The 1153433-nt window shown below is 38.5% G+C and overlaps 74 protein-coding genes, 23 long non-coding RNA genes and 3 other non-coding genes across 302 annotated transcripts in view; 53 read left to right on the plus strand and 47 right to left on the minus strand.

Annotated features, from left to right (window-relative positions):
* The first annotated feature begins 767 nt into the window (after positions 1–767).
* Positions 768–14677, plus strand: LOC126917867 (uncharacterized). Its single transcript, XM_050725233.1, has 12 exons — positions 768–1052; positions 5849–6037; positions 6192–6228; positions 6647–6816; positions 6897–7076; positions 10299–10514; positions 10777–11023; positions 11226–11579; positions 11691–11896; positions 11978–12230; positions 12306–12768; positions 13184–14677. Exons 2-12 carry the CDS (start codon positions 5969–5971, stop codon positions 13719–13721), a joined length of 2733 nt encoding a protein of 910 aa, XP_050581190.1. The 5' UTR covers positions 768–1052; positions 5849–5968; the 3' UTR covers positions 13722–14677.
* On the minus strand, positions 1687–3325 carry LOC126917873 (uncharacterized). Its single transcript, XR_007711106.1, has 2 exons — positions 3088–3325; positions 1687–2984 (listed from the first exon to the last, which is right to left on the minus strand). It is a non-coding gene; the product is annotated as an uncharacterized LOC126917873 (long non-coding RNA).
* Positions 14194–15788, minus strand: LOC126917871 (vitamin K epoxide reductase complex subunit 1-like protein 1). Its single transcript, XM_050725243.1, has 3 exons — positions 15320–15788; positions 14754–14851; positions 14194–14639 (listed from the first exon to the last, which is right to left on the minus strand). Exons 1-3 carry the CDS (start codon positions 15499–15501, stop codon positions 14416–14418), a joined length of 504 nt encoding a protein of 167 aa, XP_050581200.1. The 5' UTR covers positions 15502–15788; the 3' UTR covers positions 14194–14415.
* Positions 15789–15908: 120 nt separating this feature from the next.
* LOC126917872 (SUMO-conjugating enzyme UBC9-B) lies at positions 15909–17698 on the minus strand. Its single transcript, XM_050725244.1, has 5 exons — positions 17523–17698; positions 17364–17433; positions 16945–17028; positions 16614–16876; positions 15909–16530 (listed from the first exon to the last, which is right to left on the minus strand). Exons 2-5 carry the CDS (start codon positions 17427–17429, stop codon positions 16464–16466), a joined length of 480 nt encoding a protein of 159 aa, XP_050581201.1. The 5' UTR covers positions 17430–17433; positions 17523–17698; the 3' UTR covers positions 15909–16463.
* A 1733-nt stretch (positions 17699–19431) lies between these two features.
* On the plus strand, positions 19432–23175 carry LOC126917878 (protein singed wings 2). Of its 3 annotated transcripts, none has more exons than XM_050725255.1 (11): positions 19432–19778; positions 20427–20591; positions 20680–20842; positions 20919–21075; positions 21160–21308; positions 21395–21583; positions 21855–22013; positions 22144–22254; positions 22367–22456; positions 22687–22745; positions 22821–23175. In XM_050725255.1, the coding sequence occupies exons 1-10, from the start codon at positions 19750–19752 to the stop codon at positions 22717–22719; spliced, it is 1245 nt and encodes a 414-aa protein (XP_050581212.1). In that variant the 5' UTR covers positions 19432–19749; the 3' UTR covers positions 22720–22745; positions 22821–23175. The 3 variants fall into 3 exon arrangements, with proteins under 3 accessions (XP_050581212.1, XP_050581211.1, XP_050581210.1); XM_050725253.1 differs by having other exon boundaries at positions 19433–19778; positions 22544–22745; XM_050725254.1 differs by having other exon boundaries at positions 22544–23175.
* On the minus strand, positions 20427–26040 carry LOC126917877 (uncharacterized). Of its 5 annotated transcripts, XR_007711108.1 has the most exons (12): positions 25698–26040; positions 25514–25599; positions 25232–25451; positions 24665–24745; positions 24516–24605; positions 24289–24431; positions 24022–24196; positions 23656–23782; positions 23391–23569; positions 23217–23305; positions 21878–22049; positions 20427–21572 (listed from the first exon to the last, which is right to left on the minus strand). XR_007711108.1 is itself a non-coding variant. In XM_050725249.1 (11 exons), the coding sequence occupies exons 1-11, from the start codon at positions 25894–25896 to the stop codon at positions 21558–21560; spliced, it is 1404 nt and encodes a 467-aa protein (XP_050581206.1). In that variant the 5' UTR covers positions 25897–26040; the 3' UTR covers positions 20427–21557. The 5 variants fall into 5 exon arrangements, 4 of the variants coding, with proteins under 4 accessions (XP_050581206.1, XP_050581208.1, XP_050581205.1 ...); XM_050725249.1 differs by lacking the exon at positions 21878–22049; XM_050725251.1 differs by having other exon boundaries at positions 20427–22049.
* Positions 26041–26152: 112 nt separating this feature from the next.
* Positions 26153–26787, plus strand: LOC126917882 (uncharacterized). Its single transcript, XR_007711112.1, has 2 exons — positions 26153–26280; positions 26379–26787. It is a non-coding gene; the product is annotated as an uncharacterized LOC126917882 (long non-coding RNA).
* A 796-nt stretch (positions 26788–27583) lies between these two features.
* LOC126917879 (serine-arginine protein 55) lies at positions 27584–39992 on the minus strand. Of its 20 annotated transcripts, none has more exons than XM_050725274.1 (12): positions 39831–39992; positions 37461–37587; positions 36674–36744; positions 34964–35059; positions 34327–34350; positions 34120–34176; positions 33847–33916; positions 29558–29631; positions 29294–29482; positions 28797–28922; positions 28390–28452; positions 27584–28327 (listed from the first exon to the last, which is right to left on the minus strand). In XM_050725274.1, the coding sequence occupies exons 2-12, from the start codon at positions 37584–37586 to the stop codon at positions 28174–28176; spliced, it is 1050 nt and encodes a 349-aa protein (XP_050581231.1). In that variant the 5' UTR covers position 37587; positions 39831–39992; the 3' UTR covers positions 27584–28173. The 20 variants fall into 20 exon arrangements, with proteins under 20 accessions (XP_050581231.1, XP_050581223.1, XP_050581221.1 ...); XM_050725266.1 differs by having other exon boundaries at positions 27584–28315; positions 28390–28512; XM_050725264.1 differs by having other exon boundaries at positions 28390–28512.
* On the plus strand, positions 31771–32713 carry LOC126917880 (uncharacterized). Of its 2 annotated transcripts, none has more exons than XR_007711109.1 (2): positions 31771–32046; positions 32078–32713. It is a non-coding gene; the product is annotated as an uncharacterized LOC126917880 (long non-coding RNA). The 2 variants fall into 2 exon arrangements; XR_007711110.1 differs by having other exon boundaries at positions 32081–32713.
* Positions 39993–40808: 816 nt separating the features above from the next.
* Positions 40809–58760, plus strand: LOC126917875 (chromatin-remodeling ATPase INO80). Of its 3 annotated transcripts, none has more exons than XM_050725247.1 (28): positions 40809–41084; positions 41149–41364; positions 41602–41761; positions 41841–41920; positions 41999–42210; positions 42287–42460; positions 42524–42820; positions 42901–43059; positions 43148–43317; positions 43399–43615; positions 43699–43786; positions 43875–44166; positions 44232–44434; positions 44520–44660; positions 44740–44861; positions 44943–45238; positions 45847–46129; positions 46205–46348; positions 46428–46683; positions 46768–46895; positions 46966–47060; positions 47691–47763; positions 48650–48808; positions 48906–49008; positions 49436–49548; positions 49679–49864; positions 49964–50318; positions 56438–58760. In XM_050725247.1, exons 3-28 carry the CDS (start codon positions 41628–41630, stop codon positions 56851–56853), a joined length of 4896 nt encoding a protein of 1631 aa, XP_050581204.1. In that variant the 5' UTR covers positions 40809–41084; positions 41149–41364; positions 41602–41627; the 3' UTR covers positions 56854–58760. The 3 variants fall into 3 exon arrangements, with proteins under 3 accessions (XP_050581204.1, XP_050581202.1, XP_050581203.1); XM_050725245.1 differs by having other exon boundaries at positions 40809–41005; XM_050725246.1 differs by lacking the exon at positions 41149–41364 and having other exon boundaries at positions 40809–41005.
* LOC126917883 (uncharacterized) lies at positions 46566–47695 on the minus strand. Its single transcript, XR_007711113.1, has 2 exons — positions 47508–47695; positions 46566–47433 (listed from the first exon to the last, which is right to left on the minus strand). It is a non-coding gene; the product is annotated as an uncharacterized LOC126917883 (long non-coding RNA).
* Positions 49142–50084, minus strand: LOC126917881 (uncharacterized). Its single transcript, XR_007711111.1, has 2 exons — positions 49950–50084; positions 49142–49850 (listed from the first exon to the last, which is right to left on the minus strand). It is a non-coding gene; the product is annotated as an uncharacterized LOC126917881 (long non-coding RNA).
* A 64909-nt stretch (positions 58761–123669) lies between the features above and the next one.
* Positions 123670–171853, plus strand: LOC126917117 (neurogenic locus protein delta). Its single transcript, XM_050723631.1, has 6 exons — positions 123670–125375; positions 129541–129843; positions 142717–142780; positions 152291–152542; positions 160376–160436; positions 166057–171853. Exons 1-6 carry the CDS (start codon positions 125316–125318, stop codon positions 168074–168076), a joined length of 2760 nt encoding a protein of 919 aa, XP_050579588.1. The 5' UTR covers positions 123670–125315; the 3' UTR covers positions 168077–171853.
* A 25778-nt stretch (positions 171854–197631) lies between these two features.
* On the minus strand, positions 197632–201334 carry LOC126917150 (glutathione-specific gamma-glutamylcyclotransferase 1). 2 transcript variants are annotated; one of them, XM_050723724.1, is made up of 5 exons: positions 201094–201325; positions 200204–200298; positions 198879–198914; positions 198477–198739; positions 197632–198383 (listed from the first exon to the last, which is right to left on the minus strand). In XM_050723724.1, the coding sequence occupies exons 1-5, from the start codon at positions 201323–201325 to the stop codon at positions 198104–198106; spliced, it is 906 nt and encodes a 301-aa protein (XP_050579681.1). In that variant the 3' UTR covers positions 197632–198103. The 2 variants fall into 2 exon arrangements, with proteins under 2 accessions (XP_050579681.1, XP_050579682.1); XM_050723725.1 differs by having other exon boundaries at positions 200204–201334.
* A 49-nt stretch (positions 201335–201383) lies between these two features.
* On the plus strand, positions 201384–204116 carry LOC126917142 (angio-associated migratory cell protein). Of its 5 annotated transcripts, none has more exons than XM_050723703.1 (9): positions 201384–201514; positions 202056–202204; positions 202316–202502; positions 202577–202833; positions 202911–203055; positions 203123–203322; positions 203384–203581; positions 203651–203832; positions 203905–204116. In XM_050723703.1, the coding sequence occupies exons 3-9, from the start codon at positions 202331–202333 to the stop codon at positions 203975–203977; spliced, it is 1227 nt and encodes a 408-aa protein (XP_050579660.1). In that variant the 5' UTR covers positions 201384–201514; positions 202056–202204; positions 202316–202330; the 3' UTR covers positions 203978–204116. The 5 variants fall into 5 exon arrangements, with proteins under 5 accessions (XP_050579660.1, XP_050579658.1, XP_050579662.1 ...); XM_050723701.1 differs by lacking the exon at positions 201384–201514 and adding an exon at positions 201595–201733; XM_050723705.1 differs by lacking the exon at positions 201384–201514 and adding an exon at positions 201595–201733 and having other exon boundaries at positions 202341–202502.
* LOC126917156 (UPF0598 protein CG30010) lies at positions 203834–205258 on the minus strand. 2 transcript variants are annotated; one of them, XM_050723735.1, is made up of 4 exons: positions 204874–205258; positions 204711–204759; positions 204420–204640; positions 203834–204346 (listed from the first exon to the last, which is right to left on the minus strand). In XM_050723735.1, the coding sequence occupies exons 1-4, from the start codon at positions 204934–204936 to the stop codon at positions 204107–204109; spliced, it is 573 nt and encodes a 190-aa protein (XP_050579692.1). In that variant the 5' UTR covers positions 204937–205258; the 3' UTR covers positions 203834–204106. The 2 variants fall into 2 exon arrangements, with proteins under 2 accessions (XP_050579692.1, XP_050579691.1); XM_050723734.1 differs by having other exon boundaries at positions 204869–205257.
* A 96-nt stretch (positions 205259–205354) lies between these two features.
* Positions 205355–219891, plus strand: LOC126917121 (katanin p80 WD40 repeat-containing subunit B1). Of its 3 annotated transcripts, none has more exons than XM_050723642.1 (15): positions 205355–205671; positions 205957–206087; positions 206210–206554; positions 206629–206819; positions 206897–207047; positions 207123–207286; positions 207353–207474; positions 207674–207727; positions 207869–208412; positions 208562–208796; positions 208887–209066; positions 209131–209207; positions 209302–209376; positions 213221–213340; positions 213495–219891. In XM_050723642.1, exons 1-15 carry the CDS (start codon positions 205638–205640, stop codon positions 213625–213627), a joined length of 2556 nt encoding a protein of 851 aa, XP_050579599.1. In that variant the 5' UTR covers positions 205355–205637; the 3' UTR covers positions 213628–219891. The 3 variants fall into 3 exon arrangements, with proteins under 3 accessions (XP_050579599.1, XP_050579597.1, XP_050579598.1); XM_050723640.1 differs by having other exon boundaries at positions 205357–205671; positions 208496–208796; XM_050723641.1 differs by lacking the exon at positions 207674–207727 and having other exon boundaries at positions 205357–205671; positions 208496–208796.
* Positions 209383–212067, plus strand: LOC126917173 (uncharacterized). The gene is made up of 2 exons (XR_007710878.1): positions 209383–209991; positions 210200–212067. It is a non-coding gene; the product is annotated as an uncharacterized LOC126917173 (long non-coding RNA).
* A 4444-nt stretch (positions 219892–224335) lies between the features above and the next one.
* Positions 224336–230172, minus strand: LOC126917175 (uncharacterized). The gene is made up of 2 exons (XR_007710880.1): positions 230053–230172; positions 224336–224877 (listed from the first exon to the last, which is right to left on the minus strand). It is a non-coding gene; the product is annotated as an uncharacterized LOC126917175 (long non-coding RNA).
* An 840-nt stretch (positions 230173–231012) lies between these two features.
* LOC126917174 (uncharacterized) lies at positions 231013–235938 on the plus strand. The gene is made up of 2 exons (XR_007710879.1): positions 231013–231151; positions 231914–235938. It is a non-coding gene; the product is annotated as an uncharacterized LOC126917174 (long non-coding RNA).
* Positions 235939–238790: 2852 nt separating this feature from the next.
* Positions 238791–242241, plus strand: LOC126917172 (uncharacterized). The gene is made up of 2 exons (XR_007710877.1): positions 238791–240935; positions 241008–242241. It is a non-coding gene; the product is annotated as an uncharacterized LOC126917172 (long non-coding RNA).
* Positions 242242–255534: 13293 nt separating this feature from the next.
* LOC126917152 (protein big brother-like) lies at positions 255535–266833 on the minus strand. Its single transcript, XM_050723727.1, has 3 exons — positions 266390–266833; positions 265405–265596; positions 255535–258561 (listed from the first exon to the last, which is right to left on the minus strand). Exons 1-3 carry the CDS (start codon positions 266579–266581, stop codon positions 258187–258189), a joined length of 759 nt encoding a protein of 252 aa, XP_050579684.1. The 5' UTR covers positions 266582–266833; the 3' UTR covers positions 255535–258186.
* Positions 266834–270877: 4044 nt separating this feature from the next.
* Positions 270878–272761, plus strand: LOC126917146 (leucine-rich repeat-containing protein 23-like). The gene is made up of 3 exons (XM_050723712.1): positions 270878–271053; positions 271246–271642; positions 271792–272761. Exons 2-3 carry the CDS (start codon positions 271265–271267, stop codon positions 272416–272418), a joined length of 1005 nt encoding a protein of 334 aa, XP_050579669.1. The 5' UTR covers positions 270878–271053; positions 271246–271264; the 3' UTR covers positions 272419–272761.
* Positions 272762–272938: 177 nt separating this feature from the next.
* On the plus strand, positions 272939–276853 carry LOC126917138 (adenosylhomocysteinase). The gene is made up of 6 exons (XM_050723690.1): positions 272939–273104; positions 273622–273812; positions 274967–275308; positions 275538–275753; positions 275889–276115; positions 276301–276853. Exons 1-6 carry the CDS (start codon positions 273077–273079, stop codon positions 276596–276598), a joined length of 1302 nt encoding a protein of 433 aa, XP_050579647.1. The 5' UTR covers positions 272939–273076; the 3' UTR covers positions 276599–276853.
* A 451-nt stretch (positions 276854–277304) lies between these two features.
* On the minus strand, positions 277305–282854 carry LOC126917115 (GATOR complex protein WDR59). 7 transcript variants are annotated; one of them, XM_050723620.1, is made up of 22 exons: positions 282714–282854; positions 282554–282639; positions 282383–282432; positions 282136–282271; positions 281856–282069; positions 281644–281777; positions 281397–281546; positions 281166–281325; positions 281015–281094; positions 280870–280936; positions 280590–280798; positions 280269–280532; positions 280049–280199; positions 279775–279968; positions 279559–279692; positions 279262–279471; positions 279070–279196; positions 278549–278578; positions 278410–278448; positions 277937–278097; positions 277608–277861; positions 277305–277526 (listed from the first exon to the last, which is right to left on the minus strand). In XM_050723620.1, exons 2-22 carry the CDS (start codon positions 282605–282607, stop codon positions 277387–277389), a joined length of 2958 nt encoding a protein of 985 aa, XP_050579577.1. In that variant the 5' UTR covers positions 282608–282639; positions 282714–282854; the 3' UTR covers positions 277305–277386. The 7 variants fall into 7 exon arrangements, with proteins under 7 accessions (XP_050579577.1, XP_050579576.1, XP_050579581.1 ...); XM_050723619.1 differs by lacking the exon at positions 282714–282854 and having other exon boundaries at positions 282554–282707; XM_050723624.1 differs by lacking the exon at positions 282714–282854 and having other exon boundaries at positions 282165–282271.
* A 928-nt stretch (positions 282855–283782) lies between these two features.
* Positions 283783–286355, plus strand: LOC126917155 (repressor of RNA polymerase III transcription MAF1 homolog). Of its 2 annotated transcripts, none has more exons than XM_050723732.1 (5): positions 283783–283927; positions 284008–284157; positions 284339–284620; positions 284690–284809; positions 284885–286355. In XM_050723732.1, exons 1-5 carry the CDS (start codon positions 283845–283847, stop codon positions 284952–284954), a joined length of 705 nt encoding a protein of 234 aa, XP_050579689.1. In that variant the 5' UTR covers positions 283783–283844; the 3' UTR covers positions 284955–286355. The 2 variants fall into 2 exon arrangements, with proteins under 2 accessions (XP_050579689.1, XP_050579690.1); XM_050723733.1 differs by having other exon boundaries at positions 284008–284148.
* Positions 284969–290375, minus strand: LOC126917122 (ubiquitin carboxyl-terminal hydrolase CYLD). Of its 2 annotated transcripts, XM_050723643.1 has the most exons (11): positions 289594–290373; positions 289357–289498; positions 289062–289283; positions 288328–288503; positions 288132–288248; positions 287848–288071; positions 287601–287773; positions 287247–287543; positions 287062–287177; positions 286779–286995; positions 284969–286702 (listed from the first exon to the last, which is right to left on the minus strand). In XM_050723643.1, the coding sequence occupies exons 1-11, from the start codon at positions 290071–290073 to the stop codon at positions 286512–286514; spliced, it is 2355 nt and encodes a 784-aa protein (XP_050579600.1). In that variant the 5' UTR covers positions 290074–290373; the 3' UTR covers positions 284969–286511. The 2 variants fall into 2 exon arrangements, with proteins under 2 accessions (XP_050579600.1, XP_050579601.1); XM_050723644.1 differs by lacking the exon at positions 284969–286702 and having other exon boundaries at positions 286905–287017; positions 289594–290375.
* Positions 290376–291847: 1472 nt separating this feature from the next.
* LOC126917107 (zinc finger FYVE domain-containing protein 9) lies at positions 291848–301532 on the plus strand. Of its 6 annotated transcripts, none has more exons than XM_050723568.1 (15): positions 291848–291983; positions 292085–292244; positions 292351–292549; positions 292825–295065; positions 295151–295230; positions 296742–296919; positions 297358–297576; positions 297657–297779; positions 297849–298013; positions 298074–298233; positions 298309–298724; positions 298795–299038; positions 299101–299221; positions 299305–299466; positions 299593–301532. In XM_050723568.1, the coding sequence occupies exons 3-15, from the start codon at positions 292492–292494 to the stop codon at positions 299746–299748; spliced, it is 4323 nt and encodes a 1440-aa protein (XP_050579525.1). In that variant the 5' UTR covers positions 291848–291983; positions 292085–292244; positions 292351–292491; the 3' UTR covers positions 299749–301532. The 6 variants fall into 6 exon arrangements, with proteins under 6 accessions (XP_050579525.1, XP_050579528.1, XP_050579527.1 ...); XM_050723571.1 differs by having other exon boundaries at positions 297385–297576; XM_050723570.1 differs by having other exon boundaries at positions 292430–292549.
* Positions 301533–302295: 763 nt separating this feature from the next.
* LOC126917165 (uncharacterized) lies at positions 302296–302918 on the minus strand. The gene is made up of 2 exons (XR_007710871.1): positions 302673–302918; positions 302296–302588 (listed from the first exon to the last, which is right to left on the minus strand). It is a non-coding gene; the product is annotated as an uncharacterized LOC126917165 (long non-coding RNA).
* A 9-nt stretch (positions 302919–302927) lies between these two features.
* Positions 302928–331764, plus strand: LOC126917113 (FERM, ARHGEF and pleckstrin domain-containing protein 1-like). Of its 16 annotated transcripts, none has more exons than XM_050723604.1 (21): positions 302936–303079; positions 303985–304261; positions 304979–305083; positions 305162–305384; positions 305470–305593; positions 305672–305759; positions 305833–305988; positions 306099–306259; positions 306363–306437; positions 307828–307970; positions 308617–308841; positions 327663–327862; positions 327945–328034; positions 328193–328568; positions 328659–328768; positions 328847–328987; positions 329064–329218; positions 329555–329676; positions 329763–329917; positions 329992–330251; positions 330330–331764. In XM_050723604.1, exons 2-21 carry the CDS (start codon positions 304076–304078, stop codon positions 330403–330405), a joined length of 3171 nt encoding a protein of 1056 aa, XP_050579561.1. In that variant the 5' UTR covers positions 302936–303079; positions 303985–304075; the 3' UTR covers positions 330406–331764. The 16 variants fall into 16 exon arrangements, 14 of the variants coding, with proteins under 14 accessions (XP_050579575.1, XP_050579567.1, XP_050579568.1 ...); XM_050723607.1 differs by lacking the exon at positions 302936–303079 and adding an exon at positions 303414–303504; XM_050723605.1 differs by lacking the exon at positions 302936–303079 and adding an exon at positions 303458–303574.
* Positions 331765–333369: 1605 nt separating this feature from the next.
* On the plus strand, positions 333370–336082 carry LOC126917127 (uncharacterized). 15 transcript variants are annotated; one of them, XM_050723670.1, is made up of 6 exons: positions 333370–333533; positions 333765–334511; positions 334596–334618; positions 334655–334757; positions 335016–335511; positions 335671–336082. In XM_050723670.1, exons 1-6 carry the CDS (start codon positions 333470–333472, stop codon positions 335816–335818), a joined length of 1581 nt encoding a protein of 526 aa, XP_050579627.1. In that variant the 5' UTR covers positions 333370–333469; the 3' UTR covers positions 335819–336082. The 15 variants fall into 15 exon arrangements, with proteins under 15 accessions (XP_050579627.1, XP_050579619.1, XP_050579620.1 ...); XM_050723662.1 differs by having other exon boundaries at positions 334655–334730; positions 334767–335511; XM_050723663.1 differs by having other exon boundaries at positions 334596–334931.
* A 788-nt stretch (positions 336083–336870) lies between these two features.
* On the minus strand, positions 336871–343329 carry LOC126917108 (hornerin-like). 16 transcript variants are annotated; one of them, XM_050723580.1, is made up of 11 exons: positions 342985–343329; positions 342789–342830; positions 341923–342711; positions 341132–341662; positions 340802–340843; positions 340514–340657; positions 339641–340369; positions 338792–339595; positions 338150–338722; positions 337362–337493; positions 336871–337280 (listed from the first exon to the last, which is right to left on the minus strand). In XM_050723580.1, exons 1-11 carry the CDS (start codon positions 343055–343057, stop codon positions 337243–337245), a joined length of 3897 nt encoding a protein of 1298 aa, XP_050579537.1. In that variant the 5' UTR covers positions 343058–343329; the 3' UTR covers positions 336871–337242. The 16 variants fall into 16 exon arrangements, with proteins under 16 accessions (XP_050579537.1, XP_050579532.1, XP_050579542.1 ...); XM_050723575.1 differs by having other exon boundaries at positions 338150–338332; positions 338432–338722; positions 340730–341662; XM_050723585.1 differs by lacking the exon at positions 340802–340843 and having other exon boundaries at positions 341234–341662.
* A 906-nt stretch (positions 343330–344235) lies between these two features.
* On the plus strand, positions 344236–351077 carry LOC126917116 (serrate RNA effector molecule homolog). Of its 4 annotated transcripts, none has more exons than XM_050723627.1 (16): positions 344236–344375; positions 344760–344898; positions 345007–345285; positions 345517–345711; positions 346805–346871; positions 346948–347195; positions 347269–347441; positions 347521–347652; positions 347711–347955; positions 348033–348173; positions 348255–348503; positions 348583–348753; positions 348840–349102; positions 349198–349473; positions 349586–349708; positions 350515–351077. In XM_050723627.1, the coding sequence occupies exons 2-16, from the start codon at positions 344777–344779 to the stop codon at positions 350591–350593; spliced, it is 2763 nt and encodes a 920-aa protein (XP_050579584.1). In that variant the 5' UTR covers positions 344236–344375; positions 344760–344776; the 3' UTR covers positions 350594–351077. The 4 variants fall into 4 exon arrangements, with proteins under 4 accessions (XP_050579584.1, XP_050579587.1, XP_050579586.1 ...); XM_050723630.1 differs by having other exon boundaries at positions 348255–348482; XM_050723629.1 differs by having other exon boundaries at positions 345019–345285.
* A 10-nt stretch (positions 351078–351087) lies between these two features.
* On the minus strand, positions 351088–368085 carry LOC126917123 (low-density lipoprotein receptor-related protein 2-like). Of its 3 annotated transcripts, none has more exons than XM_050723647.1 (9): positions 367803–368085; positions 357596–358636; positions 354247–354490; positions 353207–353663; positions 352969–353096; positions 352546–352665; positions 352229–352240; positions 351766–351961; positions 351088–351338 (listed from the first exon to the last, which is right to left on the minus strand). In XM_050723647.1, exons 2-9 carry the CDS (start codon positions 358634–358636, stop codon positions 351242–351244), a joined length of 2295 nt encoding a protein of 764 aa, XP_050579604.1. In that variant the 5' UTR covers positions 367803–368085; the 3' UTR covers positions 351088–351241. The 3 variants fall into 3 exon arrangements, with proteins under 3 accessions (XP_050579604.1, XP_050579605.1, XP_050579606.1); XM_050723648.1 differs by lacking the exon at positions 367803–368085 and adding an exon at positions 366539–367715; XM_050723649.1 differs by lacking the exons at positions 357596–358636; positions 367803–368085 and adding exons at positions 354578–354634; positions 355195–356625.
* Positions 356778–356940, minus strand: LOC126918136 (U1 spliceosomal RNA). The gene has a single exon (XR_007711242.1). It is a non-coding gene; the product is annotated as a U1 spliceosomal RNA (small nuclear RNA).
* Trnaa-ugc (transfer RNA alanine (anticodon UGC)) lies at positions 363816–363886 on the plus strand. Its single transcript has one exon. It is a non-coding gene; the product is annotated as a tRNA-Ala (tRNA).
* A 963-nt stretch (positions 368086–369048) lies between the features above and the next one.
* Positions 369049–372383, plus strand: LOC126917141 (uncharacterized). 6 transcript variants are annotated; one of them, XM_050723699.1, is made up of 7 exons: positions 369095–369408; positions 369483–369586; positions 369809–369840; positions 369924–370034; positions 370108–370318; positions 370387–370743; positions 370846–372383. In XM_050723699.1, the coding sequence occupies exons 4-7, from the start codon at positions 369997–369999 to the stop codon at positions 371290–371292; spliced, it is 1053 nt and encodes a 350-aa protein (XP_050579656.1). In that variant the 5' UTR covers positions 369095–369408; positions 369483–369586; positions 369809–369840; positions 369924–369996; the 3' UTR covers positions 371293–372383. The 6 variants fall into 6 exon arrangements, with proteins under 6 accessions (XP_050579652.1, XP_050579656.1, XP_050579657.1 ...); XM_050723700.1 differs by having other exon boundaries at positions 369483–369556; XM_050723695.1 differs by lacking the exon at positions 369483–369586 and having other exon boundaries at positions 369049–369188.
* On the minus strand, positions 371624–377605 carry LOC126917134 (chitin deacetylase 1). Its single transcript, XM_050723682.1, has 10 exons — positions 376252–377605; positions 375614–375748; positions 375426–375530; positions 375162–375305; positions 374904–375086; positions 374682–374820; positions 374490–374611; positions 374172–374401; positions 373864–374034; positions 371624–373799 (listed from the first exon to the last, which is right to left on the minus strand). The coding sequence occupies exons 1-10, from the start codon at positions 376298–376300 to the stop codon at positions 373521–373523; spliced, it is 1557 nt and encodes a 518-aa protein (XP_050579639.1). The 5' UTR covers positions 376301–377605; the 3' UTR covers positions 371624–373520.
* On the plus strand, positions 372605–373447 carry LOC126917161 (U6 snRNA-associated Sm-like protein LSm7). Of its 2 annotated transcripts, XM_050723751.1 has the most exons (4): positions 372605–372742; positions 372816–372827; positions 372893–373076; positions 373146–373447. In XM_050723751.1, exons 1-4 carry the CDS (start codon positions 372737–372739, stop codon positions 373283–373285), a joined length of 342 nt encoding a protein of 113 aa, XP_050579708.1. In that variant the 5' UTR covers positions 372605–372736; the 3' UTR covers positions 373286–373447. The 2 variants fall into 2 exon arrangements, with proteins under 2 accessions (XP_050579708.1, XP_050579709.1); XM_050723752.1 differs by lacking the exon at positions 372816–372827.
* A 114-nt stretch (positions 377606–377719) lies between the features above and the next one.
* Positions 377720–381552, plus strand: LOC126917158 (sarcoplasmic calcium-binding protein, alpha chain). 5 transcript variants are annotated; one of them, XM_050723741.1, is made up of 6 exons: positions 377720–378028; positions 378191–378408; positions 379105–379271; positions 379333–379462; positions 379544–379647; positions 380191–381552. In XM_050723741.1, exons 3-6 carry the CDS (start codon positions 379149–379151, stop codon positions 380317–380319), a joined length of 486 nt encoding a protein of 161 aa, XP_050579698.1. In that variant the 5' UTR covers positions 377720–378028; positions 378191–378408; positions 379105–379148; the 3' UTR covers positions 380320–381552. The 5 variants fall into 5 exon arrangements, with proteins under 5 accessions (XP_050579698.1, XP_050579699.1, XP_050579700.1 ...); XM_050723742.1 differs by having other exon boundaries at positions 378191–378282; XM_050723743.1 differs by having other exon boundaries at positions 378217–378282.
* On the minus strand, positions 380537–392073 carry LOC126917110 (NPC intracellular cholesterol transporter 1). Of its 6 annotated transcripts, none has more exons than XM_050723599.1 (20): positions 391698–392073; positions 390394–390745; positions 390018–390310; positions 389590–389782; positions 388764–388895; positions 387820–387942; positions 387521–387738; positions 387137–387441; positions 386853–387050; positions 386571–386772; positions 386179–386476; positions 385967–386094; positions 385631–385888; positions 385386–385549; positions 385196–385308; positions 384532–385121; positions 384271–384459; positions 384085–384172; positions 383613–383704; positions 382655–382745 (listed from the first exon to the last, which is right to left on the minus strand). In XM_050723599.1, the coding sequence occupies exons 1-20, from the start codon at positions 391809–391811 to the stop codon at positions 382740–382742; spliced, it is 4056 nt and encodes a 1351-aa protein (XP_050579556.1). In that variant the 5' UTR covers positions 391812–392073; the 3' UTR covers positions 382655–382739. The 6 variants fall into 6 exon arrangements, with proteins under 6 accessions (XP_050579555.1, XP_050579552.1, XP_050579558.1 ...); XM_050723596.1 differs by having other exon boundaries at positions 383538–383704; XM_050723598.1 differs by lacking the exon at positions 383613–383704 and having other exon boundaries at positions 380537–382745; positions 387820–387927.
* LOC126917171 (uncharacterized) lies at positions 387869–388799 on the plus strand. Its single transcript, XR_007710876.1, has 2 exons — positions 387869–388006; positions 388497–388799. It is a non-coding gene; the product is annotated as an uncharacterized LOC126917171 (long non-coding RNA).
* Positions 392074–393690: 1617 nt separating the features above from the next.
* On the plus strand, positions 393691–395035 carry LOC126917151 (mitochondrial coenzyme A diphosphatase NUDT8). The gene is made up of 2 exons (XM_050723726.1): positions 393691–393894; positions 394244–395035. The coding sequence occupies exons 1-2, from the start codon at positions 393850–393852 to the stop codon at positions 394922–394924; spliced, it is 726 nt and encodes a 241-aa protein (XP_050579683.1). The 5' UTR covers positions 393691–393849; the 3' UTR covers positions 394925–395035.
* Positions 395036–395180: 145 nt separating this feature from the next.
* Positions 395181–397295, plus strand: LOC126917135 (peptidyl-prolyl cis-trans isomerase sig-7). Its single transcript, XM_050723683.1, has 4 exons — positions 395181–395413; positions 395528–396018; positions 396094–396335; positions 396421–397295. Exons 1-4 carry the CDS (start codon positions 395344–395346, stop codon positions 397127–397129), a joined length of 1512 nt encoding a protein of 503 aa, XP_050579640.1. The 5' UTR covers positions 395181–395343; the 3' UTR covers positions 397130–397295.
* Positions 397296–397498: 203 nt separating this feature from the next.
* On the plus strand, positions 397499–487435 carry LOC126917105 (mucin-4-like). 6 transcript variants are annotated; one of them, XM_050723562.1, is made up of 33 exons: positions 397499–397646; positions 407657–407982; positions 408674–408994; positions 417963–418201; positions 418946–419025; positions 419097–419174; positions 419267–419444; positions 419520–419675; positions 419748–419879; positions 419959–420038; positions 420110–420197; positions 420276–420353; positions 420613–420736; positions 420943–421013; positions 421085–421231; positions 421302–421802; positions 422025–422138; positions 422218–422309; positions 422812–422902; positions 474969–475211; positions 475282–475467; positions 475536–475801; positions 475879–476345; positions 476411–476533; positions 476615–477362; positions 477441–477626; positions 477696–477785; positions 477877–477966; positions 478044–478527; positions 482086–483855; positions 485364–485547; positions 485847–485966; positions 486657–487435. In XM_050723562.1, the coding sequence occupies exons 2-33, from the start codon at positions 407661–407663 to the stop codon at positions 487106–487108; spliced, it is 8301 nt and encodes a 2766-aa protein (XP_050579519.1). In that variant the 5' UTR covers positions 397499–397646; positions 407657–407660; the 3' UTR covers positions 487109–487435. The 6 variants fall into 6 exon arrangements, with proteins under 6 accessions (XP_050579519.1, XP_050579518.1, XP_050579524.1 ...); XM_050723561.1 differs by lacking the exon at positions 397499–397646 and adding an exon at positions 398743–398843; XM_050723567.1 differs by lacking the exons at positions 397499–397646; positions 482086–483855 and adding an exon at positions 398743–398843.
* Positions 398048–410472, minus strand: LOC126917160 (uncharacterized). Of its 2 annotated transcripts, none has more exons than XM_050723748.1 (4): positions 410252–410472; positions 401653–401819; positions 401347–401569; positions 398048–400469 (listed from the first exon to the last, which is right to left on the minus strand). In XM_050723748.1, the coding sequence occupies exons 2-4, from the start codon at positions 401797–401799 to the stop codon at positions 400408–400410; spliced, it is 432 nt and encodes a 143-aa protein (XP_050579705.1). In that variant the 5' UTR covers positions 401800–401819; positions 410252–410472; the 3' UTR covers positions 398048–400407. The 2 variants fall into 2 exon arrangements, with proteins under 2 accessions (XP_050579705.1, XP_050579707.1); XM_050723750.1 differs by lacking the exon at positions 410252–410472 and adding an exon at positions 404454–404611.
* On the minus strand, positions 424516–450567 carry LOC126917162 (prohormone-1). Of its 2 annotated transcripts, none has more exons than XM_050723754.1 (3): positions 450439–450567; positions 432036–432160; positions 424516–425286 (listed from the first exon to the last, which is right to left on the minus strand). In XM_050723754.1, the coding sequence occupies exons 2-3, from the start codon at positions 432144–432146 to the stop codon at positions 425122–425124; spliced, it is 276 nt and encodes a 91-aa protein (XP_050579711.1). In that variant the 5' UTR covers positions 432147–432160; positions 450439–450567; the 3' UTR covers positions 424516–425121. The 2 variants fall into 2 exon arrangements, with proteins under 2 accessions (XP_050579711.1, XP_050579710.1); XM_050723753.1 differs by lacking the exon at positions 450439–450567 and adding an exon at positions 434890–435056.
* On the plus strand, positions 444079–456062 carry LOC126917159 (uncharacterized). 3 transcript variants are annotated; one of them, XM_050723745.1, is made up of 3 exons: positions 444079–444660; positions 455314–455529; positions 455614–456062. In XM_050723745.1, exons 1-3 carry the CDS (start codon positions 444517–444519, stop codon positions 455698–455700), a joined length of 447 nt encoding a protein of 148 aa, XP_050579702.1. In that variant the 5' UTR covers positions 444079–444516; the 3' UTR covers positions 455701–456062. The 3 variants fall into 3 exon arrangements, with proteins under 3 accessions (XP_050579702.1, XP_050579704.1, XP_050579703.1); XM_050723747.1 differs by having other exon boundaries at positions 444081–444660; positions 455314–455487; XM_050723746.1 differs by having other exon boundaries at positions 444082–444660; positions 455314–455493.
* On the minus strand, positions 456226–458622 carry LOC126917130 (tRNA (uracil-5-)-methyltransferase homolog A). Its single transcript, XM_050723675.1, has 8 exons — positions 458329–458622; positions 457985–458143; positions 457731–457926; positions 457524–457651; positions 457207–457457; positions 456895–457129; positions 456635–456827; positions 456226–456562 (listed from the first exon to the last, which is right to left on the minus strand). The coding sequence occupies exons 1-8, from the start codon at positions 458620–458622 to the stop codon at positions 456306–456308; spliced, it is 1713 nt and encodes a 570-aa protein (XP_050579632.1). The 3' UTR covers positions 456226–456305.
* Positions 458461–461460, plus strand: LOC126917129 (uncharacterized protein F21D5.5). 2 transcript variants are annotated; one of them, XM_050723673.1, is made up of 10 exons: positions 458497–458602; positions 458732–458765; positions 459059–459200; positions 459290–459798; positions 459855–460100; positions 460172–460240; positions 460309–460578; positions 460654–460935; positions 461012–461073; positions 461130–461460. In XM_050723673.1, exons 1-10 carry the CDS (start codon positions 458577–458579, stop codon positions 461251–461253), a joined length of 1764 nt encoding a protein of 587 aa, XP_050579630.1. In that variant the 5' UTR covers positions 458497–458576; the 3' UTR covers positions 461254–461460. The 2 variants fall into 2 exon arrangements, with proteins under 2 accessions (XP_050579631.1, XP_050579630.1); XM_050723674.1 differs by lacking the exon at positions 458732–458765 and having other exon boundaries at positions 458461–458602.
* Positions 461639–465617, plus strand: LOC126917119 (probable RNA-binding protein 19). 2 transcript variants are annotated; one of them, XM_050723632.1, is made up of 15 exons: positions 461639–461781; positions 461893–462097; positions 462181–462365; positions 462448–462690; positions 462768–463038; positions 463125–463331; positions 463397–463591; positions 463668–463933; positions 464006–464141; positions 464211–464548; positions 464608–464810; positions 464892–465008; positions 465071–465176; positions 465253–465376; positions 465435–465617. In XM_050723632.1, the coding sequence occupies exons 1-15, from the start codon at positions 461746–461748 to the stop codon at positions 465506–465508; spliced, it is 2706 nt and encodes a 901-aa protein (XP_050579589.1). In that variant the 5' UTR covers positions 461639–461745; the 3' UTR covers positions 465509–465617. The 2 variants fall into 2 exon arrangements, with proteins under 2 accessions (XP_050579589.1, XP_050579590.1); XM_050723633.1 differs by having other exon boundaries at positions 463671–463933.
* Positions 487155–501429, minus strand: LOC126917120 (alpha-actinin, sarcomeric). Of its 5 annotated transcripts, XM_050723639.1 has the most exons (12): positions 500356–500497; positions 499857–499981; positions 493713–493947; positions 493291–493626; positions 492980–493069; positions 492480–492565; positions 491925–492270; positions 491559–491835; positions 491313–491484; positions 490575–491240; positions 490205–490501; positions 487155–490131 (listed from the first exon to the last, which is right to left on the minus strand). In XM_050723639.1, the coding sequence occupies exons 2-12, from the start codon at positions 499956–499958 to the stop codon at positions 489973–489975; spliced, it is 2766 nt and encodes a 921-aa protein (XP_050579596.1). In that variant the 5' UTR covers positions 499959–499981; positions 500356–500497; the 3' UTR covers positions 487155–489972. The 5 variants fall into 5 exon arrangements, with proteins under 5 accessions (XP_050579596.1, XP_050579594.1, XP_050579595.1 ...); XM_050723637.1 differs by lacking the exons at positions 492480–492565; positions 500356–500497 and adding an exon at positions 501222–501429 and having other exon boundaries at positions 492984–493069; XM_050723638.1 differs by lacking the exons at positions 492480–492565; positions 500356–500497 and adding an exon at positions 501198–501429 and having other exon boundaries at positions 492984–493069.
* Positions 501430–501811: 382 nt separating this feature from the next.
* LOC126917140 (uncharacterized protein C19orf47 homolog) lies at positions 501812–503770 on the plus strand. Its single transcript, XM_050723694.1, has 3 exons — positions 501812–502187; positions 502271–503341; positions 503464–503770. The coding sequence occupies exons 1-3, from the start codon at positions 502169–502171 to the stop codon at positions 503604–503606; spliced, it is 1233 nt and encodes a 410-aa protein (XP_050579651.1). The 5' UTR covers positions 501812–502168; the 3' UTR covers positions 503607–503770.
* A 244-nt stretch (positions 503771–504014) lies between these two features.
* On the minus strand, positions 504015–507099 carry LOC126917144 (uncharacterized). 3 transcript variants are annotated; one of them, XM_050723709.1, is made up of 5 exons: positions 506340–507096; positions 505682–506246; positions 504916–505590; positions 504654–504803; positions 504015–504527 (listed from the first exon to the last, which is right to left on the minus strand). In XM_050723709.1, the coding sequence occupies exons 1-2, from the start codon at positions 506947–506949 to the stop codon at positions 505795–505797; spliced, it is 1062 nt and encodes a 353-aa protein (XP_050579666.1). In that variant the 5' UTR covers positions 506950–507096; the 3' UTR covers positions 504015–504527; positions 504654–504803; positions 504916–505590; positions 505682–505794. The 3 variants fall into 3 exon arrangements, with proteins under 3 accessions (XP_050579666.1, XP_050579665.1, XP_050579663.1); XM_050723708.1 differs by having other exon boundaries at positions 505692–507099; XM_050723706.1 differs by having other exon boundaries at positions 505682–507098.
* Positions 507100–507319: 220 nt separating this feature from the next.
* Positions 507320–511093, plus strand: LOC126917124 (uncharacterized). Its single transcript, XM_050723650.1, has 11 exons — positions 507320–507643; positions 507795–507958; positions 508042–508436; positions 508504–508660; positions 508781–509017; positions 509100–509226; positions 509305–509689; positions 509761–509873; positions 509947–510114; positions 510202–510333; positions 510409–511093. The coding sequence occupies exons 1-11, from the start codon at positions 507540–507542 to the stop codon at positions 510674–510676; spliced, it is 2250 nt and encodes a 749-aa protein (XP_050579607.1). The 5' UTR covers positions 507320–507539; the 3' UTR covers positions 510677–511093.
* LOC126917154 (syntaxin-8) lies at positions 510931–512347 on the minus strand. The gene is made up of 6 exons (XM_050723731.1): positions 512332–512347; positions 512039–512095; positions 511765–511959; positions 511429–511682; positions 511278–511370; positions 510931–511196 (listed from the first exon to the last, which is right to left on the minus strand). Exons 2-6 carry the CDS (start codon positions 512071–512073, stop codon positions 511033–511035), a joined length of 741 nt encoding a protein of 246 aa, XP_050579688.1. The 5' UTR covers positions 512074–512095; positions 512332–512347; the 3' UTR covers positions 510931–511032.
* A 426-nt stretch (positions 512348–512773) lies between these two features.
* On the plus strand, positions 512774–516825 carry LOC126917139 (transmembrane protein 184B). 2 transcript variants are annotated; one of them, XM_050723691.1, is made up of 6 exons: positions 512774–512921; positions 513167–513336; positions 513421–514015; positions 514083–514318; positions 514407–514491; positions 515876–516825. In XM_050723691.1, the coding sequence occupies exons 2-6, from the start codon at positions 513175–513177 to the stop codon at positions 516049–516051; spliced, it is 1254 nt and encodes a 417-aa protein (XP_050579648.1). In that variant the 5' UTR covers positions 512774–512921; positions 513167–513174; the 3' UTR covers positions 516052–516825. The 2 variants fall into 2 exon arrangements, with proteins under 2 accessions (XP_050579648.1, XP_050579649.1); XM_050723692.1 differs by lacking the exon at positions 515876–516825 and adding an exon at positions 515003–515684.
* Positions 516826–516966: 141 nt separating this feature from the next.
* Positions 516967–521633, minus strand: LOC126917111 (MATH and LRR domain-containing protein PFE0570w-like). Its single transcript, XM_050723602.1, has 3 exons — positions 520926–521633; positions 520734–520847; positions 516967–520652 (listed from the first exon to the last, which is right to left on the minus strand). Exons 1-3 carry the CDS (start codon positions 521013–521015, stop codon positions 517395–517397), a joined length of 3462 nt encoding a protein of 1153 aa, XP_050579559.1. The 5' UTR covers positions 521016–521633; the 3' UTR covers positions 516967–517394.
* A 386-nt stretch (positions 521634–522019) lies between these two features.
* Positions 522020–525205, minus strand: LOC126917126 (transcription initiation factor TFIID subunit 6-like). Of its 2 annotated transcripts, none has more exons than XM_050723656.1 (9): positions 524994–525205; positions 524562–524764; positions 524135–524453; positions 523644–524047; positions 523350–523553; positions 523042–523224; positions 522691–522907; positions 522304–522620; positions 522020–522226 (listed from the first exon to the last, which is right to left on the minus strand). In XM_050723656.1, the coding sequence occupies exons 2-9, from the start codon at positions 524739–524741 to the stop codon at positions 522134–522136; spliced, it is 1917 nt and encodes a 638-aa protein (XP_050579613.1). In that variant the 5' UTR covers positions 524742–524764; positions 524994–525205; the 3' UTR covers positions 522020–522133. The 2 variants fall into 2 exon arrangements, with proteins under 2 accessions (XP_050579613.1, XP_050579611.1); XM_050723654.1 differs by lacking the exon at positions 524994–525205 and adding an exon at positions 524832–524987.
* A 115-nt stretch (positions 525206–525320) lies between these two features.
* LOC126917131 (RCC1 and BTB domain-containing protein 1-like) lies at positions 525321–528535 on the plus strand. Of its 3 annotated transcripts, none has more exons than XM_050723677.1 (10): positions 525323–526068; positions 526169–526375; positions 526461–526619; positions 526679–526946; positions 527017–527144; positions 527202–527471; positions 527550–527674; positions 527735–527832; positions 527909–528039; positions 528113–528535. In XM_050723677.1, exons 1-10 carry the CDS (start codon positions 526045–526047, stop codon positions 528251–528253), a joined length of 1551 nt encoding a protein of 516 aa, XP_050579634.1. In that variant the 5' UTR covers positions 525323–526044; the 3' UTR covers positions 528254–528535. The 3 variants fall into 3 exon arrangements, with proteins under 3 accessions (XP_050579635.1, XP_050579634.1, XP_050579633.1); XM_050723676.1 differs by having other exon boundaries at positions 525324–526068; positions 526173–526375; XM_050723678.1 differs by lacking the exon at positions 527202–527471 and having other exon boundaries at positions 525321–526068; positions 526173–526375.
* Positions 528536–529167: 632 nt separating this feature from the next.
* On the plus strand, positions 529168–532164 carry LOC126917132 (RCC1 and BTB domain-containing protein 1-like). Of its 3 annotated transcripts, XM_050723680.1 has the most exons (12): positions 529171–529335; positions 529419–529790; positions 529908–530110; positions 530192–530347; positions 530410–530671; positions 530748–530875; positions 530930–531008; positions 531078–531202; positions 531280–531404; positions 531465–531562; positions 531637–531767; positions 531832–532164. In XM_050723680.1, the coding sequence occupies exons 2-12, from the start codon at positions 529703–529705 to the stop codon at positions 531970–531972; spliced, it is 1536 nt and encodes a 511-aa protein (XP_050579637.1). In that variant the 5' UTR covers positions 529171–529335; positions 529419–529702; the 3' UTR covers positions 531973–532164. The 3 variants fall into 3 exon arrangements, with proteins under 3 accessions (XP_050579638.1, XP_050579637.1, XP_050579636.1); XM_050723681.1 differs by having other exon boundaries at positions 529168–529335; positions 529419–529531; positions 530930–531202; XM_050723679.1 differs by having other exon boundaries at positions 529172–529335; positions 530930–531202.
* A 180-nt stretch (positions 532165–532344) lies between these two features.
* Positions 532345–570646, minus strand: LOC126917125 (acetylcholinesterase-like). Of its 3 annotated transcripts, XM_050723651.1 has the most exons (9): positions 569991–570646; positions 554185–554345; positions 549791–550114; positions 549257–549487; positions 548361–548652; positions 547444–548079; positions 547113–547274; positions 546867–547042; positions 532345–539961 (listed from the first exon to the last, which is right to left on the minus strand). In XM_050723651.1, exons 3-9 carry the CDS (start codon positions 550101–550103, stop codon positions 539786–539788), a joined length of 1986 nt encoding a protein of 661 aa, XP_050579608.1. In that variant the 5' UTR covers positions 550104–550114; positions 554185–554345; positions 569991–570646; the 3' UTR covers positions 532345–539785. The 3 variants fall into 3 exon arrangements, with proteins under 3 accessions (XP_050579608.1, XP_050579610.1, XP_050579609.1); XM_050723653.1 differs by lacking the exon at positions 554185–554345; XM_050723652.1 differs by lacking the exons at positions 554185–554345; positions 569991–570646 and adding an exon at positions 551304–551561.
* Positions 570647–572112: 1466 nt separating this feature from the next.
* LOC126917153 (uncharacterized) lies at positions 572113–574059 on the plus strand. Of its 2 annotated transcripts, XM_050723729.1 has the most exons (6): positions 572113–572220; positions 572372–572450; positions 572537–572699; positions 572782–572973; positions 573430–573538; positions 573805–574059. In XM_050723729.1, the coding sequence occupies exons 2-6, from the start codon at positions 572372–572374 to the stop codon at positions 574000–574002; spliced, it is 741 nt and encodes a 246-aa protein (XP_050579686.1). In that variant the 5' UTR covers positions 572113–572220; the 3' UTR covers positions 574003–574059. The 2 variants fall into 2 exon arrangements, with proteins under 2 accessions (XP_050579686.1, XP_050579685.1); XM_050723728.1 differs by lacking the exon at positions 572113–572220 and having other exon boundaries at positions 572288–572450.
* A 2503-nt stretch (positions 574060–576562) lies between these two features.
* LOC126917164 (uncharacterized) lies at positions 576563–579621 on the minus strand. 4 transcript variants are annotated; one of them, XR_007710869.1, is made up of 5 exons: positions 579484–579621; positions 578967–579109; positions 578666–578862; positions 577746–578054; positions 576563–577665 (listed from the first exon to the last, which is right to left on the minus strand). It is a non-coding gene; the product is annotated as an uncharacterized LOC126917164 (long non-coding RNA). The 4 variants fall into 4 exon arrangements; XR_007710868.1 differs by having other exon boundaries at positions 578666–578793; positions 579484–579620; XR_007710867.1 differs by having other exon boundaries at positions 578666–579109; positions 579484–579620.
* Positions 579094–581486, plus strand: LOC126917157 (uncharacterized). Of its 2 annotated transcripts, none has more exons than XM_050723736.1 (6): positions 579094–579173; positions 579925–579965; positions 580055–580214; positions 580297–580488; positions 580889–580997; positions 581231–581486. In XM_050723736.1, the coding sequence occupies exons 2-6, from the start codon at positions 579959–579961 to the stop codon at positions 581426–581428; spliced, it is 666 nt and encodes a 221-aa protein (XP_050579693.1). In that variant the 5' UTR covers positions 579094–579173; positions 579925–579958; the 3' UTR covers positions 581429–581486. The 2 variants fall into 2 exon arrangements, with proteins under 2 accessions (XP_050579693.1, XP_050579694.1); XM_050723737.1 differs by having other exon boundaries at positions 579113–579775.
* Positions 581487–587162: 5676 nt separating this feature from the next.
* Positions 587163–712841, plus strand: LOC126917136 (single Ig IL-1-related receptor-like). Its single transcript, XM_050723685.1, has 7 exons — positions 587163–588161; positions 667935–668116; positions 680792–681005; positions 699065–699198; positions 700323–700487; positions 708372–708509; positions 710371–712841. Exons 1-7 carry the CDS (start codon positions 587944–587946, stop codon positions 710808–710810), a joined length of 1491 nt encoding a protein of 496 aa, XP_050579642.1. The 5' UTR covers positions 587163–587943; the 3' UTR covers positions 710811–712841.
* A 180-nt stretch (positions 712842–713021) lies between these two features.
* On the minus strand, positions 713022–719907 carry LOC126917109 (probable multidrug resistance-associated protein lethal(2)03659). 3 transcript variants are annotated; one of them, XM_050723592.1, is made up of 15 exons: positions 719692–719824; positions 718940–719242; positions 718698–718841; positions 718024–718448; positions 717784–717940; positions 717510–717712; positions 717032–717420; positions 716745–716959; positions 716443–716661; positions 716190–716364; positions 715939–716115; positions 715400–715859; positions 714889–715255; positions 714114–714810; positions 713022–714023 (listed from the first exon to the last, which is right to left on the minus strand). In XM_050723592.1, exons 1-15 carry the CDS (start codon positions 719766–719768, stop codon positions 713883–713885), a joined length of 4149 nt encoding a protein of 1382 aa, XP_050579549.1. In that variant the 5' UTR covers positions 719769–719824; the 3' UTR covers positions 713022–713882. The 3 variants fall into 3 exon arrangements, with proteins under 3 accessions (XP_050579549.1, XP_050579550.1, XP_050579551.1); XM_050723593.1 differs by lacking the exon at positions 718698–718841 and having other exon boundaries at positions 719692–719907; XM_050723594.1 differs by lacking the exons at positions 718940–719242; positions 719692–719824 and having other exon boundaries at positions 718727–718847.
* Positions 719908–721433: 1526 nt separating this feature from the next.
* Positions 721434–754795, minus strand: LOC126917137 (slit homolog 3 protein). 4 transcript variants are annotated; one of them, XM_050723687.1, is made up of 3 exons: positions 753790–754795; positions 724678–724898; positions 721434–724309 (listed from the first exon to the last, which is right to left on the minus strand). In XM_050723687.1, the coding sequence occupies exons 1-3, from the start codon at positions 753836–753838 to the stop codon at positions 723473–723475; spliced, it is 1107 nt and encodes a 368-aa protein (XP_050579644.1). In that variant the 5' UTR covers positions 753839–754795; the 3' UTR covers positions 721434–723472. The 4 variants fall into 4 exon arrangements, with proteins under 4 accessions (XP_050579644.1, XP_050579643.1, XP_050579646.1 ...); XM_050723686.1 differs by lacking the exon at positions 753790–754795 and adding an exon at positions 735985–736264; XM_050723689.1 differs by lacking the exon at positions 753790–754795 and adding an exon at positions 727578–727661.
* Positions 727762–729473, plus strand: LOC126917168 (uncharacterized). The gene is made up of 2 exons (XR_007710873.1): positions 727762–729086; positions 729298–729473. It is a non-coding gene; the product is annotated as an uncharacterized LOC126917168 (long non-coding RNA).
* On the plus strand, positions 730665–735996 carry LOC126917170 (uncharacterized). The gene is made up of 3 exons (XR_007710875.1): positions 730665–733072; positions 734880–734969; positions 735080–735996. It is a non-coding gene; the product is annotated as an uncharacterized LOC126917170 (long non-coding RNA).
* On the plus strand, positions 736890–738844 carry LOC126917167 (uncharacterized). Its single transcript, XR_007710872.1, has 2 exons — positions 736890–737014; positions 737259–738844. It is a non-coding gene; the product is annotated as an uncharacterized LOC126917167 (long non-coding RNA).
* Positions 754796–756378: 1583 nt separating the features above from the next.
* On the minus strand, positions 756379–757197 carry LOC126917163 (uncharacterized). The gene is made up of 3 exons (XR_007710866.1): positions 757013–757197; positions 756634–756726; positions 756379–756499 (listed from the first exon to the last, which is right to left on the minus strand). It is a non-coding gene; the product is annotated as an uncharacterized LOC126917163 (long non-coding RNA).
* Positions 757197–761686, plus strand: LOC126917147 (17-beta-hydroxysteroid dehydrogenase 13-like). Of its 8 annotated transcripts, none has more exons than XM_050723717.1 (8): positions 757197–757271; positions 757871–757934; positions 758433–758609; positions 758684–758860; positions 758944–759093; positions 759166–759422; positions 759484–759609; positions 759677–760163. In XM_050723717.1, exons 3-8 carry the CDS (start codon positions 758466–758468, stop codon positions 759741–759743), a joined length of 921 nt encoding a protein of 306 aa, XP_050579674.1. In that variant the 5' UTR covers positions 757197–757271; positions 757871–757934; positions 758433–758465; the 3' UTR covers positions 759744–760163. The 8 variants fall into 8 exon arrangements, with proteins under 8 accessions (XP_050579674.1, XP_050579676.1, XP_050579673.1 ...); XM_050723719.1 differs by lacking the exon at positions 757197–757271 and adding an exon at positions 757464–757512; XM_050723716.1 differs by lacking the exon at positions 757197–757271 and adding an exon at positions 757542–757702.
* LOC126917112 (symplekin) lies at positions 759482–765932 on the minus strand. The gene is made up of 16 exons (XM_050723603.1): positions 765590–765932; positions 765155–765351; positions 764831–765064; positions 764460–764746; positions 764160–764389; positions 763900–764085; positions 763377–763819; positions 763029–763301; positions 762777–762960; positions 762378–762619; positions 762135–762313; positions 761897–762057; positions 761683–761818; positions 761231–761595; positions 761047–761124; positions 759482–760943 (listed from the first exon to the last, which is right to left on the minus strand). Exons 1-16 carry the CDS (start codon positions 765641–765643, stop codon positions 760857–760859), a joined length of 3336 nt encoding a protein of 1111 aa, XP_050579560.1. The 5' UTR covers positions 765644–765932; the 3' UTR covers positions 759482–760856.
* A 473-nt stretch (positions 765933–766405) lies between these two features.
* Positions 766406–768777, plus strand: LOC126917145 (ketohexokinase-like). 2 transcript variants are annotated; one of them, XM_050723710.1, is made up of 3 exons: positions 766406–766680; positions 766918–767514; positions 767591–768777. In XM_050723710.1, exons 1-3 carry the CDS (start codon positions 766538–766540, stop codon positions 768003–768005), a joined length of 1155 nt encoding a protein of 384 aa, XP_050579667.1. In that variant the 5' UTR covers positions 766406–766537; the 3' UTR covers positions 768006–768777. The 2 variants fall into 2 exon arrangements, with proteins under 2 accessions (XP_050579667.1, XP_050579668.1); XM_050723711.1 differs by lacking the exon at positions 766406–766680 and adding an exon at positions 766690–766830.
* Positions 768334–772108, minus strand: LOC126917149 (short-chain dehydrogenase/reductase family 16C member 6). 2 transcript variants are annotated; one of them, XM_050723723.1, is made up of 8 exons: positions 771950–772108; positions 770048–770207; positions 769659–769813; positions 769419–769578; positions 769211–769340; positions 769011–769134; positions 768566–768691; positions 768334–768481 (listed from the first exon to the last, which is right to left on the minus strand). In XM_050723723.1, exons 2-8 carry the CDS (start codon positions 770186–770188, stop codon positions 768412–768414), a joined length of 906 nt encoding a protein of 301 aa, XP_050579680.1. In that variant the 5' UTR covers positions 770189–770207; positions 771950–772108; the 3' UTR covers positions 768334–768411. The 2 variants fall into 2 exon arrangements, with proteins under 2 accessions (XP_050579680.1, XP_050579679.1); XM_050723722.1 differs by having other exon boundaries at positions 769419–769596; positions 771950–772106.
* Positions 772109–772228: 120 nt separating this feature from the next.
* LOC126917169 (uncharacterized) lies at positions 772229–773104 on the plus strand. The gene is made up of 2 exons (XR_007710874.1): positions 772229–772326; positions 772404–773104. It is a non-coding gene; the product is annotated as an uncharacterized LOC126917169 (long non-coding RNA).
* A 1609-nt stretch (positions 773105–774713) lies between these two features.
* On the plus strand, positions 774714–774787 carry Trnai-aau (transfer RNA isoleucine (anticodon AAU)). The gene has a single exon. It is a non-coding gene; the product is annotated as a tRNA-Ile (tRNA).
* Positions 774788–776545: 1758 nt separating this feature from the next.
* LOC126917654 (ceramide kinase) lies at positions 776546–803887 on the plus strand. The gene is made up of 8 exons (XM_050724779.1): positions 776546–776888; positions 789426–789680; positions 794198–794391; positions 794754–795129; positions 798725–798877; positions 799179–799375; positions 799640–799809; positions 800235–803887. The coding sequence occupies exons 1-8, from the start codon at positions 776729–776731 to the stop codon at positions 800308–800310; spliced, it is 1581 nt and encodes a 526-aa protein (XP_050580736.1). The 5' UTR covers positions 776546–776728; the 3' UTR covers positions 800311–803887.
* A 6981-nt stretch (positions 803888–810868) lies between these two features.
* Positions 810869–876175, minus strand: LOC126917652 (nuclear factor 1 X-type). 9 transcript variants are annotated; one of them, XM_050724771.1, is made up of 13 exons: positions 868647–869274; positions 866278–866742; positions 864223–864378; positions 842720–842911; positions 842149–842332; positions 834994–835047; positions 834761–834859; positions 830022–830162; positions 826263–826406; positions 815402–815589; positions 814399–814761; positions 814100–814334; positions 810869–813962 (listed from the first exon to the last, which is right to left on the minus strand). In XM_050724771.1, the coding sequence occupies exons 2-13, from the start codon at positions 866278–866280 to the stop codon at positions 813706–813708; spliced, it is 2016 nt and encodes a 671-aa protein (XP_050580728.1). In that variant the 5' UTR covers positions 866281–866742; positions 868647–869274; the 3' UTR covers positions 810869–813705. The 9 variants fall into 9 exon arrangements, with proteins under 9 accessions (XP_050580728.1, XP_050580727.1, XP_050580724.1 ...); XM_050724770.1 differs by having other exon boundaries at positions 866278–866745; XM_050724767.1 differs by lacking the exons at positions 866278–866742; positions 868647–869274 and adding an exon at positions 874666–876175 and having other exon boundaries at positions 814399–814755.
* A 2912-nt stretch (positions 876176–879087) lies between these two features.
* On the minus strand, positions 879088–880748 carry LOC126917655 (actin-related protein 2/3 complex subunit 4). The gene is made up of 4 exons (XM_050724780.1): positions 880532–880748; positions 879931–880257; positions 879681–879851; positions 879088–879609 (listed from the first exon to the last, which is right to left on the minus strand). Exons 1-4 carry the CDS (start codon positions 880532–880534, stop codon positions 879604–879606), a joined length of 507 nt encoding a protein of 168 aa, XP_050580737.1. The 5' UTR covers positions 880535–880748; the 3' UTR covers positions 879088–879603.
* A 656-nt stretch (positions 880749–881404) lies between these two features.
* On the plus strand, positions 881405–884025 carry LOC126917653 (nuclear pore complex protein DDB_G0274915-like). 3 transcript variants are annotated; one of them, XM_050724776.1, is made up of 6 exons: positions 881416–881677; positions 881759–881804; positions 881877–882048; positions 882126–882212; positions 882281–882515; positions 882618–884025. In XM_050724776.1, the coding sequence occupies exons 1-6, from the start codon at positions 881599–881601 to the stop codon at positions 883775–883777; spliced, it is 1779 nt and encodes a 592-aa protein (XP_050580733.1). In that variant the 5' UTR covers positions 881416–881598; the 3' UTR covers positions 883778–884025. The 3 variants fall into 3 exon arrangements, with proteins under 3 accessions (XP_050580732.1, XP_050580733.1, XP_050580734.1); XM_050724775.1 differs by having other exon boundaries at positions 881405–881677; positions 882281–884025; XM_050724777.1 differs by having other exon boundaries at positions 881559–881677; positions 881953–882048; positions 882281–884025.
* A 71-nt stretch (positions 884026–884096) lies between these two features.
* LOC126917651 (serine-rich adhesin for platelets-like) lies at positions 884097–892232 on the minus strand. Of its 3 annotated transcripts, XM_050724763.1 has the most exons (8): positions 892004–892231; positions 891636–891832; positions 891341–891547; positions 891017–891274; positions 890888–890935; positions 884739–890809; positions 884413–884532; positions 884097–884344 (listed from the first exon to the last, which is right to left on the minus strand). In XM_050724763.1, the coding sequence occupies exons 1-8, from the start codon at positions 892021–892023 to the stop codon at positions 884258–884260; spliced, it is 7008 nt and encodes a 2335-aa protein (XP_050580720.1). In that variant the 5' UTR covers positions 892024–892231; the 3' UTR covers positions 884097–884257. The 3 variants fall into 3 exon arrangements, with proteins under 3 accessions (XP_050580720.1, XP_050580721.1, XP_050580719.1); XM_050724764.1 differs by having other exon boundaries at positions 884097–884532; positions 891636–891828; positions 892004–892232; XM_050724762.1 differs by having other exon boundaries at positions 884097–884532; positions 892004–892232.
* A 51332-nt stretch (positions 892233–943564) lies between these two features.
* On the minus strand, positions 943565–947890 carry LOC126918130 (uncharacterized). The gene is made up of 2 exons (XR_007711237.1): positions 947649–947890; positions 943565–947037 (listed from the first exon to the last, which is right to left on the minus strand). It is a non-coding gene; the product is annotated as an uncharacterized LOC126918130 (long non-coding RNA).
* A 1750-nt stretch (positions 947891–949640) lies between these two features.
* LOC126917783 (uncharacterized) lies at positions 949641–951853 on the minus strand. Its single transcript, XM_050725053.1, has 6 exons — positions 951607–951853; positions 951140–951527; positions 950646–950846; positions 950371–950567; positions 950148–950258; positions 949641–950082 (listed from the first exon to the last, which is right to left on the minus strand). The coding sequence occupies exons 1-6, from the start codon at positions 951754–951756 to the stop codon at positions 949762–949764; spliced, it is 1368 nt and encodes a 455-aa protein (XP_050581010.1). The 5' UTR covers positions 951757–951853; the 3' UTR covers positions 949641–949761.
* A 1231-nt stretch (positions 951854–953084) lies between these two features.
* On the plus strand, positions 953085–957803 carry LOC126917781 (7SK snRNA methylphosphate capping enzyme bin3). The gene is made up of 4 exons (XM_050725051.1): positions 953085–953391; positions 954433–955738; positions 955812–956030; positions 956120–957803. Exons 2-4 carry the CDS (start codon positions 954443–954445, stop codon positions 956522–956524), a joined length of 1920 nt encoding a protein of 639 aa, XP_050581008.1. The 5' UTR covers positions 953085–953391; positions 954433–954442; the 3' UTR covers positions 956525–957803.
* Positions 957569–978089, minus strand: LOC126917776 (echinoderm microtubule-associated protein-like CG42247). 2 transcript variants are annotated; one of them, XM_050725034.1, is made up of 17 exons: positions 976936–978089; positions 976389–976613; positions 975088–975610; positions 974597–974774; positions 964121–964354; positions 963920–964036; positions 962710–962941; positions 962318–962613; positions 961967–962131; positions 961748–961843; positions 961525–961662; positions 961191–961451; positions 960857–961114; positions 960605–960767; positions 960333–960515; positions 960159–960254; positions 957569–960057 (listed from the first exon to the last, which is right to left on the minus strand). In XM_050725034.1, exons 2-17 carry the CDS (start codon positions 976522–976524, stop codon positions 959789–959791), a joined length of 3345 nt encoding a protein of 1114 aa, XP_050580991.1. In that variant the 5' UTR covers positions 976525–976613; positions 976936–978089; the 3' UTR covers positions 957569–959788. The 2 variants fall into 2 exon arrangements, with proteins under 2 accessions (XP_050580991.1, XP_050580992.1); XM_050725035.1 differs by lacking the exons at positions 974597–974774; positions 975088–975610; positions 976389–976613; positions 976936–978089 and adding an exon at positions 964602–965316.
* Positions 966242–969415, plus strand: LOC126917788 (uncharacterized). Of its 2 annotated transcripts, XR_007711062.1 has the most exons (5): positions 966242–966458; positions 966524–966575; positions 966658–966892; positions 967610–967738; positions 967832–969415. It is a non-coding gene; the product is annotated as an uncharacterized LOC126917788 (long non-coding RNA). The 2 variants fall into 2 exon arrangements; XR_007711063.1 differs by lacking the exon at positions 966658–966892.
* Positions 978090–981649: 3560 nt separating the features above from the next.
* LOC126917782 (28S rRNA (cytosine-C(5))-methyltransferase) lies at positions 981650–985113 on the minus strand. The gene is made up of 6 exons (XM_050725052.1): positions 984988–985113; positions 984503–984773; positions 983356–983612; positions 983180–983295; positions 982943–983115; positions 981650–982876 (listed from the first exon to the last, which is right to left on the minus strand). Exons 1-6 carry the CDS (start codon positions 985111–985113, stop codon positions 982086–982088), a joined length of 1734 nt encoding a protein of 577 aa, XP_050581009.1. The 3' UTR covers positions 981650–982085.
* Positions 985114–985132: 19 nt separating this feature from the next.
* LOC126917780 (transmembrane GTPase Marf) lies at positions 985133–991245 on the plus strand. 6 transcript variants are annotated; one of them, XM_050725050.1, is made up of 14 exons: positions 985645–985794; positions 986272–986360; positions 986982–987066; positions 987150–987276; positions 987347–987740; positions 987815–987922; positions 988239–988259; positions 988592–988745; positions 988819–988957; positions 989035–989348; positions 989421–989716; positions 989790–989957; positions 990033–990229; positions 990315–991245. In XM_050725050.1, exons 2-14 carry the CDS (start codon positions 986343–986345, stop codon positions 990517–990519), a joined length of 2226 nt encoding a protein of 741 aa, XP_050581007.1. In that variant the 5' UTR covers positions 985645–985794; positions 986272–986342; the 3' UTR covers positions 990520–991245. The 6 variants fall into 6 exon arrangements, with proteins under 6 accessions (XP_050581003.1, XP_050581001.1, XP_050581004.1 ...); XM_050725048.1 differs by having other exon boundaries at positions 985646–985794; positions 986269–986360; XM_050725045.1 differs by having other exon boundaries at positions 985648–985794; positions 986194–986360; positions 986780–987066.
* Positions 991109–991920, plus strand: LOC126917785 (COA8 family protein CG14806, mitochondrial). Its single transcript, XM_050725056.1, has 3 exons — positions 991109–991257; positions 991329–991526; positions 991598–991920. The coding sequence occupies exons 1-3, from the start codon at positions 991192–991194 to the stop codon at positions 991796–991798; spliced, it is 465 nt and encodes a 154-aa protein (XP_050581013.1). The 5' UTR covers positions 991109–991191; the 3' UTR covers positions 991799–991920.
* A 1-nt stretch (position 991921) lies between these two features.
* Positions 991922–994506, minus strand: LOC126917784 (GRIP and coiled-coil domain-containing protein-like). Of its 2 annotated transcripts, XM_050725055.1 has the most exons (6): positions 993995–994123; positions 993279–993921; positions 993122–993222; positions 992801–993014; positions 992514–992741; positions 991922–992428 (listed from the first exon to the last, which is right to left on the minus strand). In XM_050725055.1, exons 2-6 carry the CDS (start codon positions 993363–993365, stop codon positions 992036–992038), a joined length of 1023 nt encoding a protein of 340 aa, XP_050581012.1. In that variant the 5' UTR covers positions 993366–993921; positions 993995–994123; the 3' UTR covers positions 991922–992035. The 2 variants fall into 2 exon arrangements, with proteins under 2 accessions (XP_050581012.1, XP_050581011.1); XM_050725054.1 differs by lacking the exons at positions 993279–993921; positions 993995–994123 and adding an exon at positions 994263–994506.
* A 2563-nt stretch (positions 994507–997069) lies between these two features.
* On the minus strand, positions 997070–1002377 carry LOC126917777 (AP-3 complex subunit beta-2). 3 transcript variants are annotated; one of them, XM_050725037.1, is made up of 10 exons: positions 1001897–1002377; positions 1001282–1001357; positions 1000373–1000954; positions 1000002–1000298; positions 999625–999892; positions 998760–999467; positions 998370–998636; positions 997986–998257; positions 997514–997878; positions 997070–997300 (listed from the first exon to the last, which is right to left on the minus strand). In XM_050725037.1, exons 1-10 carry the CDS (start codon positions 1002028–1002030, stop codon positions 997147–997149), a joined length of 3123 nt encoding a protein of 1040 aa, XP_050580994.1. In that variant the 5' UTR covers positions 1002031–1002377; the 3' UTR covers positions 997070–997146. The 3 variants fall into 3 exon arrangements, with proteins under 3 accessions (XP_050580994.1, XP_050580993.1, XP_050580995.1); XM_050725036.1 differs by having other exon boundaries at positions 998370–998663; positions 1001897–1002375; XM_050725038.1 differs by having other exon boundaries at positions 998370–998663; positions 1001282–1001371; positions 1001897–1002032.
* Positions 1002006–1002946, plus strand: LOC126917787 (uncharacterized). Its single transcript, XR_007711061.1, has 2 exons — positions 1002006–1002145; positions 1002336–1002946. It is a non-coding gene; the product is annotated as an uncharacterized LOC126917787 (long non-coding RNA).
* A 126-nt stretch (positions 1002947–1003072) lies between these two features.
* LOC126917786 (MICOS complex subunit Mic10-like) lies at positions 1003073–1004721 on the minus strand. Its single transcript, XM_050725058.1, has 3 exons — positions 1004419–1004721; positions 1004281–1004328; positions 1003073–1003346 (listed from the first exon to the last, which is right to left on the minus strand). The coding sequence occupies exons 1-3, from the start codon at positions 1004489–1004491 to the stop codon at positions 1003189–1003191; spliced, it is 279 nt and encodes a 92-aa protein (XP_050581015.1). The 5' UTR covers positions 1004492–1004721; the 3' UTR covers positions 1003073–1003188.
* A 697-nt stretch (positions 1004722–1005418) lies between these two features.
* LOC126917779 (dnaJ homolog subfamily C member 16) lies at positions 1005419–1012916 on the plus strand. Its single transcript, XM_050725043.1, has 12 exons — positions 1005419–1005921; positions 1006502–1006568; positions 1006641–1006837; positions 1007198–1007478; positions 1007553–1007743; positions 1007817–1008151; positions 1008542–1008845; positions 1008939–1009087; positions 1009286–1009510; positions 1009584–1009797; positions 1009953–1010060; positions 1010233–1012916. Exons 1-12 carry the CDS (start codon positions 1005668–1005670, stop codon positions 1010356–1010358), a joined length of 2451 nt encoding a protein of 816 aa, XP_050581000.1. The 5' UTR covers positions 1005419–1005667; the 3' UTR covers positions 1010359–1012916.
* A 321-nt stretch (positions 1012917–1013237) lies between these two features.
* LOC126917778 (sorting nexin-25) lies at positions 1013238–1018539 on the minus strand. 3 transcript variants are annotated; one of them, XM_050725041.1, is made up of 11 exons: positions 1018102–1018539; positions 1017135–1017445; positions 1016828–1016997; positions 1016340–1016734; positions 1015851–1016274; positions 1015465–1015769; positions 1015121–1015351; positions 1014915–1015048; positions 1014234–1014473; positions 1013557–1013839; positions 1013238–1013483 (listed from the first exon to the last, which is right to left on the minus strand). In XM_050725041.1, exons 1-11 carry the CDS (start codon positions 1018321–1018323, stop codon positions 1013427–1013429), a joined length of 2772 nt encoding a protein of 923 aa, XP_050580998.1. In that variant the 5' UTR covers positions 1018324–1018539; the 3' UTR covers positions 1013238–1013426. The 3 variants fall into 3 exon arrangements, with proteins under 3 accessions (XP_050580998.1, XP_050580997.1, XP_050580999.1); XM_050725040.1 differs by having other exon boundaries at positions 1015121–1015378; positions 1018102–1018538; XM_050725042.1 differs by lacking the exon at positions 1013557–1013839 and having other exon boundaries at positions 1015121–1015378.
* Positions 1018540–1118698: 100159 nt separating this feature from the next.
* Positions 1118699–1120516, minus strand: LOC126917983 (uncharacterized). Of its 2 annotated transcripts, none has more exons than XR_007711178.1 (3): positions 1120397–1120516; positions 1119936–1120324; positions 1118699–1119776 (listed from the first exon to the last, which is right to left on the minus strand). It is a non-coding gene; the product is annotated as an uncharacterized LOC126917983 (long non-coding RNA). The 2 variants fall into 2 exon arrangements; XR_007711179.1 differs by having other exon boundaries at positions 1119856–1120324.
* Positions 1120468–1153433, plus strand: part of LOC126917982 (uncharacterized) — a 446175-nt gene continuing 413209 nt past the window's right edge. For 7 of the 19 annotated variants that reach the window (XR_007711167.1, XR_007711169.1, XR_007711168.1 and 4 more), the window contains exons 1-3: positions 1120473–1120616; positions 1120701–1120732; positions 1120875–1120947. This is a non-coding gene — a long non-coding RNA (uncharacterized LOC126917982). The other 12 variants (XR_007711162.1, XR_007711176.1, XR_007711163.1 and 9 more) reach the window with 11 other exon arrangements.
* LOC126917984 (uncharacterized) lies at positions 1134397–1137261 on the minus strand. 3 transcript variants are annotated; one of them, XR_007711182.1, is made up of 3 exons: positions 1137114–1137261; positions 1134699–1134850; positions 1134397–1134548 (listed from the first exon to the last, which is right to left on the minus strand). It is a non-coding gene; the product is annotated as an uncharacterized LOC126917984 (long non-coding RNA). The 3 variants fall into 3 exon arrangements; XR_007711181.1 differs by lacking the exon at positions 1137114–1137261 and adding an exon at positions 1135757–1135923; XR_007711180.1 differs by lacking the exon at positions 1137114–1137261 and adding an exon at positions 1135001–1135181.

Here is a 1153433-nt window from a genome sequence, read left to right on the forward strand (position 1 = left end):
CATTAATATTTATTATCGATCAGAGGTTGAACTCGAAGTTGAACTTTGTTCAAATCTTAAAAAAATACAGTCATCGGGCTTATTCGTATATTATTTCGTTATATAATATTGCTCTTAGTTAGATAGTTACTAAATAGAATACATTTATGATACTATGATAGATTTCTTATAGTCAGTTTTACAGACTTCATCGAGAATTATCTGTGACCCGCTGACCGATTTTGTCGAAACGCGGATGTCCTTGTCTCTCGCCACAATATCCCTTACTGGTATTGTCCCTGATTCGATCTTTGTCCTTGCTCTGACAAAGGGATCCTTTAGCCATATACAGTCAAGCTATCTCGTTCCTGTTCCATTCAGAATTTACTTTTAACATGTTTCGCGACGATTAGTTTCGTTACAGGAATAGTTCATTACTACGATAAAGAAATTAGAAATATAAATACTTGCCTATAATTTTTATAATACACAGCTACAAAAATATATCGATTAACAGATTCATTACAGTTCATTAGTAAATTAAAAAAGTAGATTTCATATATTTCAATTTGACATTTTCGAATATCTCTTCATACTTTATATCTTTTCCCATTTCATTAAACAAAGCTTGGTAATGGTATATCGATTCGGACAATAGATTTGTCTATGGAACAGGCTACTGGTCCCAGATTGGATTCAACTCGATCTCATCGGTACCAATAGTTCGGGTGTGCTTCGTGCTGCTCCGGCGATCTTCGTCTCCCACTGGGAGCACTCCAGCGGCTGGGAGATCCGCCAGAAAGCGCTCTACGGACGAACAGTATCGTGAGCGCTGGCCACGGCAGCATGCGCGGGAATTTGGTTTGTCGTTCGTTTTTCGATTATCCACGCTGTGGCATTTTACCCGTCACTTGACGACTTGTTCAACGACGATTTAAACGACTTCTCTACTTCTTGTCACGTGTGCACTCGTACTTGTAATCGAAAGAACAAGATATCGAAGAATTGTTACACTCGATCCATCTATCTACGGTTTTAAAAGCAGCGGTCATTGGAGTATCGATAGGAATCAGGTGAATGTAAACACCGCTCTTTTTTTTCCTTTTTCACCCGCTGACTCTTGCTCTCCGCTAAATTCAAATCAATCTTATTCTACGTTATTCTCTTTCGTTGCTTACCGCAATTCTGAAACGCGTGTACTTTCGTAGAGAAGGCCGGCCGCTCCATCGAATCGCTTTTTGCTCGAGGATGTTACGAGACTAGCATTGTCAGCTTCTTACGTAATTTGCCGTGCACGAGTACCGATGGGAATCTTCCCAGTGCATCGGCTGTAAAGACACGTTTCTAGTCTATGCCTTTATTTTCCTCTTATTACGTGTTCTCCATACCAGATCGATGTTATTTGATTTTGTTTACACTTGCATGTTAATTCGCAATTAGATTACCGATGTTTAGAACCGACAGTTTTACATGATTGTCAGATTGAATTAATTTCATAACGAGACTTGGTCAATGACTAGTTGTCATGGTTTGAGTACGGTTAACGCGAAAGCAGAAATGCGATCTATTTTTTTTTAACTTCGCGGAAGAGCGGTCAGATATTCTCTTCCTTGAAATTCTAAATGCATCAAGTTATTTAATTCTCTACTTCACCGCTTCTTCGTTTGGATTAAAGTTATTTACAGTTAAATGCATTCGAACAGTATATTTTGTTTTAAGCAATACGTTTATTTTTCTTTTATAACTTTTACACAATGTATAATAAAAGTGATAATTTTTTTTTTTTAGAAGAAAATTGGACGATTGAGAGATATGAGAAATGTCACGTATAAACTTGCCGCGCTTATTTTTCCTCAAAATGGCGACGTCCTTGTCGGGGTCACGTGTTCATCGCATTACAGGCATACCACCCACGAGTGTCCACCTGTTCTCCGATCGCTCTATTTATCTGTCGCTTTTCGTTCTTCGGCCACGCATTTAAATCACCGACGACATGTCGAACGGTGATTTAAACGCAATCGCCGAACAATCGCGTTCGCTGTCGATTTACGATCCATGTAATTTAAGACTCACAGTCTTCTATCACTTGTATTGTCTGCCGTTGTGCTTTCGACTCTCATCGTGACATCTCCGATTTTTCACATAAAAATTTAGTAAAACAGACAGAGAAAGATCTTCGATAAAAACTATCATCTCGGAAGATTCGTGGTCCACGTAGTTCGTAGTTCTTCCATTTAAAAGAATGTAAAAGAGAAACGATATTAGAATAATATTTAAAAAATATTATTAACTAGTATCTTCTACCATGATGGAAGTCGAGAAACTTCGTTCCGTTCGCTGTGACAATAGAGCAGAAAAACGTCCTCCGCGATGGACAGTTTTCACTTGTTCAGCCGCACACCAGTGTGACACATGCCTGACGTCACGTGCATATCCAATGAGAAAAGACCGACACAGTCGTATATAGAATCGTCGTTGGTGCGTGATGTCAATACGAATCGCTCCTGCTTTTTAACTTAGTCTCGATCGACGTCGTCTCTTCATTTACGAGATCTCTTTTCGTTCTCTCTCCCTCTCTCCCTTTCTCTCTACTTTGTAAAGTACATTAATTATCGCTGACCGGAACGTCAATGCGTGCCGGTTTGAAGTGGTCGACGATTATTTTCTCTGGTAGCCGTCATTTGCTTTAAGACGGCACATTATAAGCCTAGATTCTAAGGGAAAAAAATCGTGATACTTACGTACCTGTTCCAGCCAGGACAGGGAGAGCTCGTGCGTAATTCCAACCGCAAGGACGCAAGTATTCAATGGCGTAGGCCGATGCTTTCGTTCAATCTTCCTCCATTAATTATAATTCTATTAATATAATGAATAGTTTTGGTATTCATCGCTGATAATATTATATTGATCATATTTTAGATAGTTATACAAAGATTTGCACGAGTTAGAATCGAGCGTCTGAATCACAATTCATCATCTGTCTTTATTTTTTAAATCACCTGCAACTTAACAAAACAAATTTCACAAGTATTTTTTCCGGTATATTTTGAATAATTTACTGATTTCATTTCTCCGAATATTCTAATTTTGTAATAGGCATATATTTACCTATATCTTCGTTAGTATATTCTTGGGCCAAAGGGTTAAACGATATAAGAAATACGCCACTGTCGTCGGAAACTGGTCGTACGTGGCACACGCGTGTCTTTTAACCATCTCGATATCGTATCGCAGCCCATATCGAGGTGGCCGCGACCACAGACCCGCGCGCCACAGCGGCCTTCGACTTCCATGCAGAAAGAGCGTCCTGATGAATTATTATGCCCCGCCTATACACATACACGCGATTACTAGACATACGTGGTCACGATTACGCTAGAAGCGTTAAACAGGCTGCATCTTCGATGACTTCGATCGGATCGAGATGACCCTGTTGTTTCTTACATCCTGATTACCCCAATGATTCCCGGGACTGACAAACTGCGGCTCGTTTCAACTACTTCATTATTCTATTCTATTTTTTAATAAATATATGTACTTTTTGTACGAGAAGTTGAGAGGAAAAGTGAATTGAAGGGAAAACTATGAGCGAACATTAATAGAGGCATCGACACGCTATTAAATATTAAACAAATTATTATACATATTCATAAAGGTTCAAAAATCCATAAGAAAATCTTATACATAATATAGAGATCAGGATCATAATGATCTTTATTTATTATATAGATTTATTTATTTATTGTGATTGAAACAGAAAACTACAACTATTTAATTAGAACTTAATGTAGTAATGTGATACAGATTAAAGACAACTAAATTCGTAGTTCACAACTCAACTTACAACTTACAACTCACAACTCATGAGTAACGATTAACCTGCAATTATTCGCAGCTTCCTCGCAACTGCTACTAGTTGCAACTCCAGCTATTTACTATTTACTATTTACTTAATTTACTATTACTATTTACTATTTACTATTACTATTTACTATTTACTATTACTATTTACTATTTACTATTACTATTACTATTTACCTATTTACAATTTACTATTTACTATTTACTATTTACTATTTACTATTTACTATTTACTATTTACTATTTACTATTTACTATTTACTATTTACTATTTACTATTTACTATTTACTATTTACTATTTACTATTTACTATTTACTATTTACTATTTACTATTTACTATTTACTTTTACTATTTACTATTTACTATTTACTATTTACTATTTACTATTTACTATTTACATTTACTATTTACTATTTACTATTTACAATTTACTATTTACAATTTACTATTTACTATTTACTATTTACTATTTACTATTTACTATTTACTATTACTATTTACTATTTACTATTTACTATTTACTATTTACTATTTACTATTTACTATTTACTATTACTATTTACTATTTACTATTTACTATTTACTATTTACTATTTACTATTTACAATTTACTATTTACTATTTACTATTTACTATTTACTATTTACTATTTACTATTTACTATTTACTATTTACTATTTACTATTTACTATTTACTATTTACTATTTACTATTTACTATTTACTATTTACTATTTACTATTTACTATTTACTATTTACAATTTACTATTTACTATTTACTATTTACTATTTACTATTTACTATTTACTATTTACTATTTACTATTTACATTTACTATTTACTATTTACTATTTACTATTTACTATTTACTATTTACTATTACTATTTACTATTTACAATTTACAATTTACAATTTACTATTTACTATTTACTATTTACTATTTACCTATTTACTATTTACTATTTACTATTTACAATTTACAATTTACTATTTACTATTTACTATTTACTATTTACTATTTACTATTTACTATTTACAATTTACTATTTACTATTACTATTTACTATTTACTATTTACTATTTACTATTTACTATTTACTATTTACAATTTACTATTTACTATTTACTATTTACTATTTACTATTTACTATTTACTATTTACAATTTACTATTTACTATTTACTATTTACTATTTACTATTTACTATTTACTATTTACTATTTACTATTTACAATTTACTATTTACTATTTACTATTTACTATTTACTATTTACTATTTACTATTTACTATTTACTATTTACTATTTACAATTTACTATTTACTATTTACTATTTACTATTTACTATTTACTATTTACTATTTACTATTTACAATTTACTATTTACTATTTACTATTTACTATTTACTATTTACTATTTACTATTTACTATTTACAATTTACTATTTACTATTTACTATTTACTATTTACTATTTACTATTTACTATTTACTATTTACAATTTACTACTTACTAGATACAATTTACTAGATACTACTTACTAGATACTACTTATTATTTACTACTTACTATTTACTAGATACTACTTACTATTTACTATTTACTGTTTACTACTTACTAGATACTATTTACTATTTACTGTTGAATATTGACTATTGACCACTCTTTTTACCAAAACTTCCTTTGCCAGAGTTTTCGGTACTATTACAACGTTCACAGGTTTTACAGCTATTGTCCCAAGATGGTCAAATGCATCTTTTTCGATTACCCAATGTCCCAAAGGGCCGCAAGCATCTGGCCCATCAGTATTTTCCATCATTTTCTGCCTGTCAGCACTGTCCTTGCTTTCTACCTATAGCTCACCGGGTTTTCCCCGACAGTTTTTCCTCCATACTACAATAATTTCTCTTGTCGCCTAATTTCTTTTGTATAAACTGATATAATTTATGAATTTATGATTTGTGGAAGGAAGATATGCATATTATTATATTCTGGATTATTCCAGAAAAGTCAAGTAATCGGATAAGAAGGCAGACTTTTGTTGGCGGAATCCGTGAACCAATAATTTCACTTCCTGTCACGACAGCCTCTAACAGCACTAGGATTCACCAGCAGGCATGATCGAATGATGGAGGTGATTTCAACACGGCGATACGAGGCTCGTCCACCGTCAGCGAGCGTTCCACCGATTCTCGTGAGTAGATCTTCTCGTCTTTGTACCTACCTTATAAAGGTATAAATCATTTATTCCTGTGCTCACAGTCAGACGGACAGATATTGCTACAACCCTTTACATATACAGTCAGAGAAACGAGTTTAACCATGCGACTACTTTTTTTACTTTTCAGATCGACCCTGAGAATTCCGTGGCTTTGGTCAAAGAAGGTAATTCCTCGAACGTGATTGTCATGCATTGTTTGTTCGTGATGCGGACGTTCGAGTCGTGATTCAAATAACTAGATACAAGATAAGAAGGAAGGCGTGTCGCGTGCGAACCGAGGTCTGGCAAACATTTACCGTGAAGCGTATTAACATCAGCGAAGTTCCTCTTATTCTTGTTCGACGTCGCGAAACGGATCACTGCAATCATCGACGTCTACTCGCACCATTTCGCCTCTCTCCTTCTCAACTCTTCTTCGTCTTTTTTCTTTTTTTACCTCCCTTCTCTCTCTCTCTCTCTCTCTCTCTCTCTCCCTCTCTCTCTGCCTCCCATTCTTATTCGTTCAGTTAGAAAGATTGGTTTTTCGCAATAACGCCGGCATTGTATAGTCCAAGTGGAAAGAGTACTCGCTTCCGTTTTCAGAGGAATGGGAGACTCGAAAGAAAAAAGAAATAACGACCACCAGGCAGATCGAGACGAGAGTGAAGCGACAGGTTGTACTCGAGGATGGCGAGGTCGTGGTCGATTCAGGGCCTCTGGTTACCACGAATACTACCGAAGACGTCGAGCAACAGGAGCATACCACGCAAGAAGTAAGGCTATTTCGGATAACTGAAATATAATAATAAAACCTTCTTATTATTACTGCCATTTTACCGATCTTTCTTTTCAGAGACGAACAACCGGTGATCAACCGCAAGAAGTTGAATGGCCAACAGGTGGAAGAAACTCTGCCGATGCCGGTAGCATTGTCCAGAAGGAATTAAACGAGACGGTAGTGAGGAGTCGTGAGGAAATCGAGGAGAGGCTGGAGACAGAAGATCGTCAACAACTGGGAGATATCTCGGACGAGGTACATATATCGACGAGACACACCCACATCTAAATTCCACCTGCGCGTGCCGCGATACGCTGGTGTAGTACACGTTCTTTCTCTTTCTTGCCGCGTAAAGGTCAGCTCGCCTCTCGCCAAGGCTCATCCCACATGTATCCACTACGGTAGGTACCCGTGGATCACAAATACGGTGCCCTCTTTTGACCAACTTCCTTTCCCGGTCTGGAAAAATTTCGAGTTCCGGATTTATCCAGTACACCGATTTCTGACTTGGCCAAGGCCAATGTGGACAAAACGGTACATTATGGAACTCGGGGAATGTGGACAAAACGGTACATTATGGAACTCGGGGGACGTGTTCGTTTCTATTTGGTCTACTAAATTTGCGAATGGCGATTTCTTTAAAGTGTGCCGTACAAGCTTTCTCTTGCAGAGGAGAAATGTATTTGAAGTGCTGCTTAACATCATAATTGAGAAATTTTACGGGTGACGAACAAAACAAACAGAGATGCGAAGAAAGTATACAGTACGACTAGCTTAGGCGTGTACATGCAGACACTTTTCAAATGAAATATACAGAAAGAACATGTAAGTCTGAAGTTTCTCATAGCTTGTTGAATTTGACAATGCTGACTCTTTATCTTAAAGTATACTCATACACTTAGACTAGTTGTATCCTCTTTTTCTCTTCGCACGTTCGTTTGTATACCGTGCAAAAGCTCTATAAGTATCGATTCTAATTCCTTGTATATTTTCATTTCACAATGCTGACTCTTTATCTTAAAGTATACTCATACACTTAGACTAGTTGTATCCTCTTTTTCTCTTCGCACGTTCGTTTATATACCGTGCAAAAGCTCTATAAGTATCGATCGATTCTAATTCCTTTGTATATTTTCATTTCACACCTTTGTTAAACTTCGCCTCGCATTTACGTATGATTATTAGCAAGAATGTCCGCGTTACCCTTCGCCGAAGAGCGAATTCCTCTAGCGATCGACAAAGCCAGAAATTTGTAATTTTTCCGACGGTCTGTCAAACATCGTCAAAAGGCATCTGTGAACGCTTGTCGGCGGATGATTAATGAAGCCTGAGCGGAAAGAGACGAACACGGAAGGCAGCGACTGTGCATCAAGAGAAGGCGTGCAACAGGTGTATCGTGTAGCCAATCGTATTTGTCACGTTGCTTATCGTAAATCTATGTGGTAACAAATCGAGTAGATCGGAGAATCTTTTGCTCATGGAATATCCTCGTGAAATTTCAACGAACGTGCAAATAATCACACGAATCGATAATAGGTAAAGCATACTGTTTTTCTACGGAGATGGCACTGACGCTTAAAAATGAAAACCTGGAAATATCGTTAAAAAGCCGAGCTTGAGAGAACAGCATGAGCAGAAGATGGAAGCTAGTTGGATTAGACTTTAGGACGAAAGTGTGAGATCGTCTCTAGAGTCGATCGAGCGTGCAACGAGGCTTACCGGTTACTAGCGGTTACGATAGAAGAGGAAATATCTCTCATTGGAGGGGACTGACTTCTGCATTGCAAAAGCCAGGCAACAGGTATTCGCGTTCGCGCATGAACGATTCAGAAACGAAGAGGTCGAATTGTTCTGGATGAAGAAGAACGAAAGGAAAGAGAGGCTGATCGGCTGTATCGGCTGATACGCGAAGTAGGGATACCTAAGGAGAAGAAGCAGAGAGGAAGAGAAAGGAGAACTAAGGAAGGAGAGGTCACAGGAGAAAGAGCGACAAAGAGGCACGACTCATCGAGAAGTGGAAGTCGATGATCTCTCGACTTTGCTCTCCCTTCACCGAATGGCGACGAACGAGCTGAGATGCCACGATCGCAGTCATAGCAGCTGTTCCGTGCTCGACTATCTTCGACGTTCCTATCTGGTCGCGACCGACATACGTTTCACAGATTACTTTCCTTGTTCCGATCCGTTTACCGGCGATTACAGCATATTACGTGATTCTACACGGTGATAACGTTCATTCTCGCCCCCCTATCTTCTTCTTTGACAGAGCGCCGATACGACGACCAACACCTGAGATCAGATATGATTCCTTGTGGATCTTTCGCCGGTATTTTGTAAAACTGTTAAATGTTTGGTGTCGTTTGGGTGTTACAGTGGTACAAACGGTAATTCGTGTCTATAAAATGGATCATGTAGGACACTGATCATATTTCAAGGGACTACACCCACAGGTTATTTTTTTCTCACTTATTTCTAATTATTTGTAACATAGAAAGATATCCGATGAAGTTTCAAGCGTTTCAATAAAAATGTTGTAAAACGAGGATAACTTTCTTATGATAAATACTTGTTATTATAAGCGTGTGGAACGTGCGAAGGTCATTTTAGCCTTTCTTTTTTTTTTCTTCTTCTTCTTAATTCAGCTATGAAAGATAAAGGACATCCTTATGAGTCGTCAGGTGATCTGCGTGTAAACTGAATTCACGTAATTCCTGTCGAAAAATAAACTCGACAATCTATGTTAATCACATACATTTAATTTCAATTCGAGCTTTTCAAGTGATCAACGTCGATTAAGCGTCGAGCTTAAAAACAACCTATTCCATATGTAAAACATTAATTACTTAAGTGACCTTTAATGACCTCGACCAATGCAGGCCATTCTGTTTTGCTTAAATCGATGGCAACCTTCAAACGTTGCGAATATCTTCACCTATAAACGAGTTTCTCTCGTTGCGTAATATCTATATTTAAAATATTTTCTCTCTTCTTTTAATATCATCTTTTAATACAATTCTCTATATCAGAACTTTATATTTAGTCATTCACGTCATATGGAAGTACTGGGACATTTGATGATATTCGATACAAATTGAACACTTTTCACTGCTTTTACTTTCTAACTATTTTATTATCAAACGAAGTGAAATTTGTTACAGTTTCTCAAAAAATATAACGAGTAGGTGTACTGATATCTATGGCCAATAGTGAACCTAATAGCGATTAAATTGTACGTTGATATATATTTCTTCTTGACTTGATCCAAGACTCGTGGCTTTACATTTATTGTCGTGGATGTCGAGTGTTGTGACCTTCGCTGTTAGAAACACCTTTCTTTCCACTTGTTCGCGAAGGGACCGCGTGCGAAAGCCGGACGATCCGGTTTATCGCGGACGAGATTTCGGAACGCGAGGTGATTTCCAGCGGATAATAACTGGCCGGACCTAACTGGCTAAACGGTGACTCGTCTGGTTTCAGGCGTACCAGAAGGCTGTAAGAAGTAACCGGGGCGATCTGAGAGTGGCCCTTGCTGAATCTTCCAAGCAGTTGGCGTCTCAAACGGGTCCCAGGGTCGTCCAGCACACGACCAAGTCGAACAAGGTGATCGACACTGAGAAAACCTTGGAAAAGAAGGAGCTTAAGGCCGATGGATTGATCGTTACTGAGAGGAAACGAACGGTTGAGCATGAGGAGGTTTGTTTCTTCGAATATTCTCTTGTTCCTAGCTATCGTGTCTTTTTCCGTGATCTTCAACGGTTTTATAATTGAAGAGTACGATGGATACATTATCCATTTCTTACAAGAGTTTTAAAATTCAGTGCATTATCAATCAATTCCATACTGCTAACATTTTCCTGTCGTTCTTTGGTTTTTTTATTAAACTTTGTCGATCACGAATTACGATAATTGAATTATATAATTATATAATTATAATCGATATTGATGTTAATCGTAGATTAAAGACCACGAAGTTCCCGATGACGGAAGCGACATAAATGGTGACGACGCGTCGGAGAAAAAGAAGGAAAGCTCGCATAGGTTCGTTAAAAAGAGGGACGAGGACGTGGTCGACTATATCTCAGGTGGCGAGAGGGTCGCCCGTGAAATGCGCTACGTCGCAGAGACCACCGAGGGAGAACGAATCGGAGATTGGACATCATCGCCTACAGCCATGCGAACTACTCGTTTCCATAAACATTCTGGTACTTCTTTTCTTTTTTAATCTTATATAAATTTACATCAAGTACGAAAAAAGTGCCCTTTAGAAAATTTTCTGCTATTCGACCATCGTTAAAGTGCGCTAATATGCCGTGAGAATCGGCCCATTAATCTTTTCGAGATGGACGTTTCTTTTAAAGATGAACTTTTTTATAAACGATAGAAATTCAACGATTATTATTGCAGGCTTTCCCGGAGAGAGCTTTCCAACGCGCAAGGATGTTTTAACAAAAAAACCACTGGATTTTGAAGAGGAAGATGAAGCGAGAAAGTTTGAAACGTCTAAATGGTTGGAGAGCCATTTTGGTAGCGAGTCGCGTTCATCTCATGGATCTATCGATGCTGATGACTCTCCTCTTCCAACCAGCGCGAATACCAGCTACATTAACATTACTATGAAGTCTTGTGCTCCTAAGGAACGGGATTATCAGAATGTGAACTCTAATCGACATCAACGACGCAGTACTGGTCGCGATTCAGCGTCACCTTCGGGATATTTTCACGGAATAAGCGAGTGGTCTGAGAGATACCAAGGGAAAGGTATTACAGAATTAAAATATATCTCGTCGGGGAATCATTTACAATTTTGTGATATTTTATATAATTTATAACATACTTCGATATTATTAAACATTTATGTATATTATCTAGAGAGACAAAGTCAAGCAAGAACAAGTTCTCCGCAATACGTCGAAGCAGTTCATACAAACGGATATGCTCAGGATCACTCAAGGAACCAAGGTGAATCGACGTACTCAAAAACTTATGAATCTGTTCTTCGTCGCGAACACCAAGAATCGTTTGATCGACCACGTACTCCACCATCTCCACCTGTTCGACGAAGGTCGAAAGAACAGGTATGTATCTTTTATATCTTTTATGTTTGTGTATCGATTATAGTCTGTTACGATATATTATAAGGATATTGTTAATTTTAGTGGATAACGAGGTCCGAAGAAAAGACCAGTTTAAACGACTCGATACCAGGTCGTGCTACCAGCCCAGTTCACGTCGTACAAAGAACCTGGGAAAATCGCAATCGAAATGTCCAAGAGCAGGCAGCGGAGCGAGACAATTGGAAGAAATCAACGTCGAGATCTCGATCAACGTCACCCATGCCAGAATTGAATTTACGCGACAGTAAGAAATCGACTGAATTTTCGACTTCGACTCCTGTTCGTCCCGCAAAAAGTAAGTATTAAAGGCATTTGAAGTGAATGTTCTTTTTTAAGACGATGATATTTATATACATTTTAAATGTTCAAGGTTCGGGACATTCGAAATATAAGATCGGCGAGTCTTTCAGGAAACTAGTAGGGAAATTGCGCTCTGCTAGCAGCGAAAGGAAGAACAAACGGTGCAATAGCAGCTCTATTTCTCAATTGACTCAGACTGACGACAGTGGGCCGACCTACATGCAGTACAATGTGATCGACAAAAACATTCCTCTGATAAACGAAAGGGATACCGAGGAAAAGCCTCCTGAAAGACCACCTAGGAACCATGCTACCGTCAGCAATAATTCGAATAAGATCTCGAAAACAGCGAAAACTAGCGCCCAAGTGGTACAAGAACAATGGCAACGCAGCGAATCAACGCCACCATTGCACAGGTATTATCTCGGAGAGGATCCCTTCGGAGGAAGTATCTACGGCCGCGAAAAAGGATACCGAGATGCGAGAAGATCTGGGAAACCACGCGGTAGAGCTACCGCTGAAACCGAGTACAGGTAACTAAACTAAGTTATAAGAAAGAAAGAATATTAAATGGCTAATCGTTGCATATATGGGTTAGCTATGTCTGCAAGTTAATTGTTAAAAGTAAGAGCAGCGGTATCGTATTGCCTGGCTGCGAAAGAAAGGCGTAATCGTATGAGCGTCGAAAGACATTTCAGTAAGCTGATACAGATTTGCGTAATCGAATCCGTAGAACGGTGTGCTTCATTGCTTGTTCAATTACGTATGTATGTAGAATAGATGTATAAGTAAGACATTTCGCGACGAAACGTCGGTCGCTTCGGATGCTGGGTGAAGGCTGCATGAAAGGGAGCATGTCTCTATGCCGCTATGTAGTTTCGTATGGGCTCGTCAGCCATCTCGAAGAACGATTGCTCCACAGTCAATTGTCGAATCGACGCGTTTCAGCGTCGCATCCAGTTCACTTGGCAGGTTTAGCAAGTCAACCAGTCGGCTAGTCAACGATCACGAGCGAGAGGAACATTTTAGGAGCACTCAAACCTTGCCGAGGAACCTGCATGCCGGAGGACAATACGTACGGTCGCAGACTCTATCAAGACGCCAGCAACCGGTTTCTAATGCAATCAAATTGGGAACGTCACATGCCATCGTTCCGTCATCGGCGAACCAGTCGCGTCAGTACGGAAGCATGATCAATATCTCCATCAAGAACACGGTTACGTCGCCAAAGGTGGCGGTACCGACCAACGTTCAACCGCCGGCCAAGCCGGAACGAAGCTACAGATCGTCGTTGTTACGTAGCAAGAGCTTTAACGTCGAAGCTGACAGAAACGGCACTGACACAGCGCCCCCCAAAATACCGTACACATCTAACTTGCAATTAAATAGATTGGACGAGACACCTCCGTTGAAGAGTCCCGGCATTTTGGCCAGTATCAGTCGTAGCAACAGGGATTTGTTGAAAAGCAGCAGACACGAGTATTGAATAATTTTCATTAAGTCGATTTAAGTTGTTCAATTGGAGACTTTTTAATAATTTTATAATGAACTGCTTTCTTCAATATAATTGAAGTGGAATCTATTATGCGATTATTAATTATCATATATTATTGTTTAAGATTTTTTTTGTATAGTGTAAAGTGTAGTATAGTGATATTAATATCGTCCATGTATATCATGAGAGATAGACACGTTTTGTATGAATCAACGAGAGCGTGTTTTGTTCTAATATTTTCAAACAGTTTCTTATTACAGCACAGTTCATGCGAGATTTATTTAATTTTTTTCACTTACGTATTCAATTACAATCCAAGATTACATATCAGGTTGGTAGAGAAGGAGAATGAGATAACGATAGCGATTCATGTTTAAGAATATGTGATTGAATGTTACGTTAAATTTTGGGATATTTTATTACTATATTATGTTAATACAAGGTGAAATTACAATTGTCCAGATTTGTTGCATTTATAGCATTTATTCCACAATCATCAAATGAAATGTATTAAATAGTACATACAGATTCCTTCCATACAATGTGAAAAGTTTTTAATAAATCACAAGATATAGACGTTAAGTAAATAATACCTATGTATTAATATCATGATTATTCCATTCTTAACGACTTTGCAACAAAATTCGGAAGATTTTAGTAAAATTAGATTTTTAAAGATTCATATTTATTTCGATTTTTTCTTCTTGTTTGTGCCATTATTTCGATATAGTTTTCGCTGCTTTTTAACAGCAAGTATTAAAAGAATAGCATTTACGACATACAGACTAACACAAACTACACAAATATTGCTTAATTTGTACAAAATGTAAGCCAGATAAAGCGTACCAAGATTCGCACAGATTCCTAATGTTACGACAAGGGCTGATGTAACATACTTATTTGATATACCTAAAAAATTTATTAAAATGTTGTTAGAAAACGAGAAACGATATTTTTTCCGCCCAGGGTTATGACATTATTACAATGGATGAAAATTTATCGAATCACAAATACGATACGTACTTAGTATTGCGACCAAAAGATAAAACGTTAATCCATATATAGAATTTGGCGCATATAAAAGAGATGTTTCTGGAATTATTCCAAAACCTTTCCCATATCTGTAATAAAGTCAATTAGTTATTAGCTATATACAGCTCTTTAAAAATGAATGATAATTCAGCAAGTATTTTCAAGTTGAAAAATATAGACAAAAAAGTATTAATGTTTCTTACAAAATTATCTTCATTGCGTATCATAAGAGAGTTAATTCAAAATTCGATATGAGCGCATGCGCAAGAATAAAGAAGGCTGATTTCTATGTAGAACACTGTCCGATAAATAAACATATAAAGACAATGTACAGTGCATGAATTTACAGTTATAAAATATATCGATTTATGAAGTACCAAAAATTTGGAGTTAAATAAATTCGTTTATTTATAATCTTAAAAAATAATTGCATCGATTAGAACACGAATTACATTGTGGACAAGTTTTCTAGATTTTCTTCGTACACAAAATTGCATGAGTTTTATATCAACAAAATTGTATAATACATGTTTTAAAACTAAACAACCTATACTTACTTGGAGGAAAATGCTTTCGTGCAACTAACATGCTCGCTAATATCGCACACTGCTTCGTACAAATCATCCTTTTCCTTTGCTAATTCCACGTAATATGCATAGTAAGAAACAGCAAAACCTACGATACATGTTGTGATAATTGCAGTGTTTAATTTTCGTATAGATTTCTTAATTGTAGTCATGATTCAATTATATGAATAGCAAGTAAATTTGAATTAAATTTGAATACACTATTTTTAAAGAAAATTGACTGATCGAGTTAGTTTATTCACACTTGACAATTTTTTAAGCACTATGAATAGAAATTAATGTTCTTCGTGGAAGGAAATAATACAAATACGACGATCGATAATCATACTGTGAAACGAAATGTAACATGGAACGTTGATTGGCGATGATCCTCTTCAATATACTGAATGTCGAATGAGATTAATTTCCCTCCCACCACAAAATTATCCTTACATAAAGGCAACAATCTGATCAGAGTCAAGTCATCCAAACATCGAATTATCATATTTATACAACTGAATATGTAATTATATTGGATTTTTTGTAAAGTTAAGATTACTTTTGGTTAAAAACAACAAAATTCGAATCAATTGGAATACTTTATTTCTTAAGATTTGTACAATCCTTACAAGAGTTTAAATTCTTTTTTTTTTTTTTTTTTTTTTTAAGATACTGACAGCTTATGACCTGTAGAATGAATGAATATTTCTGATTTATGTCGCGTTTGTTTCATTCCTTTATATGATGTATCTCATACAAAGTTTTTAGACTTATGAATATAATAGTCATTAATTCTTGTGAATTAAATTTTTTTAGTTAAAAAAAATGCTTCTTCCATTGATTTTATAAATAAGTGGTAACAAAAAATTTAGCATGACAATATGTAAAATCCTTCCTGTATAGGATAGTATCTTATTTATCTATGTCTTAATCAGTACTGTCTATAGAGTACATGAGAACATATAAGAATTTTGTCACAAGAAAAAATGCAGATAATTGTAAATTAACTACATCATACGCTAGTGTTACTTATAAAAAAGATAAGAAATGTAGATTATTAGAATATGTTATAGATATATGATAACCTCTTTATGTAGTTGGAATATTTGAATTTAATAAGACTTAATATAGTGTTTTATTCCTGTGGAGCCATTGCTCTCGCTTGAGCTCTGACACGTTTTTCATACTCCAAGCGATTTTGACTGTAATAAAAAAGAAAGTACTTCACATTTCCCATAATTTCATATACACACAAGTCTTACGTCATATAAAATAAATACAATACCAATATATTGTATATGCTTCTGCTTGAGCTGGATCTTTGACATTTGGTTCATTTAATAAATCTTGTATACCAAGGAGAATTTGTTTAATTGTAATAGCAGGCCTCCAATCTTTTTCTTCATCCAAGAGAGACAAACATACTGTTCCTGAAGGATAGACATTTGGGTGAAATAAAGGAGGTTCAAATTTACATTTTGGTGGACTAGAAGGATAGTCATCCTTGAAGATCATGCGTAATTTGTACAATCCTCCCTCCCATGGTGTCTGCGAAATTAAATGTTCAAATAATATTGTGAAAATGAATGTGAACTCCAATACTATGTGTTACTCACAGACTTTTTCCCTGGTATTGCACATTCCCAATTCATCAAGTTAAGTGTGCCATCCTGATTTTTAACAGGTCGTGCTACAAATCCCTTTACAAAAGTAATATTATATCAAAATACACATTATATACAAAAAGATTGACGTTTATCCACAACACATATACATGTATACTATATACGTCCGGAATAACGCACGCGTTTCTGTATGTAAGGTTAGGATTTTTAACTGTTGAACTATTTTATCGAAAACGGTTTTCAACCTCGATGACAAACAGTTGTTCATGATCAAATAATATTATAAAGAGATGTTTATTTATTAACGCGATTTTGTTTAAATGAATAATCCAATGCTCAGACTGTCCAGAAGGAACATATACATTAATGATTGCAGTTGTAAAAAATAATATATCAAAAGGATATCTTACAAAAGGATGATCTTTCCTCCATGCTTTTCGCTCTTCGGCGAGCCTAGCAATCGCAATGCCTGACATTAATCTGCAACAATTTTACGTTATATTAGCGTAACGTATTTCGGCGCGAAATATAATCGAGACGTGGTGCGCGAACACGAATTATGACATTACCACTATGCTTATCTATAGCAATCCACAACTTTGAATTCTGGGCACTTTCTGCGCCGAAATTTCATCAAATACTTAGTTACACAAGGGTGAAAGCGATTCTATTAGGGTGCGTGTTCAGAAAACCTATGGATTTGTAACCGTCCTCGGTGTTGTTCGGATCTCACGGTGAATTCTTTTTCGCAAACACAGCATCTGTTACACGGGGACCTCTGCTGGTAAAAGAGGGCACGTGACTTGGACAAGTCCTGCAGAGCTAAACCAATCAAAGTACATGTACATTTGTCCAATTCGTTGGTTGGCTGATTAATTTTAATTATATATATGCGTTTTTAGTTATTATTAATAAAAACATTCTCACTAACTCATAAATGTTAAATAATATATTTATTTTTAGAATTAATATATTTATCTTTTTTGCATAATTTCTTAATATTATTAATAGAGAACAATATCTTTAAAATCGAACATTGTGAACTATTCAAATTGTTTAATCATATCTTTAAGAAAAACAAAAATATTAAAAATAAAAAAATGGAGTATATACATACTTACAAGAAAAATGTAAGTCCTTATCAGAATACTCGACTTTGTATATATGATTAAAGTAGCGTAATTTATTTTTAAGTCATTTGTTCTTCGCTTTATGCTTTTTTATTTTGTTTCGTCAAACTTCTTACGTTTCATCTTTTATATTAATCAAAAAGCAAAGCATTACATGCATATACATATACAAATTAAATCAATAAAAAGGCATGAATATCCAGAAAATTATTAGGTTGTTACATTATTTTGTTGCATATAGCAATTAAGTGATAAATATCGAAAAATATTCTTAGTAATCTTTTTGAATGAAATATCTTTCCAATGTATATTAACGTAATACATCTTGTATTTATACGGATATGAAATAATAATATTAATAAAACATACTCTGTTTATCAATCGTATTTCCGTACCAAATAGAATTAAAATAAATATTAAATTTCAGTAATTTTGTCGTGTTTACTGCTCCGTTTCGTGTCGTCTCTGCTTATACTTATACATACATACATGCTTTCATATCATATATCCGTTCAAAATAAAATAATTACGAAACACGACTCAAATTCTACTTGTATTACTAGGATCGCATACTGGTATTAGAGGTTATAAGTAAGATACGATTTTATAGTTAAACTGAATTTTCCCTCAAAAGTTACTTCTTATATTCGGATAACATAAGAGGAATGGAGGTCTTTCAACGCTAGGTGGCGCCTCTGTAAGTGTGATAAATTAGTTATCAAATTTCGTTCTTTGTATTGGGATAACATAGGTAGAAAAGAGGTTCTGGATTATAAATAGCTCCGGTGAATTTTCTATTAAATTCTATCCATTATGATAGGATAATATGATCTAAAAACAAGCTGCTTAATATCAAATATTATTCTTACTGCGACGTTAAATTTATGGTAGAAAAAAATAAAGAGAATTTTATCCTGAATATCAGAATAATATGACGATGAAAGTATCTCGTCAATTTACCCGCTCATTTCAAACAGGATGTGCTCCACTGATAAAGCGTTAAAAGGTTTTAAACTAACTACATAAAGGTCGTTAATTTTTTTCCTTTTACTCAAATCTAGCTTTTTCTAAAGGAAACATGACGAATACAATTTCAATTTTAATGTAAGTCGTGAACGTGATATTGTACCAAAAATTTAATAATACTAGTATACATTATAATTACAAAATTTGTAGAAAGTTTTTACATAATTCGATATGTGTATTAAGTATTACGAAATCTAACCAATATTTTTACTTCTTAACATACGTACATACGTAACATACGTATGACTATTTAGCCATAATATTCGAGTAAACGATTACAGATCATTGTTTTTTCCATTCTAAAAGATCTAATTATCACAATGTGCATTGGCGCACTATGTAAATCGAATGTTTGCGTCTGCGCTCGAATCTTGCAATATGTTCTCTCGTAGTTAAACCCTCGCATCGTCTTAGTTATTCATCCGACAGAAGAGGATCAGCTTCGATTCTATCATTAACATCACCAGGCCACGGTCGACACTTGTGCACCATTCGAATATGGTTCTTTATTTCCTGTGTACACTTACGATTAACGAATCGATGGAAAATTCTTGATAAAATATTTATAACGTTCTTGTTGAGTTCTGACTAAACACTCCATTTTTCTTAAGGGCAAGTTCTGTTTAAACGATCATTTAAAATGTGGAAAACGTTATGTTACGTTTTTTTGTAAGTAAACATTTTACATTTTTATAGCTTTCTATTATTATCAATCGATCCATTAAATAATCTATTAGCCGCCTTTAGTCCTCCTGCGTTAATTAATTTCAGTTTTCAAAGTAGCGCGATTACAATTTTCATTAGAATTATACTTTCTTTGATAATAAAACGGCTGATCGCACAAAATTGAAAATCGGTCAAGCAAATGTTATACTGGCGGTTAATTAAACACGGATACCGCTGCAGGCAGGAAGAAGATCAATTTTCTGTTGCGCGTCTGCAAAATCTTTCGGAACTCGATTTCAAGCGTGAAAGCTATTACTCGTCCTGATCGATCGTCTCAAAATGTTCAAATCGAGAAGAAATTGAAACAATGGCGATTAGATAAGTAACGGAGGATTATTATTATTTGCGTCTGTTAAATTATGGCGCATACATGCTTCCGTGTTTGAAGAGGAATTAAGCTGCGAAAGATTAGATAATATTCTGCCACTATTTCAATACAATATTCGAACTTACGTGACCGAAAAATGATACAGCCGACAGATATATCGAAATAATTTTATAAAACATCTTCCATATTGTCCGTCGATACATTTCTTTTTTTCATTATTTTACGATATATACCAATTATTGATTAACGCATGATCGAAATAGGATAACGTTCTTCTCGATGAATCCGCAATTCTCGTTGGCCAACACGAACCAAGAAAATTGCGATCTTCGTCAAATAAACTCGAACACGAGCGCCGAATGCAATTTTAAGGAAGAAGATCACCGTTTGGTTTGTTTTCGTGGCCTCGAGGATAAATGGAAGACTGGGTGATTATCGCCAATGTTTCGTTACTTACTAATGAGTATTTAAATAGCTGTGGTACGGAGAGGAAAGCATTTAAGTATGACTGTTTAGAGATGAGAACGTGCGAACATTGGTGCTCTGCTATTGGCCCCTGACGACCTTCGATCCTCAGAATGTTCTACAGGGATTTTCTTCTTTGAAAAAGCTAGCGATCAGAAAAGGGAACCTGACTAAATTAGTGTCACCCTTCCCAAACGAGTCTCGATCGATTGAGGTTCGGGTGTTTTGTTGTTTCATAGTATTTAATCGAGTATTTCTCTTGTCCTTACAAAAGCGATATTTTCCTTCAGAAATTGGAAATAACTGGAACTAAATTAAAAAAACTTCCAGAAAATACGTTCGTCAATCTTTCGAACTTAAAGAGCCTGGACTTTCGAAATAATAGCTTCCCAGAAATCGATGTTGAGACTTTCAACATCTCCTCGTTACGTTACGTTTATCTTTCTGGTAAAAAAAAAAAAAAAAAAAAATGATACATTAATGAAATTTTTTTATGAATTTAATTTACAAACACAATTTATTTGGAAAAAGGCAATCCTTTGAAATGTACGGAGGATACGAAGTGGATTCTAAACAGAGAAAAGGGTTCACTGGGCCACAAAATCGCTGATAAAGAACATTTACGTTGCACAGTTCCTTATGACGGCAGGTCACTGATTCCAGTTGTGGAAATAATTATTGTAATCAATTTTATATTACAGTTTATTCGTTAAAAGCAACGTTAATCTATGCGAACCATTTGAACTTAATAAATTTACTATTTCAGACGTTGAAAGAGGAGTGTACAAAGACTGTATGCGAGTGTGAATTAGTATACGTATTTGGTAACGGAGGGAAACATATTCAGAAGCAACTGACGGCCTTTGTTTCGGTGAATTGTAGTCATCGTGGATTAACCGAGATGCCAAGTTTCTTACCCGCCAACACCACTACTCTTCATTTATCTGGAAACAAAGTTGCAACATTTTAAATACTATTCTTCGAGATGCTTAATATTAAAAGCTCGTTAATAACTAAAGGAGTATTCAGACGATCAATATTACTTGTCAATATTATTGTCAGGATTTAATGTGCTCAATGTTGTATTCATAATACATGTATATATTGATCGACTAGAGATTGATCTTTTACATACAATGATATTGAGAATCCTAAATAACGACAATAATGTTGACGATAATATAGATCGGCTGAATGCTTCTTATAAAATAGAATTTTAATTGTAGATACAGGATTTGAGGCCACTTACGACGAATCCTGTGTACAAAGGGGTAGAGGACTTATATCTGAATGATAATATGATCGAATCGATCGTTCAATTGGAGGGGTCTAGTTGGGTGGATCGTTTTCGATTGCTTAGTCTTCGTGGAAACAAATTAACGGATGTTCGTATTATATTCTTGTCGATTGAAGACACGTTACTGGAACAAAGATATTAGAGGATTGCATGCATTTGATTGGAACCGGTAAATTTAATACAATATAAATAATCAAAGTTTTCTGTTATTATTCCAGTTGCCTACGTATGCCCTAGAAAACGTGTTACTACACAATGGAAACGCAGTAAGTTTGTATCTTGGAGAAAATCCATGGAGATGCGACTGTCTTTTTACACCAGGTTTCCAGGTAAAATTTGAATCGACATAGTAGATTGACATAACATAAAGAAATCAGAAATTTTCAATTAAATGCCAAGTTCCAAGGACTTTGAAAACATTGAAGTTTAATTCCTTTTCAGGAGCTCCTCATTAGGTATACGAATTTGATAAAAGACATTAATGATGTCAGATGTTCGCCTACCAACGGGGATGACATTTCTGATAGAATTGTAAGTTATTTGATCATTTTTCATCGCGTTTTTAATTGAAGAATATTTAAACATTGAACTTAAACGATTCATATATCTTTTTCAAAGATAAAAGACCTGAGACGCACTGAAATTTGCGTTTCCTCGGACGAAGATTCTATAATTCATCCCTTGGACATTTTAAATATTATCCTAGCATTTCTGATACTTTTGATCATCGGAAAACTGCTGTACGACTATTGGTCTTTCAGAAAAACAGGCAAGCTGCCTTGGATCGTTGCTAAGATACCATAAATGAATACTTATCCATGTAAGAAATACGACTTCCAATATATTCCAAGATTTTCCTCGGATATTATACGAGATTATATAGATTATGTTATAGTATCGTGGAAAAATCGTTGGCGAAATCTTGATGAACTACAAATAATCGGCAGATACGCAAATAAATACAAAGAAAGAATGACAACACATCGAAACCAGCTGGCTGCTGAAACGAGCAAAACCTATATAAGAAGAAGACTAAGAAAAAGAGATCCTACTGACCTCACTAAAGAAATAAAATAGACAAACTGGAAGATGGTATCCCGCTGGGGGTAACCATCCATATGTTATTTAGTAATAAAGTTAGACAAATTTGCCAAATGTCCAGCTAGACAAATTGTAAAGCACAAATTAAAAGAAAAGTAAACTACAGGTAGAAAATATAATATAGTAAATAAAGATCGCTAGAATCCTGATCTCTATAATATGCATAGATTATAAGACTAAGGAAGCTCACCTTCGACTCTGCTTTTTGATCCTCACAATATTGACGATACAACTCGTCAGCGGCTGCTTTCTTTGCCACACACTCTCTCACACCACGACCTGTATTTATTTAAAAAAAGATAAACAAAATGCAGAAAAGAAAAACGAATTGAGAAAAGTTGTTATCCAAATTTCTAGACTAAACCTTCGCTGATATAGCCTAACGCAGAGCAAGTAGCGATGTAAGTCAAACCCTGATAAGTTTTCATTTTTTCCACGCAATACTTTGGAACTGGAACTCCTTTCTTAAGACAAAGTTGATACAACTTTCTTTGAGCTGTTTCTCTCAGACCGTCCGTGCCTAGATTAATTATTTCCAACAGTCTGTAGATAACATTTAACTTATTAATTATCATCATCTAACATTGATAAGTAAAGGGTCAATAGTTGTGAATTAGGTTTCTACGTACTCTTCCTGTGTAAGATCCACGAGAGCACCTAGCTTTTCGTCTTTCATCTCCTGATTCGCAATCATTTGTAAAATTTTCGCGGCTAAGTCGTTCTTTGTTGATTCTTCGGTTAAACCTCTAGATGTTGCTGTTAATTCATATGAGATGCTCTGAACGAACTCAATATTGAAACTTTTACGCAACGATATTTATTAATTGTTAATATTAATTATATTGTTGTTATGTAATTTGTAGAAAAAGATTTGCTCTATTTAAGAAAAATAGTGTTCACAGCGAAAGCAGAGCCAAACGTGTAAATTTACATGAAGCAATTTTTCAATTTTGACGCGTCGAATGAATTCGTTAAATATTTACGTAAGATATTACCAGCAAATCCAGCGAGATTTCCACGTATTACATAGACGTTCGATTTGTGACGATGTGAACAGTCGCTTGTGTATTCATATTCAACTGGTATTTTGCAACGTTTTGCATATGCCTCTAAAATGTTTAATGGTGTTCTTTGACTAACGATTTTCGATGAACTGTCGTCACCACTACCCTTTAATTGATTTTAAATTGTCCAATAAATTGTGTAAAAAATATTATATAATAAATTGTACATATGAGAAAACAAAGACAATTGTCGTTTACTTGAATTGAAAGATTTATCGCATCATCTTTATCAACGATAAATTTTTGACTTGCGGTTCGATGGGAGCCAATTTCCATAACGGAATCACCAACGTCAGCACATGTTTCTTGGCGGTGCAGCGTAATACAAGAATCCTCGTGTTCTATAAAACGTTTGATCTTAGAAATCTAATTATATTATAGAATTGTTTACTTAAGACTAAATTGGAAATGTATGATAAAATTACTTTTTATACTGTGGCTTTCCATTTTACTTTCTTCGAAATTCGCTCGTTTCTCGAACATGTTAATTGTTTCTTTAACAGATTGCACCTCGGCTGAAAGAACAGTTGACTTAGTGATAGAAAAGAAATAGTTTTATAACGATTATTAATACCAGCGTCTTGTCGCATAGCAGCATTTGCTATTTTACCCCACTCCTCTAAACTACCCGTCTCTTTCGTCAATTTAGTGGTATCTACGTGAAAATAATAATCAGTAATCAATTGAATAATTTTCTAAAAAGAGGATGTATAAGTCTATCGGATAGATATCGAGATGTGTTTCCTAGTCAAGTAATTGAATTATTATAAAACTTTTATTTATTTTACAGATATATAAGAGCTATGTGAATTATTAGATCGCAGGCTTTTTTATGCGTTTAATGCGCGATGTGCAAAAATATACAAAGTATCTAAAGTATAGTATTTATTATAGTGTTTAGCAAATAAGATAATTTCCTATATAGATTTCATTTGTCAAACTACGTTCATAAAAATATAAATTTCGATGAATATCTACAGTCCAATAGTTATCAATTCAAATAATAATGATCGAAGACAGGAACTGAAACTTCTAATGCAATTTACATAATTCATTTTGTCTTATAGTCCTTTTTTCAGAAAGACCTTCGATTATTACAGAGCATCATTTTAATCTTATCAATAAATAAGACTATGCAAACTTGTTTCAACGTTAAGAGAAGCAGATTCGTCGCTTGAAAACTTCTGCGTAGTAGAACTATTCATCATCAGCGAGTCACTAGATTGATTCCCTATATCTTGTTCTTTAGTAACCAAACTTTGAGTTTCGTCAATTAAGTTAACTTCTCGTTCGTCGATACTGCTTTCTGAAACTTGTATCTCGGCCACGTTCTTACTTATTGCATCACTTTCTTCTATAGTCTATGGTACATGTATATTTAATCGTAAAGATCAATTTATAATATTGGGTTTCTGATACCTACGTCATTTTCAGTGATTACCGATCCCCTAGCGGAAAACATTACAGTTGAGTCTTCTGAATCTTGTGTAAAGAAAGAGGTAGATGTTTCTATCGAATCATAAAGCGAGATATTTTTTTTTAATACTAGAACTCATGGATAATTAAAAGAAAATGAATCAAATTTTATATAAATAATCGCGATTTACCAATTTCACGACAAGGTGCTCGTAATTGCTGAAGAAGATCTTCGGCTCGGTCGATAACCGTCTCCATTTCGCATAAAAGCGGCGCCGCATTTGGAAATCTTTCGGTTATCATGTTCCAGACGAACTCGGCATCCTCTGTACCTTGCAATGATTTTGGTAATTCATATTTTTTACATGTAGAATCTTGGCGTTCAGACATTCGACAACACGGACTTTATTGTATCCTATTTATAAGATATTGAGGTTTAGTCCGATTGCCGATTGGCAACAAAAACGTACACTGTAAAAAAGAATGTGCCTTGGTTTCATTGACGGATTGACAGGATGTCAGACAATAGACGGTAATATTTATAGCAACACTGAGTTGGCTTTGATACTTTTTATACCGGCTTATTGCATTTTGTTTTAATAGTAATTTAAATTATACGAACAGGTAATATAAACAGAAAGTGCAATCTAAAAAATAAAAAGCGATGAATATAATAGATCTCGTCTTTACACATACAACAAAGTACATATTTACGATTGATTGTGGTTCTAAGAAGTTAAATCTAAAATTTCTAAATTTCATCTCAAATTTCAGGTAATATTTATATAGATCAATAATTAGTAATTCATTTCATTATTTAGGCAATATTGTCATGCAATTTTTATTGTTTTATTCTTCATTAACCCTTTTAGTGTCGACCGAAAGAATTTTACCTAAGCGAAAAATACCGAACCAATTTGATGTAATTTGATAAGGTTTGAGAAAAAAATGATAAAAAAAATAAAAACGATACTTACAGAGTTCAAAAAGAAACATATTACGAAATAAAGAGAGAATAAATTAATGCCAATTTTATTTCAATATTTATTGAAAATTATACCAATAATACTTATTCAAAATCATTAAGAAAAATGGAGAAGTCAGTTTTCTTTTATAAACAGTATTTGCAAATGGAAGAATCATCGTTTGATGTGGAACACGTAGTATAAAGCATAATTACCGCATTTTCAATTATTTGTAGAAAAATTTCTAAAAACAGAAATATACAAATAACAGAAAACTAAATGATAATCCTATGATCCACAACGAGCGTCATGGATTTGCTTCAAAATAAGTGATTCGTGTAGCTAGTACATCATTGAAATAACATCCTAATATTATTATAAACATTTAAAGTTATCCGGCTATTGAAAATGTGTAATATTTACTTATTATTGCCAACGCAAATAATTTACTTAGCATTGATGATTACTAATGTATACGCCGCGTAATCTTTTATTGCACAGATTGTAAATTGTACGTGATCTTCGAACAGGCCTATCAAAAATTTTATTCTCGCTCTGTTGATGCAAGATTATTTTATGAAATATAAGGAAATATTTTACTATAAGCAGTGTTATCTAAAATCTGATTACGGTCTCAAGCAAATCTCCCGTGTCAAATTTTTATCTTATGACACAGTGTATACACAATCTCGGTATCAACCATCGCGGAATATTACAAAAAGTTAAACATAAACAACTTTTTCCATTTATGGAACATCTCGCATAGGACTTTCGCAAAGAAATTTAACCATTTATGACGTTCCATAAATTGATTTTGTGATAAAGTTCTCTCGCGAAGCGATTAGTAAAGTGCCATCACACACGCAACGATAACTTTTCTTTCAGCACTGAAAGAGTTAATATTTAACTGTATCTGGCTAATAAATTATATCTTGTCACAGTTATTTTAGATCGACTAATATCCATCGTAAATTCTCGAAATAGCCCAATCGCTCTTAACTTTAAAACAATGTGATAAACTTATATTATGTAATCTACAGAAACTTGAAACATTAAAAACTCCTTAACAATATACAAAAAAGGTCAAAACAATAAGTAGTGAAAAAAAAGAATATAGCGTGAAATTTTATTGATAATAAGACCACTTACCACTAATTTTAATACACATCACATTTGTTGTCTTGTGAAGTAATGTGATCGTTAGGAATATATACAAAAAGCCATTACAGGGAATTCCTTGATACACGGCGATACATCAAAAAATGTGTAGAATCCGTTTAAGGTACGTATGAAGAAATCTTAATTCTCTAAATGCGTGTGGTGTTTTTCCAAAGATGACAAGTGTACAATTAAAATTATGTTTAACCAATGTACAGTTTGGTTCAATTAAGTAAATCATGTACAATCATTTAATTATACTTAAGCCGATTGTTAACTATAATTAATTCTTTTTTGTGTCGCTGTTTCACATCTTACAAGTCTCAAATTTTATCTTTAAAACGAGATATATGTTAATTACAAGTAGTAGTAATAATGTCACCAAAAAAAAACGACGATTTCTTAAAAACAAAGGCATGAAAAATTGGCTTCTTGAATGCATTTAATCGTAGACAAAAATTGAAAACAAAGAGGACAAAATTCCTTCTCCCAGATATTTTTCTTTCACAATAAAAGTTCCTCCTTTTCTTGTTTCACGTTTTCTTTAATCAGCTTTCTGCTTATTACTTTCTGGTGATTTGTCGCCATTCATTGGTGATCGAGAACGGCTACGGCTTTTGCTATGTTTGCTGCCTGATCGAGATCTCGATCTGTCACCTCTTGATCTTTCGCGACTAGATCTATCTCTGGAAGAAGAGCTAGATTAAAAAAATGACAACAGATTTGCTTTTCTTGCGCTAATTATATCAATTGAACTCACTTCGAGGGAGACTTGGCTTTGGATTTGGACTGCGACCTGGACTTTGACCTCTCAGCCTTGGACCTAGAACGAGATCTGGATTTGGACTTTGACTTAGATTTCGACTTTGAGCGGTCTCTTGATCTGCAAAATTATAGTTCAAATGAAGAGGATGCAGGGGAATATAATTAAAAGTATAAAAAACTGTTTTTCTCTTTCGTATAAATATGAAAAATGCCGTAAGAGGTTTCTTAAAAAAAAATCAGCCCAAACACAATGCCAAAGAATGAAAGTGAAATACATGTGAAACGTAGGAGATATTTACACAACATTTGATTATTGATAATTGCGCAAGAAACAAAGCAAATAAATTTTACATCACAAAATTAGAAGTGATATAACACAAATATAGAAGAACAAATACTCACTTGGATTTAGATCGGGTTCGGCTACGTTCGGGAGATTTGGATTTGGACTTTGATTTAGATTTAGTATGTGCCCTTGATTTGGAACGGCTGCTGCGGCGGCTACGACTGCGAGAACTGCGACGACTCCTGATACAATTAAAATATATATCATTGCAATATGTTTAAAATATACTATACACAAAATTGATCTAGTTACTTCAATAATTGTCATCATATTAGTTGCAATTGTTTTAAGTCATTCTAGATGAATGTTCTTGCATTATACGCGAAAACTGAACATATCTAACATATGATTAGACATTAAAAAGTGTAAAATAATTTGAAAATTTAAGCATGAAGTATGCAGTAAATTTCGAAGTAATCAAAATTAGAAACTAGTATGCTAGTAGTATGTATAGTAGTATGCTACAGGTATGGTTAGTATTAAAGTAAAAAATGATGGAGACATTGCCGCCCCCCGACAGTACCTTGATCGGGATCGAGAACGACGATAATACCTTGAGCGGGAGCGGGATCGGCGACGAGATCGAGATCGTGACCGTGATCTTGATCTCGAACTTGAGGATCTTGAGCGACGACCACGTCTTTTATCTTCGATAAGTCTGATTCTACGTCCATTTAGTTCTGTATCGTCCAATTTATCGATGGCGTTCTTCAAGTCAGAATACGTTGCAAACTCTACAACCCTGTAACATTAAATTATGCCATTAATTAAACTACATCAATATAATGAAATAATTGTAAATGAAAATGTAACTTACCCTTCATTTCTGCGCTGTTTGTGTGCATCTGCATATGTCACTTCGCCAGCTTGTCTCATATAATCCTTCAAATCCTGAGCATCACACAAGAAGATGAATTAGTATATTACAATGATAAAAAAATGTGTCTTACATTAAATTATAATGAGATACGGTTAATATTCACGTATGAATAAGACTAAGTTTTGTGTTCCTATACTAAAGATTACGCGTAAGTTAAAATGTGTCCTGTGCACTTTTGTCCACTATATTTCTCCTATCACGTATTAAATATAGCAATCCTCCTTGTCCTGAAGTATATACCAAAAACTCTATCCTTATTGAAAAAAACCATGTTATATCTCCTGTCTGTCCATAATCTTCAGTGTGGAGAATATATGTTGAAAGCATGTGCTCGAATTTAGTATCTGCGGTTGATGCAACCTTTCTTTTTATGCAATTCAATCTTTAAAACAAGTATAGTCATTTGTTTTATAGAAAACCTCCACCCTGCAGAAAAATAATACATACAGTGAAAGGCATCTTTCAATAATTAACGAAAATACTATTTTTTTTACTCAAACGAATATATCATCGAATATATAATTTCTGCAGAGCAGCTCACAATAAAACTCCACTAAAATCATGCTGCATACAAAGAAGTTTCTAAAAAGTCAATTTTTCTATCATCTATTTAAATCGGAAAGAAATCGTAAACCGTAGGGTTCGACCAAAAACTATATGGATCGTTGAAAAGATGGAACTGCATAAGGCAGAGAGAAGACAGTTGCCTGTGAAATCAAACAGTGAACGATGAAAGACGAATATGGTTCAGAATATGTTGAAAAAATATTCGGTTTCTTTTAGAATGTCTCCCACATTGCAAAACCTGTATTTCAAAGATGACAAAAATAAATGTAATTCGAGTATACGGAATGAGGAACATATACTTTTATATTTTCTATCACACCATAACTGGAAAATGGAATTCGAAAAATCCAAAGAAATTGGACCGATGCTGAAAGTAAGAACATTTTCCAATTATTTTCCTTTAAAAATAACCAACGTAGAAGAGAAATCATTTATTTGCTATGATATTCATCGAGAATCTCCCTTTTGGAAACTGTACATTCCTCTTGATGTAATATTCTTTTCCTATTATGTCTTCTATGATTTAATGATGTGAGTGGATGGTTCTTATCTGTTCTTCATGATTCATCGTCCATAACGAGGAAAAAATCTCTATTTGGTATCCACTGTATACGTTCATGGTTGAGACTGTTTCTTGTATTTGTGGGAACCAGGTACGGCTTAATGTCGTGGACTCTCTCTTTCTCTCTCTTGTTAGGTGCGTGCGTGTAGGTAACTCTTGTCTTTCAATCTTGATGTTTCTTCGGAATCATGCATGATAGGTCAGTTTTTCAAAACAAATTCTTATCCGATGCGTTAAAAAATCCTAAATATTGTTCTTGTATCCTGTGTGCACAGTAAAGCGTAACAATAGGAATCATGTCAATACATCAAATTGTTTTCCTTTAATGGATAATCTGCAACGACGCTTGATGACTGAAATGTCTCCTTTGTATGTTTTATACACAAACCCAAAAGAGAGAAGGAAACTGAATTTTACGAAAAGAAATAAATTGCCTTGCATAAAGAAAAGTTGTTCTTTTTGTTCTCATTCAAAAGACACGTAAAAAGCGTCCGTTTCATGAAAAACGTAAACGCTGAATTATTAAAAAATCATGATTTATAATGACCAACGAATATATACACAAAGTACAGAAAAATAAACCAACTACTACATATATCGTTATTAAACGAATGGATGCCTAATTTCGAGCACACTTAATATATATATATATATATATAATATATGTCATATATATATATAAATATATATATATATGATATATATCTAATATATATCATAGAGGTAATTTGTTAAGCTGATTCCCTATTTCCGGTATTGGTTTTTTTATTGCGTGTGCACGGCTCCAAGCTCGCTGAACATTCTCAGTAGAGATCTATATTGATATAGAGGATGTGTATATATATATACACACATATAAAACACCTGAACTATGGTGCACAGTTAATAGATATATAATATATATCTTAAAAAGATATCAATAAATAAGAGAACAAGTTACAAAAGTGTGTAAGTGTATATAAGATATATAATAGATATAATGTATATATCTAAAGAGTACACTCGGTTAAGGTGACGCATTTACCTTGGGCCCAGGCACCACCTTGCTTACGGACAGAGAGAAAGGCCAGACACAACGGCGCTTGGTTGGGTCGAACGGATCTGTGTGGCGTAGTCGCGGATGGTTCGGGTTTCGGCCCGTGTATGCCCTCATGGGTGGCCGCTGCCTGACTTACTAGATGGCTAGGTTGGTGACGTACCAGTAGCAGTAACAGTCGTGGTGTAGTAACAAATGTGATAGTGATAGTAGTAGTAGTAGTAGTAGTAGTAGTAGTAGTGATAGTAGTAATAGTAATAAGTAGTAGTAGTAGTAGTAGTAGTAGTAGTAGTAGTAGTAGTAGTAGTAGTAGTAGTAGTAGTAGTAGTAGTAGTAGTAGATAGTGGTGGTGGTAGTAGTAGTAACAGTAGTGGTAAAGTTACATTGTGGGTTGTTCATTATGAAGAGTAATATAAAGGGTCAATAATAAAGTTGAGTAATAAGATGTCAAGAGTATAAATGTAATGCAGAAGGATCAAAGAGTGGTGATGATGATGACGAAATATTTCATAAAGGATATAATAGAAAGAGAATATATGGTAACAATGGTAATGATGGGAGGGAAGTATGGAAATATATTGAGAGAGTAAAATAGTGGTGATTGTTGTTGTAACACATCCAGGCAAAGATACAGGTCAGAGTCATTGATGATCGTAGAAGGCAGACGACGTTTTTCTCTCCCAGCGATCACGATGAGAAGATCGCAGATACGTAAGAACCTATCTCATCACTGGGTTTCACCACGTATCACTGCGCAAGTAGTAGAAGGTGGTAGGTAGTAGGTGTACCCAGTGCCACACGGCTATCTCTCTCACCCGGGACACCTCAGAAACCAACCTGGTGCCACTTGACCTTAAGGCGGGCCCATCGCGTGCATCGTCATCTTTATCATCGCACATCATCAGTCTATTGGCCCTACCGGTCGCCCCTCCTCGGCGAAGAGGACATGGCTCTTCGGAAAGAACATCAATTTTATTGTTTTTCTCAACTGTTGGCCGAACGTAAATGAAATAATAAATTGAAAAAGGAACGTCGAAGAATTGATTGAGCGAGAGAAATTCATAGATAAGTATACTTTTTTTCATCAAAAGACAACCAATCATCCGAAAAGTACGATTAGAGGATATATATGTTTATATATATATATGCAATGTATATTGATCAAGTAAGACTTGGTCCACATGCACACAAAGGATCTCTATTTCTGTCTCTTTTTTTTAATTCGTTGGCATGGATATTTAGAGTTTTGTGTACACAGATGTATACGTATATACATCTCTTTTTTAAAGATCAGAGATTTCTAGAAATGGAGTGCGTCCTGGTATTTCCCACATAGTTCGCATTTCCCATTGTTTTCCCAAGATTGCCCTTCCGATTGGTCTATCTCGTGTCTTCCTCTCCACTGTTCATTTGCTCGACGTCTTCAAAACGTACACACCTCTTCTTCCAAATAGTACGCACAAAGTAGCACGATCCGATTTCTCAGTGTCATTTTTACGTTTACTCAGGAATCAATGTGCAACACACGTTATACGTGATATTCAAGTGATTCACATGCCCGTTCTTTTTAATATCATGGGGGTCGTGTATTTTCCATATTCATCCCTCTATGTTTCTGCACCTTTCGTCTGGTACTTTCTCTTTTTCCGTACATTTTCACTTCTGCTCACCACCGAGCGAAAGTAATTAGGATAAAAAATTTTGTTTCGAAAATATGCCATAGACTTACTTGATCAAAATGTACATCTTTTTTTGTAAACTCGGATTAGAGTTTCAGATATGCATAAACGAACTTAAAAATGACGAAAGAAAAATCGAATAAAAACATTAATGCTAAAAATGCCGCGCGTGTAAGTTTGGTTCAACTCGGGGAAAACACGAAATGCGGAACGATCCAACGACGCTAGCGAGAAAATATATAGGGATCGGTTACCCGCGCACATTTTCGATAGAATATTCGCATATCGTAATCATTCTGGAAACCTCGAGTAGCAATCAAACTCACGAAAAAGCTATCGGACGTATTGTAAGTGCGAAGCCAAGGGTACAGATATTACTTACCTGCCAGCTAACGCGACTCGAGAGATTCTCCACAGTGAGCCGGTATTCGGTGCGTGTTGGTGGTCCGTATCTACAAAGGGAAAAGTACGGATATTATCTACTTTGTATTATTTCAATAGAAGCAGGTTTGTCTTGGACCTGACTTTATACGTAACAATAGCGAAACTCTAAGAATGGAAACGTAAAACTTGATTTGTAATATTCAATATTGTAATTATTTAGAAGAATAAATTATAAGATGTATCGTTAGAGCGTAACATTGGATGTATGTACCTGGGCAATGATTGCTTGTAGCTAGATGCAGTCCTCGTGTTTCTGTTCACACTATCTCTGCAAAAAGGGATGTCATGTGAACAGAAATAACGGATTGTTGGTTAAACCTTCAGCAAATAACTACAGATCTGCACTCATTGCTCAGGCACACAATCAATCACCTGTTCCAATCGAATCAAATCTACTCAAAATGCAGCAATAGCGTACCTGTCGTGCCGCATATCGTCTCGGCTGTAACAAACACAATACCACACATCTATTAGTCGCCAATTACATCGATCCACCTCTCTCATCTACCAGTAATAAACATAATGTCTGGGAGGGTATTCACTAGGCATTATAATATACTATTGTGTTAGATTTCTCAGCTAGTGAGAGTTTTTTTAAGACTTCCATTAATTCGACGTACTCGGGAGAGCAGTCAAATCCAAGACAACCAATTCAAACTAATTAGAATTCGCCGGTGCCTAGACGAACTTTCATCGTATGCAAATTGGCAAGCTTTACAACATTCACTCGTTCTCTTTCGTTCTCTTTCACACTCTCTTTCATACTCTTTCTCTCTCTCTCTCTCTCTCTTTCTATTTTAGAGCTTATCATATCCAAGGTTACGTTCTTCCCTGTACGGGCGATATGTAAAATCATTTTTTATTACATACAATTGAATTGAATATACATTCAAAGAGAACATTTTCTTTTACGTTATTCAAATATAAAAAAAAAGTATTGAAGTTAACTCGAAAAAATTTATTCAAGATTTTGCATATCTTAATTTAATTGCCTGCAGGGGAGGAGGGGATAATGATCGCTCTGATAAAATAAAAAAAAGGATAGCGTGTCTTACGCAGATCGCCTCGAGTCCCCATAACCACCACGGGAGTCACCATAGCGCCACTGGTCACTACCCCTAGGTGTCCCCCTGGCCCTCTCTACAGTAATTCTGTAACAAGACACATTGGATATGCTTACTTGTCTCTCCAGGAGCGTGAGCGTCCGTAGCCACGGTCGCCTCGCCTCCCTGAAACACCCCGTGCTATCTCCACCGCCACTCTGAAACACACCCAACAAAACCCCGCCTAAGTCCTCGACTAATTCTTACTCTAAAGCTGCTTCCTTCCCTCCATCCTTCTTTCCATTTTCTTTTCCATTCCTCAGCCTGCTCTCGAAATCCGTTCAAATATCATCCGCCTCGTTCTTTATCTACAAAGTCCAGCCATTGAGGCGCTGTCCCCTCATCATCGTATTTGTCTCTTCATCCCCTCTCTAATTTTTCTAGTTGCTGTCCACTTATAATTCGCAACTTATTCATTAATCTAAGTTATACATTCGTATAAAATTGCTCAAGGCTTTCTCATAATTAACTGGGATCACTTTGTATTCATTCTTTTCTTTTACACCTCTCTTAGCTCCGTTCTTTTACCGCTTCGAGGAATTAGACAAAAAAATTGTTCATGATCACCAGAGAATTATGAAAACGCATTACGGAAGATACATATTTGTATTTTTCTCTCATTTTGTTTGTTAAACAATTTTTGTCAAAGAAGCAATATACATTATGTAAAATTCTGAGGCATTCGTTATAAAGTATATCAATATAGTCTCTTTAACACATATATCGGGGAATTGATGGAAGTAGTTCAAAATGGCGGCAAGTCATATCGGCTATTTAAGTAAGATGCACTTTTATTGCAGAACAAACCCAATCAATAATTTGGAGGACAGACGCCGTTTTGTTAAACTTAAAGATAATAACCAAAAAAAAATTTTTTATATATGTTGCAATTATACAGAAGCAACAGCAGATTATTATGTTAATAAGATAGAATTCAAAATACTTTAAAAAACATTAAAAATATCTAAAAATTTGAACATAAACAAAAGTAAAATAAGACTTTAAAAGCGCAATTATTTACGATTTTCAATTTGCAAATGCTTTATTCCCAAAAATAATATCGACTTTTTTTACATACAAAGATATTTAATATTCAACTCTTTTCCCTTATAGCCAAGAATTCTACTATGCCTCTAATCGCAAATAACTAGGAAACTTCTAGAACGAAACTATTATCCAATAATACATAAAAGGTTATTAAAGTAAAATAAATATCAATGCTATTGCTTCTCATGTATAATCCTACCTATTTTACATAACATTAACAAACTTATTTTCATCTCCAAATCTTTCAAAAAAAAAAAATGCTTAAATGATATATGTCCATTAAATCAAAGTTTTTAATATTATAATCAAACAGGTTAATGTTACATTTTTAATATATGTTTAGAATATAATAATAAGTAAATGGCAGAGATTATCAGTAATTTAAAAAATTGTAATATAAAAAAGAAATGAACTCTTGTAATTTCCAATAATCATAATATTTTGCAAACTGTGCAATTGAAAATTACAAGTTTTAATACATAGATGTGAATGTATAAAACAAAACTTAATAGTGAACAAACTAATCATGCAAAACATGCTACCTACACCATTCTTCATACTTTTAATATATTTTTATGTATAAAATATGTATAACAAATATGTAATATATATTACCTTTCTCCTAGAAGCTCCTTTCCATTGAGCTCATAGACTGCATCATCTGCATCCCTATAGTCGTCAAACTCCTGTAAACAAAATAGATTTATTACAAATCACAATAAAGGGGAAACTTGTCAGTTCCAATTTTTACATGCAGTATTATATTGTATTATTCATGTTATTCAATACACCTTATTAATTCATAAAGTACAGCTAGTGTGTAACACACATATATGAACCTGCGGTTATTAATATTCAGAAATATTCCACCAGTGCATACTAACAAAGTGGAGTAATAATCTATACAGGGAGAAGATTCAATTAATAATTTAATAATTTAAATAATTTTGATTTAGTAATGAAAAATTTTTAAGGAATTGTTTAATTTTGTAATTTTACGGCCTTTAATTTTATAATTGATATTTTGTCACAAAAGTAAATAGCAATTAAATATTTGATATAAGTAACACGATTCCCCTTTGATAATACGTAACTTACAAACATTTTGTAGATTAATCGATGAAAACCAGCACACAGTTCCATTAAGCAGCCACAGTACCAATGTGTTCAGGGCTCAAGGTAGGTCAGATCAACTCACGAGTTCAAGTTATTTTTCAAGTAAAACACTTTACCCTCTACACATGTTGGTCACAAATGAAATAATAAAATAATTCACAATTTTTCTATGAAGCAACAAAAAAGTGTAGAAACGGTTTCTACACTTTCTATTACTAAATAACAAGACCAAATTGAGTAGAGTAAAGTGTTGGGTATGTGTATAAAATTTGATTTAGGTACTTACAACAAAGCCGTAACCGTTCTTGATGAGGACATCACGGAATCGACCGTAGCCTCTGAAAAATCTCTCAAGGTCTCTTTCCCTGGTGCCGTATGGAAGCCCACCGACATAGACCCTTGTCCCTACCATACTGTAAAAAAAACAATTGAACCACATTAGACTTACCACAAAGGCAAATCCATTCTTCATAGCGACCTCCTTGATTCTACCATATTTCCGGAAGAACTTCTCAAGGTCGCGCTCTCTCACCCGGTATGTTAATCCGCCAACGAATACTCGGGTGCTCATTCTTAAAGGAAAATATAAAAACACCATACATAACAGGCTACTTTAAGAACCTGCCATTTAGTCACATGACAACATAAGAACTGTTACGTTAATTTCCAATATTCTGGCTGAGAATGGCAATGCAACTTAATAAAATTGACATTGGTGACTTTACTTTATACTTCTGTCGAAACTTTAAAAATTTATGTCAAAGAAAGCTTTACCAGTTAAATTTGTGCCTATTAAATTGACGGCAATAGGTCACAAGTGCAATATAGAGGTGCTATTGTAATACAAAACTATGAAATTTGCTTCCAAACCTAACATTCCATGTAGTCGATAAATATAGTACTTCAGCATACATTCTTTTATAACAATCACACAGGGTCGTTTTTAATTACAGAAATAAAAGTTATATTTCTTAACAAAACACGTAAAACTTCACACGTATATTAAGTTAATATACAAATAAAAATTCATTAATAAATAAAGCAAAAATTATACTTCAATACTCATGTTTATATATAACTTGAGTATAAATATAATTCACATTGGGTTACATGCTATAAATTATATACAAATATGTAACAAATATATGATTTGAAGCCATATGATTTATTGCATGTTAAAAAAAAATTCTGAGAAGCATTAATATCTATAGTTGCATAATCTAATGAATTTAACAACACTAAGTGATATATAACAATCTAAAAATGACAACTTACTGAATATTAAGTTTATTATTTATGTTCAAGCAAAAAAAAAGACTGAATATTTACAACTATATTAAGCACATCTCATGCACTTGTGGATAACATAAAACATTCTTTGTCTATGTATAACTAAATAAAAAGTGTTTTAATAATTTGCTCATTGAGATAAAATATGATTTAATATTACTACGGTATTCATCTTCATGCTTACTCAGCCAAAAAGTTTACACAAATATTAAGGAAGTATGAACATAAGCCGTGTTCGGTATTTACAGTTAATTATTCTGAATAGGAGAAACAACGCAAAGCGGAAAATTTTACTATACGTACCGAACTCGTCTGATGTTGTAAACAAACAATTAGGTATGGCAAATATGTAAAACAATTTTCGATTTATGAAACTTAATTTTCAATATGCTGCATAAACATTTACCATCTGAGCACTGACTTTTAAGCTACGATATAAGCTTATAGAGTATACTCATTCGTGGTGTTAAAAAGATAGTTTTCTACTTTTATTGCGAGATTTTGACTGTACTTTACGACAACGTATCAATACATATATACACGGGTCGAATTATTTTCCCTCCTTCGTCTACCACAACTTCTTTCTAAGATTAAAAGAGCTCTACAATCTTTTTCCTTTTGTCCAAATTTTAACTTGCTTTTTGATTCATGTTTAAATAAATAAAGTAAATGTGACTTAATATAAAAAGTGTAATATATATTTCAAACTCCAGCGACAAACCATGTTTTTAGTGGGCACTCGTTTCATAAAATGGCGGTCGTGTGATTGCTTATCGTCCTCCTTTTCTGCTACGTAATTTACACGATTATATGCGGATAAAAATGTGATAACTGTATTTATAAAAACATGTTACGATTATATAAAATAATTATATCTATTGCGAAACATTATTTTTTTAGTTGTGGAAACCTCTCGAAAATTATCAGTATGATGTGCGAATTAACGATAACGATAACGCTAAGATGGAATTTATGGAACAATATACATAATATCTAGACTATATATATAATAGCTATCTAAGGAAAACGATTAATTGCGACGTGCGCATATCCATTGTAATTAATTCTAGAAGGTCTTGTGAGCGAGCATCCATATGACGTAGCATTCGGAGTGCTTCTGCCACGTCATTAACATACAATTCAAAAATAAACAAATAATACAATAAATGAATTTTTTTAATTATGAGAAATGCAATTGGAAAATTTGTATTATCGATGAATTATCGTTAAACCATCATGATGTGATATGTCGAGGGTACTTATCATGAAACGCGGCCGTTCCATCCGTAAAATAAAATATTTGAAAACAAATCACTTTTTAAATGCATATTTAGTATCATAAGGAAATATATGTTTACAAATTTACCTGAATATACGTAAAAATAAGTTGGTTTGTTTGCCGAAATCTGCTTTCACGATACGGCACCACTCAAATTACTACAAGTAATGATCGGCGTCTGAAGTAAAATGTCTCGCTGCAATAACGGAAACAGAACGGGGCTCACATAGTGGGAAACAAAGTCGCTGGCTTGCCAAGCCTCGATAGCAGACGCCTAGTAGCAGAAATGCAGCATATTTTTAAATAAGTTTTACGAATTCTAAGCAATAATATAAGATTATTATCTATCAATAAGATAATAATTTTACTTTTAATATATAACATAAAATTATATTTCATAATATGTTTTACTATAATTCACTATCCCCACCTTAACAAAAAATTTATTTATAGATAGGTTACGCATTTACTACGTTTAAAACAATAAAGTTTATATTTGTTCATTGTATTCCATTTTTACTTAATGTCGTAATATATGTATAACTGATAATAATTTTTATCAGACTGGCGGACCGATATAAATGCATCTTAAATACAATTTGTATTCGGGGTAGCATACGCAGCAATGTAGAGCGCGATATTCAAACGACCATATTAGATGACAACAATGTCTAAATATATAATGTTATTTTTGAAGTAAGTTTTGTATATTTTAGTACAGAATACTATGAAAAAAATACTTATTTTCTCTGATATACTTCAAATATTATAAAATCAAATACAAATGAAATTTTATTTTATCATAAAATTAAATTACAATTGTTTATCGTTATAATTTCTTTTAGGCCGATGGTATACAATAAAAGAAATTTTTGACAGCAAATTGCATTAAGACATTAAAATAACATGTATGAAATATTATGAGATACAACAATATGTATGATATTAAATTTAAATAAACAATAGAATTAGTAGGTCGCGGCAATAAACGTTGGTAAAGCTATGGACAGAGCTATGGTTCTCCTATACGTTGGTTAAGCTGGCGCCACCTACTGAAAACAAAAATGGTGGCCAACAATATGCCCTATCCCTGCCCTGGTTTTATGGCACGCCAAATGTCTGCGTTCTCTAGGCTTCTTTCTACTATGTATTTCCCTCCGTCTGATACACCCAATTTCGATGTGAACAAAGGGAATCATTTCCTCGCGGTCGACCCTATCTTACGTGCTAAATAAGTGAGGCTACTTCTAACCAAACCGAAGGTGATCCAAAACTATCGAATAATTTCGCGAAATTATAACCGCACCAGCTCGATTCATCGTGTCATTCACCTTATATAATGTAATTGGTTACACACAATTCCATACGGCGGTTACATGCCTTTAACATGTATTGCCCGTTACAGGAAACACAAAATAAACAATCTAGCATTGTGGCAATGCAGTAAGCAGCAAAATCCTATATGCTTTACTAATACAAAACGCAAGATAGATGTTTTTATTTTGCTACATGCTGCGTACGAATTACGTAAAAAAAAATTTCCTGTTGTCTATGTAACATGTATCACCAAAATCATTTAATATGTTTTATGAAATGTCAAATAACCACAGGGTCATATTAGGTTCGTACTATTACAGATAAAATATTTGTTTCCTTGACAACGGGCTCACTAATACTAATATTTTAAATAAATTTTATTAAGTGATTCATTAAATGAAGCTTGCAACTTTGAATAGTTCTTTTTGCTATTAGATCTACTGAATATAATATGTTATAAAAGATACGATAGAGATTGATTCTTTTATACTAATAAGAGACAACAATATCTATTACTGACGATATGCTTTCATTATTGTAGGTTGTTGAATTTTATACAAACTGGTAATGACAGATAGAGCAAACACAATGAGGTTGGAAGCGGAAATGGCTGCTCCTTTGCATCTGCAAAGATTGGAGCGTAGTCTTAATGTACAGCCCTTTTTAAGGCAAATTAATGAATTGTTTCAAGATCCTACTAGGTAGCTTCTTTTTTATATTTTATGAAGTAAGAATTATAAGGAATCTTATAAAAAATTGTTACTTTGTTGATATTTACAGTGAGGATGACAAATCTGTATCATCAGAATCTTCTGAAGGATCAGATAATTATCTCGATAATGTTCTGATTCGAAAAGAAGGTTTGTAGATTTTTTTAGTATTTTATAAATTGCCATTCTACACTTTGTACAATAATTTCATAACTATTAATTTTACAGAGGAACGAATTAATAAACTGAGGCTATATAACATGTCAAGTGTGGGAGAAGAACGTCGTTGGTTGCAGGATATTCTGTTAAGTGACTCATCGGATAGCTCAGCTTCGGGATCTGATACAGATAGCCCCATTACGGAAGAAGATTTTCAAGAAATGTTAAAGTTTCACATACTTAGAAAAAAATATCAAGCACGTTTTTACCAGAAACCAGAGGTAAAATTAAAGTTTAAATTAAGATCAGTAAAATATACATATAGAATTGTTAATAATATGAGATTTTTGTTTTCAGAATATCCAATATCAATATTATAGTGCTGGATTATTATCCAATTATGATAGGTTCTTAGAACATCAAAAGTTAATAGTTGGAAATAAAAAGAAAAAAGAGAAGAAACCAGAAAAGAAAGTTATGAAAATAAAAAAGGAAAAATTACCGCGCCATAGATCTTTGGAAGATTATCCTGTACGTAGAATAAAAATTGATACAATGTATTTCAGAAATAAAATGCTGTTATAAATATTTTAGGAAGGCGATTATCCAGATGATGAATGGGATCGTACAATTCCTAGAGAAGAAGAATTAGATGAAGCTGAATTGGAAGCAATAATGCGCCATCAACCACGCCAGCGCGGCAGAAAAAAGCATAACAATAAAAGTCCAGAAGTGATGGCTATGAGAAGAAGAAAGATTTGGGTAATGATGTCCAAAAAAGAACTGGGAAAAGTACAAAGAGCAAAAACCAATAATCATAAGGAAATATTAATTAGTTGTAAAAAAGTAGCACAGCATTGTATGAAATATTGGAGGCAAAAAGCTATGCAAGTGTGTATTACTATATTAATTGTTATTTGTTTTTATGCAAAGTCATTTTTTTAAACAATTTATTATTTTACATTTTACAGTCTCAAAAGAATATGAAAGAAACTATATGGAGAGCTAAACGCCTCACAAGAGAAATGCAATCTTACTGGAAACGTTATGACCGAGTCGAACGTGAAACAAGAAGAAGATTAGAGAAGGAAGCTGAAGAACAGCGAAAAATGGACGTAGAGCTTATTGAGGTGATTAACACTGGTTATATTTATATAATATGTTTTACTTATAATGCAAAACGCAAATACACTTTATTTATCTTATTTCACAATTTAGGCGAAACGACAACAAAGGAAATTAAATTTTCTTATTACACAAACTGAACTTTATGCACATTTTATGTCTCGAAAATTGGGGAAAGCTTCTCCTGAAGAGCAACTGCGGATTTTAAATCAATTAGACGAAGAAAAAAATCCAAGACTTGTTGGAATTGATGATTACGATAGGTAAATTTGTTATTTTTTTTATACATACTGATAAACAAATATATGTTATATATTGGCATGATTTGATGTATGTACAAACAGCGAAGCTATGAAACAAAAAGCAAAAAAGAATGCTACAGAGGCATTTGATAATGAAAAAGCTCGGGCAAAACAGTTCGATACGGCGACCGCATCTCAGGAATTACGGCTTAGCGATACACCCGAAAATTTAGAACATCCACAACCTTCGATTTTTAAAGGAAACCTTAAAGGTTATCAACTGAAAGGAATGAATTGGTTAGCTAATTTGTATGATCAGGTTGGTGCACGTATTAAATTCTTGTAATATATAATGCAATATCTGAAATGTATTTATGTAAATATTCTTGACATGTTCTTTAGGGTATTAGTGGAATTTTGGCAGATGAAATGGGTTTAGGGAAAACTGTACAATCCATAGCATTTTTGTGTCATGTCGCTGAAAAATATTGTAAGTTACTTAATAAATACTCGAATCTGTGTACTTCAAAAACATCTAAAACTGTTTATTATAATATAATGGACTTATTTTTTGGTAGCTGTATGGGGACCATTTTTGATCATATCACCGGCTTCGACGTTACATAATTGGCAGCAAGAAATGGCACGATTTGTCCCAATGTTTAAAGTAGTTCCTTATTGGGGCAATCCACAAGAGCGTAAGATACTAAGACAGTTTTGGGATACTAAAGATCTACATACGAAAGAAGCTTCATTTCATGTAGTGATAACGAGTTATCAATTAGTTATTACTGATTACAAGTACTTTAATAGAATAAAATGGCAATATATGATCCTAGATGAAGCACAAGCTATAAAAAGTACCAGCAGGTTGGTGTTTACTCAGATGTTTATCTATATTTTATAGGGATGATATTATAATATCCATTTTACAGTATGAGATGGAAATTATTACTTGGATTCAGCTGTCGCAATAGATTGTTACTTAGTGGCACACCTATTCAAAACAGTATGGCAGAATTATGGGCTTTGTTACATTTTATAATGCCTACCTTATTTGATTCTCACGATGAATTTAACGAATGGTTTTCTAAAGATATCGAGAGTCACGCGGAAAATAAAACAGGGATTGACGAGAGTAATATATTTTTGTTGTATATTTCTTATTTAATGATATAGTAAAATAATATTTCACAAATCTAATACTTTTTCCTTATATTTAGAGCACTTATCAAGATTACATATGATTTTAAAGCCTTTTATGTTGCGACGAATAAAAAAAGATGTAGAAAATGAATTATCTGATAAAATTGAAGTGATGGTATATTGTCCTCTTACTACTCGTCAAAAATTACTTTATTCGGGTAAGAATGTAATGTTTTTATATATTAGGAGTTTACGTTTTTTATAGTATTAAAAAATCATAATGTGTTTTTTGGACAGCATTGAAAAAGAAGATTAGGATAGAAGATCTCTTACACTATACAGTGGGTGGTGGTGACACTGCATCCAATGATAAAAATTTCACGTCAAATCTTATGAATCTAGTCATGCAATTCCGAAAGGTAATAATCGATATATTTAAAATTTAACATATTCTTGATGTTATCCACACGCTATATTAATATCTATTTTATTAATTTTAGGTTTGCAATCATCCAGAACTCTTTGAGCGTAGAGATGCAAAATCTCCATTTTTCATGCACACTGAATGTTATGAAATGCCTGCATTATTATATACGGAAGGATTGAGGCATCTCTCATTGCCATCTAAAGATTACTTGTTGTATAATAAGCTATCTATATTTGCTACTGAATATATACATCGGACTCTTCATGATGACAATGGAAGCTTTTCTCAAAATTCTTTTTCTTTTAGTAGATTTATAAATTTGTCCCCAACGGAAATGAATAAAGTGTTTATTGTTGGTATTATATTCAGGTACATAACTCTTTATGTTAAATACGGAGTAATTAAAAAAAAGTATTCATCACGTCTAAGGTAGATCATACTCTCCAAATGATGAAAAAGAGTCCGAACAAATTTGGCTCAAAAAATTAATATTTTTAAAGTTGCAAGCAATTTTTTGTTTTGGTTAAAGCGAATGATTTTCTTATAGCGTACTCTTCAATAATCAATAACATAGATCAAATACGTCGGAAAATACAAAATGTTAGTGAAATAGCTAGAACATGTCTAGGATTTTTTGAAAGAGTACACAATTCTCTGGTAGGAAAATGTCAAGCGTTTGTGGAAAGAGAAGAGGAATATATTAAAAAACATTCTGTAACAAGGAAAAGAAGAAATAATAACGACAACCCTTTGTTTCCACATGATATGGCAGCTCTTGAAATGAAAATGTCGCTTTAACCGAAATAAAAAAATTGTTTATAATTTTGAAAATATTAATTTTTTGACCCATATTTATTAGGACACATTTCCATCATTTGGTCGCTATTATCTACCCTAGAAGTAATGAATCTTTTCTTTTATCACCTTGTATATAGTATACTACATTTTACAATATTTACTTTATCATTTACGCTTAGATTGTGTCTCGCAACTATAATGGAGAGGAGAATAAAAATGATGCATTACTGGGAGGATTGGAATGCTGACGAGAGAACAGAGATACCTATGAACCAGATATTCCTTTTATCTAGAAAAATCGACTCATCAACGAATACATTGCAGGATTTAATATTCACAAGAAAGATAATTGAAGGAGAACCTGTATATACGCATACAACTCATGTTATTCATTCAATGCCCGAGACTGTCGCTCATCGAATTTTACGTAGCAGTAAAAAAGTTGCTAATCAATTATTGAAGGTACAGAATTAATATTATTCCTTTCTTCTTATATTTACTTGATGGGTTAATCCAATTAAGGTATATATAATGCAGAGAATACTCCCTTCTACCAAAGCTGAACAAGAAGACTCAAAGGTGACTTTGTTACCGGAGCATCCCCATTTTCCTAGGCCACCAATAATGCGACATTGTCAACAGACCACCATTCCACCATTTATTTGCGATACTTTTCCTAAGGTTTTTAAATTGATACAATAAATCAATTCAAAATAAAAACAATGGGAGATCTAATATAATTAATGAATATTAATTTCAGGTACAAGCTAGTCCTCGAAAATTATACGTTAGTAATAGTTCCGCAGCGTGCGCATGGAGAAGGTACGAAGAATGCGGTGGGAAGTTTGGTCAACGACTTCTTTGGCTTGGTTGTGAACGAGCTTTTTCTATTACAACGTCACAAGAGAACTCGAATTTTCGTTTAACGCAGATGACGTCAACATTTTCTGTAGAACCGCATGGTGGAATTTCTGCATGTACTCCTATAAATGGATGGTCAAATATTATAGTACCGGGTAAGAATTTTTTTTGGTTTGTAGTAGATGATTTTTCATATGCATTTTAATGCAACATTCTTTTTATTTTTAATATTGTTATAGATAAGCAAACTTTAGTAACAGATGCTGGAAAACTTTCCGTTTTGGATAGTCTTCTACGTCGTCTTAAAGAACAAGGTCATCGAGTCCTTATTTACTCTCAAATGACAAAAATGATCGATTTGTTAGAGGTATTTTTACTTAATCTGTATCTTCGAAGAAATAGTCATTATAAGATTTTATATCACGTCCTCATTGTAGGAGTACATGTATCATAGGAAACATACTTTTATGAGATTAGACGGTTCTTCTAAAATCTCAGATCGACGAGATATGGTTGCAGACTTTCAAAAAAGGTAACTGTTATATTTCTTTCTTAATTTTTGGATAACATAGAATTTTAGATTATTTTATGCAAATTCGTAAATATTTCGTATGTAATTTTATGCCGGTTAAAAGTTGTAATATCTATTGATCGAAACGAGCTTCGTCTATTAATTTAATGAGAATATATCATTAATAAACCGAATGAATTTTTTCTTAGTGCTGCTTAAAATATATATCAACTACGCATCATGTTGCATGTATAAGGCGCTGCCTCTTAGCATGTCATTCCTTTGTTCACTCGCGCATAACTAACATGCGAATTAATTGGCGAATCGGTCCTGTCTCGTAGACAGCTGCAGCTTTGGCTGTCCGCCATGAATACCATTTTAGCCATGTCATTATCTGTTAACATATTCTATTTCAAACCTGAGTTGAATTTCAAAAAAGCAAAGAAGAAAAATGTAATATCCTTTCACCTATGTTTTCAATTATCAAAATTACAATCGGATCATGGAAATCTTGAAAGCGATAAAATATATTCAGCTTATATATTTCATACTGGAAATCCTCTAAGTGCACCACCAGCGTACCGAATTAATTTACATGCAAAACGTATCGTACTCGACTGTTCGATCTACATGGACTGTTTCGTGTTTCAGGGCGGACATATTCGTCTTTCTGCTGAGTACTCGAGCCGGAGGCCTGGGAATAAACCTCACTGCAGCAGATACGGTTAGTAATCTTATACTATGCTTTATCGGTTCGTACCTTGTACGTATTCATCTTACGATTTCACAAAGTCGGGCGTTCGCCTTTTGTTTTTTCTTTCAACGTCTAGGACAAATAGCACGAAACTTAGGGAATGATTGTAATTGATCGAAAACGAAGGAGCATAGCGTGAGAAATGGCGATTTTATTTTTTTATCGAGATAACGTTTAATCACGATATGCATTGGCTTTCACTATTCAACTTTGCCCTCATCGATTTAACAAGGCTGATATCCTAATGTCGTTTTGTGTGATACATAAAAACACTTTAAAAAAGTACAAATACACATGATAGATAAAGATTTATAGAAAATTCTCAGATCATATGTAAAAATATATCATTACGATTTGCTGGTAGAATAATTGAGTAAATTGGTCTTTTCTTGCAAGAACGTATTTATCGATGAGGCAGTCTATTGTGATTTTAATTACAGCGTAATTTTACTCGCATAAGTTTCTTCTCTGTTCAAAGAAACTGTGACGGTAGATCGTATATCTTGATTACAAATAAAGTGATACCACAGATTAATGGTAGAATCGATAAGAATCTTTAGTCAGGGTCGTTCTCCTGCATTGCCGAAACTACATTCTGTTACGTACGAAAGTGCACGAACATAGACTGCAGGCATTCATTTAGCAAAGCCTACGATTTGCATATGCCCCCGTTCGAATATCAAGTGGAAAGAGAAGTGTCCCTGTTTAGAGCGTCGCGTATGATATATAAATATGATCTGAATTTCAATCATTAATTTTTGTATTAAAAGATGGTATTTTTTACCACGAAAGCAGTTGTACACATTTTTTCATGAATGATGATTTAACTGCAATAGAAATAAATCTTATTTCACAGGTAATCTTTTACGATAGCGACTGGAATCCTACGGTGGATCAGCAAGCTATGGATCGAGCCCATAGACTGGGTCAAACGAAACAGGTTACAGTATATCGATTAATTTGCAAGGGAACTATCGAGGAAAGGATACTACAACGTGCTCGAGAAAAGAGTGAGGTACACTTGATTCAAAATTGAAAATTTACATCAGAATCATCCTCGGAAGATTACATTTTTTAATAGTAAAAGAAATGTAATTTTAAAATTTTTGCAGATACAACGTATGGTAATTAGTGGAGGAAATTTCAAACCAGACACACTGAAGCCCAAGGAAGTCGTTTCTCTTTTGTTAGACGACGAGGAAATCGAAGCGAAATGTGAATATCTTTATTTAATTTTTATTCAAGCGTTAATTGATTTATTAGCGATTTTTCACAATTTAATTTATTACATTGTTACAACATGTTTACAATTATTGAAGTGTAAATGGATAAAATGAATAGACAAGGATATTATAAAACAAGTAACTCTATAATCTTGCTGAATGAAAGTTTGAATACAAATAAAGAATACTATACTGCATTTTTGCTTGCTGAAGCGCGATTTTAGTTGTATTCTCGTGCCGGGACGCAAGCTGGCACACAATAAGATAGAGAGAAAGGAAAAGAGAGAAGATAGGGGAAGGAAAGAGCGTAGATGCAATTACATTATGCTCGTTAGGTTATGCTAATGCTCTAATAACGAATAATAATAAGAAAAGAAGTAACGAACGTCCCCGTATATAAGCCTGTCCGTATATTTCAGACAGCCAACGGAGCGAGGAGAGAAAGCAGTATGCGGAGGATACCCGACTTGAGTCGAACTTATACCACAAGGAGAGAGACCGGAAGAGGAAGTTAACCGCGCTTCCGGTCAAGGTAAGCCTGGCGCCCTTAGTGCCGCTATTTTCTTTTTCATCCTCAATTTTTCTCATTATTAATGGAATGTTTCTTATTTTTCTTTAATTTCTATCTTTTTTATTTTTACTTTTTTCTGATCTTTTATCAGAGTGATGTAAAGAAGCCTTGTCTGTCTGATGCTAACGGTGACAAGATTGGCGACATTGTTCAAGCTAATTCCAATGAAAGCACTCTAGTCAGTGGTGGTGTTCCATCATATCAGATTAATAATCATCAACAGATCCTCGATAACGCAGACGACTATAGCGTACCAACCAGTCCTGTTAAATCAGAGGTATGTGTCAGTACTGTTCAAGAATCGACGAAGAATTAAGTCTGTCAAAAATGGTAATATAATAGAATTAATAAATCCAAAATACTTTAATATGTTCAGGACGAGACGAGCAACGATGGCCTGGTTGTCGATGTGGATGGTCCAGTGGGAGTATCTTCTGGCGACAGTCGACAATCTCGAACGGGTCAGTTTGCAGATCCAGGAAAAGTCAGTCGTCTCGATCACCACATGTCTTTCAGCAGCGGAAGTAGCGTTCGGATGAGGCCTACGATTCGTGGTACTAGCAAGAGGGGAAGACCTCGTGGTTCTCGTAGAGGAGGACCCGTTGGAGGAAAGGGTCGAGGTCTCCTTCTGCTTCATCCACCGTCCAAAGGTCTTGGAAGCAGTCCTCAATCACCGGTATCTCTATCTCCGACCAGTAGTGGTACAGCTAACGATCACACTCTACAACATGGCAAGTATTCAGTTTGTTAGATTTGTCGCTTAAAACGTAGGAGTATCCATTACCGTTGATGGTGGATAGCATCATAGGCTAAAACCTATTAAAAAATTAAAGTGCATTAGTAGTTGTATAATAATTCGTGCCAAGGATTTTTCACAGGAACGTACAGAGATATAGGTTAGATCACTTAATCCAGTTGAATGAGTAGATTCATCGCCGATACGCGTAATTGTATAATGTCTCCTAATGAATATTTAAGCATGCACTTTGCACGTAACGCAACGAGTTCATTAATATAAAATATGCATTACTCGTAATCCGTTACCACGAATAATGAAGATTATCAACGAGATTAACAGTTATCTAATATCCCTATTTGTACACTGCAGAATGCGTAATACGTTCGGGAAGAGAATTTTCTATGAACACAGTTAGATTTCAAGCGGCCCAACAACATTCACCTTTGAAACTCGAGCTTAAATCGCTGAGAAACGCATGCTGACTCTGGTAGAGTATTGGACGATACGGCTAAGAGGATTAAGCAAGAACTTTCGGGGGCCGACTCGAAATGTCCCCCAAATGACTTTTCATGACGCACCCTCAAATCGATACACCGTTAATCCCGACTGACTCTTTCATAGATCCAGAGCCCCCCTTTGCATCTACTGCACCACTTGGTTCAGTTCTCATGGGATTTTGGTCTCGGTGCGAAAAGAAAACACCCCTGATCACCGCGAATATCCCTTGACTGACGTGAAATCCACCGAAATTCCCTCGCGGTTACATATGCGCGCAAGTGTTGCGACGAACAGTTGGCGCTCTTCCTAAGGGTACGCGATTTACCCTTGGAGATATCCACCCTCTTTGTGACTCACTCTTTCGCCCGCAGTTTTCATACGCTCGAGTACTATGTAGCGTCTTCTGGGACGGGGATATCTTGGTTTTTTTATTGGTTGGTCAGTGGTCATGTTTTGTTTTGCAAGAATGAAGCGTGGTTTGAATTGACGAGGATGACGGATTTAGATGGACTTGGGGCTCTTTATTCTGCTTTTGTTTTCTCTTTTTCGTTATTAGGTTACATGTGTATATACGTGATGATTATTGACGGGTGAACGTGCTCGAGAAGATTGAAATTTTTAGACATATAATAACGTTAAATCTAACATTCAGATATATTCTTTTTTGTAAGTAGTCCTTGCAAATTTTTTACCGAAGATAACTGAATGATACATTTACATATTTTCAGTTTTCACGAATCAAATTGATACAAGCGATTTTCTATAATTATTTTTATTAATTATTTATTCGAAACTACTTTAAGTTATTCCAAGCTACGGAACGGTTCGTGTCAAGCTACTTCAAATTGTATCTGAAACGTTATTTTGATCGTCGACCATTTGCAAGATTAATTCGGTACCGCGATCCTATCGTTGCATAACGCATTGTGTCGTGCGAGATGCAAGTTTCGAACGACAAAGAAGGAGAGGAAAGAAAGTTGCACGAGTAAGCAAGATAGAGAGAGATGGAAGCGAAGGAGAAAAAGAGGAGCGAGAAGAGGGCCCGACGAAAGCGAGCCGCACTTAGGTGGCCCTCACGCAACGACACGTGGACCGAAGTTTACGCGGGCAACGTACACGCCACCTTCATGCACGCGCGCTCGCTCGTACGCTATTTCGTGCTATATATACGGAAAGGAAAGGGGTCGTTCCCTCTCTCACTTGTCGTCGACTGGAAGGCGAGCGGACAATAGCAGGTGCGGAGCGAACGCGACAGCTGCGATCGATGATGTTCTTCTTAGGTTTTTGGAACTCGCTCGCACCCCTCTCCATCTTTTCTACCTTCCCCTTTCGACTATCACTTCGTTACTCTGCCCCCTTTCTTTTGCCTCGTTTCTTTCTCTCCTCTATTCATTTTCCTTGTGTTTCTTTCGCTTTACAGCTTCCGTGGATTATTTCCATCAATGATTCTCTTTTAGTATTAAGTAGCTGTATAAGTTCTGCCAGCTAAAGTATATCTTCTACAAATTCAATTTACACTGTCCATCTACGTATATAGATATCGCGTTATTATATCTTTTATAAAAATCTTTGGATTTGTCACTAAGGAAAAGATTTATTCCTATTATTTTGTGTAATGTCGCTTTTATCCCGCGTGCGACGAAACAATGCCTCATTAGTCTGATATATGATTCTGTCTCGTTAGTATTGATCATTTCTGTCAATATTATTCAATTAACTTTATTTGCTAATTATAGGTTTTCACGCACTGGTTATTTGACCTTAGCTTACAATTAGTAATTTGAAACGCACAACTAGAGACGACACTGCATTTTCTGATTTGTTTGAACTCTGATGAAGATACACTATCTTCTGTCCTTTTGTACCGTGAGACGATAAAGGATTCCGTTTCAGATATATTTTGCGAATAACAGCAAGACATATCGATCGATGCATCCATGAAAGTAAGCGATATAACGCGCTCTCTTCTCCGCGAGACGTTCTCTTTTCTCATCTGCGTTTCTAAAATTCTGCTCGCACGATACTTCTCGAAGAAACCTATTTTCTTTAACATATCTACAAATGTAACGGAATCAAACGGTTTCCATTGAATCTCGTTCACTCTTCGTTTCCCAGAGTCGATCAAATTTCGTTAGTTAAATTACAAATATCCAAGCATCGGCGTGTTCGTCGTTCGAGTAATCGTTTGCATAATTTTTCGCCACGAGTAGGTAGCCCTAGCTTGCACCGACAATAGGGGTCTAAGAGGGTTGGATTTTGTGGATTCGTGCCGTACCTCACCGTACCGTACCGTACCGTGTCATCTTGTTCGTCCGCATTGCTTTCATCATATTTCCGTGTCATGTAACGGAAAGTAATTTCAACCAGTTCGAGTGGTTGAGACAACCTCTGTAGCTACGAGCTTCCTACTTCCGCGATGATTCAGCTACCTACCGTTCAATCCAATTGTTCTTTCTCCCTGAAACGTGATCAGACGTAGAATGTAATTGCTCTTGAGCCTCTCGGTACCGAGTTTTTATCAAACTTTTCGAAAAATTGATTTTTGTCAATCATCGATGAAAGGCAATCCCGCTAAAAATACTTGCGTTTAACATTTAGCCAGTTAATCATTTATTTTTGTTCCTCGTACGAGAAGAATTTGGAAAGTCAACGTTCAAATACTTGTACACGCTAGTGTATCGTACTTCAAAGGATCATTTCGAAATGTTCCGATAATCCAGTCCTTTTAGAATCACCGAAAACTCCTCTCTCTCTCTTCCTCTCTTTCTCTCTCTCTCTCGGGGACATCAAAACACCTTCCCTTAGCTGAGAGGCCATTCGTCGGCATTACGATAACGAGAATCTGACGATTCATTATCCTCATTGGGCAGGAACGACGGTCGTTTAGCCGGAGGATAGCGGCAAAACTATTTCACTGTCTTCTGCTTTAGAATGCAATAATTTTCTCCGGTTCCAGGGTGCTCGAGGCGAGAGAGCATCTCGAGACACCGCGAAAGAAGCCGCGCCATGGCAAAGGACGAAAAGGGGCAGGGTATGAGAGTTTGGCTGTGTGCTGTACGGCTGAGATACGGCAGGATAATGCGGGAAGATAGGACGGGGCAAGGATATTGCCAGCCGGACGGTCGACATTCCGCGGATCCTCGCGTTCCATTCGTCCTTCCAGCTACCTCGAAACTTCTCGAGAACCCTCCTCTTCGTACGCGTACACCAAACTCTATCTCCCGCCACGGATCTAACCCACGCGTGCTTCTCGCGGGAATCGCGGGAATCGCAGGACCCTCGATATGCGAAAATATTTTAACCGACCCCTCGGTGTTCCTTCTTCCCTTCAGATTTCGCTGTAGGTTGAATATTAAACCAATTAGGCATCGGCTCTTCCTTCATTTTCCTCTCTTTCTTCGTTTCTCCCTTTAGGTTTACGTTGAACGATCATGTTATGGCAGACTGTGAATCTCGAGTTAGGATTTGCTAAAAGTTTTCAACATTTTTCCTTCACTTGGTCAAATTTTATTTCATTTTTTATTCGTTAATCTTATTCTGGATATTAAAATAGTTAGTTTTTAATTTTAGCAACACGTTGATATACTAATTCTTTCGCGTTAAACATTCCTGTGTATACTACTTTTCCTGAACCAAAATTACTATTTATTGCTGTTAATAATCGATAAACGAATTTTCTCCCAACGCTCAGTCTTGAAAGCGTTAAATATTCCTTACAGATGAAACAAATGTTCTTCAATTACAACATAGCGAAAGAATGTTCGATTTAGTAAAAGGTTAAAACTCACCTTGACATTTTCAAACGATACCATGTGCATAACTCTTTTTATTCACTACTGACGGCGGCAAACACACAACTTAACGATACCGTAAACGGCGGTTTCTCTTCAATCACGGCGAACATCTTGTACATTTGTACGAAAACGTTCAACGCCCTTACTTTTCTTTTACCATTTCCCCCTTACTACTTCCTTTAGAAGTGGTTCAACGCTCTGCAAACTGCGATCGCGTCAGCAGCACCAAGTACACCTTCAGGACGCTCTTTGTTATCCGAAGGAACTGGCGTACGCGTTCGAGGATCCGCATGCAGAAGCGCTGCTTGGAAATCTCGTTAAAATCGAGCGCACGGAAAACTAGAAAAGCGCGCCTGCTATAATGAGAAAACGAGTCCCTCGTGCTTTTCCTACCTTCTTCGGCCTTTTGTTGCCAAGTGGCCACTTCAACTTCCTCTCTTTCGCCGAGGTGGCTGAAGAGCGTCTCCTGAAAGGATCGAAAACGTGCCAAGGAATGTCGACGACTCGAACGAGCGCGAAGCCTGTGTGCGAATGGGAAAAAGGGAAAAAGAATATTCGAAAGGAAAGGAAGGAAGGAAGGAAGGGAAAAAGGAAAGAGAGAGAGAGAGAGAGAAGGAAGAAAGGAAAGGAAGGATGGAAAGAAAGAAAAGAAGGGAGAGAAATGCTAGCTGGAAAGAGAAAGAAAACGTCCTCTTGTACATCCTTGCTCGGCTACTGACCTCCGACCCTGTCACTCACCCTCCTCCTCCGCTGGCCAGAATTTTTCTCTCTCGCTATCTCATTAAATTCTTCTACCCTCTCCTGGCCCCGCGTGCTCGTCCTCGTGGCCGGCTCCTGCGCTTACCATCAGTCGAATAGATACCGTGGCACGATCCTCGAGTTTGTCTTCGTACCGTGCCGCGGTGTACCGGTGAATAACCGATTAACTGGTCAGACCACTCCACGTTAAATGGAGGGCCCCGTTCGTACCCTGCATCTGCCATTATAATCGTGAAAAGTTGCAGGAGCCCGCGTGGTCTTCGCGTCCTCTTTCCCGCGAAATTCGTACCTCTAAGGCATCTCGCTTGTTATCTTGCGACCTATCGTCTCCATCGCGCGTCGAGCACGCCGATTTTCTCCGGTGATCTTCGCGCCAACAAACTTCCAATCGATTCTCTACGGCGCATTGAGAACGTTCCTTGCGTACGATAACCTTTTATCGATTCGATGTGTGGTCTCCGATGATTGTAGTTCTGGAAACGCGGGGCTCTCGCGTATTTAAGAAATTCGACCTCCGCAATTTCCTTCAACTTCTTCCGAATCTTTCCCCTTTTATCTATATTGAGTTATGGACTTTGTTTGATTTATTTGTATTTTGTGAGGCGGTATAGAAATGTTATTTGCAACAGCTTTGGCGGATATACATCATAGTATGGATGAATATCGTTTGTATTTGTTTGTACTTAACGACGAGCTACTTAATTCACAAAAGCTAATGGAACAAAATAAAATAGACGGCGTCGTCGATTAAGTAGTGTGCAAGAATTGAACATCTTTGAATAGTTTTACAGTTACCAGACGCAGTGTATGTAAACGAATAACGTAAAAGGTAACATTTTTGTGGTGGTATGGTCCGTGATGATTGTCGCTGGTCCTCGTCCGGAGTAATTGTTGCTAAGGGCTGTAGATGTCGCTGTTAGGGTACTGCTGATTTTTCCTCCGTTTTTTGGTACGTGGAAGAAAAATCGGACTCCGGTCGCCGGGATTCGAACCCGGGTTCCGAACGTTCGTAACTTGTCGAGTGCCGCCACATTTTAAAGATGATCATTCGATGTTATAGGGGTACAAGGAACTTCCGGTTCAACAGAAGGTGATGGTCCCAGTTCGGTAGGTCCATTGGGATCACTGGGAACATTGGGCCCTCTTCCAGGCAGAGGTGGAGCACCAACGATTCGACGCGGTCCAGGCCGACCTCGGTTAAGACCAACGGGTCCCGGTCACCAAGGATATCGTACTGCCGGTCATCATCACGGTCGGAAGGTCCAGCGGCCACTTCCGGTTCCTCTTAGATCCCAACAGACGATCGCGAGTGTGAATCAACAGAAATCCTCAGCTCATCGAGCCTCAGGATCTGGCCCATCCGTTTCTTCTTCGTCGATGAATACCGGTGCATCGTTTTCTCCGACGACAACAGAATCTAGACCATTCGGATTCTACACGCAACAACAACAGCAACAACCGCGCGGATCGTCCTAGCTTCCGCAGGGAGAGTTCCTTAGAGTGATCCTCGAAGGAGATTCCTGAACTGTCGGAACTCGACAATCTTCGTGAAGTGTTGCCTAAAAAGCAATTGAATCGCGTTCGTCTGAAATTTTTGCAAGACGAGACCGTTTCTTCGCTAATTTCTAAATAACATTTTAATTAATTTAAATGAAAAGGACGATACTTGGATCCAAAAGAATTTTGAACTTTTACGAAGGAAGCTCGAGGATTCAATCGCTTCTACGCTAATTTTAAAGTAAGCAGTCATCGATCGTTACTTATTTAATCATAGAGACATTGTGTATTCTTTGACGGATCAATTCTGATTTCGTCGAATGGTTAGATGGATTTTTAAAAAATGCTTCTAAAAATGTGTTCAGTGACCAGTAGCGAGAATGCAATCGTAATTCTCTTGTTGCTGTTTTCTTATACACAAAAATATATACATAGCAGATATAAGCTATACCCGTATAGCTTATGCAGTTTCTTTTTGTTAAAGATTCTGGACTTGATTTACAGTGATAGACTTTACTCGCGAGAACTTTACGCTCAAATAGTGCAATGGAGATCTTTTAAAGAAATACATCCAGTGTTTGTTCACAGCGACGTTCTCCGCTCGCGAAATGAAATTAGCCTGCGTTAGTGAAGTTAGATCCAATTAGCTGGCACAGTGAACAACATGGAAGTGATTCCAGTCACCCGGATCTTTCCGTCTTCGACGAAAGGATTTTTATCACGTGATTTCGATAATTCGACGTTTGAGTTCATTATATCGAAGCGATATTTCAGAACCGAAGTCGATTAATTAAGAAATAAAGGAATTTTATCGATCGCAACTTTCCTGTATTTTAAGCGATTTCGAGAAGTGCTGGTATAAAATTCTCGAGCCGTGTGTAAAGTATGTATAAAATTAAGATAACTTGTCCATATTTAAATAAATCATTAAGGAACAATTAACAATCTCGTGCGTATCTTCTTAAGAAAGGGAAAAATGGTCGAATAAAGTAAATAAAAGTTAGTCCTGAAGTTTTTCAATACGCGCGCCATCCTTTAGGCAATTTGTACAAATTAATCGTGCCACTCATTATTAGGTACTTAATGAAGCGAGTACGAGCTTGCTCGATTAGAAGCAAGTGACAAGGAAATTCAACGAAGAACTAAAGTAAAGGGAAAACAGTAGCCGAAAAGAGAAGAAGCAAAAAGAAAAGAAAAGAAGAGTAAGAAAGTACGTTAGGAAATACAAATAGACAAAAGTCGACCGATTTGAGACACGGTTATTACCGGAAGACTTGCCAAGGAAGTTCTTTGCACTTTCTCGAAACGGAAAACGAAGAAACGTGAAAACGAACAAATCGTCGAAGAAGCACCGTGGAATAGCTTTTAAATTTTATTTTATGATTAGTTAATTGTTGTGTTTAGAAACGTTCGTTTTACACGATAAAAATGTGGAAATATAGCCAGGAATTTGAAACGAATAAAAATACGAGGATGTTCGTGCAGCGATCGACGAAAGAAATGTATCATATATCATATATTTTCTTTTTCTTTCGATGATTGATAGAACGATTGTTCGACGAAGTGAAGGTTGAAAAGAAAAAGAAAACATTCTTCGTCGCAGTCCTCGTTCTTTCACTTTTTTCTCTTGTCTCTCTTCTTCTGACTCTCTCTCTCTCTCTCTCTCTCTCTCTATCTCTATCTCCCCTTTATCTCTGTCTGTCTCGCGCTTTCTTTTTCTCCATTCCTCTCAACGTATTAAAACTTGTCAAACGCAGTAGCATTATTCCGTCATTAGGCTCGGTTAGACGATATTTTTTATGCGCATTATGGACCGTCATTGGGTCGATTCGATTTGTAAAAGAATGGTATTTATATTAGCAATAAACGATTCAAATGGCCACTAATTGTCGAGGTTTATTTTATACCGAACCTTTCCCCGTTTTCCCAAGACTTTGGTGCCTTTAAATTATTATTATTATTATTGTCAATACGATATACAATGGACGATAAATAACTAGTTCCTGATAGTTGGGTAAATCTTTCAAAAAATTCGTATTTTATTAAAATTTGTATCGTATTAACCCGGTTATATATTAGTATGAATGAAATTTATTTTATATTTTGAAATAACTGAAAATTGCGAATCAACTGTTTTCTACGCGACTCCACTCGCGAATCGAAGATAAAAGGGAAAAATAGTTTCCAAAGCAATGAAAAAATAAAGACGAAGAAGAAAGGGTCTTTCTCAGGAATGGGATTTCTGTGTTGCTGCGTTTATTTTCCACGGTACATTCCTTGAATCGTGACGTGCGCGTTACGAGTGTCCGGTTACTGGTTTTTGTGGCGATACAGCCAAGCGAACGAGGTAAATGAAGTAAATGGATGAACGGTGAATAATGGATGAACCGATGCTAGTGTCACCGACGTACGGACGAGCGTTATTCGCCTCTTGCTTTTAGCGCACACCCATCTCTACATCAACACCGTGAAATGCCATTTAAATTCAGCTTATCATCGACCGAACCATCGTTAGTAATTCAAAAAGGTAATATTTAAAGTTTTTACGATCTAATATTTTTTTATTTATTATTTTTTTCTTTGATTATTAACAGCAATAAACAGCAATGTTAGTTGAAACAAAGTAACATACGCAGGAACGTGCAGCGTGACAAGATAAAGTATACTGGTGATTAGTATAGAAGCGTAAGAGTGCCCTGAATATATGATTAGCGTTTAATTTTCCAAAAAGCAAACGTTTAAACTCGATCTTAATCGGTTTGTTTCTGTGTAGCTGGAATTTACGAACACCGCTGACCTATCGTTGACAGTAGAAGATGTCGAGAGAAAGTCAGACAGCCGGGTATGTTAAGTGTTCCACGCTGATTCGATGGATCGTGATAAGGAGGAGCAGAAAATGATCTTGGATCGTTACATGGTTACGAATCGAAATTGCAGACACGGCCAGACTGCACAGTACAAATTGCGATACGATTTCTGCTATTCTGCCGCTTTCTACGCTTATTTACGTGCGTCGAGAAAATAGCACGCGATACGGGGAAACCCATAATTCAGTTACCACGGAATTATCAGTTCCGTCCCCTTTCATCGGTCCTCTTAAATCATACTCCTTAATCGAACGTTAATAATAAAGGGAGACGAGCTGGTTTGATAGTGATTTAAAGAGCCAGTTGCAATTATTTTACTGGCTCTTTACACCGTCACGAAGAAACTCGTATACGCTGTCACTCATAAGTATGCCGATTCTATATAAACATTTGTCACTTGCAATTTTCATTTTTTCTAAATATTCCAAACAAATAAAATAAAATGAAACAGACCAAACGATGGTCGACCGGAAAGTCCATACGTTTTCATTCTACGATATCCTGTATCGTTTTTGTAAGAACCGATTTATTTAATCAACGATACAGTTTCCATTAGTCTCTGCATATTAGCGTCTCCCATCATTCCGCTATCTTATTGATACCAATTGTTACGGTTTGCCGATCATCTTTCAAATGAAGCATTCGAGTAAACTTTAATTTGTGGCGGCATCGACCACGGAACTTTCCAACGACTTCGAGATACAAAGAGTTATGCCGTCAAAGCGCAATACCGACGTGCCTAATCTACCATCGATATCTCTATATTTCTTTCGCCGAATTCTCAGAAGAACGCATACGCGGCGACCGCCGCGGTACATCTAATAAACACACGTGTAGTAGGGATATCGAGGGGCGACAAAGGAAAGACTCCGTGCTTTCGAACAAACGTATCAATTAGTCTATCTCAAGCTACGAAGTACGACAGGTCTCGCTATAAGCAAACCATTAACCAAATCTTGATCGTTACATTTTTGTTCTGAATTGTTGGTCGTTGATTGTAATTGTTGTTTCGTTATTTTTTATTAAACTTTTATTCACAAAATCCAGTGCAGTTTTCCGTATGCACTCATTCCAACCACCTCTATTCTCGTAATAGAAATAGGGGATTAATCAGTTCGTGGCGTCGATTGTTTAATCGTAACGAGAATTTACGACTCTCGTTGACGCGTTATCTCGCGAACGGTTGAAACACCAATTGTTAGAATTTTTGTGGCTTGGACGAGCAACATTCTTCAAGGGTATCGTTGAATTCTTCATAAGTTCTGAACCTTTTGCCATTCAGATAATTCTTCAACAACCTGAACAATCGATAGCCAGATGGTGCCAAATCGGTGCAGTACGATAAATATTTCGCAATTTATATTTATAAGGTTTTTTTTAGTTTACAATCATCCTGATGGAAAATGCCTTCTTTCCTATTGACGAGATGTGGCTGATCTATCGTCAAGCATTGGTTGCAATTGTTCATGATAAATTGCTGAATTAATCTGGTCTGGTTTAATTGCAAAAGTTGGTAATTTCGTAGCAGAACAGTACGAAGAAATCTCTTCAAGAACCTATTGAATATTCATCCTATGTAATATCTATATCTACTAATTCTTCGTGTAAATTTTTTAGAGATTTCAGCCACTACGCAAAGGAACTCGTAAAGTTCCAAATTCTGCAGCGAAACGAAAAGGCCATTGTCGTCTTATGATCGTCGATTCGCACGTAATTACGCGAAAGAACCAAGGAATTCTTTGAAAATGAGATTGCTGTATAATCAAAGACGGCAGAACACGACAGACGCACGGCTGAAAGCCGAGGGCGGTGATCATCGACGCGAAGCAAGCAGCTGCTTGCTGTAGTCGCGTCATCGTCTGTGTGATTGCCTTCGGTGGCGATCATTCTCGCTGGTTCGATACTCAAGGAACCAACAGTTGAAATGGGCCAACGCGTTTCGGTTCCCGATCATACACCGCCCCCCGTACCACTCGATTTACGCCCCAACCACTTGGTCACTCCACGATTATTACGTTTCCGTTTTCACGCCCCCTCATTTTCGATTCTGTAAAGCCCAGTCGGCTGTCGATGAAATGAAAGCCTCCGTAAGCGACGAATTACCGTCACACCTGGTAGAGTAAACGATTGCTGCGTGATCGTGATTCGTCGAATTTAAATGCATCTTCTCCCATTGTTCTTCGCTTATATATCTTCTATTGTTTGTTATTTGATTTAAATACAAGTGTTTAAATTAGCCCTTCGATGCTTGATGTTATAAATCTTTTTAGAAAACTGTCCTCTCCTTCCTTCCTTACACATCTCCTGTTTTTTTTTTATTTAATTTAATTACTTGATTACGTTTCGCGCACGATATCGCGTATACCTGCGAATACAATGCATATTTTAGAAAAAGTCGTCGAAATCCTCGAAATCCTTACACCATTGTAAGTCCATAAAGTTTCTATGAGAATTTATTGGCCCCTTTGATCGCTCTATTAGGATCATTATAGTATTAAAGCGGTAAAAATAATCGACAGAAGTCGTAAATATCCGACGGTGGAAAACACTAGTAAATTCACTTGAGAGAATTGAGGGAACATAAAAGGACGAGTTTTCAGGAGTATTCGATACCAGCATCTTTTCTCGTAGATCTTTTAATGCATGGACTATTAATGATCGTAAATGAAAAATACACACATACAATTAAGGTGCCCGCATGCGTTATGCAGACTGCGAATTCTCAAAGGTCGCGGGGACGCAGAAAGAAGAAAATCGACGGACTTTACATTCCGAAAAACAACTGCGAATTATTCCACCTTACACGGTCAATGTATGTGTCGCACCGAAAGTGTGTCGTGTTGTAAAGATCGCAAGAAAGCAAATTCTCTCACGTTGCACGGTAGATTAATTCTACAGAAATTCTAAAACAGTAAACTACGATTATTTTGCACTTAGAGCAACGAATAGAAAATTTGTTGAATTTTACCGTACGTTATATTAGCATGTTTAACGCGTTAAAAACGAAGCTAAAGCAAGTGAAAAATACCGAACTAACGCGAAGAATAAAAATAAAAATCAGCGTTGCATATTCCTGAAACCAAGAAAGAAACTCCATGCATTGCGATTCAGTGAACGAAGCAAACGCGACAAAACTCGGCGAATACGAAATTCCAGCTATGTATCACACAAAGCACCGAATTAACCACAAGAGTGCCTCTTCTTTCTCTAAATCGAAAGGGAAAAGGAAAAGACAATCGACTTACCGAAATTCTAGCATCGAATCAGTCATCGCGCAAACTGGTTCGAATAGCAGCAGCGGTCTGCGCTTCGATCTTTAATTTTCCAATCGGTCAGCCAAGAGGAAAGTCTTGGCAGAAAAGGAGCGAGAGACGAATGGCAGGATCGACGAACCGGACCCGATCAATTTTATGTCCCTCAGATCGATCGATTGTCCGACAGTGGCACGAGAGAGAAAGAAGAAGCAACGCGAGAGGACCGAGATCTTGCGATGCACCTGCTCTTAGCTGTACACCTCCAGTCCACACCTTCCATTCGCGCGTGCAGTGCATCTTTTCTTCATCTTTCTTCCATCTTTTCGCATCTTTTCCTTCTTCCTTTCGTTCTTTCCTGTTCTCGCAGCTCGCACACACCAATCTTACATTTCGAATATCGCGAGTGAATGCACGAGAGCCGATCGACCATGTTAATTCTCGGTTAAAGATTTCATGGTCGAGCGTTGAGAGCAGCGCGGAGCGACGACTATCTAGGAGATTCGATGGCTCTTTAAGACATCCGTGCCCTTCGTTCGTCTTCGATGCAGAAATTTCCAGCGATTAAGGTGTCGATAAATTTATCGGCCGGGTTATTTTCGGATAACGACGTAACGTGGATTCGGTGGCCAGGTGCTTCGGAATCCGTGTGGGTCTACTTCTCGGCCAACGAAAGTCTGTTTACTGTACTTCGAGATGGCAGAATTAGCTTGACGGTTTTCGCAACGATAGAGTTTTTCGTTATACGAATTGAGTTTTATTGTTTTCTAGAAGTATGCAAAAGGTGTTAGAAATATGAGATGTTCGTTTCGTTTATTGGTCAACGGAATCTCGGAATAATCGGAAAGGATTTGCGTGGGAAGGATAATACAAAAAGAGACATAAGTCGTTGATTAAATAAATCTTCTGTAAAATAATAACTTTCAACGCTGTTTCAAAGAAATATAAACGAGCTTATTACCCTACTGAATGTTTGCTTCTTAGTGAATCGTATCTTTCGTGGACCAAAGTCCAGTTGATCGTGTCGAATTGGACAACGGAACTGCAGATTTTAAAGGGAGGCGTTATGAAGAAGTAATCAGAAGAAAGTACTACGTTTTTTAATCGCTGAATATTCTAGCGTTTAAGGTAAGAGAAATATCTGTGTCAAACGCGGTGAGAGATAGAAAGCACGAAAACACGTACGGGACAATGTAACGATCCTGTAAATTAAAAGCGTGACGAATAGAAACCGGTTCATTAATATGTATGGCTGTAACTGCGGTATTTTAATAATTTCTACGATAGTAAAACGCGGGCCGGGCAACGGCGAAACGGTTCCTTCGTGGCAAAAATGCCGCGATTCTCGTCGCACCACCTTGCACCACCGCGTTCATTGAATAATACTATTTATACGTTATATCGTTGGATACAAGAAATGGATCAGAAAGAAAAATTTTTTTTTATTATATACGACCGGACACGTCTAAACAGTAGCATATATCGAAGAGATTGGACATCCAAACGACAAATTAATTTCTCATCCTCGATGAACACTTTAGTCATTTATCGGTTGAACGATTTATCAGAAATCAAGAGAAATATCAATTATTGAAGTACAAGAGTCATAAACTGACCGGTTTTCAGATCCGTGAGGGCAGCAATTAGCCATACAACGCTTGGCGACACTCTTTCAAATTCCACGAACAGTCTGATTGGTTATTTAACCAGCGGAGGTGCAATCGATTCACGATCTCATCGAGGACACGTTGCAACCACGACTGACAGGTGTTCGATTCGGTGGCGAATAATTCTCTTCGTTTCTCGAAGGTTACCGGCTAAATATTTCTGAATTTCCGGTCTTCCAACTAACGAACAGTTCGTTCTCCTGCTACAGATTAATTCCAAACGTTGCTCCTCGATCAAGTTGGAGCTTTCTTCAACGTTAATTGCCTGTCCATTCAATGGATAAGTTACAAGTTCAACGTGCTTTTGAACGACGTCTTTCTTGCCTGCTCATAATGCCGATCTATCGAACGGCATTCATAGATTACGAATATTTGTGTAAATTCCTATTTAAGATCACGGTTAAAGAAACGGAACCTGAACAGTGATTTCTTCCTTCTTATTTCTAAATATTACAACGAGTATTGTATTAGGTCATCCCATAAGTTCGTGCCCACTTTTGTGTATACATTTCACGTGTCGATTTATAAACATACGGCGATAAGGGACCAATGCACTTGAAAAATGGGAAGAAGCTGTACAACGAGAGGGGGATTACATTTTTTCATGAAACTGAAAGGTATGTAAACAATCTTAACATGTATAACCGCTCGAAAAACGGAACGAACTTATGGGATGACCTAATAGTTTTGGTACTTTATACGAAGATTTGCCACTAAGAATTGATGCAGGAGTCTCCAATCGATTATCCGAGAATAATTATTATTCCATATTCTATAAAAATTGTAAATGATCGAACACGCTTTTTAAAAGTTGGGTATTTTATTAGATGTATGAATTGATTTACTAATTTCCTTATTTTAAATTTCAATTTTCCCCGGTCTTACATTATGAGAAACATTCCGAATGAGAGCGATCTGCGTTCATATAACTTCACGAGACTTACAATTTGTTACTTGAATAATATACGAAGAATATCGTAACGTTGAACGTAAAATTCTGATTTTATTTAAAAATCTACCGAACTAATTCACATACGTGATATTAGTTTCTTCCTTTGATTGAAATTGAAAATTTTATTGAGAAATTGAAAAGATTATGCAGTTAGTCTTGTAGAGATTGAGAGAGATCGTTGCGTAAAAGTGAAGAGTTTTGATATCGTTAAAAGAATTGGAAAGACTAATAACAGATTTACGAGTTAGCTGGGTATACCCACTTCGAAAAGACGCGTTTTTGTGAACAGACAGGAAATAGGATTCCTCTGGAATCAACAGGTGAATCGTCTCGTAACAGAAATATCCCCCGGTCGCCGTGTCTAACTAAAATTCAGCCAATTACAGAGACAACGATCGTCGGTGAGTGATTAAATTTTGATCGACCGGTAGGAAAAAATAGAAAGAACGTATTATAATATAATTTTTAGATCAGTTTCATTTAAAAAAAATATATTCTCTTCTAGCTGTTGAAATGTGAAAATTAAAGTATTGTTGATAAAACGTGTCTGATAAAAAAATAAAAAGAAATAATATTTTATAGAATGGATATTTAAAAAAGTGTGTAGATTGTTCGATGAAATGAATTCTTCATCAACATTCAGTCTTTAATCAGTACGTAGCAGCCTAGCTGCGCAAGATATCACGATGGACTGGTAAAAAATCAATTAAGAAGTAGCTGTAACATCCAACCACTTTCTTATACTTCAGTATTCAACAACCAAACTGAGTCATTAAATCTACTGCGTTTAAACTATAGCTTTCCATCTATGCTTCTATTGTACGACTTTTACAAGACGTTACAAGCTATTTATTTCAAGCTCTATTTATCGCTGAATAGTGTTCTCAATTAGATAAAGATAGTCTTTTATCTTTTATCTGATAATCTTTTATCTTTTATATATATTTACGAATTGATTGGAAATTTTATCAATATAATTGCGATAATCGTGTCTCGTCATAATGTTAATGAAATCTCGACAAGTTTCATATAATGCTATAGTAACATTTGTATACAACACAATCTTTGTTCTATCTCTCACTACATCTTTCCCACCGACTATAATTGCTCTAGTTTAGACTGAGGGCTGCGCAACGATAGTAGATATCTAACTATCTGTGACTCTAAAAAAAGAAAAAAGGAGATGGGGATCGCCGTTAGTTCCAACGTACGGCAACCGTCGAGATACCGGCCAGTTACGAAAATTCGGCGCTGTTCGGTCGCATTAGAATTCAGGGCGCAATTATCGGTCGACTAATTATAATTAGGGTGGCGATACAACGGTGGATACTGTGTCCATGCCGGTGTTGATCGCATCAAAAGTCGGTGAGCCGTTGTATGCGATGGTTCCCCCGCACTTTTTCGCTTGGCAATTACGCTCTTCTGTCTGTTGTGGCGAGCCACACTGACGAATCGAAGCTTTTATTTCGGTGTGCGGACGAAGGAAAAGAAAAGAAAAAAAATGTCGGAAAGATGGGGTGAAGCCACGAAATTAGCGGAGTGAAACGGTATACCTAACCGCCCTATGGTCATGTTCAACGCGATGATCCAGCGAGACACCGATTCGAGGAAGGAAGTCGTACCGTGATGTCGGCCTTCGCTGCGTTTAGAACACGGCTTCGCCCCAATATTTGCATATGTATCGTTCCACTCGTTCCTCTTTTACGTTCGACCGTAACGCGAATACGTGAAACGCGGGTTTTTGTTTCTCCACGGACTGCGTATTTCGAGCGATTCGAACTTTGCCAAATTGGCGGTATCATAGTAAAATCCAATAGCATAGAGTTTTCTGACTTTTGATATTTTGTCCAGTTGCGCCTAAAGTACACGATGTTTTCTCATTCCTTCGTTGGTATATTAAAGCTTGATTATTCTACGGAAAGCTGGAGAATGAAGTTTAGGAAAACTGAAACTTAGGTAACCCAAATAATCCTATCGTGATACAAATGGAAGAAGTCGAGAGAAGCAGAACATAAGTAATAAGGCCGATGATACTATCTGGCGAATTAACAATGTCCCAAAAGGGAGCAGAGGAAGGAAGGAAAGTAGCGAGAAACAAAAGAGGATTATCGTACTCCAATTATAATTAATCATTCGGTAATTATAGGGCTACCGCTATCGCGTGAGATTATTGATATGCCAGATGAGAGATTTTAACGCGGCCAATTAGCGTCGAAGAAGCGGAAAGCATATCGTTCGATACGAGGGCTGACCGTGGCGATATCATCGTGTGATTGCTGTATCGTGGATCGCATGAAAAAACTGAATATTCGCTATAAATTTGCTTATCTTGTATTATTATGAAATTCGTTCTCTTCGTTGTAATAAATATTCCATCGCTGTTCATCCAGCTGCATACGCCAACAAGGATCCATCCAATTAACATGTGACAATTCTTTTCTTGTCCGTTTCTTAAGGCTTATATAGATGTTTTCCGAGATACAAATTAATTCGACGACACAATTATAAATAGAAATACTGTGGTCTGTCAAACAGCGTGGAATGGCACAAATATCAATAAGAGTCACTGTACGTACAACTGAGAAAGTGATTGTAAATCTTTGGCCAATAATGTATAAGTATACACTATGGCTTTAGGATTTAGCAATTTATTAATAAGACGATAAAGTTTGTTCTTCGAGCCATCGTCAGTGGTTAGTCATAGGGTTTTTGCAGCGGAGTTGATCCATTTCCCTAGACATCTATCTAGCTAACTATGTAGAATACAGTTACGCGTTCGTAGCACAGAACAGGTTTAACGTGGTTACATTTGACAGAAAGCTTTCGTGAACTCGTTGTCTCTTCACAGGGACAATTAACGATGTCGTTAAGTCGCGAGGTTCGTCTACGATCATAGAATAAATACTCTATTGCGTAGATTTCGCGGCGAATGAAGCGAGAGAGAAAGAGTGAGAGAGAGAGAGAAATAAAACTGGAGGAAGAGGGAGAGAAATGGGAGGTAGTCTTTGCGTGCGGGTCAATTAACGGCATCGTTAAGCGGCGTGACTTGTTCGTAATCGCGAGAAGGATTTCACCGAAAGAAATGGAACAACGTATACGCTCTTCTTATTGTGAATTATTTAATAAGTACAAGCTGTAAGATCAACTCGGCCCAACGATCAGCGGAGTTCACTTTCTAGCGAGATTCGTAAGAGATTTCTAACAGACATCGTAATAACACGTTCTCCATTGTTTCTCTTTGTTTTATTTTTTTCTTCCTCCCTGGTTACGCGGAGGTAGTAGCAGGTAATAAATTCGAATGGATGATAGCTTCTACTCGAGTTCATCAGATGATACGTTGTCTCTTTGATACACTTTCGATGGTACACTTTCGCTTTCCGTTTCTGCACGTCGTGCCTCAGCTGCTTGTACAGGTGCGTGTTAGGCTGTTAGAATAGAGATTGGAGAACAGAAGATGGAGAAGTTAACCTCCATTAAGAGTTAATTAAAGAAGGTAGTCGTTCCAGTAAGACCAAGATCCAATATGTGATATCCAATATTGTATATCACATAGGGCAATTAAGGTAAGTGGACCACCGAGAAAGATGAAACTGATAAGTAAGCGTGCACTTTTTCAGCTATTTGTAAAACACATAATATGTCAGTGTTAATTTGTTGCAGTGATTATAATTGAGCGAGTCTATGCTCTTTACATGATATTCCTATTTTGATAGAAATCAATATGTTAATTTCTGGTAAGAATAATTCTTTACACGATCATAAGTAAAGCGGAACTATGTTTATAGATGCGATTAAATGTTTCATCTTATAAATACTATACATTGTTCTTTCTTTTTTTCGAAATCAAGAAGGAAATGAAAAAAGAACGAAAGAGGAGAGGATGGTGTGAAAACGGAGGAAAGGTTGGCCCGGATAGAATGACCTTGGAAGAAGGTTCCTCGAGCGAGGAGCGCCGAAGGGCCTTCCACGGAGAGCAGCAACGAGGCAGAGGAGAAACTGGGTAGCGAGACGGTGTAGATACGCGTAAGGAAGCGTAACGCCTACGTAGAGCCGAGCCTCTGACTCGCGACTTCCGGTCAAGCGGCAGGAAGCACGCTCAGTGCGTCGCCGCCATCGACGTCGACTTTGCGTCCTTAGACCTATCCACGAGCTACGAAATATTTATTTAGTCTCTTTACGATTCGATCGAAACATTCGAATTTGTCACTCGTTTCGTCTCTCGATACCAATGTAAAGAGAAACGCTCATTTTCTATTATGTCACGAGTGACTGGCGAAAAATTCCAAAATATAATGAAATTTTCATACCATCGTGAGATCACGTGGCGAGATAAAGAGTATCGTGGAGTTATGTGGCTTAATTAATACAGCGCAGACATAAGGCGGCAACGCTGAATTTTTATACATAACAGAAGCGGCGGATGAATTTTTCTGTAACCGTAATCTATCCCTTGGAATTTTATCGTTATTTACGGAATTCTTGAAGCAGGCCAGACCAAAGACTGTATTTTATAACTTTAAATAACAATCTTCAGAAAGAAACTTTATTTCGTTGAACGAGTTGTCTTTCTATTTAGTTAGCGATTAGTGTTTAAATGATTTTGTAATTCTTTCGAACATTTCACGCCAATTTTATTATATATAGATACACTGACTTTCGAAAGCATTTGAACACCTATCATAGAAAACTTTTATGTATATATTTGGGGTGTATGTTATACAAACATTTTCAAATTTCATTCTTACTATAACGAGGTACGGCTGTCGTAATTGTATTGGTAAAATTTCAAACTAATCTGAAAATGCATATAGATGTTATGAAATTTTGTAGGAATTAATTAGAAAGAAATTCAAAGATGGGAAATAGAGGGCACAGGAGAAGGTACATGGACCGTCGAAGTTCGTATTTTGAGGCAATTTTTATTCATCAGGCGTAACGTGTTACGAGCGTTGGCAAAGTATAGTATAAGGCTTGAGTATATCAGTTTTATGAATCAACGTGATCTTTGGGGAGGAAGATGATGTCAGAAAATGAAAAATGATTTGAATCGATCGACGTCCGAGTTCCTCTTGATTTTCCACTTTGATGGCGGCTCGTTAACGTTAACTGGTTACTTTACTACGGGCATGAATATAGAACGAAGGGGAATGCCACGAAGGTGGCTTCAACCGTACATCCGGACGATATAAATGAGAAATTGAATTTCCTTAGTAGCCGCTATTAAAGTTCATCCAGCTTCGATGTTGTCTTAACCCATGATTGGAATCGTTATTTGACACGCGATATCTTTTTTGCCCTTCTCATTAAACGACGAATCTTTTTCATAAAATTCATTAACCTCTTGAGGAACGCTGACACACTGAGTTCCATTCAAGCACTATTACGTGTATTGTGCTGCATACATTGCTGCTCATTAACACCATTAATTAATAATATGCGACAAATAATAATAACAAACTAATGACCAAAGGCAATGTTTGCTTATAACCGTATAATATTATACACTTAAGCGTATAATTCAATATTTTGGAAATGCTCAGGAGGCTGGCAAAAGCAGCTACTTAATCCTTAAAACTAAATAAGGCACAATTTTGAAATTAGTCGACAGTATAATAGAATTTTTAAACAGTTTTTTTTTTTTTACAAAATATGGGAATGTGATTTGTCATGATGTTTGCCTATGTTCTTCAAATACAGTGGAAACGTTTAATCCTTTACTGGTTTTAAAAAATTCGTCCCTGAAGAAATTATATAACTATGAATTCCTAAATTTTAATTAACTTGAAATTTACTTGTGTAAGAGTCCGGTAATTAGAAATGGCGAAAAGTCTCGTTTCTCCAACGAATACATTGTTACGGTAGAAACTTCGTTCCAATAAATAAAAGAAGAGACCTGATTTCTCTAATGAAGATTCACGGGTGAATTAAAATAGAACTCGGGGAAATCTGATAATCCTGATCGTAATGGATAAACTTTTTGAAGCGTTGCGCATTGCACCCAAGTTTTCAATCGTAGATCGATCTAGATTAAGAAGTAGGAAGAGGAAGATGAAAATGGGTCGCCTGGTTCAAAGGGAAACTTTCTCTAGCCTTTAATACCCGTGAAACTTGGTCGGGAAAAGAGCAAGAACGAGTAGTGTGATAAGAGAAAGAATAATTCCTTGTTCGTACGACTTTGTGGCTCGGAAAGGAATTATCTTTCGGTCCGTGCACTCGGCAGGAAACCTAATTTCAGTCTTCCTGTCATGGGAATGTGCGCACCCTGTATCGCGTTTTATAAGAACACGACTGGCTCTGGCGTCGTTCTCGTTCGATTCCAGTCACAGATCATAACCGTTATAACCCAAACTAAGAAACTTATAGTATAAGAACTTATTCATTGATTTTTGCATTTAGATAAGAATTAGTTTCTCTTCGATGAACTTTTTCGTACAAATGTTAGAAACAAGTTTTACTTTTGGTCCTTGGTCGAAGTCGACCTCGTCTCGTCGTTGGAAAACGACGATTGCATTACTGTGAAAAAATTTAGCAGATTAAAAATAGCTGAATGAAAAGGAACGGTTACAAGAATGGAAAAAAAAAAACGTAAACGCTAGTTGTGTAGGATCTATATTGTTCGAGACAATTGTGAGAGTTAGTCTGGTGTCGCAGACGAAAGAAGTAGTGTGAACTCGGTGCAATATGTATGTCCTATCTTGCATTCAAAACGGTGCAGGAAAAGATTAGATCGGTCTCAAATTTTCAGCGCTTGTTCCTTCGGTGTCATAACACTTACTGTCGCATTCTTTTTGTAAAAAATTTCGTCTACCTTTTGTAAGTTTGAATTTCACATGAGTTTGGACTCTTAACTGAGATTATCAAAAGGGAACAGTTGTCATTGTAAGGTGCATTTCTACGGGGTGTTTCAAAATAACAATCGCACGAAGCAATTAACCCATTAAGAATGAGAATTATAGTTGCAACGTCAAAATAAAGAACACGACACGCCCATGTTTACTTGTGTAAAGCAGGACAACGAGTACGAGCAAGGTAAAAAGCTAAATTAGCTAAAAATATCTATACAATCGAAAAGAGCGTGAAAATAAAGCAATCAAATTTATTGTTGACCAGTAAGATAGTAGGAAGATACGAATTTGTAAGAGCAATTCCGCGAATCAAGAAGATAAGAATCGAGTTAATGATGTGGTTTAATGACTTTCCCTTGGCTCGGCTGCATGTGCACAATTCACATCACGAAGTCTCCCGGTGCTTTCGACTGCCCGTTTTCGGGCAACGACTCGAATGATTTTATCGTTGCATCCTCCTTCTTCTCCTTCCTGCTTCCTGGGCGTGCAAGCACCGGTCGTTTCGAGATCGTCCAGTTAACCTTATACTTCGTTACGGGAATTAACGATTCACGGTCGAATCCGTCGTACGAACTCTCCAGAGGGTTATTTCACCGAAAGCTGGCCCTCTTGTTGGCTTTGTAATGTTGGCACCGTTGTTACTCATATGCATCGATACAATCGTAGCCTCTTATTCCACTGGATTGTTCGAAAAGTTCCTAGCAAAATTCACGAGATATCTCACAAGAACTAGAGATAAATACTGTTAACAGTATAACATCGCTAAGAGCATTACAAGAAACTTTTGTATAAAAACCACTTTAAAGTTGTCAATAACGAGCACTTTTAACGTTACATCCTCGGTAATGCAATTGTCTAGTACCGTCGTTAATACCGTTGGTCCAATAATTATCAGTATCAATGATAGGTGGCAGCAATATCGATAATGCAGTTGCCTTCGATTTTAAAGACTTACAACAAGCCTCGTGTTGTTGAACGAGGATGAATAAATGAGTCAATGGAGCATTGTTCGGGCGATCGAGCCGGAAACGAGAAGGATGTCTAGAGAGTTGGATGAAGTGGTGTTCGATGTCGTGCGACAGGCGGGTCGCGGCCGGAAAAGCGCGAAAATAGGAAGAGGAAGCGAGTGAAGAAAGAAAGAAAAGAAAGGCGGAGAAGTGGAAGTGGCGCGTGGCACTGCCGAATAAGTATCGGATGCCGCCAGATGTTGCGGTGAAGCCAGCTGCTGCACCTCCGCCACTCTGCCCTCTTTTGCTTTTCCTCGCGGTTTTTCGAGAGAGCCGAGCAGGTACACACACTGACCAATACAACGTTGGTATTTGGTGTTCACTGGTGGTACTGCCGTGTATCAATTATTTTTCCCATTTGTCACTTGCGAAATTTTGTTGAAGCAACGTCAATTAAACACTTTCTTGCAACATTACACTCGCGTCATTGTACCTACTTTGATTGATAATACAAGTATGACGGATATCCAAAGATTTCGTTCCGCGTGATTTTTATTAAAATTCGGGACGTTTTATGTTTCCCAAGTGCACTGTAGTTTTAGTTTCTTCATTCTAGTATAAGATAAAGGAAGTTTTAATGATAGGTTTACTTCGAACTGTGCTCGCTGTGATGGAGGTAATCACGAGAGGTTAAGCTGAATTGAATAACTGCGACAAACATAATTAGATTGCGTGATGATACTAACAAGGTTTATTACGAAAGTTCTTGAAGGTTCATGTCGAGAAAGAATGCCGCGGAAATGCAAACTGTTTAAACGAACGGAAATTATGGATGTAGGAATCGTAATAGACTTTTCTTTCCCTCATCTCATCCCTCCCCCCCCCCGTTCTTTCCCTTCCCATCTCTTCTCTTTTATTTTCTTCTTGAAATTGAAAACGCTTATTGAAGATATAATATATGAAATAATTTCAATTATAATTAAAGGTTTTTGATGCAATATGAAACACTAGTGAGCATTTTGAATTCATGAATGGAAAGCTATACTATTACACATAACATCGTCCCGTCGGTAGTAAAAATGTTAATTACAAATGTTTTATAATAAGCGCAGAAAACTTGTTCGTGCTGTTTTTATCGAAGATACATAGCATTTTAATAATTGGAAAATAAGAGTGCAGTAATTTCTTAAGAAGAAAACCATTTCTGACGAGATTAATGTAATTATGTAACTTACATGTTTCTCATGCAGCTTGTTTATTATACCTTAAAACAGTTGATTCTCACATCCAGAAATTGTTGCCACGTTTAATCTTCAAGCGAAGACGTAGAAATCGCGCGATAAGCATCGTAGCATTTTCCTTTTCCCGCCAAATTAAACTCACGTAAAGCGGAGTCGCACTCATTATTTATTTACTTACTGCTATATCATTATGAATCCACAGTAAAATAACGAATTTCTTCTAGATAAAAATAATGTTTTATCAACAAATAGTTTTATAGTTATGTGGGATATGTCTAATATGCATATAATTAAAGGGCCTTGAGGTTATGTTATATACAATCGTCAATATATTTACGTTGGAGCTTTTGTAATTTCAATAGTGACTTTTTTACATTTACAAACACTATTAAAATTCATACGTTAAATGAATGGAGAACTATGGAAAACAACTGTTGCTATACAATTTTATCATAATTCCATCTATTACACGCGGCGCGTTGCATTGTATATACTTGCTAAATAAGTACACACGCTTGCTTTACATAGGTTGTACATAACTCCCGCGAAATATACGAATTAAAATCTTTAGTTTACGCAATCTTGAGAATATATTGCATGCAATGTATCTTTGCGTACAGGGACATAATTGTATATCATTTACTATGAATGGTTTTGACTAAATTTACAATAGGAAAAATTTGAATACGATTCTATAACGTCTATTATATTTTAAATATGTACATAGTATCATATTTAGCAGCCACATTGAAATTTGAATATGCACAATTATGATCTTAATAGAAGTTATAAAACTGTATTTACAATTGAATGGATTATATGAAAATAAAAATTGAATAAACTGTATTTAGTCTAGACAATCTAAAATGCATATTTCAGCTTTCTATATTGTGTAATATTAGCACAGTAAGCGATTCTAACTCCGCTCAATTCTGCCATGATGAAATTGTTTATAAAAATATGGTACAAGAAAAAACGTTAAATTCCTCGTATGTATTGTGAAAGAATAAACAATTACAAATGTCCGCTATATTGTAGCATTAATTGTAGCATTAACTTTCACGTCATGATATTCTATTATACGTAGCTATGTAGCTATGATTGCCATCATAGACAACATCATTGTCGTTTGATTTATCTGTAATTTCGTAATTAAAATACATCTTAGAAAATATGAGCAAGCGTGTATATAATTTTAAGCGTTGTACATCGATCCTCCGTTGGAAGCATCTGAAAATTTTTCTTTTTCATAATTCCTTTCAACTTGATCCATCTATATTTACGTATATCGAACTGTCCTGTTTTTGCGTCCAGGCTTTCAGGACATAAATTAAAATATCGTACATAAGCACAGCGCAACAGTGGCTTAAATTTAAGGCACAATAATAATCTTAAAAAAAAAAAAAAAAAAAAAAATGTAATAATGCATGGCTACGTCGTACCGTCGCGTATCGGTACTTTTGCCTGTACCACCCTACAATTAGAATTCAGCGTTTATTCTGGAAAAAAGAATCATGTAAAAAAAAATATGTAAAAAACCTGGAATTAATAAACAAAGTTAAAAAAAAAAAATATTTACGTATATATTCGTGAAACCAGAATGAAATCAGAATAACGAACCCGCAAGCATTACCGGCATCCCTTCCACTTTGGTATCGTAGAACTGGCGTGAAAACCGAAAAGGGACAAGGAGGAAAAGAAAAAGGAGGGCCCTTGCAGCCAGGAGAATGAGATGGAAAGGAAGTGGCGGAGGGGGTCGAAAGCGAATATCCTTCCTGCCGGGGCAGCAAACAGGCAGCTGCTCGGATTTGAGCACGTGCTACCACCGTGCTGCCACGATGAACCTCGTCTTAGATAGCCGAGGTTGGTAGGTTGCTTGGTAGATATGTAGGTAGGTGTTATACACCGGCCCTGTGTGACTGAATACGATCCAGGTATCCGGCATGAGCCAAGTATTTTCGTGCGTGTTCCGGTGATCTTTGCACGTGCTACGTTTTATTTCTTTTCCTATTCAAATTCACTGTGAACCTTCCTGGTCTTCCATTCTTCCAGCAACAATTGAGCTACGGTTGAAGATACTTTTTTCTCTGCTTTCCGAGATGACAATGATCCCTTCGACGGTTTAATTCTCAATACTTGACGAATTCAATTCTCTGTCTGCAGATGCTTCTTAACAGATGTCGTTACGCACTGAAATTTAACATTTAATTTAACATATTCAAATTTAGCAAGAACTTGCTTGAAAATTCTGAAACAATTAGCTTGTATCGAATTCTTCTAATTCAGTCACATAGAATCACTTCTATTGGAATGAACCATCTGGATTTCGTAAGAAATTAAACGCCAATCGTATATTTTGCTTTTCTCCGAATTGAAAAATTTGAAAAGGTAGAGTTGATCGGTTTATCTTCCGAATTGTTTGATTTGGATAACAGGCGAAGTGAGTGGATAGCACGTGCTACGATTCCGTTTTGCTCGTATGGAAAACCGACCGACAAAGGTTGCTAGGTTGCTGGGTTGATCGGAAGAAGGTATTATGCACCGACTCTTTGAATAGGAGGTGTATACAAGCACCAGGTATCGCCAGGAAGGGGTACGATCGTGCATGCATGCGTGTCTCCCTTCGTGGCATGAACTCTATACAAGTTTTCCTTTTCGGGCTGTTAATTCCCTCTCAAGGCGGTCTCTGATTTTGCAATTTTACACCGTCTGAGTTTTATGTGCCTTCTTTCCTTTACGCGACATCAGCGGACGTATTATAATTAACAAACGATTAACCCAAGTAATGAAAACTGGGAAAATTGTAATCTTGAATTTTGTTCACTTATGCGCTATTAATCTCGATTAACTTTTTTGCATTAAGGGGTTAAGTGGAGTAGCAAAATAATTTAGCTACCGATTTCTTAGGTGATTAGCATATAGCAGGCTTAATAGATAAAATAATTTTTCGTGCGTCGGTTCGATAATTAAATCTTCAGCGAATCGAAGATGTCCTTATCTGATCACGGATCCGCACGCCTGGCGTTATTAATTTAGTAGAAATCCGCAGGTGCTTCTACAGAAACTTGGTTGACGGCCAATGCTGTATCGGTGGCGGGCATGCACGTGATCAGATCCGCGTCCAGAAAACCATCAAAATAATTTTATCGAGTTTAAAATGTTTTAATTGCAAACGATCAATGAAATCTGTATTAATAATTAAGAAACATCGACTTTTCTAAATAATCGAAGAATTTCTATATCAATTACGAGATAAATATAATGTCTAATACCGGATATTAGTCCAGATTCGCTCAAGTTAAAGATCCGAATGAAACGTGATGAGTAGCGGATTTGCTAAGATCATGGGTTAATCGATTATCCCGCAAGCCAATATAGTTCGCCGTGTATCAATTAATTTCATTTTGATCGACTATTGTTAATTAATCAATTTCATTTACAAAACAACGGAAGATTGTTTTTAAGGTAGCCTGTGGACGAGCTCACGACTCATTATTTAGAATATTGCGAACGATATTTATTGGTCGATCTTCTGGTATCTGATAATCATGCGACACCTGTTACGACACAACACTTACTTAATTGGAGGCTACGAACAGCTGCCCACACGACGAACCAATCACGGCTGTTTGCCTGAAATTCTTCTTTACCCGCGACATCCCTGGCGAGCACCTGTTCCAATTCGGAATACACCGACCGAGGATCCTTGACCAGGATTTCGCACGAAAGGAAAGTTCGCACTGATTGCCGGATTCCGATTTGTTCGATCGACAGGCCGTGATTTCGCCTCACTGTGACGCAACCGGCCAATTAATTAAAACACGTGGCCACGGAATTGTATATACATAATATATATACTAGCAGTGAAAAGTTTGGAATTTGGAAAAGTTTGGAAGAGTTCAACTTAAACTTGTGTTATCCTAGAGAAGTCTTTCGTTAAATTATTATCAATGCCTGTAGCATTAATTGGTAGTAAAATTTGTTAATTTGTTAAAATTGTTATTAAGCAGATAATTTAATATATGTACAGCTAGGAAAGTGATTCTAAACTTTTCGACGGCAATGTTATCGACCATCGTTATTTAAATTACAAAATTAATATTTCGTAATTTGTTGTTGCATGAGATAAATCGTGGTCAGAGGACGGAATATTATCAAAAAGAAGCAAATGTCCGGATACTTTTGTGCGGTAGTGTAGATTCGTGGAAATCATCGAATAAAGTTACAGATATAGAAGCGAAATCTGGCGGCGACAAAACTTTCCGAACAAGCAAATGCAAACAAGCGATTGCATTTAGCTGCTACTTAAGTTCTACACGTTTACGATGAATATCTTATTTCAACATTTCACGAATTCCTTATCGCGAGTTTATACGCACATTTTGCAGCTGCCATAGCTGAAGCTGAAAATTTATCCGACTGATGGAAGCGTATCGTGCTTAAATATTCGAGGAGGCTGCAGCTAGTTCCTTAAGTCCTTCGCCACTTTACAACGACACTACGTAACTAACGATGCTGCACGCATAGCGGCAGCTGTTGGCCCGTGTCCACAAGAGGACCACGCTCGAATTCTACACCATCCACGGTATCATACTCAAATATGTATTCGAACCGTATATACCGCTATGGCAGAATTTCTTGATGTTACCTCACCATACTTAATGACGCGTAAGAGGCCTGCGTATTACACCTGTCAGGCCACCTTTACCAAAAATTGCTCAAATTCTGTGCCTTGCGATGGGACACGTTCGAGGACCAAAACCAGCTGGCGCTACCGCGAGTTTACGCGATTTTGTAATATTTGATCAACGAAATTGTCTTCAGATAATTGATACATTGCGAAGCAATTATCAATCTCGACGATCGAATCGAGGTGAATATATATTGCTAATTAAACGCATCTTTAATCGGAGAACGATTAATGAAAATAAGAAAGTTTTATATGCAGGTTATGTAGAAAGGGTCTAACGGATTATGTATGGAGATCAATTTTTGTTGGTTTTCCAACCTCCGTCGCTGAGTTGCTAAAAAGATGTATTTTAATATGAAATAGCTGAAGAAATTAAAGCAATAGAAAAAACAGTACACGTTGTGTTAACATTATCGAATGGAAGATCATGCGAATGACTGCTCCGGTAACACGAGTCTTTGGTATTCGAGAAATTTCTGGCTCATATGTGAGCGTAAACACATGACTGGTTGATTCACAAAACAGGTGCCAATACCCGTGCAAGGAATAGCACGAAGGAAAGAAGAGGAGACGAGCTGATGGCAATCTGACGCAGCTTCGAATCGAGCAAACGCTTGTCGCGGAAATTTGACGCAAAGATCATTTCGCGAATAACTAAGAAACGCGAGCTTCTTACGCGCCAAAAGTTTAGCCTGCGTGAAATTCAACCACCGAATCGAGAAAAAGGTCAGAAGCCAGCGGCAGATGGTTCTTGCTCTCTGGCTTCACGGATGCTGCGTCGGGCTAGATGCATCGTTGCACGAACGCTTATGGTTTTAATTGTCTGACTTTAAAAGCGGATCTTGATTTATGACCCTGTTTTATCAGCTTTCTTCTTTTTAAAATACCAAAGAGAATCTGGAAGCTAAAGACTAACCACCAAACATCTACAAGAGTTTGAGAACCAAATAGTGGAACACTGGATATATTCATTACTAAATTCATGGATAAACAATTGCATTCCATCCTTATCATTGAAAGAAAGTCAAATCCCAAAAATCTATTCAACTTCTCTAATCTAAAAAAGTCTCTAATTTTCGATAAACTCTAATTCATATTTTCCAATGGTCGAAGCTCCTTCGAAAATCATCCAACTGAGAGCAGCATAAGGTCTCCGTAAAAAACGGCGGTCTGTAATTGCTTTCGTATTCGTAGTCGACAGAAGGTGAAGCGAATGCGCGCGTCGAATGCTGGCTCCGTGGATCAGGTAAGGATTTCTATGCTGCGAATAAACCAAGCCACGTCTCGTCGTTCACCTACCAAACACAGATGTCGACGCAGCTTTTCTTCTTTCCTTCTCCCTTTTCATTTTTTCAATCGACCAGAAAAGAAAAATCATTTCTGCCGGTTGAAGAAGGAAAGTGGAGACGTGATCCGGCTTAGCCTGATCCGGTTCAATATGGTCGGCGGAACATTGGCCGCGGATCGGTGGCGGCAAAGAAGCGTGGCACGTGCCACGGTACAAAGAAAAACGCGTCCCGTCGAACGCAGCATCCGCAAGGTCGGTGCCATCTGTTGCTACTCACGGCCTGGAAACTGAACCCGCTGGCCCACTTCGAACGAATTCTTTTCCGGTATTTTATCGGGGAACCTTCTGCGCCGCTCGCGTGCCAACCTCCATCCAGATCCTGTATATGTACTTACATGGTTTAAAGTTACCAACGTTGTCGGACATTCCAAAAATGCCGCGGGATGCGACGCATCCGTGAGACATTCAAGTTCCAACAGCTGTTGGGTACATCGATCGTGACATGTCGTTGCGATTGCGTAGAAAAACTACGCGAGAAGAATATGAAAACAAGATAAAAACATCAGAAAATATCTGTTTTTGACGTTAATAATATTTCTACAATTAAAAATTTATAATTTTGACTGATCCTCTATTTAATGAATATCTCAATATACTCAATATATATATATCGTATAATCGATTATTTACCATTATTCATCACAGTTGATCAACAGCAACGTCTTCAGAATCGTTTTACACGATGGTATTAAAAAAAAAAGAAAAAAGGCACCGTGTTGTTTTAAATGGATTAAAAAATGGCCGCGTCGTTCGGGATCTCCAGTTTCTTCGCGGCTAGTCAGCAACCTATCGTTTTCTCCATTGATAACGAGATTCATTCAGCAAAACTTACGGCGGGAAACGCGAGACGTTCGATGTTGGTTCCGTGTAAATTCGAGCAAACGACCGCGACTGTAAAATTAGACGGGGGAATAACGCGGAATCGATCGATCTCAATTCGAGGGACGCCTGACTACAATAACCCGATGATAACGATCCCCTGGTGTCGGATTTGTCGAAGTTTTCGATTACTCCGATCGATATCTCGTCCTTGTGGTTTTCTACCATCACGGACATTCGAAATTGACGACCACCTTGCGCTCGAGGATCGTAACTGGCGCGTACAGTGCAATGTGTTTCTGTTTTAATGGTTTTTATTTAGCTTACTTTTCTGTTTATCTGTTTGTCTTGGTGAAATTTTTTGAGCGAAATTTCACCCACTTCTCGACCGGATAGAAAGCGGAAATTTGGAACGCACGCTCGTTTCCGATGTCAGTACAGTATAATTTCAAAAAAAAAATTAACAATGTAGTCACTGGTAATAATCGTCTGGTCGGCTGAGGTGGAATGTGAAAAAATCTTTTTATCATACAATGCGATCCAACGTGTATTATCGGATGGTAGTTAAAGACTAAAAAATAAAAAAAAGTAAAATACATAAATCTGAAAAATTACAAAAATATGGTCTTCCTTTAAAAATGTGCTAAAAAGAAGAAGATCATTTTCTTAGTCAGGTAGCATTAAGTCATTGAATGGAATAATAATATACAGGAGAATCTGTGTATGTTGAGTACACGAAGTAATCGTATAATAGGGTGTCACTCAATCGTTGATATTATTAATCTAATTCCGAAGTTTTCGCAATTTTAACACCATCAAGGACTATCTATTGGATTAGATAAATCTCGGATTTATGGTTTCAGTAGAATGTTCTTTCGTTCCTCTCGTAATTGTAAGGGAACCTTATTTTTCTTATCTTTCTTACCTTTGTTAGAAATTTCTTGAACCAAAAAGTTCATTCAAAAGAACAGAAGAGACGTTGGCCGAACGAATTTTTTATTTTTAGTAATACGAGTTCAACGATTGAGTGATAGCATATTATTATTATATTCAACTACTTAATGATACCAGATTAAGATAATTATTTTCCTTCTTTTAGTGCATTTTAAAATAAAATAAATTCTTTAATTTTTGAAATTCATATATTTTATTTAATTTTCTGCAACGATAAAATTATACGAGTTTCACATCGTCGTTCAAGAATTTTAAATCATTTTCATGTTCGATAGTCACATATCCCCTCTTTTACTTTTGTTTGTTATAAAGAATGGAAACTTCTCTGAAACTCTGCCAAAGAATATTCCACAGTAGCACGTGCCAATGGTTAAGAAAATTGATAGATGAAAGCGTCCTTAGGCTCGTCTGCTCAAGAACCACCGTCTGCCAACCACCTTTTCCAAGCGAAATATCAACGCAGCGATTGTCCCACTATTCATCATCCCTCTTTTGCTCAGCCGCATCCATAAGATCCCATACAGCATCTGTGAAAACTGGAAGGAAACCGCTTTCGCGGGAGAAAGACGACTACATCGAAAGGTAGCGATGAGAAAAGCAAAGGAGAACGAACGAAAGGAAAACAGAGCGGAGGGAGAAGTTAGACGTGTGGTCGTGAAGTAGGTGGTAGGTGAAAAAAGGCATAGGAACTCGGGCTGACTGACTGGTTGTTAGAAGATGGCCTGTTGCCTGCGAGTCGGTGGTTCTCTTGTACTCCTGGGAAGTAGCGGCAGATGTTTCGACTCGGTTGGCGCGTGCCCGCTGCCACTTGGCTGCGAAGAAGACGCTACCATCTGCCCCTTCTTCGTCTTCCCCTTCGACCTCACCCTCCTTCTTCTTCACCTTGTTCTCCTTCCTCCTCTGCGATCCGCCGTGTTTGCATATATGCAACCACGTGGCTGCACTGATACAGAATATACACGTAATATCTATTCTCGAACCAGATATCGATACCAATTTGCTTTTTTCTACTGTCTACTGAGATAACAGATTCCGCAGAAGGCGGCGTGACTTATCTCTTGCCCTTAAAGCAGGCACGCGCTCCGATGCTTGCTTTGGAAAAGAATCTCCTAGGGGGTGAGTGAGAGCTGCGATGAAGGGGAAGGAAGGTAGGTTTAAGTGGGTATTCCAGTGGCGTTGACAGTGTGCAAAGAGGATGGACGAGGGAATGGGGTGCATTCGTTTTTTTTTTGGCGATGTTAGGGGTTACGAAGAAGCGAGGGATGGCGATAAGAAGAAATTAGTGTTTTTCGGGGTGGAGGATTTGTAGGTTTTTGAGAGGAAAAAATAGAAGCTTGAATATATTAAGTTGTGGGAAAAATGTCAAAAATCATTGTATAGAAATATATGTAATAAACGATGTATGTTTCGCAATTATACGAAGCTGTAATCATTTTTGCCATATTATGAAAGATGTCATGTTATTAGGTGCCTTTGTCTTCACGTTTCCTATAAAATTACTCGTGTTCCACGATAGTTTGCACATTTTTTCTGTAGCATACGGCAGATGTATACTAAGGACGACAGATCTTCGACGACAAATGCTCTTTATTTAGCAAAATTTCGACCTGTGATCTTTCTTCGTGTCTGACACACCGGTTCTCCTTCTACGATTTTTCTTTCTTCACCTACCATTTTTCCTCCTTCGCAGATGCAGCTTTTCCATTATGTTCGTCAGGCTCGTGCCACCAGTCACTTCCCCCCACGTCGACTTTCGATTCTCGATCTTCGCAGATGCGCACGTGCTCGCTGCCACCTCCCCGGTCTTCTCTTCCTTCTCGATTATCCTTTGTATCTTGCGACAAGGAAATCCGTCGCGATCTTAAGCTCGTCATGCACGACGTGACCCCATTGTAACTCAGTACAATGATCGAGGGGGCACCGTGAGCCATCTCGAATTTGAAAATCTCGAGTGGGAGTTCGAGCGTGAGGTACATTTTTTGCTGAATCGGTATATGCGTATATTGTACAAAAAACAGCTTTATGTTAGTGACATGTGCTAATTTTAAATTTATCTATATAATACTTGGACGAAGAATTTAAAAAATCTATTCTTTTGAGAAAATTAATTAATTATTCTTCTGTTTCTTTGTGAAATTTGTGGACGATATAAATATGGAGATATTCTGCGACGAATCCTGAGCATTTCTGTCTCTGTCAGAAACTCGTGTAGGCAAGAAAGGGAAAGGTGAAAAAAGAAGGGGGTCTTCCTGATCGCGGCTCGATCGTGCCAGATGTAGAGTGAAGGTAAGGAGGAACTCGGATTTCCGATCGAGGTTCCTCCTTTAATGTGCACTCCCTATTCCACCTTGATTGCCCCCCGAAAGATTTTATTACCCTTATGAAATCGAGCTACCGCAAATCGCGGCCTCGAATCTTCCCCTACGCTAAAGGATTCCGGGAACGGCAACTTACCAAATTACGTTGTTACCAGACGTTAAAATATACGAATAATGATATTGTATAGTATTACGCGTCTATTACATTTCAATAAAAATTATACGCTTGTTACCGTATCAGCTGCTCTATTTTAGTTCGATTATTTACGACTTGAGAAGTCGAAGAATGGACAAATGAAAGTTTAAGATCGAAAATTGTGTACACAGTGGTTGACGAAATTTTATAATTTTGTAACCTGGTATATTGGTAAAATTGTACTCATACTTATCGTATACATACACTTTATAAAGATTACCAATGCACTTGAGATCTCAATTACTCCTTATTAAGCTAACGTGACATTAAATTAATGAAACTCATGAAACTAAGCTAACGTATCAAACTAACGTAACTAATTAATGCATCTGTATGACATTTTTTTTTAAATGACGAAATATATTTTAAGAAATCAGCCAGAGAATCCGCAAACTTTGTGAAATCGCTATTCATAATCGCCGAAAGCTCAGAAGCTCATATTCGCCGCCAGGTATATTCGGAAGCTCATATTTGCTGCCAGGTATATTCGGAAGCCAGGTATCCATGGTGCCATGAAATCAGGCGAGAAAGGTGTCTGGGGGATCGTAGGGCCGCTAATCTCTCGACGTTGAAAGTTGTAAAGCGAATCTGCTCGTCTTCGTTCCACCCTCCCTTTTGCTTTTCTCTGTATAGTACATCTGGCACAGCACCAGCAGTCCAAATATGCTTTTGTCGCCTGTATCTATCCTACTGTACGTAAATGGCCCATACCTGTCAACGGAGCCGGTTGCATTTATAACATTCGTCGTCTCCGCCTGTCAGGTCATCCTCGCAATTCCTCGTGAGCTGATCCTACCAATAAAGGACAGAATCTAAAATGTCAAATTACATGAATGTTGATTGAATGTGGCTATTAATGGACAACAAGACTTTGCACGTTGATGTGGATGATAAGCGTTTGAATTTGTAGAGAGAATTTAATAAGAATGTAATAATACTGTATCGGTCGTTGAATGTTAAGATTAAAAATAAAAAATACAAGAAATTCTTAAACTCGATGTAAAAATTCTGCCTTGATGAATAATGACAGGAATGAAACGAAGAGATATTCGACGCGAACAGTGGCTGTCTGAAAGTTAGATGCAAAGTTCTTAGTTATATAATCAACAAAATGTTCGGTTGACTATAAATCGACAGGACAGAATGTTGATTACCGTTTAAATTATGCAGTCGGTCCTTCCATGGATCTTTTGCAGGTAGACTTGTTGATAGAATGCTCCTAACGACCCGTCATTAAGTGCTATCTTTAAAACATCTATGACTGCGGATTGCTTCATCATCGGATATAATCTTAATCAACCGCAGTCCCATTCCCTCCGCGTTGTATTTTTCTGGCGAGGGAAGAATAGGGGCGTCTCTTCGTTAACGATCTTCGACGCCAATAAATTACCCTTGCGCGTCGCGCGTCAACCTTTACCATTCGTGCAATAACCGATATTCCATCGTTCGAACGTTCAAACAACCATAATTTCCATACGAGAATGATTGACATGGAATCGCTGTATTGTGATACGTCAAGAAACCTTTACCAATAACCAAACAATATATAATTTCTCATGAATTGTTAAAGGGGGAGGAAGGATGAAGATCAGATAAAAATCATTCCTTAACAATGTGTTTGAATAATCTAACGCATGCTATTGAACAGAAATAAAAAATGACATTATTTTGCTGCTACGAATAAAGATAAACATGGACAGAAGTGATCTATGTTACGAAGTCTTGATCCTGTCAAGATAGCCCTATAGAAATTATTTATAAGTTTGGAGAATCCGTAACCGACCAAACGCTTAGAAATCGCTGACAAATTGAGTTCTCAATCGACCTGCAGGAATTGAAGTTTACATCTGCTTGAGAACTAAAACCAGGTTGTCGCAACAACCCGAAACAGACCAATAAGGATCTCTTTCCGTATCATCGATGGAGATGGATTACAAGGTGAATGGAAGCAGAAAAACACTGGGTCTCCGTGGAAGGCCGAGGTTCTGCCGGTTTTGGAAAATGTTCTCGATTCGTTAGAACCAAGCCTGTCGCTTTAACGAGGCCAATAACGGTGCCGGCAGGTGCCACGTGCCCACCACCACTGTCGCTGTCTATCATCGTTCTTGCTTTCTTGCTCTCGGCCAATATTTTGAATGAAATCACCAATCCTCCTGCAGTCTGATCCGCTACGTATCGCTACGCTGGGTACCACGGTTATGCCGATGGAGAAACGGAGAAACGATGCTAATTAAATGTGTGTAGCTGCGCAATTAATTTATCAGTGACGTTTTATACTTTACACACGGTCGAGATGGCCACTCAATAAGAATTTGCCAGCCACTTTCGTTCCACTGGATCGCTCGTGCTCTTTCCTGGTTCGTTGGTTTAATGGACCGACGCAGCTTGAAGTTTCATTTAATTTTATTACGACAGCATACAGTTGAAAATACTGTGAATTACGTAGATTGAAATTCAAACTGTAATTGTAAATTCAAAATGTAATGGAAAAGTTAAATAAATTAGAAATAAATGAGAATCCTGAGGGTATCTTCAGAGTACAGGAACTTTATTTTCACAAATAAACAATGATCTTATTAACTCTGTAATACTACGATACAGCCATGCACAACCTCATACGCAATTAACACTTTTCTACGTAACGTCGATGCATGAAACGTATCGTAAATGTATACGTGAAATGTACGTGAATCGTGAAAATAGATAAAAGTAGGGTTTAAGCGATTGAAAGACATAATTTTGCTAACATAACGTCTTAAAATAAATTATAACAAAGAATAAGATTTTCAGTTTCCTTATTCGTCTATTATTTCTTATTTAATAATATTAAATCCGATTTGTTCTTCATCCGATAGTTGGACAAATTTTTTCTCGTCAAACCGTACGAAAAGCGACTAACGATACTGTGATTTTCGATTTCACGAGACCCTCCCCTTCCTCCGTTCCCTCGTTTTCTACCTTTTTTGCATCTCGCTATTTTTTCACACCGGTGCGTACGGTAATAGAGTTTTTTCCATCATTTCCTTTGCAGTCCGAGGAAACCCTCGTCGAAGACACCCTTGGCAGCTGTTCACCCTCGGCGCGGAAGTGATCCTCGGCTATCGGCTTCTCTAGCGTTGAAAAACGGGAAGGGAGGCCAATGAATGTGGTCAGAAAAAATTGATTTCTCGTCGACCGATGAAAATCCGGCCGTGCAACGCTTTCTCGTAGTCTTAAACCGATTAACAGCTCGCCAAACCAATGCCAGGGTTTGTTCCACGGGTTAGCTTCCGCTTTTATTCCCTGACTTCCTAAATCCACGGATTAACGTCGGATTTCCGCGAATGTTCCATTCTCTGGTACACGTAGGTCAGGAAGCTTCTAAACAAAGGTTTCATCGACGCTTTCGATTTTCCTGATTTTGAATTTTCCATCTTGCAAAAGAATCCGGAGGATTGGCAATTTCTTTTAGAATAATCTCATACCTGGGATTAGCTGTCCGTTTCAAAGCGGCATGTAAATTCTTTTCGCAGCTCCGAGAAAAATAATTTCCCTGTTTTGAGAAAATCAGATTTTTATCTTTGAAAGAACTAACACTGTTGATCGCGGCAACGATATTTCTACGTTTTAAAATGAACGATTTTCTGCTGCGAAAGATACGATTTATCAGACAGGTCAAGTTTTCGCGTGTATAGTCTGTAGACTAAGAGCTGAACGTGTGAAAAAATATGAAAGCTGAAGATACAGAAGCGTATGAAAAGGAGAGAAGATTACGACGTTGAAGGAAGATGCGGAATGAGAGCGGTAAAGAAATAACGATGCCCAGGAGCGCGTCGCTCCATCAGTCAAATTCGATCACACGATACATATGTCCAATCACCTGTCACACGAGACGCGTACGAAGCGTGTATTTTAACGCAAATGATGATAATCGGCGTAGCGAGAGCTAATTTTTCCAAGCGTGTCGCGAAGAAGTGACAGGCGTTTTTAACAACGAACGATCGACGTTCGCCGTTTTCCGCTACTACGCACATTGTTGTGCGCTGGATCCTCGAGCTAACGATAATTACAATTTAATAATACGTCAATTTCCACCTAATTACAGGTTGACTGATCGGCCGCAGGTGAACACGCGCATGAATTCCCGTTTCTCGTGTGAATTCCTCGTTGCGGATACATAACACGCTTATTAAAGTGAAAACTATTGATTACAGAGTCAGAGATGCCTTAAACAGTAGAACAAACGAATCATTTTCGAAATTCTGATGGCGAACGAAACGACGACGAGTTGCATCAGGATACATTGATTTAGTTGATGACATTGATGCCGTCGACATATTGTACATGTGAAATTGATTTCAATCGAAGCTTTTCTCAACGAAGACACATGCTGCGAGTTATGAGTTAGGAGCTCGCTTATGGCAAAGTGGTAGACACGCAGGTAACAAATTTTCAACATTTTCTATAATATGTGATTAAGAAAAAAGTCAAGGAGAACTAATGGAAAAGGTATTTCTTTATTGAAAATCTTCGTTTACTTTCTTCTCTGTAGACATAGTCAAATAAATTCGAAACGAACCATCGGAAATTTCTATCGATCGGTTTACGATGGACAAAATTAATCGTTGAATTCGCCAATATCGCATCGTTTCGTTCGAGAAATGTACCACATCCTGCTTATTTACGATTTGTCACAGTTTACTCGTCACTTTAGAAAAAAGCTGCAGATCGTTGTTGAATGTCAGTGTCACAGCTGTCACGTGAGAAATGTTCAGCGAAATTGGACAAAATACAGTCTGTTTAACATTATCATTACTAACCCGTTCATTAAAGAGGCCGTCCAATTATTCATTAATAATCGTTCTTCCGGGGTTTCATCATTCATCATTATTGAAACTTATAACGTACAGTGTATGATTGATTACAATGGCCATCAGGACTTGACATCGAGCTACATTAATGTTGCACGTTACATTTTGTTTCAAATATTCCATGTAATAAAGCGATTACGATTTATGACCAAAAAACTGGAAATGTTAATTCGTCAGGTTCAGTGCAGGATCCTTTGCTTTTTGCGACGCGGTAAATATCATTTAGTATCAGCTACGTCAGTATTATCTATTAACCTGTTGTTGAATCAAATTTTCATACATTGTGCATAGCTATATCTTAATTAAGAATTTGGTACCTCAGTGAGCCTGATATCTACAAGACCACACAAGAACTTTTTATTTCGATGTAATGTAATTATATTTCGATAATATTTATTTTTAAACGAAAAAAATGAAAGATATTTATAAGCTGTGATTCATATATAGTCTATAATTTTTTATAGTCTATCATTAATATATTTCTATAATTTTTATTATTTATTTTATTATATATGTCGGGTTGAGGGTAAGATTGGAGGTGTGGGCGGGTAACGAATCTTCACCAGTATTAGCCATTGTTATAGTACGATCCAGGGTTTATTGGCACAAGTATGGAGACGATAGATTTGACAAATAACTGCGACGGTTAGGCATTCGCGATTCTAATGACAATAGTCTTAGGTCCGATAACGAATCCGCGGTCAATGGGACTCTTTACACTTTACTCGTCGGCAACGTCTAGGTCGTACTCCCAGTTAGCACGTGGAGTAAGCACTCTGTCGAAATGATACCTCAGTTGATGAGATCGTACTCGAAACCCTCTCTCCGTCACAGTGACGCTGTTTAGGAAAAACTGCAATACTCTCTCGCGGCACCAGGTCTTTTATATTCGTGGAGACAAGTCTTCGTTCGGAGAGTGAGGGAAATTGCCGTTATTGTTAATTGGTCAGTCTTCGGAAGTGTCATTCGCGGAAAAGACTGTTTGCCTATTTTCGTTAATTAAGGTTTAAGGTTTATGACAGATCATCAGGCTGGCTGAAGATATTTTGCGAATATGTCTCGACAATCGACCTACCCAAAGAATAGGGTCTGCGTATGACGGGCCACGAGACAGAAACCGTTAGTATGCTTACTGTCGAGTGCCGTTACAACTATTTCTTTTTATGAAGGGCTATAGACTTTTTCCATAACTTTGTTAGACAAAACGTTCGTCCCTTGACCGCGGCTACGTTCGGTGACTGGTTGTCACCTCGAACCCAAACTCATTCTCATAGATTTCAGACAATTACAATCGGGCTGAAGGACGGTGATTGCTTAACTACGGCTATGGTAGAATCCAAATTACAATATTAGGGGTTTTTCCCCGGTTTCAACGGGAAGGCTCCGGTGTCTCTCCATCTCCGACATATATATGTATTGTAGTCTATAATTAATATATTTCTACAATTTTTATTAGAAAAGAAGTTACACGAAGGGTTAATTCGAGAACAAACGAATGATGATCTTTTGTCTCCTGACACAGGCAATTTTGTTTTTCATTTGTATATCGAGTACTTTGATAGAAATAAAATGTTTCATTGATTTTACTTTTTTAAATCTTAAAACAAGCGAGTCCACGCGAATAAAAATGAAGCAAGAATTCATCAATAATTAATTACTCTATTCGATAACAAACTTTAATCTTCGAAGTACAAAATTATTTGAATCGTATAAAACGAATTATACTCGAAGACCTCAATTATTCCCAGAATAACACAGAATGACAATAATGGGGAAAGTGATTTTCTTTAATTCTTATTGAAGCTTGTTTAAGTAGGCGAGATAATTATGCAGAAAATAACGGAGAAACGGAACATCGATGCGGTTATCTTGGCAGAAAAATTAAGTATTCGTTACAAGAACGAGAAAGTGCGAGTCAAATGAAGTGGCGATGTTAGATGAAGATCAGGAGAAGCACGTATATACGAACATGGACTGGCAAGATCGAGTACCGACGAAAATTCGCCGCTGCATAATCAAGCTTCATTGGCAAAGTGAAAGGCAGACATTATTTGGTAATAAACAAGGCGTCGTAATAACACGATAATTGAGCGAGTAATGCCACAGCGTTGCGTTTCTTTTGCGCGTCTTTACTATTTTCTGGCAAGTAACCATTGATTAGTTCGAATAAATTCCTATCTTACGACCAAGAGATTAATTACTTTAATTGAGAATCATAGAGATGTAAATCTATTTCTCATAAAGCACTGTTCTTTTAATATAATATAATTTAATATCATATAATTATTATATAGTATTTTATAGCTTTATAAATCTTGAAAAGATGAATGTTATACTATACTATACATTTATTACATTGTACGTTAAATTCCGGTGTCACGACCAAGAGATTAATTACTTTAATTGAGAATCATAGAGATGTAAATCTATTTCTCATAAAACACTGTTCTTTTAGTATAATATAATTTAATATCATATAATTATTATATAGTATTTTATAGCTTTATAAATCTTGAAAAGGTAAATGTTATACTATACTATATATTTATTACACTGTACGTTAAATTCCGATGTCACGACCAAGAAATTAATTACTTTAATTGAGAATCATAGAGATGTAAGTCTACTTCTCATAAAACACTGTTCTTTTAATATAATATAATTTAATATCATATAATTATTATATAGTATTTTATAGCTTTATGAATCTTGAAAAGATGAATGTTATACTATACTATACATTTATTACATTGTACGTTAAAATCCTATCTTACGACCAAGAAATTAATTACTTTAATTGGGAATCATAGAGATGTAAATCTATTTCTCATAAAACACTGTTCTTTTAATATAATATAATTTAATATCATATAATTATTATATAGTATTTTATAGCTTTATAAATCTTGAAAAGATGAATGTTATACTATACTATACATTTATTACACTGTACGTTAAATTCCGATGTCACGACCAAGAAATTAATTACTTTAATTGGGAATCATAGAGATGTAAATCTATTTCTCATAAAACACTGTTCTTTTAATATAATATAATTTAATATCATATAATTATTATATAGTATTTTATAGCTTTATAAATCTTGAAGTAATTACTTCTAGGAAAACTCTTCATCTTTTTCTTTTGTTATACCCGTGACTTGGACACCGCCGTTACCAAGAAAATGGAATTTAGTGGAGTAAAAAATTAAAAAAAAGAAGAGGTCCATATTATTGTGCCCTTGAATATGAATACTGTTTTCTGGTTACAAGGTCTAGAAACAAAAGAGTTATAAGTAGATTTTTATTGCTGTTTCTTGTATCTTTCAGCTAGAGTTACACACCAAGGTTAATTTCTTGGTAATGTCCTTTACTATAAATGTATCAACGTGTTCCCTATCAACTCCTATTGTAATGTAACACTGCTACAGTGAAGATCTGGATCAGCATACACTATATCTGTACTTATGCTTACTTCAATATATATTTCTATTACAAATTCATCCAATAAATGTTGCAAAGATGAATGTTATACTATACTATACGTTTATCGTTATAACATATTACGAAACTAAGGGGACAATGCTTTTTAGACTGAAAGTAAATTCAAATTCTCAAAATCATGACTTACACCTCTACAAATAATTTTCAATCCGTCGATTACGGAAATCGAAGGGACTTGACGTTGTTACCGCTTGATGAATACCATCTTTTGTGTCTTTTCCATTGTTCGCGTACATAAACATCCCCAGAAACCTTTCAGGATCTTTTCATACGCGATCTTGCTTCCCTATACGATTCACTGCCCCTTGTATAGATCTTCCTCCTTACGCAAACGATCCGATGAAATTTTGCAACGGTCGTACAACGAATAGGACTGGGTCAACTGAAACCAGCTAGAGAGTCAAGGTACGAGCAGGTGTCGATAGAACGATGTGACCTAGAGAGAGGACAAACGATTTTAGCTTGGTCATGAGTTATAATGTTAGGGAGAGAAAAGTGGCAAAAATCCTGGAATTATGGATCATGGGGATTAGGAAAGACGAGTGTTGTTTGGATGAAGAACGTTGGAAAAACAGTCATTAAACTGTGAAGGATGTTTTTTTTATATTTATTCCTTATTATTCACAATTTGTCCATTTTGGACATTAGGTCGAACTTTTTAGCAGTTATATTAACATGTTGGTGGCTACCCCCAGCGGGGTACCATCCTCGCGTTTGCTAGGTTATATCCTTTGTGGTGTGAAGGATGTATATGCTTTTGCGGAAAATTTAGTGCGGAAAAATGTGTAAAATATCAAAATGAAACACTCATCTCTAACATGAGAGATTCCCTGACACTGAAACACACGATTGTGTCTGAAATGATCCAAAGGACGCATTGAAATTCGAGAGAAAGGCAAGTTAAGAAAGGGAAAACTTTACGGAAAAGGTATTTTTGCAATGCTACTGTGGAGTCCGCGAAAATGAAAAATTGCGATTCTCCGAAGTAAAGTAAAAATACCATAATCTCTACTAATCACAAGAAGACACATGGTCAGTCTAAAAATACCAACGACCACATGACGTATGTATGTATTTCTCAATTTTTCCTCGTGGAGCAATGTGCTATTTGAAAAACGTCCCCTATCGTGAGCCAAAGTTTATCCTAAACGCAAATCGATTCGAAACGGGGTTCCTTCTGCTGCTCGAGTTAAAAACGACCGTTGCGCTGTCAGCGACGATGACGAAGAAGAAGATCAGGGGAAGACAAGAGGTAGGAACCGAGGCAGTGATTCAAAAGATTCTTACTTACCGTACCTTTGGGGTGTCTTGCAGCTGTTCCTCGCCCTCTACCTCCCCGACTTTCGCTACCGTTCCTTCCACCATCTTCTTTCTTATCTGCGAGTCGTGCAGAAGCACCAAATTTCCTCCATCTAAGTACTCGATCAAAGTTCTATAGTAATAGATGGCGAAGCGTCGGGAAAATGCACCCATTCGTACCCTTTCGTCCATTCGTCGTTCTCGAAACTGGTATCGAGATACATTTTCAAAATTTTAGACAGGCACATGATTCAGGCATATTATTTATGACCTTTTACGATGGCAGGATTCTTTAAAAGAGGCAGGTTAAGGTGGTCCTCGTGTGGCAGAAGATGAAAGCATGGAAGATGGAAGATGGAAAGCGATAAAATAATTTGTAAGATTTACGGTCAACGATATCCATCAAAACGTGATTAGATTGAGAGTTGTGCTGTTGGAAAAAGAACGGAAGAGAATGGAACGTGATAAAACAATTTGAGTCCTGAAAAGACTAAAATATCTGAAAATTCTCAAGTCGAAGAGTAGCATTTGTGGAATTCAGTTGAACACGTTGACTGCCACGTCAGGCATATTCGGGTGACAGCAAAGTTTTTGACAGGGTCGCGTCATCCGTATTCGGCTAACGGTTATTTGACTATTTGCGAAGGATCGTCGTAGGTAATTGAAAAGATGCTCCACAGGAAATAATAAAACTATTGAATTGTTATAAAAGTAATACGAAAATGGTTTATAGGAAAATTATTTAGAATGTAAAACTTTGAAGCATTGTATACAAAGCTGAGTTTGGTCGGGACAATTTGGACAATAAGTCCGTTCGACGTCTTTTATCTGCATAACATAGTTTGCATGCGCGTCTAAAGAACATCGATAAATCACGAAGCGAAGGATTCTATACCCTATAGAATCGTAAACTACAATTGGAAGAAATGAATGGAAACTCTTCTCTAACTCGCTTCTTTGACTCACAGGTCAAAAAACAGCCCAAAATGAAGGTTCGGGTTTTAGTAAAATTCGTTTGAAAAAATGTGTAATTGCGAGATCGAATAAAGGAGCAGCGTGTGAAGGAGCAAAGAGCAATGGGAGGAGAAACAAGAGGATGATGAAGGCCTTCTGTTGGCCCAGAAGGTCTTGCTGGGTGGAAAGCTCGCCGACAGAAAGGAGTCAGTCGTGAAGCGGAGTAAACGAAAGGCAATGAAAGAAACGAGTCGACCGGCTGGCAAACTCTTCGATTGCTGTCTCGATCGAAGCCAGCAATCTGTCGTCTTTACGCCCTCCTCGATCCTTCGGGAATCTTTGTCGAATCCTTTGCCAAATCTCTCCACCACGTTCCGACCATTTCTTCCTCCTCCTCTCAATTCCTCCCAGCTTCCTATTACGTAACCCTTAGAAGGGAAGATCGTAGATATGGGCTGTTTCCTGGACGAAATCTCATGGATCTTGAGAAAAATTCGTAACGATTTGGGAGGAATATAAATGTACTTTTATTCGTAATAACGTATTTCGAACGATCTATTCTGCATATCAAGGAAAGCAGTATTGCTTAAATATTCTGTCTACAGTGAGCCTAAAAAAGCAATAAAATAATTTGCAAGATTTATGGCCAACGATATCGATCAAAAATTAATAATTCTCATCCCCTGCTTCGTATGCTGAATTTTTATTTTCGGCTTTTATAGTTAGTTACTTTCGTTTCGGAAAGAAACTATCCAATATCGGGTATATCCAATATGATCGTAGACCTATCGTCAACCAAGAACAAATAAGATAGAAAGAACTTATTTTTAAACAACACACGTCCATGGTGAGTGACAAATATCCTTTTTAAGCTTGACAAATTTCTTTCACCCTTTTCTCGCGTATCGACCACTCCTCCTTGGAAGCACAGGATGCGGCGAACGATGAAACTGGAGAAGCGAAAAAAAAAAAGGGAAAAGACGGAAAAATAGGGACGAAGAAACTTCAGAAATCTCACGTCATGCCAGAAGTAGGGGAGGGTTGAACAACCCTATACGGACCTTCTTTATTAAGCCTCAGAGACTTATTCTCAGTGCCAGACGGCGTGCTGTAAAAAGGGGGAAGAAATCCTGGCAACCCTTTCCCCAGGAAGACGCCAGTCCTCGCATAGTTTACGACCTTTCCACTTTCGTTTTCCTGCTTCTATATCCGTCTGGCGGGCTTGCAGCACGGGAACGCTTCCAAGGAATCCGTGAATCGATTGGACTCTCGGAATTGCTCGCTAAATGGATTGAAATCGTTGACCTTGCTGGGTGAGGCTCGTCAAAGGCAACGCCTAAAGATTATGTGATTTTTGCGTATATGAAAGTGCAATTGAAAACAAAGTTTTTCACATTTTTTGCGTTTTATATCTTTCATTTTTAATATTTCCAGCATTCTCAATTTGTCAGTTTTAATCTTTTATTTACGGTATTTCGATATTGCAATACTGTTAAAATATTTTTAATTTTCCATTTTTATGTTCCGATATTTTAATATCTTTAATACATTTCTAGTTTCAACTTTTTATATATTTTCCTCTATTATTTTCCATTTTATTTTTCGCAGATGATATATCATGAAGCATCCGCATGGTGTTCCGGTAGGATAATGAAAGGTGAAAGGACATCCGCAAGTAAGTTTACAGAATTTGTTTGCAGAATTTACCTTCCACTGACCATTGTTCAAACATACGCAATATCGAAGCTGATTCGAAGCACGAATTTTCCACGAGCATCAGTTTTCAGGATACCTGTGGAAAAGGTTCGCAGTCCTCGATTCGCTTTCAACCACAAATAATTCTTCCCTTTCTTCTTTCTCTCGTACCTATCTTGTTTCGATCACTACTGATCAACGTTGCATGAAAATCACAGAAAAAAACGTCAGTACTTCGATTTATCTTTCCACCACTTTACAAATCATATTTGATTCACTTTCCTTCAAATTGCTGTGTATTATAGTCTATTATATATTCGTGCGTGTCACATTCACTATTAAAACAAAATTGCCTCCGTTGTTGAAGATACTGACGAATAGATTACAGCTATTGATGCAAACTCATATTAAGAAAATCAAATTTAAATACGAAATAGCTGATATTCCTGCATGTTATCTATATTCTATACATTTCTGTATCTTCAAATTCGATCCATAGAAATTCTTACACTATTCATCACGAACCAGATAAAATCATCGATGGAGAAGCAAGTTAGAGAAAAGGGGCTTCCACCTACTGCTCTTCCCCTTTGAACATTAACAAGTACATTTCGCCATCATCCTGCTTCTGGTTCCGTTGACTAAACCGCGCCCCAGGTTCGTCGATAATCTCCAGAGATTATTTCCGGGCCCGGGAGAATAGAGGAGGCTGTGTCGCAGAAAAAACCCGTATGTGTTCCAGATACGACGTAAGAAGTTCGTACCATCCGAAATGATAGCACATGCAGAGAGAAAGAGCGCCTTCTCTCGTAGCATCTGTTGCATCGTGCTTCGACACCACCACCATCACCACCACCACCATTGGCCTTACCACCAGAAGGCACCATCACTACCACCGGCTCTGACGACCACCAGGTGCTACCCACCTTCCGTGTCTCCCCATCGTCGTCTTCGAAAAAACCTTCTCCGTACTCCGCTCCGTAGGCCCCTCGCCATTATTCCCCGAGATTTCTACCATCTGCGTCCTCTGCGCCACCCTTCGCCCCATCTCTCTTCGATATTCGTGAGTTCACGGCGTAGTTCACCGTCTTGTTCGTTCGAACGTCTTCGAAGACTTCTGACAACCACCTTCTGCCGAGTACGAGGCTAATTGTGATTGGAGTCCGGGATGGTTCCTTGCCGGGAGCTGGATGGGGTGGTAACGCTACAGCAACTGCTGATGGATGCTGTCTGGAGATCATGCGAAGGGAGAATACGCGAGGGTGGATTCGCTTGACGCTGAAATAACGGTAATAATCGTAAAAGATGTGCGTCGTCGGTTATAAGCGAAGGTCACGGGAGAAAGGAAACGTATTTTTGTTAATTTTTATTTTGATGTCATTGTATGATTAAAAAATGGAATGTTTTAATATAAAGTAGCTGAAAGTAGAAAGGACCTGTTAGAACCAACGATATATAGCTGCCAAAGTTTCGTTGAAGCCAAAGGTATAACTCTTAGGGTAAATAATATTTCGACATTTTTAATCCGCGCTAATCGATTACATCCGTAATAAAATTGGAAAAAAATGAAATCTCTGCACTAAAATTCCAACTTCTGGAAAGCAAGAGCGTAATCATCGTATTTACCGTTGCTTAAGTCCATGGCATTGTCCCTCAAACAACGTTTGTTTCTCCTTACAAAAACGAGTCGATGGGCACGAGAAAACTGGGCATTTTCTTGCTTTCAACTGCTACCACCAACCGCTTGGTTCACTTTGTCCGACTTTTCGTAGTTTTCTTCGCGAAAAAAGAACGAGAGAGAGAGAGAGAAAGAGAGCTGTTAATGGAACTGGCTGTTGTGTCGCGGGAAGAAAAGCTGACAGAGGGAGAGCAGAGTCACAGAAAGGAAAAAAAGGAGAAATACCCTGCATTCTTTGTACGGCAGGTACAGGTATGTGGCCCATTGTAATTTCATCCCCGCATGGAACCAATGTATGCAGATTCCCCTTGCTCCGCGAAACGCCGACTTTACACTCTGGCACACCTGATGAACGTATTCTTCCATAGACACGCAATGTTTTGAGAACTTCATCCAGAAATATCGATCCTACCGTCCGTGTTCGTTCATTCTGTCCACTGACCTGGGCTAGACGCTACGCTTTGTCGTTTTAGGGCTGTTTCGTGGAACACGTAATATTCTACTCAGTCGTTGTATTTTTATTTCGTTACGTCAATGGCGATGAAGTATGTTTCACGTATAGTTTGCTAATATGTATGAAGTATATTTGCAACTGTGCAAATATTTTTAAACAGTATAAATAATATTTGGTATTGTCCAAGGATACAATGACATCGCTATCTACGTACTTTTTCGCTCTTTGTAATGCTCTTTTTCAATTCTGTTCGATTCGTCTTTTATACTTTTCCCTTTTAATGACAAACGAATGAAGCGATCAACGATGTACTTTATCACAGGTAATCGGTATACCGCGTAAATTGAAACGTTAAGTACGGAATTTAGGTACAAGTAACGAGCAGTGTAGTAATTATTGTGTTCAATGTAAATATCACGTTCGAGTAGCTCGAGGCAGTTAATGCTACATTACGACGCATAGTGATATACTTAAGCATTGCTACACGGCAGCCGCTAACCGTGCCGTGCATACGAATTATTCTACAGCCGTAATTGCCAGGCGTAGAATCATTTGAAACAGTCCATTGGTAATGATTGGCATCGTTAATCGTCCTCCGTGTCTAGTTTATTTATCCAACGATAACATAATCGATCGCAGTTAGTAGATGTGTAATTACCTTGGTCTTGGCCCCGTTTCACTGCAATTACGTTGCGTGATACCTGTCGACCGAGGGAACAGGTTGCTGCGCCCCGGAATTCGAAGCCATATGGGTTCCATATTGAAACTTAATTTCGCTGCGATTTTTTAACTTTCATAGGTATTTCAATTTCGTTTTTATCCCGACACGTGAAAAGATGTGTAATGTTTTAAGAGAAACTTCAACGTTTATCACGCTATTAATAACGATATTTTTCTATCCTTCTAACGTTTTAAGAAGAACAATACATATCTCTGTAATGATCTCTTTTATATTTTCTCAACATTAAAAAATGAAGAATACATATCAGCAACGACTCTTTTACGTCGTTTTAATGTTTTGAAAGAAGCTTTCATACTCTAAGGTTCTATTATCTTTCCATTCCTCTACGTTCCATCTGTATTCCAATCGAAAATAAAAACCAAGAATTCATCCACTCCCACCACCCTTTACGATATCACTTGTAACGTACAATTGGAAACATCACTTGCAACATACACGACGCAAACACAACACAAACTCTGTTATCATGCCGTGCAACCGACAGAATATAGAGAGTGTACAAACAGAGAATGGGGGCAATTTCATGTGGCAAACAATATCCACCCCTCCGTGAAACGGTGTTGGCCGAAACGCGCGGAGCTTAAGCTCTCTTGTTATGTCTGCGTGAGTCGAAGCTAAAAAGTTTCTGCTTTCACAGCTGCCGCTCCGCTGCCATGTGCCATACGAAAGTTGTTTATACTTTCGCGCCGGCAAATACACGTATTATCACGCCGCGAGAAGCCGCCTACGCGCGCCCAGACATATTGCGACCCATGTATCGACTTTGAGATTTCACCATGCAAACTGCAATACGTGTAGATCAATCTCTCAGTATCGATCGTGATTTGCATCGACGCAGCGATTAGTATTGCTACCTTAATTAGCGAGTAGGGTCTGCTTTCTACCGACGCAGGATACTAACTGCTATAACGATGATCGATGTAGATTTCAATGTGCAAGTACGCGGTATTGATACCGAACGTGTGGAAGATGCAGCGAATGAGCATAATATGACAACCACACTGGCTGTATTGGATTGGCAACTAGGTGATTACTTAGTTGCCAACCTAATACAACCAGTGAAACCCATATAATTTGTAATACAGAAATATGAATAAATATAAAAATGATACTTGGGATGCTAAATCTGTACGCTTTTTAATTTACGAACAAAATTGTGCAATGGAAAATGCATTTCTCAAACACCTTCGTAACGAAAAGAATAGAGCTCAAAGATTCGCACATAGTACTTAAATCGACGAAAAAAAGAAAATTTCTTCTTTTTCTGATTTTGCTCATAACGATGGCAACTAAGTGATTGCGGATTTTGTCATTAGGTGGTATTGACAAAATCTGTAGATTTCAATGTGTAAGTACGCGGTATTGATACCGAACGTGTGGAAGATGCAGCGAATGAGCATAATACGACAACTACACTGGTTGTATTGAATTGGCAACTAAGTGATTGCTGATTTTGTCAATACCACCTAATGACAAAATCCGCAATCACTTAGTTACCAACCCAATTGATCAGGAAGAACTCGATGATTTTCGACATTATCGTAACGAGTAAAATTTGGAAAATGAAGAAATTTTGTTTCATCGTCGATTTTAGTATTATATGTGAACCTTTGAGTTCTATTCTTTTCGTTACGAAGGTATTTGAGAAATGCATTTTCGATTGCACAATTTTGTTCATAAATTAAAAAGCGTACAGATCTGGAACCTTAAGTATCATTTTTATATTTATCTATATTTCTATTTTATAAATTATACGGGTTTCGCGTACTAGTTGCAACTGATATTGGTTTCATGAAACTTCCGTGTTGATACGTGCATCGTAACGTGTTGCAGAACGTGTAGACCGCTTTTAGAGAAGCAACGCCGATGAACAGAATCGAGGGAAGTCGAGCGCGAGACAAATTTCGTAACAGTAGCTTGTATCGTTCAGTTTGCGCAGGTGATGCAACCGTGGTTGTTGGCCATCCAACGCAGATATCGTGCGGCAAAACGAACAGATTGTGCCTATGTGCCGGGGCCATAGCGCATACCCTCGTGTTTATCGATCTCACGTATTGTATCGTGCCGATTGGATGTTTGACACGCACAACGATTGTTTGCACAAGGCGATTATCGCTCTTGAGGAATTGGAGGACAATTTTTAATGGTTTTTATTTACCATTTATTGTAAATGGTCCTGTCTATCCGTCTGTCTGAATGGAATTTTCTAAGCGGAATTTCATCCATTTTTCGAACAGCGACAAAATTGAAATTTTCAAGATTAAAAAGTAAAAAATAAAATATACAAATTTCAAAAATTTGTTAACGATGATTTCTATTTAAAAATGTACTTAAAAAAAAAGAATAATTTTCTTAATCGGGTATCATTAAGTCATTGAATGTAATGATATTTAAAACCTATATATGTCGAGTATACGAAGTAATCGTATAATAGGGTGTCACTCAATTGTTGAATTCGTGTTATTAAAAATAAAAACCTGGCGAGCGCATATTAATCTAATTTCAAAGTTTTTGCTTTAATTTTAACGCTTTCAAAGACTATCTATTTGATTAGATAAATATTCCTTCATTCCTCTCGTAATCGTAAGGCAATCGCGTTTCGTGCCTTCGTTAGAAATTTCTTCAACCAAAAAGTTCATTCGAAAGAACGGAAGAGACGTTGGCCGAATGAGCGATGCGTCGCAAGGTTAATGCAACGAGTCCGACAGGTTTTTATTTTTAGCAATATTAGTTCAACAATTAAGCGATACTTGTATATTATTATTACATTCGATTATTAATGATACGTGATTAAGAAAATTATTGTCTTCTCTTTCATACGACTTTAAACTATTTTTCTTATTTTTGAAATTTATATATTTTTTCATTTTAGACAAGTAATGCCCAACATTTATTGCACTCCTAATATCGAAATATTAATTGCTTCAATATTTGAACGACTGTTTTTTTGCGAGTAATTATTACACAGTCTAATAGACTCAATGTCAAGAGAATTAAGGGAGAGCCAAAGGGTTGGATAGCGACGATTTATAGGTCGTTCGGCAAAGTTGAAAGTATCCACGGACTATAGACAGAAGCGAAACGACGAACGAGGAGGAGCTGCTCAGGCGAAACTCTCCGTGGCTAATTAATCGCGAAGCGCGAAATGCCTTCGTTGCGAGCATCGAGAAATCGATCGCGGTTGTTCACCGTCCCTGCTTTCTACGATGCTGTTTAGAATTTAGAGGCAGCTCGAGCTCCGCGACGAACTTTCATTTCCACCATGCCAATTAATCTTTGATGCTCGAGAATTGCGCGGCTACGTAGAATTTAGAAAATGACGACGAACGTAAAAGATACAGCGATATGGTAATAAATTATAATCTCCATCAAGCGCAATTACGATAAATGATATATTAGGTAAGCGAAGATAATTTTGCAGTTTATATAATCTTTTCATGATCTACAGTTTTCATGAATTATACGTCTCTAGGTTCTATAGAAAACCGTATAAAAAGTATCGAAGTGAAACACGGAGAAGGTGGAAATCACGAGCAAATCGCGGATTTTTACGCGAGTATTGAAAATTTAAGAATGCAAGAATGCACTTTATTTTAATTTTGATAAATTTCTGCCTTGGTCCTTTCTTTTTATAATATAAATTTGTCTAATAATTATTTCTTACCGATATATTTATGAAAACTGTATACCTTCAACATTATATACACAGCTATAATTCAAATGCCATCGAGAAATTAATAGTATTTCCCTATATACAATTAATGATGTATTAGTTTGTACCAATTTATTAGATTAATTAATTTTCACAGATTGATAATCCTTGCCCAATAGTAATTCTTAATCGTTCCTTAAACGGTCTTACACTTTCTACAGTAGAAACTATAGTCAACAGACGCATAATCCAGCGTGGCTAATGAATTTTAGAGGCTTTCATCGTTGCATCTCGCAGCCTTCTGGGTTCCTGCCTCGCAAGATGGTTTCCTCTAACCAGCCAAGACTGCTCGAAATTAATCAATTACGTACTAAAACAGCTTTTCCGCAACGTTACATCTACCTCTGCTATACGTATACCGTTCGTATGCTTCACTTCTCTCCCTTCATGCTCCAATTCGTACGTTCGTCCGTTCGTTCCGTGGATAACAGAAGTTAGCGGAATTTAATAGTCCGCTGATTCGAACAAACGACCACTGGCCGCTGTGAAAATATTTCAAAAAAAAAAGAGAAAGAATTTATATCTCTATACTCCGCCCATGTTGTGTACACACGATGAAAAATTGGGGCAAATTGTCCGTTTGATTTACACAATTCACTTGCGTACAGTATGTTAACTCGTAATTAGTATGGTAAGTGTACGATGGGAAGTACAGTGGTTGTGCAAGAAATAAAAGCAAATAAATTTGTCGTAATCGTGCGAAAGTAAATCGAGTTGACCTTTTTTTTATAATAGTTTTTGTTCCGTTTTATTTTCAATTTTACACGATGTTCGTCAGAGAAAGAGAAAAGAAATGTAAAAAACGGAAAGGAACGCGTTGGGATCCGCGAGTCAATGGCCGCGGTCAATTTATCGCAATCTAATTACGATAACCTGGCCGCACTATTTTTAATTAGCGCCGCTTTCGCGATAGCAATCGTTACACTTTCGCTTGTATCCAAAATTCCGATCGAACCCGGTGAACAGCCAATCTAAACACCGCGAGTCTCATAGATTCTTGAGAAATCGCAACGCTTTAATGAAAAAGAAAAAAGAAACAGGAATTATATCAGATTTCTTGCACAATTGAACTATATCGTATTATTAGATAATACAATTTCCTGTGGTAAATGTTCAAATATTTTTGTGCGTCGGTGTATACCAAAGTTAGCCATTATGTCAATTCTTTTGAATAAATATTTATGTAAGACGACTATATGAATAAATTCATATCAGTGAACAGTAACAGATTGCTTCCTATATATATTCGAATAATAATACGCGTAATTAATTGTTTATTTAAACTTGTACGAGTATATACGGATAGCGGTATAATTTTTATTATTAATTTACCGAGAAACGATAAACTTTCTAATCTGGTACTTTAAAAAAGTTAATTGTAAAAGACACTGCTACAAGAACCGAACAAGCAAGCTTGAAAATATATGCCACGTTCAGTAACATGATCATTCTCGATGTAACACAGAAATAAATATAATTTTATTCGAATAAATTCTTACTTGAACAAGTTACCCGATTAAGTTGTGGTTCAGATCAATTCTTACATGAATAATTTCTTATTCGAATAACTAGTTATTCAGATAAACACCTACTCGATTGGATATTTATTCGTCAATAGCGAGTAAAATGTTATTCCTTATCTTTATTCGTTATCTGTTATTCGAATAAAATTTTGCCCATCGTTGTTGTATACTCTCGTTGTTTTCCAACCGCTCGATTTCATTTCAAAAACGTATCCAAGAACGAAGCGTCAGCTGTATGCACCAGAGTGCAAAAGTTCTACTAGAGGCCAGAAGAGATAAAAAAAAAAAGGAGAAAAGAGAAAGAAAGAAAAGGGAAGAAGAAAGATGACGGAGAAGAGAGAGAGGGAGAGGAAGAAAGTGGGGAAAGAGAAAGAAGGAAAGAAAATGTGTAGGCTGTATAGGTCGCGGCTTCAAGCTGCACCGACACCAGAAACATCCCACGGTTTTCGAGGTTCAGCAGGGTTAAAAGGAATTACATTATCGTGAAGCGTTTGGGCGTGGGAGACCTAAGCCCTTCTCGAGACTTCGCTTGTGATGCACCCGTTGCACCCGCGACCTACCTTCTGCACTTCCTCTATAACCTGCCTCGTTTCTTAACGTGCCACGATCCTTTACCTTTTCATCCACCCCCGAAAGAGGCTACCCTCGTACACGGTGCAGAAGCGTTTCAGATAATTGTATGGAAGCTTGCACGACGTATGAGAAAGGTTAGGGTGGATCGTCATGTTCCGATCTGATCTTCGTTTTAAGAAACAAAAAAGTCGTCCGTTAGGCGGCTCGTTAAGTGGTTCACTTTATATTATAACGTTTGTATCACTGAAACAATGATAATTATCAGTACAGCGTGTTGGGAACTTTAGAAGAAACGTTAGCTTTACAGAAATTGATAGACATTCTTTCTAGAGATTATCGTTGAATTTATAAATAACGTTGTAGGAAGCGTATCTACTGCTACTGAAATTTTATGCCAAATTATACGCCGACGAGTTATTTTTATACGAAAAGCCTCTCTACACCGTAAGATCTGAAAATTATTCTAAAGGTAATTTCCAAAGTTTTATGATATTTAATTAAAATTCCACGCGCGTCTCGATATCCGTGACCATATATCGAACCAGATCCAAGATATACACACTGCACGTGTTAACGTCAGCTTAATTAAACTGTCCACATGATTAATATTGTGCACTCGGGCTTTGATTTCGATATCATAATTAATTCATTGGAGAGATGCATTGTAAAGGACGACAAATTATATTAATACAACAGATACTGTAATTAAAATGAGCAAAGTTGAAGACAAATTATATTAATAAGGAAGATATTCGCATCTTCATCTTGCCTTTTTCGGAAAGTATTATATAAATCGAACATAATCTCCATCTTACATAGTGTGCCTTCCAGGTTCCGCTGTTTCGCAGCCATCAGCTTCCAGAGGGAGACAGACGAACTGGACCACTGGCAGGTAGCCGGTGTATGTGGTGCAGCAGGTGAGCAGTAGGTCAACTTTGCTCACATGTACATATATTTATATGCGTAGCCGATGCTCGATACTAGAAAGTTCTTTGTTTCGATCGAGAAACATCGTTTATTCCTCTACACGTGAAATCGACAACACTCTGTTCTTGTACTTGCAAAAGTGTTTCGTGTGCTTTCTTCAAACAAGCAACGATGACATAGACGAGGCGAGACTGTGTCAAGGTCGCTCAAGGTCGTCCAAGGTGACACAAGATTTGTACTTATTTCTTAATATTCGTTAGTAATAAAAGAAATATCGCGTTAGATTCTCTTTTCGAATTCTTGTTACAATTCAATGACTGTTTTAAATTATTGGAATTTTTAAGCAGCAGTGTACCAATCGCGAGGAATTACTCAACGATCACCAGCAATTTGTTTCGTCTGGAAAGCTGGTCGGAACCTCGGAAAATAGCGAGGAACTCGACGCACGTTGATCAAAGAGAACTCATCGACTGGTCGAAATGATTTGAGTTTTCGGGTACAGCCGGTACAGGCACACTCACACAGAGTTAGGAGTCAGGTAGTAAGGTGGGTAGGTGGTGGGTAGGTAGGTGCATACGCGTAGCGTGGGAAGGTCCGGCAGCTGAGCGCAGAAGGGCCCCAAAAAGCGGCTGCAGCTTCTTCTTCTTGCCTGTTGCTGCCGCTGCCTTCTGCCTCGGTCCTTCCTTGCCCGTGGGACCTGCCCACTTCTTCTTCTTCTGGATATACGACCCCTCGGCCTGACTATTCAGATGCCCGTGAACGCGACTTTTCCGCTTTCCTCTTCTTCCATGGCTCTTAATTCCCAGCTGCGCCACCAGTGCTACTCATCGAACTGTGTACGCGAGCTGACGCGAGATGATCGATTCTCTGAAAAGCGTATAACGTTCTTTTCAGGACAAAAGCTTCAGCTCTCCATCTTTTTCTTTTTTTGACAAAAATATGTATCGCGCGCGATATATTTTTGGCGTTTGAATAATTTCATTTTAATCATAGCGTTTCGGTTAATTAATCGTGGATAGTGAGACAATTTCTTAGAATTGAAATTTCACCTCCAACCCAAGTTTTTCAAATTTAAAGATAATTTGTTGGCAAAAAAATTTGGTTTCGTGGTGGAAAAAGGTAATTGCACGCAAAATCCAAATCTTTACGTTCGAAGAGAGCTCCGCGCGGATGAAACACCATTTCCCAATATATTCATGTCACACACAATTGCCTAAATCTTCTCTAACTCATTTTCTCCACGGTAAGAACGATATTCGAACTGTAAACTAACCGTAATTTACATACTACTCCTTCAACGTGCCACGAAACAGGACGTCGAGTATCTGCCCTTTTCTTCGACAGTAGAACAGCGGCACATGGGAAGGTAGTTTCCACGGTGATTCCCAATCGCGGATGCGAAACGTCGCAACGACAAGGACAACGACAACCACGACGACATCCTGTCCCTTGAATTGAAAGGACAGCCATTCGGTGAAGGTCTCATTATTAATTGTTCGAGTTCCTGCTCAAACACAGGAGATTAAATCCGGGAGGAACTAATCCAGCACGTAGTGCCTCTTTATTCTGTCTGTCCCACGTACAGGCTCTCACACACGCGTTTCTGTACGTGTTTCTTGCGTCCACAGGTCTGGTAAGATAGATCCAGCTCTTGTGTATCGTAAATACACGTACACACGCCTGTCCCCCGTGTGTCTTCGTGAGGGTAAATACACGCCAGGGCCACGCAACGTGTCTTCCTGAATGAAATTTCAACCCTTGAATCGTGTTCTCTACCTGGAATATTTTTTTATTTTATTCTTGTTTTTCTTTTTTTTTGTTTCGTTTAAAGGCTTAGGTTCATTGTAAAACACCGCGAGAATGTTAATCGAGGGTAATGAAGGGTACAATTTAAGAGTAGGTTGGATCGTGGCCTGGTTTCTTCAATTGTATTTTTCGATATTCGTTAGATATATGACACAAGTTGGTTTTGTGATATTTTTATAGAAAGCGGATAAAAAATTACGCACATGTATCTCTTATATAGATGTATATAAACAGTTTCATCGTGAACGTGTAAAATATCCAAATTAAACGCGTTATAATACTTGATAGGTGAAACGTATTGTTATTTACGTCCATCTCCAATTATGTCCATAAGAATATGAATGTGGATAAACATCCGTAGCCTGCTGGGACCTCCTGTCCACGAAATCTCCAATTTCCGAAAATCGTATCGTTTCAAAACAATCTCACCCCCACCCCTTCGGAAGACATCGTACGAACAAGTGACGCGTGTAAGAAGGAAAGAAACAGTGCCATTGAGAATTGTCGGTCTGAATGAAACCATGAGAAGCCGACTAAAAGAACACGAGCATTCATAACATCCGGCGCGGTGGATCGTTCGAAACAGTAGTCGGCCATGCTAAAATGTTCGTGTCCCTGTTGTTCCGGGCATCGTGGTGGACCCACGGAAATGGCGTACGAACGTCGAAAAACCAGAATAAATCCAGTTTTAAAATACAACGGTGTTTACGTAGAGCACGAAGATGGTGGAGAGCTGCGAGTGCTTGGTCCTGAATTCGAATGCGGGACAGGAAGCGCCAGCCTCCCCCGTTCTCAGCTCGTATACGTATGTATATATTCATAGGAACGACCTTCCTCCCCACTATCCTTCGTCCTCACTGTGCAAAGTCCCTATCTTCATCTCCTTTACTCTATGGGTCTCGCTGCAGGGCCGAAAAAGGCGCGCAACAAACACAATAAAAAGTGCTTCCTTCCGTTCCGTCTGTGAATCTTGCATCTGGCTCGCCAAGCCGCCGATTTACTCTCATCTTTTCCATATTCAGCCTTTCTCCTCTTTCATTCGCTGCTTCCATGTAACTTCAATTTTGCTTCCATGCTTCGATTTTTCTCTCCTTGCCTTATCGAAGCCAACTGTGTGAAGAGTGAAACTGAATACGAGCAGCTACATAATGGAAACTGCATATACGAAAGTTGTTCAATTTATATATAAAGTAACAAACTTTTGCCCATATGTTTTTGAAAAATCGCTCAAATCCCAGAAACGCACCGCTGTAATACGTTACGATGCAACAAATATGTAACGCACATGTATACGTCCTCTTGCGCAATAATTTGCCAATTAGTGATATTAATTGATATTAATTAATAACAAATTATAGTTCGTAGGTTACAGGTCGTTTCCCACAATTTTATAATTTTACAATTTGTAAGATTTGCTTCCAAAGCTTCGTTCGCTGTATTAACTGACTTATTGGTATTACATAAGAGAATTTGTCAATACATACTGATAATTTGTGTAACCTATGAAATTTCAGACATTTAGTCATTAATATACTGATACCAGTATCGGCAATAGTCAATGGTTCTAAATTATGTAAAATAACGTCCTTTTGTTTTCCGCAATAGCTTCTGGCGCGCGAAAGCCTGCAGTCTGTCTGGTGAATCTCTCTTGTTCCGATTGCTCCTTCTCTGTGGCTTTATCTAAGTGGATGGCTCAGCCAGCATCCGAGGAACAGGCCTACGATCTGGTCCAATCTGCGGATCGGAGTATTTTAGGTAGGCAGAACCCGCGGGGATTGATCGTCAGATGGGTGGCCGATTCCACGCCCACGAACGGCCGGGAGGCGTTTAGGGTGGAAGATAGGAAAGTTTGATATCCGGAGCCTTGATTTGCCCCAGCCGCGACGCCCTGCGAGCGCCGCTTTTATCCCGTGCGAAACCGACGACTTTACCTTCCTTTCGCCATCGACACTATATTATCGATGATATTTAGTATTTTGAAGTTGCTTGGTAGTTTAGATTAAATTGAGATTAGGATGATTTAGTTTTGATTTGATCGAGGCTTTCCCCTCTTGGTGTAGAATTATTTCGAGTCTTCTAAGTACACAAGCGCGCGCACACACACACACACACACACACACACACACGGATACCAAAGAAAGTTTCAAAGCTACTGGTATAACAAATTTCGTTTTTCTGGATTTTCTAAGTATTTTACACATCGAATAATTACAAAGGAAGCAATTTTGCTACTCTGTTCTAAACATATATATCTGTTATATTTATAATATTTTTGATAGGACAATTTGAAACGAAATGAAAATTATATCCTATAGAATCCAAATACGTAAAGTCCAGTTTTATTAGTCCAAATGTGATTTATATTTCTATTGTAGCCGTTCCCGGAAAGATCATTTTTTAGGATTCTGTGTAATATAACTACATCTATCTAACAAATTCCTCCACTAGAAAAGCTCCACGGAATAGAAACGCTTGCATAAAAAAGACGGGAAAAACGAATGGAAAAATGTCATTTTCCATGCTCCATTGATATATCGTGGCTCGGTTAATTCGCATAATCGCTTGCAGCCGCTTTCCTGCCAGCCCCAGCCAGTAAATAACGCGAAACATAAATATCACAGAAGGCTGCGAATGGCATCGTGGAAAAAAGAGGCTAGTTGGGCAAAGATTTCAAGAATACAGGGCCAAGAAAACAAAGAAAGAATATAGAGAAGAGAAAACTAGAGAGACGGAGAGAGAGAATAGTACGGTGGGAATGGTCACGGAAGAAGGGAGAGGAAGAACAAGAGGGACAGAGTGGGCGGAAGTGGCCCGTATAGGGAGGCTGCAACCACCTTGGCTTCCGCTATATTGAGAACCACCGATACAACACACAACCACCTTGTGTTTTTCATCTTTCTCCCATGGTTCCCTCACACGTGTTGCCGTACAAGATCGAGAGGAGAGCGTGTATTCCAACTCGCTTCTGCGAACACAGGCCTAAAATAAGTAGTCCTCTCGTCCACCGTGATTCGTTTCCTTCCTTGTTTTCTTTCCCGCATACGCCTCGACTCGCCGTTCCTCATTCGCCCGATGCTTCCCTTCGTTTCTTCCGCCTTCTGCTACTTCCTCTTTTACTTTTCGTGTCGCGTTTTCAGTTCATTTCTAATTTTTCTTCTTTTTTTTTGCGATACATGTCGTAATTAATTTGATACAGTTAATGGAAGAAAATGAAACGTGTTTGACTGCTAGGAATTTGTTATACGTTACAGGCAAAAGTTTTACAGTCGATATGTCATTTACTATGAAAGGTTCTCTTTCTTTTTTTCTTCGAAGACGTAAGGTCTTGAGAACGAAGGATTCGTATCCTTCGTACTTTCTCATATTTCTTTTGTATTATTTTCTTGATCTTTTGTATCTCTTCTTCTTATTCTTCCTATTTATCGGACGCTAAAGGTTAATCACACGTTGAATTTGAATTCAATAAATTAAGAGAAGAATAACCAGGTTCTCGATTCTCTATTCTACTTTGCTCCCTGTTCGCAACATCTGTCTTCTCCGTGCACGATCTTCGACTTCTGTTTCTTCCTTTCTCATGGAACATCTTGCAGTTATTCAAAGCAGCATTGTGACTTCATCTTCTTCAAATTCGGAGCTTTTCTTTCCTGCGTGAACAAATCTTCAAGAAAAATACCGTTACTTGAACTAAGGAGAAGGGATTAAATTTCGTATCGTTTTTTCTCGAAACGGTAGATTCGTATTATCTAGAAATTGCAAAATTCAAATTTCGACAGAATTAGAGGAGGGAAAAATTTTCTCGAAAATTATTTCTCCGACCCACCCAAGTGGTTTGCCGTGAGGTGAAATCAATTAAGGGGTGAGCAGAGTTAATTAAAATTCGGGCTGACGAACGGTCAGAGGGTGTATAACAGCAAGGGTCAGTCTGCAGCTGACAAGATAATCGTCGTGAACTACGTCAGTTGGTCAATTTCGCTAAATGGATGAATGCACCCTAATGAAGCGAGAAGACAGATCGCTTCCTCGTCTTATTTATCTTCGTTGCTTAAATATCACCGCTCCATCAGTTTCACGCTAGAAAATTGTTCCTCCGTCTTTGGCCTGCGACATCAATTAATTTTTTTTATTCTAAAAGCAAAGCGGACTTCCTACTGACTCTGATAATATCTACTTGCAATAAGTTACAAAATTGTTAGCATAGACTAATTAAAAAACAAAATAGCGGTCCAAGTATATAATCACGTAAATCTAAATGCATAAACATTCACAGTCTACGATTATAAAATCCATATATACGCAAGATATTTTTTTTTTTTTATTTAATAATTACCTATTATATATAACTATTAAAAAAGATGTCGGGGTTTGTAATTATCGGGATTCTTTATTGTATTTTGTTATGCTTAAAATCAACTTCAACCGTAATGACAGCATCAGGTGTATTAAAACACACAGAGTATAGGCGTTAATGATACGTCGATTTCACGATGATCGTCGATTCAGAGATTATGATTCATCGCTAATTAGCGATTCAACGAGTGCTACTCGTGATTTAACCACCACCATTCGGCATAAATTAATCGCCTGGCGATTTTGATTTGACAACGATCAATAAGGCGGCGATTACGATCTCTAGTTAATTAGTAATTTATCGAACCTTTTTTAGTGGTAATTACCAATAGTTAGATAATTACCAATTAGCCAATCGATTAGTTGGATATGAAAAGTCACACGGTAGGAATACGAGAAACAAGTTATACCTTGTAGGTACTTACAATGGAAGATGGAAGAGGTAAAAGGGCCATTTACCTCGAAACCACGGTACTTTGGGAAAGTCGATGGTGGTCATACCTAATGACACTCGTGACAGCGTACACGACGTCCAACGACACGTACTGCATCTTTACCAATAAAGTACCTTAAGCTTTTTTCGCTTCGACTTTGCATACTAACATCGAGGATATATATAAAAGTCTAAACTGCCCGATGTGGGATGTTGAGAATTAGGATATACGTAATTTGCAAATAATTATTTTAACAAGAAAATTAGTCTAATAGAAATATTCTTATTATGTCCAAAGTTTTGTTCCGACTATTATTGAAGAATATCTGTTTCTATTAGTAATTCGTAGTTTGTAAAATTCTACTAATAATGTGAATTTAATTGTGCAGTGTTTTGGCCATCGTAGACCTTCGTAAGCTAAAGTTCCAAGGAACAAAAACATTGCAAAATCTTTCGTTACTTCCATCATCGAAACGTTCAAAGTTCGATGTTCCAAGAACTCCGATAAATCTGTCGAAATATTGACACAACGTAGCACCATCCCTCCACAAAGTTGGAGAAACCCGAAGAATGCAGAAATATTAAAAAGTCGATCGTCTCTTCGATCTGCGAAACATTCAAAATCTCAAGAATTCCACTAAATCTATTCGCAGAGAAGTCTAAACGGAGATCTTGGAAACCAGCAACGCCCATTTCGCGATTTCATATTAATTCGTCGTATCGTGGTTACCAGGTGATTCGCCGGAGGAGCCACAGGAACGATAAATCACGGCTGGTCGACGTGGTTGCGTTTCTCGAGCGGCTTACGCGTACGTACGCGGTGCCATTAGCGCGATGAATTCGCGTCACGTAGGAGCCGCGTGTGGGAAAACGTGGAACAATACGCGCGCTTACGGCTATGACGAACCCGTATGCATTGTTATGGTAAAAACGGCGTGGCTGCCTTGTCGCTTTAATCACCGGCAGCTCACCGACGCGCGATCGACGCGGTACGCGCGCCGCCCCAACCTTTCTCTCTCGGTTCCGTGATTTTTGAAATTATTCCGACGATACACCTGCCCCTCCATATCAGCTCCCCCTTCTTCCCCTGCTCGCCTTTTTTCTTGTTCGTATTCTTCTTCGATGCGCCGCTATGCGAATCGTTCGGTTCGATGATTCGATCGATTCGAGTGGTGGAATTTGGATTGACAAGATTTTGAAAATGGAATTAAGTAGGAGTTGTAGAAAATTTGAAATAGTTTGAAATAGAAGTGACGAAGCGTCGCTTCAATGATTCCGTATACGAGAAGAAGAAAGTTGAGAAACACGAACATAGCTTACCGAATCTTGTTTCTTGACCGAATAAAAGGAAGCATTGTGACACAGGCAGTGACCGCTTCACGGCTGGTCCTCTGCAGGAATAATGGTGGAATAATGGTGGAGCTGTTCGTTCAAAAATCCACGTGTTACAGCGATTCGTGATGGCTATTTTTCTACCGTCGTCGTGGCTTCCGTGGTGTACACACCGATGTGGGTAGGTAAATGGAAATCACCGCAGCGTTTTGTTCACCGTGCGACCAAATTCACCGGTTCCCCCCAAAAATGTCCAACCTGTGTTTCGTGGCTCTTCTGGAATGTGACTGCGTTGTCGAGTATCTCTCGAATACATTTCGAATTCGGTATTTTTCGAATAAAAGTCTCGAACGATCGCGACATGAAAGAGATTCGAGGAGAATTCTTGAAAGATTCGAACGAACGATAAAATGTTACCAATGGTAGAAGTGTTATTTTAGGACTTAATTTTTAACTTTTATCTTTTCATACCCTTTATAAGATTAAAAATATCGTTTGTTACCATTCATAAACATTGAACGATATTAATATATCGAAGGTATTAAGATGTTATTTGCCTTAACGATTATAACGAAGCTGTAACGAAGAAAATAAAAGTTAGGAGAAAGAAATTCAGAAAGAAAAAGGAGATATACGAGCGGAATAACTCGAGACAAGACAGGGTGCATGCAAGGATACTGCTTCCAGCTGTACCGCAAAATTCTTCTGGACGTTTTTTCCTTCTAAAGGGCCATGCACATTCTCCGGAGTTGCTGGAGAGTATCCACATCTTCCAGGCATCTTTTCAACCCGTTACACGTCGGATCGCCTCCCTTCTGTGCGGTCACTCTATAGAGGGCTATTAATTTCCAATGATCTTCTGGGGTAACCAGCTGCTTTTCGAGTAAAAAGAAAGAGAAGAGAAAGAAGAGGAGAATAAAAAATATCCTCTCGAAGGTCGAGTATCGATGCTCCTTCGTATCCCTACTCCTCCCTTTGTCGTTCATCATGAGGTACGGTTTCGTTTTAAGTACAGAACCAGCAGACTCCTTCGGTTTCTTCCATCCGTCTCTGTGTAAACTCTCTCTCTCTCTCTGTTTCTTTCCATCAATGCCATACTTCTGTCTCGTTTTCCTCAGTTGCCTCATTCTAACGAAAAGAAAAGCGAGCAGAACAGATGCTGCTCTTCTTCGGTACAAACCAATTCTTCCACGACCGTTTCCCCCGCAGGTAACGCGCAGTCAGATGCAAATCGCCGTTTTTCCTGCGCTGGTTTCTCTCAAGTGGCCACGAGCATTGTTATTTTCTTTTTCCTTCTCCTCCCTTCTTCTCATTTCCTTTTTTTAAATTATCCTTAGTGTATTATAATAATAATTTTGTAAGTTTCGCATCGTGCAGTTTAGAGTGTCACGAATGGACGATACTGTATACTTTCAAAGAGGGAAACTATAAAAATGTAGAAACTATCTTTTGTTTTGGTAGGTAGCGGTTTCGAAGGTTCTTTACGCTACTGATTGCAAGTTGAATGGGTATGAAAGCTGGATTCACCGTGGTCTCTTCTTTTACCGTGATAATTGGACACCGTATGGCGTCTGGTGAAACGATGATGGTGAAATTAGAGGTTCCCTCTGCAGCGCTGAAAAGTGGTTAAAAATTAAATCTGTCTGGTACGAACTTATCTATATTTAGTATATTTTAAAGGGGTAATTTTGCGTTAAAGATTACTGAAACAGTGGTCAATTTACGCGAAGTATCATGGGATAATAATGGTAATTTGTTTGCTGCCCGGCATAATAACGATGAAGTTAATAACAATCGCCTAACAGTTGAATCACTGTTTGAAAAGGTAGGTAAGAATCAATGTAAGTGTTAAATAAAAAGATTAGTGAAAATTTATCATTCTTTAGATGAGACATAATTTGAAATTATCTTTACTGCTTAATAATTAACGAAATCTTCTGTTAAATCTCTCTAAAAAAAATACGTATGCACATTCATGCTTTTACAAATTCAAGTAAAGAAATGGTGTCTAGACAGATAGTCGCATTGCGTATTACGAATACTTGTACATTTCCATATTTTCGCATACTTTGTACGTTCCGAGTATTTTTGCAAATATAAATATGCCATAAGTGCGTAAACAACGGCGGTTTAATCGTCATCAATTAATAACCTAACCAAACCCCAACAATCAAAACCACCGGGTCAATAGAACCATTGGACCGACCGAAGCCAGGACGAAGGTGCGTGTGTTTAACGCGCAAGTTATTTGTTTAGGAAGCTGGCCCGACCCTGAGCAAGAAATCAGGCCGCGTGCGTAAGCAGGAAGAGCCGCGAGACGAAGGAAGGAAGCAAGGTAAGGAAGAAAGGAAGGAAAGGAATGGAGCGGAAGGAAGAAGGAAAGAAAGAAGGTCCGCTGGAACTCGCGACGGGAGAAACAGCAGCTGCAACACCCGATACGTATCGTGTTGGGTCCGGGGCGTGGTGGGGAATATGCCCGGCAGGGTCACTCGGGAGAGATTATTATCATTTGTATCGGTCGGTTCGTGCGTCTCCGTGGATGGTCGGGAGCGTTCGGGCGCGTGGCACGCGTGCCGTATCCCTACCACTCGGCCAACTCAGGAGAACAGGCCCAACCCGACTGTTCCTCGGTCCCCGGCCGTCTGTATACTCTACTAGGGTGTCTTGGATATTACGCTTGACCCCGCGACGCCAGTGATCGTAAAACTGGGACATTGTGGGCTCGAAATGAATGCGGAACGCCGTGGCTCCGGACATGCTCCATTTTATATCCGCTACCAGTGAATGTCATCATTATCACGCTATTCCTCGATCCGCTAATAACGCATGAAGACGATTATTGTTAAGTGTAATTGGATTAATTACGGACTACTACCGCTGTGTATGTAAATATAAATTTGTAATAAGATTAACTAAGGGCATTTAGAATCGTGGAGTGAAGGAAAATTTTATAATGGAAATTATTCGTGGATTAAGTAACGGGATTTTTATATCGATAATTATAAAATGATTCTAGGAAGACTATCCAGAGCTAGGAAACACTCAGTAGCGAGTAATAGCGTTTGTTGGGAGTGGATTGACAGGCGAGGCAGCAGCTGTAAGGAGAATTTAATTCGGACATCGTGACTAAACTGGCCTGACGAAGCTTTCTAATGTAGTCGAAGAACGCGAGACTGCCTCTGCCCGCCAGGGCTTCTGAAACTAGCCCCTCTTAAAGTAGCAATCGACCCTCGATAAATCTCCGCCAATCGGCTGGAAACGTCACACTGGTATTAAGGCGATTCTACGGAGGATTACGCGTCATTACGTGAATCACGCTGATCCAACGAAACACCTAATAAACGAATCCAACCACTCCTCCTAAGTACGATCGCGTATTTCGTGTCACGAAACGTTTCTAGTTTCGTATACATGATTTCATCGTCCGTGATAATTGACATGGACGAGAATAATCCAGGGGGAGTCGCTTCGCGGAATTGGAAATGGAAATCGAACGACCCTTTTAAACTGATACAATCATCGCTTGAACATACAGATATAGAAAGAGAAAATGTTGAATGTGACGAAAAGATTCGTTAAAGCTGAAATAATGACCGATGGAGCGTCACTCGAGTATACGAATTTAATTTTCCTTTTAAAGATGAAACATAGAAAAGGTGGCAACAAATATATAAAATAAAAGGTTCGTGAAAACTGGAGTGACGACAAGACCATGAAATGCGAAGAATCAAGATAGCGGAGCAAACAGAGGGAAGGATTAAGAGGAGTGCTTGCGAGGTAAACAAACCACTTGGGAACCACTTTCTGGTCTGTGAGAAATTCAAAGAGCCCTGCAAACAGAAAACCACCCCAACGTCACCCTCTTGTGTCATAAAACGCTGTTGTCACACCGACTGGAACTTGAAATCTCGTTGGATCTACCTGTTTCATTGTAAAGCTTCCCTAACAAAGACCGCTATTATATAATAAACGAGGAAATTGCACGTATATAACATTGCATACAAATAAAAATTCTTGATCAATCTTTTAAAGACAAAATTATGTATGATTTTCAAAATGCAAGATATTTATCGTCTTTCCCGTTTTCACTCTTCCAGTTCGAAAATATCTTCCTCCGTATATAACCCTCGCACGATTCTAATTACGCAAATACGAATGTATATGAGCGCTGATAGTAGAAACGCTTGAACGTCGGCCAAAGCATCGAAGATAAGAATTATTTAGGATAACACGAGACCCGCATTTCCGTGTTCGGGACAGAAATAACTTGGAATTAAGCTGGCCGTTTCTCCCTTGGTCGATTTATGTAACAGGGGCCAATGATCGAATAAGGAGACAATCGAGCAGCGTTAAATTAACATAATCGGCGTGTCTACGATCATTAGTGTGTGTCGCTTAAGAGATCGATTAATTTGTGCTTCACCTGCTCGCAACCAATGTGGGGGCGAATGTCGCCACTCACTGGCGAAGCACACGATGAAATTTAAACCTGAGCATGCCGAGCTCGCACGCATCGCACACATAGACGCGCTAATTAATCGAATTATCGTCGTGCGTCCACCATATTGCACATTCTTCCATTTTTTTCGCCAAGTTGTTCGTTCTCCAAAAAAGGAACATTGGACCGTGTGCACGCAAGTGAAACGCGATCTTCGTTCTGGACGAAATGCGCTTAAAACTTGTATGATTCCATCAAACAACACGCGCTTATGGCGAAAGTTTATAAAACCTAGGGTTCAGATTCGAAAATAAGGGGAAAAATAAATATTTATACAAATTATGGATTGACAAGATCGTTACTGGCGTGACAATAAAGAATTTTTCACACGATCAACGTTATTACAATGGCGTCAGTGAAGTACAAAAAGTTAAGGTACTTAACGGTCAGATCTAAATCAATTTAAAAGCATAATTTCTTTTTTTCGGATGTACAAACAAGATGACGAGAATTTTCTTCCACTCATAGTCAGACCTATTTGTAACATACTTATTTCTATCTCTAGCGCTTCTTTAACCCCTTCGATGATTTAGAATGATTCCTCGCCCCTTCTTTCTCATCCGCTCCTTTTTACCTTCATTTCCACGCGGCAGATGCTGCAATCAAACAGAAATTAAGTTCTCCAAAGGAGAACCGGAATAAACAAGCAGATGGACGACATTGAAACAGAAAGGTGGAAAAAAGAAGTAAGGAAGCTTGGAGTGGGGTAGAATTACGGAAATCACCGGTTACTTGCGTCGGTTAGGTATAACCCATCGGATCGATCGATCGATCTGCAGGATTAACGAACCGATAAAGTGTTAGGACTGCGTAAATGGCTGGTCTCGGTGAAGAACCGTAGAGAATGACCGCAAACTACCAATCATAGCGTGCAAGATCCCGAACACACGCTTACCTCTAATGGTACACACATGTGCCTATTACTAGACCACGTCGTGTAGTATACCTTAAGCGTCAGCAGTTCATTGAGTCCGGCCTAAGTACGCATACCAGTGCAACGGGCGCATGTGCCGATGCGTCACGGTCTTTCTCTTTCTTTCTCTATCTTTCGGCCTTTGCCCGTTCCCTTTCCTGTACGTGCATACATGAAACGGTCTTCTATATGGCAGCACGTATGAATGAAAGAGCGGCGAACGAAGAAAGGAACGAAGGGAGTCGCGTGACGGATTCACGTGTTCCGCGCCTATCGACCGAACCGCCACGTTAAGACCTGTGGGTCGCAGGAATTCGACGCGTGTTTTTCAGGTGACAATTGCGTGAGAGAATTGGAAAATTATTCAAAAGTTAAAGAGTTAATAGTATGGTAATGTAATTCGTTTACATTTCGAAATATTATAAATTCTCACCTCCGAAATATATCACCGATCATTTTTGGCTTTAGTCGATTTAAGGACTTGGAATGCTAGGAAATTTTGTCTACATACGTAATAATAAAATCGGGGCAAAATATGAAATACTTAGAAATTCAAAATGTAAACCGAAACGTAAAATGACGTAAAATGAACATGTACAAGACAACGTGCGCTATCTGAAAAAGCACCTAGACGTCTGTTATAGAAATTTAGATAATCTCGATAACGTAAATAATAAAGATATCGAGTAACCGATCGAGATTGATCTGTCAAGATTAATATGGATGAACCTTTCATGAGGGCTTGTTTATATCGACAGCAATCTCTTCTCTAATTTCTAGATTTATCTTCTTACCTCAATCTGTTTGTACACAAGCCGTACACAATCTGAGAGAAAGAGAATAGGATAAGAAAGTAGGAGACAGTGCTCATATGCTGAATATGCTTAGAAAAGGATGGAAAGGGAGTACTACTTGCAGCGTAGTGGCAGAAGCAGGGGCGGAAGTGGTTCCATCTGGCTCCCCCTTGGTCTGACCTGTTGAACCACCTCGTGACCGGAAGTATACCATACACCTACGGCCTACGGGTACCATGGTCGCCACACGTCCCCGTAGTGTACGCCATGAAAACAACAAAGGCTTCTTTCTCCTTCGTGACACGTTATCACTTTTGTTAGCACTGTTTGCTCCATCACGCGGCCATGATTTCGTTCTCCTGATAGCATACATCCTTGTTCCTCCGCTCACGATTATATAATTGCGAAATAAATTATGTGGTTAACCTACAATTGGTATCATTAGGTAGGTGCCCTACGCAACAGTACTAGAGTACGTCATTTTAGCCCTTTCATAGTGTAACAAATGAAGAAACTTTCAAATGCTTGCTAGGGTTTATCTTGTAAAATATAAAATATGTAGAAAGTAAAATTACGTATCTTAAAATTAAGTATCTAAACTCAAATGTAATATAATTTAAACTATGATGATCATGAATCATTGGAGGATATTTGAGAATTACTAGGATAATTGAGAGTCAAACAGAATCGGAAGAGACGAACATGGTAAAATGATAGAGTAAAGTGAAAACGAGGATGGACCAGGAGAATTTTACGAGCGGTACAGTTAGTTTCCGAGCCATAACGTTAGATTTACGACTGCACTATTGTCCATGGCACTTTGCGGAACAGGCTGCGAAAACTAAATGAAGGATCGAAGAGGGTACGAAAAATGCGATTCGCGCCGGGGAACAATAGGGGGGACGTCGATTCGTGCTCGAAACAGGTCCAGGGTATTATAATCCAAGCACAAAAGCCCGCGACGAGCAGTATGTGCACCGTAATAATCTGTCACCCCGTACACTACACCACATATACTTAATACTTATGCGTCTTGCATAGAGGGCCGATAGAGACGGGGTGGGGTTCACCGCACCCCATCAGGTTTTGCAACGAGTGACGTCAGACCGACCCAGGAGACTTTTGCGTATTACGCATCCGCTGAAAGAACCGAGGAAGGGTGACAAAACCAGAAACGTTCGACGAATAGGCTGCCTAACTCTCAACAATTCGCGAGCGAATTGAGTGCCAATATCGGGGTGATACGCTTTACTAACGAGAGCCGCGGGTCCATTTTCGTACTCGTGTTTTTAAAATAAACATTTTTATTCGTGGAACTTGGGAGATAGCAACATTGATCGATGAAAATATGTACAATGGAGTACAACGCGGGAGATGATGCACTCTTGTCTATAACTCGCAGGACACTTGTTAATTCAGAAAAAATGTATTTATCCAACTTAATTATTTACATGTATACGAGAGTATTTATCACTTTGTATAAATACTGTCGCAACTTTTTCGTCACCTCCACCATATCCCACAATAATTTTACTAAAGACAATTTTACTAAAGAACACCCTCAGATCGCGTCCTGTAACATAATTTCTTTCGAAGTAACAGTGATCGAGCGAGAATACGAGGAGAGGAAAGGACCAATACTTGGACGTAATCAAACTAGCGAGTAGCGGCCAGTGGATAGCGGTGGTGTATATCGCGACTTAAGTACTGCAGCCCGGGCTCCCGTAACCCGTTCGGTCTGTGAGCGTATCGCGGCGCGTAAGAAGCGTAATATGCTTAAAAAGAAGGGTATGACGTCACGAGGAGGTGGCACGCGGCGCGTGCCGTCGGATGGGGTACGGCTGGTACGAGTTATCGTGGCTCGTGGAACAGAGACAAGAGACAAGCTGGGGAGTGTAACCGGTGCAATGTTGGAACGAAGGGAGGTAGAGCAGAAAAGCATGCGAAGGAGCCCGAAGAAGGAGTAGGACGAAGACATAACGACATTGGCGAGAGGTGAGGAAGCAGAGCGAGAGAAGGGGGGCGGGAGAGAAGACAGGCGCCCCGAGGAGTCTCCACGACAGACAAGCAGGCAAGCAAGCAGGCAGGCAAGCAAAGCGGGCAAGAAGTCCGCACGAGTGGCTGGGGTGTCGTACAGGGGCTACGGTGGTGGGGGTGGGCGCGTGCAGCCGGCCTGCAGCTGCCTCTTTTACCATCCTCTTCCCCTCACGGTCCCTCGCCCAAATTCCCCGTACCCCTCTAGAGTTCCACACGTAGTGCCACGGGCGCAGCCGCTACCCACCACCCCTCTAGTTGGCCAACCCCTCCCGCCGGGGGCCCGGCGGGACCACAATTATAAGTAGGGGTGCTCCCGGCTTACTACCTCCAGTCGAGGGTTGCACGCCGTGGTGTAGACGCGGATACATAGTCCGTCGTTCCAGAACTTAAAGCGCACGCGTGTTCGCGCAAAGTAGAAGAGCGTTTTTAATTGAGAGAAAGACGGACTATAGTTTACTACGCTTTATCACCTAAGGATATCTTCCGTTTTGTCGTGTCCTAGGAGCGACAGAGATAGAAAGTAAAACGAGGAAAAGAGGCGGGCGCGCGCAGACACTATATAGTCAACACGATTCGGCAAAATTCCTATACAGTCATCGTGTACACGAAACAAACCGAGATCGGACTCGCCATCTGTCGATCACGCGCTGCTAGTGTTTCGTGAGCCAGACGATGCTTATAGTGTTTCCCGAAGTGACCACAGTGTGGCGCTAGTGTTGCCTGTTAGTGGCGCGGAAACACGTTCGACGATACACACAGAGCTTTTCTAGTGGAAGTTACAACCGTACATATATATCCACACGGTGTGTATACCGAGGGAACGGAAAAAGGATAGGAATACATTTAACTGAACAGAGAGTGAGATCAAGGTGTACTCGTATACCGACATACGTACGCACACGATCGAACAGTACTTTCACAAAGGAAAATACGGGCTTACTGGCACCGGTACCGCGGGCTAAGGGGCGCATCTCTGGATCCAGTAGTAGCTCAGCTGCGGAGTAGTGCCTTTCGTGCCGGTTCTCTCTATAGTGTGTAACTTCTCCTGCTTTCCCCTTCCCCTTAACCCTACGAAAACTCTTCCCCTCTGTCGGTGTGCGAAGGCAAAAGCACATTGACTCTCCCGTTCGTCTTTGACTCGTCACACACGACGAGGGTATCCTCGCTCCACCTCCACCTTCGCCTCTCCACCACTACCCTTCTCTTCTTCCTCCTACTCTTTCCTCCATCACCACCACCACCATCGCCGACATCACTTCTCCTCTCGTGCTACTCTTGCCGGCGGTCTCCGAGGGAATATTCCTCACGGTTCGTCGACGGCCAGTCAGTGCGCGACTCGTCGTTGTTGCGACGGTTGGCGAGGAGGAGAGTGTGGTATTCGTGCCTTTTCGTGGAAAATTATGCTCGTGGCGGATCGTCGTGCTCCTCGTCGACGTAGTGGCTCGTGCGCCGCGAACGAACGCTCAACACGAGCGTAGTTGTGGAATTTTTAACATCGATCGAAGAGCTGACGGAAATAGAAAAAAAAAAGAATTAATAGAAATCGTCGAGTACACGATCTGTCTATTATATAGATACATACGCATATAGAGGCAAAGAAAGAATCTGGAGAGATATTGAAATCATCAGAAAGAGAGAGGCGTCGCCCGAAGGATCGCAAACCACCAGTGTGTTTTTCATAGATCCTACGCGCAAGAGTATTTATCCTGTACCCTGTCGGACGAAGCTGTTCTACGACTCTCGGCGTCCCACGGATAATGGAATAAAGTGTGTCACACAGTGTTCAGTGATCGCGCGTGATTTTCTTATAATTCTCGCGGCAACCGTGAATACCTCTTTGCCATCGGATATACATAAATATAAATAAATATATACCAGTATCAATCTTTTTCTGAGTGTATTATACAGTGTGCTACAGACCAGCAGAAGTGACCGCGCGAGTCATTCGCGAGTTCCCTTCGTACCGACAACTTTATTTTTTTTCCTTTCGCTACATCTTTCCGTGAAATAGAAACCGGTCAAAGTTTTCACATCTATCGAAACGAGGATTACCTATATCGACATCTTGACGAAATCGATCAACGAAAAAACGGAAAAAATAGTGTGTGTTGGAAGGATACAGTAGTTTGTACCTCGTACGGTACAGTGGCTATGCAGCCTCGCGAAATTACGGCGAGCAGGTAACGCCGACGAGCACACCAGAGCACCACGGTCCACACACCTCCGCCGAGGACGCACCGGCGGCGTGTAAACATCGAAGGAAACAACCACCAAACATGTGGACCACGATGCTCGTGTGGACGGTCGCCGTCGTGCTTCTGCCAGCACCCCGAGCGGTAAGTTTGATCTTTTATTCTTTTCTCTCTTCTTCATCGATCTCACAGTTTACGATCGATTCTGTTACTTGAAATTTAGAAAGAAAGAAGTTTCGGAAATATTCCTTGAAAAGAGAAGTTTATTTAGGCGCGAAGTGTGAAATTGGTCAAAATTTAAATACCGCCATTTCTTTCTCTTTTTCGCATTGTTCGAGAAAGATGGTCGGCGGTTTCGTGGAAATATTTCTGTTTATTTTTAGAGGCGTCCGTAGGTTGCTGTATAACGCGTTGCAAAACTCTTTTTTAAACGCATGCTGAAGTGTTTTACAACCGTCTCCTTCCGAAATATCTCGTACCTCCACATTCCGGCCTCGGAATTGTTCCTTCCGAACAATCCGATTCTCGAAACTGCAATTCTGTTGTGTGTCACATATCAATGTAACAAAGTCGAATGATAGTTCGTCGAAATTTAGATGGAGAAAAATGATCAGGATACATTAGCTTCTATTTCGTCGGCTCTTTTATCGAAGGTTGTCTTATGGTCCGTCAATCATTGCTTCGATCGATTTCATAGGAGTATTGCTTAACGCGTAATCGCCGCGCCACCTTTCTATAAAACTTGTAAAATGACTAAGATCGATCGATAACATATCTTAATATTAAAACTACCAAAATAGTCAAAATGACTTATTGGTCAGTTTTAGCGTTGATGCTTAATTTAAAACGAAAAAGCAACATTAGAGTAACCGAAATATATAATTTACAATACTTTGTATATATTTTATAGATTTATAACGGTCAACATCTTTTATTATATATTTTTTCATAGCCTATTTGACTGTGTTGGTACAGGTTCCATATTCCGGATCGTATGCGTGAATAGTTCTAATGTTAATGAAATCGAACGATATCGTAAAATATCGACATGCAATGCTCTGGGTGAAGGAATAAAGTGGTATATACGAATGAACGAATTATTTTGTCAACGGATCTAATCCGTGTCGCGTGTTGTCAAACGGAACGGAGAGGGAGATATACGTTTGTCAACTCGGAGACACATCGTAAGCGACCTTCGTCGTCGTCGATGAATGGCACGATGTTTTGGTTCGGAATCCAAGAGACGTTCCCGTCTGTCAAACCGGTCGTAAGCTCTCTGTTGGTATTTATGGTAAAAACGATGACACGCCATCGATGGGTGCGTTCAGAATAGAAGCTCGTCTCTATATATTTACCATCTCATTTTGGTGTTTGTGCGCGCGCACCACTGATACGTTCTCCCGCGTCTAATTAAGTACTTGCGTAAGTGCGATCGCGGCTTATATTTATCCAGTCGACCGCTATATCTGTAAATGTGTATAAGGTTCGATCGAGCTGCAGAATGCTTTCCAATTTTAACTCACCTTCAATCTGTCTTTTCCCTCAATCGTCCTTTTTCTCTTGTGGAAATATTCAATTTTATAAACTCAACGTAACAACGTATTTATAATACAACTTCATGGTTGCGTGTATAATAGTTTCGTTTCTTTTTCACGCACTAGTCACCACGAGTTCCAAGTGTATTCTTCCTGGGAGAGATGTTTTTTTTTTCACTCTTTGCCTTTCCCTCTTTCTCGCGTAGTTCTTTGCTTGTCCCTCCCTCTAACGTCGTCCATCTTTTTCTTTCTCTGTCGGTCACATTTCCAAACCATCCGTCGAAAGAGGAGAAAACCAGTGGCAACAGAATTCGCCGGCATACAACTCTAAATCTGGATCCACTCTTTTAGAAGTGTCTAGCTTCTGTTCGTCTGTTCTCTTCGCGTCTCGTTCCACGAGACTACCCCGTCTCGTCTTACTCTCTTTTCAATAATTTCTTTCCGACCTTCGCTGCGGGCATACCTTTGAAAATACGCGAAAGCAATCTATCATCATCTTCAAATCGGTAAAATCGGGAAATACCGAAATACGTAGTACAATGCGACGTGGGATCACGGGTGCTTAAAGGGTTCCTCTAGAAAATTGTTTAGTGACGAAATAACGCCGGTTGTATCCGTAAATAGTCGGTGGCGGCCATTCTCGTTCCGAGAATAGCGCTCCAGCGCGCCAAAAATGAGAATTCCTCATCGAGGATCGTGGCGAACCGCTTGTGTGTACGCGTTACCTCTAACCTGCTGTGTTTTACGATTCGTAATGAGAAACGTTCGCGAGGGAATATGTATTTCTTTCGTTCGATCGCGAAACCTCGTACCCGTGTATATTTTTTCTCGTTCCGATCTTACAACTCATAAAACGCCATCTATATTCCCCGTCTACCTCGCGAAAAGCGTGTGGAACGATCGTTTTAACGTAAACGCGATAAAAATGTCAGTCCTTTATGTTTATTTTCTCACTTGCTGACAAAAGAAAGGTGAAGGAATGTCGGTGTCACCGAGTACGAAATTCGAAGATCGCAACGGGCGTATAATGGACGCGCAGGACGGATCGTAAAACGATCCGCAGGCTCGATAGTAAGGTTAGTGCGCTCCTCTCGTTCACGCGAGACACGATATATGTATAGTTTTGCTAGGCTATACAATGTCTCGTGGGAAGGCTTTCTCGGTTGTCTGATGACTCTGTGTGTGCACTTGCGCACCTGCGCGCGTATGTATGTGCGTGTTCACATAGCCGTAGGGCATTGTCCACAGTGGTCAAGAACTTTTGCTATCCGAACGACGACAAAGGACAGGGTAGAACCGGAGAAATATTGACACATCGGCTCTGTTTACACTGGATACTCTGTCGCCGAAGAAAAACCATTCCGCCCAGATTGCTCTCTGATTCACCGATCTTAACCTCTACATGTGTTTACGCCTCTCGCTAAAAGTCTTCATAGAGTGACATTGTAGGTTAGCGGACATTTTGTTACAAAGTAGCCATTGGTTTTCGACCGATTTAAGCTTTTATATATGTATTTGACGAAATACAGAAATCCTCCAGATATCTCTGGTTACATATGCAGTCGTCCCTACTCTACTCGACACATCGGGATTCGTAACGAATTTCTCGTGACTTTAGTTTAGCACGACGAGGAACAGCGGTCGGTAGCATACGTTAATACGTTTACGACTGCTTTCAGAACGCTTTCTTTTTTTCTCTTTGCATGAAAACGCCCCTCGTGTTCCACGATCGTCGAAGCTCGGCAGCACGCGTGGCGAAATGTCCATCTGCGCCTCTACCCGTCTTCTTTTCCCTCTTTTCTTACCAGCGGTTTCTCGCTCGCGTCTTGTCAAGCGAAAAAAAGCACTTTTTGCTGGGTCACTCGCGCGGATATCTCTGCTCCTCCTGGGAGACGTGCAGCACAGAAGATGAACGCGTGCGCAAAAACGAGCTTACACACGTGCTGCCCCGGCGGCGGGTTCGGTCGTTGGGCACGAGACGACCCCCGACGTGGAGTGTGTTGGCCAAGTTTGTTTGTCGCGTGTTGCGAGCAAGCTCTGAGGATTCCTTGGTTTTCTTGTATATTCTTCTGTCGTTGCCGTCAGTTCGTGGAAACGAATCGGCGTAGAGCATATAAATTCAAGTTAAAGTTCGGTTCAGATGAAGGACACAACATCGTTTCAATTTCATAGCGATAATGTTCAATTTAGTAGATCTATATTTCTAAAGATACGAACAGACAGTGCGAGACTGACACACGAGGCCACTTCAAGGCGAGCCAACGATTGTTGGTTTTTTGGCGAAATCAGAAGTGCCTCATTTGCTTGTCTCGTATGACGTTAGAGTACGCGAGGCAAAGAACTACGATGAGTAGTGAAGAGATGCGAGATTTATTTGATCTTACCAAAAAACCGGTAATTATTGGTTCATCACACGGTAGTGTCGCCATGAGACAGGTATACGTACACTTTGCGCGGCAACCTCGCACTGTCTGTAGAGTTACTTAGAATTACTAAATCACACAGCGTCCGCACGATGAAATTGCGACGACATTGTGCCACTTTACCGCATTGAACTAAAGACGGAATCACGAAATGTTTGCCTTTTGAATCTTTGTAACCTAGTGGCGCTAGTGTACAGTTGGAATAAATCGGTGCAGCGAGAAATTCTTCGAGATCCATTAATTGGAATTAAATGACAATTGATACGCAAGAGAGACGCACTTAGGATAAGAATATCAACAATTTGTTTCTTTAATGGAATTTTTATTGAACGAAATCCAATTTGTTTCCAGGTAAACGCCTCCGGGGTGTTCGAGTTGAGACTGAAGTCATTCGTGAACGAGTACGGAAAAGACAGTCTGGGCAAGTGCTGTTCAGGCAGCACTTCCAAGACCGGCGAGTGCTCAGGCGTTTGTAAAACCAGGTTCAGGGTCTGCTTGAAACAATATCAAGTAAAGATCGACACGACGACGCCGTGCACATACGGCGACGTCGTCACACCCGTTTTAGGCGAGAACATCGTTAATCTCAGCCCCAACGTCGCCATGCCAAGTTTCACCAATCCCATCAGATTTCCATTCGAGTTCACGTGGCCGGTAAGTGTCAATCTTTCGAAATATTGATCGTAATTTTAGCTCAATTGATAAGATAGATCGGTAAGGCTAGGTTACCCTCAATGGTAAAACATATTTACTGGTTATATGCATAAAATACCGTTAAACAATTTACGATTACCCACATTGAAAATATCGGCATCGATAAAACTGTAGAACAGATAAATGAAACACTGGTCGATGTTCTTTGCTTCCACTCCTCTGCGTTTTTGCAACTGGATGGCATTAACATATCGCGTGCGTCGCATAGAACGCGAAAAATCGTCGGTAATGTAAGCGGAACTGAAAAGTGCGACGCGTAACAAATCGAACAAAAAGTCAATTCATTATGAAAACCATCGGGCACGATCGTGTTTTTCTCACGTTCGTACGAGAATCGTCTATTAGATAAACGTTTCCCGCTCGCTACAAAGACTTCATTTCCAACAACAATCTTCCTCAACGATCGTGATTGTTCGTTTCTTCTTTTTTTCTGCAGACACGTCACGCTAGGTAGAAAAAGGGAAGAGACTATTATAGAGGATTTTAACGTCAACGATCAGTGCGTGTTGTGGCGTCTTTCAGGTACAGTTAGTCGATTCTATGTTGTAACGTTGTTTCCTCAATCTTTGACGAGGAGAAACGACACCGGTACGACCGCGGCTTGTAACTTTGATCCTTGTCTTAAAAAATGAACGCGCGCGAGAAATTAAGATCTCGTCGTTAACTGAAACACGAAAGAGACATGCGCGAGTTAAAAAATCTCTCGTTGTATCAGGCTGATCTTTAATTCCTATCTTTTCACATTCTAGGTAAATTAGCTGTGGCGCGAATTAACATAGTAACCATTTTTATGTCCTATGAAGCGATTTAAAAGTAGCGTTAACTTCAACTTTCGACGCTTACCCAACAAATTATTAACAATCTTAAATTTTCAAGATTCTCAGTCATCTTGTCTTTTGTATCACCCTGTACAGCAGAAGTAACATACCATTGATATACGTTACACAGTTAGCGACATTATTAGTTGTCTTATCTCTACTTGTTTTCCGACGGTACAATACCGACAGTAGAACCATTCGAAGGGGTCGTAAAGGTTGTCTTTAACCACACGTTTTTTTGTTCTTCTTCTGCCGCTTCCGTCAGGATATCGATAAGGGAAAATTGAAAAGTAAATTAGCTGATTAGCTGTCGCCTCAATTACCTCGTTCTTTAAAAGTAGACTGCTTTCCATTCTTGAAACACGAAATAAAATTGCGTAAAAATCTCACGAACATACCGCACCTGCCCATCGCACGCGTAACCGGTCGTCTCGAGTAATTAACCTTGTGGCGAAAAAATGAAACGAACCAAGAGAAAAAGAAGAATTTGTGTAAGCAGAGGAAAAATTACAGCCCCCTTGTCCTCTTCCTACTTTCTCGCGGTCGCGACGAAAGAAAGGCAGGTCGATCAGCATTAAAAACGAACATTTCGTGGCACGGTGCGCGCGTGCACGCACAGCCGCGCGCCACGGTGCGACGAGGATGACCAAACGAATGGCAGATGGTGCGAGAACCGACAGTGCAAGCAAGACGGACGATGGCACTTGTCTCTCCCTCCTGCTGTTGCTGCTATTACTTGCTTGTTGTTGCTTCAGTAATTCCTGGCATTGGCAGAAACGGTCGATTTTTTGAAATGATAAAATAATTACAGATCGATGATATACAATTTAGATAAAAAAGCTTAATGGAAGAATATAACCAATATTTGTTCCACTTCTATTTCATTTTTTAGACGTATTAATTTTAGAGAGAAATAAATTCCGCGGTAGTAAAACTGTCATACTTGTTTTCGCAGTTACGAAAAATATACAAGTACTTTTGACAAAATTAATGTGCTGAAGTAGACATATGATTCATACCTCTTCATCATACCTCTTTAATTATTATTTCTGAATAATATATTTAGGAACGTCTAGAGATCAGTAATTCTAGTGATAATCTTCAATTTCTTTTTGCATTTCCCGTATTATCAGCTATGTATATTTGTCTCGTATATACAGGGTTTCAATGACACGTAGATACGATGAATCCCAGACTATGGTCGCAACATAAAATTATAATAATACAAATTCGTCGAAAAAAAAGTAGAGATTGGTATGTTTTTATTCGGTTGTGCAGCAGTATCGCGAAGAAACTAGAATGCCATCAAGTTCAAACACCTTCGTTACATAAAGCGACACGTTGACGAGGCGGTGCATCACAAGCGTATTCGCTCGTTAACGCGTGCCATCGAGTAGCGTGTCTACGCCAATGTTTGCCCACCATCCCTGGTATACATCAGTTCTCTCGTTGCTGTTCGCGTACTTCTGCCTATGAGACGCACTGCAGGGCCACTGGCAGATGGCTAGGCCTTTTGTGCTTCTACACTTCCCTCGTAATCTCTCTTTCGTTCTCTCTCGCACCGTTTATACCCTGTCCTTGTTGTCTTGGAAGCTCTCTCGCGGGCAGAGTTAAATTTACTAACCCATATGGCGCCCCTCGCGCCACCTCTGCGCCAGTTCTCGTTCTCACTTCAAAAATTCGCCTTGCTCGTTCCTTTTCCTCGCTTTTCGTCGTATTTCAAACCGCTTTCTGCATCGTCTTTCACTTTTTTCTTTCACAACAGCCGTGTACGTATTTATTTATCTTCCAGAATCTTTCTTCCTCTTCTGCCACTGATTTCCATTCGAAATTTGTCTACCGCGTCGTTTAACCTGCTGCTCTCTGTCTCCATCCTTTACCCCCACTATTTTCCAACAGTGGTATCGACCGATATTGCAAGCTATAAAGCGGCAAAAGGCTGTCGGTTGTAAGACAGGAACTCTTCTCGACGACGAGGAAGAAAAAAAAAGCGACGTTCTCGGAAGAGAGGCTGGCCGAAATCCTGTGTGTAGAAGCAACCTTTGAATCGGCACGGTAGTCTGTCTCTTCTTATATGTGGCGGCGGACGACGTCAGGGAAAAGGAATAGACGCCGTACGTGTAATCGCTATTTGGAGTGTCGGATTTATTTTCGTTGCGCCGGTGCGTGAGAATGGGTTTCCGTCTGGTAAAAAAAGAAGAGAAGGACCCTAGCCAACAATAATCGTGAATCTTATATCCTATGTAATAATAATCTACGATTGTACCGATTATCGATGAAAAATCATATACCGTATAAAGACCATTTAATTGGAAAATAGTTAACACTGTAGATGTAGCGAGTGGGAAATCTTTGCAGGTTTAAACGGATGGTCAATGAAGAATCGTACACTTCCACGTTAAGACGAAGCATTTAGTGCTATGAAAGTAGTTAACAGCGTATCTTCTTCGAGCGGGAAATCCTTCGAAGTTTGAACGCACGGGTGGATCGACGTGCCGGAAACGCGCTAATTACAGGCACTGCCGGGAGTCGCGGTGCGTAGACGCAAAAGCAACAATGCATCATTAATAACAGTTAGCCGAGTGGCGTGGATAGACGAGCTTCTTTCGTTCGAAGACAGAACGAAAAGAGGAGGTGAAATAAATAAGTGTGCCTTTCCTCCGTGATTTTCCACGCCGGATTCATTCGCGAATTCCTTTCTTAATTATCCTCTGTCGGTCGATCACGAGATAAAAGGAAAAGACGGGTAAGCCTGGTGTTACCGAAAGTTGGCCAGGAAATAGCGAGGAAGAGGTTGGTTGCGCAAGCGTGTTTGTCTGAGGTACGCGTGTCTACCGTTAATTAAGAGGCTGGAAAAGACAGAAGAGGCCCCGAGCTTGATACACGTAATCGTAACCTTCGTCTGGTTGCATCAAGATCGAGAGTCGCTCTCTCCCCGCTTCTTTCTGTCGCCGTCCTTCTCGGGTTAATTGCTTTACGTTACACACTGCGTTGCAAGTCTTATTAAAACAGCGCCGGCTCGTGACAGTACAACCACTGTGCGGAATCCTCGAGGAATTCGCTTCGTTCCGTGGATTTCTCTATGTACTCGGTCTTCTTTAATATTTGCGCACATATATTTCATCTTAATTGTCCCGAGTCTCTTAATTCTACACGGACACTTTCTTTTCGTTAACGTTTTTTTCCATAATATTAATATCGTTATTCAAACGTATTTCGTTTCCTATTCTTTCGTAGCTTAACTATATAATTTAGTGTTTTAGCGGATTTCTATCGATAATTTTTCGTCACCGCGGGTAACGTAATCCTCATTGTCGCTCGTAGCCGGACAGAGGACTCGGACAAAGATGATCGGGTCGGTTCAAAGAATCATTAAAAAAATTCCTTTCTTTCCCTTATCCTTCCTGTGTGTCCGCGGTCCACAAAGCAAGCGAGGGCTCTCGCGTATCGTACATACTCGAGGATCGTGGGTACCAACCGGAGGAGGACGTGGAGCGCAGAAAGAAAGGGAGAGAAGGACGAATGAAAGGCTCCCGCCGCGCGACCGACAGAGACGGCCAAGGATAGAGAGGAGCATAAAGGTGGCGCACACATACAAACATAGGTATATACACGTAAAGCAGCCGCGCGGAAGGTGGGGAAATGACGAAGAGAAGGTGGGGCCGAAAGAGACAGAGAATCGTGGTCCCACGGCCGAAAAGGCTGCGTGATTCGCGTCCCAGACGAAGGAACAAGCGGAGAAGGGCGTCGGATGAATGGCTGACTCGGGTGTACGCCGATACGCGGCATCCACGACGTGAAACGTTTAGCATAAATTACGTCTTAGAGACGGGGAGAGGACGCGACGTGGACTCGGACGCCAGCTGACCGGTACTCTACCCGAGTCAGCTCCACGATGCTCGGATACCGCGGCTTTTTTCTCTTATATCGCTCCGCGAGATAGGTACACCAGAGGGATTCGGTGAAAGTTTCGCAATTGTAAATGCCGGTGATTTCTCGAGTCAACTGAGAAACTGCCGATTCATCTTTTATGGTACCGTCAAAGAATATCGATAAAGAATAGATGAAGAATATTAATTCTGACATATTATAGTAACAAGCCTCTCACGTTTATTTTAAAAGCTTGGTAGCACTTGTTTGGATCGTGTACATATATCTTCGAATAACTTCTGCGATGGCATTTAGGCTTTACCTTTATCTATTTTCATTGCTACAGTATGCAGTTTTCTAGAATAATGTTCATGGATTTGTACTGTATTCGCAGGATTAATAAAGGGTAGTGTACCTATATTAAAAAGATATATTTTTTGTAGGCAGGCCGTGTTTATTAAATTCATCCATTTGTAAGCTCAGTCATATGGTGGATGTTTGACACATTTCCGTTTTCCTTCTGATATGACGCAAGACACGATGTTAGAGATGACGAAGTTCGACGCCAGCAGATCAAACGAAGAAACGACTGCGGTGCAAACTTATTCGCTAGGGCTAGCAAGAGATTTCAAGCTGTAGAGTATCTTTAGAACCACCCGCGATTGACCTCTTTTCTACCTCGTCGCTTCCTTTCTTTCTCTATTTGCACGCCGCATACGTAATAAGATCGTTTCGTGTATCTTTCGGATCGATATAGATACATACATATATATATATATATATGACATATATATATGTATATCGACGAACGACAATACTTCAAATCTGAGCGAGAGCCGAATGGCGGAAAAACGCGTGGCAGGTGGCGCCTCGAGGCGGCCATTGTGTTCCGATCGTGGGAAAGTCGGCTGCTAATTAACCGTCAAAATCTAATTAGCAGAATAACTAATTAGAGCGTTACGTCGGCTAACGATTACAAACGCGCTTGAACTTATCTACAAATAGCTTACTAAGAGGCGGAGGCACGGTTACTCGAAGCGTGTCGCGGATGATGATGAAGAAGCGGTCTTTCGCTACTTAGCTGGTCGTCTTTTGCTTCTTTTACCTCTCTTGCGTCTTCGTCTTTCTTACGGCATCAGTGACTTCTTTTAGAAGGATGCTGAAAGAGCTGAACGAGAGAAGCAAGGAAGAGTGCCCTCCGTAATAATGGTAAAATGGCTTTCTGCCCGGGGGCCATCTTTTTTTGCCGGTTCGTGCACGCTGCTGGTACCGGAAAGAAAGAGAGAGTGCGTGTATATGGGCCACAAGCGTTTCTAACTTCACTCTGGTTGCGACTCGGAATAGAGAGACACGTAAACAGGTACCCACATATGTTTCTGCCTCATCCTGGAGGTACGACACGTGGTCATCGAGCAGGTACACCATCAGCTGATAGACCTGCTGTTTAAGCTTATTAACATGTTCCATGGAACGCGCGAGCCGTTCACGTGGATTCGTTTCCTTCCAGCCTGCTTTTCTGGCCCATTTCACTTCTTGCCGGTACATTAGCAGGATTTTTTTCCCTTATACCAAGATCGCACGACCAGTTGTATACACTTCGAACGCGCTACTGTTCTTTTTTCTGCTCGTTTTTCTTTTGTTTCTACTCGTTTTTTTTTTGTCATTAGAAACTCCTCCAATTTGGTTCAGGGTGATCGTAAAACAAAAAAAAAAAAAAAAAAAAAAAAAAAAGAAAAAAAAAAGATCATGCTTATAGATCGAGCGTTTTTGCTACTGCGCTTGTATTTTTTGTCAAGTATCTTTATTTTATTTGTTTTTTACGTGGCAAACTCTATCCCGCCTGGGACATTTGTTTCTATACCAGTGTATTTACGAGAATAGATTGTATCTTCATCTCTCAGTTCTAGCTTCTAGCACGTTTCACTTTTTGCTCTTCTCGATGTTTTTCCTCCTCCTTTAGTTCTATATCTTCGTTCATCTCGCGATGGTTTCCATCCGCGAGACGCGCTGAATGCATAATTCTGAACGCGACACCAACAGAGGAATCGAGTTTATGTTTGTGTTTCGATGCAATAAATCCGCGACCGATGCGATTCTATTGACCAGACGCATCGATCGCAGGAAATTCCGCTGAATAATTGAATAGATTGCGCGGGAAATAGAAACTCGGCGAACGGGTAATATCGCCGCGGTCGCTCAGTGAAATATCCATTAACAGAAGAACGCTCGCGCGAGTTAAAGAGGGACTGTGAAAGCGTGACTTTTGTTCGCATTACTCAAAACGAGGAAAGGAACGAATAAAATTATTCGGTTGGTGTAATAATTCAGTGTAACGAGTAGCGATTAAATGCACGCTCCTGTGTTCGCCTTTAAACTACTTCGACATAGTCAGCGGGGGGAGCGGGGACGTATCGTTTCCATTCGTCGATAAAAAAGGACTCGCGGAAATTGTTTCGTACTTTTGTCGACCGGTCAACGTTACGGACTACGTAACGCGTTTAAAAAACTTCATATGCACGTTCGAGTGGGTGTGTCAATGTACTTTTCATAGGTCGTGAGCGCCTATAGGAGGCATAGCTTAAAGGCGAAGAGTCGACGCTGGCGTCGTCGCTCGTTATCCTCGGTTTCCTCTTCCTCCTTTCGACGAAGAATGGAGGCCACGAAAATTTCTCCATGCGGAAATGCCACGCTTGTCGAGCGCGAGACCACACGCTTGTCTACGCGCGCGAGACATTAAAGCGTGAATGGTTAAAAATAGAACCGCTAGGACGACCGGCTTTCTGCGATAGCTCGTTCGATGTTTTTCTCTTACATTATGCCCTTTTTATAACAACCCTTACCTAATCGATGCCTCATCAATTAACCTTTTAACAGGCGAACTCGAGCGAACTTATCATTTGGATATGGCATTTTTGTCTTGAAACAGATTTCTCTTCGAAAAGTATGTTAACAGGTAAATATTCGCATGAGAATGTTTATCATAAGAACTTCACTTCGCCTTCCTAGCATTTGCATATTATTATCAGGCATTAAAAGCTTTTATGATTATTTAAAAAAAGGAACACAAAGTTAGTGCAACCGGTTGTAAAGATCTAGCTTGCAGCAAGGATAATCGCGCGTTTTCCCAGGAGACGGCGAAAAGTCGTAGCCGACTTCCGGCTCCCTTTTCCACCATGAATCATGCTGCAACAGCAACAGTCTCAGCCTCGATACCGAATCACCGGTCGCATCTATATGCGATCGTGTACACGTTCAGGCTACCTGTTTCTTCTTTCTCGTTCGCCGCGACCGTTTTCCGCGATGATTAATATACGTGCATATATGTACATATATGCAGCGCGACGAGATTGCAACGCTTGCGCACACTGCGTGGCGAAACTGTGCGCGCGTACGTACGAAAGAAGGACGGATGACCGAACGAGAGGAGCGCTAGACGAGGTTATTCCATCGGGACGAAGAAATAGAGAAAGAAGCCAGGGGCTAGGTATTAGGAGTAAAAGAAGTGGCTAGATGTAGTCTCGATAGTGCGAAACGAGGAAAGAACATTCTTTTTTTTTTTTTCGAGCGAATTGAACGGGGAAAGACGAATTACAGAGTAGAAAGAAAGGAGTCGACGTGATGGCGAGTTGTTAGAGCGAGGAAGAACGAGACGAAAGAGGAGCACGAGCAGGAGAGTCGTGTGGAGCGGAGAGAGAGAGGCGAGAGAAGGTGGAGGTATGCTGCGCAGCCGTGGGAACCAACTGCCGCGAGTGAGCGAGCCTCTGTCTTTCTTTCTCTGCCTTAAGCCGGTTTCTTCGCGTTCTCTCTCCTTCACGATCGCCTCGTCCATTCTATCCTCGTTTCTCTGTCTGTCGAACACGGAACGAGCAGAGGCTGTTTCTCTTCCTTTCCATCATTCAGGTTCCTCTTCTGTGTGTGTATATATGTATATATATATCCAGAAAAGGAATATATGACGGTGTCTCTTTTGCAGTGCCTCTTTTCCTTCCTTTTCCTTTTCTCACTTTCAACGTTACCTTACTGCTTACGGTGCGCTTTTTTGCGTCTATCTTCTTTCTTCCCTCTCTTTCCTTGTTTCTTTTTCACACAGTGTATGTATATATATATATATATATATATATATATATAAATATATTCATATATGTACTTGTACATATACATTTACGTACATGATGTATATGTATGTGGAAGTACACCGTCCCTTTCTTTCTTTCTTTTCCCATATCTTTCTTCTCATTCCTTTTCATTCAAATCTTCGGTCTCTCTCTCTCTCTCTCTTCTTCCTCTCTCCTTGTCCCTCTTTTGCTCATCTTTATATCTCGTTCCGCCGTGGCAGAACTGCTAACCGGCCACTGAACACACCCAACACATTGTTCTTAGGATGCCTACGCGAGGCTTTTTCAGGTTTTTGTCGGCTTAATTCCGATCCCCGTAATAAATTAGCGGCCGATCACGGTGGCATTTGTCTCCTCGACAATTTATTTCCTTCCCCCCGCGGCTCGGGCCCCCCTCTTGATTCTCCGCCTCCGCGGACCGTTCGTTCCTTCGTTCCTTCTTTCTGGCCTCCATTGCGCCTCGCTTTCGTCCTTGCCGCGAGAGAAAAGGGCGGTCTACCTCTTTCAGCTTTCCTTCTCTTTTCAGACATCTACACCTTCCGCTCCATCCTCTCACCCTTTCCACCTTTTCCCTCCTGTTTTATCCCTATCATGCTTTTCTTCTCTCTTCCATTCCTTTTTTTTTCATCGTTCCATCTCTGTTTCTCTGTGAACGAATGCGCCCCATCTCGAAGGTTCAACAGAGGACTAAGGTATACCGCGGAATTCACGCTGGAACTTTCTAACGTGTACACGCATGTGACATACCTGCGGCCCCTCTGCCTTTTCGTTCTTTTCCCGGTGACAAATTGCCTCGTGATTTTACGGGATATATATCGGGCAGAGAAATCGCCGCGGCCTTTTTTCCTACGTTGCCTGGTATTCCAGGGACTTTTGTCTACGATTTTTTGATTAAAGACCCGAAAGTGACGAAATTCTAAATGTTCGTTCTTAGCAGATCCCTATATGTAGTGTGCATATGAGTTCTGTCGAAACACTTGCCTGTTATGATATATACATACTATTATTATATTACGAATGTGTTGCAATGCTAAGCATTTAACTTGCAATTATATCTTGGAATTCTCTTGTAAGAGAATTCGGTTATGAGTGTAAGTGAGTAAAGCTAGATCTGTTTCAGTCGATTAATATTAGTCGTTTGTTAGCTAAGGAAGGATTCAAATACTACATTTTACAAATCTTAGCAAAACATTAAACAGCTGAAACATTAAACTTGCCTACAGGTTTACCTCGCATTATCCACTGGGATCTCTCGACATATCAAATATTCATGGAAATGAAACCTACCCTCGGTACTCGATATACAAACGTAGCTCAGTTTCACATTTAATTATCCAATCTGCATCTATCACGCCATCGAGGCACGATTCATTAGCAATTGCAGCAAAACAGTGCCCGTACAGCGGAGTATCGCGTTTCAAACAACGATCAAAAGGGTGTACACCCATGCGCACGACGTACAAATCACCCATTCGTCAGGTGCTATCACGAATCATGGAAAAACCGGGTTAAATCGTTCTGTTTAACCTGCAGCGAAAAAGAGGACGGGCCCGGCAGCGGGAGAGAGAAAGATAGGTGTAGGGATACACGCAAAGCGGATTTCTCACACGAGCGATGCTCGACTCGGCTTACTACGCGCCAGGTCATCGGGGATCTCTGAATAATGAAATTGTTCCCAGTGCTCGCGGCACGTCCGAGTTGCCGGCTCGTTTACGCGAACAGGAACGGCAACGATGATGACAGAGAGGCCGGATATAAACATTTATTATTCACGGTGCGGCAACGACTAACGAGGTCGTGTGTAATACCAGCCGCTCCTCGACCATCTCTCTCTCTCTCTCTCTCTCTCTCTGTCTCGATAGTCTCTCGTCTGACTGTGTCAGGTACACACGCAGGCCGATACAGAACCATGTGTGTGGATGTGTACATACGCGTGCGTGTGACGTTAATAATTAAACGTCGCATTATCACTGCATGTACACGTACGGAGCACCGCGTGTACGGCACGTACTTATTACACAATAATGTGCCGCCGCGCCGGTGGACGAACGACAGCGGCGTGCACACGATGCGTGTGCACGAGTGCGTGTGTCGCGGCGGCGTGGGCCGTACGCTCGTCCATAGGGAGTATCGTTGCTGGATTTATGGTCGTGCGAGCGATTCGACGCCTACACCGGTGCCTTTCGCGCCCGGATTTCTACGCAGAGACGTGCGAAATCGTTCGATTCGCGTTTGCTTCGTTAACCGTTTCTTCTTATGTTAGATAATTAGGTTCGAAATGGAAGTCAATGAAAAAGTTGATACGAAGAGCGCTATCGAAGACGTTGTCATTTTCCTTATACTAACAATAATTCGGTAAACGATAATAAGGTATTAAAAATAGCGAATCAAGTTTAGAATACTATCGGTGTGTTTGTACTCTATACACTCGCGTCGTTTCAATGTATAATTAGAAACGAAAGAAATATATATCCCATCGACTTGTTTATTCTCAGCTCGCTAAAGACCGACGATAAACACATTTGATAAGCGATCTTTGCGCAAGTGGAAAAATATCAGACGCAAGATCGCATAGGTGAATAACGTAAAAAAACCGAGGAATTTTCCGAGTTAACAGAACCTTATCGAATTCTCCGATCAACCGAATGATCAATTACAATTACTGTTCCGTTAATACGAATCAACGTAACGATCGGGTCGTGCGCGGGAATTAATAGATCGCCGGTTGCGTGTCTGCAGAGACAAACGTAATTTCTGTTACACAATACGCGGTCGCGTGTGTGGCCCGTTCTGCATGCACGTACACACAAGTGTACATGTCCACTTGTAGCCGTATATCCATAATGGATAATGCAAACATGAGTATAACAGGTTTCCTCGGAACGACGATGGCGACGAAAGCATTCCATTAAAACGGTCTCCGGCGCGATGTGGATCGATTATTTATTTTCGAGACCAATTAACCATCCCTCGGTAATTCTTGGTCAAACGGAGCGGACGAGCACGTGCCATCGGCGGAGGAACGCTTGTCGCATGATTTATATCCGGTTGGTCGTTATAAAAGTTAACCCTCCCCTGTTCGAAGCTCCCTCGCCCTCTTCGCCCTTCTTCCTTCACGGTAATTCGAAAGGCTAGAGGGAAAGAAGGGGTTCGTCGACTCGTGTACAGAAAGGGTTGAAGGTACGCGCGGCGTAACACGCTCTGTCGCGCCTCTATCTGTCCGCAACGCACGACCTCGGCTCGAGTTCCGCCAGGTTTTTAGGCACGCTTCGCCAAAGGGACACACGCACCCTTCTAATGCGTGGCAGGTGCGCACGTGACGCGATCGGCCGGCCAGCCCGCCTTTGGAACGTTTAATTTATTGTTAATTGCGTGACGCGATGGCACGCACAGCTGCCGCGCTTTTTCGCGCCGAAACGCGGACACTTGGGTTTCTGTGCGTCGTTCGCGTATCTTTCACTTGGCTTGCTTTTGCGATCGAATCTGTCGCGTTAAGTGATTTATATCGTTGTTCAACGCTCGAACATTTGCTAATCTCTAGCACAACCACTAGCAGAATTTATTCTAACAGGTTAAGTAGAATGCAAGCAAAACAACGTAGGCTAACATATACTTTGTGGAGGTAATGAAGTTGTAATATTATTAATTTCGAGGAAGTTGTTAGTAATCGTGAGTTCTTTGATGTAGATATATCGATTTTTACACAAAGTGACGTAGATTTACACACGTCTGACTCTCATTAAAAAAATATCTTGGATACATAGTACAGTTTGTTACAGGTTAGTTTATTAACAATAGTATGATAGAAGTCTATCTGATGAAAATGGTCCATAAGCATCAGTATCATTTCCTAATTAAAGTCTTCGTTATCCTGACCGTGTTAAGTGTTCAGTGACTTACAACCAGCGGTATAAGTAACTGTATAAGTCGATAGGGGTAGCGGTTAAGATAAGTAATAGGATTAAGCTTGGCGTCTCATCGAAGTTCACCAACCTCCTCTCTGTTCCCAGGGCACATTCTCGCTGATAGTGGAGGCTTATCACGACGCAGACAACACGACACACCACTCACCCGGTAAGTAACCTTTTCTACCCTTCTCTCTCTATCTTTCGTAATTCTCTCTTCCTATTAAGCCTTCCTGAAGACTGTATCTGGTCTCTGTAGCGTTATAGGCCCCGCGTGTGCGCCTCGTATCGGCGGCACGAGTGCGCTCGCACGCGCTTCGAATAAAAAAAAAAAGAATACGAAGAACGAAGGATGAAGGAGATGAAGAGAGGAAAAAAAAGAGGAGATGAAAGGAGAGGAATGGAGGAAGGAAGGAGCATGATATTTTAAAATTAGTTCTCTCTCTCCTTCTTTCTCTCTATGTATAGTTCTAAATACGGGGAAGGTTTTAGAAGGTTAGGCATGTGCAGTCCAGCTGGGTCGTGGCTCTCGATACCATGCATCGGGTTCGAACCAGCCGAGAACCTACTTCCGGCCTCTGTGCACGACACTCACCAGAGACGTAACCTCCTTGTATACTTCCTCTTCTTCTTTTACAAGACCTCCGACACTCTTTTCGTCCTCTTCTACTTCGTACGGTTTCGATACGTTTAACCTCCGGAGGGACAGGTCTCTTCCTGTGCCGCACATTTCCGCGGACAGATATCGTTGCTTTTTTCTGAATGCTGCGGTTCCAACTCTCGTTTAACCGGTTTTCCGTTTTTTCTTTTCGAGCTTTCGATCGAAAATCTTGTTTGATGATTTGACTGAGGATTAGTAATACTAGCAGAAGATATAGTTTCCTTCGTTTGCGGTTGTAATAGTTCGTGATTCGAAAGAAGATCGAATTGAATGATTGTCGTTTCTTAACAAATACATATACATATATATTTCGTTCGACTCTTGGTCGCGTAGCGTATCCATCTGCTACCCTACATCATTTATTGTGTCATTTTCCAACGACAAAGTAACGTGTACGTATTTTGTTTCAACATTGTTACGATCTTCGAATTCCTACATTTCAATCTCGTTCCTATTTCAACAGAAGAAAAATAACTTGAAGGACATAATAGACTAATGTAAACAAAAGATACGGTAATTCTCGTAATCCTAGCGAACATCTGCGTTCTCTTTCCTAATTTTCATTCTCTCACCGCAAATCGCAACCGCGTTGCCAACATTCTGCCGATAGTTCCAGCTGTACTCGAGTATTTCTTCCCCCTTCGCGACTGTGTCTGTTCTCGACCCATTTTCAGTTATGTTTCCTTGCTCATTACCGCGACGCGTCCACGTGCACAAAGTGGTCGGCGCTCTCTGTTGTGTCATAGCGTACGGAGAACAGGCGGAACGAGGGAAAGAGAAGCAGCCGGAGGCGCTAGTGTTTCCTTCCTGTGTAACCGTAGCACCTAGCTTCCAGCAACGCGCCACGGTAATACGAAACCCTCTATGGACGAGGATACGGATGTATCCTATGTGTACCCGGGTAACCCGGGTTCTCGTCTATCGAACTCTTCTATGCTAGCCGATATTTTGCCGAGAAACCACGGAACTTTTCTATTTATATTCTTTGATGTCTCGCCGAACCCTTTTTTTATATATATAGTAGATCAAATTAGAACACAAATTAAGCTTTGAGAGCGAGTTGTTTAATTTCAACTTTCACCCGGTATCGTTAGATCGTAAAGTAATTATATTATGTTCAAATTAAATACTCTGAAATCGAGTGATCCAGACGATCGAGAAACCTAAATTCGTTTAAGCATCGTTTAAGCATTTACAGAATGAAAGAAGGGGATGTACAGTTTCGTCAAGTGTATTATGTGAAAATATAGAATTCACAGATTTTCCAAGTATAGAATATGAAATATTGCTAACTGTGAAATATAGAAAGTCGAATTTTGTGAAATATAGAACATAGAATTCTGATGGTTTTTGAGTTGATTCCACAATAGAAATAAAACTAACTGGCTCGATCGATAGTTGTATAAATCTTGGCATAGTATAACTATTGAGCGAAACGAAAGCGCGTATCCATTTACATCTCCAAGTATTGTACAACTTATCAGTGTTACCAATTACCGGAACGATTTGTCGATCCAGTGATACCCTAATTTCCTTCAATTTCCGCAGATGATCGTCGCGAGCACGCTTGAACGCGATAATCGTCGCACGGTTTCGAGACACGACATTCTCTCGTTAAAGCACGTACTCCGGGAAAACATGCATGTAAATAGCCGAAAGACGAGCAGGACTGTTTATTGTTTCCGCATCCGGGGAAAGCTCAGTCAGATTGGCGAGATAAAAGCGAATTAAGCGGTCGAACGTGAGTCCCGAAATAACGAAATTCAATTACCGTCCTGGCATGATCCTCGCACTCGATGTAAGCGTAGGTAAAGCAGTGTGCTTGGGCACACACACACACAAACATACACACACACCCGCGCGAACACACACGCGTATATAAGAGCCACGCATGAGAGCGTTGCACGGCCACGTATAGCTTCCGGTCTCTGGTTCATTCTAATTGCCAGCCAGACACACAGGACCTCGGGAAAGAAATTAAGCGGTCTCGCTCTTCTTACTACGCTTCAGGCCTTCTTGATCTTTTAAGTTTAGAATGACGCAGCTAGACCAAGGGATCCGAGATATTTGCTCGATCGGATGAATATCATTCGGTGCATTAAGAATCATAACAGCGGTGTATATAATTTGAAGCTTCGAGAGTATTAATTAACCTAGAGGCGTTTGAATTTTCAATGATTTTTAACGTAACGTTATCCAATATTAAATACAAGATATCGCTTTGTGAAATGTAGCAGTGGACTGAGAAGTCAGTCTGACTACCATGACGATTCTTAGCGCGACGTATAATACTTCTGTTATTTGCTCTGATACACAGTATCCTTCTGTAATTCGGTATCCTAACAATATTCCTGTGGTTTCAAGCCTTCCAATTCCGTTTCTACGAAATGTCGTTTCGCAGTGCGATCCTCGACTCTAACTTTTTAATCAAACTTCTCCGATGTACTACGTAAAATGGTAATTCCACGAAACAACTTCCTCGACATTCTACTCTTTCACTCTCCTGATTAATATCATTATTCAAACTGAAACTTTTCCGCGACATTCTACGAAAGAAAAAAAACTGCGGTTCTACGGAAATATCTTGCCGAAAGGATCGCTTCCGCTACTTTTTTAATGAAATTTCTTCCGGTTCTTCGCGAAGCTTCCTAGTCCCACGGAGGCTCCACAGCTGCGCAACTCCAGAAAAACTCTCTTCTGATCCCCGTCGAAGCGGCTAATTACGAAGGGAATCGAGCTTGGCTTCCTTTGTTTCAAGCTCGCCCGAGAACGGAATTCCTACCGTTATCCCACAGATGTACCTGCCCGGCGCATCCGCGACTGAAAAGAGACAAACCGAGACGAAGCAAGAAAGATGGAGCAACCACACTCTGCCATTAATATAGTACGACGCGCGTTTTGTCCGCTTGGTTCTCGTATGTTTGGACATACCCCGGGCCCCTTTATCGCCGAAACACACCGCGCACATTGTGCTCGGAATTTTGTGTGCGCCAGCCGTGTATATCGTCCGCGCCACGCACAATATAATGCCCCCAACGTACTGGTGAAACGAGCCCTTTATTGCTGTTCGCGTTGCTCGGATGCTGCTTCCTTTCTCAGGCCCACACCGTCCTCCGTCTCACTCCCTGCCTTTCTCTATGTTACTAACCTCTCTTTTCTCTCCTTCTCTTTTCCTCTTCGCCACACGATGCGTTCGTTTGCCCGTTGCCCATAAGCCGAAGATACACAACGTGGTTGCTCGAGGACCGCACCTGCGCCACGAATTATCGTTGGAATTATTTCTGGTTCCGTTTCCAGCAGAAACTTGCTAGGGAAATAGTTAAATCGAGCAAAGGTAGGCCCTTTCTTTATCACGACAAAAGGCATTCTCTTTTTGCAGTCGATTCTTGTTTACGGATGACGTTGTTCGATGGTGTAGGACTTTCTCGAGATTCGGTTGATTCTGGATCGGATGAACTGAAGATTCGACATTCTACTGCGTGAGTCGTATTATGAAACTTAAGAAGAAGTAACACGTAGTCCCGTTGATAATAGAATCCATAGAATCGATTACAATGGAATCGGAACGATTAAACTTCCATTAAACTTTCCATTAGTCTCTTCATTATGACGATCTAACCAACCAGTTTCTCTAAAAGTTTCCTTAAGACATATCGTCTCAATATAATAGAATTTATATTCCTTCATGATCCTTAGAAGATTAAATCCCCGAAAAACACTGATTTTGGTAACACGAGTCTCCGTTTCTCCTTTCGTTCATTGAACGAAAAGGCGTGAGTGAAGCAGCAGCCAGAAGAGAATCAGCAGAGAGGTCTCGTTTGCGGTAACGCGGTTCGTTAAACGAAACGAGACGCGGCTGGATTTACGACGGTTTTGCGGTGTAGCAGTGTGTACAGAGCAGCTTGAACGGGAACTCGGGTATAGCGAGCAGAGAGGAGATGGCTTACGTCATCGTCGATTGTCAACCGCTCTCCATCGCTTTTCCCTTTTGCTCCTGTCGGGACGGGGGACACGCCGTGTGCACGCGGCCGCGTGTGCACTGTACACGCCGTGCGCGTTCCTCGCGGCGCACCTGCCATTCCACAGCCGAACGATAATGAGCGAGCGGAGTAATTGGTCCGCTGTCGCGCGCATGTACCCGCCGTGATAACACAGAACTGGCCTGGCTTGTTCCCGGAACCCCGTAATTCGTCGAATCGACGATGAGATATCGAAAAATCAACCTGCATGCATATCTCCTTGCCTCGTCAGTTGGTAACAAAGCTGTATTAAGATGTTTTATCGGCTGCTAATTAATCGCTAAGTGCGTTTTCTCTTATCTTTCGTACAGTTGTATGTACATCTCTTTTTTGAAGCTTCTTTTTCTTGTTACTTTTGTACAGTTTTTTATTGCGTTAATTTGAGGCAAAGGAGACTCGTTAGTGGCACAAAATTATATCATATTAAATGTTCGTATTTGCTTAGTTCTCCAATTTCCGTGCTAATTTGAACAGTTCGACGTTGATGAAGGGTTCTTACCGCGTTTCATTCATAAATCATAAATTTAGTCCGGGTTCGTAGAGGCGGATGACTTAGAAGTTCTGTGTGTGTGGTTGGACAGAGGGTGTCGATCGAAGGGTGAAAATCGAAACCGACCGCAAGCCCTTGAGTTACATTTGAAAGCTACGATTTAAGTCGTAAAGTCTCGCCCAAGCCAGTTTACATTCATAAGAAAATAACAACTAGTAATCTGTTACCTTTAATTATTCGCTTATACACACTGTGATATTTACTAGATACACTTATGTAAACCTTGATAAAATCTATCCTACTCTGCAAATCGATCAAAGCGTTCAGTTACGAATGCTAATCTACGTAACCATAAGTTGTCGGTCTTCTCGATATCACAACGTAAAACCTGTAACTCGCGAGACCACAGTGAAATGACGATACGGATCGTCAAAGGAGGCGCGGTAACCAAAGCTCGTCTCAGTTTACAAGCCTACAATTTGACACGATTAATTGATCTACAAAAACAGCAAATAAACATGTTCCGTATAAAGACGTATGCCGCGTATGATTTATTCTTGGCGATATGTGGCGACCAGTGGAACGATGTCGTTCGAAGAGGCTAACTATCCGCGACACAATGATCCAGGTTACGAGAGTTTTTTCCGCGATAGAGGAGCCACGGTGGTTGAGTAATGCATCTGGCTACCTGCCAGCTCGGGGCTATCCTTCGACGACCGCTCGTTTCTGAATGAACAATAGAAAATGTCTGACTACTCGCGGCGCTGCCGCCGCGTCGTTAATGAATACCTTGAATCGGCCTGGCCTCGAGTTCACCGGGCGTTTTACAGGTGCACACGCAGGCGTGCACGCAGCCGTTCCACACTGGAGGAACGACTGCCAAGCGTTTTCTCCCGGAATAACGCGTTCACGTCGAGAAGGAAGTCGCGCTAAGACTGGTCACGAGCGAATGATCGACCTCTTCACCGGTGTCTTAGATCAACATGTATTTTCATTCAGTTTGATCATCTCTTTTCACGCAAATTCACACTTTTTTTTTTATTTACGCTGTATCTTTATATACGCTTTGATTTTCCTGAAATCTTTACGCTCTTTTTCTCTTTCTTCGTAAGCTTAAATTTCCGCGATCTACAGAATCTATAACGCGGGATATATTGGGTTGGATTTGTCAATACCACTTAATGACAAAATCCGCAATCGCTTAGTTGCCAACCCAATATATCGTACAGATTGTGCAATCTTTAGATCGTCGCTTGATAATCGATCTTGGAAAGCTCAATAACGGAGATTCGAGAAGGAAAAGAAGTTTAAGAGGAGGAATTTACGCGAGACACGCTGCGTTTGTTGGAAGATCTTCTGCCTTATTCGAGCGATATGAAATTATCTTACAACAAATTCATTGATCCGTCGATACAAATAAGACGTTTGAAATTGTGCAAGAAATTCTCGAGTACATGTAGTTTCATAGAACATAGAACACTTTTGGAACATCGTTATTAAAGCCCTTATCTCACTACGATTTTCATTGCGTTCCGTTGATTCGCATCCGACATTAGTCGCGAACATAAACGATCCGCCTATACGCGAACATGAATAATTCCGTTTTAATGGTACAATGTTTAATGCATGAGCAAAATCCACACGCATAGACACAGGAAACAATAGGGAGTTTCTCGTTAACGAACAGCCAGGAAATCAGTTTCTTGATACGATTTTTCAACGTAAACAGACCGCTTAAGAACCGTTCTTTCCCCTTTTATATCCTCCTGTATCTATGTCTAGCCGTTAGAAAAAATACCGATTCATCCGAAAAGCAAACGAATAAAACGTATATAGAGGCTGGATAGAGAGAAGAAGTGGTGGAAAAAGATGGAAGCATCGTGCCGTGCGAATCGATGCCGAAGACGAAGGACGACGAAACGAAGTCGATCGCGCGTACACACGTCCATCTGCGGTGGTGGCGTGCGAACATCGGCGTTTTCAGAACTCGTAACAGCATCACCTGGGAAGATAGGCTCGGTAAACTGCTTCTCCCTCGACTCCCGTTTCGCCGACAACGAAACGTTACTTCCCTTCTGGGAACAGAGGGCCCTGGGTATTCTGTTTAAGTATTGCCGGGCACGCCATCGGCGAATCCTGCGTTTCGTCCTTTTATTTCTACTCTTCTTTTTATCTTCTTTCGTTTTTTTTTTTTTTAACTTCTTTGCTCTTTTCTTCGTCGATTCCCTTCCCTGCTTCGATCTGCCTGTTCCGTCGATTATTTATTAATAATTTGAGATATATGTTTGCTTTACAAACATTGTACGAGTATGTTTAGTTAGGCGATACACTGTGTATTTTACTTGAGAATAATATATATTTACGTTCCCACCGAGATCTTTAGTCGCGAGAAATCTCAGTTTCGGTAGTTTCCTTTTTTCCTACTTACCGTCCCGCCTCTTGTATTCGTCAAATATTCAGACGTTTATGAGAAATTGAAATGCGCAGAAATATTGAAAGTATATGCTCGGGTGAAATAGGCTGTACAATACGCGTGGACTTTGTAATTCCGGTCAGACTCGATAGCGTAACGAAAGGTCCGTTTTCTGACGGTTGTCGCCGCGCGATATGGTCACGGTTTTCCGTAGCTTCAAACAGGCGTCGCGAAATCGTTGGTCGGCTGATTCGAAGCGCGCGATCTTCTTACGATCGCGCCTCGTCTTTCATCCTTCGCGAAACAATTGCTTTTTGTATCTCGAAAACACCTTGAACGCATCTCGAAACCTATGCTTCCCTCGACTATACCAAAACTCTCTTTTCGCCCAATTTCTACTCGCGAGTGTTCGCTGGCGATTACCGCGGCAAAGTAAAAAAGAAAAATGGAGACTGTCGAAATTCAACCAAGTTTCAAAAATAGACCCCTGGCGATCGCGAGACTGCTCCGGTGAACCGTTCATTAGGTTCATCACGGAGGCCCTGAAGGGAACCGAAACCTAGAACGAAAAGAAAAGAAAGAAAAGGATAAAAAAGAACAGGAACACGGAGGCTGACCACTTAACTCTTCCTTACGCTACCGACCACAACGTAACCATACAGCACGGCCGATGTATACTACTCGACCCATTTGCCCGTGCCATGAGTCTCTCACACGAACATCATGAACTGGCCCAGTCAGGCTTGCTTGGACCCTGTGTGCATCGTGAGACGCAGCTTTTTCGGTAGGGCACCTGATCGAGGCTTGAACGACGGAGAAAGATGGACGAGCCCTCCTAATCTGTTGCCCCATTACGATAATACGTTTAGTAGGAAGCCTGAACCGTGTGTGCTCTTCTTCTTCCTCCTTCTACTTTTATTCTGTTGCGAAAACAGGTAGGCAATGGTAGAAGGAGGAAGAAGGAGGAGGCAGCCAGGAGAAGTAGAAGAGGTGGAGATACATAGGAAAGGAAGAGGGTAGTAGTTTGTGTGGTGGCGGTGTAGAAGAGAAGGAAGAAGAAAAGAAGAACGCCTCTTTCCCAGAGCCACAACGTGGTGGTATACGCTTACTCTCTTTGTGCCGGATGCGTGCCGCCGGCGGAGTAGCAATAGCGGACGAACGTCCGGTCTGCCCTCTCTCTTACTCTCTCTGTCTCTCTCGCCGGAGGCCGATGCACTTCGATCGCATCATTGGGCGCAGCACCACCACCTCGCTGCTCCTCTGTCTGTATGTCTCTCTCTCTCTCTCTCTCTCTCTCTCTCTTTCTGCCCTTCCGATGGACATGCTTAATTACTTTTCGCGTTTCGTGCCGCACTCTCTCCCTCTGCCGTGGACGATTGATCGATCGAGATGCGTCAAGACGATGATGATCACCAGCGATCGATCTTTTAGTACTCTTTCGAGGTTGGTTCGTGCTGATTTATGAAACTTGCAAGCGTCAAATTTCAGACTCATCGTATTGATCGCGTTGCTTTCACGATAGATTTTTGAATACGCTTTCGATTTAGTGTCACGTCGATCAGCGTGATTTTGACGCGTGAAATTGTCGCGTTGAAGAATCGTCGTAGTAATTGATCGGAGGGGTTGTTCGGTCGTATAGAGCGAGAGAGTATAGAATGATAGGTGGTATTGTTGGGGATGTTCCTGGGGGAAACAGCGACACGTGGGACATCGCGGACGTGTCGAAATCAATGGGTGGTAAATTGGAATTGATTTCAGCCGGGCAAACGGAGCAGTTAATTGTATCGTATCAATCGAAGCGAATCTCTTGACAAATCCAGTTGAATTGCAGCGAGGTTAATTGATCTCCTGGGAAAGCAATATTATCGTACTGTAAACAAAATTATTGCTTCGTATAAGAAAAGACTGGGAAAAAGAATAGAAATATTTTAAGACAGTTTCATAGCGTAGAAAGAAAAAGATGCAACGAAACCTTAATAGTGTTTAATAGTAATTAACATTTTGTGAAAGAATTTACATTTCCCAGTTCTCAGAAATAACAAAGATAGAAGGAAATATCACAAAATTTTAACGCAGACAATTTTCTTCATTTGCAGAAAAAGTATTGATAACCAGGCTGACGACGCAAAAGTGGCTGGACGTCGGGCCGAATTGGACCGAGGACGAATACAGAAGCGCACACGCGAAGATGGTGTTCGAATATAGGGTGACTTGCGTGGCGCACTACTATGGAAAGGGTTGTGAAAACCTGTGCAGGCCGAGGGACGACAATTTCGGTCATTACAGCTGCAGCCCGTCCGGAGAGCGCGTCTGCCTCTCTGGATGGAAGGGTGACTACTGCAATACACGTAAGTCTGCTCTCTTTTTATTTTCTCCTTGCAGCGCCTATTATCGTACACGTAATATGCGTGCACTCCCACGCTTCCCATCGCGACTGCACCGCGCGTGACATCCCTCCTTTTGTAGGAATTCCGTGTATGAAATTACAGAGACGATCCTCTCTGACGTTCTCTTTCTTCTTCTCTCCGTGACTCTCCTCGTCTCTCTGTTCATCCCTTGCCCCGTCCGGCTCTGTGTCTCGCGTCCTCACGTAATTTATACTGGTAATCGGAGAGGCTGTCGAATTTAGGATTTTCTTCCGTGCTTGTTCTGATGACACGCGAAAAGGACGAGCAACGTGATTTGTGTAACAGGGTTAAATGACGTGGGAAATTATGCGAGCAGAGAATCAGGGGAAGAGCTTGTAGAATTCCAAGTGTCGTGTCAATGGCAACGAAAGTGGTCGTTACAACAGAGAAAGGTATAATTGTACCACGCTTTTAATGGTCACGTTAATTAAATTTCATATATCGATCAACGATTACAATAAAATGTAAAATTACGTTATCGAAAGATTACGTTAATTTAGAGAATATACAAATTTTCCAGCCGAATAGAAACGAACGCTCATCGCTTCGTATTGTATAATATTTCCAAATATTTCGTTTCTAAAGCGTTTAAACAGCGATGTATGAAAGAAGGTAGAAAAAGCCAAGTATAATTTTCAGAAAACTCGCGTAGAATCCATCCGGAGAGGCTAGTCAGCTCGCCTCTCAACGCTTATATAACATTCACTCCAGGACGTTAGTCCGCGCCGGCCGGTATATAGCGTTCTCTCTATTCTCGTTCGTAGCACGAAACTCGACAAACTCGACGAGAGTCCACGAAGGAGAGGCCCGGTGCAGTGTCGGTGCAGTGTCGGGTCCGAGCGTGCAGCAGCTTCCCACGCTCGGCTCGCGCGCGCGCCGCACACATACCAGAAAGAGAGAGCCTTCTCTTTCTGCTCTGGCCCCGCTCTGTACCCCGTGCACCTCTCTATTCCTCACTCTTTCTCTCTCTCTCTCCTTTTTCTCCCCTCCCTCTCCACTCCCTTGTTATATCCGTATCTGCTGTCTATCCGTCTCTCCGTGTGTATATACGTGTCTCCTCCTCTCCTTTCTTTCTCTTTTTTCCTCTCTCTCTCTCTCTCTCTTCATATGTATACGTGTGTGTATGTATATGAGTATATTCTCTCTTCTGGTCGTGTTCGAGTTCGTCTTCTGTATCCAGCATCCTCCTTGTCGCTCGTTCTCGCGTACCTGAGCTCTCCTCTCTCGAGCTTCTCAGGATTAATCTGTACGTGTATGTATATACGTGTAGCTCTCAGTGTCTACATTCCACGTGCACCTCGTGCACGTTCAGGATAATCGTTGATGTGTGGATGGAAACTCCTTCATCGTGTGTGGCTCTTTCAGTCTCTCACCGTGTTGGAGGCTCGTCTCACCCGCATAGACGTGTGGGTGTGCACGCGGATGAGACTGGAACGGGACGACTGGATCGCCACGTAGCTGTCGCTGTGCTTGCCTCTCGATGCTTCTAGTTTACGACGAGCAGGTTACGTGGTGCAGCTGGTGCGAGGACCTTCCAAACCTTCTCTTCCGTTTCGTCTTCGATCGTTTCGATCGTTCTTGCGCTTTCTCTCCTTTGTTTCACGGCATTTTCTTTCTAACTTTTTTTTCTTGTCTCGTTTCTTTGGTTTGCTGGTCGATGGTTGCAGGAGTGTCGGAAGGATAGATTTGAATGGACTCGGTTTCGCAAGATCCGCGCGCGAGAGAGCTCGCGCGGGAGGCCTTTTTCTCTCCCTCGACGATGGCATCCGAGATCTCGATCTTATTTTGCTTCCTTTGCCAGCGTGCCAAGTCATCGCATTCCCGTCCGCGGCCAACATTCGAGTCAACTCGCTGTCAGGGCAATGGTATTCGCGAATTTCGCCACAATCGCGAGTCTAAACGATCCTATAAACGATCTCGTGATCCATCCAGTCATTAAGACGTTGTTACATATTTGAAATCGTTCAAATCGAACTGTAGATTATTTCGATTCTAAGATCGAACATCGACAAACCTGCCACGATTTTATGAGAATTTTTCTCCTGCCAACGTTTATGTCAAATAGTAACCTCGACTTTGCGATCAACTGAAACTGATCAACATCCTCTAAACTTTGAAATCCATGAAAGATTTGGAAATTTGTTCACATGCAGCTGGGTACACACGTAATCGTACCTATTTTTTCCAAGTGCAAATCCAACCATACGCAAACGCATGTAAACCAAATAAAACCATACAAAATTACAAATCTTACGAGCTTCGAATCTTCGAAACACCTGTAAACTTCCGTCGATCTTCCCTTAATCATCCTCCCTGCGCTTCAATAATCCTCTTGTAACGATCGACGAGAGGAAGAGTCAAAGTCGTCGACAGGGTCTCCGGGTGTGTTCTCGTGGCCGTCGTCGATCGGTCGTTGCACTCGTCGTCGAGCACCGGCGCTCGACAAAGTTTCTCCGCGCATTGATTACTAATAGACTACTTACTCTTCATTTCGTGACATTCCCGGCCATTCGTGGAATCGTCTGTTCGTGCGTTGAGTTTCGCGAAGGAAAGTCAGTCTGTGTCGAGTGCCGTCCCTGTCTCTGATAGACGGCGAAAAACGCCGACGACCACACGGTTGCCTCTCGTTGCGATCGCAGGCCGATCTTTTCTCACGTGTGCGGCCAAGCTCACGCCCACGCCACCGTTTCCAGGATTTTCGCCGCCTTCCTGTTCCTCCTGCACCGCCGCCGCCCCCTCGACGCGATGAGAATGGGCCATTGTTGCGATTTAATGCGAGTTCTGGCCCGTGGACGCGTGCGAGGTCTGGCGACGGGAAACAGATCGACTACGATTAATCGCCACGTAATGTATGTGACACTCTTTGCTCGATCGTCTTGTCATTGTTCCAAGTGTCTTTTTTGCCTGAGATTCACAGTTATCGGCGCGTAACACTTCCTTCGTTTATTTTCGCTAATATATGCAACGAATTAGTAAGAAGATAAATAATAGATGCGTTGAAAAATATATTGAAATTGAACTTGCCTGGCAAACAAGTTTCGTGAGAACGGTACAAAAAGCAATGGAAGCCATCGAGGTTCGGTTTCTAGAAATGGCAAGAGTACACGCGTGTATCGTGTCCTAGCGGCTGTGTACTCAGCGCGTTTGCTCAGCTGACCCGGTGTGCCGCTTTCTGTAAAAAATGTCTACCACCCGTGGGCAGAAAAATGTGACGACCCCCCTTTGGGCAATTATCTTTTCGATTTTATCTGTCCGTTAATCCTGCTGCATTCTTCCACTTACTTTCGATCCAATCTCTCTATTGCTTTTCGAAATCCATCGAACGTAATTGACGTCGAAAAGTTAGGAACGAAGCTTCCATTTGAATTCCAATCAACCTGGTAAATTCATTAAAAAACAAAAAAAAAAAAAAAAAAAGAAAGAAAGAAAGATGGAAGAAGAAAAAGCAAAATACATCGGCTTGCAATTCAATTTATCCATTAACCTTCCTCAATTCCAGTTTACGTAAGGTAAAACATAAAGTAAAATTCAAACAAGGGCTGACCCATCGGAGCAGCAGAAAAACACACTGACATAAACGGTTAATCGTTGGAGACACGCAAAAGGAGAAGAAAGGCCGGCGCACAAAAACCAGTCCCTCGAGCATGCTATAACACTGTATATAGCCGATCGTCCTGTAAAACGGGTTAACGAGGCTAGGGGTAGCGGAAGGATAGGGTGGCTCGCAGCCAGGCGCATTTTCGGGGGTGCCTGGACGTATTACAGGGGTTGTTGCAGAGGCAGCTGCAACACGAGCGGGCGAACTACGCCGAAAGAGGCCGAGTGGGCCCCTGACAGCTGCACAGAGGTCGGTGCTTTAACCAACAGCTGCACCGGCCTCACGTTCACAGTCCGCTTCCATTTCAACCCCTCCCCTAGCCATTGGTCCCCGTCACACTCTTCTTCTTCTTTTTCTTGTCTCTCTTTCATATTGAGCAGATCTGATGGAGCTACCTGTGCCAGCATTTCCTGAATTTTCCTTCGATTCTTTCTTCGGCTCTGTGTATAACTTTCTATAGAGCAATAGTCCTGTTTAGCGCGTCAGGTAGACAGAGGTAGATAGGGGGGAGAATGTTCGATTGAAACTCATTGTCGCTGTTCCACGAAAGGTCAGGCACGAAACGACGCCGCGCCGGTTAACAGTCGGAGACCGGAGAAAAATCGATACGTACGTTGGACACGAGTCGTAAAATTCATTTAGGGGAGCGAAAGTACGGCTACGGGCTTGTGGACGTTTAAATAGAATGATATCGGTTTCAACGCGTTTCATGGTGTCTTTACGTGGAAGGAAAGGTGGAACGCGGTTGTTGTCAATGTTCTTCATCAGAAGGGTCTGTTGCGTGGCGCAGGTTGCCGTCTCCTCGTGGCTCTTCCATCAGCTGAGGGCCACGAGTCTATTGTCAATGTCTGGCCGAATGATACCTGCGAATCTAGGACGCTTTCAGCCATGTTTGCGCTGTTTCCTGTGCTCTATTTCTTCGGTATACTACCATATAGACTATCGGCCACAAATTTTCAAACATTTATCCTTCCAATTTAGTATTACCTTTGTCGTTACAACAGTGAATTTTATATAAAGACAAATAAAATATATATTATGCAAGTATAGTTGAAAGATGAAATTTTTTCTTTACTGACACTCGATCCAGATTTAATTAACACGATAGCAACGCTACCAATTCTCCCCGATCAGCTGAGAATGATACATACTTCGCGAAAGATTACCACACACCAATGCCACAACATAGTCTATCCGAGTTTAAACTCGGCATCAGACGTTGCCGTAATCCCAGGGTTTAATTCAGGAACAGTCGGTTTTCACCAAAGCCAATCCTCCTCCTCTCTCTCTCTCTCTCTCTCTCTCTCTCTCTCTCTCTTTCCAGTCCTGCTTTTGAATTCTTCTTTTTCCAAGGGCCGGTAGAATCTGTGCGATTTGCCCGTTCCTTTCGTCGTCCCGCGGGATCCAGCAACCAAACTCGAGACTCGTTCCTCACGGTTCTCCACTCTATAAATACCATACGCTCCTTAGCGCGTCGAGACTGGCGAGCTCCATCGAGAGCCGCCTTCGTGGGCCGTTGCGCTCGGTGCCAAGGTCACGCGGCCCATCGGCCCTCTCCTGTCCTCTCAGTGGCCCCCACACGCTCTGCCACAGGGTTCACCTTCTCTTCTTTATCCAGACGAACCACCTTCAACCCCTTCATTCAGGAAGACACTAGCCGACCGAGTTCTTCGCAGATCTTTTGTCCAGCTTGTTTTCACCTCGCGATCTCTTAACTTCTATATCCTTTCTGTAAGCTTAGAGAAAGACGTGTCTTTATGAAAGATTGTTCATCTGTGAAATGTTCTTTCGGTGGGGTTAGGTTGGCCTTGTTTCTTTTTGTTTCTTTTCCTTTATTTTCATTCGCTCGATGGACTTATTCTCTTTCCAGTTGACCGATTTTTCTAAGGCACGTCAGATAATTAAGGAATTAACTTTTGTCGTACAGTTGCGAAGGAAGCATCCAACTTGAAAATACTTTTTAGATCTATCCGTTTTCCTAGACTGGGAAAAAAGAAAGACGTATCATATAGAGAGGGTTTCTCATTCATGAAACATCCTTTCGACGAAAGAACTTTGCTCTTACGTTCTATTCGATTTTTACAAACGAAAATATAGTCTCTGTTCGTCTAACTTCTACCGATCGAATACTATAATCTGATCGTTGGTTTTTATCATTTGAATGAAAAATCGTAATTAATGGAAGAATTAGTGAAAAATTCTCTTGCATATATGTAAATGCTATTTTATTCCAAGTAATTAGGGAATCGACTGTGTATAATTTCGAAGTATATCGTGTAATTTTTGTATTCGACAAATATCGTCGACCTCGAACTCCCACTTAACGAATTTCAGATAAATTCCGCAACGCGTTTTTGGAGAACGTGTGCCGGCCTATAACGTATACGAAGGATCATTGCGAAGTGTAAAGATCAGAGAAGTTAGAACGCAAAGGTTGCTGAAAAATTTCGCGGACGGAAGACACGTGTGCGGGAAATAAAACCGATTGAAGACGCGATAGATGCGCAGAGGAGATGGTGTGGTGGTATGGCAGACGCGATCCGCGATCTATATGCTCGAGGAACGTACGTAACCGAACCGGTGGCTGGCAGCCAACTGAAAGACTTTGGATATATTTGCGGACTGGATAAACTGCGTGACACGTGACACAATTTCGTTACCCTTGCTGGCGTGTGCTGCTATGTGGGCGATCTTTCTCCTCGTACCCATCCTGTCCTGCTCTAATTTATTATCAGAATTTGATCACCAGTGTGGGGGAAACTAAATTGAATAGTATATAGAAACGTCGTTAATTAATGTATCAACATGTTGTGTACATTACATTTTTCAAGTTTCGCTTCAAGTACTCTTGGCAAAATGTTTTTATTAAAATAATGTTTCATACATAGGTTTTTGCTTAGAACTTCATTTCTCCTGTTTGGAAAATATGGCGAGAATAGAAGTAGGATTATTTTGTTTGGATAACTCGCATGAAACGTTAGAAGCGTGATTTTCTAAATTTATTAAAAATTCTCAATTGTTAAAGAAGACAGGACTGTCTTTCAGTTACAATACAGTTACAAATACATTAAAAAAAAAAAAAAAGAAATGCCTGAACGAACAGCGGAAGGTTTTAAACGGGGCTCGATGTAATTATCAAGCTTCTGAACGATTTTCTGACATCGTTGTAATTCAGTTTATTTCATCTTCATTTTGGTTTTGTTTTCGAGTCAAGGAAAGTGGAAGATCGACGAAATAATTTTGAAAGGAGGCGGAATTGGTCAATTAGCAGGGCGTTAGAGGTGTTTTCACGATCGCAAGATAAGAATCGTCACACGTGACACAATTTTATCATCCTTGTGGGACGCGACCGTGTGAGCGCGAGCGCACGCGCGCGAGCGAGCACCCGACGACGTATCGTTCACTACTACGTGCAGCTATGCAAGGAATCGTGCGGTCAGACTCCTTTCCTATTCAGGATTCCCAGAAAACGGGAACGATTCGTGGTATATATGACATAAATTTTAATTAGACGATTCCCTCCATCGTATATTCGAGGTGTGAGCGATACCGACTTCGTGTTTATAAATTGGTCCTTTTTCGTTGAGGAAGCAAGTACGAGACATTACGACACCTGTGTGCATCCATTAGAAATTTACAACACAACTACTATCATCTCGCGGAAAATTTGTGCAAAATCCTTTCTATAAAAATAACTAGCTATTGCCTAAGCCTTAAAGCTTCGACCTTCAACCTCTAACCTCCGCTCTCCATCTAAACGTCTAATCTCAAAATCAACCGATCAAAGGATCGTTCTTTCCAAATCCTTTCAAACGTTCAAACTGTTTTATCAATTTTGCACGGAAAACTGCTTTGCATAATTTACTCTCCGAATAAAGCACCCTCTCTGACCTGCATTGTCCTGTCCCAAAAGCAGCGGATCGATTTTCCATTCGAGTTTCTGAACAATTTAACGATTCGATTAACGGCGACACACAGTGGGTCCTTGTACAGAGAAGGAGAGAGAGAGGAGAGTAGCACGTTGAATTATCGAGTTCTCCTGGTACCCGACTACCTATAGCAGAGGAATGCATCGGGATGCATCGTATGGTACCGCTCGTGCAGTCGTGAGGGACGCGATCGACCTCTTGCGGAGAGTTGCCTTAACCTTTTGGATTTTTTCTTACTCGTTTCAGCCCGCTGCCTGCCCGGATGCGACGAGCAGCACGGACACTGCAGTCGACCCGACGAGTGCATGTGAGTATACGCATACAATCTACCATTTTTCTTTCTCTGTCTTTTCCCTTCATGATAATGTGTACATGTAGCCAACTTAGTCTTCTTCTTCTTCTTCTTCTTCTTCTTCTTCTTCTTCATCGTCGTCGTCGGTCTTCTTCTTCTTCTTCTTCTTCGTGCGCCTTTTCTTTTTCTTTTTCCTTACTGATATTACATTCCTGACTCGATACCTGTACGCGTTGTATCATACTCGTGCCGCATTAATAACGACGCGACGCGACGCCTCGATAAACGAGCTTCCCGCGAAAGTCGATCGTTAATGAGTCTAACGCGATCGATGATCCAGCCGTGTTAATTGCCTCACCGTGAGAATATTTTCAGTTCCGTTTTCGAATCCTTTCTCTAATGAATCATCGAAATTCTACCTACAATCGTTTATTTATAGTCGAATCTTCTCCCCGAATTTCAATCTATTAATTATTTATCATTTAGAATTTCTAGATTATCTATTTATTCGGAAGTCGTTACGACACCGTGTACGATTATCTATTGCTATAACCCTTTCGTTTCCTGAATTTCCATTTGCCAATTGTATTTCGTTATATCTATCGATTATTTATTAAAGATTAGGGTATTGCTTGGCAAACAGTAATAGTTATTAACGATCACCTGTATTTATCGAATTATGAAAACCTTCGCAATCTAATATCGTTCCGAGATTATTGAAAATATCGAATAATGTATACCGAAGTGGATTGCATATCGAATCATCTAAGCAACTATACTCTATATAGCGATAGTATTTACCTACAAAATATCGGAATTCTCGATTCGTTGTAAATAATTTGAGAAAACTGTTCGCCTTATCCAATCAAGTATTTCCATTAGCATAGCTACCAGTTTCCGCGATTGGGTCGCGCCATTCGATTTTCCCTCGACTCGAGGATCGGTGCGCGATTAGAATATCATCGGCGGAACTCGTTTCCGGGTGTTGCGATTCCCCTCGTTCCTGTTTCACCAGTAATTTCACAGTCAGAGGCGCGTCGTGCACGATGATCGTCGGGGGTCGAAGAGAACGAACAGGAATTCGAAGCAGCCGGCTTGTTTCCGCCGTAACGAGAGAACCGATCTTGCAACCAACACGAATTTTCCCCTCTCGCGTCCTTTTATTTGATTCTCGTCTTCTTTTCTCGCGTTTACGCCACCCTTTGCTTTCGTCTATTTCGAAAGTCGCACGATTGTGTCGTTGAACCTTCTAATTCGACTCGACGAGTGGAAAAAAGAGCACGCTGACTAAGGGCAGAGATCGATTCGGGAATTTCTGCATTTGTCGAGAATCCTGCTCTATAAATATGCCGCTGCCTCGAAGAATTCTTTATTGTTCTTGTTGGCGCGCGAATTTTTTCTCGGCTGCAAGAGAAGAATACCTTCTTCTCACCCTCGAGTTTTAAGTCTTAGACGATTCTAGAGACGCGTAGAATGTGAAATTCGATCGCTGTTTTCGCTATTGAAAAATACGCGAATAGGGTTCCATTTTTCAAGAATCAACGCAAATTATGTATTTCTTCGCATATCTTCCATTTTAATTCGCTTGGAGAAAGTTTTATGCCCGTTGAAAATTCTAATATCAATGTCAATGGGATAACTCGATTTAGCTTCCGTATGTTATTTATCCAATTTTTCTTATCGTTGTGGATCATCGTAGATTATTATTAGAAGTTATCACGAAGCATCGTTGGCTCGCGATCATAGGAACACATCAATTTAGCTGTCGAAAATCACGATACTCGAATTTAGAACGAACGCGGTTAGAGCAGAGGAAGATTCCGCGATAATTCCGATCTGTCTTCGCATGGGACTCGAATCTCGGTGCGACGTTAACCCAAGGTTTAGAGTTAACTCGATCATCTAATTACTGTACGAGACTGGGGTTAATTGTCCCGTTAGCCGCAGTCGTCGGTCCCCGTCGAGTTCCCTGAGAGCTCCATCCATGTCTCTCCTGCGCCATTCTCGTCCACTTTCTTTCCCAAGGGTAATTCTCATAAAGCCGTGGAAAAATAATATTTTCGAAAATAGACGGGGCGCTCGTCCAGACTGTTCGCTGAGACGCGGCTTTTAAAGGTCCCAGACGATCCGGAATTTATGGGCGTAGCGTAGACGCGTAAATAAACAACGTACCGAGTCGTCTGTAATAAATTGTTCGTTGAATATCGTGCAAAATACTTTGAGACACCGAGGGTTTTGCTGTAACTTCGCTCTCAGACGCGGAGCATCGGTTTTCATGTCCAAGGAAAACCTGTTGCGAAACGAGCATAGAGGTTCTCGACGACTGTAAATTTTTGAATTCCAGTGTAGTTTTATTGGTTATCGATACTTTAAAGATGATCCAACTGCGTTAATTTTCTCCTAATTATAAGAGACGAGAATCGATTCTCATAGAGCAACATATCGTAAATGGACTCAAGGATAAGAATATAAAAGCAATGTTATAAGCAGGCTACAGATATTTGCATAAATTTAGATTTCGTGTGAATGCGAAGTGAATATTAGAAAAATGAAATCTAAATGAACATTAGTTTCATCTTCTAAATACTAGAATTAATATCTTAACTCCATAATATATTATATATTTATTTCTGGAAATTTAGATGACTCGTAGACGCATAAAAAGATCCGCAGACCGATCATAAAGTACGCAAGATATTTGTGGCGCCAAGGTAGTGATGGATGGTGCAAAAATAGCAACGATCAAACGTTGACAAACGTTTCGAGGAAAGGTTTCGAATAAATAGCAACGTATTACGTGGACAAAGGGTAATCTGTTTTCTGGTTGCGTAACCGTATGCGTGGAAATAGTCGATACGATCGCTAAAAGCAGTTGCCATCTTAAGCCTCGTGGGATGTTGGCCCCATTCGTGATACGTGAAAGAATCGCGGCCCTACGGTGTCCCATTGAAATTTCGGAGTCCATGGCCGGAGCCGTACGTGTTATTGTAACTGAATACCGATGAGGATGCATATCGTGCATCATTTCACGATTTTCCCATCCTTATTTCTTTTAAACGTATCTACCTAATCTTGTACCTACGTAATATTCGCAATTTCTCCGATTCTTTTTTCACCGGGTACCGAGATACTTCTAAATATCGGTACTCGAATATACCACTATTTTAAATTACTCTTATCGATAGTCTTGAACATTGGTATTTTCGAATACCGGTATTCCCGCACGCTAATATGCCTAAGTACCGGTATTCGCGCGATTCCCAAACTCCACACTTCTCCTCTTTCACTTCACCGTTCCAGCAATTACTCGATTACCTAAACTCCTCGAGTATCAGTACCCGAAGGTATTCTACCGACTTTCTAACTTTATTCATTTCGTACATTGTTCTAATTTCGAATACTATAGCACTAAGATCAAGAATATGATCGTTTCTCCGTATGGATACCGCTGAAAGCAAGCTGCGTTTCTTCGCGGTCATTAGAAATCCGTTTCGCGCCCTAGGAAGAAGATTCGTTCGCTAGAGAGGACAGCTCAGAAGAATCTCATTGGCTAAGCTCACGCGCCAATATATAAACTTCCATGAATTTATATATACATATATATATATGTTATGTACTTTTGTGTGCGCGTGTTTGTGTGTGTGTATATATATATACGTATATATGTACATATACATATATGTACATATGGTGGCACAGTTCGACTCATTCCGTTCTACCTTCTATACTCTGTTCGCGGAGCTGCTGCTCGTCTTTCCTTCTTTCTCTCTCGATTACGTTGCTCAGTGTATACATGGGATTTAATGGTATAGTCATGCGACGTCGACGGCTTTGGGGCTATCTCTCTTGTCTCTGTTTCTCTCTACTTCTCGATGTGTGTATATATATACATATATATATATACACACACATATATATATATATATATATAATATGCATGTATACATGTAAAAAATATATATATTATATATATATATATATAAATGTAGAAAGAGAGAGAGAGAGGCGGATGGGTATTAGTGGGCAGAGCAAGGCGCGCGCACACACAGAGGAGCGTAACCTTTCCTTGACCCGCATACTGAACGGCTGTGCCGAGACTCGAACCGTGGGAACACAACTCGACGACTCGTCTCCCCACTCTCCTTCGAATTCTACCTCCTCTCCTGTCTCTCTTGGCTAAGGTTCTTCCTCCCTTCTCCCGACGGTTCTCTCCTTTTCCTTCTCCTTCCTTAACCTCTTCGTCTCTCTCTATCTCTCTCTCTCTCTATCTCTCCCTTTCCTCCTGCTCATTCTATTTCTCCTCTTCTCTTTTCATCTTTCTTTCTTCCTTCCTTTCTTTCTTTCTTTCTTTCTTTCCTTCTTTCTTCCTCTGTTTCTTTCCTCAATGTGAATTTGCGTTAGTAGTTAGTGAATGTTTGTATTAGTGTACATATAAATGCGCGAGAAAGGTGTATTTATACGTAATATCGTGTATATATATATATGTACGCACGTCTCTCTTCATTTCTTCCTGTCTCTTTTTAATGCTTGCTCTTGTTCTATCTTTTCACCAAACGTCTTTGTCCTTTCTACCTCGGTATAACCCCCTTGGACGTAATGGCCGACCACCATATCCTCCTCGTTTCCCTCCCTCCTGTGTCCAGCTCCTCTCTATACTACCTTCCTCCTCGTCGCCTTCTTCTTCTTCATCTCCGCGGCCTTTACCCACCTTCGCGTATCCTCTGTCACGGCGAACTGCCTTTCTTTTTCTGTTTAACCGTTCCGCCCGTTTCTTTTCCTCCCTTTGTCCCTTTTCTTCATCGCGTTTTCTCCTTGCTCTCTTTCCTGGAACTTCTTACCCAAAAACCAACGATCGTGTAAATCTTTGGTCACGATATCTATGGGCAGCTTTTTCTTTTAGTTCGACTCCTGGAACGAAATTCGGAAAGCTACCGCAACGATGATATACATCGTATAATACATATATACATCGTGGGAAGTTCGATTAATTTTATCGGACGTGAGAAATAGAGGATGATTTCGTAGCATCTTATTTTTATCACATTCCCTAAAATTACGTCTCCGCGAGGATCGATTAGTATTTAACGATCCAAGTAATTAGAGTCTCCTACTCGTTACACCTCCACTGCTTGCATAAAGTAACTCGTGCGTTCGTATAGAATCACCCGGTATAAAGCTCGGTTACCTGGAAACGGGGATTCCTCCTCGTCCCATCTTCTACCTCTTTATTGCGCGTCCTCTATCGCGTTTCATCATTTTTCATACGAGTTTAACGAGGTCTTTGACATTCGTCTTCCACCAAGAATCTCAGAGGATTCTAATCGTCGCCTGTCGGGGGAAATTATATCAACGGTAGCCCGAAAAAGATACGAAAGATAAAGATGTTCGTGTTTCATTAAAAATTCTTCTTGCAACATTTGCAAAAAATGATGTTCTAATTAATTTAATTCTCACGTTGCTTCATTCTTTAAAAAGTTTCTCCGTTTACATTCATAGTTGAGTTAAAAGGAAAGCTTCCGTTAGCCGTCGCGCATAGCCGCGGTTACTTTCTCCCCGTGTTCGTCGAACATTGAAGAAAAGCGGCAAACCGATCAACAGAGCTAACGAGCAACATCCTCTCTTGTCTCGGTTACAGATGCCACAACGGTTGGAAGGGAGCATACTGCGACCAATGCGTGAGATATCCAGGCTGCCTTCACGGTAGCTGCCAGAAACCCTGGGAGTGCCTCTGCGACGAAGGCTGGGGCGGTCTGTTCTGCAACCAGGACCTCAACTACTGCACGAATCACAAGCCCTGCTTGAACGGCGGCACCTGCTTTAACACCTTTAACGGCCAGGGTTTGTACACCTGCTCGTGCGCGCCAGGCTTCAACGGCACTAACTGCGAGAAGCCTCTTTTGGACTGTGACTCGAACCCCTGTCTCAACGGTGGATCATGCACCATGGACCCGCCCTACGGCAATTCTAGCCTGATCAAAAGCTCCGTAGACTCGTCCTCCTCGTCCTCGTCGTCGTCTTCGTCGCCGTCCACCAGGCAACATTATCGTTGCACCTGTCCACCCGGTTGGCGCGGCCGACACTGCGAGATCAGCTCGAGATCCTGTCGAGATTCTCCCTGCCATCACGGAGCCACCTGCGAGGACGATTCTCTTCATGGATACGTGTGCCGTTGTCCGCCCGGTTACGCTGGCAACGACTGCGAATCCCAGCTCGACCAGTGTTCCCCGAATCCGTGTTCGAACGGTGGCACCTGTACAGACCTGGGTAACAGCTTCCGGTGCTCTTGTCCGGCCGGTTTCACCGGCGAACGCTGCGAAACCAACATCGACGACTGCCAAGGCGATCCCTGTCTGAACGGAGGAACCTGCGTGGATCTAGTCAATCAGTTCCGTTGCCAGTGCGTGCCTGGATACGTTGGTCGATTATGTCAAGATAAGGTGGATTATTGTCTGACGAAACCGTGCGCGAATGGTGGCCGGTGCATATCGGGAACGAACGATTATCGGTGCGCGTGTAAACCTGGCTTCACTGGGAAAGACTGTAGCGTCGACGTGGACGAGTGTCGAAGCGCGCCCTGTAGAAACGGTGGCACGTGTCTGAACCGAGTGAACGGGTTCCTCTGCCAATGCCCGGAGGGTTGGCACGGAGACACTTGCTCGGAAGAAGTAGGCAGTGGAACGGCCAATTTGCCGGCTCCTTCGAACACCGCAGCTGCTGTTCCTGCTGTACCACCATCCGGAGCTAGTTACTGGTCGGGAAATCTGTCCAGACAAGTCGCGTCCGCGTCCGCGGAGCCACGAGACGCTGGCTTGACCACGGAACACGTAGTGGTGATAGCAACCCTATCAACGGCAGTTCCAGCATTCGTTCTAGTAGCTGCGGTCGCGGTCATGTGTATGAAGAGGCGACAGAAGCGGGAACAGGCAAAAGCTGACGAAGAGGCCAGGTTACAGAACGAACGAAACGCTGTTCACAGTAGCATGAGCAAAAGAAGCGGCGGTGTAATGGGCGGAGTCGGTGGTGGAGCCGGAGTTGGTTCTACCGGGAGCACCGGGGTTGGTATCGGTAACGTTGGACTGCTAGGAGGCGGTGGCAGCGGGATGATCAGCGGCGGAGGCGGTGGCAGCGTGTGTACCCTGGGTACCGGGGATGCTCACATGATCAAGAACACATGGACGGCGAACAAGAGCGTGAACAACGTCGCGTCTGCCAGACAAGACGACCTCGACTCGTCGTTTCAAACGGACGTCACGCTGGATAGCTCTTGCTCGGGTTACAAGCCAGAACCGGTGCTGCAAGACGGTCGAACGCGGACAACGAAGCAACTGAACACGGAGGCGGCCGCTCACAGGGCGTCCCACCTCTTCCAAAAGGAGAAGGACTGTCTGGGTCTTGGTCTCGGTATAGGCGTCGGTGTCGGCGTGATCGAGAGTGCCAAGAGGTCGTCGGTGTTCGCCGGTAACGCGACGACGGACAGCTGTTGCGCGGCGGAGGCGGCATTGCTCAAGAGGCCGACGACCATCACGGAAGGGGGCAGTGGTCCACCGGGTAGTGGCGGCGGTGGCGGTGCCGAGACCGGTTGTGGAGTGTACGTTATAGACGATCACTATAGACACGACACGTCGCTGGCGGCGACACTCGCGACGGAAGTGTAGTTATTCTTCTTCTTAAACGAGTGTTTAACTGTTATTCTAGTAGTATAGAGAAACAGAGCCACGGTCGAACGAGATGACGAGATGGACTCTTGTATAATTCGTAAACGAACTTTTTCCCTTCTTCCGTAATGACCGGTAATAAGCTGTGCATGCCCCCGCGTGCGACTCACACGCGACAAATCAAGAACTCTTGTAAGAACTCTTGTTTTCTCTCTGTGTTTTTCACGTTCGTTTGGCGTTGCACTCTGTTGTACGCGCGCAACCACCGACCGTCGCGACAGAGGAACCACGCGTGCGATATCCCTTTGTGCACGTACACGTACGCACGAGAACCACCACGAATGTTACACAGTCATCAGCGTGTGGTACACCGTGCTTGGTTCTCCGTTATGGGCCAGCGGGTGAACGAGCGCGCGTTTCTTCGTGATTCCTTTGTTTCTCTCCCTCCCGTTGCGCAGGACGTCGCGCGTGAGAACGTTCCACCGGACTTTGCCACGACGACGACGATGATGATGATGATCATAATAATAATGATGATGATGATAATGATGATGATGACTATGACGACAACGATGACGATGGCGATGACGATGACGGCGACGGTGACTCGCGGTAGCCGTAGCGATAGCCACTATGCTATTGTTGCTGTTACTGCTGTTGCCGTTATTGTTCTCGATGGCAGAAAAGAAAGAAGTTGACTCGCGCGCAGACGTTCCGCCAGATGATCACGCGGGACGATCCTCGTCGACGTTGATGATGACGAGGAGACTGTCCTTTAACAAAAAGAAACGGAAGATGACGAAGAAGAAGACGATGAAGACAAAGAGTAGGAGACTTCAGCGAGAAGAGTTCGACAACAGGGGGACGAAATGAAATATATATATGAAAAAAAAAATATATATATATATATACACATGAAATGCTGTGGAGGCGGACGATGGCGAATATCGTCGTCCGACTCGTCCTTAGGTATTAATATTATATATATATCATGTTTGAAGCGAAAACTTTGTACAGAACTAATTTATTATTATTGTTATTTACTATTATTACTATTTGCTATTATTATTATTATTATTATTATTAATATTATTATTCTAATTATTATTATTAATATTATTCTATCGTATCACATTATCATTGTTCCGATAGTTCTCCATTACTTCTTCTATTTTTCTCCCTCTCTCTCTCACACACACACACACACACTCTCTCTCACTCTCTCACACACACAATCTCTCTTTTCTCTGTTCTTTTTCGAATCGCGTGACTGAAGACTTTTCCCTCTCTCTTTCCTTCGTGGCTAACGAGAGACGCGTTCGCGAGGATACTTACTTTTGCGTGTACACAATTGCGCGTGTATTGTGTATGTATGCGATTCTACGTGTGCATTTCGTATATGTGTGCGCGACCGATAGCGACATAGCGTGCATGCATCGAGAGTATGTCTGTTTTGGTACGTGTGTGCGCGCGCGTGTGTGCCTGTCTTCTTTCGTATATGTAGTATGTATATATATGTAAATATACATGTATATGTATGTGTGTCCATCTGTTCGCTTGCGAGCAAGTCTGTGAGAGAGTACGAAGCAGAGTAACGACCAGAGAGAGGAGAGCGTTTGTATGTACCGTGCGTATATAGTTACGAGCGAGAAAGTTTACGACGAATCAGAATTCAAACGATGTTGCCCCTTCGTGAGATTTTTTTATTTTTTTTCTCCGATTTCTTTCCTCTCTTTTTTTTAGACTTTCGGATAACGCTTTTTTTTTTTGGTCGACAATCGATCGATATCGGTTCCTCTATTTCTTTTGTCATTTACTAATTTCGTTAGAAATGATCGTATCTCTTCTGGGACGGTGCCACGTGGATCTTGAAACGAGGCTTTCGAGGGTACAGCTTCGGGATCGCAGAGTCCTTGGTAATTGCGTAAAATAGCAATGTACAGTAAACGTTCTAACAAACTCATCGTCCGGCAATCTGGGATATCCTGTTTCTCGCGGCAAGCCTGGCTTGCCGGATGATCGAGCGCTGAAATTTATGAATTAGCCGTTTCAACATTGAACCATCCGTTCGTACCATTGCATCGGTAACAGAAACGTCAAAGAGACGAAAAATCGAAGGAATTCGAATTTCGTCTCTTTGGGGCAAAAACACGCGTTACCCGATCCGGAAGTCGTGAAAATTCCATGAACGGAGCCCTCCACTTGCCTCGTCCGAACGACGAGCACCGTCCCCGATCGTGGAATGTGACTAAAATCAAAATTCACGCACGAAACCAGCCATATGATCGAATAGCGAACTTTCGAACCGTGTTTTTTGTATTAAAAAGAGGAAACTTTACAACAAAAAAAAAAGAATAAAGAAGGGAAGAGGAAAGCTTATGGAGAAAATTCGCTATCGGAGAATGTTTGAAAAGTTCATTTTTATAAATTGAATAAAGTGATTGAAATGATTAGAATCGTTAAATTGAACTTTAGACGATGTTTCAAGGAATCTGGTAACTTTCTAGGGACATTCGACCATCGGCTTTCCTTCGCCCAACTTTTGAAACCTTTTCGTATCTGCGTGCGCCTCCGATGATGTGGCACATCACACAACGGTGAAATATTACTCGCGATATGTATAAATACAAATAAATAAAATGGATAAATAAATGAATATATAAATATATAGATAGAAGAAGAAATATATAGAAAGTATATATATATATAAAAGTATATATATGTAAATGAAAAACCGGCGTCGTCGTCAACGGAGTGCGGACGACGAGACGGCTTATGTTTTCGAGATCGAAGTCAGCGAGCAATCGATAGCGGTTCAAAGAAATTCAATAAATCGACTCTTTTCAGATAGGATTCGAATTATTTTTCAGTTGAGGTTTATAAAATCCGTAATCGTTCGATTAAAATCTTTTTCACACCTTCGTTGAATAGATAAAAAATTAGCTTTTTTATACTTGCTTTGAACAATTTCTCGCCCACTTCGACCGCGCAAACGCGAACAAATGACGATTATGTGTTGTTATCGCACGGTTGATGATAATTATTTATTTATATGGATGATGAAGCTGCTGAACAAACGATAATGAATATGATGATGAAGGATGCTGCTGATATAATGATAATAACGATGATTGACACGCTACGACGCTACTTGTCCGATACGATCAATTAACGCCGGTGGTGATAATAATGCTGATAGTGATGATCACGATAATAATGTAGAAACGTACGATGACGATGTAACGAACAAAGATTCGATAATGTTCCTGTTAATAAATAATAATGATAATTAAATAAACGAAACAACTTACCACAACACTAAGTCAGGTCACGTATTTCTTTTTCTTTTTTTTTGGGGGGGGGGGGATCTCGCTCGTGAGCAAGGAGTATAGTATTTAAAAAAAAAATATATATATATATACATATACGTATATAAGAAAATTTACAGAAAAAAAAGATAATGGAGAACAAAATAGTGGACGGAGCGCATATTAAAAATTGTATAAAAAGAAGGAAAGAATAGAGAACGCGGAAGATAAGAAAAAAAAAACAAATAAATAAAGAAAAACAAAGTGTGCGCGCCGGCACACAGCGTCGACGACGTGGATTCGGATCGATTAAGCGGCGATTAATCGATCGTTCGTTCACCGGTCGACCGGCGACGACGCTGACCGGCATTCGTCGACCCATAATTAAACGAGAAGCACGTACGTATAAACGATTATATTATATGGAATACAATGTGTAATAAAGCTGTTGTCATTTTTTGTACTTATACTTCTTTCGACTGGATTTTTGATTTTTCGACGATTTTTCTCCGCGGCTTCGTGTCGAATTACCGCCTTCCTTCTTCCTTCTCCCCTTATCCACACTTTTCTATCCTCTCGTTAAAATCCTATCAAAGTGGCCCGATTTTATCCTTTCTTCGTATCATAGATACCTCAGTTTTCGGGCATTGCGAGTTCTTAGTTTTTCCTCTCTCCACTTGTTCGCTTAAGATAAAAGCAAAACGAAGTATTTTTGTTTTTCTTGTTCCTCGTTCGATTGGATGTATTCGTGTGTTTACGAGAAGAAAAGCAACGCGTATACATATAGGGTATACGATGTAAAGAGATTCCTAACTCGTACGTAATTCTCTGTCAACTGTATAAAAAGAAGTTACGTTATCTATACACAGAGATGTATATACACGGAGATTTATTTGCGGAGATCTATTATGTATATTTGTAGCAGAAAATTGTACAATTGATCACGGTCACGATTTTGCGATTATTATTACTATTTTTATTCGTATTATTAATTATTAATCACTGTGTTATGATTATCGCCAACGTGTACATAGGGAAAACGAATTGTCAATACGATGATGCCACGTGAGTGACAGCGAACGATTAATAATGATTCATTAAAACGAATAAATCTGTGTCCTGCATTTCACCCTCTTACACTTCACGATTTATTATCTATACTTTTTAAAATAAAATGCGACATTACCCGAAAGCTTAAACATGATATTCTTAAATAATGCACAATACGATACAATACGATAGTAACATATTATCATCAAATACGAAACAGTACGCTTGAATATTCAAAAGCCAACAAATGAAACGCGCAGTTGAATAAATCGCGAGACATTGATGCGATGTCTGCAAGAAATTAGACATTAATATACTATATGAACATATACGTACGGAAAAATAACAAGAAGAACTGAACCACGTTCCAAGAGTTACGCAATGCACGTTGAATCCTTAAAGGACGATCGCGAGCTCGCTATTTCCGCGGAGGGCCCCGCTTAAGAAGGCAAGACACGGATACATCGCGACAAAGTAGCCGCGAACGTGGCCCCGCTTGTGGGAAGATCGCGAAGAAACAGCGAGGAGAAAGGGGGAGCGAGAAGGAGAGAAAACGAGAAAGAAAGGTCCGGCTCGATGGAGGAAGTCGCATCTTCTCGGAATGACATCAGATTACTCTGATAAGGGGACAACGATTTTATGTAACCCCGATCGAGCATCGTCTCTATACATATATACGGTTTCCATTAGAATTCAGGGAATCACGACGATCGTTCTGCTGCTGGAATAAATGGATTCGACAGCAACCGTCAACCTTGTGGCCGTTTCTATGGGAAAGTGATAAGCGTACGGACGCATGATTTGAATTCTAGAAATCGGCCGAGGATTAGCGTGTTTCAACACTTTAGAATCGCCCCTTTTTCCCCTATTTCCTTATTATTTATTTTTATCTCTACCGCGCCTACTTTTCAATGCGTTATCTTTGCGGTTAGTTTCTTATTTGTCGTCGTACAAGCATCGACTTGCACGGAACGATACCTTGGTGAAATTAGTGTCACGGATACTTTATACAGTTTTGATGGTTCTAGTCTTTATACCCCGCGGGATGAAAGCTGACTTTATGCGCGAATATTACGACTTTTGGCCGCTGGATAATTCCAATCGGCGGATGAAGGTCGGTTGGCAAAGTGATTTGCGGCGAAATTTTCAAACGATTTTAACGAACCTAAGAATTATAATAAATTCCTCTGCTTGTTTTCTCTTCGCTCAAATGTCTACAATAATAATACAGATTCACACACAGTGCATAAATAATCCAATCCGATGTTATCACCGAATACTAATTGCTGTTTTGTTGTTGATCCGTTCCGGTACCGATGCATGGGAATACAAATACCTGCATATTCATAAAACGATGATCAATATTTATGATCACGTTATTAGATTTTACCTTCTCGCTATTATTATCTCTTATAATAAATATTGATTTTAACGAGGCAGCAGAGGGAGGGACAGATAACGAGCATCTCGCGGCGATTTGAAAAGGAAAAAATATATCAAGCGAATGTTCCAAAGTCCCTAATACACGGTCGTGATCTTAGAAAATCTCGGTGAACTCGAATTTCTAGTACTCGAATCTATCGGATATTCGAACGCCCTCGCCATTAATTTTATAGAAGACATCGACGAGAACAGGGACCGTGATTCCACGGAACACGGTCTCAGAAGATATTATACGCGGTATACGATATAAGCAGAAGCCCGGGAACCTCGTGAAAGTCGTCGAAGTAACATCGTGGCCAAGCTACCCACGACTCATCGTGTCGTTATATACGCGCCGGTTATTACCTGCAGCTTTGCCGCTGCAAACCCATTACGACTGCTGTGGCATTCTTCGTGTCTATGCCTACCTCCTCTCCCCACTAGCAACACCGTCAGCCCATCTTATTCTTTTCCACCTTTCCCCTATAGTTAATTAACATTTTTGCCCGTGCATTTTTCACCGCTACTTCTTTTTATCGACGCGTTTTCCGGTCATGCTTTCGCGCAATTGATGTTATTAGGAATCGAGAAATATTTGCGTATGCGTATGCGCATACACTACACACCAACATTATCGGTTATTATAGGAAAATGATTATACGAAGATCGCATGGGAAAAATACGGCAAGCGCATTTCTGTTCGTTTTCTCAGTTCCATGTTACTCGCTGTTTAAAAAGAAATATTCTTATATAATTTTCTCCTTATCGTTTCAGACGTAATACGTCATGCCCGCTCGTACATGTCACCGCTCGACCGTGTACGAACAAATGTTGTATGGGAAACTGTCGAATACTTTACTCAGCCGCCGTGTATACGCGAAGGTCAAAAACTACGAAGCGAAGAGCGAAGTTTCAGACATTTGCGATCGCTGGTGTACTTCGTCGATGCTTCGTGGGATCTCGTTCGAAGGTTACGTCCAGGTGATCGATCGTTGGATCGAGGTTCGCCGATTTCTTGTTTAGAATCGAGGTTGTAAAAAGAACGGGCTATCGATTCACTTGCCTGTCATCGTCTTAACTTATACGATTCGATCGGCGCAACGTTGACAGAAAATATCGTTCGAGATTTGTAACCGATCACCGATCGATTCTCGATTTGGAACGCGATAGACAAGCTCGAGCTACGAAACAGCGCGCGGAACAAGTTCGAAGAAGTTTTCACCATTCTATACGCGATGGAATATCTGGTTGAATCTAGGAAAGCCAACGGGGCGAAAGCGTTGAATGGTCGGAAGAGAATCGGCGGCCCGACGAAATCTGTCGCAATCGATCAGAGATAGGATTGAACGTAGCCGGCCGCGATTCCATTGCGCTCCAACGATCCCGAAATTTCCTCGTCGACGCGACGTTTCGACGTCGAGTTTCACCCCAGGAAATTTGGCGCCTCTGCTCGTCTTCTTGACGATGATCGGAACCGACGAACTGAGAAATTGTTCTCATTCGTCGAATCTTCTCGATCAAAAAGAACTTTGCTCTTCGTAAACATCCTATTCGATAAAGATAGAACTGAATTACGAATTGTACTAATTCCAACGATTCATTTGAAGCTAATTAATTGACATCGAAATACGCGTACGAGCTGTTCGCAAGTTCGCATTGACCCACTGTATAAACTGGAAAATACAGAAATATGATAATGTCACAAACATTGTTTTCTAAATTTACCTTAGGATTTGCTATCGTTTAGGCCATCTTCTAGCGATAAACGAACTTATGCTAGTAAGTCGTTTGTTTTCTTGCCAATTGAATGTTAATCGGCTCGTGAAGTTGTAGATGCTCTAATTGCAGTAAATAGTCTAAAAGCAGAAAGTCTATCTCTAATTAAATCTTCCACGATGCTCGCTATGAATTTTCCGAATAATCTGATAAAAGAATTTTAATTGATACTAAGTATAATAAGATGATAAATAAAAGGAGATAATACAACAAATAAACTCTATTATACTGGGTGAGGCGGAAATCGTAGTACAACCGGGCACAGGGTGATTCTATAGGAAAAAAATAAGGAAAATGTTTGGTATAACGTTTGTTCGTCCGAGGCTTCGTTCTCGAGAAAATCGAGTTTGAAAATTTGTTAAGTATACTTTAACTTGGTCAAGTACCGAATAAGTACGAGTTATTATACATGTAAAAATAGGTAAAAGATGATAAATAATATTTTCCCGTTTAAGGCCTCGTTTCTAAGAAAATAAAATTTGTCCATGTCTAATTACGAACTGGCCTGATAAACACGCATTATACATTTCCGAGTTTATTTTCCTCGAAAACGGAGCATCTTACGAAAAAATGTTATTCCATATTTATGATTTGTTTTCACATGTAGTTGAAATTTCTGTCGATCATTTACTCTCGTTCGATCCGGAGTTAACCAAATTCAAGTATACTTGTGAAATGTTCAATCTCGATTTTCTCGAAAACGAAGCCTCGCACGATAAACTGTTAATCCAAATCTTTCTCTTATTTCTTCACGTAAAATCACACCTTGTCATACGTTGTACTACGATTTCTGTCTTGTCCTCCATACTTATGTAACATTAGCTAAAATTCTTTAAAATACCGCTTTCAAAACGCTTTTACGCCATTATATTACACAAAAGCTAGAAATATTTGAGTATTAAAGAGGAATATAACTAGTCGCGATTCGATAATGTTTGTACAGTTTAATTGATGGAAAGTAGCTCGATTAGCATCGAACTAATGTACAGCAGCTTCGTTCATCAAATATTTGCAACAAAAAGAGCAGTTTATAAGCTGAATCCAACAATTTTCCTGCAGATGTACCTACGATTTATACGAGGAGACGCGTGGAATTGCATGCAGCTAAAGGATATACATTTGCAAGCATACGTCCACGTATACACGCGCGTATTCCTCGACGTCGTCTTTCCAGAGACTTTCACTTGCCCTCCGGTTCGGTGTATCGGCGTGCAGAGTTTACAGCCACGTGAGACGGCGTTAAGGATCTTCTTCCTCTTCCCCCACTATTCTTTTTCGGAGCTTGATCCGCTTCTTCCTCGAGGTAGGTATCATCGTGAATCGAGCTCATATACCAATCGCGACATGGTTCGTCGCTTTTTCACCCATACTCTATAAAGATTTCCTCCGTGCTGAATAGATTCGTTCTTTTTTCGGTAACGCGTTTGCTAATTGACGACGCAGTATATACCTAGTGGCGCTTAAGGGGAACATCAACCGAAAACCTGTAATTTACTGTTCTTGAATTATCGTTTACGTAGACGTTCTTGTCCTCGTATAATGACGCGAGCTAATTTATATTTCGTTCCAAGTTACGAATTCTGTCTCTAAAGAGAAGAGATTGAACACGATATAATACAAGCTGAAATTTAACGTGACTTTTTTTTTAATTTATGGTGCACCAATTTTCATTCGATCTCGGTCCTGTCTTAACAGCTAAGAGAACCGTTAATTTTCAAAAGAAAGCGCTTTAACATAAAATTGAAGGAAAAACCCTTGAACCGAAGAAATTTTACAAGTATAGAGACAACGCGAACGAACTCCGAATGACCCAAAGAAGCAGCAAGGTTAAATGTTGGTTCAGTGTCATACTACCGTTAAAGTTAGATTATAAGTAATAACGGTAGAAAGAAGACGTTGAATCTTTATACGTATCGGGCTAAATCGGACGAAGCGCGCGTAGATCTCGCTGAACGCGCCAAAAACATCAGCGACCGCTTCCGGCCGGTTCCAGGTTCCCTTTCCAGGTGCACCGCGACGTTGCACCTCGGTGCACCAGGTCAAACAAGAGCATTCGGTGAGGAAAAGGGACAGCTCTCGCGAGGGGGATGCGCGGAGAGGCGGTTCCGGCAAAAAAATTAATTGGGCGGATGTAATCCGATCGATTCCCACGATTCGACTATGCGCCGCCTTTATACGCGACGTACGTACGAATCGATCCGGTCCATTATCGTCGATAACCGGTGCACCAACCACTATATATATGCTTCTGTCGGTTCTTTTCAGAAACGGCTGATTACTCCTTTTCGATGGTCGACGGACATCCGCGCCTCACGGGATTTTGTTTCGTACACGCTGGAATTAGGGAGCGGTTACGGGTTACAGACACTATCATCTTTTTTCCTCTCATTTTTTTTTCTTTTTTTTTTTCGTTGATGATGATTATAATAACGACGTGCAACTTGGTATTCTCTCTCTCTCTCTCTCTTTCTCTTGTTTTCTGTAAAACGTAAGCTCGTAGCATTTTCGAAATCTTCTTCGCTTTAATTAACAGAGAAGGGTGCAGTGGCTCGGGAAAACGTTTGAAACAGTTTCTGCGAATATATTGTACACGTCGCGCAAAAAGTTAACAAATTTGAAAGCTTTATCAGCAGTGTCATGATTAAAACGATAAGTTTTTTAAGCTATTAGCTCGATCTTCGTGGTTCGTTTCGGGCCAGTTTTTCACAGAAGAGCGGAAATTCGCTCGAGTTGTCCAATAAAAGCTTAATCCTCCGTTGATATTACAGTTCGCTTATACGCGTAAATCGTCTATCGCTTTCCCATTTCTAAAGCGACGATGCGGCCATCGATTCGACCCTAATAACCGGAATAATTTCAGCCACCTCGTGAAAGCGATCGTTTAATGTCCCCATTTACCAGCTGAATCTTTTTTTTTCGTTCGTTCAAGCACTTTTTACCAATCAAGTACCAGCTGGACTAATGCGAACCGTTTACATCGTGTTAGGAAAGTAAACATAATTACGTACGCGTTGTTCGTTAATTGATACAATTCGTTGGAGCATCACACACGGTAGATACGTAATTAGAGAGGCGCTTGTCCCGCGAATTTCTTTGTCGCGCAATAAAGACTGATCCGCCGGCACGTCTCGCCAGGAATACTCACGTGGCGCCAATACGAGCTTCGCGAGCTTAATTATAGTCACTCGATTAGAATGCACCGGCAGGAGAACCGTGGTCGTTCGAGGTACAAGTGCAACGGTGCACCTTTCCTTTTGTGTTCGTGCCTCTCGCCTCGGTTCCCTCCGTGCGATTCCTCGCTTTTTTTGCGAACTGCGCCACCAAGACTACGTTCACGCGACAAAAATCGTATTTGGACGAATGCGAAGGGAAATAGAGCGTCTTTATATAGAAAATCGACTTCTAAAATAATTCGCTCCATTTAACAATTTTTCGTATCAATAAATCTTCGCACATACACACATCTGTTATACTGAACTCGTCGATTAAAATATCCTATTTGCAATTTCGGAACATAGGAGGAAACCAAAGCTTCGTCCTCTTTTTGTATCGCATTTTTCTGCGTTGAATCAAAGATATCCAGTCATTACGTCGCAATAGTTTGCGTAATATAACTCTATGTACAGAACAAATCATACGGGATACGTCAAATATTTCCCAATATTTGGAAAAATCAGCTCGCTCAGCGCTAAGGAAATTCCAAAAAGGTTTCTACGAGTATTCAAATACGTTCGCGAGTCGCTGTACGCATCTATCGGCTTTTCAGGAAAGTTGCCCAGCGGCGCGGCGTGGCGGGCCCAGTTCCGGCAACATAACGATCCTTCGATAGTTCGGACGATCCTATTCTCCGCTCACTCCGCTCTATTCCGCTCGATTCTTTCTGACATTTGGAGCTCCCCCGGTTTATACACACCTTCGCACGCAGGTATGCAGAGCTATGCCTCCTCCTACACCTTCTCCGCGAGCTGCATGCCCTCCCCTTTCGTGTCGTACGTTTAAGTGATCGAACCTTAACGGTCTACCGGCGCCGCGGCCGGTTTTACCTAGATTCTAAGCGTACGTACAAGTACGCTTAGAACAGCGCCGAGAGAGAACGCTGGTCAAAGAACCGATAGAGAGGAGAAGAGGATACTACCGGCAAGGGTCAACTCTCCGCCACCTCCGACGCGCGCGTTCTTTTCGTCGGCAGGATGTGCGCGCACGCGGTTGATATCCTTTGACCTTACCGGTACTTAAACGCGAGGATTTCGATTGGATTTTGTCGCGCGTTTTCCTGCCGCTTCGCGTCTCTTCATAGCTTTCCTTTATCATTCGTTTCCTTGTTCGATTTCTCTGTTTCCTCTTCGTTTTTACATACATACGCCAGCGCACAGTGCGTAAGTATTTATTCACTTCGAATGAAATTCTTACATCATGCAAAGTTTTATTAAATTAATCAGTAGAAATAAAGATGGTTGATAATTTGCGTTTCTTGAAGAACGTTTTGAAGCTACGATCTGGTGCGTTTCTATTCCCTGCGTCTCTAGTTTTTTTAATCAGTTTACATTTCTTTCGTATCAAATTTGTTGCATTTTCGCCAATTGTATTTTAAGTAGGATAGAAATTGATTCAATTCAATGACTTCATCGACAAATGCATTTTTCCTACCCTGCAGAAATTAGAAACATTATAAATGTTATTCTTATTATATTAATATAATATTATGTAATTGGAAATATTTGGAATCAAATATGAATTGGAAATGAAGATAGTTGATAATTTGCATTTCTTGAAGAACGTTTTGAAGCTACGATGTGGTGCGTTTCTATTCCCTGCGTCTCTAGTTTTTTTAATCAGTTTACATTTCTTTCGTATCAAATTTGTTGTATTTTCGCCAATTGTATTTTAAGTAGCATAGAAATTGATTCAATTCAATGACTTCATCGACAAATGCATTTTTCCTACCCTGCAGAAATTAGAAACATTATAAATGTTATTCTTATTATATTAATATAATATTATGTAATTGGAAATATTTGGAATCAAATATGAATTGGAAATGAAGATAGTTGATAATTTGCATTTCTTGAAGAACGTTTTGAAGCTACGATGTGGTGCGTTTCTATTCCCTGCGTCTCTAGTTTTTTTTGATCAGTTTACATTTCTTTCGTTCCAAATTTGCTGTATTTTTAGCAATTGTATTTTAAGTAGAATAGAAATTGATTCAGTTCAATGACTCCATGGACAAATGCATTTTTCCTATCCTGGAGAAATTAGAAATATTATAAGTATTATTCTTATTATATTTAATATAATGTTACGTAATTGAAAATATTAGATTTTATTATTAATATTATTAATTATTATTAGAATAATTAGAAATTATATTATTAGAAATATTAGAAATTATAAATATTATTCTTATTATATTAATATAATGTTACGCAATTGAAAATAATAGAAATATCTTTATAATTATATTAATATAATGTTGGAAAATTAGAAATATTATAACGAATCAAAGATAGGTTGATTCTACTTGGTGAAATTAATTGACGAAAATTGCAAATCTTACGGGCGAGCGTAATGTATGACAATGTCTTGATGTATAATTTACATTGTTTTTAGCATCCAGTTTTTACGTGCCACCGACACTATCATGGAGATTACTGTAGGAGGTCAAGTATAGCGGATGGTCGAGGATTTTTCGCGGAGGGGATGCGTGTACGCGGGGCATGCAGGTGATATCCTTTGACCTTACCGGTACTGAACAGGCTCTAATGCGGGCTCGAGTTTGGCTGACCGTGGATGCATTTTAACGCGCTATGCCTGCACGTTTAAAACCGTTGCTTTTAGTTCTAAACACGAAGTCGACGAGGCACGCTCATTCGATCCGTTTAAACTTTCTAATACGAATCTTGTATTTTCTACAAAAGTTGACTGATTCGTAATTTCGAATTACACGGTAAATTAATAATTGGTCAGAACGTTAGCTTCAAAATATTGCCATCAACGTGTTTCAAATGTAACTTTCATAATACAGCGACTCGTGAAACCAATGATCCTTAAACCAGTAGCATTGCTATCGTAGCAAATCAGTTACAAACAGGATAAGGACAACGTTTCAATAAATCGAACCTCGACCAGGAAACAAGCGTTGTTATCGTAAACACACACATTGCTTGCCAGCTGAGGGGAACCTCCTACTTTCTCATTACGTGCGTACATCGATAAACAATCATTTTAAACAGACCACCATCTACGATTTTATCGCACACTTCCGACTTAACTTTTTTAATTCAATTTACTGTGAAAACGAAACAAGATAACGCGTAAGAAAGTGTAAATGAATGTATTCATCGCAAGATCGAAAGTCGTCTCGATCTTGGAAAAGCTGTTTTCCATTTAGTCCGATGTTTTCAATGTGAAGAACTACGAAAATTTCATTGTTCGGTGAATTTATTAGGAAAAGAAAGACGAACCAGAGCACAGGTAAGGAAAGAATCTTGCACGTAGACGATGAAACGATGCAAAGGGATACGATGCAGCAAGGTACGGCACGGTACGGCACGGTACGTTCACCAATGACCGAGTGGCACGGATCTTCTTCCATCCTTTCCTCTCTTCTCTCATCTCCGCGTCGTGCAAACACTTTGTACCCACAAGCGTACCGCTTTCTGTACATGCGCCTGTATATATGTGTAGATGAGTGTACGACCATGTGTACTTAGAACCACCGCGAACCTATTCCCCTTCGAATGCAAGGCTTGAATATTTCCAGCGGCACTCTTTGCCGGTATTAATAGTCCTTACTTTGAACGTGATATCAGACTTCTTACCGATGAATGATTTTCACAAGCTAGCCAGCAGTCATCGACGTTTTTAATTTCATGCTGTTACTGCTCGATCGATGCAACTCGACATTCATTTAGCTTTAGCATTTTAGTTTCACGACGCAGTGGATCATTAATTCTTAGAAAAATCGAATAATCCGAGGCAATAGTTCCTGCTTCAACAAATAGAATACAGCGATTCAATGTGCTTCATTTTATCAATTACTTTTAAAAATCAATCTTATAGACTGTTACTGTATACAAATGCAATAGTAAGGATCGTAGAGAAAATTATCGTAGATCGTTTCACGAATACGATTTTCCTATTAAAATACATTCAGCCAAAATTATGGAAATTTCTAGGAATTTTTGACCAACGATTTATTCGTCTTATGCAGACGGAAAGAAAGATGAGAATACGAATGACGATGGAACGAAGAATTGGAAAATTTTTAATTAGCAAGCAAGGTGTATGCTTCACGAGCGTCGGCTAAAGATTAAAATCCTCGAATCGGAAATCAACGAGAGGAAAATCAGTGAAAATTGAAGAGACGACGCGTAGAAGGAAAGTATCGACATAGCGATAGAGTCTCGATAAGAAAAAAGGAAGGTAATAAATAGCTAGGATGGGAAGGATGCAAACAAGTTGAATCGACGTTGGCTTCGCGGGGAGCCAGCCGCGGAAATCAAACGGAATTCCACTTGCATTGCGTTACGCTGCATTCTCCGCGATCGGAGGCTCCTTGTACTTTCTAATTACGCGTTGGTTTCTCATTCGTCGTGAAGGTGCCTCGTAACGGACGAGACGCGGCACGATAACACGGGCCGATGATTTTTTCGTAACAACCCGACCGATTATTTCGGAACGTGAATTTCTCCTGGTGAATTTTTTTCCATCGATCTAGACCACAACGTAGCCTAGCAAACACAGTCACGCTCGCTTCCTACTAGGAACAGTGAATCACTGGATTAATCGTATCAGCCGATGATATATTAATTTGTCGCTCGGTAGCTCGTGAATCAAGCATTTATTACGTTTAATGCGTAGTAATTGCAGACACTGATTAGATCGTTTAGAAAAATCCAAGTTCACGTATCGCATGTTTCGTACAAAATTTACAAACAACTCGATATGTATCTAGCCATTGCTTCTTAACTCTACCGCGGTCCTCGAATTCTTCAAATATTCCAATCTCGTTCTTGCATCAATACGGAAAAAGGACTCGTAATATTTTAGGAAAACTTTAACTGAAAATGAAAAGAGAAATTCCTATCTATCGATGATGATTTTTCGTATTCCCTTCTCAAATTGTAAGTACAAGTACAAATTAGATTAACTTGAATTTGCTATAATTTATCGCCATATGTTTCTATTATTATTATTATTATTATTGTTATTAATAAAGTTCAAAATTTATTCATGATGCAGCGAATAGAAACGAATAGTTGGTAATAAGAAAAATTGATACTTTGAAATTAAAAGTTGCCAGTTCGACTCAGTGTATTGAAAATAAAATCCAGCAGACTAATCTTGGCGTTCCATCGTTTAAGATCCAGCAATCCCATTCACGCGCCTCCCTAAAGCGAATCGTCAGTAGCGGACTATTACAGGCTATGGGAAGTGGCTTCACCTTTTCCTCCGCCAATAACATCTAACGAAAAATCTGCAACAGCCATTGTGGCATAACGCTTGCAAACCGCTTTTACAAGTGAAATTGCGGAGGACAAGAGGTGGCGGCTGGTTGTGTTCGAGGCATAGAGAATCGCCAGCGATGAAGGCAGGAATTACGACGCGCGGCGGCGCGTTGCACACGTTCGCCCACCTTGAAAACAGAGAAGAAAGAGAGAACACCGACGCATCACGTGCATTCATCGGCTCCTACGAATTAATCCTATTATAGCGGAAAGCCTCACCTTCGTCGGCCACATCATCATCGGCGTCGCCGTCATCTGACATCGTCATCGTATTCCATCGTCGATCCCACACCGCGTGCGAAGGCGAGCCTTTTACGTAATGGACCGGAGGTTCCGTTTGTTTATGTAATCAGATCCCCCAGAAACTCGCGGAGAACGGTTCGACAATTTTGCAACGAATTCACCATTCATTTCCCGTGCTTTCTGCACCTCGAGATTTAAGAGAATATCGTAATAGGCGCATAGATATGGATGGATCGTCCGTTTTCGAAGAGAAATCTACGCCATTCAAATTACGATAGATATCTTTAAAATTACAATTTTTGCAACTTTTTAACGATACCGTGGCGAGATAGCGCATTTTATCCACCACATCTGCAATTATACATAGAAATATAGATTTCTGTTTTGACGTTCAGCTAAAGCATGTATCGAGTTTATACTACGAGTAGACCGTGCCTGTTTGTACATTTATGGGAAGCTTGAAAATTATTTACTTAAAGATATAGGAAATGTTCAAGCTACACCGCCTTCGTTCACGACAACTTTTTCGTCTTGTTTCTTCTTCTTCGCTGCTCGTATGTTAACGAATTTGTAATTTTCTAATTGACAACTGTGTAGCAATTGAAGGGAAAAATTAAGATGATAAAAATATCGAATGCGTGTCTCTTTGTATCTGCGATTACTCGCCGGCACGGTATTCCATTTCTGGTCTACGGTACTCGTGTCCTCGTAAATATCAATTGCAGCATTGGCAAATCGCTCTTACCATAAGGAGAACGCATCCAGTCGATGGTCGAGCGGGTTACAATCACCGTGCACCGAGTAAAAAAATGATATGAGCGCCACGTGTAACTACGCGATTACGGCTCATGGGATTTCCTCGGGAGATTCGATCTTCTCTCGCCGTCGATCAATTCCAGGGACAATCGATAGTTTTCTTAATCGCGTTACACCGCCATCGAATATCTATTTTACGCCGCTTGTTCAGCCGCGGTCGTCGATGCGTAAACACACGTCCTTCGACGTTAATAACTACGATAATGATATCACGGTTGCAAAAATGCCGCAGAGAATTGCGTGGCATCGTTTTCTGCAATTTTGCACGCATCGAAAATCCAACGCTCTTATCCGAGTCCCATGGATTTTTCTGCCTGCGAAGAACACGCTAATTAATGAATTGCCGACGGTGCTGCACCTTTAAAAGAATGCGATGGGAATGCACGGGGTGATCGAGGATCGTAAATGAGGTCGAAAGATTGTATTATTTATATATTGATCCTTTCTGTTTCCTTTCGGTTTGCAAACCGCTTGCTTAATTAATCCCGTTTGATTTAATCTTCATGATATTCGCGATAATTTCTAATCTTCAACTCATTCTCAATATCCGCTCTCGTCCATAAGTCTCCGGAAATTTGCCTATTTTTGACAAAATGATCGCTGGAATGTATAACATAAGATACTTTTCGATTGATTTCATCGTTTATCCAAAAGTTACTTGGTCGAATGGAAATATACACGATTTTTTACTACGAAATAACATATATGACGTTATGAAGTTAGAATCGATTAGACGTGGAACGTTGAAATTACAAATTACGTCAAAGGTATTATAAATTGTAACAATGATTTTGCCCAAAGTAGGAAAACGTCCGGTGAATTATAGACGAGGTTGTAACGATTATCGTCGATAATAACGAAACACCCTGTGTATGTGGATATTCATTTTTCACTCTTGCCTCTGCCTTGCCAATGATCGTGTTCAAAAAAACAGCCTTAGGTTCCCATTTCGAGCGCGTCGGATGCAAAGAGTACAAAGTGTGAATAGTGAAAAGCGTTATCCAAAGCGTCGTGTGTGTTCCCTGCAGCGTGCGATTGTTTCGTATTTCTGGTCACGAGTGCAGCCGCGGGAGGAGACAAAAGAAAAATGAAAATGAGGGAAACGAAAGGAGCAAGTGGAACAAGACGATTCTCGACGGACCAGCAACAAAAGAACTGATATACGTAGACAAGAGGATAAGGACGAGGAATAATAAAAAGAAATAGAGAGATGCAGGGAATCTAATGCCGCTGCTGTAAATCTGTACATACGTAGAGGACAGGAACACGACACAGGACAGAAAAACAAAGAGCAAAAAGATACGGATGCAATAAACGACGGATACAAATCACAATGACCGAAAAAGAATTGCTGCGTTTCGTATCTCCGGGCTACATTCTAATTTTCGAATGATCTATACAGTTGAAACGATTAATTTATTACATAATAATTCGATGTACTACACGTACGTGAATTTATCGACAGCGATCATTTTACTGTTCTATTATTCGCTATCAAGATCCATGTAGTTTTCGAAGATTAATTTCCGATCCCAAGGGGTTAATGTATCCTAACCGTCACAATGGCACATAAACGTCACATCAAACGATCGGTAAGAGGCCGGCGAACCGGCAGAATTGCCAGGAACAAAGTAATCCGGAGGTTGTCTACTCAAAACAGAAGAATTCACCTGACTGACTTCGTGACCCTAAGCCCAGGCACAGAGAGAGAGCAGACCCGGATTTCCCATTAGGCTAATCATCAGGCCGCGGGCGCACGATCGTACAGCATATACCTAATCTTCGTGAATGTACCGATTAAGGCAAAATTGCCATCTTTTTTGCTCCTGAAACGAGTCCTCACTGGCGTTTCGTGATGAATTCAAATCTACTTTTCGATAAACAGATGGCATTCGTTTAGATTCAACAATTTTTTGTCCGTAAAACATACCTAAACGATCGTAATCGTGAGTTCTAATAATATGCGAATTTACATTCGCAGTAATTATCTATTGAAATAAATAATGCCTATGATCGAATGTCTAGAATGTCTATAATTTTCTTAATTTTTCTCGATTTTAAGAATTCGTATTCGACACAAAACGTATACGTATATCATGATCACTTAATATATTCACAATTTTTAGCAGCAGGCTATCGTGATGCAAAAAAGTGGGCAGAAACAGTCGGATCAGGAACAAAGACAGATAACGACTTCTAATATAATAATAGCTCATGCGTGCGCTGGCCCACGGCTATTTTTTTCTTTTTTTCTATACCATTTGGTCCATCCTCGCTCTGAATTTAAACGCCGGAAGCAGGAGCAACGCGCTAGGACCTTAATAGCTCGTCGGAAGAACAGTGTAAAGCTTCGACGAATCTTCCACGTCGTAGGTCAAGATTCTAATAAATCGAGGCAAGTAATCCCGAATATTTCACCACTTTACGATTCATTCGCGTTGAAATTGAGAATGCCAGTAGCAGCGCCCACTTATGGTGAATTCTTTACTTTATGGTCAATTCTTCCGGGCGATAGTATCTCTCTCTCTCTCTCTCTCTATCTCTCTCTCTCTCTTTCTGCATAGCATCACTGGCATTTTGACTGGAAACAATATAACGAACGTACAACAAAGGTTCTTTGCGCAAAAACAATCATAAATCAAAATTTTCCATACATCGATAACAAAGCTCAAAGTTGCGAAGCTTAGTTCAAACAGCGCCGTGGTTATCCTTAAGACTATTCGAAAATATTATAAAAGAACAGCTTCCATAGGTACATACCCCATTGACATCGGGGAATCTCGCATTTCCGCGTGTCTCCTCCTCCTGCTCCCTTCGCCCCCCGGCAGCTAAAGTACCGCTCACGTGACTAGGTTAGGACAAGGATGACGTGGTCATGGGTTAGCCGAAGGTTACTCGGAACTCGTCGACTCGTCGGATGGTAGTCGGCTAGCTATTGGCAAATCGCGACTCGGAGGAGCCAGCGGCCGCTTCCTTCGTGCAGCATGTCCGCAAGGAAAAGAAACCGATACCGAAGGAGGAAGAGGAGGTGAACAACTTTCACGCGACCACGAGCTTCTTCGTATCGGAATGCATCCGTGCCAGTGTTCGGCCTCCCCGAGGGGAACGAGTCCCCCTAGCTGTTTTAATTGCAAATTTCTCCTAGCCGCTTGACCAATCCTCCTGCAAATTGTTCAACGGAACTAGCATTAGGGGTCGAACATTACCATTAAGGGTCTATGATCAGCGTCGTGAATTTCTGGCGAAAAGTCGCGCGTTCTCTGAAAACCATTTCCTCAAGGTTATATAACATGATTTTCTTTTGTTCGATGGATTTACGTGTGTCGGCGTTCGATCGTATATCGAGAGTGTGAAAACGAGGTTATATTAGAAGGATGCTTGTTGCAAAAGCCGGCTCTTGAACGAGACGTAATGAACTTCAATCATGACGCTGCCGTGTTTCCATGAGAGTCGGGCCGCGTAATAAGCTTTGAAAGTAACTAGCAAAGAGCCAAGTGATTCAGTCGGCGATAGCGCGCGCGGGGATGCAGAAAACTTGATGACGCAAGGACAGAGGTATGCGTGGAATTTCGCGGCTGTTCGCTGAATTTTTCTAGCCATTTACCTGAAATAACAATCAATATGCTAATGGACGCTTGAAACCTTCTTGTAAATGCTTATTACCTCTCCTTCGTCAGTCATTAATCATCGTATTATCGACGTGTAATACACGGCGAAGATGCCTATTAAAAATACATCTAAATCTTAGACGTTTCAAGACACTTGTCACATTCTATTACTCCTTCGTTTGGCAACCAACTTCGAACATTCTTGAGCGTATTGCCATTTTCCGACCATGGAACGTGGCCGTAACTAGCGCAGACCGATCGACTTAATTATTCGCGAGATTTTAAACAGCATAATCGTGAGTGTAAAGGTGGCGCAATAACGGCGAGGGGTTAAGCGTGACGATTATTTGACGTCGAATCGGATCGACAAGTTCATGGTCACGGCAGCTCCGGTGCCACGAGCCCAGGAAAAGAGAAACAGGTACCGAAAACGGTACCGGACACGAACAGCGTGTGCGGCAGGTGGATGACGCAAGCGGGATGACTTTACTCGTGGTTATCCCCTCCCGAAAGCGAAGTTTCTTTCTCCCAGAGGGACTTTACAGCTGACATTTCGCATCTTTCTATCTTTCAGGCTCCCTCATTTGCCAGGTTCTGGCATGATGTCGGCTTTCAGTAGACAGGTTATATACACACAGCCGTATACCTTTATACCATGCAAATTGCTTTGCGCGACGTCCTCCGCTTGATATATTTAAGAATTATCGGCTTCGATCGGCCATTATTAACAATCCTCCTTTTGATCTTTCAGACCGCGGTACATGGAAACTCTGTTGTGACCAACGTTGCATCGTTCGATTTCATTCGCTCGTTGTTGATGAAACCTGTTCGCGTCTGGCAAATTATGCCTGACCAATTGTTGCGATGTTTTATACTATTACGCGTTAGGTAATATCGCAGCTTAACCATAATCCGACGTTTAATCGTTCGATAGAATAATTCCGTTATAAAAAAAAAAAAACAGTACGGTAGTTGCGCGTATAATACGAAATTCGTCTGACGCCAAACGTATTTCTCTTATATCGCGTTTGTATCTTTCTCCTTTTTTTTATTTTTATGTTTGCACGTTTATTAAAAGAATCGAAAGATATTTGCGTTTCTGGTAAAATACACGGGACATGGTGGAAAATGTTCAGGTTGCAGTAACGACGACATAGTGATCGAGCGTAATCACGCACCGTGTCCTCTTAGAATTTATTGTTTCGTTATCGAGCGGTTCGCGATCCACTTTGATAATTACGTACCGTGTAAAACGATATTAAAGGGATAGCGTTTCACGAACGTAGCAGGTGATAAGTAGGTTGCTACCCCGTAAATTTATGTGAACTTCGTGAGGCACGTTCTTCCTCGTTATTAACTGCACATACGCGACCCAGTGTGCCGCGCTTGCGAATCATCCATCTATCGGTCGATCCATGCTCCATCGTTCGATGAAACCATTCGAAATCGGGTCTTGCTCTCGTTTCTTTCGACCGGTGTTCCCGCGGTATCGAACGTTATTGATCACCTTGCCCAATTATATCGACACAGTTTCTCGACGAGTGAAATACAGATGTACTCTCAATTATATTCCATCTTGCTTGTCGTCAAAACTTTTTCCTCTCATTCTTCGTGGCATATTTATTGCACACCAATGTGGTGCTTCGAATTATCATTCGATAAATGAAAAATTACTCGATTAAATTTCTCGGATCAGCCGATAAGCGAATACGACTAACGTTCTCAGCGTCGTTGGATCGTTCAACTTGGATCGATGATGCCACCGAGCGCAACAGACGAATCACCGAAACGGACATGGAAAAATCACGTTGATTATTCCGAGGATTACACTCGGTCATTGACTTGCTGTCTTCCGGTAAATATCCTCGCTGAAATTGGCCGTGCAATCTGCTTCTCGACGCGATGGTAACACGTTCATTTGCATAACAACGAAACACGCGAAACAAGAAATACGTCTATAGGGGACAAATTTTGCGCAACGGTCGCTGGCCAATCTTTCTCAAGCTGGTTTGCAACGAATGCAAAAGATACGTGAAATTATTAACGCGGAAATATGTCTTTGGAACGACTCGTGCTTCTAATACTATTAAATACTATTAAAATACTATTAAATATCGCTACAAGATATTCAGAGTTCCATTGTACCATCCTGTACAAACATCGATTGTGGACTATTAAATGCACAATGGAATCGTTATGCCTAAACCCATCGCCGGCTAAAACAAGATAAATCGTACGATTTATTTTGCCGGGGATCGAGCAGCGACGTGGATCGCAGGCTCGCAACTTGAAGCTCGCGTAGGTGCATCATGCGAAGCACTAAGCACAGATATTTCAATAGCGCAACCAGCAACGAATGCCTGTACACGATCGTGTTGCCCACAGGCTTCGTTTGCCCCGGCACAGAAACCTTTCTCTCTTTCATCTCCTCGAACGCATCTACGCGGTGCTACGTCCTGCAGTATATGCAACCAAGTGCAGTTAATTGATGCTGCGTCGCGTAATGACGCGGTTAAATGATCGACGAGGTGCACAGAGACAGTCGCGCGATAACCAAACCGACGCCACGGTTTCCTACGAAATGCTCGCTTTCTCTCGCTTACTTAGCGTTTGCTTGCTTTTGTATACAATTCCAACGATACGTCGACCGTTAATAGGCTCATTTTTATATATAGTAGCCGACGAAAGTAGCGAAACACTTACAGGAACTTTGTACGAATGTATTATGTTGTACGAAGCTTCTATAACGTATAATGACAATACACGAGTATAATTTTACATTCGTGACAGTCGTGTCTCATTAGAGCGCTGAAATTTCAAAATGTTTTATACATATAACACGTATATAGAACGTACGGGTGCAAGTAATATTTTATAGTATGCGTTCGGATATTTTCACGAGCCAATGTACGCGACATCTTAGATAAATAAGCGAAGATATGGTTAGAAATGCGAGAAATTTGTTTCACCTGAAAAATACAATGGTTATTGTAATTTGCCTGGAGCAATATTTGAAAAGTTATGAAAAATAGAGAAAACAGGATTGTCTGAAGGATTTGTCGCTTTCTGCTGGTCCGTGCGAGTTGATGATACAGATACGCGTGAAAACATACACTCATTGTTGGAGCACGTTCGTACGCCACGACCCACTAAAACTAATAAATCCGTGAATACGCTTAATTAATGCGCCGCGACGGAAGAACGCGGCTAAAATGATCAACGACGCGCGGAATTAACGATGTTAATGAGACAGTTTCAGCTATATAATCTAATTTTATGGAGCCGTTTGGTACATGTCAAGGTGCTTCTCATTTTTTTTCTACCACGTTCTTCATTAGGAATCCCCTTTAATTAAGCCTTCGTTTCGAACGCGTTTACTTGCAATTAGCGGTCGATGTAACCCGCAAGTTCTCACGATTGAATAATCCGGAATATTTAGAAACTCGGGCCGAATTCGAATTAGCCGAGCGGGTTTTTAATTTCACCCAAGTGATCCGTTATGTTTGCTCTGGCTTTGACAGTGCCACGCATCACGCCCTTTGATAATAATGTTCTATTTAAAAGGAGGAGACAAGCGACACGTTGAACACAGGGAAACGTGTGTGGTGAAAGTGGCCTTTTCTGCAAAGAAACAAAGAGACAAGGCAATAATGGACGAAATATCACGGCGTTCATCGTACCATATGATTGTGATCTGCATCTGCCCGGTTGTTACGCCTAAATTACGCATTGCCGGAGAAATTTGATGCGCCGTGGCAACGTAATGTCATTATTCCGAGATAGCAATTCTTCTCAGCAACAACATCACCGATAAAGTAATTCAATGACAAGCCAGATGCGTTTAATTAAACGATCGCTCCCTCTTCCAGATGACACGATGTTAAATCTTGAAACATCAGGACGTGCTAGCCACGTAACAATTCGAGCCTGTAATAAAAATTGTTCTCGGATGAAATTTCATTATAATTATTAATTTTTCTCTCTTTCTAATATTACCATTCTGCGACAACACCGTCGCAATCTTATTATTCGTAACCGTCACAAATGATATCGTATGAAGATAATTATTAACAATAATATTGATAATAGTATAATAATAATAAGATAATAATTAACAATAATTGGACAATTACGATTACAACACAATAATGATAAAGAAATAGCCGATATAACGACAAAATATTTAATTTCACCTGTTTAATGTTTAATTTTAAGCGAGCGTACCGCAACGATTTTTCACCCACGAAGGCCTTTAGCGATCAACAAAAGCGGAAGAAAATAAATGCCTAGGACAACAATGGAGATACGAGGCGTTGTTGCGTGTCGAGGTGATCGTTCTGATTAAGTTTTCACACCGTCTTAGAAATCGTGCATTTTCAATCAGCTGTGTACAGCCTTGGCCGTATTCCGATTTCAATAGTCGTTGAAAAGAATCGAGATACGTACGTGTGATTGAACGTAACGCGTGGATTCGATTGCGATTAAGAGGATGCGCCAGCTAACGCGTCTGTTCCATGTGCCAGAAGAGAAAGGATTTTACTCGATAAAACGAGCGGATCGCAAAAGGAAGCTGGCTGCCGCCTTATTGCCAGCCACCGGTCTCACGGTCGGTAAAAACGGCTCGCTCTTGTTCCACGATACGATGAATAATTGATTTGTAGTTTCACTGTTTCGTGGGTTACGTAACGATAAGGGAGCATAATTTCATTACTTATGGATAATCGATGTGTAACGAGAGCCGTGACGTTTAAATCGCTGCGCCGTAACACAGCAACCAGCCAACTTTCGTTCTCTTTCGGTTTAGACTCTCCAATACCATTCTTTTCGTTCATCGCGAACGGTAAGTTTTTCAAATCGGTATAAAACTGTGGGAGTTTACAAAGCAACGCAACTGACGCGACTGAACAAGGTACCCTAGTACCAAATAATAAATTATTGTCTAAATAATGAGAAAAATTGTTGGCAACAAAAAGCCAATTAATAGGCTATCGGTCGGTAAGCGTCGGCGACAAAAAACCGATTAATCGGCTATCGGTCGGTAAAGTGTTGAGACAGAAAAGTTCATTGCGTTTGAGAAATCTGCTGACTAAAATGTCTGCCGTGTTTTTCGAAAAATTGTGTTGGTAAAATTGAAAATTTCTAAATTCGTTAACACTTTGACTACCACGTTGGTCATATATGACCGGCCGCGGTTTCTCCTGTGACTCCACGGTGGTCAGTGGTGACCGAAACGCTCGAACTTCTTACAATTGTAAAAATTGAATGAAAATTGGCAGTTAGGGCATTCTAAAGTGCCCCGTTGAACGATTAAACGTTTTTATTGGAACATCAATAAAAAAAAAATGAGAACACATCTTGCATCTAACGGTGCACCGTGTTAAAACACTTTAAGCATAAATGTGGCTCATCAATACAAGCTGGATACAATAGGTGATCAGCTTTTTGGTCCGATTCTTAGCAATTTTTGATCCTAACTGTTTAACATTTTTTTTATAACACTCTCTGCAAAATTTTTGTGCCAAGTACGCTTGCCCTTCGTTCTTCTGCATTTCGTGTCGCAATCTTTGTCGAATAAGTATATTTGACGGCTCTGGTGAATGGCACCGTGTAAGGTGCATTGCTAGTGCTTGATTTTTGTTTTTCTTGCTTGTTTATGGAGTATCATCGCGTTTGAAATTGATGTATTTAACAATAACCGTAAAGCCAATTTTATATACCAGTTGAGGGTTCTTCTATGTGGTGTAGAATATGCTACCATTTGATCTGATAAATCTACAGCACACTTTCCTCTGCTGTAATCTACCACTACCATCGGTTTATTACAAACATAATTTTTTTTACCTCTACCATTTCAGCCGAATATTTCATCGAAATCATAAAAATGTCACGCTTGTCTCTCCACCTTACTATTAGAAGGAGCAAATAGTATTTACTAATATGTTCTACACGTTTCAACAATATATTCTGGACGTTTTGCTTACGACGAAATAACGAATGCGAATGGTTTGTTGAAATAAACGAAGCCTCGTTATAATATGTCGCTATCAACTGTTACCAAGACGCCACGGTGGTCACCCGTGACCACCAATAAGATAAACGGTCCATTGGAGAAGAATGTTGTCTTACATCATCAATTTATTATTATTTATTATTTGCCATTATATGCCTTGAATAATAAAAATACCGTCGTGGTGTCCTGAGCGAAACATGTGATTTCGGCGTGGCAGTCAAAGCGTTAATTCGTATTGTAAATCAAGTGTAGTAGTACATCGTTTGGAAAAAGAAATGACGCGGCGACGGTAACTTTTTAGTCGCGAGTACTTGACACAATAACGTGACGGAAATCGTCATACCGCTAACAAAACGTGTCGTGCTTTACGCCTTTTAAACCGGCCCACGGCCTCGTCGCTTTTTTCTCTCCTTTTTAATGGCAGCTAGTTTTCAGAAAAACGCGCGGGAAAACGTGCCACCAAGAGAGTTAAGCGTCTATTTTATCGTTACGGAAATCCAACGACCATGAAGAACTAAGGAAACAATATCACTGTTCGATTGTAATGCTGCATGGAAATGATCGTCCTATGACATTGGGAATATTTCGTTACGTATAGCCCAACAACTTTCTAATCTTGCGTATTTTATTTGTTTCAGGTTGAAATGTAGCAGGTTTATGCGGATTGCATCGTATCGAAATTGCTCGTGGGTGGTTGAAATCGATGCACGCTCCGAATATCTGTCGTGCACGATAGAAAAGAAAAGAAACACGCGTTTAATAACCGTGACGAGCAATATAACCGTATTCGACTTTTCCGCACCAAGGCAAGCTTATGGAAACCATTTGCCAACGGAAATATATTTTCGTTGTGGTCAGCCTCGGACGATCCTTTTGTGCAACCTACGAAAATTCGTAATTCGCTAGAATATATTGTCGTATTAAATCGATACACTAGAATAGTACAGATGCTAAAATAAAATAGTGGAACGCTGCTATCGAATATACATAGCGAACGGAATACTTGTCCCGATGAAAATCTTTCCAATTCGTCGTTTACCATTACATGGCCATTTAGAGTTTGAGAGTTTGTAATAAAATTCATGGATTTCGAAGTGTGCGGTAGAAAAGGACAAGAAGACTTTTGAAATTGTCCAGAAAGTACATTAATGGAATTACAGGACAGCGTATACGTAGCCAGGAGTAACGTTATCCCTGAGATACCTGGCTGGCTTTATCGTCACGATGCGTGACGAACGTTCGTTTACGTACGTTCCGTAAGCAGCTTCTCCAGTCTTTCTCCCTACGTCCACCGTCGGGTTGTCCAGAAAACCAGGAACTCTGCGAACCGCGTAAAAATATCATCGTACGTGGTGTAGTTGGTACCGGTGCCCTTAGAACTCCAAGTGATTCTCGTTAAATTGTAAACTCGATGGACCTGCTTTTTCACAGACCGTCGATTACTACGTTGCGTCTCGTCGTATTTGGAGGCCAATGGTTTGAGATTCGCGAGTTTGTTGAAATGAAACATTCTTCGATTATCGATGATTTTCGATGGCGATTGTAAAGATTTACCGATAGAAATGTATATATATATATATATATGCACTTATACAAGTATGTTGGCATTAGGAAGTTTTAAATTGAGGAGATATAACGTTTCCACGGTTCGGTGTTCTTCATTTGATTAATTATTTGCGAGATCGCCAGATGATTTTCGGGCTACTTATTTCGAAAAAGAAACGACGAATTGTCTGTGTAATAAATTGGACAGAATCCGCACGAAGAAGTTAACAACTCGTACAGGAGCCAACTCGAGCGTGCACCCGGGCACGCTTCGTTTCGCTGAAATAATAACGAAGATCTTCGAGGCCCACCACGCCGTCACGGCGTAACCAGGAATTCCATGCTCCCTTTTCCTCGTATTTTTACCGAAAATTATGAAAATCATGTGTGCAGATGTTTTCTTCAGTTTGCGCCCTCGCAAGTAATTTTAATCAATTACAAATCATAGTTGCGACATCTTATTATACATTATATGTGTATTGAAGGAACAAACATATTTTTAAAGACGGCATAAAAAACATTTGAGAAAAAGCTGCGTACAAGTTGAGTGTACCAAGTATTGCTTTGGTTCAATCAGATGTAGAATTGGGGCTAAAATATAACGTAAAATATTCTCTATTATAGATTATTATATAGAAATTATTTAAAATTATCTAAAAGCAAAGTCATGTAAAATAATATGGTAATTGAAAGTTCAACCAGCGTTCCATATCGGAAATATTTCATTTCTATCGTATATGTATATTATACCAATTCTTTTAAATATGTCATGTCATTTTTAGAACGATACAGGCCAATAAAAATTAATTGAAAAATATTACAATTTAAAAGAATGTGATACAACCGTGAAATTGATATTTTATCATCAATATTTCACTCTTATCAATATTTTATTATCAATGTTTGTTTCTGTTCCAAAAATTAGGTATACGGAATTATGATATAGTATCGTGTGATTTGAAGAAATTCAAATTTCTAATTTCTCGAATAACTGTGCGTAGAAATTAATGATTTTTGTCGAAAGTCGATGAAGAAGAAATTTTATATGTAGTTGTTACCAACAGGATATAATCAGGATATAAACAGGATTGTAGATCGTGACATACCATTCGTTGATTTTCCTTCTTATACCTTTGAATGATATATCGTTTCTACTTTATCGACTGAAGTATAATTTTATTTTTTCAAGTGGTATCACTGCGTGATTACTCTTCGAGTACTTTCCCGAATATGAATATACGGTATAATTAAGTTTAAGAAATGCAAGGACTTAGAAAAAGAAATATCCAGTAATATATTTAAACATTATCTCTTTCATAAATCATCGTTTCATGCATCCGGATACAAAATTTGTCATTAACTTATAATTAAGAAAATTGTAGGAAGGGACATTTGCCCTATGTTTGCGCTTTTTACGATTAAGGCACAATTGCTTTCGAAATAATATAATCCTAAATAGTTCCCAGCACATTTAAAAATAAAAGTGTGATATTCGTACTTGCAAATATATTTTACAATACTAAGCTGCCAGAATGTGACTTTCATTATGCTTAAATTATTCGTATCACAGTCTAAACTATTCAAGAACAATGATTATTCAATAGACACACGTTTTCAAAAGATACGAACGTTTTTACATAAATTATCTACGAAGAATATTATCTTATTATCATTAATTACATAAATTCTCTGCATCTCGGTCCAAGCATTCGATAATTATTGATATAAATAGGAAATGCAGTCTACATTTTGAGGCAACGCAATGTCTTATCAGGTACATGGAGACTGAATTGGAAGGAATTTTTCCTGAGATTATTGGTTGCGTTATTGGTGACTAAGTCACTATCCTCATCCTTGGCATCGATCTCGACGTCCTCCAGGTCGATATTGAAGTCTCGCTTGCCCATTAACGTATCCAGACACATATTCGTTTCCTTTATCCTCGAACGTACTAATAATTCCAATGTAAACAAATGGTCGTCTTGGGCTTCTGGTAGATAACGATGCATAAACTCTGCTAATCTGTACGTGACATATGGAATGAAATTTCAAGAAGAATATAAATTGACGATTTAAAAATTACTACCGAATGATGTCATTTATGATGAAACGAACCGTAAAAGATACTCGACGTTATGTCCATTCGGGCCGGAACATTCAGAAATTTGTTTAGCGATATTCTGAAGCGGCGCCTCACCGAGCCAATGTTTATTCTTATTGGTGGCAATGTAAATGATGACTGGAAAGCTCCTGTTTCCTTCACGGCTATAAAACGTGGCAATCGTCGTCATATATCCGCCCAAAGTACACTCGCGATTTTCCAAGTAAGGAAATGCTGCAGTGTCTTGGACTTGGAAAGCCCGGCCGTAAACAACGCCCTGTGAATAAACAGAATTCATGTAGTTTGTTGTGAAACAAAATCACATAATATAAGAAACAATGAAAATGAAATGGTACTGTATGGTATGTACGTTAAATAAGATAATGAAGGATGTTTTAGGAGTGAGTAATATTTACCTCTTTTTCCTCGACCAGCGTCGCCACTCGTCCAGGCTGCAACAAAAATAGGACAACGCATGACTAAACAAACAACTGATAACTTCAATTACAACGAAATAAAGAAAGTAATGAGTAAAAGTTTTTCTATTTTACGATGGTATGACGCAAACACATAACGCGCGCGAACAAAGAAGGAAATCGTGTACTCGCGAAAGATATCACTTACTACAAGTTGTAACTGGTTTCACATTAATCGACAGGCAACCGCAACGTGATATCAAGAGAAATTCTCGTTTGATAAATCTTGTCTATATCCATAATAGTAAAGGACATGCGATGGACTGTAAGAAGTCGAAAATATCAGAAGAAAACGCTTGTATATATTTATAATATATAAATAATATTATATATAAATAATATTGTATGAATTAGAGAAATTGGAACGGCAAGCTCATCAGGTGAAACTGCACCCGATTTTCATCAATCTTAATGGAAGCATCCGTAAGTACTTACTGGAGCGTACTCGCACCGTTCCTACAAACATTATGCTCTACCGGATATTTAAGAGAATTACCGCCTATTAAATATTTTTTATATTACAATTCTGATTAGGTAATCGAAAGGACAAGACTAAAGAAAAAAGGGGACAAAATCATTTTTCTGAAAAACTCTTTGTCAAATATTTTGGATTATATATTTACATTATACTATTCATTAATTATCGTAAACACATTTATTGTCAAACGAAGCTGCAACTTTGTCATTTGGCGTGGAAGTCTGCCAGATCTTTGTGAAAGAATTCACGTGTTGAATTCATGAACAAGAAAATTAAAGGTATAAATAGAACACGTGATACGACCATCGTATGAAAAACTCGATCCGTCGGAGAACTTGATTCAAAGCTGAACTGATGTGGCTAGTTCGACGTAAATATTTATTCATAAATGTTGTGTTTATTATAATATTATCTTATAGCGCGTAATAAAATATTTCGAAACTCTGCGACATACATCAGCATATGTTAGGACCGGATCTAACGTCATAAATTATTTAAATATAATTATTTTATTTCTAAATGCGAACGTCTGCAATGATTTCACCATGTAGAATGATTTTTACGCATATATGTAGAAAAAGCTTCACAACGTGGTATTAATAAGCCGTAAACATAGCTTCCTACGTTACTGAAATGGCGAAACTCTCGGCCGAAATGTGTTTATACTTTTTGCAGAACAAAAATAACGGCAAACATTTCTGAGAAACTATAGATATTTGGCGAAATCGCTTTGTTTAGCCATGAAGAAAGAAAAGAAGAAATGGGAATGCATTTGCCAAGGTCTTACCTTTTCTATTGTACCACGGTGAGTCGTATTCCCTTGCCAAAATCTTCTATTGAATCCCTTGATGTGTCCCACGGCACTTCTTTTGTATTTAAAACCTGGATGCCAGCACAAAGATCCATATCCGAACACCCACAGAAAATTTTCATTGTTCCTAGCTTCCATTTTATTTAGGAATTGAAATGCGCGCAAAAGTTTCTAGTTAAGTGTAGTTTCTCTTTCGTATGAGTTTTTTAATCCTATCTTTGTGTTCAAATAAAACATATCTCTTCGAATTTTATTTGTATATCTTCCTGTTTTGGTAGATATTTTGATTCTATTCCAAAATAATCTTGTGGAAATATTTCACAGTTAGTCCTTAAATCTTTCACTCTCTACGTCAATATATACATCTCAATTTACTATTTAACTATTTGAATGGACAATTGGTCAATTTCAGGTACGATTTACGTTTAAAGCAATTTCAATGTTCGAAGCCTTTACAATCGCATATTTTATTTAATTTACATTATCGCAGTGGAACAACGAAGAGATAAGAAGAACATTAGTCGTCCGTTTTCTGCTTTATCGTTCGAAATTGCAACGTAAGAATAATTGATTTGACAATTGCCAGCACGTGGCTCCAGTGTGCTTTTACCCCAATGACTGGTATGTACTTTAAAGCTCGATGTCAAGACACTCACTCCCACTACAACATTCTAATGCACATGTTGCCTCCCACTTTCGCTTGGTGATTTTACAGGATTATTATCCTATTTATCTGGTCAATCGTCGTATATCTCTTTTCTTTCTCATCTTTTACGCGTCGGTTTTTCAATACCGCCCGTGACATTTTTCAATAATAAATATCTAAATCTTTATCTAAAATATCGTCAATGATTTTAGTTAATTACCTTTATGATCAATTAGTCGGATCTTCGTCGAAATTTTACTTGGTCGATACTTTCTTCGAAGGGTTGTATATAAATTGACAATTTGGTGATTAATCTTTGTGACTGTTGAATATATAGAAATCTGTGAACTGCTTGACTTGATCGTTGCGAATGTTTCATTGGAACTTTCACGGTTTAAATTAACAACGGACATTGACAAATTTGGAAGACCCGAATGCAACGTATACACCATGCAGATGCTTGACCGAGACTGCCGGTCGTCGGGCGTATACTCTTACTAGTCTTGCTAGAAAGAGATAGAATTATGCTGACGGAGAGGAGTATAGGCGACCGTTATTGGTGAGAAAGAAGAAGATATAACGTGGGGTGCGAGTAGGAGAAACGGATGAGATGGATGATGAAACACGAGGCGCAGATTGACGTATGACATCAACCGTACATGCTTACATACATATCTCCAAATTGTATAGATATTTGAAATATATTCTTATCTAGTAGTTATTAGTTACGTCAGACAAATTGCAAGTTTTGTGATTATGTAAATACTGAAATTCACTTATATTATTGTAAATATCATATGGATATTACGTATTAATAGGAAAAGATAAAGACATTTTATACCGCTATTTGTTGGTCGAGTGTAAGTTAATTTCAATTCGTGAAAGAAATACGATACTATCGCCTTATTATTATTAACAATGAAGTATATGTGATATACACGTTTAATTCTAATATTCGTTTTTTATTCCAAATTTGATTAGTAGTCATTTAATACGAATTTATTAGTCTTATATGACTAAATTACATAGTAAAATTTGCAAATTTAGATAAAATCTATCTTTTGGGAGAAAATCTATTTTCCTTCATATGATAAATGCAAGTTTAACTTCTTTTTAAAGATGTCGCTATTAAGACAGATCTTAGATATTACCAATAACAAAAAATCCCTATGATTTTTGTAGCATCCAATTTCCAAATCAGCTGGTGCTTCCGAACTCCGATTGTTGACGGGCGTTTGAATTTTTACCTTTTCGAATGAAAGACTGAAATTTTGATTTTATTACTTAGATAAAGTGACAGATTTTAACCGGACGCACAATTTCTACATAAGGTAATACGATTATTCTTAAAATTTTATTTACTTTGGTATGTAGTGGTATGTAATTAAATATATTTGTATCCTCTTAAAACGTGACCTGTATATGTTGCACGCTTTATGAAGTTTTTAGAGTAAATCATGCATACAGATACTCCTCCCTTTTCTTCAGACATGGCTAATCAAATAAATGAGGAAGATATGATATACATAGGAGATGTAGAAGAAGTGATAGATGATGAAGAGGATGCGATGGAGGAGGATCCTTCAGAAGAAGGAGATGCAATTTGTGTTTTTAGTAGTCACGAAATAGGTGAAGAATATTTCTGTTATTACAATCAAATTTATGTGTTGATGATAAATTGTGATTTTCTATGAAAACATTAGGTTCTGTCTTTTGTGGTTCTTTGAATAAAAATGGAAAACTAGCTACTACAGGTGGAGAAGAAGATAAGGCTTACATTTGGGATACATCGTCAGGAGAAATCATTTTGGACTGTACAGGTCACAAAGATAGTATTATCTTTTCAGCATTTAATCACGATGAATCATATTTAGCCACTGGAGATATGAGTGGAATGATACAAGTTTGGAAATTAGCTGATAAAACTAAAATTTGGGATTACAATATGGGAGATGCCACTGTTAGTTTATTCTCCATAATTAAATGTTATAAGATTATGGATTTCAATAAACTGAAGTATTATTTTTTTTATCGCAGTGGATGATGTGGCACACAGTTGCAAATATTTTATTAGCAGGGTCTGTTGATGGGGAAATATATATGTGGAAAATACCTGATGGAGATTGTAAAGTTTTCCAGGGATATGGTTGTCGGGCAGAGACTGGTTCAATATTTCCAGATGGTATTCGTGTCTTTGTATTTCTCATTTTTCAATTAAAGGCATAACTGAACTAAATGTAATATTTTAGGCAAGCGTATAGCAGTAGGTTATGAAGATGGAGTTATTAGAATACTAGATCTAAAAACAAGTTCGGTGTTGTCATCTATATCTTCTGCATTAGGTCATTCTTCTACTATAACCACCATTGATTGTCATTGGGATAACAATTTAATACTTTCTGCAGCTGTAGATGGCAAAACTATAATCAGCACGTCAAATACAGGGAAGGTAATATATCCAAAAGATTCCTTATCGAGCAGTTGAAAGTAACATTATTTAAAAACTTCAGATAGTTTCCATCCTGCAAAATCTTAATAACGGTGAGCACAATAATGTTACGAATAATGATCAAAGTGCTGTAAGTAGCGAAGGAAACAGGGATAGCAATTGGGTAGAAACAGCAGCCTTTTGTAAAAATCCTGCATTTCAAGTTGCTGCAACTGGTACAGTTAATGGTGAAATCTTCATCTGGGATATCTCAAAACAGGTACTGCTATTTTTCCCATTTGACTGCAACTTTGCCATTTCAAGTCAATAACTTTGTATTATTACTTAGATGCTTAGACAAAAGATAGAGCAAGAAAGTGGTATATCTAAACTTCTATGGAAGGGAAATACGACTCTATTATTTTCGGCGGGACTAGATGGTATTCTGAGGTGTTTTGACGGAAAAGATGGTCTACGTTTACGTTCTTTCTTTGGACACATGGCAGATATTCTTGACTTATATATATCTGAGTAAGTTGAAAGAACTATAGATATTTATTTTTTTATGTCAACCCTTTAATAAAAACAATAACAACCTTTTAGAAATGGAGAAAAAGCACTGACAACATCTGATGATTCTACAGCTAGAATCTTTGATATTTCATCTTTATCTTAACAAAATTTATTAGATAGATAACAATTATAAATCTTTGTTATTATCTAAAAATATATGTACATTTTATCAAAGTTGTTCATATATCGTGCTTAGTTTTCTTTTTTAATTAAAAATAAAGTTTATTTATTTTTATCTGACAGCCTGTGGTACTTTATCCTTATACCAATTGCAATCTAAAGTATATTTCTTATTTTTCCAAAAGATATGTGTTGGACCATTTTCTTCTCCTTTTTCAAAGTTAAATAATGGGCTAAATTCAATTGCAATTTGTGACCTCACCAGGCCAATTCCTCCTGCCTTTTCAGGTGCAGGATGATATACTCTTCCTGATTGAATATCCATATATATTTTGTCTGGTTGAAATGGAACCTATAATGAATTTATTACTAAGTATTGAAGACTAAATGCATAGTTATTTAATTACTAATAAAATTAAATATACCATTAATAATTCTTCAGCGTGAGCATAACCAAAGCAGTCTTCGGTTTTCTTTGTTGCACTATTATACATTTTAAGAACTTTTGTGAAAACTATTGGCAAATCATCACATCTTATAAAATTTCTCTCTGGACCACAAAGAGAAACATAAGGAAAATGTTCTACATATCTACCTGTGTCATTCTTTTTTAAGCGCTTGAAAAAAAAGGCTAAAAACTTTTTATCTAAAATAATATGGCTGCCATGAGATATAAATCAACATAAATAATAAATTATCTCATTGCTCATGCACACCTTTAAAACATGATGTGAAGTTTCTCATACGTGTATCATCCAGGAACAACTATAGCAAATAAAATATAAATTTAATATTTAAGAGAAAGAACTTTAATATGATTATTCCTAAACTTCTACATTTCTGAACATAAATTGAATTAAATATCAAATTGTACCATGCCTTGATGGTCGATGTAATAAAAATATTCACGAACTCGAGGTTCTGGCGATTGTCCTTGCACATACTTTACGCAATACCTTTTAGATGTCTGGGAGTAAATTGACTTAATTTTAATTGCGAACACTCGTGAACGATCAAATGCAAATATTTTATTCAATATATACATAATTCCAAAATTATAACCTCACTTTTAAATATTTACAGTACACTATGAGTTTTAATTGCGTCACGTAGAACGTATCATGTATAATTCATGTTATCATGCGGCATACACTGTAATTAATTACAAACGATACAACTTTTTTTTATTTGAATAACTTTTCTTTTATTTGAATAATTAGCTCTTCTTCTCACTCTGACACTTGCCGAGGTTAGGATTCAATTGACCGGAGAACTGGTGACATCTGGTGCGATCGATTGGAACGTAATCTCGATAGAAACAGAACTTCGATATTTTTCAACGTCACGTTAGTTCGCGCTACCCACGGACAGGCAGATTCAAGAAATGAGATACGACGAAGAGGTGGAACGAACGGTTTGTGAAAACGGTCAGAAGTTTCAAGGAAAGGATTGCCTTCAGGACCAGAACGCGGCGAGATGCTGCCGCCCCGTTGAATAATCGTTCCTGCACTGAATAATAACACTAAGTAAAAATGTTACCTACGAATTCGAGCAAAAAAAAATTGTGCATCTGCAAGCTGAAATCTCAAATTGTTGTCGTTGCCAAATAAGTCGTGCACAACGCAATCCTGTGGTCCCGGAATATGGCTTCGTCCACGAAGAGGTCATGGAAACTCCGTAAGTGATTGTCTCATTCGCAGTTGTATATTCTTTATTTAATACATCAGTCGGTTCGGTGTGCATCTAACGGATTCCGTTCTGGCGCTCTTTCTTCCTTGAGATAAGTAAACAATTCGTGTTTACAAATCTTTCGTTAAGATCCAATAATTAACTGTTCGCTGCATCTTCCTATTATGGTCATAACCTTTTTCAAACCGAAAATATACTGTCTTTATGATGTCATTGGTAGCTGACATCTTGTTCAGGTCATTTTGAAAGAACGATCTGTTTCTCCTTGTACAGAGGATTTTGTTGCCCATTCGTCCAATGTCAATTGCCTGGCACTAGGTCATAAATCTGGACGCGTTTTGGTCACTGGGGGTGATGATAAAAAAGTGAATCTATGGGCAGTTGGAAAGCAGAATTGTATTATGGTACAGTTTTATTTTTTACTTGCAATTGGTTCATTAAAAGGAATATTTCAGTTGGAATACTATAGTTCAATTTTATAGTGTTTAATTTATTATTTGTATAATCCTGATTCGCTGGTTTACAGAGCCTGAGTGGTCATACCACTCCAATAGAATGCGTAAGATTTGGACAGACAGAAGATTTAGTATGTGCTGGCTCGCAAACGGGAGCATTAAAAATTTGGGACCTAGAACATGCTAAATTGGCCCGTACATTAACTGGGCACAAAGCAGGCATACGTTGTATGGACTTTCATCCTTATGGAGAATTATTAGCATCAGGAAGTTTAGACACTGCTATTAAACTTTGGGATATCCGAAGGAAAGGTTGTATCTTCACTTATAAAGGACACAATAGGATGGTAAATAGTTTAAAATTTAGTCCTGATGGTCAGTGGATTGCTAGTGCAGGAGAAGAAGGAATGGTTAAGGTAAATGTTATACAAATCCTATTTTGAGATAGTGTCAATTAATATAAGTAATCAATGCCTTCTTTTTGAATCAGTTATGGGATTTAAGGGCTGGTAGACAGTTAAGAGAGTTTTCTGAACACAGAGGTCCAGCAACAACAGTGGAATTTCATCCTCATGAATTCTTACTAGCCAGTGGAAGTGCAGACAGAACAGTTCACTTTTGGGATTTGGAATCTTTTCAACTTGTATCTTCTACAGACCAAAGTCATTCCTCTGCAATCAGGTACTTACCAACTCTATAGAATTTTTATTCCTATTAAAGGTTTCCACTAATTTATAAATATTTTTTCTTTTGAATAGATGTCTCTACTTCAGTCAGGGTGGAGAATGTCTTTTTGCTGGTTGCCATGATGTATTAAAAGTTTATGGTTGGGAACCAGGTAGAACATTAGATTCAGTCCCAACTGGCTGGGGAAAGGTACAGGATATAGCCATCGCTCAAAATCAACTGGTAAGATAGTTGTTAACTGATTTCCTGTATACATAATAATTTATGAATTAAGAATTGTGTTTATTGGTTATTTAGATTGGTGCAAGTTTTCACACTGCAAACATTGTTTTGTACGTGTGTGACTTAAAGAAAATTGCTCCATTAGGGGGAGTATCAACATCCGGTTCTCCATTTAGTCATGGGAATTCGTTAAGGAAAAGTTTTTCTAGGGAAAGGCCACCTGGATTAAAAAAACACACGTAAGTTTAATAAATAAGTGTCATGTATTTTGTTATGTTTTGTTATACCTAATGTTTTGCTTATAGATTAGACGTACGGACCATAGAAGAAGCAGACAAGTCTGGAACTGATCCTGAAGATGAAGCAACATATGCAGATATTCCTAATGTCACTGAATATCATGACATATTTCAACCTAACAGGTCATGTAAGTACAATATAAAATTGTAACCATTATTCATTCTTTGTTGCAAGATCTGTGTCTCACAACATATTCAATTTTTCTTTTTGTTCTAACTCTTAATTACTCACCTACAATCACGAATCTGAAAATATAAATGCATTTAAAATTTGAATGTTCTGCTGTATGGTTTGTGAATGAGCATGCTATGCACGATGTGTTTCAGTGTCTCGCACTCCACCTCCAGAACCTGAGGCTTTCCCGGAGCCTCAAGATGTAGGTGAGTTCTCTCTTAAAGCAAACTCTCCTTAACTATTTTCTTCTCTTACTCCAATATTGCATGAATGCCAGTGTACAAATACTTGTATAGTTTACATAAAGAGTTCAACTTTACATCGTTTCGCGTGCTTTCTTTTTACAGATCCTACACAGCCACAGATACTACAAAATCTTTCTACCTCAATGTCAAATTTAAATACGGTGGATACAGAAGAAGTTCCACCTATCTCATCACCGTCATCTCCGCCTCCACCCGCACCAACGTTATCGTTGACAAAACCTGTACCAGTTCGTGTTCAACCGATCAAATCGTCGCCGCCAGTTCAAAGAAATGCAATTACGAGTACTAGCCAAATAAAAGCAAACCTTCAAGCAAATAACGGTCTTGGTAGAACATCAAAAAATCTCGCGTCTATACCACCTCTAAGACAAAACATTACACCTCTTCCCGGGAAAAAAAGCGGTCCTACCAATGATATAGGAACACTTCCACAACCTTTGGGCCCGCAAAGGTCAAACTCTACGCTGACGCCACGTGTAGCACCAATGGCTGCTGTTCTTCCAGTAATGGATGATGGAAAACTAAAGAACAGAGCACCTAGCCCGGATTCTCCTAAGCATTACTTGAAAAGACAGAGTAGCTGCAGAGATGGAGAACAGGGTTATGAAAGCGATTACCCGGTACAGTAAGTATGGATACTTGAAGCGTAGATATTAGCATATTATACAACAGTGACAATTATCGGAAATGCGTTTAACGTTCTTGCAGAATTAATAATATAAGGCACAGCCCCTCCGACCCTGCGTTAAACAGGCCAAATTCTGCGCAATCTAGGTCTACTTCGCTGAACAGAAACTTTGCTACCTCAACGTCGCTGTCTGCGCGCAACGCTTCCACAACCACGACATTCGTTATAAAGAAAGCAAATAAAGCTCAAGTGCCCCCGAATCCTAAGTTAGAAGTCCGTGCGTCTCAAATAAGGCCCAACATCGAGAACACGGAAAAAGGCGAATTTGTGCCCATAAGCGCCGATAAACCTTACGGCTTGGACGTTGAAACTTTTCTACCAGTGAGTTTTTATTATTTTGTCGATAAATAAAACAGTATTTTAAACATTAACTTTATAAAATGGCATCGTCTTTCCTTTTTTTTTATATAGAATCATTTTGCAACTTCAACTGGTTTGGGTTTCTCGCAAATGGGAGTTCTTAATGAAATGTCAGAAGCCGAAGTACTCAACAGCATGATGCGCGGTCATGAATCGATGATGGCAGTACTCACAAGTCGTCATCGTTCTTTACAAATTATTTACTCTTTGTGGCACAATAAAGATCTTAAGGTAATTGTTCAACTTTCATTATTGTACGTAAAATAATAGCTAAGACAAGATTGTAAATTTTCAGGCTGCGGTGGAATCTGCTGTGGCAATGAACGATCTTTCAGTTATTGTGGATCTATTGGGGATACTGACATTAAAACCGTAAGTAATATGATTTCATGAACAATTGAAGAACATTATTGACTTCTAAGTTCTTATAACTTGTTTTTTATTTTCTTCAACTTTTTATTTACAGGACTATGTGGAACTTGGATCTCTGTAACTCTCTACTTGGTCCAATTGGTGATCTACTACAAAGTAAATATGAAATGTGAGTAAAAATCTTTCTTTAACGCTTCTTTATTTCTTGTTTCACAACTTTTATTTTACGTCTCTTTTTAAATGTCTCTAATTACAACTTACGAAAAAATCACTTACTTTTCATATTTCATACTTTTATAAAAACTATTGAGATTTAAAAAACCTTTAAATTCTTAAAGGAACCATTTCTCATCCCATTATTATTTTTCCTTCTCTTTTTTTCTATATTGATTAAAAGTTTGAAACACATGCCTATTCACGCGTATCCTCTAACGTTACTTCAATTTCTATCGTGAAACACAACACGGTTGGTGAATTAGAGAAAATCGAGACACCCCTGTGTGGGGTGAGTTCTCGAATGGCGGATGAGAGGGTAAACAGGGTATTTCGAGTGGGGTCGCGTACACTTCACGTAGCACGGCTGCCTGTATGGGAATGGCTAATTCAACGAACAGGGAAATACGAGGCGAGAAGAAGGGTTCACGAAAATTAGCCGAAACAATGGAAGATAGTGGCAGATGCAAATTCGAGCTTCGAATCCTCGGCTGTCGCGGGTATTATTGTTGAATCTTAAAACTCGAAGGGCCACGCATATGTTGACGCACTCCATGGACAGTTACGGACAGTAAGTCCTTTTCTTTCTTGGCACTGACAGCCGATCATGAATATTAATGATGGCGTAGGAAGTTGGATATGGCTGTGACGCATTCTTGAAAAGCATACTTTCGTTCGTAAACGTTATTGATATTGATCTTTATTCAAAGTATGAAAAAATTATCATTCCAAATATTAACACGATAATAATTCGATTGTAAATTATTTTTTCACAACAGCTTTAGATAAGAAGCGGAAGAATGGCAATAGCTCGTTCGATCGATGCTCGGAACAACGTAATTAACCGGTGCTCAGTTACAAGCTGTTGGCTATTGCGCTGTCGTGACGAGAAACGAGCATTTCCTTTCACGTGTGCATTGGTTATCCATTTCTTTCTGCCCATTCTTCCTCTAATTACGCACACAATGCGCATTATAAATTATACACGCCTATTAACGTCGAGTGGAGTGTGCGCCACATATATCTCGTTGCTCCGTCTTAATCGTCCTTTAAAAGAAAGAAAGTATGAATTTCATTGGGCAATGAATGGAATCACATTTATGGAATCATATTTGGATTATTCTAATTTCAGATTTATAGAATCGTTTTGCAGTTGGTTTCTGCAAATTTCATCAGAGTAAATCCTTTTAGTTAAATAGATTTAGATAATTACAGAAACTTTCCTATGTTAATTGAACGAGAAACCAATATCAATTCTATAATCCAGTGATCTAATAATAGCACATCCGTTTAGAATGCGAGTTTATCAGTCCGGAAAATTGCCGTTCCGTTCGTTATGCCGCCAGTTATTGCGACCATCATCGTCTCCGCGTTTTGCCTCCTTATTTGTCATTGCTATTATTAGAAAGAAAAAAAGCAACAGAAAAATGATTATCGTACAATTTGTCTATATATACTATATCTTTTGATCTTTCATGTTTTCTATCATATTCTTTTGGTTAACATAATATCTCTTAAATCTTAGTTAAAATCAATTTTATCACTGATGAAACATTTTGATCAGAATGGATTAAAAATGATTAATCGTGAATTACCATTTTCATTTTAAATCTTAGTTAAGATCTATTGATTACCTTATCTGTGATTATACAAATTTTTTAGATCTTACAATTGGTTAAGGTCTTGCATTTTATCACCAATGCCACGTCCTGATTCGAATTAATTGGAAGTTAACATTGACGTAATATTCTAATCAGAATGAACTAGAAATTATTACACGCACATAAATTACCATTTCATTTTAAACCTCAATTAGCACCTAAAAATATATCGATTACCAAATTTATCATTGACTATAAAAATGTTTGAATCTTAATTTATGTCTTACATATTATCACACGTTACATTCTAATCAAAACTAATTAGAAGTCACTAATCGTACATTAGCATTTTTAATTTCAAATTTCAATTAGGATATACAAATTTACCGAGCACGAATGAGTATTTGGAAAGTCATTAAAACAAAAGAATGTTACGTGCAGGTAGATATTTCGTTAACACGCAAGTTCTGCTTTTTTGCCGAGCGTTTATGGTTGCTGACCACGTCCGTTCAGAAAATAGCCGATACCGTAAAAGTGAATTCAGACTAATTTGTTGGTCGCTCAGCAGCTGCCATTCGCAATTACTCGACGCAATAATTGAGTTCATGTGTCTTCGTACCCATTTTTCTCTATCTGTTACCGTTTTCTGCCTTTGTTTCGCTCTATGATCAGCTTGAAACGAAAAGAAACTAATTATCAAGTCGTACACTTTCATTGATCGTGAAATTTATGAGAAAACTGTGACTTTTAGGAATATAAAGTAGCTCTAATGAAGATTTTACGGCCGATAAATACATATCGCGAAACGAGACAATTAAGATCAATCTAGTTTAGTAACGTGTGTTTCTTTCATCTATTAATCGTGTCGGATAATCTTTGCTTCTCAGAGTTTTCTTAAAGCCTAACACAGTAATAAAATTAGTCTCGTGCATAAACAATCTAGTTCCGAAAGAAATGTGAAAAAATATATTTGCCAGTATATGTATTAAGATTATTGTATCGTATACAGATTAATGGTAAAGACAAATAAATTCTCTTAAAACAGATATCATTTGTTGAAAATTGAACTTTGAATCTCGAAAGCCGAACTTGCCATGAATTCACACTGATTATGGTACTTTCGAGTTATGGTTCGACAATTATCGAAAGGGTAAATCCAGCCAGGAAATTGTCAGCTAAATATACACATCTCGGTGTCGTAATGCAGCACAGTTTGCATATAACTACTCGGCATTTTCACGGCTCGTTCGTCACGGGCTTTCGTCCTGGTCAAAGGTGGTAGGTTCGTGAGAAAAAAAAGAGCACGTCGAGAAATATTTGATCCGACGTCACGTGCCACACGATAAAGGGATCGCCACACCATCATCGATACTTCCCCTCCTTCTGAATCTTTTATAAATACGAAAGATGTTTTTAAGAAGAAATATTTTTTTTACAAAGATGAACATTTAATGATCGAAGCTATCGATCTAGGAAAAGAAAATTTTCACAAATTAAAATTTGGAAAATTTTTCGTACGTAGTTAGTAGGAAGTTAAACGTTAATAGAGGAATCTGTATACACGTGCTCGCGAAGGTTTCGAAGTTTAGAACAAAATTCTCTATATACACATTACATTATTTTCGTGTTTTTACGAGGATCAAAATCGTATTGGTGTGAAATAATTTTATATAATATTATATAATAGTTGATAGATTTTAATAATTGAGAAGATTTTTATGGGAAAAGTGTACTTTCCCGTGGGCGATCGTGATACAGAATGTTCGTAGAAGGTAGAGAGGTGAACGTTGAACGTTATATGGAACATTTATGAGGCGGCGCGCGGATTCGTCTCGCTGATTCGAACGGGAGCTCGCGCAAACCCTTTATCGCCGGTCGAAAGCGAGCGTGTCGAATCGCGGGGCCAAGCCTTTCGTGCCTTTCGTTATTTATTGGCATCGTTATGGGGTAATAACACGTTTTGGAACAAACTAGCCGTGACAAGCACCGGTGGGTGCTACGATCGAGACTTTCTCATCCTTTGCTCTTTTGTGATTCTGGCATACTTTTACTAGAATATCGAGTAACGATTAATTAGTGATTTATAGAATTTTCTTTTATTTTGATGTTGAAAGTAAAAGAATTAAAGAAAATCTTGAGGAAGATTTTCAATAAGAAGCTATAAATAATACGTCGGCATTCTCTTTATTACTGTTTCAGGTACATAACAGTGGGATGTTCGGGGTTGAGATTAATTCTACGAAATTTCGCATCGGTGATCAAGTCGAACGTAGAAGCTCCACTTCACACGATCGGCGTGGACGTTTCGCGAGAAGAACGGTGAGTATATTTTATCTTTTAAATCCCAACAAAATCCGACTATTTTTCTCCCCACCTTTTAACTACCCCCACCCCCGTCCCATCTGATTATAAAGAAAAATGGTATTGCTACTATAAATTGTATAAGTGAAAATAATTGATTTTATATGCGCAGATACCACAAGTGCCTCTCCTGTTACGAGAAGCTCTCGACGATCAGAGGTGTTCTATTGAAGAAACAGACGACACCAGGTAAATTGGGTGCCTTGTTCCGCGAGATGGTCGTATTAATACGAAGTCTCGAGTGACCACGGCTGAGGCATTTGGTGAACTCGACCGCCAGACTCGTCGTTACCTGACAAAAAATCGAGAAAGCTCGAGTAAAGAGAAGCAGATGTACATTGACCACGATGGGGAATCATCAGCGCGCTTTCGAGCTGCTTTATTCAGGAAAGCTTGGCGGATCGGTTCGTCGAGAATCGCTTCTTCCTTCTCTCCTCGGCTCCTTTCGAGTCCTAGCTTCCGATTGGCGGCACGTTCCAAGGGAAACAAACGAGTACCGTGGAACACCTGCGAGATTGACGACCCGATGATGTCAAAATAATGCTGTGAAAGAAGAAAAAGAGATTTTCTTCCCTCTTGATTTTTTTTTTTTTTTTTTAATTATACAATGGAAACAATCGACGAAGAGACTTAGAGTCAATGTTATATTGATCGAATGCTGGCGATGAACTCCATGCACGTTATCGAGACTGTATACAACGTTTGCTGGCCCTATGTGCACAAGAGTAGTCAGCCTGTTTTAAAGAGAAACGGGTATACTTTGAACAGTGAAGTCTGAACGAGAAAAATTTCCACTATCGCGAACTGCTGTATTAATTCATTGATCCGAATTTTAGAAGTTTCTCGAAGTAGAGATCGATGCTTGGAATATAAAGATGTTAAACTGATGATTATTGTAAAATATTATATTATACAGGATGTGGTAGGACGTGCAGTACAGCGAGGCAGGGTGTGATTTTAGATGTGAAAATTAGTTGCGAGTGAAGAATACAATTTTTTCGCTTAACGCTAGAACTACCAAATTGACGGATTTATTATAAAATACAATCTTGCTATTAAAATGCACAACTGCTCTTGGTAAAATTAATGTTAGCTTTTATCGAGTTTTAGTATTAAAACCTTGTTTTATGAGAAAGTCGACACTGAAATTCTATAAAGTACATTCGCAATTGATTATATTCGGATTTAGTATTTATACTAATGAGCAGTATTATGATAAATACTGTTTTACGTACACATTATTGAACGATGAAAGTAATGTCCTTTTCGACACTTTCCGAATCAGAAAGCTGTCTTGATTTTGTACTACGCTGTTTGTATGATCGGATAAAATCCAATGGTTGTTATAAGACAAGTTATAACAAAGTTATATACGCAGTTGTTATAAGAAACCACTGTGATTGTTTGACCAACGGAAACGGGCTGCAAGTAAACAAAACAGTTTGAAAGTGAAATACAATCCATACCAGATGATTTATATATAAGAAAATAAACGGGAAAATAGCGAAGTGTATACATACTCGATAAATTTATAAATTGAATTTTCTCAAAAAACGGGGCTCCAAATGAAAAAATTCTATTCTTTATTTTCGGTTCGTCTTTACATGTAAGATCACTCTCTGCCATTTTATACTACATGCTGTACTCTGTATGATATATTGCACTACATATGCATGTATATAAAATTTGATGCACGCGTTGCTTCGCGGACAATACGAATAAGAATAAAACGGCGTCGCGGAGATGAAATTTTTCTCGATGTAATTTCTCACGCGTCCGCGAGAAAATGCGACACTGCGGTATTATTGACGGCCTTCTTGCCAGTCTTGTGTTGATTTATACAAGCGAGTAACCCCAACTGAATCTATAAAATACACAAACACGCGTGAGAAGAGAATGACGAAGATGCTTAACGACGAGTGAGTTAATTAAGAAATATAAAATAGGTAGTAACACTTTTTTTCTAGAAGTAACAGAAAGAGATAAAATAACAAATTGTATTTTTGCAAGAGTCATTTGCGTCCGTTCATTAATAAAAAAAAAAAAGGAAAAAAAAGAAGGTACTCTGATTGTAGGTATGTCTTGAAATCCCTGATATGTCGCACGAATATACAAACGAGAGAAAAATATTGTGTCGAAGCTCCTCGTGAGTGAAAGAAGCGCAAAGAGGAAAACCAAGTTCGAAGTTCGATCATTCGATGACGACACGAAAACAGAGTGAAGTGCGATTTAAGGATAATTATTCGAAAAGGAGACGAGAATATTTCACTTCATCTTTTCTTTATTATTAGGTTGTAACATACGTTTGTCTCGTTTCCTCTATTTGCAAATAAAGATAAAACTAGGATGAATTTATGTTACAACCCGATATATTTTTTTGTTTATTATATTCTTTACTCTTACATATATTATTTTCAGAATTTTACAAGAGGTTTTGAAGCGAGCATAAATTGAAACAAATTGGAAGTTTCAAAAAGAGGGACGGAAAAGTTAAATATGTAGTTACGGAAGAAACACGAAGGTCTCGTTGAACAAACGAATCCAAAGATCGTTTTGAATTTTCTTTGTTCGAGTGCGGGACGAATCGATCGTTCCACGCGCACAACGTTTCTTTCACTGTCCCCCATGTTCGATTCTCGTCTCTTTTTCAGTGGTCCCTGTGATGCCAGCTTAACTTGTTCCCTTTATCCGTCTTACTCTTCGTCCGTTCGCCAGCGAGTTATCTCAAGTTTCTAAAGACCGCATTACGAGAAATTTCATAGCAGAGGATAAGTTAAAATCGTTCGATATGGTTCAAAATTGGAATGAAAATTGTGTGGATGAAACGAAAGGAAAACGCGAAAGATAAACGGAAGCGAAAATGAAATTTTTTCGAAATGAAAGGAACTAAGATATTTTATATTATTGCAAAAGGTGAAATCATTCGTATCATAGCTTTTACAAACTGCATACAATAATATTTCATAGAAATCATTATTGAATATTTGGGAGGAGAATGTTTTTTCAGAGATTTTGGATTTCATTTTTTTTTGCACGTCGTAGAGGTACTGCAAACCTTTCGACATCTTGTTCCAGTGACAATTTTTGGGATCAGAGAAGCAATCGATCGATGAATGTAACAAAAGAAAAAAAAAGAAAAGATTACGTAGCGTTATTTTTTAAAATTTAACGAGAGAAAACGTATTTTATCTGGAGGGACGAGCGTTTTGCGTTTAGTTTAAGAATCCCTTCTCGTAGATGTATTTAAGCAAGAAAAAGAGAAAACTAATGTTGAGAGGTATTTGTTTTAATCATTGTATTTTTCGATTATTTAATAATCAGTATTTTTTTATCAACGAAACTTTTGGGCGATCCCATCGGGGATCGAATGGTACACCCCGATCATCTTTGTGTGTTCAAAGTTGTCATATACTTTTTTCAACACCAAAACGGTAATTACTACGTTACGAGAAAGTTGGAAGAATTCATTCGGATATGTAACACTTTATAGAAAATGTACGATATCTTTCATCTTCATACGAATTTTATCAATAACCTGTTTTTATACCATGTGATCAAGTAAATTACCTTTATTGCTGAAACATCGATATTTTTTGTGATCCTGTTGCATATCAGTCTTTGTACACTTTTACGCTAACTTTATAAGCTTTCGATTTTGAAAGACGACTTTGATCGAACATTCGAAGCTTCTTAATTTTATTTTTATTTATATGATTCTTACGGAAGAGTAGAAGAATCTTTTAGAAAAGAATAGAGAAAAGAGGAATTGAACATGGTTTTTAACCGTCGTTTATACTTCTTCGATCCCGTAGAATTCTCGATGGAACAGAGGTGGCAAAGGAACGAATTGGAGCGCTCAAAACTCAATCTTTGATACGCAATCTAACGCCGTTTTAATTAAGCGACAAAATAAGAGAAGAGAAACAAAGAATAAGAGTGAATCCAGAGAAAATAAAAGAAAGCACGAGGAGATTAACTCGTCGTCAGTTCCGTCCAACCGTATTTTTGTAAGGGAGAGAAAGTGCGAGAGCCACGAGAGGAAGTGTGAGTGTGCGTATTATTCCTTCGGTCATCAACTTCCGGATGCGCTATTAACACGTTGGCTATGATTGTTACAACGCTTTTACATATTTTTCCAAGGTTTTGCAATTAATCGCCGCGTGTGAGTTTACTTGGGATCCAAACATTTAGAACCTCTTCCATCGAAATTTATTGTTAATCCTTTGTGATTCAAGTTGATAAGGTGAAACTTTTCAACAGTCACAAAGTTCTTTTAAAGAAGCTTAACCTTCCATACGAAAACAAGCTACAATATTTAATTCGGTAAAAAGATATAAAAATGGATAAAAGGTATCTATCTAAAAGTGTTAATTATTCTAATAAACTTCGATCGATCGACATTAATTCATCTATTATAAGGAATGTGAGCTGTCCAATGAAGCGAGGAAGATAGTATTTCATAGCCAAGGTGTTAACAAGTTGAACAAAGAGTTGACGAAGCGCATCCTCAGCACGAGGAAACAATCGGGTTTCCTCTTGTTCGACCACAATGTACATACATACATACATATACGTAAATCGCCTTCGTTGTTTAAGCCTTTGCACTTCTAACGAACAAATACTACGAGCTGCCTACGCTCAATTAATTGTAACTCGACACACCGAACAGATATCGTAGTAGAGCTTACGATTGTAATTTAGAATTAATCGAACGTAAAGAACGTAGATTATAACTTACAAGTGATTCCGATCCTCCACGCGTTATGAACACACATGCTCATAGCTCGTAGAGATCGTATTATTATAAGCATTTTCTTATTTTATCTTCTTGTTTTTGTTTTGTATATCATTTTCATCGTGCCAGTTTAATCGTATATAGAAAGACACTGTTTTCTTTTCCTTTTATTTTTTAATTATGAAGATTATTGCTATGTCTATTATAGATATTATATGGAAGACGATCAAAGAAGAATTAAAATTCTTTTTTCGTTCTATTTTTTGTTTTCTATTATTAAGGGATTTTTATTGACTAATAATTACGATAATAAATTACGATCACGATACTGTACGAATCGTATAAACAATCGTACGAATGATATACATAATGCAATTAATTACAAAATGGTTCGTTGATGAGGACGTATAGTTATAGGACGAAGATTAATATCATACGAAGCTATTAATCGTCTGCTAGAACGTTCTAGTTTTGTACGTTAATGTAAATAACAATAACGATATTTTCTATATATACTAATTATACTACTTCCTCGTACTATTTGCGATCGCACCAGTGCAAAGGATTAAAGGCCCGTGAAGAACGCGCAGGGACGATGTGTTTAATTATATTATTTTATCTGTTCGGTTTTCCGTATGTCTCGAGAGAACTTGTGCGAGACGGTACTACGTTTAAATGAAATTTCAAAATTTTGCTATATTCGAGTTCTCGTTGGACTGACATCTTTTTTAAAGATTAATAATGATATAATAATAATAATAACGTATTATGATAATTAGTAATTAATAGAAACCTAGATAATTAGATTATGCAATTTCTAATAGGCCTGGATCATTCACATCTGGACTAATAAATTTACTTTACTATTAAGCCTAATTAGTGTTAATGTAGTGTAAGCAATGAATTGGTATAATTTTAGAGTAGTACCGTCATTTTTTCTTTAATGTAATTTTACTTTTAACGCGTGATTGTGATTCCCTCTGTGAAAATAGAAAATAACGGTGAGTCCAATTTTATATAAAAAAAAAAAATATATATATATATATACATATATAAAGTGTTCCACTACGAAACTGATAAACTTTGTCAGCATATTTACAGAGCCATTCTAAACGAAAAATGTTATGTAAATAATAATGTAAGTAGGATTATTTCAGTCTGTTAGCTAGTCTGTAAGCTTCAACATTTTAAATGTCTTCGCGTTTTTTATATGATAATGACAAAATGAGAAAATATCGCGTCTTAGGTGGAGCAAGGAAAAATATCGAAAACAAGAAAGTGGCTGAAATAATCTTATGTAAGGATGCATGAAGTCGCACAATTTCAAATAAATAATTAATCAAAAAGTTAAATAGCTTCGATACATCTGATCATTATTTGTGCTTTATATCAATACGTTTCCCATATCTAGAAAACGAAGATGAATCTTCACATTTTTTACTTGGAATAACACTCTGGACATGCTGACAAAATTTATGATCTGCTCGTGGAATACCCTGTATATTCATTATTTATAGAGTGCTGAAATCAAGATACACAGAGGGAAATGATTTTATAAGATTCTTCAGAGTGAACTCAATCGATTTTTGTAACTCAACGAGCTTGTCCTTTTGGCTGTCTTTAACATTTATCAATTTTTTCGTTCCCATGCGACGTTCCTCGTTTAACACGTAAAACTAATCGACCTTAGCGTTTAAGGATCGGCCACGGAACAAACTGAACGTCCGCGTATGGACAGCTGAGAACAAATAATAACTCTACTGAAAATTTAGAAGACTTACGCTTATTACTTCCTTTCCATTTAATAGAAAATATACCAGGGCAATAATTCTATTGAAATGAAAAATTTCGAAAATTTACATTTATAAGTTTCCTTTTCGCACAACAGAAAATTATCATAAATCGATCATATTGTATATTTGATAATACGTGAATAACACAGAACGTATAAAGAGTTTATCCGAGAATTATCCGAGTCGCTTGGGGAGTATTTACACGGTGCGAAACTAAAAAAGTCGAATCTTTGTTGTACGATCGATTAAATCCTCCATGAAACTCATCCATCACCTTCCGTCTAATTTTTTTAGACGACGAGACTGCAGGCGATAAAAAAAGAGGGAAGTATCATCGCTGATCAAGATTCTTGCATGGAAAAGTCGGTACGACGATCGAGATACCGTGAAACGAAGTGCAAATATTCGTAATCCGTGAAATATCACGGCAGTTCTAAAACGAGCTACGCGTGCCGGCTGTTTGCATCTAGATTATGTATTCATGGGATTATAAGAGCACGGAGAGGGGTAACCGTGTCCTACAACCCTTCATCGATCAGAGAAATCATATCAACGAAAGCTATCGCCGAAACGTACTATCGTTATATCGAAAATGCACGTGAAACAATTTTCTTTTTACCTCGGGTGAAAATAAATCGACATCGTATAATTTGTATAACGATAAAGTAAGGAAAACTTTCGAGTGATATAATAAGAGTTAAAATAAGTGGATTCATTCGACGGGAATTTACTTAATCGAATATTATATAATTAAAATCTCGTTCGACTAAATAGAATTCATATAGTCAGATTTCTGCTACGATATGAGCTGATACTTTCTAGGCTTTTTCCGAAATGCTCAATCATTTATTAAATGAAGACATTAATGAAGATAAAAATTAATGGAAAATATTTCAAAAATATATTGATGATATTATTTATAATTAAACGGTCGAGTAAAATTTTGATGCTTGTTTTTGAAATTCACGCAGGGATGTCGCAACGGCGAGTCAGGTGCACTGTCGGGATCTGACGACGAAAACAAGAATTCTCGAATGTGAAAGGAAAGCCGGCCGTTCATGTTGTGACGGAGATAAGTTAAGCTCTCTTCTTGTCGCCACCTCGAGCGTCGAAAATGCTGTTTTCTCACAAAACGCCGGCAACAATGCCACCAAGGACGACGTGAACGACGTGAACGACAGACTAGCCCCGCGTAAGCGGATTATCCCTAACCGTAGAAAGCGATACTCAAATACACCTACGCTCGGGAATCAATGATTCGTGTACACATCAGCATTCGCGTCTTTTATTGTCATCGATCTTCAGAGCCATTCTTCTTGTTTTCTTCTCTTTTTTTTTTCGACTCTCCTCTCGTCATCGTACACTCTGTAGTGCATAATCACTATCTGCTGGAGATCTTCTTCATGGAGAGGAAGCGCATTCAACTCTGTATCTTTTTTTTTCTCTCTTTAGTTTCCTTTGTGAACGCTGTACACGATGTAGAGTATGCCGATAGTAAAGATTCATAGTTAGTGGAGTTTTCTCAGGAACTGGAAGAACAAGACGCAACAGTGTTACGTACCGTTGATGTAGAAATAATTGTAATATTAATTTATGCAGAATTAAACGACGCGAAGACTCTACCGCCAAGAAACACGAACTTTTCGTAGAACATAATTCACATATATCGTTCCATTGCAAAATCACACGTCCTCTAACTGCCGTGTTCTTGACTTAGTCGCTTTTCAATTCTCTTAGGGAAAGCTTTCTGGTCATGCATCATATAAATAATTTCACTCTCCGAAACAGCAAAAAGGAACAAGTAGGAAGAAAGAGGGGAGAACTACGTACAAGCAAAAGTAAGTACAGTACTGCGCAAATGTCTTACGCCTTATACTGTTACACCTTGAAAATGTGTTTGTAAATTTCTATAACGCGATTCGATGAGATAACAAAGTAAAAGTGGACAGAGAGATTCTAGTAGAAATGATGAACACATTGATATGGACTAATGTCATCTATAATTTTCCTGTTTTAAATGAATATAATAAAGAAAACTCGTGGAAACTATTCAAAATGACCTATCGAAATGCTGTAGAAATGGAGAACGTGTAATAGCTTAGGTAACAATTTATAATTTCCTTGATCTATAATTATCCTATAATTTTTTATCCTAGAGATCGCTTAAAAATAATGTTTCTAAATAGGAATATTATTTCCAGTAAAAAAGATGTAGAAGAACGGGAGGCCAGAAACGGGACGAAATATTCTTCGGACGAACTACGACCCAGGGGAAAAAAGCAAAACGATGGAGGGACCATTGTACCGTTCCTGTCTTTTGCAATTTAGACACACGATACGCGTGTTCGCACATACACACAGATATACATGTTAAATTATAGAGGCCCAGTCGAATACTATAGAAATCATTGGCTCGTAAATATATTTGTGCCAGGGGTTGGATGATGGCCATCCGGCGATGGGATTGGCTAATTACGATGCAGAGGGGTAAAACTGACGTCACTGGGCGTGCACAAGCTACGATTGGCCATAGGTAAGGGATGGAAACAGCCACGAGGGGTGAATAGAGTTCCCCTCTTTCCTCTTAGTTTCGTATACGTGAAATCTACGGGGTGTACGTGAAAATTTCAGCAAGAGGGGACGGTTCGAGAAAGGGAGGATGTACTCGGAATGAAAAGGGGACAAAGGAAAGGAGAGGAAAGGCGGTACTTTCGCATAGTTAATCGATAGCATCTCTTTTTCGAGCTATTGTCTAGGCTCTTACCCTGTCACCAACAGAAACTGAAACCGTATCCGAATTCTCTGAATATTGCATGGCTTTTTTGAGGGATGTACTTACGTCAAGCTTTAATATAACGAGGAACGTTTAGGAAAAAGTTTCGCGAAAAGATGTACATATGTAGATTGTTCAGTATCATCTGTAGCAGCTTATAGAATATGCGCACACTTATTGTTCTTATATTTAGGGAAACGAAAAGAGGAGGATTGAAGATTCTTTTCTCTAGATTCTATATCTTTGCTTCATACGATTTAAATAACAATGGCGTTATTACATATTTCTCTGGATACGAGAAACGATTGCAGTTCAGGGTAGACGTCAGTCAGGTTCTTGAAGGAATGTATGAAAAGGATGAAATAGGAAATGGCTAAAGTGGAGTCCTAAAGTGTTGGCCAGGAGTCACGATAATTCAAGGAGGTCACGCACACGCCAGATGGATCCCGTGTTCTCCGTTACTCTATATGCGTGCACGACGCGTGGATTTCGTTGGACCTCTGCACGATATTTGCAGCTGGCAGGCGTACGTAAGAAACGAGCTAGCACGTGCTCCTTTCCACGAGTATATATATATATGTACATCTCAGTGAAGACTTCTAGAATCCACGAATTTAGTCTCAAAGCTGGGAGAAATTCGATTCTTGCGAGAAGAGAGATAGAGAAGCATTCTTTGTGTATAAATAATACTCTTTAATATACTCTACGAGTAGAATAAAATATTATACTAATACTAACGCCTACACTCTCGAATTCTTTTAGTAAGTTATTAATTAACCAAACGATAAATGTATTTAATAGTAGTAGTAGTAGTAGCACTTTGGAATTTTTGTACGATAAATGTATTCGTTTTCAGTAAAACTGGTAAAACAAAATCGCGAGGAAAGTTTATGTTTCTATTACATATCTAATATGTACATACAATATAATAATTAATAAGAAACAGCTTTTTGGCAAGGTAAAAAGAACTCAGTTCTGAAACTGAACACGCAGTATCAATGATATTTATTTGCAATAAAATATGATTCATCTTAAACATTCTATATTCCGTTATTTAGAAAGACAAAGAAAGAGTGCAGCGTTGTTTCAGTGGTAAAATCGGAATAGTTATCGGCCGCATTCGCGAGTCGACCGATTGCGTTGAAATAATGTTCCATGACACCGCAAATTCGCTCCAGCGATCCAACAAGCTGTCCAGCATCCGCAAAAGGCGAACCGTTATCGTCTGGCCACCGCGTATCGTCGACAGCATTGTCAACCGATGCGCGTGGTCGGCGATCAACGTGACGAGACCTTGCGTGTACCTCTTAGATATAGGATTACGGTATCGATATCGAATTATACGCCGTCTTGAATCGATACCGGTGGAAAAAAAACTCACCCGACTTCTCTCCATTTTGAGATGGTGGATAGAACGGGAGACGGAGGATCCTTCGTTTGCCTTGGTATAGAATCGACCTTAACCCTGCTGCAGTCCTCGAATTTTTATGCCTGAATCACACTACTCACTTAATAAGAAGAAAAATGTTTAATGCCTTAACAAAATCTTTAACAGAAGAATAGGAGGAACGAAAAGTTCTATTTTTCCTTCAAATTTAAGAAATTTAGGGAAAGAGAAAAAGATGAAAATGCTTGAAAGAACGCCGCAGAGCTAAGCGAATTTTCTTTTGTTTAATTACGATAGTGTTCGTTAACATGATCGATTACAAAATAGGAGATCCATAAATTAACAAATCTAAAAGACTCCAAAAAATTCCATTCGCGAATCAACTCGTGTTCCACGATTAATCGAAGAATAAATTATTGCATTTGTTCTTCTAAAAATACTACAAGTTAGCAAGTATCTTCTTCTAATCGTATCATTTCAATTCTATCGATATTACAATGTGCAAATGCAAGAATTCAATGAAAGTAGAAAAGAAAAGAAATAATGTGAATTGGTAAGTTCCTTTTATGCGGCTTGACGTTGATGCTCTGTTGCCGTTTTCTCGTCGTTGTACTCGTTGTTGCTCGTCGATGCACGATCACCATGACCAGCGTCCTACTCCATTCACGAAAACAAAGTAACCATGTAATCGAGCTTCTCCGAGGAAGCTCCTTCCGACCCGCTATCTTTTTTTTCCACTTTTGTCCCTTCGTCGTTGGTTTCGTTTCTTTTTCCTCCGTATACTCCGTTTCGTTCCATCGATAATCACTTGAAAACGAACAAATTGGATGAAACTGCTGGTTCGAGGGATTGAAATTTTATGTTATATAAAATTAAAAATTTTATGCCAGTCATTTTGACTGCTCTGATAATTGTAGTGTTAAAGATGCTCAACTACCTACAGTCAAAGATGAAATACACAAGTTCAGAAGCAGATATAACACAAGAGTCAACAACCACCACAACCCACTAGTCACCCAACTACTGGACACGACGGACCAGATCCGCAGACTAAAAAGAAAATACCCTCTAGATTAAATCCTTAGTTTCTACTAGAACCAACAATATAAAACTATTATAATCCATGTCATTGTATCACGCCAAACTAAGTTACTGAAAATTCTCAACGAGAATTGATTGTAAATATTCTAATAAATAAAAAGAGATAGAAAAAAGAAAGATGCTCAATAGTAAAAGCTGTAAATTACGATAGAGGACTAATTGTGGGGATAATTGTGAATAGTTTGTCTCACTAAAGTAGCAAAGGGGACATTGGAAAGGAAAATTGTACCACTTGAGAAATCGTGACTCCCGAGGCGGCTCGTCGCGTCAAAATAGACATCTGCGTCCTCGATCCTTTGAGGATCTCTTCAGACCTCTTTGAAAACCTCCGTGGAGAGGTCCTGAAGGGTCAGATTGTGCAAACAAGGTCGACAAACAGACACAAGAACTATTTTCTATTTCCGGCTGGAGCACGCGTGCAAAGTCAAACAAATGATCGATGAATTGACCGCTCCTCTTTCAACTTTTATCCCTTAAACTTGGAAAACAGTTAAATATTTATCCACGTCTCAAAAACGGCTTTTCATAATCTCTGTGTGCTTTTGCACCTTACTGCTAATATGTTTATATAATTCATGTCACTCGTTGTCTATTGTAATGTAAAACAATATCACATTGTTTTATAATATCCTAGCTTGACCAATTTTATACAATACACTTCACCAAACAAAGATTGTGTGTACGAATGAAAACAGATATTAATAGCCCACAGATTTAAAGTGAAATAAAATTCTCCATCGAATTTCTCTAAATAACTAAATTTTTTCAGTGAAAATTCACCGAAACATCGTGGATCGGAAACAATTATCTATGGCTAAAATAGATTTAATGATTTCTCGACTGGAACTAGAAGAAGAAAAAACCAATGGAACGGATTGAAAGGGAAAAAGTATCCGAAGAAGGCGCTACCCTCCGCAGTACCATTTAAACGGTTTAACGTGGGTGTAATTGAAAGGCGCGTAACGGCTGATTACGAGTTCCGGAAGGGGCCTATTCATCCGTACGACACAAAAGTACGACAAAGACAATGCTGGCTCCCGGCACAAACACGGCATCGCCTTGATTAAAATGAGAATTAGGGAAATAAAGCTGCCTGTTCTAATTGCGTCTAGCAGTTTATCGCATGACCTTATGTCGACGCGACGAGTTGGCCCTCCAGATTGCCAGCTAACTTTATGAGCCCTGACATCCTTTTACGTCGGTCAAAGACGCCTGTGAAACTGATTTTTCTCTCTACTGATTTGTACAGTTGTGTGAAAAGGTTTTCGATTTTCAATGGAATACTAATATAATATATGTATACTTACATAACAGCCGTGACGGTTTATTTTACTTTATTTTAAGCTATTTTCTATATTCGTAAAAAAGTTCAACAATTACGTCAGTAGCACAGGTTAAATATCTAAATCGAATATATTAAACAATCGATGTTGTAGCAACTTAAGATAAGATTTTCAGCCTAGAATGTTAATGACCTATTTGAAACTAGTAAATATAATCTTGACGTTTTTAGCGAAATGTTATATTTTCTGCATTAAATCGAGAAGTAAAATATTCACAACTATTCAAGAATACAAAGAAAATCATTGTACATTTTGCTACGGTTACTGCCTTTCCCCATAGTCAGTATTATGAGAAATCTCAGTTCGTCTTTGAAATCGAGATAAAAGGGTAACACGTTGTCCGATGACGACGATCTTTTTATGAACCCGCCCCCGTGCCGGAACGAATGGCAGACGATTAAATCCTCGACTACACGAGTCATCCAGCTTCACTGAAAAACGAACAGATTCAATGAAACATGACTTCTAACCTGAACAAGGTTAAATCCATTTGAAACATCTCCTTTTCTTTTTCCAAACACACAAAAAAATAGACGTAATTCCTTTTAATCTCTTCCAAAATCCAAAGGAGAAAAAGAGTAAAAAGGAAGGAAAAGAGAGATGAGGCTCGTATCGAGACGCAAGAAAGAAGAGAGATAGAAGAGATTTCCACGGGGGTGGGTTTTTAACGAGAGGGTGCATCACCTGGTAGGACCATCCATCACGTGAAGGAAGAAGGGCTCGACTAAACGTATATATATAGCGAGGGAGGGCGAAGAGACGAAGGGACGACGGTATCCACAATTTGTCCTCGTCACGTTTAACGCGGCCGCTCTTGGAGGCACGCAAAACGGCCGAAAGGGGTTGCAGGCCTTCCTGCACCCGGTTATAACCTTGTTACACCGACTATATATTATGTGCGATTAAATACGTAACGGGGAAGCTACGCGTAGCGTGTCCATTAACTCCTCGTCGCAGGATATTAACGTTTTGTATATTGTTCACTGTACAACCGTTCACAGGATGGAAGATGGGGCTCGTAAAGCGCACACGGCGTCCAAGCTATCCACCTACATTCTTTTCCGTGTCATTTAACTATTTTCCTTCATTTTTACAATGATTTATTTGGAGCAATAAGATTCTTTTGCGAACGAGAATATTGCAGTTAAATTTTAGATATTTTTGCAGGTAGACGTAACGTTTTGGGATAATAAGTTTTCAGACAATTTAAATAGCTCATTCTATCTAGTACACACTGTCATAAAGTGGTTCCTAGTCCTTGAAACGATTGTGTGACACTGTTTGACAACATTGTGAGGTATGGTTGTATAGAATGTTAAACAGTAACCATAACTGAAACTGACCCATATTTAAATTCCCTTAGACATAAGACCTTGTAAAATTTTTAATTGGTCTTGTCTCAGTTTACCTGTCAAATATTTACCTTTACAAGAACACGTTCCTATTTAAAATGTTGAATTTTTCTGATCTTTAATATGTTTGATACTGGCGTCATGTATATACATATGTTTATATGTGTCCAAAACCTCTACATCGTTGATCCTACATTTACGGGTCTATAATCCCTAACTATAAATAACTGTAGTTCTGCCATTATGATAAGCGTATAATCATTCAGATTACTTAGTATTATATCAGGTCTGTCGATATGAGACCGGAATTTGCCTATAGATGGCCCTAGCTGATTTTCGACTCAGAACAATGCAAGTTTCATACAACAGCATAGTTTGTAATAGCGTTGAACATGTCGAATTTTGTGCCTGGAAACTACGATTTGCGGACAGCGTTGATTTTCTGTTACCATTTGAAGAAAACTGCTGCAGAATCGCATCGAATGCTTGTCGAAGCTTACGGTGAGCATGCTCTTGGTAAATCACAGTGCTTTGAGTGGTTTAAAAAATTCAGAAGTGGCAATTTTGACGCGAGGAACGAAGAACGTGGATCAGAAGGGTGTGATCTATTATGAGCTGTTAAAACCTGGCGAAACCGTTAATACCGAGCGCCACTGACAACAAATGATCGATTTGAATCAAGCTTTGCGTGAAAAACGACCAGAATATCAAAAAAGGCAACACAAAGTAATTTTGCTTCATGATAATACACCATCACATACAGCAAAACCGATCAAGGAAACGATCGAAGCGTTCAGTTGGGAAATACTTTCGCACGCGGCTTACTCATCAAACTTGGCTCCGTCCGATTACTATTTATTTACATCGATGGGACACGCACTTTCTGACCGGCACTTCACTTCTTACGAAAATGTACGAAAATGGCTCGATGACTGGTTTGCCTCGAAAGAGCGGCAGTTCTTTTGGCGTGGCATCCACCAATTGCCAGATAGGTGGGAAAAATGTATAGCTAGCGATGGGCAATACTTCGAATAAAATATTTTTAATCATTTTCATACAATAAGCGTGTATTTTCTATACAAAAATTCCGGTTTCATATTTACATACCTGGTACAGGATTTCAACTATAAGATAAATCGACTTCGTCATTGAATCTATCTAACCAGCTCTAGTTTAGTTTGCCCTAAGTTCCACGTGAATGGACTTCGGCCTAGAACTTCCTGCGGTGGTCCCATCGGCTCGTAACTCGTTTTTAGACGAGTAATTTTAGACGTTGCTCGCCGTTTGAATCGCGTGGAAAGGATTTCTCGGTAGAAGAAGCCGATGTCGCGGAAAACGGTCGTCGTTTCCCACAAGCGGAAGGGGCGTCGTTAATCGGCCTCCGAGCACCACCAGACATCAGAGACGTCTGGCAGGAGAAACAAACAGAACGGAGCCTACGGTGCCTTTTATTATCGACGTAAGCGCGGTTTTATTACGACGAAAAACTGTTTGGACCGCCGTCAGGCTTAAGCTTCCGGAGAGAGAAGCTGCTACGGAGCGTAAAACCAAAGCTTTGACGAGTGCCGACGGCATCCATATTCTCGCGACTTTTCTCCGTCTTCTGACGTCGGAGATATAACTTTAATGAATATTTACGCGGCCGTGCCTTGATTAGCTTTTTTTGTAACTGTTAACTGTTCGTCTACTGTGGTGTTTCTTCTAGAGAAAGATGAAATATTGTTGTTTACGCGGATAAAACATAGTCTGTTGGCTTTGGCCGTCAGAAGGATACTGAAACTGGCCGCATTTGTACTATAGATATTATCGTTTTGTAATCGATTTTGTAATTATTTAGAAGTTTGGAATCATATTATGTACTTCTGTATTTGGAGATACAATTATTTGATTAACTAATAATATCTGCATAATGATAAGTGACAGGATGTAAGTTACAGAATTCTCTTTTTATAACGCAATAATTGACTAAAATGTATATAAGTCACGTCTGTAGATATCATGGGCTTGTGCTTTAAATACATTTTTCATACAGCAGACTAGTCTGTAGCATTAAAAGGAACCGAGAATGAAGTGCCAACAGAACGTATAATTTTGCTCTTTAAATTAGTGTACCAGTAAAGAGAGTCAATTCTAGTGACCGTCCAACAGCGTCCAGTTCGCAAAATTAGGGAGATAGGGAAAATTACCGGTGCGTCCAGTAGGATGGGCGGTCAGTTTCCTTCGTGAATGGTCAACTTTCCTTCGTGAACAATCGAAGAGGTTGACCATCGTCCCTTCCTCCTCTCTTTCTTTCTTTTTCTTTTTCTCGTTATTTCGTTGCATTGAAAACGTTTCGATTCTCGGACAACGTTCAACAGACACGCGTGCACGGCGCAGCTGCGTTACGTAATTGACAGAAAGGGCACGCCACAGGAAACACCTTGTAAATTTACCCCCACCCGTGTAATTCGATCAAGAACCCCGTTGACTCGCGACACTGTTGACATTTGGTTATTTTGACGTCACGCTGGGATCCATCGATTCGAGTGAACTTCTACGGAGCACCGGCGCTCGTAACCCTTCCACTTCTCGGCCCTCCTCTAGGGACCACCCGTGGATTCTGCTGCTCGCATCGACTAGCAAAATTACGGCAGAATGCTCAGGAATTAACGGACACCAGATTGAAACAATATTCCACGATGAATCGGAAATAATTCATTTTCTGCCAGATTTACTCCTTCCATGACGTATGATGGCACGAAAGCGGGTACAAAACACAGTTGGTTGCGGGGACTCGCGAGCGTCGAGTAGCTCGTAAAATCGCGAACCGCGTCAGCCGGTTTTTAGAGACTAATGGAATATGATGTCAAGCTGGCCGCGGCGCTTGCGTTGTAAATCTCGATGAATTATCGTCGTTTAAACGACTGTGAAATTAGCGGTTTAGCGAGCCGCGTCTCTGGATCCTCTACGCATAGAAGCGCACCTCGTAACTGTCTTCTAGGTGCTAAATTTCGCACCAGCCCATCTCGAGGGGCAAAATCCCGGGACGTGGAACGGTTTCTGCACGAACTTCAACAGACACGTGTTTCCTCCATTGCTTTTGCGAGGGTGGCGCAATTATTCTGCTCTTGATAACGAAAAAGACGTGAATTTAACCATGATGCATCTGTTACCCTTCCAAAAGAAAAGCGGTTTTGTTATTAAAACAAAAATAAGAGATGCACCGAACAACTTTTAGTACAATCGTAACACCTTCTATATAGACTCGGAGGAAACACATATGAAATAAACCCAACTATGACCTTGGTAAGAAAATAATCAGATTCAAATAACCAGATTCAGGATAGGTCACTCCAACATCGCATATTGTAATCTTATCAAAATACAGGAACCGGAACTCTGCGAATATTGGAACACTAACAACACTATCGAACCATTATTTTCATACTGCATCGAAGATACAAGATGCAAATTATATTATTAAGGCATACTCATCAATATACAGACACTTCTAACTAACGTAAAAAAGATTCTAAATTGTCTAATAGAAATAGTCTTCGTGCACCACCTACGAAAGTATTCAAACCGTACCAACGTACCGACTAATGACTAACTAATTATTTACTAATTAACAGCACCTACTGAGATAACTGTACCAAATTAAGTTTGTAATTATTAGGTCATCCCATAAGTTCGTGCCGACTTTTGTGTATACGTTTCATGTGTCGATTTATAAACATACGGCGATAAGGGACCAAAGCACTTGAAAAATGGGAAGAAGTTGTACAACGAGAGGGGGATTACATTTTTTCATGAAACTGAAAGATATGTAAACAATGTTAATATATATAACCGCTCGAAAAACGGAACGAACTTATGGTATGACCTAATTAATAGTATTACCTGTTACAATATCTTACCAAGGGATGTGCCGATAAACAATAAATACACAAATTTTATGATTTGTTCTATTATTACCGTACTATTGATTGATACTTTTAACATTTCTACAATTAACTTTTATAAATCGTATCAATCTTACTGGCTGTCTAATTCTGAATGTTCCAGTTTATGTACACTAATGGGCCTCATCCGCATATCAACAAATAAGTCATGATTATTGTGAAAGAAAAAAATTGAAAAATTATTGTTCTTGATAATAGAAAAGAATCGAAAAAGAGGAAATAGAAGAAACAGCGGAAACGATGATCCAGTTATTTGCAACGAATCGACGTCTCCCCTCGAGCGTTTTGCGTACAATCGAGGTCTATCCGTGCTGAACGATACAAAAGTCGCGTTCTCCTCTTTGAAGCGCGTAACAGAAGCGGAACCGACATTTGCATCGACGTGGAATCGTGCCACTAGGTCTTCCCATCGAACAGCCGCGATCAGTAACCAGAGAGGGGAAGTGAATGGCGAAAGAACAGGTACGAGACCGCCTTATTTTGCTTTCCAAAAATGCACAAACCATCGGCTGATCCGTCAGTGGCATCGTTAAAGGAACCGACAGTTGGACAATAAGTCCTTTCGTATCCTCTTACGTATGCGAATTACACGGATCAAAGACCATCAATGTCCATCGATCATATTCGTGTCGGACACGTTGACGTATCTTTGGAAAATTGGTCATTTTCACGGTTCTCGTTGATAGTTGAACGTCTTCACCTGGACTTCTTGTAATTGTAGAGATTTTTCGAAAAATTCCACTCTCACAAAAATGTTCACTGTTCTGGCCGATAGTTAAATGTCTTCACCTGGATTTTGTATAATTCTTGAGATTTTGAGCGATTAAGACTCTACTTTCACAAGAATCGATCATTCTTTCAGTTTTGATTGTTAACTGAATATCATTGATAGATTTTTTACATCTCTCGAAGTATCTGAATGATTTGATTGCTTTTTTCCGTAGCGAACATTTCGATCGTCAAAAACACATGAACATTATCCGTCTAAATTCTCTTTTTCGCCTTGGAAATTCCACATGCAAAATCCACTTTAGTATCCTAGTAATCCACTGGAATTCCTTTGCGAACGTACCTGTTCATCGAGGAGTTGAAAAATCAGTTTCGAGTGAAAACGGTCGTTACTTTTACCATTGATCGTCTCCTCGAAGGCGAGTCGAAGAAGAGCAACGTCTCAAGAGAGGCGATCAATGAAAGGAAACGAAATGCGAGCAATGGCGTGACGGGAAGTCGTTTCGTCAATGGCTACCGTGTATAGGCAGCTCTGACAATAAACGACAGCGAAGAGATCCAAGGGAGAGAACCCCCTTCGATCTGCCTGTTCGAACGTTCTCGAGGTGTAAATGGCACGAAATGGCATTAAAGGCACCTTCTCTACCTGCTGGACACTTTTCAACCCAGAGCCGTTCTATGCTCCTCTTTCTTTCTCCTTCGTTTTCTTTTTTCGTTTCTGTAAAATTGAAACGTAACGTTGACGCATCGAGGTCCATTCATAGAGAAGGACACGAGAAGCTGGGGCACGGTAGCGCCTTTCCAGGAACTTCGTCCATTCCTTTGGCGTTTCCTTTCTTTCCTGTTCATTCATTCCTTGTCATAGTTATTCATCGCTTTTTTTCAAGCCGAACATTTCACTGATACCTCGATCGTCGATGAGACTTTTTAAGAATGATGAATAATTGATTTCTTTGATGAAGATCGCGTGAGAATCAGAGAGACTAGAGGCTAGGAACAGGGGAATAAAGCTGTTTTTAATGTGGTAGAATAATATTGGAATATGGAAAGACCAAACGTGGCACTGTTCATAACGCCATATTTGTGATTAGTATGTATGTATTAGCTAATTATTATAAATTATATCATAACACGCGGGCTTCTTTCTTCTCGCTTTGAATTCCGACGAGTACCGAAATAGTGCTGCATCATTGACGTGTATTAAATACAAATGATTACATTATTACAAAATTTGTATCTTTCGGTATAAACATATACTTGTGCGAAACTTAATAGTGATTCGGTGGTCCCATAATGAAACAGAATAAGAAGAAGATAGAAAGGAAGACAGTCAGAAACATTCGATTAGAGTATTTGTAACAATATTTCTAATTATTACAATTATCAGGAGCTTTGAAAATATTAGGAGCGTACAATATGAAACTATATCTCTTGTTCAAAATTTACGGTAGGCTCGTATAATGATATAGAATTTCCTTCACGAAACCCTCGAAAGCCCGAGGATATTACGAATCAATTCCCAGCTATAAATATAAAAATACATCCGATGCCATAGATGAGGAAGATCCTGTCGGCAAACAGGATAGCGTTACAGATTCCTTAAAAGAGATCTTAGCTCTGAATTGAATGGCGGCCAAGAGAAGGAGAGGCAAAAACAGAATGGCCTGAATCGGAGCTGGATACGAAATCAGAGGATTAGCCAAGTTGAATACCTTCTCGGTGATTTCCTTTCTCGTCTATCTTCCTAACTGGTACATACATCTTTCCTTCTTCGAAATTCAACGGATCAAAGGTGAACGTCCCAAAAAAGGAAGCTAATCCGTACAATACATGCGTGCGAGCATTTCGCGTGTGTAGCTCGATCCGGACGGGAAATCGTGACGGTATTATGAGATCTAGATCGCGTGGGAGGGTAATGTTTACACCTAAGTAACGCAACACCGATTCAGGAAATACTATAAGTCGTGAAATCGAACCTATTAGTTGCTGCAATCGTTTATTATTGGACTAAGTTTTATATCACCAGCCAAAAGTTTAGGATTAGTATTTATCCATATTCTTATTCATAAGTATTTTTAGTATTACTAAATATTATTAAGTAGTAAGTATTGTTTATAAGTATTAACAATCTGATAATTTCGTACAAAATCTAATGATCGATCCAGATTATCAGAAGACCCAGATTAAAAAGATTAATTCTACGATCAAAGTTATACATTCATAAAAAAATTAGAATATGCGAAAAAAGATTCGTAAAAATTATGTGTAAAAGTTTCAGGAAGCAATGCATCAACAATTGCATATTGTAATATACAGATGCTATAATTTCAGCATCGTTGAGGAAATTTGTGATGAATTAAATAGGAAATTCAGACGAAAATCAGAACTATAACAAGTTCCCACAACGATATATTTAGGGGATCTTTTATGGTTTTTTAAAGTTTCGAATTATTCGAGAAAAGCCAAGCTTTCAACATAACGTCGATCGACGTCTGTTTCAAAACGTCCCAATGATATTTGACGTTTCACTCCCTTCTCTTCACGCCCCGTAAGAAAAGTAGAGAGGCGCGAGACCGTTCACGAACATTAATAAAAATTTCACTGATCGATGCTCACGAACCATAGATCCTCGCGAGCGTGTACTGCACGCGGTCGCAGAGGACCGAGCGGGTACGTCGCACAGGTAACTCTTTCGATCTGGAAAGGGCACCCCTGATCTTTCTGAGCCGTCGCCCAGCGGGATGCTACGTTAGTCCCCTTTTATTTTGATTTATTCGACGTTAACTCGCTTTGACGCCCGGTGGCCCGTGCCTCTGAATAACAGCAGCGACTCAGAGTACCTCTGAAACATTGATAAAGAACAATCCCTTTCGTCGAGCGTTCGATATTGTACCTTTGACATCGTCCAAGGACAAGGAAGAAGAAACTAATTGCCTGAAGATGATTTCTCCCTTCTTAGATAACTATTCATGATGATAAATGTTGTGCAAGATATAGCACAGAAAATGGTAACAAGATTCGATAATTCGTATCGGAGGCATGACGTAATTTGACAAAAGAGCGAGTTACACTTTTACCGATAAAGATGGAAATTCGCGAGCCACCCCAGCATGGGAGCAGAAAGGGTAACACATGTCGATCCAACAGTTAAGATACGGGGAACGATGGGGTTGGATTCGGCCGATTTTTACCCCAAAAGCTAGGTTTTGTGTCGCACGGGTCATAAATCAAGGGGCGTAAAATCAATTATCACTTATCGGTGGCCGTGACTCGGTGAAAGCCTGAACCTGTCGCTTATATCCAGTCTGTCAGACTTTTTTCATCGTCAATTGATAAAAAAAAAAAAAAAACGGGGAAAAATTAAGTCGTACGTAGCTTACGAGATATTTTCAGTCCTAACGTCCGTATATCGAACGAAATATTATTACTAGACTACGAATGTTCATGCAAATTCATATTTTTACGAATACAACTAAAGGAAAGTAGCTCAAATACTACGATAAATAGTAGTTGTACACATAAATATATAAACATTCACGGTCTGATCGTTGTTGTCACAATAAAACAAGAGTACGAGATGAAAATAGAAATACTTGTGACCTTGAAAATTGAAAGAAAGAATTGTGAGATAAATTATAAGAATGGAATCAAGGTGTGTGAAAGAAATCAATGATAGTCGGAGGCGAATCACCCGGAGCAATCTCGTCGCCCTTAAAGAGAACCGGCAAGCAGTGATACTTTTGTGAGACAGTCGTCTCTGTGACGTCGAAAATCATGGAAGAATCGAATCGATTTTATCTTCTGTCGGGTGCAACGGATACTTTTTTTTTCTTTCGGGCACTCAAGCTCGATCGAATCTTCCTGGCCCAGGGTAAAAAGAAAGGAAAAGAGGGAGGAAGCGATGCGTAGCGTCTCGGAGTGATGGACGATCGATCTCTACTGATTTCTTGCACCATAGGACACGAGTCTTCTCGCTGTTCCTTCTCGAACAGTACATAAACAGTATATAGAAACGGTACAGAACCAACCGTACTTTCGAGATTTCTATTTATTTATATATTTCTGTAGATAATTGACATATGGAATTTTGAGCATTCTGATTCCTTCTATTATTTGATATCGTTTACCAAATAATTTGGTAAAACAAAATACGTGAAATTAATGTGATGTTAAATGGTGAACCGACAGAATCGATTGGGTTTTGATAAATATATTTATACCAAATAAATTACACGGTGCCACTTTCTGTACATAGTCCATTATTACACGCTTGGCTGAAGCTGTTTGCCTTTCCCATGTACGGAATAATCCGCGATTTCGACCGACTTGTCGCACGTATCGCGCCTTCGCATTATCCCGAAACGGGTAAATACCCTGTCAGCCTGCTCTGGAATCGGCTTAAACGCCGCTTCGCTGGCGTGTTGACGTGTGAAAAGGGTTAGAGTTCTCGATTCTTCCATATTTTCTATGAACACCTTTGACTTACTACAAACATCTTTAACCTACTAGTGAAATCTTCATTTTGCATAAAATTGCAATTACTGTAAAAATAATAACCTCGACGGGATTTTATTATGTTAATTTCACGGAGCTCACAGTAATCACAGCTCACAGAGCTTGAGTTTAACACTAAACACTTCCGTGTATACCTGCTCCTATCGTGTGCGGTCAAACTGACCGGTGATTAAAGAAATAATAGTTTTTATGATTTAACTTAGATAATGGTAAATTTACAACTAAATGTATATAAAATGACGAACTGTCATAAAATTTCGTCTAAATTTACTTTTGTTTAATTTCAAATATAGACTTAAATGGAGTTACACTTTTATTTATATAGAGATATATCTTATTCAACTTTGCTGCATTTTTACAAATTATCTTATTATCAAATGTATATTTGCCGCATAAATATTTCCCGCGTCTTAAGCAAATTTTCGTAATTTTGTAACCTTTACTTGAATACTAATTTTCTACTTGACAAGTTTTTTCTAGTACTTGTTGATAGTTTTATTGCATGGTTTTTCCCGCGATTCTTTATATAAAAGTAATGCATGCACTAGGTTTATAACAATTTTGTGAATTCTCTGTAAATTGGCCCCATACCGTAGATACCGTTGCAAATTTATTGGTTCGTAAACGTTGGCTTCTTTCGCTCATCTTAGCAAATCGTATAAACCTCATAATTTCAGCAAAGGCATTCCTCCTAATTGTTTTTGAAACAAATGCAGGTCTGCAAATTTTATTCCACAAATATTAGACATCTAAATTTTGTGCCTGATATACACCGTGGGCATATAACAGAGCAATAAATGCATCTAGTTTTGTTGTATCTAGCTCCCTCGTAATCCCCAATACTCTAAATGTTTCTTCTTCGGTACATTTTATTATATGATTCCTTATACGGTGATCAACGGTAAGATAAAATGCCGTCTTTACTTGTCCTTTCATTATATGCCATTTAGCATATCCCTAAAAATATTATGAACCGATGTCCTGCCAGGTTTGAGACTTGCGTCTATTTCTTTCCAAACTGTTCTATCGGGCCCAATTTCACTCTCTACCGTCAACGATAATTTGTTTCCTTTTTACCCTTACGTAAACGCTTATTTATAATGTTCAACTGTGATCCGGTTGTAAATAGCTTTTCATGTGTTTCCATGCCGTTTTCAGTTGCTGAAGTTTCTTGTTCATCGCACAGTGAACAGTCTTCTTCTATGTCTGTTATTTTTTTTATAATTTTCTTTTGCAAAATCTTGATATTTTTAGGGTAAATATTTATCACAAAATAATACCATGTACGGAATACAAAATTATTGTCATATTTGATATGCTTTACTTTTCCTTTTATAACAATTTTACATAAAACTCTCTGAGATGCTTTCTGTCTGAGTTTTAGAAATAACAAATTTAGATGTCGAGTAATCGAGTAACAAACCGAGATGTATTCTAATCGAAAAGACAATAGCAAATAAAAATGTGATCTTTGACCATTGGAGATGACCATTCTCCATCAACGGTTACTGAAGGGTGGAGTTGGGAAACTTCTTTCCGTGTTTTATAACAATGAGCAATAACTCTAAGAAACTTCTCGACTTTTAAAATGTTTGTAACAATGAAAAATTGTAACAACTGTAAAAAATACTAAATTTTATGGCAATTAGGATTAGGACTAGGTGATCTTAGAATTATAATGGGTCTGAGTTGATGTGTCTTGAGAGTTGGTAGCTATCCTGATCGAGGGATGTTATTATTTGTTATATTAATTTTGTTTGTCATTTGACCTTGAGGTAGCCTTTTCTTTGTACTAATTGAATTTATTTTAAGAATAACTAACATATTTTGTCGGGCGGTCAAAATGACCGCTCACGGTAGGCAATAAGACGGTAGACAATAGAATATAAATTGTTCTTAGAAAATGAAAGAGCAAACTAAAATTAAATACAGAAAAATATATTGTATGTATGTTTTAGGAAAAGTCAGAAATTATGAAGCGATATGATAAAGTTTAAATATGGTTAAATTTGTGTAAAAGTCGCGAGAGCGGCCAATTTGACCGCGCCGGTAGGTTTAATGTTAAAGGAAATCAGGAGAATGAAAGGGAGGACTAGCTGCAATTTAAAGGATCTTTCAACCCTCGTTGCTAAACAACGTTCACAGACATGAAGAGCATGAGTAGGCGTCCCTGTTTTTACCTTGGTGGGTCGAGCCGAAATTCGTCGAGAACGCTTTATCGGGAGAAAATTCAATTATAATGAACGTGGACGCAGGCGCCGCGACGTCCACGTCGGCCATTGCTACGTCACCATGGATACCAGGGAGGAGACGAAGAGGAGACACGGTAAACCGGTATCGATCGTCGCAACCCTCGTTGCTCTTCTTGCGAAATTATTTCCATGTTCTCCTCTGCGAATCCTCTTTTTTCCCTCTTGCTGATTAATCCCGCGTTCCCGTCGAATACCGTTAATTGCGACAGTTCCACCTTCGTTTCTCTTCGTCTTGTTATTTTAATCTCGATTCGTGAAAGTATCGTAGGATTTCTTGTTTCCACTTGTTTGGTGGAATTTTATTAAGAATTGAATAACGCGAGAGATTTAAAAATTCTTTAGAACTTCTTGAAGTTTCTAGTACCTCGATACTCAATATCTCAAACTCAGCTACTCTGCAATCTTAGTCTAATATATTAAAAACTTGACCTCGATCTGGTCGAGGTGAAACTAGAGGAATCACTAAATGCGAAAGAACGTAGGTTCTCAGAATGTTCGTGAAATATATTACAAAATATTCTCCATTTGAACAAATATCACAGCATTCGATTAATTGAGATGAATCTTTTGCCTCCAAAAGAAAAAAGGAGAAACGTTATTCTTTGTGAACGCCATTCTCGTCGGATAACGTAACAGAACTGATAGGTATACAACTCGAGTCATTTTACACGGCTCGAAATAAATCCCTGTTCCACGGCCATTCAATCGAAAACGACACCGAGAAAACGAGAGAACAGAGAGGCAGAGGGGCGGTGAGACGATACGAGAAAGGAGACGTTGCATCGGTATAATCCGGCTCGTGTTTGCACATGTTTTACATCGACGCCCCGTCTGTTTGCAGACAGTAAATTATGTCGTACAATAAGGCTACCCCTTTCGGTATTCTAGCTGGCAGATTATAAAACGAGAAAAAGGGAAAAAGCCTCCTCGTTGCTCTTTTATCGATGAGAACTTATGCTTTTGGTCCTTCCGTTTCCCCTCGTTTCAATGATATAAATACGCTTTCTTTCTTTTTGTTTTGTCGCCCGTATCGTTCCTCCTCCAAGAACCTCTCGTTGTTAAGTGCAAATATTTAATAAAATTATCTCGAACTATTCTACCTAGTCATTAGTAGAATAATAGTCCCGAGCAAGAATAGCAGAGTACATATACACTTAATGACTATAAAATTACAGATCCAAGCGAAACTGCCACCTTATTTCTTTGAACGTGTCGTTCTAGAAATACTCGAATATTCTCCCTGCAAGGAAAATTGAAGGCGATATTCCGCAATACACGGACGTGGTTGTATAATGTTTTGCGTTCTCGCAGCCCGGTAAGAATAAAAAGGGCGAAACATCACGATCGTGTGGTCGGAATTCTGTGGTCGGTCTTACGATATTCGCGGCGGGAAGAGACCGCAAAGACAATCGAGATGACTCTCGGACGTTCATCTGGACTTTTACCGCGTCCGGACGTGCACCGTTAACTTCGCGAATTGCGTCGCTGCTTTGTCGAAAAAAAGCGCATTGAATTTTAAACACGCCACTCGTCCAAGCTACTATCTTCACTGTGAGCGAGTTCACAAAATGAGACGAAGAGAGCTTGCAAATTTCGAATTATAAATTTCAACTGGATTTTTCATTGCTCGTGAGTAGACAACTAATTTTATATATACACAGTTAAAGATATGGAATCCAAACAAACATTATAATTGTCTAGAAAAATTATTCTCCGGTACGTGGTACAAATAATGGAAATTTAATCAATACCAAATGTATTAACGAAACCTCTATAAATTCAACGTGTTGCACTCTCCAAAGAACAAAAAAAAAAAAAAAGTTCATAGGGGAAACTCGACGTGAAAACGCTTTTTTTATTCGTTCGTTGAACGAGGCAGTTCCACGAGCACGGAACGATGGCAAGAAGCAAGGAGCCAGGATAATAGAGACGTCGCCGGTTTGAACGGTACGTGACGTGTAATTAAACGCAGTCGCACCGATTCGTAGAGTCGCGTGGATCGATCTGCTAGATCCCCCGTGATGCTGGCAATTACCGAGAGCTTAGCATGGAGGGCTAAGGCTACGCGACAACGCTCAAAGGTCGGCCCGTTCACAGAGGAAAGCGCACCGTCCCCTGTCCACCCCCTGGTGCACTGAATGCTCGCCGATTCACCCGGGGCCACGTGTCCCGCTGCTTCGAAATATTCATATCCTGCCTCTGGTCTCTGTTCGAAACGCGACCGGGACAGTTCGTGAGCTTGTACAATGTGTAGATGTCGACCAACCGCTTGTACTCAAAGGAATGCTCGACTTCCTTGCACGCTTGAACTAACATCATCAATCAAATATTCTAAGGCACAAGTTACAAGTTAGAAAATTGCTTCGCGTAACAGGAATAAGTATAGTCTCTTTATTGTATTAAATTCTTAAAAATGTAAGAAAGTTCTGGGATGCTTACCAACATCTTCAACACATTTTAACACATTTTTTACGTTATTTCTTCATTGATCATGGCTGAATATGTTAAGTGAAATTGTTTTCGTACAGAGGATAAATTAAAGGATATCAGGCGACGTTATATGGCAACTTATTGCCTTTCATAAATAACTTAGGAGATAAAAAGACAATTTTTTAACAACATAGCAGTCCTTTCTATACAGCAGTCATTATTATAAAAGTGATTTCAACGTCTCGGAATAAAATTATTACCATGGACAATAGCGAGTCCTGATCTGAAACCGATCGAGAACCTATGAGAAATAGCAAGAAAAGTTTACGGTCGAGAGAAGTCACCTACAGAAAATGCCGTGGAACTTAAGAAAGAAATAGAACCTGCGTGGACGAATATTGAAACTTTAAATAAAATTGTAGATAGTGTACCGAACAGATTCATAGAAGTAATCAAAAATAAAGGAAAATCCACTAATCATCGAATGGAAAGGTAACAAAATGAACATTGATTTTATATTTTTTCACAGCCAAAAACACAATTTTAAGAAAAAATTTAATTTTTTCCACATTTCGAAAGAGGAAAATTTTTCTTTGTTGTATCTTCCGTCTTGTTTTATATTACAGTATGAAATTATATAAACGATCTTATCAACTTTTGTTTTAATATTATGAGAAATCAAAAAATCCGATTGAGTTTATAATTATTCGCAGCACTGTATACTATACAATCATTCGTTAAGACAAATGTCTTAAATTCTTTCTAATAAAAATTAAAATTCTTGCTGATGGAATTTAATGGAAGAATATGATTAAAGAAATTTTACAAATCATAAGTTCAACTTCGCGTTATTTACACAATAGCACAGGAAATATAAATTTCTTCTTCTTTTTATTCAAAGTCAATTAACCATATGTGCTCAGTGACGTTATACTAGAATATGTACATTCCTTCCGCTGTACTCAAGTGCAGATAAACAATGAATTTAAAAAATGTAAAAGTTTCATCTTCATGATACGCGAATCTGTATGCACTTCGTGGTGAAACTTTCTCTAGGATGGCTCATTGACCGCGATATTTCCACTGCCGCATCGTCATGCTTAGTATCAGTTAACAGTCAGTGGACTATGACAATCCGTTTGTCATGCAGTATGCGCGACATTAGTTTACAAAATGCACGAGAAAGATACAATGACTCTAACAAGTCAACGAACGTAAACTTTCTATATCTTTCTCTAACATAAGAAATTCTCCGTAAAAGTATTCAAATATCGCTAGTACTGGTGAAAGAGATACCCTATATAATTCCCGTATTATAATCAACAATCTGATTTCTACCCCTAGTTTCAGAGGCAAGCAGATGGATCATAGCTACGATAAACCCTCAAAACGTCCAATCTCGCGACTATATCCCCGTCGAAGCTTTCGATCGGACCAATCCGGACGTCAGTCAAAGTCAAGAGTCGAAAAGGCAGGCTGACGTTTCCAAGACCCTGACATGTAGACAGACAGAACCGGTCGATGAACGTACGAATTCAGGCTCAGGTAGCGGCGCACCGTATCGCGTTACACGGTTATGGAGCGATCGAGAAGTCTGCAATGGGTTACCGTGCGTGGGCGTACCAGTACAGAATGCTTCAAAGCTGATGAGTTTAATTGTGCCATTTCTTTTCATCGTTTCGTATCTTTTGTTAATTCCTTTCAGTTTGTATATCTTTGATGAAACGCTATTGGATCGAGAATATGAGTCCTTGCAAAACGTAACGTAAATAAGCTTCGTAATATTTATGACAGACAATGTACGTGACGATGATAGCAAACACGCGAAGAACTTTTTTTAATCGTAGAAAGACAAACAATCCCTCTAAACTGTCCTATCTTCACCAATTTATAAACTGAGAAAGCTTTAAACCCTTTGAGTGCTGAATACTCGCGGCCTATGCCGTCCGTACGGACGGCGCGCGTCTAGCGCTGACGATCGCTGTGGACGGAATACTTTTTCGTTAGACTGAACTCTGTTGATTGACTATTCAAAGCGCAAATCGTAATAAGTTATAGTAATTCTTTTGCACGAGATTAAATGATTCAAGAGCGTTATTTTTTAGTTATTTTTAACTATTTATTATAAACATTGAAATTTACAGTTAACTAGAATTTTTGTAATAAACTAGAAAACAATAAACTAGAAACCCAAAATTTAGTAAATATAACACAAGTTAATAATTTAGTTGTGTGTGAAAAATTCAATGCTTGAGAAAATTAAAAAAACCAGATGTAGAGTTTTCTTACAAGCGGTGACCACTTCAACAATAACGAGGCACTATTGGCATTTGTTTACTGCCGTAAGGAATGCATTTATGTTTATTTCACACAAACGTAATAGTATTACTTCTGTGTAGGTGTTCGGAAAAATTGAAAAACCCATACATGCGTCCTTAGTCCATGCCGGGCACTTACAGAAAACGCATATATATGTCCTTAGTCCACACCGATAGCTTTCGCCAGACACCTATATGCGCCCACAGCACTCAAAGGGTTAAAGTTCATGATGTTTTTAATACAAGCATTATTGTGCGCAGTTAGGACTTAAAAAACTGAACATTTGATGCTTCCTAACTAGAATTTTCATCATATTATCATGAATTTGTATTTTTTACACTAATGACACATATTTGGATTGGCCAATTACGTCCATTTTAAAGGTGAAGTTAGAAACCAATTAGAAACCAGAAGTTGGAAACCAGGGAGAGGAATTGGCCCGAAAATGGCTTGGCCTGAAGAAATAATTTTACTGCCACAATATCTCCGATTCTTCCAAAATTACCACTCTCCGCCGTAATCAGGCTATACTCGCCATTGTCCAGCTCGTGTCTCTTTGAACGATCCTGTACGAGTCCATGCATAACACAACCACCTCTGTATTTCGCTGGTGCTTCTAATGACCGGCTGTCAATACTCGTGCGGCTCCCTAGCGGAATGAATGGAACGCTTTGGCAGTTCGTTTGCCAGGCGGGGGTGGAGGTATTATATTCCATTCGTTCCTCTCTGTTCCGTCCATGGAACTGTAGGGTCAACATTGTGCGAGCGATTGAGCGTATCCCCGTATTCCTTGTTTGCGTTTCTCCTATGCTCGGAACAGGTCCGGAAAATTAGTGCCAATTAGATTCGTATGGCGACGGGCGTAAAGGATATATACGCAACTTTGAATGTTTGACCGACCCTCACGATTCTTTCTGACCATTCTGACAAACGATTCGAACGAACAAATGCTTCCCAGCCCTTGTCGAGGGCTTTCTGTATTTAGTATGTTAGACGTGTTTAATCTGTGCTTTAAGAAAATGATGCCATTGAAACGTCACGATTTGGAGATTTCGAAGCTCCTTTTATGGATGAATAATTTTTTCGAAAAATAGAATTCGGTCGTTGCTTGTAAACGAAGCATAGTTGTAAAGCAACAAGTAATAGAATCGGAGATTTATTTCTCTTAAATTTACCCTATGAAATAATTCAGAAACGTATGTCGTTTCGCACTGACTGGCTAGACGAATGATTACGTTATCCGTAGTCTGATCATTCAGCAGTCAAATACGTTCGATCGTGAGCTATCCATTACCGTAATCCACTTTGCACCGTGTTTTTTATGATGCAGATGTTCCTTCAGTGGTGTAGAACAAGGGGCGTTCGTGACATTGCGATATGCAAATCGTCGCGCCGCTTTGAATACGATTTCGTTACGCCGTCGCGGGGACGTTGTTTAAAGTCACCGTTCGATTCAGGACTCAGTCCCAGAATCCTGTTTCAAGATCGTTATCGTTGCTGCACTCATTTCTCTCGTTTCATTGATTCATCTAACGTATCAATCGGGTATTTACGATAAAGATAGGATAAAAGATTGAAGTTTACGATCTTAAAGGAAGTAATAATTATGGCACAAATATATAAATATGAGACATAATTTATTTGTTTACGTTCTCTGTTTACTTATTTACTCTCTCCATAGTTTCCTTTACATTCTTGGTTTGCTTATTTACGTTTTGGGTGTATTTGTTTAGGTTTCTTTGCTTATTTGTTCTCTTACTTGTCCCATCATTTCCTTATCTCTATTCGGTCGTAATGATACGTATAACGCGTACAAACCATAGAAAAATGAGATTCAATAACATGTGAAAATCCATCTCCAACAATTTTCATTGAATTCGAGCACTCGAGAATAGGAGGTCGAGCCGGAAATTAAAAAAGGATCGACGAAAACGTCCCCCTTTCGTTTTATCGATTCGACGATATTGTTCCGTTACCTAGATGTCTTGGTACCTGTACCATGCACGCGTCGCACGTTCACATTGCCCCGTGACGTTGATTTGACGTAATTGGCACCAGGAAGGAGACGAGCGGGGCAGAAATGATTGGGATAAGCCGGAATAAGCCGGGATAAGCCGTGCGTGGATTTCATCCGAGGGTCCCGTGAACTTCGACGTCGCCTTTCTTCATTTTTACTCCGGGAGGGAACGAAGCTCCTTTCGTATTTCCATATTTATTTCAATCGATCTGGCTCCCGTTTCAATCGACAAATTTATTTTATTACGTCCTGTATAAAATATTTCATATTTTCGGATAATTACAAATATTCTTCCGTGTCTTTTCACTTTTCTTTCATTTTTCATGTTGAAGTGCTCACCACTTCTAGGAAAACTCCACATCTGGTCTTTTTAGCTTTCTCAAGCGCTGAAGCCATCGACAGCATATAGACAAAAGAATAGCAGGGAGGCAGACCATAAACAGTAGACAGGCGACGTTGGCTTCGGGGTTTTTCAGTTATAAGGTAACACTGCTAGCGTGCGGATCTGGACCAGCTCAAATTGTATTCCTACTTATTATTACACTTCTCTATTAAATTAAATATATATATTTTGTACCTTACACTTTATCCACGCGTTTTCTCTCTTTATACATCTAATAACCTCAACATTTCAGACGTGCGGTATCTTTTTGAATTTTTCGATTATTCCTTGTTTTATTCAAAGATGGTTCCTCTGAATCAATCCCATTTCATTCTGACGAAATTCATATTTTGATTTTGAATTGTTATGCTTTGGATCGAAAACATTTCGAAGTAACTTCAGAAATTCTTTGATACTCTTCCATCTTTCAAACGAGTACCTCGTATCTTCTTGAGAACCTATTACTATTCCTTGTTTTATTGAAAAACTGTTTCTTTATCATCAAACAATTGTCTCTTCCGACTATGTTCTATTTCATCTTGATCACGCATGGACCTTCCTTTCTCCGTGCGAATCAGCCGAGAAACGAGTGGATTTCGGCGTAATACGAACGTCAAACACTTAAATATCCCTGAGCGGTGGATCAAGCCTGTGGGAGCGAACACCTGAGTATGCGGGAGAGAACTTGTAAGCCCCGCGGAATCGGGGATCGTCTGGAATCCTTGGGATTCGACCGCTATCATATCGTCGAGGGCGCTTTGACCACGAACGAATTCAATTAAACGAGCCAACATCGCTGTGTACATACTTTCGCGATTCGTACGATTGAAAGAATTTGATTAATTTCACTGATTCATATATGTAGATTGCTACATATTATGTATTTCTCTTATTTGGAAATTCTTAATAAACTTCGCAATCATTTCTGTGAAATTTCTAATTGTGCGTGATCGTAGAAGATTAATTGCATTATATATTAAAAATTAATTTCGTTTCATTAATCGGGAGCTTTATGTTTTTTCCTTGCTTAGGAATTTTTAACAAATAATAAAAAGTCATCTATAGGAAGCTTCAAGTAAAACAAATTGAATTTTAGATTGTTCGAGATTGTCAAAAGGAAAAGAATTAATATTTCGAAGGATCCAGAATGAGCCAATTAGTAACCGAACGTACGACGAGCTACGTAGGCCTTTGTCCTCGAAGGGCGCGCGATTTCACGGATGTTGACAGACGTGTACCCCTTTTTCGCGCATCTGCACCGGGGAACAGCGTAAAATTTAAATAAATGTCCAAGAGCGGACTGCGCCGGATACGGTAAATTAGGTGACATGCTAATCACGGTTCGGTGCAAGCTCGTTAATATGCGAATAATCGGTTTCTTCAGAACCTGTCTATTTTCTTTTCTTTCCTTTTTTGTCAACCCTTCTTCTCTCAGCCCTCCTTCACTTAAAACAATGATAAATTCTTATTTGTCTCATCTAGATGTAATTCTTATTGTTTCTTTTTCATATTGTATATTTATCGTTATGAAAACCAAAACATTTAAGTATGTTTAGAATAGATTCTTTTATTATTCTAGATTTCCAAAAGATCATTTATGTCGTGTATCGAAAATATATCACGTTCGAAAAAATCGTTCGTGAGGAGGAATTACTGCTTCACGGAGACCTCGTGAAATCAGCTGGAAATTCTCTGGTTGCTCAATTTTCCGCCACGACACGTCACCGTATCACCTGGTTATCTCAATTTCAGACCATAAAGAGTTGCGCAGTCGATCGAAAGAATTGAACGGAGGGTTAAAAGAATTCGTCCTCGAACCCCTTTTCTGTCCGATCGTAAGTCTCGAACCACGAAGGGTCTGAGGAATCCGTGTATCGTTCTCCATTCCGCGATTCGTTCCTTCTTTCACGGCAAGTTCATCGAGAAAGAAAATCGGTCGGTTTTCAAATTTCCTGTGACCAATCGTCATCACTGTCAAAGAACGTACATTCTGCGATGATCGATGTTCTTCTTTACCTGAAAATAATTCGAGTAGATATAGATAAATCTATTTTAGTGTAAATAACATTTACATGAGATTTTTATACCTATAATTAATTTCTATAAATTGATAGAATTAAAATTTGGAAGAATTCGTTAAATACCAATTTCACGGGCTGGCTGATAAAATTAGCACATGTTACTCGAGCAGGAGGAATAAATTATCACCCTCGAGGCGTCCCGTTTCGTTCACCTGCGACGAGCAATTACACGAGCTTCCCGAGCGTCACGCATAGCAAGCTCGCGCATTCGAATCGGCCTGCGTATTCAAATCCTGCCCCCGTTAAATGCAAAAGAAGAAGAAGGGCGTTGAAACGGTGCACGGACGCCGCGGAAAAAACCATAAATCACGATAAATGTGCACGTGCGACCACTCGACGCGCGAAACCCAAGGAAAACTATTAACCCCGTTACACGAGTCCCTATCAAAGCCCCTGTTTAATGGGGGTTGATCGTCGATCGACGTAAATTTTGCATACGGTAGAATTTCACTTAGAATAGCTCACGACTCTCTGCGATCCTTTTGTTCGATTATCTATTCCACGGAATATTGATTTTTATTTAATCGAGACATTGAGCGAACCAAGCTACATTTTATATTTTTAAAATAGATCTTTATCAGTCTCTGTTCTTGTTCATAGTACAAGAAAGAGAAAGAGAAAACAAGCGGGAGTAGAATGTAATATACTTTTGTACTTCGACATTCGGAGAATGCAAACTATTCTATTAACCCTTGGCAATAAAAATAAAAGAAACACCCCCTTCGCGGAGGGGCCACATCTGTGCGGCGAGGAGCAGCCGGGGGTCTTTTTATTAATTCACTCCCCCAAGTTGAATGGAAACGAATCAAATGACGAGACAAGCTAGAGAAAAAGAGATAGAAAGGCTGGATGGTCGCTCCCACTATTTATTACCTAATCGTTACCCTGCCACCCATAAATTATGATATCGCGCAGGCAGGTGCTTCTACATGTTACTAATGATCCGCTTCTTCGCTTGTTTTCTGCTTGCAGCATGTTATTTTCAAACAAAATACGTTTTAAAGGGTTCAATTAAGCAATACCTAAGTATTTCACGATACTAAAATATTTCAAAATACTCCAAGGTGAAGTATTAAACTATTTTAAAGATACTCCAAGTATTTTAAGAGCATTCCAACCCGCGAGAAATAGAACTCGCTCTTTCTCTCTTTGAAACAAAAATCGTATAACACGAAGACGTTGCTTCTTTGGCAGCCTGCAGTTGGGTATCATCTTAATCGACGCCTACCAGTAACGTGAAAACGAGAGATCCCCGATGACTGGTCCCCTGGTCCACTTGGCCGAACAAGTTCTTACGAGTCCACGCACTCATCGAATCGAGCTGCATTGATCGAAGGCGGCCATCCGTGAAACGCATTTAGCTTGTTGGCACACAAAACTCGACGGGGCAGCGGGCCCTTCCAGGCGATCCACGAGCATGCGAACGCGCCCACGTGCACGCACGGCGCCGACAACGCGCTTCATTTCACGCTAAGACGGATCAAACTGTCTACTAGGATTGAAATTACAAAACAAAAATGAAATGAATCGAAGAATATTAAGAAATTTTTAATAACAGCATTACTTTCCTTCCTAACACTTTGATTGCCACGTTGGTCACATATTTAACATTAATAATAAAAAAAATGAGAACAAATCTTGCATCTAACGGTGCACTAAGTTTGCATCCATATCTTTGAGGGGTAATCTACGAGTATTATTATAAACACACCTTAGAAAATAACCGTAAATGCTGCTTTATAATCATATAATTGAAGCTAGAAGTGTGAACATACCTTACTATTATATATACAATGAGCAAATACTGTTTACTAATACCTTTTACACGTTTCATTAATATATTCTGGACGTTTTACTTACGACGAAATAACGAATGCGAATGGTTTGTTGAAATAAACGAAGCCTCGTTATAATACGTCGCTATCAACTGTTATCAAGGCGCCACGTGGTCACCCGTGACCACTAATTAGATAAACGGTCCATTGGGAAAGAATGTTGTCTTACATCATCAATTTATTACTATTTTGTTATTATATGTTTAGAATAATAAAAATACTGCCGTGGTGTCCTGAGCGAAACATGTGATTTCGGCGTGGCAGTCAAAGTGTTAATTAGTAATAATTGAATCTTTGAAAGTTCAGTCTTCCGAGTATACGTATAATCCTGTTACATCATAAGCTTAAGAAAATTTCATACGCTTGCTACGTACAGTAGCTCATGAAAATATTCCAACACCTGACGACACCTTTAAGGAAGATACTATGAATGTGAAGTGGTATGTCGTGATAGGTGTAGAAGGAATGCTCAGATGTTTCAACAAAAACGTTTATTAACTTAACAACTGACGTCCAATAACAACTAGCAACAAACAACAATTAACACAAGTAACAATTAACAATTAACAGTTGGCAACGCTTGGTAACGATCAATGCTCGACGCAGGTTATAGGAAGTAGAGCGCTCGTTTCACGTAATCCTTCGCACTTCGCAGCTCGGGGCAGACTGAATCTCTTTGATTCAAAAGCCACGCCGATTCTTTTCTTTGTTAGCCATCGATATCGCGCGCGTTTGTTAGAAGTCCGCGACGACTGCCACGTGTGCGATCTCCCAAAAATTCGGCGAAGGAGCCGTTGGGATATCGATGTCACCTAAGGCTCGTCGGCATAGCGCTTTTAAGATAAAGCACCTTGTGCCGCGAAACCGTTGGAAATTTGCGAGGTCGAGTGTCGCCACAAACGTTATGCATGGCATTGTCACATGTTATTAGCACTCTAGAAAGAACTGGATTGTTATGATTATATTGATAAAATTTGAAAGAAATCTGAAAATTCGTAAAACACAACAACATAACATAAAAGTTTTTCATGGTAAGTATTGAAATATCTTTATGAGTGATTGTATATTTGGAATACCTCTGTTTGGAAGAATGAAGAAGAAGAAGATGTGAAATCAACATAGAATGAAAGAGAGGTATACGATCTGCTTTGAATGAATTTCGCGATCACGAAACGACTGTTTGTGACGTGTTAACTTCTGAACGAACGTTACGCGTGCACGTCCTGTCTTTTACGAGGACCCACCGCGTGGAATAAGAGAGCTCGTCCAGCGTGTTTGAAACTCATTCGAGTCGAACATCGACAAGCATGCAGGCATATGTGCTCATTGTAACGCGATAGACGCAGTCAAACGAGCAATCCCCGTCATGTTAAGCAGTTCTGGCTATATGGCCATCATTTCTCTGCAATTCACTACAAGCACGAGCATCTCTAAGTATAGGAAACAATGAAAGATAAACAATTCTTACTTATAAATCGTGTACAGTGGCTCGAAAAGGTATTTGGACGCTTATTATAAAATACTTTTGAAAAATACAGCACAATATCACTGCTGCAAAATCTGTCGTCAGATCCTATATCAAACACGAAGAAATACACAAAAGCCATGGAAGAAATATCAAAGTGCCTTATCTGAAGGATTACAATGACCTGCAAGGAAAATCAAACCATAGGCGTGAATTAAACCTGTGAGGAGAGCATAAAAAATAATCGCTTACGTAATCCTATAGCAGGAGGAAAGAAAGAGTAGTTCCAAAGGTTGAACCCTCTCGTCCAAGGTACACAGGCACAGTCCAGTAATCTGCAACCTGCGCCGTATCATTAGAAGATTACAAATCCTCGAGGATCCACTCTCCATCAGGTTATTCCTACTCTTCCAGGCGGCATTGGATTCCGCTTCAACGATCACCACGACTCTCCGACGGGTTTCAACGACGACGAAGAAGATTGTGAACGAAGAAAGAAATAAATGGAACCAGACAGATGCGTTTCTGTCAAAACACGCGCGACGTACGAGCATGGAAACGAAACGAGAACGAAGCACGAAGAGACTAGAGACAGTGTCAGGTTGATCGTGCCTTTAGCCTTGTTCTCGCGAGGACATGCTCCCAATCTGCTCGTATTTAGGGAAGACGTATGTCTACATTCCCCGCATCGTGCACGAAATTAGATTCTGGAATTGACTGTAAACGAAGCTACTGAGAATGAAACGGATTGGTTCGAGTACTAGCGAGTACATAATTAGCACCTGTTTTCAATATTCAAACGATTAACCATGATTAATCTGAGATCTGTACGATTCATATATGATCGGCAATTTTTATAGAAAATAATATTTTCATAAAGTTGTGAAATATGAATCGTTTCCTTAATAGGAATGCTAATGTGCTTCGTTACCATTCTTACGATTTGTCTAAAGAAGCGTTATCGAAGAACTCGCGCCTAACTTCCTGTGGTCAGTTGATAAAATGGTATCGTACCTCGTTACAGTTTTCCCAAATCACAGTCGTCGTGTTGTTTATTAAGCTGTCGAAAGGGAACCACAGGAACCACGTATTTCCGATAAAATTCTCTGCTTTATTCTATATTAGAGTATTTCACCAGACACGCTTGCTCGACAATATTCAAATTAAAAATAAAATAAACTTTCAGACCTTAAGCGTTCAAATCTTTTAAATTAAAAATAAAACACCTTTTACGGTGAAACAAACTTGCAAACTTCTAATTAACAAGCATCCAATAAAAGATAAAATGAACTTACCAATTTATAATATTTTTGAAATTATAAGCACACCGTTTGGAAATATGTCCGATAAAATATTTACAAGTCGATACTACTAGAAATCCATTTTCACGTAAATACACTTCAATTTTAAAAGCATATTTGGGAAAGGAAAGCAACGGGGCCTCCAGGAATTCGACTAGGGTGCGACAGAGTAGAATGCAAGAGGGTGGTTGGGCTCGTGTATCGTTTTGTATTTGCTGAAAACAGTCGTATTGTCCGCGGGAGGTGCGAGGGGTGAGAAAAATCGGAGACCCGGCGGGAAAGGCCTGTAGGCACTCGTCGCATCTGCCTTCGATTTATTTCCAATCGTAATTGATGACTCTTGCCCTCGGCACCATTTTTCGCTGGACCGATATTTCGAGTGGCTGGTTTGAAATGCACCCGGGAAACCGTGTCAAGATTTTGCATAATGGAGGCAGAAGTCACGCTTCTACCAATAAATTATCCCGCTCCATTATACGTGTATCTTTCACTACTTTCTACTGTGCGATGATTTATTTTCGAGGACCATTTTCGAGTAAATAGACCTTCGTCTCAGTAGAACTTCAAAACGAACTCGATGGTGTTCGTTGTTATTAACTTCATTCGTAAGTTAATCCATCGATCCTTTCAGGAACGATGTTCTTAAAGCTACAATTATTTTTTATTTTTCAGTCATATCTGTTTGAAATATTATTTTATGAAGTTCGTTAAAGTTGAAATGTTTATAACGTGTAAAGTAAATTTTCTTTTTTAGGCTTTATTTTTATCGTTGCCAATTTGCTTCGTTTGGAGCAAAGTTTGGTAACCAGGACACAAATGTTTCGAGGAAGAGTTTCTTGAGGTCGAACGCTAATTTTCCGTTGGTTTCGCGATGTCGAAGGACCGTTCGTGGGAAATAACAACGGTTCTTGCTCCCCCGTATCGGTTCTTCACGAGTAAGGCTTCTTATAAGAATTCCGACGGTCGCATTATCGTCTTACATCGAGCCAATACTTGTTTGATCGTTGTCTCTTTCACGTGCTTCTTTTCGAAATTTCAATAACGTTCTCCTCGCTCACAGGAAACTTTCGGAAAATTTTTTTAATGTTGCTCTTGCTCGAGAAAAATTTTTAACACTGTTGCACATTTCATTAACACGAAAATCATCAACTTCGTTTATGGTATATTAAACCGTATGATAAGATCGTTTGTGTTAACATTAATTTCGTCAAAAACACCTGTGCGTGCTTCGTAATTGAGAGAACAAAAAACTAAACTTTAACAGGTTTGATAGTTCTAGTGCCGAGAAAGTTTACCCTTCCTCGATTTGAAATAATGTTGTAACCAATTTAGAATGAAGGAATTCGATGTTATACGATGAGGCGTTTAACTCGAAACAATAAAAGCAGATTTACCGGGGAGATTTCGGGGCGATTTCCATTTGATAGGATCAACGGTGCGATACTCCTGTATTTCTACGCTTGAACGCCCACGGCATTATTCCAGAAAATAACCCCCCTAATGCAGCACCCCTTTGCTTCGTAAATACATGAGCGTTTACTATTGTGTAGGTGCACATGTATACGTACAAACATATTGGAAGAAAGTACTAGTCGATCGAGCGGCTGAAATCGGCCGTGATTTCTTCGATCGGTCAATTGTCTCTCTTTTATTGCCTTTTGAACTATTCTGATATATTTACTTATGCTTGCTAGACTGTGGATGTTCATACATTGTTCTGGAAGAGCGGGGGCGGGAGGAGGAAGGGGAGATTTCAATTGATAAAAATGTATCGATTTTTGCAGAATTTCTTCGATACACTATTATGTATGATTTGTTCATTTTGTAATTTCTTTTCCGAATTCCAACACTCCGTTCAAGAAAACGCTTTAGGAAGTTGTTCATATTCTTCTAGTTTTCGTTTCATTCTTCTCTGAACGACAATACGGGAATAGGTTCACGGTCGTCTCGAATGGAAAGTGTTTCGTCATGCTTTCACGGAACATTAATCAACGAAGCTATTTCGAACATTGAGGATAGCCAGCGAACGGCCAGCAACACGTGCATCGCTTAGCATTTTCTTACCAATTGATCGGAGAAACTTGCTCGTACAGAGCGAATTTCTTTTCCTATCGACGGTTGGAAGACGAAGGATTCGAAAAACGAAATTCGGGGAAAAGGAATGAAGACGATGAAGATAAAATATCGCAGGGAAATTAATGAAAAATGGAATGTTCCAGAAAATAGCGAATAAAGGTGTGATAAATATTCTAGAGATATGGATAAAGAATACAGCCAGGTATAAAAGTGAAGGATCTTTTCAAGGAAATAAATAAGTAAAGCAAAAATGAACTATTCTAAGAAAATCAATCGATAAGAGATGAAATAAATAGTCGAGGAGAAACAACAAAAGGTGCAATTAATGTTCGACGAAAATTACGTTTTAATCGATAAACAGCTTTATACAATCGGTGCGTGAAAGATCGGAGCGCGATTTCCACACGGTCGCTCGTCACTTCTGGGTTTTCCCCAGCGTGATTCACGATGCCGCGTAGCATCGTGGTGAACACGACCCAAAAGGGAGCACGAAGCCGCCGCTATAAATTAATCTAACTCTTTACAAATATGTACAATGCAACGGAAAGATCGTGACGGTTCGCGTGTATATTCGACGCATACGAAACGAAATGTCGGTCGACGACTCGTCAAATGTTCACTTCCAAGAGAATTCTCTTGTGAATCACACTCCTCGCTGGACATGACGCACTGCTCGATCATCTTTTTCCCCTCCAAAATTCCAGCACGTGACATTTACTTTTGGTTTCATCGCCCTTCCACCAATAAAAGATTCGTTATTCATTGGGAAGACTCGAGATTAAAATCGTATGTTAATTTCTGATAAAAATTGAAAATATTTTGCTGTAATTCGAATACTGACGTGGAAGAGTGACATGTTCGCTGTTTGCATTGGCATAATAAAAACGCTACTGACATCGAAATAGGAATACTAGTAATATCTCATATGTTTTACGATGTTGAGAAAACACGAACGATTCGGCTATTGCAATCGTACTTGGATATCTACAACAGCATTTCTTCAACGTGTTTGAAATAGAAATTAAAAAATAAAATATTTCTGCCGTGTAAAGCTGAAAAGAAGGTGAGTGGAGCGGCTTGATCTCGATGGATTAGACACATCACAATCTTATACGCATTTTCTACTGTAGTACAAATATTCTTGACAGAAATGGACACATCTTTTAATTATACCGTCTGATGAGTGGTGTCGACAAAGTATTCCTCTTGCCCCTATACCCACCTGCTATAGTCTCTTTTCCAGCTCTGGGTAATATACATCTTTTAAATCGGAAATAAAACAGAAGATATGAAAAGAGTAAGTCCACTTTTTGTTTGTTGATTTTCCGACTTAAAATGAAATCACGAGGCAAAAGAAAATGTAAGTATCAAGGTCATCGCATAAGTTCGTGCCGACCTTTGTGTATACATCTCATATTTTGAAGAAAAGCAAGAGAACTTTTATCGATACGGAATAATGAAAAATGGGAAGAAGTTGTACAACGAGAGGGGGATTACATTTTTTCATGAAACTGAAAGGTATGTAAACAATCTTAATATATATAACCGCTCGAAAAACGGCACGAACTTATGGGATGACCTAATAATTACAAAAGTTCAAGAAATGCTGATTCTGTAATTGGATAAATATCCGCATCGGTCGTGCGTTCTACATTGATATGTTAATCGGGGCGAAGACTCGAAATTTCGCATGCGACGCCATTTATACTATTTTCCCCGCTGGAAAAATCTTCATCGTATCGTCGGTAAGGACAGAAGATAAAAGGTACGCGTAAACTTCGTTGCATGGCTTGTCGAATACGATAGGACAGAAACAATCGTAAAGTTTCTCTCCTCTCTATATAATTTTCCTCTTTCCTCTTTTTTAAAAGCTTGATCTTACTTAATTCATGGATGAACTTTAATCCCTGCAGCTAAACAATACATCAAGAAGGGAAAAAAGGAATAAAATACATATTATCATCGTATATACATAAGATCGAATAAAAATCTCAATTTTTCAAATAATAAAACTCTCTTCTTCCATTGCAATAAAATAGTATCGGACGTAACGACATAAGTGATTGTCAAATTTTAATAAAATAAACAACGGAGAGATAATAATAGTTCTTATTATTGTTAATTGTACATAGAAATTTGGTCTTGTTACGTGGACTTGTGTTACGTAAATACTTGCAATGGCATGTTGGAAATTCGAAGATAGATGAGTATAACAAGGATCGATTTTCATTCGTGATTCGAATTAATATACAATTCTCGTCGTTAGTATTCTATGATTAATATAACTAACTGTAATAATGTTAAATAAAATTCGATTGCAGAATTAGTCGATGAGATTTTACCGATCCCCTAGAGATCCTCCAGAAACACCAACTTGATGTGCGTGTTTCTCAAGAATCTCTTCTTGAACGAAATTAAAATAGATAAACGCGTGTCACTTAACCTAATGATCCTGATCGTTGGATCGTGTTTGACGACTGATCTTGATCGATGTCCGTTGATTATAAAAGTTGTCGGAAATGATACATCATCAACGGTGGGAAAAATCTGGGACGAGAATTGTCAGGAGCTTCAAGAAATTTTCTACAAAAAAGTCAAAAGTATCGACACGTATTATTTCCAAAGAAATGATTTGATTTGACGCTTTAGAAATGTTCGACTAAAAATAAAAATTCTATTGTTCCGAAAAATTACTCAAATCCAATAGCTTCAAAAATATTCAGTGCAGATCGAAAACAGTAAGTCACCGCAAACAAATCTCTACCAACATCTCGCGATTCTCAATCTTGTGCAATTACACTCCAAAAAACGTGAATACCTTACGAACGCGTATCAAACCGTTAGCCACGTTCCTCCCAAGAGATCTCTCGTCTCTCATTTCTCCCACCAGTCTTCGGTTGGCTCGAGGACGATCCGGAAGTAATCCGAAATCGAAGAGGAGTCAAGTGGTTTCGTTGGTCACTTTCTCGGAGCCTCAGTAGGCCCTCAATCTGACTTCCATCTCGGGATCCTGTCGGTGGGTGAGATGAGGCTCGATGGATCCGCTGGTTCCAGAACCACTTCCGGCCACGTGGTGGCTGTGATGACCGTGGTGATGATGATGGTGATGGTGATGATGATTCAAGTGAGGTGGTTGAGTAGCTCCACTTCTGTACGCCCTTTGTTTCTCGTCGAAATCACGTACTCGTTGGTTATAACGTTCTAATTGGTCTCGAAGAAGAGCGTCTTCTTCAGCGGCACGTTTCTCATCGTATTCCAGACATCCAACACCGTCCAACCTCTCCAGATCTATCCATCCACGCCACATCACGCACACGCCGTTCATTATTAAGCGAGACCTGAGATGTACCTGTAGGCAAAATGACATTTTCTCGTGTTATATACACAAAGATTAATCCAAAACGATTAACCATCGACTTGAAGGACTACGAGAGCATCTTAAGAATATCAGACGACAAGGGAATACAGAATTTTCCAGAAATTCTAACTGTGTGTGATAAGAAGAACAAAAATTATATGGAATTTTTAATAAATTTAGAAACTGAAGGATGACAAATTTCAATTAAAAAAGTAGAATTTCTTTGCAATTTTAATGGCGCTAAACAAGAAGAGACGCTAAAGAAATATACATATAATTTTCAAGAAATTTCGAACACTTAAACAATACAAATTACATGCCAAACTGTTACATATGTTTCTCCTATCTTTATTTTTAAGAATTTATGGCATGGTATAGTACCACATTTCTCAGCGATGATTCATGCTATTTCCCGGAAATCAGGCGTTCTTCCCGCAAGACTTTCGATTGTATTCGACCAGACGTCTACGTCTTAAACCCCAAGAGAATGGTCGTAATTAAAATACCAAGATTGTCGGTGTAATCTCTGGTGGTGCAAGAAACTCGTATCTACAACACGCTTGAAACTGTTCCGTTCGACCGTTAAGACGTAATCTTTGCTCCTTTTCCGTCCCTCGAGAAGCTTATACCTTCGATGCACCGTGGAAGGGGTCCATTAAGTCCAGCGATCCGCCTTCGACTTTCAATCATGTTTTTCTCCCTCTCCCGCTCTGTGCCGTGAACGTTTCTTATTTCCAGAGAACGATTACGCAGATTGGAAGGTACAAGCTCCGAGGAGAGATGAAATTGCGAGGTCGACGATGACTAGCGGAGCCGTGACGAGGACAACGAGAAAATCGGTCTTTTCGATTCATCTAAAGTATTGGGTTGCTTGAAAATTTCACAACGATCCTAACAGTTAATATTAACCTAGACGTGGATCTCCCAAAACCCGATATAATATAATATGATATATGTATCATTGTAACACGATACGGAAAAATTCGATCTCTGTAGCTATAAAGCAAATCTATTTTCTAAAGTGAAACTTATTTCCTTAACATTATTCTACGAATTACCATTATTTTTCTTTATACTAGCTAGCAATAGAAAAATTTAGTTCCTATGTTCGATCTAAACTTCAAATAAAAGGAAAATATACCTAAGGTTATTTTAAGAAGCGTTACGAAGATATTCGAATATGTTCGGATTAAAAAGATTAATTATTTAGAAATTACAGAAATAAAGTTCGAAACGTGAAAATATGGCAGAGATAGCGACTGCTCTTCGGTTTTACGGTTTAGACACGACGTTGACCTACGAGCGATTTGCGCGAAGTAACAGGGACGGAAAGGAAGAGAAGGGTCGAACCGTCGGCCCTCGAAAAAGTCGAAACGGTCAATTATCTCTGCCTTGCTCAAGAGGGTTATTTTATTTCCTGGCAAATGGTTCTGTTTCCGGTCGTGTTGTAAAATTTAGGAACTGTTACGGAATCCAACTTCTAACCGTGAAAAACCGGACGAAGCTTCTTCTGTTCTCTCGAACACACTGCTCGAAATAATTACACTCGCATTTTCCATGTAATTTTGATTTTCATACTCTTCTCATAATTGGTACAGTCCAGAAATGTTATCAATTTTGTCGAAGTGCAAGAATGACAATTAGAGGTTGTACATCGTTTAACGATAAATGGAAGAAATGGAAAAGGTTTTTGACAAATGGGGCGGAAAAGTTGGCAAGACGAAGAGACAGGAAGGCGTCGAACGAGAAATCATCGTTATTCGTTTCGCCTCCAGTTTCTTCTTTCATTGAAACATACAGCTGGTTGTCGACGCGACGTAACAATGTAACCGCGCGGCATGATGCTCTTTATACAATCATAATCGAACCACGGGAGCCATCAGCGGGCGGTGTGAACCTCGATAGACCCGATAATCGAATCGTTTGCCGCCTTTTCTGAAAGACGACTGAATTACTCTGTAATTTGCGCGAGATAGCAAAAAAATAGCCTTAGTCACAGGGAAACTTCCAGATTGCCTTTGGCAGGAGGAAAGTCGAAACATCAGGAAATTATGGAAATTCTGATTACGTATAACAAAGTTAGTAGATAGATAAAACGAGGAATCTGAATAATGGAAGTTGCGAAAGAGGAAAAATAAAATTAAAATTATTAAAGATACGAAACACGAAGAATAAAGGATACGAAAGGAAGGTTCTAAAAAGAAGAAACGAAGGATGAACCTTGGCACAACTAAACTAAAATCTAAACCAGAGGAAATACGTCGAGGAAAGAACTTCGGGAAACTTGTTCGTCGAAGCTTCCAAAACGGACAGATCGTGTGACGTCAAATATCATGCACAATCGTAAGTATTACTCTATACAGAGGTGGTACGACTCTGCGTACAAATCGTTGTCTGACACGTAACGGGTAAGTACAAGATTCGAAGGACATATGCGATTCACGTATCTCTCCCGTTTCATTATAAATTTCTATTTAGCCAACTCTGCCACCAACATGTGCGTTCATATCACGACATCGCGTTTTTTATTCAGTCTGTAAACTATAAACCATACTCAACAGTCGTCGAATGCGATTATTCAATCGAATAAAAGTCGAGAAAAGAATCAAGACAAGTGAGTAAAAATAGACTCTACCTAACTAAATTGTATTATTTCATATAAAATGTTATTCTCAATTAATTAATATTATTAATATAATACAAGTCCCAATAAATATACTTATCGAGTTATAGCCCCAATAAACGCAAGATTATTCTATACGATTATTGTACAGCGAAAGTCACGAATTTTGCCCATAAAAGGGATGAAACGAAATAAAAAAACACGTGTAAAGGGAAGGGAAAGAAAGAAGAAGTCAAACCGACAAAACAATTTAAAGAACAACCGTCTTTAATCGTCGCTATAAGTAAGTTTCTCACGCGAACCGGAATCGTAGAAAGAAAAAACATGAAAAAATCCATTGCACACCTTTCTCTTTCTGTCCGCCAGGGGCGTGACCCATTATCGCCAGGATAATAGGCTGCGATATTTAAACTGTAACGCGTGTCTCGTTCACGACTTTCGGCGAGCAACCCTTTCGTTGACTTATTTACATATTATACGATGGATGACAAGAGAGAAGGACAGATAGAGAAAGAAAAAAGGAAGAACGAGGTTGAAATGAAAAAAGCAAGATGTAAAATCGACCCGACGCGAAACGAAAGGGGTGAAAAATCGGGAAAGGGTGGATGGCTGGCATAGCTAAATATCCCGAGACAAACGACCGGCTATTTCGATGGTTCTTTTGTTTTTCGGTAGGCGTAGCCGTTTTGCCTTTTTGCGCGCGGTCCACGTCCGGCAGTACAATGGGCAGAACGAGAGACATTCGTCAACGCAATCCTGCCGGAAAGGAGAACACCGTGATGGGGCATACGGTCAGTGTGTCGGGGCCTTCTGTCTTTCCTCGAAATGTATCGTTACTACGGTCGTCTTTCTTTCCTGGTTCTTTGTTTTGTTTTCACTTAACTTACTTTTATGAGGAAAGAAAAATCGAAGATTTGTGCAAAAGGGAGCCATAAAATAACCTTAGGAACTAAGTAAATTGCGTTGGCAGGTTTCTAGTACAGAAACTAGAAGGAAGGAAATTTGAAGATCATTTGGAATTATAGGCGAAGCTTTTGTGGTTTGAGTTTGTCGAAGTAAAGCGTGTCGTTTGATCGAGTTTTGGCTCACGCTGTCTCGCGAAATTTTACGATTGGAGAAAAAAATAGAAGACACCGTTCGAGGAACTGTAATAGTTCTCTGAATTTATATTTACACCAGTGAAGGGACCACCGAGTATCCTGGCAGAGATGTAAATCATCTTAACCTAGGACAATGTGTTTCGACTTTGGCTGAGAAATATAACGTAAATTCTAATCCTAATTCCAATTATCTAACTGCCAACTCAGCTACCTATTCAGTCACCTATTTCTAACATTATTAAATTCGACAACAGGAATTATCTAACGCTTTTCATGCAAGATTATTTACTTTCTGCTTTTAGAATATTAGGGCCTCATATTAAGTTATTCCTCGTTTATTTTTATTTCAACTATTTCTGATAGATGGTATTTCCTTGTTACTCGTAATTTATATGAATTTTTTGGATTTTGCATTAATAAAATTACGTTTTCAAATTATCTTTAACGAAATATTACATTTAAATAATAATAGAGCCAAGCGTTGATCCGTTCCAATAAGCAAATCGCGAATAAACGAGATTCTACTGTATATGAAACACAAAATTCCAAAGATAAAGATTAACGACTAAAATCAGATTGATCGTGCAAGGAAGAGCACGTAAAACGAGTGTGAACTGTCGAGGAAAGTTCGATAAGATCGACGTGAAACGACGAGTTCCTAGCGAACCCTTTTATTCATTTTGCTGGTCTTTATCGAGCTTTATCTAGCTCGCGAATCTCTCGCTTAATTATTTCCTCTCTACGGGGAACGAGAAGGAGACAATGGTGGACACGTGCAGCCGTGCGTCGCTCTTTATTACGCCTCTTTCTCTCCTCCGCTCATTGTCGATTAAAACAAAACGCTGGCCGCGGGCAGCCGTGTAAACAACCAGGCAATTCCTCGTGTCTCTCTCTCCTTTCTTTTTATTTCCAGTAGGAAAATAATGAATCGTTAGCGCGACTCTATGGTTCGTTGCCTGATAGCCGAGCGTAAACAGAATCTAGAGACGATGATGGCTCTGTGGGATGTGGATGCTGGTGTGATTCACTCGTGATACGAAAAGTATAGGATCGCGAGATTGTTCGCGATGGTTAAAACATGGTTGTAAGATGATAAGGACTTGAAACGGGATATTTAAGATTTAGTGAAATTCTGGCGGACCTTTAATAGTGACTAAGTGTCGGCACTTTTTGGTATCAATAAGGAACCAAAGTCCCCTAATTTTGGGACCAAAGCAGCCGGCATTTTTCGTTTGAGTAATTTAAGTTCGTAAACTTTACGTAAAGGGTTGAACTGCGCGTGATACAAACATACACCAAACACTAACATTTGATCACAACACGTTGACAATGTTGGTGTTATCAGATGTAAAGGTGTTAATATCGTAGTTCCTTAAAATAATGATGCATTGTTATTGAATTACTCTCGCGTCAACAATCGTATAAATGTCGAATCATTGTTGACCGAGTATCAATATGTAGAATTTATGTGAAATCAATAGCAACCCGATATTAAATTATTTCGAAATTTCTAGGAAGTCAGCCACAAGTCAACGCATATTCGGTATTGCAAAAAGGCGTAAATGTTAAGGTCCGACAGGAGTGAAACATTGTTACTTTCGATTTCTCCAAAGCCGAAAGTGGCGAAGAATTCTATCGAAGAACTCTGAGTTCACCCTTCGGAAGATCCCAAGAAAGACGGAGGAAGATTTATGATCCATTATATACCGGGTGACTTGTAAAGCGTTCAGGCATCTGGTACGGATTCTCGGGTTGTTTGACGGACTTGAAAAAGCGTTAATTGCCTCCAGTAGCTGTTAATAGGATCGCTGAATCTCTTGATTTCCAAAACTCACGCTGTATCGTCAATCTTAAAGCGCCTTTTTAAATGCTCTCTAAACTTCAACTTGTGATGTATCTTTTAATAACATTAATTCGTTTTATTCAACAAGATATTAGGTGATCAAGTAAAATTGTAAAAGGGAGAAGAAAGAAACGAAACGAAAACTGACAGAGGAAGGAGAGATTTGTAATATTTGCACGCGTGCTTTTTAGAAAATGGCGAATTCGCGACGCACCTATCGATCGCGATGGCGACGCCTCGACGCCCCTCTTTCGGCGCCGGCGTACAAGGATACGAGTCCTTTTCAGTAGCTTGAAAAAGCCACGCGACGCTCATCAGAATACAAATGCGAAGATTATATAAATCCTATTATATAAAAAAGTTTAAAAATTGACCTTTCTTTAGTTGACCCCTCGAACACCAAATGTTCGTTAGACGAGTAGATCGAAAAACGACTCCTCTTCTATGGAGTTTTAGAATTTTCCTTGGATCATATTTATTAGTTTAATCTTTAGAGCAGCCATAAATTTACTCGCCGCGCTGTCAGGTTGTAAATCTGGTTCACTGTCCGCGGAGATGCCGAGTCGAGAATTTCGGGTCCGGATGTCTGCCGTTCTGCTGAGAATGGTGACAAGGTGACACTATTGTTCGGAAAATGAAGACGGATACTAAATTTCTCGTGGCGACGCTACATCCCGGGACATATGACGCCAAAGACACGAAAAGCTAGACGTTCTGTCCGAGCTCGTTTAATGACCTTCCTCGCATTTGTCAGGTCGGAACGGACCAATTAAGGTGACAATCGCTTTAACAAGTGTAAAGATACGCTGCCATAAACGTAGGTAGGTATCTGCTAATCGTTACAAATCACTGGAATTGCTCAATTATAGTTCACGATCTCTATATCGATTTATGTACGATATTAGCGATATATAATTTGTCGCAAACAAGATTGAACTTACGAATGTTTAAAATTCTATATTTTAAGTACCACGTTAGTTTAAGAATTTAAAACCACAAAGAATTGGAAATTAAAAGTCTCAATCCTTCGTAAGCCAATAGAGTAGCTAATTGAGCTTAAAAGAGTCTGGAACACTTATCGATGTCCGTCTACCGCGCTGTTACGATCATTCGTTACGTCAAATGTACGAAATACTTGTCGATAAAAATGAAAATTCAGGGGAAAAGAATTGAAAAGAAAGAAAAAGCTGAAGTTCCGCGTAGATCGGTTAAAAATGCAGAGATTTATAAGCGACTTGCGGCAAAAGATTGAAGAGATATTCACTGACCTTGCCCCGTTCTTTCTCAAAATCGCAGTCGTTAATGTCACCACCGTAATTTCCAGATGCATTACCAAAAACAAGCTGGAGGTTTGTTCCAGTCGCGGCGAATGCAATCTCCGTGTAACCTTCCCGACAACCATTTTGAAAGCGTACCTGACGTTCTTCGACTGGTCTATCTCGATATCCAGTGTATCTGACCTGGACAAGCAAAAATTCGGAAAATTTGTTTGATTATCGTTTCATTCGGAATTTCTACGATTACGCCAAAGATTAAAATAATTTCATTGCGCTATATAATTCGAAATTTACTCCGATTTGTAAGTAGTGGGTATGATTCAGTGGTGATTCTGAGAGATTTAAGTAGCCGTCGGAAGCGGATGAAATCAGCGACGGGAATTAATTCGCTAGAAAACGAGAAACGCGTAAAATTCAAGGAAACGATGTTCTTTTTGAATGAGTCATTTGAATAAATCCAGTCGATTATTAATTAACGACACAGTTTCAAGGATAATTTCAATTTGGAAAATTTAACTATTTAAATTATCTAGGTGATTCACGTATAAATATAAATTTGATGAATTGTATGAATCACTGGAGAACCGGATTCGAATATCGAGTAAGCTAATGGAACTACGTAGCAGGCAAAAGTAAACGAAATATCAAGAAAAACTTTAACAATCGAGCATCACAACAATCGACCGATCATGACAATATTAAGCTTTGAATTGTGATTTATAATACTCATAATATTAGTAGTAGTATTTATAGCATTAATGGTCTCAAGTTAGAAGACTTTTTCATTTGCTTCCAGATAAGTAAACATTCTAATTATCCAAGTTCATTGGCGTTGTTGCTTCGTACCTTCGACCAGTTATTCACGAATTCAGTTTTTTATCCAAAACAATTTGTAATTTCGGTTTTGCCTTGCTTGTTAATCGCTTGTTAATGATATTATTTAAATTAATAAATAAACAAATAATCCTCAGCTTACCTCGCTTTCGCGACTCAATCTCCTGAACAGTTCCTCCGTCTCGAATTTGGCTTTTTGATTCGGCACAACCTTGGGCATCTTGAAGAGAAACCTAGGTCGTTGTTGTTCAAACAAACCCATACCATCGAAGGGAAGCACGCTGACACCCAGCCCTCCAGCTCCACCTGTGTGTTCACTCATAGTGTGCATCATTTTTCAGTTATTTCAAACCGGTCAGTCAGATCAATTTACAAAGATCGATCGATCCGATCGAGCAATTTTATTTACACTTTGATGAAAACAACGTTAATTTAGTTGTTGATCGGTTTATTGTATCTGTTCGTGATGTATATGCTTTTAATGTTATTTCACAATACACCAGATGGTTGGGAGAGAAATTCACACAGAGCACCAAAATCCGCGCGTTCGACTGCGCCGTGTAACGTCTCAGTGGAGACTAAGGACAATCCGGTAGCAAAAGCTTCGGGTTTCCTCGTCCTGAAACAAGCCACGCCTCCGACCTGCCTCCGTTTCTCCCACCACGTTCCCCTTCGAATCGCTAAAGGGTGAGCTTACGAGGAAGGAGAAAACCCACCCTAACGCGTCTATCGCGGGATTCATCCTGCACGGAGGGTAGAAAGGTTACGGGGTGACTCTGAAATTGCGTTACGGGATTTTGTAGTCGTTCGTACGTTACGCTGCCTGATACAACAATCTTATAGAATAATTTACCATTTATCTAATTACGTGTTAATTATTTAGTATAAATTCCAAGTTTCTAGGATCGAGCTCCATTGGACGAAACAGCCATTTTTTAAATGTATTTTGTTGGATGGAAGATTGAAATTACGAAATACATAGTTTAAATATTCCCCTTTATTATCGAAACGAGGCGTTAAATTATACGTAACAATTGTAGAGTGTAACGGGTTTTTACTTCAGAGATACAACAGAATTTTAACGATATGCTACGTATAGTCCCGATCATAACCGCATATCGTCATTTGCCGAGACCTATGCACCATTCAAAGATGGAAATAGATTAAGAAAATTCAATTACATATTTATTTCACATTTTACGTTACTCGATATTTTATCTCTGTTAATAAATTTTATTACTATATTAGCCGTGGTCACCTTCTAAATTATTCTCCTCGTTTTTATCCTATTACAGCCGTAATCCAATAATTCAGCATATTTAATCATTTATCACTGTCAGAGTTACGATCCAACTAAGATCCTATCCAATTCAGGAGATATGGAAACTCTAAACTCATTCCACATGTGCATCCTCCACTTTCCAAAAGTCTCATCCGCCGCGTGTGTATGAGAAAACAATTACAAAGAAAGAAAGAGAAAAAAGGAAACTACATAAATTTTCCACGTCAGCTGGTAGCATGCTGAAAGCGATTGCTACTGGTTGGCGAATTAAAGGCAAGGATGAGAAAGGATGGGCCAGGCAAAGATCGTAGTACGAGGATAATATAATATACTGTAGCAGGATCAGTTCGTACAGGGATTGGCTCACTATCCCCCGTAGATATGTGAAATACGTGTCAGGGGTCCCTATTTGGTAGACAGGACTTCGTTGGAACACCGTGTATCCCCTCGAGGGAAGAGATCTTCATCGTTCGTCGAGTGGCAAGAGCTCATCCGTTTGAGAGGATCATTGTCGAGGATCCGCGATTAAGATCAACGACCCTTTGCACGATCCGCGTTGCACAGCCCACAGATACCCATGTATCCGGTCTTTTTTCCTTCTCTTCTTTTTCTTCTCTCTTTCCTCCCTTGCTTCGTGCCGACGCTAGAGACTTCTGTAATATGGTCTTTAACCGAGAAAACGTCTTTTGAGCAAAATAAACCGACGCTTGCCGTACTTCTACCAGGTATTTGTACGTGTGAGAAAGATTGTCCAAATAGTTAGATATTACTGGAATATTTCAGATATTTCCGTCCTTTAAAAGACTTTCTTCTTTTGTTCAAAAACGTATCGTTTTGAGGTTTGAAATAAAAAAAGGAAAAGAGATTTAAAATTCGTGACAGGTAACAGCTGGAGCATTGATGTAACGATATTTTTACGTTCAGTTTATCTTGAATGATTTATAGTTTTAACTTTATTGCCTGCTGTTATGACATCCCCTGTTGGACGCAATTTGTTAGAGTTTATTGAGCTAATATTTTCGGTCGTGCAGTTGCCTAATAAAAACGAACTATCTGCCTTTTAAAGCTGCTGCCTATAAAATTGTTATTTTATCCTCCTACCTGCTTCTCTCACTAGCTTTGTATTCTATCTAGGAAAACATAACTTTTTAGCTATTCAATTTTCGATAATTATACAGTTGCTTCAACCGGAGTAATCCCTGTACTTGTCCATCGCTTCTCCAGCCAACTTCTCCGTCAAAATCGATTCAGTCCCTCTTCAAATAAAAATTGAAATAAAATTTGTTATTTTTAAAGAATAGTTCAATTTCTAAGGCAATCTCTCGATAAATTATTAAGCTCAACCTGTGATTCCAACTGATTCGCTGTATAATAACACGTATAGTGATTGATGCGACTGTAAACACACGACTTAAAGAAAAAATGATACAAATTTTCCAATTAAAATCGATTCGATGTTGCTTTCGTCGATCCGTTAATTTCATGTTTTACTATTAAAAAACAACTGTCTCGAAAGTTGATCCGAAAATCTAAAACTAGTCAGCATCGTGCAGTAACCGAAATTTTATTTGTCGAAGGAATCCATTGAATTTGCTGAAATTGAATTTGGTTGCGTCGCCTTTCGTCCTCTGACGTCGCGGGGAGTCCTATTCCGTCGCCATGAATGCCAAGCACGGCTAAATTAATTTCACGCTCGCGTTTACGGAGTCGCGACGACACGGAAAAAAAGCACGCGTCCACCACATCTCCGCCTCCGGTGTAACGCGATTGGTCCAGCGAATCTACCAATCGCAGCTTCCACCAGAATCTGAGAATTGTACTCGTAGTGGTGATCACGTGTACGCATACTCACACGTGGTCATGCATGCACGTGTATGCATATGCACGCAATACGTATACGGGAACTGTCGCCTCTTTCGAACCAGGAAAGCAACGAGAAGTTTCTTCTCTCGTGATAACGTTACAATGCTTTTAACTTTGGTATGTACATACATATATTCTTAACAGAGAAATGATTATGAAGATATCGTGACTAAAATACAAAAGGAGGTCTTCGTAGAATATAAGGTTAAACTATACAAAATACAAATAAAATATGTAAATTCTTTAGGTGTCTTATACGAAATTGAAGTCTATCGAAAACTCTATTCTTATTATTTTTTCGAAGCAAAAAGATATATCTCAATGCTGGCTTTTCGAGATAAACAATTGTGTTTCGATTTTGCATTTGCACTTTGCACTCATGCATTTTGGCTCGACGTTTCGTAGATGTCGCAGTCTACCTCTTCAGGCCAGACCTGAAACTAAAAAGTCTTTGACTCGAAACATAAAGAGAGGTGCAAAGTTGTCCGATTTATAGAGTATCATTATATAATAGATCTATCTTTACTGTATTTTAAAAAGTTTATATGAAAATAATTATACAAAAATAAAAAAAAATGAATTAGTTCTTTGAAAGAGTTGATTGAATTTATGGATAAGTATTTTGTAGAGATTCGAAGAAGTTGACAGAAGTACAATATTCTTTCAATAATTGCATTGAAAACTTTGCGTATTTAAAGTTGTACGATACTATAAGACAACAGTATGGTGGAAATTATACAAATTTTTCTAAATTAATCATTGTATCGAATATACTAATAAATTGAAAATTCCTTCATGAAATTTATTAAACTTCCTGATGCATAGCATCGACTAAAAATGCATCGACTGGAATTTCGAACAATAATGGTACGAAAATCGAACAATACAGGTCCGAAATAAACGTGGTATATACTCTATATTAATAACGAAATCTACAATAGTCAAGATAAATGTGATTCCCTTTCGTCAAAACCTCGCCCAGTCAACAAGGACATGATCGATATAAGCTAGTCGCGAAAGCGTTGCTAAAGAAACTTGATAATCGTATCATATATATCGTGTAAACACTCAGAACGAGTTTGGTGGGTCGAGCAAGCAAGATGTCTTACGAACGAAATAGGAATTCTTCGGCTTCGTCCATGTGGAGACATAAAGCTTACGAACGACATCGTATAAAAGTGAATATTTAATAATTATCGATAATCCGTTGCTCGTTCGATAACGGCAAATATCGCAGCATCTATTGTGTTTGTAGGTAAAGAAGGCTACGCGAGCGATTGACGTTGATCCACCGCAAACAAGACCTCACGTAGTTTTCAATGCAAAAGGTTTGCAATTGGAACGCGAGAAGCAAGATCGTATCATTAGGGAGAATTTTATCCTTTTGAAGAAACTTCGTGATATTATACACCGGAAACAATCCACCGAAGAGAGTTACAGATTGAAATGGGACGAAACCAGATGTATCAGAACTCGTTGACGTGGGTTTCATAATTAATCAACGCCCTTCCATAGTTTTATTTTGAAATCGTCTTGCGTATTTTATTTTACGTGAAACAAGCTTATTTATACGTTTGTACTTCCACAATAAACAAGTGAACGTGGATCTTGTGTTTTATTCGATACCAAACCTATAAACTATAAATATCAACGAAAGAAAGGTTAGTTAATTTCATTGTGCTGACTGTACTGAAAGAATTGAAATGAAATACAGCGTGATGATATATAAATATCAATGAAAGATTAACTGATTTTATTATACTTATCATTAAAAGAATTATAATAAAATATGATGTAATAAGATACAAGTAACAGAGAAAAATTGATCAATGACATAGTATTCATTATTAAAGAAATCGAAACAAGAGTATAATGGAGGAAGGAGAAGGACGGGAGTATGAAGAAGAAGTGGGTGAGATCGATAAATATCCAACTGCTAAATTATCATCTATCCTCGAAGATACCACAAAAGCGTTAACACAAGCAGAAGCAGGAGAATGTCTTCACACATTAGGAAAATGCGATTCCGGCCTTGGTTATGCTTATCTGGGATTGAACGCATCTAATAAAGGCTTGACAGATATTAGAATCATACCAACGTTTAAATATGTGCTCTACGTGGACGTTTCCGGAAATAGATTAACGACCGAAGCACTTCGTGTTCTTTCGTCGATGAAATATCTCTTAATGCTTCAAGCTGATAGGAATCACGTGTCTTCCGCGGAATTGGATCCTATGCCTTATCTTCAGGTTAATCACCAAACCTTATTAACGATTTTTATCATTTTCACTTTTATTTTTCTCTTTATGACTTTAATATTCTCTATCTTTATCTAACTTTAATACTTTTCTAAAATTCTTACATATTTACCGATCCTACTTATTTAATTGTGCTACAGGTTCTTACACTGAATAAGAATAAATTGACAAGTACATCAGGCATTTCTCATAAGCTTTTGCAGTGTTTAGAATTAAATCATAATAATATTGAAGAAGTCACTTTAAATCCGTACGATCTTGAGAAGTTGAACAGTCTCGAATTACGTGGTAATATTCTTACCACAACAAATGGGATCTTTTTCCCAGGATTAATACGATTATATCTCGCAGAAAATCAAATAGAAAAAGTGGAAGGTTTAGAAATATTAGTTAATTTAAGAATCCTACATCTGAGGAGCAACAAAATATCGAATTTGGATGGGTTTGATTCACGTTGTTCCAAACTCAGTTATTTGAATCTACGGAATAACGAGATTACAAAAATTTCGGAATTAGAAAAATTAAATTGCTTAACAGCATTAGAGACTCTAATTATTTTGGAAAATCCTGTAATAGCCGATAGGGAAGTAGAGGAAGAAGCTGCTTATAGGCACATTGTTTTGGCTATGTTACCTAACCTAACACGTATTGACAAGGATCCAGTGCTTTACGACGAAAGGAAAGAGGCTAAAGAATTTCATAGACAAATGCTTCGCGATGGAACAACATTCGCTGATTTAGATTTCAATCTTTTAACCGCAGGATAAAATTAATAACATTTACTCTACATAATTATGGCAATAAAAATATAAAAAGCAAATAGAAATTAGCATCATACGATAAGTATAATTTAAAGACTACCATATAAGGTAGATTTCTACATAATCGATTATATTCAGTAGGTAAGACAAATTTTGTTGAGTTGTTGACATTATTTTTTTATCATACTGGTACGAACTTACTGATTAGTGTTGTTTTTTAAAGACCACCTGTTTTATTTTACCTTCATTAATAACATATCTCATTTCTTTTATTTTAGACTATGTATTAAATGATCTTACATGTCAATATACTACTTTATTATCTTCTGTATTATTAATTCACTATTATAATTAATATCATTCATTTTGAAGTGCAAATAAAATATAAAAAAATATATAAAATAAATAACAATTCTCTTAAAAATGTTTCATTTTTCCTACTTGTTAAAGTTGTCCCGTCAAAACTTTTAAATCCTGCCACGCTACCAGCAAGTAGTGACGGTCTCTAGCGGAGTTTGTTAAAATGAGATTGTTGTACGTTCCTTGCCAGTAGTTTTACCGCAACCAGCCGGCGAAGACATTTACTCTTACATATTGTGCGTTGCTTCGTTACTAAATAATTAGCTCTATCTTCTTGCAATAATTCAACGAATTGTCAACGAAAATGTCTTCTAAACCTCCATTTAAAGTTGGTAAGTCATAGCTATTAATTTCGGAGTTACGTTAGTCAGACACGTGGTCGTTATTTGAGAAAAAAATTTGTAACCTTGCTCTATAATATTTAAAACATATCGCTTCATAATCCGCACATCTACACATAGTAGTCGAACCACAAAAAGAATATTAAAGTAATGTAAAAGAAAAATATATTCAGATATATATTCCAATTAAAAGTTGTTAAATGATGCTATATAGCACCTAGAGTAGTATGTGGAGATTAATCGATTAAGCATCTTTTGAATTAAGTTTCATAAATTGCGTGTTATAATTTGTCGATATGATAAATTTCGTTCTTTATACGTAAAAACAATGACAAAATAAAACATGAAAAAAAATAGTTGTCTTTATTCCATTTTTCATCGGAACGGAGCAATGAAATATTTTCATAAAACGAAGTTGATTTCAAAATTTTTGATTTGAGCTCATTGATTCATCTATGAACAGTGATCTAAAATTTATAAAATCGATTTCTAACTTTTTTATCTGTAGCTGATTTGTCGTTGGCGGAATGGGGACGGAAAGAAATTACTTTGGCAGAAAATGAAATGCCTGGCCTCATGGCCATCAGAAAAAAATATGGTCCAGAAAAAGTTTTAAAAGGTGCACGAATTGCCGGTTGTTTACATATGACTGTACAAACTGCGGTTCTCATTGAAACTCTGGTTGAACTCGGAGCTGAGGTAAGTTGATAACCTTTCTACATCCAGGTCGTTTTCGTTTAATGCTCAAAATTCGGTTAAATCGTTGCTATTGTTTTTTTTTTTTTGCCTGAACACTTACATATTATGGTTTAATTCGATAGTCACAAACTCTATAAGTACGATACTTTATTTAAATTATTGATGAAACGATAATATCCCAGAAAATATTATTATTCAATATAAGTTTTTATAAACATCATTAAAAATAAAAAATTTGTTGTTAGTTTAATATATTTATATTTGTACTATTAAAAACAAATTAAAGATATATCCAATTATAAAATTCATAAAAATCTATTTTGTAAAAAATATAATTATTACAAAATAATTGAAATGAAAAATCATAAAAATAGAAAAATATAGAACGAAGTATAAGAGAGGAGAATGAAGAAACTAATACGCGTTTATACGTATGCAGACCGATTTTATCGATCATGACCCTGCGTGTTTCACAAGATTTGCTAATAATTGTATCAGACATCAGAAAACTTTTGAACCATCCTCAAAGATCAGGATCAGATAAAACGACACGGTTATCTTCGGTCGTTATTATGAAACACTTATATTCATTCAAAACACTTAACAATACACTTTTACATCTATTCAAAGCTGTGAAAGATAAATATCATAAACTTTTATGATGCAATGAGAACATCATATCTGGGAATGTAAGATCATCCCGTTGTAAGAAGTTTTCGGTTAATCAGCGGTTAGTAATCGGTATCTTCTTATCATTATCATATATGATCATATATATCATCTCATTTAAAATTAAAAAAAAAATATATATATATATATAATATCACAATACTTAGGAACATTCTGTTCTAGCCTCCGACATAATAAAATTACTTGCAAATAGAAAATCTGCAAATATTAATTATGATTTCAACAAAATGGCAAACGTAGAAATATCAGAAGATTATAAAAAAATAATATCAAGTAGTGGTTATCTCGGCGTACTGTATGGATGCATTGACTCTGCATCAAAAACATTTTGTACAACTCTGTGCAATGTTTTATATCCTGCTTTACGAATGAAACATGTTATCTTTGGGTTTGATTTCATAGATGATTTTACTCTAGAAACCAAGAAAGATGTTAATGACCCATTATTATCGTTATATCGATAGGTTCAATGGTCCTCGTGTAATATATTCAGCACTCAAGACCATGCAGCAGCAGCCATCGCAAAAACGGGGATTCCCGTGTATGCTTGGAAAGGTGAAACTGATGAAGAATACCTCTGGTGCATAGAACAGACCCTCGTATTTAAGGATGGAAAACCATTAAATCTGATCCTCGACGATGGCGGTGATCTGACCAACTTAGTGCACACCAAATTCTCGGAATATTTAAAAGAGTGTCGAGGTCTTTCCGAGGAAACCACAACCGGGGTTCACAATCTGTATCGCATGATGAAAGAAGGCATTCTGAAAGTTCCTGCCATAAATGTAAACGATTCAGTAACGAAGGTTCGTCACATTGTGTTCCAGAAACAAAAAAAATATTTTTATCCTAAAGAGAAAGAAACTGTTAGGTTACTACTAAGTAAAGTACTTATCATAAGTAAACAATATATAAAAAATCTCCGTAGGAATCTTGTAAATTATTTTATGATCATCCACTTGTCTCATCTTTCTGTTACTCTCCTAATAATTAAATTTTAAGTCCCATGTAAAATAATTTTCTTCTGTCGAATAGAGTAAATTCGACAATCTTTATGGGTGTAGAGAATCATTAATCGATGGTATCAAACGAGCGACAGATATCATGATTGCTGGAAAGGTCTGTGTGGTTGCTGGATATGGAGACGTTGGAAAAGGTTGCGCACAAAGTCTCAGAGCACTTGGAGGACGTGTGATAATCACGGAAATCGATCCCATTAATGCGTTACAAGCTGCCATGGAAGGATACGAGGTGATTGCTGAAACATTAAATCAAAGATCATATATATACACTCGAAGTGTATTGAACCAATACTTGTAACCAATACTGATCAAAAATTGCAATAGAAGTAAATTATGATTGGTGAATTTCTAAATTACTCTCCAGGTAACGACAATGGAAGAAGCCTCAACCAAAGGACAGATTTATGTTACTACCACCGGTTGCAAAGACATCATAATGGGCGACCATTTTGTTAATATGCCAGAGGATGCTATAGTCTGTAATATTGGTCACTTCGATTGCGAGATTGACGTTGCATGGCTTGAGAAAAACGCTGTTGAAAAAATCAACATTAAACCACAAGTAGACAGATATCAACTAAAGAACGGCAGGTGAATTAATAGTTCAATTCTGAAAAAAATATTTCTATATCGGAAGATCAAACATTAAATTGTGTAAAATTATTTGAGCAGAAAGTTAAACACATATTTTAGACATGTTCTTATTAAGTTTATACAGTGTAAACTTGAATAGATTTTTGACCGGTTTCACGATACTTCCGATTCTTCCTTTTCAGACATATTATCCTCCTTGCGGAAGGTCGGTTGGTTAATCTTGGATGCGCCACAGGACATTCCAGCTTCGTGATGAGTAATTCATTCACAAATCAGGTATTGGCACAAATAGAGTTGTGGACCAAATCTGAGTCCTATCCGGTCGGAGTTCACATGTTGCCGAAAAAATTGGACGAAGAAGTCGCTGCGTTGCATTTAAATCACCTTGGAGTAAAGTTGACCAAATTGACGGAGGAACAAGCGAAATATCTTGGTGTACCTAGAGAAGGACCTTACAAACCTGACTATTATCGATACTAGTTATTATTTAAATTCAGAGGCTCTCATGTACTTTTTTGAACTATACAATTGAATTGTCAACCATTGATCTTTATAGTTGTTCATTTATTAATTTTAGCCTCAATATCGAGTGTTTTGTTATCTAGGAAAGTTATAACGAAAAATCACCGAAACGGGATTGTGTGTTTTATATTGTATTGTTATAACTTGCGAACTTTATTGCTTTATATATATTGCTTTATATCAACTTTTAAATAAAAATATCTTGTTCAACAAGTTCCATATAAATGGCAAAGAAAAAGACTTCCCTGCCTCCATTAGAAGTTAGTTCTTTGACAAAGGTAATGATATCTGATATAAAAGATTAAAATGTTATATAAAATATCGGATAATTTATATTGCCAGTTAGCGAGATGGTCGTGCTTAATTTCTGGCGTGATTTATAGTTTCCTTAAACGAAGAGAATATGCCGCATTGGAAAAAGTGCTACGAGAAAAAGAAGCAGAGAAACTTGCTAGAGAAATCTTCCTTGCTCGTGAAAAGATTCGTCTAAATACTGGTATATTTAATATTTCTCAGTGCATTTATGAATATATTTTGTGAACATTCTATTTTTTTACAGCTGAGATAAAAGAATTAGAACAAATATTTCTTGAAATGAGTTCATCTAATGAAGAAATTAATTTAGTGAACAATAACAATAGATATGCATAAAAATTGCAAAAGATCTTAAAAAAACATATTTATTATCTTCTCGTAACATTTCTATATATCTTCACGATTATGTACAATTCCTTCTTATCTTCTACTTATAACTTTAAGAGGGCAGAACTTTCCTGCAAACAATAACATCCACAGCCTGTGGGGCACAATGTTTGGTTAGTGAACCATGTTGCCAAATGTTGTGTGTGTCCTCCATGTCCACAAAATATACAGAAGTTGCTTGGACCTAAGAATTATAAATTATTTTATTATACATTTTATAATTTAATAATTATGAAAAAATTGCACTGCATTAAATTAACTTTACCTCTAACAGAGATATGACAAATTACACATTCCAATGCTAATCGTTTACAACTTATACATTGAGGTCCTCTGCTAACTTTACCACACAATTGGCATTCGCTCTGAAACTCGACGCCTTTATGCGTGTCCAACGGAGTTGTGCTTACATGCTTCAATACTTGTGCACGTGCATCTAATAACCGCCACCTATGTAGCACTTCAGCATATGCTTTTTTATAACCATCGTAGAGAGCAGTATATTTTTCATCGAGCAACCTGTATAATCAATGCTTTGGCTTAATTCCTAATAAAATTAAACAATTCTACATTAAAGTCCTTAAAATTACGTACCTAATATTTTTCACGGAATCCCCGAATGTGTCCTGAATTAATTTTAAATCGTCAAGCGAATCGGACCACGAGTTAGATCGATGTTGCTTTAAATTTTGAAAGTTCCATCCTTCTAATGTGGTATCGGCCAGATGAATCGTATGATATGGAGAACCACCAGGCTAAAAAAATGTATCGAATGATATATAAAATTACGAGCCCATTTATAAACATTACGCGAACAATATGAAAACACAATATACACAAATGATATGTAGAAAAGGCATAATGTCTATGATCAGTTCTGCACAAAGATGTTTGTCTTCTGTGTAAAATTTCTAGGTATTATCACAACAAAACAGTACATCACATATAATTAATTACTACTAACATGTACGATTATTTTATGGGTATTAATATTAATCATAATGTAAAACAGTTATTAGATGCAAGGTCAAGAAGTTTGGCATTTGAAATATTAAGCAGGGCCAAACCTGCATGCTTTGTGGCACCATGACACTTCCACTCCGATGCTGTAAGGCAGTAACAAATATCACCATGATAAAAGAACCCTAAGAACCAGTACATTTCAAACACGTACAAATTTAAAAAACTCCAAAAACCATGCCTTACCTTTAACCACCATTTTCCTGTAGAAAGCCTCTATAACAAAGATAACATAATATCAATCATTTGGTAATTTTTAAAAAATATATTAGAAAAGAAAAATACTGAAATAAAATACCAATGTATTACGTCGGTATAGCATGACTCATTTAAATTCCGGATTATTCCAATTTTGGAATTTGGAGAGAAATTTATAATTATGACACATACAATACCGTCGTATCGTACGACATTCATACATTTAAATCATATTTAAACATGCATCGAAAAAAAGAAATGTGTGCTGAGTATGAAACATGTGATATACTGTAGATTGAAAAGTCAGCATTAAAACATGAATACAATAGATGATTATGTTCGAAGAGTATCCCCAAGTACTGAAATGTTCAGTATGTTCGTGAACAGAAGACAAAATATGATCAAGACATGTAATGTAACAACTATCAATGATGCTATAAAAATTGTGCTTGTGCCAGGCCATGCTAAAACATTTTAATATCTACAAAAAATAAATACAACGTACTTACACTAACGTTAATGGACTTGCTACTTAGCCGTGTCTGAGCAACGTCCGGATTTTCCAAACGATAACTAAATGCACAACTCAGCATACCTGCCATTTGAATGTCCGATTGATTCGCATAATGCTGTATTCTAAATTAGAGATGGATTGTTGTAAAATAATTTGTTTTTATTGTGAGTAGTAATCCATTACTTACAAGGAATGAATTAAATTTTGACCAAAAGGATGTAAAGGCCATGGAGCATCAATCTCAGGTGACTGACAAGAATTTTGTCCTATATTTGAAACTGGTTGTGATATCACAAGAGCGGCTAAACACCATGCCTGAACCAAATCAGGACGTTCCAATGATGCAGCTACATTTGCATTGTATTGACACATTGCTGGGATATCTGTGATATTGATACTAGATATAAAATAAAATTAAGAAATTATTTTCTGAAAATCGATGAATGTCTCTGAAAATTGTATCGCAATTATATATTGTACTCACACATATTTTTCTGCTAATTCTTTGTTGACGAAAAACAATGAAGAAGCATCATATATCATTACCATAAAATGATAGTTTTTACAACATGATCTATGAGTCATTCTATTTGTATTATGCAATCCCCGATTCATTTTCTATTAATTTGAAATATTTAATGAGGTTCTTACAAGTATTTCATATTATGAACATTCTCACAAAAAATTTTATTATACATACTCGATCTTGAAAATAAAAAGAACTTATAGGAATATTATCATTTGACTGTACATAAGAATTTGGATACATGTGCATAAAATGTTCTCCATTGCCTATTCCGTTTCCTAATGCAGAAAGTGCTCTGGGTGTTGTACACTCTGGTTTCATGGACGACCTTCTTGTATATGAAGCCCGACCAAAACATACGAGTATACCTAACAAATAGAGACAATGAATGAAGCTTCTATTATGTACAGTATTTTGTCACCATTTCTTATTATTTTTTTATACATACCCACGCAACAAAATTTAGCGCCAGATGTTCTAGGAAAGGGTATGTAGGCATCTTGATAATTTGTATACATGTTAGAAGAGTTTAAGAAATTCGCATTGTCTTGAATGTCGTATCCTAAGTGACTACTTTCGTTCTCATCCTTTTTACATGTCTATAGAAATAAGAAAAACGTTAGATATAATAAAAGATGGACGTAATCCGAGAAATATATTTCTTTTACTTGCTCCAATGTTGTAATTAATTGTCTAAGACAAGGTTCTAAACATGATCTGTTTTTTTTAACACGTTGTTGAGCAGTTTGCTTTAAAACTTTCAACAACTTTGCCAATGTTGTATTGTCGATCGTTGTTCCATGACAGAACTGGAATGTAGGTTGTGCACTATATGGATAGTTCGCAGGGAAATTTACTTTTAATATCACATTGTAACTTTTATTGGATGCTGTTACAGTACAACTACGTTCCACAGCATCCATTGTATTGACCTGCAAAGATAAAAATATATACTATATGTATTTCTATTTTACGTTTATATGTATCACCTCTATGTTTGGTATGTTCATATTTATTAAAGAAAATTCTTGTTGCAAAGTTTTTGGTTGTGTAGGAGATGATATTTCTTTATTACTTTCAATATATGCATCTGTTTCAGAATTCAATATAGGTTCATCAACTTTTGTTGTTATACAATTCATTTCACGACCAGTTTGAGCGTCATTAAGTTGTAGCTGTTGGACAGATTGTAATGTTCCTATATTAATGGCAACTATATTAGTTGAATGAAAGAAGTCCATTATATTTATAAATAAGACTGAAACATACTTAAACTATTATCTTCAGGATACTGAGTATAAATAGATGAACCATCATCTATCCCATGTCCACATAACTAGAATAGAATTATATGTTATATTTTTTTATGAATAAAAATCTTAACCTTTACACATATATGTACAGAAGTACCCACTTTCTTTAAAAATGGATCGATTTTATATATCCTTAAACACTGATCTTTTGACCAAGTAATTAATTCAAAATCACTATTTTCTGCAAATCATAAATATATTTTATGATATTTTATTCCTTTTTATTTGATTATATATACATATAATACATACCCAATTTTTGATGTCTCCATTGAAATTCAAGAACAACATCAGTATGTCCTACAAAAGTATAAATAGGAGCACTGAGGTCTGTTGTATTCCATAATAACAAACTATTCTCTCCTCGTCGTAACTGCGGTACTACTATTGTTACCAGTCCTTCACCAAATGGCTATGGATAACTTATTGTTAGTTTTTATAGATAGAAATAAATTTAGATTCTCCATATATCTATATCTTTACCGTGTATCTCGCTCTCCATACGGGCGAGTTTGTTGTTAAAATGCTCTCAGCTCTTCGTGGATTACTGATATCAAAAATTTTCACTGTACAATCTTGACTAGATGTTGCCAATTGATTTTGTTGAAATGGACACCAATCTAAACCATGTATCTAAAATAACTTTTATAAGTATGTCATTGAACTTTACTAAAGTGACATTATTAGATAATATTATAGTGAATAGAGCTATTATGAAATCAGGCTGTACTTTTGTTAGATGAGCAGCTATGTACTGCATAGGACTATTTCCTTTTCTTTGATCCCATATTTTAATATCTCCATCGTGAGCTGTAGCCAACATGTTGGGAGAAAGAGTGTTCCATCTTACTTGAGAAGAACCAGCTATAACACATTCAATTATATGTATCTTTAAATGTTTGCAAATTATTTCACAATGGGTTTTATAATCTCTGTATTTACCAACTGCAGATAATGATAAACAAGGCTTCCTTTGATCTCTTATATCCCAAATATGTATAAATGTATCAATGCTACAGGAAGCAATAATATCTGGTTCTTTGGGATGCCAGTTTAAGTCACTCACAACTCTTGTATGTGCCTTTAGACTATTCGTTGTTTGTAAGTCATAATTACCAGTTCCAGTAAGAGACAGTATTTCAATGCGCGTGTTGCTCTAGAATTTAGATACAATTAGGTATATCTACAATATTATTTACAACATATAGATTTAGTTTCTAACCGATACAGCGCATAGATGACAATTTATACTTGTGGGATTCCATTCTGCAGAGCCAACTTCATATTTACTTTGTCTTTGAAATTTTTTTAATACGTCAGCACTCTCGTCAAGGTGTTTTATCGCGAAACATCTGCGTCTAAAAATATATAATAGAATAAGATCGCGAGAAATTAGAAAACATAAAAATTATAGGAAATTACACACCAAATATATATAAAAATAAAAACTTCATTTTTTGTTTACTTACCCGGCAAGTAACACATAATTACCCGTTGCATCCACGGCCATAGTATTAGCCTATATACATAAAACAAAAATAATTCAACAATAAAAAACAATTGTATATCATAGTATTCAAAATTGAAATACACGTTGTTTGTAATAATAACATATATTTTCATGTAATTAGATAACCTACCTGTAAATCACGGTGTTCCGTAACGACATAGTCGCTGCCCCAACGTTTTGACATTTTACCAATAAATTCGAATTCCTGTCAGCATTCTGCAAGGTTAGAAATAAACCGAATATACGCGGACTAGAATTGAATCATACACAGTATACGCAATCGTACATACAATCAAAGCTAGTATATGATTCGTTGCATCGCGTCCTGCCTCACACATCTTTATCGGTGGGTTTCGATTGGCTGAACAAAATTCATGTACATATCCCTGCTAAAAAACAAATGTGGGCAAGGGGTAAAGCGAGAGGAAGCAATGTAAAAAGAGTAAAAGAGAGGGAAAGAGAATTAGAGAAAGAGAGAAAAGTTCAAGACGCTTCGCTGTGCTATTTCTGTCACGTAGAACGCATATATTCGTTGCATATAGGTGTACTAATATCGGGACGCAAATAATTGATAAACGGTGCGAAACAGGAACGAAAAAGAGTAGAAGTTTGACGGAATTATATCAAATCTACGGTGGTTTTGTTTGACAGTGACCGTGATAATTCAAGTGATAGTGACAACAATGTCCGTAATTATGGATTGTTTTCGTCAGTAGCGGATGTGTAAAAGTTTCCTTAGTCACTTTGTTTAGCTGACTTCTAATAAACGAGTCTGATTTCTTGTTTTCTCACAACTCTTGTGGCACATTCGCCAGCGACTTTCAGTTTAGCGCGAGTTTTCGACCCTAAAAAAAAAAGAAAAAAAAAAAAGAAGAACGGCGTCTTTTGTTTCTCAAGGGTAGTCTCGCCGTCTTGTCTGTTTTATACGCCGTTTTCCCTCTCTTTAGCTTGCACGTCACTCGCACCAGCGACAAGAAAGCAACGCTGGTCATAGCTGAAGTTTAATCTGAGAACCGATTGCTGAAATCGGACTGCGTACAGACGGTAAATTCGTCTCGATATCTTTAATTAGAGATCTGTGATGTACAAGCTCGGCGTCGCGGGAAAAATCATTACGTCCACGATTAATTTCGTACACTCGAAAAGGAAAGGAATTTTCATATATATAAGAAAGATGTACAAAGACTCAATAAGTCTTCGATGTTCGAGAAATTTTCTAAATTTTCGATTATATTGAACACCTTGACCGTCCGACTGAGAAACGAGGTCAAGTTTAGTCGAAAAACACATTAAAGGTCATCAGCTCCTATGTAATGGGGCATTAATGACAGGAGTGTTACACTAAGAGATGCACAAAGGATATTCAATACAGAGAGGCTGTTCTTACACAACGTAAAAGGAAACTGCTGCTTGTCGACAAGATGAAATTGCTGGAGAGTACACGTTTCGAAGCTATAAACAGTGCCTTGTCCATCAAGACTGGAGACAGCAAAATAATAGGCAGGTAAGACAATTGCAAACATGTTTAGTGGAAATATACTATTTTTTAAAATAATATTAAACATTATCTCTCTTGATCCACAGAATAGAGAGTTACTCTTGCAAAATGGCTGGAAATGATAAACAGTTGTATAAACGTTTCAATGCAGAGCAAGGTTTTACTCCACATGATCTTCAAGCTTTATCACCACCACAAACATGTTTAGGAACATCACCTGCTCAAGGGTACTTTAGGTATTAAAAATTGTAGATGAGAGATGTAATGAAATAATAAATTTAGAAATCTGAACATTATCCTTTTAAATAATAAAAATTATAAAAATCTACAATACCTTATAAAAGAATATCTGTTTATTTTTTGACAGCATCTGTTACCTGTAGAGTGATTTAACATGTCTCCATATTTTTGCTCCAGCCGCAGTGTTTCTGGTGATGAAGATGGTCCACTATGTGATACAATCAGTAGAAAAACATTATTCTATTTGATTGCCACTTTGAATTCAGCTTTCCATCCAGATTATGATTTTTCTGATGCTAAGAGTCATGAATTCAGTAAAGAACCAAGCTTGCAATGGGTCATGAATGCTGTAGATAGTAATTTGAGTGCAACCGCGGTTGATCACTATCGTACTCTTCGAACGGCACTTTGGGCTGCCATTGATCATGAAATATCTTTAAATGAATGTGATATTTATAGGTAAATATCTAGAATTTCATGAAAAGAAGGCGTATATTAAATAAAGTTAAGAATGTGAAAATATTTTAGTTACAATCCAGATTTTGCATCTGATCCATTTGGAGAAGATGGCTGCTTGTGGTCTTTTAATTATTTCTTCTATAATAAGAAATTAAAACGCATTGTGTTTTTCCCATGCAGAGCAATAAAGTGAGTATAATCATTCTTCAGTTCAACTATTGTTTACTTATATTTTCTATCATTTTTTTAAATGTATATTTACAGTCCTCTCTACGTGTTAGATTCTGGTGTTGGCAGTGATTTTGCCATGGATGAAGATGAAGACAGATACTAAATTCATAATACATGTTTACAAACTTCATCACTATCTTTATTTGTTCTGCCATACAGAGGCATGAATGAACATTAAATTTCACCTATTATAGTAGTGTTACGTTTAACTAACCGCTACTATCCCCACTAGTTCTTAGAACTAGTTCCCCGAAACTTCTGACGTTACACAATTAAAATAAATAAACGTTTCAGACATCCCTCTTGCATTCAACGGAGTACTTAGAATTTTCTAGAATTATACTTCTCTTGAAAACTGATCAGATATGATCCCGAGCCGCGGTTAATTAACGCGGCACTACTGTACGTAACTTATTATGTACAGTGATACATTTCAAGTTTTACAATTATTTCGTTTATTTTCACTTACAGTGATGTTTATTTTTAACAGAAAATTTAATCAATTTAATTTTCCGTTTCTTTTTTTTGTACGATATTAAAGCGTAATTGTAGTCAACAAAGAATCAAACAGAAGAACAATACTGTATGATCTTGAAATTATGTTGTTTTCCTTATAAATTTATAACTTTCATATATACATTCACTATTCAAAATATTTTAAACATATAAATCTGCTATATAGTAATCAAATTTTGATAAGTCTAAGAATTAGATTTTATTTCTATGTGAAATGTTCAAGATATCAAAATAGATCTTTATTATCAACAATTATTAAAAGAGAAATTTATATAACAAAGCAACAAACTTAACGGATTCTAAATTATTGTTGTGCTATGTTGCTCTATTAGAGCCCTTTAGAATTATTATGATAGTAACAATAGGAAAATTAAAACAAATCTAATTTGATATTATAAAATGGGAGTATAAAATTATGAGAGCAACAATAGATCTAAAAGTGCAACGTTAACTTTTGAATCCTAGTCATTATATTTTTAAGTTACGAAAAATTTGTTAGCTGTTTGTGCTCTTTGCTATGAAAATCAGTCATCTGATGCTTCTTAATGTCTTTGATAAGCTTTTCATATAAAATTGTTTATGTTTCGTATATTACTTTTGATAAATATACACGATTCTAATATATGTATTGATATATAAATACTCAGTTTTGTGCACTATAAAGACTTCAATTCAATATTTTGAATTCATTCTAAATAAACTGATTAGATCATGCAATATGTATAAACTTTACAATACTTAGTAGACTTTACTGTAACTTTCGTGTAGAGTGGAAAATTTAATTTTATGTCACTCATAAATATATATATATATGTATACATATATCTGGAGAATTTAAAAAATAACATTATACTGGAGTTACTAGTTTTTGATTCAAAACAGTGATTATCTGGTAATTTGTATAATATATGTGTATAACCTTAGTTTCCTTAAGACTACATGTTTGTCTGTCAACATTTGAATAAACTTTATGAGCTGACAAAATTCAGCCATGCATTGATATTTTCTTTATCTCTTGTGTTTAGTAGTATAAAGTCTTTATCACATACACGAAATAAATAAAGCAACAAGCACAAACATTACGCCTATTTTCATTGAATAGTAACTGTAGACCTAACTTACCTAAATTATCGGGCAATTTAACTTATTTGTACATCATAACATCAGGAGATTGATACATGCACATATATGCATCGCATAACAGTCGTTTTGCATGTTCCGGTAGATGACGGTCGTCTGTCAATTCAGTTAGGTAATTTCCACCTTCTTCGCTTAACCAATATGGAAAATCCGGACATGGAACCATTTCCGGTATATTGTAACCGTTTTGTTCCCCTAAAGAAATAAGAGAAAATTTACTAGTCAGCAATAAAGATACAGTATATGAGCTTATAAAACATAATTGAAATACCTTTCCTATCAGCCATAGAATCAAAAAAGCACCACGGCGCTTCCGAACCAGAGCCACATTTTACGAAACACACATAGTGGGAGGTTTCAATGCAAACTACAGCCGATAATTCTAAATATAATCGTGGGATCAAACAATGTTCTTGTAAAATAGCGAACTCCATTGGTACTATAAGCTTCTTTGGTTCATGATTTGTTCTTCGTTCATGTCGATGCACCTAAACAAATTTTTTAAAACTTCTGTATTAGAAGTTTAGTTTTTTCTACCTGCTTATTCATTTTACCTTTTCTAAACATTGCAAACAGAAAGCAATGCTTTCAAGTCCAACGCCACATTGTCCATAGCACTCTTTACATTCGTATTCCGCCAGCTTTCCGCAAACGGTACATTGCCTTGGAGCTACAAGTGAAAAATTAGACATGATTGATAAACAATATTTTTATATTACAGCATAATAATAATGCTTACAATCCTCGATTATATCCGTTACATCAAGTAATAATGTAGGTTGAATTTTCTGATACATCTTGAATGATTTTCCAAACCGTGGCATTTGTATAATAAGACACGAAGGAACTTCTTTTAATCTTATATTACTCGTAAGAAAACTCTGTTCTAATAGTTGCTGAACAGTTGGAAGATTTAAGTGATCGTCTTTTTCGACAAAAAGTTGATAATGATATGCATCTTGACCAGAGCTTAATTTAAGAAATGGTTCAGCATTCAGAATTTGAGCAACCAGGGACGTTAAAAATTCTTCAGGATCTGAAAAAATTTAAACAATTTTATTTATTAACATATTATTCATCTATGATCAAATACCTTTTTCTTCACTAGTGAGCCCGGACACAGACGATAATTTTTCAAGTAAAGTCCGGAGCTTCATCACCCGATCTGCCCTTACAAACATATTTTTCCTAAGTGGATTTACAATTTCTTCGCGTAGTACCCTTTGTACTTCTTCGTACTGTGGACAATCTTTTTCATTTGGTGGTCTAAAAAGCAATATATTATGTATGATATCATTTTAATTTGAAAAAATGAAAATGGAATCAGGTTTGATTCATACCTAAATAAAAGATTATCAAAAACGCTAGTAAATGTGAACATGCTGAAAAGAGTAGCATCCAAGTAGCACGAATTGTGATGACCTTGAATTCCTCGATATTTTCCACAAATACTTTCCAAATTTCCTTTTACAGAAATAGGTCGTACCATACCAACAATAACAGAGCTTTCCATATTTCCGAAATTATCTGTACTCATCGATGTTGTTGGATCATCAATTTTTGCCTATATAAATATATTTCGTTATACGACTGCAAAAAGAATATACAAAATGGTAATACTTACTATGACATCATATTGTGAACATTGATCAAGATCCGTGAAAACAGCTCTGTGAGGTCGACAATGGAAATATCTTACATCTTTATATGTTCCGTCAGTACCAGATGGGTGATTATCATCCTAAAAATAAAACAATTATATTTTCTTTTTAATTTTTTTGAACGTTACTTTTTATTGTTAGTTTTTATGTTATACGAACCAATTCTACAGCTGCCATCAATTTACCAGGAGTAATACCAGGGGGAGTTCCGATCCAACGAATAATTCCATAGTGTACATCAGAATCCAACAGTACTTTCACATTTGAACCCACAATTAAATCTAAGTTTTCTGTTCGTCCACATTTTTTATTTTCATTCTTTTCAAGTGTATTACCTGTTATAATAATAGAAATATATACTCATGTATTGAAATCAAAATAAAAACATTAGCATTAATAGCATTTCATAAAAAAGCTCAATTATACTGTAATTGTGTATTGAAATTAAAGGAAAAAAGAGATGGAATGTAATTTAACGTGCTAAATAAATATAAAATATGGAACGCTAGTAGAGTGAAGAATGTCTACTATTCCTTACTACAACTCAATGGACTTGAACGTCCAAGTGTCCCTTCAATATCACTATACACATTTGATTCAATATCACTACTCCATTTATGTTCTAATACAAAGAGGGGGATGTTTTGCAAAGCAGCAGCCATTTTATAATAAAATTATGAGAAGTTTACAACACTAAAAAGCTTGCCGGTAGTACAGAGTGAGACTAAGATTCTGGTTATTTTTAACCATCTGAGTTATTTTTAACTCCCTCTACTACATGTGGTAGGTAAAGGCAAGTATACTACACCGAATTTTTAGAAAAGTTAGCAAACTATTCGAATAAGCAATCAACTGAAAAAACTTAAAATTTATTTTTATATTTTTGTAATTACCATGGGTGGTGGTATTCTTGGCTACATTGCTGTCATTTTCATGTGTTGTTGATTTTATTGATTGATGATATTCTTTTGACATAGATCTTTGGTCTCTATTATTATTTTTATTATCATCATATAGAGTAAATCTTTCTAATAAGACAGGTGGTATTGTATCCAATACAGATTTTTTCTTATCATTTGTGTAATTATTGCTTGTTTCAGTCTTTATACAAGAATCTGAAATAAAATATTCAATTAATGAATTAAAATTCTACAAAAATTGAAAAATATAGAATATTTATCTTTGTACTTTTATCTGGTTTTGCAAGACCTGTAGGACCTCCAGGTTTTATTGGGAAAATATTACTTAGTGTAGCAAATCTTCCTTCAGAGTGAGTAGAAACAAAATATTCGTTGCTTACTAAAGCAGTTTTAGATAATTGGTCGCCATCCTACAAATATATTGTCATATAGGTATATTCATATTCATTTAGTAAAAAATATTAAGGATATAAACAACAATGCACAAAATATTTCATGGAATTACCAACAAATCAAGGCCAAAATAATATCCTTGCCCAAGCTGTGGCACAGGTCCAATATACTTAATAATAGCCAAAAATTTAGTACATCCCGAGGGATCAGCACAATACCAAACAGTGTCATTTATTTCTAGACTCATAAGTTCTTCGCATAAGTGTTTGTAATTTGCCAAGCGAACCCTCTCTTGTGGGACTGACACAGCAGGTAGAAATTTCCATACTTCTGGTGTAACAGAAATCAGATCAAATTTGTGGCATCGCCATTCAGTGCCACGCCAAATTTCGGATCCTGTCGTATCAATCACGCGTACTTTGAGTGCGCTATCTCCTAAATCTTCGACAGCTTCGACCAGCATGCCGAGACGTAATGTATTGACATTTTTGTCACATTCACTGGACATACGCATGAGAATGGTATTTTGCTTGGCGACAAAATACTGTGAGATCTGTCGGTCTTCTTTATTATTGGAATTCCGCTTTTCCATGATTAATCGTAGACGATCATCATAATAAAATAATTTATCAACCACATGTGCGGAACATGCGGATAAAGAGAAACGTTTATCTCTGTCACTGTACAGTTTTTGTTTTAGATCAAATTAGACAAATATAGAAGGAAATGCAGAGAAATAGAAACTCTACATCCATATTACTTAGTGTATTATTAAGATTTGAGAGTATCCAGTAAAATTATTTAAAGAAATATTGTTTAGAGTATGAACGAATAACTACGCGTGACAATCAAATTCAAGCAGAAGAATGCACTTTGACTGTCAATCTATGTAGGGTATTTAATAGTGAGAAGATGGGTTGCATTGTTGGCAATCACTAGTTGGAAATTTTAAGCTGTGTTCTCATTCATCACATTGGATTGAGCTTTATTTTAGGGATCCAAAAATTATAGACTTTTTTTATAGTTATAGTTTTCAACATGTAAAATCTGAAAACGCAAATTTTAAATTGCAGAATCTACTGGTTGAAATGTTGATTATGTAAAACTGAGCATTTTTAGGGTATTTTACACTTTGACACCATGTTGGCTTCTATCCATTCTATCATTCCAATGACTGGACTATACAGATGACATCTGATTGGTCGCATAAATAAAGTTATGTGCTCTTGACTTCCGCTTACCTTATTAAAAAATGTAGTGTCTTCGAGCTTCCATCAACAATCCCATCAAATTAATGTTGTTATGAACATAATCAAATAAATAGATCATAAAAACATCCGCATTCTTGCGAGACGGACAAGAATGAGTGGAGCATCCCTATTTCTGTCGGAGACATTCATAGCATCACAAGAAACATCTTGTCTTCCATGTTTATTTTTCACAACTAGTCACGACTAAATTTTCGGACGGTTTTCCTTAGGTTTCAATGTATGTCTATCGAGACCTATTTATATAATCGTGGTTATGACGGAAAAAACATTATTGGTTATGACGGAAACATTACAGGTTGACACCGCAAAAAGTTCCACAGGCGATCGGCAAATTCATCATCGTAGATGTAACCTCTATTCTCATCTAATCTTTAGTTGGTAGCTAATTCGATTTTATTTTTTACATATGCGTACTATCTGTAGCTGTAGTTCAATTCCCAAAAAGTTAATTTGTATTAACGTAATCGGCCGCCTCACAATAGTTTAGAGTTTAGTGAGCCAAACATATTAAATTAACCCGCCAAAATGGCCGTCATCTCGTGCGGTCAGTGACTCTACGGACTTCACTCATTAGACGAAGCATGGAAATAAGTCAATATGGTGTCAAAGTAACATGTAAAATGTCCCAAAAATGACTAGTTTTACATAGTTTACCTTTTGAACCGCGATTTAAAATTTTCATTTTTACATTTTACATGTCGAAAATTATAAGATTTCGACAAATAAAAAAGTTTATAATATTTGGATCCCTAAAGTAAAGTTCAGCCCACGAATAAATCGATCGTGTATCATCCTATATGTTTTTTTATACTTGTTTATACATAAATTTTTTATGATATCTAAAGATAATAAGACATTTAATTAATCATGGTTAAAATCATTTTATGTGTAAAGCACGTGAATCTTCATTATAAAAGATATCATTTTTTGATATTGTTACATTACAGAGATAAATTTTGTAGAGTATGAACCTTATTACAGTAAATTTTCATCGTAATAAATTACATTATTTTAAAGTTTTGTAATCTGAATTATTATATCTTTTTCTATAATGTCGAGATCAAAATCAAGATTACAAATTACTAAAACTAGCTAAAACTTATAAAATTCATATTCTTTCGAACATAATCGATTAATCGAGAATAAGAGAATAAATTTTTCGATTTATCGATAGGATACGTTTGCCTCTGCTGAGTTTGCATAGAATGACAGTTCTACAGACAAGTAGTGTGTAAGTATGTACAAGTGCTTATTCCACTGTCAATTAATCCACGTGATGATCAAAAATTTATGGTTATTTTTTTTTTGATTTTTTACATTTCGTTTTCTCAGGCGCAACTCAGACCATTCTGATTATCCACTTTTTTTACTGATGTCACCGACTGCGTATTATGGATAATAAAGGAAAACCGATTTGCCAAGATATATGTACTGATTGAAGACACCTAATGCAAAGTGATTCTTTCTTCACGCGGAATGACAGTGATTCACTGTAAGGCATTTTTTTGAAAGATTAAGAATATCGTGCATGTAACTTGTCATCGATCATTCTTTTTCACATTTCATATTTCAATATTTCAATATTTTCGATGAATTAGCTACAACAAAATTCTAAAATTACGTCGTACATTTCGTTCGAACGGATACCATTAATGGAATCGTATTTACCATTATCAGAAGTTGGATAGGAATGTTCATTCAATGACTTCAGAATTGGCGTAGCTAACATTAACGACGCAATGGAAAAATTCGCTATTGATTTGGACAAGGTTTTGGACGATTTCGAATTTAACGAAGGTAAAATTTATTTAGTTTGTTTTTATCTCTGTTTTAAATATACTCAAGATTCTATAAAGTTCCTAATTCTGGTTTTCTTAATAACTTTTTCTAAGTAAAATAATTTTTCTATTAAAACAATTTCAATTCTATAATTTCTTTTTTATAAAAATTGGTTTATAAATAACTTCGTTTTTTTTTTTAAATAATTTCATGTCTGATAGAGATATTTTTATTTTTTGATACTGTTAATGTTACATATTTGTTAATGTTAATATAATGAATACATATTTCAGACTGTGCAGAGCAAATAGCATCTGATAATCTTTCAACAAACAATGCGTCATCTTCTTCAGTTAAATGTAATTTAGAACCTTCAGCTTTAAAAGGTTATAATTATCTTCTAATAGAGCCTAAGAAAGTAAATAAAGAATTCGATATTATATTACCTGTAGAAAGGCATAAAGACTTGCAACAAATAAATACAAAAAACAAATGTATTAATGAAAATGATATAGGTTCTGAGAATCTTAATTGTAGTACAGAACAGACAACAATAGAAAATACAGATGTAAATCAGTTTTATACACAAGAATGCACAAACGATAATAAGTCAATACAAAAACCATCTGTTTCATCTTATGATTCTGAACAGGTTTCTTTAGCAATATATAATGATATATCGCAAAAGGTAATACAAAAACAACAAAATAGTAACAACAGCCCAAAGATTGACAATAGGTATGATAAGAAATTGAACCAGTCTAATCTGAAACCTAGTGTTAGCAACGTTTTCAGCAGTTTGAATGAGTACATTAATGCTCCACCTGGAAGTTCAGATTGCATTCATTCTGTATTAAATGATTCAGAAATACAATCTGATTTAGAGACTAAGGTACCTCAGATAATTCAGAGCAGTGCTAAAGATAGTGATGAAAGTATACCACATGAACAGACAGTTGATATACCTGATCCAGCTAGAGAAATTCTTGTTCAAAGCTATCAGGATGCCACAATACCCATAACGGTAGAATTACCAATTACATATGAAACTAACATTAAAGAGGATGTAAAAAATGTTCATGTAACAAATTTCAAACCATTGGAAAGCAAAACAGACCCTCCTGAAAAAGTTGTTCTAAATGAAGCTTGTATTGAATTAAGTAATAAAGCAGAAATTAAAAATGACAAAACACATAACTATAATTCTGATAGGATAGATCAGGAAAAAAATTCTATGCTTGAGTGTACTTATATACAAGATGATTATTATGAAAATGAGTCTACAACACAATTGCAAGATAATGAAAGTAAATTAAGCGTGGAAAATATTGGTACAAATGAGGAACATAGGAGCAGCTTAAATTCAGTATGTAAGCCAATTGGATTTAGTAACATTGATAATTTATCAGAAGATGAATTGACCAAATATTTAGCCGAATTAGAAGAAGAGGAAAAATTAAGGGAAAGCTGCAATAAATATGAAAATATTACAAATACAGCACAGAATGTTTCTCAAGATCAAAAAGATGAAAATAAGCAAAATGTCCAAGTTTTCCCAGATACTTCTGTAGAATCTCGCAAAATGATAGAATCAGAATTAAATGAAAGGATAGAAAACATTTCAGTATCTGACTGTCAGGAAAAGGAAACGGACAAAGAATTATTAAATAATGCATTAATGAAGCATGAATCTGATGAACGATTAAATGAAGACAGATTAAATAAACACAAAGATATTTTAAGTAATCCAAGTGGTAAAGAATTAAAATTGTTGCATAGAGTTAATATAGCTAAAGATGATAAAGTGAAATTAGAAAATGAATGCGTGCCTGATACAAAAGATATTGAAGACAGCCAAGAAAGTCCTACATATAGTTCAAATATTAATCAAGGATCACTAAATGATGGCAGAACTGAGATACAATTAAAAGAGCAGAAAGGAAATTCTACGCAATATAATCAAGCTTGTGAATTAAAAATGCCAAGTGATATTGATAATATTTCAGAAGAAAGAATTTCAACAACATCTGAGCCAAATACATTAATTGATATGACAAAACATAATAATGATGTTATATCTACGTCTGTGGATGTTTACACAAGACCAAATGTAAGTGATACTAGCAATGATTCAGAGAAGCCAGTACGTCCCCAAACGTTGGATATTGTTTTGTCAAACAATAGTACAGAACACCAAGTACTTGGTTCTACAAGTGATACACCATCTTATCAAATTCAATCAGATACTGATGGTATAAAAGAGGAGCAAGGATCTTCGCCGGATATTTTAGAGAATTCTTTACCGGAATCTGGCTCAGTTCTGGGAAAACAACCACCATTCTGGGTTCCCGATAGCGATGCTCCTAGCTGCATGCTCTGTGATGTTAAGTTTACCGTTATCAAAAGACGACATCATTGTCGGGCATGCGGAAAAGTGTTATGTAATAAATGTTGTAATATGAAATATAAATTAGAATATCAAGGAAACATTGATTCACGCGTTTGTGTTTCTTGTTATCAGCTTCTTACTAAAGGTAACTTTTCTTCAATTTAATATTATTGGAATTATTTTAACATTTTTTTTTATAATATTCGGAAATAAAATGTTTATCCTTTTAGCTGAAACAGAGCAGGGTATGGGAGAATGGTCTTCTGGTTATTCCACATGTATGAATAATAATGATATCAATTCGCCCCAGGTATGTTAGATATAAATTATTTTATATGTATAGTGGTATGAATCTTTTTTTATATGTAAATATATAAATTTTACTATTCTCAAAGAAATTGAGAAGAGTTCTTTAAGTATTACTCTTGTTTTATAACGGACCATTAACAATTTGTAGAACTGGTCAAAAAATATATGTATATTTATTTGATTAAATGTTTTTATCTTTGAATTGTTCTCTCACATTATTTTATATATTTTCGGTTTGTTTGCGTTCTAGATTTTGCATATTTGCATGTTTGGTTTGTTTATTTATGTTTTCGATTTATTTGTTTATATCGTCGTATTGACGAATTCTACAAAATGGGATTATAACATATTAATAATTGATGGTAACACTTCTGGAGCTCTCTTCACTGACACAAAGTATATACTGAGTAGCTTATCATATTTTTCATTTTAGTATAGGGTTGAATAATTACTTTCAATTATTTTTAATCTTTTGTTTCATTAATTTGATTCAGTTGTTTACAAAAATAGCAATATGAGATATTATACTACTAAATCTTTGATTGTGATTTCTACTACATTCTTATGAATATTAATATTCAATGAAAATTTTTGTTTATTAATTTCCTAATTTCTATTGAAAACAACTTGCAATGGAATCTTGTAAGACTCATTAATCTCCTAAATTTCTTCAATTTTTATTACGTTATTTCTTCTTTTTTATTTGTAAATATTTTGTTGAATTTACTAATTCAGAATAAATGTATAAATTAAATTTAGAAGAAGCTTTTCACTTTGTGAATTAATTTAAATTAATTGTGAATTAGTATGAGTTTTATGACCACCTATAACAACTTGTTGAATACTTCTTTCTTGTTAGAATACATTTATATGAGAAGATACTAATTTGATACAAAAGCTTGATATTTTTCAACTAAAAATAAATGTTCACTGTTTAAAATTTTTTCTTAAATCATTTAGGTAATAAATTCATAGTAATGTATTTTACCTGTTTGTATTATGTTCTTTGTACATTATGAATGTTTCTTATTTCTTTTGCCATGCATTGCAAATATAAGGCATGTGTTCGAACTGTAGTATTTTTGTGAAAAGTGACTTGTTTGCTTCTTATTTTAATAGTAATTAATATCCAGTAAATATGAAAGATTTCTCATAATTTGCATTAATTCAGTTGTACAAAGTTATTAACAAATAGTTGCTTGAAATATTACATTAAAATTTTGTTAAACATATATATCCTTTGTCATTTTATTTATCTTACTGCTAATAGTGCTTGTTTACTTTATTTAAGCTTTTTGTGAATTTTTCAAAGCAAACAAATTCTTTTTTAAAGTTAATATTTCTAAGACAAGATAAGATTTTTAAGATATTTAGTAAAATATAATTTCATTATATTGAAACATAATTAAAATACAATTAACTGAAAAGTACTGATATTTTATGTGCATGGCTTGTGTTTGCTGGATAAAGAAATAAATATGAATGTTAGGAGTATTCGACAAATGGTTATAGGGGAGACAGCCTAATCCAAATAATCCCATGGAGTACTGTTCAACTATACCACCCTTGCAACAGTTAGCTGGCGGCTTGCCTCCACCTCCTACGGTTATGGTACCCGTTGGAGTCCTTAAAAGGGAAGATGGTACAAAGAGTCGGCCTGAAATTTCAAAATCTGTTATGTTCAGTGATGGTGAGTGAAGGTCATAAATATTATGTTATTTAGATTTATTTAAATCAAAAGAAATGCATTGCTAATGAATTTGTCTTTATTGAAAGTTAATATTTCAGTTTTTATATGCCTTACAAATATATGATTTGGTTTATCACAAAAATTATTTTTATTGATATATTAGAACTATGCTTCTGGCTGCAGATAGCTGTATAATATTTAACACTTAATGCTTAATATATATTATTCAAATCTACAACAACTTTATGTAATAACTCTTTACACTTTACTCTTAACATACCTTATTATAATATTTTTAGTTCTTTGAGTTAAAGTTACACTCCTCTGTCCAAGTTATTATTATATTTTACATTTCACCTCCTTCAAATATTTCACCCTTACGCTGGACCTGTTCCTTCCTGTTTGTTTTGGTTTTATGCACCTCTAACTAAAACACAGGAATAAGGCCTGGCTGTGACCTGACAGAACTAGACATGTCGTGGGATTTGAAACCACCATACCGGAAATCTGGTAGTAAGAGAATACCAACACCTGGCTCATCTGCACCAAGTACGTCTGTCAAGAAACAGAACCTACCACGTTTTGACCCAAATACAGAAAGTTATGTGCCACAAGACCCTAATGCGCTTCCACCAACAGTAACGATACATAAAGGACGTAAGTAATAATCTTATTTACAGGATAGTAGTTCTATGTTAATGTTGTATTACATAAATATGTTCAAATATATAAATCAGAGGTATCGTATCATGCTGTAACGGACGAGAATCTTCTATACAAAACGCTGAAAAATGAATGTGAACCACCTGTTATGTTTGCGATTAATCGAAATCTCTATGCATATGTCAAAATAGTAACTTGTAAGTATAAATTAAAGGTGCATATAATTTCAGATATTATACAATTACTAATAAATTCATTATTTGTAGTAAATTGTTGTGTTAATAAAACATGTTGGAATGTAACTTCGAAAGGATTGGATTGCGTCGGACAAGATGAAATTATATTATTAATCGAGGTATTACCTGATGAAACCCGGGTTCCTAAGGATCTGCTTCTTTTTATTAACCAATTACGTCTCGAAGCTATGAAAGGTATTATTTATATTCTATATTAATTAATTTACAATGCTATGTTACTTTGATTTCATGCAGGAAACATTGTGTCCGAATTGGGATTTTTAATATACCAGGGAGGAAATTTCTTGGATTCTCGGGAACACGCAGGGTTCTTGTTTATTCGACAAACATCGCAATGCTTGCAAAAAATTGTATTACCTCCTGGCCCGTACCTATTTGGCCTCCTAGTTCACAGGTTTGTTTTTTTAAGGTATAATGCAAATTTAATAGCTATTGAAAATGGATCAATTTGCTGTCTTGATATCTATAGGTGGGAAACACCATGGGCGAAAGTATTCCCGTTACGCCTTGTTTTACGACTGGGCGCAGAATATCGTTACTATCCATGCCCGTTGTTCTCGGTTCGGTTTCGAGATGCATTATACTTTGAAATAGGACATACAGTTATGAAGGTTTTAGCGGATTTCAGAAATTTTGCGTACACGTTACCAAGTGTGAGGGGACTAACAATTCACTTAAGAAATAGAATGACGGATGTAATGTTTCCGAGAAATCGATACGATCAAGTGATCAAAGGTTTAAATAATTCGAATGATCACGTATTAGCATACGCTTCAAATTTTAGTATCGCTGCTGACTCACATTTAGTCTGTATACAAACTAATACCGGTGATGAAAGCACTTATCAAACGCAAGCGATAAGTATCAATAATAATCCAAGAACAAGTACGTATTCGATTTTTACTTATTTATGCATTTATTTGAATATTTGGAAGTAATTGTTCAATCGATACAGTAACAGGTACTAGTTTTATCGTGATTAACGGAGCATTGAAATCATCGATGGGTTTGTCAGCGAAATCTAGCATAGTTGAGGATGGATTAATGGTAGAAATAATGCCAGAGAAAATGGAAGCCTTGAAAGCAGCTCTAAAAAATATGCAAGACTTTTCGATCGGATGCGGTCGACAAGGAGCACCCGAGCCGGATGAAACAGTGAACATAAAGTGGGTCGATAATGACGTGCAATTCAATGTAGGGTAAGTATTACTATAATAATTATTTATAATCATCTATTTAAGTTTATGTTGCATGTTTTCAGGGTAAAAAGTCCTATTGATAGACGACCTATGGATGGTATTCCTTCAATCCGAATACACAATGGTATTGATTATAAAGGAACGAGTAGATTTATACGATGGACAGAAGTATTTATCATCAATGTACGTTTAGAAAAAATATGGTATAAATTCTGAATTGTTTATTATATTTATAATATATAACATAGAATATTATCTTTTTAAAGTCCGATGATCATCCGAATGGTGTTCATGATCCTGTGGATATAAATAAATTATCAGGAAATATAGCGAAAGCAACATGTACAGCCTTAGTGAAGTTATTGGACTTATTAGCCAATGCTGGTTTAACAAAGCTTGGTGTAAGAACAACTATTCATCCTGACAATGTAAGTTTAATGTGACAATTTATAAGCTTCTTTTATAAAGTGTGAAAAAATAATCAGATTTTAGTCATTTAAAATAATTTCTTTGAAAAGAGAAATATAATAAAATTATAATTATAACAATACTAGGTTGGTTATGAAGCCGGTAGCGAAGGTATGAAATTGCCTCCAATCTACATGAAGAGTTTAGACAACGAATTAATTCAAGTTCTGCATAAAGCAGCGCAAAGTAGTCAAGATACGCATATTGTGCTTGAATTAATTTTTTACATACTCGATGATTGAAACCTTGCTCCGTTCGCTCCTGTTTTGTTAACGTTTTTATTAATATAACATAGTAGAAATATAAAGCTCGTGATGTTCGTGCACGACTGAAATGTATAATTAAAAAACTCGTGGAACTACTAAAAAATAGATCTTTTGAGCGAAAAATATTTTCTATCTGAATACTATCTATCTATAATGATACACAAAAACAGCGCTTATATTATAAAAATATATCGAATCATATTTGAGTATAATTATAACAGAGAGAAATTACGAAATTTAAAGTTAAATAGATAATGAAAATTGTTTTAAATTGTATTAGCTTTAATCTTTTGGAACTCAAATTTATTTGCTTTTTATGAGGAAAGAACATTGATATCACAATTTTTGTATATCACATATATATATATATATATATATATATATATATATATATGTGATATATATATATATATATATATATATACATATAAATTTTATAAAAAAGAAATATCAATGGAAAATTTTTTGCGACTAAAATCAAAATGAAGTACCATTATTTGTTATTGTGTAAATATATCTGTTTTGTTGTTATTCGTGTAATATGTGTATAATGATAGTTAAGAGTACTTTTCTGTCAAAAGAGTATTAAAAATATTAATGTAATAAACTGAAAGATTCTTATTTATCTTTCCATAATTTAATAAGAACAAAATCTTAAATTGTAAGGATTCTTTAACAAAATAGTTTTTAACATTTCAAATCAATTTTGTTTTTTATATATATATGTTAAATATTATTAAATATTGATAGAAATGATACAAATAATGATACGACGATGAGATACAAATTGTTGTATTTTGAATAATTAATCAAGGGCTTAAGGTTTAAAACTAAATATTGTGACTATGATAAAAGAAATTGCATAGTTTGGTTCAATATAATTTATACATTGCAGAAAAGAAATTGATTCAGGAAATTTCCTCATATTTGTTTAATTTTCAATAATGTTCCAATTTTATCAAATTTTGTAACTTTTACGTTAGGTGAAATTTTTGTACTTTGATGTTGACCTTAGCAGAGAAATAAACTCTATGATATTTCAATAGAAAGGATTTAAATATGGGAATATTTATGACACGAATATTGATAATAGTAACTACTAATAATAATTTGTAAATATGTATGTATGATAGCTGAAATATGTAAGTTTGTTTTATTGTCAAAGCATACATTTTGTTTTTGAAAATAGTTAACAATAATCAGTAGATAAAACATTCTTCTGACTTATGATATAGTATTTTTGTGATTTAATCTGTAAATTTTCTTTCTTTGCTCTATTTTGTAATGTTTTAGAAGTTATATTGAATCTTTATAATTTGATGTTTCGGTATCGCACGGTATCGAAACATAATGAAATACCAGAAATTTATAATAACATTTAGTTTCAATTAGCAAGATAGTGAATAACACATACTTCTATATTGTTGTAAGCAATGTGATTATCGACATATATAAATGTTTATATTTGTTATTAAAAATTTGGGAAAAGAAAATCCACATATTTTAAGAGCGCAGAATTTTATTTTTTATTGCTTGTATTGTAAGATTATCTAAAAAGCTGTTTAACATGATAAAAATTGAATATAGAAATTAAGAGTATAATTGCAACAAATTTACTTGACTGCAAGGAATTGTATACAGTAGATTTAAAATATGTAATTTGTTAATGTAGCATGCAGATCAAGTTGACAAAAAAGCTAAAATTTGTAATTCGCAATAGAAAGTGATGTAAATAAATAAAGAAAATATTGTGTGGGTAACGTTTTTGTGTTCATATTTTTATCACGTTTAAAAGAGAATGAACGTTAGCATATATAAGAACCTATCAAAGTAGGGATCTACTCTGTTCGGTTGCTATTTAACATATATAAGAACCTATGTATTTAAGTTTAAAGTTATAGATCTGCTCTGTTTGTTTGCACACTAGCATAGACAGAAACCTATTGAATTCCATTCTACAAGAACCTATTTAATTGTATGAAATTTTCGCAACCAATATTGACATAATTTACTATAATTTTAAAAATAATTTTTTTGGTAGGAAATTCTGATTGGCTATTTTTTAAATTTTCGTTGAAAAATTTCGTATTTTCGTTTCATCTTTCACAATCTGTCACCTATTTTTTCGTCATTCTTTCACTGGATACCAAATGAGAAGTATCATTTGTTTTTAATATAATATGAAATGTTCATTTTAATATAATTTTTCGAATTTTAAAAAATCAAAATTCATAGAATTAATAATTTTGAGTCAGTAATGAATGAAAGATGGATAAAAAGCGTGATTAATTTCGTTGTTACATATATATGTCGTTAAGTTTTCATGTCCTTACATCTTGCTTATAGTCAATTGGCTTTTTTATTTTTATCGGTTTTGTAACTCATTTAAATCATGATTCTACTTAAGTTACTCTGTTCAGACATCAGCGTCGTTCAACTGACGGTTGGCCCGTATCACCGCGCGCTGTCGTATATCGGGAGTTTTATTATTTTTGTTAACTTCTAAAGTAAATGACTTCCGAATAGTTCTTAGAGTTTATTTAACATGGTATTTTTTAAAACGATCCATACATAATACTACATCGCAAACATCGCATTGAAAAACTGTTTCTTTTCGAACTAACATAGATAAGCATATAGTTATAGTTTTTAGTATTGGAGGTAACCGTATAGGAAAATACCGATCAGAATATCGCGTTAATGAATCATTGATAGATGATGCTTCTCTTACTCTTACGTTTGCTAAGTATTTTTCAATAATTTCTTCGGCTAATCTTTGCTTGTAGACAGGGAAAGCTCGACTTTTTTTATTGTTTCTGAAAATTATATAACTCTTTAGTAACATCTTGTTTATAAAGTAAAAAAATAATTTTTATAGCATTTTTTAAGCAGATACAAACTTTTTCGTAGAACCGTACAATTAAATAGGTTATTGTAGCACTCAATAGGTTTTTGTCTATGCTAGTGTGCAACCAAATAGGGCAGATCCCTAACTTTAAGCTTAAATATATAGGTTCTTGTATATGCTAAAATGCAACCAAACTTGGTAGATTCCTACTTTTATAGGTTCTTGTATATGTTAACTTTCGTTTCCTTCAGCACTTGGTCGCGTGGTGCAGCACTAGTCCGGGAACAACCAGGAGCATAAGCGTGAGCACTCTCATTTCCTCTCTGTTAATATTAGGAGTATCGCGAAGACGATTCTACATACAACGGGAGTGCCGGTGCATGAGTGTTTAGTGATCAATGAACTCAGCGTTGCTGTATATTGGGGCGTGCTGCCACGGGTCTTATTAAGCCGGCAGACGTATGTATGAGAGAATCCAACATTTTCTGTTGCTTCATAATGTAGTTTGATTGATTCTTTCCCTTTAAAGATCCTAGGCCCCGCCTTTTTCTCTTCGTATCACTTCTCGTATATTTAAGATGCATCACTATAGATCTTTTATTTCTCATTTTTTAAGACAATTTAAATTGATTTATCTATTTATTTTAATTGGAAATTCATGTCTCATAGAAGAAATTTAATAGCGGAGTACGGTCGACAAAACTATAGTTCAGAATATCGGTATCTATTTGAATGTTAAGATCATTAATTGATCGACAAATCAACACTTTCAACCCTTTTAACTACAGCCAATCTCTTAACGTATTCCATTAGCACTGTTCGATTAGTAGTATAATCGGTATAATCATGGTCTTGACGTAACATTGTAACATCGTAACTTCTCGGTAAGATACTTCTAGAGTGGATTGTCGAAAAATAAGTCAATAACACTTACATTTAGCACATATCATCATCGTAAGTTATGTAAACAAACGTTAGTAATTTTTTTGAAATAATACAGCATAAGTAGGATCGACTGATCGCTTTTTGTATAAACCATAATATTTGACTTTTGATATTTGTGGGTACACTTTTCTCGTATTCATATCGTTACATCTTTCACACTTCCTCAAAAATTTTAGACGATCCGATGTAATCTGTATAAGATTTCACGATACTGCGTAGATACAGGATTACTTTGAGATTGAGAGGATAGAGAAAAATATCGTGTATCTTTTTCGTAGTATCATTTGTACTGCATGTTGTCAATGTTAATGTAATATTTATTCGAAAGATATATTATATTTAACTCAATCTGTTTTTTGTTAGAAACAGTAAGTAAATATACTTCTGTTTAAGTAAATATACTTAATGTCTTGTTACAGATGACAATGTAATAGTGAATTATAAATCAAATTTTCCATAAGGAAATAAATTATAGATGGTCATTCTACAGTTTACAGTAGATGACTAAAAATGAATGATATAGAAAGCATAAGCATGAAAGGCAGTGGAGGATCTAAGATGCCTCATAGTCATTCGACTCCAGCAGGTGTGGATGGAGGTAGTAGAACCCCTCCTACAACACCTAGAAAAGCTGGTAAAATGCTTGCTGTTCGTGTGCAGATGTTGGATGATACGATTACAATGTTTCAAGTTCAGGTAATTTTTATAACAGTTTCATGAAATGGTTCTGTTCATTGACGAGGTAGTTACAAATATAAAACACAAAATATTAAAAGTGACATGCTTTCATTTCAAGTTTATACTGAGTCAAATATATCATAACTGCTTCTATAACTAATGTTAAAATATCATTAAATATTAACGTATATGAAATAAATATTAAAAATTATATTAGATTGATTTTGTAATGAGAAGTAAGTCAATTATATATCTTTAATCACATGTTTAACTAATCAGTATTTTAATGTAATTACTAAACTAATTTAATATAAAATCACTATATGAGATATATGCCATAATGTCTAAGAATAGAAAGGAGTTCTTTTTCAGTTTGATGTATTTTTTATTTATAAAACTATAACAATGTTTTCTATTTTTAAATATTTTTATAAATTATTGTTTGTCATTGCATTTATTTGATAACAAAAAATTATTTACTTTATGCTATCTACGCATGTAATACTTCTAAATGAATAATTGGAGCAGATAATTGGTGATACTATATTGCATGAAGTAAATGTATTGATGTATTGATTATTCATAAAATATATATGGTGCATCTAAAGCATATTTTCAGTTGTCTTAGAGGGTAATTTAAAATGTGATAACTTTATTTTGAAATATCTGACATTGGAAATTTTTTGCAATCAAAATAATTAGGCTTGTACTATTTTAAGTTTATTTAAATTTTAGGCAAAAGCTTTAGGCAGAGTGTTATTTGATCAAGTTTGCAAACAGCTACATCTTTTGGAAGCTGATTATTTTGGTTTGGAGTACCAGGAACCTAATGGAACAAAAGTAAGAAGCTGATAAATATGTGTTGTTGAATAATTCGTATATACAATTTTGATATTTACCAATAGTATTTATTTGCAGTATTGGTTAGATTTAGAGAAGCCAGTTTGTAGACAAGTTGGACTATCACTAATAGATCCCATATTAAGATTTTGCGTTAAATTTTATACACCTGATCCAGCACAATTAGAAGAAGAGTTTACAAGATATCTATTTTGTCTTCAAATTAAACGGGATTTAGCCCAAGGTCTATTACAATGCAATGATAATACGGCAGCTTTGATGGCGAGTTATATTGTGCAGGGTAATAATAATTCATTTCAAAATTATATAAATGAAAACGAATTAAAAAGTAGAATAGTTTTACGACAAATGATTAATTATTTTAGCCGAGTGTGGAGATTATGTGATAGAGGATTATCCAGATCATACGTATTTGTCAACTTATAAATTTGTGCCTCATCAAGATCAAGAACTAGAGCGTCGCATTATGGAAAATCATAAAAAACACGCGTAAGATATTTTCCAATTAACTTTGTTTAAATATGTATAAAGTTTCAATATCCTGAAAATGTTACGTTTTGTAAACAGAGGCCAATCACCGGCAGAAGCAGATCTCAATCTGCTGGAAACAGCACGTCGCTGTGAATTGTACGGGATGAAAATGCATCCAGCTAAAGTAAGTATCGTAAGATATGACTTATGCTATGCCTGAGTATATAATCGTTGTTGCATTTCATTTGTTATCGAAGGATCACGAGGGTGTGCCGTTGAATCTGGCTGTGGCACACATGGGGATAGTAGTCTTTCAAAATTTTACCAAAATAAATACGTTCAGTTGGGCTAAAATCAGGAAAATCAGCTTTAAAAGGAAACGATTTTTAATTAAACTTCATCCAGAGGGTTACGTAAGTGTATTGTATTCCGTTCAAATAATGTCGAAACGAATCCTCGAAGAACCGGGTTTGAAAATTAACTCTACTAAAATTAAAATTAACGTTTCGCGCAACGTTTGTAGGGTTATTACAAGGATACCGTGGAATTCTTTTTCGAAGGACGCAACGAATGTAAAAATTTTTGGAAAAAATGCGTAGAGAATCATGGATTTTTCCGTTGTTCGGTGGTCAAACGAGTGGTACGACAAAAAACACGAGTTCTCAGTCGTGGCTCGTCATTTAGGTATGCGCGTTTGCGCTAAAAACATTCCATATTATGTTATGTATATAAAACGTATAAGGCATGTAAGCCGATTTAATGAAATTTCTTGATATTGCGTTATTAGGTACAGCGGGAAAACTCAGAAGCAAATCGTAGAATTTGTTCGGGACAATTACGTGAAGAGGCAAACGTTTCAAAGGTAAGTTGGATTAGCAGCGCGAAATGTCGTTCTATGATTGAATCAATTCTTGGATACACTAGTAATGTGTAGCTAGTGCATGCGTATCGTTATGTACTGTCCCCTTTTAATGCTGGTTTTATACCATTGAGATATATTTTAATTAACGAGCGCACTAATCTTGCGTGGGTAAGACGGGAGGTGGCACGGTCTTGCTTTTGCCGGGACATTAATTGGTATTTATCATGTCTATCGTTGTTCCAATTTTACGTAGAACGAAGTGTTTACTCTATTCGTTTTGTACTTTCGTGTGTCAGTGTTGCCTGTTCGGACAGGGGTGGCGGGGAGTCAGGCTCACCATCAGGCACGATAACCCGAATGATCAATGTACCCTATTTTTGATAGTATGGTCACTAATTCTCGTCGTTGTAACACCTAATGGTACACACTGCAAAGTTACCATACTTCACTGTCCCGATCGAATCTTTACCAATCAGATATTTCTCCATCGTAGTAGCCTACTCTACAATAGAGCATAGAGATTACGTACTTCCTTTATAATAATTTCATCCTTGTACATACAGTTAACAGGTATACATGATTTTTTATCACGCAATATCGATGTACAGTCAGATAACATTACTAAATAATGCGCTATTAGAGCGAAAAGCATCGTGTTTCACCGATAGATTCATCGCCGTTTGTGTGCACATTTTTATCGAATATCTCCGTGTGTGCGATAATTGAGCATGCGAAGATAACGAATACTCGTGCGCAGATCCTTTACGCGTAGCATTAACAATAGTTTGCGTGCAAAAATATAACTAGTTCACAAAATCATTGAATTTTGAATGTAAAACTGTAAGCACAGGATGTAGGAAAATTATTAAATGCAATGAGGGCAAATATTTAATGATAATGGAGGGGATTTTTAACGATGATATGGTATCTTGTGTATAAAGGATAATTTTCATACGATTGCTTGTTAACATTGCTATTATTACCATTATTTGAATAGCATATTTTCTGTTTAACTTAATGTACTATTTTATCGTTTTGAGGGCATACTTGATTATTTGAACATTGTTGTTTTACCGCGATCGTGATATTGGTTGCGATATAAGGGTAGCAAGCATCGCGAACGCGAGTGACACGCAACTTTTCCTTCGATACAAATACATATGTATTAAAGGAACGTTTATGAGAGAGAGAGACAAAGAGATTTAAAAAGAAAAGGAGACCCTTGAAACGATAATGGTTAACCGAGTAAGCGTAACGAGAAAGCTACTATTTTACAAGAGATGATAGGAAGGTGGAAAAAAAAAATGCGAAAAATATTAGTTAGTTCTGGACAGGCTTGGCATTTGGTAGCCTAAGTCTGATGCTGAACTTGACTCTCTCTTGCTCGCAGGTCCAATTCGTTCCGGCAGACTAGCGGTGGTAGGGCATTGCAGGGCTTGGAGGGGGGAGGCTATCGTGGGGCCACTCCAAGCAGCTCCCTTATGGGCAGCTCCAGCATCTCTGCCCACCCCCTCCTGCCCCTCGGCGATCCTGGTATGTACCATGACCGACACCAACCTCCACGAGAAACGCTTTCTTTTTCATACCCCCGCTCTTTGCCTCTATTTCGTTTTTTTGTTTTTTCTTTTTCTTTTAAAAGATCAGTTTCTCTCGATTGTCTTCTCTTTTTTCCTTTCGTTTTCATTTACTGTGTTATCGTTTATTCTTCGTTCGTCCCCTAGCATTATTTTATTTTTGACATAAGTTCTGTTGAAGTATCGTACATAAAGTATCGTAAAAGTAGAGAGTAGTAGAGTTAGCGTATTGCAAATAGAACGCTTTTAAAAATGATTATCTGGAGTTTATTATCTGAGGCTTGTTTACGTTGTTCCGTCAAGAGAATGTAAACGCGGAAAAAGGCTATAAGGGAAGGTATACTCGTAAGAATATCGAATGTATCGATTCGCCGGGAAGAAGGTCTTGGAGCAATCGAGCGAACGCCGATGAGTTCAAAGATCCTTCGGAATCGCAAAAGGCGAATCGAACGAGAAAACAAGAAAACATGAGATAACAGAAGGGTGGGTAGAGGGGAAATAGTGGGAATTATGGAGGGAGAAGGATCGCAAGGAAACAGGGTTCGCGAGCGGGGGTAGGTGTGCAATACCGGAAATGTAAAAGCTAAAGAAGGGAATAATTTCAGCCCTGGAAACCCCAGCTCTGTCTCTATCATGCGGCTCGATGACACTGGATTCTCCGACGACTGTGACGAGTGTCTCGATGGGAGGGACGATTCACCGTCGCGAAGACACAGCTACGTCGTTTCGGACACTTACCTCCATCGACGTCCATTCCCCGGCCACCCCCAGCCAGGTCCCAGTACCGCGGCAGATGCTTGCTGCCAGCCAGCAACGGATTTCATCAGCAGGTCGTATCAGCCCCTCTAACAGCAGTCCTCCTGAATTTCCCCCACCGCGACCTATGCCTAGACATCCCTGGCAGCGATCGGCCAGTTGCCGCGAGTTGTACGCTTCTAGCTTCGAGGATTCAGGGAAAGCGCGATCGAAGGACGACAAACCTTCCGATGATCCTATATTGGAACCTTTCCGTTTGCCCTCCCAGGGAGAGCTAGACAATCCCGTGACGCGCTACGATGAAAGTAATCGATCGTACAGCGCGGCTAGCTCGAAGTTACCCTCTCTCGATCACGACTCGGTACCCGAGCGTGTCTATAGTAGCTCCTACCCGGGAACTTCGTCGCTCTCCACTGAATCTGGCCACGAGGAATCTGGTCCTGCGGGAGATCTCTCTCACGACGATCTTTCGCACGATTCCTACGAACTTTTGGAACGCGAGCACGAATTTGAATATCCGGAATCGTATTCGAGTCCGCGGGACGACGACGACGAGAACGAGCCAATGTCCGATAGGAGCGACGAAGGAATCGAGCACGAGATGTTCCAAATGGATTCCGAGACCGATTCCTTCGTGAAACATCGATCGATCAAATCCACGGATAAACAACAATTCAAATCTGTGCTCGCGGACCTCAAGAACGCTAGAACAAAGTCTATCGATCGGTATTCAGCCGTGACCGCGAAATCAGACAGTGACTATATCACCGTTGAGTCTCGAATACAACGATCTAGCACTCAAATCGAACGAAAATTCGAGACACGACACGCTAATTCGATAGAGCAACAACAGCAACAACAACAATCTAAACATTCTCTTCCGCATCAGGACTCTGGGAGAAAAGATCCTGTCGTGTTGCAAGTGCAAAAACAAAAAATGTCTGTGTTGAACGAGTTGAAAAACTTGAAGCCAAAGTATAAGATCACTCACGTAGATTCGGAGATTTTACGGGATGAGGGTATTATGCGTCCAAAATCTCGGATAGATGATGATTTGAGTCCAGTAGATTCGACCAATAGAACGATCATAGATCAAAGAGCTAGGACAGTCAGAGCACGCAGTATCGCCAGTTTGGAAGACCATATATCACGCGTATACGTAGAAACGGGTAGTTTAGGTCGGGGTTACAAAGGTGCTGGTGCAGGTAGTGTTAGTAGCGGTGGTGGTGGTGGTGATAGTGGTGGTAGGGATCGAAAATCGAATCGTGAAAGCGAGGCGAAGCTCGAGAAAACGCTGGCAAAGTTGCAAGACAAAGAGAGGAGAAGCGTGGACCGAGAAGAGAGAAAACGCGTCGAAAGGGATTATTTCAGGGAGTATTCGAGTAAGAAGACAGAAAGAAGCGAGTTGAGAGAACGTCGATCGGTCGAGCGATTGGATTCGCGAGATCGAAAATCGGACATGCACGGTCGTCGTAGCGTCGATCGAATAGACGCAGGAGAATTACGAAGAAGCATCGAAGGATTGGACGTTCGAGAGAGAAGTTACGAACGGCTGGATTCGAAGGAGAAGTCCTTCCGTCACGGTGATCCTTACGCGTTACGCGGGAAGAGCGTCGAGCGATTAGATTGTCAGGAACTTCGAGGTAGCACGGAGTATCTAAACAGAAGTCCGAAAGAAAAGACGGGTCATCGATATTCCGAATCGAGGGAACGTCGAGAGAGAAGCGTGGAACGGTTAGATTCAAAGGAGAAGAGGAGAAGTCCGGGAAGTCGAAGTAATACGGTCGATTACAACCAGAGGCATACGTTGGAACGTTTCGATTCTGGAAATAAAAGCCCGCTCGAACGACTCAGCGCTGGCAGGGAACATCGTGGAAAAAGCGTCGAGAGATTGGACTCGCAGGAGAAGCCGACATTTGATTTCGATCCCGTTACGATCGAAAGATTGAAGTCTTTGGAGAAGTGCAACAACGTTTCGAAGGACAAAGGATACGATAGAAAAGCGGAGCGAAAGAGCTTCGAAAAGTTGGATTCGCGCGAACGAAGACATCCAGATCGACTAGATTCGCGCGAGCGAAAGCAATTGGATAGGTTTGACTCGAGAGCAGGAGGAGGGGGAGGGGGAGGGGGAGGAGGAGGAAGAAGTTTCGAGTGCATCGAACAGATCTACGATTGGAGGAGAAACAGCATAGAGAGGATCGAGTACAAAGAACCGAGGAAAGGTAAGGGACGAACAGAAAGGGGAAAGTCCGAGGAGAAACCGCGCGAAAGGGACGACTGGAGAAGCTTGGAGAAAGCGCGAAAGGACGAGGAGAAGCGCGAGCGAGAACGACAAGCGAGGCTCTCGATAGAGTCGAGGACGGACACGGTGATCGGTGTGCCGATGGAAATGGAAAATTTTAAATCGAAGACCATGTTTACGGAGTACGAACCGAAGATCGTGGGAGGTGTGGTGCTGGGTTTTGACGACACGATACCGGGTCATACACCGGTCGAACGTACCAAGAGCGATCCGAATCCGGCACGGCAGAGGTTAGGCTCGAACAGTAAACGGCACATACTGATGCATCAGAAATCCATCGACTTAACGCCAGCTGATTCGGGAGACGAAGATCCGTTCTCGGACAGTGCGGCTATGCAAAAGGCGAACATCGAAATACCTTACATGTTGCACAAACGACACGTCATGAATGGTACCGCATCTGACGAGAAGTCCGAGTCGGATAGCGGCAAAACCATTTCGAAAAAAGCCGGTGCCGTTCGAGATCTTCCCAAGTTGCCTTTGAAAATGATCACGGACATTTCTTGTTTCGATCTGTCTAAGCTGTCCTCGATAGACAAGCCTAGTAGCAAGCTCTCGCCTGACAAGCCAAAGAGCGCTTCGATCACGCCCATACGACCCAAATCGATACTCTCGAGCCCGTCCGATAAACCGAAAAGTATCTTGAGTCCTACGTCGAAGTTATCACCGACCGACGCGAAAAACGTAGTTTGCAGTTTCTCTCCAACGAATAGAAGTCCATCCAAGGCAGGTTCGAAGGCTCCGTCACCCGATAAACAGCCTTTCAGATCCGCATCGTTCGATAAAAACCGAACGGAAATCGTGATCGAGGATCGAACGGGTATTAAATCGTCCAGTCTCGACAAGAAAACATCGAAATTATCACCGATCGAACCGAATGTCACCATACTATCGTCGATCGAGAAACGCTCGCCCAAGATGTCTCCCACAGATCCAAATGTAACAATAGTTTCTGTGATACAAAAGAGGAGGACATCACCCTCGGAGTCATCAAAGAGCTTCGCAAGCGCGCAACGGTCGCTCGATTCGAAGGTGAAGCCTTTGAATTTTGCTGACGTGGTTGGAATGGAAATGAAGATGAAACTCGAGCGTAAGGCCAAGTCCGAAATGGAAAAAGACAGTCTGAAAACGCCAGATGATAGCTTGGAGAAGCAAGATAGCATAGAAAAAATACCATTGCCGGAAATTCCTAAACCGGTTGCGACCGGGATAGAAGACGAAAGATTCGACTCCGAAAAGGTAGAAAAAGTTTCACCCATAGACGACTCCTCTCGAAAAACGTTCGACGGCGAAATCGTTGACGTAGATGGCAAGCAAATTAAAGATGAGAAACACACTGAACAGTTGGAACCGCAGTCGCAGGAAAAGAAGTTGGAGCAAGTAATAGATGTGCAATTAGAACAGAAAGACAAGGAGAAGGTGAAGAGGGAAGAGAAGGAATCTTTACCTTCGGCTACTACCGTTGATGTAATCTCGGAGAAACCGAAAGTTCCGGAAAAACCAAAGACATTGGAGAAACCGAGCATACCAGAAAAAACGAAACGCATCTTGGAGAAGATAGAGTCAAAGTTTTCCGAAGCTAGAATCGCTAAACCGAAGATCATCGATACCGGATTCGACGATTTCGTGGAACCAGTCGCAGATCTGCCTTTGGACGAAGTGCCTGTGAAGCCCGCGTTAGAACTGGACAGCCTTAAAGTTCCTGAATTCGTTCCTTTCATGTCGAGGCCACATGGCGAACCTTTGCGTTCGAAATCGTTATCGCTGGCCGAGGAGAAAGCACCGATCGATACTTTGCTCTCGCCGGAAGTCGAGAACAAACACTTTGTTCCGGACGTGTCGCCGAAAAGGGCGAAGAGAGCGAAACCAGAACCAAAGAAGGATTTCAAGAAACAATCCAAGTCGCTCGAGGGAGACAAGCCTCCTTTGAAGAAAGCGACCTCGAAGGAGTCCCGCGTAACCACGCCCAGCTCGAAGATCGACAAGTCCAAATTGAAGTTGGGAGAGATGCCTCAAGAAATTATCATAATCGACTCGACCGACGTGGCACCGGAGGTGAGTATCGTTCAGAAAGGTAGATCCAAGTCTATCACTCGGTTGCCCGAGAAGGCATATTCCGCGTCAAAGGAGGAGAAGGAGGAGAGCAAAGGTGGTACTCGAGCGAAATCCGCCTCGGTCGACGACGATCTGATCAAAGTTACCGCGGCATCTGGCGTGAAATCCGAAAAAACGAGACCAAAGTCGTTAGGTATTTCAAAGAGTCTGAGTAGCAGCGCCGAAAGAAAGGATTCCGCGGAGAAGATATCGCCAAAGAGAACGATCGTTGAACGATCGAAAAGTGGCACCAGGTCCGAAACTAAATCGACGGAATTGAAATCGCCTACATCGATGAAAGAAATAGTGGTGTCGAAGTTGCAGCAGGAATCTAGGGCGTTGCGTGCGAAGATCGATTTGAAAGCGGAAACCGATATCGAGGAGCCGAGGGCCGATACCGATTTTGACGCACGAGAACGCGAGACTATGGACGCGTCCAGACCTGTAGAAGATCGCGCCGCGGAGAAAAAGAGCTCGTATCCACAGGATTTGACGCAGTCGCCGGTAATATTGCGAAAGCTGGGACAAACGCCTGTTCTATTTGCCCGTGCGCGTCTCGGTCTATCGGAGGGAAGCGGAATCGGTGCATTGCAAAGACAGGGCGCGACGCAGTCTCCGACCTCTCAAAGGCGAGCCAAGTCGTTGGACGCTCCGGTGATAGCGGTGCACAAACTTCCACCGGCGACCGCGTTTTCCAGCAAGGACGACACCGTTGACGTGTCAGAGAATCCGGACGAGGAAAAGGCCGACGAGGACGTGCCGACAGAGGCGGTTGTTCCATATGGCAGCGGTGCCGTCTTCACCACTGGTCCGCCAATGAAACCACAATCCATTCAGATCGAGGCATCGCCCAACCACAGGTCCGACAGTACCGATCACACCACCATACCAGAGATCTTTACCGATTCCCTGTCTGTTACTGAAACTTCTGCGCAATATCTTGAATCGCCGTTGACGGAAAGCAACGAGATCATACCAAGCGCGGATTTGATTCCGTACGAGAGAGAAGTGCTGCGATTAGACGCGAACGGTAAAGATCAAAAGACGATGTTGGAATCGGTCAAGGTGGATGAGAAAACGAAATTCATCGATCAGAGTTCCGTGGAGTCCGGCACCGAACAGGAAGTGGTCGCGTTCGATAAAGCTGTTAGAGCGGAAAAAATCGATCTACTCAGCGTCTCAAAAACCATCGAGGGTTCTATTCCGCGACCATCTGACCAAATAGCGACCGAGGCTGTGCCGCTGACGAAGGAGAAACTGTACGAACGTTCGATGGTCGTCGACGAATCGACTGAGAAAATTGCCGAGGCCGAGATTTCCACGACAGTGTCTATCGAAACCGAGGACAAAGAAAGGCGGCAGGAAATCAAGCTCGCCAAGGATTCGAAGAAAGCGACGGAGAGGGACGATCTTCCCGACGTAACGGTGACTACCGTAACCGTTACGCGAGAAGACGCTGGACCGACCGCCTTTCTCAGATCGACGACAACGATCGACTTCGACGACGGACAAGACATGGTAAAGTCGCCGATTCAGATCTCTATCGAGGAGTGTTCCGACGATGACACCGGTGTTGATGCCGAGGAAGATGATGCGGACGAGGACGAGGGGGAGATAGTCCATAGCGAAGACGAGCGGGAAGCGCAAGAACAGGAAGGCGATGAGAATCGGCCGTTGGATTCCGCGGATACGAGCGAAGATACGCTCGACGCTTTAGATACCCAGGTTCACATGAGAGGTATCGACAGCGAATTGAGCTCACCGGATTACGGAGTCGACAAAATGGACGAGAAGACCCTAGTGGAAGTAGAATTGACGCCTGAATATTTAGAAATGAGAAGAGAGGATGAGGACGGAGAACTAGCCGAGGAACTGCCAAAAGACGAGGAGTCCGTCGAAGAAATGATGAAAGAGTCACCCGAGGATGTTCCTAGCGCGAATCGTTTGACGATCGACAAGAAGCTTAGGTTGAGTAGCGAACGTTCGAGAAGCGAGGAAACCAGTACGTGGACACCGGATCGCGAAGACCCGGAATCCAGCTCCTGCTCTATAGCTCGACCGCTGGGTATTGGGCAGATTCAGCCGATAGTGGATCGTCGGGAAATCATCGCAATGATGAAAGACACGCGTGGGCCTGGTTCCTTGGAGGAGGAGAACAGCAGCGGCTCCCAATCGGGACTTAGACACGATTTGAATGCGACTTGGAAGTCCTTTCCCCTGGAAAGCTCTGGAAGTTCGAGCAACGACGAAGGTTGGCCGGGTCAAGACGAGAACAATGCCGTTCAGTCTCAGTCCGAAGATAGCAACGGACAGAATGAGGACAGTTTTCAAGAGGATCTTGTCGATCTTCGTGGCAATTTCATTTATCCGATAGGTCCGGATATTCTAACCAGTTGTGGCACGTTTGCGCTCACACGTACGTTATCTAGGATTTCCGAGAGATCCACTACATCGGAACAGGATAAAAGCGATTTGGAGGACTCGTTCAAGCCTAGTTCAAGGTCACCCAGTTTGGACGACGAGTCACTAATATCGAGCGACCATCAACTTTCTCTATCCTCTGATCCACCATCCGGTACGCCGCTTCCCTCGATTTCCGATGATCGGCGCACATCGTCCGAATTGCCTGATATTCCTATAGACATGGTAAGCGAGCAAGAGGAGGAGGCGAAATCGCCGAAATCGGCTGGGAAGCCGAAGCTGCAGGAACAAAGCTCGGAGGATTGGCCATCTCCGCCTAGTTCGCCCGTGTTCGATCCTCCTGTAGTCAGCCACGTCGAAACCTTTTATATGGAGATCAAGCCTGAGGAGGCGGTCAAAGTAACGGTAACCGACAGCACCGAAACACCCGGTCAGGTGGAACATGACAGCGATTCTAGCGATGAGAATCGAACACTGCACGACGATTTGCATTCCACGTTCTTCGAGGACGGCCACAGCTCGACCTCTGCAACCACCGTTGACGGTACTGTAAAGATAGCCGTTAAACCAAAGTCGAACTCTCACGTGACTGGTTCTTCGCACAGCGAAGACACCTCGATGGGTTTGTCGATGTCGGAATGGTCGAGTTCGAACAATACCGTGCGCCAATTTTGCCAATATTCTGGTACCAAATCTGACGACAACTCTCTGGCGGAACTCGGAGCCTCGATCTCGGACTGGTCGGGTAGCACGACCGTCATTCCTCAGCAGCACTACTCCTCATTGACGCCGGTCGAGAAAAGTCAAAGCGACACAACTACATCCGATAAAAGCGTGACTAGTATGAGACCGAATTCCAAGTGCAGAACGGCCGATGGTCCTCCGCTCATTGGTCCATCCTCGCCACCGTTGCCGCCACCGCCGACTACGCCTCCATTAACACCGCCTCATTCCGTATCCGTATCTGTTTCCGTTTCCGTATCTGGAAACATGGATCGCCGTTCGCCGTTCGACGAGCATCTGGCGATGGGCCTTCCGTTGGACGGCGAACGATCATCATCGATCGGTCGAACGATCAGGAACGAGCAGTCGAACGAAGGGAAAAGATTCATCGATGATCAATTCGACGAGCATCGACTGTTGTCGCGTCACTGCGACGACGAACGGCAAGGTTCCGTACGATCGACGTATATCTCACCACCTCGAATAACTCTTCAGAACGAGTTCGACGAGACTATCGACGACGAGTTTCGACTAATGTCGGACGATGGTGATGCGCCGCTTCCGATCCTCGAAGAAGAGGAAGAGCTCGACGATCAGGAGGTTGCGTCAGGAAGGCAACAGATAAGAGACGATCGTTTCTATGACAACGTTCCCGCTATGAAATATTCAGGCGGCGATCAAATCCGAATGGAAGTTGGTCGAGGGGACAACGCCGAGGATATGCACGAAAAATACGCAGATTTGGCGCTCGGTTCCAGACCGGCGGACGACGATTGGTCGTTCGAAGAGGAAAGAGAGGAGACGGTCATCCAGAAGGAGAAGGTCCGCAGCAGGTCAACTCCCAAATTCGAACGAGGTTTCTCCGAACCCATGGAAACTGGCAGGTATCATGAAACTAGATCGACCGAGCGACCCGTACTCGTTCCCATCAGAGCGAAGTCGACTCCGTATTATTCGACAACGAGTCTGAGTGGCGAGTCGACCACCTCTAGTCCTCCGATGCAGATCAGGACGCAGATTCGGACGAAAACCATGCCTTACTCGTCCAGCAAAAGTCCCCAGAGCGAGGGTGATACGTCTTCGAGCATGGATAGTCCCGTTCACACGCCTGTTCACGGCCAAATAGCTGTTCGTCGAAGACGACGGGAAAACTTAAAGAGGCGTCATCGAGTGGTGGTGGATTTCGAGGTGAAGGATGGTCAGATTATTTCGAGTACCGACTCAAGCTTCGACGTGGCCACTATTCCGCCACCCTTATTGGCCGAACGTTCGAGGTCCGACGTTGACGATGACGAGGATGACGATGACGACAATGACGACGATAACGATGGTGACGATGACGACGAGTACTCGGAGGCCAAGGAGATGCAGGAGAATCGACGACAACAACGTTGACGCGACTAGCGCTTCGAATCTTTTAACTCCTTTGTTGCAACGTCTTTTGACATTTTTAACGAGAATTGGATGATTTGTCCAGGATGAAAACACGACAAAAGGCAACAAGGAGTAAACAAGATCGATGTCGATCCAATCGACATCGACTAGAGTGGAGATCAAAAGATATCGTGAAAAACAATCTAGTTTAATCTATCGCGCATAAGGATAATTAGTACGTTTGTTACACGTTTTAGAAATTCAATTTAATTTGATACGATATCGTCGTTATCGCGTGGGAGCTTTTTGACCCGTAAACAAACCTTTAACTCCATCGTACTTAACTTATTCTATCGTATATTTATACGTATACGGAACGAGCCGACGCGAAAATACGATTGGAACGAAGCTACACCTACTAACGATAATTAGTCTAGAAAATACGATATATGATAAGAAACAGTAGCGATCAAAGGTGATACGTATGAGATACGTTTCGAGATTAATTAGGGTCGTTGCTACGCGGTTACCGCGAACGTATGTACTACGAAGATATGACGGATCTCCGACGGCAGAGAAAGGATTCTCGAGAGAAATGAGAGTTAAAACGCAATCGTAAAAAAGCGGAAAAATAGACAACGATGCTATTCCAATTTACGAAAACGACAATCATTGTTGAAGGTGAGATAGCATCGTTAAGAAAATGGTAGAAGGGTGAAATGGAAAAGGGAAAGGCGGAGGAATTGTCTCTTTTAGTTCGAGAATTGAATCCTCGATAAGCGGTCGTATTATTTGATCGTAGTTTAATTTATGTCTCGTTTAACGACGAAGGACAAGTTGCTCAACATAGGTACTTATACAAAATGTTTATCGCGTACTTTCGTTGATACACACGTACGTGCGTGTATTGTATGGAATTGCGATTCACGGTGCGAGTGGCTAAATCGGAACGCGTGAAATATCGCGATAGGTTTAACGAACCGTCGAAACGTTTGTCGTCGAAAGATCGAATGATCTGCAATCTTTCTTCCCTCAGTTTTGTCTCACGGTGCTACAACTCTCTACGGCTTGGTGTATGATCGACGACCGATCCACCAGTTATATTGCTAGACTCCGGGATCGTGAATAAATTTACGCGGGACGCGTCTTCCGTTTAATTTTCTCGATAACGACGATCACGGTTCAGCACGTGATTTTTCAAGGTATCGATAATGGTAAATGGTAATGGTAACGGCCAAGGTCATCCGATGGTTACGGCATGTTAGGTCGTTGAATTTCCCTTGATGTCAATTATAAAGCTGCGCCGATGAAAGTATGACGTTGGATTTAAAAATATGGATGACCTTGATATCCGAAGAATCGCGTGGCCTCGGCGTTGTTTACCGTCGTGGGGTTTTATGGAAGATGTTTTTTCTGCATCTTTAAAGGGAGAACGATCGACCGCGTCGCGTCACGTCGAATTGCTTGGAACATGTCGTACGTGAAGGATCAAACCGAACTATTCAACTCGGAGAGACAAAGAAATTTGAATTGGTTGAAAGAAAAAATTCCATTGGCTTCAATTTACGTTCTTCCGACTAATACCAAGCTTTCTATCGTATGCTCTATTCAGACGCTAATTTTTGCACGATCAAGAGTAACGGAAAAATGTATCGATATGAATTTGTATGGAATTTCGTAAGACAACGATCTGCAAAATAATGCAGCGTGATGTTCTCAATGGTTTTTGAGTCTGTTGGTAATAAGATAACACGGTTAGGAAGCTCGATACTGTTCATACGAGGGACGCATAGTTGGTTAGGTCGAGGCTAAATTTGTAAAACGATCGATATTAATATAATGGACTACGAGAAAAAGCCGGGAGTAAATAACTATCCCGTTGCAGGTCGGGTTAACGCGGTACTAACGCGTAATTTTACGTCGAGCGTAAGGGCGTCAATGTAAAAATATCTTAGCACGTCGCGTCCCATGTTTGTTATGGAAATATCGTACCGAAGGTTCTATACTCGAGAAACAACATCCAAACCGAATTTTTTCGTTTCTTTCGTTCGATGCGTTCAGTGCGTTTGCTTTCTTTCAATATCGAAGGTGTTTCTAAAGGAAACACCTTGTTTTGGTTTCTAAAGGAGTTTAGAGACGTTTAAAAGCAATAATTTAACCTATTCGTAAGAGGTTGATCGTTAGAAAGCGAACGTTAGATAGGGATTTATCGCACTGAAAATACGGATCGGAGAGTTTTTCTTCCTTGTTGTGCATAGACGTACATAGACGTGTGTCGTTTCAACGATACGATTCCGTTAACCCTCTGACTGCCACGCGTAACTTTCCAATCTTTACATATAGTCTGATTCGTCCCTCCGATTTTCTACGCTTAACGTTTTTGTTTTTCGTTACCGTAGATAGTTATAGATCGCACAGGTATATTTGAGAATCGTTTAATTATTCATATCGAAACGGCAATGTTCGAAGCAAAAAAAGCACTTCATATCTTTTCTGTTTCGCGCACAACGACTCGATTGATCCGATCGACGATAGATGATCGACAAGACAAGAGGAGACATCCGTTTAACAGAGTGTGCAGATATTAGAGAAAGGGCGTGGCGGTCGGAGCGGAGAAGCTGAGCTTAGATAGCCTTGTCTCAGACCGGCTTGAACGGTCTGAACCGTTCTGTGATTTGTCGCGAATTAAAAACGCGAAAGAAGGGAGAATGTATATATAGTCGATGGTGCGTCTCGAAATCAATTCACGCCTTGTTTCTTCCAGACGGGTAGGGGTAGCTCGTTTGACACGAGACAGGAAACCAACGCGATCTCTAAAATAGTCTATCTTAAGCATGGACGATCGTTGATAATCACGTTGTCGTTGAATAATCGTTAATCACCACCGTGACCATTAATCGCCACTCCATTAGTCATTGTTACGGTATTATCGCTACACTTAATTGATTAAAAGGTTACTAGTTACTACATCGTAGAACGCAGTGAAGAAATATACAAAGAAACTAAGTACGTAACTACGTATCAAAAGCTATAATAAAAGATACGAGATTAGAAAGTGAATGCCGAGTGCTGATCACGATGTCGAGGCTTAAGTTGCTTTCTACGAACGCGATGACGAGTCAACGAGAAACGTTCAATCGTGATAGATCGATGGCGAACTGGAAACGCATTTTTGAACGATGTTCGCTCGCGTACGTCCTTTCGTCGAGAATCTACGTTTTCGCTTGCGATTCCTCGAAGCTATACACAATATACGATTCGCGATAGCAATTCTTTTCGAACGCAACACCGCGTTTGTCGGCGGAACGATACTCGAGCGACCGGCAACGTTCCCTTCGCATTCCTCAAGCGTCTGCACGTAAGGATAGCGATTCGGCTGACAATCAGGGAAACGTTGCACGTGAACGAGTCGCGAGGAGTTCGCGATACCGTATTGATTCTCAATTTGTTCCTTTGCATGCAAAACTATCGGCATATCTTCGTAATCGTCGCTCTTGAACGATCGACGCGGAATCCGTCGCGGATCCCACCGCGGTTATAATAGGGCCGTGGTTATAATACTTCGGCTGCGCTATAATACTCACGAACGTTATCGTCCAGTAGGACAGAGATCACAGTAAAACAGTAAGTCAATCTCGATGGGAGCATGGAAATATTAAGACGATTAACTTATGCGTGCATAATGATGGGCACTAAATTCGCTTGTTGCTTGATACGATCAAGCGATCGTACCAGCCCGATTAGTTTTGTCTACAATGTTTCAAGCATAATATCGACTGATCATTTTTCGTGCCCATCGTTAGTTATCTTTACGCGAACGCGTCGACGCTTTGACGGATATCCACCGTCCCTGGAATCGTCGCTTTCTTCTCGAGTTCCTCGATCATTCTGGATCGCGCTTTCTTTTCTTTCTTTCTTTCTTTCTTTCTTTCTTTCTTTCTTTCTGTCTGTCTATCTGTCTTCTTTTTCTTTTATACATTCTCGAGGAAAGTTGAAAGGTACGGTCCTGCCGATCGATTCCTCCAAGCGAAATCCCATCCTAGACAGAAGAAGAGTATCGTCGTATCCTCGATCTATCCGTACGAGTTCCTGTATCGGTTTAATCTTGACTTGTCCTCGTCTTGCATCTGTGCATCGTCAATCCTGTCCTGCCATCGATATTACTACACACGCACGCGTCTCTTCGAGCACTATTCTCTTTCTGTATTTCTACGTTTTTCAGTTTGTCTATGTCATCGTATCATTACCATTGTCATTATCGGCCTCGTCATACCACCTTTCATTCTTTCCATTTTACCAATGTTGTCACTCGACCATCTCTTCGTCCATCGTTCTCATCGCAGATATCATTTCTCAATTTCGTTTCCTTGGTTCTCCTTTATCTTCTACTTCTTCTTTTGAACTCATTCTCCCTCATGGTTATAGTTATTTGGTACGCGTGCGTGTTACTTGATTACACAGCGCGTATGTGCCGCCTCGAGATCGTTGCGCTCGAAGTTTTCGAATCCGTGTGCAGACTGACAGTTAATGGAAACGGGATTGGAAACGGTGGATTTTTGGCTGTTTAAAAACCGATCCTTGAAAATTCGTTCGTCGAAGAAAATATGAGACGACGAGCTACTCGATACCGAGTGCCATTTACCTGCTAAATTTATCGCCAGTTTCCGCAACGAGCTTTTGCTTTCGCGCTTCAATGAAAAGAAGAATCCGTTGCCAATGCGTTCCCAGCACGCGGCCCCACTGCTCGTATTTACGCCTTTTTTCCCTTTTACAAGCGAGTCTCGATCAATGAGAAAGATTTTTGCCAAGCAACCCACGAAAACCTCGAGCCCGACGAGATGTTCAAAGTTGATCGGTTTATATCAATATTAACAAACGACTGAACACTATTCGTTACGATAAATGATATACATGTTATGTGTAAGTATATACGCGTATGTCAATAATACGTGTATATGTTTATATACAATATATATATTATATATATAATATAATATATATACATATATATATGAATTTATATTTAATTATAGACATAAGACGTTAGTATGCAAAGGTCGTGATACCTGCAATAGGGATCAAGGTATTAGACATAAAATATATTTAGATAACTTGTACGGTCATGCGAATTTCCGTTGCAGTATAAATGTTTGATTTGTTTTTACACGTTTCGCATTGTTTATATCGATATTTCGTGATTTGTCAGGACACACGGGACACGACGTTTATTTGCTGCGAATCGAAATATGGAAGATGGTCGTTATTTAGTATTCTCGTTCGTATCATTCTTCGCGATCGAATGCAGAAATGATCGTCGGAGCCATATATGTGTGTTGCATAGAGAGGGGGGAAAAGGCGATGACGACGAAGGAAAGGCAGGGGATTCCGAACAACGACCAACACGAGTAGGTCGTCGGTATGGAATTGGTAGCGCGGGAGCACGGAGCGCATTCGCATTTTCGATGTACTCTACGTATGCTTTTCGACAGGTGGTGAATACAATCGTTGGAACTACGCGAACGGCTACGTGAACTCGCCGGCTTGGCACGTGCCACTTCGCATGGCACAGATTCGTAACGTAATGGTTCACGCAACGCCACGCACTCTCACCAATCGATTCATACCGGCATACCCACGTTGAGAACACTGCGGGACAAACAAAGAAGTACCATGCTACATCTCTGAGAAAATCGGAAGCTTCCTTAGCACGCTAGAGAGAAACAAAGTGAACCGGAGTGAAAGAAAATCGACGTCACGAGAGACGATCGGAAAGAAAGGGAGAAGATGTCTTCGTACTTTCATCTTCGGTGCTTCGTTCACATTCACGGTCACGTTTACGATTCTCGTACGATCACGTAGCTATGTTCCGGCAAAGGAGAGAGAAGATAGGAGACGCGTGTTCATCGGGTCTCGAGCTGTGGCACGATTTAAACACGGATCGATAGATCGTGTGGCTGCCACGGAGAAACCTAACGCCACCGAATTACCGAGCATAAATTTGCCAAGAACATTACCGCCGTTCTTACTTGGAAAGCTCGGATGTAAAAACCGCGTTTCTCTTGGCACGGATCCGTTAGCTGCCGTCGCGTCGTCTCGGCCGATTTTGCTCTCTCGCTTATTGCTAGTCACCTCTATAACCTCGTTCCGTTACTCTCCGTTATAGCGCTCATTCTGTTCTTCGTCTCACATCGGCGCACCTTCTATTCCTTTCTTGCGTGTTGTTCATTCACTATCCGCAATATCATTCACGTATGCACTGCACCTTTAGAAGGTAGAACGATAGCTGATCGATTTGTCTCAAAACATCGGTGTCCGAGTATCGCTGGGCGGTTCTTCCGATTTGTAGCTTAACCGTTCAAAGTTCATCTGTTCAATTAACCGTTTCGCGATGTTTCACAGAGTTTCCCAAAGAAAACCTACGCTTTATACAGTTGCATAGAACTTGCCGATGTAAGTTCGAGCGTGTACAGTTTATTTCGATCATCCTTTGGCCTTCTTTCTTTTTCCCTTCTTTTCTTAAGATTTAACGAGTTTTGCGTAGCTGCAACCCTTCCGACATCCATCCCTCGGTCGATCTAGCTTTTAGTTCCCGTAAAATGCACCGAGATCTCTTGCCACGTAGCTATCACTTTAGTTCACCTCGCTAGTCTATCGTTCAAGTTGGTCTACCCTCCGTTATTGTGCGCAGAGATGTGAATTTTTGCGAGACGTCGACGCGCTTTTGACGGTTTCGCGAACGTTCTCGTGAATTCGAGCTTACAAATACGTGAGCTGCAGTAATAGCCGCGGTGTTAATCGTGCGCTATCTCCGAAGTGCAACAAGATCCCACGATCGTATCTGCTAAAGCGTCATTTAGTCGCGACGCACTGATTAAACTCACATCTCTAGTTGCAGTGTGGTACTTGATTTTGCAGCATCGTACACGTACATACACACTTGCGTTGAACGTGTGTCAACTATTTTCTACTATTTAGGAACCTTGTGAACCATTACGTAGCGAACCCTGTCACGATTCACCAACGGTTGTATCTTTGTCGCTTGCCACGATATCTTTCATAGTATTACCTACCGTTACCTATATCGAGTACCCTACAGAGGAAACATCTCTAACGGGCCACCCACGTCACATAACCAAAACACATCGAACGCACTCGTATACACTCGTGTCACCCGGGATACTTCTCTATAAGTTTTGCAACGTATGTGTATGACACTGTATGATTGTACCTCCGATTCTACTACATTTTCTCTTCGATCCTTCTTTCCATTTCTACTTTTCTCTAACCGTGACCTTCTTCCAGGTGTTCATGCTCGCTGTCTTTTTTCTATGTTGTTACGTGTTCAACGTATCCTCACGGTCACACGGTGTATCGCAACGAGACTAGATCCGTTTCCTTCGACCCTCTATCACCCGAGCATTCGCTTCTTATCGGCTGCTCGATCGAAGAAAACTACCGACTATGTACTTGTTTCATTCTTTTCTGTTATCTCTGCCTCGTCGCATTACGGTGTTGCGATCGAAGTATTACGATACTCTTTTAAATATTCGTAATTATTCATAATACTTTTTGTCGATTAGTGCCAAATTTTGCGTAAACGCAATTAAAACGATCGTATTTAGAATCGTATTTGTTGGGTAAACGGTACGTTTGATTTTTTTGCATAGACGGAAATCCTCGTCTTCCACGAAACGTTATCGTAGTCGACTTAATTAGATACTTTTTATAAACTTTTTATACGCGTTATACTTGGCGGATTCCAGAAAGGATGTAGAACAAAAACGTACCTTCGACGATCGATGAATTTCCGAAAAAACGCAATTCTCGATTTCACACATTCACGTATTTTCGATTCTTTCCCATTTTTACTTAAGAATAATCGTAGCTTTCGAGAAGCGGGTCAAACGAACGATCGATTTAAAAGATGATGAAGGAGGGAAAGCGAAGGTTACTTATATATCAAGAAAGATAACGCGTGTCCGTCGTGTCGGCGCTCCTCCAATTTGTAATTTGTACCTTTTTTCGATCGTTTATCAACATACCGTACTTGTTAGCTCTCTCTCTCTCTCTCTCTCTCTCTCTCTATACGTACACGCACAGATACGTGCAAGCGCGTGTGCGCATATACACACAAACAAACAAACAAACAAACACACACACGCATACACATGCACACAAGGATACGGTCCGACAATACGCGGTGATTTTCCCCTGAAGAACTGAAATTCGTGATTCAAAGAAAAAGAGAAAGATGAGAGAGGTAGGTAGCCTTAAAAAGGTCTTCTGCGTTAAAAAGGGGAATCACGGCGTTCGAGGGAAGGGAAGATAACATTTCAAGCGTAGGAAATCTCTATTGTACATTGATTATTGATTATTGATACATTAATTATGATAATAATAAATTATATACAAAGTCACATAGCCAGAGGTTTTCTGTGATTCCGTTTTTTGTTTTCTTAGACGATTTCGTTTTAATTTCTTCAACCTGTTTTTTCAACGTTGTCTTCCGTGGATTAGGTTTTTCTTTCGATTTCCAATTCTTCCTTCACCTTTGTTCTTTACTCTCTTCCTGCCTCTCCGCCTTCATCTATCTTTCTCTTTCTCTCTCTCTCTCTCTCTCTCTCTCTTTTCTCTTTCTCTGTAATTCTCCTCACCATTTTTTCTTTTCTTGATTCAATTGAACATTATTATTAGAGGTATCTTCCTAGTCCCTGCGCGTCGTCCTTTTTCCGTTCTTCATTACCGTATCTTTTTATCGCACTCCCGGATTCGTTGGTCGACCGGATGACAATACCATGTGTGAGTAATCCCTAACAGTGCCTATCTTTACTGTCAGTGGTATGTTTACTATTCTTTGCGGTTTGTTGTTTCGATCATTTGTTCATTTGCTCGGTAGTGGCACCATTTTCTTTCTTCTGTTAACGAGTCTGGATGTAGCCTCGCATCTTCGATTCGCTCAAATCTTAGAACGTGGATGCACGTTAAATTCAGACTTTAAGTTTGGACGGTCTCTGTAATTAGCTGAAGACGCAAGGTGGAATGGCTTCGTTGTTTGACGAATTTGAATTCGACAGTTTTATTTGCCTCGGTACACGCTATCCAAGACGTAGTACTGCACTACGTAGGATTTTGCATGTTCAAAGCTGTTTATCTTTCCGTTTACTCACGTAATCCATTGATCACGTCTATTTTAATCTTAATTGTGTAAGTGTACGGGAAAGTATTATTTTCTTGAGTTATATATATATATACATACATATTACAGATTTTTAATTGGATGCATTTAAAAAATTAGACTCTTCTTAGCACCGTTTTGTAATGTGACACGTGTAACGTAGATTAACAACGTAGATTCTTTTCAAAAGTTCTTTCTTCCTTGAAACGCATCTCCCGTAACAATTCCTTGCACGATGTACGTAGGTACGTGTCTATATAATACTTGGTCATTTTAAAAGTTCTTGCGGTTCTTGAACCCTTTACTTAGAGAAAGGATTCGATTTTCTATTTTAATATTATGCACTTGAATAACGGTAACGTGACATTTAATGGCCTTGATGTTATGGATCTCGGATGGTCGTCAAAAGACCTTAATAACTATATTCCCGTGATATTGAATTTCGGTGGAACTACGTTGTTTTAAAGCGAACGGTTTCAAGCCGCGACAACTTTCAGGACGAATGACCTATTAGAAAGAATGATTACTCTTCCGAAATCCTTGCTCGACATTTTTCTCTTTCTCTTCGTTTCTCTATCTCTTCTTTTTTGTATATTCTTCGTTGCAAATCCTACCGTTATCGGGATAAGAATCGACGCGGCTAAAGTCAAAAGAGGCTGATACAGTGCACCGTAGCATGCGAGTCGAGTTCGTACTTTTTCCTCGAGCGTTTATTTCTTATTGTTTGTAAACCGCAATTTTCTTATTCTTTGTGGTTTAATTCGTACGATCCAAGAATTCCTTGTCTTACTTGTCTTCGTTTACAGATACCGAGACAGATAAGCAGGAGAAGGCCAAGAAACAGGAGAACAATAATTCTGTTTTCGCCAATGAAAAATCCCCTGAGAAACGTACGAACGGTATGACGGAAACCAGCAACCCGAGCATGGTAAATACACCGGATCTAAGCCCAGTGAAAAATATACGAAACGGAGAGATGGAGGATGCCGAAGTTCGAAAGACTAAAGTGAGCTCACGTTTACAAATATTTCGTTTGCACTTTCGTCCCATTGGATGACCTAATGCGTGATTTTCTTCTTGATAAATAGAGATGGCCGACCGACAAGGCATATTATATCGCGAAGGAACTTCTTATGACCGAACGAACTTACAAGAAGGATCTCGACGTTATAAACGTGGTACGTACACATCGAGAATATCCACGTTCCAAAATCGTTCGAATTGAAATGTACGTGGAGAACTTTTTTTATTCTTTTCAAGTTGTAACATATATATCTAGCGTGAGGATAACGAAAAAATCGTTGTGATAATCGCATGTCCCATTTTTATTCGACAGTGGTTCAGAGAGGAGGTATCTCGAGAGGCTGAACTGGAGGGTGAAGCGGTTGTTTCGCTGATCGAGCTTTTAGCGGACGTTCACGGGCCCTGCCTCCAAGAAATGGAGGCGAGATTAGAACGATGGGAAAGTAACGCTCGGCACAACATCGGCGATTTTCTTTATAACACCTTGTTGAATGTACTGCCGCTTTACGATCAATATCTCGAGAATCTAATACCCGTCCTCGAGAAGATGGAATATTATACGAGGACATCGCGTCGTTTTGACCAACTGTGCCGAGATTTCGAGGCGCAGAAACATTGTTATCTACCGTTAACCTCATTCCTTTTAAAACCATTGCAACGATTGTTGCATTACAACAGTATTATCGATAGTATGTTAATCATTCTTTGTTAAACTAATCAATACGTATGTATTACCTATACTGATGTACGTGCGTGTTACACTGATCCGATTCTTTTAGGGTTACTAGATCATTATCCAAAAGATCATACGGACTTTGAAGATTGCCTAGCGGCAAGAGATCGACTAGGCGAAACGTTGCTGGAAGGCCTTAGCATAATTAATCAAGCGGTAAATATCTGTAATCAGTTGTTGGTGTTTAGAGTTGTATACTTCGATATTCGTTAATTTTGTATGTTATAAATGTAGGAGAATCTAGTTCAGCTTTGCGAAATGCAAAGAGATATCAATGGCTTCGACAATTTGGTTCAAGAAGGTCGTAGATTTATTAGACAAGGTTGCCTGCAAAAGTACAGCCGCAAAGGTTTTCAGCAAAGAATGTTTTTCCTGGTAAGTTTCTCCAACCACCGTTCTCACGTATAAATGGCTTCTTTCGCATAAACTTTCTTACTCGAACGTCTTTCAGTTTTCGGACATATTATTATATACATTCCGTACTCAACAACCAACTCAGTGTTTTCGCGTTCACGGCCAACTTCCGTTAAAGGGGATGAAGATTCGAGAAAGCGACAATAAAACTGGATCGGACTTTGCGTTTGTAATCGACCCTCAAGGAAATCAGTGAGTATCGTGAATGGAGTATTGTCCCGTTTAAGTAAATTATTGAACTTAACAAGGTGTTAAAAGGATGAGGTCTCCATAGTTATTAAGAGGTCAATTGACTGTAAAGACTTCACTTAAGCGTACCATGCTCCCAATGTAAATGTGCCAGACGTATCAGTGAACATTTTCGTGGGCATTTTATTCATTGGACAAATTTTCTTCTATTCGCCGTTATTTCGCGCATTCTCTTTCCTTTTTATCTTTCTCTTGTATTTTTCTTATTTCTTTTTTCACCGTCATATATTTAAACAAAGAAATATTCGCCTCATACATTCAAGTCAACGGTTTACGTAGGTCTTTAACAGTTGCCGCTAGTAACGAAGAAGAAAAAGAGAGATGGTTAGAAGACTTGAATATGGCTATAGCGCAAGCTGATGCAGATCCAAAGATGCCATATTTGAATTTGAAGGCTTGTAGTAAGTATCCTTAGCAGCAGAATCCTCATTTATTCAACGGATATGAAGCAGAATTATTATTTATGTGATATATAATCAAATTTTAGGTTCAGCCGACGAAATGGGCGACGGTGTTGGGTTAGAAGGAGACCGAGGAAGTTGTGGAGGTGCTAAAGCTTCTCAACGAAGCAACACGACTGTACATGTTTGTTGGCATCGAAACACGAGTATCAGTTACAGCGACCAATTGCGAGCGTTTCAAGTAAATGAATAAAAATTTCTATTAAGCAAGTAAAGATGAATAATAGTTTTAAGTCATATACGTATTTATTTCAGAACCAACTTAGTGGATTTCTGTTACGGAAATTCAAGAATAGTAATGGTTGGCAAAAACTTTGGGTTGTCTTTACCAACTTTTGTTTATTCTTTTACAAATCGCACCGAGATGACTTTCCACTGGCTAGCTTACCATTGTTAGGATACACTGTAACTACTCCGTCGGAGAAAGATGGTATCAACAAAGATTTTGTTTTTAAGCTGCAATTTAAAAGTCACGTATATTTCTTCCGCGCTGAGAGCGACTACACATTTGGACGGTAAGATAGATTTATAATAAAGCGCGATTAGAAATTTATCCTTCGAAATTTGTCTGACGGGACATGATTATTTTTCAGGTGGGTAGAAGTGATTCGAAGCGCGACGCAGCAAAGCCATGTGTCAAGTAGTTTTAATGGAAAAGAAGGATATTAACATACGTATTCTATAGAATGCTGAAATGATGTTAACAAAACATTTGAAGAGAATAGCGCTATATGCACCATTATTTCAAAGCGTTTTTCATCTTACGATATAGTATTAAAATCGAGAAATCTCAACATCTTCAGGACAGATCTATGTTAGCAGTAACGTTGCGGCCTTATTCTAGGACTGAAATCAAATTTATACGATTGAAGTTGTAACCGACAATCAAATCAAAATCAAGAGTATCAAAAGAAAATGTAAGAAGATGATAAAAATATCGTAAAAAAGTCAAAGTATTCTGCTAATATGCAAATTTGATTATTCCAAGAATCATTGATGTTAAGATATGTCGCGTTCTTATCGGTTTCCTTGTACTTTAATTGATGCGTAATTAAAGATACGCTTGAAAAGGGTGATAATTGGAATGTAAATATAATTATTTAGATCTAAGTGGATCGCATTTGTTTGGAATTTATATGAATCTGATATACGAATCTAAATGTATTTGGATTACTGATAAGAATTTGTTGTTCATCATTCAAACGACGAAACTTCGATATAGATAGTGAAAAATGTATAGATATTAGCGTAAACCTTGGACCAATTTTATAATAGAATTTATTTAGTCATCCATATAAAAAGACAATAATTTTGTTAGCGTACTGATAATTTTTTTTGTTATTAAATTAATATTAACAAGAGATATATAGAGAAGTTATTTCTCGCTAAGAATTTTATGATGTCACAATTGTTTTTGCTAGGTATTACTTTTTCGAAGTAATGCACGATTCAATTATACAAAGACTGGCTATGTGAATTTGACGAGAAATTTAGTACATGCATCATATGTGTCACATTTGTAACGATCGCATGTAATTGAAAGAAAGGACCTATGCAATAATAATATGAATACACATATCCACGCGAATGACTCATCTATGCGAAAAATAAAAGTCCATAACTTAGTGGTTATCTGTTTTTTTTTTAGTTATCGCGGTTGTTTTGTTATAATATAGAATTTAATTTATACATATATATATATATACACACACACATATACATATATTATATATATATAGAAATCAAAGAGAAAAAATTAGTTTTATACTCGCAGAACCCTACTCACAAGCGCGCATGGGATATATATGTATCCGAAAGGATGCCTCGTAAGAGATACATGGTTATCTTTAGCAAATTTTCGAAATGTTCGTACAGAGAAGCGTCATTCAAATTGTCAAACTTGTACGTTTATTTCAAAACAATTGTATCGTTTTCGTTTCGATACATTTGATAACGTAGATTCGAAATAAGTTGTTATGTAATATGATGTATCAATATTCCACAATAAACGTACATTGCTACTTTTAAGACTCTTTTAATCAATTACGGAAATGGATGTAGCTAAACTTACAATTTGGTCGTTAAGACATTCATTAAGTACCTATGCACATACATATAAATAAGGAAAGAAATACATATTTATTTTTCAACATTCATCGCGAGTATGAAATGCACCCAATATATTCTTGATCTTTCTCAGATTAGATTACTTTTGTTCAAGTTAGTAGATAAATGTATCTAGCCTGAGTATAATCGTGTAGTTTTCCTTGTATTCATTGTGTACCGCGACACTTATAGAAGCTCGAAAGAAAAAAGTTTTCAATCACGAGATACTGGAAATACCCATAATAAAATTCTAATAATTGTATGCGATATCCTTAATCGTTTCCTCGGTATCGCGTTGATCTGAGTACCATTGATTAACGATGGACAATCGTGTACATATTATATATCATAATGGGAGCCAGTCAAACGAGTCTTTAACGTGAGAATTGCGAATGTAAACTATCCTTGTAGGAGAAGAAAACGATAAAATCGTAACCACGAAACGAAGAGAGCGGTGTTTCTGCGAAATGAACTATCTGAATGTATTTTTAAAAATATGAAAGAAATCGTATAACTGTAGGCTTCATACGTATGTATAATCGATAGAATATTATTATGGTTAGGTCAATGTCTAACTAATAACAAACATAGCTCCAAACATAAATCCGAGGTTATCAGCGTTTCTATTCACGCGTACAACCTTCTATCGAAGCCCTGATCGTTATTTGATGACGTTTGTTTGCTGATTTATCAATACTAGTAACGATTTTTTATTCGATGAAGCTTATACCAATGATGCAACGAGATTAACTACACCGATGTTCAAAAATATTTTATGTCTTGCTACATTATCAACATTGCTTGCACAACAAAGCGATCATTGAATGAAAAAACACACGCAAAATTTCCAATGACGTAACCCCCAGCAGCTAACTGGTTTTACCGAACGTTATCTTTTTATATTTTTTTGTTTCCATCGAAGGATATCCCGTTTCTAGGACAAGCAACGGAACCAGTGCTGCGGACATTGTTCCTATTGCGAAATAGTAAACCAAAGTAAAGGGTAAAATAATAAATCCAACGATACATTCGATGCCTCTCAATTAAAAGCCATATAGATAAATTTATTCGAAAAGCGTTTAGGCGAAGGATACGCAAGAAAATAATTACGGGGGTCTCGTTAAGTGTTACATAGCTTCAAGGATTTTGACGTCGATATAACAAACACAGATATGTAAAGTGATACTTGAAAATATATTCTTTCGCTTTATTTCTTCAACAAAGCATGATGATAACAATGCTATCTTAAGATGTACAACAAGTTTCAGCATTTATTAAGAATAACAACAAACCAATCGCGAAGTATGTGACCGACAAAGAAAGAAAAAAATAACAGCATGTTTTGAAACTGACGAGGATCTCGGATTTGAACAGCGATCATTCAGAGATAGGAGAGGTTCGAAGAAAGCAAGATAGAACGATTAGACGCATTACACGTTCATCATCGGTTACCTTAGCCTTGGTTGGCAGTTGTATTTTTTGCTCCTGTTGTACCGTTTCACGCTTGGAACAGCGTTCGAAGAAGCGGCAGTTGTTACAGGAAGAACCGCGGGTAATCAGAGTGGGAGGAATGATATAAAGATGAGCGTCTTGCGAACGATCGGAATAGAAGAATCGATCCTACAACATGTGGAGACATCGAACGATCGGGCTTTTTGCCTTGCTGGCTCTTCTCTGCATTGACGCACAAGGTACATTTTCTACTAATTCTATTCTTCTCTGAGATTAAATTTTACGTGGTGTGATTTCTACTTGCACTAAGTGATTATGGTTCTTTTTTATATTCGTTTCTTCGTTACATCGTAAATTAAGTTACAAATTTAGGAGGTTAAAAGTAATTGCGAATACTTATATCCCTCCCGGATTTAATGCCAACTTTGCCAAAAAATATCTAATTTTAAAATTATAAAATATTTGTTTAGCTGCAGAGACCAGAGCGAAACGAAACCCTCACGGATTTCACGATGCAGCCGCTGGAAGTAGTTTCCTGAAATCTCTCGCTGGTGTGGGTGGATTAGGTGCTGGATTAGGTGGTGGATTTGGCGGAGGATTTGGTGGAGGTTTCGGCGGTGGTGGCGGTGGTGGCGGAGGTGGAGGTGGTGGCGGATTTGGTAGTGGCGGAGGATTCGGTTCTGGTGGTGGTTTTGGTGGCACTAAGGGAGGACCTGGCTGCCATACCGGAACTTGCGGTGGCCACGGCAATGGTGGTGGTGCCGGAAGTGGCGCAGGAGGTGGTGCCGGAGGTGGTGCCGGAGGTGGTGCCGGAGGTGGCCTAGGAGGTGGCCTAGGAGGTGGCCTAGGAACTGGCTTAGGAGGTGGCCTAGGAACTGGCCTCGGAGGTGGCCTAGGAAGCGGCCTAGGAGGTGGCCTAGGAGGTGGAGCTGGCGGTCACGGTGCAGGAGGGCACGGAGGAGCTGGTGGTCGCCCTGGCGGTGGAGCCGGAGCATATGGTGGCTCCGCAGCTGGAGGTGGTGCTGGAGGATACGGAGGATCTGGCGCTGGGGGTGGTGCTGGCGGTGGGGCTGGAAGTGGCGCTGGAGGTGGCGCTGGAGGATACGGAGGATCTGGCGCTGGAGGTGGTGCAGGAGGATTCGGAGGATCTGGCGCTGGGGGTGGCGCCGGAGGATACGGCGGCTCTGGAGCTGGAAGTAGCGCCGGGAGTCATGCGGGTATGTTGATTTTACAGACAAGTTGTAAGTATTGCCTTTCATATAAACAGCACTTTCTTCAAATCGTCATTTTCACTTTATCAGGGTCCACTGGAGTAGTAAAAACTGGTGGATATGGTGGCGCAGGGGGCGGAGCTGGAAGCGGTGGTTACGGTAGTTCAGGTGCCGGAGGTGGTGCTGGCGGACGCGGTAGTGGAGCTGGCGGATTTGGTGGTGCAGGCGCCGGTGGTGGAGCTGGAGGATATGGTGGTGCAGGCGCCGGTGGTGGAGCTGGAGGATATGGTGGTGCAGGCGCCGGTGGTGGAGCTGGAGGTTATGGTGGCCTAGGTGGTGGTACTGGTGCTGGCGGACACGGTGGCGCCGGTAGTGGAGCTGGCGGATTTGGTGGTGCAGGCGCCGGTGGTGGAGCTGGAGGTTATGGTGGCCTAGGCGGTGGTGCTGGTGCTGGCGGACACGGTGGTGCCGGTGCTGGAGCTGGAGGTTACGGTGGTTCAGGTGCCGGAGGTGGTGCAGGCGCCGGTGGTGGAGCTGGAGGTTATGGTGGCCTAGGCGGTGGTGCTGGTGCTGGCGGACACGGTGGAGCAGGTGCCGGAGGTGGAGCTGGCGGATTTGGTGGCGCAGGCGCCGGTGGTGGAGCTGGCGGATATGGTGGATCAGGTGCCGGAGGCGGAGCTGGCGGATTTGGTGGAGCTGGTGCTGGAGGTGGAGCTAGTGGACACGGCGGCGCAGGTGCCGGTGGATCTGGTGGCTACGGTGGAGCAGGTGGTCTAGGCGGAAGCGGTGGTTATGGCGGTCACAGAGGGGCTGGCGCCAGTTCCAGTGCAAGCGCCAACGCCAACGCGAATGCTTACGCAAGTGCGAGTGCCAGCGCTAATGCACACGCTCTTGCTAATTCAAATGCGCATGCATCCGCTACTGCGAACGCAAACGCTGGTGCCGGTCTCGGAGGAGGATACGGCGGTTACGATGGTTATGGTGGTCCCGGTGGACATGGAGTCGAGTAAGTTAATTCATATTAATATATGAAGTAAAATAATTTCTTCAAAGAATTAAAATAAAATGACGAGCTATATCCTTTTACTTATTTTTGACAACGCTGAATATAGAAATTATTCAACGATTGACAAAATAATTAATTCAATGATTGTTGTCGAATTAGTCTTTTCTCCCGCCTGGGCGATGTCAACGAAGGAGTGAATAAGAGCGGAACCGTGGACAAAGCCAAAGGTGTCTACAGCAGTAGTGCAGCCAACATCGATTCTACTGGAAAGGGATCGTACAAAGTATCGGCTGGAAAAGTAGTCTAAATGGTCTTACCGGAGGAAGTTGAAATCGACATTTACGATAGAAGACGAACCAGAATTTGATCTGTGATCAAAGGCTTGCGCGGGGCTCGATTCGCGTATCGCTATTTTTACTGTTTATACCTAGTCTGTCTTTATTGTATTCAATGAATAAAATGCGTGGACGAGTCTGGCGTAGCGCTAAACCTTTAAAATACCTCCTCTTTAAAATAGCAGATTCACATGACGTAAACTGTGCAGTTCGAATAAACGATTCATTCTTACTTACATGCGTCTATAAAATATTATTGGATATGTCCCTTACACCGACCATCGCATATGCTTCTGGAGATAAAGCCAAGTAGAGATTTTTTTTAACTGAAGTTTATTTAATTTTCATATTTTGTCGGCTAACTACGAATTAATTTCCGGTTGATTTTTCTGAAAAAGATGTTTTGAATCGTACAATTTTTGTAGTCATATGGATAATTCATATGACTTTTAACGTAAATCCCAAGGTAACAGCAGTTTATTACGCGTTATTATCACTAATAATGCATCGTATGTTTATATGACTCGTTCGATAAAATTATCTTTTCACAGCTATTGGATACAACGAGGATATGTCTAACTGCAGATTCAAGATCCTCCCACTGATATGAATAATTCATAAGTTAAGACGCGTAATGTATATACATACTTACAAACATCTATCTTTGGGATATGTCAGTGACATAAGTGGTATTTCCGTATACACGATGTTACATTTAAATTCATTTGTAAAGCCACGTTTGTCACTCTTCGCGTCAAAGATACTGCTATCCAACCCATTTGTATGAGAATCAACGATGTATTATCCCTACTTTATGTCAGATACTTTGCTTCTTTACTACATGCGACTAGAATGTTTAGAATGAAGGAAAAATGTTATCTTTTGTATGTTTGCCTTTTATAACAATCTTGAATTCGAACGTTGGTGATCGATGACACATTTCGGTGTATTTAAGAACAACTAACAACGTTCTCGAGCGATCTTGTTATTTAACCATAATTTGAAGGATAATTTTAAAAAATGGTTCATCAAAAATAATTCTTTTTATTGATACATTACCACGTGTATTAAATCTATTTAACAACATATTTGATTCGTTAGTTACGTCATTATCTATTAAGCACCAATCGATAACAATCGCTGTATAATAAGAATACAATCGCTTCGAAGAATTGACATTAATTACCGGCGAATTATCAAAGCGCGTGTAGAGAATTCCATGTGTAAAAAGAACGGTAATTTTGCTCGTGCATCGATTCGTTTGTATTATAGAAGATGAGTAGGTAAAACGAGTTATGAATAAAAATACAAACGAAGCAGAGTGAAACAGTCGTTTACGTAATTTGCGGATGATTGAAATTTATCTTTTCCTGGAAATATCGTTCGTTTCTATCGCTTAACCTTTCACGAAAGTGGGTTGTGCGCCTGCCCAGCCTGAAACAGCGTTTTATTTTTTAAAGACCGATTCTTTGACTATTTATGCAAACACATACGAACTGGATTTACAAAACTTACTGCTAGCACTGCTACTCGCATAAGCGGAAGCACCGCTGGAAGCCAAGGCACTGCTTCCAGCTTGACTTCCTGCCGACGCTCCACTGGAAGCCCAACTTCCACTGTTTGCTTGTCCAAAACCCGCATCTGGTGCTAAAAACCAATATATTTTTTCCATTTTATCATATCTTAACTGAAAGTTTTATGAATTTAAAATGAGTTTTAAACAACAGAGACGTAAATATTAACAAATTAAAGATCACAACAAAGGCGATAATCATCAATATCATATACATAGAGTAACATATACATAGAATAATTTCTATGTATAGCTTACATGCTATACACATACAATCCTGTAACGTAGTGGGATTACACAACGTCACAGACATTAGAAAAACAGAAATTATTTGATGCATCCGATAATTATTATTAATTAACAGTTCATGCCTGTGATTTATGTTTTATCAGGAGCGAGATCTCATTGATCAACCTGATACGTTGGATGAAGAAAATAAAAATCCAAATAGAAGTGTTTCGATAGTAGACCTTGAAACGTTTTCCTATCTCTGGGAGTTTATATTCACTGGAAGTTATATTACCTATGTTAATATTCATTTCTGCTTCATGTCGAGAAATTTGAATTTGCATAACGATGTTGTAATCGACACGATATAACGGAATCTCGAAATATTGGTATGATTAGCGTCTTTCTAGTAAATATATTTTTCTAGAAAGCATATATTTCGCCAATCTAGTAAACATTAACAAAATAACAAGGCAAAATTATTGAAAGCAAATAGACATACCAATTCCAGAACCAGAATTGGCGTGTGAAGAAGCTTGTGCACTGCTAAAAGCTCCAGAAAGAGCACTACCGAAAAGATTTCCAAATCCTCCCGGACCGACTCCAACACCTCCTCCGCTTCCCGAGCCACGGTTTGTTGTGGATGGATTTCTCACGGCTGAAGAGCCTCCGTCGTTCGTTGAACCTGAATTCCAAATCGAGCCGGGGTAATGATTGGAATGTCCTTGTTGTGTTTTATCGCCAAAGGAAGGACTTTCATTCGTTTGACTCAATCCGCTATTACCCATGTTACTGTCTGGAGCAAACGATCCGCCAGGAATTGAATTAGGCGTGACATCAATTCCGATGTCTCCCCTTCCGTGTCCTAATCCACTAAGGAAAGGATTATCTTTGCCAATAGGCTTAGGTGCCTGTCCTCCGATCGAAACAACGTTCTTGCCACCGCTGCCTGGACTCGCTGCTACTCCTGTACCTGCATGACTCCATGCTCCCGCTCCCGCGACTGCACCGGTTCCTTGCAGGAAGGGATTTCCATAACCGACTGGCTTACTAGTAGCTGTTAGCTGAGGACCACCTAAGATAGATGTATTTTAGTATCAAGCACGAATGAAAAGAGATAGATATAATTTTTCCTATTAATTACCAGCACCAGAACTAGGAATCTTTCCAGTTAAGAAAGGGTTCAACGGATACGACCCTACTCCTTCTCCAGGAATTTTATTCGTTGTTTCAGTCTTGTAAACGTATGAAGGATTGCTTGGTCCAGAGGTACAGCCGTCGCTAGTTCCAGATGTACAACCTTGCGAACCAGTTCCAGGCGTGATTTGTTGAGGACTTTGCGCAAAATCATTTGGGTTTGCTTCAAAACCTCCTAATGGTTTCGAAGCCTTATTAACACCTACTGAAAGATCGTTTGGACTACAAGGCTTGTGATCTGGAGATCCATTCAGACTTGTTCCACTGCTACATCCGCTCCCAGTTCCACAACCTTGAGATCCACTTGTGCAACCCTTATCTGTTTCACCCGATGGATAAGAATTAAGTTCATGCGAAGGCTTTGTTGTGCTGGGGCCACCATAAGAAGCAGGTTGGTAAGAAGGCTTTGCCGTTCCGGTATTATCATGAGGAGCAGGCTGATAAGAAGGCTTTGTCGTTCCGGTCCCCCCATAAGGAACAGGTTGATAAGAAGGCTTTGCCGTTCCGGTACCCCCATAAGGGGTAGATTGGTAAGAAGGCTTTGCCGCTCCGGTACCCCCATAAGGAGCAGGTTGGTAAGAAGGCTTTGCCGTTCCGGTACCCCCATAAGGAGCGGGTTGGTAAGAAGGCTTTGCCGTTCCAGTATTATCATGAGGAGCAGGACGATAGGAAGGCTCTGTCGTTCCAGGACCACCGTAAGGAGCAGGCTGATAAGAGGGCTTTGGCGTTCCAGTACCCCGATAAGGAGCAGGCTGATAAGAGGGCTTTGGCGTTACGGTACCCCCATAAGGAGCAGGTTGGTAAGAAGGTGGCGTTTTTCCGGTATCACTGTAAGGTGCACCCGTAGATGCATGAGGTTTAACCCCTGCAGGGCTTCCTGGTACAGGATTTACGTTCACATAAAAGATCTTGCTATCTCCGTCTTTGGGAGTACCGTGTTTAGGTGCTGTACCCGAAGAACCTCCTTTAACACCAGTGTAATTCGGCTTTTGAGTTCCGTAAGGAACGTTTCCGTTTGGAGAACCTGAAGACCCTGGCGTCTGTGCATTTTCAGATGGAGACCCATTAGAAGGAATGCCGTGTGAATAAACGGGATTGGATGTCGATGGACCGCGTGCAGGGTGGCTAGAATCGAAACCGTTTCCAGCGGTCGGCGCACCAGTTCCCGCGTACGCTATACTTGAAGCTACAGCGTTTGCATTAGAATTTTGAGGACTTGTCGGATATACTGAATTTCCTAAGCTTCCCGGTCTGGCTATATTTCCGGAGTTCCATGGAGATCCTCCGTATGGCCGCGTATCGGAACCGTGCCCAGTGTTACTTTTCGGCAACCCACTACTAGGATATTGCCCTTGTCCCGCGGGAGAACCTTGCGGAGTACCCGAAGGACTGCTTTGAGGCGATCCACTTCCCGGATATTGACCTTGTCCTACGGGAGAACCGTGCGCAGGACTGGAAGGACTGCTTTGAAGCGATCCACTTATAGGATATTGCCCTTGTCCCGCGGGAGAACCGTGCGGAGAACCTGAAGGACTGTTTTGAGGCGATCCACTTCCCGGATATTGGCCTTGTCCTACGGGAGAACCGTGTGGAGCACCGAAAGGAGTACTTTTCGGCAATCCACTACCAGGATATTGCCCTTGTCCCGCGGGAGAACCGTGCGGAGAACCCGAAGGACTGCCTTGAGGCGATCCACTTCCCGGATATTGGCCTTGTCCTACGGGAGAACCGCGCGCAGGACTGGAAGGACTGCTTTGAAGCGATCCACTTATAGGATATTGCCCTTGTCCCGCGGGAGAACCGTGCGGAGAACCTGAAGGACTGTTTTGAGGCGATCCACTTCCCGGATATTGGCCTTGTCCTACGGGAGAACCGTGTGGAGCACCGAAAGGAGTACTTTTCGGCAATCCACTACCAGGATATTGCCCTTGTCCCGCGGGAGAACCGTGCGGAGAACCCGAAGGACTGCCTTGAGGCGATCCACTTCCCGGATATTGGCCTTGTCCTACGGGAGAACCGCGCGCAGGACTGGAAGGACTGCTTTGAGGCGATCCACTTATAGGATATTGCCCTTGTCCCGCGGGAGAACCGTGCGGAGAACCCGAAGGATTGCTTTGAGGCGATCCACTTCCCGGATATTGGCCTTGTCCTACGGGAGAACCGTGTGGAGAACCGAAAGGAGTACTTTTCGGCAATCCACTACCAGGATATTGCCCTTGTCCCGCGGGAGAACCGTGCGGAGAACCCGAAGGACTGCTTTGAGGCGATCCACTTCCCGGATATTGACCTTGTCCTACGGGAGAACCATGCGCAGGACTGGAAGGACTGCTTTGAGGCGATCCACTTATAGGATATTGTCCTTGTCCCGCGGGAGAACCGTGCGGAGAACCCGAAGGACTGCTTTGAGGCGATCCACTTCCCGGATATTGACCTTGTCCCGCCGGAGAACCGTATGGAGAACCGGACGGATTGCTTTGGGGCGATCCATTTCCCGGATATCGCCCTTGTTCAGCGGGAGAACCATGCGGAGGACCAGAAGGACTGCTTTGAGGCGATCCACTTACAGGATACTGGCCTGGTCTCGGATTTGGTCCATAAGATGATGCAAAGGGACTGTCATGTGGTCTCGTTGGATCAACAGATTTATCGGCACAACTGGCATCATAAGGACTGCTGGAACATCCTGCTGGAGATCCTTGAGGATTATATACTGCTGTTGGACCCGTGGAATGTACAGGACTTTCCTTCTGAACATTTGCGGGGTTGCTGCCAGAGAATGGCACTGGAGATTGTTTTACAGGACCAACACCGCTTGAACCTAAATTAGAGATCGACTAATGTAATCTTTATGCATTTTGTTAAAAATTTTCAATTGTGCATTTGAATACTTTCAAACAATTTGAATAATGTATTTGCGAATTTTATCTATTTATATTATATTATATTTATATTATTTATTCTTGAAAATTATTCAGAATTTCATGGTCAAGGAAATGAATTTATGTATAAGGTAAAACTGGTGTTTGCTTGACTCATTGAATCGGCATCGTTAAATAAGATGTAAAAATTCTAGCTAACCTTGAGCACAGCCGGTGCCGTGTTGATAATTACCGGAGCATCCAAAACCTGTTTTTGGACCACTATTCCAGCTTCCATCGCTGGTAGGACTCGATACATCCGCATTCGGTACTCTTCCAGAATTCCAACTGTTAGAAGGATGCGAAGCTGTTCCAGGTGAACCACCGAACCCTTGGTTCCAGGCGGGTTTCGGCGTAGTTCCAGAGCCTGTGTTCCATCCTGATCCAGGTTGTTGACCGGTTACAGGGAACGCTTTGTTCCATGGTGAACCTGAGCTCGAGCTCCCAGTTTCAGGGCGTCCTCCTTTAACTGGCGTTGTTCCAAATGGAGTGCCACTTCCACTACTCGCAGCATTTGACGCGGCGCTGACTCCCGTGTGTGGTCCTTGACCGTTAGAATTAGGCACTCCTAATTTCTGTACGCCCGGAGGCGATCCTCCTTTATTTTTGTGTCCGTGATAATGACCGTGTTCTCTATACTGTCCATCGTCCCCGTCGTCGCAATCGTCTTCGTCTTTTTCTTCTGGTTCAGTTTCATCCTCGTCTTTTTCCCAGTAATCGTCGTCTTCCCACTTGCACTTAGGACAGCCACCACGCTGATTTCCTTTGACTCCGCCGTTTGGCTGATTATTGCCATTGTAGCCAGTGTTGTCGTAACTGCGAATTCCTTTGTGCCCGTCATGGCTCCCGTCAACCGTAGGTAGACTTCCGATTCCAGTAAATGCGTTACTCAACGAGAATGCGCTAGCACCTGCATTCGCGTATGCGTTTGCGGACGCCGAAGCACTGCCTATTCTCGGAAATAATGAAAACAATTAATAAAGGTCTTATCGATTTATCCTCTACATTTTAAAATACGATACATACTGTACGCTAGACTACTGCTTCCGCCACTTCCTTCGTGCGCTCCTAAAAGTAACAGATTAGAGTTTAATATCGTTGTGTGAGTGTTTTATCGTAGATATCTTCTTTCCATGGCAAAAGTATTATATAATAGTGATGGATCGTTGTAGAAAAAAAGCAATGTAGAAACGAGAGAAAAAAGATGAAGAATATCGTTTACCTGAACCAACAATGACCGTGGCGATTAGAAGGGCGAGCATTGAGAACCGGATTGTTTGATTTATCCCAATCATCTTAAGATTACTTGGCACGGTCGAATCCTTGATTGTTCGACACGAGCTTCAAGTCATTGCGAGGCGAGTCTCGATCGAATACTTCTATATATAAGGATACCCCCGGCAGTGAAAGGATGCATCGCGCTCAAGTATCATCCCCGACCGTGAAGATACGCATCCGAATGTCGGTGGCAATGAGTAATACTTGTTTGACTCTTTCTACCAGACAATGTTCGCAACACTAACAATAGGTAGGCCGATCGACTAGTTTCAGCCAGCCGGCTTCGTCGCGACTACGTCATCCGGCTTTAGGAGTTTCCACGAGATACACGATTCTTCACACGTTTCTTTTGAAAAGGAAGGAGTATCATGCAAATTGGAGCGTAACCCATCCTTGCTTTTTTGAATTTATGACACTGCTTGGCATTACTTGTTGCAACATTTGATATTCCCCTCCAGTGATTTTATTTTCGTCACCTACGTCGCCGTTCAACCATTTAACAACTCTTGTTCGCTTATTTTGTTGTGGATAAGGTAGTTACAAACGGAAAAGAAAAAGTTCGAACATGCAGAGAGTTGCATCGCAGTCGTGGCGACTTCGACGCTCGCTCGGGAAATATGTTCTATTTCTAAGTTCGCATTATTCCACTTATATTAGAGGCGTGCTAAATTTTCTATGTCTATAGAAAATTATGCTGCTTTCCGTAAGACAATAATATATATGATTCTATGCACTTTCTGCGAATCGTGGAAAAGGGAATCAATGATCGTTATGTATGTATAATTGTTACCGCATGATTGCAGAATTATTTATAGAACACGCGCTTTGTTTCATCAAATGTCGATATTCCGGATAGGAGATTATATCGGAATACGGGAAAACCACTGACATTCAGCTCTTTAATATTTTTCAATTCGGATAATCGTATGATTCGTATGATTCGGGATGATTCAGAATCGTATGATTGATTTTAAATGTAAATTGTAATATTTAAATACTATCCATGTAAATTGTAATATTTAAATACTATTTAATGCTATTTAAAAATTGTATTGAACGATTTGTATAATGTATCAAATATTTTTTACGTGATTCTAGTCATGCAAATATCTGTTATTATACGATTCGTATTAAAGCTTATTTGAATTTCGCGGCTCTCAAGCAAAAGAATTATCGATATGCGAGTGCAGTATCGATTACAATGGCGCTTATGACGCCGTACCTGCGTCACAATGCATATACAGTATGGTAGGTACTTTGGTGACGCACGGTAACGGGTGGCGAAAATCCTTTGTGTTGGAATTTTAATTTCATTCTACAATATACTTTAAGTTGGTGAGTTTTGTTTCCATTTAGTTTCTTTAATTCGGATATATTATGTATATATGTTCTCTTGATATTACTATGTCTTATTAAATTGCCAAACTGCAAATACTTTGGACACTCTACAAGCAAGACTCGCGCGTTGTTCGAATATTTTGTTCGAAAAATTGTAAATAATTGATAGCTTTGCAACACACACGTTCACAAAAGTTTATACATCTTTCAAGTATAGTATCGATAAAACAATGATTGAAAAGTTTGTGGATCACGTGCTGGAAAATACGTATGTTCTAATTGCCTACTCCATAACCCCTTCTAGATTCCAGAAAATACTGGAAGTATTACTTTGTTAAGGATTAGAATTCTATAAACGCTATTTGCATCTTGTCTGTTTAGCATTAAATCCTTGCATTATGGGTGATTCTGATGATGAATACGATAGGAAAAGAAGAGACAAATTTAGAGGGGAGAGAACAGAATCTTATTCTAGAGAAGGTCGACGAGATGACAGAAGAAGAGATGATTGGGTGGATAGGTAACTACCTAACTGATAAGCTTTAAAATATATATTAACAAATAAAAACATATTGGAAATAAGTTATTTTGTTTTAGCATAAACAGACTCTTATAGTTTTAACGATAGTAATTATTCTAGAGAATGGTCTAGTCGACCTAGACAGCGTCCAGATTACAGAGAGTACCGTGGAGGTGGAGGTGGAGGACGTGATAGATATAGTCCTGGCAGATCACAGGAGATGGCACCACCAATGAAAAGAATGAGAACAGATTGGGACGATCGTCCAAGATATGGACATGATTATTACGGAGGTGGAGGAGGGGGTGCAACTTCCTGGGGACCAGACCATTATCCACCTCCTCACCATGGCAATCATCACTATGGAAACCACAGTAACAGTAACAGGTTTGTGTTTCTTATGTTATTTTTAATGCAGATTTTCTTTTTTCTCTCCCGTTTCTTTTCTTTATGAATTTGTTCTTGGTTTATAAACAGCATTGTCATGAAAAAAAGAGGTTGTATTATAAGTATGCAAAAAAGGAGTCGATTCACTCCAAGACTGTTGGCCCGATTAAGGTAGCGTTTAAATGTTTTAAATTTCTTGACTAATTGTAAATGGTTTCATGTTTTGTGCAGTCGAGAGGTAGCTGGTAACTTCAGCAATTCCAATGTTGAAACTCAACCACCAATGATGTCTTTCAAAGCGTTTCTCGGAACTCAAGAAGATTCGATTACAGACGAGGAAGCTATTAAACGATATAACGAATATAAATTGGAATTCAGAAGGCAACAATTGAATGAATTCTTCGTTGCACACAAGGACGAAGAATGGTATATTTCATTTTTTAATTCACTAATAATGGTCTCGAAATTATTCCTTATATGTATATTGTGAAGCTCAGTCGTACTTAAATGTGGATATAAAAATAATTAATTTCTACAGTGGCTGAATTGTTATTTCTGTTAAAACAATAATCTTGTAATCAATGTTTCCACAAGACGTTGAAATCCACGTTGCATGAAAGTTATGCCCACTGTAGAAAGTAATCTTTTAATCCTAATGAAATTATCAGACTCTGTTCGGGTATGTATGCCTAGAGTGCATACATACGTTGAACAGAAGAGCGTTAGGGTGTAGTAGCTTTATAATTTTTGCTAAATTGCAGACACAATTTTATCGGTAATTGCAAGCAATATGACCAGCTCTGTCTATCCCTACAGTGTACAGCCAGCAACGCCTTATGTCTTGGGCACAGGTCACCTCGCTCGTTTATTTTTACGTACGATATTTTATGCATTTCGCGTTTCGCGCATCACAGAAGAATTGAGGTGTTTATTAGGTAGTTAAACAAAGATGCGAGCTGGGCGCGCAAAGCCCAAACATGCTCGCGATAGGCCGCGTTCTAAACCCGTTTAATTATTTCTGACATTCAAAAGATATGCTATCATTACAATAGACCTCTGAGTCGACAAGAAAACTGAAAAATATCAGACTCTACAGGTGAGGCTTCATTCTGTAACTGACAATGTTGACAGTAAAACTGATAATTTATAAATAATCGTCTTGAAGAAAAGGATATAATAATATTTAGTTACGAGGAATGATTCGCTCTAGATATGGATGGGAAACGTAACAATTACTGCTATATCTTATTCATCACCTATTGCGACAAATTTATCACGATTACGTAAATATGTTTATGATCGATTAAAAGCACGCTCTGTGCTTATACGAACATGAATATTTTCATTATAAAATTATATTGAGGACTTAGTAGAATTAACTACTATCTTAATTCTAATGCACTTTCTTTCGAATATACATAAATGATAAATCCACAAATTGTACGTCTGTTTGCTTTAATTTACAAGAAATTTATTTCAAAATTGACTGAAATACCATATTCTTCTACCAATTTACCAGGTTCAAAATAAAGTATCATCCAGAAGAATCAGTGAAGAGAAAGGAAGAACAGGTGGCAGCTCTTAAGGTATAAATTATCGATTTAAAAATATTTTCCCTAAGAGATCGATTGAACCTATTATTCTTACCATCTTTCTTTGCAGAAACGTGTCGAAGTCTTCCTGGAAATGCTTGAAATTAAAGAAATAGATAAAGTTTCTGTGGATGCAGATCAAGCTGATGCTTTGCTGCATTTGCTAGATGCGGTAGTTATTAAATTAGAAGGTGGAACAGAAGAAGATTTACAAGTTTTAGACATAAAGCCAACAAATATGATTATAACTAAAGATACGATCAAAGATAAAGAGGACGTGAAGAACAAAATTGGAGCTGAGAAAAAAGGTGATAATAGGTATGGATTGGTATTTGTTAAAAGAAGAATAGGGGAATGTCTAAAGGATTAATCGTTATTGTACACTTTACAGTGATACGAATAAAGTTGATGAAGCTTCGAAAACAGAGAAAAATTTAAAAAATGGTCAAAGTACAGACTCTGAGATTAAAAGCGTAGAAAACGACGAAATTTCGATAGAGGAAGTTGAAAAGTCAGAGGAGAATATAGAAGAAACAAAAAAGGATGATAGTGCGGATGGCACAAGTATTTGATTTTGTTTACTAAATCAAAAATAATACTTACTATTTTTCTATTATCTCCTAACTTTTTTACTTTTGTGTAGGCAAACAAGAGGAAATTAATATCAAAAAGAGAAAACGAACTGATAGTAACAGCAGCAGCAGCAGCAGTAGCAGCAGTAGTAGTTCCTCTGGTAGCGATAGTAACAAACCCGATACACCGAAAGCAGATCCTCGTAAGTTTCAATGCTATACTTATTTAAAAATTGTACATTATTCTTTAATTCGTTCCAGATATAACTGAAAAAATGGATGTCAATAATGAAAATACTGATGCACAAGATAATAAAGAAGGCGATCGAGATGCTAAAACAGACAGTGAACCTTTGCCAGAAGCTAAAAAGTCTGCTATGGAACCAGAAGCAGTAATCGACCTAGCTAGTGAAGATAAAGAAAAAGAACCTAGAGCTTTACACAAGACTAGTAGTATCTTCCTCCGTAATTTAGCACCTACGATAACAAAGGCAGAAGTTGAAGCGGTTAGTTATAAATATATGTGGTATATGTCATAGGTTACATTTTTTTAGATAAATCTATGAATAATCTATTTAAATAGATGTGCAAACGTTTCCCTGGATTTTTGCGAGTTGCTATAGCAGATCCTCAACCAGAAAGAAGATGGTTTAGAAGAGGTTGGGTGTCTTTTGAAAGACAAGTAAATATAAAAGAGATATGTTGGAGCTTAAACAATATTCGGGTATGTTGATAAATTAAATACACGCGTGCGAATAAAGGAAAAAAATTAAAATATTGAAACAACATGGAATAATTTCTACAGTTACGGGACTGCGAACTTGGAGCTATAGTAAATCGAGATCTTTCGCGTCGCATACGCACAGTAAATGGTTTAACATCCCATAAACAAATAGTTAGGCATGATATCAAATTGAGTGCTAAAATCGTGCATAATTTAGACAGCAGAGTTGGTTTGTGGAATGAAGAAAAAAGAGATGATAATACAGTTAAACAAGATGACGACAACAAAGAAAATAAAAGTATTCAAAATGTACATGAAGTTGAGCAAGCCGTAAGACAGCAATTAATTTACACATTTGATTAGTGCTTATAATGACGTTATTGAAAAATCATGACGTATGTTCCTACAGGCATTTGGATTGTCATCTAAAAATCCAGTATTGAAGAACATAACCGACTATCTGATAGAAGAGGCATCGGCCGAAGAAGAGGAATTATTAGGAATGTCTGGTGACAAAGAAGAGGGTCAATTGGGAGGTGACGGAGACGGTCCAATTGAAAGAGATCCGACATTGATCAAGGTATTAAGTCAGCCGTATAAAAAGATTCGTTTATTACGATATGGAGATGTACTGGTTTCTTTTTTTTTTTTTTTTTTTTTTTTTAGGTCTTGGACAGATTGATTCTTTATTTGCGAGTAGTTCATTCAGTTGATTATTATAATCACTGTGAATATCCAAATGAAGACGAAATGCCAAATAGATGTGGAATCATGCACGTTAGAGGATCTCCTCCTACCGCTAAAGTTACTAGCACCGAATTGTCAGAATACTGTCGCAATTTTGAAAGCAAGATGGCAGCATTCTTGCAACCAATTGCAACGCTGTCTCAAGAGGAGTTCGATAAGCTGGGTGCTAAAAATGCCGAAGCGTATCCTTTTCTCTTTTGTTTCTTTTAAAATATGTTGAAAAAAATTTGTTAGATAACTCTTTTGTCTCTATTATTTCTTTAATATTTGATATTAGTGAAGTCGAAAAGTTCGTTCAAGCCAATACACAAGAACTATCAAAAGATAAATGGTTATGTCCACTTAGTGGGAAAAAGTTCAAAGGACCAGATTTTATTCGGAAACATATTTTTAATAAGCATGCGGAAAAGGTAGCAGAAGTAAAGGCGGAAGCAGAATATTTTAACAACTACTTAAGAGATCCAAAAAGGCCACAGCTTCCCGAGCACCCGGGAAATAAAGCACCTCCGAGAGAGAGCTTACGCGAAGGATTTACTCCATATGGATGTAGCACGTAAGTGTTAAATATGCTCAAATCACTTTGCTAGAACAGTACTTCCCTTTCACATTCAAATTCATCATAACACATGATTCTTATACTAATTACCGCTAATTTAATCGTGAAGATTTGGAAGTTACGGCGGTGGTTACGGTAGCAGCAGGGGAGGATACGGATCAAGTTACGGAGCAGGATTCGGCGGAGGGTTTGGAATGCCGCGTTCCAATCGTGGTGGCTTTAATCGAGGACGGTAAGATATTTTTGTTTTAATTTTTCGCAATTCACTGGCTTTGTATAAACAACCTGTAGTACGATGAAATGCAGTAAAACTTTTGGGTACTTGAGTAAATGACTTGTTTGAAAAATCGATCAAGTGGTGGTTTTCGTAAATTCTTTTCCGCCATATTGAACGTGGTGATACGCTGTTTTACAGGGCTGCACCGGACTCAACTTCGAGGCCTGTTATTAGTTATAATGATTTGGACCAGCTAGACATGGATATGTTCTAAGTTTTATCAAGTACCATTCGAATTTTTTTATACAGAAGTAAAAGCAACGAGAAAAATTCTGAAAGATATCAGACTTTCGTGCTAGCAGATCTATATCTGGATTATGTAACACAGAGTATATATTTAGTATCGAGCGAACCGTCCAATTAACGCAATGTGTTACAAAATCAGCACACTTCTTGCTTTCTCGATACGGAATAACTTAGACCATTCGTGTACATAAAGAAAGAAAATATAATTATGTCGTGTACCTTAGTACAAAAAAGTTCTTTTACTTTATGTTCCTTTACAAAAAGAGAAGCAGAATCGGCAGATGCTGTACTTTTATAAGCCGATGAGTTGCAAATAAAACTATTTCTTTGTATTTACGTGTGCTTTTATTTTATATCCCATTTCCGTTCAAATCCTATGTCCAGTTGGTCGTACGTCGTCGTGTGCTGTCTCGTTAATTATTTTAGAATCTACACTTACACGTAGCTTTAGCGCACCGCAAGGAACGAATACCTTGTTGAGAGTAGAATCTATTAATTTTTATTAAACGTTACAGTGGCGGCGGAGGAGACTTCCGACCAGTGATTCATTATCGTGATCTCGATGCACCAAGAGAACCAGATGAATTTCTCTAAATTGCTTCGATAGACGAAAGGTCAAAGGAACGAAGGAATCGTGCGTTTGGAATCGATGAGTTTGATGAAAGCAATATCGGGATGTGCGTACTATATATCTATATATGTATATAACAATCTATAAGGTCATATATGTCATATATATATTTCTTATACATACACATATATATGTATATATAAGTTATATATCTCTGTGCATAGGACTTTATATAAACGTTACAGTTAACTTACATACAAAAATATACCTACGTATATACGATTTTAATGTGTGTATAAACACAACTGATGAATAGAGAAATGCACATTTAATAAGCAAAGATCTCCTATCTACTAGTATATCTTATTTAAGGAAATATATTTTATCCTTAATTCAATGACAACAATGTTCCATTGGAGTAACATACAAGATAGATCAGCTATAGCAAAAATCAATATTTGTAATCTGTCCTATGATACAATAATAAAGTATATCGTTTCCTAATTACACTCTGGTATTAAGTATTCTATTTATAAATTGTTTATTCCGTACCACTGTATGTATATACAGCACAGTTATGTACAACATTTAATTACATTAATTCGTAATAAAAATACTGTAACGTGACATGTAAGTGCGATGAGAAAAAGTCGACAGACGCAAACGTAAAGTTAAGAGAATCGATCCTTACAGTGCCTCTCGTCGGTCCCATCGCCGCAATCGTCGATTCCGTTGCACTTCATTCCCTTCGTAATGCATCTATTGTTTCTGCGTGAAAGCCAATTCCATTGTTGCGTGACACAGACAGAAATATAATATTATAACGTCAGGCATTTATATACTCCGTTTAATGAGCCTAGCCAATAAGGATAGGGATCGTATTCAGAACCTTTAGATACTAGAGAAAAAGATATCGATGCATTGTATGTTATGTAATTAACCATCTGCTGTAACGCAAAATTTTTGAAATCGAGCTTCGTCCGGCCTTTCGATCCAGACAATGTACAGTCATTGCGCATGTCATACCCGAGAAATCAAAGGGGGCTCTAACAATTATTCACGTAAATCCTAAAATTCTGGATGGTAAACATTTGGAATCCGTTGCATTCATCGCGTGCTTAGCACACAGATGTTCTCTTTACCTCTACTGACTCTACACATTGAACGGAATACAGATACATTATCATCAACTTACTGGCACGTAAATTCGTGCTTATTGCACCGTCCTTGGCACCCGTGAGGTTCGTCAGATCCATCGAGGCAGTCTGGCAGGCTATCGCAGAAGCGAGCTCTCAATATGCACTGGCCGTTGCTGCACGTGAACTCGTTTTCCGATGGACACGCTGGCATCAAAAGAAACGTTGTTGCGGACGTATTACGCGACCGTGGTGCTAATCAAGCAAGCGTCGTATGCGATTTTCCATTCTTTTAGAAGCGCATCAAGGTATAGCGATTAAACGCGGCGACATTGCAATTTATGTCGTTCGAAAGCTCTGCCATAGTGAAAAGCAGGCTGTGTATGTGGTATGTACCATGAGAAAGGGATCGTAGTGCTTATGCGTGTGCGTGAAAGAGCATGCGGTGCATTTAGCGGTAATTGTGTATCGCATGCGGAAATCGTATGCGTATCAAATAAACGAGTATGTACTCACACCCACCGAGATTAAGACCTACGAAGAAGAACAGAAAAAAAGAAATTGAAAAAGACCTTAACCCAAAAAGAAAAAGGAAACGATAGTAACAGAAAAAGGGAGGAATAGGGAAATCATGTTAGCCGAAAGTGCGCGAATAATTCAATCAACAACGAACTATCTTTGTAAGAAAATCTCAAAGGGAATTATCCTAGGATTATCCATGAAGAGTCACATGGAAAAGAATATGTACATATGTTGGTAATTATTTCAACGAGTCGATAATTCGCGAACCAGCGGTGTACGCTTCTTGTGACCGTAACGAGTAGTTGCGCATATCTTACCTAAGGTGCAATTAATCTCGTCGGCCGCGTCCCAGCAATCTATCTTGCCGTCGCATCTCTTTTCCAGTGGAAGGCAGGAAGTCTCGTTACCGCACTGAAAATGCGTCTCCAGATCGCAGTCTGTAACAAGAAACGTAGCAGGCGTTTTATCGTTCGCGATCTTCTCATACGCAACGCGCCGTTTACCTAACGAGAACGCATCGTCTAAATACTTATATTCGATCAGCTCACGTTCCTTCAAAATCATCGAGCGTGCAACGCGCGTCGCTTTTTTACCGTCGTCAGATTATTCCATATCGCGACAAACGGATAAACTGAAGCCTCGCAAACTACGACAAAGCCCCGGGTAAAGCCGATAACAGAAGGAACGTCCTAAGTCGCGGAAAACTGGGCTAATGTCATATGCTATATGCGTGTACGTACTGCAATTGTGCTCGTCAGAATGGTCGTAACAATTCATATGCCCGTCGCAGTGCTTCTCGAGAGGGATGCACAGCGTGTTTAGGCAGGTCCACTCGTCATCCAGACAGTAATGTTCCATCTCGACGCACCTATTAAAATCGAGACGAGGCGAATTTTAAAAGAATACGTATGTAGGTGTACGCGAAGAAAAACGCGCACGAGCTACGCGATTAAACAGATGTTAGAACAATTTACCTACCTAAACGCGTCGACATCAAGACGATGACACTTTTGTTTGTTGATGAGACAAAAGCCGGCACATCCGGTTGGATCTTTGGGATCGAGAGGGATTCTGCAAGTCGGTGCTTCCTCGTCGACGAGAGCAACGCAAACCTCCTCTGGTAGACAGTCGTCGCAGTATCTGGTAGAATTGAGGCTGGACGGGCTCGTAGCTTCCGTTTCCGCTTCCGACGCTAGCGGAGCGCGACTCTCCGGAAATGACGAGCTACTATTTAAAAGAATACTTGCAGCGAGGGTGCTAGTGGCCGAGGGCTGCATCGGTGTCGTCGATGACACGGCCGACGCGTCGTTCTGTTCTTGTTCGCTGTTCGATCGACGTAGAAACGTTCCCGCGGCCAACACGTCGTCGTTCGACGATGAATCGTTCGTCGACGACTTTAGGTACTGTTGGATGATTTGCAGCTTCTCGGGTTCTGCTAAAAATCAGTTTTTGCAATTACCACGATTATGGCTGATACGACGATTAAAAGGAGGAAGCAAAGACGAACGAGAGCTTTTTAATGGATTTTCAACGACCACGGTCGAAGAACGAGCGAATCTCACATCGACGCTTGTCGACTAAAAATATCCGTTTAGTCGAGAAATAAACGTTCATCTACCGTTGTCGCGTCTCGGCTCGATCGTTGGTTTATAATAATGGAGCATAATAACGTGCTCGCTAAATGTCTCGCGAGCGCTTATTTCAGTGGTTAAATTCATTTGATCGCTACGATCGTTTTCCTCGGTGAAATAAAATCTCGATGCCGAGTGCTAGTAGCTTGTCTCCGTCGGTTCACTGTGAACGCGATCGTTCGTGCGTTTCAACGTTTCATGTTTCCTTGAGCCGGCTACGGGCGATTGCGATATTTTCACCTTACTTTCTGCTGCGTCGTATGTCTGTCTTTGTTGTTCTTAATTAGGAAAACGAAGAAAGATATATGGCGCAGCATCAAAGAGACGCTCGTCTGTATCCGGCCTTTTAACATGACGGATATCATGTAAGTATCGCGTACCACTCACCAAACGCGATGTACAGAGCAACAGCACCTATTCCTAAAAGTAGCAGCAACGCGATCAGCAGAAGAACGAGGGGCCTGGTACACCCGGAAGCCTCGAGAGGATGCGCCAGATGCAGAGTCCAGCCGTGTCTGTGCTTTCGAAGTCTGGCCGGATGCGGGGGTGGTTCTCCTCTGACACTTCGTCGTAGGTTAATGCGATTTTGGGAAGACGGGGTTTGCGTTCGCACTGGGAGGGAGTAGGCCCTCTGAAAAAGTAAGATCGAATCGTTCGATATTTATCGATTGTGTATATCGACTACGAAATCTTCCAGATAAAGTTGCTCGCGATTTACCTCAAATTCAGCCATCGGTACTGCATTCTCTTCGAACCGGTCACGCGGTTCTCCTCGCTAGATATATATTTGATAATAGCTTATCTGTTTTCCAATAGTATTTGAGCTTCTCAAGAGCAAATGAAGGCGTGACAGAAAATCTAGATACCGATTATAGTGAATTTTTTCGCAACAAGATCAACAGTCACTCGCGCGCGTTAACTCGAAGCAATTTTTCTCGGACGGATATCATTTTCTACCTTGCCAACCTTCGACGCGTTAAATATAACCGTGACGCTACCAAACCACATCTGCAATATTATGTATTATATCTTTTTTTTTATAAAGGCAAAACCGAAGAGTCGCGAATTACGTCGACTGTTTAAGAATAGGGAGCGTAAGCGGATGTCGTGCCTTCCGAGGCAGTGGTCCGCGTCCAACTGATTACCGTCCTCGATACCGGTCTACGTTAAACGCGACCCTTATTCCGCTTTCTTTCCAAGCACCGGTAAAATCACCGCGATCGATGCTCGAGCCTTCGATCGTATATCGTGTTGATTCGAAGCGCAACGTCCGACGAGGGAGAAGGTGTCGTGTCGCGTCGATTTCCTTTGCCCGTTCGCTTACGGAAGACTCACCACTTGTACACCACGCAGCGACACGCTGCCTGCCGGCCAACGATCATCGCGTCTGGCTATAGATAGACGTTTTCCACTTCCGTTCCGTTTTGTTCGTTTAGGGCGGACAAGCGCCAGACGCTCCGAAAGCAAAATGAACTCTCGTCTCGTCGAGGAAGCGATCATCGACAGGTCAAATTTCCCAGTTATTTATACGACGCGATCCGCGTCTGCCAATCCGTTCGATAGCTACATATACATCGAGCAGTAGCTAATCGCTGCGTGTTTTTTTCAATTTAACGTTGCAATCGTGCACGTCACACCGAGATTACGACTTTTTTCCTTCGAAACACGGGGCAAGGACGCGAAAAGAAATGACGAATGCGAATCATGAGATTGCAAACTATATATAGATATATCGTAAAACAACGAGGGATACTTCCTTCATGAATGGCGTGGCTTCTCTGTTTAGAATACAAATGAAATGGTCAAAAGACTTCATCGATCGTGCGATCAAAGCCGAGCTTCGTTCGACCATGGTGAATCGCGCGATTTTTCATTCTGTTTCGGTTTCAAATTACGCACATGAATGACTCACGGTTCCGATACGATGTGAAGGGAATAACGAACGAAAGATTCAAAATGCGCTCCGCATTTTAGCCGTGAACAATCATCGACGCTTGTCGACAGATAGAAATTCGTTGTGCGCAAAGTCTTCTCTCCCCTTTTTCTTCCCTTTCGACCCGTTATTTCCCGTACCTCAACCTGCCTATCTTTCAGTACATGGATACCCGTGCATTGTTTCATATATGTTGTTTAAATACAGGCGTATCTAAATGCACGTGTATTAATGTATCCGTATTTTGACCCTTGGGATTTTTCCCCACATTATTTCAGTAAATATATTGAAATACTCTAAACCTTTCATTAATTTCGCAATCTTTCAGATTTCTTAAATATCTATGTACTAAAAATCGCATTAATTAAAATACAGATACGTTAATACATGCCTATTTAAATACACATGAGATAGTGCACGGGTATCCATGTACTAAACATGTACGGATGGAGGTAGGGTTTACGTACAATAGGTATATAAGTAACAGGTGTATTTACATAATCACGATCTCTGCTTTTAACGTTAATGAACTAACAAATTAATCTCGCAGTTGAAAAACAGCATCAACACAATAAAGATCGAGAAGGAGAATCGTTTTCACTCATTCGTTACGCAAAATTAATAAATACATATTTATACTGGGTTATGATGAAATTTATGTCTGCTTGGGGTACTACTTCTTTCACTCCTAGATATATAAATCTCTACCAAATAATACAGCGATATATTTGTGGCTAAACAAAGTCATCTGAGATTCGCAAAAACTGTTTTACATATAATGTGTAAAGAAGCAGAGAAAAGTTTTTCTCAAAGGGAAAATTTATTCTTTTATTGCACTATTATTACAATTATTTACTAGACATCCTTTTTGAAAAAGAATTTTTTTGAAAAAGAATTCTGAAAGGTGTTTTCGTGAAAAGGACTTTCTCTAAAAATTACTTTCCCTGAAATTCCTGAAAAAGATTTGAGTTTCCCAAATGTTATTACCGGGACAGCGCGAACGCAGTCCCGACTATCAAAAATTATACGCCCGAGATACCCACATTAGGGGTATTCGCAAGGGTCAGCCTAACCGTAGTGCAATGGAAAAGCCTCGCCCTGGAGGAACCGCCTTCTTGATCACGGTAACCTCTGCGCCAGGTAAGTATGATTTCCTCTGCTTCAAATCCCAATTTATCCCAACTAACGATCGAGATCGCAAGCGAGAAACTGCTACTTCTCGTCGCCATCTAGTGGCCAGTCGAATTTTAAGCCGTGCATCGAGGCAATGGTTCTCAACCTATTTCCGTACTGCTGGCAATGGTGCTCAACTTATCCGCGCGCGTAAACGAAATCGATATCTCGCATTAATCGAAATAAGTTTAAAATTCCCATAATCTGGAGGCGCGAATATGTAGATTTCCAAAGATGAATATCGAAGGCGTTGACAAGTGAATGGTTTGTAGACCAAAGTGGTTATATATAACTCCACCTTTTTTAAATATTTTAAATTTTACTACCAAAACATTTGATTAATGTTTATCTTATGTGCAGTGCCTACAAAAAGTATTTCCCTAATTTTCCACTGGAACGTCATTTTATCAGGTACTCGTCGTATTAAATTCTTGTAGTAGTAGTCGTAAAGTTAATAAATGATACGAAATTTGATACATTTGGATCTAATTAAGTGGCACATAAATGTTATAATTAATACAATATTGTGCAAATATTTATTGTAGCTACTGTAATTTTCTCCACTTCTTGTTCTGCGGAGTTAATTAATTTGACAAATGAACGACTCAAATGGTTTCGAACGACACTCACCTGAAACGAACCGTGTTCCTTGGCGTCAGTGAAAAGCATCGACGCCCCCTTGGCGTACCAACGATCCTGCGAATATATGGAGTTCACTCTCATACCCGGCCGGTTCTTTCCCGAGCCGATCAAAGCGTTGTCCTCGTTGATCTCCGCCAAATCGACGAGATTCGCGCATCCGCTTCGCTCGTTTCTGATCAGCTTCACCGTGCTCGCTGGGGATCCGCCGACTTTCTCAGAAATCGTGAATACCGAGGGTGAATTGGTAGCCGGCATCGCGAACTCGTCCGGCTTCCTGTTCGGGCAGCACACAGGTAGCATGGTGAAATTGCGTGGATCGAGGATAGTTTGCGAATCGTTCGAACCCGATATTTGCAGACGCTGTTGTTGCTCGTTGTTCCTGTTTTTTCTCAGAATCGTTCCGCTCTCTTTGTCAGCGACTTGGTGGTGTTGGTCATTGCTAGACGCGGCAGCTTTGCTTCGACAATGCTTGCAATCCTTCTTCCTGCGCTTTTTACTGGGTCTGCATTCGGATTGAAGCGTGATAGACTGCGCTCGAGACGAGAAAGCGTCGTCGGTGAAGGCGACGATATCGGCATTCCACGTCGCAACTTCCGTATCCTCTCGGCGACCGTCGATTCTCTTTCCATTTGTCCCACGAATGGAGCAGCTACCGAGGGAAGAATCCAACCCGGTGCCACGTCGAAACGGTAACGTTAAATTACGACGGAAAGTTCCAGCGATCTCTTCTCTATCCAATGATCTCGTTGTAGGGCTTTTGCAGACGTATTCGATCGCGTTCAAAGGTCGCCGAATTGCTTGATCTTGGCCGATCATAACTCCGGAATGCTTCGAGGGATTCTCTACACCGGGCAGAATGTCCTCGTACACATGGCCATCCGCGTTCGACACCGGGTCATCGGGCGATAGCTCGTTTCCAGACGTATCGAACGAGAACGTATGCGAATCGTGGCGAAACTCTCGCGAAGATATCGGCGTTTCTTCGCTTCTTGGCTGCTGGTGCTCCTCCTCGAAACCTTGGTTCTCCATCTACATAGGAAAAAAAGACGAATACTGTTAACCTGCGTCTTCATTGAAGCAACAACGAAGAACTTTTTGTTGCCTATTGTTGCTGCATGTTCGAAATATGTAGTGCCCAACAAATATCAATTTGTGGAAACATTTTGTCCTCACTGAAGCAACGTAATCGAAGGAATATTTGGGTTTTGTGCCAATTTTCAGGGACGTTCATTTCTGTCGTAATCTGTTGCTGCGTGCTTTTTTATTTTTCTTTCATCTCTGCCGCTCCGGACGGAAACAGGTAATAAGCAACAACTTTTTTTACTGGCAACAGAAACGTGAAGAAACATGGAACGCGTAATGTTGCACAACGACCAGCAACATTTTCAAGAAACATTCAGGTAACGGAAAGTTCCTCGTTGTTGCTTCAGTGAGGGTGCTGCTTTGGACGATATCAGCGAGTCGATATACGATGGACTTTCGATTTGCAAGTTCGATCACGCGCGTCGTCCTATCATGAATATTATTAACTGATTTACTCGTTTGGTTTCGACGAATAGGTTGATCGATTCGTGACAATTCGTACTCTCTACGAAAGGACGCCGTGTCCAGAGTTAATGAAATGTTTCGTGGGTCGTGTTGACCCTGCGTTCGCCAATTATCGTGTCCTCGATGAGCACCGCGTCGCGCGCTGCTCCATTTTTTCCACCAGATAGCTCGCTTGGGGAAACCAACTGACCACTTGTCCATCGAATTTTTCGTTCATCGAATGAGGATAAAGAAACCTCCTCACGATCGTTGAATTGCGTCGGTATCGCGATCAATTGTCATTAAAGCATATTATTTTATTGTAATTTTAGAACACAGAATTCTATTTTACGAGGGCAACGAATAAACGCGATATAGGAATATCTGTAAACAGGCGATTTTTACTAATACCGATGAAAAGTATCTGGTGTAAAATTACTAATACTCATACGCAAGTTGCAATTCTAAACTTTCTTTTCGCTATAGCCGTATATATTTCGTCGCGACCCTTCGTCGTCCCTTCGTTGCTTCGCACCGCTTTCCAGTTTCGAACACTGTTTTCTCCGTCTTCAAAATAATCCATGATTCATTTCCTCGACATCGTGTATCGATGGGTAGATTTGTCTTTCGGACAAATTACGAAACGCAGACGTTCGATCATGGGGGAAACTGTAGGCAGTACGTTTGGAGCGACAATTAACGATCAGCAATCTTCGAAGTTAAGTAAATAGCGCGAGGGGCCGTAAATTGAACGGCGAAAGCGTCACGCGGAAAAAGAGAGTTGCGACGAACGAGGGAGCGGAATTAAGCGTCTCGTTGGGGAGCATCCCGACGATTGTCGCAATTATCGCGACTTGACTCTCCGATTGATCCCGTCAAGCTCCTGACGTCATCGACCTCGTGGATCTTCGGTGGATCTTCTACGATCGTTCCATCCGCGAACGCATACCGTATCGTTCTCATCTCGACCCGACTCCACTCGACTCGATGATGCCTTTCATTGCCCTGCTTTTACCGGACCAATTTCGACGCATTCTTCTCCACGCGGCAACTTCCCATGAAGCGCAACCTATAAAGAATCTGGCGATGGTATCGCGAGTGAAAGGAAATGTTCGAATCGGTGTGACGAATGTAGCGGGAGGCAATAAAATCAGGAAGCGGCAAACCGAGACTCCCAAGGAAGATCGACCGATCGACAGTTCGGTTGTAGTTACGACGCCTGCGAATCGACGCAGTTAATCTCCGGTTTTCTTATTAGGGACGGAATCAAACGCCAGAATCCACGGCTAATTCCGTGTATCTATCGACTCAGATCGTGAGTCAACGGTGTGTCCATGGTGACGCATTGCTCGTGCCTAACAGGATCGCGTACAGCCGGTTACGCGTTAACAAAAGGAAAACGCGTTTTCCTTCGAGTCATCGAATGCCGCGAAAAGAATCTCCGATGTTCAGCGAACGCGAGGATGACTCGAGTTCCTATCACGCGGAACCGCGTTCACAAACGCGAGAAAAAAATTCTACGACAAGAAGGACGAACCGTTACCTTTTTTCTTTCGCGCGTTCTTCGAAATGACCTTTGACGAGTTACTTTTTATTAAATTTCCTACATCCGACGTACGATTCTCGCTCCACAAGGAGAGGAAATTCTTCTACCTGCAGATAATTTTCAAGACTTGCTGCCAAATATGATGGTTCGATACACCTTAGGGCGTATACCATAATCATTTATTCTTAGCTCGTGCTTAAATTTCTATATATACCGTGTCTTTTCCTCTCCTTCTTTTTTTTTGGATATATATACGTATACCTTTCCCATACGTTATATATTTTTGTACTAAACAATTTATCCCGTAAATAAATGAACGAATGAGTAAATGATACACGATGATGCCATTTAAGATCCACGTATCGATTTCTGTTTAAACGATACGACTAAGGTCAACGAAGGGGTGGAATGTTTAACCGTTTTTGCCCGATGAAGAGGAACAAAAGAAGAGAAAGGGAGGAAGGAGCAAAGGCGTCAATCGGTCAGTCGAGCCGACCGGTAGCTAATTAGTTCTCATCTACGCTTCTAAGGCTGCCCTCTCTTCTTACGTTGCACCGTTCTGTTCATCGTGCGCTCAATTAGAGGTTAACCAATTAACGAACGTACGGATCTGCAAAGGGTTGAGGCACAGCTGGCGCCAAACCCCTTTGCGCTTCGGTTCCTTCCGGCGATCAACGATACCGATTCTACCGAATACGCGAGGCATTTTCCGCTCTCTTTACACACGGAAAGAAAAGGAAAAGAAAACTCGAAATAAAGGAGTCGTCTTCGCGTTAGTAAGTGGAGGTCTCGGAAACCAGTAAAAGATGCTGGTTCCTCGATGAATTCGTTCCACTTCAGCGTATGCCGTAATTGGTTCGGTCGATGATTAATCGAGACCCGATTTCGACAGTTAGGTTCGCGCGTAGACAATCGGGAATGAAAGCGCACGAGACTGCACGTGTGTCGTTCTGCAGGGTAGCCACAATTAGTCACGTTGCGAAGACGCGTGCGATCATTTGCTCGTAAATACGGCGTCGAGGGTCCTTTCCACGTCGTCGAAGCAGTGCAGCTATCTGCAACCTTTTTCATCTCGTAACACACATAATCTAATTACTAAAATTCTACGAAGCACTAAAAAATGTATTATACATATTTGGTTCGCGACAGGACATTCACACCGAATGACTATCGTTGTTTTTATTTGACGATCTAAAGGAGAAGGGATCAGTGCCCCTGAGTACATAATCGGGTATCGCATGTTTTAAAAATTCTGGAGGCACGATGCGCCGCTTGAAAATCGCGGACGTAAAGTAATACGGGAATTTCGCAAAAGATCGCATTGGAAAAGTTGCGTGTACTACGGTCTTGGAACGAAAAGAACGATCGTTGGACGATCCAGACAGAGCGTACCGCGTCGGAAGAAATAATGGAATCGGGCAGCAGCTCGGAAATTGTTCGACCGAGAAGACCGGTTGTTTGGCCGCACGTGCGGTGCCATATGTCGATGCACGAGCTGTACACCGTGGGCGAACGTTACGCACCGATCAACGTCGCAGGTTACGTTGTCGATTGCGACCGATGATCGAGGATATTTCGAACGAATGCATCGCGCTGAATCGGCCGCTATACCAGCGAGCTGTTTCGCGATCGAAAGCGCCAACGGCTATCGATGTAATCGTGACCTGTTTTGCGCTATTAGCATTTCCACGCAATCCAAACTTGAATTCTTCAAGGAAAGGATCGCTATGACCTGCCACGTATTTTCCCGCATTCGTTTCGAATTCTTTCTACGAGGAGCGGATGTTAAGGATATTTTACACGTAACCGACGAATAGCCGGCTAACGGATAGAAAGTGGAACGGACAGCGTGCCTTTCGCGAACGAAGATAAAGAAACCTGGTAGGGCAGAATGTTAAACGCTCCGTGTCGTACCAAGGGTAACTGCGAACGAAGTCGTCACGGTGAGGAACACGAAAAAAGAGAAAGAAAGAGGAAAATCAAAGAGGACGAACGATGTTGGAACCGATCATCCGAGGATCGCGTTCGAAAGAATGGAAGAAGGCACTGCCAACCAATGGGATACACTCCTTGGAATCATCGCGGCAGATTCTTTGGCAACGACACTCGGCGTTACTCGGTGACACTCGTCCCGATTCCTCGTTGTTGTTCCATTCTCGTGTAACGCGATAACGAGGAAGCATCAATGCTGCATTATGCGAGAACGAGGCAGACATCGTACAGCCACGATTCGTTCAGATTTTTCAAGAAGGAATTACGACATAGATAAGCTCGTTTCTGCGGCACCAGATCACGACTATTAATTATACGTTTCGTTGGTCGCTTATTATCCCGCCTGTCTTCGTATTTGCTTCACCAATTCGTAGACGTCGATTGGACGAACCACCGTTAGATACCAAAGCTCCTCCGCGAAATACGAAGCATCCCTCCGCGGAGGCAACCGCTATGTTTTTCCGTTCGCCATGCAACCATCGTAACCACCGTAGCGAGAAAGGAGAAGCTAGAAGGGAGAAAAACGAAAGAACAAACGCCTCTTTGGTGAATCATCGTAGCTGAACTGCGTGGGAAACGGTGAAACACGTGAAAATACGCAACGACTAACGAACACAGAAAAACCAGCGACCCGATATGTTAATGCGTTCGATAACAACGCATTCGACGCATCGATTACGTGGACAGTTGCGATATCCTATCCACGGAAACTGGAACGTTCTTAATGAACCGAAATTCTTTCGCGCGCATTTCATTCAGTTCGCGTCTGCGCGTTTCCCCATCCTATCACATGTCGCCCCATTCTCTCCGAGGAAATTTCAAAATTATTCGTGACGTGGCTTCGTAATTGCAAGATTTGTGGTTCGCAACGATGCGGTTCGAACGGTTTGCGTTTAAATCGCAATCAAGTTATTAATGGTTGGAACGTGGTTGAAACTGATTTACACGGTGGTCCGCAGCCTTCGTCTAAATCTAAATTATCGGTTTGACAGCCAGGCATCGCGAAACCAGACGCGCCGTTAATTAAATCATTACGTCATGAAACCGTACATGATTTTGTACGGGAAGCGAGTACTATGATTCCAACTTCGTATAGTCTGTATCACACCCCTTCTCACGACCATCTCGCAACCCTTCTCGATAGGGGATGTAGCTCAGTGGTAGAGCGTTCGCTTTGCATGTGAAAGGCCCGGGTTCGATCCCCGGCATCTCCAACTTTTTTCTCGCTTCTGTTATATTTATTGGTTTTATACGGTGGTATTATGCTTGCCCTCGATTCGTCCATATCGTACTGGAAGCCACAGGCTATATCGTTCGCCGCTAAATTAATTGCTTTTCAACTAGGAAATGAATGGTCGGCAATGTGCCGTGGTACAAAGGAATTATATAATACGTTACGTTTCGAAGGAAAATTAAGAGCAAGCCTGTTCGAAGGAGAGGAAGTCGATACCAGTTTATTATTATTAACGATTATTTTTATCTCGTTGAGTCGGCAGCCATGTCAAAGCTATTTTATTCTCTCGTCGAATTAAGATTCCGTTTAAAACCAACGAGCATGCGAACAGTTGGAGGCTCGGCTTATTACACCCCTAATAAGTGCTGTACAACGCGTCGATTATCCGGTAAGTATAGGGTCGAAAGCTAGAGGATATTGGCGGTGAGAGTTGGCCGATGACTGCACGTCACTGGCATGCACACAGTCGTAATTTATCCAGTCGGCTATAATAGCCAACTCTGGATCTCTGTATATACCAACACAGTCATGAGTATCGTATCTTTTCTTCCTCGACTCCCTTTGCCACGAGCAACGCGAATAAATCATCAAATTCATAGCTGACCCTACCCCCATTTCCGACCATCCCGAAGAAATCTTCGCGGAACGTAGAAACGAGGTACCCGAGTCTCGATTCGTTCGAATGGCCGAACCTTGCACCGTCCCTTAGGAAACTCGTTTGAGTCGACAGCGACCGACTACATTGCCAATTCCACGTTTACCATCGGTTATCGAACAAATGAAATTGAGTTCGACTATGAAACGGTGCGATTCGAAGGCGTAACGAGCAAATTGAAATTATCGTTGCGTTAATAACGATTACGACAACTACGAGGACGAGGTCGAGACGGAAGAAGGATAGGTTTCGTGACGGAATCGCCTGATATCTTCGTTCTTGCACGAAGACTAGAGAATGAGCCAAGATTATCACGCCAATTAGCAAGCGCTTCCAGACGTGAGTTTCTAACGACGCTACGATTTCAACCTTTCGATCCGCCTTTATCCGTAAACTATAAACTAGGTGCTTTCCACGGCAAATAGCGCAAGAAGAACGTTTCTGAAAAATAACGATTGCGAACTGATGCAACTAAATTTCGATAGACTCCAGATTCTTCCATGTTCGAAGCGTTTCACGAGGTTACCCGATTCGCCGTGACACCAGCAGGAAGCTGTTTTGATCGCAGCCAAAGATATAAATACACCGAGTACGAGCGACTAGAGCTGAATTGGCCGCACAGAGACAGCACTGCTTCCCGACCTTACCTCATACTCGGTGATCGCAAGATAATTCGTTCGGCGGTACTTCTTTGCGAACCACATGATCTCTTATCACGCGATGCACGATGACTACAAGGTGCGTAATCTATTTCGGCGACGCTAATCGCGAAGATGCGAATAGACTGATTTAGCGCCGGAGACGCTTCTCTTGTTTAAAGCCACGCATGGGATTTGCGTATGCATTGCTCGGACAAAGGAATTCGCCGAGAGAATAGAAAGTGAGATCCACGAGTTTTCCTCGGTTGTCGAGGAGCATGCGTCAACATTAGAGTTGACGAGAAGGATTCTTAGGGTAATGGCCAATGGGTTCGAGAATGTCGGGCGTGCATAGTAGCAGGGTAAAAGAAAAGAAGAAAAAAAGAAGAGGAGAGAAGGGAAAGAAGAAAAGAGAGACGACCAGCTGACAATGGGACGAAAGAAAACGTTCCGCTCGGCCGCGCTTCGCTAACCGAGGCGAGGGTTACGCGTTCGCTTTTATTTACACCTGGCGCGTACGCGTACGCGGCTTGGCACCCACGCAATGCTGACTCGTACACCGACTATGCCTGCACCCGTTCCGTTCGCCCAATTTTTCTTCATTTAAACCTATCGAATCCTAACCGTGTCATCCTAACCGACAAGCCACTCCTCCTTCAGCGATGCCGCTGGTCCGTCGCATCGGCAAACGCAAAGTGAAACAACGAGACTCGCGTGGTCTTTCGATTCAATATCGCTAGATATTCGATGTGGCTAGATGAACTTTCAACCGAGTTAGGCGGGTATATCGCAAGCAGTTACAACTGACGCGGTATAAATAGGTTGGCGTCGGTGAGCCAAATCCAGGAAAAGTTCGTGGTGGTTCGGCTGACTCCCAGCGGAAACGGGATACGCGGCGTTGTTTTCGCTTTTATCTTTCATATCGTTTTTCTATTCGCGATACTTTCCTAATCCTATCGAGTACCTATGTCCGGTCGACATTAGGCTTCATATGTAATAGTGGAACATGGTGTAACATACAATGTGTATACAGTCGGAGACAAAAATTAGTAGGACAGGTGTTCATAGTGGAAGTACGTATCAACGAAGTTTAATCCAAACTAGTACTAGTGTTATTACATAAATTCTTATACTGCACAGATTATTTAGTAAGTAACTGTAATTATTATTTATATTTTTATATAAACAAGGCGTGTGTAACGAAACTTCGTTGATACCTATTTTCACTACCTGTTCACTTACATTTTTATCCCAGAATGTATATCCAGCCATGTACGTACAAATGTTATTGTATAAGTTCGCTGCTAAAATATTGAAGTAGCGAAATACTGTACTATACCGACTTGACGATGGTGACTGACAAAATCAGCGCGGACTAACTGCAACGAAAGTTCGTAAATATCGTGGACCGCGAGAACTTAACGCTTCGGGAAATCTTTCGAAACGTAATTTTTCGATGTTCCAAATACTCTGCGACTTTTTAATTCCAGTTGACTCGTGTGAATTTTCAAAGGCGAATTAACGTGGAATGTTAACGAGGCGTTCAGGCTACGAGTGCACGGTGCTCGTCCGATGTACTCGAAACGCTCGAGTGTACGCCGTTCCCAACAATGAACGAACTTCTTTGTTCGAGAAGACGATCACCAACTAGTGCGCGATCGCTGTCAAGTCCTCGACTACGACAAAAGCTAACTGTAATCCCTTATCGTACTGTAACGATCGATTCGACGTTACATCGCGGTTAGCTTTGTGCAGAATGAAGCGTGACGCAATTTACGCTTAGATCGAATTTTTGCGTTTACGACTCGGCTAGCGAAACGGTCGACCAGTCAATTCAACGAACGGAGATCGTGAGACCGAGATACCGTCCTATATCTGTGTTCCATGTTACGATTTAACTAAACGATCGACCACTCGTTTTTGTCAACAAGAAAATATACCATTTTTTTGAAGGTTAGGTCTTGTCCTTTGCAACCGATTTCTGGGTTGTTAGAGGTAGTAAAATCGGACCCGAATCGTTTTCGAGGGATATGAAATAAGGAAACAAAGAAACGCGGGAAACTCGATCATACGTGTGTTTAAAGCACTCGGGACGAACTAAATCCTCCTGCTGCTAGTGATACTATACGCGAATGCGCATACAATATGCATAAGCCGTGCTAGTTTGCGAACAGCCGCATGCACAAACGGAGAAAATAATCGTTCGCCGGGAAAACATATCGAATAAAGTATAAACATTTCTGAATGATTCAGCGATGTTTGGAAACGAGGAAATATAAATCTATCTATCGTCAAGGTAGCATAAGCAACTTTCCTCTGTTTAACAATTCTTTCCAATAGCAGGAACTGTACAGTCGTGTTATTTCCCGGAAGTACGACGAGATTAATGTACTGAGCAAAATATGAATTGGCAACGCACACTTTGTCGAATGAATGAAACGAGAGAATGAACGAATACAATTATTGAACGTTTCGACGTTTCGTATTTACTTTGCATCGTTGAAACATGTGACATAAACATTTTCGGTAAGTAAAAACGCTTTTTAACGAATGCCACTGTCATGGAATTCAATCTATCGCTATATAAAACTGTTTGTATTCACCTTTGGTTTGTTACGGTAATCTCATATTCCCCGAAAGTGATCTTTCAGTGGAGAGGATAAAGACAAGGCAGCATATTCTAAATACTTTGAGGAAGTTTCGAATCCACTGGGCTAATCGATCGGTAACTCGTCGATCATCGTTACTGTTCACATCCATAAAACGTCACATGTTGATCCCACGCGCGTTCTCCACTCCGACAACGTGTAGCCGTACTCAGCGCGCACTTACCACGCATCGACGCTTACACACCAAATGCCGCGCGCACTGTGAATGACGCGCGATGCGATATGCTAGCCTGCTAGTCCTATGGTTGTCAGGTATACAAGCCATAGTAACCAATCACCACTCAGCCATTCGTTTAGATAACCAATCAGGTTTACAGAATTTTTTACACGTAACAACTTAACAAATCGAAGAATAATTTATCAATACACATGTATCTGTATTTTAAAAATTTTCCGTGTCAAATTATCAAACGACTTTTCTATCGATTAACCGAAGACTTTAACTAATATTTTTTCGACAACAATCACTTTAGCCATCTTTTTCTTGCTAAGTTGCGAAACTTAGATTCAAATTTGTATATAAACGTGTTCAAACGTCGAAAATTTTAATTAAATTCCAAATTATCAAAATGTTTAAAGATTATCGAGATAACGAGTTACCGATTGGAGGTATGTAATCGTGCACCGACGGATTCGTGTGTAGTGAATCGATAATGTCGCATGTGACATGAAAATGATAAGGGGGTGGCAACCCTTTCGCGGGATGCAGAAATCAAAAATAATAGTTACTTCTAAAATTTTTATAAATAAAGTCATTGACGAAAAGGTAATTTTTGTTTAAACGGAAGACAGATGATTCTAAAGAAATTTATCAAAAAATTAAATATAAATTTTTAAGTGTTCTGATTACAAATAACCATTATAAATGATTAAAATGATTAAAATTTTTTTTGATTACCGATAACCATAGTCCAAAGTAGAAACGCATTTTTACACAGCTTGCACTTTGAGATAAATTTACATGATTTTCTTCTATTAATTATTATCGTGCTATTTATGAATCATTGTGACTTATTGCTACTACAATGTTTATAAATTAAAAACGTAGGGAATATTAAGCTTTTTCCAACAAAAAATACACGCTCGGGAAAATATTGAGCGGCAAAAATCATAAAACTCAAGACTCGGAAATTTAAATTAGAACAGGAAGGAGGACAGGTTGTTCTGCAGCTATTAGTAGATATATCATAAAGGAAATCGAACTACATATATAAGGTGGCGCGGTGGCATGCATTTCGTGTTAGAATTATGGTGCGAGTTGTAGGCCGCGTGTTCGTTGTGCCCGTGATGACAGCACTCCTGACACTATTCGTCGATCAAGTAAGAACGACGATGAAGAACCGTTTTAATGATGCAGCTCTCGTAAACCGCTGCAGCATGCTATAGCTCTGTAGAATGTTAGCGCATATCTTGTGTACCAGTGTCTCCTTGTTCTATTCTGCTTGACCTGAGGTCGATCAATACATCGGTTTTACGCACGGCTCGTCCGTGCCTAGGGCCTATACAATGAACTCTTGTTCGTTGTGTTTCTCATTCATGCGTAAGTCTTTCCTACATTCGCTTTTTTTTATGACAACTTAAAATGTTATATTTTTCTCCATCGAACCGACACAGTGTACGACTAATTGTTGCATCGTGTACTTCCTCGCGGCGGATATAATTCTTTGTAGTCGGATGATCTCTGACGGGTACGAGAGTATTGATGGAATTTTGGTATAGCAAGTATCGTGACACTTTTCATTAACAATTCGGAATTTTTTCGAAATATTTAGTTCTCTTCATTTATTAACTGATTCCTCATTTATAGAGAACATTACACAAAATATTTAGAAACATTCGCATGTGTAACATTTAGATGTAATAGATGTCTTTCAAATCTAAATTCAATTTAACCTTTTTTTTTATTAAATAACAGTTATCTTTTTTTCATTCATATTTAGGTGTCTTCTAGGCTGTGCAATGGGGGGCACGTGTAAGTCTTTGTATTTTCTATGTTTTAACTTACTTTACATAATCTGTAAAATAAACATGTCACAATTAGCTTGTAATTTTTAGCTGCTCTCCTCCAAAATACTGCTGTTCCGGTGGCTGTTGTTACGTTATATTTCAGCTGCACTCTGTATCAGACATGTTTAATTTCTTGATTTGGACATATTGGTATTTATGGTCAGTGTCTTGTTCCTTGTTTTTATTAATCTTTCCTAAAAAATCATACCTGTTCCAAACATTGTGCTATTAGGGCACCGGTGCTTGTTGGATTGGCTATAGCAGCAGCATGTGGCTGTTGGTTATGGAAGCGCCACCATTCATGTCATCATCGTGCCTGGTCTCCAGAAATAGTAGAAGATTTTACTTCTTCTGACAGAGGATCTTCAGTATCATGGTATTCACCACCACGTTACAGCCGCTCTGGTTCCTTTGTTCAAGCATTACCACCTCCATATAATGAGGTATATTTGTAACATTTATGATATATTTGTTTTGTTCTTGATTCCATATTAATGTACCCAATTTTTAGGTTACAGCCAAACCAAATCTGTACCCACTAGTTATTGGATATGATGAAGGATCTGGTAAAGGAACCTCAGGATTTGTAATGCGTTATTTCAGATCACTCTCACATGCAAGCACGCTAGATTCGTTAGGTTCAAGTTTTATCTGTAATATGGTGAATGAAGCAAATACAATAATTCCACCACCATATTCGTGTAATAATAGCGTTGATGAGTTGTCCGCAGTAGAATGTGCAAGAATGGATAATATAGATGTTGGATCGGTTGTATCATTGGCTAATCATAGGACTACCTCTGACATATCGAGTCTAGCTGCTCAATCTCCGTGTTCACCACCACGGGCTACTAGTCCAACGATAGAGGTATTTATTACATCTGAGTCACACACACACACACACACATGTGTAATTTTCAAAATAATTATATTTGAAATATTCCTTTCAACACTTAATGCTATCTTTCAGTTACGTGAATTGTTAGACAAGATTCAACAACTACCCCAACTACCTGGTGGTGGGCATAGCACTGTTTTGTCTTGTTACCAGAATCGGCCACAAGTTTTATGTACGTCAAATGCAAACGGCTCTACGCAACGGCCTCTAAGTCCAGGGGACATTGGAACATGTAAAACTAGACGAACGCGAGGAAAAATGTATATGCCATTGGGACCTTCAAGTTCGAAGAACAAGACTAAACGATGGATGTCGCGATCAGCGCCAACGACGCCATCAGGCACAATACCAATGTCTTTTTTGCCTGGACAAAGTAGACGACCTTCCGAAACAGATAATAATAATCGGCAAGTAGTTCCTTTGCTTTCGGAACAAGATGAAACGGAGAGCAATAACGTGGATCAGTTGAACGACATTCCATTATTATCCGAACAAGAAGAAGACCGACAGCAAACATGACGTATGGTTTAAACGTGTTTCGGGTTTACGTATTAAGAAAGGAATCTATTCCAGATAATGTCACCCTACATAATCTCTATATTTTTAACATGGCTGGTATACTCTTTATTGCAACTTTGTACGAAAAGTTACTGTGTGTAAAACTTCGGTAATTGATTTCGTCCAAAAACAGATATTGCCTGTGCTCCTAGAAAAGAGAAACGTTTACTGCTGTAACATAATTTTTCGTTTTACAAACAGCAGGTGCCATAGTATCTTTCCCTTTTTCTAGCGAGTCTTTTAAACTGAAGCGGTACGCGATAGAACGATAAATGATAATGTACTCTTTAAGCTCTGTGAAATAGCATATAATTAACTTACAGAACAGTTACAGAAACACGAAGAACATATTACATGAAACGTTACAATGATAGATCTTATTTAGAAGTATTTAAGCCTTACTCGTTGAAATCTTGGTCGAAGTATGTATTTTATACATCGAATTTAATTTCTGCCTAAAAATGGTAATGTGTAAATGTAAGATATAAGTTAAGAAGTTATTTATTGCATCGATAAGTTTTAATCGTATACAGTATACAGTAATACAGTGTCCATCCAAAAGCAGCCAGCCAGAAAGATGTTAAGGACAATATACGAGTTAAAATAGTACGAGTTGAAGTGTGAATGAAACACGGAAGAGTCAAATTTTCACGAGTCGATGTACAATATCAATTCTATTGAACGATAAAAAAAGCTTATGAAAGGAAAGTTATCGCAAGCACAACGATAGCAGAGTATTGATAATTTTAACTGAAATGATAAATATGAAACGAAAGACGTAGAATAATACGCATGTAACGAGGTGAGTGAGATCGATATAAGCGCCGAACAGTTAGGAAGAAACGATAAATCTGCCGTGTCACGAGAATCCCATTCATAATCATAGAATTTAATAAACATTTGTTACAATCATAAACTTTATTCTTAAAGACGTAAATGAGAAATCAGTCACTTTAACTGATGAGTACTACATTCTCATTCACTCACACACCCTGTATCAACATGTATTTTTTTATAAATCGGATACGAAATAAATCCAAGCTTTTACGAAATTGTTGCAACTGTTACCGTTCCCATTGTTACCATTTGAACAACAATTAACGTTATAATAATAAAGATGTTTGAAATATCTTTATACTTTATTAACAATATTTTCCTCAATTTCGTTACGTTATCCTCTAAAAGAAGTATCTAGATCTTTCACTTTACTTTTGGAATGATAACAATCAATACTTTAAGCGATTAACCATAGAACGATTGTAAAGCGCGGGAAAAAATCGAGAATCGATATTTGAAAAACCCAAACAAGGGATCTAACCTCTAATTTAAACGTTAGTTTAAAATGCGTCGTACTCGCATGCTAGTACGGTAGTGTAACATTGCCGATTTATAAGAAAGCCAAACAATGTCTGTAAGTATAAAAAATATCGTTCTTGATATTAAAATTTCGTTTATAAAAAATCCAAATTGTTGGTATTTTACAGACGGCGAAACAGGTAAAGATTCGTTATTTTAATAACATAACCTGCAAGCCGTTCAACTTTATTTATGTTTTTTATAGCAACAAAATACTCACGGAGAACCGAAAGAAAGAAAAAAGAAAGAAAGTATTCTTGATCTTTCAAAATACTTAGAGAAAAATATTAGAGTGAAGTTCGCTGGCGGAAGAGAAGCTGCAGGGATTTTGAAAGGCTATGACCCTCTCCTCAATTTGGTACTGGATAATACAACAGAATACCTGAGAGGTGATTTACATTAATTGTATTTCCTCGTTATATGACTATAGATACTTATTGATGTGTTTGTTCCTTTAGATCCTGATGATCCATACAAATTAAATCAGGATACTCGTATGTTAGGTTTAGTTGTATGTAGGGGTACATCCGTTGTACTTATTTGTCCAGTAGATGGAATGGAATCTATCCAAAATCCTTTTATACAACAAGAAGGTTAAAAACTATTGTCTTTTCTTTGATTATCATCTTTGACAAGAAATTTCTTAAATAATCTGATTTCAATTAATTTTTTATAATGTAATCAAATATAACTTATTTTACATTGTAAACTATGTCAAGACATATAGCAAATAAACATGATTTTCCTACAAAAGTATAAATGTGTGCTCTTTTAAATAAATAATTTAGTAATTTGTCTTTAGTAATAACGTTGCTTTGTACACAACATTAGTATTATTCCATTCCAAATTCATTCCTCAACCAAGGATACTCTTTAGGACAGTCAAAACATGTATGTAAATAGCGATACGATTTAAGAACTCTACTCGGTAATTTGCAACTATTCGGTAAATTGCAAGCGATTTCGAACGGCTGGAATTTTCGCCAGTTACATTGCCACGGTTTAAACGTTTCAATTGCATTTAAAGATGTTGGCTTACGCATCCATTCGATTACCTGATAAGTCGTAATGAAGTAGACGTCGTTCAATCGCAGTACGTCGTCCATAAATTTCTAAAATTGATCGATATGAATAGTAGCTGTGAAATATATTGTCAGAACTATAGTATTTACTTACACTAAATGCGTAAAAGTACGACGGATTTTGGAACCAAGATGCATGAAAATGTAGACCCAGAGGCGCACGGTTGCTAAGGTAATGTTTTTTAAAATTCAGCATCAATATTTTGTATACATCTTCACCTGACAAGTCCGAAGGACACGAATCCATTCTTGCGCAAGTGTATTGCTATTAAAGGCAATTATTTTCTTTATTTTTCTTGCCATTCGTAATATTCTGTACGTTGCGATATACACGCAGTACGACATTATCGAAATAGTATCGTAAATAAAAAAATCGTTCAATATTTGATTATAAAAGCTTACACCTGCCAAAAGTTGATTTATCGGTAGTTCCCAAACACCTGGATACGCACGAGTTGGGCAAAGTTGCTCGAGACCTACGCAATTGTGCGGAGGTCTGTAGTCCAATGTGTAAGGCCACACAGGTACATTGGAAAACGGTGCTAACATGGACGAGTCGTAGACAAATCCAAACTCTGACATCATTAAAAACTGTCGATTCCAACCAACTCGTAAAAATGGTGTTCTCAAACCTATTGCGTCAATTATCGCAGGTCATCTTTAAAACGTCTTTAAAAAGACATAATCAAACTTAATCTTCTTGAAGGAATTATTACTTGCCTTTAATATCTTCTAAACGAACTGCAGCATATTTATTAATAATATTCGCCACTCCGACCATTTCGTCGAACCAGTCCTCGATGGTGGCATTTCTCGACCACCAATCTTCCGGTCCTCGATGCCTACATAATTGAAACCATTAATGCATGTGTTACTTGAGATCATCCGTTCAATTCTAAAAAGAATTTTTACGTGACGGAGTGCGCGGCGATTTCGTGTCCAACGTTCCATAAATATTGCACGTCTCTATAATTAGTATACTGGTGACTGACGTAGAAAGTTCCTCGAATAGGACATCCATTGGGATTTTTTCTATCGTTTGAAAATATTTCTAGAAACAAAAGCAGAAAGTAGATAAGTGATCAACTTTCTCCGGATAAGAGTACATATTCGGTAAAAGAGTATTGCGCCTACTAGAGAAAATCTCAAAATTCTCCGCGTTTACGGCATCATCAAATGTAATTGTTATCATTTGCGGTACCATCGATGTCGTCAAATTTCCAGGAATTTGCGTTCCGTCTTTGGAGCACCAACAATTCGGCAACTGACATCGCTCCGGATTACAAGGTAGCGCGCCATTTGGATCATCTTGAATATCTATGAAATATTATACTTTGTGCATCGGTTGCATTAGAAGCTATGCCAGATATCGAATTGTTAAACGTTTCTTACCGCACCAGCCTTCGTCGGAACCATCTGGACAATCAACGCTTCCGTCACAGAAGTACGTAGCTGGGAAGCAGGTACCATCACCGCAAGCTAAATGTTTCTTTCCGCAATCACCGTCCTCGAGGAGCGGCCTCGGTGGTTGCGACTCTGTAAAACGCTTAAAGAATTTCCAATCACCATCCGATGTGAATCGATAACGCATCCCTTCTATCGTTCAACTACATCTGCGTTCCTTTCTAATCTTACAAAATTTCAAATCATGTGTACCTGACATTACATCGCAGTTGTCGACGTTCGCCTTGAAATCACATACTTGTCTGGAAACATCGAACAGCAACCCCTGAGAGCATCTGAATTCAAACACTTCGTTATCTGCGAATCAATGAAAAAATCCATTGAAATTGCGCGTCGATCTCGCTAACGGTGAAATGTAATATAGTAGTATACAGAATTACCTAAGCAAAGATAATACTTGGCACATTCGGCAGGCGACCAAACATTATGCGCCGGTGCATTGGGATTTCGATAAAACTTGTTATCGTCGATACACGGTGTGTCTTGTGATTTCTCTTTTCCTAGTGACGTGTTCGCTAAAATATACGGAAATTCAATCGAACTGCGACTTTCTGCCAAAACTATCTTCGTTCTGTCTCTTCGGTGAGCTAAATATGCTGAATGGATATAGAACGCGACGCGCACTGCGTATTGTTCCAAATTTGCAACGAAACAACTGGTCTAACTAGCCAACTCTATGTTATAAAACTTTCACGACTCCCTTCGAATCATCGAAACAATCATTCTGGAAGAGAAATCTTGTTATTTGCCCCGATATATTTTCACCGAGTCGCAAAAACGGAAGTGAAACTTCCGGTATACGTCGCGGTTTGACCGCGGAAGCTTATCCGTTTCGAAGGTATTCGATGCTGCATTTGAGAGATAGGAATCTTACGAACACTGGTAGCAATCAAAGATTTTCCCAAGTTGAAATTGTCTCGTTGAATCACGATGGATCAACGTCTAGCGTATAAATCATACAGAAAGCGGGCGATGATCGCGGTCGATCTTGAAATAACAAATGAATCGCGAGACTCACCGGAAAAGAAGAGCGCGAGCAGGAACAGAGAACGCAGCTTCGATTTCATGTCGATCGCTCAGACCGAAACGTTCCGTTTCTCGTTCTTCGTACGAGAGCTCGCACTTTCCAACTGACACCTCCTTCCAGAACCGTGCCTTATATGATGAGTATTCGCTTTGCCCGTTCATCTTCCGCCTCGCTTATTTTCACTAAGTGTAGATCGGGAAATGTAGAACAACGGTTGTGTATGGACTGTACAACTCGCAAATTCATTGCGATTCGATTATCAGACAATTTATATGTAACATACTGTGTCTAGTTTTATTTCCAATATAATGCACGCTGTCGTAAAAGCGAGACCATGGACGCAACGGTCGAAAATTAGAGAAAGCACGAGGAACGATTTTCAACATTTCACGTCTAAACACAGAGAGAAACAGATTTTCTTTGGCGAGCCAAACGAACGATGATGCAATGCTACAATAAATTTATTGTTTTACAATAGACATGTATACATCTCTGTTTAGCTGATCTGTCTTGACGAGCATTGGGATTTCAGAAGGTCGGAGCGTGAAAACACACGTGCTAGGCAACTTTGTCGACGTGGTCAATCTGTTCCAGATGACGATTCTGCTTGCGTACAATTCGGAGATATATTTAAAAGATCTCCCTCTCGCTCCTAATCGCTACTTTGTACTGTAATAGCTGTTCCGTTAGCCTTGAATATCGTAACTTCGCTTAGTTTGTATAAATCAATGTCATGATCAATGTGCATCAACTCGTTAACTTTATCGTTTTAGAAATGGACCATTTATCTCTGTATTTCGTTTCTCTTCCCAAAAAATAAAAGGCTTCTCGCATTACCATAGAACTGTCTGCGTGTAAACTGGAGCATAAATAACACGAATGACGTTTGTCAGACCTGATGTTGACAGGAAGTCCTAATTAACTGTCATCAAAGAACGATATAACTTATGATTTAGCAGAGATGGCAACTTTTCTGATATTTGTGTAATTGTTGCATTGTGTAAGGTAATAATTGCCTTCGGTAGAAAAAGATCAAATCATTATTACCTTATAAACTTATACGATGCAATCATTTCTTCTAGATAGATTGCATTTTGATCATTTATGTAATATGTACATAGATTTTGAATTAATTACGATATTTTCTTATGCCACAGCTTTCACTGGTTAGCTTCAACGATGTAAAAACAGACGAAACCTAAAGAAATATCGTATGATATTGTCAATCGATGAAATTGTCTCGACTAAACAAAGAAAAAGAAGGGAGATAAGCACGAACAAGAGACGGCGACCGATGAAAGCTGGCGAAAGCGATTTACTTTCAGGCAAGTTCGGTGACTGTGTCATGGTGACACCGGCACCGGCACCACCTGAGCCCCTTCTCTGTGTCGTGAGCCGTATTACCATGTCGTCCTTCTCTAAGGAGGGGTACTCTAAACTTAGCTACAACTCGAGGAAACTCGACTCGAATTCAGTGCAAAACCACCATCCTCTCGAATCAGTTTCTTCATAGCTATCTCGCGGTTACCCCTTGTGTCTTCCCTCGCATTCGGACGACAGCAAGATAATCTTGCGTTCTAATTACCTTTATACATCCGATCGATTCGTTTCCGATAAATATATTGCGAGGAAGAAAGTAACGCGCGATCAAAAAGGAAAAAAAGGTGGCGAAAAAAGAGAAATAAGATTGCTACTGACAGAAAGACTTATCGGATAATGGCCTACAGCTGGAACAATCGAGTAGATTTCATTGTAAGATTTCTTTACGGTTAGTACGTGGTTATTTTCGATAGAGTGTGCGTGATCGTACCTTGGCTATTGCACAAATAATGTTATTATTGTCTTTAAGTTGAGAGCATGTTTATCAGAGTGCTGTTATTGTCCAATTATCAATAAAAATATTAATGTGTGATTTCTGTGAAACTGATAGATCCTTGTGGGACTTCCTCCTTTCAGCATCATCACAAAAGGAAAAGTACATAAAATATGTATCGACCATTGATCCCTGTTCAAAGTGAAGTTGTACGTACTAACAGGTTTCTATGTACGGAATATAAAATAAGGAGTTTTGTACTTGAGTTCTAAAAAAACGAAACGGAACGAACAAATAATTCTGTTGGCTTCGAGACTGTCATGCATGTTTAGGATGTAGGTTGACTTTAAAGTATACCATGCCACCTTCGTAACGCCTGCAATTGGTTGATGCCAAATTTAAGCTTAGCTCTAATTTGTTTTATGGAACAATCTGCTTGATCTTTTTCCCAACATTCTGCTTAATAAGTGTCCCGATTGTATGCAAACATCGTATCATTAACACCCTATGACGTTGTAACAATCACAAACTTAATAACATATTACATTATAATGAACTAGTCTATTTACAAAAAATGGTGCGTTCTTCGTTGATCTTAATCGATCCGAATCATAATTCGGAGTTTAACAGACATGGATATTTGATAATTTGGTTCGTAAGAGGTCGTAATAATCGATGTATAAGAGAAAAGTCGATAACACAAAGTCGTAATATCGATACGCGAATAAAATCGATAATTGATTCAATCGAGCGATCGATGAAATTTCGTAACGATTATCCTTTGAATGTAAAATACGAATTAGATCTAACGATGCATCTGGGGGTCGTGCACTTGGTGATGAATGTCGACCTCTGCCAAAAAGTGAAATATTTGGAGCGCATCCAGCTATACAATAACAAGATTTCCTTAAAAATAAATTGGCACCATCCAATTGATTAATTGGCTGCTATACACACATTGGCTTTTATATTTTGCGCCAATATGAACTCGACTAACAATCGGTAATTTTCACAATGTTTACCATATTCAGACACGGATAACAATGGCATATTGGAGAAACACGATTTCGAATGCATGGCTCTTAAGATGACTTTGATCGAGGGAAAAGGAGAATTCAGTTACGGTCGTTATCAGGAAAATCTGCACATTATGCTTTCTTTGTGGGAAGAAATTGCAGAGCTCGCCGACTTCAATAAAGTAAGATCAATAAAATGCTAGATTGCTTCTACCAATATTTCATTTGCATTTTTTTATTCAGGATGGTATTGTAACTATCGAGGAGTTCAAAGAAGCAGTACAAAGAAGTTGCGTCGGACGAAAGTATCAAGATTTCCCACAAGCGATGAAAATGTTTATCGACAGTCATTTTAAAATAGTAGATTTAAATGGTGTGTACATACATAAATCGATTCGTCGTTCATCCAGTTTGTTTGCCATGTATCAGTAATACGTTATTCTTTCGTTTTTAGACGACGGTGTAATCGCTGCCGATGAATTTCGCTATAATTGCGTCACAAGGATTCCCGTAGACAACGTAAATATTTTGGACGAAGCCTACCAAAATCTTCTTAATGTAAGATCATGTTACAAATCACATTGAGGGGTAACGATTTAAAGATCGCCTAATCTTATCTGCTATGTAACCTTTCTGTTGTAATGCATCTATACATAGAACTGCTTTTGATACATTCAATCTGATAAATCTGATCTGAAATTTATTAGTTTGGGGAACATAAGATTATCTTTTAGGAATAGTTTTAGAAAATCTATAAGTAAAATGTATTTTGGCAGTATCGTAGATAAGAAAAGAATTAATAAAGTCACGGATACAATTGAATTAATTTTAAATTTAACATAAAGAACAATAGCTTGACAATTTGCCAAGTTTGATGGTTGTAATTTATTTCCGGTAGTCAACGGAAGCATGTACCAATCATTAAAGGTCTTTGTAGAACAAACTATTATACAATTTCGATTTGATTATACTCTTAATATAAATTAACATTCGCGTAATCCTACAATATTTTATGCTTCCATTAACATAGGAATATAAATGCTACATAGTTCGAAGAACTTCTTCGTTTCTTATCTTGTTCAATAGTTTATTCATTCGCAGGATGATGACCGAAGGCGCGGAGGACTAACTTTATCGCGTTATCAAGAATTGTACGCGCAATTCCTTGGCAACCCGGACGAAAATTGTCCAGCAGTTCATCTGTTTGGTCCTCTGCATGCGATGGATTAACTAAATACATATGTTTCGGAATGAATGACGATTCTCACGTTGCACGTACAAAAGACAATCCTGTTGTATTTAATTATTATTATTAATTTATGTAAGATGTATGATACACAATAAATCCACTATTTTATTGTAAAATCTTTGGTCTATAAGAAATACTTGCCATCACTGTTCTTCCACGCTTGTTAAATCTGTTCTATATAAAGAATACACAAGACACTTGTATTGTACAAACAGAAAAATTTTTATTCATATTACGTGTTAACACAGTATCGTCGTGTTGATCGGACATCTCTTTGGTAGTATCGCCATGCTTTGCTCGTCACAAAAATTTAATACTGAAGATTTTGCAATGATATGTTTATGACATTTTGACATATGAATGAACCCAAGTATAATTTTACATACTTATTGCCAAATTATGGCACCTTTTATTTAACAGTCATAGTACTTCTTTTTCGTTAACCATGTATATATATAGGACATGCCTTTAACTATGCTTGAATACTAATTTGATGTGTAAGGAATACTCAACCGGATTTACAAACATAGATTTATATGAAAGAATATCATTTTACCTGTGTATATACATAGCATAATATCGTAACAATCGCCAACGAATCATCTATTATTTAACTAACGAGATTTTTTGCAACATTGCATTACGTATTCTTTTGTTGTCAGTATAAAAATTGTTATTCGTATACAAATAATTTAGAAAACATGTTCGAGTTCAACTCGCAACAGGAAATATCCACATTTATAAAGGACGTTGATATCGTTTCGATGCAATCAAGCTATCCGAACATTTTTCTATGTTCAACTTCTCATATGAAAAAGCAATACTGTTTAAATTTGTTATAGATATTGAGCAGAAACGTACAACTCTTAGGAGACACTTTACACCGATGAAGCACGCAAAAGAAATTAAGCACTAATACGACTATATCATTTAACTTCTAGTAATAAGGCTAACTACCTGTTTTTTCCATTTATCGAATGTCTTAATTACGTAGAATTAATTAGGCAAATTGTAAGAACGAAACGTACTAAAACCAAGTGGCTACTGCATAGTAAAAAATAATAATTTGTCATTGCCTTTTCCTTTCAGTACTTAGATATTTGCTGTGACTTGTTTAATATTACCCATATCCAATAAGATTGCAGACAAAACAAAATCAAATAAAAAACTTTGCTTAAAATATTTATCGGTTATAAAAAGAAAAGAAAAATAAAGGGAATACGAAATAGTTTCCGGATGCTTGGTTTGAACTAAAAACATATTTTTGGAAACTGTTACTAATATCAACCATATATAAGAAACAACGAGTACTTATCGCTTATATGGAAAGAAAATCAGGGTAAAATGTACTCCGATATGGATGCCGCACGAATTTTAAGCTGTTAATCTAAATCTACTTACGTTGAGAATTACGGCTTACATATATGTATATATAATTCTCTAACGATTTATACAATACGAAATTCAAATTTGTACATATTCGATATTTCATCTCAATTATGGACGGTTAATATTTTTAGATGAAATTTCGAGTCATATTATGCAAAGTATTCGAAAAGATATTAAAAGGAATACGCTGTTTATATTAGATCTTTTGATATGATATACAAATCTTACCGTCGAATTGGTTTATTCGAAACCTGCATTATACGACACCTATATCGGAACCTAATATTACCTCGCAATGACAAAATGCACAAATAGAGATAAAGCACGATAAAAATGCAGGTACATTTACCATTTGCCAAGCAACACAGATTTACGCATTTCCACTGAAAAAATACCGGAAAACATAAAATTAAGATTAATTAAAATCATATTACAATATCTCTTGACACTTCCAATTGATTTGATCAATTGCACCATTTCAGATATTATACCCATAAATCTTAAAGCTTTAGAAATAGAATGATGTAAAATTATGAAACGTTCTTTTATAATTAAATATCTTAAATATAACACAATCTTATTATGTTAATAGTAACAACAAGATACGAAATTTTTCTTCCTAGTTACGAAATATACCAGACGTGAACTTCATAGTTCGCATCGATTACATGATTCTCAATCACCATTCAGACGCAAATCTAATGAACTTTAAAAAAAGAAAAAATTATTGATCATACATATATAGTAAAAATAATTCTGTATTATACAAACAGATTATGTTCAGTCTCTCTAAGTATAAAAGTCATTTTATGAGTTAATTCGGATAACGATTAATGCTAAAAAGTCACTTGATGTAACTGCTCTATGGAGTTCACACTGGCGTAGGAAGTGGTTGGGTACTGATTGTTGTCATTTTGGAGTAAAGGAGAGTCAGGCCCACACACTTGACTCCTAGATTCGTTTCTAGCCCTGCTGGCACATTCGTGGGCTTTTCTACGCCCTCGGCGCGACATCACGCCTGCAAATAATAATAAAAAATAGACATAACTTGAGTCTTCAATTCGATATCCATTATATATCGTAGCTGACTAAAAGCATGTTAAACAAATAAATTACGATACAAATAATATTTAACAGAAAAAGAGAACAAAAATAATGATATGTTTGAAAAGGAGGAAGACATGAGATCTATTCACCAGTGGCAATACATCTTTCCATCTTTCCATATCCCTCTTTTAAATGATATTGCAAAATAACTTAACACGATCAAAAAGCTAACAACTACTTCCATCGCCAATTATATTTATGTAATTAAATCAGATTACCAATAGCATTCGTGATATGTACTTCATTTTATAATACACGCAATGGCAATTATACCACAAGAGCATTCGTGAAACGCATGAAATAGAAAAGAGGAGTTTTGCAACTAATTTATAGTTATTGAAACAATGAAAGGAAAATTACGTTAACAAAGCAGTATACTTTCGTAGAAATCGATAGATATATATATCCCATCCCACACTCATCGACATACACAGATTGCGTCGTAATAAAGAAATCTCAGAAAGAAGCTTATAGTATTTGCACTTTTGAGTATCTGTTAAGTAAGTGCACCAAATACCATTCGATGTGTCAGAAATATTTACAATACTAGTTTGACGTAACCATAACTAAATACTGTTTTTATAGACTAATTTTGAAATAAAGCCGGGTGTTGCATAAAGCTGTGTTGAATATCACGTCGAACAAAGATAGAAATATTGTAATGATACGAAAGAAAGTGTAAATATATGTGTATCCTGCGTACCTATCTTTCATATTCAAGCACTCTGAACGTAGGTGTGCTTGTGGTGGGTGTGGGAGGAGAATTGAGTTTGCTTACGCGATGATTCAAGGAAGTCTCCTGTACGTTGTCCAGATTTCCTTGCATTGCTCTCTTGTGATTTGCTAACTTTTCTCTGTTCATTGGTGTGCCTAGAACCACCAGAAGCCATGACCAAAGCTCTCTTAAGTTGTTACTGTACTATTTTTTTTTAGTTCTTTCGAATAGAAATTACTAGAAGGTCGCCAATACTTAAAGACAAATGTCTAAGTTGGCATGCGAACGAAAACAAATATGTACAAATGTTAATAGTGAAGCAAAAAGATGTAAGGGACCATATACTTTGTCTGCAGAGCACAACTTTCTTGTATGTCGATTGTACTTCCTAATGTCTAGGGATATGAAAATTAAACTTATTTTTTACTATGTTAAGTGGCACTGGTGTTTTAAGGAATTTAATTTGATTTATATGGAAATTTGATTTTAATGCGAGAATATGATAATAAAACCATAACTAATAAATCAATCTTACCAATGTAACTTAATAATACTGGCAGGAATATTAAACCATGTGCAGCTCCAAACAACACAATACCCAGGTACATTCTGAAGTAGAATACCTGAAGATTTTTTTAACAATAACATTAGTTTTATTATAAAACAGGAATAATATATATATATAAGGACAACAGAAATAAACGTAATTATTAAAACCTACCTTAAAGATTTGACTTCTAGCAAAACCGAGTACTATAATTCCACCAAACTTCGTAAGAGTGATACCACTAAAAATTGAACTTCCCATATTTGTCAATGCATCAGCAACCCTTTCAACACGTGTTGTTTTTACTGATACTGAGAAGGAGTGTACCAAATGACTACAAAATTCAACGGCAATACCAACAGCCTGCAGAAGAAGTACATTGTTTACTTTCCTAATGACATTCTATGTTTAAAATCTGAAATTCGATATGCTTACCATAACAAGATTAACGAGAGATACTGCATTTAATGTTATGTGCCACCAATACATTAAACCACCAATATTAACGACAATCATCATAATGGTTATTACAACAATAACAGAGGAAAATATGTCCAATCCCATCAAAAGGAAAGTTACCACAAAAATAGCAATTAAGGATATCCCTATACTATATAACGTGTCTGGCCACATTGTTAAGTACTGCTCGTAAAAAACATAAAATATGCTGTATGGAAACACCTCAACAGTTGAACTGTCACCGATACTCTTTAAATAATTGTTAATCGTCTCTGTTATATTTGCTGATATAGCTCTTGCAGCTCTCATCGATTCGTAATAATCGGCAGATGTTTTTAATATAGTATGGTAAGCCATAAAATAGGACGCCCCGACTTTCGACAGGCCTGTTTCAAGGTCAGTAACATAGTTAACACCGTGACCATAAGCAGCATGACCTGCTTTAGCGCACATTTCATCAGGATTATCTTGCAAGAAAAATGATACATATCGTTCAAAGTCTGTTGGTATAGGTCTTCCAATATTATTTGTGGTGATATTACACGAAGAGCAATATTTACTAGATCCTGAAAATATAAAATATATATTATCGTTTTCTTTCCAATATTATGAGATATTACAAGAAAATTCAATTTTATACCTGTATGCGGACAGAAAGAATCATTTGAAACAAAATATTTGCAACACATCGACAATTGAGACCAATCGATATAATCATCTAGCCACGATGATGCAGGTTTTGCTATGTATGTCCTAAATAGGCAGTTATTTTAATAAGTCTGTTTTATGATTCGATACAATATAATTTATACAATAAATGTAACAATTACCTATTTGATTGTTTTGATGCTATAAATATTTGAGTCGATACCGAATCGTTATTACAATATTGACCGCCACATACAAGATTCTGTATATCTTTGTTAGAATAATTTAATCCTTCTTTTACAACAAAGTACATTGGTGGCCCAATAGATAAGTAACTATTTAAAAACTTGAAAAGGAAAGAAGAAAATATTATAACCATTTCTTAAGTATTTGTGTTTTTCATTGGTGTAAATATTATATTACTTACTTTGAAATATTTCAAGACGAAACTATCTTCAGGCATAGAAAGTTCCTGATCTAGACCAATTTCAATGTGCGGAACAACCGCAATGCTTGAACAAATCCATCCAAAAAATACTATCATAACAAATGCACGCACCCATTTTTTCAACAATAGTGGAACATACACAACTTTGAAAAGTTTATACAAAATTCCGTTTACTACTTCCTCCCCGTCGTCTTTCTTCGATCCACGAATAAAACAACATACATCAAGTTTGTTGTTCTAAAAAATATATAAAAATGTCAATTATATTAAACTTTTGTTATGGGATATATACTATTCAATTTTATTAATACATACTGCTTGACGAACGGTATCTAGTGCTAATAAGCTAACAAAACAGGTTACTTGTAGCACAAAATCTACCAATAATGCCATACCGGCATATAGAGCAAAAGCTTTAACGGCAGGCATATCAGATAATCCACCTAAAGGAACATAATATTTTCAGCATATTATACTCGACGTTCCTTAATTCATACTTAATACATGTGAATCTTTTCAATACTTACCAAGGAAGAAACAACAACTTTCTGACACACTAGTAAGCAACATGCTTGGTCCCACTTGACCGAGAATACGACCGATATGTTCAGGTATTGATTCATTAGGACGACGAGTTTCCCTTTGATGTGTTTGAACAAGTATGAAAATATTGTCTACTCCAACAGCAAGGACAAGGAATGGTATTACTTCAATAATAATGAGCGTAGCCGGAATGCCAACAAAACCAAATAAACCAACAGAACAAACAACAGAGGCCAATACCAAAAGTACACCACCAAGGCCAAGAGTAATTTTAGAATCAATCTAAAAATAAAGAAGTAAATGTTAGATATATATCGGTAAAATAAATATGCGATACCATATCTGATTTTGAATTTTTTTCTTTTGTCATTTTTACCAAAAGTCGACTGCAATTTTTTATCTGCCCAAGAGAAATCGCAATATATGCAAACATAATAATATATGAGACAAGAATAGTTAAAACATCTGATTGAGATTCACGATTCAATTCATCTTCTATTGAACGCTCTGAAGTAAAAGCAATATCCATAAATGCTGGTTTCTTTGTTGCTATCCAATTTTTCATAAATTTGACGTAACTAAAATTACAATATCACTTACTTAAATAATGAAGAATAAACATTTAAATATTCTTTTTCATTCTATGTAATTTAGTCACCTCATTTCCCATTCCATTGCTGGATGTAACTTGGATTTATTATGATAATTATTTACTAGTATAGATAAAATTACTGCTGTGGCTTTCTCATATGAAGGATTCTGGAGATCTTGACCTGGTGATAAAAATCCCCCAACTGCAATTGCTGGTTCCACAGGACCACCATACGGTGCCAGACATTCAGGATTATATGCGTTTCTGAGAATAAAATATAATAAAAAATTGTTGGCAAAGAGATATATATCTTAATACTAGTATGATGCTCTATAATCAAATTAGCTTACTGCGAACAAACTCTGAAGTGATCTAAATAATTTACTGTAAAATTATCATCATCCACAGTAGTGTAATCGAAAGCTTCTACACTGTCTTGCCAATATCCCCAAATACTTTGAATGACACATTGTGATACTGTTGGCGGTCCCGTAAACGAATTGGTTAATGGAGCAAAACATATATTTGCTAAAGTATAATTATTTGGAGTTGTTATCTTCTTTATTTCTTCTTGTAATTTGTAGACAGTTTTGAGGAAGGTATCATTAAATACAGGACCAAAGATAACTGGACCATTGGATGTATTATGTACAATCTAAAAATAATTGATATAGCTGTATGTCTTCTATATATTGCTAAAAAATAATTTTATTCTACCAGTGATCAAAACTTACGTTCGGCAAACCAATTGATGTTATAATTATTTGTTCAGTTCTATAGAATGGTTCAAAATGTTGATCGAAATATTCTTTTTCAATTCGTGATCGAGATTGTGGAGCAGCCCATAATTCAACCGGATCAGTGGTAACGTGTATATATTTTATTCCATGTCCCAAACTAATGATAAATAAAAAACCAACGAAAAGGACAAACCACGGTCGTGACGCGCATGCTAAAGAAAGAAATTGAATACTTCTAACTGTTATTGAAATATAATACTTTTGTAACATTATCTAATGAAATGATCACATACCTGTACCCCACCAACAAAAGAATTCTGCTAACAGTTTGTCGGTGCCTGCACCTAATCTTTCGATGAATGTTGATTGTTCTTCATCGTCGAATCCGCTCGGCAAATCATCTGCAGATATCACACCTATAAAATTTTTTGCGTTACGGAAAAGAGCATATTGTAATGTATATGTCCAAAAAGTGCTGCAGTAAGTGAAATAAATTGTAAATAGTGTGCTGTAAACAGATACATTAAGCAAACTATTCATTCAGTTGTACAGAATAAAAATGTTGCAACGAAAATGTTGAAATATCATATAAATTTTGTACTAAAACAATATAAAATAGAAATAATTAATATAAAAATAGAAAAAAACAAACAATAATTGGTTCAGTTCAACAACTTAAAATTTTAAATATCAAATATATTGCAGGCAACCATAATGTTTTGAATACTTCTATTAAAGAATGTAGAACATCAAAAGTGTAAAATATAAAATTAAATAAATGTAAAAATATAGAAACATTTTAAATTTAACTTATTCCGTATGATAAATAAAATGAATATTAATTATGGAAGTATAAAAGTTCCTAGTAAATACCATATATGCTTTGAATCGAAATATTATGCAATGTTTACAACAGTGATATAACAAATATTTAATAAACTGATTTACTTATTCTGTTCACTAATTTTAGAATATGTTCCCACAACATACTGCATACATTTTGAGAAACATTAATATGGAGAAATTTGGAAATACTTTAATGATGACAATACATAGTAACAATACATAAGTAAGAAATAAAGGGAAAGTTCTTTACTCAGGAAAATGACGAAGCACAAATGATGAGGATGATAACCAAGCATAATACCATAACAACAAAACGATATACAGTAATGAAAAAGAAATTAAGGATCAAGCACAAGTCCACATATTGAAGATACACTTGATAGGAACGTACTGGAACGTTTAGATTGAAGTGGGCTGTCTTCCTGGTCTGCGGCGAGAGCAATACGAGCACCATCTCCTGGGTGGTGTAACCCTGCGGCTAGGCGTCTACCCACCTGCCTTCCTACTTCCTCACCTCGTGCAACTATACATATACGCACACCATACATACAACTGATGATTCTAAATCAAATCTTTTCAATTTCATACAATTATCTTATTTATTCATGATGCTATATTTGTCATGAGAAATGAATAATAAAAATAGTTGATATTTTTATTTCTACCGTTCATTGTAATATAAGCATCTGCCAATGAAACAATGAGTGTCAAAATGTTTTGATGTTATTTTTAATATTGTTTTAATTGTCATATATATCTGCTCCTCCACAATTATAAATTATTAATCGAGGGAAAAAATAAAAAAAAATGTTCATCAAACCAAGCATAGTGCAAAATTTATAAAATAAATTCTTAAACCACAACCAAAGAATAAGATAATACAGAAGAAACACAGCAATAAAAATAATCCTGTATCAAGGAGAAAGGTCAATGATATGGATTAAATATTAAGATAATTTGAACTGAAGTGTACTTGTTCTCTTTAAAACAATGTAAGTGACAATTACATACAAAATTAGTCACTAATGCAAGGTAAAAACAGTATTGTGTAAACTATTATTGAATAAAATATGGTACAGAGTTTGAGGGATAAAAGTGCATTTCACACTGCAATTTCCATAATACAATAAATTTAGCAATTTCCTTCACAAATATACAAAGAATGAGATGTTTTTTTTCTGAATAAATATCTTTAAACAATAAATGAAGTTTCTTACCAATTTGTTTTCTATTATTGAAGCATACAATGGATAAGATGAAAAGAGCTGAACCACACACAAAAGTAATGATCATCATTACAGCATAGCCATCATAGCCAAAAATGGTGAAAGGTGTTGGTAAGGGAGGTGGTGATGGTGGTACTGGACAACTGGCTTCGCAGTCTACACAACTGCATGCTGGAGTATTTTTCTACACATACAGAACATATTCAGTTAATTTCATTAATTCAGAGAAAAGGTCAAATTACAAATTCTTTAAAAAATGTTCATGTTTGTAGTTTGATTTATACTAACTTCATAATTTAATTAATATGTATTTGTATAGTATACATCATATATCATATAGATATAGTATATGAAAACCAATTAAACTTAATTTATTTATAGCTAATTAAATTATATTATAGTTAATTACAAATACTTACATTTAATGCTTTACTGCAAGGAGTAATTTTAGGGTCTACAGGAATAAATGAACCTACAGGTTCATCAGTATTTTTATATGTAATTTGAAATGGTACATATTGATTGTTTGCTGCATCACCCATATAATGGAACCATTTTAATGTGGTACATCTACTAGCTCCCCATATGCCACACATTAAATCCATTGCTAATTGTCCAGTGCTAGGTACTGATACTTTGTTACAGGAATTAAATGTACCTTCCAAATACTTATTTGTTATATATATATCTATGCCATTGACATATTTTACATCTAAAAAAAAATTATATATTATTATTCAATACATGTTACAGTGACTTTATATTTACAGAAACATTGTTAAATAATCAAATTACTTTTCTCTGTTTGTATTTCTGTAACGTTGATAAACTTGCTTTGTACTGTGCTACAAGTAAATTCACAGAAATGCTTTACTAAATTATCCAAACAGCTAGGACATCTGTTTAAAAAATTAGATGCTAGCTTAATATTTTGATCCATTGTTTTTAACTGATTTGTATCGCAGCAGGTATTAATCCCATTTCCAGAATCAATCATTAAATGAGGGCAATTTTTAGCTAATAGTTTTTGACCTTCATTATCCAATAACTTAGCTGGTCCTGTATAAGGGCAATTCTTTTTGTGCATATATATGTCTGTGTAACATTCTCCATACCAAATACACTGACCATCTTGTGTTGCAGATACCTATTGACAAATATTAAACAACTTTTCTTTTAACAAAATACATTTTAAAATACATTTTAAATATTGCTTCAAAATGTATTTCTAATTTCTTGATAGTTAAAGCAAAAATATTAATCGAAAACATATCAATTTAAATTATTTAAATTTTTCAATTCAATCTAATTTTTATTGAATTTAAATTATTCCGTTAACTATACAATATTAATAAGTAATGAATCACTGCCATGAAAGCAGTATGAGATCATGCATAAAGATATTGAAATTCTTTCATAGTGCAATCATTTGATAAGAGATAGGACTATTATTAAGTATAAAGTTATTATGTGTTGTAAATTAATCATCCTAATTACATTACATTGATAAAGAAATAAAGTATCTGTTTATCTACTCTCTTGCATTTACAAATCATTATTCCTTATTTACTTATCATATCTTTTATTATAACAAATGATAACAAAAATAAACTATTACCTTGTTTCAACTCATGATTCATTTTTCAAGAAATTGCTTTTTATCAGAAAATATATTTATACAATTTGAGGTCTTAAATAACATTTTTCGAAGCACACAAACATTTTGTAAAAAGTTAATGTAAACAAAAAGTATGACGTTAATCTAGAAAGAAAATTTTGTGAATTCTTTTAAACAGGAACATTGATTTTAAAATAAGAGCAGTTAAAAAGATCTGCATTGATCTCATCACGGCAAATAAAGATCAAGTGACATCAGTTAATGTCCCCTTAACGCATAAGGCAAAGGTATAATTAAATTTAATGGACTTCTTTGGACAAATGCAACAGCCGCGGCGACGATATCAACGGCAAATTTTCACGAGGATAGGCCGAGATGACGTCACGAATGAGAGATGTTTTACGATACCAGGGTGTGGTATAGACGATGAATTATTTGTACGATATTCATAACGTCGTAATTTTGTGATTAATTAACTTACTGCGTTAATAAGATTCCAAGCACCTAGCACAAAGATTATCACGTTTAGACGTAACATGCTAGCGTCTGTCAAAGTTCGACGGTGGCCTCGGTAAAACACGTAAAACCAATACATAACCCGCTTACAAACACAGTCGATATCGAACGATTACTTTAAACTGTATTTTAATGTCAACACGTAGTTTTGTTAGGATTGCTTATTGCCTGTATTATTCATATTGGTACATTTTATGTTGCTGTCCAAAACAGTCTACAAAGATACATAGGCGGCGAACGATCACGTTTCACTGAACGAACGACGCGACTAGAACTGCGCTCTACCAGTGGCACGCAGCACGCAAAGACGCAGCATGATGGCGACATTGGTAATCACAATCCTAAATGCATCGAATGATCCAGGGCCGTTCGGCTATTCTCGGTGTTGTTCGGCTCCCGCTTCAATTTCTCAGGAATGTTTACTCGAAACACGATACATATTCTTAAACTGCAAAATCATACGAAATATAGAAAACTAAGCGACTTATTTTTTGATCCCTGAACTTATTGATAGAGGAAGGTCATAACTATAGTCACGAATAAAGATCATAATTAAGTGACCTCTGATTAATAACTACATATAATCGTCAATCAGTAAATGTCAGTTCCTCGAACTCTATATAGTATAAAATGCTTAACACCTGAATGTACGTTATCTAATTTCACTACAAATTATCAGTGGTATTCATAGATATTATGTATAAATTAATACAAATTAATTCCGGCTAACAGCTAGTTCACGTAAATAAACATTAAAATCGACTGAACTTCACTTTTTTTCTATACTATTACTACAATTAACAAATTGAAAAACATTGTAGAACTTATTATTGCCATTATTACTATCTGCTATCATCGTTCGTACTGTAATTAAATTTTGTATCAATATACATATGTAATATTATAACACATCTATTTGTTGCGTAATTGTTATAGAACTGAAATGAAATATCGGAATGGGTTTCTAGAAGTTTACCATTCCTCATAAATCGATTTATAATACATTACTTGCTTGTATTTCGACGCATTACCACCTAAATCAATTCGAATGTATTCTAGCCTTGGGGCAAAGACTCTTTCAATCGTTACTATGGATTTATTCGTCGCAACAAGATAAAAATCTCGAAACGTAAGAACATTAGAATTTTCGTAGAAACGAGAAATGCTTTCAAAATTCAATTTGCACATTGTTTGTACGTTGTGATCTAGGTCACGGTTAAATAATAAATTAACATGCACAATGCATTCGCAATGTATTGTGAAAGTTGAAGCTTAAGAATCAAATTTTCATATTAACATGATTGGAATAATATATGATAAATTGATTTTACATTTTGAAAATTGACAATAATTGGTAAACTAACTACTAAAAATTGAATTAGAACCTATACTGCAATATACTATGAAAGAACATCTTCGAGATTTTTGAATCCAGATGATGTGCATTTCGTGACAGATAATAGACTGTTCCTTAGCCATGTATGTACATATATTCAGGGAAACGTTAATTTGGACAGCAACCGGACGTTCAGCATCATTCTTTGCATCGGTCTTTCGTAATACATAATATCATATCAATTGTGAAAGGTAATATTTAGTTTCTTCCTGTTTTCTGTGATTTTAAGAAATTTAATGAGAATTAAATGACGAGTAAAAAAAACACATATATATGCATGATTCAGTAAATATTTTAATTGCCATTAAATAACTAAGAATGATGGATTTTGCAAGCGATTAAAAATTTGTTTAATAATTATTACAGAAGACATCCTTCGATTAGTAAGTGTATGAAATGTTCAAAATTGAATACGTAATAATAACAAAATGTACAAAAATAAGATAAGATGATATAAACACGAGTTAGGAGACTAACATTACATATGATCGATACATCGATTAGCATACTTAAAAAAGAGATCGTTTAAATCCGATTGATCGGACATCTAGTAGCTGTGCATAAAATCATCATAATGGTAGGTAGGCATATTGCAAGAGATTCTTGATAAATTGAGCATCAAGGCTAGCTACGTTTTAGGTAGACCGCATTTCTTTCTCACGATTTCTGATCTCTCATCATACGTAACGTAGAAATTATTTCTGGGATATAACTTGCATCAATGAAACTCTATTCCTTTTCTTTACGCTGTTTACAGCGTTGTTTTGTAAGTATTTTTCTTTCATGTGAAAGTTGTTGTCATATATTCCCTTGCTTCATTCTTTGTATACCAGATGGCGTTTCTTTCGCGAACATTCGTTTATTTCCAAATAATGGTGGCGAAAGCAAAATGTATTAACATTGAATATACGAAATTTTTTATTCGTTTCTTTGGCTTTATTTTTAGCATTCGAAAAGAAATGTCACTGCTGTTGAATTATTAACATTTCAGAGATATGTTTAATCAGCTTCTTTTAGCATGTAATGTACGAAAACGATTAAAATGTCCGCGCTTCGATACCATTGATTGTCATCGTAATATCGCACTAAAAAAATGTTTCTTCTTTACAAAAAAGTCGACGGAAACCCAACAAGGCTTAAATACGATCAGGCTGGAATATTTGAAACCAGAAGTTGTGCTTAGTGAGAAAAATCGGAAATCTTTTATCAAGAAGTTCAAGGCCAGTAGAGTACCACAGGTAGATGGTAATGCGATTCCGCAGGCCGCTGTTTTAGTGCCATTATGCATGCACAAAGGAGAACTTGGTTTCTTGTATACCTTAAGATCAACCAAATTAACTTCGAATCGTGGACAAGTCTCATTTCCCGGTGGAATGCACGACAAAGAAGATCGCAGCCTGGAAGAAACTGCACTACGTGAAACATGGGAAGAACTTAAAATTCCAAGGGAGAAAATCGACGTTTGGGTCTCCGGTAACATGATTGATAAAAAGAACGTCATGGTGTTGCCAGTTTTCGGCTATATCGGTGAAATTGATCCAGAAAAGCTTCAAATTAATGTAAACGAAGTAGAAGAAGCTTTTTTTCTCAGCTTAAAAAATCTCTGCGATCTTTCAGTGTGTCGGTTTACTCAGTTCCGTGAAAACTACACTTTACCGGTTTATTTAGGAGGGAAACACCGTGTTTGGGGTTTCACCGCAGCAATAACACATATAGCCTTAAATGCTCTCGTACCTGATGCCTATAAGCACAAACTTGTTTGTTCACGGTCAATGTTACTAGAAAAAAAGAGATAAAAAGATTTGTTAATCGCGAAATTGTATTGTATATAATTTGTATTTCATTCCTGTTTTACATGTATATATACGTATATATATATATATATATGTCATAATTGATATAACGAATTTAAAAAAAGAGTTATCATTTCTCTTCCCCATTATGTGTAATACGTTTGAAAAATGCATACATATTTGTAGTTTATGAGGAATCATTCTAAATCATATGTATATAATTACATATACGTATTTAGTTCAGTACTACATATGTAGATGTCACTGGCTACAGGATGAATCCGTATGTTCATACATTTATATATGAGTATATTGTCTGATGTCGTATGGAAATGTGTGTAGGAATATTATGAGATATTGAGACGCTATAAATATAATAAACAGAAATGAAATTAGCCTCTAAATAAGGAAACCGTAAAAGCATGGCGGTTGTAGTAGAAACTACTATAGGAGATTTTACTGTTGATTTATATACTGAAGAACGCCCACAAAGTAAGTGTAAAACAAAAATAGAGGTTATGTTTTCTTGTTATTATATATTGGAATTTTCAATGAAAGAAATTTGGTTGTTGATAACAGTATTTATTAATATATAATATTTTGCAGCATGTCGAAATTTTTTGAAATTATGCAAATTAAAATATTACAACTGGAACTTATTCCATTCTGTTCAAAGCAATTTTATTGCTCAAACCGGAGATCCCACCAGTACTGGGAAAGGTGGAGAAAGTGTCTATGGAATAGTGTTAGGTGAAAAAGCAAGATATTATGAAGCAGAGCAGATGCCAAAAATAAAGCACGATAGAAGTGGTTTATTGTCTATGGTTAATTGTGGCAGCAACATGCTTGGATCTCAGTTTTTTGTTACTCTTGCACCTGAACTTCAATCATTGGATGGAGAACATTGTGTATTTGGTGAAATTACAGAAGGACTAGAAATTATTCTTAAGTTCAATGAAACTATCTGTGATGGGGATCACAGACCTTACCAGGATATACGTATCTCTCACACTGTTATTTTGGAAGATCCTTTCGAAGATCCAAAAGGTTTCATCATACCCGATCGAAGTCCACCACCCTCCAAAGAAGTTTTAATGGTATAATATCTTTTTGCTTTATGTTTTTAAAATTTGCAAGATTTTCTTTATCATAGTAAATAAATATATTCGTAGAGCGATAGGATCGGAGCTGACGAAGTGATAGATGACACAGCTGGTATGACAGCCGAAGAGATCACGGAAATGCAGAAAGAGAAGGAAGCTAAAGCAAGAGCGACAATATTGGAAATTGTGGGTGATATTCCAGATGCGGAAATGGCTCCACCTGAAAATGTCCTGTTTGTCTGTAAACTAAATCCTGTTACGACCGATGACGATCTCGAAATTATTTTCAGCAGATTTGGAAAAATTATTGGGTATAGATGGTTTAGCAATCTTGCTGATAGACACCTATTACACTTGGTATATTGATCAAATTGTTTTTTTCTTTACTTTTTTCAGTTGTGAAGTTATTAGAGATCGGCAAACTGGAGATTCATTGCAATATGCGTTCATCGAATTCGCTGATCGTAAAAGTTGCGAAGAAGCGTATTTTAAAATGGACAATGTATTGATCGACGATCGTCGTATACACGTTGATTTTTCGCAATCGGTAGCCAAAATGAGATGGAAAGGCAAGGGTAAAGGCGTACAATATTTTGACGATGAAGCTGATGAGGTCGGAAATGAGAATCTAGAAAAAGTCATTTCGAAGCATAAGCAGAGGGATGAACCTAGGAGCAAAGAAATAGAACACAGAAAATATGAGCGTATAAAGGACGCCAATAAAGCCAGGGTAGAATACGCTTATAACAGGGATAAATATATAGAGAAGGAAAAGTATAAGGTACAAAGATATCGTGATAGTTCGCGCGAAAGATACGAATACGAATCTAGACGGAGAAAAGAAAGCAAAAGGAGAAGTAGAGATAAAAGCAGAGATAGGAGCCGAGACAGAAGCAAAAGGGAAAGTTATAGAGAGCACAAACAAAAAAAGAAATCTGACGGTGAGAAAAAGAGATGGGATAGGGGGAATTCTGGTTCTAGTAACGAGGATTTAAGATATGAGAAATATAAAGACGGACATTCGAGTTACAAAAAAAAGCGCACCAAAAATCGATCTGTCGAGAGGTATGAAAAATCAGAGAAATACAAGCAAAAAAGGAGATGATATAAAAAATATTTGTGATATTTATCCATAGTACTACAAGCTTTACGCACGTAGAACGCATATGCAATATGCAATATGCGATATAAATGTGAATATCTATTTTGTAAAATTGAACTGTAAACTTCCACTTTTTATGCGAATAAAAACCATTCTTTAATTCTTTCAACGCTTGATTATTTATAATATCTAATTTATATTAAATATATGTCTGTATGTATATTTTTTTTCTGATAGTATGTACATGCATATTTTGTTTGATTTAAATTAAACAAGGAGTCAAAGATGGTACCGACGGAAACATCACGTTAAATCATAGATGTACGCACGTTTAAACGCTAGGGGGCGATCATGCCTTGCAAAGAGCATTTAGTAAAATTACAGGAATAATAAAACTGGATAAAACGTAGTCTGATCAAAATGGTTGTGACATTTGTATGATTTTACGATTTATTAATTATTCATCATGCCGTGAGTGAATACAACAAATTGGAAGTACTCGAAGGAGCTACAACTGCTGGTAGGAGTTTCATTTAAAACTTAACTAGATAGAGATTAAAGTGATTTGAGGTTATGTCGAGTGTATGTATTTGAAATTCAACTATTATTTTTTTATCGTGAATTTATCGCTGATACAATATTTACAATCATATAAATGAATTATCGGCTGTTGTAATATACGCTATAATGTAACGAAACTTTTATTAATGTTATACTACGTAGCGTTTGTTATCTCACGTGACCAAGCACGTGTACATACTTTGTACGGTATGGCGCGGGTTCGTTCAATACCTTAAATACGAGAGTTTAAAATGTCGATTTGATATCATATAATAATCATAACCGTGTGTATATTCTCCATGGATAGATGGTTAAAAAAGAGAGCCGCCCACTACCTGTATGATTACGAAGCGAGAAATATTTGTTTTCACGAGATTTATTTCAAAGTATCGAGAAGTCTCGATCAATTCCATACAAGAAAAACAATAAATTTACGAATATACATGCTCGTACGACTACACATTTTATTGTTGCTATTGTTGTATTACATTGTTATTAGAGGCCGTAATGATGCAAAGTTATTAGTTGATCGCGTTTTGAAAGTGGTGCACGATATACAACGAAATCATTGCTAAATTCGGTTTATCTTGGAGTCGAAATATTTCTAAACGTTCTAATTATAGCAATGTGTTCGTATAAGAGCAATGTAATTTAACAAATAGACGATTTACGACAGTTTTAAATATAACTGCACGTAGAATGTATTTAAATTATAAATAATAAAAATAAAATTTGTAGAAAACGATCGATAGTATTCTAGTCATGTACAAAACATTTTGAGGTAAACGACAATGCGTTTTCAGGATCAGGAGCTACTAAAAAAGTAACGAATTCACCGGTGCTAAATAAATAAAAAGTGACGCATAAAAAGATTACATATAAACTTGGTGCGTTTCTTTTTACGAAACGATTATAAATAATTTAACGAAGGGTGCAGGCGGCCTCTCTTTTTCTGTCTCTGTTATTTTCCTGAGATCTCGTAGTCGTTCATGTCTTTGTATATACATATTTTCCTTTTGTTACTTTCTACTAAACGTATCAATTGTTTTTAACGATTCTAGGATAGTAAAGGATGTACAGTTTGCCAAGAGGCGTGCGATTAGGAAAAGAGTCGTAAATCATAATTAGCGAATAGCAACGTTTACATTCTATTTCTGTGAGTATGTAGTAGCTTGAATTTACATATTATAATGAAACAAGTACCGTAACAAATTGTAGATCACTAAGTTGAAGGACCATATTCTTTATAGTTGTACACGTCATGTGATAGTAATTTTTCTTCTTTCTTACTATTGTTTTCGTTATTTTCTTTCTTTTTGTTTGTGTTCCTTAAAGAAGACAGTTTCGAGAATATTGGAGCCTCGGCCTTTGCACCCTTCTCACTTAAACCTAACGAATAAATACCTATTCGCCATTTCGATTTCTATCGATGGCTCGTCGAGGTAACTCCACTCTCCAAAAATTTCATTCTTCCTTTCTTCTCTTCTCTTCCTCTGTGTTTGTCCATCCGTCCGTCCGTCCGTCCAACTGTCTGTCTGCTAATTCTATACCCGGGTATATCGTCTAGGAGCAACTTTTTACAGACTATAGTTTCTTTTTCGGAGAGATTAGTGAGTCGTCCGAAGTGGTAATTAGCCACTAAGCTTCGTCGAAATACCTAATTTTATTGCGTTCTCGTTCGATTAAACGGGACAAAATAATTATTCAGCCGCGAATGCAATGTCCTCGGTCGAATGAGATGATACTGCTGAATATTACGAGCGAAACGCGTGCATCCGATCGTGTTTTGCTGTCATTGTTGTTGCATCCACGATGTGTTTTCAGTGATGGGGGAGGAAGGGACGAGGAATTCGCCCGAACCAGTCGGGACGAACACTTTTGTCTATCAATCATTCCTCTCGAACAAGTAGCTCGAAGAGGTCGTCGCGGTGCAAACAGAACAGTCCGATACTCGTTCGATATTCGATCTGCAGCGAGAACTCGTATCCATTTTGACAAAATAGTAACCGTTCACTTTTCGTTCTATAAGACCACTTGCAATTTTTGGATACATATGTAGATATATTTGAAAAACTCAAGCATTGTAATTGCTTTTTTACTTAGGAAGTTACACGATCGTGCGACAGAAATTCGATCGCGAAATAATTATTTCTTCCTTGTCATCTCTCGGCACGAGAGCGGAACATGATGTACATCTCGCAAACTGTACAAACTTTCCCTTTCGTTTCATTTCCGTTTCCCTTTTTCTTTTGTTTGTACTTTTCTTTGCCTCTCGTTTCTCTCAAAGCGATTCGGATTGGAATTGATTCGTCGCGTGCAAAGCCGTTTAAGCGGTTCGAAAGCGTTTGAATGGCTGCAAGGTGTCGTAGATAAATTGCATGAAAAACGTTCAATGAGAGTTGGAATCGATGTCGGAGTCGAAGTCACAGAATCAGAGTCGCGATTGTTTTGCGAGTTGGATGACAGCCGGCCGATCAAGTTGGAAATTTCGGTGAAAAATTTAGAAGGAACGTATCGACCGATCGATGATGGATCGTCGCCTTTCCTGGTATTTAACCGCTGCGTCGCGAGCACCGTTCGGAGATCCGAGTGCGACCTCTGGTCCAGTTTCTTCTCGTTTGCACGCGGGTTTCGTATCGTGTTCGAGTCAGAGGGTGCACCGCGCAAGAGGCTCGACCAATCTCGATATGGCCGTCATCAGCAAACGATCTGTTTATCGTTTACTCGCGTAACTGTCGCTTGCGTCCCATGTTGCAGATCTTGAAGTGACACAAGGTCATATCTAAATAACACAAAGAAAAATCTCTAGTTAGCATTCGTCGTTTTGAGAAGCACTCCGTTCGCGAAGAAGAGAAAAAGCAAGGGACAGGAAAGCGTGATACGATTGCATTCGAGGTGGACGAAATTCGTCTGGTATCGAATATTAATTGAATGGACCTCGAGGATCGATCGTCAATCGTTGATTTGTTTTTCAACGGCAGAAACGTCGCTCGTGACATCATTCGAATCAAAAGTCAATTGGCGCAATGGATAGGTTCGCCATTCTCTCGCGATGCACGCTCATCGTTTCTTGCTAGTTCTACGAAATCCCCGGTCCTACGCATCGAATGGGAATCAACACGACGCTTTGCATTATCGGACGAATCCGTCAGATCACGAATACGAGGGATAAAGACTTCGTTTACTCGATTATCTCGTATTGGACAAAGGATTGATAGCGGAGAATATAGAATATGTAGAGAAACGGAGGATTTCTCGGTGTGGGAAGGATATCTTGTCGATAAGCGGGGCACGTACTTATTTGCCGAGTATTCCGTACTTAATAACGGAGGAAGAACAGACAGGAGAACGCACGTGACCAGCTCTGAGTATCTTCCAAAGTTCGTAAGACGGGATTCGAAATAACGAGGGCTAGTACCTGCCCTCGTCTAAAAATCTCAGCGAATCTAGCGGGGCATGAGATCATCTGTTCTTCGCCTCTTAAAATCGCGTTTTCGCGTGTCTCTTTTTATCTGCTGCATGCGTGCACCCGTAGGCGGTTACTAATTCGAAACGAAACTACGATCGTGCAAAGACAAGAAATGCAGCCGAATTATGTTTATATATCGTTCTTTTATGGGATATGGATTCGAGGACGCTTCTCACTAAACGATACTCACAGCTTATCGAGGTACGCTTTCCGGAACGTTGCACCTGTTTATGCGGGGGATTCGGTGTTGGTATCTCCTCGACAGAGTAATCACCCGGTGGAATCCTCATATCGTCTTTCGCCCTCTCTTCCAGTACCGTTTGAAGCATCATTTGTACGTCGTCCAGTGTCTTTTCTTGCTCTACTATTTCCTCCTTCTCATCGATCACTTGCTTCAGCTTGTTCAGTAATATCTACGATACGTAAATTTAATTTGAGTGGATTCGAACAGCGGTGGTTGCGCCGAATTACGATACAAGAAAAGTGACTAGCTTACGAGATTCTCAGCGTTGTTGATGAAGTTTTTGCTATAGAGGAGCTCCGACGGTATCGGCTCCGGCTCTCCAACGACGTTTTCGAGGCAGGACAACAACAGTGCCAACAGACACAGGCCCGTCCGTTTCGTGCTGGACCTTCCCGTCATTCCCTTGATCCTCTTTATCGCTGAAAAGAATCACGTTCGAGATTAACGAAAAGTATCGAAGAAAATGGTGGAGCATTTGCGGTTGTCTCTAAACCGATCGGGAATTCGACATCGCGAGTAGCAAACACGTTAGAAGAGAGAATAGATCGAACGAAATCGGTCGGTTGTACTGAAACAGACTGGGTCCTGGTATGGAATAAAATTAAAAATTGAATTTTAATCGAAGTATAAAATAACTATAAATTTGAATTTTAAATTAACCGAACTACTCCTAAAACGCATCGTACTTCACTTTTCTGTCTGTACTTTTATATCTATATCTGTCATGTTTTGTAACACGGAGTACCTGCCCTTTAATTGAATAAATAAACAAATAAGTAAATAAATAAATAAATAAATTTGTTCGCGGGTTAGAAGATCAAGCGTATTTCGGAAGTTTCGATGTAATTTTCGTTTCCGGCTAGAAAACAGTGATCGCGCGTAAACGTGACAGAGATAAAACGAATTGGAATTTGGCCACCCATCGTTGTGCGGTTATCGCCCTATTTACTCTTCATCCATCATTCATTCGAACCAGGTGTACGCAATGAAAATCGGAATAGCGTCAAACGGAGCCGAAAATCTCGGCAAACTGGATGATTGACGCGTTCTGACAAACTCTGCCGATCAGCGAGGGAGAAAGGGAATATGAGAAAGAGAACCGAGAAGGGAGTAGCAGCGAGATTTTGATTTACGTGGATGTTTACTTCCGAGTTGAACAAACCATTAAACATCGATTTATCTTCAGGATCGGTCCCTTTGTTTTTCTCCCACCCTTCCTTTTCTCGTTCGATCAAGAATACAGTTATCGTTAACTGTTTCGATCTCCTTAACCATCGTTATCGATCTGGAAAGTTACACGACTTGCCCGATCGGCGATAAATTTGTTAAACTCGCAAACCCTAGCGAATACCGACACGGAATAGTTACGTTGAAAAGTCTTCCTTCGCGTCTCATTTGTTACGCATTGCGAAATTTCGAGGTACACGTGCCTTTGGCACAGAGAACGACGCGGTTCACCTCCGGACCTCATTCTCGATACCGTTTTCGCTCAGCTCGATGGAAGAATGTCCATGGTGCTTTGTATACGCAAAGGACGACGCACGCGTTCCAGAGAAATAAGAAATTGATCATATCTGCAGTCAATGGGTCGCCATCGTCGTGAATCCCAGTGGCGTTCTTAATTGTTCAAAGCATAATCTTGGTGTTGCGCGTCGTTCATGGAATTCTGACGTATTAGCCTCATTTATTTAAGCCTTTATAACTGCTTAGTATGCGCTCGAAACCAAACAAATCTATTATTACAGAAAATGCCACGGACCGTTTTAGCCATGTAAACCGTGTGTTATCCGCTGAAACATGGGGAGATTAAACACAGCCAAACTTGGAGAGTAAATTTTCTGGCTCGTTGTTGATCGACTCGAATTTTCATTTGCCATTAACGAATGTTTCTTTTTCATTTGTAACCGAGCCGAGTCGCGAGCGAAATTAATCTGTCGTTTTTTTTTCGCGTTGGCGTAGTAAAAGAAAAAAAGCGGGAAATAGAAGAAAAAAAAGTAACGAGCGAAATTCCTCTCTGGTTGGTCTATGAACGGGATATCAGATAACGATATTCGACTTCGGTCCTTGTTTGTGATCTCGCGTAATCTTATCCAGCCCCTCTTCCGTACCCCGTTCCTCGAGCGACGCTTATCGCGCTAAGGGATAATCCTCGATGACCCAAGAAACGCGCGTGAATTCATTCAGCTGAGTAATTTATCTGGCGACCCGAATGAGTTGTTTGAACAGATAAGATCAGGCGGGGTGCGAGCAATTGCACTTTACATAATTCGGTTCGCCTACAACAAATCCGATTGAGAGTTATTTCGGATGCCTCTTTCCCTCCTTCACGAAGATTCTTTTCCCTGTTCCTTCTCTTCTGAACGAGCGAACGAACCGCTTTAAAATCTTCACAGAGGTAAGAGTCGCGTGATCAAAACGAGTGGAACCTTAATCACTGACGCGAATACATGTTGATTACGCGCCGACTATCTTCGAAGCGCTCGTTAACGAACGAGCAACGATCGTTCTTTTTTCGTTGATAAAAGAAAAAAGTAGGAATTAATGTGCATCGGGCTGGTGTATTTATTCGGCCGATAACGAGCCACGATCGCTTTTTCTTCGGCATTTACCGCGAAAAATTTCGAGATAACACGCGATTGTTCCAACTCGAACGGCCTTTATCCGAACGAGTGGACCGATCGACCGTGCGGTGTAATCACCGGCCAATCTCACCACCTTCGATCGTATGCGTTCGATTTTACCCACGATCGGGATACGCGAACGCGCAATTCGCACGATTCTTCGCGATCGAATCGAGAAGTATCGCGTTGAAAACCGCGTCGGCACGAACGACTAGTAAACAAAACGATTAACGATCGATTTGAGTGGAAGAAGCTATTTTAATCGGTTGGCGCGATGTCGTTGCAAGAATACTTCCTTGATTGCGAATAAAACTCAATCGAGATGGTCAATGAAAAACGGATTCCCTTGATTCCCGATCGATCCAAGCTGATGGAACTTAATAATCTTTCTCCGAAGAACAACGTCAAAGAGCACAGACGTACGAATCCTACCTTATTTAACTCGAAAATGCTCCTCTCGACGAGGACTTCCTCGGAAAGCGATTGGACGATCGAACGATCACTGCGATAATACCAAGGCTCGATCTCACTCGGACTTGAATTTTCTTCCCTTTTCTTTGCTTCCCTCGTTTAGCGAATGCGTATTTCGGTGAGTTTTTGGCAGAACGATGCGTGCTCGTAGAGTGAGCAGAGAGGGCTGTTGCACCCTCTATTATACCCTGAGCGGAATCCTCCACCACGCGCCACCTAGGCGCACCTCCTACCACCTGTAGGTCCGCGCTAGCACGAGGATATCTGTGCGTACAACGCCTACGTACATGCCATTCTCTTTTCTCTTTTCCTCCCTTCCTTCTTCTCCCTCCGCTTTCCGTCTACCAACAGTCCCGTGAAATAGCAGGATCACCGAAACTTTATTTCGTTCACGTTACCTAATTAACGCGTATGGGTACGCGAGTATGCCGCGAATTTCGGCAAATTTTCCAATTCGCTTTTACGTAACTGGTTTCCTTCGACTTCGTCGATCGCAATTCACGTAGCCCGCAGATTGACAGCAATTTCTTGCGCTTCGATATTTCATTAGCGATACTCGCGACAAATCACCGTATAATACAAACATCTGTTAAATTCCACGAGATTGACGTCAGCGTGTGGAATAGGTGGTTAATTCCGTTCCGCGATTAATTCCACAGATTTTCGCGTTGTTTCGTTCGTACAAAATATCCGCGATCGAGCGAAAGAATAGAAACGCGCCCGGTTGCTTTACGAGTTTCTGGTACCCGCGCATCGCAATACGATTCGCTTCGCATCGCGCTGAAACCAAGTCAAACAATCGATTCTCATCGGTTTCCACGAATCGTTCACGAAAGAAAGAGAAAAAACAATCGGAGCTTCTAGCGCGATGAAAGTCGCTCACTCAGTCGTAAATCCGTAGGTACTATCGGTTAATTCTCGGGGGCGATAATTTTCTTTGCCTCTAGCCAACCTTGCATCCCTCGTGATGGTTGCAACGTAGTCAGCGTATTTTAGTGGTGGCATTTCCAAGTAGTCGAAGCATCTGTAGCGAAGTTCGACCGCAAAGGACTAACACGCCGTGAAAACTTGCTACCCACGTTCTAACGATTCCTGTTTCGCTATCCCCTTCATTCGCGCTACCATGTCGCGGTTTTAGAGTCGTGACAAAGGATTCGGGAAACAATTTTCATTTTCTTCAACCATTCTTCGTTCACGTTCTTTTCTTTTTCTTTTTTTTTAACAGCTCTTTAAGGTTCCGACGTTTTGGCGTTCTGACGTCTCAGGCAATCGATATCAGGATATCGAGCCGCGCGCTTCTCTTTCAGATCAAAGCGATCATCGGGGAGCGGACGTTTAAAAATTGATTAAAAAGTGCGTTCTTTGGATGGGGCGCGATGGAAACGTCAGGCGTGCACTGATTTATTCGCGGATTCGATTCGTATCGCCGCTTACGAACAACGCTCAATTAGCCCATCCCTCGGTTCCCCTTTTCGATCTCACGTTTTTCCAACTAATTTTGCTCGCGTAAAATATTACCGGTGTTTTGGAGATTAAAATTGCCGTTTGTTTCCTCGTCGTACTAATTCTTTCTTCGTACTTCTCGTAGATACCCGGTAGAAACCAGAAATACATATGGCGAAATAAAGAACGACAAACGAATAATGTCGCGAGCGAACGTATAGAAAGTAAAATATTTCCAAACACTCTGACCTAATCGCAATGTTCGTGACGAATAATCGGAATAGAAAGAAAGAAAGAGAAGAGAGTAGCTAGAGAAAGGACGATGTCGATCAGACGAGCGCGAAGAGTTGAATTTATATCTTCATTATCATATCTTCGTGTCATACGTTGCGAAGTTATATCTTCATAGAACGAGAAAAACATCGTTAAGGTGTAAAGTGAAATGTCAACGAGGATGGCTCGCAGTCTCTTCTGTCTTCTCGATGAAAAGAGGTACGACGAATGTCGCGAGAATACACGGAATTCGATAGACGATCTCCCGCCGCTATTAGTCAGTGTTTCAATACGACGACATCGGTGCCGACCAATCGGCGCTCTAACCGACAATTACAGCCCCTCGTCGCTTATCGGCCTCGTTCAATTAACGGCCTCTTCTTATCGGCGCGATTCTCTTTTTTTCCCATTTCTTGGTAAATCGCACGCCCGGCAAAATGGCGCACCAGAAGCCTTCGATTTTTGCGTCGTACTTTCGTATCCTTCGCGACGAATAGCGCGCGTCCTTGTTCTCAAACGTTTGTTTACTTAAATTTAGCTACCATCGATTACGAGTAATCGATAACTGATAAACTTCGCAATAATCCTCGCATCTCTTTTAGTTTTCGCCACGTCGGTGAGAAAAATTCGAGTACCGCGATTACATGTTTGTCGAGTGCGCGCTACGTTGGATATTTTTAGGAACAAAGTGTTGAAAGCTCGGTAGAATTCGAAGCTCGAAAGAATGACGCAATCCAGCCGAAGGCCTTTCTGGAGCGATATTACGACAATAATCGCGATTACGATGATTGCCAGGCGCAGCTCGAGAATTATCTTTTATGCGAATGTAAGCAGTTCTCGTTGCACAAGTGGAATAATACAGGATTGGAGTTCCTCGTTTTCGAGTACACCATCATCGATGCAAGTGCAACCAGCTAAAGAACGTCAGAGTTAGTCAAGGAAACTTGTATCGTATCTTTTCCTGCATTTTCAACATATTTGTGACACTTTGGATTTCAATCGAGTCATTCGCGTTCGCCCTGAACGAGCGAAGTGGAATGTTCACGAAACGTCGGAACAAAGAGCAACGTGTCGATAACGCGATTGAAACTCGATGAATTACAAATGTATTGTTCTATCGTATCGTTTAAAAACCAAAGAGGCGAACTTGGAGGAGTCGGTCAGTTCGAACTGCGTCGCTCGACGTCGCGTCGGCTCGATTCTTGACATGGACTACTCGTTGCGTAAGCGTTTACCTGCACTCCTGACACTTCAATCCCTTTCACTTTCTTAGCTTTTAAGCTGGATTAGGGGTCGGAGTGGCATCAACGCCCAACGCTACGATTCACCGCTGTTTGCTTTCAATTTAGAGTGGAGTTGTTGTAACAAAGAGAAGGGGAAAGCTAAACGTTCGTTCCTTTATGGTTTTAAATTGCCTTCGCGTTCATTATTTCGCTGACGGTTTTCAGATCGATGTCGATGTCGGACGAGGAGAAGGAAGAGGAGAAGCCGTTCGCGGTGGAACGGGCGAAAAGCGGTCGCGCCAAGTGCAAAAAATGCAAGTGCCCCATAGAAAAGGACACCGTAAGGATCGCGAAGCTAGTCGCGAATCCGTTCTCCGATGGCAAAATGAAAGCTTGGCATCACTTGAGCTGTCTGTTCGAGGTGTTCGCCAGACAAAGGGCTACCACCAAGAGAATAGACGATCCCGAGGAAGATGTAAGCGGCTGGCAGGATCTGTGCGACGAGGACAAAACTGCGATTCTTCAAAGAATCGAGGAGTTTGAAAACTCGTGTAAGATTTCCCTTTTCTCCGATCTGTAGATCCGGTCCGGTGGTGAGCGGTGATCTCGATGCCTGAAAACGATGCCTTTACCATCCGATAGTTGCCGGCTCGATCCTTTAATTTCAGGATATTTGATTTTCGCGGGAATCGCCGTTTCGGGCCCTGTATGCAGCTGTATCGCGACGCGAAGATAAACGTACGAACAGATAACGAAATTCGAGTAATTTCCATGGCGTGAAAAGAGCGCGTTCATCTCTGTCAGTTATCGCGACGTGGCAGAGACGAGCGTTTTAATTGCCGTTCAATTAAATCGACAATGTACAAATTGTATCCCATAAATCATCTTGCGAGCATTATCGCCTATTAGAGCGATCGGTCGGCCGATGATTTACGTTGCATTAAACTGGTTTCTCGTTCAGCAGCGATTATTATTACAGCCTTAAAAGATCATCGAATGCAGCATGTATAGATTATACCTTTTGTTTCGCGCTTCTGTCGCTCTCTCTTCCCTCCGATAAATCCCGCTATTTTGCTCGAAGAGATTTCAGAACTAGGGGACATCGAGTCAGCCGGTGCTAATACCTCGACGATAATACGTCGAATACCACGATCGATTTTCCCTCGATACTAATCTCCGGCCGATCCGTGGAAAGCCTTCTAGCGCGAGCGAACTGTGACGGCGATCGCTTTTTCTTCCCAGCTCCGTTCAAGACTCCGAAGACGACACCGGTCGCGAATCAATCCTCCGGCTCGAAGAAACGCAAACTTACACGTACGACGGAGTCTGATCCTTCTCCTAACAAAAAACCCAGGAAGAAAGAGAGAAATGGCCCCACGTCCGCCATCGACGACGCATCGGATATCTCAGGATCGGAAAAGACGCCCGAGAAGGTGCGAAAACCGACGAGAGACGACGCGTTTGAGGAATTTCAGCGGGTCTGCGATAACGTGGCCAAAGTGGACGCCTACACCGACAAGACGGCGATTCTAAGAAAGATGCTAACCAAAGGGTCCGAGGGTGGTAAGTTTCAAGATTTGTTTTCGAATCAATCTTTCGTGCCATTTTCTCTCGTTCCGCCTTCTCGTGCTCATTTATTTACAAATCTAGCCACGTATGTACGTCACTAGACTCGATCGAATTTCGTAACATTCTCGACGGATCAAGGTCTCCATGGTTTCTCGCTAGCTGGTTTCCGTAAATTAGCTGTTTACGTGCGGTTTTCTTCGACTCCGACGAAACAAACGTTTTTCCAGAAGGAAAGAAAAATTTCGCGATGCGATTGAAAAGAAGCCTTGTGGAATTAATCGAGTTCATCTGCGCGTATCGTCCACCAGAGATAGCTTCCAAGATTCGCGATGTTTTTCTGACATTGATAAGCGAAAATTAGCGGCTCTCGCGAGAGTATCGCCGAGCAGCAGAGTAAACGATCTCGTCACGAGACCCGAAAGAGAACTGCCAGAAGGGCAGGATGGCTACGATATTGGAAGTCGAAGTTGCGGTAAAAAAGAGCATATGGGGCCAATGGACGATGCTGTGTCGGTGGGATATCGTTTGTGTTTTTCGCGCAAACATATTCGCGTTTCCCCACCCTCTTACTTTCTTACTTTTTCGATTATTTTTACTAGTTCGCGTCTTTTCTTCATTACGCCCTCCCGCATTCCTTCGCACCCGCCGTACCTCTCTCTCCTCTCCTTTTCGTCGAGGTCGAACAAATACGATACCGGAATCGGATACAAGGAGACCATTAATCAATCGACGGTGCAGATTCCCACCGCCGTGCTCGTAAGTGGAAGATTTTTACGGGGTTATCTGACTTCCAGAGCAACAAAACTCGAATCGTCTTCGCGCGGCTTTGCGATCCAACTTTGAATTTGTATCGCTAAAGTACACTTATTCTTGTCGCGCAGGATTTTTAAATATTCGAAAATGTTACGGCTCGGTTGAAGCCTAAGATCACCGTCGATATCTCGCTAAACGAAGATATTTCTAGAAGTTGCTGCAAGAAACGTTTCGTACCGATTCGAGTTTGGGCTTTGCATCGATGTTCGACTCGTTTCGATCCGAAATCAGCTGATCGACCATGATCCGATTTAACTTGTGACACGAATTGCGCTTCGTTGATTTATTCCCCGCGTCATACGCATGACCTAGCGTTCAACGCGCCTACCGTGAAATTTTCCGTTTCTAGAAAAGTCGTTGATCGGTTTACGAGCAACCCGACTCCTCGACCATTTTTCACTTGTCCGAAACCACATGAACGCTACAAGAGATACTCACTGTGATCGAAAGTCTCCCTGCTGATGATGCTGTTCCTTCTTCTAGATATTCAACTAGTAGTCGTTCGTGGTCACAGGGAAAATTCCTTGAACGATCTCTCGTGTCGTGTGGTAACGTTGATACGTTAGCCGCGACAAAATTCGATCTGTCGTTTCGTGATTTTTATCATCCAACGTTATCACTGGTTCGCTGGTAGATAGACTCCAGTCACTCAGTCGTCAGCCAGACTCCAGTCACTCAGTCGTCAGCGTTTTTTCTTCCTCGAAGGAAGATCGATCGGTCGTGCGCGGTTCCTCGAAATTTCCGTGTTCGATTATCTGGTCGAGATCGGTCGTGCGAAAGCGATAGTTCGTTTTTCGTAAAGCTGTTCGGTAGAATGTTTCTTGTGCACACCACGCGTTAACCGTTTTGCGACTATTGGTCTCGAAGGCTGTGCTCTGGTGTCTTATAAGCTCAGCTGTCCCCACCTAATCATGTTCGGTTTGTAAACGCGATGTCGAGCCCCTTCTCGTGTAGCCAGCTTGGCTCCAGACGTTCGTCCATTCTTCCATTCTTTCCCTCTTTCTTCTACGCAGCCTCTTCCCTTCCCCGCATAGATAATCTCACTCTCTATCCCTCTCTCTCTCTCTCTCTCTCTCTCTCTCTCTCTCTCTTTCCCTATCACATGTTAAACTCACCTCTTCCCCCTCTTTTAATTCGCGATCTTCTCGCTTCTTCGCTTCCTTCCTTTTCTTTCCCCTTTCCTCTTTTCCTCCACTTCTGCTCTTTTTTCTTCAGCCGATGTGTTTCAGTCGCTTCTCCCGCGGACTAATTTGCCTCTTATTTGATCCAAACTACGATTTCCATGGTCGAAGGATTCGCACGAGCGATCGTGAGAAGAATTCACGAGCGTTGGATCGCGAATCGGAACGAACAATCGGCCAGCAGAGTGACGTACGACGCGCTCGATAAGCGATTCCTCGCGACCTCTCTCGTTGTTTCTTTCTGTGAAGGAAAAAAAAGCTGTGCCGCCTCGTTGAAACTGCTGTCGAAATTAATGAACGAACGATAGTTGATTAAGACTGAAAATTAACGGAGGAGCGGGCCATTGGTTCCCGAGCAATTAACGTTCACCGATAAGCCAATGTCGCCTTTGATTTCGAGGGTCAACGAAACGCCAAACGACCTGCAAATTCTTTCGAAACGTCGCGTTGTTACGTTCGCTTCTCTAGGCTGGTCATCTTCTAGGACGATTCTCGTTTCAATGAACGTAACGCGATTTACGTCGTGCGCACGTTTTCATTCGAGTACACCGCGTTTGTTGAAAACAAGGATATTTACGCGAACGACGATTATATAGCGCGTTATCTCCTCGATACTAGATAAATCGAGCGTATTATGGATATTATTGTTTTGGGATTGCGAGAAATTTTCTCGAGCCTGGTAACGCGAGTTCACCGGTGACCCTTAGATCGGGTCGTTCGTAAAGTGACGTAATAGTTTTCGCGCTGGGAGGCGAAAGCCGCGATCGGACCAAGGGGAAGGGAAACATTGAAAAAAACAACGGTGGCGCGCGAACAAGTTAAAAAATCTGACGACAGTGGTTGCGCAACCAAGCTTGCCAAACTCGGTGCCTCGCTGTGCCGACGGAACGACTGACCCCGACCGCCGCACCCCCGAATCGTCTTCTACGACCTGCGATATGTCACACATATCGATGCCATCGTCGGATACAGACCGATAAGCCGATAGACTCGCCTTTATTTTTTTTTTCGTCCACGGTATAATACGAAAATTTAAAATTGACACAATATGAATTTTAATAACTTTTGTACTAAACATTCTTTATCACATTGGCAACAGTTATCTATTCTGCGGTATATATCAAATTTAATCGTCGCTCTTATCAAATATATAATAAATTCATTTTGTACCGTTATCGTATTTTTGTATATTCCTTGCTTTATGAATCTTCTTTTGTCAATCACTGTACTTCAATCTAACGCGGCTCCCAGCACGAAATATATAAATATTCTATAACTCTAAGCTGGTCTGACGGAAGAATCGACGAAATCGTGAAATCGAGATGTTCGATTTTTCTTGCTACGATGTAGGATATTACGTGGGCGTACATACTTGCCACGCTTATCCCAACTGTGACGACGAATCTAATAACGAACGAGGATCTAATTTGGTAAATTGCTATTCGGTCTGGAATTCACGGAGCAATTCGTGTCGGTAAACAGCGGGGTTTGTAACCATTGTTGGTCGAACGTCGCGGAATTCTGCGGAGGATTAAAGAATACCGGCATTGTACGCGGCTCGATCAACACGGCAGAAATTAGCGATTTGCGCGTCGAAATCGCGCGATCGCTCTATTTTCGACGATGATGAGAAACGCTGGTGGCGTTTCATCCGTGGTGGGAGCCCGTTTCGGCCGTCGAATCGCGCCGCGTTACGTTTCTTCAGTCTCAGCGAGACTCGTTCGGCACGTGCCACATCTATCATCGATTCTGCATCCGCACACGTCGTTTTCTCGGAAGAGGAAAACACCGAATTGTTGAAAATTAGAACACCTTCTTGGAATTTCATTCTTAATTCAATAACCGCGAGATTTCGTACGATGCGTTAAGTCAAAGTCGTTAAGGGAAATGCGCCTGATTAGACGAGGATGCTCCAGAAATGATTGAAAAATGCCTGTGATCTGGTATTTCGATCCAGTTGTAACAAACATTTCCAGTAACAAACATTTTAATAAGCGTTTTATCGTTTAATAGGAGAATCTGTACGAGGTAACAAATGATTTTCCATAACGAGCAATCGGGAGCGATATGATCGTAAAAACCATTCATTTTTGTTATTCTTATTCTGTTTTCCCTGGAATTAAAAAATCTCTCGAGTATCTCGCGTGGTATCGCGACCGATGAACGCGCGATTGGTCAAGCGATCACGGGATTTCGTTCTAGATTTTTTGCTTACGTCTGAACGTATAGGGTGTTGCAGTAAAAACTATATCTAAACTATAGAGTAAAAGTTTCTTATACGGTGCTTTGTTTCCGATAAAGTAAGATTTGAAGATTTGTAAACGATATACGTAAACTCGACTAATCACCTCTCGAGTAAATAATTAGCAGGTTGTTATTGTATATGCAAAAGTAGGTAAAAAATATCTAATAAAATTTGTTGTACATATATTATGCTTCCTCGTGATTGCTGACACACATCGTACAAGGTAAACCACGTGGAAAAATACCGTGGGTATAAGTCGAACGCGATCGACTGTTGCTGAATGAACGAAAAAGGAGGAAACTTTTGCGAGAGTCGTGTCGAATATGTGTAGTTTGTTCGGGTTGAATGGCCGAAATAACGAAACGCGTGAAACAGGAATTCGCGTTAGACAGTCGCCGATGAAATCGTTCGCTTATCGTTGGCGCGTTTAAGGTAGCCACATGGCGGGAAACCGCGTTCGCCCGTTCGTTCTCCTACTTTCTATAGGACGAGGATCGACGAGATCGAAAGGATGATGGAAAGAAGAGATGGAAGGAGAGTGCGAAGAAGAAGCAGAGAGTGAGAAAGAAAATTTGCTTTATTTGCGTGGGGGCAAATAAAAGCGTATCTAACTTTCTCGCGTCCCTCCTCCTTTTCCGTAAGCCGTGGAAAATCTCATTGAAGCAAAACCGCGTTATCGTTTGTCCGCGGAACTACACTTTGTACAAGTCATGGTGGTATCGCCGGTGACCTCTGTCTATCGTTTTCGCGTTTCCTTCGGACGATCGATCATTAATTACCGCGCTCTTCTTTAATCTATCAAGTATGAAGTCACCTCTGCTTTTGCGAGCAAGCTTCCATTCGTTTGTTCGTTCGTTGATTACATAGTTGGTTTGTTCGTTCGTTCGTAAACTGACGGCATCTCGCTGTGGAATCCGATGTAATCGCAACTGGCCGGAAAGAAAGAAAAAAGAAATTCAATTGACCGCCGCTTAAATCGCAGTTTTTTTCGTCTAACGAGATTTCAGCGTATCTGGCCGCGTTATCATCGGCTCGCTCTCCTTCTCTTCTGCTTGGTCGCGCTCCTCGTTTCCCGCTTCCCCAACTCCTCGGTCCACCGCGGAGGGGAAACGTCGAACAAGATCGGGCTTTTCGAAGAGACGCGCGTGCGAAAGGTCAAATCGTCTCTCTAGGAGTTATCGACCGTGAAGTGGTGTCGCCGATCGTTTGCGACACTCTAGTCCTCGAAAGCTCGCCGTCAACCCCGAATTCCAACTTTCTCGCCAATTTCCATTTCGTTCAGTGCAATTCGCGTTTTAGACTTTGCAGGGAACGATAACGATTACCCTCGTTCGACCGCGATAGAAGAGAAGACGGCCGAAAGCGGACACGAGCGGACTAATTCGCAGCTAATTTTGGTCGCCGGGACGGAGGCTCGTTCTTCGCTGATGATCGGGCCTGATGCAATGTCCGAGCAAAGTACGAAACGACATAGATCGATGATGTAGATCGATGTAGCGAATTCTACGAACTACTCGGAAGTGCTATCTTTTGTTTTCACGTAAAACAAGAGAGAATTATGCACGAGCGCGAAGATATTATTAAGCGCGTTCTCGGCGAAGATGAAAATACCTAGAAATCTTGCGTTTCTTTCTCTCTGTTCGCTCTGCGCCATTACTAATATCACTTTCCTCCTTCTTTGCCGCGCAATGAATGACTCATAACTGTTGGCAGAGCGCCGTGAATTACGTTTACTTTATCGATGTCCCGCATCCAGCCGAATACGATTTGTGCTGATTTTCCTTAATTCCCGATTACATGCAATTCTGACTATTCGTCTTTCGATTTGCGCGAGAACGAGACTCTTAAGGCCGTTACAGACGGGTCAACTAAATGGCCGATTGGCGAGAAATTGTCGAGTAATTTTTATTTCCCAACGCAAAAAATTAATCGTGTAGATTGATAAAACGTAGCTGCGTTCGGTCGACCATGGAATTCTGAATCTGAGTTGTTAGATTTCCTGGTCGACTAGGCTTCTTTACTCGCCACATCTCGTCAGTCTGTAGCGGTCTTTAGAAGGACTCGAGATATCGCGAACCAAGCGCCCGAAAGGAACATCGTTCGGTGAAACGGACGATAATTTATATAGGCTTGCAGCTGCTCGATAATCGAGCCGAACAGACAATACGTCGCCGGTCGATGATCGTGCTTGAACGAAACGAACCGTCCTATCGATCGAATCGGCAGGTTCGTTCTTTTCTCTTTGCGAATATTCCATTCAAGCTTTCGTTGGTGCGTCGCGATCCTCCATTCCGTTCGTTTCGCGCCGCAAATACGCTGATCATTAGGCCGCGAATTTTTATGCATTTATGTGGAGAATCTGAAGATGCAAAGATGCGTAAAATACATGTAACGCAGATATATATATATATATTAGCTAGAGTTTCTTTCGTTTTATAAGGAAATAATAGACGCACAATGTTTTTTGTTTTATATTAGTTTATTGAATTATGCACGAATGTAATAATAAAAATAGAAGAATAGAAATGGATCATAATATAAAACAGAAATTGTTGTTCATCTATTATCACCTTATGAAACGAAAGAAACTTTTCGGACAACCTAATAAAATATCAAAGGTATAGTACTCGTTATATTAGTCGATAAGTAGACCAAGTCTCTAACTAGATTCCATCTTTCTAATTATATTTGTAAAAATATGAATCCGCATAAATATCTACCGATCATTAAATTACGGATGTCTATGCAAACGCACATTTTTCTAAGCACAATTTGAAAGATAGCACCTAAGCAGATACATATTTCATCTCGAGTATTCTGAATACTTTACATATCTTTGCATATTGTACCTATCGTGCGCATTTTGAAATTTCCCATAAATGCATAAAAATCCACAGTGTGGTCTTGATCGTGGTTCGTTGTTCGTCAAAGATCAGTGGGGGGAATCACGATCGATGTCCTCCGATGATCTTTTCCCAAAGCGAAAACACGTGGAGGAAAATACGTGGAAAGGGAGGTTCTTGACGCGAGATTATCTTCTCGAATAACCGTACTAAATCGCGATGACTTTGTTCTCGACTAGTGCGATCTTCGGCAAACTTTCGGCACGTTTCACTTTCGGATTCCATTCTTCCCGACTTTTTGCCATCTCGATCATCCTTAAACGGACGATCAAGCCCGACTCGTCCGCTGAAAGTCACGCAACAAGTTTGTTGATGCGATCGATAGTTTCCAAAGTTGTACGTACAATTTCTGTATAAAGTCGAAGGTTCTTAACTTCGAAGGCCGGTCGACAAGCCTGCAAGAGGTGTGTACCGTTGTTGACCAATGAATCGTCGATAAGTCGTTACGCGAGGATCGTCTCGCAATAAGGTGCATCGCGTATCGCGTGCTCACGCAACGTAAACACTGCGATAATTCCATATTTTTATAGGCTACTTATTTCGATGATAAACCGGGGCACAGAGATCAGGGACTCGCGCGTTGGATCTCTAATTAATTTCTGTGACTGTGCTGCTGAAATTCAATTCGTACACATTACGAAACACGCGGCTCGAACACGTTTGCAGTTCGAACATACGCAGAGGTTGCGAGACGATGCCGACCAACTAACCATAGGCGAGTATCGGCTAACGAAGTTTTCGCTCATGTTGGCGGCGATCGAGGAACAATATCGGAAGAGGAGTCGCGATGAAAAGAATCAAGGTATCGCGCGATAAGCTACGCGCCGGAAGTACACATACACATCGCGGGGACTGGTGGGTGCGCGATAACGATTGCAACTGTAACGGAGCCCGCTATTTATTCGTCGCAATTCGTTCGCAATTTTGCCGATGATCTAGTCTTCGACGCAAAGGAGGTCGTCGCTGAATTTTCCACGAAGCGCGTTCTGATCGGTGTTCTTAATCGAAAAGACGCGACGCGTCCGTCTTTCAATCCTTCGCTTCTCCGCTCCGATTTCTTCTCTCTTCATATGTCTGCATTCTTTTCGCTGTTTGCGAATGGCGTTTCTTTCTAGTCGGATACATCGACTATACACAGGTGTTTCTCGAGTGCGAACGATCCTTGCGAATGATCCTTCCAGCGAAACGTCACGAGCTGTTGTCTGTCACCGTTAGGGAAGAAGGGAAGAAGGGAATGTGAACGAGAACCGTCGGCGCATCGGGCTGCAACGACACAGTGGAAAGTTACGAGGCGATAGCTGCGTTCGATAACCGCCAAGCTGATCGCGGATATTCTATCGGACTGCGTTCAATTGGATTCGATTTCGTCTTCCTACCGTTCCGCGATTTCGTACTTCGAACTTCGTCTATTCTACGATAGTGCACACAGTTTTAAGACCACTGTCTTCTTCATAGAATTTCATCTTACTGCATCCTATTTTAAGATTCCATTCACCAGAAAGCAACACTTTTTTCCAATCTTGTACTGGCCAGTGCTTGTGCACTTGGGCGGAAGCAATCCGCGGCTTCCGATCTTCGCACCTGAGTATTGGCTTCTTCCGAGATACGCGTCCTTCGAGATCAAAACCACCAAGACTTCTTCGAACGGTTACTTTATTGTAAATCTATTATTTCACTCGTATTATACGTAAAATATCGAGTAAGGTAAAATTTGTTAGGATCCTTCGACGAATGTAACGAGCAGGTGTTCGGATACTCGTATTTCTAACCGACAGCGTAAACTTGTCGTCTTCGTTGTTCAGATCATTCCGCGTTTTCAGATGGTTTCAACAGCGACGTAAAGCTGTGGTGCAGAATGCTGCTTCCGGGGACAGTGAAGAGAATATACAACCTGCAGAGCAAACAATTGGTGAAACTGTTCTCTCGTATCCTGCTTCAGGACGAGGACGAGATGTTGGAGCATCTCGAGCAAGGAGACGTGGGCGAAACCATCCAGGTGTTTTTTGAAAAGAGCGTAGCTTTAAAACCAGCTCTAAAAAGCGTACTTACAATTCAAGAGGTAATAAAATCTGTCCTGTATTTCGGTTGAAATTTGTATCGATGTATCGGATAATTTACGAACTTCTCCCGCACGGAAAGATATTCGGAACTGTGTTTCACCATAGACACGTGCCGCTATATAATCGCGGGAAGCCTCTGGATGAAACGTTGGAGATAAATTCTCGGGGATAAAGAGAGACTGTGCGTTATCTTTATAATTTGCGACGGTGGAAAAACAAATGGGGCAACGAGCCTGTTTTTCCCATGGTAGACAAATTGAGAGGAAGGAGGGAGGAAAAGAAGGAGAAAAAGAGATGCTTAAAATTGAACGCCTCTTTGTAGGCGTCGTTTAATTTTTTCTCAAGCTACCCTTCCTCCTTCTCTTTTTCGATGACGTACTTCACCACATTAAACGACACTGGAATAAACGGGATAAAGACAAAACGGAATTTACTCGCGTCGAAATAAGAGGCGGTTCTCCCTCAGCGTCGATCGATCTCTATCTCTATATGATTAAATTGCATGGAGGTTCGTTCGGCAGGGGAACTCTTTTGACGTCTCCAGGATTATCGAAACCCAGTTGGATTAAACGGAATTCCCGATTCTCGGCCAAATTTCGGATTTCCAGATTTTACTTGTTAAAAGTAAACTTCGGTTTACTTTCTATTCCGCGTAGGGTTTGTTCTATAAAATAGACATACTATTTCGTAAAAATTAGTCGTTATTGTCGCCATATCGATCGAGCGAAATCCTTTTTATTCAGGTGGACGAGTTTCTGCAGCAGTTGTCGTTTCTAACTAAGGAGGACGAACAGATTCGTCACTTTCGTTCGATCGTTTCCAGGTAAATTATTTGCATTGCCCGCTTCCGTTGTATTTTCATTTATAGAAGGCAAACTGTAACTTGTTCTCCAGATGCACCGCAGGCGATCTAAAGATGATCATCCGGCTGATCAAGCACGATCTAAGGATAAACGCTGGCCCGAAACATATGTGAGTCTATAGCGTATAAATAGTTGTGCCGTAAACGAGACGATTAGACGGCGATCGATGATATTTTTCGTCTTTTGTCGATACGTTTGCAGTTTGGCCGCGGTACACGATGACGCGTACAAAGCCTTTCAAACGTCCAGGGACTTGGACAGCGTGGTCGAACGATGTTGGCAAGGATCCTCGAAATTCGATAAACCGTCTTCGTCGCCGGGTCCATCTTCCAACGTCAAGATTACGCTCTCGCTGATGACACCTGTCTTACCGATGTTGGTAAGCTTTTGGTCTGCCTTAAAACGTGGCAGTAGCGTTGCAAAACGTCGGAGCCTAACGTCTAAACCTGAATAGGCGGAGGCTTGCAAATCCGTGGAAATGGCGATGAAGAAATGCCCGAATGGAATGCTTGCCGAAGTGAAATACGACGGAGAACGGGTCCAAGTGCATAAGAAGGGAAACGAATTTCGGTATTTCAGCAGATCCTTAAAACCGGTGCTGCCTCATAAAGTAAATATTTCGTTGCGTTCGTCTCTCGATTTGCTTATTCGCAGAATTTACACGTGTCTTTTCTCGTTTCAGGTGAACCTCTTCAAGAATTATATTCCGAAAGCCTTTCCAGACGGCGATGACTTGATTCTAGACTCCGAGATCCTCATGATAGATACCAAAACTGGACAACCATTACCCTTTGGTACCTTAGGCATTCATAAGGTTCGACTATTCGTTGAGAATGGTACGATCTTCTCGGGAATCCTATTCTTAAAATTCTATTTGTTATTTCGTTTTCCAGAAAGCCGAATTCAAGGATGCCAATGCCTGTTTGTTTATTTTCGACTGTATCTATTATAACGGGGCTGTTTTGTTGCATAAGTAAGTCGAACGAATTTAATTACTTTAATTCCCTTCGGCTTAAAGTAATCGCAGTCTTTTGCTATGCGCAGATCCATGATGGAACGCAGACGAATTTTAAGAGAAAGTATGACGGAGATACCAAACAGGATAATGCTGTCGGAAATCAAGGAAGTCTATGTAAGTGATCGCATGATTTTGGATTTTTCGCTCAAAGATATATGTGGAAAATTGTAAAGCAGTAACAACCGTTTACAGAAATCTCAAGACTTGGCAGAAATGATTGCCAGGGTTCTTAAAATGGGCCTCGAAGGATTGGTGCTTAAGGACATCCACGTACGTATCACATTGTAACCTTGTAAGTATGAAGATAGAACATTCTCTTATAAAGTGCGTTTCTGCTTTACCATCGTTTCTTGATTTACCATGGATGAGAATTGCGTTCAAATAGCAACTTTCCTACCATAATTAATAATAATAGTTTATTATTTTTTTTATACTTTCATTGTCGATTCTTGGAGTTTCGTAACGTGTGTGTGATCGTAACTCATGCGATAGTTGAGATGAAGCGATGCCAACGTGTGATTATTTGCAGAGCAAATACGAGCCGGGTAAAAGACATTGGTTGAAGGTAAAAAAGGATTATTTATACGATGGTGCGATGGCCGATAGTGCAGATCTCGTTGTGCTTGGCGCATGGTACGGCACGGGAAACAAAGGTCTGTACCATCTGTTTGTTCTACCATGAATTTCCCTCTACCATATCTAGACTGCGAATATTTATGCAAATTCATGTTTTTATGAACTTAACTAAAAGAACAGGTTTTGTCATTTATCAAATATTAAAACAGTTACTACATTTTGAATGTTGTTTCGTACATTATTTCTATATTTAATTTTTCTTCTATGCGTTTTGTATCTCTAGGCGGTATGATGTCGGTATTCCTGATGGGCTGCTACGACGAAGATCGTGGCAACTGGGTAACAGTAACAAAAGTAAGGAAACGCATACTGTGCAACGATAAGGAATTTCGAAAATTGTATTTGGAAATTGATCGTTCGTGCAGGTACACACCGGTCACGACGACGCGACCTTAGCCATGCTTCAGGATGAGCTCGATATGATAAAAATAGGTAAAGATCCGGCCAAAGTACCGACCTGGTTGCGCGCTAATAAACCAATGATTCCTGACTTTGTCGCAAAGGATCCAAAGGTATTTGCTCGACTTGGTTTAATTCTCAACTGAAAGCAGGTGTATCGATATCTTCCCTTACGTATTTCAGAAGCAGCCAGTGTGGGAAATAACGGGAGCAGAATTTACCAATCAAGGCGTTCACACAGCTGACGGTATTAGTATTAGATTTCCACGGGTAACGCGTATTCGTTCTGATAAAGATTGGACTTCCGCTACTACTTTGAACGATTTGCGACGTCTTTTCAAGCAGAGTTCCGAGTCGATAGATCTTAGCCTTCTTTTGTCTTCGACCTCTGACCATAAGGAAGAAGGTGACGATAAGACAACCAGACAAGATTCCTTATCAAATGCACAGGCGAAACAGGAAAGAAAATTAAAATCTCCGTCGAAAAGAAATGACGATTTCAAAACGATCAAGAAGAATTCCTCTCCGAACAAGTCTCCCGCAAAATCAAAAGCTACCTCTAATCGTGTAAGAGCCGATACTAGCAAAAGAACGAACGAAAAAGTATGCAGTAGCGAAGGAACCAATGTCTCGGATCAAAAGGATGCGGAACAAGCAGAATTTTATGCTTTCGTAAATAACGATGTGTGTTTTCAACTTTATATCAATTAATGAGCAATTACTCTTACCTTATCCAAATAAGATTCACAAGCCAAAGTAGCTAACTGCATTTTGTTCAATTTTTAAAACTCTTGAAATTTTTGAAATTTTAGTGCCAAGCTACAGTACTTCATTGATGCTCATTTCATATAATTTGATACATTTTCGCCTGATTTATTCTAACTTACTGTACACGTTTATTTATAGTACATAGAATATTCTGCCAAGGGAATTCCACTAAATTGGATCGAGGGACGAAAGCCAGAAAACGGACTTCCGTCGGATGCAAAACCATTATGTAATCTAACAGATAACGAATTGGTACGTAATTTGCTGGTAAAATAAAATTTCATCTTTTAACGAAGATTGAAACTTAATAAAACTATTTTCTGATTGACAGACGTCTAAGAGTATTTTAAAGGGCGCGCCAGTCAGTTTAGCGTCAGGTTTTACAAAAAGCAAGGAAGAAGACATTCGCAAGTTACTCAAAACGTATCCTTTTACGCAACGTAGTCTTTTACGAGGACCCTTTTCTTCATCGGTCCGTCTTTCGAAGCAAACCGTCCGCGAAATTATAGTTTGACTTGATCGATCAGGTTCGATTACGTTCCGCTACGACTTAAGGGACGATTTTTAATTACTTTGGGGTGGACGCAGACTCCACTGTGAAACGAGTTGCATTCCATAGAAAACTCATAGGTAACACCTCGGGGAGAAGCAGAGTTAACAAGTATCAGGGCAGGAAAATGGAACACGAGGCTCTCTTTCGTGTCTTAGCGCGGCTCATACTCCCCTGAGGCGGATTTAAAGTAGACGAGTCGCTTAACGACCGTATCGCGAGAAAGAAACCAAGTCGATTATCTTGTAGGGTCCCTCGCGAGAAACGGGTCGCGAATCGTTGCGGTCTTCTTAACGCCACCTTTCCAGTACAACTTTCAAGCGCAACCGTCAATCCAGTAGTAAACTTCCTTAAGCACTGTAAAATTCACTTTAGTCTCGGGGCCAAGGTGTTGAACGATCAAGAGAGATCCGGGGCCATGTACGTGGTTCATTCTTCCAAGGAGATTCCGTCATCCCTTGTGCGCGTAAGTATAACGGCTTTTGACGTTTTATGTTAACGTTTCCGAAGATGTTGCTCCGTTTAGGGCAATTTGTCCAAACTAGCTCGACTCTTTCGAACGTTGCTTCGATAGATATTTCTACAGCGAGCTACTGCAGTGTTTCTCGGCGGAAAACAAATTACAATTTCTATGCGATTTCATCGTCGTTGGAAAGCGAAAGCTTCAAATCGTATCATCTTTCAGGCAAAAGAAAGATATCGTTTGGAACGCGTTTTACCACTTTCCTGGCCAAACAGTGGAAAACTGGAAGCAGTGGGGAGAAGGGGATTGTGTTTTCGATCGCGTGGTTAATGGACGAGTTTTAAATCGATCGAACGAGCAGGTTCTCGATAACAGAATTAAAGTTGGTTAACATAGCGGCACCATTACCGCGTACTAGCGTCGGCATTAAGCGGCTTCAGACACGTGGAAGTTGTCGGTTCCGTTAACCGTAGGCGCCAATTGCTCGCGTCGCTTGCCACCGATAATCTTCCGTCGCCTGTCGAATATGATTTCCCCACATCCGCCGGCAAACACGAACGCTAATCTCGCAATCACGATGTTCCTCGCGTTCACCTTGATCCTTGCATTTTTCAGGAGTTTGAGGACGTGTCAAAGACGGCAAGACACGTAAGTGTCTCTTGGGTAGAGGCAGTTGTCTCGACTTGCGAAATTCAAGAAACGGAAGAGCATGCGGTAGAACTGATCGCCGATTACTGTTCTTGCCCCTGTTTACATCGGTGATGTGCAGGTTCTATTTTTTTAAACCGTGAGTCATCTTTCTCGTTTTGTTCACGTAATTGCAAGTTGTTCGATATCGTAACTCAAACGACGGATGATAGCGGAACAAATTCGAAACCTTTGTTCTTTCCATCTGATTTACAATCATACTTTATAATTCCATACATATGCACCGTCGATCGTAAGCATCAGAACACCAGCTGATACGTAGTACAAATTGTATGCTTCTCGTTGTTGCTGTCTTCAAAGTATTTTATTATAAATCTGTTACTTTGTTCTTCGTATACGCCTCTTATAATATAAATAAAGTAAAATTTCCTATGCGTTTCTTAATATTTATGACCGACGGTGCATTTACTTAGTTTCTTGCATCTTATCGATATTCCGCACCGTGATGAAACCAGAGACTTGGAAACGATCTTAATTGCAAAGAACGGGAACCTCCGACGATTGTATAATTATCGGAGACGCGAGTTCAGTAATTCACCAAAGAAACGTTTGAGGAGAATCTTAGTTTGTAGCAGAAATACTGCAGTAGATAAATCCGTATCGACTTACCTTTGACATATCCCTCTTTCGTTCCGCGTGGATGTCTATATTATTTGCTTTGCATTCGCAGGTTCTCGACATTCGTTTGCTACGCCCGTATCAGCATGTAGTCTTTATTTTCGAATCGGTTTGGTGTCGCTTGGAATGCATCATTCTTGCGAAGAATTTTATACGTTGGAATGAAATTGTAAATTTTTTATCAGCTATAATAATAAAGTTATAATGGCAGCTGTCAGGTGTATTCGGAATAAAGGAGTTATTGGAACCGAGCGTGACTCGTTTTATTATTCATTTTAGCTGGAGGGCGATTGCATACAACAGAAATAAATTCTTTATTGAACTTTCTCCATTAATGATTACAGCCACCGTGTTCATAAACGTAAAATTTGATTTACAAGAACGTAGCGATACATTCCACTCCACCGTCGAACAACGAAATAAGTCGTAAAGTCTATTTACGTAGAATAAAAATGCGAGGTGGCCGATCGCTATATCGCGAGAATATATAATCTCGATAACATCTAATCTACCATTTTCTTTTTTAATATCGAATACAATGTATTGCGGAAACTCGGTGCTAATTTACATCCGCTACATTCCCGAGTCTTTTCCACGTGCTTTTCCCTTTTTAAATGAAATTCCATTGGACGATTCAAATTTCAAGCGCGATGGTAGGAACAAACGATTCGCTTCCTGCTAGAAATATGATTAGAGTTTTGATATCATTGATATCCGAAGATCAGCGGAAGCGGGATATGCGCGGATGTAAAGTTCACAACTAGAACCGGGTTCGTGTTGGTCGAGCTACACTCGACTATTTAAAAGTTACCACTGGACAAGAGAGATATAGGCGGAGGAGAAGAAGAAAGAAGAAGAAGAAAGCACGATGGCGGTCGTCGAGTTAGTTGGACGTTTTATTTGCCGAAGCAGGAGACCGCGTTGAAAGCGCACTGTTTCCAGTAGCTGCGTTTACGCTGGAGATCCCCGATGTCCAGCTGATTCCGAAGCCGTTTCACGATTTGCTTCGTAAACAGGTAATTGATCAGAGCAGTCTCGATGCTTCCATCGTCGTCCACCAGCTGAAACACACGCTTTCGCCAGGTCTCGAAAAATCATACTCTTTATTCGAGTATATCGCGAACAGATCGAAGATTTATCGTCAATGTTGATACGAATTTCACGATTTTTCCGTCACATGAAAGAGACATTAAATTTTCGTTAAACCGAAGTTTATGATAGTCTTGCTGCCGTGAATTTTTGCGGATATCGCGGTTAATCCGATATGTACACGCGAAATCTTTTTCTGACTATCTCGAGCAAACAGTGACGTCGCAAAGTTTGAAAAATAGCTTTATTACATGTATCCTGCACTAAATCTTCGTGCTCACTCTGCGTTCACGCTGCTCAGGATTAGGCGTACACGTGCATATTTTCCTGAATGCAAAAAAAAAAAAAAGAAAGGAGAAAAAGGAAAACACTCGATCACGTAACTAGCAATCTCGAAGGAAAAATGCTTCGTGTTATTGGAACGTTGTTGGGCGTGTTAAACGTCGTTATTTCTAATATCTGATTTTCGTAGCATCGACTTTTTCAGAAAGACCAAAGCTGCGATTCGATGAACATCGATTATATGGGTCGTGCGAGCGAAACGAAACAAATTTCATTGGCCGTAATGGCGTGCATCGGAAGTCAAAAAAAAAAGAGGGAGAGCATCCTACCCTTGTGACGTCGTATTGACCCCGATACATTTCGCGATCTTTCGCGTTACCATCGGAAAAGCAACGCTAATGGATAATAATGCTCTGAAAGCTAGCGCGGTTTTATTTACGTTCAAAAGAATTTCGTGGCGTTAGAGAACATCGGGAAATCGTTTAAAAAATACGCGTGGATAACGGTATGGCTTCGCTGAACACGAGTTTTTTTCTCTCTCGCGCGGCTCTTTTTCCCCTTTTTTTAGTTGAGAAATGTGCGCGAAATCAACGGAGCGTAAAGTCGTTGAAGCAGGATAACGCATGTATCCGATTCAGGATAGGCGGGATGCAAGTAAAACGCGATGGTTGGAGTCTGAATACGTAAGTAAACAAAGGTATTTAAAAAGAATCGAGAGAGATAGCGTGGTAAGCGTGACTAAAGCGAGAGAGAGAGAGAGAGAGAGGGGGGTTTAATAATCCGATACCGAAGCGTTTCTCGTTTAATCGTTTGTGCGCGCTTCGAAAGATGAAATAGCAATTTGTAGGAGTGAATGATTAAAAATTAACAAACAAACGGAAAGAAAGAAGAACGCGTCTATCGCGGCAGGAGAACGTTTAACTCGACGTTTATAAAGTCGTTGAATCAGCGTTCGCGACGGACAACCGGACGCTAAGTGAAATCGGATTGCCGTTGCCGAGCTATCGATTATCGGATCAGCCGCAAATTTATCAGCCTTCCGTCGAACGAACCACCGTTCTTTATCGTTGCTTCTCTCCATGGCGGAGCTCGAAAAGTCGTCGCGGTATCCAGCTTTGCACGAGCCGTTTGCGAGATTAGTCGTCGCGGGCAGAAAACGATTTTTAATATCCTGCGATTCCTCTGTAAGGACAGTTAGGCGAGACGTACGTTGACGGTCCGCCGGAATAGACTCGCAAAAAGCTCCGTCTCGATTTCCAGCGACGCTGCAACGAATATACGCGGCTCGTGAGACTCGCCTTCCTTTGGAAAAAATTCATCGAAGAAACGTATTAGGCGAGATACCGTCGTTCGAGCCTGAGCGAACTCTGACTGTTAGAGACGACACGGGAAGGGAATCGAAGAACGAGTAACTATATTGTTCGAGTTCTTTTTGCACGGAATGGTCTCCTTTCGAGGAAAGGAAGGAATAAATTCCTATCGATGGAAGATGCCGTTATTTCGCGCGATATCTGCTCATCTCCGATGTTCATTTCCCCGTAACATACGTATGCTAATGTCGAATTACGGGAAATTCCTCGTGCGATATAACTGCTTAAACGAATGAACCTGTTGTTGAACGTTGCATGGCGCGCGGTACGCGGTAGCTTATTTGCAATTCAAACGTGTAGATAAGAGTTACGCAACAGGACTTTGTGCGAGCGTCGCGTTTGTACTTTATACGATGGTCGTGGAAAGCCTGGATAAGGTAGCACGAATGAAACACCTTCGCGTAGCGTTTTGATTTAATAGCGATGTAATGCTTCGAAGATCTTCGCGTTTTCCGTTGTACATCCTACGTTCGAGATGTACATCAGCATCGCTGAATCCCGTAATGCTGCAAACTAAACCCTTGCGCGACGTATCCACGTCACCGTCGTTGTGATTTATAACGGACGAACAAACGGTCGGCCCCTAATCGAGTTTAAGAGTAATATGTATAATTTCTAGGACAAGTTTCCTGGAGCAACATGGTAAACTGCTGCACGTTTATAGGACGAGAGAAAAGAGCAAGGTCCCGATACATCGACAAACGTAATTTCGTTTCGCTTGGCAATTAGCTTTGTAATCCGTTGCAAAGGGCATACGGTTCTTTTTTCGTTTCTCCGCACGCTTCTATCCTAACAACCCTCTTGTACTTGCAGCGGAGGAGAAATTTAATTTGTCGCTTTGAAATAGTAGCCAGTAGTAAGGGCATATTGAAATCTTAAGCTGCAGTCGTTCGTTTGGAAACGTTTAACAAAAGTCGCGTTTAACAGCTCGAATATTTCTTTTCTCCGTGGACGATTAGTTTTCTCCAGGGAATCGACGTTCTTTAACTCGTGCGAATCGTATTTACAGTTTATCTAAGCACGTTCAAATCTTGAAACTCGACCGATGGTTCGATCGAATTTAATCCGAGTATCTATAAACGTTCGATCGTTTAGCTGTCATCGCAACGGACAAGGATGTACCGTTGTGAAAGGTGAAACGTGAAATTGGTATTATTAAATCGTAAATTCGATCGAACCGCATCGAAATTGTAAGACGGGATTACGAGACGCCGCACAAGTTTGTAACATTTACGCCAATTACGGAGATCGAGAATTCTTCCGTGTATAGTAATTACGCAAATATTTGGAAAGAAATTGCCGAGCGATTAACGAGCCTATCGCGAATAATCGTTTGTCTCGTATCGTTTTCTAAAAATTGAAGATATTTTCCGTAGACCGACAACGCGGAGTAATAATAATTACTCGTAATATACATACGCGATATATTATTTTTTCATAAGGAACAACCGCTTCATGCCCACTTTTACGTTCTTATTCGGTTACCGGACTGATGATAGAAACCGAAAGAAGATGATTTTTAGTGAAAAAACAAGTCGAAAATATGGAATAAAATTTGTTCAAACTGCACTTCGTTTTTCGAGAAATTCAGTTTCAAGATTTGTCAAATGTGCTTAAATTTGGCTAACAGACTCGATATGAGTAGACGACGAGCAGAAGGTTATTCCACATGCGAAAAGAAGCGAAATATATAAAATGAAATATCGAAGAAAATCAATTTTGATCGTTAAACACATTAGAAAGTCAAATTTACTTTTCTCGAAAAAGGAAATGAAAAAATGTTATCCTACGTCCTTCGATTCTTTTCACACGTAGAACAACCTTCTGTCACTTATTTACTCTTGTTCAGCCAGGTTTTAGCCAGGTTCGAGCATACTTGACAAATTTACGAACTCGATTTTCTCGATAACGAAGCTCCCTAGGAAAAAACGTCGCTCCATGTTTCCCATTTATTTCCTCGCGTAGATTCTCCTCCTCGTCGTATGCAGCAGCAGTTCGGGAACATCTTGTATATGAGTTATAATCTCGTCTAATATGAAGCTATTTCTTGTTGTTGGAATTCCGGACGACAACGTGCCTTGAAACTATGCGACTGTGCCGTGGTAAGCGGCTTTGTCTTTGACCATCCTGAGGACGCGCACGATTAAACCGTATCTATGGATTATCAGAGATAGCGTTAATTGCGCACTTAACGTCGTTTGTGTTCGAACCTGCGTGGTAACATTAACCGGTGGAAATTCCGGATTAATAGAATCCGGAATTAAAATTGCCATTACAGCCACGTCACGGTACAATCACGTGCTTCGATATACGCGCCTATACATAATCCGTCGCTTTGGGATCGAAGGAAACGGGGAAAATCGAAACGATTGGAAAATTGAGCGCGAGGAACTCTCGCGAAGAAACTAAGTAGTTTCACAGCTAACAAACGCATCTCTGTCATGGCAAGACGCGACCGACTCGACAGTTTGCACAGCCTTGGAGACGAAACTAACGCGACATTTCGCGAAACAGCTATAAATAAATTGAATTTGCCAAGCAGTCGCTTATACGCTGGAATAGGGACCGAGCAACAGGTTTCTCGCTTCCTTTTCAACCACTAGCGTTTTCTACCTTTTCTGCCCTACCCATATTTCTCGTCCGATTATCCTTTTCATTTCGGATGGCTCGACGTTGCCGTTCTTATATTCACCAACTCGCTCACGCTCGATAAAAGTTACGTCAGCAGATCTGAGTCGCGGAATTGCATTATGTTTCATTGAAATCCGGGTTACAGTAGCTCACGGATGTATTCCAACACTTTTGGAAACCTTTTATCCATTAGAAAGCATTTTTAAATCTCACAGTAACGTAACGAGGCGCGGCTATCGCGATTATATCGGTGAAATTTGAGATATTTATTGAAAGTATTTAATTAATTCAAGTATTTGAGCAGTCAATTATTCGTTATATTAATAAGCTACGATATTTAGTGCGAGATCATTAGCAGCAATCGTACATTTAGACTATCATTCTTGTCGTATACTAATATTTTTATAACTAACAATAAGTTAACAATAAGCGTATGTTTGCAGCAAATGTCTTGTAGCTTTCATATGTATTTTCGAATTGGTATTCAAATACTACTATGAACACTAATGTTTCGTTATAGCGACAGCAAAGGTTCAAAAGCTTTCGTATTATTTCGAATATATTCAGAGAAGATTTTTCTGCTGCGTATTCGAATATTTTCGTGAACAACTGCAACTACTCGCAGATTTCAAATTAGAAGTAACCGACTTTGATCTGAATTTCGTCGGATTTTAAAACCGGAAACCCGGCTCGAAGTAGGAGCTAGGATAAAGGTTTCGAAGAGTAACGCGTTTTAGTCTCCGACATCGCTCGGAAATTGTGGAAATTTCATTATCGATCGTTGAGTGAACCTTTCGTTGGTCAAGGATAGGTCCGATTATTAACATTCTCTTGGTGCCCCCTGGAAATATCGAATATATCGAATACGTGGAGGGCAACACTTGGCATAATAAGAAGAGTCCTTCGTATTGAAAAAAGGACGGTTTGCTGTCACTGTCGCTATCCGTGTGCCTGGTGTGCGAAACGAGTATGCGACAGAACGGTATTCATTTGTATCGACGCGCGTGACTGTAATATAAATCGTTGCCTCTTTACCAAACTACATCTTCTCTCTTTTGTACGATCTTCCCACGAGGAAATTGTTTGCTCGATGTAAAATTCTCATTTCCTATTTATGGTAATTATTTACAAAACGGACGACCTCGTTGATTTCAACGAGCTTGATACGCGTTGTCAGAATCAACATTTTGAACGATTTTTCTCTATACACGTTACTATCGTTCGCTCGGCTGTAATAATCAAGCGCAAGATATTCGCAAAAGGTTTCAGCTCAATTTACGGTACCGTTACGTTTCGTTCTGGCATATAGCACAGCCTAACGCATTTTCGACGATCGTTTGCAACTCGATTGGGAAAGAAAAATCAATGGATTAGGTTTGGGTCAGATAATGAATTAGTATTCCAGCGCTGTGAAGCGACCAATAACGCTACTATGAAATAAGCTCAGGTATTGAATAATAAAACAGATGAATTTCATATATTAAGTTTTATATTGTATTATTATTATTCGAAGCTGAAAACGCTTTTAATCATGATATTGAAAAAAGTGACTGTTCGATGATCAAAATTATACGGTCGACGAAACAGAAACTTTTGCGAATATCTCGGAAACTAAAGCCGAGCGACGGTAACACGTAGAGGAAGAGATTGTCCACGATATTGACTTTGATAATATATTTCAAGATTATTGAAACCAGTCAATTCGCTTTGTAAATAATTATCCTAATTATTTATTTATTTATTCTCAGGGACAAATAGGCTAACCACGATATCGCGATGTGAAAGTTACGTGTACCGATTACTCGATCGCATTTGTCTGATTAATCGACGAAGAAATTAATTTGGAAGCGGGGAGAAGCCGCTGTTAAATGATGCAGTGAAATAGTTTCAAAGTGCGGTTAACCGATCGAAATGCGTCATTCGTCGACCGCAAATAACGTCGCGTTCATTGCGAGATCATGAGAAAAAAAGAAGGAAAGGAAGGAAAAGAAATGGAAGAGTACGGTGGTGCGACTTAAAAGGAATATAAAAAGCTGATTGACACTCCGTACGTGCAAATTTAAGTCTTCGGATAGGACTTTTTTGTTCAGTTCCATATTTTTTGTACGGCATCGAAACGAGTTCCAGGCGAGCGTTGCCGTCCTTCTCGCGGATAAAATCGAGGACAACGCAAGGTGAGAGGGTAACGAGGCACATTTGTCATCGCTCGAGTGTCGCAGCGAGTACGGACGCGGTATTCTCTCGTCTAGCGTGAGGTTGCAGCTTGTTATAAACGATATTTTCTTTCATTTATGCATCTCTATTTTAAAAACAAGTTTACGTGATTAGTTAGCAAGCTAACAAGCAAGTTCGATTGCGATCACCGATAGAAACATCAATTATACTGGGCGTGTATCATTTTTTTCTTTTCTTTTTAGGGGGCGGATTTTGTTACTTACGTCTACCTCGTTTAAAAGTCTCTCCTTGTCGGCGGCTGGAAGGGCTATCGACAAGTCGATCAACACCATCAGGACCATGGCCAGAAATATGACAGTTCGTAGCGACGACATGATATATCTCTGTCCTGCAACAAAAATCTGGTTAATCCGGCTAATTGAAAGGACTATAGTTGTTGCAAGTATTAAATCAAACGCTTCTAACGATCGACTCGTTAACGACTATTTTCTCCAACACGTAGCCAAAGTTAACGCCGATCTTGCTTGACTTTTCGAACAGTTTAAACAGATCATTAAACAGATATCGTTCGAAGATCGATAATAAACCTACGATATCGGAGGGAAGAAAATTTCCAAGCTATACGAAGAAAGTACAAATGTCATTTATCGGTGCACGTCGTGGAAGAAAAGCTCTATGGCGCTTTACTCTATGAAAATCATATGTTTATCGCGAATCGAAGAATCTGGCGATGACGCGAACCTATTTCTTTTAATAAGAAGCAACGATGCATACGCCGTCGAACTTTTCTCGATACGTATCACGATAGCGTGCAAGTAACGAGCGTTCGTATCACCCCATAGGAAGCTCTAAAAGTATCTAACGACGGCTTCGTGTGTTGATTACGTTTCAGAAAATCGAACGATTGCATCTTCGACAACGTCGAAGGGTCAAAGGCTCGTCGATACGCCAGGTGATTTAAAATCCCGATCAAAGACAGTGTTCGACTGCCGTGCAAGCGTCTTTTATAAAATTAAAATCAACGTCTGGTCTATTTTCGCAACGTTCCCAACGACCGATCGGTGAAGAATATATACACATACATATGTATAATAATTCTTATTTAATTCCTTTTTCCGAATGCGAGTAACGCGATTTTTCTCCAAAGTAGAATTTTATACCGTGAAAATGGAGAACGCGTTTTACGCCTTTTTCCACAGTCTTATCTATTAGAAAATGTTTCTACCAACGTGGAGCGGCGGTAGCTCTCTCAAGAACGATCATCCATCTTTCGTGCGTAAGAAGAAGAACATCTCCTATTTCGTAGTAATTTATTTAGGGGAAGCAAGCAAGATAAAGACGGTGGAGTTTATATGGCAGCGAGTTCTGATTGGTAAAACGAATGAGATCGATCGTTGCTGGAATATTTTACTCGGTGTCAAAATAGGTTGGTCAGATGGTTTTATTTATTTGGGCCTGACAAGGGGGACGCTTTCGTCGGTAAAGCCGACAGTTCGATTCTGCTTGATGAGCACCGACAGCCGCTCTAGCTGTCGTTGACAGAACGATAACTCAACGGAGGAAATATCGAGAGTGATACGGTGCCTCCGTTTAAAAATACTCACGCTGCTGAGTGAAGCATCGTGATGCGATTTGCGCGATTAATTAAATATCGAAATACCGATCGGAATGTCTAGAGATGCACAGGATGCCCTATTTTCATCTGTAAATACAATTCGGGCAGGAAGTAGCTTAATGTAGATATATTGTTTTAGGCAGACGCGCGAAGAGTATATAAAGGTCAGCGTTATTCTTGAAATAGAATCATAGAATTTTGAATGCATCAAACGATCCATTTCAGCACTCTCTGTAAAAAAAGTAAATCTATCTATGTCGAAAAACTATTAGTCTAGCGGGTACATCGTACCTTATTTTATAAAGCTTTTATGAAACGTATCTATGAAAAAGAAGGGAAATAGATACACAAGTTAACGCCTTGCAACTTTCCTCTATCTACGGAGAAACTAATTACACGAAGATCGTGTTTCCCTCGAAAACATATAATCTGTCTGCCAATATATATATATACGCATATGTATGTCGAGTGATTTTAACGGAATATATAACGATGCTCCGTTCTTTCTTTAAATTTGTTGCATCGTTTCGTATCGAACTCGCGTGCGTTGTCGTAGAAGGAAAGTAAAAGACGAGAACAATGAGATCCGATAATTACGTGCTTGTTGCAACGAGTTAGGAAACGTTGGAGAATACCGTTTGTTTTCGGAGACAAGACAAGGCAATGACGGGTAATTGCACTCCTCCCTAGGCAACAGGTTTTCCTCGACTCTGTCGAATGCGTGAATTACAGGAACGAACGCTTCGAACTTTACGATATCTCCGGAAAACTGCCTTTCCGCGCCTGCTTATTTCTTAGAGCTTTCGAAGCTCCGTACTCCGAGATATCGGAAATTTTAAAAGCATTCGTGCACTTTTTCAAAGCAACTGAATAGATCGTTCCACTTTAGGCGCGATCGGATGAAATGACTCAGTCTGCGAGACTACAATAAAGCGAAATGGAACGTTTGTACACATTGTTAGAGAAAAACGTTCGTAATATTCCGAATGAACCATTACGCGTAGTCACGGACATTTCACGATAATTTTCATTCAAGTGTCAAAGGCATTATAGCAGTCGTGGATGGGCAAACGTAATCGCGATTGTTTCGGAATAAATTATTGTGCCGTCAATAAGTTACGTAAAACGTTTTAAGCGCGATTTCCCTTACACGCGGTCTTCTATTTTCGTGATTATGCCAAAGGGATCACGACTCACCGATTTTGAATTGATCCAACAAAGATGAGCTATACGATAGACATTAACGAAACGTAACGGTCGAGGTAACTGAGACTAATGAAACGATGCGACCCGGAACTCAAACTTCCAACATGCAGAATTTCCAAAACGCATCTGGTCGAAGAATTACGTTATTTAAATCCGATCGTGATTCGTACGTGAAACGCGTATCGTTATATGTACGTATGTGAAGCGTGACAAAAGAAGAAGAAGAAGAAAAAAAAGAAACAGCGATTGGACGACAATTGATGAAAATGAAAAGGACGAATGAAAAAGTAAAGTACCTTGCGGAAACAGTTCCAGAAATTCGAGATGCGATCCGAGGGTAGTCGGTGTCAGTGGGGCGGTTGTTTTTGGTGAGCAGCTGCGAGAATCGGTGCTTCAGCGGCAGAGTGACTGAGCTTGCAAGCACGCGACCACTTTATATCCGAGACAGGGACTGGGTCGGTGGCGTTGGTGGTGGAAACGCTGGGGGTGGAAAACCCACCCCGAGCCACTCTTTCGACGATCACGCGTTCCACCGACGATTCGACGATATTTCGACGCCTATACAGCAGCTTTTCGAAGCTCCGTCCCACAGGACACCTACCTGTCCCCCACGACACCCATCCTTCCCCCACCCTAACCTACTCACCGTACCAGGTTACACCGATTAAAGGATTAATTCGATGAATGCACGATTCGCGAAGTATTCCCTCCCTCTCTCGCAAGCTCGCCCCGCGAGAATCCACTAATCGCGGCAAAACAAAAGAGAAGGTATTTTTGAACGTAAAAAGGCCATTTATTAAAATGCGGGCTTATCAAAGCACTTTGATTCTTTGCGTTGACCGTTTCTTACTTTACTCGAGCGGAAGGGAACGTTGTTCAAAGGAAGCGCAAGGAGAAATGTTGGTTGTTGGCAGTCGAGCACCGACGTGACGTGCAAATGGCCATAATTACCTCGATTCTCAAAAGAGACCATAAAGTAAAGAACGATCGGCAAAATATATCGTGCTTTCACTTTCGAATAACTTTAGAGCATATTTCACTATCGTTGACTAACCGTTTCGAACGATACATTTCATGAGATCAACGAAACTTGAGAAGCTAGTATCGCTTCGACGCGGCAAACTTTAGCGCAGTGGCCTTTTCGTTTCGGATGTTATAAGTTTAAAAACTCCGCACTTGAAGATTTAGGGTAAATTCTTATTGAAACAAGTTCAAACGAGAGAAAAACTTAACGTGGAACGGACGGCAGCCCCGATTAGTTTCGATTACGAATATGATAATTTTAAGAGACAAGGGTGGCGTGACATTTTTCAACGCGTGCAGGGATCCACTGTCAGTCTGACGGACGGACAGAATTGCGGGACAATGCGGCAGCTGGGCTGGAAATTCGCGGTGGCAAGAGCCAGGAATGTCTCATCCCCCAAAATATGCCAAATGGTATGCCCGGTCGACGTACCACAGGCCTGACTCTTGCCACGAGATCACGTTTATCCTTCCATATCCCTTCATCTATCATTCGGTTGTGTTATAACGTGTTCGGTGTTTGCTCCGTGTAATACGCACCGGTTTTACGCGTTCAATGGATTCCTGTTGTAATCGAGCTGCTACCGTCGCGTTTTCATGTAACGAGATCGCCTCTCACCGTCAAAAGTGTTCTACTCTCCGTGACCGTTCGCTCGTCCAAATTCCGTCGTTTTTCTTTTATTCGCAGTCAGGTTATAGATGGAAACCGGTGATTTTCCTGCGGTCGAGTTGCAGCTACGTAACGACGTTAATTTTTCATGCGAAGAACGTCGATACTGACCGCTGGCTATTTTATCTCGATATTCTCGAAGATGCAATGATTCCAATGGACTACGCCTGGGTTTAGAAAATTCTTTGCAAATTATACTCCATTGATTTCTCTCTTTTTACGTTTACGTGCACGCAACATCGTTTAAGAAATATCGAAGCCGGTTTAAATTGACCTTACAGTTGTCGATTACAGCTACGTTGTTCGAGGCTTATAGGAACGCGAAAAGAAAGTTGTGAATAGTGGAACTTCGATATGCTCGTTATCGGGCAATAAAGAGGGCAGCAATCGACAGTATAGCGATATGTAATCGACTCGCTAGAAATGGGCCATCAACTATGGAGCTTTGGGAAACGTAATCACACCAGCGATGACGATAAAACGCGATAAAAGCTGCAGGTCATCGTTCACCACGATGGATCTTACACATTTTCCCAAAGGCACTGCCATCAACTTTTTATTCTCGATGTTGGCTACCCCGGAAGTACCTGGGATATTTTGATGCTCGTTAAATAGTCGTAAGTTCGAGAGGCGTCCGAAGAACTATAAAGCTTAGTCGTTTAATATATAATCGGATTAGAAATTACTTTATACCCTCGAAGCGTAAAAAGCAGTTGGATATATTTTTCAAGCGAACAACGCTAGCATCAATCGACTTCAGCACGAGCAGTCCAGTCATATTTCATCGACCTAAACTTAACGCCTGAATAGTTGCCATCTGCAAAAGATGAGCGAACGATAACCGTTAAACTGCTGCAATACTCTTCGCTTAAAATTAGCCTTCGAGTTTGTTAAATAATAGATGTATGTACATCTGTATTGTACGAGCGAGGAATGAAAGAGAGGAAGACAAAAGGAAAGCGTCATGAGACGAGAATGTATTGAATGAATAGATGTGCAATAAAACAAATTCATTCCTGTTTGAGATGTACAAGAGAATAGAGCGCTGTTAGTTAATATTTCAGGTTATTATGTTATATATAAAATAATTATTCTGTTCTAATAAATTTTGTATTTAATAAAACGTTATATAGTATTACCTTTACAGAGTTCATTGTTGAAATATGTACAATGTACATGCACAACTCGTCTGATCTTTTCGATTCTTATCGCTTTCACGAGAAGACAATTTATAATTTTTTCCTACTGTTTTAAATCTCCGCATTCTCCATGGTACATGACCGTGCAGTATTTTGACTGACTTGAGAGCTATGGTATCGCGAAATGCGGTTCGGAGTTCCTTCGTCGCACGTCTCGAAGCGTTTGTTTAATGATGCATGTATCGATGCCTGTAAACAGAATCTTTATCTTTCCTTTGAGATTTTCCAACCGCCAAGTACTTGTGCCCCAAGTACCAACTGCGCCAGCGCTCGCCGATAAAAACCGGACCGCTGAAATTTGCATTAACAACGTGTGGAAAGCTGCATCGTTTCTCTCCGGTGCTGCGTAATTTTACGAAAAAATCAAGGTAGCGTCGTTGAAATAACATAAAATAAAATTCAACTTTTAAGACAAATTCTCAGGGTCACCGACAACGTGTCACTGATGCTTCGAGGTCACTCGGATGGCTGAGATAAAATCGAAAAAAGGAGTAAACATCGGGGTGATTAAACTTAAACGACGAGACTTTTGTTAATTAAGACTAGCACTGAACAAGATAGTTCTTCGATCGGATTCACCTTCTCCGAAAGCGAACGAACGATCGTACGGAAATTTGGATAAACCGATTACAGAAAGAACAACGAGATCGACGAATCGATGATCGATCGGTTCCGAGCCGCAACAAAATATCCGTTTAAAAGCTTTGACGAACATTTTACGTAACCTAACGATGGATCCACGACTACTTCGCCGTTATCGCTAATTAAGTATTTTCATAATTCTGTCTAATGTCTCGTCTGACTCTCTTCTTTCTTTTTTTTTCAACTCTGTATCTACGCCTACACCTAACGAGCAATTTTGCCATGACACTCACCGAAGAAGAAACCAGCGGAAAAGATCACCTCGTCCAGCGCGAAGGAACACACATTTTTTTTTTTATTCATAGGATGTTTTGTTTGTTCGTACAATTTTACAGTTTGTTCCTACAATTGGGATAGGTATTCGTCTCCTTGAAGTCTCTATCGCGTGTCAACGATCATTGTGTATTTAACGTCAGGGAGTAGGCGAAGGTATCAATATAAATTGTATCGCGCGACTCTCGCTATCTTTCGACAATCGACAATCACGAGGTGCTTTCACAAACCAAGTAGGAGAGACGTCGACTCGGCCGCAGTAGAACGTCCCGTTGTTCGGTCAGACACGAGGATTCTGCCTTAACTCCTTGTCGCTCCTTCGCACACGCTATCTCTGTTTCCTCATTGAAGGATGTTGACGTAACGCTGCATCCTTTGGAAATGTCACACAAAACTAACAACTGATCGTTAAATGGCAAATATTACAAATCTTTTTAAATTAATCAAAATTATCGCTTGTAAATGCGAAAAGAAAATATCCCGAATGTGTTAAAAATATTGGAAAAATATATATTCTCCCCTTTTCCTTCGTCGGATTTTTATCTTCTTTCGTAACGTTACGCGATACTTGGACGAAATAAAGCTGTCGCTGCCGGCGTTACGTAAACGCGTAATAAACGGTGAAAATTAAGTACACTCTCGAAGGAGAGTTGCACAAACTGATAATTAACCGAAGGCAATCAAAGAAATGAAGAAGTCCGAAAATCAAAGAGTAGCCCTTTCTAGGCTATCTATTTCCCCTGAATACATGTTTTCCCTTGACACAGTTGAAAAGTCAACTGACGTGTCGCAGCTCGAACGAAAAAACGAACGAAAACGAAAGAAACGGAGGAACACGGATCGACGTTGTAATTATCCAGTAACGAGGCAGAGTTTCGTTGGTCAAGGGAATAGAAACGATTCTAAATCGATCGCGAAAAACAAAAGCCTCTGAACGGATCAAAGTTGTTACTCCACCGAAATTGGATCTCTTTTCAGCTTTTCCCGCGTTGGTTTGGGAAGGGGATTTACTGGCAACGAAGAATCATTAAAGCTTCTTTGGGAACATTTCGATTTCTCGTTTTCGTGCTTTCAAAGACCAATTACCAAAACTCTGAACTTTCGGGTTCGAATAAAAACAACCGTCTCCTACTTTAACCGTGAACACGAGATAATTCTCGTGTTTCCAACACTACGAAATATTTAATATACGCTCGTGAAGTACCGTAATTTGTTTCGCAGCTGACGCAAATAAAATATCCCTAACTTAATAAATCTGTAACTGCCGGTGTCATTGTGGTTTTAATATACGGCCTGGAATATCTGTGACCTAGTGGAAGGAAAAACCAAGAGAAGAACTTTCTGACAGAGTGCGCTAGGTAACAAAGCATTGGTTTACCGTGGCGGATGCAACATCGTGTCGGTAATTCCTAAGCAGAAGGGAAGTGTCAAAGGGTAGTTTCTTTATCGAAGTCCAAGTCGCAGCTTATCGTGCAAGCTCGATCCCCCAAATCGACAGCCTTGTGTCTCTTATTCGCGGTCGATAAAATCAACCATATTTTTTTCATACTATTCTTTCTTACTTCCTTTTCCTTTTCATCTTACACGGCTAGTTCGACACTGTCGCTGATTTGCTAATCTTTCTCCTGGTAATTTCATTTTGTCTCGCATCGTAAAAATGTATCGTTGAAACTTATCGACTCTCCGATCACACGACTGCATTGCGAGCGTGTAGAGGGTAATCTTCGGTTATCGAGATGTTAAGCTTGCGAGAGGAGAAATGCTTTGCAATGCTTAACGACAAAAAATGAAGGAGCAACGAGAAGAAACGAGGGAGGCGTTACGCATTTGTTTAAAAACAATTCGCGTCCATCGATCGACAAACAGGAAGTTGCGATTACAGTCGTAAACCGAGAAATATTTCGGTTTCTGACTGCGGCGAGAAAAAGATCGCGACGGGTGGTTGAGTGGTACCAGAGAAACCTTTAGGCTGACTTTCCATTACCCAGGTCCGATCAGCCTGTACTCTGATTGACTTTCAGTGTCGCTGACGCTTTTCGCGGTCTTTCTATCCCGCTCTCTCTCTGACTTTTCCCAAAACCACGTTTCGTCCGACGACAGTTTACTTATCGTTCTGTTCCCCGAAATCTCTCGTCAACCGCGAGTTTCTCGAATCTCGTTCATCGAGTTCTCGGGCCCTTTCTATTTCCAAAGGATACTTCAACGTCACGAGGTATAATTTGTGTACGACGTTATTCATTTTCTTGTTTATCGCGGATTTCATTTACGGTAACTGCATATAACGATATTTCGAACGGTCGCTCGGATAAAAATGGATAAAAAGTTCGATCCATCGGCGTCAAGAAGCGTCCCGTGGTTTTTAGTTTTATAAGAGCCATCGGCACGATCGTAAGTGAGCCACCGGTGCATGTGGTCAGCTCGTTAAACGCCGTTTAACTTACTCAACAATAATTCCTGAGCCCTACTCGTAAACGCGAAATCGTCGATCCTAATATCCCGCTAACCTTTCGCCAAGAACCTTTGCCTGACCGAAGATTCAATTTCGTGTCCGTAATTACGAAAATCCCGAACGAATAAAAGTATCGACAGATTGGTTGATCGATGTACAGTGGCTCGCGAATGTATTCGAACGCGGTCTTAGAAACGTTTTATGTGTGTATTTTACGAGCACCGTGATTATTTTGATCTGAAAATGTGTACACGTGTTACAAGATATTTGTTGGAAGCATAAATTTCGCAAAGATCTGCCAATCACAGATCACGCGTTCGTCGCCGTGCATCGTTTCCGCGGAGAAAAATCGGATTAACGTTTTTTTGCGTAAACGATGAATAACTGTAATAGTAGTGGTGGCACAGTAGAGCATCGTAAACGCTTTTTCTCGATGCTCGTTATCGAAAAAAAGCCGAAGAAAAAGTTTTAACGAGCATATTACAAAACGTATCGATCATAAACCGCGAATCGTAGTACGTTCTATTATTTCAGGGCGAACTTCCAACTGAACTTCGATTCTGTGATAAACGAATCGGAACTCGCATCACCGTCATTAACTAATTAATGGGACCAAAGCTAATTGCCAGATGACCCACACGATATTTGTTGTGGCAACGTACGATCGGCTTTCGCTAAATAAACTGGAAACGTTAATCGCTATCCTTCAGCGATAACGCTCAGTCACGCGGAAAAATCATTGTGATTCACAAAATTTATCGAGATTCGCGATATCTCGATTGTATAATTAGCTCCGTCCATCAGAATATTGACGTATTAGGTCAATCCCCAGCATCCTTAAAATCAAAACACTCCTTAGGCCGTATACTATAAACCATAATTATTTATTCTTAGCTTACGTTTGAACTGCTATTTTCTCTTTATCTCTTGTTTACTATTTACATATACTATACGTACATCGCATATTTATTTCTATTTTTCCTTACATTATACATATCTCTTTGTATAAAAGGTTTATCCTACAAATAAGGAAACAAATAGATAAATATATTTGGTTAAAGCGATACCGTTTTGCTTCTTTTTTTGTGCACGTCTTTTTCTTCCCATGCAGTTTCTCACTGTTCGAAATCATTAGCTTTCGAATTAATTTTTTCCTTATTTCACGCTTAATTAACGCGTGCCTCGCGTACGTGAAGTTATCCTTCTATTGAGTTGGCAACTAAGTGATTGCGGATTTTGTCAATACCACCTAATGACATTAGGTGACATTAGGTGGTATTGACAAAATCCGCAATCACTTAGCTGATATTTGCAGTTTCATAAATGTACGATATAATTGGTGTTATCGATCAATACGGGTATTTTAACCACGAGATTATTATTTTAATCCTTTTGCTAATCCTTCTTTGTTTTCGTTATGACTGGAACTATTTTCGTTCATTACGTTCGACGCGTTTATCCTTTTTTACGCAACAGAGTATTCGGTGAATCAACGGAAAAAAAGGATATTCCCCGTCGCGTCGAGTCGCGTTGTCTGCCTGAATTTGATCGTTAGACAAAGCCGATTGCACGAAGAATCGAGAAAACGCTAGGAAGTTCGCGCTGGATTGTTTGCAAAACCAAGACGGATTGTCTCTTCCGACGATGATTGCTTTGCTCTAGCTTCGCGAAACTGGCGCGATCATTAATAATGAATAACATATTGACAATGATAATGAAAACACTTTTCGTCTATCAGTTAGCCTGTTGAATCGAGTTGAAACAAAGAGAAACCTTTAGAAGGTATGTAGGAAACGTAAGCAGGAAATTAATAAAGGCGCGAAAGGAGAAGGAGCGAGGCAGAAAAACGCGAAAGAAACTGTGCAAGATGAAGAAAAATTCGGCAGGAGAATAAAATCCATCGAGGAAATTGAAGTAACTTCACGTCCGTCACGTACCTCACCGCAACGTTATTAGTCGTTAATTGTGGCCGGCACGTGACACCGAAAGTCGCTTGATTGAACGAGTCCAATTCTTCCTCACGAACCACCTGTCGCATTTGCGATTCTACTCCAGCGACACTCGTTTCTCGCCTTTCGTTGTAACGCAGTCAGCTCGCGTTGAACATCGTCGAAGACAAATGCGAGGCTCGAGTAATCACGCGTAAAGCTGCGAATGCTCGTTCTTTCCTCTCTTTCTTAAAATTTTAGTTAAACATTTAGTTAGCATTCTTTCGCCGTGTGGCGACTATTCGGTGAACCCTTTGCTCGCGTTCGTCGTGAAGAAGGTCTTTCGGTGTAAATGAGTTTACGAACAAGTTGTCTACTTATGTTAAAGGAACACGAACGAATGTTTTTGATCGCTGGGTCCAAACTTGCCATAACTTTACGTTAAGCGCTAGACTAAAGAGAAAACAGGATGTATAACGGAGGAAAGACCTCGGAGGTTTCCGAGAAGCAGCCCGATTAATCGAGAATAAAAGGACGAAGAGACGCGAACTCTGTTATTAGGAAGGGAACTCGGTGAGAGAGCGAGCGAAAAGCCAAAGGCGAAGATTAAGATCCCATTTGCAGCGAGAAATTTTCGGAGTTTCCAACCAGAGTTACAATTCCCTGATCAATTCTTGACTTTGTAGTCACGATCTATTCCCTAACGAGACTGGCCACAAGTCGGATAGCACCGCGGCGAATTTGCCAACTGCATCTTTCCAACAAGTTCTCAAGTTTTGAAACGCGACTGAATTTATAAGAGAGTTCGCGTTTCTCAACTTTTAGTAAGTAGCGCGTTGGCGCGTATACGTGAAATCAACTCAACTAAACTCGTTACGTACAATTTTCAATCCCTGCGAGTATGCTCGACTTGTACGTCGACTCCACGCCACCTTTTTGCCCAGTTTCCGATTCGCCGATGATTCTCAACCTGCATGCTCGGCCGATTATATAGTTTGCCATTACGTTTCTTCGTTATGATAAGGAAGATCGAGAGAGGGTTTGGGGCGACATATTTATCACGACAAGTACCGTAGTATCAAGGCTCGCTAAACCAGATACATCTATCGGCGTGAATTTACTAATGTTGCTCCGATCCGCTGGAAGGCGATCATTTTCGATGTTTTTCCGACATTCGCGCTCGCAAGATCGAACCTCGTGCGGGAGAAAATGTGCGTCAGAATGGCAGGATAACGCGCGCGGTTTCCCGAATTGGACGGACATTTCCAGCGCCTGCGTAACATCGAGCACGCGTACGAAGTATATAGGAGAGCGGTTGCCGCTCGAGGCGTCACATTGCGTCCTCGAGTACATCCTTCGTCTTTCTGCAATAACCCACGTACAGGACATCGTCGATAAGCATCGTTTGGTATCGTTTGCCAGTTCAGAAATTCGAGGTGTCGCACGCTGCTTCTCAACTTGCAAACGAATCGAGTCGGAAAGCCGCCGCGCTCGTCCTTTTTCTTGGCTCGAAACGTTAAGATAAATAGATAAGGCTGATTAAAGAAGAGTTTCGAATCACCGTAATTCCGATCGCATCTCGGTCAAGATCTGGAGTGAGATCGTTCCATCGCGGGAAAGCTTCCTTCGATCCAAGCAAAGAAACGATCGATTCGCAAAAGGTGTACTCACGGATGCTGTAGTTTTACTCGAGAACCGCGAGATCATTCGGCGAACGAAGAAGCAAAATACAAATATAAATGGGCAACGGAGTGATTCCATTGATGTTAGTGGCGATGGTGCCCATAATCGGTGGTACTATCGGCCAGCGTGCTCTCAGCAAGAGGAACGCGCCAACGAATCTCGATTATCCCGACTATTCGACCAAATACGACGAGTATCCGGTGAGTAACTCGAAACATTCACGAAGCTTGTTTGCTTGTTCCTTTGTTGCGTCATAGTTCATCGTAACAAAAAGCACTACGTGGCTACGTGAACTCGTAGATTGACCGATGGTCACGTCAAAAGAAAGGTAAAGTTACATCGAAATGGGAGTGGACGTACAAGATCGTAGTCGAAGGGACAGTCGGACGACTTTTCTTAATATTTTAGCTACGAGTATCGTCCTGTCTAGATCGCTCGTGGATTCCTACGTCGTTTCAATTTGCATAAGATATAGTAGCGTAGCTTTGCAAACGATGTTCGATGCGACGATCGAATTCTATAACCATTCCAGTCTTTGCACCGTTTGATTCGAGCGAACCTTACCGGCAACATCTCGGCTACCGCAAATTAGAGAAATTTGTTTGCGGCGGTCGTAAATTTTCATTCTCTTCCAGTCGATTTCGCAAGGGAAGTAAACGGAGGGCGATTTTAAATCACAATCAACAAGTAGAGTCGCATGCTCTTCCGCTAGATTCTCCCTTCTCCCTATCTCTGTTTATCTTTGTGTTTGCGTTTTACGAATTTTCATTTTACCGTAAACGTCTTTGAAAAAGCTATAACGTGGTTTTCTTCGAAGAGCATCGATTCATCGTGTTTCCTACAAAATCACATTTAGCTGAAGATGTCTGGAGAAAGAGTGAAACTTCGACAACAAACATAAAACTTGCTGGTGTATCGTTCGATTTGTTTTGTAGCGATGTTCCGAAAAACGAAATAACTTGGAAAAGTTCGTGATCGGAAATACAAAGGATAGATCGTCGAGAAGGGAGATCGATATAGTCGCCTTTGCTTTCGATTCCAAACGAAAAGTATATAGGTTCCATCTAGTAATCGTGCGATAGAATATCCAATTCTTCTGTCGTTCGCTTCCCACAATTTTCATCTCTTCTGACATCCGCCTGAAATTTCATTCTTCTCGAATTTCTTTATTACTTGGTAGATTCATTTTCGCAGCTTTCTTTGTTTTGCGGTAAACGAGGTTTTTGCGTAAGCTGAGAATATTACTGTCACCGGTGTCGAGCGTTTTCTCATTTTTATTTGTTCCGTGGCGCTGAACGCGGAAGCTCGTTGTCGTTGAATAAATTCAATGATATTTCACTTTTCGCCGACCAATCGTACGCGTCTTTCAAACATACTAGTCTACCTTTTACCATTGATACCTTTTACCTTGATATTCATCGGCCAAGTCAATGTATGATTGCATTGCGAGCTTTCGCGTCGAATAAAGCGCAACAGTTGAAGATTCTTCGGATTAATCTTAAATCTACGTCAACGTCGATGCGACGATGTTTTTATCGATTTACACGCCGAACAATAAAACAGGAAAGTTTCGAACGTACGACGCACCGTGCAATCCTCTTTGACTAGTACGTTCGAGCGTTGTTTCCCGAAAATCTTCAACCTACGTTTAACCAACGTAAAAATTTACCTTCGAATACGATTTTTCTCTTTTCAAAAAAAAAAAAAAAAAAACATTGCAAAAAGTAGAGACCATCGACATTTTTAAAGTTAACAAAGTACGAATAACAAAGCTCGTACAAAGATCATCTCGGTCCCGTGTCAAAAGTTGATAAACTTCAAATTACAATTAAAGGTTTAATTGATACAATGCACGAATTTGAGGATCTTCCGACGCGATCGACCGATTTCAATTTAGAAAATTTTGCGATAAGGTGCTTTTTAAATTACGTTCGCAGTTCCATAAGTTTCAAGCACGTAACGTGCTTCTTGTTTTCGATGTTACATCGTCTTTCGAAGAAATATCTGCACCCTGCGTGTACTAAAACGATCGGCGAGTATTATAGAATCGTATTTTGCTGTTAATACAATTTCAACCAAAATGCGCTATGGACCCTTATTCAAAGTTTCCATACAATTACCGATGAAATTAAAACGAAATGGAAGCGACGCGACGTCGGGTCGCGCGGAATTCAATTACAATACTTACTATTAATCGGTCGGATTTTCTACCGATTAATTAATCGTTCGATTAATCCCTCTTGCGTAGCAATTTTCGTTCTGCTATTCTTGCAAATTGTTCTCGTTCTTCGAATCGTCGTCAATTAATAATCCTCCGCTAGACAGCTCGTTCGAGTAAAATCGAAACTGTCTCCCGATTCAATTCGAAATGAACAACTTCGACTTGTCGTTCGCTCGTTTAGTCGCAATCCATGCGCGTTAATTCAGACATCTGCCTCGAAGCTGAACCACTTAATTAATGAATTATTTCCAACTGCATTAATCATATTTACGTTCCACCGACGAAATAAGGCAACGCTAGTCTGCCCCGTTAACTTTACGCTAATTAGTCACCTTACACGTACGCTGCTTTCTATTAATTATTGGTTAATCCCGCAAACGATCAGCTTTTCGACCCGAGGTAGACACATTTTTCACGACGTACGATAATTACCCTGTACGACCTTTTTGGCCAATTATATATACATATATATATATGTAATGACAACGACGAGTTGGCTGTCCCTTCCATCTTTCGTTTATTTATCTTATCGATATTTATTATTTACTCGAACTCATTTCCATGTCATTAATGTTATTCGTCTATGCTGTACGACACAATTAAATCCGTATGCTTGCACGTCCGATTGAAAGCTACGGTTTAGATATCTGCTGGTGTTGTCGAGGAATGACGTCAGAGGAATTATCGTAATTCATATTATATTTATATACATCGAGTCGTATTAATGTCTTTTTGCAATATTTTATTCGCCCAACGTTGTAGAGATTGTCACCGTTTGTCTCCTTTCCTATCTCTTGCGACAAAGGTCACCCACCTATTTTTCTTCGTTAAGGAGTTAACAAGATTACGACCCTATGATATATGATGCAGGCCAAAATTCACACTGTTTCGTTCAGATGAAATCAATACTTAGAAGCAACTGAACGCCAGGACAAATTTTCCTCGGATCCGTCGATTAAATTTCTTAAATATCGATCGAGAAAACGTAGGTTTGCCATTTGATACGAATCCTATTGTTCTCACCAGATGTACCGTGAGAGAAAGAAATTTCGGATTTCGCTCTAATCTTTCATATAGAGTGTCAAGGGGCGAGTTAAGACACTGGTTGATATTTCCAGCGTTAAAGTCTCTGAAAGGATGTCGCATTGAGTCGTGTCATCTGAATAAGTTTCAATCGGCAACTTCGACACGTTTAAACTCCGGTGTTTCAATCTCTTCGATCCTTCTACGAGACTATTCGTCTTCGATCTGCCAGAATGTTTCCATCTTGATGTGGAGGATACGCTTTGAACGTTATTACTATCGTTTGTCGATAAAATACGAGAAAATAATGAGACAAAGTACAAAGCAGAGGAGAGAAGTTTCGCGGTCAAGCAATTCGTTTGGATTACGTGATGCCTAAAGAAGCGCGTCTCGTTGTTGTGCTCGGAGCTCATCTTTTCGCCATCGGCAACTTCGCGGCAATAACTTTTATGTGCCGGCTAATAAAAACGTGTCATCAACGTGACTTTAATCATCGTTAAATCGATTCAACGCCGTGTCGTCGAATTATTTGCGGCAGGAGACGATCGTTCTCTCACTGTCAAGATTAGATGAAGCTTTCTCTATCTTTCGATGCGTTTCTCGACTGTCAGCCGTCGCTCTAGTAACGTCTTAAGATGTTCTTTTTCTCAAACGGTTACAGGAAGATAGATTTTCGCAGAAGATGATACATATTATAGGGAACATTTTGAGGTCTCGTCAACGCTGTAACGAAACGCGGCTATCGCGATGATATCGATCAAATTTGAGATGAATCTGAAAATGTACATAAACGTCACAAGATATTTATTGGAAGAAACGGAACATAATCATAAACCACGATTAGTCGGGCTATTTTCCACGTTTAACATTACTGTTCATACTGTAGATATCTTAATTTTAGGTATTTTTTTTTTATTAATTATATAATGGATAATGCGCATAATCGTCTAAATTTTCTGCCACAAGTGTTCGAATATTTTTGTGAGCTACCGTATCTGTTGCTTTACACCTGGATGCGGGAATTATCGTGATACGTAAGTTTTTGTCGCAACGTCGTCCTTCGACAAGACAACGTCGATGAGCGCAGAAACAGTAGAACACCGAGGATAAGATGCGTTTTATTAAAAGCGTACTATTGGGCTGGCAACTAAGTGATTGCGGACTTTGTCATTAGGTGGTAGTGACAAAATCCGCAATCGCTTAGTTGTCAATCCAATACTTTTGTTTGCTTCGTTAGCCCGAATTTCGAAACGCAGAAACGTTCCTTCGGTGTATAGCGAGCGCACTCCGCGTGTACCTTCGCGAACGATGCGCTTCGATTCCACGGAACGGAGCAAATATCTCGAACCATAAATTTTCCCCGATATACGCCCACGCATTCTTTCTTCTTCATTTTCAGCATCTCGCGGCTGCTTTTTAACGCGTATTTATGCGACGAAGCATCTGGTTGGGCGGTCGCGATCTCCTTAAGCGCTCGCAAAACAACGATTTACAGTGATTGTTTGTTCCGGCGTAAGAAAAATGTTGAAACTTTCTTCGAAACCGCGCACGTTAACGCGAATGAAATTGCACTCGACGCAAGTTTCGAGCGACGTGATGCGTCGTACAGGTGCATACGTATAGCGTCCCGTGGCGTGCGTCGGTCGATGCTAAAATTTCAAATAGACTGAGTTATCGCACGAGTATGAGGACGTGACGATATTGAAAGCAACACATGGTCCGATTCGCGCGAAAGTTATGTCGGAAGAGATCGACAGGCTTTTCGAATTTGTCGACGAATGAATTCTCTTTGGTTGCAAGTGTTGCATCGATATTGGTAAAAGCGTCGACGTTAATCCATTATACGATCCATTTTTTGAAAGGAAAGCAGCAGCGTGTGTAAAATTCGAAATAATTCAACGTTTCGAGAGTTAGGCTGATCGTAAATCGCTCAGTGGTCATTGTTGCTCGTCACACTCGTTGCAGCGGCGTTTTCAACGAGACGAGTCAACTTTTAAAACGAAAGTGGATTCAACGTTACTTTTACGAAGGCTTTAAGAAAGCTATTTCGATCGAGTATAATGTAACTACGCTTTCGTTTTCTAAGAGTATAATCGAGCGAAGTAACAGACTCAGCAATAATCGTCAAATGGCCGTTTTTTCTTCTTCTCAAGGAAACTCTCTAGCAACGTTTGGAAAATTTCGAAGAAAGAAAATACTGGTAAAGATAAACGCGTGGGCTGTGCATCATTAAAACTTCATTCCCGCGGTTATTTTTTCCTGGAACGATAACTGAAACTATTTTTCCCGTTCCTTGACCCATTCAATTTCCCTTGCCGTGAAAATTCCCCTCGATTTTCCGGCAACCTAGCGACCCAACATCTAATCAACTAGTTTATCGCGATACTTACGATTAGGCGTCGCTCGGTTTCGTCCGCCGAATAGGAAAAAATAAACTTGAATGATATGCTTAATTAAACGAAGATACGTCGCCCACGTTATTTCTAGATTTATACTGTCGACTGTTGAACGTACAAAAATATACGAAGCTCTATACGTACAAGATTTTCCGTAAGGAAGAATTGTTCTCATATATATAAAAACGCTCTTTTTTTTCTTCTCCTTTTGTTTCTTCTTTTTTCTTTTTCCTGCAGTGGCCGCCAACGCATCGCGATCGAACGACTACGTGTTTCATTAGCCATTTCCATATCTATTTAAAACGAACAACAAATTTATTTGGATCGCACGTACGTACGTGTATGCACGCATTTACGCAGAACAGCGCCAACTCTCTCCAACTCGAAATAAATCGATTAATTTGTCCGTCTTTGTCCGCGCGACGTCCATCCGGCTGTGTTGCCCTCCGTGCAATGTTCGTCGGTTACTAAAATTAGCGATAAAGAAATTGGCTGGAAATAGTGTTTAACACGCGAATATTGTTCGACGATACGCGAGCCGGTAAAACGATTACGATACTTGGCCTGTCGGCATTGAAACAACTAAATAGATGACTTTGGCGGCCGCTATGCCGTCAACAATTATACTCATTTTGGCGTGACGAATGCCCACGTAATGATAGCTTGCGTTTTGCAATTGCCTCGGTGACTACGATTTGTGTTCGTAGGTAGACGAGCTTTATCGCGCGAAAATAGTTCTTCTGTCCGACGAAAGTAAAAAGAAAACGGAACAACGGTCCGCTGGAAGAGTATTAACTCCGGAGGTCTTAAACGCCATAAAAAATTGGTCATTGAAAGTCAATGGGTGAAAGGAACGCGACGAATCGAATCTCTAACGATCGATGTTCGGCGTAGAACAAAACTAGAAAATTTTCTGTAAACGATCCGTTAGAACGTTGGAACATCCGGTTTCGGTTGGCTCTGTTCGGTGTGTTTGTCGATCGTATCGCATCGTATCGGCGCCCATTCGGAATTTAATTATCGATAAGCGACAAAGCTTCGATGTCCACGCATTTGTGATTAAATTAGCGATAAGGGCCGACAATGATACAATAATCGGACGACGCGTTATCGCGCTTGATCGCGCTAAGAACAAAGCTCACGATATTTGATAGATAGAGCTTTCAAGTCACGTTAGGAGCATCGATTTTAATTAAATTTTTCAGCAACGATCGAGCGATCGCGCGAGTAACAAGCAGCTCTCTGCTATATTCTAATAACGCATCAAGGATCATCTCGGCCTTTTGTAGTCAATGGTTATTAACTATCCTCTTTGTTGTCCAACTCGTAATCCTAACACGTGTGTCATTTGCCAACAGATTCTACAAAGTGTCCTTTCCTTCGATCGCTATAAAAAACAAATCAAGCTCTATCGGTTTTTTGTCCCATTTTACGAAGATGTTCCTTACATAATCCTGAAGATAGAATCCACTTTGCTCTTTGTATCGTGACTAAGCTCTTTTCTTTTGGCACGTGACACAGTTCGCTCATCGTGTTAAAGTAAAAAAGACCGGACAAGATGGATAAAATGTTGCTCGTTTATCTGTTTTTCAAAGATGCGATATGCTCGTGCGCCACATGTTACGATACATTACACGCGCGCGAAAGAACATTTGTCTTCGCGTTAACGCGTACTTCTCGAAATTTTCCACTAACTGTGGCAATTTTAATTTTGACGTTTCGTGGCATTCGAAAGTGGATCCACGAATGGATGACGCGTGCATAACACGTCACTAATACGATAAGTTGTACATAATATATTACACAATCTGATCAAAGAACGAGTGATGGAACGCGTACTAGTAAATGAATTCATCGGTGTGTATTCGAGATAAAATAACTTGTTACTTTGACAATTTATTCCTTCCTTGATTTATTGTAGAAAGAGAGAGATATTTCTAAAAGTTCAAAGAATTTCAATATATTTACTAAGAGAAACTCGAATGAAATGTAATCGATTCGCTTCCACCTTGCACAATGAAATTTGTGTTACGGCTGGGACATCGATGCGTTCCAATTAAAAGGAATTATTTAAGAGACGAGAAAATTTCAGCGGTGAGCAGTGGTTTCGGCATCGACGAGAGAGGTTTAATTTTGTTCAAGTTCCATCGGGATCATCTTTCATTACTCGATAAATCAAAGTTCGATAAATTTATTTCAAGTAAATTCCTCCATATTCGATAGACTTTTACCAATAAAATGACACCGCCGCTCAACTACGTACGAGGACATTCGAAGGTTATTGAAAATCGTTTACAGAATCGAAAGTTGCGCGATTAAAGTCGTTCGATATGTTTTTACGCTCTGCACTGCAGCCTCGATTTCTCCGGTAAATACGTATCTGTTAACGTTTTTTTTTTTTTTCAGACTTTGTAAACCTTCATTGCCGCTCAAAAATACATGGATAATTGCTGTTTTTAATACAACGTACTTTAGCTGGAAAAACACAGACTCGGGGCAATTTTATACTTCAACAGACATGACACGTAGGATAATAAAATTTACTTTTAAAAGTTATACGCAATAAAAGAATTGTTAGATCGCGTATTTACCTAAATATAAATATGTTTCTTAGGAGATGCCCAGTTTTTCACACATCCCTATGCAAAATCAATTACGTTTCCAATAGTTGCATTAATCGCGTTTGCAAACGTGGTAATTTTCTTGGCCACCGATTAGACTTCTTTCGCGAATCGCTTCCTGCATTTAAGAAAAGTGTTAAAAGTACTAGAAATGCTGAAAAATGTTAAAACCTATCTTTATTACTAATCGCAATTATCTGTTCGTTTTATGTTATCGTATTTCTTTATTGTATCGAAGGGTGCCAGCTGTTCGTAATTAAATAAATAAATAATAAGAAGAAGAATTAAAATAGATAATTCATATTTTATATCCGAGCATTAATTTGCCATTAATTCATACGTGTATTCGCGTATAGTTTATATAAAATGTCCACTTGCGTACTTGTACGCGACAGTATGTTGGATAAAGCATTGTTTGCTTGAGAGTAAATCTACGAAAAGGTTTCGAGTAAGCCCATCAATAAGTTCTTATCGGATTTGCTAATGTCAGCGTGTTCGACAGAAGGAAGAGATATTTCTTCTTCGATTGTTTCTAATACCAGTGGGACGGCCGTAGGATAAAGACGCCTTTACTCGATGCTTCTTTTTCGATTACGTGCAAGTTTCTGTACGCTGTTGTCGATTGGTGGCAGAGAATTTTAATTACTTTTGACTTTCTTCCAGCTGTTCGCGTGTTACTGTCATCGGCGACATTTTCGTTCTTCGCTTTTGCCCTGCGTCGCTTCGAGCTAACCATCTGAGAACAAAACTTGAACCGACCTTTTCTTACAGTTCATTCACGAATACCACTTTCTTTCTATTTAGCAAGGGCATAATAAAACATTGCTAGTAAATTGTTTTCTTTTCAACGGAATGACGGAGGGGAAATCAACCGGTATAGTTGACAGTTCGTTTGCTGGGAATCAAAAGAGAAATAGGTAAGAGAGCTTTCTTGGAACGAGTAAGGAAGAATTCGCGGGAAGAAAAATCGCTTGGCATATCTGCAAACCAGTTGTTTTTATGTTTCCGCTGGTGTTACAGATCAGTCATCCGTTTGCGCGACTATTTGTCGAATTTCAGTTGTCGCGATTTTTATGATACGTCACGAGTAAATAAAAGCCGATTGAGAATCCTGTGGGAAATCGCTCGGGTCGTATAATAGCAAGAAAGAACCGCGTTTATTTACCTCGGCGTATGTACGTTACATGCACGTCGGCTTACTTTTCCGAGGGAAATAAAAATTTTGCCGGTCACCGGTTTCCATGGTCACAGGAAATTGAACATATCCTGACCCAGCTAATTGCGTTATCTTTTATTTTATTTTATATTATTGTGAATTAAATCCATTAGATCCGTTTAATCGTATCACGGTCAATTTTATCTCTATATTATGGATATACGATTACTTTACGATACACCCGATTACTAGGATGAAATGTGAACGTTCGTTGCTCTCTCCGATACGCTTCGGTAAGATGTAACTTGCCTTGGTCGAAGAGGAACCCAAATGATATAATAGTCGAGCAAATTGGCTAACTAATTTGAAACGTGTAATGAAGGCGATAATTAGATCCGCATCGAGTTGCCAACTTTCGGAAAGCTTCGAGCAACGACGAGATAATCGAGTGGAATCCTTTGGCTCGTTAAATCCTTCAAATATGTATATTCCGTGTCCTCGAAAACCGAGGACCTTATTTTCCATTAATTTTCTCGAAATGAAACAATTATTGCTATCAAACTGTAGGATATATTGTATAATCTCGCGATCGTCTTAAGATTTATATTTTACGTCAAAGAAACATTGATTTCTGCCAATTGTCGAGTTAAAGAAAGATTAATCTCTAACAAAACTGTATGTAACGTGTTATAAATTCGCCTTTCTTATTGTTAGTTCGTCAAAGTAATCGAGAAGTTGACAAGCTTACAGATTACAAATGGAAAATACAAAGAGATGGGCTATCGATACTGTTCGTTTCCGTTGGAGAAGATAATTTGTCGCGAAGAAACAGATATTCATCGACTGATGTCGCAAGAAAGTTGTTCGAACGAAAACTACGTGGGTTTTCCTCCGTTTATCTAAAGTAAACTCCTGCCTTTCTGCTATTTCTCGGAAACTTTACGATTGATAAAAATACTAACAAGTCGAATTCGTGCGAAACGGAATTATTAATATGGCAGAATAGAGATCGGCAACGGTTAAAATTAGCGGAAGATGGAAGAGAATTTCCTAGATCCTATTTTCACCCTGGTTGGACTTTATCCCAGAAACGTGAAGCGAGAAATGTGAAAGAAAATGAGCAGGAGATTCACGTCAGGTGGCGTGATTCAGCGTTAAAACTCCACGGCAATTATCCTCCGGTCTAATTAATTTTAATTGGCGTAAACATTAAATATCAGGAGTAAGGGACGCGAAAGATCGATGAAAACGAGCAGGATAACAACAGAACCACCTTGTGTCCGTGTATTACAGTCCACGCCGCTTGATACCATTCAATTAATTATCGCGTAAATCCTACGCACGTGTAATTACCATACTAGTGAATACCGCAAGTCGTGGTAAGCGTTATTATCACACCGATCCATCCCTTGATCGAATCAAACTTTCTTTTCCAGGTGGTAGTGCCAAAGAGGGCGGCTCTTTTGTTCGATCAATTGATGGTCGCGTTGCAAAAAGTGGTGGACAACCAGAACAGAGGAGAACTCGGAGGCAGAACGTTGCCGGGGCCATCGGGGCCTCACCTGCCGGTGGGAAATTCGCAAAAAATTCCTTCAACGGACGAGCAAACGGTGAAGGTCGCATTACAACTTGTCTTACATACTTCTTTGCATGTACTCTCTAACAAATTCGTTCAGAAAGCTACGCTCTTTATGCAAAAGTGAATTTTTCGAAATCAATTTTCATTTGTTATACAGATGGACCTTCAACGGCGCGGACAGGCCAAAGGACGGGTTTACTGGCGTTGTTACTTCAACGCTGTAACATGCTTCAAGAGAAAGTGATAATGAACCAACGTAACCAGTCTACACCGCGACTTCGAAACCCGATTCGACCACGAGATTCCTCGCATGCTTTTCCCGATCAAAAGAGAAACAAATAAAACACAAACTCAGGTCAAACTATACCCTAAGTCCAAAAATGATTCTGTCTTTTCTTATGAATCGGACTTACCACTTGTCAGCCTGCGAATTATCGAATCTATTTGTCTACCTCTTCGATGCTGTTCCTTTCTCTTATCCGTTATTAATCACAGTGAAAGCAACAGTTGTATTAAACAGTGTGTCAGCTTATATATATCATTCTGGTTTATAAAGCGTTCGACATACAAGTATCGATTAAACGTATCTACTTAAAGTGCATCAAACTGGATGAACCGTATTCACTCGACTGCTTCAAAATTTAAGCAATCCCTTATTCATGCATGACATATGCCCTAACATTACCCATCGTATCCTGATCCCCTGAATAATTCGCCTAGAAGGTAAGTCTATTTCAATAGGAGGAATAATTAATAAGATTACAAGCCGTACACGAGAGGCGATACTTTTATTCGTATCATTTATTAAAAAAGAAACGTTACAAGAACGAAATATGCAAGTATCGTCAATTATCGCTCCGTACAATCACGTGCTTTCATGGCTGTGGATAATCTTTCCAAACATAGAACTAATTCACAATGTTTGGTATATGGAAACATATCCACAGCAACAGCTTTTATCGGCACCATAGGTTCACCGGTGTATTGCTTTGAGACGGGTCTAGCTAGATCCACTAAATTTTTCGCAGCTGCTCGAGGATCACAAGATATATATATTAATCTTGATAACTTTTTCGCCTTGCGCATAGTCAATAACGCTCTTTGATCTGGAATAAACATGTTTATACTTATACATATTTTCGTCAAAGTTAACAAAGATCACGTTAACGATGTCTTACGAAGTCCGGCTCGCGGTGGGTCCACGACAGCGATAATATCGGGCTTAGTGGTTCTTCGAATTACAGGGGACAAAACATCTTCGGCTTTACCAACAAAAAATTCGCAGTTTGATACTTCGTTCGCGACAACGTTTTCCTTCGCGTCTTTGATAGCATCCTCTATCATTTCTATTCCAAACACCTCGCCACAATACTAAAATCGTTTCTGTCTATTTCTTGTCCATATGATGTTTTATTTAATTATTGATTATTTTCGATACCTTTGAAAATGCAAGGCCTATCGTTCCGGTACCACAACAGATATCCAGAAGCGCAGTATCCACGGTCGGTTTTGCCAAATCAATCGCTGCTTTGTACAATACTTCAGCGCCTAACGTGTTCACTTGAAAGAACGCTTGAGGAGATATACGAAATTTCATACCCAACAACATTTCCTCTATGTATTTCGTGCCGCTAATGTGATAAAAATTGTTTTCACTTTTTCCGTCGACGCTTCTAATTAGAAATAAAAAGCAACTTAATTAAGCGAACGAAACTTAGTTAGCTATTGAACACTCTGCCAATTATTATACTTTAGTTTCATTATTTGAAGATATAACGATGTTACTCGTGCTTGTACGCCATTTCCGGTTTCAAAGAAAGTTTTGAGTTGCAATTGTAATTCCCCTAATTTTTCTGAGCTTAAATCTTGTGGATGCATTCCCACTATTACCATCAAATCGTTGCAAAGAGTGCTTCTAACAGTAACTTGTCTCCAATACCCACTATGATCAACTGGATCGAAAGGCTTTAATTCAGTATTTTTTATGAACTCTTCAAGCACCTAAAATACTCTCAATACAAAAAACAAATCTTAGAACTCAAATTGGAAGAAACCTAAGCAACTTACCTTAACTACAACTTTCATTGTGTTAGGAATGTGACAAAGATTATCAATAGGTCCCACTGCCGTGGAACCAGATGCGTAACTAGATAATCTGAATCCTATTACAACTTCATTTTCTTTTTCGCTTTTACCTGAATTAAATCGATATTAAACATGATATATTTATCATAATCTATCAGAAGGATAAATAAATTTCATATATGGAATTACCAACTGTAAATTCACATTTATTCCTATACTCTGTGATTGTATCTGTACTCAAAATGGGAAGCAATTCACAAGGCAATCCATGATATTTAGTTTTTTGATGATTTAACCATTCTAAAAGATCACCCTTACTTTCTTTTAACATTTGTTTACAAATAGTTGATAGAATCAAACTCATTTCTTTTTGTTTCAGTTCCAACTAAAAGCACATTATTCTCAAGTTTCTATTATATACATTTTATCTTGTATTGTCTTACTTGACTTGGATAAGGCATTTCCCAAAGGGGAATCGTAGTTAATTTAACTTTATCTTCTATGGATATATTTTGATCATCTTTATCTAATTTTAAACGCTTCTTTGTAGTTTCTTCTTCTAGTCTCCTTTTTACAAATGGATCTGGTGCAGGTTTTGCAATCTATTTTTAATAGATAAAAATACTTTATCTACATATGCATATAATGATACTAAGTATCAAGATTTGGTAAAATCTTCATGATATAATTTACATTCAATTTAATAAGAACTGCGATATATAAGAAATGTTTTGCATATAGATTAAGAGGAAGATATGTAAAATAATATAACACTAAATTAAAATACCTGAGCACTAAGCGTACAATTTTTCCATAAAATTCCATTTAATATTTCTATAGCTTTCCGACGATTCTCCTCGTTTCTAAAAGATACATAAAGCCATCCACTGCTCCGTTTTGGTGGCTTTATTTTACATGACTGCAACTCTAGCTTCTCATTTAAAAGTTTTTTAAATTCACCAATTCCATAATATTTTGGTAACCCGTGTACCTCAATTTTATACTTTTCTGACGTAAAATCAGCTCTTTCGAGGTATGCGTAAGGATTCTTTTCTACTTCGGTAGGTTCGTTTGAAGTCATATTTTTTTAAAACTTTTGTTCAATTGTATTTTACGTGATTGATTCAGTGAACATATCAATTTTTACTAATAAATGTAAACATTTAATCTAGCCACTTATTTTCTTCCAACCTTGATACTCGTGTACTCCATTTGTTATATCAGGTTATGTTCGCACTTAACCTGAGATCAATATAAATTATTATGTCCATTGGCTTTGATTTGGATAAGAAAACATTCTAGATTGATATCGTAAAAGAATAAATGAATGAATATAAAACATTTATATTACTTTATTTCAACTATTTATATCTATAAAGATATTCTTAATAGACCTATTATCAGTTAAAAGATATTAGATACTAAAAAATCAAATATCAGACTTTTATTGAATGTTTATTTTGCTTATCAATCATTTTCATGCCGCTACCTTAAAAGTGTTATTTTTTTGTGCCTAGATGAATCAGCAAGCTCAAAGTTGTTATTTGAAAAGCAATGATAAAACACTAAAGACAGTGTATTTACCACATAAAAAATCAATTATATTGGGTCGTTCTGAAGAGACAAATATTACTGATACAAAATGCTCTAGACAACAAGGTTATAATTTCACACCTTGCTCTATGCAATTATCAATTATTTTGATTCATACTTTATCTATAATGTGCATTGTGTATCATTTTTTCTAGTACAATTATATGCAGACTATGAGGAGCACAAAGTTTTTATTCAACAAATTGGACTTAGGCCCTGTGGTTTTAATGGCTTTAAAACACGTAAAGATGTTAAATTTATAGGCGATCATGATGATAATTTAGAAATCTTATATGGAAAGCATATTTATCAAATTGAATTTAATCCTCCACCTTTTAAAACTACTTTACCAAAGAAAAGAAATAGGGGCATAGAGATATGTAATGAAAATGAAGAAAATTCTTATAAAATAGTTAAAGTTGAGGATGATAATATTCAAAATGAAGACTACAAAACTCAGGAAAAAGAAGCACGAATAGAAAAGAAGCATATAAAAAATACTCCTGATATTTTGAAATTTATAAACAGAAATAAAGTAATTTCTGATAAACTTGAAGATGTAGATAATATGATAGATTTAGATACTGAACAGGACACATGGGAAAGTAAGGAAAGTGGAGCATTATTAATATATACAACACAGGGTGTGGAAAGTCGTTCAAAGGTAAATTAAAGGAATATTGACATTTTTAAGAATGGATTAAATCTTCTCATTTTTAGATAGCAGCATATGATATGGATGGAACCTTAATAAAAACAAAATCTGGTTTAGTATTTCCAAAGGATTATGATGATTGGCAACTTATATATCCTGATGTGCCAAAAAAATTACACAAACTTCATAATGATGGCTATAAAATAGTAATTTTCACTAATCAAGGATCTATTGGATCTGGAAAGTTAAATCCAAAATTTTTCAAGAATAAACTTAAAAATATAATACAAAAAATTAGGGTTCCAATACAGGTATACTTCTTTTTCTATAAATTTACAATAAGTAGAATAATCTTATATGTAATTCACAAATTCATTTGCAGATATTTATAGCTACTGGAAATAACATCTATAGAAAACCAGCAATTGGAATGTGGCAAAAACTGGAGGAGGTAATGATTATTTTATAAAACGGTTATTCTTACCATGGAAATTTTGATTTTAAATAATTTCTTTACAGAAGAATGATTCTATATCAATTGATAAAGATAATTCCTTTTACGTTGGAGATGCAGCCGGACGCCCAAAAAATTGGGCTCCCGGAAAAAAGAAAGATCATTCGTCAGTTGACCGATTGCTAGCACTTAATTTGGGTTTAAAATTTTATACGCCAGAGGAACATTTTCTCGGTCATAAACAGGCCCATTTTGAATTGCCTACATTTGATCCAAAAAATTTACCGGATGGAGAGATATGCTCGGGAAGCAATATAACTTCAAGCAGTCAAGAAGTAATAATTTTTACTAAACATTGTTTGAAAGTAATCCTTAAACATGTAATTCTTATATATAATTTATATGTTTAGATTATTCTAATGGTTGGTTGTCCTGGTTCTGGGAAATCACATTTTGCAAGAAATTATTTAAAACATTATGGATATGTTAATAGAGATACTCTGGGAAGTTGGCAGAAATGTATTACTATAATGGAAAAACACATAAACGAAAAAGATAGCGTAGTTATAGATAATACTAATCCTGATTGCGTGTCAAGGCAGAGATATATCGAAATAGCGAAAAAATATAACATACCCGTAAGATGCTTCGTTATGTTAACAAGTATTGACCATGCAAAACATAACAATAAGGTAATAGTCCAATTTGGAATGATAAAACGAAATTTACAATATAAATGTAAATACTATACTGAATACTTTATTTCAGTTTCGGGAATTAACCGATCCTAGTCACGTTAAAGTTAACGACCTGATTATTAATTCTTATGTGTAAGTAAAATCAAAACTAAATCTATACAAAGCTTATCGTATTGAAATATTTTTAGGAAATCTTATCAGCAACCAAGTTTAGAGGAAGGCTTTACAGAAATTGTTCATGTAAACTTCGTTCCAAAATTTCAAAAAGAAGAAGATCGTCAGTTTTATGAAATGTATTTGCTTGAAAGATAAATGAAATTTTGTTTACAAAGTACAAATTAATTTAATTAATGCACGTGTTGTAATTATTAGTCTCTAGTAAAATAGAATAAAGTATTGTATTATTATTTTATAAGTAGACATATCGAATTTGTTTGTATAACTTGATGTCAAAAATTTTAAATTATTAGCTGTATTTGCTCATAATTTTTAATAAAACAGCTTCTTTTTTTATATTTATCCACTTGTATATTGTTTTACTATTATCGAATTTCCTTTACAAAAGTAGTGCTACCAAATTTATCGGTATGACCGATATATTATATACCAACACATATATCGATATATCAATATATATCATGTATGTATGTATATTCCATGGACAGGAATATGCACATGGTATAACCTAACCTTTTTGATCTTAACTTTCTTGAAATCCTAGAAACATAACCTGTATGAAACGTAAATGTGTAATTTATATAAACGTTGAATGTTCAGTAATAATTATAAATACAGACATACAAAATGTCGCGATTAATAGTAAAAAATTTACCAAAAAATGTAAGTGATAATGTCTCACGACATCATATTAAATTATCATAACATTAAAATAAATAAAAGATTATAAATAAGAGATATGTAAGAAAGTTAATTTGCGATGACGATTTATAGGTTACAGATACAAAATTAAAGGAACTTTTCAGTGAAAAAGGTTTAATAACAGACGTACAATTAAAATATACGAAGGATGGCAAATTTAGACGATTTGCTTTTATTGGACTTAAGACAGAAGAACAAGCTACAGCCGTCAAAGAATATTTTGATCAAACATGTATTGACACCTGCAAAATATCCATTGAACAGTGTGCAAGTTTAGGTATTTGTGAATTATTAATATATAATTATATTAGAAACAATGATGTGTATTTAATATTTACTCATATATATTGAGTCCTATAGGAGATTCTTCTAAACCCAGAGCATGGAGTAAATATGCGCCTGATAGTTCAAAGGGTAAGATTCATAATAAAGACTCTACCGAGATAACAGAAAACATAGCCATAGTAGACAAAGAGAAAGACAGAAATAAAAAAGGTAAAAAAGAAGAAGGCGTACAAAAAGAAATCAGAGAGGCATTGGAAAAGGTAGACATATAGCTATAGTTTATTTTGCTGCTATATTTTTTAAATTTGGAAACTTAATTATCACACTCATTTATACATATAGCACAAAGATGATCCTTTATTTATGGAATTTCTTGAAAGTCATGCAACTGATAAGGCTATATGGAAGAACGATACAATATTGGCAACTATTCAAACTAAAGAACTTAGTGATAATGAGGTCAATGATATTAAATCTAGTGATCAGTATAATGATAAAGAAGACAGTAAGGAAGAAGATGATGAGGAAGAAGAGAGAAAAGAGAAGGAACCAAAGATTGCAGACAAAGTTATATCTGATTTAGAGGTAATTCTGAATGCGCATACTTTTCTTTTACTTATGAGTTTTTCTGCATGTATTTATGTTTGTTCTGTCTTAAACAGTACATGGAATCCCTAAAAAGAAAAGAAAAGAATATAGAAGAAAGGATTCCGAGTGACAAGAGTAAATCTAAACATGGTTCTATAAAATTGTTTACTGTGAAACTTCGAGGATTAGCATATAATCACAAGAAAAAAAATATCAAACAATTTTTTCATCCACTGAAAGCAAAATCAATACGAATATCACCAAAAATTAAGGGTATTGCTTATGTTGGTTTCAAAACTGAACAACACTTGAGGAAAGCATTGCAGAAAAACAAAAGTTTTTTAGGTATAAACGATGTAGTTAATTGCAATTGGGAGCTTTTTTATTTTCCATCTTTTTTTTACTTATATCTATTCTATTGTTCTTTTTAGATGGGAGACAAATATTTGTAATGCAATATGAAGCAAAAGAATATAATTCTGATGAAGCAGAAAACAAAGACGATAACGTTAGGTGGAAGAAACAATTAGAAGCGTTAAGAAGTGAAGAAAGCATCGCGGAATCTGGAAGAATGTTTATCCGAAATTTATCATATACAATAACGGAAGATAATATTCGGCAGTTATTTGAAAAATATGGTAGATGGCCGATTTTTATGCATAATACAATATTTACAATACTAATATCACGATCTTTTATATAGGTCCTCTAAGTGAAGTTAACTTACCTATCGATCGCATAACCAGAAAACCAAAAGGTTTTGGTACAATAGCATTTTTAATGGCCGAGCATGCTGTTAAAGCATACAGTGAATTAGACGGTTCGATTTTAGATGGAAGAATGTTACATGTTCTTCCAGCTAAAGCGAAATCCGATCCTATGGAAGAACTTGACAAAAGTGAGAATAAATCGTATATAATTCTATCGTCCAATTTTTTCGAATAATTGTGGTGCATATAACTTTTATGTTACAGAAGGATTAACTTACAAGCAGAAGAAAGAACTGAAAGCTAAAATAACTGCGGGATCATCACACAATTGGAATACTCTTTTCCTTGGTCAAAACGCTGTAGCAGACACTATAGCTGCTACTTATAATACGACGAAGGAAAGAGTGCTTGAAGATGGATCAAAGGGCTTAAGTGCCGCTGTTAAGTTGGCATTGGGTGAAACACAATTAGTTCAGGATACCAAGAAATTTTTGGAGGAAAACGGAGTTTGTTTAGATGCATTCAATCAAGTAAGTATTATTTAGGATGTAACCGAGAATAAAAAATGACAATCGAATAATTTGATTGATACATTTTCTCAGCCACCGAATAAACGATCGAAAACTGTGATACTAGTAAAAAATTTACCTGCTGCATCGCCGGCACAGGAAATTCGACAATTATTTGCACGACATGGTGAATTAGGGAGATTTGTAATGCCACCCTCAGGAATTACTGGTATGGTTTTTATTAATATCATTATGTGTATCATTACCAACGACGAGTTATCGTGTAATGTTTGTTTAGCTTTGGTGGAATTCTTGGAACCTTCTGAGGCACGAAAAGCATTTACACAATTGGCATATACTAAATATAAACATTTACCACTTTATCTTGAATGGGCTCCTGACAATAGTTTTACTACCCCTCCTCCTGCGGGAAAAAACAAAGCCACAGAAGTTGGGACAAACGAGAAAAATAACATTAAAGAAGTTGACAAACAGGCAGAGGAATTTTCAGAAAGTATAAACGATACAAATAAGGCTAATAAAGAAGAAAGCGAAGATGAAGATGAACCTGAACAAGAAACAACTCTTTTCGTAAAGAATATTAATTTCACGACTACGGAAGAGCAGTTAAAAACGGTAAATAATTTAATATTACATTTTTTCTATTATTCGATGAATAATGTATTGTTTTGTAGTATTTTGGCAAATGCGGTGCTCTTCATTATGTCTCGATAGCAACAAAGAAGGATCCAAAAAATCCTGGCGCTAAACTGTCGATGGGTTATGGATTCGTTAGATATAAAAGAAAAGTAGACGCGGATCGAGCATTAAAAGTCTTACAAATGACAGTGCTAGAGGGAAAGACTTTAGAACTCAAACGTTCTGAACGAACGCTAACGTATGTCTATCAATTTCCTACGAGTTCTGTTACGACATTTGCAACTCTAACAAACATTTTCTTTTATTGAAATATTTGCAGAACTGATTTAAAGAGTGCAAAGAAGACAGCGAAGGTAACGGCTCAAACAGGCACGAAAATTTTAATAAGAAACGTACCATTCCAGGCAACGGTTGAGGAAGTAACTGAACTATTCAAGTACGTATTTTATTTATTCTAATTTAGGCACGATTTTTATGTCTTCTTTATTAAAATGTCAGAGCGTTCGGAGAGTTGAAAGCGGTGCGATTGCCAAAAAAATTGGTTGGTGTTGAAAAGCACAGAGGATTCGCCTTCGTAGAGTATTATACAAAAAGCGAAGCCAAGGTATTCAAAAAAATTAATACAATCTTTTATCATTAAATTAACGATCGGTATTTCATGCTTTTTATTTTGTTCATAGAAAGCGTTTAAGGCGTTGTGTCAAAGTACTCACTTGTACGGTCGAAGACTGGTCTTGGAATGGGCTCAAACCGAAGAAGGCGTGGAAGAAGTTAGGAAGCGAACCGCTAAACACTTTTATCAAGGTATGTACGCTATGATTCGTTTTTACAGTGTGCGTGCCAATAAATTATTCTTTAACAGATGAACCGGTTCAGAAGAGCAAAAAGGCGACGCTAAATCCAGAAGACGTTGGTTTGGAAGATGCCTCATTATGAGTTATTTATAATACATAAAGATAATTTATTATAAGTTAAATTGTTTCTCAGATTTTGTACATAGCATTGACCGAGGAAACAAAGAAATAAATTCACGAAGTACACGTGACTCGCAGAGTGTATTTCCTTTCAATAGCTGGCAGTGATTCAAATCGATCGAGAGTTAAAAAATTCTCTTCGACTCGTAAAAGCGTGCACATTATTAACCTTCGCGTCACGTTGGAACTTTTTCTCGTCTTACTTTTCTCGAAAATACTTTGAATTTCTACCAGTAACATGCCACTGGTGACGCATCGTACTACGCGTACTAATTCTATGTATTTGGGTTTTGATACTGTTGAATTGGTTTCGCGTGCCAGTGGATATCGCCTAGTTGATATTAATCTTCGACCCACGTTCCAGCCCGATTTAGTTGCAGTTTCGAAGACGGTTCGCAACTACAGTTCTAGATCAAAACATTTTATCGTATTGTAACTTCTATGCTACCTGTACAGTCGCTTCCCAAAGCATAATCCTTTTTTAATTCGTTAATACGTTCTGATGTTACCTCGATAGTAATTTTACGTTAAAATTTACGATTGTAGTATGGAATGACTAAGGAGAATTTGCATAGAAAAAAAAATCGAGAGGATTTATAGACTAATCTGAGAAAGTTCGAAAAAAGTGAGGCGTGTCAAAAAATTTAAATCAACTCTAGGACGTTTCTGTCGTAAACAAATTAGATAAAAAACAGGCGAAGATACCAGTGCTTTTGATATATCAGTATTAAAAGAAGCGAGCACGCAGAGGATTCGGGAGAAGGTGGAAGGGAAGAAATGTTTTCCTTTCACCTCTGTTAAAAGGAGTGGCAGGAATGGTTCGAGGGGCTTGGGGAGTCTCACGGTAGAGGTGGAAACGACCCATGAAAGTAACAGTGCCTTCTCCACCTTCTGCTCAACACTTAGTCTCATACTCCTTGCCCTGGAGAACGGTGCACGCGATTCTTTCAGTGTCCTTCGGTGTCGTCGTACAGGTACAAGGTCGCGAGTGCACCGGAAACGTGTGCACGGGGAATCGAGAAGTCGTGTCTATGCAAGCATAGTGCGCGATGTGCTCGACCTGACGAATTTCCAACGAAGACAATCGACAACCGGGGATCGATAATCAAACAACGAAAATGGATTGGGTAAGATCAGATACTTTAGCTAATTTTGTTCCTTTTACAAAAACGCAGTTAACATCGAATTAAGTATAAGGATTGGCACACGGACGCAAGATCCTGTAAAGATTCTCTAGTCATCTTAAGTATTAGAAAGGTGCTATTATTTACACCTTTATCGATCTTTTCCTTTGGCAAAGAGTTCATTAAAATTTTATATGAGAAAAGACAGGTCTCTTTAAAAAGCCGCTCGAAAAATTTAGGTAAAAAATTCAACAAGTAACGGTAGCATGGCATTAAGGAACTTTCTCGTTGCGAGAATGAATGATAATCATGACGTAAAAAAACACCGTGTGAGTGGTTCAATGTTCATCTTCCTATGGCTTTTCGGTCTAGGTTGACCCGATTCTCATCCACGTTTCGACGGTTCGCTGTGGCAAGTTAATAGGCAACGTAGGGTGTTCTCTTACAAGGAGATGAATCGATAATCAAGAAATATGATTTGGACGTCAGAACTCGGTGCATCAAAAATAAACTTGCGGCACCGCAAAACTTCTTTAGGTCGTTGATCGATATCACTTTCTCCATACTTTATTCAGTAAATTATGACTGGTGCTAAACGTTAGTTTCTCCGAGGAAGAAAACAGTCTAAACCGTTGAAAGAAAGATAAGATAGACTAGAATGTAGAATCCTGGGGCAATTGTAGGTAGCATCATCGGACGAAATCCTCGTAGAGCGGCGCCGCGCGTTTTCAAAGTTGGGGCTGGGCTGACCGGATTGTTCGAGGGCGAGATCTACATGCATATCAAATACTTGAGAACGATCGTCGGCTTCCTGCCGGTAGAGGAGGGAGAGGAAATCTACCGGTTATTCGAGCCATACCACTGCCTTCAACTGCACACTTCACTTTAAGCCACCGCGACAAGCAAAGAAGGAGCGAATGCATGTAGCAATTCGAGATTGCAAAACAGTCGAGGTCGTAACAGTTCTCTTTACCCGCTTTACCCAAACCAACATCCTACCATCCTATGTACTTGCTCCGAAAATATCATTTTACATACACGCATAAGTACTTAGGTACCTTCTTTTGATCAGAATCGTGCTACTTTCTCACCTATGACAGAAAATAAACGTAGCATGTCTAAACTTCGAGATGAAGAAACAGCTACGCGCGTCCTTGGAAGAGCGATCCATGGCGAATAGGGCCGATCCAAGACTTCTGTAACGTTTACACAACGTAAAATTCGAAATGCTACAGGCATTTTTCGAAAACCATTAACTAAACCATAGACGGAATCAATCAGAAATAATTGTGCAATCGGTTGACGCAACCAAGTGTAAAATGTATAATCTATTCCGTTTAATTAAACATTATCGCTTTCACATCGCAGGGAAATCATTAAGATAGCTAATAGAGTTTGGACCAACTTTTCGAACGAACTTATAACGTCCTTGGAAAAAATGTTGGCAAAGGAATGTTTTGTTCGCTTACGGACGAACGGACGGAAAAAGCAGACAGTGGACGAAGACTAAAAGCGAGAGAAGAGAAGAAAAGAACGAAAAAAGTACTTGGAGCGTGCAAGGAAGGCCATCTGCTGACCTTTCAGAGACTCGTTCAGCGATCTTTCTTTCCTTTTAGTCGTCAATTATGACCTGCCTCTTTACGGCAGAAAGTAAGCTTTTTTTATCGATAAAGAAATTAAAAAAGGCATGGACACATTTCACGTTATATCGGGCATCCGATTTTACGATCTTGCTCCGATTTGCATTTTCGATCTCTCCTAACGACGCTAGCCGGATTCCACGGATCCCGCATAATTTTCCATGTTTTACGGTCGATTTCTTGCGACTGTAAAATACAGAAAAAGAACGAAATCAGGAATCGCCGAACCGAATGCGGAACTGAAAATAGTGAAACGAAAGGAAAAACGTAAATGAATAAAGTAAAGAACGAGGACCACCGAACTCCATTATGTTGCGAATCGTCAGGATTCCCTCTGGTAATTAAGAACGATAAAGAAGATTTAATTAAGGGTACGATCGTTTTCCTAGTAAACAGAGCGAGAGTCCGGTGCCTCGAAGCGAATTCCATGGAAAGTAAAAGTGACCAAACCACGCTAGATTTATCCGCCAGAGATAGATCGACCCGACTCGACTTTACTTTCGACTACATGTTCCATAGGGATGTGAAACAATAAATTACTCTTTCGTTTAAGGCTAACCGATTTTAACTTGGATTTTCAAAACCCAACAAGTAGTCTACAGTTTAGAAACGGACGCAACTCGATGCAATTTCCATTATTGCTGATCCCGATCTTCAATTACCACTTGATCAACGTTAAGCGAATCCACGGTACCATTCTTTCTCAAGATTACTCATAATTGAATCTTACCAAACGATCGTTGCTTCTCCGTGCGATTCGCGATTGCGGCGATAATTGGAAATCTCAGGAACAGAAGGGTATCGGAGCTGTAATCGAACGAGAATTTCATCACGATATGAGAAACGATATGGAATACAGGATTCGAAATAATTAAAGTCATTGAATATGGTAACCCTCGTTACAATGTCGCACGAATCGTCCGGTAACCTTTGCAACTGGTTTACAGCTACCGGTACTAGATTCTGGATCTTCAAGGTTACGATAAAATTAACTATCTCTCATTTCGTTCTTTCGTCCCTGCGTGCCTGGAATATCGAAAGATCCTCGCGAGCGTGTTTCACTGTCGACCTTTGTTTCGCTCGATACGAACGTCGTTGACACTTATTTTCTCAACGTGCCTGTTTTCCTAAACTTAGAAGATGGAATTCCCCATCTGCCGGACAAAATATTTCGAGAAGCTTAGCCTTCTACTTTTGCTCGTAGAGCAACGCACGAGAATCCCGGTTCTAAATCTAAACTGATGCGACTCGTTCTACATAATACACGTATCGATTGATTCTCTGAAAAGGTCTCGGTGTTGAGTCATCGACAACAAGTAACGGAATTAAAGCGAAGGGTGAAGTCATCGAAATCGTCTGGACGTCAACGAGCCGTTCAAATGTCACAGGAACTCGAAGCGTGTCCAGTGGCGGTCGTACGGATCGAATGTAAATAAGTTGCTCGTTTGACGATTCGTCGCCAGTTCCAAATAATCCAATGCCAAATAATCGGTTCCGATTGAAACGGTTGCGTAACGTTGAACTTCGATAATTGCCACATATTACAGGGTATCGATCAGTGGCCGAATCGATGTAACTTTTGGTCCAAGTAACGTGTTCCTGTCTTTCCTGTATCGATAATTCCTATTACCCGCTGCTTTCACATCGAGTAATAGTCTTTCTTTTTGCATGAGGAATCGAAAGTACCTGCGATTGACATTTCCTGGTAAAAACAATCAAAACTTGCGAATCATCTATGATCGATGAGGTTCGAATTCAGGTCTTTACGGCTATTGCTAGCATTGAAATCACCGGACGGCACCTTCAATCTCTTTGCTAAATCTTTGGATAGATACGAACAGAATCTTGGAATTCAACGAATAACGTTCAAATATAATTACGCTTTCACTTCTAAACAACCAGTTGAAATATCTACATTTTCAAAGTTTGCACAGCGATAACTGATAACAGTCGGAGCTTCCGTGACGATCGGAATCACCGAATTCCTAGTGAATATTTCCGTTCCGGTTATGAAACTTCCCGAATGGAACTTGTCAGTGGAGCAGGTGGTTTTCACGCGTTGCACACCGTATCGTTTGCAGTCGCTAGCCAGAACAATTTCCCGGTTGAAGCGCGCTTGTAGAACTACGAGTCTGCCGTTCTCGTAGAAAGTTATTTGACATTTAGATAGGTCCGCGGGGAATTTTCGACTCACCCACGTCCATGTTAGCGTGCGGCTATACATACAATTTATTCAATCGCGACTGTTTTCTCTTTGCCACGCGATGTTCCGATTTTAAATCTTCCAACGAGAAATCAAAAATTCTTTTCTTTATTCTGCTTGTAAACGAACTGCTTGTGTCGGAAAACGATATCATTTGGCGTTACTCCGTTGAAACGAAGAAGCGGAAAAATCGGGCGCACCCCTGTCGATCGTAATAGTGGAATGCGCGATCGACGACGGTCCTTTCAAGCCTTCTCAGCTTCTTCTCCCGGCCATGCTAATTATTGTTCTATCGTCAGGAATGACGTTACGATGTAACGTTAACGTAACGCGCTCGCTGGCCGAAACGTACGAGAAAGTCGTCGCGGAACGATGTTCTTTCTTCTTGCTTTCTCTTTACGCACTCGTTACGTAACGAGGAGTGGCTCGTTGGGTGTCACGGTCCTGTTCTATTTGCCGGATACGTCGATATATCCTCGAGGTCTTCGATATAATCGGAATCTCTGCTGCATGTTGGCAGGTGCGCTGCTCGCCAACGCGATCCCATAACGACCCGCCGTTCATCGATCGATCGATAGCTTCTCTTTCCACGGTTAAAACGTTATCCTTAGTATCTTAGTCGACGTGGGAGTTTTTAATTTAGAGCGCACAAATCGCCGGATCTACTTCTAATACCACAATTCGAAACGGAGATCGATCGTAGAGATAGATTGGATGAAAGTTTATAGCGAGTCTTTAACGCTACGATGATTAACACACTGTAGCCGCGGGCTACAACGAATAGCGTGTCTACTTATTCTGTTGATAAGTACATCTACTTATTTCGTTAATTTCGACGGGCCACGCTATTATCGCGTCACGATTTTTAGTATCATATTAAGAGCCTTCTTATGATAAACTTACGCAAGATGCTAATTTCGTCCGTGATTTCGTGTAGAAAAATATGAAAATTGCTCGTGGCTGCCAAGTTCCGTCAAAATTTCAGAAGCTGCTCATTCTCGCTTATGTGTAGAGAATATTAATAAATATATTATTATTAAACGAAAGAAGGCTGATTCTTGCACGTACGCATCGTGTTTACTCTAGGCATAGATGAAGATAGGTAAGTACGTGGTCAGTTTCACCGTAACACGCGTCATTCACGCTAACTGACCACGAAGCCATTTACACGCAGATACAGTTAATTATTCGTGCTCCGTAGGCACATCGAATAACAAATTATTAATGCGCCGCATCGCTTTTCCGTTACAGGAGAACCGAACAGTGTCGCTGTTACTTTGCTTAAGCATTCTGCTTGCGACGATTCACAACGGTGAGTATCTCCAAACGGAACTTGTACTTGGAGAAGTAATTTCGTGTCTCCGAGTCGATGGCGGAAGGCAAGACGTGCGATAGCTAAATTCCACGTTGACTTATAATTTTCCGCAAGTTGAGAAACAGCCCGCGAATCGAAACTACGAGCTTATCCTATAAGAGCGATTAATTAGTAACGATAATTATCGTCGCGATCTTTTGATCTACCGTTGCGAACGAATGACTGAAAGACAGATGATACAGTAAGAATAAAACTTGCGCTCGTTCCTATCGAAATAAAAAATTGGGTCGACAAGGTTGGAACGACGAATAGCCCATTTACTTTGTGACCGAGTCTCTGATCTCTCTCCTGTAATTTCTCTAGCATAACCGGTGCAGCACGTGGGGATCGGTGCACGCACGCGGGTGCAGTTTCACTGAACTCGCCAGATCTCGACCAGTGAAACGTATGCACCTTCTCGGAGAAAACGATCGAAGCAAAAACGGGGCCCCATTCGAGGTGTAGTCGATATGTATAGGGAAAGGGGCAATAAACCTCGAAAGTATGAACATTGTAAGCATAAAACTGTCGGGATATTTAATGCGATCGTTCTCGCCAAATTTCTACCCCGTGTTTCGTAATCGATACGATAATCGTTGCCCGATTTGCAGGAAAAAACTTATAGTCGACGTGACGGATCATTTCGATAAAGAAGTACGATAAAGATACAATCGCGATCTATCGTGTACGTATATCGCGTATTAGGGTAGAATTCCATTTATCTGATCTTGTCGGTAAACAAACAGTTACACAATTAGAATTCATATGATAGCAGCTCATCAATTTTCCTGCTATTATTTTTCGTTCGTGTAATAGAAGCTCGTGTTCAGATAAATGAATTCAATCGGTAAACGTTCACTTAATCGGGCATTAACGAAAATCTCGTTGCGATAAATGAAGATGTACTATACCTACATAGATATGTATCTATATTCCAATGGAAGAAAGAACACTCGCAAAATTTCTCGCGTCGCGAGATTGCTAATGCTACTTCGCACAGCTATAAAACGTAACGTAGTTTCTAACGACGAGATCAATTGCTTCGGATCATTAAGTATACCAGACACTGTACGTATCCTGTAGATCTAACGACCACTAACTTCTTTTCGATCGTAGGACGTCGTACTTAAGCGACAATGCTCGTTCAAACATCGATAATCAGGATCAGAAATAAGAAACAGAGCGTTTTAGCGGTCTCGGTAGCAGGTGGACAGCGTGTTTGATACAGCTGCGGTAGGAATTCCAGATTTGCGGGTAACACCGCGTGTCTCGAGCCTCTTACCGATATTATCTCTGGTATTATGCGCTGTGCTTAACTCCATTACCGTCTCTGTAACGTTCATATAACGCGAAACTATCGCCAGCGTGTAGGAATGAAACAGAATCTCGGACGCTTTCTGTATCGCTGTCGATCTTTGCCCCGGGTGTAGTTCCTATTCCTTGCTCGATTATCATTATCCTGTCAGTCGTGACACAAACACGAATGCAAGCACAATTCCGCTTTGTGCGAAGCGTGCGAATCGAGGAAAACGATCGTGGAAACTATATAAAATTCTACTTCTACTTACGTATTGCTAGTATATTGCTAATGAAAATCGAAAACGAAAACAAACTTTCCAATTCGGTGTATAGAATTTCATGTTAGAAAACTCCTGGTAATAACCGAAGACCGGTAACGACTGAAATGCAGTTGAACAGTGCATTATCAGAGATCGATTAAACAAAATCATTGACCGAGTTGACGAGTCTCTGTGCCACGTGGGTGGTCAGGGTCAGGTACGATCTTGATTCTGGTCTCGATTTTTACATTCTTTCTGAACGGCCTCGATTCGTGCGCGATCAGTGAAAGCATCGAAGATAATTCCCGATCGAAAGCGAGTACCGACAACGGTTCGTCAAGGCGACTGCAAATCGGGTTATCAATGAAGGAAACGTGTGAAAATAAAAGAGAAATCGCGACGCACCAGTCGCCGTGTTTCTCACTAACTATCTACGAGTATATACGTATAATCCTAAATTACGAACACGATGAGCGATCACTGATGACCGGGTTTGACATATTTCCGGCATAATGTAAGTACTTGTGCATAAGCATTAACGAACAATTTGCAATTATCGTCAAACTGGCACTGTTATCCGACGCCGGTAATTTTCTTCTCGTTAAACGGGTAAAAAGAGATAAAAGTAGCAAGTACGACAGATTTTATTATATAGATTTACGTCAGAAAGGCAATTCGTTTGTGTTAACGCGAGATTACAATCATGAAAATTCGTGGCGTATGCGATTCGCGAATCTGTTTCTCGCTCGACAAATGAAAGTTCAATCGCGTTTCAATTTCTCCGCAAAGTTTCTCTGTCGACCACTCGTGCTTGTCTTTCTATGAAAGAGTTACGCTAGCTAAAGCACCTGTACAAAACGAAATTAACAAAGGAATACTCGGTTTAACGCAGGTAACGCCGAACGCAAGATCGTATGCTATTATACAAACTGGTCGATCTATCGACCAGGCACTGCCAAGTTCTCGCCGCAAAACATCAATCCGTATTTATGCACCCATCTAATCTACGCTTTCGGTGGTTTCACCAAGGACAATGCCTTGAAGCCTTTCGACAAATACCAGGACATCGAGAAAGGTATGACGAACAAAGAGAGGGAAAGAGAGAGCGAAAGAGAGAGGACGAGAAACCAGATTCGTCCAAACACGAAAAAAATTGCATCGATTAACCTTGCGCAACTTTTAAAGGTGGATACGCCAAGTTCACTGGCTTAAAAACATACAACAAGAACTTGAAAACCCTGTTGGCTATCGGAGGTTGGAACGAAGGCTCCAGTAGGTTTTCTCCGATGGTTGCCGACCCTGACAGAAGACGAGAATTCGTCAAGAATGCCATAAAGTTCCTTCGAAAGAATCACTTTGACGGTCTCGATCTCGACTGGGAATATCCAGCTTTTAGGGACGGTGGAAAGCCTCGGGACAAAGACAACTATGCCAGCTTGGTGCAGGTAAAGTAACAAATAAATATCTCACCGATCTAGCTAACTGTACGCGTTATGCTTCTCCCGAAACCATTCATATTTGATTACAAAGGAACTGAGAGAGGAGTTTGAGAGGGAGTCTTCAAAGACCGGAAGACCGAGACTTTTACTAACGTTGGCGATGCCAGCTGGTATCGAGTACATCGACAAAGGCTACGATATTCCTAGATTAAACGAATACTTGGATTTCATCAATCTTTTATCGTATGACTACCACTCGTCTTACGAACCAGCCGTCGATCATCACTCTCCTTTGTATCCTCTGGAAGAGGACAACGAATACAATTACGACACCGAGTTAACGATCGTAAGACTTACGCAGTGTGGATCGGTGTGTGGAATCTCGCAAACGCTAACGCTGGCGATAACGTTTCCAGGATTACACTGTGAACTATCTGCTGAAAAAGGGTGCCTCTCCGGCCAAGATAATCCTAGGAATTCCAACGTACGGCCGATCCTACACGCTTTTCAACGAGGATGCCACTGATCTGGGTTCACCGGCCGATGGTCCAGGAGTCGAAGGCGACGCGACCCGCGAGAAAGGCTACCTCGCTTACTACGAAGTTAGCTTTTGCCGTTTATCATCGCGATACTAATTTTAAGACCAAATAATACGATACCGCTTCCACAGATTTGCGAGAGCTTAGCGCAATCGGACGAGTGGCAGGTGGTTCAGCCGAATGCAAAAGCTATGGGTCCTTATGCGTACAAGGGAGACCAATGGGTAGGTTACGACGACGAAGATATAGTCAAGTTAAAAGCCAAATACGCGAACGAGAAGAACTTGGGGGGAATTATGTTTTGGACGATCGACAACGACGATTTCCGAGGCAAATGTCACGATCGTCCGTATCCTCTGATCGAAGCGGCTAAAGAGATGCTCTTGACAGACAGCTCGTAAGTACACCGTGTCGACGAACCGCCGCTTTACAGTTTCAACGACACCGATAGCGATGTTTCCTTTGAAACTTCAGGAATACCGTTCAGAAATCAAAGACAGTGGACAATCGTAAGAAACCCAGAGCTCAGGGTGTTCAGAGCAATACCGTAAGAAGAAAAGGTGGTAGACGAAGTACCACGACTGCAGCGCCTGCTCCGAAGATCCGAGCGTCCTCCTCGAGACCAAAGTATCGGACGTTTTCGCGTCCTAAAATCAACGAAGAAGAAGAGGAGGATCAACGAGTCGACAGACGATCGTACGACCCATCCTCCGACGAAGAAGATAGCTCCGAGAGAGGAAACGCGGTTAAGACTGCGAACAAAAACGAAGGACCCAGCAACAAGAATAAAAGGAGATCATCGAAAGATCGATCGAGTTCCAATCGGAATCGTAGAAAGCAAGCTCGCCGCAAAGAAGAAACCAACAGCAACTCGAACGAAAAATCGTTGAGTAATAAACTGACTACTCCGGAGCCGCCAACGACACCCGATCCCGGGACAGGTAACTTAGCCGCGATATTTCGCAAACGCCACACCGCAGAAATATTAACTTTTTGTTTTCGATAGATTTCAAGTGCGAAGACGAAGGATTCTTCCCGCATCCCCGAGATTGCAAGAAATATTTCTGGTGTTTGGAGAGCGGCCCAGGAGGTCTTGGCGTAGTAGCGCACCAGTTTACGTGTCCTTCTGGTAATTCAATCGCAATTATCCGAAAATCCATTTCAGAGGTCGTCTACTCGTTCTAAAAATGATTCTCCTTCGAACGCGCAGGTTTGGTGTTTAACAAGGCAGCCGATTCCTGCGATTATCCGCGCAACGTTGTATGTCCCAAATCGAAAACTTCTCAGACGTCCGCGTCGACGACCAGAGCGCCGATAACCGCTGCCACCAGCCGTACCACTTATCTCTATAGCACTACGCGTCGACCATCCCCCGAAAAACCAGACACAGAGGAAGAGTACGAGTACTACGACGAGGACGACGACGAAGTCGAAGAGGAAGATGAAGAAGAGGGAGAGGAAGAAGAACCTAAAACGACTACCACTCCGAAAGCGCTTTTGTATAAAACGATTACCAGAAACAAGCCTAGTACGACTACGACTACGAGTACGACAGAAGCGCCTTCGACCACCTCGAAGGTTGGGAAAAATGAGCCTGAGATTACCAATATTGAGGACGAAGAGGATCCTAGGGTTATCAAAGAGCTAATAATGCTGATCAAGAAAGCAGGTGGTATAGAGCAACTAGAAAAGCAGCTGTTACTTCAAGACAAGAATGCTGACAACAGTGCGAATTCTGGCAGCGTAAACGCTACTCCTGCTACGATAAGTCGCACTTTGTACGAACGTGTACTGAATCGACAAGCTGGTAAAGTTACAAATAGGCAACGCACTTCTACGAATACAAATTACGCGAATGGGCCAGGAAGTGCGCAATTCGAGGGACTGGATGAGGTTCCGGAAGTGAAGAGTTTGAGGCGCTCGCAAAAACCGCAATACGTGACCATCGAGAGACCAAAGTACGTGATATCGCACGTTCTGATGTTTCATTCGTTGCGTAACTATAACGTTTCGTTCGTTTCGTTCCTTTGATACAGGCCGTCTACGAAGGAACCGCCGATCGAAGACGAGCAACTCGACGAAGAAGAAGATCTCGATGAAGATAACACGGATGTAGCTTCATCCGAGGAACAGACTATTAGCAATCCTTTCTTAGCTAGCTCGACGCAGAGAGCGACGCCTAATTATATCAACATCAGACGCGCTCGACCTTCCACCTCAAGGTAAGTGAAAGAGAATAAACGCAGGAGGACGATGTTGTTCTTGTAAACGCTGCAATGGAAATCCCTCAGATACGAGAACGACGTTGAGGAGAAAAATAAGAACACGGAAGAAGAGGCACCTATTCCCACCCGACGCCGGCGTCCCAGCGTGTTTCCCAAGTAAGTCTGTGTTTAATTCAAAATCGCTGTTTGCCAAAAGTAAAGAGAATACAATTTCGAAAAGCGAATAATTTGCTTCTTTCGATTATAGAAATACCGAGACGAGTTCTTCTGAAAATACCAGAGATCAGGAATCTCGTTCATCCGCAAACGAAGAAAGTCCACAGACAACTAAATCCAGGTTTCTATATCTAAAACAATCTCCGCCATCTAGTAAACTTCGAGCGATTGTTATCTAATTCTTTAAATATTCTTTAGATATGTTAGCGTTCAAAGATTCAGAAGTACGACTTCACATCCTACGGAGGTTGTTTCGCAAGTGGCATCCACTAGCCAAGAACCAATTACGGAATCGGTCTCGAGCGAAGCGACCGAAATCGATCAAAAGGTGGATACCACCACCGCGACGAGTCCAGTGATCAACATTTTACCTTTGATTGGCTTATCTTCGACACCGAACGATATCCTTGTCGACTCGGAAACGGAAAAGCCGATTCCGACAACGACTCCAGAGGCTAGCTCGACTACCACCGAATCTGTGAAACTCGTCGAGGATTCGGCTACGGAAATCCTCCTAACTACGGCACCAGCGAACTTATCTACGTTGTCGGTTCCAAATACAAGGATCAACACCGCATCGGTATCTCAGCCAAGGCCTTTTAGCTTTAACCGAAGAAATAGACCTACGACCGAGCCTACCACCACTCCGTTGCCACCGTCCAACGATCAGACGAGGTCCAAGGTGAGTATATCGTCGCGAAACCAAACGCGCTCGTCCTTTTTGGTAGGACGAGATCGATTAAGACCGAGGCAGGAGAACGCCGGTCGAAACGAGCCGACCACTGAGAATGAGCAAATCGAATCTTCTCGCGGCGGCGTTGTCAAAGAGACAGCGCACACTCGTGGAAGGTCGAAAAGCAGAGGAGTGAGTAGATACACGCCGCCGACCTTCAAAGTTAGAAACGAAGATTCGTCCAACTCCGTAGTTAGAGAACGCATTCGAACTACGGAAGCTCCTGTTAGCACGGCCGTTACCACGGATGCTTCGAGAACGCGGTTCCGCCGGCCAATTGCTAAAACCACCACCGAATCCACCAAAGCTAACGAACTCGAGGACAGTCCTATCGTTAGGATCGCCCAAGGTTATCCCAGAAGAAACTTATCTTCGAGATCGAAAAATACGATTAAGGACGAGATAGATAACGATAAAATCACCAACATCAAGGTATTCAAAAAGCCGACTACATTGAACAGAGACGTGTACGCCAGGACCAGATATACGAGGAAAAGAAACAACGTAGAAATTGGTGAATTCAAAAAGGAGACGGAAGAAAAAACAAGCGAAGCCGCGCCAGATTTCTTCTATTCTTCGACATCTACTACAACAACGGAATCGATCGTCGATCGTTCTTTAAACGACACCACCATACCCATAATTGTAACTACGACCGAACGACCGATCGTGAATTCCATAGACGAAACCGATAAAGTTTTATCTCAAACGACGATATCACCGGAAACGCAAGAAACTACGATTACTGGTTTAGATACCGAGACGAACACCGCCGAAGCTGTTCGTACCACGGAATTGACAATAGAGAACGAAGTGAACACGGAGACGGACGATCGAGTCGATCCTAGCGAAGGGCTCGATCAAGTCCTTACAACGACCGATAGCGCTATCAAACTGCAAGATTTTGATCCAAACGTAACCATCGTCCTTCCTGCGAACAATACCGAAACGATTAACGATGAGAATATAAACTTTGCTGTTCCGAGGCGCAGAAAAGTTCTGCTAAGAAGACGGCCCGTTACACCGAGCACGACAGCTGCATCGCAAGCAGAACAAGAAGAAAATAAACTAATTCCCCGTAGGAGGAAAGTGATCAAGCGTGTTCGGCCGGTTCAAAGCACAGTATCCACGGTAGATGCTGCTTCTTCCACGGAAAAGGATCAAATTTTGCTTAGATTTCGATCTACGACTCCTAGAGAAGATCCGACAAGTACGATCGTCGCTGAAACGTCGGACATTTCGACGGAAAATTTCGGTTTGTCAACGACCGAATCTGTGACGGCAGAAACGATCGACTTGGATACAACCGATGGATTCACAGGAATCACTTTGGAAACGTCGACTGCAGAAACTGCGATCAGTGACACTGGTTTCTTCGAACCCGATGTCGTTACGATGGCCTCGACGATAATCGATAATGTTACCGCCGTTGCGGTCGATTCCACGACAAGCAAGGAAGAGTGGACAGTGGAAACCGATGCAACGGAATCAACCACGTCATCGAATTTCTTAATTAATTTCACCGACGCGAATGATATTTCGGATGAAACGTTACCATCGAGGAACGAACTCGACGCCCTGCCAACCACTATTTCCCAGCTCACTACACCTTCCGTGGCTTTCCAATCCAACCGTAGGTTAGAGACATACAATAGGACGTACTATTTAGACTCCAGATACGTGAGAAAGAAATTTGTACGCAGGCGGCCAGTTGCTTCTTCTTCTTCGGAAAATGTCACCAACAATTGGTATCCAAATATAGAAACTTCGTCCCACGTGCCTTTAACTAGCGAGAGAAGCGAAGTGGGTCTGTCGAAACGTAGAAAGAGTCTGTTCGTTCGTCGTAGACCGGTCTCCTCTACAACCGCGAGAACAACGGGATTTATCGAAGAAGATTTCATAGATGAGAATAAATTCGGCGACGAGAAGGGATTGCAGTTGGAAGTGCAACGTGATGTCGAAAATGCTACTCCAAGAATCAATCGAGCCTACGATGAAACCTTCTACCCTATTACTCCATCCGCCGCAAGGGAATCGGAAGAATTCTGGAATCGCTACACTACTCCATCGACCAGTGAAAGACGTTCACCGTTTCCGGTAACTGTACAAAGCGAAACGACACTCGATAAAAACTCCGCAAACGTCGACGAATCCTCAGAAAATGAAGAAAGCCATCGATCGGTATCCTTTAATAATCATTCACCAGAGATTCGTCCCCGTTATAGAGTCCCAGAATCGCTGAAGAAAACAGCGAGTGTGGGGGGTCTTTATTCTCTCGATTCGTTACCAGAAGAATCCGGAGAATCGAACAATCAAAAGTCTAGATATCAGAACTTTCGTCAACCGAGAACGCGTTACAAATATCGAGAGATAACGAGGAATCAGGGAGAAGAGAACGAAAAATCGCTTGCAGATGCTACGCAATCGCCCAGCTTCGACTCCTCAACGCAGGTGAGAACGCGTTTCTACGCGAGACGTCCAGTTTCCAGCACAGAAGCACCGGTCACGGAGACTCTGATTCCAGCGAAGAAATTCGATTATGTGGCGGATGCTTATAGAAGGCAACAATCTCTACGAACGACACCGCGCAATCAAAACGAAGAGGTAGATTCGACTACTTGGACGAGTTTGAACGAGGAACGAGCGGAAGTTCAAAACTTCGTAGATGGAGATTACGTGACTACGCCTTCTTCGCAACCGCTGGTGACGCGGTTGGTCACATCCGTCGAGGAATCGGCCACCACGGAAAGACAAAAGATTCTGATAAAAACGAAATACTCTTCGTTAACGTCAACCACGAAGATTCCCCTTCAGACTACGATCGCTCGATTGGAACATCCTGCTACTACAGCCTCCCCGATCTCCGGTACGCTGGAAAGATCTACGGATTCTCTGGATGAATCGGAAGAGAACGAGGACGAATCGGTGAATGAGATTCGCCAGGGCCAAGTCGAAAGATCCACGTTGCCCATAGAGGGTGAATTTCTTTATCAGGCACGATTCACCACGGAATCTCATGAATCGTCCACGATCGAGATCGAATCGGTGTTCAACAATTTGATCGGCAGTAGGGACTCTACCAAGTAATAAAACGCGTCTTCTCGAATCGTTCATCGATAATGTATATATATAGACACGATTATCCTTATCATGTATCATCAAAAATTCACAAGATATCTAACGATCTACGAATCAAAAAATAGGTGAAAGTTCTCTCCTCTTCTGTCCTTCGTCGAATCACTGTCAACTAGCTTCCCCGATCTTGAATACCGGAACAAAGCTGCCAGGATAATCGAATCAATGATCGTCAAACCTCTATAGCTGACAACCAGAAAATCAGCATAGAATCACCGATATCAGCGCAGAGGATCGTCCACTTTCTTTACCTTCTCTCTCTTCTCGTTTAAGACAAAAAGAGATTGCCCCGAGAATGCTGAAAAGAGAGAGATCGAAGAGAAAGGTTTCGGAAGATCGTCATTAAGCGTACTACCCTCTTCTGATTTTCAGGTCGCCAGCTCGGAAGTCAATAGACTACCAACCCTCAAGGAACTAATTGGTTATCAAACGAACGAATACGCCAGCAGTCCGTCACCCATATTCTTGAGCTTGTTTCCTCTTAAAGCGAAGGACGAAGAGATTTTATCGCATGAAAAAGACACGAACCGCATTCTCGAGGGAACAACTGTTCGGAATGATAAAATTTTCAATGCAGAACCAACAACTTTAATACCGAATAAGCATGATCAAAACGAAGAGACAGGTTACGCGATACAAAATGATTTAGATTTATCCGTGGATAGTATAGACACGTATTACGTCGAGGATAATATCGCGATCGACGAAAACGATATTTCGTCGACTAACAAAAAGAGGATCGATCGACAAGATTGGTCAACGACTGTCACCTTAAAACCTACCACTATGCGTGGTATTCCTTTAGTTGATTTATTGCAAAGCCAAGTCCCCCGTGGTTTTTATGTTACTAGAAGCGAAACGGAACATCCGATACCAGAACAATTAAAGAACGACGAATCAACCACCGAGTGGACAACATTGTCGATAGAAAGCAAAGAAAATGTTTCTTCCAAGATCGCTAACGAAATCGAACAACCCAATGCAGGTAGAACGATTGTTACCGATTTTAACCATAATGATAGCGAAGAAAATTCTAAATCTTCGACCCAAGTTATTACAACTTTAAAGCCCGATTTTTCCACAATGATTAACGAAGATAAAGACAGAGACGAAAGTACAGCACCATCGACGAATCGAGTGCAAACAGAAAAAGATATGGATCTCTTTACGGAGATACCAAGTTTGGAAACAAATGCAGCACCTTCGATTTCTATACCCGTAATTTCTCCGACCGATTCACCTGTTACATTTACTTCTCTATCCCCTAATGAACCCGAGTCTATTGTTTCTACAACCAGTGAATCCTTGACTAATGACGACGCTACCCTGTCTATTAAAAATACTGACTCCACTTCAACCTCTGTAACCGAAGTACAATCTAATTTCACGACTAAAACAAACATCTTAGAATCCGTAACAGAAACAGGATTACATATAGAAAATGAAACGTATGCTGCAAATTTGCAAGAGAATTATTCGACAGACGAAAAAGTCAGTAGCATTCAACAAACTGGCGAAGCTAGAAGAAACGTGGTGAAGGATGGCGAAGAATCGAAATTGAGTTCATCGTTGTCAACCACAACGCGTCCTTCTACTCAATCTGAAAGATCGGCGAATAAATTTAATCGCCGCCGACAAAGGATCGAATTTAATCCTAATCAAGAGTTTGGACGTAAATCTCAAGACGGTAGGCAGGACCATCGTTATGTAAGCCCATCGAACGAAGATCAAAAGGATTCGATAAAAGAAACAAGGAGAACGCAACATCCTCGTCGTAGAGTTATTAGTTACAGAGGGCGGCACCGCAGACCTTTTGTTACTAGTACAGCTGTGAACGACTCGTTTGCCTCTAATACAACCACTCGTACAACTAATCGCACGGTCAACGGCGATGATAAACTGAATGTAACGAAGAAATCAGCTAAGGAGGAATCCGAGCAAATCGAAGCGATAACTGGCTCCACGAAAAGAACGAAAGCGGATAATTCTGTAGAAAATCGAAATGATGGAGAAAACGCGAACAAGGAAGAGACAAGCGTGGAAAAGAAGGTTGTGCCAAAGGCAAATCTTACCGGAAAAGAAGCTATCTCCAAAGAAGAACGTCTTCGGATCGAGGAAAATATCGGTCGATCCGAGTCTGAGGTCAGTTTAGACTTTAAATTTCCTACACTTGCGACTTGCGATGACATAAAAAAAGAAGTATAACAATTTCTTTACAATATGTAATTCTAACTCAGACGCTATCGCTCGCTGTTCCTCTCCCTCCCTTTCTCTCTCTTTACATCTAACTAAACAAAGTGGGATACGCAACATTCACGAACCGTAAATAAAAACGACAAAACCGATCAGACCTCCTTGTAGTTTATCCAGACATCCGAACGAAAAAAGAACAAAGCTACTCGTCGATGACTTTAAAAGCATACGACAAAGCGCAGATCGATCGCGGCATTCATTTCACGCCATAACGAAAGAAAGGAGTTGATCCGATTCTTCTGTGACAACGATTAACGAAAAAAATCGTATAACAGCAGGAGGAAAAGTATTTCAGAAGGGATCATTATCTACGGAAGAAATTCATCGAGCATCTTTTCTGCCATCTTCGCCATAATCTTCACCTACCACTGATTTTACTCTACCCTCAAATCAATTAACACTTTTTTCTTCTACGAGGCGTGTGTCGCATATTTTAGGGCGCCTGCGTTATGCTTATTTTGTTTCATCTTACGATGTATTTTAACCCTTTGTGCTTTGCTCCTTTTACATATATGTACATTTATCGCGAACTCGACGTTTATGAAACTTTCTCTATAACCTTTGTTCATTGATGCTTGTGAAATGGCAGTAAAATGTCAACAGTGCAAAGGGTTAATGCTTAGCTACAAAATTCAGCAATTTAACACAAGAATGAAGTGCCATTGTTGTCTCGCGCGCTTATCTTCTAATTATTCTTAGCTCCTCTTCTCTTATGTATCGTTTCAGTGCTTCCTAGCCCTGAATACAATTATTCAAAATAGAACGGCCAACATGTCAATCGGTATAAGTCTTACGATGTTAAACTGAAACGCAAAAATTACAAACGTTTAGGTAAAGGATCCTACGCTCTTGATATCTCACTGAAATTCGTTACAACGCGCTATCTATGAACATATTTTGAATTTATTAAGTCATCCCATAAGTTCGTTCCGTTTTTCAAGCGGTTATATATGTTAAGATTACTTACATACCTTTCAGTTTCATGAAAAAATGTAATCCCCCTCTCGTTGTACAACTTCTTCCCATTTTTCAAGTGCATTGGTCCCTTATCGCCGTATGTTTATAAATCGACACATGAAATGTATACACAAAAGTCGGCACGAACTTATGGGATGACCTAATATATTATTCGCGTCATAAATTCGAGGCATCTTGCGTTTCTGTTATGTTATCTCCTATCGAGGTAATGTTTCACTAATCAAATTTCATTAATCGGTTATAAAAAATCGTTCACGAACTCGTTCTCGACATATTAAATACTTCATAATATCAGCTTCTTGTTGATAACTTATACCAATTGACCGTCGACTAATATTTTTTGATTGACCGATGAGAAATTCTACTTACCGTTCTAACGGACCTAGACAAAATACAATCTGCGTATGCTCTACGAACAGGTGAATTCCTCGAAGAGTACGGTAACATCTCGTACACCAGGAAATTTGCCATCAACCAGGTTGAGGAAACCCACTACATTCAATTTGGCGACATTGCAAAGCAAAACTTCCAACACATTCGCGAATCATCGAAAAACTCATTCAAACGACGGAAAGTCTCAAACTCTTGCTAACGAAAAACTCGGTAAGTGAAGATACGACAATATAAAATCTACACATAACCATGATACTCTACAACTCGAAACTCTGTAACATGATCGCGTCCCGCCAATTATTGCGAAGCACAACGCCGCGTCGACCAGGTATCGTACCATTAGAAACGCGTGCGTTTGCGTAAACAATTGTGTGCGCGACATGTTTGAAATTCAAATCTCCTTTAATAGATACTCTCCTTTAATCAAATAAAATAAAAAGTTTTCGGAGAATATATTATTAAATAATTGTAGAAATAATTTACAGACACGTTTCTATATTGTGTTTTAGATGCCGTGGATGAAAGAACAGAAACAGCGAAATCTGAAAAAGATATCGATCAAAGTAGTAGAGCACAAGAATTCGCGGTGACTTTGGCAGATCCACCGTCTCCACAAACATCAGCTACGGGTACACTCAACTTGTTAAATCCTCCACCATCAGATTTCTTAATTTATATAAACTAAAATGTTAGGTCGCATATTTCACTCTTGTTCATGGATCACTTGGGACATAATTTCTCATTGCACTGCAATTTTCGACTTATATTTTCTCATACTCTTCGAATCAATCGATGAGGACGATACTTTTCCATTTACTTACTTCTAATTCGTGTACTTCTTCCATTCTGATACTCAAACACTATAAAACCTTTAAGGAGCCGAGGTTACCATCAAGAACTAATCACATTTTATTCTTTTTGAAGATGTACTTCATTGTTGGGGGTTTAATGGAAGCTAATCAACATCTTTTGAGAACTCTACCTCGTCGACTTCATAATCGTTCACCTGTTTTGCTAATATTTTTGTCTTTTCCATACATTTCTACTCTATTATAATTGCAATCATGTTCTTCACCTTTTCCATCACCGTCTGTATCAACGCCCAATATGAATACTAATGCAATTATAACTTTTACGCACATTGATACTCTTTCCCTTTTTGCCTGTATCCTTACGTGTGCAGGCACATCTCGTTCTTCACGCTGGATAAATCATATGCGTGCTGATGCATCTTTTATGTTCTTCCATGGGTGCTAACGGGATTCTTCTAGTCTCTTTTGTTTTTGGAGATTGAATAACTAATCGAGTTACACAATCAGGTCGACCACCGTTAAGGAACGGTCTGAGGCGCAAAATAAGCACTACGGTTGCACCTAGAACGGACGCGACAACAAGCAGAGCTACCCTCAGATTCACCCCGAGTCTCAGAGATCGACAAAAGTCAAAGACGAAGGATAAAACTCTACAAAATGTAACGACAAGACCTAGGCGACCGCCTGTTATCGACTACGATTATTACGAGGACGAGGAGGAATCGGTGGTTGGAAAATCTACTTTCAACGGAAAACTCTTCCTCACCAGCAAAGGAACCTTCCGATGTCTGGATCAAGGCAATTTTCCACATCCCGACTCTTGCAAAAAATTTATTACTTGCGCCAGAATGGTGAACGGTCAGGTAATCGGAGCTGAGTACACTTGTCCCGATAAACTATCCTTTGATCCGGTCGGTGGTATTTGCAATTGGTCAGCCGGACTTGGCTGCAAAGAATAATTTTTCCTAAATCATTAATTAAACAGTGTCTTAAAAGTCGCATAGATCAAACATAAAGTATTTTTTAATTCATATTTAAACTAAATCATGACCAATTCATTATACAACGAACAAGAAAGATTCGGCTAAATTTTTACAAACGCATGTAGCCATATCTAACGGAAACGAAACGTGGTGATATTATAGTTAAAAATTTGTCTGTAAATATTATAGTTATTGTATATACATAGATCTAGTTTACTTTATTGCATGGCGTATCGATGAAATAACTTAAGCGTTAGTACATGTAGTACCGAGAAACTTAATAAAGTGTATCTTTGTAAAATACATGTACTTGTAAAACTCTTTGCACTCGATCAAAAAAGTTGAATCGGAATTACATATATAATAAGTTTTACGTTTGGAATAAAAGCATTCATTTTTAACCACACTGTTAGAAATTTTTATTTAAATAGCCTTTGTTATATCGCCCACTTGATATGACGCATATTAGGATACGTTAAAAATAACTACCCAATCTTGTCGCTTTATTTTCGATACAAAACTTGAACGGTCCTCTCTCACTCACTCTCTCTCTCTCTCTCTCTCTCTCTCTCTCTCTCTCTCTTTCTCTCTCGTTCTCTTTCGCTCTCTCTTTCTCTCTTTAAAGACCATTTTTTATTTTCTCATAGTTTGATTTTACAATGCTTTTTGTTATTAAACTAGCTGAGGAAGATGGAACTGATAAAAGAAAAATAGGTAGAATAGTTGACAAGTGTAATATGCAATACGATACGATTGTCCAACTGATGTGTAGATCGAATTAAGACTGTAAAAGTTACATTAAATGATTTAAAATTATAAGAATTATAATTATGCATATATGTGATTATTAATGAGAATGTATACGTATACATAATACGATATGAACGCATCGAAAAATTTGATTTTCAAAACTATTTCTTTCGGCTATACATACATTGAACACATATGTACTTATTACAGATTCATTATGTTTCGATATCAAAATGGATGTTCATAATCTCAACCTTCTGTGTATGTATGTCGTGTGCGTGCGCGTGTGCATGTGTGTCTGTGTATTTTTATATATATGCCTCAGTATATACTGTTCAGTAGATCTCCCCAGTTCTTTTTATGTTGTTCATTTCTATAAAAAGCCCAATAATAATTTTATTTTTTAACAAAAATAAATGTAAGAGGAATTAAAGTGAACTCGTAAAACGCGTTAAGATACATATTAAAGAAGCACTAGTTCAAAGCAAAAAACGTCACAGTACTTTTTTCTCCTCTCAAATAAGTAATTGCATTTCACACACGAGCGTCTTCCATGACCTTAAATAACAATGATTCGATAAAATGATATTTAGACTGCTGATATAAATTGTGATCTAATAAACATGACACCAAGAATGGCGGTTGCTATTTGAAAATTTTACATAATGGGTCTTATATTACAGTGGCCTTTCATTTATCACTTCTGTCAAATATTTATAAAAATAAATACTTTGAAAAAGTGGCTTTGTTTTACTACCATAATTAATTATCGGAACAATAATAAATAATCGTTTAATTCAAATAAATAAATAATTTGCTTTCTTTAGCATCGTTTCGCATTATTATTTAATATACGATTTACGAAATGTAAAAGCGGCCCCCCCCCTCTTTCGTTAAGAATTCGTTATGCCGCTTATTATAAAAAAATATGAACGTTGTGTTCGATTTCGAGCGTAGTATTTTCTGGATTCTTAGCGAGAAAGTCGTTTCGTACGTATGTACGAATTTCCAAATATTCGTTTATATCGTTAATATCCTTAATTTATACACACATTATGAATTTTCGCATATTTTACGAACATCGATTTGCGCCTTACGTTTAAATCTGAGTAACTATTTCTTTACAAAGCTTTATTTTATAAAAAAATAAAGAAAATCCCATCATCTCCTGCTGGGTTATATATGAATAGGAACTGTGAGATATTCATATTTAGTTTTTCAACTGAAACAATCATCTCGTTTAGACAAATCAAACTTTTCTTTCCAAGGAGAAATTAAGCTATTTTTTGTATGATACGATTTAAACAGCTTTTTCAAAAATATACAAATACTCCCAATAAAATGGAATTTTTTTTGAACAATATGTACGACTGCAATATCGATGCACGCGAAAATTGTACATAATAAACCGTTTAATCACGTTTTCCATTTTAGCATATTAATCATTTATGGAACTATATTATCCTCTCCTTTTCTGGAACATTTACGGAAAGGAAATGCTTATTATTCTCTCTATTATTGGTACTCATGTGACTTCTCGGACATGTTTATATACAATTGAAACATTAACTTACTAATTATAGGACTCACCGTAGACATAGGCAAGAAGCAAACGTTCTAGAAGAATCTGTTGTATTCGATTGTGCTACTCTTTTAACGTCAAGGTATCTAAATTGTGTATATTTATTGTCACTGTACAGACTTATTTAAGTACGGACCACCTTCATCGAGCGCTATACGTCAATTTCATCTCGTGATAACGATAGAGAATAGACATCTTAGCAAATATCAGTGTATCAAAATTTATCGGTATAGCTCAGGTTCCTTTACGTTAAAAAAATATCACGAATAAAAAATTGCTAACACTCGTGACACGTGTAAACGTATTAGAGCCTTTTCATCCCAAACGCTCCGAATATTATACTATATTTCTTGAGGCTAGTCAATGATTCTTTGATCGCGTTGAGATTCTCAATTTATAAAGATGCGTTAGAGTACCAAAACGTGCGGCATACGTTTCAAATAACATTTCATCTGCTTTTTAAAATGGAAATCGTCCAAAAAGTTTTCATGATTTTTGATATGTATCCTTACAAATCTGATTCACCGTATAGAGCAGTAGAGAATGAACGATAATCCAATGCTCCAGGGATTGCATTCGGTCCTTTGTATGGAGGCATTCGCTGAATACAGTATTCAGCCTGATCAGGTGGCAATTCTCTTCTCAGTTCATCGGCCAAAATGTATGGCTACGCGATACAAATAATAATTAATTAATATTTCGAAATAAAATTGTGATCATTTAGATAAAAATATGCAAACCTTGTCTCCAGCAAGTATACGGAAACTATCGATTACTTGCTCAGCTGTATCTGTATCTGTAGATTCGCGAGTCATAAAGTCTAGGAACGCATCGAAATGTACGTAACCAGAATTATTTGGATCAACAATAGCCAGAATACGCTGGAAATCGATGTCGCCTTGCCTATCCTTTCCAATGGAATAACCCAGAGAAACAAGACAGGATTTGAATTCATCAGGAGCCAATCTACCTGTACGGTTCTTGTCAAAATGATTGAAACTACTACGAAATTCATTAAGTTGTTCTTGCGTAATACCCTACAATACACATTAAATTTAGTTTAGTCGTTGGAAAAAAGATGAGGAGATAATTTTAAAAAAAGAATGTTACCTTCGAATCTCTAGTAAGAATTTGGTTTTCGACTTCATTAATGTTACGATTTATTGAAGTAAGTAATTGCTCCCATCCAACTCGTAAAGTTTCCATTGTATATTGAGTGTATCGGTTCTCAAATATCATGCCTTCTTGGACAGCTTGGTGAATCTTCTCCAGTTCTTCAAGATGAGCTTTGTATTGATAAACCGCTTGTTCATATTCTTTCAGACGATGTAATTGATCTTCCAAAGTACCCTGAAGACCGAGACCAATAGCTGTAACTGCGTCTAGTTGACGTTCTATCCATGGGCCAACGGCATTAGCTTTCTCAGCAAATTGTCGTCGAAGTAATTCATTATTCTGTTGTTTGCGAAGTTCCGCTTGCAGTGTACCGTCACGCTGAGGTACAAGTTGTCTGACATCGCTCCATTTCTTCGTAAGATCCAAAGCAGTGAGAGTAGTGTACGGATTTTCAAGACCTCCCGGAATTTGGAACTGTTTAACTATTGATTCAACTTCACGCACTAATCCCACAATAGCATTGTATTCCTTATCAGCTTCTCCAAGAGTTGCTTTAAACGCAGCATGAGCATCCATTAAACCTTGGATTTCCTCCATCGTATGAACGATAAACATATCTACTAGATCTTCCCTGGTTCCATCCAACCAATTATTGAACGGCTAAAAATTATGTCATAATCATTACATTCCGGAAAAGATTTTTTTACCACATACGTAATAATATAAACTTACAGCAGCTCGTTTAGCGAATTCCAAATGTAGGACGTCGATCTTTTCAAGAATACGTTCGGCCTCATCTAACGCCTGACGTCTACGTTGAGTAAGAGTACCCAAGCGATCCCATTGGTCGCAAATTCGTTGACATCTAGCATTAACGGACGCACTATCGTGATACTCCAAGGTACTATAAAAGAAAGTACCAATGTTATTATGAACATATCTTCAAAATAATTTTGTACAAGTATTTTGCAAAATTACTTGAGCTCCTGAGCAATGGCAGCTATCTGTTCCACGCGATCCTGATGCGCCGCAAGATCAGATTCGAAAGCTTCATGCTTTTTCTTCAAAGCTTTGAGTTCATTGAGTTTGCACTGTCGGAAATGTTGTGATGTGAGCATCTCTTCCTTTCCTGCAGTCCATTCTTCATGAGCATCAGCTTTATGTTTAAATTTCTGAGCCAAATGTTCCAAACGCTCAAGACGCATCATTTCCGACAAGAGCCATTCTTCGAATGACTTCTCTGCCAACTCTAAACCTATAATCGAATCAAATGATCTTGGTACTTTCGTCAAAAGTACTTGTTACTTCGTCATCAGAGTTGACACAAGTGTTAGAATATTTTACCTTTCCAAGCCTTATTTATATCGGATACCATTTTTCCTTCAGTTGGCATATAAGCAGGTCGATTGCTCAGTCGCAGTTTCGTTTGTAAAGTGTTAAAATTCGTTTCGAGTTTGGCTTTTTGCTCAACTCGCGGTGGTTTATGCTTACGACGGTACGTTCTATATTCTTCTAATTTTTTCTGACAACCGGCAAGGGAATTATCGGTCTGACGACTAGCCAACCAAGGCATGGTTCGTCTTATCCATTCCAGTAAATCAGATGCCAGTCGTTCGTATTCTTCCATGAGTCTCTCATTTTCTTGGTTCACTTTTAGAACTTTACATATTCTGTTTGCGGCAGTCTCTGCCTACAATGAAAAGTAGAAATTCGTCATATGAAATGGAGATCTTCAATGTATCGTTGTAACCGCTACATGTGCGTCGATATGTTTGAGTAAAAGCATATCATCGGAAATTTGTTTCCAATTTAGTTGTGGTTAAACATTCAACGATTAAATTGTACATAGATAATATGATTTTTATGTGTTATAGGTTAATTTCAAATGCAAACACACACCTTTTGTGCACCGCTAAAGCAGTGGTAGTATGAGGAAACGTAGGTCATCACAGCTCTCTCATCAGGCATTGCTGTATTTCGCATATCTAGAAAAACACATTCGGAAAAACTCAAACCATGCAATGTTAGCTTAAGAATGTCCACTGAAAAATTTTGTTTGTCTTCTATCGAGGAGTATAATTTTAATTGGTATTTGTAATTCTCATTGGTGTATTAAAAATATATTAATTGTCTCTAGCTAATATCATGAATTGGCTGTACAGTGTACATTGTAGGGGTAACAGAAACAAACCTATAGATAAATCAAGAAAATCTTTCCAACAGTCAACATTTTGTCTGTAAGTACGTAGCATTTGAACATAAAACAAGTATAAGTTATACAATGAAATTAGCATGATGAAACACTGTTAAGTGTAAGCATACGATGATAGTGTATTAGTGAAAGATAGCACAGGTCGTTTTGTAACCAAAGTAAGGGAACAACACGCATTTCTTTACGCTGACCTGCTGAGCACCTTGGAACGCATGGTAGTAGCAGGACACGTACGTCATGATTGCACGCTCATCTGGCTTGGGTGTGTTGATCAAATCTATATGATATCAAGGGAATATAATATTAAGAATCTATTCGTTTAAGTGACAGAAAAAGCTCATCTGATCGTAGTTCCATCCTGAACCCCAACAAAATGCCTAAACTATTTGGTTAAAAAATATCTCTATCACGTTAATCGACAGTATGCAAAGTGTAACGCATTTAACGTTTGCTTTGAATGTGACGAAACGTTTAAAAAGATAAAATATATATACTTACCATCAGGATCTAACATACGAGGAATGTCGAGATACTTTTCAGCAACATCAAAGGCAGTGTTCAAATTTTCTAAAGGATTATCCTTGCTAAGTTTATTGTAATCAATCAAATCAGGGCGATGACGATGAATGAGCGCGCAAAACGCCAAACCATCCTTGAAGGATAGATGGAAGTTTTGAACATTGACATTTTTGTATGGTGCAGTTTTACGTTGGCACCATAGTAAAAGACCCTCTTTAGCAGTCATTTCTTCCACAGAAATGTCTTGAATAGCAAATCTCAGAATGATGGTCCAGATCATACCCAATGTCATCTTCAAGTTGCCATCCACGATTTCTGATAAAAATTAAACAATGGCCTTGCATTTTATTCAACTTTACTCAACTCCTACAAGGAACTGTTCAAAGAATCATGATATTTACCCTCTGCTCCGATAGAAACTAATTTTACACCTTTACTGGCAATGTAATCAAGAGCTTTATTCACATTCGCGATCTTGTGGAACCTCATTTTGCCTCTGTCTGGTCTTGGCAGAGTTTCGCCAGAAATTACTTCAAGTAGTAACATTAATTTCAGTCCATTTCTAAAGTCCTCTTCGATCGATTCGATAGCGGTTCCGGCTTTGCGAAGGTGCGAATTGCACCATGCTGTGAATGTCTGCAAATATAAACATAACATTGACGTTCACTCATTTTCTACTTATCTATTTCTAATTTCTCAATAATATCTCGATATCTTTTTTCTCAATATCTCAATTTCTACAGGATCGATTAAACAGTAATGTTTCACGGTTAAAAAGAATTTAAAATGGAGAATTGAGCTTGAATGCTGCTTAGCATATATTTTAGTAACGACCCCAATCCCTCCTGCTATATATATCTCCTGTCCCGGTTCTTAAACTGTGCTTCCCATTGCCCAGGCTAAAGATTTTCAAACCTTTGATATCTTGAAGCATAAAATTCGATATATTCAAACACACAATAACGATCTCAATTACTTTATACCATCTCCCATGATTAAATGAAGCAATTGACTTGAAACATACTTTATTTGAAAAACAGTTATTTATTTGTTAAATATTGCAATATTCGATTTATACAAACATAAATATCACACAGATATTTTCTTCTCTTATCTTCTAATATATAGTACGTAGCATTAATGAACATATCTTACAAAAAAAAGCTTCTAATTTAGTTTGAAATACAATTAAAGAATAGCGTAGCATGGTAACATAAATAAATGTTGAAAACAGACACGTTTTTTATTATTTCATTAATTGCAAATTATATCTTTCCGAGAATACAATATAATAAGTTCGATAAAAACAAGTATTATATACAATCATTGATTTTACGATATTATTGATAACATCGTTACAGTCAACCCTAGGTTGTTGAAAAATGCATAAAGATGTGAAAAAGAAACGACATCGATACTTGTAAATTTTTTTAAAGGGGAATGGGCAGAGAGAGAAAAATATTGCCTGAAATTTAATACGGCTAGCGTGAAGCGCGACCGGCCAAAATTGGACATGAGCCACCTTACTTCTACGAGCGCTCTAAGATCTATTTGTAAAACATTGACTCCTCCCGCGCTGAGCGCCGAAGCATTTCGAACACGTTCTGATCCATTTTATTTTCAATCAGAATATTAAATTAATATTTCCACATTCTTTAATTTAACATTCGTAGGTATAAGCTATTTTGATTTTAGTTCAATCACCGATATATTTACTGGAACCGAAGAGGAAGAGAGAGAAGGGGGAGGGGGAGGGAGAAGGGCACTCTATTTCAACGGCTAAGCAAAAAAGTTAGAAATAAAGAAAAAATTGAAAACTGATGAATGGCATAGAAATTACAACACGATTAAATTCATTGCTGATAAATCATTTGATCTATATCTATACGAGAACCATGGTCGTGTTTCTCTTGAAGAACCAAATTCTGTTTCAAAAATAAGTTTCGTGAAAATTCGCGAGGATTTTATAATCTCGTAACTTTTTCATCGTAGCTATTGCTGTATTTCTATAAATATCCAACGTTTCTTTGCTTTTCCCTGTAATTGCACAACACAAAAGGTTACAAATATTACCGGAGAAATAAATTCCGTTACATAAACGGTAACTTTACAAAAGTAAACCGAATATCGAGTTATGTAAACAAACTATACAATCATAGTTGCATAGAATAACAATGGAGTTACGAGGTTTTCTTTACTTACGTTCGTGACTCATGCCCATCCTTTTATAAACGGAAAGAATGTCTCGCGTGACAATGAGTTAATGACACGATATAAACAGATGATTTTTATTTGCAAGATATACTCTCAATCGATCGAACGATCGATCGCCAAAATCATTTCACGCTACGCACGATCAAATAAATCTCTTGCTGGCTATATCGTTGCAACGGGCTGTCGGGACAAATGTAAGTAGAAAAGTATATAAATCCGACTGTCTACACAAAATTTTTACAGCTACCTGCAGTTGCACCAAAAATAAACGCAGTTAAACACGAAACGCCCTGAATACGATGCACATAATTCACGTAACCCAAATTCTAAATATCGCGCGTGAACGCGCTTGCAACTTATATCTATTCTTAAATTCTGGCATTGAATTTCTTTTCGTTTGTGTCAAACTTCCATAAGATAGCTGAAACTTCTACTCTATTCTTACCATTAACAGTTACACGACGCGCTATACGTACATATATATATATATATATATACATATCCTTCATAGTCGGTGAAAAATTATTGGCCAAAGCGGCCAATTAACAAATCCTTTCTACGAAACTCCGCTGTACCTTGAAACACACGAATTTAAGGCCAAAATGTACGATAAAATAGGAGATAGAGCTACAGGAGAACGAAATTGCCAAGTTACTTTTATGATACACGTGAAAATCGCGTAGCAATGAAACTGTTGTAAAAGATATTTACGAGAACCAGTGTACGAACACATTATCGGTTCGCAGCATTCTATTATTCCGGCGTTGAAATAAAGCACAGGTGGCGATGCAACCGGTTAGATCAAATAACATTAGTTACATGAAACAAATGAAATTTTTACATGTTTCACAAGAGTGGTTGAGCGATTTCAGCAAGATCCTAGAGAATGTGTCGCGTAACCGATCGACTGAACATCGCGTTATGTAGCGCCGCGGGCTAATCGGCCGCGGAAACTCAATGACTTTGGTTCGCACGATGTAAACGATTGAGGTAAAGGAATTCAAGGAAAAAGATGTTACTCTGCGCCATCGTTTGCGTTTCTCTACGCACAACATGCCGAAAATAATCCTGGAAGATCATACGTAACGGAAAATATCATGGTCGACGTTCTATTTGCGGACAGTATCACCGCATTGGGTGGAAATACTGAAAATTCATTCAAGAAACCATTCCAACCGGTTACACTGAACGCAGATATTTCGCGTAATTATCGTTCGACCTTTGCAAACGGCGAATAGTTGGCTGAAAATAGTAAAACGTGGGTGTCGATTGCATTTTAACGAAGCGTAATCGCGGAATTCGCAATAAACAGCCGGCAAAGGTGTTCAGGCGCGCGGAACTTATCATCGCATAACAATCGACTTACTGGTGCATAGCATGCGTGGGTCACCCGATTCCAATCTAAGATTTGGCGTACAGCCGAAACTTCTCAAAGGTTAACGATCTTCTGCTCGCATCGAGTAAGAAATCGATCGATAGCTCGCTCGTTCGCAACTTTAACTCTGCACCTCTCCTATCTTTGGAACTTCCAATATTCGTACAGTTTCTGATTGGTAAAACAATTCATTGTTATCGCCGGAACGCGTTACAAATTGTTTTTAAAACGATTTTTCTTTTTTCGTCCTATCGAAAGATTATACGTAACACGCTATCACTTTACGAACCCTGCTCACACGAACGCTACGATCAGATCTTGGAGCAATGTGCGACAACAGAGAACAGCATACTTTACACAATTGCAGGTAAGATCGTGTCGTGAACGACAGCATAAACGCCGGTTAAATTTGAAAACGGCGATCGATCAGAGAATATGATCTATGTCTTCGACCGCGTGCATTATCTATATATGTACATATATATATTTATATATATATATATAGCAATGTCAGCTCCGTGCGAACGTAAACGACGAAGAAAGTAAGTATATACTTATATACATCAATGCTGTTATATCCCTGACGAACCGTAACGAGTATCACCGTATCGCACCACGTAAAATAACCAGTTGACAGTAACACTAGATAAGCAGTTCCGTAACCTTCGACGATTCTCCGCAACAACACGTTTCTGCGTTAGTGTACTTCACCACCACAACAATCGCAAATTTCTCTATTACATGTATCTATGCACAGAGTGCGATTACGAATAAAAATTAAGACGTCAACGAGAACCTGTAATTAACAGCCAATTAAGTTGGTATCTTTCGTGTACAGATCGTATCCAGCGGAGACGAAGCCTGTGGATCAAAGCTAATTCTAATGACGCGACAAAATTATAGAAAAATTTCAGCAATTTGAACAAAGAAGTCGTTTCGTTCAAGATGTTCGTAAGTAGATAAAGTCAAACGGAAATCATGAAACAAGCGTAAGAACAGCGAGTTTTCGCAAAGCATCAAGCAACGTGACCCATTTGAAAGCGAAAGAAAAAAATGCCTATCACCGTCCCCCGGAATGTTTCGTGCGCAGTTCGAAAGCCGTCCAAGTGGCCGAGATTTTATGAGAAATTATACAGTTAACTAGCCGACAGCTTAGTTTCCCGAATATGTTACTATCTATATATTTAATCATTGTATGAAAGATACATGTATGAAAATATTAAACGATATAAATATACTATTGGGGTAATTAATGAGAATATGAAGAGCGAGAGAGATGAAACTCTTATTTTTCTTTTAAAGGAAATAAATATACTCTCGTGGTTGAAATATTATTACACGAAGACTTTTTCCAATTAGTCTACGTACTATGTATCTTAAAGCGTGATTGTTAACGTGTGAAAAATATCCCTCAAAAAATGCTTAATAACCAAGATAAAAGTATCTACAAATCTTTAGATTTTATTTCTAGTATGTTAAGTAAGCAAATTAAAATATCTTTTGAAAATTGTGAATTCGAAAAATGATAACAATAAGAACATTGAAAATTATTTCGGGCATATGATAAATTATCAATAGAAATATTAGATTTGTGTTATTTAACATCGATAAATTTACTAACACATCAGAAATGTGATATCAAGATAAGATTAATATCAAGATAAAGCTCTCATTGGCAAAAGACTAAAAATAGGGAACGAATATTAGAAACGGTAATTTCATAAGATTCGAATTCTGTAAGAACTCTACTCGGCTCTGGTTCACCGAGCCAATTGTCAAGCAAACATAGTTCCCTAGCAATTTACATATCTAAGTATTTCTAACAACGATACTTCGAGACTGATACAAATGAAGAAACGATCCAGTAACGAAGTGATCACAAAACTGTCGCATGTGCCGACGAAACCGACGATATCCGAAACCGCAATCTTATTTCAACGATCAAAAATCGAGGAACATCAACGAAACTACGATAGCTTAAAATGACTCAGTGCTCGATTATTTTTGTCATAAAGTCTGAAAATACAATCCAAAGGGCTGCCACATCTAACGTCCCATGTAATCGAGTCGGTCTTGAGAGCCTTGAGCCTCTGCCAAAAATGAAGAAAACATTTTCAACGCGTACTTGAAGCTGTTCCATTTTATCAATTGACACCGTATTAATCTGCTACCCTTGTATCTTCTCCGGGTACTTCTTCTAGCATAATTATCTCTCCGTATATTACGAATCAAAATTTGCGTCAAAGAAACGTTCATTGTTAATCGAAGATACTTTGCGTTTTAATCTCTATATACAGCATTTTAAAATATAATACCTACAATTCACAGAGAAGTAGAAGATATTTAATGGACGTATAATGGAAAGCATAAACATCTATAAGAAATAGAAGATCAGCGACAAAAGCGATAGTCTTTCTCTCATAAATAAAACTAAAATTAAATATTAAATGTTTTGCAATTAAATACGAAATTAACTCTGAAAAAAGTAAAGTTCGTTCGATTTGCGAAAATCGCGTACTATTGATAATTCGTATAAAATAAAATCAATTAAAATAAGACACTTTCATTACCATTAAGATCGTATGCAATATATTCGCTTATTATATGCCGTCGTATGTATTCTAATACAACATTTGAAAATCGTATCGTGCTCCGTGAGGTTATGTACAGTAGTTCAAAAATCTAGTAGGCAAATATTCTGTACGTGATAAACGTTCGGAACGAACGTCTTCACTGTGAAAATAATAATAACATTTAACAAATTCGCAAAACAAAAAAATAGGCTAAACAAATGTACTCAACACAAATAGAAACATTAATATACCAGTTCAATCGCTTAATATGCAATATGATATATCGTTGTCCAGTACTACATAACTAAATCGAAGTTTTTTTATCGAAGCAAAAAGAAATATATAAAATTCTATTAAATAAAAACGAGGCAAACTCAACTCACCTTTTTCTGCTGTTTTTCCCAAGCTGGGTCCAAAAGACCTTCCCTCTCCCATTCTTCCTCGGGCTCCATGTATCCATCCCCGTAAGCTTCCATGTCGTTCATCCTTCCGCGGATATATCACGTTCCTTTAAATGTAAATGATTTCTATGTCACACAGCTACAAACGTTTTCGTATGTACAAATCAACGAGCAAACACTTGAATATGTTGATCTCGATCATAACCGAGACTGACAATTTGTTCGGACATTTCTTACACTTGTTTCACGCTAATACTGATCATAAAAACTAAGTGCATCGTTGATAAAAAAATGTAAGTTGCCAATATAAAATGAAACGAAAAGGAAATTACACGCGCGCACAGGCGATAGAAAGAGAGAAAGAAAGAAAATGGAAATATAAGTTAAAAAGAAAAAATGAAGATTTGAAAAAAGATAAAGAAAAATGAACAAATAACTGAAAATGAAAAAAAGGTGTACGTTTTGTAACGTGAAAACGTACCCGCTAAGTCCAGAAAATGTTCGGTTCGTGTCGTTCTTTCTCTCGCGCTGACCCCTCTGCCACGAGTCTGACACACGATTTGCTCGCCGGCGCACGAGCCTCCCCTCCCACGCTATCGCTCTCTTTCTCTCTCCCTCTCTCGCGCGCGCGCGAGCGCGCATTCTCTCTCTCTCTCTCTCTTTCTCTCTCTCTTTCACCCTTGCTCATTACTTTAGTTGCTAGCTTTCCTTGATTCTACCCGTACCATTTACTTACTCAACACCCTGTCGCTCTTCCTACGCAACAGCTTTCGTAGCTAACCCCCGCGAATTGTAATAATGCAATCAAGTATTCCAGTGATATATACTATCAGTGGATCGAAAACTTAATTAGACTGCTTAACAAAATATGCTAGAATACATTATCCCTCTTTTTATATAACTAACACATATATAAATATGTTTCATTATCTTTAATACGTGCCTTATTAACAAACCCAAACATAACATATGTAAACCTAATTATAAAACTAAATTCATTTAAATATCGATGTAAGTTCATAACTTAAGTTTATAGATATTTCGTAATATGTAAACTCTGTCCAAAAAACAAATTAAAAAGAACTGAATGAATACCAGTTAAGTATGTTTACTATTAACAAAATTCATATTCTTGTTCAAATGACGCATACAACAAATTCAAACAAAGACAAAATCAAATGTTGCTTAGAAGATAAAGTATCGCATTTAAATAAGAATTCATTATAAATAAACAAAGCATTTCCGTAAGGTTTTTATATCACAACGAAATCTTGATACATTTATCAGTTTGTTTCAAACTCGGTTTCATAGAAAACTACATACCCCAATACATCTGCCGAAACTAACCTCCGTTCTTCTTTCAAGCGCGAATCTCGCCCAGCAAACGGCTTAGAGAATATGAAGATATCGAAAATAGTATCAAAGACGACTATGACACCTGATTCACCCACACACGATAAAAATAGTACGGTAATTCGTGTGAAATTTCCAAAACAACAAGAGTAACACCATTCCTCCGAGACTTCACGGACATGCAGGCATAAGCATTTTATACCTAGAACGGCAACAATTGCATCAGTCAAACTTACAATATTCAATTTCCTACTTACTGCAAATATATTATACTTTCTAATTTAAAACGTACACAAGTATTGTTCTTTTCGGTAATAAAATATAATAAATTTTTATTCAGGTAATTTACATTTTTGTAATATATTATACGAAATTAATGAATATTTCCATTTTATTAGAAATCTATAACTTCTTTTACATAGAGCTATATGTATTGTACATTTATTTTGTGATAGTGTAGAAATTTAAAGGTAATTTCAATTCATTTATAAATAAAAATTGCCACTTATGACTAATGCTTATATTTGCCGGTGGTGTCGCCACATATGACTTTCTATAAAATTTTATCTAATCATTCCAATTTCACTCATGCATTTGTGTTCATATAGATATACTTATACATATGTACAGGCGAATAGACATGAATAGATCTGAAGCTTCAAGCAATGGAATGCCGATGTTTATTATCATTTTTTAACAATATTTTGTGATATTTTTTCAACAAGTTATAACTGAACATTTCTTCTTATCTACATATTCGAAACAGTATATTTTCGTTCACAAAAATATTTATTTTAAGTGAATTTGTATACAATATAACAAATTTTGTAAAATATGTGAAATAATGTTGTTAATTTGTCTGTGAATGATATATTTTTAACGTATGAAATTATTTATAAAACATTATCGTGTCAAATAATAAAAATAACCTAATCGGTAAAATGGCATCATCATTATCAGGTATGTAAAATTTTTTGTAATTTTCCTAATTTTTCAATTTTTGAGTAAGAATTATCATTTGTTACTATTTTTTTCTTTTATAGCATATTGGGTAAAATTTTTTAAAGGAGCTGGATTTCCTCAAGATGTAGCTACAAAACATGCTGTTGTGTTTTCCAATAATCGTATTAAACCAGACATGTTACCTGATTTGGACAAACCTAGTCTCAAAGAAATGGGAATTACTTTAATGGGAGATATGATTGCTATTTTAAGATATGCAAAAAAAGTAGTAGAAGAGACAACATGTGAAAGATTCTTAGTTGATACAGAGGATAATGTTGGAAAACCCAAACCAATGATTAAAAAAGTAGCAACAAAAGCAGCTAGTTCTACTTCTAAAGCTATTGCTACTAAACTTAAATCTGATACAATAATCACAAAAAAGATTGTTAAGATTCCAACAAGTTCGGTTAAGAAAACTGTTGTTGCTAAAAAATCAGCATCAACATCGGGTGAAATAATTACAGATCTTGCTAATCAAAAAAAGCAGACCATCCTTAAAAGAAAATTAAAAGAGGACGATGAATTTGATAGTAATAATGAAGATGAGTGGCAAGAAACACCTAAAAAACTAAAATCACTTGATAATGAAGATAATAAAGTAGGATATACTGTAATACTTCCAAAAGGATCAACATCTAGAAGTCAACAAATTCTTAAAAACTCCATAGAACAAAAGCGAACTGTATTTGACAGGCTGGGTGATAGTTCTGTAACTAGTACAACAAATCCAACTGAAACATCACAGACATTTAATATTACTGGATTAGGAAAAGATATCCTTAAAAGATCTGTGAGTGTTTTTAATCGATTAGGAGATAAAGATGCCAAAAAGGATAATACCATAACACAAGCAGGTATATTGAAAAATGGAACAAATACTGTAGGAATATTAAAAAGCAGAAGTTCCAATACAAGAACTTCGATTCTTACAACAAATAAAATTATACCAAAAAATGTAGGCACAATGCGGGCTGATCAAGAAGCAAATAGAAAAGTTATGTCAAATAATGTTACACAGTTAGTGAAAACAACAAAAAGAATTTCTTTTAACAACACATCTTTAAGAGACAACAGATTGATAAAATCCAATGTTACATCTGGAAAGCTAGGTATGTAGCCCAACATCAATAACACTGTTTACACATCTTTATAATTCTTTATAATTATATAATAATATGAATCTTTATAATTTTCACTTATTTTTTTAACTTTTATGCAATAATTTTGTTAGCTTCAGAAAGATTAACTTCGATACCAGCAAAAGCACGTTTGGGAATGGTTAAAACAAGCAGTACTAAACAAGTAACTTTCGACAGAATTACAACGGTAGCGCACGTGAAGAAACCAGATGTTTTCAGTCGCCTTGGAATTTGAGACTAATCATTTATATTGTTTATTTCATATTAAACTAGTATATTTGTGACCATGAATCCTTTGTACAAAGTTATATAGTTCCCTATTGCATAAATATTACGACACAGGAAAATGATTATGTTAACTAAAGAAAAAATCAAATACAAACTCTTTAAAAAGTTTAATCGTTTATATTGATTGCAGTATCTTACAGTATAACAAATATCATAATACATTATAATTGAAATAGACATGACAAAATTGTATTTTCATATTTTATAACAAAATGATTGACACCTTAATTTAAGGATATTATTGTATAAATGTAAAATGTTTACTTTTATAAATTGTATAAAAGTAAAAAAGGATGGATTATTGAATTATAATTATAATTATATTATAAAGGATTAATTGAATTATTGACGCATATAAAAAGTAGATTATTTATTATAAATAAGCAATAAAATTTGTATACAAAACAACTTATCTTAATTAAAAATTACAAAATACTCAAATCGACAGAGAACAATTTTCATTTACATAAATTTTAAATTTATGCCTGTATGTTATGAATAAATAAATAATTTATAATAAAAGTATATAAAAATGGCATACATATTAAAACAAGTATATCGTAATAATGACAAAATCGATACACTTCTTTTCCTCCAGAAGCAAAAAATGATTTTTTACATTTGCTCTAATCATTTTCATCATACTTTATGTGATTTTCCATTATTAAAGCTTATGTAAGACTTAAAGTAATAAAATTTCTAACACTTGCAAAACCGCATCTAATTCATACTACTACATAATTTATGAAATACAATATATAAGAAATATTAAATTTATTATTTAATTCTTTAATTTCAACTTCAATTACCATACAACTCGATCAGTGGATGGAATGTTCCATAATGGCTGAAAATCCTCGGGATACAGCTGAAAATTAAATTACAGAGTATACAAAACTGATATTTGGACAATTTTTGCAATAACTTTTACATAGTGCAATATATATGTTTTTTCACGTGTATAAAAACAAACATCGATTTAATCGTACTCAACCTGTTTATTATAAAATCATATATTTTATAGAAAAGAAGGGGGACGATCGTGATTCCACACACTTTCCCAACAAGCACTATTTGTAATTGCTCCAAAATACTATGTTACACCAAACATTAAACAGAATGTGTCAGACATGCCAAACTTCAACTAGACCAAACAAACAAATCACATTTGTTACAAATCTAACAAATTGTATATAATACATTTTTATAGTACTAAATTTCAAATACATGGTTAATAAAATTACATTAACGCCCACCTTTTTGTATGATCGTTGCTAGCAAACTTCAATGGCAATACGGTATTATCCTGTAAAAAGCAAATAATTACAGTCTCAGAGGAACAGAAGTGTTACGATTTAACATTATACATAACAAACAGAAACTTTGTAGTGTTCTAATGGATAGATTAGATCCAATAGATTCGAACATAATAAACACTTCTTACAAAACAATTTTTATATTGCTAAATACCGCTTTTAAAAAGTAGCAATTGATGCAGCATGTGGCAAAAATATTTTACATCACTACATGTTATTAGATATAATTTTAAAGCATTACATAAAAAAATCAGTCACTTATAAAATAAACACCATATATGCTTATATGTATCGTTATCTGTATACACATATATGCATACATGGGTGTGAAAATGTAAATAGAAAGAAATATATACATATACGCATATGTATATGTATGCATACAGATATATATGTATACACATCACACATGTATATACAGATATATATGTATACATATTGCACATTTATATACAAATATATATGTATATATGTATATTATTTATGTACTTGTGTACATATTTATATATGTAGTACAGATATTAATAACGCAACTTTCGTTCCATGTGAAAAGCATTTCTATGATGTTTCAGCAGCAAACTGACAAACATGCTGACACATTTCTTCTTGATACACCTGAAAATATTGATATACCCTCTATTGTATATGTAACAATTTTTTATATTAAATTCAGTAATCATAGTAAGAAACTAAAATAACATATTACTTTCAGTAACTTTTTATAATCCACTGATCGAAAAATATGTTCAAAATCTTTGGTTGACCTCTCCAGAGATTCATCATTGAGTGGATTTAAAAGATTTACGATCAATTCCCCCTTCAGTTTGATCCCGAGTTCTTACTATTTAAATGACAAATTGCACAAAACTCTAAAGATACTTTATCTGAATTAACATGAAGACAGATTCCAGTATTATCTAAAGTTTGAGATATTTCATCTGCTTTAAAAAGGTTGGATGCATCATTTAAACTATCCACTGTATTCATCATCTCGTCACATTTTGGAAGATCTTCAAATATATCCATATTGAAAGAAGAAAACTGATCAAAATCAATACCAATGGTATCAGTATCTTTTTTTTCATTTGCATTGGGTAAATCTGCTTGAGCAATTGGTAATAAATTGTTTAACTCCTTTGTATTATCCATATAATTATCTTCAGATATTAAATTGGTAGTTGATGTTATTAAGTTTGTTTCTTCTTTACTTTGAAGACTGTTCTTAACATTGACTATTGTACTTTTGGAAACAGTATAATTGTGATCCGAATCTAAAAAAGATGAAGAGATTTTATCAATGCTTGAATTCTTACAAGCAAGTTGCCTTCGGGAATTAATATATGATTCATTGTTTTGATCTTTACTTGTACCACGTTCGATCAATGAATCATTATTGACATTTGTAATAAATATATCGGTATTTTGAATATTCAATATATTCTCCTTCACATTTGTAGAACATGTACATTTGTGTTGAACATCCAATTCATTTGAACACTCAGAAACACGATTCAAACGCAATGAATTCTTCTTCTGTGTACTAATCTTTTGAAGACCATCATTGATAGTCTTCAATAATGCAGTGATACTGGTATTATTGTTTAATACACTCTTGAAATAAGCAACTTCACCAGTTAACCGTTTAAGGTCAATACCTTGTCTTTTTATAATGTTTACTAAATTTTTGTTTTCTTGCTGATAAAATAATAGCTTATTTTCTATTTTCTCTAGGTATGCTTTCTTCTTGAGCCGATTTTCTCGAGCCATTAAAGCATTTCTATTAAGACAAGGCCTTTTAGAAGGACCTCGACCTCGCTTTCGTGGTTCTATAACAATCTCGTTTTCGGGTATAGCAGGTTGTTGCGTATTCCTTGGCGATTCTCTCAACCTCATTTTATGCTTTGTTTCATATACATCATTTCCTTCTGCCGAATTTTCCCACTTAACATTACCTCCACGTAGTTTGCCTGACATTGTTACAGATGTCGATTTTGTGGTAATGATTGAAACAGCAAAATTTATTGCAGGAATAGTTTCAATGTACCAAATAATATCGTAATATCAATCTCTCTGTATAATGTCTCACTATCTACGCGTCAGAAAATACGCAATTTTTTCTACCTAATTGAAGTTATCCTAATGTAAATGTACCTAGATAGTAAGTGATCTCGAATCACAAAATAGGAACTTTATTCTAAATTTTAATGACATTTATAGTGGCGCCATCACAAATGTATCGTAACAAATACACTTTATGATTACATAACAAAAAATTCATTTGAGAATGTGATCTAGTTTATTTATTTATTTTATTGTTTAAGAGCAAAATTTTTCACATAACTGTACCTATTTTAAAAACTATTTCAACAAAGTTATAAACTATTGTGAAACTATTAAAAATGCAGTTAAATGTCTACAGAATTTAATCGTATAATATGTAGTTCATGACTAAATTTTGGCTAGTTCAATGAAGAAAGTAGGAATTAAATAATACAAAGTGTTGTTTGTAACCAAAAAGACTGGTTTTTAATTGACGATGTAATTTAAAAAGTTGTAAAAACACAATGCTTTTAAGAAATATCAAAATGGCTTCATTTTGTGGCAAAAGAATTATCCTATCACAAAATAGTTTTTTAAAAATTCCAAGACGTAATGGTTATTTGATTCTGTATGTATACTGTAATTATTTTATTCAAAATAAAAATTACATAATTTTATTCTCAACTTAATACTTAATAAGTTTTGTATGTAAATATTCTGTATAATTTCCTTTGCACAACATAATAATGGTTTTAGTGGTTAATCATATTTTTATTCAGTGTCCCAGAAATTGGAGAAGATTTACCAGGGAAATATCCCTTATTAAAAGAAGATAAAAGTCCAGAATTTACAAATATTACAATAGAAAAATGTGTTGCTGTTATTGGAAGGCAATCATTAGAATTTGAAGAAACAGTTAAAACCTTAGGGAAACAAATAGAAAGTAATTCTTTTATTTTACTTATGTTATAATCTTTTAATTGAAGTTTATTGAAAACACTTATGTTTTGTAAAATTGATTTACAGATGTTAACAATATTTCTCCAGAAAATTTATTTAAAAACGTATTAGGCCCTATAGAGGAGATAGATACCTCTTTGAATATTACATGGGGCATTGCAAAAACATTATATTTAGGAAATCAAAGTTTAATGCCTACACAATATTATATAAGTATTAGTGAACGTGCTAAACGAGCTTCCGCTTTTAAATACATTAATATACCAATATATCAAGCATGTAAAAATGTCTTGAATAATAATGAAAGTGAATTAAATGTTGAACAGAAAAGAATTTTAGCAAGATATATATTGGAAGGAAGGTTAAATGGATTAGAATTGTCTAAGAAGAAAAATGAACAATTTGTAGCATTGAAAATATGGTTGTCTGAAAAAATTAAAAAATATTCACAAAAAGTGCAGGTTTGTAAATAGCAAAATGTGCAAATATAAGTTAAAGAAATATTAATGCTACTTTGTCTCTTCATAGATGGCCATAAATAATCTTACTTTTACTATAAGAGATCCTAATATTGTAAGAGATTTTCCTGAAGAATTACTAAAATCTATGGCAGTAAATCCTACACAGTTTCTTGCAGGACCATGGATAGTAATTTTAACTCCTGATATCCTGGAACCATTTATGGGTATAAATCTACCTATAAAATTGAAAGTTTATTGATCATAATAAAATTTATTTTTAATGTTGTAAATCAATCAAATATAATGAAATTAAAGATTAATTTGTTCTAATGTATATTGTTTAGAACATTGCCATGATCGTGCTTTAAGATGGAGAGTTTGGGATGCAAATGTTACCAAAGCATCTTTATTACATGATAGATCGGTACAAACAAGTACAACATTAGAAGAAATTAGACAGAAAAGAAATCAAGAGGCTCATTTATTGGGATACAAGTCATTTTCTGATTTAAGTATCGAAACTAAAATGGCAGGCAGTATACAAAATATTCACTATGTATTGAATAATTTATTAGCCACAGGTAAAATTTGTATAATTACATTTGCATCAAGTATGCAATATTATATATAACTAGTATTATTGATTTGCTTTGTCTATAAAAGCTCGACCTGCTCAAGAACATGAAATTAAAGAACTTCAAGCATTTGCAAATGAAAAAGGTTTAGATGGTCCACTTCAACATTGGGATATAGCATATTGGGGTAGAAAACAACTACATTCTGTGTACATGTAATTATAAAATAAAATTCAGAAACACTTTGTAATAAAAAAGAATATAAATATATATCATTACAATATCATTTACAGGTACAAGGAAGAGGATTTAAATAATTATTTTCCTCTACCGAAAGTGTTATGTGGCTTATTTGAACTTATTGAAACGTTATTTGATGTAAAGATTATTGAATCCAAGAAGCTAGATCTCTGGCATAAAGATGTTCGATTTTTTGATGTCTTTGATTTAAAACATTCAAGTACTGATCCAGTAGGTAGTTTTTATTTAGATCCATATGCAAGAGGAGATGAGAAAGTTCGAGTGTCACAGAATGCAGGATATACAGTAGAAGTACAAAATAGAAGTAAAATATGTGGCATAAAACCATTAGTTGCATTAATATTCAATTTCGCACCACCCATGGGTGAGAAACCTTCCTTACTTTCATTCAAAGACCTTCAAACGTTATTTCGGCAGGTAAATTTTATGCATATAAAAATAAAGTTTAAGGTTACTTATTTTTCTTAATATTATTCTTTGTCATTTAGTTCGGACATGCATTACATCATATATTAACAAAGGTGGAATACACGCATATTGCAGGACTTTCGTTTGTAGAATGGGATGCACAATTTATTTCTGACTATCTTCTTGAAAATTGGTAGATTTAAAATCTTCATATTCTTTATAATTTACAACTACATATATTGTATAATGTTTTATTTGCTTATTAGGTTATATGAACCATCATTTGTGCAAAGAATTTCATGTCATCAAGTTACTGAAGAACTATTACCTCTTAATATAATTGAAAAAGTAAGGGATTCAAAGACACATTTATCTGGTTACAATTTATGTAAAGAATTGTATTTGTCAGAATTTGATTTAGAATTATATTCTGGGTAAGATTGGATACTATAAATATGTATAAATGTTATTTGAATAATAAATATAGTAATATATTTCATAATTTCCTCTAAAATTTGCAGCAAAGAATTTTGGAATAGCATAATGAACCGCTTATGGAAAAAATATTTTGTACTTCCTCCATATAAGAAGGACAGCCATATTTGTTCTTTTGATGCTATCTTTAGTGGACAATGGGCAGCTGCTTATTACAGGTAAGATTTTGTAAATGTTAGAATATGCATATGTTCTGCTGAAGTATTGAAAAAATAAAAATGTTATAATTTCAGTCATGTTTGGTCAAAAATGATTGCCGCTGATTTGTACAGTGCTTTTCAAGATGTCTCGTATGAGAATAAAGAATCATTGAAGGAACTCGGTGGAAGATATCGCGAATCATTTTTGTCTGTTGGTGGTACTTATTCTGCACGTGAGAATTTCAGAAAGTTTAGTGGAAGAGATCCTAGTCCAAAAGCACTTCTGAAAAACCTTAGATTGGATACAAAATGTAATATGTCAGAAATTACTAATGATATGATCCAAGGAAACTTGAAATAACTTAAGCAATAAAATGTAATTTGTATAAAGATAGATAACGAAAAAAGTTTATTTTCTATTAAAAAAGTTGATTTCATTGCGATATTAATATAGCTTTAATGATATAAGATGTCAGGTTTTTATCACAAACACAAATATTTGTTTTAATTTGTATTATATATATATTTTTTGCTTATAAGTATAATATAATTCTTATAATATATACAAATACTGGTTTAAAATTAATAAATAATTAAGAAAATAAAATGTAGTAATTTGTAAGAACGGCATTTTTACATATGCATATATACAGAACATTAATTTACATCAAACGAAATACCTAACAGTTTTCATACAATAATTGAATGCATTAAAAATTATGGAAGTAAAGCAACTATGATGATACAAATAAAAAGCAAAATTATTACTATCCAGTAACCACATGTACGATCTTTGAAGTTAATTGTTTGTACGTGTTGCGTTTTGGTAATTAATGATTCATCAGTCCTATCCATATGATTGGATAAATTATCGATTATTTCTACATAAAAATATAAAACTTTTAAAGTAAATTTTATATCTTCAAATTGATAAAGAATAAGTAATATTAAATTTAAGTTACCATTTTGGTGATCTACTTCATTGCTAATGGTTTGGCCAATTTGTTTTTGCCTTGCAATGACTTTACATAACTCTTCCAAGCCTTTATTTTGCTCTATAAAAGTATTGAAAAAATATTATACAAATCTGGTAAAAGATATCAAAATTTATACCTTCCAGAATCCTATCTTGTTGAGTCATAAGATCAACAACACATGTTTGTGTATCTATAGGTTTATCATCGTCGTCATCAGCTGCCCAAGAGGTTGTGCCTCCATCTGCAAACGCTGATGTTCCTGATGTAAGTAAATTTGCACGGGAAGATATAAGATTATTTGTACGTGTGTCACACAATTTTTGTAATTGTACATCTCTGCTCTTCAATATTTCAATTTGACGTATCCTTCTTTCTGCTTCTTCAGCAGTTCTGCATATCTTTGTATTTTAAGGAAAAAATTTCTATGCTGGTAGGTCTTACTTCTTAATCAAATGAACATGTAAAAGGATACATAGCTTTAGATTTTAAAGCATCATCTACTTTATTCTTAAGTTGTTGGACTTCACGATTATACTGTTTCAGACGAATTCGTATATTTGCAGATATACTTGCATATGCTTGCAATGTTTTTGAATGTTTATTGCGAGCTGTAAATTGTTCCATAATCTCTCTGTAAAGTTTCTCACAGGCATCATATTCCGTTAACCTATGTAATTTAAACAAATACTTAAGTAACAGTTTTCATCTCAGAAGTAAACAAAGAAATCAAGGTTAATTATTCTTACCAGGGATCGTTGTCTTCGATATAAATGAGTGCCATTTTCGTGAATTTGTATATAAATCTAATGTATGAAAAACGAAACTACGTTAAAATATTATTTGAATAGTGACATATCCACATAAATTTCTCGTATGTTATTGTCAGTGTTGTCTGCACATAATAATATATTTTGCAATTATCGATGGTGCAGCATCAAAAGAAAAGAAACCTTCCTTTACATTAGCAACTGTTTAAAATTTGGGTAAACAGGAATACCTTAGTAAGCAAATTGAGTTTTGAAAAAGTATTACAATTTACCTAGTCGAACAATTTATCGTCAAGAATGTAACATAACCACGGATTGGCGCATGCGTTTATAACGATAATTAAAGAAAATGATGGAGGGGATTTAGCATGAAGGAGAAGGTAAAAAGAGATCGTTTGTGAGAGTAAAACAAAGAGAACCAAAGGGAAAATTAACGGGTGGAAAAAAGAAGAATATATGGCGTAGTAGCAAGACCAGTTATATTTTTATTATCAACTAGTATATTTCGTGAAGCTGTTTGGACGAATGTGTTTGACGTCAAAGAGGAAACGGAAAGAAATGCGAGAAAATGTTGGGTAAAAGTGAAACTCGGTGATCCAAACTCAAACTGGAGAAATTATATAGTGTAAAGGGAAGAAAATTTGGTGGATTATTCACGTTGCCTGTGGGAAGGTCACGATCATCAGTAACCACTGCGTTGGTAGATGGTTAATTGAAAGTGGGGAACTTCTAAGAAGCTTGATCATACAGGTCAACACGTACACACAATACGAAAGAAAAAGGAGAACACGTACGACAAGATAGTTCGAAGGGATCGTTCGTATACTACATTTGTTTGAAAAAACCTACGAATGGAGCACGGGTGCGTCCACGAGATGAATTTTTGCGCACGAATGGAGTACTGTTGTTATTGTTGTGCATATTGATTTTTAACGCGCGAGCCATAATCTTGACATTTATTCTGTGTTACCAAAAGTCATTTTTTCTTAATTTTTTCATTTGTAATTATGATTAAAATGAATGTTCTTCGTATCTACAATTATCTTTCTTTTTCTTCAATTATATTAAATTCTTAGTATTGTTGTTTGCAACACTAATTTTTCTCAGATTGAAATATGAGTAGTACGGTGACAACAGAACCATCTACATCTCTTGGCGATATGATGTCTACAACTGCAATTCCTGAGAAAGCAGCTCCAATATTCTTACAAACACGAGCAGCTCAAGGTATTGCTGGTGCATTTGTTTGGGTCGCATTATTCATAACTTGTCAACAGGTACATTGTAACATATTTTTGATTTAGCATTATGGTTAATTAAGGAAATATAAACAACTAATTTGATTTAATCGTGGTTTGTAGATCTATCAGCATTTAAGGTGGTATACTAATCCAACAGAACAAAGATGGATAGTGAGAATTCTGTTTATAGTTCCAATTTATGCAACATATTCTTGGGTGTCTCTACTATTTTTCAACAGTGAAAGTTATTATGTTTACTTTTTTACCGTACGGGACTGTTATGAAGCATTTGTTATATATAACTTCTTATCTCTATGCTACGAGTACCTGGGTGGTGAAGGAAATATTATGTCTGAAATACGTGGCAAACCTATTCGTTCTAATTGTTTATATGGAACATGCTGTTTGGTTGGGAAAACATATACAATTGGTTTTCTCAGATTTTGCAAACAAGCTACTTTGCAATTTTGCTTGGTAAAACCAGTAATGGCATTTGTCATTATATTCCTTCAAGCATTTGGTCATTATAGAGATGGAGATTGGTCCCCAGATGGAGGCTATATTTATATAACTATAATTTATAATATCAGTGTATCTCTTGCACTTTATGGACTTTTTCTCTTTTATTTTGCTACAAGAGACCTGTTAACACCATTTGAACCTGTCTTAAAATTTTGTACTGTTAAAAGTGTTATCTTCCTCTCATTTTGGCAAGGTAATATATCAAATTACTTAAGATACGGTCTGTATATGTAAAGAATATTAATTTTATTACCTTTCAGGGGTGTTATTGGCTATTCTTGAGAAAGCAAATGTAATTTCTCCTATAAGTTTAGATCAATCAACTAGTGCGGGCACAGTTTCTGCTGGTTATCAAAACTTTTTGATTTGCATTGAAATGTTATTTGCTGCTATAGCTTTACGTTATGCATTTCCATATCAAGTGTATTCAGCTGGTTGTGTTACGGATTCAAGAGGAAGAAGTGTAACGATGCAAAGTATCAGTAGCAGTTTAAAAGTATGTTGCAACAATTTGTAAATGATTTAATAGATAAAGCAATAAGATTGACAATATTTTAATATTATACAATTAACTTTATACATAGGAAACCATGAATCCAAAAGATATAATGACTGATGCCATCCACAACTTCCATCCACAGTATCAACAATACACACAATATAGTTCTGGTATGTATATAATTTATAATTTATTTCTATTAAAAATTTTTTATAAATATTGTATTTTAAATTTCTTTTATTACTTTATTCAATTGATACATTTTCATGTAGCATGATGTAGTGAATGATGAACTAAAAATCATCCATATTTATTGTTTATTTATATTTATCATTTAAGTTTTAAATGCAAAGTAAGAGAAGAATTACAATCATTAAAAAATTTGAAGTAAATAAATAACTATAATTGTAATTATTATGTTCCTTTAACTATGGATTTTAGCTTTTTATATGATAAAGGTTTATTATTTTAATATGTTTCTTTTAATATGCATCTTTTAATGTACTCTACTGCCAATTATTAAAAGGGTAAAATAATAAATTCATTTATATTTATCTTTTGCGACAAAAATGTAATGAAATAGTTCTTTATGATAAAAAATACTTTTTATCATAAATTCAATTAACATGTGCCAATTAGGATTATATTCTTTGAAGGCACTTTCTTTTTACTATTTTTCAGACGTTAATACCAACTTGCCGTATGAAAAACTATGAGAATGTGAAGCATCGTTTTTTAATTTCAAGAAATTGGACATGAGGCATTCATACATTTTTAATAGAGTTTGAAAAGTTCTTAATATTGTAGTTCATTAAAATTAATTTGATATTTTAAGTTCAAATCAAGTTCGAGGGTGGGCATAGTGTTCTCTGCTCAAATTATTATTTAAGGTTTATAACAAAATCAATATACATACACATATACATATATAAGCATATGATTTATTAACTTTGCAATTAATAAAATCTACTGTACATTAGAAACTAAGCACTTAACGCAAGAGCACTTAGAGTACAGTGTAATTTCACAAAAACATTTTACTTTTTAATAAATGCAAAAGACAAATAATAATTGACTACTATTCTATGGCAGTATTGTAATTATGTATCTTTTTATGGATAGGTTAATGATTATTAAATATTGTTTTGTAATGCTTGTATATTGAAAAAGATGGCATGATTTATATTTAATTTAGCATGCTGATATAGCTATATATTTTTATATATTTTTTTCTTAAATATGTATGTTCGATAATTTTCTCAAACAACAAATTCAAATCTTTATTGTTATAACACGCATGAATTATTTAATAGACGTATAATATGTGTAGTGAGATCAATAAAATAAAGAAAGATGCTGTAAATTGTGCTATGTGTAAAAGGATTTCATCAAATTACATGTAAAACTGTACATAGCCTATAATCGATATAGCCAACAATGCTTTGAATTAAAGAAAAAAATATCGGCATGATTTCTCGCTGTTCGCTGGCTGATCGATGTATTCATTAGTAACGGCTTTGTCAACGATAATACGTGATATAATGTAACAATCAGGAGCTCCTAAAGGACAACGTGGTATGCGGATATCCAGCTTCGATCCAGATGATCCACAGAATATGCCAATACCACCGCCTCAAAGACGGCATACTTCTCATCAACGTGTTGCTACAATCTCTCAAAATTATAATGAGAAAACAATGCTATTGAGCAGTGATGATGAGTTCCAGTAGATATAAACAATAGATTGTGTACAAAATAAAGCAAAAGAGAAAGAGACAAAAAGGAACATTAATGTTGGACTTCCGTGAATCTAATTTCAAGAAAACGCTATGTATATCGTTAATTGATTATACGTCATTAGGTAGGAACTTAACTCGCTCACAGAACAAACAACAAATAAACAAACAAATTCGGTGATGCAAAATTGTGCATCACAATATAATAGTTCCATGTTACATTCATGTTAATACATGTATTATGTTACATCATGTAAACATAGCATAGAAGATATTTATTTTAATATGCTGAACATGTTTAAAGCAGTGTTACCTATAGAGGTGGCTCTATTATCATAACATAATCATCTTTATTTTAAAACACAACTTACGTTTTTCAGAGAAAAGCATTGTACAGTACTTAATATTTAAATACTCACAAATATGTTGCTGCATTATTTACTGTAGTCAAACAATATTTTTACACTTTGAACAAAAACACTATGTATATGTTTATACATCAGTATTTCTAATTCATATGAGATTAATGTAATTTTGCCAGTGAAAAATACTTATTTTATAAAATACACTAAGAAAAATACTTCTAATTATTGCACGCGTCCGGGATATATATATATATATAATAAATATTCATATATTTATATATATGTATATATATAAAACTGAAACACAAAAATCTTTGCGTCCTAGATTAAAAAATTAATGAGTGTATATATCGTTAAAATAGAATGTATTTAATAATTTAAAAATTAAAGAATATTCCTTCGATGTATTTGTTTTATTTGCATATAATTATTGACTACTTATTGTTGATATTTATCTTACTGATTTTATATACATAAGTATTTCATATTTAATACCTATCATATGTCGTATTTTCTTAGGTATTTTAGAAAATGAAAACAAACATTAATCGAAATCTTAATTGAACTTTATTTTCTATACAAGAGAGTAAATTGTGTATATATGAATTTTTATGGAGAGGACATACTATTCTGCTCCACAAAATAACAATACAATTCATTTGTCAAAATAAATCATCATTTCATACAATTAGTATTGTTTATATCAGTTTTAGTTTTTACTACTGATTTACTGCTCACAAAAACGTGATGAAAATAATTAGACTAATTTAAATATACAGTTGAATAAAAGATTGGATCTAATTGCATTACAAAAAGTATATTGCATAAATTGCATTAATAGCATCAAATATTACAACTATCAGTGGAAAAAATAACTTAGCATTTTGTTAACAGCCTTATTTTGGCAGAAAATCTGTATATACACACATACGTGTGTGTAAATACAATAGTATAATATTTGTTACAATCTATTTACCAACCTATCCAATAGGTATCTTTATTTGTTACAATCTTTTTCCACCCATGCCATGGTGATTCTAAATCTTGTTCTAATAGTGAATTGTATGGTTCTTTTTCTAAAATCATTTTATTTAATTGTTCAGTGTACATTTTTGAATTCAAAGTTTTATCTCTGGTAGATGAAGAATTTTTGTCCTCATCCTCAATATCTTGATATTGTAATTCATCATCCATATAAACGACAATATCGTTTTCCTCATTTGTGTATTTATTGTATTTTTCGGTAACGCTTTGTTTTAGTACTTTGTTTCTTTTATCTTGACTGTTAATACCTTCATCGCTATTACTAAAATCAATTGGTTTAAATCCTATTGACCTTAAACGAGCAATTTTTAGATCATTATCCAGGATGTTAACAGGTACAAATGCAGATACCCTTTCAGGTGAAAATTTATTTTGTTCTTTTGCACTCAAAGTATTGTTACTTAACGGTACATTTGAATTTATAGGGTGCTGTAAATTAGATGCAGTTTTTGTACAAGATACACATTTTTCTGTAGATGATCGAAATGTAGAATGATGGCCTCTATTTTTATCACTTAACTTTGTAGTTTCATATATTTCAGATTTCATATCTTTAAAATCACTACCATATTCTATTTTAATAAATGTGTATTGTTCATTACGAACGTTATTTTGCACGAAATCGTTCAATTTCAAATTCTTTATTGCAGGTTCTTGAAGAAGAGAACATTGAGTAACAGCATCTGTTTTACACGGTTTTGAAATTTCTTTTTTATAGCTCTTTTGCAGTTCTTCGTTAATTTTATTGCATTTTGAATTTCTGCAAATTGTTTGCATCAGTTTTCTTTTTCGATCTTTAATCGTTATATCGTTATTTTCTACAATTTTCACATTTTTCTTTGTATATCTTGATCTTTTATTCTTGTCTCTGTTATTATTATCAACATTATCATTGTCATTATTTTTCATATTATTATTATTATTATTATTATTATTTATAGCCGGTTTTGCAATATAATTCTTATCCGATTTTTTAGAAGTAGTGAGATTCTTGCCAATTTTACTATGATTAAAATTTAATGTTTTTGACATTTTAACATTCCTAGTTTGACTTTTAACACGTTTACAGTGAGTTATTTTTGTAAGTTTATTTCTATCTTGAAAAGTAGATCGATCTGAATTAACTTTACATTTATTCAATGTATACATTGCAGTATTAAAATGTTCACATGATTGTTCTGTACATTTGTTAATACAACGCAATCTTCTATATCGTGGACCACGTATCTTGGGTCCAATTTTTGCATCTATTAATAAATTTGTAATTTCTCTTATTTTTTTTTTATTTATATGTTTCTTTATTGAAGAATCAATTTTTCTCACAGCTTGTAAATGTATTCTTGCTCCTATTGTACTTCCAGCATTCTTTTTAATATATCTTGTTGAATCTGACAGTTCTCTCTTTTGTACTGTTTTCTTTTTTATACTTTTATTTTTTAAATTCTTGCAAATATCCGTTTTCTCTCTACTTTTCCCAGGATATTCTAAGATATCTAAAGACTGTACAGTTTCTTTTTTAAACTTTTCATTATGTATTTTATTATATTTTAGTATTTCTGACTTATTTATTGTTTTTCTAGACAGTTTTCTGCGTCTTCTAAATTTGTAACATCTTGATCCATTTAAATCATCTGAAATAACTTCAAATTTAGTCTTTTCTTTCATTTTTTCTTTACCACTATTTCGAGTTACTATCTTATCTTTGATTTCTGGCTTGGTTGTTATTACGTCTTCTGTTTGTAATGCTACAGATTGTTCCGACGTTAACCCTATCATATTACCCATTAGTAATTTTGATAAAGGATGGTTTTTGCTGTTAATCAAATGAACAATTTTATCTGGTGGCAATGAATCAATTGATTTGAATTGCTGTAATTCTTTGGATACCATTTTATGTGGTGAAATTTCATTTTTATACATACAGTTTGTCATGTTTAACATATTAGTTGTTGTATTGGATGAATTTACGATATTGTTACATACGTCTTTGGAATCGTTAGTTATTTCTTTATGTGTACTATTGCATTCAAGTCTATAACAAGAATTTAAACTTGTATCATTTGTATCGCAATTTATTTCTGCATTGACACCTTTAGGAAATTTTAATTTCATTAATTCTGGTTTTACTGTGTTAAGAGAAATATAATTAACACGCTTAGGAAATTCGTTTGATATGATTGTTTGAGTTTTACCATCTAGATTTTTATTTTTATCTTTGTTGGATAAATTCCAATTTTCTATGTGTTGATTAGTTTTTACAATATTAATTGCTTTAACCGTTCTATAAAATAGTGATGAAGTATTTTTCTTACTATCGTTTTGTGTGCTGTGAGATGAATTATATAATCCTGTACGTATAGAAATGTTTGTATTATGGGTTTTAGATCCTTTGTTTCCAATATGAGTTAATGATTTGTTTTCTGGCATAATAGGCATGTTTGGTATATTTATTGTACACTCTGTATTAGTATTTAACTTTTTAAATACATGGCGAGTCACTATTGCACTTTCAATTACACCTTTCTTTGTTTCATCTACCTTTTTGTTTTCAATATTTTGAGTTTGTAAAAATCCATCTGAGTTTTCATGTTTCCCTTTTTGAATTATAAGTTCAGAACCATGTGAATATTTTTTAAATTCATACATATTTGGAGCAGAATTTTTTAAGCAGTTTTGTAAAGGTGTAGAAGAAGAATGTAAAGTAGATGGATGATTACTTATAGCTAGAGGAGCCAGTTTGGTACTCCACGACGGTGGCTCTTGATCGTTTAACCGTGACAAAGCAAATTTATAATATTTTATAGAATCTGTATTTACACCTATCCAAAAGTTTGTTACAATATACAAACCATCATATCTATAACCTGTTTTAGGTGCAAAGTCATTAAATAAATTATAGCTTCTAATTAATCTCACTGGTACTTGATTTTCATAATTTTTAATAAGTGGATCTTTTTCTAATGTACCAGCAGAATACTTTTGTCCTGTAAGAGTAAGAGAATTACCCAAATCTACATCTTCATTTAGGTTAATATTTGAAGTACAAATTGAAGTAACTCCAAATGGTCCATTTTGAATATTTTCATCGAAGGGGTCATGAACACGATCTCTAGAACAATCCATACGGATACCCCACCATGAACCAGATGGAAATCCTGAGATAGGTCCATATATATAACTTATAACCTGACATAAAATATTATAAAAAAAACTATAAGATTTATATAAGTTGACCATATACTAAGGATAATGTCAAGTAAAGCTTACGTTTTTTTTACACCAAGAATTTAATTGCACTCCATCTTTGGTTGCTTTCATTTGACAGATGTAATTAAGTCTGATAAACAACTTGTCGTAATCTTTCTTATGTTTAATATTTATCTGAAGAATAGTTGATACTATTATTAATTACCAGTTAATAATATTATTAGCATATAAGTTTTCTGATGCAGTACTTACTTGACTTTTGAGACATGACTCCTGTAATATCTTTTCATTTTCTTGAACAGTGTTTGCAAGAAAGATCATTAAAGCATCATTTGTAGCCATTTTATAACAGGCAATGAATAAAAATATGTGTACTGCATATATAAACAGTTAATTACAAACTGCTTTTTCACTTATGTTAGTTTTTAACAAATTATATTCTTACAATCAAAATCTTAAAGGTATATAAAATTGCTCCATTTGCAATATCAATATATTTCATATTTCATAATTTTATATAAAACATACATTTTATCCTTTAAAGATTAAATTGATGTATGTATTTCTAATTGTTTTCTAACCAATATTTTGATTCTATTTCGTAAATTAAACATAAAGCAAATTCTTTCAAAAACAAATATGGCGTGGGTACTTTTATTTTCTCTGTGCATCTAGTTTTATACATCGATCATTATTGCGTCGTACGTATAAAATAAATATGTCTTCTTAACAGTGCACGCTTATCACTTCTTTTCATAGCAATCAACATTAAATAAATATACAAAAAACTCAATATTACAAACAATGATTATGATACGAATATTAGGACTAAATAATTTTACGATTTGTTCACATGTACATGCATTCGAATAAATCGTTTCACTTGAGGGGAATACGCTAAGAGGGGAAAAATACTTCCACAGAGTAATATAGTTCTAAATTGCCTATATATGTATATAGCTTTGGTAACATATACATTTATTGACTAAGAGATGTGTATAAGTTTAACTTAATCTACATAGATCAGATTATAAATACATTATATATGAAACAGGCACATTATCATACAAACATATATATATATATATATATATATATATACAAGTATATACATATATACCAATTTATATGTGCGATCTGTTTATTATAATTATAAATTGTATTTATTGATTATAAATTGATTATGAATTGTATAATTAAGATAGTAAATAAATAATTAAGATTTATTATTTTTACTTTGATGACACTTTGAATGATGAAGTTCGTTTAAATATACATTTTCAATTTTTCAATATGTGTAATTTCGTATATTTTTAGTTTTTGATAAAAATAAATATATTTATATATCATTTTTATGTTCATAAAAAATTTTTTATTTTCTTACAAAGTATATTAACATCAAAAATTAATTTTTGTACAAATTACTAGAAATTAAATGAATGAAACGAATTTTGTCATTATTACTGAAAAGAATGGTCTTCTTCTGGACTCAATGAACATTCAACATTTTGTTGTGTAACAAAAACGTTCTGTGTTTTTGCTGTTATGTTCCCCTGTTGCAAATAATTTTCACAATTAATAATCCAATTAATTATATTTTATGATTTTTACGGCAATATGTTATACACACCTGAGTTACTGTAGTAGTACCATGACTACTACTGGACATACAAACAACTACCAATTTCGGTGCATTACTTTGTATATGTGCTTTTTGTTGGGTGACATTGGTTTGGCTTAGTTTAACTTGCTGTTGTTGCGATTGTTGTTGCTGCTGAGGTTGTTGTTGAATCGCATTAGTATTAATATTTGTAGTGGTTGGTGTTTGAGATCGAGACTGCAAAATAACAAATTTTTGTCCTCCAGCTGTAGTTGTTCCACCAGCAGTTCTACTTGTTCCAAGCATAATTGTACGTCCAGTTTGTTGCCCGGGACTAGAGCTTGTCACTAAATAAAAAATGAAGATATCTGAAGTAAAAATACTCGTCTAACTTCATGTTAGTAGAAACGGTATTACCAGCTTGTACAATGGTTTTTCCAGTACATGTTGGACCTTGTTGACTTGTTGTTAAAGCTGTAGTTGTGGATGCAGTTGTTGTTAATGTTGCTGGTTGTGTACGAGCTTTTGCAACGGCTGCGCACAATGCAGGACCTATATAACCATAATCCTGTTTGTAATCTTCTACATAATCTGGAGGAGATCGTATAGTCTTTAAAACGGGAGCTACCGATTTCTGTAAATTCCATTGCGTATTTTTCTGTTAGGCTTTATATAGTATAATAATATATTAGCAAAAAATACATATTAATATTAGGAAAAATACATATTAATACAATAAAATGTATACTAATAAGAAATTATATTCACCACTAGTAGGGTCTTTATATGACCTGCTCCATTTTTATCTACACTTGATAGACCTGGTCCTTCAATACATGATTCAATACGTTCTGAAACAGATTTAATTTTAGGAATAACTAATGCCTTAATTACTTCTGGACCTAACTCACAGAGTCCTTCAATTGCACCATAAAGTGACGCCAGCGGAGTCTGAAAAATTTGTTGTCATTATTATTATTATTATTATTATTACCATTATCACTATTATAATTATTATTTCTGTGCTTCTATTCCTGCTACTATTGCTTTAGTATACGGTAGTCTTATAATTATACCTGGCTATTTTTTGCTAAAGCCTGACTAAACATTCTAGTTACTCTAGTTTGTACATTATTGGTAGAAGTATTAAAATTTTTGCAAATTTGAGCCATAAGGCGTGATGCAAAATCGCGAAGTGCCCAATGATTATCCACTTCTGGTCTCATACATAATTGGCGTGAAACTATACATGTTGCGATAGATGGTATTAATTCATGTAACTATAAAATATAAAATTAATGAGTATTAATGAACACGTGCATGTATACGCACACTCTCCCCTTTCCTTTTATATATTAATTAATACATACATATTTTTCCAAATAAAGGCTGGGATTGTCCAAGAGAGCTTTAACCATTCTCATTAGATAAATTAGAAGAGCAAGGTGGTTTTGTACTACATTAACACGTACACCTTCTGCAATAAAAGTGCACATCCGAGCTAACATTTCATGTAAACCTGGGTCAGCTGAGAGGGACTGCAGTGCTTCTGCTCTGCGTGCTTCATCAGATCCAACACATGCTTCAGTAATTTCTTTATAATATAATTGCTGTTCAACGCTCAATTCATGAGTGGCTAATTGTTTGACATGAACTGTTTCCACATTACGTAATTTCTGACTTTTACCACCACCACCTGGTTTCCCAACACCAATGTTCTGACTTTTGTTTGTAAGTTTACTTGTTGGATCAACACTTTCTAGCTTTTGAACATCTATTGTATTATTGATTAATTAATAGATATTACTTTTATTTAACATAATATTGCAAAAAAGAAAGTTTTATGCTATCGAATTAATACCTTTAGAAACAGGAGGTGGATTTTCTGGTATTGTAGGCTGAACACCATCTATGCAAAGCCAATGAGCACGTAGTGTAATTTCTAAAGGTAATTTAGGCCATGTTTGTCCACCAGACATTGACACCACTTCATTGAGGTCAATTTCTTTCTCCTCGACAAAGTGTAATTCACGACCACCACCAGAAGCAAAGCGAAATGGTACATGATCCTTGGCAAAAAACCCATACGTGGGTTCAATATTTTTTATCTTCAAAGCATGATCTATATCGTGTGTTGTCATTCGTTGACGTTTGCCATGTCTCATAAATTTAGCAGCATCCTTTACCAACATTAGTAATCTCAATTATACAACTTTAATGTAAGAAATACTTATATATAAGGAATAGGAATTATTTATAATTGGATTATAATTTGGAGATATACAAACCTGTATGATTTCTTTAAGTCTATAACTTACATCCTCCGCAAGATCTTTTGCAGCTTCATCTGGGAAATTACCAACACCTATACTTTCTGCAATTACCTTTATTGATTCTTGCGACAAGGTAGTTCCATAAATCGAGTCGCTTTCATTCATCTTTAAAGTATCTTGGTTATTATATTCCATATGAGATGAATAAAAAGTTATTCCTTAAAAATATATGATTAACAATGTAAACACTGCTTACTGTAAAAATATTATAAATAGATAACACACTTTTCGGCACAACTTATAATTTTCAATCAACCATACAATATAATAAACTCTTTTGTTATTATAACTATAATCTTTTGCATTTTAGATTTAGTCTCTCATATCAGATATTAATATTTACAGTGTTTAATGGTTCTGTAAACGTTTACCCCAAATAAAACTTACGCCACTACATTTGCTTAGTAATTTCTAACGTAGTAAAGTACTGCTTTATTCCAACAAAGCTATTGGTTAAGCCACATTTTGTGACTTCAATAAGCTACTTATTATTTATTCACTTGTATAATAGCAATCTGTATAAATATATATACATATTATAGAAGTATAGAATTTTATACTTTGTTTATGATTATAAGAAATTCTATTTCTATTTGTAATTACATAGTAGCAGATAGTAACATTTCATTTTAGTTACTATCGCTATCAGTCACACCTACCAACGTTATAAGTTTTAATCTTATATTGGTTTAATAAAATATTGTGAAAGAATTGTTAAAAATAAGAAAGGGAACAATGCCGTGATTTAAAACCCGCCCTATAATTTGATGCTCTTTTATGATTCTTTATACCAATTTATACTCATTTAATTTTGTAAATTATATACACTAATATGTAAAAAAATTCATTTGACAAAATTTGCTATTATACATTTTTCTGTCATAAAATTTGAGGAATCTATTTTTATCGTACTTTCAACATTAGCGATGTAGCAAAAAATAAAATTATGCTACTAGTAATGGTCGAAATTAAAAACTGGATATGATTCTGAAATTACAGTATCAGTTATAGAGTATCACACTGACTCACACTGACATGATATGTACTATGTACACTATCTTTGTTTATATGAAAGACGGTTAGAAATTTTTCTTTTGTTTTTTGTTTGTTTAGTTATAAACATGTGTATATAGTCCGAAAATTTTAGACAACTTTTAGTATATCATTACAAGATCTAAATGAAATCAATTTAATATAGATTTTATGACAATTCTTCCTTTAATATATTTAAACACTCTTTGTTATAAAATTAAAAAAATATACAGTGTTTGATTGATAAGCAGTGATAAAAATTGAAATTTAAATACATTATAATTTCATCGAATTACATTAATAGTATCTTTACATCATATTAAAAACATAAATATAAATATAAGTATGTATTATGATTTGAAGAATTGGTCAATATTTAGTTTATTAGAACCGAAATTTATATCGAATGTCCGTATGGCTATTGTATATGGTAATATTTATTTTTTGTATCAATTTTTTTTGTATAATATTGTATTTGTATAATATAATACGTATGGCAAAAAAAGATTTTGTCCATTATTTTTGCTAAGACAGGTAAGGCAGCTAATGAAACCTTAATTGTAACAAAGGATGATATGGTGTATGGTATAGGAAACAATACCTATGGATGTCTTGGAACAGGTGATACTCATAGCACTATTTACCCAAAGAAAATTGAGGCACTGTGTGGTAAAAGCGTAAAAACTTTTGCATATGGCAAAGGTCCACATGTCTTGGCTCTCACTGAGGAAGGAAAGGTGTTTGAAAAGATAATTTTATTATGTCATTAATATGTAGTATAACATTACATTATTTAATTTAATAATATAATTTATGTAAAAGGTATATTCATGGGGTTATAATGATTATTGCGAATTAGGAAACAGATCTACCAACGAAGGTCTAACTCCAACACTTATATCATCAGCATTGAATAATGAATTTGTTGTTGATATAGCCTGCGGAGGTCATCATTCTCTTGCACTAACAAATAAAGGAGAGGTAAGATGAAAATATTTAATCAGAGCAAATCAAATGAAAAATTGATACATCTATTTTAGGTATATGCATGGGGTCACAATGTATCTGGACAAGTAGGTTGTGGTACTATCCTTAGTACAGTTCAACCTATACCAAAATTGCTGCATATTGTATTAAATGGCAAGAAAGTTGTTCACATTAGTTGTGGAGACTCATCCAGCGTAGCGGTTACGGATAATGGAGAAGTTTATAGTTGGGGTCATAATGGTGTTGGTCAACTAGGAATTGGAAATTGTACTAGTCAAGCAGAACCGCAAAAAGTAGTCACATTTGCAAAAATAGTAATAGGTAATATTGATCGTTTTTGTGAATATATGAATATTAAAACATTGTTAATTATATGTATTTGAATACATAGAAAAAGTAGTTTGCGGTTACATGCATACTTTAGCATTGAGTGATGAAGGTGATCTTTATGTTTGGGGAGCTAACAGTTATGGACAACTAGGTCTTAATACAGACTCAAATGTTTGGATACCAACAAAGGTAAAAATTTATTTTGTGTATGTACTGTTAAGTTGAAACTAATGAATATTTCTGTAGCTGCAAGTACCCGAAATGGGAAGAATATTAGACATAGCAACTTCACATTATCATCACATAAGTCTAGCTATGAGTGAAGGCAATCGGATATTTATGTGGGGTCAGTGTCTTGGTCAGAGTATTAAAGTTCCAACACTCACTCCACTAAAATGTTTGTATGATGCTCTTGCATATTATGCGTTTCCACCCGTCATGCATCAGCCACTTAATTTTCACAGTGATGAAGAAGCAAATATAGCAAATAGTCTAAAAAATGCCTTTGATGATCCAGTATGTATTTTTTTATAAACAATAACATGTTTGCTGATTTTATCATATTTTTATGCCGTCTCTTGCTGCATGTTAAAGAACACTAGCGATCTTGTAATTAAAGTACATGGAAAACCCATTCATGTACACAAAGCTGTTTTGAAGATACGCTGCCATTACTTCAGAACAATGTTTCAAGAGCATTGGGTAGAAAATAGTCAAAGGTAAAACAATTTTTCCAACTTGTACATTTATATTTTCACTAATATAATTACGCATTGTAGTATTATAGAGCATGAACAATTTTCCTATGACGTATACAAAACTTTCTTGAAATACTTATATACTAATGAAGTTGAGTTATCACAAGAAAATGCATTAGGTAAATATTTTTTTATTTTTCATAGAAAGAGAGCGTCTAATAATATGTTTTATAAATAATATCTTTTTTTACATAGAACTTTTAGATTTAGCTAATGCTTATTCTGAAAATCAGTTAAAACGACATTGTATACAAATGATAAATAAAAAGATTACGGTTAAAAATGTCGCTTATCTATACAGCATCTCTATTCAGTACAATGCTAAGGTAAATAATATCTCTTACTTATTTTTTTAATATAAAATACAATTAAAATATTTGATATATTACAAATTTATAGGAATTAGAAGAATATTGTTTTAAATTTGCTTTAAATCATATGACTGCAGTAGTACAGACAGAGGATTTTGCGAAACTAGATGAGAGTATAATGAGAACTTTCATAGTTAAAGCTGCACAAGTGGGTATTTTTAAAACTTAGTTCGAAGTGTTTATCACACAAAGGAAACAATACTATATAAATAATTCGTATTGTTATGCTTCAAGATTAAGCAGATATTACTTCCAAATATTCATATCTTTTAGAGTTAATATTTTTAATAATATGTAAATTTTGTATAAATGTGTATAGTTTCTCAATTGCCGAACATTTGTTTTGGATTACTACATTTTTAGAATTGGGACAAATTATTTATGATAAGCATAAGAATTTACTTTGTATTTTAAGATTTGAATAAAATTCACGATATGACATCTTTTATAATTGTTCTTTTGTAATTTACTTCTTCATCTTTTTTATCCTATTAAGAATTTATTAAAGATTCTATTAAGATGTGAAAATGAATAAACTATCATTAGAATAATGAACCTTGCTGGTACTAGTTACTTTATTATAATTTATTTTTAAATCTTTAAGATAAATTATCTTCCATAGCTATAGTTAAATCAAAGATTTTTCTAATTGAACTGAATTTAGGACGGATTAAGGAACCATTCTTGAGGAGTGGGGAGGGGAGTATGAAAGTGCATACATATATATATAAGTTTTTCGTATATAAATTAAAAAAAAATTGTATATAAATTTTTTAATCTTCTTTTATAAGATTTAAAATTTGTTTGTGACTTGTATTTTAATATTTCTATTTGATACTATAATCTAAATAATTAAGTTCTCATTAATTATGTAGCTATCAAGTTTTTTAGAATGTGACATAACATTTTTATATTTTATTACTCTTCATCGTGGTGATTGCTTCTATCAGTGGAGGGGTCTTATTTATATGTCAAATTATATAGGTAAATTCGTGTCAGGAAGACTTTTCCGGAACAGTGCAGGGTAAAACCGTAATAACCCTAAACAATGACGGATCGAGAGGAGGGATGATAGGGATTATGGTGAATATTCGAATTCACTAGTAGACGGTCAATAGCAGTAATCACATTTTGTTTACGATTAGTGCTTCGTCTCATTGAATAGACTGTACAATAGTGTTTAGTGATATTGTTTACAAATTTATTCAACAAGATTGACAAACTATTGAAATATAAAGTGTGAATACACATGTTAGTAAAAGAGTTTATTTATCATTGTTAATATCAGTTAATATTTACCATATTATACTTTATATCGATTGTTTCTATTTTAGAATTATTCGTAGTGCAGAATTTAAAGAAGAGTATACTACATTTAATTCATAAAAAAGAATGAGAAAAAATTGTAGTACTCATAAATGATTCAGTAAAGAAATGCCTAATGAAAGTTAGAAGATTAAACACTGGAACTACTAAATAAAATTCAAATTATATTGCAATTATTATTAAAATTATATTGAAATCAGTTTGTTTTTAGAAATTTAGGATATATATATATACATACATACATACATACATACACACACATATATATATATATATATATATATATATAAAGATGTTTCTTTGGGATTTGAAGAATTGGCCAATTTTTAGTTTCTTAGACTCAAATTATGTTTCAAAAATTCATATGGCACTTGTATATGGTAAAATGTCTATTATTTCCACCTTTATTTTTATTCTTGTTACATATTTTGTATCTTATTATTACGTATAACAATATACGTATATGAATTTATGAAATATTATGCTTCATTAAACAGGTGATTTAGGTAATGAAGCTTTAATTATAACAAGGGATAAAATAGTATATGCTCTAGGAAGTAACACTTCTGGTTGTCTTGGAACTGGGGATGCTTGTAATACTTTTTATCCAAAGAAAGTCGAAGCATTATGTGGTAAGAATATAAAAACTTTTGCATATGGTAAAGGTCCACATGTCTTGGCTCTTACTGAGGAAGGAAAGGTATTTGGAATTTAAGGCTTTATTACGATATTAATAAACAGTTTAATGTTGTATTATTTAATAACATGATTTTTATGAAAGGTATACTCATGGGGACATAACAGTCACGGTGAACTAGGAAACTGTTCTACCAATCATATGATTCCAATGCCTGTAACAAAAAATTTAAATGATGAATTCATTGTCGATATAGCTTGCGGGAGTCATCACTCTCTTGCATTGACGAACGAAGGAAAGGTTAGATAGAAACTTAAAGTTTTTTTAAATAATGATCAAAGATTATATATATATATATTTAGGTGTATGCATGGGGTGAAAATACATCTGGCCAAGTAGGTAAAAGTGTTAACATAAATGAAAATACACCTATGAAAGTAAATTCCACATTAGCTGGCAAAACAGTCATTTGTATTAGCTGTGGCCAATCATCGAGCATGACAGTTACAGATACTGGAAAAGTTTATGGTTGGGGTTGTAACGACGTTGGTCAGTTAGGAATTGGAAACTATGTTAATCAAGTGGACCCCTGTGAAGTCACAATGCTTGTTGATGTTGTAATTAGTAATATCATCTTTGTTTACAGTATATCTAAGCTGAAAATTTTTTAAATACTAATAATATGTTTTTGCATTGATAGAAAAAATAGTTTGCGGTTATGCACATGTTTTGGCATTGAGTAACAAAGGAGCATTATATGTATGGGGTGGAAATAATTATGGACAGTTAGGGCTTGGCATGAAGATGAATATGTGTAATCCAGTACAGGTAAAGTGTAATATGATTATATTAATGAATGAAAATTAATAAAAGTTTCTTCAGTTGAAACAAGAAATGATGGGAAGAGTATTGGATGTAGCAACTTCACATTACAATCACATAAGCATAGCTATGGCAGAAGGTAATCGGATATTTATGTGGGGCGAGTGTATGGGACAAAGTATCACATTTCCGGTACTCACTACTTCAGGATCCTTACATGACGTTTTCGCGCGTTATGCATCACCTAGCGTTATGCATCAACCACTTGTTCTTCATGACGAAGAACCAGACGTGAGTTTAATAGATTGTTTCAGAGAAGCATTTAACGATCAGGTATGTATTTATACAGTAAAGAAATATCATTTCTGACATTGTTATTTTCTTGAAACTATTCTCTTTGTCATTTGTAGACTACGAGTGATCTCGCGATACAAGTACGAAAAAAATTTATTTATGTGCACAAAGCTATTTTAGTAATACGTTCTCAATACTTCCGAACGATGCTTCAAGAAACATTGGCCACAAATAATCAGAGGTAGGTTTGCCGCTTTAACGAGTATCTAGATTCCTTAAATGTTACAATCATTTGTTGTAGTGTTATAAAACAACAAAAATTTTCTTACGATGTATACAAAGCTTTTTTGAAGTATTTGTACACTGACGAAATCGATTTACCTCTGGAAAGTATGCTAGGTATGTATTTCATTATTTTTTCCCTGAGATTTTATAATGTGGTTTGAAAATTATTTCTGATTTTTGTGGATAAGAACTTTTGAAACTAGCGGTTGCTTATTCGGAAAATCAACTGAAAAAACGCTGCATACAAATAATAAGGAGAGGAATTACAGTTGAAAACGCTGCTTTTTGCTACAGTATAGCTATTGAGTACAATGCCAAGGTAAATAAAATGTTGTGGTTTTATTTAAACAAAGTCAGTGCCATTAATTTTAATATAATTCTAGGAATCGGAGGAATACTGTTTCAAATTTGCGCTAAATCACATGACTGCCGTAGTACAAACAGCGAGTTTTGCTAAATTAGATGAAAATACGATGAAAACTTTCATAATTAAAGCTGCTCAAGCTGGTGCTTTTAAAACATAGTTTGTAATATATTATATTATTGTATAATAAATATTATACAACGTTTAACAGTTTCGTGCTGTTAAATACTGTACCTAATACACATTACTTGCGATGATAAGGTGATAGCAACATGGGATTTCATTCAGATTTTTCATTGTAATATATTATTTGTACATAGAATTTGAAATAAACGTTTATTATTTAAGTCAATTTACCCGTCAATGAATCTGTTTATTAACGAATTATTTATTTGTTTATTAACGAACAATTAACGAAGGATAGAAAATAGTAAAATTTTATAGTAAAGTTAAAAAGCGACATACTTTGATGTTTAAAATACATCATCAGTTTTTTGATAAAAGGATATATGGCCAATAAAATTTAATTGACTATCATTCGCACATTATTTTTATTAAGATATTCTTAATATATACAAGCAGTAAATTTTTATTGTTCGTATAATATGTACGTAACTATTGAATAATAACAATGATGATAATGATAATAATGACGATGATGATGGTGATGATATTGATAATAATAATGATGATGATGATCATGTTGATGACGTTGTTGTTGCCGTTGCTGATGATGATGATGAGAATGACGACGGCGATGATAATGATGATGATAATAATAATAATAATAATAATAATAATAATAATAATAATAATAACAACGACAATTAACAACTAATGACCAGTAATCAATAATAGTATTTAATAAATAATCAATGTAATAAATAATCAATAATCAATAATAGTATTTAATGAATAATCATTATGTTTTATATTTATATATTTATACGTATAGATTATACTAGGTAGTCGGTTTGCCGTATGGTAAATTGTTAGATGTTTTTAGTTTGCACTATCTTTGCGCGTGCGATGTCCGATGCATTTTTCGATTCGACATCGATTTCTATATTTACGAAATGCTATCGAAAATATTGTCATCAATTTGATATTAATTCCGATCAATGAAGGTTTAAAGCTAGTTTATTGTAAACGTAATGCTTTCGAAATCGAAATTTATGAAAGTTTCGTCGATTAGAGAAAATCCATTTGCGTCTAAAATTGTTGTTAATTTGGATCGAATCAAAGAATTTCGTTGGTAAAATCAAAAGGAAACAAACGATCCGGGAATATGCATCGGACAAGTAACCGGGAATATGCATCGGACAAACGCGACTCTTTGTTGGCCGATTGCGTTAATGATCGTAATCCAATACAACGATTAACGAGAAAGTACGACGATGCAACTCGAAAATGTCGTATTGAATTTGATCAACTATTCGGCTATGATAATTACTTAGTTTCTGTTTTTTTTTTTTGTAATTAATTAGAGCGTATTTAGGCCTGCGGGCTACTTTTTCAGCGACTCGCTGTGAATCCCATTGACAGAAGTAAGATTTCTTTCGATTCGATAAAGGAAGAAAGATAAAACAAGGTTTTTTCCGCTAAAATAGTCTCTCCGTTGTTTTCCTCGATATCCGTCGGTCCTCCTCTTCCCCTCTTTGATTCGTATAAAAACATCAGTATCTATGGTTTTCTTCGCTTCTTTTCTAAATTACGTTACAATATCGTACAGTGTACAGTGTATAGCATATCTAGAAACGCGCGAATTCTTTCCCTATATTTGACTTGTGTACACGTAAATATTTTCCTGTTCCAATCGCCTCTAACAATAAGTAATTTCTTGCACCGACACGATTAACATATTTTTTTAACCAGCTATATACACGTACTTGGGCTGTATGATATTTACATAAATTTATTATCGTTGAGAATTATTCTTCGCATTTTGCGCTCATGTTGATCTCGAGCAACGAATCGTCATTTTAGAATACGGAGGACCGGCGGCGCGTGTTTTGCGATTATTATACATTAAATTACATACATAGAGTCACAGTTAGTTGCGCGAAAACTCGAACCGTTATCGCGATAATTATCATTTTTAAAAATTTTCTTCGAGCGTTCCGCCGTTGCTTCACACGATTTTTTCCGATTCAACGAATGAGAAAAGTATATCTGATAGCAATTCGTTATTTTTTCGTTCTTTTTTATATACTTTTTCTTCTTCTTTTTTTCTATTATATTCTTTGACTCGAATGCACCCGGCGCCTGGCGCCGCGTTAGAAGATCGTTTAGAGTCCTTTGTACGGACTTGTAATAAATCACTCTGAAACTTCTGCCGGCTACTGGAATCAATTACACTACCTCTCGATCATTCTCGACCGTGTTCGATGATATCGTGTATAATAATAGGCAAAAGTTGCAGAAAGAATCATCGCGAGCAGAGATTGCGTATTCATTCCTTCATTGGCAAATTCTACGTATTTTTGTTACCGTCCTAGTCTCGTCGAACTATTTTATCTATCTCTGTTACCTATTTGCGGCATCGTGATCGCGATTACTTGTTCCATTCTATGTTAAAGCGTTCTTCTCCTCCTCGACGAAACGAGCTCTATCGCGCGACCTCTGGCGTAGCTCAAACGAAGCAGGATGTAAAGCAAAGAAAAGAATTTCTAGAAATATACGTTGATAGGAGTAACCATCTGGTCGCATTGAAAATAGATCGGCGGAGCGAACGTTTCTATGCTATAGAATTTATCAAACTCCTCTTCGTTATTGCCAATACGAACAAACATACGTACGTTGTATATCGGATTAGTCAATAAGAATCTTTCGAAATCCAGATCTCGCTTTCTTTCCTTTTCTTTCACGGAGGGAAAAGAAATAAGGAATTCAGGTGAAAGATGGAGAGGTTATCCTCGATAACGATGAAATACATTTAGTTAAATCGCGTGTTCACCTGAACGGAGCCGCAATTTCACGGACGTCGCTTTTACTTGGAAATATATATTAGGCGCGAAATATGTACGAGGTGTCTTGCAAACAAATGATCGTTCGTTCGACCGAGTCGTTATCATTTACGAACATGTTATCGTATGACGCAATTAGGTATGTATATTTGAAAATTTGAAGAGAGGGAAACGTTCTTTCACTTGTATTTATTTGAATGGTAAAAACGCGTTTGAAAGAGAGGATATCGAGGAAATTTGAGCGCCGATTCTTCCGCGAATCGGAAATCAAGATATTTTAAACGAATCTTCGATCTTAAATCGATTAGGCTCAGCAAGCTCGTTTACGTTTCCTTCTGTTCGTTTCTTTTCGTTTCGCTTCGTTTCGCTCCAATTCGTTTTATTTCGTCCCATCTCGTTTCATTTCATTTCGTCCCATTTCATTTCGTTTCATTTCATTTTACAATCTCGTGAGCCGCGATAGGTGCGGGTGACAACGTATATACAAACGTACGACGATACCGTCTCTAAAGTGTTTCTATACATGCTACGTATGTATATATTTATATATGCATGTACTTATATATACGTATGTATAGTATGTATAATGTTATTATACATAATGCATTGAAATCGCGATCGCAGTGAGTTTAACGCGGCCAGGTGGACGCGTACACATATACGCATATACTTTCGTATGATTTATTATTTCCAAACTTGCTAGTTAGCGAATCCAGAATACTTATGGATCAGATTTATACTTTTTCTTTCTTTTTACTTTGCTTATCGTCGATTAAAAGGGGATGCTATTTCTCGATTATTACCGTTATGGTATATTTACATAATATTATACAAGTAATGAAAAACGTGTTTCAACCAACTGCAATTTCCAAAGTAATATTGTCGCGACCCAACTAAATTCGTATTTCAACTATAATCGCCCTCGCGTGACTTTGCCACGCTTTGTCGTTAATCTTCGAACTAGCGTAACCAAATCGAGATCCATTTCGAGACAAAAGGAAAAATAGCTAAATTTGATTGTTGCAGAAGCAGGCGAACAAGGTATCTCTTTTGATTTTATTCATTTACGCTACAAAATAAGCGCGATTTCGGTTGCTCGGAAACCAGTCGTTTCTCCACAAAATTACCGATTACCTTAGGTAAGCTTCGTTCGTTCGCTGTCTTTCTTCTTTCGCCTTTCCTTGGAATTTTTTGGATTTTGCTCTATGAATACTCTTCCCCTCTCTCTTTCTCTCTTTTATTCTTGAACACAGACGATAGAATAATCGACTAATTTTCTAAATACACAAGTAAGGTAGAAATACGTAGGTTTGAAGACAAAAAACGATTCAACGGGTAGAGAACAAACTATTCATGGGTATCAGTGGAAGCAAGTTGTTCGATGCTGACAAAGAAACAAGGCAAGAAGATCCGTTGGCGAAGCGCCAATGATACTAAGATGGAAACAGTCCGGTTGGAAAAGGAGGAAAGGCGTGCCTGTCGTCGATCGAAAGCAGGAAAAAAGAAAGGAAAGCAGATTTAGCCGATTGGAAGACTCCGAGTAGAGAATTTTCTTTATCATTTGCAATTTTCGTAGAAGCAACTTCTTTTACGAAGCTGTTGTTGTAAGAAAGTTTCGAAAGGATAAGAAACGGAATTCTCTTGGCCAATAATTTACCTTACTATCTTTCCTCCTTACACACGGCGAAAATCATTGATTTCAAACGATCACCGAGCAAATAGACAGAGGGAGAGAGATCATCGAGACAATAGACAGAAAGAAAAATTGTTTGATCGGTCGATTCTTTGATGAATCGATAACGCATTCTACGTACATGTATATATGTCTATCTGATATTTTGGGGAATATCGTATGTACACACACAAAATACACGCGTGTACGTGTACGCGCGCGGTGTCATTCTACTTACAGTAATAGTTATTACAGGTAATTAGTGATTAAATCTTAATTAAAACTTAGCCTGCGTTCGTGCAAGTTTCCTTTCTACTGTCGCGAGGAACACGGCAGATGGCGAGAACGGAAGAAAGAAACGCACGGTTTTTCGAGTTTGCTCTTCGTTTACTCGGGAATGGCGGGCGCTTCGTGTTCTTCGATTTCCTCTTCGGCTGATAGATCGTTCGTTCATCGGCCAGCCGCGGTTCCTCCTTTGACTCTAGAACTGTCTTCTCCCCGTCGCCGTTTCGACGGGATCTGTGTACGTTTTCGCAGCGTTGTGTTAATTTCGCGTTTATCCTGTCGACGTTTCGTCATGCTACGGGTAAGCTGAATATTATTTATTTTATGTATGCGGAATCGTGCATCGTCGTGTCCTCGGAATCACACGTTTGTTCGCGGTTCACTTCTAGGAAAATTGCGTTACACCGTTTGGAAGATCTCGATGTAGAAAATGAGACAAAGGTACACGGAGAATAGTGGCCTCCTGGAAAAGTCGTCTCCTGGGAGAAAGGATTACAAATTCCACGCTTGCTATCGCACTTGGATTCTATAAAAGTAACGATAAAGAGGAGAAAGAAAGGAGCGGAGAAGAAAGAGAAAGGATTACGAGACGCAGAATGGATAGGAATTGCTCCGTTAGTGGAGAGTTTAGGAAGTGGAGTTTTGAAACGCTAAGGCGCGACCTTCGTCGGTAGCCGTGTTGGAAGAATAGAAGCGTATTCTCGTGTAAAATCGATGGCGGAGCCGCGAGGAAAATAGAGCGCGTGAGATACACGTAGGAATGCACCTCCGATACGGCGAGAGCGCACCTGAACGCGTCCTGGCGGTCGTTTAATTTCGATCGCCAGTTGGTACCGCAGTCGGAAGGATTTTAATACGACTGCGACGAACTCTGCATTCGCTGTCGCGCCATAAAATTTTACGACGTTCTCCGCGCGTCCTTACGAACAACCATCATCGTAGACGAAGCGAATGAAATCCAATATCCTTCCTTGAGCGTTCGTACGAACGATAGATCTTATCCGGAGAACAACGAAGAACGGTTCGGCAGTTTAGAATCGTTGGCGAAGAAACAACGTTTCGCCTTCTTTCTCCTATCATCTTAGCGATGCCATTAACTGATAATTTTGAAATTGCAAACAACCGTCCTTAGAACAAATTCGCCACGTCGACCATCCGTTTCTCTTGTACCACGAACGGACCATCGATCGAGCATTCTATCCGCGTAGTCAATGTCGATCAGTTTGCCGCTGATAAATTAGTCGCGCTGAACCGAATGCAATTTGCAATTCTGTCGGGACTCGACGCAGAGACCGCTATGATTTCTGTCAATTTGCCATCGATGCAACGTATCGACGTGTACGCGCCTTGTGCGCAAATGTATTGTACTTCCGATCACCGAATGGGTCAATCCGTTTTTCTTTTTCCAAATAAATCGAGTAAATAAAAACAGAGATATACTTTGTATTTGTGGGAACGATCGCGTCTGGAGTTGCGTCGCGCGACGAACGGAACGACGATCGTCGAGGAGATTTATTCGCGGCGATCGCTACGATAATATCGGACGGATGTTCCAGGATGGCCGAACTGTTGGTCGGTCCTACGGCGTTTAAATCTCCGCAATTTGTACGAATGCAATCGACTCTGCAGTAGCTGCACCGCATTACAAACATGCGCACGTATAAGCGGCCGCAGAGTATATAGATCGAATTGCGGCTCGCATTACCGTACCTGTTGGTAGACAGTTGCAGCACCAATAACGGCAAGATTAAAAGGAAGTCGTGCCCCCGGAATGAAAGCCTGGCGAATGCGTCGACCGACGGTCCACAGAACGTTTCTACCCTTTCCGAAAATCCGTAGACATCGCGTCAATTTTTCTACAAATTTTCGTTAGCGCTAATGCGATCTTTCGACGATCATACAAAGTTCGCTGAGATAAAGGATAACGATCGTTTGTGCGATGATATTTTTCAGCGAATAGCGCGCGGATTATCCTGTCACGGGTAGATTAAATATCAAGGGCCGAGTGCGTTTCGCGATAACGTGCAGGTCCACGGTGATGATGTCGCTTGTAAGATAAAAGCACCGATGCAGTGACCTATATTGCCGTGGCGTTAATCAAAAACTAGAATGTACGGGAAGAGTGTGTACGCTGTGTGCCTGCCATCAAATTCTATTTTGTAGCGTATTTCTTTCCTCTCGGGTGCAACGGGTCGATCAAATTAGTCGCGCGTTACGCTGTACTCGTTCCCCGTTGATCCCCATCGAAATTCTAAGTTTCAAGAACCAACTACGAGACAGGCGAATAAATTTGCGATACCCGAGTAAAATTGCAAACGCGGAATAAAGCGCGGTACGAGCGTGATTTTACATTGGTCGCGTGAGTAGTCGCTGTCGGAGTAGGTCAGACGATTTACGAGGGACCAATTGATGGTTTTAGGATGTTGGCGTCGTTCTTACAACTAGAAGCGTCTTGCTCGACCGAGAGCGTGTCGCGCGTCGCGTGTCCCGTACCTGGAAACGTACGGTACGCGTAGTAACTTTCGATTCGGCGCGTACGTTATATCTTTACGATTACTATTTTCTCCATGTATTGCGACTCCGCCAACGATATCAACCACGGTCGCGTTCTCGATTCGCGAGGACTTTGTCGATCGCGTTCTCGAAAGACTGAGAATAGAGGAACGACTAAAATTGGAGAACGATAAAACGACACTCGTCGGTGATCGATTACGTCGATTCAAGGAAATCTTCGAGTCCTTTGTCTAGCGTATAGTTTCTGCCGCGTCCCCTCCTCTAAGGGACGACGTAGATTTGTTTCTCGATCTACAAGATCTTTCTCACTAGCGAACCGGTGACAAGACGATCGTGTATAGTGGGTCGATCGAGCGCCCTCCGCTGCATTGATATGTGTCTGTCTCGCTTCGAATCGCCTCGAGATATCAACGAACGATGCCATTGATTCGTTTACACGCTTTAGAAGGTCGTCGATCGTTTCGCTGGTCCGTATTCGCGTTCCATTGGCCTCTTCCCGGACGATCGAGAACGATCCAAAGAGCTAACTGCGGAAGCTAGACGAAGCCCCTGGGGTCGATCATCTCCGGCACATTGTTCGCATCCGATTGAATCGCGATCCTATGACTGAACAGGGTACCGATTAGCAGCAGGCTCAACATCAGGAACAGATGTCCTCCGTCGGTTACTCTCGTACCGCTACATGCCATCTTCTGACTAAGTTCCAGTTTCGCTGCAACAGAAAACAATGAAAAATTGCCTTACATTCAACGACGACGATGACGCGACGGCACGCTTTCGATTTTTAAACATGTCACGAGAATATATAGATGTACGCAGTATGAATAATATTAATAGCTCGTTACGAGTAACTACCAGTCCCCTGAACAACATTTCATAAAACGTTCGGAACAATGGGACCAAGGAGATAGATGTGAAAGAACGAGCGAAAAATTCGTTCCTTCGACGATGAAACTGTATCAATCCAACAAATATGAAAGTAATAAAAGAGAGATGCTGCTTCTGCTGCGTTCGACGGTCGCCGAGAGGACGTGAAGAGCGTGCTTTGATAACGTGGATTACGCAACAAAGAATTCGTTTAACTTGGCGCGGAATGACCGGTGCGTCGCGTGAGATCTTGTCGTTACGACTGGTAGCCGAGAAACTCGATTAAAACGGATAATAGTTGTCGTTCGTATCGCTCGTCGACAGATTAACCTTAGTTAATCAAAGAATTTTCCCGCGACAACGGCGTCTCTTCTCTTCGAGACTTTCACTTGGATTCGTTGGGTTTCGTATCGGTTGAATTGAAATTGCACGCGCATCAAAGTCGTGAGTCGCGTAGATTGCGCGTTGCGTTTTTCTATATGAGAGTCGAAGGAATCGGCGATTAACGGATCCACGCATCTCCGTGGCTTTGTGGACGATGATGCATGTATCAGGTGTACGCACACGTGCGCACGTTTGCGCGCACAGACGTGCCGCGGCGGCATCGATCCACTTTGCCGAGCGGCCAGTTCCACCCCCGCACCCTCGTCTACCCTGCTCGTCCGTTCGTTCGTTTCGTTCCTGGGTGCCGCGATCAAAACCCCTACCTTTCGTCGAGCCAGCTGCCCCTCCGACTTTATCACTGTTTTGTTTTCGAGGCGCGAGCACCGATCAAACTTGCCCACCAGTCAGCCCGACGTCCACCGACCCACTATGCTTTCTCCGTCCGCTTCTTTTTCCGCTTCCACTTCGTCTCCTAGCAACTTGGATGAATTGGCGTTGCAACCGCGAACGCAAACCGACTACTAATAAAAGGGAGAAACGTGTGGCGAACACCTGGACGCGCCAGTATTCCCGGGAGTACCGATGCTCGATTTTGCGATCGATTGGAAAAGTTCTCGGCAAACTGCAAGAGGAACCGAACTCGTAATCAAACTCCAAGTTTCTCGTTCGCAATTCTCCCTCGACATATTTTCGTTTAATTACTTTGCAAGAGTAAGCGTCGTCGAGTATCGGTCAACGAATTGTCCAACAACTTTCTCAACGAACGACCGAACGATCAGCGACAAATGATCTACGAGCAAGAAGGTTCGCTTGGAAAAATGTTTATCTCGTTTCCAGTTAATTATTTGGACAAATTTACGAGCCTCGATGTAATTGCTCTCTATGATAATTCGAGCATCGACGATCGACAGCCAATAGCGATACGTATATGCTGCTGCAATCGTCAACGCTGACTATTATCGTACCGTTCTGTTTCCTCTTCTTCGTGGCGACGGACGATCAATCAGTATGTTTAGAGAGGCTACGCGTGTCATTGTTTTCGCGATCGAGCACCCGTGTACAGTAATTAATTGCGATCTATCTATTGGACAACTCGTTAGCTGTTAATGCCTGCTAAAATATTAGATATTTCCGCGGAAATATATTAAGATTCACGCGAATAAGATACAGCTTGTGTATATATATATATCTATATATTTTAATGCATATACAAAGCAAATTAAAGAAAGAAAATAAAAGGCAAAGTAGGATAGGAGTAAAGGATACAAATGTTTGAATCAAACTGTGAAGCAGTCGTCGTGCTAACAGACTATACAAGAATGATGACGCCATGATTCTATTTTTAGCAATACGAGTTCAATAATTGAGTGATACTTTATTATATAATTACCGCGTGTGCTCGATATATACGGATTTCCCTGTGTATCGTTATTACATTCAATTACTTGATGATACCCGATTAAGAAAATCATTTTCTCCTTTTTAGTATATTTTTAAATAAAAGTCACTTAAACAAATCTTTTCAACTTACATATTTTACTTTTGTCTCGATGTTTAGTCATTTCGCGATGTACATCGATTTCCTATTGCGGGATAAAAAGATTTTTCCACGTTTCAGCCCAATAAATTCAGCTAAATAGGCAATTATTTCCAATAAAACAATTGTCAATTTTTTGAAATTACGTATATCGTATTACGATCGAAAAGAAGCATGTGTTTCAAATCTCAGTTTTCTAGCTGTTCGAGAAGTGGGTGAAATTTCGATTATAAAATTCCAACTAGCCAGACGGACAGAGAAGTAGTAGAGAGGTAGGTTAAATAAAAACTATCGAAATAAATTCGAAGAGTGCGAAGAATACGAAACGTTCTTTTAAAATTTTAAACGACGCGGTTACGCGTGGATAGTTCCTAATGGAACTGTCGCCGTAATAACTGCTTCGGGATACGCCGAGGTTGTTGCGTTCGCGCAGTAATTTTCAAATTTCATTCGAAACCTTCTTACTTCGTAACGTCTAGTAAGTGGAAATCATCGTAGGAGAGAGAAGCAAGAAAATTTCAGCACCTCCGCTAAGAGAAGCGAATCGATTCGAACTTGATAGTCGTAGATTTTCATATCTTTCAATTTAATCGCTTATCTGTGTATTTCGATTTTCCTCTGATATGTTTTTATCGGTGATTCGAAAATTTTCGAATAAATATCCGCGATTCGTTTTCGCTTTTGATCGATTACGCGTCCTATAGTTATCGTTATGGTCGCGATTCCATTATCGCCCGTACACGGCCAACGTCGATGTTTCGATGGATTTTGGACGGAAGTCAAAACGGTGGTGGCCAGCGTAAATATACTTTTATAAGGGATCGTTAACGCGAGATAACGGCATTATCGTGAATGTAATAGCGGTCCGATCCGAGCGGGTTCCAGGTTGGCGCCGTATCAACGGCAGTTCTGCGGCGCATACATAGATTACGGGGAACGTGTCCGATAGAAGGGTGCATTTAACTCCGTGACGTCACGGCTGCGGTAGACACCGGAATTGGTCTCACGGTTACGATAGCGTTACGCCAATGGCTCGAATTCGGATCGTTAGCGATGATGAAAATGACACCTTCGTCCGCTCCCGTCCGCTCTGCGGACTCGTACCGCGTTACCGTTACACGGTGCACCCGTACGCTGCTCGCCTAAAACCTCCGTTCATTTTACGAGGCGATAAATCCTCGTTTAAAAGCAACCGAGAACGTCACCGTGCGTGATCGATTAGGTCGACCGCCCAAACGTACAGCGGACCCGGATTACCGGACGTTTCCTCGGAATACGCGTTTGCTCGCGATCATCGGGAAATCGGCTCGCTTATCGATGATTCGTCGATGAATTGTCCGAGCCGGAACAAGGGAAAATACGAGCAGAGTGTATCTGCGGTTACGCCAATGGTTTACCGTGTAAACGAGCCATTAGTGCTCGTGACAACGACACGTCCCCGTGCTGTACACCCTCTACCTTCATTGGCGTGCGGTTAACCTTTCCAAGCTCACCGACGTAATTATAAAGCAATGCCGCGACGTCGTTGTTCTATTTACAGTGCCGATGCGCCAGACCAGAGAATCGCATCTGCCGCATATGCAGACATTTTATTTAACCGCGCAACGTTTCGTCCTAATTCTCCGATCCTGTCGCGAAACGCGACTGTCCTCCCTTACCTTACTTATCCTCGTAAATGTAAAAGAGCCGTATGTTCTCGTCGAAGGAAAAACTCGTTTACGGGTCGCTGCTATCGTCGGCTAGCGAGGTGAATCGTGTTGTTTATCGTAAGGCGAATCTTCGAAAAGTTTAAAAACCTCAGACTTTGGCCGAGCCGTAGCAGTCGCATGTACTCGCGAGTGAAGCGGAGCTCTGACGATTCTGTCGAAAGAGATCTGGATACTCGCTGCAGCTGCAGGCACGATGGATGTTAATTGAAAAGAGGAGAAAAAAGAGACAAAAAACAATCGACCAGAGGAGTGTTGGAAGAAGATACAGCACCGCGGCAGCAATTTTCCGCTGCACCGCCGCGCCGTTTTTATCCGTCGCGATATCATCCCCTCTTTGCTTCGTCCATCTGCCCCGCTAAACCATTCACCGGATATTCCACCGACTAACGCAGCCACCCCTTTGTATTTTCTTTTCTCGTCCCCTTTGTTCTACCATCCTATCGAGATCTTTGAGTCGCAACTGCTGACGGATTGCTCCTCGACGCTGTTCGATTCTTGATTCGATCGCGAGTAGTTTATCCGTCGCGAAAAAGCGAATAAATTCGCTGCGACCGTTATCCCTATCCTCGGCTCTCCAAGTCGCTGTGCGTCTCCTCCGTTTGCCCGCGAGCTTCTCCGCTGGAATTTCATTTTCTATCTTGGTGAGTCGATATCGTTGAATTTTCCTCGTTGAATATTTCTTATCGATCGAATTACCGTTACTGACGCATTCGTCGCGAGTGAACGATAAAGAAACAAACACGGGCGTTCGTTCTTTGTTTCTCTTCACTAAACTAACGAAACGTCGACGAAACGTTTATCGAGAAGTAGTTACGACATTCTGGAGTTTTGGGAAGATTTTCCAAGAAACATCGTCTGAAATCGGTGCCACTGAAAATTGGCACGTCTCTCCGATTCGACGATTTCTTTGCGAATGGTCCCTGGCCAACGACGACGACGACGACGACAACGGTGCCGATATTGTTCGGAACAAAGAAGAAGCGGATAGAGATTATTCTTTGAATAGATATCGATGGTTGGCTCGCAGCCATTCCTTTTCCGCGACCTAACGTTTCTCCAAAGGCACGGTGTACGCGAGCTAAGCACTCTCGATTGATAGCTCATCTCGGAGTCAATGGGATACGAAATTGCTTCTCGAAGGAGAGAACTTCTCGGTAATCTTCATCCTCCGACTCTCGTAGATTTAGCCAAAATTCCATTAATCAAACGAAATTAATCGTTAAATAAGTCTGTTCGGGAATTTGCAGCGAACGTTGTCAACGGATCGGTCATATCGGACCCGAGTATCTCTATTTTGTCGATAGTTGCGCAGAGTGAAAGAATGTTCGTCTCAAGGATGTTGAAACCGTCTAGGATCGTTTAAATCGACAATCGTTGCAACATAGTCGACCTGAGATATAGTATAGTCAGCGTCGCACTTGAATTTGCATCGTTCGCTCAGACTTGTATTGAGCTCGTCCTGTCTCGCGAAGCGTCTCACACGGCGCTCGAAGCCCACTGTTTCGCGATGAGAAATACAGGAAATCTTGTGTCTCGGGCAAAAAGCGAACGCGGACCTTTGGTCGGAAACGCAATTACGGTGAAAGAAAAAGCCTTTTTCGGATATATAAAACGCGATCCCACGTGCTCTTCTAATGCTGCGACGACCGATAATCGTGGCCAATAATCGAATCTGCATAATGGACGAACCGAATACGAAGGATTAGGTTTCCTCAGGCATCTGCCTGTATTTTGTGGAATGGCACGAGGCCAGAGACCAGTCGCCCCCTCAGTCAGGAAACCACGAATATCGTCTCTATTAAATTGCACTCACTTATAATAACGTAATTGGGATGGAATAATTTGATCATAGAAAAGCTGCCAAGAAAGCAATTTCCAATTTTCAAGTCCTACCTTTCGTCGCTGTTCGCTGTTCCACTTGGTTCGATCGTGAAACAGCAGAAGGAGAAATAAAACGAGAGAAACTTGAATAGAACTTGTTAGTAGAAACGATACTTTTTTTTCAAATTCGAACGAAAATTTCGGAAAATGGTCGAAACCCGCCCGAAACAGTGCAATTCGCTTCGCTTTCATCAGAAGCGTGTCAAAAGGGCGAAAAATATGAATCGGAAAGCGAAGGACAGGAAACAGCGCGCGGAATACGTGATTTACGTTTCGTCGAAACGATTGAAACTTTTTACTCGTGACAAGCAAAAGGCTGTGGGCCGAGAAGAATTTAAGAGAGCGAAAAGTTCGGGCAAACGTTAAAACTTGGTTGGTAGCTACGACGGTCGACTGTCTCTTTCATTGGATCAAGTTCAACAATGTAGAGAAAGAGTAAAGTTCGTTCGAAAATTTCAAAAAAAGCAACCTTGATTTCGTACTTGATTTACACACGCGAATCGAATATTTCGAAAATTCCGCGTGTGTACGTATCGATAGGTAAGCGACTAGGATATTGGATACGCGAGTTGCGACACGAAATCTTCTACGCTGGCGTTCCAACGTTTGTTTCGCCACGCGAAAAGGCTCGGCTATTTCATTTTGTTTTTAATTCACCAAGTAACGGGACCTCGTTAACGTACGTGGGTTAGATTTCCATAAATTAGACAGAACGAAGACTGACACGTGTTTATTCCTCGGCGATTCTGTCTCGTTCATTCGTTGGTCGAAAGTTGAGCCTGAAAATTTTCCTTCTTCGTTTGGCAGACGATTCCTTCGTGAACCGGTATGACAGATATCTCGGCTCGAATTACGAATGCTTCGTAGCCCCGGAAGCTTAATCGAGAACGACTTGCATTCGAAGTTCGGTAACGGAGCGCTCGATTAAAATCTCTCGACCGGAAAAAGTAATCGAGCCGATTGATTTGCTTTCGACGGTCCCGAACGGCCGCCTTGAGGTTAATGAAACGTATTTTCCACTCAACAGGTGTCATAGGAGATAATCTAAATGCAGTCGAAGGGTTGAACGTTGAACGATGAACCGACCGTTAAGATAGTTGGCGCGAGCGAGAAACACGTTCGACAAATTCCGATAAACGGCAAAAGATTCGAATCTTTCGTTAGGAAATAACGCGCTGCGGCAACGCCGTCATTGTTTTTCACGGCAAGAAGAACAAGAAGAAAGTAAAAGTTACTCACAAGTAGCGGCGAGGAGTTGCGGAAGGTATTTCTTCCAAAAAGTGCACTGCCTCGCTCTAGGTCCGTTTCCGATTTCGGAACTGTTGGTATCCAACGTCAGGTATTCCTTTTTGGCGGCAGTGTGCGGCGGCCAATAGGTCTGCGTCCATGATTCGACGTCTCCGACGTTCGGATCCCTAACACAACGACAGTCAACCGTTAGAGATGCGAAGAAAAGATAAAAACTGTGATCGCTCTTCGACTTACCCTGTTTTTGCAAAGTTCGCCCAATATCTCATCATTCTCTTGGACAAATTTATCTCCTCTGGCATGTATCCTTTCGAAGAATCCAACGGCTCGCCAAAGATGTAGCTGATTTCGTCCGCGTGCATCACACCGGTCCATCTTGGCCATGGGTTGTTCGCCGATCTATGGATTTATGGAAAAGAAATCGGGGTCACGTAAATATCGTGGTTTAGGCGAAAGCGAGCCGAGATAAAGAGGCGAACACGTCCTTTTCGGACGAGTTGCATTGATCGGTTTGCCTACTCGTGATATTTACTTCTTCTTTCCGAATCGATAGGGACATGAATCTCACCTGTGTTTGTAATAATACATGTAAACGGTGTTTCCCGTATCGGCGTAACGGCCAGCAAATTCGTTCACGTTGCAAGTGAATTGATAGTCGCCGACGATTTTATCCAGGGCGTCGCGATTCATGTGAGGGTCGTCTGGACGTAGCCAGTCCGTGTATTCGTAGATAATGGCGTGCCTTCCGAACTGATTGACGTACGGATTTAATTCGGTAACAGCGCTAACGAACTGTTCCCTGGTGACTTTTACATCCTCGGCCATATCGATGCGAAACAGCTCGGTGAGATAGTAAATAATAAAGTAGAAACCTTCCTCGGTGTTCGAGCCCATCATGATGTTGGCCTTTTTGAAGGACGAGGTGGCCAGCGAGCGTTGTGGCGTCTCGTCGAGAAAGGCGCCGTCGATCACGGGAACGAACGGAAACTCGCAGATGCCCAGAGTGCCCCATTCGTTCTTCACCAATTCAATCGGATCCTTAATCAGCAGACAATCGATCACCTCTTGCAAGTTGTCGCGATCGTGAGGACAACCGACAGCTTCTGCCAATCGAATGCCGCGCATGATCGACTCTTCGCGCGAGATGATGGCCCAAGGTGCTGTTGGAGAGCCAGACTGCATGATGGCTTGACTGAAGAGATGCCTGAAAGCCAGAGAAACACAGAATGGTGTCTCCGTTAAAAGTTGGCCAATCGTTTGAAAAATCGAAGCGGCCCTAAGTTCGAGACCACCACCCTCCTTGTTTTACGACGTGTATCGTCCAGCGGCAACTGACGCTCGACCACAACGATATAATCGGCTGTTCGTCGAGGGGGTGATCTCCAACCGTCTATCGCGTAGCAGCGTCGATAGCAGTAGACATGGTAGCGGCAAGCAAAGAAACAAACAAAACAACGTAAAGTGACAAGGAGAAAAGGTATGCACCTTGATAGAGGCGAAAGGAGGTGCATAGAAACGGAAACGGCGCCCGCGCTCTCTCCGAACAGGGTCACGTTGTCAGGATTTCCGCCAAAGGCAGCGATATTGTCGCGGACCCACTGAAGGGCCATCATCTGATCAAACAGACCGGCGTTCCCAGGAACATCCGACGTTCCGAAGTACAGGAAACCCAGGCTGGCGACTCGATACTGCATCGAGACTAGAATCACATTCTCCTCGGACACCAGGGTTTTGTGATCGTAAACGTCGAGGGTCGCCGATCCGGAGTAAAAGCCACCTATAAGGATGTCGCGCGATTCCATCTCTCGAAAGAAACCTCTGCTTTCCAAATAGATCACACAGACGCACGCACGCACGCACGCACGCACGCATGTACGCGCAAACACGATCAATCGAGTGTCAACTAGTGTCTGCGCCTATACACGGGATTTTTCGCAGACTCTCTTTTGCATTCCATTCGGATTAATTTCTTTCACATTGAGGAGCTTCGACTTCTTTTTGAACAACGCTTATTTCGTGACGGCCGCGCGGAAAAAAGCTGACATTTGGAAACATTTTTTAAGCATCACACCGAATATAAGTAAAATCGTAGCGAGGCAACGCTCGTATCTCGTCAAATAATTTCTTACGATCGAGCACCTGTTGGCGCGATGCAACTTCCGTAGCGGTGTAAACGGCTTTCTCGAGCGTTCTTCCGATCATTTAGATGAAGTTTGGGTGAAAAAATAGCCGCCCTAAAATAACGGCGCGCGACGAAAATAAGCGTTTCTCGTTAAGAAGCGACCACCTGTAAAAGAACGTCGACCGCTGGCGACGGTGTGCTCTAGTTTCCACGAGCATGTCTAGTCTAAGGATGTGAACAGGTGTCAGCTGGAACTCACCACCGAATATCCATACCATAACAGCGGCATTGGTAGGCCTAGGCCGTGGCGCGACCACGTTCACGTAAAGGCAGTCCTCGCTCAACGGTGTGTTTGGATTCCACATAGTCGCACCTGCGAAGTCGCCGAACACCGTGTCCAGAATCTGCACGCAGCTATTCGGTAGCGTAGTTGCGTTTAGAGTCCCCGACCAACGTTCAGCCGGTCTCGGATGCCGGAACCTCAGAGCTCCTGCAACAGAATCCCGTCCCGTTTGTCTCCTCCCAATCTCTCGTCTCTCAAACGATCCAGTTCGATTCCTTTTCTGTTTTTCATTTCCTCTTATCATTACCGTTCGATTTTTCCATTACTTCTACCTAACGATCCTTTGACCGCTTTTCAGAAAAAGAGAAACTTTCGCGAGAAAGACTTTCGAGAAGAAAGAGAAAATTTCCGAGAATAGCTCTCTCCGGGAGTAATCGTCCGGGTGAGCTGGCGATGAAAGGTTAATCACCGAATTTTCCAAGGCGATAGATCAGTACAGGTTGAACCTACCGAGAGGTTTCTGCGCGTAAGGGATCCCGAACCAGGCGTCGACCTCCTTTCCCGTGGTGGCAGTCATGGTCTTACCCTTGACCTTGCCCTTTCTGGTTTGCACTACCAGCGGATCGTCGTTCGAATTGAGGGCGGCTGGTCTAGGCAACTCCTCGCTGCTTCGGAAATTCTTCGTATCCTCGTAGGACATGTCCGCGTGATGTCTGCTTCTGTGAGACGGCGTGCACCAACAGACGTCCAGTTGAACGAGTACCGTTAAACTTAGCACCATCAGGGCCTCGAACTTGCTCAAGGAACTTCTCTTTCTTGACATCGTGTCCTCGCCTAAAACACCACATTGCTCGATTCAACGTGCTTTTTTGCCTTTCCCTTGCGAAACGGTTGTTGGCTTTCAAATGAGTTCGCAGTTAGAGAAACGTACCGATCGTATTCGAACGCATTCGTAAAAAAGAGTTGGTTTATAACGCGACTGCGGTTCGTGAGGTAAAGCAAGATGGAAGCCTACTGCTGTGAGAGACAAACGCAACGCAGGGTGGTTCATTCCGATGGAAACTTATTCTTTATGTGCGTCGGAGACGATCGTTACTTTCTTGAGGCGATATCGCGCGAGAACGAGATTCGGCCTGTGATTCGATTCACGATCGATTCACATCATCATTTCCATAATTAAAAATAAGGTCGGTCTTTGTTCGTCTATGTATACCGTACGTCTCATTGCGGACGAGTTTTCTCTCGTTGCTTTCATCTATTGAACTCGCGCTATTTACTCGACGATTAAATGCACCACCTTTCGGTACGCGCATCTCTTTGTCGTGACTCATGGAATCGGTTCGTGTAAAATTTCGAGCGTTCGTTTCTTCGATTGTTCGCGCCGTCTTCGATATTCGGAAACTGAGCCGACTTCCCGTAGGTGTCTAAACGTTCCATGATTTCGTCCGCAAAATTGATTTTAATTTCCTTGGAAAAAAGTTCTGAAAATCGAAGGATCTCTTCGTCCAGCTGTGCACGACTGTTTTGTATTTCCTACATGTTAAAAGGAAACATATCGTGGCGATTCTATACGAAGGTCCGCGTTGATTGGTCATTTCCTTCTACGTGTTCCGTCTGTGTGGAGCGTTGGTCACGCGCGATTACACGCAGTATCTAAGTGTTACACGCGGAAGCATACGTGAGAGAAATAACAGATTAGCTGTCATCGGGAATGATAATTTATCGCCGACTGTCTTTTCGTTCAATATTCAACGTTTAATGACAAGTATTACCTGGTCGCTTTTCGTTTTCGTTTCCGTTTTAATTTGGAAGAACTTCGCTTTGGAAAGTGATTTAAGCGCTACCCGTAAACAGATTTTCTTGCAAGAGTATCAACATTGATAAACGATTTCTTCTTATTCGCTAACGAATTCGTCGCGGAGATCGTTCCCGATACAATCGTCCAACGATTCGAACAAACCCCGTCACCGTTTCTTCTATCTACCATGAAATTTATTTTTGTTTCCAACTGTGTTCTACTTACCGAAATCGTTAGGCAAATGAGACGATGCGAAGCTTCGCACAATGATAATTTCGTTGTTTGAAAATTTTCCACAAGGTAGAACAAGATTGATTGTCGGTTGCCCGGCTGCGTTTCGTCATACACTCTGCAGGGTGGAATTCGGGTGAAGAAAAGAGGAAGTTCGAGCTAGGGACGCGAGGTACCTTTCTATCGAGGCATAGGCAGACACAGAGGCTGCGAACGCAGCCGACGTAAAAGGTTAGTTGTCCCCCTTGTCGCGGTGGCAGCATCGTGCAACGGGCGATAACTCACGAGTTCATTACGAGAATCATTGCAAGAACTAGTTATCTCACGTTCGTTTCGCTATTTTCAACGTGGCATTCAGATCTTGCGTAATCGGTCGCTTGCGGATTCAACGGACTTCTCGTAATGATCGTCGGACGTTTTTCTCGTATTTTACTACACGACTCCCGCATCGATTAACGCTATATTCTTTCATCTTCCATTCAATTTTACTTTAAGGTTAACTTTAAGGAATATCTCAAGTTTGAACGCGATTTGAAAAAATTCTCATTGGTAGGCATGAATTTTTGTTACAATTATACATGTATATTAAATATTTTCTCAAAACGTTACGAATCCTCCTCGCTTGCTAAAATGACAGCCAGATTGAAATGTAAAAATACGACGACCGTAGCAGGGTTAACGATGTTACTACGATTCTACGATTCTACGATTAAGATCTATTCGCTTTATTTCGTGGAATGTACGAGGAAGTTTCAGAACGGCTAAAAATGAAAACGATACGGAGTTCGAGTCTGTTTTCGTTTCGAAATTCGATTAGCGTGCGCTGACTATCGACGAAGAGAAGAGAGTGGAAGATTGCCGGGCGAAAAAAGGTGCAACCTCGACCTCGCTTTTTTTTTCAAGTTTCCCGTTTCTTCGGGACAGTGGACATCGAAGCTGGCAGCCACTCGGCCCAGAGACCCGTCGTTTATCCTGACTGATCGATACAGCCATACCTCTCGTTTATTTATGCTCCTTGTCGCGTCTCTTTTCGCGTTTCTCTCAATCCTCGTTTTTCTGGGCAAATCTGCACGTGGTTAGCTACTCGGCACCGGCTTAGTTTGCCATACGCTCGAAAGTTCAGTCAGAGCACATTCGACTGATGTTGTCGATCGTGATAATCGAGATTTCTCTCGATCTCGTGCAAGCGATTGCTACGGTGCAAGTAGAGTGCACACGTGCATACATATATGTATATCTAGAGACGATCGTGGCTTGTATCGCAAACTTTTACGCCAGCTTTATAGGTTAGATCTATCTGTATCCTTTGCATACATCGCGATTATCTTCTAATTAATTCCTTGCCACTTTTTTAGTCATTTTTTTTCTTTTCTTTCTCCTTTCTTCTTGTATCTTTTCGCTGGTTTAACAAGTAAAGAAAAAATCGATTTACGACGAAAACTTAGCGAAAGCGCGCGAAATCAGATATAGAGAGATGTAATAACATCGTCGCTGTACGTATATCAGTCAATAAACGCGGATGCTGTTCTATTACGTATGCGTTCGTGTAACGAGCAATTCCGGAGAGTGTTCCGGAAAATATAGCGCCGAAATTTGCCACGGCGCTTGGAAATCGAACCGCTCGATTAAACTGGTAAAATCCACCTATGCCTCCCAGTGGAATTTCCTGCACGCGAGATTTTGCATCGTTTTATTGCAAGGCTACTGCGTTATCAGTCGGCCGTGTTATCTGCTCGGTTTATTTGTCGAAATTATCCGCCACTGTTCCATTGGAAACAGAGCTTTTTAAACTCGCTGGTTGAACTCTGTTAACGTTAACGCGGATTAACGACACGTGTCGTCGTATCGATTTTCCTTAAACGCGAATGAACAAAAGAAAACGTTCGTGTCGATTATTCGAATTAACCTAAGGGACCAGAAAATGTTGGCGGTTGCGTGTATCAATCATGCACCCTCGCTTTCCGCAAAGTGGATCGTTCGATAATTAATTACGCGTGTGCTGCGTCGACAGGGCGAAGAAAAAAGAATTCTACCAGCTCAACAGGCTCCCTCCGAGTTTATGTTAATTTTTGAATAAATACGGTGATATCGTAATTTTCATCCATAATGCGCGAGATCGTTCTGTACGATCGTATAAACTCGAGGCTAATCTAGACGGGCACGAAAACCGAGGGAAACGTATAATTACGTTGTCCATATCGCGGAATGGCACACAAAGAAAAAATATATTTAAAAGCAAACGAGGTTCGAAGCGAAAGTTTCGTTCGTTGGGGATCTGGCTGGACTTTCTCCGATTTCCAAAGGGAGACCGAAGGCAATACCGCATGCGTTTTCGAGACGAGATATCAATTGGCTCTGTACTCTTGATGGCGCGATGAATGGCCGGCGTAGCGTACCAATTAGACCAGCAGTCCGTACAAAAGGCAGACCAGCTTTGATTTCGAGCTATTCGATTCGCTTCCTCGCTCCGGTCCAATTAGTTACTTACTTCCATGGCTCCCTTCTTCTCGTCAATGCCAATCCGTTCCTTAGGCTTGGCGAATCATTTTTCCGAGACCGAGGGAAGATCTTGGTTAAACCGGAATCCAGGAACGAAATGAAAACCGAATGGAAAGAGTAATCATTTTGAAACGAGAAACAAGAAAGACCTACGAGAATCACGATTTGGCTCAATTAGGTCATTCTCATTATCCCTCTTATCGATTTTTATACATTGTATCTCGACGTCCTATTCTGAAACAGCTATCTGGAAATTTTTTCTCGGATACGTGGCGGAAGAAGGACGAAAAATAAACGGATCGGATTTTGACGGATTTATCCGTGTTCGAAAATTGTAAAAGAAAAGGAAAAAAAGAGAGAGTTGCGGCGTACTTACAGTGTCCAAGTCTAGATGTGGAGATCTTAGGTATTTAAAGGTGAAGTAACGGCGAAGATGATAGCGGAGGTGGAAGAAAAGCCCTTCCTTCGATCCTGCGAGGGGCAGATCCGCTTTTCCGCCCTTCCGTCTACATTCCAAGTTCACGGATCATCGCTTGGCTGCAACAGCGGGAGTGGAAAATTGAGTCAGGAGTGTGGCAATCATGAGTGAAAAATTCGATAGGTCGAAAGATCAGGCGACCGTTAGCCCCGGGAATTACGAGATTCCGGTACATCGTCAAATCTTTCCCCTCGAAAGAATCATCGCGCATTTTCCTACGAAGGGTGAATCGTCGAAGAATGTGGCTCGAATACTACTCCGAACGTTGCGAGAAATAAAATCGAGAAATTTGATCCTTAAATGTAGTCGGAATACACGTTGCAAGGATCAAGGACAGGAGAAGAGAGAAAGAGAAGAAAGTTTGTTGCTTTTATTAGAAAATCTTTTCAAGGAACGAGACTGCATCCTATCTGTGTCGTGTTCGAGCCATTAGGAGAGCCATTATCTTTGCTCTTGAGAAAATATTTTTCTTCGAGATTTTTCCCAAAGACACGGAGAAATCCGTAAGTCTCGCCGGCCGACGACGTCAAGGAAACTGAAAATCCATTCTCATTTCGCGCGTGTCTCGGATGATTCTTTAAATTACGACAGAGATTATACTTTATGCGAAAGAGCAAATGCTATAAGCTGAAATCTTGTTTTCTAGTCGAAATTTTAATTCCTTCGTTATACAAATGTCGAAGGGGAAACAACTGCGATAGCCAGAGGCACCTGATAAATTTATGAGGACGTAAATAAACGAACTCGTAAAATTATGATAACACTCGGATACGGTGAGTTCCGTCAGATTTGAACGTAGCCGTGTCATCGTATCTAATTCTTAGGTGTCTTAGACTCTAGAATGAGTCTCGCTACGACGATTTTTCCTTCGCTATTTCGGTTTGAGCCGATCCATTGGCTAGAAGCTCCGTAAATTCCGTACCGGTCGACTTACACCAGGCAAATAAACCGAGTATACACGTACGCGGAACAATTCAGGAATTTCTAATAAGCGTATGTCCCACTTTCGAAATTCATTTCGAGGCTGCAGCGCACGGTACCCCGCCTCGCGGGAACGCGGATAATGAATTTGGATCTCATCGCCAAGATATTCGGTGCGAGTACCGTTCTCGCTTCTTCTCCGCAAACCTGAACTTGTCTTCCGCCCTGTAATTAACATTACGTCATACAGCCTTTCCTTTCTCGTCTTCTGTCATTTCCGTCAGAATTTTCTTCCTCGAAGAAACGTACGGCTCGAGTTACCGATTGATAACTCGTTAGAATGCTAATTGACATTGATCGATGAAACAAAGCCTTATCTTATCTATCCGCTCTTTACGACACTTACAGTCGTTAAATAAACGATGGTGTTTTAAAAATAATTGCATACTTGAACATATTTGAACACTTCCTATTACATGTAGATTTATATGTGTACTAAAGAAAATATTTTGACATCTCATTAGCGCTGTAACCAGGCATCGCGGTTATGCTGACGAAATTAGTAAAGACTAATAGAAAAAAAGTAATAGAAGTTACGAGATATTTATTGGAAGCATAGATATTCTTGCCAACGATCAGCAAAGTAAATAGGTACGATATTTGAACAGTCAATTAGTCGCTACGTTAATAAGCTACAATTTGTAGTGAGATCATCTGTAGCACTAATTAATATGTTTATGACTACTATTCGTACTATATACTAACTTTTCACTAACTCTACATTTGCAATAAAAGTTTCGTAACTTTTTGATTGGTTTCAAATTTTACGATTGCAGTCACGATAGTCGTGTTTCGCTACAGCGCTAACGAAATTTCAAAAAGTTTCGCATAATGCGTATAACATATTCATAAAAGAATTCTATGGTTAGTGTTGAAATACTTTACGTATAGGTCGTCTACCGTACGTAGAATAGCGGAAAGACTAAAACCAGATTGGAGAAGAGGTGGTATTCGGAAGATTTTGAAATTTAAGGGATCGACGATTCCGTGGCGCTGAAGATGCTCGTACCGCAACACGGCTTTGTGTAAAAACCGTGTCGGAATTGAAGCGAGCGTCGTCGAAAGGACGGCGTGTAAAGATTCGCAGGAAAAGATTTCCCAAAGGTGAGCCAACGTGGAGATTCATTTTCCGGCTGGAGGCCGTTTCCAGTAAAAAAACTTCTTTTTTCGCGTCTCGTTTCATTGTTGCGAATGGTACGGTGCAAGCTGGTCGCACGACAGTACAGCAGAGGACAGGCTGCTAGAGAAAGAACGAGAGAAAAGAAGAGAGAGAGAGAGAATTTATCGCAATGACAGTCGGGCGAGAGCTACGCTGCCGGATAGAGGCGCAACTTGCTGCGAGTTCCTGACCTCGCTTTCCAGCATTCCGTACATGCGAAACAATTAGTTTACTTGGCCTGCGGCGATACAATTTCGGGAAAACAAACGAGAAGACCCGGTTTTCCGGTTGTCCCTGTTCGATTCTTGCACGGTTTCGTCCGGGAAATGATACTCGTGATTCCGTTATCGGTAAAAGTATCTGCCCGTTTCTTTTTTTATCTCACTCGTTGAAATTACTCGGCCGTATAGTCTCGATAAGAATAATAAAATATGTATTACGGTTACGTTTGTTATCGCGTATTTTCACCGGCAATTTCGCAGGCAGATACTTTCTATTATACAATAATATCGCTGTATCGCGTAGAAGAACAGATTTATCGGACGATGCTTAAACAATAGCTCGATGATCGATTTCGTCTTTTCTTATCCGTCTAGTATAGTTTGTAAGGAAAAGTTCTTTCGGCATTCGTAGGCGCAAACACACACGCAAACACGGGACACAAATGGTAGAATCAAACTGAAAGTATATGTATATGTGTATGTATGTAAGTATGTACTATGAAATAAGTTGAAACGACGAAGGAAACCTTCTCGCCTCAATCTCGATTCTGGTATTTTTCCGATAACATAGAGAGGAAGCTTTTCATCGTTCGAACAATGCGCGTAAGGAGTCTTTAAATGCAAAGGGCCGTGATTCCGTGCCGTCAACCACAAAAGTGAGCACTGAAAACGCCACGAGTTCGCGGTCCACCGCTTGTCCGCGAAAACAATGCCGCTCGGCTTTTAAATAAAACTGCAACTCGTAATGGGAATCATTGTTCCTGCCTCGATGGCAACAGAGCTATATTTATTGTTCGGCCCGTTCGGTTCGTCGTCAAAAAACGTTTAAACGAAGCAGTTTCATTCGACGTTCATCTATCGGCCCGAATAATTTCCCCCACAGCAGCCTGTGTCGCAAAGCGTTTTTCAATGCGTCGCACCGGCCCCGAGATTCCGCAGGAAACAAAATCGGCCGCGAGATTTACCGACTTGGAAATCAAACCAGAGTTGCGAATAATTTTTTATTTCCAACCGTCTGCTTTCATAGATCCTATGGTTTCGGTGACTTCCGCCATTAATCTTCTCTCGATACTTGAAAACTGATTATCTTTTGTTTATTTAGATTTTGCGGCCGGATCCTGCAACGTAGATTGTAACGAAAGCGCGTTGAAACGGAACGCGACTACTCGAGTTGCGCAATTTTATACGCGTAATTTCTCTGTAATTATGTGCAAGCCGCGTAATTAGCAGAGATACCGTGGATCTTGTTAAGATTCGTCTGATCATACGATGCGGCTATTCGAATTCAGGAAAGTTCAATTTCTTCGCGGGTCTCGCCACTCTTTAATTATTTCGTCGCAATTTGCTGGAAACAGAATCCTCGAAGAATTCAATCTCCAGCGTAGGTTCTTTCTCCACCGGCCACGGTAAATCGCGATCCGCTCTGCGGCCTGGCAAGCGGAGAGGATACACCGAGGAGACGAGAGACTGGCGAAATACCACGCGAGCCGAGGCATCAACAATTCGACAGCAACTTCCAGGCCTAATAACGCTAAACTAAAGCTGTTGCGCGTGCATACGTGCAGCAGAAACTTTGTTGCGGAACTCGCTGAAACGAACGCTGCAAAGCGGTTTATTTACGTGCCGCGCGTATTCCTAGCCTCGATTCCGTGTTTCTCTGCAACAGCTATCGATTTATTTGTATCTTCGAACCGTTTCGCTTTTGTCGCGTCTTTTTCTTCTTTTCCTTTGTCGATTTATTAAAAATCTACGAGACATCCGCAGTCTCGTAGTTGCGTCAGTTTCCTACCGTTGACATTAATACTATCTTATCTTGTTTATTCTCCTTTCTAATTTGTTGCAAATAAGACACGTTCGTGTTCGAGTACTGCCACTTATTGTTTAATTGAGTCAATCAAGGCCGAGACGATAAATAGAGAAAAAAAAACGATGAATTATCGACCTTAATTACGCATTGGAATAATCTTGCGATCGAGATAAGAACGAAAACAGGGAGGGGAGAGAAGGCTCGGAGGAAGAAGGGCAGAAGGAAAGTGGAGATTCGGCTTCGCGAAAGCAAACGCAGCAGAGAAGGAAGACAAACAAGGGGTGGTTTGGGAGTCGGTGGTGACCTAGAGGTGTCACTGGGTTAGCGTGTTCATGGGCCATCCATAACCCTGATACGGGTGATACACACTCGGTTTTAGCCTGTCATAGGTTGGCATGCAGCCCTGCGGATACAACGGCGCATCTACATACGAACGTTTCATGTTCCACTTAAGCGTTCTTTCTCATCCTAGGCCTGCACGCAACCTGTAAACTACCCCGAATCGATCGAGTTCCGATCAGATCGAAAACGAACGCAGGCTATTTAAATCGGTGGGAATCGAACGACGACCGACGCGTACCGATTTAATAACCTCGCAGTCATCTAACTGGATGAATCGTTAGCGATAACGAGCGCTGCCGCCTTCCAGTAATTTCCTTTGTTGCACGATGAAAGAATTGGCTCGATAACGAACGAAACAAAAGCGTAGACGAAACGGCACAAAAGAATCGGATATTGCCGATGCGAAAGTATAATCATGGTGATTCAACGAATGCATCTGCATCGCAACGAAATCTACCTCCGTTTTGTCATTTTTATGGCATCGATAGAAAGATTCTATAAAATGAAAGTATCGAGTAGCGACACCGATTGATGTGCAACGGTATTCAGAATCATGCGCGACATTCTCATTTTCTTTTAATAGAAAATGAATCACAACAAGGGCGTATTACTGTCTTGCTACTTGCTTGTATTCCAAGCTTAATCTCGTAAAGCGATTGGGATTAACGCGCTTCGAATACCCGCGAAATTAACATCTGGAATTCGATCTAAAATAGAAGAACGCTGGAAAATCGGCTTGCGATCGTCCCATCGGAAAACGATAATTGACAACATTAACTAATCGAGCGAGAGGCGGAACTACCGATGGGTGTGAGTTTGATTAGCGAAAAGCGAAAAACACGGAATCAAAGTGGAGCGAGAACGATCGAAGCGAAACAGGTCTGGCGAACAAAAGAGAAAAATGGCAAGTCGGTGCATTATCGAAAGTGGAACGACGAAGAAAGATATCATAACGAGGGGGTGGCTGAACAGACGGATGAAACGAGTACTCCGAAATCCATTCATTCGCATTCAGCAGAAAGTTTTATTAGCGGAACCGAGCGTCTACCGGCTGCATTCTCTACGCTCTCTGACGTTTTCTGTCATTTTAATCCCTCGACTCGTCTCGATTTACAGCCGCAGAATGGAAACGGTGTCGCGTCTTCGTTCGCCAACATGGTTTGTACAGCCGCGCGAAACGGATATGAATTTGTCAGCGAATTTTCAAACGGTGTAAGCCGCCCGATGACGAACCACGTGCACCACGTAATGAGAAAATCGACCGCGATAAAACCCGCGACCAACTACCGGATTTACGTCGACTGGTTGCTGTCTTGAAAATCGGTCGCTATTGCCTGTTTCGTCCAGGGTATCCATCCTTTTGTTGCCTACTTTGCATCCTGCTAATTTTCCCACGGCACAGCTAAAGTCGGACAAGGGACCGAGGTTTTGTCCACGAGATTGCTTCCATCGATTTTAGTTTGTAAGTCGCTTTGTAAATAGCCTGGATACTTTGAGAAAGTCGTTCATCGGTATCGCGGCGAAACTTTGAGCCGAGTTTCACCGCGTACAAGGAACAGACATCCTCGTTCGTCAGCGAACTCGTCAGGTGCATCTAGAAATCAAAGTTTCCAGCGAGAAATGAATTTTTCTTTTTATTTATAAGATCGCTCAACGGCGAAATATAGCTTTCTCGAAATTAAACAAATAAAATTCGATGGTGAAATTTCCAAGTATTTTTAACATTTTAAATTACATTCTTCTCGATTTATCTGCCATGTTTTGTGATCCACTGCCGATGCAAATACGACGAACACGTTTGCAATGATTCGAGCATCGAAAGAATGATCGTATAGACAGGCGGTGAACTTTTTGCGTTCGTGCGCGAAGAAACCGTTGGTTTGGAATCAACCGACGATCCATCGAGCAGTGGGGAAAACTGGAAGAGAAAGAACAGCGAGGTAACTTAAGCAATCGTCGAACGAAGGAGAACAAAAGAAATGCACGGGAACAATACACGGCAAGGTTATCCGAGAGAAAAAATTCCGACAGAGTAGCGGTATTTCATCTTGATTTCGAGCGATTAAACGAAAGTGGAGCGATGCAGGAGAAGGGAGTTGGGGCAGGATGCGAAGAAACGTGCCAGTCGAGCATCCCGCGTCACGTGTAGGAATAATCGGACGGCCTGAGGCCAGGACTCTGTTGTTTGCCTGACAATGCCGAGGAAATTTTCGGTCGTTGCATGAATTTGGCAGGAACAATGTATCACGTTCGGCCGACGCGGCGGGCGGGTAAGTAGAGGCCAGAACCGCAACGTATCTGCAGTACAAGCTACGTTCGTAACACGGTACAACTCTGCAGAGTTGCATCGTGTGCGCGCACGTTTATGGGTTGGCGCGTGTACAAAGGCACATGGACCAAACATATACAGACCTACCAAACGTGTATATGCATGCCTGTACAATGTGCACATAAGGATGGAAGAGCACGTGCAAATATACGCTCGCAAACACGGTTGGCCGAGCAGCCGAGAAGCGACGCGATTATCTCGGTGACGTCGTTTCTCTCCTGGACGTGGATGAGTTATAACGTTCAATTTCAGAGAAGACAATTGACGCTGAGAACGGATGAGACCGAGTTCAACGAAGGATATACGACGAAAATCACGATTAGGTTGGAAGATAGGCTACAGGGTTCGAACGAAGAAAGAAGAAGGAAAAATTCGAACGCAGGACGTGACATCGAAGGATCAGGATCTCGATGGCGAAGCTCGGTGATCCTTGACCCGGTTGCTGCGACCGAGCCAAATATTAACCCAACCTGTGCTCCGAAGCCTGTCTTTAGAAAGTCGTTAAAACGAAAGGTCTGCTCTTCTTAAACCGCGACACCGTTTCACGGCTCGTTACTGTCGCGGCTCGAGGTTCCTCTGGCATATATTAAAATAATAATGAGGAGGGTGTCTACATCCTCACCGACGGAAAGTCCTATCGAGTTTCGTTCGACGTTGTCACGACCTGCAGGGTAAAACGGAACAAACGAATCGTGAGCCGATATCGACAGGAAGTCGCGAAAAACGCTACACGGACGCGCGATCGTCGGATAACCCGATAGTCTTTCTGCTGTCCTTCCGTTGAAACGACGCAACTCCGATGTTCGCGAATCAATTTATTTACTCGCATATCAAACGAAAAAAAGATCCATCGACTCACCTGTATCGATGTGATTACGTGAAAGGCAGCTTCATATTTAAGCTTCGAACAGTGCCAACGATTTTGCCTATTTTCTAGCCATTCGACTAAACATTATCACCGAATGGAGAGCATCGATCGATATTTTACAAAGGACGATAAATCGCTTTAAGCAACGCGACCCGAGGGACCTCCGATTTCTTCTCGAGGGAACCTTTGATCCCTCCTTTTCCTTTGTCTTTCATCGTGATATGCCACGCTCGAAACTAGATCGTCTCCGTGCGATCGTATCGCGTGCAAGTGCATGTACGACAAGCACGCTAGCACTTTCCCTAAATGGGGACTAAATGTTTGCGCATCGAAAGTGTATGGAAGCTACGGTGATAACGTCGATGCCAAGAAGAGAGTTTCGACGATGCACCGCGTCAAAAAGCAGATGCAAACGTAGTCGAAAAGAGAGGTGTTCCGGAATATCGTTCTGCGACTTTATCTTCGTCAAAAATTCTGAATACCCTCGAAATCGTATGGCGAAAACGCAACTGACGCGATAATCTTCTTGCCTAACTGTTTGGAAACCAACTTGTACAGGTCTGAGGTGATAAGGTGTCGATTAATTCACACAAACATCGGAATATATCTAACTACGAAGTTTATTAGAATATACCCGATGCTTATACTAGTCGTACAATATACTTGCTGTTTCGTTTCGCGGTCGCTAATCGATCGGCGCAAAGAAGTGTCGGTTAGATTGTCGCTGCTCGAATCTCTCGGTAACTAAGGATGCGTCGCTACCCTGTCCGCTATATTTATATCCGCCGGAGTTGACGATAGGCGTTGGGATTTGAATTTCGAGAATGTTCTCGAACGTCCCAACGGGCGCCGAGCTCGCGACCTGTTTACAATTGTTGGTTTTTTGGGTAGCTGACTCACGAGCCTATGGTCACGGCGAAAACGATGGATTTGGTCTAATGATCGGAACCGCCTAAGGTCGATAGATCTATAATTAGCTCGTGTTTGAGTAAACACGGTTTCTTGTGTAGCGGATTTGCTGGGCAAAAACTATGATGACTTTTGTCGACAAGTACCGCTACAGGTCGTAAATAGTTTTCACAGCACGCTGTACACTAGCGTACGCTCGACGGTGAAACTTTGTCGTCGTCGGATAGACCCCATTCCTCGTAAAGTGAATCGGGTTTGTAACCTTTGATCGAAATAATTTATTTACATGTAACGATGCGCTTGTGTTCTGCCGCGGTTCGAGCAAATGAAGTCGATGGAAACAGTTGCGGTCTAAACACGGACGTACGAGGCGTTGAGACGTATTATCCTCTATTAGGCGACGCATTTTTTATATTATTCGATCTGAGTTTCTTATCATGGCGAAAAGGATCATTCGATCAGCGAATCTTAACGCGAAAAAATTAAAAATATATGCGAAAGAAAAGCATTGATCTTAGGATGCACGATAGAGAAACTTTAGGGTCTCGTACTCGTTAATATGTACAGCAAAACTTTTATGCGATAACGTAGACGGCAAGTTCACGCGAGCCGCAATGGAAAGCTGGCAGTGAAGCGAAGTGCCAGCCTGAACCAGACACCGAGACCCGTATATTCGTTCGACATCGAATTAGCCTTTCGTTCGCTTCTTACCATCTCCTTTTGTTTTCCTTTCGATCGACGTTTGCGATCCAGCGCGTCGCAGTCCGCGCAACGCAGCAACTCTGCAGATTTCGATGAAAGTCGCGGAACGTTTAAAGCGACGATTCCTCCTCCCTTGCAGTAGAACCGAGGCAAGTTTAGGCACGATATCGATGGTTCTCGTTCGAAATAAACTGTTGCGAGCTTGCATCGTGGTCCTTTGCGACGTGAAAGCGCCTCGCGGAAAGCTCGAGCCGCTCTACAGATTGAAAAGCTATTGGAATACCGCGACTCGGATAAGTCGAGTGTTAATCGCCAGGCTCAAAGAAACGCGAGCGGGGCCGGTCTCCTCTTCTTCTTTTCCCGAGAGCTTTTCGCTTCTTAAAAGCTCTCGGAGTCGGTGCTTGCGACGTTAACATGCCTGAAAAATATTTTGTGTTTGCCGCAGATGAACACTTACAACTGCGAATACTCGGGCAATAACGTCGAGTTTCGAGACAATCGACAACAACGCCTTTTCTCTACTTCCCCGATAACGCGTCCACGCGATTACTTTGCGTTGGAACTGGCGAAAACTGCTACCCCGTGGCCCGTGTCTCCTCTTTCGTTCCAAGTATTCGCGCGATTCGTCTCGTAAAATTCATCGTCGAATGTTAATATACAGGAGGAACGACGCGTAACGAGTACAGTTCGACTCGTTTACTTCGCTTGGAATTGCTCTACCGAATTTTTACGCGTAATACCGAGCATCCGGTTGGTTCGGACATTTGGCCTCATCGAGTTCGATGCAGCCTTTCGACGCCAGTTCACGGTGGCAATGCGTCGGAAACTGCTGCAGCCGCAATGCAGCTCCGGTGCAAAGAAAAATCGTTCGTAGCCGGATGCACCTGTCCTTTCTTTTTTTCGTTCCCTTACACGAGCATCCGTCGCGTTCCGTCAAATCCTATCGCGATGCACGTAACAAAATCGAGACGCTGATAATTACAATCGTTAGTAAATTTCGAGTCTCGAGAGCGTCCTTGTAAATCGATGATTCGCGTTGACGTAGACGATTCGTTGATATCGATTTTACGAACGAACGGAGTTTCTCTCTCTCTCTCTCTCTCTTTCTCTCCTTCGTACAAGCTGTTTTTCAGGCCAGGTGTAAAACGTTTTATCGTGCCAAAAAACTCATCTAGCCAGAGTGTAATTTCGAGTCCTTGCCGGTTAAGGAAGTCACGTGACGTTTAAGTCATGAATAAAAAATCAGGCTGCGGGGGGTCTAATGGAAGGCAGATTGACCCGATTAGATAAGAATCTATCGCGAAAGCTGACATAATGAGCGTAACGGATAGCGGTATAACAAATGGAGGAAAATCTGGCAGGCCAAGTTTCGCGTTAACTGCCGCGCCACAGAGGTCTATGTTCTACTTGCCGGCTGACTCTGTATCTTCACCTTCTACTACGCGTCTCTACGTACTTACACTAGCAGTGCCAGCACTACATCGCCACTTTGAACGAGTCTTTCAGAGATACTAGGGCAAACGTCGTTGATACCGTCATTTCATGCGATCATTAACGAATCAAAGTGGTTGATTGCTTTCGAGTTGGATGGAATTAAAGCCCGCGCATCTCGCTGGCCATCGTTCTCGAATGGTATATCACAAAAGTAGAAAAGGAACGTCAGAGAAGATAGAGTGGTCGACAGGATGAAAGGTTGTCGGTGAACGAGACAGTGAGATAACAAAGGAAAAGAAAACGCGAGGAAATTACGGGAAAGGAAGTTTCGTCTCTGTTTGAACGAAGCAGTTCGGACGTTATTCCGCACGCTCTTTTTACGTTTTTTTTTTCCCTTTTGTTCCACCTACGAGCAACTAGTCTAGATTTCTTCAAAAAGGTAAACGAACGCCACCGAGGTAAGTAAAATTACCGATGAAAATTATTTGAAAAGTATTCGCGTTCTCTCGCCATATTGAAAACGTTGCAGTATTCGAATAACGAATATAGTATAACAAATATTACAGATGGAAAATGATTTAGTTTAATCTAGCAGAATGGCAATCTGGCAACGAGTCTCGTCACGCGATGTGCCAGCCGAAATGGTATAAACAGTTACGTGTCAGCTGACACAAAGCCCTAGAAAAGGGACCGTAGATGGGCGGCGGTGGAAGGTAAACTGGTAAGTCGTAGGGGATAAGGAAGGATAGATTAACCTGGTTAGATAAGGATCTAAAGAGAATGTGGCGGCATGATAGAGCCTCGAGGGTTAGCTGCAGGTGCGACGACGGTTGGTTGCAGTAGTAGTTGCTTTCCTTTAAAGTAAGGCGAGCCTTTAATATCCTCCAGCAATTTCTAATATTACGCTTACTTGGGTAACGATAACAACTTTTTTCTCATTTCCTTCGATAAATTGCTTAAAGAATATTTTTACGTTCCATCGTACGATCGATTTCTCTTTCGTTTGGATCTCCCTCTTCTTTTGTCGCATCGTATAACAAAACGACGTATCTATTGTGATTCAAATTTTCCCTTCCTTTTCTCTTTCCCTTACTTTTTTTAGCAGCGTTTACTACAAAGAGCGTGGAAAGGGTTGATTTGGTAGAAAAGAAGCAGAATAACGGGCAAGCAAAGTTGAGGCAGCAACGTGCCTTTGTTGTTGGGAATTGCAGACGCGCGCAGATTCGCCGCGATTACGGTCTCGTGCGAATAAAGGCCAACGTCCTTATCAGACCGTTGATCTCGACACTTATCGATATCGAGATGTACTTCTTTTTTTAGGGGACATCGACGATCGGACTATTATTCAATTTCCAAGACTCGTTTATTTCTGTTCTATTCTGTCGTCGGATTAAACCACGATCGAATCTTTCGATAACGTGAAATATGCTGTCCGAGTTAGAATTCCCGAGCCTAAGCCGAAACGATTTGCCGTTATCGTCGAGAGCAACGGCTGTTTTACTCAAAACGGCTGATTCTAACGAAACTCGAATTTTACATTTTGACGACGTTTTATATTTACGGTAAACGTATGTAGCAGAAACGTACGGTGATAGTTGCGAAGATAAGTTTCCAGGCTCCGGTTTATTTTAACCTGGAAGCCCGGAAAACGAGAGGGTCATCGAAAACTCTGCGAAGATTAACTGAAATCGTTAAGAGTTAATTAGCGCGAAAACGTGACTTCGCAACTATGGCAGCGTATTACAGAATCGCAAGCTCCCAGGCGTTTATGCAAACCAAGTGAATTTTACTCGATTCACGTAGGATATACGATATGCGTGATATACGACCAGCTTTACGCTTAACGATATTCGTAGTATTGGATCGTGAATTTTCTCGTTCAGTTAACCGATAACTAGACCGAAGCTATCCACGGTGAGATTCGTAGTTTTCACGATCGTTTATTTTTCACGGAACAGGTAGAGTCTCGGAGGAATCGTTGAAAGAAAAACGGCGCCCAAGCGATGGTTGGAGAAAGAAAAGTTGGAGGAAGGAAAAAATATTGACTCGACCCTGTTTGCCTCGACCCATCTGAATTTCATCTCACTTTCAGCGACGCGTATATAGTACGTATAGACGGGTTCTCGATCGACGTCGTCGCGACACACAGACGCTGTATTAACGGCACATTGATTCGGTCGCGAGCAGTGAAAAATAGTCGGACAACGGGAGGAAATGCATAATTGTGGAATCGAGCGTAGTTAGGTCACGGTTCCTATTTTTAGTCGGTACTGATTGTGAGTTCAAACGAAAGCAAAGGCCAGCCGTGTGTGTCCAACGTTTACTTTACGCCGTCGCTCTACCGTCTACTGCCACTTCTTTCTCTTCCTCCCCTTTTCCCGCCCTCCTCCCACCCCCAAATCCCCCCTATTTTCTCTCTTTACTCTCTTTCTTTCTTTTTCAGGTACACAGAAACATACACACACGCGTGCCAACTCTCTCTTTGCAGAGCTTTTGACACGACCCTTGATCCGACAAAGCTTCGGCGCGCCAAGCCACGGAAAAACGAGCTTCCACGCGCACCAAGCACACGTCAATTTTCTTTTTGTCACGTGTATAACCTTGTCATTGTTTTTTTAACGCCCTCGACGACCATGAGAGTGTGCTGCACTCCCTGAGAGCGCTAAATATATTATGGGTGGCGACGCGCGTGAAACCATACAGCGTCGCGTTTCAAAGCGTGTGCGCGGGAAAAGCCGAATGACAAATGGTCGCGGGAGAAAGACGAAAAGAAAACAAAAGAGCTAATGAGAATCGCGGCTCTTCGAAATTCAATTCTCCGTTTGATCCGCGCTGCTCGAGCGTCGTGTCGAATCGTACGCTGAAACGATGATTTAGAATCATCACGATGAAATATCTTTCAGTTACCAGCTAGGTCAATACGGTGTACTATTTTTATATATTCTTATCTAGCGAACGAGTAAATAGATTTGAGAAAATATTATATCGAGTATTTTTCTTCAAAACATCTTTCACCTGTCAAAGATAAGCAGATATTACGATCACGTCGTTACACGGACAATCACATGCACGATCGTTCGTTTTTATCGATCGCAACCTTGCGCATGATTCGGCTCGATTTGCTCGATTGCACCGGATTTTTCTGTGTACGACAGGGCAAATGTTTATCGAACGATTACAAACGATACGTTAGCGGATATGTTATTTAGCAAGTACGGGTCTTGCGTAACGCGTTTCACGATAAAGGACAGACCTTTAACAAGCCGCGTGCGATCGATAAATTTTGTATTTGAATGTTTTCAACGAGCTCCATTATTCACTGGTTTCAATTCACCGTGTTCTCGATTCAACGTCTTCTCCAGCCGTCCCATTTCTCGCCTTTTTCTCTCAGCCTTCCGTATCGCGATACCCGTGAAAAGTGCGTGGAATATTAAAATCCGGCCTTTAGGAAAATCTGCGAATAAAGGGTCTGCGAAACGAATAAAGACGAGCACGATCCCTTGCCGCCAACTATAAAACGTGATGCAGTCATCGCGAGACGAGATTTCGATACAAAGTCGAAGATCGTAATCGTAAGATCGGAGCGATAAAATCGCGATCAAAGTGGAAATACAAGTAGAGATCGAACGAAGAAGTGGCGACCTTCGCCGTAGATTTACCAGTTGACCTCGAACACGAAAATCCCATCTTCGATCTCGTGTGCATCCAGCGAGCTTAAGCCTATCGAAATTTATCACCAAACCTGGCAAACCTCTAGCCGACGTTAATCCGCCCCGTATATACCCTGATATCCGTTTGTTGATCTTATCGTTGATCCGGTAGCTTCGTCGTCGTAACTCACGCGGACTAATAGAACTATTGCGGAGCAATCTTTGTTTAAAATCGATCTCGTTCTTTTGCCAAGATAACAGCTCTGGCAGGCAACAGCGCGATTTTTTTAAAAAATGCTGCAAACGGGAATACGCGCATCGATTTACGTGGATCGTTGATCAAGGCCCCTACTCGTTCGTACGATCGATCCATGCTTTTCCTATACGACCGATGTTTGCTGTTTGCACGACTTCGTCGTTCCGACCTACCGTTGTTTCGAAGTCGTAGCTGCCTCGACAGTTGTTGCCCTTAATTAAAAAGGTTCCTGCTTACTTCCGCGCAAAAGAATGCCACTTTTAGCTGAAAATCATCGGCCGTGGAACAGCACAAAGGAATCTCGAGAACCACAGAGCTGCTGGAAGAACGCGAATCGTCTATGGATGGAGGATAACTTTGTTGGAGCCTTTGAACTCTTTTAAACGCGTTCGTATTTCAAAACCATTACTCGACGATCTTTCTTATCGGTCCCTTTTTACTTGAACAAGGTGCACGATCGTAAGACGCCATTCGCTATCGCGAGAAATCATCTCTTATCAGTCCTTGAAGCGAAACGCTACGAGAAAAAGCGTTCGTTTCGATGCGCAACAACCGCCAGAAGGGATACGTTCGCTGTACGCCGCATATTACATTAATCCTCGTGAAACGTGCAACGTAGGTGAGATTTTAAAAAATGGAGAATAAAACGAGGGACCAGGATTCTTTGAAACGAGAAGACGCGAAAAGAGAAAACAAGGATTGCTCGCGTCGCCCAGCCGTTGAAAATCGATCTTTTTCGAGTACAAGCGGCTGTACACGAGTTATCGTATCATCGGTTGCTTATCTCGGCTATCCAGCCGAGCCTTTCTACAGGGAAATGGTCGGTGGAAAAATCCTGCCGGCAGGACTGATACGATTTTCTAGCGATTTTCGTCCGATACTCTTGGACTTCCGATAGGATGACACGCTACAAAAAATCATTGACCTTCGGTGCCGACTATGTTCAAATCTGGCGAATCGAGTGCGGTAAATTGCGCGATAGCCGATCGCGGAACGGACGCAACGAAGCGAGTTCCTTCACGAGAAAACTACAAAGGTAAACTTACGAATTTCTGAGAGAACAAGCACCGTCCCTGCTTCTTCTGCCCTTGCGTCCAGCTCGGCAACAAGCACCACGACGAGAACAGCGGCGACAAGCGGAATACGAGGTTTTAGCCGAAACGTGCGTGCGTGCTGCTGCTGCTTCGGCTGAGCCCTCTGTTTATTGGCCGCCTCTTTTTCTCGCTCAAATTCTCTCGACCTTGCTCGCTTTTTTTGCTCGCTTTCTCTTCCCTTTCTTCGATTATTTTCGTTATCTTACGTGACTCTTCATCGACGGCAAATTTTCCAACTCGAATCGGAAGGGCAAGTTGAACACCGACAACACGAATTAACGACGAACCAAACTGTACCTCGCTTATTACAACTCACGTGTGTTCCGCGAGCGAACAGTCGCTAAAATTTGATGGTTCGTGGTCGATGGCGAAGAGCTGAGAAACGACGGCAACGACGACGGCGACGACGACGACGACGACAACGACAACGACGACGACGACGACGACAACGACGACGGCGACGACGACGGCGGCGGCGGCGACGACGGCGACGGCGACGATGACGACGATTTCGACGACGTAAATTGCGAGAATGAAAGGAATCGAAAGAACCACGCGAACAAGTAGGCCGGTTAACCGTTCAGGCCGCACTGACGAGTCGAGCCGTGGCAAGTAAGGGTGAACTGGTCTAGCATCCCCTCTCGGCTTTACCCCACTCTCACCCCATTCGGCTGGTGGTACACCACTCGGTTCCCTCTCTTGTGTTCAACCCCCAGCCGCTTCCCTCTAACACCCCTTTTCCTCCGTTTATTCACTCCCTCTTTCTTTTCCTTTTTTCTCGCATCATCATCGTCGTTGTTATCGTCTTCGTCGGCGTTCGATCCTTTTCCTTTTCTTCTTCTTCTTATTCCTTCCTTGCCTACTCCCTTTCACCTTTATCCTGTTTTCATTACTTTCTTCATATCCACGCCAAATACTCCGACACAAGCTCTACCACCGCCACTCGCACACGCGCGTTTTCCCTATACTCCTCTCGGATTCTCTTTTTCTCCTCTACTCTTTGCTCCTGCGTGTTTCGACCTCTCTCCGAGAAAGATGCGTATCCGCCTAACGTTCGAATATTTACCAGCCAGAAGAATATTCGTTTTCGATATGGAAAACCAAGGCCCATCGCAAAACCATTTTACATATGTCATCGATTACAGCGATATGTATCACGGTGGCAATGAATTTATAGGTTTATTTAGAAAGGAAAAAAACATGATCGCGCGCGGTCAATGTTAAAAAAAGAAAAAGTTGAGGCTTTGTACCGGCATTCTTCTCTTTATCGTCATCTATCTCCGGCGGCCTCGCTAATCCACTACTACCAATCAAATTCTATCTGCTCTCTCGTTTCACATACTCGCGCGGAACATTGTCAGAAGGAAATCTTCGGGTATTTTTCTTCGTTCCCTAGCAGCTTACCCGTTCGCGATTTACTACGTATCGAGAGTTTATTTGCCGGCTTACCTTCGGCCTTGCATCTAACCTTCGTTCTCATTGCTCCGATTTCAGGCTTCCAATAACCAAGTATTTACGCCATGACGATCGATACCGCGCGAATTTCATGGCCACCTAAAATAGCCTTTTCGGATTTATGGAAATTCACGCTCCGCTCGTGTTTGGATAATTACCGTTGGCCACGTATCGCTTCATGCACAGCCGATCAGCGCAACTGAATTTTTCGTCGTAGCTATTCCGAAACTGCGGGGTCTCTGCCTCGGAACGCAACGCTTCGATGCGACGATCCAAATATTTTCCACGATTCTCTCTTGTTCCGGTTCAATCAGCGACGCAAGTCGACCAATGTAACGTAATTAAATGGTCGTTTGTAGCGCTGCAATTGCACGGTACGTTATAAACGTAGCTGCTCGCCGCTAGCCCAATGAAATTGACATTTATCGTTGCACAATCGACGTGTCTCCGAAATTGTACAAGATCGTGCGATGAATTTCTTAAATCGCGAAAGCAGAATTGCTATTCCTTAAATAATGGACGACCAGGGGGGTCGGTATTGTTGTTTCTTAATTTCTTATTTAGTTATTTATCAGCCGAATCGATCGATTCCGATATCGCGCATCGGATAAGAAATCTTAAAACTCGAGTGTACGATACTGACTCGTATATAAGGAACGATGTATTAACGAGCCGTGATATGCCGAAGAGTCGGATAGTGGTCGTGTAATTTATCAAAGCCAAGCAAGTATCTTGATTATTCGAGGACTATCGGTTCTACTTGGGGAGTGGGGTTTTATATTTGCATAAAAAAAACGTTTAAATTGCGCGTTGAAGCGAAATATTTCAGTCTTAATTGTCTACTTCTAAACCGCGTATTTTCTTTCACTTTCAGTAAGATGCGTTTTCTCGTGCCGATATTAGCCATCGTGTTGGTCACCTACCACACGTTCCAGCCCCATGTAGCCAACGCGCGACGTAAGTGAAATATTTTTGCTTTGCGACTTCGATTTAATCAAAAGCGAATTCCAAACTAAAAAGACAAATCGTTTCTCCTCGTTAAGGAACCGGAGAGTACAATGCGTACAAATCAGGTCAACTTCGAGGATTTCTCGAGAAATTTAAGGAGACGATGAAGAAAGGAGATCAAAAACATGGTGTTCCTGTTCTCGATCCTTTCGTGAGCAAGCACGAGCATATAGATCTTAAAGAAAAAGAATTGTTCTCGTAAGCATATGTTTCGTGCATTAATTACGAAAAGAGAATCAAATGACATTAACCAACATCGATTTTTTTCTTCTTCGAACAGAGCAAAAGGAGACCTGGACAACTTACGCGTAGCTGGTTTATCCGACTATCAAGTAAATCAAGGTGATTTCACGATAGCTGGTCTTAAAGCCAACGTAGCTCTTCTGTTCAGGCAAATTAACATTATGACTCGGTACAATGTGAGTGGTACGCTCATCGATGAAATTTCCTACTACGGACGTGGAAACCTAGCGTAAGTTTCTCTCAATTATTTCCTTTTATACAAGTTTTATGTAATGAATGTAATAGCTTAGCTAGCATGCAGAAACGCGTAGATTTACAATACTCGATTCGCGCTTTATCTCCGATCTCTGTAAAACGTTTAGATCTTTTTAGAAAACGAATATCTTTTTACTATGCAAGTAACCGCATCTTTGAATAAAACGATAAAGCTTGGCAGCGCACCAGATTTCGAAAAAACATTTATGTTCCGTCGAGAACACGCTCGCAGTCGGTTTTGCAGTTTCCTAACGTCAGTAAACCAGTATTACCGAAACGGACTATCAACGCCCCCTGTCGGAAATTTCTATAATTTGCACATTGCATGAGCTACGTTTCATCGATTTTTTCGAATCGCAATTGGGATTTTTCGAATTTGTAGAAAGTATTTCACGGAATGAAAATCCAACTAAATTTTTTCGAATTTCAGCCTCGTCATTAGGAACCTTAATGTGACGGCAGACTTGAAACTGGCGGTAAAGAACGAGAGAATGCAGGTTTCAAACCTCGTAATCCATGCCCATGTAAAGGAATTCGACGTAAGTGTTGTATATGATTATAGTGCGGATTTTTATGCAAATTGATATCGTTATGGACGCAACTATAAAAACAGAACTTGAATAGAATCTGTCTTATCTTTAAAAACTATAACAAGTACGTTAGATATTTTATACCTTTTCATACATGTTTGTATCATTAAATATCGCATAAATGCATAAAAATCCACAGTTTACATATAATCCTGTAACAACCAGTACTTCGGTGATCCTGAAAGTCCGAATGGCTAACTTTGAAATGTTTACAGTGCGTTATCACCGGATTATACGACGACGAAAATTTGTCCAGGGTCATAAGCAGATCCATCACCAAGATGGTACCAGATTTGCTCGAGAAGTATCAAAATCGAATATCGCAATACGTGAGTAAGGTTGCTACAAATGTGATGAACAACATTCTGAAACAGTACACGCTGAAGGACTTGCTGGACATGATTAGCCATTAATCGATAATACTTAATACATTTTCCTGCATCTAGCAAATAAATTGGAATAAACATAAACCTCTATTCATTTCCTTGTTCTATGTCGAAGCAATTCACTTCGGTTCAGTCATAAAAACAAGCGTGTCGAATACAAGCGGTGGCGGAAGTTACATTCGGAAAACTTTCGAGCCTTTAGCTGCGACTCCTTTCTTCGACCAATCATTATCTCCCCAACGTAACTTTCCAGCAAGAAAGAAGTGGTGACAAAATTTGTTGGAAATCGATCAATTCTAGAATTTTCTTGTCCGCTGTTTCATCCGTTACGTTAACTCGTTGCCTTTCCTCCACTAATCCACTCCAGATCTCCTAAATCCGCGATGCTCCTTTAATCGACGTAATTAGTTGAAAATCGATGGGAAACCGATGTACCGAGAAGGATAAACTCAGCGACGAACGAAGGGAACAGTATTACGATTGATTTTAGATTTCGTTGTTTCGACCGTTCGGTGACGAATATACAGGGTGTCATCGAACTGATGGAACAAACCGAAAGAAGGTGGGTCTTCATGAAAAAATAAGTCGATAAAATAAAGTGACATTCTTTTGTCCGAGGATTTGGCTTCGAGAAAATCGAGTTCGAAAATTTGTCAAGTATATTTGATTTTGGCTAACTATCGACAAGGTGTGAGTAAACAATCAATGGAATAAATAAGTGGAATAAAATTTTTTCATCAGGACATCATTTTTAGTACACCTCTAACAAAGTCTTAATTCACTTTTGTTGGAAACAATGCGTATTGTGAAAATGGCTTATTGCGCACTTTCGACGTATTTTTCGCGTAGAATCAGTTCCTGCTATCGTGTATCATTATTTCAGTAACGGTCTGTGTTCGGCTTCGTAAAGTTCGCATAACCTCAAAATGCAGGGACTAGGAACTCTCTGCTTGAAGGGAATTTAATTATATCACTTATAGAAAAATGAACTACTGACTTATGCGGTATCTTTGATATCAACTGCGAAGGCACGGTATTCCGAAAGTAACTTGGGCCAATTGAACTTCAACGTGTACCGTATGACTTCCTTTGATGCCGATTAGTTAGCAATTGTTAAAGTGGAAATTTCGAGGCGGACTAAAATAACAGTTTTTACATTATCGTAACTTTTACGGGAGGTTACACGAAATTTTTCTTCTCTTTATGGTGCACGACGAGTTGTGACAAGAGCAACAAGTGTCTGTTGAATGAAATTTATTTGTTGGTTATCGAATCGCGAAAGAAGAGATTCCTGCGGATTACAATGGATGACATTTTCGCCATACGGAACTAACTAAGCAATATGATTCACGTTGACAGGTAAAACGTCGATAACTTTGTCTCTAATCTGTCGCGGTGTATCTTTTCCAAGAATGTCGATGATGTAATTGAGATTAACTATAACGCTATCAGCACCTTATACAACTAAATAATAGGGTGAATCGTTTGCGAACGGGCACACGCACGATTCTCACGGCAATGGACCGTTTAGTCCTACTCTGTCATTTTTCTCTTTTTTTTCGTTTTGTTAAAAAATGAGAAAAAACACCTCGCATCAGAGGAAGAGAAGAAAATTAATTGATAACCAAATCGTCGGAGCTGTATAAATTGTCGAGAAACGTCATGTCTCGTGCAATCTGAAATTGAAGTTGGCGTCGTACGCAGTGAGAAAATAAACGTTCTATCAAACAATGCCTACATCCGTGTGCTCTTTCGATTGTTGCAACCCGTTTTAATAGAGTCGTGTCTTGCAGACAAAACAAAGATGCTTGCCGCGTTATTCCCGTGAGGGAAAAGCTTTGAAACCGTAAACGAACGAAGAAAATAGGCAAACCTGAATTCTGCCAGAAATAGGTTTGAAACTTAATTCCCGTGATACATGGTGTAGCACGGAAAAGTGGCAAGGAAAAACGGGGCAATTCGAAGAAAACCAGTTGAATTGGAACGCGAAACAAGCGGCGGAGCAGACAGCTGACAATTACAGTAGTCGAATAAGCGAGACGGCTTCCTTCGAGGGACACCTGTGAATCTCACGAAAGTAAAAACGACCCGCACCGTCTAAGGACTAATCTCGTAACGGCGCGGCGACTTCTTTTTCACAACGTACGGCCGCCTGACACCCGGTATGTGCAGGCCAGGAACGCTTGTAAGTGGCGTGTGTGCCGTGTAATTACGAATTCTCCGTAAAAGCGAGGAAAACGGGTAACATACCGTGAGGAGTTTCTCATTTCCGTTGAAACGTCAATATAGTCGCGGCAGATAGATATATACGAGGACAAAGGTTCGCGGTTGCCTCTCTGCCTTGCGTGAAAATGCTTTACCGGTTGTTAGAACGCGTGTCCGACCACCGCTAGGTAGTTTGTCGTTATTTAGATACAAGAACGATACGCGACTAAATCTAAGTACTTCAATATATATGAATAGGGAGGATAGCATACTCGCCGATAGATAGATAAATAGATAGAATATAAGAGAAACTAATGTTCTCTCTTCGACGACTCTGATTCGGGAACGTACAGGATGACAAATAGAATCGATAACATCGTGATTGGGTACTATAACCTTGCGCGAGTTAACGTCGGCTACACGCAGTGTATATTATACTGTTTTAATTGTACAAGATTTCAATAAGACGTATCGGTCATATAGCCTTGCTCGGCTCTTTCGATGTCTCTTCTCAGAATGCGTATCGTCGTCTTAATCAGGAAACTCGTACTGCCTCTACGCTTGGATGCGTCTTAACACCATTAATTGAGGGGAGATTAATTTCGTTACGTACACCGTGATCTCGGAACTCTAATTGATAACATGACTGTTCTTTGAACTCTGTTCAAGAAGGATTGATTCTTGACAAATTTTTCAAAATGATTACGAAAAGCGTTCTGTAACCGTATAATTAAAGGAGTCTTACCTATATTTACAAACGAAATTCTTTCAAGTTTCTAGCTTGTGGACGCGATCATATCGATATCACAGTAGTTTTATTATCGTACTCGATACCTTTGCTGATAAGTGCATCTTTCGATAATTCGTTTCGAAATAAAGCCGATTACACGCGATACATTGTATTAAATGCTATGTTTTAATGTAACTGTTCCAACAAGATGATGCCAAGAGTGCATGAAAACGGTTGATCCCACACGGTGACAACTTAGGCAGATTAATTTCACAGGACGACAAACAACTCGTTGGACAACACGGAAAATACCGGCTACGTAGTAGCACTCCTTGTTTGGATCTTGTTAAGAGACACGTAACGTTCGATGTCTACGACCTACAATCTGGTCGATGGGTATTCTCCTTGAGACATGGCGTAGCATGAACGAATTACGTTTTGCTAGATTACGTTCATCGTCGACATGCATAAAAGTTTTTACCATGTATAATGGTTGTACGCACGTAAATGCTGCGGGTCTGGCTACGATCATCCGGCATAATCGTTGCCACACGACACGAAACGACTGACCGCATATTCGAATTCGCAGAATGCAAGTCAGCAGCCGCGTGTACACGAGTGAGCGTACGAAGAACGTTGTACCCGTTGCTACCAAATCGTAGACGATAAGCAGCGTAGTAACAAATTGAAACGTTCAAAACTGTGTAACTTGCTGCCAAACATAGTGGTCATCCTATGCTATTCGATTCTCATACCTATGGAGAAATTATTAATAATTAAAATCTTCAGACATTGAGCGATGGAAGAATAATGTTTGTTCTCTAAATGTATTTACCTTCAAGATGTTTGAGAAGTAACATTTTTTACACGCAAAACATTACTTATGGATATTTTAACATTTTTAAATAATTTTGCACGGAGTGAGTGTCTATCTACACCAAATCTGTCTACCAGAACATACATATTTGGTCAAACCCTAGCATTCTTAAGATGTTCCTTTGGATTAGTACACATACTATAATTATTTATATTCATTCTTAGTTTACGTTTAAACGTTTATGTCTAGCTCTCTCTTCCTTCCCTTCTCTTTTTTTGTACAAATATATATATACAGTCACGTTTATTTTCTGCCAAAGTGTTTATCCTATAAATAGAAAAATATATAAGTAAGGATCGTAATTTTGTAAGATCGAACCGTGCTTTCATAATCTTAAATATCACATCGATGTAAAACTTTTGGATGTAACTTATAGAAGTTAACATGGGATGCACGTATGCGATCATTAATATGCAGGAATTCGTTGAACAATATCGCACGTGCCAGTTGCTTTCAACAGAATCTTATCCGTAAAAATTATCTGTTCGCGGCGTTGTTAAATACATTTATTTGCAGTTTATCATATTCGTGGAAACTTATATTCTAATCTAACTTCTTTCGTAATCAAATATCTGTTGGAGCGCCCTTTGAACGATCGAGTAGAGAGGCGCCGTAAATGCGCACTGGTTTGCCAAATATTTTATTGCATTACAAAAAAAAGTACGAACATTCTTTGGTTACTTATTTATACTTGTGTACACACGCACTCGCTATTCGAACCGTTTACTTTTAAGCGTCGAGTAATAGCAATGTAAATAACGCGAGAGTCTCGCTCAAACGTACCCTCCTCGTTTACCACAGGTTTTCTTTCATAAATTTTGTCGTTACAAACAACAAGAAGAAAATAGTGTAATGTTAAGTAAGTTTTTTTCTCTTACCTTTGGAAAGCGTTCGATAATTTACGGATTCGTCATTTTCCTTCTAATCTAATCGTCGGCATATCTGCTTCCGCTAAATAGATTGGCAACGCGAGAACAAATCTAATGAACGTTATGTCAAATTGATCCTGAAACGAGAATTTTGTAAGAGATGTATCGATTTATCGATTGCTTCAGAGAAAAGCGTCCTCTAATTCCTACGGATATATCTCGATTAAACGTGTCATAACATTTGCGTGGCATGTACGTAGCTTGGAAAACTACTGAATCGCATATAAAAATGAAAAAGTATCGACTGTACCTTTTTGGGAGAAACACAACGGTTACACGGGATCGTAGCACAATCGTTGTCCCGTCGAAGATGGCCGAGGAGAACCGGAAGCAACCGAACGGGCACATGGCAACAGGCGGCTTCTTTTAAACTCGAGGTCCATGGTTGGTCTACTGGAAGTTATCAAAGCAATAGGCTGGCAGTTAGCCGTCGGCCTTCAGAGTGGGTGTGTCGTTTGTATGTTACATTGAATATTAGTCGATGAATATAAATTATGCTACGACAGTTCTCCTAGGTTTTGATGTACATTATCTTTCGTCCTCCAAGAAATGGCACGCGATGAGATTTATGGTTTATTTCCGAGTGATAGGTGTGATAGGTATCTCTTGATAGGTGTCGGTGACATAGCATCGAGACGTTCATCGAAAAGTTGGATTATACGAAAAATCGACAGATAGAAGATAGTGTAAATTCGAGTTTAAACGTGGCATGTACATAGTCTTGAAAACTGCTAAAATGCATATAGTAGAAAAAGAATCGGCTATACCTTTTTTGGGAGAAATAACGGATGCTGATACGCGACCGTGGCACAGCTGTAGAATTGAATTTCTTGAATCACAACTGCCGAATTGTCACCTCCTGTAATAAAGAACGACCAAGGGAATTAGCGTTGTTGCCTTTTTATCTTTTAATTATTTTTTTATTAATCACGTGGGCCGATTGTCTATCGCACAGATAAGATATTAATGCATGAAATAAGAGACATCAAAACTCGAATACGAAACTGACTCATATATAAGGAACGATGTATTGATCAATCTATTATAAAATATTGTCAGGTAGTATCGTGTAATTTATCAAAGCTAAATGGGTATCTCGATTATCGGAAGACTATACTTCATATTAGCATAAAAAACATTTAACGTCCGTGTAAATCCGAAATACTTCGGTTTTAATTGCCTACTTTCTAGTTGTGATTTTGTTTCAGTTTTATTATCTGTTACTCATTCGTGTTAGCCGACATGTTCCGTAAGTAGAATATTTTTGCTTTGCGCCTTTGATTTAATCAAAAGTGAATTCGATTCATAGAAAATAAATCGTTTCTCCTCGTTAAAAAGCCGGAGCGAGCGGTATATTTAAGCCGGGTCAACTTAATGGATATCTCGAGAAATTTAAGGAGACGATGGAGGAAGGAGATGAAAATCTTGGTATTCCGGTTCTCGAACCATTCGTGAGCGAGCACCTGGATATAGATTTGAAGAAAAGGAAATTGTTCTCGTACGCATATGTTTCGTGCATTAATTACGAAAAGAGGATCAAATGACATTAACCGATATCGGGCTTGTTCTTCTTCAAACAGAGCAAAAGGACATCTGAAGAATTTACGCATAGATGGTTTGTCTAACTATACAATAAAGCAGGCTGATTTCCCGATGGCTGGTTTTAAAGCCAAAGTAACTCTTCTGTTCCACGAAATTAAAATTGAGACTCTGTACAATATGACAGGTACATTCCTCGATGAAGATTCCTTCCACGGACGCGGTAACCTCGCGTAAGTTTCTCTCAATTATTTTCTCTTATACACGTTTTATACAATGAATATAATAGCTTAGCTAGTATGCAGAAGCGCGTAGATTTACAATACTCGATTCGCGCTTTATCTTCGATCTCTGTAAAACGTTTAGATATTTTTAGAAAACGAATACCTTTTTACTACACAAGTAAACGCAACTTTTAATAAATCGGTAAAGCTTGGAAGCGCACCACTTTTCGAAAGCACACTTATGATCCGTCGAGAACACACTCTCAGTCGGTTTTACAGTTTCCTAACGCTAGTAAAACAGTATTGCCGAAACAGACCATCAACGCTCGGAGATCTCTTCAATTTACAAATTGTGTAAACTACTCCTGACCGCTGATTAAAAAGGCAACTGCATTTTTTCTAACTTCAGCCTCCGCATTGAGAGACTTAAAGTGACAACGGAGCTGCAACTCGAGATAAAGGAAGGGAGGCTGTACGTCTCAAACCTGGAATTGCAGACCAGAGTAAGGGAATTCGACGTAAGTGTTGTATATGATTACAGTGCGGATTTTGATGCAAATCGATGTTCTTATGAACGCAACTATAGACACAGAACCTAAAGAGGGATTTGCCTTATCTATAAAAATTATAACAAGTACGTTCTTAAATACCGCATAAATGCATAAAAATCCGCAGTTTATATATGATCCTGTAACAACTAGTGTTTCGGTGATCCTAAAAGTCCGAATGGGTAATTTTAAAATATTTCCAGTGTAATATCTCCGAATTATACGTCAACGATGATTTGTCCGAGGATATAAGCGAAACCATCACTGAGGCGGCACCCAATTTCCTCAAGGAGAATCAAAATCTAATATCGCAATACATGAGTAAAATTCTGAGGAATTTGGTGAACGACGTACTAAAAAAATATACACTGGTAAACTTGTTAGACATGATTGGCGGTTAATCGATAATTCTAAATACTCTTTCGTACTTCTAACAAATAAATTGGACAAAACATAAAATTTCTATTTATTTCCTTGCTCCATATCGAAGCAATTTATTGCAGTTCAATGATCAAAACGAAAGTGTCGAATACAAGCTGTGGCGGAAGTTAACCTCACAAAATATTCGAGCTTTTAGCTGCGACTCCTCTCTTCGATCAGTCATTATCTTGCCACGGTAGATTAAGAAACGTTGCAACTTTCCAGCAAGAAAGCGGTGGTCTGAAAATTTGTTGGTAACCGATCAATTCTCGGATTTTCTTGTCCGCTGTTTTATCTGTTACGTTAACTCGTTGCCTTTCCTCCACTAATCTACCCCAGATCTCCTAAATCCGCGATGCGCCTTTAATCGACGTAATTAGTTGAAAATCGATAGGAAACCGATGTACCGAGAAAGATAAACTCATTTTCGGCGACGAACGAAGGGAACAGTATAACGATTGATTTTAGATTTCGTTGTGTCGACCGTTCGGTGACGAATATACAGGGTGTCATCGAACTGATGGAACAAACCGAAAGAAGGTGAGTCTTCATGAAAAAATAAGTCGATAAAGTAAAGTGACAGTCTCTTGTCCGGGGATTTGGTTCCGAGAAAGTCGAGTTCGAAAATTTGTCAAGTATATTTGATTTTGGCTAATTATCGACAAGGTGTGAGTAAACAATCAATGGAATAAATAAGTGGAATAAAATTTTTTCATCAGGACATCATTTTTAGTACACCTCTAACAAAGTCTTAATTTATTTTTGTTGGAAACAATGCGTATTGTGAAAATGGCTTATTGCGCACTTTCGACGTATTTTTCGCGTAGAATTAGTTCCTGCTATCGTGTATCATTATTTCAGAAACGGTCTGTGTTTGGCTTCGTAAAGTTCGTATAACCTCAAAATGCAGGGACTAGGAACTCTCTGCTTGAAGGGAATTTAATTATATCACTTATAGAAAAATGAACTACTGACTTATGCGGTATCTTTGATATCAACTGCGAAGGCACGGTATTCCGAAAGTAACTCGAGCCAACTGAACTTTAACGTGTACCGTACGACTTCCTTTGATGCCGATTAGTTAGGAACTGTTAAAGTGGAAATTTCGAGGCAAACTAAAATAAAAATTTTTTAAATGTCGTGACTCTTACAGGAGGTTACACTAAATTTTTCTTCTCTTTATGGTGCAGGACGAGTTGTGACAAGAGCAACAAGTGTCTGTTGAATGAAATTTATTTGTTGGTTCTCGAATCGCGAAAGAAAAGATTCTTGCGGAATATAATGATCGACATTTTTGCCGTATGAAACTGTCGAAGTAATTATTTCTAGCAAAACTTTACATCCATTTTTTTGTATACCCGTGATCTGAACACCGCCGTTACGAAAAACATAGAATTTAGTGGCGCAAAATATCTAAAAAAGTAGAGGACCATATTATTGTGTCCTTGAATATGAATGTTGTTTTGGGTTACAAGGTCTAGAAATAAAAGAGTTATAAATAGATCTTTATTGCTGTTTCTTGTAACTTTCAGCTAGAGTTACACACCAAGGTTAATTTTTTGGTAATGTCCTTTGCTGTAAATGTATGCTATAAATGATCGGCACACACTATACCTGTACCTATACTTACTTCAATATATGTTTCTTTTACAAATTCATCCACACGTTCCTCAATCAGATAACCTCAACAAAAATTAAGTAAGCAATATGATTCACGTTGACAGGTAAAACGTTGATAACTTTGTTTCTGATCTGTCACGGTGTATCTTTTCCAAGAAGGACGATGATGTAATTGAGATTAACTACAATGTTATCAGCACATTATACGACTAAATAATAGGGTGAACCGTTTGCGAACGGGCACACGCACGATTCGCACGGCAATGGAACGTTTAGTCCTACTCTGTCCTTTTTGTTCTTTTTCTTGTTGTTAAAAAATGAGAGGAAACATTTCACACCGAAGGAAGAAAAGAGAATTAATTGTTAACTATATCAGCGGAGCTGTATAAATTGTCGAGAGACGCCATGACTCGACGTGCAATCTGAAATTGAAGTTGGCGTCGTACGCAGTGAGAAAATAAACGTTCTATCAAGCACTGCCTACATCCGTGTGCTCTTTACATTGTTGCAACCCGTTTTAATAGAATCGTGTCGTGCAGACAAAACAAAGATGCTTGCCGCGATATTCCCGTGTGCGAAAAGCTTTGGGACCGTAAACGATCGAAGAAAATAGGCGAACCAGAACTCTGTCAGAAATAGGTTTGAAACTTAATTCCCGTGGTACACGGTGTAGAGCGGAAAAATGGCGAGGAAAAACGGAACGGTTCGAAGAAAACCAGTTGAATTGGAACGCGAAATAAGCGGCGAAACAGACAGCTGACAATTACAGTAGTCGAATAAGCGAGACGGCTTCCTTCGAGGGACACCTGTGAATCTCACGAAAGTAAAAACGACCCGCACCGTCTAAGGACTAATCTCGTAACGGCGCAGCGACTTCTTTTTTCACAACGTACGGCCGCCTGACACCCGGTATGTGCAGGCCAGGAACGCTTGTAAGTGGCGTGTGTGCCGTGTAATTACGAATTCTCGGTAAAGCGAGGAAAACGGGCAACATACCGTGAGGCGTTTCTCATTTCCGTTGAAACGTCGATATAGCGACGACGAAGAGATATATACGAGGACAAAGGTTCGCGGTTACCTCTCAGCCTTGCGTGAAAATGCTTTACCGGTTGTTAGAACGCGTGTCCGACCACCGTCAGGTAGTTTGTCGTTATTTAGATACAAGAACGATACGCGACTAAATCTAAGACTTGTGTATATATGAATAGAGAGGATACCATACTCGCCGATAGATAGAATATAAGAGAAACTAATGTTCTCTCTTCCATAATTTTGACTCGAGAACCTACAGCATGTAAAATAGAATCAATAACATCGTGATTGGATACTATGACCTTACGCAACTTAACGTCGATTACATGCAGCGTATATTATACTGTTTTAATTGTACAAGATTTCAATAAAACGTATCGGTCATATAGCCTTTCTCGGCTCTTTCGATGTCTCTTCTCAGAATGCGTATCGTCGTCTTAATCAGGAAACTCGTACTGCCTCTACGCTTGGATGCGCCTTAACACCATTAATTAAGGGGAGATTAATTTCGTTACGCACACCGTGATCTCGGAACTCTAATTGATAACATGACTGTTCTTTGAAGTCTGTTCAGAAGGGGTTTGCTTCTTGACAAATTTTACAGAACGACTACGAGAACCGTTCTATAGCCATATAATTAAAGGAGTCTTACCTAAATTTACAAATGAAAACCTTTCAAGTTTCTAGCTTGTGGACGCGATCATATCGATATCACAGTAGTTTTATTATCGTACTCGATACCTTTGCTGATAAGTGCATCTTTCGATGATTCGTTTCGAAATAAAGCCGATTACGCGCGATACACTATATTAAATGCTATGTTTTAATGTAGCTGTTCCAACAAGATGATGTCAAGGGCGGACGAAAACAGTCGATCCCACACGGTGACAACTTAGGCAGATTAATTTCAGAGGACGACAAACAACGCGTTGGACAACACGGAAAATACCGGCTACGTAGTAGCACTCCTGGTTTGGATCTTTTTAATAGACACGTAACGTTCGATGTTTACGATCTATAATCTGGTCAATGGGTATTCTCTTTGTGACACGGCGTCGCATGAACGAATTACCTTTTTGCTCAAAAGAAGCGAATAAGAATTAAGAATCCAAGAAATCGATCGGACGAAGTCCGACAACCTCCTCCGTTACGTTTTCGAATCGAGATGAAGTCGCGTTGACCGATCGTTTTAACCGATAGCGATATATCGTAAAATAAAGGATTTATTTTTAGAGGTATAAATAAAAAACTGGTTCTACTAGAAAGACTACGTTCATCGTCGGCACGCATAAAAGTTTTTCCCATGTGTCGTGGTTGTACGCACGTAAATGCTGCGGGTCTGGCTACGATCATCCGGCATAATCGTTGCCACACTACACGAAACGACTGACCGCATATTCGAATTCGCAGAATGCAAGTCAGCGGCAGCCGCGTGTACACGAGTGAGCGTACGAAGAACGTTGTACCCGTTGCTACCAAATCGTAGACGATAAGCAACGTAGTAACAAATTGAAACGTTCAAAACTGTGTAACTTGCTGCCAAACATAGTGGTCATCCTATGCTATTCGATTCTCATACCTATGGAGAAATTATTAATAATTAAAATCTTCAGACATTGAGCGATAGAAGAATAATGTCTGTTCTCTAAACGTATTTACCTTCAAGATGTTTGAGAAGTAACATTTTTTAAACGCAAAACATTACTTATGGATATTTTAACATTTTTAAATAATTTTGCACGGAGTGAGTGTCTATCTACACCAAATCTGTCTACCAGAACATACATATTTGCTCAAACCCTAGCATTCTTATATTGTTCCTTTAGATTAGTACATATACTATAATTATTTATATTCATTCTTAGTTTACGTTTAAACGTTTATGTCTAGCTCTCTCTTCCTTTCCTTCTCTTTTTTGTACAAATATATACATATATTTACGTATATTTTCTGCCAAAGCGTATATTCTGTAAATAGATAAATATATAAGTAAGGATCGTAATTTTGTAAGATCGAACCGTGCTTTCATAGTCTTAAATATCACATCGATGTAACACTTTTGGAAGTAACTTATAGAAGTTAACATGGGATGCACGTATGCGATCATTAATATGCAGAAATTCGTTGAACAACATCGCACGTGCCAGTTGCCTTCAAGAGAATCTTATCCGTAAAAATTATCTGTTGTTGTTAAATACATTTATTTGCAGTTTATCATATTCGTGGAAACTTATATTCTAATCTAATTTCTTTCGTAGTCAAATATCTGTCGAAGCGCCCTTTGGACGATCGAGTAAACGCACACTGGTTTGCCAAATATTTTATTGCATTACATTACAAAAAAAATACGGACATTCTTTGGTTACTTGTTTGTACGCGTGTACAGTTGCACCCGCTATTCGAACTGTTTTACTTTTGAGCGTCGAATAAAAGCAAAGCAAATAACGCGAATGTCTCGCTCAAACGTATCCTCCTAGTTTCCCACACGTCTTCTTTGTGGAATTTTATCGTCACGAGTAACAAGAAAACAATAATGGAATGTAAAGTACAACGCTTTTTCTTCTTACCTTGGAAATGTGTTCAATAATTTGTGGATGCGTCATTTTCCTTCTAATCTAATCGTCAGTATATCTGCTTCGACTAAATAGATTAGCAACGCGAAAATAAATCTACCGAACGTTATGTTAAATCGATCCTGAAAAGCGAGTTTTGTAAGAGATGTATCGATTTATCGATTGCTTCAGAGAACAGCGTCCTCTGTTTCCCACGGACATATTTCAATTAAACGAAGAATCGATGAATTGAAGCTGTTCGTGTTTAAATGTGTCATAACATTCGTATAGCATGTACGTAGTCTTGAAAACTACTGAAACACATATAGAAAAAAAAAGTATGGGCTGTACCTTTTTGGGAGAAACACAACGGGCGGTTACACGCGACCGTAGCACAGTCGGATAGTCGGTGTCCCGTCGAGGATGGCCGAAGAGAGCCGGATTGAACCGAACGGGCACGAGGCAACAGGCGGCTCGTTTTAAACCCGTGGCCCGTGGCCTACGGGGAGTTTTCAAAGCAGTGGGCTGGCAGTAAGCCGTCGGCTTTCACAGCGCGTGTTTCGCTGGTGTGTTGTATATCGGTTGCTGAACGTAGGTTGTGTTACGATCGTTCTTCTAGATTTCGATATTCAACGTTTTTCCTCTTTTAGGATACAGCACGCGATACGATTTTCGATTTGTTACGATTTCTGAGTGCAGTCTCGTGATAGGTGTTGTTGATGTAGCATCGAGACGTTTGACGTAACGTTGTTGAATCTTGTAATACTTTACGAGAAACATTCGCGAGGTAAAGAGTATATACGCGTTGGTTGAAATTATCGGTAATCGCGCGGGGTTGAAAGGTACGGATTAGCTGTACAATCGGCGTGGGACTTTGTCGAAAATAGAGCTGGTGTAAAGAGGAATGGTTTTCACGGAAAGTGACTGAATGGTTGAACGATTTATCGGCTAAGAAGAAAAAGAGCGCGCGGCGAAAACCATTTGAAACCACTCAGTAAACACACAGTCTTCTCGAGTAGACGAAAGTTTATGTTTGACGACAAATATCAAACGAATCGGTTAAGATCGCCAGCGCGTGCTTAGTGACGGGAGTCGTTGTATTTATCTTTGGACGTTAACGGTGCTGAAGTGAAAGATATCGGTTTTCTTTTGGGGAAAAGTCTGCTGTGAACCGTTGGGACTTAATTTTCACCCTGGAAACTCGGTCATGGCGGTTCTCGGATTCGAAAATCACGAAATCTGAAACGTTTTCCCGGCTTCCTGGTAAATTGGTTTTTCGTCGAGATCTGAAGATGACGACACCGGTCGAGCGGGGACTGCTTGTCTTTTCGCTCCTCATTGCGATCTGTCAGGGCAACGAACTTAAGGACTACTGTTCTAAGCACAAATTCGACAATTTACCACCCGGTGGCCTCAGGTTTACGAAGGAGGTCGTGACAACAGAGTACGCGAACATCGGAGCGTTCAAAGCGCTTCACTGTTGTCTACGAGGATACAGGAGTATCGAATGGTGAGTGTCGCTTTATTATCCTAATGTTAAGATTAAGAAGATGGTGTTAAAATAATGTTAATAAAATTTGAAAATTTTGAAAAGAAAGAGCACCGCGTATGTAGATTTGTCAGAGGGATTGTAACCGATGAAAACACTTGCCGCGCGTGCAATCTCGAGCGAAGGTTAAACGATGTGTCTGGTCAAGTTGATTTGAGTCGTAATTAACGCATAGGTTACTCGGCCTATTTTCATTTTCAAGCTTAACGTAGCTTCGCGTCGATGAGATACGAGAAACACATAAATCGTAGTCCCGCCGACGGAAGAAGCGTAACGAAATATCCCATGATTTTACTTGGATGTCCTGGCTGTTCTGAGTCACGCTCTTAGGATTTGAACGACATTCTCGACATTCGCGTAGGCTGATGCAATTTCTTGCCACTTTTTTTTATCAAACTCGACGAATACCTGGAAGTGTGTCCACTGTTCGCTCTCACTGATTTACTACATTTACGGAATACATATATGCATATTCTTTTTTTTTTGTTTAAACCATCATCAGAGCATTACGTTAAACCGGTTATTAGTCTGTCATAGAATACGCTCGATTTAAAACAAACATCGTCTTTGACAAAGTACACATCGGCTGAACAGAGAAACACGAAGTGGACTTGGTAAATGGTTTCCGAATAAACATTGGGAAGTTGGAGAGTCGCGTTACTCTGTCCGCTAAAATGGCGTATGGTTTGTCAAAAGCGTAACAGGTTTCCAGTGGAAAGAATATTCGCGTTGGAGATAATCGTAAAAAGGAGAGCGAAGAAGCGATCGGTTATTGGAATTGCTGGGGACGCGGCGTGGTGCGGCGTTGTGCGGCGTGGTACGGTGTGGCAACGAGGCAAGCGAGTCACGTCACGTCACCCGGTAATAACGTTTCTGCGAAGCGCTTGTTTATTCCACGATAAATCTAGAAACACGGTACGAAGTACGAGATGAAAATCGCTGTAGGGGGTCGCAGTTTGAGACGCGTTCGGCTGTCCCCTTCGTAACCGCAAGGCGAGCTAACAAAGACACGGTTCCGAGAAGAGACCTTCGAGGGGTCGACCGGCCGATTTGCCGAATCCCTTCCGCACCGGGAACTTTATTATTCCTGGGACAAAGTGGGATTTTAGCTCGGCTATTGTGCGCTGCGCGCGCGTTCTCGGTATACTCCTCCAGGTGTCAAACGGTATAGTTGTTGCACGTATTCACTGGTCTCTGCTGCTCTCGACAAGGAGAGGTTGTCGCGTCTGGTTCTCGAAAAGTCCGAGGGTTAACGGACGTGTGGCCATGCTCCCGCTCCCGCTCTCTGTCCACACCTGTTACGTCTCTATCGAGCGTGTCCATCTAAAGCATGCCGCTTCCCGACGATGAACACGCACGAAATTATGCGGATGTTCGTTCGCAGGTCGCCCAACTTTCTCTCTCTTTCTCCGATCCTTCCATCGATTCTGTCTAATCGATTCCAACGGGCCGTCGTCCTGTCTATTGTCTATCCTGGTCGATATCGTTTTTACGGATAATTCTCACGCGCATAACTTGAAGTACGTAGCCCTTCGATTTTTTACATTTCATTTCGTATGCTGCGGTGATTCTTGTCTGCGGTAGTTAAACGTCGGAAAATCTGATTACCAGTCCTTTCGCGTTCTCCGAAATACCGATTCTTAGATCGACGTGTTCGATGTGTATCTGCTGAACGTTTCTGTAACTATGTACCTGTGCTGCTTTGCCTACCAGGCTTCCGCCATCTTGAATGCACGAGTATGCAAGCGAACGTTTCGCGACGGACAAAACATCGCGGGTACGAATCGAAAATGACGCGCGACACCACCGATGCTTTCATTTGTATGATAATTTCGGCGAAAATATTAGAAACCACTGCATCGTCGTTTTTCTCTCGATTCTTCTTTACGCTTGGCATACTTGCAAACGAGCATTTCTTTCGGGTGTGTTTGCAGAGTACAAGGTCGAAAAAATCGGCGTACGAGACGGCCATTTTGAAAAAAACAACTGTTCGTAGCCGTAATAGGCGAGAGAGAAAGAGAGAGGAGAAAGAAAGATAGCCAAGATTCCACTCCTTTTCCTGGACTCCGACGTTTTTTCCGCTTTTTGCTTTTCCCCGTAAGCGATTTTCTCCCTTTCTTCTTCCGGCGCGTATCGCGTCGATGACGATTCCGAGAAAGAGGAACACGAGGGTTCGTATAGAACAAGGGGCGAAATCGTCGATGCGTAAATGTCCGACCGATGCTTTTTATTAGCGGTCGAATTCATCCGCGGAACAAAGGATACGCGGAAGGCATAAATTAAACACCTCTCCTCTTAGTTCAGTGGCGATAGATCTGCGTTTCATCGTTCTTTTACATCTTAAATTTCCGTTTGTCCCCGTTACAGAATTGCAGGGAATTCGAACGAAACAGCAACGATTTATGCATTTGTAGAATTTCATAGCAGTCATCTCCATTCTTCAAAAGTGAAACGCGTCTATCGATATGACGTTTCATCTTTCTGCCTCTCGGCTATTTACATATACGTTTGCACGAAATTATTTTCATCGTTCACGAGAAAGTGCCGGTATATTAGTATAAAATGTTGCATTGCAAACAATTTAGACTCGCGAGGATGTAGCGGCGTTATCAATGTTGTATTGTATAGAGCGTATAGGGCTTCGCGGCGCGCACACGCTCCACAGACGAACGTAAAGAACAAAGGATGAAATTCAAGCGAAATCGTTGATGCGCAAATGTTCTCGGTTGAATGTCCTCGATGCGCGTTTCACCGGTAGAAAGTGGCGTTGTAACTAGTGGCAACATCCGGCTACGTCTAACCGCGAAGGCGAACTCCTGAAACGTGGCCGCGTTATATTTCATATTTTATCTCGATCTGATGAGCAATTCGCGAGGAAGATGGTGCGACTGACCATGCGATTCGCGCATCTCGCGTCCCGAACCAGTGGCGATCGTCGACAAAAAACTGGAAACTACGTGCAACGCGGCGCGTCGTTCGAACCACTGACTGGCACGACGCGCGTGTCGCCACCTTAATGCGCCACGTTTCTCATCAAACGAAGCCAATTTCATGCATATACGTATCCGTCGAGTCGTCGGCGAGTCGTGCGGAGGACTATCATCAGAGATGGTTTATTTGAATTTATGCTTGAAATATTCGGCGAACCGAGACAGTGCGCGAAAAAGTCGGCTTAACGGACATTACGAACGACCCTTGCGCGCTGGTCCAGGCAAATTCGATTTTTCCACTACGGTCTCGACGCGCTGCGACGAAATTTCAACAACGGTAATTGCCGGTTGGTGGCGTCCGCGAATTTTCGAGTATCGCCGAGCGACGGGTAACGACAGTGGTAACGTGTACCGCTGCGAGCGGAGACGAGCAACGTAACGAAAAGTCATCCACTCTATGGTCGTAAGCGTGTTTTTTTACCGGTGGTCGTTTCGTTCCGTTCGAATGGCACGCATACAGTTACCATGTATCCGAATAATGACGATAGCGTGCGGAACGCGAACGAGGACCGGTCGCGAGTGGCACCGGGGATACGCTTCCGATGTAACGGAAGTCGGTAATCGTTTTGCGGAAAGTCGTTTCCCAATTGTCAGAGACGTCTCCTTTTCGTGTGTTTTTCATCGTCACGCGATAGTTTGCGTGCATTATGTTTCAGCCGAGGCGCGTTTCCTTTCGATTGTTATAGCTATTCTTCGTATAGTAACGTTTCGAGAGTTTGTAATCGTGACCATGGACAGGATGTTGCCCTGTCTTTCCTTTCATGCGTTAGCGTTGAAACTTTCCTCCTCGTCGTTATTTGCGAATCCGGATCGAAGCTCGTAGCTAGAATTTTTCCAAGATTCGTAAGAGAAGGTGGCAAAGTGATGGTTGAGAGGTTGAAACGTGAAAAGGAAGGGCGACGAGAGGGAAGGATAGAAAAGAAATCGCAATTGCACGGACGTCGCATCCTGGGGAAAGTTGGAGGGCACGTATACGCGTCTGCGTTAGCTCGGAGGGCCTCGGGACTCGGATAATGACAAGCCAGAGAAACAGAACTGTAATTTCACATCGGCAAAGGGACGCGCCATTCTTGCTGGCTTCTCTCGACTCTGCTCCTTCACGGAATTCGTTAAGACGATTTTCGAAGAGCGAGTATGTAATTCCTAGTATGGGACTGGTCGAAGCATAGCACCAAATTGACGACTGGCCAGTCTCTGCTGATTACGGTTCTCGAGCAACATTGAATACAAACACGAATAGCTCGATGATTTTTTTGCTTGGTTCGGACTCCAGTCGACGACCACGGGACCAACGGACTCGTCCTTTCTTCCGTTCCGTTGCGTTCATCGCAACCGGCGAACGCTGTCGATCGTACACACAGCAGTTACTTTCCTATACCGTTCGTTGAAAAGAATTGGAGAAAGAGACGGCAATTGTTCGCGTTTGACAAATTCGCGGAGGAAATTGTTCGTCGACGTGGAAACGGCGCGTCGAGTATTTCCTCGGATTTTCGACGACGCTGGAAGCGAAGCCTAAATTTCACGGTAGCAGAACGCGGAAAAAGTTTTTCGATCTAGAAACCGTAGCTTCGTCTATCCGCTTCGTTTCCCGTGGCGGTTTTTCTCAAAGTTTGAAAAGCGCGAGTCGAGTGGAGAGCGCAGAACGGAGGAGCGAAGTGGCAGGCGACGAGAGGAGACGAATCGAGACGAGGGTGAATTTCCTCTTCTCTTCCCTTCTCTTCTCCTGTCTCGGTTTCGTGTAATACGATCCGAGTGCATCGTGGCACGTGAACGCCGTGGCAATGCGATTGAATTTAAGGAAAGGCAAAAGATGCAGCAGCGCCAGTGTACGGTTGTGGGTGCCGAGAAAGGGGATCTTTCGAGCAGTGGCCGCAGTCTCCAGGCGTTATCGATGCAAATGCAACGGGTTGCATTTCGCAGTGGAAGGTATACGCTGCAAGGCCGTCTCTATCTTCAGCAACGTTGCCGAGAGAAAAAGTTTTCCTCTGTTCGAGAACCCGTTTCCTTTTCGCTCGTTCGTCCGTTCGCTCATTCGCTCGAGGTCACGAGAACGTTTTCCGTCGAATTCGATTGCGCGAAACTCTGCGGTCGGTCGAACAATAGGAAATCGTTGCGAAACGTCGCCAGATCTTATCGCGGCACTTTTTAGTGGGAAAGCAGCGCGGACCGCTGCTTGCGAAACACTCGTTGCGGTTTCCTGAAAAATTTATATCATTGCGAAAAGCATAGGCACGGCCGCGCGAATCAGCGAATCGTAGCGTCACGTTGCGCCAATTTTAGTAGGTAGGTACGCGCGGTTACGCGATTCGCATAGTCGGCATCGAGCGGAGGCCTCGAAACGGAAGATTTCGTGGAATTATTTTTCTTCACCTTGGCGCACATCCGTCGCAATTTACGGCCGCATTGCGTCTCCGTTACGGGGAAAAGAACGTCAAAAGTTACTGCGCGGCTTCTCGGAAAGCATAGACAAGAGCCCCCGTAGCCTCGAATTTCATTCTCGGTCAGCTTGCTCGTTCGACCATCCGAGAATCGCGTTACACCGCGCGAGACCGATTAAACGAAGCGGCTCGCTTTAACACGCTTCTCGATTAACGGGACACGAAGGTGTCCTACTATGTGTCGTTATTATGCCTTTGCGTGTACGTAGAAATACCAGACCGGGAAAGTTTATACCGGAAGCTGCCGTGGTTTTATTTGCTGTACAAATACGAGACGGTTGTTTGGAGAACGCGTTACACGCGCCACAGTTTTTTCCAACGGCTTTTCAAATTTTCGATAAATCGCGTGGCTGGCTGGCAACGACGAACGAGCATCGATAACGCGTCCCAACATTCCTCTACAACATTTCGTAACCCGAGGCTCATTGTATTTTTATCTTCGCGTCCAACTGTCTCTCCTCTCGCTTAGATGCCGAGATACCTACTATATTTACCGGTTGCGTGACCCGCGCTGACTCGTTACGTTGCACAAATTTCTATCCAATAACATCATTTCCAAGCTACAGTATAATCGTTGGTTTTTCCAACCGCACGTCGCATCGTTGGTGCACCTGCGCCAATCATTCTCGCGAATCAGCAATTCTTTTTTCTTCTCTTTGCTTTTTACCAGTCGGCGTTTATCCTTGCAAGTAAAAGGCTAATTTTTTGCTTCCTTTCCTTGCTTTAATTTACCACTCGATGAGTAGAAATTAGCGTTCGACTATCGAGAGTTTGATTTTCCTCGAGTCTTAGGAAAGCTTGGACGAGCAAGTTCGAAAGTGGCACAACGATAAACAGAAGCGAGTCAGTCGAACCGTCGTCGTTTTGCTCGGAGTTCGGGAAGAACGCGTTCTCATTTGGACGGAAAATTCGGAAATTCAGCGACAGCGGAGAAACCGTGAGAAAGTGTCCCATGGCGCGGCCATCGCGTATAATAATACTCGACACAGAGGTACGAATACGCGATGGCAAGCTAAACGTGTACATTAGACGAGAGCCTAGTCGCGCTCAACGGAGCTGCAAGAACGTGTAGGAGAACGGGAAGGTAAAAACGCGAAAGAGAAGCGCTTTCGTCATTCGCCGAGGTCGTACCTTTCCCGCGACTCGCTTCTACCGATCGACACTGCCGATTTCTCGTCGTTTGCCATTCTTTCTTGGAAGAAACTCGCGAAATCCAAGCTGCGGATCGATCGTGTATCGCGAAACGCCACGTTGTAAAATAAATCCGTCAGGGCTACGGTTGGTCGCCAGTTTCCTTGTTTCCATGGCTTGTTGTTGCTTCCGATCGGTCATCGGTGTTTCTCATCCTGAGATGTAATCGCGAACACGTTGAAGCGAGATAGAAGCGATTTGCAACTGAAAGGTGGAACGCGAACGTTCATCCGTGAGGTTGCAGAAAAAAACGAAAGAGAATGGTTTGAAAAAAGCAAACGAGAGATGGTTTTGTCGAAAGTAAATGGTTCGGGGTATTTGGTTAGGGCCTCGATATGGAAAGCGTCGCGACGTAACGACGGATATCCATCGGTGCAAATATTTGAGGGAATCTCGTTTATTTTTCTACCGATACTTCCCTGTTTGCGTTCGCGAGAATCACGAGTCACGAGTTTGGATTCACCGTTACTCGAAGCAAAACACTCGGCGGATGCGTCACGCTTTGCTAATTACCTACCGACCACGAACGAGAACACCTGGAACGAACAATTTTCAGGAAAAATCCTATTCGCGCGGCACCGTTAAAAAGCAACGGAACAAACAATCCAATGTTTTCCTTACTAATTTCGTCATTGTTCCAACGAATAGCAGACGCCGCGCACTCGTTGCGATTTTAGCGAAAATTTGTTTTTTTCCCCTTTTTTTATCCGAGATTTTCCAGCGTTGTAAACCCTCTTCCTCCGTTAGCCTCATCGATCGGAAAATTCGTTAAGGCGATATAAATCCGGCCTCGATGAAATCGCCTCGTATTCCGCGTTTGGATTGCGTTTAATGACTGTTGGCTGAATACGTTCGAGCTTTTCGAAATCGGATATCACGCCGTATCATTCCATTGATCAAAAATATCGTCACCTAGAAACGGTCTACGTAGCGTCACAGAACTCGCGGCTTTTGAAAAATCACGTTCGGTCGTTGATAAAGCGGCTTTGCCAAATAGATTTCGAGAATCGTTGTTAATAAGTAGACCGGTGATGGATCGCTCCTAAACCACATCGCTTAATTCGAAGCTACACGGCGTCCATATTTACATATCGACTGAAAATGTATATTTGCCGATGGCACGACGGCGTGGTGACGCTGGCAGGGAAATGCGACCGGCTGCGGATGCAATTTGCATGTGGAATGTTTTCACGGGGATCAATGGACGAGAGAGGGAGAGAGAGAGAGAGAGAGAGAGAGAGAATTTTTGAAGAAGCCGATAATATACCTCTTCCTCGGGAGCTGCGACTACCCGATCTTATGGATTCGAACTCGTGACAATCGCGCGCTCGCGGACCATTTTGCCTTCGATACGACGTCGTTCCGGTATCGTCTCGACGGGCGTAAAGTGTCCGGTCCTCGAATACGACTGGGAAGCAGAGGAACGACAAAAGGAAACGAGAGAAGGAATGGAAAGGGAAAAGGGGAGAAGCGCGTGTGCGAGATGCCTTGCATGTTCCATGAATGTTACCGTTTACACGGGAATACATCTGTAGACAGGAACGCAGGTGCAACTTGCAGGAGGGAGACATGTGGAGTCGCTGGTCGAACCACTTTCTTCCTTATACACGCGATAAATTTTCATCTCGCTCGGGCCCTCGACGTCTGGTCGCCTCTTCCTCCTCTTTTTTCTATTCCTTCACCCGGGTCTCTCGCTCTCTTCTTTGTGGGTCCTGTGTTTCCTAACGCAACTTCTTCGCTGCTCGGTTTCTCCTCGTATTCCACCATCCAGTTGCTTTCTCTTGCCGACCGACGAAAATCGCGGTGAAGTTTCGCTCGCGATGTAAGAATTGCTATCGCGTGTGTTTAGAAAGAAAGATCGCGTCGCGATCATTTTGCACGGCCGACCTTTTCAAAGAGTATCGCTTTAGAAGTTTATTTCAGTTACTTATTTACTCATTCCGCATACGGAAGAGAATTCACATTATGGTAGAAATAATCAATGTGCAAATACGTAAAGAAAGTTCATTAACAGCAAGAATAGGTACAAAGAAAAAGATAAGAAAAACAGGTACGAAGATCGAAAGAAATAAAACTGTTCTTGTTGAGGTTGGCTGATAGAAGAACGAGTGGGTGAATTTATAATAGAAAAATATATTAAAATAAATAAAGGTATAAGTATAAATATAAGAATATGCTGATCCAGATCCTCGCTCTTGCAGCGTTACAATACGATGGAAGAAGCTACGATAGCGAGCAGGTTCATATATTTATAGCAAAGGACATTACCAAAAAGATAAGCTTGTAGCTGTAGCTGAAGGCTGCAAGAAACAGCAATAGAAATCTACTTATATCTCTTTTGTTTCTACACCCTGTAATCCAAAATATAATTTATATTCAAGGGCACAATAATATGACGTCTCCTTATTTCGAATATTTTTGTTTCGCTAAATTCTATTCTCTTCGTAACAGCGGTCTCCAGGTCGCGGATGTACAAAAGTAGAGATGTAAAGTTTCTCTTGAAGTAATTATTTCAATAGTTCTGTTCAAGTATTACAAGATTTTGTAAATTTCCCATCTGTATGTTTCGACGATGCCAGGAGAAAAAGCTCAAAGCGTTATGTGAGACATCTGAAATCTTGTTAACTGTATCCGAGCTACAGGAATTTGAATTATTTGCGTAGAAGAAATATAGCTACATAATCCGGCAGACAACATGGAACCGGTTGATTGCGACGCGTCGACCGAGCTATACACACATATACATACATACATCGAAGCTATGCGCATTACGCATAGCTGTTAGTGCGAAATCTATAAATAGTTGGAGCGCATAGCGATCGGCGCGAACTGACGTTAGTTATTCACGTCTTTTGCCTGTCGAGTGCCAGACGCGATCGATTTTTCCCTCCCGAGTCCATTCGTTTCTTTTTCATGATTGTGAAAGTAAACATCGCTGACCGAGATTCCGCTCCGGTCCTGGCAGTCGATTCGCGTTAGGCTGCTTTCACACGGAGATACGCGTTTCGTAGTACACGTGCCGCGAGCTGCGTACCGTGCCAATATCGTCGTTCGTTTTCACGTTTCGCTTTCATAGGGAAAATGTGTTGCCAAGATACAGGATATCGGTGCTGTGTGTCGCGAGACTCGTCCTGCGAACGCTTTCATCGGTGCATATATATTTTCAATATCTTGGTGTGAGGGCTTCCTTAGTTTCATTTTAGTCGCGGAATTGGTGCGTCGTCCGCGAATAGTCCAGACAGATGATATCAGTTTTGGTAAAGGGAAATCAAAGTTGGAGGTAATGGAGGATGGAAACGCGACGAGCGCGGGGAGAGAGAGAGAGAGAGAGAGAGAGAGAGAGAGAATAGTCGGTCCGTTTGCGTGAGTCATCCTTCGTTTCACTCTGTCCATTGTTTCCACGATGCGATTCCTCGAACTCGTTTATGTAAATTTTCTTCGTTCCAAGAGGCGGAGTTGGCGTGGTAGATTGTTACTCTAATTAGCATCGAGTTTCGATATTGGGAGGGTGGGGTCGACAGTTTGTCGAGTTTTCCCAACTCCCGTCTAAATTGCGCCGATGCGATCACAAAAGTGTGTGGCGGTCGTATTTGCAGGAATTCAGCGAAAGTTACTTGTTGACTTTTTTCGAGTTATCGATGACGCGAGAGTAACGGCATAATTCGATCCGTAAAACACCTCCAGTTTGCCATTTCGTTCGGCAAGAGAAAACAAGTTCCTTTGCGACCGCGCCAACCATTTCCTACGTTCTGCTTACTTTACCGCTTGGCCAAATTTCATACCGAAGTGGCCGCCGCGTACTAATTCGCGTTCTCGTTAATGCAACTTCCTTTTTAACTAAGGCGTTTCTCGATAATTAAACGACGTCCCGCGGTAAAACGATGTTTCCTTGCTCGGTGGTCGCTTTTGGATCGTCGCGATCGACGACCGTTTAGGAAATGAAAGCTACCTTGGTTGAGACGATGCGAGGGAAGGATAACGAGAGCAGACGTATTTCGTTGAAGCGGATGCGTGGAAGGGGTGAGCCGATCGAACGAAACTGCTAAATTCCATCGCCCGTTTAACCGGCGTTCGAGGTCCATAGTTAATCGGTACTTTGAATTTGAACGGGTGCACGCAGATGGGATCGAGAAAAAGGGAAGGCAAGCCGGAATTTGGAAATTCCAGGCAGTCTGGAGTTTGGAATCTTGTCCGGGTTCAAACAGGAGAGAGCAGGGTCCGGATCTAATCAGAGTTCGGAACAGTTACGGATGCAGGGTAGCTCGTGCAAATCGTCCGTAGCACGTAAATAGTTGGGATCTACGGAGAGCTTCGCATTCTTCCGGTTTCCTGGCCGGAACACCGTTGCTCCTCGTTCTCGTATATCGGAACCACCTTTCGACCAAACGTGGTTCAAAAGTTGCAAATTCTCAAGTCCCATTTTCCTATTGCTTCGATGCGAATGGAGCGAAGACGACGATCGTCGAACGTCGATCGAGGTTCTCCCTCCGCTGCTTCTTGTCTCTTTGGTTAAATTCTACGTCGGTAATCGGATTTGTTTATTTGATTGATCCGGTGGCAAAGGGTTGCTGTGCATCGAATTCGGGCAAGACAGTTTGCCTATGGCGTTATTGTTGCTAACGTTGCAACGTGCATAACGTTGTTACGAAAACCTATCTAGCATTTCGCTAGAGCATGCACGTTTCAGCGGAGTCAAGAGACCTTATTCGCGTTCCGAGTTTACGTTCAGAAGCGAAACTCGGTCAGAAGAGTTTCCCTGTTCGCGGAACGTGGCGTGCTTTCGATATTCTGTTTCCAGAAAGTACACCTTCCGTGGAATCATTAAGTGAAAAAGTTGAAAAGTACCTCGCCAGAATTTTCTCGCTGACTTTCCAGATATACCAGCGATGCTTTTAAAAAATAAAATCGGCCGAGCGAGCCGATTTCCAAGCGTCGAACGTCGAGAACCGGCAATGTGGAAGAAAACGACGCGAGGTGAATTAGGCAGCTATCTCGGAGAAAGCTCAGCTAATTAGGCGGAAGTCTGTCGAGATTTATGGCGGTCGTTCATGTCCGAAAACGGTGTTACATAAATGTAGCGTAAAAGCAACCGTGGTTACTGTATGTGGAAAGGATATCCTTGCCGATGCGACTGCACGCGCCCCGATTATGTATTAGGTTGACAACTAAGTGACTGCGGATTTTGTGATTACCACTTAATGACAAACTCCGCAATCACTTAGTTGCCAACCAAATAGCTCGTTTTCGATGAAAGCGCGCTACGTTGGTCGGGTTAAAGCGGGTGAAAAGCAGCGATTCAAAGGGTCATTAGCTGCGGAGAGTTTGCCGGTTCTTCGAGAACTCGCGGGAAACCTGCTGAAACATCGAGATATAGTCGCGACCGAGCGAAACAATAAAACGATCTCGGCGACGCTTCACGTGGAGTCCGGTTGTAGTCTCGCGTGACAAGCCACGAACTCCGAGGTAAATGGCCTTTCGGCTGCCTTCCGAGGAGCAGGAAAGTCTTTATCGCGATGTTTGAAAGCAGTTGCGAGAAAATGTGGCTTCCGCGCCGAACGATCCCTCGTTCCAGCGATTTATTAACGCGCCGCCGTCTTCTACTAGAAAACCCATCGTCCTCGAAATTCGAACAGCAAGCAGAGGACTATTCATGCTACAGTGATTTCGAGTCGCGTGTTTTACTCGCGTTTACGATGTAGTCCAACTCCTGTCTCGCAACTCTTAACCCGGACGCAAACAATTCGATATCCTAAACGGTTGCCCGTGTCAGTTTGCTGGTCGGTACTTGCAGAATCCATTTCACTCTCGGTTCGTAGCAAATGGATATCGGTCGATGGTCTATGATTGAAATTCCAAGGTACGACTGGTTTAGGTACGATACGAGTTTGGTTCTGGTATATCCGCGCGGTGGGATGATCGCGCAACTTGCTTTCCGGAAACTTGAAACCATCGAGCAATTTCTCGAGTTTCAGGATGCCTTTGCGACGGTTCGGGAATTTGTATATTACATGCGTATAGACGCGTATACGTCGACGAAAGAGATACTTTCGAAATTATGGTTGATTCGATTATTCGATCGGAATTCGATCGGAATATATTCGATGGTGTGACGGAAAGGCAAGCGCCGTGGTGTTGCGTCTTTCGTGACTAGATCGCGTGTATCAACGACAATAAAAGATCTCGCCATGCCTATGTAATATAAATATATCGTTAACCTAGATTGATAGAGGACGAGGGTCACGAGCGTCAGCCTTTTTACACCGAATAGTTGAGCGTCGAAAAGGCTGACACGAATGCGAATTGGGTCTCCGCTGTTGCGATTACGCACTGACCGACGCTGACGAATCATCGATCGCGCGAATGGAATGCCGTACGCTCGAGTAAACAAAGTGAACGACGATCTTGGCAGAGAGTCTTTTCGAGCGGCCGCGTATGAAACTCGCGGGAGTCACCGTCTCGAAATGTCAGATTGTTAAGGGGGAAAGTATAAAACTGCCACGGTGAATGAACGCGAGTAAACGATTCGTGGAAACTCGAGTAGCACGCGATCACAGGCTACACGTAGTTCGACTATCCAAAGGTTGATTACGCGTGCACTTGCGCGTGCCTCGCTGTTTCTCCAAGTTCGCTACTCGGTCGAGAAGAGAAATCCGTCAAGTCGGTGAAATTCTTGGCGATTGGATAACTCGCAACGAGCGATTCAACGCACGCGCCAATTTATCGTGTAAAAATGGAATTTTATATCGTTATCGTGCGATAGACGCGAATATTTACGAACAAAAGATAAACGTTGATCGTTGAAAGGCGTGTACGGTCGAATGAACAAAAGAACGTGGCTATTGGAAACAGAGATCGGCTGGAAGACGAGAAGCGGAGGTGGAACGACGTTCATTTTCATGCGCCGAAACGCTCGTCGGGCGATTCTGCGTTGTGCGCGGACAAAGGAGATCGCGATTATGCACTCGTCACGTACTCTCTCCTCCGTACTTGTCTCGGAATGATAAATTCGCCAGCCATTGTCCCGTACCAGGAATCGCATCTTTTTCCGCGAACCCCTCAAAGGCACCGAATCAAGGTGTTGGCTGATCGAAATGATTAATAGTCCTTTAGGCGACCGAACATTTCACGGAAAGAAGCGAGATTTTCAACGTCTTTCTCCCTCTCTTCGATCGAACGCGGAACACTGGCCTATTTCCGACTTGGGCCATCGTCTCCAAAAACCATTATACTCAGTAGTCGACAGTTGAGATACGGAAAAGAAACGCGGCGACGTTACATACACACTTACTTCCAATCAGTTACCGATCAGTTACCAGACCAAATATAGTAAATGTGGGTGTATGTGTGATTCCTTGGGAAAGCCGAGGCGAGAAGAGTCAAGCTGTACAAATGTGACGACACGCGAACAATAAAAATTTCTTTTCAAGCTATCGTACTCTGGTTGGGATTCGTCTTGAGTACTGCTCCGTTATCTGGTTGCCGCGCACTACTGTTACCTCGCTAACAATTTCGAACATATACAACATAGTTACTTACGCCTAAGTGCTCGTGTTTCAGGCTGTTACGTGTCTCCTGTTGAACTTAACGCATATCTTGTTCGTACAATTTTCTCAGCTAAAAATAGTACGTCGTGATTGCTGCATGAGTAAGAGACCGTGTCTAATAGAGGGCCAAGATATCGGAAAATTGAAACGCGACATGATTTCAGGACTATTCGCATCTCCTGTTCAACGCGAATATTCTCATATCTTAACCCTTTGCGAACGAACGAGCGTCGCTGAGGACGGGAGGTATTGGCAGTTGAGAAAATATACACGTCGAATGTTTGCGTTATTCACTGTCGAGGCTTGTATTATTTTCATCAATATTTAGTTCATCGTCATTGTCACTATTACTAGAAATATTGAAACGTCTGAGTCGATTCATTGTTGAACGGAGTTTGTTTCCATTGTCATCGTCTTTTATCTGGTTAGGTTCAAAATAATGTTTGTTACTACTACTATCACTATCAAACATGTTTCTGGAATTTTTAGTCATCGTGTATGCAGAAGAAAGAAGGGGCAAGCGTATCTAGCAGGAAAATTTTGCAGAGAGTGCTATAAAGAAAATGTTAAACAGTTAGGATCAAAAAGGTAACCACCTATTGCCCGGATTGTATTAATGAGCCACATTTATGTTTAAAGTGTTTTAACATAGTGCACCGTTAGATGCAAGATTTGTCCTCATCTTTTTTATTGATGTTCTAATAAAAATGTTTAATAGCTCAATGGGGCACTTTTTGTTTCAAAGTATCTTCTATTTATCGGTTATATTCAAAATGCCGTAACTGTCAATGTTTATTCAATCTTTATAATTGTAAGAAGTTCAAGCGCTCCGGTCACCAATGACCAACGTGGCGGTCAAAGTGTTAAGCCGTATAAGTCTTACGACGCTTGAACTTTGACGTTTGTTTATTCGACCAGTTGCAGAAAGATGCGATCGCGAGGAAGTGCGTCAATGCGAGTCGTAAATTTCCGTTACGATTTGACGATCGACTCCACGAACATTTCGATCCCCTATTTCGATTAGAATAACAGAGGTGGTTTTAATAAATAGAATGCTTCATTAACGGTTCAAAGATAGTATATATTTCCAACAACTTTGTAGAAAAGATAGTTACGCTGCGTAAGAGATAAGTTAAGTAGGTGATTGATTGAAGGGTGGAGACCCGTTCAAGAGATGTTGACTGTTCTAAAGTCGATGAACAAGTCAAGATATGTTGACTGATCTGTAGTCGTAGATCCATTGAAGTCCGCTGACGATGCTGTTGCAAAAGAAAACTCTTGCTCGGTGGAGATTGCCCCACCACTGGTCGCTTTTGGGTGGAATTCCGGGGGGAAACGTGGGAAAATCTACGGTTTTCTCAATTTTTACCTGATGGATCAATAACCATAAGGAACCTCTTGACTCGAGGATGTTTTATGCCACTTAACGGCCTTAACGGTAAATCAAAAAGCCTCCTTTTATGACAGCTCCTTAGAATTACTGCGCTCCAACTAATTGTGTTGACGTGGCGACTGGCCGCCTCGACCGCGGAATAGATTCCGGGCTACGCCAAGGATTCACCCGACGAAACAACGTTCGATGTGAAGTGGTATGTCGTGATAGGTATAGAAGGAATGCTCAGATGTTTCAACAAAAAACGTTTATTAACTTACTAACAACTGACGTCCAATAACAATTGGCAACAAACAACAATTAACAATTAACAATTAACAACGCTTGGTAACGATCAATGCTTGACGCAGATTATAGGAAGTCGAGCGCTCGTTTCGCGTAATCCTTCGCACTTCGCAACTCAGGGCAGACTGAATCTCTTTGATTCAAAAGCCACGCCGATTCTTTTCTTTGTTGGCCATCGATATCGCGCGCGTTTGTTAGAAGTCCGCGACGACTGCCGCGTGTGCGATCTTCCGAAAATTCGGCGAAGGAGCCGTAGGGATATCGATGACACCTAAGGCTTGTCGGCATAGCGCTTTTAAGATAGAGCGCTTTGTGCCGCGAAACCGTTGGAAATTTCCGAGGTCGAGTGCCGCCACGGATGTAATTTTTGCGTCCGAAGCATTGCTCTCTTACTCATGCAGAAATCATGTCACGATCTTTGTGACCAAAAAAATTGTATAAACAGGATATTCACTAAGGTCAATCTTTTCCGCGAGGATATTGATGTCCTTCGTATTCCCGATACCTTCGAACGTTTCTTACCTTTCGTTTTGACGAGGTAACCAGCTTCGTATTGTAATAAACACTGCGTATCATAACGTAAATAATGAAATATAAACGAATAAAAGTTAATCCACCGCCATTCCTTAATATCGTTACTTCGAGTAACACTTAAAAAGGTGTTAAAAAGGAGGTCGACGTACGGGTTATCGAAATCGTAAAAAGATTCAAAGGACCGTTTGAGATTCGCGCGACTCTAATCGCAATCGAAATCCCTTAACGAAGTTGTTGCAAGTGGCTGGGTAAACGAGACTCCGCTCTGCTTTTCAACGATTTCTCTTTCGCGAATGATACGGATTCGCTACGCGTTTCTCGTAGCATCGAGACCCGGCAAAATTGGAACGCGCAAGGTCGTTTGGAAAGACGTAAAGGTGGCAAAGTTACGGAAAGCAGCCGAGATTCTGCTAATTGTTGCCGTAAGATTCCACGTAGCACGAAAGCACGTAGCACGTAGCTGTAAGTTTAGTTGGAAATCCCGTTTGAGATCATCGAACGTGACGAGATTCCTTCGCGTTAATTGAAAACGTTTTCTCGAATTTTCGCGAAAGTTACGCAACAGATCGGTTTGCAAACGTTGGAACAGGATTGCTGAAACCCATCGAAGAGACCGCGTACGAATTTGGCGTGAATCCTCGCCCGTTTCCAGGCGTTCCCGGTGATTTCAGCCAACAGAGAACGCGTTTAAGAACGTGGCTCACGATTACCACGAGCTATGTACTTAATTAAGTTGCAGCTGATTACTATCTAGCGGAAGTAAACTGTGACAAGCGACAGTTAGGTGGACGTGTCTGTACGTGTTATTAGCACCTGTTGTCTACACTACGGTATCGCATTAGGCGACCTGACTGAGCTCTCTCGCGATATTAATACCGCCGCAAACACAAAGCGACGCGACGTTCCTGCGAACGTTACGCGCCGAGTTTAGGTAATACACGGTATCAGCGTTTCGATCGATGCGTTCCACCGATCGATCCTTTGGACCCGAGGACAACGAAATGAACCCTTTCGCTTCGGGCGGCTTCTCCGCCGCGGCACTTCCGCTGAACGAGTCGCCACGTTAAAACAGTGCACGATGCGCGAGAAAGGTCGTCAACGGCCGCGTTTACGGCTCACTGCAAACCGTGCTGCTCTGACGGTGCTTTTCGAAGAAACAAATTTTCCTCAAAACAGAGTATTTATAAATTCTTAACACACTCACTTTTAATTACAATTTGGAAACAAATAACATTACAGAATATAATAATGCGATATAGTATAATATAATTGTATAATACTAATAGCTTTTAGTAATGGTATTGCGTGTGATATTTTTCGAAACATGGTTACACATAGGCCAACATCGCAAATCTGGTACTGGTATCGCGATTCGCTCCACAGTTCCCATCAATCGATTATAATCGACAACACACTTTGGTTTTTGAATCATTTTTGCCTGCGATAATGACGTTTCGTGTTAACAAATTCTTCATTGTGGAAAGAGGACAACATATACATTGCCCCCTTGTCACACCATTTTATTGTTAATAAAAGGCTTGAGGATGTATTAGGTCTCCCGAAAAGTTTCTTTCGTTTTAACAAGCAAATAATAGATACATAACATTTTTCGTTTTATATTATTTTATCGAATTACGCGTTCGATAGATTAGCTTTCATGTTTGTATAAAGATGTGTCATTGTAAAAGACGTGTTTGTAAAAGAAAGACACTTTTCGGATAACCTAATACAATACTCGTCATATGTACAATACGCGTTATCTTACGCAGAGCGACTATAGTCGTTCGCAGTACGTCAACGGCATTTTACGAAGAACGCCTATAGTCGCCCGTAGTAGCGAAATTAAGGCGTCGTTGGGCCGATCGACTACCGATTTGATTCGGTGCGTTCGGCAGAATCGACCCTCTAGCTACGGCTGCACGAGCCAACCGAGAACTGCATTGCCGCCAATGCGCTTTGTATGTAAACTACGGTGTTGAAGAATTTAATTCTGCTAGTTCGCTATCGGAATAGAATAGGAATGTTTGAAGGAGTTGTAAATAAAAATGCTGTCAGCTTTCGAAGCAAGCAAACGAGTGAATCACTATATATAGACTGTAGTCGCGATCATAATTATGATCTCATACCTCGTAAATTGAATATGTTCGGGCTTGAAGAGAGGGGAAAGATTGCCGACATTCTTTTCTAATTTCTTCTTTAAGATTCTACTTTTATGATTTATAGGTTTTAACGCTTGTTCGCGGTCTTTGAGTAATGCTATGGTTTCCCGGCTTCTATGGTTTTCCTTGCCAGCGATATCGGAAACAGCGACTCGATTACCAGGCTGTGTACGTATCCTGACGCAATATCGGATCGAATATTATAGGTCTAATGCCCGTTAATAAATGATAATAATAATAATAATGATAAATAATGGCGTTTCGTCCAAAAAAATGACTTAGCGCGAAGTCACTACGACGGTGCTCGGTAGCTAAAGGCTTAACGATTCGACGCGAACATAAATGTATTCGTTGTAGTTTGACAAGCTCGTGTGTCGTAGCTTTCAAGGGGTTTTTTCACAGACTATCGTCGAAAGTCGTGGCAAGGTCAAGAAAAGAGAGAAGGCGAGTAAAGAGATAAGACCAGCGAATCCGAGTAGAAGAACAAGCAAAAGCGTATTCATTGCGGCACGCCAGTTTCGCTCGATCGGTTCGAAAAACTGGCGAAATTGGGCAGAATCGGGAACGAAATGGCAGCAACGGGCCAAGAGAGAAGGGAGAAGCGACGTTCCTATCTTACGTCTCTCTGTCTCTCTCTCTCTTTGCTTTTTTCTTTATTCGTTTGATTCAGAGGTGGTCGTCGAGCTCTCTTCATCCGAACGCCAGCAAACCTCGAAAGGTAATTCGTGCTCGGAGATCGGAGCCACTTATTTCGTCTGTTCTTTCCCTTTTTCGAGGGGGAGTCCGCTTGCTCGACGCGTACGAATCTCGAGCTTGAAGCTGGCCTCGGCTGGATCCTCGCGGCAGCCGCAGAAAAACACGGTGCGCCGAGTAAACCGAGAACACGGGATGCATCCAGCGTGGAAAACACGCGGCGACCAGCTCTTTCGACAAATCTTGGCGTCTTCTCTTTCCTTCCTCTTCGTTCCAAGTAATTTCAAATATAATTGTCTCGCTCTTTTCCTTTCGTCTCGTACCATGAATGTTACGTATGCTGCGTCCTCGATAAGCCGCTCGAAGTCTGACAGCTTCGAAACACCCGAAATCTGCCCGCTATTTCCAGTTTGCCGTATCTCGCAAGATTTTCCAAGAATTTTCGACGAGCTTCGGCTTTGCAACGATACGCAAAATTGTGGAACGAGGCGCGCGTTCGATAGTTCCTCTCGGGTTTAGCGGCTTTGCCGGAAGGATATAAAATAACGGCCGGTTAACGAGAAAATAGCAGCGGAGTTTGCACGAGATTTCCCGGAACTTTTCGCCAAATAATCGTCCATCCCGGGAACGTTGCGTAAAGTGTACCACATTCTCTTCATCGCAGCGACGTGAATAAACGACACGCAATTGGCCTGTTGCGCCGATTGCGAAACGCGTACGAACGGCGTCGTTTCCAAGAACGCGTCGCCTCGATGGTCTGCCAGAGCCGGAGATCTAGATTCCAGGTTTAGGCTCGCTCTCTCGCTCAATTTCTTTCGTATACAAGAACGAGAAACAGCAGGGCTACGCAGTGGGCATATGTACGCTCACACGTGTCAAGTACGCGTGCTCTCACGCAGAGAGCAGCAATGAAAATAGTACCGCAGTCGCTTATTATCCTTCGTCCGTCTTCTCCCCTCCCTTTTCCATTCTCTTTCTTCTTGTCCCTTCGCCCGGCCCACCGCCCTTCCTCTTTAATCTCTGCTCGTCGTTCCTCTTGTCTGACTCTCTCTTTCCCTGATTCTCCCCGTCCTCTCCAGTTCGACTTGCTTTGTTTTTCGACGATCGCTCCGATGCGTTCCTGTTTCGCTCTGTGCTGCATTTGCCGTATACCCGAAAGGTAGCCCGGCATCGGCGCGTTTCGAGAGTCAGGTAAAACGCAGTCGAAGAATGTCTCGAACCCCCGAAGCCTGAAGCAGGCAGCGCTGCCAAGACCAACCGAGAAGAGAAAAAGGAGGAACGCCGCAGGCCCGAAAGGGCCGCCTGCCTTCCATCCCTTTCCTCGCTCTTCTCTCTTCCATTCCATTTCGATTTCTTTCGCCGCGTCTCAGGATCACCATCGTGAGAACCTTCTCGAGAGAAACTTTCGACGAACGCTGCCGCAGCGCACCTCGTTGCCATCCATCTCCAAATTTCCTCGAACACGTAATTTCTTGTTTGCGCGTCGCCTCGATCGACGTAGCGCGTGCCTGCGTCGAAACGTTTGCGTTTGCAAACGTTTCCTCTGTCTTGGGAAAAGCGACGACGACGACGACGCGCCGAATCGTTTACATCGATCAACCCGGCGAGGGAGATTGCTGGACGATCGAGAAACGTGGAACGATATCGCCCCGGTCTGTAGAATCTTTACGATACGAACGTCCAATAAAGGAGCTCGTAAAAATATCGAAAAGCCGAAAATATCGAGGCCGTAATGCAAGAGCCGCCGCCGCCGCCGCCAATAGCTTTCGTGGAACGAGCCTCGGTACTCGCTTGGTTTCATCGAGTAGTTCTGTTCCCGGGATAAACATTCCAGGCATATTCGTAACCGAAAATATATTCGTCCGGATGACGATCGAATTTTCATCGCGTTCGAATCACGAACCTCCGACGTGCTCGGAAAGCTAATAATCGCGTGGCCGCGGAGCGGAGGGTGTTTCATTAGCGAAATAAAATCGCACGCTGCGAAATAATCCAATTTCCGTCACGGAAAGCAAGTTTCGTGCCGTAAACATCGTTACTGGAGGAGCCTTAAACGCGATCCTGGGGTCTTGTGCCTCTTCTCCCGTAAGTCGTTTACATCGAGGGTAAACTTTTACGCGAAGGCCGGTGACCCGACCGACTCTAACCCGGTTATACGTTCGCCAGTCGCTTTTATCGGCCAATCTCGAGCAACGTCGCCGGGAAAAAAATATCGCGACCGCCGATATTCGTTCGAACTCTTTGACCATGTCGTCGGTAAAAACGACAAAGACCAACGTCGCAGCTTCGGTTGGTTTCAGGATGAAACGCTCGTTACAGGCTGTTCACGTAGTTTTGTTTTTCGAAGTTGGGTAACACGATAGTCGTCGGCGTGTCGCGTTACTCAATTTTTTACAATGCTTCTTTAGAGATTACGGAAAGATAAATCTTACGAACTGTCGTCAATGCAACGTAATGTCTTGCAGAAATAATATCTCTGAGGACACAATTGTGTGCCAAATGTAAGATTTGTGGGATAGTCTACGCGTTAAACACAAGGGATCGAAGGCAGGGAAGAGGGTATCGACCCGACGACAAATCGGCTATCTGGGAATAGATACCCAGGTATTAACAGACCTGGGTTATCGGTCTGTTGACCATCGTTGCTTAGCAAACATTAGCTTCGCCTTTTTTAAGGACTCGGACTCGAACAATGATAAGCTTCCGGGAGGTCTACTCAAAGTTTTTCTACCACGCGGCTGGCTTGTACGCGTCTCGGTATAATTCTTTCTTGATTTCTACGTGACGCATAGCTATTTGTGAAAACAATCGGCAATGGCTAATAAGGGGCCGATGCTCCATGATATTGTCGAGAGAGAGAGAGAGAAACGTCATTTCGCGAATAGATGGAATGAAAACCTCGAATAAGGATCTACAGCAAAATTCGGAAAAAATGGTTAAGTCGTACTGTTCCGAAACACCTAACGTTCTTTTTGCGTTCAATAGATCGATACGTCGTCATCCGACGATATATCTGCAATCCGTGTGTAGTAAAAACAATTAACAAGGAGTGTAAAACTATATTTACTTCTCATTCGATTATGAGAAAAATGTCCTGTGGCTCTACTACCAATAGTTAAAACGAAATATTTCTACCAAAAACCAGTCTAAATGACTGGTCTTTAAAAAATATGTAATAATAGAATATTTTTATATTTATCGATTTATCACTTTCTTACAGAAGGAATTCCATGTTATGTAGTACGTTTTTGGTATTATTAATCCATCTGGGACCATGATCCTTAAACGAGGGTTGACACATTTATAAAATTGTAAAACCAGTCAGTTTGACTGGTGTGGTAGTTCTAGTGTTAAGTTTCCATACAATCGCTTTTTACGTATTCGACTATCTCGGTTTACGAACAGAATCTTTCGAATTGTCTTTTTCTCGCCTTTTCGGCGCTATTTCACCGCCGTGGAACATCGCGAAAGAAGGTTTAAAGCAACGTCGTTGATAGACGTGTTTTAGCGGAGAGATGTATAAGCGGCGATGCCGGTGAACCGGTCTAGCGGTGAGTTTTTGCGGAAGCTCAACTTGAGGCCCTGGTGAAACGGTTGAAGCCTCGCGTACCGCGCGCATCTTCCAACTAGGATTCAAGACTGCTGCTCGATTGCCGTGGAAAAGTTTCGTTTCCGTTGATAGCGAGTTTAACTGAAACTCAACGAAGGAAGATTCTTTGTCTGACGTGGAACGAGGAAAGTTAAGCCTGTCGGGACGCCTTCTGTCCGATACAGCTACAACTTTACCACGTTGCGCGTTCAATGCATCGTAATCAAAGCAGACGACGTGGATTTATCAAGGATAAGGATGAAACAGAGACGCCGCGTGGAAGAGTGTCGCGTTGGTGGATTCGCGGCACGCGATTCGTATATTTTGATCGAATAACATTTAGCGCAATTTGCGAAAACCGCAGGAAGCGAGAAAAGGTCGAGGGAGATCTCAGATGGAGGTTTTCGTTTATCGCGGAACAACTTGCCTCTTTTCGTCGATTCACGACTTACGTATTTACTTCCGACTCTCGGAAGCTTTTTCTTCGAATCCTGTACTTTGCCGTGATCCTGATACAATGACATAACGTTCACAATGCTCTCTCGTTTCCGCTCGGATGAGCCTCGTAACGTTCCACGTCCCTTGTATCGAACTTATCTAGGATAAAGAGACTGACCGTTTGACTTGCTGCGAGGAGAGAGAAAAAGGGAACGCACAGCCGAGTCGGAAATTTGCGACGTCGCTCGCGATTCCAGCTTTTCGTTATTCTTCTTTTATCCCTTTGCCTGTGCTTTCTCGTCCGAAATATCGAATCGTAAGAACCGAAGTATATAAGTGGAATACGTATATCGCGCGTAGCAGGGCAAGCTGGATGCCGCGATGAAAATCTGGCTAGCAGATTTACGCAGTGAGAATGCACTGGTGATTCGGCAGTTTCGGCAAACGACGTCACTCGACCATGAAATTAAGGTCTGGCGTTAAGGAATTTTGAATACGCTCCGTTTACTGTCGACGAACAGGATCGCGAGAATAAATCGCTTCTGCCGAGCAAAAGTTAATTGTCGCTGTAGCTTGAAATCGAGCTTCTCGTTATTAATTCACACCCTGTATAACGGATGGTGCCATTAGTAAAATGAGAAAGGGAATTTTTCTGTCGTCGTGGCGGGTCGCGTCAAGAAGAGTCGGTGACAGTCGACCGCAACGCCAGGATCGATGTTACAATTTAAACAAGTTGCTTCAATTTTTTACGCGTTTCCATCCATTGCATCTCCTTTGATCCGCGATGGCACACTATTCGCGTATTATTTGGACGACAGACGCGGTGTTCGGTCTATTGCTTTCGTGAAGCGACCAGCGTTCCAAGGTGTCGATGACAAGGTTCTCCCAACAATGCGGATTTCCACGTCCATATGCTGTGCACGCTAAATCAATGGCATACTGCTGTTCTTTATCCGAGTTCAAATGCTGCATTGGGCAGTGGTTTAGCCATCGTAAAAAAATGTATACGGAAACACGGGCCGAATCGATCGTTACAAAAAGAGGTAAAATATAAAAGAAAAAAGAAGAGAAAGGAAAAGGGAAACGAGAGGAGAAAAATTACCAAGTTCCAAAGAAATCGTTCTTTCTCTTCGAGCGAAAACGTTTAATTAATTGCATTTTCCGGTAACTCTGTTTGTTACGATCGCTTGGCTGCTGCTCAAATTCGACGATATTGTTTAACGCGGGTATTGCGCTTGGCTCATTTACACCGCACCTCTGTAATCGTGTCAAATACACTTGTAGAAGCGATCGTATTAGTACATAATTTGCGATATTTATCCGCTCGTATTATGTTCTCGTGCAGGATATTCTTTCAGTCGGTTGATTTTCAACGAAGTCGAAATTAAACATTTAAATTATCCTGTTTCGCTTTGGCAGATCGATGCTCGTCGATTCGACGGCTCGCTGAAACGAATCTCGTTTTTACGTTCGGCCGGGCATCCGGATAAATCCGAATTGGTTGAAAGCCCAATTAATTTGAATCAGTCGGTGGAGGGCGAGTGATCCTCACCTGGCGACTAACGACGAGGCTTCGCCAGTCCAAGTCCGATAAACTCGATACACTGGTGAACCAATCGAGAATCGTTTTTATCGTGTTTTCGTTATATTCGCCGTTGTTTATCGATTCTTCGTTGGAAAAACACGGAATCTGCTCGAAACGATCAAACGGACGGTGTGTTACGTCGATGACCGAACGCAGCGGCTAAACTAAACGTTGCCGTGGAACGTGGACGGAAATTGAACAGAAACGGACCTCGTTAAAAATTCGACTTGCTTCTCACCGATGTTTTCTAACGATAGAGAGAGAGACGTTGTTGCTTTTCTAGCGGAATAAAATATTCAAACGTCGCTTTACTGTGACATTTCATGTTTTTCCTTCCTCTTCTTCGTACTTATATATATTATTGAGAAATGTGTAATTTTGTGTGTTACACTAGATTAGCCGCGTAGTAGTGACACACATATATGAGTATGAGTGTGTGGCAGTATGTGCGTGCACAGCGTCTCGTAAAACAGAAGAATGCAACTGTTCGTAACGTCGGTAGTGTGGTAAAGAAGATGGTGAGACAAAGAGAGTGCTGAGACGCGTGCAAATCTTGTAAGTCACATATCAAATAAATCTGAAACTATTTTGATATCAATTCTATGTTTAATCCAAGTGTTCCTTTATATTTATTTCGGCGATTAAGTGCACGATTCTCAATATATATGTGTCGAGTTCTCATTGGGGTTAGGGACGTGTAACGAATCTTCATTTGAATTAGGCATTGTTGTTATTAAATATACGATATTTACTGGTACAAATATGATTAGTGTCGATTAGATACTCGAGATGCTAACGACAATGATCTTAGGTTCAACAACGAATCCACGGTCTACGGGTTAGCAAATGCGTTTTCTTCCAAAGTCTAAGTCGAACTGAACTTACTGGTGCACAATTCAAATGTAACTCGACTTACTTGTCCACAGTGCAAGTAGAACTCAACTGATTCCATAGTCCAAGTGGAACTGCACTTATATACTCTTCTCCGTACCTCTTTGTACACTTAGGGTTAACTATATTTTTAAGGAGAGCTACACAATTACTTCATACCTCTGTTAGGTAAGAACGTCCATCCCGTGACCATGGCTACGTTTAACGACCCGTTGTGTCACTTCGAGCCCAAGCCCACTGTCACAAATCTCGGGCAAACATAATCGGATTGAATCATAAACAACTATTTCTATGTTTTATTATTTAGGTACAGCTATAATAAATAGTCTAGACTAAGGTATTAGAGATCTTCCCAAAAATTCCAAACGGAAGGCCCCGATGTCCTTTCATCTCCGACATATATATATTTGATTGCATCCACGTATCGAGTTCGTGAGAACACCCGATTGTGCGAATACGCATCCACTGCAACCGTGGCTTTAATCGACCGATTCCGCTTAAAAATTCGGATACGTCGGACATTTGAACATTTGGACATTGATCGAACACGGAAAATCCATTTGGTTTTGTCTAAATACGGAAGAGTACCGATCGCTTTTGTTGCCGCCGCTTTAACGCGCTAAGGTAGGTACGCTTGAAACGCGAAACGTTAATTCGAGAGACTCGAAACGACTCTCGAGTTCGCTCCGCGTAGGTGTATTCGACGAAGAAGGGGATAAGCACCTGTCTATAAAAAGCGTGACCGGATGTCCCGAACGGAATAATGCCGTTTCCTGTAGGAGGAGGCCGTAGGTGGGCACACCGGTTCGCGCGCGCGTTCGTCTCCACGATTTTACAAGCGTTGCACGTCCACGCACGCTTCGTAAAAATATACCGCACGAGCTCGTCTTCTTTTCATCGATGCGCCGCATTCTCGTAATTCCCGATTTCGATGAAACGTTAATAGAACGACAGCACTCGACGCGATCGTTCGATCGGTGCGCGAGAGAAGGCAGAATGGAAGAGAGAAACGAAGAAACTGCATTTTGTTACATACGATACGTAGCCAGATCGAAGACAGCTACGATTCACGGTATCGTACGTTATACGCTGGAGTCGTTGTCGTTAGCCTTTGTCGCTAACCTGTGTTTTCGAAAATAGTTGGAGATCGATACGAACGATCCTTCGACCAACGTAATATAGGATAATAATTAAGGAAAATTTGAAAGATGAGATAGCATTAAGTTAATTGCGAGAAGAACCGAGAGCAGAGCAGATTCTAATCGTGATTAGGTTTGGAATTTCTCCGGCCATAAACTAATAACATCCTTGGAAGCACGGCAAACTTGAGACAAGTATCGAGACGATATTATATCCGTACCGTCGGTATCGCTAACTCGATTCGGCCGAACGTTTCCAACAATGTTTGTCGATAATCGGATATGCGATCCATGAAATCACCAACTACCAGCGATTCCTGGTTCGTGCGGTACTATGCTGTGCCGGAACGGCCAGAGCTGCGTTCCGTGCTCGAAGCAAAAAGAAGCGAGCAGTATCGTGGAGAAGGTCGAACTTGGGAAGAGAAGTGAAGAGAAGAGAAGTGAAGAGAAGAGAAGAGAAGAGAAGAGAAGAGAGGACAAGACGCGAGCGAGAGAGTGGATCGGCGAGTTGGAACAAAGGCAACTCATAACTGCTATTCACCGGCTGGCTCTCCGGGCTGCGATCTACCTTGGCTGATTATTCCGCGAACGGAGAACGGCAATTGGCCAGGCGAGTCGAGGAACCTAATGCTCGGTGGAGAGCCACGGGCTTTTCGACGGTAATTGTTGCATCGACGGCCTATGCAGCGGCGGACCTCGATGGGCGTGCACCCGATAATAAACGCCGTATCGATTTCACCTTTCTTTTTCTCTCGTTCGCCGATCGAGACCTTCGATTTTTTGGGTTCCTCTCTCTCTCTCTCCTTTCCTCTATTGGCTACCATACCAGAGAAAATAACGTCGGAAGCATAGCGAAAACTCTGAGACAAAATTCCTTTCAGACTCGACACCATTCGCTTTATTATCTTTGGCACTTTATCCATCCGCAAGGATTTCTCAAAGGTTCACAACTTGTACGTTCGATATGGCATAGCGAGCTTTGTACCTCGGTAAAACCCGACTACGTCGTTGATTCTCCACCAACTGGATCAAGGATCTCAGAGTCTCTGGAGAGTGGAGCAGGCGCGAGTTCACCGCGATCTCGCCCTGTCCAGTGTCTTTCCTCTCTCTCTCTCTGCTTCTCTTTCTCTCGTTTCGCTCAAGACCGAGAGAAAGCACGAACGCTCTCGAAAACATGTATTAGTCATCGTCAGGGAAAACGAGACAGCGACCTGGCAACGGGGCAAAAACGAAACACGATTGAGTCGCCATGTCGTCGTCGACGGAATATGGTCGATCGACGAGCAAGTTTCGCGACGACGGCGACAGAAGCTTCGCTATTCGCGACTCGTCGGATTTTGCTCGATAAAAATCGAAGCCAACTAAATTCGCTCATGGAAATCGAGCCCAACCTCGAAACGATCGAGGTAAGATCGCGTTTCGGTTTCCGAGCTCTCTCCGCTTCTTTCTTCTCTGGCGAGATGATATTAGTTTCAAAAAAGGTAGACCGGATGCGTTTTTCAAGATGGTTATCCGGATGAGATCATCGCGTATACCAGTCCGGCTGTAAAGAGCGCGGCTGCAGTATCTTTCCTTTTGTTTTCCACCGAGTCCGGCCTGCTTCTATTAAAATCAGTTGCCTCGAGTTTCGTATCTTTATCTCGGAGCTAACCTCGGACAGGTATAAATCGTCGAGCGTCTGAGATACGACCGCGAACCGACCGGATCGTACTTTTTTTCCCACGGAAAACGCCTGGTCGCGTCGAGAGGATAATAGCGTTCCGTGGTTCTTGTAACTTTTCACCGCGCCGCGTCGCGAACAGTTCTGCCGCTTAGCTCTCGGTACGACTCGATGCACCGCCGTTAATTTATTAGCGCCAACGAGTTTCCGAGATAATCGGTGGAAAGTTTATCGTACGTCGTTTAGCGCAAACGGCCGAACGCTTGAACTTTCCCGACTTTGGTAAACTTTCGAGACAAAATAGTAAACGGACATACGTTCGTCATTTAGCAACTGCTCGTCGTAATAAAAAATCATGCGGATGCTTCGAGAATTCTCTGCGCCCCCGAAACAAACTCCAGCGAATGTTCTCAAAGATTGGATCGGGCATCTCACAGCGTTCTTAGTTGACTACTTGCAAGTTGGAGTTCCGATTCAAGGAGAGCACCAAACGGCGAACGAATGCTCGGTTACATTTTAATTTCCAAAGTTGACTAAAGTTCGCTCTACGCGTACCGTAAAACGTTCGACGGAACGTGGGTTTCCTCGACTCTTTCGCTTTGCAAAATACGCAATGTCGAGCAACGGGCGCGTATCGACGCGCATAATCATTCGACGAAGCTGGCTTTCTATTTCCGTCAAAACGCGACGGCAATAAGCGCGTATTCTTCTTGAATAAACCATCAGAACGGTCGCTCTTAAAGGCACACACTTGCACGACACGACGCACTGTTACTCCCGGACAAGATTACTTATAGGGCGAATCCTGTACTGGTAATCCGGACTATCGGTACTCGTACCTTGTGTCGACGAGTCCGTTGTATGTAGTACCGATGTAGCGAACCAGGAGAAGGTGTAATTTAACGGGAACGACTGGATCGAACGCAAGTTACGTCAGTTCCCGTTTGCAAGTTGCTGTTCGTCCCCGTGTTACACGGTTCGACGTTGTTTCGATCGCGCACCATCTCCTCGAGTTCCGCGTAAACGCATCGATCGCGCCCGTTCCCGAAACTTCGCACGGGATTCGAATCTTGCGAAGTGCGAAATACCGACCATTGTTGGCGCGGTTTCGTTGAAGCGGCCGGCGGAAAAATCTATAGGTACAACAAAGAGCCGGAGCTGCGGCGGTTATTTCTGTTACGAAACAACGAACAACCACAAAGGCATCGGCTGAAAATTTCCTGCCTTTCGCGAAAGTTGTTGAAGTACTTGTTGCTTCGAGGGGCATCGACGGAGCCTCGCTAGGCGAAATTGTTCGTCCGCCGCGCGAAAGGAAGGAGGGAGGCATGACGGCTCGAGAAAATAAGCTACGCGGAACGCCTCTACAAAAGGCAACTACCGTGATCGAGACAAAAGCGAGCTTGCAACTAAGCAGTAGAAGCCGCGAGGGGATCGCTTGAAAACGAGAAGAAGAAAGAGGGAAATAGGAAAAAAGAAACGAGCGAGAAAGAGTGGGAGAAAAGAGTCGACCGGAAACGAGTTACGTGTTCGAACTACGAGCGGCGGGTTGGACGGACCAATTTCGCGCATCCGATTCTCCATTCTAAGCCTGAGACGGGGATCGCGCGTGTTCCGATGTCAGCGTTTACCTTGAATTCGTTACGAGAAACGCTCGAAGCAACGTATTTGCGACTCGCGATGAATCGGGTTAACCCTGTCGCATCGGCGCGAACTCGCCTTTACCTCCGTCGCGTTTCTTTCGAACAGTCGCCGGCGAAGATTGATAGTCGTCCGTCGCCGTACTTCGAGCGTCGTGCACGCGTGTGCGTACACGCCGGAACCTTTTTACGTCCTTGCCACGACCATTCGAGGCTGCTATCGCGCGTTCTTGCGTCCCTGAAACCAAGTTGAGCGTAGGTGTTATCGGAGATCGTACGAACGAATATTATTTTCTCTATCGTCTCGTAATTATTCCAACGATGTTCAACGATGGAACTGGCTTTCGTTTCCCTCTGCCTTTGAATTTTAATTTTGACCTATTCGATCGGAATAATCCGATCGAGAATTCCCCGAAACGCTCGTTCGGGCAAAATTTATCGCCAGCGTGTTGGCCGACTACATAACGAATTAGCAAGTTTGTTCGACTATCGACGAGTTTTCCAGCGGATTCGAGGCAAGGAAAATCGATGGAAATCCTGGCACGACCTTTCGAATCGATACGTTCCGAGTGAAAGCTCGGTGATTGTTCTCGACGGGACGACCAGCGCTACCTGCGATATCACGAAAAACAGTCGCAAGGGGATCTCGATCGCGCAATGTTCCGGGGAAAAATCTGACGTCTGAATGCGCGACAAATTTATCGCGTCGGGGTCGACGCCACCTTCTTCACCCTTGCCTCTGATAAATGAAAAAGGGACGCAAGAGAAATCCTGTAGCTTTTATCAAGAGCAGCGTATGCAGAGGTAAGAAGAATGCGGACTCGACGCTTCTTCTTCGGCTCCCTTCGCTCCGTTTATTTTTCTTCCCCTTGCGCGCCTTTCTCCTCGTGACTCGTTCTCACCGCGGCGTGACCCGCAAATGCAAATTTCCCATTGCATTTGTTCGAACCGTAGACCTTCGCCCTGCTCTCCGTCTTTCTTCTTGTCTCTTTCTTATTTGCGTCCGCTCCACGGCATCCCAAACACCCACGCGCGCCTTCCTTTTTTCACCCTTTTTGCCACGCTTTCTCTTCCTGTTGCCTCATCGAATGACGCACGAACTCGTTTCAGTTTGATTCGTTGAAAATTTCAATGCGTTCAGTTCCCCCTTAAATTTCTCACCTCTCGAGCCACGACTTTTGCCCCCGCACAAACGTGATTCGTATGCCAAACACCAAAACACGTCTATCTACTATGGATTTCTCCCTCTGCCGCTGTCTTTTCCAAACTAATTCGCGTGAAGCGCGAAGCACGCTCCTTTCGAGCTACGTAAGCCACAGAGCAAGTTCAGCCACAGAGAGAACACACAGAGCGAAATCCATTTGATGCGGTACGAACATAATTAACGCGAGGTCGTCAACGTTTTATATCGATGACGCTCAAGGTCGCTCGATGATCGAGCAGACCCGTCGAGGTCGTTCGAATCCGCGCTCGGCCTCTCGCAACGAAAGATCGAGGAGGCGCGATAGGTCGCTAGATCGAACAGACGATTTTCGTTTCTTAGTTCTATAGCCTCTAACCGACTTTTCACGGTAACGTTGCATCCAATCAGACTCGAGTTTCTTTCTTCTGGTATATTCAATTCGGAAATTTACAAAATCTCGTAAAACTCGTAGAACACGTCCCTTCCTTTTTTCCTTCTTCCTCTCCCTTTATTTCCTTCTACTCCCTTTTTTCTCATCTGCCACTTTTTACGACCCTTTATCTGTCATTCTTATTTCTTTTATACCTTTCTTGTTATTGCGTTGTCGTTCTTTATGCATTATACACTGCCCCTACTTTAATAGGAATTTTCTCTTGTACATGAAACAAAGAAATAAATAACTAAGAACGAAAAGAACCGGACCGTGCCTCGCGTTCCGTCTATTCTCCATCCTGGATCCGAAGGGTTCGCGCTTGCTTACTTTATGTCCCATCAAATTAGCTAATAATAAGATTAGATTCCGACGAGGACGAGCTACGCGCGTTTGTTCTCGGAATGCGAGATCCGACGGCGTTTACACGATACACGGTGGTCCTTACGCGTAATGTATTCTCCTCTGTTCTGGCATTCTCTTTGACTAATTCTCGTAGATGTCCCGACAAATGCTCTTCGTTTGGCGAAGGATATTGCAGCGTAAACCGGAAAACGGATATCTTTTAACGACGAATCTTGCATTTAATTTTCTCTCTCTTTCCCTCTTTTACTCTCTTTTATTGGCAGGTAGAACGCACGAGGTTTCCTCGAAAATCGTTCGACGTATCGTCTGGCACTTACGCGTCTCTCAGGACTTTTACGCCGTGCTGTCTGCGCTGAACGCGTATAACACCGGGATCTCGCGACCCTCGCTCGTTTCCTTCGACCAGTCTCGTCTTCCGCAACTTCATCGTCGCGTCATCGAGAATCCAATCTCACGAGACAGGCTGTTGCTGTCACCGGTATCTCCCCCAGGGTGAAACACAGGAACAAGAAAGGGGCGACGGAAGGGTCGGAGATGCGACGCCGAGACGAGAGGAAACTCGAGGAAACTCGTTTTATCCCACTACCCGTGACGTGCAGACTCCAGGGGTTGATGACTAGAGTCGCGTCGCCCATTCTTTCTTCGCTCGAACCACATATTTTACTGGCGCAGCGTAATGAAAATCTGCTCGCCTTCCGTGCGATTTCCAGTTGCGGCGCGTTACCGATCATTCGCGTCGGCCACGAAACCAAGCGGACAAGATATTTAGAATATCGAGATCGCGGAGGAACCGTTGAATATGCGAGAGATGGAATTAAAGCGCGTCCCCAGGTGGTTACGCTCTCCGAAATCGTTTACCTCCAACAAAGAGAGGAATAAGCTGTCGTGGTGGCTGAGCAGACGGGAGAAATGGAATTACGGAGCGGCGACCTCCTCTCGCAACGTTAACGATTCCTCGGTGGCGTAGAAGGAAAGCCGGCGTAACTGGGTGCTGTTCGTATTCGTTGTCTCCGGCCAGTCTGTCCTGGCAAACGACTGTTTACGGCCAAACGAGATCGCATCGAGCCGCTCGTAAAGCGATTTATAGTTTGCACGCATGCCAAGAGAAGTTTCGTCGCGAGACGTTATTCGAGCGTTGCATCAACCCGAACATCGAATACCGCGTTCATCAATCTATATACGAAACGCGATTAGAATTTATTAGTCAGGATCCGGACTTGCGATTGAGATTTATCGCGCCGTTAAGACTTTCGCACCGGTTAATCTCGTGCCGAGTCCGACTCCCAGTCGGTCTTCGCTTTCCATTCTTAACGAGCGCCAATCCAACTCCATGCGATCCGATCGAACCGACGAAAATTTCGGATCGTTTATCAACGATCGGGTGACCGACAAAAATGCAACGGCGCGAATACAATGAAACTCTCGAGTCGGATTACGTTCGCGGAAATTTGCCGATTCGCGCTTACGTATCGTTCGTTACTCGAGAGAAACACGTTTCGGAGAAGGTAGAAAGTTTACGTTACGGACATGTCGGTCGAATTTCAGGAGGAACAAAATACTGGACCAGGTGATGAGATTCGAGAGGATAGCGCGTGCCATTCGTCGAGCAGCGTTCACCGCCCGAAATAAATTTACCAACCGCTGCAATGAAATTCCCGCGGACGATAAATTTTCCAGCCGCGGTAATTGTAGCGCGAGCGCGTCACAGAAATTGCACGGCTAATCCGGCTTGTCGAGCGAACGAACGATCATCGCGCGTTATTAAATCGTCGCGAGAAAAAATTCGATCTCTTACCGTTTCTGCTGCAAAAATCCTGGAACACGACTTCGTTGAATCGTAATAATTTTAGCGTCGCGAATCTAATGCGACTTTTCGATCCTCGGTGCTCGAACGCCGCGCGTCCCCATTGCATTTCACATCGGAGAAATCTACCTAGTTTCTGGATCTGTTCGTAGCGTGTCAAATCCGAGGAAAGTATTCGCCAACTTGCCACGTCCCTCGGAGCTGCGGCATCCGGCGAATAGATAAGCGATTCGTGGATATTCCACAACCGTTTACTCCGTAAATCTTCGCTACCGAAGAACATTACTCGACGGTGTAAGTAGCTTGATAAACATGGATATCCAACTCGCGGTAGTTGGTCGAGGAAGCTTTAGAGTTTGAAGTTTGGAAGCGGAGAAGGTGCGGAGGATGGACCCGGCGTTTATAGAAACTTTATGAAATACTGAAATACCGCTCGTGATTGTTCCAGAGGATTTCAGAAACAAATTACGCGCGTATCAATTTTTCTGCGTATATAATATTTATTTGTTTCGTATAGGAAAGGGAATTGCCGTTGGAGTAGAAACAGAAAGTGTACAATGCATACGGCACGCTGGCGCAATACCGAGTTTTTACTAATGAAAAGAGATAGAATTAAAATTGGGAGAAATAAAAAAAAGGATGGATAGAGGCCATAAAAAGTAGAGGAGACGCTAGAGAGGTAGGAAATGAATGTTGTATTACACATTGTTACAACAGCGTTACACGCGATACGTCTTCGTTTACGCGATATAAACCGTGATACGTATGAGCTGCTTGTAATTCCATGCTCGCGTTTAACGATTGATCGACGAAGTGACGCGTAAACGACAAGGGAAGTCTCGACTGGTTTCGAGTCTCCGAGATGCCTGGTCTGTCGTTTGAAACGTTGCCAACGTAAAGTACGCGTGATTATCGGCTAATTACGCGTTGTTGAGCTGAAATTTATTCGACAGGCGACGTGCTGCTAATAATAACAATAATAAATTGGAAAAAGACGGGCAAGAGCGCTCGAAGCGATAACTCGATGTAATTAGACATCGGTGTAAACGGTATTCGGATAATTGCGAGATAATCCGTTTACGCTGTCGCTCTCGCTACGGTGGTCGTAATTCAATATAATCAGCCGACGCGGTAATTAAACGGGAGTCGATTAACAGGGAGGCAGGCGACGTCTAATTTTTTCGCGTAAGCAAACCTCCAATGTGACTAACAACCGCCACGTTCCGACGTAAACACACACTGACATTTGTCTCGGCTATTTGCATAATTGCACGCGCGCGCTGCCCATAACTATCGCCCACGTTCGCGATAACTGTACCTCGCGGTAACTATGCTCGTAAGCAGTCACCTCGACCACCTATAGTTTCTCCTCGTTACCAGACCTCGGCGGTCTCCTAACCCTTGAACGAGCTATTACTTTGCAACGCGTATTTTCCGTCGCGATTTCCTTCTGCTTTCGATCGAACGAAGAACAGAGCTCGTTCGTTGGATTCAGCAGAACCACACGATGCAACGTCGACTCACCGAATCAGACAGTTTAACGCTAGAACAAGCGATAGTTAACACGAAGCTATTTTTATCGAAACCAATAAAAATGACTGGTCTTTAAAAAAATATGTAATAGAATATTTTTATATTTATCGATTTATCACTTTCTTACAGAAGGAATTCCATGTTACGTAGTACATTTTTGATGTTGTTAATCCATCTGGGGTCATGATCCATAAACGAGGGTTGATACATTTATAAAATTGTAGAACCAGTCATTTTGACTGGTAAGGTATTTTTTAGTGTTATCATTTAGCGATTAATCCGGAATTTTCCTCATAACTGATATCATCATATCGAATGATGCGCAGTAAAAATTTGAAAAACGTGTGGGAAGTTGTAGAAAACGAGGAAACTGGTTAATTGGGGTTCGATAAACAGATTGCAGGACCCTTTTACACTTTGACAAGTACCGTTCATTTTGACTGCTATTGGTATTAAGTAGCCTTGATACAAAATTATTTTCAATTTGAATACATAAAAAACAAAGTAAAATTCATTATATTATTCCTTTAGTTATCGTTGCCAAAGTCATTATATCATTGCGGAAAAAAATATAACATAAAGTAGGAATTTTAAAATAAAATTGTGAAACTAGTCAATTTGACTGCTGTGGTAGTTCTAGTGTTAAGAGAACATTATTTATATATATTATAATACTCTATATTACAGCACATAAAACATACTCGTAATATATTCGGCATTAATCCTTTGCACTTGGCGGTGTTCGGAAGTGAAATTGGCTGAAACCAAGACGAACTTTATTTTGAACTGTTGAAAAATGAGATCAATTATATTCAAAATTGTATCTTGGTGAATGCTTTATAAATTATCGTACAAAAAAAAAAAATACAGGAATTGATATTACAAAATCGTATTTTCAAAGATGTAAATAGAAATCAATTATTAGAATATGATGTTTTTGTAAATTAATTTGTATATAAAGTTATTATACGTTAGTTGTAAGACACGCGTCGAGTGTAAAGGGTTAACCCTTTGCACTCGAAATTTTAGTTCAATTTCGTTACTAGCAGCTCCCAGTGCTTTTAAGTGTTTTATTTGAAATTTACTTTAACTAAAAAATAAGAAGTTAAATAAATAAAGGAAGAAACAAATTCACTTAAATACCAGTTTTATTCACACTATTGTTGTATTTTGTAACTTTTAAGTGCAGAATATATCTTGAAACAATTTCCAGGATACAATCCTGGTTTTCTTCCCCACGTTTCACAAGAAAAGGTGGGATTGAATGAATTTCGAGTGGGACTTGCCAAAGTAGCTCCTGAGATAAAAACTGGTATCGAGTCACATTCGACATAGGAGTGCAAAGGGTTAATATCGAATATTCAAGTTTGTTTATTTATTTATTATTTATATATTTATTTATTTGTCTATGGGCTGTAGAGGATACACCTTATAATACGCAACGACTGATAGAAAAAATGATCAGCGTATCTCGTGTATGGCGAAGGTCTTGGAGCGGTCGGAACAAACGTCTGGAATTTCGTTCTTTAACGCTTATCCAATATCGATGTTTCGCTCCTAATGCAATTTCAATTGGACGCTCGATTCAACGTACCGTTCAAAGACTTGGCGAAAAAAACATCGGGCGTTTAAATAGTTGAACTCGTTTGCCTCGGCTCCGCTCCGTTTCAATCGGAGAATCGGTCACGATTTGACGGTTTGATTTTAATCGCGTTTTGAGTCGAACGTGTTTGATCTCGCTTTATCCGATTTTAACGAACAGCTCGACTCGACTCGACTCGCCTCCTCGTCTCGTGCCGCAGGTTTGCTTCGTTCATCCAGTAACTAGCAGCCATAGTTTCACGAACGAATGGATTAATAAATCGCTAGACGCGGCAACTATGCCATAAAATCTCGCGGTCTTGCAAAACACTTGAACGTTCTCTAATCCAGGACACATGCGACCCTCGTTATTTACGCGCCGCGTCGCTTCCATCCGCGCGGATGCACGAAATTCTGAAACAGTGGTAAATCGGCGACTCGAAAGCAGCCCGAATTTCGATCGTGGGAAACCAGGCTTTTCGTCGAAATTCCAGTTCGTCGTTTCTCCGGAAAGGAACGCAGCAGATAGCCAGGCTGCGCATCCTTTGGTCGGCGAACTTTCCGTTAACCGGTTTTCACGGAGCGAAACGGCGCAAAAACTCGCATCGAGTTGCCGAAACGAGGAGGATCAGCTCGAAGAAAACGGAAACGCAGGACGACACAACGCATGTCTAGTAGCGGTCCGAAGAAACACGAGCGCGAGCGCCCAAATAATCTTTCTCGCGGGACTCGTTAATTATCGGCGACAGATGGTAAACCGGATGATAAAGATGAAACAAACTGTGCGACTGTAGGAACGTAGCGCGCTAACGGATCAGCTATTTCCATTGGCGAAGCGAATTCGCGACTACGCTCAAAGCCTTTGTAATCCTGGCCCGGAAGAGAAACGAGATTACGTTGAGCTCGTTCTCCAACCACGTGCACTTTTACTGATTAATTAAAATTGTCCACGGTCGCCCCAGCAGCATCGCACCATGCTGTCTTCTTGTTAATCTTAACGTTTACTGAGCAGCTAGAAAAGTAATTGCGCCTCTTTCGGAGAACCAGCTCGACGATTATTTCAGTGTTTCGAGAATCGAGACGCGATCTTATCGCACTAATTCTATGATCGAAATCGATGAGCAAGTTCTCCGTTGCTTTTGGGTTTTTTAGTGCATTTACCGCGCTGACTTTTCCAGTACTTTCCTATTTGCAGATCGAAATTGTCGAACAAATTGCCCTCAGAAAATTTGTTTGGCACAGATACAGGTACAGGTAAATTTGTTTAAACGGAGCCCTGTGTCATTTTATTCTTGTTACGTTGTTGCTAGTTAGTCGTTGGTTCGAAGATGTAGCGATCTTGAAATCGCCTTGCGAAGACTCGGCGCAAAGGAAATGTCTGGAACAAGACGAATGCTAATTCGTGGCTAGTGGTGGTCGATGGGAATCCCAAAGAGAAGACCGGACGCGCGTCCACGGTTTCCGATATTATCGAGCTACGTGTCTCGGTGTGTAGAGGAGCGAAATTAGCGAGGAAAAGAGAACCCGACCCTACGCGACGACCGCCAGTGGACGACTTCATCGGACACACAAACAGCTTGTAACGTTCCGCGAAAGCAGGTAACAGGCCGTAAAAAAGGGCCAGCTAGAAGGGGAACGGCAACCAAAAGGAACAATGGAAACAACAGACTCCGCTTCGGTCCGGTACAAATCTATGGAATCCGTCGAAAGAGAGCAGCCACTACCAGAAAAAGTCGCCTAGCGGTTGAACCGCCTCGTCGGATGTTGCCTCCGTCCCATCTCAAACCGACTGAAATTTACGAATCCCATGAACATCTGTTAGATAGCGCGTAGTAACGAATTCAACGAACATTTAAATGAATTTTATTTCGCTTATTATACCGTTTGCATACCCATTTTTCTATTGGGTTGGCAACTAAGTGATTGCGGATTTTGTCATTAGCACTTAATGACACTTAGTTACCAACACAATACATAAAATAGTTCGACGTATGTTATACGCGGTCGAGTAGAGTCGAGAACCACGAGGAAGAAGAAAGATATGGAAAGACAGAAAATAAAGAAGTAAAAATAAAGAGAAAAGAAAAAGGTAGGAAATGGAAAAGCAAAAGTAAAGGTTTGTACAGTGGGCGACTTGCTAAGTGTAGGACAGTCGGACGTTATTAGTACGTTCGATGTAGAGCGTGGTCTTTAACACGCTCGCATTTCCCGTGAAAAGATTAATTTTGTCGCTGTAGGAGATAGCCGGAGCGCAGGTTCGGCAAAAAGGATCAACGGCATCGAAGCGAGACGAGTAGGAATTATTTTCCCTTGGTCGTTCCGCCGCGTTGGGAAAATCACGGCCGAACGAAACACAATTTTCCGAATCCCTCGACAGTGCAGGTTTCTGGATTTCGAGAGAAATTTCGTTCGACAACGTAGCAAATAGTCGTACGACACGCCGGTAGCAATTAGCAGAGATTCGAAGAGCCGTCGATAGTCGGAAACGTACCTAATTGTTCGTTATCTTCGATTCGAGCTGGAAACTGGTGGACGTTTCGCCGGTTCGTTCGCCTTCGAACGAGCTGGACGGTGCAGCGAGGCTTATTAAATCGGCCAAGATCCGGCGAGAGAAACGAATCGACTAGCCATCGCTAGCTATCGCTAACTATCGCGAGCCATCGAGGCGAGCGTGTCGAACAAGGGAAAGAAAGGGCCAAGGGTAGAGAAGTCCGTGACCAAGTGGAAAAGGGGCTAGCAGCGAACAAAGAAAGAAGCAGAGGGAGTGAGATGGAGAAGAAAAGAAAAAGAGAGAAATAGTAGGGGGTGGGAGAGAAACGGAACGAAGGTGCGGGGGACGAGAGAAAAGGAAGCAAAAGGAGACCCGTAGGAGACGGTAGGCGGATCCTGTCTCGGCCTGGTGAAATTCCAGCATGTACCGGGTGCTCGGGAATGGAGCTTCCGAGGCCGGGCCGCGCGCGCGAAACGCTATGCAAATTAGACAGCGTTCATCGTCCGCGTTAATTAATGCTGGTCTAGCGGCTGGGCCGCTACTCGTCGCTACTCCGGCCGATAGCCGCCAGCCGAACCGCGTCTCAACATTTTTCTTCTCTCGCCTTTCCTACGCCAAGTGGGTGTCGGTCGAGACGATGACGACGACGAACGAGAAGCGGTGCTGTCGACGAGAGCTCGCCGACGCGTCAATAAATTAACTTTTCGCCAGACTTTTGGCTCTTTGCTCCTCCACGAATTCCAGAATTACGCGAAACGCTTTTTCAGCGAGAATATGCGTGAGTTGCACAACAACTTCATGGATAAAGGAAGGAAGGAAGGAAGGAAGGAAGGATGGATGGAAGGATGGATGGAAAGCTTCTCGATTCCGTAGACATTAATCGCGTTCGTTTACGCTCGAAAGGGGTACGCTCGAAGCGAAAAGTTTTCCCCTCGAAGCATCGCCGCTGCTGCGATCGTTGCTCGATTCCTCTTTCGTTTTTCCACTCGACTTCTTCTTTTCTTCTTTTCGCCTGGGTGCTCCGTTCCTCGAGAGTTATGGCTACAAGTTGTCGGTTAGTTGCCGACTCGGTCGCACCGATCACCAAAAGCAACGACCTCTCATCTCGTTTTTTACGCGATCTTTATTTGTTTATCGAAAACGGTTGAAAACCGAAGTATTAGATTGTCCGAAAAGTGTCTTTCTTTTACACACACGTCTTTTACAACGATGCAACTTTATACAAACATGAAACCTAATCTGTCAAACGTTGCGATCTTCATCTTGATAAAACAAAATGGATCACACGTAATTCGATAAAATAATATAAAACGAAAAATATTGTGCATCCATTATTTCCTCATAAAACGAAAGAAACTTTTCGGACGACCTAATACGTGGATATATTGGGTTGACAGAGGAAACTCCGTCGAAGGCTACGGTCGTCGAATTGACACGTAGATAGGTATCGTGGTGAAAACGGATCGGAAAAACGGAAAGTTTTCTCTTTGTAGAGAAACCAGTGTTTAAAATACGGAGGAAACACGGACTACAGCGTTCGTAATTCCACGGTGAAGCGCGTAAAAAAAGTCGGGCATTACCGGGCGAGTTGGTGCGAACGGAACTTTCGTAACGAGCTAATAATTACGATTTAACGAGCCACTGCATTCGATAGAAGTTCGATAAAGTTCCTGAACGTTGCGCCGCGTGATTCGTTCCACGTTGCTTGCCTTGTTGTTCCGATGTTTCGTAACTTTGCCTCGTAGTTTTCTCGCAACGTCTCGTCTCTTGTAACTTCCGTTCGATTTCAGCCTATCGTTGTAGCGACTCAGCCCGTTGCGTCGCGTCGAACGTTTCGATCGAGCGACGAGAACCGACACCGGCCCGTTTCAGCTTTTGCGAGCTGTCGAGCGACGCCAGGTAATTTCCGTGTTCGAAATAGGTTGGCGGAACGCGCGAAGAACCGGAAGCAGCTGTCCCCGGGAACGGTAGCTCTAGAAAGTTGAGAGAGCCGCGAGTGGGATGCACGTGCAATTGAATTAACTCGCCGATCCCAACGACACTGCTCGCTTCGAACCGTCCTATTCCGAGCCACCTTTCCGCATTTCATTTTCTTCGCAATCTTCTCGTTTGATATTATTTGAAAATATCTAAATATGTACTGAGATTCGTTTCATTTTAGGCAAACTGTCGATTGGCCATCACCCTTCGATCTTTCATCGACACTTTCTCCTTGCTTCGGATTTCCTTTCTGCAGATCTTTTCCTGTGTTCAAGGTTTGTTCGGTTCGGTTTGGTTCGGTTCGGTTCGGTTCGGTAAAAGGCCGTGTCGTGTTCCCCGCCGCCGCGACGCAGCACGACGCCGTGAGGAAATTTCATCACGTGTGCCGGGTGTCGGAACGACCGCCGCTGTCTGCATACAAACCATCTTCGCGCTCCATACCGAGTTCACTCTACTCGCCTAACAGCCATTATTACCTGTCCTTTGAAAACAAACTACTCGACCTCTTTCCTCATCGTCCTACGTCGTAACCCGTTCCCCTTTTCCTCCCTCTTTCTCATTTGCCGATAATAATCCACGCGCATGACCCATGCTTCTACCTTTCCTCGAACTCCCTTACCTCTCCTCTCTCTCTCTCTCTATTCTTCCCTTTTCTTCTCTCTTTCCTTTTCCCTCGCCTTCCGCGTTCGTCTCGTTCCGTCGTCCTTCCTTCTTCGTGGCATCCCGATGCCATAACCCACCACCTTCGTCGCTGACTTTGCAGCCGATTTTTACCTGGAACAGTCTGCCCAGCCTCGAAATCTACCGGACTCTAAGGGCTGCTTCGTCTCGACGCGTTAATACCGACCTTCGGTCCCCGACGAAGGCTGCAACGGAACGTTGAGAATCTTTTTTCTATTGTACACAGCTTACAGTCGGAAGCCTGAAACGGTGTCGATAGCAGCAGCGTTGTCCTACGACAGTCATAATTTGTCAGTTAATTTAACAATATTAATAGATACACCTTGGTATGTTACCAACGAAATAATACATCGCGACTTCAAGATACCTGCAGTCAAAGAAGAAATATCCAAATTCAGTAATAGATATAACATAAGGGTTAACAACCACCAAAACCCACTAGTTACTCAATTACTTGACACGTCGGATCAGATCCGCAGGCTAAAAGGACGTTACCCTTTAGATTTAAGCATTAGATTCAACTAGAATCAAACACAGGATAAACACTTATTAAACACGACATAGTACCACGCCAGACAAATTTACTTATAATTCTCAATGAGAATTGATTGTAAAATTCATCCAAAGAAAAAAGAATAATCTAACAATATATAATATTAGCAATTAATTTAACAGTTAATCGTTACGTCGAATTCGTTTACGTACACCACGTATCGAAACTCTCGTTGACTTGGACTAGGCGGTAGGTAGGAAAGAAAAAAGAGTAGGAGAACCGGAGCCGCGAGCTCCTTGGGGATTTGCCGAGCGGAGCTTTGGATAAAGCGGGGAACTCGCGCGTGCACGAGAGTCGAAAACTGCCAATTAAAAAGGTGGGGCATACGTTTGAAAGATGGTTTCGAGAGTGCAATCTGCGAAGAGAGAAACTTGCGCCAAGTGGCGCAATTTCCTTGGCGGAATAATTCACCAGCGAGGCAAATATTTTCGTATTAGTGACTTTTTCGCGCGAACGATAACAGTTTCGACGAACGAGAGATCGCGATTCGTTCGTAACATCGTCAAGCCACGATCTTTAACCCTTTCTCCTTCTTTTCTGTTTCAGGTGAGTGATTTATATCGGTTGGACGAGGCTTCGCGAGAGCGAACACGCGCGGCCGCGTCTCACGGTAGGTGAGTTTTTTCCCGCTTTTTCATCCGACCCGGACCGAGGATTATGTTTTTAATCTGCATTAATGTTGCGGCTGCCGTGAAATTCTCTCTGACGAATCGAGGGATGAAATTGAAACACGGAAACCAGCGTTGGAAAAAGTCATTTATAACGAGCTTGGTCCGATGTTCGGTTAACTCGATCAGAATATCGGTAATTTGATTGCGACGAATCGAATCTCGGGTACCTCGAAACGTCTCCGTGTTCGGCTACGTTGTCGTTGCAGTCGCTGGGAACTCGAAACGTCTTTCGGAATCGCATCCATGTTTACGGTAAACGTGACACGGAATACGGTCGCTAATTCGCTGCAACTCGATTACAGACGAAGACAGGAGAAGGACGAGCGAGATCGACGAAACGACGGTATTTCGCAGCTCGGCTTTGTTTACGCGTCGCAGGAATCTTCCGCGAATTAATTATCGTCGCGTTGATAACCTCGATGTGCAGAGGTACGCGCAGCAAAATGAATCTCACTCGCCGCATCCAGGAAACAAAAGCATTCATCCTCGCTAAGTAGAAAAAGTTCCCCTCGACATCGTAAATTCAGAATGAAAACTAGCGGGGGCACTCCACTTTTTCCTCGGCGACGAAAATGAGTCGCTGTGTGGCGAGAACACCGAAGAAGGATGGAACTCGTCGTCGGACGCCTCGGGGATAAAACGCGTTTTCTGTTCCCGAAAGAGCGTCATTTGTACGTCTCGCGGTTTCCGATCGAAAGTGCATGAGAAACGGCGTGACGTCGACAGCAGGACGAATAGCAGAGACAGTTGCTAATTTTGAGTCGTTCGCGCCCGCGTGCCTCGCGTCGAACCTTCGGTACTCGTGCGAGACGGCAGCCGGAAAAATCGTAGTTCAGCCGATCCGACGAGGCTGTAACGAACGTTCGCGATATGTATGTGTTTAATTTTGACCTCGTGATCAAGAAATAGATCTAGTTTGCATCTATAACACAGTATAAATATTTATTTAACGTAACTGAAACACACGCGTTATTTCATCCTACATTTTCATATTTCCGTATATTTACATCTAAACTTAATTGCTGTTTACAGCTACAATTATAACCGAAGATAACGAAAGAGTCTTCCATTGCAGCGATATCATCTCACGTTCAATACGCGTAAAATTTGGAGTGCAAAGGGTTAATCCTTTATATATTTTTTTAATACATTTTTATATACAAATTAACATACAAAAGAGTTATATTCTAATAATTTATCTATATTTACATCTTTGAAAATACGATTTTGTAATATTAATTCCTGTATTCTTTTTTATATGATAATTTATAAAGCATTCACCAAAATGCATTCTTGAATATAATTGATCTCATTTTTCAACAGTTCAAAATCAAGTTCATCTTCGTTTCAGTTAATTTCACTTCCGAAAACCATTTTTGTAGGTTTTCTAAACTATAATACTTTTGCCATGATCGTCGAATCCGAATTAACGTTGAACCATAATTTCGGACGGATATGGCATTAAATATTTTATCTCGATTTCGAAGTCTAACACTTTACACTTGCAAACAAACAACACAAAGAGCTAAAGAACCAATTTACGAACTGGAGTTGACGCACGGAACGCCGTGGTCACTGGGAGTCGCCTCTCGAGTGTAAAGAATTAATGCCGAATGTATTACTAGTATGTTTTATGTGCTGTAATATAGAGTATTATAATATATATAAATATCGTTCTGTTTACGCTAGAACTATCACACCAATCAAATTGACTGGTTTCACAATTTTATTTTAAAATTCTTACTTCATGTTATATTTTTTTTCGCAATGATATAATGACTTTGGCAACGATAACTAAAGGAATAATATAATGAATTTTATTTTATTTTTTACGTATTCAAACTGAAAATAATTTTGTATCAAGGCTATTTAATACCAATAGTCAAAATGAATGATACTTGTCAAAGTGTAAAAGTGTCCTGCAATCTGTTTATCGAACCTCAATTAACCAGTTTCTTCGTTTTGTACAACTTCCCACACGTTTTTCAAATTTTTATTGCGTATCGTTCGATATGATGATATCAGTTATGAGGAAAATTCCGGATTAATCGCTAAATGATAACACTAAAAAATACCATACCAGTCAAAATGACTGGTTCTACAATTTTATAAATGTATTAACCCTCGTTTATGGATCATGACCCCAGATGGATTAACAACATCAAAAATGTACTACGTAACATGGAATTCCTTCTGTAAGAAAGTAATAAATCAATAAGTATAAAAATATTCTGTTATTACGTATTTTTTAAAGACCAGTTATTTTCATTGGTTTTGGTAAAAATAACTTAGTGTTAACTATCGCTTGTTCTAGTGATATTATTGGATCGCTCGGAAAGTTCGTTCCGATTTACAATTCGATTCGATATATGCTTATCGAATTATATAGGTGCCATTTTGTTCCACAAGCTTTCTCCATCTTTCACGCAACTTGAATATTCCATCTGTGCAGAAGCTCTCAGGTTTTTTGTCGAATGGATTTTCCATACGATCTTTCATGTCGACCACATTCCTCAAAAATCGAAACGAGCTTTTCCAGCGACTCAGTACAACAGTCGATATTACAACTTTCCATGTTTAACCTTTGCGTGTGCGGGCGATACCGCGCTCTGCGATCAGCGTACGGTTGACGCAAATATGCCCAGCGATACGGATAAAAGCTGACCAAAGTCGACCCGTCACTCGACTGCCTCGAAAATCAAGCCGTTTTAAAATTCTAGAAGAATCGCGGTGATTCTGGAAAAATAATGGAAATCGACTACTTTCCTTTCGAGCGTCTAACACCACCGCAGGCGTGCAAATGCGAAATGCGTATCGTTGAGATTCGCTTTCTTCCTGGCTTACAATGAAAATCGGCTCGAAATTCCTCATGGGCGACGAATAATCCGCGAAAGGAAAATCGGTTGTCGGGTAGGTCGAAGAGGATTGAAGAGGAGAGAAGAGATGGGAGAAGCCTGGAGTTACGCAGATCCAGCGGTCTGATTTTCCGGCTGTTCCAGTTTTCCACGAGAACGTATCGTTCGACTAGGAAGCGGAAAGGAAATCCTTTTTCCAGGCGACTATACGCTATACATTGGCTCCGGCTCCGGCGAAGAGCGGCGTCGTGCTTTTTGCAGCTTACAGTCTCGTCTCTCTGGATCTCTTTCGCCCCGCTCGAGGATTTTCTTCGATCCCCTTCGATGCGCGAGAGAAACAGCGACGCGATTCCAAATATCTGCACTGTCGCCGATGCGGAGAAAAATTGGTTCGTAACTGGTCGAGCTAATCGACTTGTAAACACTTAACCCCGTGAAGATCGCGGTTGTTCGGTCAAATACGCGTTTTTGCAAATATAGTTGTTTAATAGTTAACTATGGAACTAGTATTGCGCGTGTATGCGTAAATGCGAGGAAGAAGAGTATGGTAAAAATAGCCATTTGTGGTATCGACTGGAGTTGAAAAATTTATGCAGAATCTTTAAGGATGTCTGCCGGGAAACAAGAGAATGTCCGTACCAGCTTTTCCAAAAAAGGATGAGAAAATTGTGGAAAACGAATACAAACGCGTGAACATGATAGTGATCGATCTCACCTAAGCGTTACGATTTATCTTCTTGTTTTCGGATATCGAATCATTCTCGCAATAATTAACGACAAAGTCAGCTGATGAACCAACCGAAGTTTGGAGTCGAGCAAAGTACCGTAAAATCGTTGTTGCATGGTAACAACGATCGATAATGCGTTCACCGTTCTGCATCTGAGCAAGTGTACTGTTTGCATGTTCAAGGACTTAATGATTCGATCTCAGAATAAGAATGATATAAAATACATACCTATACGTCATGCATGTAAGTATTCTTGAAGTAGTTGTGGGAATTGTTAGTTGATGAAAAAAATGAAAGCAGAGGGATGATATCATTATCGAAATTTCAGAGTAATCGAAACAATAACAATTCTTTTCTGTCGCAGCTGTGAACACTGTTTATCATCGCAAGATAAATTAATCTTCTTGCATTGGTAGGAAGTGATTACGCTATCTAGCTTATGTTATAGTTGGTACTGAATTCGTGATAAGAGATTCTTTCTGTTGCATCTATTGTCAAAAAATATCAGATAAATAATATTTTACTAAAATACAATTTTATTAAAAACTAAATTACATTTTCGACATTCCCATAGCTTAAAATACAATGGTCGGCCGAATAACATGCAACAGCGGCTACGATGTGATTCATTATTATTATTATTATTTGTTTCCACACGTAGGATGACCTCCTGCTGATTATTTAATTCGGTCCAGTGCGGAATTAGCCATGTTATGTATGGTTGATAAATTTTCAAACTCGATTTTCTCGAAATTTAAGCCGCAAATGAAAGAATTTTATTCTACATCTTTTTCTGATTTTTCCACAAACAGTGACGTCGTATTCGCTTTTACGCGTTATTCAGCCGGATCCTGTATTTCGTACCTACACGTATTGATAGGCAAAAGTAAAATCGGATTGGAAGCCATTCTTGCACAAACACGTTGATGCAAAGTCGATGATAGCGCGCTGTTGGTCGTTGTTAGCATGTAGCAACGTTATTATGGTATTTTGGATTTGCTCGATTCCAACCTTCGATTGATTTACCTGCTGATTTCCTCACTGACCATTTTCAAGACGATTCGATATCTGAAGAAGAAGAAGATGATGAAATGTAATAACGCCAAAGCGAGTTGTTCCATCACTATCGTATTCACGCATTTGGATTCATTTTTGACAACTTGCCCACTGTTTCTCGGGTAAGCGATACGAGCATTTTTTGTTCCTTAGGAGACAAAACGCTTACAGCTCTTGCCTGAATTTTCTAACTCCAAGCGACGCCAAAAATGGCCACTTTTTTTAACAGCCTTCTTTCTACGCGCAGAACGTTATCGATATTATTTGCGATGGAACGAGTATCTACAGTGACTCACGAGCGCTTTAGTATTCGACACTTAACGCAGCATCTTTTTATGAATGTATTTTTTGGAATTTATGTACGAAACCGTATGAATACGTATGCAATACAGAGCCGATGCACACGAGCAACGCGATCTGTAGACGGGCGGATGCGACGTCGCTGTGACTTGGCACCGGTTACGCTGCGTTAACGAACGTAGCCATTTGTACTTGTCGAAAGCAACTAAGAAAATAAAAGCAGCAACGACTGGATCATTGTATTATAATTAGAAGAAATATATCTCCGTCGTATTACTTGAAATAGTAGATTCAAATTATACGCTCAACTATGTAGATGTAACAGCTGCCGGAAAAGATTTAATAGTCGTATGTATATTTGAAAGAAGCGGATTTTATAAAAACGTAGCCTTACGCTGGAGGCGGTTGGGGGATGGGAAAGAGTGGACGGATTGAACGTGGAGCGTTAACGACCGAAGACATTCGATACTCTTCCGGTGTATGTATCTGGATATGGAACGTCGGGCTGACGCGAAATACGTTAGCGTATAATGGACAAAAAGAGGAGAAAACGAGTGTGGAAGAGGAATCGAAGGCGAAGAAGAAAGCGTGCAAACGCTTACGGCAGGTACATCGATTTTCCATAAGCGCTTCTCCGAAATGTCGGCGCAACGCGTTGCAATGCGTTCCGTGAAAACGCACGGCCACGTGGCCTCTTGGAATCGATGGGTTTTATCGTGGTTGCCGGCTCGATAACCGCCACGAATTTATCGCTCGACCACCTCGAAACTCTACACGTCCGATTCCGTGGAAACGATTAGGGGGGCCCGCGTCGATCGATCGTCCGCTAAGTGGACGTCAACAAAAATTCGCTTCTCCGGTTACCTCGATCCTCTATCGAGGAAGCCACGATCGCGCGCGCCAGCTTGTTCCGTTCCGAGAAAAACCACTTTGCACCTGGTATGCGTGCCGCGCAAACCGAGCGATCGGCTCGCAAAGTCCACCGAAAACTCCGCCTCTCGATGTTGCTGAACTTTCGCCGATAAAAACAAAAGCGAGCTCGATTAAATCCCTTTGACTGGCCCGTGAAATCGAACTATCCCACTATCCGTCTGCACTCCGGAAAAACTTCTACCAAATTTCCTTAACCGACCGGTTAATTTCTCTTTACAAATAAAAGTTGTTCCGTCAAACGGAATAAATTATCGCTTCCATCGGAGTCCATCGTTTTTCTTTCAACCGTTCCCCTACCAACTCGCTGCCTTCCTTTTATTTCTCCTTTCTCTTCCCCGAACCCATGCACGACGAAATTAGTTTACCTTCGATGTCGTTTCTCGGATATCTATCTATCGACGCCGATATCTTGGAATATGTGTGCATCATCATTTATTGTATTTGTATAGATTATCTCACGCGTTAGCTATTTGTCGGAAATAAGTATAAAACTCAAGTGATAAACAGTTATATGCATTTCTCGTTTTACTGGGAATTTTGCGGAGCATTTGATCTCAGTTACGGGAAAAAGTATAGAATTAACGATATAGAAACGTTCTTTCATTATAATTTTGAAAATATATTAACGTTTTGATCGCTTTGTGTTAGATGTTCTTACAACTACAGTGTATTTATACGACGTTTCCACTTTGTTGAATCACGTTTCGTTCCATCGAGGTTACTTGTGCAGAAAAATCGTCCATCTTAAACTTAGCGCCGATCGACACTGACCTACCGTGAAGTGGCATTCGCGTGTTTCCAAGCTATAGACTGGGATGCCCGCGTCTATCATTGACTGCTGTTGTCTGCCAGTGCTTGGCGAACTTTCGTCGCGAACGTTATAGATTCTCCATTCTCGCGAGGATAATACGATGCAGATGAAGAAGCTCGCGACGTAAAGCTACGCGGACGCCATCGTGGCTTTATCTCGATAATTAAACTCGTCGATCGATCGACGTGCTCGACAATAAGCAGCGGAAGAAAAGTCGCTGCGCGGCGAGGAGTAGGAGACCGATAAATGAATTCAACGACGAAAGTTTAAACGAGGAGGATCGCGTTATATAGAACGGGAGTCATCGACAAGAAAAAAGTTTTTATGAAAAGCAGCGCCGTAGACGTAGTCGAAAAACACCGTACCCGGGGCACATCGGCCGAAAAACTTTCTCCCCCGGCGCAATTACAGGGTTATTTAGCATCCGGTCGAGCGACCTGCGCGGAGATTTACTCGTCCTGCGAGAACGAAAGTTTGCTCGTTGGGGAAAAGGCACGAGCTCGGCTGCATTTTACGAAAAGTCCCTCCTTTCGCCACGTAACGTTCGGTTTTCGCGTAATGCGCGCAAACGAACCGAGAAATCATCGCGAGCGCTTCGCTTCGGTGTCGATAGCCAAAGCGAGACGCCATTGCAATATTTTCTTTCAATCAGAATCGAGGAGCGAGGATTCTAAAGCTTTCGGCTTTAGGTGACTTAGACATATGTCACGATGATGGCTCTACCATACCTCGTTCCAGGTCAGCTGACCTCTGTCTTCTCAGTCTTCTAGAACCCTGTTCCTTCAGGAGTGATTGAACGAGAGGGTTGATGCGAACATGTACTCTGATGCGGCGGCTTTTTTCTTGTATTATCTCTACGATGAATAGGATGTCAAGGACATGGTGTTTCGTTTGATATATACCATGCTGTATCTGTCATTGTACGGAGTATTTTAGATTGCGATCTTTGTACGATGGCAATATTGGATTTTCAAGTACAACACCATAGTTCTATGCCATAAGTCCATGTCGATCTTATTATTGCTTCGTAAATAAGTACTTTACTCTGCAGTGGTGATAGTCTTGACTATTGATATATTTAAATTAATTATTTAATTACATTACATAATTAAATTGAGTACTAAAAAATAATTATTTAGAAGTACTGCGATCTCACCGATTTCGATGACTTTTGTATATGTTGTAGAGAAATAACATTTGAAACAACTTTTCCCGGTACATACAAACCCCGACCTTAATTTCCGAGACATTTGCAAAAAATTGTCGATACTGCTGCGATGAATTGCAACTGATAATTGCACGTGTCTGCGAGAGCGAACGCTTTGGCATTGGTGACGGCCAAATAAGATAACACCTAACCGAAACCTATATAGCCTATAAACAAAAGATAAGAATTAGGCCAGGTTAGGCGTTATTTTATATCAGTGTTTATACCAGTTATTTTATATCAATATTAACGGATACGCTGCCACTCACACACACACACACACACACACACAATTTCTGCGACATATTAAAAAATCATGGGAATCGGCGAGGTAGCAGTATTTCTAAATAATTAGTAAAAATTCTAGGCTGACGAGACGAGATTCGCGCGATGATCCACACGAGATTGGTCCGCACCTTGTTTTTTTCTCCTTCTTCCTCTTCTTTTAATCGCCGACAGCACTTAAGCGACGGGCAGGTTTTTAAACGGCCGCAGACGCGACGAAAATATTCGAACGAACGAGGAATTAGCAGGCCGTATCGCCGACGACTAAATGCGACTCTGTCGATGGGACGACAAAGAGAACAGGAGTACGGGAATTCGCTTATCGGTGGAACGGAGTCCATGGATCGAGTCGCGCCAGTTCTCTGTCGTTTTTCCTTCGACCGGCTGCCGACCAGACTGTGTAATTAGCACGAGTCGTAACGATAGCGTCGCGAGAGTAAAGAACCAGGATCGATCATTAGGAGTCTCTTCTCTGCTTCTTTTTATTTTCGCAACTCTCCTCTTGTCCCGATGGCAATGTCTTGGCAAATCCTTCGAGAACCACCCGACCGATCTGCTGCGTATCAAAGTTCGAACGGGTTTCGATTCTTCCTTCGGACGAATTCCGTTTTGCTGGATGCATACGCGTAAATGCGTAACACTTTGACTGCCACGTTGGTCAATATGACTGGCCACGGTTTCTCCTGTGACGTCACGGTGGTCATTAGTGACCGGAGTGCTTCAACTTGTTACAATTGTAAGAATTGAACGAAAATTGACTGTTAGGATATTTTGAATATAACCGATAAATAGAAGATACTTCGAAATAAAAATTTCAACAAGTAAATATTTTTATTAGAACATCAATAAAAAAATGAGAACAAATCTTGCATCTAACGGCGCACTGTATTAAAACATTTTAAATATAAATGTGGCTCATCAATACAATCTGGATACAATAGGTGGTCAGCTTTTTGGTCCGATTCATAGAAATTTTTGATACTAACTGTTTAACGTTTTTTTATAACATTCTCTGCAAAATTTTCGTGCCAGGTACGCTTACCCTTCTTTCTTCTCCATTTCGTGTCGCAATCTTTGTCGAATAAGTATATTTGACGGTTCTGGTGAATGGTGTACTGTATAAGGTGCATTGCGAGTGCCACTCTAAAATCTGATACATTGATTTTTGTTTTTGTTGCTTGGTTATAGAGTATCATAGCGTTCGAAATTGATGTATTTAACAATAACTCTAAAGCTAATTTTATATACCAGTTGAGGGTTCTTCTATCTGGTGTAGAATATGCTACCATTTAATCTGATAAATCTACAGCACATTTTCCGCTGTTGTAATCTACCACTACCATTGGTTTACCACAAACATTATTTTTTTTTTTGTATCTCTACCATTTCAGCCGAATGTTTTGTTGAAATCATAAAAATGTCACGCTTGTCTCTCCACTTTACTATTATATATTGTATGAGCAAATACTATTTATTAACATCTTCTACACATTTCAATATATTCTGAACGTTTTGTTTATGACGAAATAACGAATGCGAATGGTTTGTTGAAATAAACGAAGCCTTGTTATAATATGTCGCTATCAACTGTTACCAAGGCGCCACGATGGTCAACCGGTAACCACCAATAAGATAAACGGTCCATTGGGGAAGAATGTTGTCTTACATTATCAATTTATTATTATTTTGCCATTTTATGCTTTGAATAATAAAAAATACTCCCTTGGCGTCCTGTGCGAAACGTGTGATTTCGGCGTGGCAGTCAAAGTGTTGTGATGTCGCAACGGTGCGATAACGGAGCAACCGTTTTACCAAAAATAACATCCTTATTGTCGTTTATGGTAGGTTTCGGCCAACTGAACGGATGCTCGTTCTTCCCTCGCTTTAGTAAAGTTAGGACAATGCTATCTTTCTATTCAAAATCATAAACTGGTTGTTGGCTGTCCTCGGCTCCTTAGCCTTATCAACTTCCATCCACCGTCCTACTCCTCAAACTTCTGTTCCTTATTTTTTTCACTTAAATATTAGTATCCTGGCTGTACTCTGTGCAACAGTTTTATCTTTTTCCCTACTGCAGACAGTGACCTAAGAAAGAAGATTTATGCAATCTTAGCCAAATCGAGCGGCGCGTAAACCTGCTTCCATGTACTTGTACACTTGTAATATCGTTTCACAGAATTACTCTGATAGTTATTCTCCTCGTACTTTATACTACGATTCTTTTATATAAAAGAGATTGTTATCCGTTTGATTAATAAATAGCAATTAAAATTAGACGTTAGAGATGAAAGCGTAGAGCAGCACTCGTTCGCCGTTCGCCGTTCGACGATTACTCGGCGAAACAGAAATCGAACGTTCCAGTGCTTCAAAAGCTTTCTAAGAATACTACAAAAATGTTTTTACACAATTCGGAACCTTGCGATTCAATCGTAATTCGTCTTTTTTTTCGTTTTTAATAAACCAGCGAGCGTTCTGTGATGGATGGTGAAGAGCGGCCGATTTCGAGAGAAAAGCGTGCGACGAGAGGTTTCTATAGCGAACGAATTACAGCGAGCGTAAAGGAAGCATCGGCATTCTGGCTCCGTACTCGAGTCCCCTTTTCAGGGCCTGGGTAATTGGATCGCTGCAATCTTGTCGAGCCTCGAGGACGATCTTTTCCTTTTTTTCCTATCGAATTACCGGAGAGCGCGTGGCCTGCCACCAAATTGCCAACTGGCGGACCGCTCTAATTGCGTCTAACTAATCCGTTAAACTAGAAATGCATCGAATTATGTAGAGGGCGCGGCGAAATATCCGGCCCCGCCTTTTATACCTGGAATCCAGGTGGTTGCACATCGCAACGATATCTATAGCGGGACCGCGACGAGATATTCGAGTTCGAAAGAGTCCTTGGCTCGTTTCCCTCTTAATATTCTCGCGGTTTCTCCGCGAGGCAGCACGAAGAAAGTTGTGGAGCCGAGGCGAAGTTCCCGGTAGACCGTGACACGTTCCTGTTGCTCGGTTCCCGCGGGAGCTTCGTGGACCGGGCGGCGCGGCGCGAGAAATAACAATCCCCTGGGAGTTCTGGTGGAAACGGCGGCGAATGGTTAATGCGGTCGGTACTGGCGCGACGAGAACGAGAGGATTGAAGGCGCGAGGACGCCAGCTACGAGCAAGTAGTCGATCTAATTAACGTTTTATCGGGGAACCGGCCTTCCTCGAGTCGCGTTACCGATTTTAGCGCGCGGAAAAAGAAGAAGCAAGCTTGCTCACGCCGTAAATCGGAAACCCTTCGCGATTTCAAACGAATGGCCGCATCTGGCTTTTAACCCTTTGCACTCGAGAACTTTTTCGGTCGAGCGTAGCAGCTACTCCGGATGATTTAACGCGTGTCTTACAGCTAGCGTAAAATGATTTTAAATACATATTAATTTACAAAAACATTATGTTTCAACCGTTCGCGGAGAGACGCGATCGCGAGATAACGCGTCAACGAGAGTCGTAAATTCTCGTTACGATTAAACAATCGACGCCACGAACTGATTGATCCCCTATTTCTATTACGAGAATAGAGGTGGTTGGAATGAGTGCATACGGAAAACTACACTGGATTTGTTAATAAAAGTTTAATAAAAAATAACAAAGCAACAATTTCAGTCAACGATCAACAATTAAGAACGAAAATATAACAGTCAAGGTTTGGTTAATGGTTTGCTTATAACGAGACCTGTCGTACTTTGCAACTTGAGATAGACGTTAGATTTTTTGACTCAATGTGTAACGTTCGACTCGTCAGAAGGAACTGTTCGTCTTTCGATGATTCCTTTGTCTCATTTTGAAGACGACTCCCACTATGATCGGATCACGCCACCGTTCGCGCCTATGATCACGTATGTCCGTTCTTGTGTGGAAAACGTAACGGACAAAATTCGACGTTTCGAGAGCTTGCTGCTTGGCGAAAACTATGCGCTCGTCGATACATTGTATATGATTCGGCGGTCAGATAAGACGATCTACCTGCGACACTGTAGGGCCGCGAGCGACGGTTAGAAAATACAGCCTGTGGTAAGCCTCGTGGCGTAACACATTATATTCTAATAATTTATCTATATTTACATCTTTAAAAATATGATTTTGCAATATTAATTTCTGTGTTTTTTTTATATGATAATTTATAACGCATTCACCAAGACGCATTCTTGAATATAATTGATCTCATTTTTCAACAGTTCAAAATCAAGTTCATCTTCGTTTCAGTTAATTTCACTTCGAAAAACCATTTTTGTAGGTTTTCTAAACTATAATATTTTTGCCATGGTCGTCGAATCCGAACTAACGTTGGAGACGTTGTCAGAACCATAATTTCGGAGGGATATGGCATTAAATATTTTATCTCCATTTTAAAGTCAAACACTTTACACTTCCTAACAAACGACACAAAGAGCTAAAGGACCAATTAACGAATCAATATTGTGCTCTCGTCAATTGGAGATGTCGAAATCTAACATAAACAGGAATTGTCGCCTTTCGTTCGCCACTGGGGTTGCAGCACGGAACGCCGTGGTCACTGAGAGTCGCCTCTCGAGTGCAAGGGGTTAACCCTTCCTCCGTGAATTTCAATGCTGCTGTGCTATAATGACTGTGTTACAAAATTTAAGAAACGTTGTTTCGGGTGGATTTTTTACGCAATTATTTACATGTCGGATAATACGTACTCGCAACGCATATGGACGATTTCATAGTAAGAAATACGTAACGATTCCGTGCATCGTCGTGGCAATCGCAAATCTTAATAATTTATTGTTTTCGGCGTTCAACTCTGTCGTACGTACACCACAGTGAAAGGGACAAATAATAACGAGGTTGGATTAATCGCGTTACTAACGAGAGAGACAGGTAGACCTTCCTACGGATCGAATTTCCAGCGGGGTCGACTTCTTTAATCGGCTGCACCCGATTACTCGATGGAATTACGAGCGGTGTCCTCGAGCAATTTCATTCGTGACTGAAACACGTTTCGTCGGTCGTCCTTTGTGCGCGCCATGTAATTACATACTTCTGGGTCCGCGTGCTTCTCCAAGCCCGTTGTTCTTTCTCGAGAACGTTGCGAGAGAGGCACAACGAGGCAGAGTCAAAAAAGGAACCTCTTACTCGTCTGGGTTTTCAGAGACGTTTGCTGGCCGAGAAGTTCTGCATAAAGAAGGGGGAAAGTACATATATATATATGTCGGAGATGAAAAGACATCGGGACAACTGGTCGCTAAACGTAGCCACAGTCACGGGATGGGCGTTTTTACCTAACAGACGTATGGAGTAGTAGTTGTATAGCTCTCCTTAAAAATGTAGTCGTAGCGGCACACGGACTCGAGGGCAAATCAAGCCACGTGTGGTTTTGCTTCACAGTATCAATATCGTAGGACACACACATTGTATTAATAATCAAACTCCGGACAGGAACAATATCGCCGCTACGCGGAACTGTCTAACAAAGACGATTGGAATTTTGTCGGTACCCCTCGACCAATATAAAACAAACTAACGCGATCGTAAGGAGAGGAGAATTTCATCAGTCTTTTTTTTCCGTGCGACCTCCTCGGAGAGTTACATATTGTCTTTACGATTAGTTAATACCGAGCGTCCTAGCGAACGTTTTTGTATCTTTTAGTGTTTCAAAATATACTCTACGTTTTAACAAAGAGTTATGCCGTTGACCGTGGATTTATCGAACCTAAGACCACTGTCATTAGCATCTCGAGTGTCTAATCACCACGGTTATTTGTCAAATTCTGTACTAACCATATTTATACCAGTCAATATTGTCTCTATTGTACAACAACGATGGCTAATCCAAATGAAGATTCGTTATACGCCCATAACACTAATGAGAACTCGACATATATATAGACTTTCAATTACTCGAAGCTGCAGCCGAACTGGACCCAAGCCGGTCTCCGATGGCTCGGTTTTAGACTTCTGGCTACGGATTGAAAGATCGCGAAAGAGGCAATCGTCTTGCAGGCCGCGGGAACTCGCCGCCGATAAAACGATTGCTCGTTATCGAGTTGCACGAAACGACCTTCCACGGTCAGAGAGAAAACTTCCCTTTGTTTCTCGAAACTCGGAAGCATTAAACGCTCTTCAACGTCTTCCTTTGATTTAACCTTAACTTGTAGTAGATGCGTGTCGATCGAGGGCTCGACCGAGGGCTCCTCCTTATCCGGCTTCTCTACCGGGACAGGGTCGGTAAATGAACGCCGCTCTAGCTCGTTGATCGGTGACCTTTGAGTTCACCTCGCCGCGCTAACTTGACCGCGTTCAAAATCCTGGATAATTGAGTCCTTGTCCTCGTGCATCCTTCTAACGCCATCGACGTTTCTGCTCTTCTGAAACGAGTCTATGGATCGTGTTTGCCATCCGTCTTCTTTCGCCGGGAATCAGCCGCGTACAGTGTCACGTAAAATAACGAAAGAAATAAAAAAGAAAAATTTAAGGTAAAAAATAAAAAAAGAAACTTTATTTTTTTTTCTAACACTTGGTTTACAATTTACTTCCGAGCTCTAGGCGTGACTTTTCAAGACTGACTCTTACAAATCGACTTCCGATCGGATTCGGTTATTTTTCCTTTGTCACCCCTCAATATCCCCACTATCCACGAGTTTGTTAGGCGTCCGCGACTGTTGCCACGCACGCCTTCTTCTCGAACATTCGGCGGAAGGACCGTTGGGATATTGATGGTTCATTAGGCACTTTGCTTCGTCGAAATATATTATTGCAGAGTGCCGCCACAACTTTATCTCCGGTTTTGAACTGAGCCGGTCGTGACAGCAGCGTCGTCGCCGCGAACCTGATAATCCGACTTTGGTCGTTTTTCTGAAGATAGTGGAATGCACAGTGCTTAGCAATACGTCAACTTCTAATTTTTAACAGAAACGGTGCGAAGGAATACCGATTTTGTCACGAGTAGAAAAAGAGTAACTTATGCTGAATACTCGTCACACCGAGGTCGCTGTCCGACTTGGTCTGTTAACTTCTTAGCCGCTTGAGTCCCAAGCAGCGCGATCGCGTTGTTTAGATTTTGTGTTGAAAATTCCCAGTACATTTGAACGCTACGAACGACCGGTGGTATTTTATTTCATTGTTATCTTCCCAATAATTTTTATTGAAGAAAACTTGAAATATTTATATAATAGTACGCATATATAATAATATAGATGTATTTTATAAAAATAACAAATATGACGAGGGCTATTGCGTCACTTGTTTCTCTTCGCAATCGATTAAGGCAAGCAACCTCAAACGGTTAAGCACTATGCGCCACTATAGTGGCTTTCGCGGATGTCATCTTATATTACGACGCGCCACTATAGTGGTTCACTCTACTAACTTACACGCTCACCGTTTAAACTAAACTATCTTTTTCATTTGTCTTGTTTCACGATTTTCTTGCCCTTACAACGTTCTATAACAGTGTTACCAATATACAAACAGAATATATAGTCTTTGTTTTTGATGCGCCAGCGTAAGGTATCAATTGTTGCTTTTCGTTAATGTAATTAACATACCGATTCGTATGTTTATAATTTTGTAGAACCTTCAACCTCAAAATGTCGCTTCGAAATAGAAAACGAAGAGCAATTTGAAAAACGCTATCGCACTGAGAGTGAAGATTGTGACGTGGGTCTATGTGTCGTACCGTGCTTTAAAAAAATATCACACTCAATTGTATTATTAATTATTAAAGTAAATTATCGAAGTTAAAGTATATGCATCATATCTTTAAGAAAAATTATAATTTAGTTATCGAAAACTTCATTCCAATGTGCTTGCGTAAGGAACAGAATTATCCGTCACACGTTGCAATGCTGTATCGTTTATGCGTAATTCGCGTCAAACTCTGCCGTACAGAGAAACAGTCTCGCGAAAAAATTCCAAGTATTTAAGAGATTAACGTGGTTTTGTCAAGGACATTTCTCTTTATCACGGATCGCGGAGCACAAAGCAGCGTGGAATAAATTAAAAAAGGGTCGTTACGATCGATAAGTTGATACAGCGCTGCAAACCGAAAAATCTCTCGGAGGTCGAGATGACAGACAGATTCCACGCGCAATTATTGAGTTTAGTCGATCGAAGTATAATTTTGTCGAACAGTTATACGCTTGATTTAGAAAAAGATTGATAAAAGAAAAGATGATCTCGCTGAAAAACACGTACATTACTTTACCTTCTTTTCTTCCTTTATTTTCAAAGCTCTACTTCTTAAACGTTTGGCTCAGCCCATGGCCTACTGTACAAGATAAAAAAAATCTTTTACACGCAATAAACTATAATTGCAAATATGCATGAGAGTTCCACGGTTGCACCACTATCACAACTCTGCTCAGTGCTGCTTAATCAGGTACATACAATTACTTAATTTAGGTATACTTATTTTGATGTTTTACTACTAACCTAGGCTGGATGAAATGGAAATATTGCGACACACTCCCCTAGACTGCGGATTTTTATGCAGTTTTATACTTCTATTAGCATAACTAAAGAAATGGAACCTACATAGAGATTTATTTCATTCGTTAAATCTTACAACAAGACTTCACTTTGAATATTTTCTAGATATCTGCATATTATGTGCATAAATGCATAAAAATCCTGTTTCCTCAATACCGACCATTCTACCCGGCAAGAGACAATAAAGTGTTAATTCTTTGTGCCCTTTAATTAGCGCATCGACGTCACTCGCCGCAGAGAGATGTTCTTCTTAAAGTCGAGAGCAACGCATACATCACATTTGACGCTTCAAACGCGTTGTCAATTCGACAATGTCAAATCCTACGTACGTGTAGGATACGTCCACGAAACAGAGACGTCCCTTGGTCGTCTACCTGTCTTTGATCTCTATGACAGTCGGCGGAAGAAAATGGATTTACGTGACTTGATGCGAGGCGACGCGATGCGACACGACGGCGCGGCGTGATGCGGGGCCGTGGGAAATCGTGTCGCGCAAAAGATTTCTTTAGTCTCCGGAGGAAAGGGGAATTCGTTTGGCGAACGCTCGATCCAGCAGGACGTACGTCAGCCTGAAGCCGGACAAGCTTGGATCTGCTCTCCCTTTGATCCTTTCTGCCTGATTTTTCGTCTGGACGCGACGGAGCGAAAAAAGTTAGCGCGGAACGTGGCGCAAAAGTCCATCTCCTTTCACCAACTTTCTTATCCGCCGCATTACGGATCGCTTATCGAGAGATAGCGAGCTCTCGTTGGTAAAGAGCCAGAGAAATCTCGGGTATCTTTTTTTTTTGGTACCCACTTAGGATATTTGATGGACGCCAGGATCCAAGAGAAATCTCACAAAGGATTGAAGGTGGTTTTAACTGTCTGTTTACCAGAGAGAAAAGAAGCAGCCGGGGCTTTTGAAAATTATCCACGCTTCATTAAAGGGATCGACGTTGATGCAAAACAAGGAAATGTATAGATGAAAGAAGAACGAAGGAATGGCCACGTGTTCGCATCTAGGAAAATGGCGCGCCACGTTTAAACCTCGTAACGCCACCTTAACGAATCGAGTACGGCAAGTCGCGTGGAGAACTTTGTAACCCAGGTTTTGCCAGGCATACTCCCCATTGTCGTTTTATCCTCCATGAGCCGTTCTCTCGAAGGATCTTCGTTTTATTGGTAAAACAAGTAAAGTTTTTTTCGCTTTGTCGCAGACCAACGATAAATAAGTCTCTTTGATCGCTATAGTCGAAGCTTGCAAAGAGGGAGATGGAAAGATTCGTTTCTGGAGATGGAAACTAGCTCAAAGTTTTTCCTTCCTTTTCGCCTTTTTCTTTCTTCCTCGTTTCCTTTTTTCTTTTTTTGTATTTGAAAAATCTCGATATCAAGTATTTCGATACTGGTGTCAAATGAGAAAATGAAAGTGCAGAAAATGAAACGCCGCGGACTGCCCGTTGGTGATTGTAGGCATTGCGCGGTCGCGAATCCCTAGACTTTATATTCGCTTTTTAATTACCGATGCATTTTTAATTACTAGAGTGTTTCATTCGCAGTTGCTGATTTCATCGGAATATGTCCGATCGACTTTGTGTATAATTACAGCTTAATCCTCTTTAATTTCTTCGCCTTTGGAGCGTCGTTTCGAGCCAATTTTGGGCATACTTTTAACCCCGTAACCTACGATTTACGTTCGAGAATTTTGGGCCGAAAACGGAAACAAGCTCGCGCAGCTTTCGAGCCATTCGCGCGACTTGTGTAGCACGTACTACGGGCTATGCCCGTAATATTTACGTTTGGTCCGATCTCTACTATGATCTATGCCCGTTGGTGTAGGTTAAGGGGTTAATTATAATTGTTATTATTATTCACGGGTATATAACCCTTTGGTATACAATTCGATGACAAGTCGTTTATGGATGACAATGCTCTATTGATATTATATTTGAAGAAAGAGAAAAAGTCCATCGAATTACGAAACTTATTGACGTTAATTATTATGCAAATTGGATGCAGTAAACTACGATTTCTTGACGCTGACTTAATTTAATCTTAACTTAAAAGGACACACTATTTCAAGACGCATGATAGTGCCATTTAGTATTTTATCCGCCATCAGGATGTTAAACATAATCCGTTCGCGATCATAAATTTAACGAATTATGCGAAGTAATATAATTACGTTATAACTGTACGAGAAATCGAGATTATATGTCAACATTGGATCATCTATTCGATGGGCGACTAAACGGAAAAATCGATACTGTGTATTTTCAAGCATATTACGAAGGTAATCCCGGTGTGGAGGCCAGACAGCCGACCAGTATTTCAAGTGAAAAAACAAAAACAATCTTAAAAGATTTAGAGGCTCTATTAAAGAGAATGAAAGTTTTAAATGCGCTGCTAGTTACATTAAATGATATATGTCTAACAAAAGAGATGGTTGAGAGAAAGGTGACGTAAATGTCACGAATATCATTCGCAGTGGACAGCAGAAAATCAATTATGGTATAACTAACAGGTATAGTGTGCTTTCTATGTTACAAACGAATAATAGAGCATTTAGATGAATTAGAAAGTTAAGTTATTTCGAACACACCACAATTCCAGGTAAGCAAGGATTACGAGACTGTACAATATAAGTAGTTGACTGTGAGGATTATCAGTGGCATGAAACAGCTTTAAGTCATTCGCAAAAAACGAGAGGCGGCGAGATAAAAAGTATTTGGACATATCGTTAATGAACAAAGTAGAAAGTAAAGATCCAAAGACTTGTAATGTGCGAGCTGCTCGTAAATCTTCGCTTAACAACCCTGAGAACAATAAATGGAGTGTAGTGAATGCTGCAGCTTTTTCCTAATTTCTCATGCCGGATGCTCGTTCGCGGACACCGTTCATGTTTATTAATCGCGCCACGTTAATGGTCTATCCTCGTCTTTCTGCTCGCGAGTCGCTCGTCTCCTATTTTTGATCGTTTCTTCACTGCGCTCGATCGAACGCGAACCAACGCTACGATCTGGAGAAAAAACGGAGGTACGTCGTCTCGAGAATGTTTTAGAACTCTTCGCGTAGAAAAAGAATCTCCTTTGCTTCTTCCAGGCGATGGAAAATTTTACGCGGAGATTGGACGTCCTCTGGGTTTTACCTGGCATTATCGATTCTCGATGAAACGCACCGTTGCCGCTGCTGCTGCTGCTGCTGCTCCTGCTGCTTCGGACAGATTAACGAGCCGCTTATTCGATTCGCTATAGCCGGTTCGAGTTACGAAAGACCGAGCCCAGCCTAAGACCGAAACTATGTAACTCGTTCGAATCACGCGTCGAATCGAAGATGACCTGCGACTAGGTCGTAACTCGATTGTATTAGGTTGTCCGAAAAGTTTCTTTCGTTTCATAAGGTGATAATAGATGAACAACAATTTCTATTTTATATCATTTTATTGAATTAGGTGTGATCCATTTCGTGGTATTTCTATTATTATGTTCGTGCATAATTCAATAAACTAATATAAACCAAAAACATTGTGCGTCTATTATTTCCTTATAAGACGAAAGAAACTTTTCGGACAACCTAATACTTCTGAGAGGCACCAGTGACCGATCGAGACGAAATTTGTTGTATTTTATAGGATGAGGTAGCAGATCTGCATTATATTATAAATATATATTGAAATATATAATATATGCTGAGAATTGTGGATCTTAATCGTCGAGATAAATGTATAGGAACACTTAGATTACACTTAGAATATCAAAATAGTTTCAGATTTATTTGATATGTGATTTACAAGTTATTTCTTTTTGTCTCGCCATCTTCTTTACCAAACTACCAACGGAATAGTTGCATTCTTGTGTTTTACGAGACGTTGCGCACGCACATACTGCCACACACTCATACTCATATATGTGTGTCACTTGTACGCGGCTAATCTAGGGTAGCACACAAAATTACACATATCTCAATAATATATACAGAGTGCTGGAACTGATCGTCTCTAATAACTTCTACAGTGCAAAGTGTTGTACGAGAAAAATTAGTATGCAAAAGTTGCATGGCTCGAAGGGTTACGCTAACGGTGCATGTATTTTTTTTATGAAGTTGTTTTAGATGGAACGCTGTTTGATATGAAAACACGAAAGGCTGTTGAATTCTGAGTAAAAATGTATCGATCTTTGCTGGCCCTAAACTGTTATACTATATATAATTATATTGGCTTGGCAACTAAGTGATTCCAGATTTTATCGTTACCATCTAATGACAAAATCCGTAATCACTTAGTTGCCAACTAATACTTTATACGATACACTAATACGCTAATACAATATACGATAAACAATAGTTAACGAACAGTTTCGTTTTGTTTCTTGAAAATTTACTTTACGTAATATGAAATTGGTCATTCGATTTGATCAAAGATTTCTGTAAAACAGCGATGTCTACGTGACGATGTTTATCCGTACAGATTTTATCTCATTGCACTCGTCTGTCTTCATTTAACGTCGTAATGTCGTAGGTGTTCGAAATGGTATCCGTTACCCATTAACTTTAATACAATGATACAGTCTACTAACCAACGAGGCAACTGCACTCTGCATTGTTTCTGTTTACCGTTCGTAATGCTTTACGAATTCGTTCTTTCACATACTCTGTTGATTCACGGTAAGCTATGTTTTTTTAATGTCCACCACAGAAAGTAGTGCAACGGCTTTGGATCCGATGAACGTGGTGGCCACAGAAATTCTCCACCACGACCGTTCCGTCGATTGGGAAATTGTCTGTTCAGCATTTGCTTTGCTACATGTGCGTAATGCGTACGTAAACTCCGCCGTCATTCGGACATTTTTCATAATATTTGAATATTTAACTCGATATTATACGAAATACATTTTCAAGAAACAAAACGAGACTAACCGTTGAATATAGCTGTATAGCAATTTAGGACCAACGAAGGTCGATACGTTTTTACTCAAAATTCAACATCCTTCCATATTTTGACATAAAAAAATATAGTATCTTGTTGAAAATAACAACGCATACGTTCCAAGTTATTCAAGATGATCAAGTTAAATGAGGCACCCTGTATATTTCCCGGAGCTAAGATTTTAATATCTCAGGTCTCCAATTTCACCGAATTACGCCAAATATGGACAAACTTCATTCGAAATGAAAATAAGAAATAATTTATTTCCGACTTTTATTCCTAATATTGTTATTTAAGAAGAAAAATGTATTATCGACCCGTTTGAAACAGTAGGAATTTCAAATAACGAATTATTTCGTTATTTCCATATTCCAAGTTTGATAAAGGAAATAATCCTCAAAATAACAAGCTACAACAAAATTTCGTTTTAAGAAATTTTTGCTTGGCAACTAAGTGATTGCGGACTTTGTCAATACCACCTAATGACAAGATCCGCAATCTCTTAGTTGCCAACACAATAATTTGCTTCAAGTAAGACTCTCTGTATAGAAAGCTGATTGGTGAGAGACTTTTACCTGCATCCGTGTAATATTGTCGCGAAAGAAAATATTGTATTAATATAATCGTTCGCCTGGTGCGGAAGATAGAAGAGGGGTATTACTCTTCAAAAAAATGACTCTTATCCTCGAATAATCATTCGACATAGACAAATCGATCCTTTTATCTTGCAGAAATGTCGATGCATTTGTTTCCTTTTGACTTTGGATATGAAACGTGGAATTGTTCGATGTTTCATCTCTTCGTCGCCTTCAAATTCGAAATCGTTGTGTATCTCCGATTTCTCGGTAGAGACTTGGTAGAAATTTCTCAATTAGGAATATCTTCGTGATAACGATTTGCTGCTATGTCCGGATTAATGAGATCCGAGCGCAGAAGATCCCGTTTCTCGTTTGTCACATCTGATATCCGACACTTTCACAAGCATTTCAAACAATGATAAAGTAAAATAAAGTGTTATTTGAAGTAATATATATTTGAAACAACGTTATTTCAGAAACGCCCGGGTCTGAATGACAATCACGGAATTTCGTCCCAATCGCATACCAGTGCCATTCGGAATAATATCTTGAAACTGTCTTTTCTCGAATCCATCGCGTTGCTCTTCCCTTTCCTCTCGTTCTTCTCGCTGGTTTCCAAAGTTCCGCTCGCTCGGTATTTCGCGGGTTTCGCGAAAACGCGCGAACGCTCGTTGCTTGCTCGCGAAACTAAACGGATTCTCGTAAAATTACGACGACGTTTCTAGAGCCGAGAATCGGACTGCCGGCGAAGCTATATTCCGTGAAAAGGAAGGTGCATGTTAGTAGTGAAATAATGTCGTTCCACGAACTTCTTCCTTCCCACTGTGCGTATGTGTGTGCGAACGTGTCTGTGTATGAACGTTCGTCTACAATTCGAAGAAACGTTTGCAGTCGGTGTGTAGCAAACTTATCGATCGAATCTACCGCCTCCACCTTATTATTTCTATAACCGAGCTACCTTGTGCTACCTAGCGAAACCGATCGAACCGGTCGATGGCATTCGAGACGTAGGGCTTTTATCGAGGATCCACGTGTCGTAGACGCTGCGTGTTGCGCCAGATTCCGCTGAAAATTCTTCTCTTCGTCGCGGAAAGGCTTTATCTGGTCACGACTGTCGGAAGAGAGGAAACGGAAGGGTGCCGCGCTTGTTCGGGCGCAAATGTTATTTCAGAGTAAAGGAGCGCGGTAACACGGTTACCGGTTTTTCTGTGCTTTCGGTCTGCGAAGAAAGTGCAGGAAAAAGAGGCAGCCGAAGAAACGATTCGGCCAAAGAATTTCCAGAATTATCGACAGGTCTGACCTCGAACCCATGGATCTCGAGGAAATTTACGAGCGGACTGCTACACTGAAAGGCCGTTACACGAGCAAACCTCCCTTGTACCCGTCAAACTCGAGTTTTCCGAGCTATTTACCATCTCGTTTCGGCTTTCCTTTCTTCGTTCGCTCTTTGATCGTTCGAGAAACTGTCCGCGCGAGGACAAGTCACGACCGACGACGATCCGCAGCGAATGAATTACGACGTTCGTCGTTTAGCGTCGTTGGTTAAGGATCTCTGGTTAAGGAAGAAAACTAGTCGTTTCTCGCTACGGCAGACAAAGTAACGACGACCCCGAGCGATCTCGATCCCACGACGACGACGCAGATATCGAGTGCTTTCCACTCGATTCCATTTGACTCGACGTCCTTGGCGAATCGTTCGACGATATTGGAATAAATCGGCGAAGGCTTCACCGTTGCTAACCAACCGGTGTCGTGAAAGCGGACTGCTCGAAATCCACGTCCATCGTAAATTTCGAGCGAGCTCCTCCGAAGCGAGGTGGAAACCGCGTGTTCGCGACATTGAAATCCAATCGTCGGAATCCTCGGGGAACGTAACGAGGCTTATAGATGGAACTCGGTGCCAAACCAGCCCTCGGCTGTCGATCACGTCGGCCGGAGATCCTCGTGGAAAAGCGAAATTCCGTCGTTGCGGTAAACGATATGGCACAATACGAAATTGCGAGTCGAAATGAAAAATACCGCGAGCCGTTCCCATCATTCGCGGATATCGCGAGATCAATTAGAAGCTGGAAGATCGGATCGAGTATTTATTCCTCGGTAACTATTCTTTAACATATATATATATAGTGTATTTATTGTTTTTGAATTTACGATAAAAATTACTTCGTAACGTTACTTAATACGTTGCGATTTTTACATATTACTTCTAAATAATACTCTTTCAAAGTGTAATACTTGTTTATGGGATTTTAATATCATTAGAACTATCGATAGTTAATACGAAGTTATTTCTACCAAAACCAATGAAAGTGACTGGTCTTTAAAAAATACGTAATAACAGAATATTTTTATACTTATTGATTTATTATTTTCTTACAGAAGGAATTCTTTATTCTGTAGTACATTTTTGGTATTACTAATACACCTGGGACCATGATACCTAAACAAGGGTTAGCACATTTATGAAATTGTAGAACCAGTCAGTTTGACCGGTGTGGTGTTTCTAGTGTTATCATCTAGCGATTAATCCGGAATTTTCCTGATAACTGATATCATCATATCGAATGATACGTAGTAAAATTTGAAAAACGTGTGGGAAGTTATATAAAACGAGGAAACTGGTTAATTGAGGTTCGATAAACAGATTGCAGGATCCTTTTACACTTTAACAAGTACCATTCATTTTGACTGCTATTGGTATTAAGTAGCCTTGATACAAAATTATTTTCAGTTTGAATTCATAAAAAACGAAATAAAATCCATTATATTATTTTTTTAGTTATCGTTGCAAAAGTCATTACATCATTGTGGAAAAAAACATAACATGAAGTAGGAATTTTAAAATAAAATTGTAAAATCAGTCAATTTGACTTGTGTGGTAGTTCTAGTGTTAATATATATATACGTAATATAATATAACACGTAGCAAGTTTGTACAAGTAGTAACGAAACCACGAGTCACTGAGTTGTTTCTTGTCGCCAGAAACTTAAAGTATAATCTGTCGTGCAGATTTTTGTATTATATCCCAGGGAAAGAGAAATGACATTAACGAGCTATCTGGGCGAAACTGTACCCTTGATTAAGGGTGTTGGATGTCGCTCGTAAAACGCGTGAGGAAATCTCGTTGAAACAAAACTGGCTCCATATACGTATACGTTAAGTCGGATATAGGTAAAACATAAGCTAGGTTCGATAAAAGTGGTTAGTCATCGAACAAGAGAAACGGGCTCGGAAACGAGACATCGTGCGAGCAGAGAAAAAGCGAATCGGCCAGTTACCGTTCACCTTTGCGTCGGAATGATAGCCGAAGCGAGCTGCCGGTGATTTCCATAATCGGAACATAAATCCTGGTGATAACGACGTCAGTCGATCTAACCTAGTCACAAGTATTTCCACAGGTAGTTTCGAGACTCTCCACTCGCTCCTGCCGTATAATTTTCGATACACTGGCGAAAATCACGTCGCTACGGTAATATCGTAGGCGCATGCGAAGCCAGCTTACGTTCCTCTCGTTTCTTCTTCGCGTTCGCTGTGTCAATATTCCCGGCCGTTTACCCGACAAGCTATTCGACGCGCGTTTTCACCGACGCGTTCGTTTACGCAGCGGCCGACGCGGCTCGAGTATTTGAACTGTGCACGACCGTCTTAATTGCATAGCGACACCTACGAAGTCTCGTAATTATTTCCGAGTATCGGTTTAACGAGTACGTCGAACGTACCTTTCGGCGAGTTCCAGCGAACCTCGTTCGTATCTCGAAAGTATTCGATCCGGCGTTTTTACGTGCACGAAACTCTCTACCAAGCTTTGAACGAACATAACGAAGGAACACGCTTTTTTAAACCATATTTCGTACGAACGAACAAAAATACGCTTTATCGGTGCGATCTTGAAACGTCATTGTACGCTTCGGTATATAGGACAGCTTAGCGTATTCCTTGCGGATTTTCCCTCGGAAAACCATAAACGTCAGATCGACAAAGTCGCTCGTTCACTTTCAGAAATTTATTTATCTAAATTTAGAAACGAGCAAAGTTCTTTTCGAACAACTTTATACGTACGTACAATACATTCGCACGTTCGACAGCACAAATAGATAGCGATCGCTAGGGAGTATACGTACGTACAAGTAGGTTATGCAATGTTAATATTTACACGTCTGTAGGCATTCGTCGTAAACTTCAATCTCACTCGTCGGACGTGGAGCATCGAGGCAGGGTGAGATTCCATTTCGGTCGACCATCGGGTAAGATGAAGCACCCGCGTCGGTTAGGTAAAAGTCGCGGATGTATTTGGTTGGCAACTAAGTGATTGCGGATTTTGTCAATAGGTGGTGTTGAATCATTTACTTGCCAACTAATAATACTACCAAGCGAAGAATATATGGAACATTCAAGAGAATCAAAATATCGTAATAATGCAACGCTAATTATAAACACAAAACTTTGAGAGCTTCTCTCGTATCTCTAGACCGGCTTTGGTAATTTTATCGAGAACCTGGGACGCGCGTAAACTCGCATCGACGTGCATTCGCAAAGGCAAAGACAAATATTGAAAGACGCGTCACGGAACAAAGCGACAGGGGCTGCGCGTTTCGCGCTTTGTCATCCCTTTGCCCTTGCTAACGAGACTAATCAATTTTCCAACTTTACGCAAGGAGTTTCTGACGACCGTTTTCCGAGAACAGCGCTGCGTTACATCATCGGTCGTACGTGGAACGGTTCGCGCGAGCCCGCGACTCTCGGAAAAATTCCTGGAAGAAGCGCGATGCCGATCTTGCAACGAACAAGGCGAGATGCTCTCATTCGCCCTGGTGACACGTTGCAGCAAAGCTTGTAATTCACACTGACCATACTGTATGTTGAGGTTTTTATATATCTCGGAACAGAGAGAGCAAACGCGTGGATGAATGTATTGGATTGGAAACTAAGTGATTGCGGATTTTGTCAACATCACCTAATGACAAAATCCGCAATCACTTAGTTGCCGACTCAATATCATAGGATTTCTTTATTAGAAATGTTAGAAATTAGGATTTCCAATGGTTTCTATATGATAATTTATTGATAGATGGATATATTACAGCGGATTAAACAGAAAACGATGATTATTTAACGTGAACTTAATGCAGTAGTGTGATATCACAACTCTTGACTTTTGACTCTCCGGTGGCTAACTGAACTTCAATTAGCTATGCCGAAATATATCGATGGCCGTTAAACCTATCGAAGTTTTCCTACCCTTTCGGTTTGTCGGCATTTCCGTTTTATCGTCGACATTGTCTGTATGTCGGCGATCTTTCCGCGGTACTATAATAGAGAACGAAAAAGCCGCTGTAAAGAGAATCGTTGTGCCAAAAACTAAACACTATAGAAGATGTAGAGTTTTCCTAGAAGTGAAACTCGCTTCAACACTGCCCTCTAGCGTTATATTGGGGTTAGGTTAGTACTTTGTCAATACCACCTAATGACAAAATCCGCAATCACATAGTTGCCAACCCAATATATTAGATATCATCCTCATAGTTTAGATTATTTAGTAAACGATTGGAATTAAAATTTACATCTCTGTGTAAACGTGGCGTATTTAACGAAACTTCTGATGCCTATTTGCGCTACCTGTCCACTCATCTTTGTTCCTGACTTTATATCGAACGTACAATCAGCGGTAATCGGTGCCGGACGCGATTCCGAGAAGCGCTAGCGATCGCGTCATCGGTTATCACGAAGAGAGAAGAGCCGTGCTTGGTCGGCAAGCCGGCTCGCGAGAAAATTCTATCCGGGGCGTTAGCGCGAATGCACGCTTCGTTGTATCGAAGCGCGTCGAACTCGCGACGTGCGTCGTCGTCGCCTTCTCCGTCGCGCCGATTCTACGGAACATACGATCAACGTGTAAACAACGCTGTTATTTCCCGTGTTGCCGCCCATTCCTGCGAACCATTTGCACGAACGATTCGTGCCACGAAACTCGATCTCTCGAGCAGCTGTAAAAATGGATATTACCAGCCGAGCGCGATTACGTTAATCGTTGCTCGTCCGAGAGAAACGAATTTCTCGATATTTCTTCGACGTTGCAAACCGGCAACACCGGCTTCCGAGTTCGGGTATCGAATCAGCCGAGTCGACGATTCGTGAAAAAAAGAGAGAGAGAGAAAATAGACAGAGTAAGAGAACGGATCGACGAACATCGTTTATTACGAACGAAAACGAATACCGGTCGATTTGGTTTTTTTCACGTTCTCTCCGCTCTATTTTCCATGGAAACGATTTACTCGGAGTGTCGTCGATTAATGTTCCGACTCGCTATTGATCTCGCGGGGAACGAACTTCGCGGAATCGACGCGGCATGGTAATTTCAGTCGGCTGACCTGCCGTCTCGGCGTAAAGCGTCGGTTATTAAAATCGTCGGCCACAAGTATCTGATATCGAGCAGACCGGGTTGTCCCGTCATCGTTTCGTTCGCGACTTCTCTTCGCGACTCGTAGGCGAACCGCATCGCGCTCGTTTCTCACAAAAAAGACGAATATAGCGGGTAGTAAATTCAGGGCCTATATATTTTCAGCGACGCGACACGACGCAACCAATGTAGCCCATAAAGCAACTCCCATCGGATCGTCGATCGCACATTTCTGGGTTGGACGACCGGTCGCGCTCGTCTCGTTCCACGCGCAATCGCTGTCGATCGCTGTCGATCGCTATCGCGGTAAATACACGGTCATCTCGAACGTCCAACCGACGTCGCGTCGCGCGTATTTACAAGCGCCGTACGCATTTTTCGGCTTTAATTGTAACCGCTTTCCCCGGAACCATAGCAGTCGAGTAATTTTCCCGTTCGGACGAGCGTCGGCATCGACGTAGTTGCAACGCACGAGCAGCGCGCGCTCGCCACACGATTTAGAGAAATGATCGCCGTGACGATCGTCGCTCCGTTTAACGTTTTGCGTTTGTTGAAATTGATTGCCAGCGCCGGTGATTCCGGCATTGCCTCGCTAGGCAGCCTTTCCTTAATCGACTACCGCTGGGAATTAATTACACGCCAACCCCTTTCCCTGGCGTTGCTCCGCTCGATGGCGGGGTATCGCGTTCCCGGGAAAATTAATCGCCGCGAATTAATGGGCTACGACTATTCGATTTCAAAGTGGCGTCTGCTACCGAGGGGATGCGAATTGTTTGCTAATCCTTTCGACACGCAACGCGACGTGACGCGGCTGACGACACGAGTGAGATAGAAATTGTGATTTGCTTGCTTTAACACTGTAGCCGCGGGCGACGCGAACCGAAATCGGGTCTGCTTATTCCGTTCATTTCCGCGTGCCACGCTATTATCGCATTGCCGTTTTTTGTATCGCGTTAAAAGATGCTTCTTACGCTAAACTTATACAAGATATAAATTCGCTGCATGATTTTCTACAGAAAAATATGAAAATTGCCCGCGGCTGCGGATTTAACGTTGGCTAAGCGTCGCGCGACTATTTTCTCCAGCTTTTTTTTTTCAGACTCTCGCGACAAAAAAGCACGAAGGTCGGCGCGGAAGCGTACGTGCCGTGACTGCATCTCGTGTCGCGGTCACTTCTCGGAAAACGCGCGATCGTCCTAGAAACCTTTTTTCCCGCCAACGACGACGATCGACTCTGTTGATAATCGGTCGGCTAAGGCCACGGGAAAAATGAGAAAAAGCGAGGGAAAAAGTGGCAAAATCGCGTTCGTTCTCCACTCTCTAGCTTCGTACGATCCCGCTATCTCGCGTCATTTACGTAGGCAGTCGACTCCGCTGTAACGACGACTATCGTCGCGAAACTCTGCCGCCATGCGAAGAAAAACAAAGAATTCTGGGAAAAGCGTCTCTCGACTCGGCGAAACGAACCTTAATAGCATCCACTTGGTTAGCGAGCGTGCTACGCGATCATTGCTGTCTTCGTTGCGGAATTTCGACGATTTTCTAAAATTACCGAGAAAATTGCGAAAAACGTTGTATGTCGTGTGTCGGATTGCAGAGTACAAGACCGGGTCGACTGTGTATGTATTTTTATATGTGTTTTTTCAACGTTCCTTCGTGTATTCCCTCATATACGTGGACCACGACTTGGGGAAATGCAACCTAGCAAACTGTACGAAAGATATTGAAAAAGCGAGTCGGACAGTCGTCTCAAGAACCTCGAAATTTAGTCTGCTGTGCAGGTTTTCGGTAGATGCATATATATCGTAGGAAAAAGCAAGGAAGAGGAACGATAACCGCCATGGGCGAGCTCCTCCCTGCCTTTAGCGAGGTTGCTCCAAAGCGCCAAAAAAATCTAGCGACGACATGCTGACTCGGTACATGCGTTGAGTTGGTCACTGGTGAAGCACAGGTTAGATTCGACGAAAGATCGAACGCGTAAAACTTTGGCTCGTACGCGATCGCGAGAAAAAATAAAAGGGACGAAGCGCGGGGGATCGATCGAACTCGGAGCGTGTCGGTGGCGATGAACTTTCCGAGAAGAGATGGTGGACGCGACGCGACGCGAGTAACACGGTCGTGAAACACGCAGCGGGCAAAAATGCTTGGTGGAAATGTCGTACGTGTACACCGGTAGAAGCGGCTCGCTTTTTCCCCTAATCGGTTCCGCGAACAGAAAAGTGGAAGATTACTCGGCTCGAAATCGATTCGAGTCCCTACGTAATCGCCGTATCCTGTCCGTCGTTCCGCGACCGCTCTGCAATTTGCGAGGGAGAGAGAACCTCTTTTGTGGCGCACTATGAAAAATGACTGTCGCGTATTTCCACCGTGACAAGCAACTGTGTGTTCCTTGCCGCACGATCACACGTCCGGCCGTCGAAACGCGGTGCGGCCAAGCATCCCGTCGAATTTCGATCGGTATGGTCGATCGCCGCTGGTGATGAGCTCGAGTACGTCGCGAGCAGATTTCAACATTCGACCGATGCGTTCGGTATTTCGAAAAGAAGGAGCAGTATTTTCAAGTAGATTCGAATTGAAACGCGACAGATTCGGACCCTGTACGAGTACTTTAAATCACTTTTCCTGGTTATCATTGAAATCCGTTATCGTAATTTGCTATAAAATATTATCAATCAAATATTACGTGCATATAGTTGTAAGTGCGAGTAATAAAATAAAATTGATATACAACGCTCGTGAGTCGATTAGTAGTCGATAAGGTTTTAATATCGAATGTAAATAAATTTTTCAGGCTTGCAAATACATTGGTCGCGATCTTAATTTACGCGGCCAGTCGCTTCGCTGCTATACGAGATAAGGATAAAAGCACATTACGTTGTGTTGATCGTCAATGTGTGTACATAATTTCATTTTGTACCGACAGACTTTATTTACGCGATTTTCATTCGCGTGAAACGAGTTCACGTGCAACGGATAGTCCGCGTAAATCGAGCTACCGGTGTACTCATTTTGAGGTACCGAAATAGCTTGCGAAGATCGAATAGTTCGCAAATACGTATACTAACCATTATATGAACAATATTCGAGTCTGGCGAAAAGGATCTTTGGTATTGAATTTGAATCGAATTTATAAATACACCTACATATAGAACTTAGTCCCATCGCTAATCACCGTGCAGAGAAGAATTAATAGGAAGAGAGATAACGAGATTTCTGTTTCGAGTAAAAATATTGAGATAAACCTCGGCAGTTGATATCTCGGCGAATCGAGTTAAACGGCGAAATCTCAGTGACCCGATAGAAATGGAGAAACGCGCGAGAAGCCATCGACTTCTTCTTCAAACAAACACACCGTGAAATGTTTTCGTTGGAGCTTGAGCCGAATAACATCGGGACGGTAAATTACCCGTGTTTGATTATTATAGCGTAGGAGAGAAAAACGGACTCTGGGGGGAGACTGTCGAGATTGTTTCATCGAGCATGATCGAAACCGGTAATTGAAAAAGAAGCGTAAAAAGCTTCGGGATAAATAGAATCTGCCAGATTTCAATGGATCGTCTTTCTGAAACTCGCCGCGCGAAACTCGATTAAAGTTGGCGGGAACAGCTCGTTTATCGACTCTTTCTCAATTCAAGTTCCCGTTTCCGCTCCCGTTCGCATTCTCGTTCCGTTCCCGTTTCCGTTCCCGTTCCCGCTCCCTTTCCTGTTCCCATTCCCGTTCCCGCTCCGTTCCCGTTCCCGTTCCCTTTCCCGTTCCCATTCCCATTCCCGTTTCCGTTCCGTTCCAGTTCCCGTTCCCGTTCCAGTTCCAGTTCCCGTTCCCGTTGCCGCTCCCTTTCCCGTTCCCATTCCCGTTCCCGTTCCCGCTCCAGTTCCCGTTCCCGTTCCCGTTCCCGCTCCAGTTCCCGTTCCCGTACTCGCTCCAGTTCCCGTTCCCGTTCCCGCTCCAGTTCCCGTTCCCGTTCCCGTTCCCGCTACCGTTCTCGTTCCCGTTCCCGTTTCGTTCCAGTTCCAGTTCCCGTTCCCGTTCCTGTTCCTGTTCCTGTTCCTGTTCCCGTTCCCGTTTCCTTTTCCGTTTCCGTTTCCGTTTCCGTTCCAGTTCCCGTTCCCGTTTCCGTTCCCGTTCCCGTTCCCGTTTCCGTTCCCGTTCCCGTTCCCGTTCCCGTTCCCGTTCCCGTTCCCGTTCCCATTCCCGTTTCCATTCCGTTCCAGTTCCCGTTCCCGTTCCCGCTCCAGTTCCCGTTCCCGTTCCAGCTCCAGTTCCCGTTCCCGTTCCCGCTACCGTTCCCCACTCCCGCACCCGTTCTCGTTCCCGTTTCCGTTCCGTTCCAGTTTCAGTTCCCGTTCCTGTTCCCGTTCCCGTTCTCGTTTCCATTTCCGTTTCCGTTCTCGTTCTCGTTCTCGTTCTCGTTCTCGTTCTCGTTCTCGTTCTCGTTCTCGTTCTCGTTCTCGTTCTCGTTCTCGTTCTCGTTCTCGTTCTCGTTCTCGTTCTCGTTCTCGTTCTCGTTCTCGTTCTCGTTCTCGTTCTCGTTCTCGTTCTCGTTCTCGTTCTCGTTCTCGTTCTCGTTCTCGTTCTCGTTCTCGTTCTCGTTCTCGTTCTCGTTCTCGTTCTCGTTCTCGTTCTCGTTCTCGTTCTCGTTCTCGTTCTCGTTCTCGTTCTCGTTCTCGTTCTCGTTCTCGTTCTCGTTCTCGTTCTCGTTCTCGTTCTCGTTCTCGTTCTCGTTCTCGTTCTCGTTCTCGTTCTCGTTCTCGTTCTCGTTCTCGTTCTCGTTCTCGTTCTCGTTCTCGTTCTCGTTCTCGTTCTCGTTCTCGTTCTCCTTCTCGTTCTCGTTCTCCTTCTCTTTCTCTGTTCCGCGCGATCATTATTTGCCGCTTAAAACGAGGTCGGAAGCGCAGGTTTCCACGTGGTTACCGCAAAGTAGTCGAGAAAGCACGATCACCGGCCATGTCGCCGGAAGCGGGACGTTCGCCGAAATTATTCCACGAAATAAGGAGCACCGCTGTAATTTGCCGCGACGTTCGCGTGCTTCTCGCGTCGTTGCAAGGGCTTTATTAAATTTTTCTAACCGGCTCGCGCGAATCGTCGTCGTCGAAACACTCCGTTCGGCGCTTCATCGAGACGCGGTAATGTCGTTCATTCGCCAAGTATTGTAATATCTCATCCATAAGTCAGTGGACAATTGTTTATTTTCGGACAAAACGACTTGACTGAATCTTGTTGTTTATCCGTAAAGTATTTAATCCTGCAACTATTGTAATATACGCGCAGGTTTATACTATGAAATTTCATATCTCTATTATGACATAAAGTTAGCAATTTACGTCAAGCGCTCAAATTGCATAATGTCAAAAGTATGTACATTCTGTAGCAGCAATACTGCACAAAATATCTAACAATTTATGGACGAAAGACTATTACTAGTAATCTCACTGGAAGAGTGTATTATTAGAACGTGATATTATCAGAAATTGCACAGTCGGGATTAAATTTGGTCTAAAACTGGCGCACTCGAAAGGTTGATGAAAATTGTACAACCGAAAACGACGTATCAATCGACCGAATATTTGGCGATCAATTTGACAAAAGCAAAGAGATATGCACATAGCCCGTGATGAAACGCGTGCTGTAAAGACGTCGCGTGGAAGGAACGTCGCTGAGAGAACAACGCGTTTCTCGTTGTTCGTAATTTGCCACGCGTAATATGCGAGTGTCTTTGCCGAACGTAAATAACGGGTTCTCGGAGGAAAGGTAGAGAAGAGTCAAGAACAAACAAACTTGGCGTTCTCGAAGAACGGGCAGTGGGCTGGTTTTCTCGCTTTTCCGCGGACACACGAGATAGGAAGACGAGTACGCGCCTATCGTCGCATCGCCGAAACCTCTGTAACGGACGTTCGCGTAAAAAAGAATACTGATTAACAAGAAACTACTTTATTTACACACGCATCACTATTAAATTTCTCTTTCCACCGTCAGCAAATCGGTAGCGATGCGTATAGAAGATTGGGATTTGTCGACCGATGTACTTTCAACTTTGCTAATCCTCGGATCACCAAATTCTTATAACGCATTTTTGTATGCGTTATTTATGTATTTTTATATGTATGAGTATGTGTCCGTTATCTGGCCGCCAAATCAGTTAAAATTCAATAAGAAAGAAAATAGTTCATTGACAGCGTGCAATATAGTTTTCTTAGGTTCGCAACATATAGATTGGAGCAGAGTATGTTTGTTGCTGATCGTGCCTACAGCACAAGCATGATGTTGCTGAAATTGCGATCTCTCGAGCCAAGGAGAATCGCGGTGAATCCGTTTTTCATTTAAAAAATTTCTAATACCGTTATTCATTGCCCCCAATCCTACACTTTCGCACGAACCTTTCCTCCGCTTTGCTATCTATCATCATCGGTTAATTCTAGCACCGTGAATCGTATACGGAATACCGCGAACTCATACTACACTTGTTTCCATCTTTTTAGTACTAGCATCTGTGCCTTCAGAAATTCGGTTCGAAGAATTTTGTAACGCGCGCGACTCGTCCCTCGTACGTGTGTGCTTGCGTTCTACAGATGTAAACATTCTGCACTTACACTTACGTACGCTAGCGGAAAGTTATCTCCGTTTATTAACACGTTGATCGCAAAAAGGATTGCGATTGCGAATGGTGCGATTAGCGATGAGAATGAATTTATTCGTTCGAAGCGTAGATACGATCAAACCTCAACAACAGAGCTAAGATCTTCGAGTTGCAGTTTCGACTTTTCGAAAATTCAACGTGCAAAGACTTTGTACGGAACACGTTACATTTACCTTTTCAGAAAGTGTTCGTATCGAGTGTCTCTTCGTAGAATTCACTTTGGCCAACGTACGTAAATGCAAAAGTTAAAGACGCGAGAGACGATGGCAATTATGCATTAGACTGATGAGAAACGATTAGCTTCCTTGGATATACGCGTGGCTCGAGGGCGAAGAAAAAGGAAAAGAAAGGAGAAGCATGCGTTGTTAGTAAAAAAAGGTCGGCAGTACTTACATAGACAAGCAGCTAGAAAAAATGTTAAGAAATCGAGAAAGAATATTAATATTACAAAATCGTACGTCTATAATTATAGTTGATATGTAACTGATATGTATCACGAATAAATATTCGTATTCATATTACAACATGTTGCCAACATTTTCTAAAGTATCGTATAATTTAACAAAAAACCCAGATCTGCCTGACGCGGTGTTCGACATGTTAATAAAGATGATATGTATATAAACGTTACAACACACAAAGTATAATGGAAATACATTCGAGAATAATATCGAAGCAACATCGATTCACGTGACAAATTTTGCAGCGTGATTCGTTCGTCGCCACCTGATCGGCCACTTATCCACTACGATCGGCTCTAATTTATAGCTAACTATACCGATCAGCCGATCCAGTGAACACGGTTATTCGTTTACTTGCTTCTCGTGTTAGAACAGAGTACCGCATGGGTCTCCGTAACGATGAGTTCGCGTTTCCAGCGAGTACGAGCGAGGCCTCGCACGATGCCCCAGAAGATCGATCGAGCGTGAATTTCGCGAAATTAACGAGAAATGAATACGTCGAACGGACTGTGCTTGAGCCGAGCATGCATAGTTTATATTTAAGCGGGGAAAAGGTGTGAAGGGGAGGAGAAAATAAGAGAAAAAGTACGAAGCGATTACGCGTGGTTCGCGTCGCGTATTCGAATTTTTCGCGAAGATAATAAGGTTGTCGCGCTGATTGTTGCAGGTACAAGGACAACAGGGCTTATCCTTGGCCAGGTGGAGAGAGCCATTTCATCCTGTATCCAGAGAGCGCGAACCAGACGATTTACGCGCAGAAGGTGAGAAGCTCCGACGCGGGACGGTATTCTTGTCAGGCGAGGAACGACACGACCATCCTCGAAGGAGATATCACGCTCGCCGTCCTCGGTTAGTATTTTCTCCGTGGTTTTGTCCACGTACACGTATATTCACGGTTACGATCGGAAATGTCGCGACGCGTACACGTTTCCGCATTTTGTCGTCTGACACACCACGGTACTCGTCCGCGGAGAACGTTTAGCGAATGTTGTTCAAACGAGCTGAACGAACAACTTTCTACATTGTATTATACGTTATCGCACATTAATGGATAAATCGGCGCACGCGTCGTTCGCGCGAATAGACGAGTCCCGATTCCATTTGTTTCAGCTTCTGCAAAACCTGTTTATAACGTTTTCTTTCCACGATAACTCGAGAACCAAGGGTCGGTCGAAAGCGGATATGAGATAAGAGACAGAGACAGAGAAAGAAAAAGAGCTCGTCGAATCGAAAGTATCGTCGAGAGTGTATTATAGAAATCCGCAGAAGAAATTGAAATTTCACGATGCGGAACAAGCGGAGCTGCGAAGCAAACGCACTCGATGCCTCGTTTTCATCGACAGCGACTCGAGGCATTCTCGATATCATTCACCTCGATAATTCCAATATCGTCGCGGTATTATCGCGCGACAATTACACCATTTCCTGTTTATTTCGCGGAGCGATGGCCGCGCTCCGAGTTGAGCACAAGAGTCGCTGCCAGAAAACTTGCATCGTAGCAGGTATATACACCGCGTCGGATCGATACGGTCGGTGAAAATTGGCTTCGGCCTTGGTTATTTACGTTGTTCGACCGATCGCCTTTTCGTTCTCTTTCGCGGGCCACGATTCCCAGGATGATTTACGTTCGGCGGGAGAAGGCCGGCGCAGCGCGGCGCAGACCGATTGCTCGCGCTCACAGAAAACACAAAGTCGATATCTATGCGTCACACGCTTCGCGTAGATGGTAGTTCCAAGAGCCGCAAATCGATTCTTTTTCTCGGAAATTAAACCGCGTTCGGTGTGCAAGAGGCCAGGAGAGGAACGGCGCGTGGGCGAGAATTTCTCGTCGAGAAAGCATGCCGCGGCGCGCCGGTGCTCCGACAGATAACTCCGGGGCAGAAGCACGCGTCGCACATATCTGCGTGCTGTGGATTCGAGGAAGCTCGATTAGAACGAATTTCCTCGCGATCTCACGATGGCGTGCGTTCTCTTTCGACCAGTGCGTCATTTGATCCTTTGAATTTGTAGCGACGCGACGCAACCTTTTAAACGCGGCTATTCGCATCGAGCCATCGAAACCCGCTTGGCCAATACTTTGTTCTCCAGCAGTACTGCTGAGAGCGCTAAAAATACCTCGCAGTTACAAGTATGTACATATCAGCAAGTTCTATAGAACGCCTTCTCTCTCTAACGTGGCTATTTCAATAGAAGTAGCAAGTGCATGTTACCTTAACACTTTGCCACGCCAAAATCACATGTTTCGCTCAGCACGTCACGGAAATATTTTTATTATTCAAAGTATATAATGGCAAAATAATAATAAATTGATAATGTAAGACAACATTCTTCCCCAATGGACCGTTTATCTTATTGGTAGTTACCAGGTGACCACCGTGACGCCTTGGTAACAGTTGATAGCGACATATTATAACAAGGCTTTGTTTATTTCAACAAACCATTCGCATTCGTTATTTCGTCATAAACAAAACGTTCAGAATATATTGAAATGTATAGAAGATGTTAGTAAATAGTATTTGCTCATACAATATATAATAGTAAGGTGGAGAGACAAGCGTGACATTTTTATGATTTCAACAAAACATTCGGCTGAAATGGTAGAGATACAAAAAAAAAATAATGTTTGTGGTAAACCAATGGGTAGTGGTAGATTACAACAGCGGAAAATGTGCTGTAGATTTATCAGATCAAATGGTAGCATATTCTACACCACATAGAAGAACCCTCAACTGGTATATAAAATTAGCTTTAGAGTTATTGTTAAATACATCAATTTCAAACGCGACGATACTCTATAAAAAAGCAACAAAAATAAAAATCAATGTATCAGATTTCAGAATGGCACTCGCAATGCACCTCACACAATGCCATTCCCCAGAACCGTCAAATATACTTATTCCGCAAAGATTGCGACACAAAATGGAGAAGAAAGAAGGGCAAGCGTACCTGGCACGAAAATTTTGCAGAGAATGCTATAAAAAAAATGTTAAACAGTTAGGACCAAAAATTGCTAAGAATCGGACCAAAAAGGTGCCCATCTATTGTCCAGATTATATTGATGATCCACATTTATGTTTAAAGTATTTTAACGCAGTGCACCGTTAGATGCAAGATTTGTTCTCATTTTTTTATCGATGTTCTAATAAAAATATTTATTTGTTCAAATTTTTTCTATTTATCGGTTATATTCAAAATATCCTAACAGTCAATTTTCATTCAATTTTTACAATTGTAACAAGTTAAAGCGCTCCGGTCACCAATGACCACTGTGGTGTCACAGGAGAAACCGTGGCCGGTCATATGTGACCAACGTGGCAGTCAAAGTGTTAAGTCAAAATAGAATAACTTGCCGAGCCTGAACAATTTGTAAGCAACTTTGGACTATTTAGAAACCGTTTCGTTGCGTTTGTTCATCACGCGGAATAGATCCAGAATGGAAACGTCCGATAAAATTCTTAGTAAGTCGCGTCGCGTGTTCGTCGAAGGGAATATCGATGTTAAGCGATAGCGAAATGAAAGTGGCGTAATTAAACGATCGCGTGTCCCAATTCTTTGTCGAATTTCATCGGGAAGAATTGCAGTTGAATTTGCCGGCGGCCGGGGATATAACGCTATAATCCTATCTACGTTTTCCGCAGCAACCCTCGTTTCATTCTGCTCGATGTCCGCGTGCCCGCTTATTCAGCGCTCTCGATCTCTTCGATTTTCATTAGAGATATCTGTCTCTGTCCCCGTGCGACAACCTTGTTTCCCTGCAATTTCTATCGCATCGGCTTCCGGTACAAAGTTCATTCGATGGCAGGGCATTATTCTTGGTCGCGTTGCAGTGAGCGAAACGAGCTTTTCCGGTTAAATCGTCGCTTGGACGGTAGACGTGCGGCGTTCGTTCGTGGAAAATGGAAGGCCGAATCGGTGAAACGAAGCGGAATGCAGACAAGAAAGGACAGCCGCCGAACCGAGTCCTTACTCGCCCTTGCACCATCTCCCTTTGGTTACGTTCGCGATGGTTCGGCAGTCGCGTTCCGCCAGATTACAAACCATCTTCGAGATAGAACGCGACAAACATATCGCTCGACCGCGCAAATCCCGAAAACCAGTCTCTCAGGAGTACCGAGATTACCGAATGACGGCATTTTCCATTTTATTCGGACGTGTTACCTGCATAAACGTCACAGTTCTATACGATCGAGTTCGATATATTGAGTTGGCAACTAAGTGATTGCGGATTTTGTCATTAGGTGGTATTGACAAAATCCGCAATCACTTAGTTGCCAAGCCAACATATCTACTTGTAATCAAATCGAATACCCAAGGTTCGCTATTGCATAAGGATCGAGTACTACTCGTAAGTAAGATGCAATGGCTCGTTCATTGCACATGCCGGGTATTCCATCTTCGCAAGCTATTTGCTACTCGGAAAGTTCGAGTGGAAATAGCAATCGATTTGCGAGAACGAGAAATGCATTATCTTTTCGTAGAATTCTTAGAAAATAGCGGAGAGGCTGAGCCCGCAGGGAGTACGGACGTTTAGCGGCGATGCGTAACGACGGTATCGTTTGTTGCGTATCGTGGGTTGCGCGACGTTGCAGACTCGAAAGCGGCCAAGTGGAAATTAATTTTCGAGCGAGTAACCCGTTGAAACTCGGCCCGTATAAATATGCATACGCGTTTAGCGTCGGCGGCGAGTCGGCTGACGGAGAGACGCCGAGGGAGAGAATTACGAGCCAATACCTCAGAGCTAAGTGCACGGAATGGTTGTGCACCGCGTACATTAACTAAACGCGTATGATCTCGCAACAAGAGAGAGCAGGTTGCTCCGATGATGCTGCCAGTAATGCAATTAGCCGATACAGCCTGCGCTATCTCTCCTGGCTATTTCCGAACGTCGACCGCCGTTCTACGCTCTCCCGCGTCTCTCGTCTGACCTCTCCCGCCGAAGAAAATCCAACCAACACGTAAAGAAGGCAAACGAGAGTTTATCCCGGGAGAGTACTGCGAGAATACGCGCGTCCATTTACTCTGTCGGGATGTCCTGAGCTCGAGCGAGCGCGCTAAAGCGGTCGACGAAAGAACGACCCGGGAACGTACGACGACTCTCTTTTCTCTCGGTGTACACTCTCGTCGCAAATCTCCGAAGGTCTCGTCCGTATTTACAGCGACGTAGCCCACGGGCAAGCCGACGAGGAAGCGTGATACCTTATCGGGCACTCGTGTGCATCCCGGAATGCATATGCATAGCCACGAACCGCGGATTATCCTCGCACCTGTGTTGCTTTTGTACGCTAAACGTGTCCGGGAGGTCGCGCGCCACCGGAAACTTGCACTCTACTCCCTTCCGTTCAAGCTTCGCCCAGCTAGTGCGAGTAGCGGCTCGCTGGAAAAGAAACTTTTCTAAAGAATCGAGGTCAGTCGAGCGAATTCTGTGGTATCAAACTATGCGCCGAACGTAGTGCACGTGTTTGCATGCGTGTCGAGTACGTGAACAAGCGTGCTGGTCAAAGGCACTAATGTTTCAAAAGGGATTGCGCGATTGCTAATGACGATGAAATGGGAACCGATGAAAAGGGAAAAAAGCGAGCCACGGCGTTAAGAGTTCGATCTATCGGAGTAGTTTCATAGCGTTTCAACAAAGTTCGTACATAGTCGTATGTGTAGTAAGACGGGAATATTAAGCTGCTACGCTTTGGTCGAGGAACCGAGGTGGTTTGGTTGGGGGAACCGAGGCGCCTGATCGACTAGTCCGGTTATGGCAAAGGCCACCGAGCATACGTCTGGCCGGCCTAGCGCGAGGAGCTTGATCAATTAAGCGACGTAAGGACGAAAGACTGCGGGATGACGTCGACTTGGCGCGGTCGCGCGGTTGCTCGTTTCTCGATGGTATCGCCCCGCCTTTGATACGAAAGCGCGTGGAAGAACCGGTTCCGCCGATGGTTCGGCAATCGTGGCGATGCGGAAGTCTCCTGCGGAAAATGTTACCAGGACGCGAAGTTTTCGCCACCTTTTTTCCGTCGACGTTACCAGCCCCGTTTCCAAGAGAAAGATTCACTCGTCCGGAAATGCGAACGCTGAACTTTCGTGGAAATCTATAATCTGGAAGCGAAAGAAACGATTTTCTTCGAGATTAATGGAAATCTCGAGACGTCGTCCTCGCCGAAGTAGACGAATCGCGCGACACCGGAGAGAGGAGAAAAATGACCGCGCTACCAGGGGCTACTGTCTTCTTCTCCTCCCTCGATCGTTCCCCTGAGCGTACAAGTTGCTCGGCGATATCGATCGAGTCCGCCGACTTCTACGTCCCTCGATTTCTCCTCCAACTTATAACGAAACAAGTAACGAAGACGAAGGAGAAATGGAGTGCGAAGGAGAAGCAGAGGCAGAGGCAAAAGTTTGAATAAAACTACCCACGCGCGATTCCGAGAAGCTCTGTTAAAGCCATGAAAGGAATTGCGCGTCCTTTCTTCGTCACGGTAACCGGAATTCTCGGAACTCTTTCTTCAACCTATCGCTGTTCGTGGCCTAGCCTTGGTATCGCGAGTCACCGGCCACCGTTCTTCGTTTCTACCTACGTCCAGGGCTACATCCTGCTTCGCGAGGATCGAGTATAATAGACAGAATAAAAAAAACAAGCCAAAGGAACGCGGATCCGATTGGTTATTTCTGATAGATCTAACCATACCGCGAAACCATTACTCGGCAACTATAGCCAAGGCGATGGGTCGGAAAAAACGATCGATCGACGATTATTGATCCACGCGGAGTAACGCCGACGCTCGGCGGACGTCGGCGGATCGTGCTTCGAGCTCAGGTAACGATAGAACCGATCGACGAACGGACGTGACAATAAAATGTCGTTTTCCAAAAGATTTCCAACTCGAGACGTTCCTTCGCGCATTTCGCTGCTCATCTCTGAGAAAAATAAAAGAGTCTCGAGGATGTTAAGCGATACGAGGAAACGGCAAATGCGAATGTCAAGAGGAAGAAGAGCGCGAGAAGCGGCTTTTCTCGCACGGCTAAAAAGTCTCTTCGCTGTCGATCGCGGATTTCTTCGGCTTTTTCGGTCAACGCTTTCGCGGCCGGCGATTCTTCCGTCTTTTACGATCGGTCACGTAAACGCGTACGACCACACACGCGTTTCGATAAGTCGACCGTTTTCTTCCACTTCGTTTTCTTTTCGTTCTTTCACGAGAACTTTCTCCGCGAGAATAAAACGCTTTCCGGCATCCCAAAGTGGAATCACCTAGATAGTCGCGTTTTGTTGCTCGGTTCCATGCAAGCGTATCCTTGATCGGTAAATTCTGTAGCAGCGGTATTCAGAGTGTTTGAACGTGAACACGTCTTGACGAATGGCTGGGGAGAACGAAACGATGAAAGCGTCCTTAACCGTTTAAGTCGCAGGGGTCTTTGAAAAAACAGAGTGGAAAAATCCCGAACAGCGCGATAGCGCTTGTCTTAATTAATTGCGAAGAGAAACAGGCGGCGCAATAGCGCTCGTCATATTTGTTATTTTTATGAAATACATCTATACTATTATATATGCGTACTATTAGTTTATAAATATTTCAAGTTTTGTTCAATAAAAATTGCTGAGAAGATAACAATGAAGTACAAAATACCGTCAATCGTTCGTAGCGTTCAAATGTACTGGGTCTTTCCGACATAAAATTTAAACAGCGCGATCGCTCTGCATGGGACTGAAACGGTTAAGACGATGCTGTTGGCGAACATTCGTGAAACGATTCCGAAAGCGTACAGCGGTGGAACGCGTATCCGACGATGAATCGCAGCCCATCCTGACCAACCGCAAACCTTAGATATAGATAGGCGTAGGCATATGCACGTCGTGGCACGTGAGCCACACGTGCATCGAGACACGTTCTCTCGTATCGGCTGTGGCCGTGCTTCGTGTCAAGGAACAGGCTGGTATTTCTTTCTGAAGCTGTTCAAGTATGAGGCCGATGGTATTGTTGCCGGTTATCGTCGAGCGTTGTCTCGCGTACAATCGCAAACGCAACCGGGAATACACGTCGAGCTGTCATTCTTTCCTCGCTGAGATGTCGCGCAATGTGCGTTAAATTTGGACGTCGGGTCGCGTCGCTGGAATTACCGCGAGAGAAGACCGGCCGATCGATCGGTTGTTTCCAGGCTGCGTTGCACAGATCGTGATGCAAGATCTGTAGATGACGCGCATTCGTCAGTGGATAGGTCACGTGGTTTAACGCAGTTCCATCGGAGAACCTATGTACGCATAAGGTGTATGCATCGCGATACGTGACGCGTCTCAACACAAGCTCATACGCACGTGTTCGAATTTGTCCTCCCATCCAACCGTATATGCTGAATATTACGCGTGCACGTGGCCACGTAATACGCGACGAGAGTTCTTGCGCGATCCGACGTCTCCTCGACGCGCGTCTCGACCAACGACTCGGCGGCTGCACTGCTCAAAAGCACCGGTGACTATTCGAGAAATTTCTCCTACCTACCTACGTCATGGGATGAAATAGTAGCCTGAAATATAGAATCTTACGTTCGGAAAATTTGTGTTCGAAAGAACCAGGTCCTCGTATATTATATCGACAGATATGTTTATCGTCCAACGGTTCTTACTAACATTAACATCCATGCATCTGGAAGGCGTCAGGCGTTTCGCATTTTCACCTCGACCTCGTTCCTCTCGCTTTAGACACGTTGACGTCGTCACCAAGATTATTTAACCCTTTGGACTCGAGAGGCTATTTTCCGTCACCACAACGTTCCGTGTGGCAACTCGAGAGGAGAATGAGAGGCGACCTGTTTATGCTAAATTTCGACCTCTCCAATTGACGAGAGTGCAGTATTGGCTCGTAAATAGATTCCTCGGCTCTTTATATCGTTTGTTATGGAGTATGAAGTGTTACACTTTCAAATGGAGATGAAATATTTATGTCCAAATTCTTCCAAAACTATGGTTCTGCCAACGTCTGTGACGGTAGTTCAGATTCGGCGATCGTGGCACAAGTATTACAGTTTCGCAAATTTAGAAGCTAAACAAAAGGATTTGGAAATTTGTTTAATCAATGCATATATTCTGTAAAAAAGCAAAAAAACGAAATGCCACTTAACCACCTGCGATTTATAAAAACTATGGTAGACCGGTTGAGAGAAGATATTCGACAACCGCGAGATCGAGCTTCCACGTCGACTGCTAATTATGAAGAAATTCGGTTAAATGGAAAGCTGCGTGTAATTTTAACAAGAACAAAGAAATATTGTAAGGTGTGTTCTTACCGAAACGAAGCAGGAGAAGACACGAAACAACTTATTATTGCGATACTTGTCTCGACAAGCCAAGGATGTTTAGCAGATGTTTTATAAATTATCGTACAAAAAAATACAGAAGAAATATTAAAAAATTATATGCTCAAAGATGTAAATATATATGGATTATTAAAATATGACGTGTTTTTAAGTTAATTTTTGTATAAAATCATTGTATATTACCTGCGAGACACTCGTCACATGCGCGCAAGATCTCCTCGAGTTGCTGCTACGCCCGACCGAAAAGGCCGTCGAGTGCAAAAGGTTACCGAGCTAAAGAGTTCACCGATATGTTCAATTTTTCTGATTCGGTGTCTCATTTTAAATGTTTATATTATACATACTTGTAATATATATGCAAGTCATGCCTCTAACCCAATTCTCTCAGCTTTGTATACCAAAGGGGCCCGTTAGCGATAAATAAATAAATAAATAAATAAATAAATAAATAAATAAATAAATAAATAAATAAATAATATATATACATATAATAAATAATAATATAATAATAATAATACATATTAAATCATGCTATTGGAAGTAATACCGGCGGCGGGTGAGGAGGCGGCGAAGATAGAGAAGGTGCGTGGAAATCCTATTCGACCCGCCGTTCTAGACACGAATTTCTTGCCGCGGAAAGACGAAGCGGAGGTATCGCCGGAGGTGTTCTGATTAATCTTTCAACCCGCGATCGATTGCTCCACGACGCGGACGCGCCGTATATCTGGGTGTCGTCGATCGTTTAACAGCCATTTAAACGTAAAGCATGACACGAAAAATAGACACGAGGCGAATCGCGTTCCGCTATTAGAAACGACGTGACAATTTCGTAACTACCGATGTCGTAGCTTTGGCAATCGACGTATATCCTATGAGAGCGTTGCACTCGGATAAAATCGGCTCGTAACGCCGGAACACACGCGTCCGGTCGGTTTTGTTTTCTTCCCCTCTCCTCACCCCCCCCCCCCGAATCGAGTTTCCAATTCGTCGAACGAAGAAAATCGATGGCACGTTCCTTTGTCCGGTCGCGTCCACCCACTCTCGGCATTCGTTTCGAGTAATCGGTTCCGTACTTACTCACGGCAGCGTTTATAAAGCTCGGTGCTCGACTCGTAGCCGCTATTCGTCGCGCTGGATGTCGCGTTTGCGAAAGAGGATGCTGACAACGAGCGAGATAGCCGGACCGGTTAAAGCGGTCCTCTGTTCGAGAAACGAGCGACCCATCCCGGTACGGATGACGGTTTAACAAAGCTCTTGGCCGTCGCTTTGTCTCCGTTCCGAGAGAGAACTTCACCGTATGGTGGACCGTATGCGTGGATAATTATTTGCGGAATTCCGCGAGGAAAATGAAATTTCATAATTATTCCTGGAAATGCGGCTGGTGACGGTCTTTAGAGTTGGTGCGGCCAAGCACGGGAAATGGATCGTCATGGAAATGAAAATCGCTTTAATAACGCCATTTTCGTCTAACTATAATCCACCGTTACGAACTGTTTGCGTTTTCGCGGTGTATTTTCCGTTCCGATCTTCGTCGATGCGTCGACGCGCGCCCTCGCCATTTACCGACCGGATAAAACGTCGATCGAGCGATTCCGTTAAACGGAACAGACGCCGCAGGTGGAAACGTCGGATCACGAGGAAAGTTGCGTTAATCTCGTTGGCGCTCGAGGCACGCGCGTTCGAAAGCTTCTTCCGCTTGGAAATCGAGCATCCGTCGATGTACTGCTACGGAGTTTCGGCTTTGAGCTGCGCAGCGAAACTCGCGTTTCCAACCGAGTTTTGGTTTACCGGGTTGGGAGTTGTGGTGGCTTAAGCGAAATTCGAGAGTAAATCGGGAAATTAAATCGTAAATTACGAAATACGTACTTCGATTACGTTCTTGGATTTTCGTGGTTTTGGCCCTCGAGAACCTGGAACGTGAAAACTTGGACGCTCGAGCGATTTCACGAGCGCGGTATATCGCGGCAGACACGCTACCGTAACGAACTCGAAAAGTTCCCGACTGCCACCGCGCAGGAGAAAACCCGGCGAACGATGCGATGCGGGGCTCTTCGGAAACTTGCCACGTTTAACGGACGAACAAAACGAGTCTCTCGCTTTGTCAATTTTCGAACACGACGTTTTTCCTAGCGTTCCGAAACTCAAACGAACTCGCGCATATGAAAGTTGCGCTGTTCGATAACGAAACGGAACGAGGCTCCCGGACGTAAACTCGAATTTCGGACGGTAGCTAGAGGATGCAACGTAAATGGACATTTCAGTGAGTTTAAGTAAATATCGGTCGTCAGATTTAGAGTTAAAATTCGTTTAAGGCTACGGTTACATGGTATGCGTATTTGGACGATGCGTAGTTCATCGTCGAATCGAACGCTTTAAAATAAAAAATTTGGTTCTACCGTTCGCATATTGGTCGTCCTATGTCGTTCGTATACGCAGCTCGTTCAAATCTTTCGACCTTTGTCGTTCGATTTTCATCGTTCGATTTGTTGCGACTGAGGTGTCCAGATCCTTCGAACGAAGATTTTTTGCCAAGTGTTTCTTTAGTTCTATCTGCGTGGAACATAAAGAAAAGATGCGGGATTTATCCGGAAATGCTCTCGGATTTTTCTGGTCGATTCATCAGATCTTGAAACAAAGTAGATACGATATTCTCTATTTTTCTCTTTCAAGGAAAGCATTTTCTTCTCTCGTGTCAATCTATTATTTATTGGCACGGTTTTTAATAAAGGATTGTGCAAGAAATAGGAAGAATATGTTGAATGATCGGTATTCACGTATCTTGTAAGAATACGCGCAGATATAATATTTTTCATTTTAACAAAGTAGATTCAAAGTACGCTTGTTTCAACCCGTTGTACACCATATTGTTAATTATGCCAATTGCTACGTTGACTGTCTGCACTTTTTTCCCGCGAAGAGCTCTTTGTTGAATCACCTTGTGTACAGATGGTGATTTGATATCGCTTTTGTACTTTTATGTTATGTTTATATGATCACTACGTTGTGTATATCGTAATCGAACTGTGACCCGTTAATAAATAATATTAATAAATTTATTTTTACTCATATTGCACCTTTGTACCAAAGGGTTTACCCCTTATTATTTACGTCAATAATAACGTGTATTAATAATAATAATAACATTATTATTATTAAATGAAATTATTTGATTTGTGCTCTTTGCGAGCAATTCGTGGACTTGCTGTGTCGGCCACTTTCCTTTAATGATCATTACCTGCAAGTTGTTTCAATAGGAAACAAGACTGTAAAAGCATTATCCTTAGATCTAATTTCTCGTTTGAAGAATCCTTACACTCTCCCGAAGCTGTACCTCTCGTTGGTGTTACCCCATGTAGAATATACCTCTTGGTGTCATTATCACCTAATGGCAAAATCCGCAATCACTTAGTTGTAATCCAATCCAATAGTAATAAGAAATTTAAATCTAGTAAGAAGACAGAATTAGACAAAGTGGCTTCTTACGAAACTCCACCTACAAATATCCTCTTACAAATGATGATCGTGATTGTGTTCCAATTACGACTACTTTCTATATAAAACCTTCGAAGCAGCGTAGGACTATTAGTGAACTTTTCCTCCTTCGCAATATTACAAATAATAAAATCGATAGCTCGCGTTTGTAAGACTCGGCCAACTTTAACGTGCCCATATTTTATGCGCCAGTTTTTAAGTCGAAATTCGGTCACACTAACAAGTTTGTGACTAGCAAGTACGTGGCTCGAGTAGACTTATTCTTCGATTTCCTATTCTGATGGAAGAAAATCCCATTAAACATACGGGTAGCTTAAAGTTATCATCCTAAGCAATTGTACTTGCTTGTCTATGCGTATTCTTGTTTAAACTTTATGTAGCAGTATACTTGGTATTATTTCCTTTTTAACGTCGATATTATTTCAAATAAATGTATGAGTAACTAAAATTAAATTAATTATTAAATCCATGTCTATCTCGTAAAATTCAGAACTGACACGTAACCGTAATCCAAACGTTTTAAACAAATCCTACGTTTACGCTTCCTGCGGATCTTTTACCACATATAGATGCAGATTGACCGCGACACGTGTCTGCGGACAATCGTCTGTCAGCGCGGACTCGGCTTAAGACGTTGAACGAAAAACACGGTAATGGAGAAAATTCCTCGTATCCGCGAGGCAGTTGGTTTCTAAATAATTTTTGCGATATAATCGATCGGGTTGCTTTTTTCAGGGGAGAAGTCTGGCGGATATACCGGGAAACCATTGCCAACGTACAGGCCGGCCTCGCAATTGGTTCCCCTGGGAGGAGCGGCGAGATTATTTTGCGAGGCATATCTGGGAAAGGTCGAGCTTCCGGACGCGAAAAATTCGGTAACCTGGTCGAAGAGCGACAGCAACGTCACGTTACCGAGTCACGGTAGAATCGCCCAGCACAGCGTGTCCAGGTGAGTCCGTTTCCGATTCGTCCCTTTGAGACCTCGCGTCCACTTATCGCGTATTCTACAGGAAGGTTTCCATCTAAACGTCTCTCGCACACCATGTCACGACCATACGACGTTGTTAATCGATTCGTGTGCGCATTCGGTGGAAACGATGCCGAACGTTAAGACGGACGGGGTACGAATAATCGCGACATGTACCAGGTCAACGTCGGTCAACGAAGTGGAAGCTCGTTCGACGAACAGTACGCTCCTGGTCATAAGTCAGCGGACAATTTCTCATGTTCGGCAAAATGATTATTCGAAAATAGACACGATTTTCTGGATTAATTTTATTCTTTATCTACGAGTGAGATATTCGATCGAGTTAAAACACGCATGATTTTGTACCTTAAAGTAATCTATCATACAAGGTGGGGCCGCTTTGCTGATTGTACACCTAAAAACGTTCGTGCAAATATAATATGCTCTGCTTGTCTTCGTTTATGAGATATAACGAATTTTGTAGACGCAACACCTATCGAAAATGTTGAAATACTTAGGTTTGGAATAGAACGAGTTCGTCAAGAAATTCGGGAAACACCAAGATCCATAGAAAGCGTAGCCGGATACGTGACAAGCTGTGTATAGACTTGTCTTGAAACGTAACGAATATATTCTGTAAAGGTAATTAGGTAACGCAATACCGAAACAGAAAATTCGTTAGATGTCATAAACGAAGACAGATAGAACGTACGTTTACGTGAACGTTTTTTATCGTTTTTAAGTGCGCGATTAGCTTTCGTAATGGATCTCGCGTGTTCCTTTACAAGGCTGTCTATATAATTACGAAATAGAGTATAGCATTTACGCGAATGTGTAGAAATTACGCAATATCAAAAGTATGGTACGTTCTAACAAACATTTTGTCGAAAGTAGGCAAACTGTCGGCGACTTATGGACACTAGGCTTATGTATTGGGTTGTCCGAAAAGTTTCTTTCGTTTTATAAGAAAATAATAGACGCACAATGCTTTTTGATTTATATTAGTTTATTGAATTATGCACGAACATAATAATAGAAATAGGACGAAATGGATCACACCTAATTCAATAAAATAATATAAAATAGAAATTGTTGTTCATCTATTATCATCTTATGAAACGAAAGAAACTTTTCGGACAACCTAATAGTTTGCGTGGACAGCGCGTTGCTGCCAAATTTGGCTGGCTGCGTACGGGCCACGACGGGCGGCTTCCATCGAAATCGAAAGGTCGATCGATAAGGGTTGGAGCGCGTTCGATGGACAAGAGCGCTTGATATCAAACTGTTAATTAAGCGGCACTTGCAGGGGAGTATCGGAATTTGGCTTTGATCCGAGGCGAATATCCTGCTTGCAGGAAGCACGCTCGCCGCCTGAATCCCGTACGCTCCAGGATCGGTTAATAGAAGCGTGGCTAACGAGAGATACGTAATGAAATACCCGTGGTCATTATCGCCGGAAATACGGATTTCCCGCTTCCTCTTTACTGATTGTAAAAGGAGGGGTCAGAGGTTGCACGGAGAAATTCACCGCAATGAAGAACGGTCGATCGAATCGCGTCTGGATTACGTTCCAGGATTTAAAACGCGCATCACTCGGTCGAATAATGTTCCGTAACATGACCGAGTCATTACACGCTCGTCCATTTCATCATCCACAATAACCTATTGAGGATAGAAATTTTTTATATTATAAAGGTCCCATACACTTTTGTCAGTTTTATTTCTCTACCTACGCTTTTCTTAACACATTCACTCGGGTCAGGAATAATCTCCAAAGAGCCGTTACCGCCGTATCGAAAATTAATCTTTATTTCCACTGATTGGGGATGGTCAGTTCTCATCTTGTCTACCAGTTTTTTCTATCAATTAGCAGCGGTGACTTACCGAAAATTTCAACTGACAAATCCGATTGTCCCATGTTTTACGTACGCCCATCTCAAGTTTTTATTTCTCCCACACACAGTAAAACGACACGGTTCCGCGTAAACTTAACATTTATGCGCACGCTCAGTCTTCGAAGGTGTTCTTTGTAAAATATATAATTATATTTAAAATTTAACCCTTTGCACTCGACGGCCTTTCGGCCGAGCGTAGCAGCAACTCGAGGTGATTTTGCGCGTATGTGACGAGTGTCTCGCAGGTAATATACAATGATTTTATAGAAAAATTAACTTAAAAACACGTCACATTTGAATACCTTTGAACGTATAATTTTTTAATTAATAAAATTTTTAATTTATAAAACATCTGCTAAGATGCATCCTTGACTTGTCGGGACAAGTATCGCAATAATAAGTCGTTTCGTGTCTTTCTCCTGATTCGTTTCGGTAAGAACACACCTTACAATACTTTTTCGTTCCTGTTAAAATTACACGCAGCTTTCCATTTAACCGAATTTCATCACAATTAGCAGTCGACGTGGAAGCTCGATCTCGCGGTTGTCGAATATCTCCTCTCAACCGGTCTACTAAAGTTTTTATAAATCGCAGGTGGTTAAGTGGCCTTTCGTTTTTTGCTTTTTTACAGAATATATGAATTAATTAAACAAATTTCCAAATCCATTTCTTTAGAGCTTCTAAATTTACGAAACTATAATACGAGCGTCGAATCTGAACTAACGTCGCAGACGTTGGCAAAACCATAGTTTCGGAAGAACTTGAGCATAAATATTTCATCTCCATTCGAAAGTGTAACACTTCACACTCTATAACAAACGATATAAAGAGCTGAGGAATTTATTTACGAGCCAAAACTGTGCTCTCGTCAATTGGAGAGGTTGAAATTTAGCACAAACAGGGACTATCGCCTCTCATTTTCCTCTCGATTTGTCACACGAAACTCTGTGACGACGGAAAATAGCCTCTCGAGTGCAAAAGGTTAAAAACCCTGTGTCAGATTCTATTGAAATATCTCTATCATTTTAATGGAGATAGGGAATCTTTGGTGTCGATACTAATTGAGACGCAAACTTACGACTTTCGCTGACTAGTCACAAAGTAGACGCGTCTGTCCGCCAACACAGTCGAACAAATAGCGCTTTTTGAAGCGAGTAGAGAGCGTACGTCGTATGCCGCACGCCCGTACGCGCAAGATCGTGAACGTGCAAACGATCAAATTAACCCGGTAAAATATCGTTCGTGCGAACGGAGACGGTTATCGCGTAATCGTCGCGTCGGCCGCTCCGTGGTGAAGCTCTAGCAGCCCCGCGCTATTCGTGGTTTCCGCGAATGCAGTTGGTTTCGCCTGCAACCTCGTATCTCGGGGGTACATTTGGAAATGGCGCGCTGCAAACTTGTCGTCCAATTAGCGACCGTGCGTCTGGTGTACACCGATATAACGTGTGGCAGCTGAGCCGGGACACACCGAAACCCGTAACGACGACCCGTTTTCCCGTTTTACCAGCTCTGGTGCGTTTCGATGTTCGACGTATCATCGTGACAAGATGTTTTTGGTCGGTCTGGCGCGTAAAAAGGAATCGTCGTGGGGGGTACTTGTCGCGATCGAACACGCGCGTTTACTTTAACGTTAACTTTAATTGGTCTCGCCCTAGAACGTGCTCGGATAGCGTAGAACGATGGCGATACGGAGGGCGTCTGCGGAAATCGACGTTACGTAAACGCCATTCCGCGAACGCGCTTTCACTCGGCCGTGTGTTTCGTCGTGTCGCCGGTTCGCGTGACTGGCAAAGGAAGCTCGCACGATTTCCTTGCAAAACACTGGCTTGCATAAACGTCGGATCGGTCGACTTGCCACGATCACAGTACAAAAGCCGAGGCCGAGCGAATGACCGAAACGAAGAAAGTTTAGGATGGAAAGGCAGCTGGTTGCACTCCGGAGGAGTCTCTCTCGCAGGGAGGATCGACGAGCGCGATCACGGGCCCGGTGGTTAGCCTTTTTGCCGTCTCCAGGCATTACACATATAGAGGTAATAACGTCGAGACAAACTCGGTAGAGTTCAGCTTGGGCTCGACGACCGCGAGAAACCAGACGAGGACGAAATCCGTTCTTGCACGCAAAGAGCGAGGAAGAAAGGACGTGGCAGGTTGCGATGCGCGGCAAAGAGAGAGAGAGAAGCGAAGCAAGAAATTCCAAAGAATCTTGGCCTCTCTCCGCTTGCCGCCGCCCTTCCACGTCCCAGCAGCTCCGTCATTACGCTGATGATAGCCTGGCCTGTTACCTCGGTGAATCGGCCCCTTTTTCGTGTGTCCCCTCGCTGCTGCCACTGCTGCTGTGATAATGCCGATTCCTCCGATGGTTACAAGCCTCGCTCGACATAGCTCGCAACTCGACCACCGCTCGCGAAGGGGAAATGGAAAAACGTCGGCCCGTAATTGTCCGCGTCTGTCCGGGAACGCGTTCGGTCTGCAGTTCTTGTAAGGTTTTGCCGACTAGTCGTTGGTCGCCGTGAAACTTTTAGTCGCTCGTACGCGCGCTGCCGCGCCTCGTGCAAGAAATCGCTTTATTAGTCCGGAAGCGAAGAGTAAGATTGAGAGAGAGAAAGAGAGAGAGAGAGAGAGAGAGCAAGCGATCGCGATGCCGTGCGACCGAGCGGAAACCGAATGTCGAGGCAACGAAATTGAGCGGAGGAAAGGGACGGCATTGTCCCTGTCCATTCTCGGATTCTCGGTGCATACGATCGATAGAGGCTATTCCTCGCGGCGGAGACGCTTCTAGCTGCCAATTACGGTCTATCCCAAGCTTTGCCGCTTTCCACCTATAGGCACCGTCGAATCGATCGCCAAGTCGGTTTCTCGTTTCTCGCGTGAGAACCGGACAGCAGCTCGAACGCGGTCTCCCGCGACGCTCGACTTTGCGAGTTTGAGGGGGCAAAGGGAAAGTCCGTGAGGTCGCGCGAGCACGGTAGAGAGGAAGAGGAGAAGAGGGAAGAACCGAGTCGGGGAGAACGGAGTGGAGCGAGAAACGACGCGGCGCGGCGCCAGGGTCACGAGCTCCTCCGCGGTTGGTTAGCCGGTTCTTCTACCCTCGATCTCTTTCACTCCGCTTGCTTTTTGTCTCTCGTTTTGTCGTCGAGCTCTCGATCATCGTGGCGAGATAGCAAGGTCCGTCGTCCGGCCATGGGTGGTCCATCGAGCTTCTCATATTCTAAGCGACGAGTCGCCTCGCTGGTCGACCGGGATTAAACGAGATCGACGATACCTGAAACGACTCGTCAGCTCTCTTTCTCTCTCTCCCTCTTTTCCCCTCGTTTTCTCTCCATCTCCTTCTCTTCTTCAGCTTCCAATTTATATTCCATTCGCTTTTAATCGAGCTTCCATTATGCGCCGGTGGATCGAGTAAACGCGCGAGGTCGTACAGCGTCGAGGAGACGCGATGAGGAGCTTTGGAGAATTCGCAGCCCGATGGACAGAAATCGAGGTGGAGAAAACGAGTTTCTCGACGTAACGCCATCGATCGACGAGACGCGTTCGTTCCCTTTCTCTGCTCTCTACACTCTACTCGTTTTCGCTAGCCGGAAATTCGCTGACGCGACCACAATTTAAGTCGGCGCAAGAAGGAAAGTCGGCTATTCGTCTTAGAGAACCAGGAAGGGGAGTCAGTTAAATGCTCGCAGTCGTAACGATGCTGTCGGAGATTCGTAGGTTTTACGCGCGCACCTCGCAGAACTTGGAGGAATACTCCGTCGCGATCTTCCAACTCGTCGAAGAAACTCGGACCACTGGAGACTAAGGGAGCGACGACGACGACAAGAATCGTTTCGGGAGAATCTGTCGCGAAGTCTCGTTCCTCGTTTCGCGACGCATTCGCGAACATTCATCAAGAAGAAGAGAAATTTTTCTCGGTCGCAAGAGCGGCAACTTTTCTAACAACGTCGACTGCAGCGAAGCAAGATCGCTGTCAAACACGATATTTCGAGTATGACGAATATTCACGATAATTATACCGTTTGAAACTTTATTTATATTTTACACGACTCCATGTTACGGTATAAAATAGACTCGCAATACACCGAAGAATAATATCGAAGCAATAACGTCGGTTCGCGCGGCCAGTGTTGCAACGTAATCTCTTCGTTGTCGAGCGATCGATTACCGATCCACTGCGATCGATTCGATTCTAGGCTCTGATATATCTACGTATACATAGATAGCTATACGGATCGTTATCGAATATTCAGACGTCTTACGCGTTGGCATTTTGCATCGGCGAATTATGTCGCGTTCGCGATTGTTCGCGATCGACGTACGACTACTAAACGCTTGTGTACCGCGAATCTCGTCGAGCAGTCGCTAGACGCTATACGAAGAAACTAGAAACCGAGCTGTCGTGCGACTCGAGTTCATCGTCGAACCCGTTTGTCTCGTGACGCATTAACCGGGAATGCGGTGATCGATAGAGTTCGCAGGTGTGACGAACAGATTTCGCGCGATCGACGACGGTTCAGACTCGTAAATCTTAAGCGGCCAATACTCGTCGACTAATAGAGACGAATTACACGCGGTCTCGTGGGCCGTGCACGCGCTACGCCGCGCTGCTCCGCGTCGATGCAGATCTATTAACGTTGATTGCATTCGAATGCAAATTCATGGTGGAAGCTGCCGCCCGCTAGCGCTAATTCATCGCCGACTGAAGTACTTTCGCCCGTTTCCATTCAGGTCGTAATTGTCCTGGACAAAGCAAGGAGAAAGCCAGCCCGTAAGCTCGTTTCAGCGTCGCTGCACCGATTTCCGGGTCGAAATAGAAAACGAAGGATAGTAGACGGTATTTTCGCGAGCATCGGGGCGAAATTATCGACCGAATCGGTCGAACAATTCGCGACGGAGGGCGAATCAGCCAGCCAGCCACCCGGTCGGTCGTTCGGTCGGCCGATTGAAGAATAGAGCAAAGTGTCGAAGGGAAGGGGGGTAGGGAAATGGGAAGGCGGTTGGGAAAGGATAAAAAATCGGTCGAGTGTTTCCAAAGCGACGCAGAAGGAAATAAGATGGAAACGCGAGAAAAAAGGAGGGGGCAAAGAACGATGAAATATTGAAAAGTGCCGAAGAGAAACAAAAGGAAAAGAGACAAAAGGGAAGGATCGAAGAAAAAGAAGTAAGAAGCGAAAGTTGGTGGTAGGGCGGAACCGGAAAAAAAGTAGCTGAGGCGAAAAAACGATGGTCGATGAAGCCAAACGTCAGCACCGGTACAAGTGGCAACGCGTAGCATCGCCTTGCCAAGATATCGTCGTGCCGATGAATGCGACGCAATTACCGAAAAGGGGGACGGCATTAATTGTAACGTCGTTGCCGGGAAAGGTAGAAAACGGTGCGGAACTGCGACGAGATGAAACGCGCGACGAGCATCCGGCGAGAACGGAGAAGCAACGAGCTGACAGAAACACCGGAACAAAGGACGGAAACGTGCCGCTGCTTCCTCCGCGATATTTCCACGCAGTCGGTGAATTTTACTCGCGTCGAGTAAAGCCAGAGGAACAGAGAGGTTGGCTCAATTTTCCCGTGGCCTGGAGTTTCGAAGAACTGCCGCGTTTAACGATACACCCGCGTGTGTGGGAGACACGAGTACACGGAGAGGGTCGCGTCCCGCGATAGATGGTCGGGTATTTAGCTTTCGACCAAGTGAAATTTCCGTAACGTAACGCGGCCTCGCTTGTCGTCGGCCACGGAACCGTGGCGACGCGCGGCGAAACATCTGCCGAGTTCCCCGACAGTGAAAAACAGTCGGGGCGCGACCAGTTAAATTTCCCGCGTAATCCGTTTAATTCCCCCCGACGTGGCGAATTAATCGGCACGCTAGAACCGGAATTAATATTAATGATGCCGTAATAACGGGTCCGTAACTTAATTCCGAGTCGTTTCGCTCGAATAATACTTTTCCCCTGGGGGGATGGAGACTGCGACTAAACTTTGTCGATCGATGAAATACCCCGAGATACGTTTCCCTTGCCTTCTCGCGCGACCTACGTTCCTGCCTCTGCCTAACTATTTTTTTCATCCCTTCGGAGCACGAGCCGAGGGAGTACATCCGCGCAAACTTATCCTGTCAGGAGAAAAGAAAAGCTGTCTGCCGGTGCATCCTTCCGAGTTGGACCCATGGAACGTACTTGCTGCAAAATTCCGGCTTTTCTTTCACGCCAATTTATCCTTCTGCAGCCTCTAAATCTGCGTTTAATTACGATCGAACATTCGCAGGGGCAAAACGTCTCCAAGGAAAGAAACACCTTTTCTCCTACGCACATATTCGTTCAGATTTTTCTTCCTACCCTGTTTCTGGCACACCGTATACATTCCAAGCGCGAATTCATAAAATCTTGTAAAACATATATAGCACGTTTATTCCATTTTCTTCTTTTTTCCTTTTCTCTCTCCTTTTCGTATCGTCTCTCACAGTTTTGCACCTTCACATCTGTTTCTCTTACCTACGTGTTCTTTATTTCTTTGTCGTTATTGCGCTGCCGTCTTTTACGCGTTGTACGCTATTTGTACTTTAATGGGAATTTTCTCTCGTTTACGAGATAAACAAATAAATAAATGGAAAAGAAGGAATCGAAAGGAACGAAGGACGCGGACGGAAATAGAGATGCAACGGATTGAAAACGCGGCACGTCGAGTCGGAACGAAAAGCCTTCTACCTTTTTGTAGCCACGATATCTAGATCGCGGCAGAGACAAAGCTGTGTGCGGTGGAACGATACCAGACGGAAAATCGACCGAACTCCGGAGGAAATTAAACGAAACCGCCGTCGAACCGATCGATCGAAGCGAATAGAAAGGGGCGAAAGCGATGGCAAGATAGGAGTTGGTGGATTCGTTTGCACGATTCGAACAATGTCCCGTGCGAGGCAACGAAACGAATCATCGATGGAGCGCAGAATGTCGAGGGGAGCGGGGAACCGCGCGGAATTCGCGAAACGTAACGATAGCCCGTGACAAACTGATTAATTAACATTTAACCTTTTGGGTAATTCGATTTCAGGGCGAACAGAGAAGCGAGCGAGCGCGAATGGAAACGCGGCACGGCTCGGCCACAATTTACTCGATTAAATTAACGTATTATCGGCCATTCGAATCGATTCCGGCACGCGGTCAGATTTCGGACATTAAAGCGTATGGAATCCGAAGTATCGTTTCGCTCTGTCGACGATCTCCGTTATCGCAACGCTTCCAGGAACCGTTCTGACAGCCCACGATTTTCCGCTATACTTTTCAACGAAATTCACCGATGAAACTCATCGCGACCCGTCCCTTCGTTTCGATATTTTTATCTCTTCCTTCGTCGGTCTTATCAGCCACCGCCGGAGCCAACGTATCCGCGTGAGAGACTAAAAACGGGACGATGTGGGGCGAGCGAAATGAAGAGAAATTGCAACGTAGACACTTAATCCTGTCCGTTCCGTGCCTACGCACGCGAAACTGTCTCCTCGATAGAAACTTAATCTGACCTGAGCTCAGCTGGCTGCAATTTGACAGACGAGTTCTGTCTGTCGGGACAACGGGGATCTGTCATCGCGGATTACAACGTGCCGTTTAATTATTTCAGCCCGACCGAACCGAGAGCCGAATCGGCCCGAACCGAACCGAACCGAGTCAGGCCGACGCGCACCCTGGCAGGAAATTACGTCACGCGTCTCGTTGCTTTCGGGCGCGTTCGAGTTTCTCTCGGTTGATTACGAGGGAAATGAAGCGCGGCCGGGATCCTAAAGCGCGCACGCCACGCATCTCGCCGATTGCCTGCTGCAGGAAAGCAGAAGGAAAACCATTCCTCCAATTTATAATCCATATATACTTATATCTATTCCGTTTCCCCTACAATGTATGGCTTTTCGTGGTAAAGAATTTATCCCTATTATTATCTCTAAATAAAAGAAACAAATGAAACACTCGACGAGATGTACCGGAACGAGTCGCAGACGGATTATCGGCAGGATGCGGGTTCTCCTTCGATTTCACGTATCAGTCGTGTTCCACTCTAATTGGTAGCCTCTCGTCGAGAAGTTCGAAACGAAAGCGTCCCTTCGCTGCCAGCCACAGAAACTGTTTTCGCGACGCGCGAACCACCTTTCCGCTCAGCTTGATATTGCTCGGTCGCGATTTCCATCGATCGAGCGGCAACGCGGGTAAAGTACACAGCAAGGGAGGAGCGGTTTAACCGTTTGAAATACGTATCGCTATGTCATGCGAAATTTCGGAGCCGCATGCGTCCGTTTTATGCAAATAGTAAATAGGCGAACCGAAGGGAACGGAAGTCGTTGGACGCGTTCCAAGAAATCCCGCGCCTTAACAACTCGCCCGACGGAGTAGAGGCGATTGGTCGAGCAACGGGAATGGGACGCGGCCCTGGTGTGTGCCGGTGCCTCGTGAAATATTGATTTCGCGCGTGATCGCCGCGCGACTAACTTTTCCGAATAAATATTCAGTGGCCGACGATCGACGTCTTAAATTGCCAGAACCGAACGTTCTTCGGTTCCTTTCGACGTTACCGAATACCGAACGGATAGATGTCAGTCGTTATATCGCAATTAAATGATATTTGTTGCGAATTATCAACTAAGGAGCAACCGGTCAGGTCAAACCGATCGGTCAATATCGTGTAGCTTGAATGACTTAACGCTCAAGGTGGAGGAAGTTTAATAGATCGAATGTTAGTGTAATTTAGCACTTTATTTGCACTTGTTGTATAAAAGTAAAGTGCGATGTTATGAACACAACGGTGGTAAGGTCTTGTTGAGAGTGAAGTATTTCACCCGCACGGTACGATGTCGACCGGAGTTTTTCCCTGACCTTTAAGTCATTAAGTTTACAGCTCGGGGAGGACAGGTAATTCGAAATTTCCCAAATAAGGAAATGGTCCTATCCGAGCCACAAACGGACGGTCACTCGAAATTCCGAACAATATTTATTCTAAAGTAGAACGTAATCCGAATACTACAACTACGACGTTTAAACTAAGGTAGCTTCGCGGTCAACTCGTTCGTGCGTTGCGAATAACGGGCCAGACCATCGTGGTTCATGACTGTCAACCATTCGTCAATTCGATTCTTGACTGGCTTTTACTGTAATTTGTCTCTGGGCGCGGTGATATCGTTCTTCGTTCTGAATGAACGCGCCAACAAATTGCTCGGAGTCCGTTTGGTCGCTGCTTGTGGAGTCCGCGCGTGCAGGAACATCCGCTTCGTTGGAAGGTATTCCTGGAAGCCGCGGCACCTCTGCCGCCGCCCTGTCACCTCCAATGCGAGTATACGACTATCTGGATAGTTACCCCGATGGGAACTGTCCAGGATTGTTTGTTCGCTTTGCATCGCGCATTTGGCCGAGTTTTTTCGCTGTCGAAAACGCTTTCGCGGACTGCCGGCCGATATTTGCAATTCCGCCCGGTATTATTCGAAAGATTAAAACCACTGGCGAACGTGACGTTGCCGCGTTTCGGCGACATCCCTGAAAATCCTCCGATTTGCGAGCAAAGCCCGTTGGCGCGCGTATTCCACGCGATTCGCCACCACCCGGCAAAAAAGATCTCGATCGTCGCGCTGTGTGTTTAAACCGATTACCGCTTCCACCGGAATCGCGCCGGATGCCCGTCGTTTTTCGTCGAAGCGCGTTTTATCTATAAAAGTAAAAGCGCTGCTGCACGCGCTTTCTCTGACGTTCGAGCAATCTCGCTTTTACTTTTATAGACGATCGATCTCTGTTGAGAAGCGCGTCGAATTTGAGGCGATTCGGGAAGATCGAAGATGCGTGGGGTTCGAGAAAGTAATTCTCGGTTCTGATTGTAACAAAGGACAAACGTGTCGATTTTGTCTTATTCCTTGCTTACTCGTCATTCGCGCGCCGGTGATCCCCATGCCACACCCTTGTTTACGAGAAACTAATTAACACTTTGACTGTCACGCCAAAATCATATGTTTCGCACAGGACGACACGGGAGCATTTTTATTATTCATAGCGTATAATGGTAAAATAATAATAAATTGATGATGCAAGGCAACATTCTTCCTCAATGGACCGTTTATCTTATTGGTGGTCACGGGTGACCACCGTGGCGCCTTGGTAACAGTTGATAGCGACATATAACAAGGCTTCGTTTATTTCAACAAACCATACGCATTCGTTATTTCGTCGTAAGCAAAACGTGCAGAATATATTGTTGAAACGTGTAGAAGATGTTAATAAATAATATTTGTTCATTCTATATATAATAGTAAGGTATGTGCACATTTCTAACTTCAATTATATGATTATAATGCAACATTTTCGATTATTTTCTAAGATGTGTCTATAATAATATTCGTAGATTGCCCCTCAAAAATATGGATGCAAATACAGTGCACCGTTAGATGCAAGATTTGTTCTCTCTTTTTTTTTTATTGATGTTCTAATAATAATGTTTAATTGTTCAGTGGGGCACTTTTTATTTAAAAATATCTTCTATATATTCAAAATGCCCTAACTGTCACTTTTCATTCAATTTTTACAATTGTAAGAAGTTGAAGCGCTCCGGTCACCAGTGTCCACCGTGGCGTCACAGAAGAAACAGTAGCCGGTCATATATGACCAACGTGGCAGTCAATGTGTTAAAATCAAGCAACGCTAACGAAAGTCTTTCAATTACATTGGCTACGCGACCATCTCAAATTTGCTTCGATATGCAATCGATCGTGTTGAAGTGGGTCTCACTTATAGGAAAACTCAACATCTTTCTAGTGTTTAGTTTTTGGCACAGCGACTGTCTTTATAGCGGCTTCTTTCGTCTCTATTATAGTACCGCGGAAAGATCGCCGACATACAGACAATGTCGATGATAAAGCGCAAATGTCGACAAGCCAAAAGGATGGGGAAACTTCAATACGCCTAACGGTCATCGATATATTTCGGCATAGCTAATTGAAGTTCAGTTAGCCACCGGAGAGTTAAGAGTCAAGAGTTGTGATATCACACTACTGTATTAAGTTCACGTTAGATAATAATCGTTTTCTGTTTAATAAATCCATCTATCAATAAATTATCACATAGGATAGAACCCACTAATAGAAGTCTTAATTTCTAACATTTCTGAATAAAGAATTTCTAGAATACACTCATCCACGCGTTTGCTCTTTCTATTCCGAGATATATAAAAGCTCAACAGATCGCAATCTTTCTACTACTGTTCGCACCTGTTCTCTTTCGCTACGCGTCCAGTCAATTACGTACTCTGTCGTTTACGCGCGTATTCGCGCGCCATTCAAACAATCGCCACACCCGCAGCGTCCAACGCTGTCGGAATTTGTAAGAAAGCCGTTCGCGGAATACGCGGAAATCGGCGCTCGTTGACGGCGCGACGCGCGCTCCAATGGTTCGCCAGCGGCCGCGCAGAGAGAAAGCGACGAAACGAGAATGACAGAGATTTAATTAAAATAGACGCGTCGTTTCCGATGGTCGAATCGAGTCGGATGGCAGGACAATGAGTAGCGAGTTTATCGGTTTCCCTTAATTAAACAGGATTGACCACGCAATGATACGAGTAGCGATATCGGTTGGTCCGTCGATGAAGAAGTAGGGGAAAGCGCGGGGTGAGAACGACAGACACGGAGCAAGAGGAAGAGGGGGAGAGGAGGAAGCAGGGCGGGGAACAGAATCGTTAGATTCATCGATTTCCCGTCACCTTTTACGAGATTAAAGCCCATTCGCGTACACGAGATCGCGTAACGCGCGTTTCTCCGAACACTCTATAAATTCCGAGCCGTTAAGTCGATTTAAACTATTTCAATCGACGAGATACTCCGAACCTTCACGGCCTGTTCTCTGAACTGCCGTTAGATTTGACCTATCGATCTTTGTCCTCGCGGTTGATCCCGGAGATGTCGCTACAACGGCCATGAAGCCACGGCTAATTTAGTTTAATTTAATTTAATTTAATTCAATTTATCGATCTTACAAGTGAGTATCATTTGGTACGATAACGTTAAACGAAGAATTAGAACACGATTTATAGCCGTGTGGTATTAGCACGTACATAGATCTACGTATGCTAAATACTCTACACTCTACGTTACTCTATGTATATTTATACCAGAGGTCACGAACGAAAAAAAAAAAAGTATAAAGGCCACGATATGATGCGTAAGAAACGCGGTGAAACTATCTGCCCTCTCGCATCTTCGGACCGCAGACCAGGCCAGGCCTTGAACGTAAGAAACGATTTGGAGAAAAGATCGATGAAAAATCAAAGATAGTTAACCAATGAACTGATTGCCGGCGCTGGAACAAATCCGAATTAAGGTATTTGGAAGGTATTTAGAAGAGGTCTGAATAGCAAGCCGAATCGAAAGGTTCGAAATCCGTCGGTACGTTAAAATCTATCAACGCGGTGACCCGTGTTTCGTTAACACGACCGTTGTGACGTTAATGAAAAGAAAGCTCGATGGACGAGAAATCGCGAAGCGGCATCGACGATTCCGAGACACCTGTGGAGAACTCGGAGAAAAAACAAACGGAAAAAAGTTGGCGACGTGGACCGGTGTACGCGATGCGTTGGCCGATCATCGGACGCGCGCCGCGTTCCGGCATGCTAATTTAATTACAGGGTGGATGGGGTTCGTGAACGTGATTCGCCAGCAATTAATTCCGAGCGCATAATTCGGTCGGTTCGAGGATTCTCCGCGCATCATCGCCTCGCGTGGTCGACTAGGAAACCGTGTTTCCCCAAAGCGGGGGATGACTCTCGACTCTCAAAGCTCGTAGCATGGTTTCCGTTCCACTGGATATTTGGCAAACAACAATATTTGCTAGCTCAGCGAAAATTTATTAAACAACGCCAGTTTCGGCGACTCGACCCGGAAGATCAACTCTGTGAGTTGCGAACTCGCGCGATTACAGCGTACAACGTGATCAACGAGCCTGCGAAGTTTCCCCGGTGAAAGAAGCTACGATAGCAATGGGATCCGAAACGCTTCGAATCTGTATATACGACAAGCAATTCGTATCGCTGCGAACATGATTCGAAGCTTAAAGCTCTTGAAAGTCTCGATATTTCCCGAGTACTTTAAAAGTCTCCATCGTCTCGAAATAAATGTATTTACGAAAACTCGCAATTTTCGCACTTTCTTTGATATTTTATATTAGTTGTATTAGTTATACTAATTGAGCAGAAATAATTAAAACAATCTTGAAATATTACATAGACGTTAATATTATACGGCTAGATTATTGAATACTCGTGAAGCTTTCAAAAGCTATCGAGACTGTCAAGAAATTCGTGACCCCGAAGAATCGAAACATAGTGTCAAAAGTTTGAAGCTTCGAATCATGTTCGAAGTGATTCGAATTTGTCGTCGCGTGTGTATGCGCGATGCGGATTCGAAGCGATTTAAAACGTTTCAGATCCCATCAGGATGCGTCGATCGGTGGACGTGGAATCGATGGGAAACGAGCGGTGACGGGAAGGACGAGGAGCGAGCAACGGCAAATCGAGTCGAGTCGAGTCGAAATTTGCTTTTGTAATTCGCAACGGAGCGTTCCGTAATGAATAGCGTTTCCCGATTGTTTCGAATTTTACCGTGCAACTTTTAATTAAAAGTTGCCGGATTGAATCGTCAACGGAAGGGCCTGATGGGAAGCCGAACCGATGCCAGCCGATGCAAACATCGGAGAAGTTGTTCAATTTAAAATACGCGTTGCGCGTAGCCGCATCCTGCAACTTTCCCGACAATAAACGCCGAGCCGTGGTCGTGTGCCGGTCTCACGGTCCGAAAAATCTTCCATCACCGCTTCGCATTACCCTCTCCACTTTTCCCGATGCGATTAAAACCGACCGACCAGAATAAAATATTCCTGCGATCCGCGGCCACGACCGCCAACACCTGCCGGAGAATGGAAAAAGTCGGAAAGAGTGAAAAAGCTCGGTCGCGCGGCGAATTTGCCCCGGAATTCGTTTTGCTTCGGCAAAACGATTGGAGGGGACGCGGTTCGAAAAAAGTATCGCCGGTGGATTGAATTTTCACTAGGGGACGCGACGCGACGCGCGTGGCTTAGCATCGACTGCAAACGAATCACCACTTTTCAGCAAAATCGCGTTTGCGAGTTTTTGCGTGAGCTTAAAACGCAACGTCGCCCTATCACCGTTGTTTTTTATCCTGATGAAACGTTCGTTACGGACGTTCGACGGGAAACCGGAACCGATTAAACCAAATTTTCGCAGACACGCGAAGATATCGCGGTGTTATATCCGAGAACCGAGGAAAATTCGAGTTCTTGAGTCGGAGGCACGTCGCAAAGTAGCATGATCTCGCGTTGAATGCACCAGCGATAAAGAAGATAGTAGTCGTGGAAGCCGCGTCGCATCGCGACGAACACGCTTCCAAGAAAAAAGGCCGCTTCTCCCGGTGAGAGAAGAGACACGACACGTTCGCGCGATAGCGAGGTCGCAGCGACCGACGTCGATGGACAGCTGACGACGGCTCTATAAACTTAATAACCTCGACGAAAGAACTTCTGCCGGTCGAACGTGTCCCCTCGATCGACTGATTTATGGCTGCTCGCTCGTCGATCAATGATCGCGGGCTCTCTGCGTTCTCGCGCTTCGCGGCCGCTCGACAAATTCCGAGAACAAAAGGTTCGTCGTGGTCGCAGCCTCGAGGTCGTCCGATCGATTCCATTCGCGCGGCCGTCGACCGGCTGTCGATCGGCGCGGATAAAACGAAATTACAAGCGAAGGAATCGGCACGCTGCAGCCGGTCGTGGCGCGCAGATGTGCAACACGACGACTCATCGCGTCGGACGAGCTCAGCTTCTTTTTCCCTTGAAAACGCAGCAAGCGTAGTTACATATGTTCCGCGACGCGTAGACGGATTCGTAAGCGACGAAAGTACGCGACTCGTCGCGGAGTAGCTTTCAGGGAAAAGAGGAAAGGAAAAACGTGGCGCGACCGATCGTTCGGTTCACGCGAGCGAGGTCAAAGTGGGACGGGGCGATATTTTCCGGAAAGCACGCGATATGGCGTCCACCTGGCGCATTTATGGCCGCAGCTTCTCGAACGATGCGCGTTTCGTTTCCTTCTTCGGAACACGGATCTTTACGACCCGTTGTCTACGCGCGTATTCTTCCGAACGATTTTTCAATCTTCGTCGTTTTCCTGGCAACGTCGCTCTACGAGTAGACCCATCGCCGCGGATCGATCACGGTTCCCGAGGACCGCGGTGTTGCGCGATTCGGAAGCCTCTTTTATCTTTATCGAGATATGCCTAATTTTGTGCGCTACAGTGGATTAGCCGCGTAGCAGTGATACACATACATGAGTATGAGTGTATGTGGCAGTATGCGCGTGCACAGCGTCTCGTTAAACAGAGGAATGCAACTGTTCCTTTGGTAGTGTGGAAAAGAAGATGACGAGACAAAAAGAGTGCTGAGACGCGTGCAAATGTGCATCGACGAATGTCTTGTAAATCACATATCAAATAAATCTGACACTATTTTGATATCAATTCTAAATTTAATCCAAGTGTTCCTTTATATTTATTTCAACGATTAAGATGCACTATTCTCAACAATCTTTTCTTCCTGTCCCTTATTGTTCCGAATTTTCTTCAGAAATTTAAATGACTCTCGCGCGTTTCTCTGGCCTAACCGATATTCCTACAATCTGGGTGCTCTGTTTACGCTCACAAGCTACTCGTTGACAGGTCTCAAACGCGCTTACGTACTCGACACGAACATTTTGCTGAAATTTTGTCCTCCAGTGCGAGAGTACCGTAGCAGAGAACGCACGCGCTAAAGCATTCTTTTCTCGAGTGATTCGCACGAAATTGTAAACATTTACCTGTGTGCAGGTGCGGGATTGGTCGTCGGGACAGTTTGTTTGAGAGTTTGGGAAAATTACCGGTGGGTCAGTAGGGATTTGAGAAATTGTGGCCGGTCGGCGTAGAATAATCGAATCGACGAATTAAAGTTGGAGAGCGGGTCGTGTAATTTCCCGGTAAAAACTAAAAAATCTCAGTCCGCCCCTGCCTCTATGTGTAAAATCGAGAAGTAAAGTAAATGGGCAAGTAATGAAAATAAATGTGGACCAGGTTTCTACTTACTCTCCTACTTTGCTAATCAACGACTATTGTTTCAGGGAAAACAATCAGATCATCGGCTCTTACCTGGAAATCGAGGACATAACTCTGGAAGATTACGGGGAGTACAAGTGCGAAGTTAGCAACGGCGTGGACGAGGAGATCACGTTACCCGCTCACGTTTATCGGCAAGGTAATGGAACCTTTGAACCGTGTCGCGGCCGGCGGGAAAAATTTTCTCTCGTGATCGTTTCCTCGCGCGGATTTCATCGCATCGCATCGGGAAGACGAGTCCGCGGATATGCTCGGAGAAAAAAAGAAGAAAAGAGAAAGGGGAGGCGGTCATTTACGTATCCTTTTAACCGCTGCTAATTAACAATCCGATCCGCGCTTTAAACAGTTTAAACGACGTCTCGCAGCGATTTCAATCGTTTCCGATTTAATTCGTCGCTCGTTAACAGTCGACAGCGTGACCCAATTAATTCCAGCCAATTAACCGAAATTCGTACGCTCGTGGACGTCGGACGTGGAATCGCTGTGCAGCGAGTCGTTTACGCTCGAGCATCACGGCGAAAGAAATCTTTTTCCTTTTCTCCGCCTCGCTGCGTTTCTTTCTTTCAAATATTATTCCGAGTGACACCGGTTGCCGATCGTGATGCAATTTGATAGATATCATTGCACGAGATGATAGATTTGGAACGTAAAATCTTAGATTCGATGAATCATTCGTTCGGAAGATTTTCACTGCTGGTAGTTGCACTGTTCTGAAATTAGTAGCCACAATAGCAAGTATAGCCTTTTCTTTTCTGCCCTGCGAATCATGACGTTCCACTGTGATTCGTGACATTTCGTGGTCGCTTTCGATCGGTGGCTAACACATCAAACGAATATCTCGGTTTTCGAATCGACAGCAAGAATCGATGTTTTATTCGTTAAAATCCTGATATGAGATAAAGAAAAGAAAATCGAATTATTCCCTATTTGCAATATCTAACAAAGTAAATTTCCGTTGTGTAAAGAGAACGCAAGGAAATTTGTAATTTACGACGTATGCAAATATTTGTACGCATTTTAAGCTGCATCCAAGTGCCTTGCAAGAAATAATTGAATCAAGATGAAGAGTTACGATCACGGCGAGCAAATTCGCTCGAGATAAAAAGAATCACGATCACCGGTCGTGAATGAAATTAGATCACGACCGCCCGTGATCGTGATTCAACGATCATCGTGATGAATCACTGTTAGCCACTTTGCTCGCCATCTCTAGCTATAGCCTTTCTACGGCGAAGGAAATAAAGCCGACGTTTGCTTTTGCAGAGCCACAGTTCGCGTTGGAAGTACAAAACGGATCCTGGAGAAGGTCGTTTCTGGTAGGCGTGCTGGTGCTGGTTCTGCTGATCTCGGTCGGCGCGTTTTACGCGCGCTGTTGGCTGCCTTTGGTGCTGCTCTGCCGGGACAAATTCGCCCCTCTCGAGGAGAACGGTAATTATCGTACAGCCGAGTTTCTCCGCTCGGTTACCTACGATTCTTAATCTCCCACCATTCCTTCCGACGATACGCAATAGCGGTGCGTCCTCGCTTCGCCGAGCACTAGTCATCAAATTCCGCCCTTTTCTCATTCCCTCCTTTGCCCTCCTCTAACTCTTACAAGAGGACCAATGAGAGCGACTTGCATCCAATCTTCTTATCGTCCTTGGTTTTTCAACGATCGTTTTCTTACTCCACGCGATGCAGGTGACGTTAATCCGTTCGTTAAGGAACGAACGAAGAAGCGGGCGCCGCAAGCGTTAAGTAAGCGTCGTTTTTGCCACGGTACCGTTTCGTCGGTAACTCGTACCGTCGAAATAACGCGCGTTTATGACCGGTATATTTTTCCGCTGACACTTGCTAAGTGTCTAGTCGATACTGGCCGAAGCAAATTCCACTCAATAAATAAATATTTAGCCTGTCGTCTTACTTTAAAAATAAATTCTAAATACTGCCACCGTAACGATATTCAATCGTAGGGAGTTTAATCGTTTGCTTTTCGCGAAGATTCTCGCAGTACGTGTGTACGTTGCTTTTATTTCGTTCTCGCGAAACAGTTCCGTTCAACGTCCGGCACTTCGCTACGGTAGGTTTCATCGATCGTTAGCCAGTTGAGCGTATTTTCGCGATCGGCTTTGTTCCGGCAAAGTATTCGGAGGGAGGTAGTCTACATCGGGCCGAAATTAACATATCGAATTCCCATTTCGTGCAAGTTTTACGCATCTTTGGAATAGTCACGGTCGCTGCCGCCACCACCGCCGCTCGATACTCCGGAGGAACTTCACGTTCTCCCTTTGAATCACCCTAATATCCCGAGCGTTCCGCGATGGCGACCCCATCCGCGCGATAGTCGTGCCGTGCCACCGGGTTACTTAATCTTCGTTTAATCCACGCTGGGAATGGCCCGCGAGCCGCGTTAACGATTTCCTCCTTTATTTCTTCTCCTCTATTTTCTACCTTTTATTTTGCGCGCGATTCGAATCGAGCGTAACGACTCTGTTCGTTCCGATAGCTGGAATACGCTGTATGAGAGAGAAAGAGAGAAATCGGAGGGAAGGAAAGAGTACCTTTTACGTTGGAAGGCTCGCTGTTAAACGTTTCTCGCCTCGTTTCAAGCTCCTTCTGTCGGAGTTGCTCCCACTCTTCGAACCTTCCCTCGATAAGCGGCGCAACCTTGCCGCGAACCTTGTTTCTCTTATCGCCACGAACGATCCGCGTTTCGTTATCCGTTTCCTCGGTTCGTCGCGAGTTTTTTTTTTCTTCAGATTTTTGACAGAACGATCCGATAGAGTAAAACGAATGCTGCAATGGTAGTAGCATTGGCAGCCTTATCTTTCGCGGTGTACAACGGGTGTGCACGGTAAAATCGGACTGCTTAACAAAACGATACTTTATTTGCGTATCGCAATATTACAACGCATAAAATATACTCGGTAATATGGTCGTCAGTAACATCGAAACGACATCGGCCTCCTTGATATGTCTGGCAGGGTGATCGCTTCGTTTCCAACTGATTGATCACCGATCGATTACGATCGGCTCGGTTCTAATACCGATGGATAGGATGGTGATTCTTCGCAGCAATAAGTCGAGAAGAAAAGAATAGCGTATTTTCATTTAAAGTTCTGTTTTAAAAAAAAAAAGAAAAAGTTTGAGAATTCGACAGGTAACTATGCATTATTCAGCTACGGAGCTGCCTACTATTGCTATTATCTTATTTCCGTGATATCGATTTGTACATACTACTACTTTTTTCTTTAATTCTATGTTTAATTTGAATTGTTTCGTGAATGACGATGAGACTAGTATACTTTTCAAGAATCCCTCGGTTAACGTAACGTAACGGTTAACGTAAAAAGCGTTCGAAACGTTGACCGTACTGTTGCACACACAGCTGCACTCTTCCGACTAAATTATCGCGCACATGTAGCGAATTATATGTATTTTGCAAGTCTTGGAAAGCCGAAGCAACGTTTGCTTTTAAGTCTTCGATGCTATTATCCTTGAAGCACTCTTGGCATTCACAAACGCGAGCAGAAACAGAAGTTTAGTAGTTGGAAACTTGCGATCAGCGTGCATCATTTTTAACGGAAGCAAAGCCTTAAGTGAAAGAATGTTATTTTCTCTTTTCTCGGCTTATCGTTGCATGCAGAATCGCTACCCGGCCTGTTGTACAACCATTTTAGGGACATCCTATATACAAGTACATAAGTAACCGCACCGATCGTCCTGGAACGTGTACTCAGGCGTCTTCCGCATTAGAGCTGTGCGTGGGTAGACGATGTCGTTGTTCACGGTTGTTCGCCATCGTCGTTCGACTAAATGCTTGCAAAATATCGCGAATGTTGCCGAGCGGTCGGCACAGGTCTATCGCTCAAGGTGCAACGAAAAGGAAGAAGGAAAAATCGGAAAGATCGGCCGAGACATGGGCGATAAATCGCGGCCGCGCGAGCCTCAGGCTGTGACGAGTTACACGTGTACGGCGAAGCCTGTTACGGAAGGAGATGCCGTCTCGTCCGGACGAGATCTGGTCGATAAGGTTGCCGCCGATCGAGTGGCCCCTACCCTAATACGGAAGCTGGAAAATTGCCGCGATTACGGTGCTTCTCGGAAGCACTGCACCGCGACGTCGTCCATTAACCGTTTTGCGGAGAACGTTTTCTCTTTGTTAGCCGACTGAAAAGATCGCGAACGCGTGCCAGACGAGCAGCGATCCCACTGTCCAACGAAAGTAAGTCGCTGTGGAAACAATGATTTCCAGAGGAAATCTGCGAATATCCGCAGGCGTTAACTTGCTCGTTGGGGCGAGCAACGCGCGATAATCGAAGTTGCCTCGACGCGAAAACCGAGACTTTCTCGCTGGCCCGATCGAACGAACAAACAACCACCAAGCCGATCGATACGATTTCCCTGCTCCTTCTCCACGCTCTTCTCTTTGTTTCGCGTTTGATTTTCGAATCTCTTTGCGAGAAATTGGTTCGTTTCCAGCGAACCACAAAGGGTAAGAGTCCGGAACGAAGCGCAAATAGGTTGGCGAACGGTATTTTTTTTACTCCCCCCCCCCCTCTCTCCCTCTCTTTCTATAGCTCGTCTCTCTGACGAGGGAAACGCTGAAAAATCGGTGGACCGATAAAGAGGGCAATGGCGCCGCGATTTATCCAGTTCCACGATTTTCAATCGGTTCACAGTCAAGAATTTTGAAAACGTACGATACCTGACTATTTAATCGAGGGCACCGACTACTTTTCCTTTAATTATTCTATTAAATATTTTTTGATGCGTAGCAAAATTTTAGTAATTCGTTTAAGATAACGATGCCTGGCACGAGATTCGTTTTCCTTTAACGTCGTAACTCTCGACTAATAACACGTTTATTAAAAATTACTGCACGTTTTAAAGATAAAATACGTGTTCTTTCGAAACCTACCGAAAAATACAATGAAAAGAAATATTCAATTTCTTCGTAGTAAAATAAAAATACAAATGATAAAAACAGCCAGATCTAAAAAATGGGTTGCTAATCCGTATGTTTGGTTTTTTCTTTTTTCTTTTTCGCTAACGAAACGATAACGCTTTATTTATACGTTTAATCCATCGTGCATCATGCACTTACAAGATACATGCGGAGAGTAAAAGCCCGTACAAAACGAGCATTCCGTATCGTAATTTTCTTCATAATCATTTACCCCATTGAGAACAATTTCTACTTTACACTCATCAGTCGAACTATTAGATTTATATAAATACAAGACCGGCTTCCTAACAGAAACTTTCATGTGTCCCATATTCTCATTCGGAAAGCATAACACTCCATCGAGTAGCTTCAAAGATGGATCTTTATCGTTCAATGATCAAACACTGGTAAATCTCAAGCTTCGTTGCATCCACTCTACAACGATATTTATGAGAATAATTATATAATTATTAGGTTGTCCGAAAAGTGTGTTCCTTTACAGACACGTCTCTTCCAACAACGCATCTTTATACAAACATAAAATCTAATCTGTCGAACGTTGTGATCTTTATTTTGATAGAACAAAATGGATCATACGTAATTCGATAAAACAATATAAAACGGAATTATGCATCGATTATTTCCTTATAAAACGAAAGACGACCTAATATTATTTTGCAAGTATGTGCAAATTAACGCTGATCGTACCGGTTAAAGCTTCACCTGTACCTTACCTTATATTCTACGAAATAGACGTTGTTTCTTCGAAAGAAATTGTCAATTTATCGTAGCAAACGATGCACGACATAACTTTTAAGTAACAATAAAATAATTGATCATATACTCTCGTTTTTATATGTAACATAAACATAGCAGAGATGATAGACGAATAGATCATTCTCATTTTGCATGTTTTTCGGTAACTTTGTCACTGAACGTGTGGACGTTAAACGTATATGTTCAGAGATAAAACAAAACACAAAGCCAATGTACTGAATATTACGAGATTTGTTCGCTCCTTGTCGCATTCGATTTCTCGTAGGCTTCGATCCGTACTCCGTGACTCTCTCAATGACACTGCATTTGGATTTGGTTTAGCTATAGGGAACTCATTATAGAGACAGTGTATTCTTGAAAAGTATTTCTTCAGAGTCTCCGATAAGACTCCGTTGTGTTTCTACGTTACGCGACATGCACTCAGATTATTCAAGTGCTTGCGACGCAGCCAAGCACATATCGAATTTACATGTATGCAACTATAGCTGGTTAGATCTTACTCGACTTCGGAGCTAAGGTCCCAGGCAGAGAACTTTGGAAATAGATGTAAATTTGTCGACCGGTCAAACGACAGTGGTCGCGGTGAACAGGCGGCAAGCCAGGCGATGAATTTCCCTCGGCAACAAAGAAGCAAAAAAGAATTGAGAATTTGATTAATCAGATAATATAAGAATTTACATAAAGTTAGACGAACGAACGAAACAAGAATAAACGTACAATTTTAAATTAAATTTTGAAACCGATCGATCGAACATCGAATCGGTTTGGTAAGATTAGCGTTAATTGAGTCGCTTAACTGTGTTTTAGTGCCAGCAGTTTATAAGAATCCGTTTGGGATTGTGCCATGCAACGCGATAGCGCTTCGTTCATTTGTTTGCGAGGAATGCCGATCGACGCGACCGCGCTGCTCTTTTTTCGTGTATGCAGGTGGTTTACGACTATTTGAAAAAAAAGTAATTACGAGAGGAAACTGATATGACTCGCGACGAGCTACATTCGGAACCGAGCGCGTTGCGAATTGACGATCGTGACCAAACATCACGACACAGTTCACCACAGTACACGAACAGTACGATCGCGCTGCGTGGACCTAAAACGATTAAAAAACATTCGAAACGCTTGACCGATTCCAACGCCAACACGCGTATAAAACAACTATGTAATAAACGGTTGATCAGGGAACGAAATAGCATCGTTACGAGACATTCGAGAGTTTTACAGCTGAAAAAAGCCGGGATCTTATATCAAATAGCTTTGCCTTAAGTGTGCCATGAGAGAGGTTGGAAATCGCTAGTTTAGTTTAAAGTCGTTCGACCTGGTCGGTTACTGTCTCGCAGAGGCTGATGTTACGCGATCGCCCGTGTCGTCCATCGTTCGTCGATCGATGTTCCTCGGGAATGCGCGCGAGAACGATCGAAGATCGCGCGCGAAGATAACGTCGGCCGCGTTCTCGATGACCCCGTGACCGACTCGATGCGTCCAAGCAACAACGTGGAATAGTTGCACGAACGATCGGTCGCTTTCACTCGTTGGCACTGGCGGTGCCTACGACGGAATTCATGACGTCGCGTCGTTTCGGAAAGCAATCTCGCAAGCGTCCGAGTCCGCCGAAAAAGAAACCAATCGACATAGGAAGATCCGTGCGATCCGTTGCGACGAATGTTTGTCATCGTGCCGCGACAAGATCCCGTTTTGAAAACGAATAAACAGGAAGCGAGTATCTTATCGCGCAAGATCCTCGAAAACAATTTCGCTTATTTGTCTTTTCCAGCACTATCGTTTTCATCGATAGAACTAATTCTATGTTTGTATTTTGTATCTCTTCATATTGATACACATAGTTCAAAATATCTTTAATTTAATCTCTTTTATAAATTAATTTCAAAGACTGACTGATCGAAGTGGAGGATAATCGTTTTAATCGTTCTAACGAGACGATTGATCAGAATTGAAATATAATTAACACGTTGAATGCCACGCCAGTTTTACAAGGTTTGGTCGTGGAGCCACGATGAATTTTTTATTATACGATACATGTAATGTTGAAATATTACCTACAAGAGATATGTTACGGCGTATAATCGTCATTAATGAATTTATCTCACTGAGGTCGCCGATGACTCCCATGACACTGTAGTGCAATTTCGCTCGACTCATTTATTTTTTGCGATTATCAATTATCTCATATTGTTTCTTCGCGTTGCTAAATAATTATTCTATGTTGTTACGTACCATAAACGAAATTATTCTATGTTGTTACGTCCCTCGGTCATACTTACTCGGGCCCGCAATAATCCTAAAGAACCGTCACAAGATTTAGCATTTTTTACTTTACTGTCAAAGCCCTTAACACATTGCGCTCTGCGCGCTCAACGCGCTCCCAGGGCCCGCATATTTTTGTACGCTTCAGAAGCATGCTTGGCAAGCAATAGGATCCATATATGTACATTTTTAATTTGCATTTGGTATTATATTTTTTATTCGGTTTGCTTCTATGTCTAATCGCATCACTTAATTCAGGAATATTGCTGCTATCGCTGAATTCATTTTCGTCGCAAGTGCTGTTTGGTGTATCAGATAAATCATCAAACAACAATTCACTTTGACTTTTATTTTCTTTACATCTATGTGTCATTTTGTTACTTTTATAGAATTAAGTGCCGGTCACCGGTAACCCCCTGGGTATTCAACGTGTTAATCGTCTAGGAACGAATCATTTAGAAATAATAGAAATAGAAGATAGTAATCTATTCGTTGAAAGAAACGTTGTTATCTCCGCTGCTCTCTTCTCCTCTTTCAACCATCCTTGTCACGATTCCACAGGTTCCACTTATTCCACGTTCCATTTATTCCACGTTCCACTTATTCTACGTTCCATTTATTCCACGTTCTACCGACTCTAACCCTAGAACTACCGATAATTAACACGAAGCTATTTCTACTAAAACCAATCAAAATGACTGGTGTTTAAAAAATATGTAATGGGATATTTTTATATTTATTAGATTTATTACATTCTTACAGAAAGAATTCCATGTTATGTAGTACATTTTTGGTATTGTTAATCCATCTGGGACCATAATCTCTAAACGAGGGTTAACACATTTATAAATTTGTACGAGTCATTTTGGCTGTTTGATATCTAGCGTTGGCATCTAGCAATCTGGTGATCGGATTATTTGGAATTTTCCTGATAACTGATATCGTCATATCGAATGATACGCAGTAAAAATTTGAATTTCAATAAACAGATTGCAGGACCCTTTTACACTTTGACAAGTACCAGTCATTTTGATTGGTACTGGTATAAGTAGCCTTGAGACAAAATTATTTTCAGTTTGAATACATAAAAAACAAAATAAAATTCATTATATTATTCTTTTAGTTATCGTTGCAAAAGTCATTACATTGCGGGAAAAAATATAACATGAAGTAAGAATTATAAAATAAAATCGTAGAACCAGTCAATTTGACTGGCGTGATAGTTCTAGCGTTAAATATCTGGATGGTCGCGATCGAAACGCGGTTCGTGAGATTTGCCAGGTGGCAGCGGTGAGCACGACCATAATAATACCTGTACTAATTACGATCACAAACGCGAATTTCAGATGGAAAGGAATGCGACGCTCTGGTGTGCTACCACGAGAAAGACTCGAGCCTGGTCATCGGTATAGTGATACCCACGTTGGAATCGAGGCACCGGTACAAGTGCACGGCGCTGGAGCTCTCCCAGTTGAATCAGAATTGTAAGTCTCGGGTTTAATTAAACGCGGCACCGAGTCGCTCTCCGAGGGAGAAACTGCTCGTTGATAGCGTTATTAAGTTTCCTGTCGCGTGGTCGACCGAAAGGGTAAAGTAAAGGCTATTCCAAGATCTCGAGGGATAGCTCGGTTCCTCGGAATCTCGCTAGATCCCTTCTCGCGATCGAGCGCGTAGCTGTTGCGGCCAAAAACCGCCCAACACCCTCGCTGCAAACTCTAAACCCTGGTTTCCTTGGGAAGCGAGGGAAGATCGACCTGGGAACGGCGACTGAATCTCGCGCGCCTTCCGCCACTCGACGAAACAGCGCAACGACGACCACGGCGACGAGTCTTCGTTTGAACCGAGGTTTGCCACGTTTGATCAACGAAACTCGAAACAACGTGCACGTAAAGATGTTTTTAATTTTTGCCACGTAACGTCGCTCTGGAGACCGCTGCAAGGCGTCGCGATGATCAGAAATCCAGGGAGAACGATAACGGATGGTATTTTGGCGGAGAAATTGGCGAGAGCGAGCGACGAATAGGATCTCGCGAATTAAGGCAGAAGGGAAAAGGCGAAAGGAAAGCTGGCGAAACGGGGACGATTACCGGGAACAAAGGCGAACAAAAGTTTACGAGGTATAACGCGATCTAGTTTCGCAGCCACGTCGTCCATCCTGGTTCCGCATCTCATGAATATCAACGGCTAGGTGCTCAGCGTTGATAACGGGTGCTCGGTGAAAAATATTCAGACGCTAATTTCCTTCTAATTGGCAGGACGAAATTGGGCCGTGTAGGTGAGCGAGCGGTCGACCGCCCAATTTTATTAATGCAAATTGCCCCGCGCTGCCGGCTCCGATCCACCGATGCAAACTAGCCTATACATAAATTTTGTTCGCCATCGTGGTCGCCGGCTGCCCTTTCTCCTTCTGTCTTTCGCGTGTACTTTCACGAAATCAATAGGCGCGTTTTTCGGATTGAAAGTCGTTCGTATCGCAGTTCGGAAAATCTTGTTCCTCGTGGCGAACGATGCACGCAAGCTCAGCGAATGTAGAACCGGTAGCTGCCGGAGAAAGGGCGATCTATCGGTATCGCGGAACCGTGGTCCGATGCATAGAAGTTTGCGAATTGAATTAGGAAGTTGGGGTCGGCTTCTTTGTCTGACGTCAAGCGTTTCGTTTGTCGCTTTGATTCTAGCAGCCGCGGTTTCGAATTAAGCGTATGCGGTACCGTTTCCTCCGCTGATTCTGCGTTTGCGCTCCGCCAACTTCCGATAACGCGTGCCTGAATCGAGAAACCGTTTCGTTCGCGCATTCTTCTCTTTGCTCGCTCTCCGTTCTCCACTCGTCCTCGATTCGTCGTTGAAAGCGAACGAACCTCGGAATTTTGAAAAGCAGACGGAAGAACGGTTGGAAGTGGAAGAAAGCTTTGGCCGAAGTTGCACGAGCTCGGATGAAACTCGAATTTTCCGCATCGACTGTTGCGTAGCTCCGATTCAAAAGTACTGGTCAAGCAAAAGAGAGAGAGAGAGCGAATGAAAGCTTTCTATGGTCGTGGCATAGTTGGCTCGCGTGCCGACTCGGCGAAATCCAGTTCATCCTTTGACTGATCGTCCATTTTGTTGGTAATTCATCAAACATCGGTGAACAAACGACAGGATGCCGATAAAGCTCGGTGCTCGCGCCTAAACGTCTCTCTACCAACGGTTATCGATGCCGAGGAATTTTCCAATCGCGATCCAGTCGATGACGCCGATTTAACGTTTCGTCGTTGTCGTTCGTCCGTATGTACGTACATCGTCGGCGCTCTAATCTCACGAATTATTTCCACAGACGAAGAAAAAGAAATACAACGATTTTTCTTTCAGGGGGTGTGGAGATCGGGCCGCATGCCGTTTCCAGTCGAAGAGTCATCGTGGTGCTGAGCCCAGAGTCGCTAGGAAACGTTTGGAACGAAACGAACGTGGGGGTTGTCCTGAATCAGCTGTCGTCGCTCACCACTCGAACGATAGTCATCATCACCAAGGATCTATTGAACACGACCGCGATCGCGAAACGATCGAGTCGAGCTTACAACAACGTACGTGAATACTCGCTCGATCGTTTGAAGGTCTTGCATTGGAACGACACCGGGAACTTAGGTTCCGGCAGCCACACATTTTGGTACAAGCTGCGGCTCGCAATGCCACCGATTCGACCGATCAGCTCCGAGAGCGGCTGCCAATCGGTCGCCATGATCGTTCAGGCGAACGGAAAATGCGGACAGCAGAAGGCTCGATCGCGCGAAAGTCTCGAAGTTCTCGTTTAAAACGGAGGAAAGCGAAACGATCGAACGAAGGAAACGACGTAATGGATCCTTACGTAGTATATACTTACATATACCTACGTAGTCTCTTCATCCGTGTTTCTCTTCCTTTCGCTTTTGTACGAAAGCGGTGACAAGGCCAAGTTTCCGCGCGCTTGTCCAAGTATCCATGCGTTTCGCGCAGAATCAGACGTTTGAAAACGCTCGTTCGCGTAGCGTAATAAACGCGCACCACGTTAACGCCGTTTCCTCGCCGAATCTCGCAAATAGCCGCATCTACGGAACTGTAACTTTCAAAAATGTAGCGGTTTCGATGCTCGAGCAACCGATGCACGACCTGTGTGTTGTCATTCTAACTTGTGCTTTTTACGTTGCGACGTACGCCTTGGACGCTCCTCGGCGTATGTCTACAAGGAGAGCTACAGCGCGATCCGAGTGTCTTTTAATTTTACTTTGGCTGCAGATCGTATTATGTACGACGAGCGAAATTCATAAATTTACTTAAACGTTCGCTGGTCGGAAGCGAAACTTGATTTTATCGCGACAAATTGCCACGGTCACGAGTAGGTTCAACCATGTCGAAAGATACGCGCACCACTCTCCATCCAGTTTTATCTTCTGCACGTGGAGCAGACGCGACGACTGATCGCGATCGGCGAAATTCGAGGAAAGAGGAATTCAGGCGAAGCGCGCAGTCTTCCTTTTCGCGCGAGCACGCGGCGCTTCGAGCGAAAAAAGAAAAAAAAAAGAAAGAAAGAAGTAAGAACGAAACGCGTTGGAGAAGTTACGAGAAAGAATAACAGGACGGAGAAAGAAGCGAGTCCCTTGCTACTCGCGTATATATACGTAATCGCTTATCGCGTACACTTCTCGTTTTCTCTGTTTGTATATATCGGACAAATCGGTGCTCTATTGTCCTTATTTATTATTTAGTTAAGTCATCGTACTATTTATACAACGTTTAGATTTTAGCGATCTCCCTTGTATCAGTATCGAAATCACGAATTACGTAAAACTCGCGTCTACGTTTTCGGGCACACTTTTCTAAGCGGATTTTACGCGCGGTTTTTAGCGAACAAATTTACGCACGATAAGACTAATAATGACATAGATATTTTATACTGGTTTGTACATATACATATATATGTAAAAGGAGGAAAAAGATAAGTGCGTGTGTAGGTGCATGCATGCGCGTGCACGTGTATGCGTGTGTACATGTGTATTATATGTGAGATTCTTTTTTTTCGCCGTTTTTTCAGAACTATCGTTACGTCGAACGACTACAAGGCACTTAGAAAGATGTATCTGCGAACGTAACGTCAAACGATAATCCTGTAATTCTAATACTAGAGTAACGATTATCTACAATTATACAATATACACACTCTACTATACGATATACATATAGCCTAGCCGTTATACCCGCGTAATTGTACTTTAAATGTTACGCACACGCGCAGAACCGCAACGTGAGCTTAATTTTAATATCATAGTAATCTCTTTACTGTCAGTATTACGATACACTAGTGTACTTGTCTCGCGAGAATGTGCCTGGGCGATTGACTCGCATCGCGGCCAATTGTTGCGAGCCGAGTATAAGCAGAGTATAGACATTAGGAGGTATACTTGTTTATTTAGCGATATAGAGAACAACAAAACGACGACTATCCTCTAATCGTTTGTTGTCGCGTTTCTTTCTTTTTCTTTTTTGGTATATTTACATATGTGTGTGTGTGTGTGTGTGTGTGTGTGCATGCGTGTGTGTGTGTGTGTGTGTGTGTGTGTCGCATTACGACGACAAACTGGTGACCGTTCTTACAATTACCTATGAAACGGAGCGGCGAAAAATGTGTGTACTGTTGCTTCTCGTCTCCGTTTGATGGCGTATATATCGAACAGAATCGACGATACAAGGCTCTATACGTACCAAATATCAGACGTCCGTTTCTCTTCGTGCTGACGTAATTAAGAAGTAAACGGAAATTGTTGTTCGAAAATTCGATAATAAACAAAGAGTATTTATATTTCCAGAAATCGTGTGTATCGGATCGTCACTTTTTCTTACTCACATACGAAACAACGTTACGTTTCGCAACCTTGCTAAAACCACTGCTGTCGTTCAACCGTTAAACAGCAACGGCGACTTTTTCCTACAGGAAACGCTTTAAGTATTGGAAAATCCTTTAAGGGTAAAACGAAAAAGATAAACATGTATTATCAAGATAAATGATTCCCTGCATTTATATTTTTCATCTATAATTAAATTACATAGGCACTTGTACATAAAGTAATTGATTTCACCTAGAAGTACAATATATTTAATTGTACAGCGAATAAAATGATCACGGGAAATATCAAATATGAAACATGAATCTTTTAGAATCTTATATAGGAAGAACTGCATTCCTGACACAGTACAAACTGGAAAAGTGTTTGTTCGAACTGATAAAAACCCTTCTCTCGTTTGTTTCATCCTATAAATTCGATGTATCACATAATATAAAACGTTACGATGCAGACGGAGAACATTAGAAACCCGTAAATATTCTTTCAACGTTTTAATGAAATTGATTTCACATAGCACCCATCGGACAAAACATTCTATTTACAAAAAATCGAGCAAACACCTACCCTTTTAACGAATGGTTTTTGTATATATTCTCGTAGCATCAACCAGCGATGACAAGAGAAGAATCGCTACAGTGGGGTAAAGTTTTATTCCGCAACTATATATATATATGTATCGTTTATATAAAAATAGTATCTGTCACGTATTTAAATTTAAGTACGTTCGAGTCTCGTCACGGTTATTCAAGGCAATGCTTATCTGAATGAAAGAATGTCAAGTTCATTTACAAAAATCTATGTAATAATACTGTATCGATAAACGCGAAATCCGTTGAGAGATGACTCGTTCAAATGGCGTATGCTTCGATAGAGTTACCTAACCCCACCGATCAATAATCGTATAAAAAGAATATAAACTTATAAAACATAGCCCGTGCAGTTTGTAAAATCTAAATGGCATTTATTTCCGTGCTTCGTTTATGAATTGGCAAATGCGTTACGAAATTATCAGAGTGTGGTCGACGTACGATTCTCATAGGTTTGGCGAGCAACTTCCTTTAAAACTTCTGCCATTGAAGACCCGGTTTCGTTTATCATACTGTTTAGATATCCTTTCCTTTCGATCAAGACGTACGGAGCATCAAACTCCTACGGGGTTAAACAAGTTTGTTAAATCACTCTTCTTATCTCCGACTTACCTTCTACTAGTTGTAATTCGATGCGTAATAAGTAACTTACCACAGCTCTACCGGCATCCATCACCAAAATTCGATCACTGTCCATCACGGTATTAAGGCGGTGCGCGATGGTCAGCACTGTACAAGTGGAGAATTTAGAACGAATCGTTTTTTGAATGAGTTCGTCGGTTCGTAGATCAACGTTCGCGGTAGCCTCATCGAGAACCAAGATCGGATTATTTTTGACGATCGCGCGGGCGAGACAAACCAATTGACGCTGACCGACACTTAGATTGGAACCACCCTCGTTAATATGAGAATCCAGTCCCATTTCTTTTAATTCAACTTCCTCTAACGCTTGCCACAGCACATCGTCCGGGTAGTTGTTGAAAGGATCTAAATTGCTTCTCATTGAACCCGAATACAGGAAAGGTTCTTGAGGAATTATACTGATTTTCGAACGCAAATCATGAAGTCCGATCTCGTTAACCTTCACGCCATCGATCTCGATGACACCATCGAGTTCCGCAAGACGGAACAACGCCGATATTAAGGATGACTTCCCCGCGCCTGTACGTCCGACAATCCCTATTTTTTCTTGCGGATAAATCACTAAGTTAAGATTTTTCAGCACCGGAGGCTCAGCCGCGTCGTATTTCATATATACATTCTTAAACTCAATTTTACCCTCTTCGGGCCAACTTTCCTTAGGCTTTTTATCCGGCGTGCTTTCCAGCGGTGGTTCGCTTTCCACGTTGCTAAAAATACAATTTGTATACGTGAGCAATACTCCTTGCTTAAAGATCATGCTAATAATATTCTATTGAGACGCTCACCTGTATTCCCCCACACGTTCCACCGAAGTCATTTGATTTTCCAGTTCGGTACTTTGCCGCATACCCCATTGGAACATTCCGGTTAATCCAATACTTTGCGTTATGGCCAAACCAATGTTACCACCCTGCCCTGTTCCATCATCTTGCACCAAAAAGCTCAAAGTGACCAGCATGATGTAGATAACGCAGAAAAAATCCAGCCAGAATCCAAATGCTCTTGAAGAAGAGATGAATATGTACCATGCTGACGAGTGTAAGTCTTGGTGTTGATCAAATTCCTTCGTAAGAATCTCTTCCGCTCCAAAGGCTCGAACAGTCGACAGCCCTTGCAGAGTTGCACTGAGATGCCCAAACACCGGTGACCGAGCTAGCGTTTTTTATTACAAATTATTTAATCATTACAATTAGTCCACGAATTCGATAGGTTTCCCTCGTGAATATGAAAAACGATACTTTTCGCTTTTGGAAATAAAATGCGGAGGAAATAATCGTGTTAGAAACAAATACTTACTAACTCCTTCGAGCCGTTTGACGCTACGACTAGTTGCCAAATAAAAGACACGAATATAGTAGAAGATGATTCCGATGACCACGGTGGGTATTAATAGCCAATAGTTGGCTATTGCAACGACGACTATAATACCAAGAAGGGACAGGCCAATTTGTAAAGAATCAATTAGAGCTATTGGTAACACTTCGTCGATGGCTCCCATATCTTTCGAGAATCTATTAAGAACTCGACCCGATGGATTTGTATTAAAGAATTTCATTGTTGCTCGACTTATGCATCGGAACATACGATCGTGTAATTTAATGGAAGCTCTCATACACGTCGAAAAAAATGTAATCGAACGTACTATAGTAATTATAACAGTGGAAACGATTAAGCCAGTGTACACGTACATGCAGACATCGCGGCTTATCGGTCCTTTCCAATTGATTTCACTGACGCCATCTTTTGTCTCATTTACCTTTAAATGAATATATTTACTCGTGACGATTCATCAAAATTATAAAAGACAAAAAGAAGGAGATACCAATGATAATTACATATTTTTCTTCCATATTGACCCACTGAGAGATAAACAAATCGCTAGCACTGGCTAATGTCTGCGCAAGCACGCAGAGCATACCAATCGTAGCTACGACGCACCAATTTCCACCAGCTTTAAAGTACGATGCATACACTTTACCGGAAACTCTGCCCTTTGTACGCGCTTCAGCTACCTACATATAATTTACAAATGCTTCTAGTTTTTGCTCGGTCTTTATTTACTTTGACGAACAAAATATTTACTTACTTCAATCGGATCCTCTTTCTCAGTTGCGCTACTCTTTAACGAACTCAAAGATGCACTACTAGCGTTCCGAGAATTAGACCTGCTAGGGGGGACAGAACCTGGTCGTTCTTCTTCAGCAGGATTTTCTAATAATCTTCCAAAGTCCATTCCCATCGCAATAAGCTCATCGTATGAACTGAAACGAGTAAAACTTGACTTAAATAAATAATTTGAATGAGAAAAATGTGACAAAACTAGATGCCACGGATCGTACCCGTCAGCCTCGATTTCTCCATCTTTCAAAACGATTATTCTATCGACATTTCGTAAGAACTGTAACTGATGCGTGGCGAGAATTCTAGTCTTTCCCTTTAAATATTTCACGATACATTCTTCAAACATATGTTTGCCTACATGCGCATCTACGGCGCTTAGAGGATCGTCTAATAAATAGATCTCGTTTTCTGCATAAACCGCTCTGGCTAAATTGATCCTATACATGCAAATGTGATCGATTAATTGCAACACAATATCGTCTTTAATAGAATGCATATAAATAGTATTATAATTACTGACCTAGCACGTTGTCCACCCGACAAACTAATTCCTCTTTCACCCACGATCGTTTTGTCGCCGTATGGCAACAAAGTGAAGTCTCTTTTTAATTGACAAACCTTAATCACACGTTCGTATCGAAACTGATCCATTTTTTGACCAAACAAAATATTTTGTCTAACAGAACCAGCAAACAGCCACGGTTCTTGACTAGCGTACGCGATTTTCCCATTTATCTGTAAAACAAAATAGAATGTTTACATTTTATTATAGGAAGAAGATATAATTATCCAAGGAGCAATACGAACCTCTATAGTACCCGACTTTAATGGTAATTCTTTCAACATTACATTGAGTAAACTACTTTTACCAGACCCAACTTGGCCAACAACGGCAATTAATTCACCTGATTTCACATTGATATTTATATTTTTTAGCGTATCTTCGTGATCATGTGAAAACCATTTGACATTAGCATTCTTTAGCGACATAATATATTCTCCTTGATAATTTGCTGTCTTACGTTTTCCATCATGTACCTCTTCTTCTATGATATTTGCATCATTTTTATCTTTATGATTTTTTGGTTTCTTCTGCTTGCATTCCATTTTTTCGTCCTCTTCGTTAATTTCTTCGTACGACATAAACTTTTGTAAACGTCTTACAGAAACCAACAATTCAGCTATTTGTGTTATTCCTACGACATCGATTGTTTTGTTAGATTTAATCTAGAGATTTTTGTTAGATTTAATCGCTAATAATAGTTGTCTATTCGAATGTACTTGCCTTGTGGAAAGTAGACAGTCATATTAAGCCGCAAAATATTATAATACGCTTGTAACATGAACACTTTCTCGGCAGTTATTTTATGACCGTACAATACATAAGTTACTATTGTAATGAAAAGCGACATCCTTGTCGTAAACATTATGAAAGACATAGTAATACCTCTAACTAAAGACATACCTCGTATAACACTAATTTCTCTCCTGTAACGATATCAATGATATGTTTGCAAATAGATATACGGAAAAGAAAATTCTTATTATAGAAAAAATACCTTCTTGCCCTTTCGATTAAATTACTAAATGGTTTCTCCCAGGCATACATTTTGATTGCTTGAATACCACTAATAATTTCATTAGTTAATCGGACTCTTTCATCTGTTCTAAGAGCAGTTTTTAATCTGTACACCGAAGTTTTTTTACCCAAATATCCTATATTTTTAAAGGAAAAACAGAAGCTATACAAGAAATGTTTGTACTATATTTAATACACAACAGTTATTAATTTTCATTACCTTGTAAAGGAATAAACAGTAGAAGTATTATAACTCCGAAAATAGCGGATAATTCAACTTCCATGTACATAAAATATGTTATGATTATGGTTTCTAGTGGTCCAAGCCATAAGTAATGTAAATATATAAGTGCTACATCAAATCTATTAACATCGTTAGATAGGAGATTCACCGCTTGTCCTACTGTCGTTTCACCCAACGCAGTTCTCGAAAGCTTCAATGCTTTCCTATAGATCAGTGTACAACAAGCTATACGCAGTTTCATTCCCATATGAAGTATCCCTAACATGTATGGATGAGTAATAAATATCAACACTCCTGAACATAATATTACACCACCTGCATATAAATAGGCATCTTCTTTTGTCATTTTAGTATCAGTGTAATATCTTAAGAGTTTTCCGAGGAATATTGGCTGCATTACTCTGTATATATAAAACAGAAGAAGTTACTATTCATGACATATCAAGTAACTGATTAATCAACTAAATTCCAAATTACATAAACAGCATCTCTATATTGATATTATTAAATATTAATCTAACTAGTTAACTAACTAGCAACTAATCTTATTTTACGTCCTAAAAAAAAAAAAAAAAAATACTAAGCTATCTAATACTAGATATGAGAAAAGGATTAGTAGGTGCAAGATACAACGGGCTTAGGGACTTAACAGTTTAATCGCTTCGTCAATTTCATGAACTTGCGAATTGGAAGAATTGTATAATCTGGTCATTATAATATGCAGTGGCATAGATTCGACTTTCGTCTGATTGTAGTAACGAATCAAAAGACCGACAAACAAGGGTTGTGATAATCTGAACAAGTAATCAGATTTAAAAATTCAATGCATTTGATTAGCAGATTTTCTATAATTACAATAAATAATAAATATGAATAAAATTAGACAATGTACCTAAACACTATGTCGGAAACCGCATAAATTACTCCATAGAATATTAATTGAACCCCAAAACATTTCATAAGAACCTTTAGTAAACTAGGCGCCTTTAATTTCTTTCTTCCAGTATAACTTTCATCGCTACATCCTTTTTCCTTGTTCAGTAATTTCTGTTTTCTATATGCTTCATAATCCTTTTGCCATGCTTTTGATATCTTTGTACCTAAATAATTGCTGTTATGTTCTTTGAGAGTTTTATATAAGTCGGTTACTTCCAAATCTCTATGATAACCAGCCCAAAAAGTAGGTAATGTAAATCTACCAACAAAGATAAAACTTTTATTATAGCAAATAATGTTTTAATTTGACATAATTTCAATGATAAAGAGTAAGCAATGCATTTTTGTTTCGCGTTATCTTTAAATCAATGACTGAGCCAAATGTTACAAGGCAGTAGAATTATCTGTTTTCAAATGACTAATGTCAATAGTACCTGATTAAAGATAATAGGAAAAGTTCTTTCAAAAATTTTTGTTTAGAAATGCTGGTAGATAATGGCAGACATTGACAGCTTCTTTCTCTCTCATTTATTGATTTAACAATATAATTCAAGATAATTCTTATGCCATATTTTGCAAGACTTCCTTATATCTGATTTAGAGGTATCTTTATTGAAACATTGCTTACTTATCACCATGAACTTGTGTTTTTATTAATAGCCAATAACAAGAAAGAAATGAACAAGTCATTGTATTCTTCAAACTTACGCAAATGTTATATGACTAAGAGGATTTGCTCCTTCTCTAGGATTCTTTTTTCTTTCTGCTTTTACTTTTCCATCCATGATGGTTTTTGATTAATTAGCTTTTCCTGCAAAATTTTGGCGAGGACAGGAAAAATTACAATTTTTTGTTAAATTAATGTATATTTACAAACAATAAAATTAATGTACTATGCTATTATAACTTTATTATTTCACTACAAATATATACAAATGAAAGATAAATAAATAAGTAGAGTAGGCATATACTATGTAAGTACTTATTCTGATAAGTGATGTACAGAATGATAAGTTAACAAACTAAATCTAACAATACAGAATATATCTTTAAGTATCGGTAGGGTTTTATCAGATTTCTAATTGGCATTAGTACATATTAATAGATATTATTGCTCTCGATTTGACACATGTTCTATTTTTAACATAAGTACAGGAAATTGATATTTGCTCCTATATGTAAAAACTTTTAACAGTTCTATTTAATAGCAACAATATAAAATGATTATACCAACTAAATACGAAATGTTAAAGCAGAACATTTAATAATTGTACACTTAAATGTTCTTAATACTTTTACAGAATGCTTTGGTTTAATCTCCTTATATAATATGGGATTACTTGCTTAAAATAACGCTTCAAAGAACATTGATTAAATTACTGGTTATATATCAAATTGGACTTTACTCGTCTAATTTAATCTACACGTGCTTACTTCTTGTAAAACTATTCGAAAAAATCTGATTGGCCAGGCGTTAACAAATCGAGTTTGACATATGTAATAGAAACTAGAATTTACAAATTTTCGGCAGTGTGCGCTAAAATTTGATTAACGTCTTTAATAACATTAAATGATTCATCGATTGTTAGAATCACGTCTGATAAATGAATTGTCATATCACCATCATGCTTTTTCAAGATAACCCAAAACGATAGGTTTGATGCATGTTGCTGGTAGATAGAAGTAAGAAATATTATAAAATGTAAATGATGGAAAACACAAATAAATGTTTAGTCAATGTTTCGCACGACTTACGATCAAAGAAGATAGACGTGTCTATTTTCCAGCATGCGAATGTCCCATTACTTTTCACTTGCACAACAATTCGTTGGATGACTAGCAACATCCACTTAAATAGAAGGCCGTTACTTGACTGTGCTTTACTCGCCTGCGCTCGCATGAGTTATTGGTTAACCTTAAACTAATATGTGATATCGCCCCGTAGTTATCTTTGCGTATATCTACACATTTCTATCTTTCTTTTTCTATATCCGTATTACTTCGCAATGACGATCAGGACGGCATCTCTTGACAGACTAATGAAAAGAGGGATCTGCTTATCAACACAGCACATCTTTGATGTGAGAACCGAATAAAAACATTTTCATCAAGATAATTAACCAGCAGGTCGATATCTATATCAAATTAACCAAATAACATTAAATGAACGATAATAAAAGAAGCTAGTTTCAACTTCTATTCAAAATTTTCATTACACTGAATGAAACCCGCAGTCATCTAACAGAAGGATTCTAATTTAAGAATTAACTTACAAACTTTATTTAACTAAATGACTATTTAATTACCCAATGTTCTTGTTATCGATAAATTAAATGACAAGAAAGAGATTTCATTGATATATTATCTTTTAAAATGTTCATTGACGCGAACAAAAAGCAAAACTGAAATTTCTCAATGAAATAATTTCGGGTTTTCTGGTAAAACAATGGTCGACTAGAATTAAGTTTTATTTCATGGAATTTATCGAACTGTCGGTAACACTTTTGTACAATATATCATCGTACTTATTGAAAGTAAAAGAAAATTCAATAGAAATGTATTACAAGTATAGTTTAAATTTAAATACTTAACGCATACATATAGAAAGGACATTTATCGATCGGCAGGTTGTAGCTTCGTGTCTTACTTATTGTTAGTTCAAAATTTGGTCTTATACTATCAACTCGAATTTTTCGCAATTCATAGCTCTTCGTCTCTTCATTATTGTTACTAATCCTCGAAAAGTTCAACAACTTTGTTCAGGTAATGTATCATCTATTTTATGCGGTTATAAAGAATAACTAAGGAAATTGTACAAATACGAAGAGCTAGTGTCAGAGAGCTGGACATAACATAGCATTTTTATCATTTACTTTTTTCCTTTGTGGGCCGTACTTGAAACTAGGAAATTTATACACAATGCATTGACGACATTTGGCACTTTTTGTAAAAAGCATAAAATTATGTTAAATTTAAATTTTCGATTAAAGTGAATATATTTGAGGTTAAAAACGGCGTAAATACTTTTGAAAACTTGAACGTAAAAATAATAGAAGATATTTTTTCGTTAAATATCAATAAACGCAATATTCAACATGACTATACATATATACATATGTATTTGCTCGTGCATACAATATAAGTATGTATATAAGATTATATATAAGTATATATATTGTGTGTATATATATATATATATACTGTGTATTTATTATATAGATTTTATATATATATATATATATATATATATACACACACACACAACATATACATACAATATAGTTTATACCGATATTACGTTCTCAAGCGATGAAACGAAGTCCGTTTAAAAGACGCATGTGATAAGAATTACACCGTATACTTAGTATATATCATCAAGGCGTTAATTAAGCGTCTGAATTGAAAACACATCTTCTATTGAACTTTACGAATCTCATTACCAAAAACTTACGTATCTGATTTATGATTGTATAACATTCATTAGCTTCAATAATTATGCGATAATAATAACACGTATGTATGTATATCGAAATTTTGATATCGCGTACAACGATCAGAGTCCTTGTTTAGTGTTAAGTAGTAGAAACAGGACAAACGACGGAAATTCGTGATATCGTTTTTCGATTAAATTTATAGATTAACGATAATCATAATCCGAGATCGCACGGTTATTTATTTTGTGTAGGAATATTTGTGTGCGTAATCATGATTTTAGTTTTTGCTCTCTCGCCCGAATTTCTTGTCCTTGTAAACTTGTTACAGTTTAATCTCGCGATTTTAACGCATTTCCATGATCGCAAGAACATTGGTAAGTACTTAGATGCCTCTGAATAACTCTACCCTTCCTCCGTCCGATATTCGAAATCTTTCGATGGGGGCGTCTTCGCTGTTTCGAACCGATAGCAAATCGATCTCGCAAATTCCGAATGAGACACATAGAAACGAGGCCTTCAGATTCCAGGAAACTGATACTAGAAATTCGCAGGCGAATACACGGTGCGTTCGATCGAATTTCTGCAACCTAATATTCCCATAGTATAACTTATCGCAAGGTTATCCTGTGCGAATACGAGCAGGGACAACATCCGTTTTAATCCTTCTGTACGTTCGTGAATCGACATACGTTGGAAGCAAGTTTTCGTATCGGTTTCCTTGAACGCGAAGCCTCGCAAAAGTAATTTCTTCCGCATTTTCTACCTACTACATTTTTCGCCATCGCTTCCGTTTTTTATTAGATCACACTTGTTACGGGATACTTTCATATTCATGAAAGATCGAAGTCTCACGTAACACCTTATACATATCAACGTACATTTAGAAAAAAAAAATCGCTCCGACACATGTCTTTTTCTTTGTTTTAAGAGTTAGACGAACTAACATCTGCTTCTCGTCTTCCTGTTTCTCACTTTGTTCGTTTTTTGTCGATCGAACATAGAATCGAATCGATCGTAGGTACCTCTGCTTGACAACTGGACGCTATGGCCAGGTTTCAAGTGTTTTCCGATTGGTTTAAATTACTGTTGAGTAACTCGGTATTTGCGTTGTTTGCGTTTAGCCTCTGCTCTTCCTTCAGCTTCTTCTTCTTCCGCTTGTTTCTCTTGTGCACCCAAAACAAGCTAATGAACAGACAGAAGAGGAAGCCAGAGATGCAACAGGCGATCAATATCCACGTGTTCCTGGCCTTTTCCGTCTCCGCTTTCACCCGCTGTATTTCCGAGCACTGCTCGTACAGTTCCGTGGTTCTATTGCTGAACTCCGGTTTCGTGCATCCCCTTTCGTGCTCTTCGGTGCAATTGTAGACTGGTCGCGAATGAATTCCGCGAACGCGCAGCCACGCGTTCAACGTCTGGCACTCGCAGTTATTCGCGTCGAATTTGATCGGATTTTTAGATAAGTCAAGGATCTGTAAAGAACAGAAGGAAGCTAGATCCTCCGGAGAAACAGAGACAATGCTGTTGCCCGAAACGTTCAGGTGCAACAGCGTGGGAAGCGGACCCAGCTGTGGTATCTTGTTAAGCCTGTTCTTCGCTAGCTGCAAGAAGATCAACGGAGACTTCACTTCCATGTTTTTGAATAGGTCGTCGCTCAGTCTATTTTTGGCTAGATAAATCTTTTGGAGATATGGTAACTGGAAGAGTCTCTTGGGAAGGGTATCGCAGCCGTTTGTCGACAGATCGATCACCCTCAAGTATCGTAGATTATCAAATGCTCCCTCCTGAATCTCCTGGATGAAATTGTCGCTCAGATAAACGTAGGCGAGATTCGTGTACGCCGCCAGACTGTCGTTCGTTAACATCCGCACTCTGTTCACCGACGCGTCCAGCACCTATAGCAAGAATTCGACTCGTTTAATGCTGCAAACGGAAGAACATAATAGTTTGGGAGATCGTGACCTTTTTCCGTCTATGATAACTTACTTTGTCATTAGCCATCTAGCTTTGTCACATTGATGGTCAAGACGAAGGAAACGCAAATACGGCATCATCTCTCGCGGCTTTTTCACAATTTCGATCGAGCGTCATCGCCTGACGTAATCGCGGAAGAAACGCCATACTTTCGTTTTCTCCACTTTTACCATCAACTTCGACGAAGTTAGATGTAACTTTCGAAATAGCTTGTCACACACGGACTATCACTATCGCTAATCACTATCTTCCGGATTATGTGAAAACTCCATGCTTTGACTCGTCTCACCTGAATTTCCGTCTTCAAATTCGGAGGAATCCATTCGAGGCCTAAATTCTTGCAATGAACTTGGATCATCGAGTACCCCCTGCTGTACTTGCAAATCCTCGAAGGGATGTCCTGATCCATGACTAGTGTCGGTCCGGAAAATCCAAGGGCCATCGTGTCCCGCATGGTCGCTACGACGAAGCCCAGCATTAGAAGCCCGTTCATCAGAAATGCACTCATGCCTGTAACAGAGAGGCGAGATTTTCTCGTTGAGGCTTCAAGTTTGCTTTCGCGTCCATGCTTCGAGACGTTGGCGACGTTTCGGAAGAGACGCGAATTCTCGAAAATATCGGGGATAACGTCACGGCAGTTTTCGCCCGCGAGAAGCTAGCTAACGTTCTAACGCTTCTCGTTTCGCAACAAGCGAAACTCAGACCGTTCCGCTTGCTCGAAAGGCCAATGAGATACGTACATTCGCGTTACGTTTGAAAACTTATCGCGAAGTAACGTGCGAAAATTCGCCGGCTGCGAATGGCAGGGAAAAAGTATGCGTTGTTATGTAGCGGACTTCGATCCATTATTCTCCGGTGACCGCTCTCGAGCGCAAACAATGACGGGAGAATTTCTGAGAAGTATCTTCGATACGGCATTTCACATAGCACCAACTAGCTATGGATGCTTTCGCTTCTGTAGAAAACTTTCCTGATCGATGACTGGCTTATAAAATTCATCTGATCGACCGCAACCATGAAACCGCGAACGAGACCCATTTCCTGCGCTAGATTTTCCAGGCTTTTCAAAGTCGAGACGGTTATCGTTCTTTCGAACAGAGTTTGGTCACGTCTTGTTCGATGCACGCCACGAAATTGCAATCGCGACGCTTTATCGCACCAGTTCCTTATCACGGAAATTGATCGATCAACGGTTTTCAGGATGCCATGGAGGACGAATTCGCGGAAGATGGTTATCGTCGAGTTGCAAGAATTTCTCTCCGTTCAGGCACGTGCCGAAGAAGTCGGTTTATGTACCATGGAAGCAATTCGCGTGGCTGGAGCAGCTAGCGAGCGTTCGACTTGTGTTTATTGTACCAAGCTTTGATGAACTGCAGAACCAGTCCCGGTAACGTAAGCCAACTAACTATATTCTCTGGCCGATAGACAGAACGGAGAGCACGCTCGACGGATACATTTTATGCATCGTTCGCGAAATTCAAAGCCGACTCTCTCGATGCGTTGCGCAAACACCGCGGTACCTGTTTCGCCGATTCAACTGGGGTTTCCATCTGTTCGACGAATATGCGAATAACTCGACCGATGCAGATCGTTAAAGTTTTAAAATCGTTCAACCTGCCACGGCCGCGTCAAGAACCCATAAATTTTTCAACGAGCCTCTGGCTGGAACGAATTCTGGGCTGTGGCGCGCATCAATTAAAAGCTACCGGTTGTTGCCTTGCTTAAGCGACTGTTGTTTCGGAGGAAACGCGCAGAGAGTCGCGAAGGATCAGATAAATACGGAATGTATGACACGCGGAAAGGATTCGGAATAACGTGGTAACCGAACAGAATCCCAAAATAGATCGTATTATCGCAAAGATGCCTGTGTTACGCTGCTCGCGGCAACAGGTCTGTGAAACGTATGGAAAAGGCTGAGAGCTCCTCATCGTGGTTATTCGTGGCGCACCCAAACCATCAAACTTTAAACGTAAATTCGACTTGAACCGATGAACCGTGATCGACGTTGCCGAAAACGGGAGGATCACCGGGAGGACGAAGGAACAGGAACAAGCGCGTTAACTAGAGAAGACCAAGATGCTTTGTAGAGACGAGAGAGACAAGAGATAAAACGCGACTATCTGCAAGATAGGTGGGCCAAACTCGTGGAAATAAATTAGCGAGTTCTCGTGTATCAGGCGATTCAATTAGTAAGTAAGTTTGGTGAGACCTGTATTGTTACTGCCCCTATTATCCAAATACGTACTCATCTATCCGAACATTCTGTTATCTGAACGATTTTTCTTCCGGAACAACGTTCACCATTACGTGTCCTGTAGAAACAGAAACATTCTACTACCGTTCTAACAAGTACGTACACAGAATGAGATACGAATCTGTTAGAGTACGCGAGACATCTGCCGCTCAACTCGATAAATATCATCTATAACATCGTACACGATGTTGCTGGAAACATAAACAAGAGCGAAACGAATTCGACGCTCGTTTCATGTTTCAAACTCGAGAAATGATTGCTACTTTATTCTCGTGTCTTCGTTCGGAAAATAGTCGTATACCTGCTCCCTCGTATACGATAAACCAATGAAGCGATGATGCGTGTATTTCATAGGCTATCGATGAAACTGGTCGGATACGATGCTACAACGCCAGTCTAGGCGCTTTTTCTGTGCTTTGTGCTTTTCAATTTTTTACCCTTGTCACGAACTTTGGAATTCAGCTTGAAACGCGTGCGTTTTACGAGAACAGCAGCACGCGATCGTTCGTAATAATTGAAGTCGCAGGAAAAAATGTAGCCAGCGACCCGAAAAAAATCTACGAGTTTTCAGTTTTTTCAACCTTTCCCGTTTTTCCCGAGCGAGGCCGCGCTGTCCTGCTACAACAGCCGTAATCGGATGCTCGGTTGGTTCGTTCATACAGCCATCAACGTCGAAATTGTAGGAAAAAATTCGTTATTCGCGATACGAAAGACACGAAGCTGGTAGATCGCGATGCTCTTTCGAACAATTTATGTTCACCGATTATCCAGCGATCACGCGCCATATTCTGCAAACGTTCTCTTGAAACGTATGTACGTAACGTTTACGTTGGTCACTACCGATCGTGACTTTACAAGTATTTGTTCGTAGATTTTACGATAACCGAGTCATCAAGTTGTAGCGTAGAAGCGGTAAAAGTTGACAGAATCGTTACTTGCGCGCTTGATACGATCCAAGCCGGAGGTCACCGGTTCGTAAACCGTTTCATCCACGAATTCCCATTTCCCTTGTGACTTGTTCTCCCTCTCGATTCGGCCCTGCCCGTAAACATACTTTACGAGCTTGTCCGACGAACACACCACATTTGTCTCCCTTTTTCGTTTCACTTCTGTGTTTTTCTCAGCGAATTCGTAGTTTTTCTAGCGTCATCGATCGCTCTTTCTCTAGATCCCTGTTAAAAGCGGAATAAAATCGGAGAAACAACGAACGTTGGTTCCTCGGTTAATATTCGTGACTCGATTCACGGGAGTTAAAGACGAGCTTCATTTCAACGAAATGTATCGAACAGAAATGTTTTCTTTCTTCTACCAGAGTTTTACATATTTTCGCATCGCCTGTGACGCGAGATTCGATCCCCACCGATCCGAAATAAGCCTGCCCTTGCTGACATTCGCGTAATATCGCAACGAGACAAACTTTTTAGAAAGCAACATCGGTTCGAATGATATCGCTTGGAAAATAACAGGGTATCGTGTGGCATTACGCCTGGCCGACGAAAACTGCAGTCATCCGTGATACTTGGAACGCAAAAAGGTGAAAGAAGAGAAATCTTAGAAAGTGATGATAACGCTCTATGACAACGCGCAGACTCGATCGCTTTCTAGAGGAGACGTCTATCATTCATCGACGCTAAACGTTATATCGCATTCGGTGAACTTTGCTCGTTAAACAGCTGAGTTTTCTCGATACAAGATTGCTTATAATAGTTTCTTTCCCCGCTGTCTTATCTTTCAACCGGTTGAGTAGAATGTAGCAACTTTTGCTTGTCTATGTTTGTTCGATAACAACGATCCCGGGAAAAAACTTTCCGGGAACAATATATATTAAATAGAACTATCAGCGATAAGAATCGAAGGGATTTTTATAAAAGTGTTATGTACAAGTTATCGCAGATTATTGTAAGCTCGGCGGTTATGATTCGTCACTTCGAGATAAAATTATATAATATCAGGCGAATACGTGGCTAACATTATCACGATAATGTGTTTGTCTTAGATTTCGACACAATTCCAAGTTGTCGCCTGATTTTGAGTTTTACGCGAGTCATCTGTTACCTATTAACGTTTATTACATGCAAGTCATCGATCCACCGCCTCTGATGTAATTCCTCATGATGTATTTGCAAAACGCAAGTCTAAAGTCGACAGGCGAGCTCATCGAACTTCTCGTAATCGATGTTTGTTTCCGACGTTAATCGTTTCTCATTTCTTTACTGCGCGTTCTCTGTCAAATCGATCGAAGTGAATGACTTAAAGCGGCAATACGAGACACGATCGCTATAGTGAAAATCTGGAATGAAATTGATCGTAAAACAAGCATACGCCCGATATATCGTATCAATGTTAATTTCGAGCTTCGTAAGAAATCGTCATCTGTCGAGCGGCGTTCTGAAAGACCTTAAAACCTGAAAGAGCTCGAGGCTTAGAGTTATCAAGGATTACAGGTAATCGAATAAAATATTAAGGCGGATGCATCTTCGGTTGAATGAAGAGTTAAATCTCCGACTTCGTAATATGCTTTTTCTTCGAATTTATCGTGCATTCAATTCCAAAGCCCGTTGATGAAAGATTTCTTATTTTCTTCTAAACGAAAATCAGGACAAACAAGTGCAAATATAACTACGACAATTGCGTGATGATAAATTTTTCTTCTAGGGTACCAATCTCTTGCGCATCCAGCTGCTTCTATTTTACGAATAAAGGCTGGTCGGGCGTTGCTTGATATTCATTTCCGACGCGTCCACAAACTTCTCTCGAATTATCAACGACTGTTAGATAAACGAAACGTTTCCACAAAAAAAAAGTTACCCGAAGGGGCGCGGTTTAACGAATGGAACGCGGTCGCCGCAATTCTCGCGCTATTTGAAATTTCAATTTCAAATAGTCTGAAATCACGAGCGTTTTTCCGTGAATTCGCGAAATATGCGACAACGGTTGTGAAAGTTGCGTTGGAAATCAGCGAGCGAAATCGGCGAGAAGATTAAACGCGAGTGCAATTTTAGCGAGTGGCAAAGTGCAACGTAGTTGCATCTGGAAATAAAACGGTCAGGAGGAGAGAAAACTGCCGAAAATAACGGCGCAACGAGGCGTCCCGCGATGGAAACAAAAACATCTGAAGGAGACGAGAAGCGGACGGCTGAAAAGACGCCCTTTGTCGCCAGCAAGCAATTTTCCCGGAAATAGCGGTCCATCGAGCGCGCCAGAGATTCGTTTTCGAGAACCTCACAGGATCGCATAGAAAGAGAACAGAATTTAACGATGCCGATGAATTTCACAGGTTATTTGTTTAATAGCCCAGGAAATCAAAAGAGCGCGCGAATTCAACTTCGAATAATCAAATAATTACAATTTGCAAACAGCGCGTTGTTTCGATGTAAATTCCAACGAATCTGCGTGAAAGGTAGGGGAACTGATGGAATTTTGTCGGTGAAAATCGATCCTTGAAAGAAGGAAAATTAAATGAGGAACGCATCCGTAATGCGCGCGGAGATTATTAACTGTCTGACGGCATAATAAAATAACAAGGATAAGATTTATCCTGAAAGATCTAGAATTTAATTATTTCATTATCTTAAAGTTTCTTGCGTTTCTAATATCGGACGTAAAACAATAATGTGTACTTTCAACTTTTTATACGAAGTAAATATCCTGAATAAATATAAAAATATTATGATACTATGTTTGACAATTTGGCGAACCTCTTTCTCTCGAGTTACACCGTGGAAGGGTTAACTGGCAGCGTTGATCACACGTGTTTCGTTAATATGTCATTTTCCGACCGGTCGTTTGTGCAAACTCTCGAAATTAGATTTACCGTGGCACTCGTGTCGCTTCGTTTTCAAAGGGAAACCACTTGTACAATCGTGTGTAACAACATTCTATCGAGCGTAAAATAGTTTTTATCCCAGTAACGTTCCGCGTAAATTTGTCACGATGATGTAACAGTATCGTGGATTGTCGAGCATACAAAGTCGTTTCGCAAAAGTCATCTCGTTTGGAAAATCCGTGCAATTTCTGCAGGGGCAACCGTTCGATTGCGACCGGTTTGTCCGCGTAAATGACAAAAGGCGAACTCGGCCCGGCCACGCTTTTAACCTTGAAACCGTAACAAGAGACTCGCGATTGGCTCTCGAGTTTGGTCCAGACTAGCGTTCGAGATTCCTTTCTCTCTGAACTAGAAGAAAAAGAGAAAAGAGGAACGAGAAAAAGAGAAGAAATGAAAGTGGAAGGTCGGCAGAGGCGAAAGGCAAACGGTCACGGATGGAAAGGGAGGCAGCGAATACGGAGAATTGGTATTTCGTCAAAAATTCAGTTGCCGGTGGCCCGTTCCCTTTCCTCTCTCCTTTCGTTCCGTGCAAACATTGGGAACAGATATTTTCCGAGCAAACAGTCGTAGTTCTGTCGTAGTTCCCATTAACCGGTTGGTTCTTCCGTAGCTGCAGTTTCTAGAGAAAATAAATTAAACGAGAGCGAGCCGAGTGTCGTGCTAGCACTCGATATTCGTCGGAACATAGCGCCATCAACGATCGCGTCTCTTCCTCGCTAAAGTTTTTCTTGTCTTCCCTCGAGAGAGAATCCCCAAATTCTCGCGATCTCCGAGCCACATAACAGAAATATTTGCACCGGTAGCTATCACGTTTGTTTTCCTCGTTTATTGCGTGTCCTGGATCGCGTCACGTTTCCTGACCCCTTGTCGAACGCGTTCGTGGTCCTCGAAAGACACTCGGAATGCTCGCGCGTTTCAGCTCGTTTCTTATCTCGGTAGCGTGTCGAAGAGAGGGAATCGAAATCAGGAGAATAAATGCCAAAGGCTTTACGCAGAGAACATGAGACGAACGAATGATTACTTGGTGACTAGACCAAAAGAAAACCGGAGACAGAGAGGAAGGAAGGAGGGGGAGGGGCAAGTGCTAGCTGTTTATCGGGTCGAGGTCAGATATAGTACAACTTGTGGAATTTTTCTCTGCGTCGATAATTAAAAAAGACCACCAATCTTCTTACTAAAATCTTCGTGCAGGACCGACCGCGATGATCGAAATAAGCAAAGTTTTTCTCCGTTCGAACGAAGGATGGAACCGTCAGCTTGTTCGAGAGTTCGCCTTTTGCCCTGCTCCCTTCTCCATTGTTCCGACCGAGAAAGGAGTTTCGTGAAAAAGTAAACTCTCTAATAAAGAATCAAACTTCCGGATGTGTCCTTTGGAGATAGTAAGGGCGAGTGAGAGTTATTTCGAGGTATCGATTAAATCATTTTTCCCCCCGAGCCAACTTTTGATACGGATCGACGGAGGCGATATTTAACAAGCGCCTAAAAACCATTTCTTTCACACGAGCCCTACTCTAATATTAATTATTCTCTTTCTTCTTCTTACGATATTATTCGTTAGGTTCGCAATTACAATTTCTTTCTTCACCGAATGAAAGACTCTGCATAATACTGGCGCAATTTCATCACGTACGATGAACCTAAGAAAGCGTGGCAGAGAATTTTTCACCGCTAATGCAGGATAGATATCGATCACGGAGGTACGCACTTGCAACCAGAAACGTGCACGGTAGTCCGTAGATCGAAGGATGAATTTGATCACGTGTCAGGTACTCTGTCAACAGTTGGTATATACCATAGAGTGGATTTTCGGATTGCCGCCACTCGTAGAAATCGGAGGTATAGGAATTAATTAAAAGTGCCCGTTGAAAATACTGAAGCGAGAACGCGTCCTTCCGTGAATGCCTGCGAATCAGGTTAATAAGATACACAAGCAAGTATCGTCACTACAATCCTTCGTGATTTCGGATTTCGATGTACGATGCGTATTTTGTTCGGTTCGTACCGAGAATCTGCATTAGCACCTCGGTGAACTGCGAAGGCCAGCTTATTGTTAGACACAGATCGAAAAAGACCACGAAATAAAGAAATTGTCGCTCTAGGAACGTTAATCTGAACCGCTCACGCGGCTAACTTGTGAAAATTCTAAAAACTTTAATGCCAAAGCACCTGATTGCCGCTTATCGTATAAAATTCCATAAATTTTCTCTACCTTTTGTTTCGCGGAATTAATTAATTTGGCAAATAAGCGGCTCGTTTATCTTTCGATGAAAAATCATATTGTTCGGCGAATTATACTATTCGATGTCGCAAAAAGTATGTATGTATGCGCCGGGAGAAAAGAGTACTGCGCTGCTATTTCACGCATCGGATTCAGTTTGCACGAGGCGAAAAGCAAAACTGTGGCGGGGGCAGACTTTTTCAGCAAAGCCGACGCGATTGACGAAACACGGGACAACAGCACCCCGAGCCTCGCAGTGAGAATTAACCAGGCCGGGACTCGCGATTAACGCCCGAAGCAATAGGATTAGCTGCCTTTTCTAACCAGCTTTGTTTCGCGTCCTCGTTTACACGAACGAGGACGCCAGAGCAAACAGAGGAGAACAGGTGACGGTAACTTACAGATAATTTAATTTGTCAGAGTTGTACGATCTCGTAGCTTTGGTTGATGGGAAGATATTAAACATATTAACGAGTGAAAACACGCGCTACGTGCTTGGTTTGATTCGTTTTTCGCGTTTCCATTATTATTAACGGTGCGACGAGCGGCAGCGCGAGATGGGAACGGGAGATGGACGAAAAGGGAACGCAAAACACTACCTTTGGGAGAATTCGTTGTGAGACCGATGAGAGAAACGGTATACGTACGTTTATCCACCACCATAATTCAAAGCCACCGTGTAAACTTGTGTTTTATTCTCACGAAGCACTCTGTTTCTCAAAACCGACGACGTTATCTTAACACGGATAACGTAAACGCAAACGTTCGAGTTAAGCTGTAACACCGCGCGACGATGGTATTACAGCGAAAAAATTTGGTCCTTCACATATCGAATTTCACGAAGCAAAACCTGATTCCTGATTCGGTTCTTAGATGGTCGTTCATCACGAGACATCGATACATGTACGTATGTATGTCGTATCCGAGACTCGCGTGCACGTATATGCCGTACGTTTTCGAACGATAGTGATAAACAGTCTGAAAATGTCCTCTAATAAGATCTATGTGCCAACTGTCCGAAACCGATTTAACGTCTGCACGATTTCGAACGTCGACGGCAGTTATCAAGTAGGTTGGCCAGGACGGACCGTTTCGCTCCTCCAACTTTTCTTCTTTAAAGGCTAGTCAGAAAGTTTAGATAATCCTTGGAAGATTTAAACGAACATGAAAGTCGGTCGCGGAGGTGATTTCAAACGACGAGTTAACTCGTTATGTTCGTTCGACAGGTTAAATTGGGGATCGAGTTTGAGAGCTGAAAGTTGAAAGGCGTCGCTACAGGCTTAAGAGTATCTTCTAACGGGACGAGGAATCAAATCTTTTCTAGCCGCTTTAACGACGTCTTTCGCAACGCGCTCTAACACGAGCGCGATGCGCGGGTGGTAAATAGCGAGATTAAACGCGGTCGTAACCTCGAAAGCATCGTCGAAAGCAGCACGGCGGCAGCACTAATCCAGCGAGCGCCGATTGCGCGAGATCCATTGAATATTTATGAAAACGAAATACTTTGACGACATATTGAGTCGACGCCCACGCGTCTCTGTGTTCTCTCCCTGTTCGCCTCGTCGCGGCCCTTTCGCCAAAGATTTCGTTTCGCCTCCTTCGCTCGATTCTTTGACTAGATTAAGGACAAGATAAAAATAAAAGGCAATTGAAAAAAATCAAAGAGTAGAAACTTTTCGATATCGAGTGTTGCGACGTGACACGTGCTCCTAGATTTTACTCTTTCTTATTCAACCGCGGTACGAGTTCAACGCACACATGCTACCACTGCTAGCCAATTCAACGAATCCATATACGTGTACGTAGATGGTACGATTAACTTCGCGGTACGAACGAAGTTAGGCAGGTTTTATAACTCAAAATAAAAGGAAAATCAAAATTAACGCAAAATTGTTTTGGAAGTGCCAGTTTCGAGAATCAACAGAAGGTTATTCTATATGCGAAAATAAGTTGAAAATACAGAATAAAATTCGAGAGAATTGTATTTTTAAACGAGTTTAGTTAAAAATTTTTTAATTCAAACTCGATTTTTTTCGAAAATGTCTTGTTCTATATTTTCGACATATTTTCGCACATAAAATAATTAATCGAATACACTATACAGTACAAATACAAGTATACGCAGTTTACTTGACAAATTTTTACGCAACGTAATTTTTTTATTCTTAATTTTTGTCTTATTTCGAGCCATAGAATTTCGCTGACTTCGCTTATGCCACGAATTTAGGCCCACGACGTGTATAGCGACGCCGGTCGAAGATTTGTCTGGTGTACGAACCTGAGGTAAATTTCTCTGCAATACATTTGACTTTTATCTTTTTCCGAACTTCCAAACGACCAAATATTTAACCGCGCCGGCACGAACGCAAAATAAATCAAGGTCGATTTTTCAGGAGATCGAGGAAAGCCATGGAAAAATAGAGGGAATTAGAAGGAGTATTTATCGAAATGGTCTCGAACGGGGCTTGGCTTGGAGGGCGTGCATAATAGCAAGAAGCAGCGACAAAAGCGAAAGGCTTGTTCCTTTTCCGACGCTAGAGCAAAGCCCCGTGTGTCGCGAAGAGAGAGAGAGGTTGGACGGCAAAGAAGGAAAATGGGCGGGAAACACGGCCGCTCCTCCCGCAGCCTGGCCAAACGACTTAATGGCCAGTTATGAACTTTCTTCATCTAAGTTTCGAGTACTTTTTTGCGTATAAATTGAAATTTTTATCGGGCATTCCGTGTTCCTTAACGAGCGTCTCTTAGCACTTTCTGCTCGAGAAGTTTCGCGATCCGCGCGATCAGTCACGGTAGCGAACTCGGTGGTAACGCGCCAATTCGCCTTGCAAAACGAGCTTTATACAGTTTCCTGTTTTGCGATTCGTTCCAAGATTTACCAAATACGAGGCTCTTGAATTTCCGAGACTCGTTAGGTGGTTCGGACTTTGTGCCTCTCGAACATTTTGTTGAGAGAATTTGAAACAGACGTTACGTTTGCCAACACCTTCTCCTCCATCGTAACAATTTTCAATAATTTTTCATCTCACGACATACAAAATTTTGCGACACCCCAAAAGACATATCGTATTTAATTGGATACCGTACATTCACACCGACTATTGCGCATATGTAGTTAGGTATCGCGTGTTTTAAAAATTCGGCACATCGTACATCGGTTGTAAATCGAGGCCCTATCGCACAAAAATCACGTGGTATCCAAAGATCGATGGCCAATTTCTTGCTCGATCGGTTCTGTCAGTTAGATCAGAGTAGGACATTCTGGCCGCGCTAAGCGGTCAAACGCGAGACTCTCGATTACCTCTCTCCTTATTTTCGACCGCTTTCAACTCGGAAGTCGTTCTTCTTCTTTCTTTCCTGATAGCTGCTTGTCTAGACGCATCTCGTCCCGCCGACTGCGCACTTGTTCGCGCACGAAAGCTTCCCCTTAGCCCGGAAACGAAACACACGCTCGTGATACGTGCTTGCTCCGTGTATCTTCCTAAAAATAACAACCACTTCTCCCGTTCTACGTCGCGGCACGGAACTTCACTGATTTTATTTATTTGATCCGTACCGTCCGATCGCATCGACCTCGAAACTCGCTCTCGACGCCTCCACAAAATCACTGAAACTCATCTCGCAACACGATTTCCTTTACGATCGACGGAGCTTCGCTCTCTCTGTCTCTCTCTGTCTCTCTCTCTCGCTCTTTCGTCCTTCGTTCTTCTTTGCTTTGTCATTCATGCGATTTAAAACTCCTGGGAACGGCAAAGTTACGCGAAGGATTTTCAATTACTTTCGAGAAACGCGTTTAAAAGCTACCTTTGTAGGTAACGCATGCTCGCCCGTTAAAATTGGAGGCAAAAGATTCTAGAGAGGTTGCGGTATCTCCGAGATATTCCGTCGCGTGGAATCCGAGGAAAAATTTAACGCGAGGTCGCAGGCAGCAGCGGGGCGAAGCGAAGCAAAAATCGAGCTTCGAAATAGTCGGATCAGGGTGTCAGGAGTGCAAGAGTTGCCGGGATTAAACGCGATTAATCACCGCGGTCTCTGAAAACAGATGGACGATGTGGCTGCGAACAGAAGGAGAAAAAAAAGAAACGGTGCTGGCATTTTCGGTGATTTTACAGAAGCCGGAGCAGCCTCGACATGTCCCGGAATCGTTGGGCGGAATTTATGGACCGCCTAGTTCCTGGCCCAGAAAACAACTACCGCGAAAATAACGCCGAAGCTTCGTTGGTCTTTCCTTTTCTCGAGATCTCGTAATTTCGTCAGATGGACTTGATGGAGCGAGAACTTCCATCGTTCGTGCAGTCACCAACATCGCCGACAGGCATCGTGTACTTCGGGTAAGTAATCAAAGAACGATATTTCAGGAGTGGGTCAAGTTTAACTGTAGTTTATGCTTGTTCGATGTTGCTGCTATTGCTGGGTCTCTATAAATTCGGGACTTTGTCTCAGCGTTCCTCCCTCGACCGTCGCCGAAACAGACGCAAAGAATCGATGGATTAAGGGGACGGGCTTCGTTACCAAGTTCCGAACAAACTTCTCCGTTTACACTACTTCGCTTTAATACAATGTGCTTGTTTGCAGGAAGCAAAGTACGGGTAGGTACATATTCGCAGGACAAAAGGAGACGAACGATACGACACCGAAAAGGATTTCATTCTGGTAGATGCACGGATGCATCGCGATGACTTCTTAGACGAGGTAATCCTTGCCGATCCACGAGCGTTCCTAGGTAATCAGAAACCGCGTTTACATAAGATTGGCGCTTTTACAAAGGCAAACAGGAAACCGAGCAGATCATTGCAATACGAATAGCTTTAGATACAACGAGTAATTGTTTCAGCTGTAGATACGTAGATGATTTCGAAAGGCACCAGTGGCCGATCGAGACGAAATTTGGTGGGTATCGTGAGACGAGATAGTAATTAAACGTTGTACAATTAGAAGTGAAATATAAAATCTTAACTTCAAAATGCATCAAGTCATGCATTCGAACGATATAGATCTCTACATCTCTGACAGACGACCAGAAAAGTATAAGTCAGAATTATTAATTCCGCAAGGAAGCATTTATACTACTCAAAGTGCAATGTAAGCTTAGCTATTATATTTTGAATATACCGTTAGAATCTCGGAAAAATTGAAATTGACTCGTATTAGATAGAATCATAAAAAAAAAGAAAGTAATGTAGAAAATACTAGCGTACTTATCCTGTTGACCAAAATTTGACTTATATAACTTCTCATCAGAGATATAGGAAATAGATATCGAATTTAAGGTTTTATATTTCAGATCTTCTATCTGGTACAATGATACCTACCAAATTTCGTCCCGATCTGCATTGGAAATAATATCCATTGTTTCGTCCTGCTTTTCTAACGAAGAAAGCTCCTCGAATCCCGCGTGCTTTCAAGGCTTTATATTAATGTTAATTTCGAGCCAAACTGCTCCTTCCTGATCTTTTGTTTCGATACAGCACACGGAGAGTAGGGTAGACTTTATATACCTGTAGACAAAATACATGTAAAGCGTGATATAAAAAAAGACTGCGTAATATTCCTGACGGATTAAATTTCTACATGTTACGCGAATACCTTGGCTCCGATGTCTAAATCGCACGCTATCGACGCGCCTATGGAATTTCCAGCTCGAGTTATGCCATCCATATACTACGTCAAGGTGGGATTTTTGATGTATATATTTGACGTAAATACGACAGAAAATCGTTCAAAACATATTTCTCCGACGTATTGGCGTACTAGCGTCTGTTTCTCTGGTAGGAAATCCTTGGTAGCGTGGAACTATGTCTAACCCAAATAATTAACATGTGCGTTCAGGCTCATACATCTGACGGTTCTAAAAATCCCACCTTTAAATAACCAGCTTCTCACCAGTGTTAAATGATTAACCCTTTCGCTATCGCGTGTTACACATATACGACGCACTAGTTGCCTTTCATAGCCTCACCGTTACACGTATGTCACACATTCTAAAAGCCGCTTGGATTGTCTATTTGTTATCTTTTATCACTATATATGTAAAAATATATGTTATATTATGTAAAACGTTGAAAATTCGAAATTTGTACTGCGTACAGAGGCTTCTTTAATCGGCAATAACGAAAGCTTCTGTTAACGATAAGTATAATATAGGTATAATGTACTTTGCATTCGATTGATTATCTTTCTAATAATCGATGCCTCTTTCCAATCAGTCGTTAATTCTAAATCTTTCACTTTCGAAAGTAAGCAAACTCGCACCACGACAATACACGTTTATCGCAATGTACATAAATACATGTATAGTATAGAAGTAGGATCGATATTTATATCCCGGATGCCAACATCCGACTTTACGTATATCCTTCTGGAATCTACCGAGGCATTCGCGAATTTATACGGAATGCAAGATACAGGAAACTCCACGGTGGAATTCGTTAATCGAGGGTTTAAAGGTGTGCCACCCACGCACGGTCTTCCTCCCAAACTGGCACGATATTGTCTGGTCGCGTACAAATCGCGTTTTTTCGAGGGTGTGACGCGTTACACCGAGAGATAGCAGTGGTTTTCGGGCCAGTTATCGTAAAATCGTTCTCGTTTTGACGATGAGCTTGATTCGGAACCACTTTAGTTACCAGAAAATTGCATTTTTGCTTTCCATATTGCAACACACAACGATCCCCGTTTTTATCATCGACGAGGGTCGCGCCCTTTTTAAATTCGAATCGATTCACTGGAATAAATAAAAACCCCGGCAAAATGCAAATTATCGATGTCACAGAGTGTCAGAAAGTGCACGAGATATGTATAATGTATAACGCCAGAGATGGCGTTCGATAACGAACGATGCGCCGTGCAAATTACGAACGCTGATGACGATAAATCAAAGAAGGTGCCACAGCGCTTTTTCCTCCGAGCTTTCTAACTCTCGCGATTGTATAAGGTCGTGAATCGGATATTCGTCGATCTGGCGTTCTTTTTCAGGCTATTGTTTCACAGGAGGACAAGGATCGAAGACGAGTCGTCGCGATAACAGCCATCGTTTACAGGGAACGAGAAACGACGAATCATCCGGTGCAGCACTATAATCGTCCACGAAATCGTCAGAGTTCTTGATGGAAAAAAATTCTATCGCCGTGTTAATTGACGCGCAACGCCCAAGTAAGTAGTTTCGGGTGATCGTCCATTCTTATCGTGGATAGATCGAACGAAAGTCGACTTCTTTAAGAGTTTCCGAGAATGGAAAAAACGACGTTCTTGTATCGGAGAGAACAGAGATCCGCCAGGCAGTCGTAAATCTCTTTTCCTCTGGCTGGTAAGTCGTTGTACGATCGGTATCACGACGTATCACGGGGGCGAGGTCGAATCCTCGTAGGAAGAAGTAGATGACCCATGACGAAATCGTTCACTGGTCTTCGGCTGTGGTCGAGCCTACCCACGTAACTCCTTTCGGTGACACTGACTTTCGTATCGATTATGTAACAATTAGTTCACGATACCGGGCAAACTAGTTTCCTGCTCTAGATACGGTAACGGCTGGCCTGTTCTCGATCGAAAGAAATCCAAAGCGCACGATACGATCGCGAGGTAGCCGCGTTTCATTGCGTTCTTCTTACGATCCAATAGGCACAACAGTAGCAAACCAAGATGCATCCGTTCTGTGAACTAGTTCAACGTTAGATCCGAACGTCCTTTCTCGTTAAAGAATTTGACGATTCTTCTTGGACAATTCCTCTGGTCACTTCTCCTCGTGGATCTATCGTTGTATTATGTATACCTTTCTCGGTTACAAAGAGAATTCTCTATTAGGAGAACGTGGCGTTTAAATCCTTAAAACCTGTATACGTACCAGGTTCATACAGATGCTCGAAGAACTCTTGAGATTTGACGAGAAATGCTCTTATCTCGCTCTTCCATCCGGATCAAAGTTCATTTCCGACGATTTTCCAGCTAGTTTTCGCTCGCGAAGCGAAACACCTTCGACAAGGCCTGTCGCGAGATTTTCCTTATCGTGGTTACTATAGAAAATCCTATTATCAGGTAGGTTTGTTGAAAGAGAGGAAGGCAAGAAATGGGAAGAAAGAGAAGGAAAGAGAGAGAGAGAGAGAGAGAGAAGGAAGCGGCGGTGGTCGGCGCAATATGCCGAGCTACTTCGTCCGGAAATAATGTGGAAACGGCAAATATTATTTTAACCGTCGATTTATAGAGTGGGCCCGTCACTCTGACGAGAACCAAGCATTGTTGTTTCCTAACTTGTTTCAACGTTCGGCCGGCGCACGCGCGCTCCGCTTCCTTTCCAAACCCGCTAATTATAAACAGCTGCGAGTCCACCATTTCTCTTCCGTCTGTTTCCGCAAAATCCCATTCGCCGCGATCGATGACGAGAAGTAAGAAAAGAAACAAACTACATTCTCGATGTTTCGTTCAAAAATTCCTTCGTTTTTTCTTCCAAATATATACGAAAGGATCGACGAGAATTTAAATCAACGGCGAAAATTTGATTAATATCAAGCGAACGGAGTTGCTCAAAACCGTGAATAATGATCGCGTTGCAAAGGGTGCGCTGCAAGCGTACAAAAAGGAAACTTTATCGCGCGTAAAAATAATGCAGCGAGCAGAGGCTGTAAAAGAGTGGACGTCCAAATCCTTTAACGAAATGGGCTGCATAAAATCTGCATAAAGTACGTGTAGTTTGTAACGGGTGTAATTCACCCGACCGCGTATACGAACGACGAATAATAATTCATGCTTTTTCATAAATATAGCGAGCTCTGTGGAGGGACGTTCTCCGATCCGGTGAAAGACTGATGCAAATTCGATTTGTTTGTCATTTTAATTCTATTCATAACTCAAAAATTCCGCAAACGTTCTCCGGGGAAAGGACGACACACGTTCATAAGTTGAAAACTTCTACAACGCGTTTTAATTCGAAATTTCTTTTGTTCCGCATTTCGAAATCCGCGCAAATGCGTATCGTCGATAATAATCAACCATTCATCGCAAATATCGCAAATTATCGAGAATGATTTTGTTTTTGTTCTCCTCTTTCGCTTTTTTCCCTGCGTGTTGTATTTGATCTGCCTGTATCGTAATATACCGCGCAAACAAGCATAAATAAATAAACATACCTGTGTGTAAATAAACGTACGCATAATGTTTGATAGAATATCCGATCGCGTCAGAAACTCCAGCGGCAAAACAAAGCTGTGCTTTGAATTGCGACCCGATTTGTCACGTCAGACTTTTCCGAGTTTCTTCTATCGTTTGATAAGAAAAAGCAAGGGAAAAAGGGGGAAACAGAAGTGTAATGAAATTGTTTTCGGCCGATGGTCGATCCGTAAGAGGACAAAAAGATCGGTTCGCGAGCGGCACAGAAAATTAATAAGAATCACCGGGTCGTGAATAATTCTGCAAAGTTCGATCCTTGAAAGTTTAAAAGCTACTGACGAAGAAAAAGCGTGGAGAAGTTTCGAGAAGCCGACAACTTTATCGAAGCGATCAGCTCTAATAGAAATATTTCGATCCACGAAAACTCTTACGGTTGAACTGGGAATTGAATACGCGAATATATTCAGAAGTACTAGAGAGGAGGGGGCATGAGGAGGAGCTTCGTTTAGCTAATAGACATCTTCGCAGATTAATAAAATATACAGGTGAAAGAGAATAACGAGCAATTAGACTAGTTCGATCGATACAAGTAGTCATTCCTCTAGCGAAAGAAAAAAAAGAAAAGAAAAACGGTTGGCTAGGCAAACAAAAAAGACAAAGATTTAATCATTGGAACAAAAATGCTGAATTGAATATATATACATATTCAGTGGCGAAAGTCTACATACAGCTACCGAATTTTGTGTGTCTGGCTTACCAAAGGAATTAAAGATGCACTCTTTATCAGAAAATTATTTATACTTATATATAATACGATTATTACTCATGTATATTTAACGGGAATTAAACAAATGAAAACATTTTACTCACAAATCTCGGGATAAAACTGTAGCAGAGCTTTAATTTTTTCAACGTCAAGAAAATAGCGGTCATTATTGATACTTACGTACGAGATATTTACTGACAAATGCATATATTACAAGAAGAAAATGTCATAATTGCCGTATTATCTGCACGAATATTTTTGGTACATTAACGCAAATATTGTTAAAGCGCAGCATAATTTAGTCGCTTTTGTCTTTATCAAGAAAATAATGTAATTTTCATAACATTGTATTTTATATTATTTTTTTACTTCTTTTTTTTAATAACGATGAAACCGAATAAATTACGCTACACTTTAATAATATACGCGTTAATGTGCTAAAGAGCTTCATAAAGCTAATGTTTCAAATGTAACATATTACACATAGAGAGTGTATGCAAAGCTTTATGACCAACTGTATATAGAGGTTCCGAGATTCTTGCGTTATTTAATCTACGAATAACTCAAGTTGCACATACATACAGCAGAATATTTGGTCTATCGAAATGGGAACACGGTTTCCGTGCTTTCAACGTACCACACACTATTCGTTTTTACGTTTCAAAACTGCTAACAGCTACTCGAAGGATCTAATAAGAGCTTCTTTACTGCTTTCATTTCTGCAGCAAAATTGCTTCACCGCCTGTAACAATGTCCAGCTACCGATTTGATTTTTCTCGCACGCGTTTCCCTCCCACGGGAAAAACTGTGACACGTTCGCCCGTCGTTTCGTCTACGATAATTGCAATATTACTGGCTCACGCGTCACGAAAACTCTCTCGAGAGATAAACGATCGTACGAAACGCTTCTTTTTCCTCGCATCGTCGACAATTCTACGTTTCACCTGAACGAACATTTGATTCGCTTCAAAGAGTAATTGAAAGTAATTACTTCCCTGGAACCTCGATATTTCACTGACGACGAATCGTGCGTAAAACAATAGGAAAAAAGGACACGCGATCGCATGCTAAGACCGAGCAACGTTTATCGTTCTCACTGTGCAACGTCGGTTATCCGACCATCAATTATCTAAACCCCCAATTACACGAAAGCTAGTCTCGCGACTGTTAATTATCCAGATGCACGATTAGAAAATCTTGCAATTTAGATATGGAAACGCATTTCTATCTACATGTATAGATACAATGTACGTAGATGTCGACTTATTAACCTAAAGTGTTCCCCGATTTGTACGTACGATCAACATTATGATTTGTGTAATTTTAAAGTTAAGCAAGAAACACGATCATACGCGTAAAACTCAAAGAGAGAGACCGGTTATTTTGAGGAGAACAGCACGCCTGCTTTTAAAATTCATTGATAGCGACGCATAAACAAAGACATCAGCAGCCTATTAATTCATAGGCATCAGAAAGTATGAATCATGCGCCACAAGTCATTCATTTTGAATATACAAGGTAATTTCAACGCTTCAGCCAATGAAATCGGATCTCGTTTTAAAAATTACTCGAGACAGTAATTTCCTTGGAATGTAGAGTGGCAACACGAAAAAACCAATTTAAAGAGAACAAGTTTTAGCCTTATAGATAGACTATCTCTATTTAAACCTGCTACGTTCCTTCGACCATTTTCGATACAATTACGTTTCTTTTAAAGTTAAAAACTACCTTCGGTTTGGAGAAAATATAAAAAAGAAAAGTTTATTTGTACGCGTCATTCCTTGTTTCAGTTTCATGCTGAACATCTTAAAACATTGCACGTTCTTTTCGCTTGTTAAAATGAGAGCAAAATTGAAATATAAAAATTCGAAGAACGTAACAGAATTAAGAGACGTCATCGAAGATGAAGATTTTTCTTGACCCCGTGGAAACAAGGAACCTCGCGCAATAGAGCGGATAGACATCACCGATGGCATCCCTAAAGGCGAGGCGCGTCATTAGAGACATGACGAAACAACGTCTCTGGAGAAACGTTTGACGTGTGCCCGATGAATCGCGGCACATGAAACCAGAGCACAGAGGCTCACAAAGCTCTCGCGAGCAATTTCTCATTCATCTTCGGCGAAGCTTCATAAATATTCTCGAGCTTCACGGATATTGTACACGTGTGTATCCATTGCCGAGTTCTCATCCGACTTGGACAAATGAACCGGTGGAATTTCGTGCCACGGCTCCCCATTCGTTCTTTCTTCTCTGTATACGCATCGACCGACGTGAAAGGCCACCCTAAAAGCTCTATCCAACTCCTTCGTGAAATCACCGCTTTTCGAAATTCATTCGACACGACGCGCACGATTGTCACGACAGTTTATGCAGCGTGCGTTATGTATCTCCCCTGCGTGTATGTCACCCTCGATTTTCACGAGCATATCCTGTCGAGTCGACACGTCCATTTCACGCGTTGCTTCCAGCTTTTAAGTTAGACAATCTGTTCGATCGACTAAGAGCGTGCAAAAGAGAAAGAGAGAGAGAGAGAGAGAGAGAGAGAGAGAGAGAGAGAGAGAGAGAGAGAGAGAGAGAGAGAGAGAGAGAGAGAGAGAGTAAACATCGAGCAAGAGAAATCAATAGAAAATCGGTCGTGAAAAAGGAGAATCCGTGGCTAATATAATAGAATTTCGAAAGAGCATGGGAAGAGCTCTGAGATAAGAGATAATCGGCTCGATTGCAATTAAAGATGCAGAACACCGTAAAGAGCTATCTATCGATCAATCTATATCGAATCGAATGAGAGGGTAAAGTATAATAATATCTTCTTCTCTCAGCTTTATCACCTCTGGCAATAACGATAAAAGAGGAACTATCTAGATTAGTATGTAATGTATCCTTGGAAAAAGAATACGAAAAAGAGAGAAGAAGCATCAAAGTGTATTATATTTATTATATCTCGATAAAATATTCTTTGTGATATCCTGGCTAGGAATTGCCTCTGAGAGTGGTTCACAGTGCCGTCACGCTTTGTCCGAAGGGATATTATCGGAATTTTTTTTCCAAATAGCCTTCTTCTCGGAATTATTAGCAATAGGTAATATTGCATAATAAATAAATGTAACAGGGAGAAGATGTTCAGTTATGGCAAGCTGCAAGACCTCCGTTGCTACCGACGAGACACTCGATACCGAGATACCGCGGTGACATTCGATACTAATAATGTATTCTATATCAGGACGGAATCAATCGGATAAAGTAGACAAGGAGAGAATGCAACGGAACGTTCGTTCGTGATCGCGCGCCGCTCTTTCTCGTCGAATGCTGACTCGCGAGCAAAACCTGTAAGCCGATATTGCACGAACCGACATAATCGGAACCGACAACGATGGTTAAAATGTTAAACGTTGCACTTTCGTATTCCTCGAATTCGCACCGCACGCGAGCAACGGAAGAAATAATTAAAGAAGCGAGATTCCCCGAAAGCTTGGTTCTAATCTCGAAGCAAGTAGAAAATGTGGTGGCAGATCGCAGTAACATGGAGTAAAATCGCAAGAATTTCGCACGCTGCTAAATACATGCACGCGTGTACATATTACCTAAGCAACTGTTCGAGAGGCTGGGAACGCGGTTTCGAAATATGCTCGGGTGCTAAACATTCGCACAGGAACAAAGCGAACGTATTCCAATTAGAGTAACAAGATGGCAAAAAAGCAAAGAGAAATTCACCGTTTTAACGGGCCATTACTAATTTCTGCGCCGTGTAACTTGTTCCTTCGTGGTCTTTACGCGAGGATGAAAACGCTTTTGGGTCAAGAAGACTGGATTAAATTGAAGGACGCTCATAGGCTAAATTTAGGCAAGGCAGAAGAAATCGAGCCCGACTTCTCCTTCCGCTTCCATTACCACAGACCACGATCGCGACACGGCTGACGATTTTGCAAAACTCGAATGTCTTCGGTTAGGCGTACACCCTGCCTCTCAAGAGTCTCCGTACTTTTTGCCTCCGGAGCAACTATCTCGCGATTCTTCGGTGTAAGGATCGGTTTCACCAATTTATTGCGCTTAATTTTCTTCCATAATTTTCATTTGATGACTTTTACTGCCGCTATTGCTTCATTCTTTTGGTCGCTAGCAAAGTACCGTAAATGCCGGATACTGAAATACGTAAGAAGAAAGGGAGGAGTCGTTACTGTTATCCATCGATTAGCGCGGCGAATTTAAACATACAGTGGAACTCCATTTATCTGAACTTGTCGAGGAACGAACAGTTTATATAATCGGAGTTCGCTTATTTTCTCCACTACCTATTATTTTTCGTTCACATAATAGGAGCTCACGTTCAGATAAATGGATTCGATCGGCAAAAGTTCGGTTACTCAGGCATTAAACAAAACTTCGTCCAAAATAACTGCAGTTCAGATATATGGAATTCTACTATACATGCACGTACGTGTCTTTCAGCGAATAAACGATCACGATCGAACATACACAATTTAGAAACGTGGTTGCTTCGAATCGGTAATTTCAAAATAATTCCATTATACGATACGGATGATTCTACTTATGCGCTATGACGAGAAAACGTTACCGGTGTACAAAGTCTAAGCTTGGATTACTCATTTCGATTGCGAAAGTAGTAGAACGGCGAGCATCGTTTGTTAATTCGATACGGAAAGCTGGAAGTCACCGATCGAACATCACCGTGTATAGTATTTTAACCCTGTTGAAATTGTAATTCTTCCGTAATTTCTCGTGGCTTCGAAATATGCCGCTTAACGAGGCCGGATCTCGAGGAACGGTTCAAGGTAAAAGTTCACTGGCCTCGTCAAAGGAACTATAACCTGCAAAGTAAATGGAAGAGGTGATCCGCCTTCGAGCCTTTCTGCCTTCGCGTTCCCTCGAGGGAGCAGGAGCAAAGAGAACTTACAGGGGTCTAAGAAAACTTCTTCTGCTGTCGATGTAAAGTCAAAGCCGAGGTTCGGTACTTAACCGATCGAAGAAAATTATCGCTCACGGTGGGCCGTTCGCGTATCGAACAATACGAATGTGTATGTGTGTGCGTGTGATGTAAGCGACGATCAGACGACAGCTAGCGAAAAGGTGCCTTGAGGATCGGGTGACGCGTCCATTGTTTTGCATTTCGCGAACGATCGATCGATTCATTTATCAAGATGTATCGTGACGTAAGATCGCGTTACATTCCGTGCGGTGCAACGGCCTTGAAACTCGCAATCACGTATTCAAGAGGCCGTGATGTAGTTTGCTCGAAGTGCAGTTAGGCAAACGAGAGACTTTTCTAAGAAACTTATTGCGTTGGTTACTTTGATCGAGTGCGCCGGAGGAACAATGCACCACTGATTGGGAATGGCGTGCTCGTTTTTCACGATGTTTCGAGCAGCATGCGAGAAGAGGTGCGCTTATTCCAATGAAAAACGAGAAAAATCCTGTTGCCTGCCGTCGGCTATTTACTTCCATAAAATAATATAGAGTATATGGCATATAGCAAACGCTATCTAGGAGTAGCTGCTCGCGTTTACGAAACATCTTGACTGGGAAGTCACTTTCTTCGTTTATCAAGAAGCGCCTTGATTTTTCCTTTTAGGGAAGTATATCCATGGTGATGGAAAGAATTTTTCCAAACTAACTTAATTCTTCGTGTTGGGTTTCAAAAGAGCTCGCTCGAAAACTATCTCATTGTAATTCGTTCAATGTAAAACCGGCATTCTCCGCTCGCTAAACTAGCTTAGCTCGACTCGAAATTTCAAGTATTTCTGTGCATTTCCAGTGTGCTATATGTTCGTAGTTGGTTCGCTCGCAACGAGAATAAAAATCACGACGCGCATCCCGTGCAGCGTGAAAAAGCTAACGTTAGAAGGAAATCGGTAACGATCACGTCTGGCCTCGTTTGCGCCGACTTACCAGCCTCTTGGCTAACTCGATACACAAGTTGCTTCTTCGCAAGGCGGCGCGCGTATCCATAACTTCCGGAATAAAATCTCCCGCTAATTTCAGGAAGAATGCAGCCCCGAGAACGGCAGCGTCGTCGAGGGGAACTACGCAATTATTCCTTCGTTGCCGTTCGACTTGCCAGCATAGTTTTCTCTTTCTTCGCTCTCTTTTTTTTCGCTTTTGTTTCCGTAGCTCTCGGTGGCCGCGTTAGTCTTCCATTAACGCTCATTAACATGCCGTGTGCAGATTTAACTGGAACATCGATTGCGACGCGGCGGCTTCGAAGCCTCCCTCTCTATCTCTGCAATGTGTTTCTAAACGAGGAAACGGGGGAACGGTTAGAAAACGGTCGTTGCTTCGGCTCCCATTCCCGATCTCCACCCTTTTGCATCTCGACCACCCTCGACCCTCGACCCTCGACTCTCCTACCATCGCTGCCATCATTAAGAGAAACGTATCTCTTCGTACGTTGCGCAGAGTCGAATCAACTTTCCTTTGTTTTCAAATAATTTTCATTCACCGTTTAGATATTGCTGTGAAACATTTACGAAATTTATTTCAACGTTTCGGGTCCGATTGTAATTCAACGAGCTCGTTGCTCACTCGAATCTCTTGTTGCGACCAAGGCGACCGGGACAGGTCGTCGTCCTATACCGTAATGTGGACAGGGGAAAACACATTTTTCACAGGATATTGCGGACAATAAAGAGTTAGAGTTCGTAAAATCGAAGACAGACGAGAAGACCGATTTTCAACGGGCCTCGAAAAGGTAAACAGGGAAAGCAAAATGCATCAGGTCATTTTGGGTACGGCTTAATTTCCGTGCAAGCCGTTCGGCGGGATTAAATTTACAGCTTTTGGAAAATCCTGGCACGAACGGGCCACGTTGCAGGTTTGCTTAACGACACGCTCGCTTATAATGGCAGTAAACTCGTTTATCGCCTAAATACACGCGCTACGGCTGACGGAATTAACGTCGAACGGAACATTCCGGTAATAAGTGGAACGCACTTTTGTCGGGGAAATCGTCGGAGAAAGCGATTATTACGATAACGCGGCTCGATTTCAATTTCAATCGGATAATAACGGCGATTAATCGAAACGAAGAGGAGCCACTGTTCCGAAATTAATAGCCAGTAATTATCCAAACAACCGGATCGCGATCGAGGATGCTCCACAGTCATCCTTTTGAAATCAATTACCTTGCAGGTTGCGCAAGCTTGTCTCTCCGAAAGAGCGCGTTCGTTCGTTTCGCTGTTGAATCAACTGTGTATCGCGACTGCATCGCGATGTGAATTTTAAAACGGTCAAATGGAAGTTAAACAGAAGAATAGGGAGGCAGATCTTGCGAGAAGAAACGACGAAGTTGCAGGTTATCGTATACCTATTTATAACGTTCGTTGTGTAAATTGCGGCAATGTTTCCGCGATGAATATTATCGAGATACGCACAGCTTCCGTTTGAAAATTCCCACAAGGAAATCGTTTCCATTCGTCCAGCCGAAAGGGAGCGATTCAATTTTCCGCTGAATCGAGACAGTTTCGATTCGTTGATGGAATTTTAATAAGACGAGCATAGTGTTGGTAATTAATCCGAATATAGTTGAAATCGACGGGAATCGATGCGACGCTATCGAAATTTACGCATTTTGGTCCTTTCCAACTCTGTCCAGTTCTTCAAGCCATTTTCCATATAATCGTGTTTTTCTAATCTTAACGAATTTTCTCAGTTTCAGAAAAACGTGATGGTATCAAACGTTTTGATATTTCATATTACGATACAATTTCTCTTAAAACATTAAAAACATCTTCTGCTTGCCGAAGCAAGAGTGAAATTAAAGTATACAAATTCGAGGATCGCAGTAGGGTTGGTCTTGCCGATTCGTGCGAAGGACGCGCGTTTCAAATCTTTCGAAAGTTCGTACGAGATATGAAATCGAAATAATATTAATTTTCCATCCGTGACCGTACGCTATTCCATCGCGTTCGAATAACTTGAGTGAGAGTTTAGAAGGTCAATCGCGTCGACAGCGCGCGTTCTCGATCGGTCAACAATACGCAATTATAAAAGATATCTACTCGAAAACATTCGACAAATGAATCGGATTGAAACACTGGAAAGACAGGTAAAAAACTTCATCTCGTTTCTAAAAACGAAATTACCAATTGTCCCTTTTGCCGCGGATTCGAGATACCCAGCGTTGCGATTTAACGGCAAAGCGAGGCCGAAACGAAAGACAATTTGTTCGGACTCACGATAGTATGTACAAAAGAATCGAATTCCACGTTCCTCGATAAAACGTGTGCACGTTCAAATTTATATCTGTTGGCTCCGGTATCGGCAGAAAATAATAAAACCGTACAATCGCAAATTCGGAAGCGTGTAATAACGCGCGTTCGATTAATCGGTAAACGGCTCTCCTACCGAAGCGATCTCGATCACTCGTAGCTTATACTCGAGAACATATTTATCTACACGTAACGGTCGAAATAAATTTTCAATCACTCTCTATTAATTTAACCCTTTGCGGTCCGTGATATTTTCGAACTTCCATTCCAGACGATTCGCCCTGATTTCCTCGATCGCTGTCGTCAAGACGGTACTGTATAATTTTCCATTGTTACAATATTTCAGCAGCAAACTAGTAAAATAACATACCTATGCATGGATACACACATATATATATATATATATATGTATATTTATTATATTTTAACATAGTATATTTTAATCATATACATTTTAATAAATATGTAACAACGTAAATCCTTAGGGTAAATCAGACGATCGATTCTGGAAAATTAAGTTTATTTTGGGAATAATTAAATTAAACATTTAGTAACAAATCTACTAAAAATTTTACCTGAATAATCGAGAATCGATTTTCTAAGTCCTAAATTACCGTTCTTTTCTTATGATCTATTCTATTCAGCAAATGACTGTCGGTAAAACAAAGCAGAAGTAAAAATGTCGGTTAGCGGATAGTTTGAATTCTATAAAATTTACATATATATACGAAATGTGACATCGAGTCACATTTGACATAGGACCTTCAGTCGTTAATATAGTTATGTCGAGTTAATTAATTAACCACAATGCGGCATTTCTGAGAAGAGAAAGAAAGAAGAAAGGAAGAAGAAAGAAAAAGGCGAAAAAGTATATAGCTCCGGTGAAAAGACCAGCGGTTTTTTGGTCTTTGACCCACCGAGATTCGGAGCACATCTGCTGCGACTTGTTCCAGGTGCGCTTAAATTGGCGAGGATTGGGAGGAAGAACTAGGGAGAACCGAGGCCGATCGAGAAGAATGGTGGCAGGGGCAGTCGGTCGAAGGATAGAAGGATCACGGGGTAGCACGGTTACGAGGTCGAATCGTTTCGAGGAGGGAAGAAACGTTGTTCGGAGAAGGAAAAGTATAGGTCCGGTTGTGCGAGCGCGGTCCAAGACAATGGCGGAGGGGATCGGCGAAGCTTGGAACGCGAGTCGATCGCGTTGCACAATGAAGCAAAAGCAATTATTCGCGAAGCGCTCCCCGTGAATGCGTTAGGATACCGGCCAATGTGCAAGGATTATTACATTTATTCGTGATACAACGCCGTTTAATTATATGCTGAAATACGCGGCCGCGGTGCGTGGCGTGCACATACCGATACATTGGAACCCTCTTTTGTCGGAAACAGTTCGAACGTGCGAGCAAATCACCCAAGCGACTCGAACGTTCCATGGAAGCGCAAGTTCTTGACGCTCTCGACGTATCTACCGTACGACGACTTAATGGGCTTGCGTATCGTATCGTATCGTATCGCATCGCATTGCATCGTGCCTCGCCGAGTTTCCACTGTTTCTCTCGCTTGACAAAGATTAGAAAGCTTTGAGCACTGAAACAACCTGATAACGATACGCCGTTACCTTCTTCTGTTCTTGTCATTACGTAAACGACGGAAAAATAATCGCGCGTACATCTCCTTGCTTCGATAAAGCTGAAACGGAAAATCGAACGATTGGCAAAGTCGTGTCATTTTCTAAAATACTCTATCTCACGGATCTCATTTACGAGGGCGGCGGTCGCTCGATGCTGGATAAAAATTAACGAATCTTTTTCGCCTCGGAGCTTACGCGTGCCGCGAATTTAATATTTAGTACGTGTAAAGGGGCGCGCACGTACACGAAAATTTTAATTACGCGCGCGAATCTGACGAATAGCACGAGTACGTGCGAACGCGATTCACGCCCGAATATTATTTTAATTAAAAGGCTGTCTCTCGTTCTTCGTTCGACTGGCGCGAAACTTGGGCAGAACATGTCGTTTAACGCAGATTCAACGGGATTTTTCAATCAACACGCCAGCGTATATATCGGTGTTCCTTTCCGAGATATTTTCCCATCTTTTATTGTCCGGGCTTTGGTGTTATATTTGCCTTTAGCCTGTCCACGAAACAACCGTTTGCTTATATAACAAACGACCAGTTTGGAAGACGATCAACGGCAGTTGACCGCGGTTAGAAAAACCGTGGATACGATTTATCAACGTTCAAGAATGCAGATTAACTTTCTTGCCGATAATGCGGTCTCTCCTCTTTCCGTTCAAGGAAAAGTAATTTAAACTCTGTCTCGATCCGATCTTTACCGGTTATCGCACGCAAATATCTCTCGGGTCCAACCGCGCGTCCACACTGTAATCCGATTTGATTCTTCCATGCGTACTTTTTCTAATGGAGTCTAAATATTTGCCTATGCCGATGCATAACTGATTCGCACTTAATTTTACGAGCCATGGTTCAACCACCAACGACGGGAAGAGGAAGAAACGAAATCTCCGTGGATTCGCAAAGAAAACAACGGCGCAACGAGAGACGTAATTACGCGTACTGGAATTGGAAACGAACGAGTCTGGTAAAATATTTAAGAGCACGATGACCTTGGACCGAAAATATCAGCCGATATTAGCGTTAGTGTCATGATATTAAGTGTTAAAAGAATACGAACGAGAAACGCGTCTTTCGAACGGATTGCGAAATATCGCGTAACTGCACGAGAAAGACCGATCGATTTTTACGAAACGACGAGTTGTACGATTCCTTTTGCGTTACGACATGACGCGCTTTGTCCTGTATGTCGTGAAATGACGCCAATCTTTGAGTAGTGAACAACCGAGCGGGAATGGATCCTATGGATCTCCACAAAAGATAAATAAACGAATAATACCGAGACCCAATTATACGTGATATTTCGCATTTCAAACAAATGCGAAACAACGCATAAATCAGACGAAGAAACAAAGGATAACTTCTAGTACGTTCTCCTTACCTGTCTTTCCATCGCTCCATCCTCCGGAAACGTTCCAAAATCGCTGCATGATCCCAACAAACAAACGACTCGTCCCTATCGTCTTAGAAATTTCTTCTCTTTTTTTCTTCTCTTTTCTTCCAATAATGTCAGAACGTTGCGATGAAAAAATCGCGAAAACATATTTTCGAGCAGGATATCATTTTGCATGTACACGTAAGGACGCACCGTTAGTAAAATCAGCAGACATCACAACGCACGAACGATCAAAGGGACGATCGTTGAAACACCGCGTATCCTTGTGCAGCGACGAGAAGCAGGTTTCACTACATCGTTATTACTATTCTGACGACCGTTTCCGAGAAACTGCTCTTCCAGAGTTCCTGCCTGAACGGTTTTTACCGTTCCCACATGACTAACAGGTTGGCCGTGAACGCTGACCAAAACTTTTGTCCGTACACTTTGCACTAAATATGCTATTTGGCTGCTCTCTTTTACTATATAACGGAACGATCAATGTTTATGCATAACGAACCAGAAAAGGATAATACTCGCAGGAGGGAAAGGAAAACAGCAACGATGCTATCGAAAGACTTGTTGCGGTAGGTCTACCCACGCGCTTCTTGGCTATTTGAAAGAAGACAGTTCGAAAATATTTCCCAGTTTTCCGTATCGGCCAGGCCGTCGTTTTTATGTAAATATTCGTCCTTAGGGCTCGAAAAGTCTAATATACCGAACACAAACGTGTTTGCAGTTCGACCCCGTTATCTGAAAATTCCCGCGTAAACAAATTAGCTGTTCGTTTATTCGTTACGTATTTTTCGATCGTTCTCGGAACGTTTAAGGAGTATCGAAATCGCGCAGTAATAATAATTTCGAAGGATGATCGTTGAAAAATTGAACAAAAATTCGTTGAGGAAAGAGGACGCGACATGGAACACGATGTTACTTGCGCGACGTCTCGCACTCGACTGTGAGGTCGCCCGTTCAGACCAAAGACCGATTTAAAGCTAAGCCAAAGGCTGCCGGCCGATATCTCGGGAGGACCGATTTTCCCTTCAGTTTTCCCGTGATTGCGGCTGAAATTGAAGGCATGCCTTGTGCTGCGGATAAAAGCTGGCAGGTAATTAACCTTCTAGGTGACGGTACAATACGGGACAAAAGAAATTGCCATCGCCTGACACGTCAAAAATCATAAGTGGGCTCGAGGGCATTTAGGCTCGGGTGATTAATCTTTGAAACTGAAAGATTAGCGGAAGATCGATCGGAAAGATCTTCGGATAAATTTAGCGGACATGAAGAGCAGAAATTCGGTAAATTCTGATTTCGTGACTGGATCTGGAAACTTTCAAGATATATTAGACCGAAGTACCTAGTCACTTTAAGTGCTTCTATCTCCAAGTAAAGATCGTACTCCATCGTGTTCTCGCAATCGATATCTCGATGCAACAGCGTATTTCAATCGATATCTCCTTTATTTTATCTGTTATAGTCTTGTATTCCTTGAGCAAAATGTTTCGGATAAAATGTAATGATCGATACATTGTCATATCTTTCGCACGTGTTTATTGATTAGATAATTCTTTTTTAAATAAAGATATTTGGAATCGAATGTCAAAGTTAATTAGCTCAATGATAATCATCATTAATTTCATCTGCCCCTTTTTTTATCATCATTTCTCGTAAAGAAACGTGCGTGTGTGTGCGCGCGCGTGTATGTAATATATATGTGAACACCTATAACGATTTTAAGTCCCCAGTTCAAAGACTTCCCTCGGCTGTCTATTGTCCGTTATCTCTGTCTACGCATAGGGGCCGATCTTATGTATTTTCGAGGGGTTTCAAACTACAATAATGAAAACAAAGAACATCGTCGTTTAAAACACCTGGAACTTTTTTCGCCAAGCATATTGGAAATAAATAGTGAAAATATGTTTCACACCAAGAAAATAAGAATTTTCATGAAGCTGACAAATATTTCCTTCTTTCTCGACAAGTTGGCAATTTGACAACCAGAAGAGATTGCCTGCTTTGACTGTGCACAAAAGCAAAATATTTCTTTTAATAGACCTACTTTGAAGTTATCAATTTTTCATTCGACTTTGTGTTTTATTCCAAATACTCGACGACCGAAAATATACAAGCCTTTTGTTGTGTAACCGTTGCTCTCGAAGCAAAGTTTTCAATGCAATAAAGGATTATGGAATATACGATATGGTTCTTGAAACGATTGCGTTACAGTTATAAAGCCTTTACTTTCTTTACTTTACTTTCTTTGGCAAAAATATAACATCTTGAATAAAATATAATCAAGAGTAAATTAAACTACTTTTTTTATACTAAATAATATTTTATTTGTACACGTAGATCTACTCATGTCGATTGCTTTTTTTTATTATTATAACAATGCAACAATAACTTATCACTGAAATCTCTGACAAAAATTATATTCTCGAAATTCTAAGTAATAATTAAATTTAACCTCCGAGTTTATAGTTTTAGTTACATTGATATTTTTGGAATTCCTAAATAATAATAATAAAAATTGTACTTTTTCTGTTAAATAAGTTTTTCTAGTAGGGACAGTTGTGAGATTAATACTGAAAATCATTCTTTTACTATATATATTATAATGTTATGTTTACATAATACATTTACCAAGGTAATAAAGATAGACTAATACAGTACTGGTATATATATGACTCTATTTGTCAGGAATGACTTCCAAACCCTGAAAAGAGACAAAAATTATGTCAAATATTGTATATTTTAACATAATAATCAAATTTTAACTAATCAATCTGATATTGTATGATGTTACAAGAAATAACAAGCTATTAAACAGTCATAATACTATATACCTACATTAAACTTCCACACTTTTCCACCAGCAAATTCATAGTCTCTTACAAATCCCACTTGCTCAATTGTATTGTTATTGTACAATCTTCCATTTGGCTGTAATAGCAAAATATAAAGAAATTAGCTCATATAAACTAAAAATTGTTTAAACTTGTTTTAAATATTGATTGAAACAACTACAAAGCATTTGTATAATAAATAACACATTTATAAAATTGGCTATTACACAATAATTAACAGTTATGTTTTAAAACACTTAAATTTTTACTCCAGAAAGGAAAGATAAAGCGGAGTCATATAAATTGTCACTTCGTTGGAGTATTAAATAATCTTTCTTATCAAATGGTTATTATATTGAGGTTATGTTACAAAAATTACTTACGTTCCCAATAAAAAACTTATTTATGTATGGTGAAATGTAAGCAGGTAATGTTGTAAGTACTACTATTATACCTAATGGCATCATAGCATTATACCACATTTTTAGCAAATATTTAAATCTATATAATATAACAAAATTTTCTAGACAGTTACGTCACTGTCTACTCAATCAATGTAATGCGCGTTCAATAGCACGGGGATACGAATCATCTAGATTTAATTCTCTTCGCTACTATACGTTTCTTAATAAGAAATATCACGTCTGTATTATTTCTTTTATTGTTAACTTAGACATTAACTAAAACTTTCGAAACTAACAAGATATATAAAATATAAAAGTTGGTTAACTTATTATTAGGACAATTTTATTATTATAATAGATTTTGAATTCTAAGAAATCTGATTTGGTAATAAATATTAAATAAAACTACCTTTCCCTTTTTTACAATATTGCATTAAACTTTTGATTGCGTGTTTTAAAATACTTCAAATGTGCTAAACGTACGTCTTATATATATTTATATTGCTATATGTAGATAAAATCAATTATTTAGTTCGAAATTTGAAAAAATTAAATACAAAATGAATATAATTTTTAACATCAACTTGATATAAGATTAAAAATTATAATAATAAATTACAATAAACAATTTGCACTAACTAAATAATAATGTATAATTATTGAAATGGGGTAAGTAAATACAACACGAACACAATTATCGGAAGCGAATAAAAGGTTAAACGTTCAAAAGCTTTTAACATTTCTTTATGGTATTGAATTTATCTTCCGTATTCATTAATGTAGTTTTTAATTAATAATGCAACAAAAATCTGATTTATTTTATTCAAATTCATTTAGAATGATATAAAAGCAACAGCAGTAATGCCGGTAGAAAGTTTTAAAAAATGTAATTAAACACGTGGTATGTATTATACAACTTAAAAGTTTATAGTTTGTTGTTAGATTTATTATTCACAACATACATCATTCATATAAGATTTATATTATTGTTTCTTAACATTATTATAAATTAGTTTACATAGATTTTGGGCAATTTGTCCTTCCTTTTTCATAATGTCATGATATGTTATCATAAAGTTTACGACGTAATTTGATAAAAAGATACATATATCTTCAGATTCCACAAATTTCTTTTCACCCGTTTAAATAATTTACACTTTTTCATAACACGATCACGTTTTCGATGGTATTTAATCACTTAGTGCATCAAAATGGTAAGTATCATGACAAACAATTATGTTTATGAAAAAAGAGAAAAGGAAAAGAAAGATTTTGTGAAGTTTGAAAGATTAAACGTTTTAGATATTTTATTACAATGACGAAGTAGTTCTTAATGAACTGTAATAAGTTAATTTAATAATTTAAAAGTAAACATAATTTTATATATATTTTTTTCTAGGAGAGCTTAAAGAGAAGTTTCAAACCACCAAAGATGTTGCTAAGACTGTATTCTCTCGTTATTTTAATACTAGATCTTGTGACACTTTTATTTGGAATATTTTTTGCTATCTTAATTGCATTATATAGAATATTTAGACCTCCTCCTTTAAAAAATCTCTATGGAGAAGTCGCAATGGTAATGAAATTCTATATCCTTGTTTATGAGGAGTTATTAGGTATCAAACATTTACGTTTTAGGTTGCATTTTAGGTTGTTGGAGCTGGTCGAGGCATAGGTAGAGAATTAGCAATTCATTTGTGTCAACTTGGTGTTAATGTTGCATGTGTCGACATTAACAGTGAAAATTGTGATACTACTGTACACTTAGCGTCTAAATCAGTAGGAGTTGCTAAAATGTATATTTGTGATATAACAGATAAGGATGAAGTAAGCATAACATTTATAAAATATATATGTATATTATATAATAAGTATTATACATTGATTTAATTGTAAATAAAATATAATAGGTAGCTCGTATAGTGAATATTATTAAATCAGAGTTAGGTGAAGTTACAATGCTTTTCCATTGCTGCAGTATACCAAGTCCTAGAGCATTACTTCAAGATCCACCTGAAATAAGGCATACAATTGATTTGACGATTCTAAGTCATTTTTGGGTAAATATCTTTAGAATGATACATAGTTTATTGCAGTAGTCACAAATTTTTGCATCACATTTTTGTTTTCAGTTATTGGATACAGTTTTACCATGCATGGAACGGGCTGGAAAAGGGCACATAGTGGTTCTATCATCTGTGGCTGGCCTTTCTGGTACTGCCACAGGAGGAAACAGAGTTTCTTTGTCCACTGCACAATTTGCAGTTCAAGGATTAGCTGAATCATTACATACTGAATTAAGACATTTGAATAGTAACATAATAATTACTTTAGTTCACGTTTATCCATTTATTGTAGGCGCAGAAATAGCAAAAGATATTCGTTTTAGGTAAGCAATCAAATGATGATATTTGATTTTATCGAAAATTTATTTTTCACAATTCTTCCAGAATACCAAGTTACTTTGGTACAATGCCCGCCACAGACGCAGCTGAACAAATTTTAGATGGAGTTCGCCGAAATTATGCAGAATTCAGTGTGCCTGGATATTTACTTTACTTAGGTCATATTCTTAGGTAAATTGAAGGTTAATATTACCAAGTCTATAAAGTTTTATTAATAATTAATATTTTACACTTGTAGAATACTTCCAAAGAAAGCATCATTTATGTTGCGTGACTTGCTAGACACTGGTGTCGATTTTGGATGATATTTAATTTTCCTAATCAAATGTGAGAATTTTTTTATATTATGTTAATAAGATTTTATGATAACAAAAGAACTTTAATGTACTGAAAAACGAATATTTTACTTAATTTCGTATATGTATAATTTGATCTTTGAAGTATTTTTCACTACAGACCAATGTTTGTAGTTTGTTTCATTATTGTGGTATAAAATTTCATATATATTTTTACTTATATATGTTTTTATACATTCTAACATTTATATAAAACGAAATACTCTAGTTTATTAATAAATAATCACATGAGCTGCGCATAAAATATTTTGCGACACAACTGAAATATCAATTAGCAGTTAAAATAGATTTTATACTTACGTTTTGTGTATGATACATACACACGTGATATAAGTATTAAATATTTAATAAACTGAATAAGTACTAATAGGCACTATGTAATTACTACACAAATACTATTTACAATGCAAAAATAACCTATATACACAGCGTCAATCTTATGACGATTTAATAGCAAAATATCTGAATGTATAGAAGACTATACTTCATTTCCTAATGTTGTACATAATACACATATATATACACTATGTAACTATGTATTATCTTCCGAACGTCTTGTCTATTATTATGTGCATATTTCGTAAAAAAAAAAAAAAAAAAAAAAAAAAGAGAAAAGACACTCAGGTGTTAATAAATAAATACAAATCCGCAACTATTAATAGTAACATTGTTTGACTTTTCACGAAAACGAAAGTAACGAAAAATTCACTCAGTCTGTTTTATAGAATCGGAAATACATTTATCATAGTCTAAATAAAAATATACTATGTATTGAAGATAATGCATATATACAGTTATATGTAAAGTTCTATTTACAAAATAGAACTAAATACGGGCTTGTCATACCTATAAAAGTAATTGAATTTTCAATGAATTTTAAGAAAGAAATATTTACATTTCGTGTTTGATTTGATAAATACGTGAATCTAACGTTTCAAATTACTGGATATTTCAGATATGACTGGACATAAAAAAATAATTTATAATTTACAAGGTAAATTCATTAAAGTTGGGACAATCTGTTGATGATGATTCAAATCCCAACACTGGAATGAGTTTATGCTAATCTAAACCAGGCGGAGCTGGTTCTGAAATATCAGTTTCCATAGTATCTGGTTTTTGTTCGATCAGATAATCACCGGGTGGTGCCTGCAAGAAATTCAAGGAAGAACTATTTGGATCAGTTCATATATTTATTTTTTCTTATAATAATATAAAAATCAACTCTTTATATACAAGTAGTTTTACTCACAATATCAAATTCATCATGTATGTCGCAAGGTGATTTACCCTGAATAACATCCATTATTGATTGCGGAATGTGCGCTTTCTGAAATATCACATCATTTCCGTATTAAATTTTTTGCATTCTTAGTAAAATATAAAACATAGAATAAGTATTACGGTATCAATAAAGTATATTGCAGGAAATATACCTGATTTTCGGCAAAGGCTTCGACATGCGCTAATAATGGTGCTCGTAAGTTACTCGCCATTTTTAACGCTTCGGCCAATTGTGCTGGAGGAAGTTGTAAAATAACCGCAAAACTTTGTGGTTGCGTACGTTCACAACATTTTACAAAACCCTCCCATACTTTTGGCTGTTTCCAAACTTGTTTGAGAATTAATCGTTGAAGTATATTCATAACGAATCCACTTAACCTAGGATATAATGCTAAACTTTGTATCACTGTACGCATGAGTAATGTAGGAAGAGGGGTCATCTCCATAAGATGTTGCATTACAACAGCTACAGTTTCTTGTGTATATATTTGTTTTTCCGCAAAACATAGGGACGTAGCTGTAAATTAGTATTAATAAATATAAAATTTGAATGAATAATTGTAAAAGAATCATTTTAAAACAAATGAAATTTTATATGTCATACCTTTTATGACTGTTTTCAATTCTGCTTTGCTTGGATCTATATTATGTAAAGCTATTAACAATTCAGCAGGTGTGATAGGAGATGTATGAGGCACACCACTTTCATTATTATGAGTGCCTAGCAGTCTATTGAATACCTATAAAAGGAGGATCATTGTAATATATGATACAAAATTTTATTTTAAATTTAGATAATATTATTTCATATTGTTTACCTCTTTAACAACAATAGGATTTAATTTTATGAGTTTTGGAAGAGCAGCTATAACTTCTTTCTTCGTTAAACCATTTAAAACTGGTATTAAGAATCGAACATCTGAAACTCTGGTCTGATAAAGTTCTCGTACTCTTGCTACTAATTCTGCACTTGGTGCAGCTGAAAAGAAAAGAGATGTTAAATATTGTATTAATTTTTAAAAAACTGTATATGATTGAATGTGGAAACATATATACATTTTTCTGTAAGGATATGAATAATTCTTGTAACTAGTGTTTCAGCGCCTTTAGGGCAATTTTCAACTAATGACAATAATTGTGGACTCCCCATTCCTAAAGATCTTACAGGTCCTTCTACTAATCGAAGAACCATACGTTTTACATCTGCACCCATCGATGTATAAACTCTAGCCAATCTAGAAAACCAATATTAATAGAAATTTGTATTTAACATATGCATTTATTAAGAAAAGAACTTACTCATGAATTAAATCTTGATGTTCACTTAACAGAGCAAGATATAATCCAAGACAAGCTCTTGTAGTTGACTCAGTCCACTGAGTTTCTACTTGTGGTCTACCTCGATCTTGTCCAAAGACGATCTCAGGTGGTGTATGTAGTCGTAAGAAACCTAAATAGAGAACTGCATACTCTTCTATGAGTTTACTTAATTCAGGACGACTATATAGTTGACAAACTAACTGTATAGCGGCTTCCCTTATCTATTTATGAACAGAAAATTAAGATACTTAATACGCACATATATACTAAGAACTACTGCCATGGAACGGCGGGGATTCGGGAAGATGAAGAGCGAAAGGGTTCTAAAGTGATGTACATATGATATTTGGATTACACGATTAAATAATTATAACTTACCGTATTGTTTTCATGGCCAGTATGACATAACAATACGTTTAGGAAAACTAATTGTTTTGTTGGTCTACGAATAACCATTTCTTTTAATAATTGTAACGGCATCAATCCTCTTGTTTCATCAGAAGACACCATTTTCAAAGCCTCAACTGCATCTTCAGTGATTAATGGAGCTTCCAAGTATAGCCTTTTTAAAATTCACATACAGCTAACATTACATATTCTGTTATTAAATGCTTTATTGATATCACTTACCTATATAGTAATGTGTCACGATCTTTGCCTTGAACTAAATCTATTGCAGATACTAAAGTACATAATAAAAAGTTGTAAGCCTGATGTGGAGCTTCTTGGGGCTTTGTACATAATGTAGTTCGTCTTTGGAAACCCTGAAGTAATGCATATTCTTCATACAACCAACCTAAAGCTAAGTCTAAACGATTCCTCATATCGTCAGTAATATAACGTAATACTGCTTCTTTAATGTATGGATTAAACGTTGCTGCTAGAGTAGTTAAAATTTTTGATCTAAAGAGAAATAACAAGAAATATTTGAACTTTAGAATATTTTCAAATAAATAAATAATTCATAAAATGATGTACCTTATGGCTGCTACACCACCAAATACAGCTGTCTTCTCAGAAAGTAAAATTCGATTCACAGCCATCAGTAACATTCTTTCTTTAATTTCTTTTGACAATGGTTTTGTAACTTCAGATAATTTCAAGGCTTTTAAACGAGTTCTTGCTTTCGCAAGCGATTTTTCATGTGCTTCCAGAGATGCCTTTGCTTCTTTTTCTTTTTCCCTATCTTTTTCACGTTTCCGCTCTCGTTTTGCTTCTGCTACGCTAATGGTTGGATTTTTCACTAAATCTTCCATCACAGCATCTTCATCCTTTGCATCCTTTTTTTTCTTTGTTTTAGCTTGTCTTATTTGTGTCGCTAGTAATTTAGCAATCGTTTGTCGTTGAATATTTATATCCGTCGTTGAAGAAGGCTGATATTCTCTTTGAAAAATCGTTGTCATTGTGTCTGGGACCCACGCCTGTTAATGAAATGCGTTTGATACAAAAAAAAATGAAAGTATTAAAAATCCCAACTAGTTTTATACAAAAATATATTCACCATGCTATCCATTACTAAATCTGTAACAATGTCTACACTTAATCTTTCAGCAATAAAACTTTCTGAAAGTTCAACCAATTCTGGTACTTTTGAGCTGGGTACTAAACTAGCCACAATCTCTGATTCATCTGTTATTAAAGAAGTTTCGATTTTAACACGCTTTGCAGCGGAAGACGCTGCTGCTTCCTAGAAAATCACATATATTTCAAATGAAGAAGTGATCATTAATATATATAAATTAAAGCTGATTCCATATTTACTTGTTGTCGTTTCTTCATACGTCGAATATCTTCTGGTTTTGGATAAGCTTTAAGAATTTCTTGTTCTTTTGCTCCCAATTGAGTCAGTTGTTTAGCTATTGTGGATGCAAATTCTATGCTAGCTGGGTGCTTCATCAGTCCTAATAGAGTTAATTTTAATTGTTTTTGAACACTGGTTACTTGAGAATCAGATAATGTGGGTGGTAAATCATGTTGTAACCTTTGCAAAGCTGTAAATATTGATGTCTTTTATTTATAAATTTAGTATGATTAAATTACATTACTGAATATTTTATGTACCTTGTATTACACCAGGCATAAACTGAGGTCTTGTTTTAGCAATCAATGCTAAAGATCCCATGCATGTCATCAAATTAACGCTACTAACGTGTGGAGATCCGTGAAATTTGATTAATAAGTCCATTACATCATTAGCTTCTTCCTCTAATTTGCGTCTGCGTGCTATTTTTAATGTTAATGGAATATCTTCTAAAGAAAAATCATCCGACTTTTTTGGTATATCTGGGTCAGGGTATGTTTGTATCAAAACAACACCTTCAAGAAATTTTACAGCTTGTGTTCTAATCCTGAATAGAGAAAAAAAAAAAAAAAAATTAGAAATTAACATTTAACAAATATATATAAATGTACAACTTAAAGACTCTTTTTACCCATCATTATCACTGTCAATCATATTTATAATTTGAATTTTGAGAGCACTAAGTTGATTCCATGCAACTTCCATTTCTGGCGTAACTGTAATGGCACTAGATATCCATTTCAATGCAGTTCTTAATATTCTGCCACTAGCTCTAAGAGCTCTTTTAGAAACAGCTGATGATTCATCAGAAACTAGTCTTAAAAGTACCTGAACTACACGTGGAATTACCTCAGGTTGTTTTACACTGCAAATAAAGTATGATTATTTTATTAATGTGTGTGATGAAAGTAATATTACAATGCGATACATTATAAGTTCCATTAATGATCATTACCCAGCCTCTTCTATGAAACCTGTAATTGTTTTCCTAACTTCTGCATTCCTATCTAAGGAAAACTGTAATGCTTCATCCAAATATAATGGAAGTAATTGTGGCTCCTTATTTATCAATATTTCCTGAACTTTACATAAATTTGTAACTTTTATATCTTCTCCTGGGTTTAATGAAGCCTCATTTAACCATTCAACTATCTGTAAAATATAATCTAAATCAAAATACCTATTTTTTGTTCGTATAGTAAAGACAATTGAAATTTTATAACTAGGAATTTTTCGGATTCTTCTAATTGAAATTTCTTTCAAATAATCGTCATAATTAATAGTTTAGTCACCATCATAAATATACACGCATACGTATGTACTGTAAATGCTTATTTTGTATCATAAAATGTATCTGGGAAACGATAATTTGAAAGGTTAATACACTGACCAAATCGCCCGGTCCTTTTTCCGGCTCTGTTCTTCTATGTATTCGAGGATCCATTATATTTAATAATAAATCATATAACGCTAAATGCAAGCAACGATTATTAAAAAAAATGAGCTGTCGGAAAAGAATTGTCCCAAGTTTTGATATGTTAGTTTATATGCGTTTCTTTTGTAGATTTCCCCCCACTTAAGATAAATAGTGTCTAATAATTTTAGCAAAGAATCTATATTTTTTTTTTTAAATAATTTTTTCAAATATTATGTTTAAATTTTAGTTAGTGAACAATAAAAGCTGTCCTAATATCGAACGAAATCGTTTGCGTTGCCATCTTGGCATTTTTCCTTGACCGCTAAGCGCTATAATCGTCTCATGTTAACGAAGCGGGAATTTTAAGGTTTTATTATGTTCTTTATTAATTTTTCTACTAGGTACAATTGGTAATATATCTTGCACATTAAATTTTAAGTATAATGTATTAATTTAATGTTTATTTTTAAAAGCGTAATTTTATATGCAAGATTAACAAAGTAAATATTGTATAATAAAGTCATTATTTCATTTCACATAAAGTGTATTTTCATATATACACGTATAATAAGGGAAACTTTTAGACAGATTGTCTAAACAAAATCTTAAACATTTAATATTTTTAATTTGTCCCATAACTCGTAAAATGCGGTATCACTTTTAGTATAAAAATAAATAGGTTTAAAAGTTATCAATATATTTGCTTACAGTATCAAAGGTCAAGCAGATTTAATCAATACATATATACTTCATCTAATTCCACAAATATTAATGGAAAAATTGTTTAGATTAAACGAAAAATATAGCTCGTTATCGAACCGTAAATACTGTTTGTACATATGTTAATCGCTCAAAGTTAATCTATCATCCGCCGAGTAAGGAAACGTAAAGTAACGTTGTGCATTCACACTATTAAGTGACATGATTTCAAGTTTCTATGAAAAAATTGTTGGTACGTCTTCTACAGTGGAGTCAAACCAGCAGAAAATTCTTTGTATTGGATTAACTTGTTTGGATATTGTACAAACGTGCAAACAATATCCCGCAGAAGATTCTGATCAAAGGTAAGGAGATATTTCTATACGCGATTGCGCAGTATTATCATTAGTTCATTGCTTACGTCGATCAGCTGATATTGACAAAGATATAAACAACGTATAATTATCATTTTTAACCAATATGTATATATATATATATATATATATAATAACTTTGTACGATCTTTATAATGAATAAAAATATATTTTTAATACTTGTTATGCTATTGAGACTAGAATTTATTGTTCTAATGTGATTTACAGATCTGTAGAATGTCGGTGGCAAAGAGGAGGTAATGCATCTAATACTTGTACGGTTCTTTCTCAATTAGGGAGCCCGTGTGAATTTTTTGGTACTTTAAGTGCTGAAGAACATTTAAGTTTTTTGCAAAATGACATGCGCAGTTACAATATTGACTTTTCTCATTGTCCTATGGTAGAAAGTATAGGGTGTCCAATATCCACTGTTATGCTAAGTTTAAGCTCAGGGTCTCGTACAATTTTACATCATAATCCAAATCTGCCAGAGTTAACATTGAAAAATTTTGAGCAACTACATTTAGAAGATTACAGTTGGATTCATTTTGAAGGTAGAAACTTGAATGAAGTATTATCCATGATGCAGTGTGTGGAAAATTATAATAACATGTTGAATTATAGCCAAGATAGCAATAGTAAAGAAATTGCTTCCAGTCAAGCACCAATTACTGTTAGTGTAGAATTAGAAACTCCGAAACAAGAATTATTAGACTTACTACCTTATGTCGATGTAGCATTTATCTCTAAAGATTTTGCCCAAAGTAGAGGACATGATAATATGAGTGAAACATTGAAGGATATTAGCGGAGATGCTAAATCTGGGTATGAATCCATATAAAAAAATACTTTGAATTTATGGATGAAAAATTGATATATTATAAAATTTCTTTTTTTCTAGGGCAACTCTTATATGTGCTTGGGCTGACAGAGGTGCTATGGCAAGAACTCCAGATAATATTACAGTACAATCTCCTGCATTTCCACCACAGAAGATTGTGGATACCTTAGGTGCTGGAGACACCTTTAATGCTGCTGTGTTACATTATTTAAATAAAGCAAAACTGGAATTCATTAAAAAAAGAAAGTTAAAATCATGCAAAACGAATAGTGCCTTACAGAAAGATGTAGAAATCAAACGTAATATTAAAATGAATTATAATATTGAAAGTTTAGAATGTAGCCATACAGAATTTATTACACAAAATGTCTTGCAAGCAGCTGTAACTTTTGCTTGCCAAGTAGCTGGTGCTAAAGTTGGTTTAAGAGGATATAATAAGTTAGGTGAAATTTTTAAGGATGCATCAAAAAGTTAATTCGTTAAGCATTGTATTGAGTTACATTATATATAGATATTTTATAGAACAGACTGTATTTGTAGCATAGTTATTTTATTTGTTTACATATTCATTAACAATTATTTTTTAGTACATATATATATTACGTGTTTCTTATGTAAATATTAAAAAAACATCTTACTTACATTTTACTTATTACACGAGTTATTATTACTTTTATTATTAAATCTTTACAAGTTACTAACGACAAATAATAAAAATTACATTTATATTTAATAATAAAGGAATTAGAGATACACAGAAAGTTTACGAGTTTACAAGAAGTAATTGAAGGTGATAATTATGATTAAAATTAGCAAAAAATATTATTATGTATTATAAAATAAACATTTTCGTACATAATTACAAGAATATTAAATATTCGTTAACATTCTGTATGTACAACAATATTTAGAAAGTCTCTTAAGCGTTCTATGCATGTAAATGGTACACATCTAAAATTGAGAAAAATGTTATTAAATGATGGGAAATTTGTAATATATATTACAAATTATATGTATGTATGTATAATTACACACCTCATAATAACGTTAATATAATACCAACATGTGGGAATAGAAATCTCTTTCACGTTTTGCTGTTGTGCTTGAACTATTGCATCAACTGCTTGTTTTGTTGTAACCAAAGACATTAGATTTTTAAACCTAATTAGGACAAGTTACGTAAGTATTTTTTGTTATGTATATAATATAATTTAGATGACAACTATTTCTTCACATTTCGTGAACAATGCATTCGTTTTATTACATGACTTCCTATGCCTCTAAGCCAAATGTGTCAAATTTACATGTAAATATATATGAACAATATTACTCAATGATGCTATAAAATATAAAAAATATAAAATATAAAAAAATGTATAGATAGCGTATCATTTTATATTTTGTCCAATTATATAATAAATATTTACTAATAATTTTGCATTATCTATCACTTGAACTAACGTTATACAAAATATTTTACCTATAACTTGGGTTTTTGCAAAGTCCTGTATTGACCATATACGGATAAACTGTTGTGAATTTGATATTTAATGGCTTTTCCTTATTCATCGATCGTAACTCTTCGTGCAGTGCTTCCATCAACCCTAGAAAATCATCATTAAAAGAAACTAGTAACGTAAAATATAAAAAAAAAAGCAATAATATAGACATCAGTTTTACCTCTTACTGCAAACTTTGAAGCGCAGTAAGGAACTATATTGGCTTGACCGAAAATACCAGCCATCGATGAAATAGCAACAATATGACCGTAATTTCTTTGAACCATGCTAGGTAAGAAAGCTTGGAGAATCTATGCAGACAAATTATTTAATTCACGAGTGCAATAGGGGAGGAACCTTTTTATAAAAAAAAGCGTAAAATAAATTACCCAAAAATGTGCTAACACATTGATATCGAATATTCGCTTAATTTGCTCGGGTGTATGATTCATGAAAGTGAAACAAGGCATTATACCGGCATTGTTAATTAAAATTGTCACATCTCCTACTTCCTCTTTTACTTTTTTAGTTATTTTAAGCACTTCTTCCCTGTTCGATACGTCGCATCTATGGATTATAAAAAAATACGAATTTTATATCGGAAAATACGTCATAAGATTTCTACATACTTGTAACCGTAAGCTTTTAATGTGCCGTTTCGGTTTATTTCATTTACTGTTTCGTTGTTTCCTTCTTCATTTACGTCCAAACAGACAACGATCGCTCCTAATGATGCATATTTTAATGCTAATTCTTTACCAATACCATGTCCAGTACCTGTAATCTATACAAGATAGTAATCTGTTCATCAAGTGCTATTCAAATTATTTGTATGACATTACGCAACCGTTGACAATCGTATAATGGCGACATAATGGAAATATAATGCAAAATATAAAAGAACGTATTGTGGAAAGTTTTCGCCGAAAGTCGGATATTAATTAATCGAATATTAATATCTAAAATGATTATTTGAAAAATTGCAAATATTTGGGATAATAATTAGTTTGTAAAATACCAATACAATTTCGCCGATTACGCTTTTCTCTTCGACTGGTATACATAATCTGTATATTCCAAAGACAATGTCATAAAGTATTTTCAGCACAAGCAGCAATGTATCCAATAGAACTAACGCAACTTCCTGCACCTGGACCATAATTCCTTTAAATAATTTCCTGTAAAAAAAATACGATTAACAAGCAAAGACAATACATCAGATTAAGAACTGCACAGTTTAAATTTTGCAATCAAATTCTCTGTACAAAATGTTTGTCGACCGTGGTAGCGTATGGGCACTTAACACATAAGAATTTAAGACAAACAAATGAGCAAAGAATTTATGACATGCAAACTGAGCGCGGCTCGTGGTTATACGACACGTGTGTATACCGAGGTGTATACATTTTCTTCGAGGCTAATTTGAGATCTCTAAGTATGTGGTTGACCTTTCGCAAATCAGATAGTTTCGAATTTTAATATATGTAGATAAAGATCAATGATACGATAAATTCTTTGATCATTTGAATATGAAAGAAAAATCAAGAGAGCTATCTAATAATTTAAGAGAGCTGTGGATATTCAGGGAATAGTAAGAGCGGTATTCGGTTAATGGGGCGTGTCAATATTGGCATTTGGATCAACATATCTCATATAAATCATAAATTTAATTTATTTTTTGCCTTTATTGTCTTGTTTCTGTTGTTACTTGTTTCATCGTTTTATCTCTTATTGCTTTCTGCGTTTACTTCTCTCTGATTGTGGTGATGTAAGAAACTTAACAAAAATTTGATATTAAGCGAAACGAACCTGCCTTTATAGAAAAGACAGACATCGACTCACCCGCTTAAGCTACTTATATCTAGGAAGAATAAACAAAAAATTCATTACTAAATTTCAATATGTTCTCGTTCTAGGCTCCGTGTATACGAGCAATTTCTAGCTCCTCGATATCGCTGCAATCGTCTTCCTTTGTTGTCCTTAATTGGGAAAACAAAGAAAGATATACGATCGCAGGCTAGAAGTCGCTCGTCTGCAACGAAAGCATTTTAGAGCCCCTTGTACTGTTATTATAGAGATATAAAGATAGAGTGCGCGAGTCATATGTTACCGTGTAAGTGGATTCGATACGAGAACAGGAAAGAGATCACTGTATACTAACTTCTTGCGTTCTTTTATAATAACGCATACGCATTCGCGCAGTAAATTTGTAAGTGTAAGACTGATCAACAAGCAACATCAATATGCATGCTAGATTAAACAAGAACAGAAGATGCATCTATGCAGTGTTTTCATATTGCATCATATTGCATTATATCTGTATGGTTACTATAGTAAATTTTGTTGTTCAATAGAGCTAGGTTGCCTTGGGTTTGGGAATAATTACTCGATATAAATCAATTGGAACAAGAAAATGAGTGACAATATAAAATTATAGTAATTACAGTGATTAATAACGAGCAGAAGGATTATTATCTTGTGATAATTTTCTTCAATATATTAATAACGAAATGATTGTTTCCTGGAAACCATTATGATCTTAACGAGCTTAATACGTTAATAGAGTTAGATGCTCCTAAGATAATGATGGTTTAAACATAATTTCAAATAATACAAAATTTGACATATGAAATTCACAAACTTTCATTCAGAATTCAGACTAAAAATAGGCTTTTTTTTAATCGGCGGAGGATAACCAACAGAATTTTTAACAACGTAATATCCTTTTGTTCTTTATAAATAAACGTAATATGCTTTTAACGAACATAGCTTCTTTCTCCCGTATCTATTTCCTCATACACAGAGTTTTGATAATCTTTCTAAAGATTAAACTATTTCGTCGTAAAAATAAAAAATGACGAATTAATAAGAATTCAGTTTAACACGATAAATTAAATAAATAACACGAAGAATTACTTACCAACGATAATAACCAAAAAATAAGTTAAGTAAAAAGCAAGTTAAAAGTAAAGACCGACTAACAGAAAGAGTGAACTTCTCACGAAGGAAACGTACGAGTTCCTTTAAAAGAGCATTCAACGACGCGCTCGTGCGCTGTTCAAATATTAACTAAGCTAAACTGTCTGGGTACAGTGCTTTCCTATCAATAACATCGGGAATCTTTGTATCGTTGTGGATTGGCTCTTGCGATTGGCTATAGGATAATTACAAATATCGGACACAATATCAGTTGGTAACATGGGTAGTCGTGTGCAGAATGTCCGGTGATGCGCAATTATATTGAAGTAGTTAGTCGAATAGTATTATATGCCAGGAATAGAGCATTAAAATAATAAAGTAAGGGCTAAATTAAGTAATTTTATATTTCCGACATACAATATAAATGATTTTCGATGTTTATATCTTTCGTATAGGTACCTTTAAATGTACATATCATTGATAGGAAAGAATATCTTGATTCCTAAGTTTATGATCGCTCAGTGGATAAAAATTATTGGAGAAAAAAGATATAGAGAGAAAACGCTACAAGATCACATCACTTACATCTACATCACTTACGTTGTAGATTTGAGAGAACTGTTTTAGCAATGCATGTAATGAGATGTATAGAAATACGTGTCGTTCGTATAGTAACACATATTTTTCCAAACGATCAGTTCGAGCAATTGAATTACTCGGAATCATGTGCATGAGATTTCTTCTTTAATTAGTTTTATTTCCATCATTTTTAATTGTATATGTTGTGGCACTAATGATGCTTACTTAAAATCTTTAACATAGTAGTAGGAAAAGGTGTAATCGTCACAATGACCCATGCCTGATAAGTTTCACCAAAGCACGATGATCTCAATGTGGAAAAAGATACGATCGTAATATTCGCTATTGTAGATGTCAACAGTATGTCTCATAAAAAGTCGCAAAGACTGTCTTTTATATAATTCATTCATTTTGTACTATATATGTATACCAAATACATAGTTTTGATTCTTAACTGATTATATTGTACATTCAATAAATCTCTATATTCACTCGTAAAACAATTATTCATAAAGTATTGTTATTCCTGTATTGTTATAAGGATTGAAAAATAAACAGTAATTGTCAATATTGTTTATTTTGCATTTGTTTTTTCTTGTTTACTTTTCTTATACACAATATAGTTGATATGCGTTATCAGTGAACTTTATTAAGATTAACCTCTTCCCGTACTTTAGTGAATCAGACTCGTGATGAAGATTTTGGCCCAAACGTGAATATCGCGTGTCTGACTCGCTAAAGTACGGGAAGGGGTTAAGTGGTTTTAATGTTTCATTTATTACGTGTGACGCGAGTAAGAACAAAAATGATTCTGCTAACAAATACACACTTTAAATATCGACGAATCTCGTAATAAGAAAAGCGAAACATGGTAAAATATCTTCATAGAGAAATATTATCGACATAAAAATATATGTCATTACAATTTTACTATTTTTTCAAACAAAGTTTAAATATTTATAAAAAGATGATGCACGTGCATATACAGTAAAGATGTACCGATTAGAGCTTTGGCGGACTAATCCATTAATTGGCTTTCATTTCATTTTAAACACCGCTACAAAATGCATCAAATTTATAATTGCTTAATATCACGAACGCAAAGAGAAAATTTTTATCATTGTTTGTTATATTTATTTTATTACGTTTTGTTTCCTCGTTTTAAAGTTTTAAAACTTTAAAACTTTAAAGTTTTTTATTACGATAAAATTAAAAAATAATAATCAGTTCTTAATTAATTGGTACTTATTTAATTTATTTCAATAAATACTAATTATTATTTTTATATTTTATAATGTAATAATTATATTACATTCAAGTATGTGCCTATAAGTAAGTATACTGTGTTACTATATATTAAAAACTATTAAAATTATACTAATGGTAGTAAAGAAAGGACATTCTATTTTTATTTCTATGCTTTATCAAGTTATTAATACATAAAAATTGAATGCCGATCATTTGACGCTTTTCGCCTATTAGTTGCCGATTAATCACCGACTATAAAAGTGGCCGGATAGTCGATCGCTAATCGGTACATTTCTAGAGTGCACTAAGGTATGTTAGAACGAATGGAATTGGTTCTCGAATCACGTTTATTATAGCGCAGGCGAGGTACAGCTCTGTATCTGTACAGCGGCTATAGCATCTGTTCGCTGTGGCATACATTGAAACATATGTATTTAGGAGTAATTTGTCATAGGCCTACAATTAAAAGCAAAGTTATCATTTGTACAACGATTTAAATACTGGAAAAATGTAATATGAACTACAAAGTAAGTGGTAAAGATAACATAAAATTTATTTATTTAGTAGGTATCATAAAATAATGAGGTATTTATGCTAGCCCAGCCGCCTTTAACTCCTGTTATCTTTTCATGAACAAATATGATTCATTGACCAATGCGATACTTGCTTATCCTGGACCACGGTAGTTTATATATGTGCTATTAACGAGTTTTTAGGCTGTTTACAATTAAACGACAGAAAGAGAGATACATACAGATTAGTATTGTTAGTTGATGTTTACTCTTTATCATTGTAAAAAAGACGGAGTGACAAAATCGGCGGAGCGGTCGATATTTCTCTGTGTTCGTTGTAGCATCTTTATACGCTATAGTATTCTAATTTGTTATAAAAATTGTTCGCTAAACCATTTATTCATAGCATATCTTACTGCACATCGAGGCCCATTAGCTCAGATGGTTAGAGCGTCGTGCTAATAACGCGAAGGTCGTGGGTTCGATCCCCCCATGGGCCAGAATATTTTTTGTCAATTTTATTTTTAAGAAAGACAAAGGATAATTTACGAAAATTGAACTATGTAAATGTTTTTTTGTAGTACTTAAGTAAAATATGTATGTAATTAAACTGTTCTATGCCGAATCGATTCAGCATATCATCGGGAATAACTTCTAGTTCATCGACTAATGCTAAGTACACTACTTTAAATTATTAAGGACGCGGCTATTGACTAAATAAATATAGGATAGGATCATAGAGATATAAATGTTGACTGCACGAATGAGCTGATAAAACGGTATAGGAACAGAAAAAAACACTGCATAGAGGACACTTGTGTGTTTGCCTAATAATGTGTATGCACATTCGTATAGTAAATATGTGAGTGTAACACTGTAACATCGACGAACAAGCGGCATCAGAGTTACAGACGGGGTATAGGAATAGGCACGATATACAATGCTTTTTCGAATTTTTTATATTGGGTGTCACCACTGTGATACCACATAGTCGCATGCAGGCCTGAAAACTCTCATAGTCGGAGTATAAAGTTTTTAATGATCGGATGATGTTGGTCAATCTGTTCGCAGTAAAGTGCTTCAATCGAGAAGTTAGGATTCGTTGTATAATGCCATCGTGTAAGAATAACCGGGACCCGGTTGTCCCTGTCTTCTTTACTCTCTTCTTAATGATTGCGTACTCGACTCACGCTGAACCGAGTAGCAGGAAAGATGAAAGGAAAATAATTTTGTCTTAGATATATAATTATTATGGTTATATTATTATTTTGTATGTAACTAATGTGACATAAATGTTATGTAACATAAATTTTTTGTATTATTAAGCACTTCTGCAAACTCTAAAATTATACTATAACTTTGCATTTTCAATAAAAAATTTAATAACATTGAAATGTTTCAATCATGAATAATATTTTGGATATGATATTATTTATATATATTATAGATAATATTAGTAGTTACATAATTTTGTAATGAATTAAAAACAGCCAAAAACAGATTTACTTTCCAATAAATGCATCAAATGTAAAAGTATTAAGTGTATGTGTACATATTTGATTTGAAAGTTGTAATTCTGTTATATTTTCATTCAAACAACATTTTTTTGTACCAAATGAAATACTATATATGTATTTATATTGAGTAAATGATGAAAAATTATGAAAAGCAGTTTAGTTATTGAATAAGCTTAATGGTTTGGTTTAGATTCGTTATTTTCAATGCTTTCACTGGACGATGGCGTTAAATACAAAATCCTAACTTCTCGATCGCAGCGTTCTATGGTGGCTGATTTGTAAAACAACTCTCGACTACACGATAACTCTTTACATTAAGAACCCTACTGTCTCCACAGGAACTTCCAGACCTGTGTTTACGACTGTGTTCTATGCTCTATCTTTATGTGCCTATGGATAGGATAGACCTGATATTATATATATCAGGAAGGAAATTTCTGTATGCGTATGCATACACCGATGAGATACATATATATGTACATATATGGGTACATTAATGCAGTACAGGTTTTGATCTATTTCTGGCTTAATATGTCTATTTATATCACCCAAAGTTTAATAAGCCGCTAGATCTATTTTCTATCCCAGAAAGCTAGGCTTCAGCCCACATAAGAAAACATGGTTGAAGAGAAGTCGATAACCGAGTGAGAGTGAGTTTTGTTTCCATAATTACGGCAACTGTTGGTTGGAGGCGCTAGTGGTTATGAAAGTCGAACGCGTACGATTTGACACGAATCTCATTGAGTCGATCGTGCACCGTAGTTGTGCTCCAGCTAACGAGCGAGTAGGATTGTAAAGAATTTTCTCTGTTCGTGTTCCATTCGTAAGCGTTGTTTTCGATTTCCACGTCGATCTTCTCGCGTATAACAAATCAATCGACGTAAAGATGACTTCCCTACGATCTTATTGTTGAACGAGTTACTTATGGAAAGGCAGCCAAAACCAGCCGTCAGTATGATGCAGGAGATCACAGACCAGTCCTCCAGGACTGTCCTCCTGAATACGTTTGTGGTAAAAAAGAAACGGTGCAGAGTTTACTTTCATCGTGGCACTCTTATCTGGGAAACGGAGAAACCTCCATATAGTAAGTACAATTAAAATTTACATGTGAGGATTTTATCGTCGATTAATCGAATAATCTTTGAGAATACATCGAGAAAGACTCGTTGTGAGTATGTGATAATTAGACTGTGACTACAGAATACATGTAATATGCAAAAATATATAACATATCCAAAGTAAATATACTCGTAACATTTAGTAGGGAAAATACAGATGTCCATTTGGGCCTTATCTCTTTAATTATATTCACGAGAATATGAAATTGTATAATTGTTCGTATTTTAGCGAAAATTTCCTGATGGTTGTTTTTATGACAAAGAAGCAGTAGACACGGTTAGGACGATTTTATCGCCTGCGCTTTATGCCTTGTTGTTGTTACCCTAGAGAGTACGGTATCATGCGCAAGACTCGGACTAAATTTTCTCAATTTTATCTGCCAGAGCATATATATAAACATGCATGTACATATATATACCTATATATATATACACTGCCCTTTATAAATATTAAGACACTTATGAAAGACTTGATAAATTTAAAAAATCATTGATAATTTATTCTCAATCTTGCAATAACTTCCTATCAAATTTTCTCATCGTTTAAATTGTAAGATTGTTATTCTCAGTAATGTTTTGATATTGATATATAGTATATTGATATTGATTCTAAGTTCCTTATTCATTAGTTCCTTATAAATTACTTCTTGTGTATCAATAAAAGGTATAAATTGCCATTTAAAATAAATCTTTCATCCAATCATTTTTAGTCTAAAACATTTAATTGTAATATTTCTCCTCGAAAAATATTTCTAGCATGTGTTCAACATTTCTTGATTATCTTTGAAATGTCATTTACCATCTCGAACCGAAATATCGAATATTGGATCGTTCACTTAATCATGGATATCGTAGTTCGTACGTTTCGAGTTTCGTCCCATTAGATTGCAATTCTCAAGAAGCTCAACGCGCCTTATTTGAACTTATCCCCTCCGCTGAGAAACTCATTTCCCTATAATTCCACTGTTTTCCAAGGATTGACCGATTATTTTTATCGTTTTTTCATCTTGGAGGATTTGAATAGACGTGAATAGGATAATGGGAAATGAGGAGCGAATTTATGGTTCTGCAATGGAATCGTGCGACTCGTAACTTTTCCGGAAGCTGTTAATGGGACCACAACGATGCTTCGTTGTTCTCGACTCTGGTGTTTATAGAAACATTGCTCTTTTTTTTTATTGCACATCAGTTGTTGATAATGAACGATTTGAGGTGGGTAGGTCGTGATAGGTACTGAAGGAACATATATTCGAATATATTTAACAATAAATATTTATTAACATATATTCTATGTGTACTTATGCGTAGAACTCGCGGTTACTATTATCGGTTCGCGATTACAAGTTGGAACTCGGGTCGATGCGTTTCGATGTACGATAGAAGTTCGGATGATGATGATTGCCTAAATGATGTATCGACATTTGGCAATCATCTTGTCCAAAGAATAGGGTCTTTGTGTAGCGAGTCAGAAACCGTTGGAAAGTTTATTGTCGAGTGCCGCTACAGGTTGTATTACAGTTTATCTGTATCAGGGAATATTGTCGTTGTTATTATCCGTACTAGCAGCGAGGAGCAATACTTGGATGAATATTAGGTTAGTAGAATATTCATCGCTAGAAATGAAATGTTTTCTATTTGAAACATATCGTTAAGAAATTGATCGTTATCAACGAATCGAGTTGTCTTTCAAAATATTTTATTAATAGAGATTTAAAATACTTTAATGAAATTAATAAAATCGTTTAATAAAACTGTAATACCCTTTTATCAATTCGAGGTATCGAGTTTTCAAATAATTTTTTAAGAAGTTTATTCGTCGAACCAACACGAGTTCGGATGAAATTATTAACAATTGATCGAAGATTGAGTTAAGGACCAATCAAAGCCACAAGTAGCGGACCAATTGATTGCACTCTCGAGTAGTTCACGAAATGATCGATAGGTACGATAGATACGATAGGTACGATAGGTAGGTACGATAGGTAGGTACGATAGGTACGATAGGTACGACTTGTCGATCACGTTGTATCACATTGTTGTTTTGTAACAAAGTCTCATTCTGATTCTAAAACATGCGACGGCTGATAAGCGTGACACATGACATTGAGACAATAATCTTTTACAGATATTATTCAATATATCTATTTATTGATAATTAATTCGATCATTCAGATTAGTGATAACCACGAACAAGAAGAAACTTGTTTTGATAATTTTACAGAAAGTTCGTTTGTTTGTTAAAGAAATGGTTAAATTAATCTTATAATATAATATTTAAAATATAAATACTAACATTTTTAAATATTATCATTAAACATTATTAAAATACAGAATTTTATAATATAATAATTTCTTTTTTTTTTCAGTTTCTAAACAGGAAGTCTTCTTTTAAGAAATTTTTACAAATAATATTTCAATAAACTGATTTTGTACTGTCTCGCTTTTGTACGAAGTTGTATGTAATATCCAAGTTGCATAGCGTTGTAAAGGATTAACGAATGACTCAACGTGTATCGCGTATATGCACGGAATATCGATAGATTTTCGCCGATTGGCGTCCATTTCATAGACAGCGACACATGTAGAGAAGGCGCGTCCTTGAGTTTTGTTTACATATAGTTCCGTTTCCGTGTATTCGCGTGGACGCTGAATATTAAAGAAAATCGCGTGAATTTCGACAGGTCTTCTTTACACCTCTCACGATCCGACCTTGATCTTTCTTGTATACCTTGATCTCTAATCTCTATTCTATTCAACGTATAATCGTCCTTTTCTTTGTCTGTTTCTTATCTCGATGAGTTGTTCCTTTCTCTCTTTCAACGTTCCTATCTGTTATATTTTTTATAAATTACATGAAAGAATTTTATACTGGGACTGTTATTTCTATTTTATGCAAGATATTACGATGTAAGATAAGATGTGAGATAAGATTATACTTTGCGTAGATTCAGATGCTCTGGAAGCGTATAGGATCGGTAAAACGTTGACGTTGTCACGTAGGAGACACAAAAAATCACGAAATTGACAGATCACCGGTGATCTTGTAACAACGACCATATCCACGTCATTCCATACCTTGCACATAGCCCAACAATACATTTTTCCCATTGCGTAGGGCAATTAAGATCCGCCACTTGTCACTCAACACCTACAAACGCAACATATAAAAACTGCAAGCATTCGACCAAGAAGAGTCTTTTTCAGTCTTGAGTCTTGTGTAGTTTGGCCGTGATTTAAACAACTATTTTAACTTCGCTACTTCATTGTAATATTATACTTGTGGCGGCACTCGATAACAAATACCGGGTTCAAATCCCGGCGCCCGTAGTCCGATTTTTCTTCCACGCATCTAAATCAGAAAAAAAATAGCAGTACCCCAGCAGCGATATCTACAACCAGCAGCTACAATTATCACGGACAACACTTACACCTCATACTTAATCATTTTCGTGAATAAAAGCCTAGAAAATTATAAAAGTACAGTCAAGTTAAGTTATTGCTCAGCTACTCCTTTTTCTATCATTAATTTTATGTGACAATCTCGTCGCGTCGCAGTTCGAACGTTTCACAAACAAGATAAAGAATTGAACTTTACATATAATGATAAAATTTATTGTACGAATCAAACAGAGTGACGGTTCAGAGTGTTATAATAAAAAAGTTATTGTGGTATGTTCTGTCTACCTTATTACTGCTTCTGAGCTGTTGGTGAAAAACAGAATGCGAGATGAAAAAAGTAATCGAGTTAAAAGCGCGGTTACACGTGTAAGAACACAGGCCAGGGAAGTATCGAAGATGAAATAAATTAGCGCTCCTCACAACGTTCTTCCCACTTGGTATTCCGTTCGCGTACGGTGATGCTAGTATACAGCGCTTCCTATTTGCATACGATTATTATCTCTTTCTTCTCTGCTCTCTTCCCGCTTTGTCTCTATCGTCGTTCGTTCGATTGCCTTCGTTAAAATTTTCTTCGTCTCTTGCAATTCCACGAATTTCGATCTCGATGACCTATACAAATTCGATGAATTACTGCCGTTCATAAATTCGAGAAGCATCGATCTGGATAATTTGCGAATTCAATAAATTCTCCATCATCTTAATTCGAATAGCTGCGATTCGAATAGATCCAATGGGAATTTTGTCGACTCGTTACGGTAAAATTCGACCGGTACCGATATAACCGTGGTCGAACGTAAATTCGTATAAACGCATTCCACTTTGATTCTTTCGAATCGAATTCTATCCACGTTATCGGTCCAACCCGTTAAGGTCAAACCACACGTTGGCCGCATTCTCCTCGATTCTAGCAATTCAACCGGTTACCTGTTTCACTTCTCCCATCTTCGTTCCAACTAAAAGTATTTTAAGCGTTTTGCTTCCGCAATAACATCAACGCGTATCGTTAGCGATGTGTGTCACGGGGAAAGAAAGAAGATATTGGGTTGGCAACTAAGTGATTGCGGATTTTGTCAATACCACCAAATGACAAAATCCGCAATCACTTAGTTGCCAACCCAATACAACGTTTCGTTAAAATGTTTCTGAAAGAATGTTTTGGATTTTATCGTTACCTATTTTGTCGAAATCATGTTTAACGATGTATCAGTGTTGTAACGACATATTTGGAGCAAGTCGACTTACGGAATTTTAAGGCTCACACTGTTTACAAATTGCTCGATAAAATGTGCAGCGAAACGATTCTTCGGAGACAGACAAACGCGTGATGTCAATCGTAGTTAATCGAATTTTAGTTATTGTAATTAAGACGTATATAGTTGAGTCAATGTCGTTGCTAGAACATAATTGCTAATTGCATAACCAATACATTTCCATCTCTTCGCTCCCAGTGCTTTCCTTTTAAAATAAACTGTCATTAACACTATCGATTAAATCGTGCAGGATTAGGATAAAAATTAGAATAATTGTACCGTATAAAAATTCCCGATTTGTCCTTAACCCTACACCGTTCTTTAGATCATTTTCCACTCAATTGTATTTTTCTAATGTTTGAAAATATTTCAAGTTTGACCAACATATAAAAGGAATTCTCGTTGGTATATGCAATTCCCTGTTAAACATTTTCCTACAACATTGCAAATGTCTTTCGCTTGCTAAAGTGAGAGCAAAATTGAAACATAAAAAAGTAGAGGATCGCGACAGGATAAGTGGGAAGATTCGAGCCTCTGTCCCGTTATATCGATTTTAAGAGTTGCATCGAATCGAGAAATGCAACGGAATGTATTATATAAACGCGAAACATGCAAAAGTGAAACTTGCAATTTGTTGCATATTACACCGATATAGCGGAATAGGTACGTGTGTCGCAGCGTGTATATGGCTTTAGCTTAATTATGCGGGTGTTTCGTTTACGTAATTTCTCTTCTCTGGTCAAAGTATTTTCGCAGATGGTAGGAAGTAGAAGAAAAAGAGAAAAATTGCCCGACCTCGTTATCCATCCTGAAGATTTTCCAGTCGTATTGATTCGCATCCTCTTCGACAACCAAGTACAACGATGTTTTGGCACACGGCTCAATTATCTTGATGACGTGGCTGCGCATACCATTTCTGCCATATTTCCAATGTCGATCGTCGTTCCGTTAACTACTACTTTTTTTTTGCGCGCGCGTCACAGAATTTTCTTGTCTATTCCATGTTATTTGTTTTTTATTTGTTACTTAATCGTTCTGTTTGTAACCACTGTATGAGATCCGCAAGGCGTAAAACGATAAAATACTACTATAAGTAGGCTGGTATGTATACAAACTCATATTTTCAAACTGTACGTTGGATAATTTATATATTTTTGCATTTTGTGTGCATTCTGTGCATCGTTAATAATTATGGCTTTAAATATGTCACTAATAATTATGGCTTTTCATCATTCTGCACTTTTCACGATACTACTCTTTATCGAATGGAAGGAATAAATGAAATAGCACTTGTGGTAATGGAAGTATGATGATTATTATATCGAGCGATTGTAATATATTTAAACGCGTATACGGTGGAAATAAACGGCGTTGTTACAACGATATTGGTAGAAATGGAAACAAGAAGGAGGCTATTGTATAAATAAATCCGCAAACATTTATAATCGTTTCCAATTTGGAACAAAACCCTTAGTTTTAAATAGGACTACGACCGACGATTCATTCTAATCGATAGCACGATTCGTATAATTTCCAAGAAATCCACGGACATTTAGTTTTTTAATTTACTTTGTGGTACAACAAAAAGACAGTAAAAGTAGAATTTAATTGTTATCATTCTGTTCCTTCTTTTTGTCTACTGACTTGCTGGGTCGTCGCTTATATAAACCAAGCAAAAACAGCGTGTCACGGTTGCAGGTTGCAGCATGTGTTTATTGCGAAACGATTTAATTAAGACCCGCTGTTACAGAATTTACGTTTGCGTACCATTTTTTTTTCTTTGACCCTACCGCGGAACTGATGTAATCGCACGACCAAGAGCTGCCGCCTATCTTTTTTTCGCCAATCACTCGCGCAGTCATTCGACCTTGGATTACTTTGGAAAGTAGTTCAATTATTTAGTCTTTCTTTTTCACGAATTTTCGTTGTTCCGTTTTCCCTTCGATTGGCGCGACTCGACGAAAAATTCCGAGGAACATTAGAATTTTTTCGCCATTGGATAATTCGGTTTAAGGAACTCGATCGAAGAAGAAAGAAGGTACTGTTTAAAGGCTCATTATCAACGCACTTTTAGTGGTTTAGTCGCGTGATGAGCAACAGCCACTTACTACTATCCAAATGATTTAGAGTGTAGAAAGAAAAAATGTTTAGAGCATAGAAAGTTTTTTTTTATTATTTAATTTGTACTTTACAATTTGTCCAGTTGGACATTTGGTAAATTTTTCTAACTTAATTGGTAAATAACATGTGGATGGCTACCTCCAGCGGGATACCATCTTCGAATTTGACTATTCTATTTATTTAGTGAGGTCAGTGGGATATTTTCTTTTTAGTCTTCTTTCTATGAGAGTTTTTTTCGCTTCAGCAGCCAGCTGGGAGCATAGAAAGTGTCCCGGATTAGCATAATTGAGTTGCAGATGTATCAAAATATATTTGTAGCTTGGTGCAAGAAGTACCAAATGCCAGTATTTATAAAAAGTTGAGTATTGGATTAAAAGTATTAAATCGCTTAAAGATATGTTAACAAGAGTTACAGGAGTTTTTACTGTTTCAAATTTCTTCTCCAACACAGAAAGAAAGAATTAAAGCTTACGCTATTTGTGTTTTTCATGTTGACCTAGGTATCTTTCGCAGAAAATTTATTTTATGGAAAATGTCGACGTATGCGTGTACGAATGTCGTTGTAGCCATTTCTAAATAGAATTTGAAATTGTCGTCTTTTATATAGAATATACAATTGTTTAAAAACTCGATATGGGGCTTAACTCATTGTTGCAAAAATATGATATTGACATTTCTTGCAGCAAGATGTTAACATTTATTTTCATTTAGTTTAATCGGTTTAGTAGTGAGTGGTAGGGAAAGTTTAAACGTGCACAGTAAGTTACTAAATTACTCGCCACTCGACTAAATCGTTGGACGTATCTGTATGAGCCATTAGAGACCAGGAAGCGATTAGAGCATAATAGCGTCACGTGGCTCCAAACGAACGTGAGAGAAACGAAAGGTTTCACCGTTTGGTGAAGAGTGGCGACCTTCCGCAGCCTCTTCAGCTGGCAGCAAGGTTTTCGACTGGAGATCGATGTGAACGACCGACGCTGCCTAAAATTACCTGAACAAATTCAGGCTGCAGCGAACGAGCGGCCCGGAGGAATTACGGATTCCCTCCGACAACTGCAATCAAGGCTCGACCGTGAATAACACGGCGTGCCTTCAATACGAATTATCGTGGACTTCAAGCTCCTGCTAGCTACGATTTTCCGAAAAGTTTTCTCGGCATCCCTTTCGCGATTATCGTGGATACAATTCCTGCTTGTTAATAGGATTATATATATAAAATATATTATAGATACAACATAGATAAGGTGCCAGTGAAAATATTATATGTAATCAAGCTAGTCAAGAATATTCGGATCATTTTTAACCTAATTTCGACGAATACGAAATACATTATCGCTCGTATAACGCTCGTGATTTCTCGCTCCAACTTTTTCTGTTCGTTCTGTTTTTACTTAGAATATGACGAGTTTCCATCTCGTTTCTCGTAGCTAAGGAACAAAAACCTATCAAGCAGTGCACGTGCATTTGCAATTACGTCCCTCGTTAAGATACATGATCATGCAGTTTTGATAATTATCGCGTTCGTCTAATCCAGCTACGTGCTGTCTATCTATTTGGATGGCTATTTCGTTGTAAAGAACAAAGTTCGCTTTTCATCCAAATTCTTTCACGAATCGCACGAACGATGAAAGGCGAATACAAATGAAAAATCCGGTTTTAAAAGATCTTCGTCGTCTCGGGTAGCTACTCGTCGACCTTGTCTCGTTGGCCATGCATTTATTTTCGAGTTTGTTTTTCCACTTGACAAAGTCGTTTCGCGATCTTCGTTTGCCATCTTATCGAACTTCCGCTCCAATCTATATTCTGTCGACGTTCCCTTTCGAAAAGGTAATTTCTGTTGGCACGACCTTCGCGTGGAAAGCCCTTCAACCACTGGAACAAAGGCTCGATACGTTTCTGGGTCAGAGTCGCAGCTTCTGCGACTCCTAACAGCCACTAGATCACGAGGTTCGGCCCGATACGTGGGCGGGTATGAAAATTCCACGGAATTTTTTATACTCTCCACGATTTGTACCTAACTGCCTGGATAAATTGTTTGGGTAAACCGTTTCGATCGAGCGGAGCGAACCATTAATTGTTAACGAATTACGTGCTTCTTGTCTTCCCCGTTTCGTATTACGTTTATGTACGTTGATGTTTGAAAAGCTCTTTTTATTTCTGATGGCATAGGATGACCTTCATCAAATACACATCCTTTTGTCATTACATACTTCTTGAGTACTATTTCAAATCGATAGAATAGATGAAAGTGGTTTTTCCAGTGGTTTTCGTAAGAATTAAATAAATCCAAATGTTTTTTCTCTATTATGTAGCAACATCTTTTTTCTACTCATGTATCTGATACATGATTGTATTGTTTATTTATTTGTCTGTTTATCGTGGCTAGGGAACGATGTATGTGTGGATTTAGAAAAGCAAAATAATAAAACGATAAAAAAAGGGGAATAAAATGATGTAAGATATATAAGAAACAATTTAGAGGAGAAAGATAAAAGGGGCGATTTGTTGAATTTTGGATCAAATGATGGCAAATAGAAAATATTGAAGTGTGTAACCAACGACTGGTATATGTAAATATATGATAAGCTATGCGGAGAAGTGGAACGAATCGATACGAGTGTCGCTGGAAAAGTGCAAGATACTCTCGCTAGATCATCCGTCGAATAGGCCATGTGCATCATATTTTTAGCGCAGATTTATATTTACAGCTCTGCGTGTTCACAATACAAGGATTAACAGATGATTAGGAAGACGTAGGCGTAGCTGAAAGATCTTGTCAATTGTTATAACAAGATTATATTTTATTATATATGATACGATATTTTATTTTTCATTATATATTCAAACATATTTATTTTCTATTATACCATTCTATTTTTTAACGTGAAGTTTCGTAATTTTATATTATAGCAAAGTTTCATTCTAGTTTTCAACGCGATTCCAGATTTCGTATCTCCGCACAATCTGCAGAATTCTAATTAAGGCTCCAATTACAGAGGACTTGAAACCTCTGCTTCTTCAGTCATTCACATATATATCACATAGTGACAGCAAATTCTATTAATTGGAAGATTTATTTAAAATCTTAGTCCATCTATAAAATAACGTAATAGTATCGTGATTATTTATCGTTATTATAATATTTTACTACGATATCTCGTTATTACAATAGCTTTATCAATAAGGGAAAAGAAAAAGCGATACGATAATAAGCAGGTAACTTTTAAATCAAGCAGACGATCAAGTTGACCGACAAAATATTTAATATTTGTAGTCACGTGAATTGACAAGGAAAAGTAAAAAATAAATATTACGTATCTATGTAATTTTCTGATTTTATTATATATCTGGATGAAAATATTGACAAAAGAATTGGATTCTTGAATAAATATGTACCCCGACAATCTCTTGACATTAATAAATCATTGTGAGTTGAAAACACTGTAAAAACATTGTTTCCTATTCTAGGATAAGGATATTTCATGGAAATATTATTAGAACATTTTTTAGCAATATTATTTTACGAAAAACCTGTGGAATATTTCGCGGGATTATCGTTCGTGTAGAATTTTTTACAAAATTTCAAATATCGAATATTTTCAGATGTTCTACTCTGTGCTCGATTGATTTAACAATCGATTAGACAACTGAATTTCGAAACTTGCAAAAACATCGTAAATCGATCCTGCGAGGCTTCGGTATAATAGCTGCTTTAAAAAATAGCGAGTTTTTGAAATATTCGAACACTCGAAATTCCTTCTCCCTGCTATTTTTAACATCAATTTTTTCTTTTCTTTTCTTTTCAATAGAGACAAATTTCTAACAAGTTACAAACGATTTAGGAAATATTTTGTCCTTCTATTTCTACCTATTTATGATTTTTTTACAATCGTCGAGACCAAAGTTCAAAGAATATTGAAACTCGGCTAAGACGGATATACTATGACTATGATATTGCAACGTGTTATCTTTTGCGTAATTTCGTTATCTACTTACTTTAAGTTCATCCCCGTGCTTTTGTCGTCGATTATGTATACGTACATAATATAACATCGTCATTTTGAACGACAGCTGTCCCGTTTGCCGATAGTCACATTTAGGTCGATTGAAAGAAATTCGCGATTTCATAAAGTTAACGGAATTCTTGTGTCATATGGAACAATCGAGCCCGACGATGATACTATTATTCTATATTAATTTTTTCAAGAGACACGACAGAAGTTTGTAAAGGTTTATGGACGAATATTAACAATTATCGTATATTGATATAATTTAACAATTAATTTTATTAGTATTATTAATATTAAATAAATTTTCATAAATATTTTTCCATTTCTTTCGGGAAAATTTTCATGAAATTTTACAGAAGTTAATCGACAGTAAATTCGCAAACATTTTACTTTTTTTTTTCTTTTTTATTTGGTAGACTTTTTACAATCAGTTCTTATTGAGAATTATAAGCAAATTAAACAATTTTAATTTAGCGAATATTAAAAATATTAATAAAAAATATCAAACGACTCGATGAAGAATAGACATTAATTCTGTGATAAAAATGTAATACTGAAACCGCACCGATTTCCTATCGAGGACTTTCACGAGAGTTTAAATTCGTCGGCCGAATTCTTTGCATAACATATTTAGATAATTTATAAAAATCGCATTGAAATCACGAGAGAACGCGCTATCAACTTCCTTTCGTGCGCTTCACGATGTTTTATCGTTTTATAGACTGTCGATCGTGTCTGTCGGTTCTCCTGTACAAACATCGTAGTCGATTATTTTTCGTCATTTGGTTATCTTGTCTGGGGTAATCTTTGTTACTTCGCGTTGCCTCGATCAAGTTTCATACAACGCAAACAGTTTTTTGTTTGATTATTTTGTAAATCTCTGACGAGAAAAGTAAGATAATCACGGTGAAAATAAAATCCATAAAATTACACCTTGTAATTCAGGTTTTAAATGAAAACGTGGTCACGGTGGTTGATCAAATTGTCTAGATCCTAGAGTTTGATTCGTTTGATCTATCGCTGCACGCTTTCTTTCCTCTTTTCTTTATTCGATAGCGATTATCGATTAGATTTCAAAGAGTATATATTTCGTGAATGAGGAAGTAGCGCTAGATCGCCACGTTCAATTATGCAAAACGATCGTACGGTTTGAATGGTCTGTGTAGTTTTGTTCTCGTCACTTCGTTGCAATATTAAACGGCATCTATCAGAGAACCGATAAACCGAGTCTCTTTGTTTCTAGCCGAGTACGTACTTCCGTCGCGTCGTTTTCGTTTTGATCTATTATATAACCGTGGAACGAATGCATAGAAAAAGCGACAGTTATAATCGTTGAATTTAGAATTAACGAGTTGACAAATTAGAACAAATAAATTGACGAATATTGATCGTCTTTAGTTTAGTCGATTATTTTCGCTATTCAAGATTTATCAATTCAAGCCATATCCCTTCGTCATTCCAAAGTTAAAAGGAATAAAATATCGGAAGCTTTCCTCCCTCGGAATACTCTTATCAACTTTAAAAATTCATTTTGTAATTCAATTACAAAATTATTTCTCGATTAATACGAAAAAAATTACGAATACTTTCCCAATTAATGCGGCTAAATGGTAAAATAAGTCACACGAGAATTCGTAAATTGGCGAAAAGTATAAGACAGTGGAGGGATTTGTTTTCAAGGCTACTTGTATCGACTCGACACGAACACTTTTTATATTTTCAGCGAGATGGACATTACCGATGACTGACGTGCTCGCCGTTCGTTACGGGGATGATTGGATACATGGGGTGAATCTGAAGGAAAAACAACCGCCTCCAACATCGCCTACCTCGCCCACCGTCTGCCCGACGAATTTCATTCTCCACTACGCTGTACGTGGACCAAAGAATAAATGGAGCCATCACAGCGTGACTATGAGCCACACCGACCCTAGGCAAGTCGCCTCCTGGGTTAAAACCATCCGAAATTACCTCATGGGTGAGCTTCAGTCTTTCTTCATCCCTTGTTATTTCATCGATCAATTCTCTTATCGTGAAATATCGCTTGGTATTTTCCGTAACGTGCAATTTTCTGTAATTGAAATATCGAAGCCTTTGTTAACACGTTGACTGCCACGCGACTTTTGTATAATATCTGATTTGCCCTGGAACCGCAATCGATTCAAATATACTATTGGGTTGGCAACTAAGTGATTGTGGTCATTAAGTCATTACCACCTAATGACAAAATACACAATCACTTAGTTGCCAACCCAATACATAGTAATATTTAATTTTTGCGAAATATTACATTTGCATATTTTATTTTCGAAGATATTATGTAAGGATCATTCACATCGTTGAAATACACATTATTCTTCAGTCCTCGAAATTTCTCTCATACTAATTATTCTAAGAAATTTATTAAAACAATATGGGTCATCGAGAACCATCGTGGCAGTCGGCGTGTTCATTTTTCCGATTCGAGCAAGAAAAGATTGGCGAGTTGTCCAGGTTTAGATTACCGCAAACTCGACATAATCCGAAGAGGTCTTATTTGTCGCGAGTTAAACAGTCGGATGACTAGTAAGCAAAACTGTTGCACGAATCGTTGTTCGGTTCAGTAGAGTCGCTACACGACACGGTAATTGACTGCTAATTATCCCGACTCTGAAAATAGATTTTCTTACAATGAAGTCGCAGAGTAACGAGGTGAGATTTCGTGGAATCCCTATAGCTACCTCATCCTCGCTAATAACTTATGCAAGCATGGTAGCTTGATTATAAATTGTGGAAAGAAAAGGGGAAAACAGGAAAGAGAATCGAGAATGGGAAAATCCTTAACACTAGAACTACCAGTTTGCAAATACGTATCTAAATATTCTATATACAAATCATTGTAATTCAAATCGCGTTATTTAAAATCAATAGATCTGTGTAATTACGTCTCCTACCTACCTACCTACATATATGTTTTTAGTAATTATAAGAAAATAGAACTGGAAATTTGTCATTTTGCTGGCTTTGATAGTTCTAGTGTTAACTACATGTGATCGATCGGCTGTGCTAATAATATCGCGCGCGAAGATACGAAATAAAGGGAAAAGTAGGTGAAAGTTGAACTGTGCTGCTCGCATGCGCTATTGTTTCCTTTCTATATCCGAATCATGGAGATAGTCGTCGCACGTTGCTTAAATAATTGAACTAGTAGAAAGAGAGAGAGAGAGAGAGAGAGAGAGAGAGAGAGAGAGAGAGAGAGAGAGAGATTTGAACTAAAATTGAAATAGTATCGATTATTATGAGCACATCCCTGAAGAATGTAACTAAATAGAAAGAAAATGAAATAATGTTTTCCATTATTTACGAAATAATTTGCGAAATATCATATGTTTCTGCTCGACTTTTATTCTTGTGTACGGTGTTGCGTTTCCCCGCGAACGAGTAGAAAGGATTAAACACGGCATATGCTGGAACTAGGTCGTTGGTTACGGATCAAGGCTGTGTAATTAAGGCATGCTTTTTGCTGGCTTGCAAAGAACAAAAAAATAAAGCCGGGGAACAAAGATTGCCAGTGATTTCCTACAGTTGTAGTGATCAGTCATCCAATACTTGGATTTGATCTGTATGTAGTTGTAAAACGATCTGTAAATTTATTGCAATAGGCACTTTCGGTTTCGTCATTTCGTTCTCTGACTTTGAGTGACTTTGTTTCTTGTGGAGGATCATCGTTAAAATATCATTAAAATGATAATAATTAATAATTGGAAAAAATTTATAGTAATTAAACACTCGTCTTTTTTTATACATCGCGATTCCTTGTTTCTTTCGTATATCGTTTTTTATGAGGAATACAAGAATATTGTATTCTACGTTGCAAAATGTATACCCGCTTTAGCGTAATTTCAATTTTTCTTAAAAAGTACTCAAAGTACAAAGATTCTTCTGTATCTCTATTTCTCGAACAATATACTATTATTTTCCTTTAATGATATTTTTCTACGAAGTTAGACAATTTTGCTTTATTTATGGATACTTCATTTTATTCCCGAAGAGAGTAAAAGAATCAAGCTCAGAAGTATCGAAGAACCTTAGCCAGACGAATTGGTGAATCTAGTCCGGGTGGACGTACGAGTTCGAATCTATAAAAATCCAACAATCCAATAGTAGAACCGAAGGATTCGAGCTTAAAGTAATGAAAAAATCCAAGCTTATTCGAGAAGAAATTCGGGAGGTTGATTGTCAATGCGAATTTTACATATTAGTTGAATAAACGGCGGTCAACGTATCGAAGCTCCATAGAAACAGGAAGCGAAGAGGAAGAGAAACCGCTGCAAGCGTCGCTGTTCTATCGATCAGCATGCCACGACACCTCACAGAACGATACTTTACCTTATAAAACTCCCTATTCGCGCCCACGATTCTTTCCCCTCACGTATCTACGCCTCTTAGGCTTTTACGTCATGCTCATTCAGCGGATAAAAAGCTGGAGGATACACACGTGCAGTTTCTGTAGCTTAAACAAACCGCTCTTTCAGTCTACCGCCTTTCACGTCGCTGCAGTTTAGCCGGTGCATGTTTGAAGAGCGTCTGGAATGGCGATTGACGTACGGAGTGGGTGTTTCGCATGGTGTTCGCATTTATTAATAACGATGCTCGAAATAAGTGTCTCCACTGATAATTTTAGTCTGTCGTTACGCAGAGTCTATATTACGTTTATAGTTAGTGGTCGATAAGGGTTGGTCAAGTTTAATCTACACACCCAAGCTTTAGAAAAAGTTTCGAAGTTTTCTATGAAGTTGGTACTCTGACGAAGTCGTGGGTTTATAAGATCGACCCAACGTAATTTTAGAATTCTAATTTGCCACTACATTCTCACTCGAGTCGAGGTTTGATAGAAAATCAAATTCATTTGCTTACCGTTAGAGCCGTTTGGAACCTAAAAGACCATAAATTAACCCCGTAACCTACGATTTACGTTCGAGAATTTTGGGCCGAAAACGTAAACAAGCTCGCGCAGACTTCGAGCCATTCGCACGACTTGTGTAGTACGTACTATGAGCTATGCCCGTAATATTTACGTTTGGCCCGATCATCGTACTATGGGCTATGCCCGTAGTTGTAGGTTAAGGTGTTAAGAAATAGAGAAAGATGTTACGAACTTTATTCTTTGAAATTGACTCTGGAATTTACTGTTATTCGTGTTATTTCCTTGTTGTAAATGGACTTATGGAAGTAGGATCATTTGGTGTATTGATTCGGTGAATTCGTGTTTTACATTTCACGATTCATCCTGAGAAATTAATCCGATGTTATGAAAATATCTCAGCGTTTCTTTCTAGGTCGAAGAACCATGATGTTTGCCGAAAACGGTCATGATTTACTTAACAATCATATACTGTATGTTATGCTCTTTGGATTGCTTCCTTGGAGGGATCGAAAAAGCAACGTCGAAGTCTAAGAACACGTTGTGAGTTTCCAGAAAATAAAACAGCTTACGGCGATTATTCCGAAGAAACCGGTTCTGTGCACGATTAATAACTTAAACGATGATTCTTCAAGGTCTGGGTCGATAGTTTCAACTTTCCACTTCATTGTCTACAGTGCACCAGAAATTTATCTCTTCTCGAGTCGTTTCAAGGTCACGTACTAAATAATAACGGAAAAAATTATCCTAAAATACACATAATCTGTATTTGTAAAAAAAATACTAAAACATACATATATTTTTTAATTATTATCAACCGCTTAATCAACCAAATTATAAACATAGATGGATTGTTTTATCTATCAAATATCGCAAAAAATACTACACTTTCGACGTTTTATATATTTTTGCATATTATCAGCTTTCTGTGCACTTCTAATCTTTTTTAAATTTCTCATGAATGCATAGAAATCTACAATCTAATAAATAATAAATGACAAACAATCTTTCAGTAATCTTAGTAATCTTTGAAACATGTTTACTTTATCTATGCGATATCTTTCTATAAAAAACTTTATCGAATACAATTCCATTTAAAAGTTTTTATCCTAATGAAGCGTTCATCAATTAAGTACATTCACAATGTATATCTGTGTACATAGAATGAAATATCGAGGGTTAAACGATAACGATCGACGAGTGGATATCCGTGCACGCCTACCTCGTAATATTCCTAATACTGAGGCAACGAACTTATCGTTTTTTCCAATCAATCAAAACACCACCTTCGAACTACATTTTCTCTGGGGGAAACGTGGGTAGAACGGAAATACAACAGGGTGGTTCTTTGCCGTGCGTGTGACGCGATCTTTTTCTGGTCTATCTTTGTTGGGAGAAACAGTGGCCACTGTATTGATCCGGTTTCCTGTTTGCTACGTTGCGTTTCTTCAAAAACACTATCCTTCACGAATAAACGAATTTAGTCTTTTTAATAATCTGTGGACCGTTACATTCACAACTGCAGGAAAAATAAATTATTTCAAAGATTGCATAACTATCTTAATGGAGAATTGCACATTACTGGTTTATAGGATTAACCCATCGTCCTAGGAAGATTTTACTATTCATCAACCCGTTTGGAGGGAAGAAAAAAGGTTTGAAGATTTGGGAGAAGGATGTACAGCCTCTAATGACTATTGCTGGCATTGATGCGAAGATACTAGTTACAGAGAGGGTTGGCCATATTCGTGATGTCCTCTTAAGCGTCGATTTGACTGACTTCCATGTAAGTTTCATTTTTTCATTTCGTTCTTAAAACTTTCACGGTTACGAAACGTCCGATGCAAAATTTCTTTTCCTTTTATCGCTTACGTATCTTTAGAACATCTTCGACCAAATTTCGTGCTTTTCCTTTCAATGTATTTGGAGAAACATTTTCTACAAAGCACCTTCTACTTTTTTTTCTATTTCCTGCATAATTTTCTTTCTCATTTTTCTTTCATTTCCGTAACTAATTTTAAATCTTATAGAAATTTCCAAGAAATAGAAATTTCCTGAAGCAATTGCGAAAATACGGCGCGAGGACGATCATCATTTTTATAAATCATTTTTATATAGGAATGTTTCACTCTTGTTCACTTGTTCCAGGCGATAGTATGCATCGGCGGAGACGGTACTGTCGCGGAGGTGATCAACGGCCTGGTACTGAGGACCTCGAGGGATCGACAAATCGACCCGAATAATCCAGAAGTCAACCTACCGACTCCTCGACTTCCGATCGGGGTGATACCCAGCGGAAGTACCGACACGATCGCGTACAGCCTACATGGAACCACCGATGTGCAAACGGCGACAATACATATCATTTTTGGCGACAGCACTGGTCTCGACGTCTCCTCCGTGCACAATGATCAGTCGTTGCTCAGGCTATACGCCAGCATGCTCAGTTACGGCTATCTAGGCGACGTGATACGAGACAGTGAAAAGTTTCGTTGGATGGGACCCCAGAGATACGATTACTCAGGTAAGAAAAATATCTGTTCCTTGAAAAAAAGGAATAAAGCTTTATTATTGAGCTATTTGTGTGTTGGTGATAGTTGTATGGGTTTTTCACTTTCACCGTATCCTTGATACAGTTACTTGTAATGGACTCTGTATCATGTATTTATTGTTTTGTATAAGAGAGCATAATTTAAATGTTGTGTTGCTTATTCGACGCAAATATGAGTCATTTACTATAGCTTGAAAATACATAAGTAACCTGTTCCTAACAATAACGTTTAATCGCGCAATAAATTTTTAACGAAAAGGTGATTTCCGTCTTTTCTTTTAAATTCGGTGCGGTCTTCTTACATATATCGTCTAATAATGTTTGCTATGATTAATACTCGTGATTAGACTGCAGATTTTTATGCAACTTCATACTTTCGAGTATGTAAGTTAGAAGATAGAACCTCGATAGAAAATTGGTTTACCTGCCAAATACTTTAGAAACTAACTGTTTCTTTTTTGGATAGTTTTTCTATTGTTTCATACTACGTGCATTCTGTGTAGTTTTGAACTTTCTGATTTCTTATAAATGCATATAAATCCGCAGTTTAGTCACGATTGTGCAATTTCACGATAGTTTCCTCTACAGCAAATTACAATTTGTTTTTCATCGAAACCAGCATTTTTTTCCTTTTCATGACACGTTAAACTTCCTGGTGTGTTAGAAAAATATTGATAATAATTTTTTCTGACGTTAATTATACGAAATAATTGTGGAAAGTAAATATATTTCGCAGTTCGAACTGTTACTAAGAATTGCAAGATTCCAGAACGTAAACGAGTGTTTGAATATTAGTGTGCTACGAAAATAAGATAATTTGAAATTTAAATCATCCCCTCTTATGCAATGCGATAAGTACGACAAAAGATAGTCCAAATATTAACGTACCTGTATTTGATGTAATTTAGTGAATTGACTAGTTTAAAATGTTCTCGACCATTTTTATGGTTGAACGTTTTCTAATTGAATTACACGATTTTTTGTGTCTCGTGTAGCATCATTTTGTGGAGTTTATGATTTTTTGATTAGGTCTAGCGTAATCTAGCAAAAACGATTTTTCATGCGCGTGATTTACAATTTGTTTTTATTTGATGAATGTATTTTTTTCACACTTTTAGTAATTTTATTATATTTGTATTTAATACGATACTAGATATTCTTCATTTCAAAATATTGGACGAAAATCGAACGGAATGGCTAAGGAATAAATAAGGGTTTGATTCATTTTTTCCAAGGCTAAAGGTAGGTTGTATATGCCAAGGCCAAAAATAAAGGTAAGAAGGTCGAACTAGTAAACGAAGGTAAACTAGTAAAGAACAAAGTTTGTGAGGGTAAGGGTTTTACATTTAACGGTAAAGATAGTTTTATAAGTCGTAACAAGCTGTCAGCTAATGACAGGCAAACTATAGCCGCGAGGGATGTAGGAACGAGGCCAATAAGTGAAGGAAATTGTAAAGTATAGTTATTTTATATCGTGCAGTTTAAAGTGCGAGCGTAGGAAGTAGGATGTACGACCGTAGAACGATTTACGAGTTTCTTTAAGCCGGAAGGTTGGTGAACTAGATTTGTCCTAGCTTTGCGGGAACACGTGCGAGTTCGTGGGAGTGGGGAGAAAGTGTATGGCAGAGAACAGATAGTGTTTCACTTGGATAGCATCTCTTGTACAAATTTCTATATCGGCCGGCGAGAGGGCGTACGTCTCTTTGACGTAGTCAGTGACAAAGCACCAAAAGTATGCGTAAAAAAAAAATACAGAAGATGAAAGGGAACGACAAGTATCATATAGAGGCCTCGAGACGAAACGCTTCGCGAAAGTGTTTTAAGAGATTTTTACGAATACGCGATGCAAGTTGAAATAATTTAAGAAGATGGCGCTAGTTGAGAGCGCGCCATAGCGCATACTCTCGCGGGGAAGTAAACAATTGTAGGGAATAGGAGTAAATTCAAATGTTCGTGCAGGTAAGTATTTGGTATTCGTTATGTATTTAATTAATTGTGTGGTAAAGTATGGACGTTTCAGTAGAAGATAGTTCTAGATATATTAATAACTAATCGGAGGTACTAGATTTGTGTATATTATTTCAACTACTAATTTCTTACATGTTTTTACTCTATTTTATAAAGTGATTGTAACGATTAGTTTTACTTTCAGATAGTATCATAACATATATGTTCCTTATTACAGGAGGCGTCAGTAAAGAACACTACCGCAAAAAACTACTTGAAGATAGTGTTATATTATACGCGACAGGAATTTCTTATATTATACACTATAAAAATTTATTATATATTTGTAAAATTCTATATAGCAATGTATTCTTTTGTATATCTTTCTTTTGTATATATGTATTCTAATGTATATATTCAATCCTGTAAGTATTTTCTGTTTATGGCTGATACTTAAAACAGTTCTTGGGTTTATTATTCGCTCTTAAAAATTACGGAGAAAGCGGGTAGTTATCTAACAGGAAAAACGAATATTTGTCTAACGGAAAAGTTGGTTTTTCCCACGAACAAGGTCCCACGAGCCACGTTGGTAGGAGGCTTCCTCCTCATATCTTCCTTCATTACGTAGGTCATAACCAATGGGCATCGCGGATCGTTACCTTCACTTTCTTGACGAGAAGTGTGAACAACGAATTCGCGTTTTCGTTCAAAGGGCACATCCATACCGAGCTTCACTCCGTAATAACATAAGAGCGAATAGTCAGTTTAAAACCAGATCGAGTTAAAACACAGTTTAAGGAACAGAAGGAGTCAGAAGTCAAGTCAGTAGAATCGTCAAGTCGAAGGCAGTCAATCGACAGAAGATACATCATCACAGTCGCTAATACGAAACGAGTCTCACATCTTACTCATTCGTAGTTTGTCATTCCACATACGTAACATTGTATCACATTGAAGTTGTTGGATCTTTGAAAATATATATTAACCTGTTAATATCAGCGTTATATTCATTCAACCACCCTTATTATCTTAACCGAAATAAGAGATCGAACGATTCGTGGCGTCGATTATTTAAATCGTAATGGGAATTTACGACTCCCGTTGGCACGTTTCTTCGAGATCCCGCGAACGGTCGAAAGTACATACGTCATATTTTCCTTGTGATTTTTCACTTATTCAAAACAAACTCTTGTTAAAATCGAAAAATGGTATCAGGAGAATATGATAGGCGAGAAGGTGGCACAAAGATCATAATTCCTGGAATCTTACGTCATTTTTGTTCCGAATTTGATGAAATTTGTTCTGCCTGGCGTATTTTTTGTTTGATGGTTTTATCTTAACAGAAGAGAGGAATTAAAATAAATACGCACTGTATACTTTATTAGTAATAAGAAGTATTGTGTGTATCTTGAACAATAATTTTTCTTACAATATATGCTGTAATATATATTTAATCACGTTTTTTTCTTCTTTCGCTGTGTTCCACGCTGGTACATCTTTTCCCTCATCATTGTTGTAATGTCATATCTGCCTAATGGCAAATAATGTTAATATTCCTTAAAAATTATTGAAAGATTATAAAAAAATGTATAATACAGTACATACCTCGAATTTAACTCAGGTTTCAAGAAGATCCTCGCGAATAAAGGTTACGAAGGTGAGATCCAGCTCCTATCGGACCCTTGCCATCCAGCAACCAGTACAAGATGTATAAAAAACTGCACCAGGTGCCTCCAACATATGCACAACAGTATTCCAGATAAAGAAATCACCAGTTAGTTGTCTATTATCCATTATTAAACTGTCGATTTTTATGCAAATTTGTATTGTCATGAACATAATTGAACGAATAGCACTTAAGTAGGGATTTGTTTTTTTCCACCATGTATGAAGAGTATTATACTTTAGATATTTCATATATTTTTGCATATTATATTCATTCTGCACATTTTTGCTCTTTTACAATAAATTACGTAGAAATGTATAGAAATCCGTAGTTTAATTATTATTATTTGATATTATTGATATTGTTTGAACTTTATCTTTATCTTTAATTTATTTTGAATCTACTTCAGGATGGTTGACTATCAGAGGCAAATTCTTCATGGTGAATGGTGTCAATCTCGCCTGTGGTTGCTCCAGGAGCCCCATGGGTTTCAGCCCTCATTGTCATGTCGGAGACGGTTGCGTAGACGTAATTCTCGTCCGACATACCTCGCTTTTTAACAATATCAGGATGTTGTTGAGGTTGTCCAGCAAACAGAAGACTTTGGTATGTGAAATAATTGTAAATTTATTAATTAATTTAAGAATATACGTATATTCTTGATTCTCTCTATGAATATACGATTATATGTAAATTGTTTATCTGGGAGATCCAGATTTAGATTATTTTTGTTCGCTTATTTATAATAATTAAATTATTCGCCTCACGATATAAAAACCCAATGTACAGTTTGCTAATTATTTCAGAAGTATTCGAAAATGTGTCGACGATCGTTCGAATTGATCTAGCTAGTCTGTTTTCTTTTGCCAGTACGATCTGCCGTTCGTCGAGGTGTACAGAGCCAGGGAGTTCACGTTCCGCACCCTACCCACCCTGCACATGCAGTCTACTAGCGAGATTAGCAACCGCTATCTGAACTCGAGCCTGAGCGTATGGAACTGCGATGGCGAAGTGATCGATAGCTCCAATGTGAAAATCAGGTAAACACTCGTTCGTGTATTTACAGACTCTTCATGCTCACTTCCACTTCGATGGTTTACACGTAAGCTTCCACTATCCTTTCATTGCTGACCTTTGATATCTTTGATACCTTATCGACCTTTAATTTCCGTTTAAAATACCAGTATCGTTCGGATAAAAAAATACAGATAAAATGAGTAGGACGATTTATTTGAGTATTTTATGGGAAGAATTTTATATAACGTATACAGTTACTCAGATTAATATTCGGGCACATCACCATCTCTCTATTTGTTGCTTTGCATAAGAGATGCATATTTTCGCGGAATAAATAACACGATATTTGAATCAGTCCCTCTTACACGAGTCAACAAATACAGAGGTAGTGCTGTGTCCGAATATTAATGTGAGCAACTGTAATTGACCTACTGTGATTTATCGACAGGGTACACTGCCAACTAGTGAACATATTCACGAGACGAGCCCAGGAACCAGTTCACGGCCGGACCTGTTTCTGTTAGTGGCGAATAGTAGTCGATCTGCTGGTCACCAACGTTGCGTTGCTTAAAGTATGAGAACGACAAACGCGCGTTTTTGAACGAACACGATGGCATTCAAATCGCATAGTTCCTTCGACTTGCCCTAATTAATCGTTATCGCGATATCGACGCGTGGCGCGCGAGGACAACGAACAATTGTCCCGCACGGCGACCACATCTCCAAAGATGACTGGATATATCATAACATCTTTTCGCGACTATGAAGAAACGTTCGTAGTTGTGAAACAGAAAAACTGTCTAAAAATATCGTTAAATCTATACTTTAAAGTTTACCAATGTATGAAAGTCGTAGATTTGGTAACGAGGAAATTGAAGAATTTGAAATTTTTTGAAAGAAGTTTGAAATTCTGAAACATTTAAAACACGCAGTATTGAATATCTTGAATAGTCCATGACGTCGCAATTCACAAGATATCGTCGTTGTTCGAGCGTCCGACTAACAGCGGAGCTTTCTACCGAATACTCCGTGCGACGCGTATCCCAGCTATGCCTATCTGTTCGGTATTTCTTCGAATCAAGGTCTGAAACCACCAAGAAAGATGTCAACGTCCATGAAGACCACGAAGAATACGGGACCTTACGTTTGCACAGCGATACTCGGCCAAACCTTTCCCCTTTTCCCTTCTTATTATTAAATTATAGTCTGTAATTGTCGAACATTCCATCGTGGATGTCTCCACTACGCTGCGGCTCAGCCGATAAAATGTACTTACAGTGTTTTGTATAACGGAGACCGGTTTTTCCGGTCTTTTCCCAACGTTGTTGCAGTGCGCATTTTCGTACTTAAAATACACACACATACACACTTGAGATGCGATTATCGTAGATTCGGTGCATGGATGGACTCTTCCCTGAATGAGATTTCTAAAGATATTACCATTAGGGCGCTTAAGTTTACTCGATAGAAGTTTAGAGTGTACAGTACGAGCGTCGTCCTGAAGACTCCATTATATATTTTTCACCTGGAGGACGAGCCAAAGAGACGAAGGAAAGTGACTTAAGTGCTACGAGTTCGCAATCGAAGAAAATAAGAAAATCGTAAGAGAATCGACGAAGTGTTGCTTGGAACTCGTTAAGGTATCAGTAGAGTCAATTGGTTTCTTGACGAGTTGAACTTTAGAATCCAATGGAATTTACTAATTTGGATCAATTTTCAGATAATTTTCCAACTCTGGTCGCCTATAACAATACTAAATTTCCAACAACGAATGACCGATTTTTTTTTACTTTCCAAAAACCTTTTAAAGTTTTCTAACATAACTATATTCTGTAAGAAACGTTTCAAGACGTCAAATGGTCACCCAAACACGTGCAAAGGTACTTTAACTAAACTGATATCTTTGTGATCCAAGCGTTTCGTCGTCGATAGCATTAGACTAGCGATATTTTCTTTATGAAGCCCAAGATGGCTGGCTACCTGTACAGACAAAAAGAAAGAGAAAAAGAGAACACTTGTATTTTCGTGAAACGAGCACGATTTTAAGAAAGCTGCATCTATAGCTGTAGAGAAAATGAGACGAGGATCATAGCTATTAGTGGTTAAGCTTAGAATACTTCGAAGAAGAATAGAGCGGCATTTACTTTACCGGGACAAGTATTTTCATTTATTTATTTAATTGTAGGAAATAAGCTTCGTGAAGATCGGTGTTAATGCGATCCATCGACCGTACTATTGCGTTGCGTTGTTTCGATAGTTACCTCTTTTTATTTATAATTATGATGATACATATAATATGGACGGTTAGCGTTCATAAGCGAGTGAACAGGATATGGTTTCGAATATTTAATCTAAGAATCATTTGTAATCAGCAATGTGGATATTGTTAACACGTTGACATCAGTGACGCATGTTTTTTATTAAATTTTCTAGAATGACCAAAGTAAGATAAATTTCATGCACTAAGGATTTTTCAACAATGTGAAGGATTTAGACAACATTGCCAGAGTAAAAGCACAGTATTGTACATTTAAATCTATTCCACCTCCCATGGGAAAAATATGTAAAATTCGCGTGACAGCCAACGTGTTAAAATTTTACGAGCTTACGACAAGAATTAAGTTACCTTTTTGTTGATAATCGGAAATGAGAGAGAATCTGCTAGAAGTAAGATATTTTTATATATTTAATATTGAAACAGCTGAGATGGCCCAAATCGAAGAAAGAGTGTAAATATAAAAATTTATTGGAAAGAGAACGATATATCCCTTTGATTATAATTTAATCTTCGTCTTTCTTTCTCGACCTGAAAATTTGCAGATTGCAAAGAAAGATGATGCGTATTACAACGATAGAGAATTTATAGTTGTAAGGGGGAAGTTTGTCAACGCAGTATTGCACGTGTTAGAAATTTTGTTGGAGCTTTAGGAAGGAGGACTGTTCTCCATGAAATGGTTCGTTTGTAAGCGAAGACGCGAGCGGCGAGTGGAAACTTCCGTTCGATCGTTTCTAGTCTGTTGCGTTCACATCGAAGTATACGTGTTCCGTCCTTGGTTTCTGTTTCCTGCAGCTTTGTTTATTGTCAAGGGATGGAAGTTTCCCTCGCCTATTCATTAATTCCCGATGTAGAGAGGAAGTTGTAAAAAAGAAAAAGAGAAAAGTATTTTCTTGGTATAATTAACGATTTCCCCGAGGGCCAATCTTTCGTTATATCGTTAAAAGAATTATGTTGAAATTTCACTTTCATTTGTAATGTTTTCTTGGTTCTGTGATATTTTGAATTTTTTCTTATTATCTTGTTCGTTGAACATGAATCGTTCGTTGAACGTAGTGAGTGAATCCGCTGAATTAATCGCCGCGCTGTCGCTTTGTATTTCCAACTTTCAGGACCGACATATCACAGAGAAAGAACGACGTTAGCTTGCGATCGATGTTAAACAAACCACTGTACCTCTCGAATATCGTCCAAAATGCATTTCTTATTTTCTCACGTCAGTGTTGGCTAGCTCGTTCGACAATTCGATTCCACGTGCTCTAAGATTCTTTAACCTTTTGGGGTCTGATTCTTTACTGCAATAGCATTCTTCCGTTTCTTTCTTTTTAATTTCTTTTTTGATTGATTTGATTGATTTCGATAATCAATTCTGACAACGAAACATTTCCCGCGGACTTTCTAGGAGACAAAAATAGCGGACCACAAGGGGTTAACGACGAATAAATTCAGAAAAGAAAATTAGCGATTAGATGAATGATTATTTTGTAGACGCGTATGTCCAGGTTGTACAGATATATATATACATATATACATATATACATATATATATATATATATATATATATATATATATATATATATATATATATATATATATATATATAACAATGATATGATATAATATATATATACATATGTATATATCTATATTTTAATTACCAGGTATTTATATACATGTATAGAACGTAAAGAAGATAGTCGCGATGAGTCGCTTCCGATATGGTTGTATTCAAGTGTACTAATTGTTTTCGATCATCTTTGCAATGATGCACCGAATGTCGAAAATGGCTGCGTATATTATTAATAAATTGTACTTCACTTTTTCACCTCGTGTCTTCTTTCTCAATCCCATTGCATCCTTTAGCTCTACACATAGAACGAATAGATAGTACAAGAATAGCTTTGGATGAAAAGAAGCTAGGACGAAAAAAAAGAAGAAAGGTAAAAGAAGAATAGTCATGAAAATCAATAAAACATAGAAAAGATCTTGAAATATGTATCTTGATCGATATCTTTGAAAATCAGGCTACAGCAGCATACTTGAAATTATATACGAACGCATAGAATTGAAATGTGGAACAACTCAAAAGGGGGATAAATTTTCGGCCAACATTCACATTTACTCTTTTCTTTTTTCTCCTCTTTTATATATTAAGAATTTTTAATAATCAATATTGTCGGATATATATATATATATAATATATATTATATATATAATATAATACATTATATTAATTGAGACAGTATGGACACAACGTATAATTGGCGCGGTAAGGTGACAAAGAAGCCTCTCCCTTGTCAGTGTCCCTTCGTCGGAGGGTTGCCAGCTCCATTGGCGAGTCGAGGTCGTTTCACGCACCCCGGATCGCTCGTTTCTCCGTTTTCCTCTTTTTCCCCTTCTTTCTCTCGTTTCTCCTCCATCCTCTAAAAATTTCCTCGATATCGTGCATGGTTTCGAGTCCCGCCACGCTTATCACAACTTTGGTTTTTCTTAAGCATTAATATTCGATGATCGATCGTCTCTATGGAAAGAGGGCTGGTCAGTCGTACTTATCGTTTCCTCCGGCGTTTCTTGGAGAAATGTAATTATAAGAAGTATAAATTGAAACAGAGATCTTCATTAATATACGCTGTACGAGATGGTTTTCCGTGAATTCGTTTTCCTAACTATCTGAATCGGAAGGAAAATTGCGACTTCGTTACAAGTAATAATGGATATGCCGATCGTTTTTTTATATCAACGCTAGATCTATGCTTTATTTTAGTGTTAATGGCCGATAGTCCAGATATACACGTAGAAATAAGTATAAGAAACGATTATCAACGTTTAAAATACCGAAATATATTATCGTTAATACGTATTTTTGTCTCAGCGAAACACAACAAAGCTGGGAATCCGGAGCTCTGTATTAAAAGAAAAACATAATAATTAAAATCTCCTTAGCCACTCTTTGAATAGAGAAATCTAATTTAACGCGTTTGACTCTTCCACTTATCACTATCACCACCTTCGTCACAGCCCTCTCTCTCGCTCTGCCTTTCCCAAAGGCCAACCATCCTCGGTTTCTTCCTTTATTTAGTTACTTCATTTTTCATTTCATTCGTTTCATCTCTTAACTTTTCTCTGCTGTTTCGCCGTGCTCTCTGCCTCTCGCGTACTTCTTTCTGTCGCGTTTTTCTCTTGCCACCTCCTTCGCAGCGTATCGTTATACTATTTAGTCTAATCCCTGATATATAACATGAACCTCGTTCACAATCGTAAAAAAAGGATCGTGAGACGAAAATATACGCGAGCTTCCGACCACCGCCGTCGGTGATCGAACGTTCGCGTTCTCGGCTTCCTCTTTCTTCCCTTTCTTTTTCTTCCTCCCGTCGCGTCTTTCGTGCTCTTTAGTCGTCTGCTCGCTTTCTTCGGGGATGCTCGGTTTGGAGCGTTAAGAGTCGCACACGAGTAAACTAGAAGTTTTCAACAGTAGAAAAATGACGATCGAGCCACTAGCAGAAATCGCTGTGTAGAATATTGTGCGTTTCGCGAAAGAAAGTTGTAAGTTACCAGTGGAATAAATGAAATATTCCAAATTCGTATATTATAAATTTATATTTGAATCTCTATCTTTAAAATCAGAAGAGACATAAAACTATGAAAATCGCGACCTCCTAACAGCGCCAAGCCTCGACGACCCCTGAGAGTTTCGATACTATCTTCGAAAAACGAAATAAATCGCTCGCGTGTTTTCGCCTCGTTGCCTACTTTGTACAACCGATACTACACAATGTGTGCTATTCTCGTTTGCTTAATAAATATTCGATAAATATATCATTGTATTTCATCATTATAATATATGTATATCATCGTATTGCCGTAATAATAGGTAGTAATAATCGCACTATGTTACTCATCGCTGTTTCTCGTCGTTTACAATTACCAGTGTGTCGTTAAGTACCGATAAACTTTATATATATATATTATTTATTATTATTATTAATATTATTAGTGTTATTGTTATCGTTATTTTTGTAGCTGAACTTACACTTCGCATGCTCGTGCGTTCTATATTCATCTATTGAATTCTCGCAACACACCCCCTAACCACACACCCCCAACAACGAAAAAAACAAGAAAAGAAGAATCAAAAACAATCTTTTCTTCTCATCTCGTTAATCAGTGCCCGCTAAGTTAATCGTTCATTAGCTACGCGTTTACATGTTTTATATATATATATATTATATATATATAATTATATATTATATATATTATCAATATATATATCATAATATATAAATATATATAAATATATATATAATTTATCATACGTCTTCAGTCCCCCGCAAGCTTAAATTCTACGCAGACGATCCACCGTCTTTCCTCTGTTCTTTCTCCTCTTTTTTTAACTCTTTAACGCTTAATTGCCCGAAAAGTAACGACGTCTCGACTTTCGATGATTTTTTCCCATTCGCACAGAGTTTCCTCGTCGAGATTTGCGAAGATTTCGACGGAAGAATCGCTGTTTTCGTTTGACCGATCCACCTTCGAGGTGAATTGCCACAGTGGGTGGCCCGGGATATCCAATCGATATTTTTTCATCCTCGAACCCGATTTTTTCCCTCGATCGAGACGCGTAATTAAGCTTCCCTCGCCTGTTCTGCGAGAAAAACATCCCTCGTCTATCGTCTTTCCTTCTAACCCTCTGCACCCAAATTCTACTAGAGAAATATTCTATCTTACGTAGAAAAAGTCCTCGTGCGCACTGTCGTGCCGGTGGGAACTTCCGGTTGCGGCTGAGGATCACTTTCGTCGAACCTTTCCTCGTTTATAGTCTATTTTTAATCTTCTTGTCGCGTCGTTGGTATTTTATAATGGTATTCAGGGATAGCTGTTCAGGGGTAGCGACAACAGGGTTAAAAGGAAGAGTGAAGAGCGTAATCGAGTAAAGGTTTAATCACCGTGCGAACATTCCTTGGAGAAATAACGTGGAAAGGTTTGATAGGATAATACTAGTTGGTATGGTCAAAAATTAATTATATAGAACGGAATTAAGTATCCGAGAAAGCGTCGTTGATCTCGATGGTTGAAATTATTCTCTAGCATTCGAATAGCACACTAGACGATCGTCACTATTCAAATTATCACTCTCTTAATAAATTACTACGCTGCTAGTTAAATTACAAATTATCGCGAGATATGCAATTAAATAGTCTATCTACTAGCTACGGTTAAGCGAAATATCGGATTTTTCACTCGTAACAAGGCAATTATTTCTAAGTTATCATTACGATCAACATTCGAATAATTCGTTCGTGTGAAAACATAACTGCTATCGTTCGATCCTCGTCGATATCACAACAATCGCTATAAAATACAAAATACCTAACTAACGTGTTATTTAGAATTAAGGGTAGTTTCTTTAAATTCTTTCTTTTCCCACACGTCCTTTTCTTTTCTTTTTTCTTTTGTATTCCGTGTTGGAATCGTGATCCCAGCCGCAATGAATTCCGATCGGCTGTCGTGCGGACGATTTTTTAATGCACTTTCGGTTCAAGGCAGCTCGAGACGCTATAGAAAATGTTTCTGTGGATGCCCCGAGAGAGATCGGCGCGACGCGAGCTCGACGTTCTTCAGACGTCGTCGTATTGAGCGGAAACGCGGTTGGCTGGACTCTCGAATCAACTAATCGCGAAATCAAGCGGTCACCAGGCGCTACGATGAAAGATTTCTCTTAATTTCCTTACTCTATTATCCTTTCTTTTTTCCAATAAACAGATTTAAAGTTCATTATTATGTACTCGTGAAACTTCGAAAGTTGTAACTAGAAGTTTGAGTTTAAGTGGTAAATTTTCCTTGGAATCTGAATTCAAAGATTTGAATTTTTGAATAAAAATTTTATTTGAATTCGAGAGTTTCGATTTGCATTTGAATTTAACATTTTCATTAATTTTAGATATGGATCAAGAATAAATCTTCCGTCGTGAATTCTTTCTCGGAAGCCGACCTAACCACGACCTTTCACCCTATCGGGAAGACCTAATACTACTTCGTAATCGCTCTACCCTAATTGGCACTCTATTCTATTCGCATCCTTGAAATCGTACGTCGATAATCCTCGAATCACGTATTTTCCAAGTTTTATGCTTAAATATTCTTTTATAAAATTATTACATCCTATAATCACCCTTATTAGAATAAAAAGAATGTTACAACGTTAAAGTTAATGAAGAGGAACTTTCGGAACGTCCAACATCCAATTTTGTAATTTCTCCACCGTACCAAATTATTACTTTTATATAAACAGCGATTAGTTTTATATGTCGATACGTGATTCCTGATCATCAATTTCGAAAAATCTCGTACAAACTCCAGCGAATTAAACTGAAAAAAGATCACCGTAAGAAGTCCATTTGCGGTAATATACGTATCCCGAACCACCCTGGTTTCGCTTTGTTATAGTTCCCCGTGAAATTTTTAATTTTTCTTTTTTTCTTATTATTAATCGGCGTCGAGTGCCCGCCCATCTTCCTTTAACAAAATAAGAACACGAAGTCTCGTTACAATCCCAATTGGCATTGACGAAAGTATTGAAATTCTTTATACAGCTATTGCGATCCCTTCGACTACCTCACGCGAACCACCCTCAAAGGAAGCTCTAGATCTTCTACTACGTCTACCTAGCAATTCAACTTTTTCGATATTTCTTTCAAACGTCTAAGAAATTGACAAATTCTTCTTTGGAGGAAAAAAAATTCGTGGAGGGTGGTTGGCGAAGGATTCGAACGGAGTGTGCGAAATTCTTGATCGATCGGTTCTAGGATCGATGAATTCGGCTGTCTTTCTACCCCTGTGCGTGATGTAACAACTAAGAATGGCCAGGGTGTTCCACCCTCTTCTAAATCGTTCGTATTACGGTACAAGCATGGATTTACTTTCAAATAAAAATTTTCCATCAACGAAATCTTTTCGCTTGCTCGAGAAAACATCCGATTAAACCTTCAATTATTTAAGAAGGTGTAATTAGAAAGCCTTTGCATCTCTTTTAATACCAACGACTTAACGAACAATAATTATTTTCATCTAAAAATCAAGGATGATCCACCCTGAGCGTGCGTGTTTTACGTACCCTATTCTTCTCGCGTTGGATCAATATATATATATATTTTTTTTTACATTAACGAATCATTCTCCCGTAGTAACCGTAGTCGTAAAGCGATTAGTAGTTTAGTTAGTGTGTGAATTAATAGTAGTCAGCAATAACAGCGCCTCTCCTCTCCCATAACACACGGCGCGTCTTAATAGTTGAAATAGGCGGTGTAATAGTAACAGTTGTATGCGGTCGTCTTCCACCTTACGATTAATAGTTAATAATTAATAGTAGCGGTAACATAGTAGTAGTTTACCTTACAATAGCGTTATTATTAATTAGTAATAGTAGTAGTAGTAGTAGTAGTAGTAGTAGTAGTAGTAGTAGTAGTAGTAGTAGTAGTAGTAGTAGCAGTAGTAGTAGTAGTAGTAGCAGTAGTAGCAGTAGTGATAGTAGTAGTGTTAGCAGCAGCAGCAGCAGCAGCAGTAGTAGTAGTAGTAGTAGTAGTAGTAGTAGGTAGTATTAGTGGTAGTAGTAATAGTAATAGCAGTAGCGATAGTAGCAGTAACAGTAGTAGTGATAGTAGTAGTAGTAGTAATAGTATTAATAGTAATAGTTAGTAATAGTTAGTAATGTAGTTGTAGCAGTAGCAGCAGCACTAGTGATACTAGTAGTGATAGCAGTAATAGCGATAGTAGCAACAGTAGTAATAGTAATAGTAGTAGTAGCAGCTGTAGTGATAGTAATAGTAGTATTAGTATTAGTAGCAGTAGAAGTAGTGGTAGTGGTAGTGGTGGTAGTAGTGATAGTAGTAGTGACAGTAATAGTGTTAGTAGTAGTAATAATAATAGTATCAGTGTTAGTAGTAATAGTAGTAGTAGTAACAGCAGTAGTAGCAATAGTAGTTATAGTCATAGTAGTAGTAGTAGTAGTAGTAGTAGTAGTAGTAGTAGTAGTAGTAGCAGTATTAATAATAGTAGTAACAGTAGTAGTAATAGTATTAGTGGTAGTGGTAGAGTAGTGGTGGTGCTGTGGTGGTAAGTGACTTTTCCTATTTTTTCTTCTTTTGGTGGTGGTGCTGATGGCGATGGTGGTATGGTGGTGGTGGTGGTAATTGTTGTACAGTAATAGTTATAATAATAGTAGTAGTTTTTCTTCCCTCGTAGTTATTAACAATATAGTTGCAGCGGTATTTATCGTCGCTTCGTAATATTATTAGTAGCGGTAAGAAGCAATTTTTATAGGAATAGTAGCATCGTATCGCTCCCGTTATTTTCTTTAACTCGAGTCTGTGTAAATGTTACGCTTCTTTTTTCATTTTTCTTTCTTCTAACGCTAGTTATCGATATTACTAGTCTCAAGTTCTTTGTACTATCACTACGAACCGATTGACAGGGTGCCTCCATTCATCCCATTTAATCGCGATTTCGACTCGATCCTAAACTCTTTCTCTTTTCAATTTCAATGTTTGAGATCAAATGGGAATCTAAAGATGAATTTTTAATGTCTCACTCTAATAAATGAAATTCTACTGTATCTTCCACAAGTTAGTAATAATACAGCGGAACAATCAAACCTCGAACAAGTCACTCGTAACAAAACCTCTGGATTCTAAAGCAGCGTTAGTCGCCTACGAATATTAATTTTTTAAAGACACATAAAAGCAGAGATAAGCGAGCAAATATAATAAAAACCAACGGTCAGGGGAGGAGATAGAATGAAAAAATGAAGCACTGGCTTTGAACGATCGCCGTCTTATTTCTTGTGTAATTAACGCTAGGAACGGAACAAAACCGAACTAATATTTAAAAGCAACCGCTCGTGACAACGAACAACTTTCGTCTCTCTGCTCTGTTTTCCTTTTTAGGATCACAGTGACGAATGGGACGCGAGTTAATCGAGTTGCACGATCGTCGGATCCAGTCATCGCTAATGGGCAAGAACGCCGCGCACCCTTTCAATCTTACTCGAAGAGAGAAAGAGAGAAAAAACAAAAGGGATTCTCGTGAAACTTTACACCAACCCAGGAAGAATCATCTCGAAAAACTACCTGGTCGCCTAGCGAATATATTAAACGCATTTCACGTAAGGAGTTCCTTGGGAATCGCTATCGCTAGGGATTATAAAGTGAACAAGTCGCCGCACGTGCTTGCTTTTCAACCCTCACGCTGTCAGAATCAGAATTTCTCTCCTTCTTAATTCTTAGAATATTTTTGAAAATGATAATATACGCCTTTAAGAACTTGGAAAAAGATAGAGTACATATCGTGGCTGACTTGGTTCTTGAAAGTTGGCAGCGAAAGAGTCAAGTTTCAATAAAAAAAAGAAAAAGAAAAAGAAAAACAGATTCGCTCCGCATCGTCGGACACCCTCATTTAACGTACAGTCGACGGAAAGCACTTTTGGACAATATACAATATTATAGTTTAGGACCTTCGTTGTCGTCGAGTTCGATGTTACATTATCTCGTTTATCATTGCGCGACGTTACACTAAATTCCTAAGTAGTATAATAACTATAGATCTCTCACTATCTCGAAACATCGTCCTCTCTTCTCCGAAATTCCTTTTTATAGTCTCGTTTTCTAGTCTTTTTTCTTCGACTTCCCCCCTCTTCTTCCTCCTCTTCTTCCTCTTCGTTTTCTTCCGTTTCACTTGCATCTTCGTCCTCTTATTCACGCGCGCCGTTATATCGCTTAATCATCATCGATCGTGAAATAAATCGTACTCTCTTTTTAGTTACTTAGTTAACCGCTTAATTTATCAATAGTAATCAATATTAAATATTCACTTTATCTCTAACTAGCAGCCTCTGATGACTAGTCCGCGCAACTAGTCGTTCTCTCTATTTTTTCGTTTTCCTCTGTGTTTCTTTTTCACTAGTGTTAGCACTAGTCTGAGCATTAGGCGATTAATCAACGATACAATTATAAAGTTATCAATTATCGTTTCATCGTTATTATTAATGTTATAATTAATATTATTATCCGTGGTTCGTGGACCGGTTAGCTTCTATTCTGACCGATACTCGTCGATCGAACCCTCTCGACCTTCTCTCTATTTACTATACTCTTCTTTTTTTCTTTTATACGTGTATTCGCTTAATTTTCTTTAGATTAATTTAAAAAATGTCCGTTTCTCGATCATCGAAGAAGAAATTTTTCTCATTATCTCGACTACATCTGCTCACGTGTTATCTAAACATGCATGTGTACGTGTGTATACGTATATACGTGTCTGTGTTCCTTCATAAATATTATAAAAAAATATAATAGAAAATTATAATTTCGTTATAATATTTATAAACTACGAAATTGGCACTAGAAAGTTCTTTTTTTTCAATCTCTTCGTTTTCTCCTTGTCGTTAAACCCTTTCTCGAAGAGCACAACAGATTATATTTTTTTGTTCATCCGTCGTATTTTGCTTTTTTCATTTTTCGTATTATCTCGTAGACGCAACTATTCTAACGTCTTCTATAATTTTAGAAAATACCACGAGCGTGTATGTACAAAAACACACGTTTCGGAAGGGTCTCGAAGCAGGAAGAATAGGAAACAGACAGTCGTTATAAAATCGTGTGGAAAACGATACACTACTGGTATTTTCTTTTCTTTTCTTTTCTTTTCTTTTCTTTTCTGCAGTTCTTCTCTTGTCCTTTTTTCGTTTCATTCTCTTCTTCTTATTTCCTTTCTTCGAGTTTAAATCGTCTATGAATTTTATTGGTCGACGGGACCGATCGACGACGATCGGGCGACGTTTCAATTAGGAGACGAAATGAGGGGTTCTTACTCACGTCCACCGAGTACGCTTAAGAGAAAGAGAGAAGGAAGGAGAAAGAGAAAGAGAAAGAGAAAGAGTTAGAAATTAACGGCGCGTCGAGAGAGGAGAACGACGCTTCCGGTGGCGCGGAAGTAATAATTGACCGAAACGCTAACCCCCCGAGGACGAAAAATGCCCTTCGTTCCTTGCAGGAAAATGAAATTTCTCACCGTAGACAATCTTTGTTTCCTTTCCTTTCGAAACACTACAAAGCCGTAAGAATGAATAAACGCGCGAATTCATGTTTTGACAGAATCTACACTTTTTACAGCTACACTTAACAATTGGAATTAACATCCTAAGCAGACTAAGTACCTTTCACTAGACTACGCATAGTCTATCGCTAATCAAATCTTTTAAAGAAAAATAATATACAGAGGAGAAATAAAAATTCTCAAGTTATAAAATTGAGAAAGAACGAAAGGCGCCAACGAGCCTCAGAGGGTGAAGAAGGGCCGAGTGGTCGCATAATGAGGACCTAATCCCGGTGTTCACCCCCTCTCAACAGAGCAATGGCGGGGAAGCCCGTTCGCCGGAAGCGCCCTCGAACGTTCCCTCGACGCGGCCCGCTTAAACTACGATCAGACTCTCAGGCACTCGATTCTCCGCAGGCTTAGGTCGCGAAGCTGAACACGACACGAGGAATCCTGGCGATTCCCCTCCGGCTCAGGGTAATTATCGTATGCGCCGGTATGTAACGACCCCGTGGAACATGCGAGCTTCTCGACGCTTTCCGCTCTAAGCCTCCAGTGTCACGGGGGAGATTTCGGTCTGCCGCTCTTGTCCTGCATCACTTGTTGCTGCTGTTGTTGCTGCGGTTGCTGTTGTTGCTGCGGTGGCGGTTGTTGTTGTTGAGGTTGCTGCTGAGGCTGTTGCTGAGCTTGCTGGGACTGTTGTTGGTGGTGGTGCGATGTCGGGTCCGTCGCCACGCCCAGATCTGTGCCCATCAAGTTCCCAGCGCCGCTCTTGTCCACCACGCTGCTCGCATGCACCGGGTGGAAGTATCGGTCTGCAAGATCACGATTTTTGCGACGGTTTATTTGCAGCTAGAGGCTAACTGAGATTTCGAAGGAAGAGACGGCAACGATTAACCGGAGACTCGAATTTGAATGTATTTCGGTCGGAACATACAAAAGTTATATTCACCTTCGTCCATGGTGGAAGGCGGTTCGCTGGCAGTCCCGGTGATGATCGGAGCAATCATGTTGTAATCGTCTTCGAGATTGATGAACGGTGCGGTATTCCAGCGAGGTGGCACGTTAGAGACCGATCTCTGGGTGGCCACTGGCCTTGTCACCGAAACTGGCGACGAAAATAAGGAGAGGTTCGTCGGGGAGATAACCCCTGACATCGAACTGATGGTAGGATACGTGAATATTTGCTGTCAACAGAAAGAAGAAACAAGTTAAAGTAACATTATTATTTCTTCGCGAAAATAAACTCACCTGTCCAGGTTGAGAGTGAAAGTGAGCAAAGGTGTATTCCCGGCTGGTGTGTGGCGCGGTGACAAGGATCCTCGCAGGGCTCTTTCTTCCGGCCGGATCGACGGAGCTCTGGCAACCGGAACTGACCAGTCCGACCGCTGCCGCAGCAGCCATTTGCTCCTGATTGGATGCCAGTTCGGCTGGGTCCGTGGGCGAGGTGGACGAAGTGGGGGGCGAGTTCGAGTTCGTAGCTGTCAGCTCGCCCGTCGACCTTATAATGGCGACAGGCCTCGCCATTGGGGCCGGAGGTGGCGGCGGAAGCATCGAGCTCGGATAATACTGTGAGAACTTTTGTATGCCAGTGCGGGGTCCGGCTAGCTGCGCCTGGAAATACCACACACCCACCGATCAACGTCGTCGACCCGCGCGTGATCCATTCACCCCGTTTTCTGTAACTTCGCACTCCCGGTTTACCGGACTAAGAACTTTTCCTTTCTTTGTATCTTATTCGTCCTTTCGTTCTAACTGGTCTCTTGAATTTTTATTTACGGATTCGTTCATTTAGTCATTTACTGTTTAGGGGTTTTAAATCGCGTTGAAACCCGCGTTTGCGAGATTCATGGATTTTAAGATAGATTATATCGTGATTTTCATCGATTTACCTAAAACGCATGTAACTATTTCTTTGGATTCGTAACAATATCGAGAAGTTCGTGCCAATAACGGTGCATCGCAAACGTGGGATTGCACGTTCCATTCGAAATTGCATTCCAAATTTTATCAAACGATATCCCCATGTTTCTCCAATTAACCATTTCAATTTTTATCCACTCCACCGATAAATCTAACAACAAATTGAATTCGAAAAATCCAGGGCGATTGGAACACGGATGACGTTCACGCAGGTCGGAGAAGAACCGCCCCGTTGTCCGTTTCGTCCTCTCGAAGGTAACGAACGGTGTTCCCTGGCTCGAGTTCACGACAATGGACAACGTGGCGGATTGAAAAAGGATCCGGAAGCTACCTGGGGCAGTTGTTGAGTATTCTCGGCCTCCTGGCAGACGAACGTCACGAAATCCGACAGGGTGTCGTGACCGTTCTCGGGATACTTGACCACCCCCGTGGAGGCAGGGTGCTCCGGTTGGTAGTAGGCAAGCCCGGACATACTTTGACCGGAACCACCGGCCAGTCCTTCGTGCGGAGAGTGCAATCCTGAAACACAATTCACCACTGTCATGGTCCGACTGCGTGGCCAAGGCCACGGTGAAACCACCCCCTAAATTCGACTCGAGTTCCTTTCCTCGAATCGACTCCGTTTCTGCATCCCCTTCCACTTTTCATTCCTTCATTCTCGACCGAACGAATTACTCTCTTCCTGTTTCGTTAATAAGATCTTCCGACGAAATTTGCGTTTTACTTTCTCTTTACTTTCACTTCTGCTTCTTCTTCGTTTTGCTTGCTTCTCTCTATTTCGTACATAGCTTTCGCGTTATTGTTATCGCCGTTTAGAGAAAGAACTTTAATAGAAGCGAAAGACGTTGAATAATTTGGGCGATTAGGTAAAGCTGGTCTCTAGGCAATCACGTCGTTCACTCTGGTTTGGTAATGGTAATTGTTAATGCGGAGAATGTTAGTAAAGTTGGAGCCCGCCACGCGAGAGCTTAGCAGAAGAGGGAGCAAACAGAGGTAACGATTGCTGCTGCGAGTCTGTTAGGGGGTGGTTTTAGTGGTACTTCCGAGGGTAGGGGGTCGACCAACTATAACGATCGTGTTAAATATATATATATACACACACACACACACAATATATGTATATATATACATACATATATATATATATATATATACACATATATAAGGCACTCCAAGCGTGAGGCTGGCTGGCTGAAATGTACATGTATTTATATACCAGTGTACGTGTGCTCGCGCGCGTACACGTTCCTCTTACAAATTCTTTGGTTTTATTTTTCATATATAAATATATCTTTCTACAATTCTATGATAAATTTTGTTTGTCGCCGAGCACGCGCGCACACGTATATCATCAACACGGTTATATACATGTATGTATATAGAGAATATATAGGTATATGTAGAGAATATATATAGATATATAGTGCAACAACAAACATCAAACAGCAAGATAACAACGATTAAACAACACATCAAAAAAACATCAAGGTAACAACAACATCAACATCAATACAATGATATACATATATATGCGGTGATATATATGCATGTATGTATGTATATATATATATGTATATGGTAAACAACAACACCAACATCGCAACAACAATATAGAATACGACATAGAGAGAGATAGAGAGAGAGAGAGACAGAGAGAGATAAGTAGAGCAATAAACAAGTCAAGTCTCAATCAAGATTCGAAATTAATTGAACCAATCAATCAAGTCAATTAATTAAGTCAATTAATCAATCAATGAATTAATTAATCCATCCAGCATACGACATACCCAGAGCATTAGCCGTGTGACAGTGAGTGAGAAATAGAGATAATATAATGGTGTGCACGGTTCAACGTGAGTACAGTCTCGAGAACTTTGCAAAATTGTCAAAAATCTTCTCAAATTCCATTTTTCCAGAATGTCCGGATGTTCTTACGTTTTATCGTTATATCCCTCTCTGGTTCGTATTATCTTATCATCGTATCACGTATTATCATCGAGGGAAAGATTTGCATATTTTCCATCGCGAGCTTTTATTCCGGACTCGAGGCTGTACCCTTAAAAGTAGTAATACGTGAACAGGTGGGTGTAACAGGGTGGGCAGACAGACAGACAGACAGACACAGACGAACATACAAACAGACAGACAGTCAGACAGCGACAGCTAGCTTACCAGGTAGACCGGTACTACGCAGTTAGCGAGAAATGCCGTCCGTCTGTCTGTCTGTCTGTCCGTTTCCAAGCCCCGGGTCTCATAATCATTCTGGTTCCAGTCGATGTTTCTCGACCGATTTTTTAAACGACTACGTTGGGATTACGCTTCGAAATACACGGGGACAGGGACTGGGTCGGCTAAATATTGATCCTCGCTTTTTTATCTCCTTTTTTTTTTTGTTCTTTTCACTCTGGTTTGATTGATCGGTAACAGACAGGTCAGTCAGACGGACAGGCAAACGGGGGCGTTAGAAAAATATACATATATAGATATTATACACATATGTTACTATACATACACAGGTGAACAGGAATATCGTAGAGTGTACTTATTTCCATATAGAGGCATATAAAAACACCAGTTTGGTTAGAGAATTATCGATTTGGTTAGTTTCGTGGGGGATGCATTGTGGGGATTGCGTTTTAGTCGTCGGTGCGATACAGCGCGAAAGCGATACAATTTTTTTCCTAGATGAAACTAACGTTACGATATCATCGAATCGTAGAAACATCATTAGAAATTATCTGTCAAAGTATGAACGATTCCATCTGGTTTTATTATTTTATATTTTATTACTCTATGTTTTATTCGAATGAGGAAGTAAACCGTTAGACGAGATATAAATGTAACTTAATTGATTTCTGCAATTTTCAGAACTTAAATGGTTCGATAGTTTCTAAAAGAGATTCTATCGAGAGTGCGCAAAGGATGGGAAGAGTTTAATTGTAAAGAGAATATATTACGATCTTTGGAGTGGCAGTAGAATGGGTTCGTGTTAAGTCAGACACGAGTACTTCTACACTTGTCTGGCATCGATCGTACGTATCCCTGTACGTAACATCAACGTTTCTTTTCTATTTGGAATTTATCTAGACCCTTCGAAGTAGAAAATCGTTCGCTTTTAAATCGTTTTCGACCATGGCTGTACCATATGGCTGAAAGCGCAAGCTTCGTCGATCGTCCAAACGACGCGACGCGTAAAAATAATCGAAATGAACAACTGAAACCGAAAAATCTATCTCTCACGCGGCCATCGAAACTACAACAGACATTCAGCTGATTCAATTTCTTTGATACTTCCCCTTTTTCCATTCTTCTTTGAACAATGACGGTGTTGCAGCGAACGGCCAGAAATTGAATCATTAAACTAAACAGGCAGCCCTTCCACCTCGACGTCCAAAATGAAAGAGAACCGAACGAGTAAACAAAAGGAACGAAAGAAAGAAAAAAGGAAAAAACGGTTAGCACGCCTACCAACGACAGCATTGCGCGAACAATCGTGCACACAGCTGCAGGCGGCTATATAGAATGGCGCAACAATTATTACGAATACACATACATATATACATCCATTTTAATCGTAATAGTTATCAGCATGGCTGGTGATTATCATCGAACAAATACATATACATACGTATCTATCTATAATAATTGTCGCACGCATATATGTATCTGTATATATAGTGACGAATAAAAGTATGTATTGGCACTAGATTCCCTTGGGAAATTGTATAGGTAGGTACAGAGGATTTTGTAGGAAAATCTGATTTGTACCGATACTTTTGTTCATTACTGTATACATAGGTATATTTAAACAGTTATGTGAGATGCAACACCGAATGCTAACACACATATGTATATAACAATTCTCATAATGGGCTAACATAGAACATTCTTGCTTTTTCGGTTCCTCGTGACGCAGCGGTTTACCATATCGCAATCAGACGTCAGGTGGATTTCTCGGGGATCTCCCTGTGGTGGACAAACACGACCCTCGAATTAGTCCACTTTCTTCATTTTCCGCCCTTTCTCTTCCCTCTCTCTCTCCCGTCCCTCTCCATCCCTCTGTCGCTCAGTCGTTCGAGGATGGAAAGGGATCGTTTCAATCCTTTTGCTCGACAATGCTTTGCAATCTTCTTTTACTATTTTGTTTTTAAATAATCGTAGAGTACTATTCTTTCTCGACGGTTGTTCTTTGAGAGAGGAAAGCTTTTTTCTATTTCTAACGACAAAATCCAGAGTATTTTCACGACATCTACGATTTCTAGCTAACGTCCGGACCCGGTTGAAACTTCGCTGATCGCAAAATGTAGAGATGACTGTGTTTCATCGTGTTTTAACAAGTCATGCAGTCGAAAGACTAGTTTCTCAGTCATATCCGGCATTCTTTAGTTTTTTACGCTAGCTTTCGCAATTTAAAAAAATCCAAGTTGTCGATCTTTACAACGTAGATCATTCTAATTCTGCGAAATGTTTATCGAAAGATCGAAAGGTCAATCAAAAGGCCAAGATCAAAGATTAACACGCGTAAAACTTTCGATGTGAAGAAAAAAGGATCGTATTATAATTCCTTTCTAATCGTCAGTTTCATACGTGTGTTTCGTTACAGCGAAACCTATCAATTGAAAAATTAAATGTTCGTGCATCTTGGAGGAGGAAAAATGGGATAGAAAGAGTACGCGAGAAAGAATACAGGGAAAGCGAGTAATGGAAACGACCAATAAATCGTACAGGGCTCGCGCACTGTACAGAACAAAGCTCGTGGACACTTGAACGGCAATCGATTGTTCGACGTAATACCGCGGTGTTCTATGCAGGGAATGCAGTAAAAAAAACTCGCTCGTATCGCGCGTGAAACAAGCATTTTCCATGTGGACGGTCATCAAACCAACCAATAACCAACGATGGAGTCAACACGGTGCAACAACTACCATAACAACAACGTCGAGAACTAGGGAACTTGTAAAACAACAACAAGAAAGGAAACTTCAAAGAAAAAAGAGGAAAACATGAAGAAATAGAAGAAAAGGATGGGACAAACGAAACAAGAACGCGCCGTTTTAGCGTACTCTCGATGGAAGAGATACATATACATATATTTTGCGAGCTTTTAAAATCTATCAAGTGCTCAAGTTTGATTATATTGCCATATAGGCGGAGACAAGGAGTTTGAAACCACGTTCAGGGCTATAAAATGTTAATTTGGAGGTGTTTCTTCCTCTGTAGCATAATGTTCGAAGAATTGTTTATAGTATATAATTTGGAAAGCACATTCTCGAAGCACACAGTTTGCTATTTTTCACAGAATTATATATCAACAAAATTTCATATATTAATTGGCAAATAACTTTTACACTCGGAGATTTACTATGTTTCTACATTAAGATGTTCACAGCTGTGAGTGCTGCTACATCGATTATGATGTCTCGACGATTTATAATGTCGCTGATTGTTTTAATATATAGTCTCGCTGTATTTTCTTCCATCAAATATACGCTGCGTTCGATCAACGAAAAGAACGGTGCTTAATTTTGATATTCGTATTTTCCTTCGTTTTCTTTTCTAATCAGAGGATAATGTATCATTTGTAAATCGAACAGAAGGATAATAAATTGTTGAAAAGAGGTAGCATGGCCCGTTAGAAGCTGAAAAAAATTAAGCACTGCACTTAGCGCGATTGGGCAATAGTTCTATTGAATTAAGGCGAACATAACGTATAAGAGAGGTGGTCTGAGGTAGAGAAGAACCGAACATCGTGGAGGAGATCGATAGCGAAGGCATTCGAGAGGTTTGCTCGACGACGGTGCATGCCGCGAGGAACGAATACTTCCTGCGTTTTTCTCTCCGTTTTCTCCTCGTCTTCGACGTGTCTCCCTTTATCTTTTCATTTCTTCTTCTTAGCTTTCCTTTCGCGTAATTTCCCTCTTCGTCCCATTCTTTTCCGAAATCTACGATACCGCAGGATGTTAAATTTTACCACCACGTTCACACTTTTCTTCGTTGTTAGTATCTCAGAAATCTGTGTAATCTTTTTCTAGAGACATCCATTTTCGAGAGAATTCATCGTTTTTAATTCCATGTAATGTCGCGAGATTTGCAAGTTACGTAATTGTACGCCTATGTTTTTAAAAATGTTCTAATCAAAAATCGCCAATCGATAATTTTTTCTCCTTTTACTCAGAAGTGAACGAACTTTGGCGTTATAGGTGGTTAAAATCGTCGCAGTCCTCCAAACAGAACTCGAGGCGTTCCAACCGATCTTCAATTTGCAATAACTCGCCGACGAGGGTTCAGAGGAAGTGTGTGCCGGGCAAATTTGTCTCCTGCCGCATCGAAGACACCCTCGAAATCCAGCGTGTGTACGTATGTGTCCGTGTGCAGCGGATGGTCGACGAGAAAGTAGATGTGTGTGTATGTGTATGCACGCGCGTGTGTGTGTAATGCTTGCAGAGACACCAATATACACTGAGAAATATATATATATATATAAGATATACATATATAGTGGTGCTACGGAGGGTTGGTTCGGGGGTGGGAACGTGATTGTGCAATTTCGAGCTGCGTCGACGATTCGCGCCCTACCCTCGCGCCGAACGAATGCATATTCGGCCGGAAACTTTGTGAAGGAAGCTCGCCGATTTCGATGCCACCGGGATTCAGGAGCTCTTCAGTTGGATTGCTCGTTGATAACGTTAAGAATTTAGTCGTAGCGAAATCTTTTAGAATCTACGACGCGGGATATCGAATATCGGTGACTCGAAAATTCAATATTCGATATTCGAAGATTTCGGAATTTTAAATAGGAAGTTCGAAGGATTAACAGAACGAGGTATTGAACGTTCGATGAATCGGTAACGCGAGATTTCCAACATTTAACGATTGAAACAATTCATCGGTGCTACGTAGATTTTGCATAATGTTCGAGAGAAACTCCAATTGGAATTAACTGACGCTTTAAACTCTTGAAATTCGCACGCGATTTTCTTCGATTCGAAGGTATCTCTTCCGAGACATCTCCGATCAGCGATACGTTTATCGAGTCTCTAAACTGTGAGCTCTTCTTTCCTACGAAACTCTTGGAATTTTCGCGCGAGGATCGATCGCAATTTACTAAGGACGCGGATCGTCGGGCGGGAGTTCGATGATACGTAATGTACAAAAGAGAAACAGAAGGATAGACGATAACAGAGCATCTACGGGGCTTAAGTGATGGTGTGAGTGCGTGAGTAGGTCTCGTAAAACGTTCCAACGTATTTACGAGTGTCTCTGTGTACGAATGTGTGTATGTGTCTATATATGTGTGTACGCGTGTCCGATCGTGTACGTACAATATTCGTGATAAAGATAGAGAAATCAAAGAGAGAGAAAGGAAAAGAAGAGACACGACAGTAGAGTGTAAAAAGAAACAACCACTGGAAAGGAGAAATGACAAACGTGACAGCAATATAGAAAAATATTCGAGCGTATATATACGACATCGTGATGCATGTGCGTACATATACGCGTACACGGACACGCGGCATCGAGAGAACCGGAAGTTCCTTCGGTGGATGCGTGTGTGCCTGGTAACGAGCCACTGACACTTGCCCATATCGTTTGTTCGTCACGTGTGCTCCTGGAAACGCCAGTGAGGGAGCGACCGTGTGCGTTTACCTGCGTGCGTGACCGTCCAATAGGACGATCGAATGCGAACGTGAATCGTGACTGAATTCGTTCGAGGACATTTAAATTTGGCACTGTTCTAGGTTATTTCATTTGTCTCGTTCTTTCTGTAAAAAGAATTTTCCAAAGATTTCATCCGATATCGGAACGGAAGATTATCAAATATGTGAGAATCCGTATTTGTGCTTGAATATGGAAATTACGTAATTCGAAAAATTTCAGGTCTAAAAATAAAAAATGTAAAAAGTTGAAGATTTAAAAATAGTGAAACTTAAAAGTTTGAAAGCTGGTAATTTTGAGACGTTCCTCTACTTTCTTCGTATCTGCTACGACTTTTCGGTCAGATACCTTTTAGGATTCTAAACTATGCTTACTCGAAACAGTCCACGCACGCAAACTTGACACACGTTCGCGCCAATAGCTAGTCCCACGCACACGACGTTTGTCCACCGTGTGTCACGTATACACGTACATATGTACGCTATATAATTTATACGTAACAAATATATATACATATATATATAGATATAAATAGATATATAAGTGTATATATATATGTAGAACAGTCAATAACCAGTCACAAAGTACCTTTTAGTCGAGTTTAGCGAGCTTCTCTCTACGCTCGGGCTCAGACTGAAACAGAGATCATCACGCGTCATTTTCACGCGAACATTAAGGGCTTGCACGCGGCTTGCAAGGCTGTTCGTAGCTGCACGCGGCCATCGATCACGGATCCCATGGATCGTTCGAAAACTTTCGCTCGCTACCCTTTCGGATCTCCTTCTCTCGATCCCCTTTTAATCATTTCCTCGCCTCTTTCTCATCTTCAATTTCCTTTCGAACGTTTACTTTCCAATAAAATCGGGGACATTAACTTTTGAAAACTAATTTATTAGCATACCTTCCGCGCGTTCTTTCTTTTCGTTTAAAATTTTTATCAGAATCGGATCTTTCGAACGTAATGTTATGTCGAAACGAAACGACGGAACGACGTGAAACATTTAAACTTCAAGGATTTTCGCGTTGTCCAAGGACCACCGTTCGTTTCTTGGACGTTCTCGCGGTTCGTTCGACTGGCCGAAAAGTCGCGTCGAGCCCCACTAACCTAGTTTCAAGCATCTTGCTCCTAATTTAAAAGTATCGTCAGCGTTCGAACCGGACAATAGAACTCGTCAATTGTTATTTTATCGTTAACACGTTGGCTGCCACGCGAATTTCATATATCTTGCTCCGAAAGGCGAAATCACTCGCATTTTAATCATATGCATAAATCTAGCAACTTGGATTACCGGTGCTCACCGTGGCCGTCAATGCGTTAAACAAATACCAAACTTCGTCGAAATAATCTGTCTCATGGATGAACACTCCAATCATTACAACATATCTTAAATTCCCAAGAGACTTTTTAAAGAATCGACTTAAAAACTTAATTTACGTTTCAAATTCTTCCACTATACGTCGAAACAAAGCAGATACGTTCAAAAGACGATTGTATCGTAAATGTTGCTTTGCCAGTCATAAAGAAGAAATGAAAAAAACGTCGTGCAATCTCGAGTCACAATTACCCTACTTTGCACGAGATTATTCTATCAGTTTCCGTATCGCATCACAGTTGCTCGACTATGTTCGAAGTAGGTTAGCGAGGCCGTCGCAATGCTCGAGGATCGTTTTACTCGGTTTCGATTCTCGGCCGTGTCCTGTGGGGATCGAGATCCAGCAATCCTTGGTGATCGATTTACTTACATGATGCCTGGCTGAGCTCAGTTTGGGTCTATCGCACACTGGACATTCGAGGCGCCAAATCGTCGACGTTGCACTGGAATCCGGCGCACGGTGCAACGAGGATGCACATTATTGCACATTAAAAACGCATAACCGCCCCCAACCACGCCAGAGAGAACACTTCTCTACCGGGGTGGTGGAGTGTATAGAATACAGAAAGTCGCGCGAAAAATCGACCATACTTGCTAGATATTATGCGACAGGCTAATCGAAATAAATCATATGCCATTCAATGGCTTAAGAGGCTAATCGAGGATAATGAATTAACTCGACACTCGTATTGCCAATTGTTTTCACACAATAATTTCTTTCCTTTATCTTTATTTGTTTAATGTTAAAAAGTAATTTTGATCTACAGATCTCAGAATAACTTAAGAAATATTTCCAAAAAACGCGAAAAATTCGAAATACATCGTCGTTATACCGTAGCGCCGAGCTCCTTAACCGATGGACAACGCCGACCGCGCTCGTTTTATCGACGACCGGTGTTGGAAGCAGCGAAAAATGGCAATGGAACCAATGGAATCATTTGTACCATCCTTCTGACGCTCCGCTTCCGAAGGCGTTCGGCCGGTTCTCAAAGGACGCGTGGAACCATACGTTGCTTACCGATTACGTTAGGATCGTTTTTATTAGTGAACTCGTCAGGCAAAATAAGCGGACAGTACTGAAGCGCGTGAGACACAGGAACAAGACGATCTTGTATTTTAAGATCTTGTACTCTCTGTCGTGCGGCAACTTCCGGGAGTAACGAACAAAAAAACAGAGAGCGAAAAATTTGGGAATGTCAGATGTTAGGGGTGAAATGGGTTTTAAGGGTTGAAGGCTAGAGAAGTCGCAATCATCGTCGGACAGTCTCTGTGTTCTTTGTGTCTTTAGCCGTACTTCCGGTTTAGCGAGTATGCATTCCAGTATGCAGAGTACTTACAGTGAACTCCCCATAATCAAATGCTATGTTAAAAGAAAACTCGCTTCCAACATATTTTTATTTCATTTCTTTTCTTTTATTTTTTTTCAAGGGATCGTTAGGAATATTTTTTCGAGAACGAAGAACAAATCTTGACACATGGACGCCACATCTTGGACTAATATTCGAGATTGAAAGGAAGTGACAGAGACTCGTACACGGACGACTAGTCCTTTAGAAACTGTTTTCGAAATATAGTCAGATTTGTACAACTTTTCGTATATCTTTGTTTTGAAAAAAGATCTTTTACGTGATGCAACATAAGAATGGATAATTCGAGAACAGTTCATACGAGACACGTGTCTCTAGAGAGATCCTTCTCACCACTTTTCCATCATGTAAGCACCAAAGATGAAGTCCACGCGTTAAGATATCACAAATTACCGCTCGCTGTTATCATCCGGTTGATGGAGGACCTCGCGATCCTTGTAATACTACGTTATCAAGTTATCAAGCTGCAGATACGGAGAACAAAAGACGGTAAAAATTTTCCGAGAGAATTTTCTTTTCTCATTCTTTGCTCATCCGGGTCTTTCCTATCATATTTAATTCAAAACTCGTTTAGTCAATCTGTCTTGTTATTAGAAAATATTTTGATTGAGAAATTTTCAGACGAAAGATCAAAGTAGTAAAGGAAGGATCATGATCTCGAGAGATCCTCCATTTGAAGTACCGTGGCAGTCACTTAGACAGGCGGCCTCCGGTAGCCATTTTTACGATTGGAAAGATGATCACGGCCTTAGGTACGAGAAATCTCGATAAATGTGCGCTTTTTATCGGCACATACCCGTCTGCGAGTGCGGAGAATCCATTCCACGGTGACCATCCTCGGGCCTGAGCACCGGCGAGAATGTCGGCGCACTCGATACGGAAACCGTAGGGGGCTTTTCAGTCTTGTCGTTCCTTATGAGCTGATGCACCGGTGGTGGGCCTACGAAACAGAAAAGTAAAGTTAAAAACACTGCTGCAACGTTACACAAAGATTAGCGGTTACGTATGAAATAATTAGAAGTTAAAAAAGAGGAGAGTGGAGTTCAGAGGGAAATATGCTTCGCCCACTCCTCCGTGGTTTCTACTTCGTATTCTTCCGCGTCTGCTCGTATAAACGAGCTAACAAAGGAGGTAAAGGTATCTCTCTTTCACAGAGATATTTTCCTCTTTGAATATTCAACCGAAAATTCCACCGCAACTTAAGTTAAATAACTACAAAATGCTTATTAATTATCGTTCTAACGAGAGAGTTACTCAACGCTAATCTCACACATTACGTTACTATACAATATCTATACTAAAATCAAATAAAAATTCCTGACAACTAAAACAATCCTAAATTCGTCGATTTACTTATGCAACAAAGAAGTTCTTTTTATTTTTCAAAACCCCCTCCATCCTGCTTTTCATCCTAAAGCTACGATTTCATCTTCCCGTGCATCGTCCTTGAAGATAAAGACATCCCCAGTCAAGAACAGTTCGACCCTTCAGATAGCAAACGAAACAAAGAAAAGCAATAAGAACAAGAATACACGGTCTTCTTGTTAACGGATTTGCATGCACGTCCGAATGGAGGGCGGTCGTTTCGCGGCAATAAAATTAGCTTCATTCACCGGGGCACCACGATATTTACGCCGGTCGTTAATTTAACGACAATACAGTCAATCAAGTGTCCCGCGGCCGCTATAAAGGCAACGTATGTATGATAAAAAGGGAGCAACCGGGGGAAACGGGGTTGGCCCTGGTCCAGCTATGCTTATTGCTGGAATTTTTCCTGCACCCCCGACCCTTCTAGCCCAACCCCCAACGTCCTCACCCTCTCTCATACACGTTCGACCTCGTGTCTATATATGTGCGCGCGTGTGTATGTGTATATATATATGTGTGTGTGTGCATGTATTTTGCTTGAGAAAGTGGTCATTTTATTCCGTCCGTAAATTCCGTCTATCCGCCGCCGTTGCAACCCTCCCAGCGCAAAGAGTCGAAACTTTCCGCGTGCTTCTCGCTGGAAAGTCTTAACGTTCGACCCGAACCCCTTCCACGTATTCGTCTTCTTGCCTTCTGATTCGTACGTTCGTATTTCTTGCTTCGTCCGACTCGAATATTTGTATTTCTTACGCTTTCGGATGCGATAGGCTAGGAGGGGTTGCAGCGCCAGCGATGGTATTTCAGGGTGGGTCGAGGGTTCTAGGTTTGGGACAGGAGTGGATTGAGGCTATTTGGGACTAAAGTTTTATGACGGAATTTTTGGGGGATGGAAGGGTTGTATAAAGATAAAGTTACAAGTTTTGCTCTTCGCTAGGGAAATATAGTACATCGAAGCACATATATCGTGTTATTATGTTATTGTTCCGAATTTTCTACTTTAATTCTCCCGCAATCTTCGCTACGATCCTTAGTATCCGGTAAATAAATTCTATCAAGAATGACAATTATACGGATAGCACAAACAATAGAACACGAGGCGATATCTTCTGCTAATGTCAAACACAAAGATAGTAATGGAATCTCTAAAAAAGATAAGATTTTCAAAGAAACGTAACTTTTATCAGCTTCAAATTAGCGCGAGAAACACTTTGTTCCCGCGAATTCCTATTATTCCAATTCCTTCTATCTTTACGAATCTTTTTTGCCTACGAAAGGCTTCAGCCGGAAGTTATTCTTCTTTTTCATCTCCATCCAGTGACTTCCGTTTCGTGGCGTGTGTGCATAGAGGCAGAGGGCTGGTGGTTATCGTTTGATCGATGAAAGAGTTAAGAGGTGAGGGGGGAGGAGGGGAGAATGAGAGAGAAAGAGAGTAGAAGAGCGGCGCGATAAAGCCGGGCCGGAGCGGAGAATAGAAAGAAAATAGAAAACGGAAAGAGAAAAATATATAGGGAAAATGATCTATAGAACGCTGAGCAAAGTAGATTCCGATAACAAAGGACCGTGTGATAAGCCGACGGGATGAGACTGAATCCGCGGAACAGAGGAAAAAAAAGAAGGGATCTTTCGATCCATGACCGCTGGGAATTTGTTGTTACTCGAATAGCCTACTCGGTGAATTAGATACAATTTTGATAACCACTGTGAAATGGTACGTTTTATGTATGTATTATCATTAACGACACCAAGTCGTTTATACTTAAGAGAAATTGAACGCCGATCGTGCACCAAGGTAATAAAATCAAAGGAATGACGAAAAACGAGCTTAATCAGTTTGGCTTCCGAGGTGTCTTGGATCTTTCTAAATAGGGAGATTTATAGTACGTACATACTCTTTTCATGTCTTACGATATTTTATACTGTCCTGTACAAAATCGCGAAGGAAATTTATATCTCATATCTTGCACAGGTTTACGCTAAGGAGAATTTTAATACAACGCAAAAATAAAAACCAAAATATGAGAGGGAGAAGGAAATATCTTTGTTAATTAACTTACAACTTTAAAGGTCGAGCTTTGGTAATTGTTGGTAAAAGGAAAATATAGCTAAAATAGTAGCGAGAGAAGTGGAAAATGTTTTGAAAAACGTTGCCATCGGCCATAGTCTGACGCACTTTTGCGAAGGTATTCGAGATGCACGCTGCTGTAAAACGCGATTCCGCATAGTTGCTCGGTGTCCTCGAACGGTTTAATTTTAGTGGACGCGTAGAAAAACGATAAAAATACCGTGAAATTCTGCCGTTTCGCAAACAGCGGCTGGTAAACAAGGTCTGTGTGTTGGTGCACAAGAGGGGAAGAGGCGCACGCTGCGATGCATCGTTCCGTGACGCATCGTTTCGCGACCGATTGCTTCGCGATGCAACCTACTGAAAGGCATCGGCAAGATTGCAGCCGGCTTCGATTACTATCCGCCGAACCGTGTCGCCTCGATACGTAAGGCGTCAATCGGCCACACTTTGAATTACGAGGCATGGATTTCTGCTACTTCGTATCACAACGCGTCGGTGTAAAATGTTTCAAAATACAACAGATTGATTTACAGCGTTTCCAACAGGAATATGTTGATTTAGCATGCTTAGGACCGTAATGGCTCGAAAAAGTTCTTGAATGAACGCGCTACGATTTACGGAACGCCGAATTCCAGGGATTCCGATTCCTGGCGTTTCAAATTACCAAATTTCAAATTCGCGGTGCTCCGAATCGCGCCTCCGATTCGTGGTGCCATCGAATTACAACGCGTATCATTCGTGCCGCTTCAAGTCACAAAGTCCCCAATTACCAGTCCTGCGCAACGTAATGCTCCCAATTGATACAATCCACCAAACCACAACCTCTTAATTCGAAACGCTTTCAATCACGATATCCCAATTCTGTCTGTTTGAAATCCCAGTTTATCCAATTCCTCTCTGTCTCTCTTTATCTCTTCCTCCTTTATTAACCCATTAATTCCCAATCAATCACACCTTCGACTCTCTCCTCTTTTCTCTTCGAACTCCGATCTCTCTCCTTAATCTGCAATTCATCACACGAAATACCCACATATGACGTTAAGATTATAAGTTAGTGGTGGAACCAGGTGACAGTGTGCATCCACTAAAAATAAGGACGAACGTAGAGGTTTTGAAACTCACTGAAGCTAGCCGCTGGCTGAGCATGATCCGCGGCCGTGGCTGCGGACGGAGGGGTGTAGCTGCTGCAGTAGTACGGCGGGTGCTCTATTTTGATCGCGTTTATTTGAGGCTGCATGTCGCTGAGGTCATGCAGTATGGACGCTGAAACCAGACACACATTAGCGGTTACGGATCCTAGCGCGTTTCGTACGTCATCCGCTTCTTCTCGTCGTTCTCTTGCTAAAGTCGTAATCTTCGTCTTGGTCGTGGTCTTTGTCGCGTTCGTCTTCTTGCGGTCTCGATTCTCGAGAAAATCGCACTTCCGCGCGTTTTCCTTCGAGAACTTTCCCCCTTCTTTTCTTATATTTTGTAAAAATTGTTTATGCAGAAGGCAATACTTTTTTTTTATTTTTTAATTTAAGGAATTCCGTTTGATGTAGAGATATTCGAACACTAACTTTCTTCTCTTTTGAATATTAGTCATTGTAAAAATTGTTTATGCAGCAGGCAATACTTTTTTCTTTCTTTTTTGATTTAAGCGATTCCGTTTGGTGTAGAGAAATTTGAACGCTAACTTTTTTCTCTTTTGAATATTAGTCATTAATCCGATATGTACGTATTAATTCTTTCACCGTTGTTCTAAATGACGCTACAATAGCTATGTTGCGCTATTTGAAAAAAAGTTGTTTCATCTAGACATTTGGATAAAATTATGTATCTATCTATTGGTTAATATGTACTGACCATATGATAGATTTTAAAACAGGAAAATACATGTGATTTATGTATCGTCGTAACAATTATGAATTTTAACGATTTGCAGTTTCCAGCAGCCTTCACTGTGAAAGAATTAATACCTTTCTCGAGTATGTTATCTAGCAAAGTAGCAAGATTCAATCGTATAAAAACGGACTTGCCAATATACAAGAAACGCATCGCTTAGAAATGTGTACAGATCCGTGTTAGATTTCTAGGATATCGAATGATGGAAGAAAATAATAAGCAAAGAAAATAAACTTCTATCATCGTATGATCGCACGAACTCGCTCCACGTCGACGATTTATCCAGTGTACCTTGCCGAAAACAATCCCGTTTAATCCTTACCAAGACCCGACGACCAATCAAACGTTCCCATCGACGATTAATACCTCCAATTATCCGTCGATTCCTCCCTAAATCGTGTTGTCGAGAAGTCGAAAGGGCACGAGTCCGAGAGAGAACTATCGTCTCGTTGTTCGCGTAAACACAATCGTGTTCGAAGGAGGGACGAAGAGGGAGGCAGGGAGATAGAGAGAGGGACGATGGTGGCGGTGGGATCGGTTAATTAATCGTGGTGCCGGCCATTAGAATACGCTCCAGTTACACGTTGCGCTGAATCAGCGCCACCGTAAAATAATAGGATTCCAGTTTGTCGCAGTTGGCGACGCGTAAATATAGGGATCTCCCCGTTGCTCGACGGTCAACGACCAATTAGGTTGAGCTACTGCCGCGGAATTTGCATCTTGTGTAAGCGACCTGCTCGTAAACCTGCGACCGATTTCGCGACCGGTGTCCACCGGCCCCTCGCATGCAATATCTTCTGTGTTCTTCGGTAATTCACGCCACGCGACGAATTTCCATCTAGATATAGGTCCCGGTCTACTGGTTTTCTAGTTTGAATAGCGGAAACAGCAGGCAAGATACCATAGACATAGTTGCTTTCATGATAACTATGAAGTTGGAATTATGGCACTCTATTGATACTGATAATTATTTAGGAGGAAATGGAATTTTGGGATTCTAGAGGATAATGTGGTTGCCTGATTTCTCTTCTTATTCCGTTCTCAGCATCGACTATTATATATATTGCACTTCGTATTTTATTTATTTTATGAGACTGTTATGCACGAGGATAATCGCAAGGTTTTACATTATCAGAGAAAGCTTCAACAGTCTATGGTTTAATTTCTCCGATGAAGATAATTCGCGCGTATGTGGCAATTAGGCGTTGAGACGATTTTGAAAGAAGCAAATCGCCTTCGTGTCCATATTCCGCTACCTCTTCATATATGCAGCCGCGATTCGAATCATCGGAATTTCGCCACTAAAACTCACCCCTTCCCGTACGAGTGTTTCTATTATGTTCCATCTTGCACGTCGTCTACCGTCACCACCGACAGGATATTCTTCTCTATTTCACATCAGCCGAGGTAGGCTCCTACCCCCCGCGGAAATTGCGCCCCTTTTTATCCACCGTACGTGCTGCGCCTCTCACATCGGGGAGAGAGAAGAAAAATGCCTGGGAAATACTGCCCCCCTGCGGGCCTACCATTTTTCCCGCTCGACTCGCGTACACGTACATCTGCATACATGTTTCTATGTGTGTACGTGTGTGTGCAAATGCATTGTTGACAAAAAACCGGTGACGTATCCGAGGCTTGGAAAAAATTCGTCGAAAATCGCGCACGGCGTCGGGACACTGATTCACGGTTTTTCCTTTTTTTCCCTCCGCCGTTGATTCCGGCCTTTTTCGAACGAGAGCTAGGACCGGACCAGTTGGCGAACTTTGAAAAAAATTCCTCCGCTGGGCTGGCGGCGTCAGGGGTGAGTATTGTCGGACGGTTAACTCTCCCGTGGCCTGTGTCCTCGGCTGACGCGATATTGAGATTGATGGGGAAACGATGATCGAAGGGGTAGTTTTATAGAAAGAGAGACGAAGCTGCTTGGAGTCTTTGGGATCCCGTTAGCAAGAAACGTGGTCTATAAAGGTGAGGGAATGGGAAAAGTGGCGTGTCTTTCGTCGAGAGCTGAAGAACCTCTTCCGAGGATTTGTAGCTGAAGTTTCGCAAAGAACTAAATCTCGGTTCTTTTAAATTGGAAAATGTTTCTATTTCTTTGCGACTTATCCCCTGTGTACCTATAAAATAATATACGACGAGAAGAGTTCCGTCATAGCGTGGAATAAAACGTACGATTTAAAGAACCTAATTGGCTCTTTTTCTATCTCCGTAACTCATCCTTAAAGCGTTAAACTACTTAAACTACTCTGTGGATGTTAAGAGATTAAATGCGCGATCTGGAGAATCCAAGAGTATATAATTCTCTTTAAACAACCCTAAACCCTAAATCCAGCTGAAATTAGAATCAATTAGGCTAAAACAAACGTGCTTTATCCATGATGTTTCTTCGTTAGAATCCAAGGAACATTAGAAAAAAGGCGTTCGATCGAGTTGCAAAGATCGGCAGAAGGGAGTTGGCTCATCCGGCGAGAGAGGATGGCAGAGGTAGAGGCGAGAGAAAGAGAGGCTGCGAGGTTCTCTCAGCAGCCTCTGAGGCCGTGAGCATTGTTCCCCGTCTATTAATACACCGGGTTGCATACTAATCTCCTGCCACGGTGACGCGAGGAGCAGTGTGGGGAAGGGAAGAGAGAGAGTGGCAAAAGGAGGAGGAGGGTGGAAGAGTGCAGATGCATACGTCGAGGCGTTTCGAGACTCGCGCCGCTTCTCAATATGCGCTCCCCTGCCCTATTATTCCATTTAGTGGCGGTGCATGCGTGTCACGCTGCTCCCTTCGGCGAGGATCCGATGAAAATGGATTCGAATGATCCACCGGCCGATTTGATCGTTTCAATCATGAACTGATGACTTCCCCTTGTCTTTTAGGATAAATCCTCGATATTGCATCGAATCGGAAAGCAAGAATTTTGATAGAGTGTAATATAGAGTCGGAGAGTGTTTGAAGAAGTTTGAAGGAAAGTAAAAGATACAAGCAACTTCAAGACTGTTTCAGCTAGCTCTTTGAAGAGTTTGGAATTTCACGTTGAATTTCAACTTTTATCGTATGGAATTTGACGAATTTTTGCGACGGTCCAGGTATCGAGAGAAATTTGGCTGTGCGGTTATCGGTGACTAATAGAGAAGCAGTCGGGAGACTGGCAGCACAGTGGCTTCTGTATATGTTCGTGACGGAAATTGGCAGACAATGTCGGGCAATAACACTCGGTTTCGTCTGTTCTATCGATGGGACGCGCTCGGAGGACCGTTGACAACCTTGACCTACCAAATTACGACCTATTTGTCTATCTTACTTTTCGCTATTCTTTGCAAAAGAATACGAAACTAGCTTCAACATCCTCCGCTGAATGAATAGCACGATTCTTACGAGAAAGACAAAGGATTAGATTCTATATTTAATTTTACAAATTCTCTGAACTTGACTACAGAGGGTGGTATCGAACTGCCTAACAAGTGGCGTTCGCAACGAATACAATCCCTTCCTGATCGAGTTACACTAACAGAGCACTGTGAGCGTTCACCACGATGCACAGGCAACACGTGCCAATCGTTCATCAGGTCCTTGATAGCGAAAGAGGAGTGAAGTGGTCTCAGGTATGCCGAAAGGATAACCGTCGAGTGGAATCGCGTTCCACGGCTAAGAATAACGTTTCTAACGTTAATAAATCAGCATCGATAGAACGACCAACAACGTGCTCGATCATGAAAATCAGCTTCGTGAATATTGGACGTTATCGTGGAGCGAGTTCCTTCCTACTTCATCATCGAAAGGATGCTTTCAAAAGGTTTCCTAGATATCGACTCGTTGATTACCTTTCGAAAGCATCCATAAGATTCTTTTAAGCTGAATAGAGTTTTCTTTTAAACGTTCTTATCGTCTTTTTCCTTTCTTTCATATTAAACAGATTGGAGACTTTCGATATCCCAGAGATCAGCGAATAGAGAGTTCATGCGATAGATGATGAAGAGAGGATCGTACGTCGTACCTTTTGAAAGCATCCAGAGCTCCTTGGAGCTGAAGACACCTGTCGCTAGGATCGTGTCATTGCAGACAACACCGTTATATAGTTCGTGGTAGCCTGCACCTGGGAACAGAACCCAGCCGACCATAAGACGTTACTCGTTCGTGCAATTTTGATCAACTGACACATGAGAACTCGCGGAATACCAAGTGAAAAAGGTTGTTGGCATAGGATTGTAGGAAAATTTATTCGTTTACCTTTTCGCCGCCTCTCTTCCTCCTTGCTCGCGTTGCAGATGCCATTTAGGACCTCTGTAACAATCGAAGAGGATTTGCGAGTTAGTTACATTAATTATCAAATCTTCTCGAGACCCCGTAGATTTCTATGGGTACTTTATTATACGGTTCTTAATGTGCATTCATGTTCGATCAAATCTTTCTTCGTTCGGCTTTAAAGAGATTCTTAATGAAAAATTGTCCAAATTGTCATGTTTGCTTTCATTTCGTCAAGTGAGCTATCAAAATCTATCTTCGAATTTTACTTTCTCCTTTTTCTTTCTTCTTTCGTTAAAATTAGCCCCTTTCAGAGTTTCGCCATTGTAAAGTTATCTCAGCGAGACGAATCGACCAACTTGGGATTCCCCAGACACGGATTTGGGAGGACGGTATCCTCGACGCATCCCATCTCACCTTTGCTGTCACACGGTGTTTTATATCGCGGTACCTTACGCAAATCTCATTACGCAACATATCACCGAAATACACGAGAGCCCGGAACGTGTGTTCGACTTCTTGAAAGAGACAGAGACAGATAGAAAGAGTATTTGTATCTGTATGCATACGTGCGTCTGTGTAAGTGTCGTGGTAAGGGAAAGAGAAGGAGAGAGAAGAGGAAAGGATGGATTCCTTTTGCGCGGATGGAAATTCGGAAAAACGTTTCACAATCGTCGCGACATCCTCGATCAACCAGCTCGACAACGCTGAAAAACCGACGAACGACCGTTTATAAATAGACGTTAACAAACATACGTTCACTCTCAGGTTATTTTTAATTGCGTCTCAACCTTATATCGGTGTACACTGCGCCACGATAAGCGATCTCCATTTTTGATCGTAGAATTCGTTCGAATGCCGTTTAAATTTAAATCGAACGTCAATTGTCAAACGATGAAGAAAATTGAAAACCGATGGTAAAGCAGAATTAACGTAAGCATTCAAGGTTGGACGGGAACATATTGGACTGACTAAGTATCGGATCGTGTTGTTTTCATTGCTCGCAGAATTTATCTGGTGAAACGACTGACAAGAAGACGTGTGATTTTAATGCGCGTCTATTTTGGTTTAGTTCAACAGCAAAATTCTATATCTTCCTCCAAATCGAAGAAAGCTTCTCCACCTTCTATCGTCATGTTTTCCGCGACTTCATAATTTCAATCTTCAGAACTTGTATTTGGTAGAAAAATGATATTACGATCGAGTAAATTTCGAATTTTTCATTACGGGTAATCAGCCGAGTTTCGAGCCGATTTAATTTTATGTCTGGTCTTTGAGCCGGTTGGTTCAGGATGCACATTAACGAGGCAACGAGATCGTTTTCCCGAGAATCGATTGCGACACACCGTGGCGAACGGAGAGAATCCTCTAGGCTCTAGAGAACTAACAGCAAAATTAGTCGGCCAGTGGACCGCCCGACAGGTGCGTGTGTGCGACGCAGAAATTTTAGCAGACACCGATAGATACGCTCGCTCTTGGAACAATAATAGAGAACGGATCTGTTGACACCATGTGATCCATGAGTGCGCGAGCGAATTTCGCGGCGACGGTACGGGAACGCCTCAAGGACGGCCATTTTACAGGCTTTTCTGAGAATCTTCTCGAAAACTGTGCACCAGATAGTAGAGAAGAACGAATAAATCGTCGTAACATAATCTTCCTGAGGTTTAATCTTTGGCAGAGTAATTCGTTCGATAGTCGAGACAAATAGTTCCTTGTTTTTTATTCAATTTACGGTCCTAAGAATTTGTATATCGATGTATTCGCGACTATAAATCAACATTAATTATAATCGTGCGCATGAATAACTACAATCCCCACCTTGATCATCCATACTATAGAGGACGAGCTATCTAACCCACCTTTCCAAGAATTATTAAAAATAGACAAAATTTGTTTCTGACGTCATAATACTCAACCATCTACAACAAATATTTTCCCTACTGAAATATCTAATTTGATTCTACCTCTTTTCAATAAAATTACCCTTCCGTGATCCAAAATATTTTCTCAAACAGACTACAACTTCTATTTCGTCTCATTAAACGGACTAAAACTCTCACGGAAGATCTTTCGCTTTTGAATTTTCTTAGCGCATGTTTCACATACGTTATTCCTGTCAGAAAAAGGGAATAAAAGATCGATATTAAAAGATCGGTGGGATTAATTACGAGTGCGTGAATATCTCGTTTCAGGTATTCGTAGAGGTACGAACGAAAATCAAGCGCATAAGCGAGCACGGTATTCGAAAGATAGAAAGAAAGAGAGAGAACTCGCTACAAGATGTCCGTCGCTTATTTATTTATAGAGCGAGCACACATCGGCACGCATGGTCACATGCTCGCGTGCACGGCCCACCGACTGTAACTTAAGGGTGAGCGTGAGACGCGCGAGCGCACGCAAGAGTACGCGTACTCGCACGCGTTTCCCTCGGAAGTGGACAAAAAGTTCGCTCGACTCACTAGGTTTATTTTATACTCCGTTTATTTCTTAACGCGGTGGCTGTTCTCATTGTTTGCAGAAATAATACGATGAAAGTGGCGCGAGTGGTTAAAGGAAATAAATCTGGGAAAGCAGCGGTTTCGCCCGCTGAAATCGGAAATGAAATTATGCCGAGTTAAAATGCAGAGGGTGGCATTTTCTTCTGTTTGAGACATGCGACTAATCTATCGTAGAATTCAATATTATAGGAAAGCAAGATTCTTGAAAGAAATTTTGGAAATGGTTTGTCCACTTTCACGAGGTAGATATTCCAAATATAAAGCCTTTATTGTAATTTCGGTGTGCTGTTTGATCAGATATTAAAATATTACTCTAAAGATCCTTAAATTCTCTGATATCTGCGATTCAAGAGGTAAAACATAACGTCTAAGGACCGTTACAAAAAATTTGGAAAACGACGAAGAAAATATAGATGACTATATTATCATGGAAAAGCTGTCTAAAATGCGAGCAGAATTAATAATGGATCCACGTGGCGAGATATGATTGGTAAACGTATTGAAAACTCGGTGGAAGGGCACCCGGTCTATTCCGGCTGTTGCCGGATTATCAAAGTCTTACGGCCTGGCTTTTCCTGCCGACTTTTCGATGCGGCCCGTCTAAAACGGACCTCGTCTGCCGTAGAGGCATCGCGAAAATGCGACGTGTCCGAGAACGACACGCGTCGAGGCACCTGTCCTCTCTCTAACACTTTCATAAGAGACGATGATACTTACGCAACCGGCCGGGCGATATTTAGCTCTTAGGGCTAATACGCAGAGCGTCTCACCGACGATCAACCTCCTCTTTCCCTTTTTCAGGTTAAATTTTCTTTCTATTCTTTATCTCTCTCTCTCTCTCTTCTTAGTTCGTCTTTAACAGAAGGATCGATCGAAAGTTTGAAAGAAACAGGTACCCGCACTGCTGTTTAACCGTAGTTTCAATTCGCCGATTTTAACGTAGATTAATGGATTAAACAGGATCTTCGAATTTCCTTTTTCCAACGAAACACGAAAGTGGAAACGATTGTTTAAGATGAGGACGATTCCAGTTACCTCTTTTATCTAACTTCCTACAGATAAAGTATGAAGACTATTCTAAAGATATCTTTCTTCGGGCTAATCAAGATCGACCTAATTGAAAACTCTTCTTTCCCCACTTTTGGTAGCCTGAAACCAGCGAAGATTCTCTTATCAACTTTACAAACTATTTTCTGCCAACGTAACCAATTAACTACCATGTCTACCATCGATAATCCACCATAAGTTCAACAACCATTTAACCGTCGTTTTTCCTTCGTTTGAAAGAAAACGTTCCATCATTCGAACGGCGATGACAACGAAGATACGCGAGTGGAATTGAAATATTAGGCGTCCCTGGTCCTTCTCGTTTCGGGCTATGTACTTCCCTTCTGTAATAATATTGTCTATTAGGTCAGTCGAAACGAACGCAGCAAGTGTCTACTTTTAGCATACGTCGACGCGGCGGATAATCCGAAAGGGTCCGAAGTAGCGGAGTCTTCGCTATCCACGCCGCGCCTTGCCAGCCAGTAAGTTTATATTATTGTGATGCCGTGTATATTTACAGAGGGCCAGGAATTTTTATGATGTTGATCGTTCGTCGTCTGTGCACCGTCGACTGGCATTCTTCGACACTTCTGTGCATACGCCTTTAATTCAAGACACAAAGATTTACGAGAAACAAGGGCATGAATTTTTTCAGTTTAATCGAAACCTTGAAGCTTTGAAAGTAGGACGCGGAGAATAAAAAAACGAGCTACGAAATCTTTTTGGGTGAATTCAAGGAAGTTGGGAAACTCTGAAATGTAGCGAACCCAAACGAACGAATCTTTGCATGGCTCGAGACAGTCTTCACTATTAATTGGGTCGCGAAGTTCGAAAAGGGTTTTGTGCTTGTAGTTTCGATGCGAATAAATAACAGCGATTAACTTGATCTGTCTTGAACAAGCTGGTCTAGCAAATTTCTTAGGCGAAAGGAATTAAACGACCAGCTAACAATTAAAAAAATTTGAAAGGAAGAGATGGAACTGCAAGATAGTAAAGAGAACAGATTAGATCAACTAATTAGATCACGGCAACTACTAGTTTCTACCACGATGACCGAATGGTAGAAAATGCACCGAATAGATTTCTATTCTATTTTTTAAAGCACGCATTTAATATTCTTATTCTAAGATATTTATGATAATTTCCTTTGACATATAAATACATAGTATTTATCGCAGTTTCATGGACATTTAGATAAATTTTATGTTTGTAAATGGTTTAGATAAATTTTAGTGAATATATCGTAGAATACTACGGTTCCACGATATAGATAGAAATTAGCGACATTTATAAAACTAGCGACCCAGAATCGACAGCCCTATATTATAGTTTTTGCAAACAGTAGCATCTTCTCTCTATATGTAAATGAAAATGTTCCTTCTATCGATATACATTTTCTGATATCGTTCTCTTCAATTCAATCAGATATTGATATCAATTAGCAGAGAAATTAAACGATCAATCAGCCTGGGGAAGATGATGAATAAGTCATTTTGGAATGGATACTCATCTTTCGAAAGCTAGGCAACAGTAATGGGGAAACGTACAATTCAAAAAATAGTAGGAGAAAGATTCTGGTATATCTGGGTTAAACGATCAGCAGAGTATGAAACGAGAAGGAAACGATCAGAAGTGGCGACGAACGGTCTGGAAAGTGCCTAACCTACCCCATATCTTGGCAGCCGAGCGTTTTTTTCTCTTTCTCGTAGGTGGTGCGCGGTAGGCCTGGCCAATTTTTGCGTCAACCGCGGCTGTAAACATTAGAAAGCCGGCTGCCAAGGCGTGTGTGAGCCACACGGGTTCATAGCCTGGCGAAAAAGAAGAAGAGAGAAAGAGATGCGAGGAGCCAACACACGGAGCGTGTGCGAGTCACGGGGCGAGAACTGGGCTCTGCCAGGACGCGCGCGTACGTACGGAAATTACGTGTTTCCCGACTGAGTCAGTGAGTTCGATGAAACCGAATGAAAGAAGAAGCGCGGACGGGCGCCAGTCTCGGCCCTCCTGCCAGCTGCCATCGATCGAAGCACGTCGATCAACGGGCCACGTGTAACCGCTGTTGTCTTGCTTACTTTGTTTTGGGATCAGATCCTCTTGGGTTGTCGATAATGAAACTAGGAAAATTTGGGTTTCCAGAAATTTGGAAAATCTTGCGATTCAAAGAGAGGGGTTGAAGAGGATTGACTTCTCCTGGAGGAAGTTCAGGGGATTGAAAGGTTTTCCAATTGCAAGATTTGGAGATACGAGATATTCTTCGGAAGTAGGAAATTATGAATTTTGCAAATGATAGGAATTTTATATATTAAATATTCACTTTGAAGTATTCAATCATTCCAAGGATTCGAGAACCACACCTTCTAAACTACGTGCGTAACCTCAAACATCCCTAATATCCTCTCACCCTAACGCTCTAGATCTCCGTTTGGAAACCTTGAAAATCTTTCAAGCATCTACCATCGATGGGCTGTTTCTCCTATCTCTACAACTAATCACTTCTGTACTATTCATCGTAGAATCCGTTCTAGAATCCATGATGTAAGGCGTCGAGGTGGCCAGAGGGTATCGGGTTAAATTCATCGGATCATGGAACGCGAAACGACCGGATGCCTTGGACGTTGGACAAGATCGACTATTCTTGAAGAACGATCCTTGGAGTGGTCGCGAAAGTCTGCCAATCAGATCGTTATAGATCACCGGTGCTCTTCCTACGAGTCTTTGTCCCCCTTGACACCGGTTGGAAAACGAGCCAGCGAAGAATGGGCTCGCGCGCGATACCCAGGCCCGCGCCATGAAAACAACCAGAGCCCCGTCGCTGCTTGTATGGGGGCCGTTGAAATTGGCAGAGCGTTCCAAGAAACTTTGAATCGAAGCCGAGAGTCGAGTGGACACTTTGAATGGACGGATGTGCGAGTGAATGAACGCGCCACGCTCGATTCAGACCACCACCCGCTTCTCTGTCTCTCCCTCCCCTGCCCCTCTCTTTTTCTAGGTTCTGCTCTATGAGATCAACGAGAATCGACACGTCGAGCCAATACTTCGTGGTGGAATCAAGAATGGCAATAACTATTGGTGGTTTGGGAGAGGGTTTGGTGTTTGGTGTTCGATCAAGGATCTAAAACACATTTATTATAGTTTGGGGCAAAAACGGGTTTTAAGTTACACTGTTCCATACGTTTCTTGGGCGCAACATTACATCGCTTTTGGATGAAATAATCTATGTATTCTAAACAAAGTACGCACCCCTGATCGAACAAAGACGAGCTAATAGCTCTCTGTACCGATATAATAGCAACTACTAATAGCAGTAGAGCTGATTATTTTTTGGGTAGATTGTTTGCGATGGTTAACCGGTTGCGATTATTTGTTGCAAATAACTAACATACGATAAAACACGATTCGTTCGTCTCTGAAACTGCCGATCGATTTGATTAATCAGTTACTCAAAGGTAAGAAAAGAAACGACTCTATCGATGATTCGAACGAGAGAGAACCGAACTGGATATATTTCTAGAAAATAGATTTCTCAAACTGTTTGAAACTCTCATGGGGTCAAGAGTCTCGCCTTAATCGAATGAGTATAGCGGCGAACCCTTACCGTGGCTGGTGATAAAATTGGCGAGGTAGAGATCGAGTTCCCGGACGGAGACGTTGATGTGATAGGGGTTGACGCAGAGGCCCGGCTGAGCACATTCCGCAGTCTTCTCCAGCCGTTCCCCGTCCGTCGACTCCAACGGAATTGCCTTGAAGAGGATCACCATTACTAGGTCCAACCTCCATACCTGCGACATAACGACGACGACCAAGGGTTATCGACTGTAGTGCAGGAACATCACCAGGGACCATATTCGATTTCCTCCGGTCCATGGTGGTTTTCATGCTCCTTTCGCGATTTCATGTGAAATCGAACTCGTTGAAATTCGACAATTTTAACTACTTTTTCATTAAAAAATTGAAGTATTGAATTTTGAGTAAAATATAGTACTACTAAATATTTAAAAATATAATTTTAAATTAAATATATTATTGAATACAAAGTGTAATGAATAAATGATTAGTTAATTTTGTAGATTAAGCGTCGGCTTGATTTGTGCTCATAGAAAGAGTTTCGATAGCATACGTAACTTAAGCAGAAGTAAGTAGATTGGGAAGGGAATAGTCAGACGTACCTTATCGGCTTGACGCAGGCAGTCGATACGACGCATTTTACCCTTCTGGTCAGGATTACTCAGGACACACATTGCTGGCCTTTTCCCCGTGATACTCAGTACGAAGTCTTCCCTGTACTCCTGCGTGATATCCTTTCGTAACTTGCCTAAAAGCCGCGAGGCCCATTTCTGTTTTACTTCCAGCTTCTCGTTCTGTAATCCATAAAAATTTGTTTCCGTTCGAATACATCGTTCAACTCGCTTCTTTTAAAACATTTATATTATAAAATTTCTAACTTTCTATCTTTCAGAGACTCCTCAAAATTTACAACTTTAGTTCCTAAATACAAAAATTAGATTTGTATTTCTGTAAATTTGTATATATATATTGCTATATTAGCAAGTTTCCAGTTTACCAATTTTCTATCAACTTTACATCGACCATAGTAAGTTAGCAAGGAAAATAGAAAGGACATGGCAGACAGACAATCCCACTTCTGCTCCCATCTTTCATAAAGGAGAGCAAAGATAACTGTCCGAGAGTCAACTGACATTCGGACTCCTGGTAAACTCTCTGTCTGTCTTTTATGTTCAAAGCGTAAAAAGAAACGACTTTCTAGTATAGCACGCATCGTCGTAAACTGGTTACAGAAACCATATTCGAAAGGAGTTCTTCGTGTATATCGGTAAGTCGAGGCAGCTGTTGATCTGGAAAGTTCCGCCAGTTTACAAACTCCGTCCGATGGCTCGGGACCAAAGCAACGCTGACCTCAAACTATTCGTCGGAACGATATGCGGGAGCACGTTCCCATGTGTCCCCTTCTCCTCCACCCTTCTGATATCTTGACCTTCCTCGAGTTCCACGCGACCCTCTCTGCCCTCGTCCTTCGCAATTTTAATTTAGCATCTTTCGATGGAAGGGACTTTATCGCCGTGCTTCACGATCTTTCGCAATTCAACATTTTTAGGATAATATCGGACCGATATTCTTCAGATCCTTAATATGACAACTCTTTCAAACTCTTTCTATTCGACGAATTTATAATGGAGCTTGGTTTAGACTGCAGTTTCAATTCGGTAGACGAAGAATTACTAACTACGAATTATGTATAATCTGTGCATATTTTGCATTTGAAACGGTGCGACAGTAGTGAATAGCTAACGGTAACTTAACTGCGTAGCTATAAATTATCCTAAAGCAAGGACTTGAAACAGTGGCAATCTTTTCTGTAATTTTTTATTCTAAACTTCACATACTCTGGTCATCGTTTGTCTTTTGACAAAGCGAACCTTCGAAGCTTCTACACAAATTCCAACATCGAAGAGCATCGCCTAAACCCAATCCAGATTCCTATATAATTTAATATCTGTTCGTCAACGCGTAGAAATAAATTCAATTCCATTCAAGAACTTACTATCATCGTCGTATTAAAGTATGGCAATCTTTTTTAAATGAAATAAAAAGATAACATAAAAAGACGACAAATCCTTACGAACTCATATTGAACGCTTACAAATCGTCTATTAGAACATTTCGAAATATCAACGATCACACGTTATAAGATTTCCCAGAAAATTTCCAAAGACAACGACTACTGATCATGGTAATATCGAGAGTTGCGGAGTCAAAATTCCTTTTCATCCGACTGTCTTCATTTGAAAACAAACTAAAATTCCGCGCAATGTTCTCTCGGAAGGCGAAGACTCTCTGTTCGCGTATATCGGATAAAATTCCAGGCAGCGCTTACGCCTAGGGCAGGCTCGTTTTTCAGTCACCGTGGAAATCTCCGAACAAAGTTGGTCGCGTCGCGTTCGACTCGCAGGCGGGCACGCTCGTCGACCTGCCTCGGCTCCGCTTCTGTTATTCACCTCACGGCCACGGCCCCCGGTGGAATAGCAAATGCGCGCGGGTGCATAAGGTCCCTGAGAAATGCGTCGAAAGCACGCGGAATGCATCGACGCGACGACGACGTCGATCTATCCCGCCTAGCCCCTTTCTGCCACGCACGTGCGAGCTCCGATACTTTTGCGAGGAACAAGAAAACCGCTGCCGCGTTGCTGCGCGTCCTAACGCGCGCGCCGCCTCGTTCAAGTGCCTCAAAGGCCATCGACGATTCTTGGTAAAACCTCGACCTACGAGATTTTCCTCCAGACATTTCCAATGAAACCGAGATTTTGCTGGGAGATAGACTTTATACGGAATGATTACGCGATTTTGTTCCAAGGATGTTTCTTGGCTCGAGGTATCGTGTGAAAGCACAGGTTTTCTGAAGGTAAACGATGAATTTTGGGATTGGATAGATTGTAAGTTTCTTAAAATTTATTTTCTGTAATATCTGGAAACTATAATGAGAATTTATCCGAAAATTGGTATAACATAAAAATATAATTTATGTATATATATATATGTACATTCATATTCATCTGCCCTACGTTCTAATAATCTTTTTAAAATGATCAACATGAGATAAACTTCATGGATTAAGTGGATCATCGCTTGTGAGTGATTTAGATAACATCGTTAGAAAAGAGTAAGCAAATACGATATATATTTTGGAAAAATTAAATGTTATAACGTAATGTATTTCGAATCTATTCCGGTTCCCAAGGTAAAATATATAAAATTCGCGTTGCAGTTAGCCTGTCAATTCGAAATCAAGCCCATCGATAAGAGCACCGTTAATCCAAACGCTGATCGGAGGCCGATCTACATATACGTTAGAAACACGTCGGTCGTTTACGAACGACGAACATTTTCCAGCTCGTTGCGTCCTTAATACCGTCTAGGCGGTAGTGCGAGTAGTCGCGCGAGCGCGTTTTTCGCGCACGAGAAAATTTCAAGCACGTCCCGGAGAGTCTCGCGCACAGAAATGTCACGCGGACACGCAGGCCGGCTCAACTGTGGGAGAGACCTGGGCTGCGGTTACGGTGCATCCTGCATAAACCCGATCAAGTATGCCGAGTGTGAAGGAGGGCTGCGAACGCACCGGCCACGTATATCGTGACATGCGTATGTACACCTAGGCGCGGCAGTTTACCTCGTTCACGCCACCGATTTCTCGCGATGCTATTCCAGCCGTTCTTGACCAGCGTCGGTCGATACGTGCTCGACAATCCGTTTCTACCATGATTGTTTGGAAATTGGTCGAAACAGAGTCCAGAGTATTTCGATCGAGTTTAACAGGAAATAAATGAGCCTCTTAGGCAAAGAGAAAAATCCTTTCAACGTTCAAGTTCGATCTAAATATTACGCTGAGAAGAGTTCTACCTCAAATATTCGTTGCTGCGAACTACTCTAATCTACTTAAGCAACGTGTTGATATAATCTTCTGGGACACGTAAGAAGCAATCTCTCCGATGCATTACCGCGTCGATCGCGATCGCCGTGGAATTCTTCGGGCTCGACGAGTCAGGTATTGAATAAAAGTCGTAAGTTTCTCCGCGCAAATAAATCTCGGAGAGGCGGTTCATTTTTATGCTTTTCTCTCTGTAGCACATTCACGTACGGCTCGTTCGATCCGGCCGGCCCTATCCAGCTTCGGCCGGAGCAATCGAATTCGTCTCACTTCGAGAGCCAACGAGCCCTCGTTACATTAGACTCAGTGAAATTGAACGTAAATACCGTGAAGAGAAGGACTGCCTCCAATTCTGACGGTTCGTCGCGTATCGCATGATTATTCCAAACGGGACGACCGTCTTCGAATTCTCCCTCTTTGAAATTGAGGAAGCGTCGCAAGATAATTCGAGACAACTCGTTCTAAACCCATTCTTTCGGGATTTGCTGCTCTTTTTGGGAAACCCTTCGTTCCCGTGGACCGAAATCTAGAAAATTCGTCGACTGAGCCATGCAACGACAGATAATTTGTTGACTGAAGAATTTTTATATCATTCGTCATCTGCACTTAAATTCGCACGTAATGAATGACTAACGAAATTCATAAATTAGTCGCAAATGCGACTCAGATTCGATATTCAACCAAATATTCCCTAAATGCAAATCATAAATCCATCGATGTTCATCCACCGCTCGAATCGATAAAAATCGTGCCTAAAAGGTGTTCACAGCTTCTGGTCTCTCGAAAGAAAGAAAATCGTGCGCAAGTCAGATTTTTCCAGGAGTTTCTTCAACGCGACAATAACAGCCTTGTAAGATATATCTATAGAAAGAGAAGAGAAGAGGGGAGGGGAGAAGGAAGAAAGGAAGAGATCCGAGGATTCACAAAAGCGGCAGCTATTTCGGGCACAAACATTCAGGGAATGCGAGGACGACATCGAAACGGAAGTGGCGTGCACAGTGGCTTAAAAAGGGGGCCAGTCAGCCAGAGGTAATCCCGAGGAAGTAAGGGAGCTTCAATCGCAATATCAACGAGAAACAAAGCCCGTCCGAGTGAAGGAAAGAGGAAACGAAAGAACGCGAGTTTTCTACGAGGAGGTGGAGAGAGAACAGAAGTAGAAGAAGTTGGTCCACGCGATTGTTGGAACGCGGAAGAGCATCGATGCTCTCAGCCGTTTCTATTTCCGTTTTACGTCTCGCTGCAAGTTCTTCCATCCGCCCCCACGCGACCAAGCCCTCACGAAAGATCGGTGGAACAAAGCGGAAACAGGTTGCCGCGTTTTCCGGACCAACGCGCGATTTCCTTTCGTTTCACAGTTTCGTCTTTCCTCGCAATTTTTTCCTCTGTCACCGTGTCAATTGTCGTCAAATAGTTACTTTCACGATACGATAAGTATTATTAATCACTGCTTGACTGATGATTTCCAGACGATTCAGCTTTTATAAGATGCGATCGATTACGAGGATTCAAGATCGTACTGTAAGAATTTTAGAAGAAAATCTTCCAATTGTCCCCGACGCTTTTGATTGCTCTGGAGAAGTACGATATTTGTTAAATTATAAGTTATTGAGTCGATAACTTTTACAGTTTACCAAGCAGCAAGTATATTTTTCGTGGTAATTTTTCAAGAATGACGGTACACTTTCACGGGACGGTTTAGAAAGATAATTTCGAGACTACGTCTTTGAACGTTTTATTAAGAAAAATGCAGGGATGCTGGAAAATGTACGCTTGGTATCTAGAGGAACAGCAAGATACGGACGCAACAGCTGCCGGCGATTTATTTTGGATTTGCCGCGAGCTTTCGTGGCACGGTTCAAGCAGCGCGAATATATGACACGGTGTGACACGGCGCATACCTGCCGCGGACGCGAAAGAAGCCCACGCGTGTGTTATGCCTCGCCTTTTGCTCGACGTAATCACGACAGCAACTCGTGAAAATGGGATTCGCTTTGATCTCACTACACATGGTATCGCGATCGAATGGTTTAGCTTTGGAAGAGAATCATCCTAACAGAAAACGATTTACATCTTACGACGAAAAAAGTGCCTTTCCGAGAAGCTTATAATAGATTCGCAGTTTAAAAGAATTGATTGCCAATCGACAGACTTTTAAAGGTGAAACTGATAAACCTCGCGTTCTCTCGAATTTCTAAGAAGATAGCGCTATAGTTCAGTGGCAAAGGAACGTAATACAGACTTCATACAAACATAAACGTTTGCAATTCCTTCTTATGAGTGCAAATAAATAAAATGTCAAAAATTAACTCAAAGTAGAAAGAAATGGTGGATATTAAATGTATCGACGAGTTGCTATGAAAATCGACACGTTTGGTGGCTCGGAATAAATGATTCGTCAGAGCAATTCAATTGGTGATTCGTCAAAGACTCTTCTGTGCAATCTAAACGTAGACGAAACGTGAAACCGACGTTTCACGAAGCTGAACATCATTCTGCAATTTCGTCGTTCTTTTTATTTCTTCCTCTCTCTCTCTCTCTCTCTCTCTCTCTCTCTCTCTCTCTTTCTCTCTTTCTTCTTTTTCAGAGCAGTGTTTTTTAATTTCATTGCCGGTACGTTCTTTTAAAATTCCACGTACATAATTACGAGAGCTCGTACGTGTGCCCGCTGCAGTAAGCGCATCCTCGAATTCGCGCACACCGAAATTACGTATTACGGTCGTACTTCTCGCGAATGAATTTAGCAAACGTACGCACGTTCCTGCATACCGGGTGACATGAGATTAATCGACTTTCAATGAACCAACGATAAACACTTTTCTTCAAAGCTATTTCTAACGGGCATCTTTCCTATGAAAAAGAAGATTCCTCCTTTATTTTCAATTAACAAATTTTCTACTCTATCCGACTCAAAATTAAACCAGTAATCTAGAAGAAGTTTCTGATAATATTACAAACTCTATCGCATTTTAACAATCGCTTTCATAATCCCCATTCATCTAATTACCATCCGTACAATTTATCCAAACACTGCATCTACTCGCAAAGTAAGCTGAGAAGGCAGCCAAAGTTGAATCTGGGAAATAAGGCGCACCAAGGAACCGGAGTAGGAAGTTCGCGACAGAAGTTTGCTAAAACGATCTCCTTATATCCTCCGTGTAATACATAATGCTTTACCCTGTTCTTCTGTAACAACCTTTATACTCCGCAAAATCTCCTTTACCTTAACAATCCAAAAACGGATGGAAGAACAACCTTGGGAAGTGCCTAAAAAGTTCTCAAAATTATGGATCGGGTGTTCCCTCCATCCAATCCTAAAATCATCCATTCGACTACATGTCCATTTCGAAAAGTCAAGAACCACTTGCGATAACAAACACTAACAGCGTTACACCGGCGTCACCCTATATAAAACCCCCATGTGCATCATCCACCGTTAATGCATTCCCATGTGTGAGTGTGTCGACGGTGAGCGTGGCCCTCCCTCGGCGCCGCCGCCCCCAGAGAATCGTGGTAGGGGCTGACCCCCACTTCGAAAATGCCTGGGTGCCCTCGCTGTCGTGCCTCCACCACTCGTCCTGCCGTGCCCCCACTGCCGCCGACACGACAGGCCCCCACTACCGCTGCCGCAGCAACTACGGCCGCGGAGGCTCACAGGCTATTTTCAAGCGCGGGAAATAAAGCGGAGGCTGCATTTTTAGCCTAACGGCCGACGGTCAGCTCGTTTTCGTCTTCCCATTCTCGCAAACACGGCCAGGGGTTGAGAGGAGACAAGTACACGAAAGAGTGGAGGGGAATGAGTGAGAAGAACGAAAGGGATTGTCTCCTCGATGGGGTTAATTGGAGTTGTGTAATCGAGTGGGAGGGAGGATCGATGCTGCGAGAACGTTTCTTTATTTCCGATTAGGTTCTATTAGTTCGTCCTTTAGCGGAGTCTTGCTAGCTAAATGCGTTCCATCGTCTCTGCTCTAAGATATCTTTTTTAATTTCGCTAATTTAAGCGCTCGTTAGCTAATCTGTACCATTTGCTTTCATTTTTCTTTCAATTTCAAAGTATGTATAAGATGCGATCTCTTATATAATTAGTACGTATAGCTTTAAATAAATTTGTAACTGCAGGGAAAAAATTGTAAAAGTTCGCAGTCAAGTGATACGTCAGGTATCCATCTTTAAATACGAGAGACTGCAAACTTCTCAAATCGTTTCGGCATAATTATAATCTTGTAATCATAGACTTCTAAATTTATAACTAGAACTATAACTATATATACATACTGCATTCGAAAATTACTCAATGAATACGAACAAACCAGATGCAAAAATCGAATGTAACGTATAATTACAAAGTAACGGACACATTTAATTTCTCGAATCGATCTCAACAATAATCATCAAATACTCTGTCTAACTGCTTTCTAACGCAAGGCAATTGTACCTGGCGGTCGAATATAATCCGAACGAAGCCCTGGAAACAAGGCAGAGACAGTCGTTTAGAGGGGGAAGTTTCTGAACGAGCTAAGCCCTTTAACACGCGTTACGGTGTAATTTCACTGGGCAGAGAATCGCTCTAAACGATACTCCGCGGCAACGAGGACGCTGGTCTCGAAACTTTTCGACAGTGGTCGGGGTGCAGACGCCATCCTCCGACGCCCCCTCAGCCACCAACGCCGCCGGAGGTGCGTTAAGGAACGAAAAATTAAGGAGGACGGCGCCAAAGCCGGCGGAGCTTTAATATTTAGATTCAATTACGAGAAGAAAGAAGGCATCGTTATGCGGCAAATTGTCGCAGTCTGCTGGACCGCGAAACAGAGGGTGGGTGGCTCGGAGGTTGAGGGTAGACGGTGGAGAGAGAAAAAAAGCAAGGGCTGGCCGAGACGCGTTATATCGCGACGTAATGGACGCCTCGAGAGGCTTGCTCGCCTGGCCTAGCTACTTCGTGAAAGTTATTGTTATTAGAGGCGTACAGACCGAGAGGATTCCTGTGTATTTGCCGATTTTTTCGAGCCACTCTCCTTATCTGCCACCTCTTTTAAAGTGGTAATTGGTGGAGCTGGTCTACGAAGTATTTTATGGGACCTTTTTGCGCGAATAAGAGGAGTTTATTCAACTTCAGGTGAAAAATTCTTGATATACGATGTGCTTCTGCCAAAGAGGACAAATCTCCTATTTCTACTTCAGCGAAATTTCGAGTTTTCACCAAGCCCTTCATGCACACGATGAAACGATGATACTCGGTAATAAACCTCTACAGCGTGCATAATTTTAAATACATTTATCTCGAAAAGCCGTTTACGCACGTTAATCCTTTTTTATTGGATTACATCATACATATAAATAGAGAATTCTATAAACATGGGGGTGAGTTTGAGAAGCTTGTCGGTGACATTGAATTTGTTCGATTTACCTTCGATTCGCGTGCATAAATTTCAAACAATTTACGAAATACGGATAAATCGGCAAAGATGATCATTGATCTCTCTTCGCAAATTACTCATATCTGCCCGTTCCATATAAGGGACACAAAACAAAGGATATAATGCAATTCCGAAAAAATCACAATTCCATCGAAATGAACTCAGTTCCGTATAATAACAAATGATGGAAATTGAATCATGGAACTGGCTGCATTGGGATAATCAAACAAATCAGAATAACCCATGTTCCGGAAAAGACGTAGAACCTTCTCAGAGTCGTTAAGAGTCAAAACACCGTTTACCTCGCGTATAAAGGAGATCGAAGATCCATCGGGACAAAGAGAGATCGCGAAAACAGAGTGGTTCGATGAATTTTTCGACCGGGTTGGAGCCGGTTGGCGCATGATCGCGAAAAGAAAAGCGCGTGTTCGGTCGAACCACGTGGCCGGACTGTGTTGGCGTACGCCGTACGCCAAATCAACAACGCTAGCCCCCTACGTACGAATTACGGGTTTACGAATCTTTGGCAGCCGGCGAGGCGAGTTTAGGTCGGCCATGTGCACGCCACTTCCCGTGCCACGTGCTATCTCCACGCGATCTCTCCTTTCGAACGCGCTTGTACTTGGCCCCGGTGCTTTCTTCTTTTCGATGACATTGAAATTCTCTTCTGAACTACATCATCGGATTTTCACGCAAACTTTCGATTTTGGAACTTCAAGTTGGAATTTTAGAAATCAAGATTTTAGATTTGGTGATGGCTTAAAAGACAGAATTTAGTAGAATTATTCGAGAGCTACTGGGTCACGCGCGCTTTTGATTCACGATAGGAACGTGTCCCGAATCTACACCAGAGCTTCTACGCTTACCGAAATGTCATGCATCATGGAATTGCGAAATGTTACTGTACTGAACGTGTCTTGATTTTAAATTAGTGTATCTTCTATTATTTTAAATTATTCGAAATTTTTTAAGGCAATAAATTGTACGATTCATTCGATTTATTTCCTCGCAAACATAAAATAATACCAATAATGTCAATAACGTAATTATTATTAGTATTACTAGAATGTTTCTCGAAGCAAAAGAATCATATCCATTTAAATCAACGTCTTCTATATGGAAACGCATATCTCTATCTCGACTAGCTGGTTCAAAGGGCTTAACTGTCGGGGTTAAATTCAGGCCACCTCCCCCCCCCCCCCCCCGGTAAGCGTAATCTATAGCGATTTCTCTCGCAGAGAACACCGACAGGCACTCTGAATGCACGTGTGCGCGAGTATCGATTCGGTTTTTCGGCCTCGGGCCTCGTTTCGAGCCGCTGTCGCGACTCTGTTCGCTGCGTGTTTACGCGCGCTTATCCTATCAAAATTGTGCACACGCGTTGTAACGCGTGTCACGGGAATTAAGCGGGCAAATGAGCCACTTTGCCATCAGGAAGCTCGTCCATTCCCGGCGAATTGAAAATGTTGCAAAATGATCGATTCGTTCCACGATGCGACAGACGTTTTACGCTCTTTTTCTAGAAAGAAATATTCGAGAAGTTCGTACATCTACGAAGTTAAGTAGTTGGATCTTTATACTGTGAAAGGTTGTTGCGAATCGTCATGGTTTTTTGAAGACGAAGAAAGTAGTTTGGTCAGGGAAGAAGGTGTAAAGGAGATTCTTCTAGACAATTGTCCACTCAAGCTCTTAAACTTCGTCCACTCGTAGTTAAAAAGAAAGATGTTTTTACCACGAGAATCTCGGCCGAGATTTAAGGCTACGAGAAACTTTCTACCGCCACCGAGGGGAAGAAAAAGGTATTTCATTCAAGAAAACCTCCCAGAACTCACATATTCCGTTTTACAAAATTACAACATCACATCGTACAGAAATGAAAGATTGACAAATATCTATAGTGTTTATCGGCGGCACAAAAACTCTAACGATACGTGCGTGGTCACACGATTGTGCGTATCACGATCTACGTAAACCGCATAAAAACATACAAACCACCCTCTCAAAATTTCTTATTCCAAACAGCAGCCTCAGCTGTTCGCGATACACCGGAACACCCTCTGTACTCCAATCCGAAAAAAATTGCCAAATTTCGAAAATAAAAACGGAAAGAAAAAATCTCGTTCGAGTTCCATAAATCGAGATACTGGAAGAAGCCGTGTCATAAATTACAAAACCGAAGGATCGAGACTCGGAGTGGTCGTATGCACATGTACGCGCGACGGGAAAAAGCTCGAGTGTCCGTGGCTAGGAAAAGGGGTTAGCATAGAGGGATGGAGAGTTGGTCGGTGCGCGTCGATCGAGAATTTATGGGAAGCCCATAGGTGGGCCGCTTCCAAACGCTCGATGGCAATGGCTACACGCGCTTCATAGAAGAGGAAGGGAAGAGGAGATGAGGAGAGAAAAAGAGAGAGGCTGGGATAGACTGGAATATATTTATTAATTTGGCATGCTTCCCGACCGTATAGCTGCTGGCCCCTTACGTTACTACGTTATGACGCGAACAAAGCGACTCCGCGATTTCTTTATAGGCAATTCCGGCCTCTGCATAGAGTGTTGTAAATATTACAACCCCTCCTACTACTCTTTCTATCTCAATATATGTATATATAAATCTGTATATACATACTAGGGTGTTCCAGGTTTTTGCATAAAATAATGACAGGATATGGTACGAGTAAAAATAAGAGAAAATATTGTATAAGTATACGCTCATAAATACTCGATTAATAACCTCATTCATCTCTTATATCACTGTGACACATTTGGTAAAATAAAGGAAAATATTTATAGACGATGAGAATTGCGCGCCCGAATGTATAGGAATTTTATTTTCTTTCTTTATCTAAAATCAATTTCTGTATAACATTTTTCATTATCTTTAATCGCGGAATATAATGGTAAAATGGAGCCAAAAGAGATAAAAGAAAGTAAAAATAAAAAAAGACCTGGGACACCCTATATGTATGATAACTACGTAGAGGATCGAGCATCCCGGGCCACCCCCAGTTTAACCCATCCTCCCCATTTGTTCAACCCCTGAGGCGCTTCATTCCGCGCGGCCTTTGAACTTACGCGAGACGACGAGGATTCCTCGAGACACCGCCGCGAAATGCCGCGCTTAATTTGTTTGCGAGACCTCTTCTTTGCAGGGAAACTGCTCCCAAACGAGGTTTGCGGTTCGGTTTGCGAAAAGTCATTTAGGAGAACGAGTCTCGAGGATAGGTTGATTTGATTTTGCCAAGGCCTTACTTTCTGATACGTTACTCGAGGTGAAACTTGCAGATGATACGCAGATATTTTATACAATATTAGATTGCACTGTGGGAAACTTAAAGGAAATCTTCAGAGATAAAGTATATTGGAAGATTTGTTGAGAAGTTTCCAAGAAATTCTTCATTCTGTGTTAGAAGAAACGACGAAGGAAATGTAAAGTAACTTTGCATATTACGAAGAAGATAAATTATTATTACAGTCAATCTTCGTGCACGACGAAAATCAAAAGGGGTTAACAGATCAATTTAACAGTTAACAAATAAATATTCTCGGTTCGCTGTGTATTTGCCAAACGGAAGATGAAACAAGGTCATCCTCGATTTAAGAAGAAACATCAACTCTTTTCAATCATAAAAAAAGCTGGCGTCAAATAGAAGAATCATGCTCTCGGAAGAAATAATTTTCTCCAGGACAATTCCAAGAACTGATATGCAGGCCGTAAGAGGAACACGAACTCGCGACTTTTATAATCTGAGTACGGCTGCGAGACGACATTCCTCTGGTCGCATAATTCATTCGTTTTTCAGACACCGGCGTCAGTCTCCTTGGGGGATTGCTTCGATCTACTCGTTTATTTTCGCGGATATCTTTACGCCGTTGAATGGGAATACTACCGCGGACAGATTTATTTAGAACGGGGAGAACGCGTTTTCCCCCTCATGCCTCTTTCCACCCCCTTTTATTTATCGTTACCGCGACAATGGAAATGGCCAACGGTGTCCTCGGATTGTACTCTAATTTAATGGACATCCGTGGCAATAATATGAAGAAGCTACCGTAGAAAACGCGAAAATGGCGCCCTGTAAATTCTGAAACGTGGACCGAACAACTTTCGCGTACAGATAAATGGACGATAATTGTGTTGTAATGGTAAGGTAATGGTGGTGTGTTGTAATGGTAAACTTTGATGAAAACTGAGTGTCCATTTTTCGACCGAACTGTTTTTGCTATTTTTTACAAAAGTTAAGTAGGACTGGAAATAATCAATTTATAATTTTTCGTAAAATTATCATTTTTGGACAATTGTATGACTGTTGATAAGGTAACGATAAAGTGTTAATAGAAGTTAATAGGAATTTGAAAGATTTATACCTTAGATGTAAGTTCCGGTATGAAGCAAATATTCTTTGGAAGGAAAAGACACTCTTATGTGGTGTCGAAACTAATATTCCGTCAAAGTGGATTCCAAAATCGAAGAAAATCAAAGTGTGTCGATTAGGAGACACACGGATAAACGCGATATCGATTACGCCTCATTTAAAAGTAAAACTGCCGGAATTGGGCCAAAGTGGAGGCCTAACGAATCCAATCGACTTATCGAGCCGCGATGAATTTCACAGTTCTTTACCACCCTCCGAGCCTTAATTTGCTGCCCATTCCGTATACCCGACAGTCAGTTCGCCAAATCAGATTGTTGGCTCGCGCGTCGACTTTTAAGTATCTCTTACTTGTTCGCAAAATTACTAAATGCTGTATTTGCTTCAAGAAAGGCCAAACGTTAAAAAAATATTTTTACCTGCAATTAAAAATATAGTAACATTACCTAGTACTAGTTGAGAATTAAACAACTCGGCTGAAAGTACTCCATGAATTACACAACAATCGTTGTTCTCAACAAGATACTTCGTGAAAGCAGAATTTATTCCCAAAATTCTCCATCGCCAGCAGCTTTAAAAAGTCCTTAGTACCCAAAGAACAACCCTTGGCCTATGCAACAGCTCTATCTAGAATTACACCGAACCAGAAGTCGGGGAATGCTGTCAAATCAATGTTTATTTTGAAAATCTTCCAGCATCAAAAGAACATCCCCTCGGTGTACAAAAGAGCACCATTGACCCCTGTGATCACAATGCATGTGATTACATCGACCCGGAAGTGAAGCGATACGGGGGCAGATTCGCGGCTATAAAACCGCCCGCACCCAGGAAACGCGTGGAGCGATTGGACGTGGGATGACGTTAGTCGGGGAGGCGAGGCCGTTGCGAAAATTTTATTGCCATTGTTTCCGGCGTCTCAGGCCGGCGTTCCTTCGAGAATATTCGCGCGAAAGGGTTCCCTCCTCTCTCACAGACGTACGCGATATGCTTTGCCGGCAATAAAACGCGATCCATGGAGCGGATGGAAAGGGGAGAGAAACGCGGAAGTGGATTATTTCGCGTCTCAACGATATGCCTGCCGTCAGGACGCCTCGAGCCAAGGGTTCGTCTTCTCGACGATCGTTTATCTTCACAGCCTCCAGCCGAAAGGCCAGGCTACGTCCCGTAAAAAGTCTCACGCGCGATTAAACGCCGCTAGCTCCGTCACCAGGGGGTCGAAGTACAGAAGAGAGGGTTGATGTAGTTTTATTTTCTTCAACACGCTGAGAGCGCGAAATGAAGGAAACGACTGCGTTTGTTTGAGATAATCGAGCAGTTGAAGTGTTAAACGACGTAAGTGTAAGTGTAAGTAATCAGACACGAAGATTTTTAGTATAGAAGAGAAATACAACTCTTTTAGTCCGCTCACCGCGACAGATCGACTTGTCACTCGAATTGATAATCTCTTTCGAATATAATAATTTCTTTCTTTAAAGATCATTTATATTTTATATTCGTGTGTATCGTTCCGTTAGTCTCAGAAAGAAATGATATTTAAATTTGTAATGACTAAAAAAAATATAATAAAAGGAAGCTGCCGGAGAATCAGCTTGACGACACGAAAATTCCGCGTGTCCTGTCCCGCATCGCGCCATTTATTTATTCATCGATTCGCGGCAGCAGTCGATGTGCATCGACCTTATTAAGCCCCTCTTCTCTCTGTCCCACCACCGCTTGCAAGCCGGCGTCCCAAAATCAACATGAAAAGAAAGAGGGGCTCGAAAAAGAGAAGAGGCGGTCGAGGAAGCGGATAATCCCTGGTGCCGCGGGTGCGTCGATATAATTAATAACCCGAAAGCCGAAACACATAATCCAACATTAACAAGCAGCGGAAAACAGGCTCACACTCCCGTGTCGCGGGTGTAGAGGTCGGCGCACGCTTGTGTATCGAGCCCCAGCCCCCCAACGTAAACTGGAATACACCTCCTCGTGACGAGGAGGTGCGAGGTGCATCGTGATGCGATAGCCCGCTTGAGCTCGTTAGATGAATGGGGCCGACACACATACCGAACAACACCGAGCTAACCGACACGGCCAACCAGAGAAGGGGTTGGGAGAGGATAGTTGCCAGAGCGAGAAGGACGGCCAGATATCGAGAACTGTCGAAAAGAGGAGAGAAACGTCCAGAGAGGGACAAAGAGGTAGCGACACGGGAACAAAGGGGAAGGGTTCATAGGTGGGTAGGATAGGCAAAGAGAGAACGAGAGAGGAAGAGGGAAAGGTATAGAACACAGAACACGAGGGTGGTTGGTGGTTGGGCCGAAGGGCAGACGGAGGATGGGAGTGGAGAGTAGAGGACGGCCCGCTAGTTTGCATAAATTTAGGAAATACAGGGTAGAAAATCGATATCCGCATAGAGATTATAGATGGTGGTTGGTAGGCGCCGCGTAGCCGCAGCCTCCGTCGCGACGGCGTATGCGCTACATGTCTACGCTCTCTGCCGACTACCCTCGTTCCACCCTCTCCCGACTGCACACCCCTCCTCATTCTATCTCTCTTTCTCTTTCCCGATTCCGTCTCGCTCTAACCACCCTGGCCATGCCCCTATATCCCAACCCTTTCTATCTTCCTCCGTCTTTCTCTGTTTTCCCTCGATCTATCTCCATCCTGCTTTCTCTCCGGCTACCCGAAAAGCTCGTGTGTACCCGTGTACTAGGATACTTCTTGCGGGTGTTGGTAGTGCACTCTCTGCACCCCCGCACATTTTGCACCCACCAACCCCTCTTCATCCCTCTGCCGCCCTGTTCTCGCGTGATAGCGCGACTCGTACACGTTCTCCGCGTCCTACAATATCTCTGTCCCGGTCTACCCACGAATCTTCCGTCTTTTCCACCCCGTTCGAAATCCCGCACCCTCTCTGACTCTTCGTCCTCTCGTCCTCTCCACCCTCTTCCCTTTTCCTCGTCTCTCTGTTTCTCGGACTCTCGATGCCACGTTTTGTCTCCTCGTTCCCGGCTAGCCGTCTCCGTCTCTCCGGATCCTCTCTCACAACCCCAACTCCCCCAGCCACCCGTAGTTTCTCGCTCTTCCTCCCGTCCCCAGAATTGAAGTAGTCGATATCGTCCTGCGGCCTGTCTCGAAATTAAGAGAAAACGACGGACTCGGACCATGCTCCGCAGCCCCCTACCCTTGACGGTCCAAGAATTTTTCTTGCTTCCTTTTTTCGCTCTTCGAACGCTTCTTCTCTGACAATTTCCACCACCCCATCATTCGTATTCCTTTTTTCCTCTTTCTCCTCCCTTTTTCTCCTTTTTACTCGGTTTTTCGGTAGCAGGGTGTACCATATCGCCCAGTCGTCGGACCAGGGAGAAAGAGCGAGCTTCTATGCCTTTCCTCGTCCACTCTGCTCGTCCTTCGTGGTCGACGAATTTTTTCTTTTTTTTTTTGGTAGCCCCCGAGGGAATCAAGGGGAGAGGATGTGTTTTTTTTCGAGGGCACTCGCCGTCGAACGAGACCTTTCATCGAAGGGGTTAATCGCGTATCGACGAGCCGCGATTATCGGTCTTTTCGGGGTGCTCGGATACGTAAACAGTACGAAGTAAGCTTTCGTAATTCCAATAACTGTTCTCTGATATTTCTTCCGACCGAGTCTCGATTATTAATAGAATTTTCCTTTTTACAAAGGAGCCAGAGACGGACTACAGGTAAATTGCGGATTGTCGGGTGATTAATGCGGTATCGATAAAGGGGTTGAGGCGTGCAAACTTTTAATTGCAACGCTCAGAGACCTCGAAAGTCTTGATTTTCTCGAACAATGCGAAACTGCCTTACGTCACGCGATTCAATCCGATATAAGACATCCTTCTAAAGAATGGACATCGATCACGATTCTAACTGTGAATCGGCAAAGAATTTTTCTTATGATTTTACACGCGGCTACAGGCTGAGATTTTAGCAACGAAACAAAACGAGGAGAATTGTTTTACATCGTGTTTAAAGTGTAATTCTGTACAATGTCCTTATCCCGCATACATGAGAAACAGCAGACTACGAATTACGGTTCTCAACTTTATACGATCGATTTTAAGATTACGAACTACGTTTTTTTGTTTCACAGGATGAAGTACGGACTACAAATCCCCTTTTCCTAGAATTCGGACTACAAAGTAGCTATTTTCTATTTTACGCGAGGCTTTGGACTATAAATTATGCCGTAGATAGGCAACCGACTGCAAATCCCCCTTTTCCTATCTAGATAACGCTCTCGACTACAAAGCACCTCTTCTTTATTTATGTCCCACCACTTAGACTGTTGATTAGACCGCAGCCAAACTTTAAATGAACTTCAAACTACGGATTTAACCAATTCAATCCTTCGCGTTACCGAAGTTTTTACGATACGATTGTCAACGATTACGGTATACTCTTATAGCGGCACTTTTCCAGATAGCAAGGATTTTGTTGCAAAGAATTTATTTATACACTAACAATTGTCTCTTAACTATTCTCTTTATCGATGAAAATGGTACGAGAAATATAACAGCGATAGTGGGATGCGAAGAATGAACTGTGAAGAATGAATTCTCCATCAAACCGTATAAAATTTTCAAGTCGAAATTTCTCAATAAACAGATACTTGAAAATTCTCAATATTTATCGAAAACCACTTTACCCAGAAATGTTAGAGAAGGGAGGAGGGAATGTTACAGACACCTGCAAGGTCCCAAGATACAAAGTTATTTTGTCCTGGTAGCTGCAATACTTAGATTGAAATATAACGGATATATGGTCATCGTATTGAAGTAAAAGTTTCTTTATTCCTTCGCGATCGCCTCAACCGATTCGGAAAAATAACTCTACGTTTAGTGACACAACCTCAGAAGTTCCAATTTATTCAACGATTACAAATGGCGTAAAGTATGTATGTAAATGGCGAGAAATATGTAGAGTCAGAGAAAGTGTCCGAGAGTGGAACGTGTTCCTGTTCGAATCGGTCCGCTTTCAAAGATTGCGATTAGAAAAGAGAAGAATATACGAGAGAGAGAGAGAGAGAGTGAGACGGGGGGAGGAAGTCTCTCTTCTCTGGAAACGTCCATTCCAATTTTCCGCGGGGACGAGTGTCGCATGTCAACGAGTCATGCACGTCGTCGCTTTTTATCCGCGAACGCCATGAAATGTGTATCGCTTTTTTCCCGGCTCTTTCTGGAAAGCATCTGCGTACGTGGCCTGTGTGTCGAGCGGCTTTCTACCAGCTCGAAAATTTCAGGTCGACGAATGTGTTGTCGCCCGATTACCGAGATCGATTCGTTCGTTCGGAAAAACGATACGAAAATGGATGAATCAAACGCGAGTTCGAACCAACTCCCAATCTTCTTTTTAGTCCTCCATCCTTTCCAACAGCGAACAGTAGTAACTTGCTATTGCTTTTCAAAGTTTGAATGTGACCTAAATCTAATCTGAACCTAACGCCAGATAATGTTTCTTGGAGGGATGCCGACACAACGATGCGGTGATAAAATAAAATAGTAAAATACACACGAGTAGGCTTGTTGATATTTGTGCGAATTCGAACTTTTTATAACCGTAAGTGAACAAATGAAATCTAAGCAGAAAATCTTATTTACTAAATATCGTGAAGAGTGCTATACTTCGAATATCACATTTTTGCATATTATCTGCATTCTGTGTATTTGTACGCTTTCAAATGTCCCAGAATTGCATAAATATTTGCAATCTGTATACGAATAACTTTCAAGTCACGTGGCACTACAAAGAATGAAGTAAGATATTCGAAAACATATATGTAGAATGTTTCGATAAAAAGTAACCGAAAGCCAAACAAGATTTAGAAACCCTAACCAACGATAAATTCGAATTGAAGAAGAAAGATCGTTGACAAAAGTTAATTAAAATGGCAAAGGAGAAACGAACAGACTCGCAAACAGATATCGTCGATTATGGGTTCTGCGAATAGGGCCCTGTTCTACGCTCGGTCACAATTTCATAAAGCCCGTCTATATAATGGTACAGGGCTCGGCCGAGCCTGCAGGGCTTCGTGCGACGCAGATTAAATGTACTTCATGTAAAATTCAACGCGACCCGCGCGCGCCTACGGCTCCGAGGCACTTTCGTTTTTAAAAACTTCCACGCAGCGACCCCCGGGAAAAATTTGTATCATGCCAATCGCCATTCCATCGAAGTCCTATTCGTGACTTGGAAAATTAGCCTGTTCGAAGGAAGGACGAAACTAAAAAAATCGCGTAGTAGTACCTAGATACGAAGTGATACTCAAACCTAAATACATACATTGACTGACAATTTTTAGGACTTTTAAAGGAGAAAGGAAACTATCCTTCGAAACTATACAAAATATCGAATGTAAGAGATTAAAGACAAAGATAAATAGAAATCACGACAACGAAAAGAACCGACTGCTTATTTTCGCATAACAAAGAATCTTGAAACCGTTTCACCTGTCATCGGGTATCGGATTCTAATTCGCGTCGAATCAATCGTACGATACAGTCGTAAAACAAGGAGTTAGCGAAAAAAAATTGGTCGTTGGCCGACGATTTCCCCTGAAGTCGACGATCCATCGATCCCCCCTCCATTCTACGATAGGATAGCTTCTTTCACGAGCATCGGCCCGTTCGTTCTTTTCGTCCCGCTAAATACCGCAGCATCGCGAAATTAAAATATTGATCGAACAGCGTCGCGAGGGAGAATACGAATTGCGGTGGATAGACGAGAGAAAGAGAGGACCAGCCGAATGTTAGCGGTGCACCGGTCGTTGGGGGTTGGGAGAGAGGCTGGATGGTGGCGAAGGCCGCCACCGGGGGAGAGAAAAAAAGGACCAAGGGAAAAGATTGCGGTCCGGCCGAAAATTCGAATGTCAATGACTCGTCGAACCGAGCCGACGCGCCAACCTCGCTCGATATCCGGGGTTCACCGACTTCTCTTCCGTTTTTCCTCCCTTCTTCCTCTTCCTTCTTTATTCGCGTTGCTTTCCTTTTTTCAGTTGCCTGTTTGTTCGTTATTTTATTTTCTGCCCCCCTAATTGAACTTTTGTTCGACAGAGTCGAGGTCGATCGGCCTGAACGTTACCTTTTGGGATTATCTGGGGATTCCCGTAGATGCAACCAAGGATTTTGTTGGTATCTTACTGGTCAACCAGTGGCGAAACAAAATATTAGCCTCAGTTGAGAAGCGATGGATTGGGAAATTCGTGAGGTACTTGTGCGTCGAATAGAGTAAACATGTTATTTGTTAGACTTTGCCGCGATTTTATTGGTAAACCGACGATGAGGCAAAATGCTAGTCTCGTTCGAATATCAGTTCTCTAACTCGATAAAATAAACACAACGAATGTATATCTCGTTTCGTTTAAGGCGAAATAGCCAAATCCAAATTTTCGACTCACCGATGCCAGCAGATAGTTAAATTCCAGAATGCAAAAGCTTAAATATTCGAACATTCGACGTTGCAGAGAAAAATCTAGCAACGACAACTTCCCAAAAATTAAATAAGCAACGAAGCGTTTCGTGATTCACGCTATGCCTCGTTAATGTCCCTGGTCCCGCGCTAAATCGTTCTATTAATAAAGAGGTTTCCGAGACGAGACGCAGGACGATTGAGAACTACTGGCTTTGAGGCTGAGCGATAGCGCGCGTCACGAGGACGCTTCTGCGCCAGAAATAGGCCGAAACCTCATTATTTTTATTCTTAACCATGAAATTAGCAGGCCGTAGCACACCTCCGTGTCGACGACTAGCTCGGTTTCGTGCAAACGTCCGCTGACATTCGCCGATGAAGAACCTCGCTGGAACTTTTATCGCGTTTCGACCTGGCATATCGATTCGTTATGGCGTGTGCACCTCTGTGTATCGTTTTCATCCACGACTTCCACGTTTGACACCTGAATTTTCTTCCTACCCTTCAAACTAGCGAACTTAAATGCTTCAAAATTTAACGCCTTAATTTGACACCTGGTCAGATTAAAGCGACGATAATTTTTCGTCTCTCGCGTCTTCCCTTTACCAATTTTTACGTGTACAAACTTATTGCTTTCGTATGATACTAGATATAACGTACAAAATTATTCGACTAAAACATCCTATAGGTAAACACACAGCCCATTCTGTATACATATATGTGTAAACATGTGAACCGTTTCAAAACGATATAAAACATTTCTCGCATAATTTACGACCTTAACAACACATTGTTAACGGTATATTGTGAAATAAATCTTATCCTAGTTTCCGCACTTTTTTAGAAAATATGTCAATGCTTATAAAGTATAAAAAAAAAGTCAGTGCTATAAGAGTGTGCTAATATACGAAGTTAACAGATTTAGAAATCTAAAATTCGACATTGACAAATCTATCCGTGTTCTAACATCGTGTTCGACGTCTCGTCTCTATTTACGAAAAGAAAGAAAGAAAGAAAATATCGAAGAAATCACTCACCTGGAGCTCCTCCTTGCACTGACGTTCCTCTTCGAGACTCATCCGTTTCTCGTGTTTCTTGTAGTAACGCCTCTTGGCAGCTTGTAGGTTGAACCACGTGTACGAGAAAGACTTTACGAATGGTAGGAGGGCCTCAATGAATGGATGGAACTCATCCTGCAGGCAGAAACGGTCACAAATTGATTAGCGACGCGTTTGTCCGGTCGAATTCCGCCCGTCGAGAACGAGGGTTATCCTCGAAACCCCTTCGAGCCCAAAGGAAACACGAGCCACCATCGATGTTTACTCTGTGCGCGCTTCACTCGAAAAAGACGACGGAAGCTTCGTGCAATCGAATTCGAACGAAAACACCACTGGGAAAATAGCTGATTGGTCGTTCAAATTCTGTTTAGACGCGCGATTATTCGAAGCTCTATTCCTTAGGACTCTCGGTGGATTTAAAGAATAGTAACAGCAATAGTGACGGATGTCCGATTTGCAATTGTATTCTTTTTAAGTATTTTTCTTGTTCTTTTTTTTTTGTTTTTATTTTCTTGTAGAATTGTTGAGAAACGAATACCCGTATGATTGGAAGCTAAGTTAGAGTGGATCATAGGGATTAGTCTCGTAAAAAAAGTGCCCTCCCGTTCTCGGATGAAATGGTTTATAAGCTTGTTATTTGTATATAATCGTGCAAGGATGGTGCAAATTTTTGAACTAGCTTTCATGCAATTCAATTCGATTCACAATGGTCTCAAAAGTTCAGTCTCGTAATTTATAAATAATTCCTAAATATCCTATCCGTTTAATATCCAGAACCTGATCTAACAAAACTATCATGCAGCGAAGATTTGGAAAATAAAAACTTTCAGTGAAAAAGCTGAAGTAGACAAATTGTTCGAATTCTTATTCCAACGAAAGATAAGAGAGAGGAAAAAGTCGCGGACATCCTGAGGAAACCTGGCCCTTATCTGCACTTCGAACTGTTCCGGAATGAAGACACGGTCGAACCTTCGTTTCCGGTTGACGGAGCGACAGGGAGAACCGGGAAAAGAGGGAGATCGATTATTGGTCGAGAAGTCGACGGCGTTTGCCTTTGTCAGGCAAATGCGATTTCTCGTATAGAATCCCGCGATTCACGCTTCAAGAGGATGTAAACATCGTTCTAGAGAGATGAATTTTCGATGACTTTTCCGGCGAGATGAAAACCCTGCTCGATGGAATATTTGTCGGCAGAACAATATCGCGTACCTGCAATCTCATCTTCTACTCTTTAGACATATTCTTGCGCACGAGAAAGGGTCTTATTGAACGATAGGAATTTGCATGTTGATTGAGTGGTACGCTAATGACGTGTGGTTGAAAAATTGTTGGAGTGTAACATAGGGGAAGATATAATTTAAGATTGAGAAGAGAAAGTTGAAATTTTACAAATAAGATATGATCTATGTATAACCAGTCTGTCATTACGTAAAAGAAACGTGATAGGTAGTTTTACGTGCATTATTTACTGAACATTAACAAGACAATACGTACGTCTGTATATTTTAGTAACATATCGAAAATAACTTTAGTGATTTTTTCGAAATATGAGTCATTCCACGATCACATTGATCATCTCTATGAATTAACAAAAAATCGAGTTTGACAATCTGCCCTGTGACAAACCCTGAAAATCGTCCATTAAGAAATCCTTGTTGTAAAATTTTGAATCATAAAGATAATATCTTTCATTTCAAATTCTTATCTTTCAGGCTTCTTAAAACGATCAACGATCGTAAGAAATCTCGGTCATACTTCGGAACTTTCGTAAAGTTAACCTACCATTGCTATGATCTGATTCAGAAGTCTAATCCGATGAAAAGAGGCGAGGGAAAGAGGAAGGCACAAGCATAAATCGAAAAGAACACGTTACAGTTTATCTCGAGCTATCGTCCGTGATATCGCGGCTCACCGATAAAGAATACAAAACCGCAGAATCGAAACTATGCGACGATGCGATACGTCAGAGGAAAGGCGAAGGGACGAGGAAGAACACGAGGCTGGCCTTTGGAACAAGCGTCAAACGACACGAACCATCGAGTATTCGCAAGCACTGCGGCTGCTGTGGCACACTACCGTCTGTCTGTCCCTCCTGCAGTCCGGCTGTCAGAAGCACCGATTTTCGCAATAACAACCGTCAGGCTCGTAATACTCCTCCGCCACCCTGTCGCAGATTGATCGTGGCCTCATCTGCACCACCTCTCCGACGACTTTCTTCTCCTCCTCCTTTCACCTGGGATCAACGAACCGACCTTATGGTCAATTTCAATCTCTTTATTTCTTTCTATCTTTGAACTTATTTGGTGGATGTTCTTCTCGCAAGATTTTTTTTCCAACTATCTTGAGGAGGTCTCTTCCTGGTTGCGTCTCGTTAGCATGCTCGAGCAAGCAGAGAGGTAAAGGGTTTCTCCTTCGTTGTCTGCGTTCTCTCGAGGATTTATTGGCTTCCTCGAGGGAGACGATGTCTAGCGGGAGAAGCTTCAATCTTCCAATGGGTTTCTGCTGCGGGAAAACGGACCATGGTTTTGTGGTGGTTTGATCGGTCTCGAGTTCGGGACGATCGGTGGCGACTAATAAGGGAATTCGATCGTGGCTAACAATTCTTTATATTTTTCATCTACACTGCTCAAAACAATCGGAACAAGAATCGAATCGGAATTCATTAGAAGCAAAAGGTAGTATGAACCGGTTCTATTACACCCGTCGACCGAATAAAAACGAAGAATTATTAAAAATAAAGCAAGTATAGAAATAAGGAACGACCTGAAGACCTGAAAACGATCCTCCAGTTGTTTCAAGCAGTGTATCTCTCCTGTAGGCCAATTTCATAGCTAAACAAAACGCTTAATCCTAACAAATTTCATTGCACGTTGGTGTCACAAATCGTATACGAAGTAACTCGAAACTCGCAATACGTTGTTTTTACGTTTTCCCCTTTTGCAAGATGATACTCTCTGATACTTAAGGTTATCCAAGGTTATCTGCTTCCTCCTCAAATAAGATTTTCTTCGATCCATAAATTTTGTACCGAAAACTGGAAGAAAAATCGGAATATGTAACCCGTGGAAGAACAGAGGAAGATTTTCGCGGCGCAAGCCCGCTTTGTCACCGAATCTCGCCTGTCCGCGCGCCCTCGCGTCTATCTATAAGACACGTCGTTATTTTCGGAACGCGAACGAAAATCAAAGACATTAAGGAGGCGCACGGTGACGCTGTACGCGTCGTCATCGCGGAAAAGACCGGGGGAGGACAAGGACGCGGGCGAAGGGGACGTCAACGTGCGATTTGCCCGGGTTTCTCGAGGGTTGATGAACCGCACGGATACATCTCGCGAGAACGAACGCCGAGGATCCAACATTTCGATGTCGAATATCTTTCTCAGTGAAACGATCCTTTCGATCAATCTGAAAAAATGTTTAGATTGTAAAATGAAGTAAAAACTTTGGAATTTGTGGAATAGCTAATAAAGTATTTAAGGGATTAAGGGATTCATTAATCATAAGATTTAGGCTCATTTTGAATTTGTGAATTAGTCAGCAATTAATAAATAATAGATTTGCAGTTAAATGTTATTAGCAAATTTATATTATGTCTAGAAAAACTTCTAAACTCGATGAAAGTATTACTCTAGGTAATTAAGGAATGATCGATCAACGCTTCGTTTAGGGAATGATTGATCGATGACGTAAAATGATAAACTACGAGCTAATTGATGGTAATTTATTAGAGCAAGTGTGAAGGTTTAGAAATGTCTAGAACAATCCGTGAAATATATTCTACCGAAGATGATGAAAATAAAGTTAAATAAAGATGCATCGCACGCGGTGTCTGGACTTCTATAACGCGAAATGGATCCAAGAAACCGGGTTCCGAAGGGTGAAGAGGGATCTGGGCGAGCGCACGTGTCGCGGGAAACTTCTATTTGTACGGCGAGTTTTGGTGCGTAGTTGTCGGTAATAAATCGACGCGGATTCTGCGCGTCTGCGCTTGTTTATCGCGACGCATCGACGTGGAATACGTTTCTTCTACGATCTTTGGCCACGCCAACGTCGAAAAATATAAGCAGTCATTTTCGCTTCCATTAAAAAAGGGACACCAGAAATTCTATACGAGAACACCTATCGAAGAGACAGAATGAAAAAACAAACAGACCGCTATCCCATAAAAGTTAATTGAAAAATAAAATCAAATTCCAATTCCAAATATTAAGAACATAAAAAAGTCACAATTGAAGGTTTCGAAATGGAACCACCAGTTATGTCATTGCACTGTTGCGCTGTAGTGCCTACAAACTCAAACAATTAACCACGATCGAGACCCAACATGGAGATCGGTTTTCTATCACGAAAACATTCCAAATGCTTGAAAGCCACCGACGCCCGAGTAATCTCTCAAATACTTACAAGAACTACACGTTTGGACCACTTTGAGAAACCGACAAGCCAATCACCCCGCGCAGAGAATCAAAGATTCTCGCTAGAAACGATTCACCCGACGATCGACACGCTGCTTTCTAACGACCACGAGATCAGCTGATCCTCCTCCAAGGAGCCAATCAGTCTGGAGTTGATCACCGACCCGCTTCTATCACCGTGATGACCGATTGTTTAAATATATGGAATCGATACCAAACGACACTGATCCACTCCGGTTGCCTACCAAACCACCGTCGCTTCACTGATGTACCCTCCTCGAATCCACGAAAATCGTTCGATCGTAATTCCACGATCGAGATCGATAGAGCCAATGCGAGAACGATTTACGAAACACGATTCGCCGTAAACGGAGAACAAAAATGGTGAGGCAGAGAACGAGAACGCGCGCGAACGTAGAGAAACGAAACGAGAATCGTCGGAGCACGGATTGCGGCTGATCGCGGATTCACCGTGCGAGGGAGAGACGTAGGAAAGACCGTCGACGCCGGAACGACGGGTACGACGTCGGTCGTCGCGACGACACTGAGACGCCGGTCGTCGAGACGCGCGTATCTAGACGCGCGCCGAAGGCACCGCGCGGCGGCCAGGTACGGCACCCCAAACAGTTATTAATAGCCTCTGTCCTAGCTTACTAGATTTGCCCTCGAACCGACGCAACTTCCCCTCCCTCCCCACCCCTCCTCAGCCTCCACACTCCTCCCGCCGTTCTGTGCTACACTTCGACTCTTCCCCTTAGATCCCCTCCGCCTACCGAGTTTCCCATCCCCCCGACGCCCCTCTTCCATGTTTTGCATCTCTTGCTGTCTCTCTCTCTCTCTCTCACACACACACACTCTTTCTATCGCGATCCTTTTGCCACTTTGCTGGGTCGAAGCTATGATCTTCCTTTTCTCGATTTTTTAAACGGTTTTCGCCCTTTGCGATCCTACATCGAACTAGACTCGAGATTCTATTTTCCACGATTTATTTTTTTTTTTTTTTTTTTTTTGTTTAGTGTCAACTCTGTCGCGGCCATAGTTATCCTACTAAATATATGTTTAGAATTAAGTAGAATGTTACTCTAATTAGAGAGACGAGTCATAAAATAGCAGGGAAATTTTAGCACATTCGTATTGTATAATTCTAACGCTCTCGTCTGTAGATGCAAAACGATTAATTTTATATCCGAAGCAAATATCGTACGTATATTGGGTTCAGTAGTCCGCAGATTTGCAATTTGAAATTAAAATCGGAATTAAAATTAATCCTTGATACTCGTACGCTCTGCCTTCGTTGTATTCAATCTTCGATCCACGGATACGATTCCGCATTATAAATCAAAGCATCGAGGAGAGCAACTGAAGATTTCAATTTGACATTTCGAAACAAAATGGTAATAATAATATTTACACGTCTAACTGTTGTCTATGAAATTCAATTTTCGTTTCGTTTCAAGTTTCGTATTAAAAGAGAAAGGGTTTTAATGGTAATTTACGAGAGAAATGTCTATGTTCGATCGGCGAGGATAAAAATTTACACTGCGACAGCAGGCGCTAGTGTCTAACAAGGGACGTCCCGCGGGACGATGGGCAAATTGCGTGAAACTCGAGGAAGAAGGCCGGGCAAAATTGATTCTTGCCACGTTCCAATTCCCCGCGGAGCTTCCTGTCCTAGCCGCCGCTGCTTTCCGCGTCAATAAACCCGCGAAAAAACAATGGAACTGATTTTTGGAAGCGCTAAAAATAGTAGGCGCACCGAGAAGCCCGATTCCGCGAAAATTTTTCTCTAACTCTTCCGAAAGGCGTGCACCGACTGCCGAATCAGAAGATACCAAAAACAGATAAAAACGAACAAAATACTTTGGACATCGTGCAAATCCCCTAAAAATTAATCCATTTGAATTTTCACGAATTTTTTAGAAAGGCGATAAACGATGAACGAAAAATTAACTTGTAAGATTCTTTTTTAACGATAAGTATGAAAGAAATATCAAAGACTTAAACAAGTCATGACACAATCGCTATATCTTGTTCAAAAATCTCTACTCTCTCACCCTCTTACAAAATATATTAGATCGTCCCAAAAGTTTCTTTCACTTTCTAAGGAAATAGTAGATGCACAACATCTTTTGTTTTATATTATTTTATTAAATTATGTATGATCAATTTTGTTCTGTTTGAACAAAATGCATCTATTATTTTCTTATAAAACGGAAGAATCTTTTGGGTCAACCTAATACAAAAAATAATCCTACCTAACTTACTATCCTCGAAACCACTAACATTCTAATACTACGACCAATACTTCTATCTAAATTTACAAACAAGAGAAACTAGATCAGGCTTATCCTTTATCCACGAAACTATATTCAAAACTTCCCATAACCTAACGTAAAAACTTTAGCAACCTCCGCACCCTTAGGGATTAAACGATCAAACACACTCGAAGAAATGCGTGCAACTACCCCTCTGAAACGACTCCCTTGAAATACAAGGGCGCAGTTCTTGTTAGAAGGAGTTAAAGGTCCGCAGTAAGAAACCAACGGACGTTTCACGTTGGTAGGTGCATGTTGTCGCCGGGCCGCGTGGCTTGTAACCGGGAGGACCAGTAAAAGAGCAGGGTTGAGAGGAAAAAGACGTGCAGAGGGTGGCGATCGATAGCCAAACTCCTCGTCTGTACGTAAGATAGACTTCCTCCTTCCTCTACACTACTGTTCAAAAGTTTCTGGACACTTACTTACTTTTGTTAGGCAACTATAGATTATAATCGCACTACGGCGATATTATCATCCATAATCATTAAACTACGAATGTTTCGAACCGCCCAATAGCTAAACCGATCGACACAGTCAATATCGATTATTTGATTTTTGAAAAATTGAAGATTTATACACGCTCATATTCCGATTCTAAGATGAAGAAACTTTCAAAATATAAAAACCGATCTCGGTTTGGTCGAATACTTATGAACGGCAGTGTACCCTCTAGCTCTTCTCCTTTTTCCTCTTTTTCTCGCAAGCAGATAAGAAGACACGCGTTATGCATGGACTCTGACTCGCTTTCGTGATTCCTGATACTGGAAACTGCCGTTTGCAACGAGTAGCCGATATTTGCGCGAGATAAGACGGATTGCCTGAGAGCTGGTAGTAAAACGGAAAGAGGGCAACCCTTTGATCAGAGGAAGCGACTGTTGTCGGATGGGAAAATCCTTGGCTTTTGAGGTTGTTGAACAAGTTGGATTTTCACAGGTGCTACGGTTGAGGTGGTTGTAGAGAATTCCTAGATTTTGAAGTGGGTTAGGATGGTTTCGTCTAATAGTCAGAACGTTTGGTGATGGAGATAAGCTTTTAAGCGAAAGGTTTATTCGAGATAGATTTCGATATTTTGTGGACGATGTTTGGTAGTTTAGAAAAAGTTATACCGATCCCTTTTCCCGAATCTTTTTGTATTTCGAAGCAAGAACGCTTAAACAAATTACCGTATAAGAAGAAGAAAGCTAGCAAAAAATAAAACAGATTATTCCTTCGGAATTCGTTGATCCGATGTAACCAGATAATAATCCTCACATTCTAACAAAGAAATTTAAGAGTATTGCTCCGTGTGATATTTAGATAGATCTTTGGATAGATCACTAAAGAATTAAATGTTAATTTAATACCGATATTAAAAGATTGGAATTGATTGACTTGACTTTCGGGCAACTCCATTTATTGAATGATTTCCACCAAATCAAGATATTCAGAAATGTGTTCGTCACGTGACAAGCGATTTCCTCGTAGATTTCCTCTGTGATTCGCAAGGGTGATACACACGATGCAACGTATCAAGCCGCACACCATCCAAAGTAAATATCGTGTTCGCCACATTAATGACTGTTTTAAGTTTGCTGGAGACGAGCACGCGGACAACGAACCTACTCCAGTTATATCCACGCGACATTTCACCGCCAAAGTGGGCTACGAGATTTCCATTGCCACCGCAAAAGGGTTCGCAAACTCTCTACCGAACTCTCTGGTCAAACCATTAGCGATTGAGTGATTGAGAAATAGGTGTTTAAGAGGTTTCACTAATTCTAGTCGGGCATAGAAATGCGTAGATTTTCCTCTATGTCTTTCTACGGTCCGTAATTTGTACAGAGAAAAATTAACCGTACTAGATATTGAACATTTTAAAAAATATATGTGTCATAATAATATGTATTATTTCATTTCGATACTTTTCAAATAACTGAAAAAGTTACGGTAAAAAAACAAAGATAATGTAATTGGAGACCTAAAGGTTAAGAATTCTATGCTCCACCGTTCTTCAACCAAACATTATTTAGACAGCATCCCCATAAACTTCTAAATAAAACATAATATTCCCTAGCAAGCTGAACATAAATTCATTCTCCCAAACATAAAACGAAGAATAAATGGAAAACTCTGAGCATCCAGGAGATCATTCCCTACCGTCGCTAAGAAAGAAGAGCGAGATCAAACCCGAAGGGTAAACTATACAACTACGGCACGACGTAAACGGATAAAAGCAAATGCAATCTAAATATAAAAAATCAGAGTGGACATAGAGAGCATGTGACGCGGAGCTGTAGTCGCGTTACGTAAGAACCGTCATTATCGGGTATAAATAGGCGTTTCCTTACATAATTACAACGTTTCGCGGGCCACGAAAACGAAAGCCGCATTGCTGAAAATCAGCTGACGAGAAGAGACATCGAGAACGAAACCGAACGACGATCGGGATATGACAGGCACGAATATGGATCGCGTGTGCGCCACACGATCCACTATGTGTTTATACGCGCGGAAGCTATTTATGCGTCGCGACGCTTCGCATCGCGTTGCATGTAACCATTTCTACCCTCATTACGACCGTTACGAACCTCACCCTATCGATTAAACCTATTCCACGACAACTTCTTTCCTAGCTCCTGCACTTCTTCCATCTTCCTGACTTTCGTGTCCTAACTTTGCTCCTGTTTTAACAAACAGAAGAATCTTTAACTTTCCTGTAAGAAGAACTTTGACGTAAAATCGAAACGATAAATCACAGGTATCGGCAACGATACCTCCGTATCCTTCTTGAACTTAAAACCTCTTTAACGACGGACAAACGCGATTAAGGCAAAAAGGACCGAAAGAATGTAACAGAGTTAAACTTTGAGTTCTCGAGATAACGAAGAACGATTACGTAATTTTCAGATAGCTCGTGTCAGACAGATCATTCGTCACGTTTTTCTCCGCTCGATGGAGGACAGTATCCGATCTATTCGACGAAACGCAGGTTCACGATGCACTTGTTCGACGAGTGAATCACAAACACAACGAATTTCTGCGAAAATCACCGTAATCGCGAACTCTCCAAGCAAAACACTCGTGTTTACGTCTGTCCGCGAACGATCGGGAGAAGGAACTCGACGCTGGTGCACGCGAGTTGCACGTGTTCTCCCGTCTTTCAACCCTTTCTTCTAATTCTCGTCCCTCGCCGACGAAAACAAGAGGAAACTGAAATAACCTTCGATACTGTCTAAAACAGAGCTCCCTTACAGATAAGACGGAGAATTAAGGAACATTATAAACTAGTATTTTCCTATCGAAGAGGAACAAAGAAATCGGAGAAACGACAAAAAATTCGAAAGAACAATCCTTCGTTCTGAACACGAGATCGTGATTTTCGTGATCGTGATTGCCACGACTATTTGCTCATTCCAAACAAAACTCCACCAAAATCACTCACGGGAATACACGGTCTCACCAAAGAACGCAATATTGGGAAGCGTGAAAGCATGGCACATTCAACTTAATCAAATAAAAGCATGAGCGTGGCACAGCGCGTCAGGCACATCCCCCGAGCATCCTATCAATCGTCAACCGAATAGAAAGCACAACTAAGCCAAAAGAAAGCTCGTAAAACTTTCTAAAGGAGCACTCTGTTTACAAATCTCCGATCCGGCAAATAGACGCGATAAACGAGATATGTATGTATATTGAAGATATTTTTCAAGGCACCTGTCCTACGGAAGGGGCCTGCAGGTAAGTCGAGACATCCGGTTCCACCATGCAGCTCCTCAGTGTGTCCGGGATGAACATGAGTAGCTGGGACGTCGGCTGTGGTACAGGCTGAAGCCGGCTCGCAGCGCGCTCCTCTAGCGAGCCTGTGCTCGCCAGTAGCGTCGTCCCGACGCCGCGCGACGCCGACGATCGCCGCCGTGGGACGCTGGTGCTCCAGCTGGTCGGCCAGCCGCTCCGCGTCCACGGAAAGTACGTGGTCTGGACCAGCTTTCCGCTGTCTCGACTACACCTCGACTACGTTCCAACTAAGGCGGAAGACAACGGGATTCTTCAAAGAAATCAAGACTTGCGAGATCTTCAAAAGGTCGAATCGCGAACCGCTATTCTTTGAGATGGTCCAGATACCAGTAAACTCGGTGAACGGTCTTTCTCTGGGTTTCTGTGGCGGAAGTGATGTCGGTCGAGCCGTCTCCGCCGTTAGACAGCCGGCACCGTGGTGCTCGAGGCAACCACCAGGTGTTTTCTTCTGTTGACCGCGCGCGACCGCGCAATTATTCGTGTCGTACTCGATGTCGTCCCTTTGCGCGGATAATGAACCGATCTTGTTCACAGTGTCGTTGTAGTTGTGATTGTTGTTGATATTGATGATGATAATGATATTATTGTTGTTGTTGTTGTTGTTGTTGTCGTAGTCGTTGCAGTTAGTGTCGTTGGTTATCTGGCTGTTGTTACTGAACCGTCGGCTGTCGGGTGGTGGTGGAACACCGCACCCAGGCACACGCATCCTATCTAACCACGAGCCACAACTCCTAACTCTCGACTTTAGGCCCTCTCTGTATTCTCTCGTGGCACGCAAGACACGGGGCTCGCTCGTTTGCTCTCTCTCGCTGTCCTTCTATCCCTCTCTACCCCCTTTGCTCCGGTTCCCTCCACCCACCCAGCCTTCTATGTATATCTTTCTCTATTCGTTTCAGTTCGGTATGATACTCTCTCTTTCTCTCCTCGTTTCTTTCCTCCGTTTACCCCTCTCGCAACCTCCCCACCTCTTCTTCGTCGCCCTACCCTGCTCCCTCTGCTTGCAGTCTCTCCCTCTCTCGCGACGCTCTCTCCCTTCCGTCGCGAACAGGCCGGCTAACCCTTACGGACCGTCTATTTGTCTCTCCTCCTCTCTATTCTCCCTCCCGTTTCTTCTCTTTTACTCTTCGCTTCGAAGGGGTTGAACGATTACTAGAATCTTTTTCTCGTAGTCCACCTTTATCTTCGATTTTGTCTCTTACTCGATTCGTATATGTCGTTTTCTTGATTTGACACGTTTTCTGTTTGGTTTTTTCTTGCAAATAAAAGCGTCGAAGAAGAGACGAGAGGAACTACGAGACACGACGTGCGAGAGGATAACGACGAAGAGGATGACGTCGAGGTGCACGAATACGGACGCTCCTCTCTCTCTTCCTCGGCTCCCTGTAGGTTCCCGTTCCCGATCGGGAGGACGCCAGGTCTCAGACTACGCCGACTCCGAGCCACCGGCGCTGCGTCGGCGTCGGCGTCGGCGTAAAAAGTTACGGCTCGAGCGCAAGCTCGCCGGGAGCGCGCCGCGACGCGCCGCGAGGACGCCTCGACGAGTCCGCACGCTGCGAGTAAGTGGGGAGAGGCCACCACGAAAAACAAAGAGGAGAGTTGGTGATCCAACAGAGAGGAGAGATCGACATCACACACCCCATCCCACCCGATCCCACAGAGAGGGAAGAGGGAGGAAGTTATCGCGAGAAGGAGAGGGAACAGCTGATTTCGTGTAAGGAAGGGAGAAGAGGGTGTCGGATAAACAAGGGGAGAGTGGTAGTAAAAGAAGAAGAATTAGAGCGCGAGCTGATAAATAGAAAGGGAGACGACAAATTGAAGGACGGAAACCGGAAGTGGTAGAAGATTGAGTTTAGACGGAGGTCTGCAACAATCGAGTCGAACACGAAAAAAAGAATTTAATGGGGACAATAAAATAAACTCGGATATTTGCGTATTTGTTTGAGAAAATAGTTAAGTGGAAAAAGTTCATCTAGTTCATGACGACATCTATGACAGAATGTTTGGCGAAATAAAATAACAGAAGTTACGTAAAATAAGTCTATGCAGAACAAATACGAATTACATTCACGAAAAAAATAGAGATATGTCGGAGAAACCAGAGCAACTCTAGCACGGAACTACATTTAATCAAACTCAGATTAGGGCAAACTTGCCGAAGTAGCTAGGAATATTTACCGAAGGAAGTAGCGAAACATCGTCAAGTAGAATGAGTCTATCCAGTCAGACCACCAAACCTCACAATTTCAACTCATACATATATCAGCAAATAATCATAGAGAAATAAGTTTTAATCCTTTAAAGATCAATGTTTCGTTAACGTGACATTTCATTTGCAATATTTTTTCAGTTATCTTAACCTATTAAATTCTGTTTTCGAACATTGTAGTTATGAAAATGAATTCTAAAGAATAATCTAATATTCTCTCATCTCTGTTCCTTCTTCCAGGTAAATTTTATAATTTTGATATGATAAATGATTTTTCTTTCTGCCGTGGAGATCTTTCTTAGGTCGCCAGTCTATCTGTCTTGACAAAATGTTGCGTTCACACAACTTTTACCTACTACTTTTCATCTCAATCGTTAATGGATTAATTAAATCATGTAATTTAACAGAGATCGAAACGAAAAAAAGAAAGAAACAAGGTTGAATCGAAAGAGAAAAGGAGTGAGGGAAAGTGAGAAAGAGAAGAAAAGACAGAGTAGGGGGAAGCGAAGGATGAACAAGTAGGAGAAGCTCAGAAAACCCGTAATTCGTAAGCCTCTATTTATCCGGCTCGTTTTCGTTTCTACCTGCCTCTTCCTCGGCACTCTTCTTTGCCAGCTATCTATGCAGCCAGTCCTCTCTTTCTCTGCGTCTCTCTGCGCTGTGTATTTTTGGGCGATCGTTAGGAATTAGCGCTGTGGGACTCGAAGGTCTCCTCTAGCCATAGCTCCTCCCCTTTCTCCGTGATCAACATGGAGAACGGAGGGTATTTCGAGGGGATCAACGTTAACTAATACCCCGATTACACCATATAGAGGCAGAAACGACGCCCCCACGCGATACGGAAGTTTGTCAACAATCTTCCACCCGCGCCACCCCTCAAAAATAGCGACGGCTGGAACGCGGTAATCTCAAAATCGCGGCCAAAGCGAAACGAGATTACGTGCCCCCTTAAAACTACCCTCGCCCAACGCAGAGGAAAAGTTCGTAACTAGTCGTGAGACGACACGGCTTAAAACTTTCGTCTGACTACAGGAGGATTCGGAGGCTGGCCTCTCGTTCACCAGCTTTTGCGGAGATCGTTTTAGCTTTTGGCTGGCTGCAAGATCGTCCATCTACGTTTTACGATTCTTCACGCGGGAAAACTTTATTTTTCTCCATTTTTCGATTCCCCGAGTTTGATTTCTCTATGATCTTTCTTTTTTAAAATATTCTTCGTTCAATTCGACGATAATCGTTTCATGTCGATAACATTAGAAGACAAATGACGCATCTTATTTATTATTCTTCATTTTATATTAATCTTATCGAAGATACTCGCTGATCACTAGTGATGCAGATTTTATGAAAGTTTGTGTCAATTGTTAACCGTTAATTGTTACGTCCAGAAACGACGTCACTTTTACCGTCGCGTGGCGAAGGAAGAAGCGATCGTACCGCGCGAGGAGATCGCCGGTTGGTGGCCGGAAAACTCGCGAACTGCTACTGGTGAATGGTATCGGCGAGCGACTGAGCTCCATCGGGGCACCCTTCCCCGTAGAAAGAGGAGCCGCCGCGAACGTGATGGATTCCACAGTTCGTAGGGGCCCTCGTTCCTTGCTCAACGTGTTGCAGGCTTTAAGGCGCTTTTCGGAAGACGATACGATCTTCTGGCGATAAGTTTTAAAATTAAAGAGATTTAAATTGTTATATAGTTCAGCTTAACAAATTCGTTTTTAGAAGTATCAAAAACCTTAGAAATTTAACTAATAAATATCTTTGAAGTAAAATGTAATTAATAACATAAATATTGAATATTGTCTATATTGTCTATAAATAAGCTTAGAAATATAAAGCCTATAGGTCAACACAGTTGATGCAAAATAATTAGCGATGAATAGCAAATAAGTAGTCTAATATCTAATACTATTTTCGAAAATCAAACTTATATGTGTTTGCACTTAAAATACCAAAACTGAAAATTGATACTATACTCTTAGAATTTCATAAATACAAACTTATTACCAAATAATATTTCTTTTTTACAATTACATTACTACATAATAATACATATATTATTATTACTATTATTTAAATAACATTATACACTAGGAGGACTTAATCTTCTGGATGCTGGAGGTACGGGACGATTTACGGCCTTACGATTCTTCTCGTTTATTTGTATTTACATTAGTATTAAATCATATGGATACAGTGTTTCGTAAGATAAATAGAACTTTATAAATGCAAAAAGAATTGCACGCTTTACTCATACACCACCATTAAGTGTTTCAACTTCCCTCTTTTTGGGAGGAAGAAACGCACGATCGCGAGTATGCTCGCAGTTATCGTTCGCGGACTGCGCGTGCAGAATTTAATACCGTTAAGGTACTTACATGTACATCAGACTTGTTATTCGTTACACACACAGCTGGAGATGACAGTGATTAGTCGATAAATGTATATTCATATTCAAATGAATTTGTTTTCGAAAACGGACGATAGTAGGGATTGGCGTGTCTGGATTAAGGAGCGTTTGGAGTCAATTTAAGATATTAATCCGTTAAAATATCCTCTGGCTATGTATTAACCAGATTGATTTATGGGCACTATTACCTTTAGTGACCTGGCGTTTGTGATTATTGCTATGTTGCTAACACGTCGTGTCCGTAAAATTAAAACTGAAATCAAAAGCAATATTTTGACAATTTTCATACATATCTTTCCATCTATTATATCCATAGATACTGACCCTTTTTAGAAATTCTTCTGCACAAATGCGAGCTCTTGCATTCATTGACAATTTCATCTCACTGATCTCTCTGTCAATTTCTTCCATGAAATAAATCACAAAGTCTACGATCTTGTGTTTGTACATTTGCTCTACATGGATGTTTGTAATTAAAAAACTAATATCATAACCCTATAGAATAATGAATATTACAAACATTGATTATTTGTTTCTTGTGTTATTAATGTTTGACATATATAATAATATTTACCTCTATTGGCTTTCTCCTGAGAATAATAAAGTGTTCTGCCCTCATTGTCATAAATCTTGTGAAGTTATGACATAGTAGCTTTTCTAGATCATCAGCCTGTTTTACAGCAATGCTTATTCTCATACTGTTTATACTTGATTCGATCAATACTTTCTCCTTGTCATTTCTGCTTATTAATATTGGTGTCAGAAGAAGTTCTTTACTAGCTCGCACTTCAACTTCAGGTTTATTATGTTTCTCAACTATTTGAGAGGAGAAGTTCTCTAAACACATAGCAGCAGTAAGTGTTCTCCTCACTGCTGCCAGGTAAGGTTTTAGCGTTCCTGACTGTAACAAACGTATCAACGGTAAGTAACTTGTAAAGTTATTAAAAAATCCAAAAGTCATTGCTAACACATAGACGAAATTTAAGTCTTTCTCGTTGCTCAATATAAAATTATATTTGTTATTTAAGTTAGTAATGGTCGAGAAAAAATATATCAAACAGTAAACAGAAATTAGATACGAAGCCATCCGGCTTGACTGATAAAGAATTTTATCATTTCGATAGGCACAAGTTACTATATAACCTATTTCTCGGACATTAAAAAATAGCTCTTACCATTATCCGACTACGGCTATACCGCAGCTAATAACGACACCTCCAACGTAGACTTTAGAAAACAATAAATGCTATCACTTGTAAATTACAAATACATTCTTATAAAACTATGAAATTGTCTCATCACAGATACCGAAATCTAAAATCCGGACGTAACAATGGTGGCAGGCGGTGAGATACGCTGGGGGGGCCATCTCCTTAGGGAGGGGCATCCTCCTATCGCTAATAGTTTCATCTACTGCCGCTAGATGTCTATGATTTCCTAGCAATTTTATTTAGTTCACATTTCTACAAATCCAAATTTCAAAATTCTGCTTCTTCCAATTGGAGATGTGTTAATTCTCTTTCTAATGTACACTCCAACGAAAGAATGACTGCATTTTTATATTTTCTTATGTATTTTAAATTTACGAATTCTTACTGAAACAAATGCAGATCATATCAACAAATTTAATTAAATGTACGATGAATCATCGTGATACTTTTGCACATACGTCTGCATTCCTATAATATGTGTAATTAGATGCGTTAACTGATGACTATTACCTGCTATTGCTAAATTCTATACAATATGAAGAATCAAATGATATTCTTGTCACTAATCAAATAAAATTATCATTCGCTTAAATTGCTCTTTCAAATATTTCTAACTTTTTATTACAGATGTAATGTATATTACTCTTCTGTTAGGATATCAATATCATAAAAGTTTAGGATATTGCAAAGCTCTAACTGATTGTAACCAGAACTAATTGTAACTGATCAACCACGTGGTTGACTATAAAAGTTACTAGATTTAAAGGATAAATGCTTTCAATTATAAAAAGTAAACCAGAATTATAAAAATTAACGTTTTACATTCGAATATTTTTCTCCGAAGATTGATATCCTGTATCATGTAGAGAGCTAGGTTTTATAAAATCAGAGTTTAAGTTCACAGGTTGAATCGAAATAATCACGTCCTCTGGTGTAGAACACTTCAGATTTGTGTGCGTGCATAAGTGAATAGAATTATCGATATCACAAGGAATACACAATAAGATTAAATGGATTGAACCACATGCAAGATGGTTGTTTGTAAATACTATCGACAAGGAAATTGTCGATTTGGACAATATTGTCAATTCGAACATATAAATACTTTTGGTAAGATATAAAGTTTATATGGTACAGAAAATTATACTTTTCTTTCTTTGATGTTTAAACATTTTAAACATCGTTCTATAGGAGGTAATAACAAAGTTGACTCTTACAATGAGGATGAATATATTGCGTAAGTATCATAAAATTATTTAACAAAGAATGCCAAAGTATGGAATTAATTTAATTATTATCGTAAATCAAGGGTGTTGGTTGCAAAAGAAATGCTCAATGCAGAAAGAGGAAGACAATGGTTACTATCATGTTTTGCACCATTTAAGGACAAACCGTGTATTCCTGGCATGGAAGATTTGTCTCCGGAAGAAGTTCGATGGGAGATGTACCAAGCTCAAAATAATGGGATGGTAGATCAGGCAGTTAGTATACATAATTATTTTTGTTTGTTATAAAGTTATGAATTCTTGCAAGAGCTGTGTTTTTATATTTCTTTCAGAAATTACATTTCCAACAACTGTGTACAGATATGAAGGCAAAAAGAGAAGCTTTCAAGAATCCTACCCGTGAAACACTAACTAAGCTTGTATGTAACATCATAAAAAATTAATATTGGTCTTTATAAATATAATTCAAAGTATTTTTATCTTCTAGAAAGAGATTTTAGGTACAGGACACAAGAATGCCAGGAATGATAATACATCTGGGAAATCCTCTAGTTTTACTTTTGCAACTCCTCAACTTGGACTTCCAAGCAGTACTCCATCCTCCAATGTATTTGGAAACAAGACATTTGGAACTCAGAGCAATCCATTCAGCGGTGGTTTCCCGCCCACCAGCAATACATCAATCTTTGGGAGAACACCTACAACTTCAAATTCTGTATTTGGTAGTACACCAACTTTTGGCAGTAATTTAGGAGTGTTTGGTGGTGGTACCAGCACTAATACTGTATTTGGTGGGATTACAAACACTTCTACATTTAATGCAGGACAAAACACGCAGACTTTTGGGTCGTCCGGCTCGATTTTTGGCGGTGGAGCTTCCCAACCCGTTTTCGGGCAGCCTAGCATATTTGGAACCGGCAATCCAGTGAACAATGTTTTCGCCAGGCATGAAACGTCCCAGGCGCCCATATCAGTATTCAATAGCGGAGCAACATCTTCTCCCTCTTTATTCAGTGGCACTTCTTCTCAATCTAATGCTTCTGTATTTGCCGGAGCTAAAACTTCTACTGCTAATCTGTTTGGCGGCTCTTCAAATTTGCAGACGACTAACTCCATTTTCGGATCAACTCCATCCACCGGAACCTTCAGTTCAGGCATATTCTCGCAGTCTGAAACACCTGCATTTGGGGGAGCACCAGTATTTGGTGCTTCAGCAACCTTTGGAAACAATCCCAGTTCGATATTTGGCGAGAAACCGGCATTTGGAAATTCTGGTAGTATTTTCGGCGGATCCAATACCACGACACCTGCCTTCAATTCGACACAGCCTACAAACGCTTTTGGCGTTACCACTTCTACATCTTCCGTAAATCTATTTGGAAATGCTCAGGGTACCACACCCTCTATGCCCACTTCCAGTACTTCGCCATTTAGCGCAACACCTTCAACGACTACGAGTCCTTTCGCTACCGCAACCTCGCAATTTGAAACCACCAGTACGGCAGTCTTCTCGAAGCCTACGTTTGGGATGGCTACGGAAACTGCGGGTGGCACTTTTGCTACTACAGCTACTTCCTCTAGCACACCGTTTGGTACTACAAATACCGGAGTTACTTTTGGTACACCTAGTACCACCACTTCTCCTTTCACATCGACGATATTTAGCGATATAACGAGCTCACCATTTAGTTCTACGAGCGTTACGTCTACAGCTACAACCACAAATTCGTTTACACCGCAGCAACAACAAATTACTTCCCCATTTGGTACTTTTGCACAAAATCAAACTTCTAGTACTGCTACGTCTACGCACGAACCGTTTGGAAAATCGACATTCGGAGTAACGCTGGCGGCAACCATTATTGACGACAACATTTATTCGTTAGACAATCAACTAACAGACGACGAGAAGAACATGTACATGGCTGAGAAATTTATTTTTGGAAAGATTCCACTGAAGCCGCCTACCAAAGACATTAGATAATGCAGCGTGAAAGTGGTTTAGCTAGGAATATACGCTGTGATACTGGTTTCCTATATTATTCTTTTATAATTGAGATAAATCACAAGATTATAGTAATAAATAATATATATTTACCAACAGTGTGTCAATTTTTATATAAAATTCGATGAAATCCTCTTTTAACGAACTAATGTGAAATAAACTTGACAACGTTTTCAAATTGTAACAAAATATACAATAAAATGCAAAATTTGCGCTGTTACAAGTTATTTGTAAACTCATTTTTAATATCATTCATCATTCACCTTATAATGTAATACAAAATCAAACATATCGCAAATATTTATCAACCTCTTTTAATTTAATCAATTACACGATTATTTACATATGTACAATAATAGAATGGTTAATGTGTAATTTCTCATACTTACATCATCATCCATACATTGTCGTAATGATAATGTAAGTATGATACACTACATTACATTCATACTTACATAATCATACATTTTTGTAATGAATCACTCCAGGAGGAGGTGGAGGAGGAGGAGGAGGAACGCTATTACCAAATTGACTTTCTTCCGACACCTGAAGACAACGCTCCTGTTTAATTTTAACTCACAGGGATTACTAAATTCTTTGGTTATTAAACAAACCTGTGGTAAATGGCAGAGAGGATTCGTTGTATAATTAGTCCTCTGTGCATAAGTTGCAGACTGATTTGGCGGCTGCGACAAGCCAGGTGGTATACCGTTTGGTGGTTTATATCCAGTGATCTAACAAATAAGCTAAACAGTTATCCAATGTGCCACTCTAAGCAGTAAAACATCAATTCTAATCCTTTGTACCCATCTTTTTATTTCTCACCTTCAATCATTTTAAAGGGTCCATCCCTTGATTACGAGTTTAATATTATCATTAGAGCATTATTTTATGGACAATTTGAGAACAAAGGATTAGAGTGAACAAAAGGTCCACATACTTTGTCATTCATCTCTGGGAAAATGGTACTTAAATTGAAGTTGGTTAAACTCGTGCCAGAAGGATGATGACTCATAGTCATATGATTGCCGGCAACGATGCCTCCTCTTGGCATGTTTGGATTCATTGGAAACCCAGCTGTTGCTACTGCAGGTACACCCTGAGGACCAGCTACAGGTGGTGGCGGTGGTAGACCATTTACCGCTTTGGTATATACATTTGTCTGTGTGTGATTCTGATAAAGGGGGCTAGCGTGTGGCGGCGGTGGCGGCGGTAGAAATGTAGTAGAGTGATGATAATCCTCTAGGGGTGAATTGATACCAGACAAAGGAAACTCTAAGTTCTGCATGGTTCCATCGAGAGCTTTTCTTTTTGCTTTCTTTGCGTTCGTAGGATATGGCCTTTTATCACAATTTTGCTGCTTTCCATAGTGTTGATGGTTCTTTACGTTCGTATTCACGTTTGAAGTTGAGGTTGTCACGGTAGACGAGGATGAAGAGGTGGTAGTTGAGGTAACAGTCACATTTGACAACAAGAAGGTATTCGTTTCCATATAGTCAGTGTTATCGTGCAATGGCATCATGTAACTGGTAGGTGTGTTTGATATACTAGTTATAAAATTCGAAGTGGGATAAATATTAGCGTTAGAAGAGTATGTATACGAATTAAAGTTCTGGTTTACCATTTGCCCATAACCACTTCCATCATCCGCATTTGAGAAATAATTAAGGGGCATGACTGCATCCGCAGTGGGCAAGCTTGTTTGAAACTTGTTCTGTGAATAATTTGTGGAGAACTTAATCGAAGCGTGTTTGTCTTGATTTGTGTCATGTACGCTACTATTAGTCCCTATCAGTGCCTCGGCTGTGTAATTGCTCTTACAATTCCTGTTCCTCCAATGAACGTTATTCTGTTGATACTTTTGCTGTTGTTGCTGCTGTTGCTGTTGGTATCCTTGTTCAGGAAAAGTGTGCCCGGACGATTTCTGCTCCTCGTGTCTTTGATGTAGTTGATCATTACCTGATCCTTGTTTGCGGATATCCATCTGCCTTTTACTATTTCCTCTAGGACTAGTATTGCTTTTCCTTTGATGCTTCCTCGCTTGTTGTTGTTGTTGTTGTTGTTGATGCTGATGAGCATGATGATGATGGTGGTGATGGTGGTGATGGTGCTGTTGATGGTGTTGCTGATGAGATTTTTCAGCTTTCTCGTGTTCCACCAATTGACTCACTGAAAGGAAAGAGGATCCTGCTGTTGGATGCTGGACCGTCTGGTTATTCAACACAGTATGAAAATCGCGTCCCACAACATTTCCTTCTTTATCCTTGATGGAATCTTTACTCTGATCAGAAGGTACTCTCGAAGGTACTTGTCCAAATAAGAAATTCTGCTTCTCGGGTATATTGGTACCTAAATCTAGATCACCGACCAACGTTGGAAGACTGGAGGGTACGATATGCTGATCTATACCCTTGACTGGTTGAGCTTGTTCAACATGAATGCTGGTTTTTGTGGGAGACCAGGGGAATGGTTGTTCCTCGGAATAGAACACTTCTGAGGTCCTTTTTGGCTCGCTCTGCAAGACCGGTAAATTAGAAAAACTATGAGCCGCGACATCGTAATTGTTATAAAATTGATTTGCTGTTCCTTGATTGTAGGATGGTGTTTGAGCAAACAGATTGTTCTGACAAAATTCTAGCTCCTTTCCAATGGGTGGTAAAATAATATCGGCAATATTGGCATTATGTTTAATCTCTGGGGTCATCATCCAATTTACAGGTGCTCTAATTGCGTGTTGTTGCTGATTTCCTTTCGACTTTGTTGTACTATGTTGCTGTCCATGTTTCCCATCGTTGTTGTAAGTACCGCTGTCATGTTGAAGAGATGGGACCTGTCCTTGGACCAAAGGTTGATATTTATTCTGACTTTGTTGCTGAGATTTGTCAGGGTATTTGAAATTCGAACTTGTATAAGTCTCAACAGGGTACTTCATTTGCGCGCTAACTTCGGACAAATCAAAGTTTACTTGAGAGTCATAGTTAGACATTGGATAGACCGTCTTGTCCTGCTTCGCTGCCATGGATTGATGATTCTTTTGTCCATGCGGCTGTTGCTGTTGTGATTGTTGTTCCATACCGGAATATTCGTTTTGAATATACTCTGATTCCATTCCATACTTAGATTTGTTTTTGTTTTCCGTGCTAAATTTGTTGTAATCATTGTTGTTGGAAGAAGTTTGATTTTGCATACGACTTTGCTTACTAGATGGAGGAACATTGGTCTGAATATTCCTAGTTTTAGAAGGATCCACGAAGGACTGTTTTTGTGTTTCCATTCCCGATTTCATTCTTGATTTGTCCATATTAGCCATAGTAGAATTCACAGAAAAAACATCGTTCGTCAACACGTTGGAGAAATTTGGATTTTCTTTATGGAGGGGAACATAACTATAATTCTCACATATCGTTTTTGCCTCGGTATTATCAGTTTGACTTGGTCCCTGCTCAAATTGTACCAAATTATTATTATTCCCTCCGCCTACAGGAGAAAAAGTCGTCCAAGACAAAATGCTGAAATTGGAGGAATTATGAGCAACGGTGGTTGTTGATTTTGCATGATTTTCAGTAACCGTACTCTGCTCATAGTTGGACGTAGCCACGAACGATGTCGGTTGTTGCGAGTAACGTGTAACAGGAGTATTCTGAATGAGAGGTTTGTTGCTTATATTATTAGAAGAACTAGTGTTGATTTTCTTTGTATCTTTATTAGAATAAGTAGAATAATTTTGGGTCTCGTCCCCTTTACTTTGATATATATTGTCAGTGTTCTGATTCAGAACACTCTGCTCGGCCTGGGTGCTCATAGATTCTTTCACTCCATAGGAAAATGTTTGAGCAAACGGATCGACATCCATCTTTTTTGTAGAATTATAATTAGTATCACGTCTATGACCTTGTGGTTCCTGAGCTTTTGATCTCAAAACATCGTTCAATTTTTGATCCTGATTCACGACATTAGTACCTGAAGAATCAGACTCCTTGTTTATCTTTGTATAACTGCGTTGGAAATGATCCTCGGATGAGTTTGATATCGGGTCCTTCGAAGGATAACTCGGATTCCTGTTGGACGTAGTTGCGTTACTACTCCCTGTCGAATACGAATCCTTTCCAGGCAGATTTTTATTCTGATCAATGGTATAATCATTGTGAGAGCTCTGAATAATATGATCTTTCTCATGAACTGAAGTGTAATTCTGATGAACATTTTGTTGAGTAGTTAGAACGTGACTATCTTTAGGCTGTGATTCATAGACAGTCTGTATAGGTTGTGAAGAGAGAATTGGTAGAGTCGCTTCTTTAGATCGCATTGAATACTCTTGCTGGATATTCTGAGAAGGAGTGGGAAGAACTCTGTCTATATGGCCAGTATAGTTCAAACGATTATTGGTAACTATGTTAGAATCTACTAGAGGATCTTTACCATGAACCCCGTAAGCAACACGGGAACTATGAGATTCTTTATCCTTCATATGAGAAGTATATTCCATTTGCATTGTTTGTAAAGGAAGGGACGAAGTATTTGTTGTTGTGTTAGTATTAGTCAAATGAGAAACCAGAGGTGGTGCCTGGGACACATCTGGAACGACATTTTGAGTCAAACCAGATGTATTCGTTTCTTGAATTGCTGAACTGGTACAAGAATTTGCATTCTGTTGCAAAGTCAAATTATTCTCGACGATCGTCGAGTAACTTGATAAAAAATCCTGAGAAGTGCTATATCGAACATTAGTGTCACAGGTTGATGCCTGTACAGGACAATTAGTTGGATCTGGTTTATTTGAAATAGAGACTGTATTAATCTGAGAAACAGCAACATTTTCATTAGTAGTATTTGTGATTGCATTTCTCAAATTTGTCGTGAGTTGGTTCTGACAATTTTCTCCCGTTTCTGAAGTATTGATAACTGAAGTAGCACCTGAAGCATTTGAAATAGAATACATAGTCGCATTGGAGAAAGAACTAGAAGTTGCAGACTTTTCTACAACAATTTTATAAGGTTCCCTGAGAGGTTCGTCGTTTATAACTTTGGGCAAGGCTTTCGCAGTTGTAGTACATTCCACCATCATGTTCGGTGACACTGTCTCGCTCACGGGAGGATTTATAGTCTTTTTTTCTTCACATGTTACTTTTAGACGTTTTTCTGCGGTGGAATGAGGTGGTGATGCTGCCTTTAGCTTAAAACTGTTAGGCTCCATTGCCCCGATCTGTAGAAGCATGGGTGGCGTTTGACTATGATACTTGAAATCCTCTTTCATTTCCTCCTCTAAGACTTCTGTTTTACCATTTAGCGAAGACACTAATGGGAAAGCCATTAAAAATGCTGCTGTAGGAGATATAGATTCTGGATTGTGAGAGCTGGAAGGAACTTGAAGAGATGCAAATATATCATTTGAAAGATCAGAATGAAGACCATCGGCTCTATTACCAATAGGTACAAAAGTATTCTCCGTGTTATATGATAGTGACGATTTTGATACTTCGTCCTTTGATGTTTTTGCTATCTTGGATTCGTCCTCCACTATATTAACTGGAAGCAATGACGATGACGGCGTTGTGATATCTGGAGTTTGAACTGCAGTACTTGTTTCTGGTTTCAAAGTTGTTGTAGTATTTGTATCTAGATTTAGAATAATTTTATTACTTTCTAAATTAGTTGTCGTTCCCTCAACAACCTCTGGCTCTTTTGGTGCCACCTGTAAGAGATTGTCAAATTCTGTATCAAGATTACAAACATCTTTCATCTTTTTAGTCACAGGATTTTCAACTGTTTTTGCTACTTCTGTCAAAGTTGATTTAGAATCAGAGCAACTGATATTGTTGCTTGACTTTTCCAGTGTACTGTTTATGGGAATGTTGAAATCAGTTTCAGGTGAAACTGAAACATTTTCATTGGAAGATTTTAAGTGTTCGTCCGAGAAAGTGACTGGGGATGTTGTATGCGAAACTGATGCGTCCCGACCTCCTTTTGTTTCACAATGGATGCTATCCGACGTCAGAACCTCCGCTGATTTTGAAGAGTCAGAAATATCCTCCTGATTAGTACCACTGGTACTTAACAAAACGGAACATTCTACGTTCGTTTCTGTATTTTCTTCAGAATCATTCAGGGAATTACTTTTATCTTGCTCTTCATTCGTTTCTTCACCTATCTTTTCTATGACGTGTTTCAAACTTTCAATAGATTTACAAGTGACAGCAAAATCCGACTTCGATATAGATACCGTATTCGCTGAGTTGTGTTCACGGTTTTCATCCGTTTTTCGTTTTTTATCACTAGATTCATCCACACATCCAGCTTCTGTGCTTGCAGAACGTTTAAGTACAGTTTTCTGCACAGAATTTGCGTCTTCAACATTTTTTGTGACTTTCTCTTTTTCATTCTTTTCTTCAACGGTTTCTGTAGGCTGTTGATTTTTAGAACCCTTACCGTGACTTTTGTTGGCCTTCAACTTAACTTCCATCTCCTTCTTAGATCCATGTTCTTTATATTTTTCTGCTTTTTCCTTATGAACCGCCGGAATAGGAACTTTATATGTCATCGTTGTTTCCGTAATCTCCTTACCCTTAGGCAATATGCCTTTGTGGCCACCTATCTTTGTTGCATTGATTATGTTCTTCACATTGGATGTCCAATTTTGTGAATCCACTACCATTTTCGTGCGAATACTAGGGACCGTATTGAGCGTAACTTTCTGAACCGTATTAATCACAGCTTGATTGCAAATGGAAACAACAGGGTTTTGTACACGATTTGTCAAAGGTTGCATCACGATCATCTGATTTTGCTGATTGTTACCGAGGATTATGGGATTCGCTGGCTGTTGCTGAGTATTTACAATTATGTTCGACGTCATTGGAGTTACCAAGGGCATTAATTTACCACCAGATAATATGAGGGTATTCGGGGTCAAATTAGTCACGGAATTATTTATACACTGCGTCAATGACTTTTTCTCTTCCTTTTTTTTCGATTTCCTTTTTACCTTTTTTTGAGATTCTACCTTTTGTAATGCTAAAACAGTATTTTATAATTATATATGATAAATTGATAAGAGAAACTTTAATGTGTAATTATATTTTCTATACCTACCATCATTAGTTTTGCTATTTACTGGACAATTGACTGCTATGTCACAACCTAATTAACAAAATAGTAAGAAGTACATACTTTCGTTATCTGAAACAAGTTGTAAAATTAGAGTTAAGTAGAAATGTTTACTTGTGTTCGTTTGACAACATTCTGATTCTTTGGATCTTGTATCTGATGCATTGCTTGTAGCCTCTGAATTATCATCATTACTGTTTGCAGAATTTACTTGATTCTCTTGATTCTCTAAGGAACAACTATTCACATCCTTAGAAATATCGCTATTTCCGATTGATTTTTTACTAGACGAATGAGAAGAAGTAACTGATTTTCTCTTAGAAGGCACTTTGAGTTCTGCAGACTTCTCCCGCTTGCATTCAGAATTCTTCACTGAAATCAAATATCTTTTACAAACACCTAAACCCAAAAAAATTATTTATCATTTACTAATATTACCTTTATTATTCGTAACTTCTTCCATTTTGCTGAAATACTTTTCTGCCTCCTCTACATTAATTTTATTCGACCATTTCAGGGGAGATATCTTTTCAAGGGCTGGCTCTGCTGGCACAGAGATACCAGCATCTCGTAGAAGAGTAGATAATAGTTGAGTACGAGAGAAAAGCTGAGTTACAAGTTTTTTCAGACGAGCCAATTCCTCCTCTATCATCAAAAATATATGATAAAAATATGAAAAAAGATAATCTCAAACCACAAACAAGTTATAGTTATCGTCAAAAAATTTGCTTACTATGCGCTTCAGAGGCATGAGCAGAAAACAACTCCTCTGTACGGCTATGGAGGTCTTTGATATACTTCGATGCGTGAATCAGGATGTCGACCTTGTTGCGTTTGCGACCCTCCTGATGCGGAGGCAAAAGGTCTGCCAGAGTTTTGAAGTAAGCGTTCATACGTTTTCTTCTGTCTCGCTCCCATGTTTTCGCCTTGCTGAGAAGATGTCCACGTTAACGAGCGGACCATTAGTTTTTTTACTTTTTATTTTTTAATTTATTTTTTACGTTTGTTCGTTCTTGTTCCAGAGAAAAAGACGCAAAGAGAAGGGGAGTAATCTTGGCAATAAAAGTGATCGAGGTTAGAAGCTGGCTAATAGACACTTACGTGTTCTCTTTTCGAGGCATAATTTATCCTGTTGGCATCGTTTCGCGTGAAGAACGCGCCGCGGGAAGCGTTAATGCGTCACTTGTAACTGACATTACAAACATTCGTGGATTCCCGTCGAATTTCTGACATTTCAACCTTTCAATTGCCTCGATCGCGGAATACGCGAAATAAAAACTCTGACGACAGGTCCCGAATGTCACGACAATCATTTGAACCTGCCCGCCCTCTATCGATTTCCTTTCATGCTCTTTTCACTGTCTTTATCAGGTGTCATTATAGTAGGTATCACTACACTTTTTTTATCAATATACGTATATTAAGAAAATTCGTCAGATCTCTACTTTATCTTTGTATGTTCAAAACGTTGCAGTCGGTAAAATCGCACAAAATCTATTTTTAGAAGCTCGTAAAATATGTATAGATGTATATACATGTATAGATCAAAAGTTCATTGCATGAACATAATTCTTTCTATATAAAACATGCAATTGTCAATGTATTCTGTTGGATGATCAAGTGTAATTCCTTCCTCAATCCTTGAAATGAGATTTTCGATAAATTCCTTTAATCTTCTTAATTTATTCAATCAACGAATAGTTTTTCATTAGGGCCGGTCAGTAGCTTACGAAATATAAGTGAATTCTCATCAACCCGATATTTTGTTAACGGGAGGCGCCAGTAGATTGTGCGATCTCAATGAAGCGTGGTATGATCACCGGACAGTGGAATATAGTTACAGAGATGCGTCGAAGCAGAGTCATACGTAGCCACTATGCGAAATGCATTCGAATGTCAACACAAGAGAGAGAGAGAGAGAGAGAGAGAGAGAGAGAGAGAGAAAACGCCTTGAAACCGGCATCAATACAGATCGCCGATGACAAGTGCGAATATTATACGGAATAAAAAGTAGTCGTGATAAAAAAAGAGTAAAAATAAAGAGATACTTCATAATACATAAGATGAGGCCAGATACATGTGAGAGAAATAATTTTTGCGCCGTTGGTAAAGCATGATTCTCGCGATATAGCGCTTCGGTCGTTTCTATATCCAACATGGCGGCGTGAATATGTATTTCGAAAATTTCAAGACAGGAATTCTGCAGACTCGACAACGAAAATACCCAGAGGCCGTACCCCAACACGCCGCGACATATTTTTTCCACTTTCATCCGAAACGTTTGCTGCGGGATTTCGAGCGTTTTCTGTGCGCGCCGTTTATTTGGCAACGCCGCACTGCTGCATATTTCACTGTCAGCCTGTTTACAATAAAATTAACTCCTACTCGTAAGGAATAAACAGAATACGCATTTAGCGCGAGGAATAAAAAGAAAACGAAAGATTCGCCAGAGGGAGAGTAACGTCGACGATTGTAAGCGTGCCTACGCTGCATCCTTGTGAACTGTAAGGCGGTATGGCATGACTCGTTAGAAATTTGGACGCCATTGCCGTTACCTTCGTCGTGTATATGCGCTTGCGTTTATTCGAGAAAGTAATTATAATCTGTTCGATGAGCGAAGTGAAGACAGTGAAAAAAATCACACGGTCAAAATTTAGGGAAGAAGAACAGGGTCCGATTCGCAATTCTGGTATTTTCGAAAATAGAACTTCTTACATGAGAATACCGAACGTATCGTCTCAGGTTTAACTGCTTGCGTCAAAACACTTTCTACGATGTTGCACAGTAATCCTTGAAAATCATAATTTACTAGCGACTATATACCAGCCAAGATCCGGAGTATCGTGTGATAGAGTATACATTAATTTCTATTTCTAGCGTTTAAATAGTAATGAATATGAAAACTTCGTTAGGTCAATCGATTCAAACTAGTCAACTAGCTAGCTAAAAGACTTTCCTCCCGGTGGAGGCGAGAATAGAAGAAAACAGGACGTGATTTACATCGAACCCGTGCGTTTAGACGCGGTTGAAATCAGGATAAGGTATTAAATGTTGGATTTCCAAGCGGAATATGTACAGCTAACAGCGAAGAATCGCGCGATTATTCAACAGTTAATCATCGCGGCAGCATTTATACGCGCGGCCCCGTGCGAAACTCTAGTTTTCAACAGTGCAGCGTAGCGCGTGCGGCACTAATTAATGATTTAAGCAACACGCGGCCGAGTTTCGCATGTACGCACTCTCACGCATCTACGTTTACGTTTGCTGCCTCCGGAGCTGTGGCCAAGGAATGTGCCGCGGTATAATTACGATGCTCCCGTGAGAATCATTTATACGATTAACGGCTCGCCTTTCAGGAAGCGCCCTCGAGGAGAATCAACGTCCGTGGCTCGTTCGCGTTTCTCTTATTTCTCGCTGACTAACTTTATCCGTTATATTTATACGACAATTTAACTACGCTAAATCTTACATCTAAACATATATATATGTACGTTACACGTGTTCTTTCTTTGGATGATCGCATAGGCAACGATTGTATAGAACAACAAAGAAGAAATAGAAGAGAGAATGATAAGTAGCGAGAGTGTTCTTCGATGGCCCTGAGCGATCGATTAGTTCGATGCAAGCTATAGAATTCAACGCAGGCGAATCACGATATCATTGCAACGTTACTAAACAAATTTTTAACGACAGCAAGATTATAGACTCGGTGGCGTCTAAGTTTCTGGTGGCTGGCAGATTCCGTGAAGAACTTGATTGCCGCGGCGTCTACATACGGTCGTGCCAAGATTTCATGGTATCTAGATGTTTCAAAACTTGAATTTATAGTGGCGCCTTCGCCTACGTTGAACTCTCTGGTTTCTTACGCTCTCGTTACATACTTAGTAAAAATTGAAACTAGCAGATGAACGAACCAGCGTATCTCCTTCGTTGCACGACAACGACCTGCGGTTGGGCACACGAGGGAAGAGGGTAGAAAACCGTGACGACGTGAAGGGAACGACGCGACGACAAAAGCCGATAAGGGAGGCGGTGGCGGCGACGGTCGGTGACGACAAGGAGAAAAATTCGTGGCGTGGCAGCCGGTGTCTGCAGGATTTCGCGTGGGTGGCGAGAGAACGGCGGAGCGAGGCCAGCCGACACCGGTATTGATTACGAGCAAGAGACCGCACCCTCTGCCACCCTCCGCTGCCCTCAAGGGGTTGGCCAACCGCCACCGCGACACACGCCGCATCGAGAGAGAAATCCTGCGCAGTCGTCGTCTCCGAATCTCTGTCTGCCCCCCTGTTCAGGCTCCGGCGATTAATTCCAACTCTTCTTATCAGAATTTTCAACTAGGAGGTTGTTGACTCTCCTGTCGATCGATTCTTCTAACTTTTTACAATTAACTGGGATTTACTGATAATTTGAAATGAATTGGAAATTTGGCAAAATAACTTGGGGACTATGTACGTCATATGGAAGCTATTTTTTCGGATATAGGAGGGATTGGTATGATTAAGTTACATAATGTGTCGCTAGGAAGATAGAAGAGATATCAATGCAATATCAAAGAACTTTGCAAAAGGATATTCTGTATAGAATCTGTGTGCAGTTACTATGGTATAAAATGGAGGATACACCATGTTCGTTTTTTGGTTAAAGAAGAGGGAAGCAACAACCCTCTAAAACCGAGGATGTAGATCCAATCAGAGCATTGCTCTGCCTCTGTGCGGATAATATGGAAGTACATGTGCGCAGCATCCCCTCTGGACCAACCCCCAACTGCGCAAAATGGCGGAAATTCCACGTTTCGCTTCATCGAAGTCTCCAAAGATTCATCGCGACAATTTAACGAAGTACTCAGATAGAAATCATTAAAGCATTTGTTATTCGAATTATGGACTTTGGCACTTACATTCACGAGATTTGAATCTTCCATATGTCTGTTATAAGTATTCCAAAAATGTTATAACACCAGGGCTGTTTCGTTCGTCCAACGAACGCAGCCAAAGTCGTCTTTCTCAAGCAACTTTCCAAGACTTAACGAATCGATTCGTTAGACACGGCTTAGAGTAAACAAGCTCGTATACATAATTCGATTGACGCTCACCGCCTCGTATTAATATTAATAGTATCATTCTTCCCTCTCCATTGCTCGATATCCCTCACTTTTCTTACCGCCTTCCTTTTCATCATCTTCTTCCTCTTTCTAGCTCTCTGTATTCTTTCCCATCTCCTTTTTCTTCTTTCTTCGCGAAGGGAACGAAGACACGTCGGTTGCCAAGCGTCTTAGACCAGCGCGCGGGAAAATGTAAATAGGAAATGCGAGGACAAAGGAAATGAAAATACCGGACGAACACGTGGATATAATAAGACTTTGCCCGTTTTTTGCAGCGTAATGCAAAGCTCGACACCAAATGGAAATTACGCTGGCTACGTTTTTCTATGCACGACGAGCTCACCTGACACTCTTCCGCAAAGGTCAAAAGGTTCTTTATGAACAAGGTTCTCTCTATCCGGCCAAACTGCATATGTAATGTATATGCTTTGCTCGTTTCTCTCTCTTCCATGAATCGTCGCGATCTCCGTCCTTGGCCAGCCTTCGACGGAACACAGTCGAGATTTTGCGACACCTCCGCGAACGCTTAAACGCTTGTTTAAACAATCAATCCCCCCCATAAACGTTCGCCGTGTTGGAATTTCATTCGTGCAAATCTGCACGTGCATCGGTAGAACGTTGTACAGCCTTGCCAGCAAAAGCGTTCGTTTGGAATTTCTATAACGAACTCCACCGCTCTTTGTTCAGATTAATCCATTAGAGACCAATATTGCATCAACCTAATATCTTGTTTCTAATTGTTACTTTTTCTTTTTATTTTTCTATCTTTTAACGATGTTAAAACGATGCTCGAGTCCGCAAGAACGCACTATCGCGAGTACATAAAACTTAACTGAGAAAATTATAAATTAGTTATTTTCGCTGTTCTGGTAGTTTGTACCTCGTTATCTTATTGTTGAAAACTGTTTTTTTTATGATTAAACGAAGAATCTAATTACCTCGAAGTGTTCAAACTTACCCAACAATGTTAACAAAAACTCATTAGAGGATGACACGTAAAACGCTTCCATAAAGAGACCAGACAACGACGACGATTTAATCAACTGGTCACGTCTTGGTAACTTTGTTGCAAGCAGCCGGAAGTCGAGAAGAAATTCCACTAGTGGCGGGGTTCGTTCCCTCGGAATACCGTTCGATTTGCTGGCTAATTTTCCTGTTGTATGCCTTGCGTCTTCTTCAATTCATCAAAAAATTCAGTTAACCGTACCTTATTTCTTTCTATATTCATTTACCTAATTACACCTGAACGTGCAACGTCCAATCGATTATATAAATTTCTATGTTTACGAACGTTGAACATTTTCAAGGGTGATCCTTTTAAATATAAAAAACGTTTAACATCGTTTTACGGTTCCTAGTTTGGACAGACCAACGGAATTCCATGGTTAACCTACTCTTCCAATTAAAATGAGGTCAACCATACTTAACAAGGCTTCCCATTGAGTCATGTTTCATTGCTCGCCGCTTAAGGAACAATTCAAACGTGACTAGTCTCTGTGGTCACTAAAATCGAGAAAATCTTTGGAAAACTGTAAGACAGCGTGTGTCACGGGGTACCATAACCATAGATGAGAAACATCTAGGACGTTATGTCGACGCAGCAGGAGAACGCGACCCTTGGTGACGTCAGCCTCCTCGTGGCCTCTGTGGACTAATATGGCCAGACCGGTCGGTCCCTCGGGGCCGCTCGTGTAGGTAGCCTCACAAATGCGACTACGGTCTGCTACAGCTCCTTTCAGAACTATCAACTGGATTTCTGATCGTAAACGATCGTGAGACTTTTCTACCGCTTTAGACATAAGAAAGATCGATGATTTTACATTCCATTGCTTTTAGAATGCATCGGACTTAGGCTCCATTCCACGTAAATTACATTGTGCCACCTAGATCTACGTGTACGTAAATTGCGTCACAACTTAGGTTACATGCAATTCAGATTGCGCTAGATCCAGGATACTGTAAGGAGATGGCACAGAGAGAAGGGAAGCGCTATGCTCTATCGCTCACCATCACACGTATATGATCTTATTTGTATATGTGACACTTTCGGTCGATACGTGTGCTTATTTTTACAATTGTATTGGATCGATCAGAAATAATCAATCAGATTCGCATTCCTTTATCCGAACCAGCTTCTCATATCCACACCGAGTTACTCTCGACTCGAGTGGCTCTATTTTTTGGGTTTCGGTTATAGACGATCCGAATTCTTCTGAATATACCTGGCATTGAGTTAAAATACTTTCCACTATGTTACTATACAGACTCAAACGAGTCAGGAAAATGCAAGCTAATTTCCTCCACGTTGATCGTTTGACAAATAATCGTAAATCGAACAAACTAGTCGACATATAAATCAATGACAATCTTCTAAAACCTGTTGCATTATTGCTTCCCGAGTATCGATTAACACGAGACCGTATATTATTCGTCCAACTCGCTTGTCGCTCGTAAAAATTCTATGCAAATTCGTTGCCCGCTAACGAGTACGACGTGCTGTCCGTTACCATTCCAGAACACTTACAAATTTCTATCCGCATCGATCTACTTTACCTCATTCACTTACGATCTCCTCCATGTAGATTGCATTGGTCCTATATAGGCATGAGTGAATCTAGAGTTCGCTTGATACCATTATTACACTATACTTACTACTGTTAAATCTACAATGCATCGTACCATTGAATCTAGAGTACTCTGAGTCTAGATTCCATTGTATCTAGTAAATTGCATTCAACTTTAGTTATACCGAATACGAATGGTTTCGATTCTAAGTTCCATTGAATCTATATTATACTTCAGCTAAATTAGAGTAGACCCGCAGTGGTCGAAAATGATCAACAGGATGCAGCAGGATTAAAGACGTAGAAGATTCTCTGTTATATCGAAACAAATTGTAAAGCAGAAGAAAGTAAGGAATATACATAGCGAGAAGTATGGCAGCCAGAGCTCGTGTGTCCTCCATCGTCTTATGGCTTGGTTCCCCACTACTTGAACGCAACGGTTGGCAGAGCTTTCCACATTTTATCAGGCCGTTAATACCGCGCGCAACGAAGAAAGATAGGGTGTTTACGTGGTGTTACGCGGCGAACCGTGACACCCCGGCGCTGTGCTGGTTCGATTGGTAAAGACTCGGCGATAACCTCTCTACGAATCGGTTTCGCGATCCAACAGAGTTTCTACTCGTGCCGATGTATTTATAAACCTGATTCACATATCCAGCCGCCTCGCGACATCGAATCCTTGAATGCGTGAACTGCGGGGCCGGTTGCTATGCCAGAATAACGATTACTGATCCGCGGAATCTGCTCGTTGACGTAGTTAGACGTTGCTATGATTTAAGGTGGTAGGAGGATTCAGTTCGGCTTCGAGTTTCATTAGATTTCGTCTCTGTGGTCCGATCACCGAACGAAGCGACTCGTTTCAAAATATTTATTCAATGAAAAACGTGGGGTCGTAGATCGCGATGCGCTGTCTTTTAGATTCCTTATGCGGACCTTACACGTAGGATGCAAATATTCTAAAATATTCTAAACAATGTTAGAACTGGATTTCATCGGATCTAAATATATAATACACATATGTAGATATCCTTATGTTTAACCTACCTTGGGTCAATCCAATATTAAATTTAAATTACACCAGTCCTAATCTACGATAACCCTAGCTACTACTGGCATAAATCATTCCATATTTAGATTACTCCACATGTATATCACGCGAATCTCCATTACACAATAGGTAGGCTTCATTTTCCCCTTCCATCGATCATCTATCATAAACTCACAATTATAGAAGAATCTCGAACGATTCAACGAACGAATCAACGTATAAATCCTACCAGAGACGCAAGTATAATCCGATAATTTCCCCTAGCAAAGAGCAGCAAAGGTTATCACTCGACAAGCGCCCAAGTTCCCCCAGTTGAAACATCGAGTTCCATAAACGGTGGATAGCGACCGGAAGGCACCGCTAACGGTAGCCTATCGGTTTCGTGGAAAGTCCCGGAGGAAATAATCTATCGTCACCTCCGCTATGAGGTTCGTGGCTAATCGAATGCCAACCGAAAGAAAACGTCGCCACGCTGCCGCCACCATTAACTGTGATTTGAAAGTAAGAAGCGTACAGGCAAAGCGGAAGCAAGTGTCCCGCTGTCGATGAATATGTAGGTTGGCCCTCGACCTCGTGCCTCTATATGCGTGTCCTCCGCCGTGTATACGCTACATAGGCTTACGCACGGCCGTTCGACGAGCTTCTATGCATACACACAAGGGTGATCTATCGATAACGAGGCTCTCGATTAACCTTTTATCTCGCTTGGTCATCGCAATTCCGAACGCGGGGTCCCCTTTCATATGAAAAACAGAATTTAACGGGACGATATTCTTGAATTTAATTGCAGGTCAAAGATGGTGTTCTTGTAACGTGTTCGAATAGACAGAGGGGAAAAAGAAGATACGAGAGGAAAGAGAGAAGAAAAAACGGGGGAAGAACGATGGTTTAGGCCGGCTGTTTTGAATTGTATGAACAGTATGTAATAAAAGTGGTTGTACAGCGCGAGGATTTTAAACGGGCAAACATTTAAATGCGGATTTCATCTTTGAATAATGCATACGTCGGTATGGTGGATCGCGTCGATATTTTCCGAGGACGTTAGTTACAGACGAGAGCTACGTCGCACCGATAATTCTACATGGAGAATGAGCAAAAATATCCACGTTGAACAATGCCAACATCGTTCGTCTCGATCTTTGGAGATCGTGGTTCGTGAGTTTATTTCTAGGTAAACGTGACCGGCAGAGATGTTTCAAGGATTCTGCGGATTTTATGGATTAGGAATAACTGAGAGTAGAGTTCATCGATGTTCGGATAGAGTAGAATTGAAGTAAGATAGAAGCTGCAAGAATTCTGATACGTGCAACTTACGGAGCTTAGATTACATGAAATTGAGATTTTGTCGAACTAAATCCTACTAAACTTAGCTTATTACGAACTTAGATCCTAGTTCTAGGAGTCTATAAAAATTCTCTATTAATTCCCCAGACTAATAGCTTCCCTAAGCTGTATGGAATTCTAAGCTAATTCTAAACTGTGAGATTCTACGAAACTGAAATTTTATAGTATCGGAATGCTATCAAACTTAGATAGTAAATAACGAAATGGCCTATGAAATCTAGATGTTGCATAACTTACGTCTACTATCTAAATTCGATTTCACTCGATTCGAAATTACGTATAACCTATCCTCACCAATGTGGCATCTATCAATGTTAGGAAACTGTGACACGTGTCTCATTAGCCGAATCGATCCATCAAGAACTCACAGATGGACCGAACGAAATCATGCTCGGACACGCGTTAAAGAAAATTTTAACGTAATTTTATGCGCGCATTCCTTCGACGGATTTACGCCCACGAAGAGGAAGAGCCGTGTCGCTCGTGAACGCGACTACGCCAGGCAAAAGCCGCACAGTTTATTTTCGACGTGAAGAAGTTTAAAGTTAGACAAGCAAGAGTACGTGCCTCCTAGCGTACGCTGTTACTCCAAGCCAAGTACAAGATCGCTGGCCAACGGTAAACTTAACAATAACTACACGACAATTCAATTTACGGTCGTTTCAAGTCTTTTACATGAACTGCCTATATTTACATAAAAAATTGAAATTTTCTACTCGCCAGTACGTAAAGAAATTCCTTAAAGACCTTTGTTCGAAAGGAAATCAATCTTCGTTTTATAAGAAGATTTTCACAAAATCAAATTTTTATCTTTAACCTTTAGCTAAGAATTTCCTCGCCAAAGTAAAATGTCCGATTCTTTTTCACGAGCTATTTGAAACATAAAAAAGTCTTCGGAAGAAGCAAAGGTCTCCAAGCAATTTTTTAAACTCCTTTTCCTTTTTTCAAGGACCGCAGAAGTCCCTAAGAAGCGAAGAAAGAAAAGACTCGTTTCGAGGTATCCAATGAACGAGCATCTATCGATAAAAGATTAATCACGAAGGCATAGAACGACGAGCTAATAATAGTGACGAATCCGATGTCTCTTTCCTCTGGTGTTCACCACTCGGCATAACACGCGTGTCGTTACGTGTTTACGATCACAAAGCAAAGTGCGAACCTATCGCAACCTTCGACCCGCTGTTTCAGATTTCTTGCTAGCCGCGTGCCGCAGGAGCCGTTCTCCGTGTTGCGTAATATCCTCCGTCTTCCTTTACTTTACCATCGCACTATACTCGATAATACCGCAACTATAAGTATCAATCCTTTGAATATTACCTAAATAAATAATTTCAGCATTCAATGAAAATGTCGCTAGTAACAAAATTAATTGCCGTTAATTCTTCATAATATTTACACGCACACGCACACGCACACGCACGCACACGCACACACACAAGGATACTTATCCCGCGCGCCAGCTATAGATTGACCTAGCATTTTAATAAGGACATAATACGAACTTAAACGAACAGAATTCAAGCGATTTTCTGAAAAAACTAAATATTCTATAAAATACTTTCAATGGCGAGTAAGGTAAAAAATATGTCAATTATTCAGACACATACGTCTACTTGCTTGTCGATCAGAGAGGCATCGAACGCCAGCAAAAATCGATTATTCAAAAGGAGATCCAATCCTCGAGGCACGCATGGAGCCTGGCGCTATAATTGCAAAGCGTGTCGCGGGGCGCGTTATTAATCGTTTCGCGAGAGAAAAACACCGGTAATTGCGTGTCCCTGGCTGAATGCCTGAGCAGCAGGTGCGGGAAAAGGAGAAGCGTTAAAATTCTCCGTTCTGCTTGGCGAGCAACCGCGCGAAACAACGCGTGTTTCTGCCCGCTTAGAATGTTGTCTGGCCAGTTCGAGTATTAATAGCGTCTGATTTTCCGCGTTTGTTCCCTGGCCTGTGATTTTCTCACCAATAATCGCTTCGCTTTCCTTTCCATTTTCGTCTGTGTTACCTTCGGTATTCCCCTTAAAACGAAATTTAATTGGTAGATCGATTCTACATTTTCTACGTGGCTATTCCTTTCATAATTTTTCTCGCGTTTATCTTTTAATGGAAATCTTGAAAAAAGCCTTAAATAATCATAAACACATTATTAAACAATTTGTATACCATTAAATAGATGAAGAGGATTCTAAACGAATTTAGAATGGTGTTTCCGATGCACTGTCCGAGTCAGAACACGTTAATGCCACACAAAGAAAGAGCGTTCCTGCGAATGCGACACGTGACGTTGCATGAATCGAGAGCCGAACCAAGTGCCAACTGCTGTCTCGTTGGACTTTCCATGTCGTTTGCACGTATCCACCTCTGCCGGATCCCCTCGTTACAGAACCTGCCATTCCTATTAATTTCTACCTGTTATATTCTTAAATTTCGAATCGACCAAAATGAAGCTTCTGTCCAATCTCTTCCATCGAATTTAAACGTCCGTGGTAGAAAAACGACCGCGGTTACGCGACTCGCAAAGATAAATCCAACGTAACAGAATTTTAATATTGTAACAAACTTCAATCCGTTCTATTGATCTTGGTAAGAAAGAGAGTGTAATGGAGTTCGATTTCGCGTAATTAGGCCCAAACTGAGACCAGCGACAACAAACGGAGAGGGCTTGGACAAGCTTAGGAAGGAATTCAGAAACGACGACGACTTCTGGCGGCGCAAGAGTTGTTCGACGAGTCACCGACGCGACGCGACGCCTCGGACTCTCATTTGCAGCAATACTCGCGCCTATGACCGTGGAACACGGTTATAGATACATCGGGGCCACCGCGAGGAACGAGATCACCGGTTTGTTCCCTCTCGGTCTTTATCCAATCGACTTAATCGACTATGCGCGTCCCTCCTCGTTGCCGCAAGGTGCGAGTACCAGCGATGGCCATTCAATTCGATCTCCTTCCATCGAGCGAGTCAGAGAGAGAGAGAGAGAGAGAGAGAGAGAGAGAGAGAGAGAGACTTTACGTTCCAGCAATTTATTCGTATAGGGTGCGGCGAACATCTCGATGCAATGTAGTTTTTCTTGCGAATTCTGAAGAAATGACACATTAAATATATGCAAAACCGACAATTGTTTCTTCGCTGTTTCAACCATAAATCTATGTTGATTCTTAATATTGAATGTACCGATTTGCAATTTGTGCGTGTTCCAAGCTATACAATATACATATCCAGTCGATCAGATCAAGTCAATAAATTGAAAAATGGAGAAAGATAACGTTAGAGATATTATTTTTTAAATTAATTTTCGAATTTGTTATTCGTATCATCTGTTTGTGGTAAATAGACTAATGCAAGTAAATCACCCGTTTCTTCAGAATCGAACGTTAATTATGTTATCCATGCAATGAAATTGAAAAAGATTTGACAGTCTTTACAGAGGCTTTACATATATGTGGATGATTATAATTAAAATTATATGTCTTCGATAAGAGTCAACGGTATTATTATCGGAAGCCACCTGAGTAATTTTAATCTCGATAAGTAGAAAATCGTAAGCTTGCGTAATCAAAGAATTTACTTTCATTAACGCGTTGCCATTAACGCAAATAAATACAAGGAATTCTCATTTCCTTAGAATCACTGATAACTGACGTATCTAATTATACTTTAATCACAGAAAGATGTAATATTACGTCAGCAATCATTGGTGTATTAATTATTAATACGACACGAATTGATCAAATATAGTTCTCAGCGTTATTCGCGATATTTTTTTTCCATTCCTCCGGTTAACGTTGAATTTTGTAGAGGTAAAACGATTCTTCTCTCGTGATGATTATCTTCATCGTCAATTTACATGAGATATTTTAATGCTTTGCGATCGATAGATTTTTTAAAAGATTTATATAGATACTTGTTTATGGGTAATTTAAATGAATAATTGTATCGAATATTTAAAAATAGTCAACTAGTTTTCGAATAAACTATTTTCTACCATAGTTCGTTCTGAATTACATGGAAACCAAGTATTCTTCATTCCGATAGAAATTATTAAAAACTATATAATATTCTCCTTACTCCATCTTATTCTCGGATAACAGACACCAGTGTCGATTTTCAATCTCCATCATCCAATCTGCCACAAAAGAATCACCACGAAAGATTCAATTGGTCCAGCAGAGATCTCGAGACGCAGAGGTTTCTTTTAATTTGATAGTGGCTCGATTAAGCTCCGCTAAATAAGAGTCGTTCAGCCTCGCTGCTCGAGGATTGAATCAACCGCCATTGAACCAAATAGCCCGAGGTCATTCTCGAAAGATTTCCATTAACAATCTCGTATTAGACACTGTTCATTTTCTTTCTACAAAAATCAAACAGTTTCACCCTCGTTTACAAATGAATCCACTGTCACTTCCATATAGGAATATGGTTTAAACGAAGACTGAAAATGGCGACAAGAAATTTCAAGTCTACCTGATTTCGCACGAACGAACGGTTCGTTGAAATTACGGTCGAAGAAATTTCAGGCGGAAAAAGCCAATGCTCAGAGTGGACGATCAGGTTCAGAAAGTATTATAAGAAAAGAAAAAAGAAAGAACGAAGAAGAAGATGAGCAAAAAGGGGGAGAAGGAGAAGGAGAAGAAAAAAGAAAAAGATAGACTCATCATCGAGGCAGCAGCTTCTGTCGTCTTGCGTGCGAATAAAAGGGAAGGGGTTCCGTTATGAAGAATCGTCAATTACCAGGCAGCTTCCTGCAGCCGCCTTTCCGTCTTGTTGCAACGGTTTTTGCGCCGCTCTCCGCTCGTTCCTCTAGGCATCGGTAAATTAATGAATCAGCGACAGAACCAACCTTGCTACGAGTGCTTCTCCGCCTTCTTCCTTTCTCGATTTCTTACCGAGACTCGCCCGTGGTCGCGATTATCTGCTCCGATGCAAATTGAGCTTCCCCGTTTGTCTATTCCCTCCAGTAGTATGTAGTTCGTGTGCACTGTTTCTGTGGAAATAATTTTCCTACTTCTGAACGGTAGTTTCTCCTTTTTCGAAGACGAGGTTAAGGATTGGGAAGAGAAGGGATGACGACAATAAAAGTTGCTACAGAGTATCATAGGCTACGATTCGTAGTTGTCGTTATTATCGTATTTATTATTGTCCCCTAGCTCCTAGCTAGTTTATCAACGTCGCACGAGAAAGCAGATACGAGAGCAACGATGTTAATCCGACTATGTTCTCTGGATCACCGATAAGAGACATCCTCGTTCTCGAACTTCTTCTCCATTTCGGTTTTTTCCATTACGTTCCACGCTTCGAATTACATATTAGAATTATGCAAATCTTGTTTTCGAAGAGACCTTATCGAACCAAATACTCGCGATAATTAACAGAGATTCCCAAATTCGAGATTCTATCTGTCCACACAGCGTGTAACGCTCTATATTTCCAAAAAAAACTCCATTAAGCTGCGCCGACTAACAAAAACCCAACCCTATTCTTGCACAGATAACAATCTTCCAACTCGATGATCCAACGATCCCCTACTCCTCCTTGAGAATTTCAAATGAACAGAAGAGAGAACACGAGGAAATTCGTGACGTTATCAGCTCTCATAATGCAAACCTACCACTGTATACATTGGCGGAAGAAACACGCCTCGAAGGGATCATTGTCTCCCATCGTCTCGCTAATGTTACAGCCATCCACCACTCTTTGCTTTCCGACGACGCAATCAGTGCCTCTTTCCACTTTCTTTTTTCCCCCCTTTCTTTTTCTTCTTCTTATTTCTTCTACTCTTTTCTCCCTTCTCTTTTTTCCCTCCTCTCTTCCATTTATTTCCACGAGCGATCGGCGCGTTTACATTGATAAAGCGACCAGCCAGGGACGTTTACCCTGGAGGGGTCAGTGTCACGTCGTGGGCCTGCAGAGTTCGTTGACTGAATAAGCCGAGGCAACCTCGAGGACCGGTTGGTCCACCCTTTCGTCCCACCCTGCCCACTGACAGTGCCGGAGCTTTATCCCTTGTAGCCCTAAGTGCATGGGATCACGTCGACTACTTAATCCTCGATCGACTGTTCTTCCTTTTTGTCAGCTCCGTTTCAGAGTTCCACCTTCCTTCTTTCCTTCCTTCCTGCAACCTGGGCTTCGCGTCGGTTCATCGTCTCGTTTCTTCTTCTTCGATTTGCGTCGATACGTAGTCGAACTCTATGTACGTTTATACATTCTCGCAGATTAACTGTTTCCCATAAATGAATAGACAATCGCAGTATATTTAATATTATACAACGACCTTGCGTAATACCGTAAGCTGTGATATTTTGTACGATTAATTAAGGAGTCGGTGTGCGTCATTCTCGGTATGAAGTAAATCGCAAATATCTGACAAAATTTAGAGCAAAGAGTAACTTTGCAATGTGAATTAAGGAATTGTGAAATGGCACCTAGGTAATAGTCGCGCCTACGAAGAGACTTGATGACGTTTTCGCTGCAACCCGCCACGCAGTAGAAACATAATTTACAGTCAGCCCGAGTGTAAATAAGAGAGTGGATATGCGTGCAAAGAGGTTGTCGACGCCATGGTCGTCGACCAAAGATTTCCAACTCGTGCGAACGTAGAGGTAACGTTCGAGAGGTAACCTCGTGGCAGAACTCCAACTTCCTAGCAGTTTCGGTTAAGTAAATAAACTGCCATTTATTTTTCCCCCCTTGATTTGCGCTATTCGACCATACATTCGAGTACATACGTCTGTCTATCTATTTAACATGTTATATTAATTATATAAAATTAGTTATTTCATTGTATAAAAATTTGACGCAGATAAGAATAGTAATTTCTTGCGAAAAGAATTCAAAGTTTCGTCGTCGCATCAAAGACCTATAGTTAGCAAGAAGCAACCGGCTACCTACCAGTTTCCAAGCTGTAGTATAGAATTTTATCGTACCTATTAAAATTCACAATTCTTGGTGAAAAGTCGTAAACTGCTATGGGACCCGTAATCTCTGGCATTATTACGCGCGATTTACATTCGTAGTCTTGCTTGCCTGCCTTCCACTGTTTCGAAACGCGGAAACATTGATGCTTCAAGTTATACACTCGTTATCACCCAGCATACCTGTCATTGTAGCGATATGCTCGTGGTTATAAATAGCTGAGAAGATAGCGCAACGACCACGTGGACCTCAGCTATTTTTCATTGTCCCGCCATTTTGATTGATTTACGAGAATTTCTTCAACTGCAAAATGGCGACCATGTATAACGGGTCAAAATCAACTTTTACAGGAAAAAAGAAACGATAGAAGTTTGTTTATCATCAAACAAGTAAGTACACGATAAATATTTGATATATTTTTCGAAACGTACGTTTAACAGGAGAGGTACCTCCCGCAGATAGAGGTTTCGTAAGAACATAATTTTTGCTTCGTTATCGTAAGTACAACGTACAAAAAATACGATAACGTTCGCTTTCTTTTGCATTATGTACTCACCGACGATTGCTCGTACACGCAGTGACCTGAATAGAGCAGATCGGCAAAAGTGATAAAGTAAACCGACCCCGTGGTTTTATAATCTTATGTATTTATTATCTTATTTGATTGAGAAATATGAATTGGTGAGCAAGAAACATGACTGTGGAACGATGGAGAAAGATAGAATAAACATTTACTTTCGTTAATGACTGTGTTATTTCGGATTTTCCGTTAAACAGGATGGTTCTTACGATTTCATTGATTTTATGACAGAAAGAATGGGAACGTTACGGGGATGGATTAAATAGAAATTCTTTGGAACTAAAATTACGAAATACGATTAAAAATGATTAAAGAAATGTTTCGCAAGTGTGGGAAGATATACATGTGACGATAATAGAAGAAAGGCTCAAAGATTAAAGGATTAAGAAAACACTCGATAACTCGATCTTTCGAAAAATCAAATACACGAACAATCATCGTAATATAATTTAAGAAACAGTGAAAATAACTTTCTCTGGAAAGAAACACCCTAAGATATGTATAAAAAGAAGGGAGAAAGAAATGCTGGCAGGATAAACGTCGGTTGGTGGATCGGTCATAGCGTATGGCATCCAGCGATTTGCCGCATTTCTTCTATAAATAGACGCGTTGCGACGCAGAGCCGCGATATTGTGCGGTTGATATCAACATCCTGCAGCAATCGGAGCTTAAATTTCCATCGATTCCGTAGAATTTTGCGAAACGAAAATTTACGAAAACGGATGGTAGCTAATGGTCGTAAATTAGTACTTATAATATATATGTATATTAAGTAAGATGTGGACGAACCATCGCAAACCGAAGAACCGAGCGATCCTTGACTGATGTTAGTCAAACATTAGATAAGAGAATCGTTGACAATATAGCGCATTAAACATCGCTACTATCATTGCTTTAACTATAGATAACAGGCTCGTGAACCGACAAACCGAACTTGACACCCAAATCGAGTCCGAAGTTCAGGCTTCGTATGTACGAGAAACTGCTTAAACGCATCTTTCTATTTCCTCGAATCATTGTTTCAGTTATTTAACATTTACCGTTCCAATTTATATCGTTAGATGCTGAAAATTCTCAGAATACTTACAATTAAATTATATTTTATAATCGAATATTGAAGTCTCTAAAATAGGACTTTCATTTCGATATAATTGTTAGAATTCTGATCTAAATGCTTCGAAGCGAACGAAGAATTTCAATTCCTACTACGTATAAAGTAGCAAGGCCGAATGCGGGCTATGCAAATGAACCCAACCTTTCGGGCTTATGTACGGTGTGTACGAGCCATAAGGACCGGATCGATAAGTCGCCACCTCGACGTAAAAGCACTCGAACGATCGGGTCGCGATGCCGTAAGTGGCGGGAATCATCTGCCGTGCCACGGCACCGTTCCATAAACCGAAGGATCTACGAGACACGCTAACCTTCCATTCCCTTCCTGCAGGGAAACACCTAAAAAATATGCCTGTCTATCTTTACCAAATTCCTATTTTTTTTCTCCTTTTATCAAGAACCACAGATAAAAAAACAGATAAAGACGATTCTATTACGATACTTGGATCATAATCTTAACACGATAGATAAGCAACTTACAAGAAGAAAACAAATTCGATAAATCTGCGCGTTTTTTGACAGTATGCGGTGAAAAGAATACCAGTTCTGGATGTTGGAAATTCCTCAAGTTTAACTTCATTCACGTTTAGTAACGTTGTTCAAACTTTAATTTAAGCCTATCCTGACTGATCCAGGCTAGATAACTCGCGTCTGCGATTTTTTAGACGTTTCATTTTTCTAGCAAACCAACTATACGAACTCGGTTCAAATAAATGGTGTTCTACCATACTTGCTTGAAAGTTTTTAGTTTCGATAGCGAAGACCAAGGAGATATAATAGGTTGGAAGGCAGTTCGAATGCAGTAGACTTCGAGCTGGAAGGTCCTCGATCATCCGTCATTGGAGCGTAGAGGGACTGTTATCGTGGATCTCGGGTAACCAGAATCCGGCAGTGACGATCGTATCGGTCGAGGTTCTTTCAGAGACATTGATTTTCCATAAATACAAATGCCATGCTAATTAGCTGCCAGTTGCACTTGACGAGCTTGATCCCTCGATCAGATCAATTTTTAAACAAATTCCAGTTTCCAGATTCTGGATTTGTGGCTTGAACCTCCGTATGCCTGACCATGATGGGTTTCTCTTGGATATTTTATCTTGAGTATCGACTATTTGAATCTCGATTTCGAACCTATTCAAAGTTCCGCAATATCATGATAATTCGAATCGCTTCAAACACGATTTCATATTTAAAACTTTCGAAAGTCGTAATAAACGCGTTGAATCTTAAGCGTCGATAGATTTTGATTTTTTTAAAGTTTCTAGAAATCTTGAAAACCCTGATGGTTCAAAGTTACGAAAGCTTACTGATATTCAACGTTTTATATTTTCTTAATTGTCCTTTGAAAATAAAATAATTTCTGTAATAATATCGCGTTACGAAAAACAGAAAGGAATGATTCTCACACACTTTCGTATTTCATTTCGACCAAATATCGTTCTCGCTTTCTATGTTTCTCTCAAAAAGATCTTAATTTATTGGAACGAATTTACACAAGCCAGCCAGGTCACTGGAAGTCCCTTATCTCAAATTTTTTCTTTCGTTCCCTTTTTTTTATTTTTTTTTTTTATTTTTAGAAGAAAGTCTCTAGCTTTTGGAGACCTAGTAGAGAGACATAAATAATTAATTTTTTCCATGGTTTCTGCCAATATTTACGAGCAGTTTGACGGTTTCGGGTCGATAGAACGAATCAGGGTTTCCCTGAAGGACTTTCGATCACATTTGTTACGCTTCTGGATCGAGTTTCCATTGCTTTTCCTTCGTATCCCTTTTTGGAAACGCGCTTCGTCTTACGTGCCCCTATCTTCACCATCTTTCCCTCGGTTTCGTGCTTTCAGGGAAACCGTTTTCGTCATATTACTGCGTTCTTCGTCCCTTTCATCTAGCAAACCTTTCATTAAACTTCATCTTGGAATTTTTCGAAGAAAGGTTGTATTCCTTTACACGCGTATTGTTAAAATAAAATTTGCCTTTTACATCCGATCGTGGTAATATTTAACGTGTACTTGTATTTTGCCCCCTCTTATATAAAGCACAAATTAAGACAAAGTAGACTTAGCTCAAGAAATTTACAACGATATCGTTTAAGATATTGGCTGTCACAGTGGTCATCGGCGAACGTTCCACTAAATTTTTTAGGATGACTGATATACAATAAGTTTTATGGACTAGCGAATGTTCAACAATTTGAATAACTTAGATAACATCGTCGAAAAAAAAAAAATGTGCAAATACGCTGTAATATTTGGCAAGAATGAAATGTTAGATACGGTATATAGTATCTAATATATTTCGATCTATCTAATAAAGTATATAAAATTCAGATGCCAGTAAACACATTAAAGATCAACTTTTTATTAATCTCACTCCTGTAATGGATTAATCAAAAATCCGATCTTGCTCATCTATCCACTTTGACAACCATTTTCCACGGTTAATAGCCATTCTATCACTCAAATAGTCTCCAACAGATAAAAGCTATTTGCTTAGCTGTTAACAAGCGAAATATCGCTATCGTACAGATGTTCCCGCGTTTATTTCACCAATAAAAAGGAAGATGGTTCGCGTAAGTAATCGATGACCTCGATCGATTTTTCGCCGAGTGGACTCCCAGAAATCGGCGTCGATAAATTAACGGTGTTATCCGGCGATGTTATCAGCAAGAATCTCGCAATCAGCCGCGACCGCGGCCGCGGCAGCGAACCGATGAACGATAAGGGTGTTGCTAATTGCCCGTCGTTGCTTCTAATTGCCCGCGGACACGTTATATTAACGGCCGAGCGTAACGGTAACGATTACGTTAGCCAGACGCCGAGACGTTCCAATTATGTATATATATACATATATTATATAACGTATTCGCAGACGGTTTCTGCAATTTATCGCAAATACTACGTAGGTTACATGGTAGTTACAGAATATCAAAGTTTCATAGGGATAATTTCGTGCTCCTTATGGAGAATTTTCAACCGAGCGTTCTGGCGGCTACGCATGTCGCCGTGAAGATGCAATAGTATAGAAACACTTTCTGCAGTGTCTGTATATTGCGTTTTAGGTGTAGAGTGTGAAGATGATGACCTTAGTCCTCTAGCCCTTGTATTGGCCACAGTGTGATTCACTCGGAAATAATTTTTGGAAAGCTAGCACGCGCTGACTAAGTTCCTTCTCTAAACTGCATCGTTTATCTGTTTGACCGTTTGTGAATCATGGCTGAGAGTGATGCATAGAATACCATAGTTGTATGTTTATCAGATAATAAATATAGTTGATTGCAAAAAATTTCTATTTTCTTTTGAGTAATCGATGGACGTTCAGGCTGAAATCTCCGATTAATGAAATAGGCAAGAAGTTTAGAATTTCGGGCACAATTCTTGGAGTAATTACTGCGAGGAGCCATATCGAGAGGACCAGGAACGTGTTCGTTGCACTCGGGTCTCCTCCTGTGGACGGTCGGTTATAAATGGTCGGTCGTAAAAATTGAGCGTGTCGTGCGAGACCGACGACGGAGGGAACGAGAAGGAACAGGCTGATTCGATGAGAGACGAGGGTCCGAAACACTCCGTGCACCGCATTATGGTAGGCAAAAAAGTATGGGACAGGCTGCAACAGTCGCTCGTATCCTCTCGAAGAGAAACTGTTTCGGTAGTCAGCGAACAATCACTTATACAAAGTTACAAAGCGTTTTATATACATCCGTAGAAAAATGCGTCGGATTAATAAACTAATTCGTCTTCCTTCCCAAAAAATAATCGATTTTGATCTTGCTCAAATTATTTCAGAATGTTCGGCGAAAGAGGAAGACTGTTTATGAAAAGTGAGAATAAGATCTTCTAGTAAGAGTTTTAATTTCATAGAAAATAAAGTTAAGAAGATGGTGAATGAATATTTAAAATCAATTACCTCGTAAACGAAGATCTTTCATTCCGAGTTTTTGCCTCAATTTCCGCTAAAGAATCCGTTCTATACAAAGACCTTTCGGTTCTTTGGCCGCTCGAAGAAGAAATACGAAGCGTTTCGAGTCCATCGCTACCCTTTTAGCTCGCAAGTTTCTCCATTCCCTCTCTGCGATCCTCCATCCCGTATCGTAACCCATAAATCATTCCGATGCCCGCTAGTGTCGCCTTTCCATACCCACATGCTCCACCCTTTTGTATCTCTTCGTCTCGTATTTTCGATTTAAATCGCAACCATTTTCGAATCTTAAAAAAAGAAAGGAAACTCTCTGTTCTCTTTATGAGGTGCGAACGGAAATGATTTCGAAATTTTTCAAACAGCGTGGTCGAGTTATGCGGTTCTCGGGCGATTCGACAGCCTCCAGACGATCTATCGATTACCAGGCGTAATCGAGATCGCGCATAATGCAACTGTTCGGTTCCGTTGTCTTCTGATACATTATGTAACCTTCCAAGAGGACTGCAGTCACGCAGCCGTGCTTTCGTTTTCATGAATATATCGACAACGATCGCGAGGACCCGCGTGCCGATGCGACACGCTAATTCTTCGATCCGATCGAGAAAAAGAAGAAAGAAAGTAGAGGCGCGGTACGTGACGAATGCAATGCTGTTCACGGTGGTATCTCATTAAACAACGTTCCGACGTCTTTCTACTAAATCGATCTATGTCCTCGTCTAGTAAATTTACGTTGCGCATAAAACGCGTTATTATTTCAATAAGAAGGGATTATTTTGCGAGACGCTTTTTGGATTCTTTTTGAAATTTATGTACATATATGCATACTTTATGTCCTTTTATGTAAGATGTGTTTCTATTGCTGGTTTTAAGAGACGTTCTCCACATGGAGAAAGAAGTAATTAATTCTTCGGGCCGCTACTCGAATGGTGTAAAGCCGCTTATCGACGAGTAATTCTATTTGAGCATGTGTCTCGTGTTTGTTCAGATGATCCGGTACATCCACCAGGGAAGACCGGTTGCTCTTGGTGAAATCGGATCACGAGCAAACGATCCACTTGGAGAGATCGTAAATACGACTTTCTTGATATCCTATGTTTTATTTTTGTAATCTTGTACTTTTGGATATTAGGATTACAACAAGATATTTATGTCAAGGCGTTAAAGTATCGATAGCTACTTTATAACTTACATCGATAAACAGTAACCTAATACTTAATGTTTGTATTAAATTTTTCATGATCGATAGACAATCTTATCTTATTGTTAGCGCTTTTGCATCCTACGTTCTTCCAACATAGAAGATACGAACATAGAAGATAAATTCCTTTGCCATGCAATAAAAAAAGAAGATATCTAGAAAATTTCCAACTATGTACTTCGAGAGAAATATCGAATGTCAAACAAGATAAAACGTAAAAAGGAATGCATCAGTGGTTTCTCACGTCTCAACTTCCGCTCTACTATCGTCCCTTATCAGCCATCAAGGAGGAACGCATTCGGACAAATGCTCGGCAAACCGTAGGGTAAGATCATCTGTTGACTTTTGAAAATATCGATCATCGATCAGACTCTAAACTCACGACCATACTCTATCTCCTCGAAGGAAGTAGTATCTCAGGTCTAAGACATATTTGCAAAATGGCCTCGTCAAAGCAGACACGAAGAAGACCATTTCTTAGATTGTTCCTTCGTCGAAACCTTAGGAGATAGAAAAGAATTCCCTATTTTTGTTTGGACTGACACGACGGCCAAATATTGTTCGTGAAACGGTTTGCAGTTCGACCGAAGATCGAGGGTTATCCTTGGAGAAAGCTTCAGGTTCCGTTAACTTGCAAATTACGAAGTTTAGTTTCAAAAATTCCTTACGGGGTGGGTGGTTAAAATCAGCCAATAACAAGTATACTCGTCGAATGCAGTTAACTGATTAAATCTTCTCGTAAACTTGTTGGAAAATTTGAATAAAACGGAGCTTATTTTGGGGTTACCACCTATTGTTTTCAGGTGCACTCTGATTTTCAAACATCGAAATTCTATTAATTTTTCCAAATTTACACGAATACAGAGAAAGAACTATATTTTAATCCTGCAGAGGAAAATTAAGTCGGTTGTGTCTCACTTTTTTAATTATTCTAGACTTTTAAAAAATGCAAGGGAATTACGAGATAATTCTCAATGCCTCTGCTATATTACACGAACGTTCGTTAACCCTAATTTTTCAGACGTTTTCCATTTGTAAAAGTAAAGATAAAGATTCCTCTCGGAGAAATTCCAGGGGTGTTTCGCTTGGGTCGTTAACGATTCGGTTTACGATGGAAATAATAAAGAAAGGGCAGAGGAAAGGGTAAGTCGACGAGGAAAGGAGTCAAGGGACAGCCATAATTTGCCATTTGGTCATTCCCGTTGAACAAAGGTGTCCTCGGACGAAGTGGAGAAGATATATAGGTAAGTGGCCCTGTGGTGCAAGTGATTCACGCGACAAATATAATTTATCGGTGAGTTCCATTCCTTTTACGCCAACTTCTTTCGGAGAAGATAAAAAAGAAATTGCTAAGAGACACGATTATACGATAATTATTGAATCAATTATGAAATTTTGTACACAAGATATTTCAACAAAAATGGCGAGAGTCGTTTAGCATCATAATAATAAGACTTAGAGAGTGGCAAATTAAAATGCCATGAAGAAGCGTAGAAACCTTTTACCTTGCACATAGTCCTAATAAAAAATAATGAAATAATCAAAATATTCTCATCGCACGAATGTTAAAATAATTTCATAAAAGAAGTCCGGCTTGTTCTTGTAGCGAATTCGTTTCCCGAGACCGAGTGGTCGTTTCCTCCAGCATTGCCTCGCTTTTTCGTCGTCCACGGGCTTGATTTACATGAAACAAGTGTCACGGCTGGATATATTTAGACGTGGCGTCGTCAGGGACCGATTCCGCTGTCTCTTGCACTATATCATCCGATGAAGAGAAAGCCACCAAGAGGAAGAGGTTCTTCGTTGCTTTTTATCTTTTTTTCTCCAACCGTAACACCCATTGTCAACCTTACGAATCCCTCCATGGGCCACGAATTTGTCCGATTTATACGAAATCATCAGTGCTACTAGTGAATCATCTATTGTTCGTTGCTTCGTCTTTAAGATGGAGATGCGACAGTAGATATATTCCGACAAATTTATACCAACAGATATGTAGACTTTGATCGCGGTCGTATCTCCTGGAATCCATGATATTAGCCATCTTAACGATACTCTTTGAACGATTGGAAAATTAACACGTTGACTATCATGTTGATTTATATATATTTCGTTGTAAGAACTGCAATAAATTGAAACATATTTTGAAAAATATTATTTTTTGTGTTTTGTACAGTTTTTATAACGTTATCGAGATTGTACGCGTTACTAAAAATTTGCTTTGGTCCATGAAATTTATCTTATTTTAATCAGTCCAAAAAATTTCATAACTTCAGTCACTCTATCGGTCAACATGTTTACAGGCAAAAATTAAGATAAAAAAATCTTTGTAGAAGTCACGAGAAGCGATTAAAAAGTAGTTAAAAAGGCACAAAAAAGAAGAAGGTTACGAAAGTATGCCACGTGATGGTGGCTTCTTCTCGGAACAACGGAAATAAATCGCGGTACTCTCCTCTCGTGTAGGGTAGAAAGACATCATTTGTCTCGTATTTTAGAGTGCTTTTTTCGTACGGCCGCGAGTCGTGGAAATCGTGCTAATACTGGTGACGCATAAATAAACTTCTATCTTGGCCAATTCTACGATTACCACGACGAGGAAGCGGTTGCAGCGTCGATGGGCCAATCTCAAGAAAAAATAACCGATGAAGACCCACCGACGCGTTCCTATTTCAAAACGGGCACCGGCCCTTTTGCATAATCTGCTCCTTCTATCGTTTCTTCTTTTCCACTAAAATTTATATATAGGAAGCAAGACACTATCAAAAAGAAGGTTACAAAATCGATCGACTAACTACTTCGTAAGAAGGCTCGAATGAAAAAAAGACGAAAAGAAAAAGATCGAGTCCAAGGTTAATCGCTTTATCGTTCCTCTTAATTATTCAAGTACGACTCGCGAATTGGCTTTGAAAGGTCGACGGGGTTCGAGCAACGATACGAATGCGGAGAACCGCGCGGAAAAAGGGGAGAAGAAACGAAACGAAGATCGCCAGGTTGGACGTGGGGTTGTTGCCATGCAAGGGGTGGAACTCGCGCAGAAACGACCGCACCCTCGGCACAGTAATTGATTGAACCGCGCCCTGCGAGGGTGTTAGCATGCCCAGCGACGACTTCGATGCTTTTTCAGTTTGCGAACAAAAGTTCTCGTGTCCACTGTCTACAGGCCATTTCAAACTTAATATGCTGACAAACTGACAGAAAAATTATGGTAAGTTCTCAACAACGAGCAGCATCGATAAATTTCTATTCAGTAGTATCAAATGATAATAATAAGATCTCCTAGGATTCAACTTTTTATGATCTACTTTTATTAAATATAAGAGGACAACGAGTATAGCTCTATTTTGACAATTAGTACATTCACGTACTTTTATTATGTATCGATCAGGTATCTAAATACTAACGATAATGTACATTCTGGTCCCAAAATAAAAAATCGAAATTGATTAATTTCGACATTAGAAACATCCTCTAACATTGTCTATTATCCTAACACATCTTTCATCTTTTAGACGCTTTACCATTTTCTAGAGCTTTAGCAATGTTATCTTTCATTTTCTGGAATTTATTTTCGAAACATAATGGTTTTCTTTTAGTGAGATAATAAATTGGTAATTTGAAAAGGTGAAGCATCAAGGGAAGAGCAAACCCTTTATCATATAGATAGAAAGTTGCATACGAAGGCAAACGGTCGGCCTGTACGACGACGTGGTTATATGTACTGCAACACTTGGCCAGGCAGAGAGGCCAGGAATAACGGCGAGGGTGCTGGCTATCGGCGTCGAGTGCAAGTCGAGAGCTGGTTTGGTGGTGGCGATGACGACGTTAAAGGTGGATGTCGAGAGTTGTGGTGGTGGACCGTCACGCCACATAGTGTGATAGTGGCGCATTAAACGGCCAACCCTTTAGCCAGCACCCTTGTGCCAACCTACGAGCTCGACGACCTCGAGTCGCGGAACCTACGAGATTCGAGATCAAGATTGAAACAAAGAATCCGTTCGAGGTCCCTCGGTAACCAGGAAGAACGTAATAATTCGTCTGCCGTTCGTTTTGCTCCGTTTTATATTTTGCGATACGCTACACTGCATACCCATTATTAATTTAAAATTACGATCAAGCTTTCCGTACTTATATGGCCAAGCATCAAACTTATTTAACTCGTCTCAATGTTGACAATAACAACGACATACCGATATGTAAAAAAAGACGTCGATAATTCGATGTTAATTAGTTGAGACAATTAGTAAAATTTAAACCCGTCTTCAGACTCGTTGGATAATCGAACAGGTCTTAAAAGAAGGAAGGAAACTCGGAGGCTGGCACATAACTCAACTTTCTGTCTCGTTTCACGGAATATGCAAAACGTAGCGGGGAATTACGAGCTTGGACGCATGAATCTTGCGTTCTTCGTGTACCCTGCAACCCCCGAGGCAGCCAGGTGATTCACGATCGCTTAGATCAACCACGAGTCACACGTTTGCGGGGCCAAACACGCACGCCCTGAGAAGATCGTGGGCGTGTTTCATTTGCAAACGGCCAACGTTTGCACCGAGCTTGTTCGCTCGTCTCTACGTTCTCCACCCTCTTCCTTATTTACCCATTTTCCCTAGTTATTTTTCTCTCTGCTACAAGTACAAAAGAAAAGGTGATTGTGTTCAATTCGTTGACCGAACTAATCGTCTTTTCTTTGCCGTGGTTGTGGAGAGAAAGGATGTTAGGATGAATCAGATTGATCCGGAGACTCCTTCTGGAGGTTTCTTCTGCAGGTAGAAGAGAAAAAGGACACGAGAGAATTCCATAGGCTCCTCGTAGGTAATTGGGCGAAGGTTCCGCGACTTTCGAGCCCTTACGACGGTACAAACAGACTATTGGATAAACATTTTCAGTCGGTAATCTGTAATAATACTTCTAGCGAACAAATGATTGTACCTCTTCAACTAGTTAATAACTTAAAGAATTCTGCAAGTTCTTCAATTATAGGAGCTCGGAAATTTAAAATTTTCCTTGTCAGATTTTTAGCGATATAGTCGATGAATTATTAGGAAACGAATGAAGAAAGAAGAAAACGAAAGAAGAAAGGGAAACAAATACATCGATTTTTTAAAAATACAAAACGTTTCAAAGACTAATATAACTAATAAAGAAATCTGTCGTATTAATAATCTCGGAAAAAAGAAAAAACTCCTGCAAATGAGGAAAAAAAGCTTCGATAATCATAAAAGAAGCATGTATTAAAAGAAGAAAGCAATTTGTGCAATTTGAACGAGTTATCAGCGTATTTCTTCAACGAGGCGAAGGAATCGGGACATTTCTCAAGCCCCATATTTATTCTCCGGTTTCTTAGAGGCGATCGGTGCAATGACCTCAACGAGGCAGGGGGATGATATCCTGGCGAGTAATTAAAAGTTGGAGGTCGAAGACGAGGACGAGGTGGGGCTCGCGTGTGCGCTCGTATGTGCAGCCAGGGCTGTGGATCTCCGCGAGATCCGGCCCCGAATACCGAACAGGCTTCAGAGTTGTTTGACCAGCTGCTACGAACGAACAAACCCTACCTCTCTCCCCCTATATCCTCCTTTCCTTTCCTTTTTATTTCCTTTCTCTTCCCTTCTTCTTTCCTTCTTTCTTATCTTCTTCGCAAAGCTTCACTAAATTTTTGCAGTACTTTTCATTCAGGCATCATGCAGTGTCCACTGGAATTCTTCCGCGTTAGTTCGAGCGATGGTTTTATTGGTTGGTAATCGAGTAACGTCATCTCGATTGAATATTGAAAAGTGTTCGATGCTCGTTTAAATTTACATAAACCAAGCACGTATTAAGGAAAAATCGCTCGATAACGTAAGATAGATTGTAGATTAAGATACTCTAGACTTTAAACTGCTTTGAGAACCATAGAAAGTGTAGACGATTTATTCAGAATATTGTATTACGTTTAGAGAATAGTACTTTTCTATTCATCTCGCAAATTTATCTACCAAAAAATATAAAACTATTATCAGGGACGTCTTATACAACGTATAATATCACAAGATATGCCGCATACCGTCATAAGGAAAAGATCATTGGTCGACGCCAGAAATATACGGCACTGCGAACGAGTTGACCGATCATGGACCACGGATGGTCGTTGGGTCGGTTGAACAGACCGTTGTAACAGTACCTCACGTGCCATAGGGATCCCATAACCGGCTGCACGTAAAAAAAATACACTTCGGCGCAATCGGACGGTCGGGATGCAACGGCGACGCTGAGGTCGACCATGATACAGCTAAGCTGAAGCACGCTATCGTTCCATCCGAGAAGCTCCGCCGTGATCAAACTTTAATTTCTACGCAAATCGATCGAATCTTTTTTATTTAGGTCTTTTTTTTTGTCTCTTTCTAACTTGTTTTTTCATATCTTGATAAAAAGATCTAAAGGAACAAGCTACCGTAAAACACAAGGAAGAAGAAGAGAAGAAAAATTTGAGGACCCAGATACCCCGAAGACCGCGTTACCGCAGTTCCTCTTTGGAGACAGCAAATGGCGGGCAGGTTTAAAAATACGACGCACGCGACCACAATTATAGATTATAGACCGCTTAAACGCGTATTTATCGCGATATCAAGACTCAAACAGCCTTCGCTACGTCTACGTCTCTATAATACGCCACGGCTGGCGAACACTTGTATTTGATTAGCGGATGTCGCCACGTACGCCGGCTAATACGTGTCCCGACAACTGATTCCTCCTCCTTCAGCCGCAAATAATGAGACACCGTGTCACGCTGACGCTTTGAATCGCAACCACTCTTTCGATCTACTACAGCAATTTGCCTGCTCGACTAGCCGTTCGCTTTTGGAATGCAATAAGCTATGAAAAAACTGGAAAGCGTCTTTCTCGTTGTTAATTGGTTAATTCGTTGGTATAGCTTTGATTACGAGCACCATTATCGATTTGGAAAATTTGGCAATGTTACTCGCCATACGAATACTAATATCATAAAGATGGGAATTAGAAGGGTATCAACGAATTTATGACTCCGATGCAAAGGAAGATTTGTTGAAATAATTTCCACTATTTAGGAATATTAGCAGATATCGAAATATTGGCGAATTCCTCCATTGTGAACAATTTTTCCAAAGAAAACAAATCTTCGTACTCTAATCTACAAATCATGGAAGGACTATAATTATCCTGATAAATCACAATATAGCCCGGAAATTTCTCGTTTTCTCTCGCTAAAATTATCGATTAACATAATGCATTTGGAGAAAAGTTTTTTTCCGAGATCGATGAATCTTCCTGCAGGATGAGACATCTAGAATTATGGATATGCCTCGCGTTTCGCGTGGCCGTGGGTCTTTTTCATCGATCAGCACATTTTTATCGTGGTGCCGCGACTCGATCGTTTTCGGTGACGTTAATTAACAGGCATGCGCGTATAAATTTCGCGAGCACGCCAACCATCAGGGAAAAAATTAGTGTGTTCGTACACGTATACGCGGTTGTGGTCGAGCGAGCAACGAAACCCACCGGCCCCTGGGATACGAAACGTTGGATCGAATATTAAGACGGATCGGTGAAACAGCAGGAAAAAGAAGAAACAGGCGCAAAAAGAAAGACACACGCGAGCTTCGAGAGTAGCGTTGGATACTTCGCCCTTCTAACTTTTGAACGCACGATTTTTTAAATATAAATCGACGAAACGTTGGCAGGTTTTTGTAATATTTTGCCGTACAACGTAATCAGATTCATTGCAAAAAGGTTTGAGATTTTGGAGAACAATGATTATTCGAAATATTGGATGGTTCGTTTAATCTTAAAATGGAATTTTTCAGAGCGAGAGCGACTCGAGGCCATCGCTGTTCAGGAGTTACCACGCGCGGTCAATGCCGTGTAAAGTCTCGTTCACGGGGAGGCATTTTGCGTCGGCAAAAAAAAAAAAAAAAAATTCACCTGGTCGGATCAGCCAGGTTCACCGAAGTTCTTATATGTACCTCGTTCTAATTTCGTTCAGTACCATAAACGATACGACGCTTCGAAAGAAAATACCTAAAGAAATTTCAGGTGATACCTTTATAAAGACATCGCATAAAGACAAGAGCCGTTTTACGAATTTCGAATTTCAACGTCGTTACCATAAATATTCATGAAAAAATGTGAAAATCATATAAAATGGCGAATCTGCGAAGAAGCTCATATGACCGAAAACGAATCAGGGTAGCTTCACAAAGATTTTGCAAGAGTCAGTTAATTACATCTATTGTCGATATTTGTCGATCGATTTAATTGTACGAGGATCGAGGACCAATGTGAAAACGTTAACTTTATTTGTGCGAACAAACTCGCGTGAAAGCAAGACTGGCACACGAGAGAGGATGATTCATCGGAGTTTGCCTGTTGCAGACGGATCGACCTCTTTCTTCCTTACAGCGGTGTGGTGTGGCTGATGTACAGGCGCATGTTTCCGACCCGTGCACAGGTATCGTGCCCGGTGGTGTTGGTGCGCTCAACAACCTCTTTCCTTGCTACCGCAAACCGCAGGCGCAACCCAATTTGTGCCCCCAAAAAAGAACCGGTAGAACCTGAGTGTCCCTTGTCTCGCCGCTGGACATCGTCTGCACGAGACTGTTTTCGTAGTAAGATCCGATTCAACACATTGGGTTATCACTTTTGATTATTGATGTTTAGCTACGACGGCAGAGGAATGGAATTGTGAAGATTTCATGAAAAAGGAGTTCATCCAACAGTACATTCCTACGTTTATAGCAATTTTAAAGATTTTTATGATGCTATTGTTACACCGTTTGTTGATCTCATATGCCTCAAATTTCACCTTATCATTTTCCCATTTTCTTATATCCCTGTTGTCTCTACGAGTAACTTAAGTATATTTTTACGTCCCTACGTTCCTATAATTTTACATCTACGTATCTTCTATTGTTCTTCGTTTACCTTCTCACATCCCTGCGTTCTTAGTATATTTCGTATATTTCTATGCCCTTATTTCTATATCCTATGCCCCTTGTTAATACAACCTTAGACTCTTATGTTCCATTTCCACAACCATAAGCTACCAACAACTATCTGAGTATTCCACGGAACCACAATTTCTACAAGACCATTAACAACTCATTGCAGCGAAAAAGAAAGGCATTGATCCACGCACAATGAAAACCAACTCATCCAGTGAAATCTAAAGGTCAACCTACGAATACACGATCAAGAACTAGCTGGAAAGGAAATGAAACGCGAAGCTTTCTGTTTTGCCGGTGGCAGCCCTTACGGAGGTTCTCTCGAGAGGCGTGCCCGGCTCCCGAAAAGGAAGAGGAAGTGGCTCTGGGGCCGGGCTCGGACGAAAGGGAACGGCTTCCATCGCTTCCACCAGACGGAACATCGTTTTTGCGGGAACTGAGTTTGCCGACACACCAATTTCTTCCCCTCTCCGCGCATCCATAGCGAAACGTGCAATTAGAGAATATTGTCTGAAGCGAATGGTGCTCGTTGCACATGGCGTTGCATTCACTATCGTGCACGTGCACGATGCACGAAGACCAGCCACAGAGTGGCAGGTTTCGCGTTTTTTGTCGGACGAGACTGAGGGTAAAGGAAGACGTGGCGGAGGAACACGTGCGAACCACATGCGTCTTCGCTCCGGGGGTCTCTACCCTCCGGTGTCTCAAACTTCTAGGCTTTTAAAATGATATCTTTCTAGATTAACGCGCGCATCTATAGCGTTAGGTAAAATGGCTCTTTGTATTGGTTGCCCACGGTATGTCGATTTGTATGATTCATCATCTTGGATTAAGCTCGAGTGAGTATTATTGTCGGCAGGTGTGGATATTTTGGACTTAGGGGTTGATGGTAAGTCGACGATATAAACAAATAGAATCCGGGATAGATGTGAATATTTTGAAAGTTAAACGTTTACGATTTACGGTCTTCGTGTACACATATTCGATTTGGTTAAAGTCAGATGATTTCTACCACAGATCAAACAATAAATATCTCAGTTTATTTTGAAAAATAGTAGATGAAAGGAAATACGGAAAATGATCGTAGGGACGGTAAATAAGAGGAAAAAGAGGAAGAGAAAAGACATTAGAATCAGTTACAGGCGTGGCGGTTTCCTCGTCGAATCGCAATCGTTCAATTTCCCTATCCGTGTTCCATTAACTAAGAACAAGCAAAATGAAAAATATCGGCGGGGCAAACGACGGGAAAACAGGGGAGACCAATAAAAGACGGAGAAAATAAAAAAGAAAGATATCGAGTACAAGTAGTAAAGAACTTGAAGAACCATGTTCCATTCCCTAACTCGAAAGAAACTGGTCGCAAAAGAACTCGCGGATGCCTCGACGCGATAGGGGAAGAAACTGTTCAAGATGGCCGATCAAACGTAATCAAACCATGATATCGACTTGTGCCAACGCAACGCGGAGAAGGCAAGGATCTCTATTAGTTATTGCCAAGCGGAGCGAGATATAAATAACGAAGTCGCGATAAACGCACGGGTTTCGACCGAGACCCGAGCCGGCATCGATAATGATGTTGGCTGACAAGTTGCACCGCAGGTTGCACGCTGGTACCTACATAACGTACTTACAAGAGGCAATATTCCAGCCCCGAGGACCGCCGTGACTTTCTTAAGGAGTGTCCACACGACGCGATACATTCGCTCGTAAGAGAAATCGTAAAATTACCATAAAATTACCGTCGATTAATCTAATACATCAAGCAAATTATATATTTCATTTTATTAATATTTATTATAAAAAGAGGCATAAAAAAAAAGTTGTCGATAAAAACACCGACATATAAAGCGTTAATAGCATTTCTATACCGTCGCAATTCTCAACTAGTGGTGTAAGAATTTTTAGAACATGCAATGCTTTATCTCTTTTCCCTTAGATTATCAAATAAAAGCAACAATATGAATGCGAATGCTCTGTCTTGAACCAAGCATAATATATTCTTTAGTGTGTCGTAGAATTTTAAAAGTTAAGTTATGTGTACCATGAGATGGAAAAGGTGAAAAATCGCTGCTACAGCGTAACAATACAGTTTATACCAGAGCAAAAGTCTTCGTCTATGGAAAAAATGACCTTCCTTAGAGTGTTTACGAAATATTTAAATATATTCTGTACGATAGAAAATGTGTATTCGAAGTAGCAAATATGGAAATAATTTGAAGGTTCTTCGTTACAATGTACTTGGTAAACGTGAAACGCGTTGAACGGTAAATAGAAGACGGGAATATCTCTAACGATGGAAGATCATCGTCGGTTTGCTAATCGGAGAATCAACCTCATTGACATTTGTGATACGATGAACGTTTTTAGAATTTCAAATGGAATTCTAAAGCAGTCCATCGGACTAAGTGCCTTATCTTTATCGATCGTCAATCGGCAATATCCAAGAAACGGCGTGTTTCTAGACAAACGACTTGGTCCGGATAACAGGTTTCAACGTTTCACGACTTCCATTGCCGAAGGAACTATCGACAATGTCACTCTAATATCTCGTATCGCTTTTTAAAACCCAACACTCACAATTCCTAAGGTCCTGAATTTCTAAATTCCTACATAACCAAATAAAAATTTGGATAAATTTCACAATTCGTAAATTTTGATATCAATAGATTCGTAGATGGTATGGATGATAACTGGCTAAAAATTCATAAATTAAAAAATTTTTCGCGAATACCTAGATTCCCAATCGTCTAAATTAGTAAATTCCAAAATTACAGAATCTTTAAATACTTAAATCTCCGCCGAATACCTAAATTCTTAAATACGCTTACACATTGCATATCGGAATTTCATCCGTATGAAACGAGCTTCAGGCACACGAGTCCGCCTGTGTATAAATTGGCCAGTCGCGCACGATTCGCCCGATACAGAGAGATGACCGTTTGAGAGGTTTCGAAGGCTCTCCTCTTTTCATCCTCTTGCGTTCATTTGGTTCAGTCCTACGTTTTGTGCGTCTACCAACACCATTATCGCTTCACGGAAAATAATTTTTGTCTAGCGCCATTAAGTCCATCGTGGTGAAGCGACGGCCATTAACGAGCGTCTTACCATGCTCTGTAATTACGTTCGACGCCTAACGGCCAGTTTCGAATTTTTCTTCGTTCTTCTTGGCTCTTCTTTGCCGTGCGACTCTTCCTTTTATGTATGCAGCTCGAACGCCATACCAGCCAGATCGACTTGGACGAGACGAGGATCTTTTCAACGTCATCCGAGATGGTGACGATTTTATTTACTATTACTAGACTATGGATTTTTATGATCTTACCTGAAATGAATTTTATGAACGTACCTGAAATACAATGACGCACAAATTTACCAATGATAGACACAATGCTTGAACGTACATCATGATACGCAGTTGGTGAAACAAATTTCCATTTAATTTTCATCTTTTTAATTAGTTTCACGAAAATAGGCATTTGCATAAACATTCACGGTCTAATTATTACTTGAGATTTTATATGTGTAGCTTAAAATAAATGATTAAATATACTAGTCGGCAACTACAGTTGCAATTACGCTATGTATTATATGTAAATATCATCTCACCAAAATTCAATGAAATAAGTGATTTGAAATATCTGACGCTAGCAGCGTTTACTGTTTAGCTACGTTTAGTATGCAAAGAGCTATTAGTTAGCGATTACATATACTCATATTCTTATTGGATCTATCGGCTAGAGATACACGAGGTTAGATTTATGCTAGACACCTTTGTACCGTGATTGCAACTAACTTCACGGCTAGTTGCACGACGTGGTGTAACCAGCACTCATTATTTCAATTTCTTTGCTCGTGTTGCTAGTCACTGTTACTTTACATTATGCGCACTGAAGCAACAAGCACATAGTAACCACGAGCGATTTTCATTAATTTTATTTTCTTATGGAATTAACAAATAATAAATATAAATGATCTATACTTAAGACGAACACGAATTTGCATAATAAATATAGATATCTGCCTCGATAAACCGTCGGATTTTCATGTCTCGTTTTTTCAGCGGGATTTTTTTGTAGCTATATGATCGTACGAGGTGCAGGATAAAACAGGCTGGGTAGAAGGACAGGTACGAAGAAGTGACAGGCGTTAAACGTGTCGTTGCGAAGTTACACGTGTACAAAGTAGAGTGAACCGGGCTCGCGCTTTTTCTTTAATTAACAGTAATTTATCGAAACGATCCTTTAGCAATAAACGAACCCAGGATATTTCCTTCTATTCCCTACCTGTTGTCCTCGGTTCAATCTACTCTCCATAGATCGAAAAACTTCATTTGAAGTGATGAGATCTCGATTATCAGGAGAAGGCTCGTCCTCCGTGATTTTCAACTGGTTACCAATCTCGATATGTAATTCTTTGAATTTGATATCGAGTTAATTACACGAAATATATTCGTTATTTAATATACTCGATATTTCTATTTCAATCTTTGATAAGAGAATTTTCGTTGGACTTTATTAAAAGATATAGTGGAGCCTCTTGATAATTTTCCATGCGAGAATTATTACACAATGAGATTAAATATTCGAATTTTTAATTCGGAACGTTATTTTATATCTTACGCTTAGGAAGTTCGTTTAAAAATTTTCTTGCAGATTGCACGTAAAAAGTGTAACATTCTAAGTTTAGAAATTTATTCCGGGACCTAGGAACATTTTTGTTAGGAGAAAATTTCGTTTAGATTTCGTTTTGGAGAGAATCCGGAGGCGGGAAGATGAGGCGGCGAGCTGGTTCGCCCGACTAAATTTACTCGAAACAGAGTGACACCTGGGAAATCCAGACGACCAGCAGTCAGTTACGAGCCACAAATATAGGTATAGCTTTCATAGCATCAGAGTCCGATTACGATACATCGGTTGCGAGAATTTCCCAACAGTCATTGAATTACTGGCTAAGCCTAGTTTCGATCCAGCCTCAACCACGCCAGAAAAAAAGTTCATTCTTCATGCGAACTCAGAGAACACGACCAGTCTACTATGGAAAATTATTTCGCCATTGAACATTATGGAACTCAGAACGAGAGACGGGCAATTGGAATTTCTTGTAATATCATATGATTTAGTAAATATACAATATGATGTATGATGTATATTTTATTGATGAAATTGGTAAAAAATTGCATGCTCATTACCGATATACGTAGACATGTAGAAGCTGGCGTCGTAAAACTCATAGAAAATTAATTAGGATAATAAAAATGTTCGATCTTCGCTCTTTATCGTTTCATTTCATCTTCTCCGATCCAAAAACGATTTTATACACAATCTCTCCCGTAAAAATTCCGCTAGGAAAGTCGTGAAGCATCGAAGATGTTACGACATCGACCTCGAATCGATTCCTCCATAAAATCCACCTGTTTCTTACGAGAAATCGGTTTCAATTTGAAATCCAGAATCGTCGATGTGACTCGAGCGTCTCACACCTCCTCGCCGTTTAATTTTAATCGTTCTGTCACCGAAAATAAATTTCGTTCGGGACACGACGACGCTTTTCGAAAGTCACTTTCGATTGCGTAACGTTCGAAAGCGTCTTCTGCAACCTGTTCGAAACCAGTGGCAGGAAGCGAAAAGTAAGAGAGAAGGAGGACGTTTACAATCGAGATGCCCGATTGCCGGGATAATTTTAATAAACTCGTTGGCGTAATTACTCGAAACGTTTGCGACTTTCGTCCTACTTCGGACAAGCTACTGAAAGTCGTTGAAATTTAATGGAAAAATAGAGGAAGAAGGAATAGATAGTGAGGGTCGGTGGAAGATGAGAAGTTGAGGATAATTGAAAAAGAGGGAAGAAAATAGAAACAGAGAAGAAATGAAGGACAATAGAGGAGAATGAAGGAAAATGTTGGTGAGAAATTAAAAGAAAGAACAGGGGAAAGATCCGAATACCAAGAGAAGTTTGAACATCTGCCATTTCTAAGAAATCCCCTTCCGTTTCTCAATCCCAAAGGTTTTCATCTTAAAGAATCGCAAAAATCCCTGTGTGCACAGGGGATGCAGATCCAAGAGAGAGATTAAAGAAAACAGGAAATATCGGAAGACCAAGTGTGATACCAAGAAAGAAAAAGAAAAGAGAAAAGAATCGAGATACAACGGGGGGAGGGGAGAAGAAAGGAACGAGAGGGACAGAAAAGAAGAGAAAGAGAAGGAGAAGAATGAGAAAGGCAATAAAAAGAAAAGACGGTTAAAAAGGGAGGCTGGAAACACGTGATAGAGGACGAGAAGAAGCTCTGCAGGATACGCCAACAGCTGCCTCGTTATTTTCAGGACTTTAACGCTGGACGAAGCCTCCACAGGATTCGATGAGAAACGCAACGCTCGCTTCGAAGAGTTCGGCCGGAATTAAACCTCGAAATTAACGAGAATACCTAGGCCGATTTATGACGATGCTTTTTCTTCTTTAGACACAAAGAAATCCGACGCCTCGTTAGATGCTATGAGAAGAACTTAAATATTGGCGAGAGATTGGAACCACCCAACTCGACGAGGCCTTGCTAATTAATTCTTGTTTGTATAACGATTATTATGACAACGTAAAGATTTGGATATATTCCTCCAGCTTTCTAGAAAAGCACAGCCCACGCTTTCTGAAACAGATTTCTCCTCGCTGATTATCAACATGATTTTATTTAACTATACATATCCAGAATTGTAACAAAAGCCAAGATCTTCCTTTTTCTTATTCTACGAGAGCTAGGAACAAAATTTTATCGCTTCGCACACTGTTCTTCACACTTCGCCAGCCTTTCTAAAAATAACCAAAGAACTTAATTCCTAAGAAAAAATTCGACTTCCGTCTCCTAATCTTCTGGGATACCATAATCCAAAATTCTTAGAGTAAAAATAATTCAACTCCGCACTATCGAGATTCTTCGTTCCATAGTCCAGTAGAATTTGTCACCCGGTATACGGTGGAATATTCGACACGAAGAGATCTTGGCGCGGATCTACGAAGGGTGAGGGGTCTAGTGGAGGCACGACGAGGGGGATTAACATTCGTGGCGTGTAACTGAACGTCTACGTCGTGGCACGATGCGACTGCTACGGTCTCAGGGACGCGAACACAGGGACAAAAGTCTCTAGAATGGAATTCAGGGCCGTGTTCCTCGTATCCATTCGTTCTTTCCTTTCCACATTTTTAATCTACCCTCGATTAATCCGTGTAATTTTCATCAGATCCTCGATAAACAGGTTCTCTCCGTTTCTTCCTCGTCTCTCGTTTCTTTCGTACAAAAACGAACAAAGTCATTGGGAGAGATTCGTCGAGCGATGAGTACGAGTCAAGTGAATATGATAACGTTGATAAGACGCATAAATTGTCGAGCGACAGGTACTACACTAGATGGTGTAATAAAGATTACTTAATTTTAACCACTTACCATTTTAACCGATTTTAACCACTATCTTATAAACTCGTCGCCAAACCACTTTATAAACTCTTTAGATTGAAGAACTTATGCAACGCCGATCATGAAAGAATTAATCAAACGCTAGCTAAAATTTCGCCCCAGTAAATGGTGATTTATTGGAGTTACTGTGGATTTACTGTGTGATTTATGGATTTACTTTGTCTAATTATCTGCAAGTGAATTCTAAGATTAAATTCTGGAATTCTATCGTCTCCTCTAAAGAGAATCTCAAGATTATCTATCATTTAGTAATAAAATTCTCGTTCTAGGCATATTCATATTTTTAAGTTAATAGGAGGAAAAAATTTGTCAGATTTATTATCATAAATCTGGAACATCTTCCATATTGGGCTCCTATAAAAATCGCTAGGTCTGTGTAATCTAAAGAGTTAGAAAACGATAAGAGAGCTTTACACACGATGGTGGTGGTAGGGTGGTTGACGGTAGTTGATAGATAAAGAGAGATTGCTTATAGTCCGCGCGTGTACGTACAAGACCCGGGAGCTCCGCGGCTTCCTCTTATCTTATCAGCAGGACATTGGACCTGCGTGCCGATGAATCGAGACGATAATAAATAACCGCGAGGTTCAGTCGACGCTACGGCGCCAAAAACTATCGGAACAGGTGCCTGAACGAGGTGTAGCTGATCGATATGTCGCCGGAAACCAACCAAGAAATGATCGATGGGACGAAATCGCTTCTCAGATTCTTATCAGATACAAACAACATATTCATTTTGCTTCTTTCCTTACGAAGTTTGAATTATGTATATACTAATGATTCGCATCTCGCGAATATTAAATCGAGTTAAGTTTAACTAAATCGAGTCTGATGTAGCTGAATCGCTTAAAATATAATTGAAGATTGTAAGTTGAATTGAATCGAGTTTGATTTGAACTGAATCGAGTTAAATCGATCAGCTAAATGGAAATTTTAAATCTTTAACAATTTCAGTATCTAGATCGTATCGTGAATGGAATAACGAATATTGTTCGAGCTTGATTTTATACGTTTATTGTTTGAGATCAAAGTATCTAATTTATCTCGAAACATATCCTCCATCTTTACGATCTTTATTTTTACGCGCACCTTTTTCTGGATTCCGTAAAAACTTATTCTCCGTTGTAACAATATTATTGCTTCTCAGATTTTTCAGTCTGGTTTATCGTGTATCTTTAATTTATTTTTCCTTCCAGACGTATCGTACCTCTTTTCATCTGAAATCTCGAAGACGGATCCAAGCTTCGCAAACATTCTGTAAGATCTCTGTGCGATATATCATCAAAGATCGCTATCGATATTCTGCAGCTAATTGAAAATGAGAAGAGAACGGCACGAGATATATTCTTCGAGGGTATTTATGTTATATCATCCTCGATTGAGAACGATACTGTCCCTCTCGCCTTTGATTATTACACAATCGGACAATTATTAATACGTTGGACCATCCAAATGTTGACACGATGATGTGGAAAGCATTCGTAACGAAACCAGTCTCCATGCTCGATTTCTCCTCTCAGCATTTTATTTTTAAATTACTGTTATTTAATTGGTAATATCATATTATCAATGTAGAGGTTTAACCGCTTGTGGATAGTGCAAAAAAATGAGAGCAAATTATTGCTGTCACAGCTCGTTATATGTATTTCGAATGATTAAATAGACATACATACAAAATACAGACAAATATAAGTATTGCGGAGATACCCGTTAGCGCTGTTGATTTCTGTGAATACTCGCTCGATACCGTACTATATTCTGGTCGTCGGTGAACGTGTCTGTTTATTTATACTGGTCGGGGGAGAGTCGAAAAATTCGAATTTATCTTAACCCGACGGTTGCCTGTAGCGGCGACATTGTTTTACCCGGAGTTTACATTACTTGTATTCTAACGGTCTTGATACTCCGGAATAAAACAGCAACATGATTTGATTAGCCCTTTAAATCATGTGCCGCTACATTACCCCCCTACCAGTGATAGCGTTTTTATTAAGTTAGACCGAGTATCTCCTTGTCGTCGTTACTTTTAAAAGTTGCGGATACGTTCTGTGTCTGACAATTTACGGCTTTTTATCCAAAACCTGCCTGATACCAGTCAGGAAATACCATTGCTTGGTTTTTGTATTATCGATGAATTTAATCTTACCTTAAATACTATCTTTATTTATTCTATAGATACGTAAAAGTATACATGAACTTTAAAATACAATATATTTTCATATATCTCTGTTTTAAGAGTTCTAGGAAGAAGACTGAAATCTCGTAGGATTATTCAATTCCCTGCGAATTGCCAAGTAATTTAGATGTAATAAATTAATAACGATGAGCGAGCAGAGTGATTAAAAAAGAAGTACGAATGAAGGACTGAATAAATTTAAAAAAGCCAACATAAATTAGCACATAGTCGTCCTGATAAAAGACCAAGTCATTGATGCCGGATACACTTAACGATAACGACGAAAAAGACACGACGTATCACTGTGAAAATAATTTACAATATTCAGACTCGTAGAACTGACTGAACTTCTTATTTGTTTCACATTTGCGAATGTCTGACGCGATTGATCAATGTACATTGGACCTATTATCGATTCATAGCAACTTCAGTAGATCACGTGTGCGAAGGATCGATCGAATCCAAGTGCACAATTCAGATTTCAAAATACACGCTTTCAAGTATTATTCTCTAACCATAATTAAAAACTTAAGAAAAATGAAAGAAAAGATGAAAAATTTAGTAAATTCTGCGAAACTAAATGATTAGATGTTAGAATAAAAAAAAGCATATATATATATTGCACAAACCATTGCTTCAAACTATTCCATAATTACATAAGAAATACGATTACATAAGAAAAATATGCAAATATGTGTATTGATCAATATATACTAATCTGTTTTGATCGATATACAGTTCATTTATATTTATATATATTTATATATTTATTTATATATTTATGCAATACAAATGAATTTTTCCTGCAATGATATTTTAATTATCCTGCATTCGATTTCATTCTACGTGTCATATAAGAAGTAACGCGAGAAAATTTCTTTCCCCTCGAACGCTATAACATTTTCCTGTCGATCATCTTAATCTTTCTCCTTTTTTCTCCATCAGACAATACAGGTTATTGACGGAATATTGTTCCTTCCTGGAACAATTCGTACAAGACAAGCGAGCCGTTGTATTCGAGAGGCATCTATGCACGGTACTTTCTTGAGCCGTCGATCCGGCCAGATATCTTTCTAAAACGGCTCTGGCCATTGGCCAAAGTGCTTCGAACGCGTCAACCGACATCCACGAGTGCGGGGGATAATAGGGAAAAGTCACGGGAGCTTTGACTCTATTCTTGATGGATCGAATTTTCATGCGGAAGGTATCTAAAGTAATTACTACCAGCGTCTTCTTAAATATTAAAATAGCATACAATTTTTTATAGTGCATGTTTCACTTATATTTCGTGGCATAAATTTTCCATACGACCAAGGTTTTGTTGCATTACACTGTTCGCACGATATGTAGAATGATTTTTTTTATGTCAATAGCTCTCTATATGTAAGACTTCTTGCGTTACGTATTTTCTATACAATGGATCCTTTATAGTACCGATTTTCTATACGATGTTTCTTTTAATTTCTATATCTTTCATGCAATGAATTGTTTATGTTAATTAAGAGTTTCTGTCTGATGATTTTTTAATACTATAAATTCCTCGTGCAATATCTCTCTACGCTATGGCCATTTAAGCTCTATGAATACTTTTGTCCTTGTCATACTCTTCCCCTTTTTCGCCTCGGTGTATTTTCTTGTCTGTATATATTAGGCTATATAATTTGCAGTAGTTCTATCTCTGCAACAATATTATTTTTATCCGATCGTTTCAATCTCAATTTTTAAGCTGATATTCTCCGTAGAATTACACAGTATGCACTTTGTCTTTATGTGCCTACCTCTTGCAAGCGAGACGAATAAATGAATAAAGAGATCCATACACGTTACTTCGCAGTTATAAAATACACGCGCTGTTGCAACAGCTGCTTAAGATGCGCATAAGATGTCGTGCGATTATTTCAATTACTTATGCTTTTCCTATATCCCTCCATCTTGGTCGCAAGGACACTCCTCTTTTTTTTTATTAGCACCTTTGTGCAAAACACGGCGCTATTACGATCCCGTTTCTGAACCGGATTTCTTCACTTTTTCCAGCTCACCGACGACCAACCCGAAGTCCATGATTCTTTTTTTTTTCAAATCACATATTTGCAAAAATATCTCGTTGATGATTAGCCTAAGACTATCCTAAGTTGCTGAATAATCTAGAAACATTTAAAACACAAAGGTAATAGCGATATATGTTAGATAACAGCCTTTCGAAAATATCGAAAATAACAACACAAATATGTAAGTACATAATTTCATAGAAATACAGAAGCCTATTTACTTACAAATATCCAACGCAGAGGTCATTTCACGATTACAAAAAAGAAAACTGAAAATTAAGGCTAACACTCGACCATTAGCGTCATAAAGTACCCTCCGTCGAGAGTTCCGCAAGACACTAATCACCTCACTTCGAGGGATTCGCATCAACAATTTGCCGCACAATTTCCGCCACAATGATTCTCCAATAAGCTCGTCGAAGAATTTACCACCTATCTACGTAAGTACGTTGCAATACAAGCGACATCATCAGCCAACCGATCGACGAGGATAAAAATGGCGGCGTGACAGCCGAACGAATTTATTTGCTCGCGCAACCCCTCACGAAGAGACCCACGCGATGCTTTACGATCGCGGCAACGTTTTCGAAGCATTACATTCCTCACGCGCCTACACACTCTTCTCTCTCCAGGGCACCGAGGACGCGACTTTTAGAAGCTTCGTTTTCTACCTCCTACCGATTTTCTACACTCTACGTTCTACGAAAACCACATAGAGAAAGAGAGAGAAAGAGAGAGAAAGAGAGAGAGAGAGAGAACCATACATGTTGCTCTCGAATCGAGACACACTCACTCCGCGTGAATGTATTTATAGGGATAGTATACACTTGTGTCACGTGTACACGTGCAGTGGATTTATGCATGTGCCGCACGCACAGCATAATTCCACCGATGGAAAATTATTAACCGACCATTTCTCTCACGTGACTTCCAGCCACCATTTTTTACAGTTAGTCGGGGCTATTTTTCGTCGAGGAACATTAGGTTGGAACAGGTAAAGATGGAAATATAAAAAAATATGAGTAGCTTGATCCACGAATAGGTTTTGATCGCCTAAGATTTAGTTCAATCGTTCAAGAAGATCCTATTCGTGAATTTATAAAATATCTTTCTTAAGTCAAATATGTTTTTCCTTTTATTTTACTTATCATTCCTGTTCGGTTCACTTAGAGGTGACCTCGCCCCCTCCCTTACGACACCTTGACTCACGCGTGCCACGAAAATACACATCGACTGCCTCGATCTTGAAATTCTAGCTATACTAATGAAATAATATTAGAATAAGAAATTTAGAGATCCGACACATCATACCATATCACATGTCGCGCAGAATTTAAATTGCAATACAGGACAATTTTCTAATATACATAATAGGCAGTTACTTACTATTCTTTAATTAATTTACTTACATCTAAGTTAGTCTATACCTATAACTAATATAAGATACTACATTAACATAGTTATTCCTCTATATTACATATTATCTGATCTGAAAAATACAAGGAAAGTTCAAACTTATAACATACGCGATTCATCCATAAAAACCGATTACGGCAAATTTGAACTGTTCTTGTATTTCGTAACTCCGATTCTTATACACATATTTTAGCATAAAGAGTTAGCTTTTACTAGATCATATTGAAATATACAATCCATAAGAAGAACACGCTTTTAACGACACCAATTACCAGTCGTTTCGACTTATTTCAGTATAAATCAAATCCGAACAACGACAATATTCAAGTGAAATTATGCCAGCCCGATGACAATTCCAATCACGTTGATTTCGGAATCCTGACGACATCTTTACCTGACAGTATTAGAAGGTTCAACTTCAATCTAATGCTGCCCGGTAAGATGTGAACAGATACTCCGTCCGATGTTTTTAGCTTTAATCCACCGTCCTCAGAGTTCGTCCCTTGCCCTTTTCGTATCTTTCTTCGTCCATTCGTTTCGTCCACGTTGTTCTCGTGGCTCGTTTCTTTTTTTAGCTCGTTCTCTTCGCTCTTTCCTTTACCCTCACTCACTCCGCCGATCCCCCTCTCGCTCTCTCTTTCTCTCTCACACACACCATCCTCTCGCTTTTTTCTTTCTCCTTCTAAGAAACAATCGCGGACCAACATACGTTTCCCGTTACCGAGTGCCGTACTTTCTCGAAGTTGGCAATGGTCATTGGACCGTTGATAAAGAAACAACTAAACGTGCGAAAAAGTGGTTCCCAGAGATCTCAGAGATTACAATAAAGCGCGTAGAAGTCACTGTCCGCTTTATACGTTTAGTGCACCGAGCGTAAAAAAAAGCGGCGATGCCAAGGTGCAAATAAGTGCGGTAAAGGAAACGCGCAGGGAACTAAAGAAAACCGTTGGAGGAGTTGGGGAAGAGCAGGAAGAAGGAACTATTATTCATTTACGATTGGACTGTTAGCAAGAAGGGCGTAGACGTTCGTTATTAATTTTATATAGTTCAAGCTTTTTAAAAACGTTTAGGACTGTTAGAACGAGGACAAGGGTATCGAGCAAGCAACATCTGCCAAGGAAAGGATATCGATAATGAATACACAGAGAATATAGCAAGTCAAGAGAAGCAACATGGCTGCAAATAGCTGCAAATTCTCACCAAGTACTTATGATTAACCTATAGTATAGATTCTGCTAACCACGTTTCGCGTTTGGGTCAAGTTCAATACCTAGAGGTCGTCGATCGTAAAATCCGAACTATGCGATCACGACGGTTGCACCTCTTTTTCCACGTGGAATCGACCGAAGATACGCCGAACGAATGTTCCTCTGCTTTTTCATTCTTTTCCTTCTTTCCTTTTCTTTTCGAATAGATTCGTTTGCCAAGCCCCATTACCACGGGAGATAGCATCGTTCAGATAGAAGGCGAGCAGGGTGGAGATGAGGGGGTTGCCTCCGATGGTAGGAGGGGCAAGCATGTTTTATGTAATCACCAACCGACTCTGCGGGGCTTGGTATTAATACTGGTAATAAATAAACGCCGTCAGGGAGAGACTCGATCCTAAGGCATCTTGCTGTGCTTCGTCTGCCTCTTACCTCCTCGCTCCACCCTTTTCCTCATACGCATGGGCGTCGCAAGGCTTTTGTACGCGGCATAAAATCACACCAAATCTATACTTCTTATTTCTTCTTTTTTTTCAATGACTTTCAAACTTTCTCTTTTTTATGTAATATAGTGTCGACACCATTATGCTGCTTGCACTTTTCAACACATAACAACGATTACATAGTCTTTACATAAGAATCTACTACTCAAACGTTAGCTAATTTTTCATGATACAAATATAATACATATCATTGCATTCGGTTTTCACGTGATATTACGTTTAGTTTGAAGTAAATAGAGTTCTCATTTAATAATGCAAATGGCGACGCCTATGGGTACGCATCCACTTTTCTCCTATTCATTCCCAACCATCCGTCCACATTACTCTTTCTCTGTCTCTTTCTTGCTCAACTATATGCATGTAGCTACATAATCGAGGATGACTTTAATACTTAAACCAACCGAATAATACGCGAGTTTATATGCATATATCGTCACGAGGTTTATGGAGTCGAGGTCGAGTGTACATACATCCAATGTCACCGATTTTTTTAAAACTTTCAATACGTTATTGATATCCGACATTACCTATGTTATCAATACAACCAAACACTTGTGCTAACGGTCGTGACAGAGTATTAAGGCAAGTTTGTATTCAAGTTTTTATACCCACGATTATGCTTTTAACTTGTTAATTCGCATTTTTTACTCTCGCCATTTTTTGCTCTTGCACGTAGCATAATAAAAACGTCAAGATAAATATTTCATTCCCTTTTATTTTAGCTCGTCTGTTAATCTTAACGATAATTTCCTTGATTTTATTAAACGTATGTATATTATTTCCGTGGCTAACGTAATTTCACGTATGCAGGAGCTGCATTCAACATAAGCAGCTTCTCTTTTTTCTCTCGCAGTATTCAGAGCCGCTTCTTCTGTAAATTTACATTTCCGTGTATGTATCTGGCAACCGGTTTTATGAAGCGACTCATGGCATGCAACTTAAGTAGGAATTTTTCTTCCTACGAGATATTCTTCTCCCGTGGAAAGACACGAAATAACACAATCATGTCGAGACTATATTTTATATAACTAATGCCATGTCTATGTAAATTTGAAATTATTTAGAAACCGTTTAAAAACGATGCTAAATTTTAACGTTCGAAATTTAAAAATTCGAAGATTCACCAAAATTTAAAATAGTCGTTGTTTCGATAAACTTCTCTTCATTATGCACAATTGCTAAACTAATATTTGTAAGCTCTGTACTGGAACGAAATGAAATCTCGGCAATTCACGATTCTTCTCTTCTTTCCTTTGTTAGTCATGCAAGCGCGCACGCGCGAGGGAATAGAAAAGAGAAAGATAAAAATGAAAGGAAGGGGGGAAAAAATAAAAATTCTCTGGCAACCAGTCATGCCATCCGTCGCTCGTTATCGCACGACCAGTTGTATCAACGTCTCCGCCTTTATGCAAATGGCCGAAGGCTAATATCCATAATGAGCATTAATATGTTCTTTTTTTATTTAAATATGGCTGGTCTTGTTCACCAAGGAGGAATCGAACGACGTCCTACGCGCAAAAAAGAAATAAAAAAGTTTTTCGATACACTATTCCGCGATATGATGGAGTAATTTCATGGGCTGCGGTAAAATCTAATTGGTGCTCCCGGGAATGCGAATTCTCTCCCATAATTTTCGTAAACCGAAGTCACCATCTCGTACGTAGAAATCGTTTCAACTAAATTTACGCATGAATTAATTTTCTAGCCTACTTACGAAAATTCTAGCTCCATTCTTTTATCGAATATGCGATAAACAATGCAAAAAGAAAAAGAAAGATAAAATTCAATGAAAACTTTCGAAAATATTTCGGTTCACGAATGACAACGAAAAAACAAGCAAACGTAGAAAATGCATACCGGCAGGCGATTAGAAGAATCTCCGAAAAAATCCGCAGGTACACAAAACCGTGTAGATTCTAATGTCTCTCGGAAAGCTTCGATTTCGCGGTTGTTTTCCTTCTTCTTGTCGAAATCGTGAAAGACAAGGGATACATCGATTCATTTCGAAACGCAATATTTCCGCCGTGCGAACTGGTATAAACAAAACATTTGTATTAATTTATTACGAGAACGTGCTCTCTATCGATTACAAATATTCTAAAATATCGGATCCTTCATAAGGAGGAATTAGTATCTTTTATTACTTCACATTTGTTTATGTGCCATTTTTCGTGGGGCAAGGGAAAGAGGATAGAAGAAAGGAGAATAAAGAAGAAGAGAAAAAGAAAAGAAGGAGGATACCCGTTGCATAAGCTATATTTAACTGCACCTGCTGGCGCCAGACTACTCGCACACGAGTTCACAGTGTGCGCTGTGCATATTATACGCGTTGCTATACAAGACGCAACGCGCTCTGGTGTCGAACGTCCGTTTCATTCGACAGGATAAGGGCGTGCGTATGACGAGATGAACACTCTTGACTCTAGTTTGTAATCGTTTCAATAGTTTCATTCGTTGAACGTCTGATTTTAAATATTTCAATTTTTAAATAGTACATTTAACAACTTTCCATGAACTCGATGATTTTATTCAATTCGAAACTTGAGATTTTTTCAAAAGATTGATCGTTGCAAACTACGTTCTGAAATCGTTCGAAGAAATTATTCGACGGCGTGTCACGTACCGCGTAGCGTGACACGAAGCCAAGACGCGGTCCTCTCGATAACGTTCCCCCTTCTTCCTCAACTATCCCAACCGAAACGAATCTAATAATAGCCCGACCAGATCATGTTTGAATAATTGGTACGGAAAGAAACACAGGAAAAAATATCGAAACACGAATCCACAAGGGCGAAATGTAGTTTTTAGACAGCCAAATATGGTGCGACACCAAGCGACCTTAGAAAACCACTACAAGGCGTTTAATTTAATTAAGCTTCGCGAAACATACGGACGACGATGAGCCCGACCAATGGGCGTGTCCGTGTCTAACGACACCAGCCTACCCATTTCCAGTATTCCTCATGTTCGAATCAACTCAGCGGTTACAATCGTAATACGTATGTTTATTAGGCATATTAAGAATATGACTTCCGGCTAAATTACAATTAAATTAATGATTTTTCTCTTTTGATTGTTTCGATCGAACAATCTTAAATGGGTAAGAAGAGAAATGATAAAGTAAAAATAGCAACATAAGTGGACACGTGGTATACACGTTCAAATTACGCGCGTTACATAATCCCACGTCGTTCCCGTCCCGACATGGGTATCGATAAATCATCAACTTTGAAAAATTTCCTAACGAATAAAATCGTCAGTCTATCTTTTTGTGAACATCCCTTTACAAACATATTTGACTATAAAAATTCGATTTCCGCGAGTATACAATATCTCATAACACATTATCGTAAACTAATGTCTGGAAGAGCAAAAATCATGAAAGAAGCTATAAATTTATGGCAGAATGTTCACTCACCAAACGTTCAAGGCGTTTCATTTTCCAGTAGTACATATTCGGCGACCATCGTCGACATTGGGGCTTCACAATCAAATCCTTGCAAGGTTTTCGATCGATCCTTCGTCGGAAGACATAGAACGAAAAGGACGGACAGGTGCACCATTTCCAGATACGAAATATGACGCACTCTTAAGTAAAGTGATGTCTCGACGCGGACTTCCTTTATTTATCGACAACGAGTAAGCTCGAAGAAATAGATTCGTCAGAAGATTCGTAAATCACTGAGAATCGCACAGGAGAAGGAAGGATACTATATTGGCGAGTCGCGCAGGCCCGAAAACCGCACTGTCAGCCGGAAGCGTGGCACACGATCGAGAACGAACGTGAAGGAGTAGGAGACAAACGAGACAGAAGGTGGAAAAGAACGCTTCGAACGGAGCGAAAAACGAAGAACCGAGTAGAGTGGGGACAAAACGGAGAGACGTGGACGAGAAGTATAGTCGATGGAACCATACTCTCGTAGTGCCACGTTAACTGACCATCGTTATCCCTACTAATTCTTGCAATTAAATTAGTAAAGCGAGTCCCTGATATTATCTATGTAAAAACGTGGCCAGTTAACGGAGCACTGCCGTAGTGAAGTCGTAAATTAAGGCATTAAACGGAGAGACGCATTGATGTATTGCATAGTACGCATGCACTATTGCATAGAAGCCCTTTAAATATTAGATTACAAAAATCTCGCAGTAATAAGTCTCGTACCGCGTGGTTCGGCAATGATCCACGCGGTCTGGATGATAAATCACGTTAATACGACATGAAACATATTAAAATCGTATTACTTTTAGTGTTTCGTTAAAGTTCTACGATATTAAATCCTCTTCAATTTCTTAGTAACAATCGCCGAATTAATAAAAATTCATTTACAGTTGTTAAAAATTAAAACGTTCATCTACGAAAAACGCGGAAAGGAATAGCTCCGAGTTGACATCGTACAGCCCTGAACGAGACTCTAGACTCCTTATAATCCCGAAAATTCTCAAATCAATAGTCTCAAATTACTTTACTTTTGTTTGAATCCTTAAAAGGTATCTATGTGGCTCTATTTTACGACTTCACTATATCTCTTCCTTCGACCATAGACTTCCTTCCGCTTTCGGTAACGCGTGTGCGAGAGGATACATGCGAACCGGCTTTCGTTTGTCGATGTGTATATACTCCTCGTTTCCCCGTTTCGATCGCGAATTGACTTTACAACTCTATTGACGAGACGATCAACAATCAGGGACGACGACCGCGGTCGAAATAACCAAGTAACTCCGTTACACCAACGGAATCATCGACGTGCACGAAACTGAACGTACTGCCGGAACAACTGCGAACGCAAACGAAGATCCAAACCAGTGGAATGAGCGGCGCAGACTAAGCTGCGCGGAGGCTGGCGAGAACTCCACCAGTCACGAGTGCGCGTTTCCATCGCGCCGTTGAATGGTGGGGATAGAGCAACGTGTGCGTGAGAGTGCGTTCGTTCCGCCGAACGACGGAAGCGTGGTGGGGAAGTGGGTTCGCGCGATATCAGGAGCGGGGATGCGACTTAACGCACCCCGTGAATGATGCAGGTGGCGGGCACGGACGATGACTGCATTCGTACATCGCTACCGTATTCTATTAATTAACTCTTTCGTGGTCACAAGTCACAATTGAGATCATTTTGAACAAACAACCATTTCAATACATAGCAACAGGATATATATGTTTATTTTAGTAAAATCAATGTAATCTTTTTTTACATTTATCCTTGTACATATATAAAGTATCTTCTATATAAGGTATATCTACATGTAAGAAAGATGAAATATATATAATATAAATTTATATACAAAGGATTGTAGGTGTAAAATATCGAATATATGACATATCGAATATTCATCGACATTTCAAGAATCCCAAGATTTATCGAAGGTTTAAGATTCGCCGCAGTCGACTAGACCAACCATATAGACTTCAATTTTTTAAACGTCAGTACCTATTATCGAAACTAGTAAAAACGAGCGAAGGAAACAACTAATGAATCTCTACTATTGAAACCATTCGGTTATCGCTATCTTGTCTCTTCACGTATTCGAATAAACTACAGTTCTTCAATGATTCAGTCATATTTGTCAATGTAGAATATAATCCACAAAATTATTTTACGACTTTACACACATCTTATAAAATATAACTAACTTCTTGAGTAGCCAGTGGAATTCGTATTAACTCGCTAGTCATCGAAGGTAACGTTAAAGTTGCAAGTACACTCACATTGCTGCACTTTATGACGACTGTTGGCACAGAGTGCTTCGTCACTGACAACAGTGACAATGAGTTCAAGGCTCATAACGCGTGGTTACAGACTTCTTATCTTTCTGTTTTTACCTTGTGAAGTTCCATACACATTTAGCATTCCAAAGAAAAGGAAAAGTAGCCGCGAGAAAAAGCAATGATCGCTTAATTATCAACGGTATATATTACGAGCACGAGTTGATTGCGACAGAGAACTCTTTATCTGCCTCGATTGCCAGACGCGATAATGCGCATTCGAATGGGACGTTCGATTCGTCGCAATGATGATTTATATCTTCTTCACCGTGTAACATGACTTGTCGTTGAGTGAAATCTCACTCTATTCACCGCTGTATCATTTGTGTAACCAATGCACTTATATGTATTTCACATCGGTAGTATATTATCAACTGGGAACGACCTAACGACCCTGTGTTTTCTCGTGTCCCAAATTCAAAAAATTTTATCGCGTTGGGAGCTAAATAGTGTTGCACGATGACCGAGGTTTACGAAATAGGGCAAGACTGGCGTTCATCGATAATGAGTTGAACAGATAAATGTTCGATGCGCGGAGAAACAAATATATATAGTTGATATTGCATCATCGACCCTACACATGTTGGCAATTGTGATGAAATGCAGATAGAAAGATAGTTTTTCATTGTAAGACTGAAAATTAACTTCAATATCTTTATAGCTCACTGAATGTAGATAACGTATTTTCTCGAAAAACAAAAATCGACAAAAATAAAATGTTTTTTGTACGTCTTCCTTTAGCAAAGGAAATTCTAAAAGTGAGAGGATTGCGTAAACGTTTAATTTCCTAGTGTTTTTAAGACACGCACTAGCATGTCGTAATGAAAGAAGAGTGGCTTCTGACTATGGGCAACGCGGTTCCGAATATATATTATACATCATAAACATACCTCCGCATTAGGTAGTGAAATAGGTTAAATATAATTTTCCTAAAAACCATGACCATCGAAGGAGGATGATTAATATATTTATACATATATACCGTCGGGAAATGGTGTATTCAATTGAAAAATTCCTTATCCTACAAATCTTTTAAATATAAATGCATCTGTCTTTTCTTTTTCCTCACAACGATGGTAATCATGAATATATAGCAAGTCGAACTCCTTAGGCTAGAAAATTCGAAGCTCTTCTCAAGGAAGACTAAACATTTCAAAAAAAGAATGCTTTCACGAAACAGCCAAGCCTATAGAAGTAGTCGTCAATCGTACGTGTATCTTTCTTCCTAAGAAATTTATTTCGCAATTCTCTGGAATTTCACTTCCGAATTTCTAAAGTACAACACACAAATTGTACAAAAGTTTCAGGTGTTATGATCAGTGATCAAATGCGAATCAAGAAGAGATTGTTGTTTTCGGATCTATTGCACATCTAACAAAGAAGAGGGTACAACGGATTCGGCTGGCTGGTTTTCAAAGAATAAAAAGCGAAGAAATTGGACATCACGGTCAGTGACATGGCTCACGATCGGCATATTTCCTCGACTACGTCATTGTCGAACAGTGGCCCCCGTGGTAGGGCAAGAATTTGCGGAGTGTATTAGTAGGCCATGACGAAAATACCAGGAGGTCCGGATAGTAATAGCGAACATCTAGACGGCATTGACCGCGCCCGAATCCGCGCGCAGGTCGTTCCCCGTACTCCTCGTTCTCCATGTTGCTCGTTAAAGTCACATTTAGTAAGAAGAGGCCTTTGCGAGACGCGTCACCAGAGACGCATTTAGAAACGGCGTTACCATAGCATCATTTTAATTTTTCGGTTGGTCGGCCGCGAAATCCAGGAACCATGAAACTATGCAAAAGCGAACGCATAGTCACACAGCTCGATGATCCTCTCGTTCCTTTTTCTTTTATCCTTATAGATAGAACATCTCTGTATCCGATGCCTTTCTGGCGAATCAGCACGTCTTTCCCTGGAATTCCAATTCTCATTACGTAATACTCGTTATACTTCCTTGAAGCTCATTAAATGCTCGTTTAGTCTGGAAAAGAATTTTCCAATTAATATCAGGAGAAAGTCGAGTATTTTCGAAACTACGCACATTGATTCTAAATAAAATAATTTGAATTAAGGAGAAAGTAATATAAGACACGAATTTATGCTTCTTTGAGAAACAATAGGATCGATTTCTCGTTTCAAGAAAAAGACTTTAATTCAATGTTAATTTCGTCCAACGAATTATTCTGCCGGACGATTCTACCGGAAGCGCGATAATTCACAGAGGCAAGGGAACACATAGGCCACGCCTAGGTATAAAGCGAGTGAAATACACGTAAGGCTAGGTAGAAAGGTCGAGTCAGAATATATTCTCTTCCTCGCATACATACATATATCCCAACTGCTATATCCTTCCCCTTTTTTCCCTTTATTCCTTTTGCCATCGACCCAATACGCCGCTCCCATGTTTGTCAACTACGTACGCCCCCATTGTCATATGATGGTTCCTAAACGTGCTGGTACAAAACGATCGTCGGAAAGACGAGTTCTCTACGTTTTAAGGATCGGTCCAAACTGCACAAGATACAGCCAGCATGCCTTTACGACCAATAAATGTCTCCTTTACGAGCGTCATCCCGTGTATCCAACTGTTTTGTCTGTGCAACATCGAAGAGAGCGTATTTCAATGATCGAAATGCTCATTAATGGTGATTAAAATGGCCCTCCGTCACGGTATCGCGTTGCACTGTCCATCAACGAAATTGATTTAAACAACGTGTCGAAACGAAACGCAAGCATGATCGATAAGCTGGATTTATCGTGTGATAAAACATTGCCTGATGTTCTTATCCATTCGATACATTTTGGTCGTTTTGAAAATTCGCTTGTAAAGCGAATATGCTGCATCTGAAATTATCCAGCAGTTAGCTTCACGTTACTTTACATGTATATACATGTAAAATAAGAATGACAAAAATTTTTGCATTCTTATCGATGCCTATTAATTTAATAAATTGCTCAACTCCTTAAAATGCATTAAAAATATATACACAGGTATCAAAAGATCATATAATGATTCATTAAGATCATTTTAAAATGTAAAAACTTCTCGGAAAGTAATTATTTAAAAATAACATGCAAATAACTTTGTAGTCTATTAAACGATTAATTGAAATATTACTAAGTCCAGAAATGTTTATTCCGCCATTTTATTGTCTCTCCATACAAATAATAACCATCTTTGATATTTACAAATATTGAAAAATTGACGGCGATTTTCTTACACGGCGAAAATAATGGACATATAAAACGCCACTACGATAAAATCTGAACGTTTTCTTTCCTTCGTTTGCTCAACGGGTAAGAAAAGAAATGAAAACTACCGGTAATTGTTGACGATTACGGAGGTGAATTAATGAGCGAGCTTTTTTTTTTGTGGGAGAGCAAGCGAGGAAAAGCGCGAAGAAACGTAACGAAATTATAACGAAGGACAAACAAGCCAGATAACCCGAGCGTACCTCGGTTAGCAACACGATCGTCCGAGTATTACGAGAATGATAACAAACACGTATGTACTCGCTATGGTATCTGGGGTTATCGTTTTTCTTTTTTTTCCATGGTAGAATCAACAGGGAGGAGCATTAACTGCGAAGGATCAGAGAATGGACCACGGGTCATCCGAAGAAACGGCTGACTATCCAACTTATTAATTTATTTTGATTTTGTGCCATTTTTCCCGTTTCTTCTCTTTCAATATTAATTGCCTAAAACAAATAAGAAATGTCGATAATTTTTTGGCATTGAAAAATCTATTCTTGTCCTACAATACGGTAAAAGATTATTATTACATTATATTATTTTATTATATTTTATGATTATAAACAGTAAGATTGTGTATATAGGTATATGCCTATACCTTAACGTCTTAACCTAATATTACAATCTTACGAAATCATATGCTAGACATAATTGTAAACATGTAGACAAAATAAATGTGAACATAATTACTTGGATTGTCTCGTTTATTTCTTTATTACTTTATTCTACGTTCTGATACTATTTTTGACATAGAATTTATTGACTGAACTTAATATTGAAATCCAACTGTTGGAAAAATTTCAGAAAATATAAATTATTCTATACATCCTCTGTAATAGTAATCTAAAGATTCAAGGTCAAATTTCGAATTCTCAATTGTTCTTATACGATCGATCTAAACAAACTCATGTCTATCCTTTATTAACATTAATACATATTATCTGCATCGAAGCATAGAAATCGCAAAAATGATCGAATACTGCTAGGGTTAGCGTCGACCTGTTTCTGGCAGAATTCCGAAATAAGGAAGGGACAAGTCGATATATTGGCCACGATCATACCGTATGCATACATTCAAGAAACGTTTTGCACGCAAATATTGTCGCAGTTCACCACGTCGAGGGTCTCCGTATCCGCTGACGTCACATTGACCTAACCGACCCCGCCGAACTTTGCGCCACATTAACATATCGATTTACAACCATTTATATACGTTTGATTTCCGTTCAAGAGGAGGTTCCGCAATCGAATGGTGACATCGAATACGAAGAAGCGAGGTCGGTTGGTAAACAGCATCATTAGCCTCCATCAAACACTTTCATTTTAATTATAATGCACAGCTGTTCGACAATGATCCACAAGAATTCGTCGTTCCTATTGTGATGATTCTTGAAGGAGATGTTACACGTCGATAATCAGCGTTGACAACTTATGTTAATTAATTCACGACACGATTCATCATCGAGTCTTGTTATTCGAAGAACAATAAAGAATAATCGTTTCATCCTGTAAGAAACGACGGATATTTTAATAAATGTTACAACGTTATCAGCGCATTAACAGTCGATAATAGGTTATTAATTTCGGTTATAGTAACATTAGTAACTTTGCTGCATTTTATAAAACCTTTGGTTCTTAGATAGAAATAAAAAGAAGGATTGATATGTTATAAGTTGTTTCATAGAAAAATATTAAAATTCGAAGTATATATATATTATTAGACATTAAACGTTAATTGATTTATATTCTCTTTTTCTATGTTTTTCTTAAATAACGGTAACCGTTACATAATTTTGATAAATTCATATTTAATTCATATCAATGAATTATATATAGATTAACATAAAATTTAGCATAAAATTTTGAACGTAAAGAATTGCTTTATGTAAAAAGATCAAGAATTAGCAAATGGATGATTTATTATTTGATATCATAATTTTAATATGTAGACATTCTGTGTTATGTGCTGCCGCAACGCGGATATTCCATGAATTAAATAAGAAATTAGAGTAATACTCGCTTGGTAAATGCTAAGTCGATAAGCAGCTCGATCATTTTATAACCATAAACATATGTTTTGTATTCGATACAAAATACGTAAGAACGTGAAGAGCAACTTATAAAAACAAATTTGCAAGTTATATTTTCTATTTTATATGATTTGGACAATGTAAGAAATTATATACTACAAATATATTTAATATATAATTACTATTATGTCAAATAATGTTTGACTGCAATGAACATACGTACATATTAATCATTTATTTTATAACATCAATGTATTTATTATTTTTGAATTTATGATAAAAATTACTTCACAACATTACTTAATGCGTTTCGATTTTTACATATTACTTCTAAATAATATTCTTTCAAAGTGTAATGGTTGTTTATGGGATGTGAACAGGATATTTCATCATCTGAATTTGTTTCCATTTCTGATAAAATATCGGTTCTTGTAGTGTTGCTAATTAATTGTGTTGAATTGTTATTAATATCATAAAATTTTTCATATAGTGCCAAAAAGCTGAATCTTCTTAACCTTTCTAAAATTGATAATGCAAGAGCATCTGTAGCTGTTTTGTGTGCTTTTTGTAAGAGCTGTTGATAATCAATTCCATTAAACTTTGTCTGCAATAAAGACCATTATTATTTATAGTGAAATTGAAGAGATTAAATTGAATAAGATTAAATACCTTTTTAATAAGTGTACTATATTTATTTGTTGCAAGTGGTTTAAGATTTCGTTTCAGAATCCAATTGGCTTCAAGTTTTTCTTCGTTAAAGAATGTGACATAGTATTTGCTCTGTAAATTATATATATATATATATATATATATATATATATATATATATATAGAAGCTATATATATATATATATAGAAGCTATATTATATAAGAAAGAACATATAACCTTACAGGTTTAGAGGAATTTTTAGGTAATTTGTAATATGTGCAAGTATCAGGACAGTCGTTAATAATACCAGGCCACCATGGGTAGCCTTTGACATATGCCCAAACAATGCTACCTGCGTTATAAGCATTTTCAATTAAATCAGTCTTGATGCTACATGATGTAGGATGTTCTGATATATCACAAGATGCCATTGATTTGTCTGTGAAATCATATAATAAAATTAAACACACATGTACATATGAAACATACAATATATTTCAAAACAAAATGTACAGACCAGAATTCATTTCGCAATACCATATTTTGGGCACATCAACTGGATCATGATAATCTTCAACGTATCTCCATTTTTTACATTTTTTTCTACAGCATTCAATCCATACACCGACTTCCCTTCTAGGCTGTAGCCAATATAATTTTTCTTTCCAATTAAGATTATTGTCACATTGTGATAATGTTTCTGCATTTGGATTGAATACTGAGGAACCAAGAAAAAAAGGTACCATTTCAATATTATAGTGAATATATTAAATATCTGAGACATTTTAAGTTTGCATAAATTTTACTCGTTATAAATCTATTATTTTATAAAATGGTATTATATCATACAATCTTATTACAATCTTTCCCTTAATAATAACATACTTATTATAATTAAATTAACAGCTAACATATACTGTTATACGCGAAAATGAATTAATTTCCCTTTGGTATCAATGTTTTTAGTTTTTGACACGTGCATGTATATTTTCTCACTTTTTGTAGACCTACCTACAGAAGATTCTTGTACTACATTATTTTTGTTGTTTCCTATAATATTTTTATCGTTTTCTTTATCATTCGTTTGTACCTTAATCTTGTCTAATTTCACGCGTAATCTATGTATTTGACTCTGCGAAGAATCGAATCTATTGCATTTTGCTATACGTTGTTTGTGAAACATATTATTTGATTGGTTAAATTGAATATAAACGCCGCTATCTATGGCATCCAATTCATCGTCGGTGTAATGTAACTTTTTTGGCCTTAAACCTCCCTTCTTAATTTGCTTTTTATACTTGACTGGTGCCTTTGGCGTTGTTATACATATTTTATCCATTGGTGGTGTAACAAACGAGTCGGATGTATTTTCGAATGATTGTTTATGAAACAAATTGGTCTATTAAAAATTAGGATAGAACAAGGTTTTTATTAATTCTTCAATGTATTGGCAGAGAGTAATCATTTCAGTATGATACCTGTGAAAACAAATTTGTTGACGAATTAGAATATTTCACTTGCCCGAATTTCCATTTTCCAAATAACATTCTGGAAGTTTGTCGATTCAAATCTGATCTTTCAAACAGAAAATTTTTTTCCTGCATACAGTTTTCAGTTGGTTGTTGCATGGTTCAAATTTCATTTAATATCATAACACTGTGTACGAAAAGAAAGATTTTATCTTTTTTAGACGAAACCAACTCAATTTTATTAGAAAAAAATCGCGTTCGCGGGATGACTAAAAATTACGATTGAACGAGAAACCCGCAGCATTTGTAATGGGGTTCGCACGTCATTTTGCACGGTATTTACTGCAAAGCAACACAAACCAATGAAAGTCTAGATTTTTTAACAAATGAGAAACATATGTGTATGTGTGTGTAAAATATATCGTTTAAAAACGCCTTTGAAATTTTAAATTTATAAACTTGTCCATTTATTTAAATTGTTTTCTTTGAATGTATTTAAATTATTGTGTAATCGGTAAAGATAATATATTGGGTTGTTCGGAAAGTTCGTTCCGATTTTTAAGGAATTTAATCGACATGAAAGGTCATACTGAAAAGTTTTTCGCCAAAAAACCTGAGAGGTTCTGGAAGGATATTCAAGTTGTGTGAAAGATGGAGAAAGGTTGTGGAACAAAATGGCATCTATATAATTCAATAAATGTATATCGAATGAAAATTTAAATCAGAACGAACTTTCCGGGCGACCCAATAAATTCAAACAAATTAGTTAATTTAATGGTTTTGAAATCTGACAATTACCGCCAACGCTGCCGTTGGTATATTGAAATTTCGACGCGCGTAGTTATATTGTAATTTGCTCGTGATTCAAAAAACTATCAGTTGCATCATTACGTCAGTTATAGGTCTCATCGTAATTTAGTGCATGCAAATATTATAAAATATATTATTTGAATAGTAACATATTTCATCATATTCATTATCATCGTATTAAAGTAATCTAGCGATTATTTCTAAGTAATTGTTTAAATACATTACTTAATATAATTGTATCATTTTTATTTCGCTAAGTAACTAATATTTTTGAGTGATAATTAATCGTTCGTAGATATCTGAATATAATATAAGAATGTTAATTTAATCGGTGTTGAATTAATTTTTTTGTATAATCATTAGAATCGTATAACCGAATTTCTATTAATAAGTTATGTCTAAACTACTATAATGAGTAATAAAGTAACAAATTAAATTTTTTATTAGTCATTTCATGCATACAGAATATATAAATAAATGAATACAAATTACTTACATCATTTCTATTAGTATTCAAAGTGTATAAATGTATGCAAATGACGGAACAATATTACGCATTTATATACATCTATAGGCATACATATATGTGTGTGTGTGTGTGTGTGTGTGTGTGTGTGTGTATATATATATTCACATATATACATGTTTCCTTTTGGAATATTCAAATAATTGAATTACAAAACTTTCTGTTATTTTCTAAGGGTTCTGCATTTATACAGTATTCAAAAAATTGTTTTCGTCCAATCAAATTGTATTTCGGAGCCGAAAATTGCCGAAGCTATGTTCGGTTCATTCGGGTACCCACATAGAAAATGGAGTTTGAGCAAAGCAAGCAAAGCAGCTATTCGCCATCGTTGATGGGCGCACAACGACAGTTCGAAGCTGGGTGCATCACATATTTTCTGACAAACGTGGATTTTTGTGCTTAATGCGAGCAAGAAGTACACCGAACTGAAACCAAAGTCGGGTGCAAGACATTTGACAGTAAGTTTATACGTTTAGCAAGGCATCTAAAGGGAAAAATCCAAAACGAAAACTGTAGGCATAGACGACCATTCGTTTACAAAACGCCATAAACCATAATCTGCGCATGCGCGGTCGCGGGAATGATAAATTTACACAGAGAGTCGTGTATACCGTGGGTCAAAAGGATATTTGTATACCTACACTTTTTGCAATAACTTTAAACGATCAAATGATATATTAAAAACTATTTACATTAACAATGTTCTACGTATGAAAATAACATAAAACTATTTTCAATAATGCGTTATAAAAGTATCATATAATAAACATAAAAATTTGACAGTTAAAATAGTATTTGTTTATCTACTTTTGATTTTCTTAAAAACTTATAGGAGAAAACTAACTGTTTATGACACCCTTAAATTCGTCTCGACGCCGTCTTTAAAATTAAATAAAAATATCATATAGTGTCACTGAGGAGATGGTTATGATGGTTGATTTTTTATTAAATAAAAAACTTTTCTATTTTTAATACATGAATTTGTTTTGATCCCAATTGAATGCTTACTAACTTAATTGAGTTATTATAAAAATATTAGGTGTACAAATACTTTTAAAGTCATGCGATTTTAAATAGTTCGCGGGGCGACAAATAATTGCTTCAATCACTAGGAAATATTCTTTTAAATTTATGTACGTAATATGTACGAACAAGATTTTATGTAATAAATTCTTATGTGATAATGCGTTCGTTGTTTGGTTATTCATTATAGAAGGACATTATCTTAAAGCCTACTACAACGCCTTTTCCTTTATGTTTTACGTATTTTTTGATAACGTTTATGTGCTTAGATAGTTCGGAATTTTACTACCAAAATTTTCATCGACTATGTAGAATTTATATATACCATATTAAATAAATATAATTCGAATTTCATGCAATATTTTTTAATTTAGGTTTGCTATTTATGTTGATTTTTTTGAATTGTTGTCTTTTTAATGGTATTTATTAATTTTTATCACAAAATCTAAATCTAATTTCTGCAACTGTCTTTTTAGATTCTAAAAAATGTCATCCACGCAAGTTGATCGGTCCACCAAAATGGGTCATATTACTAAGAAGGAAAATGAAAAATCAAGAAAGACATTTAATTCTTCTCATAAAAAACACAAGCATGAAGACAGTCGTCATTTTAAGTTTGGTAGGAAACGTCTACAGAGTTTTATTAGCAATGGTAAATTCTTTCCACCATATAAACGTAGGAAGAAGGAAGGTGCAATTATTCCACCCACAAAATTTTTACTTGGTGGTAACATACGTGATCCTTTAAATTTAAATAGCATGCAGGATGAGGAAATAAATAGAGCTATGAATGCTGTTACACCTAAGTCTAGCCCATTGCCTACACCTAGACATAAAACAGAGGTTATTGAAGTAATAATTCCACCAAATATCTGTGACCCTTTGAATCTGAGCAATTGTAATGACAATGAGGAATATGAAAAACAGCTTATATCCCCAACTAAGAAATGTTCTAAGCGACGAAATAGAAAGAAAAAACGGGCATCTTCTGGTTCTGGGAATGATGCAAGTGATTCAACTGAAATCAAAATTAAAGACTGTGATGCTATTGATATTGTAGAACCCATGGAACAAAGTGTTCTAAACAATATTGTGGCAGAGCAACAACAACCACCACTGAATTCATCACCGACTAATTCATCCAGTCAGCCTAAAGAGACAAAACCAGAAAGTTCACAGAAAGACAAGAATAAATTACGTTTGAAAGGTTTAGAGGAACCTAAGGACAAAAGGTTAAGGAAAGTGGATGTTAAAGATAAAATTGTCAGTCCTGTAATTCCACAACCTGGAGGCTGGAAGACTAGACCACTGCATAGGCCAAGTCAAGATAAGAAGAAGAAACAAACAATGCCCAGGTTCAGAGAGAAAGATGCTCGTTATCAATATGGAAATTACAACAGGTATTATGGGTACCGTAATTCTCATAATGATATGGATACAAGACTGACAGTATTTGTACAGTACAAATATTTATTTATTGACAAAGATGTATTAGACATTGGTTGCAACATTGGTCATATTACTCTTTCTGTTGCAAGAGATTTCTCTGCCCGCAGTGTAACTGGTATAGATATTGATAGAACACTCATCAATATAGCTCGAAAAAATATTAAACATTATGTCAATTGTGCACAGTCTCCTGCTGGCAACGAGGATAGTGATCACCAAGATGTAAACTTCTTTCCAATATCTATGCCAATCATTTATGGTCCAGTTGACATTCCAGGTTTCACAAAGAATAAAAGTCACAGAGGTTTCCCTTACAATGTCACTTTTGTACAGGTATTGTATTAAATTACATATATTATATCACGTAAATTTAAGTTCTAAAAAATTTTAATATATTTATTTTTAGGGTAATTATGTGCTCGAGGACGATTCACTATTGTGTACAGAACAGCCGCAGTTCGACACAATTCTTTGTCTGTCGATAACTAAATGGATACACTTGAATTTCGGAGATGCAGGTTTAAAACAGGCTTTCAGGCGTATGTACGCACAATTACGCCCCGGTGGAGTTTTATTACTAGAACCTCAAGGTTGGAGTAGTTACTCCAAGAAAAAAAATCTTACAGTAAGTATTTCCCTACTTGCTCTAAAAGGTATATTTAATCATTATATTATCCTAAAATTGATATATGTTACTTTGTTTTCTTGTCATAGGAACGGATATATAAGAATTATGAGAGTATTGAATTTCGACCGCATAACTTCACGCAGTATCTCTTATCTTCTGAAGTCGGCTTTTCCAAATATGAAGTGTTATCGATACCTCCACACCCATCGAAAGGATTTCAACGGCCGATCTATTTGTTCACTAAAGCTGGCCTATCGCAAGAGAGATCTGATAATTCTGTGAAAAACGTAACAAAACGACAAGAACGAGAGATTGAAGAGAGGAGAGAATTAGAGCAGGAGCAACAGCATGAAGGGAGAAGAGAATTGGGACAGAAACAAAAAGATGAGCAGAGGGCGGAATTACAAGAGCAACGAAATGATGAAGAGACAAGAAAATTAGAAGAGGAGCGAAAGGATGAAGAGAGGAAAAAGTTCGACAATCTAACTTAATCATGTGGATGAGGAGGTTGCGAGGTAGTGCCGGATCCTTACCGGCTAAAACCTCTAAAGTGGGCTACCACGGCGCGATCGAGGAAGCTCTGCGAATTTCAATGGAATACATCACAGAGCTCTCCCGCGCCGCGCTTAGAGCCTGTCTTCAGAGGTGATTAACAAGAGCCTCTCGTCGTACCTCGATTCCGCGGCGCTGTAGGACCGTATTATAAGATCTTTTACAACGCATGTGTCAGTTTTTTTATTCATTATTTTCCTCTACTTTCAATAATGTCAAGGTTATATTATATATTTATTATATTATATTATATTTATGTCAAGGAATTATATTTTTAAGATACCAGTCCTCAGTTAGCAGATAATGTATACAAATTAAGTTAAATTTTATTCATTTTGAAGCAAAAATAAAACGTAAAATAGTCATTACAGACTCGGCTTAAATAAAATTTTATAGGAATAGAGGAAGGACAATGGATAAAAACAGCTGATACTTGTGTCTAAAAAGATCAACCGCGTGATTGTTAATACTAGAGATAAAAAAAAAGAGAAAAGGAAAACACGGCAAAAGCTTCCAAAATACGGACGTACGGGTGGCTTTCCTTCTTGTATTATCTAGTCTGTATATCATAGAGGAAGAATGGAATAATCACTTGACAGTAACTTTGTAGTTCAAAACGAAACTTCGTTTTCAATTCAAAACTTTCTCGCACGTTCCGCGAAACATTTCTGTTCGAGTATGTTTCATGCGCTCCAATTGTAATTATACGCATTTTTTGTTCAAGTTCCATTTATAAAATAACCACTTTGCACGCATTTATCACGATTTAAACTGATGATGAAACTGAATAATAAATCATCACAGATGAGTATGGCGTCTCGTGAAATAAAGCGATTAAGCATTGAAAAACACGATAAGGAAATTGTTCAGTAATTAGTAATTGGCTTTTTTCTGATATAAATTGTACTGGTTTACATTCTTTTATGTATTTGTTTCTGTTTTCTACTTGGCTGAATTTTAAACAACTGTTTTTTCGTAGCGCATAGACATTTTGAACACGAATGCGGCCGACACGTTCATACCTTTCTATCCTTGAATAGCTATGCGATACGAAATTCGATGTGAAAAAATGAGAGAAAGATGTTTCAAAGGAGGAAGGGAGACGTGGACGTGTTACGTTTGAGAGGATGAAAGGAAAATGAACCACTTAGACGCTTACCAAGAACACTCATAGTGTAAGAAATAAAATTATTAATAATAAAGAATCGCTTTGAGTTACTGGTTGTGTATATTTTACTCTTACTGATTACCTATAGTAAAAAAAATTTTTCATTATTTTTAGAATACGTCTAATAGTTAATAGTAATGATTCAATCATTTTGTATCTAATGTGCAGAATTTATTGTAGTAAGATAGCTTTCTACACTGTTACGATTTTATGCTAAAGATTTGAGGGATCGTTTGAATCCTTTTCGTTTTTGTTTCAGGACGCATCGAAGAGCAAAATTCAGTTCCGCCTGCGATTGAAACATTTTTTTACGATGATTCTTATAATATACGAATTTATTTGCTTTCGCAGATATTTCAACTTCTTTCTAAAAATGATCGCAAAGTTCATATATTCAAATTTCCTTAGAAAAGTAACAAGTGTAGTCTGACATTCGTTCAATACATAATAAAATAATGGAACGTAAAAGCAGGTTTGAATCGTCGATAAGAGTTCGTTTAAAGGTTCGGATAAAGGCTCACGGTGATCACTATCCTGAAATAGATTCGATCACACGAGCTCTCTCTCAGAGAAAGCAGTATTTTGAAGCATGCAGGCCGTGAAAAAATTTCGAACTCGATGCCATGGCAGTGACGATCCCGAGCATAGCTTGCTAACATGAGAGATTCTCCTGTTATCATTTGCATCTACTACTATATGTATATATTTATATATATAATATATATTTCTGTAATAGTAACATATCGTTTAAACTCTGTATATTTTTCCCTATACTTCATCAATTTGTTTTCTCTAGAAATAGGTGTGAACAAAAGGGAGAATCGACGGAGAAACGCGTTGACCCGCAACAGCATTTTCTCTAAAATCTTCGAAACGATGAAAAGAAAAATGAATTGACCATCGTCCCGGCACAAAGGTGCATGTAATATTTATCGTCTTCATCTCAATTTTTGTTTAAATCTATCTCCATTACTTAAAATCTACCAAGGGGCGCCAGCGCCTCAAAAATTGCACGCTCCTGAACGTGCACATATTGTTTCTTTTTTTTTTTTTTTTTTTTGTTTCTTTTTCTTTTATACTCCTACTGGATACACATATAACGTGTGCCTATTTGTATTGCTTTCATTACGACTTTAATAATGTACTGCATCGTTGTAGCGTGATAACATTATCGTTTGTCGCTGTTATCATAAATGCATACAAGAAGTCGTAATACGACAATGGCAAAACAGTTGAAGGAAGGGAAGATAGATTCTTGTCCTTCGCTGTTACTATCGTCGATAAAAGAAGTCCCGATCTTTAAACGTGTAATGAGAAATTCTGTTCAAATGTCGGTCTTAAGAAGTAAAAATAATTAAAAACATCGTGTACGGATTATTTCGTGGAGGTGGATGTCTTGGAGAAATTCACAAGATGCTATGATGTGGCAACGGATGTAAAAAGTGAATGTATTGCACTTGCAAGACGCTTAACTTGAAGATAGTCGAGCGATGCAATATATTTTCAGTAGATCTTATCTTCCTTTCGTTTACAAATATCAAACTACTTCTTTCAACGTTTCAGGGAATAAAGCGCGAACTGCGTTGCTGCTGCATGAAACTATACTTAAAACGTGAAAAATGTCTCCTTGTCTCTAGAAAGATTCATCGACACAAAAGTGAGGCCACAGACAAACATGCCAGACAGTTTTAACGCTTTCCAGGTTGGATATTGGACAATAAACGACAAACACATTATCGCCGGAAAAAACATGCTTGTCAACCGAATCAAGTTGAATGAAAACGTTTGCAAAATTTGCTAAGTATCGACTCAGCCGTTCAATTCTTTCGCTGAGGACAAACTGCTGAACGCATGTTACTGAACTGTATTCAGCGCAATGATAAGAAGATAAACGTTTGTCGCGTTTGTTCATTGGTATTAAAAAAGTTCCACAATGGAACGAATCATCGCGATTTTGTACAGATTGCGTTAATAGTCTAGTTACCAGACTATTGAAGACAAAGGCAAAATTTATAACAAGAGGTAGTCCTTTTATCTACTCGTCGACTAATTCCCAAAGCATGAGCGCAGCGTCGGTCCCACCGACGGTGACGACATTCTGATCGTTGTAGAGAAATCTGGCGCAAGCCACTAGAGAACTATACACTTTTTCTTCGACGTATTCGGCCTTAGCACTGGTACATGGATACCTGAAAAGTCTCAGATAGCCTTCTGCATCACCACTGACTAACATGTCATGAGCTGCTGACCTACTTGACGTAGTTAGAACAGTCGTTAACGGATAGTAACGATTATTCCACATTCCTGTAAACAGTATTGTTATATATTATTTTAATAATCCTGAAACTGTAATAATAATAATGTACAGTGTTGCTTTTACTGTTATAGAACTTGCGTATACTTACCAGATACCATGTATCCAACCATGCAGTTGTGCGTGTACCATTTCACATCCTTCATAACTAATGGACTCTTCTCCGATGATAAGGCTTTCACATCCCCTGAAAAATGTACTTTAAGTTATATTTATTCTCTTTAAAATTTAAAGCTAATTTAATTATAAAAATAAGCAACGTTACAGAATACTAAGTCGTAGTCCTGTGTAACAGTCTGGAGAAATCTGCTATCGGAACTCCAGTCAAGCTGCACTAATGGTTGCGTTCCGCGGATCTTGTTGCTCTTCTTGTACGAGAATCCGTCTCTAGATACTCTAAAGAGATATACACTACCATTCTGAGAACCCATTGCCACAATTTCTCCCGCTGTTCAACAAAAATAAAATCTTATATCTTTTATAATCAACGTGCAAAAATATACAAATATATAATCATGTTTTATATGTGTATCATACTTGGATTATAGCCAATGCATGATAAAGGTGAACCACAAACTCTAAGGGTTGCCACAGCTGCCCCTGTGTCTGCGGCGAGGACCAAGAGATGACCTTCAGAAGAACCAGCGGCAAGGGCAACTCCAAAAGGATGGAAAGCTATGCAAATGCACTCAAAACCGACCTAAACAAACGTTACATTTGAATTTAAATTTTAGTTAAGATTTAACAATTTTTATTTGAATGTGAAAATTTGAAGATTTAAATTAATACCTGTGTCGTCCACAAGAGTTTATGTCTGCGCCAAAGAGCAATATTCTTATCATGACCCGCAGTAGCGAACACTTCGTCGTCAGGATGCACAGCAAGACCCCACAACTGTCTCCCATGGCCAAACACGACTTGATTAAACCTTCTTTGAAGAGAACCTTCTAAAATATTATTCCTGGTAGTTCCAACATAAATATTTCCGTCGTTCCTTCCTGGTCTCTGAGGATAAATACTTCGCACACCTCCTACTGCCTCTGGTAACTATGTAATGTAATTTTCAGAAATAGCATAACATATAATACTTGCCTATTAATTAAAATCTAGGTTACACGCATACTTTAGTGTCCGTGATACGTTTGTAATTCTGAAGGGAATCCCACGCGGCGATTTTACGGTCTTTTTCTCCGCCAGAGAGCAACGTTCCTTCTGATAGCATAACAAGTGAGCTAATGCCTTTATTATGCGCCTCAAATTCCATTCGTACAAAGTATGCACCGTCCGCATCCACGGAGTAAACGGTGATGAAACCGTCGCTGTCTGCCGTGACAACATCTCCGTCTTGCTCGAATTGAATGCTAGTCACGTGCGTACGGGATGGCTTAAATGGAAAACCAGAATCAGTAAGTAGCTCCAAATAGACGAGCACACGTTTACTTCACATTGCAACGTACAGGTTTGATAATGTCCGTCCTTTCAAAGAAACCGTCTTTCCGCCGATTCCAGAAGGTCAAGTGACCTCTACCGTGCGTAATCAGTAAATTGTCGTCGAGAGGATGAAAAGCTGCACCGGTTAGGTCCTCCTGCATGGTCTATAAAAATTGGTATTACACGCGGACATTATGATATATGATCATGACATTGTAGCGTGCGCGAAGTAGGTGGAGAAAAGCTTACCGCCACTTTACCCAACAAATGGCCCCATTGCCACTGCCACACTGAGAGTATCGCCTCCCTGCCAGCGTCAACTGCTAATACGTAACTACCCCCGTTCTGTGCACCAAGAATCATATAGAAATGTGCTCGTTGTTCAATTCTTTTTTATACGATATTTAGATTCACGTTATTTTACTACATTAGTATCGCGTATGTGTGCATTTGGGTATGATATTTTACCAGTTGAGAGAACGCTAACGCGGAGACGCCCATCTGGAACTCAGTCATTCCGAACACGTACAGAGTAAGCAGAGTCTCTGTTGACCATATGCGAACGTGTGGTTGCGCTTTTCTGTGTCTACCAGCTTTTTGTCCGGATGCCACCAGCTCTCTACTTGGGTGAACCTACATATACATTAAGCGAATACGTTGAAATATTTAATCACACTTATTCGATCTTAAAATTCCGGAGATGTTAAATTATCTTTTTACATTTTTTGATTTTAACGTCTGATCTATTTTAGATTCCCGTAATATCTTTCCGATCAATTATAATCCAGTTAAAGTCCCAACTGCAATCAACAATAATACCTCCATGCACATAATATCCTCCGTATGGCCCACATAGTGCCGTTGTGCATTTTCCTCTCTGTCAAAGAGAACAGCCACGGCAGCGACATAGTACAAAAGTTCTCCACTCGGTAGAACCCAGAGATTTCTTCGGGTATCGGTGCCCCGATATCCGTAAACCCATTCAAGTTGCAGCTTCTTATCCGGCGGAGAATTGTCCACCGGTGGCAGGTGGGAAGGTGGATAAAAGGATCGTCTCAATCCTCGAATAGTCACTCTAGCTGGTTCGTCTCGCAATACCTCGACAACGCTATAATCTATTTAGAGAGAGCGTAATGTGCTCGTTTAATATCGTTATTTACAATTAGATAATCGGTGTACATAATGGATAAGCGAAGAGCGATATGGAGAACCGTTTACTCGGACGACGTCTGAATCAGGGGCATACAAAGCGCGTGGTCTGCTTTTGCTTCGAGCTCGTCTTTGACGACCGATATCCTCGACCACAGTGGGTGGTCCTCGTGATCTGGATCTTCTTGCTGGGGATGCGGTAACAGCACCAGCTATACCCATCCCCGACCCAGTACCCAGATAAAAAGTATCCACGTCAGCGAATTCGTTCCTTAGTTGCGAGAAACTTCTTACCTGTCAACGGTATAGTTATTTAATTTAGAAACAGGTGAAAAATTGTGGTTTTATTTTTAATATTTTCTTTAAACAATTATCCTTGATTATAAATTCTAAGGATGCGGTATCGATAAAAATAAATGCGAGGAAGGAATGTAGGTGTCAAAATGAATGAACCTAGACACATCTTGTTCCCGTGTCGGAATCATGTCACGAACGTCACTGTTGACGTAGACGTCACAGGGCGTATACACGATGATGCATAAGGTAGTCGCAAGAATGCTCGCTAAGGAAAATTGGTCAATTTGAAATTCATATACGGTCGTGACCTGGAAAGATGGATCTCTGACCTTTTTTCCCACGAGCCTCCAACCGATTTACAACGGCTGCGATCACCAGAACGTATAATCGTGTAATCTGCTATGACGTTGTGAAACTCGAATCAAAAATGATTAAAATAACATGCAACGATGAGAAACAGGAATAATAATATCCTACTTCCATCTGCTATCTTTTTGCACTAACAAGATGTGAATTTCAGTATCTATTGAAGCGAAATTTTGTTTGTATCGCTTAGTGACCTATTTCTTTTTTCAGGAATTTTATTCCCTGATTACCAACGATATTTTTGAGTATAATAAAAAGATCGTTCGGAGGCGATTGAAAAGAGAGTTAATCAACGACCCTATTCCATTTATTGCAAAGAAGTCGACCCCGATATCGTCACGCTTCGTTTCGACGCTTCTACCCCCACCATCGCATGCATATTTATGGACAAACATTATTCAAGCAGATTTTATAAGTACGATGCCGAGCCAATGTCTTCGATTTGCATAAATCGCTGATAAACTTTCGAGTCGCCCACGTTTCGGCCGTTCACGAACGTACACCAATCGATCACGATGTACGTCATCCTTCTCGACAATTTCGGCCACAGATTTTGTATTATATTTCACGTGAATTTTTACAATACTTATTTCTATTGCAGTATTTTACCTCTTGACCTGAAACTGTGAACATTCTTTTGGCCCCATTCATCTTTAATACTTGTCCAAGATCTTCCAGCACTTCTTCGAACGGTTGTGAAGTACGGAGGTTCAGCAAGACTCGACACTGAAATCAATTAGTTGTAACTTATAAAAAAGAAAAATATAAAGAAATTTGATATACGTTTTAGGTGTGCTTTGTAATTACTACCTGTACTGTATGATCATGGTTGTTAACGATTCGTATGACACGTCCCGAAGAAGGCTTTCCACCGCCAGGAGGTGGTGCTTCGTCGGTGATGGAAGCTTTTCTGCTAAGACTCGCCACCGCTGGTGGTCTACTTTGCCATCCTCCGACACCACCTCCAACGCTTGCTCCACCTCTGCTACCTCCGCCAGTAGGACTCGTGTACCAGGTGTTGCTTTTCTTTCCGTAGCTGGCCGGCTATTATTCCAAGTTAGATAATAAGTTAAAAACAAGTCGTGAAAACCTCAAGCAATTCCATTAATGATTTCTAACGGCACTGGCGTATGATTGGTTAAATAAATATAGTGAAACTATGCTAGTGGCTTTAAGGTTTAAATATTCATTTTAATTGTTAACACTTTATATCACAAAGTGCCTCACTATATTTGTTTCACCCACTATAATTTAACATTAATATATAGAATCTGATTAGGATTTGGAGGACCTGCAACATATCGGCCGGCAGCGATATAACTTCAAAGGAATCGCTCATCAACACGACAAAACTGTCGCAGCCGTCCCAGGATTTAGGGCTACAGGACTCTAGCTCGGAGTCGCTATAAGAGTCCGCCTTGTCTCCGCCGGCGCCAAAGTCCGGCTCCAAGTCCGAGCGGGACGAGGAACTTGCCGACTCAATGGTGAACCTAGATCACTGTAGTCTCACTCAACGATATTCACAGTCCTTAGAGAACGTTCTTCACTGAACAATAAACTTTATCCTTGCTTGTTCACATTCTTTTCCATCACTTGCACACAGTAACCCTTAGTTCTTCTTCAATCTTTTTAATTCTTCTAATAATACCTTATATAACAGATCGAAAAATTTTAGTTATTTCTTCTGTTTTAATCATACAACTGTACTTCGTAGATTGGAAGACTTTAATTTGATTGTATAATTGTATGAACAACACGGGTTCGTAAAAAAGAACGGGAAACTTCTGTGGAAAAGGCGATGCCTTGTAATCGCAGCGGCTGATCGCAAAGGGAACTATGATCGGAACAAACGAAAACGTGGTGTTCAAAGCAAACGAGGGCCGTAAGAAGGTTGTGCCACTAGGTGCAACCTCAACTGTGTTCGATGGATAACTGGAGGCGGGGTGTGTACTGCCTCATTGGGCTGGAGAACCAACCCCCTGGCTGCAACATCCCCTACCCTCCCCCTCCGCTTTCTAGGAGAGCCATCGCGTCTCAAGGCCAAACAGCCACCCCCTGTACTTGAGAGTATATAGCTCACCAGATCGTGCGACACGTAGATTGCTGGTCAAAAGTTTGGATTCACTACACGTTCGAAGAAATGCAAAAATCTTCAGAAGTCTGTTTTAGTCAATGACTTATTTTCTATTCTTAAATCGAAGATCTATCGAAGTATGGAAAATTGTAGTTAACACGTTAATAAATTAGTCGTTGGTAATTTTATATTCATAAAGATTTTATGTTATATCGTACAAAATTTTATATTTCTATATAAAATTTTTTCTTATATGGCTTTTTATCTTTTGCATATCATAAAGAATACTTTATAAGCAACTTAAAGGTAATATACTACAGGTGCAGTATTTTTTTTTTTATCTTCATCTCACGTGTATGAGATTTTATATATAACAAGGTTCTTGCATACAGTTGATTGTTACAAAGTATAGTTCTAATGTAATTTTGCCTGTGTCATGATTTGTCGACAAATGATGGTATATTATGATGGACGAGTGGAAATTTTGTTAAATGGAAGCTTGATGGACACCTGTTAATGAGGATATACGTTCGAAAATGAGTGTTCGCAATAGGAAATGAGGCTGAAAGCATTCTTTGGAATTAAGGGCGTCCACGCCCTGATACAGCGGCGTACCGAATGAAAAAAGAAGTAGCATCGTATAAGACCAATTATCCTTGTTGACTAAATGGGGTCAATATTCAAGTAAGACAGAGAGGCAATGAAAAAAAACGTTAACGAGGCTAATAGTGTAATAAACCGACTTATGAATTCGAGACACGCACGCTGCTGCCGGCAGAATGCCAGAGATTCGATGACCTTGCAATCGTTTGCTATACTTGAGATCTTTCCAAATTTATCAGTGGCAAATAACAAAATTTCATAAAATCGTGCAATTCAATTATTTCACAGATATTTCTTACTTTTCTTTATATTAAACCTTGTATTAATTTAAACTTTGTATTAAGCGACCCAAACAATGATACAAACAAGTTTCAGAGAAATTCATCACTAAAAGATAACTCGATCGACCAATAGATGTGTACGCGTTCATCCTCGTGCAGTTGCAATGCAATGCCAGCTTTGATGGGATTGGTATGATAATAGAAGCATAGATTAACACAAGGTGAAGGTTAAACGACTCTCTCTTTCTCACACAGGCGAGCAACCCTTCCGGTAATGCACCCTCCGTGACGTAAGCTTAACCCATAGGTAAGCTATTCAGTGATTTCTTTTCTCGAAAATTATTAGCTTTTTAAGAAATTACACTTCGAAATGTATGTATGTTTAAAAGTTGTTCGAAGACGTCATAACAAAGATTGAAGACAGTTCAAGTTCAAATTGTTCTTATAATATACAATAAATACTTATGACAAAGCGACTAAGACGCTTAATGGACTCGAGGCACGAGCTTTGAAAGGAGAACATTTGGACGAGAGTGAAAAGATATACAATTTTTTGTCGCATGAATCAGCAGCAATAATTTGGACAGGATCGATTGGAATTCCGTAGATTTCACGAATTATCTGGTAATGTTATTAATTCCGATGAAATATATTTCTAAAATAACTAATTTACAAATTTTTAATTTAATATTTAATTTATATTTTCGTCAATTATGTGTATGTTAAATACACAGATACATACTATCAGTTTAATAAATAAAATTTTATAAATTTCTCATATATCAGTAAGTGATTGTTTCCGCTATAGAATAAGGAATATTATTGCATATAAACACCATCGCCAGAAAAATCTGTAATGTGCTTAGATTCTTAATGAACTTCATGAATTCTGTCCAAAGCTACCGGACAGTCTTCATTATTTACTTTCTTATATCACTGTCGAAACTTACTGTTCGACTAGACTCGAAACCAGTTTACGGGTCAACTTTGTTTCCGCAATCTGATCGACTCCAAGCAAGCTTGAAATCAGAACGACTTACACAATCTCTTCCATCGAAACGAACCTCGTAAGGTTCGCTGCTCACGAAAGTGTCTATTAATAAATTACAAACTAAAAATACACCCCTTCATCGACGTCCAGGGCACAACGTCGTAGAAAGATCTATTTCTCATAATTATAAGTATTTGTCGCTAGATGAAACGAACGCTCACAAATATTATGTACCCTGCATTGAAAAAACAATTTTCATAATTTCAAGCGGATGTCGTAATAATTTGAAACAATATTGTTTCTTCTATGTAATATGGTACTTATATAATCTATAGATTTCAACGTTTCAGGTGAACAGTTTGCGCGACGTTGTAACATGAAATAGCCATTTCGATCGTGTGGCTGGAAAAAAAAACGAGGCAACTAGGAGTGGAAAAAAGAAAGAAGAAACGAGAGTCCATTCACGAGGAGTTTAGCTGGTTCGTATAGTAATTTATGACGCTGTCCCCATAAATTACGATTTACCAGCGAACTGCAATATGTGTGAGTCAACGCATATGTTTGTTTGCAAGGCTAAGGTCACGGTGCAACAATCTTCCGGCTGTTGGTATGCGATCGGATGGAAGGCGCAACGAAAGTATGCGTGGGTGCACACTCTGGGTTCACCATGGGTGCTACAACCCTTAACCTTTTCACGCATTTACGCGGTCATGTACCCCGTTGATTCATCTTTCTGATACAACAATTCATGCTGCACAATATTTACGCAGTCAAATTGATAAATAGTAGAATTTTTGTGACTTTCTTTTTTCACTTTTAACGTTATCAAGAATTTTACGTTCGACCTAAATATTTATCTGTATGTATTGTAAAAAACCTGCCACATGATTCGAGTAATTCGATCTCTTCTCAGATCTCTTCAAAGATCGAACTTTCTCGATTAATCGTGACCTCCCGTTTCAATGAAAATGAAATCCTGCATATTCTACAATCGATTACGCTATAACCAAGTATCCTGTCAAGAATATCAGCCTATAGAGATTATTAAGAATATTTTAACCATCATATTTTTTACCTTATATTTTTTCTTCGTTGCATAATTTATTAGTAGAAAATTATTTGCTTTTCACATCAATATATCCCTTCGCAGAGAACAACAGGACAGGACATTGAGTTTGACTTTCTCATCTACATTGGAACACTAGCTCGCAACGTACAACAGGGTGAATATCCGTCTTGACCGTTTACCTTGTTGATAAGAGAGCGAGGACCGCTGAAAGGTCGCTTCACTGTACTCCAACCCTTAACCTTTGGCGCCAGGTTACTGGCTATAAATTATCATTTACAACACTAATTCGATTAGTCGAATTGAATATTTTAGTTAGGAAAGAACGTTGACTATCATTCTGATAAAAAATAATACGCTATGTATTTTATATATAAAATTGATACGAATTTGTGGTGAGAAAAAAAGTATTTCCATTTTCCAACAGTTTCCACATGGCATTCAATGCACGCGCGCGGCATTATAATTGGCAGGTGATAAGGCTCGCTGCATCGATAAGCTGTTTGCGCGGCGATTGTTGGGTTAATTCGGCCGATTAACATGAAACATTTTTTTTCTTCCCTTATCGATAATCTCGTATGGCGTATACACAACCCTGATTTTTCGCGACGATCGTTGCCTAAATTAACTTCGTGCATTTTGTGTAAGATGTTAATATAAAAATTGCTCACATGAAAATCATCCACAACTTACGACTATTTGTATCGTAGTGCCACATAGGCTCGATATACAATAGAACAAAAGCGTTCCACTCAATCATCTACGAATTACTTAATATTTGATATATTAAGCAGGGCTTTGATGAATTACTATAATTTCTATATAATTAAAAGAAGGCTTATCTTGACGCTTTGAAAATCAACTAGTTTCATTCCTAAAATAAAAATGGTCGCAAATGGTTTTAGAGTAGATTGATTATCAAGATTCAACAGTATCAAGATTCAGTAAGAGAAAGACTAAGGTTCTTTCTGAAATCTTTTGAAATATATTTTGCAGGATAGTTTGAAAATAATATAATAATGTATGATGGAAATAAATTAATTTATATGGGTTTTTGTTACTAATACCACATATCACAGAATTCTTCTATCGTTCCTTTCTACTGTTCTGATGTATTGGAACTTGGAATTGCATTACTTTTGTTTCATTCTGTGCATTATTAGAAGAAAATCGGGGGTTGTCGGGGCTACTTATGCATGCAAGAAGTTGAAATCGTAATTGACATATATTACAGGAGTGCGTGACGAGCGAGCGAGCTATACGGAGTGAGAGAAGGTTTAACACACAGGGTAGTTGTCCTGCGAATATTCTGCGACAAGCGTGCAGGCAGTCTGGTCAAAAGGCAACAAATACCATACAGACGGGATGCCGCAGTGATTTACATATCGTCGATCGAGGTATACACGTCATGTGGCGAAAACGTGTGTGGATTGGTGTAATACGCACCGAAGGGAACGACGGATCGCGACCGGTTTTCTTGAAATGCTTCTCTTTAATCGACCCTTACCGAAATTCATTTATTTCGAATTCGAACCTCATACATATTCAGCGCGACAACCAGCGATAAATGATCCGAGCCACGGATTACAATGCGAATAGTAACACGAATCTGCGTGTTTCATGATAACGGGAGAAAGAGGGGAGAAAGAAAGTAGGTAACGGAGCAACATTCTGATCACTTTGAATTCGCATATACACGTCCCCTTCCGCTTTGCGGATCGTTCAATTGCAATTGCATGTCGATATGTCGAGAAGAAAGTCCGGGAGTTTTTCATACGCAGATAATTAGAAGGAACTTACCGTTGCGTGGAACGACCTTATTCTTACTATTAATTGCATTAACATTCCTATTTAATATGTAGACATATGTCTCGCCGTATATTTTCTTAATTAAACTTTCCTCATTTTTTTTCTACATCGCAATTTGAAAATCAGGTCACTAAAAGTCATATTTTCGAGTAACTTCTTCTTCTCATTTTATGCTATAAATTTGACCAGAGAAGAAATATCGTGTAATTAAATATCAGCCTGTATACTTAGGCTTCTACATCTGTGAAAGCTGATTTAAACGCAAGGAGGTATTAGTCAAAAATAAAAAAACGTGAAACGAAATAAGAAGCTCGATGAAGAACTCTCCAACTCGAACTCTACAATCAGTTGGAATCAGATCGAATGTTAGCGTAATTATTCGATAACTCAAGGTATATCGCTTACAGGATCGACGTAATAATGTCAATTAAAGTGGACTGCCGTCAGTCATGCAGCCTAGAAGAACAACAACTACCTGAAAAGGAGGTGGATATCGAAAAAATTTACGAGCTTAAGGGAGTCCGTTTATCGTCGCAAATATTTTTCGACTACCTTCCTCGTTTCTTCGCCCTCTCCCTTGCCGAGTACGTGTAATTAATCTGCAGGCAAGCATGCAATATTTTCGTCGGCCCAAAGACGATAAAAGCAGAACAAAATTTGGTTCACCGAGATTATGGCTATCGAAATCTTTTCCTTACATGTCACATGTCCCATGAATAGCCTCGCGTGAAACGTCCGTAAGAACGCAACAACGATCCGTTCTTTGTAATTACATATTTTATTCGTTTCTTAGGAAGGTATTCCTTGTGATTTCGTGACGCATATAGGCCAGATACGTGCAAGAAGTTTCTGACGCTAGAGTTCGTGACATATCACGGTGGAGGGTGGCTGACATGAATTTCAGACTAGTTAACAATTATTTCTTTCAAGAACACTCACCAGCGCTGTTATATCCCTTATGAATTTACGGGAGGGAACACGTGTGCACACGACAGTAGCTGCGACCGACTATTTCAGAAAGAAAAAGGACTCGTTATCACGGCGAAAGTCGGCACGATATGAAAATGAAGAACGAGCTCGAAACATGCGTGACGGATCGTCCTACGTTTGAAACGTGCCACTAGCGATTACAAAGAAATAATCGCGGCGATTATTCAATTGTAAAACGCTGCCTGAAGGATGGCAATTTTTGGCGACGCTTTTTATACTTAATTTATATTACATCCGTGAAATTAATCAAGATACAATCGATAAGATCGAATACAAAAATGGTCGTAAGCTAAAACGACCTAAGTTACATTTTCAAGAAAAAAAAAAATCGTATAAGCGTACAATACATCATTCTGCTTATCGTTTCTTCAAATTTTATTTAAGCATTTTGGTAATACGAATAGAACGAAAATGCAAATACGATTATAAGAAACGTAGCGGTAAGCAACCAAAATGAGGGAGACCTCGATGCCCGACTAGTCACTGTTCCATGTCAGTGGCACACATCTGAATCGGTCGACGTCGTCACATAGCATCAATGCCTTTCGATGAACGGTTGTCATGCGTACGTGTGTATTACGTTTGCGCTCAGAGGTTTGCAGTAGTAATAAACTGTTACTTCCGACCGCAGTAGTAACGCCTTTGCGAGAGACGGTCAGAACATAATTGATTGCGTCAACTCACAGCCGGCTGTAATCGATGCTATATCTTCCACCGGTTCCTCGTCATTTCCGTTATCCCGCAACATTAATTTTTCATCATGTTATCGCTCCTCCATGCATCACTATTTCATTACAATTTCGAATGCAACTATAAATTTCCAAATATAACGTGATCCTCGCTTCTAATTTACGCTTTTTAACAATGGATTGTACTTATCGGAGAGGGTGGGTAAAATTTCGAACCGTTAAGAGAATATCAATCTATTTCATCAAGTTTCTTCAGACAGAACAGTGGAAACACGGTTTGTGAATCGTCTATGTGGAGAACGTTGTATTTATTGATCCCTTGCGGGACTGACCAACGGTCAATGAGATACGGTCTCTCCCTTGCTAGCTGCCCTACGACTTGAGAGCCCTGCATCGGTCTCCTTAACGGAAATACGAACCTACCCTCTCACCCTGTCTCTAACCCCCTATGCTACAACGTGATTCATACGTTCTTGGAGAAACTCGACTATGTATACTACAAAAAAAAAAAAGAAAAAAATGAAACAGCGTAAAATGTTTCGAGGAAATGGGAAGAACCAAAAACTGCATGTGCTTAGATTTCGACCTGGCTAAATTATATAAAGTTCCTATATAAAGCAATTGAACAGTGGACAGTCACTTAATGCATAAAACACGAACGACACGAAGGAAGCGAATTAACTGGCAAACGATCGAGCATCCGACCTACATTTTAGTCTGACGAAGATCAGCGGGATAATTTTTTGTGGTGTGGCGCCATAAAGAAATTTAGGTCATCCGTGTAGCGAGGTGAAGAAACTGGAGTCCATTTAAAGGCGCAACCGCTATCACGACATGAAGGAAAGATGGATTAATGACTGGTTTAGTGGGAATGAAAATATGCAGACGAGTGGAACGCAAGGAAGCACGATAATGAGGCATTAAGCGAAATAGGATGGCGTACCATTTGAACGGAACCAGAGCGACATAAGAGGGTGGACTGGTGCGCAACCGCAGATCCAATTGGCCAGCCCTTTTCACCTCGCTTTCCAGCCAACCCTGTGGTGATACTTACTCCCACTTTTCGTCCCGTTGACACGCTCCCACTCCTACCTCAAGACCGCAGATTCACCTACGTACGTCGATCTTTCATGCCACGTGGCTTTGGTAAACAATAGTCAAAATATGTACCTGATACTGATTTAGTACAATTAGATTCGGTATCATTAAGAACGAATGCAGACAAAGTTATTCTTATGGAGAAGAATTATTGATACAATTTTTTATTTAAATCTCGTTAAGCCTTCGATTGTTCCTTTTAAAATTTTTAGATGATGTCTATGATTAAAAATAACAAGGTGGTTCGTAGAGAGCTTAATATCGATTGAACCTCTTACGATATAGGTCAAGGTGAATCTCAGTCTAGATATTGCTCATGAGAATACAGGATATAGGTCATGGGTGTATGAACACCGATTATGGACTTCAATCGGCATGCGAAGGTTGCTATAAGTACGATAGGATCGTACATAAGCTTTGGCCACTTTGCCGGATTAAGGGCTGACCCAACACAAGACTAACGCCGATCGAAATAACGGATCGTACACAAGCCGAGGTAGGAAAGCAGAAACTGCGACGATACGATATACGGTATAACGAGCGGCTTAGTCACACCTTAAAACCTAGAAATTAGGTTGGGGCGTGGACCACCCTTCGCATGGCATGACGCAACGATAAATGATATCCAATCCTTCCTATCGGCGCTTTCATAAAAATAATGAACACCCGTGGTCTTCCAGGCGAATTGAGTTGAAAGGTTTAGCCGTTAATTGGACAATTTTTCCCTGCAACCAATCCCTCGACTTTCGAATCTCGTAGACGATCCCCTTTGAATTGGCCTTGATTCGCTCTACGCTTGAATAATGCAGCGATTAACGTAAGCATTTTAGAATTGACTTGAATAAAATACAATTTTAAATGTTTGATATTTGTCAAAGAAGATTGATATAGAACAATGATCGTTGTGACTGTTCTTTTTAAGTAAACTAGGCATATTAATATTGCGTGTGGCCTGCTTAAAGACTGATCTGGGCCAGATACACAAAGATTGTTGACAGCAATATACGCAGTTTTCTTATAAATTGCTATATCGCGACCTGGCCAGCTCTATTATGCTTCCTATTGATATCTGCGTGTGTATGCATTAGCTGTATGTATACGCGTGCCCAACACGTTCAAAGTACGCATTTGTAGAAGTCGCTAGTGTTTTAACGTCCGTCCACCTTCTTGCACACAGGCTGTGGCTCATGAATATTAAGCGTGTGTTATGTGTACACCAGCTCTAGGTTCGCTTTAATTATACGAACGATACGTAAGCGACGAACGCCCCAAGTAGAAAAGGATATTTACTTTTCGCCATGCATAAGTCCCTGCACGTGTTGAATTATCGCTGTCGTAATAAGATTGGTTCTCTCGTTCGAAGGGAGGTGGGAGGGTTGTTGTTACCTGACCAGATTTGATCTACACATACACGCGATCCTGTGTCTTAAGGACCTTATTTCTTCTTCGTGCAATGTATCAGATCGAATGACCCACTTTTCCGCCGATGGGCGATTAAGACCCTTTTTTCCAAGCAATCTTAAACACCATGCATAGTAACCTGATTGGAAAATAATGCTTCTTCCCAGCAGTATTTCTTTCTGATGATATGTATTTCTAATGATTCTCGCCGTTTCTGAGCTTTAAGATTTCATCTGGCGATATTATAGATAAAAAATTATAAATAGAAAGTTCATTTCGCTTACCTTGAACGATTTGTAGCTGGAAACGACATACGAGGCACCGTCTTCGAGCTCGTCCAAGGTGAGTTTACGATCACCATCCATGGAGAAGATGTGTCGTGCCCCTCTGGGCAGGTCCATTCGCAGGGACAGCCTATCCAGGAGAGCCTCCAGGGAACCGATGTCTCTTCCTGGCTTAAACCTGCAAGTTATCGCTGTGATAAGAACTACGACTTCAATTTTCATAATTAACTTCGGTTTACCGATACGTTTCATCAATATTGTACAATTAATGCCATTTAAATCTGAAACTCATTGGTAAACGAATGATTCACACTAGTATCTTTTGTATGCCGTAGGAAGAATCTCATTCATAGGCCAAAATCAAGGCCACGAAGGGTGGACACGCCACCTGCACCCAATAAGGGTACTAGCGTAAGCGTCGCTTTGTACACATGACAAGGATCAGGCTACGTAACACGATCATCAACGGCAAATAGATTTTAATAGCTTACCTGAACTCAATACCAGGAAAGTACGGGTCGCCATTTTTATAAAATGTGACTCTCCTGGCTCTCCAGTAACCGAGGTTGTTGTATCTCGCGGGCGCCGGCTCGTGTCGGCTCCTAGGCCTGTGCTCCGGCTGCTCCGGAGGCGGCATGCGGGGACTGGAGGGTCTACTCTGCCTCCAGAAGCCGGCCATGCCGCCTCCACCCCCACCTTCGTTTGCTAGAAGACCGCCACCGACCGCCTCTTGCGCCGCTCCACCTTCCACTTCCACGTCCTCTTCCTCTTCGTCTTCCTCCTCTTCTTCTTCTGCCTCCTCCTCCTCCTCTTCCTCTACGTCGCTGCGAGCGCCTCCACCAGGCATCGTAGAAGCCGTCGCAGCCGTCGTGTTGGTCGTCGTGGTGTTGGCGTTCACCGTCGATGCCGTCGTCCCGACGCCGCTAGGTGTAGTTACTGTTACCACTGAACCAGTTGATTCTTTCAGGGAATTTTCGTTCTGCGCCGCCTCCTGCTCCTCTTTCTTCATTACACCTATTCACGACAAACGATGAAAATCGCAGAAAAATGTCGATGAACTTTCCGTCGATTTCCTTTTCTTCTTTTTTTCATTAATTCTAACTATTCATTTTTCATAGGTAGATACAAAGGAGAAAATTTTTTTATTTATCACCACAGAAACTTAAAAAATATATAAGAAGTATTTTGAAGAGCAATTGCGTGCTTTTGAATTGAAATGAAAAAATAGAATACTCAATCACATATATCGTTTGGTATATACACACATATGTATAGACCAAGAAGTAGTCCGGAAGGTAAACGCCGTACAAGCCACGGCACAGGCTTTTGTGGTACTAAATCGTTTCGTTCATAGACCCTTGAGAAACCCAATTGTATTTCTATTTTGATGTTTCAATTCCCTTTCAGTTCTTCGTTACTGAATTTCATTTTTTAAACTATCTGATAATAAAACGTACACGTTCTTTCGAAATCATGTACCCGCGAAATCTAGTTAACTACTTATCTTATGAGAACAATAGAACAGAGATGTGAAATATATTTGTTTTCTAATCTCAAACTTTTTTAAGAAATATTTTACTTATGTCCTCGGACGTGGCTTATGGCTTCATGAATTTCAACAAACAAAATCTCTCATCTGTCTGATAACAGGATCGGGGAGAGCGATTATTACGTGCCATAAGAGGTTGCGCCACCTTTTAGCACGAGTATCTGATCGGAGATCTGGGTGGCCGGTTCCCGGAACACATACTCGGATGATCACAATCTCAAGTTGGATAATTAGCTCTCTCACCTGGCTCCGAGGTAGTAGTTGCGCCGGCTCCACCAGCCTTGTTGCCGCCACCCACACTTCCGTCGCGCGTTGCCTCCTCGAGCTGCCCCAGGCTGGAGCCGGCACGCAAACTTGACTGATTTTCAGCGGCGATCATCGGCGCAAGGCCGACACCTTCTGCCTCCTCTCTTTTCCTCTTCTCTGTTTTTCAACCGGTCTCGCTCTTTCGGGATCAACGAAACGATCCTGAGGAAAATCTGCATTTTTATTCAAGTATGTTCATGAAGGGATATCTTCTAAAGACTTTCTGTTGTTTCAAGATTTTGGATATTAGAGATTGTTAATATACAATAGTACCCATTATGAGAAAGCTTTGCGAAATGGAAGAGAATCGATATTATACCAATGAATTACAAAACATAAATTTTACTACATAATGATAATTCAAATTAATTAGATTACCCTAAAAGCTTCGTTACAGATTCTTTAATTTAAATTTGATTGATAATTGGAATAATTTAACTTCAAGTAATGACAAGAGCAAGATCGAGTTGTTACTTCTGCGTACCTCAAGAATCGACTAATACTAGCCGGTATTCTTTTCTGTAATGTCGTCCTCCGTGAAATTGCCTGTCAAAATTGATGGATCGTCGAATTGTTTCTTCCGTGAAGATTCAAGGCTCCACTTTTTTATGCCAACGCGAAGCAAAGAAGTGACTATAGGGAACGAAAGGGCCTCTTATGTGCCGGCAGGACGTCCACGTGTCGCGTGATTTGCCGGGGATTCCCGATCGATCTCCCTGCTTACGATGCACTTTTATTTTATAACTGCAGTTCACTGCAGATCAATCGATCGTCTCCCTTCATCTTGCTTAATTAAAAGGTACACTCAAATTTCAAGTGCACATGAACAATGTCCAAAGCAAAGTCTCTCACAAATTGTTCCTTTAATGATCCAGTGTTATGAACCCAACGTGCACTACGTGGTTTAAGATTAATGCCATGTAATTACGTTGCGTAACGCTAGATTATTCCTCGAGAAGTTAAGGTCACGAACTTTGCACAGTAATTGGTACACAATAATAACAAAAACCGAGGTGCGGCGGGAAATTTCGATCAAAGGGACTTTACATCTGATTATAGCACTAACTGATAACTTGAAAGAGTATAAAGAAATTCTCATTTTATATTATATAAATAAAATACGAAATTTCAGAACAATTTGTACGCAAAGACCATCAAAATTAACATAAATCAATTTATTTATACATGTAGATGAAACGTGGAAGTCCATCGTGAATCAGCGGGGGTGTTGCCTTTTCTATAGCTCCTCCATTCATTCCTACGCACCGACTTATCCTAGTCTACCTACCGGAAATTCACCACAATCGATTTCTTTCACTTCATCTTTCCATCCAGCATGGTCACCGTTCATCACACTTTATAAAGGATGAAATAGTAGAAAAAGAAGTCATATTTGATTTCGTTTAAAAACTAATAACTCCATCTGCTCGGATTTCAGATTGTAATCACCAACTTCGATGTAAAATTAACGAAAGAAAGAAGATAGCAAAAGGAATAAAGGAAGAGAAAAGCACGTAACACCGTGTTGATTGATCGTCCATCGACACCGAGTCTCATTTGGACGCGAGATTACACCGGACAGTCGCGATAGTATACATATTCATGCGTCCTTCGACGATGGCGTCTCGACGTTAAGTGTGTCGCTTCGAGGGACAGCCACGAACCACGCTACCTCGGCGCCGCCGTCGTTGTCCACGTCGCCATTCTCCTGCCGGGGACGTTTGCCGGCATCGACGCCCCGTGTCAGTGAACCGTCGCCGGTGAAACGAACACCGAACTTGTTGCACCGCGACCAGGAAGTTACGCGCAAACCTCGTCTTCCGTTCAGATCGCCATCCACCCACCCCTATAATCGATGGAAATATCGTCAACAGAAATTGGTCGATAAAATATTATAGATAAAAATTTACGGATCATTAACTCGTTAAGGACATTCTATGAATTGACTTAAAAAGTTTCAAATAAAGTATCGCGTTGATATATAACGGGTTAAATAATTTAGCAAAATTAAAAAAAGTTAAGGATGTTTTGTGAAAAACATACACGAAACTGATAAATATTATCTATATATATTATATAATTGGGCATTGAACTTGGAGGATTTCGTCCAGATAAGGAAATGCTGAAAAGAGGAATTTATAATCACCATTGCTTTACAGAGATTCGTGACATTTCGTAAAGTTTCGTAAAGATTCATAAAGTTAAAAATATTGCGGCAAACTTTGGAAAATCCTGAAGGAAAGTATCTATACAGGGTATAAGTATTTTGCGTGCAGAAGATTGCGATTTCTGAGAAGGAACGTGGTTGTTTCGCATTTAAAAATTTCAGAAGAAACGTAGCGTATTTGCATATACCGGTGTGATGTCCGACATCGATGTCGTTAATACGACATAAATATTGAACAATTATAATCTTAACTGAGAACGTTCGAACCGTATAACGCAAATCGACCTTTGCGTAATAACGGCTAGTGGACGGTTGGTCAAGTGGAACTTTGATAATTAGTAGCACGAAACGAAACGTTCCATATTGAATAACTAACAATTTAAATCGTAGACGTGCGAAACACGAAGAGAAACAACAATCATTCTAGGACATAGGATTACCAGGTGAAAGAAATTAGGACAACATTTGATAATGCTGGTAATTAAAGTTTCGAAAGACTTAACTTGAAACGACTCGATGTTGTTCAACATGTTTCAGTTTGTTCCTGTGCTCAATATCTTTTTTTAACAATCCCTAGATGGCTTGCATTTCTTCACACCAGGAACACTAGACTTATCGGACGGCGACTAGGATGATTAGCCGCGTAAAGCTTAAGAATTGCAGAATGCATGATATGAATACAAGATACAGAAGGCGGCCGCCGCGAAGGTCGAACAAAACAAGCGATAACGTTAATACTACACATTCGACCGACGCTCTTCTTTGCATAAAAATTTCCAACTAGAATATTTATCAAACATTTTGAGACCTGTTAAATATCTGAGAATTTGTTATCGTGATCCTATAATATCTGTTTAATATCAGAAAATATTTCTCGAGATATAATTTTTAATTGTATTTATTTCATGATTTCACATTGTAAAGTTGATTTGTTGCATTACAGTGGTCATCTTTATAATATTCCGTCCACGGAGGGGCGAATAGTCGATACTTTGGTAGAGTTGCGTGTTCGCCACGGAAGGCGGCTGACCAGATTCGTTCTTCAACCACTTAAGTAATCGAGCGGCCGAGCGGCTCGTATATCACAGTAAGCGAGAATCAGCGGGATTCGGTAAACACCGAATCTCAACTTTCTCTCTACTAGACTATTTGAAATTTGTTAGGTTTGTTCCTGTCCAGAAATGTACTGGACTGAAAAAAGGGGAGGAAAGACGTCGTTAATTCCGAAACTAGAACACTTTTTAGTCTAGAATCTTTTTTATTTTGTATTTTTAATATTATTGCAATATATCATAATTCAAATATTATTTCATACTTTCAAGAGGGTGAAGTTAGAAAGTAATAAGTGTAACATTCTATTTAATTTTGTATCTAATTATTTAATATTTGTTTCACTTAAATCCGCTATTTGTTATAAGAGTTGAATGCTATAAAATAAATATCAGATAAAAGCAGTTTTGTTTTACTGAAATGATTGCTGTCACGTTTGAAAGCTACCGGAAGTCCATAGGGACCAAGCAGGTCAACGGGTTTCGTGTCACGGAAGTACCGATATCCGATTAAGGGGCAAGCCATTAAAAAAAGGGAAAACTTTTTTAATCCAGAAGAATAAAAAAAAATGTGCCTCGATGATTTCATGCGATACTCGAAACTTTTCCGGGCAGTCGTGCAAAAACAACAGACAGAGCCGTGTCTCCCTTCATACTATCGACTTTACAATAAAACTGGAAGAGCCATTGGCCGAAAGCTACAATCGTTCTTTTTTTTTTTTTTTTTTTTCTTTCTTTATACAGTTTCAGAACGGTGATAAAGTATCGTATTTGCGATAAAGATAAGAAGCTCAAATGATATCCAACATTGTTTCATAAATGTCACGAAGGTGCGTGCCTGAAAAACTGAACTTAATTAGCATTATTAAAGAAGCACAGAAGAGTATAAAAAACAAAAATTGCTTCAAATGTTATCATTTTTATCAAGAAAAACAATATGAGAGATGTAGTTTCTGTACTCAATAGCATATATTTTAATATCTTTTCTATGAATTATCTTTTTTTATTCATGATATTCGTTCTGGAAAGCTAAATTGTCAATTCTGTGAAAAGTACAGCTAATAAACGGCAATTTGCAGGTTTATAGGCGTAACACATATCTTAAAGTCAAATAATCATTACAGTACAATTATAACGTATTTGCATTGTGGCATCTACTCGAAGCTTTCACTCTACAGTTGAGTGGCCTCCACCTATCCTGCTGCCATCGCCTGTCTTCCTTGCCTTTAAGATATACGCTTGTTGTGATACGTTAACTAGCGTTGCTCATGTCCCTCTTTACACTACTACGATTCATGAATTTCTAGGTTCAATAAATACCGATAAATTACTACAATCACGTTATAATCTTTATCTACTGTTACAATATTAAATTTAAATAAACTTGACAATATTTATACTCATTGAGAAAAATATTACAAGATGAAATTTGCATCTCAAAAACAATTATGAAAATTTCGTATTAAGTAGCTATCATGCATATAATTAATGATGCAATCACGTGGCTATATTATACATATTTAATTATCATTATCGTATTATCATTGAATATTACCATGATTCATAAGAGGTCGATTTATCAAAAGATCTTTATCGAAAGGTATTCAAAGACCTTGTGTAGGCCAACGCGAGGCACAGGAGTGTTCACATAAAATGCATTTGTTTCCGGGAATGGCAAGATAAGGTTGGTACGTGGCTAAGGCGTATTTTTCATCGCTCATTGAGAAAACATCATGTACATCATAAGGATTATCAGGATCGTTTTAACGGTATCCTTGAAATTAAGATTTACAATGATATTTGAACGAATTTTAAATTTGAAACGAGCCATTTCTCGTGTTCTTCGATCATGAAATGAAAAATATTGAATTAAATACGAATACATGGTAATTTATTAACTAATTTTTTAACCTACTGTTCTTTTTCACAAAAAAACCTTACTTGCCAACAAGGAATTAAATGAAATTAAAGAGAAATAAAAGTAATAATATTTGACATGTAATTTTATGGTTTCGTTTAAATTAATTACTTTACCTACTTCTTTTTTATTTTTTTCCAAACAATATGTATAAATTATTGTGGAATTTAACGTATTCGGTCTGAAGGACATAACATTGTAGTATCGGTTACGTGATGCGTGTTTTTGATTTCGTGCCGTGGTCGTAAGTTGCACGACACTACCACAATAAAAAGACGTTGATTTTATCCGAAGTAACAGTAAAAATAACTAAAGAGGTATCACACAGACAAAAAGCAAAATAAAGAAGAAAGGAAAAGAACATCGTATTATATTCCTGTTCCTTTCTTTAATTCAATAGTACGTATTTACTGTTTTCCAATATAAATCCAATATAAAAAATCTCAATATATTTTACGTAACAACAATAAAGAAACATCCAAGGATAATAAGTTATATTTTTAAAGGGTTTTCCTTTTCTTTTTCTGTAATGTGACTTCTTTATGAAATGATAGTCGGAGACCTTCACGAGGCAACTTCATAATCTTTCGTTCAATCTTCCTTTTCTTCGTTTTGATAACACCTTCGTTATCGTTCTCAGAATGCTCATCGTCGTCATTTTGACAAGACTCATCGCCATCATTTTGAGACAAATCATTATCATTGTTTATTTCTTGGACGACTTTAGCCGTATCAGAAGAAGCGTTTAGAATACTTATGCTGTCACTCTTTTCTTCGTCTTTGAAAGGTCCTTGATTCGCACTTTTCCTTTTCCCGCGCTTTTTTCTCTTCCGTGTCGTATTTGCTTTCTCAAGGTGTAATACTTCTACTTCATCTACTTCTCTGTTATTTAATGCAACGTTTCCTTTTCGTTTGTATTCTGGTAGTGGCACATCAAAGTTTCGTTCAAATACAGCAACAAAGAAACCATTGCACAAATCTATGTCAGAATTGGCATAAAGACATTTGTCTGAACAATTATATTTCTTCGAACTGAAGTTTAACCAGTTTTGATTTAACAAATCCTTCATGGGAGAAAGCTTGTATGCGTCTTGTACATTTTCAAGAATTTCGTCTATTACTTGCTCATTTTCTTCTGGATGAATAGAGCAAGTGCTATAAACAATCCTCTTCACATTCGGAAAATTTAATAAAGCGTGTCGCAAAATGAAAACTTGGAATGCTTGTAATTGTTTGAGGCGCTGTGGGTCACATTTTTCATTGCCATGCACTATCTGTCTATCCAACATACCTATAATAAAAGAATTTTTTTTAAATTATGATAAACATTTTTGTTTATATATATAGAATATTCTACCTGAACCAGAGCATGTTGGGTCAACTAGAATGTATTCCACATTGGGATATTCATTTGGGTTCAAAATTAATGCATCTTTATTGACAGTTTCTACACAAGTAGCATTTGTTATTCTAACTTGTTCACATAATGTTTCATACCTCCGTTCATCAATTTCCACTGCGTAAATTTTTCTAGAAACATCAGATATAATAGAATTATAGAATATTCAGTACAAAATAGCATAATAGGTCTCACCCTTTATTTCCCATTATTGCAGCTAAGTGAGATGATTTCATTCCAGGAGCTGCACATAGATCAAGTACTGTAGACCCTGGTTCTGGATTTAACAGTTGTGATGGAAGACAGCTAGCCTGAAGATATAAGAAAAATAGTTAAAATATTAATCGTCTATCATTTTTGATAAAAATTACCTTGTCTTGTAAAAGGATTTCTCCATTTTGATAACCAGGGTGATCATGAAAAGTTGTGTCAGGTGGAAAAATAAGTAATTCCGAAATATGAAAATCCTGAATAAAATTTGGCTTTTTTAAATTTTTTATGACATTTAAATGCTCTACATAACTCAGGCATTTCGGCATGAAAGACCATCCCTCCTCTTGAAAATAAGATATTCCTTTTTCTAGTGACACTAATAAAGTGTTGATACGAACATATCTTGCTTTTTTTACTGAAAAAAAATGAGATTCTTTTTTAGCAATCGCATGAAGGTAACTGATTTTATAATGGATATAAAATAAAACTCGTGCTTTCTTACTAAACTATTTATTGTTAAATACATAGTAAATTACTATATTTACTACTGGCATTATTATATATGTACAATAATAATAAAAAATATAGAAATATATAAATCACACTTACTATATATAGTTACTACAAATATCAAATATATTATATACGCTATTAATATTAATATGTTATTAATATATATTAAAATATATATATTTATATATGCAGAATAAATACATTTGTTTTAATATCTAATCAATTTTTTCATTTAAATTATCTTTAGAAGGTTGATCTGCAATTGCTTTGATTTCACTAACATTATCAGGCTCATGAAGTGCCTGATAAACATAACAAGCTATTATTAAATTTACTGTAATTACTGCAGCAAACACAGAAATGCAATTTGTTATGAATCTATCTATGTGAAATTCAACCTTCATAATATGCTGTACTCCAAAAAATGCAGCAAATGGTAGAGTAAACATAGCAATGCTGTATAAGAACAATTTCGCCAATATAGCTACAAAAGTCATAACTGGTCCTTGATCTTTGTTCTGATCAAACGAACTTTCTTTTTGATTTACTTTTTGTTGATTTTTATCCATATAAGAGAAAAGTCTTTTAATTCTAGGATGCCGGCTAGTAAGTATACGGTTGTTACGGATGATTAGAACCATCAATCTGGATATATAATTCTCTTACAAAGAAATCGATTTAATATATCTTAGATTTGAGATCAGATGCGGTTATTAATTTTCCTGCACACGAATGGCCCATTTCTGTAAACATAATATGCATTCATTGGTAAGTAAATACAATATATTTTACCTGTTTTATGAGATTTCTGAAGCGCATCAATGTCACTAATATTGCTTAATTCTTCTCGAAATTTTTGTTCATACGCAAGTATAGTTTGAGCAGGTTTACATTCAGTTTTCAAGGCCTTCTTCCCCCAAAGTAATTCTGTTATCAGGATTTTTGCTAACCACGGTTGCAAACGTGGTTCATTCACTAATATATTAGTTTTCTTTATAAGATGATCTAACTGCTCTTCTCTTTGCAATGTATTGAGGCATAAAGAATATATCGCGGACACATTCTATATTATTAAACAAAAAGGTAACATTATTATTTGAGAATAACGTAAATAAATATGCACTCTTTCGAAAACCATGTGACTATGATACTCCGAAATGAGAAAAGTGATTAGTTATTCGATGAATTCAAAATAGTTATATATTCGGTAAATTTTTCTATAGTTTAATTATTTCATTTTGCTTTTCTTTTAATATGTTTATTAGATATTAACTTACAGGATGTTTTTGTCCGTAAATCAATGATTTAAGACTGCCACCTTTCTCACGAACCTCCTGAACAATCTTAGCAGCAGATTTATAAAGTCTTGGAACTTTGATGGAATGTACGAATCCGCTGGTCATGTTATCGCATCAGAAGATAGTACTTTGTAATATCAAATTTAATTTTGATCACTTACTATTCGATTAATTACTGGCTTCTATATGGACATGTGTCTCGTGCACACAAGACGAAATAGAATAATGTCCGCCATGTCATTAGAAGATGCGCACAATCTACCAAACACGTTGTAAGTATAGCATGAAAAGAAAAAGTCGTCTTCACCAAAAACTAAATTTAAATATGTAATGTATTCTTATAAATACATTTATTATTATTTCTTACAATTTTATCGTAAATAAATTCGACATTAATAGTTCGCGTGACAGTTTATTTAAGATTACTGAAACAATTTCCGACTTCAATGATTCTAATAAAAATTAAATTTTTAAAAGAATGTACAATTTTCAAATTGTAATAAATTTATATATATATATATGAATCATTTAATGTTACTGACAAATACATAGCAGTTATAAGGAAAATGGGATGATATTTAAAAATAAGCCTTCATTTTGTACAGAATGTCACGTGTTTGTTACCACTACCAATCAGTTCACATGTGAATTTATTTTAACGTACTTTGATCTAATCTCTAATTCGTTAGATACTTTGCAATCACGAAATGTTATTCATTGTTTTGCGTACGATTAAAAACTTATTCAACTAGAAATATGATATCAGGAAATTCCTAACTATTAACGGTAAGATGACAATTTTCTTGGATTAAATGAAATTTTATTATAGGTTAGATTTTGGCGAATGATCGAAAAGTGTATTTTCAACTTTTTCATTAACTGGTTTTTATTTTCCTTTAATAGAGATGTTTGAATAATAAATAAGTGATATTTATTATTGCATTAACGCGCTTCGTAATGCGTGTTTTTATTTTAAAAGTGAAATATAAAGACGTAGAAAGATCTGTTGCAATCATTTTGTACGAAACGTATACTTCAAATCGTCAGAATTTATAAATATCACAATTGATATAAGTAACGACTTAAGTAATTCATTCAATATGAGAATCAAAACACTTCGTTGTGTAATTTATTTATGACTTATAAAAAAGATCGATTAAAACTATTCCTTTGAATATTTTGCAGAATATATAAATTATATTCTCTATTAATACTAAATATAATATAAAAATTTTATTAGATGATGATAAATTGTTCTAGAAGATTTGGAGGCATTGATTTAACGGAGACATTCAAACTTACATCTCATTTATATTACAACAAAGGACACGTCAATGACTAAAGACAAAAAGGTTTTATTGCCTTGTATATTACAATGTTTTATAATGCTTATTATGTGTGATACATTTCATATAGTTAATCATATGTGTATACATTGCACATAAGTGTTTGGGACTTTTAAATGTAAACTTTTATCTGATTAGAAGCATATAAATTTCAATACCGAAATGTGTATAGTATTTTGATATGTCACATTGTATTGTTTTTAATATATTAAAATTTCTTTGTGCTGTATTATAATGTTATCTTTCTTTTATTTTTTTGTTTAATGTTCATATTTAAATAAATGTTGCTTATTATATGTGTTTTGTTATATATATTTAGTAAGTGCCCTATGATTCTATGCAACTGTTTATAAAATGTATATTTAATCATGTAGATAGAAATTGTTCTTAGAAGGTACTTAATTATTGCTTTTTTATGATTTCAGTTGATCCTGCATGCTGTGCACTGCATCATCGTTCTGCCTAAAATATTGCACTGTATTTTTTCTTACTTTGCCAAACATATTACTTACACAATAAAGTAAATTACAAACTATGGCTGCCTACATCAATCGTACAATGTCCATGATTGGAGGAGACAGCCACTTGAGATCGACAGATATACGAACTGATAATTCTCCCCTTCAGATTTTTGTTAAAGCCAAGAAAAAGATCAATGATATATTTTTGGAAATAGAAGACTATGTGCAGGACACTGTAGGATTTATGAAATGTAAGTAATTCGTTTGAAATATACAAGATTTTGAATATGAAAATATGATCTTAGAACCATTTTTACTAAAATTATTTTTGTAGCATTGCAAGTTGAACGTAATATTGTCACTGCAGAAGAAGCACAAAAAATTGATAGCTATGTTGATAAGGTTCGTGCAATTAGAGATGTACTTAAAAGGGATCACATGAAAGTTGCATTTTTTGGAAGGTATATTGTTAGAATTATTGCTAAAAAGTATTAGCCATATCTGAATTATATATTTTACAAAATATTACAGAACTAGCAATGGAAAGAGTACAGTTATTAACGCAATGTTACGTGATAAAATTTTACCAAGTGGCATAGGACATACAACAAATTGCTTCTTACAAGTTGAAGGTTCAGATAATGGTGAAGCTTACTTGATTACAGAAGGAACCACTGAGAAACAACCTGTTCAATCAGTTGGTCAATTAGGTCATGCTCTCTGCAAAGAAAAGTTATGTGAAAGTCATTTAGTGAGAATATTTTGGCCGAAAGAAAAATGTTTGCTATTAAGAGATGATGTAGTATTTGTCGACAGTCCTGGAGTGGATGTGACACCAAATCTGGATGAGTGGATTGACAAACATTGTTTGGATGCAGATGTTTTTGTGCTCGTGGCTAATGCTGAATCTACTTTAATGGTGACAGTATGTATCCACTTTTGTTGAATTTTACACCATTTTACTTCTAGTTGTACGTACTTATAACAGTCTAATTATAGGAAAAGAACTTTTTTCACAAAGTATCTACAAAATTATCTAAACCAAATATCTTCATCTTAAATAATAGATGGGATGCATCTGCTTCAGAACCAGAATTTTTCGAACAGGTATGTGTTATATAAATTTATAGAAACAGATATTATGTAAATATAAGTTTAATAATATAGCATTATAAAGTCATTAAAAAAGTATTTTTAAATATACTTCATTAAAAATGAATTAAGTTTATTATATAAGAAGATTCTGAATTTTTTTTTATTAAAGCTGGTACTACATATTATTTCAAATTCCATTTGCACATAAACTACTTAGTACTGGTGTATTCAAAAGCATATGTGTGAAGCACAAATTTTTTTAATAAGTAGCTGTATGCAGTGGCAGCTTTACTTAAATAATTCACGTAATACCCCATTTATCCTTTAGCTGGTCAAAGAGCAGAAGGAGGTAAGTTATCCTATTTGGTAAATTTTAAGTATAGTGGAACTCATATTTCTTGATTGTAAGATATTTTTTTCTGAGAAAGACATATATAACTTTAATTATAAGTACAGTCGATGGTGCACTATGCAAGAGACATAATGTGCACAAATTTTGTAGCATGGAAAATTACTCGTTAAAATTAAGTTAAATAGAATCTTCTTTTAACAATGCAATAAGTTGCATCAATTCAATGCTTATAGTATGTGATAGAAACTTGATTATGTGCTTCTTGCTTTTTACTTTATTTTACAATTTATAATGTAACTTATGTTTATTTACAATTTACATTTGTGTAGGTAAGGGCGCAACATCAAGAGCGGGCTGTCGATTTTTTGTCAAGAGAATTAAAAGTTTATACACCCAAAGATGCTGAAGAGCGAGTTTTCTTCGTTTCAGCAAAAGAAACTCTTCAAGCTCGTATGCAAGAACAACGTGGTCAACCTGCTCATAGTAAGACACATGATTTCTTTATTTATGGTTTGTATTAATTATTTATTTTTAATATTTTTGAAACTTTTTGTAGATGGTGCACTAGCAGAAGGATTTCAAAATCGATATTTCGAATTTCAAGATTTCGAACGAAAATTTGAAGAATGTATTTCAAAGTCTGCTGTGAAAACGAAATTTGAACAGCATTCTCAACGTGGAAAACATATTGCTACGTAAATAATTTATTGTTTGTTTTACTCTATCTAAATATTTATTTTTCAGTGCATAAAATCAAATATGCTTTCTTCAGGGAAATACGACAAACTCTAGATGAAATACTAGATAGGACACAAAGAATGAAAAATGAACAATTGTATATTAAGAAAGATGTCCATGATAAATTAAATTACACGGAACAACAATTAATGTTGCTGACTCAAGAAATGAAGGACAAAATTCATCATATGGTGGAGGATGTAGAACAAAGGGTGTCTAAAGCTCTGAGCGAAGAAATTCGTAGATTAGCTGTACTTATTGATGAATTCAGTGTTCCGTTCCATACTGACCCACTAGTTCTAAATGTATATAAACGGGAACTTCATACACACGTAGAAAATGGCTTAGGTATTATTGTTTTTTTAATTTATTCACCATATCTTTATTTTATAAAATTTGTAACTTTATAATCTTATATAGGTTCCAACTTAAGAGCAAGACTCAGCACCGCGTTGGCATTGAATATTGAAAACTCTCAGAGAGAAATGACAGAACGAATGGCAAATTTATTGCCAGAGAATAAGAGACAAATGTCTCTAAACATTTTACCAAGACGAGAACCATTCGAAATTTTGTACAGATTAAATTGTGACAATCTATGCGCAGATTTTCACGAAGATTTAGAATTTCGATTTTCTTGGGGAATTACAGCCATAATTAATAGATTTGCGGGAAGACAGGGAAGGAAGTTAACCATTGTTAATTATCCGCAGGAGGTAAGATAATTTATTAGATAGTATAAAATACTTTTATAATAATAAAATTGTTATTTAATCTGTATAATCGTAGATACCACCAGCAATTATGTCTCCTGCAGAAAGCGTTGATTCTATAAAATTTATGTCAAGTACTCCAAACCATCAACCAAGATCAGACGATTTCTCATTGGCTACTAGAATCGCAATAGCATCTATAACATCTCAAGGTACTATGGGAGGACTTATAGTTGCTGGATTTGTAAGTATATTACACAATAAAAACATCTATTTTATTGAGGGATGAAATCTATTTTACTGAAATTGTTTGCTTAAGATGTTAAAAACAATTGGTTGGAGACTTATAGCGGTAACTGGTGCTATTTATGGTGCTCTATATCTCTATGAACGATTAACATGGACTAATAAAGCAAAAGAACGTGAATTTAAACGTCAGTACGTATCTCATGCTACAAAAAAGTTGAAACTAATAGTGGATCTCACGTCTGCGAATTGCAGTCATCAAGTACAACAGTGAGTTTTATTTTATTTTATTGAATTATTACTACTTTTACTTTATCGCAAAATTAATTTTAATATTATTTATATATAATTGCAGAGAGCTATCTAGCACCTTTGCACGTCTGTGCCATTTAGTAGATGAAACAACATCCGAAATGGATACCGAACTAAAAAATATTGCAAGTACAATACGAATACTAGAGGAAGCAACAAGTAGTGCTAAAGTTTTACGAAATAAGGCTAATTATTTAACAAACGAGCTCGATTTATTCAATGCAGCATATTTAAAGTCAATAAATTAAGCATTGAATGTCATTTGTAAGAAATATGAATCATGAAAGATTGATGAACATCGCTGTTTCAGAAAATATGTCTATGCATGTATGATAATTAATACAACTTATCAATGTACTAATCAATGTATCTGTGGATATGTTTCCTGAAACAATGATTTATGCATATAGAAGGAATGTTTTTACTAAAACATTGTATTTTTTGTAATTTAAAAAAGATAATTTGTTTTTAGAGAGATTAGCACAAAATGTCTTACATCGATAGACTTCCAACAAATTTTTTAATTTTTTTCTTTTTTTTATAATTTATTTCATCAAATAAATCATGCTAAAACAGATCTTTTTGCAAATATAGTGCCAGTGTTTTGAAATATGAAATTGAAGTACATATTGATTTATACTCAAATCTATTGCGGAGATATAATTGAGTCTTACTTATGTAGTAAATAAAATAATGAAATTAGATTTATTAGATTATATTTATAAAAGACCTTATGTTATTATATAAATAAAAAGCTGTTTATTGAATAAGAATTATGTTCGTGTTTTTTTATTGTTCTATGCAGTGTGGTCATACAAATATAGGACAAGTTTATCTCATCGTAGAATGATGTATTAAGTGTAAACGAAACGCATGAACGAAAGAAACATAACCTTGTAAAACATGTGTGAACCTCTGAAATGATTCGAATGTATAATTACGTTCAAATAAAACAGTGGAACTATGCAACCCGATTGTTTAGTGCTGTAAGTTCTTCATTCAGTATGTCATTCCAATTATTGTCGATTCAGTGAACATTCATTATTTTCATTATTAGAAGATTTCTTCTAACCTAAAAGCTCCTGTACAAGCTGATTTAATCGGTCCACCTGATCCGGTTTCGAATTTAAGGCCGATCATTTTTGCAAAATCTGAGGATGAAAGCCTGCTAGAAAAGAAATTTAGAGAAGCCAGAGAAGACACGCAAATTTGGAATCAAAATTTTTGGACGGAACATAATAGTACCTTCATAGAGGTGTAATATAATTCTTACATAACATCATTATGAAATATATTTCAAATTTTAATTTATTGAATGTATTATAGGAACGTAAGCAATTTCAAGAAACTCTAAAAGCACAAGGAAAAACGTCAATTACTGCGGATGATATGTCAGTGTTTTATAAAGAATTTTTAGATAAAAATTGGCAGATGCACTTAAATTATAACATCGCATGGTATAAAAGAAATGTTAAATTACTATTCCTTGAGATCAGAGTAAGAATATCTAAATTAAAATTTAGATAATTTACAGTATTTATCATTATCATTATACATAGTATATTGTACATATTTACAATGTGAAGTTGTATTTATGTTTTATTTGTAAGTTGTCAGAAGCAGAATATATATATTACAATATAAATAAATACTAGTAAATATTTATTCATATATAATTCTATTGAGTATATTAAAAAACTTCATAATCATATAAACAATTACAACTAAATTTAATTGTCTGCATACTACATAACTATTTCTTTTTTAAATAATTCTCATGTTATTCTGATAAATTTGATTCCTCAAACATCCTATCTCATGTTCTCTTTCCTCAATAATCAATGCCATGTACCTGTGTTGCTGTTTCTCACAAATGAGTCTCTTTTTATATTCTTTCATAGATTGATGCAACTTTTGATAAGCAAATTTTGCAAGTGCTATTGCCTTCTGTTTCTCTTTTTTTAAATAATCTATTTCAACTATAAGTGTTCTACATTTTTCACATTGCGATAAATATATCTTGCTTAATTTGGTATCATTCTCATTCAATGTTATTTGCAAAGATTCATTTTTCTCTCTTTCTTTGTGTAATTCATCTTTAAGCTCATTAAATTCAGAAGCAACTTGCTGGACCATCACTTCACTGTCATGTAATAACTAATAAAGATAGGTATTTGTTAATACAACATTTTAATTTAAATTTAAAATTATTTTAATAAATTTACTTTAATGGATATAAAACCTTCTTTTGTTTTGAAATTGTTTTATTTTGTTCCTCTATAATTTTGTCTTTTATTCTCAATTCAGATAAATGATTTTCCTTGAAAGTTTCTAATTCTTGTTTCAGCTGGTTACAAGTCGTTGTTTCTTCACATAAACAATATTGCAAATGATCTATTTTCTCCTTCATTTCTTTAAAAGTAGAGTTACTTGATTGTAACATATTTTTCATCTCCGATATCTCGATGTTCTGCCAATATAACTTAAATTAGTATAAAATCATAATTCAATGCTTGTTATTGAATTTACCTTTTGAGATAATTCTTCATTTCTTTCATGTATGCTATGTAGTTGACTATTACATATACCACTTACTTCACATATTCGTCTCTTTTGTATATTAATTACGTTTGTAAGTTCTAAAATCATATCCATAAATTCTGCTCTCTCCCTATTTAAAGCATTTTCTTTTTCTTTTACAGCATGTTTCATTTTATTCACTTCTTTTTTAACCTCCTCACACCTTGTATGATTGAAGCATGCATTTAGTATCTAAAGTGATTCTTAGATTACATTTTAAAGAAGCAAGAACTAATACCCATATTCATGTTAAAAATTATTTGAAATTACCTTTTAGATTCATCCTCTGATAAAGATTGTAATTTGCTCTTTAAATTGTCACGTTCTTGCAACAGATCTGTATTTTTATGTGCAACTTCAATTATCTGTTGCTGAAAAGATAATTATTTTACTATTAATAAAGATTATTCTTTTCTCAAGTACATACTTGTAATTTTGAAATCTCATTTAATAATTCATCCCTATCTGTTTTGACTAAATCTGCTTGATTTTTTGATTGTTTCACTAAGTCCATTGCAACATTTCTTTGTTCTTCAGCTGTTACTAATACATCTTTTAAACAAGCTGCCCTTTGTTCACTACCTTCTTTCAAACAATTTAGACTGCAAGTTAAAGATTTCAATCTTTCTTCAAGTTCTTTAGTGCGTTTTTTTTCAGTTAAAAGATCCTACAAATTACGTATTATATGAATTTAAAGAGACAAAAGGTTATTATTTTTAATAAAACCTTTTGAATTCTTTCGAAAATTTTCTTGTCTTTTGCACAAATATCTGCTATAATGGAATCAATTTTCCCTAATTCATTTGAAATGCTTTCATCTATTTCTATTTGAAATGTTTCCTGCTTTGCTGCTTCATTTATATTTAATTCAATGTGAAAATTATCTTTTGTTGGAATGGTTTGCTCGCTTTTCTCTTCGTATGTATCAATTATTTTGTCTTGAGTATACATTTTATAAAATTGTGAAGTTAAGTCTACTTGATCAGATTGACTTTGTTTTTCTGGTTCTTTCAACTTTTTACCAATTGCATCATTTATTATATTAACTTCATCCTTCAAATCTGTATGAACTAATAAACAATTTTGTATTAACAACATGTTAATGCATACTATCTTTTGCATGGATTAGTGATACTGATGTACCTTCAGTTGAGGGAACCTTCTTATAAAAATTTAATTTTTTGCGTGTTTTGCATGTTATAATATTACATGGTATTCTCTTTTTAATACTATCATGTGATATGCATTTTTCAGTGCAGTTGAAACTATTGCATTGGTCTTTTAAAGACAAAATTTTGCGGGCACAGTGACAATATTTAGCAATGTTATTGTATACATTACACTGTATAAAATATAATTTTTCCTACATTATTATTTTCCTAAATCAATTTATGTGTTATGTTATATTTACTTTTTTACATGCTGTTGTAGGATACACACTACATTCTCCATCCATCTTTTGCAATTTAGAAATAATTAAGAGCTGTCTATTCAAGGCATCAAGTCGCGTTGAAATATTGTACATTCCAAATTTTTATTAACACTTTAGAAATATTTATCATAATATTAATTTATATCTTTTTGTAAATTTTAAATTACTAACATTTAAATAGGTAATGTAATAAATGATACACATGAAACTATTAGGCATTCGTCTTGCATATAGATTGTCTTATTTTTTTATTTTGTATAATTTTTCGATTTATATATCATTGATGAACGTGTACAAAATTTACTTTTGAAGAAATATTATGATATTCTTTCGAGAAACAAGGAATTAAAAAATAACACACAAAATGCAAAATAATGGTAGTGGACAATTACTAACAAAAAAGGTAAATATTTTTAAATACCATTATTTGTACAATGTATCGTCGTTATTTAGAGTTGTTTAAGCAAAAAAGATCGCATTATATATCATGGAATAGTTTATTCCTTTGGGGATTTGGATTATGGATAGCTCTATGTACAAACAATATATATCATTCAGTCATTTCAAAACAACAAGGTAAATATTACGTTCTGTATAATAAATTTATTTAATATAATAGCTTTCGTGCAGTTACGTTATTTTACTTATAAAATTCAGATTTTGAAGTTGTGTATAATATTTCGACAAAAACGGAGGCTATAGAAGAAATGTTACACATTACAAGAGCAAATTATATGTACTGTAACATGATAATAATGTTAAAAACTGTACTCCAATATGTTTATGTTTTTGTATCTATATTTTTCGTAATACTTTTCGCATGTTCATATAGCGATTCCCTTAAAAAGGCGATAAAAATATGGAATAATGTGTAAGTAAAAAGTTCGTATCGTAGAAGATGAATGATAAATGATAATTATGTTTTCAATGTGGATGGATTTTCATAGGATGTGCAACTTTTACTCAGCTATCTTTTATTTCACAACTTTCGTAAGAAGTCGTAACAAAAATATTTTTAATAAAAGCGATTCAAATAAAAGTGTCTCTGCTATATTAGAATCTAAATTGATGCCAAATTTTATGATAAGTATAAAATATTTAAAAACAGAATTGAGTTGTGATGATGAAGAAGATGAATGGACTGTGGTAAAAAACAAAAATAAAAATGTATTGGATACAAATATAAATATTATTCAAAGTGAAATTATTTTTAGTAGTTATACATTGTTGTTTTTCAACAATTATGAACTTTATCAATACTTCAATAATCAGTATTTAAAAAATCATTTATTAACGAAATATTTCGTACATCAAGATTCAGAACATATAGGGAGTAATTTAAAAGCTTCAAATAAGTATAAAGGAAATAATACTTCACCAAAACAAGTCATACAAAGAGGCATTGTTAGCTCTTCACCGGAATTTAAAAAATTCTTAGCAAATTTAAAAACATCTCAATTTTTTTATCCATGCATGTTAGAAGTATCTACAAATTATATGATTCGTATAAAATCAATAAAATAAAACACAATATTTTTATTTGTACAAACGTTTTCATTTTAAGTTTTTATAATATAAATATACAATAAGAAAACAGAATTCTGTATGCTAATAATCTTATATTTTCTATTATCCTAATATGTAGTACATATTATAACAAATTTTTTCATGAAAATTATGTTCTTGGAAAGTGTACAAAAACACGTGTTAGTTAATAATAATGAAAAAAATTACTTTTTATATTATACAAAATATCTTTAAAAATTTTAAAATTATAGTAAAACCGAAATACACCCAATATATCAATGCTGGACACCCTATAGATACTGATATCATCAGGTACTCGATAGTCAGCGACGATGCGAAAACGATTATTTAGTAACATCTGTATAAACAGAATTGGATGAATAGTACCAGAAGCTTTTTATTATTATTCTTGTAAACTAATAAATGTCCGAAGCTAAAATTTTATATTTGAAGTTCAGCCCCTCAAATTTCGCGTTGGTCGGCCACTAGGGCTCATAAGTCCATATTATGTAAGTTAGTATGATATAAGCCATAAGCCCTATGCCAGTACCATTCGGAACTATAGTCGAAGTATTAAATAAGCACAGGTTCGTAAATATTTTGTAAAGAATTATAAAAAAATATTCATCAAAATAATAGTGAATTTTGATATATAATAATATACAAAAAAATGTGTCGTTTCTTTCATTATTTTATTCTATCTGTTTATTGTTTGAAAACATTGAAAGTTTTCATTAATTTGTTAAAATAGAATGAAAAAGATTATTATTTATAAATTTTACATTTTTTTATTTTACGTGGAAAGAACAGTATTATACTTTGCAAGCTCACAAAAACTATTTAAAGAAACTCATTAAAAAAAACAAATTATTTTTTAAGAAAACACTCATGAAATTATACATAGCATAAAGTCTGATTTTAGTTAAATCTCTCTTAATTTTCGCTATGAATCATCTTTATAACCTAATAAATATAAAATTTGATTGTTCAACTTTAACACTTTATACTTTTTTGGGAGGGTATAAGTATGACATTATGAGGTAATTAACTTAACGAGTAATTTAGCGTGATTTATAAAATTGATATATACATATATATGTGTATATATATTTTACCAAACAAGTAGTAGCAAACAATAATCTCAGTTTCTTATAAAAATCTAATGATTTCATAACAAATATATTATATTTAAATTTATATATTTAATTACTATATATCCATGTGGAATTAAACATATATATACACTTAATTATCATAAGAGTCTTATATTTATTTTATACAAGTATTGTAAATAAATTCGGTATATATTTACTTTATGAATATAAATAAAAAATAATTAGTTCATCTTTAAATTACTTTTTAATTCAGTTAACAAGATAGAACCTATTACCATCTTTTCGCAGTTAACACAGATTTCCAAACATTCATTACCTATCACTTTTATTGTTACTAATACTAAGGACTTTGATGCTAATGTATGGGCGGCAAATCTGCAAAATAAAAATATTTTTAAACAAAATTTCATTTTCGACATATTACATAAAGTAATTTTGTAATATTTTAAATATTTATATCATAAATTTGTAAATTTATAACATAAGTAACAAAAATTATAATAAAATTTGTAATATTTTATTCAATAACATTTTAAAAAATTGCCTGAATAATTAATAATCCGAATTATTAATTTAATGTTCTTTTACCTTATCTCTTCATCACTGCTAGATATCATTGCAACATTCGCAGTCTCAAAAACTTTTTGGGATATAGTTTTCTTATTCCCAAAATATTGCACTTTTGCAACATGTTCATTCATACCCTTCAATTTAGTTTTTTCACATGTAAACATATTTTCTGGCAAGAACACGGCTCTTATTATTTCTCCAATTGGAGCTTTAATAGTAACTGGGCAGGAATACATGTCATCTCCAATTGCAAAGTCAATATTAAAATGTGCTGGTTGTGTGGAATCGTTAAAATTGATTCCCAATGTTGTGGACAAATTTGAATTTACTTCTAATAGTGGTATTCGCATAAAATCATGTATAACCATTCCTTTTGGTAAATTCTATTAATGAAACAAATTGCTTTATAGTACTTATATATAAATATTATATATCAGTTAGCAAATATTAAAAACTGATGATTTAATTGTTGTAGATTATATAAATTTACCTTTACTCCTATTTGTATTTCTTTAACAGGTTCGCTACTTTCATTGGAAAATGTTAATTCAATAGAAACTAAATAAGCACTTACTAAGTGCTGCGATCTAGTAAATCTATATTCAATTTTCAAGCCATGTCCCGTAATAGTATTTAATAATTCAGATTTCTTTATGGAAATAAATGAGGCTGAAATTTCTCTGACATCATTTGTAATATTCAAATTGATAGGAGTAAGAAGACTACCTGTGCTTAATGGCATAACTGGTGTCATTGGAATCACTGAAATTAACAAATAAAGTTTTGAATGAACTGATAAATTATATTTGTTATAATTTTTAAGTTCTCTCTCTGTTGAACCACTAGTAGTATAGTTAAACACTATCATATTTACCATCATCTAAATCTAAAAGGAGATCAATGTTGCTTTTTGGTTTTTCTGTTGCTTCTTGATTTGAAGCCCTGTACTTTTCCTCTTCACTTTCCTGAGAATTCTCAGATGATTCTTCAGAATCTGATTCTTCACTTTCAGACTCGCTATTCGACTCATCAGACACCTTGGTAGATTTCTTTTTCTCACTATCATTCTCAGATTTACCAGATTCTGATATATACTCAGATGAGTCACTCCCCTCATCTGAAGAATCAGTTGTTGAAGTATCTGAAGAGTCATTTTCATTATTTAATTCTAAAAATTAATATACCCATATAAAATTTAAATAAGGCTATTTAAATTAGTACTTGAGTAAAATCTTGTTTACAGCTGCAGTAATTCAAAACATACCATCTGCTTGAACACTTTCTTCATCACTATAAAAGGGTTTTTCTTTTTCTTTTCCCTTTTTGTCTTTCTTCTCTTTTCTATAATATTCATCTCTTGCATCTCTAGTAGTGCCACTTGCAACGTCTCTTACGGATGGATCAGGAGCTACATCAGGGAAAGGTGGCAAAGAACGATAACCAGCACATGGCATATCTAAATAATGTGACAATGTTCCTAACTGATATTCAGAATTTTTGAACCTAGATGTTAGAGTTGGTGCAGGTTTTGGAGCTAGAAATATTCTTTTTGCAAGCTGTGGAAGATTTTTCTCATGACCATCTTCGTCAAAAATAAAACGTCTCAAGAAACGTGCACGATCTCTAATATCGTAGTTTTGATCGTATTTCGCAAGTTGGAAAACGTATTGACAAAATGGCTTGGTTTGAATAGGATTATTTAGACACAGCTTTACAGCCAAATTTAATATTTGGAGCTTTACAATATCTTGTTCATTTACAAAATTTTTAGCCATTTTTCTAAGCACATCCGGTGCTATCTTAGGTACTCTATCTGAATATTCTCCTAAGAGCCACAAAATAGATGCTCTGGCTTGTGGTATAGTTATGAAATCCATTAATTTTGCCATATGAGCAATTATATTTTTATGTTCGTTTGGTTGAGTTTGTAACAGCTTCTTTATAACAACAACGCTTTCTGCTACGACAGCCTCTGGATAACAAATTATATTTTACTTTTTGTAATACGTAGCTATATTATAAGTATTATATATTGTAATCTAATTTCATATTTTATACAGGGTTAAAGAAACGTTCGAAACTAACGTGACAGAGATAGATTAACTATTTAATTGCTTATAAGTACTTACCATCTCGATTACTCAATAATGAAACTAATCCATTCAAACATGTATCAGTTACTTCTTTTATATTACTTGCACATCTCCCAATTGCTTGTATACTAGCCCCTACAAATTCTTTATCACTACTAGAGATGTAAGTTTGAAATTCTCTTAGTATAACTCCGATACTAGTTTCAGTTGCTAAATTGGTCAAAATATCTAATTTCAGAAGTTTTATATGAGTAGGATCTGAAGTTCTCACAAAAAATGACTTAAGGAAGGGTTCAAACATTCCCTGTGCAAAAACAATAAAAATTATAGATTGTATCAAACTTCTACTATAAAAAAATTTCTGTATTAAATTTGCTATATGTCTAAAAATCATTTTACAATAATTATATTACCTTTCTGGCAATTGATATGTTAGCAATGCAGTGGAGAACTATGCTCTGAACTTCTCTGTGTCCTCTTAATAATCTAATTAATGCTTTGGCAGCAATCATTACTTCACTTCGTGGAGCAGTGTGGTGATACAATTGAGATACTGCCATTACTACAGAAGCATTTCTACTTTGCAAAAGAGGTTTTGTATTTCGCAATAATAATCGATGATCTGGATCTATTGTTAATTTTGGTTTCTTTGTATTAGACGAATCAGAATCAGAATCATAAAACGGGCGATTTTCATCATCTTCTATGCTCTACAAAAATTAATTTCATATGATATAAATCTTGCATGTATAAATTGTCCATGATTTTGGAAAATTATACGTACATCTACATTGGGGTTAATGAATTGTGTTCTTGCATATCTTGTAAGCATGTTGACTATAACAACTTGACCCCATTCATCGACATCTACTAATAAGTTACAGAGCTTTCTATAATTTTTATGTATCAAATCTATTCTTTCAGGACAAACCTCTTCAAATGCCATTGCTGCAGAACCCACAACAAGAGTTGTTTTATCTGATAGTAACTTTTCTAAAACACCTATTAATTCCTCTTTTTGCTCAGAATCTAGTGAATAAAGTTTAGGAATAGCATGTGCTGCAGTTTTTCGTACATATGGTGACATATCACTGGCTGAATCCTTGATAGCAAGCATTACTATAGGCACTATCATAGAAACTCTTATACTTGAAAGTACTCTTAAAGCACTTGCTCTTATTAATTGATTAGGATCTTTTAATGCTCGTTGAAATGTAGAAATAGATAAAAGTGCAAGATCTTGTTGATCTTCAGCATAACGGACCAAATAAACATAAACTAATTTTTTCACTTCAATATTTTTTGATACAACATTTTTTACTACAGCTGGGAATAACTCTGATGCATCTCGTCCCTTTGCTATCATCTGAAAAAATAATTTGTGGTAATTATTTGTAATAAAAATAATAAATTAAATTAAGGAATGAAATATCTTAATGAATATTAACCTATTCAAAGGCTACATTAACATTAATCTCAATTTTTAGATATGCACTTCTTTCTACTATTTCATATTGTATGTACATTTTTAATAATTTTTTAACATATACCATATATTATCAATTTTGAACAGGTTAATTTTCTAAAATGTATTATTATGTATTTTTATTTAAGTATATTTCATAGACTTCTTAGCGAAAGATTTCAAGAAAAATCTAGATAAATGATTAGATAAATATAATTGATTTATTACCCCAATTATACGCTTCATAGCCTCTAATTTAAGTCCATCCTTATTACTATCCAACATTTGTTTCAAATCTTCATGTCTATAAAAATATTCCTTTAATATACATAATTACATATTTTTTATTAACATACTTAATAATATATTGTACAATAAATAACATAACACATTTATTATTATTTAATTTTCAAATATATAGTATAAAGATTAAGTATAAAAATGTACTAGCGTCACTGTTAAGATAAAAAGCAATATATTAAATAAATATATTTATAAATAATAATTAACGTAATAAATAATATAATATAATAATAACTAAAATAATAAATCTAAACAAATAAATAAAATTATCATCACTCACAATATTTTAAATTTTTAATTAAAAATATAGACAGTAAAATATAAATGCTATTTCTCTATAGCTTTAAAATTACGACATAAAATTAAGATACTCCAAATAAAAAAATAAAAATAATGCAACACAACATTACATTTAAAAACAATATGTAAAGCTTCTAATTGGAAAGTATGTTAAATTTCTTTATTACATTTGAGTAAAAGTTCAAATATATGTAAACATATTTTTACAAATAAAGCATATTTTCACATTGAAATATTTACTTTTTATAATCCGAGTGAAAAAATCCACCTGAAGCGGGATCAGTTGCAAGTTCTGGGTCTGCTGTGCTCGACGGTCTATCATTGCTGTAAGAACCACCGTTATTCGATAACGAATTCGCAGCAGCAGTTAACATTTTATTCCAATTTCACTCGAACCAAAGTAATTCTTCTTTCTTGTATTAAAAAAGGTCACACAGATTTTCCTATAGTACACGTGGTTATTTAAAAATTGATGACAAGATGCTTTCAGTACGTATTAACAGATACCCATGTTACTTAGATCTTAGATCTATTTAGATTTGAGCAAAGTCCATCCTTTAAGAAATCCTGTTTTGTGTATCGAAATGTATCGAATGAAAATTTCTAAAAATAGAACAATGTAAACCTATTTTCTTCGTTAATTTCTTACAAATACATTTGTTTTGTTCATTTTATTTAGTAGGACTAAAAAGTACAAGTTAATGACTATGGCATTTCTAAAAATAACGATTGAATAAGCGAAACCAAATCATGAAGCCACACGCTTTACAAATAAGTTACTAACCTAGTAACTTTTATTTGTGCATGTAGGTATGGAAATATGTAATTATGATAAAAAAAAGTTTTATCTCTTATTCTACCTGAGCTCAACAATTTAACGATTTCATAAATAAAATTTGCATATTTGTTCAAATTACATAATTATATATAAATATTAATACAATACTATAAACGATATCAATGTATTATATAGTTACAGAAACATTTTGAAATAAGCATTGCAAAATTAAATTTTTCTGTTATCTTAAATATGCCGATATGTGTGAATAAATATTTTATAATATATATTTTTAATATTTAGCAAGTGCTGTACTACATAAAAAGCATAGTCTTTATAAAATAATGTTTGGAAACAAAAATGATTTTTATGAATAATATAAATATGAAATTTACATATTTAACTTTGTATAGCAAAATATCATTGATATCATAAATTATTGTTTTGTAACTATTTTTATAGTTTTAAAATGTTTCGATTTTTCTTTATAAAAATAGTTGATATATTAAAAACATTAAAAATACCGAATATACAAAATAAATATTTTATTTATAGTCATTTGAATATTTATTTTTAAATGCTAATGATAGTAAAGTAAATAATAAACATGTATATTTTACATTTTTAAAATATGTTAATTTAAAGTTATGAAAGAATTTATTTTGTATGACACTATAATACAAGTTCAACTAGTTTATTGGTATATTGTATGTTGTCTGGTAACAGCATAACAATTTTTTTCATAGGATGCTTGCTAAGAACTTTTCTTCTCTTCAGCTGGTTTTTCTTTATCTGGCTTACTACATTCCCTGGATTTTTGTCGTCTTATCGTGGAATTCAAATCTTCTTGACAATTAGCATATGCCATACCTAATCCAAAGCCTCCACCAGTTATAATAGGCCACTTTCTTCCTAAAAGAAAATTAATAGTTATATTATTTTGTAATACACATATATTCATATATTTGTTAAAATATTAATAATAAATACATAATAATAATATATATGATTAAACCATGACATTTTTCGATTATTGAATTGTTCAAAAAGTTTGTATTTTTCTTCTTTTCTATTAAATGAAATTTTCAAACAAATACTGCTCTTAATTGGGCACTAAAGAGAATAAGGAAGAGACAACGAATATTCATTAATAATTCATACTTTTTTTAGTAAAAAATGTTAAATTTCGTATATCCAAGAAATCTTACATAGTAGCTGAAATATTCATCTTTATCTGCCTCATTTATAGAAGTACAATATTGTTTTTGTCTATATCAAAGATATAGACAAAAAATTAAATACTTCAGAAGCCTGCAAAAGCTATTTGAATTTCTTAAACTGAATGTTTAGTGAATTTGAAATTTACTACAAAAAATGGCAAATAATTTTTCAATAAAGATTTGTGATGTTGTAGATGGTAAAAAGTCTACTTCTAATTAAATCTTTCTTAATTTTCATTACGAATTTTCTGAACAACATAATAGTAAACTGTCTAATTAATAAGTTGACAGATACCTAATAATAATATCTTATTAAGATTTCAGATTGGAAATATCGTAGAACCTAACCTATATCATGTATGTAACGAAACAACTTTTATTACCTAAAATTTGAAAGCGAAAGAAATACTTGTGTAAAAATGTAAAATTATATGAAATTTGAACATATAATATTATATTACTTGTATTTTTCAGTCAAGATTTGAAGTTAACTTCTAAAAGTTACGTATTTATTTAAACAAAAACAAATTAAATCCATTATAATATTAAATGTAAATTTTTATTAATATTAGAAAATTGTGAGAATTCTTTTGTTAAAAAAAGGTATTAAGTGATTTAAGACTTACGTTTGAAAAAAAATAGAGAGAATACTCCTCCAAGTAGAATTCCTCCTCCTATGAAGATATCATTATTATTATAATAAATAAATTCGATCTTTTATTATTTTAATGTCCAGTAAGAGTCAATTATTGAATTATAATTACCAAACTTAAATATAGCGTCAGTAAAACACCGATCCCATTTTCGTCCAATTTCATCTTCAGCCCAAGTAGCCATTTTTCTATATTAAAGTAGATCTATAATATTAGATGTTATGTCACACGTTACAGTTTATGACCATCGAAAAATAGTAATGTTGAGACATTGATTTATTCGTAAAAATTAATATTATAGGGATTCAGTATTTCTTTTATATTTTTCTTAATAATACATATGAACGTGTGATATGATAGAAGACGACGAAACCAATATAATTAAGTAGTTCACATCTCGTTCAAACAACAGAGTATGTAGAAATATAAGGAATATGTATATGCTGTTATATTTTGATATAAGTTATGACGGAAAATATTTCCTCATAATTGCACACATTAGCTAGATTTAAAATGTGTTTTCTTTGACGACAAGTAATCGATTTGTTCTATAAACTGGGTAATTTAATTGGAAACTGATCTATTTTTATAAATTTTTAAAAGAGAGAGAAAGTGGCGCCAACGGAGCTTTAGTTATTAGATTTAAAAATAAATCACTAAATAGTTTGATAATTTGTTATATTTTTTAGTAACAAAATATCACTAAATAAAGTGTCCATCATAAATATAATTTTATATGTAATAAAGTAGCATAATAAGATTAATTAATAATTTATGTAACCAAAAATATATAATTATTTTTTTCTAATTTACTATTAATTCCTTTCAATGAGAACAAATAACACATAGAAATGTAATTTTAATTTAAAATAAGAGTAAATTACAAGATACTAGAATGTGCTCATAATTTAGTAAAATAAATTTCTTTGTACTGTAATTTATGTGAGGAACAGTTTCTATTTGAGTAATATGTCTATCATCTAAATAATATAATAAAAATATGAACTTTTATTTTACTTTTTAAGATATAAGAGAAGATAAACATAGAAAAAGTGAAAATTGAAAATGTATTTTAACGCCATCTCGTAATCGATTCTGTCCTATCCTATTAGAGCATTCTAAGCCTAAGATTTAGTGTCCACTGTGTATATTCCATTTGACAACATGGTTGTCGAGAAACATCACTATAAAATTGCAATGACAGAGTTTCCGGTGCAAAGATAAGAAAAAAATTCGTGATTTGAACATGTTCGTTAAATATTACAAGACGAAGAAAGGATAGTTTTAATCGATGCAGACTCGATGTTAAGTGCTGTGAATCAACTAGATATATATTCATGTTAAAACTGCGTCACAAATAATGTTATCGATTAATTTTTTAAGAACCTCTGAGTCAGTAGCCAAACGATCAAATAATAGTAATAGGAAAGCGATTGATATAGAATTATTAATGAGGTTCTCATTTTTTATTGTGATTTTTATCGTAACAACCCACCTATTGTCGACGGTCAGTGCAAGTGAGTCATTGGGAAATCCGTATAAAATATTAGGTGTTCACAAACGTGCGACCTTACAAGAAATTAGAAAAGCGTACAAAAATCTTGTCAAAGAATGGTACGTATAGGATTCTCTATTATTTCATTATTATTTTATGAAGATTAATATTCGTTCTTATTTTTTTATATTTTAGAAACCATTTGAATATACTGAAGGTGTTTGCTATTAACAAAAATAAGCTATTTTATATTTAGAATTATAGGCTTCATTGACATTGTACTAAAGTATGCCAATTATTTAAGTATATCGTTCATTTGCTGCAACAATATAAAATAACTCAAAAATAAAAAATTCAGGGAAAACAAGTTTGAATGTCTTGAATCGTTATAATTTTGTAAGAACATTGTATTAAAATCACAGATTGTTGTAATAAGCAGATCAATTTGTATAAAAATATAATATTCTCATTTAGTTTAATAAATTCACATTCATCCTTAAAACAACACAACTGTTTCTTATATATTAATAACTCAAAAACTGTAAATTTTGATTTATGTCATTATTGTAGCAAATGAGTGATATATGATCAAAAAGCAGAGATAAATAATTTCAAATGATTTCTTATTTTTGTACCTTGGATTACAGTGCGAATACAATGAATTGAATTTATTTTTCCAAATAAAATTTATTTCCTTAGGCATCCAGATAAAACCAATCACCCAGGTGCAGAAAACAAATTTGTGGAAATTACTAAAGCTTATGAGGTAAAATTAATACCAATAAAATATATAACGTAATTTATCATCTCCTTTCACTAGAAATTTTCTTGTTTCTAGATTTTAACAGATCCAGAAAGAAGAAGGAAATTTGATAATCATGGAATTACAGAAGAAAGTATTTCTAGGCAACGAAGAGACAATAGTCACTTTAACAATGTGTTTGATCCATTGGAAGAACTACTTGCCAGAAACTTCAAATATCATTATCAAAATCGAGACATTTCACTTTTTTATAAGATGAGCATCACATATCGGTTTGTATCATTTTGTTAAAAAGTGTCTAATACATATATACGTGGGTTGTATTGTATTGTTTGGGAAGCAATAACAAAATTTAAAAAGATTTCATGGTAATAGAATTAAAATTTTATTAAGCAATCTATATATTTTCATAATGACATTTTGCCATTTATTAGAAGTATTCTTAGTAATTGCTGCATTTAATTTTCAGCTAGAAATATCTATTTCAATCCAATATTATATATTTTGCTATTTTATATGTTCTATAACCAGATTCGAATTTCAAAAACACTATGAACTTTCTGAGCAAATCAATATTATTATATTATATATTATTATATTATAAATATTTTAAATATGAATGATTTTTGCAGATCATTTGAAAATATAATAGTACCAAAAACTTTACATACACCTTATCTGATATTATTTTATTCGGACTGGTGTTTTGCATGTTTACAAGTAGAACCAATATGGCGACGTTTGATTGATGAGTTAGAACCTCTGGGTCTTGGTTTAGCAACTGCACATGCTGAAAAAGAGTCTGCTTTAGCAAGGAAACTAGGAATTCATTCGCTACCATGTCTTGTTGTTACAATAGATGGCCGTACAAGTGTATATAAAGAATCTCTTTTTAGTATCCAAAAGATTGTTGGTATGTATTATATAATATACTTCATATTTCTACTTTGTAGTGTGATAGAATTAAATTGTTTATTCCTTTTACAGACTTCTTACGAAACAAATTTCCATATAAATTAATACCTAATATAAATAAAAATAATGTAGATAAGTTCCTCTCAGGATGGATAGATAATCGAATTCGAGCTTTAATATTTGATAAGAAAGAATCTGTGAGATTACGATATCTATTCATTGCATTTTATTATAGAGACCGTGTTGCATTTGGTTTTGTTCAGGTACACTTTATTTTTACTTCACTTATTGAATTATGTAATTTTTCAATTATTTTAATTACAATATTCTTTGTAGACGGGAAAATTAGATACTGAACTTATTGTAATGAAATATAAAATTTCTGTGGACTTGGATACTTTATTGTTATTTAATGAAAATTCTGAGAAACCTATGGCATCTGTCAGTATGAAAGATATATCAAGTGACACAATGCACAATGTTATTTCAAATAATAAATTCCTTGCTCTACCAAGACTTTCAAATCAAGCAATGCTAGACTCAGTTTGTCCACCTGAGTGGTTAAGACCTCAAAAACGATTATGTGCAGTTTTAATATCACAACAAAATAGTCCTCTTCATGATTTAGCTAGGCATAAATTTAGACAAGCAGCTTTAGAATCATCTTACAGGTAACAATGCTTCAAATATATGTGAATTTTAAAATGTTTCATTCTTATTACAGGTTAAATCGCATTTATTATGTAATGATTTTACTATTTTCTATCATGAATGATTTGATTAATATTTTTTTATTATGGTTTATTATGACTTATAACTCACCAATATTTACTCATTTAATATACACATAATGCGTTGTGTGATTTAATTACTTCAATAAATTTGAAATTATAGATATTTATATTACTCAATTTATACAAAATTACTAGAGAGGAAAGTTTTGGATTAAACTTTCAAATATATTAACTAATAAACAATAAATTATAAAGTTATACACACAATTTTTTCTGAAATAATTTCAATATACACGATTATTTTATTTTACCGTGTTTAATTTACAGTACTGAAAGGGTACGATATACGTACGTATTTAAGGATACACAACCAGAATTTGTATCAGCATTATCAACGGGAGAAGGTAGTCCTTTAGAGCCTTTATTACATATTGTCATTATTTGGAGAAGGGACGCGAATCATTTGAAATATGAATGGTTACCTACTGGTTGGATTGAAGCTGCTCAAGATGAAACTCAGTGGAACGAAACACGTCGCAACTTAGAACAAACCATACAAAGATTATTACGTGCATCGGAAGCTTTGCCATATGCCGCAGTTGTAGGAGAACTAGCAGATGAACATGCACAGGTATGCATTCTAGTTTTTGCTCAAAAGAGACCAAGATTAACCTCCTATTTTACATCACAATTTAAAATTAATTTTAAATGTAATTTTGTACAGGGTACTGTAGACAAACTTATTGGAAAAGCGTTATTAGCTGTAGATTATATTTCTGATAGTCTTACTAAGGAGCAAATATTGCCTTTAGTATCAGTAATTGCTACTTTAATGTTAATTGGTGCTGCGGGGTATGGGATGTCATATCTAGCGTAAGTAACATCACATTAAAATGAGGTTTTACTTAGTTTAGAAGATTCAAAATTTCGATTTTTTATATTTCAACATCATTCTCATTTTATATTTAATTTATATAAATTCCGTTTTGAATCTTTATATTAGTTTGAATTCTTTAAAAAAATATTGAAAATAAAATCCATTTGATTATATTGGTTTTTAAAATTATACAGAAAATTAGAGGAAGCAAGTATTCAAGCTGAACGTGCTCAATGTAAGGATAATAATAAACCAACGCCGTCACAGCCACAATTGCGATTACACGAATTGCGGGCAGAGAAATACAATGGTTTAGTTCGATTATTAAAACCAGGTTGTAGAACCATTATATTATTAGTCGACGTTCAAAGTAGATTAAAATTATTACCAGCTTTTCATAAAGCTGTGTGGCCTTATAGGTAAATTCAACATATTAATAAAAATATATTATAATTGTAATATAAAAACAAAAAGTAATTGGTATTATTACAGAAAAAATAAAACTCTTATGTTTGGACATTTGTCTCTCGAAAGAGGGTTAGAGTGGTATAAAAAACTGTTATCTCTCACCTTGCCAGAACAGAAAGAACTAAACATAAATGCCAAGAATTGTGTTGGCACTGTATTGTCTCTAAATGGGCATCGTAAATATTTTTGTATGTACCATGCCAAACATCCAGAATGTACTAAAGGCAAAGGTTCTAAGGTATATATGTTTTATATATGTATATATAACTGTATAACCATCTAATGACAAAATCCGCAATCACTTAGTTGCCAACTCAATATTTTAAATCATGTATTTATTAAATGTTTAAAGATGATAATTTTTATATACATGTATGATATTTTCATGTATAGAGAATAGAACGAATGACAAAGCAGTTAACTCGAAGAACAGATGATGCAGAAGCTGGCGCATTTATAGGTTTTAATAGTTCCAATGAATCTGATGCTTCTGAAGAAGAGGTATGCTTTTTATATCTCTCATCTCCTATTGTTGAGTTGCGATAATTAATATAATACAGTAATATTTAAAAATATATGATATTAAAATCAATTTCTTTTTCAAAAAATGTTTGTATTATTTATATTCTAGAAATTGAACTGTTCTTTGTATTTACAAACTTTTATATTACAGGGTGGAAATAATGTTTTATGCCAGGACAATCTTTTGGATGGTTTACCAATGTGGCTGGATAGGCTATTTGAAGGTTTAACACATCGTTATTATGTAAATTATTGGCCCGAGTTCACTGCCAAGTAAATGGAGTTTGGTATACATTTTGGTAACGTGTATACTTCTTGCAATAGAAAAAGGGATCCAACTAGTCAAAAATATCATGTGTCATTTAAAAGTCCTATACAATTTAAAGGGAAATACATTCTTTAATTTCATGTAAAATTAAGACATATTCATTATATGTACATGAAGGTATTATTTATTAATTTACACGCGATTTCTGTAAAAAAGGATTTTATAAATTGTTATAATAGTCGATAAAGTTCTTACAGATTCAGGATTACATTATTTTCATCAATTTTCATGAGTAATAAAAATTCTCGTCATTTTTAATAATATTTTTAAAGTAATTCTAGTCGATGCCATTAAAGACATAACAGTATTTATATTACATGTTTAAATACTAGATACTGTATATTTATATATATTTATAACATGCCAATAATTTGTTTTTTTTTCCTTCAATATCAATGTTACGCTATGGTATATTGTTACTTTTATACCATTACGTTATAACAATTTCTACTTTCCATATAACATACAAGGTTTGATAAAAAATACTTATATATCATAAATGTTAGTTATAGAAGTTATTTTAATTTTATGTCGATTTCTTTGAAACAAACATTTTCATTTAATTATCCTCTTTACATAATTTTCAATTGGAATATCTGTTTATTAATATGTAACAAAATGTTTATGGAATTTATTTTTGAATCTCTTCGACCTTATTAAATTGGGAAACATATACTTAATGAATGCTCTAGTTTTTATATTTTTGATATATTATATACATTGATGATATATTGATTACAAATAAATTTTAAGAAACTTTGTTCATATTAATGACAAATTTTACGACAATTAATATTTTAATTTTTATGCTTTTAATAAGTTTTAATGTTCTTGGTATATTAATGACAGATAAATCTGAAAATATTTTGCATTGTATCATTATGTACAATGTCTTTCCCAAATGAAAAATCAAATGTCATTATAATATTACGTATATTCATATTATATCGCAAAGTTTAGAATGTTGTGTACATTTTAATATAAATTTTTTCATTTTTATTATATATATTGTTATGCAAATGTTATTTATAATAGGATTTTAAGATATATTCATTTATGTTCATGGAGCCACTTTTTTTTTTATCAGACTTTGTATTTATAATGTTAATATTTAAGAATATATCTTTGTTTCTTCTGTGAATAAATATTTATATTATATATTTTTTTATCCATGTATTTTAATTTGTCTATGAAGATTGATAACCAAAATATGCATATATTTATCAATTCACTAATGTAAGTTTTGGTTAAAAATTTATGGTAGTAATAAAGATAAATAATTACATGCTTTATAAACAATTTATAGTTCATGGAAAGAGAATGATTAACATTCTCATATAGAACAATAATATCAATTAATATAAAAACTAGTCCCTTTTCAACCTACATTTAAGTAATCTATATCTTTAGATTATATTTTTAATAATTACACAAATCACTGCATTCTCCATTTGAATGTTAAGTCATCACATAAGTAATGTCATTTTTGTACTTAGGAAATTAAAAAGCAATAGCTTGTTTTTCTTTTTCTTTTGATTTTTCAATTTATGGTATATTATGCTGTATATGAATTTACATTTCACTTGCTTATTTTATAAATTATTCTTCCTTTTGTTAAAAAGAAGCTGTATTATTTATTTCAGTTATAGTTATCTTTTTATTAACTGTGCAATTTTATATTTAAGATGTTATTCAATTAAGATTTATACTAAAATATGCAAATCTAAAAAATTGTAGAAAATTACTGTTTAATTTCCTAATTTTTGTATCTCAAGATTTGTTGTCTCAAGATTGTTTATTGAATTGTTGATCATAAAATTATATTAATCTAAGTGAATTATTGAAATTAACTATTCCTTTTATGCGAAAATTATTTCTAGTGATAATTCAGCTAATAAAAGATGGCAAATTTTAATTTTTCTAAGGGAAAAGTTAATCTATCAAAAACAAATTATTACTACTATAAAATAATATAAAAAAAATAAAAATAGTATAATAAATATAGTTTCTTGCTGTTTCTTTATCAATTCTCTTTAAGTTAATACTTTAAATATTGGGTACTTAATTGTAATTAATTGCTGCAAAATTTAGCTTTCCTGCAATATTTGTTCTTTACTTTTTTTCTTTTCTTGTTTTTTTATTATTATTTGAATTTGAGAAAAATTGATCATATTTGAGATTTTGAATTGTACATATTATTGAAGTATATATTTTTTGTGGAGCTAGTCAAATTACTATATATTTCCGTAAAATATATCTATGTGTTTAAAAGAATCTCAAATGGCAAATATTGAAATGACATGACTTATGAAATAACTTTATTATAAAAGAATCAATTTACGTTTAAGATATACATGGATCGTGTTTCATGAAATTATACTCGGAATTTTTTAATGCATGGAAGAAAATTATATATAAAAAATTGTTTACATTGTGTATACATTCTATAAAGATATTTAAAATATGCTGAAATAAAGATATATGAATAAATATGTATATTATATTGATTTGTAAAGTATAATCAATCTGTTTTGCAATAGCCACTATTCAAAACCCTATATAAATATTTATATATTTCAGTATAAATTTGTACAGTTTATTAATATTTTTTAAATTTGATATTATCAGAATTAATTATTTGAATAAACAAAAAGTTTAGATTTTGATAAATCATATTGAAGACCATTGCAAATAATGAGCTTCATCTTATACAGACGCAATGTTTTACAGATTATAATTATTAAAAAATAATTTATATTATTTCTATGTAATATAAATTTTTTTAAGGTACTATTTAATTTCAAGATAAAGTTCAAAAGTTCAAAGTGTTTTTTCTTACTATAAAGATTTTTAATATTTTATTGACGCTTACATATACCATATCATTTCATACAAATAAAATACTTATTCGACTTAAATAAAATATATACGTAATGTACATAATTCTTCTTTGTATAACGATGTAAAATACAATAATTAGTTGAATAATATAAAAAAATTATAATTTCAAGCAAAGTTTATTGTTTTCGTTTAAATTCCGGAAATACTTCGTACATTAGAACTTCAAAGATATCCTGTAAGTAGAAAAAGTGAATAGAATATAATTAACATGATGTAGTTCGTCTTTTTTACTTAAGAATAACTTACATAAAATAATTGTTTATTTAAATTCACATTCTGTAAAGAATCAAATATTTTTATTGCGCCACGTTGTGCACTTTGTGCTCCTACTAAATTTGTTAAGACATCAGGAATGTTATTTAAGAACTGTCTTCGTGCTTCGCCTCTCGTTTTTAGTTTTTCTTCGTCTGTACGAAAAGTTGCTTCAAAAACTAAATGACCATTTGGCCACCATGATTTCGTAAACAATTGTATATAGTAATGAAGCATTGGCTCTGAGAACACCCATGCAATAGTATCTCTGATTTGCCTGATAATTATATTTATTATATTATACTTTATGCCTTTATTATAAAAGGAATATTTTTTAATTTTATTTAGTGCACACTGAATGCAAGGGATACTGATATTTTATTTCAACGATTAAAATGTCGATCAAAGGACAATTCTAATAACAACACTGCTTTCTGACCTAATAATGTATCACAATAACCATTTTAATTAAGGATAGATTTAAATATAAGATTTGAATTCGATTGAGATATGACAGGGATCATTAAAGCAAAATAAATAAAATTTTGTTGTATTGTAGCCTGATAAAATATTTGAAGTGAAGAAAACTCTTTCATCTATAAGTTTAATTAGCTCTGTAATGCATTATCCTTTTGTTCAATGTGTGTTTACGTTTAAAACTAAAAACAAACCTGTTTATAGTTCGGCCATAGGTAATTTGAACGAAGGTAATTAACGATCGTCGAAGCCATCGAAATACTCCTCGTAGATCAAAAATTTCACCTAAAAGTGTATAAAGAGGTTCTGCTATTGCATCTTTATTAACATTAAAAATTCCATCCGTGGCTGATCGACCACTATCTGTATCATCTAATAGCAATGAATAATCTTCTTCCTCTTCCTTATCACGCAATTCATTGTTGTTGTTAGATCTAAAACAAGTTGTAATTTAAAGAAATTATACTTTTATAACAAATATACAGTTATTATCAAATGAATTTCGAACTAAAGGAATGCACGTGACATTTTTCAAATTTTGTACTTAAAAAAAAAAAAAAAATAGTTAGGTAAATCGTTAAATGTAATGTTGTGAACAATTTAAGTAATCCAACCTTGTATAAAAGTATCTAGACTACTAAATAAATAATATTATTTCCCATATATTCAATAACTCATAAGCTAAAAGATGAAATTTGTTGGAAATTTGTGCATATGATCCTGATGTTAAGAATTAAATATAACGTAATTTTTATAGAGGCTTCATGTGGAATTTTTGTAACACATTTGAATTTCAAACTCGATTTCCTTTATATCAGAAAAGTGTCACTTGCATCCCTTTAGTTCTAGGCGTCTTAAATAATATAGCTACCTACGTTTTAAATAATGTCGATAAAGAGAATCGAGATTTTTTAGGAGAAGGAGGAGCATATTTTAAATGTTCTGAACTTGGACTAAGGAATGTATATAAAGCCTCGCTCTGATTCAATTTTTCATCTTCTAAAACAAACTAAGAACGTTAACAGTTAAGACGATTATCTAAACAATGCTTTACTACATTAATAACATTTAAGAATTTTACATTTAAATATTTTTGTATTTGCATTTTAGCTTTGTCCAAAGTATTTTTATCAGATTTTCCAAAAAACTTTAAAGGTTGCGAAGGTAAATCTAAATTTTTCACATTAGAACACAATTGGCGAAGTTTTCTATGAAGATCTTGAAAATCTTGTAATTTTCTTAGTACGACCCAACCACTATATATACTTTCAGTGTTGTCTTCACCTTCTGTCATATGGACAACTAAAACAAACTGTGGAGATTCTCCATTATCTGGTACCTGTTTAACCATTATATTTTTAGTTAAAACTAAATAACGAAAAACATTTTCTATTTAAATTATAATAGCTTGAATTTTGTTTTTACTTCTGCACTTTGCACTTCTGCTCTCCAATGACCCAAATGTTCTGCCCACATTTCTGTATGAGTCAAATGGGCTTCTAATTGCTTTTTTTCACTTTGTAACCATTCAACTTCTTTGGCCAAAAAGTTTAGAACCTTACTTTCTGGTTTTAACGAAGATTTTAATGCTTGTAAAGCTTGCATTTTATTATTTAATTTTTCTTGTAATTGGTCCAATTTACTGCGAGCATAGTTTGAATGTTCTCCAACGAATAAAGATATATTTTCTGATAATGTTCCATTTCCTATATGTCGGTCCTCCACTAAGTCTAAAAATTACTTTTACATTAATGATGACTGATTTAATTTTTAATATAATTATATTTTTATAATGAAATTTTTAGACTAACCATCTACTCTTTCATTAAGCAATGCTTCTTGCATATTTTTATATTGATCACTAACCATAAAAGAAGGATAATACTTTTCTTCCAAAATTTTAACAACATTATCTTGAACTTCGTAAAACACATTTGGCCCTATATCACCTAACAAAAAGCTTTCCATTTTCTTACGAATAGCTCTGTCAACTTTTATTTCAGCAGTTGGAGATGTTATATAAGTGTAAAAGATTTCAGCTCCCAATTGATGCCAATTAGATTTATCTGCATTGCGTAATTCTTGTACAGCTGCCCAATACCCAATCAAATCCTGACTGGCAACTTGTTCGAGAAATTGAGAAAGGTATCGTCTACCTATCACATTGTCTAAAATATATTGTAATGGCAAAATTCTTTCTTCTGTAACCACTGCTGCATCAGTAACATCACTAGCCTATAAAATATTGTCCTTAAATATAATTGTTACTATTGTTTATAAAACAAAAGTGATTTTATAACCTGAACAGGATATCCATTCCATCCTAATGATTGCATGTGACATTCACACGTATTTTTAGCATATGTTAGTTGACTGATATACCTCGTCAATTTTTGAGCTTGAATGGCATCAGACTTTCCAAATGCATTAGTATCTGAATCTAAACCTTGTGCTCTTTTAATATTTTGTATTGTTGTAGCTTGCATAATTTCAGTAACAATATTATATCTGATATGCTTTAAAACCTCTAGATCTTTAGAACTTTTGATCATACGAATGAAGTCCTCAAATGATTCAGCATACTCATAAGTTTTTCTGTGCATTGCTTCTGCAAGTTGTTGTTGATCGATATATGATAAAATTTTCTGATTGATATAGTCTGGATTTGTTATTAAGTCTATTGCTGGTTTTAGTACTGAAGGAATAAAGAAGATAAAATGTCATAAAATGTAGATCAAATATATATTATGTATATGTCCATAATTAAATAATGGTTTCATATACTTACTTTTGCATGTAAGAATTTCTCTCAATAAATATTTTATTGGAGCAAGAGAATAACAAGGTGGCAACAAAAATAAGATATACAATTCACTGACCTTCTTCAAATAGTCTAGTTCAGCTGTAGGTGACATTAAGTGTGTAGATAAAATAAATACTGGATCTTCACCTTGTGTTCTGTAGAAAATACAAAATCTTTTTAAAAAGAATTATTTAACAAAGCAGAATGTCTGTATTATATATATATATATAAGATTTAAAAAATTGATATAATAAATAATATATAATAATTTAAAAAATATAGTTAAACTCACGAAGCTGTTTGAGCAAGTCTAATTTTTTCAAAATGGAATGTAATTTTATTTACTATACTACAAACAACTAGTTTTGTATGATCTACTTTTGATAAACGATCATGAAGAGTTTGAATTGCACCCCATATGTCTTGCTTCATATTGTCAATTATTTGTTCAGAATTAAAAGCCAATTCGTTTAACCAAAGACCAACAAAGTCTTGAAAAATTAAGTCCAATAAATTCTGCAAAGCTCCATCCACCATACGAGTAAAAACCAATGGATATCTGACATGTTTCTTAGTATTTTCAGTTTTAGCTACGTACCCCTTCTGAAATAATCAATAATTTTTTAAATAATTAATATATTTACATTTATATATATTTAAGTTAATAATGTTTAAATAATATTTTAAAATTCAATTAAAAAATTAATGAACATTGAAGTAAAAATAATCAGATATTTTTAAATATATTTATATATATATTTGTATAAATATAAGTCTTAGTATAGTAAAAAATACAAAGCTTTACAAAATAAGAAAACTATTTTGATAGAATAATATCATAAAATATGGAATATGAACTCTAATAAAATCTATTACACAAAATATAGACTAGTTGTTATAAGCCTTTGACTGAAGTAAAACATATACATAAAAAAATTAAAGCTACACAAAATCTACAAACTATAAAATTATAAAATGATAATGAAAAAGAAATAACATTTTTGACGAGAAACAAACATAGATAATATACAAGTTTTTCTATTGTTTATTATCTTTATCAATAATTTCTTGATCTTTTGATATTGATATCAAAATTAATTTGACAAAGAAGTTTTATTTTCACAATACATAGATTATGAATGTTTTTTCTCTATCATTAAAAATGGAAATTTAACATTTTATAATAGTAAAAATGAAATATCATGTATGTTCAATAATTATCGTTATGAAAAATATGATATTAATAATATAAAACAAACCATCAACAGATTATGAAAGGCATCCATTTCTGCAATTGTTTTTGAAGTTGTTGCAGTAGTGTGATGTTTCAGAGAAAGAGCAATGTTGATGAATATGACAATCAAACATCCCAAAAAGAAGCAAGATATGGTTAGTAAACCAAAAAAGTAGCACCATAATAACTTATTCCAATAGAAAAGTGCGATTATAGCTGGAATATACAGAATGCCGGTCCATATCATCTTGAATTGTGATTGCGATCACGTGATGATGAATATTACGTCTTTAATTTCATATTTGATAAACTTGTTTGTATAAACTGTGAAAAAAAGCGAACCATATTAACAATATCACCATCGCAAAATACAATACAGACAATGGTCGTATACACTGTGATAAAAAAAAAAATACAGATCAAATCATGCACTGGCGCAGGTGCAGGCGCTTGTTTATCTGTGTTCTAAAAGTTACTAGAAAGTTACCAAAATGTTGACAATTACATTATTTTGGATTGTTCCTTCTAAAATTTGTATAATTCTATTTGTAACGGTATTTAATATATCATCATACCCCTTTCCTTTGAAATATTTCAGTGTAGTGGAATAAAATCTGTTTCATGCGAAAACAAAATTTAAAATGAATATTGTAAGTACATATGACTATTACCTTCCATAGGTCAAGTAGAAGTTTAATATTTAAAATTTCCACAAATATTTTAATTTTCTTTTTAAAATTATATGAGTATATAGAACAATGGAATTTTAACTTTTTTATTCTATATAATTCTTTAATCATAATTAATATATTATTATATCTTATTTTTTTTGCCTTGAAATATATTAGCTTAATACAATCTTTTTCTTTTATGCAGAAGCGAAATTTAAAGCGAATATTCACCACTTAATACATAATTCGTTATGTATATGGTAATATGTAACTCAATTTACATTTAATTAGTTCGGGCATTGGGAGGGACTACCCTTCTCAACGCTATCCCCTAGGCCGTCGTGCAAGTCTGAGGTTCAAATCTTCCTCGGCGTGTCGGCCTCTATGACCACCTAGGACGGCGTGGAACCCGTCCCTCTCCCTCTCTGTTCGTTTTTTTACGAGAATTACCCTGTGGCGGCACTCGACAAGCCAAATACCACCACTCGACACTAACTAGTGTCGGACGACGGCAGCGCAGTGGTTAGCGCCTTTCTCTAATTTCAAACCAAAAAAGATATAGTATGCTAACCCTAATAAAGAAAGAAATCTCCGATATCGTACTTATCTCAGAAATAAAATTGAACAAAAGATACAAAGTACATTTCAAAAACTACTCTATAATAAGACACGATAGACCAAACGCTACCCAAGGAGAAGGAACGGCAATTCTCATAAAAAACCTTCTGAAGTTCAAAACAATCCAAAACGACAAAATAACAAGTTTCAAAATCCTAGAAACAATGATCATAAAAATAAAAATAAACAAGAAGGAAAACTTGTTTATCACCGCAGCCTACGCAGCCTACGGAAACCAGAAACAATTTAACGACGAATTCGACAATCCCTTCCAACTATTACAGCTCGACAAACAGGAAAACTACTACATAATAGCCGGTGACCTTAATGCCAAACATACCAGCTGGAAAAACGAACTAAACAACACGAGAGGAAACTCCGTCAGAAACTGGCTAGACAATAAAAGCATTCTCTACAAAACAAACCTCTACAGCTCCGAGCTACCCTCTTACCCAAAAGGACGCTCCTACCTAGACATATGCCTAGCAGACGCCCGAATAAAATTCCAAAACTTACGACCAAATAACACTCTCAAAACCATAGACTACGACAGCGACCATAACGCCATAGTATTTCAGATAAGCAAGAACAGATCTGACTACCTAACACTCGAAACACAGACCGAAACACCCAGGTACAACTACAAAAAGACAGACTGGAAAAAGTTCCAAAACCTACTCGAACAGAACTGCGACCTAAAAATCCATAACAATGTCAACCTAACAGACAGACAAATCGACTCGTTCATAGACGAAATAGAAAAACATATACAAATCGCCCTACAAGAATCCGTACCGACGTTAAAAAAAAAGACTCCTGCGAGCCATATGTAAACTATAAAATAAAAAAACTACAACGAGATAAAAGCTACATACTATCTAAATTAAACAACCTAACACACAACTACTCCTACGACAAAAGAGAAGACATAGAATTCCTAAAGTACCTGCTACACGAAATAAAATCACAACTAAAACAATCAGTTCCGCCTGGGCAGGCGACCTAAACGGACGTGCGAAACAGTGCTCCAGTGAAAGTGCGGCAAGAGAGAAGAGAAAGGGACAAAGTTAACGCCAAAAATAGACAAAACGTGGAATCATGCAGATTCCACCAATAAAAATAATTAACTCCGGTGAAATATTTTTCATAAATAAAGCTACAGACTCTACATATGTAGAGAAAAATGATGATATTATGGAAACAACACAATCCGACGGGGAACAAAATATACCAATACACCAGGAAGAAAGCTGGACGGTGGCAACCTCCAGCAAAAAACGGAAGGTAACCCCGCTCGCAAGCGCGAGGAAAATCGATACATACGAAAAAAAACAATGGCTACAAGATATCAAGCTGCACAATCCATTCAGCGCACTGCCAGAAGAGGCAGCAACGGACCCAACGGAAAGTCCGACAAACCGTACTCCCAAACCACCACCGATATACGTAGACGCAAAAATAATTGACCCCCTCATCGAACTATTAAACAACATCGCAGGGAAAGACAACTATATCATCAAACAGATAAAAATAGACCAGGTGAAAGTGCAAACCAACACCCCAGAAATATTCAGAAAAATTACAAGATCACTAAAGGAAAAAAACGCAGCATATCACACTTTTCAGCTCAAAACCGACAAAAGCTACAAAGCAGTAATCAGGGGACTACACCCAAAAACAAATACCGGAAAAATAAGTGAAGAACTGGCAAAAATCGGACACCAGGTAAGGTCAATTAATAACATCAACAAATACGATACCAAACAACCATTACCGCTATTCCTAGTTGAACTAGAACCTACAAACAACAACAAGGAAATATACGATATAGAAAAATTACTAAACACAATAGTAAAAGTGGAGCCACCCAGACCACCCAAAAAAGAAATCCCACAATGCATAAGGTGCCAACAATACGGACACACTAAAAACTATTGCAATAGAACCCCGGCATGCGTTAAATGCGCAAAAAATCATCTCACGACACACTGCCCATCCACGGGAAAAATTGAGGAGGTTAAATGCTATAACTGTAACGGAAACCACCCAGACAGCTATAAAGGATGTGAAGTAAGAAAACAATTACAACGTAAACTGTTCCCGCCCCTACGAAGCAGAACAATCACTAACACACAAGCCCAACAGGACAGCACAAATCCTGAAATAATACCAAATACAGAGCAAGCAATAAACACCAAACCTATCAGCACCAACACCATTGGTGGTCTAAGCTATGCTCAAGTAACCAGCCAACCAACACATACACACAACCAATACCACAGCAATAGTAACAATGAGACTGCAGAAATCAAAGAACTGCTCAAACAATCCATAAAGAACACCGAAATGCTAACCAGAATGATAAGCGAACAAAACGCAGTACTCAAACAGCAAACCCAACAAATCACAGTCATGCTACAACTAATTACAAACGTGCTAAGCAAAAAATAAAAACGGACACTCTAAAAATAGCAGCCTGGAACTCAAACGGCTTACAACAACGGGCCCTCGAAACTAAAACATTCATATAAAATAATAATATAGACATACTACTTGTCTCAGAAACACACTTCACTACAAAAAGCTACTTGAAAATACCATACTACACCATATATGATACCAAACACCCCTCAGGAAAAGCTCACGGAGGGACAGCAGTGATAGTCAGAAACGATATCAAACATTATCTACATAGCCAAGTTAACAAAGAATATTTACAAGCAACCACTGTTACAGTTCAAACTAGCAGCAACTACTTCCAGTTGTCAGCAGTATATGTGCCTCCGCGACACAAAATAACAACAGAAATGTGGGAAGAATACTTCCAGGACCTAGGGGACAAGTACATCGCAGCGGGAGACTACAACTCAAAGCACACGCTTTGGGGGTCAAGAAACATTACACCTCGAGGCAGAACACTGGAAAAATACATTAGAAATAATAACCTCAATATATTATCAACAGGAACACCGACATATTGGCCGACTGACCTGAACTAAAAACCAGATCTTCTGGACTTTGCAGTTAAAAGGGGACTAAACACAAATAAACTAAAAATAACACCCAACCTCGAGCTCAGCTCCGATCATACAACCATAATAATTGAATACAGAAACAAACCAATTCACTATAGCAAACCAGAAACACTATGCAATAAAACCACCAAATGGCAAACTTTCAAAGAAATAATAGAAAGCAAAATAAACTGCAACATCCCGTTAAAAACTCCTGAACACATAGAACAGGCAGTAGCAACATTGACAGCAACTATTCAGGAAGCAGCAAGGACAATACTCCCGAACCAACCAGCAGACAAACAATAACAATTCCGCAAGAAATACTCGACAAAATCAAAGAAAAAAGAAAAGCAAAAGCAAAATGGCAAAAATACAGAACCCGAGAAAACAAAAAAGACTTAAACAAACTTGCAAAGGAAATAAAAAACAAAATAAAGGAGCACAACGATAACGAATTCGCAAAGTTCATAGGGACACTCTCCACACACGAGAACACCAATTATTCACTATGGAAAGCCACGAAAAAAATAAGGAAGCCAATAATACCCGTCCCGGCAATCAGAAAAGCAGATAACACATGGGCAAGAAGCAACGAAGAACAAGCTGAAGAATTCTCCAACCACCTCTGCAACACATTCACACCACACATTATCAACAACAGCAACCTCAAAAGACATACGGAGGAGGATCCACAAACCACTACTACCACAGCCGACAAGGAATACACCATACCTAAAACATCGGCACAAGAAATTAGAAACATAATTGATAAAAGAAAAAACAACAAAGCGCCAGGAATCGACCTAATCAATGGTAAAATCTTGAAAAACCTTCCGCCAAAAGCAATAAGACTAATGACAATAATATTCAATGCAATTCTAAGAATTCAATACTTCCCCAAACCATGGAAATTAGCACAGATCAAAATGTTACATAAACCAGGCAAAGACCCGCACCAAACTGCATCTTACAGACCAATATCACTGCTTCCAGTATTTTCCAAAATACTGGAAAAGATAATATACGACCGCATAAAACCAATAATAGAGACAAAAAAACTAATACCGGATCACCAATTTGGTTTCAGAAACAAACACTCCACGATAGAGCAAATGCACAGGCTTATAAACGAAATAATAGTAGCACTAGAAAACAAGGAATACTGCACAGCCCTCTTTATAGACATAGAGAAAGCATTCGATAAAATTAACCATGAAAGTCTACTACAAACAATTAGGAAACAATTCCCGGAGCAAATACACCACTTAATAAAATCCTACCTAAGCAGCAGAACCTTCGTAATAAAAATCAAGGACACACATTCTCAAGTTAAAGACATCAAGGCCGGGGTACCACAAGGAAGCGTCCTAGGCCCAATACTATACACATTATACACGGCGAACATACCAACAACTACCAACAGCACAGTATTGACATTCGCGGACGACACATCTATACTAGTCAGGCATACTAACCCAGAAACGGCAGTCAAAATACTACAAGAACATATCGTAAAAATAGAAAATTGGCTACAAGAAAAACAATTAAAAGTAAACCCCAATAAATGCAACCATATTACATTCACGCTACGGAAAAAGATACCACCAAACATCCTATTGAACGGCACGCATATAACGCAAACAAAGCATGTCAAATACCTAGGACTCCACTTAGATCAAAAACTCACCTGGAAACTACACATCAAATCAATAGTAGAAAAAATACAGAAAACAAGGAGACAAATGCATTGGCTAACAAGCCGAAAATCTAAACTAAGCACAGAAAATAAAGTAAAAATATATAAAACGATCATAAAACCAATCTGGACGTACGGAATACCACTATGGGGGACGGCAGCAATGAGCCATATAAACAAAATAGAGGTAATACAGGCTAAAATCCTCAGAATAATAGTAAACGGACCTTGGTACGTCAGAAACGAAGATATACGAAGGGACCTGGGAATGCCAACGGTCAAGGAAGAAATTAGCAGATACTCCGAGAAATACAAATCAAGAATAGCAACACACATAAACCGGCTAGCTGCGGAAACATACAAAACCATAAATATAGACAGAAGACTAAAAAGGAAGCACCCAGCAGACCTTATAAAGGACATAACCTAAGAAACACGAGGATGGTACCCCGCTGGGGGTAGCCACCAACATGCTAATTTAACCGTTAAAAAATTCCACCAAATGTCCAAATTGGACAAATTGTGAATTTTAATAAATAAATAAAAAAAAAAATTTTCTATTTTTATGTTCTTGTAGTATTTTGACTGCCGTTTCTGGGTTAGTATGCCTGACTAGTATAGCTGTGTCGTCCGCGAATGTCAATACTGTGCTGTTGGTAGTTGTTGGTATGTTCGCCGTGTATAATGTGTATAGTTATTGGGCCTAGGACGCTTCCTTGTGGTACCCCGGCCTTGATGTCTTTAACTTGAGAATGTGTGTCCTTGATTTTTATTACGAAGGTTCTGCTGCTTAGGTAGGATTTTATTAATTGGTGTATTTGCTCCGGGAATTGTTTCCTAATTGTTTGTAGTAGACTTTCATGGTTAATTTTATCGAATGCTTTCTCTATGTCTATAAAGAGGGCTGTGCAGTATTCCGTGTTTTCTAGTGCTACTATTATTTCGTTTATAAGCCTGTGCATTTGCTCTATCGTAGAGTGTTTGTTTCTGAAACCAAATTGGTGATCCGGTATTAGTTTTTTTGTCTCTATTATTGGTTTTATGCGGTCGTATATTATCTTTTCCAGTATTTTGGAAAATACTGGAAGCAGTGATATTGGTCTGTAAGATGCAGTTTGGTGCGGGTCTTTGCCTGGTTTATGTAACATTTTGATCTGTGCTAATTTCCATGGTTTGGGGAAGTATTGAATTCTTAGAATTGCATTGAATATTATTGTCATTAGTCTTATTGCTTTTGGCGGAAGGTTTTTCAAGATTTTACCATTGATTAGGTCGATTCCTGGCGCTTTGTTGTTTTTTCTTTTATCAATTATGTTTCTAATTTCTTGTGCCGATGTTTTAGGTATGGTGTATTCCTTGTCGGCTGTGGTAGTAGTGGTTTGTGGATCCTCCTCCGTATGTCTTTTGAGGTTGCTGTTGTTGATAATGTGTGGTGTGAATGTGTTGCAGAGGTGGTTGGAGAATTCTTCAGCTTGTTCTTCGTTGCTTCTTGCCCATGTGTTATCTGCTTTTCTGATTGCCGGGACGGGTATTATTGGCTTCCTTATTTTTTTCGTGGCTTTCCATAGTGAATAATTGGTGTTCTCGTGTGTGGAGAGTGTCCCTATGAACTTTGCGAATTCGTTATCGTTGTGCTCCTTTATTTTGTTTTTTATTTCCTTTGCAAGTTTGTTTAAGTGTTTTTTGTTTTCTCGGGTTCTGTATTTTTGCCATTTTGCTTTTGCTTTTCTTTTTTCTTTGATTTTGTCGAGTATTTCTTGCGGAATTGTTATTGTTTGTCTGCTGGTTGGTTCGGGAGTATTGTCCTTGCTGCTTCCTGAATAGTTGCTGTCAATGTTGCTACTGCCTGTTCTATGTGTTTAGGAGTTTTTAACGGGATGTTGCAGTTTATTTTGCTTTCTATTATTTCTTTGAAAGTTTGCCATTTGGTGGTTTTATTGCATAGTGTTTCTGGTTTGCTATAGTGAATTGGTTTGTTTCTGTATTCAATTATTATGGTTGTATGATCGGAGCTGAGCTCGAGGTTGGGTGTTATTTTTAGTTTATTTGTGTTTAGTCCCCTTTTAACTGCAAAGTCCAGAAGATCTGGTTTTTAGTTCAGGTCAGTCGGCCAATGTGTCGGTGTTCCTGTTGATAATATATTGAGGTTATTATTTCTAATGTATTTTTCCAGTGTTCTACCTCGAGGTGTAATGTTTCTTGACCCCCAAAGCGTGTGTTTTGAGTTGTAGTCTCCCGCTGCGATGTACTTGTCCCCTAGGTCCTGAAAGTATTCTTCCCACATTTGTGTTGTTATTTTGTGTCGCGGAGGCACATATACTGCTGACAACTGGAAGTAGTTGCTGCTAGTTTGAACTGTAACAGTGGTTGCTTGTAAATATTCTTTGTTAACTTGGCTGTGCAGTTCGCTGTTGAGTGCCGAAGCTTGCAGACGTGTCTCTAGTACCCAGTGAAGTTCGAAAGTAACACGTGTCACCCAACCGTCGAAAGTGAACACAACGTGCTCCTATCCTCCCAAGTGTTTCCTATCCGCCAGAGAGAAGAAAAGCCTACGCACCTAACCCCAACCCGAACCTTACCTCATAGCCTCACGACTAGTTATTCATATTGAAATAGCTAGCTCGATGATGGCCCAGCAATCACGTCCAGGCTCGCCTGAGCAAACACACAACTACCCCGCGCTACCCTCTCCGTGGCAGAAGTATAGCAGATCCCCCCGTGCCAACGACGCCAATAAGGCGAAAAAACGCAAAATTGAACCATCAAACACTAACTCGAACGAACAGCCATCGACACAAATTAACACTCACAACAGGTTCGCAGTATTAGAATCCTCAAACGACGCCATGGAAATCGCAGACCCGCCGTCAAACCATCACGCACAGAGAAGCCTCCCTCCCCCACCAATATTTGTTAATGATGTCATCGACATCCAGACAATGATTAAGTCCTTAGAGAGAGATATCTCCAAGGAGGACTACAACTTGAAGATAACCAACAACAAAGTCAAAATCCTGCCGACGAACCCAGAAGCCTACAGGAAGCTCACCAAGATACTTAGGGTCCTGAACGCCAATTTCCACACCTATCAACTCAAAGAAGAAAGACCCTTTCGGGTGGTGCTACGAAACATCCACCACTCCGCAGACATCGAAGAGCTAAAAACCGAACTATCTAAGCTCGGCCACGAAGTCATCAATGTCAGCAACATAAGGCATAGAGTCACGAAAGACCCGTTATCCCTATTCTTTATTGACCTAAAACAGAAACCCAACGACAAGGAAATATACAACACCAGTCGCCTAATGAACGCTATCGTAAAATTCGAACCACCGCAAATCAAAAAGGAGATAGTGCAATGCAAAAAGTGCCAAAGATACGGGCACACGCAGAAATACTGCAACCATACCTTCCGCTGCGTCAAATGTGCAGGAACACACCCCACCGACCAATGCAGGAAATCACCGGAAACCCCAGCGAAGTGCATCCACTGTCAAGGTGACCATCCTGCCAACTACAAAGGCTGCTCAGCCTACAAAACACTGTACTCAAACAAGTACCCCAAACTTAGAACAAAAGAGGTAAATTACCAAACACCCAGCTCGCCGAAATTCACCTTTACCCCAATCCCCCCAACCAATCAAACACCCAGCCCTATCAAACTCACCACTCCCTCAAACTCCTATGCCCAAGCGGTACAAGGCACTCGAAATACACCAAATAGCCACAGGGATCTTCCCCAAAATAGTGCCCCCACCTCATCTAATACAGACAACGTCTCTAGACTTGAAAAGCTAATAGAGAAACAATCAGAGCAAATAAACAATTTGCTATCGCTATTAACACTCATCATGGATAAATTAATACGCCCCGACACAAAATAAAACCAAGACGCATAGCTCTATGGAATGCCAACGGTCTACCACAACGCAAACTTGAACTAGAACTCTTCCTAAAACACCAGCTAATCGACATAATGCTCATATCTGAAACCCACTTCACCGACAAAAACTACCTGAACATAAACGGATACAAATTCTACTATACCCAACATCCCAGCGGAAAGGCCCACGGCGGCACCGGAATCATAATCAAATCAAACATTAAACACTACGAACTTCCACCATTCCAGAAAGACTACCTCCAAGCAACAAACGTAGCAATAGAAGACTGTCATGGTACAATCACCACTTCAGCTGTGTACTGTACTGCCCTCCCAGACACTCCATCGCCAAAGAAGACTTCGACAACTTCCTGGACACCCTGGGCAATAGATTCATAGCCGGAGGAGACTACAACGCTAAACACACCCAATGGGGCAGCAGACTGGTTACAGTAAGAGGCAAAAACCTCCTCAACAGCATAATAACCAACAACCTCAACTACCTTACCACATACGAACCCACACACTGGCCCACCGACACAAACAAAATACCCGATCTCCTTGATTTCCTCATAACTAAAAATATCTCGTCAAGACACGTCCAAATCAATTCCTCGGCTGATCTCTCCTCTGATCATTCCCCCGTGATAGTAACAGTCAGTTCAACTATCATCGAGAATACACCTAATGGCTCCATTCATAACCAACACACCAACTGGCAGCTCTTTAGAGAAGTCTTTACCCACACAACTTCAGCCTCAACCTCACTAAAAACCAATGAAGAAATCGAAGCAGCCACGGAATACCTAAACGCGAGCATAATAAACGCTATCCGCTTCTCCACACCGGCAAAAACGTCCATCAGCAATCACGAATACCCCCAGTACATATTAAAAAAAATAGCAGAAAAACGTAGACTAAGAAGGATATGGCAGACCCATAGAACACCGGAGGACAAACGCAAACTAAACAACGCAACTAGAAAACTATCCAAAACCATAAAAAACTACAATAACGACCGTTTTCACAAATATCTCGCCAGCTTGTCCCCCACAGCCGACTCTAACTACTCACTATGGAAAGCCTCCAGGAAACTCACGCACCCCCCACAAATGATACCTCCAATCCGCCGTCCGCAGGGTGGATGGGCGCGTAGCCCTATAGAAAAAGCCAACCTATTTGCCAAACACTTGACTGAAGTATTCCAACCCCATTTCTCCATAGCTGCAGCGGACGTCACCGAATACCTGCACACTCCCTTCCAAATGTCCCCTCCTATTGAACCCTTCACTTCTGCAGAGATCATAGAAGCAATCAGTCGCCTAAACCCCAAGAAAGCAGCAGGTCACGACCTAATAGGAAATAAAGCAATCAAGGAACTTCCCATAAAAGGGATTGCACTCATCGCATCAATGTTTAACGCCATCCTCCGCCTTGAACACTTTCCAAAGGCGTGGAAAATTTCACTGATCACCCTCATCCCCAAACCCGGTAAACCAATATATGAAACCAGCTCCTATCGCCCAATTAGTCTTTTACCTACCCTGTCTAAACTATTCGAGAGGATGCTTACGAATCGTCTCCTTCCACTCCTAGAAGAATTGAAAACACTCCCAGATCACCAATTCGGCTTCCGAAAACAACACTCAACAGTAGAGCAAATCCACCGCATAACCCACATGATCAGCCAAACCCTTGAAAAGAAAAAATACTGCTCAGCGGTATTCCTAGACATCCAACAGGCATTCGATAAAGTATGGCATGAAGGGCTACTCTACAAGCTTAAAAAAATCCTACCCCACCCATACTACTCCATCTTAAAATCCTACCTAACCAACAGACAATTCATAGTTAAATGCCTAGACGCCACTTCCGCAATATTCCCAATAGAATCCGGCATACTACAAGGTAGTGTCCTCGGACCACTACTGTTCTCCATCTACACTGCCGACTTACCCATATCAAACGAGGTAACAATAGCAATATTTGCCGACGACACAGCAATATTAGCTACCCACGCAGACCCGGCAATTGCCTCAGCCACTCTCCAGCGAAGTCTCGACTCCATGGAAAAGTGGTTCCTAAAATGGGGCTTTAAAATAAACGAAAAAAATCCTCCCATGTAACCTTCACGCTCCGAAAACAAACCTGCCCCCAGGTCACCATTAACAACACAATAACCCCAAGCAAGGACTCCGCAAGATACCTGGGCATGACCCTGGACAGGAGGCTAACTTGGAAAAAACATATCTCGGAAAAAACAAAGCAACTAAAGGAAAAACTAAGAAAATTCTATTGGCTCACGGGCCGACGCTCCAAACTAAACATACAGAACAAAATAACCCTCTACAAGATTAAATCCTTAGTTTCTACTAGAACCAACAATATAAAGCTATTATAATCCATGTCATTGTATCACGCCAAATTAAATTACTGAAAATTCTCAACGAGAATTGATTGTAAATATTCTAATAAATAAATAAAAAAAAAGCTTGGCTGTGCAGATAATGTTTGATATCGTTTCTGACTATCACTGCTGTCCCTCCGTGAGCTTTTCCTGAGGGGTGTTTGGTATCATATATGGTGTAGTATGGTATTTTCATGTAGCTTTTTGTAGTGAAGTGTGTTTCTGAGACAAGTAGTATGTCTATATTGTTACTGTATATGAATGTTTTAATTTCGAGGGCCCGTTGTTGTAGGCCGTTTGAGTTCCAGGCTGCTACTTTTAGAGTGTCCATTTTTTATTTTTTGCTTAGCACGTTTGTAATTAGTTGTAACATAACAGTGATTTGTTGGGTTTGCTGTTTGAGTACTGCGTTTTGTTCGCTTATTATTCTGGTTAGCATTTCGGTGTTCTTTATGGATTGTTTGAGCAGTTCTTTGATTTCTGCAGTCTCATTGTTACTATTGCTGTGGTATTGGTTGTGTGTATGTGTCGATTGGCTGGTTACTTGAGCGTAGCTTAGACCACCAATGGTGTTGGTGCTGATGGGTTTGGTGTTTGTTGCTTGCTCTGTATTTGGTATTATTTCAGGTTTTGTGCTGTTCTGTTGGGCTTGTGTGTTAGTGATTGTCCTGCTTCGTAGGGGCGGGAACAGTTTACGTTGTAATTGTTTTCTTACTTCACATCCTTCATAGCTGGCTGGGTGGTTTCCGTTACAGTTATAGCATTTAACTTCTTCTATTTTTCCAGAATATGGGCTGTGTATAGTTCTATGGCACTTATGTCTGGAGTTGTTTTGCGTTTTTTGCTAGCCTTCGCTAGCTTCCAGCTTTCGTCCTAATAGTATCTTTCATAATCTGAATTGCTCTCTTCCTGTCCCCGCTGCTCTTTTGTTTCTTCTGTCTCCATGTTAATTTGTTTGTTTTTTATATAATATGTTTCCCCCTTTGTTGCTATGTTTATAGTTGATATCTGCATTGCTATTTTATTTCCTCCTCACTATCACTTTGCAGCACTATTACTTTGAAGCACTTTTTCCCTATTCACTTATACCTGGAGAGGACGACCGTCTAGACACGTCCGTCCTCCTCGGCTGCCCGAGCAGGAGTGATTTATCAGTATCAACAGAAATAGCCATAGCAACATTTGCCGACGACACAGCGCTATTAGCGTCCCACACCAACCCGATAATAGCCTCGTCCACTCTCCAGCGAGGCCTCGACTCAATGGAAAAGTGGTTACATAAATGGGGCTTCAAAATTAATGAAAAAAATCCACACATGTAACCTTCACGCTGCGAAAATAAACCTGCCCACAGGTCTCCATTAACAATATAACAGTTCCCAATAAGGACACAGTCAGATACCTGGGCATGACTCTGGACAGGAGATTAACCCGGAAACAACATATCCTAGACAAATCTAAACAACTCAGGGACAAACTCAAAAAATTTTATTGGCTCATTGGCCGTCGCTCCAACCTAAGCACGCAGAACAAAACTACGCTGTATAAGACCATAATAAAACCTGTCTGGACCTACGGAATCCAGCTATGGGGAACAGCAAGTAATTCCAACATTGAAATACTCCAACGCTTCCAATCGAAAACGCTAAGATCCCTATTAAATGCACCCTGGTATGTTACCAACGAAACAATCCACCGTGACCTCAAGATACCTATAGTCAAAGATGAATTACACAAGTCCAGAAGTAGATATAACACAAGAGTCAACAACCACCACAACCAACTACTAGACACGACGGACCAGATGCGCAGACTAAAAAGAAAATATCCTCTAGATTAAATCCTTAGATTCTACTAGAACCAACAATATGAAAATATTATAATCCATATCATTGTATCACGCCAAATTACGTTACTGAAAATTCTCAACGCGAATTGATTGTAAATATTCTAATAAATAAAAAAAAGTATTTCCGCGTGTGGTCGTACCTTTGGCACCTTTTGCATTGTACCATCTCTTTCTTTACAAGAGGTGGTTCGATCTTAACTATAGAGTTCATTAGCCGATTGATGTTGTAGATTTCTTTGTTGTTATGTTTTTGTTTTATGTCAATGAAAAATAAGGATAGTGGGTTTTTTGTGATTCTATGCCTAATGTTGCTGATGTTAGTTACTTCGTGACCGTGCTTTAAAAGTTCGAACTTTAGTTCGTCTAGATTGATTGAGTGGTGGATGTTGCGTAGCACCACACGAAATGGTCTTTCTTGCTTGAGCTGGTAAGTGTGGAAGTTGGCATTCAGGGGTTTTATCAACTTTGTTAATTTTTTATAAGCGTCTGGGTTGGTCGGCAGAATTTTTACACGGTTGTTATTAATTTCCAATTTATAGTCCTCCTTGCTAATATCTTTTTCGATAGTCTTTGTCATTGTTTGAATGTCAATGACATCGTCAATGAAGATTGGCGGGGGAGGGGGAGTTCTTTGGGTATGTTGACTAATTACCGCTTCGGTTATGTCCATAGAATCTTCTGATGTCTCCAGTATTGAGAACCTGTTGTGGGTGGTTACATGGCTAGCTGGTGGGTTGGTTTGACTCTTGTTCACATTCGTCTTGAATGCTTCCAGCTTGCGTTTCTTTGTGTGTGGGTCGTTTGCAAAGAGGGAAGTTTTGCCCCTTTGCCACGGGGGAGGAAGAGCGGCGCTGTTGTAACTTAGCTCCGGGGAGCCCGTTTGAGATGATTGGGCCATTATCGATCTAGTTAATTCAATTTGAAATAACTAATCGAGAGGCTGTGATTCGGGTCAGAGCTTAGTAGCGTTGGACTTTTCACTAGCACGTTTGCGAAAACTTAGCTAGGTTTGTTAGATTCGCTTTCGACAGATGGGCGTCACGTGTTGTTTTGTGAACTTCACAGGGCTGAACAAACGTCTGCACGTTTCGGCACTCACCAGCAAACTCGGCAACTACAGTTATCACTGACAACACCTCAACCCCTACGCAATATAAGCAATACTGCAAGGAATTCTCGTTGTCGCCTCAGCATCTCTTTCACAACTAACGAGGGGTACATTATATAGTACTACATATATTATATTACATTATATTATAATAAGTTATATCATATTGCGTTAGAATGTATTGCGTTATATAGTATTACTTCATAATCGATTAGGTTATATTATATTATGTTGTAATGTATTACGCTATATGGTATTGCGTCATAATTTATTACGTTACATCATAGTATGTTGTATTGTAATACGTCATATTATATTACGTTATATCATGTGGTGTTATATAGCATTACGTTATATTATATTATGTAATATTGTATTACGTTATAATTTATTATGTTACGTAGTATTATGTTATAATGTAATATGTTACATAGTATTATAACGTATTATGTTAAATAGTATTACTGTAGTGTCGTGGACAGATTGCCTAAGAAATATTGGATGAACCATAAACAATGTTGCGAGAAAGCCTAATTGCCGACAAACCAAAAGGGTCTGGAAACTTTAATTGGCCAAGCGACCCATCAATGCGTCGTCGGTCCTTCAGTGGAATAATTATGCGGGAAAACGGCCTATGTAATTATCACGTAAACTTGAGGGTTATATGATGAAAACAAGATAGTCGAGCAATAACACAACCATTAACTTTGTTTTTTTTTATTAAACTTTATATTTCACGTAATATTTACAATTGAGTATACACTGATCAAGTACGCGAATGGACTAAGAGCTAGAAACCGGTAAAGATATATTGACTATTCTAAGGATACTGAATGAGTAAGGTTTTATCCACGATACTGTGCCTGAGGAAAGCTAGGGATGGGTGTGTCTAAGGACAAGGGACCATCGGACTTGTTGATGACAATCTTGGCTAGGAACGTGAGGGCAGAAGAAACCACTTCCGATTAGATAACAGGAAGGTTGGAGGAACAGGAAGGGATTTAGCCGCCTCGACAGAAAGTTCTTAAAGGAAGACAACAAACGTGAGGAAAACCAACTTTCCCGTGTTAACCTGCAGTAAACAATAAACGTAAAAGGAGCACTTAAAATAAAAGATACATGTTCGGTCTGAAGGACCTTAACTATGAAAAGTGTCAAGACCCATGGTAGATCCTTAAGGCTACTGAGAATGCGCGCCAAGGATGCGTAGATATCTGGCTACCATCTTGCCCGCGGTGTGTGGCCTGATCTCAGATGTGGATTGATATAGTATTACGTTATAACGAATAATGTAATATGGTATAACGTTATAGCGCATAAAACTCTATAATAATACGTTAAAACGTAGAACGTTATATACTAATACGATATAACGTATAACGTTATATAATAATACGTTATAACGTATAACTATGTGTAGTATAACGTAATAACGTACAACGTTATATAATAATACGTTATAACGTATAACGTTATATAATATTACGATATAATGTATAACGTTATATAGTATTACGTTATAAAGTATAACGTGATATAGCATTACGAAATAACGTATAACGTTATGTAGTATTACGATATAACGTATAACGTTATGTAGTATAAAGTAATAACGTATAACGTATAACATTATGTAGTATGACGATATAACGTATAACGATATGTAGTATAACGTAATAACGTACAACGTTATGTAATATGACGAAATAACGTTAATAATAAAATAAATTACTATATAACGTTATACGTTATATCGTAATACTATACAGCGTTATACGATATATCGTAATAGTGTATAACGTTATACGTCATAACGTGATAGTATGTAACGTTATACGATATAACGCAATACTACATATCGTTATACGTTATGACGTTATACTACATAACGTTATACGTTATATCGTAATTCTACATAACGTTATAAGTTATAACGTTATACTATACAACGTTATACGTTATGTCGTTATACTACATAACGATATAACATTATACATAACGATATAAGCTATATCGCAATACTATATAACGTTACACGTTATATCGTAATACTATACAGAGTTATACGTTACATCGTAATACTGTATAACGTTATACGTTATATCGTAATACTATATAACGTTATACGATATAACGTAATACTACATGCGCCGGAGGAGTTCCTGAGCAGATTCGACGACACACTGAAGAAGGAGGACCTCAACGCGGCTATCGGAGCGGATGGGGCCGAGTCCTTGCAAAAGTGCATCGAAGGTACGTGCGAAGGGATGCTAAGGAAGACGAGCTGTGCGGCGAGCGGAAAGTACGCGAACTACTGGTGGAATCCGAAGATCGCGGAACTTAGAGCGCAGACGTACAAAGCGCTCAGGAAGGTGACGAGAGAGAGGAAGAAGAATGCCGGCAACACCGAGCCCCTCGTCAACGCCTACAAGGATATCTTAATGCAGTTAAAAAAGGAGATCGCCCGCAGCAAAAAAACAGCTTGGGCAGAATACTGCAAGATACTGGAGAGCGACCCTTGGGGCAAACCCTATCGCACGGTCATGAAGAGATGTAAAAGCAAGGGACCAACCAACGACATGCCGATCGACATGATGAAAGCAGTCCTACAGAGGCTATTCACCATGGGACACGGACCCTCCCATTACGAGGGCCGCGAAGAGGCAGAGACCGAAGAAGAAGGAGACATCAGCCTCAGCGTCGTCATCGGCGAAGGCGATGTCGTCGATGCCGCCGGAAGAATGAACACCAAGAAGGCTGCAGGAGTCGATGGCGTTCCGGGCGAGATCGCGAAGCTGATAGCGAGTCGCAGGAGCGAGCTCGTGACAAGGGCGATCAACGGCATCACCGAATCAGGAAGGATCCCAGACTGCTGGAAGACGGCCAGAGTAATACTGCTAAGGAAGCCGGGAAAGGATCCCAGTCTCCCTAATGCGTACCGGCCGATAAGCATACTCCCAGCCATGAGCAAGATCTGGGAAAAATGCTTTAAGAAGATCATCGAGAGATGCATCGGAACGGACCAGTTCCATCGGAAGCAGTATGGCTTCAGAAAGAAGAGGAGTACGGTAGATGCCATCACGCAGGTGATGAAGTTTGCCAACATCTGCAAACAGAAGAAGGTAATATGCGTGATGATCGCCCTGGACATTAGCAATGCCTTCAATTCGCTCAGCTGGGAGAGCATATACGAGGAATTTGACAGGAGGAAGCTGCCATGGAAGGTCAAAAGGCTAATTGGCAGTAACCTATCTGGAAGGAAGATCATCGTGAGCAACCAGCACGGCACGGTGGAGCACGAGGTGGCGGCGGGAGTTCCGCAGGGATCCATCCTCGGACTATTCCTGTGGAACTTGGTATACGACCGGTTGCTCGAGAGACTCGACAACATGCCAATGGTCAGAGCAGCCGCCTTCGCAGACGATCTGACCATCACGTGTTCCGTCGGGAAGAACGAAGAGGCCTCCGCCAAGGTCAACACGATGCTAAGGATCGCCAACGATTGGTGTTGGGCTCAGACTGGCGAGAGAAAAGACGGAAGTCATGCTCATCACTAGGTTGCAAGTGCCGAGAGTGGTGAAACTCAGGTTGGGCTCTTCGGACATCGAAACGGTCGACCGCATCAAGTATCTCGGAGTCATCATCGACACCAGTCGGAGGTTCGGTGCGCATATCGAGATAGTGTGTAATAGAGCCGACAAGTTAATAGGAGCCCTCAGGGGAATACTACCTAACATCAACGGGCCGTCCAGATTGGTTCGTAGACTCTACTACAATGTGTGGGAGTCCATCGTAACTTACGGAGCACCAGTGTGGGCTAGAGCAGCGAATACCGATAAGAACAGGAAAAGGCTGAAACAGGCACAACGAAAGGCCCTGTGCATAACAACGACGGCATACCGTACCGTCTCCCACGCGGCACTTTGCGTGTTGACCGGGAATCTCCCTATTTACATAAAGATAAAGATGCTCGGAGAGACTTACGATCGACTTACTTCGGATGACGGCAGCAAGCTGAAGGAGGAACTGGAGGCGATTCGCAAGAAGACCCAAGAAGAGAGGCAGAAGGAGTGGAACAACCACAAAAAGGAGAATGTCACAAGGAAATTAATACCGAGTGCGCTGCTATTTACCAAAAAGAAGATGGACATCGATCATCACACCATGCAGCTGTTAACCGGGCATGGGAGCTTCGGTGTCTATAGGAAGAGGATTGACAAGAACAGCGACAGCAACTGTCTCGACTGTGGAAATCCTAACGACGATGCAGAGCATGCCCTCTTCGCGTGCACGAAGTGGACGGACAGAAGGATCGAGCTGGAGAACGCTCTTGGCGAGAAGATAGAAGTGGACAATCTGATCCCCACGGTGACTGCCAAGAACGAGAACTGGGATAAATTCAGGCAATTCTGCAAGACCGTCATGTGTCACAGGAGGGTGACAGCGAGGGTCTGGGAGGAGGCAAGGAGGAGAACGAGAACAACAACAACTACGCGGAGCAGTGAAGGCAAGAATACAAAACAACTAAAAACCGCAGAAGGAGATCAGCCCAGTATTCTGAACTGGCTGCGAAGATGACATGAGCAGTAACTGCCCGAAGAAGAAGATACAACGGGGCATGAAAGGACAACCCTGATGACTGCCGACAGGTTTTACCGGGGTTGTCTATCCTCAAAGCAGAGGAAGAAGGAGGAGGGGTTTTTAGTGGGTATGGCAACGACATCCGCCCGAGACCCACATAACCCAGTGATGCGGGTCATTGGGCATGCGTAACAGCATTTTCCACCCCTCAAGCAAAAAAAAAGGTCTAACCTTATATTGCATCATTATACGACGTGTAACGTTATTAACTATTACGTTATAACGTATAAAGTTATACTGCATCACTGTATGGCGTATAACGTTATATACTATTACGTTATAACAAATAACGTTAAATACTATTACGTTATAACGTATAACGTTATCTACTATTACGTTATAACAAATAACATTAAATACTATTACGTTATAACGTATAACGATATATTATATTACGTTATAACGTATAACGTGATATACAATTACGTTATAACGCATAACGTTATATACTATTACGTTATAACGAATAACGTTCTATACTACTACGTTATAACGTATAACGTTATATAGTGGTACATCATGAGGTCTAACATTATATTGCATCACTATATGACGTGAAACGTTATATACTATTACTTTATAACGAATAACGTTATATACTATTACTTCATAACGTATATCGTTAAATACTATTACGCTATAACGTATAACGCTTTCTGCATCACTGTATGGCGTTTAACGTTATATACTATTACGTTATAACGTATAACGCTTTCTGTATCACTGTATGGCGTTTAACGTTATATACTACAACGTTATAATGTATAACGTTATTTTGCATCAGCATATGACGTATAACGTCATATACCATTAAGCTATAACGTATAACGTTACACTGCATCACTGTATAACATTTAACGTTCTATACTACTACGTTCTAACGTATAACGTTATTTTGCATCACCATATGACGTATAAAGTTATATACCATTACGTTATAACGTATAACGCTTACTGCATCATAGTATGGCGTTTAGCGTTATATACTACTACATTATAATGTATAACGTTATATTGCATAACCATATGACGTATAACGTCATAAACCATTACGCTATAACGTATAACGTAACACTGCATCACTGTATAACGTTTAACATTACATACTAATACGTCATAACGTATAACGTTATTTTGCATCGCCATATGACGTATACCGTTATATACCATTACGTTATAACGAATAACGTTATACTGCATCACTGTATGACCTTTAACGTTATATACTATTACGTTATAACGTATAGAGTTATAGTATATCACTGTATGACGTATAACGTTATATACTATTACGTAATAACCAATAACGTTATATACAATTACGTTATAACATATAACGGTATGTACCATTACTTTGTAACGTATAACACTTATTGCATCACTATATGGCGTGTAACGTTATACACTAATACGTTATAATGTATAACGTTATGTACTATTACGTTATAACGAATAGCGTTATATACTATTACGTTTTAACGTATAACGTTATACTGAATCACTGTATGACGTATAACGTTGTACACTATTACGTGATATCGAATAACGTTATATACTATTACGCTATAACGAATAACGTTATATACTACTACGTTATAACGGATAACGTTATATACTACTACGTTATAACGAACAACGTTATATACTATTAGGTTATAGCGTATAACGTTATGTAGTACTACGTTACAACGTATAACGTTATACTGCATCACTGTATGACGTATAACGTTGTACACTATTATGTGATATCGAATAACGTTATATACTATTACGTTATAACGAATAACGTTATATACTGTTACGTTATAACGTATAACGATATATACCATTATGTTATAACGTATATCGTTACACTGCATCACTGTATAACGTTTAACGTTATATACCGTTACGATATAGCGTATAACGATATATACCATTATGTTATAACGTATATCGTTACACTGCATCACTGTATAACGTTTAACGTTATATACTATTACGTTATAACGTATAATTTTATATAATACTACTTTATAACGTATAACGTTATATACCATTACATTATAACGTATAACGTTATACTGCATCACTGTATGACGTTTAACGTTATATACTATTACGTTATAACGTATAACTTTATATAATACTGTAGTATCGGAAAAAGGATAAGATTAGGATTATTTAGATTTGTAAGATTCTCCTAATACTATTTATTAAGATAAATAAAAATAACAGAGATTAAATGGACAGAGAACGATAAATGTTTAACTTGATCTAAAACACAAAAGTCTTATTTCGTTCAAATCACTCTCGCAACTCTATAACTAACAACTCGATCTCTCTACAACGCTAGCAACTCTACAACTCTCGTCTTCGGCATCTGCACTCGCACGCTCTCGCTTCTCAACCCATATTGCACGCCTTTTGCATTCGTTCTCGCTGGTGTCTCAACTAACTCTACTCTTAGCGTCTCTTTGTCTTTTCTCGTCCCATCGAACACGTGTCCCGAAACCCCGTGGCCAGGGCCACGCAGGCTCTTTCCACAAAACTGTCCACTTGAAAGGACCGACGACACATTGTTGTACTCGACGGCGCCACGGCTCTCGCCACTTTGTATACGGTTCGGCCGATATCTTGGGCCTTTTGCCCACGTTACTATACTCGGCCATTCCTGACAAATCACATCTGCCCTCAGATGTGCTCATCACTGTTCTCACTATCATCTAGTGATGATAGTGAGTGAACGTTGTGATCTAGTGATGAACGTTGGTGTTAGTACACCAACGTTCCACCACTTCATGTGGTCGGCTGCAGTGGAAGTCGTGCGCGGTCCCTCGCGTTCGCCTTCTCGTTGCACTACGTAGCGGTCATTTCGCAGGACTTTCACCACACGGTACGGCCCAAGGAACTTTGAATGCAGCTCTAATCCAGGACCGCCTTGCGTCCTCTCGATCGCCACCAGATCTCCTGTTTTGTAGATCGTCGCCTTTTTGCGTCTCTTGTTGAACGTTTGTCTATTGCGGGTTTGAAGCTCCTCGATCCGTCTCTTTGCTATTTCACGCAATTGATCCCGTTCTTCCTGTAACATCGCGGCCCATTCATCTTCAACTAACTGCCTCATCTGCGGATCGTCCCGCATTCTCATCCGCGTGCCAAACAGCAACTGGAACGGAGTAACGCTAGTGCTTCTGCTGGGAGTTGCGTTGAGGTATTTTTGAATTTTCTCCAGGTGCTTGAACCACTCGCCTGGCGTTGGTGCAGATAACTTCGTCAACAACGGGATAAGTATCCGATTTACTCTTTCTACCTGACCATTGGCCCGCGGAATTCCAGTTGTAGTTCGCACGTGCTCTATGCCTTCCTCGCTACAATAGTCCTCGAAAGCACCAGCTGTGAACGCCGTCCCACGGTCAGAGATGATCCTTCGCGGATTCCCGAAACAAACAGACTGTTTTTCCAAGCGGCTGATAACCTCTGCAGAACCCGTTGATTTGGTAGGGTACAACCAGACGAACTTGGTGAAAGCGTCGACCACTACGAAGATATGCCGGTAGCTTTTCTTTGTAGTGGGTAACGGTCCAATATGATCGACGTGATACGTGTCGAACGGCAATTCTCCCTTGTCGATGGTATTTAGCAACCCTTCCTTCTTCCCTTGCTTTCTCTCCGCAAGGATACAGTCGATGCAACTCCGCAACACCCTTTCCACTTTCTCGCGCATTCCCCGGAACCAGTAGTCCCTTTTAACCAACGCCTCTGTTTTGGTAACGCCGAAATGGCCACGTTCGTGAGCTCGTCGGACCACTTGGGTTTGCATCGACTTCGGCACGACCAATAGCGGTGTGTCTTCTACTTCCCGATACAAAAGTTCTTTTCTTAAGACGTACCCGTCGGCCTCGTACTGCTTTATGTTGTCTCGGATCTGTCGCAGGTCATCCTCTTGCAACTGCGCTTCTCTCAAACGTACGACAATCCCTCGTTCGTCTTCGTCTATTAGCATGACCTCGGGTAGGGGGTTTCGACTCAACGCGTCGACATGCATCATACTGGTCCCGGGCCAATGCTCCACCTTATAATCGAACTCCTCTAGGAGGATCGCCCACCTCGCGACGCGCACGCACAAGTCCTTTTTCCGCATTGTTAACGCGAACGCCTGACAATCTGTAACGATTTTGAATGGAATGCCGAGCAAGTAGACACGGAATTTCTTCAGCGCTTTCACGATGGCCAAAACCTCAAGCTCGTAACTGTTGTACTTCTCTTCAGCCGGTGAAGTTTTTCCGCTCGAGTAATACACGGGGTGAAAAACGTTGTCCTCGCTGTCGCGTTGCAGTAAGATCGCTCCGTATCCCCCGCTGCACGCATCCGTATGCAGCTGAGTCTCCGCTCCAACACGATACAGCTTCAACAGTGGCTTCTCGCTTAACGCGGTTTTTAGGCTTCCGAACGCTTCGCGCTCGCGCGATTCGAACCTGAACGGGACATTTTTCCTTAATAGATCTGTTAATGGTCTCGCGATGACAGAATACCGGGGCACAAACTTCCTAAAGTATCCCGCTAAGCCCAGGAAACTCTGAACATCTCTAGCCGATCGGGGCTCCGGGAAATTAGCGACGGCCTTGGTTTTGCATTCAGATGGTTGAATATTACCGCCCTCGATGATGTGGCCCAAATATTCTATTTTCGTTTGTAGGAATCGACATTTACTCCAGTTTACGAGTAGTCCGTGTTCACTAGCAACACGCAGCACTGTGCTTAGTTTCTCTATCCCACTCGAAAAGTCAGTCGACGACACGATCAGATCGTCCATGTACGTCAGCACCACCCCTGTCGCGATCAACTCTTTAAAAACTGCGTTTATATATTTCTGAAAGACGACTGGCGAATTGCACAATCCAAAAGGCATTTTGAGGAATTCGTACTGGCCTGTGGGGACTACGAACGCTGTATACTTCCTGCTACTTTCCCCAACAGGAACATGAAAAAAATCCGTTCTTAAGATCCAACGTGCTAAATACCCTCGAGCCCTGTAGCGAATCTAGTTGGTCTTCGATCAAGGGCAGTGGGTATCTATCTTTTACTACCTTTTTATTTAATTATCTATAATCAACGCAAATTCTAGTCGAGCCGTCTTTCTTTTTTACCAAAACGATCGGACTGGCATAGTCGGAATGTGATTGGCGTATTATTCCATCCTCCAGCCACATTTTGATCTGTTTGTCGACCTCGACCTTGTCTTGTGGAGATAGTCTTCGCGACCTTTCGTAAACCGGAATATCGTCACGCAATATTATGTTCATTTTGATTCCTACTTCGCGCGTTTTCTGTGGCCTATAATTTCGGATTAAACTCTCTACTGCCTGCTTATGGTGCACGTTTTCGATATGGGATAAATCTACTTCACGCGCCCCCGTCTCTATGTCTACTTTAAAAACTTCCGGAATCCCATCGGAGTTTTCGTCTTTTAATCTGAAAATGGAGATATCTCCCCTCCTCCTGTTCATCTCAACGGTATCCAGGAAGTCTGTGCCTATTATCAACGAACGGTGCATCATAGTGTTTGGAACTACATGCACCGTTATATGATATAACTCATCATCTATGACAATATCCGTTGAAAATTTCCCGAGCGTAAGATTGTTCTCGGATCCGATACTGCGAAACTCGATAATTTCCCGAATTAATTTGGGCGCTCCAATTTTGGCATGTTGATCCGCCCGCATCAGGGTTAATTCGCTACCGGTATCTATCAACGCGCTCAGTTCGCAATTTCCAATTCTAACACTTTTACAACCCGCTCGCAGCGACTTTTGTGTATTACAAATCTCTTTAGGGGACTTACCCAGATCGCTGCATTTCGATGCGACGTGTCCGTACTCTCTACACTTGAAACACTTAGGACCTCTCGATCTGTTCGGGCAATCCGCGCTTACATGTGCTTTATCGCCGCAATTGTAGCAACGCGTCTTTCTCGCACTTCCACCTTGACTGGGACTGTTGTTTCTCTCAACTCTGGCCGGCTTCGCAACCGACTTCGTCCTTCGGCTCTTCTGCTCCTCGTACGCGATCAGCCTCTTCCTTAGTTCCTTGATGGATGCAGCACCATACAGCATAGATTTATGGACTTCTTCGTCTATTATCCCGTCTATGATGTACTCTACTTTGACTTCTTCCTCTATATCGGCATGACTGGCTATTTCCAGCATGCGATACATGTAGGCCAAGCACGCCTCGTCGCTTTTCTTTCTCGTCCCACTAAGCTTTTGGTGTACTTGCCTACTGTTGGACTTTCTGGAGAACTCTCCGATTAGTCCCTTCTTCAGCTCATGCCAAGTCCTGGCATGGCACTCGAAGCTTGCGAATATTTTCGCCGATCCCCTCAGCAGCTTCCTCGCGTAGACTGCCTTCTGACCGTCGGACCACATACACGTGTCCGCGACTTCTTCGAATGATTCGAACCATCGCTCCACGTTTTCACCTTTGTCGCCGCTAAACAATTCTAATGCGTCTTCGACGTCTTTAAAGCTTAATACCGAAACGGTACCTGCCTTTTGGCGATGTTCATCACGGTCCGAGCACATCGCTCGCGTACCTCCTTCGTGTTTCATCACGTCTCTCTCATCTTTTTCATTGTCACTTTCGTCGTCGCTTTCTTCTTCCGACGATACGTTGTCTCCTTCCAGGGCCGCCTGTAGCCGTGCGCGTAGTTCAGATTTTCTCCCTGTGACCTTTAACCCCAAGCTAGCGAGGCGCGCTCTCAACTGCTTCGTCCTCAGCTTCTCGAGGTCTTCGTCTCCATCCTGATCGCGCTCAGCTCTCTGCCCACTCCTTAGGTTTCGCTGATTTACCGATTCCTCATCGCGCTTCGATTCCTTCGAAGTTGATTGACCAGCCTTATACGCTCGGTTCAGCCTGGCCATCAGCACTGACTTCGAGCCTGATATCGGCAGATTCAGACTTGCGAGCTTATTTCTTAGCTCCTCCAGCGTCGAAACCTCTTCAGTTGAAAACTGTTCCTCTTCACAATTTGCCATTTTCAACTCTTTTTTTTTCAGCACAATTAGTTCCGTTAAACGTGTCGTTCTCTGTATGGTTTCAATCCCGGCTCGAGCCCCCAATTTGTAGTATCGGAAAAGGACGGGATTAGGATAATTTAGGTTTGTAAAATTCTCCTAATACTATTTATTAAGATAAATAAAAATAACAAGGATTAATTGGACAGAGAACGATAAATGTTCAACTTGAACTAAAACACAAAAGTCATATTCCGCTCAAATCACTTTCGTCTTCGTTTCAAATAACTCTCGTCTTCGGCATCCGCACTCGCACGCTCTCGATTCTCAACTCATACTGCACGCCTTTTGCATTCGTTCTCCTCTGCGTCTTAACTAACATTGTCTTTAGCGTCACTTTTGTTTTTTCCCCGCCCTATAGCGCACGTGTACCGAAAACGCTCGTGGCCAGGGTCACGTAGGCCTTTTCGACCAAACTGTTCAGTTGAAAAGATCGACCATACATTGTTGTACCCAACGACACCGCGGTACTCGCAACATTGTATACGGTTCGGCCGATATCTTAGGCCTTTTGTCCACGATACTACAGTATAACGTTATGTATTATTACGTTACAAGTTATAACGTTATATTGCATCACTGTCTGACGTATAACGTTATATACTATTACGCTATAACGTATAACGTTATATACTAATACATTACAACTTATATCGTTATGCTACATTACTCTATGACGTTTAACGTGATATACTATTACGTTATTGCGAATAACGTTATATACCATTACGTTATAATGAATAACGTTATATACTATTACGCTACAACCTATAACGTTATATACTATTACGTTATAATGTATAACGTTATATACTATTACGTTATAACGTATAACGTTATATACTATTACTTTATAACGTATAACGTTTTATACTAACACGTTACAGCGTATACGGTTATGCTACATTACTCTATGACGTTTAACGTTATATACTGTTACGTTATAGCGAATAACGTTATATACCATTACGTTATAACGAATGACGTTATATACTATTACGTTATAACGAATAACGTTATATACTATTACGCTACAACCTATAACGTTATATACTATTACGTTATAACGTATAACGATATATACTATTAGGCTATAACGTATAACGTTATATACTAATACGTTACAGCGTATATAGTTATGCTACATTACTCTATGACGTTTAACGTTATATACTATTACGTTATAACGTATAACGTTCTATACTATTACGCTATAACGAATAACGGTATATACTATTACGTTATAACGTACAACGTTTTGCTGCAATAATGCATGACGTTTAACGTTATATACTATTACGTTATAACGTATAACGCTATATACTATTACGATAAACGTATAACGTTATATACTATTACGTCATAACGTATAACGTTATATACTATTGCGTTATAACCCATAACGTTATATACTATTACGTTATAACGTATACCGTTATATACTATTACGTTATAACGTATAACGTTATATACTATTACGTTATAACGCATAACGTTATAAAGTATTACGTCATAACGAATAACGATATATACTATTACGTTATAACAAATAACGTTATATAACATTCCTTTATAACGTATAACGTTGTATAGTATTACGTTATAACGTATAACGATATAAACTATTACGTTATAACCTATAACGTTATGCTGCATGACTGTATGACTTTTAACGTTATATACTATTTCGTTATTGCGAAAAACGTTATATACCATTACGTTATAATGTATAACGTTATATACTATTACGTTATAAAGAATAACGTTATAAACTATTACGTCATAACGAATAACGATATATACTATTACGTTATAACAAATAACGTTATAAACCATTACGTTATAACGTATAACGTTGTATAGTATTACGTTATAATGTATAACGTTATATACGATTGCGTTATAACGAATAACGTTATACTGCATCACTGTATGAGGTTTGAAGTTATATACTTATACGTTATAACGTATAACGTTCTTATGCATCACTATATGATGTATAAAGTTATATACAATTACGTTATAAGGAATAACGTTATGTACTATTACGTTATAACGAATAACGATATATACTACTACGTTATAACGTACAACGTTATGCTGCAATACTGCATGACGTTTAACGTTATATACTATTACGTTATAACGTATAACGCTATATACTATTACGTTACAACGTATAATGTTATATACTATTACGTCATAACGTGTAACGTTATATACTATTACGACATAACCCATAACGTAATATACTATTACGTTAGAACGTAAAGCGTTATATACTATTACGTTATAACGCATAACGTTATAAAGTATTACGTAATAACGAATAACGATATATACTATTACGTTATAACAAATAACGTTATATAACATTCCTTTATAACGTATAACGTTGTATAGTATTACGTTATAACGTATAACGATATAAACTATTGCGTTATAACCTATAACGTTATGCTGCATTACTGTATGACTTTTAACGTTATATACTATTACGTTATTGCAAATAACGTTATATACCATTACGTTATGACGAATAACGTTATATACTATTACGCTACAACCTATAACGTTATATACCATTACGTTATAACAAATAACGTTATAAACCATTACGTTATAACGTATAACGTTGTATAGTATTACGTTATAATGTATAACGTTATATACGATTGCGTTATAACGAATAACGTTATACTGCATCACTGTATGAGGTTTGAAGTTATATACTTATACGTTATAACGTATAACGTTCTTATGCATCACTATATGATGTATAACGCTATATACACTTACGTTATAAGGATTAACGATATGTACTATTACGATATGACGAATATCGATATATACTACTACGTTATAACGTATAACGTTCTTATGCATCACTATATGATGTATAAAGTTATATACAATTACGTTATAAGGAATAACGTTATGTACTATTACGTTATAACGAATAAGGATATATACTATTACGTTATAACGTACAACGTTATGCTGCAATACTGCATGACGTTTAACGTTATATACTATTACGTTATAACGTGTAAAGCTATATACTATTACGTTACATCGTATAACGTTATATACTATTACGTCATAACGTATAACGTTATATACTATTACGTTATAACCCATAACGTTATATACTATTTCGTTATAACGTATAACGTTATATACTATTTCGTTATAACGTATAACGTTATATACTATTTCGTTATAACGTATAACGTTATAAACTATTACGTCATAACGAATAACGATATATACTATTACGTTATAACCTATAACGTTATGCTGCATTACTGTATGTCGTTTAACGTTATATAGTACTACGTTATAACGGATAACCCCATATGCTATTGCGTTATAACAAATAACGTTATATACTATTACGTTATAACGTATCACGTTATAAACTATTACGTCATATCGAATAACGATATATACTATTACGTTATAACAAATTACGTTATAAACCATTACGTTATAACGTATAACGTTGTATAGTACTACGTTATAACGTATAACGATATAAACTATTACGTTATAACCTATAACGTTATGCTGCATTACTGTATGACGTTTAACGTTATATACTATTACGTTATTGCGAGGAACGTTATATACCATTACGTTATAACGAAGAACGTTATATACTATTACGCTACAACCTATAAGGTTATATACTAATACGTTATCACGTATAACGTTATATACTATTACGTTATAACGTACAACGTTATGCTGCAATACTGCATTACGTTACACATTATATACTATTACGTTGTAACGAATAACGATATATACTATTACGTTACAACCTGTAACGTTATATACTATTACGTTATAACGTATAACGTTATATAGTATTACGTTATAATGTATAACGTTATATACTATTACGTTATAACGAATAACGTTATACTGCATCACTGTATGAGGTTTGAAGTTATATACTTATACGTTATAACGTATAACGTTCTTATGCATCACTATATGATGTATAACGTTATATACTCTTACATTATAAGGATTAACCTTATGTACTATTACGTTATAACGAATATCGATATATACTACTACGTTATAACGTACAACGTTTTGCTGCAATACTGCATGACGTTTAACGTTATATACTATTACGTTATAACGTATAACGCTATATACTATTACGTTACAACGTATAATGTTATATACTATTCCGTCATAACGTATAACGTTATAAACTATTACGTCATAACGAATAACGATATATACTATTACGTTATAACAAATAACGTTATATACCATTCCTTTATAACGTATAACGTTGTATAGTATTACGTTATAACGTATAACGTTATATACCATTACGTTATAACGAATAACGTCATGCTGCAATACTGCATGACGTTTAACGTTATATACTATTACGTTATAACGTACAACGTTATGCTGCAATACTGCATTACGTTACTCGTTATATACTATTACGATATAACGTGTAACAATATATACTATTACGTTACAACCTGTAACGTTATATAATATTACGTTATAACGTATAACGTTATATAGTATTACGTTATAATGTATAACGTTATATACTATTACGTTATAACGAATAACGTTATATACTATTACGTTATAACGTATAACGTTATATACTATTACGTTGTAACGTATAACGTTATATACTATTACGTTATAAGGAAAAACGTTATATACTATTACGCTACTACCTATAACGTTATATACTAATACGTTATAACGTATAACGTTATATACTATTACGTTATAACGAATAACGTTATATACTATTGCGCTACAACCTATAACGTTATATACTATTACGTTATACCGTATAACGTTATATACTATTACGCTACTACGTATGACGTTATATACTAATACGTTACAACGTATATCGTTATGCTACATTACTCTATAACGTTAAACGTTATATACTATTACGTTATAGCGAATAACGTTATATACCGTTACGGTATAAGGAATAACGTTATATACTATTACGTTATAACGTATAAAGTTATATACTATTACGTTATAACGTATAACGTTATATACTATTACGTTATAACGAATAACGTTAGATACTATTACGCTACAACCTATAACGTTATATACTATTACGTTATAACGTATAATTTTATATACTATTACCCTATAACGTATAACGTTATATAATAATACGTTACAACGTATTTCGTTATGCTACATTACTCTATGACGTTTGACGTGATATACTATTACGTTATTGCGAATAACGTTATATACCATTACGTTATAACGAATAACGTTATATACTATTGCGCTACAACCTATAACGTTATATACTATTACGTTATACCGTATAACGTTATATTCTATTACGCTACTACGTATGACGTTATATACTAATACGTTACAACGTATATCGTTATGCTACATTACTCTATAACGTTAAACGTTATATACTATTACGTTATAGCGAATAACGTTATATACCGTTACGGTATAAGGAATAACGTTATATACTATTACGTTATAACGTATAATTTTATATACTATTACGCTATAACGTATAACGTTATATAATAATACGTTACAACGTATATCGTTATGCTACATTACTCTATGACGTTTGACGTTATATACTATTACGTTATAACGAATAACGTTATATACTATTGCGCTACAACCTATAACGTTATATACTATTACGTTATACCGTATAACGTTATATACTATTACGCTACTACGTATGACGTTATATAATAATACGTTACAACGTATATCATTATGCTACATTACTCTATGACGTTTAACGTTATATACTATTACGTTATAGCGAATAACGTTATATACCATTACGTTATAACGAATATCGTTATATACTATTACGTTACAACCTGTAACGTTATATACTATTACGTTATAACGTATAACGTTTAATAGTATTACGTTATAATGTATAACGTTATATACTATTACGTTATAACGAATAACGATATACTGCATCACTGTATGAGGTTTGAAGTCATATACTTCTACGTTATAACGTATAACGTTCTTATGCATCACTATATGATGTATAACGTTATATACAATTACGTTATAAGGAATAACGTTATGTACTATTACGTTATAACGAATAACGTTATGTACTATTACGTTGTAACGTATAACGTTATATACTATTACGTTATAACGTATAACGTTATATACTATTACGTTATAACGAATAACGTTATGCTTCAATACTGCATGTCGTTTAACGCTATATACTATCACGATATAACGTATAACGTTAGATACTATTACGCTATAACGTATAACGTTATATACTATTACGTTACAACGTATAACGTTATATACTATTACGCTATAACGTATAACGTTATATACTAATACGTTACAACGTATATCGTTATGCTACATTACTCTATGACGTTTAACGTTATATACTATTACGTTATAGCGAATAACGTTATATACTATTACGCTATGACATATAACATTATATACTATTACGTTATGACGTATAACGATATATACTATTACGTTACAACCTGTAACGTTATATACTATTACGTTATAACGTATAACGTTTAATAGTATTACGTTATAATGTATAACGTTATATACTATTACGTTATAACGAGTAACGATATACTGCATCACTGTATGAGGTTTGAAGTTATATACTTCTACGTTATAACGTATAACGTTCTTATGCATCACTATATGATGTATAACGTTATATACAATTACGTTATAAGGAATAACGTTATGTACTATTACGTTATAAGGAATAACGTTATATACTATTACGTTGTAACGTATAACGTTATATACTATTACGTTATAACGAATAACGTTATCTACTATTACGTTATAACGTATAACGATATATACTATTACGTTACAACCTGTAACGTTATATACTATTACGTTATAACGTATAACGTTATATAGGATTACGTTATAATGTATAACTTTATATACTACTACGTTATGACGAATAACGTTATGCTTCAATACTGCATGACGTTTAACGCTATATACTATTACGTTATAACGTATAACGTTATATACTAATACGTTACAACGTATATCGTTATGCTACATTACTCTATGACGTTTAACGTTATATACTATTACGTTATAGCGAATAACGTTATATACTATTACGCTATAACATATAACGTTATATACTATTACGTTATAACGTATAAGTTATATACTATTACGCTATAACGTATAACGTTATATACTAATACGTTACAACGTATATCGTTATGCTACATTACTCTATGACGTTTAACGTTATATACTATTACGTTATAGCGAATAACGCTATATACTATTAAGCTATAACATATAAAGTTATATACTGTTACGCTACAACCTATAACGTTATATAGTATTACGTTATGATGTATAACGTTATATACTATTACGTTATAACGAATAACGTTATACTGCATCACTGCATGAGGTTTGAAGTTATATACTTATACGTTATAACGTATAACGTTCTTATGCATCACTATATGATGTATAACGTTATATACACTTACATTATAAGGATTAACCTTATGTACTATTACGTTATAACGAATATCGATATATACTACTACGTTATAACGTACAACGTTATGCTGCAATACTGCATGACGTTTAACGTTATATACTATTACGTTATAACGTATAGCGTTATATACTATTACGCTGCAACCTGTAACGTTATATACTATTACGTTATAACGTATAACGTTATATACTATTACGCTACAACGTATAACGCTATATACTAATACGTTACAACGTATATCGGTATGCTACATTACTCTGTAACGTTAAACGTTATATACTATTACGTTATAGCGAATAACGTTATATACCGTTACGTTATAAGGAATAACGTTATATACTATTACGTTATAACGTATAAAGATATATACTATTACGTTATAACGAATAACGTTATATACTATTACGCTACAACCTATAACGTTATATACTATTACGTTATAATGTATAACGTTATATACTACTACGTTATAACGTATAACGTTATATACTATTACTTTATAACGATTAACGTTATATACTATTACGTTATAACGATTAACGTTATATACTATTACGTTATATCGTATAACGATATATACTATTACGCTATAACGTATAACGTTATATACTAATACATTACAACTTATATCGTTATGCTGCATTACTCTATGACGTTTAACGTGATATACTATTACGTTATTGCGAATAACGTTATATACCATTACATTATAATGAATAACGTTGTATAATATTACGCTACAACCTATAACGTTATATACTATTACGTTATAACGTATAACGTTCTATACTATTACGCTATAACGAATAACGGTATATACTATTACGTTATAACGTACAACGTTTTGCTGCAATAATGCATGACGTTTAACGTTATATACTATTACGTTATAACGTATAACGTTATATACTATTATGTTATATCGTATAACGTTATATACTATTACGCTACAACGTATAACGCTATATACTAATACGTTACAACGTATATCGGTATGCTACATTACTCTGTAACGTTAAACGTTATATACTATTACGTTATAGCGAATAACGTTATATACCGTTACGTTATAAGGAATAACGTTATATACTATTACGTTATAACGTATAAAGATATATACTATTACGTTATAACGTATAACGTTATATACTATTACGTTATAACGAATAACGTTATATACTATTACGCTACAACCTATAACGTTATATACTATTACGTTATAATGTATAACGTTATATACTATTACGCTAAAACGTATAACGTTATATACTATTACGTTATAAGGAAAAACGTTATATACTATTACGCTACTACCTATAACGTTATATGCTAATACGTTATAACGTATAACGTTATATACTATTACGTTATAACGAATAACTTTATACACTATTACGCTACAACCTATAACGTTATATACTATTACGTTATAACGTGTAACGTTATATACTATTACGCTACAACGTATAACATTATATACTAATACGTTACAACGTATATCGTTATGCTAGATTACTCTGTAACGTTAAACGTTATATACTATTACGTTATAGCGAATAACGTTATATACCGTTACGTTATAAGGGATAACGTTATATACTATTACGTTATAACGTATAAAGTTATATACTATTACGTTATAACGTATAACGTTATATACTATTACGTTATAACGAATAACGTTATATACTATTACGCTACAACCTATAACGTTATATACTATTACGTTATAATGTATAACGTTATATACTACTACGTTATAACGTATAACGTTATATACTATTACTTTATAACGATTAACGTTATATACTATTACGTTATAACGATTAACGTTAAATACTATTACGTTATATCGTATAACGATATATACTATTACGCTATAACGTATAACGTTATATACTAATACATTACAACTTATATCGTTATGCTGCATTACTCTATGACGTTTAACGTGATATACTATTACGTTATTGCGAATAACGTTATATACCATTACATTATAATGAATAACGTTGTATAATATTACGCTACAACCTATAACGTTATATACTATTACGTTATAACGTATAACGTTCTATACTATTACGCTATAACGAATAACGGTATATACTATTACGTTATAACGTACAACGTTTTGCTGCAATAATGCATGACGTTTAACGTTATATACTATTACGTTATAACGTATAACGTTATATACTATTACGTTATAACGTATAACGTTATATACTGTTACTTTATAACGTATAACGTTTTATACTAATACGTTACAGCGTATACGGTTATGCTACATTACTCTATGACGTTTAACGTTATATACTGTTACGTCATAGCGAATAACGTTATATACCATTACGTTATAACGAATGACGTTATATACTATTACGATATAACGAATAACGTTATATACTATTACGCTACAACCTATAACGTTATATACTATTACGTTATATCGTATAACGTTATATAGTATTACGTTATAATGTATAACGTTATATACTATTACGTTATAAAGAATAACGTTATAAACTATTACGCTATAACGAATAACGATATATACTATTACGTTATAACGTACAACGTTATGCTGCAATACTGCATTACGTTACACATTATATACTATTACGTTATAACGTATAACGATATATACTATTACGTTACAACCTGTAACGTCATATACTATTACGTTATATCGTATAACGTTATATAGTATTACGTTATAATGTATAACGTTATATACTATTACGTTATAACGAATAACGTTATACTGCATCACTGTATGAGGTTTGAAGATATATACTTATACGTTATAACGTATAACGTTCTTATGCATCACTATATGATGTATAAAGTTATATACAATTACGTTATAAGGAATAACGTTATGTACTATTACGTTATAACGAATAAGGATATATACTATTACGTTATAACGTACAACGTTATGCTGCAATACTGCATGACGTTTAACGTTATATACTATTACGTTATAACGTGTAACGCCATATACTATTACGTTACATCGTATAACGTTATATACTATTACGTCATAACGTATAACGTTATATACTATTACGTCATAACGTATAACGTTATATACTATTACGTTATAACCCATAACGTTATATACTATTTCGTTATAACGTATAACGTTATATAATATTTCGTTATAACGTATAACGTTATATACTATTTCGTTATAACGTATAACATTATAAACTATTACGTCATAACGAATAACGATATATACTATTACGTTATAACAAATAACGTTATATACCATTCCTTTATAACGTATAACGTTGTATAGTATTACGTTATAACGTATAACGATATAAACTATTACGTTATAACCTATAACGTTATGCTGCATTACTGTATGTCGTTTAACGTTATATAGTACTACGTTATAACGGATAACCCCATATGCTATTGCGTTATAACAAATAACGTTATATACTATTACGCTATAACGCATAACGTTATAAACTATTACGTCATATCGAATAACGATATATACTATTACGTTATTACAAATTACGTTATAAACCATTACGTTATAACGTATAACGTTATATAGTATTACGTTATAATGTATAACGTTAGATACTATTACGCTACAATCTATAACGTTATATACTATTACGTTATAACGTATAACGTTATATAGTATTTCGTTATATTGTATAACGTTATATACTATTACGTTATAACGAATAACGTTATGCTTCAAAACTGCATGACGTTTAACGCTATATACTATCACGTTATAACGTATAACGTTATATACTATTACGCTATAACGTATAACGTTATATACTAATACGTTACAACGTAAATCGTTATGCTACATTACTCTATGACGTTTAACGTAATATACAATTACGTTGTAAGGAATAACGTTATGTACTATTACGTTATAGCGAAAAACGATATATACTATTACGTTATAACGTACAACGTTATGCTGCAATACTGCATTACGTTACTCGTTATATACTATTACGTTATAACCCATAACGTTATATACTATTACGTTATAACGTATAACGTTATATACTATTACGTTATAACGAATAACGTTATGCTTCAAAACTGCATGACGTTTAACGCTATATACTATCACGTTATAACGTATAACGTTATATAATATTAAGTTATAATGATTAACGTTATATACTATTACGCTACGTTATAACGTAAAACGTTATGCTGCGATACTGCATTCCGTTACTCGTTATATACTATTACGTTATAACCCATAACGTTATATACTATTACGTTATAACGTATAACGTTATATACTATTACGTTATAACGTTTAACGTTATATACTATTACGTTATAACGTATAACGATATATACTATTACGTTACAACCTGTAACGTTATATACTATTACGTTATAACGTATAACGTTATATAGTATTACGTTATAATGTATAACGTTATATACCATTACGTTATATCGAATAACGTTATGCTTCAATACTGCATGACGTTTAGCGCTATATACTATTACGTTATAACGTATAACGTTATATACTATTACGCTATAACGTATAACGTTATATACTAATACGTTACAACGTAAATCGTTATGCTACATTACTATATGACGTTTAACGTAATATACAATTACGTTGTAAGGAATAACGTTATGTACTATTACGTTATAACGAAAAACGATATATACTATTACGTTATAACGTACATCGTTATGCTGCAATACTGCATGTCGTTTAACGTTATATACTATTACGTTATAACGTAAAACGTTATGCTGCGATACTGCATTACGTTACTCGTTATATACTATTACGTTATAACCCATAACGTTATATACTATTACGTTATAACGTATAACGATATATACTATTACGTTACAACCTGTAACGTTATATACTATTACGTTATAACGTATAACGTTATATAGTATTACGTTATAATGTATAACGTTATATACCATTACGTTATATCGAATAACGTTATGCTTCAATACTGCATGACGTTTAGCGCTATATACTATTACGTTATAACGTATAACGTTATATACTATTACGCTATAACGTATAACGTTATATACTAATACGTTACAACGTATATCGTTATGCTACATTACTCTATGACGTTTAACGTGATATACTATTACGTTATTGCGAATAACGTTGTATACCATTACGTTATAACGAATAACGTTATATACTATTACGCTACAGTCTGTAACGTTATATACTATTACGTTATAATGTATAACGTTATATACTATTACGTTATAACGTATAACGTTATATACTAATACGTTAGTGCGTATACCGTTATGCTACATTACTCTATGACGTTTAACGTTATATACTATTACGTTATAGCGAATAACGTTATATACCATTACGTTATAACGAATAACGTTATATACTATTACGTTATAACGTATAACGGTATATACTATTACGTTACAACCTGTAACGTTATATACTATTACGTTATAACGTATAACGTTATATAGTATTACGTTATAATGTATAACGTTATATACTATTACGATATAACGAATAACGATATACTGCCTCACTGTATGAGGTTTGAAGTTATATACTTCTACGTTATAACGTATAACGTTCTTATGCATCACTATATGATGTATAACGTTATATACAATTACGTTATAAGGTATAACGTTATGTACTATTACGTTATAACGAATAACGATATATACTATTACGCTATAACGTATAACGTTACATAGTATTACGTTATAACGTATAACGTTATATACTATTACGTTATAACGAATAACGTTATATACTATTACGCTACAACCTATAACGTTATATGCTATTACGCTATAACGTATATTTTTATATACTATTACGCTATAACTTATAACGTTATATACTAATACGCTACAACGTATATCGTTATGCTACATTACTCTGTGACGTTTAACGTTATATACTATTACGTTATAGCGAATAACGATATATACCATAACGGTATAACGAATAACTTTATATACTACTACGTTATAACGTATAACGTTATATACTATTACGTTATAACGTATAACGTTATCTACTATTACGTTATAACGTATAACGATATATACTATTACGTTACAACCTGTAACGTTATATACTATTACGTTATAACGTATAACGTTATATAGTATTTCGTTATAATGTATAACGTTATATACTATTACGTTATAACGAATAACGTCATGCTTCAAAACTGCATGACGTTTAACGCTATATACTATCACGTTATAACGTATAACGTTATATACTATTACGCTATAACGTATAACGTTATATACTAATACGTTACAACGTAAATCGTTATGCTACATTACTATATGACGTTTAACGTAATATACAATTACGTTGTAAGGAATAACGTTATGTACTATTACGTTATAACGAAAAACGATATATACTATTACGTTATAACGTACATCGTTATGCTGCAATACTGCATGTCGTTTAACGTTATATACTATTACGTTATAACGTACAACGTTATGCTGCAATACTGCATTACGTTACTCGTTATATACTATTACGTTATAACCCATAACGTTATATACTATTACGTTATAACGTATAACGTTATATACTATTACGTTATAACGAATAACGTTATGCTTCAAAACTGCATGACGTTTAACGCTATATACTATCACGTTATAACGTATAACGTTATATAATATTAAGTTATAATGATTAACGTTATATACTATTACGCTACAATCTATAACGTTATATACTATTACGTTATAACGTATAACGTTATATACTATTACGCTACAACGTATAACGTTATATACTAATACGTTACAACGTATATCGTTATGCTACATTACTCTATAACGTTTAACGTAATTTACAATTACGTTATAAGGAATAACGTTATGTACTATTACGTTATAACGAATAACGATATATACTATTACGTTATAACGTACATCGTTATGCTGCAATACTGCATGTCGTTTAACGTTATATACTATTACGTTATAACGTAAAACGTTATGCTGCGATACTGCATTACGTTACTCGTTATATACTATTACCTTATAACCCATAACGTTATATACTATTACGTTATAACGTATAACGTTATATACTATTACGTTATAACGTTTAACGTTATATACTATTACGTTATAACGTATAACGATATATACTATTACGTTACAACCTGTAACGTTATATACTATTACGTTATAACGTATAACGTTATATAGTATTACGTTATAATGTATAACGTTATATACCATTACGTTATATCGAATAACGTTATGCTTCAATACTGCATGACGTTTAGCGCTATATACTATTACGTTATAACGTATAACGTTATATACTATTACGCTATAACGTATAACGTTATATACTAATACGTTACAACGTATATCGTTATGCTACATTACTCTATGACGTTTAACGTGATATACTATTACGTTATTGCGAATAACGTTGTATACCATTACGTTATAACGAATAACGTTATATACTATTACGCTACAGTCTGTAACGTTATATACTATTACGTTATAATGTATAACGTTATATACTATTACGTTATAACGTATAACGTTATATACTAATACGTTAGTGCGTATACCGTTATGCTACATTACTCTATGACGTTTAACGTTATATACTATTACGTTATAGCGAATAACGTTATATACCATTACGTTATACCGAATAACGTTATATACTATTACGTTATAACGTATAACGTTATATACTATTACGTTATAACGTATAACGGTATATACTATTACGTTACAACCTGTAACGTTATATACTATTACGTTATAACGTATAACGTTATATAGTATTACGTTATAATGTATAACGTTATATACTATTACGATATAACGAATAACGATATACTGCCTCACTGTATGAGGTTTGAAGTTATATACTTCTACGTTATAACGTATAACGTTCTTATGCATCACTATATGATGTATAACGTTATATACAATTACGTTATAAGGTATAACGTTATGTACTATTACGTTATAACGAATAACGATATATACTATTACGCTATAACGTATAACGTTACATAGTATTACGTTATAACGTATAACGTTATATACTATTACGTTATAACGAATAACGTTATATACTATTACGCTACAACCTATAACGTTATATGCTATTACGCTATAACGTATATTTTTATATACTATTACGCTATAACGTATAACGTTATATACTAATACGCTACAACGTATATCGTTATGCTACATTACTCTGTGACGTTTAACGTTATATACTATTACGTTATAGCGAATAACGATATATACCATAACGGTATAACGAATAACTTTATATACTACTACGTTATAACGTATAACGTTATATACTATTACGTTATAACGTATAACGTTATCTACTATTACGTTATAACGTATAACGATATATACTATTACGTTACAACCTGTAACGTTATATACTATTACGTTATAACGTATAACGTTATATAGTATTTCGTTATAATGTATAACGTTATATACTATTACGTTATAACGAATAACGTCATGCTTCAAAACTGCATGACGTTTAACGCTATATACTATCACGTTATAACGTATAACGTTATATACTATTACGCTATAACGTATAACGTTATATACTAATACGTTACAACGTAAATCGTTATGCTACATTACTATATGACGTTTAACGTAATATACAATTACGTTGTAAGGAATAACGTTATGTACTATTACGTTATAACGAAAAACGATATATACTATTACGTTATAACGTACATCGTTATGCTGCAATAATGCATGTCGTTTAACGTTATATACTATTACGTTATAACGTACAACGTTATGCTGCGATACTGCATTACGTTACTCGTTATATACTATTACGTTATAACCCATAACGTTATATACTATTACGTTATAACGTATAACGTTATATACTATTACGTTATAACGAATAACGTTATGCTTCAAAACTGCATGACGTTTAACGCTATATACTATCACGTTATAACGTATAACGTTATATAATATTAAGTTATAACGATTAACGTTATATACTATTACGCTGCAACCTATAACGTTATATACTATTACGTTATAACGTATAACGTTATATACTATTACGCTACAACGTATAACGTTATATACTAATACGTTACAACGTATATCGTTATGCTACATTACTCTATAACGTTAAACGTTATATACTATTACATTATAGCGAATAACGTTATATACCGTTACGTTATAAGGAATAACGTAATATACTATTGCGTTATAACGTATAACGTTATATAGTATTACGTTATATCGAATAACGTTATGCTTCAATACTGCATGACGTTTAACGCTATATACTATTACGTTATAACGTATAACGTTATATACTATTACGCTATAACGTATAACGTTATATACTAATACGTTACAACGTATATCGTTATGCTACATTACTCTATGACGTGTAACGCTATATACTATTACGTTAAAGCGAATAACGTTATATACTATTACGCTATAACATATAACGTTATATACTATTACGCTACAACCTATAACGTTATATAGTATTACGTTATAATGTATAACGTTATATACAATTACGTTATAACGTATAACATTATATACTATTTCGTTATAACGTATAACGTTATATACTATTACGTTATAACGTATAACGTTATATACTAATACGTTACAACGTATATCGTTATGCTACATTACTCTATGACGTTTAACGTTATATACTATTACATTATAGCGAATAACGTTATATACAATTACGCTATAACATATAACGTTATATACTAGTACGCTACAACCTATAACGTTATATACTATTACGTTACAACGTATATCGTTATGCTACATTACTCTATGACGTTTAACGTTATATACTATTACGTTATAACGAATAATGATATATACTATTACGCTATAACGTATAACGTTACATAGTATTACGTTATAACGTATAACGTTATATACTATTACGTTATAGCGAATAACGTTATATACTATTACGCTACATCCTATAACGTTATATGATATTACGCTATAACGTATATTTTTATATACTATTACGCTATAACGTATAACGTTATATACTAATACGCTACAACGTATATCGTTATGCTACATTACTCTATGACGTTTAACGTTATATGCTATTACGTTATAGCGAATAACGATATATACCATAACGTTATAACGAATAACGTTATATACTACTACGTTATAACGTATAACGTTATATACTATTACGTTATAACGTATAACGTTATCTACTATTACGTTATAACGTATAACGATATATACTATTACGTTACAACCTGTAACGTTATATACTATTACGTTATAACGTATAACGTTATATAGTATTTCGTTGTAATGTATAACGTTATATACTATTACGTTATAACGAATAACGTTATGCTTCAAAACTGCATGACGTTTAACGCTATATACTATCACGTTATAACGTATAACGTTATATACTATTACGCTACAACTTATAACGTTATATACTAATACGTTACAACGTATATCGTTATGCTACATTACTCTATAACGTTTAACGTAATTTACAATTACGTTATAAGGAATAACGTTATGTACTATTACGTTATAACGAATAACGATATATACTATTACGTTATAACGTACATCGTTATGCTGCAATACTGCATGTCGTTTAACGTTATATACTATTACGTTATAACGTACAACGTTATGCTGCGATACTGCATTACGTTACTCGTTATATACTATTACGTTATAACCCATAACGTTATATACTATTACGTTATAACGTATAACGTTATATACTATTACGTTATAACGAATAACGTTATGCTTCAAAACTGCATGACGTTTAACGCTATATACTATCACGTTATAACGTATAACGTTATATAATATTAAGTTATAACGATTAACGTTATATACTATTACGCTACAACCTATAACGTTATATACTATTACGTTATAACGTATAACGTTATATACTATTACGCTACAACGTATAACGTTATATATTAATACGTTACAACGTATATCGTTATGCTACATTACTCTATAACGTTTAACGTAATTTACAATTACGTTATAAGGAATAACGTTATGTACTATTACGTTATAACGAATAACGATATATACTATTACGTTATGACGTACATCGTTATGCTGCAATACTGCATGTCGTTTAACGTTATATACTATTACGTTATAACGTACAACGTTATGCTGCGATACTGCATTACGTTACTCGTTATATACTATTACGTTATAACCCATAACGTTATATACTATTACGTTATAACGTATAACGTTATATACTATTACGTTATAACGTTTAACGTTATATACTATTACGTTATAACGTATAACGATATATACTATTACGTTACAACCTGTAACGTTATATACTATTACGTTATAACGTATAACGTTATATAGTATTACGTTATAATGTATAACGTTATATACCATTACGTTATATCGAATAACGTTATGCTTCAATACTGCATGACGTTTAACGCTATATACTATTACGTTATAACGTATAACGTTATATACTATTACGCTATAACGTATAACGTTATATACTAATACGTTACAACGTATATCGTTATGCTACATTACTCTATGACGTTTAACGTTATATACTATTACGTTATAACGAATAACGATATATACTATTACGCTATAACGTATAACGTTACATAGTATTACGTTATAACGTATAACGTTATATACTATTACGTTATAACGAATAACGTTATATACTATTACGCTAGAACCTATAACGTTATATGCTATTACGCTATAACGTATATTTTTATATACTATTACGCTATAACGTATAACGTTATATACTAATACGCTACAACGTATATCGTTATGCTACATTACTCTATGACGTTTAACGTTATATACTATTACGTTATAGCGAATAACGATATATACCATAACGTTATAACGAATAACGTTATATACTACTACGTTATAACGTATAACGTTATATACTATTACGTTATAACGTATAACGTTATCTACTATTACGTTATAACGTATAACGATATATACTATTACGTTACAACCTGTAACGTTATATACTATTACGTTATAACGTATAACGTTATATAGTATTTCGTTATAATGTATAACGTTATATACTATTACGTTATAACGAATAACGTTATGCTTCAAAACTGCATGACGTTTAACGCTATATACTATCACGTTATAACGTATAACGTTATATAATATTAAGTTATAATGATTAACGTTATATACTATTACGCTACAATCTATAACGTTATATACTATTACGTTATAACGTATAACGTTATATACTATTACGCTACAACGTATAACGTTATATACTAATACGTTACAACGTATATCGTTATGCTACATTACTCTATAACGTTTAACGTAATTTACAATTACGTTCTAAGGAATAACGTTATGTACTATTACGTTATAACGAATAACGATATATACTATTACGTTATAACGTACATCGTTATGCTGCAATACTGCATGTCGTTTAACGTTATATACTATTACGTTATAACGTAAAACGTTATGCTGCGATACTGCATTACGTTACTCGTTATATACTATTACGTTATAACCCATAACGTTATATACTATTACGTTATAACGTATAACGTTATATACTATTACGTTATAACGTTTAACGTTATATAGTATTACGTTATAATGTATAACGTTATATACCATTACGTTATATCGAATAACGTTATGCTTCAATACTGCATGACGTTTAGCGCTATATACTATTACGTTATAACGTATAACGTTATATACTATTACGCTATAACGTATAACGTTATATACTAATACGTTACAACGTATATCGTTATGCTACATTACTCTATGACGTTTAACGTGATATACTATTACGTTATAGCGAATAACGTTGTATACCATTACGTTATAACGAATAACGTTATATACTATTACGCTACAGTCTGTAACGTTATATACTATTACGTTATAATGTATAACGTTATATACTATTACGTTATAACGTATAACGTTATATACTAATACGTTAGTGCGTATGCCGTTATGCTACATTACTCTATGACGTTTAACGTTATATACTATTACGTTATAGCGAATAACGTTATATACCATTACGTTATAACGAATAACGTTATATACTATTACGTTATAACGTATAACGTTATATACTATTACGTTATAACGTATAACGGTATATACTATTACGTTACAACCTGTAACGTTATATACTATTACGTTATAACGTATAACGTTATATAGTATTACGTTATAATGTATAACGTTATATACTATTACGATATAACGAATAACGATATACTGCCTCACTGTATGAGGTTTGAAGTTATATACTTCTACGTTATAACGTATAACGTTCTTATGCATCACTATATGATGTATAACGTTATATACAATTACGTTATAAGGTATAACGTTATGTACTATTACGTTATAACGAATAACGATATATACTATTACGCTATAACGTATAACGTTACATAGTATTACGTTATAACGTATAACGTTATATACTATTACGTTATAACGAATAACGTTATATACTATTACGCTACAACCTATAACGTTATATGCTATTACGCTATAACGTATATTTTTATATACTATTACGCTATAACGTATAACGTTATATACTAATACGCTACAACGTATATCGTTATGCTACATTACTCTGTGACGTTTAACGTTATATACTATTACGTTATAGCGAATAACGATATATACCATAACGGTATAACGAATAACTTTATATACTACTACGTTATAACGTATAACGTTATATACTATTACGTTATAACGTATAACGTTATCTACTATTACGTTATAACGTATAACGTTATATAGTATTTCGTTATAATGTATAACGTTATATACTATTACGTTATAACGAATAACGTCATGCTTCAAAACTGCATGACGTTTAACGCTATATACTATCACGTTATAACGTATAACGTTATATACTATTACGCTATAACGTATAACGTTATATACTAATACGTTACAACGTAAATCGTTATGCTACATTACTATATGACGTTTAACGTAATATACAATTACGTTGTAAGGAATAACGTTATGTACTATTACGTTATAACGTACATCGTTATGCTGCAATACTGCATGTCGTTTAACGTTATATACTATTACGTTATAACGTACAACGTTATGCTGCAATACTGCATTACGTTACTCGTTATATACTATTACGTTATAACCCATAACGTTATATACTATTACGTTATAACGTATAACGTTATATACTATTACGTTATAAAGAATAACGTTATGCTTCAAAACTGCATGACGTTTAACGCTATATACTATCACGTTATAACGTATAACGTTATATAATATTAAGTTATAATGATTAACGTTATATACTATTACGCTACAATCTATAACGTTATATACTATTACGTTATAACGTATAACGTTATATACTATTACGTTATAACGAATAACGTTATGCTTCAAAACTGCATGACGTTTAACGCTATATACTATCACGTTATAACGTATAACGTTATATAATATTAAGTTATAACGATTAACGTTATATACTATTACGCTACAACCTATAACGTTATATACTATTACGTTATAACGTATAACGTTATATACTATTACGCTACAACGTATAACGTTATATACTAATACGTTACAACGTATATCGTTATGCTACATTACTCTATAACGTTAAACGTTATATACTATTACATTATAGCGAATAACGTTATATACCTTTACGTTATAAGGAATAACGTAATATACTATTACGTTATAACGTATAACGTTATATAGTATTACGTTATATCGAATAACGTTATGCTTCAATACTGCATGACGTTTAACGCTATATACTATTACGTTATAACGTATAACGTTATATACTATTACGCTATAACGTATAACGTTATATACTAATACGTTACAACGTATATCGTTATGCTACATTACTCTATGACGTTTAACGCTATATACTATTACGTTAAAGCGAATAACGTTATATACTATTACGCTATAACATATAACGTTATATACTATTAAGCTACAACCTATAACGTTATATAGTATTACGTTATAACGTATAACGTTATATACTATTACGTTATAACGTATAACGTTATATACTATTACGTTATAACGTATAACGTTATATACTATTACGTTATAACGTATAACGTTATATACTATTACGTTATAACGTATAACGTTATATACTAATACGTTACAACGTATATCGTTATGCTACATTACTCTATGACGTTTAACGTTATATACTATTACGTTATAGCGAATAACGTTATATACAATTACGCTATAACATATAACGTTATATACTATTACGCTACAACCTATAACGTTATATACTATTACGTTACAACGTATATCGTTATGCTACATTACTCTATGACGTTTAACGTTATATACTATTACGTTATAACGAATAATGATATATACTATTACGCTATAACGTATAACGTTACATAGTATTACGTTATAACGTATAACGTTATATACTATTACGTTATAGCGAATAACGTTATATACTATTACGCTACATCCTATAACGTTATATGATATTACGCTATAACGTATATTTTTATATACTATTACGCTATAACGTATAACGTTATATACTAATACGCTACAACGTATATCGTTATGCTACATTACTCTATGACGTTTAACGTTATATACTATTACGTTATAGCGAATAACGATATATACCATAACGTTATAACGAATAACGTTATATACTACTACGTTATAACGTATAACGTTATATACTATTACGTTATAACGTATAACGTTATCTACTATTACGTTATAACGTATAACGATATATACTATTACGTTACAACCTGTAACGTTATATACTATTACGTTATAACGTATAACGTTATATAGTATTTCGTTGTAATGTATAACGTTATATACTATTACGTTATAACGAATAACGTTATGCTTCAAAACTGCATGACGTTTAACGCTATATACTATCACGTTATAACGTATAACGTTATATACTATTACGCTACAACTTATAACGTTATATACTAATACGTTACAACGTATATCGTTATGCTACATTACTCTATAACGTTTAACGTAATTTACAATTACGTTATAAGGAATAACGTTATGTACTATTACGTTATAACGAATAACGATATATACTATTACGTTATAACGTACATCGTTATGCTGCAATACTGCATGTCGTTTAACGTTATATACTATTACGTTATAACGTACAACGTTATGCTGCGATACTGCATTACGTTACTCGTTATATACTATTACGTTATAACCCATAACGTTATATACTATTACGTTATAACGTATAACGTTATATACTATTACGTTATAACGAATAACGTTATGCTTCAAAACTGCATGACGTTTAACGCTATATACTATCACGTTATAACGTATAACGTTATATACTATTACGCTATAACGTATAACGTTATATACTAATACGTTACAACGTAAATCGTTATGCTACATTACTATATGACGTTTAACGTAATATACAATTACGTTGTAAGGAATAACGTTATGTACTATTACGTTATAACGAAAAACGATATATACTATTACGTTATAACGTACATCGTTATGCTGCAATACTGCATGTCGTTTAACGTTATATACTATTACGATATAACGTACAACGTTATGCTGTAATACTGCATTACGTTACTCGTTATATACTATTACGTTATAACCCATAACGTTATATACTATTACGTTATAACGTATAACGTTATATACTATTACGTTATAACGAATAACGTTATGCTTCAAAACTGCATGACGTTTAACGCTATATACTATCACGTTATAACGTATAACGTTATATAATATTAAGTTATAATGATTAACGTTATATACTATTACGCTACAATCTATAACGTTATATACTATTACGTTATAACGTATAACGTTATATACTATTACGCTACAACGTATAACGTTATATACTAATACGTTACAACGTATATCGTTATGCTACATTACTCTATAACGTTTAACGTAATTTACAATTACGTTATAAGGAATAACGTTATGTACTATTACGTTATAACGAATAACGATATATACTATTACGTTATAACGTACATCGTTATGCTGCAATACTGCATGTCGTTTAACGTTATATACTATTACGTTATAACGTAAAACGTTATGCTGCGATACTGCATTACGTTACTCGTTATATACTATTACGTTATAACCCATAACGTTATATACTATTACGTTATAACGTATAACGTTATATACTATTACGTTATAACGTTTAACGTTATATACTATTACGTTATAACGTATAACGATATATACTATTACGTTACAACCTGTAACGTTATATACTATTACGTTATAACGTATAACGTTATATAGTATTACGTTATAATGTATAACGTTATATACCATTACGTTATATCGAATAACGTTATGCTTCAATACTGCATGACGTTTAGCGCTATATACTATTACGTTATAACGTATAACGTTATATACTATTACGCTATAACGTATAACGTTATATACTAATACGTTACAACGTATATCGTTATGCTACATTACTCTATGACGTTTAACGTGATATACTATTACGTTATTGCGAATAACGTTGTATACTATTACGCTACAGTCTGTAACGTTATATACTATTACGTTATAATGTATAACGTTATATACTATTACGTTATAACGTATAACGTTATATACTAATACGTTAGTGCGTATACCGTTATGCTACATTACTCTATGACGTTTAACGTTATATACTATTACGTTATAGCGAATAACGTTATATACCATTACGTTATACCGAATAACGTTATATACTATTACGTTATAACGTATAACGTTATATACTATTACGTTATAACGTATAACGGTATATACTATTACGTTACAACCTGTAACGTTATATACTATTACGTTATAACGTATAACGTTATATAGTATTACGTTATAATGTATAACGTTATATACTATTACGATATAACGAATAACGATATACTGCCTCACTGTATGAGGTTTGAAGTTATATACTTCTACGTTATAACGTATAACGTTCTTATGCATCACTATATGATGTATAACGTTATATACAATTACGTTATAAGGTATAACGTTATGTACTATTACGTTATAACGAATAACGATATATACTATTACGCCATAACGTATAACGTTACATAGTATTACGTTATAACGTATAACGTTATATACTATTACGTTATAACGAATAACGTTATATACTATTACGCTACAACCTATAACGTTATATGCTATTACGCTATAACGTATATTTTTATATACTATTACGCTATAACGTATAACGTTATATACTAATACGCTACAACGTATATCGTTATGCTACATTACTCTGTGACGTTTAACGTTATATACTATTACGTTATAGCGAATAACGATATATACCATAACGGTATAACGAATAACTTTATATACTACTACGTTATAACGTATAACGTTATATACTATTACGTTATAACGTATAACGTTATCTACTATTACGTTATAACGTATAACGATATATACTATTACGTTACAACCTGTAACGTTATATACTATTACGTTATAACGTATAACGTTATATAGTATTTCGTTATAATGTATAACGTTATATACTATTACGTTATAACGAATAACGTCATGCTTCAAAACTGCATGACGTTTAACGCTATATACTATCACGTTATAACGTATAACGTTATATACTATTACGCTATAACGTATAACGTTATATACTAATACGTTACAACGTAAATCGTTATGCTACATTACTATATGACGTTTAACGTAATATACAATTACGTTGTAAGGAATAACGTTATGTACTATTACGTTATAACGAAAAACGATATATACTATTACGTTATAACGTACATCGTTATGCTGCAATATTGCATGTCGTTTAACGTTATATACTATTACGTTATAACGTACAACGTTATGCTGCAATACTGCATTACGTTACTCGTTATATACTATTACGTTATAACCCATAACGTTATATACTATTACGTTATAACGTATAACGTTATATACTATTACGTTATAACGAATAACGTTATGCTTCAAAACTGCATGACGTTTAACGCTATATACTATCACGTTATAACGTATAACGTTATATAATATTAAGTTATAACGAATAACGTTATATACTATTACGCTACAACCTATAACGTTATATACTATTACGTTATAACGAATAACGTTATATACTAATACGCTACAACCTATAACGTTATATGCTATTACGTTATAACGTATAATTTTATATACTATTACGCTATAACGTATAACGTTATATACTAATACGCTACAACGTATATCGTTATGCTACATTACTCTATGACGTTTAACGTTATATACTATTACGTTATAGCGAATAACGATATATACCATAACGTTATAACGAATAACGTTATATACTACTACGTTATAACGTATAGCGTTATATACTATTACGTTATAACGTATAACGTTATCTACTATTACGTTATAACGTATAACGATATATACTATTACGTTACAACCTGTAACGTTATATACTATTACGTTATAACGTATAACGTTATATAGTATTACGTTATAATGTATAACGTTATATACTATTACGTTATAACGAATAACGATATATACTATTACGTTATAACGTACATCGTTATGCTGCAATACTGCATGTCGTTTAACGTTATATACTAATACGTTATAACGTACAACGTTATGCTGCAATACTGCATTACGTTACTCGTTATATACTATTACGTTATAACCCATAACGTTATATACTATTACGTTATAACTTATAACGTTATATACTATTACGTTATAACGAATAACGTTATGCTTCAAAACTGCATGACGTTTAACGCTATATACTATCACGTTATAACGTATAACGTTATATACTATTACGTTATAACGAATAACGTTATATACTATTACGCTACAACCTATAACGTTATATACTATTACGTTATATCGTATAACGTTATATACTATTACGCTACAACGTATAACGTTATATACTAATACGTTACAACGTATATCGTTATGCTACATTACTCTATAACGTTAAACGTTATATACTATTACGTTATAGCGAATAACGTTATATACCGTTACGTTATAAGGAATAACGTAATATACTATTACGTTATAACGTATAACGTTATATAGTATTACGTTATATCGAATAACGTTATGCTTCAATACTGCATGACGTTTAACGCTATATACTATTACGTTATAACGTATAACGTTATATACTATTACGCTATAACGTATAACGTTATATACTAATACGTTACAACGTGTATTGTTATGCTACATTACTCTATGACGTTTAACGTTATATACTATTACGTTATAGCGAATAACGTTATATACCATAACGTTATAACGAATAACGTTATATACTATTACGTTATAACGTATAACGATATATACTATTACCTTACAGCCTGTAACGTTATATACTATTACGTTATAACGTATAACGTTATATAGTATTTCGTTATAATCTATAACGTTATATACTATTACGTTATAACGAATAACGTTATGCTTCAAAACTGCATGACGATTAACGCTATATACTATCACGTTATAACGTATAACGTTATATACTATTATGCTATAACGTATAACGTTACATACTAATACGTTACAACGTATATCGTTATGCTACATTACTCTATGACGTTTAACGTAATATACAATTACGTTGTAAGGAATAACGTTATGTACTATTACGTTATAACGAAAAACGATATATACTATTACGTTATAACGTACATCGTTATGCTGCAATACTGCATGACGTTTAACGCTATATACTATTACGTTATAACGTATAACGTTATATACTATTACGCTATAACGTATAACGTTATATACTAGTACGTTACAACGTATATCGTTATGCTACATTACTCTATGACGTTTAACGTTATATACTATTACGTTATAACGTATAACGATATATACTATTACGTTACAACCTGTAACGGTATATACTGTTACGTTATAACGTAGAACGTTATATAGTATTACGTTATAATGTATAACGTTATATACTATTACGTTATATCGAATAACGTTATGCTTCAAAACTGCATGACGTTTAACGCTATATACTATCACGTTATAACGTGTAACGTTATATACTATTACGCTAGAACGTATAACGTTATATACTAATACGTTACAACGTATATCGTTATGCTACATTACTCTATGGCGTTTAACGTTATATACTATTACGTTATAGCGAATAACGTTATGTACCATAACGTTATAACGAATAACGTTATATACTATTACGTTATAACGTATAACGTTATATACTATTACGCTATAACGTATAATGTTATATACTAAGACGATACCGCGTATATCATTATGCTACATTACTCTATGACGTTTAACGTTATATACAATTACGTTATAAGGAATAACGTTATGTACTATTACGTTATAACGAATAACGATATATACTATTACGTTATAACGTACATCGTTATGCTGCAATACTGCATGTCGTTTAACGTTATATACTATTACGTTATAACGTACAACGTTATGCTGCAATACTCCATTACGTTACTCGTTATATACTATTACGGTATAACCCATAACGTTATATACTATTACGTTATAACGTATAACGTTATATACTATTACGTTATAACGTATAACGATATATACTATTACGTTACAACCTGTAACGTTATATACTATTACGTTATAACGTATAACGTTATATAGTATTACGTTATATCGAATAACGTTATGCTTCAATACTGCATGACGTTTAACGCTATATACTATTACGCTATAACGTATAACGTTATATACTATTACGTTATAGCGAATAACGTTATATACCATAACGTTATAACGAATAACGTTATATACTATTACGTTATAACGTATAACGTTATATACTATTACGTTATAACGTATAACGATATATACTATTACGTTACAACCTGTAACGTTATATAGTATTACGTTATAACGTATAACGTTATATAGTATTACGTTATAATGTATAACGTTATATACTATTACGTTATATCGAATAACGTTATGCTGCAATACTGCATGACGTTTAACGCTATATACTATTACGTTATAACGTATAACGTTATATACTATTACGCTATAACGTATAACGTTATATACTAATACGTTACAACGTATACCGTTATGTTACATTACTCTATGACGTTTAGCGTGATATACTATTACGTTATTGCGAATAACGTTGTATACCATTACGTTATAACGAATAACGTTATATACTATTACGCTACAATCTGTAACGTTATATACTATTACGTTATAATGTATAACGTTATATACTATTACGTTATAACGTATAACGTTATATACTAATACGTTACAGCGTATACCGTTATGCTACATTACTCTATGACGTTTAGCGTGATATACTATTACGTTATTGCGAATAACGTTGTATACCATTACGTTATAACGAACAACGTTATATACTATTACGCTACAATCTGTAACGTTATATACTATTACGTTATAATGTATAACGTTATATACCATTACGTTATAACGAATAACGTTATATACTATTACGTTATAACGTATAACGTTATATACTAATACGTTATAACGAATAACGATATACTGCCTCACTATATGAGGTTTGAAGTTTTATAATTCTACGTTATAACGTATAACGTTCTTATGCATCACTATATGATGTATAACGTTATATACAATTACGTTATAAGGAATAACGTTATGTACTATTACGTTATAACGAATAACGATATATACTATTACGCTACAACCTATAACGTTATATGCTATTACGTTATAACGAATAACGTTATATACTATTACGCTACAACCTATAACGTTATATGCTATTACGCTATAACGTATAATTTTATATACTATTACGCTATAACGTATAACGTTATATACTAATACGCTACAACGTATATCGTTATGCTACATTACTCTATGACGTTTAACGTTATATACTATTACGTTATAGCGAATAACGATATATACCATAACGTTATAACGAATAACGTTATATACTACTACGTTATAACGTATAACGTTATATACTATTACGTTACAACGTATAACGTTATCTACTATTACGTTATAACGAATAACGATATACTGCCTCACTGTATGATGTTTGAAGTTATATACTTCTACGTTATAACGTATAACGTTCTTATGCATCACTATATGCAGTATAACGTTATATACAATTACGTTATAAGTTATAACGTTGTGTACTATTACGTTATAACGAATAACGATATATACTATTACGCTATAACGGATAACGTTACACAGTATTACGTTATAACGTATAACGTTATATACTATTACGTTATATCGAATAACGTTATATCCTATTACGCTACAACCTATAACGTTATATGCTATTACGCTATAACGTATAATTTTATATACTATTACGCTATAACGTATAACGTTATGTACTAATACGCTACAACGTATATCGTTATGCTACATTACTCTATGACGTTTAACGTTATATACTATTACGTTATAGCGAATAACGATATATACCATAACGTTATAACGAATAACGTTATATACTACTACGTTATAACGTATAACGTTATATACTATTACGTTATAACGTATAACGTTATCTACTATTACGTTATAACGTATAACGATATATACTATTACGTTACAACCTGTAGCGTTATATACTATTACGTTATAACGTATAACGTTATATAGTATTACGTTATAATGTATAACGTTATATACTACTACGTTATAACGAATAACGTTATGCTTCAAAACTGCATGACGTTTAACGCTATATACTATCACGTTATAACGTATAACGTTATATACTATTACGCTATAACGTATAACGTTATATACTAATACGTTACAACGTATATCGTTATGCTACATTACTCTATTACGTTTAACGTAATATACAATTACGTTGTAAGGAATAACGTTATGTACTATTACGTTATAACGAATAACGTTATGCTTCAAAACTGCATGACGTTTAACGCTATATACTATCACGTTATAACGTATAACGATATATACTATTACGTTATAACGTACATCGTTATGCTGCAATACTGCATGTCGTTTAACGTTATATACTATTACGTTATAACGTACAACGTTATTCTGCAATACTGCATTACGTTACTCGTTATATACTATTACTTTATAACCCATAACGTTATATACTATTACGTTATAACGTATAACGTTATATACTATTACGTTATAACGAATAACGTTATGCTTCAAAACTGCATGACGTTTAACGCTATATACTATCACGTTATAACGTATAACGTTATATAATATTAAGTTATAACGAATAACGTTATATACTATTACGCTACAACCTATAACGTTATATACTATTACGTTATAACGAATAGCGTTATATACTATTACGCTACAACCTATAACGTTATATGCTATTACGTTATAACGTATAATTTTATATACTATTACGCTATAACGTATAACGTTATATACTAATACGCTACAACGTATATCGTTATGCTACATTACTCTATGACGTTTAGCGTGATATACTATTACGTTATTGCGAATAACGTTGTATACCATTACGTTATAACGAATATCGTTATATACTATTACGCTACAATCTGTAACGTTATATACTATTACGTTATAATGTATAACGTTATATACCATTACGTTATAACGAATAACGTTATATACTATTACGTTATAACGTATAACGTTATATACTAATACGTTATAACGAATAATGATATACTGCCTCACTGTATGAGGTTTGAAGTTTTATAATTCTACGTTATAACGTATAACGTTCTTATGCATCACTATATGATTTATAACGTTATATACAATTACGTTATAAGGAATAACGTTATGTACTATTACGTTATAACGAATAACGTTATATACTATTACGCTACAACCTATAACGTTATATGCTATTACGCTATAACGTATAATTTTATATACTATTACGCTATAACGTATAACGTTATATACTAATACGCTACAACGTATATCGTTATGCTACATTACTCTATGACGTTTAACGTTATCTACTATTACGTTATAACGTATAACGATATATACTATTACGTTACAACCTGTAACGTTATATACTATTACGTTATAACGTATAACGTTATATACTATTACGCTATAACGTATAACGTTATATACTAATACGTTACAACGTATAACGTTATGCTTCAAAACTCCATGACGTTTAACGCTATATACTATCACGTTATAACGTATAACGTTATATACTATTACGCTATAACGTATAACGTTATATACTAATACGTTACAACGTATATCGTTATGCTACATTACTCTATGACGTTTAACGTTATATACTATTACGTTATAGCGAATAACGTTATATACCATAACGTTATAACGAATAACGTTATATACTATTACGTTATAACGTATAACGTTATGTACTATTACGCTATAACGTATGATGTTATATACTAAGACGTTATTGCGTATATCATTATGCTACATTACTCTATGACGTTTAACGTTATATACAATTACGTTATAAGGAATAACGTTATGTACTATTACGTTATAACGAATAACGATATATACTATTACGTTATAACGTACATCGTTATGCTGCAATACTGCATGTCGTTTAACGTTATATACTATTACGTTATAACGTACAACGTTATGCTGCAATACTGCATTACGTTACTCGTTATATACTATTACGTTATAACCCATAACGTTAAATACTATTACGTTATAACTTATAACGTTATATACTATTACGTTATAACGAATAACGTTATGCTTCAAAACTGCATGACGTTTAACGCTATATACTATCACGTTATAACGTATAACGTTATATACTATTACGTTATAACGAATAACGTTATATACTATTACGCTACAACCTATAACGTTATATACTATTACGTTATATCGTATAACGTTATATACTATTACGCTACAACGTATAACGTTATATACTAATACGTTACAACGTATATCGTTATGCTACATTACTCTATAACGTTAAACGTTATATACTATTACGTTATAGCGAATAACGTTATATACCGTTACGTTATAAGGAATAACGTTATATACTATTACGTTATAACGTATAACGTTATATAGTATTACGTTATATCGAATAACGTTATGCTTCAATACTGCATGACGTTTAACGCTATATACTATTACGCTATAACGTATAACGTTATATACTATTACGTTATAGCGAATAACGTTATATACTATTACGCTATAACATATAACGTTATATACTATTACGCTACAACCTATAACGTTATATAGTATTACGTTATAATGTATAACGTTATATACTATTACGTTATAACGAATAACGTTATATACTATTACGTTATAACGAATAACGTTATATACTATTACGTTGTAACGTATAACGTTACACAGTATTACGTTATAACGTATAACGTTATATACTATTACGTTATATCGAATAACGTTATATCCTATTACGCTACTACCTATAACGTTATATTCTAATACGTTATAACGTATAACGTTATATACTATTACGTTATAACGAATAACGTTATATACAATTACGCTACAACCTATAACGTCATATACTATTACGTTATAACGTATAACGTTATATACTATTACGCTACAACGTATAACGTTATATACTAATACGTTACAACGTATATCGATATGCTACATTACTCTATAACGTTAAACGTTATATACTATTACGTTATAGCGAATAACGTTATATACTATTACGTTATAACGAATAACGTTATATACTATTACGTTATAACGTATAACGTTATATACTATTACGTTGTAACGTATAACGTTATATACTATTACGTTATAAGGAAAAACGTTATATACTACTACGTTATAAGGAAAAACGTTATATACTATTACGCTGCTACCTATAACGTTATATTCTAATACGTTATAACGTATAACGTTATATACAATTACGTTATAACGAATAACGTTATATACTATTACGCTACAACCTATAACGTTATATGCTATTACGCTATAACGTATAATTTTATATACTATTACGCTATAACGTATAACGTTATATACTAATACGCTACAACGTATATCGTTATGCTACATTACTCTATGACGTTTAACGTTATATACTATTACGTTATAGCGAATAACGATATATACTATAACGTTATAACGAATAACGTTATATACTACTACGTTATAAAGTATAACGTTATATACTATTACGTTATAACGTATAATGTTATCTACTATTACGTTATAACGAATAACGATATACTGCCTCACTGTATGATGTTTGAAGTTATATACTTCTACGTTATAACCTATAACGTTCTTATGCATCACTATATGCAGTATAACGTTATATACAATTACGTTATAAGGTATAACGTTATGTACTATTACGTTATAACGAATAACGATATATACTATTACGCTATAACGTATAACGTTACATAGTATTACGTTATAACGTATAACGTTATATACTATTACGTTATATCGAATAACGTTATATCCTATTACGCTACAACCTATAACGTTATATGCTATTACGCTATAACGTATAATTTTATATACTATTACGCTATAACGTATAACGTTATATACTAATACGCTACAACGTATACCGTTATGCTACATTACTCTATGACGTTTAACGTTATATACTATTACGTTATAGCGAATAACGATATATACCATAACGTTATAACGAATAACGTTATATACTACTACGTTATAACGTATAACGTTATATACTATTACGATATAACGTACAACGTTATGCTGCAATACTGCATTACGTTACTCGTTATATACTATTACGTTATAACCCATAACGTTATATACTATTACGTTATAACGTATAACGTTATATACTATTACGTTATAACGAATAACGTTATGCTTCAAAACTCCATGACGTTTAACGCTATATACTATCACGTTATAACGTATAACGTTATATACTATTACGCTATAACGTATAACGTTATATACTAATACGTTACAACGTATATCGTTATGCTACATTACTCTATGACGTTTAACGTTATATACTATTACGTTATAGCGAATAACGTTATGTACTATTACGTTATAACGAATAACGATATATACTATTACGTTATAACGTACATCGTTATGCTGCAATACTGCATGTCGTTTAACGTTATATACTATTACGTTATAACGTACAACGTTATGCTGCAATACTGCATTACGTTACTCGTTATATACTATTACGTTATAACCCATAACGTTATATACTATTACGTTATAACTTATAACGTTATATACTATTACGTTATAACGAATAACGTTATGCTTCAAAACTGCATGACGTTTAACGCTATATACTATCACGTTATAACGTATAACGTTATATACTATTACGTTATAACGAATAACGTTATATACTATTACGCTACAACCTATAACGTTATATACTATTACGTTATATCGTATAACGTTATATATTATTACGCTACAACGTATAACGTTATATACTAATACGTTACAACGTATATCGTTATGCTACATTACTCTATAACGTTAAACGTTATATACTATTACGTTATAGCGAATAACGTTATATACCGTTACGTTATAAGGAATAACGTTATATACTATTACGTTATAACGTATAACGTTATATAGTATTACGTTATATCGAATAACGTTATGCTTCAATACTGCATGACGTTTAACGCTATATACTATTACGCTATAACGTATAACGTTATATACTATTACGTTATAGCGAATAACGTTATATACCATAACGTTATAACGAATAACGTTATATACTATTACGTTAGAACGTATAACGTTATATACTATTACGCTATAACGTATAACGTTATATACTAATTCGTTACAACGTATATCGTTATGCTACATTACTCTATGACGTTTAACGTTATATACTATTACGTTATAGCGAATAACGTTATATACTATTACGCTATAACATATAACGTTATATACTATTACGCTACAACCTATAACGTTATATAGTATTACGTTATAATGTATAACGTTATATACTATTACGTTATAACGAATAACGTTATATACTATTACGTTATAACGAATAACGTTATATACTATTACGTTGTAACGTATAACGTTACACAGTATTACGTTATAACGTATAACGTTATATACTATTACGTTATATCGAATAACGTTATATCCTATTACGCTACTACCTATAACGTTATATTCTAATACGTTATAACGTATAACGTTATATACTATTACGTTATAACGAATAACGTTATATACAATTACGCTACAACCTATAACGTCATATACTATTACGTTATAACGTATAACGTTATATACTATTACGCTACAACGTATAACGTTATATACTAATACGTTACAACGTATATCGATATGCTACATTACTCTATAACGTTAAACGTTATATACTATTACGTTATAGCGAATAACGTTATATACTATTACGTTATAACGAATAACGTTATATACTATTACGTTATAACGTATAACGTTATATACTATTACGTTGTAACGTATAACGTTATATACTATTACGTTATAAGGAAAAACGTTATATACTACTACGTTATAAGGAAAAACGTTATATACTATTACGCTGCTACCTATAACGTTATATTCTAATACGTTATAACGTATAACGTTATATACAATTACGTTATAACGAATAACGTTATATACTATTACGCTACAACCTATAACGTTATATGCTATTACGCTATAACGTATAATTTTATATACTATTACGCTATAACGTATAACGTTATATACTAATACGCTACAACGTATATCGTTATGCTACATTACTCTATGACGTTTAACGTTATATACTATTACGTTATAGCGAATAACGATATATACCATAACGTTATAACGAATAACGTTATATACTACTACGTTATAACGTATAACGTTATATACTATTACGTTATAACGTATAACGTTATCTACTTTTACGTTATAACGAATAACGATATACTGCCTCACTGTATGATGTTTGAAGTTATATACTTCTACGTTATAACGTATAACGTTCTTATGCATCACTATATGCAGTATAACGTTATATACAATTACGTTATAAGGTATAACGTTATGTACTATTACGTTATAACGAATAACGATATATACTATTACGCTATAACGTATAACGTTACATAGTATTACGTTATAACGTATAACGTTATATACTATTACGTTATATCGAATAACGTTATATCCTATTACGCTACAACCTATAACGTTATATGCTATTACGCTATAACGTATAATTTTATATACTATTACGCTATAACGTATAACGTTATATACTAATACGCTACAACGTATATCGTTATGCTACATTACTCTATGACGTTTAACGTTATATACTATTACGTTATAGCGAATAACGATATATACCATAACGTTATAACGAATAACGTTATATACTACTACGTTATAACGTATAACGTTATATACTATTACGTTATAACGTATAACGTTATCTACTATTACGTTATAACGAATAACGATATACTGCCTCACTGTATGATGTTTGAAGTTATATACTTCTACGTTATAACGTATAACGTTCTTATGCATCACTATATGCAGTATAACGTTATATACAATTACGTTATAAGGTATAACGTTGTGTACTATTACGTTACAACGAATAACGATATATACTATTACGCTATAACGTATAACGTTACACAGTATTACGTTATAACGTATAACGTTATATACTATTACGTTATATCGAATAACGTTATATCCTATTACGCTACAACCTATAACGTTATATGCTATTACGCTATAACGTATAATTTTATATACTATTACGCTATAACGTATAACGTTATGTACTAATACGCTACAACGTATATCGTTATGCTACATTACTCTATGACGTTTAACGTTATATACTATTACGTTATAGCGAATAACGATATATACCATAACGTTATAACGAATAACGTTATATACTACTACGTTATAACGTATAACGTTATATACTATTACGTTATAACGTATAACGTTATCTACTTTTACGTTATAACGAATAACGATATACTGCCTCACTGTATGATGTTTGAAGTTATATACTTCTACGTTATAACGTATAACGTTCTTATGCATCACTATATGCAGTATAACGTTATATACAATTACGTTATAAGGTATAACGTTATGTACTATTACGTTATAACGAATAACGATATATACTATTACGCTATAACGTATAACGTTACATAGTATTACGTTATAACGTATAACGTTATATACTATTACGTTATATCGAATAACGTTATATCCTATTACGCTACAACCTATAACGTTATATGCTATTACGCTATAACGTATAATTTTATATACTATTACGCTATAACGTATAACGTTATATACTAATACGCTACAACGTATATCGTTATGCTACATTACTCTATGACGTTTAACGTTATATACTATTACGTTATAGCGAATAACGATATATACCATAACGTTATAACGAATAACGTTATATACTACTACGTTATAACGTATAACGTTATATACTATTACGTTATAACGTATAACGTTATCTACTATTACGTTATAACGAATAACGATATACTGCCTCACTGTATGATGTTTGAAGTTATATACTTCTACGTTATAACGTATAACGTTCTTACGCATCACTATATGCAGTATAACGTTATATACAATTACGTTATAAGGTATAACGTTGTGTACTATTACGTTACAACGAATAACGATATATACTATTACGCTATAACGTATAACGTTACACAGTATTACGTTATAACGTATAACGTTATATACTATTACGTTATATCGAATAACGTTATATCCTATTACGCTACAACCTATAACGTTATATGCTATTACGCTATAACGTATAATTTTATATACTATTACGCTATAACGTATAACGTTATGTACTAATACGCTACAACGTATATCGTTATGCTACATTACTCTATGACGTTTAACGTTATATACTATTACGTTATAGCGAATAACGATATATACCATAACGTTATAACGAATAACGTTATATACTACTACGTTATAACGTATAACGTTATATACTATTACGTTATAACGTATAACGTTATCTACTATTACGTTATAACGTATAACGATATATACTATTACGTTACAACCTGTAACGTTATATACTATTACGTTATAACGTATAACGTTATATAGTATTACGTTATAATGTATAACGTTATATACTACTACGTTATAACGAATAACGTTATGCTTCAAAACTGCATGACGTTTAACGCTATATACTATCACGTTATAACGTATAACGTTATATACTATTACGCTATAACGTATAACGTTATATACTAATACGTTACAACGTATATCGTTATGCTACATTACTCTATGACGTTTAACGTAATATACAATTACGTTGTAAGGAATAACGTTATGTACTATTACGTTATAACGAAAAACGATATATACTATTACGTTATAACGTACATCGTTATGCTGCAATACTGCATGTCGTTTAACGTTATATACTATTACGTTATAACGTACAACGTTATGCTGCAATACTGCATTACGTTACTCGTTATATACTATTACGTTATAACCCATAACGTTATATACTATTACGTTATAACTTATAACGTTATATACTATTACGTTATAACGAATAACGTTATGCTTCAAAACTGCATGACGTTTAACGCTATATACTATCACGTTATAACGTATAACGTTATATACTATTACGTTATAACGAATAACGTTATATACTATTACGCTACAACCTATAACGTTATATACTATTACGTTATATCGTATAACGTTATATATTATTACGCTACAACGTATAGCGTTATATACTAATACGTTACAACGTATATCGTTATGCTACATTACTCTATAACGTTAAACGTTATATACTATTACGTTATAGCGAATAACGTTATATACCGTTACGTTATAAGGAATAACGTTATATACTATTACGTTATAACGTATAACGTTATATAGTATTACGTTATATCGAATAACGTTATGCTTCAATACTGCATGACGTTTAACGCTATATACTATTACGCTATAACGTATAACGTTATATACTATTACGTTATAGCGAATAACGTTATATACCATAACGTTATAACGAATAACGTTATATACTATTACGTTAGAACGTATAACGTTATATACTATTACGCTATAACGTATAACGTTATATACTAATTCGTTACAACGTATATCGTTATGCTACATTACTCTATGACGTTTAACGTTATATACTATTACGTTATAGCGAATAACGTTATATACTATTACGCTATAACATATAACGTTATATACTATTACGCTACAACCTATAACGTTATATAGTATTACGTTATAATGTATAACGTTATATAGTATTACGTTATATCGAATAACGTTATGCTTCAATACTGCATGACGTTTAACGCTATATACTATTACGTTATATCGTATAACGTTATATACTATTACGCTATAACGTATAACGTTATATACTAATACGTTACAACGTATATCGTTATGCTACATTACTCTATGACGTTTAACGTTATATACTATTACGTTATAGCGAATAACGTTATATACTATTACGCTATAACATATAACGTTATATACTATTACGCTACAACCTATAACGTTATATAGTATTACGTTATAATGTATAATGTTATATACTATTACGTTATAACGAATAACGTTATATACTATTACGTTATAAGGAAAAACGTTATATACTATTACGTTATAAGGAAAAACGTTATATACTATTACGCTACTACCTATAACGTTATATTCTAATACGTTATAACGTATAACGTTATATACTATTACGTTATAGCGAATAACGTTATATACTATTACGTTATAACGAATAACGCTATATACTATTACGTTACAACGTATAACGTTATATACTATTACGCTATAACGTATAACGTTATATACTAATACGTTACAACGTATAACGTTATGCTTCAAAACTCCATGACGTTTAACGCTATATACTATCACGTTATAACGTATAACGTTATATACTATTACGCTATAACGTATAACGTTATATACTAATACGTTACAACGTATATCGTTATGCTACATTACTCTATGACGTTTAACGTTATATACTATTACGTTATAGCGAATAACGTTATATACCATAACGTTATAACGAATAACGTTATATACTATTACGTTATAACGTATAACGTTATATACTATTACGCTATAACGTATGATGTTATATACTAAGACGTTATTGCGTATATCATTATGCTACATTACTCTATGACGTTTAACGTTATATACAATTACGTTAGAAGGAATAACGTTATGTACTATTACGTTATAACGAATAACGATATATACTATTACGTTATAACGTACATCGTTATGCTGCAATACTGCATGTCGTTTAACGTTATATACTATTACGTTATAACGTACAACGTTATGCTGCAATACTGCATTACGTTACTCGTTATATACTATTACGTTATAACCCATAACGTTAAATACTATTACGTTATAACTTATAACGTTATATACTATTACGTTATAACGAATAACGTTATGCTTCAAAACTGCATGACGTTTAACGCTATATACTATCACGTTATAACGTATAACGTTATATACTATTACGTTATAACGAATAACGTTATATACTATTACGCTACAACCTATAACGTTATATACTATTACGTTATATCGTATAACGTTATATACTATTACGCTACAACGTATAACGTTATATACTAATACGTTACAACGTATATCGTTATGCTACATTACTCTATAACGTTAAACGTTATATACTATTACGTTATAGCGAATAACGTTATATACCGTTACGTTATAAGGAATAACGTTATATACTATTACGTTATAACGTATAACGTTATATAGTATTACGTTATATCGAATAACGTTATGCTTCAATACTGCATGACGTTTAACGCTATATACTATTACGTTATATCGTATAACGTTATATACTATTACGCTATAACGTATAACGTTATATACTAATACGTTACAACGTATATCGTTATGCTACATTACTCTATGACGTTTAACGTTATATACTATTACGTTATAGCGAATAACGTTATATACTATTACGCTATAACATATAACGTTATATACTATTACGCTACAACCTATAACGTTATATAGTATTACGTTATAATGTATAATGTTATATACTATTACGTTATAACGAATAACGTTATATACTATTACGTTATAAGGAAAAACGTTATATACTATTACGTTATAAGGAAAAACGTTATATACTATTACGCTACTACCTATAACGTTATATTCTAATACGTTATAACGTATAACGTTATATACTATTACGTTATAGCGAATAACGTTATATACTATTACGTTATAACGAATAACGCTATATACTATTACGTTACAACGTATAACGTTATATACTATTACGTTGTAACGTATAACGTTATATACTATTACGTTATAAGGAATAACGTTATATACTATTACGTTATAAGGAAAAACGTTATATACTATTACGCTACAACCTATAACGTTATATTCTAATACGTTACAACGTATAACGTTATATAGTATTACGTTATAATGTATAACGTTATATACTATTACGTTATAACGTATAACGTTATATACTATTACGTTATAACTTATAACGTTATGCTTCAATACTGCAAGACGTTTAACGCTATATACTATTACGCTATAACGTATAACGTTATATACTATTACGTTATTGCGAATAACGTTATATACCATAACGTTATGACGATTAACGTTAAATACTATTACGTTATAACGTATAACGTTATATACTATTACGCTATAACGTATAACGTTATATACTAAGACGTTACTGCGTATATCATTATGCTACATTACTCTATGACGTTTAACGTTATATACAATTACGTTATAAGGAATAACGTTATGCACTATTACGTTATAACGAATAACGATATATACTATTACGTTATAACGTACATCGTTATGCTGCAATACTGCATGTCGTTTAACGTTATATACTATTACGTTATGACGTACAACGTTATGCTGCAATACTGCAATACGTTACTCGTTATATACTATTACGTTATAACCCATAACGTTATATACTATTACGTTATAACGTATAACGTTATATACTATTACGTTATAACGAATAACGTTATGCTTCAAAACTGCATGACGTTTAACGCTATATACTATCACGTTATAACGTATAACGTTATATACTATTACGTTATAACGAATAACGTTATATACTATTACGCTACAACCTATAACGTTATATACTACTACGTTATAACGTATAACGTTACATACTATTACGCTACAACGTATAACGTTATATACTAATACGTTACAACGTATATCGTTATGCTACATTACTCTCTAACGTTAAACGTTATATACTATTACGTTATAGCGAATAACGTTATATACCGTTACGTTATAAGGAATAACGTTATATACTATTACGTTATAACGTATAACGTTATATACTATTACGTTATAACTTATAACGTTATGCTTCAATACTGCAGGACGTTTAACGCTATATACTATTACGCTATAACGTATAACGTTATATACTATTACGTTATTGCGAATAACGTTATATACCATAACGTTATGACGAATAACGTTAAATACTATTACGTTATAACGTATAACGTTATATACTATTACGTTATAACTTATAACGTTATCTACTATTACTTTGTAACGTATAACGTTATATACTATTACGCTATAACGTATAACGTTATATACTAAGACGTTACTGCGTATATCATTATGCTACATTACTCTATGACGTTTAACGTTATATACAATTACGTTATAAGGAATAACGTTATGCACTATTACGTTATAACGAATAACGATATATACTATTACGTTATAACGTACATCGTTATGCTGCAATACTGCATGTCGTTTAACGTTATATACTATTACGTTATGACGTACAACGTTATGCTGCTATACTGCATTACGTTACACGTTATATACTATTACGTTATAACCCATAACGTTATATACTATTACGTTATAACGTATAACGTTATATACTATTACGTTATAACGAATAACGTTATGCTTCAAAACTGCATGACGTTTAACGCTATATACTATCACGTTATAACGTATAACGTTATATACTATTACGTTATAACGTATAACGTTATATACTAATACGTTACAACGTATATCGTTATGCTACATTACTCTATGACGTTTAACGTTATATACTATTACGTTATAGCGAATAACGTTATATACCATAACGTTATAACGAATAACGTTATATACTATTACGTTATAACGTATAACGTTATATACTATTACGCTATAACGTATGATGTTATATACTAAGACGTTACTGCGTATATCATTATGCTACATTACTCTATGACGTTTAACGTTATATACAATTACGTTATAAGGAATAACGTTATGCACTATTACGTTATAACGAATAACGATATATACTATTACGTTATAACGTACATCGTTATGCTGCAATACTGCATGTCGTTTAACGTTATATACTATTACGTTATGACGTACAACGTTATGCTGCAATACTGCATTACGTTACTCGTTATATACTATTACGTTATAACCCATAACGTTATATACTATTACGTTATAACGAATAACGTTATATACTATTACGCTACAACCTATAACGTTATATACTATTACGTTATAACGTATAACGTTATATACTATTACGCTACAACGTATAACGTTATATACTAATACGTTACAACGTATATCGTTATGCTACATTACTCTCTAACGTTAAACGTTATATACTATTACGTTATAGCGAATAACGTTATATACCGTTACGTTATAAGGAATAACGTTATATACTATTACGTTATAACGTATAACGTTATATACTATTACGTTATAACTTATAACGTTATGCTTCAATACTGCAAGACGTTTAACGCTATATACTATTACCCTATAACGTATAACGTTATATACTATTACGCTACAACCTATAACGTTATATACTATTACGTTATAACGTATAACGTTATATACTATTACGCTATAACGTATAACGTTATATACTAATACGTTACAACGTATATCGTTATGCTACATTACTCTATGACCTTTAACGTTATATGCTATTACGTTATAGCGAATAACGTTATATACCATTACGTTATAACGTATAACGTTATATACTATTACGTTATAACGAATAACGTTATGCTTCAAAACTGCATGACGTTTAACGCTATATACTATCACGTTATAACGTATAACGTTATATACTATTACGTTATAACGAATAACGTTATATACTATTACGCTACAACCTATAACGTTATATACTATTACGTTATAACGTATAACGTTATATACTATTACGTTATAACTTATAACGTTATGCTTCAATACTGCAGGACGTTTAACGCTATATACTATTACGCTATAACGTATAACGTTATATACTATTACGTTATTGCGAATAACGTTATATACCATAACGTTACGACGAATAACGTTAAATACTATTACGTTATAACGTATAACGTTATATACTATTACGTTATAACTTATAACGTTATCTACTATTACTTTGTAACGTATAACGTTATATACTATTACGCTATAACGTATAACGTTATATACTAAGACGTTACTGCGTATATCATTATGCTACATTACTCTATGACGTTTAACGTTATATACAATTACGTTATAAGGAATAACGTTATGCACTATTACGTTATAACGAATAACGATATATACTATTACGTTATAACGTACATCGTTATGCTGCAATACTGCATGTCGTTTAACGTTATATACTATTACGTTATGACGTACAACGTTATGCTGCTATACTGCATTACGTTACACGTTATATACTATTACGTTATAACCCATAACGTTATATACTATTACGTTATAACGTATAACGTTATATACTATTACGTTATAACGAATAACGTTATGCTTCAAAACTGCATGACGTTTAACGCTATATACTATCACGTTATAACGTATAACGTTATATACTATTACGTTATAACGTATAACGTTATATACTAATACGTTACAACGTATATCGTTATGCTACATTACTCTATGACGTTTAACGTTATATACTATTACGTTATAGCGAATAACGTTATATACCATAACGTTATAACGAATAACGTTATATACTATTACGTTATAACGTATAACGTTATATACTATTACGCTATAACGTATGATGTTATATACTAAGACGTTACTGCGTATATCATTATGCTACATTACTCTATGACGTTTAACGTTATATACAATTACGTTATAAGGAATAACGTTATGCACTATTACGTTATAACGAATAACGATACATACTATTACGTTATAACGTACATCGTTATGCTGCAATACTGCATGTCGTTTAACGTTATATACTATTACGTTATGACGTACAACGTTATGCTGCAATACTGCATTACGTTACTCGTTATATACTATTACGTTATAACCCATAACGTTATATACTATTACGTTATAACGAATAACGTTATATACTATTACGCTACAACCTATAACGTTATATACTATTACGTTATAACGTATAACGTTATATACTATTACGCTACAACGTATAACGTTATATACTAATACGTTACAACGTATATCGTTATGCTACATTACTCTCTAACGTTAAACGTTATATACTATTACGTTATAGCGAATAACGTTATATACCGTTACGTTATAAGGAATAACGTTATATACTATTACGTTATAACGTATAACGTTATATACTATTACGTTATAACTTATAACGTTATGCTTCAATACTGCAAGACGTTTAACGCTATATACTATTACGCTATAACGTATAACGTTATATACTATTACGTTATTGCGAATAACGTTATATACCATAACGTTATGACGAATAACGTTAAATACTATTACGTTATAACGTATAACGTTATATACTAATTCGTTACAACGTATATCGTTATGCTACATTACTCTATGACGTTTAACGTTATATACTATTACGTTATAGCGAATAACGTTATATACTATTACGGTATAACATATAACGTTATATACTATTACGCTACAACCTATAACGTTATATAGTATTTCGTTATAATGTATAACGTTATATACTATTACGTTATAACGAATAACGTTATATACTATTACGTTATAACGAATAACGTTATATACTATTACGTTATAACGAATAACGTTATATACTATTACGTTGTAACGTATAACGTTATATACTATTACGTTACAAGGAAAAACGTTATATACTATTACGTTATAAGGAAAAACGTTGTATACTATTACGCTACTGCCTATAACGTTATATTCTAATACGTTATAACGTATAACGTTATATACTATTACGTTATAACGAATAACGTTATATACTATTACGCTACAACCTATAACGTTATATACTATTACGTTATAACGTATAACGTTATATACTATTACGCTATAACGTATAACGTTATATACTAATACGTTACAACGTATGTCGTTATGCTACATTACTCTATGACATTTAACGTTATATACTATTACGTTATAACGTATAACGTTATATAGTATTACGTTATAATGTATAACGTTATATACTATTACGCTATAACGTATAACGTTATATACTAATACGTTACAACGTATATCGTTATGCTACATTACTCTCTAACGTTAAACGTTATATACTATTACGTTATAGCGAATAACGTTATATACCGTTACGTTATAAGGAATAACGTTATATACTATTACGTTATAACGTATAACGTTATATACTATTACGTTATAACTTATAACGTTATGCTTCAATACTGCAAGACGTTTAACGCTATATACTATTACGCTATAACGTATAACGTTATATACTATTACGTTATTGCGAATAACGTTATATACTATAACGTTATGACGAATAACGTTAAATACTATTACGTTATAACGTATAACGTTATATACTAATTCGTTACAACGTATATCGTTATGCTACATTACTCTATGACGTTTAACGTTATATACTATTACGTTATAGCGAATAACGTTATATACTATTACGGTATAACATATAACGTTATATACTATTACGCTACAACCTATAACGTTATATAGTATTTCGTTATAATGTATAACGTTATATACTATTACGTTATAACGAATAACGTTATATACTATTACGTTATAACGAATAACGTTATATACTATTACGTTATAACGAATAACGTTATATACTATTACGTTGTAACGTATAACGTTATATACTATTACGTTACAAGGAAAAACGTTATATACTATTACGTTATAAGGAAAAACGTTGTATACTATTACGCTACTGCCTATAACGTTATATTCTAATACGTTATAACGTATAACGTTATATACTATTACGTTATAACGAATAACGTTATATACTATTACGCTACAACCTATAACGTTATATACTATTACGTTATAACGTATAACGTTATATACTATTACGCTATAACGTATAACGTTATATACTAATACGTTACAACGTATGTCGTTATGCTACATTACTCTATGACATTTAACGTTATATACTATTACGTTATAACGTATAACGTTATATAGTATTACGTTATAATGTATAACGTTATATACTATTACGCTATAACGTATAACGTTATATACTAATACGTTACAACGTATGTCGTTATGCTACATTACTCTATGACATTTAACGTTATATACTATTACGCTACAACCTATAACGTTATATACTATTACGTTATAACGTATAACGTTATATACTATTACGCTATAACGTATAACGTTATATACTAATACGTTACAACGTATATCGTTATGCTACATTACTCTATGACGTTTAACGTTATATACTATTACGTTATAGCGAATAACGTTATATACCATTACGTTATAGCGAATAACGTTATATACTAATACGTTACAGCGTATACCGTTATGCTACATTACTCTATGACGTTTAACGTTATATACTATTACGTTATAGCGAATAACGTTATATACTACTACGCTATAACGTATAACATTATATACTATTACGCTACAACCTATAACGTTATATACTATTACGTTATAACGTATAACGTTATATACTATTACGCTATAACGTATAATGTTATATACTGAGACGTTACTGCGTATATCATTATGCTACATTATTCTATGTCGTTTAACGTTATATACAATTACGTTATAAGGAATAACGTTATGTACTATTACGTTACAACGAATAACGATATATACTATTACGTTATAACGTACAACGTTATGCTGCAATACTGCATGTCGTTTAACGTTATATACTATTACGTTGTAACGTACATCGTTATGCTGCAATACTGCATTACGTTACTCGTTATATGCTATTACGTTATAACCCATAACGTTATATACTATTACGTTGTAATGTTTAACGTTATATACTATTACGTTATAACGTATAACGTTATATACTATTACGTTATAACGTATAACGTTATACAGTATTACGTTATAATGTATAACGTTATATACTATTACGTAATAACGAATAACGATATACTGCATCACTGTATGAGGCTTGAAGTTATATACTTCTACGTTATAACGGATAACGTTCTTATACATCACTATATGATGTATAACGTTATATACAATTACGTTATAAGGAATAACGTTATGTAATATTACATTATAACGAATAACGATATATACTATTACGCTATAACGTATAACGTTACATAGTATTATGTTATAACGTATAACGTTATATACTATTACGTTATAACGAATAATGTTGTGCTTCAAAACTGCATGACGTTTAACGCTATATACTATTACGTTATAACGTATAACGTTATATACTATTACGCTATAACGAATAACGTTATATACTAATACGTTATAACGTATAACGATATATACTATTACGTTACAACCTGTAACGTTATATACTATTACGTTATAACGAATAACGTTATATAGTATTACGTTATAATGTATAACGTTATATACTATTACGTTATAACGAATAACGTTATGCTTCAATACTGCATGACGTTTAACGCTATATACTATTACGTTATAACGTGTAACGTTATATACTATTACGCTATAACGTATAACGTTATATACTAATACGTTACAACGTATATCGTTATGCTACATTACTCTATGACGTTTAACGTGATATACTATTACGTTATTGCGAATAACGTTGTATACCATTACGTTATAACGAATAACGTTATATACTATTACGCTACAATCTGTAACGTTATATACTATTACTTTATAATGTATAACGTTATATACTATTACGTTATAACGTATAACGTTATATACTAATACGTTACAGCGTATACCGTTATGCTACATTACTCTATGACGTTTAACGCTATATACTATTACGTTATAACGTATAACGTTATATACTATTACGCTATAACGTATAACGTTATATACTAATACGTTACAACGTATATCGTTATGCTACATTACTCTATGACATTTAACGTTATATACTATTACGTTATAACGTATAACGTTATATAGTATTACGTTATAATGTATAACGTTATATACTATTACGTTATAACGAATAACGATATACTGCACCACTGTATGAGGTTTGAAGTTATATACTTCTACGTTATAACGTATAACGTTCTTATGCATCACTATATGATGTATAACGTTATATACAATTACGTTATAAGGAGTAACGTTATGTACTATTACGTTATAACGAATAACGATATATACTATTACGCTATAACGTATAACGTTACATAGTATTACGTTATAACGTATAACGTTATATACTATTACGTTAAAACGAATAACGTTATATACTATTACGCTACAACCTATAACGTTATATGCTATTACGTTATAACGTATAGTTTTATATACTATTACGCTATAACGTATAACGTTATATACTATTACGTTATAACGTATAACGTTATATACTAATACGTTACAACGTATATCGTTATGCTACATTACTCTATGACGTTTAACGTTATATACTATTACGTTATTGCGAATAACGTTATATACCATAACGTTATAACGAATAACGTTTTATACTATTACGTTATAACGTATAACGTTATATACTATTACGTTATAACGTATAACGTTATATACTATTACGTTATAACGTATACCGATATATACTATTACGTTACAACCTGTAACGTTATACGCTATTACGTTATAACGTATAACGTTATATAGTATTACGTTATAATGTATAACGTTATGCTGCAATACTGCATGTCGTTTAACGTTATATACTATTACGTTATAACGTACATCGTTATGCTGCAATACTGCATTACGTTACTCGTTATATACTATTACGTTATAACCCATAACGTTATATACTATTACGTTATAACGTATAACGTTATAAACTATTACGTCATAGAGAATAACGATATATACTATTACGTTATAACAAATAACGTTATATACCATTACGGTATAACGTATAAGGTTGTACAGTATCACGTTATAACGTATAACGTTATACACTATTACGTTATAACGTATAACGTTATATAGTATTACGTTATAACGAATAACGTTATATAATATTGCGTTATAACGTATAATGTTATATACTGTTACGCTATAACGTATAACGTTATATACTGATACGTTACAGCGTATATCGTTATGCTACATTGCTCTATGACGTTCAATGTTATATACTATTACGTTGTTGCGAATAACGTTATATACCATAACGTTATAACGAATAACGTTTTATACTATTACGTTATAACGTATAACGTTATATACTATTACGTTATAACGTATAACGTTATATACTATTACGTTATAACGTATAACGATATATACTATTACGTTACAATCTGTAACGTTATATACTATTACGTTATAACGTATAACGTTATATAGTATTACGTTATAATGTATAACGTTATATACTATTACGTTATAACGAATAACGTTATGCTTCAATACTGCATGACGTTTAACGCTATATACTATTACGTTATAACGTATAACGTTATATACTATTACGCTATAACGTATAACGTTATATACTAATACGTTACAACGTATATCGTTATGCTACATTACTCTATGACGTTTAACGTTATATACTACTACGTTATTGCGAATAACGTTGTACACCATTACGTTATAACGAATAACGTTATATACTATTACGCTACAACCTATAACGTTATATACTATTACGTTATAATGTATAATGTTATATACTAATACGTTATTGCGAATAACGTTATATACCATAACGTTATAACGAATAACGTTATATACTATTACGTTATAATGTATAACGATATATAATATTACGTTATAACGTATAACGTTATCTACTATTACTTTATAACGTATAACGATATATACTATTACGTTACAACCTGTAACGTTATATACTATTACGTTATAACGTATAATGTTATATAGTATTACGTTATAATGTATAACGTTATATACTGTTACGTTATGACGAATAACGTTATGCTTCAATACTGCATGACGTTTAATGCTATATACTATTACGTTATAACGTATAACGTTATATACTAATACGTTACAACGTATATCGTTATGCTACATTACTCTATGACGTTTAACGTTATATACTATTACGTTATAGCGAATAACGTTATATACCGTTACGTTATAAGGAATAACGTTATATGCTATTACGTTATAACGTATAACGTTGTATACTATTACGTTATAACGTATAACGTTATCTACTATTACGTTATAACGTATAACGTTATATACTATTACGCTATAACGTATAACGTTATATGCTATTACGTTATAAGGAAAAACGTTATATACTATTACGTTATAAGGAAAAACGTTATATACTATTACGCTACTACCTATAACGTTATATTCTAATACGTTATAACGTATAACGTTATATACTATTACGCTACAACGTATAACGTTATATACTAATACGTTACAACGTATATCGTTATGCTACATTACTCTATAACGTTAAACGTTATATACTATTACGTTATAGCGAATAACGTTATATACCGTTACGTTATAAGGAATAACGTTATATACTATTATGTTATAACGTATAACGTTATATAGTATTACGTTATATCGAATAACGTTATGCTTCAATACTGCATGACGTTTAACGCTATATACTATTACGTTATAACGTATAACGTTATATACTATTACGCTATAACGTATAACGTTATATACTATTACGCTATAACGTATAACGTTATATACTAATACGTTACAACGTATATCGTTATGCTACATTACTCTATGACGTTTAACGTGATATACTATTACGTTATTGCGAATAACGTTGTATACCATTACGTTATAACGATCAACGTTATATACTATTACGCTACAATCTGCAACGTTATATACTATTACGTTATAATGTATAACGTTATATACCATTACGTTATAACGTATAACGTTATATACTAATACGTTACAGCGTATACCGTTATGCTACATTACTCTATGACGTTTAACGTGATATACTATTACGTTATTGCGAATAACGTTGTATACCATTACGTTATAACGAACTACGTTATATACTATTACGCTACAATCTGCAACGTTATATACTATTACGTTATAATGTATAACGTTATATACCATTACGTTATAACGTATAACGTTATATACTAATACGTTACAGCGTATACCGTTATGCTACATTACTCTATGACGTTTAACTTTATATACTATTACGTTATAGCGAATAACGTTATATAATACTACGCTATAACGTATAACGTTATATACTATTACGCTACAACCTATAACGTTATATACTATTACGTTATAACGTATAACGTTATATACTATTACGCTATAACGTATAATGTTATATACTAAGACGTTACTGCGTATATCATTATGCTACATTACTCTATGACGTTTAACGTTATATACAATTACGTTATAAGGAATAACGTTATGTACTATTACGTTACAACGAATAACGATATATACTATTACGTTATAACGTACAACGTTATGCTGCAATACTGCATGTCGTTTAACGTTATATACTATTACGTTGTAACGTACATCGTTATGCTGCAATACTGCATTACGTTACTCGTTATATGCTATTACGTTATAACCCATATCGTTATATACTATTACGTTGTAATGTTTAACGTTATATACTATTACGTTATAACGTATAACGTTATATACTATTACGCTATAACGTATAACGTTATATACTAATACGTTACAACGTATATCGTTATGCTACATTACTCTATGACGTTTAACGTTATATACTACTACGTTATTGCGAATAACGTTGTATACCATTACGTTATAACGAATAACGTTATATACTATTACGCTACAACCTATAACGTTATATACTATTACGTTATAATGTATAATGTTATATACTAATACGTTATTGCGAATAACGTTATATACCATAACGTTATAACGAATAACGTTATATACTATTACGTTATAATGTATAACGATATATAATATTACGTTATAACGTATAACGTTATCTACTATTACTTTATAACGTATAACGATATATACTATTACGTTACAACCTGTAACGTTATATACTATTACGTTATAACGTATAATGTTATATAGTATTACGTTATAATGTATAACGTTATATACTGTTACGTTATGACGAATAACGTTATGCTTCAATACTGCATGACGTTTAATGCTATATACTATTACGTTATAACGTATAACGTTATATACTAATACGTTACAACGTATATCGTTATGCTACATTACTCTATGACGTTTAACGTTATATACTATTACGTTATAGCGAATAACGTTATATACCATAACGTTATAACGAATAACGTTATATACTATTACGTTATAACGTATAACGTTATATGCTATTACGTTATAACGTATAACGTTGTATACTATTACGTTATAACGTATAACGTTATCTACTATTACGTTATAACGTATAACGTTATATACTATTACGCTATAACGTATAACGTTATATGCTATTACGTTATAAGGAAAAACGTTATATACTATTACGTTATAAGGAAAAACGTTATATACTATTACGCTACTACCTATAACGTTATATTCTAATACGTTATAACGTATAACGTTATATACTATTACGCTACAACGTATAACGTTATATACTAATACGTTACAACGTATATCGTTATGCTACATTACTCTATAACGTTAAACGTTATATACTATTACGTTATAGCGAATAACGTTATATACCGTTACGTTATAAGGAATAACGTTATATACTATTATGTTATAACGTATAACGTTATATAGTATTACGTTATATCGAATAACGTTATGCTTCAATACTGCATGACGTTTAACGCTATATACTATTACGTTATAACGTATAACGTTATATACTATTACGCTATAACGTATAACGTTATATACTAATACGTTACAACGTATATCGTTATGCTACATTACTCTATGACGTTTAACGTGATATACTATTACGTTATTGCGAATAACGTTGTATACCATTACGTTATAACGATCAACGTTATATACTATTACGCTACAATCTGCAACGTTATATACTATTACGTTATAATGTATAACGTTATATACCATTACGTTATAACGTATAACGTTATATACTAATACGTTACAGCGTATACCGTTATGCTACATTACTCTATGACGTTTAACGTGATATACTATTACGTTATTGCGAATAACGTTGTATACCATTACGTTATAACGAACTACGTTATATACTATTACGCTACAATCTGCAACGTTATATACTATTACGTTATAATGTATAACGTTATATACCATTACGTTATAACGTATAACGTTATATACTAATACGTTACAGCGTATACCGTTATGCTACATTACTCTATGACGTTTAACTTTATATACTTTTACGTTATAGCGAATAACGTTATATAATACTACGCTATAACGTATAACGTTATATACTATTACGCTACAACCTATAACGTTATATACTATTACGTTATAACGTATAACGTTATATACTATTACGCTATAACGTATAATGTTATATACTAAGACGTTACTGCGTATATCATTATGCTGCATTACTCTATGACGTTTAACGTTATATACAATTACGTTATAAGGAATAACGTTATGTACTATTACGTTACAACGAATAACGATATATACTATTACGTTATAACGTACAACGGTATGCTGCAATACTGCATGTCGTTTAACGTTATATACTATTATGTTATAACATATAACGTTATATACTATTACGTTATAACGTATAACGTTATAAACTATTACGTCATAGAGAATAACGATATAAACTATTACGTTATAACAAATAACGTTATATACCATTACGGTATAACGTATAAGGTTGTACAGTATCACGTTATAACGTATAACGTTATACACTATTACGTTATAACGTATAACGTTATATAGTATTACGTTATAACGAATAACGTTATATAATATTGCGTTATAACGTATAATGTTATATACTGTTACGCTATAACGTATAACGTTATATACTGATACGTTACAGCGTATATCGTTATGCTACATTGCTCTATGACGTTCAATGTTATATACTATTACGTTGTTGCGAATAACGTTATATACCATAACGTTATAACGAATAACGTTTTATACTATTACGTTATAACGTATAACGTTATATACTATTACGTTATAACGTATAACGTTATATACTATTACGTTATAACGTATAACGATATATACTATTACGTTATAACGTATAACGTTATATAGTATTACGTTATAATGTATAACGTTATATACTATTACGTTATAACGAATAACGTTATGCTTCAATACTGCCTGACGTTTAACGCTATATACTATTACGTTATAACGTATAACGTTATATACTATTACGTTATAATGTATAACGTTATATACTATTATGTTATAACGAATAACGTTATGCTTCAATACTGCATGACGTTTAACGCTATATACTATTACGTTATAACGTATAACGTTATATACTATTACGCTATAACGTATAACGTTATATACTAATACGTTACAACGTATATCGTTATGCTACATTACTCTAGGACGTTTAACGTTATATACTACTACGTTATTGCGAATAACGTTGTATACCATTACGTTATAACGAATTACGTTATATACTATTACGCTACAACCTATAACGTTATATACTATTACGTTATAATGTATAACGTTATATACTAATACGTTATTGCGAATAACGTTATATACTATTACGTTATAATGTATAACGATATATAATATTACGTTATAACGTATAACGTTATCTACTATTACTTTATAACGTATAACGATATATACTATTACGTTACAACCTGTAACGTTATATACTATTACGTTATAACGTATAATGTTATATAGTATTACGTTATAATGTATAACGTTATATACTGTTACGTTATGACGAATAACGTTATGCTTCAATACTGCATGACGTTTAATGCTATATACTATTACGTTATAACGTATAACGTTATATACTAATACGTTACAACGTATATCGTTATGCTACATTACTCTATGACGTTTAACGTTATATACTATTACGTTATAGCGAATAACGTTATATACCATAACGTTATAACGAATAACGTTATATACCATTACGTTATAACGTATAACGTTATATGCTATTACGTTATAACGTATAACGTTGTATACTATTACGTTATAACGTATAACGTTATCTACTATTACGTTATAACGTATAACGTTAAATACTATTACGCTATAACGTATAACGTTATATACTAATACCTTAAAACGTATATCGTTATGCTACATTACTCTATGACGTTTAACGTTATATACTATTACGTTATAGCGAATAACGTTATATACTATTACGCTATAACATATAACGTTATATACTATTACGCTACAACCTATAACGTTATATAGTATTACGTTATAATGTATAACGTTATATACTATTACGTTATAACGAATAACGTTATATACTAATACGTTACAACGTATATCGTTATGCTACATTACTCTATAACGTTAAACGTTATATACTATTACGTTATAGCGAATAACGTTATATACCGTTACGTTATAAGGAATAACGTTATATACTATTATGTTATAACGTATAACGTTATATAGTATTACGTTATATCGAATAACGTTATGCTTCAATACTGCATGACGTTTAACGCTATATACTATTACGTTATAACGTATAACGTTATATACTATTACGCTATAACGTATAACGTTATATACTAATACGTTACAACGTATATCGTTATGCTACATTACTCTATGACGTTTAACGTGATATACTATTACGTTATTGCGAATAACGTTGTATACCATTACGTTATAACGAACAACGTTATATACTATTACGCTACAATCTGCAACGTTATATACTATTACGTTATAATGTATAACGTTATATACCATTACGTTATAACGTATAACGTTATATACTAATACGTTACAGCGTATACCGTTATGCTACATTACTCTATGACGTTTAACGTGATATACTATTACGTTATTGCGAATAACGTTGTATACCATTACGTTGTAACGAACAACGTTATATACTATTACGCTACAATCTGCAACGTTATATAATATTACGTTATAATGTATAACGTTATATACCATTACGATATAACGTATAACGTTATATACTAATACGTTACAGCGTATACCGTTATGCTACATTACTCTATGACGTTTAACTTTATATACTATTACGTTATAGCGAATAACGTTATATAATACTACGCTATAACGTATAACGTTATATACTATTACGCTACAACCTATAACGTTATATACTATTTCGTTATAACGTATAACGTTATATACTATTACGCTATAACGTATAATGTTATATACTAAGACGTTACTGCGTATATCATTATGCTACATTACTCTATGACGTTTAACGTTATATACAATTACGTTATAAGGAATAACGTTATGTACTATTACGTTACAACGAATAACGATATATACTATTACGTTATAATGTACAACGGTATGCTGCAATACTGCATGTCGTTTAACGTTATATAATATTACGTTATAACGTACAACGTTATGCTGCAATACTGCATTACGTTACTCGTTATATACTATTACGCTATAACCCATAACGTTATATACTATTACGTTATAACGTATAACGTTATATACTGTTATGTTATAACATATAACGTTATATACTATTACGTTATAACGTATAACGTTATAAACTATTACGTCATAGAGAATAACGATATATACTATTACGTTATAACAAATAACGTTATATACCATTACGGTATAACGTATAAGGTTGTACAGTATCACGTTATAACGTATAACGTTATACACTATTACGTTATAACGTATAACGTTATATAGTATTACGTTATAACGAATAACGTTATATAATATTGCGTTATAACGTATAATGTTATATACTGTTACGCTATAACGTATAACGTTATATACTGATACGTTACAGCGTATATCGTTATGCTACATTGCTCTATGACGTTCAATGTTATATACTATTACGTTGTTGCGAATAACGTTATATACCATAACGTTATAACGAATAACGTTTTATACTATTACGTTATAACGTATAACGTTATATACTATTACGTTATAACGTATAACGTTATATACTATTACGTTATAACGTATAACGATATATACTATTACGTTACAACCTGTAACGTTATATACTATTACGTTATAACGTATAACGTTATATAGTATTACGTTATAATGTATAACGTTATATACTATTACGTTATAACGAATAACGTTATGCTTCAATACTGCCTGACGTTTAACGCTATATACTATTACGTTATAACGTATAACGTTATATACTATTACGTTATAATGTATAACGTTATATACTATTACGTTATAACGAATAACGTTATGCTTCAATACTGCATGACGTTTAACGCTATATACTATTACGTTATAACGTATAACGTTATATACTATTACGCTATAACGTATAACGTTATATACTAATACGTTACAACGTATATCGTTATGCTACATTACTCTATGACGTTTAACGTTATATACTACTACGTTATTGCGAATAACGTTGTATACCATTACGTTATAACGAATAACGTTATATACTATTACGCTACTACCTATAACGTTATATACTATTACGTTATAATGTATAACGTTATATACTAATACGTTATTGCGAATAACGTTATATACCACAACGTTAAAACGAATAACGTTATATACTATTACGTTATAATGTATAACGATATATAATATTACGTTATAACGTATAACGTTATCTAGTATTACTTTATAACGTATAACGATATATACTATTACGTTACAACCTGTAACGTTATATACTATTACGTTATAACGTATAATGTTATATAGTATTACGTTATAATGTATAACGTTATATACTGTTACGTTATGACGAATAACGTTATGCTTCAATACTGCATGACGTTTAATGCTATATATTATTACGTTATAACGTATAACGTTATATACTAATACGTTACAACGTATATCGTTATGCTACATTACTCTATGACGTTTAACGTTATATACTATTACGTTATAGCGAATAACGTTATATACCATAACGTTATAACGAATAACGTTATATACTATTACGTTATAACGTATAACGTTATATGCTATTACGTTATAACGTATAACGTTGTATACTATTACGTTATAACGTATAACGTTATCTACTATTACGTTATAACGTATAACGTTAAATACTATTACGCTATAACGTATAACGTTATATACTAATACCTTACAACGTATATCGTTATGCTACATTACTCTATGACGTTTAACGTTATATACTATTACGTTATAGCGAATAACGTTATATACTATTACGCTATAACATATAACGTTATATACTATTACGCTACAACCTATAACGTTATATAGTATTACGTTATAATGTATAACGTTATATACTATTACGTTATAACGAATAACGTTATATACTATTACGTTATAACGTATAACGTTATATACTATTACGTTGTAACGTATAACGTTATACACTATTACGTTATAAGGAAAAACGTTATATACTATTACGTTATAAGGAAAAACGTTATATACTATTACGATACTACCTATAACGTTATATTCTAATACGTTATAACGTATAACGTTATATACTATTACGCTACAACGTATAACGTTATATACTAATACGTTACAACGTATATCGTTATGCTACATTACTCTATAACGTTAAACGTTATATACTATTACGTTATAGCGAATAACGTTATATACCGTTACGTTATAAGGAATAACGTTATATACTATTATGTTATAACGTATAACGTTATATAGTATTACGTTATATCGAATAACGTTATGCTTCAATACTGCATGACGTTTAACGCTATATACTATTACGTTATAACGTATAACGTTATATACTATTACGCTATAACGTATAACGTTATATACTAATACGTTACAACGTATATCGTTATGCTACATTACTCTATGACGTTTAACGTGATATACTATTACGTTATTGCGAATAACGTTGTATACCATTACGTTATAACGAACAACGTTATATACTATTACGCTACAATCTGCAACGTTATATACTATTACGTTATAATGTATAACGTTATATACCATTACGTTATAACGTATAACGTTATATACTAATACGTTACAGCGTATACCGTTATGCTACATTACTCTATGACGTTTAACGTGATATACTATTACGTTATTGCGAATAACGTTGTATACCATTACGTTATAACGAACAACGTTATATTCTATTACGCTACAATCTGCAACGTTATATACTATTACGTTATAATGTATAACGTTATATACCATTACGTTATAACGTATAACGTTATATACTAATACGTTACAGCGTATACCGTTATGCTACATTACTCTATGACGTTTAACTTTATATACTATTACGTTATAGCGAATAACGTTATATAATACTACGCTATAACGTATAACGTTATATACTATTACGCTACAACCTATAACGTTATATACTATTACGTTATAACGTATAACGTTATATACTATTACGCTATAACGTATAATGTTATATACTAAGACGTTACTGCGTATATCATTATGCTACATTACTCTATGACGTTTAACGTTATATACAATTACGTTATAAGGAATAACGTTATGTACTATTACGTTACAACGAATAACGATATATACTATTACGTTATAACGTACAACGTTATGCTGCAATACTGCATGTCGTTTAACGTTATATACTATTACGTTATAACGTACAACGTTATGCTGCAATACTGCATTACGTTACTCGTTATATACTATTACGCTATAACCCATAACGTTATATACTATTACGTTATAACGTATAACGTTATATACTATTATGTTATAACGTATAACGTTATATACTATTACGTTATAACGTATAACGTTATAAACTATTACGTCATAAAGAATAACGATATATACTATTACGTTATAACAAATAACGTTATATACCATTACGGTATAACGTATAAGGTTGTACAGTATCACGTTATAACGTATAACGTTATATACTAATACGTTACAACGTATATCGTTATGCTACATTACTCTATGACGTTTAACGTTATATACTACTACGTTATTGCGAATAACGTTGTATACCATTACGTTATAACGAATAACGTTATATACTATTACGCTACAACCTATAACGTTATATACTATTACGTTATAATGTATAACGTTATATACTAATACGTTATTGCGAATAACGTTATATACCATAACGTTATAACGAATAACGTTATATACTATTACGTTATAATGTATAACGATATATAATATTACGTTATAACGTATATCGTTATGCTACATTACTCTATGACGTTTAACGTTATATACTATTACGTTATAGCGAATAACGTTATATACTATTACGCTATAGCATATAACGTTATATACTATTACGCTACAACCTATAACGTTATATAGTATTACGTTATAATGTATAACGTTATATACTATTACGTTATAACGAATAACGTTATATACTATTACGTTATAACGTATAACGTTATATACTATTACGTTGTAACGTATAACGTTATACTCTATTACGTTATAAGGAAAAACGTTATATACTATTACGTTATAAGGAAAAACGTTATATACTATTACGCTACTACCTATAACGTTATATTCTAATACGTTATAACGTATAACGTTATATACTATTACGCTACAACGTATAACGTTATATACTAATACGTTACAACGTATATCGTTATGCTACATTACTCTATAACGTTAAACGTTATATACTATTACGTTATAGCGAATAACGTTATATACCGTTACGTTATAAGGAATAACGTTATATACTATTATGTTATAACGTATAACGTTATATAGTATTACGTTATATCGAATAACGTTATGCTTCAATACTGCATGACGTTTAACGCTATATACTATTACGTTATAACGTATAACGTTATATAATATTACGCTATAACGTATAACGTTATATACTAATACGTTACAACGTATATCGTTATGCTACATTACTCTATGACGTTTAACGTGATATACTATTACGTTATTGCTAATAACGTTGTATACCATTACGTTATAACGAACAACGTTATATACTATTACGCTACAATCTGCAACGTTATATACTATTACGTTATAATGTATAACGTTATATACCATTACGTTATAACGTATAACGTTATATACTAATACTATACAGCGTATACCGTTATGCTACATTACTCTATGACGTTTAACGTTATATACTATTACGTTATTGCGAATAACGTTGTATACCATTACGTTATAACGAATAACGTTATATACTATTACGTTATAATGTATAACGATATATAATATTACGTTATAACGTATAACGTTATCTACTATGACTTTATAACGTATAACGATATATACTATTACGTTACAACCTGTAACGTTATATACTATTACGTTATAACGTATAATGTTATAAACTATTACGTCATAAAGAATAACGATATATACTATTACGTTATAACAAATAACGTTATATACCATTACGGCATAACTTATAAGGTTGTGTAGTATTACGTTATAACGTATAACGATATAAAATATTACGTTATAACGTATAACGTTATGCTGCATTACTGTATGACGTTTACCGTTATATACTATTACGTTATACCGGATAACCTCATATACTATTGCGTTATAACGAATAACGTTATATACTTCTACGTTAAATCGAATAACGTTATATAATATTGCGTTATAATGTATAATGTTATATACTATTACGCTATAACGAATAACGTTATATGCTAATACGTTACAACGTATATCGTTATGCTACATTACTCTATGACGTTTAACGTTATATACTATTACGTTATAGCGAATAACGTTATATACTACTACGCTATAACGTATAACATTATATACTATTACGCTACAACCTATAACGTTATATACTATTACGTTATAACGTATAACGTTATATACTATTACGCTATAACGTATAACGTTATATACTAATACGTTACAACGTATATCGTTATGCTACATTACTCTATGACGTTTAACGTTATATACTATTACGTTATAGCGAATAACGTTATATACTACTACGCTATAACGTATAACATTATATACTATTACGCTACAACCTATAACGTTATATACTATTACGTTATAACGTATAACGTTATATACTATTACGCTATAACGTATAATGTTATATACTGAGACGTTACTGCGTATATCATTATGCTACATTACTCTATGTCGTTTAACGTTATATACAATTACGTTATAAGGAATAACGTTATGTACTATTACGTTACAACGAATAACGATATATACTATTACGTTATAACGTACAACGTTATGCTGCATTACTGCATGTCGTTTAACGTTATATACTATTACGTTGTAACGTACATCGTTATGCTGCAATACTGCATTACGTTACTCGTTATATGCTATTACGTTATAACCCATATCGTTATATACTATTACGTTGTAATGTTTAACGTTATATACTATTACGTTATAACGTATATCGTTATATACTATTACGTTATAACGTATAACGTTATACAGTATTACGTTATAATGTATAACGTTATATACTATTACGTTATAACGAATAACTATATACTGCATCACTGTATGAGGCTTGAAGTTATATACTTCTACGTTATAACGGATAACGTTCTTATACATCACTATATGATGTATAACGTTATATACAATTACGTTATAAGGAATAACGTTATGTAATATTACATTATAACGAATAACGATATATACTATTACGCTATAACGTATAACGTTACATAGTATTATGTTATAACGTATAACGTTATATACTATTACGTTATAACGAATAATGTTGTGCTTCAAAACTGCATGACGTTTAACGCTATATACTATTACGTTATAACGTATAACGTTATATACTATTACGCTATAACGAATAACGTTATATACTAATACGTTATAACGTATAACGATATATACTATTACGTTACAACCTGTAACGTTATATACTATTACGTTATAACGTATAACGCTATATAGTATTACGTTATAATGTATAACGTTATATACTATTACGTTATAACGAATAACGTTATGTTTCAATACTGCATGACGTTTAACGCTATATACTATTACGTTATAACGTGTAACGTTATATACTATTACGCTATAACGTATAACGTTATATACTAATACGTTACAACGTATATCGTTATGCTACATTACTCTATGACGTTTAACGTTATATACTATTACGTTATATACTATTGCGAATAACGTTGTATACTATTACGTTATAACGAATAACGTTATATACTATTACGCTACAACCTATAACGTTATATACTATTACGTTATAATGTATAACGTTATATACTAATACGTTATTGCGAATAACGTTATATACCATAACGTTATTGCGAATAACGTTATATACCATAACGTTATAACGAATAACGTTATATACTATTACGTTATAATGTATAACGATATATAATATTACGTTATAAGTTATAACGTCATCTACTATTACTTTATAACGTATAACGATATATACTATTACGTTACAACCTGTAACGTTATATACTATTACGTTATAACGTATAACGTTATATACTAATACGTTACAACGTATATCGTTATGCTACATTACTCTATGACGTTTAACGTTATATACTATTACGTTATTGCGAATAACGTTATATACCATAACGTTATAACGAATAACGTTATATACTATTACGTTATAACGTATAATGTTATATACTATTACGTTATAACGTAGAACGTTATATACTATCACGTTGTAACGTATAACGATATATACTATTACGTTACAACCTGTAACGTTATATACTATTACGTTATAACGTATAACGTTATATACTATTACGTTATAACGTATAACGTTATATACTATTACGTTATAATGTATAACGTTATATACTATTACGTTATAACGAATATCGTTATGCTTCAATACTGCATGACGTTTAACGCTATATACTATTACGTTATAACGTATAACGTTATATACTATTGCGCTCTAACGTATAACGTTATATACTAATACGTTACAACGTATATCGTTAAGCTACATTACTCTATGACGTTTAACGTGATATACTATTACATTATTGCGAATAACGTTGTATACCATTACGTTATAACGAATAACGTTATATACTATTGTCACGTCCCGCGTTCCGCACGTGACGCCACGAACCAATAACTTATGAATAATTAAACACGACCAATAATAATAAATTAACTAATAACTAACCAATCAAAATAAAAAGAATTATACGACAGACAATCAAAATGAAATAAATGAATCAATAAGAAGAAACACTACAACCAATCAGCAATGACATATAAAATACAAATAAAATGAAATAATTAAATGCACCAATAAATAAAGCAAGCCGCGATTCAAATGTATGAGATTTCTCTGCGAAAACACATGTATATACACACACGTGTATGCATATCTGTGTGTGTGACCTACTTCGTGAATCTGAATAATTGGTAATCTAATAAAATATAAAAGAAATAAAATATACTACACTACATCAGCATTCTAATAAAAGTGAAAATTGTATACAAGATTACTCTGCGACACACACATATATAGATATACACATGCGTACGCGTATCTTTGGGAAAAATTCATAATATATATATATATATATGTATGTATACGTTATTAAACCATTAAAACGCAAAGAAATAAATATATAGATTTACATTTCTACGAACCTAGAGAATTATATACGAAATCCACATTATGGAATATTCAACCAATTAACGATCCGAGAAACAATGAGAATAACAATACGCGCACATATACATATGCATATATATATTTTACATAATGGAAAATTACATTGTGAAATGTATATATATATATACACATATTATTATATCGAACAACTACTCATCTAATATACAAAACCACCTTGTAAAAATTACATTACTGAACATTCAACTAAACCAACTGAAGATTTAGTATAATAATATATAATAATATAATAATATATGTCGGGTTGGCGTTACGATTAGAGTTAGGGTTAAGGGCGTAAACGAATCCCTATTGACACTAGACGTGATCACTATGCAATAGAGGAGATATTTACTAGTGCAAACATGACCATGTTGGAATTGGACAAGTAATCGCGATAATTTGATACTCGAGAAGCTAATGACAATGATCTTAGGCTCAATAACGAATCCACGGTCAACGGGATGACGAACTCTACTCTTCTTTAGCGTCTAAGTTGTACTCAATGTTAATGCATGGGGCCATCACTACGTATCCGAGAGTTACTTGAATCGTCGTCGAGATCGTACCGGATAGTAACTCTCCGTCTCGACGATGCCGTCGAGGAAAACTATAATGGGTGGGTCTAAGGACATGAGATCCTCGGATTCGTCAAAGAAAGCTTTCGTTCCAAAGGTGAGGGAAATTAGCGCTGTTGCTAATTGGTCGATCTCCATATCGGCGTTTTGAAAGAGATGCTGGCCGCCCTTGAGGGGAGGTTGTTGACGGGGGCATCGTTCGTGGAAGATAGGCTTCTCCTATCGTCCCGTAGTTGCAACAAGGACTGTTTGTCTAAATGAAGAACTTTGCTTGACTAAATCTTAAGATTTATTGCGGGTCCTCAAGTTAGCTAAACATACTGCGGAGGTATATTGACATCTGGAGATCATCTTACCCGAAGGATAGGATCTGCGTGTGGCGAGCCACGGAACAGAAACCTTTGAAATATTTACTGCCACGTGTCGCTACGGCTATTTCTTTAAAGGAGAGGTATAGAGTTACTCTGTGCCTTTGTTAGATAAAACGTTCATCCCTTGACCGCGGCTACGTTCGGCGACTGGTTGTCGCCTCGAGCCCAAGCTCACTATCATAAACCTCGAACAATCGGAGCGACATTTGTTTAATCTAAATTACGACATTACGGTATTCCCGAGAATCCAAGGAGAGGTTCCGGTGTTTTTCCATCTCCGACACGGCCATTCTGACTATCACACGTCCTCGGGTGCAGCTACAAGATTGAGTCTTTCTAACATTAGGTTCGGTACAATTAGCATGTCTACAATTTAACTTAATGTCTAAATAAGCTGAGGGTCCGGTGTAACAACAAAATTTTGTTCGGAGGTTTGACAACAAAAGGAATAGAAGAGCACATGAATTAGTAACGTTGTAATTAGTATTGGAAGTGCTAGTTGCATCCTGTGGGTTATCAGTCGGGTCATAACGGCGAAATGGACCAGTCTCGATTTCGCACCCCAATGGATCTCGTTTTTCTAGATCGCACGACCGCACCAAACTTCGTAACACTATAGCTCATGGTGCGCGTGAACACATCACTTGCCCCTTAGTCGAGCTTCATAACACTATAGCTCATGGTGCGCGTGAACACATCACTTGCCCCTTTACCAAGCTTCATAACTCTATAACTCATGGTGCGCGTGAACACATCACTTGCCCATTTACCAAGCTTCATAACTCTATAGCTCATGGTGCGCGTGAACACATCACTTGCCCATTTACCAAGCTTCATAACTCTATAGCTCATGGTGCGCGTGAACACATCACTTGCCCATTTACCAAGCTTCATAACGTACTCCGTAAGGTGCTACGGTCTTTGTGCTGAGGATCTTCCGAGATCGAGGTGCTCATGTCGTCGTGGTCACTGTTATTGCCGTCACTACCGACGTCCAACTCAGCGGGAACGCGACTGTCCGGCATTTTTCTTAATCTGTCGTGACTGTTTTTATACGATCGTTTGCCGTCTAGCGTTTTTAAAATATATCTATCTCGTTCCAAAATCTCGGTTATTACGAATGGACCCTTGAATTTTGGCTCTAGCTTGGTTTGGTTTCTTTTCTCATTTTTTTGCGTAGTACGAAATCGCCGAGGTTAAACCTAACCACTTTAGCTTTGTTTCTATCAAAACTTTCTTTGTTGTACTGGGCTTTACTCTCTATGTTCTATACAGCCTGCTGTCTTACATCAGGGATATCGACTTCCTTTTCTTCGATATTGTCGGGTAGTAATAGGTCGTACGGTCTCGCTGTTCTACCGATTAGTAGTTGTAAAGGGCTCGAATTAGTCACGCGGTTGGTGGTGCAGTTCAACGCTAGCTGTATTTCCCCAATCGCGTCTTGCCACGGCCGCCCGGTCGTTTCTACTGTCGTGAACGTATTTTCAATGTACGCATAACACGCTCTACCTGTCTATTGGCTCTATCATCGGTCGCTGTCGGGTGAACTTTAATTCGTTTGCTTTCGCAGAATTCTCGAAATTCACTACCTTTAGAACATCTTTCCTGATCTGCTATTATCCGGCAGGGACTTCCGAATAAAATATAGCGGGTTTAAGCGCTTTAATGGTGTTACGGAAATCTATCTTACGAGTACGATGCAGGTATACGAATTTAGTGAACACATCGATCAAAACAATGACGTACTCCTTTGAATCGCTTTTACCACTCAACTTGCCTGTTATGTCCATGTGGACCGTATGCCAGGGTATGCTGGTCTTAGGTATAGGATGTAGTTCGGCTTGTATCTTACCTGAACTAGCTTTCGAAACTTGACAAGCATGACAGTTCTCAATGAATCGGCGAACGTACTTCGCCATCCCTTCGAACCAGTAATACTCGTACAGTCTCTCGAGCGTTTTCTCCCAACCTAAGTGCATAATTGACTGGTGCACATAGTTAATAACAGACTATCTAAAACCTCTTAGGACTATAGGTAAACAGAGAGTCCTGCCTTTTCTTTGTATCCTACGGTAAAGAGTACCGGACCGTAATTCGTATGTATTCGCGATGTCTTCCGCGAGCTCATCGTTTTGCAATTTCTTGACGATTCCCAAGGTTTGAGAATCACGACGTTGTTCGGCTAATCGCCAGTATTCCGATATTTCGGCCAGATTGATTTCTTTCTCCGCAATTTTATCAATTTTACGGTGGTCTAAATCTACGGGGTTTCGCGAGAAGAAATCTACGTGGGCTGTCCGTTTACTTTCCAGATACATAATGTCAAAAAACAAAAGTCTGCAAGTAGGCCCATCACCGATGGTCCCTGTCATTTAAATGTACTTTGTTACTCGACGCTTTCGACGAGTCGCAATCCGTGACGACAAGAAATTCCCGCCCATGTAGATAGTGACGGAAACGCTCGACTGCGTTTACGACTGCTAACGTCTCTAGTTCGTAGGAATTATACCTAGATTCTGCGAGGGTAGTTCTTTTACTGTAATACTCTATTACTTTGCCTTTACCTTCGACTTGATGCGTCAAAATCGCCCCGTAACTCTCTCCGAGCTAGCGTCAGTATGTAGTTCTATCGGGTAATTGGGGTCGAATATCATTAACACCGGCGAGTCGGTCAGGGCGGAAACTGCCTGTTGTCTTATTTTCTCGTGCCTATCTGTCCAAGTTATATTTCTGTTATTCGAGATGAGCGCATACAGGGGTTTCATTACCTGTGAGAATTTAGGGATGAACTTTCGGAAGTACGAAGCTAACCCTATGAACTGCCTGAACTGTGTGACGGCTGTTGGCACAGGAAAAAGCTTAAGGTGTGTATTTTACCCGGGTTCGGACGAACTTCTTCGTTATGAATTACATATCTCAAACAGAGCACCGATGTCTTTAGAAAAGAACAGTTCGCAATGTTAACAGAGAATCCTGCTTTTACGAGGGTATCTAATACGGTGTTCAATCTTCCTAAAGCTTGATCTATCGAGTCGGCAATAATTAGAACGTTATCGAAATAAATAACAACGTACGAATGAGCGAGGTCGCCTAGGGCCTTGCGAATGGCCCTCCGAAAGACGGACGGCGCAATTTTTCAGTTCAAACGGCATCGTTATCTACTCATATTGTCTGTCGGGAGTAACGAACGCTGTATACTCCGCTGAATTAGGATAAGTAGGAATTTGGTGAAACCCGCTGGCCATATCCAGGCTAATAAAATATCTCGCCTCTTGCAATCTCGCGACTTGATCCGCAATAAGGAGTAAAGGGTACCGATCCGCGACGGTACTTTGATTTAGTTCTCGGGGATCCACTCATAATCTATCTGAGCCGTGTTCTTCTTCACGAGTTACGTAGGGCTCGCGAATGGCGAATTACTAGGCCTTATGATCTTTGCTTTAATTAAAACGCTTATTTTCTCACGTACCGCTCTTCGGTCCTCCTCGCTAAATCTATAAGGACTTCCTCGTACGGTGATGTTAGGATCAATTAATCGTATTTCTAACCGGCCTGTATTTACGCGAATACGTAGGGAATCCGTAACGAATGAATCTTTGAATTTGTCGAGAAGAGAAATTGATCGACTTTTATTATTACCATGTACATCAATGTCAGCTTCATTAACGACGATCTCGTTTGCAGTGGTTTCCTTACAGACATTAATTATTTTTGTTTTACACATAGCGAGGCTATTTTGTGTAATGTTACGTCAAAACCCAGACTTAGAGTTCCACAACTAATCGCGATATCATATTTTAGATAACTATCAGCAAGGACATGAGAAATTATCTTCGATGTAAAAATCATTAATACACACGATGAACAAATGGGAGGCGTATGTTTAATACAAGTATTTCCTGCTCCTCGCATTACTAATATGTCAGTCATTCTTTTGCCAGAAATCTCGAGGTCACGGACTCTTTAATTAGTGAACGCTCGGCTCCCGAATCGGAGTAAAAATGGAAACGACTCACCCAGATGACTTGATCTACCCGATGATGCTTCCAGTACGTAGAAGTCGACTCGCCACTCGTTATTGAAATTATGGTTTTCTTTCATAATCAGGTTAACAGTTACGCCCCGTGCAGCGGGGTCGGAACGTGCGATTTTAAGGGTTAAAACGTGGTAGCGAAAACTTGTTAGGTTTCACACTCGATTTTGCACTAGCGACTGGGTTACTCGCGCACGATGGTCGTAAGTTCTAGCACTGTTATAATCGGCACTGATCCCACTTCTGATGTCGGGTTGGCGTTACGATTAGAGTTAGGGTTAAGGGCGTAAACGAATCCCTATTGACACTAGACGTGATCACTATGCAATAGAGGAGATATTTACTAGTGCAAACATGACCATGTTGGAATTGGACAAGTAATCGCGATAATTTGATACTCGAGAAGCTAATGACAATGATCTTAGGCTCAATAACGAATCCACGGTCAACGGGATGACGAACTCTACTCTTCTTTAGCGTCTAAGTTGTACTCAATGTTAATGCATGGGGCCATCACTACGTATCCGAGAGTTACTTGAATCGTCGTCGAGATCGTACCGGATAGTAACTCTCCGTCTCGACGATGCCGTCGAGGAAAACTATAATGGGTGGGTCTAAGGACATGAGATCCTCGGATTCGTCAAAGAAAGCTTTCGTTCCAAAGGTGAGGGAAATTAGCGCTGTTGCTAATTGGTCGATCTCCATATCGGCGTTTTGAAAGAGATGCTGGCCGCCCTTGAGGGGAGGTTGTTGACGGGGGCATCGTTCGTGGAAGATAGGCTTCTCCTATCGTCCCGTAGTTGCAACAAGGACTGTTTGTCTAAATGAAGAACTTTGCTTGACTAAATCTTAAGATTTATTGCGGGTCCTCAAGTTAGCTAAACATACTGCGGAGGTATATTGACATCTGGAGATCATCTTACCCGAAGGATAGGATCTGCGTGTGGCGAGCCACGGAACAGAAACCTTTGAAATATTTACTGCCACGTGTCGCTACGGCTATTTCTTTAAAGGAGAGGTATAGAGTTACTCTGTGCCTTTGTTAGATAAAACGTTCATCCCTTGACCGCGGCTACGTTCGGCGACTGGTTGTCGCCTCGAGCCCAAGCTCACTATCATAAACCTCGAACAATCGGAGCGACATTTGTTTAATCTAAATTACGACATTACGGTATTCCCGAGAATCCAAGGAGAGGTTCCGGTGTTTTTCCATCTCCGACATATATATATATACATAGATATGTGAAATAGCGTTGTATATAACCGGAAACAATACAAATGTCACACGACTTCTTCAACAACTTCGACTCTTCGTTCCTGCCGACAACACCTCACACGATGACTGCGTCTTCTAGGGCCACTTACGGATTCTTTACAATTCTTCTTCTTCTTGCACTGAAATATCATATGCAGTGAATAAAACACGAAAGAAGCAGGATTAACTAAATAAAAGAAATCATAACAAGATACACACCGAGACAGTCCGCATGGGAACCTCTGATAAAGATACCTCCGTATCTATCATTAAACGCATAATAATCAAGATGCACAAACCTCATTTGGAAGTCGACACCACTCACAGCGTGCCAATGCAAGGGAGGAAAACGAATGAAATTGTATTTCGTGAAGACGTTTCACCACTTTCCATAGATCAGAAACTGGAGTTACATAACTAATAACCTAATAACAAGAAAGTAATATGAAATATACACGATTTAATATATAGCAAATATGGACATATAAATCTACAAGGAGCAAAATATATCTCATATTGTCAAATAAAACCAAATTGTCAAAAGATCATCAGGACACGACGCCAACGAAGGTGCCACTGTGCCTATTTGGATGGAAAACCGCCACTTCAGCATCATCCCTCGCACATATTCACACACGCACGTCGATCACGTCATCTCGTACCATTCACATATCTTCTTCCTCTTGCGCTAAAACAAATTCACAAGTTTAAGGAAACAAACAACATGCGAAACGAGACAGAATACTAAAAACACACTCACACAGTTCGCACAGGCGCGGACGCTTTTGTGTCCATGACTCAACATAACCTGTAATCATCAAACTCCACGTTCTCTCATGGAAACTCTAAAAACCTGCAGCATTGCGATTCCCACCGGAACGAACTGTCACGTGACTGTCATCCCATTGGGGATGTCATTATAAAAAGCGTAGCGACACAATTCAAAAGAGAGTAATCGTTACCAGTTAGAATAAAAGGGAGTAATCGTTACCAGTTAGAATAAAGGGGAGTAATCGTTACCAGTTAGAATAAAAGGGAGTAATCGTTACCAGTTAGAATAAAAGGGAGTAATCGTTACCAGTTAGAATAAAAGGGAGTAATCGTTACCAGTTAGAATAAAAGGGAGTAATCGTTACCAGTTAGAATAAAAGGGAGTAATCGTTACCAGTTGGAATAAAAGGGAGTAATCGTTACCAGTTAGAATAAAAGGGAGTAATCGTTACCAGTTAGAATAAAAGGGAGTAATCGTTACCAGTTAGAATAAAAGAGAGTAATTGTTAGCGGGTCAGTTGAATAAAGGAATAGAAGAGAGTAATTGTTAGCGTTCGGGAGAATTTAGCGAAAAATAAAGAAGAGTCAGATTAATTGTTAGCGTTAGCGTTAGCGATTAATTGTTAGTGGTTCAGTTAGAACAATCAGAGTAATTGTGAAAAGAGAGTAACTGCCATTAGTTGGTTCAGTTAGAATATAGTCAGAGAAATTGTTAGCGTTCGGGAGAATTTAACGAAATTAAAGAAGAGTAATTCAGTTAGAATAAAGAAATAGGATAGAGCAATTGTCATTAGTTGGTTCAGGAGAATTTAGCGAAAATAAGGAGAGTAATTGTTAGTCGTTCAATTGAATTTGAGTGAGTCTGATATCAGTTCGTTCAGTTGATTTAATTAGAATTTAAGTTAGGATTAGAGAATAATTGTTCGTTCCAGTTCGAGTTTAAGAATTACGAGATATAAATGTTATTAGTCAGTTCGAATTATAAAATAATTGTTATTAGTCAGTTAGAATTAAAACAATAGTTGGCTCAAGTTGTTGTGTTAGAATTTCGAATTGTTAAACACGTCCGGACACACTGTTGTTTACACTGTTCAAATTAAATAAAGATTAAAACGAAAAATTATAGAAGTGTCGATCTTTGTAAAACCGGAATCACCCCAGCGGCCTGCCCGTTCATCAGCGGAGGCCAAAGTCAGGTGAGTCAACTTTAATTATTATTAATAATTAATAATTAAAATAATAAATAATATCAATGATTAGTATAATTTGTCATTAATTCCGCCAGTAATAATTATTTATAATATAATTGTTTATTCCAAACAATCCTCTCCCGTGCTAGTATTCCTGCGCATAGCAGGTTAGCCGAAACGTGGAGATTGTTGACCAGTGGCCTAAACTCCGATCAACGCTACATAATCTAACAAGAAATATCTAATTGAAACAGTCCTTCGACTGTTTCTGGTGGCAGCGACTACTACATTGTTTAAAATTTCTAAATTTGGATAGCGAAACGTAACACTATTACGCTACAACCTATAACGTTATATACTATTACGTTATAATGTATAACGTTATATAATATTACGTTATAACGTAAAACGTTATATACTAATACGTTACAGCGTATACCGTTATGCTACATTACTCTATGACGTTTAACGTTATATACTATTACGTTATAGCGAATAACGTTATATACTATTACGCTATAACATATAACGTTATATACTATTACGCTACAACCTATAACGTTATATACTATTACGTTATAACGTATAACGTTATATACTATTACGCTATAACGTATAATGTTATATACTAAGACGTTACTGCGTATATCATTATGCTACATTACTCTATGACGTTTAACGTTATATACAATTACGTTATAAGGAATAACGTTATGTACAATTACGTTATAACGAATAACGATATATACTATTACGTTATAACGTACATCGTTATGCTGCAATACTGCATGTCGTTTAACGTTATATACTATTACGTTATAACGTACAACGTTATGCTGCAATACTGCATTACGTTACTCGTTATATACTATTACGTTATAACCCATAACGTTATATACTATTACGTTATAACGTATAACGATATATACTATTACGTTACATCCTGTAACGTTATATACTATTACGTTATAACGTATAACGTTATATAGTATTACGTTATAATGTATAACGTTATATACTATTACGTTATAACGAATAACGTTATGCTTCAATACTGCATGACGTTTAACGCTATATACTATTACGTTATAACGTATAACGTTATATACTATTACGCTATAACGTAAGATGTTATATACTAAGACGTTACTGCGTATATCATTATGCTACATTACTCTATGACGTTTAACGTTATATACAATTACGATATAACGTATAACGTTATATACTATTACGTTATAACGTATAACATTATATACTATTACGTTATAACGAATAACGTTATATACTATTACGCTATAACGTATAACGTTATATACTAATACGTTACAACGTATATCGTTATGCTACATTACTCTATGACGTTTAACGTTATATACTATTACGTTATAGCGAATAACGTTATATACCATAACGTTTTAACGAATAACGTTATATAGTATTACGTTATAATGCATAACATTATATACTATTACGTTATAAGGAATAACGTTATGTACAATTACGTTATAACGAATAACGATATATACTATTACGTTATAACGTACATCGTTATGCTGCAATACTGCATGTCGTTTTACGTTATATACTATTACGTTATAACGTATAACGATATATACTATTACGTTACATCCTGTAACGTTATATACTATTACGTTATAACGTATAACGTTATATAGTATTACGTTATCATGTATAACGTTATATACTATTACGTTATAACGAATAACGTTATGCTTCAATACTGCATGACGTTTAACGCTATATACTATTACGTTATAACGTATAACGTTATATACTATTACGCTATAACGTATAATGTTATATACTAAGACGTTACTGCGTATATCATTATGCTACATTACTCTATGACGTTTAACGTTATATACAATTACGTTATAACGTATAACGTTATATGCTATTACGTTATAACGTATAACATTATATACTATTACGTTATAACGAATAACGTTATATACTATTACGCTATAACGTATAACGTTATATACTAATACGTTACAACGTATATCGTTATGCTACATTACTCTATGACGTTTAACGTTATATACTATTACGTTATAGCGAATAACGTTATATACCATAACGTTTTAACGAATAACGTTATATAGTATTACGTTATAATGCATAACGTTATATACTATTACGTTATAACGAATAACGTTATGCTTCAATACTGCAAGACATTTAACGCTATATACTATTACGTTATAACGTATAACGTTATATACTATTACGCTATAACGTATAACGTTATATACTAATACGTTACAACGTATATCGTTATGCTACATTACTCTATGATGTTTAACGTGATATACTATTACGTTATTGCGAATAACGTTGTATACCATAACGTTTTAACGAATAACGTTATATAGTATTACGTTATAATGCATAACGTTATATACTATTACGTTATAACGAATAACGTTATGCTTCAATACTGCAAGACGTTTAACGCTATATACTATTACGTTATAACGTATAACGTTATATACTATTACGTTATAGCGAATAACGTTATATACTACTACGCTATAACGTATAACATTATATACTATTACGCTACAACCTATAACGTTATATACAGTTACGTTATAACGTATAACGTTATATACTATTACGCTATAACGTATAACGTTATATACTATTACGTTACAACGTATATCGTTATGCTACATTACTCTATGTCGTTTAACGTTATATACAATTACGTTATAAAGAATAACGTTATGTACTATTACGTTACAACGAATAACGATATATACTATTACGTTATAACGTACAACGTTATGCTGCAATACTGCATTACGTTACTCGTTATATACTATTTCGTTATAACCCATAACGTTATATACTATTACGTTATAACGTATAACGTTATATACTATTACGTTATAACGTATAACGTTATACAGTATTACGTTATAATGTATAACGTTATATACTATTACGTTATAACGTATAACGATATATACTATTACGTTACATCCTGTAACGTTATATACTATTACGTTATAACGTATAACGTTATATACAATTACGGTATAAGGAATAACGTTATGTACTATTACGTTATTACGAATAACGATATATACTATTGCGTTATAACGTACAACGATATATACTATTACGTCATAACGTATAACGTTATATACTATTACGCTACAACCCATAACGTTATATACTATTACGTTATAACGTACAACGTTATGCTGCAATACTGCATTACGTTACTCGTTATATACTATTTCGTTATAACCCATAACGTTATATACTATTACGTTATAACGTATAACGTTATACAGTATTACGTTATAATGTATAACGTTATATACAATTACGGTATAAGGAATAACGTTATGTACTATTACGTTATTACGAATAACGATATATACTATTGCGTTATAACGTACAACGATATATACTATTACGTCATAACGTATAACGTTATATACTATTACGTTATAACCCATAACGTTATATACTATTACGTTATAACGTATAACGTAATATACTATTACGTTATAACGTATAACGTCATATACTATTACGTTATAACGTATAACGTTATAAACTATTACGTCATAAAGAATAACGATATATACTATTACGTTATAACAAATAACGTTATATACCATTACGGTATAACGTATAAGGTTGTATAGTATTACGTTATAATGTATAACGATATAAAATATTACGTTATAACGTATAACGTTATGCTGCATTACTGTATGACGTTTAACGTTATATACTATTACGTTATACCGTATAACCTCATATACTATTGCGTTATAACGAATAACGTTATATACTTCTACGTTAAAGCGAATAACGTTATATACTTCTACGTTAAAGCGAATAACGTTATATAATATTGCGTTATAACGTATAATGTTATATACTATTACGCTATAACGAATAACGTTATATGCTAATACGTTACAACGTATATCGTTATGCTACATTACTCTATGACGTTTAACGTTATATACTATTACGTTATAGCGAATAACGTTATATACCATTACGTTATAACGAATAACGTTATATACTATTACGTTATAACGTATAACGAGATATATACTATTACGTTACAACCTGTAACGTTATATACTATTACGTTATAACGTATAACGTTAAATAGTATTACGTTATAATGTATAACGGTATATGCTATTACGTTATAACGAATAACGATATACTGCATCACTGTATGAGGCTTGAAGTTATATACTTCTACGTTATAACCTATAACGTTCTTATGCATCACTATATGATGTATAACGTTACATACAATTACGTTATAAGGAATAACGTTATGTACTACTACGTTATAACGAATAACGATATATACTATTACGTTATAACGTATAACGTTACATAGTATTACGTTATAACGTATAACGTTATATACTATTACGTTATAACGAATAACATTATGCTTCAATAATGCATGACGTTTAACGCTATATAGTATTACGTTATAACGTATAACGTTGAATACTATTACGCTATAACGTATAACGTTATATACTAATACGTTACAATCTATATCGTTATGCTACATTACTCTATGACGTTTAACGTGATATACAATTACGTTATTGCGAATAACGTTATATACCATTGCGTTACAACGAATAACGTTATATACTATTACGATACAACGTATAACGTTATATACTAATACGTTACAACGTATATGGTTATGCTACATTACTCTATGACGTTTAACGTGATATGCTATTACGTTATAGCGAATAACGTTATATACCATTACGTTATAACGAATAACGTTATATACTATTACGTTACAACGTATAACGCTATATACTAATACGTTACAACGTATATCGTTATGCTACATTACTCTATGACGTTTAACGTGATATGCTATTACGTTATAGCGAATAACGTTATATACTATCACGTTATAACGCAGAGCGTTATATACTATTACATTATAACGTATAACGTTATATAATATTTCGTTATAACGTATAACGTTATATACTATTACGTTATAAGGAAAAAAGTTATATACTATTCCGCTAATACCTATAACGTTTTATACTGTTACGTTATAACGTATAACGTTATACACTATTACGCTATAACGTATAACGCTACATACTAATACGTTACAACGTATATCGTTATGCTACATTACTCTATGACGTTTAACGTTATATACTATTACGTTATAGCGAATCACGTTATATACTATTACGTAATAACGAATAACGTTATATACTATTACGTTATAACGTATAACGGTATATACTATTGCGTTATAATGGGTAACGTTATTTACTATTGCGCTATAACGTATAGCGTTACACTGCATCACTGTATGACAATTAACGTTATATAATACTACGTTAAAACGTACATCGTTATATACTATTACGTTATAACGAATGACGTTATATACTATTGTGTTATAACGCATAACGTTATTTATTATTGCGCTATAACGTATAGCGTTACACTGCATCACTGTATGATGATTAACGTTATATACTACTACGTAATAACTTATAACGTTCTATACTACTACGTTATAACTAACAACGTTACATACTATTACGTTATAATGCATAACGTTATATACTATTGCGTTATAACGGATAACGTTATATACTATTACGTTATAAGGTGTAGCGTTATATACTTTTACGTTATAACGTATAACGTTATATACTATTACGTTATAGCGAATAACGTTAAATACTATTACGTTATAACAAATAACCTTGTACACTATTACGTTATAACCTATAACGATATGCTGCATTACTCCATGACGTTTAACGTTATATACTATTACGTTGAAACGAATAACGTTATATACTATTGCGTTATAACGAATAACGTTATATACATCTACGTTAAAACGAATAACGTTATATACTATTGCGTCATAACGAATAACGTTATATACTATTACTTTAAAACGGATAACCTTACATAATGTTACGTTATAACGTATAACGATATATACTATTACGTTACAACTTGTAACGTTATATACTATTACGTTATAACGTATAACGTTATATAGTATTACGTTATAATGTATAACGTTATATACTATCACGTTATAACGAATAACGTTATACTGCATCACTGTATGAGGTTTGAAGTGCTATACTTCTACGTTATAACTTATAACGTTCTTATGCATCACTATATGATGTATAACGTTATATACAATTACGTTATAAGGAATAACGTTATGTACTATTACGTTATAACGAATAACGATATATGCTATTACGTTATAACGTATAACGTTACATAGTATTACGTTATAACGTATAACGTTATATACTATTACGTTATAACGAATAACATTATGCTTCAATACTGCATGACGTTTAACGCTATATACTATTACGTTATAACGTATAACGTTATATACTATTACGCTATAACGTATAATGTTATATACTAAGACGTTACTGCGTATATCATTATGCTACATTACTCTATGACGTTTAACGTTATATACAATTACGTTATAACGTATAACGTTATATACTATTACGTTATAACGTATAACGTTATATACTATCACGTTATAACGTATAACGATATATACTATTACGTTACATCCTGTAACGTTATATACTATTACGTTATAACATATAACGTTACATAGTATTACGTTATAACGTATAACATTATATACTATTACGTTATAACGAATAACGTTATATACTATTACGCTACAACCTATAACGTTATATACCATTACATTATAACGTATAATTTTTTATACTATTACGCTATAACGTATAACGTTATATACTAATACGTTACAACGTATATCGTTATGCTACATTACTCTATGATGTTTAACTTTATATACTATTACGTTCTAGCGAATAACATTATATACCATAACGTTTTAACGAATAACGTTATATACTATTACGTTATAACGTATAACGGTATATACTATTACGTTACATCCTGTAACGTTATATACTATTACGTTATATCGTATAACGTTACATAGTATTACGTTATAATGTATAACGTTATATACTATTACGTTATAACGAATAACGTTATGCTTCAATACTGCATGACGTTTAACGCTATATACTATTACGTTATAGCGTATAACGTTATATACTATTACGCTATAACGTATAACGTTATATACTAATGCGTTACAACGTATATCGTTATGCTACATTACTCTATGACGTTTAACGTGATATACTATTACGTTATTGCGAATAACGTTGTATATCATTACGTTATAACGAATAACGTTAGATACTATTACGCTACAATCTAAAACGTTAGATACTATTACGTTATAATGTATAACGTTATATACTATTACGTTATAATGTATAACGTTATATACTATTACGTTATAACGTATAACGTTATATACTAATACGTTACAGCGTATACCGTTATGCTACATTACTCTATGACGTTTAACGTTATATACTATTACGTTATAGCGAATAACGTTATATACTACTACGCTATAACGTATAACATTATATACTATTACGCTACAACCTATAACGTTATATACTATTACGTTATAATGTATAACGTTATATACTATTACGCTATAACGTATAATGTTATATACTGAGACGTTACTGCGTATATCATTATGTTACATTACTCTATGTCGTTTAACGTTATATACAATTACGTTATTAGGAATAACGTTATGTACTATTACGTTACAACGAATAACGATATATACTATTACGTTATAACGTACAACGTTATGCTGCAATACTGCATGTCGTTTAACGTTATATACTATTACGTTATAACGTACATCGTTATGCTGCAATACTGCATTACGTTACTCGTTATATACTATTACGTTATAACCCATAACGTGATATGCTATTACGTTATAACGTATAACGTTATATACGTTTACGTTATAACGTATAACGTTATATACTATTACGTTATAACGTATAACGTTATACAGTATTACGTTATAATGTATAACGTTATATACTATTACGTTATAACGAATAACGTTATATACTATTACGTTATAACGTATAACGTTATAAACTATTACGTCATAAAGAATAACGATATATACTATTACGTTATAACAAATAACGTTATATACCATTACGGTATAACGTATAAGGTTATATAGTATTGTGTTATAACGTATAACGATATAAAATATTACGTTATAACGCACAACGTTATGCTGCATTACTGTATGACGTTTAACGTTATATACTATTACGTTATAACGTATAACGTTATAAACTATTACGTCATAAAGAATAACGATATATACTATTACGTTATAACAAATAACGTTATATAACATTACGGTATAACGTATAAGGTTATATAGTATTATGTTATAACGTATAACGATATAAAATATTACGTTATAACGCACAACGTTATGCTGCATTACTGTATGACGTTTAACGTTATATACTATTACGTTATACCGGATAACCTCATATACTATTGCGTTATAACGAATAACGTTATATAATTCTACGTTATAACGGAAAACTTTCTTATGCATCACTATATGATGTATAACGTTATATACAATTACGTTATAAGGAATAACGTTATGTAATATTACATTATGACGAATAACGATATATACTATTACGCTATAACGTATAACGTTACATACTATTACGTTATAACGTATAACGTTATATACTATTAAGTTATAACGAATAACGTTATGCTTCAAAACTGCATGACGTTTAACGCTATATACTATTACGTTATAACGTATAACGTTATATACTATTACGCTATAACGTATAACGATATATACTAATACGTTACAACGTATATCGTTATGCTACATTACTCTATGACGTTTAACGTTATATACTATTACGTTATAGCGAATAACGTTATATACCATTACGTTATAACGAATAACGTTATATACTATTACGCTACAACCTATAACGTTATATACTATTACGTTATAACGTATAACGTTATATAATATTACGCTATAACGTATAACGTTATATACTAACACGTAACAGCGTATATCGTTATGCTACATTACTCTATGACGTTTAACGTTATATACAATTACGTTATAAGGAATAACGTTATGTACTATTACGTTATAACGAATAACGATATATACTATTACGTTATAACGTACAACGTTATGCTGCAATACTGCATGTCTTTTAACGTTATATACTATTACATTATAACCCATAACGTTATATACTATTACGTTATAACGTATAACGTTATATACTATGACGTTATAACGTATAACGTTATATAGTATTACGCTATAATGTATAACGATATATACTATTACGTTATAACGAATAACGTTATATACCATTACGGTATAACGTATAACGTTATAAACTATTACGTCATATAGAATAACGATATATACTATTACGTTATAACAAATAACGTTATATACCATTACGGTATAACGTATAAGGTTGTATAGTATTACGTTATAACGTATAACGATATAAAATATTACGTTATAACGTATAACGTTATGCTGCATTACTGTATGACGTTTAAAGTTATATACTATTACGTTATACCGGATAACCTCATATACTATTGCGTTATAACGAATAACGTTATATACTTCTACGTTAAAGCGAATAACGTTGTATAATATTGCATTATAACGTATAATGTTATATGCTATTACGCTATAACGAATAACGTTTTATGCTAATACGTTACAACGTATATCGTTATGCTACATTACTCTATGACGTTTAACGTTATATACTATTACGTCATAGCGAATAACGTTATATACCATTACGTTATAACGAATAACGTTATATACTATTACGTCACAACGTATAACGTTATATACTATTAGGTTATAACGTATAACGTTATATACTAATACGTTACAACGAATAACGATATACTGCATCACTGTATGAGGCTTGAAGTTATATACTTCTACGTTATAACGGATAACGTTCTTATGCATCACTATATGATGTATAACGTTATATACAATTACGTTATAAGGAATAACGTTATGTAATATTACATTATAACGAATAACGATATATACTATTACGCTATAACGTATAACGTTACATAGTATTACGTTATAACGTATAACGTTATATACTATTAAGTTATAACGAATAACGTTATGCTTCAAAACTGTATGACGTTTAACGCTATATACTATTACGTTATAACGTATAACGTTATATACTATTACGCTATATCGTATAACGTTATATACTAATACGTTACAACGTATATCGTTATGCTACATTACTCTATGACGTTTAAAGTTATATACTATTACGTTATAGCGAATAACGTTATATACCATTACGTTATAACGAATAACGTTATATACTATTACGCTATAACGTATAACGTTATATGCTATTACGCTACAACCTATAACGTTATATACTATTACGTTATAGCGTATAACGTTATATAATATTTCGCTATAACGTATAACGTTATATACTAACACGTATCAGCGTATATCGTTATGCTACATTACGCTATGACGTTTAACGTTATATACAATTACGTTATAAGGAATAACGTTATGTACTATTACGTTATAACGAATAACGATATATACTATTACGTTATAACGTACAACGTTATGCTGCAATACTGCATGCCTTTTAACGTTATATACTATTACGTTATAACCCATAACGTTATATACTATTACGTTATAACGTATAACGTTATATACTATGACGTTATAAAGTATAACGTTATATAGTATTACGCTATAATGTATAACGGTATATACTAATACGTTACAACGTATATCGTTATGCTACATTACTCTATGACGTTTAACGCTATATACTATTACGTTATAACGTATAACGTTATATACTATTACGCTATAACGTATAACGTTACATAATAATACGTTACAACGTATATCGTTATGCTACATTACTCTATGGCGTTTAACGTTATATACTATTACGTTATAGCGAATAACGTTATATACTATTACGTTATAACGAATAACGTTATATACTATTACGTTATAACGTATAACGGTATATACTATTGCGTTATAATGGGTAACGTTATTTACTATTGCGCTATAACGTATAGCGTTACACTGCATCACTGTATGACACGTAACGTTATATAATACTACGTTATAACGTACATCGTTATATACTATTACGTTATAACGAATGACGTTATATACTATTGCCCTATAACGTATAGCGTTACACTGCATCACTGTATAACGATTAACGTTGTATACTACTACGTTATAATGTATAACGCTATCTACTACTACGTTAGAACGAATAACGTTATATACTATTGTGTTATAACGCATAACGTTATTTACTATTGCGCTATAACGTATAGCGTTACACTGCATCACTGTATGACGTATAACGCTATATACTATTACGCTATAACTTGTAACGTTACACTGCATCACTGTACGACGATTAACGTTATATACTACTACGTTATAACATATAACGTTATATACTATTACGTTATATCGTTTAACGTTATATACTATTACGTTATATCGTTTAACGTTATATACTATTACGTTATAATGTATAACGTTATATACTACTACTTTAGAACGAATAACGTTATATACTACTACGTTAGAACGTATAACGTTATATACTATTGCGCTATAACGTATAACGTTATATACTATTACGTTATAACGTATAACGTTATATACTATTACGTTATAACGTATAACGTTACACTGCACCACTGTTTGTCGTTTATCGTTATATAATATTACGATATAACATATAACGTTATATTGCATCACTGTATGACGTATAACGATTTGCCTTTGTCTGGGCTTACCTCGACGCTGGAAAACGCGTTTACTACATACCGCACGCATATTGCAGTGAAAGGAGCGTTTAAAAGTCGAAATATCCCAAACGGGATAGGAATATCGCTTAATTTTCGACAAATTCGAATATTGATTGCGATTTGCGTGTGTCTGGGCTTACTTGTACGCTGGAAAACGCATGAACCATGTTTTGCATGCATAATGCAGTGAAAAGAGTGTTAAAACGTGGAAATATCTCAAACGGGAGAGAAATAGCCCTTAATTTTCGACAAAATCGAAGAGTGATTGCGATTTGCGTGTGTCTGGGCTTACCTCGACGCTGGAAAACGCGTTTACTACATACCGCACGCATATTGCAGTGAAAGGAGCGCTTAAACTTCGAATAATCTAATGGGAGCGAAATATCGCTTAATTTTCGACAAAATCGTTGTTCGACTGCGATTTGCGTGTGTCTGGGCTTACCTCGACGCTGGAAAACGCATTTACTACATACCGCACGCATATTGCAGTGAAGGGAGCGTTTAAACGTCGAAATATCAAACGGGAGAGAAATATCGCTTTATTTTCAACAAAATCGTTGTTCGATTGCGATTTGCGTGTGTCTGGGCTTACTTGGACGCAGGAAAACGCGTATACCATTTTTTGCATGTATAATGCAGTGAAAAGAGTGTTTAAACCTCGAAATATCAAACGGGAGAGAAGTAACGCTTTATTTTCGACAAAATCGATGTTCGATTGCGATTTGCGTGTGTCTGGGCTTACCTCGAGGCTGGAAAACGCGTGCACTACATTCCGCACGCTTAATGCAGTGAAAAGAGCGTTTAAACGTCGAAATATCAAACGGGAGAGAAGTAACGCTTTATTTTCGACAAAATCGATGTTCGATTGCGATTTGCGTGTGTCTGGGCTTACCTCGAGGCTGGAAAACGCGTGCACTACATTCCGCACGCTTAATGCAGTGAAAAGAGCGTTTAAACGTCGAAATATCTAAAACGGGAGAGAAATAACGCTTAATTTTCGTCAAAATCGAAGAGTGATTGCGATTTGCGTGTCTCTGGGCTTACCTCGACGCTGGAAAATACGCGTACCATGTTTTGCATGCATAATGCAGTGAAAAGTGTGTTTAAACGTCGAAATATCAAACGGGAGGGAAATATCGCTTTATTTTCGACAAAATCGTTGTTCGATTGCGATTTGCGTGTGTCTGGGCTTACTTGGACGCTGGAAAACGCGTGCACTACATTCCGCACGCTTAATGCAGTGAAAAGAGCGTTTAAACGTCGAAATATCTAAAACGGGAGAGAAACAACGCTTAATTTTCGTCAAAATCGAAGAGTGATTGCGATTTGCGTGTGTCTGGGCTTACCTCGACGCTGGAAAATACGCGTACCATGTTTTGCATGCATAATGCAGTGAAAAGAGTGTTTAAACGTCGAAATATCAAACGGGAGGGAAATATCGCTTTATTTTCGACAAAATCGTTGTTCGATTGCGATTTGCGTGTGTCTGGGCTTACTTGGACGCTGGAAAACGCGTGCACTACATTCCGCACGCTTAATGCAGTGAAAAGAGCGTTTAAACGTCGAAATATCTAAAACGGGAGAGAAATAACGCTTAATTTTCGTCAAAATCGAAGAGTGATTGCGATTTAAGTGTGTCTGGGCTTACTTGGACGCTGGAAAACGCGTGTACCATGTTTTGCATGCATAATGCAGTGAAAAGAGTGTTTAAACGTCGAAATATCAAACGGGAGTGAAATATCGCTTTATTTTCGACAAAATCGTTGTTCGATTGCGATTTGCTTGTGTCTGGGCTTACTTGGACGCTGGAAAACGCGTGTACCATGTTTTGCATGCATAATGCAGTGAAAAGAGGGTTTAAACGTCGAAATATCTCAAACGGGAGAGAAATATCGCTTAATTTTCGACAAAATCGAAGAGTGATTGCTATTTGCGTGTGTCTGGGCTTACCTCGAGGCTGGAAAACGCGTGCACTACATTCCGCACGCTTAATGCAGTGAAAAGAGCGTTTAAACGTCGAAATATCTCAAACGGGAGAGAAATAACGCTTAATTTTCGTCAAAATCGAAGAGTGATTGCGATTTAAGTGTGTCTGGGCTTACCTCGACGCTGGAAAATACGCGTACCATGTTTTGCATGCATAATGCAGTGAAAAGTGTGTTTAAACGTCGAAATATCAAACGGGAGGGAAATATCGCTTTATTTTCGACAAAATCGTTGTTCGACTGCGATTTGCGTGTGTCTGGGCTTACTTGGACGCTGGAAAACGCGTGCACTACATTCCGCACGCTTAATGCAGTGAAAAGAGCGTTTAAACGTCGAAATATCTAAAACGGGAGAGAAATAACGCTTAATTTTCGTCAAAATCGAAGAGTGATTGCGATTTGTGTTTCTCTGGGCTTACCTCGACGCTGGAAAACGCGTGTACCATGTTTTGCATGCATTATGCAGTAAAAAGAGCGCTTATCCGTCGAAATATCTCAAACGGGAGAGAAATATCGCTTAATTTTCGACAAAATCGAAGAGTGATTGCGATTTGCGTGTGTCTGGGCTTGTTTCGACGCTGGAAATCGCGTGCACTAAATATCGCACGCATAAAGCAGTGAAAGTACCGTTTAAACGTCGAAATATCAAACGGGAGAGAAATATCGCTTTATTTTCGACAAAGTCGTTGTTCGATTGCGATTTGCGTGTGTCTGGGCTTACTTGAACGCTGGAAAACGCGTGTACCATGTTTTGCATGCATAATGCATTGAAAAGAGCGTTTAACCGTCGAAATATCTCAAACGGGAGAGAAATAACGCTTAATTTTCTACAAAATCGAAGCGTGATTGCGATTTCGTGTGTCTGGGCTTACCTCGACGATGGAAAACGCGTTTACTACATACCGCACGCATATTGCAGTGAAAGGAGCGCTTAAACTTCGAATAATCTAATGGGAGCGAAATATCGCTTAATTTTCGACAAAATCGTTGTTCGATTGCGATTTGCGTGTGTCTGGGCTTACTTGGACGCTGGAAAACCCGTGTACCATGTTTTGCATGCATGATGCAGTGAAAAGAGTGTTTAAACGTCGAAATATCAAACGGGAGAGAAATATCGCTTTATTTTCAACAAAATCGTTGTTCGATTGCGATTTGCGTGTGTCTGGGCTTACTTGGACGCAGGAAAACGCGTATACCATTTTTTGCATGCATAATGCAGTGAAAAGAGTGTTTAAACCTCGAAATATCAAACGGGAGAGAAGTAACGCTTTATTTTCGACAAAATCGACGTTCGATTGCGATTTGCGTGTGTCTGGGCTTACCTCGAGGCTGGAAAACGCGTGCACTACATTCCGCACGCTTAATGCAGTGAAAAGAGCGTTTAAACGTCGAAATATCTAAAACGGGAGAGAAATAACGCTTAATTTTCGTCAAAATCGAAGAGTGATTGCGATTTGCGTGTGTCTGGGCTTACCTCGACGCTGGAAAATACGCGTACCATGTTTTGCATGCATAATGCAGTGAAAAGAGTGTTTAAACGTCGAAATATCAAACGGGAGGGAAATATCGCTTTATTTTCGACAAAATCGTTGTTCGATTGCGATTTGCGTGTGTCTGGGCTTACTTGGACGCTGGAAAACGCGTGCACTACATTCCGCACGCTTAATGCAGTGAAAAGAGCGTTTAAACGTCGAAATATCTAAAACGGGAGAGAAATAACGCTTAATTTTCGTCAAAATCGAAGAGTGATTGCGATTTAAGTGTGTCTGGGCTTACTTGGACGCTGGAAAACGCGTGTACCATGTTTTGCATGCATAATGCAGTGAAAAGAGTGTTTAAACGTCGAAATATCAAACGGGAGTGAAATATCGCTTTATTTTCGACAAAATCGTTGTTCGATTGCGATTTGCTTGTGTCTGGGCTTACTTGGACGCTGGAAAACGCGTGTACCATGTTTTGCATGCATAATGCAGTGAAAAGAGTGTTTTAAACGTCGAAATATCTCAAACGGTAGAGAAATATCGCTTAATTTTCGACAAAATCGAAGAGTGATTGCTATTTGCGTGTGTCTGGGCTTACCTCGAGGCTGGAAAACGCGTGCACTACATTCCGCACGCTTAATGCAGTGAAAAGAGCGTTTAAAACGTCGAAATATCTCAAACGGGAGAGAAATAACGCTTAATTTTCGACAAAAACGAAGCGTGATTGCGATTTCGTGTGTCTGGGCTTACCTCGACGCTGGAAAACGCGTTTACTACATACCGCACGTATATTGCAGTGAAAGGAGCGCTTAAACTTCGAATTATCTAATGGGAGCGAAATATCGCTTAATTTTCATCAAACTCGAATATTGATTGCGATTTGTGTTTCTCTGGGCTTACCTCGACGCTGGAAAACGCGTTTACTACATACCGCACGCATATTGCAGTGAAAGGAGCGCTTAAACTTCGAATAATCTAATGGGAGCGAAATATCGCTTAATTTTCGACAAAATCGTTGTTCGACTGCGATTTGCGTGTGTCTGGGCTTACCTCGACGCTGGAAAACGCATTTACTACATACCGCACGCATATTGCAGTGAAAGGAGCGTTTAAACGTCGAAATATCTAAAACGGGAGAGAAATAACGCTTAATTTTCGTCAAAATCGAAGAGTGATTGCGATTTAAGTGTGTCTGGGCTTACTTGGACGCTGGAAAACGCGTGTACCATGTTTTGCATGCATAATGCAGTGAAAAGAGTGTTTAAACGTTGAAATATCAAACGGGAGAGAAATATCGCTTTATTTTCGACAAAATCGTTGTTCGATTGCGATTTGCGTGTGTCTGGGCTTACTTGGACGCTGGAAAACCCGTGTACCATGTTTTGCATGCATAATGCAGTGAAAAGAGTGTTTAAACGTCGAAATATCAAACGGGAGAGAAATATCGCTTTATTTTCAACAAAATCGTTGTTCGATTGCGATTTGCGTGTGTCTGGACTTACTTGGACGCAGGAAAACGCGTATACCATTTTTTGCATGCATAATGCAGTGAAAAGAGTGTTTAAACCTCGAAGTATCAAACGGGAGAGAAGTAACGCTTTATTTTCGACAAAATCGTTGTTCGATTGCGATTTGCGTGTGTCTGGGCTTACTTGGACGCTGGAAAACGCGTTTACTACATACCGCACGCATATTGCAGTGAAAGGAGCGTTTAAAAGTCGAAATATCCCAAACGGGAGAGGAATATCGCTTAATTTTCGACAAATTCGAATATTGATTGCGATTTGCGTGTGTCTGGGCTTACTTGTACGCTGGAAAACGCATGAACCATGTTTTGCATGCATAATGCAGTGAAAAGAGTGTTAAAACGTGGAAATATCTCAAACGGGAGAGAAATAGCGCTTAATTTTCGACAAAATCGAAGAGTGATTGCGATTTGCGTGTGTCTGGGCTTACCTCGACGCTGGAAAACGCGTTTACTATATACCGCACGCATATTGCAGTGAAAGGAGCGCTTAAACTTCGAATAATCTAATGGGAGCGAAATATCGCTTAATTTTCGACAAAATCGTTGTTCGACTGCGATTTGCGTGTGTCTGGGCTTACCTCGACGCTGGAAAACGCATTTACTACATACCGCACGCATATTGCAGTGAAAGGAGCGTTTAAACGTCGAAATATCTAAAACGGGAGAGAAATAACGCTTAATATTCGTCAAAATCGAAGAGTGATTGCGATTTAAGTGTGTCTGGGCTTACTTGGACGCTGGAAAACGCGTATACCATGTTTTGCATGCATAATGCAGTGAAAAGAGTGTTTAAACGTTGAAATATCAAACGGGAGAGAAATATCGCTTTATTTCGACAAAATCGTTGTTCGATTGCGATTTGCGTGTGTCTGGGCTTACTTGGACGCTGGAAAACCCGTGTACCATGTTTTGCATGCATAATGCAGTGAAAAGAGTGTTTAAACGTCGAAATATCAAACGGGAGAGAAATATCGCTTTATTTTCAACAAAATCGTTGTTCGATTGCGATTTGCGTGTGTCTGGGCTTACTTGGACGCAGGAAAACGCGTATACCATTTTTTTGCATGCATAATGCAGTGAAAAGAGTGTTTAAACCTCGAAATATCAAACGGGAGAGAAGTAACGCTTTATTTTCGACAAAATCGTTGTTCGATTGCGATTTGCGTGTGTCTGGGCTTACTTGGACGCTGGAAAACGCGTGTACTACGTTTGGCATGTATAATGCAGTGAAAAGAGCGTTTAACCGTCGAAATATCTCAAACGGGAGAGAAATAACGCTTAATTTTCGACAAAATCGAAGCGTGATTGCGATTTCGTGTGTCTGGGCTTACCTCGACGCTGGAAAACGCGTTTACTACATACCGCACGTATATTGCAGTGAAAGAAGCGCTTAAACTTCGAATTATCTAATGGGAGCGAAATATCGCTTAATTTTCATCAAACTCGAATATTGATTGCGATTTGTGTTTCTCTGGGCTTACCTCGACGCTGTAAAACGCGTGTACCATGTTTTGCATGCATTATGCAGTAAAAAGAGCGCTTATCCGTCGAAATATCTCAAACGGGAGAGAAATATCGCTTAATTTTCGACAAAATTGAAGAGTGATTGCGATTTGCGTGTGTCTGGGCTTGTTTCGACGCTGGAAAACGCGTGCACTAAATATCGCACGCATAAAGCAGTGAAAGTACCGTTTAAACGTCGAAATATCAAACGGGAGAGAAATATCGCTTTATTTTCGACAAAATCGTTGTTCGATTGCGATTTGCGTGTGTCTGGGCTTACTTGAACGCTGGAAAACGCGTGTACCATGTTTTGCATGCATAATGCAGTGAAAAGAGTGTTTAACCGTCGAAATATCTCAAACGGGAGAGAAATATCGCTTAATTTTCGACAAAATCGAAGAGTGATTGCGATTTGCCTGTGTCTGGGCTTACCTCGACGCTAGAAAACGCGTTTACTACATACGGCAGGTATATTGCAGTGAAAGGAGCGCTTAAACTTCGAATTATCTAATGTGAGCGAAATATCGATTAATTTTCGACAAACTCGAAGATGGATTGCGATTTGTGTTTCTCTGGGCTTACCTCTGCGCTGAAAACGAGTGTACCATGTTTTGCATGCATAATGCAGTAAAAATTGCGCTTAACCGTCGAAATATCTCAAACGGGAGAGAAATATCGCTTAATTTTCGACAAAATCGAAGAGTGATTGCCATTTGCCTGTGTCTGGGCTTACCTCGACGCTGGAAAACGCGTTTAATACCTACCGCACGCATATTGCAGTGAAAGGAGCGCTTAAACTTCGAATTATCTAATGGGAGCGAAATATCGCTTAATTTTCATCAAACTCGAATATTGATTGCGATTTCTGTTTCTCTGGGCTTACTTGGACGCTGCAAAACGCGTGTACCATGTTTTGCATGCATAATGCAGTAAAAAGAGCGTTTAACCGTCGAAATATCTCAAACGGGAGAGAAATATCGCTTAATTTTCGACAAAATCGAAGAGTGATTGCGATCTGCGTGTGTCTGGGCTTACCTCGACGCTGGAAAACGCGTTTACTACATACCGCACGCATATTGCAGTGAAAGGAGCGCTTAAACTTCGAATAATCTAATGGGAGCGAAATATCGCTTAATTTTCGACAAAATCGTTGTTCGACTGCGATTTGCGTGTGTCTGGGCTTACCTCGACGCTGGAAAACGCATTTACTACGTACCGCACGCATATTGCAGTGAAAGGAGCGTTTAAAACGTCGAAATATCTCAAACGGGAGAGAAATATCGCTTAATTTTCGACAAAATCGAAGAGTGATTGCCATTTGCGTGTGTCTGGGCTTACCTCGACGCTGGAAAACGCATTTACTACATACCGCAAGCATATTGCAGTGAAAGGAGCGTTTAAACGTCGAAATATCTAAAACGGGAGAGAAATAACGCTTAATTTTCGTCAAAATCGAAGAGTGATTGCGATTTAAGTGTGTCTGGGCTTACTTGGACGCTGGAAAACGCGTGTACCATGTTTTGCATGCATAATGCAGTAAAAAGAGCGTTTAAACCGTCGAAATATCTCAAACGGGAGAGAAATATCGCTTAATTTTCGACAAAATCGAAGAGTGATTGCGATTTGCCTGTGTCTGGGCTTAGCTCGACGCTGGAAAACGCGTTTACTACATACCGCACGCATATTGCAGTGAAAGGAGCGTTTAAACGTCGAAATATCTAAAACGGGAGAGAAATAACGCTTAATTTTCGTCAAAATCGAAGAGTGATTGCGATTTGCGTGTGTCTGGGCTTACCTCGACGCTGGAAAATATGCGTACCATGTTTTGCATGCATAATGCGGTGAAAAGAGTGTTTAAACGTCGAAATATGAAACGGGAGAGAAATATCGCTTTATTTTCGACAAAATCGTTGTTCGATTCCGATTTGCGTGTGTCTGGGCTTACTTGGACGCTGGAAAACGCGTGTACCATGTTTTGTATGCATAATGCAGTAAAAAGAGCGTTTAACCGTCGAAATATCTCAAACCTGAGAGAAATATCGCTTAATTTTCGACAAAATCGAAGAGTGATTGCGATTTGCGTGTGTCTGGGCTTGTTTCGACGCTGGAAAACGCGTGCACTAAATATCGCACGCATAAAGTAGTGAAAGTACCGTTTAAACGTCGAAATATCAAACGGGAGAGAAATAACGCTTAATTTTCGCCAAAATCGAAGAGTGATTGCGATTTGCGTGTGTCTGGGCTTACCTCGACCCTGGAAAATATGCGTACCATGTTTTGCATGCATAAAGCGGTGAAAAGAGTGTTTAAACTTCGAAATATGAAACGGGAGAGAAATATCGCTTTATTTTCGACAAAATCGTTGTTCGATTGCGATTTGCGTGTGTCTGGGCTTATTTGGACGCTGGAAAACGCGTGTACCATGTTTTGTATGCATAATGCAGTAAAAAGAGCGTTTAACCGTCGAAATATCTCAAACGGGAGAGAAATATCGCTTAATTTTCGACAAAATCGAAGAGTGATTGCGATTTGCCTGTGTCTGGGCTTACCCTCGACGCTGGAAAACGCGTTTAATACCTACCGCACGCATATTGCAGTGAAAGAAGCGCTTAAACTTCGAATTATCTAATGGGAGAGAAATATCACTTTATCTTCAAAAAATCGTTGTTCCATTGAGATTTGTTTGTTTCTGGCTTACTTGGACGCTGGAAAACGCGTGTACTATGTTTTGCATGCACAATGGCGTGAAAAGAGCGTTTAACCGTCGAAATATCTCAAACGGGAGCGAAATTTCACTTAATTTTCGACAAACTCGAAGATTGATTGCGATTTGTGTATCTCTGGGCTTAACTCGACGCTGGAAAACGAGGGTACCATGCTTTGCATGCATAATGCAGTAAAAATTGCGCTTAACCGTCGAAATATCTCAAACGGGAGAGAAATAACGCTTAATTTTCGACAAAATCGAAGTGTGATTGCGATTTCGTGTGTCTGGGCTTACCTCGACGCTAGAAAACGCGTTTACTACATACCGCAGGTATATTGCAGTGAAAGGAGCGCTTAAACTTCGAATAATCTAATGGGAGCGAAATATCGCTTAATTTTCGACAAAATCGTTGTTCGACTGCGATTTGCGTGTGTCTGGGCTTACCTCGACGCTGGAAAACGCATTTACTACATACCGCACGCATATTGCAGTGAAAGGAGCGTTTAAACGTCGAAATATCTAAAACGGGAGAGAAATAACGCTTAATTTTCGTCAAAATCGAAGAGTGATTGCGATTTAAGTGTGTCTGGGCTTACTTGGACGCTGGAAAACGCGTGTACCATGTTTTGCATGCATAATGCAGTGAAAAGAGCGTTTATCCGTCGAAATATCTCAAACGGGAGAGAAATAACGCTTAATTTTCGACAAAATCGAAGCGTGATTGCGATTTCGTGTGTCTGGGCTTACCTCGACGCTAGAAAACGCGTTTACTACACACCGCAGGTATATTGCAGTGAAAGGAGCGCTTAAACTTCGAATTATCTAATGTGAGCGAAATATCGATTAATTTTCGACAAACTCGAAGATGGATTGCGATTTGTGTTTCTCTGGGCTTACCTCTGCGCTGAAAACGAGTGTACCATGTTTTGCATGCATAATGCAGTAAAAATTGCGCTTAACCGTCGAAATATCTCAAACGGGAGAGAATTATCGCTTAATTTTCGACAAAATCGAAGAGTGATTGCCATTTGCGTGTGTCTGGGCTTACCTCGACGCTGGAAAACGCGTTTACTACATACCGCACGCATATTGCAGTGAAAGGAGCCCTTAAACTTCGAATAATCTATTGGGAGCGAAATATCGCTTAATTTTCGACAAAATCGTTGTTCGACTGCGATTTGCGTGTGTCTGGGCTTACCTCGACGCTGGAAAAACGCATTTACTACATACCGCACGCATATTGCAGTGAAAGGAGCGTTTAAACGTCGAAATATCTAAAACGGGAGAGAAATAACGCTTAATTTTCGTCAAAATCGAAGAGTGATTGCGATTTAAGTGTGTCTGGGCTTACTTGGACGCTGGAAAACGCGTGTACCATGTTTTGCAAGCATAATGCAGTGAAAAGAGTGTTTAAACGTCGAAATATGAAACGGGAGAGAAATATCGCTTTATTTTCGACAAAATCGTTGTTCGATTGCGATTTGCGTGTGTCTGGGCTTACTTGGACGCTGGAAAACGCGTGTACCATGTTTTGCATGCATAATGCAGTAAAAAGAGCGTTTAACCGTCGAAATATCTCAAACGGGAGAGAAATATCGCTTAATTTTCGACAAAATCGAAGATTGATTGCGATTTGCCTGTGTCTGGGCTTAGCTCGACGCTGGAAAACGCGTTTACTACATACCGCACGCATATTGCAGTGAAAGGAGCGTTTAAACGTCGAAATATCTAAAACGGGAGAGAAATGACGCTTAATTTTCGTCAAAATCGAAGAGTGATTGCGATTTGCGTGTGTCTGGGCTTACCTCAAAGCTGGAAAATATGCGTACCATGTTTTGCATGCATAATGCGGTGAAAAGAGTGTTTAAACGTCGAAATATGAAACGGGAGAGAAATATCGCTTTATTTTCGACAAAATCGTTGTTCGATTGCGATTTGCGTGTGTCTGGGCTTACTTGGACGCTGGAAAACGCGTGTACCATGTTTTGTATGCATAATGCAGTAAAAAGAGCGTTTAACCGTCGAAATATCTCAAACCTGAGAGAAATATCGCTTAATTTTCGACAAAATCGAAGAGTGATTGCGATTTGCGTGTGTCTGGGCTTGTTTCGACGCTGGAAAAACGCGTGCACTAAATATCGCACGCATAAAGCAGTGAAAGTACCGTTTAAACGTCGAAATATCAAACGGGAGAGAAATATCGCTTTATTTTCGACAAAATCGTTGTTCGATTGCGATTTGCGTGTGTCTGGGCTTACTTGGACGCTGGAAAACGCGTGTACCATGTTTTGCATGCATAATGCAGTAAAAAGAGCGTTTAAACCGTCGAAATATCTCAAACGGGAGAGAAATATCGCTTTATTTTCGACAAAATCGTTGTTCGATTGCGATTTGCGTGTGTCTGGGCTTACTTGAACGCTGGAAAACGCGTGTACCATGTTTTGCATGCATAATGCAGTGAACAGAGCGTTTAACCGTCGAAATATCTCAAACGGGAGAGAAATAACGCTTAATTTTCGACAAAATCGAAGCGTGATTGCGATTTCGTGTGTCTGGGCTTACCTCGACGCTGGAAAACGCGTTTACTACATACCGCACGCATATTGCAGTGAAAGGAGCGCTTAAACTTCGAAAAATCTAATGGGAGCGAAATATCGCTTAATTTTCGACAAAATCGTTGTTCGATTGCGATTTGCGTGTGTCTGGGCTTACCTCGACGCTGGAAAACGCATTTACTACATACCGCACGCATATTGCAGTGAAAGGAGCGTTTAAACGTCGAAATATCTAAAACGGGAGAGAAATAACGCTTAATTTTCGTCAAAATCGTAGAGTGATTGCGATTTCGTGTGTCTGGGCTTACCTCGACGCTGGAAAATATGAGTACCATGTTTTGCATGCACAATGGAGTGAAAAGAGCGTTTAACCGTCGAAATATCTCAAACGGGAGCGAAATTTCGCTTAATTTTCGACAAACTCGAAGATTGATTGCGATTTGTGTTTCTCCGGGCTTAACTCGACGCTGGAAAACGAGTGTACCATGCTTTGCATGCATAATGCAGTAAAAATTGCGCTTAACCGTCGAAATATCTCAAACGGGAGAGAAATAACGCTTAATTTTCGACAAAATCGTAGCGTGATTGCGATTTCGTGTGTCTGGGCTTACCTCGACGCTAGAAAACGCGTTTAATACATACCGCAGGTATATTGCAGTGAAAGGAGCGCTTAAACTTCGAATTATCTAAACGGGAGCGAAATATCGATTAATTTTCGACAAACTCGAAGATGGATTGCGATTTGTGTTTCTCTGGGCTTACCTCTGCGCTGAAAACGAGTGTACCATGTTTTGCATGCATAATGCATTAAAAATTGCGCTTAACCGTCGAAATATCTCAAACGGGAGAGAAATATCGCTTAATTTTCGACAAAATCGAAGAGTGATTGCCATTTGTCCGTGTCTGGGCTTACCTCGACGCTGGAAAACGCGTTTAATACCTACCGCACGCATATTGCAGTGAAAGGAGCGATTAAACTTCGAATTATCTAATGGGAGCGAAATATCGCTTAATTTTCGACAAAATCATTGTTCGATTGCGATTTGCGTGTGTCTGGGCTTACTTGAACGCTGGAAAACGCGTGTACCATGTTTTGCATGCATAATGCAGTGAAAAGAGTGTTTAAACGTCGAAATATCTCAAACGGGAGAGAAATATCGCTTATTTTTCGACAAAATCGAAGAGTGATTGCCATTTGCCTGTGTCTGGGCTTACCTCGACGCTGGAAAACGCGGTTAATACCTACCGCACGCATATTGCAGTGAAAGGAGCGATTAAACTTCGAATTATCTAATGGGAGCGAAATATCGCTTAATTTTCATCAAACTCGAATATTGATTGCGATTTGAGTTTCTCTGGGCTTACCTCGACGCTGGAAAACGCGTGTACCATGTTTTGCATGCATAATGCAGTAAAAAGAGCGCTTATCCGTCGAAATATCTCAAACGGGAGAGAAATATCGCTTAATTTTCGACAAAATCGAAGAGTGATTGCAATTTGCGTGTGTCTGGGATTGTTTCGACGCTGGAAAACGCGTGCACTAAATATCGCACGCATAAAGCAGTGAAAGTACCGTTTAAACGTCGAAATATCAAACGGGAGAGAAATATCGCTTTATTTTCGACAAAATCGTTGTTCGATTGCGATTTGCGTGTGTCTGGGCTTACTTGAACGCTGGAAAAACGCGGGTACCATGTTTTGCATGCATAATGCAGTAAAAAGAGCGTTTAACCGTCGAAATATCTCAAACGGGAGAGAAATATCGCTTAATTTTCGACAAAATCGAAGAGTGATTGCCATTTGCCTGTGTCTGGGCTTACCTCGACGCTGGAAAACGCGGTTAATACCTACCGCACGCATATTGTAGTGAAAGGAGCGATTAAACTTCGAATTATCTAATGGGAGCGAAATATCGCTTAATTTTCGACAAAATCGTTGTTCGATTGCGATTTGTGTTTCTCTGGGCTTACCTCGACGCTGGAAAACGCGTGTACCATGTTTTGCATGCATAATGCAGTAAAAAGAGCGTTTAACCGTCGAAATATCTCAAATGGGAGAGAAATATCGCTTAATTTTCGACAAAATCGAAGAGTGATTGCGATTTGCCTGTGTCTGGGCTTACCTCGACGCTGGAAAACGCGTTTAATACCTACCGCACGCATATTGCAGTGAAAGAAGCGCTTAAACTTCGAATTATCCAATGGGAGGAAATATCGCTTTATCTTCAAAAAATCGTTGCTCCATTGAGATTTGTTTGTTTCTGGCTTACTTGGACGCTGGAAAACGCGTGTACTATGTTTTGCATGCACAATGGCGTGAAAAGAGCGTTTAACCGTCGAAATATCTCAAACGGGAGCGAAATTTCGCTTAATTTTCGACAAACTCGAAGATTGATTGCGATTTGTGTATCTGGGCTTAACTCGACGCTGGAAAACGCGTTTACTACATACCGCACGCATATTGCAGTGAAAGGAGCGTTTAAACGTCGAAATATCTAAAACGGGAGAGAAATGACGCTTAATTTTCGTCAAAATCGAAGAGTGATTGCGATTTGCGTGTGTCTGGGCTTACCTCAAAGCTGGAAAATATGCGTACCATGTTTTGCATGCATAATGCGGTGAAAAGAGTGTTTAAACGTCGAAATATGAAACGGGAGAGAAATATCGCTTTATTTTCGACAAAATCGTTGTTCGATTGCGATTTGCGTGTGTCTGGGCTTACTTGGACGCTGGAAAACGCGTGTACCATGTTTTGTATGCATAATGCAGTAAAAAGAGCGTTTAACCGTCGAAATATCTCAAACCTGAGAGAAATATCGCTTAATTTTCGACAAAATCGAAGAGTGATTGCGATTTGCGTGTGTCTGGGCTTGTTTCGACGCTGGAAAACGCGTGCACTAAATATCGCACGCATAAAGCAGTGAAAGTACCGTTTAAACGTCGAAATATCAAACGGGAGAGAAATAACGCTTAATTTTCGTCAAAATCGAAGAGTGATTGCGATTTGCGTGTGTCTGGGCTTACTTGAACGCTGGAAAACGAGTGTACCATGCTTTGCATGCATAATGCAGAAAAAATTGCGCTTAACCGTCGAATATCTCAAACGGGAGAGAAATAACGCTTAATTTTCGACAAAATCGAAGCGTGATTGCGATTTCGTGTGTCTGGGCTTACCTTGACGCTAGAAAACGCGTTTACTACATACCGCAGGTATATTGCAGTGAAAGGAGCGCTTAAACTTCGAATTATCTAAACGGGAGCGAAATATCGCTTAATTTTCATCAAACTCGAATATTGATTGCGATTTGTGTTTCTCTGGGCTTACCTCGACGCTGGAAAACGCGTGTACCATGTTTTGCATGCATGCATTATGCAGTAAAAAGAGCGCTTATCCGTCGAAATATCTCAAACGGGAGAGAAATATCGCTTAATTTTCGACAAAATCGAAGAGTGATTGCGATTTGCGTGTGTCTGGGCTTGTTTCGACGCTGGAAAACGCGTGCACTAAATATCGCACGCATAAAGCAGTGAAAGTACCGTTTAAACGTCGAAATATCAAACGGGAGAGAAATATCGCTTTATTTTCGACAAAGTCGTTGTTCGATTGCGATTTGCGTGTGTCTGGGCTTACCTCGACGCTGGAAAACGCATTTACTACATACCGCACGCATATTGCAGTGAAAGGAGCGTTTAAACGTCGAAATATCTAAAACGGGAGAGAAATAACGCTTAATTTTCGTCAAAATCGAAGAGTGATTGCGATTTCGTGTGTCTGGGCTTACCTCGACGCTGGAAAACGCGTTTACTACATACCGCACGCATATTGCAGTGAAAGGAGCGTTTAAACGTCGAAATATCTAAAACGGGAGAGAAATAACGCTTAATTTTCGTCAAAATCGAAGAATGATTGCGATTTGCGTGTGTCTGGGCTTACCTCGACGCTGGAAAATATGAGTACCATGTTTTGCATGCACAATGGAGTGAAAAGAGCGTTTAACCGTCGTAATATCTCATACGGGAGCGAAATTTCGCTTAATTTTCGACAAACTCGAAGATTGATTGCGATTTGTGTTTCTCTGGGCTTAACTCGACGCTGGAAAACGAGTGTACCATGCTTTGCATGCATAATGCAGTAAAAATTGCGCTTAACCGTCGAAATATCTCAAACGGGAGAGAAATAACGCTTAATTTTCGACAAAATCGAAGCGTGATTGCGATTTCGTGTGTCTGGGCTTACCTCGACGCTAGAAAACGCGTTTACTACATACCGCAGGTATATTGCAGTGAAAGGAGCGCTTAAACTTCGAATTATCTAAACGGGAGCGAAATATCGATTAATTTTCGACAAACTCGAAGATGGATTGCGATTTGTGTTTCTCTGGGCTTACCTCTGCGCTGAAAACGAGTGTACCATGTTTTGCATGCATAATGCATTAAAAATTGCGCTTAACCGTCGAAATATCTCAAACGGGAGAGAAATATCGCTTAATTTTCGACAAAATCGAAGAGTGATTGCCATTTGTCCGTGTCTGGGCTTACCTCGACGCTGGAAAACGCGTTTAATACCTACCGCACGCATATTGCAGTGAAAGGAGCGATTAAACTTCGAATTATCTAATGGGAGCGAAATATCGCTTAATTTTCATCAAACTCGAATATTGATTGCGATTTGTGTTTCTCTGGGCTTACCTCGACGCTGGAAAACGCGTGTACCATGTTTTGCATGCATAATGCAGTAAAAAGAGCGTTTAACCGTCGAAATATCTCAAACGGGAGAGAAATATCGCTTAATGTTCGACAAAATCGAAGAGTAATTGCGATTTGCGTGTGTCTGGGCTTATCTCGACGCTGGAAAACGCGTTTACTACATACCGCACGCATATTGCAGTGAAAGGAGCGCTTAAACTTCGAATTATCCAATGGGAGGAAATATCGCTTTATCTTCAAAAAATCGTTGCTCCATTGAGATTTGTTTGTTTCTGGCTTACTTGGACGCTGGAAAACGCGTGTACTATGTTTTGCATGCACAATGGAGTGAAAAGAGCGTTTAACCGTCGAAATATCTCAAACGGGAGCGAAATTTTGCATAATTTTCGACAAACTCGAAGAGTGATTGCGATTTGCGTGTGTCTGGGCTTACTTCGACGCTGGAAAACGCGTTTACTACATACCGCACGCATATTGCAGTGAAAGGAGCGCTTAAACTTGGAATTATCTAATGGGAGCGAAATATCGCTTAATTTTCATCAAACTCGAATATTGATTTCGATTTGTGTTTCTCTGGGCTTACCTCGACGCTGGAAAACGCGTGTACCATGTTTTGCATTCATAATGCAGTAAAAAGAGCGCTTATCCGTCGAAATATCTCAAACGGGAGAGAAATGTCGCTTAATTTTCGACAAAATCGAAGAGTGATTGCGATTTGCGTGTGTCTGGGCTTACTTCGACGCTGGAAAACGCGTTTACTACATACCGCACGCATATTGCAGTGAAAGGAGCGCTTATACTTGGAATTATCTAATGGGAGCGAAATATCGCTTAATTTTCATCAAACTCGAATATTGATTGCGATTTGTGTTTCTCTGGGCTTACCTCGACGCTGGAAAACGCGTGTACCATGTTTTGCATTCATAATGCAGTAAAAAGAGCGCTTATCCGTCGAAATATCTCAAACGGGAGAGAAATATCGCTTAATTTTCGACAAAATCGAAGAGTGATTGCGATTTGCGTGTGCCTGGGCTTGTTTCGACGCTGGAAAACGCGTGCACTAAATATCGCACGCATAAAGCAGTGAAAGTACCGTTTAAACGTCGAAATATCAAACGGGAGAGAAATATCGCTTAATTTTCGACAAAATCGAAGAGTGATTGCGATTTGCGTGTGTCTGGGCTTACCTCGACGCTGGAAAACGCGTTTACTACATACCGCACGCATATTGCAGTGAAAGGAGCGCTTAAACTTCGAATAATCTAATGGGAGCGAAATATCGCTTAATTTTCGACAAAACCGTTGTTCGATTGCGATTTGCGTGTGTCTGGGCTTACTTGGACGCTGGAAAACGCGTGTACCATGTTTTGCATGCATAATGCAGTAAAAAGAGCGTTTAACCGTCGAAATATCTCAAATGGGAGAGAAATATCGCTTAATTTTCGACAAAATCGAAGAGTGATTGCGATTTGCCTGTGTCTGGGCTTACCTCGACGCTGGAAAACGCGTTTAATACCTACCGCACGCATATTGCAGTGAAAGAAGCGCTTAAACTTCGAATTATCCAATGGGAGGAAATATCGCTTTATCTTCAAAAAATCGTTGCTCCATTGAGATTTGTTTGTTTCTGGCTTACTTGGACGCTGGAAAACGCGTGTACTATGTTTTGCATGCACAATGGAGTGAAAAGAGCGTTTAACCGTCGAAATATCTCAAACGGGAGCGAAATTTCGCTTAATTTTCGACAAACTCGAAGATTTATTGCGATTTGTGTTTCTCTGGTCTTACCTCGACGCTGGAAAACGAGTGTACCATGCTTTGCATGCATAATGCAGTAAAAACTGCGCTTAACCGTCGAAATATCTCAAACGGGAGAGATATATCGCTTAATTTTCGACAAAATCGAAGAGTGATTGCCATTTGCCTGTGTCTGGGCTTACCTCGACGCTGGAAAACGCGTTTACTACATACCGCACGCATATTGCAGTGAAAGGAGCGTTTAAACGTCGAAATATCTAAAACGGGAGAGAAATAACGCTTAATTTTCGTCAAAATCGAAGAGTGATTGCGATTTGCGTGTGTCTGGGCTTACTTCGACGCTGGAAAACGCGTTTACTACATACCGCACGCATATTGCAGTGAAAGGAGCGCTTAAACTTGGAATTATCTAATGGGAGCGAAATATCGCTTAATTTTCAACAAACTCGAATATTGATTGCGATTTGTGTTTCTGTGGGCTTACCTCGACGCTGGAAAACGCGTGTACCATGTTTTGCATTCATAATGCAGTAAAAAGAGCGCTTATCCGTCGAAATATCTCAAACGGGAGAGAAATATCGCTTAATTTTCGACAAAATCGAAGAATGATTGCGATTTGCGTGTGTCTGGGCTTGTTTCGACGCTGGAAAACGCGTTTACTACATACCGCACGCATATTGCAGTGAAAGGAGCGCTTAAACTTCGAATTATCTAATGGGAGCGAAATATCGCTTAATTTGCGACAAAATCGTTGTTCGATTGCGATTTGTGTTTCTCTGGGCTTACCTCGACGCTGGAAAACGCGTGTACCATGTTTTGCATGCATAATGCAGTAAAAAGAGCGCTTATCCGTCGAAATATCTCAAACGGGAGAGAAATATCGCTTAATTTTCTACAAAATCGAAGAGTGATTGCGATTTGCGTGTGCCTGGGCTTGTTTCGACGCTGGAAAACGCGTGCACTAAATATCGCACGCATAAAGCAGTGAAAGTACCGTTTAAACGTCGAAATATCAAACGGGAGAGAAATATCGCTTAATTTTCGACAAAATCGAAGAGTGATTGCGATTTGCGTGTGTCTGGGCTTCCCTCGACGCTGGAAAACGCGTTTACTACATACCGCACGCATATTGCAGTGAAAGGAGCGCTTAAACTTCGAATAATCTAATGGGAGCGAAATATCGCTTAATTTTCGACAAAATCGTTGTTCGATTGCGATTTGCGTGTGTCAGGGCTTACTTGAACGCTGGAAAACGCGTGTACCATGTTTTGCATGCATAATGCAGTGAAAAGAGTGTTTAACCGTCGAAATATCTCAAACGGGAGATAAATATCGCTCATTTTTCGACTAAATCGAAGAGTGATTGCGATTTGCGTGTGTCTGGGCTTACCTCGACGCTGGAAAACGCGTTTACTACATACCGCACGCATATTGCAGTGAAAGGAGCGTTTAAACGTCGAAATATCTAAAACGGGAGAGAAATAACGCTTAATTTTCGTCAAAATCGAAGAGTGATTGCGATTTGCGTGTGTCTGGGCTTACCTCGACGCTGGAAAATACGCGTACCATGTATTGCATGCATAATGCGGTGAAAAGAGTGTTTAAACGTCGAAATATGAAACGGGAGAGAAATATCGCTTTATTTTCGACAAAATCGTTGTTCGATTGCGATTTGCGTGTGTCTGGGCTTACTTGGACGCTGGAAA

This window comes from Bombus affinis, chromosome 6 (assembly GCF_024516045.1).
Source record: "Bombus affinis isolate iyBomAffi1 chromosome 6, iyBomAffi1.2, whole genome shotgun sequence".
NCBI classification, from domain to species: Eukaryota; Metazoa; Arthropoda; class Insecta; order Hymenoptera; family Apidae; genus Bombus; species Bombus affinis.

Coding starts and splice junctions, on each gene's coding strand:
- LOC126917867 (XM_050725233.1), top strand. CDS start 5,969: ATGATGGAGGTGATTTCAACACGGCGATACGAGGCTCGTCCACCGTCA. Junction 6,038..6,191: donor CGAGCGTTCCACCGATTCTC/GTGAGTAGATCT, acceptor TTTACTTTTCAG/ATCGACCCTGAGAATTCCGT. Junction 10,515..10,776: donor GAACGGTTGAGCATGAGGAG/GTTTGTTTCTTC, acceptor TGTTAATCGTAG/ATTAAAGACCACGAAGTTCC.
- LOC126917871 (XM_050725243.1), bottom strand. CDS start 15,501: ATGACTACAATTAAGAAATCTATACGAAAATTAAACACTGCAATTATC. Junction 14,852..15,319: donor ACGAAAGCATTTTCCTCCAA/GTAAGTATAGGT, acceptor ACTTTATTACAG/ATATGGGAAAGGTTTTGGAA. Junction 14,640..14,753: donor TCTTTTGGTCGCAATACTAA/GTACGTATCGTA, acceptor TAAATTTTTTAG/GTATATCAAATAAGTATGTT.
- LOC126917872 (XM_050725244.1), bottom strand. CDS start 17,429: ATGTCAGGCATTGCGATTGCTAGGCTCGCCGAAGAGCGAAAAGCATGG. Junction 17,029..17,363: donor GGAGGAAAGATCATCCTTTT/GTAAGATATCCT, acceptor ACTTTTGTAAAG/GGATTTGTAGCACGACCTGT. Junction 16,531..16,613: donor GAAGCATATACAATATATTG/GTATTGTATTTA, acceptor TTTTTATTACAG/TCAAAATCGCTTGGAGTATG.
- LOC126917878 (XM_050725254.1), top strand. CDS start 19,750: ATGTGGAAAACGTTATGTTACGTTTTTTT. Junction 21,309..21,394: donor CAGTTGTGGAAATAATTATT/GTAATCAATTTT, acceptor TTACTATTTCAG/ACGTTGAAAGAGGAGTGTAC. Junction 22,014..22,143: donor GTGGAAACAAATTAACGGAT/GTTCGTATTATA, acceptor TTATTATTCCAG/TTGCCTACGTATGCCCTAGA.
- LOC126917877 (XM_050725248.1), bottom strand. CDS start 25,896: ATGTCTGAACGCCAAGATTCTACATGTAAAAAATATGAATTACCAAAA. Junction 25,452..25,513: donor CGGTAATCACTGAAAATGAC/GTAGGTATCAGA, acceptor CATGTACCATAG/ACTATAGAAGAAAGTGATGC. Junction 24,606..24,664: donor TGCTATGCGACAAGACGCTG/GTATTAATAATC, acceptor CTGTTCTTTCAG/CCGAGGTGCAATCTGTTAAA.
- LOC126917879 (XM_050725256.1), bottom strand. CDS start 37,586: ATGGTAGGGACAAGGGTCTATGTCGGTGGGCTTCCATACGGCACCAGG. Junction 29,632..33,846: donor CGAGTCGCGTTAGCTGGCAG/GTAAGTAATATC, acceptor TGTGATGCTCAG/GATTTGAAGGATTATATGAG. Junction 28,328..28,389: donor AAAGCCAAGTCTCCCTCGAA/GTGAGTTCAATT, acceptor TTTTTAATCTAG/CTCTTCTTCCAGAGATAGAT.
- LOC126917875 (XM_050725247.1), top strand. CDS start 41,628: ATGACAGATAGAGCAAACACAATGAGGTTGGAAGCGGAAATGGCTGCT. Junction 44,661..44,739: donor TCAAAAATTACTTTATTCGG/GTAAGAATGTAA, acceptor TTTTTTGGACAG/CATTGAAAAAGAAGATTAGG. Junction 50,319..56,437: donor CGATCACACTCTACAACATG/GCAAGTATTCAG, acceptor TCGATGTTATAG/GGGTACAAGGAACTTCCGGT.
- LOC126917117 (XM_050723631.1), top strand. CDS start 125,316: ATGTGGACCACGATGCTCGTGTGGACGGTCGCCGTCGTGCTTCTGCCA. Junction 129,844..142,716: donor CATTCGAGTTCACGTGGCCG/GTAAGTGTCAAT, acceptor CTCTGTTCCCAG/GGCACATTCTCGCTGATAGT. Junction 142,781..152,290: donor CACGACACACCACTCACCCG/GTAAGTAACCTT, acceptor CTTCATTTGCAG/AAAAAGTATTGATAACCAGG.
- LOC126917150 (XM_050723724.1), bottom strand. CDS start 201,325: ATGGTGTATACGTTGCATTCGGGTCTTCCAAATTTGTCAATGTCCGTT. Junction 200,299..201,093: donor CCGACTAATTGATCATAAAG/GTAATTAACTAA, acceptor GCTGGCATCCAG/GTTTTAAATACAAAAGAAGT. Junction 198,915..200,203: donor ACCGTGGTACAATAGAAAAG/GTAAGACCTTGG, acceptor TTTTTGTTGCAG/CCTGGACGAGTGGCGACGCT.
- LOC126917142 (XM_050723703.1), top strand. CDS start 202,331: ATGCATACAGATACTCCTCCCTTTTCTTCAGACATGGCTAATCAAATA. Junction 202,834..202,910: donor ACAATATGGGAGATGCCACT/GTTAGTTTATTC, acceptor TTTTTATCGCAG/TGGATGATGTGGCACACAGT. Junction 203,056..203,122: donor TGGTTCAATATTTCCAGATG/GTATTCGTGTCT, acceptor GTAATATTTTAG/GCAAGCGTATAGCAGTAGGT.
- LOC126917156 (XM_050723734.1), bottom strand. CDS start 205,039: ATGTATATATTGAATAAAATATTTGCATTTGATCGTTCACGAGTGTTC. Junction 204,760..204,868: donor ACATCGACCATCAAGGCATG/GTACAATTTGAT, acceptor TATTTGCTATAG/TTGTTCCTGGATGATACACG. Junction 204,347..204,419: donor ACGCTGAAGAATTATTAATG/GTATATTTAATT, acceptor AATTCATTATAG/GTTCCATTTCAACCAGACAA.
- LOC126917121 (XM_050723640.1), top strand. CDS start 205,638: ATGGCTTCGTCCACGAAGAGGTCATGGAAACTCC. Junction 208,413..208,495: donor GAAAGCGATTACCCGGTACA/GTAAGTATGGAT, acceptor ACGTTCTTGCAG/AATTAATAATATAAGGCACA. Junction 213,341..213,494: donor GACGTTTCGCGAGAAGAACG/GTGAGTATATTT, acceptor TTATATGCGCAG/ATACCACAAGTGCCTCTCCT.
- LOC126917152 (XM_050723727.1), bottom strand. CDS start 266,581: ATGATGCACACTATGAGTGAACACACAGGTGGAGCTGGAGGGCTGGGT. Junction 265,597..266,389: donor GATTGAGTCGCGAAAGCGAG/GTAAGCTGAGGA, acceptor TTGCTTGTCCAG/GTCAGATACACTGGATATCG. Junction 258,562..265,404: donor TTGAGAAAGAACGGGGCAAG/GTCAGTGAATAT, acceptor TTTTGCCTACAG/GTACATCTCAGGTCTCGCTT.
- LOC126917146 (XM_050723712.1), top strand. CDS start 271,265: ATGGAGGAAGGAGAAGGACGGGAGTATGAAGAAGAAGTGGGTGAGATC. Junction 271,643..271,791: donor ATCCTATGCCTTATCTTCAG/GTTAATCACCAA, acceptor ATTGTGCTACAG/GTTCTTACACTGAATAAGAA.
- LOC126917138 (XM_050723690.1), top strand. CDS start 273,077: ATGTCTTCTAAACCTCCATTTAAAGTTG. Junction 275,309..275,537: donor TAAACGATTCAGTAACGAAG/GTTCGTCACATT, acceptor TCTGTCGAATAG/AGTAAATTCGACAATCTTTA. Junction 276,116..276,300: donor TATCAACTAAAGAACGGCAG/GTGAATTAATAG, acceptor CTTCCTTTTCAG/ACATATTATCCTCCTTGCGG.
- LOC126917115 (XM_050723620.1), bottom strand. CDS start 282,607: ATGTCAAAACGTTGGGGCAGCGACTATGTCGTTACGGAACACCGTGAT. Junction 280,533..280,589: donor TGAACATACCAAACATAGAG/GTGATACATATA, acceptor TTATCTTTGCAG/GTCAATACAATGGATGCTGT. Junction 278,449..278,548: donor CAGGAAAATGGTGGTTAAAG/GTAAGGCATGGT, acceptor ACTGCCTTACAG/CATCGGAGTGGAAGTGTCAT.
- LOC126917155 (XM_050723732.1), top strand. CDS start 283,845: ATGAAATTGCTGGAGAGTACACGTTTCGAAGCTATAAACAGTGCCTTG. Junction 284,621..284,689: donor AATGAATGTGATATTTATAG/GTAAATATCTAG, acceptor AAAATATTTTAG/TTACAATCCAGATTTTGCAT. Junction 284,810..284,884: donor TTCCCATGCAGAGCAATAAA/GTGAGTATAATC, acceptor GTATATTTACAG/TCCTCTCTACGTGTTAGATT.
- LOC126917122 (XM_050723643.1), bottom strand. CDS start 290,073: ATGGAAAAGCGGAATTCCAATAATAAAGAAGACCGACAGATCTCACAG. Junction 288,504..289,061: donor CAAGAATACCACCACCCATG/GTAATTACAAAA, acceptor TTATTATAACAG/GTAATACACTTGAAAAGAAT. Junction 286,703..286,778: donor TTCTATGGCTGATAGGAAAG/GTATTTCAATTA, acceptor TTATTTCTTTAG/GGGAACAAAACGGTTACAAT.
- LOC126917107 (XM_050723568.1), top strand. CDS start 292,492: ATGGAAAAATTCGCTATTGATTTGGACAAGGTTTTGGACGATTTCGAA. Junction 295,066..295,150: donor TTATCAGCTTCTTACTAAAG/GTAACTTTTCTT, acceptor TTATCCTTTTAG/CTGAAACAGAGCAGGGTATG. Junction 298,014..298,073: donor ACGTCTCGAAGCTATGAAAG/GTATTATTTATA, acceptor GATTTCATGCAG/GAAACATTGTGTCCGAATTG.
- LOC126917113 (XM_050723618.1), top strand. CDS start 304,076: ATGAATGATATAGAAAGCATAAGCATGAAAGGCAGTGGAGGATCTAAG. Junction 305,989..306,098: donor AACTTCATCCAGAGGGTTAC/GTAAGTGTATTG, acceptor CAACGTTTGTAG/GGTTATTACAAGGATACCGT. Junction 310,837..310,899: donor TCCAGATCGACTAGATTCGC/GCGAGCGAAAGC, acceptor GGGGAGGGGGAG/GAGGAGGAAGAAGTTTCGAG.
- LOC126917127 (XM_050723657.1), top strand. CDS start 333,470: ATGTGGAGACATCGAACGATCGGGCTTTTTGCCTTGCTGGCTCTTCTC. Junction 333,534..333,764: donor TCTCTGCATTGACGCACAAG/GTACATTTTCTA, acceptor ATATTTGTTTAG/CTGCAGAGACCAGAGCGAAA. Junction 334,512..334,595: donor TAGCGCCGGGAGTCATGCGG/GTATGTTGATTT, acceptor TCACTTTATCAG/GGTCCACTGGAGTAGTAAAA.
- LOC126917108 (XM_050723574.1), bottom strand. CDS start 343,057: ATGATTGGGATAAATCAAACAATCCGGTTCTCAATGCTCGCCCTTCTA. Junction 341,663..341,922: donor CGGCACCGGCTGTGCTCAAG/GTTAGCTAGAAT, acceptor TCTCTAATTTAG/GTTCAAGCGGTGTTGGTCCT. Junction 340,370..340,513: donor GCCTCAAGGCAGTCCTTCGG/GTTCTCCGCACG, acceptor ACAGTCCTTCAG/GTTCTCCGCACGGTTCTCCC.
- LOC126917116 (XM_050723627.1), top strand. CDS start 344,777: ATGGGTGATTCTGATGATGAATACGATAGGAAAAGAAGAGACAAATTT. Junction 349,103..349,197: donor GGTGCTAAAAATGCCGAAGC/GTATCCTTTTCT, acceptor ATTTGATATTAG/TGAAGTCGAAAAGTTCGTTC. Junction 349,474..349,585: donor ACTCCATATGGATGTAGCAC/GTAAGTGTTAAA, acceptor TTAATCGTGAAG/ATTTGGAAGTTACGGCGGTG.
- LOC126917123 (XM_050723647.1), bottom strand. CDS start 358,636: ATGGAGAACCAAGGTTTCGAGGAGGAGCACCAGCAGCCAAGAAGCGAA. Junction 354,491..357,595: donor AGGAACACGGTTCGTTTCAG/GTGAGTGTCGTT, acceptor TTACTTTTTCAG/AGGGCCTACTCCCTCCCAGT. Junction 353,097..353,206: donor CTTGATGTCGACGCGTTTAG/GTAGGTAAATTG, acceptor CGATTTTAATAG/GTGCGTCGAGATGGAACATT.
- LOC126917141 (XM_050723695.1), top strand. CDS start 369,117: ATGGTGCGAGTTGTAGGCCGCGTGTTCGTTGTGCCCGTGATGACAGCA. Junction 369,189..369,808: donor TGACACTATTCGTCGATCAA/GTAAGAACGACG, acceptor ATTCATATTTAG/GTGTCTTCTAGGCTGTGCAA. Junction 370,035..370,107: donor TGGACATATTGGTATTTATG/GTCAGTGTCTTG, acceptor TTGTGCTATTAG/GGCACCGGTGCTTGTTGGAT.
- LOC126917161 (XM_050723751.1), top strand. Junction 373,077..373,145: donor TACAACAGAATACCTGAGAG/GTGATTTACATT, acceptor TTGTTCCTTTAG/ATCCTGATGATCCATACAAA.
- LOC126917134 (XM_050723682.1), bottom strand. CDS start 376,300: ATGAAATCGAAGCTGCGTTCTCTGTTCCTGCTCGCGCTCTTCTTTTCC. Junction 374,821..374,903: donor GAATTTTGAGATTTTCTCTA/GTAGGCGCAATA, acceptor TTTTGTTTCTAG/AAATATTTTCAAACGATAGA. Junction 374,612..374,681: donor ATCGCCGCGCACTCCGTCAC/GTAAAAATTCTT, acceptor TCAATTATGTAG/GCATCGAGGACCGGAAGATT.
- LOC126917158 (XM_050723740.1), top strand. CDS start 377,977: ATGGCCTACAGCTGGAACAATCGAGTAGATTTCATTGTAAGATTTCTT. Junction 378,029..379,104: donor CATTGTAAGATTTCTTTACG/GTTAGTACGTGG, acceptor TACCATATTCAG/ACACGGATAACAATGGCATA. Junction 379,648..380,190: donor CCTACCAAAATCTTCTTAAT/GTAAGATCATGT, acceptor ATTCATTCGCAG/GATGATGACCGAAGGCGCGG.
- LOC126917110 (XM_050723595.1), bottom strand. CDS start 391,811: ATGTATTGGTTTTACGTGTTTTACCGAGGCCACCGTCGAACTTTGACA. Junction 390,311..390,393: donor AGAAATACAAACAGAGAAAA/GTAATTTGATTA, acceptor ATTTTTTTTTAG/ATGTAAAATATGTCAATGGC. Junction 387,739..387,819: donor CTTTTGTTGGTGGGGTACAG/GTATGTGATCAT, acceptor TTCTTTCTTTAG/CATGCGCGTCACGACCGTGG.
- LOC126917151 (XM_050723726.1), top strand. CDS start 393,850: ATGAAACTCTATTCCTTTTCTTTACGCTGTTTACAGCGTTGTTTT. Junction 393,895..394,243: donor GCTGTTTACAGCGTTGTTTT/GTAAGTATTTTT, acceptor TTTACAAAAAAG/TCGACGGAAACCCAACAAGG.
- LOC126917135 (XM_050723683.1), top strand. CDS start 395,344: ATGGCGGTTGTAGTAGAAACTACTATAGGAGATTTTACTGTTGATTTA. Junction 395,414..395,527: donor TACTGAAGAACGCCCACAAA/GTAAGTGTAAAA, acceptor AATATTTTGCAG/CATGTCGAAATTTTTTGAAA. Junction 396,019..396,093: donor CCTCCAAAGAAGTTTTAATG/GTATAATATCTT, acceptor ATATATTCGTAG/AGCGATAGGATCGGAGCTGA.
- LOC126917160 (XM_050723748.1), bottom strand. CDS start 401,799: ATGACGGGAAGGTCCAGCACGAAACGGACGGGCCTGTGTCTGTTGGCA. Junction 401,570..401,652: donor TCAACAACGCTGAGAATCTC/GTAAGCTAGTCA, acceptor TACGTATCGTAG/ATATTACTGAACAAGCTGAA. Junction 400,470..401,346: donor AAAGCGTACCTCGATAAGCT/GTGAGTATCGTT, acceptor TGTGTTATTTAG/ATATGACCTTGTGTCACTTC.
- LOC126917105 (XM_050723562.1), top strand. CDS start 407,661: ATGTCGATGTCGGACGAGGAGAAGGAAGAGGAGAAGCCGTTCGCGGTG. Junction 475,468..475,535: donor GCTACCTCGCTTACTACGAA/GTTAGCTTTTGC, acceptor CCGCTTCCACAG/ATTTGCGAGAGCTTAGCGCA. Junction 483,856..485,363: donor TCGGTCGATCCGAGTCTGAG/GTCAGTTTAGAC, acceptor CTCTACGAACAG/GTGAATTCCTCGAAGAGTAC.
- LOC126917162 (XM_050723754.1), bottom strand. CDS start 432,146: ATGTCGTCGCTACGAACTGTCATATTTCTGGCCATGGTCCTGATGGTG. Junction 425,287..432,035: donor GACTTTTAAACGAGGTAGAC/GTAAGTAACAAA, acceptor CGTGTGTTTCAG/CTGGTGGACGACGATGGAAG.
- LOC126917159 (XM_050723745.1), top strand. CDS start 444,517: ATGGGCAACGGAGTGATTCCATTGATGTTAGTGGCGATGGTGCCCATA. Junction 444,661..455,313: donor CCAAATACGACGAGTATCCG/GTGAGTAACTCG, acceptor TTTCTTTTCCAG/GTGGTAGTGCCAAAGAGGGC. Junction 455,530..455,613: donor TCTTACATACTTCTTTGCAT/GTACTCTCTAAC, acceptor TTTGTTATACAG/ATGGACCTTCAACGGCGCGG.
- LOC126917129 (XM_050723673.1), top strand. CDS start 458,577: ATGCGTAAGGATTCTTTTCTACTTCG. Junction 458,766..459,058: donor TACTCCATTTGTTATATCAG/GTTATGTTCGCA, acceptor TTTTGTGCCTAG/ATGAATCAGCAAGCTCAAAG. Junction 459,799..459,854: donor GTGTGGAAAGTCGTTCAAAG/GTAAATTAAAGG, acceptor TCTCATTTTTAG/ATAGCAGCATATGATATGGA.
- LOC126917130 (XM_050723675.1), bottom strand. CDS start 458,622: ATGACTTCAAACGAACCTACCGAAGTAGAAAAGAATCCTTACGCATAC. Junction 457,652..457,730: donor TAAATGTGAATTTACAGTTG/GTAATTCCATAT, acceptor GATTTAATTCAG/GTAAAAGCGAAAAAGAAAAT. Junction 456,828..456,894: donor TAGGCCTTGCATTTTCAAAG/GTATCGAAAATA, acceptor AAACGATTTTAG/TATTGTGGCGAGGTGTTTGG.
- LOC126917119 (XM_050723632.1), top strand. CDS start 461,746: ATGTCGCGATTAATAGTAAAAAATTTACCAAAAAAT. Junction 463,934..464,005: donor GTTTAGATGCATTCAATCAA/GTAAGTATTATT, acceptor ACATTTTCTCAG/CCACCGAATAAACGATCGAA. Junction 464,142..464,210: donor GCCACCCTCAGGAATTACTG/GTATGGTTTTTA, acceptor ATGTTTGTTTAG/CTTTGGTGGAATTCTTGGAA.
- LOC126917120 (XM_050723639.1), bottom strand. CDS start 499,958: ATGAACGACATGGAAGCTTACGGGGATGGATACATGGAGCCCGAGGAA. Junction 493,070..493,290: donor TCGTATGTTAGATCCTGATG/GTAAGTATATAT, acceptor GATATCATATAG/ATTTGATCAACACACCCAAG. Junction 490,132..490,204: donor GTATACTTGCTGGAGACAAG/GTTTGCATATTT, acceptor TGTATCGCGTAG/CCATACATTTTGGCCGATGA.
- LOC126917140 (XM_050723694.1), top strand. Junction 503,342..503,463: donor TGTTACATCTGGAAAGCTAG/GTATGTAGCCCA, acceptor TAATTTTGTTAG/CTTCAGAAAGATTAACTTCG.
- LOC126917144 (XM_050723708.1), bottom strand. CDS start 506,949: ATGTCAGGCAAACTACGTGGAGGTAATGTTAAGTGGGAAAATTCGGCA.
- LOC126917124 (XM_050723650.1), top strand. CDS start 507,540: ATGCTTTTAAGAAATATCAAAATGGCTTCATTTTGTGGCAAAAGAATT. Junction 509,227..509,304: donor CAACTACATTCTGTGTACAT/GTAATTATAAAA, acceptor TATCATTTACAG/GTACAAGGAAGAGGATTTAA. Junction 510,115..510,201: donor GATTTAGAATTATATTCTGG/GTAAGATTGGAT, acceptor TAAAATTTGCAG/CAAAGAATTTTGGAATAGCA.
- LOC126917154 (XM_050723731.1), bottom strand. CDS start 512,073: ATGGCACTCATTTATATCGAAGACAACGATCCCTG. Junction 511,960..512,038: donor ATCGAAGACAACGATCCCTG/GTAAGAATAATT, acceptor TAAATTACATAG/GTTAACGGAATATGATGCCT. Junction 511,197..511,277: donor TGAAGTAGATCACCAAAATG/GTAACTTAAATT, acceptor ATTTTTATGTAG/AAATAATCGATAATTTATCC.
- LOC126917139 (XM_050723691.1), top strand. CDS start 513,175: ATGAGTAGTACGGTGACAACAGAACCATCTACATCTCTTGGCGATATG. Junction 514,016..514,082: donor CTTCCTCTCATTTTGGCAAG/GTAATATATCAA, acceptor ATTACCTTTCAG/GGGTGTTATTGGCTATTCTT. Junction 514,319..514,406: donor GTATCAGTAGCAGTTTAAAA/GTATGTTGCAAC, acceptor CTTTATACATAG/GAAACCATGAATCCAAAAGA.
- LOC126917111 (XM_050723602.1), bottom strand. CDS start 521,015: ATGGCTACAAATGATGCTTTAATGATCTTTCTTGCAAACACTGTTCAA. Junction 520,848..520,925: donor AGTCATGTCTCAAAAGTCAA/GTAAGTACTGCA, acceptor ACTATTCTTCAG/ATAAATATTAAACATAAGAA. Junction 520,653..520,733: donor ATTCTTGGTGTAAAAAAAAC/GTAAGCTTTACT, acceptor ATTTTATGTCAG/GTTATAAGTTATATATATGG.
- LOC126917126 (XM_050723656.1), bottom strand. CDS start 524,741: ATGGAATATAATAACCAAGATACTTTAAAGATGAATGAAAGCGACTCG. Junction 523,225..523,349: donor CTTTAGCAAAAAATAGCCAG/GTATAATTATAA, acceptor CAAATTTTTCAG/ACTCCGCTGGCGTCACTTTA. Junction 522,908..523,041: donor ATATAAAGACCCTACTAGTG/GTGAATATAATT, acceptor TGGAATTTACAG/AAATCGGTAGCTCCCGTTTT.
- LOC126917131 (XM_050723676.1), top strand. CDS start 525,984: ATGTATTATGATTTGAAGAATTGGTCAATATTTAGTTTATTAGAACCG. Junction 527,675..527,734: donor TGGGTAGAAAATAGTCAAAG/GTAAAACAATTT, acceptor TACGCATTGTAG/TATTATAGAGCATGAACAAT. Junction 528,040..528,112: donor CTATTCAGTACAATGCTAAG/GTAAATAATATC, acceptor ACAAATTTATAG/GAATTAGAAGAATATTGTTT.
- LOC126917132 (XM_050723679.1), top strand. CDS start 529,703: ATGTTTCTTTGGGATTTGAAGAATTGGCCAATTTTTAGTTTCTTAGAC. Junction 529,791..529,907: donor TCATATGGCACTTGTATATG/GTAAAATGTCTA, acceptor TTCATTAAACAG/GTGATTTAGGTAATGAAGCT. Junction 531,563..531,636: donor ACCTCTGGAAAGTATGCTAG/GTATGTATTTCA, acceptor TTTGTGGATAAG/AACTTTTGAAACTAGCGGTT.
- LOC126917125 (XM_050723653.1), bottom strand. CDS start 550,103: ATGTCAAGAAAGAGAAGTTCCTTGAGCAAGTTCGAGGCCCTGATGGTG. Junction 549,488..549,790: donor TTACGCGCAGAAACCTCTCG/GTAGGTTCAACC, acceptor ATTCTGTTGCAG/GAGCTCTGAGGTTCCGGCAT. Junction 547,275..547,443: donor ATGTATTATTACAAACACAG/GTGAGATTCATG, acceptor ATAAATCCATAG/ATCGGCGAACAACCCATGGC.
- LOC126917153 (XM_050723729.1), top strand. CDS start 572,372: ATGCGTTTTCTCGTGCCGATATTAGCCATCGTGTTGGTCACCTACCAC. Junction 572,451..572,536: donor CCATGTAGCCAACGCGCGAC/GTAAGTGAAATA, acceptor CTCCTCGTTAAG/GAACCGGAGAGTACAATGCG. Junction 572,974..573,429: donor TACGGACGTGGAAACCTAGC/GTAAGTTTCTCT, acceptor TTCGAATTTCAG/CCTCGTCATTAGGAACCTTA.
- LOC126917157 (XM_050723736.1), top strand. Junction 580,215..580,296: donor AAGAAAAGGAAATTGTTCTC/GTACGCATATGT, acceptor TTCTTCAAACAG/AGCAAAAGGACATCTGAAGA. Junction 580,489..580,888: donor CACGGACGCGGTAACCTCGC/GTAAGTTTCTCT, acceptor TTCTAACTTCAG/CCTCCGCATTGAGAGACTTA.
- LOC126917136 (XM_050723685.1), top strand. CDS start 587,944: ATGACGACACCGGTCGAGCGGGGACTGCTTGTCTTTTCGCTCCTCATT. Junction 668,117..680,791: donor TATCACGCTCGCCGTCCTCG/GTTAGTATTTTC, acceptor TGCTTTTTTCAG/GGGAGAAGTCTGGCGGATAT. Junction 700,488..708,371: donor CGCCCCTCTCGAGGAGAACG/GTAATTATCGTA, acceptor CGCGAATTTCAG/ATGGAAAGGAATGCGACGCT.
- LOC126917109 (XM_050723592.1), bottom strand. CDS start 719,768: ATGGATGGAAAAGTAAAAGCAGAAAGAAAAAAGAATCCTAGAGAAGGA. Junction 716,960..717,031: donor TAAAGTCGGGTACTATAGAG/GTTCGTATTGCT, acceptor TTTGTTTTACAG/ATAAATGGGAAAATCGCGTA. Junction 716,365..716,442: donor GGAGAAATCGAGGCTGACGG/GTACGATCCGTG, acceptor TACTCGTTTCAG/TTCATACGATGAGCTTATTG.
- LOC126917137 (XM_050723686.1), bottom strand. CDS start 736,252: ATGCGATCGGACGGTACGGATCAAATAAATAAAATCAGTGAAGTTCCG. Junction 724,899..735,984: donor GGTCGAAAATAAGGAGAGAG/GTAATCGAGAGT, acceptor TCTCTGTTACAG/GCATGAGTGCATTTCTGATG. Junction 724,310..724,677: donor ATTTGAAGACGGAAATTCAG/GTGAGACGAGTC, acceptor TTCTTGCTATAG/GTGCTGGACGCGTCGGTGAA.
- LOC126917147 (XM_050723714.1), top strand. Junction 758,610..758,683: donor TCTATGGAGAAGTCGCAATG/GTAATGAAATTC, acceptor GTTGCATTTTAG/GTTGTTGGAGCTGGTCGAGG. Junction 759,094..759,165: donor CGATTCTAAGTCATTTTTGG/GTAAATATCTTT, acceptor TTTTGTTTTCAG/TTATTGGATACAGTTTTACC.
- LOC126917112 (XM_050723603.1), bottom strand. CDS start 765,643: ATGGATCCTCGAATACATAGAAGAACAGAGCCGGAAAAAGGACCGGGC. Junction 763,302..763,376: donor GGTGGTGTAGCAGCCATAAG/GTACATCATTTT, acceptor ATTTCTCTTTAG/ATCAAAAATTTTAACTACTC. Junction 762,058..762,134: donor TCATATCCTTACAGAAAAAT/GTATATATGTTT, acceptor TTTTCTTTTCAG/CTGCACCAAGTGCAGAATTA.
- LOC126917145 (XM_050723710.1), top strand. CDS start 766,538: ATGATTTCAAGTTTCTATGAAAAAATTGTTGGTACGTCTTCTACAGTG. Junction 766,681..766,917: donor GCAGAAGATTCTGATCAAAG/GTAAGGAGATAT, acceptor TGTGATTTACAG/ATCTGTAGAATGTCGGTGGC. Junction 767,515..767,590: donor AGCGGAGATGCTAAATCTGG/GTATGAATCCAT, acceptor CTTTTTTTCTAG/GGCAACTCTTATATGTGCTT.
- LOC126917149 (XM_050723722.1), bottom strand. CDS start 770,188: ATGGTCCAGGTGCAGGAAGTTGCGTTAGTTCTATTGGATACATTGCTG. Junction 769,341..769,418: donor ATGTGTTAGCACATTTTTGG/GTAATTTATTTT, acceptor TTGTCTGCATAG/ATTCTCCAAGCTTTCTTACC. Junction 768,482..768,565: donor TATATTAACGTTATTATGAG/GTGTGTAATTAT, acceptor TCTCAATTTTAG/ATGTGTACCATTTACATGCA.
- LOC126917654 (XM_050724779.1), top strand. CDS start 776,729: ATGGAAAGGCAGCCAAAACCAGCCGTCAGTATGATGCAGGAGATCACA. Junction 789,681..794,197: donor CATCCGAAATTACCTCATGG/GTGAGCTTCAGT, acceptor ACTGGTTTATAG/GATTAACCCATCGTCCTAGG. Junction 794,392..794,753: donor TCGATTTGACTGACTTCCAT/GTAAGTTTCATT, acceptor CACTTGTTCCAG/GCGATAGTATGCATCGGCGG.
- LOC126917652 (XM_050724765.1), bottom strand. CDS start 874,746: ATGTTCATCCCGGACACACTGAGGAGCTGCATGGTGGAACCGGATGTC. Junction 835,048..842,148: donor CAATTTTATCACCAGCCACG/GTAAGGGTTCGC, acceptor CGATTGTTACAG/AGGTCCTAAATGGCATCTGC. Junction 830,163..834,760: donor GCTCTGGATGCTTTCAAAAG/GTACGACGTACG, acceptor GTCTGGTTTCAG/CGTCCATACTGCATGACCTC.
- LOC126917655 (XM_050724780.1), bottom strand. Junction 879,852..879,930: donor TCAGGAGAAAGCCAATAGAG/GTAAATATTATT, acceptor ATTATTCTATAG/GGTTATGATATTAGTTTTTT.
- LOC126917653 (XM_050724775.1), top strand. CDS start 881,599: ATGGTTGTTTGTAAATACTATCGACAAGGAAATTGTCGATTTGGACAA. Junction 881,805..881,876: donor AATGAGGATGAATATATTGC/GTAAGTATCATA, acceptor TCGTAAATCAAG/GGTGTTGGTTGCAAAAGAAA. Junction 882,213..882,280: donor GTGAAACACTAACTAAGCTT/GTATGTAACATC, acceptor TTTATCTTCTAG/AAAGAGATTTTAGGTACAGG.
- LOC126917651 (XM_050724762.1), bottom strand. CDS start 892,023: ATGCCTCGAAAAGAGAACAC. Junction 891,833..892,003: donor ATGCCTCGAAAAGAGAACAC/GTAAGTGTCTAT, acceptor ACATCTTCTCAG/CAAGGCGAAAACATGGGAGC. Junction 890,810..890,887: donor AAATAGCAAAACTAATGATG/GTAGGTATAGAA, acceptor ATACTGTTTTAG/CATTACAAAAGGTAGAATCT.
- LOC126917783 (XM_050725053.1), bottom strand. CDS start 951,756: ATGCAACAACCAACTGAAAACTGTATGCAGGAAAAAAATTTTCTGTTT. Junction 950,259..950,370: donor CTAAAAATTCCTCTAAACCT/GTAAGGTTATAT, acceptor TATAATTTACAG/AGCAAATACTATGTCACATT. Junction 950,083..950,147: donor ATAGTACACTTATTAAAAAG/GTATTTAATCTT, acceptor TCTTTATTGCAG/ACAAAGTTTAATGGAATTGA.
- LOC126917781 (XM_050725051.1), top strand. CDS start 954,443: ATGTCATCCACGCAAGTTGATCGGTCCACCAAAATGGGTCATATTACT. Junction 955,739..955,811: donor ACAATGTCACTTTTGTACAG/GTATTGTATTAA, acceptor ATTTATTTTTAG/GGTAATTATGTGCTCGAGGA. Junction 956,031..956,119: donor CCAAGAAAAAAAATCTTACA/GTAAGTATTTCC, acceptor TTCTTGTCATAG/GAACGGATATATAAGAATTA.
- LOC126917776 (XM_050725034.1), bottom strand. CDS start 976,524: ATGATCGCCGCTGAAAATCAGTCAAGTTTGCGTGCCGGCTCCAGCCTG. Junction 961,844..961,966: donor CGTTAGCGTTCTCTCAACTG/GTAAAATATCAT, acceptor CTTGGTGCACAG/AACGGGGGTAGTTACGTATT. Junction 961,115..961,190: donor AACGTATCACGGACACTAAA/GTATGCGTGTAA, acceptor TACATTACATAG/TTACCAGAGGCAGTAGGAGG.
- LOC126917782 (XM_050725052.1), bottom strand. CDS start 985,113: ATGACCAGCGGATTCGTACATTCCATCAAAGTTCCAAGACTTTATAAA. Junction 983,613..984,502: donor TCAGAAATCTCATAAAACAG/GTAAAATATATT, acceptor ATTTTTTTTCAG/TAAAAAAAGCAAGATATGTT. Junction 983,296..983,355: donor AAATCCTTTTACAAGACAAG/GTAATTTTTATC, acceptor TTATATCTTCAG/GCTAGCTGTCTTCCATCACA.
- LOC126917780 (XM_050725046.1), top strand. CDS start 986,889: ATGGCTGCCTACATCAATCGTACAATGTCCATGATTGGAGGAGACAGC. Junction 988,746..988,818: donor ACGTGGTCAACCTGCTCATA/GTAAGACACATG, acceptor AACTTTTTGTAG/ATGGTGCACTAGCAGAAGGA. Junction 989,717..989,789: donor TTGTTAATTATCCGCAGGAG/GTAAGATAATTT, acceptor GTATAATCGTAG/ATACCACCAGCAATTATGTC.
- LOC126917785 (XM_050725056.1), top strand. CDS start 991,192: ATGATTCGAATGTATAATTACGTTCAAATAAAACAGTGGAACTATGCA. Junction 991,258..991,328: donor CAACCCGATTGTTTAGTGCT/GTAAGTTCTTCA, acceptor TTTCATTATTAG/AAGATTTCTTCTAACCTAAA. Junction 991,527..991,597: donor ATAATAGTACCTTCATAGAG/GTGTAATATAAT, acceptor AATGTATTATAG/GAACGTAAGCAATTTCAAGA.
- LOC126917784 (XM_050725054.1), bottom strand. CDS start 994,376: ATGTACAATATTTCAACGCGACTTGATGCCTTGAATAGACAGCTCTTA. Junction 993,015..993,121: donor TCAGAGGATGAATCTAAAAG/GTAATTTCAAAT, acceptor CAATCATACAAG/GTGTGAGGAGGTTAAAAAAG. Junction 992,429..992,513: donor CAATTTCAAAACAAAAGAAG/GTTTTATATCCA, acceptor TATCTTTATTAG/TTATTACATGACAGTGAAGT.
- LOC126917777 (XM_050725036.1), bottom strand. CDS start 1,002,030: ATGTTAACTGCTGCTGCGAATTCGTTATCGAATAACGGTGGTTCTTAC. Junction 998,258..998,369: donor CCTTTTAGATTTAGATGATG/GTAAATATGATA, acceptor TGTTAATTTCAG/TGATTCCAATGACACCAGTT. Junction 997,879..997,985: donor AAATACAAATAGGAGTAAAG/GTAAATTTATAT, acceptor TTTCATTAATAG/AATTTACCAAAAGGAATGGT.
- LOC126917786 (XM_050725058.1), bottom strand. CDS start 1,004,491: ATGGCTACTTGGGCTGAAGATGAAATTGGACGAAAATGGGATCGGTGT. Junction 1,004,329..1,004,418: donor TGACGCTATATTTAAGTTTG/GTAATTATAATT, acceptor ATATCTTCATAG/GAGGAGGAATTCTACTTGGA. Junction 1,003,347..1,004,280: donor CTCTCTATTTTTTTTCAAAC/GTAAGTCTTAAA, acceptor ATTTTCTTTTAG/GAAGAAAGTGGCCTATTATA.
- LOC126917779 (XM_050725043.1), top strand. CDS start 1,005,668: ATGTTATCGATTAATTTTTTAAGAACCTCTGAGTCAGTAGCCAAACGA. Junction 1,008,152..1,008,541: donor GCTTTAGAATCATCTTACAG/GTAACAATGCTT, acceptor TTTAATTTACAG/TACTGAAAGGGTACGATATA. Junction 1,009,088..1,009,285: donor TATGGGATGTCATATCTAGC/GTAAGTAACATC, acceptor AAAATTATACAG/AAAATTAGAGGAAGCAAGTA.
- LOC126917778 (XM_050725040.1), bottom strand. CDS start 1,018,323: ATGATATGGACCGGCATTCTGTATATTCCAGCTATAATCGCACTTTTC. Junction 1,015,770..1,015,850: donor GCTTAATGAAAGAGTAGATG/GTTAGTCTAAAA, acceptor AGTAATTTTTAG/ACTTAGTGGAGGACCGACAT. Junction 1,013,840..1,014,233: donor TATGGCCGAACTATAAACAG/GTTTGTTTTTAG, acceptor TATAATTATCAG/GCAAATCAGAGATACTATTG.